The sequence below is a fragment of the Brachyistius frenatus genome, unplaced genomic scaffold, assembly GCF_029030835.1.
Source record: "Brachyistius frenatus isolate BFR_SWC_R1_liver_20210118 unplaced genomic scaffold, ASM2903083v1 Contig_41, whole genome shotgun sequence".
NCBI classification, from domain to species: domain Eukaryota; kingdom Metazoa; phylum Chordata; class Actinopteri; family Embiotocidae; genus Brachyistius; species Brachyistius frenatus.
Window position 1 is genome coordinate 875,099 of NW_027210640.1, and position 1,153,433 is coordinate 2,028,531.

At 40.6% G+C, this 1,153,433-nt stretch overlaps 21 protein-coding genes, 1 long non-coding RNA gene and 2 other non-coding genes across 50 annotated transcripts; 10 read left to right on the forward strand and 14 right to left on the reverse strand.

Annotated features, from left to right (window-relative positions):
- Positions 1–18,457: 18,457 nt before the first annotated feature.
- On the reverse strand, positions 18,458–37,377 carry mfsd8l1 (major facilitator superfamily domain containing 8-like 1). The gene is made up of 12 exons (XM_069702260.1): positions 37,025–37,377; positions 34,735–34,920; positions 34,503–34,565; positions 33,956–34,075; positions 33,721–33,800; positions 33,274–33,610; positions 32,402–32,475; positions 31,936–32,149; positions 31,478–31,600; positions 31,195–31,325; positions 29,966–30,052; positions 18,458–18,644 (listed from the first exon to the last, which is right to left on the reverse strand). Exons 1-11 carry the CDS (start codon positions 37,122–37,124, stop codon positions 29,972–29,974), a joined length of 1,509 nt encoding a protein of 502 aa, XP_069558361.1. The 5' UTR covers positions 37,125–37,377; the 3' UTR covers positions 18,458–18,644; positions 29,966–29,971.
- Positions 37,378–39,553: 2,176 nt separating this feature from the next.
- polr2h (RNA polymerase II, I and III subunit H) lies at positions 39,554–42,343 on the reverse strand. 2 transcript variants are annotated; one of them, XM_069702203.1, is made up of 6 exons: positions 42,167–42,343; positions 41,918–42,010; positions 41,335–41,418; positions 40,376–40,469; positions 40,115–40,198; positions 39,554–39,934 (listed from the first exon to the last, which is right to left on the reverse strand). In XM_069702203.1, exons 2-6 carry the CDS (start codon positions 41,988–41,990, stop codon positions 39,817–39,819), a joined length of 453 nt encoding a protein of 150 aa, XP_069558304.1. In that variant the 5' UTR covers positions 41,991–42,010; positions 42,167–42,343; the 3' UTR covers positions 39,554–39,816. The 2 variants fall into 2 exon arrangements, with proteins under 2 accessions (XP_069558304.1, XP_069558303.1); XM_069702202.1 differs by lacking the exon at positions 42,167–42,343 and having other exon boundaries at positions 41,918–42,034.
- Positions 42,344–42,751: 408 nt separating this feature from the next.
- On the forward strand, positions 42,752–69,278 carry LOC138623025 (lisH domain-containing protein ARMC9). Of its 8 annotated transcripts, none has more exons than XM_069702262.1 (26): positions 42,752–42,957; positions 43,224–43,392; positions 43,632–43,757; positions 44,005–44,175; positions 44,597–44,752; positions 44,899–44,991; positions 45,720–45,744; positions 46,226–46,383; positions 46,769–46,867; positions 47,508–47,543; positions 49,641–49,675; positions 49,767–49,878; positions 50,444–50,536; positions 52,282–52,372; positions 52,873–52,996; positions 53,248–53,387; positions 54,280–54,356; positions 54,900–54,974; positions 55,419–55,509; positions 55,713–55,765; positions 56,299–56,397; positions 57,977–58,092; positions 58,904–59,070; positions 59,664–59,769; positions 65,259–65,460; positions 68,127–69,278. In XM_069702262.1, the coding sequence occupies exons 2-26, from the start codon at positions 43,261–43,263 to the stop codon at positions 68,172–68,174; spliced, it is 2,625 nt and encodes an 874-aa protein (XP_069558363.1). In that variant the 5' UTR covers positions 42,752–42,957; positions 43,224–43,260; the 3' UTR covers positions 68,175–69,278. The 8 variants fall into 8 exon arrangements, with proteins under 8 accessions (XP_069558363.1, XP_069558364.1, XP_069558368.1 ...); XM_069702261.1 differs by having other exon boundaries at positions 42,753–42,957; positions 68,131–69,278; XM_069702264.1 differs by having other exon boundaries at positions 42,753–42,957; positions 65,259–65,443; positions 68,131–69,278.
- Positions 69,279–73,994: 4,716 nt separating this feature from the next.
- On the forward strand, positions 73,995–80,328 carry b3gnt7 (UDP-GlcNAc:betaGal beta-1,3-N-acetylglucosaminyltransferase 7). The gene is made up of 2 exons (XM_069702218.1): positions 73,995–74,074; positions 78,694–80,328. The coding sequence occupies exons 1-2, from the start codon at positions 73,995–73,997 to the stop codon at positions 79,946–79,948; spliced, it is 1,335 nt and encodes a 444-aa protein (XP_069558319.1). The 3' UTR covers positions 79,949–80,328.
- Positions 80,329–85,764: 5,436 nt separating this feature from the next.
- On the reverse strand, positions 85,765–93,383 carry ncl (nucleolin). 2 transcript variants are annotated; one of them, XM_069702271.1, is made up of 16 exons: positions 93,241–93,383; positions 92,076–92,173; positions 91,838–91,950; positions 91,331–91,438; positions 90,762–90,992; positions 90,360–90,512; positions 90,112–90,192; positions 89,809–89,932; positions 89,251–89,387; positions 88,996–89,122; positions 88,385–88,521; positions 88,111–88,240; positions 87,648–87,790; positions 87,259–87,385; positions 86,719–87,008; positions 85,765–86,470 (listed from the first exon to the last, which is right to left on the reverse strand). In XM_069702271.1, the coding sequence occupies exons 1-16, from the start codon at positions 93,256–93,258 to the stop codon at positions 86,403–86,405; spliced, it is 2,085 nt and encodes a 694-aa protein (XP_069558372.1). In that variant the 5' UTR covers positions 93,259–93,383; the 3' UTR covers positions 85,765–86,402. The 2 variants fall into 2 exon arrangements, with proteins under 2 accessions (XP_069558372.1, XP_069558371.1); XM_069702270.1 differs by having other exon boundaries at positions 90,112–90,195.
- LOC138623106 (small nucleolar RNA SNORA57) lies at positions 88,731–88,868 on the reverse strand. Its single transcript, XR_011311064.1, has one exon. It is a non-coding gene; the product is annotated as a small nucleolar RNA SNORA57 (small nucleolar RNA).
- On the reverse strand, positions 91,082–91,219 carry LOC138623107 (small nucleolar RNA SNORA57). Its single transcript, XR_011311065.1, has one exon. It is a non-coding gene; the product is annotated as a small nucleolar RNA SNORA57 (small nucleolar RNA).
- Positions 93,384–99,147: 5,764 nt separating the features above from the next.
- Positions 99,148–102,915, reverse strand: nppc (natriuretic peptide C). The gene is made up of 3 exons (XM_069702204.1): positions 102,706–102,915; positions 101,296–101,589; positions 99,148–99,701 (listed from the first exon to the last, which is right to left on the reverse strand). Exons 1-2 carry the CDS (start codon positions 102,796–102,798, stop codon positions 101,317–101,319), a joined length of 366 nt encoding a protein of 121 aa, XP_069558305.1. The 5' UTR covers positions 102,799–102,915; the 3' UTR covers positions 99,148–99,701; positions 101,296–101,316.
- An 85,728-nt stretch (positions 102,916–188,643) lies between these two features.
- On the reverse strand, positions 188,644–194,222 carry srek1ip1 (SREK1-interacting protein 1). The gene is made up of 5 exons (XM_069702272.1): positions 194,117–194,222; positions 193,652–193,699; positions 193,107–193,268; positions 191,030–191,108; positions 188,644–190,712 (listed from the first exon to the last, which is right to left on the reverse strand). Exons 1-5 carry the CDS (start codon positions 194,127–194,129, stop codon positions 190,478–190,480), a joined length of 537 nt encoding a protein of 178 aa, XP_069558373.1. The 5' UTR covers positions 194,130–194,222; the 3' UTR covers positions 188,644–190,477.
- Positions 194,223–200,468: 6,246 nt separating this feature from the next.
- alpi.1 (alkaline phosphatase, intestinal, tandem duplicate 1) lies at positions 200,469–215,572 on the forward strand. The gene is made up of 12 exons (XM_069702206.1): positions 200,469–200,808; positions 204,129–204,245; positions 204,928–205,053; positions 208,125–208,240; positions 209,419–209,593; positions 209,708–209,880; positions 211,039–211,173; positions 211,310–211,379; positions 212,356–212,490; positions 212,768–212,959; positions 213,289–213,405; positions 214,335–215,572. Exons 1-12 carry the CDS (start codon positions 200,757–200,759, stop codon positions 214,607–214,609), a joined length of 1,683 nt encoding a protein of 560 aa, XP_069558307.1. The 5' UTR covers positions 200,469–200,756; the 3' UTR covers positions 214,610–215,572.
- Positions 215,573–217,514: 1,942 nt separating this feature from the next.
- Positions 217,515–223,985, forward strand: alpi.2 (alkaline phosphatase, intestinal, tandem duplicate 2). Its single transcript, XM_069702207.1, has 11 exons — positions 217,515–217,590; positions 218,266–218,382; positions 219,300–219,415; positions 220,125–220,299; positions 220,615–220,787; positions 221,205–221,330; positions 221,484–221,553; positions 221,942–222,080; positions 222,598–222,788; positions 222,939–223,055; positions 223,723–223,985. Exons 1-11 carry the CDS (start codon positions 217,515–217,517, stop codon positions 223,983–223,985), a joined length of 1,563 nt encoding a protein of 520 aa, XP_069558308.1.
- Positions 223,986–225,135: 1,150 nt separating this feature from the next.
- Positions 225,136–232,823, forward strand: LOC138623004 (uncharacterized). The gene is given in 11 exon segments (XM_069702219.1): positions 225,136–225,200; positions 225,991–226,143; positions 226,364–226,469; positions 226,722–226,845; positions 227,363–229,485; positions 229,488–229,533; positions 229,592–229,759; positions 230,180–230,342; positions 231,050–231,212; positions 231,313–231,445; positions 232,363–232,823. Coding segments are annotated over 11 exon segments (3,411 nt in total). The 3' UTR covers positions 232,530–232,823.
- Positions 232,824–241,315: 8,492 nt separating this feature from the next.
- On the reverse strand, positions 241,316–269,007 carry LOC138623029 (uncharacterized). The gene is made up of 4 exons (XR_011311058.1): positions 268,722–269,007; positions 257,162–257,274; positions 245,659–245,835; positions 241,316–242,072 (listed from the first exon to the last, which is right to left on the reverse strand). It is a non-coding gene; the product is annotated as an uncharacterized lncRNA (long non-coding RNA).
- Positions 269,008–378,146: 109,139 nt separating this feature from the next.
- Positions 378,147–453,276, forward strand: nr5a2 (nuclear receptor subfamily 5, group A, member 2). Its single transcript, XM_069702297.1, has 7 exons — positions 378,147–378,831; positions 382,076–382,194; positions 386,056–386,197; positions 394,458–395,170; positions 421,286–421,405; positions 426,162–426,309; positions 451,170–453,276. The coding sequence occupies exons 1-7, from the start codon at positions 378,750–378,752 to the stop codon at positions 451,415–451,417; spliced, it is 1,572 nt and encodes a 523-aa protein (XP_069558398.1). The 5' UTR covers positions 378,147–378,749; the 3' UTR covers positions 451,418–453,276.
- A 60-nt stretch (positions 453,277–453,336) lies between these two features.
- On the reverse strand, positions 453,337–545,644 carry LOC138623035 (adhesion G protein-coupled receptor D2). The gene is made up of 24 exons (XM_069702294.1): positions 545,609–545,644; positions 544,976–545,000; positions 543,572–543,796; positions 542,623–543,264; positions 539,788–539,985; positions 539,454–539,524; positions 538,740–539,033; positions 538,294–538,405; positions 537,922–538,068; positions 537,348–537,450; positions 536,626–536,737; positions 535,544–535,599; positions 535,162–535,288; positions 534,544–534,647; positions 532,408–532,510; positions 529,403–529,556; positions 528,934–529,067; positions 528,417–528,532; positions 526,823–526,943; positions 500,428–500,469; positions 495,543–495,596; positions 491,926–492,070; positions 473,064–473,146; positions 453,337–455,364 (listed from the first exon to the last, which is right to left on the reverse strand). Exons 1-24 carry the CDS (start codon positions 545,642–545,644, stop codon positions 455,227–455,229), a joined length of 3,342 nt encoding a protein of 1,113 aa, XP_069558395.1. The 3' UTR covers positions 453,337–455,226.
- LOC138623038 (GRAM domain-containing protein 2B) lies at positions 516,665–708,215 on the reverse strand. 3 transcript variants are annotated; one of them, XM_069702298.1, is made up of 15 exons: positions 707,797–708,215; positions 660,250–660,426; positions 650,032–650,208; positions 649,609–649,672; positions 649,352–649,424; positions 649,137–649,240; positions 648,917–649,015; positions 648,588–648,659; positions 648,289–648,357; positions 648,023–648,119; positions 647,657–647,746; positions 647,449–647,548; positions 646,710–646,820; positions 645,964–645,999; positions 516,665–516,675 (listed from the first exon to the last, which is right to left on the reverse strand). In XM_069702298.1, the coding sequence occupies exons 1-14, from the start codon at positions 707,826–707,828 to the stop codon at positions 645,981–645,983; spliced, it is 1,284 nt and encodes a 427-aa protein (XP_069558399.1). In that variant the 5' UTR covers positions 707,829–708,215; the 3' UTR covers positions 516,665–516,675; positions 645,964–645,980. The 3 variants fall into 3 exon arrangements, with proteins under 3 accessions (XP_069558399.1, XP_069558400.1, XP_069558401.1); XM_069702299.1 differs by lacking the exons at positions 516,665–516,675; positions 660,250–660,426; positions 707,797–708,215 and adding an exon at positions 654,001–654,291 and having other exon boundaries at positions 645,640–645,999; XM_069702300.1 differs by lacking the exons at positions 516,665–516,675; positions 660,250–660,426; positions 707,797–708,215 and adding an exon at positions 650,989–651,360 and having other exon boundaries at positions 645,640–645,999.
- On the reverse strand, positions 547,073–565,894 carry kif14 (kinesin family member 14). Its single transcript, XM_069702208.1, is given in 30 exon segments — positions 547,073–547,583; positions 547,964–548,084; positions 548,086–548,124; positions 549,710–549,784; positions 549,982–550,104; positions 551,407–551,559; positions 552,085–552,272; positions 552,519–552,749; positions 553,081–553,181; positions 554,474–554,580; positions 555,339–555,480; positions 555,655–555,748; positions 556,359–556,491; positions 557,192–557,338; positions 557,715–557,862; positions 557,989–558,146; positions 558,301–558,403; positions 558,838–559,022; positions 559,256–559,319; positions 559,767–559,914; positions 561,006–561,178; positions 561,548–561,666; positions 562,358–562,474; positions 562,711–562,818; positions 563,070–563,100; positions 563,209–563,261; positions 563,620–563,718; positions 563,908–563,995; positions 564,171–564,425; positions 564,858–565,894. Coding segments are annotated over 30 exon segments (4,920 nt in total). The 3' UTR covers positions 547,073–547,203.
- Positions 566,506–572,622, reverse strand: ddx59 (DEAD (Asp-Glu-Ala-Asp) box polypeptide 59). 2 transcript variants are annotated; one of them, XM_069702296.1, is made up of 8 exons: positions 572,130–572,622; positions 570,998–571,819; positions 570,174–570,350; positions 569,963–570,052; positions 569,238–569,489; positions 568,054–568,206; positions 567,289–567,417; positions 566,506–567,126 (listed from the first exon to the last, which is right to left on the reverse strand). In XM_069702296.1, exons 2-8 carry the CDS (start codon positions 571,802–571,804, stop codon positions 566,866–566,868), a joined length of 1,869 nt encoding a protein of 622 aa, XP_069558397.1. In that variant the 5' UTR covers positions 571,805–571,819; positions 572,130–572,622; the 3' UTR covers positions 566,506–566,865. The 2 variants fall into 2 exon arrangements, with proteins under 2 accessions (XP_069558397.1, XP_069558396.1); XM_069702295.1 differs by having other exon boundaries at positions 570,998–572,622.
- On the forward strand, positions 572,638–622,515 carry camsap2a (calmodulin regulated spectrin-associated protein family, member 2a). Of its 7 annotated transcripts, none has more exons than XM_069702283.1 (19): positions 572,640–573,244; positions 576,920–577,179; positions 592,278–592,439; positions 594,657–594,740; positions 602,289–602,321; positions 603,355–603,496; positions 604,263–604,402; positions 611,375–611,471; positions 611,690–611,786; positions 611,926–611,957; positions 612,083–612,152; positions 612,339–614,484; positions 615,673–615,809; positions 616,544–616,767; positions 617,316–617,412; positions 617,956–618,021; positions 619,035–619,150; positions 619,566–619,684; positions 620,301–622,515. In XM_069702283.1, the coding sequence occupies exons 1-19, from the start codon at positions 573,106–573,108 to the stop codon at positions 620,604–620,606; spliced, it is 4,467 nt and encodes a 1,488-aa protein (XP_069558384.1). In that variant the 5' UTR covers positions 572,640–573,105; the 3' UTR covers positions 620,607–622,515. The 7 variants fall into 7 exon arrangements, with proteins under 7 accessions (XP_069558389.1, XP_069558384.1, XP_069558385.1 ...); XM_069702284.1 differs by having other exon boundaries at positions 617,340–617,412; XM_069702285.1 differs by lacking the exon at positions 602,289–602,321.
- On the forward strand, positions 625,496–636,958 carry LOC138623005 (WD repeat-containing protein 47-like). Its single transcript, XM_069702220.1, has 15 exons — positions 625,496–625,543; positions 626,469–626,659; positions 626,800–626,883; positions 627,328–627,412; positions 628,138–628,446; positions 628,766–629,205; positions 631,012–631,108; positions 632,162–632,334; positions 632,420–632,677; positions 633,051–633,131; positions 633,756–633,925; positions 634,072–634,242; positions 634,514–634,645; positions 635,078–635,296; positions 635,458–636,958. Exons 2-15 carry the CDS (start codon positions 626,502–626,504, stop codon positions 635,598–635,600), a joined length of 2,520 nt encoding a protein of 839 aa, XP_069558321.1. The 5' UTR covers positions 625,496–625,543; positions 626,469–626,501; the 3' UTR covers positions 635,601–636,958.
- Positions 637,847–642,577, forward strand: lim2.2 (lens intrinsic membrane protein 2.2). The gene is given in 5 exon segments (XM_069702221.1): positions 637,847–638,035; positions 639,450–639,672; positions 640,391–640,531; positions 640,695–640,829; positions 642,425–642,577. Coding segments are annotated over 5 exon segments (759 nt in total). The 3' UTR covers positions 642,496–642,577.
- gipc3 (GIPC PDZ domain containing family, member 3) lies at positions 666,195–680,912 on the forward strand. 2 transcript variants are annotated; one of them, XM_069702210.1, is made up of 6 exons: positions 666,195–666,481; positions 672,194–672,379; positions 672,564–672,744; positions 677,778–677,887; positions 678,574–678,655; positions 680,409–680,912. In XM_069702210.1, the coding sequence occupies exons 1-6, from the start codon at positions 666,200–666,202 to the stop codon at positions 680,558–680,560; spliced, it is 993 nt and encodes a 330-aa protein (XP_069558311.1). In that variant the 5' UTR covers positions 666,195–666,199; the 3' UTR covers positions 680,561–680,912. The 2 variants fall into 2 exon arrangements, with proteins under 2 accessions (XP_069558311.1, XP_069558312.1); XM_069702211.1 differs by having other exon boundaries at positions 678,577–678,655.
- On the reverse strand, positions 682,016–693,358 carry tbxa2r (thromboxane A2 receptor). The gene is made up of 3 exons (XM_069702273.1): positions 693,111–693,358; positions 687,542–688,428; positions 682,016–684,335 (listed from the first exon to the last, which is right to left on the reverse strand). Exons 2-3 carry the CDS (start codon positions 688,337–688,339, stop codon positions 684,012–684,014), a joined length of 1,122 nt encoding a protein of 373 aa, XP_069558374.1. The 5' UTR covers positions 688,340–688,428; positions 693,111–693,358; the 3' UTR covers positions 682,016–684,011.
- Positions 708,216–708,288: 73 nt separating the features above from the next.
- On the reverse strand, positions 708,289–938,046 carry ptprsa (protein tyrosine phosphatase receptor type Sa). 8 transcript variants are annotated; one of them, XM_069702276.1, is made up of 35 exons: positions 937,784–938,046; positions 891,800–891,900; positions 835,947–836,169; positions 823,311–823,456; positions 820,702–820,843; positions 801,440–801,628; positions 785,243–785,353; positions 774,753–775,022; positions 773,956–774,537; positions 773,091–773,227; positions 772,816–772,960; positions 765,743–766,063; positions 763,611–763,804; positions 760,939–761,056; positions 752,911–753,504; positions 751,761–751,855; positions 751,191–751,441; positions 750,850–750,937; positions 749,745–749,960; positions 749,253–749,416; positions 746,867–746,878; positions 746,422–746,537; positions 741,781–741,828; positions 737,819–737,916; positions 734,608–734,731; positions 731,945–732,120; positions 729,529–729,648; positions 726,569–726,723; positions 725,293–725,578; positions 721,271–721,449; positions 720,829–720,955; positions 720,562–720,687; positions 716,786–716,940; positions 713,830–713,965; positions 708,289–712,724 (listed from the first exon to the last, which is right to left on the reverse strand). In XM_069702276.1, exons 3-35 carry the CDS (start codon positions 836,041–836,043, stop codon positions 712,656–712,658), a joined length of 5,787 nt encoding a protein of 1,928 aa, XP_069558377.1. In that variant the 5' UTR covers positions 836,044–836,169; positions 891,800–891,900; positions 937,784–938,046; the 3' UTR covers positions 708,289–712,655. The 8 variants fall into 8 exon arrangements, with proteins under 8 accessions (XP_069558377.1, XP_069558375.1, XP_069558378.1 ...); XM_069702274.1 differs by lacking the exon at positions 746,867–746,878 and adding an exon at positions 762,215–762,241; XM_069702277.1 differs by lacking the exons at positions 741,781–741,828; positions 746,867–746,878 and adding an exon at positions 762,215–762,241.
- Positions 938,047–1,153,433: the final 215,387 nt, after the last annotated feature.

The following is a 1,153,433-nucleotide window of genomic DNA, read 5'->3' on the forward strand; positions in this document are numbered from 1 at the left end:
TCCTGAATCTCTACCTTCGCTAGAGGTCATCCCCTGAACAACGAGTCACGTTGAAGAGTGAGCTGGATTTAAGAGACATGTGTCACTTCCAAGTCAGCCTCTAAAAGCTGAGGCCACTTCCTGAAAGGAAATGTCAGAGACCTGAAGGGTTTTGTTGTTGTTTGTTCTGTATTTATCTTAACTCTGAGTCACACAAATGTACTCCACATAAGATCTCATAGATCTCATTCAGCTGTCAAACTGCAGTCTCCTGGCTGTATTTACGCTCATGCAATTACTAAAGCCAGATGACAAGTCGCTGACAGATGGCAGATAGATGGGCTGTGCCCTTGAGTTTGGACTGCGCCCACATGGCCTGTTCATCAAAAACACAATAATCCTGTAGGTGGATGTTGCAGAGTCTCACATGCGAGTTCCAAATTCAAGGACACAATGGTGTCTGGAGGTCTCTTCAGAAACTGAATGGCAATTATACATTCAGCACTGAATACAAATGCAAGTTTGAATGTTCACACTATTCATCCTTCCCAGGAGAAATATACTGCCATAAGTGCCATAAATATATTGGCACATAAGTATTTTTGACAGCAAGTTCCCTCTTCTGGGAGCAGTTCCGTTAATGCTTGTTGTGAGAGAAAATGGATGACTTTTCAGATGTTGCTGCCATCAATCCTCCCCATAGTTTTCATCTGAGAGAAGAGATGGGGGTAGCCATAATGTTGTCATCTGTCAATAAAATACTTTCTTGCTCCAACGGCAACCGTGCAGCACCATCCGGCTTTCAGCAGACTGAAACGTGTATCGTCTTACCCATAATGCAAAGAGTATGTGGTGATGAATATGCCCCTTCAGCTGTTTTAGTTGAGGCAAAGAATAACAACCAGTATCACATATACACATGGCAATTTTTGCCATCACACGAGAAAAAAAACAACCGTTCATTTGTGGACAGACAATGCAATCATGTAGTCAGGTTTGACTTGAAGAGCCTTCAGTTCCCGCCCCATTTCACTGCAGGAACTGTGACGTAAATCCTTCATAATTCTATCGCTGCAGTATTATTTCAGCTGCCATGGCCACTCGCAGCAGAGGCAGGGAGACAGTTGATGTTGGTGTTCAAAAACAACAGAAGAGCGCATCGAAAACCTGCGAGGGCCATGCCAAGAAACTTCGCCATCTCATCACCATCTGTTTTGCCTCTGCATAACTTTCATTCTCAGGTCTGGAGACTCCGGCTTTCACTCGTGGTTGCCTAGCTGCTGCCATTTTGTGATGCGACAAGCAAAAACAAAGTATCCTCTGAAACATGCCCGTAACTCATCCGCAGCTGCCAACGCTTTGTCAACGGCCAGTGGAGGAACAAGGCACAAATCACAACGCGGGTAACTGCACGCTTTCAAGCATTCAGCCCCTCCAATCACCTGACAAATACTTCTGACACATTGGCTCATATAGTTTTCACCACATGTACATACAATGCAAAGTAAGGGGCTGGAAAAACACTCAGAAATTGCTTTAGCTATTATCAGCACATCATTAGCTGAGGAATAGAAAGGGTCTGTCAAACATGGCAACATCGAGCCTTTAATCTGTGATTTGTTACATGATACAGATGAAGACTAAATCAGCCATTTGGTTATATTACCCCAGGAGGCCACGGCAATGAAATGTTTACGAGCGCACAGAATTTTGCCTCTTGGCCTCTATTATTTGCAGGCGATCACAACCAAATATTTACTGGTGGGCTTCTCATTTCCTGCCTGGTTTCAGTAACAGTTGACTAAAACTTTAAACATCCGTGTTTGTTTGATTCTCGTTACAGCTTAAGGAATCAAACAGAGTTTGGAACTGTTAAAAATATTTCTGTGCACAGAGAGACACAATGTTCTATATGAGCTGAAAGACTGGAATGACAGGTAATTCACTTAATAGGAAAAAAATGTTTCTTCTGGCAAATCTGTCGTAAGATCTCGGCACATAGGGTTTCATAATTTAGAGACAGTTAGCAGTCTTTCACTCTGTGTATGTCTGTGTGTGTGTGTGTGTGTGTGTGTGTGTGTGTGTGTGTGTGTGTGTGTGTGTGTGTGTGTGTGTGTGTGTGTGTGTGTGTGTGTGTGTGTGTGTGTGTGTGTGTGTGTGTGTGTGTTCAGCACAGACCTCTGTACCCGTCATCCTGTCTCCAGAAGGATTTAATCTAGTCCCTCAGGCCTTATGCTCAAAGGCAATGACTGACAACTGGCAGAGGGTGTGAGAGATATGCATTACTATGTGTACTGTAAGTGTGTGTGTGTGTGTGTGTGTGTGTGCGTGCGTGCGTGCGTGCGTGCGTGTGTGTGGTGTTTCTGAACACTACCTGTCTATTGTGCCAGTTTGTACAGTACGAATGAACATTAATCCATACATGAATGAGGATTACATGTGTATGTATATGATGAGTGTTTAACATTCAGCAGCACTTGTCCTATATTGACATATTGCTTTTGAGTGCAACCCCTCCACCCCCTCTCCTCCCCTGTGCATGCCATGTGGACTGTATAACTTTGAGATGCCTGACAATCCAGCTCATGAAGAAACACACTGAGTTAAATTGAATTAAAAAATGATTCGAAAAACGTGGTTACCTAGAAGTTGTTAGTCCTCTCAGATCTGTAATAATACAAAAAACACGGTAGGAAACACAATAATGCCAAGCATAAAACGTATTTGCCATCTGGGCGACGGTAGTGCCCCCCCCCCCCTCCCCTTTGTTTACCAAAGAACGACCAACATTTTCATTTGATCCACAATCCATTGAGGTTTTAAACAAATAATGAACCTAAATGAAGCAGGGTGTCCAGCTGGTCCGGCCATCCATCTTTGGTGCACGGTGTGTGAGTATGTCTATTGTTGAATCTATATGGGTGTGTGTATGAGGATTATGGGTATGAGGTTTTGATGAAATGCCACAAACCATTCCCAATAGGGACAAATAACTATGTAATAAAAAGGCTGTAATGGGATAACATTTGGAATTTATACATTACAAATACTGAAACATACTTCGTACTAAAATAATAAAGTAATGTCACGGTAATTACGTTGGACTTACTATTATCTTCAGGAGCTTTCAGTATATGAAAACTTGTTGTCGTGGGTCGTACTGTCAGTCATGAGAAGACAACTATCTCCATGACAGCTAAGCAAAATCCGTATACAATCAAAGATTGTGAAATGCATTTGAAAGTTCGATAAAAAGAAAGTATTTGAACCTTGAGATTAATTATTTCATCAAATTATACTTACTTTAATTGGTTTGAATACTATTTAGCTGTAACTTGCTGATTTTAATTAAAATAAAATGTCTGGGTTTCTCTAAGGTTTCTGGAGGGCTCAGGTGGTCAGTGGTCAGAGTGAGTGTGTGTGTGTGTGTGTGTGTGTGTGTGTGTGTGTGTGTGTGTGTGTGTGTGTGTGTGTGTGTGTGTGTGTGTGTGTGTGTGTGTGTGTGTGTGTGTGTGTGTGTGTGTGTGTGTGTGTGTGTGTGTGTGTGTGTGGTGGTGGTGGGGGGGGTTGGGGAGAGTAGTTAAAAACATTTAGGACTATTATCACTACAATATTCATTTAAAAAAAACACACTGTGCTATATAGATAACAATTACAAAACATTGGTAAAGAAAGGCTTATAGTGATTAGATTTGAACTGCATTTTTCTAATTCAGAATATTTTTTTTCTGTTCATCTGGCTGTGCTGTGAAAAAAAACACTTGTAATGGGGGGGAGGGGGTGGACCTGTAATGTATTCTTTCAGCAAAACACATTTGCAAATATGAAAAGTTAAATTGTACGTTTGATCTTTGAGCACGGCTGCCACAGTAGAGTGCATATATAATCAACGGGGTCTTTATTTCACATGAAACCCTCCATGCACTGCACTACATCGCAGTTTACTGCTGGATACGCTTGTCACTAAAAGCTGGAATAAAGATTGACGTTTCATGTAAAGGCCTCACAGCTGTGGGTTAGTGTTGGCTAAAAGAGAGTTATCAAGCTTTAAGGCTGTGAATGGTTGCACTGTATGAACAGCGGTCTCGTATGTCAATCTACAGGGGAACTACTGTTGCACCGCTAAGCCTTGTCATTGTTACAGTTGCTACTGTCGGAGAGGCGACACACTTACACTGCTAAGAGCTTGTGTGTGTGTGTGTGTGTGTGTGTGTGTGTGTGCGTGCGTGGTGTGTGTGTGTGTGTGTGCGTGCGCGCGCATCTGCTGTGCACAACATGCACGTGGGCACAAGCACGTCTGTTTCTACCTCCTGCATGTGTTCGTATCAGTGTGTCCTCAAGTCCTCTGTGTGCTTTCCATTGTAAGAGTGTGTCAGTGTGTGTGTTTTGGCAGAAGATCAGATCCTGTGCCGACAACAACAGGACCCTCAGTTTAGTGCCAAGTCACACAGTGCCCCCCTAATTCCCCATAATCCACCCTGTCTCCAGGCAGGTGATCCTTGTGTGTCTTTGCGCGAGTGCATCTGTACTCCTATGTTCCCAGTCCCACTCTGGTGGCACCGGCAAACTGTGGCTTCTCTCAGTGCTTTGGAAACTCATTTTCCCATCAGTCTGTCACTCCTCACAGTAACCAGTGGGCTAAGCCTGTCATAGCTCCAGTTAAGCCTTATCATGTCTTTTGTCTCTCACAGTGGGCCACCAGAGCTATTAAATATCAAAACAGGGACACTTTGGTCCCACCATCAGTCAATCTGTCAGCCATTACTGCATTACAAGTGCAGCTTTGCTTGGTAAATGTCTGACCAACTGGAGCCTAGCTGTAGTAATTAGGCACCGTCTGAAATTCAGTGCGATGTTTTCCAAATTTTCATTCATTTCAGTGACTCTAAAAAGACAAAGGGGGCTCAGATGCTGGAGTGCAATGTCAAAAAAGCTCCGGGGTCGTCCAGGAAAAGCTTAAACCTGACTCCCTCAAAGATAAACACATTGCTTGTTTTATCTGACCAACTGTCCAGAAACCAAAAATATTCAGTTCACAGCTAGCTTCATATTTCGTGTACAAACACAGAGGGGGTATCGATCCCCTCAGGTAACTCTCAGCAAGAAAGAGAAATAGCACATTTCCCAATATGTTGCACTGTTCTTCTAATAAAGCCAAAGAAAAGCAGGCTTGTATTCTGCTAAAACGGACATCAAACATTCAGTATCAGTATTGCATCAAGCAGAATTCCACTATGGCTGCCAGAGGATGTGTTGCATTACCTGAGATTTCTTTCTTTCAAAAATAATTCCAGATGTGTTTTGGGAGAAGCTGGAGGCACACATTCGACAAATACATGCGCTCAAACAGATGTTTATACTCCAGAAAGCTCACGAAGACATCTGTCCGTCTACACACTCTTGCACTCACACAAACGCCCGGGACACCACCACCATCTTTCCACCCACAGACTTTAACATGCCCACTGCATTTGTCAATCACTCAGTCAGTTACACCGGGTGTCAATCACTGTCCTTACTGACCAGCCATCACGGTGTGCAGCCAGAGAGAATATTGGCCCCCCTGCTGCACTCCAGCACGAACTCCTCACCCCGACCATAATGCACTTGGCCTCCGTCCAGCCTTCCTTCAGCCTCCCTGCTTTTACCTTTCTCCCTCTATTCACAACACCAGCATTTATGGACTCACAGATCCATCACTCAGGGTACTTTATGTCCCCTCTCGCCGATTTTGTGCCCTCTCCCCCATCCTTGTTTAGGCTCTCATCCAACTATTCCTGGTATTTAGCCTGAGTGACAGTGTTTAATAACGTGTTCAAGAATAAAAGGGCATTATTAAAAAAGGGTGGAGGTGGAGGGACGCCGCTAAAAGGCCAGCTTTTAGGGCGGCCAGGTGAGGAAGCGTGTTTGTTTGATGGGCACTCGCTGGAGGGTGCGAACGGGTCACCCTGGTAGTAACGTACACTGGCATGGATCTGTGGATGTATAACTAAAAAGGAAGCACACAGGAAGGTGTAATAGCTTGTTCAATCATTAGACAACAATTATCTCAACAAATTCTAGCCCCCTCCCCCCCTGGAGTACTCTGTCTGACAAATTCAACATTGATAATACGGAGTAATGAGGACACTCCAGCTGCAATTTGGTGTGTAATTCTACGTGAAGTTAGCATTAACTGAACATCACAAAAGGCATTACCGGCATGTCTAGGAATGTGTGCTGCTCGGCCGATCCTGGCCAATGATAAGGCACCATCTGTTACCCATGAGTGGAACTGGTGAGCTGTCCCACGTACACAGATGCATACACACACCAGTCTGTAGAAAAGATTACAGAGAGTTTGGTTGGTTTTCTCTCTGTTATTGTAACGTCTTTGAACGGCAGGCTCTGCCCTTTCTTCCTCTCTTCGGTTTCTACCGGGGATTACGAACAGTAATGGGGGTGAAGGGACGGCTATAAACTCCCGTCTCCGCTCTCTCTCTCGCTCCTCTATGAATTTAGGGACACGGGGCCCCATAACAGCAGTTCCCTTCTCCTCCCTCCAGTTTTAATTTGATTGGATGTGCTAGCAGGGAAGAGGGAGAGACTTACAATGGGAGCGATGAAGTGACAAGAAAAAAAAAAAAGATCCTGCTATATCATTTTTTTTTTTCCTTCATGCTGTGTACAGACTCCGGTTGTTGTGTTTGGAAGAGGTTCAGAGTGTGAGAGGGCTGCCATGGGGCACGGAGCGAGGATAAGGTGACTCCAGCTTAGTAGAATGGTCACAGGATTGGATTTCCACAGAAAGCTTTTAAAAAGTGGCATTACAATCTCTCTGACCTCACTATGGTTTAATTAAAGAGCAAGTAAGATGAATGTCAGTCAAACCAGATGGAAACTATACATTTTGAAAGTCTTTTTTTTTTTTTTTTCTTCCTGCCTTGTAATGTCATACAAAAGTGCAGCAGGGAAAATGTCCCCTCTAATAAAAGCTACAGATTTGTATTGTTCTTTTATCTGATGGTGGGCTGGAATGACAGTATGTCAACAAATAGCTGGCCAGTACTGGTCTGGGGCGCGTCGCTGCTGGAAGTAACTATATGCCTCATATCTGCTCTCGCTGGTGCTACTTAAGATGGTCTGCTTGCCAAATATGAGGATGGAAATGAAATATGAAAACAAATTAGGTTGCCATTCTTCAGCGAGCGTTTCTCTATGCAATCAGTGGTGGGTAGTGCGAATATGAGGTGCTGCATTGTGCAGATACTACACTTTGAAACAAGCTAGTTGATATTGCATCACTGAAAGGGCCAGTTAGACATGTAAACCAACAAGTTGCCAATTGTTTTTTTTTTCTATTTTCACATTTTTTTTGCAACGGCAAAGGAGTACTTCTAAAAGCACAACAAGAAATCTGTCAGAGGATTCAAATACCGCACTGGTCGAGCCAACGAATTTAATAAAGCAAACGCCAGACATCTTTGTCTGACTTTGATTTCACAGATCTTTTGTCTGCTTTGGTTTGAATTGCTGATCCGAACGTTTTTGGATGTGTCCACTCTTCATTCTGCTTGTACAAAAAAGTTTTCTGCTCGTTCGATTTTACCATCATCCACAAGCAAACGTCGAACCACCTTCTAAAGCCGGTTCCCAGTTCAACTGGAAGTCGCTTCCAAGACTTCTCCCATTACATGGAACTTCACGTTTTCAACTAGCGCTCCCCGGGAGCGATGGCTGCCATCACCTCTTGACGCAGGAACGGTAAGCGGGTGGAGGCAGAGCAGCAGGAAGCTGGCTGAAAAATCCACCAGGAGGTTGGTGAAGAAGCAGCGGGAGGGTGAAGCAGACAGCAACGATGGGAAACGGCAGTGCAGACGCGGAGAAGCAGTGAGAGGTCTTCAGAATGGTGAGAGGGATCCAGGGGAGCACTAGCAGGGGGTGTAATGAGAGAAGCCTGGGATGAGATGGTTAACAAGACGGTTGTCAGGTCTACTCATCCAACCAACTCAAAAGATCTGGAGAATGAATAAGTAATGCAGTCTGCTCTCATGGATGAATGCTAAGTTATTTATGACTGCTATCAGCCAGTATGAATTGCATCAGCGATAGAAGTTTTCATGACCTGCATAAGTCTCTGACAGGCTCTCTTTTTGTCTCAACTATTATTTATGACAGTTTAAAAATGATTATTTGATGGCAACAACGCCATAGACTCGCATTTAAAAAAAATATATATACAAAGATGCGCAAAGTGGATTACATCAGAAATCTAACGAGAGTAATATGTCATAAATTTACGGGAAAAAAAAATAACCTTCGCCTTTTGCCCCTGAAATATGTGTAGGTTATCGTGTTTCTAAACTCACCAGCAAACTCGGCATGCGACCGAATAATCTAAGTATGCATTGCGGACGTACACTGGATCTCCTGCTCTTGCTCAGGGGCTAGATCTTAAACAGATATGGTGGTACGGTGGGCCTTACGGGTATAATAGAGCTGTCCTGTGACCAGCCCCCCCCCCCCCCACCCCACCAAGGCCCTAGTCATAAACAAATATGTATTCCCGGTGAGCTTGTCAGGTTAAATAACGGGTTAACCAAAAGAGGGGTGGGCTGAAGATGCCAAGTGTTTGACACCGGAGCGCTGGCGGACTATTGGCAGGAAACCCCTCGTGGCTGTCTCATATCCACTGGCAGCCTCCCAGGTGCTTGCTGCCGGTGGAGCGTTTGTGCTGTGCAGGGCATGCAACCGCTACGCTAGCTTAATGGCACACAAACTGCCCTTCAGCCACGGCAGCATGCTAGGTGCACGAGGTCACAGGAAAAGAGGACGCGTCTTATCTTTTTTTTTTTTTTTTTTTTTTCCCCTCATTTGGTTTCCCTTGTTACCGCCATCATCTGTGCAACAGCAATGTCGTCCAACTCAGCCCCCTCAACCCCCCCCCCTTCTCCCCTACACACACACACACACACACACACACACACACCCCACCGCCGGTCTGCCAGCTAATGCCACTAAGATAAAGTCGAAACAAACCGCGCTGCTTTACGCCAACACAAATTCAGTGACAAAGTCAATCATAAATTTCTTCCTTCATTTCACAAAACGCACAGAAAACCCGCTGCTGGCTGACAGAGTAGGTTAGCAGTGACGAGTACGACGGCTTGTCGGAGATTTATGTTTATATATTTTTTTTTTTGCGTGAGTGGGAGTTTACGTTGTCTGGGGGCCACGAACGCAGGAAACGTGGCAGACCCGGCTGCCTAATCTCCACGTCCACCTCGCCTCTGTTAACCGCTCGCTCTCTCTCTCTCTCTCTCTCTCTCTCTCTCTCTGTGTGTGTGTGTGCCGCTCGGTTCTTTTCCGTCACACCGCAAACATCTCAGCTGTCCGGCGCCTTCACTGTCAAGGTGCTAACAAACCGTGAAAGGTGTCAATACGCAGGTCATCTGATCAGCGTTTGGCTTGCACATGAAAGCTGTCGTACGTGTGCGCCCGGAGCCCATCTGGCCCCCGGAGCGCCGCTCGCGATGGCAGGCCCGTGGCTCTGCGACGGGAAACGATGGTGGGGCCAAACGGCCCCGACACACTCGGCTTCTCGGCGACCCGCTCTCCGTGCAGATGTGAGCGATACTTTGGCTCCGGCCAGCGCAGCAGCGCTGATCCAAAACCTGTGAATCTGATACCAATTAGTGGCGGCCTAATCATGTGCCTCCCAGTCCTGGCTTTTGTTAGGAAAGAAAGAAAGAGATGGAGGAAAGTAAAAGGGGAGCGAGCCAAAAATACAGGGGGAGGGGGGGGTGCAAAAAAAAAAAAAAAAAAGTCCAGAAAGAGCAGTGAGAAAAGAGGGGCCAAGGGATTGTTTTGAGAAGTGATCTGGCAGCAAAAGGCTTCAATAGTCTTAATTTAATCTGAGAGGAAAATGTTCTCTGGCCTTCGTCTGCAGGAATGAGCAGCGACAGGAACCCGGCGGACGAAACGTAGCGCACTGCTGGCCACATGTTAGCATGATTTGCCACACCCGAAAACTCCCCGCACTCATGGAAGCGCCGACGGACACGTGCAAATACACGGCACGCAGACTCACGGCCACGCACACGGATATGCAAGATGCATCATTGTCATTGTTCTCTTCGCGCAGGTTGAACGTTGGCATTTAAACCAGTCAGCACTGCCCCGCTGAGCTCCCAGCAGATTTGCAGTTCATCAGAGGGTCATACCTCTCTCGCTCTGTATTCATTCATTACTCCGGTTTTAACAGCCGCTTCTGCCAAACTGAGGTGAGATACTGCCCCCTACTGGAGCTTCTCTGTAACAGAACAAACAGCATCAGTCAGCCCTGCAACTCTTTGAGCTAATTTGAACCAATAACCTCTGTGTGAACCCCGTGTCATTCAGAGTTCACGGTGTCTGAGTTAACTGCAAAGCTTCTTTTTTTTTATTCTGCGATAATAAAGCTCAGACACATGCCTGATACTGTAATTGAGTTGGGAGCTTTTGTTTGTTGGCTTGCAGCATCCTATCCTTCGATGATGATGATGATGTCAGTGGACAGTGTGTTCGGGCTCCGAGGCTCAGCTGCTGTTGAAAGTTTGAATCGGGCTGCGAGAAATAAGAGCCCGTTCCATAAAACTTAAATATTTGTATTTTAATAAAGGAATTATTCGCTAATTTCTAACCTCCGGGGTCATTTTGCTTTAGACGTGTTGTTTTCGAGATTCATACCAAATAACATGGTTTGTCGTTCTTTGAAGGAAATATAAAGTTACATTACAAGAAGACATTCCTTTGGTGTTAGCAAGTCTAGATAGTAAGCTATGGTTCTGATCTATAATTTACTAAACACATGAATGTTGGTATTTAATGTGTATGTAGTAGAAGTATGATATAAAGAGTTTGAAGGAGTATATATCCTTGTTTTTGTGTAGATTTATACATTATTTGTGTATCTGTTTTGTACATGTGTTAAAAAGTGGTGCAAATGCATTAAATATATGATTAAGGGCAGATATAATTTTTATTATGATTAATGTTATTAGTTTTTACATTTTTCATAGTGACATGTCCAGTTTTAAAACAAAGTATGAATTACTTATTGTAAATAATATTTTAATGCATCTCTGGATTTGTTTCAGGTAAACAGAGGTGTTTTTTTTAATAATATTATTAGAGACAAAAAACAAGAAAAAAAAACAGCACGAGTAATTCATGACACAATCTGAGGAAGCCGCTGAAAATACAAAACATATAAATAATTTGTTATTTGGTGGAAAATTATTTATTAATGCTTCTAAACTTCTGGCTCACGGTGTCAAAGTGTAAAGCTGCCAGCTCTGTATCACACTAGAAAGAACACTGGGCGCACTCATAGGGAAATGTAACATCAGCATATGTTTTCACAATCTTAGATGACACATTTCTACTTATGCATTATTTGATCATTTCTTAGAAAGAAAGATAAACAGATCACAGTGTTATTAATAAAACAGACAATCAAAGTAGCCTTGAGCTTTTTAAACGTCTTACTTTTTCAGATTTGTACTTTTGTTCCTAGTGTCTTTTTGTATACATTAGCCTAGTACTCATTTAAACCCTGTGGAGATTATTTTGAAAGAACATTTGTTATTCAGTATGATAAATATTTTAAATCATGACAAGGGAAGTCATTTAAATGTATTTGTATTATTTTTGCCCTAAAAGTACAGACATATGCATATGAATACATATTTGAATTAATTATTTTTTAATTTTAATTATATTATATAATCATTATTTTCTATTTACCTAATAATAAAAGACAACAATTTTTGCAGTTTTACATGGTGTTTACAAATATAATACAACTAGGATTTTTTGGGGTTTTTTGCCTGTTTGTTTTTTGTAATGCCACACATAACAAGATACTACGGTGAGTTGGAAAACAACAGGTAGCAAAACTAATCTGGGTGCGAAAAACGTATAAATAGATAAAGTATCTCGCTGTTTTCAATTTGTAACGGGAGAAATCTATTGAGGACGAATGAGAAAATAATTACTAAATGTAAATACTCTAATAGCCTACTGAAAACAGTTTAAAAAAAATAATAAAGTAAAATAATAGGCAAATAAAAGTATGTTGATGTTTGCAATTTAGCCATATTAAGATCTGGTAATTTTTTTTCAAATACTCTTGTGATGAGTGAGTCAACACTGAAAAAAAATAAAAATATATATATATATATATACATATTTATTTCTGACTTTTCAGACTTTGTGAATAAGTTGTTGCAACTAGGTTCTCAGTGTTACTTTTGCTCTGCGGCACATGAAAGCACCCCGGCCTGTTTGTCAATGTTTATCACTGTTGTCTTCCTGACATTTACACATGACCGCCAGCGACATGAACGTGATGAAGGAGAACGAGGGGGGGGACGCTGATGAGCACGCTCGGTACGCGCAAAGACATATGATGCACTGCAACAGCATCCAGCTATTTAGAGAGAGAGAGAAAAAAAAAAAAAAAAAAAAAATGGGCCATTGCCTCTTAGCGGCCTCCCTTACAGTATGTTCACGTAACAACTGGTCTGCTTTCGTGGACACTCTTATCTTAATGAGGGCCAATCCTTTGTTTAGCCCACAGTGTATCCACAGATAGGATTGTTTTTAAATAGGTCTCCCCTCCACCCACCCACCCCCCCCCCTCCCTCCCCCCACGTTGCTCTTCTACCTCTGCTGGCTCACCGCCAGCACCGCATGAAGCAAAGGCAGGCCCGCCCTCCATGTCTGAACTACTGAGACATGATACATCAGTGTCAAAGTTGTCATCTATTCTGGGACGAAGAGCCTGTTAGGGAAGATCTTCTCTGCTTTTCTTGAGGGTTCGACAAAGACATTTGGCGTAACTGCCCCTCTCAGCCACCCTGATGCATATTCAAGCAAAGACGGCAGCACAGTGCGGCGGGCGGATGTGCCGTGAAACCCGATCTCCCTGGGTTGTTTGTGATGTTGCACCTAAAGAGGAGTTTGTCAGATGCTGTGTCTGTCTGCGTTCTGGGCTGGAAACAGTCACAGACAGCAAGGCTTAAGATCGGGGGGGGGGGGGGGGGGGGGGGGGGGGGGGGGGGGGGGGGGGGGGGGGGGGGGGGGGGGGGGGGGGGGGGGGGGGGGGGGGGGGGGGGGGGGGGGGGGGGGGGGGGGGGGGGGGGGGGGGGGGGGGGGGGGGGGGGGGGGGGGGGGGGGGGGGGGGGGGGGGGGGGGGGGGGGGGGGGGGGGGGGGGGGGGGGGGGGGGGGGGGGGGGGGGGGGGGGGGGGGGGGGGGGGGGGGGGGGGGGGGGGGGGGGGGGGGGGGGGGGGGGGGGGGGGGGGGGGGGGGGGGGGGGGGGGGGGGGGGGGGGGGGGGGGGGGGGGGGGGGGGGGGGGGGGGGGGGGGGGGGGGGGGGGGGGGGGGGGGGAGCCCAGTGAACGGAGTACAGAATGGCAGAGGTCGGTGGAAGGTTAGAAAGGCTCTGCTGACTATCATTGTGACTCCGAAGGCCTGGAGGACTTCCACAGTGGACGCACAAAGACGCAAATCCCAACGAAACTAGGGCAGAGAGTCATGCATTAGAGCAGGGGTGGGCAAACTTTTTGGCTCAGGGGCCACATTGACTTTTAAAATTTGACAGACGGGCCGGGCCAGCACCAGATGCATACATATCAAACATAAACATACATTTAAAAAAAAAAAAAAAAAGGCATTACAGTGTTGATACGTACATTCACTTTGAGTGGGAACAGCGTTGTCGATCACCCTTCTTTGCCAGCGCATCGAAGTCCGGTGTTGGTTTTGTCGTGGCAATTCTCAGAACAGATCTGAGGTGTTCATCGCTCAGCTGGGATCTGCGAGGTGCTTTGTTGGTGTTCATCACACCAAAAGTCTGTTCACACGCGTACGTAGCGCCAAACAACACCAGCGTCCTCTGTGCCACCTCCTGGATGTTTGGAAATTTGGCTGCGCTTTAAATGAAGCATAAAACTCATCCAGTTTAAGAGAGTTGAACTTCTCCTTTAAGACGGCGTCCCCTTCAGGGATTCCACGGCCAAAAACTCCTCCGTTATCTCAAAATTGTCATTAATCCCGCTGATACAAAAAATTAAAAGCTGAGCGGTGACCTTTATGTCATTACTTTCGTCCAGTGCCAAGAAATATAATGTAAATGACTTTTTTGCTTAGCTTCGAGTAACTCTTCGTCACTGTCCTGCGTGATGAGTGAGCTCACGCTTTCAAATTTGTTCTCGCTCTCGGGACACCAGACACCTGCCGTCTCTACCGCGCACTCTTTGAGAAACTCCCCTTCGGAGAAAGGCTTGAGCCCGCGAACTAGCTGCCGACCTCCGAGCGGTCGCCGTCCGCTCCCGCGTTGACTGGCTGTTGGCGCAGTTAGCACGCTCGGTGGAAAAGTGACGGCTGATGTTGTCTTCCTTTAAAACCGCGACGGTTTCTTGGCAAATGAGACACGCGGCCTTCGACCGGACTTCAGTGAAAAAGTATTTCGTCGTCCGTTCCTTATTAAACACTCGGCGCTCGCTGTCGACTTTTCTTTCCTTTGGCCCGTTCATCGTTGCAGATGGGTTCGGAGCGGCAGCAGAGTAACGACGGAGAGCAGCCCGGGCCTCCGCAAAATCGAGTCAACGTATCACTGCGCCTAGTGCGCCCACCTGGTGGACCGCCAGGTGTTACAGGACGAGGTCGAATGAATGCAGTCATAATTGTGATATGATTTGATTTGGGCAATTCTGTACCAATCTTCGGCGGGCCGGATTAAAAAGACCAAACGGGCCGGACGTGGCCCACGGGCCGTAGTTTGCCCACCCCTGCGTTAGAGGCACAGCAAGCTCAGTCTCGCCCCTCGTTCGTACGCTTTAAGTCAAGGCTTCCGCCTTGACCATGCTGCCCACTGACCCCGGGCCTTCACGGGCCATCTTTTTCTGTGTTCTAAATGCCGGCGGCCATTTACAGAGGACGGACAAACGCTGGAAACGCAGGGTGAAGAACTCCTTCAGCAGTGAAGTTCCTGCTCTCTGTGTTTATACTCACACTTGGCGAAGGGAGGCAGCAATGGTGCCGGAAACAAACGGCAACATCTGAAATAAGGTCGTGTTCATTTTAACAGACAAATGGCTTTTTTTTTTTTTATCAAGTGTTATAAGGAAATACAAATAATGTGTGCTATGAGAGAACGTAGAGATTTGTCAGGAGCCCCACGGTAAGATTATAGTGGAGGCAGACGTCCTGGTTGGGTCTGTTCATCTGCGGCTGGGAACACTTGACTTTTTGGCTGCAGGACTTAGTTTTGGAAACTTCACGGTTAAATGCTCAGATAGCGCATAAAGTATAACAGATTAAAGTCTGAAATTGAAGAAACTTTCTCTGTTAACTGTTTGTGTCACTATTTGAGGTCTGAATACTGTTGAAATATAAATAGAATATTAGAAGAAATGATATAGCTAAGCACAGTATGCATGGTAAGAATCCCAAGCGTTAATACATTCACTGCTGATAGCGATAGTGTGTAATATATATGTGTTGGTGAGATAGAATCTGTAACACCACTGGTGTGTGGTGTTGCAGTAAAAGTATACCTCGACCTTTTGTGTGATTTAATAGGATTTGGAAATTCCCCCCAAAACCTCGTAATTGTGCCACCAAAAAAAATATGTAAAATGCGTTACAGCACAAAATGCTATTTTAACCCAAATATAGAAACTCACTGCCAACTTTTAGCTCCCAGTTTTAGTACTTTTGTGGCATTACTGGAATATACTCTAATAATAATCAAAATATAAATAATCTATTTATTATTTACTTCATTTTAGATGTTCAGCTATTTATTTATAAATCTAGCTATTATTAAGTTTTCTCAATTATGTACTTTTTAATGCTAAAATGTTTAAAAAAAATGTTTGACTAATTGGAAATTAAAGACCTTCTAATTACAGTTTTGATGAAAACATCAAAACCAAAATAAGGATTCAGTAAGGCAAAGCTAAAAATGTTTAAATAATTTCAAATATTTTTAAGGTAAAACATTTTTGATGACTTAAACTACCAACATATAAATCGTGCAGACTTTTCTTTACCTCAATACACTGTTATATTACAATAGTACACTGTATACTATGTGTATTTTTAATTTACAGTATAAATAATAATAATAAATCTATGAGATGCTACTTAACGGTTACTGTTTTATTCACTCTAAATTGGCCTCGAAAAGTATAGGAGGCTAACAGCAAATGTTTAGAGAGCAAAGGTTTAAATCTTTGAATAATTTAAAAAGTTCGCAGTATGATCTTTCATTGTCAGTTTAAATACATCAAGACAGAGCAAAACTTTTGGTCTCGAATAATGTTTTTGCAGATCCTATAGGAGTAAGGGGAGAACCTAAAAGCATTTCTGCGAGCAGTAATTCAGCCTGACCTCAGGGACAGAAGATAACCAAAGCAGCTCCTGAGGCCATAAAACGTTATTTCAACCGAGGACTTTAACGATATAAGAACCCCTGTGATATGCATACAGGCACAGAAGAAACTTTGAAGTAATGTCTACATACAAGGTAAGAAAAAAGAAGATACATGAGAACCAAAGGTCAAACCAAGAGTCAGTGTTTATAGTCTGTGATCGTCAGGAGCACCAAGATCGGAACGCAGATGATAACTACAGCACATTAAATAAGCAAAGGAAATAAAGGCAAACTCGACATGGCCAGTATTCAAATTTGACATAATTTGAAGACTTATTAAATTAATCAAAGATGAGTCAAAAATGATCATATTATTTGAGTGAAGATAAAGACCGTTAATGGATCAAATTAACACAATCAAATTATAGTGTAAATACTTAAAAAATAAATACCTGTTACATTACAAAAGTTAACTATAATTAGTTACAAACAAAACACAAAACATCTTTAGGCACCAGCTGTGACTTGTATGATAGACATTTGTACGTTTTACTGTTGCGTGCTTCACAGTTCTTTTGGCAGTTTCCGGCCGTCTTACCTCGCGCCACCTCCGTGGAGTTCGCCTCACCTCAGCCTCGGCTTCTGTCTTCTTCCGCATTTAATTGAGAGAAATCTGAAATTGGACAACACTCTTCATTAAATATTTACAGAAGTGCTCAAGAAGAAAATGTTACATGTTTTCGGTGCAAGACAGACACGGACTTCCTCCAGGGCCCAGGAGGGTCTTTCAGGGATATTATATAAGCACTGTAATTAAAACAGTTCCTCTGGGGATACAGTGCCAGAGTCGATACAGAGATGTTCCTCAAGGCTCCACTCCTCATCCTTTGCACTTTTGATATTGTATTTTGAATAACTGTAGTTATGTAAACATTGATTTCTGGTATCAAACACTGCAATTGCATCCCTCTCTTTTGAAATACACTACCAACATATCTGTTGTATAAATAAAAATAAAAAAATTTAAAAAAATGTTTTTTGCCAACACTATTATTTAGACCAATGAGAAAAAGTTCAAGATGTAGCGTAATTAAATAAAAGTAATTCAAACGTGTGTGCATGATACCCAGACCCTTTCTCAGACAACAGAAGAATTATTCTCTAATAACTTTTTGAAACTGTTTTATAATAACATGGCAAGAAAAATTCGGAAATACTAATACATTTGAAGATTTTTTTTTTTTAATAACCTTTCCATCTGTAGGCTGTTGTGTATTTATCTACAATCTATACCAAAAGGGTTATAGCAGAAATTATTTTACTGTTTATGCTATACTAATAGCTACATTATCCAATGCTTATTGTTTATTTGTTTTTTTAGCCAAGAAAAATTACAATATATATATATATATATATAAATGATTTAAAACAGCTGTCACACCATCCTGAAAATAAAATGTAGGACTGAAAATCATTTTTAGATATATTTTAAGAGAAAAGTTAAACTATTCAGACATGGAGACATGTCTAGTTTACTTTAAACTTCTTTCCGTCTCTTAAGTGGCTTCAGTATTCCTGTAATCCTGCAGTCCTGTTACAAAGGAGATTTGCCAGACATTCTATTAACAGTAAACTACTTCAATGAATTGTCTAGTCCACTGCGCTTTACTAATAACCAGATTACTAGATTCTTGCTAACATTCAGAGTTAACTATAGACAGGATAACCTTCCCTGGCCATGGCAGGTGTTGCATTGATGCCATAAGCCCTATTTCTGTCTGTGTACAGCTGCAATTCAGCTGTAATTCAGTTATAGAAGCAGGTCTACTCAGAAAAAAAAGTATTTTAAAGCCAGGGCAAGGTTAGCCTATTTATATAGCAGCATTCAGAAAGAAGGAAATTCAAAGTGCTTACATATAGTCATAGAAATACATTTAAAAAAAAAGAAATGGACAGTTCAGACTGCTTTTCAGAAATACATTAAGAGTATAATATTCAAAATAATTTTTAAATTGCATTTAAAAGACCCCAAAACACCAAAAACCAAAGAAAACTACAACAAGGCAGTTGAAAGATCTTTATGGATGCAAAGAAGTACAAGACATTAAAACTGCAGATAGATGTTTACTTTACTGGAAGCCTCAACAAACAATAACATTTTCAGCCCTGATTCAGATGAGCTGACAGTTTAGCAGACCTCAGGTATTCAGGAAGCTCTTTCCATAGGTCTGGAGGTCAGATCTTCAAAAGACATTGAAAGACCTTTGAAAAAGGAGAAGAAGATTTGGATTAGAAAGGACAGGCAGCACAGAGATGAGGCTCATGAATCACAGATAAGGGAAAAACAGTGGAATAAGAGTTGGAAAAACAATATGCATTAGAGCAGCGGTGTTGTGACAGGCAAGTGAACAGGACCTAACTCGCAGATCACCAAACCAAATGACACTTCATGAAAAGAATGACTAAGTTGTCAAAGTGTCTTACAATCCATCCTTGTTGGTCTGTGCCTCAAACCATCGCAGTCAATTTCTGAAACAAAAACATTACAGAGCATGAAAACTGGAGAAAGAGATTAAGTTGGGAAGAAAGTGAAATATGAGAGCGAGGGGGAAGTTGTGAACAGATTATTAAATCCAAGAGGGTTAGCAGCATTTGTCCATGGTTAATTTTTTTTTTCAAAGTTTCGAGCGAGGTTATTGAGAGGCCACAGCAGGGTGTTATGCTGTGTAATTGCGTGGCATTTGTCTTGGCAGTGCTCTGGTGTGACCGCGGGGTCTCGGCACCACACGAGAGCGACACTGAGGTGGTAGTTGTTGTTTTAATTTGATGAGACATTAATTGGCTTGACAGTGAGTTCGGCATGTGAGGCTGGCCGGACAGATTTCTCTTTGACGCGTCATTGGACGTTCAGCAACCTCACACACCTCGCTGTAGCCGTACAAAGGTAGAGAGGTCGCAGGTGAAAGCTGGGAGTGGGTGAGTCCCACTGCTAGGTCAGAAGTGCAGTGCTGAAATTTGTCACCTGCTCAGCCTGGCACGCAATTCTCCTCAGGAGCAGCAAGACGAAAGCTCTACCGTCCCCCACACACCCCCAATTCTGTCTCCTTCTACCTCCCCCTAATTGGATTTAATGAGTGATTTAACAACACAGCACTGCCCAATCAAATCAAACTGCTACTGTCGGCTGCACTCAATCCCCGATCTCTCCTCGCATGTTCCAGGAGCCTCCTTTCTGCGGGGCACCTCCGGCCCTCTTGCTGGTTTCTGTCTCGCACATTCTCCCTCTGCTCACTCACCCTGCTGTCTTTTTCTCTTAACGTCCACCGTGCCTAACCCAGAATAGGCTGAGCAAAACCCCCTTTCTGAAAACAGCTCCAGTAAAGCTCTCCCAATTTGAAAAAAAATATGTCCTTGACTGTTTGCTGTTGAGCTCAGGGCGTGATCACGCCTGCAGGTCAAAAGGAGTCTGATCTCAGGCCTTGCAACTTCAGCTCAACATGTTGAGGTTTATTTGATTTTTAAAGTTGGTGTTTATTTTTTGGAGCCAATTAAAAAGATGCTGTAATATTAGCATCAATCCAGACTTAGATGTTCTTTGATCCACAATTTACAGGGGTGAGAAACTTGTGCCCAACAAATTTTAACTTCGGCCTCTTTCTTAAAATTATATTCTCAATACAATTGCCCACACTGTGAAACCACACTTCAGATTTACCAATCAAACATTCAATTGAGTTTAAATCTGTCTAAAATCACATGACACAAATGCACAAAACATTACCCATTCCACAGTGCTTTCATACAAGAACATTTATATTAAAATCATATAATAAAGAAGTGTGTAGCAGTCTTCAAAGGAAACGCTGGACACTGTCAAGTAAAAACGCATGTAGAAGGGGGATTTTCAAGGATGCGCCCTTGGTTAGCTGCATTTTGCTGCATAATCAAATCCCGTGAAGGATTTTCTTGATATCTAGGATCCTTCGAAATTCTACCGAAGACAAAGGAGTCCTTCGTTCAGAGAATTTTCAAGGATACATCAGTTGTATCCTCGGCAGTTAAAGTATTGAAAATCCTTTGCTCATGTACAAGGGCAGGATGTTTCAGTGATACCTAGAATACAATTACCCCCCCCCCCAAACATGTGTTGCCTAAAAAAAAAAAAAAAAATCAACACATAGATATTACATGATAAAGTCCAGTTTTGTTTTTTTTTTTTTTTTAAACATATTCTTCATATAGATGACAGATGCTCTTTTTGTAAATATGTGGTAGAAAAGCTAGGATATGCATTCGTCTGTTCTGTTTCAGTTGGAACTTAAAACCACTTTTGGTGAGGAAAATGTACTTAATATTGAATACCAATATTGAAAAATCCTAATTTCTCCAGCAATGGACAATTTGTCATGAATTGCTATTTCTTTTAGTTAAAATTGACCATCTTATATTACATTTAAACAAACACATCTTAGTACATACTATCCCTTACACATTTAAAAAAAAAAAAGTGTTATAAAATAAGATATAAGAACTATTAATTAATGTACTCTATATTGTAGCTTTTTTTTTAAGTAATGCTCTTGTTTGGGTTCAAATATATATTAAATGTCATGTCAACCTTCCTTTACGACACAAAATATGTTTTCTTTTCCTTTGGTTTTAACTCTTTGTCTATATTGTCTTGAATTTCCTGAACATTTTTGTTACAATCACTAAATATTGTAACAAATAATATTAAATTTCACACTCAGAGGCCTGTCCCATTATGTCCAAATGCTATGAAGGAGTGTTGCCTATAGCCTCTGAAGGACCCATGCTACAAAGAACTCATATTTGAGACTGAGAAAGATCCTCTAACGGTTAGACAACATGGAGACAAGTTTATGGTTAGACTCTAACCATAAACTTGTCTCCATGTTGTCTTCTCCAACAAACTAATCTGCCATTCCTTCACTTTTAACGACCGTCAGTAGATACCGTCTCACACTTGCCACGAGTTACATTGTTCCTCATTAAAATGTCTCACACTTATGTCACCAAATAAAAATAAAAAACATCAGCTCATTAAACCGTTTCAGAACTTTATGGTAAGTCTGTTCTCATTATCACTGATTACAAATGAAGTTAAAATGTGTAGTAAAAGATTTTGGAGTTAATTGAGGGAGCGAGGAAGCATCCATGCATTGCGAGTAAGACAGTGGCAGCCTCCACAAAGCAGTAGATCAACAGAGAGAGAGATTTGTCACTGCAGGTTGGCAAACCTGCTTCTCAACTTGTAACTCCAAAAGCAGTTTAATTATTAGGTCAAAGGAGAAAGGGCCAGCAGCTGAGGTGGTGGGGGTTTCTGTTGAGGTTGTTCGAGTTCAACATGTCATTATCGCCGCATTTGTTTGGGGGTGTCAACGCAAACACAAAGAAGTATTATTGTCTTAAAACGGCCCAGTCCATAACAACATCCCCATCATGCCACGTAGACAATACCACAATGTAATCCTTTGCACCTCATTTTAAACAATAAAACAAAAAAAAGTTGTTTATTTGAAAGTATATTTTGATATCCTTTTGACATATATAGTATTTATAGAGTTCATATAAATATTCCAGCATACATATATGAAAACAACATGTATTGTAAATTTGTAAGTTTTAAAATTAATGCAAATGCAACTTGATTACATTGAACACGGCTTCGAATTAAACCTCCGTACTCCCAGTCCCACTGTTGGGAGTGGTGATGCCAAATAAAATGAACAATGGGTAAGTTGGGGTTTTCTTGGAAAAACAAAAACAGGAATGGGCTAACAAAGTAAAGCTTCGTTCAGTTATTAAATTCATGGACGTGATTTCACCTTTTTATTAAATCATTTGTCGATCTTAATTAACCATGTATCAATGACAGTCTCACCCTGCTTTGAATTTTCACCGTCGAATGCGAGTCGACCATTCAAACTGAGCCACATAGGCAGTGGTGCATTTCTTTGTGCAACACTAGATTTACAATGTTGATGTGCATGCAAGTAAACAAATAATTTCAGGCTCATTAATGACGAATCCTCCAAAGACTATTGAGCTGATAAGCTCACAAAAGAGCATTATCCATGGCACATCAATGATTAAATAAGAAGCGCTATATGAAGTCCATACTAATATAAAAAGTTTGAATATCATCTGACAAGGGATTTGATTGTATTTAATTATTTAACACTCCATACACAAATATGTAACAGTAAATAAGGTATGACAATGGTACTGTTTTACAACAGAAGGCTGCATCTGAATTTGTTACCACTTTAAAAGTCAAAGCAGAATACATTTAAGTTTGTTGTGCCTTGGGTATAAGACATGGGGGAAATCTTAATATATGGAGAAAGGGGACTAACTACTGTATGCATTTCCGTTTTTAAACTATGCTCCAGTTCATGCTATTCAACAACATCTACACTGTCTTCTCTCTGTAATGATAATCTCACAGTAGTAGTTACAGCTGAATCATTAATGTCCTCTGTTGCACCCAGAGGCTCTACAGAAGTCCACCAAGGGGGCACAGTGAGTCATACCAATTTATGGTTTACTGCTGGGGTCTATATTGCAACTGACACCCAACTGCACTAAAACAGTGAAAGATATATGTGCACATATCTCTGCCTCCTGAAATATCTGGTAGAGGCCTCTAGCTACTTTTAATCTCGATGCCATCACTGTGTCTCTATTTTTTTTTTTTTTTGGGGGGTGGGGGGGGGGGGGGGGGGGGAATTCTCCTGGCTCCAGTTCTTGTCCACCCTACCCAAGTTTGCCCAATTCCCCCTCGGTTCAGCGGCAGGGCACTGGGTCACGGCACTGGCTTGATTTTCACACTGTTCCCTCTACTGAACACCACATCAAGTTAATCAGGGTTAACAATTGCGGCAGTGCCTTGCTGAGCACAGCTCCCATCGGCTTAGCGTGGCCTGGCTCGGGTGATACAGATGGGCTTGTAATCTCTCTTCTGAGAGCAGAGGGGACACATGAGGGCGGAGGTAGGTGGTTGGGTGGGTGCGAGTGTGGGGCACTCGCGGTGAGCGCACAATTAAAAAGTGACACGGGACTGAGACAAATTTTGAAATAAGAATGGGGAGAATTCGAGACTTCGAAACAGATGATAACCACATTTTTCAAGAAATAAAGTCACCTTTTTCAAAATGGAATTAAAGCTAAAGATTGCGAGAAATGCAAATGTTCTTGCTGTTCTTGCTCTTACCTTGTTTCTTCATTTCTGGCCCTCGGTGCTTTGCCAGAAAATTCTCTTTATAGCTCCATGCACCGGTGTCTCTCTCAATATTTATGTGCATGCACAGCAGACCTGTCTAAATGAATCTACAACTAAAATATGTGAGTAATTGAGGACTCAAGATTCAATGAAGTGCATTGAAACGGAAGAAAGGAGCAGAGCTCGGCAATGATAAACTAGAATTAGTATTCTTTTTTATGGAGTCTAAAAACTGGCCAAATGAAAGACTCTGAAAAGGTGCACATAAATGTTCTTAATCCCTTATGTGGTGCTCTCCTCTCATCAACCACAGGTCAGGATGAGTGTGATGTCAAAGGTCAACAAGACCACTGGAATTTTCAAATCCAAGGTAAGTGTATGATGTTTTCAGATCAAAGAGACGTTGGAGAAGGTTGTTAGAGTAAAACTTCCAGTCGTGGCGATGACTGAAGCGTGACCCATTTGGCCAAACAGAAGTCAGTGCAGCAGCAGCTGGCTGGCTTTCACAACACAGCCCACGGTGCCCCGGCGATGCAAGCTACACAGACTTAATTATTCATTCAGTCAGAAGAAACATTACACAATCGTGCTCTTCCGATAGGACCCATGCAAAAGTGAAACTCTGCCCGTCACACTGCCCTGGGTGACAGAAATGAAGCTCAATTTTCTGCAATTTCTTACAGCAACCAAACAAAACGGTCAACACAACCTTTTCAACTAAACAAACTAGACTAAAGTCCAACTTCAGCGTGAGATTGTCTTGTATCCCTGTGTTTCAGAAGACCTTCGGTCAAAGTGCGTGCCCTTTTTCTCCGCGATACAATAACTAAAGCACTCCGCTTCTCCCATTTTTTTCCATAACCCTCCTGCGTTCGCAGTCGCACCTCTTCAGAGGGACACATGTATTATTAACACGGGATTCTAGCGCTATCCCTGCAGGGACACTCAAGAGACTTTCACAGGTTTCTGTCGGTGCCGCCACTTTGATTTGACTGTGGCTATGAACAGTTTTTGCACAAACATTAAGAATCCGTAAAACCTGTGCACCAAGTAAATATTTAATGCGCTTGGCAACTAAAAAAAAAAAAACCCTAAATTCGAGCTTGAGAGCACTTCCATCTATTTATTACTCATCTCGACAAGCTTCATGAAAGTCTTCAAATCACGTCGAAGGCGTTATTCTCAAAGTTGTCCCATGAACGGGGAAAAGGTTTTGTAAAGTTCACATGAAAGGACAAGAAAAAGGAAATATGCGGGAAAAGTGGTGCTGATGCTGTGTGGCTTTGTCCACACTCGCGTGTAAAATATGGATGTTAGCCCTCGTGTTGTCCTCGGGTCAAAATGACCCACAGCTGTGTTCAACCAAATTCTATTTTATTTTCATATTTTTTGGGGATCATTGGTGATGAGGAGGCTGTGAGGGTTTCTTTAAAGAATGATGACCAATGATCCCAAAAAATATTAAAAAAAAAATATAGAAATAAAATAGACCTCGGTTGAACACAGCTGCGGGTCATTTTGACCCGAGGACAACACGAGGGTTAAGCTAAGCTTCAATGCCCCACGGGCTTTAGAGTCAGGCTGCATCATCCCGACGCCTATCGTGCGGGTCAATCAGTAATCAAGCCCAGGGAATGAGATCGAAGAAAACCAACAACAAATGTTGATGTCCTACTAAACTGCATTTGCCCTCGTTGCCCTCTTTCGTCGAGGTTCGACAGTTCACCAAAAGTTCACGTCTATTATCATTGTTGAATTTGGCAGTGCCTCATAACATATCCCTGTGATTGGTGAGGAAGGAGGAGGAGCGAGTCGACCAAATGTACTCCGACAATTGTTGATACGACACATGACGTGTTCTACCCTTCTGACCCCGATATGCAGGGTCGCTGTTCGGTCAGACTGCCGCTGCAGGCCGACTGTGCTTGGGGAGTGTGTGTTTGATGGGTGAAGGGGACCCAGTTAAGTTGGAAAAAAAAAAGAAAAAAAAGAAGCATAAACCCAAAATATCTCCGTTTCTGGCGCTGTGTCGTAACGTTTCTGAGCCTGCCCCGCCCGACAGCAAAACGGGTTCAACTAGAGTTCACAGCGGAGGCCACGCCCCCTCGCCACCTCGTCATCGGGCAGACGACGTGGCGTCACGATCGTTTGTGGTTCCGTGTTGTCAAGGATACAGCGACCCCAAGTGGTGTCTACGACTTGCGGCTTCAAAAATGTTCTTGTTTAAAATGTGTTTTAAAGGTCTATAATGGAAAAGGAAAAATATTTGTTGTCAGTTTATGTACCTGAATTTCTTTAACGGGTGATGCATTTTTTTTTTGCATATGAATAATTATAAACTATTATCACCAGCTAAATGTTGAATTATTTTTTTTCACATGAAGTGCAACATTCTATTTTGAAATATAGTCGCAAATATGTCTTATTAAATTAGCATTTCAACAAGCAAACGTGGCTAATGTTGACTTTTCTATTCATTTAATAAAACATTCGGTATCACGTGCTATAACGTTGCTAATAATGTGGAAAAAATTAAACAAAAGAACATATTTTAGCAGTGCATGTTCATGTTTTTAATGTGGGCCTTTTTTGTAAAGAAAATATTTATTTGTACTTTGTCATTGTCAATTCCAAAAAATGTTACCTAAATGTAAGCATTTTTTTATATATATATTTTTATTATTTACAATATAATTGAACATGCTTAATTTTAAAATCTATTAAAAATGAGTAAAAATTAATTAGTTCAGGTAAAACTATTGTTTAATTATAGATTAAATGTTGTGGTAAGAGGGACGGTTTTCCATTTAGCTTGTTATGATCCTGTTATCCAAACTTTGTCCCTTATATATATATATATATATATATATATATATATATATATATATATATATATATTATTATTTTAAATGTATCATTACTTTCTGTTGTTGTTCATATAAAATTAAAATGTGAAAATGTTAAATTCTATTTGAATATTACTACTATTTGAATTTCACTAATACACAATTTACCACATTAGAATTGCACGTAGTATTTTATCAAGCAAATGAATAAACATGATAAATTAGAACTGCAGATGTAGACTGAGCTGACCCCAGTGCAACACATCAAATAAGATTCCATAATTTTTGTAAAATCTCTTAGAAATTAAAGTGTTTACTAAAAAATTGAATACATAAAACAATTAATAAATACATTATTACAATATATAAAATGATTAAATACTAATTAAAAATAACAATAATTAAAAAAAATCTAAAATAATGTTTTAAAATAAATATCATGGAAAAGGATGATTTTTTTTTTATTGTAGCTGGCTGACTACATTTAAATACATTTCTGATAAATGTCTTGGAGGTTAAATTATTTGTTCTTTTTCGTTTCAATTTGTAGGCCTCCAAGGGGATAACATGTAACCTACCAATTATATGAAATTCAAACTACAACATATTTGTGCATTATTATAATTGAATTCCCTATAAATACTGTATTATAACAGCCGTATTTTTTGAGCAACTCCCATAATTACGTTGCACACACACAAACACACACTCGTTGCTTCTTGAGAGAATAATGAAACACAAACCAGTGACGTGTAGATTGAAGTTAATAATTCACAGGGAAAAGATGAAAAAAAAAAATCCAGATACATATTAGACATCCAAAAAATATCCTTTAAATAAATGCATGATAAACAAGAAACAAGTCCCAGTTCATAACATATCTCTTGTTGTTTGTGAGAATAAAACCTGAACAAATGATCAATAAATACAACATAAAACCTTTTGTAAAAGAACATTTTTGAGATATGCGTGTTCTGTCCTAAAACATAAAAACTGTGAATACATTTTCGCCAAATGTTTTTGTAACAGTGCACTTGGTAGCCGAGATGCATACCAAACACCGAGCTCAGCAGTAGTGAGGAACAAAGACTACTGGCGCCCACGAGTGTTGAAAATATGTATTACATCTGCATCAAACAACTGGAAGTTTGTACTTCACTGCTCTTTTTAAAGCTGGAAATGTCCCATTGTTCACTGAAAGATACGCAAGGCAGATTAGACATTTTAGACACCTTCAATTCAGATTTGACGGAAATCAATGTTTTTCATGAAATTTCAATACTTGTAGAATTTATTTTCAGATGCATGATACAGTGGCAAAATGTATTAGGCCCATTTTAAAATGTTTCCATATTAACTCTAAAAAAAAAAAATGTATAAATATATTTGTAAATATATATATATATATATATATATATATATATATTTCTAATTCCTTAAAGACTGTTCACCAAAGTGATGAAATTTCCCACACAGACTCAGTTCTTTTGTGTTAGTTTTAGCAGTTCTTCTACTCGGAGGGACCCTGCACACTGATTCAATAGAGGCCACTGTGAAAGTATTAATTTCCAAAGAACATAATTCAATAATTAAATAATTAAAAGTAAATCAAATTTAAACATAACATCTTTGCAAATATTTTGATTTGTTCAGGGAGGAAAAAAAAAAAGAATTACAAGTAAATCAAATTTAAACATTTGAGTCGCAGTGAAAATTTGCTAAAACATTTGAGTATTTTACTTAAAGCCTGGTTTTGTATCTGTGAAAAAGTGTTAAAATATGTATTACATCTGCATCAGAAAACTAGAACTGTGTACATCACCTCTTTTTAAAACAGGAAATGTTTTATTGTTCACAATGATATTCAAGGCCAATTACAAATTCTTAACAGCCACTTTCAGTTCGGGTTTGACAGAAATAAATGTTTTTCACCAAATTTCAATACTTGTAGAATACATTTTTCCGAATGAATTACAGAGCGGCAAAATGTAATATCTTAAAAGGTGACTATTTTTACACAAAAAAAAATATTTTCAACTAAAACGTATTTGGAATTTGACATTAATGTTAACACTGTGAGGTTGAATAGACCTTTTCTGAACAAACTCACAGACTCAGTACTTTGTGTAAGTTTTAGCAGTTCTTCTATTCAGAGGGATTCAATAGATTCAAACTGATTCAATAGAGCCCACTGTGAAAATATTAATTTCCAAAACACATATTTCAACCTTTAAATGATTAAATAATTAAAAGTAAATAAAACAATTAAATGAGTTCTTTTCAAATATTTTGATATGTTCAGGGATAAAAATTCCAAATTTGAAATCCACAGGTAATAAATGTGAATGAAGAAGTGGAATGAAAATATATTTAATCAAAATTTGTTAAAACACGAGTATTTTATTTAAAAGTCTGGTTTTGTATCTGTCAAAATTCAATTAAGCAAATATATACAAACACTTTAAGATACTTTGAATGTCTTGTTTTGAAAGCGGACGAGTTATTGAGCATCAACGCAAAGCATTTAATTTATTCTCCGACAGCAGCGGGACAGAAGTCAGCTAAATCCTCAAATATTTGGCATATTCATTTATTTACCGGTCAAGTGTTATGCCGCGTGTGCTGAAACACAGGTAGAGTGTGCAATCCACCCTGTGGGTAACGAAGATGTTCGTCCAACATTTGTTCATGCATTGTCAGCACGATCTTATATTTCCATGGGAAATATACTCAACATACACGCAGTGTCGGTCCCCTGATCAGCCTCAGCACAGAGAACTGACAAGTCCAAGTTTTACACAATGAGATGGTGTTGATGTGCGTGTGCGGCCCTACATTCTGGTCCCAATGCAGAAAGTGAGGCTGTGGAGGGACTGAAGGAGCAGGACAGGGACCCTCCACTGTGCTGCTGTGACAGACAAAGAGAGAAAAGGATAAGATGCGACGTAAGAAGACGGGCTGCTTTGGACTTTCTGGCCCACTTGCTTAAAACTGGTGAAAATAAGTTCCTCAAATTAAGGAACCATGGGCATATAACATAGTTAGAGCAACACAATTATTTCATTGCATTGGAAATGTTAGTTGTCAATATTTTACATTTATACAAGGACAGCACCCGTGTTGTACGAAAAGGGTACAATCAATCAATCAATCAATCAATCAGTTGACTGATCGATCAGCCGGTCAATGAATTTATTTAAAGTGCAAAATTACCAGCAACACGGTCCCTATACACAGCAATGACAAAAAACAGACCAGTGAGCGAATAAAGTAATAAAAGTGAAGAGACAACCACATCAAAACATCAATGTTAACATTCAAAACATTTAGTGGACGATAAAATGACTAAATTAGAATGATCGAATCACATGAAAACATCAGTGTTGAAATGACATGTGGTAGTGGTATTTAAATACGTGCAGAGCAAATGATTGTGTTGAGAAGAAATTCTACATAGATAAAAAAATATATATATATTAAAAATACTGTACCTCCAATCACTTTTGCTGCATCGAACTGTCCGTTTGCTCCTCCACAGCAGGTTCTACCAGCCGGTTGTATGAGAATGCCAACATCATCTGTGGTAGATGTAGATAGTATTTAATCGGCATTAATATAAAATATAAAGTGTGCTACTACATAACACAAATTAATGCTGGATTCTCTCCTACATTCCTACATTTTCGGTTAATTGTTTATTTTCCATAAGTTTCTGTTGGACTGCCAGGTTGCTGTCACTGATGGATGTGACACTGAAAACCATCACAAATATAAAAACTGTTTAAAAACATTAATATGAATAATTTGTATATCCAAAAAGTCATGAAAAGTCATGAAAGAAGTGCAATGTGGACTTCCTTTGATTTGTTTAGAAGTGCTTCTCTGACAGGCAAATACCCAGGTTTGGTTTTCTTCTTTGTCACTGACAAACTGAGGAAACATTTGATTGTTGTGCTCTGGTGCGCCCATGCTTCATTACGAGCATTTTGTTATGCTTGTTTGTTTCCTAATCCAAGAGGAGCTGCTGGCTATAGATGTCAACTTGCATCTTCTTTTCCGAGCTTTCAACCCTTTTGTGTGGTTTATTTGTTTCTCATTTGTTCTAATTAGTTTCTCGCTGCTAAGAAAACACTCACATGGCAATTTTTACTTGGAACAGAAATCAGCTGTACACATTACACAAATAATGGAGCCCAATTTTAAACACTGGAAGTGCTGAGGTTTTAGAAATGGGGGCAAATCAAAGAGCATGGGCTACTTTTATTCATCTAAGCAGCATGGCGGGTGGGGTGACGAATCATTATGTTCTCAGCAGGTCCCATTACTCATACCTCATAAATGAAAATTGGTAAACTACAAGGGAGGGAAACTTAGGAAAAGTTAAATGGCACAAATAAGGAGCCAAATAAAAAAAAAATAAGTGTTCTTTTATACACTCATTTTACATTTATGGAGATACTGAAGGGAACTGGATATTCAGTAATCAGCAAAATGTACCATAAAATACTTTTTCGAAGTAAAATAAAAATGTCAGATTTCCTTGAATGTGTTTAATTCAAGTCGTTAATAAAGCTGGGTTTTGCCCTGGTAGTTAATGGAGGTTCAACTCGGTTACACTGGGTTGAAATTGCACACAGCAACAGCGTCCGTGTGGTTGTATTACCATGGGTCCATCTCCATTCACTCAACCACAGACAAAATGACATTTCTATTTGCCTACCGTTAACAGTGCCAGCAGTGCTAACATCACCCCCATCATAATATACACGTTGTCGGTATGACTTCCTGCCCACAGAGGGCCCAGGATGGTGGCCAGGCCCCCCACTGAGCGACGCACTCCCTGACTGAAGCCTGCAGTGCAGACGAGAGACAGACAGAAGAACCCAACACACAAAACACCACAGGGTGAAAGATTTCCTCTTTGAAGTTATGAATCAAACGGAATCAAATGACATCCAGCACGTAATGCCTTTGCTGGCCCACTAGATGGGGTTGTTTCTCACCTTGTGTTTTCTCCGCAGTAACTTTGGAGAAGAGGGAAATCTGGGCTACATTTACAAATGGCAAACCCAGAACCTGCAGAAATACCCCAATGATGAACTGGGTCAGCTGCCATGAGAAACTACCTACAGAAAACAGAGGGAAACAGAAGAAAACAGGAGAAAATACTGAGTTAATAAGCACTACACTGGCATTTTCTGAGGATGCCTATATCCGTTATATATCCATCAAATATTTTTATCCAGATTTAAAGATGTTTGGTTGGAAAAATTCAGATAACGGTTAACCTGCTTTATAAACAGGGCATAAAAGTCATATTAGTATACCGTTGTAAATAACTCACTTCCTGAACTCAAGGTGTGTCTCAGTGTGAGATCAGGGATGGACTGTCTGGCAACATCAGTTACTGTTAGTGATGATATGGTGGTGCAACGAAAAAATGTCATTCAAATTCTCTGACCTATCGGGTTGGCAACGAAGATGAGGCACCAGATACAGGAGATGATGCAGATGATCAGACCAATGACGAGGATCACCCGCTCCATAACGTGGCGGCTCAGCCAGCGCACAAACAGGAAGCCAGAAATCATCACAATACCGCCGAGAAAGTACATCAGGCTGTTCTCCAGCTCATCAAAGCCGAAATATTTCTGGGTCAGCGGAGTCACAATGGTCTGACGGGAGACAGGTTGAAAATGAACAAGTCATAGTGGGTTAAAATGTCTGCTGGTGGGTCCTACAATTCCTTTTCCAGTATGGTTTCACCAGTTTCAGGTTTATTTCGAAATAACTATCAATCTCTTGAAAATAGGTGCATTACTTCACATGTTGAAGGAAAAGTGATGCCTAACTAAAGAAATATGACGCAAACTTGTTTTGTTATTCAGTCCCATGATATCTATTTGTATGTGCATGTTTTTGGGCACCTCCAGCGCTGTCTGATTGAAGAGGGTGATGAACTGAGCAGCCAGCAGCACGACCACCTCCTCTCTTATAAACTCTGGTACAACGAGTGTCAGAGATCAGCAGCAAGTTCAAAGCAGAGAAAAAGAGAAAAGAGAAAAGAGAAAAAGTGAGAGCGATATGTAAACGTCCACCATTTTGCACCTGTATGTTACAAAAAGATTAAATGATTCCTCCCAGTGCTACTTGGAATATGGATACTTGAGCAGTTTTAAAAAATGTTCTGGAGCGTGTACTTTACAGCTCATAACTTGGCAAATCATGCTACTTTTTATAAAACTGAATATACTTTTTTTTTTCTTTTTTTTTTTTTACAAAAACCAATAGCTGCCTGGCCTGGCCCCTCCCAAAGTGGAGGAAATACTTCCCCTCACGCCGGTAAAGAATGGCCATGATAGAATTACAGCCTACTCTGTGTTTCTGCAGCACGCGGGCAAAATAGGCCTCGGTTCTATTTTATAAATGTCGCACCGCACACGTGAGGCGTGAAACGCAGATGAGACGCGCGACTCAGCAGGCAGTGAGGCTTTTCTAATACCTTAATATGGACGCCGATATCAAATGGCGCCGCGCAGCAACAGATAATGCACACGACACGCAGTTAGCGTGTTCAAGGCCTAATACTAGGCTGACGGCTTTCTTGCATGGTAAGGAAATACAAAAAATGTACAGCATGCATTGGAAAATTTGAAATTTGAAAGGAGCTAAAACTTGTCAACAAACTATTTTAATTCTTGAAGAGGAAAAAAGACATATTGAGCTAACTGAAGTTGTGTAAACAGGAAATACACCCAACCCTGAGCGCCATCTCGCACAGATAGTGTCAACCACCCACCTCGGAATATGTTGGACTTCTTCTGCAGGGGTGTTGGTGTCGCAGGAGAGGGAAGTGGAGAAATATGATCCAGCGTGGGGTTGGAAGCACGGTTTCCGGGTGAACTGGATGTCACCAATGACCCGTAGGACCCCATCAGCTCCTCGGACCCCATCAGTGGCTTTTCTTCTTCATCACTCTCTTCTTCAATCTCCATGCCAAGGCCTTGTTTATTCTCCTCCTCCCCGTCTTTGCTTCTCAAACGACCATTGGCCTTCCCCTTCTCCAGGGGTGGTAGGTCCCAGTACATGAAGCCCACCGCCAGTTGAAGGAGAATCCACAGCAGACACATAAACAACTGTAAGGGGCAGAAGAAGAGCGTTACGGCCTTTCTTTGGTGGGACAAAGGATGTATCACAAAGCTGAAACATCTTCTTACTGTGCACACTGATACGTTCTGAGCCTTACCCCAGGTGCAGTGTATTTATTGACTGCAAAAGGACCCATGTGGAAATCACACAGCCTCAGAAAGATGTTAAATGCTGGACCTGTGTAAAAACATGTATGTTAACCCGTGAAACCTGGCTACAATATCTGGGTAAGTAAGCAGTTTGATTGACCAAAAAGATTTAAAAAAAAAAAAAAAAAATGCAAATGATCATGATCTTTGGTATTTGTCGTCAGAAAGCAGAGGAGCACGGACCAATCAGAAGGCCAACTTGTCGACATGCCATGACAGCAGCAAATACAGTGGCCCGGTCCTCTGGGGCAGAGATTCTGGTCAGGAGGCCAAAGATGGAAGAGCCAGAGCCTGCACCAATGCCTGAAAAATATACTTCATGAGTATGTAAAACCTGCAGCTTTGCAGAGGATACAAATTCAGAGTATATTGTATACCATGTCCATAAAACATACACGACTGTCATTAAACTAACATAATAACACAAGTAAAAGTTGAATTACAAAACATTACCGGTGAACCTAAAATCTGCAGATTTATGGGTGCTGTTAGGAACTATAATAAAGAATAGGGTTGTATCTTGAAAAAAAGCTTTTAAAGAGGTTTGTTGATTCACACACTTATTCTAATCCTAAAAATATCATTCTTTATCAGTTTTTTTGGTTAACTAAAGGGTTCCAAAACGTAAATTTATTTTTCACATACGGAGAATATCGTAATCTTGTCAAGCTCCTCTGTATGACAAATGTATTGTATCGGGATCCAATCTGAAAAATGATTGCTGACTCACCTGCTACCAATCTGCTTGACACCAAGAGCCACTTGGAGTAGCCCATGAAGTACATTAAATTACCTGGACAGTAAAAAATAAAAAATAAGGTTATAATATACAACATTGATAGTGATTTTACTGTAAATGGTGATTTAGACAAGACATTCGGGTAAAGGTTCAAGCTAATAAAAATCCTATTTGTGGGCAAGAGCAATGGCTATAAGAAAACATGCGAGAAGTGTGGACTCACCAACTATCTCAAAAAGGTTGGAAAACAGGATGATCTTCTTCGTGGTGAGTGTTCTGTCGGACCACAAGCCAAACAACGGTCCTGACAGCAAGCCACTCAGACTGAAGGCTGACAGGGTCAGACCCAGGAAGTAAGGCGCCGCATCTAAAGTCTGCAAGTACCTCCATATTGTGGGTAGGATCACCGCTGAGGAGACACCAGTGACAGGATTTAGCTTGTACCTTATTTCTGAATTACTCTTCATTTTCTGAAACACCATCCTTGAGTAACTTCTTGGAAAACAGCTTAATGTCTAACTCAAACAAAATTCGCCACAATACTGCATGTGCTTTTTGTAAACAACCTTATAGCCTGTCAGCAGAGTAACGAACACCATAACAGCTGGCGAGCAAATAACAAGTCACATGTATTAGGTACGGATTCTTAGGCCAAGAAATTGTCTTAAAAGTACAAATCTGAATACAGAAGCCGGACATGTTCAACCTGAATACACAACACTATGAAGTGAAGTTTGTCTATTGTAAATATGTTGAATGCACACCATCTAACCCAGTGATCGTGAGTCGTCAGATCTTTACAATTATTTAAACTGCTGTGTTGGACTTCTGCCTTTTCATAAGTATAATCACCTCTGCTGCACTGTTATGGCTTCTGGAGTCTGTTCTACAACTTTGTAAATTCCTTTTTGTCTGTTTTAGTATACATGTATTTCATTTTAATCTTTTCTCTGGTGTTTCCTCATTACAGACTTATCTAGGACTTTGCACACGGATGGATAGGGAAGGAGGAGGACGCTTAAGTGGTATTGTTATATTGAAAATTTAAATTCAAAATTAATGTCACATTGTGTTTGTATGAACAGTGCTATACAAGTAAGATCTGATTAATTGATTCTTGGTGCAACTTTTGAATCAAACAATCAGGAAACAGAGAGCTGCTTGAAGACAATGAAGTTGAACTTTAGCTGCAGTGGTGTCTCTTTCTCCTCAAAAGGACAGAGAAAGGACAGCCTGATCCATGTTTTCATGAGATGACATGTTATAAAAGATGTTGATTAACTGAAAAGGACAACTCAGATGCGATTCAATGCGGTCTCTTTAAACAGGATTTTGGTGCAACTGGGCCATGTATATTAACAATTATATAGTGGTCTAGCTAGTGGTTCTGTCCCAGTGTACCTTGAGAGAATCACTTATTTATTACTTTCAAGGTTGGGCGATTGCACGCAAGTGTGAGCACATTCCTCCTTTCCTAGAATCCTCACGTTGACTCCCTGTTTAGGCATAATTTAATTTAGTAATTTTTATCTCTTGTGTACAAGGGATTAAATGGAGCAGCTCCAGTTTATCTATCTGACCTGTTGCACTCCTATAAATCTTGTATATAGCTCTTTTGGGTTGGTCTTTTACAGACTTATCCAGACTGACTCATAAGGTCGAATGGGCTTTTGTCAGTAGCAGCTCCAGTTTTTAAATCGAGACTGAAATCTTTCTTGTTCTCACTCAGATTTCCTGATTAGGCCCCATTTTGATTGTAATTTATTGAAAAGTTTTAAGTAGTTTGGTTAGTGATATTGTTGTATTTTATTCTTTCTTAAAATGTTCCACAGAATTGCATCAAACCCTCAAAATTTCAAATAAACCTATTTTACCTATTTATTATTTGGGTTGCAGTGTAGTGACATATGTACATATTTCTAAAGCAGAGTTGCTGATGTGTGAATTAGAATTCAGTTTGTTAACACATGACCTTTTACAGCATGATTGAAGTGATGTTATTTTGTTGGAGTGAGGTTTAACAACCCACAGATAGTTTCTGTCCTGTCTTTTTTCCATCAGATAGTAGTTTAAATTACATTTTTCAGTCAGTAATTGTAACACGATGTTGAGTTACACAGCTTTTTTTCCACGTTGAAGGCTGCACAAAAAGAATCCTGAGTAAAAAAATGCAAGACATGATAACAGCCTTCAACATTCATCAATCCAACCCACCAATCACACGCTGTATGGGTCACAAGTCAGTAACTAACTCACAAGTTTGTCAATCAAATGTAAAATTCATTCAATTTGGCAATATTCGTCCTGTATGACAAAAAAATAACCACCAAAAGCTTGATTTTGACGTTCACAATTAGACTACTTCATCTACAATATCTGTTCACTAAATGAAATATCTTACTAGTCCCAAGAATTAAAATATTTGAGTTTACGGGAAGTAATTTAATTCTGATCTTAATCTGATGATGTTTGAGTCATTTTCTAGGACTGTCAAATAACCAAACAAATCTTACCATATTCCACACCGCTTAGAATAAAGATGAGTCCAATAGTTAAGAATGTGAGTTTCTTCCGTCGATTATCCATCTCTGTCCAGCTGCGACAACTTTCCATCTATTCTTTGCCTAATTATTCTTCAAAATACATTTCCATTCTTGTGTCTCTACGAAACACGAGCTGACATAATCCCGAGTGCAATGCCTTCAATTACAGCAGGGAAATGCCAAGTCTCTCAGCAGACAGCGCGAAATATGTTCAATTAGGAATGCATATTGTTCTGCCCGGCTCAATAGTGAGTGTGCATGGCACCAGTTTACTGAAAATGGTGCACCTTAATAATAATTTTTTTTAAAACGAGCTGGCAACGCTGTTTGCATGTCGCAGCTCGAGCTATCAGACGCAGCTGTGCGCTCCTGCGCAGTTTAAACCCGCCTACATCACTGCCGGTGGTCTAATGAGAGAGGCTGGGCAGGCTCAGACACTGAGCCCCCCCCCCCCCTCTTCCCCCACCAATCCGTAAAAAAAAGGGACGTACACGTCAGATTATACGTGCTCTTTGAGGCACAGTTGTTTCATAATAATGTCATTTTGCACAAGCCGCTGTAAAAGCCTGTATTATTTTGAGTTTAAGTGAAGAGGCTTAGGCTATTTGAAGTCCAGAAGCAATGCCAAAACATACAGTGTGTGCCTGCTCCAGTAATTATAGCAGAACTATGAGTTTATTTTGCATTTAAGATGTCATCAGACAAGCTGTCATCACTCAGGAAACTAATTTATATGGAAGAACATGACATGAGGGATGTGAGCAAAAAAAGACCTCAAAATTGACTGTGTAAACACAGTGACATAGACAAGGATAATTCTGGATCCAATCACAGTGAAAAGGCTGTTTCAGAGGTTTTCAGTCATCACAAGAGCAGCCTGATGCAAACAACTGGGTATTTATCATCAGTCAAATAAAACCGAGCAGTTCTATTGACTTTAAAAAAAAAAATTTTTTAAAACACAGTGAACCATTCATCCATTATCTATACCTGCTTTTATCCTGAGCAGGGTCACAGGGGGGGCTGGAGCCTATCCCAGCTCACATTGGGCGAAGGCAGGGTACACCCTGGACAGATCACCAGTCCATCACAGGGCCACATAGAGACAGACGGAAACAAAGACCATTCACGCTCTCATTCACAACCAAGGGCAATTTGTAGAACTAACAATTAACCTGAGACGCATGTTTTTGGATGGTGGCGGGAGGCCGGAGTACCCGGAGGGAACCCACGCAGGGACACGGAGGACATGCAGGCTCCGCACAGAAAGGCCCAGGCCCGGACACGAACCCCAAACCTTTTTACTGTGAGGCGACAATGCTAACCGCTGCACCACCGTGCCGTGCCGCCCCCACAGCGAACCATTCAAGACAATGTTTAAGATGGGTCTTCCAACGGTATACTCCTACAACGATGTTCTTAAACATTACAAAGCATTACTGTTGTTGTCTCTGCTCAAGCTACAAGCTTGCTCTATAGCGTCACTACATTCTCGTGTATTTAAGGCTTTCCATGCACACATCAGGAGTCTGTGTGAATCGCTGGCAGTGCTCTCCGCCATCCTGTGACATCCATTACCACTGACACAGAGAATCCTCTTTAGTGTACAACAGCTTCCTTTTTGCCCATAATTACATTTTCTGTCTCCTGAGTGTCCACATTTTATTTTGCTGCTATGTAAGCAAAATGCAAAAGAGTTTCCCATGGCATCCTGGGTAATAAAGTCCCATCTGTGAGCTGGTATTAAAACATTAACATTTCTTAACGTACTTGCCAGGAAACATAATCTTCAAAAGTTGTATCAAATGATCTGAGGCAGGTTTATCGACAGTTCATGAATGCAGAACTGCATAAAAACAAGAGGAGTAAAGGTTGAGGCCAAATTTGAAGGCAGCTGCTCACTCTAAAACATATATAAGTTATATGAGCAGTGTTGGCTGGTTACTGTTGAACTGTAACAATGACAGATTAATAGTTATCCTGTTAAACATGTAAAAAGTAATGTAACTATTTGAATTACTTCAAAGTAATGTAACTTATTACATTCGGTTGTTTTCTATCTCGTGTTTAAAACCGGGCAATAAAGCTGAAATGTTCTAAAAATCTAGTCCAAACTAGTCAGCGTAAACCTCACAACACTCAACACTGATTACTGTATAACTTTAGTTAAAAGTTCTTCAATATAATTTGAACAAGGATGGAAATGTTTAGATTTACAAGTTTAACCACCAGAACAAATCATAGCATGTAGATCGAAACTGACTGCAGTGAAGGATAAATGTTCAGAAAAGCTCAAACTAAGTCTACAGCTATTATTTATTCCATGCCGAGTGATGACAGAACTATAAACAGGGCTGGGTTCTCTTTTTCACACTGGTTCGTGAATGAAAGTTTTCAACACTGCATAGTGTGAAGTAGGTACCGAGATAAATGGTTGGAAGAAAACCTAAAAGAATAAACATGCTACAACAAAGCACGAGGTCACTGGCAATCTAACGATCATTTTGTATAAAAGAAATCTTTATTTACAGTTTGCCAGCAGGTGGAGGTTGCAGCGGTTCTTACAAGTCACAGCCTTTAGTCTGAAGTTCATCTTCTTGGAGGAACTATTTGGAATCAATAAGAGTAAAAAAAAAAAAAACTGAATATGGTTTCTGGAGCGTTCATGTCCTCTGTTTGCATGTTTGCGGTCCCCGGTTGAGTATGACTTCAAGGCTGACTGTGGCGGTGGTAGAAACAAGGTAGGTGAGCGGAGTCGGGTTTCAGAAGGCCAGCTTCTTCATCAGGAGGTAGACCCTGGAGTCCACCTCAAAGCCGTGCAGGTTGTTGGCGTCTCCCTGCAGCCTCATGAGGAGGCCTCCGTAAGACACGTAGGCAGAGCTGAAACGAGGAGCACATCACTCTGAAACACTAATCACTGACTGATAAAAAAAAAAAAGGTCGCCTCGGTTTAAATGACCCCACTGTTACACACACAGACACATAGATGACGACTTCCTCTTCGTGTAGTACACCAGACGTGATCGTTTGCAGATTATGCAGCGATGTAAATTCACTCACAGACGTGTTGCAGCTTCGGTTGAAGTCTCGTCGCCCTCGATCTTGTAAACCTTCCCGTACATCACATAATCAAACTGGTCGGCTCTGGAAAGTCAAACAAAGGGAAGTCAGAGCGCAAATCTCAAGCAGCAAAAAAAAGTAACGATATACATTAGGTGAATATGAAACACGAGTGAAACACAGATGCTACTGGATCCACTAACAAATATGGCCACCAATATATTAACATGTATTAAAAAAAATAACAAGCAAATATCTTACCGAGACGGCCGGTCATCCTGAGGATTGTACTCTCCATCATCCGGTGTGCCATCTTCATACAACGTGCTGGCAATAACCAGTCTGAACTTGTCACCTTATTGAAATGGACAGATGATAACAGTGGGTTTATCAAATCATCGTGCACTTGTACAAATTGGCTTATTGAGGGCTTTTTCACGCATCTTCCTTTATCCCCTTATGAAAAGCAACACTAAGCTTCAAAATAATTTGAGTGTTACACTGACTTGTAATACAGAGACTGTATTACTCTTTCATTCCCACCCTGTGCCCCGAACACCTCTTCTTGAACTACGTAACTCGGGTTGACCAGCTACCGTTTCTCGTTAGAGGTGCGTAAACGCTTTACGTCACACACGACCCCCGACTGCGTCGGTTCACGCGAGTGAAACTCCGGTTCTAGTTGACATGCGCTTCGTTCTCGAACAGGCAACACGCACAGACCTAGAACACAGAACATCTAGTAATTACCATTGTCTATGTGATTACCGCTCGTGGCCGCAGAGGCGCCTCTTATTGTTGCCCAGCAGAAGTTACATGATGTAGAAACTCAAGACGAGCATTTCTGTTTTGATTATACAGCAGGTCTTGGTGCTACAAATACTGTGGAATGAGCTGTCTAGACTTTGCACGCCAGAACACTGTAATGGTTTACTCTTCCCCAAAGCTGGTTTCCTTTGGTTTGAACAAGATAATCATATTATAAGCTCATTTTATATGTGTTTGTAAACTAAATTCAGATGTTGTAGGAGCCAGTGAGTATACAATGATGTAACTATCTTACCAAACAATAATCTTTACTTTTAAAAGGCCAGGTGCAAAAGACAAAAAAGTTACTTTTTTTTTATTGTATTTTTAAGTTTATCTTTATCTTGCACCGTGAAGCACTTTGACGTGCTTTTCTGTATGAAAGGTCAGTGGAGTATGGTTGAGTTCCTTACCGAGATCAACGGGATAGATCTGAATGTTCACGTCCAAGATGAGGTCCATCTTGAAAGACTCACTTTCACAATGTAGACGAGACACTGCAGCAAAAAAAATAAAAAATAATAATCAGTCATTGCAGAGTTTAGATTTGTTCATTTACACTTTTGAGCTGAAGGACATTAATTGAAAACCACCGGACACACATTAACCAAATGTAAGAAAACACACAAAACATAAAACTCAAAACAAAAAGAAAGAAATAAGATCACTAACAACTAACATTAGAATTCATTTTTGTCATTTTTAGCATTGGTTTTTCGTGTTGTTGGATACTTTAAAAAAAAAAAATCCTATAATTACTCCCCTTTTACTTCCGTTCAGATGTCCACAAATAACAAAAACATATGGGTGCTTAAGTTAGATAGAAGCTAACATTTATCTATAATTTTAAGATCATGCCCAATAAAAAAAAAAAAAAAAAAAAAAAAAACCTGCAGAAATTGCAGTAGCAGAAAACAGGTCATATTGCAGGACACAAGTTGGTGATATAATTCCCCACATTCCTGAAGCTCGTCATACGTATTTCATTTCACACACCTCTGTCAAACTTCTTGCCATCCGGATCGATGTCTTTTACATCAAAGATATCCTCAAACAGAATTCCAGCCATCCCTGTCCCGGTCTATGCGCCTGTAAAAGACAAAAGACAACAACAACAAACAAAATCAACGCATGACTGAATGACATCGAGCCAAACTTATGAGCTCCTGTCTTCAGTATTAAGTGCAGTCAGCGGTCTTCCATTCAAACTAGCTGTTAGCTTTAACGTGCTGTCCCTGAGCTCACCTCAAAATAAGACCAAAAACTCGCGTGTTATGTCGCGAAGACAGCGGCGTCGCAGGTCCTCGGTTTCGCTCCAGACAACAAGCGTTTAAAGACAGCGCTGGATTTCTTTTTCGAGTGAAACCTCATTCATTATTTCAAGAAACCAGACTTGTGGCCGCGCGGGAACAATGTGCTCGACCTTTCGCGTGGGAAGTACTTCCGGTTCACGCTAGCCTACAAAATAAAAGGAAATAGCGAAAGCAAATAGATGTTGAATGTCTATGTCTGAAAAAAGTTTAAAAAAATAAATAATAATAATAATAATAAATTAAAAAAAAGTCGCCGGTATAGACGTGTATCTGTCGTTACTGTATATTGATGTAAAAAAATAATAATAAAAAAAATAAATAAAAAAAAAAACGCTTTACACCTTGTTTATGGGGAATAAAGCACAACCCTCAGTATTTCAATTTTTCCAGAAAAATATCACACTAGTCTCTTGCTAGTCTCTAAAAAAAAATTACGAAGACACTGAATGTTCCCGAAAGCGTTTACAGCATCGAGCGCGCTGCTGTCAAGATTTACGACATCTGCGTCTACTTTCCAGCCTGGATTTCACCAGCTACTTGGTTGCTAGGTGTTTTTAGCGTCCTGTCTGTGTACGGTTGCTAGCTAAAGGCTAGCTCACCGATATAGCTCAAATGAAGACTGGAAGGACTGCCGAGAAAAGAGTTTTATAAGTTTCAGCTGCACATGATCACGTCGAAAGGTGTATTAGCCTGTACGAACCAAGCAAATGACGCGCGGATGAGGTAAGGGTGAGCATCGTGTCGTCTCTTAACGTCTTTAACTGATTAGCCAGCTTATAAGCGAGTAACAGCTCATTACAATATCGCCGATAGTGATTCTGTTGCTGAATATTTTTTTTTGCAGCTGAAGATTGTTTATTTCAGCTTTATAACTAAAAAAAAACTAAAACGTAGATTAATTTGACCTGAATCGTTGATCTGTTTTGCTCACTGAAGCTGATACTCACGTGGCCAAGTTATTGTCCCATGTGGTGTCTTCATCCTCGCAGGCTGCAGGATGCTCCTCGGAGGCACAGACCTCGTTGAATGAGAGCAGAAGTCTTTGTTTGTCAAGTAGGTGGTTTGAACATTTTTGGGGCTCTCATGAGTTCCAGGGAGGCAGCCAAGATGGGCGACATCTTGGCGACTGAGGCCGATCTTCTTGCGATGATCAAGGAGGTAAACGCATTTAAAATTCAGAAAATACACACGCAGGACACTCACATCGGAGTGAACCTTATTAAAAAAAATAATAAAAAAAATAAAAAATGCACCCAATACACGATGATTGGACGTGACACGGTTATCGAGAGATGAGTTGTGCAGCTTTGTTTAATCCGGATGACTTCAAACACAGCTTCTTTATGTGGTTAAGGTGGAGTTAATGTCCCTTTTCTGGGTGTTTCTGTCTTTTGTAGTATCTTAAGTTTGAGGAATTCGAAGAAACTGTTCACAGTTTTGACAAGGAATGCAAAAACAAAGGCAGGCTCGTCTCGAAACCTCGAGGAAGTGCTCACAGAGACTCAAAGACTCGTGTCATTGAGGTAAATGATCATTAAACCTGGTGACTGGTGATGGACGGGAGGATTGGTGGAAAGTGGAAAGGATTTATTTATTTTTTTCCCCAAATAATGCTAATTAAGATGCTGTTAATGCAACCTGAGAAATAGTTTCTATAAAAAAAAATTAAAAAAAAAAATGTTAAGTTTTAGATTGTGCAACTCGTCAACTTGCTTTATGATGGGCTTTGTTTTTCCTGAGCCCACTCATCTTTAAATGTGATTTTTGTAGAAAGACCTCCTGAGCTCTTTTGATGATGGAGACCACAAGGTGTTCTTTGAACTGTGGACAGAGAATATTCCATCCGAGGTGAAAAACATAGACGCTGAGGCCCTGAGCCTGGAGTTCTACCTTCACATCCACTTTACCATCTACCCGCTGAGGAGGCACCCTGGCAGACACGTACGTAGATCCAAGTTTTCTTCCTTTTTATAAAAGAGAGCCCCCATCAGTTCTGCCCAAAAATATTACAACGTGCTGTTTTTCAGTGTGTCCACCAGGCTGTGCCACAGGCTTTTTGCTCTCAGGGCTATCAGTGACGTTGTTGCAATATGCAAAGAATCACTTCTAATCTCAAGAGTTTTAAGATATCAGTCCCTGTGAAGGTCATTGCCGTTTGAGTTGACACATTTAAATGGATGTAAAGTTATTCAAATAAAAGCAGCACCTCCTTTAGTTTTTGGAGGTGGTAGCAGGACAAGAGGTACGATCATCTGAGTGAAGAGAATTCATGTGTTTTTAAATTCGACAGTCAGCTTTGGTGATATTTTTGTTATTGACTTGAAATAAGTAAGTTCACTGGAAACCCCAAATGTGCCTCCAGGACCGGGCTGAGTTTGAGCAGAGGATTTCCTACTTCAAGCAGTACCTGGAAACTCGTGGAGCAGCACTGAGCCAGACCACAGAGTTTCTGCCTTACTACGCTCTGCCTTTCGTTCCCAGCCCCACCGTCCACCCTTCCTTCAAAGATCTTTTCCAGGTGCTTAGATAGTTACAGAGCATTAACGTCTAGTTATTACATATGCAAAGATATAACCCAGTGCCACCTTAAGAATGAATGCAACTATGTTTCCATATTTTTCTTACTGATATCAATATTCTCCTTAATGCATTCTGTGTATTCAGGATTCCTGGATACCACGGTTGAAGGGGAAGCTGGAACAGTTCCTGTCAGTGGCACTAAAGCTGTCCCACAGCCCAAGGCTGTTGAATTTATATGTATCCTTTTACTGTGCCTCATTCAAAAGTCCTTTCTGAGGAAACGCCGACAGAATAGAAGAAGTGAAGGACGACAAGATTTATTGTGTTTACTGGAAACTTGGTCGATTACCTTTCATTTTTCATGAAACTAAACTCCATTCTTACTGGCCAACAACAAAAGAATACTGATTAATGCATTAACTATTATCTTAAGGGCTCACAAAATGAGTCCTGTGTGTACAAAACAAGGGAAGTCTATCTAAAAATGCATTATATTTCAATGTACACACCCTGTAACAAGCAGCACTTACACGTGAGAATTATCTCTCGGACGAGTGGCCATTCCCAAATACTTCCATGACATTTAAGACTCATTTACTTGAGTTCATGTAGGCACACCAGATGACAGCAATGTTTGCCACATATAGGATCTGGCAAAATAGGACTTTAGTGTGATATATGTATCCCTCCCTTAAAACCAACAATACTGAGTCTATGCACTATGTCAACATTTCATCCCACAAAATTCAACATACTAAGTAAATCCTGAATAAAAATCTGTGATGAGTTTGCACTCTTCAAACAGGATTTATAACATATTTTGTTTGTCTTGCGTAAAGAAGATAACATCTCTTCTCTTTCAATGCATGTATAAACTCTGAAAGGAACCATTGAATAAGAGAACAAATACAGTAGAGATGTTTGATTTGAGGTCAAGTAGGCATTCTTTAACATGTGTCATGCAGAAGGAAAGCGGAAGGAGTACTAAGGGTAAATATTCCCTTTCATTTATCAATCCATCATCTTTAAAAGGAACAAATGCCTCCAATTCGCTGAAATCTTAAGACCAAACCTGCTTATCGCTCATCAGAGGTGGACAAATATTCTAGATGAAGAAAAGACTTATTTTTCTAGCCAAAAACACAAATGATATAGAAATATCATTCTACATCTTAACAGCAAAGATATGCCCTGCAGATATGTTCTGTTAGTGTGTTAAATGGTTGCAAATGGAGGTTGATAACGGTTATTGCTTAATTATCGCTTACAGATACAGTCAACAGCTAAAATACTGATCCACAAACTTAGGGGGGGGTAAATATTTTTTAATATGATCATAAACATCAATCCATTCATTTTTTTTTTCGAATGTGAATTTTCATGTCATGACAAACATTTGAGCCGAATGGTGCACATGAAGTCAATGTTTGTTTCTGCAACCTTGTCTGTGTGTGCTTCCATGGCTGCACAGAGGCCATTCAGCAGCTACAGCTCCAGCTGGTTGAGTCGGATCGACGCATCACCAGCTACGTGCGGAAGTTCAACAAGATGCAGGCCGACTACCACAACCTGATTGGAATCACCGCTGAGCTGGTCGACTCGTTGGAGGCCACCATCAGCGGAAAAATGGTAGATCAGGCTGACTGCGTGGGGCAAACAAACACGCATTCTAACAGACAAGCTACAGACGCAAACTACTTACAGTGGACGGGCGCAGACGAGACACACACACACACACACACACACACACACACACACACACACACACACACACACACACACACACACACACACACACAGAGAGGCTTTAAACGAGGCTGGTCCGTGCATGTGCAACGTTCACAGGTATACACGCCAACGGAAATCCTTTCCAAGTTCACGGTGTAGTTTCAAAACGGGAGTAATTCTATTACTTGCACACAATAACGTTCTGCTGTTTCCCAACATGGCCATACAATGATAACCCCACACACAGTATTTGAAAGCTCAAGGGGCCATGCTGGTGTTTTTGCAGATCTCCCCTGAGTACCTGCAGAGTGTGTGTGTCCGCCTGTTCAGCAGCCAGATGAGGCAGAGCGTGGTGCAGAGCACTGACTTCACCAGGCCGGGCACCGTGAGTCTCAGCACACAGCTCGCTCTCTCTGTCTCTCTCTCTCTCTCTCTCTCTCTCTCTCTCTCTCTCTCTCTCTCTCTCTCTCTCTCTCTCTCTCTCTCTCTCTACTTCACACCTCACTCGTACAAGAATAACAACACCAGGCCCCTGAGGAGAGAGCATTTCGGTTAGAGCATGGAAAAATGTCAAGCGGGGGAATGACGATGCGGAGAACTGCACTCGCAGGGAGAAAAACCGCAGGTGACCGGATCTGGGTGTGGCATTAATACACCCTCATGTGTTGAAAAGTTAAATACACATGACACAACCCCGAACATGGGAAATTAACAATTTCAATGTCACAAAATCAACTACGTTTGAAATGCAACTCTAGTTATCATGTTTTAATTAAAAACATCCCTGTGATGTGATTTGAGAAACTTTCCTTTGATTGATCATTTTCAGCGTGACACAGATATTCCAGAAGCTCTAAAAAGCTTGAGGATCATGCTTGCTGTCAGTGGCCTTTATCGTGTGTGGAACTCTTACCTTGCGAAATCTTATTTCTTTCTGTTTTGAACTGAACAACTTTTTCCTGTGTTTGTGTTTTTGCGTGTGTGTGTGTGTGTGTGTGTGAGATGCTTTTTTTTTATCCACAAAGGGGTATTACTCTATGAGTCCCTATGATGATGGCTATGTAAGTTTCATCTGTTTTCATCTCTACTTGTCATCACTCAGGTCCCCACTCATCCTGCTTGTGCCTCAGTGTCTTTACGTCTTCCCTTCCCTTCAAATATATATGTACCTAGCTGCCTGACCTTGTATTCAGCCTGTTCACTCTGCCCTTTTCTTTCTCGTTCCTACTAGACTGTCCTAGTTTAAAAGGATGTTCGACTTAATTTGTAGTAAGAATTGCCCCTTATTAAGCCAAAAAAGAGCGCCTTTCAGGCTATACCTCATCATTAATTCACTTTGTTCCCAAAGACCACAGTCATTGTTCCTTCTCTCAGCTCTCCTTATTGGCTTCTGTCTTTTTTTTTACAGTTACTGGCCAGTTTCAGCTTTCTCCCCCTTTGTTAGGGATAGATTTTGAAAGAATTTAGCCCGATGCCATGACAGAACAAGAATAGCCAACACAAGGCTCTTTAATGTCAAAGAATTTCTCTCATGCTCAGGTTATCAAACAGGGAGAGTTAAATTACAGACATTTGAAAAGATGCAGCCAGAACATTTTGTATGATCGTGTTGCTTCTTAACATCTATAATTGCAGGCACTCAGGATAAACCTATATTTTTAATTAAGACGATTATCAGGGATTGTCAGGTCAAGCCTTTAACTGTCGTATGAAGAAAAGCTGGCAATAGTCGCAGTCAGAATCTCCTTGGATTTAAAGATTGGTTAATATCTAAGCTGTTTATTACTATAACTATGGTGGACAATAGTCAACAGTCCTGTTAATTTAGATAATATATTTGCCAGTACCATATTTGTCCTCACGCAGGCAAAAAACTTTCCAATTGTCATTGTATAACACCATAATTGACCATAATTATTCGACTCTTCATGCCTTCATAACAATGAGAAGACTCTTACTGATTTTCTTTTGTTACTCGCCTATTATTTATTTTTCTCCATGGGGGGTAAACTTTTATAAAAGCAGGGAGTAGAGCCGCCTTGTTAGACAATAACGTGAACAATAATGGTCTTCAGTTTTCCCCAGAGTCGTAAAGGAGTAAATGATTGGAAGATAGGCTAAAGAGGAGAAAAGAGTAAAGCTTATGTAAACCGTACATTGTCAGAGATTTCCGGTCAATGCCTTTCTTTGTGTCGGTGTCCAGTTGAAATCAGACAATAAATGTGGCCTTGAAATTTTTATAAAAAAGTTGAAATCCCTCAGCCATTGCTGCAGAGAAATCCCTTTTTTTCTACCCCAGCATTGGCACATATGTGACAGGCTTCCTTGATAATAGACAACGTTGGCTGCTAATTCTTAGCTGCATGTCACTCTTAATCCAGCCCACCGGTGTCAAATGTCACAAGGTAACATGTCCCCCTGTCCTTCGCCATTCCTCCGGGCAACAAATGTTTAGAGAGAAAGGAATTTGGGAAAGAATCCAACAAGTATCCCTGTTCTTCTCTTCTTCCGTGTTACCCACTGCACACCAAAGCAAAAATGTGACCAGACCAACCGATACCTCAGACGACTCGGATCACTGCCCTGACCCAATTCTGCCCCCGCTATAGGTCCAAACTCCCAGCTTTTAGATTGAATTTCACAGCCTTTTCAACCCTTTTCAGTTGTTAAAAAAAAAAAAAAAATTGTTTCCCCCTCCCTCTACACATACACAACACCATATTCCTCTGTTCAAAAGACTCCCTTTGTCTCAAATAAGTCCACCCAGGCCTAAAGTACAAGTGCACTGAGGTGGAACACATGCAGCGATACTAACCCACCTTTTCTGCTACTGGTTCTTAGTCTATTTGTCATTTACTGCATGGATGATGTTACCAAACAACACTATACTGTATGTCCTAGTGTTTAGCATGTACCACAAGCATGATGTTTGCATGTCCAAAAGCACACTAATGACTTGTTTAAACAGTAGCTAACCCGGGGACCCTATTACTACTTTGAAAGGGGACTGGACATTAAGAATGATAAAGACTGAAGGATTCATTTGAACAGTTGCATGACTTTTTTTTTTTTTTTCCCCCCAAGTAAAATTGTTATAAATATATTCTTAAATAAACTCCTCACTGCCTCCTTTTCTTGATTGTGTTTTTCTGTTGTAGGCCTCCTCCATGCTCCGAGCGTCCATTGCGCCACAGTGAGTTTTAAATTTGAAGGAGACATTTTTCTACTAATCTTTTAGTGCCCTGGTAAAACACTGCTGACATCTCATTTGTATGAACCTCCAGGAGACCTAAGGAGGTGCCGATGCTGCCCTCATTAGACTATGAGAAGCTTAAGAAGGACCTGATGGAAGCTCCAGACAGACACAGGTCTCTGCTGCTTCAGGCACTGCGCTGGGTGAGATTAGAGGACTATATGACCTTTCTGGTGTCACAGGTCATATTTTGTTTGTCGTTCACACAACTGCACTTCTTCATGATATTTTTTTTTTTTTTTTTTTTGCCTCTAACTCGTACAATCGCTGTATTTGTTTACTCTCAGAGAGCGACAATTCATCCCCGTTTGACTTGTATTTGCTGCTAAAGTGACCCGACCTTTATTTAGTGCTGGTTTAAGTACAACCGAATATATGTAGCAAAATTATATCAGTGCGTTACACGTCTTAAATTAGCAGGTCTTAAGAGTGCTACAGTACAATATCTACTTGAACTGTACCCCTGATACAGCTTATTTTATGTACAACACACTGTATGTTTAGGTGTTAACATTGACTTTAAAAAAAAAAAAAATGCATATTTTACACAACATGCAGTCTTCTTTCATTAGAACATTGTGGTGAGAACTAAAAATGAGATTTTATTTTGGGGCGTCTCATTATTACAGCAGTTTGTGAACCGGAAGGGAAGTAGCATACCTTTCATATTGTAAGTGTGTATTGTCTGTTTCTGATGGGTTTTTTTAGAGACTCACTCGCTCACTCCCCGGTGAACAGAGAGACACGGTGCTTCAGGCCTACATCAGCAACGACCTGCTGGAGCGCTACACGACTAAAACAGTGAGACTGCAGCTTTGACTCTAATAATAATCTAATTGTGTTGTTTTCACACTAAAAAGCAGCTACTAAAGTAGATTTAGCCCAATGTGTCTAATAATAATGTGAACTGGAATTACCAGTTTAGTGATGAGTGACTTTGTTTGGACAAGCCTGTATTTTATTCACTCATTGGAGCCAAAGTAAAAAAAAAAAAAAAAAAGAACTCCTTGTCCTCTGGCCACACTGCCGACGGTAATTAATCCCAGGGCTCTAATTCCAGGCAGGTCTGAGCTGATGAACTGGCACCTCTGCAAGGTGCACACAAGTTTGTTTCTCACCATTGACTAAACTCTGGAAAGTGGGTGAAGAGCATAATCTGAGCTAAAGTGGACATGGCGTTGAAGTAGGCATCCATTTGATTTTGGGATATGTCGTAATTCATGTTATCCCTTTTAACTTGGATCTTTTCAAAAAAGAAGACTTTTAACTTGAATGTTCGCTCAGATCTGGCTGTTGTGTGATTTAATATCACTTGTCTGTCAACATGCCTCAGAACGCTCAGAATGAACACTTTGGAGGTATTTCCTGTAGATGGCAAGGGCAAGTTCTTTTTATTTGTTTACCAATATCTTAATGGAAATGTTTACAAGAACTATTTTTCTCACCGCGCAGTATTTGATTTTAATGAAGCACTGGAAAAAAAAAAAGTTATCTCAAGCAAGCACTAAAGTAATGAGACATTATATTACCTTGACAGTAGCTTCCCACCATTTTGAAACATTGTGGATACTAATGATGTTTTTGTCATCGACATATTCTGAATTTATAATAAACTGGAAAAGATGGACAGGACATGTATGCTATACTTCATTCATATATCGTTAGAGTAACTCAATTTATTGTCTGAATATTTAATCTGAGCTCACACATGACGTTATCTATGTAAGTATATAATTGGCTTTAGTACAATCATTTCATTTTAACCTGACTGGAGGCAGTTTATGAAATGTTCCCAGTCTCAGATTAAGAAGTATTTTCTTGAGCAGTTTCCTGTTTTTACTCAACAAAGGCCAGAGTAAGAATCTCAGATCATCTTCCAAACTTCTCCCTTTCTAAAGGCTTTCTTACAGATTGTATTGTTTTTTTTGTTTTTTTTATTTCACATTCCCTTCACCTTGCCTTTAGCTGAAGGCGATCTGTCAAAGACAGTCTTTTTAGAGGCGAGTAAATGATCCTCCCCTTACAGTTGCTTTCTTTTGTCCATGTAGTTGCCACGGTGTTCCAAGCCACCTCAAAATGACGCTGTTGTCATTTACAGTAGCAAGACACAATAATAGTGGAAAGGTGTCTGTTTCTGGTATTGAAATCAGAAACATAATTGTTCTGTGTTTTGACAATGGCAAAAAGCATAAATGAGGAGAAGTGAGTTTCACAAGGGTGTCGGTCAGCTTGTCATACCTTTATTTACTGTAAAAATGAGAGGGTACAATAACCAGGAAGCAGGATTCAGAGAAGTAAAAATGAGTTGTCCAGTTATTTCCTTTTTTTTGGTTAAAAATTAAGGATCAACATTAAGTTCTTATTGGAAGTACAAAACAGTAAGTAATCAAGTAAATATATACCTAAAGACGAAAGGTGAGATGAATGAAATATATATAATGGCGAGCCCAGAAGTTGTGTTTTTTGTTGAAAGTAATATATTGCTAATCATACCTGAAAGCCCTAGATATGATTTTAAGCTGCCCTACATCTTGTGTTTTTCTTAGAAAACCGTGCTTCATTTAATAAGATCAGCGAACCAGATTGTCCGCCAATACTCGTCTCGTCTCATCAATGCATTTGCTTCCCTTGCGGAGGGTAAGTTCTCAGCTGCCATTAGATGTGGTCAAGCATCATTATTTCTTTGAAAGATGAGTCACGGTCTGATTGGATGCACTCGGAAACACAGACTGATGGAAGACCTCAGTGGCTCTCAAATCAGAATTGAAGCCGCTAACGATGCATGCCGGGTACTTTGGAGGTTCAGTTAGTGAAGAGGCAATGTTTTAAAGACAGATTACATTTGTGCTATTTCTGCCTCAGGTTTAACCTTTACTCGTGAGTCCAATCAGCCTTTGGTTTTGTTATGGAGATACAGTTCATACTTGTGTTGTATTGTAATGTCCTCACTAGAGTTCAGAGTGGTACCTGAAGCTAATTGGCAAATTTATGGCTTTTTATTTTTGAATGCACTCCTTATAACTTTACTAATACCGATGCATTTTATGTCGGATGTTTAGGACGTTGGTTTTAAAATGTCTGAGAGTCCTTTTAAGAACCCTACGTCCTTTTATGCCATGTTGTGTTGATGCTTACAGGTCGGGTTTACCTCTCCCAAATTCCCATACTTCTTAAACTTCTGACGGAGACACTCAGGAAGGAGGAAAAAGACTCCGTGACCAGAGAAAATGTGCTGGTGGCACTGCAGAAACTCAGCCTCAGGTAAAATGTAAAATCACCAGGGTTCTTCTAAAAGCTTGGATCAATAAAATGAAGTTAAGACTAAATAGCATGTTTATCAAACAGACTGCATACAAGTCTGCGCAGTCAACAACCAGCCATCTCCTCATTATGGCCCTCCGTGGAGTAGGAGGAGGAGGAATGTCTTAAGGCAACAGGATACTGCCTTTGCAAGAGGGAATTTAATCTCACGTGCTTCTAATTAAATCATTCACCATTATATATTTTTTTAGGAGGACCCAGCAGACGGCCATGATTAAAGACGGTCTGATTGGCTGGCTGGTGGATGAGTTGCAGGACTCAGACTGCCTCAGTGACTACACCCTGGAGTACTCGGCTGCTCTGCTAATGAACCTGTGTCTGCGAACGAAAGGTAAAACAGGCGCGAGTAGATGCTGAATAATTGTAGAATTCCCCTTTAAGGTCCTCCCGGATGTTTTCTTGCGTTACAGCGTTGAATTTGAGGAGAAAAAAAAAAATACATCCCATAAAATAATGTTGTTTTTTTGTAATTATGTTATTTACACTGTTAAACAAATACCACGTAACATGTTAAATTGTGATTTTTAGAAGACGCTGAAATGTTGACTTTGTCACTGTTGCACAAAACCAAGCAAACGCTTCTTGTTTCCAGTTTAAGCGAAACGTGTATTGGATTATACAATGTATTTAAATAAGAGTTCTATTGCAACTGTTTCAACTCTGATGGAGTCCGAAATGTCACTCATACAAGGATATCTGAGTTTATTAGTAGCCCACAATGTCATATAAATCAATTCCATGTCTTTTAAAGCCACATGGACTCTGTGTCTGTCTGTTGCATGATTTTATTAGGGGTAGACTGGTGGCAATTACTGTTTGGGTTTGCGTTCAGTGCAAAATCAGAAGCTTTTACAACTTCCTCTGAAAACAGCGCTTATCAGTGAGCTGTGCATTATTTCCTCTGACATTTCTAGAGTGTATCTTTGTCAGCTCCTTTTACTGAATGTACAGCATTAACAAAGATTCACTCCGGCTTTCTCAGGACCTCCCGACGACCTTTAGTCTGCTTATATCGGATTCCACAGTAAAATACTGCCCCACATTGGGTTTTCCAATGGTTGTATTTTCTTTCACATGGAAGATAAAATCCCCAAAAAAGGCTGGAATAATTCATTTTTAAATCAGAGTGATATAGTCAACCAAACTGAAATGTCAGATTGTCAGACACACACACACAGAAAATACTTTTGTGTTGCTAAATTTAAGCGTGTGTCTTCATACAGGAAAAAGAAAGTGTGCAGAGAATGCCAAGCATGTGCTCAAAGTTTTGACTGACCTGCTCGGACATGAGAACCACGAGGTGACGCGCACGCCTTTCAGCACATGTGAACAGATGTTACATGCACGGCACAAGTAAAGTGATCACAGAACACAGTCATAGAGGCTGGAAAGGATACATACACAGCATTATGTATGAGGACATATGTAAACATTCAGAAACCAATAAATGTGCTGAATTAAATGTTAATACAAGATACAGAGAACCAAAAAATCCGAAAGAGACTTATGAACACTTCTCAACACAAAACTTAAATCCAAACACTAAAGTGGACGACACACACCATTATCCATTGATTAATAGCATCCACATGAATAGATAAATACAGTTGTACATAAATACAGCTTCTCTCCTGGTTGACCTGTTGAGTGTATGTCTGCAAAGCATGAACAACCCTGACTCACTCATTTTTATCCAATGTTGTGAACATCTTCTGTTCCTCTTTTTTTGGTTTATATGCTGGTTTTCTTCCTCTATGTATTGCTGCATGTTTTTAACAAGCATTTTTCATTTAGCCCGAGATCATAAAGACAGTGGTCATGTGTGTCCCTTCGCTCTCCTCAGATTCGACCATATGTGAACGGAGCCCTCTACAGTATCCTGTGTATTCCCTCCGTGCGGCAGGAAGCCAAAGAGATGGTGAGATAGCAGAAATGTCTTCACCTGCTTGGAGGAAACAGACACAGTTTGTGTTTTGGTCTGCGTTCGACTTCCTTTCTGTCAGCCAGTGTTTGAGGGGAAGCAGCAAGTGTTCACTTGTAAGACACAGAAACTCTGCTGAATGTGGAGCTGATGGAGAGCATGGATGGACCTGAATATATCCCACATTTCAACAGATATCTCACACTTTTGCAATCGCTGTTTTATTTTAAGGCCATAAAACACACTTATAATACAGCCGATCAAATAATTTTACTAGCATGTCTTAAAATGAGAACTCTTGACCTCAGCCAAAAAAACATATCAATCGCGTCTCCTTCCTTTCAATGTTTAACATATCATTTTTGATTTTGAGGCTAAATTCCCTGTATGTTTGTCAGTCAGCTTTACCCTGGTGTGAATGTATTTCACCCGTGTGTGCAGAGTGTGGAGGAGATTCTCTGCTGCTACAGTAAAGAGGAGAACCCGGACCTCAACAGACAGATAGAGTTCATCATTAAACAGCTAAACTCAGGTTAGTGAAGTCATAGTTACTGTTGAACATTGTTAAACACTGAGTAGCAATAAATATGAAGCTTCATGGTGTTTCCCTTGTGTCAATAGCATTTATCTGTTTTTAGATACTCAAAAGGCACTTAATGACTCCTTTTCTTCGAAAGCATTGGGGTTTGGGGAAAATGTACCATCGTTTTAACCCTTACGCCATTTGTCACCCAGCTGAGGGGGAGGGGCCAGAATCAGACGATGAAGAGGAAGAGGATGACAATGATGTAAGGCCCCCTTACATCATTGCATGTGATGTCCGACTTGGTGTTTTTTTGTTGTTTTTGTAGCTGCTATCTGTTCACCGTGCCCATAATGGTGAACTGATATATGTTGCCCATTTCTGAATGTGAGTCCCAAGAGTGCAGGCTACACTGGTCTCCTGTCAGGAACCTGTGGATCGATGCTCAGCACAGTACCAGTGTTTAACCCGATTTGCAGACTCACATCCATGATTAACGTGAACATTTTTAGTACATCTGAGCAGATTACGGACCACCAGAGTAACTGAAGCCACAGCAATCGGCACATCCCAAGAGTCTTTTATGTAACAATGTTTTATTTTCGAAGAGAAACAAGCCAGAGGTCGATATTTCAGCCGTGTCGACTTTGTTACTTCAAAGCATGCTTTCATCAAATCTAGTCAGGCACTAAGGCGGCCTTTTGTGAACATTATGGTTCAGATTTAGTCAATCATACCTTATGTCAATCGCACGTTGTGTAATTTCTGACTAATTTTTGTATTATTGTCCTGTGACAGGAAGATTTAATGGAGCCGGACCTTGACAAAGAGGAAGTTCTCCAACCACAGCACAGGGAACTGTCTGGGGAGAGTCTGCTCACCACTGAGTACCTGGGAGTAAGAGCAACTCTAACAGTATTCTCACTATACACAACTTAAACATATTGTAAATAGCTAAGCAGACACCAAGTTCACACCCCTACACCATTCAGGAAGCATCAAATATTCATTGAATGGCTTCTAGTTTTTTTTCTTCTTCTTTTTTTTTTTTTTTTTAATACAGTCAGTCTGGAGAAGACAAGCTACTGCACAGGACTTATTGTTGGAGTTTGATTATTGTGTCTGCTATACAAGTCCAGGTAGTTCAAGATGCAGCAACAAAGGGAAACAATACCTGAGACAAGGGGAACTAAAAATGTTTGCACCGTGAATGCTACAGGGACGTTAGCTCCAAGAGCTAATGTTTATTGTGCTTCTCAACACCAGCGTAGAGAACATGTCCATCAGATGGTTGAATACGATACAGCACGTACTGTATCTCTGCCTTCTCGCGCCTTTAAGCATACCATGGAGAGGACGTACAAAAGTGGTGGTTTTCATGAAGCAGGTCCTCACATTAAAGGGAATCTCCTCCCTAAAACATAATGTTCACTCTGCAGTGCCAGTAATTTGAAAGATTATCAGCATCTACAAACGCAGACGTTTGTCTCCCGCAATTAGAAATATAATTAAAACTGCACGCAGTGATATGCGGGCCCTCGTAGCTTCACGTCGGGGATCCAGCGGGTCGGGGCCGCCGGCTGCCCGACGTGCAGCACGCGAGGGTCGGCATATTCCCGCTTGCAGTTTTATTTTTTTTTCTCGATCTTGTTCCTTATTCTTCTTTTGAAAAAAAAAAATAAAAAGGCTTTTTTTTGGCGGCGGCTTTAACATCTTCAAAAACTCATGAAAGTTGGTGCCTGACGCAAGTTTCATGAGGTTTGGAGCATCGTTTGACCTTAAACATCAACTTGGTGTGTCAAAAATTAATTTTGGGTCACTTTTTGGACGACATGCTATAGTACGACTTTTCTTTGAATATTTTGTACGAGTATGACCTTTTTCTGAACTGACATGCATGACTCAAGTTACTTCTCACTGTGAGGCAACTGCTCTAACACCGCTGTGTAATACTCATATTGTAATCACGTTGTCTGAAATTTGAAAAAAAAAAGTCACTTTTGGACTTGTATTTTTTTTATTTTGTTTTGTATTGTTGTTGACCTTTGGTTTGGTATTAGTATGACTGCACGTACAAACCCGAACCTGTGTGGCTTACCCTTAGGGGGACTCGCCTTAGGAGGTCTCGCCCTCCGTGAACCACGTGGCTTACCCTTAGAGGGATTCGCTCTCCGTGAACCGTGTGGCTTATTAAGGGGACTCACCCTCAGTAAACCATGAACCTTGCGTGTTACCTCGGCGGGTAAACCATGAACCACGTGTGTTACCTCGGCGGTAACATGAGACAGTCCTTTCACACTGACTGAAACAACATGTGTCAGTCATTACGGTATAAATTCAGTCTGTCTTTCTCTCTTTTTTTTTTTTACCGTCAATGTGCTATGTGTGTCTGTGTGTGTGTGTGTGTGTGGGTGTGGGTGTGTGTGTGGGTGTGTGTTGTGTGGTTGTGTGATTGTGTGGTTATGTGGTTTTGTAGATTATGACCAACATGGCAAAAGTGAAGAGGAAACAAACCCCTCTGGCACAATCAAGTGCAGACGAGCCTCTACAACGTCCGGTCACGCCTGGCTCTCATCGTAATGTCAGCTCAGGGTAAGATTGGAGTTCACTCTGACACGGACACTCTTCTCTTCTGTGTCTCGGTGTCATATCGACCGCAAGTGAGCAAGATATGTTTTCCTTTTCTTGCCTAAGGGTACTTGAGTTGTACAAATGTTCCAAATACTTTGTACACTACCAGAGAAATACATTTTTAGGTAAGGACACCTGAATTTTGGCCTCTTTTCTCTCGACGCCGATCCGTTTACAGCAGCACGAACAGCTCGTCGTCAGACCGGCGGGTCATTTTTTTTTTTACAATAACTGGGCTGCCCCCCTTTTGTTCAGCCACATGGATATTGCAGTTTCAACTGCCTTTAAAACTAGTGCTGTGGGTCAAAGCAAGAATGGCTCTAAATACATTTTGCCACCAAGCAAACTCTGAATTGTAAAGGGATGAGTCAGCAGGAGTAGCCCGCAACCAGAATCACTTAGTCCTGAAAGTAGACCATTGTCAATACAAACTGTAAGATAGACAGCAGGGATAACAGAAGGAGGATTATTTAAGAGTAATGAATATGACTGCTAGGAGGTGTCCTACACATGATCTGGCCCTGGAAAGACAAGAGCATCAACTCACAACAAGTAACTGATACTGTAGATTTATGATAAACTAACTACAATGGTAGTCCTGAACTTTATGTATATAGCAAGTTTAAATGTAAAGTTTGAGAGTGTTGTATAACCAGGAAAAAGGTCAGTATCACTATCAAGATAATAATGGTTTTTAAGTTTGATTACCAATACAAAAAAAAAAAAAAAAATCCCAATTAATGAGACGTCTTGTGTTTTGTGTCGTGTGCAGGGATTATCGAGGCTGCAGTCAGGGGGGTGAGAGCAGCAGGGGCAGGGAATACCCTCTGAGCAGACAGAAGAGTGAAAGAAGCCTGCCTCCTTCCAGATACAACTCCCGACCCCCGACACGCTCCGGCAGTCGCCCCAGCACTGCTGACTCCCTGTGTCACAGCATCGGTGGGTTGAGTCACCTTTTTAATGTCTGTCAGAGAGAATTCACCAACAGATAAACAGCAGCAAAAGTTGAAAGAGTAAAATAATGCGTCTTTGACCCGTGTCTAACGGCTGTGGCTGCTCATTCGATATTTGCTGTCAGGTTACTCATATACTATGCATTTTTGTGGCACAGTTTAATTTCCCGTCCACCTGCTGCTCTTTAGTTGGTTTTGCATTGGATTCATTTGAAGTCGCGCCCAGTGTCCACAGAGAACACGAGGCCCTTCCAGACAAGGAAGTTGCAGCAACTTCCTCAAAAGTCACAAAAAAATTAAGATTCAACAAAATGAGCACCAGAGGCCCAGCGGCCTATGTTGGCTTTCCATAAAAAATAATGTTTAGTTGTGTTTGTGTTTGTAACTGTTTAACAGCACTGGTACATTGTTTGTTTGTGTTGTATTTAAGTTTTGACTTTAAATTTCAAAGCCAGACTTTTTCAAAATTCGTGCTATAAAACTGTTATTTCACTCTCTGTCACGCGCACGCACACACACACACACACACGCACGCACACACACACACACACACACACACACACACACACACACATTCAGACTCAGAGTGTGGGCGGTTGTCCCAGGAGTCCGAGTTGGACGGGCCGTACGAAGGTAGAGCCAGGAAAGGACGTTCCCAGGAGGAACACAACGGACACTCTGCCAGGTAAACTTACACACAAATGTTCACGACACACACACACACACATACACACACACACGTAATGCGACTCTGTGTGTTTGCACTAATCTAGCTCCAACTTAGTGGGAAGAGTTTCCCCGATGAGTTTATCGAGTTGCTGTATTTGATTACATTGATGAGAGATCAGTCTGAGACGCCACAGTTTGTCACAGTCACAGAGGGATTACTGAAAGTAATCAGAAAGTTGAGTTGGGTATGGATGCAGAAATATGAATCAAATGAAATGTCAAGCTCAGGAGTGCAGGCCACACATTTTATTTAACTGGTACATTTTATCATTTGAATATAAAGTGTATCAGCTGAGGGAAACAGAGAGCACACGGAGCAGCTTTTACAGTCCGTAAGGCCCAGATGAAGCCGACCAGCTGATGATCGTCACATCTCAGCCAACCGCCTGCTCTGAAGGGCTGCGCAGTGGCGTCGGGGGAGGGAAGCTCTTCAACCTTACAAATTCACACAATACATTAGTAGTGCATCGCAGGTCAGTGCTCTGGCTACTTCCTGGTGATGCGCAACATTACGTATACAGCGCACGTATAGAAGCCCGTATGGAGCGGGGATCCGCTGCTGTATTGATGCTGCGGCAGGTGAGACTTCTGAGGAGGAGAGGATGCCTGTCGTGACCGCAGGCTGGTGCAGCTGTTTTCATTTGCTGAAACGAGTTAGATGAAGGCACATGTATGAGAGAGATATACTGTATGCCCCACCGGCTGTCAAAAAGTGTTTTGTGACTTGATTGAATGATTTATGATCCCTAAGCCCCGCCACCTTTTGTGACGTCCTCCAATCAGCCCCCCCCCCCCCCCCCCCTTGATCTTCACAGGTGTACTTTGATGAATGGTTTATGATGTGTAATAAACTATTTAATTACCGTGGGAAAGGAAGTATTTTTATGATCCATTGATCCATTAGTGATTTGACAACGTGTAATAAACTGCGTAATTAACGTGGGAAGGCGAGGAAGGATTTGTATGATGCATAGATCTTAATGAATTAAGCATTGTAATAAAAAAAAGTAGTTAATTACCGTGGTGAGAGGAAGGAAGAAGGAAGGAAGGACACTTTGATCTTAGCTGACCTTAGCCCCCCCCTTACACGCTTCCCCCGGTCACGTGACCCAGAGGTAGAGTTTTAAAAACGAACCAATGAGACTGGAGTGGACTCGGGTCGGCTTTATACGGAGCGAATGGATTCATACGGTCGAAATGAAGTTGCCGCTCTAAGCACCGCAGTGACAACAGGTAACTAAAAACTTAAACCATCCAAGTCTCCGATTCACTAATCCATCGGCCCAGAATCAAACACTGTCCATGCAAGCGCTGTCTAGCAAATATTTAAGGTATCGTGTCACACAGTCAGCCTTCAACCACAGAGCACACAGATCTTTCTAAGTCAACAAGTTGATGACAGCAGTCAAAGCACAAGTGGAACATATTGAGCTAGCAACTACAGTGCTATTCAATTGTCCAGCCTTTTTCCAGTTCAGCTTCACTGGACTCCCCGCAAGTCTTTCATCTCTAGCTTTTCTTATTTTACCTTGAAACCTTTACCACAGAGATTTACACCTGAAACAGCAAACATTTCAACAGTTATCAGGTTTAAAATGTTCACAGTTGTACTCACATTTTAAATGGACAGTAATGGATGTATGTCGCTTTGTATTGTGACAGCATTTTGCAACCGTAAACTGTAAGTAATCCACATTAAGTCACCACAACCATGAGAGAGACAAGACACGACTTTCCTGCATTGCACGTTAGCTGAACATGTCACGATGCAGAGTACACTTCAGCATGCTGCCACAAATTGTGCTCCCCGTTTGTGACAGTTGACGTGAAGCAAAGAAATCAGTTTAAAAAATGCTTTGATGACACTGATACCAAATCTTGGAGTTCAGCTCGGGATGTCAGTCACATCACTCAGCCTCAGCCAACATGATACAGAGGACCAAAACAACTCCCTCATTTCCCGGTGTAAACTTCTTGAAAGCAGGGACCTGCTCTGTTTCATTAAGTCCTTGTTGGTGTTTTGCGGGATTTGAATATCCATGTATAACTGCTTCACAATCACAAGTTGCTACCAGTGCATCCGAAGCAGCGATTGCTTTTTCCACTTCGGTCTCAGACTCAGCGATTTGCTACCCTCTGGTCACTAAACGCAAATTCTTGTACCATTGCTATGAAATGACTTTACCAATTATTGCACAATCCATTCACGAATAATGAGAGGCATAACATAAGCACATTTAAACAAGCTGTTTGAAGAAAAATGAAACACAATATGTAATTTTAACTTAATTTAAAAATAAGATACAATAAATTTAAAAAAAAAAATAATCCAGTACCTGGTGAGGTCTTCCCAATCGGAGTTCCACTGTTTAAATGCTGAGCTGCTGCAGACCGTCTCGCACTCTCCCAGACCCATGAGCTGATCCCCATAACCCTCCACCTCCTCCCCCCCACCCCCCATCCCTCATCCCCACAGCGCTATCCCCACAGAGCCGGTGGCTCATTTCCCCACAGGGGCTCCGCCGGTGGCTCATGCCCCCCCGGCCATCTGAACCAACAAACTTGCCTGTGGTCACTTACCAAATGCTTTAGCTTTTAGTGTGATCACTTTTAGGACTATAGGTTTATACAGGTTTGTTTTTTTTGTTTTTTTTAAACACACATCTGTACTTTCCAGTGTGCCCTTTTCTAGACCCGTTTTTATTTGACAGAAAAAGATTGATAAACGCCATTAATACAACACAGCTAATAATCGATGTATCTTCCCCCAGACTATGTAGCTTTGTTTTAATAGCTTCCTGTTTACGTTTTACTGCGCTACCGTCTGCAATTTCATTTCAGTGTCAGAATTCTCGGTGTGTAATTGTGTTGACTGTATTCCAAAATTTCACAGAGCAATAAAAAAAAAAAAAAAGAAAGAAATAGAAGTGTTTATGGTGTTTCCACAATGTTATGCTAACAATGCAATCATCACATTTTCCAAACATTGAAATGCCCATTGTTCATCTTATCGGCCGCTGGTTTTGATGCAAAATGATGACGATTAAGTGTAAAAAAAAAAAAAAAAAAAATCGTAGTGAATGAGTCAGACATCTGTAGAAGGCAGGCGGTCAGAGTTCGTCAAAAAAAAAAAAAAAAAAAAAAGTGTGTGTCTATGTGCGTGTGTGTGTGTCTGTGGAGTTGGCAGGAGGGTTGTTGGGACACCGATGGGTGACTCAGCACTGCCAAGCTGGTCTGTGAGACTGTGACATGCGTTTAAACGAGCAGCGGCCACAAAGAGAGCCATTCAATCAAACCTGCTCTGCTTCTGCTCTCCTTTAAATCCCAGAGGAACTTGACTCCTGAATCCCGCCGGCAGTAATGAGTCCCAGAAAACTGCTTCAGTCCCCCCCCCCCTCCCCTCAACCCCCAACCCCCAGCTTCCTTACTCCCCCCCCACCCCCACCCCACCCCCCAGCAGGAACGTAAAACACCTTCGCAATACAGCCTGGCTGAGTCGGACTCCAGCAGCCTCGTTTCACCACCGGTTTGAAAGACTTTTGAGATGAAATGGGCTTTCATACTGAGGTGAATAGGTAATCATAGCAACACAGCAATTTGATGAGCACATGTATATTTTTGCAATTGTTTTTAGACCAATGAACTTTTTTTTTTTATTTATTTTTTTATAGCTTGGTAACAGCTGTGGGACAGTCGGGCTGTTGTCCATTCAGACATCAGTGTTAGAGACATCCTTTCCCTCTGCTCCTCCTGCAGTATCTGACTCTGTGGGGAGGATTTTAGGCACTGAGGGCAACATATTTTCCTTTTTGACTTTGCTGCTCCACACGGCATGGCGTGCAAGCGTAGCAGACTCCACCTTTGTTCACAGAAATACGCGGTTTGTAGTACTCATTTATAGCAGATGATGTCAGGGATGTTGGATCTAGCATGACTATCCTGAGCAGACACAATAATGAAATCCATTCATTTGGTATGGTATAGGGTTGCTATAAATGAGGATGTAGGTCATTTGACTGTCATACTCATAGTGACATGACTAAATTGTCACCTGTGTGGTTTCAGTATCACCATAAATGCAAACTACTTTATCAGCTGCTGTAAATTAGATGGGAAAAGGGAAACCTAATAATTTGCACGAAAGGACACAACTATGAAATGTGAATACATACTCATATTAATAATCTGTTTGAATAGAATCAGTGAATAGGTTTTCTTTTTACTTAGTCGCACATATGCTGATGATAGTCCTAGGAAATTAATAATTGTTATTGTTTTAGTGTTTCAAAGCTGCCACAGACACACTAAGTGTGTGCAGGTTGGACAAAGAGGAAAAGCAGAACATCTCTCAGCTGTGGTTCTGTGAGAGTCTGAGAGGAAGTAGCTGAATTGCGGTGACATAATCTGTGTAACACTCGATACCACGTATAGAAATGTGTCTATCTCCAAAAGTATAAATCGAGTAGTGTGGCACACTTTCAGCAGGAAAGGTTCATCCTTTATAGATACGATTAAATGTCATGGGCAAGAGGCTGGAGCGAGGTAGATCTTGTCCCCAGGATTTTATTTGAAACGAGATCCTTTCATGGCTGTCGTATCTCATGACAACTGAATAGCTTATCAGATAAAAAAAGGTGATCTCTCTCTGAATGATCCCTCCAACCACAGTCAACCATCATGACACATGACCATAGTAGTCGTAAAGTGTATAACAAAGGACACAGAAGGAGCCTGAACACAAAAGCTGCAAATGATCTGTTCCCAGTTCATCTGTTGAACTTAAGTTTGTGCTACGAGTTTTATTTCCAAGATAAGACAATACTTTATTATTCTGACAGCAGCTTAAGAATACAAGTAGAAAAGATGTGTACACGTTTTTTTCTTCTTTTTTTTTTCAATACATTACAAATAGAATAAGAATTCTTTAAAACAAATTTAGAAAATAGAAAAAGATTTTAGTATAAATAAATACACACACACACACACACACTATGGTCACTGAATAGTCATATTCCGTATATACAAATGTATATATCGGATATATATATATATATACAGTATAGGATAAAGATGTATAAAAAAATATATAGTTAAAAATGTATAGGAGATATATTATATTTTATATATAGTATGCAACATGAACATATGTACTCTTAAATATGCTAATATAATATCATCCAAATATTACAAAGATGTGGTGATGTTGAAATTGGTGGGTGCTATGACAGAGACAAAAGATAGTGCAACATTATGTTGTGCTGGTATTTTTGAGATTCTTCATACGCTTGCTTCACATGTTGTTTGATTATCTGTTTTCACAGCACCTTTCTGTACCGTCGCGTTTATTGTGACTCATTTAGTGTTAGTGATATACAAGATATTTTGTGACTGCAACAAAGCATAACTCGTGGTGTTTTTTCTGCCTCTTCTTTTCCCCGTCTTCAGCAATGATTATGTCCACGCATTTACGAGCGGGCCCAGGATCCCCCGCACACCTGACACAGCGACCAACCAGAACGGCGCTCACCGGGGTCGAGGCTCGATCCTGGCGCCCCAGTTTTCACGGTCTGAGCCACAGCAGAGCCACCAGCCCGGCTCCGCCAGCTCCACAGGAGGAGAGAGAAGTGGAAGTAAGCCTACGTTACGGGTGGGAAATCAACACCGGCCAGTGTCGGCAAATTTTGGCTCCGGCTGGTTACTTTATCGACTCCGCCAGCCACTTTGGAAATTAGCCAGCCGTCAGTTGGAGATTCAGTGCCTCTCTGAGAAATCTAGTTGGTTCAGAAGCAGTTGTACTTCAAGATGAACTAAGCGGCAACTTTTCTGTACCCGTTTCGGTCTCTGACCCATTCTCCTGCATGTGTTTTAACTTTACATGACAAAAAAAAAAACCCCGCAAAGCATCGAGAGTGCGAAAATATGGTGATGTAATAAATCTGGAAATTGCATTGGCAAAGTAATCACAGAAAACAGCCACAATGAAGTGGCTAATTTTGGCTAATGCAGTACATTATATGCCTGAAGAATTAAATTACTATCGTTTAAATGGCGCAGGAGTCTCCCAAAAGCAAGATTACCATAAGGCAGCCACGCTCGTGGAATTGTAGTATTATCCACATAGTTATTAAGTAAGTGAACTATATTTCTAAAGTGCTTTTTAAAACCAGAGTTACAATGTGCCGGACCTGAAATTGGAAAACAAGAATTCAAATTTTAACAATAATGTTAAAAAAAAAAAAAAAAAACTGCACAAAGGGCAAACAGGTCAAAAACACAGAATCAATTAAAAAAAATAAAAACTACCCAGAAAGCAAGCATTCATTACTACAGAGAACAAGAATCTTCAACTCTGCCTGTTGAACAGTGAATGACAGGTGCCGTATCAATAACCTGCTGCAGTGGTGTCGCTGCTTGTGTGGGCGTTCACGCCATCATCTCACCCTGAACATCTTCTTTGTGTCTCTGCCTTCTGACCCGTTTTACATCTTTCCCGTTCCTGCGTCTTAAATAGAGTTTTTACCATAAATGTCCACTCGAGCAGGAAAGCGGCAGACTTACCGTAACGCAACAAGAAAAGTGGATTTTACTGTAAGACGAAAGATCGTGTTCCAGTTTCTACGAGCTCACGTCTTGAGTAACACATACGCATTTCAACAGTTTTGACGAGAAGTCTGTAACAAAACCTGCTGTTAGTTTTGTGTTACTGCCAGTGATGACACTTGGTTATCATGTGACAAAAAGCAGCACTTTAGACTCGTTTTCACCGACTCGGTTCGGTCATTCACTCAGATCTTCACTTCAGCTCCACATCGACATCCCTCCCACGCCCTTTTTTTGGCAGGTCCGGACGTCCTTCAGTTGGGGGAGTGGACAGGTCTTTGTTGTTGAGACCGAAGGAATATGTCAGATGTCAGTTCATCTTATTTGATCTGATCTCGCAAAAAAAAAAAAAAATACGTTTTACGAAAAAGAAATAGGAAAAGCTAATTGTGTAGGCTGTCCAACCCAACCAGGGGTCCATATATATTTCCTGTCAACTTCGCATGTCGCACACAGAAGTTGAGTCAGTGCAGAGAAGACCTGGTGCTCTTAGATGGACGATAACATCTCTCCATGCTCTCATGCACTTTAATTGCATTGGCTGAGCGACTACGTCCGGCCACAATGCTCGTAGCGGCGTCTAATGGTCACTCAAAGCTGCCACATCCTCCTCTGACTGTGTGTTGTGCTTTTAGGGTCTGGCAAGTGTCTGACATCTATTGACCCAGAAGGAAGTCACTTAATCATCGTTCATCTTAAAAGGGCAATAAGCAGGACACACACGGCACGGCAAACAACTTAAGTACAGATTTACTGTGACCTTCCGGAGCTTTTATTGGCGTGTTCTCAGCTACCTCCTGCTTGTAGTAGAATCTATTTATTTCACTTGTATGTAGCTTCTGCTGCCAGTCGATGGCGACTATGTCTAATGTTTGCTGCAGGGGGGGGGGGGGGGACCACACACACACACACACACACACACACACACACACACACACACACTGAAGCCCCTCAGGCCCACTTTTGGTACACACACCCGCTGGGACTGACAGAGACGCTCCCCCGGCTAAAGGAGAGATAAATAGGAGGTGTTTGTGTTGCTGACGAGGCCACCCACTCAGCTGACCTGCCATGTTTGAGAGGGTGGAAACTACAGCATTATCCTCCCCAACTCAGGTCGGGCGCGCTGACTTCGTGTGATGACAGAGCCCCATTATGTTGCCATGCAACCAGAGAAGGTGGAGGAAGTGCAGCAGTATCTCTTCGGACGGTCGCTGCAGACCTCAGTGATAACTGCGATGAGGAAGCATGATTTTTTTTTTTTTTTTTTTTTCGCCTTTGATAAGTCGGGAAGAACTCTTTCCTTTTCTTAGTCTTTGATTGAAGTCTCCAGTGCCCAAACAGTAAGAATAGTCTTTTCAGCTTGATAGAAAACATTGTGTCCAGGAGGTTGTATGTTCATAGACCCAGGATTATACAACGATGGAGAGGAGGTAGATGTTCTTTAAAGAAGCTTTAACATGGTAACGGAACTTTTTTTTTTGCGGGAAGAAAACATACTAGACTTTTTTATTTATATTTTTTGTATTATTATTATTTTATTCTAAGCAAAGTGTTGTGTTGATGGGAAAACATGAGTGGAGGGAAACTTGTGTTTTCATACTATTGATAATTATCCCCCACCTTGTCTTTTCCTCTAAACCCTCTTCATCACCCCTCCCTCCTTCCCTCCCTCCCTCCCTCCCTCCCTCCCTCCTCTCTCTCCATCTTCAGACAGGCAGTCGAAGAGGAGGTGAAGAGGGAGCTGTCACCGTGGGGTAGCACTATCTCCCCAGGAGCGTCAGGCTTCCTGTAACATCATCCCCTCGGGTTGTGATGAGGGTCAGGGCCACGGAAATGCTCGAGGATCAGCGGCGAGAGGAGGAGCAGGAGTGGGGAGAACAATGTGTAGGATTGTGGTTCTGCCTTTTTTTTCTTTTCTTTTTTTTTTCTTCTTCTCCTTCGGCTTCAGCACGGACTAATTCTGTAACATGATATGAAGTCAGACAATAATCACAACTGCCCCCCCCCCACACACACACACCTCCAGCCCCCTCCGCAGCCCTGTGCACCCTGTAGCCTCATTTAGCCCTGAATATTTCTGCAGCCTCTCCTCAAGGTGAGACTTGGCACATAACAACACGTATGTGTAAAAAAGATGGAAGTGTTCTCACTCCGTCCAAGAAGGGATATTACGTCACTTCTCTCTCTGCTTTCCCTCCAACTCAGCCATTTTCCTTTTCCTCAGTTGGGATAAACCGATTCCCAGAGAAAACTCTGGTTGCGGATAAATCCTGAATATACGTGTGCACCGGCAGTCAGGGTTTAACAAAATGTAAAAAGGGAGATTTAGAATTCAAAACTACAGCCTATTCTGTGTCCGTGAACTAACTGCAGATATTAAAATGAGTAATACAGAAGCTCATTCTCAAAGTTCGCATCTTGATTCTACAAAATCAATAATCTTCTAAATTTCACAATGTACTGTATGTATTGATTTTTGACCGTGTTGGATGATATCTGGCTGCATGAATAAATGATTGTAGCAGCTGTACTTCAGATATACTGCAGACACATAGCTCGTATCAAAGCTGCTGCTCCTGTTTTAAGTGACGCTCCAGGAAATGCACAGGTCCTGGTATGACTAGTGCATGCTTTTGATTTATGTTAAGAGCATATAACGTTTAATGTACACTGCCATGCGCTCAACATCTGACGAAAAACTTGAATCTGCGTGAGTGTCTTTAAAATCTGCATCGTTTGCATTGCATGACATTTGCACTGTTGGCAGGTGTGGTCATGTATATTTATGTTAAGTGCTACATTTTTGTTGTCGTGCATTTTGATCGATTTTTAAGTGGTTTTAAATAAATGTGCCAGATGTCACCTTTGTCCTCCTCGCTCTGTTATCTGCTCAACATTTTCTGAATATCCCAGTTTTGAAGAGTTTGTAGCTCCATACTTCATCCCAGCTGGGTTGCTGATGAATCTTGAATAATATATCACGTGCTCCGACATGTTTTACTGCCACAGTCGGAATATTATTATTTGGAACTTGTCCCAAATTAGTGCCGGATACTGCGGTGTCTCCCTCTCCGTGCCCTCCTCTATTTTTTAAGTCTCATCGGTGCCCAGACGCAAGTAATGCGAGGTGTCGATTGATTGGGTGATTGGTGTCACTTAATATGAAATGTGCTGTGCATGTGATGGCTCTGTGTTTGAAATGTGCGAGGTCAGGTGTCAGGATTTTGGAAACTGCATTTTTTTTTTTTTTATATATCGTAAAATGGGCGTGGAAAGGTCTGAAGAGAATGTAAGCATTCAGGGTGGACTCGCATTTCTCCATTACCAGAGCTGAGATAACTTGAAACGAGCATTCTTTTGAGTCAATATTTAAAATAAAACAAATGAAAACGGCAATGACTAAAATAACGGAACCCCGGAATCAAATGTGTTTTTGTTGTACAGCCTTCTGAGGAAATCACTGCTAAGAGATGACTTGGTGCACCTGTCAGGTTCATTTTTAGTTTTTCTTTGTCCTAGTGGGAGTTCTTGGATTTTCTTTCGTGGAGGACAGTCAGAAAACGATCTGGCACTTGATATCTGACTTTGGAATTCAACTGGTTATCTCTGCGGAAGGTTTCTCTGACTCTTTGTCCCCCATTCACATCATCCAGACAAGAGGTCTACTTTCCTCTTGTTGCTGCCTGCAGGTACTTTGACTGCAGCCCCACGTACCTTAACCTTCTTCAGAATATTTGCCACTGTACGCAACGCACTTGTCTATAATTTTCCGTCTGATCTTCGCACACAGCTTTCTGCTTTGCTCCCTCTGCTCCGCGTTCAGTGCGGCGCACACAACGATACCAAGCAGGAGCGACCGCTTCTCCCCTTTTTTTTAGGCTGACTGACCGATTACAAGATTGCAGACGTGTGTGGCACTAATTAAGACCACAAACTGTTTGTTTGAAATTTAAAAAAAAATGCCAAGGTAAGTCATTACAATATTACAAATGCACCATCACAATTTTTCCCTGTTCACTTTTGTTTATTGTGCAAATAAAGACAGGTAACAGACACTGTATTTATTCTCTTTTAACCAGCCACCAGAAAACAAGAGCTGGATGAAGCCCTCGTCTCCATGATAGTGAAGGACACACAGCCCTTCAGTATTGTGGATGATGTTGGATTCAGGGGCATTTGTGTCCAAACTGGATCCTAATTATGTTCTCCCTACAAGGCAGGTATGTGTGGGTGCATGCATGAAACAAATGAGTACTTTATTGTGTCTCACAGTTCAGCACTATATATTTTTTTCCTTTAGGCTCCGAAGGCCATGGTGGAGGCCAAGTATGAGTCAGCTAAGGAGAAGGAGAAGGCTAAAGTGGAAAAGGTGGCTGCTGTTAGCCTTACTTCTGACATGTGGACATCCACAAAACCAAAAACTGTTGAGAAACTGTTATTTCTGAATAAAAATGAATAAAATGTCCCCTGTCCTGTACATCATTGTCCAAGTTACACAAGCATATTCAGTCCCCTCTCCCTAGTTCCACAAGCACTTCCACTGTCCTCTGCCCGCTTAAGCCCATGCCATTTTCCTAAAGTGACAGAAAAACATTATTACACAACCTGCCATATCATATGATACTACCATTTTGGGGAAATGTACACACACAGAATACATTCAAAAAAATATTTTATTATGCACATATGTGATAATTTATGTACAGAAATTATTTTGGTCATACATTTTTGTAATTCATAGTCATTCCCAACAGCCATAACAGACACAAAAATCCAACGCATCACATTATGTGGTTCAGATTACAGCTGCCTGTGATCATACACTTGGCCAGCAGGTGGTTTCGTGTGCACGTGAAGCTTCGAGAAATGAACCCTTTCTCGAACCAATTGGCTGAAGTGGTTTCGATGCCTCATGAGGCTTCATGTCACCATCACCAGCGCAATGTAAACATGTAATGTAGTTTTTATTTTTTTTTATGTGAGCAGTTAGCAGAAGGCCCTGCGTCAAGTTTGATCAGAGAATTTACCCGGATATGTGGAACAGGTGTGACACCATCTGTACTCAGCCTCTTGATTGTTCCTGCAGGTGTGTTGCATGAGTGGCTGATTACGAGTGACATCAGCGCCGACCCTCTAATAAACATTTTTAATAGAAGACAGAAAGCAATCAAATATAATATTGCTATAAACCTGTCAATAAAATGAATCGCTAAATTCCTTTTGACCTGTTTTGGTTTCAGTGTCCTGGTTTTGTGAATGCTGCCTCATTTGCCACACCGGGGCGGTTGAATAGAGCGCAGCCATTATTACACGTTATTAGTAACACCTGTGCTCTTCCTACATCCGTTCTGAAAAAGACCAACGTGTTCCCGTACACGTTTCATTGACGACCACAGAGGACTCACTGTAACAGTAATTGCAACAGGTTAAGTTCACGCGATCAAAATATTCGCGCCCAGATATACACCGAGAAAAATAAAACACGAGATCGACTTAAACGCTGAAGTATCCGATCACAAAAAAAAAATAGCCGACGTTGCCTCAGTGTATGTCCTGCTGCCAGTTTAAACTGTACTTAAATTAAAAAAAAATTAAAACTAGGTTCAACCATAATCATGAATTAGAACGTTTCATTTAAATGGCCAAATGAGTAGTTTTTAGCTACTTCATGACAAAGGAATCGTTCAGTCATTGTCTGCTATATAAAGGCTATAAGCATGACACGGATAGTCTTTGCCAGGCAGGTCTTACTAACTGTCACATGCTGTCCACCGAGAGATGACATATTCAGCAATTAATATTGCGGACGCTGCCAGTGAGAAGCAGCACAATGCGAGGAAACAGCCCGCACATGACCGACTGACGCACTTGCAGCCAGGTGGCCGTGCAACCCTGAAGCTCGAGCCGCGCTGGAGGCGTCCAGCTGTAGCGGCGACGGAGAGGAAGCTGCTGCTTTCTATCAAAACAAAAGCGTGGATAAACACCGGAGGGGGGGGGGAGACGGGGCTCAGAGATACAGAAAACTATCAAATTTCTCCAGAGTCTCAAAACTTCAGAAAGCTTTTTTTTTTTTTTTTTTCAGTTGTTAACTTAATTGAAAGTTTACATTACTACATTAATTACAAGATCAAGCCGATACAAAATGTGCTAAGAAAATCACGATTTCAGCTTTGTATCCAGTTTTTTTTTTTTTTTTTTTTTAAAGCAGTGACATCGTCCACTGGAAAGCCCTACGTGTCATCGGGATCACCGGCATTCCTTTTAGCTGTGTTTATCAGGAGACAGCCGCGTGCACTGCTGATAAAAGGTGACGCCAACCGAGAAGACGCAGCGTTTCGGCGCCTGGGTCTCCCAAACCTCCCGTTTCCTCTCGTCCAGTCCCTTTGAACAGACGGATCGAAGTCGAACCCCCCCACACCCCACAACCGCCCTTTTGTTGCAAACACTTGAAGCTCCGGCTTTCCATTCAGGCCTTGCTTGGGTCGCTTCGGTAAGCTAAACCAAAGAAAAGTAAGAAAGTAAGAAAGTAAGTAAGAAAGAAAGAAAGAAAGAAAGAAAGAAAGAAAGAAAGAAAGAAAGAAAGAAAGAAAGAAAGAAAGAAAGAAAGAAAGAAAGAAACCTTCTGTACATATTGACAGAACCTCTCGTCAAAGCTTTGGGTATTTTCCAAATCTTTGTAATGTCAAAGGTTAAAGAGGCCACTCATCAAACAGATTGAAGACTGAGGCTTATTTGGAATTCACCTTTTACATTTTTGACCTTCTCAGGAATGTCCTCACAAACCGGCCGTTAACCTTCAGCAAGACAGCGCCTACACCTTTTCTGCGTGTCCACCAGAACAAATCCCAGCTGTGAGTTGGCACGTTTTGGTTGACAGTACAACGCCCCGTCCGAGGTTGTGAATTCAGATAAATAAGAGATCAATCACAGATGACAGCTGCATCGGTTTAACCGCACGCCGCACTCTGCGCCTTCCTTCCTTTAGGTTTTCTGCGGGAGGACTAACCGAGCTCGGCAGACGGAGCCTACGTTTGCCAAAACAGCAACTTCTAGTCTTTCCTGTTGTAAAATTGAAATACACTGTTTGAAAATACTTCAAACAAAAAATATTCATCCGGTTTCCGTCACTTATTAAAGCTCGGGGTCATTGTTGCCTCTTGCGGACGTTGGGAGGGGAAACACACCCACTTGCACGTCTGCGGTGACGTCAACCGACGAAGTCGAGCGTTTGTTCTGAAATTTAGGTCCAACAGGAGATGCAGAAAAAGAGCTCAAAGAAGCAGTACCAACAGTTGCAGCGACAACAGCAAATATCGAGGAATCGAACCCCGGAGCAAGAACGATGCCAAATATCTCAAATTTAAATGTAAAAAAAATCATTCATTGGGGGAGGGCCGCTGTCGTCTACAGCTTGGTGAGTTTTGTCACACAACATGCATCATACGATGGTCAATGACGATCGGTTAAAGACGGCTCAAATATTTTCCAAATGAACCCGCGGTGTTCATGCAAGTCCTGGAAACAATCCCCCGATGTAGCGTAGCCGGACCCGATCTATAAATGAACTGTGTTCCGCCGATGGGGCCCAGTAATGCACCCATCGCAGCTCGGGACGTCACCACGCGGCAGAGGACGGGGAAGAAGATGCCGAACAGGGAGTGAAGCTCGGCTCGATAGTTCCAACCTGACCTCGGAAACAGCTTTTGACAAAACAACCCCTACTGACGAAGACCACAATTCAACAGGTCCGAGAACGCAAGAAACTAAGTGGACCTCAACTTTTGTCAACTTGTTTTGCTGCTAGATATGCAAATCACACTCTGAACATGCCAAGTTTCCCCAAGTAACATCAAGTAAATCATTAATATCATCCATGCGACTTTACCTGAAATAAGTCATAACGAGTCACGTATTTGAAACCAAACAGGGAGCGCTGCCAAAGTGAAAATCAACAAAGCATGAAGAAAATGGATTTGTAAAGGAGGAGAAGGGGCTGGTGACCTTGCTAGAGTGTTTACTAAACCTATGGAGGAGTCTGGTTGGTTACAGCTGAAAGGGGCGCTCATAACACAGCCCGATCAAGCCTCCTTTGTTCTACCTCCCTTTTCTGAGGAGGAGATCCCCAGTTGACAGCTGAGTGGAAAAGAAACATCCCCTCAAGCCACTTTTTTTTTTTTTTTATTTTTTTTATCTTCTTTCGCAGTAAATTCTTTCATGGTGAACGAGGAGCTTGCAGCCACGGCCTCTCACTTATTCAAAGGAGGAGGGGGACACACGTTTTCTGAGGCTCGTTCATTCCAGTCAAGTCAGTTGACAAAAGTCAGACCGACCTGAAGCAACCCTCTCCCAGGTCCCTCAGGTGTGTCAAACCCAACAAGGGATTAGCACGAACTTCCTCTGGGCCAAAAGCAGTGGCAGGTTTTTTTTTTTTCCATTTTTTTTTTTCTTTTACCACCTCAACCCTCCAGCTCACCTTGAATTTCCAAATGTAACATAAACTTGAATGAATGTCGACAATGAATCTTTGAGTGGAACATGATCCCTGACGGGAGTACCTGTGGGAGGGAAAGGTGTGTGCCAAGGGTGGGGCTGGTTGTGTAATTTCACCTGTTGAGGACACAGATTTCAGAACTCTTTCGCTATTTACTGGCTGTCGGGTGCTCGTTTAGAAAAGTAATGGGAAACGTCATCATCTGTGGACATTTTTCCATCCACCTCTGTAGATATATAACCTTTAATTTCTTGGTCTTGATCTTTGGACTTTGACAACAATATGTTTTCAAAAATGTCTGTGATTAAAAGCCACTTTCTGATTCATGTTTTTCTTCCCTGTCAACTCAACATTCACTTGTTGGAAAAACAGTGATGCAAATTTCAGCAAGAAGAATAAAGCAAAAAAAACAACAACAACAACAACAAAAACGATGGTATTATTATGATGATTAACCTCTAGTTATGTGATTTTTGTTATTATACCGTTTAACTTGATAATTCTTCATGGATTCATCAAAGCAGTCCCTTTTAAAAGTAATCATGTGAGCTATTGTTGAAATAAAGATTGGAATAACTGCAAATTTAATGTGATTGTCAGCAAACTTCATCATTTCATCAAAGTTTCCTTTTAAGTTAAACATGAAAATCAACAAATTCACAAATTACAAAGGTCATATCTAAAAAAAAACAAAAAAACAAAACAGTGACTCACTTTGCTCACATTTTCTGATTGGCTGATTCTTCTGTTAAAATTCAGGAACAGTTCACGCCTTTTCAGCCAAGACTAGGACGAGCCACCACCTCACTACGCTGCAGAGGATTTACAAAGAGAGACTGCACAGAGAGGGGGGAAAAAAAAAAAAAAAAAAAAAATCTAAACGGGAAAAAACACCGCCAGCAGGCAACAGGATGCACATGGTCCTAAGAAGGATGGCTGGTTGGATCCAGGAAATGGAGAGAGAAGGAAAGGAAAGAGCGATTTTGGATCGCAGCTGCGTTCGAATTGAAAAATTCCTGTTTTGAAGCGCAGAGAGGCATTTTGTTGTTCTCCCCCCCCCCTCCGGACCATAAAGAGGCGGAAGGCCACAGTTTGCTACAGCAAGAGTTAAATGCGGTTGTGTTGGTGAAAGCTGTGCAATCAGCATTTCAAAACGCACAGCTCTTATTTTGTTTTCATGTCGGAAAGACTTAGGGAGAGAAAATCAACTCCAGTTCTCTCTTACCGATGCAAACTGTTTTTGCAACCAGAAATAATATCAAAGAAAAAGTGCCGTCTGTCGTAAGTCATGAGCATGTACTTGTGACTTGTCAGATCGTGTCACTCAAAAGGAAACCCTTTTTTTTTGGGGGGGGGGGGGGAGATTTTCAGTAACTGTCGGCGAGATTTAAGAAGTCACGTGGAAGGTCTCGTCAAGAGCGTCAACTTTCTTTGAGCGCCGCGGCTCTCCTTCCTGTTCGTTTTTTGGCCATCCATCTGCAAATAATCCAATCACTGATTGGATGTTGGGCCTACAAAACATTGATGAATATCTTTTAAAGATTCTTAAGAACAGATACTGACTCTGGCTCAGTATTTTCTACTTTTCTTCATCATATTTCAGCCAAATGACATTTAATGGGGAACTATTGTAGTTTTTACTTCACTGCCTTTATCCGACAGACATAAAGTTATTGGTTACTTTACATAATATTTGACAATTAAAACATATTAAAAATGGCATTCTTCCATCGCCCACTTAAGTACCCAGAAGTATATACAGATGTTAAAAGTGTCATCTAAGTATGCTGAGCAGGGAAAGACTGAGGCTCACATGTCATTGTCCTCAATTCAATGCAGTAAAGAAAAGAAAACATTACAATATAAAAATTACTAATCTACAAATAGGCTACCTAATAAAAAAAAAAAATAAAAAAAAAAATATATATATATATACATGGTAAATTTTTAATACTGATTAAACTCGACTCTCCAGTATAGGAGATTTGACCAGAATTATAATCCTCGTGGTAAAGACTTACCTTTAAGTCATCGTCCGTAGGCTTTTACAACGTTTGTAGTTAGCTATTCCTTTAATATCAACGTTCATTTACGGCTAAAGATTTCAAACAACAGCGTCGTCGCGCCGCGTGGATGTGGGATGCGTCTCCGCGTCACCGAGCCTTTAAAAGGGGATCTCCGTAACGCGTGTGCAGGTTCAGTCCTCAGCAGCGCGCATCTGCTCCACCGCCGCTCTTAACCGCTTCAAAACACCGCTTCTTCGGAAAGGATTATTTGACCCTTTTTGTCCAAAAAAAAAAAGACACAAGAGACATAAAGTCAAGCTATTCCCCTTTTCCCCCGGTGTCGACAATCAAAGCACTTTTATTTGGTTTCGCTGTTTTTAAACCATCAACGGATCCTCGAAAGCGGAAAAGGGGGAAAAAAAAATGTAAGTGCCCTTCTTCTCTTCGATGTAATTGTTGATTTGTTGATTTCACAACCGTTTTCTGGCAGTTCTTACGCTCTTTTGTTTCATGAATTGTCCTGTATTATTGGAGATTGGCCTTTTTAAAAGTAACCTGTCAGCAAACTTGGAAAAAAAAAAAAAAAAAAAAAGTCACTCGGCAAGAGTTTAATTTAATGAAATGCTGATGTGCTTCTTGCAATTAAATAAACCATCATACTTTAAGGGGAAAAGAAAAAAAAGAACAAGAAACACGACACAAGTGGGGGAAAAAAAAAAATGCAGATATTATCTCGATTTTCAAGGGGATATGCTGTGGATCTAATGAGAGGACGTAAAACACTCATGGGACGATGATCATCTCGCATTTGTTAAATCGAAAGGCGATTTATTTTGCCATTATCTCAAGATTGGATTTCAATCAAACTCAAGTGAATTATCATTCACAACAAGTGCACCCGTGCCTAATTTATAGACTATTTTCTGTCTGTCTGTTGGCTTCACCTGGTTCCAGAAATGACCACATTCACCTTGGTAGTGATTATCTGAGGGGAAAATAAAAAGGGGGCCCACCAGGGAGTGTCTCGGGGAGGGGTCGTAAATGCAACGAGCCCTGGCATGACATGATGGAAATATGAGAATCGAAAGTACATTCCACATCTTCTTCCAGAGGACATAATCACTGACGGAAGTGCTACTTTATATAAATAAAAAAAAAAAAACTACAAAAAAACAGGAATTAAGCAACGTGTTTCTTCTTCATGTGATGGATTCTCTTTTTTTGTGCGAGGCATTGGCAAAACATTTCCTCAGGCTATTCTTCACTGGCTGTACATAAAACAAAAAGTATGTGGGAACTTATGATGGTGAAAACCTGTCTGTCTTTGCTTTACTGGTTTTACTATATACAGCAAATATGCCCACAAGTGGGGGTTTTTTTTGTGGTTTTTTTAAAACATAACCTCTATGGGGGATGATTATGTTATCTGAATGTTGTGAAATTCTGCCTATATATTGATATTTATTTTTGAAACTTCAAACTGTTCATAAATCCAAAATGCATGTCCACTGTATCATTGGAAACCAACACTTTAGGACTTCATTTTGTAAGTTATTTCTAGGTTTAGATATAAAATGGTGTTGGTTTCAACATAAAACAAAATGTCTGAAAGAAAAACAAGTCGAACTCCTTTATAACCACAAACTTCTGGAAGGGAAAAGCTTATTTGTTCGATGTCCTTAGAAGGCATCTGGAGGGATTCTCTAAATTCTCGATTAAAAGATATTAGGTCATTTCGCCCTTACCTGACTGGCATCTGTGATCTTTGTTTTTATTTCAGGATTAACAGCAGAGACCGCTGGAGGGTGTATAAGAGGGTCAGTGTCATGTTTTTCCTGGCTGCGGTGGCGCTGACTGTCGTCCAAAGAGGGAGCATCAGCAGCGGGGCATCCTTCGAGCTCGAGAGGCAAGCGCGCGCGAACGCCTCTCAGGGAGGGGAGCCCGGAGCTGCTCCGCAGGCCAAGAGTGACTCGAATCGGGGGATAAAAGGCTTCTGGAAGGCTGGCGGACACCAGTCCCAGCCTAAAGCTCGGGCCGCCACGCGGGAGTCCGGCAACACTAAAGAGAGCGCTCCCAGAACCTGGGACGTAACCAGCTCCAACTGCAGCGTCAACCTCAACCTCTCGAGGCAGAATTGGTTCAAGGGCCTGGAGGACAATTTCAAGCAGTTTATGCTCTATCGGCACTGCCGTTACTTCCCCATGCACCTCAACCACCCAGAGAAGTGCGCGGGGGAAATATATCTGCTCGTGGTAATTAAATCGGTGGCCACCCAGCATGACCGTAGGGAGGTCATTCGAAAAACCTGGGGCAAGGAGCAGGTGGTGGATGGAAAGAGGATAAAGACCTTCTTCCTCCTTGGCAAGCCGTCCAACGAGGCAGAAAGAGCGAACCATCAGAAACTTGTGGAGTACGAAGACTACATCTACAGGGACATTCTCCAGTGGGACTTCTTGGATAGCTTCTTCAACCTGACACTCAAGGAGACCCACTTCCTCAAGTGGTTCCACAGCTACTGCCCCAGCGTGCGCTACGTCTTCAAGGGGGACGACGACATCTTTGTCAGCGTGGAGAACATTTTTGAGTTTCTGGGAAGCACCCGCCACGACAAGAACCTGTTCGTGGGGGATGTGATTTTCAAGGCTAAGCCCATACGTAGAAAGCAAAACAAGTACTACATCCCCCCGGCTTTGTACAATAAGACCCACTACCCTCCGTACGCAGGTGGAGGAGGTTACCTGATGGACGGGAGACTGGTGAGGAGGCTTCACTGGGCCGCAGGCACCCTCGAGCTCTACCCCATCGACGACGTCTTCTTGGGCATGTGTTTGGAGGTGCTCCGGGTCACGCCTGTAAAACACAACGCCTTCAAGACGTTTGGCTTGGTGAAAAACAAGAGCAGCAAGCTGAACCGAGAACCTTGTTTCTTTAAGAACATGATCGTGGTGCACAAGCTGCTCCCGTGGGACCTCATGCACATGTGGAATCTGGTGAACAGCGACCTGGTCTGCTCTCAGAAAGTGGAGATCCTATAGTTTGACGAGAGCACCAGGTAAGGCCAGCGCCGACGCACCGAGCTTTACCTCGGTGGATGCCACTTGGAAGTACAGTACATGAGAGTCGAAAGAAAACCGAGCGTATTTATGTTGCCATTTTGAAGGACGTGCTGTCAGCGCGCTGATTCTTCAGAGACGGTAATTGAGTTGAGCTGCTGTATCAACGCGCACACGAAGGACGACGGCTAAATGTTTAAAACTAAGAGACCTTTTAATCCATCCATCCATCCATCCATCCATCCATCCATCCGTCCATCCGTCCATCCGTCCATCCATCATCTTCCGCATATCCGGGGTCAGGTCGCGGTGGCAGCAGGCCAAGTAAGCTGACCCAGACTTCCCTCTACCCCGCAACATCTTCCAGCTGATTTTGGGGGCGGCGGGGGGTCCCGAGGCGTTCCCAAGCCAGCCGGGAGATATAATCCCTCCAGCGTGTCCTGGGTCTTCCCCGGGGTCTCCTGCCAGTCGGGCGTGTCCGGAAAACCTCCAGAGGGAGGCGCCCGGGAGGCATCCCGATCGGATGCCCGAACCACCCCAGCTGACTCCTGTGACGCGAAGGAGCAGCGCCTCAACTCCCAAGTTCCCTCCTGATGTCCGAGCTCCTTACCCCGATCCCCGAGGCCGAGCCCGGCCACCCTACGGAGGGAACTCCTTTCGGCCGCTCCGTAGCCGCGACCTCGCTCTTTCGGTCACGACCCAGAGCTCGTGACCACGGGCGAGGGTCGGGGACGTAGATCGCCCGGTAAACTGAAAGCTTCGCCTTCCGGCTCGGCTCCCTTTTCGCCAACACGGCCCCGTGTTGGATCCGTTTTACAATGTTCTACAAACGCCCTCCTCCTCTCTTTCTCCGCGGCCGACATGTATTCCTTTTCTTCCATTTGCGTTGATACGGCGGTTTATAATCGAAACGGGAACCTCGGAGCCTTGTGGCAGAGACCCGTGACCAAATCGGTAACGGCAGTGAACCCAGTAATGTGAATGCGCGTCCAAAATTGAAGGTAAAATGTACTGCGAGGACAAGCGGCTACCCAAATCCTAAATGTGTTTGTAATCTATTGTGCTTTTGGACAGATGGGAGGGAAATAATGTTTGATTTTTTGGTTTTTTTTTTCATTATCGAGAGCCCCAGAAGCTTAGGTTTGAAACTTCACTTCACTTGGACCATTACGACTTCCAAGTCAGAGAAAGAAACAACTCTCTCTACCTCAGTAATTCTGGTATAAAACTCTTCGTTTTCATCGTCGGCCATCTGCACTATGACGTCGTTCATTTTTATCCCGCAGGACACGTTCCCAAAATAAGATTTGAATCACTTTTTTGTAACGTAGAAGTCCTTGCACTCTTTGTTTTGGAATGGCGAGTGACTTGATCCGGACGTCTGCTGCGTGTATACTACTGAAGGTGTAAAACGAAACCAAAAAAAAACAACAACAACAACCCCCGCGAGCTATTGCCGATACACTTGAGGGTTTAATACGACACTGTGAACTAAAACTATTGCTGGTACGAGACTATAACATGTTCATTTAAAGTGTTCCCACCCCCCCCACCCCCCCAATAAAAAGGGGGGTAAACTCGGGGTTCTTGCATTTAATTTAAAGCGACAGATGAACACGTCCGTGGGTTGTGCGAATTATCATGAGAGTTTAACGTAGCGGGTGATGTTTGCGATGTAAATATGATGTAAAATTCAACGTGTACATAGTATGTCATTTGTAAATAAACATATTGACAACGCAGTTGTCTTTGAAACCTGTATGTTCAAACAAACATTAAAGTAGTAACGGTGCACTTCACACACACGGGTTTGTTTGTTTTTTAATCAGGATGTTTTCCCTACGGGCGGTGTTTGCTTTGTGATAAGATGACAAAGAACTCTCACAGGAAAAGAAAAAAAAAGAAAAAAAACTGCTGCATCATAACTTTTAGACAACATTAACGGTACAAGACGGAAATGTGAGACAGAGTCTCATTAAAAAAACAACAACCCCGCTCCTCCTCGGGGGGGGCGGGGGGACCTGGACGCATTTCGCCCGGGATTCAGGCCGACGGGGTCTCCGAGCTTCACCCCGTCTTGGCGGTTCAGCAAAACGGTTAGACCCGAGTCGCTTTTTTTTTTTAAGCGCGCCGGCGGGCCGGACCCTGGGAATGACGACGGGTCGCCGCGACATTTTTGCGAGGCTTTCCCGGGCTTCGTATTTGCTGACACTTAATTGGAGGAAGCTTTTTTGATGTCAGCCCGGTCGACGGGTCAGCCGGACGGAGATGCGAGCTTTCACGCCGGCTCTCGATTTTTCTTCAAAGGCCTTCTGGAGCGCCATCGGAGGAGGGAGGGGGAGAGGGGGGGGGGGGAAGGGGGTTAAGGGTGGGGCACGGCAGAGGACGCGGGAATGTCATTGCTCCGGCTGAATTGGAAAAAAAAAAAAAAAAAACATTCTTCGGGCTGCGGGGCTGCAGGACCAAAAAAAAATTAAAATTAAAATTAAAATTAAAAAAAATACTCTTGTTCTTTCAGATCACGTATTGTGTAGCTGACTTTACTGCAGACCATCAAACCGGGGATGGTCAAACTCAATAGAAAAAGAGTACATGGAATAAACAAGATGACTAGGATTAAACAGCATAAGCCTGTTTATGATACAAAACAAATCCAAGACGTGGTTGGAGCAGGTCCACGCCCGTATTTGTCAAAACAAATTTGATAACTGGAACAAGCTTAAAAAAAAAAAAAAAAAAAATATATATATATATATATATATATACAACACCTAGTTAAGGATTAAACCAGCGGTTCGGATGTCTAGGAGTTGCTCACATGGGATTTTTTTTTATTTTTCTCCCCTCTAAACTGCTATTTTATTGCTTTTCTATTATTCTATTATTATCTTGTTGCTTCCTGTATGCTGGTGTAGTGAAAACATTTCCCCTCGGGGATTAATAAAGTAACTACCTAACCTAACCTAACCTAACCTAACCTCTCACGGTTTCCCTTCAATAAATGTTCAAATGATCCAATACCTCAGCAAACATCAAAGGTCAGCGAAACGTTCTAAACGACTTAAAACGGGTCCTTTCCTCACCCAGTAATCACATGAAGACAACTCCCATGTATCTGCTGTCCCTGGATATAAAACCGTATTATCAAATACTTCAAAAAAATAAGGATGACGTATAGTATCAGCAAGTTTGAATTGAATGCTTTAACTGCATTTGAGGCCAATACTTGTAGGCCTGTACGTACTTTTACTGAAGCAGGGGGGGGGGACTCGTCCAAGAACGAAAATCAAACGGTGGAAGCGAACTTATCGAACGAGACGGGTAAATTCACAGAAGTCTGCGTGACTTTCTGAAATGCAGAACTATTCAGTCACCGCAGCTGGTTCCTGTATTTCAAACAGACCGTGTTATGCAAATATGAATATGAAAATTGCAGTAATCGGATACCCAAGTATTCTGAAACAGTAGACAAACCACCGACGGTCCAAGTCTAATCATATTAGCCGTTTAAAAGAACAGAAAATAACTATATAAAAGCCTTAAACTCCTAAATTTCATTTATTTTTTTTTTTTTACAATGCATTTGGTCCTTGACTAATCTATGACTGGAAATGATCGAAGTGTGTTGATGACAGTGAAACAACAATACAAACTTCACACGCATCGACGACGCCAAGCAGTGTGTTGTTCACCACTACGAGCGTCCAGCAAATCTGTATTCAGCAGAAGAACGGTGTGGTGTGTGTGTGGTGTGTGTGTGTGTGTGTGTGTGTGTGTGTGTGTGTGTGTGTGTGTGTGTGTGTGTGTGTGTGGGCATTGTGACTTCAACAGTGCAGTTCTGTGCCCTCGGCCACCACATACATGAAGACGACAAAGCTCCTCTGTGGAGGGGGACTCCGAGCCGAACACTCCCCTCATCTTAAAAGAGGACTGGTTACTCCAGATGAGTTCTTACGCGGTTTTTTTTTTGGGGGGGGGGGTTTGGCGACGGGAGTCGTTTCATTTTGCGCACGCGTTAGCGTTTGCCGAACAAACGACGCAAGAAAAAGAATTTGCATGCGCAGCGAAACGGGGAGAGCTTTGAACGACTCCCGCACGGGAAAGTAAAAGGCGCGCAAGGTCGTTCCGGACGGCCGACGTGACGCCGCGGAGGGAAAAAAAAAAGCGAGTGGGATCTCTGGCACTGATCGGGGGGGGGGGGGAAGGAGGGACGGACACAAATCTCTAAATGGAGGTATTCAGTGGTGCCATCATCGGCGCCTCCCGCCCAGGCACCTTCAGGAACAAAGATCCCTGTTCAGCTGGCAGGGCCATCAGATGACAGCGTACTGCTGTCCCGCCGTCCCCCCCGCCCCCCTCCCGCCTGGTCGTGTCGCTGACAAGCAGGACCTGAACCGAGCCCGGGGTCAGAGCTAATCTGCTCATGTCCTCTTAAATCAAGACGGCAGGAACAGTTCAGGTTCTGGGGAAGTGATAAAAAAAAAAAAGAAAAGTGACCTCAAAGCGAGCGAGTTTGTCCCGTCGAGACACGCGTCTTGTCCCGTACGAGTTTTTAAAGTTTGCCTCGCGTCCTCGTCGTCGGGGACAGTCCGCGTCCACCTTTCCGTCCATCCGTGTTCTGGGCACCAGAAAACCAGTAAGTTTTTAGCTCGATATCCAGTTCCGACTCCTCAAATTTGAACACCGGTGACATTTGACCGTTTCAGGACGAGGACGGACTTAACTCTTCCCGTTCCCTCGCTCTCTCCCGAGGTAATAAGAGAGGGACGGCTCAAGCCTCGACGCGATCGCTGGAGCACCGAGCAAATCCATCACACTTCGATTTGTATCACGGCGTCGCGGTTTGCCTTCGACTCCACTGCCACCGCAAGGTGGACTTTGGTATTCAAATATTTCAACAATCACCGGACGGATCGCAATGGTGCTCAAAAGATGAATTCTGACCAGCTCGATCTGGTGACTTCTCATCTGCAAAGGGAATTGATATAAGCAGCTGAAATGTAACTCCGCTTTTTTTTTGTTTTTAAAAGCTGTAACAGACCGTCAGGATGCAAAGTGTAAAAAAAAAATAAAAAAAATAAGCTGACAATTAAGTCTTCAGCTCTGGATCATCCAATCATAAAACAGAACACGCTCATCTAATCCAGCAGATTATGACAAATTCAAATGATTCAGACTTCTCTTGCAGCATGATTAGCCCTCGCGCTCTCTTTACAGTTCTTCACCAGGTCGAGTGTCCCAAGTCCGCCTCGGAGGACAGCGCTCGTTTGCATGGGGAAAGGCAAGTGTTGCCGGAGAGCGCCCCCTGCTGGAAACAAGAGGCTCATCACCAATCTAGTTATTTTCTGGCGGTATATTTATGAAGGCTTTAGACCCGGGTTACGTTTCGGTTGCCGGCGTTACTGGGTTCCGTACTTTACGGAGGTTTGAGAAATATCAAAACGCATTCTTTAAAAGATGCGTCACCCGCGTCGGGAGGATCTGGACACCGACACCTTTCAACAGCACCATGTATATATATATATATATATATATATATATATATATATATATAAAAAAAGGGTCCTCGTTAAATTACAAACTGGGATATATTCAAGTAAAGCGTCACCTCGGATGTGTCGGTTCATCACCCGACAGACGCACGTGGAATATTTTATGGCTGTGGGACCCTGCTGATGCTTCAGATTGAGTATAAGGGCAGACATTTAAAAATCGCCACCTACATGGTTTTATTTAATCATGTGAAAATCTTGAAGGATTGGATTAAAAAAAAAAAAAAAAAAAAAAAAATTAGTCAATGCACTACAAATATTTTATGTTATATAGATCAGAGGTCTTTCATCCGCAACTCAGACATCAACTGTACCCCACCAAACAAACAGGACACGAACATCTTTGCCTTATTTTTTAACACCCGACTTTAGAGAATGGACTCGTCTATCAAAATATGCTTTGCACATTACAGTAAAACTTTGCATCTAAAGTAAACTAAATGACAAAAAACAAAAAAACATATGGATACAAGAGTTGTTGTTTTTTTTTGTTTTTTTTTACAAAAGGTAAAATGAAATCATACAAACTGTTTACATTTACACAATGTATCTGGCAAAACAAGCATATTTTTCACAGCAAACTCAGTTTGCCAGACCCATTCCATTTTACTCCTTCGGAAAAGCATGTAAGCTAACGAGGGTGAGAGGTGCAGGTTTGCATTCGGGACATTCATTACTCACACGTAGCACTTAAGCTGAAAAGGTCAAAAGTACCGTCTGGTACAGAAGGGGGGAGGGGGTGTGGAAGGTTTGAGGGGTCTAAATAAAGGGCTAAAATGCCCGTTTACAGTTAAATATATACCAATGACGCTTTCTGGAATGTCCAAAAGCTCTGAAAGATGATGAAACCAGAGTTCATTCAAAAAGTAAAACGGACCAAGGCTTTAGTCATCAAACTTGATTTTCTTCCCCTGGGGCTTGGCTCCAAATCCACCACCACCACCTCTTCCACCTAAAAAGGGGGGCAAAACAGGAACGTTTAGTCGGACAGCATCGACACTTGACACCAAATATGACTTGACGGGGAGAAAGGGGACACGGTCAACATTGATCAAAGTCCCAAACAGTAAAGTTAGTTCGTCCAACTTGTTCAAGGTGTCGCCTGATGTTCCGATTCATTCAACGTATATTATCCAATTCTTAAGGTTTGGCTACAACATCCCCCCCCCCCCCCCCACTGGGTCCAGTGTAATCCCCTACCTCCAAAACCGCCACGTCCGAAGCCACGTCCGCCTCCACGAGGTCCCCCCCTTCCTCCTCCTCTGCCGCCGCCGCGGCCGCCGAAGCCGCCGAAACCGCCCCGACCTCCTCTGCCGCCGCCCCCGCGGCCTCCGAAGCCGCCGCCGCCGCCTCGGCCTCCGCGGAAGCCGCCGTCGCCCTTGGGCTTGGCGTAGTCCAGGGTCACCCTGCTGCCGTCGATCTCGCCTTCCTCCATCGCCTCCTTAGCCGCCTTGCAGTCGTCCTCGTTGTCGAAGTCCACGAAGCCAAAGCTGCAGAGAAAGACGGGGGACGACTTGGTTAAACGTCACTAAAATCAATCACAGAAATTGGCAGTTTCTGAAAGGTGTCGACTGTTTCACATCAGACATGGGCAACTCCCACTGAGGTAGCTGCCTGTTTTACTGCGAGTTTCCTCTACTTCTCATGCGAATCCGAACACCGTCACTGATCGACAGAGCGGTGCTCACGAGAAGAGTCGACGGGCAGAGAGGGGGAACGTTTCCACGTCTCCAGACTCACCCTTTTGATGACCCCGTGTCTCTGTCTGTAACTATCCTGGCTGCTACGGCAGTCTCGAAGGCATCCTTAAGGGTGTGATCCGTCGTGTCCTCTGAGAGTCCCTTGACAAAGAGGGTTTTTGTCGGACCTGATAAAACGAAACAAAAAAAAAAAAAGGGGGGGGGGGTACCGTTAAAAAAAATAACAACAACAATCCACCACAATGATAATCTGGACAAATCCAACATAATTAAATCGAGCTGGAGCTCCAGGCACAGAGCGGATCAGGACTCGACTAATGATTCGTCGCAGTTTCAGGGGGTCACGCTTTCACCACATCTGGCCGGGATAACTTAGTATCCCAACACGGACGACGGCTGCTTCGTTGGGATTCCGGTCTGCAGACCTACCGGAGTTCCCGCGGCCTCCATCTCTCCCACTGCTGTTCTGGCTGAACTCCAGGCGGATTGACCGGCCTTCGATTTCTGTGTTGTTGAGGCTTTCAAGAGCTTCCTTGGCATCCTCCATGCTCTCGAACTCTACAAACGCAAAACTAAGGAGAGAAGCACAACATCAGGAGCGGGTCAACGTACACATTCGCGTGGTCTTAAACCCGAAGGTTCCTTCCACTGGACCAACTGCACTTGTTTGCGCAGCAGACACGAGCGACGTCCACGTGGAAGTAGGACGGGCCTGTTCTGACTGTTCACTGGCTCTGCTTCTCGTGCGAATCCATGCAGAATCACGGGGAAGATTAAGCGGAGCTCATGAGAAGGTGCTTTTAAGTTTCACGGACAAAGTCCTCGCCGGAGCCAAAACGTGTCATTTTGCCCGGTCAAGCCAGTTCCTCGCTCACGCCGTGCGGACACCTACCCTTTGGCTCTGCCATCTTTCTGTGGAATCCTTATAGAAACAGCCTTCTCAAAAGTGGACTGTAGCGCGTCCTCTGTGGCGTTGAAGGAGAGATTATTCACTACCAGCGTTTTACTGGCTCCTCCGGTCACTGCGGGAGAAAGGAGACCAGGATTGAAAAGGGCATCGTCTTTGGAAATCTAGGAATATTAGCATCACGCGACAAACTCTTACGTCGGGAGCCGCGCGCGAGGCGTAAATACAGCGTCACCTTTCTGAAATGTCTTCAGCTCACCTGCCACTTTGGCCCCTTTCTGGCTCTTTTCGCCAACAAAGTCAACCATGATGGACCTCCCCTGTACATCAACTCCCTGGGCCTCCTCCAGCATCTTCTCGGCTTCGGCCTCAGTTTTGAACTCGATGTAGGCAATGCTGTAAATGGGAGGAAATATTACTCATCTCGAAAATGCCTTTAAATATGCATTTTGCTTCATTCTATATTTCAACTATTTTACTTTATCATGTTACTTCAACTGTTCTAATGCATTTGAAATGTTTATATTTCTCTCTGACTGATCTAGGCAAAGGACGCATATGAAAATACATGTTCGTTCAAGTCTACCAAAAGTGGTAAAACACAAGAATGTGACAGCGATTGAGGATAGGACCGGCAGACGATAAAACACACCGGTACCGAAGACATAGCGCTGCCTTTGTTGTACCTCCGTACATTACACACACGGGTACTAAACAACCACATGTATGCCAAGAAATGGAGGACGTGCGGTCACTTTCGTTTAACATTTGCTTTTCTACGCCGGCATCAGTTAGAAACGTCACGTTTCCTATCCTTCCCATATTTGTGGGACTGAAACAAGAAACAGTCGCATGCTGCCGTGCTCTTACCCTCTGTTGGAACCGTTCTGGCCTTGAGGCAACCTGACGTCGACCGCATCTTCGAAGACTTCTTTCAAGTCCTCAGCCGTCGCAGAGAACGGAAGGTTTTTAACGAACAGCGTCCGAGCGTCCCTCTCTGTGGAACACATGTCAACGTCAGCATGGGTGTACTGCAACCGACTTCTTTTAAACTTCTGAGAGACGTTTAATCGAGTTAATTAAAAGAGCGCAGGTGTAGTTTTTTTTGTTGAAGGCATCTTTTACCTTTCTTGCCCTCCTGTGCACCCTCTTTGCTTCTGGCCCTGTCCAGCTTCACCTCCTGACCCATGACCTTCTTGCCGTTGAGTTCCAGTGCCTTCTGCAAGTCCTCCTCAGATGCAAAGTCCACATAGCCAAATTTCCTGTTGGAAGTACGAACCATTAGACATTCCTGCTTCACTCTGAATGACAATGTCTCATGCTGCATCTACAGACTAACGTCATCTTTTTAAATAAGACAACAAACAGTCAAACAACGAGTGTATTTAATTTACAATGACGCGAGAACCAGTTACTTTATTTTGAAGGATTAACAATGACCTACATCTGGATCTAACGTTCAAATATGACTTCAGAGGTAATACTGGATCGTTTCCCCCACATATACTGACAATGGAATAGTCCAAGTCAGGTTCGTTCCAAATACTTTTTCAATAAGATTTCTGTCAACCCAAAACTCCACACACACCTGAGCATTAATTAAAAAGTACAAATCATCAGTATGCACAGCAGAGGAGGTTAATGTGTGTATATATATATATATTTTTTTAATTGAGTGCTTACTTTGATCCTCCTAACCGGACATCAACGACCTCCAGGCTGTTCTTGGTGAAGAATTTCCTCAGTGATGCTTTGATTTCTTCAAAGTCTTTGTTGGAGTTCAAGTTCCCAACAAACAGAGAAAACCCTGACAAATGGAAGTACAATTTCAATGAGTTTAATGATTTGCGTAAAACGTTTTTGTTAGAACAACGATGCCAGACAGATTCAGACTAACAGAGGTGACATCACACATCAGTATTAAGTCCCTTGTTGATCATCATAATGTTTAAAGTCTGATCAGTGGGCCGGTGCATTCATTCTTACCTTCGGCTTCTGACTTTGATTTCTTGGCAGGAGGGGTGTCCTTCTTGCTCTCTGCCTTCCTCTTTCCGGGCGTCACGGGAGCTGCCGTACAGAAAAAGTAGCATTGCATAATTTTAAGTCCGTTCGCTAGCTAACCATGAAGAAGCACAACACGCATTCTGTAAAAGTGTGCGCGGCGGTTAAATTTTGGAATTCGACTTTTGCACAAGTTTTAATTCGATGAACTTCCATCACATTTTAAAACTCACCTTCTTCGTCATCGTCGTCATCCTCCTCTTCATCCTCCTCCTCTTCGTCATCTTCATCCTCATCCTCTGACTCTTCCTTGGCCTTCACCATGCCTGCTTTCTTTGCCTTGGTGGCTGCTGAGGCTGGAGTGGTGTCCATCTCCTCCTCAGAGTCTGGAAAGCAGAAACATCGTTGAGCTGCAAATCACTGACCAAATCAACATGTGTGACCGCCTGCAGTTCGCCCGCGTCAGATATATGAAAGGTGACATCATACACTGTCAGTATTAAGTCCCTTGTTGATCATCACACAGCTGTAACTGTCGTTTCAAAGCAAGCCACTCCAGTGACTCGGTGTCAAAGTACAAAAGACTTGCATTATCTAAAAAAAAAAATAAGAAGAAATTAGAGACAAAGTCTCACCATCTTCATCGTCGTCATCATCATCAGATGACTCCTCTTTTGCAGGCTTGGCCTTTGCAGCGGATTTGGCAGCTGGTTTAGCTGGAGCCTTCTTCGGGGGTGGGGCCTCTTCTTCTGAATCGTCCTCCTCCTCCTCAGAGGACTCCTCTTTAGCAGGTTTGGCCTTCGCTGGGGGCTTAGCAGCTGGCTTGGCTGCTTTCTTGGGTGGTGGGGCCTCTTCTTCGGACTCATCTGAACGGAAAACGATGCGTGACAAATAAATTTCAATTGTAATTTTAAACAAGATCTCTTCCAAGTCTACCAAAAGTGATAAAACACAAGAATGTGACAGCGATTGAGGATAGGACCGGCAGACGATAAAACACACCGGTACCGAAGACATAGCGCTGCCTTTGTTGTACCTCCGTACATTACACACACGGGTACTAAACAACCACATGTATGCCAAGAAATGGAGGACGTGCGGTCACTTTCGTTTTAAACAACGCCCGACTGTATGTTGGGACTTTATCCAACTCTGTCATCAACTGTTGTGATCCGTCATAGCACAAATGCACTTCAGGACATACCATCATCGTCATCATCGGACTCCTCTGCCTTTGCGGGAGCTTTCTTAGCTGGGGTTGCTTTTGCAGGCGTCTTCTTTGGTGGGGGGGCCTCCTCCTCAGACTCCTCCTCTGTTGATGATTGACATATCATGAGCTCTTTTGACACATTATGTTCAAGTTGCGAACATTTACATTGGATAAATACAAATACTGCCGTTGGTGTAACAACAGACATTCAAGCAGAAACGGTCCAAAAACATGGCATTAGTATAGTTATCATACACTACCAACACTTCCTGTGCATTTATCATTCGACTACTGCATGTCTATTTAATAACATTTACGTCAGTGTGTCTATACCAAGTTGCACTATCCTGAATATCGATAGAAAAAATATACTACACAAATAAAGTTAGAGCAGGTTGACATCATGAAACTGAACCACCGAGATTTTTTTTCTTCCCACCCCACCCCCACATACATACTATGGAAATTCCCCAGAATAAAAGGTTGAATTTCATTGCTTACCAGAATCATCATCGTCATCTTCACTTTCGGCTTTTTTAGCAGCGGAGCCATTTTTAACAACCTGGGCGGCTTTAGCTGGTGTGGCTTTCTTCACCACTTTGGGCGGAGGAGTCTGCAATTTAAACAAAAATCATTTTTAAAACTTTAAATTTACTTCAAATATATATATATATTTTTTTTTATTATAAATTGTGATTTCTAGAAATGCACACAAACACTTCAAAGTAAACGTACCTCTTCTTCCTCATCGCTGCTGTCCTCTTCACTGGATTCCTCCTCCACTTCTTTAGGGGGTGGAGGGGCCTTTTTCTTCTGAGCTGCTTGAGTATTTGCTGCCTTTAAGGGGAAAGGATGAAATGAAATAAATAAATAAATAAAATGATTGCATTAGTCCAAGCACAGGTTCTAACTAGGAACTACTAAGGTGATCACGGTGCTCCAGGTGATATTCGCAAACCCGTTTGCACCGTGTAAACGTATAAAAGTAACAACACGTGAGGAGCCCCCCAAGTCCACTAATGATTGAATTACTGTAACAAACAAATACGTGGGTTAAACATGGGGGGGGCAGTTTAGCGTCAGCTCTCCGCGTCCTCTGTAGTTCGCCTCGTGTGTCACTCAGAGCGGGCGCACAACCCACGTGGAGCTAAGGAGGTCGGCCAGCTAGCGCGGTGGCTAATTTTACCGTATGCGCACCACCTTTTTCAAACATGTGCTCACCCTCCTATCGTGGGGGAAGAAGAAGAAGAAGAAGAAGAAAAAAAAAAAAAGCGGTTAAACTGCGAATCAAATTGCAAATAAAAAGCCAAACGCGGCGACGCATGCGTATTACGTCGGAGAATTAAAAGGAAATAAGCGTCACAGGAACAAAATTGGGACAATGCTAATAGGTACCAAAAAAAAAAAAAAATGATGGTAGTGGAGAGCGCACGTTTCACGTTTAAAACAAACGATCTTTTCAAAGGTTTAATATTAAAGAGTTCGGTGGCTAGTATGAATAAAAGTACAAATCACTCCCGTGTATCTTTAAACTAACACGCTGAAAGTCGAGAGCGCGCATGAAAGCCATCTTGAGTAGTCTTGTTAGCGTTAGCGGGCCCTGCATGGGAACCAACCCAAGGCACAAACATGGCCGACCTCAATAAAAAAAATATATATAAAAAAAAAACCGGATTTATCTCGAGAGCATCTCCCACCAGGCACTTTGTTCGATGAAGACTTTTCGAAAAAAAAATTTTTTTATAAAAGAAAGCAGTCGTCGCCATACATGAGGATACATCTCCCCCTCTTCTTTTCCTCTCAAAACGCAGCAACTTCTCCGTCAAGGCCTCACGCGTAAACATTTCTATCACAAGCGCGCACAACGGATTAAACAATTAAAACCGACGTCGTTCGGGCCTTACCTTTGCTAACTTCACCATGGTGCCGTTGTGTGTTTCGGTGAAACACAAATTGCTGGACGTTTGGAGACAAGTAACAGAATTAGCTAATGCATGCACGTGGCTCTGCCTACTCGGTGGGACATTGGAAAGGAAAGACAGATAAGTCGAAGACGCGCTCGTTACTCTCCTGCTCTGCGCGCTCGCGTGGACCCGCCCACATGACCGTGCCCACCAATCACAAGTTGTTATATTTCTGTCGTGCCCGCGCCTCGCCTTACAAAGAATTTATTACTGCACAATAACAAAGAATTAATTGTTGCCCTCCTCCCCCTCCCCCCTTTACCGATATAAATAAATTCATGAAATAAATAATGACGTGATAATATTACTGTCATTGCTTTTGTGGTTTACTTACTGAAGTCAGTTGTATGCTATTCTGAATTTAAAAAGAGACTTATTATTGTAACGTGGTAATATTTTGGACTTTAAATGTTAAGAGGAATAGAAATTGTCGACAATTTGATCAACTGTATATTTTTGTAATGGTAACACAACAAAAAGCTCTTTATGTCCCATGCAGCTGTTTATATGAACCACGTGGTTCGGGCCAGTTGCCATAAAACATCAACCACGTGTAACGTAACATGCGGAACACAGCCTGAGTCTACAGCAATGCTGGAAAGTAGCTACTTTCACTTTACTGTACTGTACTGAAATACAAATTTGAGTATTTCAATTTGATTCATCCAACTTCCACTCCACTACATCTTTGAGGGAAATATTGTACTTTCTGTTCCTCTACATTTATTTATTTAGGCTACTTTTAACAGTGTCTATTTGACACAATAGATAATATAAAGCGCTTTTAAATAGGCCTACAATACATTGGTCGAGATTAAACTTGTGGCTTCCAACTTTTTGGGCTTTTGATGTCTTACAAAAAGCAGTGTGTGGTCAAGGTCACATTTCAGATGTCATAGATGTCATTGTTAAAAGCTCTATCAAATCGTGATTTTTTTTTCTTCTTTTAAACCTCTCATATAGTTTCATTTCAACAATTATAACATCCAATATCTCAGTAAGAGCAAAAAAAAAAATCCCAAAACATTTGTGTATCAAAACTTTTTTTTTTCTTTCCTCCCCCAGTAATCATTTGACCAACCCTCAGATTTATCTGCTCTCCCCGTTTATTAAACTTGACATAAAGTCGTTCAAACTCGCTCCACCTGCACCAGCTACAACAGTAACACGGATTCTCCAGTAGCAACAATTTAATGATGTCATATACAATAATATATCAGTAAGAGGGACCAAAAACATTTTGCTGCGAATATTTCTGGACTTTTATTCTAGTCAGGCAGGACTTTTCCTTGTAATAAAGTATTTTTACATCGCTGTATTGGTTGTTTTACTGTAAAAGTGCACTTCTTCCACCACTGATCCACAGAAATAAACACGATAGAGCAGTAATATAATACATTTTAGTTATTACTTATCTTTACTTATTCTTAAATTGTTGTAAAGTTTCCAGTTACAGTACAGATTCATATTTTACACGTCTTCATAAAAATGCCTAATCGTTGCAGGTTAACCTAAAATACCTGACAGTATGAAATAACTATGGTGTTCCACCCACCTACAATATCAATTGTATATTGATGCAGTAGAAATTATATAAGAACACTGTTATCAACACGATCCAACAGGACATCTAATCCAACGGTCAGTCAGCTGAATCTCAGGGGACATGAGCAGCACATTTGAGTAATTAACCCTCAACACCACACAGAGGCAGCATTGCATTTTACATCCCTCACTCACAGAGGAGTCTTGCTGAAATAATGCTACACATGCTTTGATTACCAAGAGGTAATATATCGTATTTACTTAGTTTTACTAGCTTCCTTCAGTAGTTTTCTTCGTCAAACAGAAAAGTCATTTGAACTATTTTCCTTGCAAAATTTAAAAAAATGAAAAGAATAAAATAAAAACTTGAACATGAGTTGAAGACTTTGTTCACTTATCATTGATACTGATGGGGTTTCTCTTGAACTCTGGTGTCTCGTAGAGTGGAAAACTTCAAACTATCCATCCTCCAGCTGTCTACCAGCATAAAACGTTGCTCTTTCTCGCCCACTTTTCACCCCCTCTAACTTCAACTGTTCAAGAGGAAAAATAAAATGTTACTCATCTGTTGTGTTGTTCGTGCCATAACCTTCATGCTTTGTGATCACCATTGTTTCCTTGCTGATGAGTTTCAAACTGAATGTCAGAACAACTGAAATACTATTTTTGAGTTAGAAGAGGTATTTAAGGAGGTGCATCACTACGCAGACACAGTGATCCTGGTAGTTTAGGTGTGGGGATTTTCTTTATGACAAGGAAATGCATTATTCGTGGGTAACCACCCAAAATGGCTCATATATAGTAACACTTCAAATCGTAACATTTTCTAATATGTCAATTTTATACAGCATTTCAAATGGAGCTAGATACTAAAGACTTGTGACTGCTGCTGTGAGTTATTGACTGCTTTAGGGCCACACATTTTTATCAGGACAGCAGCTTCACATAATCAATTCGTCTGCACTGTACTGTATTCCTGGAGTGGACAAATTAAAAGACACAAGAAGTAGTTTCCCATTGTCTTGACTCTCAATTCTCTGTCAAAGACTTATTGTACAACCTCCAGGCTGTTGTCAGGGGAAATATTGGGTCTGAAGGTTAAAGGAGCAATTTGAGGAAATCCTAAACCCGACCAGCAATTCCTCTGGGGAAGAAGCTGAGTTTGACACTCATTCATATCTCTGGCAGAGGTGCCTCCGGTTGTTAAGAAGCTCCTCAGTACAAAGGTGCAGGAGTGGATGAGATCAGGCCTAAGATGCTGAAGGCTATCAATATTTTGTTTTGTGGACAAGGAGAAGGCCTATGAATGGATCCCTTGGGGGATCTTGTGTGTGTGTGGGGGGGGGGGCTGCAGGAATATGAGGTTTCAAGGACATTGCTATTAGTCCCTTTACAACCATAGTCCAACAGAAAGTCAAACAGGTTTCCAGTGGGTCTTGGCTTCCGCCAAGGTTGTCGCTTATCATAAATCCTCCTTGTGATTTTCATGAACAGGATCTAAAGGTGCAGCCAGGGGAAAGAGATTGTCTGGTTTGGGATTCTCAGAATTGTTTCTCTGATAAAGCCAAAAGAACCACATCATCTGCAAATTTCAGACGGTGACTTTCAGCATGCGCTGGAGTAGTTTGCTGCCAAGTGTTAAGTGGCTGGTTGAGTGTGAGCAACTCCAACACTGAGGCTGTGGTTTTCTACTGGAAAACAGTGGTCTGCTTCCTTCAGGTAGGGGCGGTGGTCTTGCCCCAAATCTCAGGGTCTTGTTCATGATGAGAGTTTGATGGAGCAAGAGACTGACATGGGGATCACTGTAGCATCAGCAGCAAGGCAGGCATCGTACATTTTGGTGGAGGGAGCTGAGCAGGAAGGAAAAGCTTTTGATTTACAAGTCGATCTACGATGCCACCTGGACGCAGACCATTGGAAGTTTTCTGGGCATGTCAAACTGGTAGGACACACCGGGGTACACTTGGAACAGGAGCTGGAAAATGTTACTATGGGTTTCTGGAGAGAGGGACGTGTGGGCTAACTTCCTCAACCTGCTGCCTCTGCGACCTGACCTCAGATAAATGGGAGAAAATGGGTGGATGAAGACTTATAAATATACTTATAAAGTATATATAGCCTGGATATTGGGCCTTTTTTGTTCACGAGGGAATAGCTGTAGCTTCTTGAGCTAAGGAAATGTAAATATTCACATGCTCTGCATGAATTTAATATGCATGTTAGACATCAAATATAACATCCAACCTGCATAAGTCACATTTATACAATGATTCAGCAACCATAAAAACTACAAAAAGTGCAAAAATAGACAGACAATCACATTCATAAAAAAAATGAAGAGGTTTAAAAAGTTTGTTTTAAGACAGGATTTGCATTTTGTCATAAAAACCTCAGCAAATAGTTTTTGTTGTGGTATCTGAAGCATTCAGCTGAATTCTGGTGTTCATACTTTGTTTTTGTTTTTTCATTTGGAGTATGTGAATGTTATGAAGGAACGGTCTGAGAAAACAATCCTTTTAAATAATCCCTGTCCTCTGTTATGCAATCTTTCTAAGCAATTGTCAGACTTTATAACTCCGATGAGACTCTCTCAAAACACAATTTAATAAATGATCATGTGTGTATGTGTAATGTGTAGGGGTATGTGTGTGTGTTTAAGATTGTATGCCAATGAATTTGAGCCTCCCACATGTAGTAAAAAGGGTTTTCTGTTAGTCAGCAAACAAGAAAAAGGACATGCAAAATATAATTAATTGCATTTTCATGAATAAAACCTTGTGGATAAAAGCTGCTTTATTATTATGGTTTTCCTTTGAGTTACTTAACATAAGAAATAAGGTTTTGAAAATGAACCAGTTGAGTCACTGAAATTTTACACAAAATTGTTCATATTTTGTTAAACAATGGGACTCGCTGTGATTTTGCAACAGGTGTCTTTGTCTCCCTCAGCTCTACGTTGCCCTCTAGTGTGGGAGTATAACTGTGCACGTCATCAATGTTAAGACTCCATGGTTGAGCACATTGATTCACACGGGAAATAACATCTTTAGGAAATTTGAAAGGATTTTCTAAAACATGATTTTCACAGTCATAAAGGTTTATCGTCCGACATATTTACAGTATAGTAAAGATCTCGTGACCTTAGTTGAATCTACTACCTTAATTCTGTTTTAACCCATTCCCAGATAGAAAAAAAAACCTATAGATATCCGTCCAGTGCCTTTCTGACTTTGCCCCCTTCTATGTGATTATACCATAAGACTGTGAAACAACCTGTCTCAGGAACTTCATCTAATTAATTCATTCTCACGTTTTCCTCATAAACACACTTTTATTGACTTGCTTTTATATCTTTCCATCCTATATCCTTGACTTGCTTGTTTGTTTCTCTGTATATCTCACATATTCAGGGCTTTTTTGGGATATACTTTACAATTTTCCTTAAGGCCTTTTACTTAGGAAACTTAGCTTTTAGATGCGTACCATATAAATAAAACATGTATTATCATCCTTACTATCATCATATAACTCGAGGCTGTGGAAGTAAAGGTTTGACTTGGATCCAAGTTCTAAATGTTACGGCAAAAAAACTTTAAACCAACTGCTTACTTTTTTCTGCCCTCCAACATCATATTCATTCTTTTTATTTCAGAGGATGGTGAAGAGTCACAGGAACATGATAAACATGTCTGCTTTTGAAGCTTCGCCCCACTGACATCTTTACAATGAGTGATAAACGTAATTGGTAATTTGGGTATTATACCCAATTGCTCCAAGTCTAAATCCCTCCGGGTCACAATGTGAATTTATATTGTAATGGTACAATATCACCTTTTCACTTTCCCCGTAATGTTTGTCTCTCTTCAGTAAACAATTTAGTGGCCTAAACCTGTACTGAATGTTGAATAAAGACGCTTATAGACTTGCTTTGCACCATGAGGCCATACATCCCGGTGACACACATCTCTGACTTTCTCGGCTGCAGGTCGCAACTTAACCTTTACCAGAATAATTAAATCTATCACTATCTGCAATTCCCCCCTGTAGGGGATGTTAATGTTTCATGTTCCCATCTTGTTTCAGTAGGTTCGTTCAACTTCCTGCTAATAAAGCCATTTTAAAATGTGAATGGCATAAAAATGAATGGTGATCAGGCTGACAGCTGGGCAGTGAGCTGTTCGTATTCCTTCCAGACAAAAGGATATGTCCAAGATACCACTTTTTCACCCAAAAAACAGACCAAAAATGTTCTGTAACTAGATTTCACCGCAGTAAAACACAAACACCCAGAGAGGATACATGTAAGTGCACATCGAATGTTCTTGTTTATCATTTTTGAAAACATTTACAACTATTTGAGACAAAAAGAAAAACAGAATTGACCTGCAGTTTGCATCCATTTTCAAAATGTTACATAAATAAAACTCATATTTATAAATATCTCTTTTTTATAAACATATAAATAGTTTTTAAACATAAATACATTTATGCAGGGGAAGATGAAGTACATTAATGTACAACAGCAGCAGCAGCAGCAGCAGTAGCAACAACAATATACAGCTTTGCAGTTTGTAGTTTTTACACCATTGTCCACCATGTTGTAGTATGCATCTGTGGTTGTATCTGTTGAGCATTTTGTATGCTATACATATATGTATATATGTATATATACCTGCATATTTATTATATCGATATATTTATATGAGGATTTTGTAGCATTGTCATTCCAGTCTTTGTTTATGCTGGTCGTGGTGACTTTCGTACCGAAAATCGATCACGTGATGAGTTTCTTTTTTTTCCTTTTTTTTCCCTCAGGTGAGAACAACGTGTGTTGTCCAAACCCATCGTCCAGAGATCTGGAGAAAGAGAAGAAACAGGAGAGGAAAGGTTAGACTGAGCTTTCAGAGACAGCTTACTAAAATCAAATATATTTATTCTGTGATTTTTATCTAATGTTTGTATTCATGAGCCTCTCGACATTCTGAGAATCTCCAAATGTACTTGTTTTAATCTCACCAAAAGTTGTTACCCCGACTCTTCACCTAACCACTTCATCACTGAAGAACACATATCTAACACAGACTTCCAAATTTATGGGTGTCAGACGATGAAAAACACACTCGCCCGTGCTAGTCACAAAAATCACACTCCCCCATTAAGATTTCACAGTTTGCCACAACAACAAAAAAGGCCTCAAGCCTTGGGACTAATTGTGTGTCACCTTTGCTTCCTCATTACTTCATTCACCAGCGTTGCCTCAACGTTGTTTTGGAATAGAGAAAATGCGTTTCCCAGAACGATACCGTCCACCACAGGGTGCTGCGTTTTCAAGTGTGCGTATAAATGTGTGCATGCATCGCCACTTCCTTCTCCCCGTCCTCTTTCTTTTTTCCTAAACATGACACATTGTTCCTGTTGTCTGGATGAAGCACATGGGATCATTCATGATGATGCACATGACTACAAAAGTGGACTTCTTAAATGCCCACTAGATTGTTTCCCATACATCAGTTTACATCAGTTTAAGTGGGCTTTCCTGCTGTCTCAAAGGGTTTCCTGTCCTCATAGAGAACGCGTCTAGATTATAAGTCAAGGCTTGATGAGATCACTAGTCTGAGACGTCATGTTTTTCCCCTCCGTCATCTCAAGTATCTGCTTTCTGATAATGTGGAGTCAGTCATAAAGCTAAAGTCAATGACATTTAGTTGAATGTGATTTCTTACACCAAGGTGACCTCTGACCCCGACTTGAATTTTTCACCAGGCAGAATACAACCACGCATTATCATTGCTCTTTTATGTTGTGTATTGCTGCCACTAATACCTGATTTTATGAATGCAAAGCATACACTGTCCTGAGGCAACCAGCAAAATAACCTTGAACATCTTTTTTTTGTTAGTTCTTTCTTGCTTTCTTTTTATTTCCTCTCCCTCCCTCCCTCCCACCCACCCTTCCTCCCTTCCTTCCTTCCTTCCTTCCTTCCTTCCTTCCTTCCTTCCTTCCTTCCTTCCTTCCTTCAGACCATACCTACTCTGAGTCCTTCCAGCAGCCAAGACCCACCAAAAAACACAAAGGAGCTTTGGATTTTCTCTTTTACCTCTGTTTTTTTTTCTGTTCTTCTTTATTATTTACATCATTCTGTGCTCGACATGGAGTCCTCCCATATCTACTAACAAAAGTAAAACTTCCCTCTTGTCCTTCTTTCTTTGCTCATATTTTCCTGCTTCCCACTGTCCTTCCATCTTTTAGCACAGCCCTTTTATAAATGACACACTTTATTTATATCTTTACATACGTTATCCCTCGATTGTTTTTTGTCTCATTGTCTTTGTCCTCTACTTGCCCATTTATTTCCCCCCTCTGGATTGTGTTTATATGTCAGTAGCCTAGTGAGGTTCCAGGGAGTCCATCTAAGTGGGAATTGGGACTGTGATATGAAAGTCCACTCACCATCGCAGCGCTGCTCCAATCCTAGCACCCCATGCCGCTGATGGTTCCTATCCTGTCCATCTTGTGTCCGAAGCAGCCACTCCGCGACGAGGAGCCCCCTTTCTTGTTTCCCGACTTGTGTCTCCTCGCTGCTGGCTGGTCGTTAAGGAGACGAGCCCACATCCCTCTGGCCCGGGTGTCCATCCGTAAATCTCGCAGTAACCGTATCCGCGAGCGCACAGTTTCTAGCTGCCTCTCCCTCTCCTCCGACTCCAGAAACTCTGCCAGCTCCTCGCCCAGCAAACTTCTAAGAGACTGGAAGAATTAAACATTTTTTTTTAATTTTTTTTTTATAAACAATGTCTTCCTGAGGCGAATACATTGTGCAAAGAGATAGCCTAAGCGTATGATAAAATTCAAATCAATCCTTGGTGCCTGTTTGAGAAGAGCAATCATTTGAATAATGTTTGAAGTTAACCACAACTTGGTTCATTACTCACTTTCAAACAATAAGCATTGGCCAAGAGGGAATTTTTTTTTTGAGGAGTTACACGCATGGCAACATCGGAGTAGGAAGAGTGATTGTTTCTGATCCAACAAAACAACAATTTAGATCCACAAAATGCTGCTCTCATTTGATTTAAACCTATGTAAAAACCCATTAAGTAGTAGTTAACCTCCCGTGGGGGGGTTCTGTACATTTATTTTTGAATAAGTGAGAGCTCAGCTCTGACACCTCACCCTGAGAGAAGAATCATATAAGACAGGTGGCTGCAGTCCGCTCCTCTGAAAAGAGCGTAGACTGTGGCATCCACCTGGGTTCCTAAATTCTAACCATCCAAACAAATAACTACAACACTTATGTGAAATCATTACTTCTGAAGTCTGGATGTTATTCTGTTGATTTGACGGGCTGCAATTCAATGCCAAAGCACGGTTTTACGCACAAAACTGTTACGTTTGCTGACGTTCAATTTGAAAAAGCAAAAGTCTTAAATTGTTTCTTAAAGTGCTTTAAGTGCTCCGAATTTTAAGGATCCATAGACAATATTTCACGTCTTACTTAGTCGTCCTCTTTGGCGCTCTTAAATGAGTTCACTGGTGCCAAAAAGCTAAAACTGACAAATGATGCTGGGCAGAAAAATGCTGAGACTATCGGGGTTAGACATTAGTTAAATAACACATGCTGTCTCTTTATGAATTAAATAAAAATAAGTTTTAGACTGTGAGTGTGGAAAAAAAAAACTGTCTTTGCTGAATTGCTCAACGTAACTGAAATTATGAAATTCGATGCGTAAAACAACAGTCTTGGGCGTTTGAACCACAGAACAGCTGTTCACTTCTGAAGCAGCTCTCAGCTTCCAACAGCCAATAGTGCAAAAATAACTGTTTAAGTTCTCAGTAAGAGGGATAGAAGAGAGTTCTTCTTACCTTCTGCTGCGCTTGAGATAAAGGTTTTGCCCCCATCCTCACTGAAAGCAGAGTGACTATAAGTCCACACGCTACCAAGTACGACAAGTTCATTTTGGCAAGTCTTGTGTTCTGACAAGGATTCCTCTGCGCTGTAGTTCAGACAGAAACACTGTAGCTTCAGTCAATCAGTTAAACATAAGAGGCTTGAGTCCGTCCTTTACTCCAAAGCTCCTCAAGTGCTTCTCTAACTCCGTGTATCAGTCCTCACTGTTTTATAACCAGCCCATGGTGATGTCATGACAACCTGCGTAATGGTCCTCCTTCCACGCCAATTCCCTGTTTTCTCTACCTGCCTCTAAGCACGTCATGGCAGGGATTAATTAAATGATACAAGCTCCGGTCAGCGGTGCTTTAGAGGAAATGATATGGGCTATAAGCTATCAAAAAGCACAGTCTTTTAACTTTTTGACCTCTGGCTGAGATGCGCAGCTGAAACCAAAAGTGGTTTCAAAGGCTGCGTTAAGAGCTGAAGAGAGACTTTGGCAGAGAAAAGATTTTTGAGGTGCCAGCCGTCTGTCCTGCAAAACATCTCAACAATTCATATGATATACTAAGCTTATATGACAGTGATTTTTGTTGTTGTTGAGAAAATCCACTTAATGTCTTAATCTAAACATTTGCATCTCAAACAGGCGGAATTTTATTTGACATCATTTTATGTCATCCCCTCACTGCAGTGTCATCATCTACTTAGCTCCAAGTGAAGTTGGGCTGCTGCGTAATGCAAAGAAACAGGGATGGATTTTATGTTGCAATACAGCCACCTTAACTGTCCACAAAAAGTTAGTTTACCTAACGCAGAGCGATGACATCAGCCGTTCAAAGAACAATGGATCTCATGGTTCATAAGGAGTGATTCATATAAAACAGGGGGATTCATAATGAATCATTAATGTGTCTTAATTTAAAAACACGTTGTGTGCAAAAACCCAAACCTACATCACTGGGTCAGATGTGATTTTTGTCTGGTTTTGTAGATCTTGGAGATATCTTTGCTTTTAGTTGCAGTGAGACTTGTGGCATCAAAACACAAGTCCTGTGGCTGCCTCACATGATTAGTGTTTTAACTGGATTCTGTTCAAACAGCCACCCACTGCTCTCATAAAGGAGGCTGATCGAGACTCTAGCTTATGGTGTCACAGCTCCATACAGAAACATAAACATGAAATCTTTATATGTAACAATACAAGAGTGTCAATCAAGAAAGTATGCAATATTGTTTTGAAAACAAAATTGAAACATTACTCTTGAATGATAAGACAAGTCCAGAGACAAACACTTTTGACTTTTCACTCTGCTCCCAACTAGTGCTTTGAAGAATCTCGATCACTTATTGGTAGCCCAACAGAGAGTTCTGCTACAGCTGTTCATTTTGAGTGTTCTAAAGACATTTTCAGAAAAGAAACCCCAAAAACAAAGGGTCCAGTAAAAAAGAAGGGGAGATTTTACCACAGTGGAAGCGAGAAGGTACAACCATCTGTCTGACACTAATACTTTGTTACCTGATGACATTTGTAGGCTCATCTGTGGCATTAATATGCTGTATTTACATGTAGCCTAATCTGTTATCAGATATAATGCATTACAACGTTGTTGCGACATCTCTTTATTTGTGATAATTCTTACATGCAGTGTTTAAAGCTTCCCCCCAGAACAGTGGTGTTCTAAAAAAGAGTTGCAATCAACACACAACTGGTGTCAAGAGAAGTGTCAAAACAAGGAACCCTATCATCCCACTGATATAATGATTCATTTGCTTCAAGAAAAGTGTGTTTTCCCTTTGAGATGAAGTAAAAGGACGTTGTTAAAATGGACATTTTTTGCAGTGGGGAATGCTCCTGGATGGAGTGCAATCTCAGGCAGCACCGTCTGTTTTGGAACACAGAGTGGCAGTATTTGCTGTGCCGAAAAGTGAACACCCCTCACAGTCGCATGATTACTGGATCAATACTATCCTGTAAAAATGGAGTCATTATTCAGCAGATCACGAGCATATAAAAATCCCAATAAAACTGTTTAGAGTAGATTTGGAATTTGCAATGAGTACACCGAATTCTGTGTCATACATCATATTTAGTGTATCAGAGCAGGTCTGCCTGACCTAGAGTGTAAATCTAAGTTTATTGGAAGTGTGTTGAATTCTGTGGCAAAGATGATGTTTGGATGATCGACTGCAGTTTTGCCGTCACTTGCTGAGGCCATTACATTTATGAAAGCCCTCACAACATGCTCATTTGGTTGAAAGTGAGTGATGAGGATAATGGCCTCTTACTGTATGAGTTGAGGCCTGCAAGACATTCACTTTTTTAAGAAAAACCCAACTATTCAGTGTATTATCCCTTTAAATAGTGTAGTTAAACAGCACTCAGCAGTGACATCCAAACTAATACATTTGTTTTAGAATTTCATAAATAGATTAACTTGACCTGGCCTTTAAATAGATTAGAATGACCTGATACCTGACATTTCCTGTAACAACAGGCAAACATCACTTACTGGGTTGAGGTATTATTCTCATCCTCACACACACGAACACACACCTAAAGTAAAGAATGCTTCTCATCCTTGTCCCCCCTGGATTGTAAGAGCTGTTCCCAATTACACGAGACTGAGACAAATGGTACATTGTTTGAAATGTACAATTTGATGGACACCGGCAGTCCCTGCTGGCGATAAATGTGTCACACTTCTCAGTGTCTGTTACTGGGAGAAAAACAGCGGACTGAAGTAAGATAAATACAAAAGTACATTTTCTTCATGTGGATCAAGTCATGTTTCTTGTCTTTCTTGTCATGTAATATTTTCTTCTTAATGTTTGGTGTCACAGCATCTTTTGTTGTCAGGAGTTGGTGTTTCTGCTCTGCACTTTGAGGAGAAAACTTCTGAATAAAACTGTTTTGTTGTAATTGTAGTTGTAATGTAATTTCTTTGACAACGTTTTAGTAGCTGGAACTCTTTCCTACTGCTTCTCCTCAGCCATGGTGATTATTATTACGTATCCCTGTATGCCTAAGACTAAATACAAGAATTGCTGGGCAGAATTTTCCCAGGAAAGAGCAACCAGACACTACGACAACAGACTCCAAACTTCTTCCACCTCCATTTCACACACAGTATATACACAAATGATCTGGGGTTATAACAGCTGGGAAACGCTATTGTGTTATATCAATCAGCAAAGTGTGTAGCAGACTAAGACATTTACTGATATGAAAATATTGCAATTATATTATACATGATTGCGTAAGGAAAATGAAACTTCCAAAACTGAATCTATGTGTACGCTTACCAGGTCCGAAGGGACAAAAACGGCTTATGTCAAACAGAAGATTAGAGGCAAATTTATTAATTCATAGAATGTTTACTGAACATGCACACTTTTCTTTCAGGGAGCTTGGCCCTCCTTAATGCTACACAGGGGCACGATGTGACTCATTTCACCACTCAGTGTGAGCACGCCTCTACATTTAAGCTGCTCCACTGGGGGAGTTTAAGGGTAATGTGCTTTGCTCAAGGGCTCTTTGACAGTCACATTTTCATTCATTCCCTGCCCAGGCTTCGACTCCATGACTCCAAGTTGTCTTGGATCGTAACTAGAGGCCTTTGTACTAACTGGCTTACTATTTGCTCACTGAAATGAAATGATACCTGTAGAAATGAAGTACATGAGAGTAGGTAGCTTTAAATTTGGTGACGATCTATACCTCATAATGGTCAGTGATTCCATGTTAAAGGCAATGAAACAAATAATGTCATCATTTTATGAAAATTTTATGAAACATGAGCGTGTTTGTCTGATTTTGAGTTGCCTTTTTGTTTCCTTCATAGTAAACTAACTTAATTCACACATGCTATACCACAGAGTTCTTTCTTTATAAAAACAGTTCAAAGAAAGTTGTTTTCTAAACCATCAAAAGTATGTGGTTCCTTACACTTGTGCGGTTTAACACTACTTCCAATGACTGATACATTTGTTGTCATACAGATACATAATGAATGAACATTGCATAAAACATTTTGGATCATTTATCTGATGCTGTTATTGAGTTGTTTTTAAAACTGTATTGTGGGACGTTTACATATAAATGAACGTCCATTACATTTGAGCACTCGCCAAATGAGCTCTCACAAGGCTGATTAAATGCATCATTGCCAATTATAAATACAAATCTGGTGTTGGTGAGACAATAACATGCTGGCCAGATTAATGTATACTAGTCAATCTCTATGGGCACAGCATGAACCAGAGAGATTTCAGCCCAATGTTGACTGGAATGGGTATAAACTCAATATAAAAGATATCTGCACAGTTAGATCTATGCAGTGTTTCACTTTATTTAAGTCTCAGTCTTCATCAAATCATACATGGTTCTATAAAGGACAGCCAGCTATAAGCAACCAATCCCATGTGTCATCCCTGGCAGTTTGCAAGACACCTGTGCATACACTGATGGTAGAAACTCCCCCTCGTGGGAATTGTAGTTGCAGTTGCAATCGTAGAAAAACTCAAATAAAGTGGAAAAACTGCATGTGTGGCAATAACGGAAACATCTAGATTTGAATTTCGACACCTATTTTAACAAGCAAGAGCAGCCACACAACCTGTGTAAGACCCATGTGTCATACATGAGTCATACCTCGCGTCTGCGGCCACCATCATTTAGAGACTAGACGAGGTGCCTCTTTTTCGAGCGACGTATGCGGGTCCCATTAAAAATAAACAGGGAAAAGATCTATGATCACATGTGCACCATCATAAAGTCATAGCAGAAACCCAATGTAGGCTCTAATTACTGTGTATCACGGCAATGATTTAACAGATGAAAGCCAATTGCTTTCTCCTGGCGTGCTGTCTCTTGTGACTTGTTTTAAACGAGGGTAAACAAAAATCAAGTGTTTGGTTTTAGCTACAACTGGTCACTTGTTTCCCCTCAAAAATTCAAACTTGGATAGACATTATCAACAGGAAAGTCAATGTACACACGCGAGCCAGCCGCAGCAGCAGTGCAGCAAGGTAGCCAGCACATGCACATGCCATTCAGAGTGACCCAAGTGTAAGCGTAGTTTTTCCTCACTGATACTGCCGAGTGGAGCAACCGTCTTTCTGCATTAACTTGAACAACATGTTTATTACTTTCTTTTGAAGTGCACAGGACCTGTACAAGGAAACCTGCTGCTTGTTTGTACAAGAATAGGGTGTGAAAATGGATAATATGTGTCCCCACATTACAGTGTATTTAATGTAATTGCTGATGTGAAGTGTGTGCTTCATGTGTTTAAGTGCAGGTTTCCAGATCTGTGCTGCCCTGTCAACAACATTGTGTCCGAAAATCCCTCCAAGCTCTTTTGCAGCTTTTTGTAGCAGTGGGATGGTGCGTGCCAGATATCATCACAAAAAGAAGTCTCATTAAGAACTAAATGAAGGTTTATCTCTTTCAGCAAATGTACCTGGAGTGAGGATTGTCAGTGTCATGCAAGAGCCTCTTCATATCGAACTAATCCACAGTCATCTTCACTTTAACAACAACAACATGGAGCTACTGAACTCTGGTGACCTTCTGTCCATGACGACTTCTCTGGTTTTAGCAGAATATTTTTCTCTGATTGCTAATTCCTTTATTTTGAATTTTAACAAGTGAGTGACACATTCTTCCTTGATGCCACAAGTGTTGTGTCACAAGTTTGTCTTTTTTTGTATGGTTTAACAATGTTACACGCTTTTCCCGATGACATCACGCGGGTTATGAGAGCACCTATTTTGCTGTGTCCTTTTGTTCTCCCCCTTTCTCGCTCTGCCTTTGCCACAAAATCGTATCCGCTTAATTTTCAGTAAATGTTCTGGCTTTCATGTGGCTGAAAAAAAAACAACATGAAGCAGCCTCACTTATTTGCCTCAGGAAGCTATACAAACCTATGGAGGGACCATGTGTTGCAGTAGCCATTGCAGTGAGTGTCTCTGGGAGGATTGAGTGTCTTTATTCCCCCTCTGGGGTTTGTGTAAGACAAACTACAAGGCTGTTATGGTCCTATAAATAACGGTTTTATTGCATGTGGAATTTTAATGCTTTTTACACAAGCGCTCTGAAGGCTTTCATACGTGCCAACAACACGCTTGCTTTCAATGGCAAGGGATAGATACTTGACTATTAAGACTAATGTATACACACACACCACGGTTAGGACTAAACTCTTTTTTCAGGAGGTAGGATTTTCTCTCTTGATTTGATGTTTTGGGCATTTTTTTTATTAGTCAGGCAGATATAAATGAGCTCTGAAATCCTACACTTGTTTTACTGTGGAGGACAAACAGTGCAATTATCACTGGAAAGGTTTTAATAAGATTTATAAATGTAAATGTTTTTTGAAGTGAAAAAAAATGGATCAGAAATACAAAACTGGTGTTATGTTCACAAATCAGTTCAGCATCATCCTTTACACAGACATTTTTATGTGTCAAAATATTAAGTTTAATGTACACCAGGTTTTTTTTTTGCACAACATCAATCAGTCGCATCACTGTTTGTGTAGTTAGTCAGAAAGAAGTGACATTTAACCACCAGAGATTCAACAGTTCAGGGATTGGGTTTGTTGTACACAAATATGGTACATATATACAGGTGGACATTTTTTTTTCCACTTCTTGTAACCTAATTTAGATTTGTAAAGTTTCTAAAATGCATGTGAATAATAATTGACATACTGAACAATTTGGTTTTGTTCTCTTTTTCAGTTTTAGTACCTATGTTTGATTTAAGTTACAATGCACAACACATTCCACACAGCTCTTCCTAACCACTGGTGGAAAGCAGGCCTCATTATGTCATTGTCTTCTCTCTGCAGTGAATCCTTCCATTTTCTGACACTGTCTTTTATTAGTGGTTATACTATTATTATAAGGCGGTGGTTTGTGTTTGAGGGAGTTTTTTTTTTAAAGGACAGGCAGTGAATATTTTCTGTTGTAACATGCTCATTCAGATGTTTTAGATGTTCTATAAAAATCTCTTACATTATACAAATGTGATTGTAAGTCTAATCATTCATGTCAAACTGCTTGTGGTGTTTACAATTGATGTCAAAGACTAAACAAAGCCTGCATGTGAGACTGACGCAGGTGCATAGAAGATGAGTTTTCCTGAGGATGGTGGAACCCCTCCATAATATTGTTTAGCGCTGGTCATGCATGAAACCAAATACAAAGGAGGAAGAAACCACAAGTGGAATACAGTCATATGAACAACAGAGTTTTATTGCTTGTTCCAAAGAATACACTTGTGCTTTTGCTTTATTGCAATTCCATAACCATAATATACTGATGAGTTTTGAGCAGACAAAAAAAAAATGGAAAAAGTTCAGTCACTTACAAACAATTCAGGATGAACATTTCATGATGTCACACGAGAGCCATAGCAATACAAATTAAAACAGTCACCCAGGCTTTACAAAAGACTAAGGTTTTAATTGAACAATAATGCCCGTTCCCTGTGAAGGTTTTAATTTAGAAACTGCTGCACTACTTTTAATGGCTCGACACTGTTGACCATTTAGCCTACTGTTCATATATTTAACTTGTGACAAAATACTTCACAGATTCCTCAGTTAAAATTTTTTGCTCTCATGGCATATTGCCTCAGTCGGAAAAACATTCCAATCTGGAGGCAAAAGGAAAGAACAAATGAAAGAGGCTCTTAGGTCAAAAGTTATTTTTACAGATATTTTGTTGATGCTGTCTGGCTGTTATTTTACAGGGTTTATGTTTAGCAGCTGACATGACTGCAACTGCACAAATTGCTAACATCGCTAAATACTGAGCCAATGATATCAATGTGGATGCATGTTGCTCCTCCTGGCATCATTTTAAAAGTACCTACAATCATTATAGTAATTATTGAGACATCATAATTTTCCCCTTTATCCTTGATGTCTTTGCCAATGTTACTCTTACAATCAAAATCCTAAAAGTGAATAATATACAGGCTGTTTCAGGGGCATTTATTCCAGTGTTCACAGCATTACCACACATACTTGGTGGTGGAAAGCCACTCTAATACTGGTGTGTCACATTTTCAAACCATGTGGAAAAATGCGTGTTTGGGGTTTGGGTGGCACAAGCAGTGACAAAACCACATGGAAACAGGACATTTCATCGCAGATATATAATCTTGGATCAGGGTTACAAATAATTAGCTTGACTGTAAATGAAGTGTCCTATTGCTAGACAAATGCCACTGCACAAAAATACTGCTACAAACTCTTTCCCTAATTATTTTTTTTATTTGAGAACAGTATTTCCCCAATATCTAATTTATGAGTGATTGCTTTTAGAACTCGCAGTGACTCACAAGGATTATGTTTTTTTCAAGTATTAATAGCCATTTTATCTGAACAACAGAACCTCACTGTATATGTTGCTGCTGTACTTAACTGCACACCATTCCACAGAAAGACAAGCTTAGCCATGTAGTAGAGACTATTGTCACTGTTCAATTAAACAGCTCATGTAGAGCATCATTTAAAGATCCCCTCCAGACAAACTATAACATGTACAAATTCTCTGCTTGGAACAATGAGTGTCTCATATGACATTTTTTGTTATTCCTTTCAAACAAGCTATTTCTATTCAATTCTAAATTTTCTAAACAATTGCATTTTCTTTTAAATTGTTGCATAACATCTATATCTGAATCGTATTTGTCATAATTCACTGTTTTCCAGTTGGAAATGTTTCTCTTACATTCCATAGCTGTGCGATTGTTCTAAATTTACAAGCGTCACAAAAGCACTAATAAATGGTTAATTGTGTTTAAGTAATGTTTTTCAGCACTCTGGCCTTTTTGAGGTGTTTTTTAAGTTCAACATGTTTTTAACTTTACAATAAGGAACACAAAGAGCATTAATACTTTGCCAATTATAGTTAAGTTATGCCTATATAACATGCACAATAATTCATAGGTTACGCATTAAGTTAAGAAAGGTCTACAAGGTACACAAACAACCAAACCTTGAAAACATGAAGACCATGGAGTGTGTCCACTGATCTCAACTTTAACCAAAACTAAGTCATAAGTTAGAGGACCGACATCATTACACTTGACTAAACCTTTATAAAAAACAAGTTTCTCTCCAGGAAAAGAATTAGCTGTCAAGTTATGACAAACATGTTAGTTAACACATTTATCATCCATATACTGATGATTGTACTTTAATTAACATGTAAATCCTGACTAAATGAGACTACAGAAAACAGGAGACCTTTGTTAACAGTTACTTACACTTACTAAACAGTTCTTTTAAGCATTCATGCTTATTAGGGCAATAACTAATGTTAATTAATGTACCCTTATTGTAAAGTGTTACCAACGCTATTTTCCAAAATAACAAAGTTATTTTCACAAAAACTCTGCATGTGTTTTATTATATGTATATCAGTTATACTGAGCAAATTTAAAACCTCTGAGTTGATTGTTATTGTGTACTGAAATTAACTAAAACACATAAGCCCCTGAAAGAAGCAAAAAAAACCCTCATAACAAAATTGTTACATAGCAGTCAGTATAATGTAAAATAAGGTACACAGCATTTACTGGATTGGTTGTAGAAAGCCACTGGAATGGTCTTTTAAAAAAGGAGAAAAAAAATACAACCAGACAGGACACAGAGGTGGAATACAACTGCTTGACTTACAACCCAAAAACAATGTACTCTGTGTGACTAATGATTTAAAAATCATACCTGTCGTAATGTCTGAGGACAAAATGCATGAAGGGAGTGATGTAACCCGACATCAGCTCGAGCTAGAGAAGCTTCGCGTCAGGACAACCACAAAGGAAACTCAAAGGCTTGGTAGAGAGTTTTAGGGCATCCAGTTGGCATTTCTACCCAGGAGTCATTTAAAATGATTCAAGAGACTAAAGCCGGAGCACAGGAGCCTGTCTTTGCAGAGAATCAATCTGAACAAATATACAACACTTTCTGTTTTTCACCCAGGAGTATTGTTACTTCCATAAAAAGGTGCAACGTGTCTTTCTTTCTGCAGCCTCGTAATTTCTTTAGCAGATCTTTTTTTGGAGTACCGGTAGGAGACTAAGAGCCCATTTCATAATGTGTTCATCTTTCCCATGTGTATTTGAACAAATCACAATACATTTCATCTGCCACACATGTTGAAAGCGATTAAATCTAATCTCTCAGATGGCAGACTCTGATTGTAGACCAATCAACTTGCCCCGCATTACATTTTACTGGCCCCAGGCCATCTGTTATGTCCAGCCCAAAAGAATACAGTGCAAACAGTAGAATTACCCTATTCATGTTACCAAGTAATCTACCAAGAGTGAGTTTGCCCAAATTTGATTAATGAGCCAGACTGGTGTGTCACAACTGAGCTCCTAACTCCATGACAAAGTGGAGAACACACTGTTCGCAAATGTAAAACAAAGTAATTTATAAAAAAAAAAAAAAAAAACTCAGAACAGGAACCTTAGTGATAACATAACCCAAACAGACACCCAGTAGGAACCAGCCTCCCACAGTGGAGGAAGGAGTGAGAGCGCAGAAGTCACAACAACGGAAGTGCAAAAGAGAGAGTCTTGGAGGCAAACATGCATACATTGCCTCCCATACAGTTGAAGCCTATCCTTTTTATTAAATAGGAAAGACTAAGCAATCAGGGAGAAAAATAGTGTTCGTAGCAGCCAAAGCAAACGATCCTCATCCACACAAGTAGACAGGAGACACATAGCTGTATCACGTTTGACATATCAAATGTATGTCCCAGAGGACTACTGGGACCCATGAATGTGGACCGTGATATAAGATCATCACACGCTGTGCTTCCAATTAATTGAACTTAGCCTCTGATGCAGTGAAAATACTACATACAGTATATTAAAAATACCATTATTATTAAAGCAGGCAAAGGAAAACCCAAAAATCTGACACACTGAGGAGAGAGAAGAAGAATCAGAGGGAGAGAAATAAAATACATTGTATTTTTCTCTGGTCCATGCTACACCCCTCCACAAAGTCTCGTAAAAAGTACTAGTAGTTTTTCTGTAATCCTGCTAAGAAACAAACAGCAATGAAAACATAACCTTTTTGGGAGAGGGAACCAGATTAGTCATTTATCACATTTTATGGCATTTACAAATCACGCTTCTGAACTTCACATGTCAGTTGCAGCACTAAATAAACTGACCAATTTTCATTATTGTGCTGAAGGTTGTGAAGGTGGGATCTGATCTGAACCGGTTTCTGGCTTTTCTGAATTTGAACCTTTAACCCTAAATTCTGAACCTTAAAGCTGTCTCTTAAAAAAGACGCTCCAGGCGTAATTACCCTACAGTGGTAATCCTAAAAAGACACCAAACTTTGTACCTGCTCTTGTGAAGCTAAAAATGTAAATCGCTATGCTCTTATCTCAGCTAATATGAATGAGTGTTGTGCGGTGGAGTCTGAAAAAAAGCTGTAGGCTTGAATGAAGCGTGTGCAGACTTGTGAATGTGGATTGCCGATTTATACACTGGATGGACAGAAATAAATCAGTGTCTGGAAATTGATTGAAAAACATTTCCTCAAGGCCAGCAGATGTAAGGTGCATGAGCAAAGTTCATCTTAGCTTTACCGCCAAATGTCACTGTATTTCTTGGGCTGCCTAAAGTAGATAAGCTGTTAATAAATGGTGAGCTGCCTTACCTCTACTCTGGGACAGCATTATCAAACCTGGTCTTGTTAAATATACTGTCAAATTCACTGAGCACAAAATATGGTGTTAACATCCTCAATTTCTGAATTATGTTCACTATACTTTAATGTTTAAAGTCAATGGGACAAATGGATTTTTTTTTTTATATTGATAATACCACTCAAAGAGTTATTTAAATTTACATTGCCAGAGGCCAGATTACCAGTGAAAAAACCTCAGTTGGAAAAGTTGGAATATTCCGGTTGACTGGAAATTAGGTGCCATTATGGCTTTGCTTTTCAGTCAAACCTGCATTTAGCAGTCTAGCTGGTGTCTGGAGCTGTTAAGGCCACTTGCGCACCAAAGCAATTTCAAACCAGATGAAACATTTGACAAGTGACGTGGTGACCCATGTGAGGTCCAACCCAAATCAGACATACCAAACCAGTCTGGCAATGGGGTTTTCAAAATAACCTTCACCCCTAACTCCCATGTGCCTCCTATTTAGTGGGTGATCTCTGACGTCAAGTTAGCTACAACTGCGCAAAGGCCACACAGGTTTATCATGAGCAATTTCATGTACAGCAAAATACAGACTCCTTATATATACAGTATGTGTGTGATTTGCGTATGCCGTAATTTTTGTGTCCTTTAGTGGCGCAGGTGTTTGTTTTGGTGAATACAACACATTCAAAGTGTTCAGGAGTCTGGTATTTGGCTCAGGAACTCGTTTTCCCTCACCCTTCATTTAATATGCATGGATTCAATTGCGTATACCTTTGCAGATGTAATATTGTTTGATCTTGTTTATTTGCTTTAATTTTTTTGCTTTACGTAAAATTAGGCCTTATTTAACATTGACTGACTGCACACAAAGGCACAGAAAAATGTCAAGGCAGAGGTCTGGGATCCTTATACATAAGGAGAGAGCTGTTGGCTTAAGACCTGAGAAAAAGCTCCGAGCTTGATGGTAGTTGACTTTACAGTCAGGAGCTAATTCAATAAAGATCTTTTTCACCCAGTACTCTATAGCTGAGCCTAAAATGAGAGAGGATAGGAGACAGAAACCCAAGAGTTGTGAAAGGTTGTCTGACTTCCCACATGAAAGGCAAACTCCTGCTTCCGTCAAACAGCGTTAAGCACTTCTCTCAGGAACCTGGTCATATACTCGACTGCACCATAACCTCTAGGTAACCTCTAGGTAACCTCTTCATCTGTATTATAATTTAGAGGAAATTACACTTTGGAAATCATACTGTATCAAAGTGATGGGTGCAATTAGACATTGACCGTGGGATGCACCTCTGTCCATTGTAAGCAAGAAATAACCAATAGCCATAACCAAATGTGGTTTGTGTGTTCGGCCGGTGATGACTAAGGGCTGCAGGCTAGTGGATGGTACTCGTCTCCCTGAGTCAAAAAAGACATTTGTCACAGAAAACAGTAGTAAAACCGCAGGTGTCAGTAATAAATATACAGCTGAATTTAATTTAGTTTCAGCGGTTTCACCATCCCATACTGTGCCTGCTGGCAGGTCATGTCATGGCTTACACACATCTGCTTTTTCTTCTACGACAATGATTTGGTATGCTTTTGTTATGAGAATGACTGGCAATTGGCCCTTCCATACTGCAAAGGCTACAATCAATCTGTGACATAAAGTGTGTAGCTTACTGGTTATCACTAAATTGAAGGCCTGCTGGAAATGGGGTTGGTAAGTTTTGAGCCAAATTTATGATTTGATCAAAGGAAACAAATCTGGAGGTACTTGGCACAATATTCTCAGCAAAGATTGTCTCTTTCTCGGTCCAAAAGTCTAGCAACGTTGACAAATGCTGTTATGCTTTTATCACTAAATGGGTCTTTTGGCACTGACAAGCCCCTTCCACCATTAAAATGAACAAAGACAATTAGACCACCGCTTGATCCAACAGAAATGCTGTGAACAAGTGATGACAAAATCTGTGTTGGTTTCAATCTTCTGCTCTCAATGTTTCTGCTGTTTAATGCACAAAGCTAAACAAATGTGTTAATAACATGCATGTCACTCACTATGACAACAAATGTGTTCTGTACTTTTACCCTGAGTTTCTGGCTAATCTGTTCAGCATTTCAGCTAACCTGGTCTATTTCGTCACTGTACAAAGTTCATTTATGTGTAATTATACCTAGGCTACAAGATATCTCTGTACACTGGTTTTAAGGAAAAATTGGATAATATAAGGTAACACATCCTGGATGAATGTTTCCACTGACCGCATCTTCCACCTTCTTAAGCCAGCTAGCCTCGCCTGGGAGTTTCCACTTTACTAATGGAATACACACTAAGCAGTGCAACAGGTTTCAGGTACCACAGATTGGCATTCGAATGGCTAAACCACAGATAGGACCGGAAATAATGCAGATGAGCCAAAGACACTTTATACAAGCCAATAGCTGATAGAGAAAGCTAAGCTAAGCTCGATGAGACACTTTCTTACTTTACTGTCAGAGCAAGTTATTCATCCAGATTAGTGTATATTGCAGGTACTTGATTTTTTATTTTTATTCAGAAAGCTGAATGAACAGTAGTGAGTTTTACACGACACATACAACTTTGTTTAGAGATCCATAAGCATTAGCACTAGGCTAAAAATAAGTCATTTCAAAATGCTTAAGTTTTTGAGGTACAATATTTGGCCAGGGTGTGGCAAGGATCTGTCTCTGCCCAGGCTGGTGTGACGCCTGAAACCAGGCTTTTACAGTAGGAAGGAGTTAAGCACACCAAGGTTTACCACCATACTGGGATCACCAGTTTAATGAAGGCCCGCCCTTGCCCACATTCAAATCCTGCATCTCTTGGCTCCCTTCCAGCAAATGGGGTATACCGGAGAGAGTTCTCATGGAAAAACTGTTAAGCTGGCCACAGTAGTGAGAATGAGAAACAATTTTCCATCATGTTTTAACTAGCTACAAAGAGATGCACTGCCCCAGACTCCTTTTCTGTATGATAGCTGTATTATTGTTATGTAGTGGGTCGTTTTTGTCAGCATTCTTTCTGCCTTTTTCCATTTTAGTGGATACAGATAAAGGTGCATTCTCATGTCTGTTTCCTCCTGATGTTTCAGCTGACCCATGAGGGGCCTGAGTGAGCTTGTTTTTGCATCATTTCCTTGTTGCTATGCAGACTGACTTTTCCTTTGACTGGGTTTTACCAGTCGTCCTAAAGACAAGCCTGGTACTGATTGTTTCGGATCGTACGGCGGAATCAAATTAGGGACTGGTAATGGCCATAAAGTCCGTGTCTGAAGCATAATACTCAAGGGCGTGGGCCCACCTCACATTTCCCATCCACATTTCCTTTCGTTCCTGTTTCTGAATGGGATTGTCAGCTTTTTTTCATTACCAACTAATCTGGAGGATTTGTAACTAAAACAACAAACAGATAAAAGGCCCAAATCAATAGGAGAGGGTGATGTTCCACAAATCAACTGTGCATATGTAATTGGCTAACGCATACATCATGCTTGTTCTTACATGAGTGGACCCCTTGCTTTGCAGTTGTTTATAAATTCACTAATGTCCTACATCACCGTGACTCAAGGTGCATGTTCGGTTCTGTTCTGTTCTGAGTGTGCGTGTGGTTTTTCTTTTGGGAGATACGGGGATCCCACAGCATTTACCCACTTCAAACTAACCAAAAGATTTGCATTCATTTTTCCCCTCAATAATCGTAGACACTTGATAGATGGCTTTATTACCATGTGGTAGCCTTTTAAACATTTTAAATATGTAAACAGTAGCTGACACACAATAACTAATTACAAACTGTTGACTGCGGGTGTTCTTTCGTTAGTTTTATCCTTATTTACCCTCTCCACTGGGACTGAAGTATTGTTAGCTTTAAATATCAATTATAAAAAGGCAACCAAATTTGAAATGTTTCCAGGCTCCACTCATGTTGTCATTACTTTGTTCTTCATATTATCTTTTTCTTCTTTGCAGGACCCTTAGGCTTTGAAATTACAGTGTCATTTTGCTGGCACCATGATAACAGAATAGATATCAATCTTGGATTTCTAAAAATGTCTTCCACACTCCTTTGCTTGGCTTTTGATGTGTAAGATTAGTGCAGTAATGATTACCTTGTTGCTCAACATCTGTCAGTCGAGTTTAGATTCACACATATTCTGACTTGCAGACTTCTCGGAAATAAAAGCAGACATGATAGCTGTTTATTTTGCTATAGCTGAGTCAGTATGTCTGCGCTTACACACCTTTCTAAAGGCTTAAAGCAGCAGCAATGTGCTAACACTTCAATTAAACGTTAATTCTTTAAAATTATATTTGGAGATTGCACTTACATCACTCTCAATAAGTAGTTAATACATAAGACAAATGAATTAACTTCAAAGGAGCTGGCTTATTATTGACAAGTAAGTAGGGGTCTTGTCTTAAAGGAAAAAACAAAAAGTCTACATGAAAGGATAACATTTAAATCAATATTTCCTATGGTCCTATGTAAACTGGGAGCATGGCTGGACAATGGCTTTGTGGTGGATTCACACCTGATCCAGCTGGTCATGCTTATTTTCTGTGTGGAGTTTGAATATTCCCACCATGTATGCAGAGGCTGGCTCTTAGTGCTTTGTTTTTGTCTTTCGCACAGTCTGAAAATACACAAATTAAGTTCACTGAAGCATCTAAAGTGTGTGTAGGTGTGAATCTGTTTACTTGCTGACTACTCATGTCGGTCCCGCAGACACCGCTTAGTACCAATATAATACATCACCTTCTCTCCATGCAGTCAATTAGTATACTCCATAGCAAAACCTAAGTAACATTTACATAAAATGCACGGCAAGACCTTGTCTGTTTCTTTATTTACTTTCCAGTGAGACACTGAGAAACAGTGTGACATATTATAAATCCAAACACATGGCTACAATGTTGTTCGTACTCCTTCACCTAGTTCACAGCTGAACTCCAATTCCATAAAGTGTGTCTTTCTCATGAATGGGATGTGCTATTAGTATTTGGTAACTACATGCACTGTGATACATTCTTTTTACATGTTTATCTGCTCTGTCAGCGCAATGTTTCTTTGAGAACTTAGTTTTAGATTCAAATATGAAAACTTAAAAATCACTTAATTCAGAGCATGTTAGCATGTGTCCAGCAGTCATATCCAGGGTGACTCTGTGACTGAGTGAATGGTTTCAGCATCTTGCTGAAGGGCTTTCGGCCAGGACGTACAGCTGTTACTGCCATTGAACCCATGTCCTTTACATGATGTGAGGGTCACCGTAACCACTAGGCTACCCTGCCACCCTGAATCATCATTATTAGGTTCTCCAAATAGGTAATATACTTGTGGAGCGGAAGGGCAACGTTTCTGTTGACGTTCAGTGTGTGGTTGTAAAAGCAAGACTTCTTGAACTGAAGCTGCCCTCACATTTGTGAGGCGCTTTTTCTAAAATTACTGCCATCATTTGTCGCTGCACTAGCAGCTGGCAGGGAACATTGGAAGTGGACTTTCCTAAAACAGTACAGGACTGGAAGGTGGTGTCAGTCATTGGGGTAGTCAGGTTCCTTTGGCATGGTAATTGGCCAGTTTGGTGACAGCATCGCTCCTTTGCTATTCAAAGCTAATATTAGCTTATCATACCTCACTGTCAAGTAAACAATATCACCTTGAATTCACTTTAAAATAAACCTATTCAGTAGCCACCATCGGTGGTGTGTCCTGTAAAGCTAGCCTAGTAGGACACTAATTCTCCATCTGCTCACTTACTCAAATATAGCTGTCCTCCTGTAGTCCAATTTTAAAACTGAGCCTTCTCAAACTTTTATAGTCTGTTACAAAAATCTGTGGATTGATCAGCGTTTGGCTGGGGTGCAGTAATCCGCAGCTAAATGTTGCAATTATGATGTGAAAAAAAAGGGTCATGAAAATATTACTCTCCAGGCAGCCAAGGGAAACTTATATGGAGACTTCGGATGTATTTTTGACAGCTCATTTAAAACTTTTGTCAGCATTACATATCATAAATTATATTAAACACTCCTGTTTACAGTAGAGTTTTTTTTAAAACGCACAGATTGATTCAGTCAAGTGTGTAATGATTTCAAAATAAATATTTGGATAATGCCAGAACCAATCCTTGCTGTGTTCATCACAGCATGTGCACAGTTAATGGTTGGCCAGGTAATGTACTGTATATCATAGTGCGTTATTTTGTTTGATTTTCTTTAATGTATTCACACAGTTATGTAATTTTGGCCACAGTGCTAGTCCACATTTTATGGGTTAAAATAAGCTTTGATAATGTTAAATGCCTGGATCAAACATACACAAAGAACCAAAGGTTGTGTGAACAATATACAGTAAAACATGACATCTTTTATGCTGTGCAGCCTTACTTTGTTACATGTTTGTGACACGTAAATGCAGACGCATGCACATGAAATCAAAATCTTATGTAATTTAGATCTTATGGTTGAGCAGGTGGAGGCACTCATTAAGCCTGGGACAACTCAAGTTGACCACCAGCACAAACCTGATGTGTAGGCATTTGCTAATATAGTCTGTATGCATGTTGTCAGTGGTGCACTATGTCTATACTTTCTTCAACATTGTGCATATACATGGCTTCACTAATATGCGTACAATTTTTTTGTTTCCTAACTTTATAAATATTAGGGTTACAACATGGTTTACAGTATATTGTATAGTGGGCATTTTAGAGATAGGACAAGGTTTGGATATGAATGCAGGACATGAAAGTCTTGGCACAATCATGAGTTTGGGTGTGCGCTGTATGTTTTTGTGTGGTCTGTCTGTTCTGGCATTGATTTTGTTTATATAGACCATTCAAGTGTGCACATGTCAGTTTTGTAAGAGTGCTATCAAGTCTGACTGCATCTGATCAGGTGGAGTGTGCACTGTTTACACGCATGATGCTGGAGAAGCTTGTTTTAGCGCTAAGCCTTGTAAGTCTGAACCAAAGAGAGCTTGTGTGGCTGCTGTAGTGAAGTGCTGTGTCAGCCGAGGTCCGCTAACTACTCTTGGCAGTCGGCCATGTTCTGCTGCCTTTGCCGTGTTGTCTCCTGCCGTGCCGTATCCTCCCTAAGGGTGATTCCCTTCCTCCTCCCCATTCTACATCTTCTCTTTTTGCATCTGACTGACAACCCCTTGAGGCGGCACATTTTTGCACAATCACCATTTTACTGATAGAAGTTGTAGTTATACAAACATTTAAAAATAATCACAAGTCTAAACAAAGCATGCTAGTCAAAGAACCTCAAATTTCTGCTTAAGTAATGTCACACTGGCATCTTGGGAAATATTCCCAAGGAATTAGGCACAGACCTAAGTTGAACTCGCTACTTCTACTATTACTAAAACTACTTTTGGTAATAAATAATAATTTAGGGAACATGAGCAATATACTTGCTGAACTTCCCCTTTTCTGATGCCAGACAATGCACTTTTATTTAATATTTGAATTCATTTTTAGTCTAAATCATTTGGTCAGTTTACTGGACAGGAAACATACAGCAAAAAAACAAAACAAAAAGAAAACTTTTGGTCTGCCTTTGATCTGCTGATACAAAGAGGCTCCGTGGAGGGCTATCAAAGATTATAGGAAACCCGGCTGGAGACCTGGGCTCATCCTGTGTAATCTGTTTTGAGAGTCATCTGAAGTAGACCATTTGTTCTGGGTGGGGATGTTGATTTGAACTAAATAAAGGGCCTGAAACTCAATAGTGGTGCCTCGAGTAGGAAGAAACACCCAAAAGGCGTTTGACTAGTGCAATTTAGGATGAAATAAAATGCTTGGTATCGTTAAAAGCAGGACTATTAGTTTAGGTAATGTATTTCTGTGTTGCACCGCATAAACATCAAGCTGGTGGGCATTGTTAGAGAGCAGATTATTACTGCTAGAAATTGGATTGATATCAGTGCATGTTGTAGAGGCCAAAGGAGATTATTGCATGGTTAGTCTATTCAGATATGGTGGCCTTTGACATATGAAGAAATTAAATGATTCTTTGACATGCCACATATTTCCCATTTTCACTTGTTAAATCTGTCAAAAGGCATTAGATTACCAAGTATAATTCCAGGCCATTTATAATAAACTGAAAGGATCAGATGACGTCTCATCAGTTTATTTGTAAACACAAATGCAAAGTACGTTAAAAAACAAAAACAACAAAAACAAAAGACACAATATCAACCCAAAACAAAGAGACAAATAACTACAAGATTTAATGTTTGGGCAAAAAGAAAAGAGTTGATTAGAGAGAAAAATGTTACCCGTTAAAGTAATGTAGCATTAAGGATTTAGAGCTCTAATTTTGCACATGGACCACTTCAATGCTCATCCTGATTCATCACCCACGTCACCTCAACTGTGTACCACCTTCCCACCTTCTGCACTTGAATCATATCCCTTTGTTATGGGTCCTAATTTGTTATTACTATAATGTTCCAAAACTTCATTTATTTTATTTATTTATTAAAAATAAATAGCATTTAGACCATTCACTTGGACCTATTTATTTTGGTTGGTTTTTGATCAAATGTTATGAAGAAGGAAGGCATGCTGGGAAATGCTAACTTGTTTAGTCCCTGTCATTTGCGACATGTCATGGGTGTGGGGTGTTTGGGTCAAGGGGAGGGGCCCAAGAAAATGCAAGGGGCTAAACATAATAATGTTACACTGTATATGTTAACAGTACATATAGATGGTGACAGCTGTAGTCTCTTGATTTTTTTCAATACAAAAAATTCTAAAACTAAGACAAAAGTGTAACTAATGAAAACTAAACCAAATTGTCTCTGGTTTCCCAAAACTGAGACTGTCCTCTAAAGCATAGCATGTGAATATTTAATTCTTGCTTAATATCAAGTGAAAAAGAAAAGAAGACTATAAAAGACTTCAGATGTTGCTATCTAATTTTGGAAAACATTTTCTCATTTGTTCTTTGAATGTGAAAGTGGAAATTCGATCACCATGGATTTCCACGAAAACAGAATTAAACAAATAGGCTGCGGATGGGGAGTCTAAGGGCTTGATGGCATTTTTTGCAGCTGAGGAGTTGGAGCATCAGTCAACAAGAACAATTAACACTACAGAGCATCCAAACAAACTTTCTGTTTTAGCAGCCGACACTGTTTGGAAGTTTGTGGCAGAGGGATGAAAGATTTTGATGCAGGAAACATGCTATTTCTCCAAGTAATAACCAAGCAACTTCCCTCTCAGCAATTTGTTTTGTTGTCAGTCTCTAAGTTTAATTATCTTTAATTCTTCCTTGCTCTTCCCAATAGCTTTTTTCTTTAAGAGAAGAATGTGTTAGGTGTGTCTTGCTAAAAATTACCAAAGAAAGCTGCCAGGAGGTCTTTACCTCTGCTGTTAATGCAGCCTTTGGCGAAGCATTTTGGCTCTCAGCTCATGCTGTTTTAAAGAGAGTTACTGTAAATCTGTTTGTCTTTAATAAGAGTGACACCTTGTTTTGTTTGTAGGATACACTCTTCTGTCTCCATATGCCAGTAATGTGGTCAGTTTAGGCAATGCAGTGTTTCTAAGTTGTCACCAATTAAACGTTTGTTTTTAACAAACAATATCTAACATATCGCATCGCAGTCTCTAACGTATATCTGCATTTGATTGCACAATCTGTAGGCAAGGGGCAGAAGCGCTCTGACAAATATTTGTAGTCTAAGTAGTTGGAACAGATTACATTTGAGCGGGTTTTGGTTGCATGATGCAGGTAAACAGTCCGTGTGGAAACCAAAAGAAGCAGAACGTGTCGGCCGAATTGCTTTCGGCTATTGTCTGGCTCATTGTTTTATTATTAGCTTTGCTCTAGTGGTTTTAAACTGTTAACTGAGTAGCTTCCTGTGAAACAAACCAGTTGTAGACGATAACTTTCAACTCCGTTTTTGTGACTCAGGTTGCTAATTGAACTGTAAACAACGACCAGTCTCGGCAGGGATATCCGTGAAAAACATGCTTATCCTGTTGTCCCCTGAATTGCCATCAGACCTGCTGATGGATTTCTAAGATGATAGTTGCGGTTGTTGTTTTATGCCATATCACCTCTTCATTGCCTCATTATCAGAGATTTGATAACCCAACAATAATAATAATAGATTTTGTCACTTCATGTGCTAAAGGCAGCACTTATAGAGCAGTGGAATTTAAATTAAAGAATTTTAAACTTACTCACTTCAGACATAATTCAAAATAGTTGTTAAAAAATAGACACAAAAGTAGATATGTAAAACACTAACAGTAAAAACAATATTTAATCAAATGGGTTATAAATGAAGGTGTGCCAAACAACAGTTTAATTCATCAAGGCTCCATGGTTATTGCACAATTTGGGAATTTCTAGCTTTAACCAAGTACAATCATGGTGACAATCTATAAATCAGGTCATCACAAAAGTCCCGTTTTTTTTTTTTTTAACAGTTTATGGTCAAACCTTTGGACATGTGACCCATAAAAGCCATGTTTACTGGAGACAGCTTTGTCGGGTTTAACTTTCTTTGTGTATATGGTTCATGAAACTTTTATGTTTTGATAGACATTGACTTGAACAATTAAAGTAGGAATTATAATTTTGGTTCGACTACAAAAGCTGAAGTCAACTATCGATGTTTTCATGACTTCAGATGTAGTTGACCTTTTGATTTTGTAATCACATGAATTCTCTAGACTGGTGCAGTCATTCACTATCATAATGTTTGGGAATCCTTTTGCCAGCCCATATTACAATAATCATAAAGGAAAAACTATTCTCTTATTCAAGACAGTCTATCAGGAAAGGAAATGTTTGTGTGTCTCTGCAAATCAGCACGTATTCAGCCACCGCACTCTTGGATGAGTATGCCAGTCTGCATCACCTCACTTGACTCAGTGCCTGTCACAAGGAAATCGAACTCTCTGGTCCCACCCTCCTTGGTGAACCACAACATTTAGACAGGAATATGGACAGCAGGAAAAACTCATCAAACAGCTCTTAACATCTTTGGAAACTGTTACTCAGACAATGATATTAGACTAATCTGACTTCACCACCATACAGCACGTAACCCTTCAGCTTACCAGATGGCTTCAGCACTCGTTCTGCAAAGACATGGCTGCGTCAGGTTCAAATCATCCGATGTGACATTAACCATATTTGGCACTGTGACTTCAGCGAAACTGGTGTGACTTCCACAAGGTTTAGCCACAAGAGGCATTCCCGACTGGCATGAGCTTAAATGCTACCATATGTGTGTAATCCTAAAACGTGTAGCTGAACTCTGCTCTCACAAGCATATGGTTATGGTAGCAGTGATGATATAACATCCTGTAAGAAATGCACTTCCTTTGGCTGTCTGTTTGTGCTCAGCTGGTTTAAAGTTCAAGCAATAATCCTCAAGATCATTATTTTTGTCATTCTGGCAGCATCTTTCGTGTGAAGCATTCATTGCTGTGGTGTTCCTGATGTGTACTTCCCAGAGTTCACTTGCCAATCAAACAGTGCGGCTTGTGCTGTAATGTCTTTTCCTTGGATTTTCTGTTGTTGCCAATGCAGCTTCTGTAGGTGGCCATTGGACTTGTAGAGCTGTAGGTCTTTTAGTTTTCTTTATTCTTCTGTCTGAGAAAGAAACCACTGGCTCCAGAGACATGAACATCACCTCCAGTGCACTACCTGGTTTATCAAATGCTTTAATGTTTCCAGATCTAAAAAGTGGCATTTAATTAAATGCAACTAATGCCAGCTAATGGACCATCTACCCAAGAATAACAGCATCAGTCATTTCAACAAATCCCCCAAATTGTATTTGTTCATGTTACCGTGACAAAGAACCACAAGATGCCATAGGAATTATGGTTCTTGATCGCCAGCAGCAAAGAAAAGCCACAATGCCCTTTTATTGTGACAATAACTGTGAATTATTATAACCCATAACAAGGATGTTTGTCTACTTAACTAAGTAGTCATTTTTACCCTCATCATATATCTTACCCCAAATCTTAACCTTGCCATGTTTGAGCGTTAACCGAGCCAAACCCAATCCACAGTGACAAAGTATTACTGGAAGCTCTGAGTTCTTTGTTAAACACAAAGGAGTCATTGACTGAATTGTCACCTGATAGCCCTAACTGCTTACAACTACAAGTCTTAAAGCTGAATCCTAAATGAGAAATGTGCCTACCGTTTTCCCTCAGAAAGGTTTATCCCTATCAAAACAGGCCCTTCTCCGTTTCAACAGCTACCTCCCAATGAAAGTCAAATCAAGTCGATTTGCATGGCCACACTCTGCACACCTTCAGGCAAAAAAACCAATGTTTTGCCAGTCTGTCAGCATTTGTCATCATCATCATCATCTCATTAAAAAACCTCTGTCAAGATGGATCTTTTGTTTTCCTACAAGCATGCTGTAACAATCCCTTAGTGCACGGCAACACAGAAATCCCGTAGCAAACTGGCTGAACATCAACTTTCCACAGATTCTGTGGGTCCATTTTGAGTTGGTTCCCGAATAGAGACCCCCCTTCCACCCATCTCGTTCTGTTCAGACGTCTCTGTTTTGTATCAGCTTGGTTTTCCATGTATCTGTTTTTGCGCAGCTGTGTCGCCCTCTTTGTACCTGGTACACTGTGGGCTCTGTGCTAATGTGCTTCAGAGAACTCTGCTCAACTCCAATTATGCTCGTGTTCAACCCCTCCCCACATTCACCCACACAAACATACAGTGGCGCTCGTGATGGTGGACGTTGGTGTAGTGGGTGGCGTTGACGGTGTATGTGTGTGAGTGTACTGAGAAAGAGCTGCCTGGACAAAAAAACTGTCTTTCGGGAATTCACTGGTTGGGTTTTTGGTAACTGATTAGCACAGAAATGATAAGCAGTGACAACTTAGTGTATTGGGGATCTTTCCATTGACTGAGAGATCACTTCCAGCACTTAATTTATACAGTTGATATTCTGACTTAAAAAACTGATATGACCATTTTATACTCATTGCATTTAACTAAGCTAAGTTACGTGCATGGTACACTAAGATTAAGAAGAGCTTTTTTGATTAAATAATACAGTATGTCAGGCAGGAAACTTCATTCTTCACCTTCACAGATTGATAAAAAAAAAAATCCCCCTAAACTCGCCCACCAATAAGCTATTCTTTTTTTCTTTCAGATGACTTCCACTTCGCAAAAGGCATTTGTCTTGGTTTAAAGTATTGGTAATATGAAATGAGATGATATCTAAGGTATAGCATTAAGTGCAAGGATATCATCAGTTGCATAAGTGGGTTGTGCTCTCAATTGGAAATGGTTCTACAACCAGGAAAGTAGAAATTCCCACAACTAAATGCAGACTGAACACTTGAAACACATAAAGCTGGTTAAACTCCATGCGCAGTAGGCATCGCTACTTCAAGCAAACTACTCTGGAGTCCTAATTCTAAACTCTGCAGCTACAACTTTAACTAATATTTGTGGCGCATTATGCAAACAATAATGATGATCACTTCTTGGATTATTTTTTATTACATCACAAGGCCTTCTACACTACTCCTCTGGTAAAGTGACAAGGTAAACATTTGACTCAAAGATAAGAGGGTGCTTTCTCACTGGGTGTGTTAAGGGTTTGATTCCAGAAACAAAGGACATGAGCAATATTCAAATTAAATCTTAAATGAGGCATACGTGTTGTGAAATATCAGCATGAGCAGCTTCCTGTACAGTAAACCCTTCAGCTAAATATTGTATCATAATCATCCACTTCAAGGATTTGATTGTTATGTTCCGGAAGAAACAGCTGGCCTTAAAAAAAACATCGCTGACTCTTATCTCTTAAGGTCATATATTTTAAGTAAAACATGGTTTCCATTTAGCTTCAGAGTTTATAAATACACATCCTTCATTGTCTAGGAAGCAGCATAATGTTGCACAGTGCTGATCTTTGTTTCTGACCCTAATTTAGAATCTAACTTGCAAAGATATCATGGCCTTCTCATATTTCGGGGCACTGCAATCCTTAAAGGTGCTTCTGGGTTCCCAGTTAGAGGCCCTCGATCACAGCCTGAGTCATGCCTGAGTAAGAGCAAATCAGCACGGTTTCCCCCTCTCAAAAGATAGAGGACAGGAAAAGCTCCACCAAATCCTTACACATCCGGAACTTTAACAATGTTGAGGAGGTGGAGAACTTTAGGCCTCTCTGATAACCCCCACCCAAAATAATAACCCTTTTCCTCTCCCTGTCCCACCTTGTTTTACTTAAATGTTTGCCTCTTTAGATAACCTCTTCAGTATAGACTGCTGATGTCTGTCAAGACTGTTTGTGGTGATGCTACAATTTATTTATCAATACAAAGCTAAATTCTTTCTTTAGCTCACTCGCATATTAAAAATGGGTAATTTTCTACATATTCTATTGTGTAGATAGATAGATAGATAGATAGTTACTTTATTAATCCCACAAGGGGACTTTTTTTTTTGAATGCAGACAGACATAATGTCTGCAAACAAGAGCTAGGTTAGGTTCCCATTTTTTAAATCAAATTTATCCAACTATTTTAGTCTCAAATTCCCAGGGAACCAATAAATTGATGCATCTTACGAGGACAAATAAAAAACCTTTTTGAGTGCACCATAAACCAAACTCCCCGAGGCTCAGCTTGCAATTAGTAACAGGAACCCTGAGCATTTGTAACAGTGCAAACCTCTGCGTCACATTTTCCCTGGTGGCCTTGGTGGGCTGAGGTCTGTATTGAGAGTCAATTAAAATTTGTATCAAAACAAACTTTGGAGAGTGCACCTGCAGCACTGTAGGTATGACTGGTCTGTCAATCCAGATGAGAGTTTCATTGTCTCAAACCAACCACCACCCACATGCAGTATACATATTGTTTCAGTTCTGGGCTTCTCCGCATGTTTACATGTCAAACCAGTGAAAAAGTCATACAAACTGGCGTGTACACAAACCACATTTGAGAAGAAGTAAATCCATATCAACACTTTCTCCATTACAAATTTTTTTTATGGAGAAACAAAGCTCAATTCTGTTGAACTGACTGAACCTCTGGAGGGAAAAAAGTAGACATCTGCAGTACGAAACAGTATTACAGGACATAACAAAAGTTCTTCAGGCTTCAAAACGCAACCAAACCATAAAAAACAAAGCATTTATCATTAAAAGCAATGACCTGCACAGATATAGTCTATAAAAATCTGAATAGTAATTTTATTAGCCATTCAGTTGGAATTTAACCTGTGGGTTTGCGTTGTAATAGATAAATGTGTGTGGAAATGGGTTCCGGCACTGGAATAACGAATGGGACTGTTCAAGATCAAATCTGTGTAAGAGATGAGATATTTTAATGGAATCAGACGGAGCGGTGCAGCTCGAACTAACCTGCTTTCGGTGATTTTTTACTCCATGAAATAAGCCAAGGAGACATAATGTTTTCCTCCCCTCTTTATGAATGCAGCATAATGGCCAATATTCACTTGGAGGCCATTCTACTTCTGTGGCTTGATACAGAATGTTGGAAAAGCAATGAAATGGAGGGTTTGCAAATCACATCATAATATTACAGAATATTTGATCTAAACTGCAGATGCTGCAAACTTTTTTTTCATGCCTTTATTATATTATGCATACTATGTAAATGTTTTACTCAACCTATTTAATTGACTTACTCATTTGTAAAGAAACAATATTTTGACTTGTTATATAACAAGCGATGTACTGCATGCTTCATGGCATTCTGTGTGATATGGATAGCTATATTTTTAGACATCAAAATTTAGGAAAAAAGTTCATTGGATTTCTTTCATTTTTGGTCAAATGTCCATGACATGCCAACAACAAATAAAAAATAATAGGGAATTGAATCCTGGAATGGAAAAATAAATTGGTTTTATTCTTAAAAATGGTAGACAGTAACTACGTAAGTATGTTAATTATAACAAATATATTTTAAATATTTCTGTGCAATCCAGAATAGCAACAAACAAAGCTGCCTGCCTGAATATTGACATACCAGTCTTGTATAGTATTGGGCTTATATTATTTATATGAAACTGTGACAACTGTGTGCAGTATAAACTGTTCTACAGTATTAAAATGTCAAATTAGGGACATTGTTTTCATTCTGTACAAAGCAGAGGCTTTAAAAGGTGGGGGTGTGGGGGGGTGTCTTAGCGCACTGGTGAATTAGCTGGAAATTTCTATTGCTTTCTTTGGCGGAGGACCACTTCCTCTCGCAGTGTGTGTGCTGTGTCCCAGGTGTGCTGTTCTCGACCTCAGAGCACTGTATTAAAAGACATGCGGCAGACCGCACCAAGCAACAGTCACCAGCCACTTAAAAACTTCACTTGGAGTTATTGCTTTTTGGTTTTTGATTGTGTAAAGAGGGAATATCTCACATCACTCAGCTGCTGTTGTTGCACTGAACTACACTGAATGTTCAAGGCTACCAATAAAATCGATTTATTATTTGGAAAAATCGATTTACGTGTGGTTTTTAATCTGTTTTGTTACCATGCATGCTTTATATTATTAGCTAGATTATATCACTCTTATTCTAGTTTACCATATGTCTGTTGCACCTGTTACAATAACAGTCATAAATATTATTTTGGGCCCTGTGACTCTGGACCTTCCACTGCTTGGCTGTTTTAATTGAGTGGCAAACTCGGAATCAATAAATACTACAACACTTCCAATTCTGCATGTTTATGTTTATGTATAGATGTTTATGTTTATGTATAGTATCTACATCTTGGTGCGTAAGTGTGATTCATTTTACCCTCAGCTATGGAATACAAATAATAAAAACTCCATGCATGCAATCAAAGTTGAGGGTCTGATCAGATTTTCCATTTTGGAAGGCATGTGCTTTGGGGCCAGATGTTTGTCCTCTTGACTTGAGTTGCCAATGTGCACTCCTTGTAATCTTAAATCCAGATTTCAATTTTACATCAAGGCCGTTAATTGGCATTAACCCTGGTCGCTCAAAATCAAGAATTGCCCTGCCTTGTTGATGTAATGTGCTTCACTGGGAATGAGCCAAAAGTGGCGGTGTGACGAGTTAAGTCCTTCCAGTTCTGAAGGTCCCATACAGAGAAGAGAGCACTGAGTACAAAAAAGACAGACTGCACAGTATCTTTAGTCAGTCAACCCATCTTTTTCTTTCATATTTCTATTCCCGCTGATGACTAAAACTATTGTATGTCAACATAATTATAAAGTTTTACAAAGAGAATAGCAGTGTCACTAACACATTCCCTTTATTTTCCCTACGTGGATGGGTCACATGCTTTGTAGTGCTGCAGTATGTTTGGCAGTTTGATTTAAGGGTACAACATGTTTCAAATTATTTTTCCAGTATTGTCATCGTTCAAAACATGAAAAAATGTCAAACATGTCTAAACTGATAATTCATAAGGATTGTGTACAGTTACAGGAGCATTGATGAAGGAACACAATGCGCCAACCCGACCCAAACAGCACGCCTCTGTTTATGGTTACCATTCCTGTCATGTGCCGAGTGACTAATGACTCAATAGTGTGGCTCAAGATGTGGCGTACTTCTACAGAAAACATAAACTTGTGAGATAATATAACCTCCAGCTCACCATGGAACCATTGGAGGTGTGGCTTTGGGCAAGTCTTCCCTTGGCTGCCGTCAACTGCCAAAATGTGGCAGACTTCCGTAATGTAAAACAGACCAGGGCTATTCCCCTGGTGAACCTTCCAGGAATTCCCCCTGATGCTTCCGTTCCTGTCACTTGTTGTTGATGCGATGGGTAGAGGATAAATGGTGAGCTGCCTGGGTACCACAAGCAAGCAAAGTTCCATCTTATAAAGTGGTTTGGTTTTTGCATTAGGCCACAGCAATAAAGTTGAGCCGAGGCTGCTTAGAGTTCTTATCTTGGGATTTAAGTTCTGCTGTTGGCCTGCCCAACAGGAAGGCAATGGTGACACAAATTCCCTGTTCATACTCCCATGACGACAGTCTCTGGGCTTGCTATTAGGTGAACACTGCCCGTTTCCTTCCCCACAAAACTGGAAGAAAGGTTGGAGTGCTATTTTTAAGCCCGAGTGGAGCTTTGCATTAAAAGGACCACAACTTGCAGTGACCCGCAGTCATTTGAAAAGGAAGCATGTGTGAGAGTGTGTGGTTGAGGAACACTTTATCACAGCTTATTCAGTGGTATGCATGATGACCAGTAAACCAAGCACTCAACTGAGGGCCTTTAGCATTGATGACATGGAGTGACCTCAGACGTCTCTAAAAATGAGCTAGTGATGACCACAGTCTCACACTGTAACCAGTTCTCTGGCTGGCTCTATTACAGCATAAACACCTTCTATATTATTAGCAAGGCATGCATTTGTAAAGCTGTCAAATTAGAGCATGAGATCAGTTTACTGTATTTGACTACTGTAAGATTCTAACTGTGCTTTATAAAGCTTATGAGGAAAACAGTTGCATACATTACCATAAGTACAAAGTCTTTGTGCTCAAATTATTCAGCAGGCCAAACAGTGTTGTTATCACTTCCAACATGTCAGCTTTGATTTAAAACATGAAACAATGGGGGAATAGAACAAGTACAAGATGTAATTGTGTACATGCCAGGTTAACAATTCATGTCATATGCTGATCCAGATCTGATACAAGGAACTTAAAATTTCAGTAGGTTTTTCCAAAACAATCTGTTTGAGTGAGCTAAATCAACACTTTCACTTTCTCTGTTACTCTGACCTGGTTAACTTTGAGAAGTGCATTCAGAGAAATAAATAAAATAGATTTATCACTCATTACAAAGTTATTGTTTTTCAAACAGTTAGATTATGCAGCCAAAGAACATGAATAAAAAGGGTCTAAAAATATAACAATATTATTTTAAACAAAGACTTGACAAAAGGTCTTGTCTGCATTCTCATTTTGGTTCTTGTGTCCTCCCTGATATATTTGACGTCATGTCGAACCATATATTTCCAAGAGGAAAGAACGCTTAATTTCCAACACTACAGAGGATGTTTCTTGATTGGCAAGACTGAGAAGGAAAACCTCAAATATACTCATGAACCACAAATTGTATCAAAACAAACTGGAAAAAAACAAACTGAACTACTATCTAAAGGTCGGAGTTGATTGAAGTGAACACACAGCCCATCTTCAATTGCAAAAAGACGCAGTTCTGTTCTTGACAACAATTCCTTCCTAAAACAGACAAAAACGGAACTCTTGATATTTACAGTTAGCTTGTGACAAAAATTCTGTATGTGAATCTGTGTAACTGGATGTACTTGAAGTGGGATTTGTCTGAAAAAGTGAAAGTAAAACATAGATGGAAGTACTCTTGAACCCCCTGACCTCTTACTAAAAAAGTATTACCTAGTGATGATTGGGTATTTGAAAATAATTTTTTAAAAAAGCTCAATTACTTCCATACCCTCTATCTTTCTTAATGTAGTCATTGGGGAGCATACAGTGCACTATAAAAATGAATCATTCTGTGAATCTTCTTCAAAAGGAGCCAATAAGTACATTTTTAATGGAGACAGTATCACTCTTGAAATACAGCAATGAAGTAATGAGCAGGGTGAGGTGTTTTGAGTGACATTGAAGTTTCAAAAGGCGCAGAACCTCATTGTCCAAGACTAAAAAAGGCAGTGAAGGTCAGGAGAGCAACCAGGTGGGGTTTTGTTTGACATTTACAGGGTTGTGCACCTTAAAATTCGTCCCCCAGGGTCAGACTGTCAATGCTGAGGTCTACTGTGACGTTCTGAGGTGTCTGAGGAAAAACAATGCAAACAAAGCAAACTGTGGCGTGATTGCACTGTCTCGGTTGTGGATGTGCTTAATTAGATAACATGACAGTGCACACGTCTGTCATTCTCTGATACTTGTATTCACAACCACTAAGTGATACACCTTAACTTATAAAAATGAAAAAAAGGCAACTGTGATCATGTAATTTAGATAGGAGAAATTAATTTATAAAGCAATGCTCAAAATAGAAAGATGTACTCGGTGTAAATTCTTACCTGTTCACTGCTCTTTTCTTCCTCTGCCTGGCCTGGGCTTTCTCTCTTTCTTTGTCCGGCTCTCTGTGATGTCTGCATCAACAACAAATATAAATGAAAAGTCATGAAACTCCTAATTTGTTATACAAGTTATTAAAGTGAAGGGAACTTCTGATTTGCAGTACAATACTAGATAATTAAGTAAAGCACTGCAAGTTTAAGATTACTGGCAAATACTATTTGCGAGTAGATGTAAGCAAGTAAGCTAAGTGAGCCTTTTACTACATGCACAGCTACTAAAATCCATTTTTCCCCATGCCTGTACCAGTTTGGTTGTACTTGCTTTTTCTGGTTTCCCATTGGTCAAAAGTTGTGAATTTTACATGGTACCTGGTACTATTTTTGGTGTCACCTCTGTTGAGGGGCCAAACGATCAGAGCAGATGATGAGAGGTTATGTGAAAACACTGTAGACCACCAATCGCTCAGATAACATGGTCACAATCATTGCATCACTGCATGTCTGACATGGGACATGTACAAACCAGCGAGGCTACTGAAGCAGACACAATTTTTTTTAAATTTACTGGACTACTACTACTACAACCCAACAGTGGTCAGTTGAGGGGACGCAGATGTTCCACCATTGTTCACTGTGACTCTCGTAACATTATGATCACAGAACGCACCTGCGACGTGATAGCCTTGCTTGTCGTACGCTTTAGTGACAAGTAAGCTCTGTCCGCTGATAATACGCACTGCTTTTGAGTCTACCAAAATGCCCTCCAGCAAATCACATTGCTGCTTGTAAAGGAGGCGGGAACAAAGAGAAGAAACATGAATAGAAATTTTATTTCTGATCCATCGGGAACGTGAGGGAGTTAACAGTTTGTAGAGCTGACGGAAGTTATATTTGATTTGAATAAATTCTGTCTATGGTATACTTTGAACACAGTTTATTTCTTACTGAAAGACTCCACAAACGTCATTTCGGTTTTTCAATATGATTGCAGTCTAAAGAACACTTATTCCAGTTTTCTTGACGTCCACTTACATTTTTAGAGTGCAGTGACCACTGCTCTCAAGTACCAAGAGTTCAGAGTAAATTACAGGTCTGATCAAAATAGAAGGAAAGTCTGGCTGGGGTCTTTTCTCACTAGATTGTGGTAACTGGATCTCCTGTATCTGGACTGGCAAGCCCCTTAAGATTGAAGGATGATTGCGAGAAAAACGGCACTCTCTTAATGACAAGGTTAAAGACCCGTCCTGGGTTGGCAGCAATCCCACTATTGTTTTTTTCTTGTGATGCACTTTGATTTCTTTGCAAGTGTGAGAGACTTCTCCAGGCTTGTTCAAAAGAATGACTTTATTTTTGTTTTGCTACTGACGCTGCACTTTTCAATTAGTGTTCAATGGAGGAGCAGACTGCAGGGAGCTTTCACTGAGCAACATACAGACTGTGTAGGACTGCTCACTGGGGACCACCATGAGTGAAGTCACTTTTAAACCAGAAATGGACTTTTAGATGGATGGAACTTAACCCGTAATTAAATCCTAAAGAATTGAAAAGCTTATGTGACTATTGTACTGTCTTAAAAATATGTTCCCCTTGTTTTTTTACCAAAAAAAAAAACAAAAAAACTAACACCAAAACCTAAAAGCTGTTCACATCAGGCAAAGGTTTTAAAGTTTGATGGCATTTGGTTAGGTCGAGTTTAAGGCATGAGTGAATCTCTCTTTCTCTTTGTGTATGCGTGTGGTGGCGGTGAGGGAGAAGGTGTTTAATAGTTGAATAATTCCCAGTGAATATTGAATAGCATCTTTGCCTAAAATGCCCATTGCCACTTTAAACCTGCGCTTATACTACCCCCTGATGATTCATGGGGACAATTTTAAAGCAGCACAAAAACTTCAGGACAAAAGTCTCAACATATACATCCAAATCACAAGGAAAACAACAGACGTCTTTCATCTTATTCTAAACCTCTGAGTGGAACCACTATGTGCAAATTGAGAAAAAAAGGGTGCACCAAATCTGTCAATCAGCAGGGGACATCTACATGTGCTGCAGTGGCATTAGCCTAATTTGGCATGTGGGAGTGCAGCAAGCAAGCAAGAAGGATGGAGCCCTGTCCCAGCAGCTGAATTGTTTTCATTAACCTGTTTTTACTGAGTTAATTGGCTGGATATACTTACTAATGTTCAGCACCAGGAGGGTAAATACTCTCAATAATTTGGGGCTATCCCTGAGTACACAAGTTTGTTCTGTGAAAAGCTAAAAATAACTGATTTGCTGGTTATTTTTGAGGGGTTGAGTTATCGCCACACTCGCCCACTGTTTTCACTCAGGTGACCTTTTTGCCATAAGCCCATAGCATTATCCTGTAAGCTAACTACTGTCACTCTAGCCAACCTGTTCAAACACATTTGAAAGTTGGTGTTTACGGTTTAGTTAACAGTGGAAGAAAGGCCCAGTGTAGCCTGGCATAAATCTCGTAGTCTTAGTCAAGTGCTCCACACTTGTGTGACTGGTAAATTAAGCAGTGTTTACGACCTACTTTTCAACTGGGCAGAACTCTGGCACTGCTGAAGTCCGAATCCCACCTTTTTCCAAGCTTGAACACTTCCACATGCCAACTTAAATCTATTCCATTTGGCTGAGAACAGCAGACGGATTACCTATTTGTCACTCCTAAAAGATGGCAAAACAGAGCCCCTTCAGCATTACAGGCAATTAAACAGCACTATTGTTTTTGTAACTATGTCACATGTCTCTCTCGCCTTTCTTTTGCATTGTTTCAAATCTTACAGGCTAGACACTAATCCCAAAGATTTGATTTATCTCTGTCTTCACTCATGTAGGCTATTCAACAGTTAAATTGGCAATGGACAGCAATAAAAATAATTTGTTTGTTTATATGGGTAATCATTCTTTTTCCATGTCTTACAGTGTGACATTTGAAGAGCCCAACAAATCCAGTATTGATACCATAGTAAGTCAAAAAGCCTGGCAGCGGTATTTTAAAAACATGAGTACTAAAGTCTGCAGAACAGCTGGCATGCTCTCATTTGTTGGCCTAAACCCCTACGTTGGAGGCTCAGTAAGTAGCTGTAGCTCCCTTTAAAGAGTGTTTGTAAGTAATATCATTACAGTAAATGACAGCAGGTAATTAGGTACAATGTGGCTAATTGCTCTAATTACCTGTTGTGAAAAACGATTGTCTCCGAGGGATATGCCAGTCTCTAGCTTCGGAACGAGACGCAGCTGTCGGTGACTGTAGCTTTATAAGAGATAGGCCTAATCACAGAGCAATTCACACAAATTACTGTCTGTCTAATGCACAGGCAGCCGTGAGAGGAGAGGTAATTTGGGAAAGGAGAGGATGACGTGTGTGAATCCAAGAAAAATCTTTGAACCACATAAAAGAGAACATCAAAAGGTTTCCTCTAACCTTAGTTTACTTGGGGCAATGCTGAGCATCACAACCACTTAGTGACAGAATTCTTTACGATCACTCACTTACAGATACAGATAATCTTTTCTGAGAGCTCTCCATGTTTTTAGCTTCTGATGAGGGAGTTACTCGCACCCATTTTTTTTGCACATGGAATTTATTTCATTTAATTCTCTGCCCACTGCTGCAGGTTACTACTTTAACCTCACTTTATATTATCCATCTATCTATGTATTTATCAAGTATTTTTTAATAAATACCAGATTTCAAGCCATTTCATACCAAACCCAGATAAATACAAGTGTATTCCACCACATCTACACAATATGCACAGGCACGAAAATATAGTTAAAAAAAAAAGTAAAAAGAGTATGCGGGGTCAAGGAAAAAGCTCCCCCGTAGCGACAGACAATCTTTTAGTGGACATCAGAAACGGTCTGATATCTAAATGAATGAAAAATGACATGACTTTCAGATTTGAATTCTAGTTACTAGTTGCTCTTATCAACAGCTGTTAAACCTGCAACTCCAAACACTTTTCAGATGATTTTTTTTTTTTACAAGAAAACTGAAACTGTGTGCCGTTTTCTGTCACAAGATGGTAAGCTCGCCTTTGGCGAAGTGAGATCAATGCATTTAAATGTGGAGTTAAGGGTATGTGCCTGCCTTTAATTCCTTTAAGGATGTGACCTCAGACACCAAAACATTGGAGGCATGTTGAGTCACTTACCAAGAGGGAACTTCAGTGAATCCGGACTGTTAAGGGTTGAGCACGTTATTAGTGCTTATAGGAAAATTAGTGCTGATTCACTGATATTTCCCTATGGTGACTCATTCGATACTGACTGCCTCCGTTTGTGTGATGTGTATGTGTGTGTTCCATTATTATGTTTAGTAACTGGAAGTACAAAGGGAGGCTGTGGACCGATCAGTCCGTCATGCGTATCTGCGTCATGTGCATGATCCAAGAGCCTCATCAGGCCAAAGAGTTAGAATATCTTCAAGATCTGCAGGCATTACAGGGCGCAGTAATTTGTTCCATGCAACCTTCGAAGTAAGAAATTTCTCGTCAGGCTTCCAGTCTGCCTTCACTTAATTCTCAGGTAGTACTCCCTGTGGCTGCTATACACTTGAATACAAACAGGCTTTAAATAAGTTTGATAGATTTGTGTGTCTGCTCGTGTGTGTGTTTATTATTTAGATTAATCAAGCAAATTAAGACACACTAACATTGTTTTTAATTTATTCAAAATAATTCAGCTTTTGTTTCTGTACATTTATACAGATTTGTATTTCATCTTTAATAGTGTTTTTTTTAGCAGACATAGGTGATCTTTTTTTTATGTGTGTTTATGCAGAAATTTGCTTAGTACATATACTTAGTCGACATAATCACATCGGTCTTTTGAGCAAGCAGCTTATTACGCCCTATAGTTACATTTTAAAGCTAAGTGGCCTCTAGCGGTCGTATAAATAATGCCAATCTAGTGTCCCAGAGAAGTGGCATAGTTCAGATGACGTCTATATAATCTGTTTTTCTTTGGTGGGAGGAGATGGGTTGGGTGGATGATTATCAGCACACTTGGGCGCAGGAGACTGCTGTTTGCTTTCCATTTCCAACCACAAGTCACGACAGTTTTTTAAAACCACATTTAGTGTTGCCATGATAATGAAGGTTGCATAACTTTTTGAAAGTAGTAACTTCAACGCACAACACGGTTCAAGTCATCATTTTAATCAAAACCATTATCTTTCCCTTTTTGTCCTTAAACCTTACCAAAGGTGCTAATTAGGGAAACACGTTTGCGGGACATACTTGAGGGTATGATACAAACAACCTATATGATCAGATGGGTTTGAGAACTAGTTGACAGAAACGCTTTTGCTAATTTGTAAAGTGTTAGAGTTGGAGTGGGAGAAGTCGAATTTCAATTTGTGAAGTAATACTTTCACGCAGAAAAAGAACAGCAGAAATAACCCCTCCTACTCTGCTACTTTATACTGACAGAGCCACCTGCATGGCTTCATTAAGTAAAACTACACCAGCATATACTGTCACTGATAGTGTGCATTTGCTGTGATAAAACAATTGTCCCAAGAGCTCTTCATAGTATTGGGACTACTTAAATAAATCAGTAAGTATGTTTTGAATTCTCTCACATTATTAATAAAAGAATATATCGGTAGTACCTTTTTCAATTTCTAAGAAATGAAATTTTGTGTTCATAATGCACCCATTCAACAGTAGATTCTTTGATCAGAGCTCCATCGACTGTGAAATTGAACTTGTCAGCTCAGACAAGTTGCACTCCCTGTATAGAATTCTGCTACAGTCCAACCAGTGCAATTACACATATTTCACTGGTCCCTGAGGTAGATTTTCTGAAGTGAAATATATTAAACTAACATGGCACATATGTGAAATCTATTTCCTTCACATATGGAATTAACATATTTCTTAATATGCATTTAATTCACTCTCAGGTAACAGGTCTATTTTAAGGCTCAGCTATAACCACACAGATTCCCCTGCATTACCTGCCTATCTGACATTCAGCTCTTTATCATGAGAAGATATTACCCAACTCAAAAGGCAGAAACAATGAAAAAGGAAACTAAATTATACCAAATGTGTGCTTTAGATATGGACACTAACATGTCTAGGTGATGCCTAGACATCAGGTTTGTGCCAAGGCAAAATGTAGGATTCAACTCCAAGCTATATTATGCATGTTATTAGCTTTATGTGGTCATGATTTGGTCCTTTATTTTGGGTCTGCATGGCAGTCTTTTAGTCAGACTCAAAATGTAATTTTAGATTCTTTTCCATGTCTTCATTAGGCATACGCAGTACATGGGGAGGATCTTCTTTCTTTGCAAGTTTTGCTCCTCTTTACCAACAGCAGGCCTGGCTATTCCTCTGCAGTCATACCATGCCTGAAATAGCATCGTGGGAAGCATTCTCATTTTGAAAACACTGGGGGATTCCCTCACCTTGCTACACATTTCCACCAGTCTTCCAAAACACACAACTGCTCTTTGCTCATTATGGGTTCGACAAGGGGTGCCTCCTTGTTAGATTTTCCACTTCTGGTGCAGAGAAAACAACCTCTCCTCACAACTCCTTGAAACCTTTGCAGGAACAGACTAATGCCATTCCAGATCTGGTGGCCTTTCAGAGGTTTCCTGTGCTCTGTGTTTACATGTTCCAGTGGCAATTTTTTAAGATGTGGGAAGGTTGGGTTAAAAACCAAACGCACACAAATACACACCGTACATGATTAAATGTTGCCAATCTTTCCAAGCACCTTCGTGCAATGTTTGGCTCTTACCTGCCATTTGTTTATAACAGAGTCAGCAGTTTCGTTCATTTAACAGGGGATTCCATTTTTCCCTGCAAATGGTTTCTGTTTAACTGTGTTAGCACTTTGGACAGTTGTTGTAATTCAGTCAAGGAGGTGCACATGATTTGCATGCGAGGAGCTGAAATTTGCATGGAAATCAAATTGCTGCAAACCACTGAGTATGTTTTCCTTTCATAGTTACCAGAAAATACTAAATATGCAGTGTTTAAGCAGAGTCACCAACTTATTTGTAATGATCTACAGGTCCACTGAGCAGTTTTCTGTTACAAAGCTGTGTAGCGCTTGCTCATCAAACAGGCTCGTAAGTAATGTGTTCAATAGCCTGCCATTCAAATTACCCCCTGCTTTGAAGCTCGAGTCTGAATGCCAGTGTTTGAGTCTGCATAGGATTTTCTTTCCTTGTCAGCAGCGAATAATGTGAATAATGTAGTCCTATCGAATTGGCAGACTTTGATCTTTCAGCGGGGCTCAACTGGCGGGGCTACGTGATCGGTGGCTTTCCGACACCATGCTCTGAGTTGCCATGTTGGTTTTATCAGTTTGCTGCCTGCCAGCTGTGGAGGCCTCTTTGTCTCTATCCCTGTCTTTAATGGTCCACAGTGGCACTGAGGAAATAATGAATCATGCTTTTAATTGATGTCTTTTATGGAGGACTTCAGAAATGCATGCTCCTTTATTGGCTGGTTGTAGCACACAAACAATAGCTGTATCCTGCTGCTGCTTGTGTGTTGAAAGGCTTCAGTGTGTTTGAAAAATTGTCTCTTTAAATACTATACATTTAGTGGAAATACAGAGGATACAGTCACTTTCAGGCTTGGGTAACTTACTATAAGCATGTGATATTTTAACAACATAAAGAAATGGGCATGAGTTACAAGTTCCCCATAAGTAGCTACATCAAAGCACATTCCCCTTGGTGTGAAGTCTGTAGTGCTTTTTAATTGATACCAGCACTTTCTTTTTTAATAACCCATCTGAGATTAGAAGGAGCCTTAATGGAATCACCCTTTGGCTTCCAAGGGAAAGAATTTGTTGGGTTGAAATCTGTTGTTGATATGGGAAGACAAATAATCAGGTCATTAAGGATAACCATAAAGTGTGTCGGAAATTTAAGCAAAACACGTGGAAAAAAAGCTGATTTTTGTACGACTGGCTGTGTGGCAAAGACGTTCTTAAAATAAATTCAGCTTCTATAAATAGTGCAAGGTAGAAAGATAAAAAAGGAAGGTAATATCAAAAATAAAATAATAAAACCTTAGTTTTAATTGTGTATATTTTAGCAGCAAAAGTGCACATTTATTGGAACGTCTACATTGCGTAATGGTTGATGCGTTTACCTTTACAACTATTTTTTTTCTTTGGCGACCTCTGGTAACACCTCTTGCTGCATTAGGGCTTTTTCCTTTTTACAAGTGACACAGTGTTACAGGGGTTTGGTCTCTCCAGCCTTTTGATAAGTGTATCTTTAAGATTGCAGCATGGCACGTCCTGATAAAGGCAATGAAAGAGTTGATTCACCCTCAAGCTCATTATCCAACCCTTCGTAGCACAAAGTCAGAAGGTGCTGGGTGTGAAGAGGGTGGAGGAGAGGACAAAGCTTTTAGAGCCACATGGTTGTTATCTGCTTGCTCCACTTCCTTCAGACTCACAGGGCCTTTTGTTTTGCAGCTTTCAACCACAATATCTTACTTAGAAGGATGTGTTGACAGAATCAGCATGTGTCTTGTGATGACACACATGGGTTCCATTTTATTTGAAACCAATTTGTTTCTTTTTCTATATTTCTAATAAATCAACTACAGTTTCAGCTCAGGGTTGGTCATTTTTTATTCCTGAGGCAATGCATTTTGTAAATGGAGATTTGATTTACTTGAAATAAAAATATTTTCCATTGGGAAAAAGTTGCCATTTGTCATTACAAAATGATGATTGCAACATACAGTGATTGTAATGATCTACCTCATTTTGTCAGATCCACTATATTTTACAGAAACCACACATACATTTCAAGGAAAGATTTTAGATCTTTTTGGATATGAAAAGCAATGTATTTCTGCAATGTCTTTTCATGATGATTACATCCAGTGCCTGAAAAAAACAACAACAACAACAGGTATGCATAACCAGAACATGATTGCACCAGGCATCTGTTAACTGAGTTCTTGAATGGATTTCATTACCATCTAAGAAAAAGCATTTCAGTGATTAACTACGGCTTATACAAGAGTTACAGCCAAGCATATATATATATATATATACATTTTTTCACATACAGTAAACATAAAGAGACTGTGCACAATTGACACATAGGGAAATGTAATCAGAAAAAAAAATACTCTGTTTCTTCTCAGTGATCCTTGTTACAACGTAATAATAGAAAAGAGACTTAACTTTAAAGGTCATGTGTCGGATTCATTGAGCAACTAGGAAAATCAGAGTAGGGAATAGGAACAGGATGCTTTCCACTCCGTCAGCACTTATTAGCGGATTGCCCTTGAGCAAGGCATTGTTAACTGCTTTAGTAGAGTTACACAGTGGCTGACAATACCCTGTGCAGCCCACATACACGTGTGCATGTTTTTTGATTCACAACAAGAATGGCCTCTTTCGCAGACCACTAAACTTGCCTAGATAAAAAAAAAAAGTCTTCAGTAAGTGTGCATTGGCATTTTATAAGGCTTAAAGTTCATCACGTGATTCTTAAAGGGGACTTTATATCCTTCCCAAATATCAACTAAATCTTTGGAATCATCTAGTTTAACAGTATCCAAACCATTTCATCCCTTGTGGGGAGGATTTTAACAGACCTTTCTTAAACTGATAAAACTCAGACACCACTTCATTATGGATAGTGTAAGCCTGCTTCATTTTTCTAATAGTGAAGGAGGCAAGCACACACTGAGCAGTTAAAATTAATTTACCAAAACATTTGAATGTGATCAAGGTTAATTTCCTCTCTAACAATTGTTCTCCTTGCTGTGGCGTTTGCCACTTTCCAAATCAAAACCATTGTACCCGTAAAACCTGGAGACCTTTCTGGTCATGGTTTTAACAGTGATTTAAAAAAAAAAAAAAAGGGAGTCCTGGGCAGATTTTCAAGCAGTAAGGGGGTACGTTTGTTTCCATTCAAATTCCATTAGCGACTGTTCATGGTGGTAAGCCTATGGTACTGCTGAAGCACTGGTTTTGTTTTGTTTTTGTTCTGGATATTGGAAAGAACGTGTTTCCAACATAGATGAGCCATGCCAAAGACCCCTTGACGATGCCTCGTCCTACACAACCACTCCCAGATGCTTAGCAAGTTTTACGAATACACTTTCCTCATTATTTGGGGATTTACTTGTTTGGAATCACTCTGGCCATGTTCATCAAAGTACAGAAATGAGTAGGTTTTTATTATAAAATGTGGGAAAGTAAAAACCTTCAGATATGAGCTCTACTTAAAAGTTTGTGAGCAGAGCAATGTCATAGTAGATTGTATGTTAAATGAGCAATGCCAATGAAGAGAAATAGATGCACGTCAGTAGCACTATGTGTTAATCATATAATTTGTTTTCAATGCTCCCGCTTGCAGCTGTAAAATTAGTCTATTTACTCTTAAATAGAAGATCTTAGATCATAGAGTTTTGCTTTAAAAATTCACATTTTACAACATGCAACTCAATTTGAGATTTTGAGGCTGGCTAATATTCCCAACAATACCTCTTTGCTTTATGTATGTCTGATTCAATACATTCAAAGGCAAATGATGAGAAACGCTAATTTCGTTTAAAGCTCATCCCACCCTCCCTCTTTGTAAACAACCTTAAAACTGCACCTCGGTCGGTGCTCATTTAATGACGTAACCCTTTCAGAGCATGGTTCTGCCGGAGCCTCTTCAGCCAAGTAGGATATCCAAACCAAATACCTGTGGCTTTTGGGGTAAAAGGAGAAGTGTTTCTTTGCATGCAGCATTAATTTGCACTGTATGAAACACACTGCAGTAATCTGACGGCTCAAAATAGATCCTCAGTGTGGAATAACTGTGGGAAATGAAATTGTGTTTGGTTATGAATTCAACAGCTTTATGTTTTTTTTCCTTGCTTGCTTTATTAATGTGATTTTAGCTGGATTTAATACATTAAAGAGCAGGGAAGCAGTTTGATCTTGAAGCTATGGTTGATTAAGATAGAGAAGAGAAGAGAAATTGATCGGTTTATGAAACTGAGTGGATCTTAAATTTGAATTGTGAATTATGTAACCATGCCTCTAATGAAACAGTTGCTTTTTAAAAAAATGTTTTAATAGTTGTGTTTTTTCTTATTTACAAGTAGTGGGATGTATCTTGCAACATGAAAAGGAGGAATAAATACTTATTTTTCAGTTGTTTTGCCAGCAAGTCTCCATTACTTTCTTTTATTGCCTTCCTAAAGTTGCAGACACAACATGACTCCACTGGTAAATGCGCGTGATAATCTGTCAAATCTGTTTGAGCACAGCCTTGCCGAGAAATCCCCTGTCATTCAAACACTATTCAAAACGTGTTAATGTCTGCCCTCGGACCTTCTATAAAAATAAATAGAAGTAAAGAAGCTGTCACAGAATTAAGTCAACTTCCAATTCTACTATGATTTATTTGTATCCGATGAGGAACAACTTCATTCTATTTTTACAAAGGATTTGTCCTGTAAAAACTTTGAGCACATGAAAGCTATCATCATCATTTTAATTTTCTTGATGAGAATTTAAATGCTACTAACATGAGAATGTTAAAAGTGTATTCAAATTTATCATTCGATCATTGTTATTAATATAAAATGTAAGAACATCAAGTTTTATTGTGTGAAAAAAAAAATCACAAAAAAGGCTACGCTACGCAGTTTCTGCCATTTAGACACTATCTGTAGGATCAGTTGGTCAAGTTGGAGTCAGTTTAGCTCAGTCAGATCATTAAGCTGTTTGATCTCACCCGAAACACAGCGGCACAGTGTCTCCCGACATGTACTAGGAACTGGGACTTTCACAACAAACAGGTGATTAGCATCGGCGGGGAAACAAATGGTGGAACCTGATTCTGAACCAGGACTGCAGCCTTATAGGGAAGATTACTGGCAGGTGGGGCCAATTGGCCAACAATGGTCCAGTCCTGGGTTTGAAGGGCAGATGATTGCTGACAGATGGAAGCCTCCAAGTCTTAAGAAAAAAGTAATCAGGTGGGAGAGGAGGACAAGAGTGTGGGGGGTCAGTTTGAGGAGTGCAGTGCCCCGATTGCTACCAGGCAGATGAAAGACCGGTATGATGTCAGCCTGACTCAGCGTCCACATCCACATTCATCTTGCCCTCAAGCAAGGCTGATGTAATGTCCCCCTCGATAAATGGGGGGCAGGGCTATGTGTCGCCGTGAGGGTTTGAAGGGTCACAAGGAGCAAATGAACCACTATTACTAGTAGTAGTGGTAGTTCAGTAGTAGACAGGCGCCATAAGAAGCTGCCCAGCCTAAAGACTGAGCATGCTATCACGATTAAACATGTTATCATGAGAAGACATCTTTTACAGCCACTTTTTTGGTGGTTCTTCAACACATGTATCTTTTCCCGTGTTATTTACTTTTATTATGGATTCCAATTTATTTTTTTCTTCTTGTCAATTTCATATATTTTTGTCATTAACAATTAAGCTTAGTGCTACGTTAGTAAATGTTACTTAAACTTCTTTTTCTACTGTATCAGATAGTCAGATCAATATATATGGGTTTGATAATGAATTGTGTAAACAGTATCATGCACTTCTGATAGCCTGCAGGAAATAAATAACATACAATGGACAAATGCATGTAAGTTTTGATCATGTAATTTCTATTTTTTTTTTTTTTTTGGAGGGTTAAAACCCTGAAAAACAGAAACTCTCCAGTGCACCCAATGCTAATGAGTTTTAGGCAGAATTTGAATGTCATTCACTTGCAGTATGGATTTTATACAACTATGTCATATCGATTCCCCCTCTGCCCCCTTTTCTTTATCATAATTACTATGACCACTCAAGCAGGCTGTCATGCATGAAGCGTATCATTGGATCATAATAAGCTACTTGCACAAACGTCTTTCATGGGAGGACAGTTTCCTGTACCAGGTGATGGTCTCAGAAATCAGTGGATCATTATCAAGCAGGTGGTGGTTATGTGACTTTTACGTGTTGACTCAAAAAAAGTCTTGTGGTCAGAGGGAATGGCTTCTACCCCAGGGTTAGGAGCTATTCTTTGACACTATCTCAAGTCTAAACCTCAGTCACAGTCAAAATCTGTTTTTATCAAAACAATCTAACCAACCAGGACGTCAATTCAAAATTCAACTTCTAATCTACAACACGTGCACATGAGTCAGCCTTGTAAAGTTTATACGTTTATAAATGCATTTTGACATGTGAGAACAACAACTCCACTCACCACATACGTATGATGCCCAGTCAACAATGACGAATGAAGGAGCTTCTGGGAAATGTGACATAGAAGCAAATGCAATTATACATCGGAATGCATCTATAATTAAACATTTCCAAGGGAGTGGCGTTACACCTGGAATGCCTCCCAAGAGGAAGTAACACTGAGTCTCATCAGCCTGGCGCCGTAATGATTTTAACACTGGGCTTTATTCCGGCTGTTACCATAGCAGAGTCTGGACTCCTACAGCTGGCAATTACTTTAAAGACAGAGACAGACCAGAATAGATAGAGTGAGACAGACAAAGACGAAAAAAGATAGCTACAGAATTGAAGAAAGACAAAGACAGAGTCTAAACAATCTACAGGTGTTAGGTTATGAATTGCTGCGGAAGGATATAAGTATTGTGTTTCCTGACAATATTTTGCATCCCTTTGCAATAGTTTTTGTATTCTTTTGCAATAACTTCAGCATTTCCATTTATTATAATTATTATGATTTATGTAGTACAAGCCCATTGGTTTGACCACAGTGGAAGTTGGTCAAGTCTGTACCAGGATAAACCAAAGGAGCTACATCCCATAGTAAGCCACAGTTTAACACCTTTGGTGAATAGTAACACATCTATCAAATCTGATTGAAACACAGGGGTTCAAATGGTTAAAAGTACAGCTAGAGATATCATTAACACCAGAGATTAAACCGAAAATATAACACAAGCAAAAAACATTCAGTTACAGCGTCACCAAGCACAGCGAGGCAGATCAACTGCAGCTGTGCTCACATCCAGTAGCTGTATACTGTTGGAAGTTAGCCTTTTGAAACAAACAATGAGAAATAAATGCCTTACTTTAAGAGTCACGACATCTCACCTTGCTGTAGTATCTGCAGTGTTTACCTAAAAGCACAGTATTGAAATTGGCCTGGACCAACAGTTCATATGATTCAGGTGGAATGCAACTTTTTCCGAAGTAAAGAAAATATTGTGAAGAACACACAATTATTCCAGAAAAACCTTACTAACAGAGTTACACCAAAAATGTATCTGCATTAGTGTTACAATGAGGTTACTACACACAAACAAATAACATACAGTGAAATATAACACTTCCCTCGACCATTGCCACCACTTTCATTTGTCAAAAACTAGAAGATCTCCAACAGCAATTATTTCAGCGATTCACATAAATATATTTTTAGAACATGATTATGGCATTTGCTCCACATTTTCCACCAAGCAAAGGGGGTCTGCACAACAAAGGGGCTGAGGAGGTGGGGTGGTGCACCTCTGCAAAATGTTTATTTTTCTTTGGGCAACACTATATCCCAACTGCCTAGCACAGGACTAGTATGCCCTGCTGTCCTGTAGCTGAGCAACATGCAAACACACAAAGCTTCATTTGTAAAGCAGACGGATCAGTTATATGATACCCTTCCACTTAAGTCATGGTCTGGGTTCCTGATTTTCTTATCCATGGCAGCAGGGCAAAAATGGAAAGTATGAATTCAATTTATTTTATTTTTCAGCTTTTCTGTATCCCAAAATAACTTTCCAGTTGTTGTGCCACTACACATTTTTAAGATTTTAAAAAGTGGAACTTTTCAGCTTAAATTTCATGCACGACAAGCATCTGTCAACCCTGCTCAATATCTGTTGGGGAAATCCCTGAATGGGATTGGCTGAGGATAGTGTAAATCACTGGTCCAAATAAATCTGCTTACATTGTTTGAGTATTTCTTGCATGAGTGACTTAATTCAAACAGCTTCCACTTTTTCAAACTAATTACAGTTGTTTCTTGGTTGCATTTCCTAGAAATAAACTGTCAGTCAATATATATGAGCACTTTCTGTGGCATTATACTTTCTAACTTGGATTCCCATTTGTTTAACTTTATTTTAACTTTCAGTTTTTATTGCCAGTTAGTTGGAGCTCTTTTTGTCTATTCAAGCTTCATGGCTGGACTGCTAATGCTGCCGTTACTCGACACACATACTTTATGTAGTGCATTCAAGTTGTTTTTCCAATATTTTTTATTTTTTTTATATTTGTGTAGTTAATTGTATTATACAGTGTTTTATTGCATTTTGAGTCCACATGTGTTCTCTTTATTACCTTCTAGAGACTGACACACTGATGTGGCTTAAAACCACCTTGGTTGTCAATCTAAGTGTGACAGTGTGTGTTGGTCTAAGTTGCACAATTGTCCTCCCCACATTACTAAATGCAGGTTGGACACTTGGAGAACAAATATTTGTGATTAGGACTGTAATCTAAGTGAAGGGTACTAACTTTTAAATCATATTTAACCTACTCAACACATCTAAAACAGGTTATTAATCTCACGGGAACTCTCTTGGTTAGATAAAAGTTAAATAAAACAAGAGAAAAAAAGGAGTGTGAGTTGGATAATGAAAGTGCACAAGAAGCCAAGAAAGGGATCGTAACCCTGCAGAAAAAAATGAAACAGAAACTTAATTTTGGTCATCACGTAACTGCATCAAGTAATTGTGTAGGTGCTTTTGCGTTTTTGTCTTTAGAACAATTGCAGATTTAATTTTACTGATCAACCAGCTTCATAAGAGCCTATTAAATAAGGAGTATAAGAGGGAAAGGTAAATAATTCCTTTACATAAGGCAATTCAAGCACTGGGTTTCTATTTTGTATGCAAGAAAACAAGCAATGCAAAATGTATTCACTATAACTGTCCAACAACTTGACTTAATCAGCAACACAACAGGGCCCCAAAAGACAGTTTCATTTTACTACTGCACTCACTGCAAGATAAATATAAAATAAAAACAATTAAGACATTACACATTATCACTAGAGAACATCCAGTATATGTCAGGATGTAAGTTGTGCACACGATCCAACAGCCTTGCACTTATAGCAGTGTTTGATCTTTTGAGAAAAGGAAACATTACCTCAGTCATTCACTAGAAAAAACACAGACTATGGTCAGTTGTTTACATTTGATTTTTCGCTGAAAAGGTGAAGAAAAGAGAGAGAGAGAGATTGTGGTTAAAAAAAAATGTGGATGGGGACTCAGATGAACTAATATTTCAGTAAATGTAAAATCAGCTGGGTTTATTTTAAAGCAGCCCTCTATTTTTATAGTAATTTGTGCCGCTCATTTCATAATGTTAGTCTTGGACCTGGCTCGGTGAGAGCGCAGAGCCGCGTTAGATTAGCCATCTGCACAGTGTAAACACAGACCTATTCTGCTAAGAAAAGAAGTGCAGGGATGAGATAATGTTAGCGCTATCTTGTTAAAGTCACATGTTCGACCAGCTGCACTACTTAGGCTTCTTATTCACACATCATATTGAGCCATGCAAATGAGAGAGGCAATCGACACAGGCAGAGTTAATCCCCTGCACGATTATGATTGACTATAATCAAATCGTGTGCATACAGTCCGGCCCCAGCCATATCAAAACAGTGTGAACCTTCCCTGCTCGGAGAGAAGCTGAACCTGATGAGCACATGGCAAGGGCGTTGTCCATTAAAGAAAACTTCTGATTTTTCTCAGAGACTTTTAGGTTTGTAGAGCCACTTTTTAGGTGGTCCTGCGGAAAGTCAGGCACCGGAGGGCTCCCAGGGTCTGTACAGTGTATTACTTTTTTCTCCTGGTTCTGGTGTATAAGCTAAATGTTATTTTTCTCTCCTTTCTTTCACTCGCTGCTCCACTTGTTTTCCCTTTCCTTAATGAGACATCAAAGACCAATGAGCCACAGCTTTGATTTGGTGTTGTGTGAAGTCATTGTGTGTTGTGCCAGTGTTCAGTTAAATATGCATTCTGTTGAGTTGGTATCGTGGTTGCAATTCAATACTTATGCTGTGATGTAATATAAAGATATAGTTGGCTGAGATTAGTTTAAGACAAGAATGACTAACCTTAACAACTGAAAATCTAATTATTGTTCAAATTAACAGAAATATGTGACTGGGAACAAAATAACTATGACTTCAAGAACTTTACACTTTAAAAAAAAAAGTGTATTGTGGAAGTACCGCAGACTTCCTGCTCATTATTCTTCTCTAGACACAACAAGATGAGACCAGTATCATTAAATGTAGCAGAAACTGTATTACAGTCTCCTGGTACTCTGTATAATGTAATGGGAGATGGGAGAACAGCCCTGAAAAATGTCTTCATTTCCTCTTTTCTTCCTCTCACACTTGGAAAGCTTTTAAGTCTGAGTGCATCTTGCTGACACAATGTCCTTTCCAGACAGGAAAGGGAGGGTTTTCATTGTTTCTCAGATCATATGTAAAGTTCAATATCTGAGACTGAATTATTTTTTATATTCTCACCCATATTTTCCATTTAGGTCACACCAATAGCTCATTTATACTGTTGAGAAATGTATCAATAGATTCCAACCTGATCTCCTCCCAGGGCATCAAAGGCTGCTGTTTTGTAACTGCCCACTGGCATCTCACTAAGGCACACCAGGTTCCTAAAAAACACAGGGTTAGCGTCAGGAAAAGATCATGGCTTGGGTTAAAACAACTTAGTATTTCTATTCTGTTAGATGACCTTCTTCTTTAAACTCAGTGGTCACAGTTTTGATGGGATGATATAGATGAGCAGAAAATGCCGCAAATGAGAAGCAATTTTCCAGCGAATATGAGCATCAGCTTTGGCATTAGCTTTTAATTTCATGGCTGTCCGGTGAAAAACACATATCTTAACTTTTTTATTTAGAATATTTCAAAGAAACTGATGAACCAAGTGTTTTTTTTATTGGTCAAAGAAAAATGCCCAGCTTCCATAATTAAACCATTTAAAACCCATTGGATTATCAGAAAAATGCATCGTCACAAAGGGGAAGCAGGGCTGTTCTTGTAGCTCTGGAGTTGAAATTTTCAAGATTAAAAGTTTTTCCAGGGCAGTAACAGAGACAATGTTGGGGTACATATTGTAATACACGTATTTAATATTAGTAATGTCGTGCCCTAATTTAGGGTATATGCCCTTCAGAGTTTGCAATGCAATAATCTTTCCAGCGAGCTACCAAGGCTCAGGCCAGTTCATAGACCACTGAAATAAATAATGCCTTCAGAGCTTCATTCACTTTAAAATATTTGACTTTGAGTTAATGAAGAGTACCTGAATGCAATAACATTGTTCATCTCTGTGAGGGTATACCACTTGCTTTTTGGGAGGAGACAGATGTTGTGTCTCCACCGTCGCAGGTGCCATCAGATAAATGATAGTATAAATTTAGCACTGTCAGAATGTTTTTAATGTCAAATAGATTTTTAAAGATACTCTCACCCAGGGTCCATAAATAATGGCAGCTATGAAGCACAGCATGAGAAGTCATAAATTTAAGCTCATGTCGGTGGGAAAAGCGAAAAACAAGAGCAAGACAAATGCATGTTTTATGTTATTAATCAAATGAGGCAAGGTGACAATCCTGCTTCCTCTTAAGTTTACAGCCCAGTAAATAATCTTAAAATCTAGTCATATTTATGGCAATTTATTGTATATCATACAGTATCATTTATTTATTTTTTGTACTGAGTAAATAAATAGGAGAGCAGCTGCCAAAAGATTGCAGAAAAAAGCAGATTCATATTTTTGCAGACATTCCAGACATTGTTTCTCTCTTACTGTCCTTTCTCCTTTTTGACAAGTGAAGTCATTATATTTGTTTGTGCAGATGGCTTGTCTTTATTTTGTGTTCCTACACTGAAGAAGTGAGTCACTGTTTTTCTGATTTGCTTCCACTAGTTGCTTGTGAGCTCATTAAAATTTACTAAATCGAAACTTTCTCATCTGTAAACAGCATATTTCCAATGTGTTAAAACAACCCCACCAGTGATCACCGCACTTGATAACTAAATGAGAGGACACTCAATCAAGTGTTGGCCTGGTGACACAAACATAGGAGATGCTTTGGGTTGCACAGTAGAAAACTTTTTTTTTTCCCCTTTTTGGGGATCCTGGTTAGCAACGGTGAGCAACAATTGTCCTGTTTGGGTTTTTGATAACCGTTTGTATATTTCTACTGTGGTGATTTCAGGGAGGACACTGAATAACATCACTACAAGGTTGAATAATAATACGTTTTGCTCCACATTTATTCTGAGACGGTGACTGATATGGAATTACGGCACAGCATTTGTTGAAAAGATCATACTGCAGATGACCTAAGCCTTTGGTTACAGAATATCTGATTTACTGATGATAAATAACATTCAGTGCATGTAGCATCTCTAAGGTGACAGCAGTTGTTTTTTATCAACACATGCACCAGATTACAAAGACAAAGTATCGAATCATTTCTTCCTCTGAGTGAAGTCACGTCTGCACATTTGACTTATTTCTATCTATCTTCCTGTGTCCTCTCTCTTTACTTCTCCTATGCCTCTAGATATTATATTTGCTAGCTGTGAATGTCTTATCCCCTCCTGAGAGGATCTGATCACAATCCGATGAAGACTGTTTTTCCCTACTTTGTCTCACCAGAGCAAAATGGCACGCAAATATGCAGAGCAGCAGGAACGTCCTCAGTGTGTGAAGTAACAGAGGGCAATAAGAAAGCAAAAGAGAAAAGGATGGGGTCACAGTCACGGGGACCTGTGGAGACGGTTTCTTGCATCATAAGACCTGAATAACGACCTCAGCTGGTTCTTTTCATCACTAAATTACAGCCATTAACTTCCGATTAATCATCATCATCATCCCTTTCTCTGAGAGGGAGACCATACCGGATGAAGCTCAGTCGAATGTTGTCTTAAGGTGGATGAATTTTAGTACTATTTAGTTGTAGCTGTTGCTGTGGAAGTACATAATGTCTTTAATATATTTATTTTATTTCAAGGAATGGCCACTAAAAATATGAAACAATAAATTATTATACTACAAGTTCTGATGTGGACATGACATGCATACATGATGCAATGGTTTTGATCACCCCAACACAAAAAGCAAACCCACAAGAAATACATTTGACCTTTTTCTGCAATGGCAGAAGAAAATATGACCATACTGTCTAACTAGAAGGCCAACAAAGGTTGCTTATCACTTCTAAATCGCTGATTTATTCAAAATGTCAGGTCAACTCTTTTAACCCTAATTGATCATTAGGGATGAGACAAGTACTTGGCCAAAATGAGTATCCGGTACGGATAATGTACTTTTGACGAGTACGAGTATCATCCAAGCAATTGTGTCAATATCCATGTTGATGAAGACTTCCAAACAGACACTAGCTGTGTGCACACAGCTACACACAGAGACCCACCTCCCCCGCACACAGACTGCAGCTCTGAGATACTCTATGCCAGCCTGTTCAGTCTCCACAGCAATCAACTACAAGTCACGAATCTCCTGGTTAATTTCTGGCATCGGCTCGTTTCAATCAGGTTTGTATGAAATATCTTCAGCCCAATTACTTGGAGAACTTTGCTCTTACCGGACGAGTCGCAAGTTAAAGCTCGCGACTCAGACTCCGCCAGTTTGCCTCTGCTGGTACTTTTTTTTCCATCGGCTTGCTCCTACCTCGTTAAGATATCTTCACTCAGCTGACCGCTTTCAGTGAGAATATAGTGTAAGGCTGAATGCATATTTCGATGTGGGCTTTCTGCATAAATCACCCAGCTTCCCACTGTCAGTTTATTTGATAAAACAATAAAAACCAAGCTAACGATCTACCCCCCTCCCCGCCCTCCCACACACACATTATTTGCTGAACATAATAAATTTGTATTCTTTTTTATTTTCATATGCCATTTTTTTTTTTATCACTATAGCTCAACAGTAACGATAAATATATTAGCTTTTATTAAAACAACTTTTTTTCCCCCCTATAATTAGTTCTCTTACCCCTGTGATAAAAACATTGCTGTGAAGCTCAATTCTGGGGCTCTTCTGTGAATAGTTTTCTAATAAATAATCAATTTAGCAATTTCTGATCAACCTCAGATAATATTGTACTAGCTCGTCCCTACTGATTATCCAATGAGATAAATGTAATGATCCTGTTTGTTTTCTAGTCTGGCTACTTCACTGTCAACTGTTTTATAATAAATCCTCAATGGTTTGCATCTTAAGTGCGGACTTCTTCTGACCCACAGGGAGATGTGGGCAAAAGGTCAGTCCCTTTCCTCTTCTTTTCCTCACATGTGGTAAACTTATCACTGTATTTAGGTTAACAACTTCCACCTGCTGAGATACATGCATTATGGTATTTTACTACAGCTCTTGACTGTTTCCAGTCTTAAGTTTAAACTGTCACTTCCAAGATCTTACCATTGGCACCGTTAAAAAAATATTTCCTTTTACCGCGAGTTGATAAGGATGACAAAAACCACACCTGTGGACAGGGCGATGTGGGCATATACTGTAGGCAAAGAAAGAAACTCCTGAAAGAAGTCAGCAAGTATATTTTTTTTATCTTGATGTATACTTCTTAAGCTATACCTTACCTAACAATTATTAAGAAAAACACCCCCTACCTGATCAGTTACCTACATACCTACATGCTTACTCCAGTGACTGCATTATCATTGCATTACTAATGATGATGACAGCATAACATAGCAGATAACATTCCATTTCAGAAAAAAGCATTTGTAGCTCGCAAAAAATGAAGGGGGGCAAAATGGGAATCATCCCCTGCATTTGACAGCTGTATATTTTGAAGAACAAAGTGAAGCAATAGCACAGTCAAAGAGAAGATTGTGTCAGAGCAAAAGGTCAGTACTTGACATGATTGCAATGGGCATTATAAATAATGGCAAAAAGAATCAAAGTGATCAAACACGTAAACAAATTCATGTGACGTCGGTGGACTCCAAGATGCTTATCTGTAGAAACACCATCCATGTGAATCAGCTTCACTTCAGATGTAAAATTGAATGGGAACAACCATTTTACAGTTACACAAATGAGAAGACTTGCTCTTTGCAAAAAAAAAGGAGTAAGTAGAAATGGAGCGCCAGTGAAAAGGAGCATCCATAATTCGCAACTGAAAAGCTTTACATACGATTATTTTTTTCATACTTAGATTAATTACTGTAAGATGCACTTCTTAAGTTTAGTTGATCACTTAGGAAACACCTCATTCCAATTTGGTCTGACATTCTCTTTTAGACCTCTTCCAAGTCCATTTCTTTTTTAAATACCTGTCAACTGTCTTATATTTAATCTGAACAGACATGAAATGTTGTATCCGAAAAGGATATTTTTCTCCAAACTTTAGGGCGCTTTCCACTAATCACTGTATATGCAGGACAAATGATCTGATGATGTGAGAGATGTCTTTGCCAACCCACGCAAAAACTTAGGTGTGTACACTAGGATCCGTTACGCACCACCCGTGAACCCCAGATGCACAAACACAGAAACAGTAATGTGATCCGTCATCTTTTCCCCACTAGGCAGATTTATGCACATAAATCATTTCCTATGCTGTGTTTTGGGGGATTTATAGCAATAATAGGCCATCTCTGCCATTCCCATCCTGTTCCCTCGGTGCAGTCCCTGGGAAAAAACCTCAGGTCTTAACTTTTGGTCACATCAGGTTTTCAGTTGCAACATTACCTTTTCCTAACCTCACGGCCCCTAAACCTACTCATGTGTTTCCATGGAGTTACCTGCCCAATCTAATCTCTGAGAGATTTGAAACAGCGGCAGGCCAGTGTGTTACAATGTTTTGGAACATGTACACATGACCCCTCTCTGCTGTTTCATCATGTTGGTTTTACTGGGAGGGTCCACTGGTAAAACACGGATACTGCTTGTACAATAATATCGCCACTGTCACATCTAATAGATATCTTGATTGTGTGTCATTTGCAGCTGTGAAGTTCATTATTGTTTTGTCTATCGTAGACGTGCAGTAGGGTATGTGTAATATGGCAGTGGGTGTACATGTTTTTACACACATCACACACGTCAGTGTCATACTCAAAGAAAAAGACTATCATACAAATTGGCATTATAGAATTGCTGACTATACTAAAATTATACTTTTTGGTTTAAGTTTTGTTAAATACAATCAGTGTGTTTGATCTTCATTATGACCCTCTGAAATATAGACAAAATGTGTGTGTTTTTTTTTAAGTATATCGAGCTTTTCCAAAATCAAAAATTAGTTGTCAATAACTAGGCTGAGTATCGTTGAAGAATTTTATGTTATTCTTGAACGCTATTTTTTTCTATACCAATTTAATAAAATCAATTTTAAGAAAAAGAAGCTTGCAATACACATCGAGTCTCAGTTTAGAGGTGGAGAGTGTAACCCAGGTTGTTTTCTGTAAGTACAATTTACCGATGTTCCCGAAACAAAAAACTCCTGTGTTAACGTGACAAAAGTTACATATTCTAAAACGGAAACGTATTAGTGTGGATGTAGCAGAGCTATCAAAATTTGGTACCGAACATTAAGGTACCAAAAAAAAGTACCAAAGCAATTCCGTCCATGCCATAAAAGTATCGAAATTTGTTACCCAGCCAAAGTAAACAGTCAGTTTTTGAACTTGGTATATTTTCTGACTAGAGACTTTTCATGTGAATACATGAATTACATGCATTATTATAACCAGACTTTGGAGTTGAGTGACTTGCTTGGACACCTGAAGTGAACACGTGCCTATTGATGGACTCATTGACATTAGTAGAGAGCAAACGTGAACTTCCAGGCACTAGGCCACCCTGCTGCCTCACAGAGGGAAGGCACAGCTGCCTGAGCGATAAATGTGGTAAGTAGTAATGGGGGATAACATCATCCTCAAGCTGAGAAGCCCATCAGGGTTCATTCCTCTTTATGACCATCATAAATGAATACTGCACAATCATTTCCCATGAGGTACCTGTATAACAGGTCTCTTGGAGCTGCACAAGTTTAATATCATAAGGCATTTTTTTTTCTTATTTTGTCCTTAGGAGTTTTTGCTGAGTACATTTACTTTCTCAGCCCTCTGCTGCTTTTCATTGCTTCATAGTCATACAAGCAGACAATTGAAGTATTGGAGGAGTTTGAGTACTTCGTGCTTGGGACCCTCTTAAGTAGGGTTAAAAAAAAACCTTTTGGTTTTCGTTTCTTTCAATTTATGCAGCCGGATTGCCCCGCTGGGGTGGGATTTGTATTGGTCAAACGCCCAGTTAGATAATGTGTGTATCTCTGTTTTTACAATGACAAGGCTCTTACAAAAGATGTGCCATTGACGCACAAAGGTGCACTAGAGCATCTCAAAGAATTTCAAAAGTGGCACACCTCTCTGACATTTATCTGCTTCCTTTGACTATTGCACTTTTTTTTTTTTTTTTTTTTTACTTGCAGGATGTAAAGAGGATATAGACAGGGGGACTTTTCTAAAGTTTTGCTGGGGCAATGGAACTATGCAAATTGTGGCCTGATTTCTTACTAAAGGCCTACTTGGAATGACTCTGGATATATCAAGAAATATCAAGTAGAACCTCATACGGGGGTTGATTACCAGGTCAAATACATTAGAAGAAGTTAGAGGAAGGAAATGAGGCTGAACTACAGCACTGAATTTATAGTTTGGGAGCAAGTACACTGTGATTCAAGATTAGTTTCCCTAATTTATTATTATTTTTTTTTACATTTTTGGTCTAAAAAGTATATGATGATTCATTTTTTTCATATATTGCCTTAGCCAATTTGTCATTTTATTGAATGAATAACTCTACCCTTTCTGCTGCCTTACAGTCATTTTCTTTCTTTTTACAGTAGTGTGGCGTGATAAAAGGCAGGAAAGAAGAATAACAACCTGAAGGGCACACTGTCTATTATCTGTCACTGAGTGATACTGTGCTATTGTTTAAGAATGAAATTCACTTCGTATGATTCATAATACTTCTCAATGTGCAAATTGCTTGATGGCGGTAACTGTGTTCGTACTGTCATATTTTCAGATGATGATATAGACATGGCTTTTTTTCCTTTATCATTTTGAGTTATGGTACTAGCCGTTTTAAATGTCATCAATACCTTTTCCAGACAATTGATTAAAGTAAACTGGTTGAGGAACAATTTTTTTTTTTTGGCTTGTAGTGCCTTTAGTCACATTGCCAAAGCCTACATCTCCACAGCAAAACAGATTGGATATTGCTGTGTCCTTCTGAAGTGAGAAGCCATCACCAAAGTAGTTGGAGAGGTATTTTGGTTCGGCCATTCAATGACATCATCGAGGAGGGCACCCTCATTAGCAAAAAGGGAGGGAGAGCAATTAGCCAGTGCAATTAACCTTTAAAAGGCTGCCTATCTGCAATGAGCAGGGATGAATAATAGTCATGTCGCCAGTATAAATCCAAGGCATTGCCATCCTGAGGTCCTCCCAAGAGACTGCTGAGGCAAATTGCTGCAAGGGCACCATTCAGGAGCTTAGTGAGTCAGGAATAGGAGAGATCGCTAAATCACACTTTGGCAATAGGGTTGACTCTAGGTTTAAAAAATGAACTAAAAATATTACCTTAATTGTTTTCATTCCTCATCCTTTTATAATAGTTTTCTGTGACATTATGGTTTTGTTTTCCTAATGGCCATCACAAATGTAATCACTTTGAGGACATTGCATTATATGGAGGTGGTGACAGCTATTAAAATGAGCAGTCTGCTAATCCAGTGCAGATAAATGACACCTTGAGAGCAATCATGAGTCACTATTTACCTCCAAAGGAAAACCCCATAGACTGGTTCTAGGAAAACAATCTCCCTAAACCACTGACTCACAGGTAAATTCAACTTCTGCCTTAATATAAAACATATTAAAAAGTGACATACCGACACTTTATATGAGCAATTTACAGATGATCTTGAAAAGGTGTTATCCCAAGAGAACACACATCACTCCCACAATGCCTGTAATTGACAAATGGGACAGTGGGATGTTGTCAGAGTGACGTCTGACAGGGATTCTTGTGTGAGAGCAAAGCTTGTGTGTTTGAGTTTGATAAGGGTCAATGTGCATTGTTGTCTGGCATTAACCTCCCACTACCACATTAACTACTGCCTCACACCTGTCAAGGATGGGTGCATGTAAATGTGGGATGATGACGCTTGGGTCTACAAGGAGGGGTAAAGCTACAGGTTCTTTTATATATTTAAATTACAATGTTATCAAAACATTTATGTCCTTTTTAAAATGATGACATGAGGCTGTTTGATTTAATGTTCTACATATAGATTGTTTATTTGGTATGACTGAAAACTGAGTTCTGAATTGTGTCTACTACAAGATGACCTTCTCTAATACTTTAAAATTGTGTCTTTATATGTTGGTGAAAATTCTGAAAACCCAATGACAATGAGTCTTGGAGCAATGTATGTGTACAGAATAGAAAAAAATAAATGGAATGCCAATGACATTTGTATTTTTTCCAGCTTTTCTTCACCTTAAATAGTAATTAGTGGTGCAATTTTAAGCGTTCATGCATGTATTTTTGTGTGTATAGTGCCAGACTACTGGTACATTTCCTTAACAGAGCAACCAGAAAATTATTACTGCAGTCCAATCACATTGCTGTGTGAAGGAAAGAACAACGATTCTAATTATCCTCACTGATTGGTTTTGCATGCGTTGGCATCGACCAAGTCAAACTATTGTTCCCATTTGTGAGCAGGCTGTCTGTAGAACGCCCAAATATCTATTTTTAACTATGACGAAATGCAAACGACCCGTACTGAAGCGCTTCGATTTAAAGGCTACTTTCCCCTGCACCTTCAGAAAGTTGCACATGAAACACTCTTAAATTTGTAGCTACACAACATTTTATGGTGTGTTGACTGAAACCTGGAGCGTGTCCTCAGATGTCATGCTAGACTGTAATTCATCTTGTAAGCCCAGACACAGTTTCCCTTAAGCAACTGTAATGTTTAACAGTTGCAGCAGGGCCGCCAAGTTCCTGGTCTGGTTTTATGACTTTTGGATGGTGTGACTACATTTTTGGAAGGTGCAGAAGTGTGAATTACGGACTGAAACATCCATTTGCTTCCAGTGGTGATGCACAAAGCTAATGGAGACGGGCATAAATATCTTCATGTAATGGGTGGCTCATAAATACCATGAACATTAAGTATGATGATTTATTTGTTTTTAATTGAAGATACTAGTCGTACGAACAGGTGCCTGTATAAATTTAATCACAAACAAACATGGGAACTTTTGTTTTCTCTGTTTCATGAAAGACAATCAAAATAAAACAATAAAATGCCCTTTATTTTGACATTTTCACAGGGTTCTTGTTACACTATCACACGAAGGAGGACCTAAACGTGTGACACAGGGCACAGCTTGTAGACGGGGAGAAGCAGGTCCACAAAACCTAAAGGTCTGCCTAAGGCAAAATTTTGAATCCAGATAATCACAGAATGAAACACAAAGAGCCGACTGAGGACAATTTCAAAGTAAAAACAGGGTCAATGACAGTACAGATCCATGAATAAAGCTCTGACAGCAAGGGAGGTAACCATTAATTGGCAACCTAGTAGTGGTAAACTGGGAGTACATGCACTAACAGGGCTGCTTGGCACAGTGGCTGTAGGTGAGCAGATTGGGGAACTGGGAGAAGGAGAGGTGGGAAGAGCAAACAGGAGAAAGAAAGAAATAAAGAAAGAAAGAAAGAAAGAAATAAAGAGAGAAAGAAAGAAAGAAAGAAAGAAAGAAAGAAAGAAAGAAAGAAAGAAAGAAAGAAAGAAAGAAAGAAAGAAAGAGTGTCAGACCTGAAGGGCAGGAGCCAGAGGAAAAGTCAAACTAAGTAAAAGACAAAAAACTGAATACTGATGTCATAAGAGTTCTGCCCATTCAGCATCATGTATGAAAACTATATGTGGACATGTGCTACGTGAGCACATGCATGGGTGTTTTTTATTGTGTGGTTGTATGTGTGATTGAGTTGTTTTTGAGCAATCCATACCAGATTTCTTTCTCTTAATCAACCCTAAGCACTCCTCATCAAAACTGTTTTCAGAATTGCCAGCTCGGCCGAAAGAGATGCGGGATAACGCACGTACTGTAATCTTATCAAAAACAACACTAAAATACCCTAATCTCTTCTGCAGTGTTAAAGCAACATTCACAGACAATATCAAAGCAGTTTGATTTCCTGCCAAGTAGTATGAAATCATGGCTCAAACAAGTGTATCCCCACAGTCAAAAAATACAAGATGCAGATCACAGAAGGGCCCACTGGCCCCACACACAGTTTAGTTGATAGTAAGTATGTAATAAGTTTAAAGCATGTGGACTGAGAAAATATATATCTAGAGATCTAGAAAATATACATAAAAGACACACCACATACTTTTTGCCACAAGTGGATGTAGGTAAAGTTGCGGTGAGTCACATCAGTAGATGATTTTTGAGGAGTACGTGTTTTGAAGTCTTCCTCAAACAGATGCAAGCCATTAAGGCACAACTGGTACACTGATTACCCCACAACAACACACACTCTCTCTCTCTCACAAACATCTTGGTTCTTTAAATCAGCGCTATGAAATCACTTTGTCGGGGACAGCTCGGACACCCACTGCAAGTAAAGTACACTGGAGACAAAAGTATAGGGGAGTGATCCTGTGATTGTAAGGCAGTAACTTTTAAATCCTGAATGATCTGAGTACAGTGGGTAATGTTTGGCATACTTTAACAACTTTCTATATATAGGGGTAATTGGGACTTTTTCTTCATGTGCAGTCCTGAACATTACTGAAATATTTCATGACAGATAACAAGATGACCAATATCACTGCTTGTGTGAAATACTGAGTTCAGAGTCCGCAATACTGGCATGAAAAAAGGACGGCCAGAAATACACAAAAGGTCACGACCAAAAATTTACAACGGACACGATAACTGATCATTTTACCCGCTTTCATGTATCATATTTAAGATCATCTTTGCCGCCTGTGGAACACCTTGTGACATCTTGACAAAATATTTGACATACAGGTTGTTGTTTTTAAACCTTTTCTTGCATCATGTGACGGCTTCCACAACATGTCCATGAAACTGAAAAATAGGAATCTAAAGTGGGTGTGGTTTTAGTTCAGCTGTAGGAGGGAGCATCTAATTGGCACAGGTGCTACATATTTATTGATGACTCTTTCTCCCCTACTTAAGCAGCAGCATGCTGCCAGGAACACACATGCCTGAGAAGACAATAGTTGCCTGTTGAAGCTTTGCAGCATCAAGATATAAAAACAGAGAACACCTGTGTTGTGTGTGTGTGTGTGTGTCTGAGCAAGTACAAAAGAAAACAGAATTTTAGTTCAGTTCAGTTCAGTTTCCATTCTGGACTTACGTGATTTGTGCTGGGAAGATATCAACTGTCACTAAAACCTCTGCCTACGGCCAGTATTGTTCACGTTATTGGTTGTATCTGGATTTCACATACATACGTACTTACACATGCAGTTTTGGTTGCATAAGTGCATTCACAGCAACAAGTATGATAACATGCAGGGCACTCATACGGCAAACAAATTGAGATCTAAAACACTGTACACTTCTTACCCTCAATAGTTGCCGTCTTGGCTATGTAGCTATGGAGGGACCACCAACCTATTTTCAAACTGCTGAAATTGGTGCAGAGGAAGCTGCAGCTGTCATCGTGAACATCGCACTATGTAAATGTAGTTGTACACGTCTTTTCAAAAATGCTTATTTTTTGCCCTACAGTTTTTAGATCTAGGTATGATACACATATGTAACGAATTTCTTTCATTTAGGGGAAAGCAGTCGCCTCGGTTGATGTTCAGGGGGCGCTAATGAGCCATTGCGCCACGCCCATGCCCGAAGCCGTTAGAATACCTACATTTTCCCCACTACTGATGTGTTTCCTGAGTTTCTGAGTATGATAATGCCTCCAAAAAAGCTATTTATTTGCCAGAAGAAGAAGAGAAAAGAAAAAAATAATAATTCATTGAAAAACAATAGGGCTTTCACACCACTTGGTGCTCAGGCCCTAAAAATTTGGAAACAAGTGCTGTTAAGGCAATCATTTTGTAATTTTATGCTCTGTAATTACAAAGGTTATATTGTAATGGTTTTATGAAGGAATATAAAATCAGAAGGTGTGATGATCAGTACATCCACTCTTGGTCAGTCACATCAAAGGCCTCATCTGTCTGAACAGCTGTGGCAGTCACAGTGATGCATGACGGTAACAGCACAACAAATGGAAAGAGGCTTCTCTGGGAAATTATACTATCGTCTGAATGATGCAGAGCAGCATGACCTGAACACACGACATCTCAAAACTTCAGCCAGAGGCAGATGGTGGGCCTTCATGTCACTTGAGCAATGATGATGGAAATGGGTAATAAAAATGTTGAAGCCATTTACGACCCCATCAAACAAGATTTTTCCGTTTAATTTTTGCTGGATCTCACGCAATGCCAACACGATTTGTACCATAACGCATTTCAAGATCAAATCATGAAATGCTACTTTTGCTTAAAAGGAAATCAAATTAATAAGCCACTATTATCTGACATCTTCCTCATAAAGTACAGAACACTGAGTAATAACACATCTGTCTGAGGTGTGTACTGTTGATATGGGTAAATTTGTAGCAGCCGGCTGTCAGTTATACGTGATTTAGAAAAGGTTAACACAGTGAACAGTTGTGTGTAATGGCACTGCACTCTGGCACGGCACTTTTTACGCCTCTGCGCCGGCGGTAGCCATAGCCATCTGTCCCGTTTTCGTGAACACAATATCTCAAGAAAGCCTTGAAGGGATTTCTTCAAACTTGGCAAAAACATTTGTTGATACCAAGGAAGAAGTGATTAAAGTTTGAGGGTCAAGGGTCCATGGTCAAGCTCTGTGACCCAATTTGACACATTCACATGACCATGATATCTAAATAATGCCCGGAAGGAATTTCTTTAAATTTTACACCACTGTTCACTTGTCCTCAAGGAAGAATTGATCACAGTTTGTTGGTCAAAGGTTAGAGTTCAAGGTGTGACCTCAGCCGTCCATCCTGTTCAAGAAAGCCTAAAGTGGATTTCTTCAAACTATGCAAAAACATCCACTTAACGTACCAATGATGAACTGATACAATTTTGGTGGTCAAAGCTTAAGGCCACTGTGACCTCACATCTTTCCCATTCTTCTGAGCGCAATATTTCAGGAATGCCTTGAAATGATTTCTTCAAATTTGGCACAAACATTCACTTTGAGTCAAGGATGAACTGACAAGCTTTTGGTGGTGAAAGCTTTCGATCACTGAGTTCACATCCCTTTCCCACGGTGAACACAATATCTCAGATACTTTGATCTTTTTTTCTTAATCCTTTATAAAAAAAAAACTACATATTATAACTCATAAGTGCCGTCAGTGTATAATGCAATTAAAGCTAAATGAGTATGCCAATTGTCCAATGACATGACTTTTAAGCAATCAGTTATGGAAACGGAACCTTTCGAATTTTCAAAGGAAAGGAAACTTAATTTCCCTCTCCTTCTCCGTAAGCATTTTGTTTGATGTACCAGTTGGTTGATATTTAGAGCATAAGAACAACTGTGATAGCCTCAGGTAAATTGTCAGTCTTGGAAAAGTACATGAAATTGACCTTTTTAAACATCTCTTAGTGGCCTAAACTTTCCAGATTTCTTTGTATTTACCCATTTGGTGAAACCCAGCCAACTGGCAACAGACTGGACTAAATCAAACATAATCTACAGTGACAGACAGTGTTTATTCCGAGTCTCAAAGTGGCATCTTTTCGGAAAGCCTTTTTTTGCTAAACCAAAACATTTCCCATGTGAGTGAGGTCTTTCCTCTAACATACGTAAAAATCTGTCATTACTCAAGTTTATATTAGTATATAACAAAGTTTATACAAAATTTCCATTTTTCAACTTAACAATGACTTTCTCTTCCAAGTATTCTTTAACTTAATAGGATATTTAAGATTTCCACTAGTCTACTATCTCTCAACCTGAAATAACAGATATATATGTATTTATGTTTTTTTTTTCTCAGTTAAATATCAATAGCTACTTTAAAACTTGAAACGACAGCATGTTCATGATTGATTTTTTTTTTTGTGGGACTCTTTTTTCCCCTGTCCAAACAAATTATAACAGCACCTGGTGTCTCTGAGGATGAATTGACACCAACGTTCTTAAAAGTTCTCACCTAAAGGGTTTTCCCATGAAAATATAATCCTACTTTGGTCTTTGAGTTCTATAACCATTACTTTATTGGTTTTCACTTTAAACATTTGATGTGGTTCCTTATGAAGATTTGAGAAGATTGGATATTGGTATCATTCTGTTCTAATTATGATCAAGAGTCCCATGTATGACATGTTGCACAAGAAGGAGGACAGTGTGCGCCCTTGGTAGCATAGCTGCTGGTGATTGAGGGTGAAATCGCAGATCTATGAGCATGATTGCGGCAAAAGATGAAGAGAGTAAAAGAGGTGCACATGGACAGAGGTAGCAAGAGTACACCAGTGACCCTTGGCTGAGCTCTCCCACAACTTGCACCAGCGGAAATGTGGGAGGGTGGGGGAGCACTCACAAAAACTGCAGTAACACTGAAGAGGGGAAGAGAGTGAAAGAGAGCAAGAAGCCACAAGCAGGAGAAATAGAAACAGAGGGGAGGGGTGGAAATAGAGAGCAAGACAGAGTGAGCAAGAACGATTAGGGGTTCAGGTTTACCAAAACATGACTTAAGCAATTAACTGTGAACAACCCAGTCGAGGTCATCAGCAAAGGGCTAAGGAATGGTTCCTGAAGGCAAAGCCACTGCAAATTAATTTAAGCCATACTTCCGATTGGCTTATTGTACATTTCAGGTGTCACTTTTGCCGTTCTAAAAACGGTAAAATCTTCGACGGCGGCCCTGTGAGAGTATTTTAAAAAAGGAAGTATGGAAAGTATTAGATCATGGCCCAGTATTCCTGTCCTTCCTTTGAATGGTAAAATGAATGAATTTTCCTTCAGTCCATGAGAACCGGTAGTCCAGCCCTTCAGCAATGATCTGAGAGCTCTAACTGGGTATGATGCCTTTAGCACAGCATTTAACTCTTATTTGTTTAATCTTCTTCAGGTTATTCTCTCTCTTACTAGGGTTGTTTCTTTCTTTGTTTTTTAACTTTTGTTAACTAAAAAAACATAACATCATCATCTTCTATGTAACACCAGTGTTTGTTTTTTTGTGTGTGTTATTTTTCAATTAACAGATATTAATGATGGTACTAAACTAGGTGATTATTGTAGCGCATTTACAAATTATTTTTGAGAGCTCATGGATAGGCCTTTAATTTTTATTCTTATATATATATATATATATATAAAACCAAATAATAACTTATGATGCATATGGTTGCATTTATCATAAAACATTAAACTAAACACTCTTCTGTGTTGATATGCCAACATCTGTCACCTACAATGCACTTTTGAAAGAACTTGTGAGCACACAAGTGGCACATAATGTTTGCATCACTTGATTTATCCATAATGGTACATGTCCATTTTAAGTGGGTCTCTGACTAATTATTTTTAGGATGTCTTCATCTTCACTTAATTTCATCTTTATACAGAAGGAGGCCGAGGCTTTAAAAGTATTGTAAATGAATTCTGATCTGAGCCGCTCTTAGAGAGCCCATCACATTCACAAGACCTGAGTGACTAACGCCATGTGCCACTCAAGCAGGCTGTCATACTAGGTCAGAAGAAGCACTGATAACAACTCCATGGACTCCCAATCCTGTTAGCTGGTGGCTGCAAGGTTCTTTGCAATTAATGAGACATCTTGTGACCCTGAGGCAGAAGCCATGATGTTGCAGGGAACATAAATTCCCAAGCAAAAATAAGAGTTACAAATGCAGCGATGGTTCTATGAATTCTGAATAATTGCCCTAATTTGGCCATCACAATTTTCACAAGAAGATTTCAAAGGTAACTTTCTCTGAGTGTATTCAGGTGATATTCTTCACCTGGATGTTTGTCATGGGATATCAATGTCAGCAGCAAAAGATACAAGTGCAGTTACAGTATATTTCTTAGATGACCTCCCAACAGCTTGTAATGCTCCTGCACTAGTGCATCTGGGCTCCATTATCATAGGACTGTTTAAATTGTTTAACACATTATTAAAACACTCATGTAAAAGTCTAATTGTCAAACCCTCTTTTAGAACTAATATCTTTCCGTGTTGAGCCTATTTTTAATGTCGTCAGAACACTTAATTGTTTCCTTGTTGCTAAAAATATAAAAGAAGGCTTGGCTCACAAATGTAAAATTAGAATATGTTAAATACTTGGGTGTAAAAGATCTGTCTGAGATTTTTACAATTTGACTTACAAATCTTTCTAAACTTCAGGTTCAAGAGAGTTGGATTTTTAGACTGAAAAGCAATTTCCTTATCTTGCAAGTCCGTTTTATTTATTGAAACATTGCAAATCTAAACAAAACATTTTTAATACACCTTTATTACAAGTTAAGCAAATGCATTTTCAAAGTCAAGCCACCATCCTCAATCCACTGTACACTGTAATGTTAAGGAAATTAGGATGGCAACTGGAGGTGTCAAAAGTTGTGATGCAAAGTCAGATCTGCCCAAAATGATAATAGTTTTATACTGTACAATAGGCATATTTCTGTAGGGGTCATTAATGTCAGGGTTTGTATAAATCATGGTGATGACATGTCATACCCTAACATGAAAAATCCAAATCTATATAATCCAGTCTATCTGAGAATTTGTGTTTGGACTTTTTTTTTTAAGGGAAGTGAGGTAGCTTTATAACAGGTTCATTTGTACAATAAACAAAAGCTTCCCAAGAGTGAAAAGAAATAAAGGGTGAAAGAAGGAAAAAAGGCTTTTGAATCAGTGATCGATGAGGTGGCTTTATTCGACTTCAAAGACTTTAACAGTCTCTCAGACTGAGTTTTGGCCTTCTCTCTGCTCTTTCACTGGTTGAAGTAAAGCACGTGATACGCCTGAGTTCTCACTCAAAACCTACCCCTGCTGTTGCAAACAAAAAGATCAAGACAATGCTACTTTTCTCCCAGTCTGGCGCAACATATCAATGGCTATTTTTCCTCATTCTCCACATTTTCCCCCTTTTTCCGTCCTTTTTTTGGCATTCATTTTTATTGGTTGCCTGGTTTTGTACCCAGTACCCAGTGGTCCTCAAGCAAAAGCAGCTGGGATTCTTTCCCTGGTTTTCTTTTGTGAAGAGGTGCGTGCCAGGAATATCTATGCCTACTCATATCAGAGGTCATGTAAACCCTGCATTCCAACTGTGTGGCTTTGGCGTTTTTCTTTGTGTTGGTTCTGAGTGATGTGGAACATTGTGACTTAATTATGCAGTGACTAATTTGATCAAGGAGGCTAACCTATTTTCATGTGCACAAGCTTACCCTCTCTGGGCATGTGAAAAAGGTGCAAGACATGGTTCAACCTCCAATTATGGCAGACCCCTAATTGCAAAGCATAACTTTATGGGGCACACCAATGAGTGCCACTGCGTTAGAAACACACATACAGCAGTGGGATTTTTTTTTTTTTAATTCCTGCTATATTCTATTGTACTCAACTCTTTTTTAATATATATACATTATATGTAATCACCTGTCTGTACAATATGCCAAGTACTAGAGACCATGCTTTTCGTGGTGTTTTTTTTTAGCATTCATGTAATTATGAATTCATGTAATGATCTTTTAACTGTCTAAGTCTTTTAGGGTTCAGGGATCAAAGATTTTTGATCACTGAGAATCTAGAATATAATAAGAGAACAGTGCTTACTGCAGTACAGCCTAGACTAAATGGGTCAACTAGTCAGTATTTATATTTCATTTTTGTTAGGTGTGACTAAAATCAACCATATTTATTGATATCAATTTTGTTTCTTTGTGAAGATGCTGACTTTATAAGCAGAAACTATGAGGTCATATATTTGACACCATAACATTAGTATTAGATTAAGTAAGCTTGATCTATCAGACCGTGTGACCTAATTGTTTACTGTAAAACTGGTATGCATATGTAATAATCAGGCCAAAAACCTTGGGATCTCACTTTGTACGGGAAGCATCACCCCAGGCAGTCTTCCTCCAAGTGAAGAATTCAGGTAAATAAACTGAATTATAGGCTACACTATTGCGAAATGTGAACACTGTGGGCGGTCTTTTTCCTGTTAATAAAAGGACATGACGCAACTGGAATAGAATATTTCAACAGATAGCGAGGATTAATAATATTACAATTGCCTTAGTTTGAGGATTTTAGAGAGGTAGTGGGTTGTCATGCTGACATTAGCACATGCTGTATCTATTCTATATGTTTTGAAGAATTTCATTTTTTTTAATGCATTACAATATCCATCAAAGTATATCTTAAATCAACATCAAAGTCTGGAACCTTTCCTCTTTTCAGGCAACTGTGCACGCACATGTGAGTGTGTGTGCACACACCTTCTTCAGTTCAGGAGATCTAGGGTGTATTTGGGTGCATACTTCATACTAAAAGGCTTTATAAGACAGAATGCTAATTTCCTATGCAACCTGAGCCAACTGGCTACAGTGCTGAGCGCCATCCAATGAGTCTGTGACTCAAAGCATATAGCCTGCCTCCCAATACAAAGCAATGTATGAATATATGTATAGTAATTACTGCAACCTAAGCACAGGTCCAGTACGAAGCCAATATTTTACCCCCCTGAGCGCTTTGGAGCAAACAACTTTGGCATGTCAGGAATCGTTCTCCTTGGGGAGTACTTTCAATATTGCCATTTCATATGCTTTGCCACATCCTGATACACGGATGAAAGAAGCATTTATTTTATGAAGCCTGACAATCGCCAGGGTAGATCTGGCATAAGAAAGCTTTGACAATAACAGGACTGAAAATGCTGGTCTTTTTGTATAGCTTATCAACACCCTCCGCAGGCAGCACTAGAGCAGAAAAGTTGAGCAGTCACAACCTATTTGATAACTACAAACTTTCTCAGAGGCACAGAGCGCCTTTGAAAGAATCACAGAGAAACCAGTACTGGTAACCAGTGTTCATTCCATTGTCACCATAAAGTAACTAAGTAGTTAAGAAAACTTCAAGAAATAACACATTGACCTACATAATAAAGTTAAAGTGCACACTCATGCACAACTGCTTGTGGTCTCCAAAGGATCAGGTTTACAGGGCTGTTTTACAAATCAAACTTGCGGAAAAGACCGCTCCACAAATGGAAAAGGAACTGGTTTTAAAATAGAACGCAGACTGCATTTTATTCTATTTTATTTTTTGAAGGCTATCAAAACAAATGCATGCTGATGGGCGGAATGTATGAGGTACATGTCTGCTGTAGTATTTGACTACTTGCCTTGAATAAAACATTCCTGCTATGGACACAGTATGGGACAACTGAGCTAATACAATATTGTATTAGAGTGCAGTGTACTGTAGATGAATATTATGTAATTCAATTTAAACCCAAATCAGTTGCAGATTTATATTTTATAACGCAATACTACTATTTCCGTCAGAGAATGACATGAAATGTACATATTTTGTGCCTAGTAATGCCATGATTAGCAGTGTACATCATATCATTGCAGTAATATGTTATGGAACATTCTCAATTATCTTTTACAAATCTATCTCACTCAACAACTTGTTCTCTGCATCATTGTTAATTGTGTTATTAGATGGGCTTTACCCTATCAGGATTGTCAGAGTTGACTTACTATCTACATGCTATTTTTTTCTGTTACCATGTAACTGCAGTGATTATGTATTGGGGTATGAGTGTTGAATAAATGTTTGCAACCCAAAACTCAGTGCTGTGCCTGAACGCCTCCTCTAGACACACGGAAGTTGATGGTAATGCACTGCACATGCTGTATGTACACAGTGTCAGAGGCACAATATTTCATAAATACTTGACATTATTAGAGATGTTTCCTACTCAGTACACCTCAACTACAGTTTCATACAAATTATTTTCCAAAGCCTCCACCCAGTTACTTTACAGTGGGGCAGTCACACATTCAACTACTACAAAAACCCTAAATGCCTTTGCTCATCTGCCAAGTGAAAACAAGAGATTATACTCTCATGAAAAATGTCCCTATAGATCGCTGGTGCGGGCTGCTTAACAGAACACATATAGTTACGTTTTATTATGACAATACCCTCTCATCAGCAAAGTAATTATGACAGAGCCAAAGCAGGAAGAAATGTAGTTATAGAGTCACAACATTCAAATACGGACATGGTCAGGGTGGTTGGATGGGTCAATAAAATGTTGGAAGTTGGAAGACTGCTGTTCCCTTTTCAAGCTGGCTGCCAATGATAGTTACATAACTTTAACCTTGCTTAAGCTAATTTTTGTGCTTAAATCTAATCAAACAAGCACAATTTATCTATGCTATATTTACTAATATCTATGCTATATACTGTAGATCCTGTAGAGCTGGGACAAATGAAACATGTGGTCATTCAGGTTGGGGGACTTCTGGGTCTAGCCAATAAAGGTCTCTGTAAATAAAGCATGATGTGCAATGACACATTATGGCGATAGACAGGAAATCCATTATGGGTGTAGCACACTTTAACAGGGACTCGTTTTCTGCCTTAATGTCTGCACATATGTGACACAAAGAGGAGCAAAGATGCTCCATGGACCATTCCCACAGGTTATTTTCATCCCTGACCAGAGGGGCAGACTGCTTGCTGAGGCAAAAAAACAAAAACATATTTGTCTCTTAAGAGTAACTTGAAGTACTGGAAAAGGCACCTGATGTATTTAAATTGTTTTCAGTAAACTTGACATGCTTTTTTCAGAACTCATATTCCATATCTATTGTTTTTGGCTTCTTATCCTATTAGAGAAATATCTGGGAAAAGCAAAAAAGAGAGCACTGAACCAAATCCCTTCGAACACGACGGTCCAGTGGTCCAACACAAAATAACCGAGGATGTTTTTGCCTGTTATTCCTTGCCTATCTTTCCTCTGATACAAATATGCTTTTTTGAATCATAAGCCAGGATAAAGCATTATCCAGAGATCAGATTCTAGATCATAGTTTCCTAGGGTCATCATTGTGGAGTGGGGTACAAGTCAGCATGCGCCACAGTTACACCAGAAAAGTGAAACACATTCCTGTTGTCATCTCTTTTACTGTCAACTTTATACTAACAGGAAGCAATATGCTTGAAATGAGAGGTGTACCCTGCACCAATAAACAAAAGGCTATCCAGAGAGAGGCAGACTCAGTTCTTAGACAGATGTAGCGTGTAGGGGGAAATCTTGAAGCCCTGATTGTCTTAATTCAAAGGAGCAGTTTGCAGGCTTGCAACCATCTGAATACCACTCAATTCACCCTCCCCTTTTAAGCATGTAGAGAATCTACTGTGGCTGCAAAATTTCTGAAAAACCCCAAAGGCCCCCTCTTTAGCCAATGTTTGTTTTTTCTGATCTGGGCTACAGCAAAAAGATGGTAGTGCAACATGGTGGGCACTATGGAGAGGTCCCGCTACCTATGTAAATATGAAGGACTCAATTTAAGTTAACATAAACACAACTATTTGTTTCAGGTGACTATAAACCAATTATAACATGATTATGAAAATTCTATTCAATTTCTGACAATATATTACCTTAAATCCTAAACTGGCCCTTTAAAGTTTTCCACATCTTATAACTCTTTGAATTGTCTTTGTGATTGAAAAATGCTACACAGATAACCTTACTTCACATCATCTTTGTGTGGTGGTACACTTATAAGACAAACTTACTGTGCAGGTAATTTATGCCCTAAGGCAATTTCTTAGCCACCTCATGAATAATAAAAACAAATCAACACACAGTAGTCAGTATTTATTTTGTGATAGACTGATGCCCTGTTGTATAATTGTACTTTTTAGAGAAATAGTGAAAAGAAAAAGTGTGTCCTCTGTGTGGGTGGCACCAAAATGTGGTTAATGATAAGTGGTCTATTTTCTAATGGTTAGTGGCCTCATTTTCATTTTAACAACTTCTTCCTCTCATCTGTGATTAAACTAAGCAGGTAAAGACACGTTTGACAGATTTCATGCTTATATGTTGTAAACAGTGTTACAAGGCCTTATCTCTCATTTTATCTCTCATTTTGTCTTTACTCATAAATCATTGTCTCTGTAATAAATATGAGGCAGATTCCACAGAGAACAGTCTGTTTTTAACAGTTTTCACCTGATACCATTTAACAGATTTTGTGTAATGCAGAACATAGGATAATTTTTTTTAACTAACAGTTTTGCTTTCGTTACTATATTTTTCTTTTGGTACTTTGGAGATCTCTATGGGTTTTGCCAAACAAGCAAACCAGTTTGACCCCTTAGCATATGTAAGCCCTCAAAGCTTACATGCTCTATTCGTCTAAGTTCATGTTTCTGAGGCACATCAAATCCTGATGCAGCTTAACTGAAAATGACAAGTGGTAAAAAGATTGATAACAATTTAACATATACACTTTGTTTTTTGGTTACTTGTGATGAAATGAGAAAATCTAAAACTTCAGCTATTTCACTTCAATTACACATTCATGTCATGACTTCATTTGTAATACCAAAATATTCTAGCATCATTTGGAGGCCTTGGGACACAGAGGTGGACTTTTTTCCAGCTTAATTAGGACAGAGGGATTGTCAGGGGCCCGGCTCTCCAGAAACTTGGCGTCATGCCCCCATGTAGGACCGAATAACTCCACTAAAGTTACTGTAGAGTTTGAGTTTCCAAAGCTTGAGTGGAAAATGAGGCCTTTATCATGAAAAGGAGACCACACAAGAGCTGCATAGGTATTAAACTTTCCCACTAAAAGTTTATTGAGTTATTTTGGTTGCAACATTGCAACATCCAGCCCAGTATGCATAGTATCCAGCATGGTAGTTTCTCACAATAAAACCAGTTCCCTGAAGCAGCAACGTACTGGGCAGGTAAATGCTAGCAGGGAATCCTCAGGATGTTTCACTGTGTGAAGGGCTTTCCTATAGTTTAGGAAGTACAGAAGCAGGCACTCTACAGGTCTGCCCATCTGTCTGTTTGCTGCTGTATTTCTCTTGCCTGCCCGAGCTTTAATGGGCCATTGAGGCTTCCTGTCAACAACGTTGAGCCAATTTCAATTGACCTAAGGCCTTCTTTTCTTTTCATGTTGGATCAGAACTTGTTCAGTCAAAGTGCCATGTGGTGATTTACTGGGGTACCTGAGAGGTTGAAAAGCGAATCAGACCTGTAATAAATCTCCAGGCCTGGACACTGTACACATGGTTTGCTTTTTTAATTCTCAATGTGGGGTATTCACGAAGGGATTTATGTTTGGCTAAGAAGGCTAATTTGATGCTGCTAATGAGGGATAGACTTTGGGGATCACCCATCGTTTCCGGATGACAGTCATGGCAATGCACTACTATAATTAGAAAGGGACCCTTGATGAGAGCAATCCTATATAACTACATCCCTCAGACTCAGCAGTCATCATAACATAACCAGTGATATCACTTATCACTCAAGGGGATTTCACAAGGGCATTGGTGTCATTTCCATGACAAAATGGAAATCCCTGGGCTTCTTTAGCCTGTAGGCTTCTTGCCCTGCTGAAGGAGAAGAGAAGCGAATGGAACCAACAGATATAAAGTACGGATACAGAAATTATGTCGGAAGTTGGAAAGAGCATGCCTCCAAAAAACACATTCTAATTTTAAGAAACCCAAGATGCCAAGATTGTAATACTGTCATGAAATCTCATATTTATGTTTATGTACAATGACATATACACTGAGCACACAGACAAGTTCCCACAGGCCTCAGTATCTTTAAGATATCTCACAATTGTGTGTACTGCTGATGCCTATAATTGTTCACTTTCCCAGGGCAGTAATGGAAAGGCCTTTGTTCTTTGGCAATGCAGGTGGAAAGCTGGACAGATGCTGACTTCATGAACATAGAGGCCCCAGGTTAATGAGAAGAGGGGCTGGGAGTTGTAGTGTTGAATGGGGTAATGAAATACCTACTGTATGGCAGAGAAAAGGTGATACTTAGAGAATTAAAGTGTTATAGAATACTCATTATATCTTAGCCTATCGTAAAATCAAGTTAGTATGTATAGGCGGTATCTGTTATACTGATATAGTGGTATAACTGTGGCAAACTTCAGCAGTCCTGTTGAAGATTTGTGATTCCTAATAAGCTCTCTTAACAAGGTTGAGGGATCGTGGGAGAAACTGATGCAATTAACTTATCTTGAAAATACAAAATGAACCTGCACCCATCCAGCAAAAGCAATTCAAGAGTATAACTGTGTGCAAAGAAAAACATATCAAGAGCTTTGTTAAAAACTCATAAAAGAGCTGTTGCAATGGAAGGGGAGTGGCCTATTTTCCTTGGCCTCCAGCCCAGAAGCTTGTGAAAAGAGTTTGACCCACCTACAGTAGCTATACTTTGGCTCAAAGGAGAGTTGTATTTTCAATACCCTACAACACTAGCATTACATCTATAGGTGATGTGCGTTGCATTTCTGAGCCTATTGTGCAGTTTGTTGGTGTTTCAAAATTCATGGTTAACCTTAAGATAATTATCTTGAAACTTCTTGCAATCTTCATGAATATCACATCATGTGATGACTATCCAGTATTAAAAACTGTGTCAACTTCAAATATCAGAACAGCCCAGTGTGTCATGTTAGAGGCCAGTGGACAGTGTGGAGCTGTTCTTCAGCACCAGTGCTACATGCAAAAAGAATCTTTCCTCAACCTATGACTTTCTTTTGGAATTTTCCATCTACATATACCGAACTGACTGTCCTTAGTCAACATAACCTCAAAGTGAATTGATGACAAATTTGTGTTAATTGGATTTTCCAAAGAGTGCTACAGTGGAAACATTTAGAAATCCTTCAGATTCGTTTTTCTCAACATTAACTCATCATACCTCTCTACTGAATTTGGAATTGTTAATGAATCACAACTTCAATTTATTCTAAAAAATATGTATGTTGCTGTCCCCTTATATTGGTCTTATCTAGAATTACTTAGCGCGAATGATATATGACGTGATGAAGTTTTAGTCTGCTAGTCTTTTTTTCCCCCTAAAAGATCAGTTTAAATTGAATGTCATCCTTTGGTATTTGTTTCATGTCACATAGCAGCAATCCACCACTAGATGACATCATTGTTTGGGGTTACATCAGTGCTTGACTTTAATGTGCTCTACTCTCTTCCTATATTTATATCGATCTCAACTTCCTAAAATATGACTCAGCTATTTCTGAAAAGAGCATATTAAAATCTCTGCTATCCCAGGGTCAGAGAATGAACTTGACTTTTACCTTGAACCACCCATACACACACACACACACCCTTCAGCACCATAACAATTTGGGTTGGAGGCAGAGGTTCAGATCTTCGTGTCTATGTTCTTTTTAATCTAATTCCGCCAATTGAAAATTATTTTCTAAATATTTTCTACCCAAACAAATATAAATAATAGGCTTATTGTAAATATTAAAATAAGTCACTGCAGTTTAAGCTATAACAAATCTTATAACGTCACCTTGAATAAATCAAACTCTGATAGTTTGGTTATGCTGACATAAAACTATTAGATCTCACAAGTGCTTAAGTTGTAAAGTTTTGCTAATGTCGCTCAGCAAGCATACATTTTAGGGATGCTGAATTCAGGCCTAGGTAATAATGATGATTTCAGAAGTACAAAGACTTTTTGTCTCAAAGGGAAGCACCATTATCTAATTATACCTGCAGTCTTTATGTCCTCTGTTTGAACTACTGTTTGCAGCTAACTTGACATAAGGGTCAAAACAGTAGCCACCACCTGAACTGAGATCAAAGATTCTGTCAAACCACGTAATACTGGTTTTCAGTTTGCTCAGTCTGGCCAAAGGGAAATAATTCCTTCACCCAACCGCTTTGAAATCTACTTCAATCTATCAAACTGGGGCTCCAAAGGAAAAAGGTTTAATCTTTTCAGTAAAGTGCCTCTCAGTGAGCACAAAACTCTCACTGAGTACAACAAAGTACGAGTTGGCAGCATGACCCCGGAAGATCAAACTGTTTCTGTGGTCCAAATAGTGACATCATCAATTTAAAGTTGTTTAAATGTATTCTGGGAGGACCGGGAAAAATAAAAAACTCAAGGTTGACTTGCTTTGGTTTTCAATTACCTTGACCTTTTCCAAACAATGACAGCTGAGAAGATGAACCAACAATACATTCTGCTTTTGGATCAACTTCCATCCAAAATGTAATACCTTTACTGTCTTCTTGTTTTTGTTACTTTTGTTGTCAGCTGGTATGGCCTAAAGGGCAAACGCCCAGCTCAAAAGGAATAGAGTGTGTATGACTGTACCTGTCAGGGCTGTAGGATAGAGGAGCAGGACTGAAACTAACAATTTATGAACGTCACTGAGAAATGATAAAACCTACTACACAGATTTTTTTTTTTTTTTTTTTTAAATAAAACTATAGTTTAGGATTTTGTTATCAGGGAGAGGACAGCATTGGGTTCCCAAAGGTCACAAAAAAATGTGAAATGATTCCAAGAAAGATTTTAACAATAATGTAAAATGAGGCCAGAAAAAGCTACTAAATGACAAGAAAACCCTAAAATACAAACATTACTAAGTACCTACATTGCAAAAATAAAACTGTTTAAAATAAATAAAAAGGATTAAAAGTTCTGGAACTAAAATGACACAAAGCAGAGCCTCAAAGAATCAGAGGCCTACTATTCGCCTTGGCCAACCAGCATACCAGTTATTTTTGGAGCTGCACGTGTACATTTATGAAGATATTTTCCTGATTTGCTTGTGTTTTGTCTATTTGCACGTTATCTCAAGTTGCAGTGCTCTGACCTCTCAGGGAAACTATAGGTGTGGGTAAAATGGACCAAATGGACAAAGAAAACTAAAATGCAAACAAGAAAAAAAAAACATACCTCAAACTCAATGGAAATACTTTATAAAAAAAACAAACATAAATGTTCCACTTAATTATTAATGTGTGTCAGCAAACCTCAGATCTCAAGACATCTAGCAGTGAAAGGGGAAAGCCAACATGGTGCTGCAGTGTCACAATTTTAAACATTCAGTTACATGCACGCACACACACACACACACGCACGCACGCACGCACGCACGCACGCACACACACACACACACACACACACACACACACACACACACACACACACACACACACACACACACACACACACACACACACACACAAAACGCTATCCATTACCCCAGTCCTATTCTTCAGCCTTGTCTCTCGCCTTTTTCCCCATTTCTCACGCTTTCTTGTACTCCACTAGCTTCTGTTTTTATGGTGACTGCAGCAAAATGGAGAAGAATAATGACCATAGTTCATGCAGTTAATCAGACATTACAAAAACAACAGCTGCCACATATAAAACCTAAGCCACTGAAAATATAAATGACTTTGATAAAAGCCAATGCAGGCCACACTTAGAACTGCTGCCTCACATGACAAAGATGCCCTGTATCCTCCCATTGAAATTCAGTGAATTAATCCAAGTCTCTACAGACATGAGGTAGATGGTGTTGTTGTTAAGGTTACTTACCAGCCATGCTAACAGATTTACTAATGGCAATGTCTGTCTGTCCAGCACTTTGGATACCTATTGTATGGCTTGTCATGAAATTTTAGTGCAGACGTTCATGGTTCCCAGAAGACGTATCCGATGTACAGCTTTTTTGATCATGAAATACCTGCCAAAAATTAAGACATTCTCATTAGCCTCTTGTACAGTATGTACTGTACCCTTGTGCTAATTAACAATAACCTAATCAAGGTTAAGATATATAATTACAATTTTACACTCAACCGCCAAAGGATTCAGTTAAATTGGCAACAAAACATATTCTTTATTGTAGGCTAGTTAAAGCAGGAACATTGGTAAAGCAGTCTGTAAAAATGAATATGCTAATTTGATAACTAACTCAATACTTTACGAAAGGTTTCTCCGACATTAAATCTCTGCAGCCATCTAAACGCAGCAGGACAGATGTTGATCTGTAATCAGACAGTTGGATACACACCTCTGTCCACTTTGTTTACCCTCACATAATATATTATATATCAAATTTGAAAATCGGTAGGTCAACTACTACTTACCCTAAACTGATATAATTAGTCATAGCCAGAACAAAGAACAACATGCCCCTATACAGGCAAAGACTAATGTCCTACCCAGATCAATCAAAGTAGTTTAGCACTGGTCAACCATGGATCGATGAAAGACTCTGCCTTGCTACTGTACCCCTACCAATCCAACAGGCCTGACAAATACCTGTAGCTGCTCACCCATATACAGTAATACACATCTATTCGCACTTAACCATTGACACTGGTCGTTGTTTGGTCCACCCTTAAAAGTGGCTGTGCAAAAATGATTGTGAACAGAGTTTCAAGACAATAATGACAGCAAAGAAAACTGAAGTTGTTAGCAATAGTCTGGCAGGGCCAGGCGAGCAAAGAACCCTTGTTGGGAATGAAACTCCTGTACCCCTAAAACATAAAGATGTTTAAATTCTTTACACTAGCAGCTTACGCACAAGGTTGAAACGACCCTCAAGCTTTAATCAGCACAGCTGTGTACCTCAACATTTCCCATCAGAGACGAAAAGATTGATCTTATATGGATTAAACGCCACTCCCTCTACCCTAAATAAAGACTGTCCTCCCATAAAAAAAACAACAAAAAACAACCATAGCACCTTAAAATATTTGGGGATTCAAAGCAAAAAGAGTGAAAAAGGAACTTGACTTAACTTGAGACTTTATTTATGAAATTATAATACTGTACTGATATTGTACTCCTACAACTGCACTTCTAGGTTCACAGGTCTGGTTTTCTCCCAAGTCCAATCAAAGCCACAGCACATCAGCGACTTCTTTTACAATTTTAATGTTCCAATTGTACCATTCTTACCCGTGCAAAGTGGAAACAACTGACGCATATCTTGTTATGCATTTACAAATAACGAAACCCTTTTTACTAAAATTGCTTTTCTTGCACTTTGGATGTAGTTTAGTCTGATTTTCTAATGCAGCCCAGAATGATGTATAAAATAAAAAGTGGTTTAATTTTAAATATTTAAATTGTAACTCCTTACTAAAGTTCTGTATTATTGTAAGCTATGTTTTTGAACTTTTATTTGTTTTGCAGTCATCATTGTCCACATGTTGTTCCATATGTGCTCTCACACTCAGTCTTCCTAGTTCTAGTCTTTCATGATTCCTCCTTCCAACTTTCTTTATTATCTCAGTCTCTCTCTTTCCTTTTCCCTTGTTCACCGGTGCTGTGAACTGTCTTTCCCATACACTGCAGGCGTGGTTATACCCAAATCCAAGAGGGAATTACAGAGAAAACATCTCTGGTTACCACCGTCTCTGTGGCTATGCTTCTTACCAATCTTTACAACTGGTCTGTTTGAAGTCATGAATGAAAAATTGCAATACTCTCCAGTGGGTGAGAGCTATTCACTGGCAATTAGAAACCTCACTCAAGTGCTGCAAGCAAGCGTTGGGCTGTATTCAGTCTTTCTGCTTCTTATTTCTGTGATCAAACGCTTTAATCAAGCGAGTGCAAATGTTCTTAAAAAACAGAGGAAGAAGGGTCAGGCAAAGAGCTACACTTGCGCAGAATTGTAAATTTGCCATTTCTTAAATAAATACTAACAGTGACTGTAAAAGAGTCATTCATTTAAAGTTAAAATAGTATCTGTGATAAATTGATAATTTTCTGGCAGGTAAGGTTTACAACAAAAAACAAACTGCGTAATGCAGGCTGCAACTTTCAACAATATTGAATATTGAGTCCAAGTTCTCTTGGAATGTCAATGTGTCACCATAACGTCTAGTACATGTTAAAGACTTGTCTCAATATGTAAAATCAATGCTTCAGTTAATAATCCGTTCCTATTTTGCAGATTTAAAGATAGAAAAGAAAGACTGCAGTTAATCGTCTTTATAATGCATGCCATTCTTGTTCATTGTTGACCATGAAATTATTTGATGACAAAACAATCTCAACACAAAGTCTGTTCAGCAGCTCCTCTGGCCATACTTGTCACCTGTTTTACAGCTGATTTGTGATACAAGTTTATCACTGGAACAAAGAAATGATCGGGATAGATGGTGGCAGAAAAAAACACAATAATGTCTAACATTCAAATGAACCATTTGCGACTTGACAACCCGAGTCTCAGGCAACACCATGAAGTGGTTTTAGTCTAGCTGAGGTAGGACAGTTCACAACTGTGCAAACTCTCCTCATATGCTGGTGAAGATCATGTAATACAATCAAAAACTTCTTGGCAGCTACTATATGGACTTTGTGGTGAAACAATTTCATTAACAGCTTTTACTTTGCCTACATATAGCACAAAGTGGACTGGTTCTGGGAGCTTTGCAATAGCAACTCTGTATGTCCCTGTTTTCCCTGATTATTTTCCATATATCCCCAGTAAGGTATAGGTTGTAAGAAAACTTATTCGTCAAACCCCAGATTGAGGTAATAATCAAGTCGTGCTGTTCTCTAAAAGGGAGTATTTTCCCAAGCCACTGTTGAGAGAACAAGCCTGCTGACATTGAAGATAAAACCATCTGTGTGAATCACAAGGATATTCCACAGAGAGCTGCTCTCTGTGATATTGCAAAGTAAAAAAGGTGATTAGTCTACAATTTGCCAATTAATTGCCAGGATATTAAGCTTAATTGATGTTCAGAATTAAAAGCTAAGCTCGTCACGGGCTTGACTCCATAAATGATCCTTTGAATAAGGCGTTAGCAAGCAACCCCACACTAAAACAAACCCACACAGGATTTACTTTTTTCCCACTGCCTAATAAGCTTAACTTCCACTTCCTTTGCCATCCTTTTTCTCTTTTCCAATCTTACAAACCCATACACCCAACCACTTAGACAATTACAGAGTCTGCTCATTTTGCCTTGGGAACTTTTTACAGTTTATGGCCAGATAGTGCGCTTAAGAAGAAACAATTTGCTACAGTCATGAAAGAGCAGCAAAATCTGACCATAAAATAGTACTCCATGTGGTGTAGATATCACAAGGCCTTGTACCTTGAGGTAAATGATCAGCCTCATACCTTTTTCAATTTACGAATATTGCTGTTATCTATCAGTCATGGTAAAAGACATTGAAAAAGGCAAAAAAGAGATCACCTTCTCTTCTTGTTTCACAATGACATAAAGTGTTACTCTTTATCAACATCCCTCTATTTCTCTGTCATTTAAAAACATAACCTGCTGAAAAAATTAAGAGCTCCTCACACAACAAGTGTTACACAAATGGTGCACGTACATGTATATCTCACTCCTTAGCAAATGGGAAGAGAAGGGGTTTAACATATAGGTTTTCACATGGATCTTTCATCAAAATGTGGTTCCTCACCCACCTGAAATATGGAAAAAATTGGAAAAATTCTAACTATATATGTAAAAGTTTTCACTTAAAACAATATAAAATTATGATCCAACATTCAGTCATTACACCTTCAAATAATATGGGTTTAGACAAGCATAAGAGAATTCCAAAAGTACACTGTCTGATGTCAAGTTGACTTTGAGAATGGCACTTATTTGCCAAATGTTCTTGAGCACTGCTCCAAAAAAAAAAACCAATAAAAACATTTGTGACAACTGGGTGTCTGTGTTTTAGGAAAGAATGTAAGACTGGACTTTGCTTAACCCTCGTGTTGTCCTTGGGTCAAAATGACCTGGCAGCTGTATTCAACCAAGTTCTATTTTATTTCTATATTTTTATATTTTTTGGGATCATTGGTCATCATTCTTTAAAGAAACCCTCACAGCCTCCTTGTCACCAATGATCCCAAGAAATATGAAAATAAAATAGAACTTGGTTGAACACAGCTGCGGGTCATTTTGACCCAAGGACAACACAAGGGTTATAAAACAGCAAACTTGTTTTCAGATTCCCAAATTGAATAAATAATTACAATAGAATTCACCTTTGTAAAAACGCAAAACATGGGATGTGCTCAAAATGAAGCATTCTTTGTAAGCATCTGTTAAAATCCGTATGCCCTTAAGTTGCCACTAAAACAAGACTAAATACCTTAAACCTCACTTGAAATAAACAGCGAACAGACTTTAGCAGAGTTGTCAACAGCTGTGTATAAGGAAAGAAAGTGATGACATCTGTGCCAGAGTGCTTTTTTGAGTCTTATGATGAATAGTGACAGAGTACTAGAACAAAAAATAACCATGTCGATCATGTTCAAGCCATCATGTGCCCCTCTGGATCTGTTTGATGTCTCTTTCAAACAAAGGGACAGAAACCCCCCACAGAACAGAACAAAGGCACACAACACTTTCCATATAAATGTGGAGTGGAAAGAACACTAAAACCAGAGTAAGAGTGAGCAGATGTGCCCGACACAGAGATGACACCATGTCGTCGGTCTTTGAAAAACCCACATGTGTCTGATGTTGGGGACATGTAAAATGTCTATCGTCATTCGAGGAGCAGAGAGGAAAGGATCTGTGGTGCTGAAGCTGTTCGGTCTGTTGTCACTTTCTTTTCTGCTGGTAAGTTGTCAGCAGTGCCACTCCTGCCACCTTCTGGACTTTTTTTAAGGACAGATTGAATGCAGCAGAGGAGGACGTAAAAACACAGTAGTCAAAAGCATACAAGACAATAGACGTCACCCTAAAAGCTACACGAAAATTACTTTCTAGTACTTGTGGGTGAACTTAACTTGACTGACTAAGAGATTACTAGATATTCACAAATTAGTTTGTGTAGCTTGCGCAAAAGAAAGGCAATAAAAGGTAAAAAAAAAAAAAAAAAAAAAAAAAAAAAAGTGAAAGGGGAATGAAGACAAATCTAACAAACACAGAGAAGGAAGGGAACTAAGGGTGTTTTAATGTTTGGTTCAGACCTTCCGATTTTCCAGACCAACAAGAGGTGGTCTGAGTCTGGATCGAAGGGAACTATGCTATGGACTTTTTGGAGGGGTCAGACTTTCTAACCAATTACAGGAATTTGAGGTAAGCTATTGACACCCCTTAAACAATAAAAGATAAAAGGTGAATCGAAAGAGAAGTAAAAATGAGCTGCTCTAGCACAAGAGGAGAGGAGGAGACTTGTTTTTTGGTCTGATGAACAAAATCAAAAGTCAACTTAAATAAAAGCATAACAGTGTCATGTCAGTGGCAGTGGTAGGTAGTCAATGATAGCAATGACATAATAACAACAGTACAGGGGAAACAAAATTAATCGTTCACTTTTTTATCCAATCAAACAGAAAAGGCTACTGGGTGAAATGACAACAAGCCGACATCAGACGCACACACGTCTGCAAACCGATCTTTGTCAAGTATAAGGAGATGCAGCCTACGTAGATGACTACAACAGAATGTATGTCCTACAACATTCTTTAGCCCACTTGCAAAATTGCAATGTGAAACGCCAATTAACCAGATCAAATGCACACAATGTAACAAAAACAGGAACTTTGGTTTGGACCTTGATCCAGATTTACAGGTTTGAAAACGCCGTAAATGATCACGGACAACAGGTCTGGTATGCAGACTGCGTTCCACCAAGTTAAGGAGCTTACTGAGACAGAGACTCAGACTGCTGAATTGACATAGTATTGGTACCAATATTATGAATGTGAAGATCTAGCAAAGACAAATGGGACACTGTAAATGATATCTATTTTTCTCAAGTGGGGCAGACAGGGACATATTCTTGTTTCATATTCCTGTGGATAGTTTAAAAAGTAACGTCAAAGTTAAAACGCTTTAAAAAAAAAAATCTTTTAGTTAACTTCATCCCAAGTGCAGTAAACAGAATTAATTAAATCAATACATTGTGTGATCACTGTTCATAACAACGGCCGTGTTATGGAAAGGAGTCCATTCATCTATCATCTATGCCCACTTTATCTCGAACAGGGTGGCTGGAGTTTTCCCTCAAGCTATTAAAAAAAAAAAAAACGGTGGGTCTTACAGTAGAAGAGATTACCAATCTCACCAAGACCTATCTGGAAAACGGTGGTGGAATGAAATGATTTGGAAGTGATACAGTAGGTAGAAAAGCATCAGAAGGATCCATGGTTCGCAGTATCAGGGCCTACACATCCTGGGTTCTGTCTGACCCATATTCCAGAGCCAGGAAATTTGTCCTCACCACCACCAACTCCACCAGCAGCCCGGTCCAATGCAGGTTAGCTATGGAGAGCCTACAGATCGTGATCCAATGCGACCCAGTGCTAATTCCCCGGTGAAAGCCACCCAGTCAGTCCAGCAATGCTTCAAAACCTCAAGGTTTATATGAACAAGCTTTACTCTGAATGAGAACCCAGGAACTAGGCCGGTAATAACAGACCTGAGGAAAAAAAGGTTTTGACCAAAGAGAGAGCGGTGAACAGAGACTTACCCCATTCGCCCCCTCGTTTTCTTTCCCTGCAGGTTTTGGGAGAATGTCGAACATGCTTCCTGTAAAGCTATGTAGTATTTATTACAGCCTCCGTTTTTGATGGCTGGGGTCATATAGCCTGCTGTCTATTTATCCTAGAGGTCATTTACTACATTAGGCCTGGTTTCGGGGCCAAGAGAGGAAGAGAGGAACGAAATCTAAGATGCAGGAACTAAATTGGTAGCAAATGTATAGCCTCCGACTTGCCCCTTGGCCCTAATGCGTTTTTCAAGTGCTCGCTCACCGTGCTCCAAGATGCGGGGACGGCTTGCCTCTGAAATAATATTTCAACAGTGGTTACAGACGCAAAACCGGCGCCATCTCTCAGCTTGGGTTGTTCCCTCCAAAGTGCAGCATAAGGGATTTTCATTTTATTTCTGGGAAGATATTATGCTTTGCTGTGTAGTGGTGGTTATCCTAAGTTAAGAAACTGAGGACCAGAAGGTTGCAGGTTCCCAGGCCGAATGGTAAAGCAGAGAGAGTTATGCTATCCTCCTTCAACAGCCATTCCACTGAGGTGCCTTTGAGCCAAGCATTTAACAGTTTCTCCAGTGGAGCTGTGCACTGCCTTCAGTAGTAGACTGTGGTTGTACTGGGCCGCTCCCAGGTTGGATGAATGTAACTGTGCAAATGTGAAGAAGGGCGTTGCTGGAAAAAAAAAAGAGCATGTGTGCCCAAATCCCCCAAAAAAGGTTAAAAACAGACTTTGGTGCCGGCGACCAGGCTGCCCACAAATGTCAGAGAGTGAACTGCTAAAGTTATATAAACAAATTGAAAAACACACCTCATGTTAATGAGAGGTCATTTACCCCTATTTCAATCATTCAGGTTAGTCATTTTACAAAAAGGATTTGCGCACTTTGAGATCAATGCATCAAAGATGTTTACATGGAAGCTAAATCGTTATTCTGCTGCAGCTAAACTCTCTGAGAGAGAGAGAGAGATGACTTTGACCATCTCATTTTCATTTAAACGGCTCAGTGGAGTCTCATTTGTTTTCTGCTTTCCAACAGCCTCAATAAAAGCCAATGAGCTGATGCAAACAGGAAAACCTAGTTGTTGTCTTATACAAACAGCATATGGTTTGCTCAGTGCGGCTGCACATGGCAGCACTCCTTCGACTTCATTTGCTCCTCTGTATCAAGTTGTCCTCATACCATCTGGGCAATTACGAAGTTTCCTAATCTAAGTTTCTTTTGTCAACACTTTGCAAAGCTTATTTAAGTGTCATGTGCAAATATTCGCAACATTCAAAGTGATTTTTACAACACATTTGAGTCTCCATAGATGGCACTTTTTCAGCTTTGGTAGAGGCAAATGTTACTTTGGCAACCTAATAAGATCTATTTACCGTTAAAATATTCTGCAGCGGTACCACACAAAGAACACCAAAACCAAACCAAATACAGGTTTCAAACTGCAAGTGCATCAAACAGGTATGAAACATCACAAAGTGCAAATTAACAGAAACTTTATTTCCTGCTTGTCCGCCCTAACCAAGCCGTCAAGTCGCATCAGAACAGTTTTCTTTTTTTTTTTTAAGAGGAATTTTATTTGTTTAATTACTCTAGACCTCAAAGATTGTAGAGCAGGATATGGCTTGCTGTAATGCTGGGCTCTGATCAGCAGCCATGTGTGTAGCTGTCAGGATGTTGCAGCCGTTTTAAAAAAGATATAACCTTCCCCAAGGCAAAGTGAAGTTAATGGCTTGCCAATTTATAAACACCTGTCACACAGCTAAGATTAAAAAGCAGAAAGGTTCCAAAGATCTTTGTTTTTGTTTTTCTTTATTTTAGGCTCTGTGGATGTTTTTACTGTTTCATGTCTTCTTGACAGCATGGAGGTAGAACTATGACTGCGAAGGGAGGAGGTGATTTAGTCCCGGCGTCACCTCTTCAACCTGAGGGACTCTTGCCGCTGAAACTCTCGGAAAACGGCATGAAGCTTTTTTTTCGGTGTTTCTATCCTGCATCTTGCAACAAGAACGTTTGTTTGTGTGGCTTCAAAAGGCTTTACCGAATACATGAATTGGATCTCCGTGTGAGGACTCGATATAAAAAGAGTCTGTGTGTTTATCCGATTGCCTGCAACCGTTTACTGCAGCAAAGTGAGATTGATGTTTGTCACAGGTGCCTCTTCCATAAAGGAGCCAAGCAAAGTGTATCTATTCATGATTATTTGGTAAATCAAACAAGATTCCGGAAGTTTTGTAACACTCCCGTAAGTCTTAGTCTGCTGGCCTACTTCCATTTGCACCTTATCTGGAGGACTATGGCAGTGACTTGCGTCGATTCAGTTGAGTTTCTGAACGTTCACACAATGACCACCAGGTGGAGTAACGCTATACAGAAAAGGTGTGGAAAGTATGAGTATTTCAAATATAATGGGTCTGTTTCATGATGTATTTTTTTTGTTTGCTATCTTCAGCCTTAAAGCCTTACTTTCATATCATGGTTCATATTATTTATTGTTTTTGCCATCTGCTGTTTCTTTCTAGTTTTCTTTGTGCGTATTCATGTTTTCTTTTACTTTTCTTGCACCTATGATTTGCAGGTAAATATTGACCATTTCATACAGGAACATGTATATTGGAGGAGACGTGCAGGGGACAGGTTCGGTTCTTACGTGCTGGAGCAACACATCTGCTTGCAAACGACGATAAAAAGATTTTTCCGGGGATTATCCTTCAACCCATTCGGTCAGGTTCTCAGACATTTTAGGTGTTTTGCTGCCCTCTACCTAAAACAAGACCGTCCTGTATCTGCTCCATTACTATGTAGAGCAGGTTGTCAAAAGGTTTCTCTTTACAATCGCCATCAATATTTTCAGTCACGTTGCAACTTGTATTGATGTAAATAGGAATTATTTCAAAGTCTAAACAGATTGACAGTTTTTTTTTTTTTACAAATATATATATTTTAGTTCAACAGAATATAAATGGTGAACAAGAAATAACAAAGCAAGTGGCCAAGTTGAGAGTTCTTAAAATTGACATCAATAAATGTTTTGGTATCAAGTCTTTAAAAGTCCAGTTGGTTTTTAACAAGTGGCTTTGATAATCACATTACTAGAAAATAGACAGTCTTACCAGGTTTCTAATTTGCATAATGGTGCCACATGGTGTCGTCATAAGTCTCTGTTGTCAACGGTGTACTCTAATTAATAATCATTATCCTCTTTCGCCTAGGAATTGATACTTGTATGGAACAAGATGAGGTGCCTTATCTATACAACGTTTCATGAACTACAGAAATATGTTAAGTCATCCAGAAGCTGCTCCGTTTGTTGGCTCAGTCACTTTCTGAGGAGTCACTGGAACTGGTAGAGGAAGATGATTCGTGTTTCCTTTTCTTCTGTCTCTTCTTGTGATGCTTCCCGTGCTCTCTTTTGTTCTTTTTGCTTTTCTTGCTGTGGCTTTTTAGTTTTTTCTTCTTCTTCCTTTCCTCTTCGTCAGATGATGAGGATGAACTGCTGCGCTTCTTCTTCTTTTTTGAGGACTCCTCATCACTCGATGATGAATCCGATCTAGGTAAAGGAGAAAATGCAGCTGGGATCAATCCAAAGCAATGTCTTCAATATTAGACGAGTACTACGAGTAAAATAACCATTGCCTCAGAGTGTGCGTCTGATTTCACTCCGTAACACCTAATTTTCCGTTTTAATGTATCCAATCACATAACAGAAATGTGAGGCATATTTGAAATTTCTGTTTAGAAATGACTAATCAAGTAAAAAAAGAGGGATTTTCCGGTTTAGTGCGACACCAGAAAAACAGTAGGGCAGGTAAAAGACGACCTTTTCCGTGTTAATGTATAAAAAAAATGTAATCTCTGAAAACGTACCGTTTTTTGGACTTTCCGTCTTTGCTTTTCTTCCTTTTGTGTCTTTTTTTTCTGTCATCATTGTCATCATCATGGGAACCTAGCAGACACAAATGTATAGTGAAAATTGAGAGCATTCTTTTCAACTGGAAAAAGAGCTGCCCATATCATAAGTAGCACGGCACCTGTAATATCCCAAAAACAATGACTAATACAGCTATGTTTTACCATTGTAACTGTTTACAGCACTAGTGCCACTATGATTGCTGCTGTTCACGTGTACAATGACAAAAATCCCCAAAACGTTGTATTTAAAGGTGAAGTCAATGAACATGGAGAAAGATTGTTGATATTCGAACTGGTGCAGTGATTCCTGCTGTCGCCTTTCCGTCTGGAGTTCGCATGTTTATCCCTGTGCCTGTGGGTTTTTTTTTTTTTTTTTTTCCTCTGTGTACTCTGGCTTCCTCCAACCTCCCTAACGTGACTGTTAGATTAATTAGCGATTCTAAAATGCCGACAGAAGTGAATCTGAGCGTAATTGGTCTGTCTTTCTGTGCCGGCCTGGTGATGGACTGGCGTCCTTGTTCAGGGTGTACTTTGCCTTTGCCCAGAGTCAGCTGGAACAGACTCCTGCTTAGGATAAAGCGGGAATAAATGATGGCCGGATATAGAACATAATAAGTGGACAGTCAAAACTAGCAACAGTTGGTCGTTTCGATTGTTTTTACAAAGCCACCGTGACCGAAGAGACAAATGTAGGTCGGAAGCAAAGCCAACAAAGGAAGACAACGTTCCCTGGCAAAGCATTTCAAATTAGGCGTCGTCCTAAACGATCCCACTGTGCCAGCAAAAGTTGTGTTTTTAGGTCCTCTTGGCTATAAAAACCCCTTCTGGGAACAAATATCACGACGCAGAGCGAACAATGACAAAGCGACCAATATAACTAGCATTACCTACGTTGTGCGTCAGCAAGCTGCCACTCCCAGTTGTCACAGCGCAGCTAACGACGCAGGGAGGACGAGACCGTTTCTCAGAGGCAGCACGCCAGCTCCAGACAACGACACTCATCACTCTCCTGCTACCGTAGTGTACGAGGGCGTGCACACCGCACAAGGTATGAAAATGATAAGTCACTGCGACGGCCACTGAGCAATGATCAGAAAACAAGTCATCCGAATTAACAGCAACAATCTCTCGCAGGCTTGTTAGAAGCTGGCGGCTAGCTCTGAATCGCCGCGTGTAAACGAAACAACAACTAACTCTGCAAATACACTCGGGCTGAATATGAACGTGAACACCAGCACCGAGTATTTAACTCAACATTTTTATGGATGCACTCGCTAAAAAAAAAAATGTCAATCAGACTGTCATCAGCATTTTTTTTTAAAATTTTTTTATACACTTTATTAATCCCTGAGGGGAAATTTCTTGTCTCATGTCGCACGTCTCACTCTGCTGTGTTTAGGGGGGTGCGCGGCGTCTGCACGCCGAGTTCACGTCGATAAACAGGATCTGACGTCACCCACCTGTCGAGCAGACACGGCGACCTTTGCTTCCGTCTTCATGCTTTTCAACTCTTGTGCGTCCGTCAACCAGTGGGGAAACCTCAATGGTGTTAACGCAGCTTCTGACATTTTCCTTTTTGGCTGTTCCTTAGCCGTCTCTTCTCCCGACAACGTGATTATTTCGAGGTGTTCAGCGTTTGTCCCGGCGTGTCGGGCTCTATGAATCCGTTTGTTTGTTTCCCTTTTACGGAGCCCGGGCTGTGTGCGCAAACGCTTGGGTTGTTTTTTCTGATGTCGTTTTGTGAGGACATATTGGCTGAATTTTGCAAGAAGATTATTGGATCGGGAGCTCCGAACATAACTCCAAGTTAACTCAGGCTCTATCTCGCTTTCACTTGACAGGAGCCAGAAGAGAAAAAAAAACACTTTGTTATTGGTAAAGTTACGCAACTTCTGGATTGAGTTTGAATTTATAAACAAATGTCCACCAGCAACGCAAATTGCGTGGGCACGCGGTATCGCACGCTCCGGTCATTCTTTGACACATTTTGAAAGTCGAAGAAAACCAAAAAGGAAGGTAAGTGAAGTCTGACCTTTACGATGCTGGCCACTTCGCCCCAGCTTCTCGCTGCGTTGCACTACGGGTGCGTCGTCTTCTTCGCTCTCCTCCGTGCTGGTGCTGCTCACGTCCAGGACGATGTCTTTCTGGGGGTCAACTCGGACAAAATTCCGGCACTCGAACGTCAAGTGGCCCGCTGATGTATGAAAGTCAAAGCAAGAAAGCATCGATGCGTTACTGTGAGCGGAGCGGGACAATTTCTTCGTTGAAAGTTTTGAATTAGAAAACATCATTTCCATTTTAACATTAAAAACATTGCAGCCGCTGTATGAATCGGCGACAAATGTTTGCAGTTAATTGTCATTTTACAAGTCGTGACCAACATTTTATGTTTTTCTGAAACCAATCCGTTATAGCTGCACAACATCCAAACTGGAGTTTTACTTTTACCGTGATACTATAAAACCAGTAATTAATAATAATAATTAAAAAAAAAGGGGGGGGGGGGGGGGTAACAGCATCACGCACATTTCCTCCTTTAACTTGAAATTGAACTGGTAAGTTAAAAGTTTCACTTACGATATCCACATTTCTTGCACCCGGCTCTGATGTTGTCCTTATTAGGACCTGCGAGATAATAAAAGAGTTCATCGATGTTTGAAAGAATCACGCGTTCATGTCCAAATACAAGATGAACAGACCATCCGGCGGGGAAAATACCTGCATTCACCGTCATTTGTTACGATGCTCGACTCTCGTTTAATACAAAATGAACCGCGGCTGTAAGTACTGCTTCATAAGACACCGACGGAAACGAAGACTTTTCGCAGCACGGATTTTTTTTTTTTTTTGTATTTTTTAAATGTTTGTTGGTCTTCGGAGCTAACGTTAAGCTAACGCTAGCACCACTTTTCGTAACCATTACGTTACTGTCCCTAGTTGTATGTGTGTGTGTGTGTGTGTGTGTGTGTGTGTAGTTTACACATTGAAAGATACAGAACATGCGAATTTATAAGAGTTACAGGATTAAATTCAAATATTTACCCGGTGCAGCCATTGAACCTTCCACGATAAAGCAGGAAAAGTACAAAACGTATGATTGTTTTAGCGCGCACCAACCGAATTCCTCCAGTCCTTCCGCAAAATAACGTCGACCGGAAACATTGTTTCTACAAACTTGTGTTCCTACTACTTTTGGTCTTCTCCCCATTAGCGGGTGGGAAAACCAGGTTAGTGGTGAATTATCGCCACCATCTGGACGGCGGTTTGGAGCAGTAGACCGCATTATAGGCTACCTGGTTTTTATCATCTGAAGTATTTTCTTCATTAAAAGCAGCTTCACTCCAAAGAAAGCTCCAACGAACTGTGGAATGTTTTAAACCATAAAATCTGAGAGACACTATTTTAAATGCCTGTGTTAATCCAGCGATTTGGACAAAAGCAAAAGCTGCGTTTCGAAAAAGAAGTGAAGAGGCAAAATTCTCTCTCTTCTCTGTATTATACACTTGAATGAATGATAAAAGCTAATGTATTTTCATATTTTTCAATGTTTATTTGATGATCTTAAGGTGCTGCATGGACAGGGGTTGCTATATGGTGCTTAAACGTTTAAATCATCATATACTGTGAATTACAGTATATCTTGTCTGCGTTTCCAGAATTTTCATGCATCAACTTACTGTAGTAAAACAATAATAAGCATTTTCAGCAATATTTGCAGCATGCCTGATTGCTTTCCCAGTAAAGCCAATTGTGGTTTTTGTCAGGGGTTAATTTAAGGCAGCCAGAGTCAGACTGGCAGATGGAAAATGTTGACGGATGCAGGGCCCCCAGACATGCTCTCATCATCATGTCTGTGGCTGTGACATAAACACAGGCTCACACACACATTCACACATACACACCATCTAAAGCCTGATCTTTTGATGATGCCATCTGCCTCAGACACTGCCAGAATTAATACTCCAATTCAATGTATTTAACAATAACAATAACAATAACTTCATTTAACAATAATAATTTAAATTATTACAGTGTTATCTCAACAGGTGATGGCTCACAACATGTTACCTCAAAGCTCTGAAATTCAACTCAACCAGAGAACTTTGATCTTTTACTCCTCACCTTATCTTTTCTTGTACTACACTTGCAGTCACCTCATCTACTTTAAAACACATGACCCTACTGTGCGAACAGATGCCCCTATACCCTGAGTTTTTGCATATATATTCAAATGTTAAGGCCATGGCAATGGTAGAAATGTTGTTGATTTTAAAGCTCCTTTGGTTCCTATCATTCAATCTTTAAAGCATTTTCCCTAAAATGTAATTCTCCGGATATAAAGGTTTAATTTGAGTATTACGGTCATATTAGCATTGAAGTAGGGTATTGTGTTTTTGTTCAAAATACTGATGTTTTTCTTTTACATTTCCTTTTAGCCCATTAATATGTCTCCTATTAAACATTACAATACCCAGTATGAGTACTTTCTCTGGGCTTTTGAAACAAACTTCAGCTCTCATTACATTACATTACATTTCATTTAGCTGATGCTTTTATCCAAAGCGACTGACAATAAGTGCATTCAACCATGAGGGTACAGACCCAGAACAACAAGAATCAAGAAAGTACAATTTTCTTCAAGAAAGCCAAACTACAAAGTGCTATAAGTAAGTGCCATTTTAAGCACTACTAAAGTGCTACCTATTCAAGGTATGTTAAGAAGCACACGTTATTTAAGACACCGAAGACGCAGTTCAAAGGCGCATGCTTTATCTCTGTTGGTTTATTGCCTCAGGTGAGAGATTAAAACTCAAAGACTATTTGTCAGAAACATATGCAGCTGTTTGCTGTGACTTTTTTCTGCTGTGGAGACAGTTTACAGTAAATTCACTTTCCAGCCACTGGAAGGTGCAAAGAACACTCAGCAAGAGGCAATCATTGTTGAACTTTATTAGCCTACTCACTGTTCACTCACTGTTTTGGAAAGGGATCAGTGTGAAAGGGATCACAGACTCCCATGCTGGCTATTACTTTACTGTATATATCATATTACACAGTTAAATGCAGTTGATCTGAAACTGCTATTCCAGATGTCCTTTCCAGTTTTATTTACGTCTCCACTAGCTCATGCCTGGATCTAATTAAATTATCCACTTGGAAACAGTGCACCAGCTCATTTATCTTCAAAGTTGCATTGCCTTAAACAGGGTCTGAAGATCCAAATATAAACTGATTCATATGCACAAAGCTCTAAATTAAATTTGGCAAGTCTCTCTTTTGGTTACTTGGTTTTTGCTAATTCCAAACTCCGTTAATCACAGATGAGCCTGACAAAGCAAATTTTTAGCTGGTTGATCAACTACATTATAGCATATATGTATTGTAATTGCATGCTATCACGTGTCACTGTTTATTCTCTAAAGTATATCTCTTTTAATACAACGTATAATTAACAGGAAAAGCAAATTGATTATATTTGGTACGCATTGCTTCTCGTCAGTTTATTCTGAATATGGCACTGTTTTGATTTTGGGAGCCTATGGAGATTATGATTCAGCTGAATCTGCTGTGATGGGGATGTAGCTTTGTCAAAAGTTAACCAACTTTGTGATGCCTAAAAGTCAGCCCAAAGTTTGTGAAGTCTGCTAACCTTCTCAGTGATTCAAGCCTACTGAGTATTTTGAAGTATCATCAACAAGAAGAGAAACGAGCTGATTTTGTCATGTCGATTTTAAACTTGAAACTCTTTAAATGGTAGATTGGGCCTCTAAAGTGGGCTTTATTGGTACCTGCTTGAAGGCTGGCTCATAGACTTGTCTACATCTTTGCACATATAAAAAGCTCTCTGAGAATTGTAATAAGACTGTTAAAACATTCCTCAGGAGGTATATGCTGCTGATACTTTGTTTACATCCTAATTGGAGTGTGTCCTCTATATTGCCATCTGTTACTTGATCCAAAAAAAACAAAAAAAAACAGGATAGTTGTGTTTTTAAAAATGAAATGACCTGTATGTCTTGTGTCTCCGGTAAAAATAGTCCCATTAAATTCCTCATGCAATTCATCATAGATTTGGTTTAATCTTCTGTCATAAACAGACATTAATGTTTGTCTGCATCATCTGTGACTTCTTTCAACAACTGTGAAAAAAAAAACATTTTGTTGTTTCTGGTCAAACAAAAAAAACATAACTTTTTAAAACTTAAGATTTAAGAAGTAACAACATGCAATATAATTTGAGTTGTGATCAAAGTGGCTCCTATTTCTTGACAGGATTGGTGAAATTCTCCAACTGAGATGAATCATGGTCTTCACACAACAAAGTCGATTCATTACTAAATGGCTTTAATAAAGTTTTGGCAATGTGTTTATGAGCACAGCTCATAAGACATTGGAACAATCTGCACTCTACAGTGAGGCTCCACAGTGAATTAAATTTAAAGCCTATTTCCTTGTTACCAGCTTTTGCATGCTTTCAGATTCATTATTCACATCTTTGTGGCACAAACACAAGTCAGAGACACAAGCTTCAAACTGCGGCCTCACACAAAATACTCTGGTGGTTCCTTGAGCCTTTTTTTCCCCAACCAGAATGTTGTTGTCACCCAGTTTTATGTTACCCCAACAAGCATCTGGAAAATTGGGCTGGGGGCAGAACAATGTTTATGTATGAGGTCTGTGTTAGAACTGGGTTAGAAGTGAAGAAGCCTTTTGGAGAAAGAGTTTCAAGCAAGTCCAGTTTTCTTTGAATAATATTTAGATTGACCATGACCTGGATAAATCATCATCTCCAAAGACACACATTTTTATGAAGAGTTCTTGAACAAGATGCTTTCACCCTTTATGCTCACTCTTACATCAGTTAACAGTTTGTAATCAGAGAGGCAAAGTTTTCACAAGAAATTCAGAAAACAAGATTAAGAGTATACAGGGTCTTTGATGCTATACTGAGCGAGCTAAATGATAAAACATCTAAGATTACAATGCTAGCATGCAAACATCAACACCAAACACAAAGTACAGCAGGTATTTGGTGACAAATTCTGTATTTTGTTGTATTAAGACAATAAAAAGTACCTGATGGTGGAGTTAGATGTTAAAACAACAATAGTTAATTTCTTTTTAATGGGAACATGAATGTGTGTGACAAATTTCACAGCAATCCATACACTGATTGTTAGTATTTTACTCCGAACCAAAAATATAAACCTCAGAGTGGCCAAAGAGAAAAGGAAATTAGTCAATACAATTTATCCTATAAGGACTAGGAATTTCTGTAAAGACTGTACATATTAAAATATTTTGTTAACTGCAAACTTTGTCCTGCTGGTGGAGCGATACAGAAATTCAGTGTATTGGTGATTAATCAATATTGAAATCCATTGACAAGCAATTGTTTTTAAGGTGTGTCACTAAAAAGCCAACATGTGCTGCCAAAAGGAAAAGTCAGGGGATTAGCAAAGACAGCAGACACCATCAGTGTTATTACAAAATTGCTTCTTAATCCATCCAAGTCTTGTTTACAGTCTATAATTTCTATCCCTTGGAACCACACAAGTGGCATGGCTGAAAATTTAGAGAAATTTGGACAAGGGCTCCAAGAGTGTGATATCCTTTCTTTGACCATCAGCTGTATAATGGGTTCTGAAATATAGCAGATAAACACATAACAGACACACAAAAAAAAACCTTTTAACATCTATGTTTCCCCCAGCGACATTACATTCCAAGTTAATGAAGGTCAGGAATCCTAAATTACTGAACAGGAAAAATCATCATAACTGTGGACTGTGTAAAAGACAAAGTAAAATGATACTGTTGTCACAATGCTTGCAGGTCAGTGATGAAGCTTATAGTTTACTTAAAAGCTTGTGAATTACAATTTCGCTTTAGTACATTTAGTCCCCTGGGTGGTCCAATGTGACCCCCAAAAAATGTCAGCCACATTGGTAATCCATGCATGACAGTGTGACCTAAATGACCAATTTATAAATAGAGATGAAGCGCTCTAAACTAATTGAATGAAAAAAAACAGCCCATCTCACGGCAGTTCTCCTTGTGCTGCTGACAGACTGTGTCTGGTCAGCACCTGGAGAATATTGAGGATGCTGCAGAGGATGGTTTTGGACAGAGGCCTGGCTCAGAAAATAAACCTAAGTCTGACCTCAAGCGCCAGTCGCAGAGTCTCCTGACCTCACCACCTGACACAATGTTCCTCCCATAAGGCATCATGCCTGGGTGGCCATGCAGGAAAAAGGAACTCACTTTGGCCCTCTTTCAAAAAGGAAAACAAAAGCTATGATGAAGAACAGCATAACTTTCACTTTATGCTTTTCCACCACACTGACTGGACTCTTGATTTACTAACATTCATTTTTGTGGCCTTCCCTTACTTTCACCCAGCCTAAAAAAAAAAAAAAAAAAAAAATGATTTGGGAATCTTGTTACACTTTTTTTGGAAACTTGTGTTCCAGCCTGGTCTTGCCCAAGGTCTTGCCAGGTGAGGCAAATTGTAGCTGGAATTGATTTGTTTTGAATGATGCTTCTGTATGCGGTAAGAGTGTTCTTGCACCCTCCTCCCCCTCACACACACACACACACACACACACACACACACACACACACACACACACACACACACACACACACACACACACACACACACACACACACATACACACCACCACCACCACCACTACCTCCCTTCCTCCCTCCCGGCTCTCTTGTTCTCCTTCCCTGAATCTTTCTGTGCATGTTTGATGGCCTCTGTAATGACGGCTGTTTGATGTGGAGGAGATCTCGGTTAAGCAGAGTGCTTAGTTGAGTGGGAAACGAGGAATGGGAGGCAGGTACGACACGGTTGTGTGCGTTGATTAGAAGTCTTCCTTTGTCCCATCAGACCACGCTCGACCATCCTGAATATGAATGCATCTCTCTGAGTTCTACTGTATCTGTGCTCCTTCATAATCCTGGTTTTCAGTTAACAGTTAGCTTAGTAGTACACGTTTACTTTCACATGCCTGTCTCTGCATTGTACAGCATTTTGACTCTGCGCTGCATTCCTCAAACCCTTTGCCCCACTTTGACTCCTCTGAAACCAATTCAGACTTTTCCTGCAGCCAACTACAAAGCACAAACCTGTGTGAGCTGCTGACAGACACGTGTCCACAAAGGACTGCGAGAAGAAACCACTTTGATTCGATGCAATGTGGAGGGAAAAGATGGGCAGTGTGGGGAGGGAAATGGGCCCGCTCTCTGATTTGATGGATATTTCTGACGCACACTGGTAAAAAGGTGAGTGCTGCTGGTGGTGCAGACATGTGTGTGCGTGTTAAAATAAGTGTGTTTCCCCATCCTCCTCTGCCGCTGTCTCAAACAAAAGATGTAAGCCAAGGCTACAAAATGGTTGTGGTGGATGGAAAATAACTTTTTTGTTTTACATCAGTTATTTATTACCTCTCTGGACACCTTGGATGTGATAAATCTTGCCAGCTATTGTTATAGAAGGAGGTAAAAGAACCAGATTGTAATTGCAAAGAATTTAGGGAACCAAGAAAGTGGGAGAAGCATAAGAAGAAAAAGTGGAGCAGCAAGAAGAGGGAAGTGAGGAGAACTGTACCAGTGTTGGGGGGAAAAATAATTAAGTCCGACAGCTGAAGAGATTCTCAGGCGCAGAGGCAAGATGATACTGTATATATCATTCGTACTTCTCCTTACGAGATTTGGCTGCACAGGTGAGTCAGAATTTTATATTTGCGATGTTTCTAAGGCAGCAAATAGCAGAGCAAAGGTTAACAAACCAACAACGACCATAAGCAAAGATTTGATGTGGTCACCATGAAGCCATGAAAGCATTTTTTTATGACACGATGTCAAATGCAATATATTCTATGTGCCTGGAAATGGGTTTACTGTAATTTACTTTTTTCCATGTTATGGCTTGTTGGTATGAAATCAGATATAACACAAGTGTAATACATCACAGAGTGGTAGGCATGTTTATATTCATACAAACAAACACACAGAATAACGTGCACACACACACTCACACTCTTGCCTAATTAGGATAAGCTCCATATTTATTTTATGAGTCCAATTAAAAACTAAGTGAGGCCACTTCTCAAAGCTGTCAGATTGTTTGATGTTGAGGTAGCCACCTCTTGCCACAGCTGCTGTGAGTATGCTGTCTCGAGGCTAGTTGTGGGTCTCATGGTACTTCACCTCTAATTGTCCCTCAATTGAGTTGCATGCCATGCAGCAGTAAAACCTTTTATGACTGTCCTTCCAAATATTCCGAGATGGGATCTCAGTCACCAGCGCTTCCCATAAATATGGGTTACATCATTTATGGTACCTCCTTAAATTGATCTAGATATATTAGTCATCTGTCTTGTGGATATCAATCTCCATGAGTGTGTGTTTGAGGGAAAGGGGGGTATTTGTGACAAGGCCAAAATAGATCACAAGCATCATTGCAGACATAGTTTAATTGTTCCACCAGTGCTGTCTCTGTTTTTATTCTCTTTAAGATCTGGCAGCCAGACTGTCTTTTCCCTCTTTCCCTGTCCTTCTCAAAGATGCCCTCTCAAGCATCTGCAGCATTCACCATCAATATCTCTGTCTCAATCTATTTTTCCTATATCTTTGTTATCTGTACATTTTCTTTTTAAAACCATGTCTTAAAAGTCAAAGGAAAGGATTTGGCCCTTTCTTTGAAACTGTGGCTGTGTGGTCTGGCACCACCCACATGTATATACTCGCTTTGACAACCTGAACCTAAACATTTCCATGCACCAGTTGTAATCTAAACGCAAAATCTAGCTAACCACTGTAATTTACAGAATCTATAGGTTAAAGGAGCCCAGCATGGTAAGAGCAGAGAAGAAAGAAGCTGCGGGGAGTGTAACGTTTGTAATTCACTTTTAGAGGAGTCTGACTCCAGATGCTGAAATGAAGGAGTGCTTTATGTTTTATATGTACCTTAAAAAGGTCTGTTTTAGGTTCTTTTGATATGAACTGTAACAGTCAACACCTAAAAGGACCCTTCATCAACTGAGGAAACAAAAAGACAAAACCAGCAAAACAGAATATAAAAGAGCTTCTTCCACAAGTTAAATTTTACCATTGTATGTGATATTTGAGATCACTATGAAGCAATAGGTGTCTCTGAGTTAAATAGTCAAAACTAACGCTAAAACTATTTCAGCAACAGCTAGTATTAGTCTTCAGAATGGATCATGATTATTCTTTAGCAGGATCGATCCTTCATACTTTTGAGATTTGTGGATATGTGCTTTTTTTAGTCGGAGAGGACAGGAAGTCTGTTTAAACTCCGCACATGACAAAGAAAAGCCCCGCACTGTGCGGTTTCCACGGATTCGTGATCTCAATAGTGTACACAAGTCACCATCTGCTATATTATAAATATCCCAGTTACTCTCCATCAGAAGCCAGGTTAAGTAGTCACTGCCGTTTTACTTGGGGCAAATGAAATATGAGGTGTTGTTAAACTACAAAAACATTAAATATAACTATTACAAATGATTGTATTTAAAATCCAAGATTTGATATGAGGAATATAATGTACATCTGAATACGGTTAAGTACTGTGGCTTTGATTGAGTTTGAATTTTGCTTATCAGAGAATTCAATCTATTACCGAACTGTATGTGACGTATACATCAGAGTTGTTGGTTGTTGTTGTGCTTTGTTTTGTTCACGTCAGTCTATTAAACTCCCAGGAGTTCAAGGGCATTCAAGCTTGCCATATAATCAGTCAACAAAAGCGCCTATGCACCTTGAGGTGGATGGTTGATCCACGCTGAGCCCTAAAACAGCCATTAGGTGTTTACACTTGTCTTACAGGAAACTAATTTGACTTTCCCAACCAAAGCTAGACTTTCTCCCAGGGGCAAACCCATAACAAATGAACAGACAGACATGCCTATACAGGTTTTCCTGCTTTTGCACATTACCGCTGGTCTTTCCAGTTCATGTGGTGTGGGCCACATCATGTGAGGCCTCTTTACCCAGATTGCTGCTGTGATTTTATTGCATCCTTGATTAGGCACATGTGACTAACTACAAACCCCTGTTGGCAACGGGTGAGTGGTTGGCAGAAAGCAGAGGTCTTCCAGAGCTCTGAATCGTAACATGATTCAGCCTCGTGGGTTCACAAGGCGAGAGCCGTTCACCAGGAATTTGATTCTTCTGGCTGTGTGGAACAAAGTCGGCCCTATTCACCTCATTTCACACATTAACTGTTGTGTTTGCATAGAAGAGAGAAGATATTTTCATTTTGCAGGCGGGCTCCACTACCTCACAGAAGAAAAATGCTAACCCTGCTTCACTTCCCACTGAAAAACCAGCCAAGTTGACTTGGTGAGAGAGAAAAAATATTGGGGTCTTTTAAATGCAAAAATTCAGAGAGGGGGAAATGGAAATATGACCATTTTCCTGACATAAAAACCAGAGCACATCAAGACTCAATCAAGACATTGATGGGGGTGGGGTGGGTGGAGGGATGGAAAGAGGCACGGTTATGATTTGTATCATGATGGATGCCAACACAAATTGGGTAGCCATTTTTTTTTCTCTCCCCTGTTAAAGGGGACTGCTGCATGAAAAAACCCATTAGACATTTACCACATCAAAGAACCATTCGAACCTCTATCATACAGAGTGAGAGCCTGCAGGAAAGGGAGGGGGAACAAAATTAATGCAACCTTTTAAAACAATAAAACAGGGCGGGTGCTTTTTCAGGAGTCAAAGTAAGTCGAGGGGCTGTGATGCTACACTGCTCGTGTGTGGTCCAAGCTTCTCTTTCTCTCTTTCTGTCTCTCTCCTGGCTCTTCCTCCTTCTCTCACATTCCCTCTTCCCCCTTTTGTGGCTTTAAGCCTATGAGCTGGCGTGGGCCCTTCCTTACTGCACACCCAGCAGGGCTTTATAAAGGCAGGGCTGGAGGTCTCAGCAGCCACACACACACTCTCTGCCTGTGCCTCTGCCTCTTGGTCTGGGTGCTGCTCTGAAAGCTGGCTATGTCAACCTCTCCAGCCTCCAGGTCGCGTGGAATCGAGATGCTGACGCCACACTGCAGGGCCCCCAAACTTTTGGTTATCCTTCTGGGCCCCGTCCTGATGGCTCTGGGCCGGGACACTGCAGACAGCCAAGGTGAGGAGACGACAGAGTTATTATTGGCGCCTGAGGTTGGGATATTAGTAGCACTTTGTGGGCAGACAAATGGACGCGCAGGGAGACTCCAGCAGGTAACCTCAACCTGAGTGTGAGAGGACAGACTGTTCTTGACACCTTGAACTGCTTTGGTGCATGAGCACAAACTCAGGTGTGTGGGTGTAATGGAGTGTGTTAATGTGGATGAACAAAAACTTGTGTCAGTATATTTTTGCTTGTGCCCACCTGTTTATGTAAGCGGTGGGATGGACTGTTTGTCTTTCCGTTATTTTGGTGTGTGGCTGGAGGAATGTTCCTTTTTGACTGTGAGCCTCTCAGTGGGCATGAATGGACAGAGACCAAAGTGTCTTCTCGGCTGTTTTTGTCATTTTGACACATCTTGAGAAACCCCTTTTCTTGTTTGTCCCAAGGCAAAATATGTGTCAAAGTGTCAGGGAAAAGCAAAGAAAAATCAGTGTGTGCTCCCACTGACACTTTACAATTTGTGTAAAACTCCTCTGCAGCAGACCTTTAACATACCACACCTGCACATAGTAAGCAGTCAATATCCCACACATGCCTTAATCTTTATCAACGAAATCTATCTCAGAGATCTGCCCATATCCATTCACAGTCCCCCTGCATCCATCTCATTCTACATGTGTGTGTTTTCATGGAGCAGTGCTGCATGAGCTCGAGAGGGAGCCAGGATATTGGGATGCACAAGCAAAGAAAACACTGGAAGCTGCGCTGACACTCCGTCCTCGGGAGCACCAGGCCAAGAACATCATCCTGTTCCTCGGTGACGGTAGGTTCATGCTATAAAATTAACTCTAGTGAACAGTCAGTTCTGACCTAGTTGTGGTTAAAGTTTATTCAGAAAAGGTGCTACTTTCCACTGTGTTGACAAATGCAGCTCAATATGCAAATTAGTATAAACTGTAACTGCATTCAGATTTTACAGATATTCTTGCTGTACTCAGAATTGATAAAGGGAGAACTGTTTGAACAGTGGACTGTAATAGTAGTGCAAGAGTGTGTGTCTCGATTTGAAAGGGCTGATGAGACTGGGAAAAAAAAAACTTTGGAAAGTTGTATTCCTTTGTTCAAACTGCTAAATCTGCTTTTTAAATTTATGTTAGTATGGAATTGACAAACAAACTCTTGAAGTTGTGTGAGTAGTGATTGAAATAGCGCAGTGTGACATTCATCTCTCAGGCCTGGGACACGTGCACTGCTTGAGTGTCGTGTGCGCGGCAGTTGTGAAATGTCTTGATTTTCATTTCAACGCTCATTTTAATAGGAGAGACCACCTGCACAGTCTGTGAGATGTGTTTGTCATGCCTTGTGGCTGCAGCGCATCATCTAGAGAAATAGGCGACTCGGCTATATTTCATACATGACATGCAGCTCTCAGCAGAATAGACGTGCCGTAAATTAAGACACACTACGAAGACAGTGTGCTCTAGCGTTTATATATGATGGTTAATCAGACAGGTTGCAAGAAACTCAAGTCACTCAAGTGTGGATCTTTCCTCCTATCAACAGTTGGATTACAGTCCTTGCTAAAAAAAAAAACAACAACACGTGCTTCTACCTGCACAGGTGCATGTACATCTCCCTATATGTGCACGATTAAAAAAAAAACTGTAGAACTACCTGCTCAGGGTTTATGCCTTGCACAATCATTCAAATTGCAGTTTAAATCCACGTCTGTCCAGATTCATATTATATATGTTGGGAAGACTTTGAAGGAATTTTATGAAGTTAATCAGACTGTTTCGTTTGATTTGGTTTCATTGTTCTGCTATCTCTGCTGTATTAGTGTTTAATTTCATTGAAAGAAGCAAAAAAACATATTCCGTGTATGTTTTCACATGCTTGACCACACTTATTCTGATTGAACACTAAGTTGTTGCCAGTACAATAGAGAATGCTTCAAATATGTATGTTGCTGCAAAGAAGCTACACATTCTAAAATGTGGAAGCTCCACACAAATCTTCAACCTGGCAGCACATAAGATCTATATAATCACCACAGTTTCAAGGTGGACACCCAAGGTTAGTGTCCCTAATTTGGTGTCTAACCAAATGTGAAACATGGATCAAAATTCCCCATTCTGTTCCTGAGTTATGGCATTGAATAATGTCCAGATAAGTGTTATTGCAGAGTGTGATGATGTCATAATGAAGTTGACCTTTTGGATATCAAATCTCCTCACTTCATCCTTCTATACTGTTTGAGATTTGGGTGAAATTGTGTTATAATTAGCACATTAATTCTTGAGTCGTGGCTACAACTGTGATTTGTGAAGTCACAGCGAACTTTGACCACCAAATTCCAATCAGTTCACTCTTGATTCAAAATGACTGTGACAAATATGAAGAAATTCCCTCAAGAGAGATTGTGTTCAAGAGACAAGCAGAAGAAGTAATGCCTCTGGCCACAGCTGTCGCCTACATGCAAAAATGTTTCCCTGTAACGTCACTAGTGGTCAACAACTTCACAGGGCATCTTTGTGCTGAGTGTGCCACCTTAAAGATCCACTTGGCACTAGATGTGTCCCCCTTTAGCAAAATAATATGGTACTGTATGTGATAAAAATTGGAGAGATGAACTGAAGAAGCCAAAGGAGACTGTTCGGATGACAACTCAGTGATGTTTATTGGCAGCAGCTCGTTCAAGGAGAGATGTCTTACCATGTTGCAGAGCCAGGTTGCTAAACCTCACTGCCTGAACTGTCACACGGGCTCAGTTATAATCAACACATTCTTCCAGATAAGGACATAAATGTGTCCTTGACTTGATTTTGTTCAACATATAGTCAGCCGGGCTGTCTCCAGTTTAGGTATAATCAACACTCATCTCGAGCAGTTAGTTCATAAGGTCAGGGTGTACTGATCGGACCTTGACCCCACATCAGAGGAGTGTCAGATTATGCCAGGACTGAACAATAAAACTTCCCTGACACTGTGATATGTTGGGACAACTACTGCCAGTTGGGGGAAGTTTCCATCTGGATTAGATTTGATTGGAAAAAACTTCTTACATTAATTATCACTTGTGTGGTGCATTTACAGCTGGCGAGGCATTAAATTGATTTTTGTAAGCGATGGTGTTTAAAGGTTTAAAGGCAATGATTTAAGACTGTTTCTTTGTTTATGACAATTTTTGCTTTGAATCAAACCTACTGAGTCATATTTCTGGGTGGTCGGCGCTGAGTTTTCTTTGTGCGTCTCTCCTGCTCAGAGCCTCCTCTCAGATTCATGAATGTCACTTTCAAGGGGGAGTTAAATGCACCAGAGTGGCTTTTTAAAGTCAGGAGAGAACATTAAAACAGTTCACAGCAAAAGATTAAAACAGATTCCTTAATGTTCTTTAGAAAAAGTGATCGAATACAGAATATTGTTTGACACAGCAGTAACTTGTGTTGATGTGTTAAATATTCTACCAACTGTATCTGAATTGTTTCCGGAAGAGTCAGTGTTGGTCGTGGTGATGATTTTGTTGGAAAATGTGGTTCTCCTAGAAAACCACTGCTTTAAATGTCCTGTCCATATGTGAGTTCAATTGATTTTATTGGATTTAACATGCTTTGACTTTGTTGAATTAGAAAATGATTCTATTCTATTATTTTTTGTCAACATGACAATTTTAGTCAGAGCTTTTGAAACAGACACATTTTAATACCTCCTTTAAAGCAACTATTAGAACAACAACACTTTCATGTAATGTGAATGCATTCAGAATACAGATTTCTAAACCACTGTATCTTTAATACGTAATTCATTATGTCAGTCGACTGAGATGCGAAGCTAAAAAATGAACTGTAGATGTTCCACGTCAGTGACCTTCATTTGTCAATCATTGTCTCACAGGAATGGGCGTGTCCACAGTGTCAGCAGCTCGAATCCTGCGAGGCCAGATGGAGGGTGGCTCTGGGGAAGAAATGGTGCTGGCCATGGACACCTTCCCATACGTGGCCCTGTCTAAGGTGACAACAAGTGTAGAAAACAATGCAGTTTAAGAGAGTCATCATATAACTTGAGCTGTTTTTTTTTTTTTTTTTCAAATGTATTTTATTCTACTTCAGACAAAAAGACAGTTGCAGGAACACAGATACATGTTCTTGCACTCTGTGACCTCTAACACAAACACAACACACAAACACAACACACACACACACACACACACACACACACACACACACACACACACACACACACACACACACACACACACACACACACACACACACACACACACACACACACACACACACACACTTAGATTATGTGTGTGTGTATGTAAGACAGAAAGTGAGAACAAGAGAGAAAGGGTATACCACATGCTAAGTGCTTACCAAGCATGTATTCATGCTTGTGCATGCATATAATTCTTTAAATGTGTCTGTGGTTGCTTGGTAAATCAGTACAGTGTGACACATAGAGAGAAGGAGAACAGTGATGAAAAAGAAGAGTGATGGGAAAAATAGAGATAGAGAAACATGCACTGCAGATGGATACTCCTGTTTGTACAAGGGTGGGTTGAGGGCTTGTGTATGTATCCATTTTTCACATGCTTTGTTTCCTTAACATGCCGTATCTTGTTTTATACTCTCCCCTGCAGCCAAAGCCCTCAAATCTCTATGTCAAAAGAGTTTCAAGGGATTTAGTTAGAATCAACACACAAACATAAACCATACATTATTGTGACTTATGTGTAATTGCAACAATGAATGAGTATTTAGTGTCTTTGGTGATGTCTCAGCCTATAATCAAGTCTGCATTTGCTGAATTCAAGAAAAATGTATATTGGCTAAATCTGGTAGATCTTTTCTCGGATGATCTGTGGCCTGAGTGACTGGTTATCTATTCTATATATGGTGGATTCAGAAAATATTCCTTCACTTTTTGCAGATTTGATTGTGTTGTAGATATCCAAATACTTTTTGAAATGAGATAATTCAGTTTTAAATTTTTAAATGATTTGCAGGAAATTGGGTTAATGGGGTTAGATTGATGAGCAAAAATAGCAATGTTATCTATTTACAATAAAATCTACAACACAATAAAATGTGCAAAAGGTGAACCGGTCTGACTTCTTGTTTTAATCCACTATCTGTTTATTTCCTCCTCTCGCTTTAATTGTATTGGTGTTTCTCCTCCACAGACCTACAGTGTGGATAAGCAGGTAGCTGACAGCGCTAGCACGGCCACAGCCTACCACTGTGGGGTGAAGGCCAACGCTAAGACAGTAGGACTCAGTGCTAAAGCAGTGGCCTATGAGTGCAACACAACCTTCGGCAATGAAGTATACTCAGTGCTACGACGTGCTAAAGCACAAGGTAAAGACACTGGATGGCTCAGCTGTTTCGTGTGTGTGTCTTAAAGAGATCAGCCAGTTTGGATTATATTCTTATCTGAAGATAGGTAAGGACTGCTGTCTTTTTGTTGTCTAGGTAAATCAGTAGGTATAGTGACCACCACCCGTGTCCAGCATGCCTCCCCTGCTGCTGCCTACGCCCACTCTGTCAGCCGCAGCTGGTACAGTGATGTAGATCTCCCTTCCAGTGCCCGGCGGCAGGGTTGTATCGACATTGCCACCCAACTGGTCACCAACGTTGACATTGATGTATGTAAGAACAAAAACTATCTGAAAAAACAATTATTGCAACTTCTGTATAATACACATTAGTATACCACTGCATAATTGAAACAAAGCTTATCTTCACTAGTAATGTGCTCTTTTATGATTGTTTTAATTTCATATTGATAATAGGGGTTGTAATATCACCTTGCAATATGCCGCTCATAAGGGAGTTTACTGGAATATGACTCATTTTCTTTGGAAAGTGAAATAAGTGCTCAAGGACTTTGATCCATTTAAATGTTTTTTAAGACACTACAAGACAGACACAGAATAGGACTGATAAACATGGTGCAGAAAAAAAAACATAAAACACAGGACTAAGTTTGAGAGTACAGTGCATACACTGAACTTTAAATTCATCCATTAGCTTCCTTTCTCATACTTGTATTGTTGTAGGTGGTGTCCCACTGATTTTAGACACCTGGCAATTGAGTTCATTAAAGTATAGTGACAACTTTAAGTTTGTATGTTCTACTGGTAGTTGCTGCATATTGCATTTAGTTTTGATAATTTCCCTTTTGGGATGCATTCCACACTAAGGAAACATATCAGACGGTATAAAGTCTACAGTAGCTTTTAACACAATACAACAGGGATGAGCTATTACTGTAAATCCGGGTGTCTGATATAGAATAGAACTTGATGTACTGATGGTGCATTGATCTGCAGTCAGAAGATCTTCAATGACTTTATGAACAGCCGATGAGAGGCATCTTTTTTAATCGATGAAGCCACCAAACTGATTGTAATGCTTTGCTGTTCAGGCAACACTGTCTCTTTTTAACCCACTACCTTACAGACACAGATATGCAGATCCAACAATGACAAAACTAGGTCACACCTGTGATATATACTAAGAATATAAATAGAAAATGTGGGTTTTTCTTCTTCAAAATATCAATACAATTCAAAAAGGCTTCAAACATATGAACATTCTGTACTCATAATCATTTTCCTTCTTGATCCTCAAGAATCCGTACTGTTTAGTTTTAGTCATCAAATCAGAGAATGATTTGCATCACATGTAAAGTGAATCCAGATTAATACCTGGTAGGATATTAGCAGTAAGTGAAAACTGGAATGACAGGGCAGCACACTTTCTCTGTGTGATGGCGACATTCTGTTTCGTGTCCTTTTAAGGTGATTCTGGGGGGAGGCAGGATATACATGACACCTAAAGGCACCCCCGACCCCGAGTACCCCACCTCCAACTCTCGCAAGGGGGACCGCAAAGACAAGAAAAACCTCATTAATGTGTGGCTGAAGGCTAAACCAGTACGATTATTCAACACAGTTATTGAATGTTAATGATTATTTAACACTATTTTGGCATGAGATGTTTCTTTATTTTTGATGACCATTACTACTACTCACAGATTTGTGTGTGCTCTGGTTTGTGTTTCAGAACAAGAAATCTCACTACGTTTGGCACAGGACACAGTTCGATGAGATTAATATTAAAACTACTGATCGTCTCATGGGTGGGTATAGACAGTCAGTCTGTTAAACACATAACATACTGTGCATCAGATGTTGCTGATAAGCAGACACACATCACACACCATACAGCTCACTGCAGTAGCCTTTACAAAACACACATACACAGCATAAACTGGCAAAAAAGAAACACCCCATATATTTGCTCTCTGCTAATGCTATACACATATTGACAAGTAAACTTATGAAACCTACCCAAAGCTTTAGACACAAGAGACCAATAAACTCGTGTTTTCATCTTCACAGCCAGTGATACAAAAAAAAAAAAAAATCAAAGGGTGCGTTCCTGGCTATGACCATGTGTATGACAGTAATACAGGTGTGTAGCTGCCAACAGCTCAGAGTCATCATGTTTATCATCTTGCACACTTATACAGCTTTCATGTTAGAAATGAATGTGTACTGTCTGAAATCCCTTCTGCTTTTGAAAGTGTTCTTATACTTAAAATAAGGAATCCCAGAGAGACAAAGTAGGCTTTTCCAAAAGCTAGCAGTTAGCTCCTTAAAATTGTCACCATGATATAAGTAGGTTTTCAGTCAGTCAGATGGCTGCCTGAAAGGATATGTCTCAACACTGTTACCAACTTTAAAAAAAAATATATATAAATTAAGATAGCAAATGTGAATATAATAAGCGGGGATAAATAAATGTAGTAATTTGTAATGGTTTTCATGATCTTGTAAGCAGCATGGATTATAATTGAGAAGGCAAAGCTTTGTAGCCACAGATAACCAGGTAAGTAGATTAGTTAGTAGTTTCTAACTGTTCAGTCCTCCTGCATTAGTCTTGCATTTGACTTTTAGTCCTCTAGTAATTTATCTATCGTCTCTCAAGCTGTACTTTTATGCATCCCATTTAGATTTAGCTCAACATTGCTGTCTGCATGCTGCTGCATCTTTTACATGCTACCATCTGAACAAACATCACACTTCTTACTTCCTTTTTGTCTACGGTTCCAGGTCTGTTTGAGCCCAAGGACATGAGATTTGAGGTTTTCCGGAATAACACCCGTGACCCATCCATTGTGGAAATGACAGAAAAGGCCATTCAAATCCTGAAGAAGAATCCCAAAGGATACTTCCTGTTTGTGGAAGATGAGTACTATAGGCTACGACAATTCTCTAATCTTAAAACTCAGCAAGAATATTCTTATTTGGCATGTTAGAAAATGTAATTGTTTAAATGGTCATATTTGCTTTGAGTGAAATTTATAACCCATGGGATCTTAAAACTTGTATAAAGCCCAAGTATACTGAGGTATATGTGGAAAACCTTCAATCCAAAATTGTGTACTTATTTCTTAATTAAAAAAAATAAATTATAATATGTTTTGGGCAAGGTTTAAGTGCCTTTTCTTTTATCTTCTGTTACGAGGGAGAATTGATCATGGCCACCATGATGGCATTGCCAAACTAGCCCTGACAGAAGCTGTGATGTTCGACCGTGCCATTCAACGCGCGGCGCAGCTCACGAGAGAGTCTGATACACTGACAGTGGTCACTGCTGACCACTCTCATGTCTTCACCTTTGGTGGTAACACACCTCGAGGGAATCCCATCTTTGGTACGATTCAGAGCACCAACACTTGGATGCTGTTCAGATTAAAGTCATACTCAAACATATAATTTACACAGAGGGTGAAAATGAGTAAGAATAACAAAGTGAATAATGGATTTTTAGTATGCGGAAAATGGTGGAACTTGCCTATCCATCTTGTTTTCAGATACTCATACATGTAGGTGATTGTATAATAAAGAAAAAAAAGAATTTTGGCTATTTAACTTGCATGTTAAATACTTTTAATGAATTGGCCTCAGAGTTATAAGGTGTATGTGCTTATTTTACCTTCATGTAAAATACAAGACCAAAACATATATTTCTTTGTAACTCAGGTCTGGCACCAAAGAAAGCTGACGACAAAATGCCTTTCACCAGCATCCTGTACGCTAACGGTCCCGGTTATGTCCATATAAATGGAACCAGAGGGAACATCACAATGGTGGATTATTGTAAGTACAAACTAATGTCTTTCAGATGCAGCGCTCGTCTGTGCTGATGTGTGCACACAACTTGAACTGATGTGGTCACAGCTGACTCATGTCTGTGTTTTTCTCTGGAAAGCAAAACATGAAATATGATGTTTATGGTATTCATGATCCCATCTGTTCTGTTCTTTGCACAGGCCTCATATTCTACATGTACTGTACTTAAAAAGGTTATTTGTATTTCTTTGTGGAACGTTGGACAGCAATGATCCAGTTCCTCGTCCTCTTGTTCTGCATCATTCACTGTAGTTCTTGCATGAGTGTAGAAAATGACCTCTACCTAGGGATGAATTACCCTTTAAAATCCCCAATTTTGTGTTTTTGAAACCCATCTGGCACCTTGGGTAAATGTGTAATTACAAGTGAAAGATTTATTTTTCAAAATAATATGTAACCTATCCATCTGGAAAAATATGAAGCACTGCAAAAATCAGCATCTATATCCTGATGAGGACTATGAAGCCAAAATAATATTGCAATCTTTAGAAAAGTAATGGTAAAAGAAAATACAGGTTTCCAACTGATTTTTGCAACAATCTATTTACAATACTGCATAATGACCCTTTGTATAGAGCACACCAAAGATACTACAATACTTTATTATACTTGTTTTCCAGCATTGTTTGTTTCATTTCAGAAAGTTTGCTGTAATTTCAGGGACTTAAATTACATTCTGGGTTTTGAAAACAGCAGTGCTAAAATAATTTTTAGTAAAATAGACTTCATTTTTATAGTCCAGCGTCTCAGTGAATAGATTACTGAAGGTGACACAGTCACATTGAAAAAAAAAAAAAAAAAAAAAAAAAAAAACTACAGTGAAGGTGGTGGCATTGCCTCAAAGGCATAAACATTGTTTGGTGACACACTTCTGTGCTCTACTTGTTTCTGTCCAGATGATGAGGAGTACATGCAGCAGGCTGCCGTCCCATTAGATGCTGAGACACATGGTGGAGAAGATGTAGCGATTTATGCCAAAGGTCCAATGGCTCACCTGTTCCACGGGGTGAAGGAGCAGAACTATGTGGCCCACGTCATGGCCTATGCTGCTTGTCTGGAGCCCTACACGAACTGCCCTCCTCACCCTCACAGTCGTTCCTCCACTGGGCGTGTGAACACACCTCTCAGCCTAATGCTTGGCCTGCTTGGCCTCCTTTGGTTGATCAGATGACCCCCAAACACATACATATCAACACACAGTCACACGATTGCATTGTACGCATGCAGCAATACAGACTATGCACTAAACACAGAGCACATGCACACATTTGTACTGTATGCGCACAGGCTGGCAAAATGTAATGCAGGGATTAACGTACACGGTACTGTATTTGTTGACCGAAAAATACATCACTCAACTATTGACATGCACTTGTACATAACATGGATGGAAAATGCAGGCTTAAACATGCTTGTGTTAACTCTTTTCAGGGTCATACTAAAAGGCAGGTAGTGCAGGCTTGTGCACATGCAAATATGACAGCATGAACAGTAATTCAGGAAACACACCCTACGATTGTTTCCATTGCAAGACCATCAATACTTGCTATCTTTTATTTAAACTATTTCCAACTTATACTTGCAATGTGACTAACCTGCACTAACAAGTCATTTCATTCCAGTTTTGCCTTGCATTCACAAATTAAATACAATCACTGCTAGCAAAGCTCACAATGAGCTGTAATTTACTATTTACACATTAATCTGAGGGTTTGCCCAGAATAACTTGAAACACACAAGCAGGCTGAGGGTCATTGTTCAACTTTTGGACAGATAGGCAGGACACAGCTTGTCACCGTCCAGATGGTAAAAAAAAAAAATCTCTATGATGGTAGCAGAAATGTGGATTTCGATCGCTTCCATTATGCCATGCCGAGCTGCAACACCAACAGACTTTTCAAGAACTCATAAAGATGCTGTTCATCTTTTTGGGTCTTTCAGGAGTCGAAAATATGTAGCTTTTTTTTTAATTTTTATTTTTAACAAGTATGCAAATCGACCTCATTGGTTCCTAATCGTACATGGTCTTTGTTGAATTGTGTATCACTTGATGTAATCCACTTGGATTGTATATGAATGTATTTTGTAAGAAAATTTTACATGTATTTTTATACAGTTTTTCTGCAAGTGTATGAGAGCATAAAAAAAAAAAATCTGGTTTTCTTTTTAGTCTATTCTCCAGTTCATTTCATCACAGTTACTTTAACATAACACTTTATTTTATCGGTCTCTGAGTTTCATAAAGATAACCTCAAAAGGAGCTGATATTGAAGGTGTTAATCAGGATAGGTCTTGCTAATATCTATGGAAAAACATAACAAAAGTGGCATGGCACATTTTTGTCAAATGTAAACATTTATAGTTAAACCATTTAAAACAAGGTGAAAAATAGTAGGCCAATTATTATAGTCAGCCAGAGTGAAACTACGGTGTGTCATATAAGTACACACAGAAGAAGTATTAACACATGACTTTGTGTTTCCAGAACTGGAAATTAAAACAAATTGCCACATGAAAATACATCGAAGCAAAAGCAATCAAGTAATGAAAGTTTTCATACATCGATTGTACTTGCAGCAAGTAAAATCAAAGTGCAAAAATGACACACCTTCCATTGTATTACAGTCACACAGTTTATACAAGGTTGTTGTTAGCGTTGTGAGCAGTTTGTCAGTTTATCACAATGTCACTCAGAAACAAATATTCAAGAAAACATTTCTAGTCACATAAAACTGACATTGTCCTTTTGAAGATTTGCCAGTCTGTCTTCCTGCAAAACAATCTGTGAAATGCTGTGGCTATTTCAGCAGTTTTTATTTACTTTACCCCCCCCCCCCACACACACACACACACACACCCCCGATGAATGTCATTTTAACAATGACAATGTGCACTCCACTGACTCTGTCAGAAGTCCACCAGTTCTTCTAAAATCATTTGCTGTAAAACGTCCAAATGCTGATACTGACAAAAAACTATTAGACCCCGTCTGAACCACAACGGTCAGTCAAGTTTGAAGTACTGAGGCTTTTAAACCACACTGCAAAAACACTACACAGAGGTACAGTCAGACCCACCTGAACACACACAGACTCACATGTCATCAGTCAATTCTGCAACAATGTTAGACAACTGGTTTAATGAAGTGAATGCTGGCTCAATTGTGGTCGGGTTAAACATAAGCTCTACAGATCTACAATAATGCAATACAAGTTAACATCATCGTTACCATTATGTTATGATTTATAGTGGCTATAAGACAATAGTGACCTGCTGGTTAACATTCAACAGGAAGCATTTTGAATTACGGGTGTGCTTGTACTTAAACAGATTTGAATCTAATACACACAACAATAAAAAGATAAGTAAGGGCTCACAATCAAGATTAGTAAATCAGAAACTTGATCAAATGTCCAAATTGCTGTGGCAAACTTTGCACTGTAACAGACTTACTTCAGAACAGAGTCAAGAAGAATGTAGCATTTCCGTCCAATGTATCAATAACAAAACATATTAAAACAACATTTTTTTTATGCACTCTAGTGAGGAAAACAACATATGATAATATAGCAAAATTTTGTAAGAAGTCTGATGTGACTGTTGTGTGCAAAGGGACGTCAAGATATGCGATGAGAATTGAAATTAGCTGTTAGGCATGATAACTGCAGCTGTTGTGAGAAAACCTTGCAAAATGTTCACTCCATTTGCCAAAAAATGTACCATCCACACAACTGTATACTGTTATCGTGTAATACTTAACAAAGTGAACTACAAACATTCCTGTCATATCTCGCCTTATTAATAACACCCCACATACTGTACTTGGTTACTGCACACAATTTTTAGATCCTGTTGTATACTTTTCAAATGCCAATGTGCAGTTTAATGCCTCGTCCCCTCTTCTATGTGTGTCTGTATGTGCGCATGTGTGTGGTGTACATAACTTCATGTTCACACCCCATGTGCCCTTTGGTCCCAGGCTGCAGCTATAAAGGGACCTCAGAGTGCAGACAAATGCTAATGTACTAAGTTTATGCTTTTTTCTTTTTTTTTAATTATTTCACATAGTGAACAGAATGGCCAGCAAACACAAGCTCATCTTTACGGGATTATTGATTTTCATCTCTGTGCAATGGACTTTGTGCATTCAAGGTAAGTTGTTGTTACATTTCAAGGACAATGTAAAGACACTTAATGCAAATATGATCATATTAGCTTTGAATTTTTGTAAGAAAAAAATACAAAAAGTTACATATTATTATATTATTCCCTTAGTAAAGAGAAAATTACACAAACTCTTTTGAGGCTGCAGGAAAATGTACCTGCTCTAAAAAATAATTTACATAAAAAAGGAATGCGTAACAATATCAAATGTATTATACCATTCCTTTACACACAAAACAGTGTGAAAAAATGCTTACGATTTAATGTAATGACTGCACAAGGTCACAAGATCAACCTCATGTCATTAGTTTTTATTTTGTTGTGTGTCTTTATTCTAATATTATTTGAATTTTTTTTTTCTTCTCATTGTCCTTTTATTAGTATAATTCTCTTTTGATGTCCATAATGCTAGAACTGATGAGTATGTACCTCTATTCTTACAAAAAAAAGCTTCACCTATATGAGTTGTGTATATAAGGTTGTGGATGGCACCATCATCCAAAAACATGCACCTCAGGTCAGGTTACCTGGCGCCGCGCTAGTGGCAGCCTGCTGCAGCATCTCCCCCCTGAGAGCCCCCCTGCTGTAGTGAAGAAATTTCCCCTCGGGGATTAATAAAGTGTATAAAATCAAAAAAATCATGTTGCCTTTGTCTTGGAACAGAGGAAGAGCTTCATGCTGACTACTGGAACAACAAAGGGAAGCAATCACTTCACACTGCCCTGAATATTCAGCCAAATCTGCACAAAGCCAAGAACCTCATCCTCTTCTTGGGGGATGGTGAGTCTTCATTTTTCTTCCTATTCCTATTTAAGTGGTTTCTTGAAATTGCCAAGTATTTCACCCTCTACCTCAGTTCATTTATTCAGGTGAAAAGAGGCCATTGGAGCTCAAAAGAGTGAGTCTCGTCATCATTGTGGTGTTAACCAAGAAAAGAGTGAGACTGCACTCTAAGCCAAATGCTCTATTTGACCCCAAAAGATCATGGGTTGAAGGAGATGAACGTTGATATTTGATCACCTGCTTGGAGAGCCAACTCTAACAAAATGAACTGAAGCCAGACCACAGTCTACACTGCATGTGTAGCAATTTCCTTTATGGATCTTTAATGGATTTTAACACCAAAAAAGGTCAATCACAAAGCCACCTTTGACCTTTTACATATATTAAAATGTGAGGACTTCATACATTTATCTTACTAGACATTTGTGTGACATTTTGTTGTACTTAGCGTATGCATTATTGAGTTGTAACCACGCATTTGTTTTGTGAGGTCACAGTGACTTTTGACCACCAAATTCTAATCAGTTCATCCTTGGAACCCGGTGAATGTTTGTTCCAAATTTGAAGAAATTCCTTCGGGGCATTCCTGATTGATTCACCAGCGTGAGACGGATGGACAGACAATCCGTAAACAGCACAGATGCATAACTATCAAATACATCACCGAATCTGATTCTGTAATATGAAGACAAGACAAGCAACCCTGGATTTTTCCAGAAATACACAAAAGTGTGTCGGGGAAAATAAATAACACTGTATTTTGCTTTGCATATCTTCAACCATGGGTGACTGTAAATAACTTGGATGTATTTTACTCCCCTTCAAACTCTCACATCAGCTGAGCATTATGAGGTTCATAGAACACAATGGCAGCCCCGTGCCTCCCCGGCTGATGTTATCTACTCTACTTTCAGGTATGGGGGTACCAACAGTGACTGCTGCCCGGATCCTCAAAGGCCAGTTGGCCGGACAATCTGGGGAGGAGACTAGTCTGGTCATGGATACCTTTCCTCACCTGGCACTGTCTAAGGTCAGCCCACTTTGAGCATCACATTCAGACTGCTTAGTAGGAATGTGTTTTAACTGTTCAAAGATTCCACACATTCTTTTATGCTACTTTTATCATAAAATAATAATGACCAATATTATTCTAAAATACAGACATGCCATGAAACACAGCTAATACTACTATTACTAGCTAATACACCTAATTATGAAATGTCACATATTTATTGCTTTAGCGGAATAAAAGCATCCCACAACATTAAAGTATTTAAAAACAAAATATTTTTATTTGAATTTTTAAAGTATTTTCAACCTCTATCTTACCTCACACTTTTATTGCAAATCTTAACTTTCTCTTTTAGAAGCTTATTTTTGTGGGGATTTTTTGCCTTTATTCGATAGGAGTGTGGGGAAGTGACATGCAGTATAGTGTTTGCCTGTCATTACCTGAACCAAGTCGGTCAATCTGTGACATAGACTGTGTACGAGAGTGGACGCTTAGAATAACTTAAGGTCAGGTTCGAGTTAGGAGACACAAAGTTCATTACTGCTGCAACATTTACAAAACGGAATTTGATCCTGCTTTGCCGCCCAATTCAATAGGCAACGACTTACTTACTAATGTTCAGCTTACTAAGGCTGACACACTCAAGAGAGAAAGGCTTGTGAAAGCTGAGGAAATACCTGAGATAAATGGTGATGTTAAATTGTGTGATTGTTTTTGGCCCCTTCAGACGTACAATGTGGACCAGCAGATGCCAGACAGTGCTGGCACAGCAACAGCGTACTTATGTGGTGTTAAAGCCAACTATGGCACCCTGGGTGTAACTGCTGCCACCCGAAGGCACAACTGTCATACTACCTATGGGAATGAAGTCACATCTATTCTGCACCGTGCCAAGCAAGCAGGTAGGCCCACATCCACAAAGCTTACAATATTATTTGTGCAGTGCAGTTGCTGAATGTTATGAAATACAGCGAAATTAATTTTTAGGGCACATAATTACTGAAATAGTTTTTTTTTTTTTAAATCAGGTTGCAGTTAACAGTATTGGCTCACTATTTGGCTCTGGAATAGAATGAAAATACTTCTGCATGTTTAGTTGATTCACGACAAAATATTAAATAAAAAAAACTAGATACATTTGAGATGTATTAAGAGCTTAACCAGGCATTAGAAAACATGGATTCCAGTATAAAATAATAAAGATTTGTGTGTTTTAGGAAAATCTGTTGGAATTGTAACTACAACCAGAGTGCAGCACGCCTCCCCAGCTGCGAGCTACGCTCACTCTGCCAACCGCGGCTGGTATGCTGACTCTTATCTCACCCCCGAGGCGATACAAAATGGCTGCACTGATATCGCCTACCAGCTGGTTAACAACACAGAGATAGATGTAAGTCTTAATATGAAGGTATTTCTGAAGCAAAACGTCTAAGAACTCCCACAAAGACGCAATAAAAAAGCAAAAGGTCTGGCTATTGTCTCAGTAGTCAGTAAACCTGATAACATCTCTTTGATAAGTGGTGACATGTCTTCAAGGCCAAACACCAAGTCTAGTTTTTGTGATTTCGCTGCTACTTCACATTTTTCTATAGTCTGAGAGACCTGACAGAAAACAAACACACTACAAATAAATCTCTCATTCCGTAGCTGTTAGTGTTTCACAGACATGCAGTGTAAATCAAAAGGGCAGTTGAAGAGCATAGTAGGATCACACTGGATCAGAAGATTTGCTAGAAGCTGACAGTGTAAGAGTATGAATAGAAACGGTTGAAATTGTATGTCTCTCACCTCACATCTCTCCACGCAGGTCATTCTTGGTGGAGGTCGTCAGTATATGTTTCCCAAAACCATGCAAGACCCAGAGTATCCAAAAGAGACAGGAGACCGAGATGATGGACAAAATCTTGCTTTGGAGTGGTTAAAGAACAAAAAGGTAAATGGTATCTGCCACAAGTGTATTCACTGGTTTCAAGTTTGAGTATGTATAATAATATTATTGTCACTCATTCTCCCTCACTGTCATACATCAGCATTAATTATTTCTAACTTTGCCCATTTGTTTGTCATTGTTCATTGTTGCCTGCAGAGAGCCAAATATGTTTGGAACAAAGCAGAATTTGATGCTGTCAAGTCTGCAAAAACAGACTTCCTGATGGGTAAGAAGAACTGTTCAGTTCACCAGTTACAATCACCCCATATTTAGAACAAAGTCTATAAACACTGTCAAGAGTTTGGTGCTCTGAATACTGAAAAGTATCTTCTAAATTTCAAGAGAGATCTAAAACCTCTCAGCTTCTGGATAAATATTGACAACTTTTATAATCACAATATGTTTTTAATAATCAAGTAAAACCTTTATGTTTGTGCTTAAATAACCACCTAATCTGAATAAGAAGAATGGGCTGCTTTTATTCTTTTACAATGTGGATTTGCAGTTTATATATAATTAGAAAATAATCTTTTTCACAGAAAAGCTTACATATTTTTACACATGGCATTTGTTCGCTGGGAAAAGTGAAGCCTGCAACATCTTTCTCCATTCAGGTCTGTTTGAGCCCAAAGACTGCCGCTACGAGTTGGAACGTAATCCGGCCACGGACCCCTCCCTTACAGAGATGACAGAGAAAGCAATTAAGATTCTCAGAAAGAACCCCAAAGGATTTTTCCTCTTTGTAGAAGATAAGTATTTCTGTCTGCATGTCTTTCCCAGACAGTGAACAATCCAATGAATGTCAAATCAAAGGTCAGCTTTTGAAATAACCTTTTATATGATCAGTTATGTTTATATAAACACTGACTCATTGGCACATTGGCACCACAAGTTAAACGCAAAGATGTTAAGCTTGCACCAAACACACTTATCAGAGATTCAGGGATCAGCTGAGTGGTGATTAATTTAGACACCAAGTAGCAGTGACACCACTGATCATTCTTTTGGGATTAATTAGCTCATCAAATAGTGGATATCTTATTTTGAAAATGTACCATCTTAGTTAGACACGTTGGAGTTGCATGATCATTAATTGGTTAGTTCATTGTACAATTTCAATACATGCAATAATATTTTGTATAAAATGAAATATACAACAAAACTGAGAACACCTTGCAAATCCAAGCCTCTTCAATGGACAATATTATTATTCATTAGAGAAATGTACTAGTGATGCTTATATGTCAATGCATTTCTTATGGACTTTAAGAGGGAGAATCGATCATGGCCACCACGGAGGGACAGCCAAAAAGGCTCTCCATGAAGCTGTGGAGTTTGATCGAGCAATCGGGCGAGCAGCTGAGCTCACCAATGAACTGGAGACTCTGTCTGTTGTCACTGCTGACCACTCCCATGTCTTCTCTTTTGGAGGTTATTCTGCCAGAGGGAACTCAGTTCTAGGTAAAATGCACTTTTGGAAAAAAAATCATTTGATCTAAGCCGAGAGAATTTGTAATAAAAAAAAGTTAATATAATCTGATGTTTGAACAAACATCCGATGATGTTAACTTTTTAATAAAACAATATTACATATTGCCCTGTGATTTACAGGAGTGTCTCGTGAACTGGCTGATGACAACAAGCACTTTACCACTGCTTTGTATGGTAATGGACCAGGATACCAGATTGTGAATGGAACACGCCCAGATGTGAATGAGACGATTTCATGTAAGCGATCATTGATACCCTTTTTTGAGGAAGAATAGCTCCATCTTGTGGTGTGACACAATATCTACTGTACAGGCACAAATAACTGAATCTATCGGTTTACTGTCACAGAAACTCAGTTTGATGAAAAAATGGCAACACGTCCAAAATGATGATAGCATTTTTTAAGGATGACAATGTAAGCACTTTACCAGCAGTATACATGTTTGGACAGGAACTTTACACAGCAGATACCATAGATTGTTTTACAATCAAAAACAGAAGACCTCTTTAATCCCAACATAAATGTTATCAAATCATGAATACATAACAACATATAATAAAAAAAAACATTAATATTATTACCCTGTTCAAAAACTTGGACCACTCCTTGAATTTATCATAGACTGTCTAACTTATGTTATGACTGATCACTACTGCGATAATATAAGGATATCAATAATGATATGGTTCTGCAATAAATACAATCATTATAAAGTTTTTGATATTCAATTGTTTCCAGTTTAGCTGTATTGGATTTGATCTTATGATTTGATCGTTATGTGTCCATGTCATTTTAACAACCTCTGTCTGTGCTAACTGCGGTTTGCAGTTTGTTGGTTTATGTGCCAGAAAACTCTGATATAGCTAACACACTGCAATGCTCCTCTGTCCCATTTTCCTACAGCGCAAAACGACTACCATCAACAAGCTCCTGTCCCTCTTGACTCAGAGACCCACGGCATAGAGGATGTAGCCATCTTTGCCAAAGGTCCCATGTCACACCTTTTCCACGGGGTCCAGGAGCAGAGCTACATTGCACATGCCATGGCCTACGCTGCCTGTCTTGAGCCCTACGAGAACTGCACACTCCCCAACCTCGCTGGAGCAGTCCACCCCAGCCTGCTGCTCCTTCTGATGGGCCTCCTTCTCACCCTCTGCTCTGTCTGAGATTAATGCCTTTAGAGACTCAGTCCTGACCATGGACTAACAGGGCTTTGTGACATTTTAATATGAAAATTAATTATTCTTTACGCTGTGCTGTGATGAATTTAAGAGTTCTACAGTGGCACGGATTTTGATATCAGTGTTATTTTGAGGGATATTTACTTCAGATAACATAGTTTTGAAAAACCTTACTGTTATTACTGCATAAGCATATGTACATAAAAGTATGTTTGTAATTCTTTTTGAAATATTTTGAATAATTAAGTGACCTTCTAATGATATTAGACAAATATAAATAATTGTCAAGCATTCTTTTCATGTCTGTTCATTATTCACGTTTAATTATTTGTCACCCTGCCTTACATGTATTGTTTCATCATTATTTTGACACATAAACATAATTTTCTACACAATAAAGTTAAAACACCCAAGACACCACATTTATTGTGGGGGTAATGCATTTTCTACGTTCTATAAAAAGAAAAAGAGAACAGTGTGTGTTCATGATGAAAATAAGGAATAAACGTCTGAATTTTTACTTCATTCTGTCATTTAATTAAAATAGATCTTCTAAAAGTTATGAGATTGATGCAATCGAAGCAGTTTTGTTAAGTCCTGCTATGATGTCTCAAAGTATTAATAATTCTTTCACGGAGCACCAAACATTTTGATTGAAAAGTAGATCCTGAAATGTACGTCTTACTTTCACAGACAGACACTCAATGGCACTGCTCGTTTTCATTTAACGACTCACCTCATTGGTGAAGACTTGTCCAATCAGAGACGCCTGTGGGCGGTACTTCCGCTTGCTGCCGATGGAGGGAAGTTTAACCAAAATAGACACGCAGCTTCGTCGAAAAGTAGAACTACGTGGAGAAACTATTTATTAGTAAACGTTTAGTGTTGGAAAAGAGCTCTCCCTAAGTATTTAAGGTGCAGCACCGACTACGTGGTTCAATGTGTGCAAGCACTGGAAACCTTTTTTTGTTGTTGCAGCCTATCAGTCTCTGTTAGCTCCTTAAGCTAATGCTATCCTTTATTTAAAGTTATCCGAACCTCGCTGGATGATTTTTAGCCATGAGCTAATTCGGAAGATGCTGGTCCTCATTTAGATTAAAAAAAAAAAAACAAAAACGTATCAACAACTTCAGCCATGGACCGAAACACGAAGAGGCTGGAAAGTCAGCTGTGTAAAGCCGTGAGCGATGGAGAACCCAGGTGACGTTCAGCCCTCTTTCTCTTTGTTTTGTCGAACATGTCTGCGAGTAAAAAAAAAAAAAAAAAAAACGCGAGAGCCACTAAAAACATGAACATTTTCACCCCTTTCACAAACATGTTCGGAGGTTGCAAGCCATTTTTTTTTTTTTTATTTTTTTACGTAAACTTTTTCCGAGTTGACTTAAGTTGTGTTAAAGTGATTAGATCCTTTGTATGTGTTTGTTGTTACAGTTGAAGCGATTTCTTGGTGGACGTAACATGAATCCGCTACTACATGATAATAAATTACTCCATTAAATGATCTGATTCCACTTGTTTAAATTAATATTTTCTGGTTCCTCCGGTCCTTATTGCAATAAACTATATGTTTTGGTTGTGGACTGCTGGTTGGGACTAAACAGCACTTTTTTTTTTTTTGCTTAGTCTTGGGCTACTAAGACTTAATGTTCACTAATGGTTTGTAGAAAAAAAAAAGTGCCACAAACACGTGATTATAATAGTCATACAGTAAATATCAATCTGGGGATGACTGCAATGCTCCGTGGTATATTACAGGGTTGTGGAGTCTAGTATATAATAATAACAATTATAATTGTTTCCCACGTCAGTGTTTGTGTGTTAAACACAGTAATGAGAAATGCATCACCGATTTACAAAACACGGACTGATAAACAAGAAATCTACAGCTTTTACATCGATCAGTCAGCAATGAATTGAACTAATGACTCTTGTTTGTAGTTCAGTAATGCCGTTAAAACCGTTTATGTAACAGATGTCTCTCTGTCGACAGATCCGTGCAGCTGCTTCTTTCACAGGGTGCGAGCCCCAACCTGGTGGGCAGTGAAGGGGTGGCTGCGATACACCTGGCGGTTGGCAAAGAAACAGAGAAGAACACTCGCTGCTTGAAAATGTTGCTGCAACATGGAGCGGACCCCAACACAAGGTACAGTTACTAACACAGTGACATGTAACAATGTCAGCCTTTGACATGACTTTCATATAATATCCATATGTGTGAAAATATTTGCAAAGTATCTGGTAGTCAGTTTCCTTAATGTGTTATATCGATGTGCTTTTATTTGGTCTTTGCATTTTGGGTCATATGAGCCCTGCAGTGACATTAAATACAATTTAATGTCGTGTTTTTCTTGTGTTTCTCTCAGGTCATCAGAGGGCCTGACTCCTCTTCATGTTGCTGCACTGTGGGGATGTTATCAAAACCTCAAGCTGCTCTTAAATAATGGAGGGAACCCAAACTTTAAAGATGATGTAAGAGATACTTTTAGCTTAAATATATCATTTGCTATAAGGTTTTTTTGCATGGATCAAGTTTTAGACAGCTGAGGGGGACATCTGAAAACAATTCACAGCTAGACATACAGATACAGGGTGATTGTAAAGTTATTTTTATTACAGATGAATCAATACAGAGACTTGTGTTACAAGATAACAAGCAGCAGTGTTTGGCCTTGAATGTGTGTTTCAGTTTGCTTCACTCCTCATATCTTTTTGTTAATGTAGGAAGGGAACACACCACGGCGGCTTGCACAGCAAAAGGAAAATCGAAATTGTGCCCGTCTCCTGCAGAATCACCAGGCCAGCTCCGTGGAAACAGAGGAGGATGACTTGCCTCAGTTCCAATACTGTAAGAACTGTGAAAAGCTTTGTCCTGTTAAAAATCTCCAGTCCTTAAAGAGTTAACTTTGGTTGTCCAGTTTTCACTAGATCCATCATTGCCATAGTAATACTTTCCCAAGTCAAGTGTTTAGTGTTGTGCTTGTCTGCTAGTAGATTTCCACATCATAATAATTACATAGTTATAACACTAATTGTAAACTAATTAAAAGTTATTTTTCAAATCGTTTTTCATAGAACACAAATTAAACTTACATTTTTTTTTCTTAAAGCTGAGCTTGATTTTGGATATTGTATGTTGAGGTAGGGCACCAAAGAAAATACTTTGTCAATGCCTGCCATCAGTACCTTATTTGCTGCAACATTTACCTGTAACAATCATTATTTTCCTGTCAAATGAAAACAGAGACACAAGGCTAAACATCTACCAAACTTTCTGGCAGTGTATAACGACTAAATCAGAAGAGTTGCAGCTATATTTTTCCTGAATTTTTCATTTATCGGCCCCCTTTTTTCTTTCTCCACAGCTGTGTATTCAGACCAGACAGACATGTCCAGCTATCCTGAATCCGAATACAGCTTAAGTTCCCATTCGTCTATGATAAGTGACTTTGGCGAAGCCCCATTGAGCAGCACGAGGCGCTCGTCATTCTTCAACCTGTCTAACATTAATGGGAGACCAAGTTGCAGAGGTATTTCATACAACAGACTTTCTGGTCCCTCCATACTATCAAGCACCCGCATGTCTGCAGTGGGACCCGCAATGGCAATGCCGATTCTCAAAAATAATGATTTATGTGCTGACATCGGCGTGCTCACATCAAAAGAAAATGAACAGGCTGCTACAACTGATGGCAGAATCTCTCCTTCCAGAAGAGACACTCTTCCATCGTTTACCAGGCAAGCATGTGGAAAGAGTGTAAGCTTCAGAGATATGGATGAATATTTCCCTGTTTTCAGTCTTGAATCTCCCAAACAGTGTCCCCCTGTCAATGGCACATTGCCTTTTGACAAGTCTGAGTACTCTGATTTCCTGCATCCAGAACGCATGGCCACTATTTCACAGAGGCAGGGCATCGATGTCACATCACCGGATCACGTTTATGTTTTTTGCAGGGAAAGCAGCGAGTGCACAAAAGAGGATTTGGAGAAAACGGTCGTCAGTCAGTTTGCTTTCAAAGAGAGTGACGATGAACTGGAAGGGGAAAATGTAAAAGAGTCTCAGGTGAAGGCAACTCAACAGCGAGCGTTTTCCAGTATTGGCAGCAGTAGCAGCGGGACTGGGAGCAGTCACTACAGTAACTGTGAGAGCGACCATTACACCAGCGCTCCATATGTTTCCGTATCACCCAGACATCTTATACGGCCTGCGGTGGATAGAGATTCTGTTGGAGCTGAATCTGACAAAAGCACTCAGATTTCCACTGATTCTGAAATCAGCGGACAAGATGGGAATATTCCACCTGTTCAAGCAGAAGTTAAAATAGATTCAACATCGGAAACTTTATTGGGGATGCTTGACAAACTGAGCTTGTCTGAGGCAAAGCACCCAAACAATGATATAGTGGAGGCTTGTAGTGGTCCTGTTGTTGACCTTTTAAATGAAGGAGGTGTTGACAGGCCAGTGGCAGACACCAGATTTGATGCAAGTGAAGCATTGGAACAAAACGCCGACCTCCCATTCACACCCAGTCCTTTCGTGACTGGCAGGACCGGCTCGAGGTTGAGTCGCTACTCACTGATAACCAGCAGAACCCCAGAGAGCCTCCTCACGTCGTCTTTGTTTGAGGAGACCCTTCCCACTCCGGTTCGAACACGCCGCCAGACGCCCAGGTCTCAGAGCAGTAAGGACTTTTACAGCTCACCACACGCACCTTGCTATACACCTTCCTATTCTGGGAGCAGCACAGGAGGAGACTCCTTGCCTGCGGATTGCCAGGACACACAGTGCAGCACTCTTGGAGTCAATTCAAGTGTCAGCAGCAGTCTGGCTGATACACTCATCCTTCCCAAGAGTGTACTTGTGGAATCACAGACTTTATGTGACACAATTGCACTTGATAAAAACCAAGATAATTCAGTGGACGCTTATGAAAATAACCTTGCAGAGATAGTTCTTGCTATGCAAAGACAGGACCGGGATCTCGCCGAAGGGAGGTACTTTCTGACTGATGATCTGACAAGTGCAGATGAAACAACTACAAAGGGAAATGTGAATGATGCCCCTGATGAGGAGCGGGTAGACAGCCAAAACAAGGAAGATGTCTGGATCAGTGAGGACCGTGGCTCTCAGCCAGACTCCACATTATCTTCATCTTCACCCACCTCCAGCTACTTTTCCCCAAGGAGGTCCAGGGAAGACTCGGACTTCCCCTGCACCCCAGGCACCGGATGCACACCGAGATACAGCATGAGCAGGCTGTCAGGCTGCCACAGGCTGCAGCACCCGGCAAACCTGTCATATACCCCTGGAGGGCGTCCGCTCATTCAGGATCTGGAAGAACCAGTGGAGTACCTCTACACTGATACAGAACAGGGCCACAAGCTGATCGAGACTCACGTCCCACCTACCGCTGACACCTCACTCAGCTCCAGCATGAGTACCACCAGCAGTGAGGAGACCATCCTTTATGACTGGCGTTCTTTGCAGACGGACATGAGGGCCAACAAAGGAAAGGAGAACCGGAAACCTAAGGTTGTGGCTCAGAAGGAGAAAAATATTGTGCGTGAGGAGAAATTGTTGCCAGAAATGAGAGGGATAACAGACAAGGATCTGAGACTGAGGCTGGTGGAGCTGGGGGAAAGTCCGGGTCCGATCAGCAGCCGCACCAGGCCCACCTACATGCAAAGGCTGGGCCGCCTGTTGCAGGAATCAAACTCCCAATCACCACATCACCAAAAGCAGATAGACCAATCACAAACAGGTAACACTTTTGCCCTCTGATGTTCCAGATTATTAATCTCATTTAAAATATGATTTTGTTTGCAGTTTTGGGGTGAAATGATGTGTGAGAGAGAGAGGGTACTATTAATATTAATGTGATTTTAAATTCAGAATTCTGTTGCCATTTAAATACATGTTTGTGAAGTTATTGCCTTTATTTGACAGCAAAATCCTTCTTATAAAGAAGCATAACAATTGAGAATTAAAGTCATTACTTGGTATTGAAGCTCAGCCCCACTGTGAAGGGATTCAATCACTTTGTGGGTGGATTAGATTAGAGCCCAAGAACAAATGAGGCAATATGATACACTTATTGTCACTGAATTTATCATCACCGTCACTGACTCTGTGTGTAATTTTCTGTACTTTTTTTTTTTTTAATTTATATCTGTAGATTTAGGTTATAGTCCAGAATTGTGTCGGGTTCTGCAGACCTTCAAGCTGCCCGCTTGCCATGCTGACGAGCAGGCTCTGTGGCAGCAGTTTGACCAACCTGATCAGAACAGGAAGTGGAGGGAGGGCATCATCAAGTCCAGCTTCAACTACCTGCTACTTGACCCAAGGTCTTCTGTCTCTCATTACCATTTGTTTTGTTTTGCTTTCTTCTGCGCAGTGTTGCCAGCTCTCCAAGAAAAGTTGTTACTAACTGTTGTGTGAATGTGATGGGATAATTTCATTTTAATTTTACGTGAAAATGATTGAAGCCCCTCTTTCATTTCGTCAAATGGCTTGGCTCAAGCTCTACTCGCTTTTTTTGGTTTTCCATCCGACAGAATTTGTGAATGGCACCCGGGACTTTTTTTTTTTTTTTTTAATCACTTCTGTAGATGTTTTAAGCGAGCTGAGTTGAAGCTGAGCTGAAAGGTCACGTGAAAATACTGCATTACATATGGGTTTACATGATTTACAAATGATCACGTTCTGTTTTTATTTACATTTTACATAGTGTCACAACTTTTTTGGGAAACGGGGTCGTATTAGCATATTTAGCTGTTTTTTACTTGATGAATAAAGTGTGGCCCAAAAATCTTAAAAATCAAGCAAAACCTTTGCTGAATCGGGAGAAGTGCTTTAGTAGTAACATGGGTTAAACTCACCGCTACAAACCTCTTATGATCACATCACCTGTTATTCATTAAACTTAACTAAAACTGAGCGAACAAGACTGGTTCATTGGGTGATTTGAGTCTAAAGTTGTTCCTAAAACAGAGTTAAACGCCTTTTACTCTCCTACAAATAATTAAATGGATTTTCTTTTCTTTTCTGTCAGGGTGACGAAAAACCTCCCATTCCGCAATCACACCATGACTCCACAGGAGTGTTTCCAGACTTTTGTCCATGCGATATTTTATGTGGGGAAAGGAAAACGCTCCCGCCCCTACAGTCACCTTTATGAGGCTCTAGAGTACTATAAAGGGGACAAGACCTCCAAGGTAAGGCAGCACACAATGATCAGCCTTACAATGGATCTAAACTTGAATTGAGATACGATACATGTGTAAAAACCACTTGATTCTTTCTCGTCTGTGACAGAAACTGTGTCCCAAAGTGCAGCACATCCTTCAGGTGTGGAACGCCGAGCAGGGCGTCGTCTCTCTGCACTGTTTCCAGAATGTCATCCCAGTGGAGGCTTACACAAGAGAAGCCTGCATGGTGGAGGCCATCGGTGAGTATGAGTGGGGTTAAACTCATCACAGAAGATATCTGTCAAGTGCTAAACAATGAATTCATCCACGGGAGAACTCCTGTGTAAAGAGACAGACCCTATCAGCTTTGTATCAGGGTCTTGCATCACCTTGTCACATATCAGCTGGTTATTAGTGTCATATGAAATCTATAATGTGATAGTTGGAAGTAGAGGGCAAAAGCAGCTGTAACATTCTCATTTAATCTAGACTCACTTAATATTTTATGTTGAAATAGTAAATTAGAAAATACAGCCGAGTTGTGTGTCCCATAAGAAAGAGTTGTAGCAGCGGAGGTGACGCTAAACGTTTTTTTTTTTTTAGGGTGTGTGGTGTGGGGTGGGGGGGGGGTAAATATGTATTGTGGGTTTGAAACTCACACCATGATGGGAGGTTTCTATGTGCCTGTCACAAGGGCCTTTGAGGCTTTTGAAGTACACAGCGTAGATTGTTGCACAGTAATGAGCAGAGGAAATGTCTGTCTAACTTCCATACATCAGGTGTCTCAAGATTTAGAAAAATACGCTTTTATTGAAGATAATACAAGTATAATCTTTACTCGCGTGAAGTTACAGGACAGTTTTACCTTTCAACAAATGATAATCTTGAAAACGTGATCACTTGCTTAATTGTTGACATCTACTTGCTGCTTGTTGTTACACTCCTTGCGCTGTCACTACCAGCGAAGCACAAAGTTTCTCATTTATATGCTTCACTCGGGAGTGTATGAATTGACTTGGATATGAAGCGCCGGTAGCACAAAATTATATAATGTTAGTTTCTAAAGAGATGAAACGCAGTCCCATCCTCCCCTCCCCTCCCCTCCCCTCCCCTCCCCTCCCCTCCCCTCCCCTCCCCTCCTCATTGCGCCCATCAGTAACCAGTTGAATTGTCCCAGGGTTGAAGATGCTCACCAATCAGAAGCGGGGGGATTTCTATGGCGTAGTGTCCAGCTGGCAGGGGAAGAGGAAACGGGAACTCGGGACCCACCTGCTATACCGGGCCATGCAGATCTTCCTGGCCGAGGGTGAGCGACAGCTCAGACCAGCAGACATCAGACAGTAGACGCCCGGTGGAGGGACACACCAGCAGCAGCACAATGCCAACGCACAGACGGGGAAATGCCACTACTTCACAACACAAAGAAATCCTGTGTTGGTCAAAAATTGGGTGATGTTCACAACATGAAGCGCTCTTAGGCCGTCATGCGGCATTCGATTATCTTTCTGCTGTACAATGACTCCGATGTTTCAGTTGCCAGCGAGATACAGTTGATCAAATGTGGCATTAGGCTGGGCGATATCACCTAAAATCGATATCATTATTTTGTAAATACGCACTTGTAACTTTTAGAATTACCATCACCTGCCATAACTTTTAAGATTTTGCTTTTGCAAAGCTTTTTATTGTTGTTTTTTATATTTGCTTTTACAGCAACATCCTGACTCTAGTGCTCTATTGTGTTAGTTTAACAAACTGCTTATCTGTAAAAGTAGCTATTTTAAAAAAATATTATTTTATATCTGATGACCTTTAACTCATTCTTGAAGTTAGAAGTAAATGAAGGCATCCTCAGAGCATTAAGGGCAGTGTGACAGCCTGTGTGAAAGAGTTCATTGGTTGAACATATCACCATGACTGAAATTAGATTGGTCATAACGATCGTGAATTGATTTATTTGATTAATCACCCAACCCTATGTGACATTTTCTGGTAATGTTTACATTCTTTAAACTTTGGATCATTTGGCTTGAAAATGCAGACTTTGCATTACTTTATTTTGGACGCGGCGATGCATTACCTTAACATATCTCCTCTAATCTGCCCAAATTTGACGAAAGACTAATGATTCCACAAAGGTGGAGCAAAAGAACCGTTTATAGATTAAGAATAATGGAATCGTCCCGAAGACAAATAAGCATTTTTCCTAGTGGGACATTTTTCTTCACCGTTGTTTTGCTAATAACTATTTCAAATTGATCACCCAGTTCAAGCGTATTTCAGCTTCATCAAACCGACTGCTGTTACATTGCACAAGTAGATCCACAATGTCTTAAAATATTTTCCAAAGAAATCGAGAGAGCGGTACAAATAATGGAAGCCTGGCAGTCAAACCGTTTAGTTTTAATCGTGTGAAGTGTTAAAAAAAAAAAAAGATGTGATCGTGAATTTACCAGTGGTTTCTAAATCTTGCTTAGCTTGATAGGTTTCCTAAAAGCGCAGTGTTTGTTAAAATGCGATATAGTTAGTTTACATGGCTGGAATCCCATTTTACTTGTTGTGCCGTCCGGTTTTTAAGAAAAAAGTACTTTTGCTGCAGGCGAGCTGATATGATCGCGTTGGAATGGTATTTGTTATGTAAATACATCGGGGTGATTTAGTTTGTAGTAAGAATGGCGGCTCTTAGCAGTGTGTAGGTTTTGGTAGCACCTAGTCGCGAGGTTTAAAAAGGTTGGTGCTAGACTGGATCGGCCGGAGGGACGCAATCGCCCAAGTCACCGCTGTTGTGATTTGTTGTGTCACTGTCACTCAATTTAATAAGTCCCGACTCCTAGCCCTCCCACAACATTACAACCAATCACAGGCAGACCATCCCTCCGGCTGATCCAATCTAACACTAGCTGTTGCAGATTGCAATCAACGGAAAACACCACCTGCCTCACCCCACCCTCAGTATGTAAGAGAATAAATGAGGGCCGTGAGACTGGCATGAGAGGCGCTCTGCAGAGTCAGTGTTTGATTTGGCCCTTCTGGGCTACTGTGGAAACGCAGCATGACGTGAGGACCCGCTCCTCATTTGGAGGTTAACGGAAGCACAACTATTTTCAGTTTCAGGCGATTAATAAAAACAGAATTATGAATATTATATTACATTTCTCCAAGCAGATCAACCTATATCCTGCACACTGAAACTTCAACATCAGAAGAGTTTCTGGGATTTGTAGCAGAACTTGTGAGTTGTTTACTACAACATGAAACGGATTCATGTTGTAGTAAGCATGGTATTTAGACTGCATGCTGTTATCTCCAAGGCTACAGATGCTATTTGGTGTCATAATCTCCATAATCTGATCTGCTCCTGCAGTCAAATAAATGAAAAGTAGAGACATACTCAAAATGTAACCTCAAGTCACTTTGTCTCACAATCTCATCTCATTTTCAGTTTGCTAACGACCAGGAAACTGAGCTTCACAGATGTTCCATTATCTCCTCAGGGTATTACAATTGATAAGTCATCTGGAAGCTGCACATATTTTAAGCATTAATACTAAAAGTTGCAAACCTAAATTTTAATTTAGGAAAAATATTTTTTTACATCCCAATTTCCAGGTTTAAAATTTTGATTTTGATTTTTTGATTTTATACACTTTATTAATCCCCGAGGGGAAATTTCTTCACTACAGCAGGGAATCAAGACCTATGATATAAAGCATGAACTTCGCATGAGCATAATTACCTATATCAGCAACAATATTAAACGCTTAATTGTACACAAAAGTGTGTGTAGATGCCACAGAAGCCTTGAGGTTTTTATTGTTTTAGAAATGAAGCCTTTCACTGTAATCTGTTTTTCTGAGTAGTTTTTGATTTGTCCTGTGCAACAATTCATCTATATTTTTTTTAATACATTTAATGAACATTATACTAACTCCTACCACTGCTATGTTGTCTTGCCCCTTTTTTTGCATTTATTTAATTGTAGACGGAAAAAAAAATACACTCTATAAACTTGAACTGGGTGAGTTTGGTCCTTTTCATGTCCTGTTCTTTGGTGTCCCTCTAGTGGACAAAGGATGTCATTAATTTTGTTCTTCAGTACAGAGCTTTTCTCTTTATATAGTAACTGGACTTCTACTATGATCCAATACAATAGAGTTAGGTGTTAATATTAGAAGCAGTTATTTCATGAAGACTTGTATATAGTTTTTAAGTCTTATACCTCTATTTAACAAGATTTAAAAACAAACAAAAAAACCTCATTCATTCTCACAGCCCTAATTTCAATAATAATCACTGAGAAACAGTTTGTATGAATGTGTTCAATTTTGCCAACAAGGGCTTCTGTGTTCATTCCTACAAAAAAAAAAAAAAAAATAATTTAGGCAGTTTCGCGTGCACTCGATTGATTTGCGAGAGTGAGTTTTTCTCTTGTTAAAGGATGCACATCTAATTTTGGAAGAATGGCTTTTAATTACTGTTATCATGACTCGTTCAGTTTCATCTACAGCTTCTTGCTTGCGGTTAGGCAGTATTTTCTTACAAGCATCATCATGGCTGACACTACAACACCACAAATGTCCTCTATTTGCGTCGAGTGTCAGAGCTGAAACTCCCAGTGACCTCACTGACGCATTAAATGATCTGACAGAGAAGGGCTGCATATAGTATCTCTTCTGAGTAATTGCTTTTCCATGCACTCGGCCCACAATTAACTCTTTAGATAATGATCTTAAAAATCTGCAGGATAAGTGTAATGCAGTGTAGACGGGTATGAAATAGAGGCACATCTAAAAATGTTTAATATACTTTACTGCAAGGCTATTTCAAAACCTTGAAATTACAGTTATGACCCATGTGGTGCAGAAATTAAACTAAAAGTATGTCGGGAGGGGGTTCAGTCGAACCACTATTGTTTTAAAATCTCTGCTGGTCAAGAAGTGGTTGTAATAAAGAATCGGCACGCGTCAGTTTTTCATTTAAATACTAAGCAGGTACTTTGCTGAGAGAGTAGAACAGCAGTCGTTAGGAAATAACGCACTCAACAGACTATGAAAGTCAGTTATGTAAAGCATACTTTAACTAACCGTGAAATACATCATGCTAGCTAAACAGTGAGGAACTACTTGTCTCTTATTTCTTTTGTGATCCTCTTATGCAGTGCAAAATAAAATAAAAAGCGGTCAGACACACAGCTACACTAAGAAAGGACACAGTACAGACATCAAATAAATTACTCTCATTATAAATAAATGTAAAATTCCATGTAGCATAAAATTAAGGAGAGTACGAATATGGCCCTTGCATAATACCCTTGCATTGCTTTTAGTCGCAGATTGAGCAAATGAGGTGGAGAACAGCTTTGCAAAGGTCGTTGTCTCTTGCAAGCTGTTTTGATTTGAACTGTGCTGACTGCTCAGATGGCTCGGTCATGTGTCATCACTTTGTGCGATCACCGATTCATTAATCAAAAAGAGATTTCTATATACCGTATCCAAAGATGTATGGCACAACTTGTGATATACAATTTAAATTGGATCATTTAATATAAATGTATCTGACACAGCAAAAGTTATTTTAAAATATTATAATTATCAATAATATATTTATATAGCATGTAGGAAAACCAAAAATTGAATTTAACAAATATAAACATCAAACAGATCCATATATGAACATGAAAAATGATTAATAATTTTTTTTTAATACCCAGAAACAGCTTGAAAAAGCTTGTCTGTAAAATGTGTTTTAAGTGCAGCAAAATTGCATTAAAGTTGAGAGTAAATGGCCGTAATGTAAATGATATACTGTATGATCCAAACGTACACACAAAATATGAAAGCCGTTACAAAAGCGATAAATAATTTGCCGGCTGTGACACTTAACTCAATGTTGACATCATTTAAGTATGCATTACATAAGTGGTGTTAATGTATGGCAGATACTTTATACTTTAATTAATATACGAAAGAGGGCTTTGACTACGTCACTGTCACGTCCTCTAACGAAGCCAAAGAATATTGAGAAAGAACCAGCACCGCTCTGATGGTTGAAATGGTGATAATTTATTCGATAAAATACAAAAATAAAAAGTACACACCCTGTCAAATTATCAGGAAAACACAGTAAAGTTATATAATTTCATGTTTCTTTACTGGTTCGTCAGACAAAAAGCAAACACGCTACATGAGGGAAGAGCAAAGACATAACAACTTGTTCAAAAAGGACACATTTACTATTCGAAAGTAATTTGTCTGATAAATTTCTCATAAAATTATGACCAAGTTATTTTTATTTCAGAAAGGTCACTTGTCATTCTATATTAATCCTATCTATTCATACTGAGCACATTCTTTTTTTTTTTTTCATTCAATATTTACAAGTAAATTATTTACAAAAACCTCGCAATGCAAGCCATGCGCGTATTATTCTTCAAAGGTCATTTTTCCAACTATCTCTTGCATCTTTTTTCTTCTCTCCCCCCCCCCCCACCCGCGCTCCTATAGCCAAACTCAGACCCCTCTGCAGCAGCCAGTGTGATCAAGATGCAATCTGAACTGCCTGTCAATTCACACCGCTCATGTGCGGCCGTTGTTGAGGGGAGGCAGGGGGGGGACAGGCGGAGAAATAAATAATGCCATCATCAGCATATCGTGACACTATTCCTTGTGACGGTCGGATGAAATCTGGGACACAGTTGCATTCATCGTTCAGTGAGCTCTACCACACAGTTAAACCCACCGACAGCAATGAATGTTGATTGTGACCTTTGCTGTGGTTTGGAAGCTGGAAGTATTTTGCATATTTTATGTAGAAGGGACGCTGTGCTCTTCATGTAATGTGAATGATACAATATTTTTTTTTCAAGGAGTCATTGGCCGTGCCTGTGTGCAGGTTTCTGCATTTGTTTGACTCCTTTTTTTTTTTTTCTGGAGACACCGAGTGACAAAAGCTGGCCACAGGGTACAGTCAACGGTCGATGGTTTTTTCAATTTAGCCCAAACTCACCGACAGCGTTGAATGTTCACTGGGGCAGGCACAGACCTGATGGTGACCAGGGATGACAGTCTGCTTTAGAGATGCAGAGGGAGCGCGTCTTCTCTGTGGGTGGAGAGGCTTCTAACTCTTTCACTTAATCTCTCTCTTTCATTCTCAGGAAGGACACTGAAAAGGTCGTATGTGTTTTACCAAACTTTGTTGACACTATCTTTTCTAAATTAAATATTGTCCGATACCCATTTACATTAGTTGCGATAATTCCAGTCGCAAATTAGAAACATTTGACGATAACTAAAAACAAGTAACCTTGTTAGCGCAAGAATACATTATTTCTGAAGGTCGTCAAAATAAGCTTTGGATCTTTGTGTTTCTTGTTAACGCATAGTACCTAAAGAGAGGCACAATAGGACTTGTTTAAGGCATCAAACATGCTAAGATACACATCAAATGAAATGATTAAAAGTAGACACTTAACTGCTGGAGGTATCTAATATTTCTTGGACCAAACCCTTCAGAGTTGACTTCATTACTAAGAGAGCTTCTTCCACCACCGTCCTGGTTAAAAAAAAAAAACATCTTCTTCCATCTTGGCAACGACGTGGTGTGCTGTTTGCACTGTTCCATGATACGTGGTCATTATTGCACCAAAGAAAGTGTCAGCATATGGGAACACGCTGCAAGTAGCAGTTAGATGAGGGATGTCATCTTGAAACTCCTGACTCATAGTGGGTTTCAGTAAACACGACACCTGGGCGGAGGCTGCAGGCTGTTGTCATATGCTGTGTTGAACAACGGCGTAGCCTCCACAGAGACACCAGCATGCCTCAATGGCTCCACGCAAGGTGGAGAATGAGGAAGACACTGAGTATGAAACTGTCGACTCACCCCTGATCAATAGCATCTGTTGTTTCGCTATGATGTGGCACTGTGGCTAACAACCGGGGTGTTTTTTCTTCTTTTGTTTTTCTCCTTCGTCTTGCGTTAATACCAGTAAAGAAACTGTCCACCATCCTGTATGATAAGTTTTATTACACGGTGCTGAATCATTGCTCACCTTGAGATAGTTTGTGCAGAGAAGCACAAAAATCAAATGCCACAGAGCTCCCGTAGCAATTAGATGTGACGTGACGTTAACTGTGGCAGTGAATCAAGATGTGGTCGGATGATAAATACGGTGTCGGGATGCTTTTACAGGGCAGCATAAGGAGTGACTAAGATGATGTGGTGGATGTGTCATCTCCTGCCAAATACTCCTTACACATCAAAAACAGAGACTTAAAAATAACAGCATGACTGTCTTTACTACTAAGCGGCAACACAATGAGTTTTAACGGAGTGGCCTGCTTCTCCTCACTCATTCTGCTTACCGGAGCTGCTTCTACTGTGTCATATCATTTCTATATCAGTTCATGTATTGTTCCGAAAAGCTCGTAAGTGCCGAGTAAAAACAAAATACATATTATTATCTCAAAATAACAAATTAAAAAAAAAAAAAAAAACTGTTTGCTGGCTGATGACACATCACCCAAGCTTGGACCAAAAAGCACAGTCCTTGCTGCGAGGGACACCGCGGACACGTTCTCTCTTCACTCTCAGCAGTGATTTGAGTGACAGTGTTGGAATTGACAGAAGTGGATGAGAAGGGATGTAGCTTTATAAGGTCTTCTCTGGCCGCAGGACGAGGGTGACAGTAGGAAGAAAGATCCGGGACACGCAACCAGAGAGAGAAGGGCCCTGAGCTGACAATGTGGCCCTAATCTGAATGACAAGGTCTGCACATCAGCCCTCAAACCAGCCTGGCCTGAGTGAGTGGGGGTGGTGGTGGATGATGATGAGGAAGCTAAGGGGAGAGAGGAAGGAGAAGGGAGAGAGAGCGAGAGGAATAAGAAGAGACAGAGGAGGGACGAGGGAGGAGGGACGGGGCAGGCAAGGATGTCCTTCCTTCAAACATGCTGGCCTTAATGGCACGGACAGCTCTGACATTTAACCACTGAGTCATTTTTAGATAAGCGGATGTGCTGGGGAGAGTTGAGACTTGTAAAAATTCCAGGAGGCTTTTTTTTTTTTTTTTTCAGGCTAAATATGAAGAGCTTTGAAAGAGACAATAAAAACCTCAGCTAGGGAATAATGCTGATCACAGAACGCGGATAATCTGCCTAATGGTGGAAGCAACGTCAGTTTGAGAACAAGGGTAAATTAAGGAGAAAATCCGCAGGTTTGTGATGTAAGGGGCGGGGAACTGTCGGAGCAGTTGGGAAAAAAAAAATCTGTGCAGGGGAAGGTCAGCTAGTGTTGAGGTTCTCCTGAGCAACACGATAAGTCACAGTTGCTTCAGTGACGCAGCGTCGGTGGCCAACAGTCAGAGACCACAACTGTAGAGGGCATAAAGCAATGTGGAATTACCGTCGACGTGAACCAGGATGCCGCAGATTAAGGTCGCATATGCTGAGCAGATTGTTAATGAAGTTTCAAAACTGCTTTAAGGAGTGCTGACAACAGGAAACAGGCAGAACAAGTTTGTGTAATGGATCCTGTCAGTTTTTCCACAACTAGCGCTGTGGACCCCGTCAAAACAGACTTTAATAACTCCAGACAGACAAATCATACGGGAGGTGTTCAGATTACTACAAAACAATAAAAGAACTGTCTGAACTCGATTTCGCTGAAGCGTGTGAATAAACTGTTCTTCTATTACTGTCAAAGGATATCATTTCATCAGCTTAAGGTTAAGCGAGAATATTAGACCAAAAAAAAAATGTCGCCGGCCATAAGACGGAGCATCTTGGGACGGGTTTTGTGCTGCTTTTTTGTCCAGACAGGATTTGTAGCTTTTCCCCCTACTCTCAAACTGCCTTTCTCCATCTCACTTATTAAGGGAAGCTTTTCATTTTTTAATCTCAAAATGAAGCTAATTTGGCCCGTTCAAAAGTAAGCTTTAGCTTGGGAAAGAAATATGGATGAAAGTAAAAAATAACATCTGGGATACAAGGTTCCTTTTATCAAACTAATTTTAAAAATGAAAGAAAAGAACATTTGGAAAGAAAACTTTCAAAAAATAAGAGGAAATCTAAAATCTAAATCTAAAAGTTAATAATAATAAAAAAGAAGTCTTTTTTAAATTTTATTTATAATATGCAAAAGATAAATATTAAAACAATCATGCATAGGTGTTAGAGGCTTTTAATATCAGCTAATTTTGGTAATATTTAAATATCTTCAAAGTCATATTTTTTAAAATGCACTTGAAATGAAATGGGAACTGCATGTACATCTTTCTGTGTAGATATGAACCAAATGTTTGTCACAAAAACTGGAACTGTTCAAGAGTAAACTGTTTAAAACATTTTGGAACATTTAAGGAATTTAGACTTTTTTTTTTTTTTTTTTTTTTTACAAAAAGGTCCATTTACCAGCAGATGTGTTTTTTTGTCATTTAAAATGTTTTGCAAAAGCTAGGTTTGTTTACAAAATAAGTGGAAACTCCAGTTTATGCCTGTGTTTCACCTTCACTCTTCCTCCCTCCCTCCCTCATTCTCTTTCTCCCAGGAGGGGGAGGAAATTCCTGGCAAGGGTGCTGTGAGTTGTTGCTCTCTCCCTGCAGGTACAGACCGGCCTCCTCTGTCTGCCTGTCTGCAGATATCATACCACGACGTGATCTGTTTAGCTGCCTGACTTAATGCTCACCTGCTCACACTCCTCTGGCTCTCTCTCTCTGTGTGTGTGTGTGTGTGTGTGTGTGTGTGTGTGTGTGTGTGTGTGTGTGTGTGTGTGTGTGTGTGTGTGTGTGTGTGTGTGTGTGAGAGAGAGAGAGAGAGAGAGAGAGACAGAGCGTATTCTTCCGTGTATATCCTCCTCACAGCTGGAATGGCGTCTTCCTCTTTATCTGCTGCCCTGCGATTACAGACACAGAGAATGATACATGTTTTAGGTTTTTTTGTTTTGTTTTTATTACACTGACAAGATATTTGCAAATGATTTCACCCACTATACATCTTCTAGCAAACAACATGCCACCAACAAGAAAACATACACATAAGGACCGACGAGCTTGATTGGAGAGAAATAGGTTGATTGAAGTAATTGTGGCAAATGAAGCGGTGACGGCAGACTTAAAAATATGGACATGAGATTAGCAACACCTGAATCTGACAAATATATCATTTCAGTGCTTTCCAACCTGTGCAGATTCTTTGTGCATTTTAAATAAGAAGAGCAGAGAGTGCAAATATACTGCAGTTTAACATTGATTCAACCCTTTGTGCGATACACGGTGTGCCAGACGGCGTGTTATGTTATATATGTAATTTTTGGGGGTATTTTCTCCTGAGGTTGTCACCACACTGACAGATACAAGCTGACTTGTACAACCACGCTCACAAAACACACACAGACACACTTGACTAGGGGTCTGAGTCCAGCTGGAGGTGGTCTCTTGCCAAACCCTGCAGGCAGGCTGACTGTATTCATATTCATCACACACGCACAGATTGAAACTGACAGAGCACACACAGCTGGGGAGAAAAAAAAAAAAAAACACTGGTGAAGTAAATCAATATTTGAAGTGCAACCTGCTATCGTGAAAATTTTATAACGTGAAACTATTTTGCCGCCTTATTCTGCGTTTTAAAAAATAATAATTTTTAAGCTATTTTATCGAACGTCACAAAAGGTGTGTGCACTACTAAAAAAAAAAAGAAAAGAAGGTAGGCCCACTGAGAAAAGAGAAATAAAAGTGGATGTGGAAAAGAGACAGACACAATTGGATGTAGACTAGCAGCACTAAGTAATGTCAGAGAGGACTGCGGAGAAAAAGCGAGAAGTGAATAATAGCCAATAGGCGACAGGGATGAGAGACATGGAGGAAGAGAGGCCCACTCGACTCCCTCTCTCTCCGTCACACACACACACACACACACACACACACACACACACACACACACACACACACACACACACACACACACACACACACACACACACACACACACAGAAGAGTGAGACTCCACGGGGCGCCAAATAATAACCTTCCTTGTTATTATCATTGCCCAGCCGAACCGCTCGCTCCACTCCTCCTCCACCTCCTTCCGTCTTCAACACAATCATTGCCCTATCGTTTACAGTGTGCTGCTAAATGGGGACATCAATAGACACATCCATTAGCACTGTGAGTCCTTTCCTCTCTGATTCTGAAGTGCTTTAATAGCTGGCATAGACACACGCGCTCGCAGGCTGCACATCGGCCAACTGGTAACCAAGCTAACCCCGTACAGGCAAAGCTGAACTGATGGGAGTGTATCATTGCAGCTGCTTGGTAACACGGTCGCTGCGAGGGCGGTGCTGTCAGTTAACCTGGGGCTGGAAACCAAGAGCATGGTGCCGCTGTCTCTTATAAGTAGCTTTAACACCAGCAGTCAGATGGTTTTCTTTTGAGTTGAATATTATGTTAAGCCTATGCAGCTGGCTGTGTTCTTCTCCCTCTCTTCTTCAGGTGTTTCTGATCTGTAATCAGTGCACGGCACCGCCCACTTCAGCCTCCGTACGGGAGGTTGGAGAACATGCTTTGTCTCTCTTTAACAAAGCAGCCCTCTCTGACTGTCTGCTTTTATTCTTTTGAGGATTGAGGCCTTGTAGACCAGTTTTCAGTTAAAAAAAAAAAAAAAAAAAAAAGCGTTGTTATTTGTTCGTTTAGTTTATCCATCTTAGTTAGTTTAAGAGGGCGTGCTCCAGGTCCTCCCCCTTTTGGCCGTGACATATTTGGGAGCTCACAAAACCATCTGTTTCAGGCATGTGCGGTTTTCGTGACGTCGCATTACCACTTTTGTGTGTCGTGCCTTTGGGCTATTGTTGATGGGAGTACTTTGTTCTTTCCGAGTACTTGTACACAGTATTTGTAGCTTTTGCAACACTCTGGTTGCCCAAGTGGATTGCTGGTGGGCTCAGTTTTGGTGTGTACATGAAAACACATGCATGATATGGAAACACTGAATGGGGCGGGGCTGCTGTCTCGAGGTGTAGTTGCTGTTTTGTTTTTTTTTCCATTGTTGAAGGGGTTTCTTTGTACCTAATTCTATATTGTCATTCTAATTGTCTGCGCTACAATGGAGTTTAATCTGGAAAATGTTATTAGTCACCCAACTAGACAAGTTGGAGGGGTGTACTACAGGAAAATCTTGAACTCATTGCTGAAACATTTAACATTCAGTAGTGATTAAGGATCAGCTGTTGTATGCTTTGGAGGAGCAAGGATTGTTGTCAGCTGGTGTGGGTGTGGTTGTTTCTAAATCCAAGGAGGTATGTCTTTTTGAACAAGTTCATAGCGCTCAAGTTGGAGTTGCAATGGTTAGATCTAAAGGAGAGGGAAATTGATTGTAATATTTATGTTGGTGGTCACAAGGTTGAGCCAAATGTTTTGTCATGGTCAAAACACTGGCACTATTGTCTTTACTAGCAATCGCTGCTCACAATGATTATTTGCATGGTTACAGGGAAAGCTGGCAGTTAAAACTGAACCATAAACTAAGTCCATACTGTTAATTTCTCCAATTTGGTTAAATTCACTAAAAACCATAGCAATTTTACTTTTATAGTGTTATAGTTTTGCACGCTTCAATGTGATAACCTGGAGATGTACTGAACAGAAGATTTAAGTTAAATTAATTAATCTGGCTAATGAGTTGTATTCATTGGAGGTCATAAAACACTCCGTCTCCCTTCAAAACTGGACACACTATCATCCTAACTGTAATTATTAAAGGCAAGCAAATAATAAAAATAAAAAAATCAATACAAGGCGGCCAACCTGCATTCTGACCTTGTTAACCTCATTCTGAACTTTAGTCACTGTAATTGTAGATGCAAATCAGCTCTGGCAGCTGTTTGACAGTTTAATGAACATCAAAATAAAACTTTGCCCAACCTCATCCAAAACAGTAGAGGGATGAGGGAAAACGGATAAGGTCAAATACAGTGAGTGAGTGCGATGGAGGGATGGGTTTCCCACAATGCAGCTTCACGGACTGTAATTTCAACAAGTGTTTTTGTTTTTTTTGGAACGCTGGGTGAGTTAAAGGGGATTGCAGGATATGTGGTATAACTGTTAAATTTGATGTGTGGATTGGTTTTGACTGACGGAAAGACAAAAAAAAAAAAATAAATAAATAAATGAAGCAGGTTTACCACATACATGCACACACGGACACGTTACAGATGACATGCATTACAATTACTTCTTAAATAAAATTTGATTCAAAGACATTTTTAAATAGCCTTTTAAATCAGACCAAGAAACGACCTCTCGGAGTGTATCTTGTGTTGTTTGAGTTCATCTAATTCACTTTAAATGGCTGAAGTTTAGGCATTCGGGAATTTACAAGTTGTCAATTTGTCGTTTCAATAACTTGGAACTGCAGATAATGAGTTTATTTTCTCACATTCATGACATTATTATCCTCCTGACTCGGTAGTCTCTGATTCTTACCGTAAATGTGTGTGTGTGTGTGGTAAATGGTGGTAGACCGCAGACAGACTCTAGGTGCCACTGTGTGTGTGTGTGTGTGTGTGTGTGTGTGTGTGTGTGTGTGTGTGTGTGTGTGTGTGTGTGTGTGTGAGAGTGTGTGTGTGTGTGAAGGCTTGCTTGCCTCCTTCATGTCTGGACCTGGGAAGAAAACAAACGGAGAAGAAAGCACAGGATAAATTCAGGTGTTGTTTGGTGAACCATGTTATTAAAATGCCATAGAGATATGTAGTTTCAGTTAATGAATCAGAAAGAAACACGCACACACACACATATGCAACAAATTCTTGTAACCAACCCTGTTTTATTGCGCCGCATTTGACGTACTCTTTCACACTAAATGGTTTAAACGGCTCCATCTCCAAATATGTTTGTAGTGCTGAAATGTGTCTTAAATTATTAAACAGCACTGACTGATGTGTGAACAGTATTAGCTGTATTAACTCGGCACTTCATCCCCTCTAAAAAGCTCACTTTTTTTTTTTCCTTTCTTTTTTATGTACAAGCCCACTCACAAGCCTGTTCCTATAAACACTCTGGGTGGTCCTGAGAAACAATGACAAGGAGCCAGCATGTGTACATTAACATGTGATTCATCTTTAAAAAAAAATAATAATAGTAATGGATGTAAGCTATGTGGTTTAAGAAAAACAAAACAAAAAAAAAATACTGAGGCCTCAAGTACAAGACCCCCGCTAGCACAAACATATGGAATGAGCCTTTGAAGTCCCTTTGCGGTCTCTAATATCAGATCTTGATACAACACGCTCGTGATTGTGTGTTGCAATGGCTGTTCTGTCTCTTTTAATAAAGCTGCTATGTCAGTGATGTGCTTTAATGTGGTGCCCTAAACACAATAAAGAATTTCTGGATTATGATGGCACTGACTGTAATGTATTATACAGAGCTGGCTCGCTGACATGCCGGCAACGCGATGAGCCTGAGAGGGCTGTGCGCTGAGACAGAATGAATTATCAAAAAGAATTTCTGAGTGTAAAATCTTAAATTGACCAGATGGAAAGGGAGGAAAAATAAATAAAATCTGTTCAACCTGGAGATGCAGCGGGGGGTCAGAACTGTAGCCTTCCTAATATTCAACTGAACTTATTGTGTTTGAAAAAACACATTAAGTATAGAAACATAATTAACAATGTGGCAAATATGTATTTAACTTAATCTCAGAGATCTCGGAAGAAAAATTATGAGTGTGTCAGACCGATAAAAAACATAAAAGATGACTACATTTTTAACACTGCTGCATTATTTTTTTTTATTTTTTTTTTACACAAAAGAGCGAAAAAGAAACCAAGAAAAGAAAAGTTAACTATGGCTGCAGCTAATTATATTTTTCATAACTAAAATAATCTGCTTATTATTTTCTTGGTAAATCGATTTGTCATTTTCTCTAAAGATTGTCAGATAACTAAAAAAATAAAAAGTCAGATCAAATCCTGAAATTTCCTGATTTGCTGAATTAAAGTAACTGGGGATTAATTTTCTGTCAACTAACTGTTTCAGATTTAAAGTATGCAGTGGTATAATCTCGTCATGGTCCAGATAATAATTCTGCTTTAGTGCTACATTTCCCAGAAATCACTTTCTGCACCTTCGGCAAATCAAAATGTAGATCAAGCCTAATTAACATCCATACTGGAGCACCAGGAAAGCTTAGAAATTATGACTGCACTAATTATGGGATGTGTGGGCACATCTGACAATAAAGGAAAAACAAAGCATATTATTATAAATTATATTGTTTGTAATCGTTTAGTATTGAATCACCTCAGTTTTTCCGTTAGCCAGTTGTTGTTTTTTTTCTCTTCTCAGCCTCCCCTAATGTTTTCTTTGATTCGAGTGCCTTTTGGTCTCCCATTGTGACAAATAATGAGTCACACTGTGTACTCTGAAAGCTGCCGGTTAATTTGCGGTCGAAAAGAACATCAAAGTTTCGGTGGACGTCATATTCATAAATGTTTCTTTTTGAGCCACTTTAGCCGTATTAATGACTTCTTTAAACACCCTGCAATTCATAGTTTTAAGTAGTCCCTTAGAGTCCTTTTTACTTCCATTTCCTTTGATTCAACAACTATTCGGTCCCTGGCAACAACGCAAGCGAGTGGTCATGGTTGGATGTGACAAGTGCCTCTTACTAAACATGCCTACAAGTCCTAAATGAGCTGTTGAATATTCTACACGTACCTCAAACAGTTCCATTTCTGGTTTGTGAAAACATCCCTAGTGGAAGTTTTGGATCTTAAATCTGATCCAAGATCAGGTTCCCCGTCTTAAATTACAAATTTGTGTGCAGAATTTAAGGCCAAGTTAAACTCTGACATTTCATTTATATGTTGTGGCAATCATCATATCAACCTTCTTTTTGTCTCGTATCACATGCAGCTAGTTGCACGTTTCATTTAAAGCAGTCGAGACACAACTTTAATGAAACCCATGCTTAAAAAGAATAACACCAAAGCTGTAATAAATCGACCTGAAAATTCACAGTAATTACATGTACAATATAAAAATGTAGCTGCAAGTTAAAAGACATTAAAAACTAAAAAGGGAAAAAAAAAAAAAAAATCGGTTCAAAAGGTTGTTAAAAGGTGAGTTGCTAAAATAGACTTGCCAGTGAAATATGGTGCCTCTGAATTCCTCTCAGCCGGATCTACATTCACAGAGAACGAACAATGATTGACCTTGGCCAGATGAAATATTGCCTCAATTGTTCATACTTCACTTTGATGTTAAACACAGTGAAACGGGGCAGCACAGGAAAGCTGCTCGCCACAGCCGAAGGAGAAATTAAACCTTTTATCCCGCCTAAGAGCTGCTGCCTCCCTCGTTTCCCTTTCTAAAAGTCCACCTCTGTTCAATTGCCTGCATCTGCTGGAATATACATGCTATTTCTGTCTGTACAAGTTAATATAACCTTCAGTTACTGCTCTTTTCTATGGTATGGTGCTTCCTACTTTTTTTTTTTTTTTTTTTTCAAACCACTTCCTGCATCATTTATCTTCCACCTCTCTCCTTGTTTTCTCTCTCTCACACTCCCAACTCCTTCTCTCTGCTCCAGTAAGCAGACTTGCTGAGACCAGGGAGGGTACCTCCATCATTAAAGACCCAGCACACAGTCACAGACTTATACTCTCAGTGCAAAAAAAAAAAAGAAGAAAAAGGGACCACCCATATTTTCAAAACAAAATGCAACAATAGAGATCTGTGTTATCCCTGCCGGCTAAATGAGGCAATTCACACAGAAGGAAAAAGGTTGCAAATTGATAGACGTTTGGTGGTGTTTATGTGTTAATGAGAGGACACTATTAATCACGGTTGACAGTTTTTGGTTTTTTTAATCAAAGTAAAGGAAAAATTATATAAATTAGTTTGTTTCCACAATAGACACTATTAGATGTGGTTTAACTTTAACAATATAACTAAGAAAACTGCACTATTGAGAACACTGAATCCTCTATATCTTGATTTTTCCCTAAACATAGTTAGCTTTGTCATCCCTCTGACCACCAAAAGTGATTGAAGATGTCCAACATTCTCAAGATCCTAAAACCTTCTAGATGGCCATGTGTCTTTTACAGAGGAGCTACAAGGTCAAGCAATACACCAAACTAGATGGTCTTAATTAACAGCCCTTTTGCAGTTCAAGGTAAATTCTATACTTGTGCTTCAATGCTCTGTAATCGTTAGAAAGCAACATTGCTAACGTTCAACTTCCACTGGGCCACCCAGGGTTGAAACGCAAGATACCTGATAGACCGAGAGATGTCTGCTCTTTAAAATTCCTGCAGTTTAGTAAATATATTGTCTCGGTTTCTTTGAGCTACATAAGTGCGCAGAGGAAATAAATACATTTCAAAGACTACAGATGCATTTATGGTTTTTATGGTAACCTTATGCACATAAATGTAAGCCCTTTTTTTTTTTGGCTCATCTGGCTTCTATTTAGCGCCTAAATAGAGGCCTGGATGAAGGCTAAAGTTAGTTATGTGATGAAATGCAGAATCACTGATTCACTGTTGTGCTTTGTGAAGCCAAGGAGCCAATTTTAAGTGCACATCTATGAATGTCAGGTATGTTTGCCAACTGCTTTGATGAATTCTGCTTTTTGTAAATGTGCTGTGCCATGTCCAAACAACCAACAGGGCGACCAGAGCAGGAAACAAGGGACATGGCTGGTTTCACGTCTACGTTTATGTCGCACTGTACATGCTGTCCTTGTGCTTTGTCTGTAGATGTCTGTGTTCTTAGCATATTGTGCCTGTTTGTAATAAAACTAGAACAGACATGTAGAGCTAGACCACCCAGAGCAGTTACCCAAACACTCTCCTCACTCACCAAAAAAAAAAAAAAAAAAAAAGGCACTCGTCTTAATTATATCCATTCTCTGGGCGTGTCTTTGGGCTCAAAACAGACATCTGAACCACCCCTCACCCCCAGCCCCCCTCCGCCCCGCCCAACCCGACCAATAGGCCACAAACCTCATGAAGAGGCCTTGTGGAAGGAACATTTGGGTGAACACGCTGACCTTAGATGGAAATAAACATATTCAGTATTGCGGTATTCAGTTATTTTTACTGAAAGACAACCTCGTTTAGATTTGGATTATCTCCTCCTTAGGACGTGTAAGTGATCGCGGACATTAAACGTTCCTGCAGAGCTTCTTTTGATAACAAATCTGAAGGCTTTCAAAATCAAGCAAGTGAATTATTTGCGATATTAAAAAAAAACGCAATATCAAAACCTGCGCAATGGCAGGCCCTTAGATGCGTGCATGTGCACCCACATATACGCTGTATTAAGGAGGTAATTGCTCCGGGGAGGATGTTGTTGCGACTACACTGTTGTTTTTCATGATGTGTACCGTGCGGTGTGCAGAGAGACGCACAAAGAGAGAGAGTCTCTACTCAGGCAGGACCCCAGCGACTATCTGCCAGACAAATCCTCCTCGGGCTTTGATCCTCTGCCCACTTGTCTCTGTGTTTGTTTGTTTTTTTTGTCAGGCAAACAGCTGTGATGTTTAGCTGAAGTGCAATGAGATTCCAAGGCCCACAAAAAAAGAGTCGATTGTCAAAATCTGCTTGAGGAAAAAAAAAAAAAAAGTACACAAGTACGAAAGAGGTAATTTAAGACAAAACAGGTTAAAAATATATATAAATGGTCATCGGCTTGTCCACTGCTTCCCTCCTAATGTTTTCAATATGCTTTCCTTCAAGGATCAAGGGGTTAATCTACTTCTGTTGTGTTTTAGCTGAGATGCTATCGGAGGCCATTTGTTCCAAGTAGCGAGGCTAATGACCCTGATCCGATGCTTGGCGTTTGGCCGGGAACTCGGAGCAAGCGAAGGTAAGTAACCTCATATATATTCTCAAGGGGGCTGAGCTAATGAGAGGGAATTGGAATACGAGCTACGGTCCATCATCTACTTAGGAGCTGGACAGCAGTGCCGTCTTCCTCCCCCTCCAGTTGACAAGACACACAAACACACACATACAGTTTAAAAAAAAAAAAGGCTAATGGGAAACAGACTCCTCTTCTGTACCTAATTTTACTCCTGTCTGGTTAAGTAAATGTACATGTTGCATGTTATCATCAATAAGTCAATAGCACATTAATTCTGGGCCATTGGTATTATTACTGTAAACAAGGAGTTCAATCATCGAGATGGCTGGCATGTTCACCCGGCCTTTTTAATGGCTTTTAACCACTTGGTTGGATTTTGTCAATCTGTGCTTTACTGCACAACACTACTTTACGACACACTTCTTTTAACATCAGCGTAAAAACCACTAGTTGTTTGGACAATATTTGCTACAACTTTATTAATATTGCCTTATTGCTGCTCCACCAAGATCTTTTTTTTTTAAATTTTTTTATCCCCATGTCCGTGCTTAAGACTTGGGGTGATCGGCCCCTCTGAAACAGATATAAAAATTAGTGACAAATTCTAAATAATTCCTAAAAAAACGTATTATCATTTTAAAAGATTGATTATCTATGTTACTGCTTTGTTTTACGAGCACCATGTCTTTTTTATTTTTATTTTAATTGCTCTTGATTTTATTATAATTAATTCCTGGAGGTTTATTTTTATATTATTTCTAACTGACGAAGTCTTCAAATGTTTTAATCGCGGTTCAACTAATTGAAGCACTCTGTTTTGAAACATCCTGTGTTCACAATACTGCCAATTACAAATGTGACACATACCACCTTTTAAAAAGACGTTCACCATGGCTTCATTTAGTTTCCCCAAAGTTCTCTAACATAAGTACACATGAAAGGTTTGGTATACTGTATATATACACACACAAACACATTACTATCAGAGTACTTTACAGTCTTTATCATTAGCTACTTAACAGCTGTTCGAAGTTGCAGCCACACATGGAGGAGCACAAATGCAGTCACCGACAAGGTATAGCCAAGTGTGGATGGCCCTGCTATGTGAGGCTGAATTAATTCTGCAATGATGGGAAAGCAGCAGGGGGTCCACTCCTCTGCCTTTATTCGATTCAACCCGAGCCAGGCTGTCTCTTTTACTTCTGGCACGCATAGGAATATTTATGTACTTGTATGTGGAAAAAAAGAAAAAGAAAAACAGAATGGGTGAAGGAATAAGTACCCTGCTGCACTCTGTGCATGTGTGTGTGTACGTGTGTTTGTGTGTGTCAGTAATACCTCCAATGGCAGACTAATGATAGGTCTTATCGACACCCTGCAGTGAATGCGGGCCTTTGTCTCCTCTCGGGACGCATTATGAAAAGCTTAGGGGGCTGCCTTTGACTCCTTTTCATTCTCTCACCCACTGATAAAACCCAGTGCAAAAAAAAAAAAAAAAAAAAAGCAACTTATACAGCTCTAGCAGTGTGGCAAGTTTAGTGACAATACAACACTCACCCCCACAGCCTCGTCATCAAAATAAAAAAGTTAGGCATGCAGCTCATGAACTCATAAGTCACTGATAAAGGATAAAGACTGGAATTTACATTTTGGAAAACAAAATCACAATGCCTGAAATTACCATTCATTTCAAATATACAGTATGGAAGTATGAGCTTGGGGGTGCAAAACAATGGTAAAGACTAGTTTAAATTATTTTCAATGATGCACAGCAGTGACAAATGACAGCAGACTATTAATGATATAGAAATAGCATTACAATTCCTTTAACATGCATCACATGGCCTGTTGTTACCACTGCCAATCTATTGAACGACATTTATTTTGCCAGCGAAACTTTGAATCCTACTTTTCTGCCCATCATTACATCCATTACATCTGTGGACATGTGGTTACCATAAATAAGGACCTTTTTTTTCTTTTTTCTTTTATGATTCATGCTCTAAATCATTTCATAACACCGTTTTCAAACCGATGCCGTCTCACAAACAACTATTGGAATTAATGGTTCTTCCGTTCTTCACTTATCTCTGGAATAGTCTTGAGTGATTTTTACAGCTTCTGCCACATGGTTTAAAAAAAAACAAACCAGAGCTTTTCTTCTCTGAAGGCTCTGTTCATTACTGTGCTTATTTGTGGGTTAGAGGTTGGAGCAGGGTCCCTTAGACAAGCAGTTTATGAAATGAAAATGTTTTCGCTTCCAATGATGGCAGGCGCTACTGTTCACGTTTTTAAGAGTTCAGCATACAGCTCCTCGTGGAAGCGTAGTCATTTCTAGTCTTTTCCTGCTGAGTCAATAAAACTCTTCTCTCTCTTCTCAGCTGTAATTTAAATTGGTTATTGCTAGGAATAGCATAAGTAGATTGTATTCTTACTCGTATGCTCTCTATGTTTGGATTTTTCCCTCTTGCTCCCTTTTCTGTCATTCACCATTATTTTCCTGCAAGATATCTCAATGGGGATCATTAGAGTACAGAACTACTTTACCTTCTCTCTTCATGTCGTTCTTGGCATTTCTCAACATTTTCTTTTTCAACTTCAATCTTGAGCAGAGGAGCGAGAAAGACTTCCTTAAAACAAACTTAGACCTTCTGTGAATTGCTCTATCTCTACGTCCATGTTACTGGCATAGCAATCTGAAAGCCCCCAAGGCCAAGCAGTGAGGATTTAGGGGCCTCATTTAGTAGCCAGGTAGAGTCGAGCCCACCCCACCTCTTCCCCCCCATCCCATTCCTCGTAGCAATTAGAGAGAGGGCAGGAAGTGCAGTATTTTATGACCTTATAAAGACATTAGAGGCACCGCTCCATTGGCACTTGCCTCACTTCTCTATTTACCCTTTCCACAGTAGCTCTAGACTTTTTAGCTTTCACTTCGAGATAATTCTCTCACTTTCTCTGCAGACATCTCTTTTCTTTTTGTGTTGGTTCCCACTCTGTGAATTCTTGTCTGCCAACCACCTCTTCTCTCTTTTTAATTTTTCCATCTCTGCCTCCTCATCCCTATCAATCTTTCACCCATCCATCCATTTTGAAACTGCTGCAGCTTCAAACTCGATAAAAGCTCTAATCTTCAATCCTCTGCTTGGAGGGTGTGTGTGTGTGTGAGGAGGAGGGGGGGGGGGGTTGTCGTCTTTGATAGAAGAGCACTCTGTTGTTTCATGGAGTTCTTTGTGCGACACTTGTCCATTAGGTTTTCATGGTTGTTCCCCAACTGAGTGTGTTCCCCCCTCCCCATTGTACGCCACTGTCCATCATGTGCCAGTTACTTCGCGTGAGCATGAAACTGACAATTACTCGCTCTGTCCCCGAGTCCCGCAGTGAATCAATATGACATGACGGAGTGACTCATTTCCCTGTCATTTTCACACATGTACATTTGAAATATGAAACCTTGTGACACACTGTGGCTTGAACCTCACAACCCCGCCTCCGTTTGCACAAACGGACACCAGTAGGAGAACCACGCTACTACTTGATTCCTGCAGCTTTTAAAGCCAGCTTACAGACAGACTCGGCCTCTCCTGAAAGGCCCTTCTTCCAAGGGAGCAGAGGGCAGACGCACTTGAGAGGAAAGAAAAAGGAGGGTCGGAGGAGAAAGAGCAGTGGCATGTCTGGACAATTGCTTACAACATCCTCCACCTTTTTCCCTTTCTTTCTTTCCGAGATTACCCTTGCATCATTTGACCAGTCCGTAAAACAATGGAGTTGTGTGCAACTTGTGACTCAACGAATCCCAGACGGTTGACACATCCATCAAAAGAGTGAGGAAAGAAGAAGAAGAAGAAGAAGAAGGCTTTTCTTCCTCAAACCATTTCCATTAAAAAAAAAAAAAAAAAAAAAAGATAATTTTGTGTCCAGCTGGGGAAATTTGGACAGATGCTAAATGTGAGAAAGCCCAATAATTAAAACTTATTACAACTGGAATTTGACAGCCCCTTGGATGATAGTTTTCTATTCATCCCTCTACACCCCATGACCCCCCCTAATAGCTTTCATCATCATCTCCTATCATTTTAAAGTGGTGGAATGCCCCGTTTTTGGTGGTTGTGGACAATAGAAAGATTGTATCAAGCAGCAGCAGTGTGAGTACTTTTCTTCAGAAGAAAGTGATGGAAGGACGTAAATAAAGATAAAGTTGCATGTCCATAAACCTGAGAACGGCAGGGGAGGAGAAACTGTGGTTGATGAAGAGAAAAAGAAAAGAACTGTAGGGAGCTGAAAAAGTAAGAAGAGACGGAAGGCAGCGTTGGCTCAGTCAGATTGAAAATAGGCGAGTGCAAGACTAGAAGAGAGAACTGCGGGTTGCGATAAAACGAGTTAACCTGAAATGAAGTGAACTGAAATACCCTGAATTGAATTTGCTCGGTCTTCTATAGGACATCAATGCGAGGTGCAGTTCATTTTGAAAGCACTGCACACAGAGCTGGACAGACGAATACAGAGACAGTGGCAAAATTGACATTTTTACTGGGGAGGGCACAGCACCAAGGCAGTACACATTATGTAACAGAAGAATCACGGGTTTAATCCCCGTCAGCTGAATCACCCAAAAGAAAGGAAGTAGAGAACCTGCACGTTGCCTTTTATGGTGCCTACAATATAATAACAACAGTAATAATGCAATAAGTACCTACATTTATGGGAGGGATCAAGGAGAAGAAGTAGTAATAATAGTAACATGAAGTGCAGTGGATCTATTATGTGTCTAAAAGGAAGAAACCCTGGACTGGACTGAAAGAAAGCTTTGAAGAGAAACCACTCTGCTATTGTAACCTCGGGGTGGAAGGTTGAGGTGGAGGAGAGTCTCGTCAGAAGGGAGGATGACAAGAACCGAGAGAAACATTTTCCTTTTGCTCTCGCTGTCTCTTCCTCTTTAACCATCCCCCTATCTGTGTATGGTGGCAGCCATTCTGTCCATGCCCGCATGGCGGAAAATGATTTACTGCTGCGCTCACACACAGCAAGAGAGAGAGAGAGAGAGAGAGAGAGAGAGAGAGAGAGAGAGTGAGAAGATTAGCCTCGGAGAGACTGCTCACTTTGGGAACCGTTGAAACACAGTTAAGACGATAAGGTGGCTCTTCTCCCATTCTCACTCCTGTGTTTTGCCTTTTGGATATGCAGTACTCCAATGTTTTTTTTGTGTTTTTTTTTTCCTCACTGCATTGCTGAGATTTTTTATATTTTTTTTATTTTAACAGATACTGAGGAAAAAAGGTCAAATCCTCACGACATAAAATGGATCAGCTATATTCTGACATAAAACAGGAAAGGGCTTATTATCTGGGATAACAGGTGACGTTTGTATGCAGTGGGATACAGTAATGGTGAGGAGGTTCAGCAAAAATAATACACATTAAGATAGGCTGATATTATTACACTTCTTTGCCCTCTATCTTAATTATGTATTCATGAACAAAGACAACAGGAAATGCTTAGATTTGTTTTGTTTTCCTTAAAATCTCCCTCAGGGTGGATTTAAATTGTTTTTATTTCAATGGTTTCTCAGACCAACGTGATGCATATTGCTTATTTATATTGAATAAAACAAAATAAACTGCAAACTAGATTTAAAAAAATATATATTTTTAATGTTAAATGAGCAAAGAAATCTAATTCCAGGCTCATCTTCAGTAGACAAACAGCCAATCAACTTGTCCCAATACATGTACTTTCTACAGAGGCAAAATTATAAAAAATAAAGAAATTTATCAACGTACATTGACTTGGTGGTGAGGACCTCATCAGTACAGAGAAATGAATGAGTGGAAAACAAGACAGAGGAGCTGGTGATGCAGTAGATGACTCGGAAAGGATGACATGTTCTTCACCTGGCGTCTCTGGCTTGACAACAGGGACACACACACACACACACACACACACACACACACACGCACACAAAACAAACAGACACACTGTTTCACTTAACAAAAAAACCCACATGCAAATACCAAATCAACCCCAGGTGCACAGCCGACTCAGGCAACCAGGTGGAAAGGCAACCGACACACAGACAAGACAATGTATAACGTTAAAGGGAACTGAGCTCTCTTACCTCTCTTTAATCACTCTCGTCTTTCCCTTTGCATTCTGCTCGGAGGGGGGGGGGTCTACCAGCGCTGCGAGCCCTCTTCCGTTTCTCATTCTTGAGCCAGCTCCTTTCATGACCTGACAGGGCAAATGACGTAAAGGGGAAATGAACCATTAAGGAACTGTTTGAGAGGAATAGAGATATCTCTCTCGGCATCTGACGACGTCAAGAAAAATAAATAAATAAATAAATCTCTTCATTCACAGCGTTGGGCCTTGTGTGGACAAAATGTATTGCCAGCAATTTAGTTGTCTTTCAAAACCTCCTTCCTTCGTCACGTAAGAACAAGAGAAGCGCAGCGGTAACAAATCGGTGCAGTTCACGACACCAACAGCGCCTGCTTAAAGTAAAAAAAAAACCTGCACATTTGAAAAATGCAAGAAATGCTGAGTTATCCTGATCGTATTTGTAGCACAGAACAATTTTGCTCAGTATAACAAAGAATAAGGTTCAAGTAGGGTTCAGGAAGACAGGAGCATATAGGATTGTTATGTTGCTATATGGCTATGATGGTTTGCATACCCGTGTTGGCTTGTTACTGTGTCAGCTTCATCTTTCTGCTTTTGTGTACATAGACGGAGATGACGTGCAATTGTGCAGTTTGGATAATACTTTTATCGTGACTAAACTGCATTGTAAAAACTGGCTGTGTGTGTGTGTGTTGTGCGGGCACGCGGGCGGGGGGTGTCTTAGAGTGCACTGATGAAATTACTAGCAGCTGTGACAGCCGCCATCATGCGCACACACACACACACACACACACACACACTCTCTTTTCGCCATCTCATTTGTAGCGTACAGCTGCACAGATAAAGCACGAGGGTTAAGCAAATATTGTACAATGGCCAGAAAACAATGCACCAACCCCGTCCCTCCCCTATCACTCACACACACACACACACACTAACTGCAGTATTGGCTACGAGCGTGCCAACTGTGTATGTATGAAGAAATGACTGGCACCGCTTGTCTCTTTATTACTGTGAACAGAACAGACACCCCTTCTCCCCCCTCCCATTAATTTTAATCTCTTTTCTTAATGATAAACCTCCTCAGTCACACTCTCTCTCCGTCTGTACCCCTCCAACCGCACCCCTCCAGTCTGGTGTCGACCCTCCAGCAAGGCAGCAACAGTGCTCCTTTGTTTGTCCTCCTCCCCTCTTCTCTTCTTGCCCCCTCACCCTGCCCTGAACGATGCTGGTTGGCGGGGACAGAGGCATGCCTCGACAGGAACGCTGGAGGGGAGGGAGGGAGGGAACGAAGGAGGGGAAATGTAGGTGTGGGTGTGGGGGGGGCACTTAAAAAAAAATCGAGGGGTCTTACAGTTATTTTTCTGTCATTCTTTCTCCCCTCTCTTTCATTTGGGCACTTTTCTATCCATTCAGCATTCCATAAGAGAGAGAGAGGGGTTTCTCAGAAGGCATTTGTGGGGAGGGAAGGAGGTGGGTTTCAAGGAACCACACCCTCAGTGAACCCACCGACTCCACGAGTTGCTGAAAGCCGTTTGCAGAGGATTATTTCTGGTTTCAACAGGGAAACTAATTTTAAACACTAAAGTAAAGATGGAAAAGGGAGAAGGAAAAGAAAAAACATTTTGATTTCTATTCTGAAATGACAAACAGCTTTGTTCCTTGGCTTTTACATTTACATGGCTCAGAAATAATGTGCGTGATATTCAAACAGGCCATTTGTAAAAATAGCCTTAAAGTACACAACGTGTAATTTCTCATTTATGCAAAGAAAATACTGGACCTGCCCACTGAGGTTAGTCCAGACATAATTTTAGCCGTTTCGTTCTGGTACCACAGCTAGCGTGGCAAACCCAGTTCCCTAATAGCATAAATGCTGCTCTTGTAATGGTGCCTGGGCCATGTCTCATTTGGAAGTGAGAGAGACAGCACAGTAGAGCTGTACCTTTTACCCATGGCCAAAAACACACATGTACGCACACATGTGCACACGCACACACACACACGCACACTCGCCGTGGCAGCTCTGAGGCAATCGGATCATTAACCCCGACTAATCTACAAACATTATGTTTATAGAAAACGCCTTTCCAGTTTAGGCACCCACACAACCAAACCATATCAATTCAATTCATTCTGAGCGCGTGTGAGTGCGCAAGTGTGATACTGTGTGTGTTTGTGAGCAATGATGATGTGCGTGTCACGTCTCTCAGTATGCATGTACACTTGCGTGTCATGGCCGCCTGTGTCTACGGTGTCTGCTGTGACAGACACAGAGAGAACATGACAGAGACAGGGCAAGAGTGTGCGAGTGTGTGAATGGGGGCTAGTGTGTGTCTGTGTGGTGCGACTACGCCAGTGATGCAGCTCAAAGCCTTGATCTAGACTCCTGACACCCGCTGCGTCTGCTTCATTAATCAATAGGACAGATGAAGACAGACTCATGCTGCGCTGAGGAAAAACGGGAGCTTGTGTTTGTGTGTGTGTGTGTGTGTGTGTGTGTGTGTGTGTGTGTGTGTGTGTGTGTGTGTGTTTCTCTCCATGCAAGGAGGCCCAAATGCCCTCGGGTAGAACGTGGCAGACATGATGCAAACCTTCAAGGCTTCCTGCCCACACAGAGATCATCAGTACTGGATTAGCTTTCTTGTACCTCCAGAAAAAAAAAAGGCAGACTTCATTTGATGATTTGCAGACTGATACGTTTGCCAGTGTATTGATCAGTCTCAGAAAAATAATTTTGAAAATGTATAATCAGCAAAATTACACAAATCTAAATGTGATACAGGCTTTTAGAAGAGCTGCAAAAACATGCTAATAGTCAGTTTCACCCTCAAACCCCAATTACACACACAACTGTAATGGCACACACACACACACAGATGTGTCTATTTATTCTCCTTCAAAACCTCAGCTATGAAAAAATTAAATTAAAATGCTCGGTTACTTATTCAGTAATCTACATAAAAATAGGTTTAATGTAGCTTCAAACAAACAACTACTTCAAAGCTAAAAATAAACTGCCACGATCAGCTGAGGCAGATAAAGTACACGTATGATATAATTAAATAACTTGAAATATTTTCTGTCAATGCAAAAAACACAACCTGTAAGACCGAATCCAAGCGCAAACACCTAAAACTCCCACTCCCAATCATGTGCGAAGGCATAAGTCTTTATAAATAGTCTTGTTGGGTGTCATCAAACTTCTCAGTCTATTTACTCATCTGCAAAGTAGGAAGGTACACCCTTGGAGAGTGCACATAATAAGCAATGTAAATTGTAAAGAGGGAATTGCGATACGATTAGTCACTGCAGTGTCCCTTTGTGAGTCAGACTGAGAAGCAAGTTTTAATTTGAGAAAAGTCAAGACGCCAAGTGTGTTTCCAGAGGTCACTGTATGATTCGGGACGGCCAAAATTTAACGCTTTTATTCCATTTTTGTTCATTTAGTTGAGCTGGAAGGGCATTGTCTCCGTATTAATGTAATGTGGGTGTGTGCCTGTGTTTCTATTTCTCAAAGATTACTTCCAAAATTAAACATAACACTTTGAAATTACAGAAAGGTTTTGTGTAAGAATGCTTCAGTTTAAGAAACCTTAAATTTTAATCACAAGGGTCTCCATGTTTGAACTCCAATTTTGATTAAAAATGCAGTAGTATGAAGATAATGAATCATTTTCATAATTTCAGTTATTAACAGTGGAATTTTACACACACACTAGTTGTGGATAAGTTTGAAGAGTTTATTTTGTCACTGAGAATGAGGAATGTTTGTCATTTCCTGGTGCTCCAAATGGCCAAAATGAGTTGAATGCAAAGCCACAGAGGCCATTTCTCCCACAGCGCCTTAATCGTGCAGCGCTGTTATCAGTCACTGGGAGGTTTTGCCTCCTCGGTACACAGCAAGGCGACCGTTTTGTTTGTTTTCAGCGAAACTTGTGATATTTGGCCGGGACTCAGTGCCTTCTTTGTTAGCCATTGTGCGGAGATGAATGAATCTTTCTTCCAAATTTCATACAGAGATGCTCTGTGTGAAACCATAGAGACACCTTTGAGACCACTAAACCGATCTCCCGACTATGTGTAGCCACCAGGAAGAGGACTTTCTATATAAACTGTTATGAAGTATAAGCCCCTGATTTAAAATTAATTCTATCAAAGATATCACTGATCCAGTTTAATGAATCAAGAGTTTTCTGTCTTTCTTCCTCTACTATTGCAACTGTGATTTCCTGTAAACCAGCGTCTTCTAGCCCTGCTTCAGTATCCTTCGTTTCTCAAACTGCTTTTCAACAACCTGCATGCAGAAAAGAGCAAATTAGCAATAGCAGTGAACTTTCATTTCAAATTCAACATTAAGTCAGACTGGGAAACACACAGCAGAATGCCTGATTGTTCACATTAGTAAAAAAGCTGTTAAAGAGTTTGATGGATTTCTCACATTGGCAATCATAAATTAACAAAGATGCAATCTGTCACTGCAAAGCATTCTGGTTTATTGATGCCAGAATTGAGCATCCCTTCCTCGTCGGTAATGGATTTTTTTTTTCCCCCTCTTGTAACTGTTGAGCATCAGTGCAACATAGCAGAGATCGTTTTTCGACTCGTACCAAAACCTATTGTTTACTCGTAGGTAAAAAAAAATGCACCTCTACCTGATAATACTCGGAGAAAATCCGTTTACTGCTTTACAATGGGGTTGTCCATGTAATTTAGTGAAATACAACATAAACAAATTTAACTAAGGAATTGAGCCCGAAAAGTGATGCAGTGTCAATTTGTAAGTTTTTAACTGCAAAGTAAGCATAAAAAGTAAGTAAATTGCCTGTTTTAATTATCTTTCCTAAAGAGAATTAAAGTCGTGAAGAAAGAAACGTTGCAACGTGAAATCCCGTGTCACATCCTCACCCTTGATGCCCTGATTGCATGGGCACATTGTGCGATTTGACGTTGTACGCCTGACACTCAGACAAAGGAGCCAATGTAGGCCTCAAGGGGGCAGATGACAAACACTCCTAAACCAGGGCCAGACATAACACCCCCCCCCCCCAACAAACTCAAGAGTGGAGGGGGACTTATTCAGAGCATATTAGGGAGGTGAAGGGGGCCAGCCACTGAGGGACTCTCCTCACTTGGCTGTCCTAATCATCTGAGACAACCCCTCCAGAGGCAGACCTTCCCGCCTACAACCCCCCCCCCACCCAACCTCCACGCACCCCCCTCCCCTCAAGTCATGACCCAGACACATCCAGGAGCATTTACAAGGGGCAGACGGCCATGAAGTGGGGAAGTTCACCAAAATGAACAGCCCCCCTGGGAGCTGTAGTTTAATTGTCCGTCTTCTTGGTCCAAATTAAACAAGCTCGAGCGCATTTAAGTATCCACACACACACACACACACACACACACACACACACACAAACACAAACAAACACAAACGCACCCCGCCCACCATCACCATCCCGCTTTTAACAGACTGGCACGTTCCATAGAGCATGGCACTGATGCAGAATGATGAGCGAGACCCCATTGTCTCGTTATATTGTCTTCAATTAGGGAGGAGATGATGGGAGACAATGAGAAGAGCATTTGTAATCATGAGCCTCCCAAACTCACGCTGGGAAACAGAACTTCATTATGCCCAATGGTCCCTCAATGACGATAAAACTCAGAATATGTGTGCTTCATCCTCAGGACGTTTTCAAGCATCAATGGCTGGGAGAGAAGTGAGTCACCAGGAAGTACTGGAGGGGGTTCTGAAATTGAAAACAACAGATATGGGCAGAGGCAAATCTTCTTTTATCTGCCCTACAATTGAACCACAGATTCCAAATCACACTCATCCTCTCATTACGTCTCCTGCTCACTTACCTGAACTCTCAACTTGTGTACTTATCTCATATTCAAAGTTTTGAAAGTGAGAATCGGAAGTGTTTAAAAAAAAAAAAAAAAAAAAAAGTGAGTGGGGTAAAATTAGAAAAATAAAAACAAATCCCTCCTAATACTTTAAGAAGAACAAGAAACGCAGTGCTTTTCTGAACTAGTTTTTTCAGGGATACATTTACAGGCATAAAGTGTAGCCATGATGTCTTTTCATCTTCACCACATAAATGTTGTACAAGCTTAGCTCTGAGAACAGAAGCTCTGGCAGCGCTGGTGTCAGCTCAGAGCCATCTGTAGAAATGAGGCTTCTTAAAGAAAGAGAAACTCAAGAGCGCATTATCTGCATTTACCTGGAGAGCGTTCAGCTGAGAAATGACTCTAACCCGACATCTCGCCAGCTTTGTAGCACACCGCGTCATTTAAATCACGTTCCGCCGTGGCTGTTGGGCTTTGATAGAACCATCCAACCGGACAAATACTGCTTTCATAAAATTGTGCAAATGATTTCTTTCAACTGGGATTGTGGCGGTATTGTTCCCTCATCCCTGACCCACCCTCCACCACCCCTCCTTTCCTCTCTCCTCACGGCACAAAGAGCTAATCTGAGATGAACACTCGCACCGGCTCTGACACATTGTCAACGCAAGACCGGGGTGATTTTATTTTCTTTAAATCATGTAAGTGGAGAATGAGGTAAAAGCCATCCACCATGGAGGACAACAGAGGGGTTAGGGAAATAGCTGTGTATTTTCTCTCCATGCACACAGCTGGGATTAAAAACTCTGCTCCCCTTTTACTCATCTTTACCGTCAGCTGTTCCTTTACATGTACAGTATCGGGGAGGCACCAGATAGATCCTGAAAACATTTAGATTTTGCCCATTTTGCAGATGAAATCGGTCCGCAATGGGTGCCAGTGGGAGGGTTATCCGTCAAGTCGAGCTGCCCTGGGGCCGAACATCCTTTTCTGCAAGGCCTCCCCGTTCCCTTATCTGATTCCAGCAGACGGGGGGGGGGGGATGATGGCCATGCCAGCCAGAGCCTTTGATTTTTTTGAGTATATCCCTCTGCTTTCACACTGCTTTATTGATCGCCGACAGACCTCATTTTGTTCCTATGCCTCGAGAATGCTCTATTTGTAATGTGATCACCCAGATGAGGATGGAAGAGAGGTGGACGGATACTAATCCTATTTTTCTCCCAGTCTCTGGCGTCGTCGTCTCCGGTGATTCTTGTGGATTGACCCTGTCAAGTTTCTCATCACCTGAGGCCCAAAAGACTCCACTCTCCTGTCGTTCTTCTTTCTTTTTTTTTTTACCCCCCTCCAATGGGAAGGGGTCAGAGTATAATCCACATTTAAGAGTTACTTTCTGTGACGAACAATTGTTCGCCCATTTGCGCCGGGGTTTAATGAAATTAAACGCGTACAACAGGAGCAGTCTGGTCAGTGCTTGTTTCTGCTGGACCTTTCTGCTACATTGATTTTCAGTTGGTTCACGGATGTTTTCAACCACGGGCTTAAATGTGCTCATCAACCTCTGCGGACTTGACACATTCCTCCATGTTGAACAGCGCAGCGCAGCGCAACAGTACAGAGTGGGGAGCATCTGCCTTGTCACTCCACCCAGATGGCAGCAGAAAGTATGTAAATTGGTTCATTAACCTTACAGTGCTTTAACCAGTGGGCCATGCAAAGGGCTCATTCCATACGGGTTTTCTTGAATTTTACTGACGTCCATTAATAACATAGGGAAACTTTCGCTAATGGCCTGAGGTGGTTTGCTGCCGTGTTATCAAACACTGTAGTAATTATACATGACATCCCTCTGATTAACACTCCTGTGATTATTATACCATGTCAAATCAACCATTCCCCACATTTAACAAAAGTTATTCATTCTTTTGGTTAGAGTATAGATTAGGGGAAGAAATAACCAAAATTCACAGCGCGGCCCCCTTCATGCCGGATCTTTAACCCCAGACAATAGAAAGGAATGAAAAAAAAGGAGGAAGGGTGGGGTGAAAATGTGAAAGGGATCTGCGTTTGGCGTTTCTCCCCAGTGCTGGCAGGGTGTGTGAAAAATTAGCTTGTAGTGTGTGAGCTGCCAGCAGTGAGGGCTTGCACTTGGAGCAGGGAGGAGCATGCGAGGGGCAAAGGTCACCTCGTGGGCTAAACAGGATTGGAGTTCTCCCTCTCTTTTTAAGAAGGCCAGACGACCCCTGCGGCTGCAAAGCACAACACGGCCCTTCACGCCCCTTCCTTCCCTTTCCTTCTCTCCTTCCTCTCCCGGTAACGTCCTTTTCTTTTCTCCCTTTGGAAAGGCACAGTAATCCATAACCCACTCAACTATCAGCGGCTCAATTATCCCTCCCGTTCCCCTATTTTCTCCCCTCGGATGGAGATTCAAAAACAATTAACCTCTTCACGGCTGGGGACTTTTCCCAGGAAAGGGCACGGTGGTAATTGAATGACTCCGCCATTTACATTCCTGACCATGACTTCACTCCTTCACGCATAAATCTGGTTACCAAAGTCCTAATCTGTGGCTTTGTGATTGTCCAACGTCATTATTATGGATGCTTTATTATCAAGCTATGAAGACAGTATTCTACTTCGAGCAGGATTTAACCGAATAATTTGGGAACATTTCTATAACACTCTTTTGACCTATTTATCGCTTAATAGATTGACATCATTTGTGCACATGTTGATAAGTAAGTGTCTGAAAAGAACCTGAAATAATAATCAAATAGTAAACGGTACTATTCTGAAAACTGATACAAACTAGACTATTTCACACCAAGTGTCTATAGGCATAGCGCAGCATCCCCCCACATCCTTCTCCTTCAATAAAATGTTCTCTTCTCCCCCTTCGTTATGGAGGGGCCTCCTATTCATCCCCAGGTAGAGAGCCTCAAAGTGTAGGAGGGAAGAACAGCTTGTTGCACCCATTGAGCTTTTTATTACTTCCCCCTTCAAAGGGTGGTGGCAGGAGAAGAGACTACCTCAATCTTCTTGATGCCATGATACACAGAGTTAGCTTTCGGAAAACACACACAAGCAAGTGGCAGGATTTCAGCTGAAGCTCTCGGCAATTTTTTTTACCAGTGCTTGTACTTCAAAACATTATATCCGAGAGAAGATTACATTGTTGTGGATGTGCAGCGAGTCCAATCCAGCTGAGAGGATAATCTCCTAACAAACAAGTTTATCAAAAAATGGACACTGTGGAGGAAAAACAACTCTTGAATTCACATAAAAACCCACCCAGCCTTGTTCCACCAGTAACTGCAATGACGCCCAACAAAGACTCCAACCAGCCATTTTCCATAAAGCAAGCTAGCTTATTATCTCGCTAACAGCAGCAGAAGCCAAATGATGTAATCCCTAACCAACACGCGTTGAGAAAACAAAGACGGATGCAAAAGGAGACGACTGCTAAAGACAAATCTGTCAAAGAAATACATGCGTAGAAGCAATTTCACCGACTCCGACCTCTAACTAGGGTTTTGTGTTTCCTATTGCTCGACTTCAGATGCCACCTCACCTTTAGCTTCAACTCAAAAGACCCACCACCGCCAGAGCTGAGGAACGACACTGACAGCCTCATTCGAAGCCGTCAGTACAGTAGAAACAAAATCATCAAGCAGTGATTCCATTTTTTTTTTTTTTTAACATTTCAAAAACTCTAAATATGAATTTGCTGTTCATTAAAGATGAGATATTGTTCCTTTTATGAACTCAAATCCTTATGAACAAGTTCAAAACTGAAGTTTAATACCAACACAGGAAAAACATCAGGTGTGGTCTAGAATAACAAGGAACACTATTGATGTAGCAAAACTAATGTCATGCTTTTTACAAGTAGTAAAACATAAAAACCCAGTTATATGAAAAAAAAAATTGATTTCACGCAGACCTATATTCTTGCAAATGCTCGCCAGAAAAACATAGCTGAAATCTCACTCTCTCACGCACTCCGAGACACACACACACACACACACACACACAATAGAGCACAGAAGAAGTCTTTGATGTTTCCCTCATGAGTGTGTGTACTGCAGCTCTGTGAGTCACCCACACTCCATCCAAGATCCTTATAGGCTACACAGTGACAGCAGCACAGTAGCAATGAAACTGCAACCATACCCCCCACACACACACACACATACATACATACATACATACATACAAACTCACAAACAACAAAGCGTGCCTTGATTGTGGATGAGGAGCAAGGAAAAGATGTAGAAACTCTGGCTGGACCAGCCAGGACGAAAAAAAAAAAAAGAGAGGAGAAGGGAGGAGAAGAAGAAGAAAACCTAAAAGAACCCGCCTGCGCTCCAGACAGACAGGAACTACTCTTGATCATTATGTCTAGCCTTCAGGTGTCTGGGGTCGGGCAGATTGTAGGCGATGGTTAGGTTGGGGGGGGGGGTTGAGTATAGATAAAACAGCAGCCAAACAAAGAGGGAATAAGAGGGCTGCCTACATACCACCAGCATCAAGGAAGGGAGGGTGAGAGGCAAAGGAGGGAGCAACGAGAAGAAAAGAGGAGGGTTATAAAAATTTGATTAGACGATCCTTCGCTGAAGTGACTTTCTGTGTTGGTTTGCTTTTCTTTCTTTCTGGGTTTTTTTTTTCTTTTTTTTTGCCAGTTCTCTCCCCCCCAACCCCTTCACGCTTCTCCAGAGTGCTGCTTCAGAGAACAGGGCAGACGGATTTTATAGGTCCTAATTAAAGCCATCTGAAGCCTTTCAAAACATCAAATGGCCCCGGTCCCCCGCTCTTTCCCTCTGATTGTGCGGAAAGCACGGAAAATCAGAGGGTACCCCTTTTTTCTTTTTTGGTTTGACTCCCAAATGTACATAAATTGTGTTCGCCCCACCCTCACCACCCACTACCCTGACCCCAGAACCCCCTAATTTCCAATCAATAAAAGGGTTCAGTGAGTGACATGACCTCATAGGATGAAATTCAATTCACTGGAATTTGACATAAATAAATGTTTCTGGAACTCGACTCTGCAAAAAAAAAAAAAAAAAAAAAAAAAAAGGAGGTTTAATCTTTCTTTGTCATATCCTACATTAAAAATGACACAAGGTTACTGAAGATACAACCTTGTCCTGCATGGACGGGTTGAAGTGAAGTGCAGCCCTGCTTTAGTGGCTTCAAGTACTCCCATTTATTTCCTCTCCTCTCCTGTCCCCCCCTTCATCCCCCTCCCTAATTGTCCTCATTGAGCCGTGTGGCCCGGTTGCACAGCCTGCCCGCCTTGGGTCAGCGGGTTTACCGTGTGCTTTTTTTTTTTTTTTTTTTTTATCTATATTTCATGCTATGGCGCTGCGCGGAGACAGCCACACGTTGACAATGAGAAAATTCACAGAGACGCACAAAGAATCTCGACAGGAGACAAGAAATGAACTCGGAGCCGTTCAAGCATCAAGTAAAGTCAAACATATTTAGCGATGAAAGACTATAAAGCTTGTTCACATGTTTAATTTTCCTTCGAATGGAAAAAAAAAAAATGGACACAGCATATGGCGTAAAAGTGACACATGCAGTTTACAAATGAAGCAGACTACTAATAGATGAAAACTATTACCGCTACTTTCAGGAATTATATCAAATAAAGTGATTAGAAGAAGGAAAATATAACGCCGCCTACTTACAATTCATTTCAATAACTTCTGGGCGTTATTGTCTCGCCCCTGCGTCTCTCCGTTTGGAGACGGAAAAAGTGTGTTCCTCCGGCGAAGCAGGGTCAGTTGCATCGAGAGGGTGGTCATCTTCATCGGATGGCAACAAAGTTTGCATAACATAACACCTGGTCAGTTCTGCCGTGGCCAGTGGACGTCCGATTCCGCCGATGTCAGGTCTTCAGTGATGCCTGCACTCGCCGGGTTTGAGCCCTGAGAGGACAGAGAGCGCACAGAAAGGCGTCATGTGAGCCATGGAGAGGTGCGCCATTGGCCAGTCGGGGATAAGTATGATAAGGCTACCCTGTGCGCCATTGGCCCAGGACTGGAGCGGAGGCGCCTCCTCACTTGGCTGTGCTCAAGAATGTGAGTGCGGCTCAGTGTTCATAATTTTCAGCAGGAGGGGTGGGGTGTATGTTTCTCTGTTGGGAGGAGGGGGGGCATAAGTAACAAATTGTTCTTATGATTTTCTGTTTTTTTGTCATCGACGGGAAGACAAATGCACACATTCTGTTTCCTGCTGTGTAAAAGAGGAATGGATGAAAATGTCTGGTTAGTCTACACGTCAACTTCAGAGTGGCTGTCAACTTGAGGACGTGAACGCTTTCATCTAAATGGGGCCTAATACGATATTGAAGTTTTCGTAATTATGATCCCAAAAAAAAAAGAAGTAAAAATGCCATTAAAAATGTATTTGGAGACATCAAAAGACAGTTAGAGGGCACTGTGCCCATTAAGGTGTCTTTATGCACTGATGATGATGATGTGATGGTGGTGATGATGATAACATCCTGTCAATCTTTTTTTCCAAAAACACGAGTTTTCAATTTGAGTTTTTACCTCTATATTGTAGTAACAATTCTTTCAGTGTTTATTATGACACGTAGTTTCAGGAAACTTACAACTCATTTATACTTAAATGTGATTTGTATTGTGATGTAACATAAAAAAGCGCAAGTATTGTTGATGACAAGATCAGAAAATTATATAATTTATGCCTCCTGTCATTTAATTTGTGGCATATTTCTGGATAATAAACTCAGGCATGTTGATTAAGAATGTATTCACATGATTAACAAAATTATCACAGTAGGACTCAAATACAACTCATTTTCACATGCAAATGAGAAAAAAAAGAAGTTAAAAAAAAAAAAGAGAAACCCCTCTGATGTTTAAAAAACAAAATCACGAATTGCAGTCCTTCAGCCTAAATGTAACATTGAAATTGGTGTAATATTTAAAGTTTTTTTTTTCTGGTTCTTTAGCTTGAAAAGATCTAAACCAGCTTTTACAATACATTTTTGATTCAAAGAAGTTCCCAAGCAAATGTATTATTTAGGACAGATGAAGCTAATTGGAAAGAAGCGATAGAACCTATAGGTGCTCTACGGCCAGAAGGTCCTTTGATATCCCCTCTTACATGTATAGAAACAAAGGGAGCGTGATATGTTTCGCATATTTATGCCGTTTCTTCTTCTTCATTTCCACATTTATTTTCTACACAGTTGGACTTCACAACGAGCAGCAGCACATAAAAGAGCATCCTCTCTCTGTCTCTCTGTGGTTCTCTGGAGTGTGGAGACAGAGGAACTCAAGGTTCTGTATGGGTGGGAAATAGAGCGCATGTAATCTGGAGCACGCATCTTTCCCTGCTCAGGCTGCAGCATTAAATCGATATTCCGCAAAGCTTTCTCTTGTTTTCACATTCACTTGACTGCTGCCGTGATGCGCCGCGAGGGTCGAGCAGCCGCTCCCTGATTTTTGTGGCACTTGCCCCCCCTCCCTCTTCTTCCTCCACCTCCTCCTTCACTTCACTTCACTTCACTCCACGGCAGACACCCTCATTTGGATGGCTGCGAGGCGATGCGCCCGTTCCATTTGTCTTCTGCGTTAACGGGAGGCGGCAGGAATAAGGCAACGCGTTATCGCGACACAAAACATTATCTCCGCCTTTCTCCTCCAGCACCGTGAAACAATGATTATTAACTGCTTGAGGAGCATGTTCAGGGGTTTCGAGGCTTGTCGCCACACTTAAGAAACATGAAGTATATTGCACAACACACCCTATGCTCTAGATTTTTGAATTTTTTTGACTGGGGATAATGCTTCCCCTTTTCTTGCCACTTGTGAGTACTTTCGGTACCGGCTTGCCTGTCGCCCCGGGGGAGTATGGCTAAAGGCATTATGACTGGACGTGTGACAGTAGCATTTTTACAAGAAACCAGCCTAGCACTTCCTTTTCAAGATTTTAAAGCCTGTCGTACGGCGTCATCCCGGTGTAAGATACCGGTTACACATTCATACGCTCATGCGTTCACTCGCACTCCATCGTTATGAAAGCAAAACCCTGCCTCTGCAAAATGGGTCATACACTGCAGTCACTTTATCTCAGCAAATGTATTGTGCCTATGTGAGTGTGTGAGTGGAAGACATGCGCATGTGTGATGACACATCAAAGGCAAGACTCCAATATTAGAGCATGGTTGTCTTTGTTGAAACAGGACTTGAGCAAGTCAAACCATTGAATGTTTTCGGGGGTTCAAAGCTTGTTATGATATAGTTAGCCCGGAGAGCCCAAATGTCAGTCTCTCTTTAATACCTTCAAACAGCCAAGAGGAAGGTGCTCTCGTAGCATCATTTTTATTCTACTGCAGTCCCTTGTATGCCTTACAAAACAGCAGTTTCAGCCAAACATTTGAACACACAGGATTTGCTCCAAAGACTGAGAAACCATTCACCCTCGGTTCATGTACGAAGATCCACTGTCAGGCTAATATAGACACACACACACACACACACACACACACACACACACACACACACACACACACACACACACACACACACACACAGAGTTGCAGAGATATACCCACCATGGAATGAATCTGAGCTGTGGGGTTCAAAGCCGTGCCAGTCAAGGAGGGAAGACAGCTCTGCACTGCCGACTTATAGACCCATCACTGTGCAAGCTAATCTTCTAGCCCTATATTTAGACCAATGTTTTGTGAACACTTAGCATAATTCACTGAGACGAAAGGAGCTTTTCAAAGCTGTTAACCTCATCTCTTTAAAACTCATTTGCAGTTTTTCAGCTGTGCATTCCAAAACACCTGTTCTTGTCTTTGTTGTCCTACGAATGAGGAAATAGTTTCTAATGAATGGCGGTGATGCTGCAGTGTGACAGTGAGAGCGCGCCATCAATGTGAGGAGGTCAATGACTCTCTCAGCTGCACATGGGAGAATGGATATTATGTGAAATCCAAAAGATGCTGTCATTCTCTTACACAGCATCATCCAATTCATCTTTGACGACATCGTCTTCATCACTCATCTCCATCGTCACATAATTTAACACCACATCCCAATGATCGCATCCACGAGAATCTAGAGGAAGACAATATTCCAGGAATAACACAACACCTGGTTATAATCCAGTCCTATTTATTATCACCCAGGGAGTACAGCTGATTTCCACCTGTGTGTGTGTGTGTGTGTGTCAGTACCAAATGCTGTGATCGGGTCCAGGTGGGCCAGTGGGAGTTGGTCCTACTAAAAGCCTTTACCTCCATCTGCTATGTGGCCTACACAGGCACACACGTTAACACACAAACACACGGACGAGATGGACTGCGTGGTTCAAAAAGCCTGTCCCTTAAGCATTAAACGCAATACGCTTTGGCCACAGAAACACGCCACACTGGGGGCCTGCATGGCATCTGCCTCCCAGCTCCTGGAGCCAAGGCATGGGGCCGAGGGAGGGGCCTGGGGCCGAGATAAGCTCTTCCTCCCCTGGTCACCACTATGCCGTGGGGACCGGACAGGCCTGGAGCCTCAGCTGAGCACCACTGATAATATCCACATGAGTGTGTGTGTGTGTGTGTGTGTGTGTGTGTGTGTGTGTGTGTGTGTGTGTGTGTGTAGATGGATGAATGGGTGTGTGTTAACAAGAAAAGGCTTGGTTGTGGGGATATGTGTGTGTGTGGATGGAGTTGCGGTATGCATGGATGCGCACGCTTACACGTTTGTCCAAATAGTCAAATATCACAGCTAAGACAAAAATGCCTGTCCCTGATGTGTTAAGTCGTGCAGTTTGGTTGCAAATGTGCACAAAAGTGTGCACAGATATGCTTCCTCGTGAGAAATACCTTTGCTTTTAGGAATCTGCAAAAACAAAAAGTTACAAAGAAACTGCAATTCTGCAGAAACATCTTTGTGAATAACTAATTTCATGTAGAACTGAACTCTTACATCTTGATTATGCATAAAATAAAGTTTCCAAATCAAGTAACCCTGTTAAAATAATGTCACTGACTGACATTATGCTAATTGAGTTATCTGCCTCACTTTTTTTTATTGATATTCTCATAAAAACCTGCACCAGAAACAAACAAAACGACCCAATTTGCAGATTTCTGTATTTCATTTAAGGAAATGAAAAGTATGAAGCCCCTGTCAGGGAGAAAACACAAAGCTTGTAATAAGTACATTACATTGCACTTTGTACCTCCGACAATGACACAAAGCCATGCTGCCTTCACAATGGTGCTCATTGTATTTTTTTCATTCTTTGTTTTTTTTAAATTTTATTTCTGCTCCCTCATTTATGATGTAAGATTAATTGCTGCGCCGCTAACCGCAAATCAATCTGTTCTTGTTCACTCGCTCTAATTCACTGTTTATTTAACGTGAGTGTAATCTAGTACTTTGTCAAATGACGGAAAATGGTCACTCTTTGTTAAGCAGCACTGACCTTATCATTTTAACTTGTCATATTGGAATACTCATTTACTCATCATGTTAAGAGTCGCATCACGTAACGAGGCAGCGAGGCAAATTAAATTAATTCTAGGCTACTTTTAATCGTGTTGATATTTCAAAGAACAGTGCATGAAAAAAAGGTCTGCGTGATGATAGAAACACTAATTGGTAAAGTGAATGTTTTTGAGATGGAAGGGATAATTTGTAAAATATTAATATTTTAATAGATTGAATCATTATAATATCATAATATTGCACAAGATGAGGACTTGAAGGTTGTCTTGTATAATATATAGTATTTGACAGTTTTTTTGACCACCTAAAAATTTGTGAAATGTGTTGTGGGTATCATTTTAACCCCAGTAAATCATTACCACATTGATTTTGAGAGGTTTTTAAAATAATTAACCATAAAGAATCAAAACTACTGCTCAGGGGGATCAGTAGATTTTGTTCTGCATCCTAAGTTTTATTTGATCCATCATATTTAATGAGGGAAATTTGGAGATTTTTTTTTACATTGCAAAACAGGAAGAGGTCAATTTTGTTCCTTTGCAAGCAGAGTTGGAGCGTGTGAAAAAGTCATTTTCAGCATATTTATCATCTTTGCAAAACCAAAGAGCGAAACTTTCACTGAGGAAGCTCTTTTATCTTGGTTGGATGAGGCAAGAACATTTATGGGAAAAGTGGTTTTGAATTTCAGACACGCAAACAATCAGTGGTGCATGTTGTGTAGAGATATTTAATAAGTGTTGGGGTCCTATTTCAATCCTCTCATCATGAGTGTTTTATTCTCTATATGGTTTATGTCTCTGCGGCAATTGCATCAATTGGAATGGCAGCACACTGATTATCTTCAGTGATTCTGTGGGGTCCAGTTGGCCTGGAGGTTGTTTAGTTACAGTTCCCTGGGTGTAAATCCAGCCAAAGTCAGTTCATGTCATATTTCCTTTTCTTCACTATTACCTATCACATAAAAGAAGTCCCTCTACTTTTCCTCCGACAGCAGATTTCATGAATGCGACATACAGCTCTGTCCACCGTAGATGACCCACTTTGTTACATGTTTGCTGCTGCATTGTGTGTGATCCTTGGACAAAGTTGCAAAGTTGTACTGATGTTAAAAAACACTGCCCTCTATGTCTCTTTTTGCATATCAGTCAAGAAGTAAATATCTGCAACGCAATTCAGGATTTATGCACGAGGAGAGACTTTTGTGGTGTTTAACTTAGAGTGCTAGTTTGTGTGAGGAATTGTGGTTGTGACGCTGGCGGGTTGGGAGGCTTGCCATATTAAATGAAGAATAGCGAACATGGTGTAACATACCGTACCTTGTCGTGTGTGTGTGTGTGTGTGTGTGTGTGTGTGTGTGTGTGTGTGTGTGTGTGTGTGTGTGTGTGTGTGTGTGTGTGTGTGTGTGTAACCCTCAGAGTTCGAGCATGTGTTTTGACAGGGGGAGAGAGAGAGAGACATAGACATGGAGAGAAATATCCAGAGATCCAGGTCAGCTGTGAGGCCTCAGCTGGAGTGGAGGGCTACACCTGTCAGTGCCCGGGGGCCTCTCTCTCTCTCTCTCTCTCTCTCTCTCTCTCTTTCTTTCCCTCTGTCTCTCTTTCCCTCTGTCATCTTTCTGTCTCTCTCTTTCTGTCCAGCTGGACTTGCAGAGCCTTTCAACCCCCCGCCCACCCAGCCTCCACCTCCCGGATCCAGGCCAGTTCAACCCAGCCATGCGTGGCCATCTCTGGGAATTCATTCCGGATGCTTCCTGTTCATTGCATCCACTCCCCTCTCCCTCTTCTTTCTCTATCTGTCACTACTGTCCATGTCTTCCTCATTACTATCTGTCCCATTATCCATCTCTATTTTCTCACACACATGCTAAAACCCTTTCCTTTATTTTATTAACTTGTATACATTTTGAATTAAAAGATATGTATAAAGAGCACAACAAACTAATTTCCAAACAGGAAGGAAACTTTGGCGACATTCACCACAATGATGTAGCTTTGCTCAAATAAAACACGAGCTATCTGAATTGAACTTTTATCACATGTGGTATTACATTCCAATAATATTCCCACTACTACTGCCTGACCTGGATTTAAACACCTGGAGTGGAGTTACATCCCACAAGCCACAGGAAATACATCCCTTTTTTTTTTTTTTAACCTGTATCTGGCTGGCAGGAGTGTTGGGGAAGACGATGGCACAAATATCCAAAGTTTTCCTTTTAAAGTCTAAAGTTTCAGCGGGAACCACTAAGGAGCACAACACATTCCCACCAGCCCTGACTCCCGCTGTGAATCCAAAGCCTCTTTTCAACACAGTCAGCAGAGACAGCAGCTGGAAACATTAAAATGTTACTACAAGCATCCTTTTTATTCCTACACTGTGTCTGTAGCCTATTTCCCCCCCAACATGTGCCTGTACTGTAAAATTACAACACCATAGTATTCCTGCAGTGTTGATTACATTTTACTATGTCAGTTGAGCAGATGGAGAAAAATGGCTCTTTATCCTTTATGTGTGTGTTTCTTCATTGGGCTTCATCTATAGTTATAAATAAAAACAAAGCACTTACTTCATGAACACTCTGAGCCTGAAAAGCTGTCCCATGCAAGCCCAGTCTTACAAGCCATGATGATTTAACAGCAGCAAACAAAATCAATTTTAACTTGTTGGCACTTACAGTTTCTGTTGATATATCAGCTGTTTATGTTACAAGCAATGACTGTATGAAAAAGTGGATGTAGCTTCCAGGTCTGAAAAATCAGGCCAGTGCGGAAGTGCCTTAAACTGGGGCAGTTGGCTCCAAAAAGCCTTCCATTCAACTTGTTTTATGAAATACAAAGCCAGTAATTTTTTTTCCCCGAGTCGTTATGGTCTCATTTGCTAAAGTCGCTCTTTCTTATTAGTTTTCTAGTGCTCCATCTGAAAGTAATCCCATTATTAATTAGATATTAGGCCTAAAAAAAACAAACATGTTTTCGGGGCGTAATGATGTCGGTTTTCCAACCAGATTGAGTCAGCATTCACTTCCGTGCAACTTGTCCAAATATGGTTACTTCAGGTAACAAACCAATCCGAACTATTGAAATGGCGACGGCCAAAATCGGAACTCGCGGCGTCATAATAGCTGTTTATAAACCAATGGGTGACGTCACTGTTGGTTGCCGCTTGGTTACAAATTGTTTACAAGGGGATACAAGGGTTGGAGATTGGATAAGAGTATAACTATGCCAGACATACTTTATTAACTACAGCTCAGATATACTGCTAAATGCCTTACATTTAATAAAATATCACATTTATCACAATGCAATTAAAACAAGCTCTGATGAACATTCAGCAATTAAATTCAATCTACAGAGGAAAGCGCTACAGTTGATGCTTCAAACTGAGGACTCCACAAAGAGCAGATCTGTCAGGAGCACTGAGAATCCTCAGCCCAATCAAGTTGGCCATGTTTGTGAAAATGAAAGAAGCAGCTTTCATTCTGGCCCAACTTTGGCACTCATCACACAAATGCAAGCTCAAATTATGCCCCACTTAGACATTATATTCTGCTGAAACTGTAGTGTTTCATACAAAAAGGAGTTCTGTAAATGCTGTTCAACCTGTGCAAAAACAAAGGCCTTCAACTACGTTTGCCTTTTCCATGCTTTCCTCTATATAAATCTTAATTTATAGTAAAATTTGGTTATTCATGCTTACATGTAGTTTTTGAGAAGCATACACCACTTATTATTTTGTGAGGAAGTACAGGATTATATCACCTCCATTGCATTCCACCTGATTTGCCATTCATTTCAGGTCATTCCAGAGGCCATTAATTCCTGCAATAAACAGAAATGTAGAAAAAAAATTAGTGCGTTCTCTCTCCCTCCTTGTAGCCATAACACGATTTATTTTTTTATTTATAGCTCCATCTGCAATTTGCCCTCACATAATGGAGAATGTCTAAAAAGATATTGGGCACACAGGATAAAAGTAAGATAACGGTAATGGGTTTGGTTGGAAATGATTGCAGTCAACCTGTAATAAACTGTAAAGTATAAAACTGTGGACATGGTTTAATGCTCTATAGCCTGTTCTGTGTTACAATTGATTTCCAGATAAATGGCTTGCCAATGACTTGTGCTGGCATTAAAAATGAAACAGAAGCCAGCTGCTGTCAGTCTCTCGTAAACGGTGGTATTGGTATTTTTTCTGTTGGATACCAGAGCGGTGTCCCGGCTGGTTTATGCCCGGGACAAGCTGGTAAAAATCTACCATTTAACCTCGTTGAATCTCCATTTTGTCCCGCAGCAAGATAAAGCTGAGAGTTGAATAACAGTGAGCTTATTCTCCTGCTGCACTCGCACAACATCCTATCCTACACGCCGGCTACTGAATTATTCAACTGTTTGTACCTGTGAGGCAAGCAGACCCTGTTAAGGGCTGCCCCGGTATGATCTATAATTAAATATAATGCAACATGAAAGTGCATAAGACATGAGACTAGGGTTTGGACAAGTCACTCAGACTTCCTCCTTGTTCACCATTTTGTGTAGGTTCATATGCTGACTGCAGCTGGTTATATTTTTGAGTATCTATTTTAAAAGCTTGTTTAACCTTGTTCAAACTGTGAAGCTTTGCTCTCCTTTGCTTGGCCACTCTCTGATCATGACTGTTTGCAATCAACAGTTGACCTTTGGAGGGCAGTAAGATCATGTCATGTTTGATTATGCCATTATTATCTCACATGCAGTGCATAGTATTACACCCATCGGGGCCCCTGAATCTTGCAATGTGTTTGTTTTGCTCCCCATAGCAGCTCGATCATAAAGCCTTTCAAAGCTCACACTCAGAAATAACCCTGCTGTGCATTTAGAAATTTGACCATAACAAAATAATTTTGAGGCTCGCTAACTTGACCACTTGGGATATATAAAACCAGCAAGCATCCATCATTACCAGCGAGCGTCCAAGTCTCCTGTAGGTAGAAGCTAACAGTTACTTCAACCACAACTGCGCTGACACTGACACTCTTCCCACAGTTTAGGACATTGCAAGATTTTCTTGGAATCATCTTCGTTTTCGGCTGTTTGTGTAGAAAACACGTCTGAAAAATCACACAGTAATAGACATTTAGTGTAAACAGAAATCTCAGTGACAGTTAAAGGCCTTAACCCTGCATGCACACATGGTCACACAAAGACACACACAGACCCACACAGTTTGGTGGGATTCTCGCATCTGTCCAAATGTGAACAGCAATATCTTCACCTTGCAGGCGGCTGCGGGGAGGGAAGGCTTAGTGGCTTGCTCACTTTCTTCCTTCACTGGCTGTGAAGTGGAGTCTGAGGTGTCAGGATTTTTTTATGATTTTTTTTTCCATCCCCCTCTCTCCCTTCCTCTCTCACTCTGCTCTTTCTCTCTCACTCTGTTTTTTTTTTTTTCACAGCGAGTACGTCTCTATAGTGGTTGAGTCTGTGCTTTACAGGGAACACTGCGAGTGGCTGATAAGAAGCTGGAAGCAGACATATACATCCTGGAGTGAGCTGTAGATACACAGCCAGGGAGACAGTAAACAGATCACATACATTACTTTTCTTGGATTTACATGTGGTATATAATACAGAGGTGTTGGCACAGGGTGATTGTAAAAGGCTGGCCGACTATAAGCACGGTGAAGGGATACTAAGCAGGACACATTTGGCAAAAAAAAGAAAAAGATGTTTTGCCATGTCTCATTTTCCTCCTAGACAAATTGAATTGACCCTCCCATCACTGTCATGCAAAAAAATATGTTAAAAATAATATTAGTCAACAGGCAATATAAACAGACAAATGCTTATTCCCTCCAGCCATGTGCTGGGAGTATTTAGAGGATCGCACCCCCCAGACACGTTTTTACTTCTTACCCTTTATAAAGACCCAGCAATTACTCTGGTTTGCTGACACTCTGAATACCAATACAACAATGCCTCTTCTCTCGCTGAAGACACCCCCCCCCCCCCACCACCACCACCACCACCACCACCATCACACACACTACCACCCTTCCAACCCCAAAAACCCCTTCATCCCACACCCACCCTTATTCCCCTCCTGAAATACAAAGTTGCTCATGGTTGCCATGGCTACAACAGGAGTTCATAAATCCAAGCGCAGTGGGGGACTCTTCATTCCTTGAAAATTATTGGGAGGATTTTTTTTTTTGGGGGGGGGGGGTTGGGTGGGGACCGGAGGTGGTGAGCGGAGGGAGTTGATCTACAGGACACATGATGCAGGATTTGGATAAAGAAGGTGGAGGGGATGGTGCTGGTAAGACGGGAGGAAGCCCATCCTTCTACTCCACCACCACGTGTCCTGCTGAAGCAGATGGTGTCGTGTGGCTCCGCCATGCCACTGCGGTCGCCTTGTGAGTGCCGCTGCCATAAGGAGGCAGGTTAGTAGGAGATTTGGGGTGACAGTGTTTGGCATGGGCAACAAAGTGAAGATGTAGGGAGCGAGAAAGCGCTTGGTGCCTTGGGCTGACACCAAGGTAAGCTGCTGTTATGTTCCTGTCTCTGTGATTTAGTGCCCGAGTGGAAAGCAAAGGTAGCTTTCACGTTCAGGGTTTATGCAACACGCCGTGCCACATCATTGTGTGCGTTTTAGTTTTATTCATAACCTACTGCAGTGGTTTTCCCATTCAGTGCTCAAAGTTCCACGTTGAATTTATGATCAAAATCAGCATTAATTTGGTCGTTCTGGAAAAAGTCTGTGTCAAATTCCACTGTTCATTACGATTTATTGTTTTTTATCTAATATTAAAATAGTTGTGTGACAGTGAATGAGAGTGACAGAACAGTTATTTTTGTGACTCCCAAAATGACAAATATGAGTGTTTTAAGGGCCGTCTATAGGACCATAAACAACATGCAAACCACGGAATAGCTAATTTTTGAAAACAATATATATGGCCGTTAGAGAGTACCAGCGACAAGCATGCAAGACCTTTGTTGTCATAGTAATAATAATAAACGTAGATAACGTGAAACTGTCATAGTCTGCTTAGGTTTAAGTTGGTTCCATACTATGGGATAATTGGGCCGATTTTGGGTCTGATTCACCCCTACTGACAGTCGCAAAGGCGTTCCAGATTCTCACCGGGTCTGAACAGACTAACTGCCAACAGATCAGACAGGCACATCCGGGGACTTTGGCTTGCAACACGGCCCCGCCCCCTTTTGGGAAAGCAAGTGGCACTCGCAATGGACTTTAATGAAAATAGTGGTACAAAGCCAAACTATTAGAAAACCACCAGGGTTAGATTGATTAAATGAACCAACGACAACCTGTCAAGTAAATCTGCTTGCCACTCTGCCTACTGTGGAACACGCTCGATAGATCCAAAAGTGTAGTGTTGTCCCTCTTCAGTCATGTCCCTTCATTTTCCCGACCAGCAGTACGCTAGAGCAATAACCCCACTCTGTGGTCAGATGTGTCCTACACGGACATCTATTTTTACCGTTCCGAATCCCCAGTTGAGCAAATTCCAAGTGAAATATTTTACTTTTCAGTCCTACAAATAGTATGCTAACTAACAATACCACTGTGCTAACTGACTGAGCTACATAAACATAACGTCCCCCAGCCTTTTTATAGCTTGGCGCTATAAAACCCTTTTATCAGGATCTTTTTGAGGACGTGGTAGGAGAACAAATGGGAGATCAATGTTTTTTACTTTATTGTTGGTGCAAGCAACTACACAGCAAGTCTTAAGCATAACATTATTATTTAAACCAGTTAGTTTAAAGTAGAAGTTTGGAGAAAAGTCTCATCCTGAAAAAAATAAGCCATACTGATTCCATCTTCTCAGCCATGACATTGTTTTTTTTTTATTTTTTTTATTTTTATTCAGAGCAAAGCACAGCTCACACAAGTGCAATCAGTCTGTCACCCTTTATTACATGAGTTTCTGTGAGATCTAAAGTCCCGTTCAGTATAAGAGACAAGTGTGCGGTGTGTGTTTATATGATTAAACTATTAAACATTGATTTAATCAGTTACTAAATCAGTGGTCTCTAAAGTTTTTAAAATCAAGTTAAGATTTGAAAATCCAAAAGTACTTGAATAAGTTTCAGAAAAGATAATGGTTTGGGTTCAAATAAGTATTCTAATTATTAACTATGAAATATTATTAATTATATAACATAAATGACATATATTAGGTAACATTACATAGTCTGCGTGATAAAAGTTGAATACGTTAACTTAGTTAACATACGTGAGTTAAAATAAGTCTATCCACCTCTATCCTCCTCCTACGCGGACTTTCTCACTGCTGATAATCCATCACCTGACTTCCTCTTTGCTCCTAATTACTATGGCTACTATGCAAATATGGGTTGTATTAAGCTGGTCGGACAGACGACATGTATAGCCATGTTTTAGACGAGGATGGTCTGTAATGTGGTGCATGGATTGGTGATGGTGTGAAAAAGTTTCATTTTCAAATATAATTTTTTTAATGTGTGACTTTTTGTTTCATATTGTGGGCATCACTTTTCTCCCTGTTTTTATTTTCCCCTTTGTAATTATAAAGTTGCATCATACTACTTTGATATAATTTATCCACAAGTGAAAATATAATTTGAGACTGACCCTGACCAGTTACATCCATTCTGACATCTCATGACAGGCCAGCCTCGGTGAGAACATTGTGTACTGGCCTGAGCATGGCAGGGTGGGGATCTGGGTGGGGTGGGGTGGATGGGTTTGTGAGGGGGTACTGGGTGAGGAGGGGTGGGGGTGGTGGTGGTGGTTGTGGCTTGGCCAAGGGGGGAGGGAGAGATGGTGAGTAAGAGAGGGTTGCAGAGGGTCATCTGCCTGAATACTCCTGCACTCATCCTGACACGCTTTATCCGTCTGTCACATGCAAACAGTCATGCTCACATTAGCCTCCAACTCGCTCTAAGCCCATCTGCAGCCTGTGCCTTCTCCACACATGCTAACAGTATAATCACTCCAAAAACATGAAGCACACAACTGCAGCCTTTAATCCACTGCTTCCACACAGGCACACATATACACTGGATTCCCAGCACACTCTATGCCCTGCACGCACCAATACGCTCCAACACACACACACACACACACACACACACACACACACAAATGCACAGACGCACTAACCCTCTCAATCCGTGGCGTGGAAGAATGGAGCCAGTGTGTGTGAAGCAGCTAGCAGACAAGGGCAGGGCCCGAGGTTTTTCAGGGGCGTGTGTGTGTGTGTGTGTGTGTGTGTGTGTGGGTGTGGGTGTGTGTCAGGGGCACAGCAGGCTTGGAAATGTGGGTAGGTTTTGGGAGGGGCCCTAGCCTATACATTTGAAATGCATTTAAGTAAATAGACAAGAGTCGCAAATAGAATCCGAGACATTCTGGGACTCATAATATGACAAACCGGGAGATCTGTGGTCGTATCTGCAGTACAAAGCCCTTGAAGGATGTGAGAGTTGATCCTTACAGCCCAGTTTGGGAATAAATTATTAAAATCATGGATGTTTCCATGCTAAATTTAGAAGCTTGTCTAAAAAAAGCACTCAAAGGATTTGAGCAGAGAAGTGCCTTTAAAGAAATGCTGAACACACAATGAAAAGTCTGTCATTGTCTGCTCACCCTCATGTCAGCTGAAACTCTACTGAACTTCACAGAACCGGCAAACACAGCATCTTAGCCATCGGAAAAATATAGGAGGTACATCATTATTGGATTTCTGGGCTCACACTGTGAATTTCTTTGTAGAATTAGATAATGGAATACTAGAAATATGATATGTGTTGTATTAGAATTTGGCAGCTGTAAAAGATGAATGTGTTAACTCCAGTAGGAGAAGACAAAGAGACTGCATATTCTGTCATCAATACAAGCATTACCTGAGTATGATGATGTTCAATTTAAGTGAAATATTCTGATAAAATGTCTGTTTTTACCCTGATTTATTTTTCAGGGTGCTTCAGATGATTAAGATACTGAAACTACATCTGCGTCTGTGTTGAATGCGAGGTATAGGATGTACACTGCAGTGCCTCTGAAATATGCTGTTTGCGTAATAACAACATTTACGATCTCACTACCTAGTGCACTGTGGGTGTGACCTGAGAACTCAAGGTAGAGCCATAGATGGTGTTTAAAAGTAGACGTAATCTCTGGGTTTGAAAAGTAATGCCAAAGCGAAAATGTAATATCTTAATCTAAAAGTACAATACCACTGAGGTTGGCTCCAAAAAGGCTCTATACATCTATCTAAGGCTCCATACACTCTCATTCAACTTCTGTCATGAAATAAAAAGTCAATAATGTTTTGATTATGGTGTCATTTGCTAAATTCACTCCTTCTGATCAGTGTTCTAGTGGTCCTTCTATAAATAACTTAAAAAACAATTGTATATCGGGCCTCAAAGAGAGGTGTGTTTTGGAGTATGTCTGGTTTGACTGACAAACCAGGGTAGCAGTCAGGTTGATGGTATTTGTGGACAGCAAAGTGTCTTTGGGTTCAAGAACCCTCACTCCTGTCCAGCTCCGCCCACTCATCCAAATATGGTCATTTCTGGCAAGAAGAAAACCGAGGATTGTTTTAGCATCATCATAATGATGATGTAGTTCTAAATTCTCAACCTCAATATGACAATCAGGCACAGTAAACACTTAAAAAACTCTCTTTGCATGGGTATACCTTCCATTTATATATCATGAGAACAACAGTCAGTTTATCATAGCTGTTGAAAAAAAACAATTATTGTAGGGATGTTTGACAGTAAAAAAACAAACATGCAACCACACGTCCCCTCCCATGTACCTATTACTGAGCTCATACGAGGCGGGGTTAACAGTTTGCAAAACTTCAAAGTCCATGAAACCTATATCGTTGGTTCCAGTTCAATAAATAAAACCACCAAAGTTGCAGGTGTCCTCTATACAACAGCTGTGTTGTGCAACAATCATGCAATGTAGATGCCTATTTTTTCTCTTTGACACTGAACTTGTTGCATTTAATTATCATTCGTGTCCACATTTCTTTACTGCAGTTAGAGTTAGAGACAAATGAAGACATAAAGCCTGTAAAACACTGCTGCTTCCTCAAAGGGAGAGGCCACGACTGTGTGGGAAAAACTCTGAATGAACCAATAAACCCTGATTTTTCCAACTCGTACCAACCAGATGGAGAATTCCAAGGTTGTTTTTTCCACATTGTGTGTACCATCACTCTCTTACGGCACTATGATACCAGGGAAATTTTAGATTTGTTGTAGATTTGTTTGTGTTTTACTTGAAGGTAAAAAGAAACATCAAAAAAGTACAACTATTTTTAAATGGTTAATGCTACGTGAACAGTAATTTTTACTCCAAGGCTCTGTACTCGTGTTTCATGTCAATGAATATACACCTTTGTAAGAAGGCTTACATCAGATTACTTTACACTGCCACTTCCAATCATCCATTCTTCTGCCATTAAGACTCATCATTTCACTCGGTGCTCTTTTCTTTTCTGCCTTTTCACTCATGATTGTCTTTTCGGAGAAGCAGATGTAAATGAGTCTACATGTGTGCATACAATCTTTGTGGTTGAAAGTGTGTGTGTGTGTGTGTGTGTGTGTGTGTGTGTGTGTGTGTGTGTGTGTGTGTGTGTGTGTGTGTGTGTGTGTGTGTGTGTGTGTGTGTGTGTGTGTGTGTGTGTGAGAGAGAGAGACAGACAGAGAGAGAGGGAAGTTAGCCAACTAGCCTTCTCTTTTGAAACCCAGAGGGCCTGGCTGACTCCAGTCTCCAACATGGTTGCCGTAAATCAGAAGGAAAAAGAGCGAAGTTAATTGCACAGGCGTTTATGAAGAAGAAAGCCTTGATTTACTCCAAAAGCTTTACATCTCCCCTGTGGATGTGAAGTGATGAAAGGAGTGGAGCAAGGGAGAAGGGGAGGAGGGATATGGCAGTGGGGACAGGGATAGAACATGTGGGGTGTGAACAAAGTTCACTTGCAGCATATTAGATTAGCTGATTGGTAAACTAGATTGCGGACAGATATGCATCTGTTGCCTTGGGAATAATTACAGTATTAAAACTTTAGAAAAGTCAGGATGACTTTGGTTTAATATTTAATTATGGAATAAAATAAAGAAGCAACAAAGAAACTTTATAATATGTACACATTTACATATATTTACATAATGCACATACTGTGAAACAAACTCTTGGCATGTAACAAATACTGCAGGTGCACTGTAGGTATTTAGCCTCTGGCCTCACAAAGGCTTGCATTTGAATTCTTCCAGGTAGACCCTCACATACAGAGTTCGAGAGACAGTCAGGTTGCTTTATTCATGTAAAAGCTACAATAATCTCATAAAATGAAATTGAGTACGGTAAAATACTGGGTTGCTATAGTTTAATCTACACAATACTATATTAAATAGTGTGCATGATTTTTTGATATCATTTTAAATTCCTTTGACGAGGCGCTCGCTTCAACAATTTCACACACAATGTCATCATACAGAGAACTATTTAGCTCATCTTTTAATCTGTCTTTTGTTAGTCCCCCAACGTTCAGTACTCCCGTAATGAACTAAATTTGATGTATTTCATGTTATGGTGTTTTCCCTGTATTTAAGTTTTTGGTAACCACCTATCCCAAAACCTCTCATCTACTTCAAGGAATTTCTTTTTGTACATTTCAAAGATACAGTAGCTCCCAAATATCTCCAGTGAACAAGCATCTGAATTCAGTTTCACTAACCTTGCCAAAAAGCGTGTGAACATTGGAGGCTGATGGTTCCGCCCTCTGTTCTCAGTATTCAGCAGTACTGTGGCTGTATTTCTTCTGCGGATGGTTTTCAATGCTCGTGCTTCCTCAAAGAAGCTCTTGCTCTTGAAGTGAGTGGTCACAACACAAAATTTGACATCTGCCATTGATAATTTACATTGACATATCTTGATATGACATTGCATCAGTGATCCCTTATCGTCAGGGAAAAGGCATAAATGCAAATAACAAAATTCTCCCAAAAATAGTACATATATCATCAGAAACTACTTTGGGTGTAAAATTCTTTAGGACGGATGTAGGTCTAGATGGCTGCATTTCATCTTTCTTTTGATAGATACCTAAAGCCTATGTGTGAATACTTGGTTACACGTAGTGTGCACCCATCTTAGATAATTAGTAGTGGTAACAAACTTTGAATAAGGACACGTTGCTATCATGACCTCCACAGAGAAGCCACAGTGAACAAGTTTGATGAGTTCCCATGCCTGCTGAACATCTGGTTTATCCACAAAGAGACAGATCAGCACTTAACCCCACTTCTTCCCTTTCCTCCAAATTTAGCAGCACAAGCTAGTGTCTTGCTCACTTGCTTCTTTCCTGTGCAATGATGTTATCAAGGTTTCGACTGCCTTTTTGGCAGCTGTGTGCCGTTTACAGCCCTCACACACACACACACACACACACACACACACACACACACACACACACACACACACACACACACACACACACACACACACACACACACACACACACACACACACACACACACACACACACACACAGTGAAAGAGGAGGTGGAAGCGGTAAGAAACCGTTGAGGCCATGGTTTTGAAGGAAGGCCTATGTGGCTGATGACGGGAAACATTCGTTACAGTAGCGTAGAAGCTGTCGTCGCGACATCGGAAGACACAAAAATGGAGAAACAAGACTATATTGCAGATATAGTGTAATAAATTGAAGAAGAGTTTAAAAAGAGTGAAAGAAAAAGTTGTGTGTTTACCACATCTTTTACTTTGTGGCTTTTAGATAAATAACAAAAGAAAAGGATTTTTATTCTTCTGGTTTTAACATCTGAAGGGTACAAATTATGAGTCAAATTACAATTAGAGGAGTTGAACCTTGAAGAAACAGTTCAGTACAAAAGCTGTACAAATAATGTATGTTACAGCAATACTGGTCATGCTGCAGGTTGTCATCCTGTAAGTTTAGATCCAACTACTCTGACTTGCTCTGCAGTAACCAGCTGTTCCCCATCATCTGACCTTCCTCACACCACCATCCACACACCTGTTTCCATTTCCTCATCAGCCCAATAGTACAATAGTACAGTCCACTCTCATTCACTTGTTTTCAGATTGTCTGTTGTGCTCCCGCAATAGTTTTACTGTCATTTATATCAAGCCCTAACCCTGAACGCTGCATGCTACGACCACCTGATTTTGTTTGTTTTTTGACTGAAGAGCAAAGTTCACATGACTGTCAGGAAACTGATTTTACCGGCGTTATCTTTCAATTGTGCTTTTGAGTTGAAAGCATTTTTTTTCTAAGCCTTTACAACAGGTAATGGGTTTCAACTGAACAGAATACATGAAATACAAAAAAATAATATGAATGGCAGCCATTCTAAAACTTAAATGCCAATTTAAAACCACACTGAAATGTGTGGTGATTAATCCATGTCATATAGATTTCTGTGTCTTAATACTGACAAGTACAGACACTGTTTGCCTATAAGCTCCATGCTAAGTTAATGCCCTGAAATACTAGCTGTGCTTATACTTCACTGGATCTCTGCACAAGAAGATGAGTTCACACATGCACTCAGTGTGTGCAGTTTGCACAGACCCTTGCCGACATTGTTAGATAATGAAATATAGCTGTATGTGTACACAAATAAATCATTTGAGCATGAGGCCAAACCTACATATCGCTTGTCAATTTTCATACATTCAGTGTCAACAGGAGTTGCAATTTGCTTCTCTTGCTGTATATATATATGCATTGTGAAAACCAAAGCATCAGGATAAAAAAAAACCTAGAAGGTTACAGGGTTTTTGAAATGTCAGTTTTAAATATTTACCCTGATGTACCATTACAAGGGGCAACCAACCGTCATGTCACCCATTGGTTTGGGAACTGCGGGTCTTCAGCCTTGAGTTCAGTATCTTTTTATATGTTGGAGTCAGAAATTACCATATATGGAGTAAGTACTGGATCTGACTCAATCTCAGAGGATGCTAAGCCATACCCACCTGTAGCCTAAATCTGATTGCACCACAGGCATGTCAATCAAACAGATATGTCCGCCCATGTATCACTTTTTAAGACCTAATATCTAAATTATGATGGGATTATTTTCAGATGAACCACCAGAAAGCTAATAAGAGGAGTGACTTTAGTGTATGACACCATAATGACTCTTGAAAAATATGTATTAACTTTGCATTTTATGAGAGAAGTTGAATAGGAGTGTATGAGGCTCTTTGTTGCCAACCCATAGCGGCCCTCGGTGGTAATGCAGTTTAAGGCACTTCTGCATTTTTCAAAGCCGTAAGATACTTTCACTTTCATACAAAATCCATGACCGTTACACATGAGGCAATTGTCAATTTAATGTAATTTAAAAAAAATAATAATAATCAGAAAACGTCCAACCCACTAATAAAGCTATTTCTGTGATCCCTTATCTGTTGACAGAGGGTAATACATCACATCTATTTGGCTGATAGGAAGCCACATCACTGTTCTTCTTTGATGTTTTTATTTAACAATTAATTACTGTTCTTCAGTGATTAGTTGTACAAACACACATTGTAAATGGGAAAAAATGTGGTGAAATGTGTGATATGATTGCTGGATGTTGCAACGGACTGAATACTATCTTTTATCTGTGTAGGGTGTCTATACGTGAGTGATTGAAATATCTGACATGCTTGAATAATTAAATCTCACAATGGGTACCATGATTACTCTTCATAGAAACTCGCATCATAATTGGTAGGCCACAACAGAAAATATGGGAGAGGTTTGCCCTCAATTTTATAGCAAAGAGTCATTAATTTTCAATTGTCGATGATTATTTAGTCAAGCAGTCTTCTATCACCTCCTGTCATTTTAAATGCACCCTAATTTGTTCTCATTATGAACAATCAATCACTGTGTGAGAAGAGTTGTCACTTTTTTTTTTTACAGTGGCGGATATCTCTTTGTGGAACGTAGCTACTCAAAAGCCTCATACGGAGCTGTGACCTCAATAGAGAAATCCGCAATCCATCCTCCTCCGCTAAGCGCTGTGTGTTCTCAGGTGCTTGAATCCCTTTAGTTTTACTCCAGAGGGGATTTGAACGGCATGAATATGGATGTGACGATGATGAACCCGATGATGAAGGTAGTTTGGTCTTCCTTCAGATAAGCGCTAATCGCATTTGGAGACCGTAGCGGCAGAGCTAGGTGTAAACTTGGCCAGCAGCATTATCCGGATGGGGGTGCAGGGTGTAAGTGAAGGTGCTTTTGTGTGTGCATGTGTGCAAGTGTGTGTGTCGATGGGTTATGGGACTCACTCAGAGCAGCCTTGAAGCATTCACCCTGAAAGGAAGCAGATCTTTGTGGGGGTGGGTGGGGTGGAGGATGTTATCTGAGCACACATAATCCCAAACTAGGGATTGATCTCTTGACTCCTCCCTCCTTGCTCCTTTCTTCCTCTCTCCTCTTTCTTCCTTTCCTCCTCCTCCTCCTCGCCTTCCTCCTCCCTTCAGAGTTTTTTTTTTCATTCCACTGAATATTGCTTGGTGCTAACGAGGCAGCTGGATAAGGGGTTATAATTAGCCAAGATATCCTTATTCATATTCAAATTCCACATCTAATCTCACCAAGGATTTCTAACAAGGAAAAAGGATTGGCTTGCCCATTCCCATCATAAGATGTGATAGGTCACATTCCCAAGCAACAGACTACACCACACTCCTCAGTATGTTTAATTAAAACTGTACTCCCAGTTTATATAAGCTTTAGTCACATTTTGTTATGACAGCACCCTCTACTGGCCACAATGGGAGCAAAGGACGAAGTGAAGTAACATAGCACCACAAAATGTCCAAAGGGTAGAGGTCAGGGTGGATGGATGGGTTGAGAAAGCGTTTAACATGATGAACCTGGTCAAAGAAGGTCATGTGACAAAATACAATGAGGGATAAAGTCCGTGTAAGGACAAGGTGGTTGGATGGAACACATTTTCACCAGATGTTTGAGTCCATGACAAGGCAAAAATCATAGTGGATTTGTCATAGTAATGTAACGTGTCTAACATGGAACATACAATCAGTCATTTACTTGATTTACATAATATTACTTAGGTAAAAGTTCTCATTTTAATATATTTTTGGAAGAAGTGTCCAACTTTTTGATAGGCATTTCCTGACTTTTGACTCTTCAACAAGCCTCCACAACGTTGGACACTGGTCTGTCCGTTCACACCACCGAACATTCACCTCAGAAAGTGCAAACTCCCAATTAGCTTGACTAATTAGCTTCCACTCATAAAGGTGAAGTTCGTAAGTCCAGCTCTACAATGTGTGCGCCGATTCCCACGGCATAAGCATTAGTTTCCGGTATCGTTACCTCAACACTTCATCGACTGTACACTTAAGGTGAAAGGTGTCCTTAAATACAGAAAATAGATTTTGGAGAGTAGCGAAATTACGATTCGTTTTAAGCAGTTAAAATATTAGCAAACACCATCAAGTTTATCTTTATCCTTAACAATCTACTGTATTCCGTGCTGATAACTGGCTTATTTTATTCAGCACCGGCCTGACTCCTCTCTGAGGCAGGGGTTGTGTCACAAGGATGCACTGAAGCTTACTTGACGTTTATATATATAAAAAAAAAAAAATGAAAAGAAAAAACCGCTCTGCTCCACTCACCTCAGGGTGTGTGGTGCATCCATGGCGTATGGCCTACATGCTCGCTCAAGCATAAGCCGATGTAGCCTCTGCCTCCCCGGCACGGTAACTCAGAGTTTGTCATTTATCTCAGATGGGATTTTATAATGTGCTGGAAGAAAATCCAATGTTTTTGGACGGAGGGTCACACAGTGGCAATCTCAATAGATAGTTGTATGTATTACATGTATTAGTGTTAACTGGTGGGTTATGCATTTAAATTCAATGCCTTTAGATGAGGCTTTTGACTGTCGACCCCGAGCAGCAAGACGACAGATTTAGCTTAATGTGGTGCGAGATATATATAAAATAAAATAAAGAAATGGCACTTAAGAAAATGACAGGGATAAATACGTAGACATAGATGTGTAATTTTTTTTGTTACACATAGGAGAAAGTACAGAAGGAACATATGGGGGAGGAGTGGTTCAGAAGCGAGCACAGGACATTAATTATTTCTTGAAGAGGTAAGTCTGCTGCTTATGATTCGTAGTTTGAGATCAATTAAAAATAAGCAGCATGAATGTGAAATTACTTTGTTTTCTCTTTTTTATTCTTTTATCAGCACATATTTACACATTTCTGTGTAAAACACAGATTCTGAAAAAACACATTTAGATTTTTACAAATTTTATTTTTGCTTTGTTTTACTGGAGATTTACTAGAGATTTTTTTTACAATATTTTGATATCCCTTTGCTGGATTTTTAGGGACATTACAGGCCCCTTTGGAGATGCAGTTTGTCGTTTCATAATTACATCATAGTGTATATTGTGCTCTTGTTTTACATATTGACAGATATAACATTTTTCTGTTGGAAATTTTTATATTTTTACAGATGCCTTTACTTTCACATCCCCATTGCCACTGGGGATCTGGTAGAATTCCATAAAGGAGAGAATAGAGCTACATTTTCCACACTCTAATCCTGACCGCTCTCTTCGTCCACCTTTCCATTATTTAGTTTATTTTTCACTGCAATTCTTCACGAGGGACATTTTCCTCTAGTGCAGAGTGCATCTTGAAAATCATTTCTTTTATTAATAAAAGGTGATGGATAATTAATTATTTTGTGCATCCGATTTCTAATTCTCATGACAAAGTCATAATTAGTCTATCCTTTTGCAAAAACTCAAAAAAAAGGCACAGCTTCTACCAAGAGTGATTTACTCATGCTCATTTATCTTAAACAATTGAAGTATGCTCTAGCATGCTTTAATTGCTATAGTGACCAGTATGAAATTATCAAATTGTCACATGTTTATCCTATCATCCTCTGCTCCAGTTGGGAACTGGGCAGCTGCTCAAGCATTGGAACATCACAATGGAGAAGATCCTTTTAATTCATTGACATCACACTGATGTGATTCCTTTAAAGCATCTTATCAATTTAGCTTGACATATAGAGACCCCAAATTTAAACTTAATGTTTTTTTTTTTTTTTTTTCCATTTTATTTATTTGGCATTTTTTTGCCTTTATTTGACAGTCAACACTGGAGAGGCAAAAGTCAGATGACAGATGAGGACATGACATGCAACACGGGTCCCAAGCGAGGACTGAACGAGGAACATTGCAATCAAGTGGCATGCGCCGCAACCACTGAGCTAATGAGGCGCTCCCCATCAGAGTGTTTCATTTATTGTAATTAATTTACTTTTGTTTGAAAGAGGACAATGAAAAATCCACACAGACAGAAGCCCCTTCGTGTCATTGCTGGTGCCAGTTTAAATCCCATCTGCCCACTGATTGACAGCGACGACATTTCATGCTTGGGAGACGTTCGTTCTGGGTGCTTTGTCTCAAGCTTGACCTATCACCGTGTCCTTCCCCCTTAAAGTGTTTGAACATCTTTCTTGATCTTTCATGTCATCTGTGAGTTTTGACTTTAGACATTTCTTATTTATGCCATTCTTGTGAGTGTCCATCACTGGAAAAGGTTAAAAAGAGACTGTAGCTCACATATGTCAAAGGCGGAATCGATGTGTGGTATGATTCCTTGTTAATCTTGACGGGTATTGCAAGTTACACAGCCTGTCAGCTTACTCTGCTTCTAAAACCATTAATATGTTTGTATTATAAGTTAGCCCATTAGCTAATATTCATTTTTAAAAGTTGCAATTCTTCAGCTGCTCATACTGAACTGAACTCTAATCTACCAGTTTAGGTCCCCTTAGGAGTAAGAACATGCTCTGCTTTTAGTGACCTTGTACAAGAAACCCAGCGTTAAAAGGTAAAAAAATAATATATAATAAGTAGTGGAAGAACATTTAAGTTCTGGGTAGTACTGCGCTCTCACACAAACACAACCGACAACAGAGTACAAAAGATCACTTGTCTTGTCACACAAAAATTTCCATCAACCATGTTCACACTGACATGACTCTTATATAAACCGTATTTGTTTCACAGCTCTATGATTTTACAAACTCTTGATCATGAAGAGTCACGGTTTTATCTGACTGTTAGGTAACTGCATGTGGCACTACACAGTTGAATCATTCACATAAACTAGCAAATATTGTCATTGAATTATTTTTCTGTGCTTAATTTTGATGTGGAGAATCCGAAGTGCATGGAAACAATGCCCATCTTTTTCATATTTTTTTACCAATCTGCACTGCCCTATTTAATCCAAACGCTTTGACCTTCCAGCAACACATTCATACTCGAGTTCTCCTGATTAAAGATTCGTTTTCAGTCGGCTCGTCAGATCTCCTGCACACGAATCGCAGAATAATTGGGCGCTGACAATTATTTTGATGCATCGTATGTGATGAGGAAGAGGTTGATTCTGCCTCTGTCCCTCTGCAAAGTAGTCCAAATCAATATCAACACAACTGTGGTCATTATGAAGATGCGCGTATTCCTGCATGACAACACAAAATCCAAACACACAGCCGAAAGGGTTTGTGTTTAGTGGAAGGAAGGGTGGAGGGATTAGACATTTGTACATGTTTGGATCTAACTCTCAAATTAAATGGATAAGAAATACATATTTTTAGAGAGTATCAACAACAATGCTTGTTTTGTCAACATCACAGAAGTGCTGTGACAACGGAGCGACGTGTGTTTTATAGAACTTTAAAAAAAAGTGCACAGCTGAAACTCAAACAGTAGAAACCATAATAATGCAGTTAGCCACAGAGATGGGTGATGTCAAGCCTTCAGTCAGAATTAAAGGATAAATCTCATCTCTTCACTCTACGGAGCCAAAAATAAACAACCAATTCTGCTACACTGATGTAGGATCTCTTGGAATTCCTCATATTTTAGTATTGTTGTAACTATCGATACGTGTTTGTCATCGTGTTAACACATTGAAATGTAAATGTACCATGTCTTCAGTTTCTCTTGATCTTGTGCAAACTGTAGGACTTCACAATTCATCCCTACAGAACTCTGTACATGAATACAAACATGCCCTGAAACATACAAAACCATGCCTTCCTTAATTTTTCTCCCAACTCACGTCAATCCTCCGTGCTCCAGTCCCAACATGCAGACGCACACTGCCGCTCTTACTTTCTCTCTTCCTGTCTGTCTATTAAAGCTGTCTGCAGTTCAACATATATTCATAGACATCTGATCTGCACACACACTTGATAATCATATATTATGTGCTTCTACTCCATATAAACCTATTATATATACATCAAAGGTTTTTTAAAAAAAAATTTTTTATCTAAAAGACTGTGAGTATTTCGGTTGAGCTGGGTGTGTTATCTTTCTCTTGATTTTTTTTTTCCTCCTCGTCATGTATCTGAGCTGTGTCTGGATCCTGGAGGAGACTTAATGGAGTGTGTCTTTTCCAGGCTTCGGGAGTCGACTCCCTGCTGTTAATGCAGTGAGAGAGGAGCAGAGCAGCGGCCGGACGAGCAAAGACGGCCGCCACCTCACACCGGGTGACTGACTGAACGAACTGCATCCTGCACACTAATAACACAGCACCGGTGGCTCCAGGTGCTGAGCTTGCATTACAGTGGCATTGCTAATGCTATTTTGTGCTCCGAATCGTATTTCTTACTTGAGTGTAATATTTTCTAACTCCATGCTGTGCTCTGGCTTTGTCCCTCCGGTAAAACTGTTCAGATATGTGTACTTCCCTCCTTTCAAAAAAAATAAAAAAAATAAATCTGAATTTCAGAATTAATCTGGGTAGCTATCTGGCTGAGACAGCTGACACGGCATGTATCTCAAATCTAGATTGATTTAATTGTATAACTTTTCTTTATCTGCGCTGCAGATAAAATAAAATAACTAAGGGTGACCTTGACCTTGAGAAATAACGTATTTTGTATGAAAATTTGATATTGGCATGAATATATCCACATCTGTGAACATGCACGAGCATAAGACTGTAAATGAATCTAATCAAAACAAAAATTGGAGAACTATACAGGGACATAATCCATTCTGGTGCTCAAATGCAGACTATGCAACATTTCATTATGTTGCATAGAATGAAGAATGAAGAAATAGTTTGTTTAGTACTAAAACTCTGAAATGACTTGCTATATATTTCCTGCAAATGCCCTTCTGCAAGTGCAAGACAGTTTTTAGTTCAGTTTTAACCATCGTGTTGTCCTTGGGTCAAAATGCAGCTGTGTTCAACCAAGTTCTATTTTATTTCTATATTTTTTATATTTTTTGGGATCATTGGTCATCATTCTTTAAAGAAACCCTCACAGCCTCCTTGTCACCAATGATCCCAAAAAATATGAAAATAAAATAGAACTTGGTTGAACAGAGCTGCGGGTCAATTTGACCCAAGGACAACACGAGGGTTAAGTGAGTCAAAAGCCACGTTTTGGGGTCTAGCCAGCCATGATTGATTACATGTTTTCTGCTTGCATATACATTCATCAACACAGGTGACTACAATCTGCCATTTTATGGTAGTCTTATTGGCTGTAAGTGGACCAGTGCCAGCTATTAAAACATTATGCTTGAGCATTGTCAATAGTGAGAAACTAACAAGACTTGTTGGCAGCAGTCCAAGGCTTGTTATAACTTTATAGAAACATCAAATGAAATTATTTGCATGCTGGGCTAGGCTCTGGCCATGGAAAATGTATGGAATTTATTTATAGTCTTAACCCGCTTTCCACCCAAGTTGAGCCGTGCCTGGTCTTTCCAGATGTTTAATTGAAGCCCCAACGGTTCCCATGTATGGCTTTTCATTTAGTAGACAGTTCCAGGCAGTGGGAGTGAGTTAAGGATATATATATATAAAAAAGTTGCCTACACATGAAGACTCTATCAAAGCAGCCATACAAGATATAGCACAACGCCTCTGGGATGATCACTGTCTGAATTAGATGGAAGTACTTTCTGTGAAAATGTGGAGCCTAATTCCTAACCAGTCCCTCAGCCACAATTTCAAAGCTCAAACTTGATTTGATACAGCTGATTTTAAAAAGCTTAGAAAGAGATGGGAGAACAAAACCAGTTAACCAAGAGTCAAAAAAAATAAAATAAACAATGGATTTTACTCATCCAAACTGCAGCCCCTGCACAGCAATTGGAAGTCAACAAGGCCCAAGGGAAAAGGGTCTAGGGATCCATTTGGACGAGGGCCCATAGTACCTTTGTATCTTGTTGGCAGGGAGATGTTGCCCTCTGGCTACAAGGCAGAGCCACTCTTGCCTTTCCTTCGAGATGCTGCCTGTTGTTGCTGTCTATTTGTGTGGGTAGGCGAGCATACTAGTGACTCAGGCAGACAGTTGTAATTAAGGCCAGCTTCTCAGCCGGATGAGCAGAAAGAGATAATACCGATGTGTACAAACTACCAACCCCCCCCCCCCCCCTCTCTCTCACGCGCACACCCATACAAAGCACAGACCACTTCTGTGAGACACAAGGTTTGTAGTTTTTACGCAGAGGCATGTGCACGAGATGAAAGCGTCAGAAAATCTCTGTAATGAATTGAACAAGTAGGACACTACTCATTAGAGATGCATTTGTGTACATGAGGCATAGGCAATTCATTATTTTCAGCCACACAAATTCTGGTGCAAGTCAGTGGAATCGGAAAGATATTTTAATGTCTTCAGCTCAGAAAATCGGTTTAGCAGTTAGTCAGGATGTGTGCACGCCCAAACTGGATAATAAACATTTGCTTTTAATGGCTTCTGCTGTCTTCATGTTTTTTTTTTTTCAGTGCTTTGGCATGCAGAGATGAAACAAATTTAAATTGTATTATGTTGAAATTCCAAGGGTGAGGGCAGAGAAAAAAAAATGCATCTGTAACTCAGAAGAGAAAAAAAAAAAAGAAAGAAAGAAAGAAAGAAAGAAAGAGAGAAAGAAAGAAAGAAAGAAAGAAAGAAAGAAAGAAAGACATTTCCAACAGGCACATTCTCAGAACTGTTTTATAGCTCCTCCAGACAGTAATGTCAAGTTGATGTGCTAGCTTGCACTGCATCTTTCTCGTCTGTCTATCTAACCGAGCTGGGCAGTGCATCTCTTGGTCCATCTGTCTCGCTTGCTTTCAGCCACCTCCAGGGCGGAATTCTGTGACAAAGAGTGAAATATAACTCTTTATTTCATTTGAAAAACAACAACAAACAACGATGTTTATAATCTGCAGCTTGAAAAATTGTGCTGCATCGCGCGTGAACATGCGTTCATATGGGCATGATGGCTTTCATCGGCCCAGTTCAGATCGAAAATTCGCAACGAGACAATTTGAAACTTGCCACTAACTTACTTGCACATCACAAGCCTGTAATATTCTGAAACCTGACAGTTTACATCAAAGCAATTGGACGAGAGGGTGTAACATCTGCAGAGGAGCGACTCTCTGTACTTCTGTTTTACTGCAGGGTTTTCAGGCTTGTTCAGAGCTGGATAAGATTTTTAACATCTTAAAACATGAATGAAGATAGAGATAGTGAGTTGAGAACCTGAGACAGGAGAGCTTCCCTCTTTTGTCACTTTCTCCCATCTTTTTCTGAAACAACACAGGAGCAGCTCCCTCGTTTAGAGGCATCTGTGTCACCTATAATTAGCAGCAAAAACTCAAACTGGCTTGCCTTACCGTCTAAAACTACCCACTTGCAATTCGACAAACTGAGTGGCAGGCGACACCGCCAGAGACGGGCCGGTTAGCACTACAGCAACTTTTATCTGCAACGTTCTAAAACGGTTTCGTCTTGTCGTGAATCTTTGGTCTGAGGTGGGTTACAGGCGATAGTGATCTCCTAGTGTCTCAGTCAGGGTTTAGTTACAACTCAGGACAAATGCAAGGTGGAAAGCAGTGGATTGACATTGACATTGAAAATGTTTGCCATTGTGCAAATGTTTTACGTTGCTCATGGAAATGCGCCTTCATCGGATGTTGTCGGGCACTGAGCTGTTCCTGACCTCCCTGGAGCCATTAGCAAAATGTTGCTATCGGTCCGTGATAACTCCATTCGTTCTTTGCTACCACCTTCCGGATGCTAAACTCAGGTCCGATTCAGTACCCATATTGCACTGTTGCTCCGCTGCCTTACGAGTCATTGAATAGACACTTCCTGTAGTTTAGGGCTGTGATTAACCAGCCCCTTTATGTTCCCAAGCAGCCGTCGCTTTTGTCATCAGTACGCCTCACTTCCTCTTCACTGGGAGAGCAGCAGAAAAGACAACAGCGAGCTCCCAGGCCTAGTCAAACACACAAGCACAATCATGTTAACCTACCATTGTTTCCCACTCTCCTCCATTGTGGTTTTTAAAGAGTAGTAAACTGAGGACCTCATTGCAATAAACCTCTCAACGTGTTTAGAGCCCCACAGCCCATTTCTGGGCTGGGGTGTCGCCTCCAACTACAGTGCTATTGAGACTCTTCTTCTGTAATTACACACAAGCCTTCATCCACATGGCTCTGAAATGGAGACCTCTGTTTTGCATGTGAATCACTCAAGCCAGCTTGTTAAAGTCATCTTTTGTTCGGTTATATGAACTGCGGAATCGGCTATGGTCTGTCTAAGTGTTACGTGGACCCAAAATATATTGGTTTCATTGCTTTTAGCTGTATGAATGCACCTGTTCTACAAGTCAAGTCATAAAGAAAATCAGTTTCACTTGCCTTTTGTTCCTGTTTATTTTTTTTTCCATATTCAGACTCAAAATTTAAATTACTGATTTGCATGTATTTCCTGTTCCAGATAGACTTATCAAATACGATACGGTGCCATTTCAAATGGTTATACATTTTCATATAACCCTGAAAAGGAAGTCTATTGGTTATGAAAGGCACACTTTTGTATATTTATGTGAATTTATAGTTTCAACCCCAGAAGAGATATGTACGTCAAGGTGATTCAACAAAGTGTACAATTCAACTCGCATGCATCCAGATATTATGAAAGATCAGGGCCATTTAAATCGTAGTAAAAACGTCTGTGTTCACAGAGGTGACAGTGTGGTCTGATGCCAAATTTACGATCCAGTCACTGTACAGTAATTTGAACTCCTGCCTCAACCTTTCCAACTGTGCTCAGTTGACTTCAGCTGTTATGGAGAGACCTGCTGTTGACTTTGCTTCAGCCTGCCCACTTAAAATTACTGTCCTTCCATGATGTTTAGGGGACAGTTGGGAGCTTTAATGGATACAATGGATGCCACAAGCAAGCTCAGATGTGACTTCCAAAATGTTCAAGAGTTAACAGCAGCGGAAAGAATATTTTTGTTGAATGGTGTCTAAAACTATATGTTGACTTTTCTGTCTGAATCATTGTCATTATCATAATGATTTATGACTAGTCTATGAATAAAACTGTGAATCCTGAACATAATTCCGAGACACATATAAAGGTTTCTGTTCTTGATTGATTTTAATTATGTCATAGAAAATGAGACATCCCCAAATTAATATAGAAAAATAATTTTTGTGAAAAGACAGCAAGTAATGTTTATATTTGTTTAACACATGAGTCAAGTGTGTGTCTGTGTGAAACATAATGCATTGATCCATTTTGTCTTATACGCACACCTCTATCAATGATGAAGAGTGTTCCGGGATTATTTACCAGTTACCTTGCAAATAATAAGAATTCCAAAATATATATAATTGTTTGAAACACTGACAATAAATATGTATTTTGATACAAGATACAAGATAAACAGTATGAAAACAGCCAAATAGCTGACTGGATTGGGATTTGGACCGATGCCTTAATACAATCTCTGCACATGTCTATCAGACCCTGGAGACATTTTAGTAAAATATACAGTAGATTTAGAGCCACTTGTTACTTGTCACTATGAAAACTCTCTATATGTAACCATATGAATGGGAATCAGGATGGAAATACATCACACGTGCAAGATTAAAGCAGTAGAGACCTCTCAGAGGTAACCTCTTTAAGTTATCAAAAACACAGGAACACATGGCTCTAGACTTGTTTGCTGCTGGCTTGTTTCTGGAGTGTTTTCCAAGAATTCCTGAAACATCCAACTTTAGCATATCAATATCAAAATAACGTTCCCATCCCCCTCCACAGACCCCGCACATGCAAACACACACACACACACACACACACACACACACACACACACACACACACACACACACACACACACACACACACACACACACACACACACACACACACACACACATAGTCTCAAGAATATAAAGCGCTTGAACAAAGATGGAGAATGAGAATGACAAAAGGTAATAGGAGATTGTTGGTGTGTGTGTGTGTGTGTGTGTGTGTGTGTGTGTGTGTGTGTGTGTGTGTGTGTGTGTGTGTGTGTGTGTGTGTGTGTGTGTGTGTGTGTGTGTGTGTGTGTGTGTGTGTGTGTGTGTGTGTGTTCGGTGGGGTTGCAAAGGGATGAGGGTGCTCCCTGCTCACACCTCCCTTTGTCTTGGACTAATTCCACAATCTTGTCCCAGAGAAAAGGGCTCCCACTCACCATGTTTACAAAAGGCCCCTCAAGCGTGACCCCTCATTTTGTACGGCCCCTCCCCTTACAACTGACAGGGCCCCTTGGGGCATCAAGCATCAGCTACAGAAAAAAAATTCACACAAACTGCATTTGCATTTGATTTGATTATCCTTCATGGTTGATTCATGGCCCTCTGAGCTTCTGTTAGGGGACTGTTTACACAAGCCGTCAGTCTGACACACTTATTTGTGAATCACTTTTTATAAAAAAAAAAAAAAAAAAAAAGAAGAAAAACCTCTAGTCTCTTTAGTCTCAAAAAGTTAAGTTTGATTTCTCTGAAAATAGCTCACTTAATTTTTCAGTATAGAGAAAAATATGTGTAGCCTAAAATAAGGGAAGGAAGAAAAACATGAGTTTTCAAGCTTAAAGACATTCAAGTTTTACAAGCTGACTGCATATAAACACTTAAAAATGTTATGTAATCTCTGCACAAAATGATTAAACTAAATGGTAACAGACATTTTAAACGTATTGACTTTAGTTTAGGTTCTACATTAAATCAAAGCTTTAGATAAGTGGGTTTAAAAATCTAGTTTTCTGTCCACTGATATTCATTTTATTGATTATGAAGCTGCAGCTACACGTATCACCACCTCCCCTGATGCATCCAGAACTACTGTCTGATAAGTTAACCACTTAGAACGATGGAGAAAACCACAAAAATGAGGCCCACATTCTGAGGGGAAAAAAAACCCCGTTAAAGCTTGTTTAAAGACTGTCTTCGCAAGAAGCTGTCAAATTAGTCAATTCAGCAAGCGACCCAATCCTACGTACAAGTGACAAGCATGTTCATGTTCATCAATTATGATGGGAGCAAAAGATTAAATACTTTAAGGTGGCAGTGTCCATGTAATCATAACAGCTTTGGAAGGCACACGGAAATATTGTCTTCCTGCCGAAAGGCGCATTAGATGAGAAAATGCCTCTGTCCTTCTAGGGCATTGAAATAACACGTATAATGTCAGTTCATTTAGAGGACTAGTTGGCTTGTTTGAAGAGGAACTACTAATTCCTTTGAGAGAAAAGCTCACTATTCAGACTGCCCTGAACACTCAGTTCACAACGAGCATGTGCATAAGCAAAGGTATTCCAAGCCAAAAAACGGTCAAACTTTGGTCAAGTGCATTTCCCACATGTACATCTATTAACAGGGCCATATATAGAAAAATGTTTATATTCGGCTTGCGATTTGAAGACCAGGTACAACATAATGTCACACACGAAGCAGATAATGAGCGCGATGTTTCCCAAACAGACACATTCTGCTATAAGTTGTGTTGCTGTGGATGTTAGTGCTGTCACCTTTCATACTCTGCATTGGATTTGAACATGCATTTGAAAAGTTGCTATTTCCCATCAAGAACAATAAATTATTTTAGTGGGTGTACAGTTTTCTTTCAGAACCTCTACACCGGCAAGAAGGTGAGACTGTTTTTTGTATTAAAGGCCATTGAAATTATATTGAATTAAACTATTTTGTTTGTTTCACCTTTGCTTGTTGGATTAGCTTCACCTGACCACAATATGAATCAATTAGAGCCACTGACCACTGTCCAAAGCAAAGATAGCAACAAATCAAAGTTAGTTTCATTTTGAGTACAAACATTTCCTTGGGCAACAGTTTAAAACATAGAAAAATGTTAAGCAGACAAGGAAATAATTGCATAAATACAAGTAGAAATATATAAATTTAGAGAGAAAGTAGGTCATGTTTTAAACATTGCTTAAAAAAAAAAAGATTTGATTTGAAAAATTTCATGGCGATTTATTGTCCTTTGAAAATCTGTAGTTAAACACATGGGAATCAACAAGCATTCTTTTGTTGTTTACTGAAATATATCTTTTTGCAGATGTATGTATTTTGTAAAACAACAGAAATGTGGTTGTATGTTTCTGCTCTGAGGCTGTTCAGATGCTCTGCTTTCCTGTTCCTGTTTGCCTGTTTGCCTGGTGCATGGGCGCGTGTGTGTGTGTGTGTGTGTGTGTGTGTGTGTGTGTGTGTGTGTGTGTGTGTGTGTGTGTGTGTGTGTGTGTGTGTGTGTGTGTGTGTGTGTGTGTGTGTGTGTGTGTGTGTGAGTGAGCACATGTCTGCAGGGCAGCTGTGTCCTCGATATGTGGGGACCTGACCCAGCTGTCACTAACCATACTGTGGGAGGTCTCTCTGAAAGCACGGAAATAAAAATGTATGTTCGTCTCTCAGCAGGAACTGGCAGGGAATTGTCAGTAGTTAACATAAACAAATGAGTCATCTCAACCTTAATTTCTCACATTATATCTGTGGCTTTAATTAAGAATTCATGGTGGGCTGCAAGAACAAAGTTTTGTTTTTCCTTATTCTATGTACAAAATGTGCTGCCACAAGCCCGCTCGTTGAAAAAATGTTGTACGCTAAAAGGCCGAAGGTCAGAGTTAGCAATGTCTCCTTTGAGCAAGACCTTAAATATGCAACTTCCTCCCTCATTATAATTGCATGTGGGGAAAATGCTTTTTCAACCAGCTTCCCTGTTCCAAAAACAATAAACATGTCATTGTGATCGGTATTATGTTCACTCGAAGATGCTTTTGCCCCCCCCCCCCCCCTGCTAATTACTTTGCAATGATTTGACCCAGAGTTTAAAAAAGTCAGGTCACAAAATCTGCAAAATCATTTTTACACAACAACACAGTCAGTCTCGTGCGTGTGACATATTGCGAGACTTTACTGTTTTCATCATGTTGCAGAACTTTGCATAAAAACTGTATTCTTTATCTCTTTCCTCTGTTGTCCAGAGTTCACATAGCGCTCTGGGGTTAAATACAATGCGGACGAGGCCTTTAAAGCAAATGCGATCTGAAAGGCTGGCAAAGGCGAGGGGATGCAGCTGTCGGCGAAGCATATCTTTTTTAAGGGCTGCCCCTAATGATTGGAGACAGTTGGCAATTACGTAAGTATTCACTTTTAGGCCACTGGGCTGTACACTGTGTCGAGCCCCCCAGACCCTGGCACACACGCAAAAATGGGAAGAAGAAGAGGAGGGTGAGGAAGGTGGGGGTGGGAGGGGGTGAACAAGAGCAAGAACAGAGGAGTGGGGGAGCTGGCCGAGAACCAACCAGAGGAACAGCGATGCACGTGCCAACAGAGAGAGAGAGCAACATATACAGATGGACTGAAGGAGAGGGGGATGGAAGAATGGAAGGAAGGAAAAGGAGAGAAGAGAGCGGGAACAAAGGAAGCGTAATCACAGATGAAGAGGCCGATAAGAAGAAGGGGGAATAAAAGAGCAGAAAAATCAAATGAGATGAGCAGACGTAAGCTGCAAGCTGCAAGCTGCAACATTTCATATACTGTTTGGTGCTGTTTCACATTTCAGAAATAATTCCTGTTCAGGCAAACTGTTACCATCCAGACGTTTTGGCCTTGCATTTACAACATCATAAAATGAGAGGCTATGGATGACAGCAGATGCTGCTGCAATTGTTATTCTGTTACTATATTTGCTGAAGTGTCAAAATATGAGTAGGGGGTTGCGTAACAATCAGCTTGTTTTAACAACTATTTATTCAATGTCAAAAGACTTGCTGGGTAAAGTGGAGCAAAGAAGACAAGGAGAAAACCAGGCTTTTCCTCCCATTACCACTGCACACAGTGTTGCTTTTTTACTCACATGTAATGTGGCACTAAACAAAACATTCAGTGAACAAAATACACTAAATCACCTCATCAGGCCATGTTTAGTGCGTTATTAGCAACATGTCAGCTATTACACTGCTTTGGTGATTCCTCCAAGTAAACAGTGTGTGCTTGGCCCCACCACCTGTTTCTCATTCAAACCTGGAAGGTTAACAGCTGCCTGGGAAGAAGATTGATGCTCACACATACACACACACACAAACACACACATTGAATTACTCATCTCGTCAGCGAGGGTTCTGTGACTATCCACAGTGTGGCCATCACAGTCATACTTTATTTTCTATAATTTGTCTCAAGTGTTGCAGCAAATGCAAGGAGATCATTTGGAGGCACAGCATCACATACACACACGCACGCACACACACACACACACACACACACACACACACAATATTCTTGAAATCACAGTTGGTCACAAAGCATCTAACTGCTCTCTGTGCGTGTGTGTGTGTGTGCGTGCGTGCGTGCGTGTGTGTGTGTGTGTGTGTGTGTGTGTGTGTGTGTGTGTGTGTGTGTGTGTGTGTGTGTGTGTGTGTGTGTGTGTGTGTGTGTGTGTGTGTGTGTGAATAGGGCCAAATTTGTGTGAGGCAGGGGTGTCCACAAGTGTGCATCAGCAGGGGTGTGTGTGTTTGCACTGCCCTCTCAGTCACTGGATATTGAGTGGAGTCTTCAGCACAGGGACCTCTGATGGCCTTTGCTTTATTAGCAGACTTGTCTGTGGTGCTTGGAGTGGCATCCCACGGAGCCCACTCATCTGTTGTCAAATATTTATAAATGTCAACGAGTTAAGGCCTCCAAATGATGCCAGCACAGTCTGTGAGGGTCTCAGCTATAATGAATCGGTTAGTTTATCGAAATGCTCTACAGTGAGCATGACGATAAAAATAAATCCAGCCATCGTAGATTTATTTATTCTTTTGCACATTTTCTTGTTCTACAATATTAACTGAACTGTATTTAATTAAAATATCTTCGGAATGATTTTGTGACGAACTGTATCAACTATTCCGTCACGGTGAAACTTACCCGGAAAGAATTACTAGATTTCAAAAACAAATGTAATTTATTTGTCATTCTGCAACTGAGCTGCTTTTTTATACTGAAGAGTTACTTGCTTGTTGAGTGGTTTTTTTTAATGGCCTTTGATGCATTGCTTATAACACAATTTGGAATGCTTATACAATATGAATCTGAAATTTGCCACAGAAAATATGATACATGCATCCTGATAATTCCTGCTTCTTTCTTCTTGCTTTAAGGACTTTAAATGACCAGCATTTGCTCAGTGTTATTTCATTTGTTAAATATGCAACTATACTCAAAATCAGGGCAACTCAAATCTAAGCAAGTTTAACAAACCCTCCATTAGTATACATGTATACGCACGCACACTGGCAAACATTGTTTAACAGATTTTTTTTCCTCTGCTATACGAGCAACTGAACAGCATTTGCAGAAGGAGGTGCCAGTGGTGACTGGTATTCACTTGCCCGCTTTGTCTATCTGTTTAAAACACTGTCCCAGTGAGGAAGCTGCAACAAAGGAGCTGTGTTTATTCCCTCAGACAGTCCTTGTCACATTCTGTTTGTTTTAGCAGAAAGATTATCTTAATGGATTAAGTCTTGGTCAAGAGAGAAAACACTCCACAGTGTTTACTGGTCATGGATGTTCTTTTTGATTTTTTTCATGAGTGCTTTCATCTACATGGGACTTATACACTCACAGGCCAACTTAAATCCTTGTTGGATCCTTTAATAGAATGCAGCAGCAAATAAATGAGTGAACATTTTGTTTATAATTGTCTAATATTAGTCTATTTTTACATCCCTTTTACATTTCGGAACAATACCAAATCACACATTTAAAGAGCATCACATCAAGTCACAATCAAAGATCATGTGTAATCATAACTCATAATATTTGTACTCCTAATGGGCCCCTGCAATGAAAGCCTTCGTCCACCAAAGGCAAACAATGCCACAGAGCAGCAATCAAAAAGATAGCTGCTTTAAAGCCTGCAGACCACATTTGCATATTTTACTTCCTGCATCCTCGGTACTCTGTGACACGTCGGCGAGTTTGTCTCCTGTCTTCGTCACTCGTAAATTCCAAACGGATTACCCCCCCTGTCTCTGACAAGTTAGTAAGAAACAGCTTCGATTTTCAAAAATTAAATAAATAATAACTTGCAGGGCGGCTTGTCAGGCTGCGATTGCTAATCTATGAGGGAGGATTTGAATAAGTCCTCAGTGGCTCTGCACTCTCTCTCCTCTCCTCAATCTCTCCCTCATCCCTTGCTCGGCAGCCGACTGAGAAGGAGGGCCCCTCTTTGAGAGCCCATCGTGCTAAGTGAGATTAATTTCGACATCATAAATAACTCAGAGCAGGTCGCTGCAGGGAGCTCGGAGACTGTGCCATGTTTGAGAAACAAATGTATTTGATTGTGATTTACCATTTCAATCCATGTTCATAATCCTGTTTTTGTTTTCGTGAAGCACTAAAATGCCAAGATGGTACCTATCACAATAACACGCCGCCTTGTCTCAAGTGTGCTCGTCTAAATGGGTTGTTGAGCAAAGACTGATAGTGTTTAATGAATGGATCTCATATATAACCTGTCCACCATTTTGACAATTGCCATTATCCTTTTGTGTTGCATAATTCAAACCAAGACACCTCAGCCAATAGAAACACACTGTAAATTTGTCTCGCTGAAAGGTGAAGATGAATCTGTCAACTGGCTGTAAAAAAAAAAAAAGCTTTGTCTCTGACTGCAGCTCAGCCTTTGTATTGTACAGTTGTGATGGCAGTCTCACTCGTTTAATCGAAAATGGGAATCCAAATATTATAGACTCACATTTGTAACGCAGCAATGGTGCAGGTGACTAACTATAAATGTTACTGTACTTAAGCGATAATTTGTAACAGTTTTCATGACATTTACTTTACTAATTATTCTATTAGCTGTATAACATCTGTTACAGGATACACATTTTAATGGTGCTCCATGTTTGGTAACAAGCAAGTATTTTTGTGCAGCTATCGGATGAAAATAGTCGACAGACAAAAGAAAATGTCTTTACATCAGGGATTTTGGGCCCTGATGAAAAAAATACACCCATCTACCACAAGCCTGAAATTTTATGCGAGACTGACACCCGCTATAAGAAATGTGCTTTTGATACAGGATTCAGTCTGCCGACCAATTTATTTAGCCAATTCAAATTTTTAATTTCAGGCTTTTCAAGGGCCGCCCCACATTTGAAGCCCTGGGTAGTCAGTCTCACTGTACCCCCTATAGTGCTTTATATAGCTCAAGCAAGTTAACAATCCAATTAGAAGCTGCATTAAGCTTTTCTTTTACGCAGCTCTGGGAAAATACAAGAAATAGACCAACAAACACTTTTGGGAACAGCACTGACCTTTTAACTCAACTATCTGGGTCTTTACCTCGCTACAAGCTCAACTTTCTTTCCCATCCGCTTCTTTTTCTCTTTGACATTTTGTGCTGTGTAAGTAGCATAAACATTGCTGGAACCAGCTACCAGTGGTTGTTCTCTAACTTATTCTGTTAGCATTGGGAGACCCAATGGCTCTGGGCCCGCTGTGACCTCTAATGAGAAGCATGTGAAATTAAAGTATAAGGTTTTGTTTGTTTGTTTTTTAACAACTGTATTACCTACTAAATGTCTTACTGCTTATATGGTTAATGTAAGGTCAACTGTCAGCTGTCATTTTCATGAGCAAGTCCTACAATGTGTGGTTTGCCCCCCCACCATACCCCCCATCCCCCACCCACACACCCTCCAGAGTTCTGATGACATAAATAAATAGACTCTCTTAAGACTAAGACGAGTATATTACAGAGCCAATTGTCACATACTGGGTGTACTCATACATTTACAGTAAATTCTATTTTTCCAAAAACCCCTGCAGAGTGGAGCTCTCTTTGCACTGCATGTGAGGGTATCCACTGTGCTGATTCCTTTGTAAACCCCCCACCATCATCCCCCACTGCCACCCCTTCTGAAACATGCAAACACACTTCAACATAAAAAAACAAAATCAACCCTACAATACAAGCAAACACAGTCACATTCATTATAACATCAGATGTCAGAATACATGAATATGGTATTTTCAGCACAGAAAAGCTCAACAAACAAAACTTTAAAAAAAAGAAAAAGAAAACGGCCTACGACCAAAGCAATCTAAACAGGATTGACCTTAACTCGAACAACCCTCCTCGGTTCCTCGCTGCAGCAGAATTTGTGTACGTTGGTCTCCATTTATTTGACGGTGTCAGGGCCTGTTCCGCCTTGTTTACTGTTAAGAGGATGAAAATGAATAGCCAAATAGTGCTCCATTTATAAGCCTGTTTACACATGCTAATACCGGAGGCTGTTTTGCACCCACACCACCACTTCTGGATGTGACTCAATCAACACAACAGTACCCCCCCCCACACACACACATCTCTATAACCAAGTATGAAAGTGCATTTAAAGATACAGGAAAATGTTGATCGTGGCCTTGACTGACAAAATATCTCTTTAGCTCAGAGATAGATATGATCTACAGACAGTAACCTCTTATTCAAAGAACTTAAGAGTACACAAGTCCTATATTCCATTTACAGTAGGTTAGGTTAGGTAGTTACTTTATTAATCCCTGAGGGGAATTTTTTTTCGCTACAGCAGCATACAGAAGCAATAAGATAATAATAGAATAATAGAAAAGCGCTAAAATAGCAGTAAATAGCAGTAAAAAATATAAAATATAAAATGCACAGTATATACAGTATATACAGTACAGTATATATCTATATATATTATATACAGTAATACAGTACAGCAACTGTCTGCCGTTACCAGTGCTCACTAATACTATACGTCACTCCATTTTAAGTCATTTAATCTGCTACTGCAAGCATAAAAAAAAGGGTATTTCTCATCTGAAAAAAAGCACAGCCTAATACGTGTTTTGTGTTTGGTGGCTTTCATGACGGTGAGCTTAGAATGTTGTAACATTAAAATTAAATATCTGTGAAACCTTGTGTTCGTAGAAAAATAGAATTACCGCCTCGTGGTTGTTTGCCTCCGCCAAACCAGTCAAGTCGCAATTTACATCCATGTCTGTCCAGACAAATATAATCTACTGCAATGAGGGAATTCTTATATGTGCTCACATTGGCCAATAAAGCTGACTGACAGCAGATGATGCTTAATATATGGATGGTCCTGCAAAGAAGCTACAAATTCTAAAACCCAGATGCTTCATACACAACTACAACCTGACAGGACAGAACACAGTTACAGTTTCAAGGTGGACAACCAAGATTAGTGTGACCAATTCAGTACTCCACATAAATGTCAAATTTGGTCACAATCTCCCCTTCTGTTCCTGAGTTATGGCATCAAATAATGGCTGCAAAAGTGTTTTTGATGTTAAAGCGAAGTTGACCTTTGACCTTTTGGGTAACACTTTAGACATTTTCTTGTCATTATTGTATAAACTGACCTTTGAACTCTTGCCAGTTCATTCTTCAGTTTAAGAGAACGTTTGTGCCAAATTGAAAGAAATTCCCTCAAGGCATTTCTGAAATATTGCATTAACAAGATGTGAGGTCAGAGTGACCTTGATCTTTGAACTTTAGCCCCCAAAATCGAATCAGTTAATTGTTGGGTAAAAGTAAACGTTTGTGCTCAATGTAAAGAAATTCCCCCCAAGTATTCCTCAAATATTGCAATAATTAGAATAGATCAACATGACGTTACAATGACCTTGACCGTTGACCGCCAAAACCTAATCAGGTCTAATCAGGTTGGGACCAAGTGAACATTTGTGCCGAGTTTGAAGGAATACCCTCAATACCCTTCTTTAGATATCTCGTTCATGAGAATGGGACAGATGGACAACCCGGAAACGTAATGCCTCTGGCTACGGCTATCACTGACGTTGGGGCATCAAAAAACATGTAGAGGCAGTATTGCCCAGAATGCATCGGTATGGAAGCATACTGTAAAATGACAATGAAATGGGAAACATATTGTGAGGCTATTGAGATGCTTGTTTGACAAGTTGCAGCTATAATGTTACTAGAACTTTAGCTATTGGTCCAAACTGTTACTATTAACACCTATTAATAACAAGTTTGATGGGTACCGGTGAGATCCACATGGAACTGTCTTAAGGCAAAGGAATATATTTGCATATTTCAGAGCATAAGCTCCTTCAATGTGGTCAAATTCAATCTGCTCTTGACCAGTCAAACAACATTTCTGTCTGACATTATTGACGTGGACAGCACTGATGTGTCCGGTAGGTGCTTTAGGCAAATAATGTCTGAGTGGGAAAAACTCACTGGCTTCCTCCACTGCACTCACTCAAAGGGTACTCAACACCTCTTGACAAGAAGAAAACAAGTAAAAGCGATGACAAAGTTGATATTCCTACACCTGCACTGAACCGCCTCAAGGAGATCTCCACAGCTCGGTGACAATTAAATGACAGAATGAGTTAAGAAAATATGTGAATGTAGAGCAGACGCTTTGCATTTCTTGACTTATTTACAAGAGTGACTTTTTTTTTTGGCAGGGTACATTTATTGCCAGGTCCTATTAAAAGCCCGATCCTGGCAATGCACTCAGTAATTCACAACATGCCAATTGGCATGGCACGTTTCTGAGGAGGATTCTGAAATTATGGCTCAGTGCACAGCACAGCCACGCAAGTAATGAGACAGGCTTTCAACAGGGTTTAAACATGTGTACAGTTTAACCACAATTTAAGTGTGACAAGTCAGGGTCAGCCTTTGCATTATGTTCATAATTTTGATCTGCCTAAAGTTTAATAGTTAAAAGACTGAAATTAAATTTAACAAATAAATATGTCAAAGTGTTGCATATAGTTATTTTAGGGTTGGAGGAGTCAGAGTTGTTACTGTCGGAGTTCATTTATACAGAAAATACAGCAGTTTACATTACATTTTGTCCTTTAGGAGTGTAACAGCAACATAATAATTTATAGTGAAAAACATAAAGAATGACAAACACAATTTGTTTGGTTAAAGAAATAAATTACTTTTACAGCATGGCCTAACTTTACTTTAGCTATAAATTGTATTTTAGTTCAATATACCACCAAAGCACTAAAGTCTGATTCATATCTGCTGGCATTTTGTTTTTTCTTTTTGTTTTATGATTTTAAAGTAAACAATGTTTTGCTCTCCTAAGAGGAAGTAACATTTGATATGATGTGGCCTAGTGCTTCTTACCTTTACCCAACATAAAAGGCAGATTTTGCACCAAACAGATTTAAAAAGAGGACTTTTTATTTCTCTCACATGAATGATTTCTGTCTCACAATATTTCACACACTTCTAAGCAGCAACGTGCTTCAAACAAAACAGCTTGCCCAAATTGAGAGTAAATGTGAATGGATGGATGAGGCCAAATCTACAATACCTCCAAATCATGTACAGTATGCTGTCATTCTTTTTGTCATTCATCTTGATTTGCTGCCGTCTTTCATTTGTACACAGTCGCTGCGTTCTGCTGGTAATTGTAAGCGCTGCTGCTGTCGCTCTGGCAAAGATGGAGAGACAGACAAATTAGCAGGCAGGCAGACAGACAGAGAGGTTTGAAGGAGGAACAGCTCAGCAGTTGCCCATTGCACCCATACAGATTTAATATTTGTGCAGTCACTCAGGATATTTCACAGCTGTGTTTACCTTGGACCCTGCCGTGAGTATTAGGTGGCAGGGTCCAGGACTGCGTGTGATTACCCATTCACAGATACACTACCTCTCCATCCTCCTGCCTTTCCAACCCACTTTTTACACCGTCCTCTGACACTGTTAATCAAGGAAAACCGCAACAGACATTTTCCTCATAACCGTAATTCACAGCAGGATCTAAAGTCAAAAGTTTTTTTGTTTTTTTTTAGGAAGATTTACCCATAATGTCATGAATTAGGTTGTCTCCGGGTGAAGTCATCAGAGGCCTCAGCCGACCGTAACTCTGGGAACGCTTCCAGCATTTCTCTGAGTGGAAAGATCGACAGGGTTTGGAGTTTGTGCAGCCCTGCTGGCACAGGATAGACTGTCTTTGTCTACACAGTCTGGCCCATACATTCAGGAACCCTATAGAGGAAATAGGAACCATACAGTACCAACCACACAAACGTCTTGGCTTGTTGAACCACGCCTTGGGGAGGCTTTAGCAAGGTTAGTGGGGTAATGTTTTCAAGTCACGGTCAAAACAAAAATCTGTCTTCATCAGTTTAATTTGCTCTCTATTGATAATTTCCCACAGTTTTTTTTTTTACAAGTAGTTAACTATGCCTTTTTTCTTCCCAAACTGACCTGCTTCACACTCTAAGTGACTTTCACACCAATGAGTTTCCCAGTACAAGCACAGGCAGCCACTAACAAATACCAGCCATGCAATATTCATCTCTGTGTGACCCCATAAATTTGCCGGAAAACCTTTAAATTCCGTTGCAGGGTTAATAATGCAGTTTTTGGGATGCCCGGTTGGGATGGGTAAGCACCTAAAGTCGGCGCTCAGCAGAGGTCAAAGGAGAAAAAAGAGGGAGCGAGCGAGAGCAACACGGAAGGGAAAAAAAACAGTCCCGCCATATATAAACTAGCTACAGGTAGAACATGAAGTTTTACTATTTCAAACAGTAACTATTTCAAAGTGTTTAAAGACAGAGGAGCCGTGTTCAGGTACTTTGTTGTTCATGAGAAGGTTATGGAGGACCAGAATTTTATGTTTTGAAGTTTAATCTCTGATAAGTGCATTTTCTTTTCCGTGTTTGTTTGGAGTTTATGTTTATTTTCATGACGTAAATGGATAATTAATCAGAGCGTGTACGCGTAGTATATAATAAAGTAGAGGCGCCTTCAAAATTACATTTGTGTCTTACTTTGCTCGTTGCTGTCAACATTTTGTGTTCTGGTTTTGTTTTAAAGTTATAAACGATAGTCATAAAGGATACTGAGACAACTGCACTCTGCTTGCATATTTAAATGGAATACAAACCGTACATTGTGCAGGTTGGTGGTTTTGTAAGAACGATTTCTGAGAGAGGATTTTGGACGAGCTGGAGACATGACGAAGCCACAACTATTGCTGCTGCATGTGGAAGAGGGGAGGAGCCGCTCCGTGGATTTTGGCTCAACGGATTCTCCACTTGGATTACAGATAAACTTAATTTCTTTCTTCCTTTTTTTTTGCTTCACTATCTGAACAAGAGCTCTGAACGAAGGTGGATTTAAAAAAAATATATTTTAATTCATTCTATCTGCTCTCCTTCCAGTCCTTCCAGGGCCTAGAATTAAGAAACTGGTGTAAACTATTTAATTGACTTTTAACCCATTTCACTATAACAAGTAGTTATAACTATTACCTTGTAAAACTCTCTTTCTGGGTTTTTTCATGTCTCATGTAGCCGTTTGGTTTCTCGAGTTGTCCATATGTACGCTGTGCTATAATTGTACACGTGTGTGAAGCATACACTTTTTAGGATTTGTAGCTTCTTTGCAGCAACATCCACATTTTAAATGTTGTTGAATGTCATTGCTACAACTGTGGTCTACCAGAATCAGCTTCATTTGGCCAAGTATGTGAACACATACAGGGATTCCTTCAAAGTCTTCACTACATATATTCTATGAGTCTGGATAGACATGCATGTAAATTGCAGGCATCCAACTGCAAAGTGTTGGGCTAATTCTGGTTTCCTTTGCTGCTTGTTCCTAATTCCTTCTTCTTTTTCCCACCACCTCACTTTTAAATAGTCTGTTCATTCATTTTACGTGTTGTGTTTTTCTTTATCTCGGTGGAACTATCAGCACATACAGTTCAAAGGCAGGATTTTCCCTACTATTATAACACTTAGGTGCATCGCCCAAGTGTTTTTTTCACAGCACCTAAGCCAAATGAACCTAAAAAAAAACTTTGCTGACCGTGTAGGTTGTGTGTATAGCAAGCGTGCATTCAAAAGAGTGTGTGTGTGTGTGTGTGTGTGTGTGTGTGTGTGTGTGTGTGTGTGTGTGTGTGTGTGTGTGTGTGTGTGTGTGTGTGTGTGTGTGTGATGAGGGCGACGACTGGAGCAGAGTATGAAGTTAGCAGTATATCTGTGTGAACGCAGCAGTGCAGTGTGTGTACAGTTTAAGCTGTTTGTTACTGAAGAACTGCTACAACTCTTCCCGTGTCTTGTTTGCCACCCACTGATTAAGGTAAAGTTAGCGACAATGGGTTCTCCTTACTAACCTGGCTCACTTAAGATTGACTGACACATTTTAGGTGAATCAACTGTTCTCATTGCATTGCCAACCCCTGCCGCTCTTAAACAGAAGAATGAAGAAATGTGTAGCCGCTGATTTCAGCCAAGTTTGTAACCTTCTTAAAACTAGTCGAACTCATGAAAACACAGCTGCTGACTGAGGATGGCAAGAATGACTGATACTGACTGATGTCTGTGTTCATCTTCCTTTCTCAACATCACTCATTATTTTTTTTAATTCATTCTTTTTTTTAAAGAAGATGATACAATTTTTTTTATAAATTACTATTCAAAACAAATCAATAAGTGTATTGATAATTAATCAGACTAATAATAGTCTGGATAAGATAAGAACATGTTTTGTAACGACACACGTCCCTACAGCTGGCTCATGGATACAGACATACTATGGGAGGATGAGACAATTGTAGTTCAAATCAATTTATTATAAGCTTTCTTTCACAAATGTTTTGTGATGATTATTCTAATGGCCCACCGTACATTTTCCAAAAAATTAATATAATTTTGATAAAGGTCTAAAATTATGTGAAAATACAAAATTTTTGTCACCTAAGTACCCACCACCCTCCACCACTACCACAGCACCTAAGCCCTCCAGAAACAAATCAATTTCATGATAATTTTTTTTTTTTTAATTTTTTTTATCTAATCATCATCTTTGTTCAAATTAAGTACTCAGCTGACCTACCTTTGTTGTCTTACCTTAACCTTTAAAAAGTGCTTGGCCTAAACTGGACTGATGACTAATAAAATGAGTAAAATAGTTGAATGAGAACGCATCATGCCTACTCACAACACTCTCTGTGATTTGCACATTATAAAACCCACTCCATAATGATCCAATTTTGTGCACTTACTCACTGAAATAATCTGTGCTGAAAGGGAATAGTCTGAAACTGGTGATTGCCTTTGCCAGACATTTTCTCATTAAACTCCCAGTGTATCAGGCAATTACCAATTCACATACAGAGTATTTGAGAGTAAAGTAAGGGATAAAAAGCTAGCAAAAAAGAAAGGGCTGAAAGAAGAGGCCAGGTGTGACTGAGCTCAACCATAAATTCACACTCTCATCGAACAAGTCCTCCCTGTTTATACGTCTGCACTTCAGTCTGTGCCATATCCGACAGATAGTAATCCCATATGTATATTATCCACCGGCAAGCCCCATTCTTTGTAGCTCAACACCAAATTCACAGCAAGCTAAAATCATTCCTAATATACCACCATAACACAAACTGCCATAGAATTTTACAGCAAATGCTGTGCCCCCCCCCCCCCCCCACACACACACACACAATGTATGTCTTTTTTTTTTTTACACTGTATCACACAGTGTAAAAAAACAACCTACATCTGGTTCAGCTCTGGCTCTGGAGGCATTAAGGTGCTCTGCTCAAGGCCTAAATGGGGTGGGGTGGAGGGGATGGAGCCTCCATCTGATCAGGGCATATGTTGCAGGATGTTGCCCGTTGCATTACGCTTCACATGTTTTATTCACGCTAGGCTGCTTATTAACGATGTAAATCATGTGTCAGTTGGTATGCCGGGGCACAACAAGCACACATGGATGCTAATGAGGTTGTGGCAGGAAAAAAAAAGCTGTTGTGGATAAAATATGGTTACAGTGAAGGACGGTGTTGATCAGTCCGGTTCATTGGGACAACTTTTGTAATCTGTAGGTGAAGATAAGGGGAGGTGGTGGTGGTAAGGCATTTGCATGCTGCTCTTGTATTCAAAAAGCAATTCAAAGCGTCAAAGTTTATGTGACATAAGAATTATGAGCGCAGAGGTTCGTATGAAGGTACAGTAGGTCATGTGTGATGGAAAACATATGCATGCATGTACACATGCTCACACATATGGAATGCCCCTCCACAGGCAAGCATACACATTAATTCAGATGTGTGGAGGCACTGCCATGTTCCTAACCACATTTAAATAAATACGGTCGCTGCCAATTCAAGTGGGCCTCGATGGTCATGCAAAGTTCAGGATATTGTTTCTCTGGGTTCTTTGAGGTTTCTGTCAGCCTCTCTTAACAATGCCACACATTTTCTGACTTTATGCTCAGCTTTGATTGTTTTGCTTGTAACCATTTTTAGACCGTTTTTTTAAATTTTTGTATTGTTCCCTGTTTTTATCATATTGTTACCCTTTTGACCAAAGGAGTGAAGTGATCTGATGAAATATTGAATAGAGATGGACATTTCAAATGAAAATAATATACCATGTTCACTGTGAAATAAGCCAAGATTGCAGTTGAATAAACTGTTTGCTTTTATATTTTAAATGACTACTTGAAAATGTGAAAATCATGACCCAGTCCTAATACTGAACCTATAAAATATTTTTGATCGTATGACTAGACACATAATGGATACCTAATTTGATTTAAGGTTGAAACAAAATATATTTTTTTAAATTGTTAAAATATTTAAAAAAAATTATTGAATTACTGTAAGCAATTTTTGATTCTGATTATCTTAGTGTAAACTTTTTTGCAATATTTTCTATGTTCAGGATTATAAAAATATAATGTACAAAAACAGATGGACGTACTTTTTAAAATGTCACTTTTTATTAAAGGAAAAACACAGCATTTGCTGTGCATATGAAAACTGCAATTTCAGTGATGTTCCTGTTTGACGCATACAGCTCATGTCTGACAAATCTGCGCCTGGAAAAAACAGACTCAAAAAGCACCGTAAATCCAACTCTTGGTGTCTAATTCTTAGACAGATTTTCATAGATGTTGAGGCCTCCAAGAAAGTGACACTTTTAACCCTTGCATTTACCCCTGGCCTTGTGTTCAGAATTTTGCCCTTCGTTTTACCTCTCAGGTGGCTCTGTCTGAAATTAGCATTTTCATATTGTCTGTTGTAGTTTTTCTACAGCTATAAATGTATCATGACTTGTCTCTCTTGACCTTGTCTCCTGGAATAAAAAGATCCCTTATCTCAGTGGAGCAACATGGTTAAATAAAGGTTAAATTAAAATAAGACAAATACTGGTCCTCGCCATCAAGTAGCTTCCTGCAACCTCAGACATGGAGATCTGCATCATCCCTTGCCATCTGTTGTCCACATACCAAAAAAAGCCCCCATCACAATCATCCTCTCAGGATCAAATCAGAAACTGCCTCAAAATGCAAACAGCGAAGGAGACCGTGGCTCCAGCAGCCTGTCAGCTCCGCTCACATCTTTATCTTTCCTCTGTGTCTTTCTACAGAGAAGACAAGTGGGATAGGGCCCTGCCCGTGGCGTATGGAAGAAGGAAACGTCCATTCTAATATCCTGTCTGGGGCGTATACTCTCTCCGTCAGCCTCACATCTATCAGTCCATCTTGCTGGATCTGGTGTAGGGAGGACGCAGCCGCGCCGATATCTGATGTTCTCCTTGTTCCCTCTCTTTTTGCATTCATTGGCAAGGACATGCAGCAAATTACTGGGGAGAGGAGACACACATCCACGCAGCGTCATGAGGTGTGTGTAGAAATAAAACCATAGAAAGTGTTTAACAAAAGGAATATTTTCCTCAAATGTCATGTAGTGACTTAATCCCTTAAATAGTACTCTGGCCAAGTGAACCTGCCCCTGTTAATGGTCAAATAATTCAGATATATTTGTATTTCAGGACTGTAAACTGAAAGGGGCAACCTTAAGGCAAGGAAAGGCAAGTTTTATTTGTACAGCAGATTTCAACAATTTGGCAATTTAAATGAGTCAAATGTAAACTCAACAAAGGACAAAAGAAAGTGTTTCAATAAAAATTAAAAGTGTCATGTTAGCCATCTTAAATACATAAACAGCCTACACAATATTGCCTGTTCAGTGGTATAATCCATTATTTAATTATTGTATGGACAAAAATTTATACCAAAGACAAACTGTTGTGTGATCAACCGATAAACAATTCATAAGTCCTGACAGCAGAATGTCAGACCAAATAACATCTTAAGACTGATGATTTTATGAGTCTTATCTGAAAGTCAAACACAAGAACAATAAACCAGGGAGTATTTTTACCAAAACATCTGTCAGCATGCTGAAGATGCATAACTTTGACACCACTGACCTATGAATTCAACACAGAATAACTTGTGCATGATTTTAAAACCATTATTTGCTCACTTTTGCTGGAGTCCTCCTGTTGGCTTGCAGTAGTAACCACTGAAGCAATGTTGACTCAGAATGCCAAACATCAGCAAACAGTGCACCTCCCATTTGTACAGACATTTTTGCCAGAACCCAACTAATTTAGCGAAGGGTGTACATCATTTTGTGACAGCTAACCTGACTCATTAACTTGTAAAGAATGCAGAGTTATGTGCTTTTATCGAGAAGTATTTCATTTCAAGGGTTGTAGTTCATCCCTTTTTGCCATATTCATTAGCAGTTACTTCACACATGCGCGGTGGTGGTCTGAGAAAAGAAGTTAGTGAAAAGAAACCAGGAGTCCCTGAAACAAACTGGAGGAAGAGAGGAAAGAAAAAAAAAGACAAAACGACAGCTCCACATCTGCCAGAACCTCAGTCATGGCACCTCTCCATTTTGCCTCGCATGACCTTCTCTTAAAGTACAGGCTATGAGGTTTTTCCCAGTTTAAAAATAGTCCCCGCTAAATTCTACACTTCACTGAATTATTTTGACAGGGAGGGCGTTTTTGTTTTATTTTTTTTGTTTTATTTCCTTTCCTGCTAACACTGCCACTTTTACCTCACTCCTCATTGCATATTGTACAGACAGCGTGCCAGAAATATGCCCAAAGGTGTTTACCAACCATCTAGCTTGTTTACCCATACCACGCTTGTGAGCCTCCAGAGTTTATCTATGGCTATACAAAGCTTGCAAGGCTTCAGGGAGTGCAAAGTTCTCTCTCTGAGATTTATTGTTCCACCAAAATACACATAAAGGGAACTGGCTGAATGCTCTCAGACAAGGTGTGAAATTATTATTTTCACACACCTTCTTTTCTTATCGAGCTCTAGCATCGCTTGAAACCAGCTGGAAACGGGTGGCATGGTGTAAAAATAGCTAAACACAACAGAAGGGTAGTAGTTACAGTTTTAGAGAAACGGAAGCAAAAGGAATCATTGTTAAATTTGAAGGAAAGTTTCTCCAGTATAGAAAGGGAACATGTAGTCCTGGCTTATCAAAGGACAAAGTAGCTTGTAAGATGTATTAAGATATGGTCATGTCATCATGCAGTGTTGTATTTTTTTCTGTTTTATAGTAGTTTGTAGTAAAACTAATTTCAAATCAGTTTGAATTGAAACAAAAACAGCCCATCAACACTTTATTCAGACATTTCTGTTTGAACACCTTTTTGTGAAAGCACCCACTTAAAAAACAGAAAGCTGAATTTTGAAGAAATTGATGATTGCAAATTGATCACATTCAATATCTTCTTTACCCCCAAAATTGTCCTAATTTTGTCTAACGTACTGCTTTTTAGAGCAGGATTTTTTTTTTTTTTTTTTTTATATTAATAAAATAGCAGAGTTGCTACAACTTTGACTCAATGGTCCATACCTTATTCCAAATAACAGATCACAAACAGCAACAACTGCTCTAGCGGCTGTCTGTACAATGGGAACCATTGCAGATGGGACAACAACAAATAAGCTAAATTACAACATCAGAATAATTAAGTGAGAATTTATTTTGCATTTGCACCCCAACTATAACAAAAACATCATATTTGCTTGTAACCCTGATAATTACATTATACACTAATTAGCCGTAACATTAAAACCACTGGCAGGTGAAGCGTTCAGTAGGCTATAATACAACAGCCCAGCAATAAAACCTCCCTTCATAAGGACCATAATGTTCAGTCTGGTTGTTATTTTTATACTCATTTTTAAAAACTGCTATTTGTGGTGCTGTAAAACTGTACTTGGTTATATGGAGAGGTGTTCCTAATATTTTGTCAATGAAATTCATTTAAATGCGGACTACAAAATATTCCAATCTCCAAAGTGACAATTAAAATAAAATCAGACTGAATAACAATTGAACATTATGGTCCTTGTGAAGAGAGATTTTATTGTTATACCGTTGTATTATACTTAATGTTTCACCTGTCAGTGGTTTCAATGTTATGGCTTCATCTGAAGTGATAATTAGCTGAGGCATACCAATCAAGTTGTCTGTTTGTCTCCTCCTGTTGTCTTTTTCGTTCTAATGAAATAAAATGGGGACCAATTGCGGACAGTTATCTCGGGCGATGGATTTATCGTTACATGATTACGCTGATAAATTTGGATTTAGGCGCTCAAGTACCAGTTAGGCGTTCTGCTGTTCACACTGATTATGAAATATGGCATGTGAGTTTCCTCTGAGGGGAAAAATCAGAAGACACGGTATGTGTGTGTGTGTGTCTTCACTACTCTGTATGTGGCCTTCTGCGCCCCAGTGTTTGCCATTGAGCGTGTCACTATGGGCATTGAGAATGGAGAAGATGGCGGGTGTGGGACAGGAGTTCTGCATGGGCACCCCGTACAAAAAACAAAACAAAAAGAGAGACCCAATCATCAGCATGGGGTGCAAAGTGCAGCTGCCCTGCTAATGAGATTTTAAAATGGGCCATAATGCCCCCTTAAACGGCCCCTACATGGAGAATTATATGCTTCATGTGTTGATTTATTCAAAAGGGGGAGGGGCATTCAGCACATGTATGCATGCATCTGTGTGTTTGTGTGTGTCAGTTATTAGACACAATAGCCTGGAGCTAGATCGACTGTCAGAAAGCTGTGTTCTCATAGGACAACTAACCTGCACCTACCTAATTTGACTGACTGCAGAAAATGCACAATAAAAAACGTATTTAAACTGTATGTAATTTGAAACAAATATCCTACCTAAATCAAATAACTGAATATATCCAAGAGGCTATCCTGCTTTTTTGTCAGTCAAAGCCTTTTTTAATTTGGCTTTTTAAATCATCAGGTAAATAGAAGGGAGATATTTCAAAATGGTGGTGTGTGATAAAACACATTAAGTAATAATCAATACATTAAACACAGCTAAATCAACATAAAATGCCAACATATCCTCATTTCATTCATGCAGAACATGTATATGATTATACTCTGTTCCCACTATTCCCAAACCTCACTTACTTGGTTCAGTGCTTTTGCAAGTGAGCTGCACACAGCGCTAATTACCAAGATATTGACTTTGATATATTGACTGTGTACTTATTGAGGAGAGAACAAATCCAAATTAGAACAAATGGCTAAATGGTGTTTATTGTTTGGAGGATAAAAGAGAATGAGGGGAAAGAGACAGAAAAGAAAAAAAAAGACATTGATCTCTTGATTGGGCTTCTTGTTAACAAGCTGAGAGGATGTGGTTATTTGGGGACTGAACAAGGACAGCCAGCTGAGAGAGGAGAGACAGGGTGAGACAGAAAGACAGAAAAGGATGTCGTACAACCTTTTTGTGCCATGCTTCGTGTGTGTGTGTGTGTGTGTGTGTGTGTACATAAGTACCAGTGATAAGATCCACTTGCTCGCATTCAGAGGGGCAACCAGCTGTGAGGATGAGTACAGGCGTGTGCGTTTGTGCATTAGTGTGCTTTTCAGTTTGAGTGCGTAAACGCTTGCACGGTCGTGTTTGTGTACGTGCGAGTCCCCCAAGTGTATAGTCCGTGCGTGAACCTCAATGCATCAGTGTGTGAATCAGACAAGCAATCACTGTATCTGGCCACTGAAACGGGACTCTGTCAAAGTCTGTGCAGTGCGAGAGTGTTTGAGAGAGAGAGAGACAGAGACGGAGAGTTACGGGACTGTCTGAAGCCATCTTTTGTATGAGCTATGTATGCTCTTTGTGGAGGAAAATTGAAAAACATTAGCATGATAAAGGCTGGCTAGGCCTGCCTCACTGATCATGTGACACATTACTGAAAAAGCGCACAGATATAAAATGACAGCCAGCTCATTCACGCACACAGAAACCAATGGGTGTGCCAATAAGGTCTGGGAGAGGCAGCGTGCATGGCATTCAGTGCACAAACAGCATCAGTTTGCCTTATATAAAAAAGAAAAAAGAAAAAAAAAGAACAACACTTGCTACTTGTCATTTTTTGGAAGGGCTGTTGTAAATACGCAAACTACAGCACAATGTTCTTTTCTTTGATCTCTCCTGTCTTTATGTAATTTGTGTGTGCGTGCATGTGCCTCTGTGTGGTTTCCATGTGAATGTATGTGTGTGTGGGGTTTGTAGGCATCTGTGGGCCTCTCTAATTAAAGAGTGCGTCTGGGCCAAGCTCTTGTTTTTAAGATCCCATTTCAAAGCGGGAGACATAGAGGGCTTATTTTTGGGCTGGGAACGTGTTGGTTTGTCCACAGACCTTACTTGCCTGACGACTGACGAAACCGGTCGACGGGGATGCAGCAGGAGTGATTAGTAAGCTTGAACTGTGTGTGTTGCTAAATGCTGAGATACAGACAAAGGCCAAGCTCTCATCTGTCGCTGTGTGACTAAATGCTGACGGTAACTGATTTGGTGTGACGGTTGTGTGAGGCTTTATTTAGTGAAGTGATCATTTCAGGGAGGGGAGGAGGGGGACTCAACACCTCCCCCTTGTGGACTAACAATAAATTGAATCTCATTAATACCATCATGCATTCACAGATGAGGCCTGTTTTAAAATCAGGTCAGCTGAGATGAGCTTTGAAAAGTAATTTGATGCGGCCTTTATATTGTTGTGTAAGGGATATATGGACTGCATGTGTGTGCATTTACATTATTGACCTTTTTTATTACTAACATAGCTGCAGTGCTGTCACCCCTCTTTGTTTCCTTAGACATCAAAGCCATTTTTCCATATTGCCGCTCATCCTTGTTAAGCAGCACAAAAGGATGATTACATCAGATGCCTGCATTCATAAAGGAACATCTATGTAGCCAATAGTTTCAGCTTACCTCTTTATCCAACAACAACGAGTGTTGATGTTGGTGCATGAACCTTTCATCCACGTACATTTTTGGTGGTGGCACACCCATATTTCTGTAACTATAGACAATGAACTGCACATCAGCAGCATGTCCCAATGCCTGGAAATGTCTTTCCTTATGTACGACTGTGTTTTTAATAACTATTAATATTAATATTCATCGTGGATGTGGCTAAGTATACATGAGCAGGGCACTGAACCCCTGCTGACTCATTTTAACAACCTCTGAGATAAATCATCATGTACATCTTTTAATAAGAGAGCATTTATTAAACAGGGACTTGCTTTAGATAAACTGATTTAGCCTGTTTAGCTCATTTTATTTCAAAGGAAACATCCACTCAGAGGCTATGTGTAAAAAACGAAAGCTGTCCAATGAGCTCTCACTGTAAGGGTGTTTCCTTTGGCCTGATGGAAGTTAATACAGAGGAAGATGCTGTCCTCTAGTGACAAATCATGTCATAGCAGTCTGAAGAGTCCAGGGTCTGTAGTCAAATCAGAATAAATTTAATGTTTGGGTATTTTGCAGTCTGACATGAGGCCATCAAATATTATTTTGCAAGGTATTAAGATAACTCATAACTTTGATAGTAAGACATAATGTTTAAAATGTAAAGAGTTGTATTTCCTAATATGAAATCTGAAAAACAATTACAGTTTCTCTCATAAAGAATCTGATCGCAGAACCACAGCAATAGTTTTGAGATTCGAACAGAAAAAAGATATAAGGAAATATTCAGTGGTCAAGAAAGTTAGTTAATTACAAGGCGTAGAGGTGGACGAAACAAGGGGGAAAAGGAAGGCTCAGTTATTGTGATAAAAAGTTGCTCAAAAATGTGTAAAAGTTTATTTTTTTCACACTGAGCAGCAAAAATGAACAGAAGAAGCTGTTCAGCAGTTGATTTGGAGGAAACATCAAAGTTGTTACCCAATTTACTGCATTGTAGGCTTTCAGTTACATTGTTAGCTGTTGATGGGTTTTTACGATGGAATTAAAGCCCTAAAACCTGATATTTTAAGTGTTTTCTGAATCATGTGCTGTAGGCTGCTTTACACTGAATAACTGTAGTTGTTTGAGTCTTTTTTTTTTGCGTCACAACTTAAAAACAATCTGATAAGAGACAATCTATCAGCACATATTAATTATAAGAAATTAGAATTTCTAATCTTCTGTATTCTATCACGCCCACCATTTATTGCAGACTACATAAAAAGACTGTCCATTATATACACACACAAAGACCAATAATTTCTGGTCAGCCCATATTTACAGTATAGTAGGATTAAACCCAGCGTCAGGGGACAAAATAACACTTCTTTAATAGATGGAACCCTGAACCATTTTGATAAATTAACCTACTGACTTTAATGATATAAAATAATCATGCTTGTGTCAACACTTCAACAAAGCACATATCTTTTAAATATACTGTTAATATTACATTTCATACACTTTAAAAAATGCTGTACAGACAGATTTTTCTTTGTATTTGTTTCAATAATGAAAGACTTGGACCACAGCAGGGACAGAGAGAGATATTTGTCCTGCTGTCAGTGATGAACAGGAGAGTCTCCTCACTGACAGCAGGGTTAACAGCAAGAAGGCTCTCAGGTCAGAAAAACTGTTGGAAAGTGACAGGTGCCAGATCAGATCACCTCAAATGCCAGTTTGTGTCTTTGGGTACTGATATGCATTGTTAACATGTGCCTAATATTTGTTCATATTATCGCCATAATAAAATATTTGAGATTTTACAGGTTTTATTCAGACAGCAGTCCTATGTCTTTTCATAGTCCTTGAGCAAGGCATTGACCCCCTGCCTGCTTGCGCAATGTTCATCAAATGTAAAATGACATAGAACAATACTCAGCTACTAAATCCAAATAGATAAATCTCACAGTAGCAGTAATATCTCCTCCAGTACCCATCCTCCCACTCACCATCCACCGTCAGCCAGCCATTGTCTATGATAGGTGGGTTGGGGGGGAGAGACAGATGAGAGCCAGGGCACACTACGCCACTTCACCTTCCCTCTCCTTCAGCCTGACAGGACCTGAATTACTGTAAATGATAGCCCTCCTTGGCCACAAAGCGATTTGACCTGCCACCGTCTCTCTCCCTGCACCCCTCCCCTCCCCCTACCGTTAATAGGTCCCCAATGGGTGGCCAAGCTCCCTTAGGACCCAGCTAGCTGAGAGGGACAGACTGTTTGAGGAAAAGAGAGATGGAGGTGAGAGGATTGAGAAGGAGGCCGTTAACAGGGGATGAGTTGCCACAGAGTAGGATAGCTGACGCTGTTTGCAGTAGGCATATGGATATTGGCTGTGCCGTAGAGCCACACATTTTCTGGAAAAATAGGCATTGATTCAGCAAATACAGTAGTAGCACATCATCAATTCTACCTGTGCCAATATACTTTACATAAAACAATAAAAGTAAAATGATTGAGCAGTCAAAGCAGCAATAATTGCATATACAATTTTTAAGCAATGCAATAAAACAGTCTAACATTTACAATGTGTATATTATCTTACTTATATATTGGAAAATGTATTTTGTGAATACCTAGATTACGGTATATGTACCTAGATGAGGAGGAGCAGCAGCCGACATTGATATTTTTATGAGCCTCTTGATATTTTTCAAATCTCACCGTCATTCATGTTTCTCACCTCATGACCTGTTTTTTTTTATTACTGCAAATCTACATTTAATCACAGTGCAAATAAAAATGGTTGGATGTGATGAAAGGGATGAGGTGATCAGTGTGAAGAGGAGGACAGTCCATTGAGTGGCTGACCTGTCAGTGACCTGTAACTCTGGGTTAGCTGGGAAGCTTTTGGCATTGTGTGTGTGTGTGTGTGTGTGTGTGTGTGTGTGTGTGTGTGTGTGTGTGTGTGTGTGTGTGTGTGTGTGTGTGTGTGTGTGTGTGTGTGTGTGTGTGTGTCGTGTGGCTGTTAATGTGTTGTTAAGTGTGTTGGTTTGATTGAAGAGTACCTTTTTTTTATCATGCTTTTGGCATTTGTGTGTGTGTATGTGTTTGTCGTGTGACTGTTAGTGTGTTGTTAAGTGTGTTGGTTTGATTGAAGAGTATTTTTTTTTATCATGTTATGTTTCTATATTTCATGGTGTGTGCCTGTGTGTTTATGCTTAAAGCGGAAAAAAATAAGTCCCAGTACTCCTTCAATTCGCATGTTGGCATGTCTATCAGCTGCTATCAGTGAATCATGATTCATATTCTGTATGTCTACAGTGTATAAAATACACCATGAAATATTGATCAGGCGCACAACATACGTTTATTTAATCAAGGTGACAACCATTATTAGAGTAACAAGACATGGTCAGAGTCTATTATTGAATTTGAAACCAGGGTTTTAATTTGAAATGCATACAGCAAGTTGCAGCATTTGGACAAACAATGGTGACGTCAGCCGTTTTCTCATATGAACTCCGGAGCTCATTGGAAACTGTAGACAATTAGGTAACTTTATCTGATCGAATATTTGATGGTATCATAAATACACAAAACATATTTGGGAGGACAAACATCACTGTCATGCATAACGAATCAGATGTTCACATACTTACCGAGTTGGCTGAGGTAACGGACGCGTGTTTTTGCTGATGCTGTTACATCAACAGGCTCTTATTCTTAAAAATGCAATGCTCGTTTCCTAATGGTACTGAAGTTACAGACAGAACAGTACCAGTGGGTAATGGTGATTACCAGCCAACTTTTAGTTCAGACTTTAGTTTTCCAGGAAATCTAATTTGAACAATTATAGATGGTAGCTGTGCAATAGGAATCCCTTCAAATCTTCAGCGTGTCCTTCTATTCCTGTACCGTAAAAGTGAATACAACTGTAGCTCATAGTAAAGGAATGTTTCAAACTGAAGTGGTCGGAGGAATATTTTTTTCTTCGGCTAACATGTGACATGGATAGCAAGGGGTTTGTGTTTCTGCCTTTCCAGTAACTCATAAGAAAATATGACCAGCATGTGCCTTGCATGGAAATTAAGTGATTATTTCCAGTTAACAACCCAAAGGAAAACTATGTCTAGGATAGGGAAATATGATGTAATAGGAAATTGGATCAGCGGAAAAAATATTCAAATAGTTGAAAGAACAACACGTGTCCAAAACCTCCAAACCTCAATTGAGTTCATAATAACATATGGAAACTGCTTGTGTGTGTTGTTTTATTTAATATTTTGTCTTTCTTGGGTCATGTTTGGTAAACTCGAATGTTGGACACCAGCTGAGTCCCATGGGCACATCAAATCATTTCTAAGCATGTTACAGCGTCTCCTTGGCACCTTGCTGCTGTTAAGTGCTTTTGTTCGATATCCGGTCTTTAACGTAGCTTTAACAGAGCTACATTGCGCCTCACTGACACACAGCAGCTTAACTAGACTTTGTCAGTTTGCTAGCCTCCTACTTGCTCTCCCACCGCTCTTCCACCTGCTCTGTACTGCATATTCACTAAGCTATTTAGCCAGAGCCACCCACAGTATCTAGCCTTTCCCTTGGTTCCAAACAGGCCAGGTAGCTTCATATTATATCTGCATTGAGTGTGGGAACACTGAATTTAGGTTTGCCATACCATCCTGTCCTGTGTCCCTACAGGGTGCATCTGAATCTTTTGGTAGGATGCATGCATGTCACCTGTTTGTACCAGATCGCACCATGTCTAATCAAAGCAGTTACAGTGTATATGGCAGCAGCTTACCTATTTTACTGCGCTTTAATCATAGTAATACAGATATTAGAGGACCAAAGAACACAGCCACCCACAGAAAGTCAAACTTCAACAAACAAACAACAACATAGAATAACTGCTACCGAATAATGTTTTTTTTCGTAGAGCTGCTGAACACTTTTCATCTTTGAATGCCATGGAAGGAGAATGGATCGACTTTGGACAGGAAAACAGAAAAAGAGGTGTTTGTGTGTAGTCATTTGGGTTGACACATGCAGTACAAACTGCACTACTGAGCCCCAAATGCGACCACATAAATAGAGAAGGACTCAGCTGATTCCCTTTTAGAGGATTATATTTGGGTAATAGTCCCCTTTGTTGTCTGTGGGCTCCAGGGAAATATAGAGGAGACTCCACTCTGAAATTGTTTTCACTCCAGTAAAGGTCATGCCGCATGAAGAGGAACATTTTAAAATGGAGAATTATGGCGGTTTGAAAAGGATTAATGTTTTTTTTTTTTCATGAAATATCATAATTTCATCATGTCTATTCAGATATAGAGTATGTCCCTCAAGATATTTAAAGCCTAACCACACCGATGTAAGAAATACAACTTTTATTAGTTTTAAGGTCACCCTTTGGCTCATTGTAATGCCTTGAGTTACCTTAAAGTTTTAGTTAAAACATGAATCTAGAAAATTTAGTTTTATACAGTGGATATGTGTGACTTTTTATTTTATTTGATATTCTATTATTTGTGGTGTTCCCATCACTTTCGATTGTGAAGGTATTTTTGCAATTAGATTACATAAATGTGATGAAAGATTTTTCTCTCTTTTCATACGTGCAGTTGGGATTTAAAAAAAAGCACCAAATGATCACTACACTACATTAAATGCAATGTAAAATTTGAACCTGTGACCCAAAATCAAAGTATACATTACACATTAGTCTTTCATGAAAAAAACCTTTGAAAGGAAATTTGGACCCAGAAAATTCAGTTTGAAGCTCTAGAGAAACAGTTAATTATAAAGAAATATTCAAATACCGTTGCTGTCTGACCTCAGTCACAATACCATAAAAGATTCTTTGAGAAAAAAAAACATCCGTTTTTCCCTTGGAACACGTATGTGTATGAGTGTGTGAGATTAAATAGGGACTAAATGCCTTGTACAGAAATCTCACCAGGATGTAGTCTGTGTGGTCTGTTTGTCATTAGATGGCAGTATTGTGTTAGTAAAGGACAGGCAGGTTAACAGTTGAACATCGGTGTCCATATGATTTTGTCTTTTTTTTTTGGTACTCCTGAGTTCCAATTCAGATGTCCTAAATTTAAAAATAAAGCTTAACTAAATTAGGCCATGACTGAAGCAATAGCAAGTATTTCCACTAACCTCTTCATCATTTTTTTTTTTTTTTATATCATTTTCAGTTTAAATCTAACATGCTGTCCATTAATTGCCAAGAAATCTGAAATTGCTTTTGATGTTTCAGAGGTAAAACTACACGGTTGGATGCATTTTGGATAAAGAAATTTCTTCTATTCCAAAATTGAAAGCAACCAAGGTGAAGGCCAGTTTTAGTGTCGCGGCTTTAGATCAAATGGCTGTTGTACCTCTCTTGGATTTCTCAGTAAACTCTCAACATTAAAGATGTAGGACTGTTGATAGCAAGCAATGCAGCTTCAGTTGTCTCAAATCACCTCCCTGTCTGTCTTTGCTATTTAAATCCTAAACAACGTGCTGTGCTCCAATGTATTTAATGCAGTCTAAATAGCAGGAATGCCATTGCTAATATACATAGGTCAGTTCAACACTTAGCCCATAATGAGTCTGTTAACACATACCTCCTTGAGCTGAGATATTTATTAAGTAGCAGACACTCCTGAAGGCACCAAACATGTACATTCTGTTTATGTGTTTACTTTTGGTTCTGTGGGGTTGCTGCTGTAATGGTTTTGCCTCTCATTCAGCAGAGATGTATCATAGCCTTTTGTATTTTAAGATGACTTTCATTTGAACCTGACTTTTCAAATTTGATGTTTTTCATTTTGTAAACCAGGTCCTATTACTAATGTAACTTTTTTATTTTTTACTTTGATGCACTTCAACTCTAAAACACCCTTATCCTGATTTGTCATGTTGTGCATGCCTGCATATATAAAGACTTTTAGAATGTTTTTCGTGCAATTTTATATCAAAGGTTGTTTCTGTTGGCACCCATGATGTTCATCACTTTTAAATTCTCAGGTGAAATGATATATATATATCTATATATATATATTCCAATGCTGAGGAATTATAATAATTTGTTTACAATCCAGCAGAACATTTTTCACAAAACAGAAACTATCACACATCATCAGTTGTTGATAATAAAACAGCAAATGTGAAAGCTTTCTTGGCTAATCAAAGTTACAGTATGTCAAAAAATATATCAGCCCAGAACAGCAGTTCAATTAAACAAAAAAAATGTCAGATTATGATTGTATTTTAATTCACATTTTCAGTATGGATTAAAACCAGTAGTTCGAGGAACAAGCATATTTGTCTACAGTCCCCGGTAGACCTCTCACTGTAATAGCTGAGCAGTGCTGCTGCTCCCTAGATGTGTAGAACAGGTGTTTTACTGGACTTTTTTGTACTGATGACAGGGGAGACACAGGGCCTGGAACCAGTAAGTGAAGTCCCCAAAGCCCACAGAGTCTGGGAGTGGACCTGCAGCCATATATCTGCCCCGGTTCACACAGGCCCCCTTGCTGTGCGAATGTGCGTGTGTGTGCATGTGAGAGAGGCTGCTGTCTACCTGCCTTCATAATATCCGTCTTTCCGAGTTTGTCTCCAATGAATAGTGATAAAAATGAATTACATGAAATTAAGATTTCATCCTATTTTTGTAGCCAGCTAAAATGGAAATAAAATTAACTTCACCTAAAAATATGAATAAATCAATCATTTTCTAAAATGATACTTAACCAGACCACAAAGCGTAGATAAGAATGGATATTTTCAGATAGGACTATATAGAAATCAATAGTTTACTAAAGATGGTAGATCACCTTGAAATAATCCTTTGTAAAAACAACATGCCATCTTTCAAAAAAATGGATAAACAACAAGAAATTAACTAAAGAGTACTGAGAGCAAGTGATTTTTATATTTATGAAACAATATACTGTATGGCAAAGCATCATCCATAACAGCTGAACGAGATCTGATTGGTGGATTAAATGAATCTGACTGGACAATTACACCTAATTAAATGTTAATTTTTCTGTCAGACTACAAATTCTCCCTGTCAATTTTTCATGTTTCGCTAAGCTCGGGTGCACCGATGGATTCATTTCTCTCTTAAATCAATCGTATCAGACAAAAAGTATCCTCAAGGCCAGAATGAATGTAGTATGGATGAGTGTCAACGTTCAATGAATGCATCATCTTTCAGTGTCTGAAAATGTACAACAGCATGCAGCAACACTAATTTCACCACATGAAAAATAATTCACAACATTCTTTGTTAATGTACTGTATGCAGCTGAGTGCTCATAACTGTTGTAGTGCATGAAATTAATTTACATTTAATGCAACTATTTCACTTCATTTGATTAACAGATATTTAATTTTAGATAAATTATGTGAGTAATTTCAGAGAAGTGACCGGTGAAAGTATTGATGTTGCCAAATAGTTGGATATTTTTATTAATACTCAGACAAGGTTTAAGGTGGGATTCCTGGGAATAGAGGTTTCAGGTTGCGGTGGAGGGAGTTGAGGTGAGGTGGGTTTGTGAACAGGAAAGGTTAATATTTTATTTGAGCCCTGGGAAAGAATTTCTGCGAACATTTGGTATGTTTTTCTGATGGAATTTATTCTAATTTCCAACTGAATTAAAGGTTGTCAGTGATTGGTTTTGATGTGAGACTGAAACTCAAAATTTGAAGTATGTGTTTTTATTGAAGTAGTAATTAAGTTGATATAAAATACATGTGGTTTCAAAGTTACTTTTGAATATCAAATGAACTGTATACAATATAGTCCATGCAAATTATTATGTTAATACTTAGTGGCTGGTTGTGTCTGTGTGAATGAATGCAGACATCTGCTTGCCTCTGTATTCATGACATGTGTTTTTTATTTCAACATATGCTCATACACAAGAACATCTATGTATGTGTATGCATTGTCCCAAATGTGTTGGACATGTGTAAAGTGCTTCTGGCTGTAGTCTTAATATTGGATGAAGAACAGCTTAAAATATAGGCATTTCAGTCACAGTGGAAATGTTTCCAATAAAATAGTTGAATGTTAACAACTGCAATGATGTGCTGGTTGACTCAAATGTCACTGCTAACCATAACTGTAAATACACCACAATATGCATGAATGACCATTTGAAAAGGTGTTCTTATCAAACTAATATATTATACTAATTATATTATTTAAGTTTATGAGGGAGCAAGTCAGCAAAATTGTATTTATAGAGCACATTTCATTTCAGCTGGAGGCAGAATGTGCTGCACAAAGTGTGAGCTACCACAGAGGTTGCAGCCACACGAAGTATGTGGGTAATGTAAAGATCAAACATTAGACATACATTCATGCAATTAAAACAAACAGATAATACAGTTAGAACCAATAGTTTACCAATACGAGGGTAAAACATGTAAGCTCAGACCAATAAAAGGTGTCAAACTAAAATAAAATATTTATAAAAACCAGCAAAACAACCTAATGACAGATACAGCTAAAAAGTAATACTTTCGTTTTAGTTTTAAAAGACGGCCGTGTTGGAGCGCACCGTGTATGACAAGGTAGCATGATTCAGCGGCTTGTAGCAGTAGCTAAAGGCAGTCTCCCCATGATGTTGCTGAGATTTGACCAAAATACTGCACGTCCTCCATGGACCTCAGGGAAAATTTATCCAGACAGCAAAATCAGTTCATTTACAATTGACACCAGAAACAGATAAAAACGATTTGTGATAAATTATTGTTTGATCCACCTTAATAATGCTGTACATGCTGTCAACCCTGGTACCTGTAATAGATTACACCCCTAACTCCATCCTTATTTAAAAAAAGTATCAGTGTGGAGATTGAAGTGGTGGATGTTGTTTTCGCTTAAGCATGACTGCAATCTTTCCTGAATCAGTTAGTTTTAGTTGCTTAAACTTAACTAAAATGTCACCACAGGGGAGGCAAATGCTCATGTGAGTCATTTTGAAATGGAATAACATATTATCTGTCTTGTCATGTAGTTACAAGGACATGTTGCCAAAAAAAAAAGGGTTGAAATGTTTTCTAAGAAAAAGAGAACAAAAATCAAATGTGGTCACATTTAACCATCTAGTGCAATGGACATAAAAAGGCAAGCAGATTGTATAATTTGTTGGCTCATTAATAGCCCAGTGTGGTAACCCTGTGTGTGTGTGTGTGTGTGTGTGTGTGTGTGTGTGTGTGTGTGTGTGTGTGTGTGTGTGTGTGTGTGTGTGTGTGTGTGTGTGTGTGTGTGTGTGTGTGTGTGTGTGTGTGTGTGTGTGCGTGCGGCTGAGACAGTTGCTCATGAGCTCAGTTATTTCCTTTTGAGTTGTACGTAAATGGAAGCACGGTATGAATGATTTCATCAAACGCTGCATTTGCAAGCACACATACACAAAAACATATTTACGTTTAACAGGCTCAGAAATGTACAGATGTAAACACATCAGACTTCCACATGGCTAAAGACATGTTAACATACCATTATACCAGCTTACCCACCATTTGAAGTCATGTAACTATTTCAGATTTGCTTTGAAATGAGTTAAAGACACTTTGAGTCCCTACATTTTCATATCATATCATCCTTAAAAAGGGCTGACAAAAATGTTTGCATTGAATCAAACTTCTGCAAACTATAGAATTTGAGACACAACAAACGTTGGGCACTTTTGCAAGCATATGTTAGTCTCTGAGGGCCGCGGCATAGAAAATACACTGTATGTAGTTTGATTTTTGCACTTTAATCAGTAGACGTCTGAAGGAGATGGTGGGTAAGTCACAAAGCATGAACAATTTTGACAGTTGGTGGGAAAAGAAGGGCTTAAGGGTAAGTAAAAGGTTCAGGTTTGTCTCCAGTACCAAGTCTTCAGGTCCCCGTCTCTGGCTTTTTCAGTTAATTGAGCCATTGTTGATGGCCACTTAAATTCACTATTCAGTGGTCATATTTCAAAGTTGTTGTTTTGTTATTTGCTTGACAGAAATTTAGCTTATGTATGCTTTTGCAAACAAATGTGTCTGTCTGCACACGTGCCTCCCCAACAGCCCGGCTCCCCATCCTGCAGGCGGTTTTAATGAGATATAGGATATGCATGGTACACGTCCAAGTTGAAAGAATCAGTCACTGGTGGCAACAGTGCTGATCCATCAAGGATAGCACCTTTTACCCTGAAAATTCTGCCAACTCAGGAGGGCAATTAACACCTCGGCAGCATGGGTCAGAAATGAGCTGAAGATTTCTCCCTTGTGGACGCCGTGGTCGGCCGCAGAGCCGCAATGCTCTTTGCTGATGCGCTGGTCTATGTATTGGTGCGCGTGTTAGTCTGTGTGTGTGTGTGTGTGTGTGTGTGTGTGTGTGTGTGTGTGTGTGTGTGTGTGTGTGTGTGTGTGTGTGTGTGTGTGTGTGTGTGTGTGTGTGTGTGTGTGTGTGTGTGTGTGTGTGTGTGTGTGTGAGAGCGAGAGAAAAAGGGAAGTGAGGGTTTTGTGACTGTGTTTGTGAGAGGAAAAATGAAAAAGGCTGTGTGCGTGCGTGTGTGCGTGTGTGTGTGTGTGTGTGCGTGCGCACATCGCTGACAGGCAGCGAGAGGTGTTCAGGTGAGGTGCTCCACGGTGTAATTATGCACAACCTCTGGAGAGTTCACACTGGGGTATTGTGGGTATTTTTGTTTGTTTTAGCCATTTCCTTTTCCTTTCTTTTTTTCTACAGTCGTTCACATGAATGAAATATCAAATGCACCTCAGAGGCTCGTGCTAGGTTTAAAAGAGCATTCATCTGCATATTAGGATTGATGCTACAGGGAAATGTGATCACGTCTCTGGACTCCAGACACGGGTTTCTGAAATTAATATGCGCTCGATAGGCTCAGAGAAGAGGTTTCATGAATATTCATCAGGCTAAATGTGGATGTCTGTAACTGATATCACTGTCGATTAGAATAAAACATTCTTAAATTTCTTAATTGGCCAGAGTCCCATGAGTGCATTAGGTTTTCATCTTCTAAACATTTGACGTGTCTGATTCAAGTCCTGCAGCCTAACCTCAGAATACTAAATCTCCTGACCTTTGATCAAGGCAATTAACCCGCTCTATCAATTATCAAATGAAGCATAACATGGCAGATTCACATTCACATCCAGAGTCAAGATTCCATCTTGACCGATCTCACTCAATTTCCTTCTCCAGGGCCAAAGTAGGCTTTGAAAACAGGCACTTTATAGCCTACTGTTATCAGTACATCAGGGAATGATTACTTTATTTATTATTACGAAACAAGATCGTCACCATTTTAGCCTACATGTAAAACAGTCCACATCATTGTATTAGATCCAAAATAAAAGAAATATTTAACCTGGACACCTTTAGTGCAGCTGCAGGGCTGCACACCTCTCTTGTTCATTTTGGCCCTCATAAATAAGAATGGGAATGTGTGGAGAGAGCCATGGGGGAGGGTGGGGGGGGGGGGGGCGTTGTCACACTGCGACTGCTGGGGTCACCATCCGTCATGGCTCCTTTGCAGACCAAAGCAAGTGGACTCCCGCTGGAGAACCAGGAAACCCGAGCCTCAGTTAGACAAACACATGCTACTTCCAAAATAACAATGCACTCCTGTGACAGCGACCAGAGCTCTCCGGACAGACATGAGGCATGCTGACAGTGAAGTGCTCAGCGGGGGGATTGCATTACCAAAAGCTTGCAGGTCTGAACTACCAACAAGTAAAACAGGAGGAGCAAGAGGGGTGGGCAAAAACTAAAGATAATCATAAGCGGCAACTTCAGGACACTTGGTGGGCTGTGTCATAAAATGAAAAAGGTCAGCAGGGATTGTTTCCTTGCAACTGATACCAGAAAATGTGGAGGGTCGATTGTCTGAGGGTGCATCTCAGTATGTGGTTTAGCTTTGGTCCGCTAGTGGGTCTGCATATGTCGGAAAATCCACGGGTTAGATATTGCAGCTAGAAATACAACAATCTGCCAGCTAGCGTGGAGTGGCTGCAAATTCTTTTTAATACATAGTTATTCAGGATTACATTCTTGCACATCTATTTTGAACCAAGTGAAGCATGTTTGCTTTCTAATTGTCTGTAATTATTCAGTTTATTTTTACCATTCAGTTGCAGTTTAAGTTAAAATATCAGAGGAATGCCTGCTGAACAAAACAGTAATTCGAAAAGTCGTAATTAATTGAAGAAAAGTCTTTATCTAATTTAATGAGGAATGAAGCCAGGATGTGAATTATTACTCTTAAAAAGACATTTTTTTTTAATGTTCAACAAGATATTCTAACAAATACTAAATAGGATTCATCATTTTGGTGTCATAAAGCATTTGATTAAATATATTGGTAAAATCACCATATGCTGAAATATATATTTTTTTATAAATTATCAGAAATATTTTAGTATTTACAAAACTTCAGTGAATTCCAGTAGTAATCTTCTCGAATGACCGTCAGGCTTTCTGTCTTAACCAAAAGAGCAGGCGCTGTGTGCCAGAAACACAACAGCGTCGGTGCAGCAGCAGCCACCGTCTGTGCATTTGTTAAGTCACTGTGGATACAGCGTGTCAGCTAAATGTGATGTGTACATATTTTGGAGGAGGAAGTGTTCTGTCAGCTCAGAGCAGGTATCTGTCAGCAGGCTGTATCCTTTTGGGCTGCGAGAGGAGGAAACAGCCTTGACCAGGCCTTTTTGCCCTGCACCGCCACCCAGCTGCCCTGAAGCGGTGGGCAGTAAATCCATAATGGCAGCATCACACACACACACACACACACACACACACACACACACACACACACACACACACACACACACACACACACACACACACACACACACACACACACACACACACACACACACACACACACACACAGGGCTGGATTACACGCACATGTTTCTGCACCAGCACCCACAAGAAGTGTTATCCTGGTGTGAGTTTAAGGTACTGATTGAAATATATCAACAATTTTATCACAGTGGCAGCATAATTACTTAACCAGGGGGTATTGTGTTCAGTGTTTCCCAGCAGCAGGAAAAAGGTTTAGAAAAAGAAAAAACAGTAAAATAGTTTCTACCATTATTATCTATTTGTTTGTACAATAATAATAACAACAACTTCAAGATACTTGGACCTGCATCTCACCAAAACGGCACACACACTTTTGACTTAATCGTCGTAACGTTTAAACTTTTTCCTTTGTTTTGTCAAAAGAGAAAAAAACAAATAATCACACACTTAAGGATAGCCATAAACACACCAATCTCTGCTGTTGTAAAATGTTACTGAGGAAACTCTGATGTACATGTTGACAAGTGAATTTGTGTTTAGGTTTTAGACCTTCATGGAGTTGACATATTTGTAAAGTGAAGTCATTACAGATGGCTCTGGCTGCTGGGAGGTTTGTTAAAGACTTTGGGTTGAGTTCATGGGTCTGATCAGAAGTAGAATTGTATTTAGACTGGCATGGAGAGAAGGAACTGGCTGGATTAGATTATACTTTACAAGTGTAGTAATACAAATGTGTGTATGTGTGTGTGTGTGTGTGTGTGTGTGTGTGTGTGTGTTGGAGAGAGAGAGAGAGAGAGAGAGAGAGAGAGCGCTAAGCAGCAGGGGCAGTGGAGAGCTGTGCTGCTAAACTTTTTCCTCTTGCTCCCCCCGCTCCCGCACGTCTTCCAGCTGCTCAGATTTACAGGTGCCAATGACCTTTTCATCGTAGGAAGTCACCAAAACCGCCTGGGTCTCCCCCCGCCAGCTCACATCCATCTATCCATTGCTCCTCCTCCTCTTCCCCCTGCCTCCCAAACCCACCCACCCTCGCTCAGCCAAAAAAAAAAAATACCCCTCTCTTTGAAAGACAGGAATCTTTCTCAATGACTCCATCTTGCTGGTTAGAAGCAGAAAAGAGAGCAGAGCTGGCCGGCGTCTGTGAAGCTTGCATCTGTCTTGGACAAGCCCCCACTGCAGAAGCGCTGGGAATAGCAATTAACAGGGGGCGGTTGTTGAGACATTTACTGAACGTAACACCTGCTGTTCAGTGGACATTTAGTTCAAAGTTACTTTCAATACCATGGATTCATGCATTTATTTTGGAAAAGTGTGAGTTCATACTGGCTTTATAAATGCCAACCAACAGAGGTATGACTATGACTAATGAGTACTCAGGAGAGATCTCAACACTTTCTTTTATTTGGAAAGCTGCAACCATATTTTTGTTCTGATTATTTCAGTATGCTGTGTTGTGCAACAGTCAACATGAGCAGCCAAATCTGGATGTTTCTGATTTTTTTCACTAACACTTGAAGATTCTGTAATTATAGTGATTCAAAAGATTTCCTGGCCTCTTACACCACTAAAGTAGTATAAATAAATAGACCATTTTTCCTCCAGTGGTAACCAGGAAAAATGTGTTAATAACATCCTAAAAAAAATTGCATTAACACAATGGAGAACTTGCATGTCAAACCCAACCCCTCTTCCTTAACACATCAGTAAAACCTTGGTTTTTACAGTATGTCTACTTTATGTGTTTATTGACTGACTTGATAGCTCCAAAACCACAGGACCACAGAGCAAAGTTGGCTCACACTGTGCCATTCAAAGTGACCGTTAACATCTCCCCACCGGATAGATTAGTGCAAATAGCCTCTTATATGCCTGAAAGCCAATTACACCTCCATTCTTATAATAATGAACTCACGAACCCAGCTTTATTGGAAAAGGCTGAGAGATTGGGATCAATACGAATGGACTGGAGAGGCGAGGAACGTAGTGAGCTAGATTCACTGCGCTGTAGGAAAAGCTTCCCCAAACTTGAATTTATTTGGATGTCAATAGGCTCCCTACAAAATCCATCTACTTTTCCCGCTCTGCGTGTATTGCTCCATGCAGGGAGTGATGGAAGTACTTGAGCTGGACAAATTCAGCTGCTTAAGATGGATATTTACACATTTGTATAACAGGATGTCGTGGTAATGGCAAAATAATTAATCTACATTACAGGTTCTATCTTGAAATTGTGCATAATATAGCTATTAGTTCCTCTGGATCGAGCCCAGGGGGATCATTCAGAGGTCCTGGGAAGAGGAGGTAGGCTGTCTGGCACAATGTGACACCTGCAAACACATACACACACACTTACAACCATCCAGGATCCCACCAAGCTAAATAGAACTCCTCCATTCTTTAGCCCAAATGGAATCAAAGTCCATTGACCCCTGTACACCATCAAGGAGAATTAATTTGCATGCATATCAAAACCCTATTAAAAGAAGGAGGTCAGAGTCAAAGTAAGGGCCAAAATGTTATTGATTCTTGAGGTACACACTCAGAGAAATGGAATTCAGTGCTAAGACATTCACTGGACATTGCAATATTACCTCTTTATGAGGTTGGATCATTCAGGAGGAGATGGACGTGAGGAAATTATGGAGGTGGCAGGGACAACGACCTATTTGTTCTGTTAAACAAATATACATTCATAAAGAAAACCTGCACCTATTTAGATTTTTCTTCTGTTAATGTTCACAACTTTCAATCTTATTTCCTTGCGATACAATTACATATTTTTTGTAATCTTTTTCACTCCGAGTAGTTAAAAGGTTTTATCCAAACTTTTACAGCAAATCTGACTGTTACTATTTTACAGTTACATGTAACACTTAAGCAATGTTTTTCAAATGTTATTGTCATCATGTTGTCATAATTTTAAGCCATTTGTATCATAACAAAAGCTCAGTTTACTGACTGATTGATTGTGGGAAAAACTTGCATAGGCAATGTTTATAGGTGGTAATTCTGCCATTTATTTTGATAGGTAAAGGAAAATTTGACAGAAATGTCAATATTTTAAATACATTTTTAGCAATGTCTCATTTTTCACAAAAAAAAAAAATTGAAGACAGGTTGAGTCGAAGGAATTCAGGGAGCGATGGGGTGAAAGGAGAGGAAGAGACAGAGACATCAGGACTGAAAACCTTCATCATTGCTTTATCTGCTGACCTACCAGCTAGGTTGCCCACGTTTAGCGTTTGACCTCCAAAAAGGCAAACTACTCATTATACTCACTGGATAATGATGTCTGTTCTTAGTTGCTTTATTAGAGTTTAACATAAAAACACACACAAAGGTGCCGAGAGTTTCCTCTTACTTCCCCAATGGATGAATCGTATTTTAATGAGAAAGGGAGTCGAATGCCAAGATATAACAGGGGAAGTCAGATTAAAAAAAAAGTGAAGTGTGTCGTGTGTTTTTTGTTGTCATGGCTGTAAACTCATCCTGTGCCAATTCCTAGAAACCCATTGACGCCATTTAGGCTTTTTGAAAGTACGCAAACACACACACACACACACACACACACACACACACACACACACACACACACACACACACACACACACACACACACACACACACACACACCATGCTCCCTATTTTTGACTTAGATCTTTCTGTGCCATTTAAAGCACACATTGTGTACGCTACCAGCAGCATTAAGAGACAAGGAAAAGGTTTCCTCATAAACACACAGTCTGTGTTTAACAAGATGGCCCCTAGCCACTGTGAGTCCTCTCTGATGTGAACGGTTTTGTGTGACTTGTCCCTTCTTCCTGGTAAACAGTGCTGTACCTGACGCCTTTCCCTAACGTGGGGATAGTGGCATGGGATCCTCAGGATGGGACGTAACCATTTTCAGAACTTCCTCGCATCACCCCCCTCCCTCTGAAGTGCGACTCTTGCGTGTTTTATTGCGAGGCCTGGGCAAGCATGAAAACAAACGGGGGCCCGAGACAGAAGCTTTGATCTCCCGTTTCCTGGTCCATTATTTACGTCTGTTTCTCACGAAGCACTTTTTTTTTTTTTTCATTCTCTTTCACTTGATTACTATGTGCTTCCTCACACATTTTCAGCCTGGCCCTCAGACAATGTCTCGTACTTTAATGGTTTCTTCTTGCAGGAAACTATAAAGGACTTTAGTTAGTTATTGTCCCTTTTTTTTTTCTTTTTTTGTTTGACTGTTTGACCAACCTGTCGGAATAATATGAAAATACAAAAAAAAACAAAAAAACAGCACATATAACTTCATTAATACATCCAAGAAAATTGCACACATAATAACTGTTATGAGATAACATAGTAACTTTTATAACATAACTTTTGCTTGTTGCTTTTGTGGCAAACATGCATATGATACAAAAAACTGAAAACAAATTGTTTCATTGCTTCTGACCTTCCTTCCAATTTTAATATAAGTGAACATTTTTAGGGTGGTTAATTAATAATCATTTTACAATTATAACAATTTTGTTCACGCAATACAACTGCAATAAATAACATAAATACTACAGTACAAAAATGTAAAACATCTTTCCACAATGACATGCAGTGTCAGAGGTTCATCGTGCAGCATGGAGCATGTTTTTGTAACTTGACTGTAAGTGTGAAATATTATGTGGACAAAAATTATTACTTGAACTCTACATCATCCAAGTCTGTGGTTTGAAGTTAACAACTGCTACTTCCAGACCACCTCTGAGCGAGATGCTGCAAAATAAAAGGGGAAAAAAAGGAAAAAGCGATCGATGAAATGACCAAAAAAACTTAAGAGATGATAGAGCAGGGAGTCAGTTGCAATTAACCAGAGTTCATCTCATGTCTGACCGGTGGGCTGCCCAGCACATCTCTCACCCTGACCCATGAGCTCCACCAGCTCAGCAGATAGATCAAAAAGGCCTGTCCTCAGTGGAAACCACTGCCCTGTTTCCGCCAAGATGGTGGATGTCATTAGGGACCCTGCCATTGAGGGTCACCGCATGGCTCAGTTTGTGTCCCGGGCTGATTTTGATGTATGATCCAGGAGTTTTTAGGCTGATGCTGAACATGAATTCACACAAACCCTCCAGTTTTTCTTGTGCACACACACACACACACACACACACACACACACACACACACACACACACACACACACACACACACACACACACACACACACACACACACACACACACACACACACACACACACACATTTTCTACATGATAGTGTTTAATGGAGTTTGCTTACAAAAGTTATATTTTCATTCAAAATGCTTTGTATATATTCTTGCGGTGCATTTACTTTCCTCCAAAAATATTTAAAAACGATGCTAAAATGTTCTTCAAGTTTTAAAATACTTTTGCACTGTTTTCATGTTTGCTCACAATTTTTGTCTTCCCTGCTTTTGTTACATGTTACTGTATGTATTAGCACATCACTGCCTCTGATCTGCAGAAAAAAATTGCATTCAATTGGAATTTGACTTTCTTGTAATTCACTGCTGCAACATATTTTAGTCAGTTGCCTGTCATACTGCTCACATAAAATGGATCTGTTGCATCTCTTTAGATTGTTCTTCAATGTTACAAATATGACATTTAATTGAAAACCTTTATTACTAATGTTAGTCATTTTTAAGTATTTTATTGGTGGTAGTTGACAGAAGAAAAGAAAGGAGTGACATTTACCAAAAGTCTTTGTCTAGATTTAGCCATGGTACAAAAACATTACTGTATATGTATATAAGTGATACAACAGTGGGGCAAAAGTTTGGAATCTGACTCTAACCCTACAGTGTCGTTTTTGCTTTAATGATCTCTTCCATAGTTGTTGCCAATCAGCCAGTCATCTGTCATTATGTCTTTTCTTACATCCGCTAGTCAGGTTTCAATATCAGAAGCACTCTAAAGCATCAACAGCAAGATTGGAGTCATGACACTCACTCCCCACAAACACATCACTGGTGAAATAATTGGAGCTTGTTGGAGGGGTATTTAAGTAGACATAACTAGAAAGAAAGTTCCTACGCAGGGAGGGGGTACACATAAAAGAAAATGGGGGGAAGAAAGTGACTGAGAGCTGCAGATAGAGACAGCAAGACAGGGAAGTGAGTCTGGCCATTGCGTGTTTGAAAGCAGCAGTTGGGACCCTGATGACAGAGTGGTCTTTGGGAATTTAAGAGCAAGGGCTCTGAAGTGGGCGTTTCCTCCCACAGAGGCCTGAGCCAGGAAGGAAGGCTTTGGCTTTCAAAGCATCCACAGCTTTATTTATATTACATATTTTCATCGCCAGGACTCTTTCAAAGGGAGGAGAGAGCTGTTTTCCAATTTCCAATACGCTTTGGCCTCTGTCTTTTATTTCCCTACTCTGTCCCCGACAATGTATTTGTTTCCGGAGTGCCGCTCAACCAGCATCTGCGTATAGGGACTATGTTTACCACTGAAAGATACAGACAGAGTGTTATTGTTGAATGTGGAGAGAGAGATGGGAGGTTGCGTGATTGTTTTGCCTCACCTGTTTTCCAGTGGGGTCTACAACCAAAGAGGAACAGCTAAAAGAACAATGGCACAGAGGCCTTGGAATAGCTGTATGATGAAAGCTATGGTCTCCATGCCCAGAGACTTCAAGTCCTTTTATTAAAAGTAGCCTTTGTTTTCTTTTTCTTAGTAAAATGGCATGGGTCCATGATTCAAATTACTAACAATGAAAGATAGTTATGGCTGTTTTATTGTTTTATATTAGGATTTTAGTGTCAACAGATATATACTTTATAAATACTCAGGTGTCAGGGTTCACAAAGGTGAATAATAGTCTAAATAAATCCTGGATGGAAAGTTTTGACTGAATGGTCAATTCATTATTTTTCTCCATGGGATAAAACAGGGCTTTATTTACGCAGTGGGTTTGACTCAAATGTTATATTTTTGCACTTGTTCACAGATAAACAGCCACAATGGAAACACAAAACATAATTCTATGAAAGGGTGGTAAAAAGTACAAGTAACTTTTGTCCCAGGTTTGAATTTTCCTGCTGGATTTGTTGCAAAAAACGTATAAACCCCAAAAATTTCAACCAGTGCATGACACCTACCTTCTGACCGTCAACCCAAGCAGAGCCACTCGTGGCATCATTAACCATCGTTAGGCCAAGACAGCTACTGATAAATTAGTCATCCATCAAAGGCTCCCGTATCATTTGGAGTCCCCTGATCATTATTGGAGGCAAACAGTGGTGTCATTGGGAACACTGTCAACCTCCTCCCATCCCGTCTCCCTTTGGGAATGGTCCACCCCCACAGCCAATCAGCATCTGTGCCTCAGGAGAGCTAAACAAAAATGTAAAAAGAGGGCCACTTTTTACCTCAACCTGCCAAGAAATGAAGCAGTTGAGCTTCTTTCCAAAGAACTGAGCTAACTCTCTGATAAAGTGGATGGGATCAGCCTCCTCTATCTCTTCTCCAGCAGAGGGTTATGTTGGCTGCATGGTCAGAGTGTGAATTGTCTTCTTACGGCTCCAGGACTGCTTTGCAGTTTCTGAGGCAGCTTGAGTGACATGAGGGTAAAGATAGAAGTCAAGTTTATGTTGCACATTTAAACACAGCAGCACCTAAGAAAATAATCACATCAGATAGCATTAAAACAAATGAGGCCATTTAAATGCAAATTAAACAATAAAAACGAACTAAACACGACAAATATGAAAAAAAAAAAAATCAAGCCAAATCAAGACACAACAAGTTTACCAACAATAGGTTTGACCTTGTTGTTGTGTAGTTTGTATCACATACAGAAAGACTAAAGTAATAAGTGACATATTTGATCTTACATACTACTTGTTTTCACATTTCAAATGTCTTCTTATCTCTATGTAAATATCCTATTTAAAAAAAACAAACAATAATATAATGGCTTGATTATGATATGGACTGGTGGCTGTTTACTTCTCTTTTGACCAGTTAAATATGCAAAGCAATAGGAAGAAAGAAAGAAATATTTGTCTTTTTTTTTTTCTTTGATAGAGTGGGCAATCCCATTGGATCATTGCATAGAACCTTTTACAGATGTATCATCAACTTGGCAATATACTTTTTGTGTTAGTAAATTGTTACATTTATGGGTATTTTATTTACGTGACAGCATGCTTTGTTCAGCCTCAATATAAAAATGTAGCAATAAAACTTTACAGAAAATTATTTTATAAAGACTACAGGTAAAGATGTGCCTCTGCATAGCACTCCTGAGATGCTTCCCTGCCGGCACAATGCTTAATTAATTAAGAAGGGGGTGCCAGTCGCCCCTTGGACCCTGGAGTAATCATACAGGGCAAATTACAGCATGTTGAACTGTGGGCTGGGAGCCATCAGCGCTGTTGTCATTGTTGATTAATTTCTCTGTATAGATCCTGACAGCACTGTGCATGTATAACCTGTCACAGAGCACCAGTTTGTCTATTCATCACTGCCCGGGAGGTGTGTGTGTGTGTGCGTGTGTGTGTGTGTGTGTGTGTGTGTGTGTGTGTGTGTGTGTGTGTGTGTGTGTGTGTGTGTGTGTGTGTGTGTGTGTGTGTGTGTGTGTGTGTGTGCGGTCTGTGTGCTGATAAAGTGCACAATTTTGTGTGTAATTTTGCAATGTGGTGTGCTTCTACATGTGTTAATGAGCATTACAGTGTCGATAGCAGCTGCTTACTGCCTGTGTGTGAATATCTGTCAGTGTTAATACGTGGGTTGTGTGTGTACAAGAAGGTATGGATGTGTACCTGCTCTATTAGCATTATTGTGTGTTTGCATATCCCCCCTTCCCTCCTCCCATGCTTATGTGTGTAAGAGCGTGTGTTTTCGTGTGTGTGAGGCGGGCAGCGCCACTACATAAACAAGATGGTGATGCCTGATAAGAACAAGTGACGTTCCTGATGACAAACGGCTGATAATGTCCTGGGACTGGGTGGAAGGGGAGGACTCTGAGGAAGTGTATTGATTAGCCTTATTACCCAAAGCATCCGTCTTGGGAACGAGAGAGGGGAGAGTGGAGAGGAGGGAAATTAGCCGGGCTCCACCTCCGTTGACGGACTGATTGCTTGGGGGGCCCTGAGGAGAACAAATGGCCCTTGCCTGTCTACACACACACACACACACACACACACACACACACACACACACACACACACACACACACACACACACACACACACACACACACACACACACACACACACACACATTTCTTCTGTCACTCATTTTCACCCCAATTTTTATGTTACAAATGGCTTATATAACACCTGATTATGTAACACTGAAGAAAAAAAGCAGCCACGTGGACCTTATAATTTACCTCCAGATTAAACATACATACAGGCAATACTACATAGTTGTCACCATGTTTTACACCCTTTATGTTGGTTGTGTTTGTCATAAAAAAGTAAGATGATATAAATTGAGCTACAGAGCATGTTCCAGAAATTATATAATGTAACGTAGTTGTGCAAAGAATATGGTTGAATTTAAAATGATTGGATTTTCATGTATGTGTGTGTGTGTGTGTGTGTGTGTGTGTGTGTGTGTGTGTGTGTGTGTGTGTGTGTGTGTGTGTGTGTGTGTGTGTGTGTGTGTGTGTGTGCATAACTTTGTGTTTCCTTAATTCCTGAGCTTAATTTGCTTACCATAATACAGTTGTTTTAGTCCATTACCCTATATTCCTTGCCACACTAACCTACACTTTCTGTGTTAATCACATTTCACTGTAATGATCTACTTTCCCGAACGTATTGATGAAACTGCTGCAATTACTTAGCTCAATATTTCCCACATTAGTCGGCCTTAGAAGTGTTTCACACGTCCATTTATCTGCATGGGTTTTTAAACAGCATAAAATTGGCTTCAAAGTGCATTCATATTTTATTCTATTGAGATATTGCTCAGCTGATGGGCTGCCGGTAATTCATAACCCTAAGTAGGATAATAGCCTGAACATGGACTTTCCTGATACGGAAGCTGTTTCTAATGGAATGGGTTTCTCTTCCACTGCTGAGCAAAAAGACTAATTCGTTCAATTACCAGTTTCCCTGTCAAGAAGCTATGAAATATGGTGCTTGGTTTTCTACAGACATAGGAAAGATGATGAAAAGCTTTTTTTTTTTTTTTTTTTACGTTTGGAGATGTTTTTCACAGATTCTGCATCATCGCTTCTTGTTTATAACAGGAGATTGAAAATTACATCTGTGAAGTGCTGAGTTCTATGATGCTCTGGTCTGTTTGGGTCGCCATAGGGGTGACCATCTTACTGCTATAAAAATGAGGTCACATTTTTCTGCTGTTTCACCAAATTTTCCTGAAGGTCGGGACAGGAGGAGCCATTCAGCTTCTCTTTTCCTCTCCATGAAACAATCTTCCATCTTGTTGTCTGTAAAAATTCCTTCAATGGTTAACTCTGAAGGAAAATATCTTAATTCTCTCTTCATCATCTCATTTTGTATAATTTCTTCCCATTGTTTTGTTTTAGTGCTGAAATAATAGTTATCATCGCTAATGCTCATCAGATACCAATTACGGGCCCCTAACACCCTCCTTACACTGAGCCGATTCATATTCCAAGTCCTTTCCACTTAACTGAGGGTAAAAATCATTATGTTTTCCTCTGTTTTCTGACTACATTACTCCTGGTTAAGAAAAGCCCCTGCATCATTAAAGTACTCTGCTTGGAGAGAGGGGGGAGGGCTGTTATATTAGTGGGATCAATCAATAGCCATCTTCCCCCTGTCTTACTGTAAACGTGCTGAAGTATTTATGAATTAATTGACTTCCTTCATCCAAATAAGAGGAACCTACCACCATCTCTTGAGCTGTGGTGTGGAGGTCATAAGCACTCTTGGTAATAAATAGAAAAGGGCTCTGTTTTTAATGACAGTGGAGTTGGTGGTTACTGCAGCTTAAATGCTGATGAAGTGACAACTAACTTGGCTTGTTACTACCAGCTTTCTATTTGTAAGGACAACTTTAGTGTTGATGGCAATTATATAATGTTTTGAAAGAAGCTGGATATTTTTTAAACATTTGTGAAATCTGGGTAGGATTTGTCCTTTTATTAAATATTGGATAATTAGTCCTGCCTTTGACCTTTGCAATCATCATTCCACAGTTTCTCAAGGCCATTTTGTTGGGAATGTAACTAGCCTGAAATCTGAAATGTATGCAGCACTACAAGAACAACAACCATCTGCTGATACTTTTTTAGACTACTAATATATTATATATTGCTTTAAGTATTTCTGTATGTCCACACCCATACAAATTTGCTATTTGTAACAATTTTGCAACACAGAGGAGTTTTTTTTGTTTTTGTTTTTTTTACTCAAGTAGTGACGTGACATGCTCAATGAGATTATTGATGACAAAGCCTGGCAATTCTGTGGATGGATTGGTGTGTGTGTGTGTGTGTGTGTGTGTGTGTGTGTGTGTGTGTGTGTGTGTGTGTGTGTGTGTGTGTGTGTGTGTGTGTGTGTGTGTGTGTGTGTGTGTGTGTGTGTGTGTGTGTGTATGTGCCATTCAGATCCATTGAGTTTTGATGAAGGTCAGTCCCATTATGGCCAAGACTGTAATAACCACTGTGACAGATTGGATTTTGGAGGAGGGGTGTATCTTCAATGTATTCGTTGCTCTATAGTCTCTCGCACCAAGGTGCAGTATAGAACCCTAGTCCACTGAACAAAGAAGGCATACTCTCTTGGGTTCTAAAGGTTTGTCCATTCAGCTTTGGAGAACAGTTCACTAAAATGTCCATGTGCTTGTTTAGCTAATCAGATGGGCTTACCAACCTTACGTGTATGAATGACTGTTAAATCCCAACAAATCCTCCAACCCATATAGGCATATAAGTTTTTTGTTTTTTTCAACCCTCAAATACGACCCACAGGAGTTCGCAAATTAGCACCCCTGGTAAGATTTAGGCACAAAAAAAAAAACACCTGAGTAGGTTCAAGGAAAGATAATGGTTTGGTTTAAAATGATGGCTTGAACAATATTTTGCATTAACGTTACTACTTCCTTAAAGTTGTGCGACCTTTGTCGTGGCAAAATTACTTCAAAACTGTCCCATTTTTGGATGGAAAGAGGAAGCATTCAACACTCTCCTGCACTCAAATCTACACTTCCATTTACCCAACCAACCAACCCACCTCATCCTAACTTGTATTATAAAGACATCATCTGAACTTTTTCCCTTCCCTTGTGCGAATATGGAAGAGGACAGTCTCTTAAAATTCCAACCCAACTTCCACAGAGTCAGCAAACTTGAGCATCAGCAGACAGACAAGGATGAAGGGTTCCATCTGTTCTCATTGAAAATGAATTAATGCACATCAGCTTCAGGGTTGTGCACAAGTTCCTTTTAGCTGAATACTTTTGATTCTACCCTGACACCAACGTGTCACAATGACCATGACCTTACCCAGAAATGCAAACCAAATCAAGGACCTTTGTGCAATAGGAGTCTGTTTGACCTTACCACAAGCAAACCCATGTTGGCACCTAAGAACACAGGTGAAAGTGAATGAGAATACTGAAATTTTCAGCTCCAGCTTGACCTGAAAAAGCTTAAAAATTGGTGGACATCACAACCAATGAGGAATCAGCCAGTGGTGTGTGCTGGGCAGGTGGATTATAAATAATAATAATAATTATATCATAATAATAATAAATGGGATAAGTAATCCTACTTGTAATAATGTTTTTAAATCAGTGAAAAAAGTGGGTCTGTTGACTTAAAGGAAAATAGTTGTATGTTCTATTGCTCTGGTTATTCAAATGGGTTCATAAAATGTTCACTATGGGGTAGCAGTCAAGCTTACAATTATGTGTAAAATAAAACTGGTTTTCGAACAATGTACTAGATCAGCAGAGGAGGCACAGAGGAGACACTACATACATGGTCTAAGTCGGAAGTCTAACCCATAATGAAACCAGTCTATCTGCTGCTTTTAGAAGGGTTTCCTAACCTTGAAAATACAGTAAACTAAATGCAGTCAGAAGAAATGATACTTTCAATCAGTCAAACCCTCAGAAGCCAAACTCCTACAGCAGCAGCAATAAGCTTGAGAGTACATTCTTTGAAGAACCCTCTGTGTACTTAAATACTTGTACCTCTCTGAAGTCTTGTGGAACAAAGTTCTGCCTCTGTGGTTGCATACTACTAATGCATCCCAGATTATGGACCACCACTGTTTGAGGTGCATTACTTTTTGGGGCACCCGACATACATCGGCAGTCTGTATTTGAAGCAGTCTAAATCATGTGATGTCACAAGTTTCATTTTGAATCCATTCTGTCTACCCCCACTTGGCGTAGGAGGCTATACTCAACACTTGGGTGGTATTGGAAAAGGAGGGAGCAAGCAGACACTTTTTTTTTTAAAAAGGGAAACATGTTGAACAAGCTTCTTCCCCTGCCATGGTCTAGCAACCGCGGGTGGAGAACAGTGTAACCAACCACCCTGAGAAAACATTGTGGTTTGACCACCACTTATGACGCTGGACTGGATATGAAGAGATGCTGGTGGGGGTGATTCTCAAAGGACAGAGAGAGGAGAGGTTTGCCTTCAAGCAAATGCTCTCTGTGGCCACTTTTTTTTTTTTTTAGATATAAGATCTACTAGAACAGTTGTGTTATTCCTCAAAAGATGTTAGCAAAACCATATATTTACTGTCCAAGTGACAGTCAGAGTAAGTTAATTGGCTAGAGGTGAGATTTATTTTTTTCTGTTCTGGCCCTGACCACAAGGCTTGCCACTTTCCAGCTGTGATATTAACTCCTTTCTTAAAGGTGAGACCACACGTGAAGCCCTCTCACCCCTGACAGGGGAAACAGAGATTATTTTTAGAGGAAAAACTCCACCAGTTTGACTTTTCTCGTAGAGATTTATGATCCCCTCTCTCAACGCAAATAAAAAAGAACACATTAATGAACTAAGAATACCAGCCACCTACATAGAAAATGATACTGGAATATATTTGTACCTTTCCTGTTTAATGAAACACAAACTCAGAGTGTTCCCCTTTTTTCCCACCTTATCTTTTTGCAATAATTTAGCAAAGTAGCAAAGTTTCAGTTGAACTAAAACTGATGTTGGCCAAATTCAGAAACAGAAGTGTTTGGGTTGAGGGGAAATAGAGGGAGGCAAGGTAGAGCCTGGCTGAGCTTATACACTGTGTGCGCGCATGTGTGTGTGTGTGTGTGTGTGTGTGTGTGTGTGTGTGTGTGTGTGTGTGTGTGTGTGTGTGTGTGTGTGTGTGTGTGTGTGTGTGTGTGTGTGTGTGTGTGTGTGTGTAGGGAACCACCGGTACTTAGCTGTTACCTAAAATGTTGCCTTGATCTTTCAATATCGCTTCATTTATGTGTGTGTGTGTGTATGTTTGTGTAATTGCATGTGTGTGTGGCCATTGTTCGCACAGCAATGAAGCAAGTGTCAACACGACCCGACCACAATGTAGCTGCACAAGTTACTTTTTGTCATGTGGGGCAGCAGTTGCAAAAGTGTGTGTTTGCGTGTTTGCGTGTACGTGTGTGTGTGTGTGTGTGTGTGTGTGTGTGTGTGTGTGTGTGTGTGTGTGTGTGTGTGTGTGTGTGTGTGTGTGTGTGTGTGTGTGTGTGTGTGTGTGTGTGTGTGTGTGTGTGTGTGTGTGAGTTGACAACCCTATCTGCATCCTCTTTGGGTTCGGTCCCATTTCCGTCTGGACAGTTCCAAAATAACTGCCCCCCTTTCCCTCCACACACCCTGCACATTCATACACTCACACACTCTCTCTCACACACACACACACACACACACACACACACACACACACACACACACACACACACACACACACACACACACACACACACACACACACACACACACACACACACACACACACTTGTTGCTTCCTCTGAACATTGGAGCACATCGATCAAGCATGGACCTGAACTTTCTATCTCTTCCTGAGATAGCGAGAACAACACATATACACATACACACAGGCACAAAGTAGTTTTTGTTTCCTACTTGTTAGTACACACTTAGGCATGCACACTCATTCAAACATATAAACAGAGCAGAAAATATTAATTTAAAAACATTTTCAAATGCACAATAATTGATTTATATTTTCTGTGCACAATTTCTAGCAATGCTACACACACAGACACACATTTGTTTTCATATATTAAGTCATGAGGTATATTAACAATAATGAAATAGGCCCACTTACACCCACACACAAAGGCATACAGTAAATGCACTGATGCACTACCTCCACATCTTCCTACAGAGCATTACATCTGTTCCTCTTGCTGTGCTCTTACCGGTTTCCTATTTACTAGCATTGTTTGAACACTACACAAACTTTCCCTGACCACTGAGTCATTCACCTGATTTTGCTTTAAAATCCATCTCACGGTAAACAACCACCCATCAACAAGGGGACATAAACACCTAGAAAGTAGGACGTTCATGGAAACTAGTGAGAATATTTAGGTCTAATTATGAGTACTTGGTGTAATTACTGTAAACAAATAAGTGTCAGGTCAGATGGTTGGCAGCATTTGCCCATTCTTTTTTAAATTTTATTTTACATTTTTAAAGGAATTGTTGCATAGCTTTTTCTGATCATTGTTGACATATCGCTTGGAACATTTGTACAATTAGAGCAGCACAAATATTTCTCAGGTGCCACAACAGTTGATGCTGGTTGAAAGCTGCATTTTGAATTTATTGTTTTGTCTATTCTGTCTAAATCCTGCCCAAACCTTCCCGTAAATACTCATACTAAATGTGCTTTGCATTCATTGTGTGGCCCACATGCACACACGTGTGGGTGTCCTCCTGCGTTTGCAAAAGAGGCTTACAAAACAGGCACTTCTTCATGCAAATAAAAACTCTACAGGGTTCATTTAATATCATTTTTTATCTTCCACTCTTTTTTTCAAAAGACACCCCCCCGTCCCCGTCCCGCTTCTGTTTCTGTGTCATAATGCAGGCCAGACGATTCTCCTTACAAACATAACTACAGTATTAACTACCCGAGTACCCAAAAAGGGTAACAAATAACTAAACAAACTAAACAGACAGTTGCATGTTGAAATAAGAGTCATGGTTTATTTTTGATTGCGTTGAATGCAGCCAATTGCATGTGTACAATGTTAAACCCATGTGCATATTTAGGGGAAACCGATGTATCCTGAATGTGTCAAATGTGAGAAAAATAGATGAAGATAAAACAGACACATTCAACGCTGTACTGTATGTTGTATTTGTGCAGCTTTCTGCACATGTGGTCGAGGCTGCATGTGTGTGTCCGTGCTCGAGCTAGTTTCCACATGCATCCGGTTTTGCGCCTCTGTCTGCTCTGGTTGATGAAGTTTGAAACATGGAAATCCAGACATAATCTCCTATCCTGTCCCTCTGTGATCAACAATCCTGAAGGCCTTTGCTGCAATCTGCACCGGGGAGGAATTATAGGAAGCACACTCACATAGGCACACATGTGTACACACATGATCGTTTTACATATTCGCACCGATTTTTCAAGCTGACATGTGCCCCCATATGTTCTCACTGTGCTCAAAGTAAAACACACGAATTAACAAACACCAACTGACACAAATGCACAGAACTGCCAAACATAAACAAACATACTCAGTCATCCATACACACCTGTGTCTACATAAACATATGTACACACACTTAACAGATGGACTCACTGCAGACTTGAAGCTTTCTTTCCCCATCTGAGTCGTTCTCCTGTGTGTCCTTCACATACAGTATCTGTTATTTGGTTTCTATTTCAATAGTTAATAAACCATTCAAATACATCCTGGAAAACACTGACATCACCCCGCACATGCAAAGACGAGCACCAGATAATGCTGTATAGTCTAGACATTCAGACTCATCAGATGAAAATAAATCTTTTTAATTACACTGGGAGCAGTGTGTTTCACATCATTAGAAAAGGAAACAAATCGTTGTCAGAGATTTATTTTTCAGTGTCTTTAAATGTAGATCCACTTTGTTTAGGATTCTCATTTTGTTACCCAAGAGTTTCGGTTACTGATCTTTTAATTTTCTGTTATTACTCAATTTCCAAGAGGAGACACTGTTTCCAGTGGTGATTTTTTTTTTTATTTTGGCATGAAACTTCTGCACGTAAAATGTAGATTACTGGTCATGTGGCTTTGTAAACACTTCAAATTTACATGGTAACTCTCACATCTTAATAACAAGTGTTAAACATTTATTTCTTTTAACTGGGAGTTAGCCAAGCATAGCAAACACTGTTCTTTTTTGAGTCGAAAACGTTCTGCTATGCTAAGGATCAGTCTGCACATGAAAACGTGGCATTTAACAGAAAGCCTAAAATATGTAAATAACTTGTATTTCAAGAGTGCGGCATCATTTTTCAAAGTTTAAATAATCACTGATGCGTTGAGAGAGTTTCATTACTCTTGTACAATGTTAAAATATGTGAATGTCAGGACTTCTTATTTTATTTTGTTCCATTCTGGAAAAACATTTTTGCAAATCCATGTTCATCTGAAAGAAATGTTGGCAACTTTGCAGGCCAGAAATGTAATTAGAAAAATCTGCTGAGAAAATTCTTAACTGTTTTTATCAAATTTATTCACACCACTTGGCACCCACTACATATACTGTACACCTAGCTTGAAAACACTGTCGAAGCTCTGTCATGTTGGAGTTCTGGCTTTCAGCCTACCTCACTCCCATCCCCATCCCAGGAAGGGAGACTTTTCCTGGGGCTGCTCCGAGCCCTCATCCTGAGTCCCCCCTCAGCCCCCTCCATCCCAGCCGGCACGGCTCCCAGTGCTAGACCCACTAGCCTCCACAGATATTTCCTGAGGAAAACATATCACCTCGGGCTAGACCCGTCGGCTGACTATGCTGAGGCAGCAGCAGCCCTAGCCCACAATCCACCACAGGCCTCAACCTCACTCTCCCTTCCTTTAATTTCTCTCTTCTCTCACCCTCTTTTTCTGTTTCTCTTCGTCTTTGCCTTTTTTTACTGCCACTCTCTCTCTTTTATCTTTCTCTCTTCCCGTTTCTGTCCGTTTAAATGTTGTTCTCTCCTGCTTTTTCTCTTACTGCCTGAGAACATAAACGTGTAATGTGGGTGGAAAATTATTACAAATCAATAAGGCTAATCATTTTTACAATATGAATATATTTTGACTGATGAAGAAAGTCCATGAAAACCATTTAGTAGTCTGCAACATGCTGAGAAAGAGCATGATGTTTGGTAGAGCAAAGACGATCACAGGGTTTTACCCTGGAAAAAAAAATAACATTGGCTGGTGTTAAAACCAGGCAGAGAGGGAAAATACTTTTGATATTCGAAAGATTAATATGTTAAATTAACATTATGTTACTTTTTTTCAAAAAACATTTTTATTAACATATCTGCGATAAAACAAGTTGTTAATTCGGTTAGTTAGACTTGTGAAATGTGGACAAGTGCACTATAACAATATGGCTTTTCATTGTAATTGCAACAGATGTCAAAAATAATTATGGTGTCACGTGAAAACATGTATCTGTAATATTACATCCCATAAATAAGTAAAGGACTGTTTTTGGTGGAATAGTAAAGCATCCTTTCATTTCCGATGTTGGCTTGGAATTTTATAAGAAATGTCACATATTGTTTAACATTAGCTAACACTGGTGCTTAGTCATTAGCAGTGAGTCAATGTAGGGTTTGTTGTTGTAGAGATATGTTTTGACATCAAAAGAGTTTTACCTGGCTGAATGATTGAACATTGTATGTGTGCAGAAGGCTGAGTACTTGCATACGATTAAATGTGTGACTATTTTATTGAAATCAGAATAAATTTAAATCAAAGTCAAAGTTGCCTCAAAGTTATCGCTCACAGTCAGGCCAGATGAAGTGTTTTGCCCTCTTTGTCAAGTGAACCAGGGGAAGCATGCAAAATGCAAAAAATAAAAAATGGGACCCATCATTGACTCATGTGGTAAACTTGTGAGTTTGGTAGAGGAAGAGATTGAGAATTCTAATGTTTGATAGAAATACACATTTGAAAGGTTTGAACTAACTCGGGAACCAAAATGTTTATTCCGATGTAAGGTTCCTTGATACTTAAATTTAAACTACAAGAATAGAATGTACTGCAATAATTGATCAGATGAGTAGGTAAATTGGTAGAAATGGGACTTCTGAAATGGGTCAATAGTTAGTCAGAGAAAAAGGTACAAAGCTGAGCTTTTTAGAGAGAAATAGACCATAGCATGTTTAAAGACTTGTAGAACAGAGATTGTAGTGAAGAAATTATCAATTGTTTAATAGCTGTAATTATTTGTTTTATACATATTATTAATATATGAAGACAACAGGAGTAGATTCATGAGGTCACATGAAGTTTAGTCTCATAGAAAATCCTTTTAATAGAGAATGATTTGAAATCATCTCCATTATGTGTCCATCAGTGAATATTTGCAGAAAACCTTAACCTTCATTTTTGCTATTATTTTTCTTTGAAACTCTCTCAATACCAATTCATTTAAATCTCAAAAATTCCATTTAAATAATTGTCAATTATGTCACTATCTATCATCAAATGAGGTGACACGTTGGTAATTGAGTATGTGGCCTGCAGATGAAAGCCATTGAATTGTCAGTTTTACAAAGTCTATTGCAACATTCCTGAATAAAATCTCAAACCTTAAACAGAGCACTTTGAGTAACATGTTTTCCATCCCCACCAAGCATTGGTTATTTTTTGACAGAAGGGGAAGGTGGAGCTAAAGCAAGCTAGCTCTTCAACTGCCAACTGATTGACAACCAAGTTACAGAAAAGTGCAGTACAGACATTAGTCGACAGTCGTTTAAAATCAGAAATATTGCCATTATAGGTAGAGGCAATTATTTTGTGCTCCATTTAAAATGTAATTGTTGAATACACTGGTGATACTTTTATCGTTATTTTCTTGTTTTCACCAAAAACTCTATAGAGTGAGCATGAATTAGTCTAGTTGTCAAGAAACCTTCCGCCTTTATTATCATTTGATTGCTGTTGCATTGTTGCTCTGAGAGGGCTGGCATCACCCCAATTGTCACAAACAAGTGGTTTATTCCAAAAACATTCCCAGCATCGCTGAAATGCCATTATAAGAAGAATGGTGGAGGGGCACTTAAGCACATCTGCATAGGTAGACCAAGTGTGGTGAATATGCTAGATTCACTTTGTTATTTGATAGTAAAAAATAACACTGTGGCTTTAAAATGGAATTGCACTTTAAATTGTGTGGCATCAATCATTTTGTAATTTTTTTAAATGGCAGCTATTTCACTTTGGATCCAAACTATTCAGCCGCTGTTTGACCCATGTCTACTTTCCGCCCTACACTGTCGCTGAGGCCAGAGGAAGTCAAGGCAAAGAGGTCCATTACACCTCAGGGTCTATCTCAGCCCACGTCAGGACAATCCCACTTAGCATGAAGGATGACTCTATCTGTCCGCTGTCTCATTCTGCCTGTCCGAATGCCCCCACTGGCCCATGCCATTCCTGCCCATCGACCGCTGTGATTTGTCGGGATCCAATCCCAGGAATGATAATTGATTTAATTGGAGGTGATGAATGAAGGGGTTTTATGGAGCATTGATCATAAGTTGATGACAGTCTGGGGAATAATGGAGAAAGTTTATGGGTCAAAAGGCAGGATGCTCTTGATGTGGATTTGGCAAGTCATCGCTGAAGAGGTTTGTTTGCACCATGCTGGAATTTTCTTTGAGGCAACATTTTGTTTGCAAGCAATGAAATTGGGAGGTGAGGTTCAAGTTAGTTTGAGTGGCCAAGTTATAACTAATGTGAAAAGATACGGACACATTTACATAATATAATACTGTAGGTGTCACAGGGTATAGTTATATTTGCATGTGATTAAATGGAGAAACATATTAAATGTAGATACTGCCATTCAGGACAAAGCTGGTTTGTGGATGCAGCCTTCATAATCACCAAATTAACCAACTGATGACCTTTAATGCTCTGGACCAAAAATTAGGTGCAACTCTCATCACAATCATCTAAACATCATATAGGGTAATATGGGGACATTATGTTGTTGTCATTTTCTTCTTTTATTTGTCCAATTCATGTTAAAGTGAGTACATTTTTACATTTGTGTCTGTATTAGTTCGTACCTGTTGTAAGATTAACTTGAATTACTGTATGATACATTTTATCATTAGTGTAAAAAAACAAAAAAAAAAAACAGTTAAATCTGTTTAAACACGGGGTGATTCTGCAGTGAGCAAAATGCCAAAACAAAATGTCCAAAACTTCTGTAACAGGAAGTCTGTAGTAAGATCGTGTTTGATGGATAGGTTCCCATTGCTGGTGCACAGGTCACAGATGGCATGTTAAAGTATGTCTGTGAATTTGGTTAGACAGGTTACAGACAATCAGAGAGAAAGACTTTTACTTGAATGCTGTATCCAAATATGCACTCCCTTCCTCTCACACAGTGAAAAAAGACAGGTTTGGCAGAGGGATTTTATGTTTCAGACATACTTGGCAGCCTTAGTTAAGGATATAAAAATTAATCCTTGAAATAAGAAACCTGAATGGCCAGACTTTACTTCCAGAGCAAATGCACGAATGCAATCTGTAATCAATGTAGGGGGAAAAAAAAAAAAAAAAATCCATTTATTTAAAATGGTCAAATGCAAATGCAGTGAGATGATTCAGCTAAAATTATTCTTAAATAAACTTAAATCTAGATACAGGATGTAATCCACCACTAAGTTTGTAATTATCTGCAGTTCTCTCTCTGCCTCTACATCCATCCCTTGTGTTAGTCTAATGTGTGCGCATTATTCCTTTACCTGCTACTCTCCCTGTTACCTCCCCCACTATGACTTTCTTCCTGTTTCTCCCTCTCTGCAAGTTCAGTGTCTGTGGAAAGAGGAAATGGAAGAAAAGAGGAAAACCAAATGATTTGTTTCACACAGATGAGGGTAGTTGTGGGTTGAATGTGCAGCTGAGACAGGATGAGGGTAAGTGTGTTGGTGGAGAAAAAGAGTAAGATTCGGGGAGAAGAACAAGGAGGGAGACAGGAAGAGTAGGAAATGACAAGGTGCACAGAAGATATTTAAAAATAAATATAAAATAAATATAAATAAGAGGGACAGGAGGATTTTGGGGAGGAAAGGGGAGTGACAGACTGAGAGAGATGGAGAAAAGATTTAAAGAGAGGGGAAGAACAGGCGAGACGAGGACTTACAAAGACAGGAAACAACAGGAGTAAAGAAGTGAAGTAAAAAAAAAAAAAAAAAAAAAAAGGGCAAGAAAGAAATAGAGAGTTAGGAGGGTGTGTGCTGCCAGGATCCAATTTCCACATTCTTCCTATCGCCACACCTAAATCCTTAATTGTGTGGCCACAGAGAAAGTACTGCATAGACCACAGCACTGCTGCTAGCTGGCGTTTAGCTGCCGAAAACCTTGCTGTTTAAATTGGTTGGCAACCCAGTCTGCATGCGACTCGGGTTTTGGAGTGAGCAGGAGAGAGAAAAGGAACAAAAAGTAATACCAAGAAATAAAAGGGAAACAAATGAGAGAAAATCCTTTTCGGAATTCAAGCTTGGCGAAGGCAACTGAGAAAATAAATATGAACATTACTGCAAATCAAATCGCCACCACACCATCAGTGTGTCAAATGTTTTATGGAGAGAGAATGGCGCCTGACGCTTTTTTAGACCAAATGATATCGAAGAGCAAGTTTTATACTTGAATGTACTTTGTCTGCGTCAGTTACAGTGAGTAAAGAGTTTATAAGGCAACCATGGCCGAACCCTTTTAATTACATAATATTAATAATCAAAGTGAAAACAGTGCAATGTAAAACTGGCTTTTTTTTTTGTGGGCGTTGCTGGTTGTAATATGTCTGAGTTTTCACTTTACTGAAAAGCTGATAAAACTCCAAAGCAAAAGACACTTCTCGGAGCGTTGCACAATGAGCAATGGTGGAAGGAGAGTGGTGCTCCTTTCTGTAGCGCAATAACAAATCCCTCGTTTCTCAGACACTGTGGAAGTTTTCACTTACCGCTGTACTTTGCAGCGCTCCAAATGACCACAAGAACAACAACAAAGATGGGTACAAAAATATCCCCGCCTGACCTCACCTTTAACACAAACAACCATGTTAAACCAGGGCTACCGCGTAGCTACGTGGCCGCAGCCTTGCGTTCATGTGTGTCTGTGTGTGTTTTGGGAGCGCATATAACATGAGGATGAGTGAGTTGGAAGGGTGGGGGTTTGGTTGTATATGAAATAGAAAACTCAGTGAGAACATCATTTTCCTGGATGACGACAGGCCTCAAACCCCCCACACCGCGACCACTCCACCCTACATGCTGTCTCTGATCAATAAACCTCTATTTTCTCCCCCACACAAGGTTTCCCATTCAATACAGCTGCCACTGGCTTTAAAAACATAGAAGCATGATCCATTTATTATTGGCTGTTACTATGATCTATCTGCTTGCCCCACTCTCACCACCACCCCACCTCTCTTTATGTTGCTGCCTATTGGGGAAAGAGGGGGTCTCTTTATTTCCTGCCTATGCTGCGTATTGACAGGCCATCACTGAAGACCATCATTCATTGCACAGTGTACATGAATGTGGATATATATGGCATGTTGTTCGGAACTGTATGGGATTTAGATGGTTTGCTTTAGGTTTATGCAGACAAAACTTCTGCATATGAGACACTTTGGATAGTACAGGACTGAAGGAGTATCAACCAATGGACGGTAGAAAGCAAAACAGCCAAGCTGAAAGTTTGCTTCTTAAAATGTTTAGTTTATGGTCCTGTTGAGGATGATGCAGTGTAACAGCAGAAAAAGTAAGAAGAGCGACTGGGGGTCAGTGGGGGAAGAGTTAGGAAGAAAAGCTTGTAGCCAGATTAAAGTAGGTTTTGCATATCGCATTGTAGCATCTGTGTGGTCTATTGTTGATTATTATTGGGATCATAGAGGCTCTCTGGGATGTCACAATAATTAATTAGAGGAGCTGGTGGTACAAACAGGAGGCGAAGAGGTCACTGTGGATGAAGAGGAGCAATCAGTGACAGGTGTGTTGTCCAGAACTGCTGTGGATCAAAAAGTGGTCAGTCACTGAGTTGAGGCGGTAGAAACTTCCTAAAAATGTTTGCTGAAAGTGCCCGCCGAAAAAGATAGATTAAAATGATCTGCGATTTAACATCCAACGGATAGGCACTGTAGTTATTGATTTAATGTGTTTGATGATGGAGTCACCAACTATCAATCTAAGGATTGAGGACAGGGGGCTTGCAGCAAAGGAACTCAGGGTCACAGCCAGGGGAGTGACATGACCATCAGTTGGTCCTCAGCATAGGATTGTGAAGCCAGTAGCCAAGGGATACAGGTACTGTTACTTAAGATTGGAGATATATCCCTCCAGCTCAGCAATGGTTTTGGTCAAGTGAAGGCAGTGGTCACTCTCAGATGGAGAGTTGAGTGGTGACATGTTGAAGTCACATGAGGATGTACAGAGTTGGCTGCCTCAGCAAGCAGCTGAGTTAGCTGGTGAATCAACCAAACAATATTGCCTGCAACAGGTTTGATCGCTGATGCTAACATTTAAGTTAGCCAACCAGGAACAACACTCTGTTTATTGGATTCCTCCCTAGAGTAAGATGTGTTTGTGATATTCAGGTTTGCATTGATGTATGTACATTCGCATGTGCTCTTTCGGAATATACAATTACCAGACATGCACACTGACACACACACCCAGTCTTGCCAAACCAAAACTGGCTCACCATTTTCTCCAGAGGACGAAGCTGTCAGCTTTCTGGCCACCACAGGCCCAGCTCTACCTGACCGCTCCAACTGGAGGTCCTCATTAATGTGGTCAACAGCATGCCAACTTTTAATACACAACTGTACAACATCAGATCATGGGGCCTGCTGCTGTATATGAAAAAATAATAATTAAGAACAACCAGAGAAGCCATCTCACCACATTCTATAAATACCACACACAACGTTTTTATTTTTTTTTTTCTAACTTTGTCTTAGTGCCAGTCTTCAATGAGCTCATCTTATTTCCAACCCATGGAGTGTTCTCAAATACTGATGCCAGGGGAGAATATGCAGCAGATAACCTTTTTCCCCTGTAAAAGATGAAAACAGAGGACGCATTGAGAGACTACAATTTTTTTTTCATTCAAGAAAACAAGTAAATGCTAGCAATAGTGATGAACTGATGAGTTGATTAAGGATAAAAGTAGCCAACAAGAGACAAAGAAACCTTTGGGCACACACTTAACTGTCACCTTAAAACTTGCTTACCACAGAATGTTTTGGCTGGTCAGCGGAAAAAGACGAAGGCGACCATTTTGTCCAAATGATGAATGGGCTGGGCTGACAGGTCACTTCTCTCTCTCTCTCTCTCTCTCTCTCTCTCTCTCTCTCTCTCTCTCTCTCTCTCTCTCTCTCTCTCTCTCCCTCTCTCTCTTACCCTCTTCTTGTTCTTCCTCCTTCCATCCTTTCCTCTTCCTCCTCTCTCTCCTGCCCCTCCCCAACCCAAAGCCACAATTTGTTCCCTCCGACTGTGGGCCCGGAGACGGATTCCACCAGGTGACAGATTTATCAGCGTCAGCACGAGGTAAAACGCCTCAAACCCTCGGTAACACCCGGAGACCCACTGCCGGGGAGATGAGAAGCGTCATTTATATCTGCTGGGGTCCCTGTAAAGGGCAGCTCCTATACAGTATATCTTCACAACAGGGGACTCTGTCTGCATTTCTCAGAAAATTGCTTTCACTTCCACGTCCAGCTGGAAAGTGAGAATTTTCTCATTCCTTAAAACATAGCTGGGTTTCTTTGTTGAAGTTTCTTCACTTTTGGACAAATGAGTATATGAACCATATGTGTGAGATTTTCCCCTCGAGCCTGCAGGGGGGAAAGCTGGGAGTCATTTTCGCCCTGGCTGACATGTATCTACCGCCCCAAGTCAGGGAGCTGGCTTGAGGTTTGCAGTGACGGAGTTCACAGGTGTAACAAACCCAGCCCCACCCCCTTCCACCCTGACTTCCCACAAAACCACCTCTTAGGGGGGCTGTAATTTATCGAGGTCCAGGCCTCACCCAGAGACGCTTGAGGCCTTTGGGTGGTCCACAACAAAGTACACACGGGTATACACATGCACAGACTCTACTGGACATATACGCTGTGCAGGATATACATCAAATGTAATACCATGCTTCCTGTCTTTCTGTGTCTCCAACACGCACTACCACAGGCCTGCACCTGTACATCTGACGGCACAGCTCTGAAAATATATAAAAGGCTTCCTCGGCTGTTCTGGAACTCAGTCAACTTCTTTTGCTCTCTAGCTCTGACAGTCATTTAGAGCTAGATAGCTCACCATTTCGTTGGTTAGTTTTTAAATGAGCCTAATTACTGGCTAGCTGCCCAATTAGACCAAAGGCTAACTGGTCAACTTCTGGCTGTGTGAGTGAATCTTGAATCATCTGGCTGATCCACTGACAGCCCAGTGGCTACCTCACCAACTGTTTGGCTGACTAAATGATTCACAGCAAAAGGGACTGCATCCAGATCAAATGAACTCACATCTCAACTCTCCTTCTGTCCAAACTTCTGTCAGAAAACTCGCTGGCCAACCTCATTTCTTCATTCCTCACGTCAATACAGACTGTAAAATGACTGCACTGGTTTCATTGAGGAAAGTTACATTTTTCATCTCTGGCATTTTGCTCAAACTCTTCAATCCTGAGTGAGGAAGATGATTAAAGACAATATGACAAAAGCTGAGTGCTGTTTGATAATCGCAAGGATTGTAGTTATGATCTTTACACCACAGATGCATATTCTCGTGATGCGATCAGTAGCTGCCAGACCAGACAGCATAGCTCTGGGGAAAATTATGCACTTTATTTATTTATCACAATCAAAATCACAAATTAGCACTTTGTAAATTGACTAATGTCTTGGCTCAAACGTTGCTATGAGAAAAAGCAAGATTAATGGCTCTTAATTGTATTAGAGTGATGCAGAGTGCCTTCTATAATATCTGTGTAAGTCAGTAAATAATTTATTTTCTTGATGGTATATCAGTGTATAAGTGTCTCAACATAAATGAGATGTAGCTTTGTATGTGCTGTGTTTGAGAGCAACTGTGTGATCCTGCGGGCCGTTGACTTTCTGTTGACTGGATGTCTGTAGCTCTTAAATTTGTTCAACTATGGTCCCTCTTACTGCTCGTGCTCATTTCTCTGTTTTCCTTTGTGAGATCCCACCCAAAATGAACCACTTCTTTAGTGCCAGAAAAGCTCACCAAGCAACACTATTTGTACTTTTTTTTCCCAATGACACATGTTTGCAAATCAAACTGTGGTTCAAACAAATCTTCCTCTGGTCACCTTTTGCTAATTAAATCCTATTCGAAGTCAGAAATCTTTCTTACATACTTCCCTAACTCGTTGCATGGTTGACAAGTTTCTGAATGAACAAACTCTCCAGTCCAAACATAGTTTAATAAAATGTGTGAATGTAGATTTGATTTCTATGCTCTCACTACAAGAGGTAAAAAGTGATGCAAAGTAGATTTCAATAATTTATACAGATCTCCTGATTTCTGTGACTTCTACCATTATTGTAAAGTAAAATTACCTTTGCAGAAAAGACCAAATTCAGTGTGTCTCCATAATATTTGTAACCACGAGCATTATATCATTTAAAATGAGATTTCCACAGAATTTCTACAACTCCATTCATTATTGATGGATTATGGTTATTTAAAGTGCAACCCCAGTCTTCCTCTCACAGTGTGTGCTCTCATGTATCCCCTTTGTTTAGTTGTGAGTTTAAAAGAAAAAAAAACATACATTTCCAGGAACAAATTCCTTCAGTCAAAGACAGGAACTGGCCGTAGATAATGTTTCCCAGTGTCTACAGGACCAAACATTATGCCACAGTTAATGGTTAGGATCTCTGTATTTACTCTCCATTAAGTCTACACATAGCAACACACACACACACACACACACACACACACACACACACACACACACACACACACACACACACACACACACACACACACACACACACACACACACACACACACACACACACACACACACACACACACACAAGCTGCCATAATGACCAAGTGACCTGCACATCACCCACTTCTTTAGGCCTGTCACTTAGAGGTAAGCAAACACCCAGAGAAACATGTCACCAAAAATTATACCGTCACAGGGAGGTAAGTAAACATCCACATACTGGACTGCAGCAGGACTTAATCATGAGAGAACAATGGCCACCCCATCCCCTCCTTGAAACCCATAAAGCAACTCTCTCAGCCTCTCCACCTGCCTGACTTTATGGATCTCTGTGCTGCAATTAGGCTTTATTAGCCATTCTCCGGATGACACAGCACAATAGTCGCCCTAATTGAATAGCGACACATTGATTAGAGGTGTTAGCCCTTCAGACTGGGCAGCAGTCAAAGATTTACACCAGAAATGTTCACATCTTAAGAACAATAAACATGCAAGGATTAATTGGGACAATATGCCATTCTCACACATTATTTCTACTAATTTCATAGCTGTGCTTTATGTTTCCTCGTGTTAAGATGTGTTTAAAAACTTGTCTCAGAGGTGGATGAGCCCTCACTGCAAGGTTTACTAAATTAAAAGTTTTATTTTAGCAGTGTGGAGGTGTTTGAAAAGGAATTGTTCTTTTAATATGTCATAGTATTCCTTTCAAGAGAAAAACCGAATACCCGAAAAGATTCTAAATACATTAGTTCTCATTGATTGGATCAGTAACTGGAAGGTGATGTGTATAATGTAAACGTAAATGGATGGAGTGAACATCTTAAGGTATGCATTTGGGCAGAGATAGAGGTGTGTATTTCTTTGATGGCCTGTTGGCTGTTCTGTGTCATTAGTGCAGTGCTGAGTGGTATGGCAGCTTTGTAGAAAGGGACAGGGGTTGGATAAAGGGAAAGGGGAATGGTCCATTGGGCACAGCTGTGGATATGTGTGTGCGAGGGGGGAGGGGGGTTGTCTATTGGCCAGGGGTCAGCCAAAGGGGATACTATGTGTCTGTCACAAGTGACCGCTCCACGACCACAGACACCACTTTACCAGCCACTAGTATTTGTAAGTGTGTGTTTGTGTGTGTGTTACAGGAAGAGGGAGAAAGAGCAGTCCATCCTCTCTCACACACTTTTCTTTTTCACTATCCAGACTGTTACAGCCAACCGCACACTGACCTCTGGGTTGCCCTAAATCTCTGAGTACGTGTGTCTGTCTCAGGTCGAAGAATATAGCAGTCAACAACCAACACAATAACCCAGGTTTCACCTAGGTAAACAGCAGTGTGAACAGTGAAGAGATTGTATGGGGTGAGTTGTGTGTTTGTATGTGTAAATGCATCTCTTATGAATGACCGCACACTCACCTGGTGGCTGAAACTGACCCTGTGATCCTTGTTGCATCAAAATTGCCAATCCTGTGTAGTGAATGTTAATGATGGAAAAGTCCATACACAGATTATACATACATCATCCCCCGTGATGTTTGTTCCATTACTAATCTATCATATGTTCTGTGATAAATTGGTGCATTTTACTCCTGTGCATAACCATTGTGCATCAGCCTGCTGCTACTGATTCCCTGCCTCTCCCTGCTTAATGAAACATTTTGTATTATGATCCCATGAAAAGAAACAGTGACCCCTTGTCACACATTGAGTATGCTACTGAGTGTAGAGCAGAATGATTTTCCCCACCCACATTGCTCTATTTTAAGATTTCTGGAAGCCAACAGAGGTAAAATGATCTGATATTCGAAAAATCTATTTTGTCAATTTTGCTTCTTGATTTGAAAAAAAAAAAAAAAAAAATAGTATTTAAAAAAAAAAAAAAATTATGTTACTGTAGTTTTCTTTTGATTAATAGTTAGACTCTGTTTTATGATCTGGACAAATCTTTTTTTTTTTAAAACTACAACATTTTACAACAAACAGTTCATTCCAATAGAATCACCAAAAATTCAATTATGTTAGTCCTTTCAAATCTTAACCCTCGTGTTGTCCTTGGGTCAAAATAACCCGCAGCTGTGTTCAACCAAGTTTTATTTTATTTCTATATTTTTATATTTTTTGGGATCATTGGTCATCATTCTTTAAAGAAACCCTCACAGCCTCCTTGTCATCAATGATCCCAAAAAATATGAAAATAAAATAGAACTTGGTTGAACACAGCTGCGGGTCATTTTGACCCAAGGACAACACAAGGGTTAAGTGTTATTTGGAGGCAACTGGACATGCGTCAGATTCTTAAAGATGTTTCATCTGAAAGGCCTCATTTCTCAATCCTTTCAAAAGGATCACAAAGAAGCTCAAAGAGAGCTAACGTTAACTATTTGTGTTAGCCTTCCATTTGCTCATTCGCTGAAGTCATTCACCAGTCACTAGTACTCATTGTTTCACTAGGTGTCTGGTCCCATTTATTTTGGATTGACAAGAAAAAGTCCATTTGTGACGTGACTACCACTTGACTTTAACAGCAATTTGTCCTACAGCAGCACTGCATGTTGAACTCTGCTCTATTAACTGTCTCTGGCTAGATGCAAGAAAAGCAAATGCCAAAGTTAGACCAGAAATCCAAAGTAAATACTCCAGACCTAATGTGTCATTTAGCTCTGTATGCTGTTAATAATTAGATCTGGCTTATTCATTCACTTTAGAAATGTAATTATTTCTTTCATCATTTATTTAATTAAGGGATGCCCCTTTTTTTGCTTGTGACATCTAAATGTAATTTGAAATACACGCACAATTAGTTGCTTCAATTGCACATTATTCATCAGATCCATTTATCCTTCTGCAAGGATTGTGCTGCCAGTCAACGTTTCTTATAATCTGTCGTGCAGTGTGTTTGGCAGATGGCGGGGCTGAAATTTGTGGAGATGTTTAAAGCCAGTATTTCAAACAAATAGAGGACATCTGGTTTGACCTCATCTAACAGCCATGTTTTGTGTCCCTTCTCTGAGTGATTAGGTCCACGGGTACAGTCACAAACTGACCATCATTTAACAGTGTGATTATAAAACTGCATATTTAACACACGTGAGTCAACATATGAATTTGAGGATTTAATAGAATAAAAAAATGGTGAACAGTTGAATCCCTATTCATTTTCAAGTGAGCACAGCTGGCATGTTTCCGTAAACTAATATTTTCTCAGCTGGCTAATTCTGAAAGGATTTTGGATTTCAAATGACAAAGAAAAAAACTGTCTAAGAATTGCATGTCACATTAAACACTACTAAGCTCATATATTTATTTTTCAAATCTCTACCGGGCATCATTAAATCAATCTGTGACAGCTAATAAGCTCATCACATTTAACAACAAGAGACAGATTCATTTGATTTGTGTCCTGGCTAAAAATTCATACTGTAGTAAAGACACTCAAACATGCATGATAGCAACTGCATGCCTGTCCAAGGAAATTAATACTATGAGCTGATTTTCCCTTTGCAGCTCTCTTATGGTAAACTCCACCTGAGAATTTCACCTGATGTTGCTAATGCTAGCTGCTGTAAACAAGTGCACGTAGATAAGAAGGTGCAAAGACTTGATAAGTTGTCTGAATTTATTAGTGCATGCTCGCATAACAGCATGAACACAGATTCTCTCTTACACACACACACACATACATTTTGTATTTACATTGAGACTTCATGCTGTGGTTTGTTTGTTTTTGGTAACAACTTAACCATCTGATCGTGTTGGCGAGGACTATTGTTCCTCTGTCTGGATCTAGAAAATAGAAGCCTATAGGAAGCAATGAACAATGACTGTTAGTTGACCTGCTAATGGATGTAGCAGTCGCTCTGTGCTTTTGTATGCGTGTACAAACGTGTGTGTGTGTGTGTGTGTGTGTGTGTGCGTGCGTGCGTGCGTGTGTGTGTGTGTGTTTAGAGAGCAAGAGAAACGGACAGAAAAGATGACAAGCACGACAAAGAGGATGAATGTGTGCATGCACGTGTTTTTGTGGGGTATGTAAACATATTTGTGTGTATGTGCAGTATTCAAAGTGGCATTAAACAGATTAAGGAAAACCTACGGTGCTTAAAGTGGCCTCAGCATGCATTCCTTTTACAGAAGGACATAACCTGAAATGGACCATAGTGTCTGGTATTTGTATTGTGAACAGAAAAAATAAATAAAATTAAAAATAAAATATATATATATTGACCTGAAGCTGCTGTGCAAATTAATTTGCAGTCTGTCCAACAGTAGTTACTTTGAAATGGCCCACGTCAAAGAAACAAATAAAAAAGAAGTCAAGGGTCAGAGGTGCAGAAGTCTGACAGTAGATATAACAATTATAACCTCTGTTCCTAAAGAAGAGCTTGGAAAAGAACCAAGAAGCTGGCAGATTAATTATTATCTTGGACGTGTGTGTCTGTGTCTGTGTCTGCGTCCGTGTGTCCATATGTGTCTGTGTGTGTGTGTGTGTGTTTGTGTGTGTGTGTGTGTGTGTGTGTGTGTGTGTGTGTGTGTGTGTGTGTGTGTGTGTGTGTGTGTGTGTGTGTGTGTGTGTGTGTGTGTGTGTGTGTGTGTGTGTGTGTGTGTGTGTGTGTGTGTGTGGAGAGGTGGTTAGGTTGTGTGAGTCACAGTTACCGCAGCATATATTCCTGGACATTCTCTGGGCATAATGTTTATACTACAGTAAATTGTATGTGTGTGTGTCCTTTCTCACACTCCACTCTCAGCTCCTTCTTATGTTCTATATTTAACATCTCCAACCTTAATTGTTTATTTTCCTTGTCGTTATGTTACTTGTCTGCAGTTGTCCTGCATTGTTTATCACGTAATATCAAGAATTCAAGTGAATTAGACATGTGTACCATTACAGAAGGATTTAATCAGCGTAACTCATGAGTGAGTACAGCGAGTTCCGTCTCTTGGTCTACATCAGCGCCTGAGTAACACGTGTTTTTGTGACCGCTAGCATCAGCGCATTTGCGATTTCACCACGGACCTAAAAGTTGAGCAGAGAGCGCACATCAAATTTTGTGTCAATTTTTTGGGGAACAGATAAAAGTCGCAGGGAGCCAAATCCAGCGAGTAGAGGGAATGGGGAGCGATGATTGCGTTGTCGTGGGACGAGAAAGTCACATTTTTAAAGCGCTGTGAGCAATGTTTTATCACGTTGGAGAATAGAGGGGCCATCGCGCTGCAGTTCAGGCGGTTTGTAATAAATGTTTTCCCTCAGACACCTCGGTGATGACAGTCTGACCCTGGACTATGATTCCACGGTGAACAACTCCGCAAAGGCGGAGAAAACCGACCTGGTTGCGCTCCTGACTTGAAGTGTCTTCTTTGGTCTTGGACAGTGACGTTCTGTTCCTTTTGAAATGCGAATTTCACTCGAAACACCTCGCCGGGCTCATTGCATCTTTGCTGTCAATTTTCTGAAACATTTTGAGGCGGGCCGTTACCGATTTCCAAAGTTTGAGACAAAATTGTGTGTGCACTCTCTGCTCAAGTCCATGTTGAAATTGCAAATGTACTACTGGTCACAAAAACGCATGCAACTCAGGAGCTGATGTTGCTCAAGCGACATCACTTGGAATACTTACACATGAAGGTTATTGCCTTCCCTGCTCTGTGGATATCACAGTGCTGCGCTCCGTTTGAGGTTCTTCTGTACATGTGATGGGGAGTTATTGCCAAAAGCAAAGAGAGAAACATCTTGACAATAGACTTTCAAGACATTAATGAACATAATCCAGGGTTTTGCCAAATCATCCAGTATTTTGGTAGGCCGTGCACATTCAATGCCCTGGGAAAATAAAGTGATTTGAATTCTAAATCGACATCTTCTCTCTCCTTGTGTTTGACAAGTCAGTGATCTTTTAACCCCTGCCCACTTCCGCTTCTTCCCTTGCATCCAGCCCCTCCCCCACCTTCTCCCTTCCTTCTGTCAGAGATGTTAGCAGGACACTTAGCTAGAATTTCTTCTTTCATCCTCTTCTCCTCTCCCCTCCTTCTGTCAGATACATTAACAAGGTAGCTCCCTACCAAGCCCTCAATTCCCTTGATCCCTCTGACGCTCTCCTCTCCCCTTCCTCTTTTGTTTTTTCACCATCCATCGGTCCTCTGCCCGACATTTCATCAGACACTTGGAGGTGTCAGGCCTTGACCTTCTCTGTGTCACAGTAGCCCACTGTTGGGTCCACTCCACTCTTTTCACAAATTGAACATGTCTGTTATAAAGAACAATACAACATTGTCAAATGAATTATAGTGCCATAATTGGTAGGGCTAGCGTTCACTATTTTTAAATTTGAAAACATCACTTCCTGTAACAAAGGGCATATAGGCATCTCAACCTCACTGGTGTCTCTTTATGTTTAATGTCGTTTCAGCTTTACTGAAGATACTGTATGTTCCCCAATCCACATTCAACCATTTCAAGATTTTGTCTTTATTTTATTTTGGCATGGAAAATAAGCATCTTCTTCCTCTTTTGTGTCATTCAGGAATGAACCAGGATTTTTTTTCTAGTGCTCAAAAACTAAAATGTTCAAGTTAGCATAGGCTTATCTCCTCTCAGTAATATTTTAATTTGTTTCATCATTTCAATGTAAATGCATCAAAAATGGTGTCTCATTCTAACAAAATTGAGTCCAAAATTCTCTCTTATCTGCACATTTCTTACAGTATATGTTTCTGTGGGACTTTATATTTGAGCGTACATATGCCAGTTAAACTAGAAAATATTCTGGACATCTTTATCTTTTATAAATTGATATTATTTTTAAAACTTCTTGAATGGTATAAATCATTAAAATGTGTGTGCATGTGTGTTGTGCAGCTCACCTCACTTTCAAGTCATTTGACATGCAGATAACTAAACTAGCACATAATATCAGCGCCTGTCCACTTTAGGTCGCCAGCAGCAAACTTGCAACATTGAAATGTCTTTACACAAACATGCTCGCTCACACACACACTCACACACTCCTTTCTCCAGTCAAAAGAGCCCGTCTTTGTTTGATCCCTTGTGAGGTTTATCTCTTAAGCCTAAATGTCAACACTTGCTGTTGACAGACTCAGTTTCCACCAATAATCCATTGACTGCCTACATCCACAGACCTGGAGACCAGCAGGTAACAGCAGTTGACCTGGGGGCACAATAGAAAGTCAGAGGGATAGACTGATAGACTGAAGAATTAGAGAATTAAAGAGTGACAATCAGAAACAAAGCAAGTCTCAAGCAAGAATGTCTAATTTTGCCCACAAACACCACACTTTAGAAATGCATCAAGCCAAGAAACCGAGCTTTTTATAAATGTTTCTTATAGTGGATAAAAACACACGTTGATGTGATGTTGTTCTTTTTTATCACTCATTTTCAATGTCAGTGAAGCCGATCACATGATGCAGGTCTTTATTTATTTATCTGTACTTATGGTTTGTCTATGTTGTCACATAACTTTGTATCATAAAATGGTGATTTTTATCAGTGAGCTACAGTCAAAACAGTTTTTCTACTTTTTGAAGTTGTCTGATAACAGATCAGAAGTTTGAGTTGAAATGCAGCAGAGAAACAAGGCTTTATCTGTCATGTATTTTATCAGATGATGGTTGGAAATTGTAATTTTATAGTTTGTCCATTTAATAGACAGGACAAGTTTGGTGGACAAAATCCACACTCTTCATTTAATGCAAAAGCACATTCCAACCAGAGCAAATAAGATTCATCCAACACAGCAGTTCCTCTTAGTGTTTAATTATCTTTAAAGGTAATTTTGTTTACATCCTGCAAAATCTACTGTCTTTAAGCTTGGATAAACTCATAATACACTACTTAGTGACTAGCTGGTAAACAAAAAAGGAGCCTTTAGGAGTTCAGGAGCCAAATATTTTCCCCAAGAGTTGGTGGAGACCAAAATAGAGCTAAAAGAAAAGTGAATATCAGACATACATTCACAGGGGTGGACAGACACATGACTCCAAATGAAGGGCAATGTTATTCAGAATGCACTGGAAACAGGAAATTGTGAGTGTTCAGCAGCAACAACTTCATAGGGTGATAATGTTGTATGTCAGTGTTTTGTTTACAGCTTCTTTTATGACCTCCACAGCGAAGAATCTATTGAAAGAAGACGTTTTTTTGTTTTGTTTTATTATTTTGTAACATTTAAGAGGTAATATCTTTCCCTCTTTTACTTTCACCTGTATCTACTCTCAGTTCTCCTTCGCTACTTCGCTTCATCCTTCTCTTGTGTTTTGTTTACAACCATGAAGCTATGTTTTTTTTACCACACCACAACCATCTTTGTTTTCTTTTATGAGTTGTTGCTCTCTGCTCTGGGTCCTGCTGTATTTTTAGAACAAATGACTGTTAATATTTATATCTTCAATACAGAAAACAGTGGTAGATAGAGGAAAACGCTGTGTGTGTGTGTGGGGGGGGATTTCCTGGTTATGAATAGAAAATGTGTTGATTATAATTTAATTATGTTAGTGTGTGTTGCTGTACAATTCCAAGGCTAATGTTATTTGATCTGAGCAGTCATACACACTCATTTATGAACACAGCACACACACAAACACAAACATATTTATAACACAAACACACACACGCACATGCCCAGACTTGTGTGCAAACAGACTTGCATGGTGTCCTCACCAGGTATCATAACGGTAATATACACACTAAGAAGATGACCCAGTTAGACACACACTGATAAATGCCACAATTGAAAGTGAAATGATTTACGTCTTTTAATCACTTGTTGCATGTGAGCAGACTATTTTTTTTGTATTTTTTACAGCCAGCAATGTTGTTGTTGTGCCTGCTTGTGTGTGTGTGTGTGTGTGTGTGTGTGTGTGTGTGTGTGTGTGTGTGTGTGTGTGTGTGTGTGTGTGTGTGTGTGTGTGTGTGTGTGTGTGTGTGTGTGTGTGTGTGTGTGTGTGTGTGTGTGTGTGTGTGTGTGTGTGTGTGTGTGTGTGTGTGTGTGTGTGTCTGTGTGTGCCAATCAGTGAAATCCAAAAGTGTACCTGCATGCTCGTGATCAGTCCAAAGTTTGAGTTGTGCTGTCAACACGACTTTGTCATTTGATGTGACTTTTACCACTTCAAAATGTAAAATGTAAAGACTCAATGTCAGTAAAGTGACACGTATGCACCTGTGTCTCTCCGTCTCCATGTTTCAATAAAGTTTTCTGTTTCTACGACTGAAGTTGTGAATAAAAAAACCCTCAGTTTCTGTACACATTTTGAGTTTAAATGTTTTGACCTGACTTTTATGCTCCTTTACTTCCTCCGTTCTTCTATCTTCCTTATTACCTTTCCCCACATCAGCCATTATCTCTCTCCCATTCTCCCTCTCTACAGGTTAATCATTTCAGTAGAGCTATCTTGCTGGAGGTCTTATCAGTCTCTGTGTCGTTTTATAACCTAACCTACACCCCCCCCACCCCTCCCCTCCCCCTCTCTCTCTCTCTCTCTCTCACACACACACACACACACACACACACACACACACACACACACACACACACACACACACACACACACACACACACACACACACCTCCCCTGAGCCTCCAACCCCCCTGTCCTCTCCCTTGTCCATCCTCTCACTCCGCCCACCAAATCCTGCAAGTAACCTAGTTTTAACCAATCCCAGCCCAGCATTTAGGGCCTACTGCTGATTGGTGGAACCCCCTGCACTCTGACAACACCTAGCTTGATCTGCTTGTTAACAAATGATGCTAAAAATGATCTGTGTTTTTGTGTGTGAATACCGCTATTGATTAAAGATTAAAACAGCAGGTTTATTAATTTATTTTCAACACCAAGGTTCACAGCAGCATTGTTAATTTTATTTAATTTATGTTTTTTTTTTAATTTTATTGTTCTACATTTATAAAAGCAAATGTATTGCATTATTCTTGTTTGCCCATTTTGGTCCAAGAAAAAAAGACTTCAGGTCAATGTGTGATGGGAATGTTTCCAGACATGTGTGTGTGTGTGTGTGTGTGTGTGTGTGTGTGTGTGTGTGTGTGTGTGTGTGTGTGTGTGTGTGTGTGTGTGTGTGTGTGTGTGTGTGTGTGTGTGTGTGTGTGTGTGTGTGTGTGTGTGTGCACACATGGAGTACTAAAGTAGAGGTCCAGAACAGTATTACTCATGATGTGAGGACATAAATCTGTTTACGTAGTCATGTTTTGAAGACTTAAAGGCAAAAAGCACTTAAGGTATGTTTTACAATGACGACTTAAGGTTAAGGGAAGGCTTAGGTTCAGGTTAGAGGCAAAAGAATGAATGGGTGTCCTCTCAAAGACGGACAGACACATTTGTGGCAGGTGGGCATTTTGGCAAAAGAAATAAAGAGAAAAAAGAGGAGAAGCAGTGACAACAGAAACAGATCAGCGGCACTTGATCAGGGAAAGTGAGCCTGTTTTCTGTGCTGACTTTGTATGAAACCAGATGCAGTCGATGATACAGTACTTACAGCATGACGTACATCTGAACAGAAACCTTATTTTCACTGGATTTAAGTGATGATGACTGTTTGCTAATATTGCATTAGTCAAATCATTTTTAGAGTGCAAATTTGAAAAGAGATGAAAACATTTTGTATGTAAACTGAATGAGTGTTAAAAGGACTTTACAAGTATTTTTTTAGTAACAATGTAAATTGTACTGGATTAGCAGAGCTCCATAATGTATTATGGGCCAAACAAAATTATTATGTATCTGTAATGATCCACAATTTGACTGAAGCTGTATATGAAATTATGGCTCAGTGCAACAGGTCGGGTGTGCAGTGGTTAGACAAAGTCTGTGGTTTTGCACTTTTATTCTGGCACTTGTATTCGACATAAATATAGTCTAAGCAACATAATTTGTAAGTAGTTCCCTTAGAGATTAAATTTAGCTGATAAAAAACAAAATATGGTTCTTTAAGGAATTCATTAAAAACAGTGTAGTTCATTTTCCTTTGCTGTGCTTGTGTTGCAATTTTGCTAAAAACACCATTACTTTACGATGTAAAAATATTAAAATGTATAAATCCTGTGATTGGTTTAAAGGAAACCTCTTGTTATTTTTGAGTGAGCTTGTGTAGCTACGTGTGTGTGCACATGCCCTCTGCCACCCTGTGTCTGGTGACTTTTCTGTCTCTCCCTGCTATGCCTATCTGAACTAAGGTGTATGTGTACGGCTGTGTTGGGTGGAGTGTGGCATATACAGAGATGGCAGAATAATATTTTTTTTGTCTTTTTGTATCAAATTTGGAACAGGCAAAATAGCCAGAATCTGACGTCAGATCACTAATTGATCCCTGCACAGCCAATTACTGATAATAATTCAGAAGCAAAGGTATAATTTATTACATAAGGGGGAGAGGGGGTGCGGGGGCTGATTTGATCCGAAAAATAAGGGCCGTTTTAAGCCGTAGGCCGGCGCTGCTTACGTTTCACCCCAAGTTTGAACAAACCAACCCAAAAGCGATGCTCCTAATGGTGAACAGCTTATTTTACGTTTTCTTAATTTATATGGCTTTTATGGAGAATTTACAGCGCCCTTCACCTGTATTAAAGAAAGAAAGAAAGATTGCATTTTATTTGATTGTATTTCATCTTTAACTTTGAGGTGTACTAGATGAGCACTGAAGCAGAGATTATAATGCTAAAATTGATTATTGATGTTAATTAAACGGCACAAAAAAATATATGCAACAGATGTATAAAGATGATCAATTATATATATGTATAAAAAAAATAAAAAATAAAGCTTGTGCACCCTCGCGCATGTGTGCGTGAATGTGCTGCAATACGTTCCAGTTCAACTCGCTCCAGTCCACATACCTTGCGCTCTGCCTTTGTACTCCGTGCGCTCGTGGCGAGTCTGCTCTCATGCAGTTGCATCACCTCTCTTGATTTCCTTGTTCCCTCTCCGCTTTTAAAGTCCGTCATTAACGGGATTAAACAGCTGAGATTTTAGAGACATGGAACTGGAGGGTTTGAGGCGATGCTTCCCGGTCTCCTCGCCTGATTGGAGCCGAGAAAGATGATGTCAGACGACCGCATGCGCCCCGGATTGGAGAGAGCGGAGTAAACAAAGCCGCGAGGAGGAGGAGGACAGGTCTCCACATCTCCAGACAAGTCCGACCGACACACCGAATCTGACTTTACGCGCTGGAGAGGGCGGCCCCGGCGGCGCGTGCTTGTCTGCTCAAGGCTGAAAGTTGCACTGACAGTGTCACGTCAATGGGTGACGCGCTTTAAAGACTTTTGGAAAAGATAGAGGGAAAGTTACCATCGTCTTTTAACGCGGACGTTGTGCAGTTTACCCATTTATGTAGAGAGTGATTCCCGAACTCAGCGCGCAACCGCTTCTTACTGAGTGTCGAAGGACTCATTCATCTGTGGTCTGCGTTACTTCACAGTTTTTGGGTAATGCAATTAGACAAATTAAATTAGTGAAGTTGAATCCGCAGACAGACGCATCGGCGATGCAACCCTGCCGTTGGGAGAAAGTCTGAATCGTTTGAATCAGGCTATATCTTCAGAGCATGGTCCGATATACAGGAGACAGCGAGAGAGAGAGAGAGAGAGAGAGAGAGAGAAAGTAAGAAATAGAGATCTAAAACACATTTTTGGGACACTTCGAGGTGGGTTTGCGCGAGCGTTTGCCTCTCGCGTCCAGGTGTCCCGCCGGGCGGTGCGGAGTCTCCAGCTCAGGCCGGCAGTGCTGACATGCTGCCTAAAGTCGAGACTGAATCCCTGGGACTCTCTCGATCGTATGGGGAACAAGGGCACATGCCAAGGAATATGCAAGGTAAGACCTACCATTCATTTTAATCTCTTTAGACTGCACGAGGCGGATTCACAGGCTTCCACTGAAGTGACTTTACGGAGCGTCATCGGACTGAAGGTCCTCTATGCGGAAAAGTTCGGTCCATGCTTATAACTATTACCTGACAGCCGTTAAAGTGGGCCAGTTATTGCTGACTGTCATCAAAGGTTAATAATGTATAATTTTGAGTTATGAGTTATAAATAATTACATGTTAACTTAGCAAGTCATTATTATGACGTTTATTGAAATTTTCACTGCAGGTCTTAAACATGTGTTTGCGTTGTTCTCCCAGTTTTTACTCTTCTATAAAGACTTAAAAGTGTGCATTAGGATCCGTCTTGGACCCATTTTTTTTTTCCACACTAGTCTGTCCCGTGATCAAACATTTATTATACCCAGCTGTCACTCACGCTGAGAGTGTGCGGGCGCATGGTGCGTAATAACCGGGAGTGAGCAGAGGTTTAACTTTTAAAATGTTGTAGTCTTAAAATGAACCACCTGACTTTGTGTCAGCCGAATAACACATATGCCCTATATGTCTACTAAAGAGGTTGTCTTCATATAGAAAATGTTAAGGCAGAGTTGTAGCCAATTTATAAAGATGCAAAAGCTGTTAGAGCAGAGAATACTTGACCTCGGACTCGTAAACTTTAAAGCCTTTTAATTCTGGTGCAATTCATACTTTGATCGAATCTGCAAAATGGTAGTAATTGTGTGACAAATAAATCGAAACAAATTTATATTTTTCTACATAAAAAAATGTCTGTTTCGCCTGGTTTATCAAATTTTGACCTAAAATTAAATACGATTACAAAAAAAGGGTAAACCCAATTTTAAGATAGACGGCACCAGATTTTATGATGCCACGGTATGAGATTTTATTTTGGTATCTCTTTTGACAATTTTTTTTCATCTCACTAAAATGTCAAAAATTAGGACAGAATTGCTTTTGACCTTTAAATGTGCGAGATTAAGAATCTGATTTTAAAAAACGTGCTTTGATAACACATTTCAGGACACTTTTTACATTTATCAGATTGGACATAATTATTCAAATTCCCTCGGGCATACATTAAAATATTTTTTTCTTGATCTCTTCCTTTAAAGTAGACTACACATTACGCAGCGAAAAATTAAAGAGGGTCTGCCTCTTATGCCAAGATAAACTCAGGTACCCCCCTCCTCCTCCTCCTCCTCTCATTCCCCCCATGTCATTCCACAGCAATATAACAGGACAATCAATTAGCCCGCTCCTGGTTTATGAGACGTTGATAACACATACCTACTCACTCAAGGCAAGGAGTGGCTTGTTAGGGAGCCGTTATCTACTTTTACAGACGTCTAAAAACAAGGTACATCCGACTGAAAAGAGATTTATTTTGGAATCGTCGCTGTTTTTTGATAAAAGGAGATTTTTTTTTATTATTATTATTATTTTTTTGGAGATTGAATGAGGCAGTGAGAAGCAGGTGAGAGATGTTCGTGACCGATGTGATTCTGCATCTTCCTTAAGGAAAGCACTCTGCGCACACTTTGTCTGCACACACCTGCGACTGTCAGGGAAGCAAGGATGCAGGGGGACCTCAACTAAATTTAGTTAATAAGCTGTATCTTTAGATACAAACTGCTGTTTACACTTTGTAATATAGACAAAACACACCTTTTTATGCTGTTTTAATTCATACAATGCAAAACTCAAGTAGCAGCAGAGATCAGACGATTTTAAGAAAATATTTGTCTAAAATCCTAAAAGACAAATGCTTTCTGAAAATAGTCTTTATTTGCGGAGGTAGGACTAGCACCAGCTGCATGTAGCCCACTAATTCATTATCTATTGACCACGGCATCATACACTTCATAACTGCAACCAATTTCCCTATAATGTCTATGTTCTTCATTAAAATGTGTCCAAATCCGGAGCTATCCAGCGTCGTGAAAACAGGCCTTTCAAATCCTCCCTTTTTGCGCTTTACAGCAGAAGAAAGTTCGGAAATGGAGTTTGCTTTGAGCCTCCGTGGGAAAAAAAAAAAAAAACGGGAACTTGTGGAACTTGTTGCTTCAGCTGGAATATGCAGATCCCAGCAGGGCAACGCGTTAACAAACTAGAAATCATGTCTAATTAAAAGGTCTCGGCGAGCAGATAAGTGCATTTCTGAAGCAGAGCAGTAGCCATGTGTGAAGGCCACTGAAGACGTCTATTGACAAAATATTTCCACTTTTACAGCCACATTCACTGAGGTTTTCCTGTTTGATCTTGGCTGCTTTTTATGATTAGTACCATAAACGCTTTTGTAACTGTTGTAAATGTCAGCTTGCCTGTTTGCTTTGCGCTGTCACACAGTCTTATACATGTAAGTATTTCTATGCGCAAAATGGGCTGCAATAAATACACCTCAAAATATTCGAATCATTTAATGTATCGAACCCCTTAAAAAAAAAAAAAAAAAAAATTTAAAAGCAAAGTTTGTGACATTTGACGCATTTCTAAATAATTTATAATTTGCAATAATTAGTGGGTTTTATTTAATGATTTACTTCTGACTCTAAATAATGACTAAAACTTTTTTGGGGCAAATTAGATAAATTATCGTGCATGTTGAGAACTTGTTAAATTGTCAATTTTTTCTCGCGCATGCAGATCGTCACATAACATGTTGCTGCTGCTTTTACAACACCATAAAGCATAACAAATAAACTAAATATATTGGCCTCTTGCATTGCGGGTGATTCTTCGAGAGGGAAAAATAATATTGGCTCAAGTTGGTTTTGGATGTTTTTCTGCTCGCCTGCAGAGATAGGGGCTTCTCTGTGTGTCTTCATTTGTCTGTGGGCGGTAACATTTTCTCCTCCAATCCTTAAGTCTAATATCTCTCCATTTCCTCCAGCGATTTCACGACTTAGATACATGCATATTTATGAGGCTCACTTTCATGAGCTGTTTTATTTTTTGGCTCCTGTCTGCAACGCATGCAGAAGAGCGGGCAGTAACGGGGAGAAATAAATGGTCGCGTCCTTTCAACTCACTCCAAAATCTACTATTCATCGTCTTTCCCTCCTCAGAATTAAACCTCTAAAACTCCAACAGCATTTTTTTTTTTTTAATCTCCTTCAGTGGCGACGCGTGGTTCCCTGTGGTTCATTTTGATGGATGAAAGCGGGCTTTTGGAAAAGAGATTGCTCAGCACTGAAATAGACTTCTCTGTGTGTCCGTGTGTCCTCCGCAGCACCCCAGTTAAAAATGATGGACTACTCATATGACGAAGACCTGGACGAGATGTGCCCCGTGTGCGGAGACAAGGTTTCAGGGTATCACTATGGACTCCTGACCTGCGAAAGCTGCAAGGTTGGTGCCCTCAATCCTAAAATACCCCAAAAATACTGGACCATAATGTTTCTGCAGTAACAAAACGTGTGTACGTCGTTGTGTGCTCATGGTGATCTGCTTTGATATCTAAAATAGTATCATGTCTTCGGTTGTGTGGTCCAAGTTATTTGTAGATGGCTAATTCATGGTGTCAATGTAAAGTTCCTGTGGTGCATCAAGGTGTGTCAGTATTAGGTTTATGGTGACTGAATGATGTTGTCACAGTCTGCTTTCTAGTGATTCAAGTGTGTTTGTAGTGGATATTTAGTACTGAAGCATTAGTGACTTTTTGTTGTTGTTGTTGTATCATTTCCTTGAATATTTGTGGTAATTTAAAAATACATTCTGTCTTTGCGTCATGCTTGGTTTTTAGTGTTTCCTTCTCGGCCTGACTTCAATAACCACATTTGTGCAGATGCACTTCTTGCAGATACGATTTTGCATGCTAGGCATTTAAGTTGACCTTCTTTTCCAGTGTGACTTGCAACAAGTGTAACAGTAGAGCAAAATTTCAGTTCCTCACTATTAACATCACAGGAAAACCAACAGTAAAGAGGCCGAGGGTCAAATATTGTTGTGACAGTTGATCTAACAAACTCTTCCTGCGAGTGTCAGAGGATTTTGTAAAGTGCCTTGGAAATTCCTCGGAAAAGAAACAGAAGTTCAAAAGCACGCAAATAGGGCTTGTTTTATTTTTGTTTTAATTTTTTGCAACCACCAACCACAGGGAGGGGGGTGAGGATTTAACCCATGAAGTAAAGTACACAATAGCGATGTTTCTGTTTGCACAAGCTTGCGCCCTACGTCTAAAACTCTCATCACAAGTTCATTAGGAGCTCAGGAGCATTGTCTGGTAGCAAAATGTTTCCATATACGCGGGTTAATAATGAGGCTACACAGCAAACTGTTGCAGCTTCATTTGAGCTCTATCAACGACCTGTTTGTCCCTTTCTGCATCTTTCCGCTGCTCTCCTCACCATCGAGCTAATAGGCATGCCCCAAGTTTTCTTTTTTAAGTCCAGTAAAGCTGTCGGCACAAAATTAAGCTAAGACAAATGTCTCTGTGTTCACACTATTCAGTGTAAAACCGCAGCTCACACTATTGATGTGGCGGTGCGCATTTCTTGCCTATGTGGTCATTATTCAAAGCAGATGTTATAGATTTTATCCCATATTATGACCTTGAGATGCTAAGCATTTGCTTGAAGGGAGACGTCAGTGGCATCTCTGCTGCTTTTCAGCCTCAGCAGACTCGTGTTGGAGAGCCAGTCCCCACATTTCCCTGTTCGGTTGAAACATTTTGGTGTGCATGTGTGTGTGAGCGTGCAGGATGCAGATGAAGAGGTCATTTCATGAAGTGCTGTATATCCTTGTTGAAACATTAATGTTATTGATAATTACCTGAAGCTTGTCATTGATTATGTCTAAAGTGTAGGCAGCCTGTTCAGTAGCAGTATGATCATCAGGGCTGGAGAGATAGATCAGCCTGTTGACATGTTACAGGTTCATTTTGACATTAAATACGCTATCAGTCAGGCATTGCGATCCATCTTCAGTATGCTCTTCCAAGCAGAGCTGAAGTTAAATGTAATTCTTAGTTTTCTATTAAAAATAAAAACACATCCATTTCAGTTTTTGCTTTGTGCTACCAGAGTAAAAGACTCATATTTTCTAACTTTGTATTATCCGTTTTACTTTTTAATTTTGGAGATTTTTATACATTTATAGAATTTGTCTGACTTTATTTGTAACTACTCTCTCCCCCTCCTTGCACCCTGTCACCCCGTCCCTCCTTTATACCCTTCAACCCCCCCCCCCCCTTCACAAAATGCAGTTGTGAAATAGGACTCACTCGTTATCAGACGGATTTTTGGATTTTTGCCGGTTTTGTACTGAGGGACACATAGACACACACATAGACACGTGCAGAAAGAAAAATCAAATTAAACAAGATTATTCCCCCTTGCGCGCGCGCGCGCGCACACACACACACACACACACACACACACACACACACACACACACACACACACACACACACACACACACACACACACACACACACACACACACACACACACACACACACACACACACACACACACACACCTTTATTCATGCATACATACAGTTTTAGTTTCTACACACTAAACCACATAAAGTAAACATGATACCACATCATACCTAATGAAGCGGGGTGCGCGGCCATTTTTGGAAGCTGAGAGTGCAATAACAGAACAACCTTACAAAATACTGACATTACAAACAACTAGTTAGAGGGGCAAGGGTCAGAATCATAGTGCACAGTGGGCATTATCAAAAAAATGTACTTAACACCCGCAAAAGTTAAATGAAAAGGAATAGGAGCAAAACAAGCTGAGCACAAGTTAGAGCACATGAGAGAGTAAAACAGATACAGGAGAGGGATCACAGGAGATAAAGCCGTAACATAAATTATAGTTTTCCGTCTTCTTTGTTGGACTTGCTGGTCAGTATTACATTTAGTAAAAGCTATTTCCTGGCTGCTGTTTTTTTTACAGGGAGAGTGGAGTGTTTTTATGATGGAATACCAAGGTCAGGGATACCCAAATACTTAATCATATCCAAATATAACATTAGTATGAGTCTTACAGCTTTAGAGCTTTCAGTTTTATTTCAGATTTCATGTTAATTAGAGGGGTAATTTTTTGTACAGTTGTAAAGGCAGCAGAAGTTGCTTGCAGCAGTCTCTTGACACATAAAAACGAGCCTCCACTCGTGCCTTTTCTTGTTTTGAACTGCAGCTCAAACGAAAGCCTCTCAGTGAGATGTTGTCCGCTTTATCTGCAGACGTGATATTGTGTGGTTTTAAAGCATGTTTGAATCCAGTTTGGTTCTGATATTTATAGCACACGCTGTGTGCTAAATGGAAAATTGGAGAGAAAGTTCTCTCTGAAGCATGGATTTTTTTTGGCACTGAGAAGTCGATAATCCAAAACCGAGTGCAGTGCTTTTTTTTTTGTTTTTTTTTTTTGACAGATCAGGCAATGCAGATTGTCAATTAAATTTGTGTTTGGTGAGATATTGACAGCAGCACGTTCTTTTTTATTTTTATTTTATTTTAAAGACCAGGTTTAAGGATTCTCCTCCTAGGTTATGGATCTAGAATACGTTAATACCATCTTCCCTTCGTTTGATTTTCACTGCTGCTGCCGATAATAAATTCCATGTTGCAGGTATGAATCTCTGTAATCCCATAACTGTGAATAATGGATATAATTTATTGGATTTTTTTGGACTTCTGTGCTCATATTTTTCAATAATTAAGTGGAGTGTTGAAAAGATGCGTAGCTTCTAATTCCTGGAGTCTTTACGTGAACAGAGAATGTTGAGAATTGGAATCTACACCTTTATAAAGTAGTTTATAATGCAATGAAATTGTGAGTAATGTAATGAAAATGAGTAAAACAGGTACGCAGAGAATTTGTATTTTTTGTACAAAGCAGAATACAACTATGACATAATGTGAATGTAAGTTTGTTAAAAAAAAATAAAAAAAATCCTTATGAGACTTAATCAAGACATATTACAAATACTCAGTTTTCATAATTATAAAGCAAAGCTTTTAGAAAAACTAAAACATTTTTAATTTGTTAAAAGTGTGTCTTCATGTCGTGCTTTATGTTCTTTGTCTGTATGTGTCTGCAAAGCATCACATCAATTGGAGAGAAGCTTTCAAAACTTGTGTGTGTGTATCCATTAAGCCTGTCCCTCTCCATCTGTCTGAGAGTGTGAATGGGCCAATTACCATCGCATTGCAGGGGTCAAGCGGGTTGACGTCTTAATTGGTTCTCTCCGCAGGGCTTCTTCAAGCGCACCGTCCAGAACAACAAGCGTTACACATGTATAGAGAACCAGAGCTGCCAGATTGACAAGACCCAGAGAAAGCGCTGCCCGTACTGCCGCTTCCAAAAGTGCCTCACCGTCGGCATGAAGCTAGAAGGTACAGGAGCATGTTTACATTTTTTACACTTCAGGTGTTTGGCTTATAGCAGAGTGACTTACAGTTACAAGTTTTGCAGATGTTTGGCTTCTGTAATTTGATGTGATTCCAGCTTAAACATGAGGTTATGATGACTTAAAATACAGGGAAGTGATGTGTTAAAAGTGCAACAATGTCTGGTGAATAATATGTGGTGATTACAGGTTTGGGATTCCTCAAAATAGACAAATTGGACACAGCTGTTGCATTCAGAAAAAAAGGGTTTTCACATCCAAGCAGCCAGCTATTGTAATCAACTGACCGATGTGATTGCAATGTCTTCCTCAAGGGTTCTCAAACAGACCACATGGATGTTACTAGTGCTGAACATGTGACTGTTCAGTTACCGTGTGCAGGAAGTCCGCAAAACCCTTTACTGAAGTAAAAGTAGCAGTACAGCAAAATAAATACACTCCAATGCAAATAAAACTCAGGCAGTGAAAATTAATCATTGGCAAAAAGATGCATATAATGCAGAAAACTGTCCTGTATGAGTGATGTACTCATATATATTATATTTTTGCATTATTATTGTTGTGTAAGTACCATTTAACTGTTGCACTTTTAGTGTTCTATAACATAATCATAGGTTGTGTGTGTATAATACTGATCCTTAAAGTAATCAATGACTAAAGCTGTGAAATAAAGTGGAGTTAAAAGTATGATATTTCTCTCTGAACTGTGCTATGAGGACAAAAGAGAATAAAACAGGAAATATACAAGTAAAGTACCTCAAAAGTACTGGTATTACACTCCACAACTGAATGCAGTACACAGACTTCAGCTTCACTTTCAAGTCTTTTCAAAACATATTTCACTTTGGGAGAATATTTATGTTTTTATGATGCATATTAGGGGCTGTTTTTTGCTGGAGGATGTCATGGGTAGTTTACCAAAGGTTTAGTCTTTTCTAGGGTTTGACAGTAAACAGCAGTCCCAAAAATGTGATGTACACCTTAAAGTGCACATCTGCAGGAGTGGAAAAGGAGATCCAGGCAGTGTTATTGCGTTCTGTACGCTGCATCACATATTTTTCAAGATATGATGCCTGTTTGCAATTACTGTTTCTGAAAGTTGTGGAGGAAAAAATTATAACATGGAGCAGCTAAAATTGGAGGCTGACTGCTTCTGGACTTCCCCAGAGGTGTTTTAAAATCTTCTACCAAAGTCGTAGTGAAACGACAGAGCGTGTCTTATTCCATTAATTCGCAGCTGAGCAGAGTTAATCATACCACATTAACTTCTATAGAAAGTCAGTGTGAAAAAAGTCTTCAACGACTGATTTGCACATGAGCAGTTTCCACCCGAATTGAGATATCCACCATCTATAAAAGGTTAATACCTGCTCTGACAAAATGATTGCCCGTATGAAAGTAGAAGATTTTATTTATTTAAACATCTAACAATGAACATCTCAGTACTATCTGCTCTCGAAAATGTATACCAAGAACCTTTTGAGGGGAAACCTTCCCTTGCGTTGCTTATTAGTGTTTGAGATGAGGTCAGGGGGAGTTGGGGGGTATCTGGTAGCCTCTGTGCACTTAAACTTGCCAGACAAAGTAATAGATAAAATATTAAACTTGGCGGCAGGGCGAGGATGGTAATGATGATACTTTTGGCCGGCTGCTTCGAGGCCAGTTTGTTTAATTTGAACACGGCTCAGAATCTTATTCAAATATGGCTATTCAGAAGTGACAGGTCGGCAGGGCAAGAAACATTCTTCTGCTGTTTAAAAATAACATTTAAAATCACCAATTTTTCCACACGCTAGTTGACAGGTTTTATTCTGAAATCCCTAATTTTGGAGTAAATGAAGGAACCTGAAGGTCATCTTTAAACTAAATGTAAAAGGAAGGATTTAAAAAGGTGAAAAGTTACAGTGTTGTCCTTTAAAAAGTGCTGCAAATTATTTCGACGTTTTCAGTATTTAAATTGAAGTAGGTGCTACATTATTCATATACTTTCAGTCTAATATTGAGATAAAATTCTTCACACATTTGTAATTTAAACTTATTTAAAAATCCCTGGACCCCTCAAATGATCACATACGACTGAGAAAAGTTAATATGCTAAAGAAATAAGACCCTTAGAGAATGAAAGTGGAACAAAGACAGCCCAACTAAAATCTTTCCGGAGGCTTCTCCCTCTATCTGCCATGTGCGGTGTAATTAATTGCTGTTAATTGTGAATGGCCGCTGGGCAGAATGTCCCGGCCTGTCATTTTCCAGCTGACACGGGTGGGGAGAGAGTTAGCGTTTGATTTGTGTTGCTGGCGGTAAGTTTGGGCTCTGGGGCAAGACGGGCCCTGCAGCACTCTGTCAGGGGCCAGAAGCTGCAGTGGGCAACTCCTGCCACAACCAGTAAAGACCTCCAATACAGAGAGGCTGACACCCCTCACCGCACTGTACACACACACACACACACACACACACACACACACACACACACACACACACACACACACACACACACACACACACACACACACACACACACACACACACACACACACACACACACACACACACATCCAGCTCTCTGTGGTAAACACATACATATATTCATGAGAAGCCCAAAAAAGGTGCTCAGAAGGCCACAGGCGAGAGGGAGAGACTGTCATTTCATCAAAAAAAAAAAAAAAAAAAGAAAAAGAAATTGTATACAATAGCAGTGAAAGAGAAAAGGAGGTTTAGGGTCGTGTGCTTTGTTATTGCAATCCTTTCATTCCAATGCACAGCGGTTTGCAGCAACATATGATTTCATGATATCCAGTGGAAACCAAATGTTAGGAGAGTCTGTATTTTTCTTGAATTTCTATGTGTTTACTTTTGTCTTTCTGGTGTTGCTCAATGTCCCTCTTGTTTATTGATAAGTGTGCCAACCAGTGAGACAGTCTGAACAGTTTTAAGTTTGCTGTGAGGGAGGCAGCATGTGTGTGTGTGTGTGTGTGTGTGTGTGTGTGTGTGTGTGTGTGTGTGTGTGTGTGTGTGTGTGTGTGTGTGTGTGTGTGTGTGTGTGTGTGTGTGTGTGTGTGTGTGTGTGTGTGTGTGTGTGTGTAATGGCAGATGAGTCAGAATGAATTAAACGATGTTGTGACATGTCTATCACCTCATCCCGGCACTATGAGATCAATCACTTTATCTTCACCTGATAACAAAACAAAAACTGTTACAAAGAAGCTAAACACCGCAGCAGCATATCACATTCTGCCCTGCTTGCTTCTGCCACAGGATAAATGACTTACCTCTGACCTGGTGTGTTAACATTCAAGATGTTTTCCAAAGTAAAAAACAAACAAACAAACAAAAAAAACACACCAAAAAAAAAAAATCCCTTTTTCCTGGCAAAGTAAAGTGCAGCCTCGTCCAGACTCTGTTTAAATAATCACAGGTTTAATCCTAAAAATTAACACTCAATCTAATCTAATCTTTACCCTAAAATCACTTTAACCACAATCCACCAGCTGCCAGCATTACTAATTATTTTATGTGTATTATAAAATTATAAAAAGTAAATTATATGTTCTGTATAAAAAGGTTTTTTTTTCTGTTAATTTATCATTTCAAGTTACTTTCAGGGGAAGTTGGCTCATTATGTTACGCACTTCCACAGTAAAAGAAACCAACTCATCCACAGAGCATGGAGACTGGCAGCCACACACTCCTCTCACCACTAAAACACACATGCTACCATGCTGTAAAAGCACTCGCTTCTCCGAATGCTGCACAGCCTCTCTGGCAGCGTTGACTCATTGAGAAGAAAAAAAGAAGATTTGATCCATTAGAACATCACTCTCTAAAGCTGATGAAGCGTGACGTATCTGAACAGCTCCCACTGGCAGGATTTTCCTTTTTGCTTGCTAATAGTTACCTAACATCTTATGCCTCACTGAGCCGCCTAATATTTCCTTCGTGATTGTCTTAAAGACAGATCATAACAGTAACGTTTGTGGCTCTGAGTACACTTCAGCTCCATTGTGTGCTTTTTGAATAAACAGATCTTCCATAATGTTAGATTATAAAGATGGTGATTAGTCGCTACTCAAAAAATTTAAATGATTACAACACTGAGACAAAGAACAGTAATGCCACTTATTTAACTGACATGTTCCTGCACAGTTTGGAACTAATGAATTATGGATAGCATTGTTTGCGTCTAATTGAAGCAGCCATGTAAACCAGACATGGTAATACACTGATATATAGATTTAAGTGGCGACTTATGGAAACAAATGAAACTAAGTTCGGACTTGTTGCTCTCACAGCATCACTGAGTCTTTTACATCTATGACGATGTCCAGCTTTGAATTTTTAACCATCTTTGCATGCCATTAATTCTCATTCAGATTTAAATGTATTAATTACTATGAATGCAAAACCCCTCAAGAGCCATTCAGCTGGAATTAGCACCCCCAGCTGAGTGTTTGTACATTCCTCTCTGCATCTCTCTCCCTCGGCTTTTTATTTCCTCTCTGGCTCCATCTTTCTCGCTCTGATTTGTCTTCCATCAGCCTCCCAGTACCTGCGGTGGAAGGCAGGGAGCTGTCCCATTACTTATGCATAGGTATCATAGGTATTCATGTGTGTGCATGGGATAGGGCGCATCCAGAGCAGGGGCCACAGCCCCGACATGACAAACAGGGTGTCAGCAAGGCTCCGTGGGACCCATTAATATGCCGGCAGCCGACAGGGATCCTCACCTACGCACGCTTAATATTCCTGTATATTAAACAACAATAAATCAGAGGATATAAGCACTGAGGGCTGTGTGTATGATGTGTTCGACTGCGTTAGGGCCTGCGTGTAGGTGTGTGCAGAGAAACTGTGTGCTGTAAAGATGCAGTGCGTGTGTTTGCTTGTGTTTTTTGGGGGGATGGGGAACAGGGTTTTGGTTGGGTCAGTTTGGAATTTTATGGATGGTGTCTGCCAAAGTCTGTACATTTGTGTGAATGTGCTCTCAGACGTTAATAAAGGGGGACTCGGAGTGTAAGACAGCATCAGCATTTTAGACTGGCTTTAACCCCAAAGCCTCACTGCTAACCCACAACAGCCCCTCGCTCAGATCTTTTTTCACACTGACAGAATGAAGTTTCTTCTTTTGATTTCAAAAAGGAAAAAAAAAGTACCTTCCTTTCTTTGTGTGTTAATTTTCTTTACATATCATCTTTGTTTTTACACTTTAAAGTTGACATTTTTCAATTTCTTTTTCCTTTTGTCCTCTGCCTTTGTGCTGACTACTAATCACTGCGCTTTCCAAATAACTCCTGTCAGGCGAGCTGTGTGCAGCATAGTAGTAATTTTTTTTCTTGCATTTTCCTTTGATAAATGTTGAATTTCCATTGGTCACAGTCATATTCTCGGTAACTATTCAGTTTGTCTCGTTTTTACTGCAAACATCAAAAAACGTACAGAAACCATTTGTAAACGACACTGTACAGGCTTTTAAGAAGGGAAACTCTATTTCTGCTGGGTTTTAAACATTTTCTCATGGAATCGTAAACACATTTTTATTTCAAAGTGGTCAACTTAAATAAACTGTTCTTTTCCTGGTCAGACTTTGATTCGTTGGGACATAGTCGTCTGAAGTTACAGGATTATGTGATTGCTTTCTCATCATAAACTCAATATCTGTAGCATGTAGCCCATTAACATCTCTCCTCCTCACTCAAACACACACACTCATCTTCTCCCACAATACACAGGCATCCTCTTCCCCTCCTCCCCTCCTCCCCTCCTCCTTCCTCCTCTCCTCCTCTCCGCCTCTCCTCCTCTCCTCCCCCTTCTATATTAATCTGTGTTACATGAATGCAAATCAGCTTGTTTAATTAGAGACAAAGAATCCGTGTGTGTGTGTGTGTGTGTGTGTGTGTGTGTGTGTGTGTGTGTGTGTGTGTGTGTGTGTGTGTGTGTGTGTGTGTGTGTGTGTGTGTGTGTGTGTGTGGTGGTAAGACCTACACCCCCCCATCCTGATATTCATGATGTGATGTGGGTCCCTGGGTCCGAAGCAGGCACGAAAGGCAGTCAGGGCCTAATTTTGTTTTCCCAGTAGGGCCTACTATTAGTTTCTCAGCTCATTAATTACGCTGTTGTGGAGAATCATTAATAGTTAAAGTCGCCCTACAATAATATATAATGGATACATTTGAGGGGGCTCCTGATTTCTTATTTTTTTTCTTTTGATGTGTGATCCATTTTTTAACGGTCATGGTAATCCCTGAGCCCGGGCGAGTGGGCACTGCATGGAGTTGACCTCAAGCACGTCGGGAAATGATTCTGTGAGTGTGTGTGTGTGTGTGTGTGTGTGTGTGTGTGTGTGTGTGTGTGTGTGTGTGTGTGTGTGTGTGTGTGTGTGTGTGTGTGTGTGTGTGTGTGTGTGTGTGTTCAATCACTGTGTATAAATTACATACCATTTAAGCTGTCAGGGGCTCTCCAAGGTGGCGGAGTGTCTGGCTCACTCCCACTCTCTCTGTGATCAGGACCGGCGTGTGTGTGTGTGTGTGTGTGTGTGTGTGTGTGTGTGTGTGTGTGTGTGTGTGTGTGTGTGTGTGTGTGTGTGTGTGTGTGTGTGTGTGTGTGTGTGTGTGTGTGTGTGATGTTTTCCATGTTAGACATTCTGTGTTTGTGTGTGTGAATGGTGAGACAGTCAGCATGTGGCTGTGAGTGTGAGTGTGAGTGTGAGTGTGAGTGTGAGTGTGAGTGTGAGTGTGACTGTGTGTGTGTGTGTGTGTGTGTGTGTGTGTGTGTGTGTGTGTGTGTGTGTGTGTGTGTGTGTGTGTGTGTGTGTGTGTGTGTGTGTGTGTGTGTGTGTGTGTGTGTGTGTGTGTGTGTGTGTGTGTGTGTGTGTGTGTGTGTGTGTGTGTGTGTCTACCCTCTCGGCATCTCTTGCTCAGATCAGTGACAGACATTTTTTGTGACGGAGGTCATTAAAATCACTCCCAAAGCAGCTCAGTGTGTGTGTGTGTGAGTATATGTGTCTTTGTGTGGGTGTCTGCCCATCTTTACCCTCAAACTTGAATCCCCCTCCACGCTCTCTCCACACCCCCTCTTCAATTTTCTTCTTCTGTTCTTTCACTCATCCGTCAAGACATCACGACTTACTCGCTATGTTATCTGACCATTCAGTGTCAATGAACAGGCTAATGTATGTGCATATATTTACATATTGAGTTAAATATTTGGGTTTCTTTAAAAGAACCTTAACAAATACAATAAGACATTAGTCTATAATATTGTGGAATATCAGTATTATTAGTGAGTATTTTTCTGCTGCATACTGTAGAGTCCCAGACGTCCGTTGCACGCTGGGCTCGGCGAGCCTCGTCAGAGTAAGAGGTAATTAAGTATGAATAATTAACACCAGCGCCCCCCAACTGAGAGACAGCAGAGTAGCTTCCCCACGGCAGCAGTCGGCCAGATCACACATGGCCCTGGTAGCAGTCCACTGTGTGCCCAGTTCGTTCATTAGAAATACCCGTGGCAACAGACTCGTTGTGATCCTCACCACAGGATCCTGCACTGAGGGGGGAGGCAAGGGGCATCATGGGTATATTTGTTTCATTAGAAAAAAAAAAAACAGTTTACTTATTATCAGGATTTTCAGCCTTTGGATTTTTAAAAAGACAAAGTTTCTGCTAATGGACAGTTGCATAATCAGAGAGCATTTTTAAAACATGTATTTTGGAAAGTGAGCTGGGATTTTTTTTTTGTTTCAGCCTTTGAGGTGTGTAGTTTGGTAGGCAGAGTTAGCCAGCTGTACAATGATCATTCAGCGGAGTGGTTCATACACGTTTGAGCCTCTGGTCAATGAGTAACACTGCTATCTGTTAGACCTGTGGGGTTTTGGAGTCAACAGGTAAATGTCAAGTGTAATCACCATATGAAAACCTTTGCCCTACTTATAAGTTACAAGTGAGGAGTTCACCTCATTTGTGCATGCATGTATGTGTGTACATATTGTGGACTATCTTATAGTTTTGATAACACATGGAGGATTTAGTCTGAATATTTGACAAAAGTCAACCAGCCAAAGTCTGTCACCTGCTATCGACAAACTAGGTTTACTTTGGTATATAAAACTCTGTTTACTTCATGGATTTATCATTCCGGGTGAAATAATTGTTATATTTATTAATGTAAGTGTGTCAGACATGGTTAGTGCATACTATAGTGCTAATTCTGTCCTCTTCGTTTCTTGTCTCCTTCTTCACCTGTCTTCCTGTCAGCTGTGCGTGCGGACCGCATGCGTGGCGGTCGCAACAAGTTCGGCCCGATGTACAAACGTGACCGGGCCCTCAAGCAGCAGAAGAAGGCACTGATCCGAGCTAATGGACTGAAGATCGAAGCCATGAGCCAGGTGATGCAGGCCGTACCCACTGACCTCACTATCTCCTCAGCCATCCAGAACATCCACTCAGCAGCCTCCAAAGGCCTTCCACTGAGCCACCATGCTGGCCACCACACCAGTCACCACCATCACCACCACCACCATCATCACGCCACTGCCCTGCCCCCCACAGACTACGACCGCAGCCCATTTGTCACTTCGCCAGTCAGCATGGCAATGCCGCCGCATGCCGGCAGCCTGCAGGGCTACCAGGCGGCCTACGGACACTTCCAGGGCACGCGCACCATCAAGTCCGAGTACCCTGACCCGTACACCAGCTCGCCAGAGTCCATCATGGGCTACGCCTACGTCGATGCCTACCAATCAGGCTCGCCACCCAGCTTCCCCCACCTGATCGTAGAGCTGCTAAAGTGTGAGCCGGACGAGCCGCAGGTTCAGGCCAAGATCCTGGCCTACCTACAGCAGGAGCAGGCCAGCCGAGGCAAACACGAGAAGCTCAACACCTTTGGCCTGATGTGCAAGATGGCCGACCAGACTCTCTTCTCCATTGTGGAGTGGGCACGCAGCAGCATTTTCTTCCGTGAACTCAAGGTAGGTGTGCACGGTCCAGTTAAGTCCTGTTTTTTTGTTGTTGTTTTTTTAAATGTGAGCAAACGGTTACTTAATTTGTACTCAATCTTATTTAAACAACTTTATGTTCATAGTTTGGGGTGTGATTCTTACCGGCAATGACAGCACACTATTTAAGCTTTAATTCTATTTGCAGCAACTCCACCGGCCTTCAATAAATCATCCTGCGTTTTGTTCCTGTGCTAAATCTTTCACCGTGTTGTCATCCATAATTGACAACACTTTACACAGTTCGTGAACATCATCTGTTCAATCCTTTATCTTCAGCAGACCTTTAATTTCCTTTTGTATGCTGCGGCTCAACACTAATGCAGAGTGCACACGGCTGTAGGGGGGGAGGGGGGAAGAGGGAGGGAGGGCCTGTCCCACTGCCTGATCAAAATTCAGCAGCCACTTGTATTTACCCTGCGCATGACACGTTTTTTTTTTTTTATGGGTTTTGAAAACTTTGACGCTGAGCTTCGGGCACATTTCATCCCAACACAGCCCGTCTGATGGTTTTTATGTGAACTGAAATCCGTCCGCTTGCAGTATTCCTCAGATCTACGTTAGCGCACACTGTGTGATGACGACTGAGTCACAACGGCAACAAATTGTGTTTCGGTTTTTGCTTTTTGTGATCAACTTTCTTTTGAAGCATTTTCACCAGGTTTACATAATCTGCCACGTCTCTAAAAACAACCAACCTGAGCCTCGTAAACATTGTGTCCTTTGTGACTGGTCATCACAGTCATTTCCAAATGTCCAATGGGAACTGTGCACGAACGCCTCACTGTAAAATGTGATGATTCCCACTCCTATTCATCGCAGAGCCCGAGGGAGAGTCTGTGGTGTGTTTGTGCGCTCGCAGCTTTATTTGCTCTGAGTGAAGGTTAATGTTCGGAGCGACATGAAAGGCATTTGATTAGTCTGTGCTTCACCTGTTTTTCTTCCTCTTGTCTGATTTCTCTGTCTGTTTGTTTAACACCGCATCGCCAAAGGCTCAGCTGCATATTCATGGGCCCGGGCCTGCTGCAAAGTCCCCTCCAAATATGTAATATTATTTAGTTTTCAAAGGGGAAAATAACAAATGAAATAAATGTAATATTAAAAACTGAGCCAATTACAACACAGATAAGAGTCCTTGAAAAACACATGTTGACATTTAGCATGCGCCGTGTTCCCGCTATTGACATTTTTGAGATCTGTATTTGCATTCACCTCATAAGCACAGCACAGCACACACACACACGCACGCACGCACGCACGCACACACACACACACACACACACACACACACACACACACACACACACACACACACACACACACACACACAAAAGCTCATTGTAGGGTGTGGCCACAGCTAATAATTGTGGTTTGCCCATTAACTTTGAATGATCATTTCTGTTGCTTTGTGAAGCCTCTCTATTTGTCACACCCTCATCCTAATTCAATTATCTCACCCACTTGTGTTTGTCACTCCCTGATTTGCCGCTGAATGAGCTGTCATTATGTTTGCCTAATGACTACCAATATTACTGCAGCTTAATCGTAATTGAGCCGAGTGCCTGTTACAAAGGTAGAAAATGACCTGAGCTCAATGCAGGACAAACCTCTTTCTCTGGCCCCAGCCTTTCCCCAAAAAACAACAAAAAAAGCACCTCTCCTGCTTCTAATGCACAGGCCCTGTTAGTGTTCGGGGGAGGTGGGAACTCATTTCACTCATGTGAGGGGGATAATTGAACTTACCCCGCTTCCCCAGTTTTTAAAGAGTCATCTAAAGCACAAGGGGGATTGACAAATAATGTGCTAGCTGTGGCGCCGACAGATTTTCCCACACACTCCGCAGTCCTCTGTTCCTTGTTTGTTTCTCATTAGCAACTATTGGGAGGCCTGCTGAGGCAGATTAGTGTTGGAGATAGTGAGGATAATGTGCAAAACATGAGCTCGCCAAACTGATATTGTGATTTTGATATTGAGCTAGTTTTTAAGGGCTTTTGATTTTAATATTCATATATCTCCCAAATTGTTAGTTACATTTTTTTCACCTGTGCTTTGGATTAGTTAATTATAATAGAGTGTGTGTACTGTGCAGTGTGTGTGTGTGTGTGTGTGTGTGTGCGTGTAAATGTGTTGATATCCTACTCTAGTGCTAGCTTTGTTTGCTACTATGCCGTTCAACACCAAATTAAGTAGAAACACCCACAACCTCTCCACTTTATTATTATTATTTTTTAAATTTTACTGTACTCTATTAATCCCCGAGGGGAAATTATTTCGCTACAGCGGCATCCCCGAGGGGGAGCTGCTGCAACAGGCTGCCACGACCGCAGCGCCAACTAACCTGAGGTGCATGTTTTTGGGTGATGGGAGGAAGCCGGAGAACCCGGAGAGAACCCACGCAAGCACAGGGAGAACATGCAAACTACGCAGAGAGAGGCCCAGGACCGGATTCGAACCCGGAACCTTTTTTGCTGTGAGGTGACAGTGCTAACCACTGCATCACCGTGCCGCCCAATCTCCCTGTGAAAATGCTTTTGTGAATTTGCTTTTGTCTATGTCTTTTGTTTGTGTGTGTGTGTGTGTGTGTGTGTGTGTGTGTGTGTGTGTGTGTGTGTGTGTGTGTGTGTGTGTGTGTGTGTGTGTGTGTGTGTGTGTGCCTGTCTGGGTGGTGTGTGTGTGCTCATACATGCATGCATGCTAATAGTTTTGTATTGCTCAAGTATGACAAACATTGTCAGTGTTGTGGGATTCACCTCCATAGATGCTAAATTACTGAACCGTGCTTCTGCTAAAACAACCGACAAATAGCATCTCAGTGTTTTAGCCTCTGACTGCTAATTCAGTTGAAAATAAGATGTTTTTGAATCTGTGTGACCTTCGACTTCTCGTGCTCACACAGACCTGACTGTTAGACATGAGGTCGAGCCTGAAAGACAGGAAGCGGCGGTAGAATTAAAAGTTTGTCACAGGAGTAGTGTGCCGATGTAGGAAGTTATAAATACACTTTCATCTCACACACACACATACCCACATTAAGACACAGACACCACTCACACATTACGCACAGCCCTCCTCTATTATTAGCTCCGTAAGAACAAAAGAATTTCTCTGGTAATAGAGCCAAGCTGCAAGGGTGTGTTCGCGGCATCTGCCAAAAAAGTGTTTAAAGATTTAGTTTCCATAAGTTGGCCTCGGTCACGGGGATCATAAATATTTAGCCATTAGGAGAACCTTCTAAAGAGAACTCCCTATTCTGCTCCAAAGTGGCACACTGCCTCTTTCCCCCCACCCCCCACCCCCTCCCCTTCCTTCGGGGAATGAGGCATGACGTGAGGAACATTTAAGTCTAACACCTTGTCCGGGTGGGCCCTAGCCGCCAACCTACTTCGGTTTTGATTGGTTTAACACATCGACAATTAGAGTGAGGCCGGTCTGGTGCACTGGTTTTGAAATCAGAGAAACAGTGACGAGATGAGGGAAAGGTCTGGCAGCACTGAGAGCACCTGTGGTCATTTTATAAAGATTTGAAGTGAGTTGAAGACAGGTGCATGTGTGAAAGTGTAGGTATTTGTTCATGCATGTCGTCATATTGGCATCTAGAAATGATTTTAATATGTGTGTGTGTGCTAATTCTATTTCGCCTTTAATATTAGAATTAATACAAGTTTGTGTTTCCCATCATATTAGTGGTGATGCAGCTTTTTTAATGTGTGTATTGATTCTTTCATTGAAAGAATAGATTGTTGCTCATGTGTACAGGACCTTGAGCCTCGGCTGAACTCCTCATAACTGCCACTACTCTCCTCTGAAGAAACGGAAAGTGTTTTAGAGCAGGTTGATGTTTGATGACCATTCTTGACTTTATTCCTGAAAAATGTGCAGTTTGCTGTTTTTTATGAGTATGTTCCAGAAAATATTCTGTTGGATCAGTATATGTTATGATGCAAAATTGTGCTGCTGTGTTTAAAAATGACAACACAAGGGGCAAATGTGTATGTGTCTCGGTGACATTTGCGAGCAGAGCTGGTACTCTGCCATCCCTCCCTCCCTCGTCCTCCCCTGTCCTGCCATGAACCCCTCTGCCCGCCCTGCTGGCTGTATGTCAAACCAAAGCAGCAATCCATTAAAGGATGCTTTCACGTTCGTTAAAGAGAGCTAGTGGCAGTGCTCAGTCTTGAGTTTTTGCATGAATATTGTTGCTTGGTGCTGCTGCATTTCACAGATTCAGCTTCCTAATTGATAGTCGCCTCAGTAAATCACAAGTTAGTGCAGCCCAATGAAGGCAGTGTCTGCAGGTATTTCTTGATTTAAGTAAAGAAAAGAAGAAGGAGCAGATATGCACTAATGTCGGAGAGCATTTTAGGAAATTCTCTGATTGAAGCAAGATGAGGGTGTTGGGAGAGAACACTTCATGGACAACGTTTAAATATATAACAAAACATTCTGTCCTACTTATACATCTTAAAGACACCTCGTCTAATGTTCTTGCTTGTACTCAGTATGAGAATACTTTAACTGAGTGTTTGCATGTGTATTTGCACTGTGTGTGTGTGTGTGTGTGTGTGTGTGTGTGTGTGTGTGTGTGTGTGTGTGTGTGTGTGTGTGTGTGTGTGTGTGTGTGTGTGTGTGTGTGTGTGTGTGTGTGTGTGTGTGTGTGTGTTGGTGACTCATCTGTAGCTGTGGCTGGTCCGGTGCTCCTTCTCCTCCATTGTTCCAGCTTTGGGATGGCTAGCCTGACTCCTCCCACAAACACAATGGGAAGGAGAGTTTAGCGGGGCGATCGGGACTATTGGTGATTCATATGTTTATATCTTGTAACTATACTTCCCTTTCACCACAGACACCCCACCCTCTTTCCTCTCTACACTCTTCAAAAACAAAGACGTGTGTCTGGTGTCGGCACGACAAGCACTTTCGTGTACCTTGTCAACACATACCATACAGAAGTTAATAATTAATGGAAAACACCACAGCAGACAATACTTTTAAATAACCAAATGTACTCTAAAAAAAAGCTGTTGCAGTTCAGCCATATCAAAGTATAGAAAAAAAACACAATGTATCATCAATAATAATCATCATATGTTATTTTCTGATGAACATGTTTTTTTTGTGCCATGTTAACATTATGTTTTACTGTCACTGCTTCAGGTGGTGAATTTCTATTCTCTCCATAATGCCCTTCAATAACACTCAAAAAAGGAGATATTATGTTGTTGGATTTAATGAAACATGGATATATTTGTCATGTATATCTCCTTTCAAATAGATTTTCCAACTCTACATTTACAGCAACTCTACATTTACAGCGTTGACCTTTCCCCAAAAGGAAACTGCAAACATTGCCATACCGACTGGTCCAACATTCATGATTAGGGAGCAAAAACATATTTTTTTCCCCCGTCTACTTTGGCCAATGAATGTTATGTTATTGACAGAGAGAGTTTTTGGGAAGGCTGCCAGTGCCAAAGTACAGTATGTGTCAACTTACTGTCAACAAAAAGGTCTGACAAAACCATTCTGAGTTGGTTGGCTGTATAAAGTCACAAAAAAAAACCTGGAGATAGATTTTAAATCACAGCTCCATTGCAGAAACAACAAAGACATTTAACAGAAATGATTACACGTGCCAACATATAAAACAGAAGCAGCGTTTGCAAGATGTGGCAAGAATACTAGAAAACAATAGTTACTTACTATTATAAGTTATCAGTTTTGTCATTTACAAATTACAATGCAGCCTCCAAACGGACTCCAGAATGGGGCCAATCGTATCATTCCCAAGTGCAAATTGACATAATTTAAGGTTATTTGGCAAAATCGAAATGTCTCAAATAGAATCTGAACTAAAATTGTTCAATAACGAGGTGAGAGTGGTATTTTCATTTAAAAGACAGCATTATTAACACTAAACACTGTGTATCCGTTTATTTAGTCCATGCACCTGATAAAAATGAAGCAGGGAGTAAAGTACCCGTGACGTTTTCAAAATGTAGCTTCACTGTTTATTTTAGTCGTCCAGGGACAGTTGTTTGGGGGGAATCCAGACAGGTTTTTGTGCTTCTCTGCCTCCTTCTTTTTTCTTTTTTTTTTCTGTTTTGCTTTGCTCTGAATGTAGCAGGAATGGCAAAAGCAGAACTGAGGGCCATTATGTTGAGGAGGAACTGTATTAGAAGTCTTGTTCCCTGGGAAAGCTCCCAGCTGAGATGGGACCGCCATATTGGATAAACAGATGGCGAGTGAGAGGAAAGGACAGGCGAAGAGAACAGAGGTGAAACAAAGAGGGGAGATGAGATGAAAGAGAGATGAGTAGAGGAGGAATGTCAAGAGAGTGTAGGGGATAGGGAAGGAGAAGGAGAGGGGATAACAAAGAGGAAAGAGAGGAGAGGGAGAGGTCATCTCCCATGTCTCTCTTGTCACATTTGCTCTCAGCTGTCAATTTCCTATCAAATATTGGCAGAAATGCAACAGTTTTAAAATTTTGTAGGACAACGGTGTCTTGCTCAAGGGCATTTTAATAAGAATACTGATTAGCACATTGGCTGAAATATTTTGAAAAATATAAAGAAATTCAAATTCATTTAAAAAAAAAAACCAACAACATTTAATTAAAAATTTTCAAGGGTTGTTAATCTTATGATTATATTTACAAACTCACACGTCAACCTTTCATACTACCTTTGTGTTGTTTGAAAATGAAAGAGAAGAACACAAAGTGTTGAAATTTCTAGAATAATATGAATTCGGTTAAATTGGACATTGAATAAATTTTGATACAGCTCAATTTAAAATTAACATATACAAAAATTATAAATTTATGTTAAAGAGTCCCCCATCCGGTAGTCGGACATTTTTGGACAGCTCTTCTTTATTCAGTTCACTTGAGTTTAGTTTTACTGTCATTAATTTTCCTCCAACGCAAATTTCAAAAGGTCTTTAAACACGCAGAAAATATAAAGAAATCCACAACAACCTCAAAAACAAGACAGGCATTTTCAAGCAGTAGAATTATTTACACCACCGACTCTTCTCCACTAGTTTATTGGACTCCTCTAAGCGGCTGCACGTCAGTCAATCACGCTGCATGACAGATCCCGGGGGTGGGAGAGGAGGGGGGCTGATGTTCACATCTCACACCTGAATATTCTCCACTTATAGATTTACCCGAGTGAATAATGTAAGGTCCTCTGATGCGCCCCACTCTACGCTGCTGCATAACCCCCCCCCCAACCCCCCTCTAACCTCCCTCCTTTCCATCTCCATCCATAAATATTGCATGAATTTACTTTGGTGAAATTACACTTACACTACCTACCTGCCCAGTTCAGACTGGAGGGTCTTTTTTTACAGTCTTGGTTATCCTCCTTCTGCACACACACACACACACACACACACACACACACACACACACACACACACACACACACACACACACACACACACACACACACACACACACACACACACACACACACACACACACACACACACACACACACACACACACACACACACACACCCCACACGCAGTCGTCCACACTCACACCATTTTTTCCATGACCTATCCAGGAGCAGTTTAATTTTCAAGGTGCATGTTTGGGTGTGTGTATAAGTATGTGTGTGTGTGTGTGTGTGTGTGTGTGTGTGTGTGTGTGTGTGTGTGTGTGTGTGTGTGTGTGTGTGTGTGTGTGTGTGTGTGTGTGTGTGTGTGTGTGTGTGTGTGTGTGTGTGTTGGGAACAGAGGGGGGTGCATTGCCCCTGCTCTGTGTTGACCGGTGATTGCACCTTTTCTTTTTTTCTTCACACCCCATAACTGAGTGGAAATTAATAAGCCGTTTTAGGCGTGATCTGTGAACCCTGGGAAGTGGTATATCTATACCACCCTCCACACACACACACACACACACACACACACACACACACACACACACACACACACACACACACACACACACACACAGATTCAGAGGCTGCAATGTCTGTCTTGTCACAGAGGTCAACGGTCCCCCCTTCAACAACCTCCCCTCCCGACACCCCAATCCTGACAAACTGCGAGCGTGATGGGGTTGGCGGCCGCACGCAGTTGGCAGAGATTTGTAACTGTGTCCCTGGTCCATTGCATTTGAATTATTCTGCAGGTTGTGCTCCCCCCCAACACACACTCGCACCTCATAGCATGCTCGCTTTACATTGGATGGGGAGAAAGAAGGAGTAGAGAAGGACATGAAGAGAAGGAGGGATGAAGGAAAGTATGGAGAGAAAAAGAGGAGATGAGGGGCTTAAATGAGTTACAGATAGACAGAGAGAGAGAAGCGAGGCAAATACTGTGACAAGACATTGAAACCGAGCAGCAGCAGAGAGAAAGAAAGCCAGAGTGAATGATTTAGAGTGAGAAAAGACTTGGTGACCATGAGAGAAAGAGAGGACAAACTCACAGATGGAGTTGGAGACAGAGAGATATACCGAATGAAGATGGAGACAGAAAAATAAAAATAATTGACCAGGAAAGAAAAGAGCGAAACAGAGAGAGAAGAGAGGGAGAGAATATGAGAGAAGGATAATGAAGGACGACCAGAGAAGGACAGAGAGGGGGGAATAAGGAGGGGGTTAAATGGGAAGATGAACAAGGGACTGTGAGAGGTAACGACCAAGGGCAAGAGGAGGAGGAGAGGGGGCATAGTGAAGGACAACAGGGGAGGGTGAAAAGAGGACCGGTAGGTTGGCGGGGTAGGGTGGGGGTGAAAGGGGGGAACAGGTGGAAGGTTAATGGGCCTGGAGCGGATCCACCAGACGCTCTTGGGCTTGATATATGGGCCCTGGGCCTGGCGCGGGGCGTAAGCTTTCAAAGATATATTATTTCATTTGAGGAGCAGCACCATTCTGGCCGACAACCCTCCCACCCCACTCAGCCTCACCCTCGCTTCCACCAACACCCCCCACAGCCCAGCATTTGTCCAGTGATAGATGACACACACCCGCACCCCACCAACCCATCCACCCCAACACACACACACATGCACAAATACACATGCAGTATTGTCAACCCCCCCCAACACACACTCCCGTCGCTCCTGTACAGACTTCTGTTGTTGTAGTCAGGAGACAGATGCAATTTTCACTTATTTTAGCTTATTGGCCATATCGATTTGTCTATTAGACTGTCAGTGTGTTTCTTTCTTTCTTTCTTTCTTTCTTTCTTTCTTTCTTTCTTTCTTTCTTTCTTTCTTTCTTTCTTTCTTTCTTTCTTTCTTTCTTTCTTTCTTTCTTTCTTTCTTTCTTTCTTTCTTTCTTTCTTTCTTTCTTTCTTTCTTTCTTTCTTTCTTTCTTTCTTTCTTTCTTTCTTTCTTTCCTTCTGTCTCTCTTTCCTTTACAACCCCCCCCTCCCCCCTGCCGTGAGTCTTTCTCCCCAGGCTGCAGGCAGGTCTTATGGCTGTGTTTTTTTAAGTTGCTATTTTAGTGGTAACAATATCTGTTTGATCAGTAGCTCTGGGTAGGAGCAGGAGTTTGGGGGATACTTATGGGAGGGAGAGGGTGGTGGAGGTTCACAAAGGCCTCTTTTCATTCATAAATTATTGACCGTCACGCAAGACATCACTCTCTCTTTTTCATAAATACTGTAAAACGGCCCGCCTGAATTTTTTTTTCAATGCTACAATACAAAATGGGAAAAGTCGATTTTTGGATGCGCGTATGGTCAGTCAAAAAAAAAAAAAAAGAGCATAAATCAGACATTAGAGGCAGTTCTTTACCTGGAAGGCTACAGGTTGGACCTCTTGCATGTCTTCCTCTCATTGAAGCGCCCCTCAGCGAGACACTGAAACTGAAACACTATTCCAAAAGGTACCATAAGTGAGACATGCACATACAAGTACAATACTGTACTGTATGTGTCTCAGAAGGTCAGTGGCAATTTCTTACTCTACCATGAGCACTGTGACAAAATAAAAATTGCAGACATGTATTTAGTTTGAAGCTCTTATTTCCCTACATCACTCTTTCTTTCCTGGCAAAGCCAGAGTCTGCATTTTCCGATAGCCTCTGCCATGCTGTTTGAGTGCAGGCAAACACTGATCTGTCAGAAATCAAGTTTTCCAATGTCTTCCTCACATCCCTTGATGGTTGTAGATTCAGCTTGAAGATACAGCCATTCCAAACACTGAAGTGGTCCCGTAGGTCCAACCCCAGGGGACTGCAGGAGCCCGGAAGGAAGAACAGGAAACTTGTTAAAAGAGAAGATTTAAGGTCGCCCATCCCAGAGGAGCGGCGGCTTTAAGGAGACGACGGGGGTTGGGAGCTTTTAGCATGCGCAAAGTCTGCTCATCTACTTGTTGCTTTGATGAGGGATGAAAGGCTGTCATGAAGTACAAGTTTACAGAGCTCTGAGCAATGATAGACTCAACTGTCCTCAACATTTCCTCCTCCTTCTTTCTTACTCAAGGATTTTTTTTTTTTACTGTTTTAACACTTTACTGAAATTGTCTCTCAGTATGTGAGAACACTGACAGAGCTCTGACAAGACATGCAGTTGTTGACAGATGGACATTATTGGACCAAGTCTCTGCACCTACTAAACCTGTAAAAGAGATATGTCTCTGCGGTCCGGCTCTGCCTTACGCCATCTCACCCTCTTCTACAATCCACTACCTATGTAGTAGCAAAGGAAAGCAAAAAAATTGCCTCCACCGCCTCTAGAGTTTTTCATTTTCAAGCAAGTTAACACAGCCTGATTCGCATTTGTGAGCACTTTGGGCATTCGGCAGGGGAAAGAGCAGGTTGTGTTTAAGTCTTGTTTGAGGATGATCAGGGTAAAAGCCTTTTTTATTGGCAGGTCATGCTGCTTGTTACAACGGTGACGCCGGTGACTAGGCTGTGCCGTTAGCCTCGGTGGCCCCCGAACTAACACAGTTGTTCTTTCACAAGTTGGCAACAGTCAGCCAAATCAGCAGGGAGAGAAACAGAGCGAGAGAGGTTGAAAGGAAAGGAAGAAGGAATGAAAGACAAAGAAATTGGGTAAACAAAGTGGATATGGGGACTTGATTTAGTTGGCCGGGCTGCTAACAAATCAACTCAACGGCGTGCAAACACTTTACACACTCCACTAAAGTACAAAACAACTTTCTCCCTCCCCTCTCCTTCTCTCTGCTCTGCTTATGAGCCGTGTCAAATCTAATTTTCTTTTGCATGAACTGCTCCACCCTATCAGTGGCTCTCATCAGAAACTTTGCAAGGCAAAAGACGGTCTGTGAGGGTGGCAATATGTTGCCATAAGAGTTGTAAATATACAGACAGAAGTGCTGGCATTTTGCTTCTAAATAGCTCCCGGCTATTGGGTTGCCTGGAGGTCAGAGGGGCCGAGGTGTGGCTGCTGCAGCCTTACGCTGACCCTCAACCTCTAAACTAAATTCACCATACAAAACTATGCAAACATGTTAGCTCATTTATCTTCCTGCTTTGTGCCTGCCTGAGTTTCATCTTTGTAAAAGACACAGTTTAGAAAGTATCACAGCACAAATAGCTACAAAAGAGGCACCTAGTCAAATTGTTTTACTCTGAAATAAAACCAAGAGGCCAATATTACTCACTTTAAATCATAGAATTTAAAACTGAATATGTCACTTGTCTGCAAATAGTTGGCAAGATCAGCTCTTATAATTTATTGTTGGTAAACATGTTGAGTGGAGGTATATTTTTTGTTTCAAAATGATATCCAGATCGTGGTATTTCAAAGTGTTATCAGACAGATATTGGACTTGAAGTCTTGAAGTGCTTAAAGACGTCTCACTTCTCATCCTAAAGGCTTCTTCGGAGACGAATGGCTCCTTCTTCTGAAGATAAGATGTAAAACATATTAAAGAACCTCAGTTAAGTTCAGTTTCCTTTGGCTAACTCTTGAAATGAAAAAAAAAAGACACCCTTATAGGCCAAGTTAGGTGCACCTTAAAGGTTATTAAAACTTCTTTAGGCCAAGATTTTGCTCACCAAATTGCACAATGATACACAATGCTTTTCAGGTAAGTGAAAAACAAAGAAGTGCATGCACAATGTGCCCTTTGGTTCTTATGTTCCAATGTAGCGTGGCCTCAATTATCTGCATGTAATCCAGCCCGCCTAGAGGTTGAAGCCTGTGTCTGCCGCTTTCGTCACTAGGCTGTCAACAGTTGTCCCCCAATGTCTATTTTTGATGCTTATTTACGGCTTGTCTATTCTGGGCGGGGAGTGGGGTAGCTTGTGTGGGGCGGTCGGGAGTCGAGGAGACAATAGATAAGACAGTGGTGGACTAGAGTCGACAGCTTGCTGGCTAGTTTTACACTTAAAGAGTTGAAGGGTATTTATATTCAACTGGTAAGGCGGGTGATTGAATTTGTACACCGATGACTGATGCATGCAGTTCGTAGGAGTAACACTAGACATTGTGGTGGTGTTGTGACGACGGGTGAGAAATTTCAATGGGGCCGCACGCCAAACAGAAACCCAGCCGAGAAAACTGCTTCAGCCCTCCCGACAAAGTAGGACAAAGACACCTGTTCCCACCCCCACCCACCCCCACCTTAAGGCTTTCCTTTCTGTGCTGGTTTTAATTTACCTCTTGCTCTTCTTTTTTCTTTTACACTAAACCAGTACATTTTATTACCCTCACACCATTCCCTCTTCCTCACCGCTCAATCTGTCAGTCTCTTTTTCTATTTCTCTCCAGTTGCAATAACTGCAAACCTGGCACGAGCCACGGATAAACGATTCCATACATGTGAAATAAAGGCATGGCACTAATAATAGCCATTACAGGCCTGCGTTCTTTTAGGATTGCGCGCTCTCAGAGGGATAAAAGGAGGCTTTTCAAGCAAGCTGAAACAATGACGAGCAATAAACCAAATATGCTAAAAGGGGACTTGTTGAGAAAGGTGTCGACAACACCATTAAACCGCTAGAAATGAAAAACCAAAAAAGACAAGGTTTTCAGGTGGCAAGCCGCAGTCTCACCTCCCCTTAGGCCAATGCTTTATACACCACATGTTGCACTGCATTTCCCATCAGGAGCAGCGGCACCACTAGGCCTGCAGCAACGGTGCATTAGAGAGACATCTTTTTCCTAATCCAGATGCATTCGTGGCAGTTTCTGTCAGACAAGGCCTGGAGATGCACTTCAGGGAGAAGCGGGGCACCATCTGTTCTGCGGCATTGCGGTTTTGATGCCTCATCTTCCTTGTAGTTCGACGGTTTACATATCACAAGAGCTGTGGAAATGCTCAATTAGGTAATTCAGATACTTAATTTGTGCATCAAGGGCTGTGATCCCAGCGATCTCTGGAGCCGTGCCACATTTGGATGTGGATTCACAGCTGTTTGCTCCAAAACCCACCACCTAAACCCCCTCACACCTCAAAGAAAAAACAAAACAAAACACCCTTCCCAGCACGTCAAACGCTAATGGGAATATGTGTCTCCCATCCTCTCAGACAGAAAGCATCACCGCATCGGTCTCTGCATTTTAAAACAGCTTTAGTTTTCTATGCTGCGTTAAGGTATACTGCATATGTGTGTGTCTGTTGCTATATATGTGTGTGTGTGTTTGAGAAAGAGAGAGTTAAGGAGGATTGTCTCGACTGTTGGGAATAATACAAAACGGTAAAACCTTTAGCCTGTTGTCTTCTTTGTCTCCTCTTTTTGTAGTCTTCTCTTCCTCTTAACACAAAGACAGCCAGACCAGGATTATGATCTTATTTCCCACTGTCTGTCAATGAAAGTCACTCACACACACACACACACACACACGCACGCACGCACGCACGCACGCACGCACACACACACACACACACACACACACACACACGCGCAAACGAGTGTGCACATGTGCGCATTCATTTACGTATATAAATTATTTTTCTCCTTCACATTTGACAGCGTCATGACCATTTATTAAAGTGAATGTAAAACCCCACTCTTAGACAGCACGCACACAGAACAGAGTCATATCCGTACCTGCATATATACACACTCATTTCCTCACCTCCATATAATGCATCCCCTTCCACCTACCTTTCACTTTCAGCACACAAACACCAAGTCATAAATTGCAGCATTAGCTCAAATAATGATTGCACAGCATGAAAATCCAATGGCTGCGGCTTAATACTGAGGAATTGCCTGGTAGATTAAGCTCCGGGTGAGTGTTTGTGTGTGCTGGGGGAATCTGTGTGTGTGTGTGTGTGTGGGGGGGGGGGGGGTTGATGGATCAATAGGATTTCTATGATCAGTACCTCCCAGCCAGCAACCTTATAGACAGTCTGCTAGCACTACTCATTTTACATTTGGATGGCGTACATTTTCTCTGTCTGCATTTGATGGAGGAGGAGGAGAAGGAGGATGAGGAGGAGGAGGAGGAGGGGATGTGGCAGGAAGGGAGCAGCTTGTGTGTGTGTGTGTGTGTGTGTGTGTGTGTGTGTGTGTGTGTGTGTGTGTGTGTGTGTGTGTGTGTGTGTGTGTGTGTGTGTGTGTGTGTGTGTGTGTGTGTGTGTGTGTGTGTTCAGGTATGGATGTTACTGTCCAGAATTATTATGTGTGCCTCTGTGTAAGTATGTAGGTGTTGACATGATTGCATCCAAGCGTTCATGCATGTGTGTGTGTGCATGTGTGCGTGTGTGTGTGTGTGTGTGTGTGTGTGTGTGTGTGTGTGTGTGTGTGTGTGTGTGTGTGTGTGTGTGTGTGTGTGTGTGTGTGTGTGTGTGTGTGTGTGTGTGTGTGTGTGTGTGTGTGTGTGTGTGTGTGTGTGTGTGTGTGTGTGTGTGTGTGTGTGTGTGTGTGTGTGTGTGTGTGTGTGTATTGGAGTGAAAGAGGAAGGGTTACTTTTGGGAGATGCCATTCCCTGGGCTGCATGTGTATTAGCGCTCTAATGTTCATGTGAATAATTGATTAGGGCCTCTCTGTGTTTTTGATAATTAGTTGATAGCTTCTTAGCTCTAAGCCCTGAGATTTTGTGTGTGTGTGTGTGTGTGTGTGTGTGTGTGTGTGTGTGTGTGTGTGTTTGGTGGGTGGGGGTAGGTTATCTACTTCTAAGGTATCCTGGAAACATTAGTGTTAAAAAAAAAAAGAAAAACTCGTTGCCTCTAAGCCATGCACTCATGGATTAACTTTCTTTAGAAATTAGGCAACAACACATATATCATTCTTTCTCATAACCTAATTTTTTTTTTTTTAATTTCTGAAGTTCTCATTTATTACCGTTGTTTCATATAAATTGAGCCCAACTCATTTTTTCTGGACGCTGTATCACCCGGGAGATGAAAATGGTCCTCCGTAGTCATTTCATCTATATGCTTATAATAAAAAGGTGCCACAAGTTACCTGGACATGTTTTTGTTTTGTACATATCGAGCAAACAGACTAGTTGTAGTAGACAACAATAAACATTGCATGCATGATGAGATTGCCATTGAAATTCATGTCTGGCCCCTCACTGGTCCGTTCTCTTTCCTTATTGATTTTTCTATCTTTCATATGCTTATGCATCAAGTAAAAACAGAATAGGAAAGTTTGGGCGTGCTTGGTTCACCCTCAAATCCCCGCACCGATATCAGACAGAGAGGAGGGTTTGTTGCCATCATCGGCGACCTTGAGACAACAAGACGTTCTTCCCGCTGCAACACACAGGCCCACAGAGATACTTTGTTTTTCCTTCCTCATGAATGCAATGCCACGCTTCTCTTGGATTCTCACAGACGTGTGTGTGTTTCTACTGGCGAAAGCCAAAAACTTTACCTAATGCGCCAGCAATAACAGCGGTTGTATCAAGTTTCTCCTGGTGCAGCATCTTTATTATATTATTCATGTATCTTTTACATATTTATTAAGCGCACAAATTACACTGGTTTGCTTGAATATGCAGCTTTTGTGTTTCCTGTGTCTGTAGTGGGCTTATGTCAGTGTGTTGAGGTGAGACCCAGGCAGAGCTAGACAGCCTTATTAGGCCTTCCTCAGCTGGACAAAAGCATGCTGTATAGGATGGAAGAGCACACGGGGACGGGCAGATAGAGAAAGAGGCCATGCCCAATCACCGTCCAGGTTTTTGTTTTCCCTTCTTTCTTTTTTTTCACAAGTCTGGGACAAGAAGAAGAATGCCAGGATGTGTAGACGGATGAGAAGACTTGAAGACAGGGAGAGGGAGAGCGCATGGCCAATCGACTGCTGAGTGTTCTCAGGGTCAAAGGTCAGCCTCCAGAGTCTGTTAATGCGGTCACCGTGGGAACCGATCAATCTCAGTGCCTCGGCAATATCGATTAGACGTGGGCGCGCGCGGGTGCGCACACACACACACACACACACGCGCGCAGAAAGAACTCTTTCTAACTCACACACACACATATACAATACAGCATTCATTCATTCTTACAAAGCCATTTCTACTCTCAGTCCAACACACAGTGAGTGTCTGCGTAGCGACACACTCTGATTCATTCAAGACACCTCGCCTAATGCTTTTCAGAGCAGACGAGCTGTGGACAAATGCTACAGAAACAGAATGACACTTCAACAGCCAAAAGACTTTCTTTGACTACATTTGAGTCACAGATGCTACACAGCAGCAGATCTAAGTTATCTAATGGGTTCAACCAGTGCATCATAATAATACAACACTTGACAGGGTTAAAGATCCATATAGAATAAAGAACATCTTCACAAAAAGCCTGGTAATGTGATTTTCTCCTCACACATTTAGTGAGGAAAATCTGAGCATTTCTATAGCATAATAGACCAAGTACTTTCCCTTATCCTAACTCACATAGTCTCACATAGCCAGACCTATCTCGACTGTGCTGTGCACGTGCTGGAGAATAGTCTGGTTGCACCCACATAATCATTCTGGTATAGAGGAAAAATGCCTGTTTGTGTTAGTTTAAACCAATCACAATAGTCTCGGATGGCACTAAGCCCAGGATGTAGCAAATGTGCCCTTGCAAAATAGTGTCAGGGTGGGAGAACTATACGCAGGAAGTCTGACCCTGGTATTGGATCCCCGTTAAAAGACAGAGAACCAAGCAGGCCTTCTTATTGCATGATCCACATCTTTTTTAGCATATATCTAGCCAGGTTGTTGTTGGTTCCTGCTGCGATGTGGATTTTGAAAAGGCTAAGACACTGATAGCGGAACAGATTAGAATGTCTCCTGAAGTAGTTGACTGATGGCGGGTTTATACCATAATCCTACGTCCAGTGAGTCAGACTGACTCATATATGATCCAGTTTTTACACCCTTTGCTCCTCAAACCAAAACATGACTTGTACTTTGTGTATCAACTCTATGCTGTTTATGTTTTCTAGACTATTAAGTTTGTCCTTTAAACCCAGGAGAACCTACAGTAGTCCCAGCACTTGTCTCTGTTTTTACAAAAAAAACTACATTCCCTCAACCATATGTATCCTAAAAGCAATTAAAATGTATTCTTTGGAAGGAAGACTTATTTGCTCTCTAGTCCCAGATATTTCTCTTTAATAGCCTTTACATCAAAGTACACTGAGTGGATATGTACTGTGCTAAATGAATAGATAGTTCACGTAATGCTATAACAGATAACCTTTTACACAAATGTATTTTTTCTCAAGGTGTCTTGAGGAAGACACGGGGCCTGCTGTGTCTTGTGGGATATTTTCTGAGCTCACAGATGGTCTGTGGCATCTCAATGGCTGCTAAGAGACATAATAAGAGTCTAGGATTTCTGTGTGCTCAGTCGGAGTTAAACCCACAGGCATTCTCAACTACCTGATCTGTTGGATTAGAGATACACGCAGCCAACAAACAGGTGCCAGTGACATGCAATGTTGATAAGCATTCACGCAGTGATATACATATTGTGGCACATAATGTCACAACCCGGCCGGCTCGAAGCTGGACAATGGAGGGGGGTGGGCGCATGTCTTGGAACTAAAAACAAGTTCACATAACTCAAAGAGAAATTAACATAAAGACAAACTAAACACAACAAAATCAAACTGGATGCGAGCCAGGAGAGAGAGAAGGACTGGCTGACTGCCAGCACCTTAAATGGAACAGCAGTCCACTCTCATATCAAAATGTGCAATAGCTACTTTAGTCCATACCGCAAAATGTATTTGTGGGTTACAGTAAGTGTGTTACTTATGTAAGGTAATGTAAGCAAGATAAATTACATTTTACACGGTAAACACACTTACCGGTAATCCATGTTGATTTTTGCTTTGTCAAGGACTCACTGTTCTCCTAGGTGAAAGTCCATTGTTTGATCCATCCAACCATCTCCGACTTCCTCTACGATTCCTTTTACACCATCACATGACTTCATTCTTCGATAATCCAGTCTCAGACACTGGCAATTCACAATTTAATTGCCTTGTTGTTAGACGAATAAGTTTTTTCTCTGTGGACCATCGTAGCCTGAACTCATTTTTATGTGAGACCAGGTGAACTGCATCACATAAAAATAACTTTTATCTGAAGTATGTTCAACAGCCACTGTCCAACAGTTATTTTAAACCACAACAGCAACAATTTTACACGGTTACGTTGAAGACCGTATTACTGCAACAACCTTGGTTTTAATCCAGCTAAGTGCCTTTGTTGCATGTAATGTTCTCCTCATATTACCTGTCTGTTTCTGTATATATATAAGACAAAATCACATTTAGATGAGAATCGATTTTCACCAGTATTTTACTGCCCTCAGCTAGGTCGAGTTTCTAAATGTTGGCCAAATGACAACCAACGGCTATATGAATAAATAATGAATTTTGGATGCGTTATTCGTCAGCTTAGTCTGCAACCTGACAAATTCAGTTTTACTGAAGCTAGTTGCTCAGTAGATTATCACCAGTATTATCATTCCTCTCGGCAGCGTGCAGCCCCCTCCTGCTCGACTAGCAGCGCCACCTGGCATCTGCTCATTTTCCCAGCAGTCTTATCACGCCACCAGCCGTAGGATCGAGGCCCACACGGACAAAATGCCACGATAAGCAAGAGCTGGTTTTGTTGAGGTGAGGAGGGGGAATACAGGATTTCATTCCCATCAACCTCTGCAGAGCTTAGAGAAGAGTGTAGGACATAGTTTGGGACATGGACACCTCTCCTCCACCTCTCCCCTCCCACCAGGTCACATAGCTGGAACATCCTGAGGATTTTGTCACTCATGTCAATTTTTTTTTTCCTCATGGATGTAACTCTATTTGTGGCTTGTTAAAGTTAAGGCTGTCAGAAATGATTTGCAGTGGGATCCAGTAGGTATTTTCCATTTCACATCACCTAAAACAAGACACTGATTTGATGATATTAAATAATGACGTGATTTTCCTACTTAAAGTTTGAGCTTTGTTAAGACAATAAGAAGGGCAATAAATAAATAAACAGGCTGATAGTATTTTTTTTTTTTTTTTTTTTTTTTTTTTTAATCTCAGGTTGGCTGTGTTGTATGTGATTCCATGGTGTAAAAAAAAAAATATATAAAAAAAATAAATAAAAAAGGTATTAAGAACTCTATGCTTTGTGATAAATTAATTGGCCAATCAATCCAAATCACCAAAAATCATCACAATTGTATTGGTGATGATGCTGCCCCACACTGAAACATCTCAATTAAATTAACGAACCAAAACGAGCTACAGCACAATGTCAAGCACAACATAATTAAGTGTTTGCAACACTCTGAGAACAACAGGCACTGTGCTAGGTAAATTAATGCCCGTTCCCAGGTGAATACAGGGCCTGTTTGGCTCAAGGCGAACAGATGCCGAAGACGGGACTGCACCAAAGGATGGCTGCTAGAGACGCACAAGCATTGATGTCAACTTCAAATCTCACCTGTAGTACTCGGAGACCGCATTGATTCCTGTCCAGCAGAGAGAAAGAGAGAGAGGAAAGATAGAAGCACAGCTATTGTTTATGTACAAGTCGTTTGAGGCAGATAAAATCACGGTCTGCGTATGTGTGTTCTCCCCCCTGCGTAAAAAAAAAAAAAAAAAAAAATCTCCATTCATTAAGGCTCCACAGAAGGAGATTCCATTAATCTGTTCATTAGGCCACTTCAAAAATGGAACTACTTATTAAAATCAGATCCAGCTGTGTACTCTCGTTAAAGCCTACCGTACCGTACGAAGCTTAACAATGCTTGTGGCACTAGACCAAAACCCGGCCACACGAAAGGGGGGCGAAGATTCTAGTACATTGGCCTGTTTTGACTCAACACACCATGATAATTGCTCTACTCTTAGCAGGGGGCTATGAATAAACATTACTTTTGTCAGCGAGCGTCTGAATGCTCCATTCCCAATTAATTTACATTTTCCCAGAAATAGAGGGAATATATGCTCTTAATCACTATGTTTTATTTTCTCAATTTCCCCCAAGTCTTTTCTCATTCTCTCATTCCCTGTCTGGCAGTTCCATTCCCCGTCTCAACCGGGCTCTCCTTCGTCTTCTACCTCTCTCTCTCTCTCTCTCTCTCTCTCTCTCTCTGGAAAACCCCATTAATCTCAGCCAGTGGTTTTGAACAAAAGCTATGGGCTAAGCGATTGATCCGGGCATTGATCCCACTCGCCTGAACGATCATAAAGGTGTTAAATTGGTTTCTTGGAGGATATGTATTTTTCATTGCTGACTGCTGCAAGTAGAAGTTCCTGCTTGGAATTTTTTTCTCATTTTTTTTTAACCAAAAACTGGTGATGATATTGAAATATTAAATAGATCATACCTTGAAAATGAGCCTTAAATGTGGATTTTGAGGACAGTTTGCAGCGATTTCTGGGGTGTGTGTTTTCTGTATGAGCAGGAACCTTAGAAGCTAAATCCTTGCAATGAGTTTTGCTCCATCCAAGGACAGCTGGAGATTTGGGATTGTTGAAGTGTGCACTGTGGAATCAAAAGTAGAAAACTCTTTCATTTATATTGTTCTAAATAATTTCTTGAATTCATACTGTGTAGCCAAATTGGTACAACTTGACTCCAAATATAGAATTATAATTTTCAACCACAAAACGATAACGTCATTTTTATAGGAGGTCAAGGCCAGAGAAAAGCTTTACGTTTCAGAGTACTGCTCATTGGTGGCGGAGTTTGCAGGTTTACGGGTGCTCCAACAAGTATTTAGCAAGTGTTGCGTCTAATTCAACCTTCTGAGTTGATTACCTTGACTGTGATGCTACTGGTAATTAAAATCTAACGAAAAATTCAGGGTCCAATATTATCTGAAAAATAAAGAACTTCTTTTTCAAATATACTTACCATTTGCAAAGCCGAATGAGCGACAGCATTGTCATCAATTCTGATTTTTCATCATGCAACATTAATAACTGTTTATCCATAGAAGATAATGGCTGCACTCAATGGATTAATTTATGCAGATTTGATCTCTGTGTTGGAGGTAATCACTGTTGTGGGAAGACAGTGTCATTAACTTTTGTCATTAAGAAGGAAGAAAAAAAAAATCAGTCTGGAACTTTATTATTTCAAGACAATGCACAATATTTCTAGCTAATAGTGTGTTTCAAATATAGTGTGTTCATCAGCTAGTGAAACCATTGTAAAAAGATTTATAACTTTATTATTTTCTATAAAAGGGCAACAAACTGTACAATCCACCCAGATCTCAAAATTCAAAATTTTCTATGAATCAAAGGTGCTACATCCTTCACCTCTTTTTAATAGGGGATATCAAATTATATATAACAAGTGTTTTGTTTAGTGTTTTTTTTTTTCTAGCAAAATAGAGGAGAGAGAAACACATCAAGTAAAAACAACAGAAAGTTTACAATATTTCCTACTGAGTCAGCATTGCTGGAAACCGTAACAAGAAGTGTTATCAATTTTTTCCATGAGATGAGAAAGAAACAACTATTTATAAATCACCTGTTTTATTGCTCTCATGGAGTTCCACAAACTGCCTGTTTGAACTTTGTAGTGTCATATCCTATTGTGAATGAGTTAAACTGACAGTGGTTGCAATCAGCCACTGGCAATCAGCCAATGTTTGACTAAATAGATTTTCTTTGCACAGAGATAATATTCAAGCCCTCTGCCTTCATGGAAGCAGAAGACGAATCGGTTGTCAAAGCCATGTCAGAAAGTTCATATTATCTGAGAGAGCAGGCAGCAGATCTTGTAAGATCAGGCGCCATGAGTGTTGCTCATTTGACAGAGCAAAGGAAGAGCTTGTCAGGGAAACAGCTTGTGTCGCTGGTGCTTAAAAGGTCAGCGAACTGAACCCCAACCCCTGGTCCACCCTCACGCCTGTCTGTCACCAGTCTTCCAAGCGGGTGTCCCCTGCCTTCGTCTAGGCTGCTATCACCCATCGTCATCCCCTCTGAGCTGCCCCCCTTTGATGACCTAGTCCTCATGTCAGAGGAGAGCTTTCAGGCAGGCAGAGTGAGGACAGGCCTTTGATGAGGACCCCGACACTTGCCAGCAACAGTGACATGCTGTGGTGGAGTCCTTTGAAGAAGCTGGGCCTTACATGTACGCATTCGTCCACACGCTCACACGTGCTTCCAGCATGCTTAGATGGAGAGACGAAGAGGATTAGGGCACAGTATAGATAACTCCCTCCTTTGACTGCCTTCCTGGCTCTCTGATGGTTTTAATGAAGGCATTTGAATTTTGCTTTCGTCTTGAGTGCGAGACACTGCCAGACCGAAACCACAAAAAATAGATGTATAGTGAGGAGGAGGAGGAGGAGGAGGAGGAGGAAGGAGACTAAAAAGAGTCCATGATGCTGTCAAAAATTTTGGAAAAGGTCACAGCAGCTTTGTTGTATTTTTGCATTGTTCTGTACTGGTAAAAGAAGAATGGCAGCCGTGAAACCTTCCAAGATTGGTTCGTTTTTGGATTTGATGCCACAAAGTGTCTCCATGCCATTTATACTTTATGATTTGGGAAGATTTTTACTTCAGTGCAGTTTCAGTATTTTGCTCTAGAATCACTATTAACATCTCAAAAAACATGTATACTTATTTAGCTAATGTAAACATGAATTTGAACTGATGCTAGATTTTTGTAGTAGCTACAGAAAATAATGCGCGACTTCTGTTTGGGTTCTGAGACACCCATATCTAGCTAAATTCATTTGCATACATCTGCCATTGCTTTAGCACTATCTCTTATGATTCCTTTTTTTTTTTTTTTTGTCTGTGATTAACTTTTTGGCAAACAATCCAAATGAATATATTTGTTCCAACAAATTATCCAACCTATGTTGTCCCTTAAAGTTACTACTCCCATAAGGGTTCTGTAACCTTTGTCGTCATGGCAATAGTAAATGTGGTTTTAAAAAAACTGTCCCAACTCGACAGGAGTCCTGCACTCAAGTCCGCTTGACACGTTCACCAAACCTGTCTCCTTCTAACAAACAAACAAAAAACTCACATTATATAAATGTCCCCTAAACTGCGTCACTTCTCTGGGACACAAGATTGTCTTTATTCATAAGACCACTAGAGGTCACTTAACGTAGCTATAGGTTGTAATAAGTCGCTTGCAAATAAGACCTATGAGGTCTTTTTTTGATTTTGGAGCAGGAGTCTCATTTATTCAAAATGTTCAAATAAAGTATAACACATGAAATCTTTCCTACTTTGGTGTTATTATAATGCTATATGATCATATTTTGTCATCTTCTCGTGAAACATTTGAATACTGGGTTTTTAAATGGTCAGAACAAAAACAAGAGCATTTTGTGAAAGAAAATGATTGGAAACTTTGCAACTAAATTATTATAATATTTAAACAATCGAGATTGTGGAACATCAAAAATAATTAGGATGTTAAGTCATTCTTAACAAATGCTTTGTGAATGCTCTTCTCACACAATGTAAAACTAAGAAGTTATCAAAATTTGAGCTTGCAAATCGCAACTGTTATCAAAGAGGATTGTAGGCAGGCAGCCCGAGTGTTCACGTCCTCCAGCTGTGTGTGTTGTCTATTGTTATGTCTGTCTGAGAGGTAAACAGACACTGTTTGACACCAGTGCTAAATCACCAGTCAAAACAATCGTAATCAACAAGAAATAGACTTCAGGCTCTACATTCACGTCATGCACGGTAATAAAGCGTTTGTTGGCAGAGCTACAGTTGTTGACATCGATTGAGTACCTAAGGTCATTTGATTTCAACAAATGGACCCATGTACAATTTCCAGACAGCACAAAGAGACATTCCTCTCAGGTGTCTTCATTCTGCACCTACATGTGTAACAAAGTTTTAACATCGATCCACATTCTTCACCAGGATGTCGTGGTTGGCGCTGACCATCACAGACAGTTCTCACAGACAAAGTCAGCAAAGCAGCAAAGTAATTCACATCATCACAAAACCCCAGCATGTCCAGTGAGACACATTATTGCCAATGATGGTACAAAGAGCACAATGTTTACAGACAGAAGAGGGAGGAGAATGAAAGGAAGAAAAAAAAAAAAAAAAAACTCTGGTACATTTTCCTCATTCCTTCCTTCTCAATGTGGCCTTTTTTGTCTGGCTATGTGGAGTAATGATTAACACAGCCAGGCATGGGAAGAGACTAGCCGTTACAATGGAGGGGGTTGTTTTGGTTAGTGAACGCGCCGTTTCACCTGTGTCAGCTTCCCAAGTTCACCTGGCAGGTCCCTGGGAGCCAGCGGCTGGCATTCGGGAGGGAGGAAAATAACGGACCACTTAATCATTATCGTGTGTGGAATCACTCAGAAACTCCTGGCAATGAGCAAACAGATAAACCTGGCAACATTCTTAAATCAGGCACGTAGCAAAGTGCTTAACTGAGTGTGGAAAGGTTCACATGAGAAAGCTTTAAAGTGTGTACAGGGAACTGTTGAGCTTTGTGTAAGGTTGAAAAAACACACAATGCCGTGGTACGCAGCTGATCAATAGCGATTGACCTGTGAGCAAGCTTTTCCTGCCAACAGCTGCCTGTGATATTTACAAACCAGTAAGGCTGACACGGGGCCTCAGCTTTTCTTTTTTGAGGGTGGCCCTACACTATAATACTACCACTTTTACTGTGAGCATTTCTTTCTCAAGGACAGCATTCTGTTTTACCAGCATGCAACGCTGCGTGCATTTTATCCACAGAGTATAATAAATATTCAGGGATTTGATGCAGAGACAAATCAACAGTTTGAAAAGTTACCAAGTGTATATATAGGGAAGTTTTCAATTCACAAATGATGCAAAGACAACCCTTACAGAAAAACCACATGCGTTTTTCATGTGCGGAGACTAATGTGATCACAGGACACATGTGATTGTGCACGTGAAACATGTATTTTGCCCATGGGAAACGTGTGTTTTTGGAACATTTTAATGGTGTAATGTGCGAAGCCCATATAGATTGCCTTGTGAAAACGATTTCTCCACGTTATCAAATGTCGCAACATGTGGTAAACGTGTCATACATGAGATCACATGTGGAAAACATGGGAAACTTTTTGTTTTTTGTGAAAGGGAACTATTTAATGACAGACATTGTTAGCGTTTGAAAAAGAACCAACTTGCTGGAAACCAGTAACATCAATTCTTACAGGTGAATTTGTGTGAAGCAATTCTCCTCAGACGCGTGTCAAACTGGTCACCAAAGGACGAATCACAGAGCCTGTAAAACTATTAAGAGTATCATGATGCAGCCTTAAACACACATTAGTGACTTATCTCACCTTAAAACAGACTTTTCTTACTCACCAGTTTCTCTCTAAAATGATCTAACATCTTATGAAGTGCATTCTCGGAGCAGATTACAGAATACTTTATCCATTTATACACTTTAAGCAAACAGAGGTTTGCTTCTTGGGAAATTGAGCCTTTTTCCTACGTTACTTTTATGATTTATGCAGTTCGTACATGTCAAACTTGTTTGTTTTCTGAGCTCTACATGCGCACGCAACTCATTATGTTGTCGGCTGAACACCCATCTACATAAACAAAAGGCCCGAATACACAATAAAGAGGAACAGTGAAAGACATGCAATCCGCTGTGATGACAGTTATGTTACAGTCCATATGACATTCAGGCTCACCAACTGTTGTTACAGCTGTATAAAGAAGGAAAAACAAACAGTTGATCTGATGTGTTTTCTTTTGTATATTTCTAACCAGGTGGACGACCAGATGAAGCTGCTGCAGAACTGCTGGAGTGAACTCCTCATTCTCGACCACGTCTTCCGGCAGGTGATGCACGCCAAGGAGGGCTCCATCCTATTGGTCACTGGCCAGCAGGTGAGTTAGTGAAACCCCACCCTGAAAACATCAAACAACCTCATCGCTTTCCTGCCGACCAGGCATCACTCACCCTCTGCAGCACGTCAACATACTTCTTTAAGCTTCACTGATTTCACACCCACACAGGAGTCACCATTTCATTTAAAATAGATACTGCTTTTAAATATAAACTAATGTCCCCACAATAATAAAACATTTTTCCCAGTGCATGAAGACTCCAACAGTGAATAAATAAAGCACACTGACACGCATGCTGCAGCATAGTGAGTGGGAGGAAAGATAAAGAACGTGGGTAAATGTGTTATTTTGTTTTACTGGGGTCTTTGAGGAAGTTGGTGGGAGCTGATGCCTGGGGCCGAAACAGAAGTCCACAGCGTTTCAGGATGCTGTGTGCTGACACACACTCACAAAGCACACCATCAAACAGTAAACACACAAACCCAAAGCAAGCAGAGAAGTCTCTTTCAGTGTCCAGAGTTCTCGTAATCATATTCGCACAAAGGCAGAAAAAGAAAAGCATACACAGAAAGGTGTGAAACTGCTCACCCTGGCTACGTCTGACCAGTCACATGGCTGTCCGTGAGATGAGAAGACATAAATTAATAATATTCATAAATTATTTTCAACAAAATATTTTACAACAGTAGATGTCAGCATAAATATTGGAGCACGGCAAGTGCATGAGCGCTGTGTGCAGGGGAGTCCTTTTTAATTCTGTGATTCTGAATGAAGACAAGGTCGAGGTAGATTTTTAGAAAGAGTTAAGAGTTACTACTTGTAAGCACTACTGCCTCTAGTGGCAAGTACAAACCATGGTACATATTACTATAATGGTGGGAAAAAAAATAATCTTCTGAGCTTAAACACAATGGTTTAATGTATGGCAGCGTCACCAAGCCAATCTGCTGTTGCTTAATTTGATGCTGAACAAGGAAGTTGATGATAAAGTGTAATTAGGAAGAAAAAAAAAAGTTTTGGGGGTAACAGATTGTGAGGAGTGGGAGAAAGGAGAGGAGGAGGGGAGGAGGACAGAAGTGGAGGACGATGGTTGTCCAGTGATGGACGGAGGAAAGGGATGGATGGGAGAGAAGGAGGCGTGATAGAAACTGATGGAGAGAGAGTCAACAGGGATGAAGATGACCAGTGATGTGGCCAAAATGAGAGGAGAGGTGGAGGACTGAGAACAGGGGGACACATGGCAGAGAGGAGGGAGACTGACAGGGAGAGAAACAAGGAGGAGCGAGTAAGAGAAAGAAAGGAGACAGAGGTAGAATAAAGTAAGCGGTGAGGAGATGAGGAGGACGAGGCAGTTTGAAGAGACCAGAGCAGTGAGGAAGAGGAGGAGGAGGAGGGGCCGATAGTCAGGGGAGGCACAGGACGGCAGGTTCGTTTGCATACTTTGTTTAATGAACAGCTGGTGTTGAAGGGTGTGCGCGTGCGTGTGTGTGTGCGTGTGCATGTGTGTGTGTGTGTGTGTGTGTGTGTGTGTGTGTGTGTGTGTGTGTGTGTGTGTGTGTGTGTGTGTGTGTGTGTGTGTGTGTGCGTGTGTGTGTGAGTTTCTGAAACAGTTCATTATCTCCTATTATTCTCTGCCTGGCCAGGGGTGACAGCGCAGCGATAATACCAGGGATATTAAGACCACAGTAGCAACAAAACACCCAAAGCAAAGGCTACACAAACACACGCACATACAAGGACTGACTGAGCTAATGAACTGCACTTTACGTTGGCTATTCTGGTCTGTAATGTGGTATGTGTGTGAAGCTGCAGAGGCTTTTGAGTTGGCGAACACTGCACCACATCTGGCAACGGCCAAATGTCTGATCTTTATACTGAACAATCAACAGTTCCATGATGTGTCTTTGAGTAAGACATGTCTACTATTATGGTATTAAGCCCTAAAAGGAAAACTCAAAACTTGATCAACCTACAGTTTAGTCTAGTCTGTGATTTTCTACATTCGAAGAATCATGTTTGATCCTTTGGGTGTAAAAAATGTGAATCCATGCATTTTGTTGCAACTGTCAAATTGTTTCACCAAGAGTAGTTTATAGGCAGATTAGCAAAAGACAAGAACATTTGTCTTAAAAGTCTAAAAGTTGGTGCAAAATGATGGTTTAGAACAGATACTGTAGTTTTACTAGAACCAGAAGAGAAGTAAAAACGAGTAACTGTAATCTGGTCTCATGAAATTAAATCAAAACTCAATTTAAAGAAAACAAAAAAATTCTGAAATCAAGAACTTATTCTCTGTGAGGAAAATAAGTGCTGGTAGCAATGCCATAGTAATAATAGTATAATGGCAAGTAAATTAATCTGATCATGCATTCATTTAAACCGAAAACGCTATCGGCTGAAATGACAACTGGCTGACGTCAGTAGCTCGCCCGTCTACAAACCAATCAGTGTCAAGTATAGGGAGCCGCAGTCCACGTAGGTGATGATGACAGGACGACAGTATGCCTCGCAAAAAAGTCAAACCGAACCGAACCAGATCGGATATATACAATGTAAGAAAAACATGGTTTGGACCTTCTTCAGGACTTTTAGGTGTGAAAAGGCCCAAGCCCTCGTTGCACTGAAACTGACTAATGTTGTTTTTTTTTTGTTTTTTATTGTATTAGCACGTCTTTATATATATCTTAATAATGTTCTTGATACAGTGCAATATGGGGAATTATCATGTTTGGTGAAATACATTTACAACGTTTGTGCCAGGAACAACCCTACTGTCGATATTTTAACTTTTTTTTTTTTAAGGATAATGTGACCTTAGGACAGAAGCTTTGAACAGATATTTCTTCCCTTCTGCTTTGAATCAAACTGCTTCTTTGCTCTTGCCAGTCGTACACTCCACTCATACTGACATTTGAACAAAAATCCATTGAACTAGCAGATTAACTGTTGCAGCCTGTCATTTGCTTTCTGTCTTGCTCTTGTCTCTTGTCCTTACGGTGGTTGTTCCTCGCCTGCTAATTTAAAAAAAAAAAATGTTTTTCATAATATCTCTCTCTTCTGCTGAATGTTGTCATGTCACCAACAGCAGTGAGAAATGGCCATGAGTGCTTGTTCTTTGTCCTGTCATAGGATCAAACACAGTGTAACTCGTACAAATGTGGGCAAACGTGAAATGACAAAGATTAGACTGATCTGTTGAATGATTAAGCAAGGCCTCGCAGCTCGGCAGTCAGTTTCAGTATAAATCCTCATATTTTAGATGGCACAAAGCTCCTGGTCTACATGAAATTCAAATGAAAAAAAACCCCAAAAACCAGACATCCTTCCACGAGTCATACATTTCTATGCTTTCAAACAAGGTACATTTTCCATCTGCGTCCTCCACACACATCAGAGCCCTCCAAGCATCAAACCAATCTCACTCTCTATATTCATCTTTAATGTTCAGCTCGTTCACCGTATTCATGATAGGTTAAGATTTGAAGGTTTATTCATATATTTACCCTCTCTGTCTCTCCAGGAGACATACTAAAGTAGTATTGATTGATTGATTGATACGCAGGTCACCAGAGTCAGAGTTAGTGCTAAGTCTGCTATAGTGACATTATAGCGTTTTTTTTCTTCTCTCTTTTTACTTAAGGCTAGGAGGCAATAACCCAAGGCATCACCATCAACAGTCCAATCCTTCAATGAACTTATTTCATGCACAGTTGATTTTATGTAAATTGATTGACACCTTGGGGGGGGGGGCAGAGTCTGCTTTTCACAGAGTCATAACTCTCTCTGTCTCGGATGTGGTAAGAAGGAAAGAGAGAGGGACAAAGGAGTTGGGACAAAATGGGAGAGAGTAGTGGAGTAAAAACACGAGGACGGAAAAGGCAAAGGGTGAAATCCAGGTGCATTGTCAACATTTACCTCACTTTGACCCTACTCTTTTTCAGACAGATGAAAAAGAAAAAAAAAAAAAGGTACCAATCATCTTATTTACACAATAAATAAATTCAAAAACGCAGGGCTGTTTTTAATTGCAAATGGGAGCTCACTGGGACCTTTTTCCTCCCTGAGCTTTAGGAACTGCGCACGCCAACATCTACCTTTCCCCTGGAAACCTTGCACAGTCAATTATGGTAATGAATTGTCAATAAATATAAAAATTTAATATGGTCCTGCTTACGGTGAGTGGCAGCTAAGGACTTGCCTCCCAGACAAATGTGCTGCGGCTGCGGATATTAAGTACACCTGAAAAAGGAGTGAGTGTTTATGTGTGTTTGGATGGATGCGATGGATTTATTGGAATTATCTATTTGTCTGTCTCTCTTGTTAGGGCCCGAGCACCCAGTGGTGTGACGACCCTATTGTTTTTCAAGTCATTATTATTATTCTAATTATCATGATTGTATTTTTTATTTTTTTTATCTTGTCTCAGCGTGTTTTTATTTTGCTGTAAAGAGCAGTGAGAGAAGTCAAATCTGGCCGGTGTAGTCAGTCGCAGATGAACCCTCCTGCTCCCTTCATACGCCCTCAGCATACTGTCACAAAACTGAAAAAACCTGCTCCCTGCAGCTGCTTTTTCTACACATCCCCCAGTCTCGGACATTCTTACAGACAAATCAAATGTTTTTTTTTGTTTAACTACCGAGATGAACTACCCTACAATGTGCTTGCATCTGAATATTGAATCCATAAATCAGTGATCAGTATTATATTTTGTATGGTAACAACAGAATCCTCTGCTTTAAACTCCAGTCAGAGTCATGTACATTTCCTTACATCCCTATTTTTCTGCTTATTTAAGGTGGACTATGCAGTGATTGCTTCACAGGCAGGAGCCACCCTCAATAATCTGTTGAGCCACGCCCAAGAGCTGGTGGCCAAACTACGCTCCCTCCAGCTCGACCAACGGGAGTTCGTCTGCCTCAAGTTCCTGGTCCTCTTCAGCCTGGGTGAGTCTGTAAAAGGTGTGTGTGTGTGTGTGTGTGTGTGTGTGTGTGTGTGTGTGTGTGTGTGTGTGTGTGTGTGTGTGTGTGTGTGTGTGTGTGTGTGTGTGTGTGTGTGTGTGTGTGTGTGTGTTTGTGCAACACATTTTTTTAAATCAGGTCTCCACCACTGAGGGTGGACAAAATGTATCAGTTATTTTATATCACCTGCATTAAAGTGATGCAGATTAAACAAGGAAGCAGGGAATGGAATGGAATGGCGAGGAAGAGACCAGTAGTGTGGAAGGTATAAAAGGGAAAGTGAGGGATGAGGGAACGTAGGAAAGTATTAACAATAATGATAATGAATGTAATAATACATTTTATTTATATAGCACTTTTCGTACTACGCAAAGACACGTTTCAAATGATCAAAGAAAACAACACAAGAAAAGTATGAATCACACAAGTCTTATTTGAGTGGAGACAGGGAGAAGACAAGTTTAATAATTGCACACAGCTCCAGAATTTGAATGTGTTTTAATCCAATACAATCTCAATATATAAGTTTTAATTTCTTGTTCTACTCCCCTAAAACCCTGAAAAGGATGACGGAGACATTCACTCTAGACAGGTTAGCTTTCTAACTCATAAGCATAAATCTATCGCTGGCAGAGCCAGCAGCAGATCCTTCACCTGATCTTTCACTGCATCGTCAACTTTGTGCTTCTCAAACTACTTTTGAGAGTCGGGCTCTGTCAATATGAATTGCAAATGTAAAATTAATATTGACATTTTGCCTCTTTGGGAATTTAGCTGTTGCTCTCTTTTGGTGTACAAGAAGTAGAATAAGCATCAGTTCGTGTGTCAACAATATTGAAGTGATTTATCATAATGTGTGCAGGATGTATGATGATACACAGTGCAGTGCAACTGAAAACATGGACTGAGGACTGAGCTAGAAATGAGGGGAGATATGGGCTGGGTGGTTGGGTGAATAGGAAATGTGATGGGGGATGTGGGTTTTTTTTTTGTTTTTTGTTTTTACTTTTTGGAGTAGGGCGTTGGGTCAAAGGGGATTTTTAGTTTTAGTTGTTTTTTTTTTTGTTTTTTTTTTTTTTTTTAAAGATTAAGCTTTAGAGCTTTGGAAAGGGAAAAAAGGAAGTTGAGGTGAGATCAACCGAGGAGGGGAGAAGGGAGGAAGGAAAGGATGAGAACAAGGAGATAGGAGGATGATGTAGTGTGAGAGTGGGATTTCATTTGAGAATTGGTGGTAGGCAGGTATCTGCTTCAAGTGTTTGGGAAAGATAGGTTAGAGGGAGCTGAGACTTGGAGGTGAGAGAGAAAGCGCACGCAGGATTTGGGAAGTGGAAGGATAAGTAGCTCAATGAGTTAAGGGACAAAGAGAAGGGTAACGTTGATGCCATGTGTGTGTGTGTGTGTGTGTGTGTGTGTGTGTGTGTGTGTGTGTGTGTGTGTGTGTGTGTGTGTGTGTGTGTGTGTGTGTGTGTGTGTGTGTGTGTGTGTGTGTGTGTGTGTGTGTGTGTGTGTGTGTGTGTGTCTGGATCCCAAAGCTGCTCTCCGCTCTCAAAGCCGAGGTCAGACATTGCCAGGAGACCGTCATCTCTGACTCATTCCTAACAAGTCTGCAACAAACGGCCTCTGAGGAATACACACACACAGACATTCGACCAAACCTACTTTAACATCCTACATTACTGAAGCCAATCATGTCAAGGTAGTTTCACTCAGCGTGGCCCCTCTATGGCACCAAGAGCAGCAGTGGCATACATACATAAGATTAATATTTTCCTCATCCTCAGCTTACAGTCCCTTCCTACATCTGTGTGGAACTCAGAAGGGCCATGCCTTCCCCTCTCTTCCTCCTCTGAACAAAGAAAGAGGGAGTAATGAACTGTTAGGCAAAAGCAGCACATACACACACATACATGTGATCAGGCAGGATTAATGTTTGTGTTAGTGGTATTTGTGAAGAAAGAGAGGGAAGGAGAGGGTTGCAGTGGGACTTGGGAGTGTGTATGTTTGTGTGCATGCATGTGTTTGTTTGTGGTGTTTTTAGGGTTTTTTTTAGTTTTTTTTTTTTAGAGGGCAGGGATGTAGCTGGGGCTCAGGGTCTAAATAATTTGGCAGAAACATCATCCATAATGAAAGGCCCACCTGAGGGATGTGTATCGCCCCCGGCAGTGCCTGTTCTCCGACATTGCCCAGGCCTCCCGCAAAAGAAGCCCGACACAGACGCCGTAGAGCTGGCTGAAGGGATCAGCGTTGGTGGGGATGGGGGAAGGGGAGGAGCTTGAGCAATGTAAAGCCAGGAGATTATGTGATTAATATCATATACAGCTGAATAGAGATGTGCATGTGATCGGCTGTGAGAAGCCTCAGATACATAGCTGTTTCCCTGAGGGAGTGAATGTGCATAATGTGCATGGCAGTGGGAAAGAGGCTGTATATTCCTGCATCTGTGTGTCTGTTTAGACAGCTGCCTCTGCCCCACAAGCAGAGCCAGTTAATAAGGATTGTAGTGAAATGAGGCATGAAAGTAGCTCCGTACTGACTACTGAACTAAAAGATTAGGCTCCCCCTCTTTATTAGCTTTGTTTAATCTGCACTAGTGGTAACTGTACTCTCGAATATAAAAGGGATGTATCAATTATGACATAGGATTGATATCAGAACTACCGTTTGTGTTACTTTACAGCTATTGCCTGACTTACTTATTACACCGTATGTTTACGTACATTTAAGTAAGCAGGTTACATCAGTCAGTCCTTCCGTGATTTTTAGTGTCGTGAGTCTTTTGTGATTGTTCAAAAGTGTTCAATGTTGCAGCGTCTTTTCTCAAATATTCCAATGCAAATATGCAAAGTTTTATGAAATTTATTTAGTGGGAATTGGCGGGAAAACTTCCTTTTTTTTACCACTGCAAATGAAGGAAGAGTCATATGTAGCCACTCCTAATGATACGTTTACTGCACATCACAGAAATAGTTGGATATATTTTAGTTTGGATCCTTCATTTTCTGCCAACTTAAACAAGGGCTCCAAGTTACAAACAAAAATCATTTTGAATAAAAGTGATGTTTCTTTTAAAAAAAAACGCATTCAAAAAAAAAGTGACAAATACAACTATAAGAGGTAATAAAACTTAACACATACTGTATTATTAGTCTAACACAAAGTGTGGCTATTGGTACCTTAATTCTCAAGACATCACCAAATTTCCCATAACCTTAAACTATGGTTTTACAGGATTATTCAATATTGACTCTCCTGTCTGGCAATATGATCGTATCACGTATACGTACACTATCACGAGTGCCACTGGTACAGTTTGTGATCTCCTATGGGAATCATAGCTGTTCTCTGTATTTCACCTCTTTTACTTTTCATTTCTGTTTTGTTTGTGTCTTGATTTTTCTCTGTATTTCTTCTTTGATCTGGAACCCTGTCTCAGTCTGTCTCTCTTTCAGTGAGTGGACAATCAGTTACCTCTTCTCTGCCAGAGGAGCTTTTAGTTAAGCCAGCTGTCAATAATACAGAGATATAGATGTCACCCCAGTTGAGAGGAGACACTAGTCATTCTGTTTGTTTTTTTAGAGTTTTTTTTTAGTTTATTGCTTTATTCTATCTCTCTCTCTCTCTCTCTCTCTCTCTCTCTCTCTCTCTCTCTCTCTCTCTCTCTCTCTCTCTCTCTCTCTTTATGTCCCCTGTCACTCTTTCCTTGTCTTCAGTGAAGGTTTTTGCCTTCTCTCAAGGAGGAGATTATCACTCTGAGATCATTGATCTCCTAAGTGTTTGTAGGACTGTAAGCAGTGATTGTATGTCTTGGGCATTGAGCAAAGGACACACACAATGGCAGAGAGAGAGTTTGAGGGATGCCTGAGTCAGAGTTCAGTAAATGATTACCACTAGTCGTTCAGTGTAATGACACTCTTAATGGCCTTTGATTTCCTTTAAAAGGCTTAAAGCTCTAACAGAAAGACTGACAAGTTGCAAAAGTGATAGAACATCTCCAGAGGTGAGGAATGGGTTACAAGTTTGACTTCAAGCTAAATAAAGTGGAAAAAGAGATTCTTGTCTTTCCGGTTTTGGGTTGAATTGACTCCCAGCTGCACTGGTGGCTGTGCGTAGCATAAATTTGAATTTGTTTTAGGCAGCTCCCAGATCGACATTTTATTTGAAGAATAAAGGAAGAGAGTGTCCTTCCTAAAATGAGTAAGTTCTCTGATAGTGTGCTGCTTGAAACCTGGGAAAAGAAAAAATAACAGGAATTTATCAACTTTTAACAGAAATCATATGGATGCATTCCTGATGAATCACAGATAGTTTCCATACTGGGAAAGCAGATGTAGTGACAAAGGTCAGAGAGTGTTCAGCCAGCAACCAATTAACCCAGCTCAGGGGGTCAGACCCCATCAGGTGTAATTGGGTGAGACAGGTGCTGCCGGTCCTTGTCAGCCGAGAGGAGAGCCAGAGTACCCGCCAGACCAGCATGGGTTGGTAAATGGTCCCAGCGGAGAGCGCAGATTTGTGCACATAGCCCTAAATAATGTCCTGGCACTAAAGCCTTTAGCAGGAACAAAGCTGGTGAAAAGCTGACAAAGCGTGGAGAATTTGGAAATGTGTCTGATTCTTCTACAGTGAAGGTTTATTTGAAGAAGTCACAATATTTACGAGGTCTATTTACTATGTAAGCTTAATTTACAAGTTTTTCCCCTCATGTTGCTTCAAATGCTTTGCGTCGTACTTGAAGTTCAGGCTTTACAGCGCCCCCCCCCCCCCCCCCCCCCCCCCCCCTCTCTCTCTCTCTCTCTCTCTCTCTCTCTCTCTCCCCCCCCCCCCCCCCCCCCCCCCCCCCCCCTCTCTCTCTCTCTCTCTCTCTCTCTCTCTCTCTCTCTCTCTCTCTCTCTCTCTCTCTCTCTCTCTCTCTCTCTCTCTCTCTGCAGGTGAATCTCAAACTCTGCAAATACAAAACTGACTTATAATGTAATGCATGATTGTATTGTTTGCCCGTTCCAGCATTTTTATTTTACCGTTATCAATCCTGTATCAAATAGGGCCTCAACGGGTGATAATTCTTTCATTATTGTTAGCTTTTTAATTTTTTTCTCAAATATGTGAGCAAGTGTTTGGTCCAACAAATGTCAGAAAGGGAAATCCCAAAAGTCATGTTGATGTGCTGAAATTGGTTGGTTTTGTACAACCAATATGTCATTCCAAGAAAACCCTAAATAATAGCATAAAAGATGCTGGCCCCATTTAATGTATGGGAGTTTTTATTAGAAAAATGACTTCAACAATTTTCTGTCAATAAGTGATTATTTAATAGACTAAACGTTTTGGCTGTAATATCAAATGTCCAAATTTGACACTTTTTTTGGATTCATCTGTGCTATTAAACTCAAGAACAGAAAACTGTTGTGTTCATATTACTGTTTTGTCCTTTTTTGAATTATAATATATTATAATTACAAACATTTAACCTTTTGCTTAAGCACATTAATTGTCCGTATTCATTTTGAAGCCCCTGGCTATTAACACTTAAATAAGGCTTAATCTATTTACCACAGGAAAATAATGCAAACATTTGTACACAGTTGGTTGGCTCTGGTTAATCCAGAATGAATGACTTTTTTTTTTTTTTACCTCTTTAGCCTCTCAGCTATTACAACACATTTGGTAACTGCAAATTATTGGAGAAAAATTGTTGAAAAGTCAAACCAAAGTGTAGAGTCTCCAAAACAATATTCATTTCCTCTTTTACAGTATAAAGATATTAAATGACAGAAACATTCCAAACATGTGGGTAATTGTTTTAGTGATCAGAAATGAGTAGTGTTTTCCATTCATAAAAGACAAGACAGCCAGTGATTCAAGAGCTGTCTCAGCACCACGTTCGCTGTCTGTCAAGTGATTAGTCAGTTTCTGAGGTTGGAGTTAGAGACACCCACCCATCAATCCCCTCCCACCCTCCATCCCTCTCCATCCATCCAGCCCTCTGCATTGTCTCTTGTCTCATTGCTCAGCCCTTTCTCTCTTTTTTTCACATCCATCCTCGCACACCTCCATCTATCACAACTCTATCACCACATCCCTCTCCGTGATCCTCATTCATCTTAACCCGCCATTTATCTCTGTTCCTCCTCCCTCAAGTTTTCCTCCACCCTGCTTTCTATCCTTAATATGTCTCAACCACAATCAGTGAAACTTGTTTTGAATCTTAATCCTTGCTTAATGCTTGAAACACATGTAAAACAAGTAGCATAAGAGGTAAGATTGACTTTGAAATAATATTATTAAAAAATTGTGCCGCAACAAAATTTCATACATGATTCAACATTGTTTTGGGTTTTTTTCTGCCTCCTTCACTGCTTTACATCTGTAGTGCAGAACTTTTGTCTCCCCTTTCTGCCAGAGAAAGTAATTACAAAAGCACTGTCAATACGTGCGTAATTCAGCTTCACCATAGTCTACTCTGTTGCGACTTTTGCTACTGTAAAATGATAGATAAATAGCTTTGAGCGTCAGAATTTGATCCATGCTGTCCAATGACATTTGGAAAGTCTAGAAAAGCCACACGTTTGAATTATTTTATCCCTGTTCAAGTTAGTGCAGGACTAAACAGGACGTTAGCCGGCCGGGGCGGTGGAGGTCTCCGTTGCACATGTTCTGCCCATAGACCATGGCCAGTATGTACACACCGAGCCAGACCAGGAATGTCTCAGATAGCAGATTTAAAAACTCTCTACACTGTATAATACAGAGAGATTTGATTGTTGGTGATCGGTTGAATGATCATTGTGCAAACTTATTTGAAAAACTTGACGATAACGGATGTTCATTTATATATGAAAGTCCCACACTTCAGCTTTGACCCACCTTTCAATTTACGTTTCACTTTATTAAACCCTGTCGACTCTCCGGCACCCAAAACCCTGTACAATGATGAGTCTCTCATTAGCATGTTTCCCGTGCCTCACACTGAAGGCAGACTCTTTCTGTTTTGTGCACTGAGAGGTCAGGTACCAATCTGCTGACAACACAAACAAAGCAAACGTGATCAACCTTGATAAAAACAGACAGGTTTCTCTCTCTCTCTCTCTCTCTCTCTCTCTCTCTCTCTCTCTCTCTCTCTCTCTCTCTCTCTCTCTCTCTCTTTGTGTGTGCTTCCCTATCATATTTGGTTCCTCAGACAATGAGAGAGGTAGAAAATTCACAGACAGGTACATCCTAATTAAGCAAGAGCAGAGGCTGCTCAGAATCAATGACCTGATCGCTGGCCAGCGAGCAAGGGAGCTGGCTAATGCATGCCCCCCGACACACACACTCACACTCACACACACACACACACACACACACACACACACACACACACACACACACACACACACACACACACACACACACACACACACACACACACACACACACACACACACAAAAAGCCTGGCAAATGTTAATTTCCTGATTCCATTTAGAATTCGGTCAGGGATTGATTAACATCGAGAGGCAGTGACGGTTCAATATTTACACTCACAGATACCAATGCAGAGGCCAAATAACGGAGCACATAACCTGCATTTAATTAAGTCAAAACACTTCACAACTTAATAGGGAAATCGCAACGTAATAGGGACATTCCTTGTGCGAGCCAAGTTAACAGAATGGAGTCTAATATTCACCTTTGATTTGATCAATACACAAATAAAGTATGGAAACCTTGACTCAACATTATCTTCCTGCCCTCTACAGGGACTAAAAAACATCAGGACCAGCCATTAAAGCACATATTTTCAGAAATTAAGGTAGTGTCATGGAGACCACTAGTTTGATGAGTGAGAGGGATAAGCTGTGAGCCAAATTCCCCACATCACATCCCGAACGAAGAGATGTCCTTTACTAAATTCTAATCAGGAATTCTTCTCATGGGCCACCAGAAAACAGTTATTGAGCATTTCAATTTTGCCCAGGGTAGGTTGGCGTTGTTGGATGAAGCAAACACAGGACTTTCACCGAGGAAATTGCTGTTTATGTTCATGTCTCGTGTGAACCAACCAAGTGTCCATGTCGATTTTTTTAGTTTACATAATATATTTAATAAATGTCATGTAACTTACGTAACAAACATAGTTTGTTTATCTCAAACCACAATTTTTCATTAACCTAACCAGACTGTGATTGTTCCACAACGTTAAGCCCACGTTAAATATTGTTACCATGACGACAAAGGTCCGGTACACACGTCACTCTCCAACATGCAAATTACCTATTCTGTTTAGGTCCTCTGGAGGGCGCTTAAAATGCTTATATATGTAGTTGTTGGAGTCAGTGGTAATGGACATGTGTTGTTTTGGGATAAGGATGTGTTAGTAAAAAGCACGTATGTGAAATGTGAAAAGCATAGATCATGCTTCATCAGGGGTGGACTGGCACAATATTCAGGCTGGGAATTTTACTCCATCCGAGGCCACGTTGTTCACGCAAACCACCAAATGGCTAATTCTGTAGCCGAACTCTTTTTGTTGATTTTAGGGGTAGCGCACGAGTTATAAACTTTGTTCATCTGGAAAAAAAAACTACTCAGTGCTACTGATCGGCTTCCTAGTGTTTGTTTGTGTGTGTGTGTGTGTGTGTGTGTGTGTGTGTGTGTGTGTGTGTGTGTGTGTGTGTGTGTGTGTGTGTGTGTGTGTGTGTGTGTGTGTGTGTGTGTGTGTGTGTGTGTGTGTGTGTGGCATGCACAGGTATGCAGTCTGCTTGATAAATGTTTGTGTGTCCCACAAATTACAGTCTCAGTGACTGGATTGGTGCAATGACAGCAGTAATGGAAAATACAGTAGTGGTGATTGCAGGAGGCCTACGACTATAAATGTATGTATAAGGTTCATAAAGTGCAATCCATGCAGCGAGCGGCAGCATCTAGTGCTTTTTCATCACTCTTGTTTTGAAGCTTGGTGAAGTGCTCAGCAAACACGTTCTGATTGAAAACTATTGGACTCTCATATACCTTTCATACAAATCTTTTTACCCTCCATCTGCTTCCTTCAGGCATCATTCTGATGCAGGAAACAAACAAAACAAAAAAAAGTTGCGCAAACTTCGTCCCAGACAGAGCCAAATATAGATAATCATGTTTGAGTGTCCTGACTTTTCTTTCATTTTGTTTCAACTCATTAGGAGTAGGTGGGAGTGTGCCCTAAAGCAATGAACCTAATCCTTCCGTCTATTTTCTGTCAATTTTAGCCTAAGAAATCTAACATGGTGAGCAGTCAGCACCTGATGCTGGCGGCCACTTTGTGGGGAATTCCGTGTAATGAGGCTGTCTAAAAGGCTTTCAGACTTTATCAAGCAATAAAAGCTCCGGGTCTCCAGTCCGCCACTATTACCTGGCAATACTGCAAGCTGTTGTCATTAAGCAGCAGTTGCAGTGAGTTGTGGGGATGGCGGACATATTGAGGATCGCTGCCTCTCACCTCTGACTCCACTTTTAGCCTCAGTCTTATATCTTGCCTGAGATACGTTTTAGTTTCCTAATGGATTTCGACTTTGACCAGATTATCTCCAAACAATCCTCATAATTTACAGCTCAGGCTGTTGTTCTTCTCTTTTAGGGTCTTATCACATTCTTGCAAGGATTTATATGGTAATTGGTTTGACCAATTTTCACAGAAGACATTTTGACTTGTCACAGTAGAGGTGAGGTGAGCAGAGGTGTATTAATGATGGCTCAGGTCCATTAAGCGTCCCAGTAGGCCATGTCACTTTGAATTAACATGTACCAATGCAGTACCTCCCCGAAGTCCAATACAGTCATCATTAATACAAAAACTTCTCAAAATATTTGCTGTGAAAAAGGTCTATAGAGGTGCAAAAGGTGAGACACAAACAGTGAAATTTTAAAATAACTATATTGAACTGGCAGGCAATGTGAGGAAGCAAGGATAGAAGGAATGTGAAATATAATATTAACGTTTTTAAAAAAAAAGACAATTAAAATCTTTATACTAAGCTAGTAATATAAAGCAGATATAACAGAGGAGTGAAGAAAAGCCTCTCATCATCTAGCAGTGGTATTGCAAGAGCAGCAATCTCTGTGAATTTCAGCAGGTAGAGAGTTAACGTGTGCAGCTCAGCCCTTCACATCTGCCTGAATGTGATGACTGCTGCACGGTGGCAGCGGGATTTAAGACACTTTAACTCACTACCCAGCCAAAGCAATACTGGACATATCCCCTAAACCTCTGCCCCCCCTCCCTCCCTCTCACCACCACCCCTCCATCAATACACTCACTAACTACCCTAGCAGGGAGTACTGCCCGACAAATGTCCCTGTAAAAGTGTTTGTCTTTTCTTTTCTTTTTTTTTTTTTTTTACAAAAGAAAAAAAAGCGTTTTCCACTCCTCTACCTCCTCCTTTGCTCCTCTCCTACACTCCCATGTGGGGTGATTTAAGGCGGGTAGGCTATGGAGAAACTGTTGCCCTCCATCTCTCCCTCCTCCCTCCCTCTCATTCTCCCTCTCCCCAGGCCTTATTACAGGCTGTCAGTTTATTATAAAACATTAGGAAAGCAGAGGGACACTTGCAGTTACTGTCCTATCGATCGGCAAGGATAGATTCTGTGATTTAGAGTCAGCCTCTGCTCGCGCCCTCCACGTTCTCGGTCTCCTATTAAGGCACCAGCGCTTTGCTTTGGCTATTGATGTCTCAACATTAACAGTTACAAGCTGCTACAGAAAATCAATGTTCAACTTTTATTACCAGCTGCATAACGCAGACGACCTCCCGCCAGCTGGTACTTAGCAGTCGAAAGGAGGCACGGATGGCCCGCCCGGCACGTCAGGTGTTTTCTAAGTGATATCTGCAGAAATATCAATCATGTGTGTAGCATACTGGGGCTTTCAGGGGCCAGTTAGGTGTCTTAGAGCTTAGGGTTACAATATAGGAAGGTGTTGGATGCCAAATTAGCACATCCTCGCAAAAATTAACATCTGCGCCGCGGCATACTGTTATTTTAAGACCGACAGGGAAGTTTTTATCTTAAATTCTCAATATCTGCACTTTTGAACCTCTTTGAACACCTCCATCAACCCACCTCCAGTTCTCTGTCACAGAAACACACACACACACACACACACACACACACACACACACACACACACACACACACACACACACACACACACACACACACACACACACACACACACACACACACACACACACACACACACAGTACACTACCAAAGTGTCATCAAACCAAAATAACGATCGATCCAGACCCACCAGCACCGACCGACCAACCATCCATCCATCATCAGCATCAACCTGGATGTGTGTGCTGTAACAGAGAATCTAAACCCAGGTAGGGTGGATCTAGAGCGGCTGAGGCCTCTCAAACATTTATGAGGGCCTACCGAGCAGCGGTACGGCAGCCCTTCTGGGACAAACAGCCCCCGGTTCTGTACTCACAGTCCCGATCAATGGAACTCAAGTTCATTACACACTTTTCAGCCGAACGTGGGCAACTGATTTTTTGTTTTCTCCCCCTCCTCTGATTGTCGAGCAGCGCACCACTGGGGCTGCATTACACTTGCTTGTTTACGTGACTGCGTGTATAGGGGAAGACGGGGAAAGGGAGTGTGTACTGGTGTGTGTGTGTGTGTGTGTGTGTGTGTGTGTGTGTGTGTGTGTGTGTGTGTGTGTGTGTGTGTGTGTGTGTGTGTGTGTGTGTGTGTGTGTGTGTGTGTGTGTGTGTGTGTGTGAGTGTTTGTGTGTGAACAGGGGCTGCTCCCAGTGGGGAGAGCTTGAGGTTATCATTATGTACAGGTCGGTCCGCTGCAATGCTAATGCTAATGCATTCTCAGTGGCCGCAGCTCGGGTCCCAATGCTGTGCTAGCAGGGCTGCTACTCCTCTCCAATTAAAGACTGAGGGATGTCTGTTTGGGGTAGCGAGGACAGGCCTGGGCTATCCGGGGCCCTGTGGAGAACAGGCTCACATTAGTCAAGGAAAACAGACTCGGAGAACAAATTGTGCATACATTGGTGTGCTGCAGAAAGTCCCACTCTTGATTTGAGTGATTTCTTAACTAGAGATCATCTCTTCTACGGCTGTGGCTTTATGCAGTTTAATCATTTGCTTGGATGACTTCATCACACTAACCTAACTGTAAACTGCCAGAACAGTCTCTGTTTTTTCATAGTTCTCGTTGTTATATTGACTTTATAAGCGACATGTAAACAGCCTTTTAAAACTGTGTGATCATTTCATTTTTCTGGACAAATTGTTAACAAAACTGAGCTGGTCGTAGCATTCGAAAAAAGCATCAATGTTTCACTCCTAAGCTGCAGATATACAGTACAACAGTGGTGCAGGATGAGGACTGTGTGGACCAGTGTGTGAAGGGGTGGTTTGCAGTGTTGCATGTCAGCAGGGAAGGAATGACTGCCACAATCATGCAGTGTATTGATCAGACCGCCTGCCTGAACCTTATTTAAACATTACATACAAACAGCAGCAAAGAGTTACACAACCCTCCCTGTGGAGCGCTCTCAACCAGCGGCCACTCTGTCTTGGTTACGTGTATACACTGCAGTGTATGTCCATCCAGTAAATATACTGTATATAGTGATAGAGCATGAGACTCTTGGATTAACACACACACACACACACACACACACACACACACACACACACACACACACACACACACACACACACACACACACACACACACACACACACACACACACACACACACACACACAGTAGGATCTAGGCCAAAGGGGAGCGGTGTGGCCCTTCGCTCTTGAAGTGTATTGCGGGACGAATGTTCAATACCATAAATGTAATCAGAGGGACCCCCAGCTTTTACACACCAGCCTTGTCAATCATTTGTCAAGTTGTAAAGCCCTTCACTCCTTCAGTCAATGACTCAGTAGGAGCTACAGTGTTATTGCCACAACTGTCATTTCAGGTAAATCTTTATGACAAGACCTTTATGGTCGCTGGAGCTCATGATGTGTCATTAGTGTTACTCATTGGACAAGCATTACTTTACGCAAAATGTAAAATAGGTGAACTCAGAGTTGTAATGATTGAGCAAGACAAAAAGGATGACGCGCTAAACTATGAAAAGACTTAATGAGCCTTTAGGATATTAACTGAAAATCACTGAAAGTCTTCACTATGCAGTTCAAAAATGTTGAAAAATGTTCCATGAGACTCTTCATTTGTTGCTGATTTCTGACTAACTTTAAATTTGCAAGTGCCTGCCTGTCTGCATGAAAAAAATGCTGAGGAGACGAGGAACAAAGTAATCCTCTAGATTCACCATTCCAGTCTGATATTACAAATGGAGCTCACTGGCATTGCAGTACTGCCTGGTATGTGGATTGTCAGTCATTGTGTCCCTGTGTGAATATGTATAGTGCAGAGGCATGCGTTTAAACTATGGTAGTGGTAAGCTATATGCTGGTCAGGTGGCTGCAATGAGATTATACACCCTTTGCTCTTTGAGCTTCTCCGTGTGTGTGTGTGTGTGTGTGTGTGTGTGTGTGTGTGTGTGTGTGTGTGTGTGTGTGTGTGTGTGTGTGTGTGTGTGTGTGTGTGTGTGTGTGTGTGTGTGTGAGTGCGTGCGTGCGTGCGTGCGTGTTGTGTGTCTTTGGACGATGTAGTGACAAAGATACTTCTGGCACAGCAGAGAACAGCAGAGCTTTAAAAGGATGTGTGTTTGTGTGTGTGTGTGTGTGTGTGTGTGTGTGTGTGTGTGTGTGTGTGTGTGTGTGTGTGTGTGTGTGTGTGTGTGTGTGTGTGTGTGTGTGTGCATGCTGTGGTGTGTGTGTGTAACCAGAGACAGTGATTAAATGTCTTAAAGCACAGATGATCCAACAGTTGCCGTCCCTTGCTCTCCCACCCTTTATCTCTGTCTCTCTGTCTTCATGGAGCCCCCACCCACCTGTGATCCTACGCCCTCACTCCTGAACCATCATAGTTCCTTTCATGTCTCTTGGTTTTTGTCCTGAAGGATATTTTAAGCGACAAAGCTGTGTGAGTCTGCCGTGTTAAACCCCAAGACACACACACATTGAGCAAAGCCAATTCCTTGTATTGTGTTCAAAAAGAGTAATACAACATGGCAGTTGTTAAAGACAAGGGTTAGATAGCCAAAATGTGCAACACATGTTGAAACAAAGGCAAGCGTTTTACACACACAAACATTTATCATCTGAAAATAATGCTGTGTAACATTAGCGAATTCTGGTGGGAAATGGCAGACAATTGTCATGCCAACTCTTGTCCTGTGCGAGCTGCCTCACAGAGCGTGAGCTTGTACTTTAGTGCCACCTGGCACTGACATCCATAGCTACTGCTGGCATTACACTGCAGGCATTTCAATTTTTACAGCTCTCACTGATGAGAAGGTTTTTTTTGGGCAGCAAATTCACCCACTTTATTACTGTATCTTACAACTACAGGCAATATCATAAAAAATATAATTATATAGTCTGTGAAAAAAAAGACTTGATTTCCTTAACTTTCCTTAACTGTCTGTAGATACTGCGGGTTATACCAACTTGTGTCAGACAAAACAAACTTGGCTAGAGTTTTTTACAGCAGTAAAGCAGTCGCACCTTGAAGTTGAGCTGCTTTTTTGAGACTAATTATACCAGTATTCAGTTTGTTTTTAAAGTATTCAAGTGTTCATTTTCCCAGATATTTCAGCTCATTTTATTCTGTGGCTTCACAGTTTGGTAGAGAGAGGGTTTCCTGAACAAAACATCATCCCATGAATCTTCAGGAAAGTGAATGTCCAGGACTTTTTCTTCTTTTCTCCTTTTTTGTGTTTTTTGGATTTTACTTTCACAGTCAGGCTTTGTGCCCGTGTGTAATAACCAACAGAAGAGCACACACTGAAACAGCCCCACTTTGTCTGGTAAAATTCTTCCAGTAAAACTGGTAAAACTCTCAAACCACAATGTGTGCAGAACACAAACAGACACCCCTAACCACAGACAAACACACTCGAAAATCACATTTTTATTAAGCAAGTGTTTCTGAGGCTTATCCTCGAATTTACTCATTTCCTCTGATTTCCTTTGAATTGTGCATTTGAATGTCCTAACATTTGGCCCAGTAGAAACGTGCAGAAAAATTCACTATATCAACTCCAGCTTTGAGAGGCAGCGTGCAAACATGTCTTTTTACATTAGCTCTAGGGGGAGAAGGGCCACTGCCATCCAATACTTGAGAATAAATCAAACCCTGATTTACACTTATGTGACAAGCAGAGTCAACGTAACAGGGAGCAAAAATCAAAACAGAGTACAAAGAAGTCAAAAGGAGGTGTGGAAAATATGTGGCACACTCTTCTTCAGTCAGCACTCTACCTGCTGGCTTCCATCATCAAATGAGAACCAAGCAAAAGGGGAAGGAGCGAGGTGGGTAGATGTAAAACAAGAGGAGAAAGAAGAAGTGAGAGACGGGTGGGGAGTAAAGGGGGGGACTGACGCTATGGATTAACTGTCCTTCATGCTGAAAATATACATCCCCGGGCGCTTGGCGCTGAATTATTAATTCAAATTTGTCAGAGAAAGAATGAGAGAAATCTATTGACAGGGACATGGGCCCTTTAATGGTCTCATTAAAGGGGAGGCTTCCCACACCGCGTACCCTCTGTACTGCTGCAGGAGTTTTCGGGCAGTGGAGGGTCGGAGGGGGGCACTTGACCCCCCAATGATTTTCTGTCACTTTATCATAAACAAGAAAGGTTGACATGCCCCTCCACTCCCCACGCCCTCCCTCCACCACCAAACAAACCCGGTGTGTAATTAGCCAACGGGTGCAAAAGTGCACTGAATGTAAACGAGGTTCACATGCATGCATTGATACAGACAGACGAAGACAGCAACAACACATACACACACACACACACACACACACACACACACACACACACACACACACACACACACACACACACACACACACACACACACACACACACACACACACACACACACACACACACACATTATGCGCTGGGCCTGCTTCTGCTGTTGCTGACAGCTACAAATGAAATGCAATGTAAAGTCAAGAAGAGCCTGAAGAGTCACCGCACAGGTTCAGCCATATTGATTTCTAATTCATTCCAATTTTTTTTTTTTTTTTTTTTTTCCATTTCACTGCTCCTCAGATCATTTCCTCGGATTACACCAAACACTGCATCTGGATTGCTGTCCATTAGATGTGAACCTGTCAGTCAAGCGTTTGCGTCATTAGCTACATGGAGCTACATGACTGGGAGCTGTTTCGTGTGTTGGGGGGGTTAACTGTCCGTACAATCCAGACAGCATTAGGAAGGTGGGAGAGCAGGGACCTGTGGGTGCATCAGACAGTCCGAGGCCAGCTCATTGAAAGGCTTTTGGTTCCACCTCCAGGGGGGCTAAAGCGGGGGGCAATAAGAAGCGGAGGTGGGGAGGACTAGAGGGACCACAGAGGTCTAAGCACCAGGTTCATTGCTGATTCAAGTCTCTCAGTATCCCTCTGGCAAATACATTTTCATAATGCTGAGACAATGGGATTTTTTTTTCCTCCCCAGCAATATGATTTTTACCCCAGCGAGTCTGCAGCATGCCAGAAATGCAAGTAAGGATTATTTTCATTATGGATTCATCAAGCGCAATTTTTTTTAAACTAACTAATTCATCGTTTAATCTGTAATATGTCCAAACAACTCTTCAAGTTAAATCAATTACGTGATTTATTGTTGCAGCTTTAGTCATGCAGTGATATCATTAACAGCAAGTCACACTATCTTATATAAAAAAAAAATATATATATAAAGATCTAATTTGATCTGATAATAGATCTGATCTAATTTAAAGAAGTTTTAACTATCCCTTTAATACTTATTCCCACTGATATTAACCTCCCTGGCTGTGTCCATCTGTTGAAGCCCTCAATAAAACAACTAAAGACAGGAGCAGCTGATTCGGGGTGTAAATTTCTTTTCCCCTTCACCTCAAGATAAATCCCAAGCACCTTCCAGCCAGCATAGGCAATGAGAGGAGCTTGTCTCCTTCCCGCTCTGAGCGCCTTCTCTCTTGTTTATTTTATCAGACCTAAGGCGCATTTCTCTTCCTCTCAATATCTCTCGACCTCTCTCCACCGCCCCGCCGAGCCCGCCGACCCATCCTTGGGCGACAGAACTCAACCAGCCGCTACCTGTTTAGCTTAACAACAATAGCAATGTTGTCGGCGGCGGTTTAGATCTGACTTAATATATCCCCAACTGGACCGTACCTGTTTAATTCTCTTTCATAGCCGCATGGCATTTGGACCCTTGAGAGGCTAAAGGGAGGGTTTGATGAGTCGGCGGGCAAATTGAGCCTTAATGCTTTATTCTGATATGCTGACAATAGTCAGTCCCCATTGGTGGCCTGTTTCCAGGAACTGTGAGACGGCTGTTACCATGCATTGTTAGCACAGATGATATTTGCCCTCTGGACATTGGACCCTGTGGTAGCTTGAGGGCATGGAGCTGCAGTATGTGACTGTTACTGGTGAAATAACGGTCAGTGTTTAAGATAAAGGGTTGCTGCTCAGGGTGTAATGAGGCCTTTCTTATATGACGTTCTGAGATCCTTTCACTTGATTAGGTACAAAATAAAAAGAGAACCGGACTCGGCTGACAGGTGCTCTGTTGGCTGCAGGAGGCAGCCAACAGTGACACCACGTATTGGTTTGTGAGTGGCCATTTGGAAGTCTCGAGTTTGGATATTGGCCGTCACCATCTTGTTAGCTCGGAGCGGTTTGAAGCAGGGAGTGACCATATTTGGACGAACCGGGGAGGATCTGATTGGAAACCTGATGACACTACGTCCCGCCTACTGACATCTATAACCTGACTGCACCGCATGCCTGTCAATCAAACAGACACGCCCCCCAAAACACGGCTTTTTGAGGCTTATTTTCTAATTAGTGACGGGATTATTTTCAGATGAACCTCCAGAAAACTAATAAGAAGGAGTGACTTTAGCTAACAACAGGTGTGGGAAAAAAAAAGTATTGATGTTGTATTTGATGAGAGAAGTTGAATGGGAGTCTATGGAGCTGGCGGCTTTTTGGAAATAACCCCTACCGGCTCTTGGTGGTATTGCAGTTTGAGTCACTTCTGCATTGGCTGGAATCTGCGTTCACTTTTATATACAGTCTATGGTTGGCTGATAAAACTACTAAGGGATATATGTTCGGTTGTTATGCTATAATGTGGTCATGACGAGGCTTTAATCAGTATGAAAAATGTGCTGAAATTACACTTAACCCCAGTTCACGATAAAGTGAAATCAAATTTTGTGACATGAAAACAAGAATGAAGAGTTTTAAGACAGTGGATGAGACGTTTCATTGTTAACCCAGTCTTATCCGTAGCCTGAGGGCTCCAGGAGGCTCCAGCCAAAGGGCTGGTTGGATAATCGAACAGCATCTGAAATCTCTAAGATGCATATCTGTCCAGCAGCAGAATTAAGGGCACAATTTCTCATAAACACAAACACTTCTCGCAACGACTGACCAGGTGTGCGGAGTTGAGAAAGCAAGCAGGGTTTGAGCTTTTATTGCTTGCTCTTCTTTCACTAGTGAGACAGCTTTTCATGTGCCTTAAATGAGGGCAACACCACAAATGTCTGTCAGGAACAACTGTTTGAAAGTGCACACTGTTATCTCTATATTTAGATAATTGTTATGTCTCACCCATGTCTGTGGCGGCCAACTTTTCACCCTGCCTTCAAGTGTGGCCATTCGAAATGCCTTTAATAAGCCCTATGTTTTACTGTAGCCTTTTTACCAACCTTTCCACCCCCGTATGTTTTGCAGCATGTAGTTCTCAAATTGCAGTTGATAAAACTGATAATAGATTAATTATTTTGAGCTCATACTTCCTCTTTTGTATCCTTTGATCGGATAGCTGTGATACTAGTTATCCTGTTAGCTTTTGGTGGATCAAGTCTCAAATATCCCCCATTAAATGTTAAGGAGCATATAACTGCAGTTTACCTCCTTTTTTTAAATTTTTTTTTTCCACTCGCCTCTAACATGGAGGCGTCGAATCGGAGAAGGGGAATTCCCCAAATGGGAATTAGAGGAAAACAAGGTAGCTGAGAGCTCTGGGGAGCAGGGAAACTTGTTTTCTGGCGAGCACAGATAGATGAGGACTGTAATACTCTAATGGGGAAGCAGAGCCTCCTGCAGAGGAAAAAAGAAATACACACTTCCACGTGAAATGTTGTCAGTGGGGTATTGTTGGGAGCTGAGGTGAGCGTGTGTGTGTGTGTGCTTCATGACTTTATGGTGGTGTGAGGGTATGGAGGGTAAAAAAAAACCCATTGCTTTTCTCCTTACATATCAGGGCAGCATAACTCAGATAATAGCCTACTTATATGATACTTTTAACCATGCGGCCATTGCTCCTTGCCCTGTGGCCCTTATTTGCTTTGATTGCCCTGGCTGCCCTGTTTTTTTTCCTTCTTCACACACATACACAAACACATTCTCCCAGTGAACATGCAGCAACTCCACGTTGCTTATTGTGGGTAGGAAGTCCTTAGTCCTCACTTGGTTGTTTCAGCATCAAAGGTCATCGGGTTGTCTTCTTTCAACGCCCCCGCCTCTGATTGGAGCCGAGCTGTGAAGCAGATTAATAATGAATAAAGTAGCTGTGCACAGCGTTGACTTGATAACAATCCAGTAGGGTGCAATAAAAACGACTTAGCCGGGAAACAGGTTCAACTGCTCGCTGTTTGAAGCACCGCTGCCATAGTAAAAGGTGCCTTCGCTTTGATAGGCTCATATAAATGCCTATGAAAGTCCCTATTGGAAGAGCCAAACCCTCTAATTCTGGCCTATGCAGGAAGTAACCAGTTTGTCTTCCACTCACGTTTAATTGGCCAAGTTTACTGACAGCAGTTCACGCAATAACTGTTTATGACCCAGGAGTTTTATGTGTTGCTTTTGGACCCAGTAGAAAACACATGTTGTGAAGTGTGAAAGGCAGAGTGGATCAGCAGCATGTGACTGAGAGCTTTATTGATTGAGCCACTAAAAGTGTAATGCGAGAGACTGTGGTGTTATTTTGGCATGTATTAATCTTATAGCAGTGTCTCACGAAGAAGATATGACTGGAAATAGGTGATAGTTTATTGTAGAAATAGCATGATGGAAGATGTGGAGAGCATAAAAGGTTTGTTAGGTGAAATCCTCCACAGATAGCTTGTAAAATCCTCTTACACTTTCTTACTTTTATTCAACATGACCTTTCTCTGACCTTTTAACCCTCCCTTTCAACTGATTAACTTAAATCACACTATTTTGGCCCACGTTATGTGCAGATACACAGAAGCATCAGATTGTCAGGTTGTTTTAATGTGTGGTGCAATGCTTTCTACCTCTTTGGCCTCTCAGGCATGAGCAAGGCGACACATGTTTGGCTCTGCAGAGGATGGTGAACTTTGACATCAACTGATGTGTTTTTTTATTTCTCTGATCCAAGTTTTTTTTTCTCCTTTTTTTTTTTACACCACATTGTCCACTCTGTGAGGCATCTGTGAGATCAGAGTGAAGTAATGGAGCAAGCATTTGCATGAGTGAATGCACCAGTGTGTGTGTGTGTGTGTGTGTGTGTGTGTGTGTGTGTGTGTGTGTGTGTGTGTGTGTGTGTGTGTGTGTGTGTGTGTGTGTGTGTGTGTGTGTGTGTGTGTGTGTGTGTGTGTCTGTGTCCCTGGAGCAGGTTGATTGTAAGGGTAGGTAAAAGAGTGTAAAAGCACATGCAGAGACATACATGCACGGCACAGAGCAGATCTAGTCTAATTAAAAAGCACAGCGGAGATTTCAGGGGTTCTGTGAAAGAGAGAATTAATATGTGTGTGTGTGTGTGTGTGTGTGTGTGTGTGTGTGTGTGTGTGTGTGTGTGTGTGTGTGCGTGCGTGCGTGCGTGCGTGCGTGCGTGTGTGTGTGTGTGCGCGCGTGCATGCTTTTGCATTAGGTCGCTGGCTTCAGCGTGATCTCCCGTCAAATGAAACAATGTATTATGTGGGACCTCGGGGTTTCCATTTGAGTATTCGGACGCGGCACTGCAGCAAACTGTGTCTGTTTTATGTGAAAAAAAGTTGATAATTAGTCCCACAGTGACTGAAGGATGAGATGGAGAGACGGAGAGCGGAGGGTGAATGGGGGGCATTCAAGAAAGAGGAGAGAGTACTTAGCACATTTAATACTCTAACCTGACATTGTCTAGGAATCATTGATCAATCGTTTAGTTTTAATTTTTTTTTGGTTTTTTCCTTTGTATCCCTTTTCATCCCCTCCTGCCTTTAAATAATCTGTAAATTACAATCAGTTATCTTGCCTAATTTGATTAGCAGCAAAATTAAGATATCTCTTTTTAATGTATATATATATATTTATTTATTTTTTTGGTGCAGTTTTTTCACTTGCCCACTGGATTTTGAGAGTAGATATCAAGCTATTGTCATTTGTGCTTTTTCTTTTTTCCCTTTTTTGGAAGCCCTGATTCATTATTTTTTCAAAAGAGGCTCTGCTAATAATTAGCAATTAAAATGCTGTCTTTTTGCCTCACTTTCCCCTAATTAGCTTGACAGAGACATTGGGTACTATTGCTCCTCAGCTTCTCCCCCAACATCCACACATATCAGACTCCTCTCCACATGCATACACACTAATGCACACACACACACACAAACACAGGCGAATCTTTCTGAGAAACCATGGCAACACCTCACATGTTTTCGCTGTGATCTGGCCTCACCTTGTCATGTTTCTGTAGATGTAACCAAATCAGAGGCTCTGACATCCCAAAATTGATTATTAAACAGATACACTGGCGGTGCCTGTACTGAAGAAAAACACTGGTCCTCAAAAATATTAAAAACAAATTACAGACCAAAGCAATTTTTCACCTAAAAAGTGCCTTTGAAAAATACATTTCATTCTTATTAATAGATACTGTGCTGGACAGAACAGTTGAACCTTTTAAAATTTTGAAAGGAATTATCAGTTTTTGTTTGGCATTGAAATCACTTTAATCTGTCCAGTATTCAGTGGTTGGACAGTCTCGTTATCAACAAAGCTCAAATCATTTTATGGCAGAAATTATTCGATAAATCACCGGATATTGTATCCCCAAATTAGTTTAGTTAGCTCCAAAGATGTGGCACGGCCTCATTTTTCTGTGAATTTAGGAACTTCAATAACCCTCATGGAGCTCATGTTTAATAATAAAAATGTACAAAATTGAGTATTTCATATAATAAAATGATTGTATCAGGTTTACACAAGTTTTTAACAAATACATTACCAATAAAAATCTGTGAAATATAAACATGTAATGACCCTATCTTTTTATTTTGTCATTAAACTAAATACATTAAATACAGGTGTTAATAGGCCTTTTATAAACCAAATATAATGGAAAGTTTTCTGAAAATATTTGACAACATAATAAGCCAACAAGAGAAATAATTAGTTTAGTTTAGTTTATTTATTTATTCATTTATTTGTTAGAAAGCAAAATTTAAAAAAACTCTCATCAGAGGAGGGGTTTTAACCATATTTAGCAATCCGCATGCCATAGACAATCAGTGCCAACTTTTAATAATTGAAACTTTTTGATTCTTGGTTTAAAGGACTCAGATTTCGGTTTGATTCTCATCACTATAAAGGAGTCATTATCCCCCCCCCCCCCCTCAAATTGTATTTCTGGCAGTGTGAGGGGACCCATTGGAAACAATAGACCTTCTTGGAGGTGGATAAAACTCACAGAAAACATAATATGAACACCAAAAAATAATAATAATAATAATAATAATAATTTAAAAAAATTAAGCTGAGGAGACGATTAGCACCAAGTCATTTCCACATTTTTCCAAACTGTCTGAGCAACTCAGAAACTTTTCTCTCCACATGTTTAAATTGCTTCATGTGCAGATGAAAACAAGCCTTTTTTTTTTTCCCTCCCTTGTTGACCTGCGTGGGATGTCTATGTGTTAACGCTTAAAGCGCACTCGCACTCTTGTGGGTTAGCTTATGTAAGGCTATATTAACACTTCTGTGAGGTGTTGGCGGTGTGAAAGCTGTTTCAGGAGTCTGAGGGGGGTCAGACAGCTGAGTGGCAGCAGGAAAAAGCACATGTCATGTTTGTTTGGAGGCTCCTTTGTCACAGGCCACACCCCCTCCCCATGGTTTTCCTGCCCTCCTCTTGGCCTTATTTAGCCCCCCGCCGTGTCACCCAGAGGTCAGGGTGAGCACGCACCATGATACACGCCAGCTCACGCATACACAAGCAACACAAGAGCAGACAGATACACACATACACGCACACGCACACTCACGCACACACACACACACACACACACACACACACACACACACACACACACACACACACACACACACACACACACACACACACACACACACACACACACACACACAGCGATTGTAATAGCATGGTAGAGTGCATCATAGATGGAAGTGCCTTGAAGGACCTGCTTCTCATTCTCTAGACCTCATTAGCTGCTGATTTATCTCCCCCTCCTACCTCCTAATGCTCTGGGTGGGTGGATGGGGTGTATGTGTGTTTGAGTATTTGTGAGTGTGTGTGGGAAGGGGTACTGTGAGAGAGAAAGAAATATTATGTGTATTTCCATGGATTAGTGTCTGTGTGTGTGTGTGTGTGTGTGTGTGTGAGAGAAAAGCAGAGATTTGGACTGAAAGATGGTATATTTTAGCGTGTGTGTGTGTGTGTGGTGTGCGTGAGTGTGTGTGCGTGCGTGCTTTGGTCCGGAGGTGTCAGCTGTACACAGGGACTCTGTCATTCCACATTAGCCCACTGTGAGCACACTCGACCTGGGGTCAAACAGATTAATAAAAGATCGCGCACACAGAGCCGCTACCTGATTATATATTCTGCAGCCCTGCGCTTCATAATCATGACAAGTACACATAGCGCTCCGCTTCACCATTATCCATTTAGCAAATTTCTGTCTTGTCTTGCAATAATCTGCTCAAACCCCCAGTGAGCTTATTATTGTCAAGGAAAAGTGCTTATGGCAGTGCAGAAAGGTGGAATTTTCGGAAAGATGCGACATGTATTTTACAAGAAATGAATAGTGAAAAGAAGGAGAGTTTTTAAAATCTCTTTATTTCTATATTTTTTTCCAATAAACATTAGAACGCAATCTGTTTTGTTTTGTTAAAAAAAAAAAAAAAAGGGCTGGTGAAGGCATCAGGTTAAGGAGCACGTCTGCCGCTAATATGACTACAACTCTGGCCTACATAATTCATAGACTCCTGGGGAATTAATCTCTCAGGAGAAGAACCTTTTTGCCTTTACCTGATTCCCTCCGCACGGCCGTCCCGAGAGACGATTCAGAGGGAGGAATATTTCATCATGCAGTGCATTTTGAGTGAAAATGAGCAACAACCAAAGAACTCAACTCCTGATAAATGAGAATACTAATTATTCAAACCTTTACGTGTCTCTGATACGAACTGCTGCCACCATGTCGATTATTTAGGTTAAATTCTGATACCGATTTGTTTGTCAGGTTGAAGAATTCTGCCTTGTTTGGAGCAGATTTCAAAGCAGATTTCATTTTCTTTCAGCTCTTATTTTCTACTCCTTAATAACATAAACTGAACCAAATGTTTGGTTGTTATGTGAAAACTGGGGGCTTCCACTTCTTCCAACATTTACACTGTGACTTGACACGTTCTCATATTTGCCCACATTTTCCACACATTGCTAAAATGACCCCAACTCAAATAACCTTTTTCTTTTACTGCCTCCCTGCAGATGTGAAGAACCTGGAGAACTTTCACCTGGTAGAAAGCGTCCAGGAGCAGGTCAACGCGGCGCTGCTGGACTACGTCATGTGTAACTACCCGCAGCAAACGGACAAGTTCGGCCAGCTGCTCCTGCGGCTGCCCGAGATCAGAGCCATCAGCCTGCAGGCCGAAGAATACCTTTACTACAAACACCTGAATGGCGACGTGCCCTGCAACAACCTGCTCATTGAAATGCTGCACGCCAAGAGAGCTTAGGAGGGGACTGCCCTACTCATAATGCAGCTGTGTGGACATCCTAAGAGTTTTGCTGCAGTCCCCACAAACTCCAAGTAACGCTTTCACCGAACCTCCAGCTCGCACTTGAGTGTGTTAGGACCTGGAGCGTGGAGAGCAGTGAGCGTCAGCAACTCTTGTTTATATTGAGCTGATTTTAAAGTTCAAGTTACAGCTTGAAGTGCAGATTTGGACACACACACACACACACACACACACACACACACACACACACACACACACACACACACACACACACACACACACACACACACACACACACACACACAGAGAGACTCATAATGTGCACAGATAAACAGCAACTGATCCCTTTATTGTAAAAAAGAAAAAAGTCCAAAAGAAGAGTCACTTCTCCTCAACCACACAGAAAAAGACAATGTTGAAAGGAAAAAAGAAAAACACTTGAAGCAAACTCTCCATTTGACTCTACATGATGACATGCAATGGTGTGCACAACCAGCGAGACTAGCAGACTGTCAGGCTGCAGCTTCAAGAACCAACAGTTTTTAAGCACCTCGGGAGAACCGTGAGCATCTTTTTGTGCTGGGACAGGAAGCTGAACAACAATGCCCATCTTTCAGACAGCTCTGTGACTGGAGCGCTGGCTGATTTTGGACGACAGTCCTCCTGTGTGCTCTCGAACTAAAACTGACTTGTAGCTGTTGTTGGTACTGTAAAGGCAAACGGACAAGCAGTCAATCAGGCAAGAGACTCAGACGAGATGCTTGACCTGACTGAGAAGGGAGAAGTGACGGTTTAAAAAAATAAAATAAAGGAACTTTCTTTAATGAACAAAATGATAAAGAGGCTGTTGAGAAGAAGCTTTTCTCTTGTAATGGAAGTCATTTGCTCCTCATGGTCACCTTGTGGTTCCCCTTTCTTATTCCACCTCCCAAAATCATCTTAAACTATGTACCTCAGAAACACCAGTGTTAAATAAAGTCAATTAATAATGTCCGCTTAAATAATTGTATTTATAGCCCTTTTTTCCTGCAAAAAAACCCTCCTTTCTTTTGATTATTTCATTCAAACTGGAACAAAACAAAGTGTGATTCTGGAGACGGAGAAGGATCCATCCTGCCTTTGTCTGAAAAGACCAAAGCCTGCTGCAGAACAGAAGAAGGAAATTACAAATACCTAAATAATCAGTATTATAAGAGAAAAAAAAAATTGTGATGTCACAGTTATGTGAGTCTTGCCTTATTTCATTACCATGCTAGCTAACCGTGCAGATGTGAATGAAAATATGTACAAATATATATATATATATAAAGTATTAATGTTGTAAAAAATAAAACAAACAAAAAAAAAGAATAATTCAACAGGTGTTTACATTCATGTGGTCATATGGGAGAGAACTGTGATGAAGCAGAAATTGCAAAGCAATGATTTCCTAAAAAATGAAATTAATGAAATGAAGAAAAATATCCCTCTGGTTTGCTTTATTTGGTGTGTGTACAGTGTTTTATTTTATTTCTATTTTTTTTATTTGTTTTGAGCAGTACAGTACTTAAATTATGTCGAGACATTGAAATCAAAGAGGAATCACACTTAAAATATTAATTTCTGTGTCTGCTGGCATTCAAACATTTGTTTATTTGAACATTGCTGTATAAGGGTTCCGTTTCACCTTCAACCTTTTATTTGTAAAAACCTTATTTTTTCATTTACAGTGCTTTGACCTTCTTTTTTTTTTTTTTTAATGTACAGTATGTCACTGGTTACGCTTAATAATGAAGATAATTTATTGCGTCCCTGCGTTTCCATCTTTGTGTTACATGACGTGAGGTGTCCACGCCAGAATAAATTTGTTTACTGTAGCATGTTCTTGTTTTGTTTCCACAAGGAGCTCTGAGATGCAGGTCTGGAGCAAAAAATAATGGCTTTCAAAGAAAAAAGAAAAAAAAATAGAAAGACAGAAAAATCGCTACAGTTTTTGTAGTCTTTTAAATGTTCATGCAAGTTTGTACATTGAAAAGAGTCTTGTATTTAAATGAGTAGGTGTGAAAGTTGTTTGTGCCACATCCATTTTTTCTTATTGAATTTCAACCTGCATCATTGTTCTGTCCGGTTTGCTCTTATACCAAAGACTGCATCTTTCCCTTGTGAGCTGTGACTTTGAGTATTGTGTCCAAAATGAACAAAACTGGCTTTTTTTTTTTCTCCACATATGGCAGCCTAAATTAACCTCGTGCTGAGTTTCTCCATGTTTACAGTAGTTGTTACCGTTTTTTTTATCAGAATGTCCCAACACTTGCCTCCCGACGACAACCTGTGCTGTTTATTTGTTTATCTTGTCGACATTTTGTTAAAATAATTCATGGAAATAATCACAAGTCTTTGGATGGCATGTTTGATGTACAGAAAATGATCTTCAATCCCGTGTCAGCAGCTGTTTCTGATCCTCAGCTTCACCATCTGCTCCCCTCATTAATTGTGTCTTCTGATCAGACAATCTTATCTGTCATCCACTTACTCAGATTCCGTGTTTAGGTTCTGCAGCTGCCTCGGACTTCCTGTAACATACAGGTGAACTCCATACAGCATGCAGGCAATGCAGGCAATAATTTGGCCATTGCAGAAGTCCTACTTTTTACCGCACGTTTCTTCTAGTGCTGTTGCAGTGCTGCTCCACCACAGTTTTTTGTTTGGTTTAAGTTTAATAAATGCTCGGAGAAAGTGGTTTGGCAGCCAGAGGTTGTGAAATCTAGCTGTTTGCTTCACAACAAACAAATGTTAGGCGACATGGTAACTTGTACGCAGGATAAATACTTTATCAAGGACTTAATCAGTGACTACCTTCGTGCATTTTTGCTTATGTACAACGTCAACAAGTGGATACACAACACATTACAATGCCATTTCTTTCCCTCTTGTCTGTGACTTCTGCCCCTCCTGCTGACTTTATGAATGCTCCCGGTCCTGGGGAGTCTCTCTCTGAGGCAAACTGAAATTTTCCTCATATTTCAATAAATAATTATAATGCTTATAACACCAGATTCTCACTTCCTCCGCACACAAACATTGCTCAATTATATTTTACTTGTTTTTGTGTGGGAAAATATTTTTAAACAATTCTTGCATATTGATACAAAACCACAACCTGTAGGACTGAGAGATACATGAAAATATAGATAAATAAAAATAATAGTTTTCAGTACATTAAAACAACAACTGCCATAGTCTTAATCGAAATCCATGTGCAGCTTCATGTTGTTATTTTCTGGGGCATTCTCACCTGCTGTATATTTAACAGTTAACAAAAGAGTGACAGAAAACCCGGGTGGGCAGAAAAATGGGGGTAAAAATCACAAGACATAAATGTCCCTGCTTGAATCAAACCAGGGACATCACAGTTAAACAACGTGTATCTTACAGACACAGGTCACGAAAACCATCACTTGAAACTTATTTTTAGGTAACTTTACGGCAAGAAAAGCCAAGAAATACAAAAAAAGAAAACAACACCTTTTAATATAAATTTTGGATTTCAGTTTCTGAAACAAATTCCAAAACAAATTGGATGGATTAAGCTTGCATTATTATTCAGCACATCTTGAAATAGGTGTTTTGAATGCTGGTTGACTGGAAATACTTCCAACGAGTATAAAGGAATTTAACACTCACACAGATGTACCAAATGTTTCTGTCTCTACAATTGTCATGGCTACCAGATTATTATTGTCAGATGAAAGAATTAAGGAAACAGGAGCTTTAATAAAAAATAAAACATTGCACCGGGTGCACTGATTAAAAACGGAATCACCAGGTCAGTCCACATGGACCAGGCCGCAGCTTTTCTGAGGTGCAGGGCTGCGAGGGAAACAGGAAGCTGCAAACTCGAGCTCCATGGGAACGTGAAGACTACAGCTGGGTGGCGAGGCATCCACGTCGGAGTGAGGAGGCTGCTGGATGGAAGAAGAGGACAGGTAAGTGGGGAGTGTCAAGTCACTTTAGGACATTTTTTTTACGCAGTAGTAACACAAGACTGAGGTCATAAACCCTGATTTGGAAGAAGACGTTTTCCACTTCATATTAGAAGGAAGTTGAGCTACAGCATTCACTAATTTGTCTCTGAAGTCGCTACCTCTTTAAAAAAGGGAACATTTCTAATTGATGAATTACCCGTGCTGCCTTTTGGAACTTTGTATTTTACTGCAACATCATGTCCCATTTTAATAGGTTACTTTGTTCTACAGAGTTTTACTTGTTCTGACACTGACCTTTTCTACTTTTGACCCTCACATCTGCAGATACAGTAATATTAATCTGTTTTATCATGTTTTTCACATCAAACTGCTTCAGTTATAATATTAGCAACAACTTTTTAAATCATGAATTGATGCAGTTGCAAACCCTTTGAAACAATTATATATATTACATTGTTTTAATTAAGAGTGAATTAACCCAAATTAAAGTATTTAGGTCTTGAGGCCAAATCCTGAAAACAGTTTTATATCAAAAGCGATTAAATTCTGAAGAACTCACTCCATTTCAACTTTTGACTCCACTCTTCCCTCAAACTTCAACAGCACAAATGTCACGTTAATACAAATTAAAACTCCATTATTTAGTGAAACATGCTTCCACTATTAAAAAGTGATCCGTGGCATGAGGCTAATAAACAATCTAAAGACCTTTACTTTTGTAACAGATGCTGTTTTGTGCAAAATACATGGACTTGGCTTGTAAATCCTTTTCATTATTTTCAATCTGCTTCTATTTTATATTTCACACAGCATGGCATTAAACTAATCAGATGTTAAACTGCAGCATCACGTGGCTCCTTTTGTATGATCCACCTCTCAACTCTCTGTAACTTAAGACCAGTGTCTCCATCGTCCTGTCTCTCTCCCAGGTACATTCACCGGTCTATACATGTCTTTCAAACTAAACATTTAGTCGTAGAACGGTAGAGCAGGCTGCAACTCTTCTACATGATGGAAAAAAATAAATAAATAAAATCCAGCAGTGATAGCCAAAAGGTTTCTTAAATGTTTCTTGTAAATGCAATAACATGTCAAAGTTTTTACAATCTATTAGTTTCAAAAAAATTTCTATGAGGCAAATGATATGAGGGATGCTATAATTACTGAGGCGGTGAGGATAATGTTAGTGGTGTTCACGTGCAGCATTAAGGATGCTGGTCACAGACGGGCAAGCGGCCAGCTCCGTCCCCGGCGCACAGCACTGCAATCCTCACTTGGAGCTTGGCTTGCAGTGCCTGGCCTCCTGTCTGTAAATGTGTTAAACCTGCTTTCACTCGCCCTGAATTTGTATAAATAATGTATATACATTTATCCACAGACTTTAACAAGTGCAGCCTCAGGTGAAAATACTCAGAAATGCATGCTATGCGCATCCCCGAAGGTGGACATCAGCTCCAAACCAACCAACTCAAAAGATAACCACACAGAAAGCAAGGGAGAAAAAAAAACCCACAAATGAATAACTTGCCAAAAGCAACATAAACACACACACACACACACACACACACACACACACACACACACACACACACACACACACACACACACACACACACACACACAGTTTTTTTTTTTTTTTTTTTTGCTCTCTCTCACACAGTGCTGTCAGTTTCTAAACAAGTTTTCCTTTCCGTCACACAAACAGCCCCAAGTTGTGTCTGCCAGTGTGATGTGAAGCTTTTAAACTCTGGAACCACATCACTCGTGTTTACCGAGATGCGCTTGTATGTTTCCCTGCATTGTCAAGCACAGTCAAAGGGAGAGACTGAGGGCACAAGAAAAAAAAGAAAAAAAGAAAAGCTTTTGGAAATGTTCCAAGATTGCAAGAAAACGTGCAACTGAACGCTGGAATATGTAAGTTTGATATTACGTCCAGCTTCAGGCAGGCCTGGAGGCTCAACAGGCCTGAGACAAGCAGCGCAACCACTCCGAATAAAATGAACGCCACATAGCGGTAAAACCTGTCTCAGCACAGGGGGATATGATACCACACAGTATTGTATTTACTGTATATGCAGTCAGTTCTTAATTTATTTCAAAGTACTTTCCAGAAGATTACCATAAATTTTGAGGCCAGCATCAACCACCAGATTCTGCACCTGTGTGAACTGACTCTCTCACTAAGCTTGTTTGTTGATCGAAGATGTTCCCTCAAATCAAAAAGACGTTCAGGCAAAGTAATCAACACACAGGAAGCACCGACACCAGCAGCAAATCAGCTTGCATGCAAATATGCAACAGACTGCCTCCCACTGTTCATGAGTGAGGGACAACAAGTTAATACCTGCGCTGTCGTTCAGCTGCAGTAAACGATGCCATAAAAGTAAAACTAGTCTTTTTTTTTAGCAGTGAAAAAGGTTCCGGCATGTAGGGATAATGTAAATAATTTTTCTGCGGGTTTTTACATCTTATATTATCAGTAAAATGTTATCTAATTTAAACAACCATCATTTGAATTCTAAAGTTTAATCTCAACAAAGCAGCTGAAAAAAACCAAAAGGAGACAACAACTTTAGCAACCGTTTGAAACTACAGCCCGACCAATACTGGATTTAAGGGGTTGATGGTGATTTCGATAGTCGGAAATAATTCCGATAATGATATATTGACTGAATTGTGGTTATCAAACCCTTGTGAAAAAGATATTTAATTGAGGCAGGATATGTTTCACCGTAACGATAAACTTTATTATCCAAAATGACATCACTGCATTACAACCGCGGACTTCACTGGTAATGTAATAATTATGAATATTTATACATATAAAAAAACACAAATATATCAATTTCTAAATGAATCCAAGTCACTTTTTCTAAATTATGATCTATCATGAAGTTTTAGTATTACAAACATACATGCATATAAACCAATATCAAAATATCCGTTAGGCCAATATCATCTGATAAAATCAGCTAACTGATAAATCTGTTGGTCTCCATTTTAAACTGATAGCATCAAAAGAGCTTGGTGCTATTTTCATGAAACAAACTTTCACTAGCATTTTTTTAATATATATATATATTTTTGCCCCATACATTACATTACATGTTAATGATTATCTAAAAAAATATTTTGAAATAATCTCCAAAACTGAGGAAAAAATAATTGCTGGATTTTGTTGATGAATAAAATGTTTTATTCTTCTGTTTCATCGTTAAAACTGGTAAAGGTCCAAAGATAAAGAACAAGGAGGCTAAAAAGAAACAGCACAACTCTTCAGAGAGGCAATTAGCCCACGTTCTAATCACTTACACCAAACGGCAACTGGGGGAACCATTGTTTGGCGGCCTGATGGACAAACTTTAAAAATGTAAAGATCAAATTAATAGACAAGCATTGTTAATGGGAACACTCACAATTATTATGCAAAAGCCTCACTGTGGCATGCAAAACAAATACACTAAGGTTTGGAAATGGAATAGTTCGAAGGCCGCTGCCGTTTCATTTCAAAGCATGCATTATACATCATTGTGCATAAAGAGGAAGCCTACAGCATTATGATGTTTTTTCCACGATGATTATCCTTTATTAGTCATTAAAAAGAGATCGAGAGAGAGAAAAAAAAAATACAACTTTTAAGCACCTGAACCTCGCTGCCAGCATTCCATTAATTGGCTGCACAATGGGGAGAGCCTTTGGAGATTTTTCAATTTCAAAAAATGAGGAGCATGCATTCAGTCGTGCTCATGTTATACCGGCACTTAAATCCTACAGAGCTCACATAAAAAAGGACTCAAGGTTGCATCCGATTGAAAGCCTCCAACTCCAGCCACTTTAGAAATCCATTTAGCAAGCGGGGGGTTAGAACATCTAATTCAAACAGAGTCGCCCTGTTAAAACGGTTGCACCAATGTCTTTTAAAAACACACACACTTTCAGGCACACACTTTTCTCCTGTGTTTGCTTGGCTCCATTGTAAGAAAGATGAACCTGGCACATAGAGAGATGGCACGACACAAAGAATTAATCTTGCCAGACCTCAGCCAAGTGGCGAAGGTGAATGCTGCTGAATGACTGCATGTGGAATCCTGACCTTTGCTTCATCATTATCAGAAAGAGTGCTCTATAGGAGCAACAAAAAGAGTTATTCAGCGCTTGTAACAGCACGACAGCCTGAATATCACAACGCTGTTCATCAGCTGTAGAATCCAGGTTAAGGAGATTGTTTTCTGAAGAAACATCCAGACGAGCAATTACGTGTTTGGTATGACCTCCGAGCATTTTTTTTTTGGAAGCTGAGACAATAATAAAAAAAATTTCAAGCAATTACATTGCATTAAGACGGTGAGGAAAAAGGGTCACATACATGAAGTAATGTGTCATTTGACGATACACGTACACACTGGGAATGCTTGAGCCCCAACATGTCACTGCAATTTGCATGAATTACTCTAACAGCCCCTGGACAGTTGCTATTACTCCCGATTAACACTTGTGGCCAGAAAAGCCTTCAGCATGAGATCGTCAGGATAATTGCCTATTTTCCACTTTTGGATCAATGATTTTGAGCTTGTAGTTTTTCCTCATACTAATTACACTGCTATTCGTTCCTAAGAAACTATTATTCTCTATTAAACCTTTGCGACACACCCACGTGCCGAGCCACACCCTGCAGTTTACCCATAAAACACTTGTGCCAGCATTTAATCACTGATTGAAAAAAAAAAAATCCATTTACTTTATTTTTGTAAATCAAAAAGTATGCATATTAGTGTACAGCTTCGCAATAGAAGTTTCAACTTTTATCTGATGTGTATCGGGGTGTATCTCTGCAATCTCTGTCCACAGATGGATGTAAGTATTTGTCCACGTGTCTCTATACATACATCTGCAGGTCTGTCGGTGAGATCAATATCAAAACCCTTAAGAGGCCTGAATCCAGCAGTAAGACATTTTTCCTTTCATCTTTCCCTCCCCCAAATGCCACTTTTCTTTCCCGCTCTGTTTCAGAGTGGCACAGACAATCGCTGGCAGGCCTTCAGCTGCAAACAGCTGCTCTCAGATTGTCACTGTGATGGGAAACTGATTATTTAGTCTGCCGTGCCTCTCTTGAGACAGCACTAGTGTCTGTAAGCTACTGAGGACTCTTAAGAGGTTCGGTTCTTTGCCAGAGGTAGCAGTACTGCTGTAATGTCGCTCCTATAAATGAACATCACAGATTTCAACATAGCTATGAAAGAGTAGAGTATGGGCCCCAGGGAAGATCCTTGGGGAACATCTCCGTAGCATCTGTTAGGAGCTGGCTCTGTTTTCAAAAGGCCAGGAGTCAAGTGAAACAGAGGAAAGGCTGCCTCTCATCACCTGGAGTTCTGGATTTGTAAAAATGGCGACTTGAACCCATTCCACTATAATGTTTCCTATCAGAAGTATGTAGTTGTTACTCATGTAAACATTGGATCCTCGGGACCTCTACGGTTGGTGGGATAAAAGGGAAAAGATTCAGGTGAACAGGGTTTGCGTGGGCTGGACCTGTTGGATTTCATTACTAGCCTGGTCCTGGATGGTGAGGCGGCTCCAACCCTCAGCACCAGACTAAAACCTAGCTCAAAATTGCAATGAATGCTCTGTCTTTGGCCTCTTTGGATTCTCAACCAAGTCACTTTTTCAACCCGACTATAGTATCCAATCAACGAATGGCCTTCAAGCTGTATTTAAAGCTTTTCACACCACAAGGGCTGGGTACTGAGTTTCGATACTATATATTTTGGCACTGACCTACTATTGAAAAATGCCTTGTCATTCATTACCAAATTTCTATACCTCCATAGGCTATGTCCATGATAAGGTATTTTTGTTTGAAAACAACTTTTGCTACTTTTACAGAGTTAATCTTGTATCAGTGAGACACAGCATGGGAGCCACACACAGGAAAAATACATCTGCAAGTTCTTTTTTATTTTGTCTATCTTAATGCTCATTCAGTATAAAGCCAGGGACAGCAATATGTGGGACAAAGATAAGAAATAAGGAGATAACCTACTGGATAATGTATTTTCAACAGGGGGTAATACATGGAAAAGAAAATCCCATTCAGAGCTGCCCTGAGGTAAAATATGAGAACATCTTCCTGTGTGTGTGAATGGCTGAAAAAAAATTTCAGTCTTTTATTGTGGCTTAAATTACTGTTATCATATTTGTCTTTGCTGCTGTTTCTTTCTTAAGTTTGACAGGAAGCCACCACCTGACAGGGAGATCTCCAAACTCCACCACTGTTGAGTAATATACACCTATACATATCAAAAAGTCACTTTAAATCTTTAAAATCACTTTAAGCTACATGAGCTTTTTTAAGTCAGGGGAATAGAGCATAGGACAGTGCATTTCCTCAACCATGAACACCATATTAATACCAGCAATAAAATAAGACAGAAAATTGAGTGGGTTAGACAATCACTGCAAAGGTGCCCTTGTGCAAAGTATTTAAAACCCATATTGTAATGGTGCTGCTCAGAGACTGTGTGTATGTGAATGTAAAAAAGATTGGGTGAAAATAAAAAGCAACAAAGAACTTGCATTCTGTATCTGACGAAGGTTCTACTATCAACAATAACAATTAATGAATTTCCAAATACAACTATCTAAAACACAAAATATATAATAATATATGTCACAGCATTGTTGACTAGACCTTCAACAATGAACGCAAGATTGACAGCAAGTGGGCGGTCTTCTTTTTGGAGTTCATGTTCACTGGCATTTGACAAGTCCTCTCTCTGGGAGTGTATCACAGCCTAACGGTGCATATCAAGCTCAGAGTCTAATGTGAGGTGAGTGATGTAAGGTGAGGTGAGGCAGTGTGAAGCCTGAGGCTGTGAACACCAAAGCACAGGGCAGCGGTCAGATCAATACTGGCTCTGCCACAGATGTACGAGATCACGTTGGTAGACGGCAGAGAGACAACACTTCCTGATAGACCAGCGCTTGTCTTTCACATACAAACATATTTATTTTTAACTACAACCCCATTGCCAAAACAGTTGGGACGCTGTGTAAAATGTAAATTAAAAACAGAATATGATGATTTGCAAATCATGCAACCCCATATCTAATGGAGAATAGACTAAAGACAACAAATCAAAGGGTGAAAGGATGAAAGACTGCGTGGGCAAATAGTGCAACAATTTGAAAATAAAGTTCTTCAACATGAAATGAAAAATAATTTGGGGATTTCATCATCTTCGGTACATAAAATCATTAAAAGATTCAGAGAATCTGGAAAAATCTCTGAGCATATAGGACAAATACCAGTATTGGATGACCACGATCGTTGTGCCCTCAGGTGGCTGCCTCGATGCAGGTTAAAACTCTACTATTCAAAAAAGAACCTTTAGCTATAAGACACATGATCAAGAAACACAGCCGCCTTCTCTCCACCCGACCGATCTAAGAAAAACCAGACTGAGTTCCTCTTAGACGCCAGAAAAAAACCAAAAAAACAAGGGAAAATAATTTTTTTAAGACAAGACCATAGTATCATAAACTATTCTATTTTTTTTTTTAATAATTTCATTACAATAAAAAAAAAAATAGGAACAACATGACCCTTTCCAAGTAATTATTGAGTATTTTAATAACAAACAAGTGACTGGACAGGAAAAATCAACAGTTGATTTCTTGAAATTGTTTGGACTGTGAAGCTGGACTGTTGACTGACAAAACCAAACAACAATCTAAAAAAAATAATTGGGTAAAACTGATTTTGGCACGAGAAGTGACCGCTTCACGTTAAAAGACTAGTCAAATTCAGTGTTATCGAAATGACTACTTTTTAGGGAGGGGATTGTCATCCCCTTATATACCGCCGTAATATCACCTATTTTCTTTTCACTGTTTCTTTCACTGTTACTAATCAAAACAGTAAACTCACATGTAAAAGTAACTGTACAAAACTGTAAAATGTTTGCTTTATAATAGCAAACAGTTACATTTGACCAATATATTACATTTTTCATATGGAGGGCAGACACACCCAGCATAGCCAAATAAGAAACAGACATTCACAACTGATAAAAATGTCAGTTAGAATTTGTAAAAACGTATAAATAATGGATGCTCCAAGTAGGCAGGGAGCATCTTCAATGAGCCCAGAGTGCAGCGCATGCTTTCTCATCTCCAAACCAAGGAGCCATCTTAATGACTGCGCCCGGAGACCCAGGGGTCTCCATCAGCCCCCCACCCAATTCCCCCTCTACCCACCCATCGGACCCCCCTCGTCAAGCCCATCCATGCTCCAAACCACAACCTATCATGCAGAGGAGAACATGAGCTCTTAAATTAAACATTGACAGCAGCGGCCGCTGCCTGTTTTAGGCAAATCAGCAGAAAATGAAACAAACAGGGCGCCTCAGGAAGATCCATGTGTGTGCAATTGAGACATTTTTTGGGGGGGTGAGTGGGGGGTCTCTTAAGTCTGGTGGAGAGCAGAAATTGCAAATAATGTCACAAGAGTGTGTTTGCTTAGTGGATATCGTTCTTGTGTGTTTTGTGAATAAAAGAGGCTGTTTTGCAGGTTTCCATTTTTGCATTTTGGAACAGAAAAAGATAGAAGTCAGACAATTTAAAACTGGAAAATGGTAATTAGACTTCACTTGTAAAGCACTTCTCTATGATTATAGACAAAGTGTTTTACAATTCAACTCTCATTCACACACACTCTTACACACCAAGACGCGGGTAGGCCCAGTGGGAGCAACTTAGGGTTCAGCGTTTTGTCCAAGATGGAGTAAACCCTCGACAGGTTTTTTTTTTTTTTTTTTTTTTCAAAATAATGACACTGGGCTACACAACAGCCTGCATCATCAGAACTAAAGGGGTTGGGACAATGATGGTGGATGAGGTAGGGACTACTATACCCCTCTCCTGAACTGCATTCAGACATAAACAGGAAATTGCCTTCAGGAAGGAAGTCATATTTTTTACAGCTGTGCCCTGCGACGAGGACAGCACTGTGAGAGCTGCATTACCAATATGTACGAGATTTACTCTAGACATCTAATGTCTGCAATGAGCCGTTCAGTTTCATACACAACCCGAAGAAATTACAAGGCAACCTGGGCGGGACTAGTGTTTTTGTTTTGAATGAAAACTGTTGTCATTGTCTTTTCCTGTCACCATTTTTAAAAGGCCTTTTCCTGTACGAGCCACAGATAAACCTTTGTCTCTTTGTTTTTGTTCTTGGATGAAGATCAAGGCACTAGGGCCAGACTCAGGGCTTGTGATCTGTCGGGGCACAGGGATTTATATGGCACTTGCATCCTTCGATACTCATCACATCTGCAAGTCACAGCGATAAATCAGATTGGTAGGCTGCACAGAATTACATACGAATACGCGCTGGACATAAGGTAACAGATCCTACTTTAGAATTTTTTTTATTATTAAAAGATAAAACAAATATAGTTGTACTCGAAGGGATCTCAAGCCTCCTCTCTTCATTAGTGTTGAGTTATTTCACTGATCAGTGCAATACCTTAGAGGCGCACCCACAGGAACATTCACACTTTTATGCACACAGATAAAAAGATTTCATCAATTTCTCTGTCTGCCAAAAAGCTGGTTGAAGTGTGCTGAGAGGTGGAAGCTAAGGATAGTGGGGGAGGCCGTCCACAGCCCTGCAGGAAGTGATTTAATGTCCAAAAAGACACGCACTTGTTTTTGCGCCGTCTCTTTCCTGTTGTGCTCTGATAGGGACTTCCTCTCCCCAGTGGGGGTGGATACGGTATCATCCGTCCATCCCACCCACCCCCACTCATCCACTGCTAGCGGAAATGTCCTTATGCTGCTGTGCCATCCCATCAAAAGAATTTCTTATGCTCTTTGGACATCAATGCATCAATAGACCATGAGGGAGAAGACATTAATATTTGTAACTTTGTTTGCACTGGTGTTTATGGGAACATTTGAGCGTTAACCTGTGAGTGCACTATGTATTGACCCGGGGAGCCGGAGGGCTTAACCCCAGCTACGGTAACACCAGGATGATCTCTTCCTGTCTGCCCTAGTATCTCTATGACCAACTCCCTTCCTTCCCGCAAAAACACACAGAGATACATCCAACGCCACACAAACACGAACACACACACACACACACACACACACACACACACACACACACACACACACACACACACACACACACACACACACACACACACACACACACACACACACACACACACACACACACTCTATCGATGACTGTTGCTCAAAGTTGAAACTTGGTCTATTCCTAATGTCCACTCTTGGTTTTGTCTGTTTTTTGTATCTTTTTGGGGATTGCATGAATACGATCCAAAACAAATGCTGCCAACAAACTTAACCCAAACAGTACCTCAAACAGTAAAAACAAAACTGTACACTGTAAGCTTTGGAAAGGTAGTATTGTATTTGTTGTAGAGATCTTGTACTAGATCACTGTTGATATCCTTGATATCTTTCCACTGCCTTTAATTCCTTTGTTAAGACATTTTCAAACATAAATCTGGGGGTTAAACTTGAGTCCCACGTGGCACCACACCCAGTAATTACAACAACAACCCAGTTTCCAACTTTCCCATGCCCATTCAGAAGTATTTTTTTTTTACAAATATAAACAATTGACTTCGAAATCAACTAACTACGTGTTGACTGGAAGACTTGAAGTGTTTAAGTTGATCGTCTCTATCATCAATGCTTAACAACGATGTCTGGACACAAGCCGTCTTGGTGATCAAATCCTGTGACCGTCCATTAAGACAATGCTCGTAAACCATTAGGACAACCAGTCACCCAAAAAAAAGATTAAATCTTACTTACCAAAAAAGACTAACTACAATTCACAAGAGTAAGGGATTAGCTTGAAAACATTTCTCTCTCTCTCATCTCTAAAAACTGAAGGTAAAAGTCAGACAAGAGAGTCATACACTGTGCTGATTTAAATTGATTTTTAGCTAAGCCTTTTCTGTATAGCGGCATGAACTGCCTTTGCTGTATGGGTGTGTGTATGTTCCAAATTCTCTGCATCGTTTCCAACAGTGACCAAAGCCTCTCATGCCACAACGCTTATCTGCTCTACTCTCTGTTGAGTGATTTAAAGCTGACTATCACACACACACACACACACACACACACACACACACACACACACACACACACACACACACACACACACACACACACACACACACACACACACACACACACACACACACACACACACACACACACACACACACGTACAGACCGACCTACCTACCTCCTCTCTTACTCATTCATCCCATATACCAATACACTTGTACAGTATTAGTCACTCGTACACTTCCATAGTTGGACATGTGCACACATTCACCTACAGATGGAGGAAATAGGCTCAAAGCTGCCTGTGTCTGTGAAGGATGTGAGGTGCAGTGATGGCACATTAACGATAGGACCCATGACAGCAGTACGCATCGGCCTCACTGAACAAAGCATGAGGCCAGCTTTTAATTCAATGAGGATTGTTTGAGTTAAACAATGGCTCTTGGCCCCACTGAGGGTAAGAAAAGGGTGAGAAAGGTGAGTTTGTCAGTGATAGCTGACTGGTGTTTTTGTGTTTTAGGCTACGGATGATCCCGTGGGTTCGATGGGGTCGTGGATCAGACGTATCACTGTGGCGCAGCGACATCCGCTGTTTTTCAGGTAACTAACAAATAGGCTGACAATGACTGGGCTGAAAAGAGAAACACAGCCAGACATGATCACTATGGAACCATAAATACTATTTAGAAGCATTAGTCACACATGTTTATATTTGGGGATTTTATTTTTGGGAAGAACATCCTGCAATGAATAATAAGTACTGTAGTGAGGACATCTTCCTCAAATGGTATTTGGAAACAATTTATGAGTGCTGTTAGTGACAATATGGTCACAGTACAGTCACATTTAACCAATAGTCCATTGCTAATCACACATTTCAAAAATAGCAGCAGATACTAAACAAGACTGAAGTCTCAACTGAAGAAACGACTCGTGCTATTTATATACCAACACTGTTTTGAATGGATTTGGATATTTCTAAAAGTGCTTTTAAACTCATACTAAACTCACACTGTACAACAAGGTAAGGCAACAAGTTGAACATTTGACAATTCATTCCTTTTTTTATCCAGACTATCTGGCAATGAAACAATCAGAAAATCCGCAGCACGGGCTCCATTGTCCATTGTACATTTCAACCGATCCCCATTTGGCGTCGTGCGAGAGAGGTGTCGCCCTCAATCGCTCTCCCTGTGGCGGGGTAGTCTGGCACGGTCAAAACACCCCTTGGTCAGATCCAGACGATCCTGTCTCCCTCCAGCTTAACCTAAGCAATTCACCCCCGATGGGCTGCCTCAAGGATTGAAAGACATGACATTGGGCTACACGGAGAGGCCAATGTGATGTCCCAGTCCTGAGACACCAGCTCCCTTACGCCAGTGCAACATTGTCAACTCTGGCCACCCTAAGTGCACCTCTGACACCCAACTGGGGGTTCAATGTCTGTGTGTAAAATAAGAATGCGTGAGTGAGGAATCTCAAGTCTACTTTCAGGAGCCAGCCCAATATTTGACCACTTTAAAATCACCTTTTAATGACCTTTTAAGAGAGGTTTGTTTGTGATCATTTTTGAGCATTTGGCTTCTGCTGATGGTTTACATTTCATTACCTAAATCCAGTCCAATAAAACAGCAGCACTTTCAGCATATGCCAGCATAGATTTCCTTTAAAGGACTGTAAATGCTTTAAAAGATGTCAGATGTGCATGATCACCAATACTTTGTAAATGCCACAAACTAGTATTATGTGATTCAATATATTCACCGACACAAATTAACTAAATAGAAGGAAAAACTGTGTGGCCCTTGAGTGTTTTTTTCACTCCAGGTTTTGCATTCCTCACAGTCCTTTTGGTCTATGCTAATGGCGTCTACTCATGCAGAGCAGCAGGTCTTAATGAAAAACCTTTGGCTGGTGATCAGTGCTATTGATCAGCCTGAGCCCCAGCTTTAAGCAGGGCTAATTGATCAATCACCACAGGTTGCTTCGGATTAATGGAACATGACTGGTGCCCCCCAAAGGCATACCCACATCTCATGAAGTGTGTGTATGTGTGTGAATGTGTGAGATAGAAATATTCAACATGCATACGATTATGTGTATTTGTGAGGGAGTAAGGATGCACGAAAGAGTATTAGATTACCCTCTTCAAGTTAAAAAAAAAAAAAAAAAAAAAAGATTATGATTGATTAAAACTACACAAAACAAAGTAACACTTTAACTGATAAATAAGTGAACTTTTACCACAAATACACAAAATCTTCCCTAAATTCACTGAGGCTAACAAAAGTGAAATTTTTTAAAGAATTAATATTTAAAATACTTCCTCTCAACATGAAAAACAGACAAGTTAGAAGGAGTAACTTCCTGATAGTGGCATACCAGAAAAAAATTGTCGGCAACTATATAATTCTGTGTTTCCATAATTAGTGAAGTGCAAAACACGTTTAAACATCTACGTTTCTGTTTTATATCTATTGAAATATTACAAATGTGTACAATTGTATGCAAAAGTCTGTGCCACCCTGGGTAAATAACATATGTTGATAGTTTTTGAAGGAAGAAAAATAAAAAATAACCCCTGCAGCAAACACACATTCAAATTCAAATGTTAATCAACTGATCTCTAGATTTTGAGAGATCCGTCTGCATTCATTTATTTCATTTGAAAAGGGACATAAATATAATGTCACAGATTTTTAAATGTTATTGGTTTTGTGCTGTTATTAACAAGACCACCGTAGGTTTGCTTGTGTGTTTGTGTGTATGAGTGACATCCGTCAATGAACAGACTGATCTGACATCTGAGGTATTCTGTGATTTTGGGCTCCACTTAATATCAAGGGCTTTCAGGCGTGAGACTGAACAATGCTTAGTTTAGGATGCATCTTGGACTCGACTTCTGTGGCGTTGATTGAAGCCTTGTTTCTGTGTGTTAGTTCTGGTCTTTCACAAGTGCCTCTGAAAAAATTATAAAAGTACAGAACCAAGAAGTAACTAAAACAAATACTGAAACCAATGAAGTCTATATAACACATTTACTGCATACATTTACAAATAGTATAAATAACAACTATTTTTACAACAAATTGGAAAATCGTAAGTCATTGTTTAGTTTGAGGGACTTTTAATCAAACTGTCTGTAAAAAAAAATAACAATAAAACTTGTTTCCTGGCTTAAAGAGCTGCTGACCTACCCACGGGGAATTTCAGGACAGCTGACTTTCTCAGGAGAGCTTTTGAGTCACATACTTGAATGCTGTTTTAGAGATTTTTTTTTCACTCTGGCAAGAATATAATACGACTATAAAACATTTTTACCATAAAAAAAATGATTAATCAGATATTAGCATCAGAATCCCCTGATTAATTTAACTCTAGTGAATATTTTATGAGTGTTGCTAGTCCTAAACTGACAGATATGACAGAAGCAGTCTCCCTGCCAGGAAGGACTAAAGCACAGGCCAAAACAGGAAGCCTCAACACACACACATACACACACGCGTGCACACACACACGCACACACACACACACATGCACACACACACACACACGCACGCACGCACACACACACACACACACACACACACACACACACGTGCACGCACACACACACACACACACACACACACACGCACGCACGCACGCACGCACGCGCACACACACACACACACACACACACACACACACACACAAGTTCAAATCCCTCCCATTGATAACTGACAGGCTGACTGGCCAATGGAGGATTTGGGTTCGGATGTGTGCGTAGGGGTGGACTGGAGGTTCCAGCTGGCCTGTCAAGGGACTCCCAATCGCGTGTGAATGCTACTCAGAGGGAGCTGTGGCTAATGTGTCCAACACTGAAACACTCCACAGGCTGGATGAAAAGGTCACCTCGGGTGAGCTCAGCTGGACAAAACCAGGAACCGGGTTTTCAGTTCTATGAAACAGACCACACAAACCTGTACAGTACGGATTCATTTAAAAAGGCTACAGTATGTTTTCAATTTATGTAGAAAACAAGTGCACAATAAATTATTATAAAAGCTGAAAAAAATAATATAATAGTAATTTGAGTGAATTTAAAAGCAGTTTATTAATTGGAAGATAGGCTAAAACATATACTCACTGTAGTTACTTTTTACTTGCTTTTAAATCATAATGCTTTGGAAACTTTCTGAATGTATCTGAAACATAAGTATCAGATAAACTGTATGTCATATTTACAATGTATATTCTGCGTCATTGCTCATTGATAAACAAGTCACTCGGGTGGGGAAAAAAAAACGTTACGCTTATAGTTTAATAGGATTACAATCTGAAACTGTAAGGAAAAAAATTGATTTGACTTTGAAGTCCATTAACACCTCGAAGACACGAAACGCCTGACAACAGTATGAATTCAATAATCAAATCATTAATGAAACACAGCTGAAAACAATTGCTACACTTATCATTGATTGCATTTGGACCGCATGACCCGTGAAAAGAAAACAGTAAGCACCGACCAGTACAGAGCCTCCGACTCCGAAACCACAGGACCAAAACGACAACGCACACCATCTCCGCCTCCTGTCATTTAGTTAACCTTGACCAACTAACCAGCCACACATCAACAACTCACACCCTCCTATCTTGACTCACACATTCAGTGGAATGAGACCACACTTCCAGCCAATAACCTCTGGTGTGAACTTAATTGTGTATACTCAGGTATTGGGTTTCGGACCGTGCCTGGGTCCCACAGTGCTCAAAGAGAAACAGACGCTGTGAACTTGACAATGAGTGAGAGAGCGATAGAGTGAAAGAGAGAGAGAGAGAGAGACATGGACCACCCAACGGCTGTGAAGAAAAACAAAGCTGGGTGGAGAGCATAGTCAGCTTCGATCAGTTTAGAAGCAGGACCGTTGAAAGTTGTTGTGCGGTAGCATTTCGCCAAGGGTGGAGAAAGTAGAGGAAAGGAGAAGGTGCAGTGCTGGAAAAGGTCCATTGATCTTGGAGTCTGTTTTAAGCAGCATTTACCTCGAAGAGAAAATACAAAATCTACCGTTTTGTTTTGATTAAAACGCTTGTTTTATACAAAATTAAACTAAATCTCCTTATTACTTTATGACCTTCAATGTACATGGCTCCTTTAGCAATCAACACAATACAATTGCTAAGAATTCACATTTTTTTCTCAACATTATATCACGATATTTAAAAACTTTACTCCATGAGGGAGAAGATGGCATCAGAATTGAAAAGCACTGGACTGGGGGTTTCAAGAATGAGGACATGGCCAGCTTTGAAGCACTAGAGATGAAGTGATGAACACTCTCACCTCTGCTCAAAGTAATTATTCATTTGGCCTTAAGCAAGATACTTAACCTCGTATTGTATGAATCTAAAGCACAAAGCATGTTCAGTTGAGATGTAACTCTAGATGTCAGGTTTTCTTCAATTCAGGAAACAAAACCTTTTAAATTAATAATAAAAAAAAAAACTGTTGAGGGGAATCTGTAGTAATGTGTGATGTGGTTCTGGTGCTGGCCACCAGGGGGACGAGGATATGCAGAGAGGGATGGAGAATTCATTTAACTGGAGACACAGTCAGGCATTGATGGCTGTGTGTGTGTGTGTGTGTGTGTGTGTGTGTGTGTGTGTGTGTGTGTGTGTGTGTGTGTGTGTGTGTGTGTGTGTGTGTGTGTGTGTGTGTGTGTGTGTGTGTGTGTGTGTGTGAGAGAGCAAACAAACGAGAGAGAAAAAATAAATTCTGCTCAACATTGTGGGAAGTTTTGTCATATAAAATCACTATATTAATTCATTTGAGATGAGTTGGTAGAATCATGACGATTTACATGGTAAAGTTTTGTGATAGTTTTAAACTGCAAAGCACCAAATTATGTTTTTGAAAAAAATCTATGACAAAATTTCAATAGTGTCTATATTTTTTAACAATATAAAATGCATATGAAATGGGTCTTAAGATGACTAAAATTATTAGCAACAATTAAATCAGGTAGAACACTTTATCTTCAAGATAATTTATGAAAAAAATGTAAACACATTTTACTTTACTTTTTATGTTTATTTTTAGGCTAAAATGTTTAGTTTTTATGGCACTAGGGCCTTAATTAATCAAGTTTTTTTTTTAAATATATATTTGCTATAGCATTAAAAGAGGAGCGTCACAATTGAGTAGGGTACGGATCATAAGTATTTGGAGAGTTACACATTTTTTGTTCTACAGGCACATTCAATCTGAAATAAAACACTGGATATAAAATGACCAAGCATCAGCTTTAATGTGAGTAGGTTTATTTTTAACATTAAAATAATTAAAAGTCCTGTAAATTAAGCTTAATCACACTGATGTGAATCAAACTGAACTATACTAACTCAGTGAGAGAACTGAGACTTCTTTAAATATGTTAAACTAATACAGTAATTGTTAAACCCATGATGTCTCTTTTTGACCGAAGGTCAAAGATCAAATTCCACTGTTAAGCCGCTGAACTTCCCAGTTAACCTCAGTGTTGCCTTGTAGTGTACACTGAATGTGTGTGTAATAAGTATGTTACCTCTGTGGCCAGATGAGTGTCTTTGGAGGTTTGGCTCAGGGGATTTTCTTTTGTCTGTGGAGCACAAGGACTGGACAACTGACCTGAAGAAAGACATACACACAGAGTTAGATCTGTCAACAGCTCCTGAATACACAAATACACACACCAGGACACGTGCTTGGAGCAAGTAAGTGAACAGGGGGTATCTTAAAGTCACACTACAATGAATAGTAACATATAGAAGATCATAATTTATATATTTGAAGTTAACCCGTACATTCTACACAACCCATATCTTGTTACAGAAAAATCACAACACTGAGGGTCTGACTTATCTATTTCATATTTGTATTTAATATAAAAAGAAAGATCATGTTCCAGGGAAGGAGTAGTTTTAGGAATTTAACTACTTAGTGTCATTATATCACGAGTTACTTCAGAATTAAGTTAAAAAAAAAACACATTGAAAACATTATATTCAAGGTCCGGTATGTTTTTACACTTTTCAGGTGTTTTGTTTGCATCTGTAATATCCTTAGAATATATTTTTGTGGTTTTAAGTACCAAAAACCAAAGGACCAAGCAGGATGTTTTGTGTCTGTCTTCAGGGTGCATTAATATCAATATCTTTTCTGATTGGCTGGTTCTTTTCTGAGTGACGCACACCCAGCCCAACCACAGGTTTTGGTCTCAGTCTTGCATAGCTTGGTGACCGCTCTGTGTTTTCTTCGGCATACAAGTATGGATAGTGGGCTGTGCTGAGTGCGGACATAATGTATGATGTGAGTTTGAGTTTCTGGCATCACAAACTCACAGAAGTCCAAACGGCACAGTTTGTGAATACAGGTTGTGCATTTCTCTGCGTTTTGACACTTTCACAGTACTTACAGTGCACATAGACCTGATGTATATTCAATGTATACAATTAAACATTAATTCATACAAAATGTGACCTTTAAGCTATTTAACACTTCAAAATGTGAATAGAGAAAAGAAAATACTAATTATGTGTACAGGCACTGGTTACACCAAATGGTGAAAACTGAGCAAAACTATATAAATAACTAACAAAACAAAATTATTTTGGAGTCCATGTGAACCTTGAGTCAAATAGTTAAATAGAATGAAAATGATCCAAGGATTTCTTCCCTGTATGTGACCTGTAAGATGCACTGATCTCAACCAATTATAGAAGGAAACAAGACAGAATTACAAAGGATGGCCCAAAGGTGGAGGATTATAAATTGGAGCCAATTAGAGCAGAAAACAAAAAAAGCAAGACAAGCATGGCTAATGATGCCATATTCATCAACTTCTGACATTCATCATACATTTCAGGCACTTAGCTGATGCTCTCATTTGGACTGCCTTACAAAGACAAGAATGATGACAAGATACTGTCAGTATTGTTCAAGGACACTTCAAAAGGCCAGATGACTGCTAATGGACACCGACATTACTGCCTGAATGGCACCAATAATTACAATGATACCGTGATTGATCACGTGGTGAATAAAACACGTGTGGGAAATACTTGCATTTGCAAAATTCAGCTCCAGTGGATCCTCTCTCATTTCTGCTCAGCCAATGTACAGACTATTAACACGAAAACAATCATGACATTTTTTTAAAATTATTTTAACAATGTAACAGCTGGCCTTAAACAGATTACTATTAATTAAAACTAAACCAAAGTTATAGATTTAGGGACATTTTTTGACTGTGGACACAGATGTACCACTGATTGCTGGTTTAATCTGTTTGTATATGATACTTGAGAATATTTGGTCCAACGATTAAGACCAAACCATTCCTGATTGACGAGCTGACGTCAGTCAGGAGTGGTTTAACAAAGTATAAAACACTTGTACTTAAAAAAAAAGAAGCATAACTAAGTATAAAATAAAGACGATATGGTTAAGTGACATTAGAAAACTAGGTAACAGATTAAACAAAATGTATTATCGGCTAATTTATCACGCACCTCAGTTTTTTTTTTTTTTTCACAAGAAGCATGTATGAAATGTATTCAACAATGCAGTCCTCGTGTAATGAGAGGAAAAATAGGTGGCTTAAAACAGATGCAGGATTGTAAAGGAGACTACCATGGTAGCCTTATAATAGTCTACTGTTGTTGTTAGCCTGTGGCTGCTGACTTTTTTGTATTCATTGTATGGTTACATGCAGTTTAACAGTAACCAATGACTTTGTAGTGATTAAACTGTTAATTGTAGGATGACATGATCCTTCTGTCACAGCTTTGTAATGTCAAAAATATTTGTTCCATTTGCGGATTGGGTTGATTGGGTTTCCAACTGGGGTGTCCATCCACTACAGCAATACCAGAATGATGTATATTGGTTAATGACTGCGAGTTTAGAAACTAATAAATATGTTTTTCTTTTTTTACAGGTAATGGTAAATGGTGAAGAAACTCGGCCTTTACATTATTCATGTCCAATGCAATCCAACAATCTGTATGTTAAACACATAGATATGTGGACACAATCGGGACACAATCTTGGCGGGTTTATCATTGTCATGATCCCATCCGCCCCATCTGTCTGTCTACCTGTCTGTCTCTCTCTTCTCGTTCAGAGCCTGTCATGACGGCTCTCCCACATGCCCCCTGTCTCTGGATTAATCTCCCTGCTTGACTGCTGATCTGAAGGTGGGACGGCCACCATCCACCAACAGCAAAACTAATTTCACTGTGTCACTGCATGACACTCCCGCCCACCATCCCCACTAAGCACCCACGCATGCACACACATTACAAAATATCTTCATCTGTCTCTGTCTCATCTACATAGAAGAGGGCAGGAGGGCGGGTGGCTAGTCCGAAGGAGAAAGGTCAGTGCACTGAAGGAGTTCATCATTCTGAGATGTCAGAGCTGCTCTTTAGGAGAGCAGAGAAAGGAGGAGAGGATTGAAGGCACGGAGTAACACACAGAGAAGGGAGGGGGTCTATTTTATGTTTATCTAGTTATTGGTCATCAGCCAAAGATTCGTCATGGCCTACAAAGTTGGCTGGCATCCACTGACTAAAAATCAGTCATCATACTGTTTATGTTTTATAACCATGTGTTGTCTTTGATTGTATCCTAATTATAAGAAAGCACACACACACACACACACACACACACACACACACACACACACACACACACACACACACACACACACACACACACACACACACACACACACACACACACTTCCTACTCAAGCTACGGATGGTCATTTGGTGTCTAAAACCACACCAGAGGGTTTATTGAAACACCAGAAGCTGCTAGTCAAACACACATAAACACACATTCAGTCATTCAGAAATGATCACACAATGCCTCCACAACACTTGGCTGGCGTCTGGCATGAGGTAAACAGCTTTTAATAGCATCAAACCCACTTCAGTTTGTTTGGGACCATCTGTCCAGTCTATTGTGTTTCTCTGTTACGGCTCTTTGGAAGCCCATCGGGGGACAGCTGATGTAAGGAGTCTTACAAAGGTCTCAGCCAGGCCCTCGGGATCCTGCCACACGGTGTACTATCTATTCCTTTTCTGTCTGTTTCTTCTCTCTTTTGTTGCGACATAAAGTATTTTTTAGATCTTGGTGGAGCAATCTGCATCTTCCAATGGAGCTATGTCAGTTTACTGCAAGTAGAGGAATCAGAACAGGAATTTATGTGCAAATGTGTGTCTGTGATGGGGGGGGGCAGGCTAAAATGCAATATTTTACAGACATTAGAAGATACAGTGAAAAGTCTAAACTATTAGTTAATCGCATTAACTTTGTGGGGAAACATTCTGCACTACAAAGGATAGTTATGAGCCTGTAGTTTACAAGTGTTGACCATTAATTGAAGGATTAATACAGGACAGACACCTGACACAGTGAACGCAACTGTTAAAACAGGTAGAACCAAGCGACAACCAAATTGCCATCACCCATTGGTTTGTGAACATCCATTATGAAACCTCGAGTTTGGATTTTGGCCGTAGCCATATTGCTAGTTCAGAGTGGTTTTGGGCCAGAAGTGACCATATTTGAACGAGCTGGCGGGACGGAGCGGTGGATCTGACTCGATCTGATTGTACACCCGACGATACTACATCCCGCCCACCAATAGTGGAAAGCTGGCTGTCCAGCAAACAGACACGCCCCCAAAAACACAACCTTTTGAGGTGTATTTTCTAATGAATGACGGTATTATTTTCAGATGGACCACCAGAAAACTACTAAGAAGGAGTGACTATAACTTGTAGAAAAACATTTATTGACGTATTGCATGAGACAAGTTGAATGGGAGTCTGTGGAGCCAGAGGCTTTTTGGAGCGAACCTCTGGTGGCCCTTGCTGGTATTGCAGTTTAAGGCACTTAAGGCCTCATTTTTCAGACCCGGAAGCTACGACCACATTTATATACAGTCTATGGGTAGAATTCAATTGAAAGGGAACTTTAGTACCTTGGTGACATACATAATACACCCTTTAATGCTAATATATTCTCAGCACCACCTATAGATTACTCCACCCACTTCAGAATTTGTTAGTGTTTATAGATAAATACCAGTGTGAATACAAGGTGCTTTCCTAAAAGGTTGAGGGGTACATTGGAGGTGAAGGGGTGGAGGTTTGGGGGGGTTGAAAGCCAGGTTCAGGAAGTTTTCACTCCTTTTTTTCCCAGTGTGCCCCTGGCCTCTCCAACTTCCAGTCAGACATTGAAAAAAGCCAGATGCAGGGAGGATAATCACCACCTAATAAGAGGCTATATTGAAAACAGGCTGGCGGTCATAGACTACAAGCTTAAAATGCCTGTGCGCACACGTACACACTAACAGATACATGGACATACACATGGTCAGCTGAATGTATATGAATGCATATAGTTAGGGCAGGTGTAATTATGGTGCACGATGACAAACTTCAGAAAGGAGCAATCAATCTGTACACATATGGACATGGATGTGTACAAAAACCAACACACCCACATACAAACACACACACACGTCCACACTAGACCTGGATCCTTTTTCCTTCTTCTGACTTTAGTCCTCTACCACCATCCTAGAAAAATGTTAGCATATGGCAAAAATACAAATAATTTCATGATAATATTTCAATTATCAATTTAGAAACAGAGAACCGGATACCACAGGCCTTTGTGCATATAAGTGTCTGTTTTTATGTGACTATATGAAAGAATATGAGGCCAAGTGCAGAAATGTCAACTCTGAAAAGTATAAGAATTCCACTGAACCTTAGGGACCCGAAGCTATATTTTTCACTTAACAGTTATTTCTGGTTCGGATATAGTTTTGAAGTGAAAAGTGAAAAAATATATATTTTATAACAATTTCCAATAAAGACTAGAGGAATACGATCTTAAAAAGAAAATACAACAAAAAAAAAGAAAGAGAAAAAGAAAGTACAATGGTATCAGCAGACCAAATGTCTTTCAAGCTAAGCATGTAGATATTGTATGAACTAAGATTGTCTGTGAATGAGGAGCATGTGAGTCAGGGAATCTTTAGAAGAGGGGAAACTTAGTGGGTAGGAGAAGAAGGTCAGGGAAGCTGCCTTAGAGTGGACACGACTCTGAGTTTGAGGCTGACAGCGGGAAAGAGTGAGGTGTTCGAGGCATGATTATGATAAATGCTTTTCTTTCACAAACATGTGAAAAGCAACGACAACAAGTGTTGACTCTGCATAATCAGCTTACTAACCTTCTCTTGTAACATTTGTATGCCCGTGTGATGATTTTGCATGATTCAGTGTTTTTAAAATAATAACTCTAAGGCCATCTGAAAAAAATCATAAACACACTGCCTTGAATTTAAACTGCAAAAAAAAAAAAACCTCTTTTAAACATACAGTGTGTGACTTGAATGCACACATGCAAGCTCCTATTGTAACACTCAAACAATATCTCTCCCCCTAAATATATATTCATACTGATAATCCATCCATCCCTTCACACATACACATAACACAACCATTCGTCCAAATGCACACATCTCCGCTGAGTAACAGCACACCCAGTGTCCTGCTCTTACACCATCAGCAGCATCAAAAAGGAGAATCTATATTCTCCCCTCTGTCTTTTTTTCATTTGAGTGACTATGAGCAGCGGCAGCAGCTGCAGCCTCTCTCCCTGCTCGTGCTCACTCAGGGTAAGGCAATAGGTTTAGCGGGTGAGGAGGCGAGGCAGATTTATGGTGGTGGATGTGACCTCTGGGGCCGTAACACGGTGATGGGTGAGTGGCTCTCAACGGTAAGCTACTGGCACTTGACAAAGTGCCCGAAGCAGAATGAATTTACTTCTCTTTTCCTCAATCATCAAGCAGCCACTGCCCTGACCCCCATCCTGACTGCTATAACAAGATCTCCCATCTCACAAGGGCCTGAAAAATTTACTGTCACATCTACTTTTCAATGAGCTCAAGTGAGCACTTCTTTCACCTTCAGCGGAGCAGGTGCTGGTGTAGAGGAGGGCTAACCTGCCCCGGCGTGGGTTTGCTTGTGTGTTTTATGTGTGGTATATGTTTGTGTGTGTGTGTGTGTGAGTGAGAGAGAGAGAAAGAGCGAAAGAGAGAGGGGGATACACATGTACACTGGTCCACTCACTTGCTCCCGCAGTCACTGACTAATGTACTCAGACCCTCACAGATAGACACACTAACAAGCTTTAATACAGTATTTGCAAAATACAAGATGACAGGAAAAAAAAGAAAGACAAAGATTCTCACACACACACACACACACACACACACAGAATAAGGTTGCCAGACAGGGACACAAAGGGCACAGCTATACGGATGTCAGTAGACACCTCTACCGTTTATATTAGAAGTCAATCTACCTTATCACATCTCTTATACACACACAAGCACACACACAGGGCATTATGAAGTCTGTGTGTTTGCCAGCTTTCATCAGCTTGATGGCAGTAGAGTAGGACTTAATGATCCTGATATTTTTATTTTATACGCAGTCGATAAATCTCGGCGCACACACATTTAAATTTCACCTTTCTTGCACTCCAGTCGCTGAGGTGAAATCACAGTGAATGTGACAGAGAATAAAGTAGATCAAACTAAAGATCACATTAAAGTTCAGACACTCTTACATTATAGAAATGACAAACATTCTTTCATTGAAATTTTATTTTGTTTGGTAATTTTTTTTATATATCGGTCAGCAGTTAAATTATGTATTATTTTTATTTTATATTTAGAAAGCAAAAATGTGAAGACAACCCGGTCTTAGTCAAGTTCTGCCTCGTCCAGATGCGAGAAAAAAAAGAGGCCTGGTTAGGGTTTTGGCACCAAAACTACTTGGTCGGGACAAAAACAAGATTTTGTTATAGAAATGATTTGCCTTATCCCAGACTCAAATCTCTGTCATGGGTGAAGTCCTGAGTTTGATCCATCCAACCACCTTCAACCTAACGCCACACTCTTTAGCTTTAGTCCTTTTGTCACATGACCTCGTTCTTCGACCCACCATACACACCTGTACCTTTCATACTAACACGAAGGAGAACGTGACAATGACATGATATCCTCTAGTGGCCTTATGGGTATATTACATGCTTTAGCGGAATACCATGGTGTGCCGAAAGTGACTTTAGCTTAAACTGACTTAACAGCATTAACAGCTTAAAATTGACTCAAAAGAGAAGAGCTATCACAAAAAAAAATGTTACATCTGGCATTTAATGGGCTTTCCTCTTGATATCTCTATCTAAACATACCTGACACAGCTGACATTTAATCTGGTCTCCACAAACAGACGTACTGATTTACTAGCAAAAGGAAGAGAAAAGTATCTGGTGATCGTTCCACTTTACAACACTACAAGGTTTAAATAGTTACTGCATTACATTGTCCGTGGATATAACCGTTACAGTGCCAATCAATAAACTGTATATTAGACAGGGAAAGTTGGTTATACCAACAATTCATTTTGTCAAGTTTAGTCTTTAAAATGTCATAAGTAATTCAGTCGCTTTTCTTTTATGAGCCGACTCTCACCCACTGGGGTAATGTTATCATGATGAGCCAATAAAAATCAATGATTAAACATGTGTAATTTTCCAGAGACAATGTATTAAAATTTATCGTCGCTCTCTCTCTGGCGAGCCATCACATCAGCCCTGCAGCGGCAGACACTCTGCGGGTTACTACTGAAAATAAAGAAGGGCATTAAAAGCTATTCAATAAGCCACTGTAAAATTGATCAGGCTATAAAAGCTGCTACGCATCTGCTTCCCCCATCAACCCACCCACCCACTCCACATAGGGTTATTACTGTGGCGGAGAAAAGGAAAGAGAAGGAGTGACGAAGAATCACAGAAGACAAAGACTGGAGCTGAGGCAGAAGGGAATTCTAAGGAGGAAGAAAGAGAGAAATGAGAGAAGTGAGATAGAGTTTGAAACAAACAAGATATAAAGCCGAGGGAGAGGGTTATCATTGTATTGCTCCTACAGCAATCACTGTGTAATCACACAGCAGTTAAACAGTGTAATTTGCCAGTCACTATGTGAATTATTTTAAACACTTTAACATTACATTACACACAGTACTCAATTTTCCCTGTTTATTTCTTTCACTAGTTTTTTTTTTTTTTTTATCATTTATTGTTATAAGTTCAATTACACAGGGAAAGCTGTGTAAATACCTGGGTAATAGCTGGCTTGGTGCAAACACGACCCAATATCATTGCGTGAATATGGGTCTTGACATCCTCCACAGCGGATCCTTTGCATTCGTTCCATCCTACTTGGCATAGACCTCAGGTTCATTTTAACCAATCAGCATGCACCGAAATCGTCCGACCCCCCACCCCCCCCCTCAATGTTGCAACTACCTACAACCCCGTTGTTTTAATGAATGGCAACAAGCATGACGAGGTGCTTGCTGAGTGTTTATGCTGCACTCAGCGCTGAATGTTTGGCGATTTTTTTTTTCTTCCGATCAGCAAGAGTTAGAAAATAAATGCTGCGCTTGTCACTCACACCAGCCGTCCAATCACAGCAAATGAGAGGCTGGACAAACGCGGTTAACCACCGACACTGGTCACTGGTCCGCCCTTCAGAGTGGCTGTGCAAATACTAATGCGAGCCAAGTTACCAGACTGTATTCACAGTGAAGAAAAAATAATTAAATTACTGTGATAGCATTAGTTTTAGCTCGTAAAAAAAAAAAAAGCTGTGAATGATGTTGTAGTCTGTGAGTCCGTGTCTTTTTTGATCCCTCTACTGGAAGAAGTGTCATGATCGGACCAAAGGTTGTCTCTGACTTAATGTAACTTGATTTCTTTGCATGTTAATGTTAACGATGTTAATGCACAGGTAAAATCTGTGGAGTATTAACACTCTGCTTCAAGAAACCCAACAGGACACTAATGTCTGGCACCAGAAGAGATTCCGTTACGGCCTCTGTGAAAACACTGACAGACTGGTTTTGGCCAAGTCCACCAGATCATTGCAAAACTAGGGCAAATGAAGTCAAAAGAGAAAGTACATCGCTATGGAGGGAATTTTTCATCAACCTTTCATACCAAAAAAACAATGTTGGCCAATTGAACACAACATTTGGGATCACTGAAAAAGAAAGATGTCCTCATTCTCCCACTGCCTTCAGTAAGTCCAGACAACTCTCCAAAACAGGCAAACTACTCGACAATAATCCCTGAAGATTTACTGTTTGATAATCCATATGGACAAGATGCCACTTGGGCCTTTCTATTGCTGTCCTAAAATTACAAGAAATGAGAAAAATTCCACTGGCTATACGAGTGGTGCTCTTGGCTCAATCAGTGGCTCGGCAAACTGCGTTTTTCTTTTAACTTTCAATTCTCCTAAGCATCCGTGCTTCACAGCCCCTAGGGCTATTGCCTTTCTCAATCTGTCCCTGGAGAGGCAGGAGTTATGGTCCCTGTCGATTGAGGAGAAAGGGATGTTATTCCCCTGTCACCTCCTGGTCGCACCGCCATCCTCCCTGCCCTGATCTACGGCCTAGCCGCCCCCCACCCCCACCACCTTACTGCCTTCCTCTCTCCCTTTTTCCCACTTTGCTTTGTCGTAAGCTGCTGGCTATGTCGTTGCCATGGGCTGTTGAGATGAGGATGATGGAAAAATGCTCTGGGGTGGGGGTGGGGGTGGGGTGGACAAGCTGATATTGGTTTAGAGGTGCTGTTGGCAGCTGCACGATGGTAGTAGTGGTGAATGCTTCAGTACTATGTTAAGACACTTGCAGAAAAATTGGTGCGTTTATGAAAATGCACTTGTACAAACACAGTGAATACATACAGGACAAGAAGAAAGGAGGGTTTGGGATTTAGGCTGATGCATTTTTACATAAAAATATTGTATACTGCAACGATAAATAAAATACATATTTACTGAGAACGAGCAGGGTGTCCCCTCTTTGCTGGAAAAGGGGGCGGTGGCGTGAGATGGGGGGGAGCAATAAACTGTGAGACAGTCTGACCCATGGGAGGTGACCTACCCCAGGGCACATGTAAGTCCTTGAATGACACCCTTGATAGCGGAGCAGTGACAGGGTTAAACATAAAAGGCAGTTAGCTGACAATTACATGTGGTGGCTGCTAACTCCATGTCACATGAGTCCCTGTAGGTTTGATTTCACACTGGGTGTCTGACTGCTACTGAATTGTAACAATCCAATAACCTTCAAATATATAATATAAACTTTAAAGTTCTATTTAAGCTTGTTTGGCTTTAATTGAATGGCTACGCTCATTTTAATTTCACATAAAGGTAACACCACATGGGAATGTTTTAATTTTCCAAAGCGTTAGGAGAAAACATAGTTTATTTAGACATTAGGATGGCTCAGTAGAGAAAAGTAACCAGTAGACCCAATAAAATATATATTTTTAACTGGATTCAGATGTAAACAAGCAGGAGAACATGTGGCTGGATACATAGAAACAATCTCTTAAGAGACAAAACCTGGCTGCAACGTGTTGAACTTTGACTGGACATGTTTCCAAACACGTTTGTTCCAATATATTTCATTTCATTTGTGGTTTTAAAAAAAAGTTCCCAGAGAGAAAATATCTCATGGTTTTGTTCTCTAGTTGGTATAGGAACTATTGAGATTCAACAAACTGCAGACAGGCTCCCTTTAGATCCCCAACACCACCAATGAAAATCAGCACAGACATTAGTACACCTGACACATGCTCAACAGAGGACTTCGAGACCTCAGAGTGCTCAGCCTCATTTCCATACTGGTCAATGCTCAGCTTTTCTTTTTTTTTTTTACTATTATGCACCTTAGGCAAATCTTGAGTTTGTGAGGGTCTCTCTGGGTGAAGGAATAAATAAATAAGCAGGTAAATAGATGAATAACCCAGAGGAATGGGAGCCCATGCGGTTTGGCCATCCATCATATATCCTATTACCCCACACTCAGCGGCTCCTGCAGTATGTATAATGTAGTCAACCTCCGTAAGCAGATACAAATTCAATTCTTTTCTTCTGCAATTTGTTATATCTGACAACGCCACAGCTTGTGCCTTGTTGTTTCTTTGAATTATGAATAGATTCCCTTCACCACACTTTTGCCTGTGCGTGATGGCGTGGTGCTGTTATGCAGAACAGCTGTGGAAAACAAATTCGCAAAGCCTGGTACGCTTCGTAGCGGTTGGGCGAATATGCATAAACAGTTGCGCTTAGAGCCACTTAAGAACAGCCAAACGGGCTCAATATTTCTTCTTTGGATTTGTTTCATTGGGTGTGATAAATACAGAATGCCAGACTGTAATTCAAGTTCAGGAAATGCAGTTGTTTGAGTGTTTCAAATGATGCAAGAATGTTTTTGAGATTTTTCACAGCGAACAATGACACGGTAGACGATTGATTTTACTGACAATTGAAATCTTAATTCCTGTCACAGGTCCTCTTCCTCGTTTAACCATGGAACCACAAATATTACAAATACCATTGATGTACTATAAGAAAAAAAGCAATGGAAAGAAAGTGAGTCACATGATGAGAGGGAGCAGAATAATAAATAAAGAATAGAGCGCATATAGAAGTGAACAAATCAGATGTAAGAGTGAGAGAAACCAAGTTTGAGAGAGGAAGAGGAATGTAAATACATGGCAAACCGATAGCACATTTTGACCACTGCCTGTTTGTTTGGGTATTTACACTGTGAGGCTACAATCAAGTCCTCAAAGCTTGAACCCTCATGACAAGAGCCCATTTCAGGGCCACACAAACCCCGAAAGTCATATCCAGTTATTTGTTCATCACTTCAAAATGCTAAAAGGATGCAGGGGAAAACAAAATTAAATTCATGCACGCAGAGAAGTTAGGGTAAGATAAGTCGTGAGGAAGTGATATTTTTTTGGGACTTGGCTGAACTTTCGAGCCATGTTTGGTTAGAGCAGATGTAGAATTAGTACACATCACTTTGCATCAGCGAGACGTTGAACACAAGCTGCCGCTCAGAGGCCAAATACCGCTGTCACACAGACACACACATGCACACATCACCTCTACTGTCCATGAATCAACTGTGGTAATTATCAGTGTGATGTCAGTTCCCACAGGAACAGATTTCTCTTTTTATTCTTCCTAAAGCATGATAGGTGTCCCCAAATACCTGTGGCCTGTTAAAAAAGTTTGTACTAATAGAAAATTGTATTTGTACTAGGCACTACATGTGTAAGGTGCAAAACAGACACACACATGCACATTTGATTAGTGTTTATAATCCAGTACTGTTAAATTCTGCTCCACTAAATTACAGATATTTGTTTTACATTTGAAAAATACTGTAATTATAAATCATCACTTAATACTCTGGGAGAGCCACACACATTCATGCATTGTATACACTTGAGTCACAATCAAGGACATTTGGAATAATAATATACTCTGTCACAATAATAGACTTATGCATGCATATTCAATTGTGCAAAAAGCATCCAGAAAAAACACAAACATAGAATAATCAAGCAGCAGTCAAAACAGCTGGTTTGATTTAGTTTAACTGCAATATGTCCCATTTCCCAGTATTTGTAAATGACTATTCAACTTTTTAAAAAAAACAGTCTTTATATATTTTGGACGTCATGGCGGTGCATATGTTGATGATGACAATGGTATTTGATACAAATCATAATATACAGTTTTACTTATCATAGTATGTAATACATATGACTTGTACTGCCCTGCTGGTGAAGGTGGCAGTGAGCTCAGAGACAAAGTGTTTGATCTGATCATACTTTTCCAGCTTAACATTTTATGCCTCAACCGATTTGTTCTCTGAAAACACAGACGTTTTCTTGAGCATAAATCTCTTCTGACAGCACTGATTTTGTGGCATTTGACTTTGTTAGTATTGTATCATAGGCCTATAGCCCACATAGCCCATTGCCCACAGAAGTAGAAATTAACTCAAAAGCAAGCACACAGATGAACATGCTGCAAACATGCTGTCATTCCACCAGAGAATATTTCATTTTTGTGTGTTTTTGGGGAAGGGGATCCTGTTGCATGTCAACGATCTGGGCTAAACGTGCATGACAAGTGATGGTGTGTGGGTGGAGGGAAGTAAGAGGGAGTCAACCCCATGATGGTGTCAGCGAAGATCTGTGTGTAATTTGCCGAAGACGCATGCAATAGACCGCCACACTACCTTCTATCTACAAAGCCCCTAATTGCAAGGGATGCAGAGGAACACATGTTAGGAGATGAGGAAGGGGAAGGGTGTCAGATGTCAGCAATGTGGAGGCATATGGTTCCTACAAGCTGAGTTACTTAAACTGGAAATGACACCAGAAATCAGGTTTGCTTCAAGGAACTCAAGAAGACTGCATGATACTGCACACTACCTTGTCTTCATTACGGTCACCTGGTAAACGGGTGACAAAAAGGGGGAACAGATGAAGAAAACCAACTGCCTATCACTGAATCTGTAAGTGCTTAAAACTTCAATTCAAACCACATAAAACCTTTAGTAAAATATATAAAATGATTGTGACCTTCACAGTTAGAAACAGCATCATATTAAAAAGACATTAGGGAAAAGTAATTAGGACACAATTTGTACATGAAACAGCCTGACAAGAGCTACATTTCATAGAAAAACCATCCCTGCAGTCCAAAAGAGAAAGAAGCAAAAGAGACCCAAAATTAAACTCAGAGACCTTTGGGACTGAAAGCATGAACCATAAAATGAAGATAACTGCTTGGCCGTCTTTGCTTGTCGAGTAAGACGCATTAACAAAGCAAGAAGATGACATGAGGTAACACTGGTGACCTAGCACATTATTACTGTTTAAAAGGGCTCGCAACCTTCAACTCAGCCATTGTGTGTGGCCTTCTCATCAGAGATGCAACACTCATGCACATACACAAACACCCACACAACCTTTTCAATTCAAATCCCCCCCACACTTCACCCCATATTCTTCTTTTATACCTTCATTATGCACTTGTCCTTCTCTTGTGCTCACAGCAAATATGTGCTTCACTTTGTTCAAGTTTCTCACTGTGTACCCTGAATATAACCCCCTGTCTGCTGTGGACATTTGTGCCAGGCAACTTGAGTAAACAGAAAGATGGAAAGTGAATAAAGGTATCAAAAGCAGAATCTAAAAGGAGCGGTCTGGGAGTGGCCTTGGCCAGTGCATTCTGGTTGTTGTAGGTTTTCTACCTTTCGATTGAAAAGGAAAGCTGCGGACATATAGCACCAATAATACTTTTTAAAAAAGTGGTGTCTTTCCACTGCACAGACAGCCCAGTTTTACAAAAACAGACATATTTTCAGTGGTGAAGTAACCCTTTACTCATTCGAAGATGATTACATTTGCATGTCGTAGAATTGAGTAAGAGGGGACAGAAAATGGTTTAAATAATATTACATGACAAATATTTCTGTGGATATCCTGCTGTCTTCATGTAGACATTATTTTCCCTGCTCAGTTTGATTTGTCTGGTTGCACTGGAGGTTCAGTCAGCGTACGGATTGATTTAACAACTGTGCACTGAGTGAATGAAAGAGACTGTAATAATGTCCAGGATCATGCAAATCGCTTGCAAAGGAAATGCTGTAAATCACAGTCTGAGCGGTGCACAGAGCAGCAAGGAGGAGCGATAACACACATCATATGTACTTTTCAAATGTGAATATCATTATGGCACACAAGTCATAAACCATTACCCACAGAGTATTTACCAATTGAAGACCCAGTGCGTAATGTGATATTCAACTGTTCATTGTCAAGAAATAAAACAATTGTAAAACAGAGGAGATTTTCTAGTCTAGTAAAATTTTCCTTCAAATTCATCACTGTAACTCATCTCATCATGGGAGGCTGTTAAATGAAGAAGAAATCGAATAACTGGCCCTGACCATGTTAACTCCTTTGTACAATACGTACGATGTCCTCCAATTGTATCTTTTCCATTCAGATGGCACTAGATTTCATCAACTCATCAGTGTAATGATGGCTAGACTGAAGGTTTTAAGAGGGCAGGGCACCCTACAACGCTGTCAGGAGACTAGATCAGTTGTATTCAAACCATGATCAGTCAGACCAACAGTGACCACATGATCAGAAAGACAGATAGAAAAACAACTTCATCGCAGATTGGGAAGTTGTTAAATAAGAACAGATGACTCCAAAAGTGCAGTCAAAAGCAATAACAAAAACAATCTGACTACGGCAGGAGTAGCAACTGAAGTCGAGTGGGATGACCTCTTGTGCAAATAAGCTCCAGGCTTTTATAGCGTTTCACCGTGTGAGAGGAGGAGCCATGCAGAAGGTTTTATAAACCGTCTGAGCTAGCTAGTTAGCCCCGCCTGAAAAAACCTGAGCTGAAGACGGGTGAGAAACTGTTCAGCGGTCTAACTCCACATTTCAGTGCGACAAAGTTTTCTAGCTTTGCACATGCTTTCAGCAACTCATTTCACGCGTATATAATGTACTGAGAAGCAAATCTTGGAATTTCCTTTACAGCATCTTTAATAGGCTTTGCACAAACTTGTTGGTACCGTGACAACTTCAGCACATGCTGTTATTGAAGCAAAATGGGGGCAAACAATTACTAAGATCTTCTGACATTCATGTACATTTCTTGGAGAACACTTCTTTTTTTTTGCTTTTATTTTGTAAATAAAAATGCAAAATGGAAGTATCCTCAATCGTGGTCTCAGACTTTTGGAATCCATGATAAAATGTACTTTATAGTAAAGTAACCCCTCCTTTAATATGATAAAAAAAAAAAAAGATAAGGGCTGTACTGTGTTTACAAGATCATTTTATGTACAAAATATGTTTAAGCAATAATAAGCAAAGTGACACTAAGACTAGCTTTAAATGATAGAATGAAACCAGAGATCGACCTCTCCCTTTTTCTTAGCCCTCTTTGAAACGGGTATCTCCAATCTTTTCCACAACGAAATGAGTCTCAACTCTGCAGAGTGCAGCGTGGGTCAGGCAGCTAGACTGAAGTCAGGGTGTCTGGTTAGTGTTAAAGTTTAACAGGAGATTTCTGATGTCTGAGTTTACTCAACAGGCCAGCCACTAGTCCGTTTCAGCAATGTCTTGCAGATATGCCAGCGGGGGAACAGTAGGGAAACAAATGTATACACTGCAATCAAAATGGCTCAACCCTCCGAACCTGCACATCATTCTAGTGTTACGAATACAATGAAATTAAACATCTATACAAAACTTTTGGTAAACGGTTAAGTAATATTTAATCATGCATATTTGAATGAGTGAATGATGTAGAGCTAATTATACTTAAGATGAATAAAAAAATTGTCCTTCCCTGGCTAGATTAATCGATGATCCATTGGCCCAGATAGTTACAATTTAGAATCATTATTACATAAATCAGAATCTCAAAACTAGAAGTTGGTTTTGAAATCTTTGGAAATATTAATTGTGATTTTTTTTTTTTTTTTTTTTTTTAACTATTATCTTGTAATGACAAAATTTTACTGTTGAAGGGATTTCTATGTGAATCTCAGCTGAGCAGAATCCAGTGTCATTAATAAGTTCCCAAAAACGTAACTGCGTTTGGTACCTGATTTGGACAAAAATGTTTATGACAAATTACCACAAAAAAAATATAAGAGGAAGGTGTCATTGTTCAAGTGATCAAAAGGGCAACCATAAAGCAGAATTTTGGATATAACAGGTGCAGCCTACCTTTTACCTATTGAGTGCTCAATACTTTCATTAAAAAAAAAAAACAGTGAGAAGGTTTAGCTGCATTTGTGGTACCAAACATTTGAATGAAAAATAAAATGCTGCACAGGCAAAATTTTTCTGTTGAACAGATGTTTTCCTAAAAACAAGGCTACAGGTGTTGCCCTCTTCAAAAGATAAGCAACATTAAGAAAAAAAATTATACGGCACACCAAATATTACACTTGTTTTTATTAAATCTCCTCTTTCATTCAGACAAAGAAAATTAATCACAAAATAGGTGGCCTTCCCTGTTAATTTTAACTGATGGTGGATTGGTTGTCCTTTTTGAGAGCAAGGTCAGAAGAGTAATCCAATTAGCAAGCCTTATTGAGATCTGCTATTATGTTCACTTTCAAAGACAACGGACTGAAATCTTTTGATCAACTAGAAAAAACTGAGGAAAAGTTGCCCTTATCCTCAACAGTTAGCCTTAATCAAAGTGACAACTGTAACTGTAAAGTCTACTAGAAGTTTAGAAGTAGTCTAAATTCTATTGGTAACCATTAAAATGGTGTTTTTCACAGTTAAGGTTAAAGCATGGACTCATTATTTTTTCATACATAATAATTCAAAAGGAGAAATCATGGTCACACATATATGATAATGACATTGGTCAGAGACGAGTGCCTGAAATTTACAATCTTAAAATCATCCCTTTACAATTTCTGAATACCAACGTATACCTTGACATTTTTTTAAAAAATTTCAGTTGAATGCAGGATCCCACTCTTTTCAGAAATAATTTTCATTGTTTTCAATGACACAAGGCTGGAATGTTAGAAATTCCACTGTGTGGAAGTCCCCTGAAAACATATATGTTTATATCTATATCTATAGCTCTGCAATTAAAGACAGCAACTGTTCTCTCTCCCCTGATTCCCTTTTTCTTTTGAATCCCATTAATCACTGTTACTGGAACAACTACAGTGGCCTAATCGATGAAATTATTGCAGATAAACAATAACTTTAGCTTCTGTTTCAGCAGCTAAGGGGAAAGTTAAGAGAAGCTTGTATGACATTATTAATAACAATACAATAAGATGACGAGTTCTAAATTTTTACCCACTTATTGTGGTAATAGGGTATTTTAAGTCATATTTAAAGTATGGACCCCTAACCTTACCTGAAATTTTTCATCTGAAAAACCAAGATTGAGATTTACATTTTATGGGGGGGTCAAATTCACACATTGTGTGGAAACATCTGACCAAGACCAGCCCACGTACCATTACACTTGCCTGAACTTGGACCTAACTTCAGCTGTGAGCTGTTGCAGAGATCCCACATTTGACGTTTCTCAGCAAAAGAAACAACACATGTCTAAATTTGTTTCCAGGTCACAAACATTCTTTTTTTCGGTCATTGTTCTGTTTTACAGAATTTCATGCATTTTCCAGGACTAGAAAACTGGTTTAGTAGTGCCATGTTTTCCTGGATGCAGCGCACAGTATGAATAATTGCAGTGCTTGAAATCATATTTCCAGTATAACTTTTAACGAAAGTCATGATCGTCAGTACCAGTGAAAACTGTGTGCCAAAAAGACAGTTTCACCCCCACTGCGTTAATATAAGTTAGGCCAAAAGCATGACTTGCCTTATGGTTGAATGGTATTGATCGGACAGCTCACCTCTGGTCCTCTCCTCTCCCATACCAGGGCCTGGTGTGTTGCTGCAAGTGTCGACCTCCTCCTCCTGACTTGGAGTTGTTCCAAGTGGGAAACTGACAGGACGAGAGTTGGTAACTGAGCTGGATGGTCGTGAACTGGCACAGTTCTGTAACAAAAAGAGATAGCAGTGTCATCTTGATCATTGTCGATGCAAATTAGTAATTTATTTCTCTCATTACAAGAATTATCAGTTAAGATTTTGTCTCATATCTAGTGTGTGTTCTTTTTTTTTGTTTTTATTATGTTTTAAAGTGAAAATAAGGTCAAATCGTTTTGCCGTTAAACACAGTTCATTAAAATCAAATTCCAAATGAACACACTTGTGTTTTTTTATTAGTTTTTTCTTTGATTGCAAATGGTAATGGACATTAAGATTTGATGGGCTATTGTTGGCTAATGTATTGTCCTTCCCACAATTTGAGCACCAAGGCTGAGCAGCTGTATGAATGTAACTCGGAGAGCGAAATTCAAACAAAACCCACTTGTTTGCAAAGCTCTCAAACAGACGGAGGGGCTTCGACAGGCTGCAGGCCCTCTTGCATTTCGTCCTGTATTTCTATCAGGCAGGAATGCCTCATATGGCAAACACTTAGAGCCTGCTATGCCAGCCTTGTGTATTGTTGAGGAACACACAAGAGGAAAGAGACAAATACATACACAGCTACACGTTACTGTCAATAACTCCAACTATGCAGCCCCAGCAACAAAAATGAATGGCATTATATTTAAAGGCATTTATGGACCAGCCTCACAACATGCAGCTATTCGAAAGGTATTTTTGTTGTACAACAGAAAGAATGAAAAAAATAAAAAAAAAAAAATAAAATAAACCTCAACTCTCGACAAATTCAAATCTTATTTTTTTTTCTGGCAGACTGATTCCAACCAGCTCCTACATGTCGCCTCCTATCTTGTCAAAACTTGAATTAAGATCAAAAAAATCTAATCCGCTTCCAATTCATATCTATATTTCAGTGGTGTCAGGGGCATGGAGTACTGAGGTGTGTGTGTGTGTGTGTGTGTGTGTGTGTGTGTGTGTGTGTGTGTGTGTGTGTGTGTGTGTGTGTGTGTGTGTGTGTGTGTGTGTGTGTGTGTGTGCGTGTGTGTGGTGGGGGGGGGTTGTTTTTTATTTGGGTCCTGCAACTGACAGCTTTATTTCACAAAGCAATCTGGCTGTGTGTGTACAAGAGGGAGGTCAGGGTGGGTCAAGAGGTGTGTGGTCTCAAACAGGCGGGTAACACAGCTTAAAGATGCTGTGTGTGTGTGTGTGTGTGTGTGTGTGTGTGTGTGTGTGTGTGTGTGTGTGTGTGTGTGTGTGTGTGTGTGTGTGTGTGTGTGTGTGTGTGTGTGTGTGTGTGTGTGTGTGTGTGTGTGTGTGTGTAAAACTGTACACCCGAGGGGCACAAAAAAAAAAAGCTGCGTATAAGACCCACGCTCATGTAATGTGCCACGGCAAAAAAGAGGGCTAAAGAGGTCAACGGTAGTGTGGAATTAAAGAAGGGACAGCGTGTGATTAGATTTGGCAGAATCTATATGAGACATTGTCAAGGTTACGTGTGTCGTGTCCGCATACCAAGAGTAATATATAGTTAAATTGTTCCCACTCATTTTAAATGCTTTTCATGTTCTTGCCAAGTTATTTTAAATAGATTGAAACTATGTGTACTGTTTAAAAGACTGTAACGAATAAGGCTGGTATTGAACACGCATGATCATCCCACAGATGTTAAACAATCTGACATGTCTCTGACCTTATCACGGCTTAACATTGGCTAATTTTAATGTTGAGGATAAAGGGTGATAAAAAGCGCTACAAAAGTTACAAATGGTCTTTTTTCATTTACATAACCACTTTAAATCCTCAAATTGTTGCAGTTGCAGTGAATTATCCAACTGGGTTAAATCTTCACCCGCAAATAATACAGCATATAAACCCCTCTATCTCCGACAAGTGCCATTCGTCTTCAAATGACCCCATATGCAGTAACACCGCCAAAAGCCTCTTTATCCCTCACCCGGCAAGGCACGATACCCAATCCTATGTTTTACAACAAGGGGATATATAGGGGCATGTGCGGTCATCTAGAGCCAAATGTCTCCTATCTAACCACAGGACAGGTAGATACAGTGTGTCAGACAGAATTTATGGCACAAAACAGCATTAGCTAAAAACCGTCAGGCGGCAGTGATGGCTAAAAAACGCATTCTGGTAGCGGAACCCGGCGAGATTGGAAAATTGCCACCACAAGAGGGGAGAGGAAGCAGTAAAATGATGGTAAATAGGGAGGGGGGGGGCAGGCCCTCACTGATAACATGAGCAGCCAATATATCAGATTGCACCTGGTAGCAAGCGACACCCCCTCATCCCCAACACAGACAGACAGACACACACACACACACACACACACACACACACACACACACACACACACACACACACACACACATTAATTTATCTTATTTATTTATTTATTTATTTTATTTCTTCCCATCCTCACAGTGTCCATCCCCGAGGTGGGGCTGGGGGGGTCAAAACAGAGTAGGGGCACACTGACATTTTTAAAAATCAATCTCCTGTTCAGAAATGGTTTCATGGGGGGAGGAGGGTATTGTAAAGTACATATGTGTGGGTCAGTGTGCAGAGGGAGAGGCAGGACAAAGTGTTGCTGGCCATAAAGCGTGACACAACAACCTGGGGGAGAGGAGTGGAGTTAATGTGATCGCTCATAAGGGACAAGATGCATTTTGTGCGTGAGGAGGTGATGCGCACTCGTGAGATGGTCGGGGATGAGAGCGGGTGTATGTCAAGCTGCTGAGGTTTATAACTGTATGTGTGTGTGTGTGTGGTGTGTGTGCCTGTGTGTGCTGGAGACTTTTAACTACTTTTAAAGTGCTTTGCGTTGGCTAAAATCATCTTAGACACACGCACCCCCCCCACACACACACACACATATATATTAGCACACAAACACACACATACATACACACACACACACACGCAGCATCACACAGTTTCAGCCAAACAGCAGCGTCCAACAAGGTATAAATAAAGGCCTGACACTTTAATGTCAGGGGACGGCTTGTCCTGGATTAGAAACTTGTAACCCACCGCGGAGCTTGACATTGCTGGGATGAAGGTGCTGCGATGGGGAGAGTGAGGAAGAGAGGGCGGGTTGGGGGGGGGTAGCTATTATGGAGGGTCTATGTTTGATGTATAAGGGCATCTAACATGGACTGTTGACAAGTGAGAGGCTAGCAGATGTACAGTGCTGCCTTGCAGCCAGCTTTCATTGGCATTGCTGGAGTGGTAATTTTATTTTATTTTTTCCCACGAGAAGCAAAAGCTGTAAGGAAAATTGAGTCGGTCACACTAGTGTTTTTCTGACACTCTCTCTCTCTCGCTCACAGACACACACACACACACACACACACACACACACACACACACACACACACACACACGCACACACGCACACACACACACGCACGCACACACACACGCAAGCGCACGCACACGCACACAAAGGCATAGCCACCAGCATACACACTCGTTCACAGGAAAATGGAGGATTACATACTGAAAAATTAAGAGCTTTTCTCCTCTCCTTGATCCTGTTGACCGTGCTTCGAACCTGAAAGAAAGAAAGAGAGAGTGAATGGCAGAGAAGGAGATAAGTGTTACAGCACTCAATGCAGCACGCTTATAAGGAATTTAAACAAAGCATCTTTCACAGCAAACACCAGCGAGAAGTGTAAAATGGAGAAAGGAGAATAAAATGTGGAAGAGAAGTAGCACATTGCGAGGGTTAGTTTGCAGACACTGACTGTGTGTGTGTGTGTGTGTGTGTGTGTGTGTGTGTGTGTGTGTGTGTGTGTGTGTGTGTGTGTGTGTGTGTGTGTGTGTGTGTGTGTGTGTGTGTGTGTGTGTGCGTGTGTGTGTGTGTGTGTGATAGGGTGTTCCAGTATGTCCCAGTGGCTAATGGGACTTGAAAGTGACACATAGAGCTGGCAAACTAAGGAGACGACTTCAAGCTATCATCTGTCAACACAGAGCGCCGGGACCAACAAATGGAGCTATTGGAGGAGAAGGGACCGCCCTAGCAGAACAGATTACATTTTTACACTCCAGATGAAACAGTGTACTGCACACCTTCATTTAACACATACAATACCAGGCAAGGGTTTCACAGATGTTAGAGATACACGGTATACATACATTTAAATTCACCATATAAATCTAATCCACAATCCTAATTTATAATTTACCTGTTTATTTACAAAATTTCCCCCCAAAATTTCCAAATACACTTTTAACATTCATTCTTTAAAGTTATACAATATTATAAGTCAGTGGAAGTTAATGCCGGAATAAGAACCCAATAATTTGGAGGATTTTTAATTATGATTTAAAATATAATGACGCAGGTGAATACATTTTTGCTTCTGAATTTTTAGATTGGATTTGTAATTAAACCAAACAAAGTTCTATGACTAATTAGTAATATCAACAAATGTTTCATGCATTATCGCGTAATTAAAATTACAATATATAAGATAATAATCCAGCAATTCAGTTCATTGTTTAAAACTCTGTTAACCTAAAAAATGTTACGTGTAAAAACTAAAACCAATTTTTGTTTTGTTTTTATTTCTTTAAAAAAAAAAAAAAAAAAAATCCTCGCAACAATATGGTCAAATCAAATGTAACTGATCCCTCTGTTATAGGTTCATGATAATAATTCAAAACTTAAAGTATATACTAAAATTGCTTTCACATATTTTTAAATAAGGCTATAGCAGAAAATAAAACATAATGTCTACACACACATACAAACCCTATTACAACTCAGAATTTGTTCTTTCATTAATATTAATTTACCTGACATTATTCTTTATTTTTTTAAAAATATAGATTTTTTTTTTATTAAAACATCATATAAATTAAATGACTCGCCAATTGTTACTGCAAACAACAAGAGGACACCTATCTATTTATTAAAAAAAAAAAAGCAAATGAAGAACAAATTCAGACAACTATGTGAACAGCAGGTATGACTTAGTTACTCAGTAGTTCAGTTATGTAGGCTGAAGTCTTTCATTAAAGGCCTCTGGCATTTATGAGGTCTATATGTGTGTGTGTGTGTGTGTGTGTGTGTGTGTGTGTGTGTGTGTGTGTGTGTGTGTGTGTGTGTGTGTGTGTGTGTGTGTGTGTGTGTGTGTGTGTGTGTGTGTGTGTGTGTGTGTGTGTGTGTGTGTGTGTGTGTGTGTGCGCGCGTGCGTGCGCTTGTGCACATTGTCAGCACTAACTGTAAATTTGTAGCGGCTGGGCACTCATCACTACAGCCCATCCCAGCCCGGCCCACAACGTTAGTGAATATGCATTATGGCTTATGGCTTCATTAAGTCACAGCGTATTATAAATTATGACACCACACCGAACACACACGCACACACAGTCTCTGAGACAGCATGTGTATACAAAGGATGTTTTGCATACATACCACTGCTGAGGGGCTACATAATGAAGAGAGCCCGAGCCTCGTGACAAGGCAGGAATCAACAGTGCCAGCATCATGTTTCCAAAACCCTTTTATTATTTCTGACAAGAGCCTAAGAAGGCCTTCTGCGCGGTGCAGATGTTGGAGAGACACCATTTTAACATTATTTAATGCAGAAAATAAGACTTTGGGATTTCATGGATATCAAAAGCAGCCGGCGTGCTGAGGCAATTACATGACACAACTTAATTAATCATTTGACAATGAGGGGAAGGGCATTGTTTTAGATGATCGTTATGTGTTTAAGGGGTTTTGCGCACACTCAAGGTTTCAAAATGATGCAAAGCATGGTTCCCCATGTAAATGCGCGCTAAGCGATTACCATATGAAAGCAGTGCGCCCGACAACACCTGCCGACATCCTTGGAGCTGATGGAAATAAAAGGTCATCAAAGCGTGGGATTACAAGGTGACCACCAAGGAAAAGCTAATTACAATGAATAATGGAAAGCTACTGTCAGGTAATTAGCAATTAAATTGTTGCATTTTGAGCGTAATAGCGGCAGATGCAGTTTCTCTTCCATACCATGTTGGTAATTATTCAGCCTGGAAACCAGCCTCATGAATGGAGCATGTTCTGACTTTCAGGCACTAGTTAATTCACCTCCTTACTTTAGCATATCAAAGTAAAAATTCTTCACAATAAGATGGTTAAAACCTCATTTGTTCTACCGGATAACAACCAACAGCAACTTTACAAAGTTCTTACGCAGAGCAGCCTCGTTCAGTTTTGTTTACCTGCTACGTGTTATATTCGATGTTAGTTACAATCCTTGTCAAAACATATGCCCGAGACAGAGCTTGAAATCCTTTAGCATCGCATATCATCCACTACAACTTTTCCGCCCTTATTAATTATATCTCTAAGCCGGAGAGGTCCATCAACCCCTAGAGTAATGGTTTATCTGCACTTCTTTGTGGACTGATGCATGCAATGCCATAATAAAAGGGTAGGTTATCATTACCATTCATTAAGACTGGTCATTTTAAATGAATACAGACAGAATAATTGGCCTCTCTTTGCCACTGTGATTACAGGAAAGAAACAAAACAAAAAAACTTTTGATTATTCCCATTCTTTGTTTCTGTGATTTTTCTACTATGCAAACTTTATTCCTCTTTAGGTATCAGGGAGGATAAAACCTGAATCCAACAGTGCTCTATGTCACACTTTGAAGAACAAGTTAAAGATACAAAATAAAAGACAAGCAGGGTGCGACAGAACAAAAGGACCCCCGACACCCCCTGCCCCCTCCTTTCCCACCCCAGAAGGTAATGAAGGTTAACAGGAAGAGAAATGTGTAAGATGTGAAGAATGGCAAGATTACAAAATGTATTCCCCCAAATCTTAACACAGAAGTGTGGTCCTTTTGAAAAACTGAACATGTACACGAGCTACTCACAAGCTATGAAGACTTCAGGGTCAAGGACAACTTGAGTGTAAGAAAATGAATTCCCAAGCACTAAAACAGCCACTTAAGCAAGAATGCAGTGTTGATTTATTTTACAGTGTGAAGGGTCAGCCTTCCCTGGCTCTGCATTGTCAGTGCATTGCCTATGACTCAGGGACAGCTCATCATGCTCCGCTCTGGAGAAGAGGTGAATAATGAAAATGAAAAAAAAATAAATAAATAAATAAAATCAAAGAACTAAGGAAAAGGACAGAAAATGCACATGTTTAAGGAGAGACATTTTTTGGATGCTCATTCGCACAAACGTGAAGAGGACAGAAAGTTGAAATAAAGGGGTCAGGAGAAATAGATGAGAAACAGAAAGGAGAAGAAGACTAGGCGACTGTACTGTATATTCAGTTAAAGCAACAAAAGGTAAACGAAAGATGCATTATGTTTGTATTCAACGGAGGTGAAGACTAGTCAACCCGGGTTCATTTCAGCCACAGAGAAGACAGCCTGTTAGATTTACTTTGGTCCATTGTATTCACATTCCAATTTACAGGAGGACAAAGTTGTTACTGCTTATTATTATTTATTTTTTTAGATGTGACGCTAAACTGAAAACAAACTTTTGCGATGACATTGTATCCTATTACAGATATTTCAGAGATTTTGGTTTAAGCAAAATGAGGTCTCAAAGTCTGAACTGTGATAAACCTTTTTAGACATTGTTTATATTTTGGATTTTAACTTTCCTCTTGAAGTTTGGAATGGAAGGTGTCTAAAAATGAGAAATAGACCACACATTCAGAAAAAAAGTGCTGCACTTTAAGCAGGTGCTCAAATGCAATATCACCTATGCACATCTAAAGTTAACCTCATTTACATCGACTAAGAGCTGCATCTGACCAAGAGTGATTTTCATGACTTGAGTCTCATCCATTAAATCGTATCTCTGCGTCTCGACACTCACCCACTCTCCACCCCCACGCAGCTAAGCCGTATCTAAATGGTAATAACGCAGCATCTCAATATGATATTTCCTCACTCCTTCATTGCATATTGCTGGTTGCATATTGTTTTTCTTTTTTTGTCCTACTACGGCTGCTGCTTGGGGCCCTGCAGAGCCCCTGGCCAGCAGCTTTGTCAGGATGCTAAATGGAGGGCCGTGAGTTTAAAAACTTAAAGAGGCAGTGAAATATTAGCCAATGTGGGTGAGGAATGAGTGGCTGAGAATCGCTGCGTGTCAGTGTTAAATGGTCGGACTCGGATGCATATAAGTTAGTCCAAGCATGAAGGGCAGTGGGACGCTTGCGTGGAAACGATCCCCCCCCCCCCCACCCTCCACACACCTCCCCTCGCTCCCATCCCTCTTCCCATCCACAGACGCACATTCACACACACACTCGTACTGTCACGCCCCACCCACACAGCTTTTAAGCAAGGAGCCCATCAGAAACTTGTCATTTCTCTCATTCACTCCGACAGCCTTGAGACACAATGCAGACTTACCTCTGTGTTGTACACCCCATATATCAGAAAGATGAACAGGCCCTGCAAACACAGACAAAGAAAGAGAGAGAGAGAAAGAGAGCGAAAGAAGAGGAGGACAAAGTTGTTACTGTTGTTTTCTCTCTTATCTTGTTGTAAAAAAAAGCAAAGATCAAAAGTAATGAGTGGAGCGACATACACTGGTAAGGTTGATTTGTACTCTATCCCTGCTACAAAGAACTGAAGTAGACTGAAGTGAAAAGTAATGAGAGAAGAAGTAGGACATCTTTTCCAAACTGGGCCACCTCTGTAAGGCTCAGCTTGCGTTTGTTTCGTCTACAATACTCCTGCTCCTCGTTCCAGGCTGCACTGAGCCATCAAAGGCTCAAACCCAAGGTTCCACGCAGCTTTATTGAAATACAAAATTTCTCAAGTGCCTGTGTTCATACTATGTTCTTAGACACACGCACATATATGATTGAGTACGAACAGACACACATTGAGCACAGAAAATATATACAGAAAAATAAAGTCCATGCATTCATAAATGTCTGTAACAGACAAAAATAGTAAATGAGAAAATAAAAACAGTATTAACACACACACACACACACACACACACACACACACACACACACACACACACACACACACACACACACACACACACACACACACACACACACACATAAAGAGAGCAACCCAGGCCAGACGGGACTATCAAGGAAAGCCATTGGAGGAGAGCGGAGAAAGAGAGAGACAGAGGCAGCATAATGAAAAAAATGACACATAAAAGAAAATATTTCATGTTCACAAAACTCCCCGGCTAGTACCCAGGGCCCAAGAATGCCATGCCCTTGGATGCATAAAGGCTGTACTTTTGGTCACAGAAAAACAGCAATTCTTTCATTCCAACCCATTGTGGCATCCACTGAATGTACAAGCTGTGCATTCGCCTTCAGGCCATAATGTAATCCTGTTGCCTCAATGAAAACAGTGAGAACAACATCCTCAGAGCACTGATTGAACGGTGCCACAAAAGATCTACCGAGAAAAATAAAAAGGCAGATAAAATCCTATAAATTTCAAGGCTGATAGATACAGTTGATTCTGTGATAAGAAATGAAAAGAAAGTCGATGTGGGTCTAGCTAATACAACAAATAAACTTTTAAAAGTACATCTCTCCCTTTTCACCGCCAAGAGTGTGTTTGGGTTGCTTCATCTTTAAACGAGGGTAAGGACACATCCTGCAGACAGGCAGGCACAACCTGGTCAGTGCATCAATCAAGTCGAGTTTGGAGCATCCAATTTTTGCCAGAGGGAGATCTCAATGCATCACCATTGACAACATGATTTGGGGGCCCATTCAGAGTGACAGGGCGACGCTGACGACCTCTAGCCCGAGCTACTGCCCATTCACCTCCTACTGGCCACTCTTTTTCCTCCAGGGACTGAATTGCCTTGTCTGTCGGGCTGTCAGGTGATGTCTCAGGACATCCATCCTCTTAAAACTGACAATTCCACTGCTCTCTGACTTGCTAAAGAGAACAGTCATAACAAGGAATCGAATGCGGAGATCTGAGACCTGTGATTCTTTCTCCACACCTCTTGTTTTTGATTGCATTTAATTTTCGTCACAATCCAAACTAATAATATAACAGAAATTAATTAAAGATAGAAAAAAATAAGAAAATATATCCCGAGCACAATAAGAACATAAGGGCATTGATGGGGTTAATACCAGTGACTAAACAAGTACTATAGAGTTGAGATTTCAGGCTTTTAAAACTCCTTAACTTTAGCCCCCCGATTTTTTTTTTTTTAAACTATATTGCCATGATGACAAACATTACACAAGGAAGTACTTTACACAACACATTTCAATTCATCATTTTAACTCAAAACATTATCTTTTCCGAACCAAGTGAATTTTGTGCTAAAACCTAACCAAGGCGCTAATTTAGGAAACACTCCTTTGGGAAGGAACAAACGACCATATGGTTATATAAGTAGGACACCTTGTTGGTTCTTTTTCAGTGTACTTCATACACAAGTATAAACAAAGGGGTAAGGCCACTATAAGGTAAAATATAACTTTTATTTCATGTAATTACAATCCAAACATATGATGTTGATTGACAATTTTTTAAAAGCACACGCGCAATGTTTAGAATGTCTGGATACACACTGGTCGTATAGTCTTTTCACACAAAGATATACACAAACAAGCATGCACACACGTACAATAACAGACAGTGGGTGGTTAATTTGCAGCACAGACTCTACTGTATTGCATTAGAATTGCAATTCCCAACTTATTGTTGCAATTTGATTATCATGTTTTTGATCATTCCTCTGATTTGTAATTAATCTTTTGTTGTGTAGGGAACAAAGTGGGAAGAACATACTGTGCACATTAGGAAAAATGATCTATTAAAACCTAATTGAGTTAAAAATAAGTGGCAGCACAACAATAATGATGGATTGTTTAAAATGTTAATTCATTAATATTATCACTAAAAACAAACAGACACGAAAATGGGGCGCATTATTTAAATGCAAGTGTGCTTTTCTAAACCCAGTCCTGTTTCTTTTGAACTCGGCGGAAAATGCTACAAATTTATGCAAAAAATGAACACAGTTGCTTTCAAAGTATTGCTATACAGTACATCAAACAGGGGAGCATAAATTAATTAGCATCCCACTAATTAGAGAACAATTGTATGTTTAAAAAGTTAAAGCCAACAAACACTGTGTTTGACCAAAAACATTATCACCCCAGAGAGATGTGCTATGCTGCAATGCAAGACAGAAAATAGCATTTATTTAAATGAGCTAACACCATCCTTCTCATCAGATGCTGAGAGCTTTGTGTGAGAAAGCAGACAGAACAAATCAAAGTCAGAGATTGATTGACTTTTAAGAACTTTAAGTCGAAACATTTCAAGTAGCGGATGAAACCCTGTTACTGTTCATCACTACCTGTTTGTAATGTTAACAACCTCCTCTTGGAAATGTACCTCTGATAATTGGCTTTGCAACTGGTTATATTTGTAATAAAAGCTTTATTCCAGTGTTTTTTTTAAGAGTGTACTTCGTAGGTGAAATTAAGCTCATCATCCTCAAATGTCAAAAGTTTGAGATCTTTGGCAGAAAAATAGATGTAGATGATCTCCATGAATCTATGTGTATCATTAGATAAAACACAGTTTGAATTTGCTGTTAACTGAATCAGATGAACTGATCAGAGGCCTTTCACACATTTAGTCAGTTTATCTAATGAGGTGACAAACTGAATGAGTGGGCACGAGTTCAGTGTTTCGCTGAAGTATACTTTCTACCGAACACAAGGCTGATGTTTATATTTGTAGCTGCCAGGATTGCACCTGTGACCTTTCATTCACAATTATTATGTCTAATCAACGGCAGGTAACAACCAACATGTAAAGGGCGGCAATCTAATATTTCATTTTTATCATATTATTTTAACATATATTTCATGAGGAAAAACATGCAGCATGCTTTTCACTCAACACAACAGTGAAATCTAATCCGCCTTGTAAATTGTAAAATCCTAAAAAAAAAAGTAAAACCCTGAATTAAAAAATGTAACATATATTAATACTGACTACTAATGTTTTCTAGAAGTTGCTGTGAGCACACAACCTCTTCTACTGTTCATATTACAAACATGATTTGAATTTGCAATATGGAATTTCAGCTAATTTTATTCGTGAATACTTTACCACAATTAATTACTTATTAATTACGTATCACTCCATATGTAACTTGTTTAACTTGTGTTAAACAGGGTAAATAAAGTTACAGCTATAAGATAGACACATTTTCTGCCTCTGATACTCAGGAATAACAACCTTGCATATGTCCAGCAGTCACACAAACCTCCACAACAAGCTTGACAGTGAACCCTGACATATCCTTGTTAAACCCCATTCATCAGCCCAAAGCTTCCACAGCACATACACACACTGTATATTGTCTTAATTTTGACAGTGACCACACTGTAGTGGCACTATAGAGAGGTTCTGTCTCCTCATTTCCTCATTATATTGTGACGTTAAGCAGAAATTGATTTTATTTTTCATCTCTTTTGCTCTACAGTCACTCCCTCTGACACGCAAGCACTGCAGTACCAACACAAACAAATGCACATCCACAGTGTTAGACCCAATACCTTTCTGTGTTACAAATTATTACAAATTCTCAGCGAACAATACCTCTCCACCCCCCACCCTCCCCCCTCTCTCTCTCTCTTACCTTTCAGCACCCCCATTTCCCATCTCCATCAACCTCCCCAATTGTGTAGAGTTAGGGAGCTGAGCGCTGGCAGGTAAAAATCTCAGAAAACAGCAAGTTTATGACATCGTCCTTGAGAAACAAATTTTCAATGTACAGATATGAAAACTATGATTAAGGGGGAAGGGCAGTCTCTTGGCAAGGAGAGAGGGACTGGCAGGGCAGCTTTTTCTTTCTAGCTGGGATATATTGCTTCTGTCAACTTAGTGCTTCCTTTTGTATGAGAAGAGGGAAAAATGTTAACATAAGGTATAATGACAAGAGGCAAAACGACTTTTGTTTAACAACAGTTTCTTTTTTGCTTTGTTGTTGTTTTTTAAAAGAGAAAAATTGCATCTAACCAGACCTTGTGTGAATGAAATTTTGTCATCAGCCAATCGTCATTGTTATTTTTATTTAGTACTAAACATGATTTACAGTAATGCACATCTGTATATGATTTGTAGTAAATGAGAAATATTAACGTATTTAATATTAACTAAAAACTGTAATTGAAAAAAAAATGTCCTTCACTGGTGTGGCACACAGTAAAAAGTTATCTCAGCAAGTTTCCATCTTACTGTTCCATATCTAAATGAAAATACAACAGAAACTTGCATCAGAATGTGACAGCTATGTTGGTCCACAGCAGAAAAACATTAGTTTTACAAGAATGGCTCTAAAATTGTGATGTTTTTCTTGACCTATTGTTTCATGCTTTCATGCACCAAAACCACATGGTTGAGTTTAGTTTAAAAAAAAAAAAAATGACACGTACCTTACACTACATAAGTTATGCCACTTAAAAAAAAATTCAAATAGATTTTTACTTTCATGTGAACTCAGACACTGCTCTATACTCCATCACATGACCTCCTTCTTTGAAAACAGTCTCAAACGTCACTAACTCCGCAGTTTCAGCCCTTCATGTGAAACGAATACATTTTGCGCTGTCGACCAATGCAGCAATTACACATTTTAATGTGAGACAGGGCTGTGAAAATACATGCTGCATTCTTTCATCAATGAAATAGCAGCAATTGTAAACCACATGTTCCACACAGTCTTTAGGAGAACTTTAGGCGCTGTCATTGCTTAATGTCAAAAAGGATTTATATTTGTCCAAACAGACATAAAAAAATCTAAATAGATGTACTTTTCAAAAATGACATCTTCCCATCGGAGTGGCAGCTTTTTCTTCAACAACTGAAGACCACAACCTCCACATGCTTTGAGAGAACTCCAGGCTCCGGTGTCACCCAATGCCAAAAATGAGAGCTATTTGAACAAGTTAGACCCGACGTCAAGTATCCTCGCCTAAATTCAAACACACAGAGACACTTTTCACAAATAGAGCTATCTGCATCTCCACTTGGCAAAAAAGGGGAGGAAAAAATTCTGCCCTCACACCTGGTAATCATTAAGGAAATGAGAGACAGAAGAGGTTAAAACGCTGTGATGGGGGAAAAGAAAAGAAATTCACACTTCTGCGCTGGGACTTGCTAATGTCTCTGACCCCTCCACGCATAAACAGTTTAATTAACATGTATACATAACTTTCACTTTAACTGCTCATGGCATGTCAAATCAAAGTGTCTGTCAAAGCTGTGAAATGGGGAGTTGATACTTTGCAGGTCCTCAGTTCAAATCCAACTCTGTGTTAACGGCTCCAGCTGGCTAGAGAAGCTGGCAAGAAGACATGAAGGCATACAGACAGGCAGGTAGACGGGCAGCCTGCCACTCTGTCAGTTTGATGAGGTAAACACCTCCCGATAAAAGCTTTGTAACACCCAGCCCCGCTCAAGCTGCACAGGAGGAAAGACTGCATGATGCTTTCAGTGGAAATACCAAATACCAACCAAACACAGAAGATCTCAGTGCAGTCGAACAGGTTTTAAATATCTGGGTGGCATCAACATCACTGAACTTGAGGTTGACCATATACACATTTTAGTGAGCATTGTATATATTACTGGTGCAAATTCAGACAGACACCTTTTGACATATATCTTAACAATCTCAGCGCACGGCCTATAGCGGATGGCCCGAGTGTTTTTATGGTGTGTCAGAATCTACTTTTACTAGTCTAATGGTGGAGAATCTGAGCGCAAAGTAAGATGCTTTGTTCAAAGTTCTGAGATATTGTATTCATAAGTGTATTTTCGGTGTAACATTAAATAAACCAATCAGGTGACCATACACCTTGGTGAATTTGCCAAGTGGTGGGAAGGAAAGCTTCTCTGGAGAGGAAACAAGTCTGCTCGCGTGTGATTGAGCAAATTGGCATACACAATAATAAACGTTCACATTGTAAATTTTGCATACGTGTGCAGGTCTGCACATCCTGTAATGCACCCTTAAAATAACAGTAAAATACTGCGCCACCGACCTAAGACCAGGTTTTTGTTTGTGAATCCCGCAACTGTTTTCCCGCTGCTTCAAGATAACAATGTGCCAAAAATTGTCCAGATCACATCTCATGTTAAGACCAAATGCCCATGGGTGCTAAGATTGCTAAGACACAAGTACATTTCCTAAAAAGCACGAGCACTGGACAGGAAAACGACAACTGTGTCTGTCCGACACCAGCAACACTTGCATTGTGTGTCGTGCTACTTTGCGACAGGTATTAGAAGGAGCCCATAGTGTAGAGTGGCATTTGAAAATTGTTCACCACATTCTCAATTATGTTGAAGTTAGCTAAAGATTTTCTTAACCTTGAAAGGGAAGAACTGAAACTTTAATCTCTGATTTATGTCCTATTTGAATATTTTCACATTTAAAAGTTTACACTGATGTTAAAACATCCACCTATAATTTCCATCCAGTATCATTACATTTTTCAGTTCTCTTCACTATGACACATTGCACTACAGACTGTGTGTGTGTGTGGGGGGGGGGGAGGCCCAAGTTTTCTTCCTGTTTCCATCCTGTTGTCCATTATGAGGGAAAGTGGATAAGTTATTCTTCGAGAAGAGCTATTAGGATTCCCTGTTTCTTTCCCACACACACATCCAGTCAGTTGGGCTGTCACATTGAGAAGGGGACCCCCAAGCCAGCCTGCCTCTACGGGGTGTACAGCTACAGAGTAAAGCTGAGAGTGTACATACACACACACACACACACACACACACACACACACACACACACACACACACACACACACACACACACACACACACACACACACACAAACAGGCACACACTGAGGCCAGCAGCAACACTAGGACTGGTGTGTGATGGCTCAGGAGAGGAGGGAGAGTTATTAGCTTAGCCCTGAACCACCTACTTAATATAGGGGCCGGCGGTGATCGCTAACAGAGCCTGGCAGAGGTGACAGCTTTTGGCCCTGCTTGAGGAAATCCAATTGAAAAGCAGCCAAGAGGAACAACAAGCCCGAAACAGATGTTGCTCGCTACCACCGGTGCAACCTGGGTACACACAACCCAGCGGCAACAAACCGCGATGGCAAAACTGACACACAAGCATACACACAGCGGACACAGAGAGGAGCACACACACATCTACTATAAAGCCACATGAAACTGTGGAATAACGACATGTACAAGAAAAAAAAACGGCACAGAAACTGTCCAATAAAGAACATGTGGCACACAAAGTTCACTTTTGTTCCCCTTCCTTGTATCGCAATTGGCATTTTCATAATCTGACTTTCATCCTGACTGTGTATTATTGTTTTAACTCGGTTTTCACATTTTTAATGTTTTAGAAAACCCTAATATATCCACTATATTTTAAAAATAAATACCAATATAACAAGCTCTAAAACCCCTCAGACACACAATCAGTGTTGCCAGTTTGACCAAGGTTGCAGGAAACTGGCCACCAGTGCTGGATTTAAGAATCCTAAAATTAAAAATATATTACATTAAAATTTAAAATAAAAATACCCAACTTAACCCACCCAGCACACAAACACACACACATAGTGGGCATTCCCCTCCAGTTTAAACATGATTTAAGGATCCATAAACTCTTTCAATCCAAGGTTACTTTTTTTTTTATGCTGAGGCACAATATGCTCTGGCAGCTACACCTAAAATTAAATTAAGAGGAAAAGTAAAAGAAAGAAGAGTTCATAAGTCTGTTAAAAACATTTGTGTTGATTGATATTTTTACAGAAAAGTCACCCACCCAACAATCCATCCATCAATCCTCCCCATCTTTTAAAAAAAAAAAAAAAAATTTAACGTCTGGTAGTGCATCTCAATGAAAACCACAATACGCAGGCCCTCAAATCATTACAGACCCTTGCTCCAATATTAATTGAGTCGGGCAAGGCTGACCATGCCTTAGTTATAATAACATTCATTTATTTTTTTTTCTATTGCTGCTACTGCAAAAGAGCATTTGGGGGGTGTGGAGAGAGAGAGAGAAAGAGAGAGAGAGAGAGAGAGAGAGAGAGAGAGAGAGAGAGAGAGAGAGAGAGAGAGAGAGAGAGAGAGAGAGAGAGAGAGAGAGAGAGAGAGAGAGAGAGAAAGAGAGAGAGAAAGACAAGGGGGAAAAATGGGCTAAAATCAATTGTGACACATCTTTATTACCAGTCGATGACAAATGACGGCACATTTACCATTGCTCTGGCATCGTGTCAGTGTGTGTTATATCGATTTTACATCAGACGGACAAATGTTATTGATGAAGTGCCCGAGAAACAGATGAGCACTCTATTTTACTTGTTTTTACGTTTAAATAAACCAGAATGATAGAGAATGAAGAACGTGAAGGGCTTGAAGTGGATCTTTCCATTTGCTAATCCACAATTTAAAAAAAAAACAATTCTTTAAAATGAACTTGACTATAAGGCATGTACACAAACCGGGCCTGTTGCGAGACCAGCGGGAGTTAGTATACGCCCTGAAACTGATCACACTGCACACATGTGGTAATGTGATGGGGGAGTGGTAAAGAGAGCAAGAGAAAGAGAGTGAACTGTAAACAAACTAGCTTTTAAACAAGACAATTTAGAGTTGCGTGCCTTAGGCGCCAAGAAAAACACAGCCATGGAAAACTGATACAAACTTTTAACACATGGGTCAAAGCAGGAGTCTTTGAACTGTTGAGGGAAAGCACGCTGCCAGTGCGGAGAGCTGTTTAATTAAAAATACTTAGGTATCCAATGGGCTTTTCTGGGGCACCCTCTTGTCAAATTGTATGTGATCCCGCTGTCAATCTTCCAAGGTGTTTTCTAATTGCATAGTTTTCCACTGACAGAGAGGAAAAAATGTTGGAGGAGAACAAGTCCTAAGAAACAGCAGCTGTGGACTGGATTGGTGTATCGAAACTGTACACATGGACACACACGTGCACACGGTACATACACTTGCATGTAAAGATGCTCTTTTGTACTGTAGAACTGCTCAGGATACTGACACTGACATATGTACTGTACAAACAGTATCAGTTTATACAGACAGTTATGTAGACAAGTGCACGTTCTCATATATGAATATGAATGCAATTTTAATGCAATGTCTGATACACACATGTACACCTGGTGTTAACATGCGATGTGAGTCTGAACGCATTATCGGAAATATGACATCCAATTCATAGGTCTTTGTATTTTCACCTGGTACTAAAATAAAAATTAAAAAAAAAAATCTCGATTATGCTCACATGATCTCAGAATGACAATTAGTTCGGTGAGCCTGGTGGACTTTACAGACACGCCACATCCCAGTCATGAAAAAGACAAAGGGTGGTCATACCATTAATTTATTTGATGTAGTTTTTGTTCTGTGCTTTGTATGGAAATAATAGATAAACAGAAAACTATTAATGGGGCTTTTTTTGAAAGCATTTTTGCTTTACTTTTGGTGACTACAAATTATGCACAGCAGTGTATTTATACAAACACAACAACCACCTGTTAAATCAAACAAGGGAATTCTCGCGAGTTGAATCTGTTCCCAGAACAAATAGCACGTATATATCCTGACACCTAAGAACCAATCTTTCTCAAACAAAATATCCTCAGATCGAAATGATGCAATATGTTTCATTTCCACTGACTCCAAAAACTACATGAATGAGTATCTGAAGAGACCTCTATAGGTCCAACACGTCTTACTCCTAAATGACAGAATAGGTCATTTGAATGTTGAGTCAGCATCATGGTAAAAATAATAAATACATGGCTAACATTGTGAAAAGGCTGCACTTTGGTTAGGTTTAAAAATTTTTTTTAAAAAAAAAAATACTAAGACACAAACAGCGGTCTCCTGGTTGACGGTCCTGTTTGACCAATTGCACCCAAACCCCCTCCCAAATGGATTTTGTCACTCTTTACACTATGACACCTAGCTTCCTCCATTGCTCCCCTCGTAATTACTACAATCACTATAGGTCGCAATAAACATAAGTGAAGATCATTTTAACACACTTCAACAATCGATCATGTTGTTTTATGAATTTTCAACCATTTAAATTGTTTCCAGCAGTCTAACAGATTCCAGATATGTTTGCAAAATATGCATGCACAAATTAGCAATTTGCACCCGGAATTAATAATCAGTGTGTACAAACTACATCATACAAAACTGAATGTCTGTGACAATCAAAGAGTAAAACAAGCAGTGCTGGAACAACATTCAGTGTAGCATCCAAAACTGTAAGAAAGAGAAGATCTAGACAAGGACAAATGAAAGGAAGGTGACAACGCATTTAATGTGAAGTGATTCATTTTGCATTTTGATGGGAATTAAAGGGAGCATTAACAGAAAGCTACTACATATGGGGCATGTGAGTGTTTTTTTTCATCTGGCAGTGAGGAGTTTCATTGCCCCAGTGAGTATATACCAACCTTAGCGCAGGCAACCAGCAAACACTAATTGTATTCTAAGTCAAGCACAACCCAGCCAAAGACACAGTTTCAAATAATTAAACTCACCATCTCTGTGGAGGTGAAAGACATTTTCATCTGGAGCCACATGTGCCCCAATAGAGCCATTTTTCTGTGAAAGTCTAACATATGGGAACAAAAATGTGGAGGGATGTTTTTCCTAAAATAGTGTACCCTTTGCTTAGAGAACTATAAAATGTTTGCTCCTGGTGTCATTTTTGTGTGTAGATCTACGCACTCCAGTTATCATATGCATCCATTCATAGGCATGAAAACGTTCTGAAATCACCTGAAAGATATGTGAACCCACAAATACAAACATCTGCACAGTAATATTTGAACAAAACAGCGAAAATTGCGACACTGGCAAGCCTGTGTTGCAGTGCCCTTGACTAACAATGACAAATAGATGCGATATGTAAAGTCTGAACAGGTTGCTTTTAGGTACCAAACACGAAAAACATTCCTGCTCCTGCCATTATGGGATGTATTTGCGTTCCTGTTTCTCAATTAAGGAGAGCCAAGCTAAGGTTGACGGCATCTGTCAAGATCATGACGGTAGGTGTGGTAGGATAGTGTGTGTGTCAATACACAGGGAAAGACGCAGAGTGTTTTTCACTTAATTAGGTATTTGAATTGTCAATGGCTATTTTATTATTATTGTGCTGTATGTATGATCTTGTAAATATCAGCGATTCAAATGACGACATATATGTTGCCTGGACATGACGAAATATTGTGCTTACAAATTATTTCTGACTGTAAGCAGATACATTTCTTTAATTCCACTGAGGGTTCTTAAAAATACATAACTACAAGAAAAAAATAAGCACAAAACAATGTCTTAAATTGTGTAGTCTTCTCACAAAGCAGCAAAAGCGCCACACTGTCACTGTCTATCTGCTTATGTTTTGTAACCAATAAAAGTGGAAATAATTCAAATTCTGAAAACATTATGTATCTTTAAGCACTCTTAAGCGATAAAAAAGATATTCAAAAAAAAAGGTTCCCAGATTTCAAATCAATTTAAAAAAGTCTGAATTATTAAACTAAAATGAAAGTGGTCAGCAGCTAAGAAAACTACAGTGACAGTAAAATTACATCCAGAAATGTGCAAAAATGCACAATTTGAAAGAGGATCTGAAACGACCTTGTGTATGTATGAGTGTAATATTTGGGTCGTGTGCGTGGTTCTGCGTCTGTGTACCTGCATAATCCCATTTCTGTGTCTCTGTCTGTATCCATGTATGGGTGTATGTGTGTGCTCCTGCACCATGCACCACGGTGGCTGGGTGTATCCATCATGATAAACTGGCAGACTCGGCAACTGTCACATGCAATCACACTTCACTACGGTTCGCAGGACTTCAAAGTGAAAATGAATGGTAGTTCATCGAGATGAAGACTTCATATATCTTCGTTTTTTTGCTCTTTCTCTCTCTTTTATTTTTTGGAAGAGACTTGTATCTCCTCATCCAGCCCCCCTTTAGTTGTGACGATCTCTGTTTTTGTCACTGTCTGAAATGCATAATGGGACAACTGGATGTTGAAAAAATAAAGAGAAATAAATTACATCCAGAATTTCTTTAGGGAATTTAGATGTCAGGTTTTCACTTAAAACCTGACACACTAAACACTGAAAAGAAGATTTTTTTTTTTTTTCAGTTTTCACAAGATGTTATAAAGATTTCAAGTTTGCTTTTTGCAGCAACTATTCACTCTTAAAATTACATCTTCGTAGATAGTTTATGAGTCACAGTTGTGAGGGACTTAAAGCTGTATTAGGCTTTGTGTGAGCAGCAGAGAGCTCATGAGAGTCATGATATGATCAATATCCATCCAAAGGTTTGACAGAAACCGACCAACATGGACATACTAAAACATCGGTTTAAGCATATTAATAACCAAACTGTCTGTGCGTCTCTCAGACTGATAAACCAAACTTAGTTTACCAGTAAATGTGCCTGAGATCTTTGAGGAATTAAAGACTTGGCTATCGCTTTTCAATAGTGACACTTTCACACCAGGTACTTTGAGTTTATATTTACACTAAACATATTTTCCGTGTCATTTAAGTGTAGTGTTGATATGACAGTATAACATTTACTCATTTCTAAAGTAAAAAGAGTTCCAAAAGATAATAATTTTGCAGCAATAATGCAGCAACAGACACATAAACTCCATTCCAGATTTAAAAGTCAAACTGAACGTGGCACGTGTTAAATGTAATAATAAAATTTGCAACCACTAAAACGTCAAATGAGACATAATAACGTCGGTCCTGTAGCTGCTGCAGCTCTTCTGCACCACGGCACGGCTCGCCTTTAATATAGTAATGAGTCTAAAATGACACTGTGCTTTTAAAAAGTGAGAAGATCATGCTATAGGTCTCCCCGCCTTGCCCCGTCTCTCTCTGCCCTGGCCCAGGCTCTGCTCTCGTTCTCCAAGCTGTTTGATTGGCACATGCTTTCGCTTAATGAGGGATAATTACTAAGGAAAACAAGTGGGAGACCACATCTGCTCAGTGTAAAAAGAAGTCCAGGCCTGGTGCAATCTGTCAGACAGGGCTTTCAGGTTGTGCGTGTGTGAATGTTTTACCCACATTCTGTGGCCTCCCAGTCCAACACAAACCCTTGAGGACCCGCCCTCCTCCCCGTCCCGACGAGAAGCAGATTAATAGGAATCAGCATGTGACTGTAAACACTCAGCGGGAAGATTGTATATCTGTGCACGTTGACATGCATAGGAAATGACCCGGGGTATCTGTCGAGGGCCGGCCGGGGTCCACAGCAGGAAGGGCAAGAGGCCAGCGGGGACGATCAACATCAACATCCCAATCAGCGCCCTGCTGCCAGGCCTGTTGTTCTCCAGCTCCCATCGACACTGTTTTGTTTACTTTCACACAATGCTGTACTGTAGCGGTAGTAAAACACACAGGTAGCCGCCCTGCTTCCCAGACACCTCCCCACACTGCCCATAAATCATCTCTGCATGGGACATACCATGTGCTAAATGGGCTCTTAATGACCTGCCCGTGTCTACAGGTAGTTGTCTTGATTACATCCCAACGCTAATGGTGTCATGTTTAAATGGGGAAATCACAATTTACCTTATTTTCAGACATATATACATTTAAAAAGAGTGTCAGAAACCAACACTATACAAGTCATGACTGGGTTTGGAGATGTTATACTGCACAGTCAATCATTTGGTACACTTTCAGTCAACCAACTTTCAATATTGTGACTGTTCTGCAGATGAGAAATAGGCTCAGAACTATAGTGCGGGAACTTTACATACAAATTAAAGTCTGCTACATCAAAGCCCTAGCGAAACATATTGACATAATGCTAGGACCACCAAATAAATCTTTCTACTTCACAGTGTTTGGAGTTTTAAAGTCTGGTGTTCCCACACTGACTGGATAAATTAAAATGGCCATGCTCGATGGTCAGAGCATGCACACCAGAGAATGCACCGCACAAGCCGGTTAACTTAACTTCCAGTTTAGCCCTGTGCTAATTTGAATGATTAAAAACAATTCAATCAAATATCTCTTCTAGACTTTCCAAAAGTTCTAGGATTGAGTGGATGAAATTCTGACAATGAAACGAGTCATTTACCGATGATGTCTTTTGGATCATTTATGCATAATTTACCAACTGTTTTGCAGCCACAACAATAGCAACTATGGTACAGTAGATTTAACAATAGGAATAAATTAAAACTGAGTAATGCCAGATTTAAGAACACCTGTCCTTTGCTTAATGGGGATCACTTTGATTTATTTTATTTCTCCTAGGTTAGCGCATGATAGCCATGTGTTTAATTAAACTGCACGGCCTCTCTCATTTTACAGACCAGTTTGTATGACAATTTACTAATGATTTAAACTGTTAAACTGATACAAAGCTGAAGAGCACACATATTTTCCATCTATAGAAATAACCACAGAGAAGAGAGTCAGAGCGTTTATTTGCTTTACCTTAGTGCAGCAACAAGAAAAGGGCTCACGTGTAAATCTGAGCCGATATTTGAAAGCCTTTTAACCTTCCGACACCCTCACACCCCTCCTAAAGGCCATCCCAGCACCTCCCTACCATCCACCCTCTAAAAGAACAACAGGGCTTTTGCTTTCTTGCCCTGTGCTGACCCAGTTCTCACTAATTACCCACAAAGTATACATCAAAGCCGGACAAATCTACAGATCTGCTGCAACGTGGCAGGGTAAGGAAAACCAGGACTATCCCTAACCCAGTCACCCCAAGCCATCATTGATACGGTGGTATGAGTTTGTGTGCGTTCGGTCGCATGTGAAGTGGTGTCAGCCAATACAAAAGGCAAGGCGGTGAACTTATAAATAGACCGGTCATTGTTTCGACACGGGTAATTTCGAGTGTCGGAGTTGTTCCTGACACTGTCGGCTGTGTGGCTTCAATGAGGGGCTGGGGGAGGGGATGTCGGGGAGTGAGGTCATGAAGTTGGGAGTCAGCTGATGGGATAACATGCTTGCGGACTTGCAAACACACACACACACACACACACACACACACACACACACACACACACACACACACACACACACACACACACACACACACACAGATATAACCAAAGACAGACATGCAGTTTGACTAAAGGCATTAAAGCATGGATGAAAATACAAACTCAAATGTGCAGTAAGTTGGCCAGTCAGAGTAATCACACTCTTTTTTTGTCTCTCTCACTCTCTCTCTCTCTCTCTCTCTCTCTCTCTCTCTCTCTCACACACACACACACACACACACACACACACACACACACACACACACACACACACACACACACACACACACACACACACACACACACACACACACACACAAGTGCAGACACAGGTAAGGTTAGGCAGGGGCAATGGGGATGGTTTGCTTTCTTATGACACAGTCTATTACTAAATTGAGCTGGCAGGTAATTCTAAGGCAAATAAATGCCAGCAGGTTTAACACAAGGAGAGGTCTTTGGGGTGGCGGCAAGAGCAATGACAGGAATTCTCTCGCCTCTTTTAACAGGAAGCCTATTATTCCCGCTGCTTTATTTTCCCAGCCTAGTTTTTTTAAAACCGATCTCTTCAATAGAATTTCATCCCCCCCAAAAAAATCTGTCCTTCCTCATTTAAATTGCCGTAGCTCCTTCTTCAGTTTTGCCGGTCTGTACTCCTAGACTTAATATTTACATTATGAGAGAATGAAGGTTGATATTTTTTCACCGCTTCTTTCAACGACTCCTTTTCAGTTAATTTCAAGGGTACTTAGGTGACCATTTTTACGAGGGATTTTCTGTACAAAAACCTTGATGCTAACGTTGTGAATTAAGCCTCCGTCTGTAAGAAATCCTCCCTTCAAGCAGGTGAACATACGGCATTATGAAATGTTCAACAGAGCTCTAATTTGAATGCTTTACAAACTTAAGAAAACATTAAAATATGGCAAAAGATGAAAAGAGACAACAGGGGAAACAAATAAGTACAAGTTGAGACAAAACACACTATAAATATACTACTTAAAAAAGCTGTGCTACATCCTCATTATAAGTGCCATCTCAGACAAGCGTGGTGGGAGTCAGCGCTGACCTTGGTATCCCGTTTGAATATTGTTTTAATGCCGCGCCTGGTAATTGAGAATGCAATGCAAACAGTGGACTCTTTTTCAAAGGAAAAGTTATTTTCCCAGGCAGTGGGAATGCAAACAATCATGTCGTGTATTTATTTGTTTGTTTTTCCACCCTACCTCATAATTATCCGAGACACCAATTAAAATATGGATTTATAAATAAATCTCCATGATTTTACCTATGACTACATTAACTTAAAAAAATTTCATCATCCACAAACAGTTTGTTTGAAAATCTGTTTTAAAATAATATTTGCAATACCCTCATTAAATTGTTTAGTTTTTTTTGTACATTAAATATTTGTGTAGTTTGAGAAAGAATAGTTGCAAATTAGTTTAGTTTAAATGCTGTAATTTTATATGTAAAACACAACTAAAAACTATTCAACTTTCATTGGTGAAAAAGCTATATTCAGTGTGAGTGTATGAAATTTTGTTTTTAGTATAAAACTACAAAATAATGTGAATAATAGAATAACATGTCAGTGAAGTAGCTGAAATGTGACCACTACCAACGGCATAATATCCAGAATCGCTTTCTGTCCCAGTGCATCCAGTAAATTCCACTCCACTGGGAGAAATGGCCGCTCTTTTAAATTTGCGTGTGATCTGAGATACAGCCGACAATGAATCAGGACGTCGGGGGAATATGGTTCCTGTTTTCTCAAACACTCCAAAATGAATAACATTTCCCTCCATAATCTGACCAGTGAGATGTTTGCCATGTGTGCCTGTGCCTGTGTGTGTGTGTGTGTGTGTGTGTGTGTGTGTGTGTGTGTGTGTGTGTGTGTGTGTGTGTGTGTGTGTGTGTGTGTGTGTGTGTGTGTGTGTGTGTGTGTGTGTCACTCCATGTATATGTAAGCATGTTACAGTGTGTGAGAAAGCAGCCAGGGTTACAACCAAGGTTGTACTGATACACATGATTTGATGATATTGGCCATTTAAATGCTAACTAATCTTTGCTGGTTGTCGGGTAACTTTATTTACTATAATCCATCGAAATAGCAATAAATGCCCCCAAATTACCAATGTTTAATCTCATTTACACACACACACACACACACACACACACACACACACACACACACACACACACACACACACACACACACACACACACACACACACACACACACACACACACACACACGCTACATAAATCCATTACATTGCTCTGTGTTTACTGAGACAATATCAGCTGTTGCCTGCTCATTTACAGAGTGGTCATCCTAAAAAAAAAAAAATTCCGGTGAGCCTTTGTTAAAATATGGTACAGCAGGGTGATAAAGGAGGGAGAGGAACCAGGAAAGGAAAAATGTGACTTTGAATGGGCCGGCTGTGCAGGTCCACAAGTGGACTGACCAGGAAACTGGATCCAAGTTCTGCTGTTTTGGTTTCTTCTGCCAAATGAGAAATTAAAATAACTTCTAATTCCCCGGTCTGCAGGGCGTAACAATAGTGGTGCAGTCACACGCATTTAAAGCAAAAAATTCAAGCTGGTTTTTAAAAGACTGGAAGTGCAGGATCACATACGGACGGACGGACGGACGGACGGACACACACACACACACACACACACACACACACACACACACACACACACACACACACACACACACACTTCTTCAAGGGTTTTTGCAAAGCACATTCTAGCCACATAATCTTCTCATCTACTAGTTTATTTTCTACCTTTTCATTTCAGAATATTTTTTTCAGTTTATTATGTATTTGTAGGGGAAATAATTTAGGATCACCAAAGTGTGATGCAAAACAGAGATCCAAATATGTAGGAACTTGCGCTTTTATTGATTTCCTTAGCTCAACAAGTATGGAAATGACTTTACTCCGATGTTTACAAAATGCTCAAAACTGCAGGCTGACTCGAGGTAATATCAAGAGAACATTTCTTGACATAATATAAAGAAATGTTTTCACTGTCAGTGTCCACCTGTAAGGGCCGACACACCTAAAGTGCTCCGTAAGGTCCCTGTTTCGTTGTTTTTACTGTTTGCAAAAAACAGTTAACAGGAGAATACGAAAATCCATTTAAATCATTTGATCACCAACTGGTTCTTACCAACGTATAATATTTTACCATCAAGATTGATTTCCAATTTGCATTAATTAATCAATCATAAGGACACATCTCATTTAAAGGCAGCAATGAAAGATATATTTTAAAACAAGTACTATTTTTTTTTTAAATAGGAAAATTTTAAGCAAAACAATTAACAAACTAATATCGAGCATACCACTCATCTGGTATTTATAGTAATGCTGAACCAAAAATAATGAAAGCATACACCAAAAGCATTCATTGAAATGCTGAATCTAACATCTCTATTGGAATATTTTATATTCATATTTTTCTTGTACTTCTTTTACTTTTCCATGCCCTACAAATCAGTGCAAACTATAAAAATAATTGACATACTTAATCACATTTTTAAATAAGGAAATATTGACTGAATTACATAATTAGAAAATGAAAAAAATACAATTAAATCTGTACATGTGCACTTTTGTATAAAAGATACCAGCTGTTAAGTCTCTTTAATGCATATATGCAATTTGACAGAGACTCTTTTGTCTTCAGGGACAAGTTGAAGTGTGAATGGTTATAGGTTGTGGAGGGCTGACACTGATCAGGGATTCTGTGATAAAGCTGTCAGTACATATTTTGGGACAGCATTTAGTCTGAAATTAACTACTTTCATGCTGAAAATGACAGTAATTTACATTATTTTCTATAGAGAGGTTTCTGAGAGTGAGAGTAAAAAAAAACCTGTATACTACCATGGCCTGACTGTGAAGCTTACATTGTTCATGAGTTCTTTAAAGCAGAATGGCCCACCACATCAGACAAAAAAACAACCTTCAGCAACATATGTTATTGTAGTTTTTACCATCAATTTGTTCAGAATCAGTATTTATGAGCAGAAGTAAAGTCTGTAAAGTCCACTGTAAATCAAGTAAAAATTATATGAAATGATTGCCCAACCAGACCCACAGACTCCCCCCTTTTGTCAGTGAAATCAAAGATAGTTGACATGAATCACTGAAATATAATGAATAAAAGCCGGATTAGCTTCTGGTGATAAATCAGACTGAGGCTACCTCATCTGCTAATAATAATGCCATGTTGTGCGTATTTTAACTACACAAGGAATAGAACCACTGGCTACACTATAGTACAAATACAGCTTTGTAGTCACACAGCTACAGAGTGGGAAAGAAAAAAAGAAAAAGCACCTTTTCTTAAATAATCACTTCAGAAGCTGTAAAAGCATTGCTTACTCACACAACAAATCTCTCCTATAGCAAAAATCAATAAGCAGAGCAACACTCTATTGATCATATCTATATCTTGGGATACACTCTGATGTCCACCAGCCAAGTGTGTGTGTGTGTGTGTGTGTGTGTGTGTGTGTGTGTGTGTGTGTGTGTGTGTGTGTGTGTGTGTGTGTGTGTGTGTGTGTGTGTGTGGTGGGGGGCTGCATTCATTTCAATGCAAACGATATTCTTTTTGAAGCTTTAAGCTGCTTTAAAACTACGCCTCGGGTAAAAAGGCTGCTTACAGTAGATTTTTCTTTGCATTATTGGCTGTCTAATGTGGCTTTGTGAACGTCTAACATGATCAGTGAATTAACTCCCCACTTTTAGATTGTAACTCCAAACAGTCTTATGGAAATTACACACCATGTATTAATACAATATGTAATACTATATATAATATAGTAACATATAATAATATATACGTACTTCACAAACAATAGGCTGTTTGTACATTTAGGAGGTGGGACTTTCAGTTGGAGCGTAAAATAATTACAAGGATTAACTATTTGACAAAACCAACCTATTATATGATTACTGCATTCTTCATGGACCTGAACAGTATTTCTTCTCTGAAGTCATCTTTAACTCTGAGTGACGTGATAATTTCACTTCCAAAACTTTGCTGAATGCCTGTAAAATCTCATTAGCACTTGTTAGTCTGTTCATTTCACAAGGAAACCGAATATGTTGTTGTCATCAGCTCCTGGGACATAAAAGACCTTAATGTGATATGAATGAAACAGCTCAGATAAATTCTCTCATTGATTTCTCTATATATTTGCACTGTAATGACAAGGCACAGGGCTGCCCTCCACAGGAAGCAAAGCGACATAACAGAAATAAAAGGATACATTATTGAAAAATACCTTCCCTGTAAAGTCATCAAAACACACCACGGGGGACTTCATACACTCTCAACGACTTGCAGAGGACGACCGTTACCCTAACATTTTCTTTCCAACTCCCTAACTTCCCTCACCTCTCTACTTTGTTTTCTCCCTCTTCTCCCTCCCCTGCTTTCTCCCCACCCCACCCCGTCTCTCTCTGCAGCTCAAAGTTATTGATAGTTTAAAGTTATGGGCTAATAATAAGATGGACACTGCATGGCCAGGAGTCTATTATACCCAGGTAATGGATAGTGCGGGGGTTTGAATGACATTGCACAGAGATTGGATGACAGAGGGAGGAGCAATTTATGGGCTAACCAAATAGCCCCCGGTCCCCCTTTCTCTCTCCTTCTCACTCACACACACACACACACACACACACACACACACACACACACACACACACACACACACACACACACACACACACACACACACACACACACACACACACACACACACACACACACACACACACACACACAGTGCACGCCATGCTATTTATCTCGAGCTTGATAAGGAAGCAGATGAGGCATGTCTGTATTTATGGTGAAGATGTTCATAAAAACTACTGACTCAGAGTAGGAACTTACAATCGACTTAGGGGAGCATCATACCCCCTCGAAACTCAAGCAAACACATTGATGCTGCACAATGCAGACTATATACATACATTTTGTTTGTTGTTTATGTAAAAGCATTCTAAAAAAAAAAAAAAACTTAGATGTTCACCACCTCTTGATAAACACAGTGTAGTTTACATTTTTAATGTTACTCCATATGAGTTTGGCAAAAATCTTTAAAATTTCAAATATCAACTTGTCGCTTAACTTAGCAAATAAGGTCCTGCAACATGTGAAGCAGTCCGGTCAGGAAAAAAAGCAAGCACACTCCACTGTCTTCTTGTTTTGTCAGAGCAAAAAGTTAAACAACTTAAAAAAAAACGTCTACACATCAGTGATGAAAGGTTGCAAGTGACGCCTAATGATGTCACAGATACAGTATGTCCTGCATGCTACTTTCACTCAAGCGCAGCATACACAAGTAAAAATCCAAAGCTCCGGCTGCAGAGGTCAGTGCAGCAGATAAACATTTAAGCCAGGGCTGCTGTATGTTTGCTCATAATGGCCTGCTCAGGTCTGTATTGGGAGAAATAACAGCAACAGCAGAGATACTTCAGACAGCGTTGTCAGGGTGGAGGAGGAAGAAGAGGAGCGAGGAGGGCATGAGGGAGAGCAATGAAAAAGGCTTGTCAACATTATCTGTTTTATTGATTTAACAGTAAAGGCTTGCCGCTTAAGCTTTATGTTGCTTTGGCTGGCCCCATTGAAAATACAACAGCTGCAAATAAAAAACGATTTCCTAAAAAACTTGAGCAGCTCCTTTTTATTTTATTATTTTTATCTCTTCCCTACCAGCTCAGGTTCTGCATGCATCATTTTTAGAGTTTCACACATTCCATCATCTTTATGAGTACCCACCTTGGTGTTAATATGTTCTACTGTACTCTCCCTACCGAAGAGATCAATGACAGTGAAGAGAGCACTACACGACGATAGTGGTTCACTGAAACACGGGATATAATTAACATAGTAGAGGGATAATGAAGGAAAAGGAGATGATGGCAAACATTCCAGCGAGACTATGGGACCACAGACTCGCTAACAGCCCTGTGAGGCTGGAGTAAAGCCACGCAAAGCTTTGAGTTAAATCCTTACATCAGCAGGCTAACATACTCACGAGGATAATGCTAACACTTTGAGGTTTAAAATGTATGTTCATCATCTTAGTTTCGCATGTTAGATTGGTAACAATTGCTAATCTTATCTAACAAAGTCAAAAAAAAAGTTCTACTTTCATCAGAAAACAAAGTATTGGACATACAGTAATTTTGACTAGATTATGGTACAAAGGGATCAAAGCTTTTACAATTCCTCCTGTGGAGAACCAACACGAACCTAAAATATTAACCTGCTGGTTGTGCTAATGCAAAAGGCAGGGAATCACCACAGTCAGTAGGAAACATCCTCTGTGATCCAGGAATATCTGCCCAAAATTGATCATTTTGAGATATTTTGACCTGTGGGCGGTACTAAAGGAAAATGTAAGAGGATCTAAACCCCACTATCTGTAGCAAACTTCATGGCAATCCATCTAATAATGAAGATATTGAGATGTCAACCTAATGCTGCCACTGGAGGAATACTCAAAGGGTCACCTAAATCAAAAGGCTTCATTCTCTGGAGAATTTCTATAAAAAAAATATCATGAAAATGCATTCAGTAGTTGCCAGGATATTTAAATCTGGACCAAAAAGTGACCGAGAAGCAGACAGACCAGCATTGCCACTCCAAGAGCCATGCTGTAAGCAAGGCTAAAAATCATGTCCAGACTACCTTTCCCGTCCAGGTTTTCTGACTTCCAGTTGAATCAACAAAGAAAATTAAAAAGCAAAAATGAACAGCACATTTAGTTATAAATGCTGCTCCTACAACAGCAAGAAAAGCATATTCAAACCTGTTTTAAATCTATATTTCTCCTTCTATTGAGCATGTTGCCTCGTTGACCTTTTTATAAGGCGTCAGCAATACATGAATTTGTGTTTAACATTTCCACTTTGCAGAGGAAGAGCTGAAAAGGATCTTGCAATTACAAGCATGCTGTCACTATTATGACTGAACAGCCAGAAGACAAAGGGCCACCTACAGAAATGTCACAGCTACATCAAATCAAAAAGGAATGTGACAGCCAGGCCCACACGATCTTAATGATTGAATGGCGACACAGCCAGTGTGAAGAAATATGCACTTTACCCAAGGATGTATTAAAATTCTCCCCTAACAAATAATCTTGAGGATTACCACTTTAAGTGCCACAGTGAGAGCAGCGGGGTCAACAGAGCAGCTTGCAGCCTGGTAGAGCTCCTGCTGTGTCCTGAACTGCTGAGGCTTTTGAAAGACTCACTATGGCTCTATTAAGGCAGAGCAGCTGGTTATTATCAGGCGCCTCCCTTTGATACCCAAAAATTCCATCAACACAAATAATAAACACACACACGGGCACACAAACATGCACCACACAAAAAACATGTTAAATGATCTTCTTGCCCTGTGTATCATATGTGGCCAAATTATATAATAGAATAGGTACTGCATGTAATCAGAGTTGCAAGGGAAAGAGGCAGAAAAAGGAAACTGGAGCTGAGAAGAGAAGAGATGACCAGGCCAAGCACTGTCAAGCATCATCACTATCTTTCTAACTTTATTTGCAATATGTGATATGGCAGAATTGTGACTGCAATAACTTCTGTTAAACTTTATAGAGCTGAGACAAGCTGTCTGTATCATGTATAATAATCAGATTATTGGGAAATTGCGAGGACATTGGTAGTTTGCGCATAAGGCTGAATCTTTTGCCCTTAATTTGTTCCATTTCACACAACAGAAGCAACGACAATGTATACTATTATTGTTTGGTTTAAAAATAAAATCACATAGATATCACCTGGCTTTATACATCTCCACAAATGCAGTGGACATGAGTGTGAAACACGTATTCATAGTTGTGTTGTTACATGTTGTTACGTGTAAAATATGTGCAAACATACTTCTAAAATATACAAGCTTATATTTGGCCTCAGGAACATCTCTGTTTAGTGTCCAGCAATAGTCTGCCAACATAAGGGCGCTCCACTTTCCTGTGCACATGTTAATTTACTGGAACAAAAAAACTATGGGTGATGTTAATTCTGGAAATTTATTCAGATGCAGAATGCAAAAACAAGGTTTTTTTTGCATGGGACAAAAACTTTGTTCATCAAATTAACTAAAGGATTAATCAACATATCTGGAATTACAAGCCTGCAAGAGTCTAGAACCTTCCCAGAAAGACAGAAGAACAGAAATGCAACAGACCAAAAGAGGTGGGCAGACGAAGAGAAAGACTGCAGACTGACAGGTGGACATCTGATTGGACAGAGGCAGAGAGACAGATGCATGAAACATAATAGAAATCCATACTACGCATTAACATGTGAAGCAGTGCAGCGGTATAATAAGAGCCCAGAAAAACCTTCTGTATTAATTACTGTCGACATGGAAAAAAATATAATTAGATATGAGGGAGAAACAGAAGCTATTTATGGTAACCAAGAGGCCTAACTTAATGATCAGACTGCAGCTAAAACCTCTATTGATTTTCTCGTTAAATATACAGCTCAATTAAAGATACAGCTGATTAAAAGACGACTACAGATCAAGCAGCAGATGTAGAGATGCCGGGGAAGCTGGGTACCATGAGGCCGTCTGCTGCACTGAGAGAATTACATGATTTCATCCAAGCCTCCTCCGTGATCACTGCAGCGGAAAATAATGCTACACAGCTATTACTCCATGTGAAATCCAATAATTCATATTGCAAGTTGTGACCATTTTCAAATGGAGCGGGGATGCCTGCAGGTGCACTGCTCATGGTTAAATTGGTTATAATTAGATTATATACTTTATACAGTAGTAAAAAGTAGTTATTTCTCAAAAGTTTGTGACAAAAAGAACCTCACAATTTGAGGACTAAAAGCATAAAACCAACATTTATGAGCCACAAACAACAATAATGCTGACCTCTGAATACATAAAGCAGAAATAATCAAACAAACAATACAAATCCACTTTCCTTGTTAAAATGAAGCACCTGCTTAACACAAGCCAGACCGAGGCTCTTTTTTCCCCTTTCTGCCTCAGCCTTGTCACTGACAAATAAAAGCCTTGACAGTCTGTGTACCCTCACCACGTGAGAAGGGCAAAATTACAATGTATAATGGAAAACCTTTCTGTTGCTCATTGATGAGAAAAAGCTGTTTGAAGTCGAGAAACTTTTTTTCAAGTTGCTCACAAGTTTTAGCTGTGACATTATTTCATCGTACATATATTCCAGTTAATTACACAGATAGATGGCAGTTTTAGATAATGTGTGGGCAGCAAAATTCTGACATCCAGTGAGTTGTTTTGGCAATACAAATCATAAGTAGATTATTATATATATAAAATTTGTCATTCAGGCCTGTTTCTCTAGTTGCTAATCCTTATATCAAAAGTGATCAGTAATGATACGTTCCAATCTTGCATATTTATTTTTTCTATTTTAGAGGTGTCATCACCATTATGTTTACATTTGTTCAATTATCTATATGCTTTTATAGTTTCTTTTTTATTTATTCCTGCTTTGAGACAAAAAAAAAAAAAAGGCACTCTTACACATGGAAGCGTTCATATCAGCCCAGAGCCTCTTCCATAATAGAACATGTAATTCTTTTATCTTGTTAAATATTGCAAATGTTGTTTAAGTTTTAAGATTTGTGTGTCTGCGCATGTGTGTTTTTGTGTACCTGTAAGGAGTTGAGGAGGATGAAGATGTAGGCCATGACAATGGAGAAAGGTACCAAAACGCCACACAGCCACGTCAGTCCGAGGATAGGCAGCAACACCAACACTGCTTTCACTGCAGCCCTGTGCACACAAAAAGAAATCACACCCAGAAACATGTACACATACAGTTTACTGATGAATATTGGCAAACACACACCCACACCATACTCTAAACTAGCTGACTGGCAGATGGAACTGAACTCACATCTCAGCTGATCAAATCAATTCAAATATGTCTTATAAGTTATTCTGCCTCCCTGTTTGTCTTGTGCTCAATTCAGTTTTTCTCCCATTTTCAGTTCTTTCTGGACCAAACTGAGCAGCTCTGGCAGGCTGCTTGTTCCGTATTCAACTTTATGCGGCTAGGAAAGCTCATTGGATGACAACTTCCCACCTTAAATCCACCTTAATTCTGTTTAGAGTGAAATTAGCTTCCCACTCAGGTGACTGCCAAACCGCAACTGTCCGAGTGTTCGTATGTGTGTGACATGGAATGCAACGAGCCCTAGTTTATTCAGCGGAGGAATGTGTTTGAGTTTCCGAGATGGCTGCCACCCAGAGGTGCCAAACGGTTCAAGGCCTGCTTTGAAAACCTTCATAGAGCACCTACTGTGAGCCCCAGTGGGTGGAGGTAGTGAAAAAAAACACGTAACCACTAACATGATTTCATACATCACATGCAGCAAAATTTCGGTCTGATGATACAGAGCCAAATAAAGGAAGCAAAAAATTAAAACAAGTTGCAAAAAGAGCAGGTATAGGGCTTAAGATATTGTTTCTGTTTGGACATCACAGTGCGTCTGAAAAATAACCTTTTGGTTTGGAGTCAACAATCTGTCCAGCATTTTAAATGACCAGCAAAGTAAACCAGTGTATTACATGAATTTATAGGAGCATATAGATGTGCAGAAGTTAAACATTACATTTATCCATGTACAATTTTAACTAAATAATATATATCACAAAAATCATTTTAAACATTTTCAAGAGAAATTCTTACATTGAATTGAATTTCTATATATAGCACCAAATCACAACATAAGTCGTCTCAGGCCACTTAACATGATAAGGTCCTTACAACAGAACTTTATTACAGAGAGAAATCCAATAATTCAACAATTCCAACATGAGCAAAAACATTCTTTTTAGAAGGAGGAAAAACCTCCAGAAATTCTTGAAATCATTGAATTATTGTTTAATAAATGTGATTATAAGGTAAAAGTGCTGCTAATTTTTATTTTTATGGATAACCTTTGTTATAATACAGTGTTAATCCATTGGAACTAAATGAAAAAGACATGTCAATAAGAGATCTAAAACATGGACACTAAAACATTTCAAGTGGTTAACGCTTTAAGACCTTAATATGAATATCACTAATGGAATCCACTCAAAATGTATTGCCATCTTGTTTGATGAACAAAACTGGATGTTTTCAAATGACTAATGTGCTATAAAATCGTCCAGTCACTCCTGCTTCTCTGTTTCAAGGCCTGTCGCCCAGCTGACTACATTTTAAAAAGAGAACAAATGGTGCCTCCTTGTGGTTGGTACCTGATTTGCTCATAGGCTTGCTCCACGGGACTGGTGCCCATGGCCAACATGATGGACCTCCTCTTGGCTGTGGAGATGGTGATGACCACCACCCTGGTCAGTACCAAGATATTTACCTGGAAAACAAAAACAGGAGAGTGCAGAGAGGAGAGGAGACAAAGGCTAAGTGGTTAGCAGGAAAGAGACGCAAGAAAATACACATCACACCAGGGCAGAGAAAAAGAAAGTAAGTATAGAAATGCAGATTGATATATTTGTGCAAGGAGATTGTGAAGACAGAGAAGGAAAGAAGAGCATGACAATATAGAGCCACACGTACTAAACAACTGCTGTGCAAAAACTATCATGGAACAGAAACATCAAAGCATTTCCCATTCTATAGGTTACAAGAGCTTTCATAGTCAAACCCAATGTTAAGTTCTGTAGACCAGAACCGCAACTGAACAATGGCTATATGTGTCCTCTATTTCGTATTTTGAAACGACTACATTATAGGATTATAATTTCATTTTCTGACCATGATGATGAAGATGACGGGCCCGGCGAAGCCCCAGATAACGCCGTTCTGGACACTGAGCCAACAGTACCCGTCGGCTGCGTATTTGCCTGAGGCCGATGCAAGTGTGATGGTGACTATCAGCACCGGCAGACCTGAATGGAGTGAGGGGGGGGGAAGGGGAAGGGGAAAGGAAGAGAAATAAAACAGCAGGAAAGACAATTAGGAAGTGAAGGGAGCAAAAAGTAGAAGGGAAGGAAAAAAGGTCAGTCAGTAACACTTTTGTGATGCAAACAACCACAAACACAAGAAAAAAAAATTTTTTACATCATCAGATTTCTGTCAAGCCAAGAGAACATTGATATGAATTTGCCCATTTACATGCCTTATTTTAATATGTCCTCTAAGATTTAGCATCAATATCCACCACAATAAAAATCTGCACAGGCAGTGTACAAGAATACAAGATGTGTAAAAGAATGATTTGTACCCCAACCGATGAGATAATAATACTTCATATGTTGCTCCTCGCTGAGGTTGACCGCGACCACCTTGCTCCAGAGCAGCAGTCCCTCCACCAGCATCCAGCTAAATGCCGCCATGAAGAAGAGATGGAGCAGCGCCGCTACGAGCGTACACGCCACCTTCAAACACACCAGCACAGACATGCAGACAGATGCACAGGTTACATTTCAAGGTGAAGCTCCGGAGTAACATGCCATACCAGTAAACAATCAAATAAGCTATGCAACTTCTGAAAATTGAAATTCTTTCTTCACAGCGTTTCTAAAACACTGGTATGTGTTCCACATACATGCAAGAATCTGCTATAAGAGTACAACTAAGAATTTACAGTCGAGTGGATGTTAACCATTTTGCTTTTCAATTACCCACAACAAATTTTAATTAAATTTGTCCTGAAACACACAAATATGCACAACAACTACAGTGGTGGCCACACCAGAAACTCAAAGCAAAGATTCACATACTTTTGCCACTCACATCTATGTAATATTGGATCATTCTCCCCATTAAGTATAATATTGTCCCATTTTTTTGTCTTCATCTACCTTTAGGACTTGTGTTAACATCTGCTGATGTTTTAGGTCAAATGTCTGCAGAAATATAAGGGTTCACAAACACGCTGCACATCATCTCGAGTGACAGTGGTGACAAATATTCAGTTTACACCACTCACAAACGATCGTATGTTAATGCATGCATTTAAGAAATGTACTCTATGTTAAGGAAATCATTAAAACATAATAATGTAAACAATTTTAGCATTTGTATAAAATAAGGATTATGTTGGAAATATGTTATTTATATACACTGACCAGCCACTTCATTAGGTAAACCTTAATAGTAACGGGTTGCGCACCTAGTCTCCTCCAAATCAGCCACAATTATTTGTTGCATTAATTCAACATGTTGCCGGAAACTCTTTTCTGAGATTTTAGCTCATGACATATTGCACAGTTGCTGCACATTTGTAAGCAGCTTCTTCATGATGTGAATCTCCGTTCCACCAACATCTACTGGATTCAGATCTGGTGTCTGTAGATTGTTTGAGTTCAGGCAACTCATTGTTATGTTCCAGAGACAAATATGAGATGATTTGAGCTTTGTAACATGGTGGGTTATCCTGCTGAAAGTAGGCACTAGGACATGAGTACACTGTGGTCACAAAGGGATGGAAATGGTTGGCAACAGTACTCAGTGAGGCAGCGGTGTTTAAATGAAACTAAATGGGTACTAAGAAGTGTGCCGAGGAAGTATGGCCCACACCATAACACCGCCAGTAGCAGGTTGAATTGTTGATTTGAGGATGGATCCATGCTTTCTGTTGTTTACACCCAATTCTCACCCTAGCATCTGAATGTTGCAGCAGAAATCGAGGCTCATAAGACACAGCAACATGTTTCCAGTCTTCCATTGTCCAGTTTTGGTGAGCCTGTGCCTCAGTTTCCTGCTGACAGGAGTGGCAGCTGGTGTAGTCCTCTGCTGCTGAAGCGCATCTGCTTCAATGTTCGACATATTGTGCCTGAGACATTCTTCTGCAAACCTTGGATGTAACTAGCAGTTATTTGAATTACTGTTGACTTGTTATCAGCTCGAACCAGCCTGGCCATTATTCTCTGACCTTGGTCATCAACAAGACACTCTTGGCCAGAGATCGGCCACTCAGTGATGTTTTTTTTCTTTTTCAGATAATTCCCTGTCAACCTTGCACTTACAGAAAAAACACATGTATGACACATGTTTACCACATGTTGCAATATATGATAACATGGGGAAAATATGTGGAAAATTGGAATCTACGTAGGCTTCACACATTACACCATGAAAACAATCCAAATGCACATTTTTCCCATGGCCAAAATCCATGTTTCACATGTGTAAGTGGTCACATGTGATGTGTTTTTGCAAACGCAAATTCATGTGGGTTTTCTGTAAGGGTGGAGCTGGTTGTGTGTGAAAATTGCAGAAGATCAGAAGTTTCTGATATAACTAACATCCATATCATGTTCAAAGTCCTTCAAATGACCTTTCTTCCCCATTCTGATGCTCGCTGCAGCCTCCTCTTGACTTGTCTACATGTGTGCATGCATTGGGTTTCTCCCACATGATTGGCTGATTAGATATTTGCTTTAACACACACTTACTGATGAAGTGGCCAGTGAGTGTACAATATAAATACAAAATACTGAAGACCTCTAAATTGTGTGTTAATGCGTTAAAAAAAAAAACAAAATACTTGTTAAGACCTAAAAATAATTACCTCCCTAATGGTCAGTCGGCATGTAAGAAACCATTTGATGAATTTCCAACAGTCGCCCAGCTGCCCCCAGGTGTAAAGCCCAATCTGACATGACCTGGGGTCAAAGGACCAGGGGTCAAACCAACTGCAGGGCATTGAGTGACCACTAAGAGACGGAACTATGCGTTCTGTCTGATGGACACAACAGTAGTGGTCACTGGTGTCACATCCGCAAAGCATTTGTTTTACTAGGATTTGAAACCTCATTAATCTCAAAGCAGCTATTAAAATCACAGTGGAATGTTCTTCCTGCTCAGTTAGGCAGCAATTTGAAATTTCCTAATCTTGCAAACTCAAGCTTGTACAACATTGATATTCTAACATTTTTGGTTATCTTTGAAATCTTGATTCATATTGATTTAGTTCATATTGTTTTAGTATTTTTGTGTGAAAACGAAAAGACAAACATAAAATGCCTCTATTCCAATATTTTATATTATTATTTAATATTTTATAAGGCGATGCCATTTGCAACTTCAAATTGATCATCTATGTTTCACACAGTGTGATAAGACTGATACAATTCAAAATAATGTTTCCATCATTGGTTAACAAATAACTACAACAGACACACTGGGGCACTTCGACATACTTCCTCATTCACCTTTGTCCCCAGTCTTCCTCTGTTGTATGACTAAATTAAACCATATGCAATGGTGAATGAAAGCTTTTACCTTGTTGTGAATGGCAGAGCCGCTGCAGAGCAGAATCACCTGAGCGCAGATCAGAGCGATGAATAGGTTCTTATGGATGGCCGTCCGATCAGATTTGGGGATGCTACAGATATAAAGAGGAAAAACATCACAAATGACATTTAGACGTTTAGAAGTGACAGTTTTACAAAACAGTGATAACAGAAATGACAGCAAGAAAAAGGTAATGTTACATGGTGCTGCAGAAAATAAAAACATCAGTAGTTAGGCAGTTTATATAAAGCTGAAAACAAGAAAAAAAAACAACCACAAAAACAGATGGAGGACTGAAAAATGGAGGGGAAAAAAAAAAGCTTATCCTGTCCTATTTAAAGCCCTGAAAAGAAAATGTGACTTATTGTGCTGTATTAAATTTAACTGAGAAGATTCAACTTCAGTTTTAAAAGATAACACATTAGGCGGCCACCTCTACCAAATCCTGTTTAAAACAGGATGGGTAACACTAAACTATATTTGTTGTCAGTAATTACTAATAATCAATCATTATTTATTTAAAATTAAAATGCCAGAATTTCTTATATTAAATTACAGAAGAATACAGACTGCTTTGCCAGCATTGTTGCTTCAACCAAATGAAACTTTTTTTTTTTTGATGCACATATAAATACATCTGCTGCTCAATGCATTTCATGCATTGTTGCGTTATTGCTTTGTATTAACTAAAAAGTATTTAGTTTGCTTTTCTGATGACAAATTCATCAAATGGGTAGCAGAATGATATTGCATCACAAAAAGACCTGGATTTGAGACATCTACTCAGCGCTTCGTCTAAGACCCAGTTCTTATGAACATAATAATAACAGCATCTGTCCACCTGTTTCCATCTCTCCCCTCAGCAGTGGTAACAACAGAATATCACACAGACAGACAGAACACTGCTTGTGCTGGCTGTTGCACAACCACAAAGAAAAAAACACAAAACAAACTGTCTTTAAAATGTTTCCATTTCAGATTGTTTACACTACATAACTGAAAGAGAGGCTGGGAGGCTGAGAGGAAAATTAACTGAAGAGCCTCTCATTACCTCTTGATGGGTTCAGCCTATTAGGCTCATTTCATGTCTGCAGCACTGCTCGAGACCACCATAATTTCACGGCATGAAGCCAAGTGTCCTCTGCTTTTGCGCCTCTGCTTTGTCTGCGGTCAGGTGTGAATTTAAGTACACCAATGCTTTTGTGCATCATACACCAGCGTGCGTGTGAAATGCATGGCTGCGCTCTCTGTTTTTAGGACAGTCATAAATTGTCCAGGCAGCTCCTCTTCCAGCTGATTGTGATCCCTCAGTGACCGTAATGTTAATTAATGGCTGCAAAATGCCGCCATAAACCTTCAGAGTGGACTCGCATGTAGACAACAGTAATTACTGGATTAGCCCTAGTCAATACTAATTGAAGCTTCAGGACAAGTGGACAAGCAGCTATACTGCCTGTTAGTTATCTCAGTGTGTCTGGCAGAAGAATGGTGACTTTCCTATAACATGTCATTGTACAAATTTGTGCTTATGGTTATTTTAGGGATACTTCAAGTTGAATAAAATACACACATGCCTGAATTTCATTAATATCACATTAGTACTACCATTAATATATATAGTACTATAATGTGAGCTTCTTTGCCCTTTAGAAGAGTTAAATCAGTTGAATACACAAAGCAACATTTCTTCAGCAGAAATCAACTGAATTTGAAATTTGCCCAAATTAAAAGCTATTAGTATTTTCAAGAACACTAAAATACATAGATTTGAATTTAACTTTTAAAATAATTTTCATATATATACACATGCAGCATACAATAACTAATCACTCATTTTTACAGGGGTTTCTCCGCTGCATTACTAGAAATGCGCATAATGATTAAATTGACCTACTGCTATGGTCCAAAAGGTAACATATAAGCAGTACAACCACTACTACTCTAGGAGCTGCACTTGTGTAAAAAAAAAAAAAAAGAGACAGCTTATATAAAAACTTGGGTGATGCTGAACATGTTTAAGGGAAGTGAGGGTGAGCTGTGTCTGTTGGCTGCTATAAACAGAAGACAGAAAGCTATGTTTGCATCATACAGTAGATAAGCAGGATGGGAAAATCAGGTACTCACTCCAGCACAGTGAACAGCATCAAGGTCACCACCAGCGCACACAGAGATGCACCTGAGCCGATGAACGTCAGCTTGGTCAAAATAAGCTCTTCCTCGGGACTCCACTGGGGCAGAGGAGGGAAGGTGGGAGTGGGAGACAGAGAAAAAGAGAGGAGGACGTGGTCAGTGGCTCAGTGATTAACAAGCAAGTCATCCCAGGTGTGAAAAATCACAGGTGCGATCCACCTGATGCCTTCTCAAAGACAGAGAATGTCTAAATTTGCGTCAGGTAAAAAACAAAAATCTACAATTTAAAAAAAAACAGAAATCAAAGTGCTGCTGTTAATTTTGCTCTTTATTTTGCCATCTTTCATGTACTTTGGGTAGACAGAACAGTTCTATCAAGTTATTCTGCAACATGATAGACACACTGAGAGTGACCCCTGCTGGTTGACATAGTATACTGCAAATCCTATCCGCAGTTAGAGAACCTGGATTTAGATTTTGATGTAAATATTTGTAATAATTTCCCTTTCTTTGTCACGAGAAAAAAAAAACCACAATGACCAGATGTGATCGATAAGCAAGTTTGTATTGAGTGTGAGTGATTTAGCTGAATCACTGAACATCTCGAGTTACCTTCGACTCCAGGTAATTCATCAGCACTGCAAAGTTGGTGGTGTGGTTACACAGACAGGAAGTGACACCGGAGCCGACAAAGACCACCGTGCAGCCATCGCTGGACCAGCTACTGGTATGGGTTTGCCTATAAAAAAAAAAACAACGCATAAGCACTCACACATATTTAGTTTTAACTATGAACAATTAAATGTGAAAATTCGCTTTTTATCTATCCTTTTTGTCTGAGGGTTTCTCATTTTGGAATAACACACATCATACTGTATGCACATTTATTGTATTTAACTGTTGTGCTCAAGATAAAGATTTACAGCACGGAGAGAGAGAAATACGTCAAAATATCTATTCATCATTTACCACAATCAGTGTTGGTCAAACTTACATCAGGCTGAAGTTCCAAAAGGCACAAAGAGGAGTAACTCTCTGCAAATACTCCACCTAGAAACAGAAACATATGTTTGTTCTTGTTTTCTTTCTCTGCCTGTGATGATGAGCCAAAACATTACGACCATCCCCTGCCTCATACGCTGTTGGTCCCTCGCATGCCACCAAAACAGCTACGACTCTCCAAGGAATGAGCTGAACAAGACTACTGAAGGTGCCCCGTGGTGTCTGGCACGACGACAGCAGCAGCAGATCCTGCACTGTAAGTTATGAGTTAGAGAAACTGCTGACCGGCACATCCCCCAACACCTCGTATGTTTTGGTTTCACATCTGTGCATCCTCAAACCTTCCACCGTCTGTACCCGTGCTGACCAGGAACACCACAGAAACCATTTCTGGTGATTTTCCCCTTGTCAAAGTCGCTTAGTTCTCTACACCTCTCCATTTCTCCTGCATTCAACACATTTAATATGAAGACTGACCACTGATTTTTCAACTAATATATCCAGGACCTTGACATACACAATTGGAAGGCCGGAGATAGTTAATGTTATTCACTTCATCTGTGAGTGGTCATAATGTTTTGGCTCATTGTTGTATTTATCTTTCTATTACCTTGGACTCTAATCAGCTAAATGCAATGTGGATAACAACCATGTGCTGCTTGCTAAAATATGAACATTTCTGTATGGTTACTTTGTTAAGTTTATCAAAAGGGAAACAACTTTTTTTTATCAAAAGAAAAAACATACAATGCTCTGCTGCTATTCCAAAAGAATTGCTGCATTTTATAAAATATCTGACATGAGCATGAATTTTAGTTTCAAAACAGAACTAAATGTTTTGACTGCATTAAAAAAAAATGATACTCCAAAAAGTATCTATCTTCATATTTAATTAACAACAGACCCAAATTAGCATCTTTAAACCTAATAGTCTGTAATATGATTATCCCTTCACTGTGAACAGGAGCTTATTAAAGAATAGCATGGAATTGGCCCAACCCTGGCTGATCAATCATGAAGTCCAAACATATATAATCTATATCATGGGCGAAACAATCAAATAATGGACTGTACCACGTGTGATGAGGAAAGGGTGTACTGGACGGCCACAGGGATGGTTTGAGCCGTGACGGCATCTCGGACGGTGGCTGATATGACAGCAGATGATAGGTGACCTGGAAGAATTCTGGGAAGGCAGACAACAGTTATCACTTCCATCTGTCTTATAAAGGTCATAAACATATAAAAACTTCAGTGAAGCTAAGTTCACAGCACAAATTTGGGTATTGCACTGAAGCCCCGCAATGGCGGCTCTAAATTCTCAACCCTCTCGTTGTTTTATGTTTTTGTCATTTAATCACTAAGAGAAATTCAGCTGTTGCAAGCAGCTCATTACCACTTTCCTCAGTCATCTTTTAAGAAGCTACATATTATATCCAGCTGCGAAAAAGCCAGAAAAGCCGGCAGGTATGACAGAAGTACAGAAAGTTGTTGCTATGGAGATGCCTTGCTGTCTCATGTTGTTGCTTTGGTGTGATCTGGCAGTTGTCAGAGTGTTGCATGCTGACGAATTGTGAGTAGTTGCAATTTTCAAATAATCTCAGCGCAAATCTTTGGTTGAAATGGCCCTAACAAGTGACTTCCTGAACTGATGAACTAGTATAAAATATACAAAATCCAAATGAAATGAAATAAAATCAAGTGAAATCAAGAATAGGTGAGAATAAAATATGCCTATAAAATATGACTATATATCAGAATAGTCAGAACGTTACAGTGGAAAATAACACACCCACCTTTTTAATTTCTCTTGGTGAGTCAGTGCAGGCTCCTTTGCTCCAGACACGAGCTCACTCAGATGGCTGTAGAAAGTATGAATGAACATCACTTCTTCATATCCTGAGTCAAAGGGGAGAAGCACAGCAGCTTTGTTTTTATCCTTTAGTGATACAAAATGAGCATTATTTTAGTTTCAGCACTATAACACTTCAGACACAACTTCCACCTATTAATATCTGACAGCTCCCTACTTTTATTTACCCACTTGTTCAAAGTTGTGCACAGTTTCTGCTTTATAACTGTTCTTTTAATCAGAAAATAATGAATAGGCAAGCATTTATTCAGCAGCATAGTGTTTCAGATTTGGAGAAATATTCATACCTCTAAATGTGGCTTGTAAATGGAGAAGAAAGAAGTTTGTGTTGGTACATGTGCACGTCATGTAAATCTACTAAACCATGTGAAAGTCTACGTAGGATTTTTACATATTAATATTTGATTGTGTGGCCCCCCTACTTAAGACTGGTCTCCTGACTAGTGTATTTCCCAGGTGTGTGTGTGTGTGTGTGTGTGTGTGTGTGCGCTTCCTACCTTGTGTGTGTATCCTCTGGAGTTCAGTGTCAGGGATAAGCAACTCATCAAGACTACTGCTGCTGGGCTTGTGAGAGCCGACTGCAGATGGCTTAAAGACTTGATTACAACTGTCTTGAGACACTTTCTGCAACTTCATGTGCACATCTGATGGCAAAGACAGCAGAGGCAGTTAAAACACAATACAAAAAAAAAAAAAGAAACTGTAAGTGTGTATAAATGCAAGAACATTTTTATATCTATGTTACAAAGCTAATAATGGATCAATAATGATGTATTGTAAAAACAAGGAGATGACGAAGTCAGAATAGCAAAATATACAGTACATTCAAGAAGAAACAGATGTGATGCATCTTACGATGTTTTTATCACCTATGTTTTTGGTAGAAAGGGTGAAGCCTCTTCCCTCAGCAGACAGCAGGTCTGCAAGAGCTTCTGTGACATCATCAATGCTCTTGACAATAGTAAATGGCCCGACGCTGACCTGTACAAAAAGTCCAGACCAAATAGCAAAATGTCACGCAGATTGATGGAAGTGAGAGAACGGTTATACTTGGAGAGTGGTTTGTTTAAGTCATCCGTGGAAGTGGGATCAAACATGCACTATAAATATGGGGGCAGACCTTGAAAAGCCAGGGGCAACTGTTATGTTGGGCAGGAGTTACAAACAAGGTTCTCACAAACACTTAACAAGTTCTTTTTTTAGGTAATTTGTAAAAAAAAACCAAAAAAAACACTGTGCAAATAAATTCAATCTGAGAGAATATTGGGGAAGGATCACCACAGCAGAAACAAATACACATGGGTCACGCCCTTACCCCATCCTCCGTCAGACCCATCCACTGTGCCGCCATGTGCGGCTCCAGCATCAAGCTTGCAACGTTTACGTAGTTGGTAGCAATGGACACCATGACCTCTGTTGCGTTAGCTCCTGCAGACTGAGAGCGAGCTCGTGGAATCACGTCAATCAACCGAGAGAGGTAGAGAACATCACTCGGGGTCAGGAGGTGAGGGCCACCGGCCTCCATTGTGTGTAGAACAGCCTGGGTCAGGTGCTGATGCAGGGTCAGATCTCTGTCCCAGGAGGTGTTGACGCTAAGCTCCTCCATCACCTGTGGAAAGGACAGGTCGAGGTTATGAAATATATTTAAATGCAGGTGCGTGATTGCAGTGCAGTGCTACTGATTCTATAACTCCTTGTCCTAACAAACATCCAGTGACAGGATGAAATCACTGGATTTTTAATGATGACGGCAGTTTACTTTTTTGTCATTCCAATAATTGCATATTTGCTGTCAGACATCAATATCCGAGGTTTGTTTGAAAGGCGACAACTATATCTTACACATGTATTTCACTACGCAGCCAAAATTATATTCTTCGTTCTGAAATGTCTAACTCTTTGCCCTGCCAATGTGTACTGTGTTATGGTCAGTTGTTGAGTTGCTTAACATCGATGAGTACGTGTTAATTTATCATTCTGTACCACTAAAGTGATGATGTTCTACACATAGCTAAACTGCCTGACTCACAGGTTTAGTCAGAGGATCCATGTTCAGTCTGCTGAAGAATGAAGTCTTTGGTAAATTAAAAACATCCAGCCCTTCTGCAGAGACACAGACGACAAATATGACATAATATGAGGCAGTCCATTACAGCCTTGGACATTTTCATTATTACAACACCATTTCCTATGTTGACACGATGTCGACAACAATCCAGAAATCCAACATGACACAAAGGTAGTTCATTATTACGGGAAAATTGTATTAAATAACATGACAATGTTCTGGTAAGGGCTGCGTTGTCATGATCACAGAATCATCATATATTAAAATGTAATGACATTATAAATAATAGCATTACCTTTCTTAAACCGACAGACAGCCCCTCTGAGTGAGTTGCACTTGGCAAGGCCACAGCTCCCCTTTAGGGGGTCAAAGATGCCACAATCCTCATCAGAATTGGGGCTCTGTAACACCTCGAAGGAGATGGTTTGATTCTGCAAAGGATCTCCATCCAGGAGGGAATCCAACAATGAATCTGCTAACCCCGTGAAGTTCTCTGGAGAAGGAGATGGTGAAAGTTATGAATAACGTTAAATTGTTAAAAAAATAAATAAAAGAGGGACAAGATTTCCAAAATATGATGTCATTTCAACATCAATCCATCCATCATCTATACCCGCTTTATCTTAACAGGGTAACGGGGGAGCTGGAGCCTACCGCTGGCCATTGGGCAACAGCGGGGTACACCCTGGACAGGTCGCCAGTGTCATTTCAACATAAAGTTAAAAATACACAGATTCACTTACAGTATAACATTCTTGTATCGAATCATCTTTAAATGTTCCTCGTTTATTTTTCTTCAACATTATCTCACTACAGTTGGTGAGCTAACATTCCGCCAGCCAACAAGTCACACAAAAGAGTGAGCTGTCCTTTCAAAATCACCCAAATAGGTGTTTTCAAAATTGTTGTCCTGCTGGTTTGCATCATAAGCACATAAATTAGGGTCTAGTTGAGGCAACTTACTTAGTTATGGTTATCATAAGCTTGTGGTCATGTCAAATAACACAGAGTAACCTTGAACAGCAACTTCAGCAACATCATTGCTCATTATTGTCATTAAGCTTTTAATTTGTTCTGCAGCAAATGACACCTGATGATTGTTACGGTTTATGCTCTGTTAATGTTGTGAAACAATCACAATCATGAACTATTGGAAGTATTGTTTTAGTTAAAAACATTGGTGTACTTTTAAACATGAGGCCAATATTTATAATAATAACCTTCATTTATAGAGGGCTTTTCAAGGTACTCAAAGACAGTTTACGCAACATGTTAAAAAGAAGTTAAGATAAAATAATAAAATAAGAGTTAAGGAGTCGTGTGACAGATACTGTAGGTCTGTAATTGTCTAATCAGGAAAAGGAAGGGACAGTTTAATCTAAAGAGTCTGACAAGGAAGCAGGCACTGCCAGTTATTTTAAGGTCCTTTCATCAGCTAGAGTACATACCCTGACTGTGTATTCAAGTTAATCTTTAAAAGAAGTGAACATCATTGAAGGAAAGTAAGTGTGCTATCCTTTGTGCATGTTCAGTTCCAGAAGGGGGAGTGGGGCTTTTGGACTTCCACTACTCACTGGGGACCATGATGACATAAGGGGAGAAGTCCGCTTCTAAGGGTGGGACTCAAAGTGATGTGACTCACAAAACATTTACAAGAACCATCAGGAGCTTTACTGTTTGCCAATTACAACTCGTCCCAATTCATTGGAGGGGGAGAGCAAGAGATTTCCTCATTCCTTCAATCTTCCACTAGTGTTTAATGCAGGGAAAGTGTGTGTGTGTGTGTGTGTGTGTGTGTGTGTGTGTGTGTGTGTGTGTGTGTGTGTGTGTGTGTGTGTGTGTGTGTGTGTGTGTGTGTGTGTGTGTGTGTGTGTGTGTGTGTGTGTGCCAAAGCATGGCACAATTTCAGAGAGGCTTTGGGATATCCTGATCAAGCTTTTTTGCTGATCCCCAGTTGAGTCATTTTAAAAGTATCTGCCAATACTAAGACCTAAACTGATTTTTATATTTTCCTACAGTATACAGCTACGCGGTGCACAAGATCAAGAGCAGTGGGGGCCAATAGTATCACTTTACATAGCAGCTGCTGCTTTTGGTTAAAACAAGCAATGTATGAACACTTTCATGTGTAATAAACTTATGTAATACGGGTAATTAATCATAGTAAACACAGTGATTGTTCCTCTTTTTTTTAATGTTTTTATTAAAATTCAGCTGAAAACGCCTTTGATTTGAAAAGCTGACGGTGTGGTGCATTTATGTGCTGGAGAGAAGTAACAGCGTAAATTTGAGGGTCAGGTTAACAAATTTACAATACAATAAAATTAGGGAACTCAGCAGTTAGTTGTTCTTTTTAAACCCTGCAGTACTGAAACTACAAATCTGGAGAAAAAAAAAAAATCTGGAAGGCATCAGAAAAAGCCAAAATAGCACTCAGTCAAAATGCTCAGCTCATCCTTTCAAATGAAATGCTCTTGCAATCTCATGCATTTATACTTTTAGCTCATGTTTTAAAATATATTTTGTAATTATAAGATATAATTTACCTGCTTATCTCTGTTAATACTACACTGTAACCATATCCCGTAACTATTTAACTGTTTTACTATTGCCATTACAGTTGATAGAAGTTCCTGTGACACTTATAGTTAAAGCCTATTATTCTATGTATTTAAGACCTTTTAGCTGTCGACATCAGTGTGAAGTGCATCATGGTTGGATAACTGTTTAAAGGAAGATGGGACAGAATTAGCTTCTAGTAGTATCTGCTATGTTTTCACTGCATTTATTTTATCCTGTCTGGAATTCCAGATGGGTGGAGTTTACAACATCAGGCCAGCTCATATCTTGGCATGTTACTGAAAAGTGCGTACTCAAGAAGGACTTTCAATTGGTCTCTATGTGATTGTTTTTCGGCATAGCAACCCCACCCAGCCCTTGTGCCAAACTACCTAAACTGTAAACACCAAATGCTTAGCTATACCACTGGACCATGGGGATAGATTGAAGTGTCTTCTGTCTTTTACAGTGTAAACTATTGCCTGTACTTGGTGATTAAATTAGCTTTGACAGATTTTGGCAAATCTTCAGCTTCTTCGCCTGTCCTGCAGTTGCATCCTAACTAATGTACCTTGACATGGGCTGTCTCTCCGCAGTTTCATAAGGGAGGACTCTATTTCCATGGCAGCTTCACTCCACTTGAACACCAGCCCAGAGGAAATGGGTGAGCACTCCTTTTCCATGGTGAATATTTCGCTGCTGTTCAGTACACGATCCCAAATGTGCAGCTCCGTGATGTTCCCTGAGAAAGATTCCTCAGTCTTAAATGAGCCTCCAAAGGTGTCCTGCTCCTGCCCGATAATGAAAAAGCCATCAGGGCCGATGCTGTCAGTACCGTTCAGGCCATCACCCCGAGAAACCACAAGACCATTAGTATATAGTGCCCAGCGTCCACCATTCTGGCTCCATGAAACGCACACAGAGTGCCAGGAGTCGTCATGATCGAAGGCTTCTTGGTAAGGCCCATGCATACCGTGAACCAGCAGAGCCAGCTGAACACGCTTGCCCTGGATCAGGTTCGCACGGAGCTGGAACTCATTAATATATGACTGGATGGAATAAGAGAAGATTGTGGAAATTCCAAAGCAGTTCAGATTGAAGCGGAGATGGGTGCAAACGGTCACTGAGCCCATGGAAGGGAACTTGTGCAAGAGACGGGCATGCTTCCTGTCCGAGCGCCCAGTAAAAGCCAGAATCAGGGTCTTGGAAGAACCTTTGGTTTCAACACACACAGAGAGAAGAAAGACGCAATGACGCAAAAATCCTGGCACAAATTTTGGAAAAGATGCGAGCTAATCATAAAATTCCACATTGCAGTCCTATTGTAAACAATAGGGGGAAAAATGTCACTGGCAAAGAATGCTGTGTGGCAGCATCATCCCATTTTATATAACCATTCTGTTAAGTGAGTGATTAGGCGGAAATGTGTATTGGACAACAAAAACAATGAGACTACTATTTAAAAAGGAACTGTGCAAATATGTTAATATAGAGTGTAACAAATTGCACATTGAACCTACTTGTCAGATGTGTCACAACTTTCCTGGCAATCCACACGGGCTGGGAGATGTTCAAGGATTTTAAAAAGCTAGTTAGCTCTTTGTTCTCAAATGGAGTAGAGACAGTAGCCAAGGCCCCAGAGCGCTGGCTGCAGAGTTGCCCAGCACTCTTCCATTGCAGGCGATCGGGCACATACTCATAGTAGGACTCATCATATGTTTGGGCTCTGGTTTCCAGTGTAAAAGCTGTTCAAAAGAAAGAGAAAAGAAGGAGTGGGTGGAGCAAACCGTACAAGACAAAATTGATCAAATTCAGGCCTAAACTGCTGACTGTCTTTCAATTTTGATTCTGATATCACAGGGACATTTTAATCCTATTCTGAGGCGTTACATTTCCATTACAGTGATCTGGCATCTGGTCTAAAACCAGTAATATAGAATTGCCACTGTTTAAATTTAAATAAAATGATTGATTATATCTATGAGAACAGGCTTGATAGACTGCTCCATTTCAATTAACATGTTTTACCATGTACAGTACATGTTCTTGAATGTACAGAATTTCAGGTTCCCATTCACAAGTTCATAACCTGCCACTTGCCAAATGATGTAAAATTTCAAAGCACTTTATCAATTCAACTATTAGAGGTTGGTCCCGTGCTTCTGAATCAGTTAGAACTCCACTTATGTACATATGAATAACCTGCAAGACACAGCTGCATTGCACTCATTTATTTCATATTTACAACCAGCCAGCTTCCAAATGATGGTGTTAAAAAAAAAGAAAAAGAAAAAACTTCTGGCCGTCTCACTATCAGGCATTCCTCTTTCACTTGTCAAAACTGTGTGCAATTAATTCCACAAGCGCTTGTGTATTTTTTGGGGGAATTTTTAGATTCCATGACTGAAAGCCAAAGCACTAGAGTAGCAAGGATAGGGAGACAAGCTTTCTTCCAAGATGCTATTGGATTTTGTTGTGACTGACTGGTAAGTTAAATCTACCAAGTGTTTTGCTGTATGTTTTTTGTTTAAATCTGTTTTGTGTGTGTGTGCGCCCGTTTTAGTGGGCTGCAAAAAAATGAATTAAACTTGTATTTCTGTTCTGTCTTAGAGTTTGGTTGCGTTTAGACTTTGTTCATTAATTTATTACCCAAAGTTCAGGAGGTATCGCCAGTAGCAAGTAAGAACATGTCTAATTTGGATAACTGCTCTTCAAAGCACTTTGACATTAACACTAGCTTATCATTTTGCCTCAAGTCCCAAGTGAGACCTCTATAGCTATGCGTTGGCTTTCGATTAAGGTTACTTACCAAGTTAGGCTGATTAGCTTGGTTAACCTCTTGGTGTAACCACCACCTTGAACCGACTGCATTAAAGTTAGCAAAGCGACAGGTGCTTAATTAAAGAAAAGAAAAAGTGACTCACCTGCTATATAGCTGTGAAAATAAACCTGAAACATAAGAACAAGGTATGAAATAACAGAGGAAAGTGGTCTTTACTAGTAAGATAATATTGCAGTTAGAGCAAATAATGACGAGCATAAGAACACCTGTACTTCCTCTTTTTCAAAGTAAAAGCTCTTTGTTTCAAAATAAAAGCCCTCTTGATTTGGTGTTAAAAATATATTTTGCTACATCAATAATGTTAATTGAGGCTGGCCAATCAGAAGTTATTTTCGATAAAGTTGCAAAAAAATGTATTATAGCTTAACAATGAGCTGGGAAATTCCAAGTATCTAGATAAATAGTAACCTTTCACAGGTGATTACTAACTCATTCAAAATACATGTTTAAACGTCCACAAATATAATACAAAAACATCTATAAATGACACTGACCATTGAAATACACAGTAGGCTAATAAAAGAATAGTTTATTACATTTACATTTTAACAATGTTAAGATTTGTTTAGAAAACAACCAAAAGTAAATATTTTTGAAATGTTTAGAGGCACGATATATCGGATATAAGCGTTCTACAACTCGTTGCTGCCTAAAAGTTGGCAAATATAAAACATCCTACAAGAGAGAACATGTTAATCCGAAGATTGGTACTTACAAGAAAGCCTAGACTGCGGACCAATGACCAGTGCATCCTGAAAAAAATAACTTTATTAGCTGGGGATGAAATAGGTTTAAATCATACTGCGTGGTCTTCTCTGGATTAAGCAGAAAAAAACGATTGTTTTACCTGAATTATTCGCCTTTTTTGCGCGTCTTCTCATTCCAATCGCGTCGTGTCTGTGAACGCAGCATTCAACCACTCTTTAAAGCGAAGGGGTTTTTTTTGTTTTTAATTCCACTAAATTTGAAGTTCTCTAAAGTAAGCTTTCTTCTTAGCTGGACTCAGGCAGTCTCTTATTGAAGCAGAAGGGAAACCCAGGCAGTGGCGGACTCCTGAGAGCATGAGGGGAGGATGAAGAGGAGGCTGCACAGAGGAGGAGGAGGAGGAGTGGGTGTTACTTGCAACGAGCAGAGCGGAGGGTTGCAAAAGTAGGGTTCAGGGACCTCCGGGGGCCTTTAAGTGGGTACCAAGAGGTCCAGTCAGGCTCGACTTTTGAATGAATGTGAACCCATTCACTATATAAATGGACTAGGACCATACATATTTAGATTAACACATGGTTGAATGTTCACCAACAACAGAGAGAAAATGTATAGAAATCATGAATGTCTGACCTCTTGTGATATAATTTTAGTAGTGACTACAAGGTGATTATGATAAACATGTTTAACATTTCCCGATTACACTGTACCATAAGTGCCAATTCACATATAATACTGTAAAACCCTTATAATGGGCAAAATATTTTATTAATTGGATAGTGACCTTGGATAAGAAAAGTACGGGTCTTTGTTAAATCAAGCAACATGAATAAATTGTAATAGGACACGTAGCTATATCATTTTGACATAGACTTTTTTTTTTTTTTTTTACCAAGTGATACACAGCACTAAAAGGACATAATACAGCACTTTGATAAAGTAAGAAGAAACCCAAAATGTACAAGTCTCTACAAGTGCAAATTGTTACAGTCAGTGTTACAAGACCAAAGCCTTAAGAAAATAGGAGAACAAAAAAATGCCTTCATACAAGGAAAAAAAAAAAAACATGCAGCAGAAGTAGAAACAAAGACATAAATTTTTACAAAACAGCATACCTGAGCGGCTGAATATTGAAATGTTGTATGTTTCAATCAATAAAAAAAATTACACAAAAAGAAATATTCAGTGGCCTCTGAAAAATAAGAGTACAACAGTGAACGCTTTCTCTAAACATCCTCTCAATGTGACTGAAGTCTTTGCCCCGGACCCTGTATCAAAATACCTTTAAAGTGGTGAGAAGCAAATTCTTACCAAATTAAGGAAAGAACGTAAACTATATCTCACCACCAGCTGCCTTTACACCACAGCACAAGTGACAAAATGATAGGAATTGTTACCGTGGGTTTGAAAGCAAGAAAATTGGCTGTGTGAATATGACTGCATTGCATTGAGTTTGTGCAGTGTTTGCTGCCTGTGATGTAACGCTACAAAAACAAATAACCCACGACGCGGCAGTAGGCCCACCCTGAAGTTTTCTTCACGGTAACACTTAAATTCTATAGTAAATGGTGAAAAATGGTGCAAGCACATCAACAACATGAACACACATTACACCCAGTGCGGGCTGCCGTTGGACAGCACACCTGGAGCGAGGGAGTACACGACCTTACGAACAACTCGAGTTCTAACAGCACTGTGAGTGGCAGCTCTCTCTTTGGTAAAGACTTCATCCTCTGCACTCGTCTCAGAAGCAGCTGACCTTCTGCTCTCTTCCTCTTCTACAACCTGCTGGTTCCAGGAGCAGGACAAGGACTGCAGGGCAGAGTGGAGCTCGTCTCGTGTAGACAGAATGGTCTGAAGACAGGGAAGCTGCAGGGACAGGGCAACCGCTCCCTCCTTGGCCAGACCAGTGATCAGCTCATCAACAGCCTTCGCGGAAGAGGAGATCAGCTCTCTGCAGCTGCTGAGGTCAGAGGTTCTGTCTTTTCCTGGAAGGAGGATGGGAGGAAGATTGGTGACCCCGGCAACAACAAAAATCGGTTGCATTGCATGTGTCTAAGGCTGGCGACTGGCTGTATTACTTCATACAGCCAGTCGCAGTTAGCTACCCATCCATCAAACCTCTCAAACTCTATTACCATCTATTGTCAAATCATAGCCAGAACTAAAGTGGTATCATAGCAATTTAAAAGTAGCTGGGCAAACAAGAATCAGAATGATTCATTTTGTGTTTGGTGCCAAAATGTTTTATTACACCGTAACTGTGTCCAGAAAGCCTCTAGTGCTGTGACCCAGGCATGTTTACAGTAGTCAATCTGGATAAAACTCAGCTAAACTCCCTGGCTATGAGCAAGTCAAAAGCTTTCACCTTGCAGGGCTGCCGACAGAGAGGAATGCAGCTGTCTGATGGCCTGGTTCAACGCAAACAGTTTGCTCGATGTCGTCCTCAGTCTCTGCAGATGAGACGCTGAGGCCTCCTCCTCCTCCTCCCTCCTCCTCCTCCACCTCCTCTGGGTCAGATTCTCTCTCCTGTTTGAAAACATGAGCACACCCAAAAAAATGAGAACAAGACAGGGCAAATAATCAGGAAGAAATGTAAAGCAATAAAGCAAAAATACATCTCTTAAGATACATACAAAAAGAATTAAAGAGGACACCAGTAGACAGTATACACGTAATTAAACTGATTAAGACAGACTGTCACCAGGCTGCTCTGCAGTTGAGATCTTTGTTCAAAGGTACTTCAAATGTAATGGTTTGAAGGAGTGTTAATCTCGTCCTAAACTACAGTTTCCTCAGTTTGTCTTCCATAAATCCATATTCCTGTTAGTAATGAACAATTATCAGGCTTAAGTAGTTTTCTCCCCCATATCAAATAAACGAAGTAATTTTGTAACAAAAACATTTTCTTCCAAATGCTACTTTTTTTTTCCATTTGTGCCCATGTTTGAATCACGAATCAGGCTCTTCTGTAAAGAGGGAAGCTATAAAGTCAACCTTTTGGGGTTCACCGCTCTGGTACATTTAACAAAGTCAGAAACACCTACATTCATGATCCATAATTACAGGACCGTATCGCACGCTTTGTTCAAAAGTCACCCTGAAAGTAGCCGTCGGAGGCTATAACTCGGGTTTATTTGACTACAATTACACCGTGGGCAGCAAAATGTCCCCGCTCCTATACGTGTCAATTATTGGTTTTTAAACAAAAACAAAAAAAAAGCTGCTAGCTTGTGTGGCTAAGATAACGGCAAACAAGCCTGTTAGCCGTGACTTATGCCACTTCATTCAACACATTCATTACATGAACGACCACCGGGGGATGACTGCAGAGAGATAAGCTTACAGAGCATTGAGCTTTACAGGAGCAATAAAGGCTGAGTGGCATCTTTAACAGGGCTGTTGTGGAGGTGTGGAGGTGGGTATTAATCTGTATCATTTAAGCCTGTGTCGAGATGGAGGATTGTTGTTCACCTTTACATATTCAGGGGAGCTTGGCTGAGCTTGCATTCGGTTTTTCTGCGACGGTTTAACCGCGCAAGAGCCAGTAGTTTTTGTAACGAAGCTGCGTATCACTGGCAGCTAATGCTGTCAATCATTTTTCAATTTTGACCATCTTTCATTTTTATCTGGTCTTTATATTCTTAGCAAACCAGAATATGTAATATTATGAAACAAAGGGTCATACATTATTTAATGTATGGTTGTACTATATATTGATACCAATAATCTGTTCTAATATTACACATCTACATCTAAAACTATGGCTGATACGAAAATATGTGTCGTGTTACAGAGTGCTATTAAACCGAGCGGCAGCACTTAAAATTGAATTCAATTACTCCCATTGTCTAGCGGAAAACATATTTGTCTCGCCCTACAGCTTCATCATGTCACCAATAATAAACAATACGAAATATAAGGAACCAAATAAATAAGGCACAGAAGGCAGGAAGTGTTGGTAACATTTCTCAGGGTTGGGTACAGACTGTATTCATAGAATATAAAGATTTAGCTTCCTAAAATATGAAGTAAACTTTTTAGTAGTTGAGAGTGCAGAAAGTAGACACTTTACAGCTCCTAGTTTATAGTTGGTTATGTAGCTGAAACTCACCGAAATATGACAATGCATGTAGCTCTGCAGAGCACGAGCTGCATCAAGCGTCTTGGATTTTAGACTCTGCAGGACCTGGAAGCAGAGATAACAGGTACCACAGGTAAAAACTTTAAAAAAAAAAATAATACGTATCTACTCTTTAATTAAAAGATATATTTATAGCATAGGTCAAATTGTGTGATAGGATGAATAAAATATTTGTTTTTCTTCAACATGTGAAACAGGGCTGGAAGAGGAGGCAACATTTTTAAAAGATTATGAACTCTTACTTGGTTTCTGGGATAAGCCAGTTGAGCCTCTCTCAGTATTCCCCTGGTGATAGTGAGGCTCTCCTCTAAGAGAGAGCGGACCCCCTTTTTGGTTCCCTTCAGCAGAGAGGTGACCACCGATTGCTGGAAAGATTCAATCATATTTACATGATCAGATTTTTAACAGCATTTCTCGGATCAGTTACTAGAGCAATAAAATACAATAAACAAAATAAATTAAGTGTTTTGGAGGTTTGGAACAGTGATTCCCAAACTGTGACATGCTTTGCTGAAAAGGCATAACAATTACACTCCAACTGCCAAAGTAAAAAAAAAAAAAAAAAAAATTGATTAAAAACAGCAGTGACTTCATGTATGCATCATATTAAAAGTATGCAAAAATGTGTTGACAATAATTAAAATATTTTAGAAATAAAAAAGGTGCCTATTAGGAAGGGCGATGTGATGTCACATCCATCATAGCAAAACACAAAATTTAGCTTGACAAAATCAGATGCAGACACCCCAGATGCTGATTTTAGAAAGTGCAGCGAGTGAAATTTGGAAAGTGGCTACAAGGTCCAAAAAAACCAACATTCACATACAAGTCACAAAGCTGGACCTGACAGGTGAGATGAAGTTTTCAAAGCTGAAGAGGTGGACTGTGGAGGTGATACCTGACAAATTTGGTTTGGTACATGGTGTGAAAGGTTTGGGACCTCTAGTTTAGAACAGTACGAGAACTACAGTTCAACTGATATTGTAAATAAACTCGTCAGTTCTCTCTGGCGGATGAACTATGTTAAGGTGACACATTCTAAATGACCACAAACTTTGTTTTGCATTTCTGTGATGGAATTTCTCTCTATTTATCAGCCAACATACTGTATACAACAGCACAGATACTCTTTTTGATACCTTTGGTGCTCATTGATTGTTGCTGTGGTGTTTTTACGCTAGATTTCCTGCAAATCCCATCCTGGCAGCTACACCGTCTCCAGCATTAGGAGTTTTCAAATTACATTTTCTGTAGCTGGGTTTCTGGCAGTTGTTTGTTGGTCTGGTTCAGTAATGATGTTAGGCATACCACTATTCATGATATGCCTTGTGGATATTTTACCTGGATTTTGAGAAACAGTTAAAAATTTAAAAAAAAAGTATGCAGATTACTGTTACTGCGTTGAATTAAAATAAACAAAAAAGGAAGAATATAAGTGTAAAGCCTGTAACACTTGAAAAAAAACAAACATTTTTTTAGCATGAGATACTACTGCAAATAAACAGATCATTAACTCCCCACTTCTTGATATTTTCCTTGCTCTGAGATCCACACAGCTAATATTTCATTCTCTGGTACTGTGGAGTGGGGGGGGGGGGGCTTGATTACACTGAACCCCAGAGCCTTCACAGAGACAGTAGCTGCTGCGGTATTATTGGCGGTGTTACCTTGCCTGTGGCCTGGGCGCCCAGCCCCATGACGTTCAAAGGCATGCCTGTCACCACCGCCAGGTGGCCGAGTGCGAGCAACGCCGCATCCAGGCACTGACTGCTCTTCCTCCGTGCCTCCTTCACCATCGACGTGATCTCGGATTCACAACCCTGGAAAGGGAATTTTTTTTTTTTCCCGTTTCAATCAAACATCAAGTCAGCATAAACAAACTGACAAACAGGTTGAATTCAAATTGATTTAATGGCGAATCAATGCGAGCAAGCCAACACAACAGTCGAAGGGTCAGTAAATAAATTAAAATGCTCAAAAATATTAAAAATCAGGATTGAGTGGGGAAAATTGTGTGTTTAGGTGCCAAGACTGGTAAGGAATTTAGATTTATTTTCCATATATTCATGTTCTGTTTGGGGCTCAAGGTTGAGAATTCCCTCTGCTTTGCCATTTCCATAGACAGAGCTCAAACAGCTCAGAGCTAAGACCCGTCAATCAGCGCTCTGCATTTTGATGAGCCACCCCATCTCCAAACTACACAAAATTGAAAATCATTTGTCAGCTTAGATTTTGCACTCTTTTTTTTTTTTTTTTAAACTCATTTATATCCTGCAAGTGCCAGGAAAATATCAATATCATGTCACTGCATTGCTTTTTAAGTGTGGTATTTTTGTTTTGTTTACCTGAATAAGCATCTGGAAGAATCCTCCCATCTTCTTGACTTGGCTCTTGAGTTCCTCTGCGATGGTGAACAGCAGGCCGGAGGAGGGTTTAACGCCGGCCAACCACTGCATTGTAGCAAACACTGCACTCTCTATGGCGGTGGTGGCCTTGACCAGCTCAGTCTGAGCCACCAAGTTACATGCAAACACTGCAGGAAAAAAAATTTAAATAAAAAGTTTGATCCAAATGGACCTACACACACACACACAAAAAGAAGAAAACATAACCTAGGGCCTCTTAGCTAAACAAACTGTTCTGAAATTGGATGGATCGGAATCTCATCCCAAAACTCTGCATATTTTTTTATGTTTATGAGGTCAGTTACCTAGAAATAATGAAACAGTAGCACTAGCTTGCTACTCGTCTGACTCATAACAGACAAATCGAAACTCACCACTGTCCTGAATGTCATCGTCCAGATTGTCATACAGGTCAGCAATGGTTTGGACCGCCGTGTATACCCGGTTCAGATCATAGATGAACCTATCAGCCAAGCTCTCTTCTGTCCCGCTACAACCACGCAGACGGGCCAACGACTGGCCAATCATCTCCTTGCAGATGGCGGGCATGGTGGGGTCGGTGGTGCTGGAATGGGTGGACGGAGGTTTGGTCACACCCATCAACCCTGTGTCGGTGTGTACAAAGAAGACCTCAGAAAACATCCATACAACACGGTGTCATGGTAAATGTCCGTGTGTCACAAAATCAAGCATAGTAACCAACATGTGTTTAACAGCTGTAACCCCGAATCATTGTGCATCATTTTTTTTTTTTTGGTGGAGATAAAACAACTTCTGTAACCAAGCTCCTTCAAAGATCAAATCAGAGACCAGTAAAAGGTATTTTCCTCATAACTGCTGTATTCCCATCCCCGTTTCCTCACTACTGGACTTAGGTCTAACATGATAATGGCTAGTGGTGTGAAATGGTTCAAGTAATTTTGTTGAGTGCCTTACCAGCAGACTGTGAGGAGCCGTTGAGGAGGCTCTGAATCGGATGGACCCGGATCTCGTAGAGACGCCCAGAGATTCTCTTACTCTTCAGCAGACTCCTGCTTCTAAAGTTAAACCAACCAGAAGCAGAGTCCTGTGAGTATACTGCCAACACTCCACACTTATATTTTTCTTAGACATTTACTTAATGCTCTCATTTGGATTGACTTTTATTATGGCACTAGGTGCAAAAGTCTGTATATTTATTGCAGCCCAAGGTTCGTCGGTATGTTCCTGTTGTACTCGTTGGACTGCTCGTCATCTTTTCTGTTCGTGTGGATTCATGGACAGCATCTCTGTGCCATCATGTATTTGCTGACATTGCTGTAACATTACCATTGACAGACTTCTTTTACCTTCATTAATGAGGGCAGAGGGTGTTTGAATGCTTTAAACAGGGTTAAGGTAATCCGATTTTAAATGTGCTATTTTTCTTGGATTTATGTTAAACTCGGGTGTGAAAAGGGAGCAAGAGAATAAACCTTAGGAGCAACCTAGAGTTGGGAAGGTCAGTAAACAGCAATGAATGGAGTCAGAGAGAGAAGTATGACGGGACCACAGACCCTGTGCCATGTTTCATTTGGCTGGGGCTGGTGGTAGTTTGGGAACCACCAGGAGCGCTTGACAAGAACAACAACAAAGTGAGGGGAAAATGTTGGGGGTTCTGCATGTGCAGCAGGTGTTGTGTGTGTGTGTGTGTGTGTGTGTGTGTGTGTGTGTGTGTGTGTGTGTGTGTGTGTGTGTGTGTGTGTGTGTGTGTGTGTGTGTGTGTGTGTGTGTGTGTGTAGTGAAGTGAAGTGAGAAACACAAGGACCTTTCGTCCCCTTTCTAAACGCCTCGGCCCGGCCTTCATGGACATGAAATTAATAAACAGAGGAAATATTCTGTGGGCAGCAACTTCACGTCAACTTTTCATGGAAGGAAAAAGGACGGGTTCAATGTCATAAATATGTGCCAGGATGTAAATCATACTGTTGGAAACTAGGAGGACCTTGTGAAAATAACCAACATCTTCCAAACTGTGTGACAAAAAGGACTTTCCATGTTCCATCCACCTTTCAATTTACTATATACTGCACATCCTTTTGCCGAACACATATTAAAAAAAGTTCAGTGTGAGGGCTGTGAATTCACGACACACACGCACTGAAAGCACAAACATTGTCCAAACAGGCCCTGACATGCTTAAATAAGTCCCGTACTTCCCTCAGGAACAAGTTGTGTTTTTCGGAACTTCCTTACTAACATATTTCATGCAATTGAACAAGAGCATTAATTCATTCCCTGAAATCTCGTGTAAATGTAAACTGCTGGAAAAGAGGGATTGATGAATAGGAAGAGAGACCTGGATAATTACCTTCGGCGAGAGAAGGAGGAGGTGGAAGCAGAGGAGGTCGATATATCTTGCTCCCACTCATCATCGGGGTCATAAAACACGTCGTCATCTTTAGAGGTGGAATCCCCCTGCGGAGAGTAAACTACTGCTGACATTCCCGCTCTCATTTATTCAACTTAATGAGAAAAGCACACCAAAGTGAGGCAGCGTCACTCCTTCGGGCATAAAACAACCTATTCTGGACTGTAAATAAGGTCAAACGCCTGGGAAACTGGCAATTGAGCGTGAGCTTTACATCAGCCTCTGAATATGCAGAATGAGGAAGAGACAGGCTGACTTGCTCAATATGCTTTACTCAACACGCGTCATGCATTTATCTTATTCGAATACTGGTCAAATAAAGGCGCAAGTGCACACAAGCTTTCTATAAATTTATCAGCTTGATCGTAAATCTACTTATTGCATATTCTTCCAAATTATAAAATCCTTAAGAGTATAAATAAGTTTCAGATATAAATTACATGCGTAATCACTCTGATTGTATGCAGAATGTCAAATAAATGTGTGCAATAAAGTGGCATAAACGATCGCTCAGGCCAACTACAGAGGCAAAAAAAAAAAAAAAAAAAAAACTGTCCGTAAGACTGGGAAACACCATCGATACGACTAAGACATTTATACCTAAAGGCAATTCAGGGTTTCTAATTTACAAGTACAAGTCCAGGTCATTTTCATATTAGAAATCAACTGCATTTGTAAAATATCAGTAACATTTTCAGGTGTCACACATATCAACATAATACCCACTCAATATTTTTTAAGATCGTAAAATAATCATTCAATCAAAAGTGATGAATGAAAAGGCAGAACTGATTTAATGGCAAACCTGGTCGAGCTCCCTCATGGCTGCCATGTTGTTCTGGAACTTGTCCAGGCTCCAGAAAGTGGAGATCCCCAGCTTTGTGTTTTGAACTCGCACTTGTAGCAGATTGCCTTTCTGCAGGTTCTCACTGTCAGAGCTTTCATGTCTAAAACACACAAAGATGATATTTGGATTTTTCTGAAATGCTGAAAATTTGAATAATGAGCAGGCAAAATGCAAATAATTCTTTAAACTCAATGTGAAGCTTCACTGGGTTTATAATGAATTAATGTTGCGTTTGTAACACAAATGATATCGTGTGAAAACTGTATTTTTATACCTGCTGAAGACTGTGTGTTTCTTCAGCATGGCACTGATTTTATTGGCTTCCTCAATCGTCAAGGACAACTTCATGGAGTCCCACTGTGAACGGACTGGAACAGAGAAATTAAGCATTAACTTGACAGCAACCAGCAGCCTGGAGTCAGAGAGCATCTGGCTGAGATTAGCTTTACTTAGTAGCACTAGATTGTACATTGAAAGGATTCACTTTATAAGAGCAGTTAAGTTACACGTTAACAAAAGTCATTGGCACTTTTTATTTGCTTTTTTATTCCAATACACGTGATTGAAAGACTTACGTCCCTGAAACTGCCCTCTACAGTCTGTTAGAGTAAAAAGCTCACAAGTTCTAAGCCTAAAGGAAACATTTCATCTCATACCGGAGCCTATCAATGTAATACATAATGAATGCAATTTAGTTAGATTTATACATTTACTATACATTGTGTGGTTTCATTATAGATGAATCACAATACAAATTAAAGTTGTTAATCACTTTACAATAAATTGCATACTACATATGTTATATGGCCTCTCTGTCTCCTGTGCTTCTATTTAACTCATGTCCAGTAATTCTGTATTTCAATACTTCTGGCTTTAAGGCAAACCTGTCCCATCTGGACCTCCACTTAACATGGTGTGCCTTCTCATTGCATCTTCCTTACTCCAGGATTTGTTCAGTACTAATTTACAAACTCTCACCGTTATGGGGAGTGTGGTTTTCCCTGAAAGCTCTTTTTTTCTGCATTTCCTCCAGCTCTTTGCTGATCTTTCTCTTCTCCGCCTCCAGAGCATCGACAATCCTCGCCTGGCACACATTGTGTTCTTCCATCGCCTGGAGTGAATCATGGTAATGTAAACAATATTAAAAACCATCGGGCTAAAACTTTTTGTCTGCGGTTAAGCTCCACCATGGCTCAAAACACATCCCAAATGGCCCATTGGTTAAGCATAAAACTCTGTGTCAGCGTATTTTCTTCAGCCTCTCAAGTTCATTTCATGTCATGAAAAATCATGAGACTGAGTGAGTGAAGGAGATGATGTCATTATATAATAAATACACTGACTTCTGAGGATCAAGAAAAGAAAAAAATATAAAATGACTGAAATAAGACCTGTTTAAAATGTCATACATACAACAGATCTACCACCCACTCTGACTATAAGCCTGTTAAATGATCCTATTGTGTGCTCAAAGAGTTAACTCATCAGTGGTGAAAGCTAAAAATGAGATTTGGAAAACGGATCACTAAAATATGATGAAGAATTTGAAAGACACTGACAGCTGGATCAAGCAGAGGACAATTTTGTGTGTGTGTGTGTGTGTGTGTGTGTGTGTGTGTGTGTGTGTGTGTGTGTGTGTGTGTGTGTGTGTGTGTGTGTGTGTGTGTGTGTGTGTGTGTGTGTGTGTGTGTGTGTGTGTGTGTGTGTGTGTGTGAGACAGAATAAAAACCATTCAGTATAGAAAAAAAACATCCCAGGAATTTTTCAAATAAAGAGAAAATAGAACATGCTGTAGTGTTGCGAGTCCTGACCTTGGCCTCCATGTGCAGACAAAGGCGTTTCTTCTGGGTGTCCACCTCCTGCTCCAGTTCCTGCTTGGCCATCTTGAGCTCTGCCATCTGGCTGGCCACCGTCTGCTTGTCCAACTCCTGCCGACGCTTCTGCTCAGTCTCCTCATTCTGTAAGAATGGCCTGTTAGTATTACTCTGTACTGCTTACATAAACTAACGGTGTGAGGACATGCAGAAGTTTGCTCTGTTTGATAGTTCAGTTAAAAGGTTTAAGGAAGTATACCTATTACTTTCAATTGGTTGTTTTTACAGTTGGTGATACCGACACGCACATTGACTTACAATAACTACAATAGAAGTACAGCAAACAATCAGTGGACTGTCAGTCCCACACAAACAGGCGATGTGAGAGAACTATGGTTCCCTGAGCATGCACATCAATTGGTAGATCATAAATGATGATGATCATAAATGGAGCAGAAATGCAAGGCAACTAGACCTCCTTTGAATAAAAAAAAGAAGTGAGTGTTTAAATGTTGTATACCAGCTCTTTTTCCAGGGCTCGGATCTTGTCTTCATACAGCGATTTCTGGTCAGATAACTCTTTCTGAGCCATCTCCTTTGCCATCTGGATTCCCTGCATCATCTCCTCTTTTGCCTTTAAATGGGCTTCTTCAATTTCTGCCTCAAGCCTGGGACACACAAAAATGGCTTAAAGGGAATTCTGACTTGAATTAATAGTTCACAAGTAGAGGACATGAAAAAGAATATGAGCAGAGGAATCCAAAACACATTTATTTTGGTCTGTTTTCACTCACTGTGCTCTTTGAGCCACAAGTAGTTCATTTTTAGCAAATTCAAAGTCTTTGTGACCTTCGCCTGCATCTGTCCAGCATGACACACGCTTCCCAGACTGCACCTCTGCTGGATGATTGAAGCGGAAGTAGTGGTCTCCACCAAGAATCACCCTGTCACCCTAGAGGCCAAATGAATAAACACAGATGAGAAGAGTGAAGGAGGCTGGTTAGTTTGATTTGTTACATGTGAAATTCCCTAAATTTGAGTTCCGCCATAACAAAAGAAGATGATAAACTTTTAGAAAAGCTACGAAAACATTGTACTCTACTTACATGGTGCAGGACAGTGGATTCAGAGATGAGGTTCCCATTAACAAAGGTCTTGGCATTTTCCATAGGAATAATGCTGACAGTGTTGTGGATGTTGGATATGACACTTAAATAAAAAACACAAAGCACATTTTGAAATTAATTTAATTCCCATGTTGAACTAATATGCAGATAGGCTATTAATCACAGTGGATTCGTATCTTTTAACTCTTCATAAGTTTAGTTATTTATTCACTTGGATTCCATTATGCAGCCATACTTATTGTTACACTGGCTGCTGATTAATGCTACTTCTGGAAACTGACATTTTAGGATAACTCTCAGTATTATAACAACATTGCACAGCAAAGTCTTCCTCTAAAATGTAATTTATAAAAAAAAATTCCAGACTCATTATTATTCTCTTGTTTACTACAGTTGTGGACTTTTTAGAAATAAATATAAGTGTAAGACTGGCCAGACTGCAAACAGAGGACATGATGCTTATTCAACTGAACAGAAGGTCATTGCTTTCACACTCCTTCAGGGATTCATTCTCACCAGTGCTGGTCAGCAATAAGAGCCCCAGTCAGCTGGATGTCGTGGCTGGAGTCCGATTTGAGCTTGCCCACTGTGGTTCGACCCTCCTTGATCATGTAAAGAAGCATCTCGGACAGCTGAGGATCCTCGTTCAGATTCACCAGGTTGGGAAGACGATTGTCCACTTTGAATGTCACACCTGCTTTCTAGTAATACAAAGAAAGAAACACTTACAGAGCTTGTTTAATGCTTCTTCTGTAACACAAACCCAGGCATCTTTAAAACAGCGTGTTTTCAACTTTTGTTATTTTGACCTTTTAGGTTTGGCGGACTCAAAAGAAGATTGTACACAACAAAATCAACAGTACTGTGCAGAGGAAGTTTCAAAAGGACAATGGAAATAAATGTAAAAAAAAAAAAAAAAAAAAAAAAAAAATACCTGCAACTCTCTGGTCTCTTCACGTTTGCGAATTTCTGCTTGCTCAAGTTTCTCTCTCCACGCCCTGAAAATAGAATAAAATAGAACCTGGGGTTGAGTTCTGTCGTGTTAATCTGAGATATATCAATTCAATCACTTCTAAACCTTCCCACTGCCTAACATTTATATAAAAAGGAAAACAGCAACCCTAAAAATGATTTGTTTTCTTCTTTTTTTTTATATATATATATTTGAATGTGACCTTGTATTTTTACCTAGAATTAAAACTGTAATCTTTATACGTTTGTATAATTCAATTAAATGAATATGTATGAATACAAAAATTTACATTTTTGCAAATATACTATGCCTGTGACCAGAATAGGAGTTTGATACACAATAACATGCAAGTAGGTTTCTCCAAAATCCACTACAGCTTTCACTTTGACCCCCACAAAAACAAAAAACTGTTTATTTCTGGGTGATTTCAAAAGAATACAAATAATGTTACTATTATTGCAGTAATACCAACCGGTTGGCTTCGACCATTTCTCTCTCTTGCTGACAAAGTTTGTTCTTTAGGGTGAAGATCTCCTGCTGGAACAGCCTGACTCTGTCTGGTTCGACGCCCTGGGAGCTCATCTGGGCTGCCCGCAGTTTCTCCACCTCTGCCTTCAGGTCTAAAACACACAGAAAATTCCAAAATTGTTTTATACAAAGATGAATGTAGCAGCTTTGATTAAATGTTAAGACAAAACTGCAGGGAGTTTGAGAAAAGTCCTGAGAAGATGCGACATCAAAAGAGGCCACAGAACTATTCAGATTTGGTCAGTGAACTGCCGAACGATGTCACTCATGAAAGACAATTTAATGAGCAACATTGACCTGATTTGTAATGTCTGAGACATATTCACTCTCAACGTCTCACACTGACAGGCGATGTGAGAGAAATCCACAGCAAGAGCTCCCCTTAGTGCTAAAAATGTCAAACAGCAGTGCGATCAGCTCATGAAAAATAATACTTGCATGACAGTTAGCCGCCATGTGCAACTGACAGTGCATAAATATGGCCTGGAGGCAAGGTTAGGGCCAGGCTTTAATTTCTACTGGATAGCTGCATGAGCCGGTGATGGATAGACAGGAGGGTATGTGGGACAGAGGGAGAGAGAAAGAGATCAAGAGCAAAGTCTCAAACAGAAAGACATTCATACATAAAGAGAAACCGAAAGACTGTGAGTCAAACAAAGGCAAAAAGAAAGAGCGATGATGGAGGAGCTAAAGGACAGACAGCTACCATTGGTTTTCCTTGTGAATAAGGACATACAGGTGTGGTTCTGTTCGAGTAGGACAGCAGATGTTCAGGTTCTTTGTGAACCTTCCAGCAAAAAAAGGATCCCTTTAACATCAAAATCATCATCAAGGGCTTTTGTTAGCTTGCCTCCTTTTCCCTCTCTGTTGTTGATGTCACAGTCTACGGTGGCCAAAGATTTATCTCTGCAACATCATCTCCCTCCCAACCAGCACCGTCAACATACTGTGTCATAAGTGTGTGAACCAGAATCACTGAAAAGCAGGCTGCTACAGACAGCGGTGAAGATTCGAGCTCACAAGTTCGGAAACATACTGAAAAATAAAATAAAACAATTTATGACCACTATTGCTGAGGCTTAGCTAAATAAACAGGTTGTAGAAATGGACTAAATTGTAGTTTTAACAAAATTATATCCTTTAACTACAACATGAGTGAATGTGGATGTTATGGATGGCTGACCTCTGATGAGCTTGGCACTGGTGTCCTCATTGACCTTGGCCACGTTAATGATTGTGCGGGCCTGCTGGGCGTAGCGCAGAGTGCTCAGGGTCTCTTCCACGCTGCTGCCCGCCGGGCTCAGAGTGGCGATCATGGCAGTCTTCGAGTTTCCACCGAGGCTCTCTTTCAACAGCCTGCAGGAGAAAATAAAAATAGTAATAATAAAAAAATGGGACTCGGTCAAGATCCTCCTCAAATAAAAATGCTGACCAAGTAAAAAAAACAAAACATTTTGAAATCGTTTTGGTGAGATTGTCTTTTTAGTTGGTTGAATATGTCCATATTTATAACTCATTTCAGTTCATATACTGCATTTTCTATTTTATAGGTGCTGTGAATGTCTTGTTCAAAAAAAGTCTGTCTTAGATATGAATCTCACACACAACTTCACATACAATAGTTTTCTTTTCTTGACCGCTTTTCTTTATTTTTCTGATCAAATAAAGAATAATAAAGAGGGCTTACAAAACAAAAAAATTGTGTGTACAGTAGTGTTTGCTCACCATGTAAGAACAGACTCTCTGTACGGTATGAAGACCTTCTTCCTGCTCAGCGCCTGTTCTGATAATGCAGAGATGACCTTTCCAAGTGTGAGCAGGGATTTGTTAATGCTCGCACCCTCCTGCAATGACACAGAAATATTGGCTTTACCTGTTTTGAATATGTGTTTTATGAGACTGCACGGATGAAAATGTTACTACAATGTAAATAACCCTGCAAGAAACATTTTAATAAACTGCAATCTTGCTAAAGTACATGAGAGGTTTATCCAAAACCATTACCTTTCATAATCAAGGAAACAAGATTTTTAGAATAACATTGATTGATACAACACAAAACCAGCTAGCTACAATACCAGTCTTGATACAACACATTTCATATACAGTTTCTGTGAGAATGAAGCATCCTGGGACATAAATTGAACAAATGGGTGTGAATACATTAGATCTTGAAGAAATCTCAGTCTAATAATCGACTGAGGATACAACTCATGATTAAATGTTTTGTTATTGATTTCTGTAGACCATTACTGTTACTGCTTAGGTTTTGACATGTCAAAATGAAAAATGGGCATCACAAATTTCAGGACCCGAGGTGATACCTAAGAGCGACAAATACTTTACACTGTACACAAAACACAACGATTTTCAGTTAATAAGGAAGCAAACCATGAAATATGTGAGCAGCCATAACCAAGGATAGAAATGTGTGTGTGTGTGTGTGTGTGTGTGTGTGTGTGTGTGTGTGTGTGTGTGTGTGTGTGTGTGTGTGTGTGTGTGTGTGTGTGCGTGCGTGCGTGCGCGCGCGTGTACCCTGAGACGGTCTCCACTTGTCTGGGCCGAGTTACAGCGTTCGCTGCCTGCGAGATCGACCAGGTTGATCCTGCTGGTGATGCTGTGGTCGTGTTCCTCTCCCTCCACAAACTCAGTCTGCACACAAAGACAAACGGACTGAAACAACATTCAGCTAACACACCCCGGTAAGCTGTCACTCCAGCATTAACGCACAAGATGTATAATTTGCTTAACTTTTCATTTTCTTAACTACCTGCAAAAGCAAATGTGGCCTTATGTCTAGTTTCCATACATATCTTAGGCTCTCTTGAACGATTTAGATTTAGAGGGAATGATGTGTCACAGGGTAATGTCAGGTCAGGAGGCCATACCTTAGTCTGGGTCATAACCAGAGTGAAGACAGAATGAGATCTGGAGCTCTTGTCGTTCATTCCAGTGGCTGCTGTGGCTCTCTGCTTGTTGCCCAGCTGCAGCCAACCCTGGAAACAAAAGGACACTGTCAGTCATGACTGCTTCTCTCGGGGGGGCGTATCTCTCGTGGAGTTCACTTCTATCGTGTGCCTGTTGCTGCACTTTCACAACATTAGGTCAAATGTTGATGCCTGTATTGCTGCATGGAGGATTTGTCTACTTGACACTGAACCCTGACTAGCTCACTCATTCAAAGTTGTTCTTAAAAGGCATCAGCTACAGATTGGAAGAAGATAGCTTGACAGCAGCTTCAACCTACCTGAATGTCTTTGTAAGAGCTCACCACATTCCTGTGAAGACATAACAAAGTGAGCAATTCAGCAAAACATTCCTTTTAGGGATGTTCTTCTGGCCTTTATTGAAGCAGAATAAAGCAAAAGAAAGAAAGATTTTCATACGCAGAGAGCTCAGCAACATAGGGACCATGGACTGGATGCTCCCGCACTCTCAGCTGGAAAAAAAACAGAGCAACTATGTTTTATCTTGACTCGACATATTCTCTGGTTATTCACTGATAGTAAAAAAAAATACATAAATATCCCTGTGGCATTATGAGGAAGAGTAAATCTCGTGTGATCATCGGGTAAATGTCACTTTCTTTTCACCAATGGGCAAAAATAAATAAATAAATGTAGCTGCCCATTACACTAAACGCAAACTACATTCTTTCAATATAATCTTTAAATCAGGATATGTGCCACATCGGCAAGAATTAAAAAAAATAACTTTCAAGCCGCATTAAAAAATATAAACACTTTTCCAATTCCGTGTTTTCTGGAGTGACTTTCAGTAATTTCCAAACTACTCACAGGCATCCTCCTCTGGTTCGGCTCATCTCTGGTCACCAGCAGGTCATGGATCTTCTCATTGTACACTTCAAAGTAACTCATCTCAACATGACATTTGACCTGAAATATAAAGGACCCAAATGGATGATTTAATACATGATACAACACACTTTCAAGTATTTCAATGGTTAGAAAGTTTTCTGAGGATGAAGTGGAGCTTCTAGATTGTTCAAGTAAAAATGTCTTGGAATGTAGATATTTTAAAACAAGCAATTAACTGGCAAGCAATTGTTCCATTTGACATCTTGCCTCTTCATTTTCCATTGAAGCCAATCTGGAGAACAGCTGCCGGCAGAAACGTGGGATAACCCCCGCCTCCTCCTCAAAACCCATCATCCTGCAAGACAATAATTTTAAGCTAATCAAACACAGATTGCAATTTCAAAAAAAAACATTTCAAGAGCAGCATGAATTTTTAAGACTAAAAAAGCTCAGGTTGTAAGAGGGGACCTGATTTAACGTTGCTAAAAAAAAAAAAAGGCCTGTGGTAAAGTAAAAACCAAAACACTCACGTGTATGATTTGCCTGAACCTGTCTGGCCGTAAGCAAACAGGCAGGTGTTAAATCCTTCGAAGGCCCTCAGCAGCAGAGGTTTGGCCAGAGTCTCATACACCATCTGCTGGCCTGCGAAGCCGGGGTCACCGTCATCCACCGAGCAGAAAGAGAAGTCGTATGTGAAGGAGTAGCTCTGTTTGGAGTCTGGGTGCTGGACGACAGTCTCCTGGCCGTTCATGTAGATGACCTGTGAGGCCTTCTCTGCTTTCTCCCTATAACCGAGCAGAAAATGCAAAGACATATCAAAAGTGGTTTTTTTTTTTTTTCCTGACTGTATATCAACAAATTAAAAAAAAACCTATACATTATTTGGAGTTTGATTGTTATTTCCCAAGCTTAGGTAAACAGCTTCAAGGCCATTTCAAGCTAATAATGTTTAAAACCTGTCTGGAAATACAAAGTCCTAATGCTGTAAATTACTTCAGTTGTCATATCGCCAAACAATTCCTGAAATATCATAACATTTCCAGAACCCGGGCTCGGGAATACATCTTCTATAAATGCTTGGCCAAATACTCCTCACGCTATCTGATTCACGCTGGAGGGAAAGTGGGTGTGTCAGCATTGTCAGCAAGCTTTCAGCAGGTTTAGTGTAATCATCAGACGTGCATCTGCTCCAGAAGACCAACCATCCGCTGACAAACCTGGCACTGAAAGGACGGACCCGGACAGCCACGGTCACGGCGCTGTTCTCCATCTTAAATGAATCCTGCTGCCTCAGAGCCTCACTGGGACGAGACAGGAGGTGTTCCGTAGATGCTGTAGCTGGAGCTGGAGCTGGAGCAGGGGTCCTGACCTGGGCCACGTCTCCCTGCTGGTTCGAGGTGGTCGTCTTTCTCACCTGCAGCGCGGCGCTGGGTCTGTGCGCACCCGCGGACGCCTTGCTGACCCGAGCAGCCGGGACGGGGTTCGTGGCTTCGGCTTGCTGTGCTCGAGGTTTGGGCCTCTCGAGACTTGCAGATTTGACCGCCGCCGGTTTGGGTGCTTCTTTCCCCGCCAGCCTCTCGAACACGTCCCTCCTGCTGGCGATTTTCTCAAACGGGGTCTTTTTGGTTGGAGTTTTAAAGGTGTCGGGCCGGTCTTCAAGTTGCCTACCCGTGGAGGAAGACGCAGAAGAAGACGAGGGCGTCTTGTTGTGAGTCAACCTCCCCCGAGTCTCCACTCCTTTGCTCTTAGAGGCAGTTTCTCTTAAACTCGTGGACCTGAATAACCCGGGTGTCCTGCCGTTTGGTTCGCCGAGAACTCTCGGCGTCGGCTGCAGACCCGCACCGCTGACCCCGTGTGCGCCTTTAACCATCGAGGGAGTCCTGGTCCTGCGTTGCAGAGTCAGTCTTTTCTCCGGAGCCGGCGTGGTGTTCTGGCTGCTGTCAGTCATGGTTTTCTCCGCTGGTTCGGCTCCAGTCTTCCTCCTTGATCTCCTCTGCAGGGTGAGTCGGCCCCGGTAGGGAGTCTGCACCCCGCTGCCGCTTTTTGACAGCGCAGAGACGACATACGTCCTGTTGACAGGTCGGCTTTTATCATGTGTGCTGTCTTCACTCGCCGATTCTCTGGATGTCGGCTCACTTTTGCCGAGCGTTGTTGTGCCTGGTGATTTCCGGCCGGGTGTCCTGGACGTCGGTGCTGACAGTAGATGGTCATAATAAGCGGCGTGCTTCCTCGTTTGTACACTAAATATCGACATAGCTGCCGGCTAATAAAAAAATTAATAAAAACGTTAAAACGAATTATCTAGTTAGCGCAACTGCAGTGCAGTTGCCGTTATCTACGCTAGTACACGACATGGAAAGACGTGTAAAGACGGATGTAAAGTACGACTTGTTAAAAGTGAACATAAATCAATTCGAATAAAATTGTAGTTATGCAGACGCGGTACTTTTGTTATTGTCCTTCGCTTCCGGCCTTCCCCGCTTCAATTTCAAATCGGCTCCGTCAGTGAGTGCTGATTGGCTGAATTCTCGGCGATATTTACGTCACATCTGCAGCCTGCAGACCAGGGGCGGTGCTGTAAGGAGGGCGTTCCATGCAGGTACGTTGGACTTACGCTAGGTGGCGGCATAATGTTGTTGTATATCATACCAGCTCAGGACGAGTTTAACTGCAGCCAGTGGGGGAAAAAAATGCGCTACTCGTGTTTTTCTTTCTAAAATTAGCACTTTCCGTTAAAAAAAAAAAAAAAAAAAAAAAGGGCATGTATCCTCAATACTTTCAATAACAACAACGGAAATTCAAGGGAAGACTGAGAAATGTGGGGGGAATTTTCAGAAAAAGATAGAAAATGCATCTTAAAGTAAGACGTTTAATCAAGATTTAACCTTTGCACTGTTGGAAGACGTGTTGGAAAATAATTCAGCGTATCTGACTTCGTACAAGGTATGAACATGTGACATGACATCTAGGATCTGGATCTAGGATAGGAGGGATGTGTGAGGCTGGCTCAAGGACACATAGAACTAGCTTTAATTCTTTGGATTTGAGAGCATAAATCTTTTTTTTAATTTAGTGTCACATTATACACATAACATACACAAAATATTAATGAGAATACATCAAATTCAAATTAATTTTTTAATTAAAAGAAAATATACAAACTGAACAATTCGCTTCTACTCAATAAATAGACCGCACCATTTCAGGAATGTTTAGAAGCACTTGCTACTTCTTGCGCCGGTCATGTTTCCTTATGATGTCGAGGAGGTTGCTTTTTGTAACCAGTGTGTCCTCAGGTCCCATCTTGGTTTTCTGCCTTTCCCTCCTCTGCTGCTCATGGAGGTGGGGTGAGTTAAGGAGCTGAGGGGGCAGAATGGACCCTGTGGGTTTGACCCGGTTCACCACCTCCAGGAACAGACGTTTGTTGTTGTTGTTGAGGAAGGTGATGGCTGTTCCCCTGTGTCCCAGCCGACCTGCTCTGCCCACCTGGATGGGAAGGAATAAAGATGAGGCAACATTTGAGCCAATTAATTGTGGAAATAAACATTTTGCTATTCATTTCCAAATCAAACCATGATTAGTCTGATTTTTGTGCAGTACATACAAAAAAACACCAAAATTTGTGCTATGCAGTGTTTCTTGACCAACCTGGTGGACATATTCATCCATTGTGTTTGGCATGTCAAAGTTGACCACCAATCTGACATTGACAAGGTCCAGTCCTCTACCTAGCACACCTGTACTGATCACCACTTCAAAGTCTCCATCCAGAAGACCCTGAAGACACGACAGATCAAATATTTAGATTGTCCCACCGGTTCAGCAATGACGACACGCCACATGCACTGTGATTTATACATCAGGCTTAAAAAAAAATACTAGAACCTCTGCTGCATCTAATCTTTAATAACCTGCCAACCCAAGATATAGCAATAGCAATATATACGATATTTAATCATAGCAAGGCGTGCATGAAATGATGCCCAAGACACCTACCTTTCCCTCCTCTGTATCTGATATAGCTCGTCAGCGAATATAAAAATGACGTAACCTTTTTATCTCCCGTGTATAAATATGAATAGCTTTGTTTCATAATAATCCAGATTGAATTTGGATTATTTTGGTCATTACCTAACTAGAAAAAAGTAATCTCTACTTCATGTTCCCTACAGCTGCTGTGGTTTCTGTGTTTCTTTCAGAACAAAAGTGAGTGAATGAAAAACTGTTTGAATGTTCTTTTATAATAAATGTTGTGTTCAAAACACAGACAAAAACAGAACGGTTAAGTTCTTCAATTTTAGTTGTAGGTTTCTGTTGCCCTCAAGATAGAACTAATTCAGGAGCACCACTCTTGGACACCAAACATGGGAGCTCTGTTATTTATCCACTCGTATGTTCTGTGTTTGGCCTCACCCTGAGGATGCGGTTGCGTTCCCACTGGCTCTTGTCAGAGTGGATTGCCACGGTAGTGAGGCCTGTCACCTTGGCGACCGCCTCGCACAGCAGATCAGCGCCCAGTTTACAGTCCACAAACACCACCACTGGAGGCTGGTACAGCTTATTGTCCTAGGAAATGAAGAATAACACAGAAGCCCAGGTGAGATTCCACATACTCTATTTCCAGACTGAACTAATATGAGTATTAACTATGTTTGTGTTTGTCACCGTGCGAGAGGCTGATATAAAAACTTATGGCAGAATGAAAAGGTCAGTCATGACTCTTCACACAGCAAAACATACTTTTTTCTTGTTTTCCTCACTTAAATCTGGGCTAATTGTCATTAAATCAAGTTGGAAGAGCTGCAACATAAGAAATAAGTGTTTCTAGTGTTTTTCTGAGTGGTGTCCACTCCAGAGCTTTGGTTGTGTTGTGGTGTCCCATCCAAAATCCAGGCCTAATAGCCCTGCAATTCCACAGTTTTCCTGCAACGCCCAATCAGTTTAGTTGTTTGCTGTTTAGACAGCAGCTTCACACTCGGGGATGAATTAAATAACAGTAGTTATGATTAACTTGGTTTAAAAACAACATCCCTGTCGGAAAGGAGGTTTTAGTTACTCAAACTGCAGCAGTTTTTAACTAAAGCAGACCTTTCCTGTCCTGCCTTGTATAAACGGTGCGAGCCATTGCTGGGATTCCTGGAGTGGAGCCATGGCTCTGGGCCCACCCATTTCCTCCAGACATGGACCAGGGCTGCAGCAATGGCTGTCTAAATATGGTGTAGTGGGGAGACTGGTTCTTAGAGCTCAAGGAATTCCCACCTTCAATAGCCACTTAATAAAATACTAAGCTGGTACCACTGTGTCTCAAGACTCAGTAATAAATAAACTGCAACTGAAATTGATGTAACAACACACTTTCTGTATTTGTCTCTTCCAAAGCACTTCTTTTATTCCACAGAGTATAATTAGACCTGTTCTTATACAAAACCTAAGGAAACTGCTGACCAGTAAAAGAAAGTAGATACTGGCAGTGGGCTTACAGAAATACTCCACCTAAAAATAAATCAACCTTTTAAGACTTTATGAGTCAGGAATTTTTTTCGACCACACCTTGCCAAATCACAATGAAAAATCCAAACCTGAAGTCTATGACCTACATTGAGAATCTCAAACAGCTTCTTCTTCTTGGAAGGTTCCTCCACCCAAAGCAGGATCTGTCTGACGTTAACACAGGGCTGGTTCTTCTCACCGATAGCGATGCGTACGGGATCGCGCACCAGGCGACCAGCTACCTCCTCCGTCCCCGTCGGGATGGTGGCCGACACCAGCAGGGTCTGATGCTCCTCGGTGACATGCTCCAGAATCTCCAGCACCTGCTGCTGGAAGCCCATCTTCAACATAGTGTCAACCTGCAGGATACACCAAAAATTTCTTACTCCAGGACTTCATCCATTTCAAAATGTATTTGAGGGATTTCTACACATGTATTTTTTGACAACTATTATGCTGTAAGATTGAAGATTTTACCAAAGAACAAATGTTTTGGGATGTGACATTACCCAAGCAAGGCTTGCTCATCATTATGTTAAATTTAAACCAAAGTAAAATTATTTACAAACTGCTGCGTATCACCACAAATGAAGCTTTACGGGAAGATGTTTATTTGGATGCAAAAAAACTTTCAAAGAGCTAAAACGTCACTGTCTTTTGTGGATATATTTTCATATGATTTTAATAAATGACATCCCATTAATTGAAATGAACTGCAGTCAATTGATCTTTAAAACTTTTTTTTTTTTTTTTTTTTTTTTAATAGTAAAAGCTACGAGATTTTACTTTACAAGTCCATTAAGTGCTGAACTATGGTATGTGTTTGTCATACCTCATCAACCACCACAACCTTCACTCTGTCGAGCTGCAGCGCTCTCTGCTTTAAGATCTCAATGAGTCGCCCAGGGGTTGCTATGACAATCTAAAGGACACGGAGAGAAGAACAACACAATGATGTGGAAAATGTATAAAAGTCCAAAATATATACGAAACAATTGTTTGGCTGTGGGAGGAGCATGTTTCTGTTAAAATAGAGGCCGTACTTTGATGCTGCTCTTGAGGCGGTGGAGCTGCGAGGGAAGCGGCATGCCACCCACCAGCAGCGCTGTTCTCGTGTTGGGGAGTCTCATCACCAGCTCCTTGGCCTGTCTCTCTATCTGGATGGCCAGCTCTCTGGTGGGGGTCAGGATCAGAGCAACGGGGCTCCTGTGTGCCGCTTTCTAGAAAGCAGAAGTGATGGTTTAGAGTCCATGTCAACAAGACAGGTTTAGTGGATAATTCAATAATCTTAATAGTTCATGTTTGTATAATTAAGTTTTTCTCCTTGAGAATACATTTGTTCTTTTGACTCTTTCCTCTGCAGAGGGAACGCCAGTGGCACCTACAGGGCAGCTTCTCTGACGGCTGGTGGAGGTCTAGTGGCTTACTAAGCAGTCGCTCAGCAGGGCTGATGCTTGTTACAAAAACAGTCTGAATCTAATCGTACCTACATCAAATGCAAATACTGTTAAATCAGTATACCCATGTGATGAAAGGATGCTAAATCCTAAAAAAAAAAAATCACATTAGCAGAGTGTAATTGTTTTTTTCCAAGTTGTAGAAACACATTAATTCAAATGCAGCATACATTTCTGTGATGGCACGGATATAGTGCACCTAATAGTGGTGCCACACAATCTTTTAGCTTTACAATCAACAGACAAAGGAGAGCTCAAAAGTTGGATGCAGGTTGCTGGTGTCGGTTTCCTCTGTACATCAAGTTTCCTCTGCTTCTCTAAGCTTCCTCTTGGTATAAGTGGGTAGTTTCATTGTACGAATTCAAACACATTTTTAATGAATCAATATGATGTCAGATGCGTTACTGTACCTCCAGTGCCTTCACTACCACTGGCAGCAAGAAGGCTACAGTCTTCCCTGAGCCCGTATCAGCGCTGGCAATCACGTCCCTGCCGGTGAGACCGACTGGCACCATCTGCATCTGGACCGGAGTGGGTGTCTCGTAGCCGGCCTTTTTCAGGTTGCCACTTAACGTGGTGGGGAGGCCACAGTGTTCAAATTCAACGATGGGTCTCCTGACATCTCTCCCCTGAGTTTCAATGCCCAGCTCCTGTTTAATTCGCTGCACCTGCTCCTCTGTGAGGCCTGATATGAACAGGTCTTCCCTGTAGGAATAGCCTGCTGCACTTTCACCAGTGTCAGCTGCTGGCCGAGGAGTCCTTTCATCTCTGTTTCCCTCCTTTTTGTTAAATGCATCCGCCCCGTTCCCCATCCCCATCTGCAATAAATGGTTGGCTTTGCATTCAAGACTGCAAACATCATTGTCAGTGGCGTCACAGATGTACTCCCCATAGCGACCACACATCACACACACAGGCTCTCCTGGCTCGGGCCACCTCTGGCTCTTTTTGAATGATTTGACAGGTTCCTCTTCCTCCGCTTCGTCTGAGGAAGACTTCTGTCCATCTTCACACACTGAGCTCTCTGTCAAATGTGCAGGGTCTCCGCCTTCTTGTATCGTCTCACCGTGTGTTTGATTGTCTTCTTTCTCCTTCTGAGCAGGTTTCTCAGAAATGCTTTTGTCACTCTCCTCTTGACCAGACTTGCTTTTCTTATTCAACACTTGTCCTGATGCCTGGGCAGGTCTCTTTACTTTCAGGGCTCTTGGCATAAACATTTTAAGAGTATCGGTCTGTAAACACAAGAAAGAAGATGTAAACATTAAAATGAGGCCAAAGATTTCGGGGGATGAGAGTTTATTGACAAACCGATGGTGGTAATTCTGGCTTAAATAAGCGTTACAACGTTAACTCCAATACGTAAAACTGAATATCCTTCTTACGAAATCAAAGTTGAACAAAGCCCACAATAAGTCCTGCTGTACAGGTATAACTCTGTCCTATTTAGGGATGTTTTGAAGTGACACTTCTCAAACTACAATTCGTTCATAACTGAGGTATCTTAGCTGTGAGTTTCATAAACAATAACGGCGTCGCACGTACCTCCTCGCGTCAAATCTTCCAACAGTTCCAAACATTCACCCGACGCATGCTGATGGCGTCTATTGCTTCGGTTGCATGCTGGGAAATGTAGTTCGTATGAACAGCGTTTGTTTGTTTCATATTGTTTTGTCCATGTGATCCCCGGGTTTCTTTATAAATTGTTAATAACGTTACAAATCGCTCTTTTTCTTCAGTATGTTCAAGTGTTTCCCTCCCCCATGATGAATATATAGTGGGGGGGGGGGGGACAGCAAGATACCCCAACACAATATTGTAATTAAACTTTTTTTTTTTTTTTTTTTTTTTTACACCGTTAATATTTACAACGTCAGTCCTGTCGTGGCATAGCAAAATCATGACATTTTAGCTTACATGTTGGGGTAAAATACGTTTCTTAGTCTTTTGAACCAAAGAACTCAACTTTTAATATTCCCGACACCACGCGAAGGCATCCATCGCGCATGCGCATTGCGCAACAAAGGTGCAGGGCTGGGGAGCCTCAGTGCGGCAGGAAAACCGCATCACGGCACTAAGAGACTGAAAAGAGGAGGGAATGCTAAACACACAGGTTATTCATACAATAATACACTGCAATGAAAGGAAGAAGCCGGCTCCTTCCAAAGAACCTAAATAATGGAAATATTGCTGTTTTCATTCAAGTCGAAGAGCAGTTTTTCCTCTGAAACCCGAGGCTCGGTCCGGCGGAGTCCATTTCAACTGGTAGAAAGCAGAATGGATGGAAAACACCAAGACTAGCGACTCATTGTCTCAACGAGACCGAAAAAAGAGACCAAAAAAAAAAAAAACGCTGTCAGCACAGCATTTCATGACTGAAAGAACCTGTGAATAATCAGCAGAAAGACACCTCGTCTCTTCAATTTACCGGCGGTTTGTTGTTTTCTGTGAAATTCCAGCAGTGGGATGCTTTGGCGTTGTGTCGCTTCCTAAGGTTCAACAGTGAAATTCAGGGAGAAAGATGGGTGAAGTTCAGGACGTCAGGGATGCAAAGAGGACCTTCGTTGCTCCAGCAATAAAGTCTTTTGAGCACTATGACTTCTCCCGAGCCAAAATCTGTTGCAGCCTCACATGGCTGGTGGCCAAAGCGTACGGGACAGGTAGGTGCATTACTGTACCTCTTTTTTTTTTTTTAGTTACCCACACGCAGCATCAATATTCAATACAGTTTGTTTTTTTTCTTTTTAAATGCATTGGTTTCAGCGTACAGGACCTGATGCAATAAATGTATAATATGTCTGTAGTTCATTTTTTTTTTTTTTTTTTTTTAAAGAGCATAAGACCAAAAACAGACTATAGATGAAGCCCTAGAATTCCCCAAAGCACTATCAGTGATTTTCCATATGGGCTGGTTCCATATTGTTTGTTGTTGCCCTCTCTAGGCCTTCTTAAATGTTAGACAGTATTAGATATGATGCCAAGAAAAACAGATAAAGCCACTGTCCGATGCTGGAGCCCAGTGATCAGCAGATACGTTGTTCATGGGACTGCTCTGGAGATATGAAGGTACCTGTCCCAAATGATGTCACCTTCAGGGTGCTGCATCCAAGTCATAATTAGCATCACAAGTGGGACATACATTTTTAATACAACTCAATATGGGATAAATAAAAAAGGTTAGAAGGTTGTAGTCAGAAACCATCAAGAAAAAAAAAAAACATCTGGTCTTTAAGAAATATGGCACATTTTTCCTTCCTTCATATTCATATTAGCTTCTTGATTCTTATATATGGTGTGGTATTCAGGCAATAGGATATATAATATAAGGATGGATGAAGAATAAAGTCTATTTGGCAAGGAATTCGATGATACTTTGTTCTGTTTAGTATTAAAAGTATTTAAATTCATTGATCTCGGTGGGTGATGGGATGTTATTGCAGGTAATGTCTGTATGGATATAGCCCAGTTTTATACTGATGAATAACCACCCACATCTGTAACAATGCAGCGAAAACAAAATGGCAAGTCAGTCTGATTATCTGGCGACTGAAGACTCGCCTCACACAAGGTCATCCTTGAGTTTAAAACAGATTCAAAAGGATCATGGTTGTGTTTTGGTCTTTTAGTCTTTCCTCCAAAACTTAATTTATAAACAGTATTTCCCACAGGTTGAGATGATTTCTTTTTAGATGATTGACCCGTGTGGGGATTAACTATTACTTGACAGTGGCAAAACAGTCTTGCATTCACCAGCTGACTTGATGAGTAGACTTTCCAATCTACTCTACAAAACACCAAACCAAAGGAAGAGCTATAGACATAACCACATAAAACATATGTTAAGGCGGGCAACCAAATAAGCTTTACAGTGAGTTGCTGCACAACACATTTATAGCACTTATCCAAAGAGACTTAACAGTCATAACTCCGCACTGAACCTGTCTTCACGAATGTAAAGTGTGAGATCTACCTATTAATATTATTTTTCTGTGGTGTCTTCTTTCCCATCCACTGAATCCATTATGATCCCTTTTCATCGTTGTTATTGTTGTACTACTCTGCTTAATGTTCACGTGGGCTTCAGCACATCGGCTCTGAAATAAGCAACACGGCTCAGTTTGTTTGAGCGCCTCATTCCCTGCCACTGTGTTGTACTAGCCCGTTAAACATGAGATCCCTCGCAGATCCTCTGTGTATTTTCAATCAGGCCTGAATGAAATGGGCTGATTCCAAAAATACAGTCTTCCCGAGAGAGGGAGAGGGAGGCAGGAAGGGAGAGCACAAGAAAAAGAGAGTGAGCGGGCTCATCTCCAGATCCCAGCCTACGCTGCTCTGAATACTTCACATGCATCTGCCTCATTACACCAATGCAGGAGTGCATCCAGAGTTTGCAGTCAAGTACATGCGAGATGCAAGCCCCCGAACAGATCGTCTGCTGTCGGGAAATACTACCACACAGCTGATATCATCCTCACTGTACCGCTTCATCTCCGGTTCACAAGCAAAGATTAGAGAAGACTCCTTGTGACCCTGAAGCTGGCCAGTTGAACGCTGAGAGAGACTGAAAGTAAATAAATCTAATTCTCTCTGCACCCACTTAAAAGGACACAAGGTTACACAGGTTTCCAAGCACAAGTAAAAGCTTTAATACTACAAAATAATTAGATATTAAAAGATGAAATGACATTTTGAGTTTTCTGTCTGCACTGATGACAGTGGATTGGTTTGATGTCATAATAATGTGATTTTTAATCCAAGCTGATTGGGACACAACAGACAAACATTCCTGAATTGTTGACGTTTTCTTAAAGTAGCTTTACAGAACGTAAAGCAGGGACACCAGACATTGGAATACATAACACACAATTGGAGTTTCAGAAATCCCTGCATTGTAATAATAATATGAAATAGCATTTTATTTGTAGCAAGACGCAGACAAGCCAGCAGCTCAAGGGGTGTTGTCCTGCAGCTCAGCCTGACCTCTGACCTCCCTGTGAAGGGGGAGGAGAGGAAGGCTGGATAAAAGTTGTATTTCTCTGTCGGGAACCATAACATAAATATCCAGGCGTATAATCTTGACAGCTGCTACTGCTGTTGTCTGCATTTCTGTTCCTAACAACAGAGAGCCCATCTGTAGATGACCTTGTAGATAACGATAACAGTCAGTCGAAGCAGGTGATTCATTGAATTTTGTGTACTTGTGTTGGAGGATGGGCTGCAATGTTGTTGAGCTGGCAGTGTGGCTAGCCACATGATCCATTTTTTTCTCTACAGTCTCACGTACACACAGACACACACACACAAACGCACACGCACACAGGCAGCAATCAAAATTGAAATAAATGTTTCTGCTGCTGACATACTGATGAGCTCTGCATCTATGTATTTTGATGGGGGTTTTTCCACAGCCGCGGCATCTCATTTAAAACCAATTAATCTGGGTTTTATTGTTTGAGCTGTTGTGGAAAAAGAAGGACTTGCATCAGCTTGGCGGCCAGGCACTTTCAAGCAAAATGCTTCCTCGTTCAGCAAACAGTGTCGAGAAAGACACAGGACAAAAGCAATAAAAAACACTGTTTTTGAATTATTTGTTAGACTATCCCTTTTTAGTGGACTTGCATGAGGTGATAAACAGACACACACACACACACACACACACACTTACTCACATGCAGCCGCTCTCTTTGATGAGGCAGGCTGTGTGAGGAGGGTGTTCCCAGGGAGCTGAAAGCTGCAGAGATACAGACTAGATGAATCGATCGGGTTCCACTCCTCCTGCAGTTGCTATAGCAACGCTGAGGTCTATCTACTCATATCCATGTCAAGATATCGTCAAACCATGGCAATGAAAAGAAGTAGTTCTGCCAAAGTAATGGCATAGACTGTGCACAGTGGAAGAAAATCCTCAATAAAAACAGATTTGGTATAAAACTGCCATTTCTATACATCAGCTCATCTCAACTGGACCTGATTTTTCACTTTTTTTATTCTTATTAAAGTATTAAAATCCTTTGTTGTGAAAAAAAAAAAATCATTTAAAAAATATATATATTTTAGAACTTGAATTGTAAATATTCTTTCATCTCACGGCCTTTCTCTTCCGTTTGCAGAAGAACTTTTACCTTTTCTTTTTACAAATTGTCAATGAGGCTAGATTTTCTGATGACAATAATATTCGTACGTAGAAATGCAATGAAAAAGCATGTTAATATGTAAGGCACAGACGATTCATATGGCATAAATGAAAACATATCAGTGCCAAGTTCGTCCTATTAGCTCCCGCAGAACGTAATCGAATTTCTTTAAAACTCTCACTTCCGCCCTCTGTCATGCAGACAGCATCCCATCAGACTTAAAGGACCCCTTCTACACGGACCAGTACGAGCAGGAGCACCTGAAGCCTCCTGTGGCCAGCCTCCTGCTGTCTGCAGACCTCTACTGCAGAGCCGGCAACCTCATCCTGAAGAGCGACGCCGCCAAGCCGCTGCTGGTTCACGATGCCGTCATCCAGGCTCTGGCTCAGCGTGGTCTCTACGTCACCGACCAGGAGAGGCTGGTCACTGAGCGGGACCTGCGGAAGAGGCCCCTGCAAATGGTGAGGGGATTTTTTGTTTTGTTTTGTTTTGTTTTTAAATACTTCTTTCCAAACTCAGAGTTTTTTTTTTTTTTAACTCCTAAGGGAAAACATTCAGCTTCCTGACTTGTGAGCATCAATTTATAATTGGCATGAGCTCAAGCAGAATTTGATACCAGTCCTGTACCAGACAGAGACAGCAGTGATTTTCCTTTTCTCAGTAACACCCAGGAATGTTTCATGCACATCATTTCTTTCTTCATTCCATTGTTCCATCAAGCATGTCTTTTAAACTTAAGTTAACCAGGAAAGAAGCTATTCCGGAGAATCAAGATACAAAAACCTAAAGTAGTGGCTGCATTCACATATTTTTGTTTTACATGCACTCATGCAGCGGGTTGTTGATCCTGTATCTAACTTCGTCCTCGCTGGGCCGTATGCTCTGATGACATGATTTACATAGTGGTCAGCTGCAAGTTTTCTAAAGGAAACCAGATTTTTGTTGCTTTGATGTTGCCTTTATTTTTACTTGATTAAATGTAGATAGAATTCATTAATGCAAATGCATGTAAAAGGGCTGAATAAATAGAAAATGAATTTAATAAAGCCTAATAAAGTGACCTGCAGGCTTTCTGTGGACTGTGATCAGTGCGCTTGTTCTGCTGGCATGATTTGTAAAATGTTTATCCCTGTGGTCATTTGGTGGAAAGTGGCCAACCACAGGGATTACTGAAATTAGTTTCCCATTTTGCATTTACCAAAGTAGAGTGTTAGAATAATAATTTCAGCAGTGTGGAAATCACATTGTCCCTTTATGGCCAATAACTGGATAATAATCATTTTTATCACACACATTTAATTAAAAAGATAACTCAAAACCACTACAGCCCAGTAAACAAGTGCAACACACAACACAACAACAACAGATAACCAGAAAAGGGTATAAGAAGACACAATGTTCCTCCAGGATAGATTCCTTACCTTACGTACACAGAACAAACTGACTTCAACATTGAGGCTTCCACTTTCCTGTCTATATTTGTGTCTTCTACATGAGAGCATATAGGATGAGACATGTGCTTTTTTGCAGCGTCTGTCATTGTTGGGAAATGAGTTGACTTTGCAGTCGGCCTGCTGAGTGAGAATGAGTTGTCCTCATTATTTTGAGGGCAAAATCTCAATAGGAGGCTTTATTGCCTCAGTGAATTGCAATTGAGACATGATTAGCACACAGTGTGCCTGCAGTCTGTTTGTAGAGTCTCGCTGCTTTTAATTTCCCTTCCATGCTAATTCCAAAGTTATTTAAGGTTTGTCAGGGTTTACATCTCAAGCACTTTGTTTAGTGAAAACAACAAGTATTTTAGTACCACCATCTCTCCTTAAATGAAATGTCTGTTATTTAAAGCTAACGTAAGGGGAAATTTACATTGTGTTTACACATTTGTAATTTAGTGCGTTTATGTGTGTGTTTTGGCCATGTTCTTTAGCTTGTTAACAGCACCCACAGCTTATGCCATGAACCTGAGGGACTCCGGTGTATCCGTGTCCGTCTGCAGGATTACTTACTTATCTCATTGTTTTATAGTTTAATTTCTCGCCCAAACCTGAAGAAGTGTTTTATACTTGATTCTAACCCAGCGCGGTTCATGACTGACTGGTTTGCTAGAGAGCGGCAGTGTGTTTGTTTGTGTGTGTGCATGACGGAGCAGGTTAGTGTGAATGTGAAAATGAGCTGCTAGAAGAGTGTGGAACTCCTTTTTTCCATTTTCCCCGTTCTGCCACCCACTGTTACATCTTTCATCCCTCTGTCTCCCTTTTCGTCCTCTATTTTGGTCACTTTCTCTAGTTTTCATCATCTCTCCTCATCATCCGTACCATCTGTCCTCTGCGCAGTCCTTATTTCCTCTTCCCTTTCTAAAATTGCTCATTCTTTTCCTCCATCATTCCTTATATCTGCTCTCTTACTTTTCTTTCTCTCATATCCTTCCTCATCATTCCTCTTTCCACATTACCTCCACTGTCTTTTACTCTTCCTTCTTTCTTCCCCACAGTAGTTAGAAGTCGAATGCGTGATCCCTATTTCATTTCTTTCCTCCAACATGCTTTTCATCTGAAGTAGTGCTTTTTCTTTGTGGCACTGTTGGCGTTGGAGGATCGTCTTTAATGAAGATATTTCACACAGGATTGGATCCTTGGTATTTTCTATGCAGCAAATTAAAATCGTCTTCCTTCAGAGCATATAATAGCACGAGACCTGGTGTGTTCAGGGTCACGCTTTAAGAAATACTGAACGTTTATTTGTAGAATATCCTAAGATATGTTAGATGCACAAGTCTTTCAATGTGTGTAAGGAATTCTAATGAGACTTAGAAATGCTCAAAATATGCAGCAGTGATTAATATTGTTCCCTATGAGGTTGTTAAGCTCTATGAGACACAAGTAATGTGGAATACCTCCTGCACACTGGAGCTCAGGTGGGGGTTCATCTATTATTGAGAGACTGAACATCTAACTCGGCTGACAAGGTGACTGTCCAGGCTGCGCTTTGTGGACGTGTGGCGCTTCATAAAGGAGATCAGAGACAGGAAAAAGGATATTTCTTCTGGAAGGGGGCGGGGGTGGAGGGGGATTGACGTCTTCAGGGGTTTTAGCAAAAATATCCAAAACATCACGGTTTCACTCCTGAAACAGCCTGTGAAAGGGCGATAGACGGGAGCACCTACCTGCAGTAGAAACTGCAAGCTGCTCTGGCTTCATGGCAATAAATACTGCTTCATGGCATTTTAGCTGAGCATCTTTTATAACTCAGCAGTTTGCATAAGAGTTTTCACAATAAGCAACTTTAGAGGATGTTCGATGGAGCTTTATAGGTCAGCCAGCAGCGGAGTCAGATGCTGATGATGTCATGTCTGACATATGTCATAACTGAGCACATTTACTGACAGTTTCACCAGGTTGCCAGATTGACTTTGCTTTGTAGTCCTGGTTTTTTTTTTTTTCTATCCCTCTCTCTCTCGTTCTGGCACTATTCTGCCCACTCATCCTTCTGTCTTCTGCCATGTGACAGATTTCTGCACGTGAAAACACAGATTCCAAATCACAGTTAGCGCCCACCCAGAGCGCCCACTCACATGCTGTATCGCTGACTCTCTCCTCCACCTGTAGTGCTCGCAGAGAATGAGGGAGAGATGTGGAGGCGGGCTGATGAGCTGAAGATATTTTTGTAGCGTTACACATTATAGCCCACATGAAGTACCGCAATGAGAACAGTAGTGGCTGAAGTAATCGTCCAAAAGCTGCAATTGCTACGTTTGTGTTTGGCACTTTGCGATGATTGTGGTGAGTAGAACCTCTGGGATAAAGGAGAATTCATTTTTGAAATAAAAGCGACAAAGAAAAATCGAATAAATGTGCACACTAACATGAGTTGCAAGTCAGTTTCCTCAGACTGTTTGTGGTGAGTGACAATAAGTAATATTAAAGATATATACCATCAAATCATCTGTATCAAACTACAGATCTTGGATTGATGAATTGACAACCCTGTAGAGAGTCAGTCTAACGGTCTGTTGCCATGGTGAAGTTACATCAGGTGGGATGAGGATGACGTCAAGATCCAAAAAAGGCCACAGAATCTAAATAGTGAAAGGAAATGAATCCCGTGTGTTCGCACATGCATGTGTGCCCACACTTCTGACTATGTGTGTGGATCTAATGGCCTAACTGCACACGGTAAAGTGTCACAGAAGTGATCCTTGCATCCCTGAAGCATGTCAGCGTACAAACAAGCTGGTTAATGTTTCAACACAGCGGATAACATTTCGTGTTTTAATTTATGATTTGCATTTAGTTATAATGAACATAAAAACTCTGCATCAACAATCTCCACCATAATGAGAGAAGCTTGTTAGTACTGGATACTGAGCAGGCTCCCCAGAGCAGTGATGGTTACTTGTTTTGCAGTGATAACAATAAAAGGACAAGCAACTGGCCCTTCTGGCCTGAGCAAATGGGATTGTTGTGTTTGATTGCAGTTGTGCAGGAAATTGCGTCTACTTGCAACGGAGTAAATCTAATGTCTCCGTGAGAAATCAGAGTGAGGTAGCATGTAGTGTCCCTTTGCAGAGAAGGAATAAAATAAAAAAATAAAAATAGCTTAACAGCATAAACAAACATTTTAAAACGATATTCTTTTGAAATAAAACAAGTCCTAATAACATAATCAGTAAAGCTGCTGTGTGTGATTTACAAATAAATTGACCATGTGATGAGATGTAGAACACTGACTGGACTGTTATTGGAAAATAGTCAAATGTATTTGATGCCAAAAGTATATACAGCATATTCTGCCAGATAAACCTCTAAACTCTGTATTTTGTTTTACTTCAGCGTGGTGAGAATCGATGTACTTTCACGCTGCTGAACCTCGGATGTCATATCTTTAATATTTAATAAAGCAGCAGCAAATAGGTCATGTGGCTGCTTAGAGTTTTCATGTACTCTGTAAATCAGACTTGAAAGAGTGAGCTTATGGTCCAGATATTTGTACATGTATTGTCATTTCTAGTTGTGGCGGAAACTTAATTACTCAATGCTGACTCTCTGCTCAGTTGTCTGCCAGTTGTTGTATACATCTATTGCACAAGTGAGATTCCTGCATGTCAATTTGGGCTCATTTGGTCTGGACCGAACCAGAAAAAGAATGTGAGCTGGTTAACTGCTGATGATATATTACAACCCACGACAGACACACTAGCTTTTCAATAAAATAAAACACAAATGGGGCACATACCATCTCTGCAGCAGCGACAAGAACACAGCTGATGTTGCAGCTGATTATGCAAGAGTCATTATTGGTGCTTTATAATAGTGTCCCTTTTCATTCTTGAAATCAATTGTCCCCCCACTTATATAGGAATGTTAAATTCTGTGTTTTAGACTATTACAGGCACAGCTTGAGCCCACAAATAGTTTTTGATAAAATCCGTTGGAGAAATATATCACTAGATAATATGATGGAAATGCTTGCACACAGACTCCAAATCATCTCTCAAGATAGACCACATTTCAATCCCGGTCAGATCTTCGTCAGGGTCAACGTGTTGAAAAATGATTACCACGCTCACATACCCACTGTGTATACTGAATATTAGTTTTACTGTGGAACAGATATATTCATCATCTCGTGTACAGGATGGATGAATAGAGGAGAATACACTTCCTTCCTGCTATTCTCCCTCATCTTTTTACTGCCTCCATCACAACCCCTGTTGGGCAGGCACCACGTTTCCATGGTTACACTCCAGTAGGCAGGGTGTTGTGTCTGTGTGTAGGTGGGTGCAAGAGTGGGGGTGATTTTGCCTGCATATGTCATATGTGCAATGTGAGCTTGCATGTACAGTGTGTATGTGTAGTTATGTGCTCTGCGTGTGTGTGTGTGTGTGTGTGTGTGTGTGTGTGTGTGTGTGTGTGTGTGTGTGTGTGTGTGTGTGTGTGTGTGTGTGTGTGTGTGTGTGTGTGTGTGTGTGTGTTAGTGTAGTGGGGGTTGTAGTAGTGGTAAGCACTGCCAGGCTCTGAGGAAGAGAACGCTGAAATGCTGGATTCACATAAGCAGGCACACAGCATTTCTGAGACGACGCATGTCTTACTCACACACACACACACACACACACACACACACACACACACACACACACACACACACACACACACACACACACACACACACACACACACACACACACACACACACACACACGTGTACATGCAGAAGTTGAAGTGCAGAAAGCTTGCCCAAGCGCCAGGCAGAAAACAAAACACTTCTCAACATCAAACTGGCTTCCACAGTCCTTTTTCTTTTCCTCGTGCGCTTGATCTTGTGAACAAAGACGAGCTGAAGCAGCAGGGTGGAAGGGAAGCCCATCCAAGTACGTTCTGTCCCCGTCGGCCTTAACGAAGTCACAGCCAGTATGCGACTCCCAAGCGGTGCAGTATGGCTGGATAAGCAGCGAGCACATTATGTGATGTCATGTGTTCGGCTGACACATTTTGGAGTCGTATATTGGTACATCGAAATGTTTTCCTCTACAAAGAAAAATCAGTAATGCTGAGATTCCATGACGAGTGGGGAGGAAGCTTCTCTGCTCTCAACCCCGAACACGAGAACACATTTATCCAAAGGCCTTTAAACAATGCAGGGAGGAAAACATGTTCAAGCTAAACTTTCTTATCCAATGAAAGCAGACAGTGATCGTTTTTGTTCTCTGCACTTACTTGTTGTAAATGTATTTACTTATGTATTATCAATGCATAATTTATTTTCTACTCACAGTAAGTTTAAATGGTCAGGGTGCCGGCTTATTGGAGTGACAGGGACTCTGTGCCCACATGAGGCTGTTAAGTTTGTTTTCAGAGGAAACTGACCCTGGTTGGGTTTCTTAAAGACTGATTGTCCCAGGTGAAGGCCCAGACTGAGATCAACTTAGACATCAGTATCAGTATCTTCAGGAAAGAGCAACCTTGCCCAGACTAAAAACGAACAAGGATGAGTTTTTCCAGTTCAAATGACTTCTTAGTTCAGTATTAGAAACAGGTTGCGAGTGAGATGGTTATCTCATTGTTTTGGCAGATCCCCTCTCCTTGCTTACATGAATATCATCTCTCTTATCACAATCAGTATATTCTCATGATGTAAGTAATCTCTGCTGCAACACGGACGACAGCAGAAAATAAAATGTCTCTGTTGAAAATGCTCATTTTGAATGTCAGTATTCAATGCTCTATCTTCTGATTTAGTGTAACACCAGATTAAGCGTATTATATTGTGTAAAAGATTTAGAAAATCTTTTTATTTGGAATTTAAAGCAGGGATTTTGTGATTAATAATTTCTGCCCTAAGGCTCCTACTCTGAAAACTGTGGAATGTTGTACAGTAATGGAGCCCTAACTTTCATTTATATTTAAAAGTCCCAAATTTGATTAATTCTGAGTTATAAAGTAGGTCTAGGTGGTACATAAATACTGTAAATGTGTGAAAATGCTCGGTCCACAGAGAAATGCGCAGTCTGTATTCAGCAACTGTGCCGTTTGGACTTCCTTAAATTTGTGATGTCACAAACTCTTGCTCAACTCATATGTTCGCCCTCAGCACATCCCACTGTCCAACCTTTCAGAAAGAAGAAAACATTCAGCAGTTATTCCACGGCAGAACTAGCAAGCTACAAGACCAAAGAAAACCTGTGGTTGGCATTGGTGCGCGTCACTCAGAAAAGAGTCCACCAATCAGAATCAAAATGCATCTTAAAGACGCAGACACAAAACAAGTGTTCTTGGTAGAACTCCAGAAAGATGCAATGTAAAACTGTATTGAGATTGTTTTTGCTACTTAAAAACACAAGAAAATATGTTTTTCTGGAATTCAAAACTGAAAATAAAACACCAGAAGTGTCAAATGTGGGACCTTTAAAACTAGGAGAGCAGTTGGAGAGGTCAGACCTCCACCAAGGAGTTCATGGCATATTTGTAGAATGACCTATATTTTGTCACTATTTCACTTTATTGTAATCCATTGGATGTTAAATATTTTTTTTTAAATTGCAATGTTAAGGAAAGTGGAAACTAATGTGCAGCTCTGCCTGTAATTCTGATCCACTCCAGAGTTTATTGGGTTCTTCCTCGGTCTACGCTATATCTCTCCGAGATAATGACATAAAAGGAAAGCTTATTTGGACCTTACTCTCAGAAATGATGGGGTAAAATGGACCTGATTTCGCAATCAGCAAAGGTCCGTCTCTAGTCACTACTGCGGCTATTTGCATTCTCACGGGGATTCAGTCTGAACACCAGGTAAGACACATATTTATGTTTATGTAAAAGGAGCGGTATTTCCTTTAAAATGCAATCGAATAATTCTCTCAACACAGAAGCCCTTTTTAAAAATGATAGAAGGACTTGGGGTGGAGGCATATCACCAGACTGGGTCAGCGCTGGCTGGTAGCCATAATCCTGTCCCCAGATAGAGTTCTAAGGTTAGCGCTGAGGTTTCCATATAATTGCTAGGTTGGGTTTGGAGCATATGGAGGGGGGAAGGTATGCTGCTTAAAAGCTCCATTCCCACAACTGATGCCAGACCTCACAGTTGGTATTTTGTACATCCAAAAGTGTGTATGGGCATGTGTGAAATTGTGTGTGAGAGCATTTTTATTTCTGTTTACTGTTGGGCAGGCTGTAAAAGGAGTTTTGCCATCCCTCTTTTGAAAAGGAAAAGCAGTGCTGAAAAAAAGACTGAAAACTGGAAGGTTTTATATTTCCCAAAGGCTGTGCTGATGACCATGGGAGAATTTTCCAAATTTAGATTGTCAAGGTTTAGGTAAAATGCAGCATTGCTTGCTTGACTGGTGACGGATCCTGGATCCTGGATTTACCTGGAAAAGTCATGGTTCGGGAAATTAAATGGTTTAGTCTTTGTGTCAGTCAGCCCATCACTTTGGTCTTTACCATAGACTGTATATAAAAAGTGACTTTAGTCTCTGGGCCTTAAAGTGCAATACCACTTTACAACGAGCACAATCAGCTCAAAACGTCCATTTTGTTCAATCCTGTTACATTTTCACCAGCAGCAACCTTACCCTGTGTTCAATGCTAATTAGCATTCATTAGCATCATTTTGAGCATGTTAGGGTTAGCGTAAAGTGTTGTACAATACCTAAGTCAGCCTCACAGAGCTAGTAACGTGCTTGTAGAGTTAATAATGTTAATGATCTTTCATTGATTATCTGAAATTTCCAGCTACTGGGACTGCAGCAAATCCCATCTATCTGCCCTCCTTAACAGTGACATAAACTGTAAGAAGATTAGTTCTGAAACGCAGTTGTATTTCCCCCCCCATTTTACTGCAATCACAAGGGAATAAAGGAGAAAATATATGCATATGGAAAGCTAAAACCTCTCACTCTGCTGCTTTTTGCCTTTACTTTACAGCACTTGTGGTGACCTTCAAAAGAGACCGGAGAAAAGTACAGCTGAGTGGTTTTCCATGCCCGGCTGAGTTGGCGTGAAGTTACCTGAAGCTAGACACATTTAATTTTCAGACATCTTCCCCAGTTTGGAGTCTCAGGGACAGGACAGCTGTAATACTAAAAACAGACTGCATTTCAATGTTACATCACCATCAAGCTAATGTTAAATCACTCTGTGCGTACGTGTGTGTGTGTGTGTGTGTGTGTGTGTGCGTGTGCGTGTGCGTGTGTGTGCTTGCTCAGTCATGTGAAAGTACAGGAGACTGCTGTGCAAAAGTTTGGAGGTTTTTAGTTAATGGTCATTTTCTGCTCCTACTTTGCCTGATGGAAGTTTCTATAAAAACTTTGTGGATTATCATTAATAATCAATAAAGCCTCGAACTAAAAGAAAACAGACCTACTGATGATCAGCCGTGACCTGGTGCAGCTCTGTATGGTTAAGACATTACTGAAGTCTTTACCTCAATTCAAATTATTTCACCATGAACTAAAGTTAGTGTGTTGATTCTCTTGATTTCACAGAAAGCTCTTTCCAGAGTTCCTCCACAGTTACGGTGAGGATGAAACTAATGTTCATCTTTCACATGAATACCTGGGTCAGGCCTCAACAAGCAGCTCAGAGCCATGACAAAGGTGATTTTAGCTTACAGACGCACAACTGAGAGGTGAAATACATCGCACACTGTCTTTTGTGGGTCGGTGTGGCTCATGTTTGCTATTCCTTTGTGAGGCGTTAAATCAGGCTTCTACGGTGGATTTTCATCTTTGCTCTTTCACCACGGAGCCGTATTAAAGACGAGCGATGTTAGCGCCTATTTTCCCGGGTGGAAATACAGAGAGGCAGCAGTACAATAAAAAAACAGGATATTGACCGTGAAGCAGCATCTTCGTTCCTCTTGAGAAATCGAAACAAGATTTATGGACTCAATCAGCTTAGATGAGAAAGCAAAAAATGTGCGTGTATTTCTGGTTTTATGTCTACGTTTTTGTGTGCTATATGAATATATGCAATCCATTCGCACAGATCGCATAACCGTTAGTACAGTTTTCATAGCCAGCGTGTGATAAAGGCAGTATCTTGGGGGAGAAATGGAAAATAAATGTTGGAGAATTAAATTTAAGTCGCCAGTTGACACCATGGGTGAAAAATGTAATTAAATGAATTTGCAATATTTCCTCCTTTTTCAGCCGCACATCCCCCAAGGAAAGTAATTTGGTCTTTGAACACCTCAGTAAAGCTACTGTTGGCCACTGAGGCTGTGCTGGGCGGCTCCAAGGTATGGATATGTGCAGCTGTAGGAACATGGAGTAAAGCAGGGTAGAAGGAAGGCATATGTGCTCGGCGAACCTAAAGGTTAGAAAACATGACGTCAGGGGAGATAACAGAGGAAACATTTATAGCAAATGACAGACATGTCTCCTGTAATAAGAAAGGCCAACTCTTTCTGTGGGCAGTGAAGTATTTGCCTGTCTTCTCTATTCTTCCTCCCGTCTTCGTTTCCTCTTTACATCCATCCGATTACTGAAGACTTTCTCTTTAGATTTCCTCTGACATTTACACATGGTCAGCTGATCCCTCGCTGACTGTTCATTTCTGTGAACGGTACACAGTACAGCAGCTTGACGTAAGTCAGCTGAAGCACACCGTCTGCTACACTCTTAGATACTGTGTGCAGAGGACCTTTAAAGAGGCAGTTTTCCACATGTGTTCACATCAATCAAGACAGTTGTGTCGGTTTCGGTGCAATGAGAAGCACAGAAGCTCTGTTACAGGGTCGGCTGATAATCGGATCATGTCCAAGTCAGCTGCGTGAGTGCAGCACAAACTAAAATGTAAAATTGACATGTCGACTGCCTTTTCCAACCAGCCTCCAAAACAGCCAACTCCTCTCTCTGTAATTTTATACAATGCTTAAGCAAGGTTTTGAGCTTTTTAATAATAATGCTTCACATACATCGTTAAAGGATTTCTAATAACTAAAAGCAGGGAAACATAATTGGATGTTTAGTGGCTCCTCTGAGATTGTGTGAGCTGCCTTCTTACTCATGCATCATTCTTAATTTACTATGTCGTGGCTCATCAATCTTTACCCTTTTCCAGTATCTTGTCTGAAGTATTGATATCCATAAGAAAATATTTTTGTGGTTTTAAGTAGCGAAAAAAACATCTAAATATAGTTTCTGTTCTGTTTGTCAGAGGAGCTCTACCAAGAACAGGGTGTCTTGTGTCTGTGTCATTAAGGTGCATTGATATCAGTGACCCTCTCTTCTGATTGGCTGATTCATTTCTGAGTAGCGCAAGCCCAGACCAACCACAGGTTTTCTTCAGTCTTGTAGCTTGCTAGCTTTGTCACAGAATAACTGCACAGAGTTTTCTCCTACATAAAAGGTTGAACAGTGGGCCGTGCTGATGATGGACAAATGACACGAGTGTGAGTTTGTGACATCACAAACTTGCAAAAGTCCAAATGGCACAGTTGCTGAATATAGGCAGTGTGTATGTATCTGTACACTGAGAACTTTGATATTTTTAAAGTATAAATGGAGCACATAGTCCAAAAAGGAAATTGAAATCTGAATGTATACAATATGGGACCTTTAGGTGTTGAAACAAGTTGACCTGTTACTTTATAAAGTTTGTATGATCCCAGTCTTAAAGACACCTGTATCTTGGAATGAGCATGTGCTCCTACATTAATCTCCTCCTCCCCCACAATGGCATGTTGTCATGCAATATGATTAGAGACTGCGGGTCTGTGGTCTAATAAACAAGATTAACTTTCCTTGTTGTCATTGTCTCTCATCAGACCACAGCAGATCCAAATCAATATCCTCAAATTGCTGAGCAGAGAAAAGGAGACGAGCAGAGAAAAAGCTCCCTTGGGCCTTTTAAAATTGCTGTTGCCTGCAGTTAATCGTTTTGTCGTGGAAACAGAGGGCAGATTTGTAACTAAGTTCTGCAACCTGATAAGAGGATGTGGATGCGTGCACATGTGCTTGTTTGTGTGTCTCTGGGATAATGTTTTCCAGTGTTTGGACAGGCTAAATGAAGGCCAATAGGAAACATCTTGACAGTGTATTATTAAATGGGGTTGCTTCACTGCCTGGGTTGCAAGATCAGAGATAGGGGAAATTAAACATTATGCTAATGCAATGTCACACAGGAAATTTATTTCAGAGCTACAAATGCACTAATAGTTGCTAACCTGTAAGCCTGTCTCACCACATGCTATTTTGTCATGTTATGGTTTAGGGAAAATGGCAATGATTTATCTCTGTCATCACTTGGGTTTGGTTTTTCTAGTTTTTAATTACACAAAGCTGGCAGTCATAACTCACCAGCTGTTGTACAACAAGGCAGGGCAGGGTTTATTTTTGTCTTTTTTGTATCATGCTATAATCAAGGATATCTTTATTATTCCTGAAGGGAATTTTTTTTGTACAGTCAGCAGTACCAAATACCTATCAGGCAAACAGTAATAAAAAGGACAGTAAATACAACTTAAAAGACTTAAATAAAGGTCCCTTTGAAGATAAATACGGCATAACAATCACTTTAAGTTATTTAAAAGGGCTATGGCAGCTGGGACAAATGCCTTATTGAGTCTTTTCGTCTTGTAAAGTTGTCTTGTAAAACACATTATACACATTTTACACGTTTTGAACCTGAATACTTGAAGAGGAATTCTTGACCGACTTCTTGGTCTCTTTCACCTCATGATTTCCATCAAATGACACACTGGTCTTTAGTGACAGAGTAAACGAACTACACAGCCCTTCAACATCACTTCCACAATAAAACCCTCAGTGACATTTTTCATTTTTTTGGTCTAACTGTGGAGCACTGCAGGATTGTTGATCTGCCAGAGGCCATTTCAAGTTTACGGCTGATTAATTGGGTTAGCTCATGGAAAAGCTGCTGCCCAAGTATAAATATTTAACAGTATGATTACAATAGTGTGTGGAGGTTACACCAGGCATTCGACTGTTTTATCACCATGGTGCAGGAAAGACAGCATTTTATATTGCTTCAAAAGTTTCCACATTTAGCCTATATCATTACACACATTGCAAATTAAAGTGATCCATTACATGTCAGTACAGTGTCTCACTTAAAATGAGCTCAACAAGCAATCATGCATGAGCATAAAAGAGGATGGGACTGATGTCTGATTATGGTTAGGTCCTGGACGAGAGGATTTCCTGGGGAAGGACCTTGAAAAACATTGTTTTATGCAAATTATGCTCTCTTTTGCTGCTGCTTTGGATTTGCCTTTTATAACATATAATTCAATTCATGATGTCACATAGTTAGCATTGCTAATTAGGTTGCAATGTTCAAAAATAAACTGCAAAGACAGGCATAATAAGGGGCCATCAACATCTCACAAGTTATAATTTTCACTGGTTCAATAGGGGCCTGTCTGTTCACTGCGCACGTCTAATTATGACAGAAGAAAACAGACTCGTCTTGAATGAGGAAGTTAAATTCAGGGAAACATAATAGCCACAAAAGACAGCAGTAAGCAAAGGCTGATTGCTGATTGTTATATGACTTTTTGCTGCAGTATAAGATCTAGCAAATCTCCATTCTTTGTCACTGAATGTCTTGCCAATGATGTTAGTCTTAAGGAATAGTCACCACTTATTGTAAATATTGGGGCTGGTGCACTCTAAATTCAGAGAAAAAAAAACGTATATAAAAAATATATTGCTTTTCTTCAGCAATGAACTGCTGATCCTTTTTTTTTTTTTTTTTTTTTAAATCAGAATACATATTTTGCTTCACTCATTTGTTTCTGTTGTTTTTGAACAACACCTGTGGAAGGTAGTTATGAAAATTACAGTTTTTATAAGCTAGAAAAACCTTAGTCTCATGGCTACACTGCACTTTGGCTCCATTCCCAAAAGGAACTCTTTTGATGTACAACTATCTTTCCTGGTATGTTAAGGGAAAAAATGAATACAACCAGTATAACCAGTTCCATGCTGTAATATGCAAATATGTTTACACAATTTCCGGCTTTTAGGATGGAAAGTTAATAGAATTTAGTTTTTAAGGACTTACGCCATACCGCTATCATTTTTTTAAACGCTATATATTGTTTGTTGGGTTGAAACTCATCATATTCCTCAACATCAATTTGAATCCACAGTGTTGCCTTTTTTGAGTTCATAAATTGGTCAAAAAATACCTAGTTATTTACGGCATGATGATGATGCCTTGTTGTTGTCTCCAAAACTGGTGTTGTATTTTTGAAATTACTACCCTGCTGTCAGAGATAATGATGAGCGGAGCAGCATTTAATGGATTGCCAGTTCTGTCACTTGGACTGTATTGTCAGGAAGATGGTCTTAGTCGGGCTTCTCAGAGGCTAGCATCCACTGTGAACAAACTGGGTCTTGTAACGAGGGATGGATGCACTTGTTTCCAGGGCAACAGCCACCAGAGACAAAACGACCGAAGACTGACTCTCAGATGTACAGTGTAGGAGAGGATTTTCAGACCTGGCCTAATCCTGTAAATCACAGCTCTTTGTTTACCACTTAACTACAGTATAATGCAGTGCTTTTTCTATTTTATATTTCACAAGAGTCGACAAGCCCAAGAGATATATTTTTCTGCTGTACCGTTGCAGTCATTTGTTACCCTGTTGATAGATTTGCCATTTCTAAGTCAAGCTAATCTTTTTATTGACTTGTTTATGTCTCATTCTCTGTCTCAGTGGATCGGACAGGTCTTTGTCTGCAGTGTCTGATTTTCTTATACTCTAACATCTCAGTCTGTTACTGAGATTATATCACTGTCATTGTTTCAACAGCAAAGTGGACAGATCTGTCTCTTTTCATGTTGTGTAAGGAAACAAACGGGGCTTATTTTCTCATCTATCACTTTCTTGTCATACACCACTGTGTACTTAGCTCATACCGCATTAAATTTGTAAAACAATCATGTAGGATTTTATTGTTGTATTTACTGTTAAGTGGCACAGAATGATTTCAGTTAAAATACCTAAATACTGTATACAATCTGAATTGAATCAACCAAAGCTATTCATTGTCACCCTCTGACCTCCTTTTTTGTACGGTATTATCTTGCAGAGCGCCCACCTGGCAATGATCGATACTCTGATGATGGCTTACACAGTGGAGACTGTGAGTGTGGACAAGGTGATGGCCTGCATCCGTCAGTATTCATCCTCGGACCCAGAGGTAGAAACTCCCTATGACACAGAGGATGCAGTGACCACCTGGATCAACAAGGTTGGTAATGGTATTTACAGTATGTGTGGGTCATGTTTTCGTTCTGTCTGTGTTCTACTCGCCTTTGTATCCTGAAACGGATTTTTGATACCAGAGTGGTGTGTACATATTCAGGTAAATATAAATCCAGTATTGGATGCTGAAAATGTCGGCATCTCACAGCACCTGTGATTCGAATCATAGTGTTTTTATCGGGCTCCCTGTAAACGACCCAGTGAGTCACCATTTGATTGAACACTTTATTTTGTCCCCAAAAAATAATTTGGAAGCAAAGGTCATTGTGTTCAAGTGTATCATCAAATTATATTTAGATTTTGTTTAAATCTTTTAAAAGAGTAAATATAGTGTAACCATAAGGATGGGTCAAAAGCGGCTGGCCGTTGGGATTGTACCATTTTATAAACTTCACTGTGTTCAGTATCTTTCCAAGGAACAGACTGGTGCCTATATTGCACATGAGTTGATCTTGTTCAGGGGCGTTTCACCAGTATTGAGCTTCAGCTCTGAGATTCCTCAATGCACAGCGGAGTTGCAAGATATCGCAGTCAAAACGCTGACCTAAATACCGTGAAATCTGCTCCATATTCACCACTTTGTCTTCACGCCCCGAGGTTAATACCGTATAACGTGTACAGGTGAACAGTGAAAGGAGGATCCTCCAGTTTTAAGTACTTTCAGAGCTTTTAGAAAATTTTAACCTCCTGATACCAGTCATGCTCTGTGTTTATTTCTCTCTCAGGTACCGCATGTGTGTTACCTGCTGAATGCCCAAGGGAACAGAGAATCAGAAACAGGAGTATGTAGATGCAGTCACAAAACATTTCTGTACTGATCTTTAGCAGTATGGAAGATAAGGGCTACTGCTAGTCATTTGTACAGAAACTGAGCTTAAAAGTTCTGTGTCTTGGATTTAAGGGGCTCTATTGGCAGAATTGGAAAATAATATTTATGATGTCATTTCATTAGCCTTTAAACTGTATTCTGTGTCTATATTCTGGACCAGGAATTAGGATTAGTACAGAAAAAAAAAAAAAAAAAAAACGTCAAGTGACCAATAAAATCAAAGTATTGATAGTATAGAGCTTCTCCTGTCTCCAGTTCATCTTTATGCTCAATTTGCTCCAAACTTTGATATCTTCACTAAAGAGTGGGTAAATACACGCAATGTGCAACACAGAAGAAGGAAATGTAGTCATTTTGACCTTTTCAGTTTACGGATGTTTAAATGCACAAACTTACATGTAATATACGGGCTAAATCCAAACAACATGCCAAAGTCTTTTCAGGAGCAACAAAATATTCCCTACGATGTGTAACAAATCACAGCAAATGTGGTGTGTTACCCTTTGTACCTGCACGCCCTGTGTATGTCAGGTTTTTTTTAATGATAAAGGGAAAGTGGTTGTCTACATGGCCTGCATGCACAGATGGCTGTGGCTCCTCCATACAGTGCTACAGGACCCAGCCTGTTTACATTCTTCTGGCAGGAACTCTGCCGCTGCTGCCAGCTCTGAGCTTCACACGCACACACACACACACACACACACACACACACACACACACACACACACACACATAGACACAATAGCTAACAGGAGGTGTGGTCGAGGCGTCCTACTGGTCAGACATATGGCTCTCTGTCGGAGTCCGCTTACATTCCAAAGATCTAAAATTCACCATTTTAACGACCTCTTTTCACATGATCCATATGAACTGGAGGAGAAATATTATTAAATGGAGTCGGTTAGATTACATTTGGTTAAAATCAATGCAACTCCACTTAACCTGACTTCATTGTTATTGAATTCAAATTCCATTTCATTCAGCAAAAACTCCTGCAGTGTATGGCTTCAGACACAGACTTGTATGGTGGAAAAGACGATGAAGTGACTAAAAAAAAAGCACAATAAACATGTTTTATTCTTTAAATCATAATGGAAAGATTCATGGTGAAGGTGTTGTGATTATTTTTGTATAATTCATAATCCAATTTAATAGATTGAAATGCTCCAGTGTTTGCCATAAATTTGTGTTAGCTGTTACTGTAGCTTCAAGTAGCAAAACTAATTTAACATTGAATTGGAGGTTATTTGAATGAGAGCAATATGAGTTGAAGAAGAAGTATTAATAATCACAGACAGCTGTTTGTAATAAGTTTTGCTTATCGATGCAGCTTGTGGCTGTGTTTATTTTAACTGTTTGTCATCTCTCCTTCAGGGAAATGAATATCTGAAAGATGTTGCGGCTCAGGAGCAGAGGAAGAAAGAGACGCAGAGTGCCGAGCCGGTTGGGAGCCCTCGGGTGGGTTTTTTTTTTTTCTTTTCCTCTACTTTCTCTGCTTTGACACTTCGCAAACACACACATAAACATAAAAATGTTACAAGTGTGATGGACAAGCGAAGTAAAGTCCCTGGGGCCACTAAATGGATTTACCACAACATTCGCCTTTTGACTGACAGATATTTGTCCCAGGCCTCTGTGTCACTTTAATATCTGGGACCAGCCTCTTCAACGGAACTTAAGCCGTCAAAACTCGGCAACAATCGGATAAAATTTCACTCGTATATGTCTGAGCTTTAGATTAAGCTCAATCCCTGTTTATTCAATCACAAAAAAGAGAGTGCCAGGTTGCATCTTCTACATCGTAATGAGTGCATCCACCCTGACAACCCTACATGCTTCACTCACTTAATTTCTGCCTTTAACCACAAGATCAGTGCTCTCCAGTCTAATTAGGCAAACAATCATTTAGCACGGGCTGACCCACGTCCAGGGTTATATAACTGACTGTGGTATCAGCAGTCATTTCTAATGCCATAAGACAGGCTGGTGTGGCCCGCGTGTGTGTGTGTGTGTGTGTGTGTGTGTGTGTGTGTGTGTGTGTGTGTGTGTGTGTGTGTGTGTGTGTGTGTGTGTGTGTGTGTGTGTGTGTGTGTGTGTGTGTGTGTGTGTGTGTGTGTGTGTGTGTGTGTGTGTGTGTGTGTGTGTGTGTGTGTGTGTGTGTGTGTGTGTGTGTGTGTGTGTGTGTGTGTGTGTGTGTGTGTGTGTATGTATTATGTATTTGTGTAACTGGAGTAATCTGTGTTTTGATCCTGCAGTTTGACACAGCTATGAATCCTTCTCTGATCCACTGAATAATGAATTCACTCACTGGTGGAGATAAATGCATTGAAATCTCACAAAATACCACATTGAATTCAAATACCTTATAAACCTCAGAATCAGGTCAACACAGACACGTATACCTGCATTAGGGTGGCAAAGTACTGAGAGAAAATAGGATGTTATATACATGATTTGGATATTTCAGTCATAATATGAGATCAAGAGACTTTTTATTCTGAGTGTGGATATAAACCAAACAATTTCAGATTGTTTCTGCATATGCATTCATTTAATTAATAATACAGATTCAGAGATGGAAAGACTGACAGATAAAAAAATAAATAAAAAAAATGGCATCCATGTAATGAATGCACAAATATTTGGACAAACGACATTGTAATATAATATAGTCATGGGTCATACTATGGTCTATTATCACACCTTTATCTCTTTGTTTTAAGCTCCACCAGTCATGGATAATTATTCACAAATGATGTGGAACTGCATAAAGACTCGCTGTCCTTAATCACATAACACTTGTGATATGGATGTGAGGGTATCTGGCAAAAATCCAGCTACATGTTAGCATGTTGCTAATTCCAACGATTACCGTGCTGTCATCAGATTTCTAGTAACCATGGGGCTTTCACTGTGAAGCAGCTGTACACATGAAGAATGCAGAAATAAAAATGGCCCCAATACCAACTTCTTCCTTGGTAAAAGTCGGCCTAAATCTCTGTGTGTCAATTTTACAGCGCCTTTTTGGTTGAATAAGCAGTTTGAGGCGGTCTGTGGGAGGAATCAGCTTGACTGCTCCAAAAATTATACCGAAGGGGCAGCAGATTCTCCGGGCTTCATGAATCTCAGATACCCCAGTCTTTTATGGAAATATTATTGTGGAAATTCATCTAACAATAGCAATAAGAATCTGATATATTTTGCAACTGGAGCATCTGCATATCTACTGTATGTATTTGGTGTTTTTATGACTTCACCGCGTGTTAAAAGTCAAGGACTATTTAGTGTTACGGTGCGAAAGCAAGGGTCAGAACTGGCACGGCAGCCACTCGATATCAACCAGACAGAGCAGAATGGTGAGGGAGGTGGGGGGAGGTGGAGATGGATGATGTCACTCTTGTATTCACCTCCATCTTCATCCTTCATGCTTCTCACTTCTATATCATTCATTTATGCTACACCAGCATTTTGTAAAGGAAGTTTCACTGACCCCTGAAAGTCATGATCTCCCTCAACACACGTTAACTAACCATGAAAATCGTCTGGTCACATTCATCAGCGGTTTGTTCTTCTCTCTTTTTTTTCATACACATTTCAGTGTTCCCCTGCTTTTGATCTCCACTCCACTCACTCTCAGTCATCTCCTCCTCAGGCCTTCCCTCAGCACCGCTCCTCTGTCCTTCCTCCTTTCTCAGCTTCCCTTCTAGCACAGCTTATGTCAGGCAGCACGCAAAAAAAACAAAAACCACTGTCAATGACAATTCGTTTTAGAGATGTTTAGAGAGTTTGAAAGTTTCCTTAAGGGTAAAAAAAAACACAAGCCTGTCTCATGTTTTTTAGCCTGCAGAAAGTTTAAATGGAGAATTGCAGTTTGTGTGTGTGTGTGTGTGTGTGTGTGTGTGTGTGTGTGTGTGTGTGTGTGTGTGTGTGTGTGTGTGTGTGTGTGTGTGTGTGTGTGTGTGTGTGTGTGCGTGCGTGCGTGCGTCCCATCCCAGTCCCATGGCTGTGCCGAGTTCCACTGTGTTTGATGCTGATCTGACCAGTCAGTGTGCAGACGCAGCACTGCATGCCTCAGCTATCCCTCACAAACACACACACACAGACACACACACACACATCATTTTAACGACATGAAGTTGAATCAAAAAGTGGCATCACATCATCGTTTCATCATTGGGGTCTTTTTTTTTTTTACATGCTTGTTGAACAAGAAAACCCGTTCTAAAACTGAATGGCTTCAATTGCAACAGACAGTTTTTGCAGTGTAGTCACTGTTACTGTCATTCATGCGGAGCCACGTCTGCTCATAGTGTGAGTGATAACACATCCACTTGTTTGGCCCCCCGAGGTGGAGAGTTGGCCCTTCAATAACATCATCCCTAACTTCTGGGCTGCTCATGCGGATTGTGTGTGTGTGTGTGTGTGTGTGTGTGTGTGTGTGTGTGTGTGTGTGTGTGTGTGTGTGTGTGTGTGTGTGTGTGTGTGTGTGTGTGTGTGTGTGTGTGTGTGTGTGTGTGTGTGTGTGTGTGTGTGTGTGGGTGGGTGGGTGTGGGTGTGGGTGTGTCATCATGGTGACCGTCTCTCTCTTGCTTATGGCTGATATTGTTCTAGTTCAAACTGTGGTGAAAGTCATGCTGCAGTTATACACGCTCAGATGAACATGTATCCAGGTGATGAAATAATGTTTTTCTCCGCTCAAAGTCTAAACCATGTTACAGATGTCAGAGAGAAGAATGTTTGCATTACAATGCATTGCATTGTAGAAGCCAGCTGAAAACTTGAAGAAATAATGTAATGTCTTGGACCATTTTAAAACCACTCTCCACATTGTTTAGTTCGTACAGTGTCTTACTTAAAGGTTCGCCACCTCAGACAGGAGACGTTGCATAATATCAACTCACAGTGTTGGCAGGCGGAGGCACAGTCAGCATCTTTGCAATTTAAATTTAAGTTTGCTTGCATTCCTGTGGTCTTTTTTTTTTATCTCCTGCTTTTCAGTGTTTCAGTTTATATCATGTTCTTGAAGCACACATGCTAAATCTCCTCATGCAGGTGAAACATGTACATCTGTTATAAAATAGCACATTGTTCTCTTCCTCTTCACCTCCGCAAACAGAGAAGAAATATGTTTCTTTGATGGCAAAAAGTTGCGGTATTTCTGCTGTCTTTTTTACTGATTGTAACAAAGTGAAGATCATCTTTCGGGATCAAATTTTTTTAAACAGTAAAAAAAAAAAGGCAGATAAACAAAAGTAAAAAAAAAAGTCACTCAAACTGCACTAATATGCAAAAATGTACATGTCCTGTTTTTTAGGTCTAGCAGCTTCATCTATCCTCCCCCTATCCCTCCATCAGCCCCCACACCTCCATGCTTCCCCCCCTACTGTCTTTGCCGTATGACTGCAGTGTGAGTCACGCAGGCAGCCTCTGTCTCAGTCAGACACACAGATGAACACAGTCCTAGGACTACATTGTGGAGCTCACCAAGGCAACAGTGTTTTTATTTTAACCTGCTGCATTGTGTCCAGGCCTGAGGGTGGGTGGATGATGAAAGGAGGGAACTGTAAAGGCAGCGTCAGGACAGAGGAGAGACCACTAATCCTTTTAAGTTGCAGAAGCTGAGCTGCAGCTCAACCGGACATGTCTGGACGAGAGGATGAACTTTGGAAGGAAGAGGGAGAGTCGCAGGATGATTGAAGTGGGGTTGGCTGGAGTGCATGTATATACACACAGGTTTATTGTGTGTGTGTGTGTGTGTGTGTGTGTGTGTGTGTGTGTGTGTGTGTGTGTGTGTGTGTGTGTGTGCGTGTGTGTGTGTGTGCGTGTGCGTGTGCGTGTGCGTGTGCGTGTGCGTTCTGCCGCAGGGAGTTGTTAAATGAGAGCCTTACCTCCCCATGGGTTTGATCGGTGGTCTTAACAGATTTTACTCTTAGTCTGACCTTGTAAAGCCCAAAGTCTTAAATCAGCATTTTAGATGCAGACAGACTTCATTTCCTTCATCTTATTGTCAAACTGGGGCTGCAGCGTTGGGAGTTTGCGTTCAGATTAACCTGGCAGCAAGTTCAGGTTGGCCCCTCGCTAGGCGATTTGCCGGGATTTCCAGCCACTTGGTCTCATCACATGTCATGAGATTATCTCACTCACTTCCGTTTCTGTCATTTTTACATCTTATTTGTCTTTGGTTAGGAAATAAAAGTGGTAAAATATCTCGCATAAGCATAACTGTTTACTCAGATCAAAAAAATACTTTGAAAATAAGCAGGGCTGCAACACTATTTCATATTGAAGAGTGGTTTAAGATGACAGTGTGACAAAAAGGTAAAAGACCATAATAATATACTGTATACTTACAGTACAATACAGTCTAACATTTTAGGGTCCTTTTTAACTTCCAAAAATTGACCTTATTGTGGTATTTTTCTGATCGTATAGGGCAGTAGGTGCAGCAGAATTATATTTCATAGTACACACAAGAACCACCTAGTGCTCTCACCATCATGATATTTCAATCACACAAATAATTGTGATTAAAAATCTGTCTTTTTCTGTTGATTTCACTTTGACGGACATTTTTTTGCTGAAAATCCGATAAATCACTTTACCTCTATTCAGAAAGCAAGTCGGCGATCAAGAGTAAAGGGATTGATTCATGTTTGTTGCACCAAAAGTTACCGACACAACCCATAAACATCTGCATATTTGCATCATAAGGTTAGTGAGTGGATGCTGGCAAAAAATAAGATTTGCTGTTGTCACAATTTTATTGTCAAGATAGGATGTAAAAAAAAAAAAAAAAAAAATGTAATCATAAAAAAAAAAAGAGTTTGTAAATCCACACAGAGATTACAGCTGCCACTGATACTTGATCTGTAGGAACAGAATTTCAATGACAGTCAGAGAAATGATCAAATCCTGAACTGCCACTGCTCTGTATCTGCCACGCTCCCGTCCTGTCAATCAAATGTTGGCCTGTAGGCCTGGACTGACTCTGTGAGGATACGTATCGGAGAGAACAGATTTATTGCCGCTTGGCCTGAAGAGCTGATGTGAGGGCAGAGTTTCTCTCTCGCTCGTTGTTTACAAGCATTCTGTGTAAGGCCGCGCAATTTCAGAATTTAAGTTTCAGGAAATTGTCAGAATTAAAATCACTTTATTTCATAAGGATCACAAATCATCCATGAAATTCCTTGGATTTAATACATGTAATTATGAGAGTAAGGAGTGACCAAAATATTATCTAGAAATGCATGACAGCAGTGAAAGAAGCTCCATCATCAGTTCTTGTCAATGTATTGTAGTTTAGTGAGTGCGACACAATGCATGAAATATGGACTGGGCGGGCATCTCATTCCACTGGCATTGTGTATAAAGACCTCGTAAGTAATACTAAATTGCAGTGGATTATAGTGCATTAAATAAACTGCACAAACCTGTTATTGCCAAATCATGGATCTTTTCTTTACTCCCTGTAATCTGATCCGTTTATAAGCCAAGAATTCAGCGAACTGGGAAAAAAAAATGTAAAAGTTAGCTGTGCTGTGGTGTCACCTTCAAAGACCATCCAGTCCCTGGAAAATAAATTAAACAGATTAAGTGATGTGTTGTAGATTAGATTACATCAAGTGTGCTCCTCTGATGGTGTCAGAGTCTGCTGGTAACTCGAATTACTATTCAGAGAGCTGTGACGCTAATCAAATCAGGAGAATCCAAGAAAGCTACTATTGATCCCCTCATCCTCTTGCTGCCTTTAATATTTATTTTGAAGGTTTCCCTACAAAACGGCTGTATTTTCTCACGAGCCGCTGCTTGCCTTTGAAGTCGAGAACTTGCCAGCCTCTTTCAGTGGCACTTACATTTTGGTTCTTTTGATGCTTCAAGGTAGTGTGAGAATTAACTGTTAACTGAGGCGAGCCTCTCCTCTGGAATCAGCTTACATTGTCTGTTGATAGCTGACAGTTTGGTTACATTTATACAGTGGGATTTTTTTTTTTCAGATGAAAGTTTGCCGTTGAAGGTGCTTAAATGATATGACAGTCAGCAATTAAACGGTGTGTGTTTTGTTACAGGATAGACTTTAAAGAGAATTTGTTGGGGGAGGCTGCTTCACTGCTTAATTCTGAAATTCCCTTTTAGGTTTGGCACATCCAACTGTTAGTTGGAAGGAAATTTGGGGATCTAGGGGCATTTTTCGATGCACTAATTAAATCAGAAGGTGTATCTTTCAATAAACTAAATGGATGCTGAAATATAGATGAACACGATGGCTGTCAGGAGATTTTAACCAGCAGCTGCATTGGTGTTTACTCTTTCATGCTCCGCTCTGAATTGCAACTGAGTTGGAATATTTTTACATGACTGTTATTTATTCATATTTATTTCAGGATCTGATTCATACCACATGAACGCATGAACTGGCATTAACAACTGTGCATGTCCTGTTTTGGTGTTGGATTTCACTCTGACGTGGTCAAAATACATGAAAATACATATAGAACACTTCTTTCAGGTAAATGGTGAAAACCACTTAAATCTTACACCCATGTCATTTTCATTCAGGGCTAAAATATATGTTGCCCGGTCTAATTTCTTGTCTCACATTTGCTGCACATGAACTTTGAACTGTTGCTTTTGTTTTGCTATTAACATATAAAGGGAAAAATGATGTTACTTAAGTGAAAGTACCGTATTATTGAAGAGAAATTGTGACTATGAAACTACCCTACAGTATATTTGGTCTGGCTTATAATTCAACTCTTATTGTGTAAATGTGTAAACAATGAAAGCCAAATGTACACACTGAAAACTAAACTTCCCATTACACTAAACACAATTTCAAGGTTATGTGAGTTGAGTGGGATGCTTTTCATGCTCCCTCAATAACACGCTGCTTGTTTTCCCCTTCGGTCACACAGTTGTCATGTCTTTCCTAATCGCATTACTAACTAATCTCACTAACAGGTATTTCTCTGTTGTTGTGCTTTTTTTTCATTTGCTGTGCTGCTCCAGTCTCCAACCAAGTGGTACATGAAGCTTGTGCCTGTAAGTCCACTAATCAGTGCCGCGCTCTTTCATCTGTGTCCATAGTGACCGTGTCTCTCCTCCCTCCCTCCTCCCTCTTTCTGTCTTGATTGCCGTCATCTTATCACATTTGCATCAACCTGTGACTGCAATGTTAAATAAGCACAATTAATCCCCTGTGCTGTATCCATGTGATTTCATTTACAGCGAAAATAGGAAAAGAATTCTCTACAAATGTAATTGCATTTCATTAGATAATGCAAAAGCTCATGAATGACATTAAAAATCAAAATATCCATTATTGTATCCTTTACGGTCTCTATTAACTGCTGTTTATAAGGTTAAATTTTACTGAAATCCACGTGGACATGAGGAGTATGTTTGTCTCTAACAAGCTCCCTTGTATTTGCTAATTTGAACGTTCTCGTCAGTGGAGCTACACACCCTTCGGGAATCACTGAAGAGCTCTCAGGGGATTAGCCCAAAATTAAAAAAGAAAAAAATTTCAATTTCAGAAATGGAATGTCTGGGAGCAATTGGCATGAAATGGTTTCAGAGTTTGTGTGCCAGCGTTTACTGTCGCTTACTCTTGTAAAACTATTTCCCTCAAACAAATAGTGTGAATGTAAAGACATCTGTATATTTATTCAGCTAGAGTTACCATACATACAAAACTGGCACAATGATTTCAACACAATGCTGACATTCTACTGAAAATACTCAACATGTTGAGAGTGTGCTTATTTTGTTCTTCATATTATGATGACGAAAAAAAAATCAAGATCAGATGATAACATACAGAAAAAGTAGACAGTCAGCGACAGTCAGTTGAGTCAATCGGGCAGCTGTGTTCGCCTCATTAGAAGCCTCACTGTGAGGTGTTTGTTGTTGCTTTAAAGAGCAAGAGTTTGTTTTGCGAGGGTTGCTCTATTACACATGCCTTTTTTTTTCTGCCATATTTAACAAAATAAAAATAGAAACAATTGGACAATTCTGGTACAATAGCTGCTGTAGATGCAGGCTGGGTAATGTTGTTGTGTTTTATGGCATGCAGGCTCGCTACAGGAAGGAGCAGGCCTCGACCCAGCCAGCTCCCTGGATCCCTCCAGTGGACAACCTGCTGAAAGACAGCACAGACGGCTCGGCCCTCGGAGCACTGCTGCACTTCTACTGCCCTCAGCTGCTGACCCTGGACGGTAAGGAAAGGGCACGAGTGAGACAGAGTGGGCTGAAGGAGAAGTGGTGTGTGTTTGGTTTTAGGTGACGTTTGCAGGTTCTGCCATAAAATCCATGCTCACCCTACTTGATCTACGGGAGGTTCATTATTCCGTTGACCCAACAAAACAATCCCAAAATGTTGCCTGAGCTGCTTAAATTCCAAGTGATTAGGCCCTTTTTCAAACCTCTGTAACTATTTTTTATTCTGCATTGTTTTTGGTTTTTTTAATAAAGGATTTTATCTCTACAGAGACATATTACAATGTTAAGGCACATTCCAGTGTCAGTCTGTCTGTCTCCTGCCACTTCACAGATCGTTTCATTTATCACAGATAAGTAACAAACAATAGATGCAACTTAATCACTTCACTTTGCTGATGAAATATGTAAATATTGGACCAAACACAAACACACTACATAACATCTGCTGTCATTTACCTTAACTGAAAACATCGCGGAGGCAAAAGATCAATCGATCAGCGTTGCTTACTGTTTAAATGTATTATCACACGGCTTCACCCACTGGCTGATGACTTTAAGCCACTCTCATGATTGGTCAGACAAAACTTTACACTTTTACCATTGCTCTCTCCACACTCTTCATCCATCTCTGACCGTAAACAGTCACCATCAGCACAGTAAAAACCACTGAGGTGGCCGTTATAACCGGAACAACTTCAGTCATCAAATTCACACTTAAGCCACACCAACCCTGACACCTGATGGCTCCCTCTGCCCTCACAGACGTCTGTCTGAAAGAGAATATGACGCTGGCCGATCGACTGTACAACCTGCAGCTCATACAACACTTCTGCAAAGACAACCTGAACAGCTGCTGCCACTTCAGCCTGGAGGACATGCTCTACGCCTCCTCCACCATCAAGGTATTGCTCCAGTCTGCCTGCTTTTGACACCTAAATGAGAGACTTGCTACTTCACTGGGAAAAATGTGGAGTGCTTGAAAGGTTTTGCAGATGTTTAACATTTTGATTTTGTAGAAATGCTTTTGTAAATTGTAAGAATGAATTTGAGGCACTGCGTTATTAGTTCCAGCATGAAATGCTCGTTTAGTGATGCGGATTCTGTTTGGTTTGTTGGTTGTCCAGAGGTTCTTGCAGCGAACCAGTTCACTCTTAGTGAGTAAGAGTCTTTACAGCACTAGAAAGATGTCTGCTTGAATTTAAACTGCAGAAAGTGTGTGAAACGGTCCCTCATGATAAATGGCTGGTAACAAAAAGTCCAATCCGAAGTCATGGTTGATTTAAAAAGTCTTTAAAAGGGCTTGGTTAAGCTGACGATAACTTCCAAAAACACTGTTTATTCATTTATAAGTTTTTCAACAAAACAGATTAGAAGTCCATATGGTGTGGTATCCAGTCAGTTAGGCCAAATGAAACAGGAGAAATGAGCAGCACTGCAGGCCAGCGTGGTGAGTCATGCTGTGGAAAAACCTTTCAATCCAAACGATCCGTCTTCACCGACCATGAGCCTGGACAGCTCCACTCAGCAGGCTCTTGATTTTGCTCTCTTTTTATTTATCTGTTTCTTTCCTCCTTTATATCTTTTGTCTTGTCTTTTGACTTTGAATGACTTCTCTAATTCTCTCCTGTCGTACATGTTCTCTCTGACTCCTGGCCTTTCTTAATTAGCATTCCTTTCTCTGACACACTCCTTCTCTCTCTTTTACTCGCAGCTCGGTTCACAGTTCTCGCTTACATCCATACCACCACTGTGTGTGTGTGTGTGTGTGTGTGTGTGTGTGTGTGTGTGTGTGTGTGTGTGTGTGTGTGTGTGTGTGTGTGTGTGTGTGTGTGTGTGTGTGTGTGTGTGTGTGTGTGTGTGTGTGTGATGTGTGAGATTACAGATTGCCATTGTCTTTGTTATATAAATGTGTGATGCTGCTAGACTGCATCTGTCAAAGCAACAGCTCCGAGCCTGTATTTCAAATTGAGCTCAGTCCCTGCCCTACTTTTCTTTCCTCTATAAAAAAAAAAAAAAAAAAAAAAAAGTATGGTATATTGGTTAGTTGAGATCAAGCATAGATCTGATAAAATATCCAAAGGGGACAATTTCAAGTGAGAAAGCTTTATTGTTTTTAATATAGTAGGCAGAGGTGACAGATACTGAATTGCTGTTTAAGTCAAAACAGTAAGGGAGTGATGATGTTTTTGAGCGTTACTCTTCCGAGAAGTTTTCTGTCTCCTCATATTCTTATTGCTTTTTAAAACCCTGGGGCACAGAATGAATTGGAAACAAATGCATACACACTATGCTTTTTTATGAATGCAGGCATGCGTGCACACAGAAAAGAAATTACCAATGTTTTACTCCTTCGTAGAATCTATATTGTCTCGAAAACGTTTCTGTGCAGCTGTCTTTTCTTGGTCAGTTGCTGTGTGCACATGCTGTATGTATTTTCATTGCTGCAACTTTTCCTTTTCATCAAATTGTCATTATAGCCATTGAAGTCCACAATTCCCACAACTTCCCAGAACAGTCACAGTCACGGTTTTGTCACATAAAAGCCTCAAAAGCTACCGTAATCACAGAGTACTTCTATTTGTCTGGTGGTTTGACTTCCTTCCCTGCTGCATGTTTGCATTTGTTATTTGTGTGACCGTCCCAGTGAGTTTTGCCTAGGAGCTGCATAGGTGGTAAAAAAAAAAAAAAAAAAAAAAAAAAGTTGATGTGTTTGGATGAGTCTGACTTTGCCTGACTGTCACCTCAGCATGTCCTCTCATGCAGGACTGTTGCTCTCAGCATAGACAGAATACAGATCACTGAGAGGGCAAACCTCAGTCAGTCTAAACGGACTGAACATGTCTCTTATACCTCAGAAATATGTTGTTTTCAGTGAAGTTGTTGCCACAATTTAGTCTGCTGCAGAGATTATAGAGTTTTGAAGTTAAGAAACAGCAGATTGAAAAAGGCCCAAAAAAAATAGAGATTTAAAGGAGTGCATTAACAGTAGCAGCAATGAAAGGCAGTATTATCAGCAGTACTGACAGCATCATAAGGTAATATGTAGCAAAATACAACCATATCATATTGAAGGATGAAGTACTTATATCTTGTTTTTGGAAATATTATCCATCTCACACTCAAAGCAGCCCGAAGCAAACACACACTGACAAAAAAAAAAAAAAAAAAGAACCGCGTTGTTGGAACCAGCTAGTAGCAGTATTTTGCTGATACTGATTTCAGGAGGGATGAAACAGTCCCACCTGGGCAGAGTTATTGCCTGAGAGGAGCCAGAACTGCATGCAAAACCAGTTAGATTCAGTAACCTTGACCCAGATTCCAGGCAGTAGCACCCTCAGTGCCTGTACGTTGTGGCCCGTCACACTAATGGAGACCTTATTATGGAGAGTGAGCCGAGACGTTAGAGGGGAGGGGAAGTGAGAGAGGTGTTGATGTGGAAAAAAAAACTGGAAACAGGAGAGATGAGACAAGAGGGATGTTAACAGAGTTTGTAACCGTTAGAAATGAGATGGAAGAGGCTTGTGGGGAGCACAAAGGGGGACGGCATCGTTTGGGAACATTATGGCATGATTGGACATGTTATCAATCAAAAAAAAAAACCCACCCACACCGTGACTGCATTTACACTTTGATGAAAGTGTTCCTGTGTTAATTATTCCATCAGATGTGATTAAAGATGATTAAATCTGATGTTTTCCAGTCAGAATGGTCCAATATGGAATACATTTCAGATTTCTATTTCTTTATTGATTGTTAAACAGTTCGGTGCTACCTAAATACTGTCACAGGAATGCACACTGCCGGCAATATAAAAGATATTCGGATAGATGCCATAAATGTGGGAAAGCAACAAATCAGCACATTTGAAAAACTTGAACCAGGGAATGTTCTGGTGTTTTATCTTTAAAAGTAAATTAAGTGCCTAATCAGTTATTAAATTAAATTAGTTATTAAATAGTGCTGATAAGATGAACATAAATCAATCTCACTATATTAGCTTGAGATCAAGGGTCCAAAATTAGACACAGCACAGCAAAACACAGCAATGAAAAGAAACCCAAAACCTGACAAACACAGTATCAGGAGACCCCTCAGTTCAGTTTGAAGCTGCAGCTGGTGTGGGTGAGACACTTTGATGGATACTATCATCCAACAAAATCAGATGCAGAAAATTGGAATTGAGCATGAAGCCTCACTGTGGGAACATTTAACAACTGAGTCAGTGTCTTCATGGCCACACACACACACACACACACACACACACACGCACGCACGCACAATCACACACCAGTCTGTCTGCCATCACGTCAGATCCCATGAAGGGCGCTACACACACACAAACTGCTGCCTTCCCTCTCGAGGTTTGGAGATGACAGGATCACTCCACATTATGCTCAGTACGACTCAATAAGAGACAATACACTTCAGTACCCAACCCCCACAGCCATACGTTATATACATTACTTAGGGCCATTCTCCCTAAATGGACACTAGCCCAGTAAATCACGCCAACCCACTCCCAATTTACTGCCTCTACATTTAATGAATTCACTGCACATCTAAATTACCATCTGTGGATCCAAGAGAAATGAAATTCACAAGCTTTGGGCTTTTTCTTACCAGGAGGTTCAGAGCAGACGTGCTGAGGTTGCCCTGAGGAAGGCAATTAACACACTGACTGTAATTCATAAACTGCCTCTTCAACATGACTCTCAGTCAGCCATGTGTCCATAATGTGACTATTGGACGTCAGCGATGAAGGATGGTTGTTCCATTGTGAGGTATCATCTCCCAAAAAGTAGCGCATAGTATTTTTTGTGAACTAATTACCCCCAAAATAATGGTTGTGACTAAATCGAACACAGACTGGTCTCTGTTAAAAGTACTATATTACCTTATATTTGACTGTTATACCTGGCTTGATCAGCATTTAGTATTGCTTGAGAATAAATATTCACTTCCTAGATCAGCATCAGGTAAAAAGGTGCAAGGGTTTTGTAATACTGTGTCATTGTTTCATTACTGGAACATCAAATTTTGGTGTCTCATGTCTATGTGTGGCCACTTTTCTAAATGTAAGGTAGGCTCGGGTTTTTCAGCAGGCGACTGACAGCAGCCTGACAAACTTGGCGGTTTTCCAGATTGTAGTGAGACTGCTGGACCTAGATTCTTTAATCAATCCGCTGGCCTGGTGACCGTTGAGATTAATGTCTTGTGAATGCTCAGTGTGTGGCTTGGACTTGTGTCTTGCCGAGTTGGATAACATAATTTTGTAGTCGTGTATGTGTGTGACCTTCTGTGTGCAATTTTATGCATGCTGGCTCTATACATTGCTAGAGCATTTAAATGTTTCACCATTGTGTAAGTGTGTACCACACATAGAGCTGAAAGGAGGAGGCGGGTGGGGGGGTTGCCTATCCCCGCAGAGTGGATTAGCTCCCCCGCCGCCCCACCACACTCAACTCTGAGCTCTCTTCTCGTAATCACCAATCAGGTTCCTGAGACTCACGCACTCAAATCTCCAAACAGCCAGATCTGGCAGCGACGCAGACCTGGCAGCCCACGAGGTAGTAATGCCAGTCAATGGGGAGCTGAGTGGAGCGCTAGTGCAGTGGTTGGTTGTTTAGAGATCTGTGCGAGTGTGCGTGACTGCTGAGGGGTGGTATTAACCTGGTGGGTCATTGGTGGTCAGAGGAACAGATGGGAACAGAGAAGGAGTAAGGGTGCCACCAATCCAGGCAGGACGGATGAGAGGAGATCTTTGTCTCTCTTTTTTTCTTTGTCTTTTTTTTTGCTTTTGCTTTTTCTGTTCATCTTAACCCTTTGAGGAATGCTTCACATGCTGAATACACCTGAAGGTAACCGGCACTATTTGACTCTGTGTTTTCTTAATTCTTTGCTTAAGAGCTACTTAACCCCAGAGTCAGAAGAAGAGCATGTGTAATTCAAAATATAGCTTGGAATACTTTTTTTTTTTTTTTTTTTTTAAATCGACTGATTAACTAAAGTTTTCCTTTAAAGCGTTGAGTTTTCATGTAAAGTTGTTATATTAGATATTTATTTGTGTTGGTACTCAAATTACTTTGTTAACCATGTGCTTTACTGCTTAACCCACTTCCAGCATGATCAGTCGTAGCAGACACACCTCTTCCATTCTTGCAGTTCTGCACACCAGCATGTGAGTTAGAAAGGGATTCAAAAAATAAGTAAAATGCTGCAGTGGCAGCCACAGTAGTGCAGTGTTACTGGTTACGGGTGTTAATTGCCTCTGGCCCTCCCGGTGAGCTTTTGAGCTGCAGTCAACGGGCTTAACCAGTGTATGTATGACACGTGTGTGTGTGTGTGTGTGTGTGTGTGTGTGTGTGTGTGTGTGTGTGTGTGTGTGTGTGTGTGTGTGTGTGTGTGTGTGTGTGTGTGTGTGTGTGTGTGTGTGTGTGTGTGTGTGTGTGTGTGTGTGTGTGTGTGCTGGCGTTTGCTTGGCAGACCAGAATTTTGATGACGAGGTGAATCAGGTGTCTTTAGAGCTGAGCCATGCACCATTCATTGTCTTTGTCTGGAGACCACGGGCCGAGTGCAGGGAGAGGGTGTTTCCTCAAGGTCATTCCTGCTTCACTGCACTCATTTTGCACATGCATGTCTGTGCTCATGTGCTTTTATGAGTGAGTGCTGGCATTCAACAACAACAACAAAAACTACCCAACTTGGCCAGTTAATCAAAAATGGATTCTTAAAGTATGTTTAAGTCAAAATATTTCTGAGCTGAATACAGCCGAAAAATAACTTGTTTTTAATTGGAAGAATTCTACTTGTGCTTTGCTTTGTTTCAAGATAATGACACGTTTCTCTCATGATGGCTTGAATCATCGCTCACAACATGCAGTATTTAGATTCAATATAAATGGAGTGGATTTTTCTGCAGTGTTGACAAAGACGGCAACAATATAATCAGCCATATGGTTGAAGGGCGGTGTTTTTTTGAGCAATGTCTGCATTTTTTTCCCCCATTTTAAAATGCCTCTCTAACAGATGGATTTGTTCGCCGAAAACAAGCATAGTCGTCTTCCAGAGTCCACACATGGTTCCTTTGTTCTAAGGAAACAAACAACAGTTCATTTGGGAAAATGCAGCACTGAGGAAAATTACTTTGTAAAATATATATTTTTTTTTTTGCAGTGCAGTGTCCTCCAGCAGTTTGACCTCCCACTGTATGACAGCAGTGTAAAAAATCCTTTCAACATTTCTCACCCAGTCTAATTTAGGTTAGCTGGTGGATTGCATGCTGGTGACTGAGAACAGAAAAAAAAAATAGCTGACCTCTATTTTATAAATGAGGTTAATGCCTTAATCGCTTTTCTCTTCCAGCACAGGTACTATTCACATTATTATGGAAGTGGATGATTATTTTATCCCGCATGTGAAAAATCCTGATGTTGCTTACATTACCTCAGCTAACACACAAAAATAATAATTCACACCTCTGCTAAAGAGAATAATAAATATATATTTGCTGGTAAATGACTCCACTGTAGTTTAAACTGTGAAGAGTCTCTGTTAAAGAGAATTCTGTGTGAAATGGAGCAAGCCTGGTGAATTATTTATATACAGACTAGAAAAGACAAGGATGCTTACAAAGTAAAATTGATCACCTCAGTTTATCAGTGGGGGGGGGGCAACAGAGACACCTGCTGGGGAAATAGATGCAATGCAATTTCCCGGCAGGTGCTATTGTGGATAAAGTGACAAGTAGCAGGACACATTCAAAGTTTGTTCCTGGTATTAGTCGTGTGTCTTTTTAACAGTACATTTGAGCCGAGTGATTGAATGTAACCCAGTCCCGTGTTTTTATTCTTCGTGTTATGTGTTTTCTTCCTCAGAATAACTATCTGGTGTTCATGGCAGAGCTGTTTTGGTGGTTTGAAGTGGTCAAGCCGTCTTTTGTGAAGCCAAGATTATTGGATAATGAAGGCACAGGCAAGTCTTAAATTCAAACCTAACTATACCATTTATAGTAGCAATATTAAATATTAGTGTCATGTTTGTAATGAAGATGTCGTTATTTAAATGTATCTGTGTGTATTTTATGTGGAACATACACACAGAAAAATAATTTGGGGGAAATTGTACAATATTACATTGCAGTCCATTGTAAAAGCTTAGATTGATAATTTGTCTCCGCTGCATTACGTCAGAACCCTCATCGCTGTTGAAGAATTTGCCATCCATCCCCATCTCCAAGGCAACAAAGAGGAGTTTCATGGAAAAAAAACCAAGTCCTGAAAGACCCAGGTATTTTAGTCCAAATCATGATATTCAATGTTAAACCATGAGGACTGATGAACCAAATAAAGTCAGCTTGTATTGCAAAATTCTAAAAAGGAATTTATGAAAATGTATATGATGTATGTTTGTCATTTTCTGTCTCTAGTTTACCCCTCCGACCCCAGCCTCGAAACTCAGGTGACTAATTTTGTTATTTACCAAAATGGTTTACTTAGAAATATCAAAATATGATTACTTGTATGTACATTAACTGTTTTAAAACTCAGTTTTACATTTCTACTATGCTTGTCTGTGTCTACCAGGAGAGATCAAGAGATCAACCTCAATGTCCTTTGTTGATGGCAATCTCGGCACTTGGCCCAAAGAAAAACGGTTCGTAATATTGTTTTGTGCTGCTCATTTAACATATTCAATCTCCAAAAGAATGAGTCATTTGGGGCTTAAGAAAAATGTATTGTGATGTTGCCATACCAAACCCTTTCCCCAAACAACCTTTCAAAATCTGGTTCCAAAAGAAGCGTCTGTAAAGTTTGTTGTTTTTTTTTTCCTCCTGTTCAGGTCCGGGCCTTACGGAGTATCTTTTGACATCCCCTTTGACAAGGAGGACTCTGCTTCTGGCCCTCTGTCCTCCACACGTGGCATGGTCAGGTCCGTCAGCACGGATGACGGTTCTGGTTTCAAGGTCCACCACATGCCCCGTGGAATGAAGCGCAACCTGTCCTTCCAGCCAGTGAACGGTCAGAGCGTTGGCATTGAGGAGGAAGGCTGCCCAGACGGCCTCGCTGGCATGGAGCCCAGCAGGAAAGGGTACTCCAACGGACATGGAAGTGTCATAGCAGCAGCTCCCTCCATGGAGGAGGCCCTCCAGATTATCCACAGCCCGAGTAGGCCCCCAGTGGAGGGCATCAACAATGGTTTCTTCCTGCACAATCAGGGCCATGGGGCTGGTGTTGGTGGCTTAGACCCAGTTTCAGAACTGGACTCCAAAGGACCTCCGAGCACCACCGACACCACAGAGGTCGACACTGGCATCCACATCCGAACAGAGGACATGCTGGATGAAGATTCCTCTCTGAAAGACTGCTCTGTGAACATGGAGCTGGATATGGACACGCCAAGTCCCTGCCCAAGCAGTCAGAGCAAGTCTCCCTCGGGAATGAGGATGACCAGCTTTGCCGAACAGAAGATGAAGAAGCTCAATCCATCAGCGCCAGACTCAGGCAGGGGCAGCAGCAGCTCCCTGAAGACCACTCCAGAGGGCTCCGAGTTTGGCCTTCCATTATCTGTCTCCTGGGCTCCGACCCCTGAGCACAGCCCCGTCCATCAACAAACCCCACCGCCCGTTACTGCTCAGGCATCGCCCACACCTGTCCATCTTCCACCCAATGACCCTGCTCAAGTCATGGCTACAGAGATGGTGCAGCTGAGGATGAGACTCGAGGAGAAACGGAAAGCCATCGAAGCACAGAAGAAGAAGGTGGAGGCTGCTTTTACGAGGCATCGCCAAAAGATGGGTCACTCAGCGTTCCTCAACGTGGTGAAGAGAAAAGGCGATGGGGCTGCTAGTGGAGAGGAAGCAGGAAAAACTGAGGCAGAAGGAAAGTCAGCAAGTACAAGTCCCACCTTTAAATTTGGGAGGAGCAAGGCGGACACACCGGATGGAGCAGAGCAAAGCAGCACGGCTCCCTGCTGGCAGAAGTCACCTGGCGCAGGTGAGGACGGTGGACAAGGCCATGCTCAGCTAACCGAAGTGGATCTCACAGAGTATACCCGTTCTATCGAGAAACTCAACCATTCTTTAGCCTTCCTCCAGACTGAGATGCAGCGATTGGCTCAGCAGCAGGAAGTGATCATGTCCATGAGGGAGCAACAACATCAGCAGGCCTGGGTCATCCCTCCCCCACACACAAACCCCTCGCCACAAAAACACAGTCGGGCAGGAGCTGTTACTCGATCCTCAGGACCTTCTTCTCCCGCCGACTCCCCTCGTTCCACCCATCGCTCTCCAACCAGCATCAAACGTAAATCGGCCTCCTTCCACTCACGTAATCCTCGTGTCGCTCGACCCAGCGAGCTCAAGTTGGCCCCCTACAACCGAGTCCTAACTGCACCACAATCTGTGGACAGCATCCCAAGGCTACGGCGATTTTCTCCTTGCCAGCCTTTGGCAAGTTCCTTCGTTTACATGGGGGAGAAACCAGCAGCTGCCAATTCAGAGACAGCAGCTCCGGATGGAGATACAAACAAGGAGATAGGTTCGCTCCTTTACCCAGATAGGGAGCTGGAGAGTGCATGTGTCGCCAACTCACGCCCTAGTTCCCCCAGCCAGCAGAACAAAACAGAACAAAGTAAAGCTCAAACCCACGAAATAGAAGCACACGGCCAATCCCAGATCACCGACATGGAATCAGACCACCAGAAAGCCGGAGGTCAGAAGTCCGTTGTAGAACTCAAACCGACCTTTGAGTCGTCATTCCCGGAGGTCCTGGCCCACCCTGTGGTGGAGACCTTCACGGTGACGCCTACAGAGATCCCTGCTAATCCAGAGACCTCTGGCCAAGTCAAAAGCAGTTTGATTGAGGTTCCTCTGTCAGTCGTGAAGCCACTGGAGGACCTGACACGCGATGATGGTTACGAGATGCAGCAGGGCAATGTGGAAAACCAGGGTGATGAACAGAGGATGAGCCGAGGTTTCTTCTTCAAGGTAGGCCTTTGATTCAAAGAACTCTTATTACATTATAATATCTGAAAACTATGATCCATTTTTTTTTTTTTTTTTTTTATTCCCTCCGATTTCCTTTGCTCCTAACCCAAATGTGTAAACTATCAGAGTGAGGACAGTCTCAAGAAAGTTGAACAAAAAAATGTATTAACGTAAGATAAGTTTCAAGTGTAATAACACATACAATAAGACCACCAATCATAAACATACAAACAGATCCAGCAGCATAAATCATAAGAACACTGAGTACACCACTGGAAGCCTTCAAACACAGTTGCCCCCAAAAAAAGAAATGATATACTTGTACTGGGGCAGCCATGTTTGTTTTAATAAGGAAACCTTCTTGTTCCCAACAGGAGATGATTAATGGTTGAGGAAACATGCCAGCCGAGGACAGCGTTAACCTCCCATTTATAGCTTGTAAGATTGTTGCTAGCTGCTGTCTGGGCCTTGATGTAGGTCACAAAACTGGGGCTGTTGTGAATAATTCAGACACAGCTGTGGAAATGTTTGGTTGGAGAAGGGTTGACTAGAGTATGAGGGTGAATACTGAGGGATGAGCAGTGAAGGTTCACACGAGTAAAACTCGTATATAAAATATATTTCAGTTAGAGCCGTGCTGTGCCTCAGTTAGACACAACTGAATTCAAGTTATTTTGTAATTGCATATTTGTTAAATAAAAACATGATTTTATATTATATATATATATATGTATGTAAGGGATCCTGTAATTAGAAGACAACAGTTTATTGCATAATAAAGATTAAAGGGTTGAGAAAGACTCCAGAGGAATTGTGCTGGTCCAGGATAAAACCTTCAATGCTGTTGTCTCTCAAAGCCTTTTGTACGGTCTCATTTAATATTACAAAGGAGAGTTGACCTTTCATAATAACAGCTCAGGTTTTGGATTATCTCATTCATTATATCAGATTAGATTAAAAAAAAAAAAAAAAGGATTTTAGGGGTATCACAGTAACACTGAGCTCTGCAAGCTCTGGATCTGCGTCACCATAGCAGAAGGTCAGGTTCACTTACTGAACAACAGAGTGAATGAATGAATGAATACGTAAATGGTAATTATGTAACATTCTCTAAATGTGACCACCATTTCATTTTGAAGGCCCGGTACCTCAGACACTGGGAGGTAACCTGTCTTTGTTTTCTTTCAGGAGGATGGGAAGGCAGTTGAGAACATGGCGCAGAAGAGGGCTGCACTGCTGGAGAAGAGGATGAGAAGGGAGAAGGAGAGCCAGCAGAGGAAGATGCAGCTGGAAGCTGACCTGGAGCAGAAGAAAGAGGAAGCTCGGTATGCACAGTTACACAGACTTTCTCTTTGTCACTAGGAGTTTTCAAAGCTATCTGTCAGCTTTTTATTTTGGTGGGTCCATCTCTTCTAGCTTCTCTTTGCTCTTATTTTCTCATTTCCAGGCCTTCAGTTTTGTTGGTAGCTTAAGTGAGTAGTTCAAAATAATACACCAATATCTAAGAACAGGACATAGATTTGATACTAATATATCATATCAAAATTGGATTTCTATTCCTAAATCAAATTTGCCTCCACACTAAGGATTAGTGTGACGACAGGAGAACATGACTTGAAATGGAGCAGAATTTAGAAATTTTAGGGTTATTTTAGTTTTTGTTTATTTTATATTGTTTCAATTATCTATTATCCAACAGATTATTCTCTTGATAACCCAATTAACCAATCAGTTTATAAACTATTAGGAAATAGCAATAGTACAAAGCCCTCACAGTATATTTTATCTACAATTACATCAATCAGAGACAAAAAAAAAAAAAAAAAAAAAAGTCCTAAATTTTGTGAAGCACACACCACCCAATCTTTGGTGTTTTACCTTAAAAAAAAATAACATAATTAGTTATTAATAGGTTAGATTGTGTTCATTTTTTGTTGGTCAACCAGTTAATTAAGTCCTTGTTTCGGCTCAATTTTGCTTAATGCATTGCACTTCATGAACTAAAAACAGCGTTTCTTATCACTCCTCTAACTCTCCTTCCATCCCTCAATTTGTCCAGACTGAAAGCAGAGGAGGAGCGTAACAGGAAGGAGGAGGACAAGGCCCGTAGGGAGTTCATCAAGCAGGAGTACCTCAGGAGGAAGCAGCTGAAGCTGATGAAGGATTTGGACTCCGTCATTAAACCTCGGCCGGCCGGTGGGGCCAAGCAGAGGCGAGGCCGACCCAAGTCTATCCATCGTGACAGCTTGGACTCCCCCAAAACCCCGGTCAGAGCTGCCACAGGTAACCGTGGAGACGACCCCATCACTCAGAGAGGTCAAGGTCATCCCATCTGTCAAATCAGTGTCCTGCTGCCGCGCTGCACCGTGCCACCCGAGAATGTGTTGGACAGATGAGCTTTATCACATTCTTGATGTCTCCTTAAATAAACAATTTAACTGATTTGGTCCATTTAAGCTGTCAGTTTGATCAATTGTTCTCAATCATTGATATTAGATTTCATCAACTGATGGATATTATTCAAAGACATCTAACAGGCAATAATAACGAGCAACATATTGAAAGAGCAATGCAGCACCAGTGTGTGCATGTGTTTTAGATTTAATTAAGCATTACTTAATGTATGTAGCATTACTAAACATGTACTGTAGGTTGTTTCCTTATCAGTTCTGTGTGTATGTCATTAAGTGTATTCAATCGTAACAGTGAGGCTGCACTGCTCTGTGACAGGTGCCGGCCACGAAGCACAGCGGACAGTCCGGTGATGTTTCCATTTGTGGTGTTGGTGTAACTGTGTCGTGTCGTGCCCCGTTTTGCTGTCTCACATCCAGGTTCACGCCAACGTGTCTTTTCAGTCTCCAGCTTGTCCCTGGCTTCCCTCAACCTGGGAGACAGCGACAGTGTTCACTCCGAGAAGAGAACACCGAGGTGAGATGCTTTTACGTGCCGATAAATTATGGTGAAACATGCAGCGTGAAATAAAAAAAAAAAAAAAAAAAAAAAAGTTTGGCATTTGGCGTAGCCTTTTAATCTGAATTTAAAGTTTGATGCCTTTAAAGTGTGACTCACAAGATTTCATACTTTTTGGACACAGCTTTTCAGGAGTGTAGCAATGACAGACAAAAAAAAAAGCTGTGCAGTCTGCCACCCTGCTTATGTCTTAAATAATTCATCATTTTAACCTGGATCACTTGCTTTAAGAATTACAGTTACTAAGCCTCTGTAAATGAGCATTAAATCTGTGCATACTAAATAGAGTGAATTCACAGGGCAGAACATGGGTGCTGCAGTGTTCTGAGGTAACAGCAGGTTTTTTTTCCTCACCAGATGAGAAAGCCCTGCTGTGACATGTCTTGATTGGATATCCAGCCTGTCTGTCACTCCAGCTCTCAGATCTAACATTTGTCCTGTTTTCTTTCAGTCTTCCCTTTTTTTTCACTGCTTTCTTTCGTGCTCTTTCACATATGTCAGAAGTTCTAGTTTAGCCTCTGGCAGTCTCTTCTACTTTCTGAGCTCTCCTAAACTGAGAAGGAGAAGGTTAGTTTCTGCTTGGCGGTTAAATCTTAAGGCGCTTCACGCTGTCCTGAGCCCAATCCTCCACTTGAAACCCCTTCTCCCCACACCGGGTTTTATTTGGGATTGGGTGAGCCCTTGAAGCAAAAGCGACATATTTTCTCTCCTTCTTTTGGAAAGATCCTCATAACTAACATCAAAGCACCGGTCTGCTGCCGTGCTTTTTGCAGCATCGCCACCACAAAACAATCACTTCCCTTTTTCCTCTCACCCCTCCACACCAATTCACACTCCTGCTCATTTTATTTTTCCCACACCTGATGGCTTTGTTCAGGAGGCACTACGTCACAGACCAACTAACTCACCCTGCATAAAACATCCGTCTTATCAAGTCATTGACACCACAGTTGTTCTTGAAACATGTCAAGTTATGTTTAATCCAAATTTAACTTGTTATCGTCCTGTCAGAAGAGGGAAAGAAGTAAAATGACTTGTTAACATGGACAGTTTAATTTCACACAAAAAAACCACAACATTTAAGATACGTTTGGCTTTAGTTGCTCTTATTGTATGACTGCTCTCCTTTTTTACATTTCAAGTTTGGAACGGTGTATTTGTAAATTCCCTATCATTTCAGTGGGATATGTGGTTTTCATTTTTTTTTTTTACATTCAGAAAATGACTTTAACATAATGTACTTCCAGTCTTTAAAATATAAAAGAGCAAGTAAATGCCAAGTGCTGCACTATAACTGATCAACATTAAATGCACTCACTGCCTGTGCTTGCGAGCTTTGCTGCTGTACTGGTTACTGCAAAGATGTCATCCCCCCCCCCCCCCGATACCCAAACCAAGTCGCTGCTTTTGATGACTTAATTGAACGCTGGAAAAGCCCTGCCAGAACTGCAGTGTGTACTTTGCTGAGTGTTCAGGATCAGCACACAAGCAGAAAGGTGAACTAACACTGTGTGTGTGTGTGTGTGTGTGTGTGTGTGTGTGTGTGTGCGTGTGTGCGCGTGCGTGCGTGTGCGTTTTAGGCCGGACTCCGCAGATGGCTTCCTGTCTCCGAGTCGCTCCAGCAGCAGGAATGGAGAAAAGGACTGGGAAAACGGATCCACCACCTCCTCCATTACATCCAACACAGAGTATACTGGTAGGTCGACTTCGTGCAGAAATTAGCAGACTTTTATAACATAAAGATGCTGAATGCTAACACACGAGAGCTTAGTTCTCAATATCCACAGGCTGTAATTTACATCTTTCTTTTTTTTTTAATTTCGCTTCATGTTTGTAATCCTAAAGGACGGGGTTCCCCTTTTTGCAGTTTTTGCAATTCAAAATTGTACGCCATGTGAACAATTATTTGTCATTCAAATGCCGCGTTCATAGATCTCGTGCCTTTGTCAGACTGATGACGGAGAAATGCGACCAGCAGACATCTTCATACATGATTTAACAAGAGCGAGAGAGTAAAAATAGGGAGGGAAGTCTTTCCTTTGACACAACTGAAGCGGTTGCTGTGGCAACTATCTCGTCCCGACGTTCCGCCGTCTTTTGTTTTCATTCAGGACCGAAGCTGTACAAGGAGCCCAGTGCCAAATCTAACAAGCACATCATCCAGAACGCTCTGGCCCACTGCTGCCTCGCAGGCAAAGTCAATGAGGGACAAAAGAACAAGATCCTGGAGGTAAGAGCCTGGTTTTACCGTTTCATACGCTGCTGAGGTCGCGGCGCCGATATGTCACAATTAAAGCCCCATAATAAAGAGAACCTTCTTCTGGAAGATATTTAATATTTAAAAACAAAAACAAAAAAACAAAAAATCTGCATGCAGTGTTGAGTTTTATTTACAACAGCTGAACATCGACGGGTGAAAAACGAGTAAATTAAAAATCGCATTTTGGTTAAGAGAAACTCAGATCAGCAGAGCGACGAACACGATAGGTCTTTGTTGTACCGATAGAATTCTGTTACATTATACTGAGTTGAATGTGACCACAAGCAAACCCTAACAAAGTTTTTAATTAAAAACAATGGTTGTTTTTTTTTTTTAGTGAGGGCTTGTCTCTAGCCTCTTCAAAATTAGTTCTCTCGCAGGTAAGATAAACAACGATATAAAGGGGTTTAATTTTTACAATGGGAGGGGGGGGATAAAGCAGAAAAATGCGCTCCCACTCATAATTCTTTAACTTAAAAGAAGTTATTTTGTCAGAGTCCACAGAAAAGGAAAATGTCACTCTAATAATCCCTTAAGCGTACGTGACCTTCATATCTGATGAGCTTTTCTCCCTTGACCTAAACAGGAAATGGAGAAATCGGAGGCCAACAACTTCTTGGTTTTGTTCCGAGACGGGGGCTGCCAGTTCCGCTCTCTGTACACATACTGCCCCGAGACCGAAGAGATCAGCAAGCTGACAGGCTTCGGCCCCAAGAGCATCACGCGCAAGATGATCGACGGCCTCTACAAGTACAACTCGGACAAGAAGCAGTTCAGTCAGATACCAGCTAAGACCATGTCGGCCAGTGTGGACGCAGTGACGATCCACAGCCACCTCTGGCAGACCAAGAAGCCAGCCACCCCGAAAAAAGTAGTGCCTGCCCAGTCCTAGTGGAACTTGATAGCCCAAACATTATCATGCCCCCCCCGCCCCCACCCCCTCGAACGGAACATACCCATTTCAATTTGCACTTCACTGTACATATCCATGGAGATTCAAAACACCTGCAATGCCAGTTAGATGAATGCATATCGGTCTTTTTATGTTTGTTTTTCCTCTCATTGCATTCCCCCCCCCCCCCCCACCCCCGTCCTTGTTTATTCTTCATACTCTGGACTGGACATGAGAGGACTTGCAGATTATGAACAACTGGAATGTATGACACTGTTGAAGAGTGATGTAAATGTAAATCACTTGTGTGTTTTTAGAGATTGTCATGTTCGAGTCAGTTTATGAAGGCACGCGTGTGCGCGTCGGGTTTCGTTCCATGTGCCAAACGTCAAAAAAAAAAAAAAAAAGAGACAGTACGAATGCTAGGACATTTTACTCGGTACACTGAAGCACTGAATGTTTTTAATTCATGTACAGATTGATTTTTTTTTTTGCGTCGCATTATCCTGTTGATGTGTGGCCTTATGCGCATTTAGTTGAAGGTGAGAGTGAAAAGAGGTGACTGTAAAGCGACAGCTTTTTTTTTTTTTTTGTATTTGGGGGGAAAAAAACTTTTTTTTTTTTTTTTTCCTTCTCTCCGAGTAAAACAGTTTGTATATTAAAAAGATACGTAAAACTCCAAAGGGCCAAAAAAAAAACAACAACAAAAAACTAATAGCATACAGCTGGCGTTAGCCACACAGCACACGTGTGTTCAGCTCAACAAAACCAAGCGGTTTCAGCTTTTTCAGAACCCCCCCCTTTTGTGATTCTTAAAGCACGACGTTACTCCAGATCACTGGTTCTCAACCTGCAGACAACTTCAAGCTATAAAAATGTACAACGCGTGCGTCGCAAAGCTGCTGCTGATTGCTCAGTCAGCACAAGACGGGCTGACGAGGTGAATTTATTGGTACAAATGTATTGTATGAAATCACGAGTGACTGACACACAAAAGAAAACTATACACACACACACAAAGAGTTGTGTGCTCTGTGCGGGAAGTGGGACATTTGCGACCCCCCCGAACAGGGGGAAGAAAAAAAAAAAAACATCCGAGCGCCTAAGTGGGAATGTCCCACAAAGAAAGTTGGAGGTATTTGAGAGCTCCAAGAAGTAGTTTTGACATCGCTCGACGTGGCGGCGTTTGAAAAAGAAGAAATGCACTTGCTCCAAAAAAAATAAAAAAAAATAAGGTGAACCGGCCAGACCAGCGTAGCCTGGCACACCTCGTCCGCGAGCTTTAAGGTGTTCAAAACAGCAGCGCGTCAGAACCCGCGCCCGCGTTGGTTTACACGGATGGTGACGAGGTTTTTTTGGGTTTTTTTTTTTTGTCTTCTGTATTTTGACTGCAGAAATGAAGCGCATTTTCTGCAGGCTGCTATTTTTTATTTTCTTGTTTTGTCAATGCTCTCAACTAGAGAGCGGGGCATTCCCAATCGGAAACTTTACCAGCTGCTGCCTGAACACGCGGTCAACGTACCCAGTTTTAGAGCACGCGCTACACACGACCCCCGTCCCTGGACTTTCCACCACCTCCACCACCACCACATCCTTCAAGAATCTGCCAGCCATCTTGCTCCTGCCAATTTAAATAGAGAGAGCAAATCAGTCAACACAGAACACCTGCGTTAATGACCTCCTTCCCAGAAACACTCCTGCAATCACCCCCCCCCCACCCCCACCCCCATACAGCTGAAGCCAATCAAGCCCCACTCCACCACAGTAAAACACAGATTTATAATATAAAATAAATGAATTCCTGTAACTCTGAATTATGCAGGAGTAGTTGCAGCCAAGTAAAACTGACTAAAATTAGGTGGAGGTGGACTTCAGCGCAGTGGTTTGTTTGCATTGCTTCCCCCCCCCCCCGCCCCCCCCCCCCAAAAAAAAAGGTTGAGAACCAGTGTTTTAGATCACTTTGCTGCTGGTTCACAGCAGGTTTGTGGACAAATAACACAGCTTAGTATTATTTCTTTTATTTTATATTATGAAATACCTCCTACTGCACCATGTAGGATCTTTACAGTATGTTGTGTACATGTACAATCACACTCTCTTCCAGCCGCTGGTATCAGGAACAGGACTGAAATCCAACACATAATGACACCTTTGAAGTATTTCTCTATATATCATGATTGAATTAAATTCTACACCGTGTTAAATTCAAGATTCACTCTTATCTTAATAATGTCTATTCATAAAGCTATAAGGCCCTTCTGGTCCGCCAAACAGTCAAATGTAGAGAGCATAGTGCATATACTAGATTTTGAACTAGTTAAAAAATCATGTATTCTGTTATTGAAGAGGTCAGTCATGCATTACAGCGAGTATTGCCCAATTCATTCAGAAAGGCTGCATTATAAAATGGTTTTGTCATTTTCAACATGTCTGTACATCTGTATTATCACAGAAATTGGGTTTTGACCTGCACAAAGCATTGAGTAAATTGGCAGCACATTTGTCGGTCGCCTATAAATGCAACATGTCCGAAAATAGGTCGGCAACATGGTCATTTTGTTAAGATACATTTGTTTTTCTGTCAATACCAGAATAAAATTCACACAATAGTCCAAGGGCAGAACAGGGCAGACAGATCCTTGTTGCTGCGTACGGGTAGAGACCCTCCACCGGGTTTCATTGGTGTCAACATCATGTTAACGTTTGCCACCGAATGTCACGTCAACGCCATTTGCAGGTTGCGATTTCCCCAAAAATAAATCTGCTAACATGGTGCTTTGTTTTCACCGGAGGGTGGAAGGGCGGTAGGAGGGGGCCGTGGGTGGGGGGGGGGGGGGGCTGGAGGTATTTATGACCAAAAGACAGCATGTACATGTTTTTGAAAATGTAATGTTGTACGACAGAGAGAGGGGAGCGTTTCTCTGTTGTTGTTTACTGAAAGGATTTGTCCACAGAAAAGCTCTGTCCACCTGCTTTTGGCTGTTTCAGGCCGAGGTAAAAGATGATTTCAACTGATATTGTACAGTGCGTCCGTGTGAGCTGCCTATTCACTATGATAACTTTCTTTTGTTCGTCAGACGCTCTGCTGTCATTCCACATATTGCTGAACATGTAGTCTCAGTTTTTGTTTTGTTTTGATTTTCTTTATGCATTAAATAAAATTAAGCATGGCCTCAGCCTTAGGCACGTGGTGTTGACTGTAAAACAGTTTATCTAAAAAAAAAAAAATTAAAAAAAAGAGTTAATATTATTTACTTCTTTTTTTTTTTTTTTTTTAAAGACAGTATAACAATTATACCTCTTCATGAAACTATTCTTTTCGTGGATTGGCACATATTCAACCATGCAACATTTTTTAGAAATATCAATCTTTTCTTTCAGCACAGTGCTGATGGCTTAATGAGGCTCAGGTGAGCACAATAACTGGAAGGGGGGGGGGGAACAACTCAACGGCCAGAAGTAAACCAAAACGGATAAAAGCGGTGAGTGATTTCAAAGCGAAACAGGAAACCCACAAAGTAAAAGGCAGAATCATTGACACAAACAATCCAAGACTGAATTTTGAAAAAGCCCTATAAGAGCGATCCGTCTATCATTATCTTTTTTTGCCTACGAGCAACGTCAGTAGCCGTAGAAGTTCACAAGACGCACTAAGATGGAAGCGGGAGGCATGGTTGAGGAGTGTGTATATAAGTGCTGAATGCAGAAAAAAAAGGTCACCTCTAACCCCAATCTGGGAGATGTGGAAGCCTCTGAGCTTAAATATCCGTATCCATTCTGAATTGCACTTGTGTATGAAATGTGCTGAACCTGCCTTGTTAGCAATAATCTCCATCCTCTCCTCCAGCTTGATAAACGTTGGCTCCCTGCTCTCTTACTGGAAAAGAGTCCACCAAGGTACTTGTCCATCAAGGTGTCCAGTGCAGGTCTTTGCTGCGGGGTCGTTGATTCTAGTCTTATCTTTTTCTCGTGGCCATTTTCTACAGCTGTTGTGTGTGGTCACCTTTGACATGTCTGTCTGACCCTTTAAAGATCATCTCCAGCCAGATTGAAAGTTTTGTCTCTCTGAAATCAAAACATTCATTAAACTATTAACATACCCGACAAAAATCATTATTTATTTACTTATTTAAAAAAAATAATAATAATAATAATAATAATTTGCGGATGTGCAGCTCCTCTACCATCTGCAAGGGGGTGCTGCTGTGCACCCCTACTTCTCACAGCCATGGGAGGAGGTCTGCTTTTTTAAAATATTAAGAGAGCTACGAAGTCAGCATTCTGCATTTAAGAAAACAAAACAAAACAAAATGGAACAAGCAAACAAAAAAAAAACTACAAAAATAGAAAAAAAACAAAAAAAAACCCTCTTTCCTTTCACATTGTTAATGGATCGGTCGTTTGGTTGATTTATACGGTATTTTCAGAAAACCAATGAATACCTTTTGAGATGCCTATTTGATATTCTATTATAGCTTAATGGCATTAGCCAATTTAAATGATGTAAATGTCTGAAGAGAAAGCAGATAACACTGATTGCTTTTTTTTTATGTTATTTAAAAAAAAAAAATTAAAAAAAAAATTATATATGTAATAACGTATAGCCACCTCTATGTCATCACGAAGCCTTCCTATCTCTTTTATTCCCCCCCCCTCCCTCCCTCCCCACTCTGAAAGTTTCCGTGCCCGTGTCGTAGGTGTGACCACCGGGCGTCACTGCAACAACACTTGATTGTTGGTTTGCGGCTGCGTCCGCATGGCGACCGCGAGCTGTGTGCAAGGAATAAGGCGCAAAAGGGGAGCTTTCTGGAAACGCTGCTGAGGATCTCAAAACCCGCCGCTTCTTGTCCTCGTCGTCGTCGTCGTCGTGGACGCTGTGGCGTCCGGAGTCTGCGGAGCGGCTTTAATGCGGCGTGTCGCCGGCGCAAAACTGACAGGTGAGGAGTTTGGCGCGGATCCACGGCGGCGCGTCGAGCTTCGCGCTGCGGTCTCTGCGCGGCGTCTGCACGTTTGGTAGACAAAGTGAGTGACATCGCCGGCAATCTGTGTGCGTCCGGCGTGTGTTTCCAGTGAGCGGACGATGGGGGGGGTTGTGTGAGCGCTAATTGCGCTACCAAGTAAAGAAGGCGTGTCTGCGCGCAGATAAAGTGCTGAGGCTGCCGGGTTCGGGCCGCAGAGCTGCTGTCTTGTCACATCCAGGACCTGGGGGGGAGGGGGGGTCTTGGATGTTTGTTTGTGTTTGTGTGTGTGTGTGTGTGTGTGTGTGTGGGTGAGGGGGAGGAGGGGGGGACAGGGCGGTGTCACCGGCTGCTGTTCCACCCGACGGCATCACCGCGTTCTCTATCCGTGTTGACGCCGAGACGGGGCGAGTGCACCATGCATAATAAAGACCCCCACCCCCCCCCCCACCCCCTTCTCGCGAAAGCTGCTCGTGTGATGTTGCAGCCATTAACCGTGCATAGGCCAACTCTGCGAGAGCTGCGTCCATAGTCATTTCCAAGCATCATAGAAAAAACGATCCACCTTTTAGGAATAATGTGCCAATGAAAAACGCAAATCGATGGCACAGATGGCACAGAATACCCGTGTACGCTCTTGCGAGTCTGCCTACGGAGGCCACAGTAATGTAGGTGTTAAAAAAAAAAAAAAAAAAAAGTCCCAGATAAGAGACTGGATTCTAATTACTAAAATGTGACGAAAGTAATTTCACGAAGGTGAACAATGATTTAGGTAAATTATCATTCTTTGGCTCTTTCATTTTATATCGGGGACCATTAGCGTAAGTATTTACCAGTTTTGATGCAACTTTGCCTCCAACCTGCCTGTCTGCTGCTCTCTCTCTCTCTCTCTCTCTGTTTCCAGCCAGCTATAAGCTGCAACCACAGATCTGCAATCATGACGGCAGAAGAGACGATCAACATCAAGGAGGTGGAGGTGATCAAGCTGATGCTGGACTTCCTCAACTCCAGGAAGCTGCACATCAGCATGCTGGCCTTGGAGAAAGAGAGCGGTGTCATTAACGGACTCTACTCTGACGACATGCTCTTCCTCAGGTGTGACAGCACGCTTGTATGCCGTGCAGGAGGGGACCGAGAAACCTCACATAAGTTCTTAGTTTTTGCAGACTTTTGTAGGAGGTTTGTACATGTCTCAGCCTTCCAATGTTATATTTCTGACGGGTTCCTTTCAACAGGCAACTCATTCTGGACGGCCAGTGGGAGGAGGTGATGCAGTTCATTCAACCTTTAGAAGGGATGGACAAGTTCGACAAGAAAAGGTGAAAGGAACGATGTTAAGGGATGATTTACATGAACTCTTTACCGACGACATCTGTAGGGCATTTTTAAAGACCGGAGTGCTTTTAATTTGATGTTTTAGGCACTGGGAAGAGAACTTGAGGCCTCACTGAAACTGATGTTTTACTTGAAATATTCTATTAAGGGCAGCGCTGATGATTTTTCTTTTCACTGGTGTCCAGGCTGGATTTGCCGGTAAAGCACGAAGGGCGGTAGCTTTAGGAACTGAATTAGGTCAAGCCCAGTAACTGTAGTGGTGTGATCATGCCACAGTACTGACATCCTCTATGTCTCACCAGTCACCAGCCACTCCACACAAACGTAGAGCATTTCAAATGACGTTATGAGGATAATTCTACCAAGAAACCAGAGGGTTGAACAACAAAGTTAATTTCTTAATACTGACAGTAGCTTTGTGTTTCCAGGTTTCGTTACATCATTCTGAAGCAGAAGTTTCTGGAAGCTCTGTGTGTAAATAATGCCATGTCAGCTGCTGAAGACCCTCATAACGTATGTATACATTTAATTGACTACACTGCATACCTGTAATTTGACTCATTTTTACTAGGTCAGGAGTTGGGAATCCAAATACACTCAAAAAGTCTTGAAGCGTAGCGCCCTAATATCATCCTGCTCCAGTGGAGCTGCTCAGTCGTCAATAGAAGAAGTCTGTGATTTTTTAAATTGGGATGATAATCCAGTACATGAATATGAAAAACGGTTTATAAAACAGTGCAGAAGCTAAATTTAAATTATGACAGAGAAAAGGTGTCCTTCTCAATGAAAGATTCACAGATTTGTAGTTACATACTGTTCGGATGTTCTCTAGCTCTCAGGCAGTGTCCCAATTGAAGACATTCTGACCCACTGGTAAAGAAACAGTAAATCAGTAATGTTTGACCTTTTATTTGAAAATATTTTTATTTCATATTTCAAAAAAAAAAAAAATTTGCAATAAAACCCCCCAAAAGCGAAACAAAGTTACCGTCAGATTAATGAAGATAACGACTTTAAAAAAAAAAAAAAAAAAAAAAAAGTCAGGTGTGTTGGTCACTCTTTTAAACTGGTGAAAAGTAGGTTTCACAGTAGGTTTTGCTGGCTGCCGTCCCGTTGTCTGATATTTTTACAATACCATCCTTTATCGAGATAATATCTGTGAGCTTCCTCATAAAACAGACCTAAATAGAATCGCCTCAAAAGACTCACCGGTCCTCTAAATCCTCTGTCACCTGCAGCTGGAGCTCACCATGCAACAGGCCGTCAAGTGCCTCCACACTGTGGAGGAGTTCTGCCCGACCAAGGAGGACTACAGCAAGTTGTGTCTCCTCCTCACCCTGCCTCGCCTCACGCACCACGCCGAGTTCAAAGACTGGAACCCGAGCACGGCGCGCGTCCACTGCTTCGATGAGGCCTGTACCATGGTGGCGGAGTTCATCCCTGCGGACAGGAAGCTGAGTGAGGCCGGCTTCAGGGCGAGCGGGAACCGCCTCTTCCAGCTGCTGATCAAAGGGATCCTTTACGAGTGCTGTGTCGAGTTCTGTCAGGTAATATGAAAATGAAAAGGGTTACAATTATACTTCAGTTCCTGATTAAAAAAAAAAAAAAAAAAAGGCTCAAAGCTGCTAGGTGCTTCCTCTCCAAACCTGTGCAGATACTCAAAAGTCCATCAAAAGATATTTGAATGCAAAGTAGCCCATTGTCTGCTGGTACGAAAACCCTCTCTGATTTGAACTAATTTGTGTCGTCCATTGTAATAAAAGTTTGTTTTAGATTCTATTTGAATATATAGTAAAAAAAAAAAACACCAAAAAAAAGTTTACAAAACATGTTTGGTGAATCTGACTGTACCTTTCTGTTTTCTAGAGTAAAGCAACCGGTGAGGAGATCACCGAGGGCGAGGTGTTGCTCGGCGTGGATATGCTTTGCGGGAACGGCTGCGACGAGCTGGACTTGTCGTTGTTCTCCTGGCTGCAGAACCTCTCCCCGGGCGCCTTCTCCTGCGCCTTCCAGCAGCAGACGCTCAGCATCCACGTGGACCGCCTGGTGAAGCCCAGCAGGGCCGGCCACGCCGACCTCCTCACTCCATTAATCAACCGACTGTCCCCCCGCCCCACCTCACCTTTTAGTCAGAGACCTCACTCGGCGGACACCTACATGTCCAGATCCCTCAACCCAGCTCTGGACGGCCTGTCCCACGGCCTGGCAGCGCAGGACAAGAGAGGCATGGAGGCGAACACGAAGTCTGCTCTCAGCCGGAGCCTCGTGGAGAATAATGTGCATCAGCAGGACGATTCACCGGAGAGGTAAGCGTTAAAGATGGAGCGAAGGGGAAAGAAAAAGTCTTTGAGTTGCTTGGAGCACTGGATGTGTGGGACTTAACACTTACAGGTGTCCGCCGTGTTGAAGAGTACGTGGCAAATTATACTGCAACATACAGGGCAAAGTATATTTCCCTCCATGATATTAAAACCTTTTGATTCTTGTCTAAAATAGTTCTAACAATTGAAATTGTTGAGATTGTATCTGAGAATCATTTATATTTTACAGAATTGACTCATTTGAGTCTTAAACTTAAAAAACATAGACAACTTTTAAAAATATAAAAACACATGAATGGAGCTGAAAAAAAAACATAAAATGTCATGCTTGGATTCAATTTGAAGATCGAGACCTCGAGATAGAAAAATCAATCTTTACCTATTGTTGGCTAAAAATCTACCTTCATTCAGTGTTGTGATAAAAAATTATTATTATATAATGATGTTAAATTCATAAACCCCTGAATTAATTGCTTCCTGAAAAGTGAATTATTTAAATCCTGACGAATCCTTCATTACTAACAACTAACCACTAAGACTGCTCTGTTAAACCTTTCTACTTTATTTATATCCGCTTTGCTGTGTATTATTATTTTATTTTTTTGCATATGTTTTACATCATATTTTCATCATGTCACAGCCACTTTCTACATAATGAGATTTTAATGAAAAAAAAAACAATAACAGGAGTAAATATAATATATACCATAGGCAGATGCTTATTTTTCCTTTTATAAATATTCGTCTGTCTCTCCGAGCGTGTTCATCTGCAACCTTAAGTATTAAACCGAGTAAGTAGATATTATTGTATGACTCTATCTATAGCCCCATTAATCCTATTAGCCCCACCTTAACAGAGGCATCCCGCCTCATCTGTCAACAGAGCTACACAAAGCACATTACAGTGCAGCCTGTTAATGGATGCACTAGAATTTAAAACCCTCACCTGATGACTCACAATTGAAACCCAGCGTACTGAGCCGCACTGAATTCAAGCCGTAAATGAAAAGGTAATTCCTTATGGAAACGCTGATATTTTACGGCTTAGATATGTCACGGGGGTCTTCACGGCTCATTTGGGCCCAAGCCTGTGGCCTCCTGAGTTTGTGCCTGACTCCGGATTGTAGTCTTGTTGTCCCCGTCGCTGTCAGTTTCTCCGCTTAGTGGACCGGGCACAGAAAGCAAAATTGGCCAGTTGCGGTCGCGCCCAGAGCGATGAAAACACTGCAGTACGGCAGGATGATTTAACGTACAGCAGCTCATTGCAGGTGAGCTCGCAGGTTTCTTGCTTAAGGAGGTCAATACAAAGAAAATTGCACAGTGCCAAGGTGGACAGGGGATAACGTCAAGGTCTCTCTGGCTCCACCTGCTGGATGCAATTAATGCCCACAACTGGGACAAAGTAAAATAGCTTTGATCTTCAGTATGAGCAAGTTCACGAGTTTTGTCATCCCAAACAGGAATTGATCTTGTCGTATAATATGCAGATGTACACAAGGTTCCAATTAATGCAATAAAGCAAAAACAACAGAGTGATTCTTTTAGTCAATACAAATCAATTTTTTTTTTTTTTTATGTCTCATTTTAGTGATGGGTGATGGTTTTGTCACTTGCACTTGTTGCTGTTGTTTGTATTATATTTTAGTATACGTCAAATCTTTTTTTGTTGTTGTTGTTTGTTTTTGGCTTGAAATGTTATGTACTTCCTACACGATCTCAAATCAATTTGAATGCAAATAGACTGAAAATATTTCGATACAGTAACGCGTGTGTCCATTTTTCCAACTGTAGGAAGCACCCGCAAGGGCTGGATGAACCCAACACCACACGCACCCCTCTGACTCCCGGAAAAGATGGCGGGCCTCCCTGCAACGCTGAAACACACGAGGTAATTTAACTGCAGGCCGTCATTAGTGGCGTCATTAGTGCCGTGTGATGCACTTTAGACCTTAAACAGACAATAGATTTATGACACAAAGTGTCATCCAACGTAACCTAAAATGTGTAATAGACTATTTGAATCTAAGGTGTAAAGTTTACAGGTGAAGTTGTGGGAGGTCCTCACATTTGGCTGCTCGGGATAGATTGGTTTCATGAATCTTATAAAGACTGTTTAAAAAAAAAAAAGAAGCCATGTTTGCCTGTCTGGTCACTTGAGTCAAAGTCAAAGGGAGGCTTTGAGTCTGTCTTCCCTCTGGAGTCATCACTCCAGATTTAAGAGATATAGAATTAACTTACCCCTGAACTGCCTGGTCTCAATACCTCCGCTGCATCATAAATCCCGCCCAAGTTCTCCACCACGCCCGTCCACGGGGCACTTGCACCCTGCTGCCCCCTGTCCCGGTGTAGAGGGTGGAGATCATGGACACTGGAAGCACATAATCTGGTTTGATGTGCGGTCACACTCAAGATGGCCCGCTGCTTTCATCATCGCTCATCTTTATGCATCCCAGGTCCCATCGAGAGGCGCAAAGTACTTTGAGATTAGATTGTTGTGTGTGTGTGTGTGTGTGTGTGTATGAAAAGTGGTGAGAGGCATGAAGGAGAATAAACTTTAGACTCAATAGCTTTGATAAGGTCCTTGAAATATTTTTTTATGGGATGGATGATGGAGGACGAGGCCTTGGGAGTTGAAGAGTTGTCAGTAGTGGCTTTGGAAAGAGTTTTTCTATTATAATCTACTGTGTGTGTGTGTGTGTGTGTGTGTGTGTGTGTGTGTGCGCGCGCGCGCGCGCGCGTGTGTGTACTTTCATGTGTGTGTGAAGCACTGCCGTGCTTCGAAGCAGAGAATACTTCAAATCAATAATAAATAGCATTCTGACAAATTCCTTTTTACCTGGATGATAGACTGTGCGAGGGACTTCTACAGCTTCTGCTAAAACACACCTTGCAACGTCTGTATTTGCTCACACTGTCCGTCCGTCTGTCTCGGTGCGTCCAGCGTCGGGACTCCACAGAACACATCCAGGAGTATTACAGGCAACGTCTCCGCGTGCAGCAACATCTGGAGCAGAAGCAGCAGCAGAGGCAGCTTTACCAGCAGATGCTGCTGGAGGGAGGGGTGAAGCCGCAGGACGCAGCCCAGCACAACCTCACCGAGACGTTCCTCAGCAGGTGAGGAAGACACGCCGCAAAGATTCAGTGTCGGTGAAGAGGCACGCACAACCCCAGCGCTACAGGAGAGCTTGTCTTTGTCCAGATCCATTCAGAAGTTGGAGGAGATGAATGTGGGCATCGACCACCGCGGAGATGAGGTGATGTCACAACTGGGTCAGCAGTGGAACGGACTGACGGGGAACAACAGCACGTCCAGCCCCAGGGTGTCCAACACCCGCCACACTCCAGACAAAGGGCCGCCGCGGGACAAGCAGGGCGGGGTGAGCAGCAGCACCCCGGTAAACACTGGGAGCCACGGCTTGCCCTCCCTCAGTGAGTCCCCGGTGCTGACCGGTCAGAGGTAAGAGCCTGCTGAGTGTCTGGTCACTGGTCTTCACCAAAACATCCACTTCTTACCAGCCGGTCTCAGGTTTGCTTATGTTAAGGTATAATCTAAGACTTTTTCTTGCGATGATTCCTACAATCTTCAAGCTGCTAAAATACCGTTCATTATCGACTCGTGTCGATTTGAGATAAGCGAGCCTTTCATTCCTGTGCTCTGCAGCAAATCGAGCTTTTTATAGTAAGAATTTCCTATCATGTGAAACATCATCATCTCACTCTGAAACCTTTTTGATGGATACCAAATGTCACGCGCAATAACATCGGATTGTTGCAAAGTTAGATGTACAGCTTTAAATTGAACCTGCGTGTGTCTGTATTATCATTATCAGTGCTGAAAGAATCAGAGCGTCTGGTCCCACAAACCAAGATGATTCTGGCTGCTCTGCAACACGTAACACACATGAGGTATTGTAAACTGACAAACAAAATCTACGACAGACTTCTGTTCGCCTGTTACTCTGACAGTTCTTAGTTTTACGTTGCCTGCTGTTCTGATTCTTAGTCCTGCTTTAAGCGCCAATATTAGGATTGTTGTAAATGTCCACAGCTCATGAGCAACTGTGAACGTGACTAAAAACAAAAACTGTACAGGCTCATGTCATTTTTTAAGAAAAAGGGGGCAAGGGGTCAAATTAAAGTCGGAAATTTATGAGATTTTTTTTTTTTTTTACCAGAAATAATATTTAGTTTGGGCATAAATTAATATATAATATATATTTAACATATAAAAAAAATAAGCTTGTTCATACATAAAAAGGTTTAAGAATGATTAGTTAAAATATGTAAATACCAGCTGCCTTTTTTTTTTTTTTTTTTTTTACCAGAAATAATATTTAGTTTGGGCATAAATTAATATATAATATATATTTAACATATAAAAAAAATAAGCTTGTTCATACATAAAAAGGTTTAAGAATGATTAGTTAAAATATGTAAATACCAGCTGCCTTTTTTTTTTTTTTTTTTTTTGTGAGACATACATTTATGTAATCATTTCCTCCTACTCCAATTTTCACCTGTATCTGTATCTGAAGTGGTTCCGGTGCCGTCAAGCAGCCGACGGTGCGCTTCAGAAGGAACAAACATCACAAGGGCTCCATCTACTGTGTAGCCTGGAGCCACTGTGGACAGCTGCTGGCCACCGGATCCAATGATAAATACGTCAAAGTCTTGCCTTTCAGTGCAGAGAGCTGCAATGCCACAGGTACTGTTTTATGAGTTTTGAGTTAAGCTTCGGTAAAAAAAATTACAGCCGAAGCAGAAAATATGGGGGCAAACCATCATCCTTCTCCTGTTATCGAGCTGCTTGTAACCCTCTTTGTCTCCCCCTCCAAATGTACTCTGATTCAGGTCCAGACCTGGAGTTCAGCATGCACGATGGTACCATCCGGGACCTGGCCTTCATGGAGGGACCTGAGAGCGGAGGCTCTATTTTGATCAGCGCCGGGGCCGGAGACTGCAACATCTACACTACTGACTGTCAGAGAGGGCAGGGCCTCCACGCCCTGAGCGGACACACGGGTACGCCGGCTCGTCACCCGCAAATGAGCGAGAGAAAACATTTCAGGGAAACGCTGCAGGTTTGCTATCAGCGTGTAAATATGGCAGCTCATCTTGCGTAGGTCTGTCATAAAGCCTTGGGAAAAAAAAAAAACAATCCCCAAAGGGTATTTGCAAAGTATCTAAAGTACAGTACCGCGAGGTAGTTAACAGGAAATAGACCAGGCTTGTAGACGCAACTCGGTACAACAAGATCAATACATATTTAAGACCCTTTTTTTTGTTTGAACAGGTCACATTCTGACTCTGTACGCGTGGGGAGGCTGGATGATCGCCTCCGGCTCACAGGACAAGACCGTGCGCTTCTGGGACCTGCGGGTGCCCAGCTGTGTTCGGGTGGTGGGCACAACTCTGCACGGCTCGGGTGAGTCACATCGAGAATGACTCTTATTGGAGCCGATTCAGCTGCAAATCACTGGTACCACACTGCTGTAGGTTACAGGAGTATCACAGCTGAACCACAGAAAGAGGGCTAATGCTTCATGAAGTTTCTGGATCACAGCCAGTAATTCAACATATTGTCCAATGAAAGCGAATGTTAAAACAAAACAACAAAAAAACAACAACAAAAAAAAAGTAGATCAGTCCGTACATATTTCTCACTTTGAAATTAACACTGGAAATGATCACTTTCTCCTTTTAAATCCAGCGGGCCGGTCCTCGGTGTGATAAACGACTGGCTAGTTCTTTTGTTCTCGACTTGAAATTGTCGTCACGCAAAAAGCCAACCAGTTGTCCGGCAACTTTGATCTGCACCCCGTCACGGAAAAACATCTTGCTATTGTGTCTCACACAGGAAGTGCAGTTGCTTCGGTGGCGGTGGACCCCAGCGGCCGCCTGCTGGCCACCGGTCAGGAGGACAGCACGTGCATGCTGTATGACATCAGAGGGGGCCGCATAGTTCAGACGTACCGCCCCCACGGCAGCGACATTCGCTCCGTGCGCTTCTCACCTGGAGCCCATCATCTCCTCACCGGTTCCTATGACAACAGGATCATCATCAGTGACCTTCAAGGTAAAAAAAAAAAAAAAATCTGTTCTGAAAAACTTAAACCTTGATTTCCATTTTGTGACTACAGTTACAAGACTACAGTGTCATGAGAAACATTGCTTACTGCTAAGTGTGTCTGCCCCCCCCCTCCCCCACGTGTGATGTTTCACTTTCTCTGACCCCAGGTGACCTAACAAAGCCCCTCCCTCAGACAGTGGCAGGGGAGCACTTGGACAAGGTGATCCAATGCAGGTGGCACCCACATGACCGGACCTTCCTCTCCTCGTCTGCAGATCGAACTGTCATCCTCTGGGCTCCGGGCCCCTGACAGTCAAGAGAAACAGTGAGAAACAACGGAAGCAGCAGTGAGCACAAGAGCACAGTGTCCACAGACATCCCGACACGGGATCACCGACTGCCGTGAAGTGTGCGCGCGCGTGTGTGTGTTTATTTCTGTGCAAACATACCGTGAGCATCAAGCTGTTTATATGTCGCTCAGTTTCAACTGACGTACGTGCGTGTGCGCGTATATAAAATGCGCAACATGTATTTTAAGGTAGAAAACATGCAGCCACTTTAAAGTTGACAGTTCATATGTGCGCGTATGCTTGAATACTACCGTTTATGTCTTTGTGAGTATGTGCTCGTGTGTGCAGGCAAACGTGGCGTTTTGGAAATCTGCGTGTATCTGGCTTTACAGTTTTTAACGTGCGATTAAAGTTAAATTAAAAAAAAAAAAAAAAAAGAACAATCTACAAATGCCGTAAAAAGAGGAAACAAAGATATTTCAGCGTTTCCATTTGGAACCCGTGTGAAGTTAAAGTAACAACCTCAAAGGGCACCGTTTTGTTCTCTTTGGCGACACCTACGGCGATAAGCGGGAAGCAAGCCTGCTGCGTCAGCTTCGCTTCCACCCAACTTGTTCAGTCTGTGAGAATGCAAATGCAAGGGCTTTAACCAAACCGCCACAGGCTCGAGCACCATTGTGTTACCTCATTCAGTAGTTAGATAGTAACCTAACAGACTTTTTTTTTTTATTTTTTTTTTTTAAATCTTTGAGATTTTTACTTTAAATATTCAAATATAGAGTGTCTGTGTTCACTTAACACATGTGTGCTTGTATCTTTTGTAAGAGCGTACAGATTAAATGGCAAAAGGTGTAAATACAATGTAGAGATGGCCAATCATGCCTACAGTGAAAGAAAGAGTAGATTCTCTGCAAGCACACTTTGAATTTAGTTTAGTTTACTCTCACAATGCCAAACTCCGATTTTTTTTTTTTTCAGCCAGAGTCAGAACTAGGTACAAAAAAAAAATGAAGGTCAGATGAGAACTAGACGAGATTTCGAGTGCGGTGCAACGTGTCATCGAGCATTTAAACAGAACAAATCATTACAGCACCGCTCCTTATATAGTTTATATTTGTTGTGGAAAGAAGCCACACTTGGTTGTGCATATCATAATGTGCCTTTTTGTAAGAGTTGTAGAGGTTTTCATATGCCTGGATGGATTTAGAGGTTTATTTATTTAGTTGCAGCTTTATTTAGGTAATTTTTCACATGACTTGTCAACTGTAAATTCGTATAATGTCACTGCAATGCAGAAGATGTATCACCTATCCACATGTGCACATTTAAATGTAGAAATTCAAGTTGTTGTTCCTGTTATTAAAATGTTTTTGGATAATTAGTGCTTCTTGAGAAGGTTGAAATTTGGGGTCATTTTTAAAAGATGAGCACAGTAAAGAACAACCGGAAAAAGTGACCGGAAAAGGGCGGAAATAGTAGAAGTCGTGGCAACAGCTCAGTCACAAATACCAAAAAAAAAATGAAGTGCTGATGCATGCTGTTATTGTAGTTCGCAAAGTGAGTGAGGGTAAGTTTAGGGATGTAAAGCAAACATAAAACTGGAATATACTGCAACTAAACAGTCTTGAGAGCGTGTCGCAGGTTGTCATGTTATGCATCAGATTTTACTTTACGTGTGGCTCATAATGGCATATTCAGTGTCACCGTCCGCCTGTGGGAGTTTAGATGTTTGCACACAAGTGTGACACAAATAAGGAGACTGCCGGGGGGGGGGGGTCAAAAGGGTGAAACCGTTACAATGATAAAATAGTCGCTGTCTAACACGTGCTGTTCTTGCTTTTGAATAAAGAAACATATTTTTAAGGGACACTTTGAAGTTGTGAGCTCACTATTTAAATAAAGATATATATATATATATATATAAAGTGGGAAATTGGAGGAGTTTTATATTTCCCCGTAAGCGCCGTGTTTGCTTGAAAAGATGCAGACACACATATCAGGTAGAATTCACGCAGGCTGGATTGACGTGAAAGAAGTTGCGGTTGATGAGGACTGCCGGCATACTCCTATGACCGGCATGGCTAAGCTGGGTGGGGTTGGGACATGATCACGGCCTTTGACAGAAATAATCCCATAGTGGGCGTCAAGTCTGAACAACTATTCTTCAACAACAAATTGAATGAAGAAACCAAATGAAAGGAAGCCGTGAAGTACACGAGGAGAAAGATCAGGTGCAAGAGGTTGGAGGCAGTGGGGTGACAGAGGGATGGAGGTGACTGCAGAGAGGAGGGCAAGAGGGGGGAGGAGGCGGGGGGGATTTACCATCACTCACATGCTGCGCTCGATCATTCCCTCTTTTGTGCGGTGGACAATGAGAGCCAGAGGTACAGGGCTTAAAAAGGATAGGCACACTGTCCCAGCCAGCAGCCCGGGAGAGAGACCAACCAAACCAGAGGTACCAGGAAAACACAAAAACGATTTGGAAATACACAGAACCTGCGTTTACTGTACTTCCAGGAAGATGCTACTCTTCTTTGAGGTCTTTTTTTTTAAATTATTTTTCATTTTTTTTTACCAAACCTGCTTTTAGAGAGCAACAAGAACTACAAAGACACAGAGGAGATGGAAGTTTAAGACTCGGGTTTGTCCTACTGAACGGGGATATTTGCAGAGATTTACAAACTGGGCCTGGAGACCCTAATGTTGGTTCAAGTTAATTGAGAAAAATCAACAGCAATATCGTCAGACATATTTGGGATTCAGTCGTTTAGGTCTTCTTTGGATGTGCCTTGGTGAATTTGTGCCGTTTTTTTTTTTTAAAAGAGCTGTACAGTGAGAGGTCTAGGAGTTGAGATCTGCGGATGAAATCATTTGGTTTGCTGGCCGCGTGACAGCAACAGTGCTGACAGTTCAGTTGCTCGGTATTAGAAGATTAGTTTGTGATGCATGGAGGGGAATTAGTGGTGAACAATGGCTCTGAACTGCCTGATAGGCAAGCTCATTGTCACAGAGGAGTTTGGGTCAAGTGCTTTGCTGGCTGCAACCAATTTGATCGCATTTTGAAGAATGAATCGTTTTCTTATCTGACGCAGGAACATGAATTGTAAACTGCACATTGCTGTTTTTAATCAAAGTGCATCATGCAGATAATATGTTGATGTTTCAAAAAGGGGAAATTATTTGTTTTGTTTTTTTAAACTGAAGAAACTTACTTTTTTTTTTTTTGCTTGAACCTCGGGCTCGCACGCACCTTCATTTAAACCAGAGGCAGGCAGCTTTTCGTGCACATTCGTGGAGCTTTTTGGTCTTTCACCCCGTTTCCATTTGGCTACATCAACCAGTGGGCCTGCAAAAGTACAGGTGGAAACACACTCGGGGCGCACCGAGATCCGATTTGTTCCGGCCGCGTTCAGAGGTGGCCCGGACGCGCGTGTGGATTTCACCGATTTGTGTTTAATTCAAACCTGCGGCAAGTTCTCGATTGTGTCCGTCTCACAACTTATAACAGTTTAGAGGTGGTAGTATTTTGTAAAGCGTCGCAGAAACTTGACATTTGCCATGTAGAATGGATACCAGATGAAGACGTATTATGGATGTTTTCGTGTAACATGCCTGATGCAGAGCTCAGCCAAAGGCGTTTCTAATGCACGAACTGTGGAACTCGCAGGTTCACAGCAGAACGTCTATAAAGGCAAAACAAATCCAAGTACTGTCACTTAATCAATAGAAAATTTGTTCAAAATGGATAGTAAGTAATACATGTAGTGAGGACTTGTAAGTGCTGCTGATTTATTCAGGACGCAGGAGGTCAAACGTATGAGCTGTAACTGATGTACCTTTCTCCGCCCCGTCCTGTCTTCTCTGCACAGCTACTGAATGTTTAGAAGGACAGCGTTTTCCCGGGCTTCTCCACGATGCTGTACACTTTAGCAGGAGGAGGCACGCTCTGCGGGGTGGCCGCCCTCGTGCTGCTCATCGTTTCTACGGCGACGGACTTCTGGATGCAGTATCGGTACTCGGGCAGCTCCGCCAATCAGGGGCTCTGGAGGTTCTGCATCAACCACAAATGCCACGCCCACACCATAACCGTCGGTGAGTACTTCAAACGGGGCACCTGGTTTAAGTTCACGTTTTGCGCTTCTTATTTTGAGAGGCAGCAGCGTCGGGAGAGTGCACGACCGGTATTTGTTGCAAACTTGCCCCACGTGTGTGAAAGCAGGCTCGCGGCAGCAGCGTGTACGATTTAGTTTTTAGTTTAGGTTTGTTGTTTCTGGGCTACTGTAGAAACGTGGTGGTGCGACACGGCGGGTTCCGCGGAAAGGGACCGCTCCCGACGTAGTTCAGAAGGGTTCATTCTAACGTAGAGAGACATTATTTTTAAGTGTCGGGTGAAAAACACACCAATGAAAACGCGCAGTAACTCTGGATATTTCATTCTATTTCAGTGAATAGATCCCCATTTAAATCTAATCCCTCGTTTTGTGCTCACGTCTGCTAATACATTGGGGTTTTAAAGCTTTAACCGCTGGTTTCTCTTCTCTTGAGTTGACGGGCAGTGAAACAAGCCAAAAGGTCATTTAGAAACAGAACAGAGCTGTATTTTATAAAAGAAACTAACAAAAGGAAGAAAGAAAAAACAAAACCCGAAAAAAAACAAAAAACGTTTGGGTTCAATTAACGTTTACAGAGACCGACCTCCGTGACTTGAATGTCGGCATAACACCCGAGGGCCACAAGCTGGTGTTAGCCCACGTATCTGTCCGAGTGTACTCAAAGAGTGTTTACGCGGCCCTGACCCTTCTCTGTCCAGCCTTCTGGGATGCCACTCGGGCCTTCATGCTGCTGGCGGTGCTGAGCTGTTTCGCCGGCGTGGTGCTCGGCCTGAGCGCCTTCACCAACGGCACCAAGAGCAGGAGGGTCCGCACAGGAGGCATCGCCCTGGTCCTGTCAGGTAACCAGTAAACATCCGGGTGATAGGATAAAAGACTAAAAATCGGACAAATTGTGATTACGTCGAATTTTTTTTCTTTCTGTGCGGAATCACTTGGTGAAAGTAAAAAGGATTGTCAAGAAACCCGTTTCTGTGTCCGTTTTCACATTTGTTCTCTTCTCAGGTTTTCTTGCTCTGCTGGCTTTGGCAATTTACACCGGAGTGACCGTCACTTTCTTTGGCAAACGCTTCTTGGACTGGCGCTTCTCCTGGTCCTACATCATAGGCTGGGTGGCCATTGTTTTGGCTTTTGCTGCAGGTTTTTATGACATTCGTTCATTTTTGGGAGTACAGTTCTGTTTGTTGTGAATGGATTTCCAAGGAGTGCAACCGCCGTCAGAAGCCTGTACGTTACGACCTAGTTTGTTGAACGGGAGGCAACATAAAACCAGTCCTATTTTAGGATCGATTTAGGAAACTTTTTAGAGCAACTCTAAGCAAGTAGGGAACAGACATTTAAAAAAAAAAAAAAAATTTATCTTCGTGAGTGGGGTCCGGTTAACCGTGTCGCTAGGTGTGACGCATGCTCTTATAAGGTGTGATTGGTTGATCCAAAAAAAAAAAAGAAAAGTATAACGAACACAGAATGGACCAGTGACATCTAGTGGAACTGAAATGAACTGCATCCCACCATCAGGCTGTAACTGTTTGTGCCCCGTTTACATTTACCAAAGACTTAAGGGCCGTGTTCACTTTAATTCCTGTCATTGTGCTGATGTGTTGGCTGGGAGATGAGCGTGTCTCTAATGAGATCGACTACAAACAGCATTCCTGCAAATCTTATCTGCAGTGTTTCACTAACTCTCTGACGTTCAGTGCTCGAAGAGTATTTCTCCTCCCTCTTCCCACCATTTACTCCTCTGCTTAAGAAAATCTTAAGCCACTTAAAAGTCCTCCCTGCTCCCAACAGTTTTTTGTGAATATCTCTTATCAGAATTTAGCGAGTACCTTTCTCCCAGGATTTTCTTGTATTTATGTCACTGGGAACCACTCTGGGGAGTTTTATGAAGAGGACCCAAGATGCAATTAGTCAAATAAAGTTTTGGAAAAGTTGTACAAACCTACAAATTAGGTCAACTGAAAGAGGAAATGCTGTTTAAACCAAACAAAATATAACCAAAAGAGTTTACCTCAGCTTTCCTAAAAGAAAACCAGCAGTGAAAATAAAACTTCCGCTTCTCTGTTTGGACTAAAAACCAAAATAAAACCCGCTAAAACAACCCTCCTGTTTTTAGCGTTTCCAGACAAAAAGAAAGATAAAGGGGGCAATCCGTTTTTTGTAGGTCTAGGTGCGGCTTCAGCAACAACCTCCCATAATTCAGCGTGTATGGCTCTCGAACACAAAACAACAGGTAGGCCGAGTTTTTATACTGCCAGTTCCAAACGATCCCCTCCGGACTGGCGAGACAGATTAAGTGCTGGACCAATCAGGATCCTCGGCTTGTCAAGACAGGAAATGAGAAGTGAGGATGGGCAGCTGGAGCACATTATACTGTTTGGCATAGACACAAAAGAATTAGGAGACACACCTGGAGGGATGTCTGCTGCAGCCTTTACGCCGTACAAGCTGAAGGTGCAGCGTTTCACTTCTTTTTTTTTTTTCCGGCTCATTAAGAAATCACTTCAATTTCGTCTCTCTAGAGACCGAAGTCGGTGAATACACACTTAAGTTCTTGGTAAACTGGTCAACTTTGTTTTGCCCGTATTTAAAAGCTACCACGAGTGGATCGGAACATTTTCAACCTCCGTAACAGCTAACGGACCCATGCTTCTGACGTGCTTCCTTTTCTGAAACTTGATTGATAACATTTGACTGCATGACGAACATAACACACCTCTGTCGTGTTCTTTTAGGCGTGTTCCAGATGTGTGCTTACCAGCGGACCACCGCGGAGCCCGCTCCTTCAAATAACCCCGACGGCTGAACAACACGAACGCGCCGATTAGTTCCCGAGACTGTTGCGATGCAAGTACCTTCTGCTTTGATTACCTAGATTGGAATAAACAGTAATCGACGTGTGGTTTCACTGCAACTCCCGATTCTCCGTCTATAATCATTTCCTTTTTAAGAATTTGACCCCATTTTTTTTTTTTTTTTTCTGGTTAATCGAATTTCCGCTGATTTGACACTACACCTCGCCCGGGGCAGATACCATTTCACCTTTCGTTGTCAGGAAAAACAACAGTTTTAAGAGTAGAATGTTATTATTTTACACATTTCTGACTGAAGGTCCACCAAATCATTTATTATTAAAAAACCCAGTTTAAAATGCATTTCACTGCAGTTGGTGTTTGTGAGAGATCCTCCACTAGATGATGCTCTTGTGCCACAACACACACACACACACACACAGTAAACTCGCCAGAACATAGCCTTAAAAAATACAATTATCAATATCCAGAGACTAATCACGGTACAATATATTCTTGAGGTTTTTACATGTCGACATGAGCAGCGTAGAAACCATTCAGCATTATTATTTTTCCAGGGGTTCGGTCTGATTTACAGTGGAGCTTAAACACTCCCTTAAATCTATCGTCCGATGGGCTTTGGTTCAACCACAGAAAATCTGGAGCTCAAAACGCCGTGTCTTCGATGCCTCAGACTTCCACACATTATTTCATGGATCATATTCTAAAATGCTCTCTGTGTACGTACTGATAAATAAAAAAAAAAAAAACAACTGAGCAGTAGGCAGCGAATAATACCTCGAAACATGAGTATTAAATTCAGGCATCCTGCGTGTATTCTACCCGATCCACTCCCCCCCCCACCCCTACTACTTCAGTGAGCACATTTTCCATCCATTCTTAACAAGTCTTGTGTTGTAAGAATAACGGGTAAATACGCAGGCCTTTATTTACTTTGAAACGTTTTGATTTATTTTGAACAATTGCAAAGCCATCTCACAGAGACTACTTTGAATTGCACAGAATGCAAATAAATATATCGAGGACATAGCAGAATTAAGGACATTAACAAACGATACAAAATTATTTACAACACTCTGAATAGTGCAAAAACCACACAAATACAGCCCTCGTCCAGATTCTTGAATTAAACATCAATTTGAGGACAGTGATTGCGTGTGCCGCCCCCTGCTGGGGGATTGTAAGAACTTGACTGTATATGGCATTACGACAAACAAAAAAAAAAAAAAACCTTTGCTAAACATTTGAAAAATCCTGAATGAGGATGTGGCAGAAGTAAACCACTACACCTCATCAGGAAGAGCATCCACAACAAGGGCGATGTTACATCGTCGACACGTGGTATGGATATGTTGTTAGGTTACTTTAAAAAGGGTCATAAGAGAGGGGGGGGGGGGGCAAAAGCATTCCGAGACACCAAATACAGTCTTATCAATTATTCAAGTCAAATAAAATGAAATGAAAACAGTGTTTTGTTTGTTTTTCCTCAAAGGGATGTTGGAGAAACCACCAAAGACGTACAGAATGTGAAACCCCATCGCGAGTACGAGACTTTGAAAATGACCAAAAGAAAAGTTTTGACAACCTAAAACCACGTGGCAGGTAGCGCCCACCACCCCCTGAGTGAAAACAATTTATTAAAAAAAAAAAAAAAAAAAGGTCTTGGCACCGTCAAGGTACCGCAGAACGCCGGCTCTGCCATTTCCTCTCAATCCAAAACACACAAAGAGCCTCGGATCTGTGACAGGCACAACACGTTTTCTTAAAGTGCGCTCGCTCGCCTGAGCTCTTCCTTTGACTCCCATCTTTTTTTTTTTGTTGTTGTTGTTTTTTCTTCCTTTTCTTGCTTGCACGTTTTCTTCCCCGCAAATATCGAGCTCCAGTTAAAAACTGCACACAAAGATAAATTACATTTCTTCTCATGCATAATAATAATAATAATAATAATAATAATAATTTGTTGCATATTGAAATTTCTTTCGGGGGACCACGTTTTAGTTTTTGCTGTTGAAATCTCGAACCTTGCAGCAAGTGTGGTTCTTTAAAAAAAAAAAAAAACAAGTCTCCTCTTAGAGGCGACGAGAGGAGAAATGAAAATACAGTATCAGTCAAGTGTCCGTATTGCAGAAACCACACGCACATTAGAAATACATTATTGGTGCTACTTTAAATAACCCGACAGAAATCTAGAACTGCCTCTGTGTCGTCAAGAGGTCTGTCAGAGAGCGCGAGAGAGAGAGGTTTGCACTTTGACGCGAGATAGTTGTTTTCCCGGCAGACAGTACGTCGACGAGACATCTGAACCACGACGGGTTAGAAATCTACTCTTGACCAAAGTCGTAGAAAAGCCGTACACGAAAGCACGCCTGCGCCTCCCGACGCAACCTCCAACATTGTCCTATTGTACTAGAATATGTTGTGCATTGATGGTGCATTTATCCTGTGGACACTGGAGGGTGAGGGAGGTGGAGGGGGGGGGGGACAACCTCTGAGCATCGATCTTTTAAAAATAAAAAAAAAAAAAAAAAAAACGGGTTTAAAAATCATGCCAAAGACGAGGAGAGCAATACCGCAAAAAAAAAAATCGCCGCGGATCGGAGAAAGACCGTCGGGAAAGCGTCGGGCCTCCGCGGGGCCGGTCTGAATTTGAAAGATTTCAGCCTTCCGTCATTTCAACCCGCAGCCGACGAGGGGTGGGGGGGACGAGTCGAAGGAAAGTACCCCGGGGGGGGTTGCTGAATTGACAAAAAGGCGAAGACGGGTTTTGAATGCGCAGCTCGAATGAGATTCGAGGGGGAAGTGAGGGGGGGGGGGGGGGATCGTCTCCGTGCGGTCATGCGAAAGACGTGCACTTTGTGCATCTTTGGCTGTAGTGCGTAGCGCTGTGTCTCCGTGGTGAGGTGCAAAACGTGAAGCGCTGCAGCAGGCCAGCGCCGATCGGTGTTAGCCCTGTTCAGACCGCATGCTAGGGCAAGGGGGGGGGGGGAACGGACGACGCCGGTTTCACAGACGCGGAGCAGGTTTCCGCCGGGAAAGTGCCGACCTCGGCGCCCGGCCGAGCTCCGAGCCGTTCGGGGCCTTTGGTTTTGAACGACGGACCCGCTGCAGCCAGGCAGCGCCGTCTCCGTGGGTTTTTTTTGTTGTTTTTTTGTTGTTTTTTTTGGCTCGGCTCTGCGTGACTTAAGTGGCGACGTGTCCTTTTTTGCGTTACTGCACCGAGAGGAAGTGTTTAGCCCTTCGAGTCAACCAGTCGTCTCTGAAAATTGCGCGGGTCGGCCAGCCTTCCTCTGCGCAACGGCACAGGCCGTGCCGGCAGCAAAGCCTGAGGACGTCAAAGTTCGCCCGCCGCGGTCAGCGGTGGGAGGGCGGGGAGGGGGGGGGAGGAGGAGGAGGAGCCCCCCCCCCCTCCCAAAAAAAAAAAGATCTTCCAAATCACGAGTCAACCGATCTCTCTCTCCCTCCCTTCGGCCAGCGAGTGTTATGTGTCCCGTTGGTACCTGCGAAGCGAAAGGGAAACGGGTTAGCGCACGGACAACACTCGGGTGCGTGCAGCTCCTCGGCAGTCGGGCCGCGCCCATCGCAGGAATTGCTCTCCCGTTTCCTCGAGCGAGAACAAAACCCAATTGTGCAACTGAATAAACGGCTCCGGTAAAAAAAAAAAAAAAAGACGATCAACGGACGCGAACGCGCCCGGTCAGAACGTCGCAACAGAAGCGCCCGCGGCGGTCCCGTCGGACCGGAGGCTCCGAGCCGCGGGCCCGACGCGTCCCGTCTCCGCCGGTGAAGAATCGGGCCGACGGGGAATTCGTGAAACGCGCCTCTCCCCCCCGAGCTCCTCAAGCGCGACGCGTCCGAAACGATCGGACGGCGCCCGCGAAAGCCGCGAGTCTCGGCGCGTTTCCCGAAGCGAACGAGGTGTTTTTTTTGTTTTTTTTACACGTTTGCGAACGTTCGTCGCGAGGGAGTCGAGGACCGCGGCGAAACAAAAAAAAAATAAATAAATAAATAAAAGAGTCCTCGAGTCTTCGGTTTTCCGCTTTCTTTCTTTTTCGGCGCAGAGCTCCGACCGCCGGGGGTCACCGACGCGTGAAGTTCTGGGGTACAAAACAAAAAAAAAAAAAAAGGCCGACTCGTCTGAATTTCGCCTCTAATGGCGACGGCGTTTGGAGCCAAAAACGACGGCACTCGGAAGAGGAAGACGTCTTACCCGCTTTGTAAGGTGTTGAACTCCGGCAGCGCGCCCAGGGATGTCAGCTGTTCCTCCAGGGCCACGATACGCAAACCGATGTAGCCCGAAGACAGCAGCAGCAGTACGACCCTGCGGCGGCGGCAGAAAAAAATAAGGAAAAATAAGAAAAAGGGGAAGAAAAAAAAATGAAACGCACGAGTCACACTGACTGCCTCTTTAACAGTGGCGGCAAATGATCCAAGCAGCTTACGCCGGAACTTTCTGCAGGTTCTTAAGCGAACAAAACGCACCTGAATGTTTAAAATAATCAAATTTTTGTTGTTGTTGTTGTTGTTGTTTTGGTCCGTTTCGAGCCACGTTTGCCAACAAATCCCAAATCAACACCGTTCAGATCAAACGCGCGTGCGCACGTTAAGCGACGGCGCGCTTTCACGGGTGCAAATTACAATTGTGAAAATCTTGATCGCAAAAGTCAAACGAAAGAATTGTTACATACTGCGACGAGATTCTGCAAGACGACGCGGCTCGGTAACCACCGGGACAAATTCCTCACCCTTTCCTTCGAAAAGAGTGACGAGTTTGAGAGTGAGCGGCAGAATGAGATTTAGCGCACGGGGGAGATGAGATGGGACTGGGTTAAAAAAAATAAAAAAATAAATTAAAAAAAATTAAAAAAAAGGGGAGATCGGAGGGAAAGAGGAGGAAAAACGGAACGCGCTCGGAAAAAAAAAAAAAAAAAAAAGCGGGCGCTACTTACAAAATCAAGTAAATGAAGAGCAGCGTGTTGAGGGTGCTGGCCTCTCTCTGCACCAGCAGGGACTTGGCTTTTCCGGTCACATTCCAGACCCACGATCCACCTAAAAAAAAAATAATAATAAAAAAAAAAAAAATCATCCAACGGAAATGTAAACGCGCCGTGAGTATCGTGTGTCAATGTCGCGATTTTACGTGTGCGCGTGTATTACCTGACACGGACAGCTCCTCAGAAGATGAGCTGTCGCTCTGCTGCATGCGCAGGCTCCTAAAAGCGCAGCCATTTCCGTGAGGCGCTGCCTCTGCGGAAGGGAGACGGATGGGAGACGGAAGGGAGACAAAAGAAATCAACGTCAAAACTTCTTTCAGGCCTTGAACTTGGCTCGTTCTGCTGGCTGGGACGTCGGCGAGAGCGCGAGACGACGGCATCCGAAACAAACCGAGCAGCTCTTTCTCCGCGCGGAGGACGAGTTACAAATCCGATTCCACGTCGGACGCCGCCGTTCGCCGCGCGCGCGTGCGACGTCGCGTTCGCCGATGCGACGGCGAGGCCGGAGGATCGGGCGGCGAATTCTCACCCGTGTGCGGCCTGTGCAGAGGCTGGTCCTGCAAAGACACCGACTCGGAGCCGTCGAATTGGTCCAAGCTGTCGTCCAGACTGGACTGACTGGAGTTCTGTTGGTAAGAGACCGAGTTGTTTATGAGAGGGGCGGTAAAGGGAGGGGGGGTTTTTGGTCTCGTATGTGTACATAAAGACTCCCCATTCAAAATACTTCAATTACAAAAATGTTGACTCGACAATGTTATTTCACTTTTTTTTTCCAGCGGAGAAAAGATCTCTTACCACGAGTTTGCTCTTATCGAAGCTGTTTTCGGCTGAGGAGAAGACGGGGCTGCTGTTTGTGCTGCCGTCCTGTAACGGGAGGAAAAAAAAAATCAGATCCTGTTTTTTGGGGGTTCTGACAAATGGGTTTGATAGTCTGCATACACAGAAACGTTTTCTTTTCTTTTCTCCAGGTATAAAGAAAAAGCAGGGCAGCTTCCACCGCAAATTTACAAAACTGCATTTTTAAAAAGAACTATATATTTTTTTTTTTGGGGTGGGGGGGTGTACTCTTTTAACATTCGACCCGAGTCACTCACCTCGAGCTGAGGACAGACTGAACGCAGCAGCTGATAACATGATTCTCTGTTCCGCAGTGACACGAAGAGGTACTGAGCAATCAAGAGAAATGATCCGGAAAAAAAAAAGAAGAAGAAGAAAGCATTAATATCAAACGTCTACCTTATTGGCGAGCCTGTACCATAAAATACACCCGGTCAATGATTAGATTAAATCTAAAAGCAGAGTTCAGTGCGGTTGAGCAAGACTTTAAGCTTGACCTTGAGCGTCACCCGTCGTTAAAAAAAATAAATAATCAAGGCTTTACGGTCGATTCGGATCGCGCGCGGGCCGAAGGCGAGAAACTGACCTTGTCTCCTTCGACGGTGCGAATCGACAAGGCGTTGGGTACCAACAGAGCTGTATTCTGCTTCTTCACTATGTGGATGCAGGAGATGGGAATCACTACCTGCGGCAGAACAAGGACGAGGCTCAGACTCGGAAATCGGTCCGATCAAAACGCAGCGGTTAAAAAGTTAAAAAAAAAAAAAAAAAAGAAACGCCAGGCCGCGGCCCGAACTCGGCCCTACCTTCGTGTCTTTGAGCAAAACTGAGGAATAGAAGCAGGCGTGGGTGTCGGTGACGTACAGCCGACCGTGGTAGGGCACTTCCTTCTGCAGGGCGCAGATGTATGCTGGAGGGGGGGGGGGAGGGAGAAGGAGCGCAAACATTACCAGTTACAGAGACCGCCGGGGCATTTATTTCAACGCAAGTCGCTCGTTCTCCTTCGTTCCCGTTTACCTACCGTGAAGCAAGTCTTCGCTCTCGGGGATGGCCGGAAACAACTTGTGGAATGTCTTGTTGTGCTTTATGAAACTCTGCGGGGGGGGAGAAGGACACGAGATGGTTCTTTTGAAACTGAAAGAGCGGAAAACATTCAGATGGAAGGTCTGCGGCTTCCGCCTTGACGACAAAAAAAAAAAAAAAAAAAGCACGATCTTCCGTTTCTTCACGGTTTTCCATGTTTTAAAAAAATAATAATAATAATAAAGGTGGACTTACACTCGGCGTGCCGGCGCTCTCCATCTTCTCGACGCCCTTGTTGTCGCCGTCGAACGTCTGCGACCTGCGGGGGGGGGGGACAAAGGGCGCCGCCGGTCAGCGTTGAAGGAAGTGCGGTTCGAACGCTTTGGTGCGTGCAGACTCGCGAGATACGACACGATCGCACTTCCTCAGTCCAATAAAAAAAAATAATAATAATAATAATAAAAAAAAGGTGTGTGTGTGTGCGCTTTCATCACTTTTTATTGCGACAAAACTTGGGGTCGGGGGGGTCAACATCTGACTGTACGATCGAAACGCAACGGGACTTTCTCGGGACGCGGGTGGTGCTTTCCTCGCGGCCTACCCCCCCCCCCCCTCCTCCCCCGATTCCAAACGCATCTCATGACCTCATGTGCGATCCCCTCCCAACCGGTTCCTTACCTGACGGCCACTTGTCTGACGAGGGTTTTGTGCTGTTGCTGGGTCGGGAGCTGGGCCGCCTCTAAGCTCAAGGCTTTCCTCGCCTCCGCCTTCTTGACGCTGCCATTGCTTAAGCTGCTTCTGCTTTTCTTCACTTTGGCTGGCAGCCCGCCACCACTGCTCTCCACCGGGTAGTTGCTGGAGAGGAGAGGAGAAGAAAAAGAAAAGAAGAAGAAGAAGCACAGACTTAGCGGCACGCTAAAATAATAATAGAAACGCATCGCACCGCCCACACCGTCTGTGCAAAAAAAAAAAAAAAAAAACACCTGTCGGCTGTAAATGCGGCTACCAGAGAACAGCGGAGTTTAACGCTCTGTTGCATTCGCAGCGGCACGTATCGGGTGTTTAAAATCAACCGCGGGTTTGCGTTTGGGCACATTTTGAAAGACGTATTCGTGAACCGAGTCCCTCCGTTTTCACTCTGTGCAATGAGTAAACTGATGGGCATATTTTTTTTTTTTTTTTTAATGTGTTTGGGACTGGTTACCGTCCAAATGAAAAAGTTATATGGATACAATATGCGTCATCAGGCAATCACATCTCCTGGCTGCTTTACAACCTCGCAGACGTAGGTTCACGCTCTAAAACTGACACGCCATGCAAATATGCCATTTCAATAAAGTGTAGCCGAAAACAGCCCAATAAAAAAAAAATTAAAAAAAAATCAGATTACAGGATCCACTACAGTCAAATATGCTCTTCATACGGCCTGTCCTTGACCAGGAAGTAAAGAAATACAAATTCACCGCAAGACCTCCGTGTCGGCTAAAATGTAAAAGAACATGACTCTAAATCCACACAACATGTAAACAATAACGATACAGTGCAAATATGAGACTTTAAAAAGAAAAGTTGCTGTTTGAGAGAAACCTCCATCTCCAAAGAACAAAACTACAAAATCCGCAAAGACCAACTCACCCGGTGACTTTAAACCTCTTTGATGAACGAAAGCTCATGTACCTACTTACAGTAGGCATTTCCTATCCTCACAAATGGGGGAAAAAAAAAAACCCAAAAAAACCAACCGTTATTGCAAACGATAAACAAGCCAGTTATTGTAAACAAGCTCTGCTCACTATCCTCGCCAAAAAAACAACAACATCAAAACGGAATGAATCGCTGTCCTAGTTCATCAGGGTACTTCGCCACATCCTGCCAGAAAGAAGAAGAAGAAAAAAAATAAAATAAAAAAAACCCCAACTGTTGCCGTGTGTGGCCGTGTGAATGTGCGAGTAAAAAGAGGAAGCCACTTTGTGTTGAGAATGGTGTGACACTCCGTAGTGCCTGACGTCAAACTCGGCCACTCCCCCTCCCCCCTCACCCCCACCACCACCCACCCGCGGTCAAACAGGCATGAAAGAGACCAGCTTATACAGTCTCTCTCTCTCTCTCTCCAGAGTCAGCAGAGCACAACGCAGGCACTGGCATGTTTAAGAAAACCAGGCCCATCCCACAAAATCTTCCACTGACAAACACGATCCGCAATCAAAAACAAACAAAACAAAAAATCCTTTCTGGCTGGTATTTCTTCTGGTCGGGCAAAGCAGCATCAGAGACTTCAACAACAAAAATGAAAAAAACAAAACAAACAACAACAAAACAAACACGACTCTGTACACGAGTGACAAAGTCGAATTCTTGAGAGCTGCTCAGACCGGCCCATCCGACCCGATCTGGGAGCGGCGCGTTGTCAACGTATCCCTTCGGGCGATGAATCGAAACGAGGACGCGCTCGGCAGTTCAAATCTTTGTTCAGAGAAGTCCGGTTTTAAAAAAAAAAAAAAAAAAGAAGAAAAAAAAAAAAGCAACCGACTCTAAACAACCGGCGGCAGAAGATTGAACCGTCCGTTCGTCAACACTCGCGTCAAACATCAATACAAATGTCCCAGACTGGATTCTTGATGAAGGAGAGTGTGCTCTGCTTTTGTTCACGGTGATGTTTCATAACTGAACGGCTTCATTTTACCTGAGGAATTGAGGCCAAGGAGGAAGAGGGGGGGGAAAGAAAAAAGAAAAACGTGAAATGCAGCTTCGGTGTACGCCTGTCCCGCCTATCTCAAGTGCGGAATCCAAATGGTGACCGACCATGCAAGACGTTTCCCCGTTTGTGCAATAGAATATATTCACAAACTCGAGTGTAAAGAAAGGTTGAGCCCGTTTTTTTTTTTTTTTTTGAATTTTCAGCCATCAAGCATTGAAATAAAAAAAAACCATTGTTTATAATTATGTGTAGCTGCAGCTTGTTCCTCTACACTAAAAACTTAAAAGCAATATATTTGAATATTTACATACAAAACAATACAATGAAGCTAGTGGCTTTTGGGGCAGGTAAACTGCTGCGGTTGCCGTTTAGACAAAAGGCAGCGCGCCGAGAACTCTTTTATGATCGGCGAACTGGTGGCCAGGTGTTTGCGTTTGATACGCTCACCTGACCCGTATCCACTTGGAAGGGGGTCATGGCAGCAGGGCAATATAGGCAGTATTCAAATACCATCAATTGTTTGAATTTATCAACAACTTCCTCTTTACTCAGGACTAACCGTAACCATTAACGAGATCCTGTTAAAGCTGCATCCTGTAAGACTCGGGAAGCCACAAGCACTCCTCTAGTTCACTGAAAAGAGCACTGGATTAACAAAAAAAAATTATATATATATAATATAATTTTATATATATATATTTTTTTTTCTTTTCTTTTAAAACCTTTCAGTCTAGAAGCTTGAATTTTGTGGCGATGCCGTCATCGTTAAGTCCCTGGATTACTTTGATAACAGGCAGACCAGAGCCTGCAATTGTCTTTATCCTCACTTAACATGAGCGTGTGAAGTTTAAGTCCATACATACAGACGGTCTGGTCTGGCAGTCGGCCCCGTAGGTCTACCGTCCGTAACGCTTATTGATGATGTTTACAAGACCGTTTAAAAACCCTGACACCAGGCAGAAAAAAAAAACAAAAAAAAACAAAAAAACAACGAGAGCACCTTAAAGAAACATTTCGAGTTTGGTCGAAAAGCACAATAAAACCCGAAGACTAGGAAGTCTGCCTGTGTGGAAGAAAGTGACTCATCTTTAACAGCATATAAAAGAGTTCAAGGCCAAAGCCATCAAACGGTGGACAGGCGTGCGTCAGTTTTATTTATTTTTTTGCTCACCAAATGATAGCCGTGTGGAAAAACGCTGGTTATGAAATGACTTGCGTAAAAAGCGCAATTTTTGAAATGACCGCTTTGCAGTTACAAAGCAGGATGTGGTCTGAAATGAGTGTGTATTGGTCAGATGCAGACCCTGACCTCTGACCTACTTACTTGTTGAAGCAATATGTCAGACCAACTCGCAAAAAAAACAAAAAACAAACTATTTTGGACCTAGTTTTACCGCCACTCCTGACATTTTACAACAAAGCACGGGCATATCAAATTCTCTTGAAAAGAGCAGATTAAAATGGACATGCACGAGGTCGCGGATGCGCGTTTATCTGGACTCGATCCGGAGTACAATTTGTCTCCGAGAGGTGTTGGGGGAGAGAGGGGGGGACTACAGCGCAAACAGCAGGTCATACAGTCATGTTTATCAGGCGGGGAAACTACAGCACAAACTGCAAACTCGCATGAAGATATGTTCTGGTAAATAAAGATTACTGACAGAACGCATCGGTTTGGATTTTTCTTAATCTGCATTTGTTCTCGTTCTATTTTAGACCAGGCAAATTAATTCCTCGCAGAGTCGTGACGGTCATTAGCTCAGATCTGTGACCACTGCTATTTATGGAGTATCTACTGAGAAAACAACAAATCACTTCAACTTTTCAAGGAAAATGGGTTGTTGGTCATAAAACAAAAAAATGCACTTAATCAATCACGTCAGCTCCGCCTTATCTGGCAGTTCGAGACGTACTGGCCGAGATCAGCAATATACATTTTCTTGCCTTACCTTCCCTGATCCTCTGAGCAATGAGAATCAGTCACAGCACCCTGTTGGTTTAACAAGCGTTTCCCTCTCTCCATGATCAACCAAAATTCCCCTTCTTCCACAATCCCTGAAAGCCTTGCAACCACCCCTGGTAAAGGCAGCTGAGTGACAGAGTAAGGCAGTACCTTTTGCACTTGGACCCAGAGTATTCACAGCCCAATCAAAAAGGGAGTAAAGGTCTTCTTTTTTTTTTTTTTTTTTTTTTTACTGCAGTGACTGAAAGTACGCAAGAGCACAACATGACGATAGGGCCAGGGCCACAAAGACACAGCAGGACATTGAATGAGATTGGGCAACGAAAAAAAAAAAAAAGAAAAAGAAAGGCATTCTGTTGTAAGCAAACCCATAATGTCCTCCCAACAGCTGAGTCCTCTCCGAAGCAGTCACAGGCTGTGTTGTCGTGGAAACGGTTAACAGTGGGAGGTAGGCAGTGAAAAAGTGTGTGTGTGTGTGTGTGTGTGTGTGTGTGTGTGTGTGTGTGTGTGTGTGTGTGTGTGTGTGTGTGTGTGTGTGTGTGTGTGTGTGTGTGTGTTGAAAGAAACATTGCCAGGTTATTCTCACTTTCCAAAAAAAAAAAAAAAAAAAAAAAATGACAACATTCAATACCCTATTGTCAATAACAACAAGGAGATGACTTTAAAAGCAGCCAGTACAATGCGCCGTGACAATGGCTAGCTGGCAGTCTTTGTGGCTTGATGTAAATGGGGCCATTGACCGCAAGAGTATTTGGGTTCGGGGTGGAGCATAACAGCTTGAAAAAAAAAACCACAATGAAAAGTCCAATCAGTTAATGTAGTAGACCCAAGTTACATTCTGTTGGAAAAATTACTCAAGAGGCTCGGTTCAAAAATCAAACGCATCGGACATTTATTCTTGCAAGAAGGAGCGACTACGTGCATGTTGTAGGTCACAAGATAAGGAAACAGGGGACTCGTCCATTAGATGCGGAAAGTAAAATAAAAAAGAATCGCTTGCAAAATAAGACAGAAAACAAAGGGAACTTTTCAGAGCCTGTTTGACGAGAATTTCCGGAGCCACAATGCAAACGAGAAGAAGGGACAAATCTTTTTTTCCCCCCCCCATCACATTCATATACCTCAATTGAGAGCTGCTGTTCATCAATAGGCTATTTCTGTACCCACGACATCACCATTCAGGAAACTCAGCGAGACAGATAAAAGTCTTCCTGCACTCGACGCATCCGTCCTAATATAGCCACCATATATCACCCCTCACCCTCTCCTGTCGAACCAACACCTGCCATGTTTTCCCTGGAAAGTTTAAACCTCGGGTGTCGAGCTACAGGACGGACATCGTTAAAAGGTTCAACAGCGCAAACAGGCCACCGTGACATCCTTCAGCACTACTTTCTAAAGCTCATAACAGAGAGTACAATGTTTCACAACATGCAGCTAATACAATAACCTTAATAAAGACAACTTAAAAGCTCCATAATGCTGACACCTAGATTTCCCAAATGTGTAATTAAATCCCTGAACACATCGGCCCTCCCGGTGACATTTAAAACTGGGGAACGGTGTCCCAGTATCTATTTCTGGCCCGGGCACTTGGATGAATACAGAATATAATGTGAACAGAAAGCATATGTGCAGTATAATGCTTATTCACACGTGCCAAATTCAAGAATCTGCTCGCGTACATACTGCATTTTTACACATACTTCCTATTGGGAATTCGACCTCGTGTTCATCACTCGGCTACAGATAAGATTTGGGAGGAGGTGCAAGGCGACCTACGTTCACCTTCGTCAAAAAAAAAAAAAAAAAAGCACTCGTGCTGGATAACACTCTTCCAATAATAACGTGGACAACCAACTGCACCACTTAGGTATGAAATGCAGCATATCAGAATAGAGAGCACAGTTAAGAGCTGGCCGTGGCCCTTCTCTGATATGAAACCGCGCAGGAAATGCCTTCAATTGTAATAATCATACTTGTTCAATAATTAAGCGACATCGCCCGCAAATTTAAACATTGCATCTTCACCGGGCTTATAAAAGATGCCCGTGTTAACCGGAGGTGGGATTCGACTCCGGCGCAGGACATTCCAGTCAGCAAAAAGAGCCCCTCCGGGTGTAGACACACGAGGCTTTCATTTTCTGTCCCAAGACGAGACAGCTGGTCCCAGGGGTCCCGCTGCAGACGTCAGCCATATGTCAGCTGGTCTGCAGTGCTGGCGCCCTCAAGACAAAACTTTTTCTGGAGAGGATGCGTTCCCACAACCAACGTTGCCTCTGCAACAACATGAGGCCTGGGTTCACACGCGAGGCTTTGCTGAACTTCTGCAAAGTCATGAAATCTCTGCGATTAGCTGAGAACGAGCAGAACCGCGTAGCGTGACAGCACCATCTTCTGGACGGCCTTGGATCATTTTCGTCATATGACCCGCTGACTCGCCAGCCTCCAGTCAAAGCCAGTCTATAACCAAAGCAAATCAACAGACTGTTGCAGCTGACCAATCAATCCAGCAGGGTTTAAATATGCCCCCACTTCATGACAGCCAAGTTTCATTCACAACCAGAAACACGCAAACAAACAAAAATTACGAGAGGAAAAAAAGAAAGAAAGAAAGATAACCCCTAAACATTAATGTGGGTCAGACCGAGAACGATAATCTGTCTGCATGTATAAATGTGTGCATGTGTGCGAGCTTTAATGGAGCAGTCAAGAAGGGCAGGGAAATGAGCCAGTGGTCAGGGCAAAATAACACAAAGTCTGTGGCGCCCTGCCAGGGCTCAGTCTGCAGGAAAACTCTCTGTGTGTCTCTGAGTGTCTCTGTGTGTGTGTGTCTCTCTCTCTCTGTGTGTGCCTCTGCATGCGTGTGTGTGTGTCTCTGTGTGCGAGCGTGTGTGTCTCTGTGTGTGTATGTGTGTCTCTGTGTGTGTATGTGTGTCTGTGTGTGTATGTGTGTCTCTGTGTGTCTCTGCGTGCGTCTGTGTGTGTGTGTGTGTCTCTGCGTGCGTGCCAAGTGGAACAGAGAGTGCGTTTGTGTGCATGTATTAGAATAAATGCGTTCGTGTGTTTGAGTGGGAAGTCATGTGGCCGTGTTGCACGCAGCATCTCCCTTCACGTCCTCTGTGCAAGCTGGGCGCAGAGACAGAGAGACTGAGAGACAGAGAGGTTCTTTCTTCAAGGCCACAGAGTGCTCTTCTTGACCGGGCATGTGACCGGGGAGGGGAGAGGCAATGGTGAGGTGGGAGGGGCTGAAAAATCCCACCTGACTTTAAAATCATTCAAAAGTAGAAGAAGGTCACCGCCGTTTTTAAAACATTTTTGTTGATTTCAGCTCCTCGGAGCACCAGCAACTCAACAACTGTTGAATTGCATAGAGCAGCAGGGCTCATCTCTGTATTACGGGAGGTAAAGTGTATAAAGATCTTCCTGCCCAAAACTATTACCTATACTCCACACAAATATACAGTAAATGATTTATTCTATAACATTTATTCAAATGAACGGGGAAAAAAAAAAAAAAAAACAGAGTCATCAAATTAGGTTTTGCGTGTCCTCTTACAGCGTTTTCACCATCATTTTACTGAGCTAGGAGGGCGTAAACAAATACGCAGCATTCTTCACATGACAAAAAAAACCTGCTAAAAATTGTATGAACACCTGGAAGTGTAGTAGCATAGAGAAAAACTCCTGGGGGTGAAAAGCTTTTCTGAGAGGAGTGTTTAGTTGCCTTTTCCTACAGATACTTCAGCCTCTAACGAGCAGCTAACCTTGTGATGTTGCGGCAGTCTCTCTCCTTTCAAAGAACCGGGCTTATCTTGAAATCGGGATGCTATAAAACAAAACAAAAATGGAAAAAGAAAAAAAAGGCGTCGACTCGTACAGTCTTTCACGACCAGAGAGACGACGTTCTGCCAGCGAGGCATCACATCAAATTTCTTCCTGCTGTTCAAAGCCGAGCAGGACGGACCAGCTTTAGCTCGTGCATTTAGATAAGCCTGCATAAAGCCTCGTGCGTCTGAAATTAGACCGACCTATGGCAACGACTTTAGGTGGAATTCACACCGAAAGGCGAAATAGCCACAAAAAAAACAACACAGCCTTTTACGTGGCTCGCCGGCGAGGGAAATGGGGTGGTCGTTAGCGCGAGCCCCGACGGAGGCGACAACGTAACTGCGAAGCTTGACCAGCTGCTTAAGCATGCAACCTCTCATTAAGCGATTAACAGTCCTGCAGATGTGGTTTTGGTCCTCTAACTCGGGTTTTCCCTTTCAGCCTGCAGCACATCTCGTAATTTAGACCTACAGTTTTCGCTGCCCGCAGCCGCTGGGAAGCTCCGTCCCGGGAGCATCTTCCTGGAGCCAACAGGACGCCTGCGAACCCGCCACACCCAGCCTATTCTGAGCTCCTCCAACTCCACCAGCTTTGCAGCTCCACCGGGTTCTTCCCCCATTTCATGGCAACTCGTATTCGTCTTGACTGCGCCTTGCAACACAGCATGCAAAGCAACTTACGATGAGCTCGCCAGCCAGCGTTCGGTGTGAAAAAGTACGCGGCGCGCTACGTGGCTGCCTCCTACTTGCCCGGCTTTCTCTGCAACACATTTATTGAATGCAACGTTTTCGCCATCATTCCAGAGAAGCACATACAAGAAGGAGACGGGCTAAAAGGTCCGAGGGGACCAAATGACTGCCCCGGATGTTGCATTTATATAGTAAGAGCCTTCGCTCGCTGACTGAAGCCTGACACTGTCACAACAAGTGCGCGTTCTGGAAACGGCTAATCACCCCCACATACCGTACTCCAGGCACACTTTGGCTGAACTGATAACCAGGAGGGCCACTTCTGACTGGCAGGGCAGCAAACGGCTATCTATGGTAAAGAAAGCTAAAAGGCAAACTCGGGAGGACGAGGAGCGCCAACAGCGAGATACTCGGAGCATTTGCACAGCACCGTGTAGCACCTGTGGTCAACTCAGGGCAGCTAAAAATAGGCTTTACTGTGAAAGCGTAGGCTCGCTAGTCCCATGTGAAGCTGGTGTGTGTGTGTGTGTGTGTGTGTGTGTTTCTCTGGGGGTAGATGGAAACACTGCATGTGTGCATGCTCTGAACAGTGGGCGAGTGACTGTGGTGGCGTACGAAAGCACGCCCGTCAGGCTGGTCTCCCGAAGCCGAGTAGACCGGCCGAGTAGCGTATCGGTGTTAGATCAACCGTGATCGTGGCGGAAGAGCGAACGGTGATGCCAGTCTGACCCACATACACCAGTCGATGAAGTCGTGGTTTCTGAACGGGAGGGTGGGTGGCAAAAGGCGAGATAAAAGAACGAACCAGATCCGGGCTAGTTTGCCTCGATGCCAGTCTTCCACCCGCGATCACGACCGCGGTTGATCTACTCCAGTTATCTGTACCGACTGGAATAGATTACAGACTCCGCTGTGGACACAAACAACACGTATGACACAACAAGGCTTATTAATAAAAAAAAAAAAAAGGGGGTCAGGTCGGTCATTGTGTTATTGGGAAATGAGAAGAACGAGAACAGAAACGAAAAGGCTCGATATGAAACCACCTAACCCCCCCACCTAACCCCCCATGTGTGGTCACACTCCTTCCAGCACACAGACGGCACTTGTGCGACCCGCGTCAACATTCATCTCATTCACGGCTGGCAATCATTCTGCGAATCACACTGGAAAGCACTTCGAGGTTAATCCACGTCTGTATTTAAACATGTCAGCGGGGGGGTCAGTGGTTTAGGTCATCGGACGTGTCAGCGGCTGAGCTCTCTCTCTCTCTCTCTCTCTCTCGACGTGATGTCAATCTTGCACTGAAGCACAAATGTGCAGATGATCAAGTAATGGTGGTGCCAAACAGTGCAAAAAGACGCTCCCGCCACGCCGCCGTCTGCTTTGTACCTAAACGCAATTTCTTTACGGTTTTAATTCAATTCGTCCGCGACGAGTCACTTTAAATGCCAACACATCTTCCGCGAAGGGTTAGCACTGCTAGCATTAGGTACCCGCTGACTAAAAGACGCATTCCCGTAACGTGGCGTCTACGATAACGTGGTTTCCGAGAACATATACCACGACGTAAACATTAAAGGGGGGGGAAACAACAACAACAACAAAAAACAAATGAAAATGTCGTCGGTCTGACTTGTCAGCAAAAGAAACCGCCTTTAGCATCCGCCCTGCTGATGATGCTCGCCCGGCACATAGCGGTTCGTCCCACTCACCTCTCCTTCATGAAGTGTTTTATTCTGACCATGGCCTTCTCGTCGATCTTCCTGAGGAAGGTTTTCAATCTCTCTCTTTTGTTTTCGAGCATTCTCCCCTCAAGCCGGTGGCGGTCGGGTTCGTCTTGAAACGACTCTCCACGCCAAACTCCGCCGTTCTTGTTTGGCTTCTCCTTCCTTCCTTCCTTCCTTCTCCTTTTTTTTTTTTTTTTCCTCTTCACTTCGCCTATGGCTGATTAAGATAATGATCTTAAATCGGACCAAGTCAGATGACCAATCAGAGTCGGCAACGACTTGGGAAAAAAATGTCATGTCAGACTGCTGATCCAATCAGAATAGGGTAGTTGGCTTTCACCGACCGCCCATTTACCATATATGGTAGTTGGGTTGTTCCCTTCTTGAGACGTAAAACGTAAGGCCTGTGTCGTTATTATTATTATTATGGTGGTGTTGTACTTTTAATCAATCATTTATAAGATATTTTAACGTGTCACGTGCGTTCAACATATGGAATACACACTGTGGTTCAACGAGTGTTTCATGGGCCAGGTCAGATTAAACTTAATCTGACTGAGACAATTACTGTACTGATACACCAGGGTGGAGCAGGAGCTTTTACATACTGCTTTTCATCCGCAAACAGAAAGCTTGATTTTATTGCATGGAGATAATGTGATATTATACTGCTATATCAACAATACACACATGTTTGTCTAGGTAAATTCTTGCTATTGCTAAATATTCATTTTTAAGCATTTAAACTACCATAAATAATCATATTGCTCTCAAAAAAACCAAAACAAGAACAGTTTTTAAACTAATAGAGCACACAATAGGTGGCAACACTCAGGGTTCAAAGATAATCCACTTTAATCTCAATATTCCTAGTTAATCAATAGACTAGTGGGCATTTATTCCTATTCTTATGAAGGCCAGTGAAAGTATGGCAGCAACAAATAAGGCAAGCTCAGCAGTTGGTGGCTTTTATTCAAATGCCACAGCATGAAACATTTCATTTTAGTTCAGCATTGTTAATGCAGCTAATGAATGGCCAAGTCTCTCACCTCCCCCCTCACTGAAGAGAAAGGCAGCAACTGCAGCAACAAATGGCAAAGTCACACAACCACTGCGCAATCAGCAGGTCAAGGCCAGAGTTTAGACTGTCAGCTAAGTCACACTGTAATCACACTGGATCACTGTGTGTTACATGTGACTACCCTTTGTATTACAAAGAAATGAGTCAGTTCCAGAAGTGTGGTGTATCGAGTCAAGTTTTATGTTAGAAGCATGGTTTTAGCTCTCGGATACAGCAATTATTGGGAGTGCCCTTGAGCAAGTTGCCTGAAGGCTTTGTGTTGCTGAGCCTGAAACTTGGCCTCTGTGTGGAAATTGTGAGGAAGCATCCTCTAGAAAAGTGTCTGTATTGACTGACAACTTGACAAACTTGGGTGCATAAAAACTTTCAAGTAGCGACTGAACTCCAATACAAAGCTACAGTAACATCATAAAATGCTGCTTTTCTTAGTTCATCCAATGTTTGATGTCATTGATAAGTCACATCTTGACAAAATAGTGTGTTTACTCACAACACAACTTCCAACGAGTATTAAAAGACTCTGTTGAAAGAGACCTTGAACATTTTTTTTGGTGTTTTTTTTTAAAGGGTATAATTATCAGGTAGCATTTCAGAGAAATGCTCACAAATCGTCACACTGAAAGCCTATTTTTTTCCCCAACTTGGCAGCTCAGGCATCACCACGCCACCAAGAACAGAAGAGGCAGTGTACTGCCACATGACACAGCAAACACACCACCCTCACACAATCTAGCCTACGCCAGCCAGTCCACGGTCTTCCCTTCTGTCTCCTTTGCCAGGAAACAAAGCAGATGCAGAGGAGGAAATCACGCCTCATAAGGAAGTACATAACACAATGAGGGGGTGCAGATGAGGCATTGGCAATAACAGGCTGTTCTGTGGTAAGTCATCAGTGTGAAAGTTGGATTATTAATTGGGTAAAGAGAGGAAACACCACTGAAGCCCAGCCTCCCAGTGTGTCAGTTGGTTTGATGTAAATCAATTAATCATAAATTCATGTGGGATTAAAACTGCAAGCAGTGATATGCGGGCCCTCGCACGCTGCACGTCGGACTGCGGGTCGGGGCCGCCAGCTCCCCGATGTCCGCATATTAATGCTTGAAGTTTTAATTTTTTTCTCGATCTTGTTCCTTACTCTTCTTAAAAAAAAAAAAAAAAATAGCCTTTTTTCGGCGGCTTTAACATCTTCAAAAACTCATGAAAGTTGGTGCCCGACACGTGTGCAAAGTTTCATGAGGTTTGGAACATTAAACGTCAACTTCCTATGTCACGGTGAAACATCAAACTTAGCCGGATCGCCCTGGCTACATATCTATATACAAAAATGACTTTCATGTTGCTTTTTTTGGACTACTTTTTTTTATCACTTTTTGGAGTATGACATTTTTCTAAACTGACATGCATGCCTCAAGTAGTCTAAGCACAAATCAAATGATTGTATTTACAACACAAACCCACAACTGCTTGAATTGTGTGAATTACCTTAAGCGGGGCTCGAACCCGCATCCTCATAAAGTCACTTCCAGCTCTGCAGCAGCATCATACATCACTGGACTATCTTCAGAGCAGAAGAGAGAGTTGCGGCGGAAAAAAGTGTTTCACGGATTTCACTCCAGAGACTCAACCAACAGTCTGGTTAACTCAACAGGTAAAAGATTCTACTTCACCAAGGTTGCTATTAATGGTTCAAATTCCACCTTGGCCTGTTGACGGTGATTCAACTTTTAGTGAAATTGAAATGTTTGGAGAGATTGAAAAAGTTTTGCATACACTACACATTAGATATTCAATATCACTGCAGACCCCCTTGAAAACATGTGTATCTACTATCCAAAGAATGTCTGCAGCAATTTTGGTCACATTTGAATGAATATTTTTGGATGGTGGAGTTTTCGGTTGCAGTGAGCCAAAGATTCGTCACAATGCAGATCACTGCCTGGGAAGATTGGTAGAGCAGTGGTTAGCACTGTTGCCTTTCAACAAGAAGGTTTGAGTCCCCACTTTGTCGTGACCTCTAAAAAAAAAAGAAAAAAAAGAAGCATACTTAGCATGTTGTCCAAATTATGAAAAAAACAGTCATACTATAGCAAAAACTGACCCAAAAGTCATTTTTGGTTCCTTGAAGAACAATAGGGCTCACACCATCGGTGCTCGGGCCCTAAATATGAACAATGCACATTATCATTCCTACCTGACTTTGAGGGCACGCCATAACAGCGTTTTTTTTTTGGAAACAACCAAAAATGTATTTGTCAGAACAATGTATTACAGTATGATAGAGCAGACTTTACAACAAAGGCTTTTCGGAGCCTGCTTGACAAGAAACCTTCCGGAGCCACAATGCAAACAAGAAGAGACAATCTTTTTCTTTCCATCAGACATTCACATTCAATACAGTTGAACATCACAGCTAAAAAGTATTTCCCAAAAGCAAAACAAATAAGAAGATAGAATAAAAGAAACACGTTTGCTAAAAACAGTAAATGCTTTTAGTCCAGTAAGAACACACATTTTGCAAATATTGACAGTCTCAGTCATGAAGCCTGAATCACTCACCTTTGATCTAGTCAATATTTGAAATAGACTTTAACATTGTAAAAAAAAGAAGCTCTATCTCATTTCATTCTATGTGCGAATGAGCTGATGGTCACACAAGATGGAAATATTCAAAAGAAGCTATGGTAAACAGTAGAGATATTTTCATGAGCTTTCATTTACTGGCTCTAATACATTTCCTTTGTATTATCTATTAGAGTCAGGAAGCTTTGCACTCATGAATCTTGCATGTTTCATTATTGCTTGCAGTTTTTGGTGAAGTTATAAGGTTTCACTTTTGAATGCATTACTCTGTACGGATTAGACTGTCAATAAATGTAAATGTAATACATTCCAGACATTTAAATGAAGACCTCTACTGAGTTTGAAAAAGTAAAAACACAAATAGATGCAGGTTATCATCTAAATCTCTGCAAGAAGAGAAAGTTGAGGTGTCCTTTGCTTAGAGGACAGTTTACCTGTTGCAAAAGGGATGTTTTTCAGAGAGATTGTCATTATCAGCTGCTGGAGTAAACACTCTGACCTTGCGAGGCTGTAACGACACCTTGGCCTGGAAAACCGAGGCTATGACGCACAGACAGCTGCAGCTACACGCGTTATATCACAGGTGTATAGAAATGCTTATGAAGCAGGATTTTAAAAGGACAACACAGACTATACATCAACTACGGTATGTACTTACTGCATGATAATGCATGGGAATATACGATATAGGTACTGTATGTTGGCTATATTCTATAAAAAAAAAAAAATACAGCATTGTATTACACAATATAATACCCATGTGTTTTAACACTAGGAATGTGCCATTCAAATAGAAAATATTTTCACCATCAGTCAGCTTTTCGAACCTCTAAGTCCCTCTTTTAGAGTGATTACATAACTATACGTCTTATTTATTTGGAAAGAATCATTGTCTGAGGGAAATCACATTGCTTCTGACACATTCCCAGCACTGCATTTTAAAATGTGATTTTTATGGAATTTCCACATGTCAGAGACAGACAGCTTTCTGTATCATGAGATGAAAATTTCCCTGATTTGCTTGACTAAAGCGTCACATGGGCGAAAGGGAAACAAATGAAAATGTCAAGGGGATTTGATCACCGTGGTGAGTAAAATAGGAATTTGCCATATATCATCGTCGTGGCTTTTCAGTGTTTGGTTGGTCATCCACCATTAGTAACAAACAGCCACGTAAGCAAATCATCTATTACTTATTGTCTGGTCTGTTGGGGAACCAACTTCAGGTCAGGTGATAAGAACAAATCCCCACACAAAGCGTTCTCTGTTTTCTCATCCGCTTCTGTCTATCCCCTGCAAATACAGAAGACTAAGTTTGCCTTCATTTACAGTATTATTTGTCACTATATCGGGAATTTTGTTTTTTTTCAATAAAGAGATTTTACTTTTCTTCATTAACTGTATTTATCAAATATCATATCTGGTACAGTAAGACCTTATACTTGTCGATTTTATTTCCCCAAAATGGATGGGAGATATACAACATAATGTATAGTTTTAGTTTGGGAAGTTCATGAGTAAGATTGCAATGTTTCTTATTATCTTAAGGCTTTTACAGTGAAGTGTACACATATTTTTGTACCATAACTGAGAAAACTGATATTTTGCCAGTTTGAAAAGCACCAGCCATCAACGTGAATCAAACTGTCATCTTGCGTATCTGTCTGTGGGGTCAGAAAGGTCAGTGCATCACCAAGGATTCCCCCCAGAAACCACCTCTTTCATTCAATGAGGCCAGCGAGCGGGGGCACCTTACTGCCTACGAAATGATATCATCTTACCGGTAACACTGGGACGTTGTCTGTGGTTGACTCCCAGCGGCCCACTTTGAAAGTCATTTTGAAGATATGCTGGGCCCTTTCACACTTTAGAAGGATGTTCACACATTCAGGGTCATGTGTGTGCAACATGTCTCGCAGCTAGACTGATATGGGGATTAGAGTCTCTACTGTGTCATATGAATAAACCTCTACCTGATGTGTTTTGTTTGTGTTCTCTATGTGTGAGCTGCCAGAGGCTCAGGTGTAACACATACAATCCTCAACTCAAAGGGTGTTGGGTTTCTACCTGGCAGGGCCTGGCTGGCCTCTTTCAGGTACTGTTACCAGGCTACTCTCATCACTAATTTATTTGCATTCTTCACCCGAAAGCTGTAGGTGGCTGGTTGGTTGGGCGGTAGGTCAGCTAAGCGGGGGCAAGTACAGTGTTTCTCCTTCTGTCAGAGCAGTGCACCACCAGGGCTCCTACAGGAGGACCCAACCTGAGCTGGGGCTGATGCAGGACGGGAAAATTATGAGCCCGCAGGACTCCGAGGCAGCAGGGGCCGAGGCAATGGAGGAGCAGAAGACCCAGAATCAGGGGTATGTAGAGCCCACAGCACCTTCTCTTCCTCCACCTTCACCACCACCAACAGGGCCACCAGAATACCTGAGACCTAGGCTCATCTTCCACACCCAGCTGGCTCACGGCAGTCCAACAGGCCGCATCCATGGATTCACCAATGTCAAGGAGCTGTATGCCAAGATCGCAGAAGTGTTCAACATCTCCCCCTCAGAGGTACAAATAAACCTGCCAATGAATGTGTTTACAAAAGTGCCATTTACAGTTGTTGTTGAACATAACATAAAAAAAAAAAAATATTTGGTTGGCTTGCATTTCTGGTTGGCCAGGCCAGTTGTAAATAGGTGTTAGGTGTCCATTCTAGGCGTTTTTCCATGATGCACTGTTGAAGATTATTTGCCCTTGCGATAGTCTGCCATACTTTGTACTCATCTGTGCCTTGACCAGGATCAATGATGGAAACAAATAACTAGATAATGTTTTGTAGTCAGTAAACAGCCACATATGTAACACAACAAGTTATTGTTCTGGATGGGACTTCAGGTGGAGATATTAAATGCTTACTTACATCAATGCAAATATCAACCTGTTACAGTTAATGTGCCTATTTTATCTCATTTATCGTAGGTAATCTGGAGGAAAGTAGTAAAGCTCCAAAAAAGCAGAATCCTACAAATACATATTTGACAAAGCTCATCCAGAGCAATTGAAGACATTAGAAAACAGTCAGGTGGAATACTACAGGGTGTTTAGTACTCCACATATTGTAAACTCACCTCCATGTGTAAAAATTAAATGATAAAAAAATAATCAACGATGTAACATTACCATAAATACAAAGTATACTCAGATGTACAGTTGTATCTGTATCTAGTGCAGCTGTGTGTTGTAGAAACAATAAATACAAAAATTCAGGTAATTATCTTTTAAAACAGTTCCACGACAGTATGGAACTAAATAGTTAACTTGTGGCCCTGTAGAGGATTCAAGCTGTTGTTTGCAGTCAGGTTATAGCAGGCAGCTGCTCACAAGGCCAGAATCCTTGAGATCTGCACACTAAACCTTCAGTGGGTCAGGGGTGGGAAAACCACAATGCAGCCCGGTTCTGCTATCAGTGCTATACGCAGTCAAAAACCTCTGCATACCATGGCAATATTTTTTTTTTGTATTTCAGACAAGCATTTAGAGTAGAGTGATCAAAGACTGAATGTCTTATGCTCAGCTTGTTCAGGGCAAACTGAAGAAGGTAGATCCACACAGTGACAATTTTATTAAGCCAACAATTGATCAATTATAACTCAAAGTAAACCAAACAGAAAGCGAGTAAGTGCTAACCTAGAGCAACATGTGAAATAAACAAAGGATAGACACAAATTAAACTTGGGTGCTCAAAATGCTCCACCCTCCTAGGGCCATCTTGTGAGAAAACTGGTTTCCTGTATATAGACTCCTCTGCAGATAAGAACATTCTCAAGACAAGGGAAAGAGGAGCAAATGATTCAAATTTAAAGAGGGAGGCAGAACGCATGCCAAACAACCCGTGCTATAATACGGCCCGTCTCAAACAACCCCACCCACAAAATGAAGAATCCCCCTCACATGGTGCTCAAGAAAGTGTGTCGGCCATTTTCCTAGTCTTTTATGTGACTGGCATTGATCTCTGGATACCATTCTGCATACTGGACAGGAAACTAAAGGGTTATGATCGGTATAGATGGTAACTGGGAATGATGGTTCAATTCAAAGAACTTCAGTGCAAATCAATACCTCTCAGTGACTGAACATTTTAGCTAGTGATGATTATACTCGTGCGAGAAGAAGCAGATAGGTTGTTTAACTCCCCCTTCCCTTACCTGTGAGATGACAGCCCCAGATCCAATCTATACCTGTAATGTAACAGGTTTTACAAACTAGAAAGCTGCACTGACAGGAGAAGATCAATTTCTTTACACAAGGGATAGCAGCCTGAGATCAGAAGGACTAGACTTACTTTAAAGGTCAGTCAGTGGAGCCACCACAGATGAGAAGTTGTGACGAAAACTGCACTAATATCTCACTCAAGGAACTGCATCAATTTATTTTTAAATGCTTGCTTGGATATTTTTTAGTCTGCACAGGATGGACTTCCAGGAACAGCGAACAATTCTTTTAGCAAACTATTACTTTGCCGGGTTAATGGTTAAATGTAATTTTACTTTTGAACCACAACATCGTCAAGATAGCACACCTTGTCAAACCACAAGGTGCTGAAATGTTGGGAGAATGTTTCTTAACCCTCATGGTTTTATGAATGAGGACATTTCTTCAGCTAGTGGCACCTGACAGTGTCCTTTTAGAAGGTCTAGCTTCATGACACATTTTACATTTTGCACCTAATCAGCGCAGTCTTTTTTAATGTATACAAGGCATCGGATACCAGTCAGGTTTGGTGACATTAACCTTATTGAAATCGATACAAAATCCAGCTGTAGTAGGCTGGTTCAGCTATCGTTCCATCCGCCTTTGCTTATTAACAGGCTTCGTACAGGAATGCTGCTTAATAGGGTGAAGATACCCCACATCGATATCATGCTCAAGCAGAAACACAAGTGTGAATTGAACACATTGCTGAATGTGTGACAGATAAGCCAACTGATTATCCAAGTGTTTCACATACTCTGAATTCTTCAGTCTCCCTGGAAAAATGGGTTCAGGTCAAGTAGCAACCAGACATGATGTCACTCATTTGTTTATGAGATGCTGTTTTAAAGCTGCGATTCTGGCATTTTGGCCATTGCTATCTTATTTTGTTTTTTTTGGAGCCAGAAGTGACCATACTTTGACAAGGTGGGGAGTAGCTAGTTGCAGATCAGACTGAGAACCTGAGGACACAAGGTGTTGGCTTCAGTTTTCAGCCCCGAAGTTTGCCGCTGGCTAATGACTTGTGGAAAAAACATGTATTGACTTTATATTTAATGAGAGACAGAACATAATTTAAGACATTATTGGTAGCTCAATATTTTTTGTCTCATCACAGCTAGTGGACCCTTTACTGAGCACTGAAACCTGTGCTGTCTTGTGACACCTTCTGTATTGCAAGCAACAACCAGGTCAGAGCCTCTTCCCAATCCTCAGAGAGTTCAGTGCTGTAGGAACACGAGTTAGACTAATGGAAACATTCAAGGGCTGCTTGCGATCAGGATCGTTAACTCCAAGCTGTTTTACAACTTGGGGAAAAGGTGTGAGACCTGAAATGACTATCTGTCAGTTTTCACAACTTTTGAAACAATAAAGACAAACATGAAGCTAATCAACACTTTCAGTACTGTCTTAGTTTTAATCAAGCGCAAGAGAAAAGCTGCAGGATTGGATTAGAATACTTTTACACATTACTGTCAGCAATGCTTACTATCAGATTTACTCTTTGCCAATTGACCCACACAATTCAGGATCAGATATTTAAGTGGCTTCTCAACCATCAGGTACAACTGAGCTCGCTTTATGTTAGTGGGTTTTTCCAGTTAGAAGTCAGGCATAACAACCAGTGCTATGATACGGCCCAGGGCTGTCACGACAAGAAGCCATAAAAACATCACTGAACGTGTACACTGGTTCTGGCATTTGTTATAATTAACAATACAGCTACAGCTGATTTTATATGCAGCTGGGAGTTATACAAGTATGATAAACTGCAATAAGATTTAAACTCTTTCAAAAACACAAGTGAAAATGAAAAGCAGCATGGTTGCTACTTCTTCTGCTGCATTCCACAGTTTATTTAATCCACACACTCAGCAACAGAACAACAACTATTCAACCTTATCAAATATCATCAGTAGTGGTATGAAAGCAACCATGAAGGCTTCTCCTATCTGTGTATTTTTTGGCCACAAACAACTACAGATGAAGTGATATGAACAAATGTACATTCCATAGTAACTAACTGAGTATTTTATCAGATAACCACAAACCATTATTATGTAACATGAATTATCCAGAATTCTTTTACTACAGGTTTCCATTGTTAAAATGTAAATGCAAAATCTATTCTAAAGGGAAACCAACAACTAATGTCCATTAACACAGGAGATTACAGTAAATCAAATAAGTAGTTTTAGACTCTAATCATCCCTTTACATCTTTACATTTACACAATGTAATTAGGTGGACAGTCTTATCCAGAACGACTCCGAGAGGAATAATTTGGTGTTGTTAAATTACCACCGTGCAACCTGGTGGCTAGCTGTTTCTCCCACAATTAAGGTTTTGGGTATCTTCCAGTAATGGGGAGTCTGCCTGGAGATTCTGTGTTGTATAACTCTTAAAAGATTTTGTGCAATTAAAGTAGAAACTGAATGTTCTTTCCTTCATATGTACAGTGCGTCAGCCACATGATATCTTGACCTCCAGTCCAGGGAACGCTCTGGCCAGTGTGAGCTGGGATAACCTCCAGCAATCCCGAAAAAAATAAACAGTGTTGATAACAGTTGGATGTGCTATTAATAGTAAGCACTGCAGTGACTGGAGCCTTACATTGTAACAAATACATTAGAAAAAAACTCATCTTCTGAACCTTGAATATTTTAAATTCTTGTTGGGGTTGGCTGTCACTTATCATATCTAATATAAACTGAAAAAAAGAAGCTATTCTTTGACTGATTTGGTCTCTCATGAATCAAGAAATTACACAATAATTGAATGGAGGTTTTGAATCTACTCTTTTTATTAGATCGACTGTGGCAACCAGTATATCTATAAGACCTTGAACTACATGCAGATCTCCAGATACAGGACTCTCTAATGGAAATATCAGGCAATGAGTTGGTGATAGTGAAAAGCGCAACAGTTTCCTTGACCTCTTGAGGACTGTACACAGCCACATGCCAGAGAAGACCTTGGACTGCAGTCAGACTGCTCCACCTGCCAAAAGAATTACTATGAACAGGAACTGCTCCAAGATAACAGTTCACTCAGGTTATCTTGAAGTTCCATTGTGGATTATCAAATAAAATTTGAACTTTAACTTCCGGTTACAGATTAGAAAGATTCAAGATTAATTTTGTTGATCGAAGCCAAAAATACGAACGGTAAAAAAAACAAAATCCAACCCCCCCCCCCCTTTTTCTGAAATGAAAAAGTGAAATGAGTCTAGTCAGAGATTCAACTTAATTCCACAATTTTAAATGCTGTTATTTAAGACACATTAAGGCGCTTTAATATATAACCGATATTAGCTGGTGTGATCCTGAGATTTAGTCTGATTTAGTGGCTTCTTTATGTTTGAGGGAGAAAGTTTCACTCTTAGCGTCAATTCAATCTTTGAAAAGCACTTAACTTGTAAAGCAGACAAAACATGTTTAATCAACTTTCTGCATGCGGTGGCTTATTTTACAAAGTTTAAAGTCTATTTAGACATATACAAAGACTCGTCATGATTTATCACCCTGGATATACTATTGCATTCATGCCTTTGAACAAAATGGCTACAGTATCACTTCCAAATAGTTTGTCTCTACTGCCCTCTGCTGTTTAATCGCTGCACTGCAGACATAAAGAAATTCTGAGAAAATTAAAGAACACGGGATGCTGCAGTGTTACAACAAACAAATTGTCCCTTAGTTTTAGGGTATATTCAAATGTAATGCGGTTTTAATTAGAATAGAAATTTTTAACTTTCAACAGTCCAGGTTAGGTGATAATGAACATACATTCCTAAATAGGGTGGATATGATCATGTAAATTGAAATTAAAATGATACATTTTTAAAATGAATTTGCAGTTATCTTTACGAAGCTTCATATGTTTTGTTGAAAACCTGTGTGATAGTGGCACTTGTCCAACTGGACTTTTGAAGTCATTCCATTCTTATGATGTTTCACTTTTGCATGGATGTTCATGATATCGGATTCTGCTGTCGCAACTTTTCCTTGTCCATTTCTTCCCCTTTAGATCCTGTTCTGCACCCTCAACTCTCACAAAGTGGACATGCAGAAGTTACTGGGGGGACAGATCGGACTGGAGGACTTCATCTTTGCTCACGTCAGAGGGGAGACCAAAGAAGTGGAGGTGACCAAGACGGAAGATGCTTTGGGTCTCACCATCACAGACAACGGAGCTGGATATGCTTTCATTAAGGTAAATGGAAGGCTAACAGAAAACTTATAATATCACATTGCTTTTAAACCTTTTTTTAGAGCTTGACACCCAAAAATATGTTTTTGTCGTATATGACCATATTTGACATTTGGCGATATCTCGACCATAAATTTCAAAACTCTGGGTCACTTATGTAATGTTAATTCCAATGTCTTTATTTCAGAGGATAAAAGAGGGCAGCACCATAGACCAGCTGAAGACAGTATGTGTTGGTGACCACATCGAGGCTATCAATGACCAGAGCATTGTTGGGTGTCGACACTATGAGGTGGCAAAGATGCTAAAAGAGCAGCCGAGAGGCATACCCTTCACTCTTCGCCTTGTGGGGCCCAAGAAGGCCTTTGGTGAGTTGAAAATGTTACGTGTCTGGAATTTAAGGTCATGTGTCACAGTTCAGGAGGGAAAAGGACATAAATGCACAACACAAAAATGAAGAACAAAATAATGGTCAAATGGTTCCATATAAAAACAAAGAACAACAATCAAAGGATAAGAAATCCATGACATGACCAAATTTAGAAACCAGCAATTTCTGTCTGCAGACTGGGAGTATATATGGTCAGATTGATTGATTATAGAGTGGCTACAGCTGGGGCAGATTGGGGAACTGGGAACAGGTGAAGTGGGAGTGACAAGCAGGAGACCGGGCACTGAGAACGACAGGGAGTAAGGCCCTCTGGTGGGCAAAAGGAGTGACACATGAGAAAACAAATGGAAGGAGCAGGTAATTCCAGAATGGCAACATGTGCACAGCAGACAGAGACTAAAAACCTGAGTACAATAGACTTTGCATATCAGTCAAAAATGGCAATAAGGGTTCAACTTATTACTGCATTGGTTGACTCTGGGCCTATGTACCATTACCATTATAACATGGTAGTCTTGGCACACATTTTGACAAAACATTTTTGTATCCCTTTCTTCTGAATCCTGATTCTTGTCTTTAAACGCTCCCCAATTAAGGTATAAATTGGTTAGGTTAAGATGAGCGTTAGGGACCTGTTACCTGGCACTAAAATGATAGATCACAGACGTGTAGCGTATAGCCCTTAAAGTCCTTCCAGCTGATGTAATCCAGCTCCAACTAATCAGGAGCAAGATAAATAAACATGTGTTTATCCTATAAATGCTATCCTTGGATTTCAGAACACGTAAGAAGTAGACATGCTGTGGTTTACAACACAGATAAGCACAAAAACCCTTTCCCACGATATACTTTTTTGATGACAGGAATGTCCAATCAAAGTGGGGTAGCAGCAGCTGATTGCTTTCCCACTTTGTTGGTCACAGTAGCCCGATGTTGTCCCCAGAGGTTGATGGATTTCAGTCCTCCTCAGTACTTTTCAATATGTCATCAGCCAAAGCGAAAGAGGAGATGGGAACATTTTAGATATTACTGGATGTCTGCCAATGAGCCTGGAAAAGTTGTTAAACTTCATAGCAATGATTAATTGACTAGCGTTACAGGGGTGGTTGTCAAGCCTCAACACACAATGATCTTATGGGACAGTAGATGCACAAAGTAGCTCTGAAGGGACAAGTATGGCTCAGTTAGATTTTATTTGATAATCAAATCAAATAAAGTAAAAAGCAAGTATTTTAAAGTTGCAAGCAAGTGTCAAAAACACACAAAAAACCCCAAATACTTTTGGTTTGAACAAATGTCCCTTCTTGTTAAAACTGAGCTGCTGATTTTACAGAAACATGAAACATTTATTGCAGTTTGTGTCAAAAAATAAAAAGGCTTTGAGGGATTTCCTTTTTTTTTTACTGGAGCCACTACAAAAACAAAATCTCCTCAAAAAGTGAAAATTGCATTCCAATACATTTCATTACTTCAAGGTGCTCTTATTGCTTACAATCCATCTCCAGGCATAAAAGACATTAATCAAACTTCTCACAGTAATTCAGAAACAACCTGGAACCACCTTTCACATGGGAACACACTCATTGTGTATTTCTGACAGAATGCATTATCCTTTAATTCTAAATGTAAACACAACAACTAGCCTGTAATTGGCCTATTAACTTGAACTTAGTTCCAACCTTAATGCTAAAAACAAACTTTCAACCCTATAAAAAACTGTCCAAAATGTCCTCATGGTCAACTTTTGAAACTACAGTACACTTGAGAGAACATTGTAGGGTCTTAATTCCTCAGCCCAACCCCTCGTCCCAGAAACAAACGGTCAACCTGACAACTTTATGTAACACAGGAGTCTGTTTTTTATAAAGCTTAAAGTTGGCAGCAGTTAGCTGGTGCCAAAGAATTTGTAAATATTTGAGCCAAAGTACTTCCTGTACTTTCTCTCTCAACATAGAGTTCGAAAGCCTCTTTTATTTACATTTCAGTCAATTGCCTACCAATAAAAATGGGTGAATATATTTATCTAGTAACAGAGATTTCCCAAAGTCAAAGCCAAACCAGCTCAGGTAATATGATTTATTCCTTCAGCTTTGGCTATATTTATTTACATCTTATGTCTCAAGCTAAAGTCAAACAAGTTTATTCAATATTTTTAACTAAGTTTTAGTTGATATCCACTGCACTGTGCTGCTTCTTGCCACAACGCAGAACAAATCTTTGTGGGATGAATTTTGCCTTCTCCTTTCCAAGAAATGGTCTACCAGTCAAAGGTTATATAAAGAGTTGTGTTTATGACAATGGGTTTAAAACATGGAAAGAGAAGAAGGAAGTCCCATTTTCTGAGTGGATCTGAGTGGTTGGAGTCCTGTTGTCCACAACATTGCTTATCAGATGGGAAACCAAATGCATGGTCAAACGGCTGACTTCCTGCCCACAGATCAGTATCTTTTGATATATCGTCACCTCACTGATACAGAGACTCGAGTCTGTGGTGGAGTCCCATACACATGAAAATGCCAGCAGAAAGTAAACAGCGGTAATTTTGACTGAGCTGAAGTTAGCCAACTATAGGAACTGGAGACCCAGGCTCAAAGATGGCACCCTGTCACTTAAAAAAAAAAAAATTGCTCACATTGCACATCAGCCAATAAAGTGTTCTAGCCTCTGGGCTTGCTTCCACATTGTGTGGCCCATTGAACATACAAATTAGTGGCCCTGCTTCCTGCTCAACCCATACAGATTTGACATTGTGGTAATGTCGCACAAATAAAAACTATTTTTCTCTTCTCAGAGAAAGCTTTACAAATATAAACCAAGGATAACTTCTGACAGTTTGCTGTTGAAAGTTTCCTGTCAACTGTTTTACAGATGTCTTTATTACTGGTGGAAAAATGTTTTTTGAGGTACAGGAGATTTTTTTCTACAAGTAGACAGTATGGCAATTTTGACGCAATACTGAGTGGTACATAATTATCCCAGTACTACAAGTAGCCATTGAATCATATAAAGTTTACAGCTCCATGACATGTTCATGGTAGAGCATAGGTGAGCTGTCACTTTGTGGTGTGACCACCACATTACAGCCTTTTCTTGGTGACAGGTGACAGACAGGCAAAAGTAAAAGTCCACAAAATGTAAAAATTAGTTCCACACAAGACTTGAACTGGCAACTTTTCACAAGGACTTAACATGAACAGTGTGTTTTGGTGTACTGAGTTGTAGAATCTGACTTAGCGTGACTGCAGGTATATATTCTGATTGACTGATTAGTAGGTGACAGCAGCTGGGGCTGATTGAGAAAATGGGAGCAGGTGTAATGGGTGTGGACGGCAGGAGGCCATGGTGGGAAACAAATTGAGGACCTCTAGTGGGTGCGGGGAGTGACACAGCGAGACAAACCTTTTCCCGACATGATTTTGCAGTGTTTGTAATGGGAGCTACTGCATGGCACAATTTTATTAAAGGCAAATAGGTCATATAAACTTCAGTTCCTCTCAGCAGCATGTGCTACAATTAGCCTGGCTGTCTATTTTTCAGACGAATACATAGCTTTCTGAAGAACAAACAGGCCACTTAGTTTCACAGCAGTTTCTTCCTGAGTATGAAATGGAAACAGTGTGACATAGCTGTTTCTGACCTCTGACCTCCCTCTGAAACAGATTACTTTTTTCTGAGGAATCAGTGACCATTCAGATTTAACAGTTGTGCATTTTTACACAGCTCCCAGATGTTTGCATTCAAAATAACTTTCTGAGAAACAGTTAAGCATTCATCATCCTATTGGGAGACCAAGTGGCTATCTTTGACAGTGCAGTGAGCTTAATTTCAACATCAGCCTGATCATAAGTTCACAACTCTAACATGCAGATGTTTAAAAGGTATATAGCTCATCAGATCCACAATCTTAATTTAGTTTGTTGACATCTATTAGCATTTACAAGCGAAGCAAAGACAAACAGTGCAGTTGAGGCTGATGAAAATGTTTGCAGGTCATAAAACTGTATTGAATTTTGTTTTCCTGATAATAGCTTGATAAAAAGTTATGAGATCACAAAAATGATAACAGTTTAATCTGAGAATGCCTGAGCTAAATTTTATTTCAGTCTATCGGAAAGTCAGATCACTAAGTTCTCTGAAGAGCATTCATGTCTGTAAAAAGTCACAGCAATCCATCCGATAATACGACTTGTAATACTTTATATTGTAGCCTTGACTCTGGCCCAAAGAGTTGGACTGACTTATGGACAGACAGTAACATGTAGAACTGCACAACTATTGTAGTTAAAAAAGACTGTAATGATCATATGCTAATGTTTTCCTGTCCCTCTAAACAGATGATTCACAGTCAGCATCTATTGTTAACACAAACAAAGTAATCAGTAAAATGGGCGACAGATGAACTGGAAGTTCATGGGTCAAGTTCACTGTAATACTGGAACACTCCCTTTACGAGAAGCAAATGCTCATTACTGGCTCCAACAAAGTTTTTTCTGTAGATGTGATACAACATCACAACCAACTACACACTGAACTGGCAATTTCTTCCTTAAAGTCAACAGTGTTTTTTAGAAATAGCTGATTTTTTCATCAAGTATGACTTATTAAACTATATTTCATGTTTAAAAATGGGTGGAAAGAGCAGGGTGTTGTCAGGTAAACTGAACACCAATATAAAAGCCTGACCAGTTAAAATAGTTGATGGTTTTATTATTTGTAAGAAAAGAGGTGACCATCCAAATGATGGAATGGGATGTGAATTATGATATCTTGATTTGTATCTTTTGTAGCGCATCAGTTTAATGCGAGGTAATTGAAGGATACCTTGGTAGTTAGCAGTGAGAGACACACGGGGAATGTTATGAGCAAAAAAAACAACAACAAAAAAATCCAATTTGAAAGGATAATAGACTGTGCTGTAGCCTGTAAAAAAAAAAAAAAAATACCATGTCAGTACTAACTAAATAAGTAATTCAGTTTGATTCATGATTGTTGTCCCGCATGTGTGGTTAGACATGATTGGAATGAGGACCAGAGCGCCAAAATCTAATGAGGGCAAGATGGTGAACGGGAAGGAGACGCTGCGACTTCGCTCCAAGGGCGCTGCTACAGTTCAGGAAGTGGTGAGTTTCACACACTCTGTCAGACAATGACTGATTTAACATCCTGGTGTACTCAGTAACAGTACCATGTACACACATATACACACACAGAGCTATCATCAATGATTTCTCCTTATCAACACAGTTTTTAAAAAAAAAATTATATTGCTGATCAGATCCTTTTTGTCTCAAACATCCTTTGATTTGAGGTCTTACTGTACTTGCTGAGTCATACTAAAAGATCACATGGGGACAGTACAGACCTGATCTGAACTGAAATGAACTGAAGACCCGAACTGACCCCACTCACACATCGACAAACAAAATGACAGTCTTTAACAGGAAGTGACTTTTGTAAACAAACGGATTATTTTATTTCCTACATTCCCGGGCAGGAAATTTCCCTTCACACTGATCTGTAACGTGAACTCAGACATTTTCGAGGACAAAATGGGTCATTGGTTTTCAAGATGCTTCACATTTTACACATTTTGCAAGCAAACAGTTAGTACCAAAAGTGATAATGAGGGATTTAATCATTTATATATTCATATCACATAAAGGCAAGCGATAAACAAGAACCCATATTTGCCCTTACATCTTTTAGCATCAGAACATATGCTCACAGTTATTAGTATTGATATCTAGAGAGGGGGCATCAGTGAATTTCCACAAACACCTCTGTGTTTTTCTGTCTGCTCTGCCAGCAGAATGAGTTTGAAGAAAGTGCCACCAAGAAAGTGGACGACCTGCTGGAGAGCTACATGGGCATCAGAGACCTGGAGCTGGGTAAGACCACCTACAGAGCACTCGTGTCCTTAAAATAAGACTTTCCTTTCATTTCCACATTTGGGCGTACAAAATGAAGTGATCCGGCCCTGAACAGATGTTCACACACGAAACGAGGAGTCACTGTAATCTACTGTGGTTTTACTCTTCATAGTGCCTCGCTGCTTCTTTGGCATGCTGGATGAATTTGAGAAAAATTCCTCCACCGATCTTACTACAAGTCATGTCTGATGATAAAGTGTGCCTCCAGGGAGCAGCTCTGCGTGTTTTTCCTATGTGTGGCATGTACCAATTTTTTCTTAAGATTTTTTACCTTTAATTTAACATGGGCTGGTGGCTTTTTTGCAATAGTTGACAAAAGTATTATAAGTTACTTATAATACTGGTTGCTTTTTCTTGAGCTTTTATCCACATCTCACAGTCTTCCTTAGCTGAGCATGCCGTTTTATGTCCAATTGAGCAACCTGCAGCTGAATAAGGCCATAAAAAAAGGTTTAAAAAAACACTAAGTGGACCTTGAGTTAAGATTTTTTGTCAAGGGGAATAATGAAATAATGATAGAAATAGTCTTTGTAGAATGAGCAATAGTGGGATCCTAACTATTTCCCTGCAGGTTATCAGAACAACTTCATAAGATAAAGAATGAAAAAGACTCGTGGTTAATCATGCTGAAAATTTGAGAGAGACATGAATTGACCCTTTCCCAGGCTTTCAAAGCCGCTGGCCTAGTTTTCTAAATGGACATTTTGGCCGCTTGGTGTAACCCTGTTTGCTCAGGCAAGCTCCAACAAAAAACATGTATGGTTGCACATTTTGAGCCAAGTATTATGGGGGAGTTTGGTCTTGAGACAGACAAACGTTTCTGTTTGAATATTTCTCTATCATCCAATACATCCTTCTACACAGACATCTTCAGGCACGTAGAAATATGGTTGGTGAACAAATTCTCTCAGAGATCCTGTTGTTTGGGCAAAACACATACTGAGATATTACTGACACATGAATGAGATCATATTTAAATAATCTGCCAGTGCATCAAGCTCAGGATTATCCTTCTTTATTATGACATTGTTGTGTTTTTCTAGACTATACTTGCTGATGAACTGATTTTGCTTTCATTTTCTTCTTGAGAGACCTTAAACGAAGGGTTGAGCTGTAGGTTATTCTAGTTTAGTTTGTGTCCCATATAAGGCTTGCCTGATATTACCAGATCCAAAATTCACTGCCTGAATATATGGGTCTGGCTACAATCCATTAAAGATGGTTTCCAATCATTGCATCTTAATGGTCGTAGACCTTGAAGTTATTGAAGCGGCCTTCAACCAGTCACCATATACAGCTGCCATAGTTGGAACTACTTCAGTGGCATTGCACTTAGCCACCCCCACTGGTCGCTGATTGGTCAGCATGTCAGAGTCGGTGAATGAACTTCAATGCAAACAGGGTTTCCAGACTATAATCACAGCAAAGAAGACTGAAGCTGTGACAATAGTCGGGCCGATCCAGGCAGATATAGGATCACCATTTAACAATTGGATTTAAAATACAACCTTACAATGATACATTTGTGATTGTTGGTAAATATGGTTGTAAATACATTTTGGTGACTCTTGTTTGGCTTTGGCTAGTGAAAAAGAAAATTTACTTTCTAAAGTAAAAACTTACAGCGTTTGATTGTATCTATCCTTGATATACCCCGGTCTTGATTACAGCTGGTGAGAATGTTCACTCTTGTGTCACTTTTTCTCTGCAGCGACCACCATTGTGGAAGCGGGAAAAGACAAGAAGAACCCTGATGACTTTGCCGAGGCGTTGGATTCAGTTCTGGGAGATTTTGCTTTCCCTGATGTGTTTTTGTTTGATGTATGGGGAGCCATTGGAGATGTCAAAAATGGCAGAATCTAGATAGTTACTGTACACAATTTACTGTTTTCTGCTCCATCCAGCTGTAAAAAAGTAACATGTAGAAGTGTTTTAATGTTGCCTCCCCAGTATTTGTGTATATTTTTAATCACTTCCTTTACAAACATGACAGGGGCTGTAATTATATCAACAATTTTTTGAACAATCAAATGTTGATACTTTATCCAATACAGATTATCACTATTAAGGTTTTACTGAATGTTGTCAAATCTTTACAATAAACACAAAATACAGAAAATTGCCATAATACATGTGTATTCAAATCAGAGCTGATTATTTACTTGAGGGTGGAAAAAGACAATCATAACATTTGCTGGTTTACCAAAATACACAAATATTTTGAGTTTGATTAAAGATAAAAGCTTATAAAATGTTTTGAGTTCTCTCTCTTCATAAATATAGACCATCATATAAATAAGACATAAGAAAACACCGTGGAGAAACTGGAACCGTGGACATCAGTGAGACATCTAGGAATCCAGGAAGTCTGATAAAACCACTAAAGCCTTTTCCTTTGATGAAAACCCTCAGGGAAGATCAGGAGGGCAACATTTTTGGGACTGTTCAAAGACCGTAAACATTTGTTTGCTTCATCATTTGTACCCATGATTTAACCAAGTGGCCCCAAAATTCAAAAGCAATTTAAATATTGTCAGTCCTCCAGTGCGTAACTGATCTAACCTTGAGCTTCCAAAATATTTCTATTTTAAGATATTAATGAAACAAAGTCATCTGAAAATTGAATGCAGAGGGGCCAAACTCCAGCTGAACGGCTTTGCTCTACACCTCAGATTGTCCCACATGATCATTACTGTCAAGAACAGGAACTCAACGCACGATTTCCCACAACAAAAATAAACAATTATTTTTGTGTACACTTGTGCTTGAACATCTGTGCATGTAAACTGATCTTTTGTAATTCTTTGCATCAATTTAGCCTGAAAAAAAATGAAGGTCTTCATGACAATAATAATAAGATAATTTAGTATCACATTCTCCCTTGCATTACATTTTTGCCTTGCTTAAAAGAGAGAATTTTTTGTTTTAAAGAGGTAATGTAAATATACGACACCAGTTTGTTGCAGCATTCATACTTCAGTATCAATGCTTTTAGTTTCAATGTGTTGCTATGTCTTTAAGTCTCTGCCTCAAAACGCAGTTTGACATCTAGCTACACAATGTTTGAGCTGCATCTGTGTTCATCGTCAGATAAGGATGTTTTGTTTTGACACTTTGTACATGATTGCACCTCTTTATGAAGACCTGAACATGTATGGCACATTTTACATATTCAAACTGTAAGTAAAATGGTTAAAGTCATAGTTGCAAAGCCCTGTGTGTGTGTGTGTGTGTGTGTGTGTGTGTGTGTGTGTGTGTGTGTGTGTGTGTGTGTGTGTGTGTGTGTTTCACCAAAAAAAGCTTGCATTTTACTCATCCTTTATTCATATGTACAATCACATGCCATTTCTCTCATACTTCATTGGAGAATCCGTGGACATTGCACATTGCATATGCAGATGACTAAACAGTCACGTCGTGTAAGAAATGATAAAGACAATTTAGCTTAGCTTGTCATGATGTCACTCAAATGATTAAATTAGATGTAAAATAATTAATCCTGCTAAAATTTGCAGATATTGTCAGTGGACATTAGCTTGAAACTATACGTAAACATCTCAAAGGGGCAGAGATGCTGTGGACGCAGAACTTTGGCCCCAAGAAGTATTTGCATCAGTAATATCCTCCATACTTAAACACAAGGTAGGAACAGACTTTTTAGCATCCCTGATAGTTCATTTTGGAGAACAAGTGCAACCACAGATCATATTTTTTACAGTTTCCCCAAATTACAAAGCACCACACAAGTAACTTCACATTTAACCATTCTTTATATATTTTAAGATTTTTTTTTTTCAAATACCACATTTGGTTTATTATAAGTAGCATACATGCATTTGACTTCCAATATAAAATTGTCAATGTTGGGTATCTAAAAACCTGAGTCAATAAAACTAAATTATCTTCATGGCTGCATGCAAATAGTGGTACAATTAAGAGAACCAAAATATACCAGGGATGCAGTGATTCAATAAAATGGTAAAACTGCTTTTGAAACAAGAAATATATTAATATCACAATGTAATTTTATATAATACCATCAAAGATAATAAGAAATTAAATCTTCAGTGAAAAATACATTTATGTTTGTTCTTATATCAGTTATATTAAATGTCTAACCTCTAGCTTTTGTTTTGTTTTTGTGTAGTTATTGTCACCTTTCATGCTACATGATATAGATTTTTGATCCTTATATCTACATGGCGATCTTGATAATAACTGAAACAGACCCACTGCATATGATATTAGTTTAGTGAACAGTGAGTATAAGTATCTCCACTGTCACAATAAAGCACAGTATTTACCAGTAGATATAGATAGTGCTGGGTAATGTTAAACATTCTTTTTTATATTGGTACAGATACCTTGACTTCTATATTAATTCCTGAACTATACTTTTTTGACACATTTGACCAAATCCTGTTCAGGAAAAGGAAAATTAAATTAAACAAATCTTTGGTGTTCTTGCAGTTTAGAGGAGGAGAGTGTAACCCAGATTATTTTCTGAAGCAACAATTAACAGATGTTCCTTACATGCCTCACATGCAAGCTATTTGTACTGTAGATTCCACAATTTACCGATGTTCCCTTAACACCTTACATGCAGGTCACACTAGATATTATCAAAGCAATTTGGCCAGTTCCATTAAAGTATTGAAGTTCAGTACCCAGCACCAAAATAAATGTATATAATAATACTGCCTGGTTTACAATGCAGTGGAATTTGTCTTGGAGGTACCTGACAACATTGAGAATACATGGTCAAACTATTTTTTACTTTTAAGCACCTCTACATGATCAGAAGTCAGTTTTCAATGTTTGAAGCTCTTGGAATTGATTATTCAATTGTTTCCATGAACATTCGATGGTTCCCCCCAAAATGTTCAGCTGAATACTTAAAAAAATTTGACCATGAAGTGTGCCTTGAAATGTACAGTGCATATTGTGTTTAAATGATGATATTTTAAACACATTTGATGGACTTCTAGAATAAGCAGTGCCTTAGCTCACTTCAGTGCTTTGAAGTCAAAGGGATCACTTTTTAATGATAGAATACAGGATGATCTCAATTAACTGTCTCTCTGTCTTCATACTTTGCTCTGAATTAAAGTGTCATAATTGCTACTGCAAATAATGTATAAGGTAAGCAATAACACATCAAGGTTCAAACCTTTCGGATTATCAGTGCAATCTTGCAATTTATCCTGGTCACAGTCCACACGGAAACTCATCACTGAGTGGAAACAGTCAAACACATACTTTCGATCTAACAACGTCTCTAGGTCTGTGGCACCAGCAACTCAAATCCAATTAATCACGGAGAAGGAGGTGGCGGCTTTTCAGCAGATGGAGGTGATGCATTGGATTTCTCCATCTTTTCTGTTTCATCTGTGCCCAGGTTGCTCCTGAGCGAAGATCGTGTGAACCTGCGGACGGTCTCACCTAAACCTGGGTACAAGGTCATGATGGAGCCCCGGGACAAGTTGAGGCTGGGGTAGAGTCTCTGAAAAACTGCCCTACGAAACAGGATGTATACCCAGGGGTCCAGGATCTGGTTCCAGGTGGCGAAGCGTATCCATAGCAGTAGGTATCTTATCTTGAGACCGCCTCCGGACAGCACAGTTTGAGCAATAAAGACCTGGTGGTGAAGGGATTGGTGGAGGAATAAGATGGTTAAAGAGGGAAAGTCAGACAGGAAGAGAATTAGATAAGACAGCAAATCATAGTTGAAAAGAGTTGGAAGTACAGATTCGAAATAAGGACAGAAAGAAGGAAGATGAAATTGGTTAATATTGCAAATACACGCGGACAGTCACTATGTGTCTGACAAGTTGGCTTCATGATGCACATAGTTTCTATTCAAAATTCAGCTGGTGTCAGACTTCCGTTCTCCAGTGGTTTACATCCAAGCAGTGCAAGGAGACCAGTCACCTAAATCCACATCATAGTGTTAAAATTTGTTGCATGCAAATCAAAGATGAAGTCTAAAGCACAGTTTTCATTAGGCAAACTTTCCTCAGTGGCAGAGACACCTGCGACTCCAGCGACTGAAACAACTGAGACAGCACAGTTTTGCAGCGTGCCAGTTAGCTTAGTGGCTAACTTCCACTTCCCAAGCAGTGTGTGTCAAATAGGCACAGTTTATCGTCAAAGACTGTACATAAACTTGCTGTAACTCAATTTGATTTTTACGTAGCAATTACTCACTGATTACTGAGCCTGAAAAAAATTGAGTTTTATGTTTTAATAGGATTTCTGCAGATCTGTTCTAAAGAAATGTTTGACTAACTATATAAAAGTAGTATGCAATCTGCGAATAAATAAGATATCCTAGTTTTGATGAGAAACCATCTGTGTTAGTTTTAGGAAATGAAAAAAGGCACAATAAACAACCATGACAAGAGCTGAAACTATTTGAAGTGAACTGTTTACCAACTGCTCAGGAATGGAACGAAGTGTATACATCAGCAGCAAAACACAGAGGGGACATGGACTGCACAATGAAGCATGCGCTCAATTAGACTGTGAGCTTATGGTTTGGAAGCTGCAAGGCATAGATCAAACTGTAATGTACAAATGACTCTGTCCATGAGTTTCATGTTTGGGACATGCTAATGTGACCGGCTAATGACAGCCCAAAGTTAAAGTATGATGGGGGGGTGAGCAGTGATTATGGATAAGCTGTGCTATTGTTACAACATTTTGACGTTTTTGCTTTACTTTTTACTCGCCTTAGGCTGGACACTTGAAATGTGATGTATATCCAGGGGTCAAATATCTGATTGCAGGTTGCCATTCGTAGGCAGAACAAAAGCATTTCATCGCTTACAGGAGCTGCAGTCACCGCGCTCATCAGAATATACATCTGTGCAGGGTGTCACACAACTAAGGTTAGACAGGACTGCAGAAAAATGTGTGCGCTACTCAAGGACTTTGATCTTTTTTGGTGGTGGCATTAAATGGACTAGTCTAGTCAATGGCTAGTCAGCTTGTTCTCATTCTCAGTGTTAAATACTGATGTTTTGTCAAAGAGACAAAGTGCATCGGCATCATGACTGCAAGTGTCGAAGAAGGTCGTGACAGATTAGAAAGAGTGATAAATCCCACATGGGGAGGAAGTAAGTAATGGTTGGATGACTTTCACCCATTGGGGTCGGTGTTTGAGTCCGTGATAAAGAAAAGTAAACGTTGATTTCTATCAAGCAACGCAAGTAAGTTACTTACATGGTGTAACATATTTAACTTATACCAAACTGCGACCGTGTCACATTTAACCCAAACCATGAGTTTTTCCTAAACCTAATCACGTGATGTTTTGTCAAAGAGATAAAGTGCATCGGCACCATGACCGCAAGTGTCGAAGAAGGTCGTGACAGATTAGAAAGAGTGATAAATCCCACATGGGGAGGAAGTAAGTAATGGTTGGATGACTTTCACCCATTGGGGTCGGTGTTTGAGTCCGTAATAAAGAAAAGTAAACGTTGATTTCTATCAAGCAACGCAAGTAAGTTACTTACATGGTGTAACATATTTAACTTATACCAAACTGCGACCGTGTCACATTTAACCCAAACCATGAGTTTTTCCTAAACCTAATCACGTGGTTTTTGGCGCTCACACCTAAGGCACCTTCTGTTTATGAATGACATGTCAGTGGGCTTTGACAAAACGATAGTACTTGACACCCTGGGATGAAAAGGGTCTGGTAAATGTTGCAACAAATAGGCAGAAAGTAACACATAGAGATGGCTGCACTAGTTTTTACTTGAATTTTTCGAGTTTCAATGATTAAAAACCAGATCCAAAAGATAAAAAAAACAACAAAAAAAACCTCCACATAGGGGCTTTAACTTTTAATCATACCACAGACCCATACATCATGATCCCTTCACATAACCATAAGTCAGAGTTATCAAAGGGCACCTCACCCCCAAAAGTTTTCAAAATGAATGGAGGAACAAAGACAATAGTTTCATCAATGGAAATTAAGTTGGTCTTAGAATTTGTGATGCAGCTGCCACAGGTATGTAGCTTTACACATTACCTAGAACAGTCAGCAGAGTTCCCAAGCCTCAGATCAGCTTGTTATGAAGCTACATTGCTAAGAGGAATTGAAGCATTTAGACGGAAGCAGAGAAAAGGAGCTTAAGACCTTGTGATGCCTCATTAAGGTTCAAAGCTTTGAAGAGCAGCGCTGATACCTTGATACTTAAGGTTATGATGGGGTGCTTTCATATATGGCATGTGAGAAACATTTTCCACACAGCAATTAATGGACACCGTCTGTCAGAATTCATGGTATTTTTAACTTCCTCTTAACAACCTCGTGTTTTGTGCAGTTTTCCTCAAAGTTAAGCCTATCAGTAAAGTAAGTAAGTAAAGAGATTATAGTTAAAAGAGTTCATACATTGCAACAAAGAATGTTAAGACAACTATGAAATGATAACTATGAGAAAAGTGAAGGACTGAGTGAACAATATTCTCCTTCTGTCTACAACAGAGAAAGGCACCCTCTTCTATTGGTCTTATCACTTCAGAAAACGCACTGTCACAGACCACAAACTACAATTACAGAGGCATTTACACAGGTTGAAACAGGACCAGAGACCTTCCTGTGGAGGCCAATAGAAGTTTAATAAGACCAGAGTGCTCTATTTTTTTTTGCAACTTTATGTCAGTTCACTCTGAGTCCTACAAGAAACTGTGGTAAGCCATATAAATATGTCTTGTATGAGAAGTACATTTTGTTTTTGTTTTTTTGTTGCTTCATCGTTTTCTGTTAACACTAGACCTAAAATATCATGTGCATGCACATGCACATAAGGTCTATTTTAAGTCACTCACCAGGAGGGGGCACCAGCAGATCGAAGCGATGATCATGATCAGGATTAGCTGCACCATCATCTCAACCTCGTGGTCTCGGCGCCGCTGGCACCTGTCCTGTCCACAGCACACCTTGATCAAGGTCACCACACTCACTGTGTTCAGCAAAAATGACGCAGCGATGCAAATCAGCCCGACCAGAGAGAAGAGCAGGGAGAAGACCAGGTCATTTCCCTTTGAGCTGATGTTGAGAAAACACCAGGAGCCAGGTATCTGCATGTGGTAGCTTCCGATGCCTGTTAGGGGCAGCAAAGCTATACAGCCAGCAATCAACCATACCATCAGCACCATGGAGACTGTCCGGCTTTTGGGCATGCTTGTAGAGCGTGCAAATGGACGGTTGATGCCGAAAAAGCGCTCCACAGCCATGGTGGCTCCAAGCATTAGTGGGCAAAGTCCATAGAAGACCATGGACATACCCATGAAGTTGCAGAAGTGGCAGTTCGGGTCTAACTGGCGCCAATTGAAATGTGTAATATAGAAGGAGACCACAATGGAGCCTGTGACCAGAAGACCCATGAAGTCCGTAACCACTAGGCCGCCGAGGAAGATTAGGAAGAATGAACGTGAGCGGCTACTTGTCCGGTGGAAAGATTTGAGGAGAACAATAAAGGCGATGAGATTGGAGGTGAGACCCAAAATGCTGAAGATCAATGAGAAGTGGATTGAGGCAGTGGTTGGGTGGTACTTGAATGGAGGGCTGTTGATGGAGTAGCACAGTGGGGTGATGTTGCCGACTGGCAGGTTTGAGGCATTCATGTTGATCAGCTGTTCTGAGTTGTTGATTTCAGATGACTCAGAGATGGAAAGACAATATGAGTGAAAGGAATCTCATTTCTCCCTTTGACCTTAAAAACAAAAAGAGATAAGCTACATTACAAGACATTCTTCTTAATGGGACGTTTGCCTTGCAGAAAGGCAGAGAACAGTTGTGATATGGAAATGTATTGACTCATATAAAACAAATGAAATGTGCCGGGGTAACACAGAAACTGTCCATCTGCAGTCGAGTTAGACTGGTTTTGTAGCATTTCAGATGTGACAACTGTCAAGATAAAGTCTATGTGTTTACTCTTCCACACACCATGCTCCATTATATGTATCCGACACTCTATTTAGCCTAAGTATGTGGCAAAGGCACCAATAGGAAGTAAACACATTGTGTCATAATCAGTCTATTATGTTGTCCCTAGTGGTCTGTCCTCGATATATGGCCCGTCAGTGTCAAATTGTGTGACTCTGGCTTCCAGGAAAGTGGAAGTCCAATGCATCAGGCTGGATAGTGAAGTGAAATGAAATATTGGGAATAAATAATCATTCTTAAACAAAATATTTGTTTAGCTGCATGTGGATATTGATATCATCTTGAAATAAGTTAAGAAATAAACAGGAAACTAAAACCCCCATGACATTATCTTTCAAAATCAAACCTGATTCAAATAAACACGTTAAATGTCATCTAAACAAAAGGTGCACAAAGTTGGAGACGTGAAGGATTTCACTGAAAGTAACATGTCTGTTTTAAAATTCAACATTTTAGTCTGTGCACAGTAAATTGATGTTACTTAATGTGCTGACAGTGTCTTTTTACTATTTAAAAAAAACATCTCAGTTCATCCTGTAAAACTCTGTATTATCACCAAGAGTCATCGATCACGTCAAACTGTGGGTGTAACTTCCTGTGAAAATCTTGAGACTCATCTTATCAGTGTATAGTGGGTTTAAGGTAAGTATCCTGTTTATCAATTGCAATTAGTATAGTTAGTGTGTTGTTATGAACAATTAAATGGACGAATAGAACATTCAGGTAGCCAGTGAGTCAAAGGACTTTTCCTGTTGTTAGCAATATTTACTGATATTCGCTCAATACTGAAGGTAGGCTATAAGTGAGTGGGTGGTTTTTGAGCTTACTATTAAATATGGTCCTGGCGCTGGTATTACAGAGAATTCAGCTTATGTTACCAAGAAAAATAATTGAAAACAGGATACTGCTTCCTTCATTGAAGTGAGCTAATAAATATTAAAAATGAAAGCTGTACAGAACATACTTTGCATGTTGGTGGCAGTGAGTGATAAATGTTCAGACACTTTCAATTTCAATGCCCAGAAATTGAGTCATTGAAATGCTCAAGCACGATTTTCCTCCATACAGAAGTTTTTGTCACTCCTCCATGTGTTTTTCCTGTCGGCTATTGTTTAGCTTGCATACTTGAACCCCAAACAAAGGATACTGCACTTCACACACCATTTAACAGTGAGGGTAACAAGTTCAGTGAGTTAAGATAAAAAGCAGGCGCACTTTAGAAGAATCAAGCCACTTCTTTTGCTCCTGCACTTAGGTTTTCCTCTAATTGCGCAGTTTTACACGCCTGACGAAGCGCACACTGGTGGCTTGTTAGGAAAAAAACAAAGCATTTGAGTGTTTAACTGCACCACAAAACCACCAAACAGGTGTTGTCTTCAGCCTGCTCCACCCTCGAATTTTAATCTTAAAAATGACAAACAACAGCAGTTAGGGTACATCTGTAGGTCCTTAAAAAAATCTTTAGCTGCCTCAAATTGTAACATCCTTCAACTGTAACCAAAGACTAAAGCACCTTTCAATCCCAGTTTGAGAATTTCATGTGTGCCTTACCCCTGAAAAAGCCCCAGCTCCTGCCTTGTGTGCAAAGTATTAACAGGAAATCATGAATTTCAGCTAAATCTGCCAATTACTCTCCCACTTACCAAAAACAAAAGGTAACTTGCATACAACACTGGCATTGCAGAGATGTGTTTCTTGTGTAAGACATACTTCTTCCCTTTTACAGTAAATCAAACTTACTATTTTTTTTACTTTTAACTTAATCTTTTATCTTAAAATGAAATACTGATTCACACTTTGGTTAAAATCTTGCAAGAGTGGAAATTGTTGCTAATCAGTAGAAATCACCAGATGACACCTCACTCCTGCAACTGAATCATTTGATTAGAAGGATATCTTTTTTAACTATGACATCAATTTCAGTAGAAACTGATCTAATCTCTTGATTCTGTTGTAGCATAAAAAAAAAGTTGCATTTCGAAGAATTTTTTTGTGGCATACATCTTTTTTAGGAAATGCATATTCTGTACTCTTGCTCAGGGCAAATGATTGAAATCATCATTTTGTAACTTCCCAAAAACTGTGGCGATAGTTGTTTTGGTTTTTTTACACTTTTTTCAGAAGGCAGAGAACTCAAGACACACGAGTCAAAATAAATCTTTGCATCTTTTCCCAAAAGCTAACTGCACCATTATCAGGTTCTTTCACTCCACAGGGAGCACAAGGATGAGACAGATGATGGTTGGCGCCAGCTCTTGTGTGACCTTGACAACCTTTTGAAAGTGCCATTAGCCAAAAGTGCCTGTTAGCACCCACAATCAATATGTCATATTGAATATTGCTTCACTTGGGCAATGAAATGGTTTCTTATTCAAATTAATGCAATGTGTATGTGGTATTAAAGAGTGAGAATGTTGAATGTCTGCAACATATTTTATAGCCCAGAGGTTTCTAAACAGAGGTTGGGAAACCACTGAGGCTTTTTGCGAATTATAGTCCAAGTTTCAATTATAATCAAAGGTATCTTCTTATTTAATTATTCATTTGAACTGATATGAGTTCTAGTGAACAACAATAATGACAGATAGATGTAGGTTTTGTGGTAAGAAACATTTATCAGCTACTCTAACTGTCAATAATATAATTATCTTGTACTGTATACAATTTATTGATAACGTGCTTTACACAGACAGGTTTTTGTGCTTTTTCCAGGCAAAAGCACAAATGCACATGAAGTCTTTCAGTTGATTAGTCAATCAACAGAAATATCAGCAGCAACTATTAGAGCTAAAAGTTTCCAAACATATTACATATTAGATATAAGAATAATTTTTGGTTTGGTATTTTTTTGTTTAATCACAATTCTATACTATTGATTGATTTTTCTGAAATCAGTAATAAAATAACTGATGCCCTATAAGTATCTTATTGCTGCAGTGAGACAACTTTTAGAGCTTTTCTTCAACTTTTGCCTCTGGGAATCTGCATGGAAACACATTCAACTTACTATAATTTGTATTAATTGATTTGCTGTGATAGTCACCCAGTTCTGAAGTCTTTACACTGGCTTCCTGTCCAACAAAAAATGTACTTTAAAATCCCGTTTATAAAGGTTTATAAAGCACTGAATGGTTTAGGGCCAAAATACATTTCTGATCTGCTGCGACCTTGTGAACCATCCCGACCCCTCAGGTCGTATGGGACAGGTCTCCATTCTGTTCCCAGAGTCAGAACTAAACACGAAGAAGCAGCGTTCAGTTTTTCTGCTCCACATATCTGAAACAAACTCCGAGAAAGCCGCAGGTCTGCTGAGACTCTCAGCTGCTTCAAATCAAGATGGAAGACTTTTCTGTTTTCAGCTGCCTTTAATTGAACCAGATTCAAGTATATTGATCAATTTCCTGTATTTCTGCATTTTACTACTGTATTTTATTTCTTAAACGGCATTGCAACTTTTATACATTTTTTAGCTTGTTTAATGTTTTAATGAATGTTTTTAATGTTTCAATTAATGTTCCTAATTGTTTTTAAATTTACTTTTCTTTTGCCTTATGTTTTGATGCTTTTAATGATTTTAAGTAAAGCACTTTGAATTGCCTTGTTGTTGAAATGTGCTCTATAAATAAACCTGCCTTGCCTTGCCTTGCCTTAGGACTGAGTGCAAAGGCCAATTACAACAAAGATGCTGACAGTGCAAAGAAAAGATGGGGCCGTTGCTTAATTAAAGAGACTAACATTTAGTTTGCTCTCTTTTATACAAAAGTCTGACATTTAAACTTTTTAAAAGTCTGAAATATTGTTGTTGACACTGACTCTCACCAACTCTTCAGGAGATTTTGGAACGCTCACTTATTTTGACATGCATGAAATACTCAAAAACAAGGTGAGTGGGGTGTCGTTGTTCTGGTACGATGAGCTGCCTGACTTGAGTTTCAGAAATGAGGAAGTATCTTTCTTAAGCTGTGTGAAAACAGGGTTTAGTATCATTTTCAAAAAGTAATGGGACAAATGTTTCGGTTTCTGGCAAACAATGCTCCCAGGAAGCTCAAGCTATGCTCCAGTCAGTGAGACTATGAAACACACGAGGAACATTTTGAAATTAAAAATGTTATTTGGCTTGTTTCCACAAAACCAGAGTTTAAATGGTGAAACAATACACAGCAAGTGTATTGTTTGTCCACATTTCATCCACATTTAATAATTTGAAACAAGGGAACATTTGCAAATATTTGCTAATATATCATAGTAACATATAATCATAAATGCACAAGAGAAGGGTAGGGTAGAAGTAAAGCCAAAGTCACTACAATGCAGATCCATTGCCCATCCCTGTTTTTTTCAGGAGTCCTCTGCAGTTTACATATACAGAATGATACAAGATTTAAAAAAAAAGTTGCTGCTGACAAATGGTATATATGTTTATCAAATAATTAAGGTTTGTCTTACCACCACAGGAGAGCTTTCAAAGACAAAGTTGAATCTCAGTTGAAAGGTTTTTACTACTCCATCCAAAGCATCTCTCTTGCTCTTCTAAAACTAATAAGGACAACACAAACACTAATCACAGGAAGAGGTGGGAAAGATGTCATATACAGTAAGTCCCTTCTGATGTAAAAAATAAAAGTCATAAATAACAGCAGACTGTTAGCAGTAACCCTGGATCATCTCCACTCCCTTCCCCCAGCTGTGTCCTCTCCAACAGCCGCTCAGATACTCATCTCTCCCCCTGCAGACAGGCTTCCTTTTGCTCAGTTCACCCCTCCCCGGAAGACAAAGGGGACGGGCTATGAGAAGACACCACTACGTATTTTAGGCAGGCCAATGAACATCAGAAAAAAGCAGCACAGCAGACAGGAGTTAGTAAAGAGTGCAGAGTGGAGGGGGAAAGGCATTTGTCTCATGATTGCTTTAACATTGTTATTCATTTTTAACACGTGTAAATGTGTGTGATGGGGAAGTGGAGGTGGGGGCTACTTGGAAAGCTTGTTAATAATGTTTTATACTTAACACTTATGTAAGACACAGAGCTTAAAATGTTAATTACAAATAATGTTGGTACATACACATTTAAGCACACTGACATTAGATTAGAAGTGGTTAAACAGTGGGAAAAAAATTTGAAGGCATCAGCCGATGTTTTAAACAGAAACTGGTGTGCACATTGTTTATACATATAAATAACTTCTTCAGACACATATGCAGGGCAGATGTGGATCATGACCACTACAAATACTTTCGGCTAAGCACAGGCTTGTAAATTAGTTACAAGGAAAAGAGGAGAGATTATAATTGCATTGATAATGGCAAGTACTGTTTTCTTGTTGACAACAACTAAAACGGAGAACAGCAGTCTGCATCAGTAAACTGTCTTCAATGAATTGTCCTAAATAATGGGACACAATTAAATTAATTATATGAGACAAGATGATACCACACTTTCATGTTTGTGTCAAATATGGTGCTGGATCTGGGAGGTGATTGGCTAGTTTAGTATTAAGACTGGAAGCAGGGGTAAGCGGCTGGCCTGGCTATATCCCAAGTTTAAAAATACATCAGCAACTGGACATCTGACTACTTAACATATATTATGTTTATTTATTGTGGGGAATAAAGCCGGCATTGGACAAAAGCTGACCAGAAAAATTGAAATCACAATCTGGGTCCTCTCCAATAGGGACATGCAAACAAGAATGACAGTGATGGAGAATGACACCATTATCAGTCAGGCATGTTTGTAATGTGTCCGCCAATCACTTGCGCTGCGATCTTACTTATAGTTTTTGCAGCCTGTATCTTGGTGTAATTTCTGTTTGAATTTGTTATTTGATGCTGAAGTAGCAAGAGCGGCGCAATCATCCTCAGCTGAGGCACATTGCAAAGATTCAAGTGTTTTCTGTTTGTGGCTGATGTAATTTTTCTATAAAAAGTTTGTTTATTTGGTCAGAAAATCTTAATGGGACACGACTTTCATTGAAATTTCTACAATAATGAACGCATACAAAAATGTGTTGAATTTCAAATGTTTAATTGGTGGATACAAGATTACATGAGTGAAAGACCATCCTCAGGGTCCATGCTTTGTATTGTCAGATCACACTCTGCATTGGTTATCTTTAAGAAAAGGATTGACCTCCAAACTAATGTTACAAATCCAGTGTTTGCAGGTGTGCCTCTCACTTTCCAATCAACAGCCTTCTAGATTTAAACATTCAAGAGAAGTAAAACATTACCAAAATATATTTCTTTGCATCCATTTCCATCACTGACTTCACCCCGTATTTAATTTGTGAAATACATTTTGCTGTTAATATTAGAGTTCAAACTGTTTCACTTCACATTGTTTGACATTAATTCAAAATACATTTTTGTACAGGGGTTTAAATGTGTGTCACATACCAGTGATAGTTGTTGCACTTTTTGGATCAGGTTCAGGATTCAAAAACAAATTCTTCCACTTGTATATTTAGAGTTAGGACCAATATGCTACAGACAATATTTGGGGCAGTCCATTAATGTCCTCGGACCTCTGATAAGTCTTGGTCCAAATCCATAAAATTGAAAAATTTGGTATCACTACTTTTCAGCTTCAGGCTTGTGATTAAGCTACCAGAAAAAAAAATATATGGTGCATTACATGGAACATTTATGATGCTTTCATGTGCAGATCTAGTGGAAGTATGAGTTTCCCTTTTATAATGTATGCTTGTTCAAACCAACGTACAGTAATTCAATCCAATATTCCTGTAGGTCTAATGAATTCTACACTTTTTATCACTTCATGCCTGTTAATTGTAGTTACTTTATTTCTTGGCATTTATTCCTCACATCTAGACCTAGATATTTTTTTTTACCTGTGTCATGAACATTTAAAATTGAAAATACAAAAGTCAGGCTAAAACTGGATAAGAGGTCAGCTAACAAGGCACAACCCACAATCTGAAGCATACAACACAGTGGGTGCATTAACTTCACTGAGCCACAGCAGAGCTTGACATCCCTTCATCTATTTTCCATGTGGTAGATGAAAGGGTTGGAGATAAGAAATGAAATGGTGGGTGTCCGTATAACTACAATTTATTACACTTAAGTAATCCTTTGGACTTCATACGATCGGTGTGTGAGTGAGCCCCTGCGCGAAAAAACAGATGCGCTGCAGAGTAAAGCAAAGGTTAGACACGAAACGTTGAAGCAACCAGCAGACAGTTTTTCTCCTATGATCATAAACATGGATCTCATGTATCTGATACAATTTTAAACTTGTAGGTTTACAACGTTTTGCTGATGTCTTGTGAATATCTATGTCCTTGGAGACCATGCTCATACAAAGCTGGCTAAATCTAAAAGTTGCATCTTCTCTGCGTACCGACCTTACCTACACCCAAAACTGGCCGTTCTTACACCTGAAACTGAACGTTTTTCAAAGTGGCAAAATCTGAAAGGACCTCCTTCATGGTTTAGATTGTGGAAGGAAGCCTCAGGTTTTCAAATCTGTGGTCTATGGATGCTCAGACATTGTCAGATGCTACAACCACATGAGAAAAAAAACAACAACATGCAAATAGACAGTACACTTTAACACAGCATTTTGCAGAAAAAGAAAAAAAAGATTCAGAATTGCAGTGCATTGAGCTCTCACTTTCAGGGCCACTGTTTATACGACTGGTTCAGGGTCTAATCTCCGCAGAGCATGCTCTCCTTTGGCTCCATTAAACTGCCTCTCCAGTTCAACACTCTGTCTGAACCAGGGCAACACAAACAAACAAATAAGAACCGGAGAAAATATATCAACACCAGGAACAAGGAAATCTGCAAAGCATTAGTGTTTAAAGTGGCCTTTCCAACAACTGAAGCTACGTGTGAGGCTAATATTCCATTTAATTAAAACCAACTGTTTAATCAGACAGCGTGGCTTCATCATGAAGCTTTCTGACATGAGAGTGCAGGCTTACATAGGCAAAGCTTATATAGGCTGTGCTCAATCAACCATTTATTCATTCAGCAGATTTCTGTCAGCTGTGGGGCCCACTTGGTCCCACCCACCAATCAAAGCAGAGCTGTACTGGGAAAGAAATTCCCCACTAAATTACAGCAATGTAAAAGCTTTTTATACACTACAAGCAGAAGGCAAACACGAAGTACATTACACATTTTTTTTTAAACAAATTGCAGGGTAACATCACAGGATCAGTTGTTATAAATATAGATGATGTAGATGCAAAATTAAGATGTAATGAGACATTTGAAGTCCCAAGGAGACAAGAACGCAGGGCCAAACAAAGAGGCCAACTGTTTTCATTTCCTCACACTCTTGAGCCTTATTAAATCAATGCTGAATTCCATCTGAGGCCACTCTTGTAGATATTCTGCTGAAAGGTTTATTTAAACACAATATTTGACTGACCTCAAACTACAATAGAGTATAAACACTCACCAGACACAGCTATAACTCATGACTGAAAGAAAGAATTTTCTGTAAAAGTGCCCAAATAAAATCCTTCCCTCAACTTAAAACTTTCCACTCTTCACTCCAAAATTACATTTTATTGAAGCGTTCACACATAAAGCTCCAACCCTTGACAGACGGTCTCAATTTCAGCCACGAACAGGCCCACATAAACTCACTGAACAAAGGAACATGAGCAGAGAGATCAGGGGGTGAGCATTAACCTCCACAAGTGTTACACCTTCCTGATGATGCTTATTGATGTCAAGGGAAATAAGCTGCTTGATGACGCCATGGCAAAGTAGATGGCCATACCATCGGTCAGATAAATGGGAACATTTTTACAAACCCGGTGGACTGAATCTCCTGGCTAGACTGTGGAGAGACGCAAGAAATTGAAATATAAGCATTTACTGCAACAGAAAATATTAAATACTTGTGAACAGATTGCACATAAACCGCCTGCTCTTTCATGAAAAGTGAAGAACATAGATCAGAACATTTCCTCACTGTGCATTGTGTCAGTGGTGTTTTTTTGTTGTTGTTGCAAACATTTTTTTCAAATCTTCTTCTCACTTCTCTTGTTATCATTTCAGCATAAACCGTAGACTGTATATAAAGGTGGATGTTGTTTTCAGGTTTTGAAAAATGAGGCTGATGCAGAAGTGCCTTAAACTGCAATACCACCGACGGCTGCTAGAGGTTGGCTCCAAAAAGCCTCCGGCTCCATAGACTCCAATTCAACTTCTCTCATGAAATACAAAGTCAATCAAAACTGCATGCAGTGATATGCGGGCCCTCGCACGTTGCACATCGGGGATTCACTTTTTGGATGACATGCTTTATTACTTTTTTGAATATTTTGGACGACATAGGATGACTTTTTTTTTTAATTATTTTTTTTTTATCACTTTTTGGAGTATGACCTTTTTTGAGCTAACATGCATGCAAGTTACTTCTCACTGTGAGGCAACTAACCAGTGCACAATGAAAAAAAAAAAGGCTCTTTTGGACTTTTTTTTGTTTGAGTTTTGCATTGTTGTTGACCTTTGGTTTGGTATTAGTATGACTGCACGTACAAACCTGTGTGGCTTACCCTTAGAGGGATTCACCTTAGGAGGTCTCGCCCTCTGTGAGCCATGTGGCTTACCCTTAGAGGGACTCGCCTTAAGGGGAGTCCCTCCATAAACCATGAACCATGTGCAGGGCTCAAACCCGTGTCTTCATGAGGTCATTTCCAGCTCGGCGTCAACGTCTTAGGCTGCTGGACTATCTTCAGCGCCGGAGGAAAGAAAGTGTTTCACGGAGTTCACTCAGAGCTTCCAGCGACTCAACCGACAGTCTGGTTAACTCAACAGGTAAAAGATTCTACTTCACCAAGGTTGCTATTAATGGTTCAAATTCCACCTTGGCCTATTGATGGTGATTCAGCTTTTAGTGAAGTTGAAACGTCTGGAGAAATTGAAAAAGTTTTGCGTGCACTACACATTACAGGAAAATATTTAATATCACTGCAGACCCTTTTGAAAACACGTATATCTACTATCCAAAGAATGTCTGCGGAAATTTTGGTCGCATTTTGAATGAATATTTGTGGACGGAGTTATAGGTTGCAGTAAGGCAAAGATTTGTCACAATGCATTCTAACTCCTGGGAAGATTGGTCGCGCAATGGTTCGTGCGTCTCACTAAGAAGTGTGCAGGTTCCATTCCCCCCTTTGTTATGACTTAAAAAAAAAAAAATCATACCATAGCATGTCATCTAAAATATGAAAAAAAAGTCATACTACAGCATATTTTCATTTTCATATTTTTTTTTTAAATATTTTTCCCCCCAATTTTTTCCCCACAAATTTAAATGTCTTTAAATACACATTAACATGAATCCAACATATTGTAGGGAATGGATAAATGGAGCCAGAAATGCACACATTCAGCGACAGGAGACCTCTCAAACTGGGCGCTGGTTCACTCACAGCACGAGACTAGCCTGGACCTGCCCTCCAAGCCTCCGGCACCGGTTCACTCACAGCACGAGACTAGCCTGGACCTGTCCCTCCAAGCCTCCTGTGCACAAAGAGCAGGACCCGCCCCTGTCGCTGCTGTGCCAATCGCAAGGCCGCCTTTTACATGCTGGCTCTGTCAGGTTCCCGTGATTAACCGAGAGCCTATTCAGACCCCAGCTGACTAAGATCCCAGACACAAGGATGCATGGTGCTAAAAACGTCAATTTGAATAGCTTGTATGCATGATTATCATGCAATTCCCTGCTCCATATCTCAAGCAATTTGAATAGCTTGTATGCATGATTATCATGCAATTCCCTGCTCCATATCTCTATCAGTTTGGGGGACCTTGGCCTGAAAAACGTTGAAGACCCCTGCTTTACTATGACTTTTGGGTCATTTTTTGGCTGCCACACCACGGGCACACCGATCGATGAAAACAAATTCTTTTGATAACTTTTAATTCCAAAGATGTTATGGGTGCACAGACTAAATTTCAAGTTGGTCCGAAAAAATCTGAAGGAGGAGTATGTTAAAGTACAACATGTGTGAATCGCCAAAAATGGCTACTAAATTCAAAATGGTGGACTTCCTGTTGAGTTGACATCATGGTACAATGTCACTTTTTTGTACATCTTGGTGTGTCCACCGAATTTTGTGCATGTAGGTAAATGGAGCCACCATTAGGGGGCGCTAGCGAGCCATTTGGCCACGCCCACTCACGACTCCACGAAAATACGAAATTTTTCATCGGGAGAGACGGGTGTACCAACTTTCAGGAGTTTTTGAATACGATAAAGCCGCCAAAAATGTTGTTGTTTATGGAGAATCATAATAATCGCTTGAATAAGAATAGGGCTTTCGCACCTTCGGTGCTCGGGCCCTAATAATGTTTTTCCACAAGTTCTTAGGGTGTTGTTGGCTAAAGTCCCTCCTTCTCATTAGTTTTCTGGTGGTCCATCTGAAAATAATCCCGTCATTAATGAAAAAATAAAGCTAAAAAAAAAACCTTGTTTTTGAGGATGTATTTGTTTGATTGACAGGCCTGCACTGCAGTCAGGTTTCTGCTATGGGTGGTTGGGACGTAGTATCGTCGGCTTTCCAATTAGGTCGAGTCAGATACACTTCTAGCTCCCCCGGCTGATCCAAATATGGTCACTTCTGGCTATAAACCACACCAAACTAGCAAGATGGCGACAGGTAATGTCTGAACTCGAGGCCTCATAATGGCTGTTCACAAACCAATGGGTGACGTCAATGTTTGTTGCCACTTGGCACAAACACACCACATTTTCACAATCCTAATCCTATTAAATTGACATATCCATATGTATTTTTACCGACAACCTGCATACAAATTTTATATTCTCAACACAAACACATTACAGAAACTTATGCTCTGCTCATCTGTACACGTAATAAAGAAAAAAAAGACACATTTGGGAGATACAAATAATTTAAAAACAACTGGAGAGTCATCAGAGACACCTTGAAATAAATGCACTGTCAACTGCAAACCTTCTCTGATCTCATCACACTGACTTCATTACTCTCTCTTTGTAATTGCAAGCTGAATATTGGATCCATTGCTCCAATGCAGACCAGTCTGAAACTCCTATTAATATTACAATTTAGCTTGAATGCATCAGTCCTCATAATTATGTATACATTTCACACAGTTTAACTAGCAGCTCTGCTGGCATTGTTCTCTTAGCTTATCTACTCAGACTCAGTGTCTGTAAGTTTACAGTACCCCAGTAAATTACATTACAGTCCACTCCGAATAACACCTTAAAAGGATTCTGAGTGATTTCCTCAACATTATGCACAATCAGGCCTGACCATAGAAGGACAATTGGCACCCACTCGTTTATTTATCCCTACACTATTTTTCTAACTCTTACACAAACACACACTTGCGGTCCCTCTCTAGTGCATCTCTTGTACTCCTCGCTCGCTCACAGAGAGATACACTCATTTACATTCACATAATTTCCCTGTCTGCTTTAGATTCATTTTAAATGATTGTTACAGTACAGCTACTTAGCGAGAGATGAATAGAGTTTCTTAAGTCTTGGAGAAAAAGCAAAGCATCATTGGAAAGCTCTCTAAGGTCACTAAACACACACAGACATGTAGAGAAAACTCCGAAAAAACCCCACCACACAGGCACATGAATACACATTTAATCTATAATGTTTTTTTTTTTTAGCTGACATCCATCGATCTAGGAACACCAGCCCCAAGCATGCTGTTTTGTTTTTACACTAATGAGCTTTGCAGTGGGAAATACACAGAATACCGCAGCCTCTGAAGAAAACAACTAAGTGAACTCTGCCTGAACTCAGCCAGAGGGTCATACCTGTGGCAAATGTCTCCATTCACGCTGCGCAGACATGACAAAACTGTTTTGTTCCATTCTTAAAAACTTGAAGCGAGATGACAATACATTTGATAATACATTCCTCGAGAAACGCCTGAGAGATGTAGACATGATCGCTCCATGAAAAACAGCTGAAAAAGAATGCTCCATGAAAAACAGCTGAAAAAGAACGCCTCTGCTCGCTTCAGTCCCATTCATCTGTGCAGGCATGTTGAAACAGAAGTGGCCAATTACTCAAGGTGAAAGCCGTGACTCATCCCTCTGGTGCACGATGATGAGGCCCTGTCTCAGTAAAGAGGCACACTTCACATATTCAGACATACAATAACAGACACATGGCTGTTTATGGGAATCACATCTAATAAATGAATGTCTCTCTTACTGCACAGTGTTTCATAAAACAAATTCCAAATATTTGGTATCAAGACGTTGAGTTCATGCTTTTATACGGAAAGATTAATAGATATTTACCAAATCAGAGCGTGGTTAGTGAATGCGAAACAGCTTTGAGGCGAGCGAGATTTCCCTCCTGGTTGCTGAATCGGTGAAAAATACTGAGAGTTCAACTCTACATCTGAAATGTAAAAAAAATATTTTTATCACAGGAGCCTTTCGTGACAGTGCTTCAATTTGTGTTTCCCCACTCAGGTTAATTTTACTTTATATCCTGAAGCGAAACAACTCCCGTGCAGATAAAAGCAATTAAGTTCAACATTCTTTTGAGTCATCATTGCACTCACAACAGCTATCCAACAGCTCAGCCTCTCATCTACTGGACTTTTTTTTTTATTCACTAATACTGCTACTGTCACTTAATAATGTTGTGGGCCCTCTGGAAAGTAGTTCATTATGCTCCCTTGTTACTAACATAATCCCACGCTTTCATAGTTCAGCAGTAACACGCAGGCCACAATTAAGTGTTAAATGTGTCACAGAAGTCCACATGGTCATTGTACCAAAAGGAGGTTGTGCTCTTTTCTCTAGGTGGGAACCTACTGTAATCTCTCTGTCTCACTGAGTCTTAGTAGGGCTCCTTAATTAAAATTCAAGCATATCAGCAAACAGCAATAACTAAACACAAAACCAGAAAGCTCTTAGCCAATAATGAGAAAAAATATGAATCAAATGAGACCAATGACAAACATTTAAGCTTTGTGGTTCAACTTTGGCCTGTTGTACTTGCCTTAGTTGTGAGGTTTTTCTGTGCCCTGAGACATTATTAGTGTGTGCATATCCAAACAAAGTGCCCATACAGATAACCCATGAGTTTCTTCTGTTTTTTCACATGGGACACATTTGACCACAGGTAAGACACATGATAACATCGGACAGAGTTTTCCACATGTTGTAATATGTGGTAGCATGTGGAAAACATGTTATCAAGTAATGTACACAATTTTACCAACACATTTTAAACAAAGTGTTTCACATATGAACCTATAGGTTTCACGTGATAATTTACATGGGCTTCACACATTACACCATGAAAATGTTCCAAAACCACGTTTCCCATGGGCAAAATACATGCTTCACATGTGCCAAAGCACATGTGATCACGTGTTTTTTCACATGAAATTCATATTGTTTTTCTGTAAGGGTGGTAGCTACTGAAATCAATCTATCTGGCCTACTTGTTACCCTATTGGATCCATTTGTACCAATTCTATGTTGTCAGTGTTACCACAACTGAAAGAAGTGAGGTCTAGAGCATTTAAGCTGAAGTCATAGTTCTCTATTTTAAGATTATGGCTAGTTTCCTTATTGCTATTGCAATATGCACTTCCTTGAAGATGTACTACACGAGACAGAGATTTCTTCTTTTTGGATTGTCTGGTCTCAGAAGTTAACCTATTTAAATTCTGCTACAGTAAAATTGCTGGAACCCATGCAGCCAAACAGATGTTGTTAAACAGGAGGTCAACGTAAATGGAGATGGCACTTCCACCCCACTTTACATTAATGACCACACAACCAGGTTCAGAGGAAGGGTATAGAATGGTATATAGGTCTTGTAGCAGCAGCAGCAGCATACATAGACTCCCCCTAAGCCTATAATGGTGAAATACAAAAAGGACACAGGCAGGGAGCCCTCTGTGGGTGCAGTTGTCAGTGAACGCCCTCTTTTTATTGGAGCTCATATTTGCGGGTTCAGGCTGGGATGGCTGAGTGAACATTATGCAATTTTCAACGTGCAGATTCACCAGGATGAAAAGTGTAACACGCAGAGCTCTGTTAGAAGCCTCCGCCTGTGTTCACTGAACTAGAATTATAATACCTTATCATCATTTTTCAGCCTAAACTCAATTTCTCAGCTACCCACTCTGCTAGAATGTGATTTCATTGTGTTTAAATGGACATGTGTACAAGGAGGCTTTAATGGTTCCACTGCAGATGGTTTCATGTATCCTTAATCATTACTGTAAAATTCACTTGAAAGCACCACAAACTTGGTTGAATTGCCCGGTTTTATTCTCAGCCATCATTCTCATGCACTGTTTCCCATTACAGAACCATTATCCCTCCAGTACGGAGCCATTTTCAGACAAGGGACTGTTTCAGGTGACATTTTAGACCATAGTCCAAATGAGTTTTTAGAAACAACTATAGAAAATTAGTTGTCTCTCAATATGAGACTTTTCTTGCACAAAATGTATTGCTCCTGGAGTTTGTAAGCCTTGAACTGAATGGCAACTATTTCTAAGTCCAAGCCAAGCCATTATCTAACAGTACTTCTTACCAGAGACATTCCTTGTCCATCTATGGGCGTGTGCAGAAAAAAAAAAAAAATTTGACACGAAAATCTGTTGCCTTTCTCTCAGTCACTGAGTCAAACCTATTTACCACTGTATAAACTGGATCAAACACCTCATCTGAGCATGCAGAAGAAACATTGCCGTATGTGCAACATTTATGTGAGAGCTGTTTTCCCTCTTGAAACCAGACCTGTCAAACTTCTTCAGGGTAAAGGCATTAAGAAAATTCCAGGAATATGGTTTAACCACATTATAAATGATAGAAACTGGGACACCAACATGGCAAAATTTATGAGCTCAATAATAAAGAAGATAATACAAAATGAGTGGAATACTTAAAAAGTAGAACCCAAGGCACACAAGAAATACACAGAAACAAAAGGACCTGAGAGAACAGAGCAAGAGGGAGCGGTAAAACAGGAGACTACCCCTTCTTCCCTCTCTAACAGGAACCTGTTTTAATAGCAGCAATCAGTCAGTGGTATCGCACTGGCTGCACACAGAGAGACAGAAAGGATCCGGGGAGCGTAAGACAGATTATAGGAAATAACAGCACGAGGCCATAAACACAGGAGTCATGTCGCAGCACAGTTTTGAAATGCTACCGTTTACTGCTGGCAGATGCTCGAACACGCAGTTCACAGTGGTGGGGAGGGAAGTTATGCATTCAAGATACTCTCAAAACTCTGCTTTAAATGTGAAAGAGTCTGTCTGTACAGTGATGTATCATTTGATGTGGTCAAAGCTGTGTGTATTTGTATAAATGCATTGGTTCCACATGTTGGTGCATCAAAGCTGAGTGTGTCGCTGCTACACTGCATCACTAAGAATATCTCTCCATGGTGTAATTAGCACAGAGAAAGAAAGAGCCCCTGGAGAAGACAATAGATTTCAATACATCATCTATGTTAATCTCTGATTTAATTGAATGGAAATAGCTCTTTAGTGTGGTTATCATCACGATGAAATATCATATAATATCCTGCAGATGGCAGCAAAGACTTTTGTCAAAAGTGGCCTTTCTTTTATTTTTTTTTTACATGGGTACAATATTTGAAGTTTAATGTTTTCACATCTTTTCACAGGATTTTTTTTTTCTATCTGTATGATCGCATGTTGGAAAACGTTTCTAATCTATCTGCTCATCTTTGTCTATCAATGTCACATAAGAGTTTCTTCATCCTGCACGCCAGTCATAATAGTGACGGTCAGTGATAATGATGTGACAGGTTGATGGAGCAAATCAATCACTTGGGCTTTAGATGCAAGTACAAGTGATGTAGCTGAGGTACGAGGAGATCCTGCTGTCTCTATTTGATTTATTATTGGCTGCTCGTTTACATCAAAACCTCAAGGTAGAGCTGCTTTCTCCTTGGGTGAATCAATAGGCATGTGGCATGGAAGCACTCTGACACCTTTACTGTTTTGGCTGGAGTTCAAATGTCGGTAAATCTCTTATAAAAGGTGGCCATAAACACCTAATGGTCTGTCATGAATATTTTAGAGCCCTGAATATCATACAGAAATGACCTCTGGAAAAATGCAGCCTTAACAAGACACATCTCTCAGACAGATAACCTCCACAGCTGGTGCAACACGAGGCCCCTTTTTCTGGTTCTTTGGACCTTTTTTTTTTTTTTTTTGTGGCATGATTGGATTGATTTGTCATTTACAACAGAAAGAATCTGGCCACGGGGCTATGGATAATCCAATTTATCGCTTTGCCATTTATTACAAATTTCTGTGGCTTTTGGGTCCACTGTCACATCGATTCGTTGATTGCTTGCTTAGCTGGGTCCTAATGAGCTGCTGTCTGAATCACTGCATAATCGCCGCCCTAATTCACTTCCTCGCCTTCCCTCACACTCGGTCTGCTGGCTCGCCACTATTACAAAAGGATGGACTGAAACTGCTCTCGGAGCAGACAATTAGTAACATCATCCTTGGAACTGAGTGTCATTCGGCGTATATTACCCTTTAATGAATGACAAAGCCTTTTGCAACTCAGCAGAACATCACAGGTTGCTGTTTGAGGTGATGAATTCGTTCACAGTGGAACGCCATTGTCTGATCCACATGAGTCAAGTGCACATTAACAGCCTCAGGAGAGCCAGATTTTGAAGGATTTAAAAGTCTGCAATGGTCTACAACACCAGTAATTATGTTTGATATTATTATCAATATATTATTAATTGAAGGCAGGCTACATGTGTAAAAACTACCGCTAGAGCCATGTAAAAATACACAATTACACATAAAAGCCCTGCATGAAAAATCCTGAGCATGAAGGATTTAAGGAAAATATAATGACAGAAACAGCTATAATACTCATAAAGATGATTTTATTGGGGTACAAACACCTGAAGCTATTTTAGAGTAATCCGTTCATCGTTAACTAGGGAGCGGGTCCTTTCACATGGAGCCCGCCATGTTGTACCGCCATGTCTCCACAAGACTGTCCTCCTTTTATGCAAGCAGCTCCATTTAAAAGTTTAGCGACCTCTAGTGGTCATATGAAACAACAATCTGATGTCTGGAGAAGTGACACAGTTCAAATGACGTCGATACAGTCTTTACTTTTTTTGGAAGAGAGGTATTATTATTATTTATGGCATTAAGCGATTACTGATACTGAAGCAACAGTGTGTCCGCAGCATGTTACTGTTGCCGCTGCAGCAGGTGGAGCTAGTTTGAATTAAGTTTTTTGTTGAACAATTCAATATACAGGGACATCAAATGAATCTGAGGGGTCATCGGATGATTACCGGGAGAGGAAAGGTGAAAAAGTATAAAGTAGCATCAAACAGAAATACCCAAGTGCAAGTGTACAAGTGCATTAATATTGTACTTTAGTACAGTACTTGAGTAAAGGCACAGTTACGTTCCACTACTGGTTCTCCCATTACCATGCAAATATGTGGTACATATGTGGAACCAATAATTTAATTACAAGTTATTGGTAGGTAAAAGAAAGGACATACAGAGTTTCAGAGGGTAACAGATTTTCACTTAGTGGAGTGATGGAAATAAGTTCAAACATACATACCTTTTTAATTTCACCCCACTTAACCATTAGCTACTTACTATATTATTATGTTGAAAAAGGGAGTTTAGTTCGGAGCCTATAAGATCACTATAATTAAACTGTTAAAAGGGGTGAACAGTTATTAAACCTCTTAACTACACTTTAATAACAGTATTATAGGTGTGAATAAGACGCACTTATTTTACAGCCAGTTGTACGCTGCAATTACAATCTTAAGTATGGTGTTTGATGTCTTGTCTGAATAATAGCTCTGTCTGAATCCCTCATTCATACTTTTCAAAACAAGTTGATATTATAGAGATTTTTTTCAATTATATAAATGTCATTCCAATTTATAAATCTTACATACTTATTCTGCTTCTCTTGTCTGTCTTGGTATTACTACTGCAGCAAACACTTTAATGACACCCTATAAAACAATCACACTGTAATTTGCAGGTTGTAATCTAAAGCAATAACAAAGCTAGAGTAAGGCAAACATAGTAAGGTTTGGCACCAACACATTCCTTTTTTTTTTTTTTTTCTTTCAGACATTTTGCTTTGAGGCTATCAGATATCTGAAGAGCCTCACTTGAGGACAGATGAAAGAGAAAATACCACCAGGTGAAGGTTTACCTCTGCACCAATATCAGCCTGTCTGGGTGGCATTTATCAAGCTTGAAGAGGGGCTTAAGGACACACCAGGATATGTTTGTCAAGAGGCTGCTGGATAAATATAGGAGGAAGCTAATCAAGCCATCTCTCAACAAAACAAGTGCACCATCTGTGCTTCATCACTTGTCCTGTATAGCACACTTTTTTTTTTTTTTTAATACAGGTTCCAATCTAATGAATGATGTACAAAGTAAGAGCTGATGCAATTGAAGTATTGCAGCTAAAAGAACTCTCACCATCAATTTTCATATGAACAGATGGCGACAGACACGAGGAAGGATCTTGGTAAGGATCACATTATCACAGCAGGAAAAAAAAAAAAAAATCACCTGCAAAATGGTTTTCAGACAACATTTCTTTAATACAAAGTCAACATATCTACATACACAGTGGCTTTAAACCAATTATTGTTTCAGTTCGAAGTAACAGTTTGAAAGTGATAGCACTTGGCCCTCATACAAAGGAAAAACTATTTTGCTGAGTTTGGGTTATTTTTAATTTTGTCGGTATGTACTGTATATTTTCTATTCTTTTTGATGTACTCTTTTTTGTTAGTGTTGTTCTTTTGTTAGTCCCCAACCCCTCCCCTCCCCCAGAAATTCAGCGACATATTCCATTGAATTTGGCAGCTGTTTTTTTTTTTTTTTTTTTTTTTTTTTTTTTAAATTCTAGCATCTTTTACATGAAGTCAAAAGAGTAACACATTGCACAAGCTTTGAAAGACTTCCACGGTTTCAGTTTTGGCACGGGCCCCTTTTTATCAGTCTTTTTTGAATTCCAAAGTCCTTTATAATTTCAGGATGTTTAGTCCATAATGAAACATCTCAAGGTTCTCACTGTTCAGAAATGACATGCTGGAAATGTGAATTTGCAGCAAGTTTTTGGTTGTCTTGGTCATTCCTTGGTTGCATCGTGCTGCTATGTTTCATTGAGTCCTGATTTCTTTCTGCATCTCACAATGACACATGGTTCGAACAAAAAACACAAGAGTATGGTTCTATACAAGGCTTAAAAGGGAGAAAATAAATCAACATGTAATGTTGCAACTGAACCAGATATGGCCCTCAGCATAGCTGTAGTTGTCCATCAGCTGATGATACATTTATAGATGAAAACCTTGCCGTTTCATATTATTCAGATAGCTGGAGATCTGGGGCTTTGTGGGAAACTGTTAAATAATGAAGAACCCTTCTGGGGCGCAGACATTAGGAATCTACACCTTTGTAGCAATTTTTTTGTTTTTTTTATGACTTTGGAGGTCCAATTATTTTACCACAATTGTTTTTTAAAACTCTCTGGTTGCTTTAGTCCATCTGTCCACGCTGAGCATGAGAATAGAACAGGTTCTTGAATTGATGATTGATTAGCAATTCAAATGGTTAGTTGGTGGAGAGGACTAGACTCGCAGCCTCGGCTTAATTGTACCAGCGGATCACTGATGCTGATTTCGTGCCCTCATTGAGGCTATAGGTGTGAGAACAGAAGCTGGCATGTTTCCCAGTTTAACCACCAGCAGGGGAAATCAAAGGCAGAGAAAAAAAAAGGGAGTGGTAATTAAAGACCGGGGAGCAGGGCTGGAGAAAGAAGGTTTCAGAGCACAGCCTTCACAAACACCAAGAAGTTGGATATGAGCAGAACCTCAATCTGTGTTATTTCTGTCCCCAGTTAAAGTATGAGATATTGAGGGTCAAATGATACAAATACATATAATCTCTATATTTGTTTATTTACAGGTATACTCTAGATCATAGTGGATATCTAACAAAATGAATGGCCACATTATGTCTGAAAATAACAAAAGTAACAAAAAAAAAAGAACTTGGAGGATTTTCTTAAAAACTGTGAGGGTCATAGTCTGTACATGATCATACAAGGTACAGTACGTCAAGTTGATCTGATAGCCATAACAAAAAGGGTCAATTTTTTGAAATTTTTGATTGATATTTTTTAGATCAGTTCATCCACAGTTGCTCAAAACAAAAGAATACTAATGCTTACAAGTTAATGGTAATAAAGAAAGAATCTCAACATGATTTAAAAATGGCACCTCCTCATCGGCACAGGTTCTACCAAGGGGTAGAAGTTCAACATTGGTGAGTGGAGGCAGTGGAGTCAGGCATAGTGCTGACATCCCTGCAGCTTTCTTTAAGAAACGCACAAGGTCTCTAAGATTATATTTATATATCTTTAAAAAAAAACAACACACACACAAACAAAAAGAAAATCATAAAAACCCATCATATTTTCAAACAAGATAATTGACAAGTGTTAAAAAAGGATGATGAGGAGAAAAATGTAATTCATACTAAGTGTTTGGATATATCTTCATATTCTGCATTTAAATATATATGCATGTGTGAGTGTGAGTATATATATATATATATATATATATATATATATATATACATACACATACATACATACATATATGCACACATGTGCACACAGACATGTTATACTTAACATTTCTACAGTGAAAAAATAGAATGTCTTTTAACATAATATGAACAGATAAGCGTTTCTCTTTTCCTGCTAATTTAAAAAAATGTGATACAACATCTCTGTTAAAAAACTAAACCAAAAAGAAAATAAAAAGTCAACTATGTAATGTAAAATAAGTCGTCATAATACAACATTAATGTTTTCATAATGTTACAATAACAATAAGGCTTTTTTGGAAATAAGAAAAGTTTACACACAGTTCTGTCCATCGCTCTGGTTTTTGTGCACAACCACTGGAAACCTTTCACGGAATCCGTACACTCGTGTTTACCAAAGCGCTGATCTCAAAATGAAAACCTGGTGATTTCAAAAGCTTTAATTTCTTTTCTTTTTAAAAAAAAATCAGACACACGCACATAAGTCTGTCAACCTGCAGTTGTTTTGGGGGGGTTGGGGGGGTTATTTGTTTCAAGTTTATTCTCTGTTTCTTTTAGGGATGTGCAAGTAACTTGTACCGAAGAATTTCATGAACACGTCATGGCATCAAGATCCAACATGGCTGCTTGGTCTGGCAAGAGACATCATCTACAAAACGGAGGACAAATACCAAAGCATCTACTTTGTTTATCCACCTGGTACCAAACACATACAGTGGAACTAAAGGCCAATTTTCCAACCACATTAATGTACAGATCTGTAATTTGCAACAGGCCTTTGCCACTCATTAGTGTCTTATACAATGATATAGATGATTATAGAGGAGGCTGGAAAAAAAAAAAAAAGGAGCGGAGGACGATGACGTCCTTGGCCCGAGGAGTTCGCAGAGCTGGCATCTTTAATTCATCGGTTTCCTCTCCCTCAAGAGTCACACGTACAGCATACACGAGAAAAGCAGCATGTTTGGTTTTGACAGAAAAAAAAAAAAAAAAAAAGTAAAGAAAAGATAATTCCTCATAAGACAAAAAAGTTCTAAACGATGATGATGAGCGTTGGTCACTGTACACAAAGAAAGGCCCGACTTTGCGGCAATCCTTGTTTGGTTGTTCCATTTGTTCCAAAGCTTCTCGCCCACCAGATTTATCTGTTGTTCCAAATGGTGGATGTTAACACCGCAGCCCCATGATGCAATGGTTCCAAAGAGAGGAGTGATTGTAAAAAAAAAAAAATCATAGGTCACGGTTGCCATTTCTCTCACTTTAGCCCAAGCTTCTTGCAACAGGCGACGTTTCCCCCGATTTATCTGGTGACTGAGACGTAAGCCTCCTGGGCACCTTCCACTGTAAATACACTGTGGTGCTTTTCAATGTCACTGTGGTTACCTGGCTTAAGATACGGATTTTACACAAGTTCACAATTCATGAAACTGACAGATTTTAAGATAAGTGTTGCTGCTTTCTTCCTGACAACCACTCAAAGTGCCTTATCGAAGCTCTTGGCGCTTGAGAACGGGCGGCTATTTGATGTATACTTTAATAGTTGAGTGTTTTTCCACACAAATTATGCATATTATGAGTGGAACAGTGTAAAAAGGTTTATTTAATGCCAAATGTGAGTATTTTCGTGCTATTCGGTTTCTATTTTTTTCTTGTTTGAATGACCAGAGTTTGCGGGAAAAAAAAAACCTTCGTGTTCACACAGGCAGCCGCGATTAGGTCATTTCTCTGGATATCACTCACAAAATGTGTTGATAGAAATACTTGAACCCCTTTTACACCCAGGCATATCAAAAAAACAAGACAGTCACCCAGTCTCGGCTACATCCATCTGCTTCTCGTTGATTTTTGCTTCCCTTTTCCTTCATTATCTGTTGCTTGTTACTGTTGTATCACGAACATATTTTTGAGAAGAGAAATGTCCACGAATGTTTACAATGTCCTCCACATTGAAACACTTGAGGTAAGGTAAGCAGTCTGACACTTTGATCGATACCCGCCCCACAGCTTGAGCCACAGTTTCTGGTTCCTCCTCTGCTGAGGATTTTTCATTTCTTGAAATGATGGCCAATTTTCTTCTATTCCTCGTGTTGCGTCTCAAAGTCAAATTGGAATTATTCTGATTTGGTTGGTTTGGGTACTTGTTGTTCTCAAATTCTACAGGATCCCGTTTGGTTTTTCTGAATTAGCAGTGGTGGTGTCTTCGTCTGCTGTCGTCGTTTTAAAATTTCAAAGTTTCTATGGCTCAGGAGACTGTTGAGGTGGAGGGGTGGGGTGGGTGTGGGGTGGGGGTGGGTTGGGGCAACAGGATTCTGGGAGAAGAGATGGCTTTTTACGTTGCATAGTGATCAAAGCTTCCTAAGTACTCCAGAGCTGCGTGATAGCAAAATTGGTACTCATCCTGTTGGGAAAAAGCATACACACACATTAAAAAAATGCATCAGATAAAAAAAAAAACGCAACAGTAGTTCAGAAAGTTTGCTATGAAAATGAGAGATTAACAATTTATTAAAAATAAATTAGAGTATGTTCTGACAGTTTATAGATCTGATCCCTGGTATTAAAAATATGAGGGATGATATAGTCCAGAGACTGTCCCTGTTTCGCACAAATGAAGTGCAGTACAGTAATGCTCATGAAGGTGGTGGAAGCAAAAATATTTGTATATATTTCGACTTGTGGTCCTTGATCAACATCAGCACTTGTGTTTCATGCGATTTTGTGACTTGACTTGGTAACTTGAGCAGAGCACATCAGATTTTGTGTCAGATTCTTGGGGAAAAGAAAGAATTCGCAGGTGGCCAAATGTAGCGAGTACGAGAAGCAGGGAGCGACGATTGTGTTGTTTGGGTGGGGGGGGGGGGAACTCGTGAGCGAGTGCGTTGTCGTGTTGGAGACCCCAAGTGTTATCGCACCACAGTTTAGGTCGTTTGTGCCGAATGTTTTCCATCAGATGCCTCACAACATCGCAGTAGAACTCGGTGTTGACAATCCAGTTGTGCTCCTGACCTGAGGCACCTTTTTGGTTCTTGGAGAGTGAACTCCTGCCCCTCTTCAAACTGGCTGGTGGTATTTCCTCTCTGGCTTACTGCTTTATTGCTGTAGGCATTCTGAAGCACCTAAAGGATCTCCGTTGCTGGTTTCACAAGCTTGACACACAATCGATTCAAATTCAAATGTGCAAATGTATGTGTACCACTGCTCACAAACAACTCGGGTGCAACGTAACTTGGAATACCGAGTGTTGCTTCCCCCCGGCTCCTTGCTTACTCTGCTAAATTCTGTTCGTGTGCAACAGGAATAGTGTCAGGACTTTTAAATCGCACCATGTGCAGTTCACAGGTCACAGGAAATGTATAAATGTGATATATAGAGAGTAATTCACTTGTTGTAGATCTTCTACAACATTCATTGCAAATTGTCCTAAAAAAAACTTCCATTCATTTACAAGTCCTCCAGAACAAGGAGCTGTGTATGTTTCAGTGTGAGTCTGTGTGACCTCTGACCTCAGTCTGGACCATAGCTGGCCTCTGTGTCCGGAGCATCTTCACTGTCTGGAAGATGTCAACCACACCTTCATAACGCATTCTTTCCAGGACGATGCTGAGGGTGATGAAGACTCCGGTCCTGCCCACGCCAGCACTAGAAACACATGAACACAAGGTGAATTCATAAAGATATAACGTATTTGTCTTGTGCACACAGCCAGTGACTAAATGATGAAATGTCTTTTGCACCGAGGCAATCATTGCCTCTCTCTTGTGTTTTATGCTGCACATTATGATCCACATTAGTCTAACCAAGACCTGCAAAATGATTTCATTACTAAATTTACTCATAAATTCGATACAGGATTGTGTTGAAACAACTTTGCACATCGGCAGCTCTGACTGCCTGAAAGAAGCAAACTTCGATAGCCAGAAATTCTGCTGCAGAGTTACACAACAACATCGACAGAAAAGTGGAAATTTGCATGCGAGAACCACGTGAATCTCTTTACGTGTGCCCACATTCTCGTCCAACACAAAAATGAGCCCCCAAGGACACAGACACACTCCAAATAACATGCACAAAACAACCAGGCCAACATTTTGCCTTATTAAGCCCCTCCTCCCGTGTGTCGAAAAAGTCAGCCTGCTGCTGCGCTCCAGAAATACAGTCCGAGTCTTAACTCTGATCCTGAAATACTTGAGAGCTGCCTCTCTAAGCTGCTTTGCTGTGAAATGACTTCCACTTCACCAAAGGAACAATAATTGATATGACAACAGATTTATTTGGGCTTCATCCAGCCTCTGATGTTATATTGTTGAATGAAGACTGGAAGTGATGGCTGCCGGCAGACACTTTTGGCTTGTGTGCGAGTATGTCGACAAGTGTGTGTGTGTGTGTGTGTGTGTGCGTGTGTGTGTGTGTGTGTGTGTGTGTGTCTGTGTGTCTGTTGGAGGACAAAGGTAGACCCAGGACAGGAGATGACTTGAGTAATTTGATAAAATTAAATGATAACAAACAGAGTAGTCTAATCATGCAGCCCATACAACCACCCCACGACCCCCCCCCCCCCGCTGCAGTATCTCTCAGCCCACCCAAAGCCTCTTCCTGGGAGTCAGTCACAGCTTGTCACATGGGCTCTTAAACTCACTCAGAGCTCCCCTCTCTCTTTCAACCTCCCTCTCTCTCTCTCCGGGAAGATCGACTCTCCAAATCTGCAGGCTCGCCGAGTCACCGCAGACTGAGAGGATTTGGTGTCCCGATTCACGGGAAGTAATCAGGCAATTAATGACAAAAAGCATGTGCGTCTATTAGATAGAGGCCGAGGAAGGGAGAGAACGATGGGGGAGGAAGAAAAGAGGGTGGTAGTAGAAGGAAGAAATGTCCAGGAGAATGGAGAGATGGAGGGAGAGGGAAAAAAAGAGAGCGGGGGGGGCGATTAAGAAATAGAAAGGCAGATGACGGACAGGAGAAGGCCGGCGACAGAAGATGACAGAGTGAGAGAAAAAGAAGGCATAAGCTCTCCTCTCGGAGATGACAAAGCCTAAAGGAGGAGCGATGGAGAAGGAGGAGAAGGAGGATGATAATGGGGAGGAGCAGGAGGTGGCTACGGTACTGACAGATGAAGCAGCCAGCTGACATCACTACTCAAGAGAAATGTCTTTCCAAAAATTACATACCTGTCTTTTGAAACCCGCCTGTAGTCTCATTAACAACATCAAACTTTACACTTTAACAAGTTTTAAAGCAAAAACAAAAAAAAATCAAACAGTCCATTAAGATGTGTAAAAATCCAGAAAATGGGCATTTAGCTGCTGAATGCAGAGTTGTCATGTGACTCCTGCAAGTCCACTTCAACAGGCTGTGGGCCTTTTCTTCCATTACTCCAGTCCTTGCACTAGCTGAGCCTTTCACTTTAAGGCAGTGCTCTCCCCCTCCAATAATGGCCTCATGCGAGGGTAAAATAACTCAGTCTTATTGGAGCTTCGCTGACACATATTACAACTCCCAAAGGGCCATTTGGTGGCTGGTTACATCATTGCTTTTTAATACATGGGAGGTGATTTTATGTTTGATGATGTCATGGCGTCTGTGCAACAGAAAGGTGGAGAAAAAGTGACACCTACTCTGGAACAAAAGTAAAATACTTTTATGAGACGGCAAGGAAATTATTCAGTGTGCGAACACCTTTGCAAACACTATCTCATCCAACGCAACAGTTGTATCATGAGATCTTTTTTCTGACTGCCAATCAAACCCTGAAAACATGTGTTCGAGATCACATACATGTAAGTGTCTTTGTTGAAGGACTTTCTAGAACTGCTTTTTCCTTTGCTAATCTTGCAGCGAATACAAAACCAGAGCCATGAAAGATGTTCATTGTCTGGATATTGAAAGTAACAACTCATTCAGATACAACCTGCACAAGGTCTGTGGATGAATATGAATAACCTGAGGTGTTGGTGGTGGTGGTGGTGACCACTACCAAATTTCAGTTTCTACCTGCATCCAGCATGTCAAGTTAATGATGAAAGTTACCTTGGAAGCTACACCAGAGGTGATAAAAATGCATCACGGAGTGATCATAAAAAATAAAAAGAATGGCCGAATAATTTCATGTGTCTCCTCTTTGCAAATGCCAAGCCACATCTGAGCCTTATCAATAATGGAAGAGAAGAGCCTGTGGAGGTGCAGACGTAATGTACTGAGGTGGCAAAAAGGAGAGAAGGGATAATATCTGATGATGCTGTTTAGAGCCGCACCTCAGGGGGAGCTGCACTGCAAAACAATAACCACCTTAAGATGTGATTTAGTCTCGTCGTGATATTTAAAGCCTTATCTTTCAAGTTTGAGGCAAAATAAGATGGAGGACCCAGGAAAAGACTCCCCTCTTTCCAGGAAAACCTTTATTAACATATATAACAAAACAAAAAAAATGACACAAAAAACTTCAGGGAACTTCAGACACTTTACCTGCAGTGGACAGAGATTGGTCCATCCTGTCCAAACTGCTCCTTGGTTTTATGCACCTGGCCAATAAAATCAATGAATCCCTCCCCGGATTTGGGCACGCCTTGCTCCGGCCAATCGGTGAACTGGAACTGCCTTACTGTCCTGGACTGACCGTCCTGCAAATACAGAAGACAGGAAGTGAGTATAGAGGATGGAAATGAAACAGTAGATAACATAAAGAAGCAAGAAGAGAGAAGGCATATGTAAAAACCCAGAATAGGAAAGACAATGTCTGCCTCAAACAGGATCTTCATGGTACCTTCATCTAACTCCAAGCCAATCATTTCTGTCTTCTCCCCTGTGTGTGTGTGTGTGTGTGTGTGTGTGTGTGTGTGTGTGTGTCACAAGTAGGTCCTAGTTAAAGCTAATCAATAGCGTATCTGCCATGACAAACTTCTTCTCCCAGACACCATGTTGAATAGGATAATCCTGTGGTGCGATCAATACAGCGAGCTGATGGATGAGCAGAGTGGAGGGAGGTAAGAGGCGAGAACCAAGGACTAACGGAGCAGGTGGTGGGGGGTGGAGAATGAAAACTGGAAACAAAAACTCTGACACGCTGACATGCACACTAGCAAAAATGTCAATCTTGACAACTTAATCTTATATTGATTCCTATAATCTTGTTTTAATGGGGGGACAATTGCAATTGCTTCCTTGCAAACAAAAAATGATTATCTAGACTGAGAATGTACAGTCGATACTCGCGTCCTTGTAAAGAATGTTCTTTTCAAGTTGTCCCGGAGCGAACATATTTCTCGAGAAAGTCAGCAGAAGAGACGAGCGTTTTTTGCGAAGACAGGCACTCCACTTTGTGACACCAGTAATTAAAACAACCAGGTGTTCATTTCTCCAGTTGTTTCTGACTTCTCTGCGCAACAGACTTCAGCTTAGACACGATGTGTCATTCTTACACATCCTCTTTTCATTTGTTCACACTGCAAAGGCAAATTGGTTGAACACTCAGGTGGCAAGTTAACTGCAATGTTTCTTTTCCTCTCTTTCAGAGATTCTGCTTGTAGCCAGCGAAGAATTATAGATTGTAAAATGTGTTGAGAGTAAATCTGCCTAAATTGTGTTATAAAATCAATACAATAAGCGAGAACGTGAACCTACATTGAGAAAGACAAATTTTCACACCTGATAATGGGTTTCTAAATATATTATCCAAGGTGAGTAATTCATATTTGCACAGAGCCAGTTAATTGGTAAATAGAAAGGTAACAATCAATGAGTATTGAAGTGGCTCGAAACTTAAAGTGTATGCTGCAAAAAAACACGAGACAGCTCCCATCTTATAAATGACAAAAATCATATTGAGCAGAATTACCTGAGGCTCTATAATCATGGTGGACGATGGCTGTGGTTGGAAGGTAGCCGCCCTACATTCTTATTATTCATTCTGATCTTTGCCTTAAGTTCACCATCCCCCTCTTCTGCTAGCAGGTTAGATGCAGACTGTAGGCTGAATGTACAGTACGTTCAACTACTGTATGTGAGAGAATATACATAATCTTTCAATTGAATCTTGCACCTGTTGTCTTGTGTGCCTGCATACGCGGTGTCACTATTTTAGCTGTTGATATGTTCCTGTAAGATGTATTCTGGTATATTTATTGTACTTGACAAATACACTTTATTTAGATTCTAATAAAGTTAACCTCCATATACCAACTCTCTTTGTACAACCTCTCATGTCTCTTCCCCTGCTTTATGATGCATTGCATGTTTTCTTTCTTTCGTCGCCTTTGTTTTTCATCTCAAAAACATTTAGCCTCAGCAGGGGGATTAAAAATGAAAGAGGGGCAAAGACAACAACACAATAAACCAGGCACGCTAAAGAAAGAGAGGTACGGGGGGAAAAAAAAAAAAAAAGAGAGGAAAATTTAACACAACCTGAGGGCCCACGCGGTGTGTCAAATTGTGTGATTAAATACGTGACTGGCTCGCTAGATATGAGTGTTGAGGCGTGGAGTCGATGCTATTACTGCGCAGAGGCATGCGGCAAACACGCGAACACGCACGCACGCACACCGCTTTAAGTCGCACGTACACAAAAGCACATAAACGTGAACATCTAATTTATGGCGTGTGAGGTTACACCCAGTTTACAGACACTTCTACCTGCATACACAATCAGTCATGTGGTAATGAAACCTGCAGCGTGTACACACAACCCCCACCATACGTCGCATCATCATCTCCATCTCTCAGCTTTGTTTTCTTAACTGTGCTGACAAGAGACGACTTGCTCCCACCGCTTTGATGATTCAGTTCCCTTTGAGAAAACAACACTGACCAGCCCTCAGGACAGTATGTTAGCATGTGTGTGGTAAAGCAATCGCACATAAGCATGTACGTGAGTTTAATGGATGTGTCGGTATGTCTGGATGATTATGTGTTCTTGTGTGTTTACAGACATTAATATTTACACAAGGGATTGCCTGTGTGCGTGTGTCTGTGTGTATTTGTGCAGCCTGGAGATAGGTGTGTGGCAGAAAGTGAATCTGTGTGTATGTGAGCCCGTTAAGAAAGGCACTTTGCACACTGCATGGGGTTATGTATTTAAAAAGGGTGTGTGTGTGTGTGTGTGTGTGTGTGTGTGTGTGTGTGTGTGTGTGTGTGTGTGTGTGTGTGTGTGTGTGTGTGTGTGTGTGTGTGTGCGCGCGTATGCACATGCTGGTGCATGTCTAAGGAGATGCTGAAACCAGCAGGGTTTACATCTGATTTCCTCACTCACCCTTTCACTGTGGATGTTGTGCCTGTGTGTATATAAGTGTGTGTGAGTGAGGAGATATAATGTGTTAATTTCTTTGATACCAACAAGATGGCTGCTAACTAGCTGCCACACACCACTAGGGAAATCACTGAATGTGTGAGCCTGTGTGGCAAAAAGAGGGAGCACTTTGATTTCTCTGCTGCATTTCTGCTGTTGCTGCTTTAAACTGTCCGACCTAATTGGACCAAAACAAATCCTGAGGTGAAGAGATATGTAGGTTTATAACAGCGCAGGGCAAGGAAAGTCAGTTTGGTCCTGAACTCTCATTATAAAGTCATCATGATATGTTCTTTGGTGTGGAAATCCATCTAACCATAGAAGAATTTTCCAATCTCAAAGCCATTACCGGGGGTTTTGAGGAAAAAAATATTATCAACTTGTGATGTTTCTGTGTTTATGTGACCTAGTTTTCCTTAAATTGCTTAATCTTTGACTCTTCCCACACCTCAGTGAAGGGTTGCTGGTGCAACTGTGCAAATTACAGCATCATGTTTTACTGCGGTGCATTTTGGTCTGCTGGAAACAGACCAACAGATATTGTCGCACTACTTGTGTTGAAAAGCCGCTTACAAAAAGATACTCAAAGAAGCACCTTTTGCTCTTTGATTGTAAGGAACTGTTGATTTCAGCTTAATATTTACTCCTGACTGCTGACAGCAATTTAGCACTAACTTGATTTAAACTGTGATTTGTATAGTTCAAATTTACACGACAGCATCAACAACAAAAGTCACTTAATATTACATGGCCAAAAAAGCCAAGAGTGTATCTCAATGTTTCGCAATGTTACATTGCAGGACTACGCACATACAGCATAAAAGGGGGTACAAAAGTGTATGATATACATCTGTGTGTTTATATCCTTTACATTTTAAAAGATACAAGATGGGGTATTCTTTTACATCTTGCAATCTATTCAACCCACCCTTTTCCCCAAAGACCCGCAGGTATTTCTTACCCTGGCATCTGTGACCTTGAACTCTCGGAGGATGTACTGAGGCATGTTATACTCCGCCATGGGATCCACCACGAAGTACTGATACCTGGCAGAGCGTTCTGCCGGCCAGTACTGGTGACACTTTTCCTGTTTGAGCAAAAGGGTTGACAAACCATTTCTTTTCAATTTTTTTTTATTTTTAATTTTTAATTTTTTTTATATTATAAAATTCTAAATAAATGAAGGTAAAAAAAACAAAACAAAAAACAAAACAAATCAAAGTCCTACCCGTCCCATCTCTCTAAGTTTGGTCAGCATGACTACAATAGTTGAGTTGTTCTCCCATAGCATTCTCCAGAAGTCTTCTGTAGTCTCTGCCAGAGGGCCCTGTGTGGCGATGTAGGCCTTCTGTTGCCTGTTTATACAGTAAAACCATGTTAAATATGATTCTGAGAACACAACTTCACATCAAAAACTTCTTGGTCGTTTGTGACACAACTTTAAAAAAAACAGAGGAACTGTTTTTACTGATTAATACAAATTACCTTGTGGATTTCTAAGAGCAAATAAGAAATATGCTTCCAAATTCTCTTATTGACAACAACCTCTGTTTAATTATTATGTTTTACATGATCAAAGATGCTTCCTAGCAAGAGAAAACACTGTAGTTACATGACCTCCCACAAACCTCATGCGTGCATGTTTCCTGTCATCTCAGCCCCCCTCCTACCTGTATCCATCAATGAAGCTGGAATTGATGTAGTCAGATCCTTCCAGGCCTCTGATTGGCTGCAGGCAGACACGCGTGGTCTCGTAGGGCATGATGTTGACGAGCCGGTTCTTGAACTTGTTGCAGGGAAGGTTGGCACTGATGAAGCGCGACGTGTGGGCTTTAGAATTGGCCAAACGCTGGTGGGGAGAGATGGAGGGATAGTTTAGTGCACGGAAGCAATAATGGTAAAGTAAAGAGAGAGAGAGTGAGATACAAAAATACAGCACAAAAAATGATACCCAGAGAGCAGGGAATGGATGCTATAGAGCAGGAGAAAGAAGATGAAAAGGAAGTGCAGTGAGGAGGGGAAGAGGAAGAATTTGTAACAGCCATGGTAGATAAAAAAGGAAAGAAGAGACATGAGACAAGAAGACAGGAAAGAAGAGACGGAGAAGAAGGTGGAGAAAGGAAGGAGGAAGAGGAGGACAGGTACGATACTGATACAAAGTGGAGAATATCAATGGCAAATTAATAAAGCAGACCCAATGCAATCTGATCTTTCACCCATGCTTTACCGATGATGGCCCAGCTTCAAAGGGACATTGTTTATCAAGAATATATTTATTGGAGAGCAAGTCAAAAACTTTATTCCCATTTGCAACTTGTGGAGTCCTGCAGGGTCAGCTGCAACGATGGAAAATATGCCACACACACAGACTTAACAAGCCCCTGGATCAAGTCTATACGAAACAGAAAACTCGTCTGAAAGTGGGTCACTCGCGCCTTTGATAATGGCAGTGTGGTATGTGTGCATAAAACATAGACTCACACAGGGATGTTCAGAAATACAAACAGACACACACACACACACACACACACACACACACACACACACACACACACACACACACACACACACACACACACACACTGCATAATGATCAAATGAAAAGCTGTACTGCTTCATCAGCATCGTCATAAGGACCTCAGTGGGAGTCTTATGATCGCATCCTTTTGGCTTCGGTGTCTCAACAAACAACATGTGTGTGTTTTTGCTTGTTAGTTTGTTTAGGGCCCCTTTCAGACAGAGAAAAGCACGGTGCACTGATGAGACTAGCAGCACCGGGAGAGGCGATAGAGAGAAGCAGAAATAAGCTGCAACTGACCCCGCTGAAAAAGTAGGCGGGAGTGCAGATATATTTCCCGGACTCCTTGTCTGTCTATGGTTGTCAAAACACAAAAAGTAAAAGTGTTCATCCTTGAGTCTTTGTGTGAAAGGGGTCCAACTTTCCATTTTCTCTTCCCATTAGAGTACTTTCCTGTCTTTCTCTCCGATTCCCCCTACAGCACCGGTACCTCTGTGCCACTGACTACTTGGAGTCCGTCCAGCATCCTCCCTCGCCTTCATCCCTTGCTACTGTCCTCTCCTTTGATCTGTGTTTCACAAAGGCACCTGGAAAGGCTCGGGGTGGCCTGGCAGTGCTAAAGAGGCCTTCGGCTACACCACTGAACACCACAGAGGGTGCAAGGAACTGAGCCAAACCTGGCAACCTGTCATCCAACAGGGCAGAGACGCACCTAGGGTACCTCTGGTGATGGATGCCAACTCCTTCCCATTTATAGTACAGTATATCTGGTCAGTTGGACCATGCCTTACACAGATTAGTCATGTTATATCACAGCAGGGATAATCCTACTTGGTTATATATTGGAAACCAGGGTTTACAAAAGGAGTTGTCCAGGGACCAAAAACATAGCAGGACCACAGCTCCCTTCAGTTCCCGTACCTTCTCTGAACATGACCTCATATAAGTCGATATTCAGACCAAAAAACAGCTCTGACAGAAAAAACAAACGGCTGAGTTGATGACAGAAGGTCCAGGAATTTTCATTATTAATCTTTAATTAAAACATACTAAATCTCATTTATTATACATGGCATCAGCCCCAGCAACCATTATCTTTCTAGTACAGTCTCTTCATCGTGTCATTCTTAATTGACTGTATTAATTATGCTTATGATGTGGCTGCAATGGCATACTATGCCTTGTGAACTTTTTGTAATTTAATTTTTCATCATTTTTATTTGAAACTACAAGAGGATTTTATTCTTCTTGTTTGCATTTGGATCCCAATTAAAACTCAGCTGTTGAATTCCAAATAATTGCTTTTGCTATTTAATTTGAAATGGATCCCAGTAGCCCAGTTGCTCTCTTCTTTGTTTGTCTTGTAATTCATGTACTGCATGTTGCTGAATTCTTTCAGCAAGCCGGTTATGTGCACAAGTCTTTCCCTGAACATGCTTGGTATTCATGCACATATGCAAGCGCTTCACGACTTCTGTACTCATTCCCCATGCTGAACTCCTGCGAATCCCACCAGTCATGGCTTAACTCTGCATCCCACCTGAGAATTACAACGCCCTCCCACCCCTCCCTATAGCGCAGTATTCTGTCGAATCACTTCCTTAGTGCCAAGTTAGCATACAGTCGTCCCTTTGTTCATTAGCCAAACGTTCCTCCCTCCACTTGCCCTGCCATCCACCTCCATTTGTCATCATCAAGTATTAATTACTAAGCTCCCCCACCCCTCTTCACACACACATAGCTCCCTCTTCTATCCTGACTGTAGTGTGGACGTTATTAATCCCAGTTCGACTCCTGACGCCAGCTCAGCATTATCCCCGTTACAGATGGCGATGGAGATTCTATCACTGTTGTGCGCCAGTAAGTCAAAAAAAAAAAAAAAAAAAAAAGTCCAAACACACCGGCCCTATTATTGTTTCCTAGCAGGGGGGCCGTGTTGATGAATGGCGATGGGAAGATGATGGATGATTTGAGAGTGCGCAATTCAAGGTCAGCAGATCCTGACTGGAGCGCAGAAGCTGAGGAGAGTTTATAAGTTGATGATTGTTAAGATCTTTACTGGAGATCCATGTAAACACTGTACCAGAGGTCTATCCTCACCTCCTGCATTTGTCATGACTATCTCCAATGAAAGCATAGTCTTTCTTGAACCTAAACTCAAATCCATGCTGCTTTCAGCCAAAAATCCTTTGTCTTGTGCCTGCTAAATTAAACACAATTTCTTTGCTTAAGCATATTATTCCAAATCCTCAAAAACGAACGAAGTGAACGGCTTCGATATTTCCATTTTCTAGCTTTGGTAAAAAACACAATAATGATTCACGCAGTGTGTACCCGAGTGATGAAATTATTGAAGTGAGGCTCAAGAGCCTAAAGGAGATTGGCTCTCAAGTCCATCTGGGATCCTATTACTTTGGCAGCAATTGACAAATAGCTGCCATGTAAATAAGACAGGTTTAATTTATATTCTATTTACCTGGGCCTGAAAGGTATTACATCTTCAAGAGAAGTGTCTTTACTTCAATAGCTGCACTCTTTAAGCTGACACTGTGTTCTATCAGTGTTGCCATTATGTCTTCATGAGCAACAAGATGGAAGAGACATTCAACCAGCCTTTTGTCTGACTACGAATTCAGTTTGTCTGACTGAAATGATATTCTCTGAGTTCCCCCAGTCACAGCAGTAACCATCCATTTTCTGTCCTAATTAAGCAGAAGAACAAAAATATGAAAGCCAAAGAAATTAGATTCGCATTCAAAATAACTTCTGGGTAGATAAAGCTGGCAGAAAAGCTCATTTATAAGGCTTACAGAGGCTTAAAACAAGGTGACAGAAATACATAACAGTGCTGTCTTCATTATAAGGTTATGAAGAATACTAGTGAGTGGAAAGTTATTTCAGACATTGAACACATGCCCATATGTTTTTGCCACTGTTTTGGCTTAAGGTCAACTTTTTTTTTGCCAGGTGACTAACAGACTGCGAAACACTACAAACAGGATGTCCTGTCATTTCCATGCCAGCAGTAGTTAAAGTTAATCTGAAACAGTTTGTGATACATTGTCAGGATTTACTATTGAAAAGAAGAGCTAGAGCGTAAACTCTGTGTAAAACCCAGTAATGTACTTAAAAAGGACGACCAGGTTACTAAGGTAACAGCTCCATTTCCTGTACCTTAAACTCTAGCTCCATGCCGGTGACATGCTCGCCGCTCTCCACCTGGGCCAGCTTCTGGATGTAGGAATACAGGCTCCGGGCAGCCACCTCGGTGTTTCCGCACGCCACCGCCTCCAGCAGGGCATCGTGAATGAAGCTGTACTGGTCCTCCGTCTGAACCATGTAGTTCCGCTGTGAGCGCATCAGCGTCACATGGCCGTAAATGTCGACCGTCTTCTCGTGCTTAATGCGCTCAAGCATGGCGTCGATGACGATGAAGCAGCCTGTCCGGCCGACACCCGCACTAAAGGAGGAAAGAAAGGCATGAAGTTGACAGAAGTTCATTTCTGTTTGTGAAACAGAAATGAACTTCTCCCTTGTTGCTATTTCTACAGTCATATATTCTCAGTGCGTTGTGGCACTGAATATTTACTTTCTTAATAATGAGCCACATTTGTGTTGTGTATGGAACGTCACTGCAATTTACTGCTGTTCTACCTACTAAAATATTAAAATCATAGGTGATTATATAAGGTATGCACAGTAATGTTTGTTGTGGTGTTATACTTTAAATAATTGAGTAGTTCGAGGAAAACAGAGAGATGTTGTGATCGCTCGAGAGGGAATAGAGAAACAATGACAAATGACACAGAGCAGCAGGAGGACAGTGATGGAGACTCAGCGAAAAAAGCTGTCAAATTTCAGTTTCACTGTGTAGTGCTTTAGACTCACTGAAGTCTTCTTATCTTGACAAAAAGGAAGGTTTCAATTTGAATAAGCCATTTGAGAAATATCGCTTGTAAAAAAGGAGGAAGCACCAAGGAGCGAAAAGGGAGAAGCAGGAAAGATGGGGAGGGATTACTGTGAGGCTTTTGACAGAGAGAGAGAAAAGAGAGAAAGGTGGAGAGAATGACAGCAGGGAAGAAGGAGGCCTTAAAAAGGAAGAGGATGTGACCCAACAGAGAAAAGAAAAGAGAGGTCGCGTTAGAAAGAGAGCGTGTGTTTGTATAATGTGTGTTATGTAATGTATAATACCAAACACACAGGGAATAGCTCTGCCATCCTGTTTGCTCATGGATGTATAATAATGTAACATAATAAAGGCACGATTGAAACAGGGATGCGTGTGTTCTTCCATGTCTTGAGTTAAGGTATATTTTTTTTAAGTTCCCTTAAAACACAAAACTGTTTCATCTGGACATAACTTCATATATTTCTGTTATATTAAGGTTTAAAAATGTTGGATCCAAAGGCAAAAAAGAGTGTTTTAACCAGAATAACATTACAAACCGACCTGCAGTGAGCGATGATGGGTCCGGCGTCGGGCGGGTTGCAAGTCTTCACCCTACGGAGGAAGGCCAGGAAAGGGGTTGGGTACTCTGGTACGCCGTGGTCGGGCCACGCGGTGAACTGGAACTGACGAACCTCTCGCTTCTCACTGGAACCGTTCTAGAAAGCACAGAGAGAGGTGTGGTGAAGTTTCAGACCTGTGTTTGAACTGACTCACACACTGCTTCTATCAGAGTACCCGAGCTGCTCTCGCAACACAGCTGGGACAGACATGGTGCACTGTTCAATGAATTCTAGGTGTTGTATAATGAGAGTTTTAATTTACCTTAATCTACAGGATGCCATCTGGCTCCAGAGAATGTGCTTAAAACATTGACAGAGGTAACCTCGCTCTGCCCAACATTTTCAGCCTGTACAGTACAAATACTATGCAGGCAGATGTCTTGGTGTACATGAGCAACCCTCCAGTGTTTCGAGTCTTTCAGCTGATGCATACGCCTACTAACAAGCTTGATATGTTAGGACTGGAAAAAAATTTGCATTTAACAGTATTTTGAATAAATATCAGTGTTTATATCATCATATAGCTTTTTTTCCTTACCGGGGAAAAATTACGCTTTGTAACCTAGATGAGTGAATGCTGACCGCTTCTACAACAACAAAAACACTAAGGACAGCTATCTTTGAAGGGCATGTGTTTAATAGATGATATCGATTTTTGCTGCAGTGTTGCTTCTGAGGTCATAAGGTGCCTTTGGAAGACAATTTCAAACAAATAAAGCCGGACATATAGACCCAACACATTTCAACAAATAATGGGTCGTTTCCACACTGAACAGTGCTGGGGCTTATATCCTCCTGTTTTCATGTTGCTGCTGAGAACACTTGAGATATCTACGATACAAGCAGCAAACACCCACATTACACATCCGTCTGTCAGCTCCCGTTTTTAACTCAACTCATGAAGCATCAAACCTACGAGCTGGGATCCACAGAAAGATTTTTGAGACGGATAAGAAGAGAGAGGGAGAGGGACAGAAAAGAAAACACTCCCTTGAATCTTTCTGCCCTCCTCTCCTCTCCTCCCTCTCAGAACATCCTCTAATGGAGGTACTGTTTGCATTTCAGTGCAGTGCTTCTGCTTCCCTGACAGAGGGATTTTTTCCTTGCTGCATAAATGAATAAATGAGTGTGATAATTAAAAGCAAACTGACCTAGTTCTTATTTTACTTCTTTTTTTGTGTTTTTTTTTGGACATTCCCTGTTCCTGCAGGGGAGGCAGACGATACTTGGCTGCTGCTTTTCTTTAAATTCGATTTTGTTTGTGTGTGAAGGATTTATCAGACGCAATTCTGCATCACTGTGGGACACACACACATATAGATAGGTACCACAGTGGTGGCTTTGTAGAAGCGCAGCATGTGTACCTGCTGCCTCACACTTCACACAAATCCACCAAAGTAAAACCGGCTCAGTGAGAAATCACAGCAGTGGCTCCGGTTATAAGGAGGAGGGAAAGGACAGATAGAAAAAGAAGCGTATTGCTGGGTTTGATCGAGGCCGAGAGCGGCAGAATGCAAATGGCCCCGAATGTCAACCAGCCGGCTTTAACCTTTTAAAAACACACCTATTTTTTTTAGGCCCCTGCTCGAAAATTGCATACCCATAATAAAAAGAGTATATTTCTGCAACCACAATAAAAAAAACAACAACAAAAAAACAATTTAATAATAAAGGGAACACTTGTGAGATTTGTTCAGATGTGTAAATATCAGTTTTTTGTTAATATTTTAATAATAGTTTTGCTAAGTCTTCACCCTGGCCACCAATTGGGGGCCTCTGGGGGTTAAAGGGTTAAAGCACCAGGGCTGTTGATATGTCGCTATCTTTAACTGCCACTGGTTTGCCTCAGCATTCATTGTTCAGCTGACAATCCAGCTAAACAGTCCATGGCGACTTTAGCGTGGCCCTGTCTGGTTAAGAGGAAAATTCCAGAAATGTCTAATCCGTCGAGTGGTGGGTTCTCTGCTACGCCTTCTAACAGCTCCTATTGCAAGACTGCAAGACTAGTGAGACTGAGTGAGTGGGGTCCTTTCTTTCTTCTTTTTAAGGTCTATGTGTGAAACTTTGCATTTAAGTGCATCCTATTGCATGTTAGTTCTGTCTGCGTGGTGCATCATATTTATGCATGTACGCATTTATATGCATTTATACATGTAACGTAACTTATCACATGACTGTACACAAGCACACATGTGAGCTTGCACGTGCAAAACATTCATCTTTGTGGAGACGCTGTGTATCAGTGTTTGAATTTGAGTGTGTGAGGCTGTGTGTGCGTGTGTGTGTGTGTGTGTGTGTGTGTGTGTGTGTGTGTGTGTGCGCGCACAGGAGCATGAGAGCAGTCTGCCAATTATGTATATTGAGTTTCTCTTCTGCTCACTTTACCTAAGTGCTCCAATTTGGCAGATGCACATAAACAGATGATCTATTGAGGAGAGAGAGAGAGAGAGCTGAAGAAGGTAAAATGGGTGGATTGGAAGGACAATGGAGACGAAGGGTTTACTGTGCATCAAATGGAAACAACAAAACACCGTTTATACCATTATTTTTTGTTGCCTGTGTAAACTTTATGTCTGGATTTTTCCAAGCCGTGTCCTCTGAATCGGCTCTCCGTTTACTGTGCAGGCACTGAATAAAGACATTGTTGGTTATTCTCGTGAAATTCTATAGAAAATGTTATTATTTGCTGTGACATGTTTAAGCACCACCTTACAATTCTCTGTATGGCCTTCCTGGTTTGTTACAGTATCACTTGAACAAAGAGAACAAAGATGTAGGTACATACTGTACTTGTGTTTGTATGTGTGTGGGAGAGAGAGAGAGAGAGAGAGAGAGAGAGAGAGAGAGAGAGAGAGAGAGAGAGAGAGAGAGAGAGAGAGGGAAAGCGAGAAATCCTCTTACCTTGTGCAAGGAGAAAGTGCGGACACAGAAAGTCGCCAATTCTATGGTGTCCAACAGGGTGACTTGGGTCATACCGTAGGTTTCTGTGCCGCGACTGGGCCAGTACTGGTCACACTTAATCTGGGAACGGAGGAAGTCAGAGAGTGAGGCACATGCATTAGCTGCAATAGGACACATTTGATCAAATGCTGTTGTTCACTAATGAACAACATCACGCACATAACTGGAAAAATTTGTGTTGGCTCACACACACCACTCATAACCCCCCCCCCCCCCCCCGTGGATTAAAATACCAGGCGGTGTTGACAGAAACACCAGGCTAGCTTCTCTCTAATTCACGTTTGAGAAACAGCACTATGCACAGTGAACAGATGTGACTGTCACAGGAACTCCGCTCTCATAACTTAACCAACCTTACACAAATCCTGCCTGCGTGCTTCCCCGAAACAACAACATTCACCAGTGATATAAAACATGGCTATTCGAGATGTAAGGATAGTCACTTCACATGATCAATTTTCTTATGATTTCGGATCATTACGACAGATTTATTATTTTATGTTTCTTGTCCAGTGGCTGTCCAGTATATTTGAAAACATAACACCTGCTATCCCACCCTCCCCTCGCCGTCAGCCCACCTAATAAAGAGTCATTCAATATTGGGCGTGATGCGCCAGTGGATAACTGATCAGATGTGACAGCTAGTGAGGGAGATGCTTTGCTCTCCAGCTTTCTCTCCCATTTCCTGCTTGAGCTGACACTCAACTTCTACCGCCTGCTAATCTTGATCACGTTTGACAGGAGCGGAATGCGCATGTCAGGATGGCCGATAGGTAAACAATTGAAAAGGGATGGAGGCAGGGAAAATGAGTGAAGACACCTGGGGTGAGTAAGCCTGATGTTGACACAGGTTTGAGTTGACAGGCTGAAACATCGCAGTTGGCTTTTCAACATTTAGACAAGTCCACTCCTCGATAGAAAACAATAGCATCACCGTCGACTCATCCTTAGGCAGTGATGGAGGTAAAAGTATCCATCCAACAAGGTAAAAAAAATACTCCACGTGCTACACATAAAAGTCCTGTATTCAAAATCATAGATAAAAGCAGATAAGTATCAGCACGCAAGACGTACTTTAAGTAGCAACATATACTCCTACAGCAGGATGATTTCTGTTGGGGGCTATACTATTTTGAAATACATTACTGGATTCTCGTCACTAATTCATAAATGTTTATTTATTTATTCATTTGGTATATTTAAAACAGGGACAGTGCACAATAAATGTACTGCACCAGAAATGGTGCAATACATTTATAATTTATAATAATGTATTTGCTAATAATTTATATTTATTAGCAAATACATTTATTTGCTAATTTCCGTCCGCCTCTGGGCATGAAATACATTCACATATAACAAATACAATGATAACTCTAAAATAATTCAAACATTCATGATAAGTATATCATATAAAACAATATATACATGTAAATACAATAAATAAATGTGTTAGCAGAATTTTGATGATGTAGCTGGTTGAGGTGCAGCTAATTTCAGCTACTTTGCATGTGACTGGGTATAGTTAAATAAATGCAGTGGACTTAAAGTAGAAAGTGTCAAGCACACCACACTTGAGCCTTTTCCAAAGACTCCCAGAGAATAAACCTCCTTCTACCCCCTTAAATTGAATTCATAAACAGAAAAGCAACAACAACAACAACAATAAACAAACAAAAACAAATGAAAGTGGACAAGTGCGATCACACCCTGACATGTCATTCCTCCCCGCTGAAACCAAGCCATTGTCTTTCCCTCTAACTTCTACTATCGGCACACAGATGGTGGTGGGAGGCACTGGTCACAGGTACTACTGCAAAGACTCCAGAGCACTCTGTTGCTTCAAATTTAATTTTAGCTTCCGTCACTGTGCAATCTAAGTGCAACAACTTGTCTTGCTTCTCAACACTGTAGGGAACGTGCAACAGCTTGTCGTTTCCACTGCAAATAAGGAGAGAAAACTGAGGCCGCGAGTCTGTGAAGATTCTCCCGGTGGATAGGCAGCCGAACTTATCAGATGTGCGCAGTCTTTGAGTTAACTCTGCCTTATCACCCTCCCCAGCTGCTTTAACCGCCCTATTCAAATTTCTACAGTTCTCTGAAAGCAATCCGTCTCAAGAAAATTAAGTCTGATTACCTATCAGTGGAGTTCACGCATGCAACTGGGAAATCAACGTAAAGCAGTGCCATTTACAGCGGCTGGTTATTGGACTTGTCCTGTCTTGTGGAGCATTGATTTTATTTTTATTTAAGAAATAATAATTTTAAAGCATTTTGTGGGGTCACTGGAGTGGACGCCAGCCCAAAAGCAGAGTGCACCCTACAGTAAGTTCAAAACTATGTTGAGCAGACGTACCCGTGATTTTTCCTCCAGCCTGGTCATCATGACAACAGTGGCTGCTCTCTGTTCCCACACCATCCTCCAGAAGTCCCCGAATGTCTCCGGTAATGGGCCCTGCGTGGCGATGTAGGCATTCTGCTTCCTGTAGCCATCAATGTAGTTGGCATTGATGTAGTCGCTACCTGTTATACCTAGATACACACAGACACACACAAAAAAAAAGACTTTAAAAGATGGAACTTGATGTCTTTTCATCTTTTAAGCCATTCACCTCTTCAATTTATAAAACTTCTTTTCATTATTTTACTTCAATAATTTTGTACTTCCAATAATTCTTTTGTTTTGTGCCATCTGCTTCGATACTTTTCAGCTTTCACACACACTGACATTGTTCCCCAGCCAATGAAGGTGTGCATGTAAATGTGAAGACTTTAGACCGTTAAAAAAAAAAAAAAGCAAACAAGTGAAAAAGTTGTCTAAATTCAGTTAAGCATTTTGTTTAACTCTCCACATATAAGTGACTGCCTACAGATATGGTAGACTATAGTTTCTGAGTAGATCTTAGTTCTTATTTTGACAACAGTAATTTCGTACATTATACAACAAATACTGTCAGTATCACAGCCTTTCTGTTATATTAGAGCTGAAGGAAACCACAGCTGTTTTTTTTTTTATTTGAATGGATTCCAATACAGCGACTGCCTCATTGTCACAACTCAATGTATTACTCATTTTCTGTTTTCCACCTCTATGATTCTGCCAAGGTTTCTGTAGATATGGTGTAGCAGCGTACATCTGATTTACCACCACCACAGGCGGGGTGTGCTTGAAGATGGAGGATAGTGAAGAGTAAATCAGCCACTCATCCACACACACAGCCTGGAGGTAGATCTAGCAACCATCCCTCTCAGCCTGTCAACACGCTCTGTTAAAGACGCTGGTCCCCTAAATCTAGCCATAAGGAGCCCAACTGCATTGCTCTGTGGAAGGATGTGTAATGTTTTAATATCACTTGTAAGCTTTATGGAAAAATCCTGCATCCACTCATCACGAGTAGCTAAAAACTCAAGTTGTCCTTGAGTGTCCTGCAGAATCACTCCAAGCTCAGTAATGTTGAGCTGTTCTAGAAAAAAGGTTTAAGCCCCAAAACGGAAAACGTTAACAAGATAATGTTGCGATTAGAGTTGGTCTAACATGGAGCATCTGACGGTAATAAGACAAAACATCACCCGTCTCCGTTTAACATACTACGATCCCTCCATTTGAAAAGAGACTCCAGTGTGACGGCATCTATGTTGGACAGTGCCGTCTCTTTGACTGACGTCTTCTCGCTCAAGTGACAAACAATGAAACACTCGACTAGGCTACTTTAAGAGCTGAGACTCAGCGAGTACAAGGTGGAGAGGAAGAATAAGATGGAAGGAGAGAGAGAAAGAAAGGAAGGGGGGAGAAAATAGAAGAAAGAAAGAATGAAAGTAAAGGAGAAAAAAGAAAGGCAAATGTCATTAAAACGGATACCACGTCGCACAATTTGACTGTGGTGCCTTGGCTTTAGTCATAGCTAAGTGAACAGAGAATGGTGGTGTGCATGAATTGTTCTACTGCTGCGACTAATAGCAAAATCACTGCAGTGTAAAATAGAAATTTCAGACTTGATTAATTTATGTATTTATGGACGAGGCCTTTTTTTTCCCCGGGATAATTTTGTTATGCATGTTGTCGCACCCTCAAATTGGCCTGACTATTGCGAGATTGTGGAAATCTATTCTGAGCAGTTAGCTTGCACAAAAGCTCCGAAGTAAGGAGTTTGGCATTACTGAGGAGTCGGGAGCTCTTCTGGTGATGCGAAGTCAGAACAATGTCAGCGGTGAAGGGTGACTACCTCTGACAATGTCCCTTGAGATTTAGGAGTCAGAGGAAGAGTTTTTCTGGCTCCGAGATTCTCAGTATATTATGTCTATGGGCAGTTAAAGGAAAGTCAAGACAGAAGGGTAAATCGGATAAGACAAATGGGACGTTGAAAACACTGGTCTAAGTCCTGGGTTTCTTTGAGTGTGAGATCTGAGTGCTGGGCCCAAAGATGAGCTGAAGCAAGTCCTCACCTCACCCCCAAAATAATTCAACTGCATAAACTGCTTAGCTGCTCACAACCAAGTTGAGCTGAAACAGTTTAACGCTCAACAAAATGTACTTTTGTTCTAGAAAATTCACTAGTTGCTGCTGAACTGAATCTAAACTTCACACCCTATAAAGCATTTCCTTCGGTTGCACTTTTGTTTTATTCTACCTTCATTCATGACCAGGAGCAATACTTGTGCAATGCAGCTCGGTAGTGCAGCTCTTCCTGTTCACTTTTCTTTCAGGGTTATGTATGAATTCAGCAACATCACAATAATCTAGTCCTGTTTAGTCCAGACATCTAACATTTCTAATTCGTCCTATTGTATTCTACAGTACAACAATATACAGCGTTCTACTCTATTGACTGTATTCAGCATTTTTCTACTTTGCACTGCTATGAACGGTTAGTTTGGCCTTCACTGCCAGCTGGCTCATTATATATATTCAGTACAAAGTCCTTACTACTTAAATTGCAGTTTTATTTGGTACATCCTCAGATGGAGTCAGTGAGCTGAGCTCACGTCAGATGTGGTTAACGTGCAGAGTGTGAGCCTTACCCTCGATGGGAGCCAGGATAACACGGGAGTGGTCGTAGGCGATGACGTTGGCATAACGATTTTTGGGCTTGTTCACCTCCAGGTTGGAGTGTTCCCAGGTGAACTGCTGGCCTGGATCAATAGACTGGTGGGGGGTAGAGACAAGCAGAACATGCACACATAAAGAAGCAATCAGAGGAGCCGTGAGAGGAGCTGAGCAATAACAATACAACCTCAGTGTTATCATAGAAAGAAGACAGGGAGGGGGAGAGGGAGAGATGGAGAGGGTGATAGCCCTAAAAGAAAAAGAACACGGTATCGTGAAAATCTACTTGCTGACTGGTTTAAATACAGCAGCTGCACACGGTACTCTGTGCAGATCATTAATGTAGCGGGTGCATAATGACAAATAACAATATTGATGGAGAAGGCAGCTCTCGCCACCGCTCGATGGGAGGCATGTGCAGCGAGGCCCGTCACTCGGGTAAAAAGACAAATTCAGCCGCCTTTTTAAAATACAAGACCTCGAGATAAATATTCTGTTCCCTTGTCAGAATAGCTAAGTATTCCATTACAATTTGTTGTTTGCTGTAGGCGTCTCGCTCTCCGTTTGTGTGAGGATGGAGGCTTCAACGATATTTGCAGCTGGGTCTGGAGAGAGAGGCTGAAGTTAAAGTCTAGTTGGAAACCCCGATCTAACATGCAATCAGCATGCAATCACTGCAGCAATGAGAAACTACCCCTGTTTCAGCCTCATCTTTTTCTTTTTTTTCTGCCCTCTGTTTTGTCTCTCCCTCTCTTTGTCCCCATTTTCCTTATCATCATCTCTCTATCTTCAAAGTCTTCCACTTTTTTCTCTCTCTTTATCTTCTTCCTCATCTACCATCTCCTCTCTGATGTTTACACCACCCCGTTCTGTTAAACAATCCTCCACCTACTCTCCTGCTATTTCCAAATTATGTTACGGCTGAAATGTGTGTGTTTACGTGTGTGTGTGTGTGTGTGTGTGTGTGTGTGTGTGTGTGTGTGTGTGTGTGTGTGTGTGTGTGTGTGTGTGTGTGTGTGTGTGTGTGTGTGTGTGTGTGTGTGTGTGCATAAAAGCATTGGGGTCACTTTGCTAAAACATCTCTCAAGTCAAAAATTTAAAACCACATTTGTGTATTTCAAACTTGAATTATTTTTTTTTCTCATAAATTGCATTTAGAAAATGGCTATGGCTGAAGTCCAGGGCTGACTTTTGAGGACTAACTACTGTATTTCCAGAAAAGATTTAAAATCTGATACAATAATATATTTTTTTAAATTCCTGCTCTACAGACTAGAATTTCTTTCTCTTCCTCCTCCTTCTGATGATGTGTCTGAAGATGAATGACAGCTCTTATCAAGAAGACAGGGTTTGCAGGACAGTGTTTCTAACTGCCTGACAATAAATAGATAAACTCTGCGGCTGCGGTATCATCAGTTAAAACTGCGGTTGCCTTTTCATTGCCGTTTGTGTGTCAGATTATCTCCTCCTCATCTCCACTCTCCAGCTGCTCCCTCTCTCTCCCCCCTCACTGAATCCTCATCATTAACCGAGCTTCTCCACCTCATCTCTCTCTCTTCTCTCCTCTCTCCCCTCTCACCTCCATTTTTCCTCTCGGCTCTCACATCCCGCCTGGCTAAAAACCAATCAGTCAAAGCCCCGTAGAGCTGCGCTTGGCAAGCCGGGGCGCCAGGACGAGCAGCCATTCATCAAGAAAATAACAAAATTAAAATTACACTTCTCTATTTAATTTGGTCATTTATTTTTCCTGGGGGGTAGTTGTGTGAGGGGGGAGGCGGACAGAGAGAAAAGAGAGAGAGGAGATATAGAGGAGCGGGCGGTTTAGGGCTCTCTCAAAGCCAAGTCATTAGAAGTTGTACTTGTAGCAAAGCGTCAACTTTGGCATCGCGTCTCTCGTCTCTCTTCCCCACCAAATGGAACAAGCTTGTCCATTTGGTATACAGCCCGGATGTGGATTTATGAATAATAGATACCCAGGAAATACTGGATTACTATGAGAAGTCATTATCCACCAACATCCACCAGCAGGCAAGATGACGGCAATCTATGCTTCCTACCTCAGCCTAGCGTGCAGCGAGGCGACAGGCACAGTGATTTAGGGATGGCGAGGAGGGATATTGCTTGTATGCAAACGAGAGCTGATTCAGCGCTCCTGATTTCTAATCAACTCTGGTGTCATTTATAACCGCCGTGGTCTCAGAGCTCAGACAGCTCAGTTACCCCCTCTACACACACACACACACACACACACACACACACACACACACACACACACACACACACACACACACACACACACACACACACACACACACACACACACACACACACACACACACGTACTGTGTTAAAGCCTGACTGCCAGTGTGGAGTTCTTAGTAAAAAAAAAAAAAAAAATTGACTATATCTCTGTTGAAGAAAGAAAATCTTTAGTCTAAGTGTACTGGTGTGTGTCTGTGTGTGTGTGTGTGTGTGTGTGTGTGTGTGTGTGTGTGTGTGTGTGTGTGTGTGTGTGTGTGTCTGTTTGTGTGTGAAGAAATTGATTGTAGTTATTTATCCCCTAATTGATCCATTTATAAAATATTGTTAAGTAAATGCTTAAGACAACTGAACCTGCAATCTGTAAAGGTGAAAAACATTTTTCAAATACAATTAGTTTCCTGGTGAGCAGTTCATTAGTATTTCTATCCTCCTCAGCTGAATACCATTTCTCTAAATAAGCAGACACATTTTGTGGATCACAAAAGAACATATTTTCTTTTTGGGAAGAATTATTCAGCCACTGTTTTCATAACCATGGTTCTTCATGTAGGACTGGGTGTATTACAGTAGAATGATTCTTTTATTTAGCCAAGAATTTGAGGAAATTGCATTTGGAAGTTCAGGAGTTGCAACAACCCACTGAGGGGAATTTTATATAATTGAAAATGACAATTGTCTTGCTCTGCCATGTAGAGGCTGCAAATATATGTGAGGAAATACACAGCTGAAAACAACTGATATTTATTTCATAATTGCAGAAGCGCCACTGGCTATAGCACTGCCAACAAACAGGGATAACTAACTCAAAGAAGAAACACCTGCATACAGAATAGCAGAGGGGGACTTCACTTGTCCCTTTCCAATGAAAACACAATCAGACAGAAATCAATACTCTGAGGCAACTTTGACCTTTGACCCACTCACCTCGTATTCCTGGGAGAGTTTGAGGTTGTCGTTGGCCTTGAGAAGTTCTGTGTGTTCAGCCAGCTCTGAGATAGGTATAGGAGGATGATTCATCATACCTGCCCGCCCAAAAAAATTTGAGAAATTCACCAAAGAAGAAGAAAAGAAAGAAAATTGATTAGTACAATAGACGGGGCACAGCTTCAACACGTGAAAATGACACACGTACACCATTAAAAGGTGAGAATGACAAAACAATGGCATTTGGGATTTAGTGATGAGGAAGCTTTGAGCAGAACATGGTGAATGCCACACACAGCAAACATGTATTGACGGGTGAAGTTACGGGCGCTTGAATGGACCAGGCCAGAGCTCAAACACAGCTACGTCTGCCGAGCGGGGCTGACTGATGATCTGCCAGAGAAGCTCGTAGCATACACCCCCCCAGACCAAATTGTAATAATTCCCATAATGATCATGATGCTGACGGACTGACGGACCAATAGAAACAAAAGTTGCTGAGTGTAGCCAATTACGGCTCAAACGTTCAGAGGCATCAATGATCTGAATAGCTTGGGGAATTAGTTTATGACAGAAGATGAAAAATATAAGATTTTGATGTAGAAATCAAAGACAAGAAACACAACAGACCCTTTTTACTCTTTCAATCAATGGAATTCTCATGTGGACAGAATAATAATTCCTTGTACTTTTTTATTAAAGACAATCAAAAGTAGCATTTGTTTTCGGCATGGCTGCTATCAACAAAATGAAGGAGAATTCAATACTGGATCACTAGTCGGTAGTAAATATAATGCTGGAAATAAGTCTCGGATGTTTTTTCTGTGAAAAAAATCTGTTGACTTAGTTATTTCTCACTATCTAGAAATTAATGTATAAAAGTAAAGTATTTTCTATTTTAATTTTGAAGAAAGGTACTCTAAAATGGTATTCTGATCCTGACCAGACCTAACACATCTCTTCAATGTATCCCTAATCTGTAATGCCCCTGATGTGCTGTGTTGTAAGCATGGTGACCAGTTCTTACTGTTGCCTCTATAAAAAGCAGCTTATTCTTGAATCGAGCCCTGACCTGGGGGCTTATGGGAAGGGAGGTGAGAGGGGGATAAGGAGGTTTAGGAGTGTGAGGGATGCTGAGTGACACAGTGAGCTGCTCCATTCCAGCCAGCTAGTGCAAAGCAAGCAAGATACCTCTTTTCCTTCATCTGCTCGTTCCCTCAACCCAGTGAACACTAGCTCTGAGATAAACACCCCTTACCTTTCAATATCACAAATAACCATTCTCAGTTGCATGTCCAATACCGCTCCTCCCAAATCCTTCTGCCATTTATCCCGAGGAATTCGCTACAAGAATGAGCTTTTCTCTTTCGAGGGGAAAGTGTGACATACTTTTTTTTTTTTTTTTTTTTTTTTGGCTCGCTCCAATATCCACTGAATATTGTGTTGCTGCTGCAATAATATTATCAGCACTGCTGTGCACTCCAGTCACTAATCCATTTAGGAGCATAATGCTGAGGCCATGTAATGGAATATGGAGCAGCCATAGATCGTGGCTCTGTCCCTGCATGCGGCCTGGGAATACTTAACACTTTCATATTTTTAGTAAGAGGCCTCTTTTCCTGCTGAGTGCTGGGGTCAAAAGTCAACGTAATGCTGAAAGCTCTTCACAAAAAAAAAACAAAAAAAAGTTACCCAAGCTTCAATTGGGCATGCAAATCGGCATAATCACATTAACCATCCTTAATTTTTCCTTTTCTGACAATGCTTAATATCCCTCCAATGTCACGGGGTCAGCCGTGTTTTGGTTGCTTTTGTTGCGCTTAAGACGGGGAGCCAGACTCTCTCCGTGCTGACAGTCTTCATTAGTGATGGTAATTTATTTTACACAGAGAGAACAATGCGCCACTCTCAATTACACGAAGATTACAATGCATATAAGAGATAAATGGAGACACTGACACTGAATGCCGTGACAACCTCTGGACATGAATGGACAGAGTACTCGACAAGAGTTGTAAAACAAAATCACATGCTTTTCTGAATTGATCATTCATTAAACGATGAACTAATTAATAGTTTTCTTCTATTTTTTAATTGAATTTCCGTTACAGCTTAATACCTTAACGCAAGGTCAAATAAAACATTGTTAGTTAATGGGAGAACTCATAATATATGAATGTATTAGGATAAAGCTGTGTTTGTTTTTGCATACTTGAGTTTCTCTATGAGCTAACAAAGCATGCAGACCGCAGTGACACTACTTGTTATTAATCACTTCTGGTGTAGGAATTCATTGTGATGGGCATCAAGAAAAATAAGAAATATTGCAAATTAAATTCAGCTGTCAATTTACCAGCCTCAAATTCAAAGGGAAAAGGTATCAGCAGCTATGAGTGAAATAAGTAAATGCGTATGCAAATGAAGGGGCCCTTACTTCTCCTTGAGAAAACAAGAGCGGGTTGTTTGAGGGGAGATCAAAGAATGTTTGTGTTGGGTTTGTGTATGTGTGGCTGTGTACTTGACTCTATGTGTGTGTCTTTATGTGTATTTATGAGTGTGCGAGAGTTACAGACAAACTCCATCAATTCCTTTCAGTTTGTGTTTTCTGCCCACATTACTGTCTGCATGTATAAGTGGCTGCTATGATTGGAGAGATAGCGTTGACATATACATCCAAATAAACCATGATGCACTGCCTGTGGGACAGGCTGAAGGTTACACATGCCAGTGTTTGTTTATTCCCTCAAAGTTTAGCAAAAGGATTTCAGAAATGTATATGAAAACAACACTTATAACTACAGCAGCTAAAGCTAAACCCGTTTCTCTCTCTGTCGGAGGACTCTTCCAAAATCACCCGTTTGTTTTGTTCTCAAGACAAATGAGCCAATTGCACCCTGATTCTGTTATTAATTTCGTCATTATGCATTGAAGGCACATTGCCGTGTTTATCCAAGAAAAGATTGAGTTTCTAAACTAAGCTTTGCTGTGACCCGAGCTGTGCAAAGTCAGCCAAGGACAAATTGTTCTTATTCCCTACCCCGAGTCTCACCCCGCTCTTCAACACAGCCCCTCTCGCCTACAGCGTTTTCCTACCCACGTACAGACTCTTCCATTTTTCACTGCAATCAACAGCGTGATCACTGAACACAAAAATACAAACTAGCGTCTAATTACACATTTCCAATCTCCCGATCTGCAGTCGATGCGCCTCAGAAATATAATGATTCTTTTTGATAAGCCAAACCAGTTTTTTCCAAAAGCCTATTTATGATGTTACATATTTCCATATAAAAGGGAAGATGTCTGTCTGTGGGTAAGCAAGGGAAATAAAGGAGGGAAAAAAAGAGAGGAAGGAGTAAAACCAGAAACTCTGCTCTTCTTTTGGATGATTCTTTTGCAGTGAGCAGAAAGAGGGGTTGATCAAATGTCGAGCCATTGTTTGCTACCACTTTAATTAATTCTGCTCGTTATCTCCGAGCACAGAAAAGATCCCGTTGGTTCAGAATGGAAATGGAGCAGTGGTGGTGGAGGAGGAGGAAGGAGAAGAAGGGAGAACAACAACAAGGAGGTGAGGAAGAGAAAGAGGAACTAACACAGATTGTACTTTTGCGAAAAAAAAACCACAAAAAAAAAAAACATCTCTCAACCATGAACTCAATACATGAGCAGAAGTGATTGCACAGGTTATTTATGCATGGTGGATTAATGCACAGCCAACAGCCCGAGTGAATATCGTGACTGACATCCAATTAAAGGAAAAAAAAAGCTCAGTGTACCAATAGAAACCAACATGAAATTAATTAGTGCTTCAATTTTGCTGCATCATGTGAAAAACAAAAAACAAATGCAAATTATGTATTTGTAAATTGAGGCAAGCGGTGCTCAAAAACCCCCAAAACAAAACAAAAAAATATATATATACAGAAAGCTGGTACGCAAATTCTAAAAGCATAGAGACTAACTTTCATAGTCAAAATCTGCTTCGCTCTGAGGACTGCTCAGACCAGAATCTGTAAAGAACAGTAAACATAAGGAAAATGGTTTCAAAAGGCTATAATGCAACAGAAAAGGCTATGGAAACAGAAAACATACAATGTGCAAAATGATAAAAGGCCATGAAGTAAAACACAAAAGCAATATTACATTTTTTTTTTTTTTTTACCAACAGTTTACCCTCAGCACACTACGGCTTTCTACTGGGTGGACTCAATAATGGTTTTCAGGCCAAACAGACATGAAAAAAGTAGGACAAACATTCTCAGATCTGAGCAGACCTTCCCTTCTGCCACCAAATACCAATCAGCGCCACAGCTCTGCTCACAAGCAGACTGGTTGACCGTGGGTGTCAGGCTCCGCTGCCACTGCTGAGAAACCCCTTCTGCCAAGCCCCATATCAATGGTTATAGAGATCAGGGATAAGAACATTTATTTGCTATCTCTAAGCTTTCATGAACACTAGTTGGAAGGCCCACTGAGAAGACAGAGCAAGAGAGAGAAGGCAGAAACCAGCTTATGTTTGCTGGTGAAAAGTAACTCTGAAAGGTTCCTTTGTCTGCGCCTCGGTGCTGAGGCGCTGGGAGTGAAAGGTGTGGAAAAGTGTCCGCATTCTTGGCTGACAGCTGCGGAGCCGGAGCTGATTTGAGTCAGAGCTCTGAGGAGTGCGGTGACGGCTCAAAATCTTATCTGGTCCAGAGGAGAAGTCCTCTGAGGCCACGGCCAGCCGATGTTATGTCCGGATAGACTCAGGTCTCCCCAACTGTTCAAGCAGAAAGGAGCCATCTGCGACAACGTTAACTGGACATGTGGCCAAGAGATGCGGTTTGATGGGATGTGGCCAAGCTGCCCATCAAGTGAGGGCAAATAGATTTCACAAGGGCTGAAAGATTAAATTAGATGAACAGGGTTTCTCAGTGATAAGAAAGGAGCACATTGTCCAAAAATGGTAGGTTTGATCCATTGAATACAGGTATTTTGTTGCAGTGAATGTGTGAGAAATAAAGGGAATGGAAAAAATGATTTGAGCACAAAATGAAAAAAGACAATCATTTTTCTAAAAGAAAGTTTCTGTTCTGTTTCCAAACATCTGGTTCTTTCTCTGTGATATAGTAAAAGGCTGATAGGTCATTATTTACAATCAGAAGGCAATATAAACTGTCATTATTTTTTGTTTTTTTTTTTTTATCAGAAAGAAGAATAATACACGTCAACCTATAAACAGCACCAAGCTCGATTCTGCAAAATAAAAGTTGCTGAAATGAGTTTTGGTGAGTTTACCTTTTACTGACGTCTTCTGTGAGAGGACGTCACGCCAGTGGCGCCAAACGAGTGCAGAGAGATGAAGACATCAAACCCCTCCCGTACCCCCTCCCTAATTGATTTGTGACAATGACTAATTAAACCTAGCGGGTGGTGCTCTGATCCACTGTCTCCAAATGTCATTCATCACAGCAGGAAGGAGGTACAGGCATGTCTGATTGTGTTTAAGAGTGTGCTCTGTGTGTGTGTGTGTGTGTGTGTGTGTGTGTGTGTGTGTGTGTGTGTGTGTGTGTGTGTGTGTGTGTGTGTGTGTGTGTGTGTGTGTGTGTGTGTGTGTGTGTGTGTGTGTGTGTGTGTGCTGTGTAGTTCCCGCAGTACTGTGAGGGGGAGGGCACGGTTGTTACAGTCGTCGCTGTAATCTGGAGAAACAAGTAGGCTGCCGATGCATACGAGTGACTGGCTGGTGTCCGTGGGATTTGCAAGTGTGCGTCGCTGTCTGCGAGAAAGTGTTTGATTTGTACATGCTTTAATGTGGAAGTCGCTTTTTCTGACAGAATTATGTGGGGGTGTGAAGTGTGGTATGTGATGCTGTATTGGTGGGTGAAAGTAAAGAGAAACAGAGATGGAGACAAAATAAATGATAATATATGAGAGATATGTTGAAAAGTAAACCCAGAGAAACTCAGTACATCAGTACTTTCATTTGCAGCAGCTTTTGTTATTGCCTGAATAGTAACAACGTGAATTCATATAACGACCAATCATGGGATGATTGGTTTATACATTATTTATATTTATTCATGGCTGGTCAAAATCCTGTGATGATCACCAACTATAAAAGTTTACCAGCTTTTTAACTGCAACAGACAGAAGCATAGAAAATAAATAAGGACAAATGTTTGAGAGAAACTGTGAGTACTAACAGCAAAGGGGAAGGCTTGCTTGGAGATAGACAGTACTGTAGATATCCACTAAATTGTGCTGCTTCATTACTTTGGCCCCATTTGCCAATTAAACCCCAGGCACCAATGAAGATAATGACAAAACGAGACACTCCGTGCCCCGGGGAGTTCTGGGACGTCATTGTGAGGCTGTCTCATCACCTACAGGCTTTAAAGCACAAACGCACACGATGCGCACACACACTCTGTAAAACCATATTTTACGTTCCTCAGCACTAGGGGTCACTGAGCACACATTGCCGATGCGGCATATGCTCTGTTGGATTGGAGAGGCCTTGGATAACTGCACTGGGAGTATGCTCATTTGAACAATGGTCGCTATTAGCTGATGGGGATGTTCACAAATGCTCACCGGCCCACTTAATTGGGCTAAAACGTCCATTCAAATTAAAGTCCCCGGGTGCGGAGATAACGACAGCACCCAATTCTGCAGAACAACGGCGGGGCTGTCGAATGAGAATGCCTGTCATATATAAAGAGAACTCTTAGCATGTATTGATGAGTGTTATGTAAAAGGGAGCAAGAGATTGTAACAAGAGTTTCTATTATTTAAGGAAGGGAGAGGGACAGCTGAGGGCACGGTGGGAAGCACTGTAAGTGACAAATGGTCAGACGGGGCATTATACCGTTGTCATTACAGACCCACTGATAGGCCTCTGAATACCAAGCCAGATAAACATGAAGACAGTGAAATGAACTTCCACATTTCTGCCTATAAGTGGGTTAGTGCGTCTCCTCTCGTCCTCTCATCTCTCTTTTTTGATGTAAAGAAGTCTGTTTTTTTTTTTTTCTCCCGCAGATACAAAGTCAAGGCAGCATGCCTGCGCTCCCAAAGAAGCAGAAGAGAAATGCTCTGTTTTGAAATCCGAGCCTTTTGATGGAACAGAGACTGGCCGTGGATGACAGATGGATGGCTGAAAGACAACTAGGCTAGGAGACAGAGAGGCGGGAGCCAACAAAAAAAAGGAAAAGAAATGAACGGAAACAAGGTTGGGTGTGTTTATTTCCCCCTCTGGAGAATTTTTTTGCAGTTTTCTTGGGGAGGCAAGAATAATTCCATTTGAACTAGAGCACAAGCTCCTCAAACTGCAGGTTTTGGTCTCGTGTCAAGTGAACTGCTTGAAGAAAGAATGCGATCTGAACCTTGTACAGATAAACTGAAAACACGGGACTCCTAAAACAATATGACTTTTTTTCCCTTGTGAATTAATGCTGCATCACAAAGTGTACAATGTAGTCCTAATGCTTAGTGAGAGGTAACTACTGTGACTCCAATCAGATCAGATCACAATTACAGGTTTCCAAAACTGACAGGCTACTTGTAAATCCATAGGACTTTTTAACAAAACAAACCATGGCTTGTAATTGGGCAGTGGAAACTTAACTGAACCAAGGGCAGTACAACAAACACACAGAAGAAAGCCAACTCGATTCCACTCTGGCTCAGACCAAAGACAACAAACTGTAGATGCCACTGTAGCCAGAGCGCAGGAGGCTCGATAACAGAAAGACAGACCGATAGAAAACGGGTCTGAGAGGGAGTCGGGAGGAAGATGTTTAACAAGCTGTAGCTGTCAAGGCCTTTGGAGGATGTGCTCTGTTGATACCATTAAACTTTAGCTCAGGTGAGCATCAGAAGAGAAGTCAGACGAGAATGAAAGCATGTCGAAACCTAACTATGTTATTCATCAATGGGTAATTGTTACATTGTGACATGGCAAACACATAGATATGGCCTGCAAGCAGTTATGAAGGAACATTACGTCGAACAAAACGATATGGGGGCACTCCATGGACATCTTCAGCTTTAAATTGCCTCATATTTTTTCAATCATTGATCTCTGTAGTTGTGTGAATGTGTGTACCAATGTAACAATCTGTTGTTACTGTAAAAGTCCATTATATTAAAACACGTAACTGCACATTCATGTTGTGTCTTACATCAGTGAAAGGTTTTCTCTGTGAATTAGTATTTTGGTGTCAAGAAGGAAGGTCTTCTGCAGGTGTGTGTCAGTAACTATATTGTCACATTAGGGCTGCTGCTAATTACATTCTTTGCCAGTTTTTTAAAACTTGCTTTCAATTCCAGTGGGTTTAAAAAAATTAAAAGGGTTTTAAAGTTCCTTCAGCACAGCTTTCGTAGTGTGAGCAGCTTCTGAGAATCAGAATCACTCTTTTAAACCCACTGAAACAGTGACCTCCATTACAGCCTCCATTACGGTTTATGCAACCTCTTATTTTTTTCCTACTAATTTGCTCTTTCCCAATTAAGCCTGCAGTATAGGTACGCTTATATGCAGTATGTTATTCAGTCTAACAATGTGATTATTTCGCTCCTGAGCAAAACTTTGCTCACTGAGTGAGTGCTGTGCATCTTTCCTGTACCTGGAGTTTGGAAGTTGATGCGTCTCATCTCCACGGGGTCGGTGGGGTGGTGCGGTGTTATGTCGGCGTTGTTCAGCAGACATTTGGTGCGTGGCTCTAAATCTTTTCGTTTGCGGCTGGAGAGTAAGACAAACAAAGAGTAGAAAGAGGGGAAGACGTACAACAAAAAACAACAGAGTAGCCTTTAGTGGGCATTCAATCCAACAAAACAGTACCCCCTCACACTAATAACTCAACATCTCCGACTGACTGGTAGCTCAGCGGGTCGGGAAAACTAAAACCAAATCAAGAGCTGGCAAGCTGAGAACATGTGTCAAGAATGCAAAATTATCTTTCACCCTGACTAATTAAAGGCACTTTTTTTTTTTTTTTTTTTTTTTGCTGAGGCAGGCTATTTTGTCCTCTCTCGTAAAATGCATTAAATCTAAGTAAGACTAAGTCTTACCTGTCAGGTTTGCTGTTCCCAGAGAAAGCAATAGGAGTCAAATAAATATATAAAGATGGTGAAAACACAACACAAGGAGAAAGGGAGAGGGGGAGGCAAGAAGAAAGATAAATCAATAGAGAGCAGTTTAAAATTCACAGGGGTCGCTGCTGGGCTCGCAAAAACGCGAGATAAAGCTCATCAGCATTTGGAGGAGGTGTGTGCACGTGTGAGTGTGCACATATGTCAGTGGGTGAGAATGAGTGAGTGTTCAATTAAATGTGCAAGTTAAGCGCATACATTTGTGAGCCTGTATCTGTGTGTCTATGCATGTGTGTATGTGCTTATGTGTGTGTGCACGAGGGTGCAGATACAGATGGGAGAGGGGAATGTCAGGGCCAAGGGCAGACCCAGGAAACACTATTCACCAGGGAGAGTTGGGGGCGAGATGGGAGAGTGAGGTGGAGAGAAGAGAGAAAAAAAAGAGAGAGATCCAAGGAGAGATGTTACTCTCCCTAACCACCAAGGCGGAGGTAAGGCAAGGTCAGACAGTCAGGGATCATCTAACAGAGGCAAGCTGTACTTGTGTTGCTGACACCAGTCCTGGTCCCTTTCAGATAACTCAGGGATGTTCTCTGGTATGTAGGGCGACCTCTTCCACCACTGTTCAGTCCAGACTTACAGTCACTGAGGCTAATAGCTACTGCTAACTGTACAACCGTGTGTGTCTGTGAGTATGTCCCAAACTCCAAGGATTCTGAGAATGAATAAATAAATGTAGACTTGTTCCAGGAAGAGAGCTGCCCTTGTGACGTTCATACGGTTTAAAAGAAAAGCTTGATGTCCACTTCTCTGAAGTAAGCTCACACACTACTGCAAAAATGATCAGTAGCAAAATTGTAAGATTTTGGGCTATTTTGCTTCCATAACATGTCTTCTGTCAGACAAGCAGAAACTACACATCTGCTTTTCATAATGTGCAGATTTAGGTGTTTATTGTTCTGCAGTTAGCAAATATTAAATCAGTTTATGATTGATATATAAAGGTTTCTTTATATCTCCATGAACAAACCCCTATGTAAAAACTAAAACAGGAAAGTTTGGTGAATGGGAGTGGTACTGAGGTGAAAATTTCTGGCTCACAATACGAGAAAAAAACTTGTTTGCAAAAATGGCCTTTAATCTTACATTACATCTTTGATGGCCGTTTCTTTATCTTTTTCCTAATTTTCTAAACCAGAAATCTGCACTTCAGCATTTAAATTCAATTCAACTTTTATTCCCATCTAATTTTGTTATGATTTTATGAAGGTGTCCATTCATATATCATTCATAACCTGGCATGTATAACATCATATTCCTAAAAACTTATTACCTTGAATGAATAATTTTGAGTTATAAAAATTAGATTTCTATAACCCTCTGTAACAACTTTGACTCTGTCATCAAGAGAAAACAAAAGTTTTGAACATGGCTTTAGCCCATGTTCAGGTTGCAGTTCTGAAAACGTATGCAAATTAATACATATTTAATTAAATATGGCTTAATTTGCATACTAGAACATTACATTTCAGGAAACCTGTATTACAAGAAATTATTTTCTTTAATATTAGTAATCAACTGAGGAAGTTTCATATTTATATCTGAGTCTACATTGTTAACCAATTCACTTCCAGTGTCTGGCCTTAATAGGTATTATCTAAAATATACAGAACATCTCTTTATATAAGTATTTGTGATGTATCTTGATGAGATTGCACCACTACTCCAGTTCCTTGGCACCATCTCAAAGAATCTCCTCCTCTCTTTTTTTCTCCAACCAACTCACTTCCCACAACCATCTTTTTTCTTTTTTTTTTTTACACAAGAATGCCTCTTTCATACTTTACATGCAATCATGTTGTTGGGTCTTTGAATACCATGCTGTTATGAATACAAAATAAGATCCTCTTTCAGCATGCTTCTTAACATGCAATTATTTCCCAAAAGCCCAATTCCCCAGTTACACTACAAATAACTGGTTCAACATCAAATGATATGAAAATCTTTATTGCATGCTGCTGAATAAGCAAAAAAATATCCTGAAATTTAAAGCATTTACCCTAATTTACAAAAAAACATGGATTATATTTACTGCAAGGCACCATCGGTGCAAATTTAGGTTAATTCCCTGCGTATCCTAATTTTAGGAAAATAGTAACAGTGGGAAGATCTGCTGTTAAATATCTTCCCAGAATAAATCTTTATACTGGCCACTCACACAAAAAGAAAAATCCAATGTCTTGTACTCTATCTCTAACCCTGAGAACTACTTTCTATCATTTGAAGTTGAACAGTGTTATTTTTTTACGTGTGAACGTCGGTCCAACAGCATTCACCACAAAAACAACTTTCCAATCCAACTCACTTTTTATACAGGAGAATGGCGATGACGATGCAGATGATGAAGACCACAGCCAGGACAGGACCCACAACCCATATGAGTCCATCACCAGTCTCTACTGTAAAAGGGTTCACCACCATCTCAGGAGTCATCACTGTGTCAGTGTAGGGGCTGGTCGCAAACATTTTCTGAACAGAAAAATTAGGAAGAAGTTATAATAGCACGAGACACAATCTAGGTGATAGCGGGCCCATGCAAGAGGTGGATAATGTTCAATGAACTGGGTGCAGATACAGATGGGATCCTAAACTAACCAGGTCAAACTGGACACAAATGTACTGTATATACTGGTAGGATTTACATACTAAACACATTAAAAAGAAGTGAAATGTGTTAGTGTGGATGAACAAAACTTAAGTGAACCAAAATGAAACGACCAAAACTGAGTTACGAAATCCACTCCAACACTACTCCGTCAACTGACTTGAGTTGGACTGAGATTAACTGGTAACTCACCCCGGCAGTGGCGTTGAGTTCAGCCAGCAGGAAGAAGACGTACTGCTGGCCAGGTTCGAGAGCCTTGTTCTCACAGCTGCTGTGGGGGGGTTGGTCCGATCCCACCGTGAAAGTGGAGGGCAGCTGCCTGAAGCAGGCTGTGATGTAGGGCTTCCTCTGGTCCAGCTGAGGCAGCTGACGGCGTGAACGACGCTTTGGGGTCACCTCCCGCAATAACTGATCGATGCAAAAATTATTAAGTTACTTTTTAATGTGTTAATTTTTGCATTCTTGTTTTTTTTTTTTTCTCTCACAAGGACTAAATCTATTAATTTTGACCTAGTAATGTTTTCTGATGCTGTCAAAGGTCTTTTTATAATCTGCAGCGTGTAAACACAAGATTAAAAGGACAAAAAGAGGCCAAAGCTTTAATTTCTGATAAAGTTAGACAAACAAAATATTTTGTCATCAGAAAGGCAAACTCAACTTTTAATATGAGAATATATCAATATGGTGCGGTCAATCAAATTACGGAACCCCCCCCACCCTCCACCCCCCTCACACACACACACACACACACACACACACACACACACACACACACACACACACACACACACACACACACACACACACACACACACACACACACACCCCAACATCACAGCCCTCTCATTCAGTTCAAACTGCAGACACAGGCAGGCACGAAGCAGAGGGAATGTGTGTAATCCCAAATCCAGTAGGGATGGTTAGTGTTGATCTGGTGTTCAAGGTGACCTTGAACTATGGGAGGAGTGGGAGACGGCTGTGTAATTCTCTCCTCTGCGTGCTTGAGGGGAATAAATTTGCATAGCTGAGATGTACTTATGTCTGTGTTGCGTGTGCGTGTCCATTTTTGATACATGTTGTGCACGTTACAGCTAGAACATGCAACCGTTGCGAACAAAAACATGTGTCGCTGGAATAACTCCCTGAAAACAGTGAGTTTTATTGCAGAGAAGAGTTTTGAATTTTTCGCTTGTCATTACATACACACTGTGTGCTGCACTCTGTTTGATACCAAAAAACCTCATGATTTCCTGCGTGCTAGATTAAGCACACACCTCTTGCTTGTAAAAGACCTTACCTCCTCCATGTCCATCTCATCTGGGTTCTTCAGGTTTTTAACAGTTGCTGAGGTCCTCTTTAGTGGCACCACGACTACGTAAAAGCTCCTGCAAACATAGGACCAAAGTAAATTATTTAAAAAAAAAAAGACATTGTTCATATTGTACATGACCTTAGATTAAATTATCTCCATAATGTTAATATGAAATTGAAAGAAGAATGCAGTTCTTGCAAGGGGTCAACTAATAATCAGACACTTAGAGATCACACTCCATCTCAAATCAGATCACAAGCATCTTGACTCTTGAGGATAATTTAGACCGAGCGTGCTGAGCCCATCTTCTAGTACTCCATACTCACTTGACATCTTTGCTCTCGACTGGTGAGAAGGACATGGTGAGAATGTTGTCCGGCTCAGCGTAGATGTCCAGCTTGGGTTTCTTGACCAGGATGAGCGGTGCAGTCCTGGCAACCACACGGTGTCTTGGCCCACCATCCATGCTTTCTTGGCAGGTCACCCTGAACTCGTAGGTGGTGTTGTGCCTGAGCCCAGTGACGAGCGCCCTCATCTGTCTGGCATCCACATCCATCTTCTGACGGTTATACTCGATCTAGAGTTCAAGAGATTATTCAGAGGTTAGTAATTGGTAAGAGGGCTAGATGATCAGTAGATTGGTGGTTAAATAGCACTGGTAACACAGAAGATGCAGGTAAGAATGGATTTGCATTCTGCGTATGGTTAGGAGGTGAATTACGTCACTTAAATATGGAAATGACAAACACATTAAACATTGCACAAGACATTTTCAGTTTTTAATTCAGTTCAATTTCAAGAGTTCTAAATTACATAGTGTGATTTTCATAATGCTTTGAAGTTAAAACGTAACTCAGCTGACAGGTTTTTTTTTTTTCTCCATTAAATAAACTCACCGTGCATTTGTATGGAGACCTGCTTTCAGAAAACTTCCAGGAAAGGACCACTGTGGTCTTGGTGGCCCACTTCACAGTGAAATTCTTTGGAACATCTGTTGAGTGGACAAATGCAGAAAAGAAAAACAAAACAAAGAGAGTGTACCTTCAGTGAGTGGAAGATGTAGAGAGACCAAAGAAAGAGGAACAAATGAAGAACCGTTGGTTTAAAAAAAAAAAAAAGAGCTGTTGTTCCCCTGCATCGTTCCTCTGGGTTGTAGAGTGAGTGCAACGGTGAGCTGTGATTGGCTGTGAGAAGGGCAACGCCATTGGTTAAGACACACAGCACGCAAGACTCATGGACAACAACCATGGAGCACGAGGGTGCGCCCACTGGCTAGCCATCGTGGGTAGTGCCAACCCATCTCACCACTGTCTTTGAACCATGACCACTTGATGATTAACAACTAACCCATGTGGTCCCAATGCCAACTGTTACTACACCTCTACTGAGTCTGGGTTGGCACTGCCAACGTGCTGCCACGCAGGCATTGAGACAGACCCAAAACACAGCATGCCAACAGTCCTCAGCAGTGCATCTGTGGGATGCCATGCCACAAGCTGTCCTGTTAAAGGACAGGGGAAGGGGAGAGGATGCTTCAGGAGAGGAATGGAGTTAGGAAGGGAAGAATATCTTAAAATAAACCCAAAACCAAAAGTAAAATAAAGAATTAAAACCTGATTTCTGTAATCTTGGAATAGTCCAACATAACTCTTGGAGTGACTGGATTTGACTGTGGTCCTACCTTGCTTGAAAACTGGGGATGTGAGATGTCATTAGCTGCGTGAGTGTGCTTGGCAAAGGGCTGCAAGGATGACTGACAGGAGTGTCTGACCAAACATCACTTACCTTGAAATTCTATGCTGCTTTCCTCTTTCTCAAAATGACTGGCTATAACTTACTGACTTGGGTTTTACCTGGTTTGGGTTAGTGAAGTGAGTATCCCACGGCAAGCAATTTAAATAAGAAATTTTCCTCTTTCTTGAGGATAGGTGGAGGTGGTTGAAGGAGGGGGTGGGGCAGTTTTCATTTTTGTGATGTTGCAGCTTGTTTTTAGCCAATTTCCAACCACCTCCCAACCGGGTTGGAAAAGAAACAGGGAAGCCCTACCTGCTGGATCAAAGGCCACCGTCCGATACTGGATAGGCGGGCTGTAGGGCCCAGGACCTACACTGGTGTGTGCACGTATTTTCACATCATATGCTGAGTTCGGTTTGAGGCTGTTGAGTACATAGCTGGACAGGCTCGGAGGCAAGTGGAGTTCCCATGGTGCTTCCCCGGTGCCGGCTTCTTTATATGCCAAAGTGTACTCTGTGATTAAGCCGTTCCTCTCTGCCAGCACTGGTGGAGACCAGGACAGCTTCACCGAGCAGCATGTCACATTGGAGCCCTCGTTAATTTGAGGGTATCCCCCTGGCGTTTTCTCGGGCACATCGAGTTCCACCACGGCCTCTTCCCCAAAGCCCCCCCTGCTCTTGCCGGACATCTTAAAGAGATAAGTGGCCCCTCGGTGAATGTTGCCCACGGAATACTGCCGTTCTTGGGGAGCAAATTCCAGTGTGGCCAAAGGCGAAACATCTTTTCGACCAAACTGGAGCCGGTAACCCTGCAGGTCCATGCCATTGGTCAGGTCTGGAGGATCCCAGCGAACCACAGCTGATGTCTCTGAGTCCTGAGCCACTGACAGATAGGGCTGACCAGGCACTGTACAGATACAAAAAAAAAAGAAAACCAATTAATATCTGAGCTTTCCAGTTATGTAAATGCTTGTATTTTTAAGTGGCGTGCTTTAAAACCACACATGGAGATGCTGTGCACAAACTGAGCAGACAAACAGTCCACTTTTTGCAATCTAATTCCTGTCATGGTGCCATTACCAACAATTAGCAATGTCATTGGATCAAAAATATTCATTATTTATAACCATGATCTGTTTGTTTTTTCATGGAATACAGTTTCCACTTCTTAAGTTACCGGCAAACTGGAGCAGCTAACGTTTGAATGCTTCATAAATACACCAATGCTCTAGAGCACCGAGTCTGTGCTCCTTTCAGTGTTCTTTACCTAACTAATTATGCAATGAAGCCCCAACACTGTTGCTATTGACCCTCCAGTATACTGTAGCACTGAAGCATTTATTTAACCTGCATCAGACCTGTGTGGTTATAGTACAATGAATACTGAAAGGTAAAATAAAAGAATTAATTTGTACCCACTGCTGAGACTTTGGTGAATAATAAAAGACTATAGAAACTGCACTTGGGATATCTATGAGATAACACGCCAAAACTCAGGTTGTGTTGTGTGGAGATGTGAAAGATCCACAGAGCTTTTAAAATCTTGAGTGATCGCTGTACCCATTAGCATTTTATGATACAATGTAAGCTCGAGCCAAAATCATTTCAGTACAGCAAAGCATTACTAAAACTTTAAGCAAAGAACAGCGCCTGTTTCAGCTGTAGTCATCTCTTGTTGTAAAATGGATGATCTACTCTTGGGGTCCAGACTCCATTCTTCAGAGCGGCCCAGTTTTGCTGCTTTTATGGATGACACACGCCTCATCTTAGTCCTCCTTTTAAGGCCCCATCACTGAGATCGAGACGGCAGTTATGGGAAGCCTTCTGTTCACAAGTTGCCGTCAAAGCTTTGAGAGATGAGTGTGGCTGATTCGCACTTGAGCCCCATCTCTCGGTAAATAGATTCTATCTTCACTCACTTATCTACGTTACTCCTTTCTGTGGCAGGACAAATAACTGGCAAAAAATTTGTGAGACAAACACTTTGTTAGTGATGTTCTCAACTCTAAATATGTTATTTTTGTACTATGACACTGGATGAGTAAGATAGAGCATGTAAAGAAACACTTTTCAGTTTATTTACCACAAGAAATTTCATGTATCTACATGAGATTGTTAAAAAGATTGACAATCTCTGTATATTTGTGATTCAAGTATACAGACCAACTGGGTCGGAAAACTGGGTCTGCAGCAAATTGGTCGGTCCTGGCAGTGAGAGCTTTCTCAGCATAAATTAAAAAATACTAAATAAACTCAATCAGAATGATTTACTTTAGTCAAATGTGTAACATACACTTCATCTTTATTTTAAGCAGCCACAACCATGGATACATTTGCCTTCTTTATCACTTTACATACAAAGTATGTTAACTTTTACAAAATATGAACTAAAATTATGGCGTTCACTTCAGCCTTTTATCTTACCTACTTATCTGATTTTCTTTCTGCATAATGGACCCTGTATGCACATGTATGTGTCTATGTGTGTTGGGGCATAGGCAGCCGGCTCCATCTCCTATATCACCATTCCAGCTGCACACAGAGCTATTTGGCTTGCTGCCCAGTATGGACTTAAAGTAATTTGGAGAAGCTAACATTAGTCTGAGGCAACAGTACGCTCTCTCTGTGGAGAAGTATCATTGTGCGAGTGTGTCTGTGAATTCCTATCTCCACCCTGTATTGTATATTGTACCAAGATGTAAATGTGTGTGTGTTAAAAAAAAAAAAACATACATCAATCCACTCTACACAGTCTCCTTCCTCTGCTGCTGTTATTCATTTCTGTTTGCTAACGGTTTCTTTCTGAAGACTGTTGCTCGAGGAAGATGGGGGTGGGTTGGTAGATGGTGGCTAGTCGGCTGAGCCTTTGCCGGTAATGGAAAGGCGGGGGTTGCCGAGTGTTGGGTAAGACGAATGCTCCTAGTACTCCTTGGCTACGTACTACAGCTCAGCTTGGTGTAATTTAAAAGCCCACTCTGCCTTCATGCTCACCGCTAATTAAGGAAATAGAATCAGAGATAATGATCCTGTGATGTGTTTGGTGTTTTCCATCCTACATTTCTGTGCTTTGCCTCTCAATTCAACAGGCTACCAGATGTATCCATTACAGCCTGTGTAGCCCCAAAACAGTTTTAGTATTTGTACATTTAAAACTGTGGCCTATTGCACACTGGGGAGAGGAGTCACCGGTAGTCAGCCAGCAGATTGGTGTTGGGCAGTGGAACAGGGGGAATTGTTCATGGTGAGTGCAGTGTGTGTGTGTGTGTGTGTGTGTGTGTGTGTGTGTGTGTGTGTGTGTGTGTGTGTGTGTGTGGTGCTACAGGGGGATGATAAAGAGAATGAGGGCACGGTGAGGGGGTGAAAAATGAGTGAATGAGGGATGATGAAGGTGACTGGGGACAAGGAGCAATCAGCTGCAAAGAGGGCCCAACATGGATATGAGGAGGCAGAAATGTGTGTGTGTGTGTGTGTGTGTGTGTGTGTGTGTGTGTGTGTGTGTGTGTGTGTGTGTGTGTGTGTGTGTGTGTGTGTGTGTGTGTGTGTGTGTGTGTGTGTGTGTGTGTGTGTACATGAGTGATTCTGGGGTTCCTGGACACCTTGATTGTCCCTCTCCACTGTGTCATCCCCCACCCCCGCCCCCCTCTCCACACACTCTGCCTTATTCTTTCCCCATTTCTTCACTTCTCCCCTAGGGCATTGCCCAATCCCCCCCCCCCCCTCCCCCCCCCACAGGCGCTTTAATTTCCCAACCTCCCCCACATCCCTCTCTCGACGTCCATTTCAGGGTCGACCCCGGTTCAATTCCTCCTTGTGGGCCTCCCGGCACGTTTCCCATCAGGCCACAGTATTAACAGCTTGCTGTTGACACTCACTCGGCCTGACTGAGAAAGGGGCGATCAGGTTGCCTTCTCATTTCCTCCCTCCCCTGTGCACACCATTCATGCACACTCAACGTATACATACAAACCTCTGTGCTTGGGCAAAGGACAAGATGAGCACTTTTTAATCACCCATCACCAAAATCTCTTGCTGATTTAGCTTTGATTGCAGCCTGCCTATAGAGGCTTAAAATATCTAAGGACATGTTAGGAGCAGCGAGAAGTCTTATTTTTTTTTTTTTTTTTTAACTTTAAAGGTCATAACAAATCCATCCCTCTCCCACCTTCATTTTCCCTGTACTTCTTTTAATGTAGTGTGCTTACTGTTGGAGTATCAGTGTGTCTATGTGGCAGGGGGTTCATGAAGGGTAGTAATTGGTAGGACAGGAAATGTCAAGGAGACAAATCTGCAATAAATTTCACATGGCCCATTTGAGGAGAACGCGTTATTAAAGAAGTGAGAACGGAGAGAAAGGAGAGAGAGAGAGAGAGAGAGAGACATTATAATACTGTTTTCTCACTCAACCCAAGTAATCAAGCAATATCTTAATATGCAATGAGGGGATCAAACGCTGATCTTAAAAGTCAGCTGTCTGCAGTCGGCACTGTAACTGCCTGTAACTTTTTGAACATGTATCACTCAGCATTGTTTCACAGGATGCATTACTATGAGGTTGGACAAGAGGAGTTTTAACCAGTTAAGATGTTACAAGTGCAAAATCACCAACTACTGTCTTGAGTGTCTAATGACGGTGTGACAGAGCTCATTTTAATCTATATCCACTCTCACTTCTGATACCATTAATGAATTGAAGCCACTTAACATAATAACTGACAGCTCAAATAAAACGTCCAGTAATTCAGGGGTCTCCAACCTTTTTTCCTCTGAGAGCTACTTTGACAAAATGAAAGTGTCGAAGAACATTTATTCACATAGCTGAGCTCTACCCAAACCAGCTGAATAAGCATCTTTTATATGAACAATCACAAATTGATACTTACATGTAACAAACACATTTCGTATCACAAAAGCTTAAATTCAACAATAGCTGGAACCTGTGTGAAACTGGAGGGTTTTTAATTTGAAAAGTGGCGCTATTTAGCTGAACTGCTGTGTTACTTTGATCTCTCACTCATTCAGTGACAGACATTTGCTTTATAGCTCTGCCCCAGCAGTTGTGGTCCAGTCAAACACATAGTATTAATGTTATTTACCTAATTCATGAGCACACATTTCTTTCCAGCTCAGTGAGTCTCTGCTGTGTGTTATAGGTCGCAGTTTCTTTCCTCTATTCTCTGTGCGTCGCAAGTAAGTCCATGTATAGGAAACACTGCATACTGTTTAAACCTTCAGCGAGGTGCTCAGAAACAGGTAACGAGCTACTGGTAGCTTGCAAGTGACTGGTTGGCGATCCATGCACTAATTATATCCATCCATTGATACCATACTGTAGCAAGGTTGGTGCTACCGGGGTCTCTCCTGGACACAGATGACACGCTCAGTCGTACGTTCGGGTGTAAAATGCCTTTATTTGCCCTGTCCATACACCAATGTCTCTGTGCAACCGCTTCTCCCCAGCCTCCTTCTCCCTGCTCCCTTTATCGGGGAGAGCTCATCAGTCCCTATTTGGCTCAGCTGTGCTCGTTACACCTGCCCGGCACCGTTCCCTGAACCACTCCTCCCACTCTCTACCCCCTGCAGCTGAGCTAACTACACCCCGCCACCACACATACCCATAGACTGTAAGTATAATTATACGTGATGGTAGTTTTTCCTTGATCTCTCAGCTCAGAGGATCTCAAGTTGGAGTTTTGGAGTGACCTACTATCCAGGCTGCCTGTGGAGTGTTGTGTCTTTGTACCATGCTTCGTCTTGTTTTGAGTTTGCAGATTGGTTTGTTCTACTTTTTTTACTCTTACAACAGAGCGCTGACTATTTTCCATTCGGATCTGAACAAGAAAATAAGATAACAAGCATGATCACTGATTGCTGCTCCTTTCAGCCCAATAAAAAAAACGTTGCAGTGTGCAGGTGGGCTAGAAAAACACTTTCAGATTCAAACATTTTAATCTTTTGTAAAAAACAACTCCTTTTGGCCCCTTCACAAACTTTTTTCTCAGCCTGGCTCACTTTATTATCAAAGGGAGAGTTTGAAAAGTATAGACTGTGAAAGGCCACTTTTCAAACCTGTCTTTAATTCAGAGACAGTTCCAGTCACAGAATAAATGTTATTTGTCTGTGACACACAAATAGGTGTGCAGTTGTAGTTATTTTTATAGAATGCAGAATCCTGGGATAGATACTTTTAGATATTTTCTTATTCAGCAAACTACCACAGAGGCTTGTTGGAATGTCTGAAGAATGAAAAGACTGGGCAATTGATGGGAATCGACTTTTCAGTGGCATGAAAACATTCTGTTTGTCAAGATTGTTCACCATTAATGTTGCTTTTCAGGACATTGTTTCCTAAAAAGAGGACTGTGACGTCATTGTTTCTGGAGGCAATTGTTCTCCTTAAGCCCATGTTTGTCTGCAGAAAAATAACAGTTATCGCATAATTTATGTGTGCATTTAAAAAAAGACATAAATGCAAAAGCCCTCATATGGTGGAGGATTTTATTTATTTACATCACTCATCATATTCTAGTTTTATGAGTCAGTTCCACTGGAAAAGAGGTTTTGCAGAGGACATCACTGATGTGATCATCAATATTTGGGTTTATAATTTTATGTTGAGGTCCATTTTGTACTCTATTTGATACCATGTCATAATTGGGATACACAGTATGTGTTTTTTGTATGTCGTTTTAATTCTACACTTACATTTTAGGAATTCAGCAATCAAGAATGAATTTAAGTGATCAAACCATAAGAGGGCCTTGTTGACTGGCACACTAATAACCTGTCTTGGTATCAGTCAGACACTGGCATTTGTAATTAAATAGACTAATAACATGGAACTAATGTATAATTTGATGATTTTGTCACATTTGCTTTTGATGTTATACCTTTTTGTTTTTATAACTCAGAAATGCTCTAAAACCGTCCTGGAGGGGACTTTTTTTTTTTTTTTTTTTTTTTTAAACTACTGATCCTGGCTAAATCCCCAACGAGCATAAACAAAATTCCCTTTTGTTCACAGTTTGATCCAGACCTAAGAAATGTCCATGTTATTTCAGAAATGTCATGACAAGTATAAAAATTGCTATTCTAGGCCATCCGAACAATCCTAAAAACAAGAAGGACAAGTAATTTACCTCCAAGAAAATCTGTTTCCCCTGTTCTTCACCCCATCTCTCACCCGTTCCCCTATTCCATTTATCTTTGCCCCTGGCACAAGCCATTTCTCCACACTTCAATAAAAATAATTAAAAAAAGAAGACGCTTTCCCTCTGAGGGACTAAGAGAATGCTTTACATTGGTATATCACTCAGCTGGTCCTGACAGGAGGATGGAGGGTGACAGCACTCACTCAAGCCCCTTTGGCAGCGTGGTGCTCCCTGACACCTGTAACACACACACCTGTCACCATCTGCCTATGTTTGTGTGCACATGTGTAGTGTTGAGACAATATGTCGCATGAGTACAGTGGTGTATGCTATGCCAAAGTATAGGTCTGTGTAGCCTGTATGTCTGTACTTGGTAGTGGAGACTGCATGTGCTTATGTATGCAGTTGTGTACATATTGGCTCTCTGAAGCCTACCAAAGCCAATCGGCACAGACACTCACACAAAAGGGCGCTCCTATCTTGGCTTGATGCCTTAAATTTGTGTCAAAGCAGACTTTTACATGGGCAGGGCAGCCAGCCTCACAATGTTAGATTATGTTAATGGTAACTAAGCTGCTACCTCCCAAAAAGTGGTGAAACTGGTGTACACACCAGTGGTAACACATGAAGAAAAAAAAACAAAGACACAGCTTTGGCCCCCAATATTTTATCCTCACAGCTGAAACCAAAGACCCAACAGGAGTTTTCATGCTGTCATAATCTGTCTGAAAAATCTCCAAGTAGCTCCAACCATGTCCTTGATCTCTAAAAATCTGTGGATAGTCTTCTGAACACGACTAAAAACAATAAATACTGCACTGATAGAGGCAAACATCAACTCAGTCTTTGATGTGTCTCCAAAAAAAAAAGAAAAGAAGTTGAATACTGTGCGCTGTTAAGTCAACATCAAGTATGTCTGAAGCCTTAACATGAGACACACCTTTCATAAGGACTCCTGATGCATTAAATAAATGTCAAGAATTCTTACATTTGTTCATGTCTTCTTTTCCATGTCTTCAAAACGAGTTTGAATCAGTTAAACACACCACATTGTGGCTCTAAAAGAGGGTTTCTTTAGTACTGTTAATCAAATTCAGACACAGAAACCTAGCAGGAACTCCCAAGCATTGTTGCTGAATGGTGAAATGTTCTATGACCAAACCAACAAATAAATGATTCATCTCTGTACTCACCTGCCCCTCTGGTCACCACCAGTTTGGGTTTGCTCCGAGCTCCATCCCCCTTGGTGGTGTACGCTGCCACCGTGATGGAGTAAGTAGTGTCTGGCTTGAGTCCTCCAATGACCATTTCCTATGGGAGACATGGAAGAGACAGGGACAGGAAAATGTCAAAATGTGCCTTGAATTTTTCATGATTTGACCCCACTTCATGCAGCTCTAACTGCCTTATGCAGAATGTTAATCTAAGTGAAGTGTCTCCTGCTCCTCTTTATTAATTTTCAGGAGGCATGCATTAAATGTAACGTTTCCCCCCTGTGCAATGGGAGACCATTCCATTACGTAAATCCTTCGAGCTGCCAAGGTGGAGGAGGGACATTAGGTATGTAAATGGAAGTAGCCCCCCTTATTCCTTTAGCAATATTCCAATCAACAACTTAACTTTGATAAATGATAAATGCATGCTGAATACGTCCTAGCCATTTGCTGGCAGTTTTTACCTCAGCCATTAAGTTCCCCTGAGTCCTCTTCAAAGAGAGACTTCCGATCAATTCTAATGAATCTTTCAAGGGAGCAGGTTTGAACGAATGCAGAATGAGGTTTTTAACAGGCTGGTTGGCAGAGGGATGGGAGAAGTCAATAAAGGTAAATGAGCTATAAGTACTGTCTTGCACTTGACATGGTATTCATGTAACACAGATGGACTGGGGGCTTCAAATCTACATTCAAAACAAGGATGCAATTTGTTGGGGAAAAAAAAACCTAAATGTGACAAATCATCAAAGAAGTGATGAGGGTTTGAGGTTTCAAGAGTCACATTTAACTACTTTCTTACTATGTTCAACTGAAGGCGACGCAATAATTCTAAGGCACCACATCGAACATTAAAATATATGGATTCAAAATCACGCACAAAAAAAACAACAACAACAACAACACACCACTAGAGCACAAGACGAAACACACCGTATCAGCAAACAGTATGATACACGTAGCATTAGCATTCCAGGCACAATGGATAGTGGATATTGCATCAGCCATCATTTTGTACAAGCTAACTGGCAAGAGAAGTTTGTCCTTTTTGCCTTAGCCTACTGGCGTGTCGAGATAGGGTAGAGGTTGGCTGGCCAGACGGCCGAGGTAAAGCCTCTGAGCCACTTTCTTATCCGAACTTAATAAATAAAGATTGAAAGGGTTTGTGTGAACTTTGAGTCCAACCAGGTTGATGCAATACCCGCTGTTTATACCCTTTTCAGGTACACAAATCACTCAGGCGAAACTTCGTACTCACATATTCAGCTGTATCGTCCGTTTCCCACTAACCCCCCCCGCCAAAGAGGAGAGTGCAGGAGAGAGAGCAATATATATTTTTTTTTTAAGAAAGAAAGAAAAAAAAAAGAAAGGGAAGAAATAGGATTGTGAGAGATGAGGGCATTAGAGGTTTGAGAGCAGAGGGTGGGTATCCGAAATAGGTCACTCGTTTTGGTAGGTCGGGCAAAAGAGAAGCTGTTTGAAGCTTATGTTGTGAGGTGCAACTGAGGCAAGGCTGAGCATTGTAAAGCTCTGCCCTTTGGGGGCCTGGAGATGTTTAACCATGTCAGTGTGCAGCTAATGATAAATTAGCAGCACGTCAGTATTGAATCATTGATTTCTACAGCCAGTAATGAGATTAAGATGTAGCTTGGAAGGGTTTAATGATGAGGTTGTTTTTAAATATAGTACAAAAAAGCTACAACTTAATAAGATATTTTTGGGATGTTTTCGATGTGACAGCTCGGTGTGTGCATCGCTTTGAATCTTATAATTTAGGTAATTTGAGACCATTGTATTCTTGGATTCATGTGCCAACCAACTGCTAAAATGTTAATGTGATGCTGGTGGCATTTGGCCTGAATGGACCCTTCATTCATGTGTAATAAATAGTTTTTGATTCATTCATTACCAGAATATGCAGCATTGCATATAAGTATTCTTTTCTGTGTTGTTTACCCGATTGCTTCAAGGCTATAATTTCCATTTGGTTGATTGCTACTGAGCAGAAAAGGCTCACTTTGGCAGGATTCCTCCAGAATTGTGTCGACACAAGTTTAGTAAAAGGAAAAAAAAAACAGAGTGGGTGTGTGTGTGTGTGGGGGGGGGGGGGGGCATCCATTACAGTTCTGTCAGTCGAGGCTGATTTTTGGTGAAATGTTTTCATGCCAATTTTAGCCCTTTATCCAGGCACAGCATACTATAATCAGCATTTTCTTTGAGTTTTTGCATTTGATAGAAGTACCCAATCAAATATTTCATGGTAGATGTTGCCATAAAGTGGGGGTCTAAAATTCATAATAAGAGCCATGGAGGTAGAAGAGGGAGGACAAGATGAGTGAAGCTTTGATTATAGTTCTTGTTGTAGGCTGAGAGGAAAAGAAAATTACAGCAAAATGAAATGAAATCCAAGAGGGAAGAGCACACATATCGCTCCCATACCCCAGCAATATTTGCACAGCCACAACCGCGTGGATTAAGTACACAATTTACAGACTGTATAAGGGAAAAAAGGTATGCAAAGCTTTTTCTATGTTTGCAATTTTATGTGACAAAATAAATGCATTATTTGCAGAGTGTAAGCATGCTATGTGGGGTATTTTGCATTTATCTGACATTGACTGATTTGTTCTGGGGAAACTGGGAGATGGTCATACCTGTGCATCAGCCAGCATGACATCCTTGATGAGGGGCGGGCCCCGTGACTCGCCATTTTCCACACGTACATAGTGAACCTGGTAACCACGGATCTGACCGTGCTGCTTGCCTGGCGTTAGGGAACGCCACATAACCTTAAGTGCTGTAGAGTTAAGGACCTCCACCTCCACCCGCCTCGGAGGAGCCCCAGGAACTGTGGGAAACAAAACAAATCCTCCAATCAGAGCATTTTGTTGAAGAATTTGGATTTTGACGTACCATTTTTTTAGATGTTAGTGGGAATGTGTTTCATTCACCACTCATATTTTGAAATTGCTCTATATCCTTCACAATATTTATAGGAACAAAACAGGATGAGAGATCCACATAAAACTGTGTCACGACATTAATAACCCCCTGATGCACACATAAACACGCCATATCCATAAAACGTACAGACAACGGGTGAGAATGACACACTGCGACATTACAAAACAGCAGACACACTCAATACCACACACTCACACACACACACACACACACACACACACACACACACACACACACACACACACACACACACACACACACACCATCACCACTTTCTCCTGTCTCCTCCACCTCCCCACTATGTGTCTGTCAGTAGGAAGCCCTGTCTCTCAGTCATAATGACAGCCCTTTATGGCAGGCCTTGCTTCCAGGCCTCTCGGTGTGCCATGGACTGTCCTTTCTGAGATGGATGTGCCAATAATAAAACTCTTCCTTTCAAACTGCTTCCATTTGCTCGTGCACAAACACTTAAGAGTCGCCTTCTTCAACCCCTAAATCACAACCCCCCACCACCACCACCACCCCAGGATCATGCACCAATCTTGTTTATTACCAGAATCTTTTCTACCTTTTAGCTCGGGCTCCTATTTCTTTACCTGGCACTTCTCTTGTCAGACGTTATTGTCGTAATGACACCAGGAAATTTGTTATAGCTATTGTCAGTGCGTTGTGGGTTTCACCCCTGCGATCCCTGATGCCGATGTCTTTTCACACAGGTATGGTAAGAATTTAAACTCTCCTGTTGCACTTGCACTTCAGTGTAGGAAAAATCCTTAAAATGCTGTGGTAATGGATGTGAAATGGATCGTGGAGAACAGAAGCCAATCTCAGCCATCTGTCAAGGATTCAGATGTGCTGTAACATGCTTGCAGATTTAGTTCTCAAGTTTGTTTTCTATTGTCAACTTTTTGTCCTCCATTGTCATTTAGTTTCTGCTATCCGACTCTGCTGTGTAATGTTTCTTTTTTTGTTTCTTTCGAGGGGGAGATGTTTGTGCGAGAATGTTGGATTTTCAATTTTCCAAGCACTGCATTTATTGTGCTAAACTGGTACACAGTGGTTGCACAAAAGAAAAACGGTATCAAATGACCCAAAAATATATGCATGTGTATCGTATTTTACCTTTTTCCAGGACTAGTTAACTGAGCATATTTTCACAACTTCAAATGGTGACAACCAAAACCATTATTCTTAGCTGTTTAGAGAAATACAGGTCAGGTCTGAGTGCATTAGTTACCAAACACAGTGGGAGTTTTATTCAAACCTTTTTATCTACCAGACTTTCCAGTCTGCAATCTCAGACATACATGCATCTGTTACCTCCAACCTACGGTTACCTCCATAAATGTACGGACAGATGTGGCCTTGCAGTGTACATCACTCATAAACGCTTATAGCTCTCAGCTGACCAATGGGATACTGTTAAAAGCCAACAGAATATCGGGTGTGGAGGCTATTATGAATTACATTTGGTTTGTTATGTTTTCATTGAAAAATGCTTGATTTCCCAAGTGTGCAGTCTATTTTTAGCGTTTCCATTCATATGGTTTATTAAGCTGTCGGTCTCCTTGTTGTTTAAGGACAAAAATCTTGCTATGCATTTGAAAATATGCAACCAAAAGCTAAACTAGTTTGTTTGGATTATCAGATGTATTTTTCTACTCAAAGTGTGCATGCTTGGGCATGCAAAAAAACAAGTTTCTCACACACACACAGACATACAAAAAAATATTGCCCAGGGCATATTCATAATCAATATCTGACATATAATGTCTTCATCTCTAAATTAAGTCTAGTATTGACAAAATAGAGATTTATGTACCGTCTTCATCTGTCCGGCAGATCAGGGGCTCGCTCTCAGGGCCTGGCCCAATCGCGGTGGAGGCAGAGACAGTGATGCGGTGTTGGGTCCACTTCTCCAATCGCTGCAGCAAAACCTGCTCTTCAGTGGCAGGCACCATCGGCTCCTCCATGGGCTCCCCGTCGTCACCGCCCCCCTCTGACGGGCCCACCACCTGGTAGCGCACCCTATACCCCGCCAGGGCACCATTCTGACTCTCCAAAGGCGGGGGGCGCCAACTTACCAACAGGGTGGTGGAGCTGGTGCTGCTGCACTTAATGTCTTGAGGGGGAGCTGAGGGCTCTGGTGAGGTGGAAAGGACAGGAAGGAAGGGGGGTTGGGGGGAGGACGAGGAGGAGGAGGATGGGGAAGGGGTAAAAAACAAAAAAATAAAAAGATGGGAGAGATAAAGAAAATGAAAAAAGGAAAATTCAAAACTCAAATAAAAAACAAGAATAATTGAAACAAAATTGCAAAACAAAGACAGAGGCAAAATGTTTGAAATAAAAAAATAAAAAAAAATAAAAAAAACATCAAGCAAATGTCAACACAAGATTCATAAATGGATAACGGCACAAGCTTGTGTAATAATGAATCAAGATGGCTGCCCTTGTAAGATACCCGAGTGCTGAATGTGCAAACGTATTGGTTTTGGTAGTTTTTTGGCAAGAAGAGCCATCAAAGCTTCATAGTGTGAAGTATTACTGCTACTGAGGCACGGGGTAGAGACTTTAGTCAACTAGCAACCAGATAAACATGGCAGTGATGAGCACACATTTTCCAGTTCAAGGTCTTTACAATTATTGTTACCACTAACCTACTTGGCTGTCAACATGAGCTTTAATGTTGTGTCCATAAATCCGGCAAAATATAAAGTGAATATATACTTTTATTCAACAATCCATTTAAAAAAAATATTTAAAATTTTGCACCAGAATTTTTTGCCCAATTAACATAACCTAAAACAAGCTATACTCATAAGCTGGTCTATCCCTTTAAATTCAGCACAGCATTAAAATGTTCCAACATGGTGGCTGTTATTTGTGTCTGAAGTGGTCTTTGAAAACATGTTAAAATCTACACAGCTGTGAACTTTCTAAATCAAACTCAGTGCCTTTCGGTTCTAATCTGTGCCAAGCTCTTAGACGGCTTGTGCTTGTCCAGAGAGTGTGCTGTGCAGGCAGTGATAAAATGTTTCACTTCTCATCCAGAGTTTGGTATTATACGGGTAAGAGGACATGTGTGGAAATATTCCTATCCAAGTCAAGTTTCCTCTATCCCACCATGATGTTTTTATGTAATATATTCCTTCCATCTTACTCTGACAGTTCATTATTACATTTTTGTCTGTTATGTTGGTGTACATAGCACAATAATCAAAAGCAAAATTAAATATAAAAAAGAAGGCATTCCACACACACAGAGTAAGTTAAGAAAAGAACTCAAATGAAAACCATGGAATCAAGCAGAATGTTCTCATACCAAAACAAAGGCTGAAGAAATAAATTATGAACTGAAGGAGGGTACCGGGAAATGAATTTCTCTGTAACCCAGGTGACTCGAAAGAAAGAACCACAACAACAGTTAAGGTTCAAAAATGACAACTTATGAGAAAACATGAAAAAAAGAGAATACTCAGCATAGACAGAAAATAAGAACATTTAATGTAAAAAAATAAAATAATAATAATAATAATAATAATAAAAAAAAAAATCACAAGCATTGTCTGCATCATACGTACCTGACTCCCAAAAATACACATTTTTAAAGACTTTCTTACCACCAGCACCTGATTACAGAGCATGCTTACTCTGGAGTCAGTGAGCCACAACACTTTCTCTCCCAGAAATCATACCAGGAATTTTGACATCATTTTTTGTCTTTTTAATCAGTAAACACCTTTAATTTTATCCACTGAGAGTTCGTTTTGGACCCATTTTGGGTTACTGGGAGGGGGAGCGTTGGCTCTGTGCTGTAGCCAGGGCTGTTTAATACTGTATTGTCGGGCCGGAGGGTCCACAAGACTGTGAGAGGGGAAGCCATCCGAAGCTATCCCAAGATATTCTGTTCTTGCGCTCTTGCCCAAGCACACAAACATCGTTTCTTGTTAACAATTTGTACAAATAAATCCCATTTCATAGCCCTGTGCCTATGTATCTTCGTAAAGCTTACTGCCATTTTCAGAATGCCAAGACACAAGAATAGAAGAAGCAACATGGAGAGCTTGTATTGCGGAATTCATAAAAGTTTAATGATGGTGTTTTGACTGTAATGTCACTTTGGGTGGAACAGCTTTTAAAAAAATTAAATAAAAAACAAGAGTTTGGAGTATAAGACAGGCCTCCCCCAGTGAAAAGTGAATGTTCCAGCACACAACAAATAAGACAGGACCTCAGCCACAGTTTCCAAACCCTTCTCTGTGTCCAATGGGCTTATTTACTTAAGGTCTTACTGGATTTTGAGCCTTTCAGCTTCTTTCCTTCGCTCATATTGTATTTGCAAACTCTCCACGTCAAGAATGATTGCTCAGTTCTCAATCTTTGTGGCGTGGAAAAAGGCTATGAATCTGACAGGGCCCAGGCTATCACAGCGCACAGGCATCCTCATGCCTGATAACAGTTTAAGACTGGCTGGGTCACAGCTTTAATAAAGTGCATATCCCATGAAGGCCAGTGGTAGGATTATGGATACTAGAACTATACAACCACAAAAGAAGGAACTCAGCTAATGCTTCACTTGAGGTTCTTTTGAAGCTTCCCTGAAAGAGTTTCCTAAATGCTATTTGACAAATAATTAGTCATGTATGCATTCACATCCTTCTCTTTGACTTTTAAGTCTGTTGTGATGTGACTGGGAGCTCTGGCTATACATTCTGCAATGTCAAGTACCAGTGGCATACCTAATCATTATGACTACCTTCACATTAAAAGTGCAACATCTCCAGTGGTTATCATTTTTTTCACATTAATGCAAACAGCCATTAACCACTGCCTCATGTCAACTCTTTAAATGACACAGATTGGAAATGCTTTTGCTATTGGACTCTAAGCACATGTCTGTATTTGAACTGTATTTTCAAAAGAGGCCTGAAATGACAGGATGTTCGTATTTGTAGATCATTATGGAATTAATCCTCCCCCCAATGCCACATGGCCATGGTGTGGCTCACACAAATATTCCAATATATCTAAAAACCTAGTGCAATTACAGTAAGTGGGGGGGCTAAACTGCTTGTTTGGTTAAATACAGAGGATTTAGAATCTGCCACTTTAATTTAAGAGATAGCACTTGACTGGCTACTGGCAGGTTCTAGGTATAATCTAAATGTGTAACAAAGCCTGACAATCCAGGGCCTTGGCTCATAGCTCATCGCAAACCATGAAATTAATTCTGACGCTATGAAATGGGATTCTTATCTGCCACTCTGGGGCCATGCAGTCCCCTAACACCCACTCCCAGGGTCTATCGCAGGTCCTGTTACCATGCCTCGCAACTGGGTAACAGCTAGAGGGAAACTGGGAGCCCTTCCCGGCTCTCGGATTGTGGACCCACTCCGGCCACGTCTGAACGGTCTCACAAAAATGGTCTCAACCTGGTCTGACTATGGCAGCATACCCCAGGAGGCCTTGCTTCTGAACGAGGTCCACTATTGTCAGTAACATCTTGTGTATTTATTTCAGCCTGCTGAAATATTTGTAGCTCTTTGATTTGACAATGTATTTGGCATTAATCACTATGGAGCAAATAAAGACTGCAAGATAATTCCAGGAGAGCTGTTATTTTTTTGAAGTGAATTTTCATGAGATGTTGACAAGAGTGGTCCCCATGACAATAGCCTCTGGTAATGCTACTTGGACTGAACACAAACTTTAACAATCTGTAAACATTTTTACCACAGATAATAGACAACAAAGCAAACTGGAAAATCATGTTGTCTGTCTTTCTTTTCACTTTGTGGCCAAGCGTTTCAGTCTGCCAGACACTGCGATGGATTCGAATCCAGGCCGCAATAGTTCTTTCGGGCTGCGACTGGAGCAAAAGTTGAGTTTGCAAATGAAGTCATATTAAAATTGTATGCAGCCATTGCGCTGTAATGTGTTTTATAAAGAATGGGCAGGGGCGGTGAATCAGACGTCTTCATCATAGTGGACTGCAGGGTGTGACATATTTTACCGTAAATGTGTGCGGCAGTTCTTAGTGGTTGTGTGTGTACCACACCCATAGTGATAGTATGGTACTTTGGAGTCTGGCACCAATGGGATATTTTGTGTGTTTGTGTGCAACTGCAATAGGTTGTTATCCAGCAGCTGTGCCAGTTTCCTGTCCCTAAACTCTGTGGCCATTGTGTTTCTTTGCACTTGTATGTTGATATGTGGTCTGGGCACTCCTTGTTAAAACAATGAACTTTTTCTGATGTTTTCGGAAAGGTCTGTATTTCACTGCTTAATATTTGACAGCATCACGTAAACAAATTTTTAATATGGACGTCCCTGACAGGTGTTCGAGAAAGGTTATGGCAGACTGAATCCCTGAACCACATAATCACTTACCTCAGGGCATCCAAAAGTTCAAGTTAGTTAATGTGATGTGTTAGAAAATGTTTTGCTTTGTCTGACTTGATTTTTTTTTCTGACTTGTGAGAGAGTGAGAAACCACAGCAGCTTGTGCAGGAACTCTTCAGTGCATTAAAAAAGAAAAAAAAACTTGGCTGAGAGAGACCAGAATGTATGAGGCAGTAGAATGGATAAAAAAGGTAAAGATGTTTGTGAGCCTTAAAATTATAGCTAAAAATATTTGGTAATATGATCATACAAATTAAAACTTATGTGGAACACATGTGGACAGGCAGATATTAAGATATACCAGCGGTTATCCTTTCTGTCCTTTGAAATTATATGGCTGAAGCAACTCACAGGAAGAGTCCTTTGCGTGAAGTAGAGTAGAGTTAGACTTAATCTCCACCATATTTGCTCTAAAGTAAAGACTATGTAAATCCTATCAGTATATACTGCTCTGTCTGATGTGTTGTACTTGCTTGTGTCTCTGGTGGACTTGGGTTCATGCAAGAACCCAACAGAAAGACAAAAAAATTGCAGCAAGCTACTGTTTGGAGTGATGTCAAACCCATACTCTTTCAGATAACCCAGAAATGAATAGAAACTGGTAAATAAATAAAAGGTTTAACTCAAAACTTTTACTGAAAGAGTTAACATAAAGGGAAGAGGACACAAAGTGAGCAAGGTGATGTCAAGCCATTCCAAGGAGAGCTTTTGTTCCGATGCACAGGGGAACAAGTGGCACAGAGAGAAACAGCTAGAATCGGGTGATGTGAGAAGAAGAGAGGGGTGTATCCAATCCAATCAGCTTGCGGTTTACCAGTCAAGAACAAATGCAAAAACAGAGGCAAGGAAAACACAAACACACACTGACAGGTGAAGATGTGCACAGACACTCGAGAGACGCCAAGGCAGAAATGGGACTGGATGAACATCAAGTACTTTCATGCCTGGAGTGATCAAAGATCAACGGTACAGTGATATGTTCTCAACAGCACCCCAAGTGGGCGGGAGTCAGTGTCGCATGCAATTGGCGCTCTCCTCAGTGACTCTGCACTGTCTTTGTAGCTCTGCTGCTGAGCGGTAACAAAAAGAACTGTGAAGTGGTTGTTCCAAAGTCCCCACGCCAGATGTGGGGGGTACAGCCAACAAGTTTCACTGGTAGAAACAGAAAATGTGTTAACAGAAGTCTACTCCCACCGCCATGGCTCTCCTATGTCCCTGTAAAAGTTCACCGGTTCAAACCTCACAAAGTTTAACGAAGCGCAGTCGTTTCTTTTAGAATAAAAGTGGCCACCTCCAACAATAAATGTGTCTTTGTCTTTGATTTTCTGTATAATGAATCACCAAGATCCACATTGACTCGATCAGATCCACCTGTAATTCCATAAATCTCTATACATTTTCAAGGTTCTTCACCATTAATGTATTAAACCTCAGTACAGAGTATCATTGTTAATCTGTGTGTGCAGTGTCAACCCAAAAGACATGAGTATAATACTCTGTCATCCCAACAGTACTTCTTTGTACTGTAGGATATTTGATGGGACAAGCTTTGTGTATTTTTTCTTTCTCTTTGGTTTGCACTACTGTGCATGCTGTTATTTTTAGCTGCCTAGTTTAAATAATTCAGTTGTGTTCCTGCTACCTTTAAACTAAATAATCAGTGCAGAACTGATTTAATGAAATAAATTGGTGGTGGGCATGTTGGTATTTTTGGTGACTGCTAATATGTTTTTTTTCAGTGTTTTTTTTGTGGATGATAACATCCTGTCCAAATTACACATCACCAATATACATACAGTTCATATGAGAGCCTTGGAAGTTTAAGAGGAGAACTGACATTTTTTGTGTCTCTGTCACATGGGAAGTGCACTTGCTGTTGACAAAGGAAAAGCAAATATGAACAAAAGTGAAAGGGAAATAAAGAAACTGCCAAACTTGTAAGTCCATATAGACTTGTTTTTTTTTTGCCAGGGTATACTTATATTTTGGCACCAGAGGCAAGTAAGAAAATAAGCTGATTCTAAAATTAAAAGAACACTGCCTTTAGCCCGTTATGGATTACTTTCAACCTTAACTCTCCAAAAAACAAATGTTTCTTCATGTAAATGCCACCTGACGTAGAAAGTAGTCATATTGTTAAAGTAGGGTTAATAAAAAGAACAAATGCAAAAAATATCAAACCACATGTTTAGGCAAAAATTCAACAACATAACAGTTAAATCAGTTCGTTATGCAGTCTCACGCAGCTTTGAACTGTGGTTATGACTGAGTAAAAACCCAGTCAAAATTCAAAGCTGACAATGCAGTTGACATCAGAGAAGAGTTTACGAGCTCCAGTCAGAAGGAAAAAGAAACACATTAGAATTAGAGAAGTTTAAAGGTAGAGGTCCACAAAGACATGAAATCATATTTTTGTAATGATTTACTGTGAAAATCACTGTTAGCCCACCCGCAAAGAAAACAGGAGAGAAGACCAAAAAAAAGGCTACATACTGGCTTGCAAGGTCTTCAAGGCAATGTCATTTGTGAAGGCTCCGATGCCTTTGTTTGAGATGGCTGCCAGGGAGAAGTGGTACTCTGTGTTGGGGCGGAGACCTTCCACAACATATGAAGTTGTGGGTCCAAATGTTTTCTTCATCTGTTGGTTGAGAAATAAATCATTGACAACTCTGAGTTCCAACAGCTGCACAGAGATGACATGTTGGATCACTGAGACACCTCGCAGTACAAAAAGGCAGAACATCCAAAAAAAACACAGAAATTCTTACCTGGGTGCCAAAACTGCCTTCCATGTAGTGAAGTTCATAATTTACAATCCCTTCTTTGTCATAGGCAGGTTCCCAGGTCAGCTGGATGCTGGTGTCTGACACAGCACCGACCTGGAATTTGGATGGCTGACCTGGAACTGAAGAACATAGCAGGGCACATTGTAGCAGGATGTGTTACTAGAAATTAATGACAAGACAATGAAGTTAATATTTAGCACGAGGGATCCCATCCAATTACCACTGGCTTTCTTGTTCAGTGATTTCTTAATAAAAGAGATTATTTGTTATCTCCACAAAAACATGATGAGATTGGGCGGAAAGTGAATTTTATGAAATTAAATGGAGATTAATAGATTACAGTTAAGAAAAAGTTCGTGACCCTTGTGACATGCAAGGTACAATTGTGCCCTACTTATTTTTGTGTGCATGATAATGGACATGCCACCTTGTCTTATCTTGAATGGATTGATCTTGCCGAGCCCTGATGTTGAACCTGGCAAGTTCTCAAATGTTGGTTCTTTCTCAATTTATTTTTTTATTTTTTCCAGACTACTAAGATCAAATCGACTTTAGTCATCATTTGTAGATGATGCGGGTGAACTTTGCACAGGGGGGGGGGGGGGGGGTGTCTCTTAAGCAGCAAATACTGTCTGTTTAAAGTTGGAGAAAAATTGCTGCTGAGGCACATAAACAGCTGAACAAGTATTCTGTTCAAGCAGAAGGCTGAAGAACAAATGCAATATTCACCAAATGTCTATCTAACGACTTGCTTTGAACACTATTTGAACATTACACAGTTGCACGCAGTTTTAACACCCATAACCAAGTTGATCAAGTTAACCAAAATTAGGTTTTATATCCTTACCTCCCTGCAGCACTTTCACATGAATGGGCTCGGAAAAAGGTCCGTCACCTACAGAGGTGAATGCTAGGACTTTGATTGTGTAGGTCTCTTGGGGAGTTAGGCTCTGGATAGTGGTGATGATGCTGTCCTGCACATTATGGATCTGCCAGACGCTCATGGGCTGAGAGTCGTCCATGTTGTAATATACACGGTAGCCCTTGATCTGCCCATTGGGCTCCTCTGGCTCTTCCCACTGCACCATCATGGTGTTTTGGGGAAGGATCTGGGCCTTAATGTTTCGTGGCGGACTGGCGGGGGCTTGTTCACCAGTCCGAGTTTCTACCGGTTCACTGGGAGGACCCTGGCCGATTGTGTTGACAGCTGACACACGGATCTCATACTCTGTGTTGGGGTAGAGGCCACCAATGCTGTAACGTGTAGTGGTGATGTCATCCACCGTCTCATACTTGCTGTCTGGGGACTTGGCCCTATACTGAATTATGTAGTATGTGACTGGATCTGGATTTCCTGAGTCCCAGGTGATGGTCACACTAGTGGCAGTGGTTTCGGTAACCACAGGAGTACCTGGGGGCTTGGGGAGAGCTGTTATGGTGGAAAAGCAGGAAGGAAAGAGGATGCAGTCATTTATCATTACAGCGAATTTGTAGCAAATACAGAAAGCTTGGGAATTCCTTCAAAAGGGTCCAAGAACATTATAGCAAGACAAACTACAACAGCAATTTTCTGTACAGGCTAAACCTAACTGAAGTTAATCTTCTTCGTAAATACCCATTTTCACAAGCACAGTTATCTCTTACATTTTACAGTGATCTGCGCCACAGCTTCAATGATGCCAAGGCTGCTCATGGCCACGCAGGTGTAGTTGGCCGACTCACGGACGCTGCTCAGTTCAAGAACGTTTCTGCCCACTGGCATTTCATCCTCCGGCGTCAAGTCCTCCGAGTTCAGCATCCACTTGACATAAGGCATGGGCGACCCCACTGCCACGCATGTAATGTTCACACTGCCACCGGGCATAATTTCTTGACTCGTTGGTGGAATGGAGAAGCGAGGAGGCACCCGCCGGACTGGGAGAAGGCATGAGGAAGAGGAGAGGATGACAAAAGAGGGCGAGGGAGTCAAAAAAAAAGGAGAAAGAGAGAGGTAACAAGAGAGGCCGATGAAAATGGACCCTCCACATGGAACGATTTAACACAAAAGGTTCAACATAGTAAACGTGAACTCAAACACAAAATAAAACTAGACTTTTCAAAACAAAAAATATACAAATAATGAGAAGGAACTAAACTAACAGAACTGCTTCAACAACAATATAGATTAACAAGTAAGCAACGATTCATAGCAACAAGGTTCCATTGACCAATATTTGACCCATCACAGCACAATTAAAGACACAAAAATCTATTACGAGTTTCTCATCTTTGGGGCTGAACTGCTGACATGTACAACTACAGCATAACCTGATCACCAAGTATGAAGGTGTGCAGTAAAGGCCATGTGATAATGCTATCACATAAGGCCACCATGGCAACCTGGAACTTCCTGTCCTCTCAGGCACTCATGCCAAACAGGAAGTAGGCCATTACAGGCTCCTCCCACAGCACAGGAAGTATAGGGTTACTGGACTATTGACCATCTCTGTGAGGTCTCTAAACACACTCTAGCATAAGTTTGTACTTGACACCTGTCTCTACTTCCTAGTTATCTTAAAGATGAGAAACTTTAATCAGATTTTTGTGGTTTAGGGTAGATCCACTGGACAAAGCCTTATTAAGATCTGACACGGTTCCATTGATAGATGCAGCTATCAGTTTCACAGACAGCATGCATAAATAGATCGAGGTAAATTAAGGAGTAAATGATAACAAAATCAGATATAAAAATTGAGATAAAATGCATAGAGGAATATAACTGAAGGGTCGCTAGCATGCCCAGACAAAAGACGATTGGAGAGGAAAGTAGAAGTACAAGATAGAGGATATAACATCCGAGGAAAGGATAGAGAGAAAGGGAACAGAGTAGCAAAGAGGGACAGAGGAAGAAAAAGAGAGGGGGAGGTTGGAGGAGGGTAAAGGGGAGGTAACCCGCTTCAGTGCTGTGTAAACTTTGTTTTTCTTCAGCTAATGTGACAAAATGTGATGGTGGCACATTGTCACATCGCAGTCCCAGTTAACACAAAATAAGTATTGAGGAACAAGGTGTGTGCCTAGAAATACACAGAAGAAAAATTAGAGTATTTATAGCTAGAGAGTCTACTATCACAGAGTGTTGGAGTAAAGAAACAGAACTGGATCAACATGGAAGTAGAAATCCAGAGATTAAGACAGAGAGATAGAGGGAAAGGGAAAGAAAGAGGTAGCGGAATAAGGGCAGAATGAAGGCTAGGAGCGGGAAACAGGGAGAACCTCAAAACTCATGGATAGGACTGGAAATCTGAGTGAAAGGAGGTTGATAATGAGCTTGAGACGCAAAGGAAGGGCGTGAAAGGTACTGTGTACTTGCATGTGTGTGTACGTGTACATTTTTTGCATTGTTATAGGCATGAGTGTGCGTGTGTACAGTATGCAAGAGTTAGAGAGTGAAAGAGTATGATTTAGCAAAAACACTGTGTTCATGAGAAGCATCCCAGCAAGCACTTGACAGATAGTGACATGCAAGAGGTGGCCAACTTCAGTTTTAATCCAAATGAGCAGAACGTTTTCACAAGATTATATAATCTAGGGTTTTCCTTGTCTGTGTTAATCTAGGGTGGGCGACATTAGTATTTGATTTGAAAGCTTGAGCCACGTTAAATTGGAAAATTTTGTATTATTATTATTGTTCTTGACCATGGGGAAATCTTCTTTTGGTACATTTAAAAAAGTACATCTTAACAGTTTTGAATTTATTTGAACAAAAAGCGGAAAATCTTGAATACAGGCAAAAGCTCTTGGATTATTGATCTATAACTTTTACCAAACCAAAGTATCTATATCTATTCAATGTCAAAATGTTTGTTGGGAGGCAAAGGTTAAAAAGAGAGAAGGTACTAGTAAGGATGTAGAAGTAATAAAAAAAAAAAAAAAAAGAGATGGACTAAATGGAAGAGATGACTTTAGAGACAGACAAGACAGGAAAGACAGGGACGAGAGACAAGACACGAGGCAGAAAAAAAACAGACTCAAGCAGCAAGACAGCAGACAAGATAGACAGAGGGAGACGGGCAAACAGATAGTGACGGATGGGCACGCAGACATACTGTACAATACGCAAAGGGAAGGGGAGGGGTTTGGGTTGTCGGAGAAAGGGAGGAGGAGGAGGAGGAGGAGGAGGATATAAGTGGGGGATAGAATAAGTAAACTGTGATTCTAACTTAAAAAAAATCAAACAAACGAAAAAAAAAAAAGATCATGGTTCGAAGTGGGTTTGGAGGTCTCACACACTGGGGCTTAAAATCAAGAATCAACTACACATCCCCTCCTTAAACATTGCACCTAAGTGCAAATGCAACTTGGGACGAGTTTGGGATGGGTGGATGTGACTTGTGTGTCTGTGTGTGGAGGGAGGGTACGTAGGGACTGAGGGGGAGTTTTAGGGAGGACACCGAGGGGGCATCAAGGATAGGTAGCATTCCAAAATACACCGTGTCGATCCAAATGGGATTCATATGATCGTTGCATGGGACAATTCAACTATTCCACCAAACTAAAAGGCACAAATATCACCTACACACACTCTGAGGGAATTTTTACCTGAGAGCTGAAATGTACTGAAATGATCACTGACATGTAAACACAGTATGTTGACCTGTAGTCCATAAGGGCAAAGCTGTTTAGTAAATAAAAGCACGTTGACATTATGTGGAATCTCCAAATGGTAAAAATGCATCAGCCATGTTTGGCTTTTAACAGCCATTTTATATTCAGTCATAGAACACACTGAATTCTTCCTTACATGGAAAATATTTTTTGGTTTTTAACGTGGCATTGTCAGTAACAGACATAAATAAATCACAGGAGGGACCTTTATCAGACTCTGTTGGGCTTTCTATCCTCATCCGAACTACTCTATGTGCATCCTCTCAGAAATCTACCGTTAACCTCCATTAGACTGTTACCCTGGGCAAGATATGACCTGACCTTGAGGGTAAAAAGTTCATTGAGGGCCTTTGAAGAAATGCTTCTTAGTGGGGCACAAAAGTACACTCTGGGCAAATGTACCAAGAAAAATGGTCAGTGGCAAATCTGAAGAGCATTCTGTTCTTAAAAAAATTCAAATCTCTAACAATTTAATCTTTAACAAAAATGTGTCAATTAAAAGCTCTAAATTTGTTGTGATATCAAAGAATTATAACCTGTTCTACCCTGCCTGACTGTAAGAAAAATTGAATTACGGGACACATGACCTTTTGGTTGACATGTGCTTTGTTTCATCTAGTCACTACGTGACTGTGGGATATTCTACAAAAAAACATGTTGAATTGAAAGAAAAAAAAAAAAAAAAAAAAATCCTGTCATATCGGGACGGAAAATATATCTTTGCATTATAATTTGTCAAAAAATGCCTAACTGAACAACAAAGGTGAAAGGGCAGCCCATTCCTCACACGGACATGCATGGGTGTGGCTATGCCATGAGTGACATATACAGGTGCGCCCCCATCCACTTGGGCAGACACCAGAGAACCAATACAATCCAAAAAATGTCACCCAAGCCCATCCAAGCATGCCATTCATTCCCGAATATAGCATTGTTCCAGACACACACACGCACAAAATCAAATGAAAAGAAAGAAATGAACAAATCCACAAAAAGAACTACGTCCGAACAGCATAGACAGTACCAGAGTGCAGCTGTGTTCAACAATGAGGTATGCATCAATACTATTAGATGTTTTTCAGCTATGATTTGTCTCATGGATTTTGCCTCCAATTCAAAGAATGGTGAAAACTGAAAGGGGTAAAAAGGGTCTGCTTAGGTTTTTGGGAAACATCCAATCAAAGTGTGTCTGAGGGTGCTCAGGTCAGCCAATGGACCGGGAGCTTTAGTGGCTGAGTGAATGAGGTTTCCCCCCAGGAAGATGTCTCTGACTGCCTTCGAGTACCTGTCAGGGTGGCATAGGAACTAACGCCCGTCACCTGATGAATGCTGGTAACTTATGGCTATGGCTGCCCAGTGAAATTTGAAATAGTACACCAAAACTTCCTTGCTTTATAGACTTTCTGGTACTGGGACGCCTAACAATGAATGGTATCTAATCAAACTGCAATTTGTAAACCTGAAGCCGGGAGTGTCTTCCTGTCAGCAGCAAAAACCATGTGTCTGATGGGAATTTGGTCTTTGGTCACAACAGAAGATCAAGTACTCAAGGTCAGTGGATGCTACAACACGTTAGACTACAGATTGGGAGAGAATCTTAAAACGCAAAAGACACGTTGTGGAACAACATTAACTGTGCATCTGAATGTCAACATCACATGCAAATGAGTTGCTGCACTATCATTGGCTGGACACAGGCCTGTATGATATGACTGAAGGTTCAGGGGAACTGCCAAGTCAATGGTCTGGTAAGCCTAGACAAGCTGTGTATTTGTGTGTGGAACCCTCTCCTATCCTTCCCCTGCAGTGTATTGACAGCGAAACAAAGAAAAAGAATCCCAATTGCATGGACAGGCTCCTCATTCACAGAGACCAGGAGCCCAGCCGGCCCATTTGGAATTGAGAGAAAATAAACAAACATATGCCTTTCATTTGGACTACTAACAACATATAATCTTGTTTCAAGCCCCAATGTGGAGAGAAAGACAAGAAGCCTTACATTGGACGAGGTGAGAAGCAGTCGAGAGAGAATGCCAGAGTACTGCACTAACTCTAATAGTGGGCAGTGTTGTGGAGGGATTTGTGCCAAAAAACAGAGGTCAGAAGGTGGACATTATCGGCCATTTTGGTGAGGCAGGTTCTGCTGCCCCAAAATGAAGGGGGAAGCCAAAATAATGTGCAGCCTTTAGTGTCACCTTGAAGCTGAGATTACACCCTCTTGCTGCCTGAGGACACAGGAGCAGTATGGAGATCCTTTAGTCACACTTGCCGGGTGAGGCCTACGGCATTTACATATAAGCCGCAGGGGTTGGCCTGTATTAACATACCTGGGCTGCGCCAATGCTAAACAGTCACTATGGGTGGCTCATCAAAATGGAAATTATTACCTAAAGGAAATTGACAGGAATCATAGCAGGGGTATCTAATAATAGCAAGCAGTGGATTGAGGGGATTTCAGAGTGTATCACTTTTTCTCGATTGTCTTACAGGTAAGGTGACAAGCAGCCAAATGATACTGCAAATAAGTCCCCTCACTGTGGTGATCCCTTCAGTGGGTTTTATCAGTCAGATTGGGAATGGGAGTATATTCATATATTTGCATTTGAATAAGAGGTAATGAAACATTTGTTTTGTATGAAAAATAAAATGCATTTCTGATCCCAACATCAGGTTATTTTTTTGAAGGGTGGCTATCATTCTCAGGACTCCTTGAGACAAACATCTAATAGAGATGGCAGGGTTTTGCTTTGGCCAGTGAGAACATAAGGTGTAATCTAGCTTTCTTTCCCAACATTACACACAAATGCATAGCAGGGCATGCAAGCACATCCAAAAACAAGCAGATACCATTGTAGGAGGGTAGACATGCACATGCGTACATGGCAGCACAGTCTTCCTGCATCGGTGTTACTTTCAGGACTTAAGAGTTGGATTTATGGTTCCAAAGCAGACGTAGCCAGGTTTTTCTTGTTGTTTCTTTGGGTGGGATTGTGCCATAAATTGTGGATACGACTGTGTATAGGGCAGCATGGTAAGACTATTGAGTGGCGGTTTTGACTCCACTGTTACAATTACTGATACAAAGACTTTTGACAGCCAATTGAGTTTTAGAACCGAAACCCTGAGTTGTGTCTGCTTGATTAGAAAGCATGATTACATATATTTTCATTATTATTTGCCTTAAGAATAAATAATGTGGCAGCTGCAATGCAAGGACATTGCCTTGATGTGGAAGTCTGGGGCTCCAAAATATATCAGCTGTGGAGTAGAGCTTGTCTTGCGAATATGTTTGGGCTTTGTCGAGCTCGTATAAAATCTTGACAAGCAAAAAGGCTCATCAGTTACCTGAAAAAGACAAGTTCAAATTCTCTTGGCTTGCGCGTATTTTGACAGTAACTGTCAAAGTGCCCTTAAGCAGAATCTGCTTGGGCTCCAGTGTTTGGTTAGAACAGCTAGTTTCCAGAAGTAAATTTGGTACCACTCTTATGGATAAATTCATGTTACCCAAGCATGGAAATTTCTAATTAGATTTCTGTTGGAGAAGTAGTCTCTTTTTTTTTTCCATATGACTTTCAGATACTTCACAGAGATCAGTTTAATCCCCTAGAGATCAGCACACTCTGACAGACACACATACAAATACTGCCACTCTCAGAGGAGACTGATAGTGAGAGAGTGTTATCTGTCCTACCTGAAAGAATGATGTGCTTGACCTACCCAGACTCGCTGAGCTACATCTAATACCCCAAGCTACAAGCCGTAGTTCCTTCCCAAAAAATATGTATCTTATGTATTCATGACACTAGTGGAGCTGTAAAATGTACAGGCAAGCTCACTACAGCAAGCGACATGAGATTCAATTTTGATGTGATTATTCTACACAGCCAATCGAAACACAAAGCAGTAAACACTTTTTGCATTGATCTCCAATTCATTTAGCGCATTCTTCTCATTACTGTTCGAGGACTACGATATGAATGCATAAAAAAATTAAAAAAATACAGTTTTCTTGTACTTAGAGAATCTTCATTCCTTTAGTTAACCTGAAAATAAATTATATTTAATGTGTGTTTGTGTGTACAATGGGAGGAGGGCTTTTGAATAATAGATTAGAATTTGATTGAGTGTCATGACTGTGAGGGAACGCAAACAGCGGTTATTCACCAAAACCAATCACATCTAGCTCCCAACATTTGAAAATAAAAGTAGCTTTGAGCACCCGCTAAGCAACAGCAAATGTGATGTCGAAGTCATTATATTATTATTGATCCACACGACACTGTAAATGGCATCCCTTAATGGCTGCCTGAAATCACCATGGAACCCAATCAGGCCCAATCAGGTCTAATTTTTTCAGTAATGGATTGCTATAAACAAGATGACAGGAACACTGGCTGTATACACACTTATTATTTCATTCGGCATTTGCATTTGCACTCCGAGACTCCAAAAGCAGAGCAGCATCATTTTGAAAAAGAAACACAAATCTCACAAACAAATGAATCACAAAAAGACATTTTTTTTTAACAGAAAAATAAGGTCAGGAACAGAACTGAAACAAAATGGAAAAACACACAAACACAACACCATAATCACAACACAAAAAAGAACCCCAAAAAAAGGTAAGCCAAAAAAGGAGTGTATCAGGGAAAACACTTGTAGAAAACCAAACAAAGAGAAGGAAACAACTGAACCAAACACAGGGAATGCAGAAAGTAAAAGACCATTGCGGCCAAAGGGATTTTGTACAGGCATGCAAGCGCAGTTACATTCTTCCATCATGCAACATGTTCTGTTATTTCCACGTGCTGGGTTTCCATGACAACACGTGCAAGAAAGCCTTTAGGTGCAGAAGCAATACCAAAGGATGCAAAAACGAGAAAAGGCCCCACAATGCAAACATAAAAGTAAATTAACAAGACCCGAGCTAATCGGGTTTGCTTTCATCATTTCTTCCTTGGAAATAAATAAAAAATTTCTTTCATAATCATTTAGCAGTTTGGATTAACTGATTAGTATTTCTTCAAATTAGTAATTAATCGAGCTCTGTAATAGGCAAATACAGCTAAAATTTTTCAACATGTTGATTTTTTTTTTTTTTTAAATGTGGGTTAAAAAAAGTAAAAAAGAAAAAACACACCAACCTTCTCGAAGCTCTGAGGGATGTAAAGGGGTTGATGCAGAACACAATGACATGAGGAGAAGAGAAAAATAGGGGAAACACAGAGAGAGTAAAAAAAGCCACCTCAAGGTGTTTAGCTGCAGCTACATTTCCCTTTTCTTTAATCTTTTTTTTCCTCCTTTTCCCTTGTCCCTGCTATCAGTGACACCCGTCTTGAAAGTACACTTGCCTGCCCCCCCTTAAATAAACCAAAACAATCAGATTCACCCCAGTGGCCGCACTGTCGCCTGGTAAGAAAAAAGTAGTGAGGCACCACTGGAGTCAAATCAAGCGTACCATACTCATAATTCAAAATTTCACCAGCTCCTTATAGCCACAAGGAGAGGCTCCTGTGGTGGCCGTATTTGCTTTTGTTAGAGAAGGAAACCAAATAAATATAAAAGAAAATAAAAAAAACTAATGAGATAGAAAATTAAAAAAAAGACACAGTTTGGGATGAAATTAGCAGCTGCAGTTCAAGACTGGTACAGTACATGTTTTCAGAAGCCAATCAGTGGCACTGTCATTACGGTTTCTATTTGGGTCTTATTTGCCCCAGTGCAGTATGTCCCAGATACAATTTAGGATTGTTGTGTTGTTTTGTTTTTTTCCTTAAAATTGATCCCTACCACAGCTGCTAATCTCAAGTGCATTTTGCTTCGTGAACAAAACATAGTCAACATCAAGTATCAGAATTGATTGACAAAAGTTAACTGAAAACAGACAAAGGTTGACACCATCAAAGCATAACAAGTGTGTTACATAGTGTGGAAGTACTTCAGTAATTATGACCCCTGTGAACTCTTTTTAAATGCATGCTGATGGAGCCAGTGTTCATGGAGATTGCATGAATTGTTGGAAATGATAGGGTATAACTGTGTGTTTTAGACCAAACGAACTACTAAACATCCCACTGCTGTGTCAACAAAGTGTTCCCATTATTGTTATTTAATGACTCCTGTAGAGCCCTTGACTATAATTTCTACCATGCTGTACACGAGCGACGTGGATTGCTACTTGACATTGTCACTGCATCACAGCGGAGATGGCATGAGCCTCCAGGATGAATGCTGGTAAGAAGAGACACTAATCTTGATGAAGCGTTTTTTTTTTCTTCTTTTTTATACCTTCAGCTCCTCACAGTTGAATTTGTCTTCCCTATGCTGCTACTTCACAGGGTATGATAATAGCAATAATAATGAAAAAGCAGCTCCCTGACCCATTTTATAATGTCAGAGTAGTGAATTATTTATTGGGAACAAAGTTATTTGGTACACAGCAGAGGGAACAAACTGAGTAGATACCGAGGCATCTTTATTTAATATGCACAATATAAATAATACATGTCGAAAATGCATCTGCTTCAATTTATTAAAGCTCCCTCAACTGGGATTCATTGTCATTTAGCATTAGTGGTGGAGGGTAGGTTTTTGTCTTCATTGTCTGTTTCCTATAAAACTCAACGTTCCTTGTGACTGATTGTTTTTTATATCTTCACTTTGCTGGAACATGCCAGCTAAAATTAATACTGACTGTAAAAGATAATAGACCAAAGCAGAAACAGGGGAATAGTATGGATTAATGCTCCAGAGCAGCATGAAGAGGAGAGTAGAGGAAGTGTTGTATTTGTATGTAACAGGGTATTTTTTTTGGTGTAATACAGAGCAGCTGACTGTGTTAACAGTCCCTTTCTATTAGTTATCCTCCCCCAAATCTGGAGAAGGCTACGGGGTTGAGATTTTGATTGGTGTGCAATAATACCTCACCACTCAATCAAAATCAAGACTTACCGTTGTGCTCCTTTACCTGTAAAAAACTAATCAAAAAGAAGTCCTTTCAGACTCTTTTTGGGTTCCAACTTTGACGGAGGGGGAAACATTTGATCGGGCACACAATTACAGGTAAAAGGCGTCTTACAACCGATAAAGTAAAGACATACGGCTTGTTGTGCTACACATTTCCTTCCGAGTGAGTAGGGGAGGGCATTAAAAGACAAAATGGAGCATAACATCATAACAGAGAAGAACATTAGTTGGTCAATTATAGTTTTGCATTTGGAAGTTTCAGTGCATATGAAATTGCATTTATGGGCAGGCAATGCTATCAATGCTAAAAGATTTATATTACTCGGGTAGTAATTCGGGCTATTTTGCAAAATACATTTTGTGAAAATACAGCTAGGCTAGAATTGAAGCAATTATCATTTGTTAAGCTCAACAGTAAAGCCACTTAAAGAAGAGCTGCACTGTGAAGACATTTTTAGTTAGAATGGGAAGATGTTTTCATTTTTTCATTTTCGGCCTGGCTCTTGAACCGGGTTGCTCCCTACCTCGCACATAAAGGTTAGCAGGGGACGAGTAGCGCACGCCTTCGACGTTAGACGCCACGCACTCGTACTTCCCCTGGTCTGTCTCCTCGCTGTTCTCGATCTGCAAGGCACCTGGGAAATGACAACATCCAGCAAAGACAAGAAGGGAGGGGGGGAGAGACAGAAGAAGAGAGAGACAGAGCGAGAAAGCAGGGAGGAAATGATTAGTCAATCTGTCTGTGACAGTGCATGAAGGAGTCAGACAATCTTCTTAATGGTGGGTATCTTGAATTTCTCAGGACCATTTCGTCAAGAACTGTTTCTCTCTGCAGCGCTTATGCAGATTGGCATGACGAACTGGGTTCCACTCCAGACTCAGCCATCCATCCACAGATAAAAAAAAAAGAGGAAGGAATTAAATAAATAAAAAATGTGGACTGAATAAGTCACACTAAATTTGTAACTACTGTATGTTGGTATATGCAACTCATGTAAGATGTCTTAGACAAAAAAAACGGCGACAAAGTAATGAAGTAAGGGTGATGAGAGGTAATGGAGATGGCCTGGTAATCTCAGTGAGATTAGCAAATGATCCTCTGCATAGAACTCACCCGGGGAGCGTCTGTGTTTGCTGGGGTCATGTTAAATAAACACTATCACGGTGCAGCCCCTCTGCAACTCTGTCATAACCATGTAAATAATGGCAAATATGATTTTCACATGATATGATGTAAAGATATATATAAAGGAAACTGAAAGAAAATCCATATGTGTAGATTCAGTGTACTTACTGCCATAGTGATTTAATAGTTTTAATTTAGTTGTAGTTTCTTTCATTCATTTGTCTGCTGTGTTTAAATAATTTTTCTACCGTGTTGTGCTTAATCCATATAGATCTTTCTCTGAACTCCATTCCCCCCCCCCATATTGTCATTATTATAATTTACATGAACAGCTTCGGGCATGTGTGTTTTGATTTCTTATCTCTTTTCAGATTTGTACCTCCTGTATGTGCAAATAAACTCAACCAAAATGCTTGGCAGCAACACTGGGGAGAGGGTGTTGGAGGGGGGGACAAAGGAGGGAGGTGAAACAACGGGCGTCAGATCATTCCTCGTTAGAGCGCTGTTGACGGCACTTCCTGATGATATCATTAGGGCTTCTGGCTGGCTCAGCAGACAGATTGCAGCCCAGGCCTCCCTGACAAACACAGCACCATCGCTCGTTAACGTTCAGCCAGGAAGCATCAATATGCCAGCAGCTGCCCTGGATGCTTTGTAATATACCATAACCTACTCCATCACATCAGCAAGTCGAGTGAACACAATGTTGTACAAGGCCACGATTCTGGAACATTGGTGTAATAACGTGTTTCAGCTGTGACACAAATGAGAACATCGATCCCGCTTAATTATAAAGATAAGTCACACTCCTACCTTTTCCATGGCTTAATACTCTTCAAGTATTTTACACCTTGGGGTCAGTGCAAATATCTCTACTCTTAAAAAGAAAGCTGACCTGAGGCTACAACAACCTATAGCTTTGGTCTTTTTTAGCTTCTCTTCATTTCCCTCTGCAGCTTAGATCATCCTCATCCCAGGGAACTGTCCCTGGCACATAGCTCACGAACCAAATGAAAACATCTACCTGCAGAATGCAGGTGGTACAGTCTTTACTGTGGGTTTATGCAAGCATCTGATTTGGATCTATTTGATGTGCGCTTGGAACAGCAAATGCCAGCCCGGTGGCAGGTGGGTTGGAATGTGCTCAGAAGCCTCGCGCCTCAACGCTAGAGCGACCACAAAGTAAGGACTGTGTGAAGTTCAACTCCAGGCGGACGCTTCCAGAGAGCTCTGCCAGCAGCTCATCAGCCTCACTCCCTGCACCGAATGATAAAAACCCTGGAAGCCCCCTTTCTGGTAAAACAGTTAAATAACAAGCAATGTTCTATATATGCAGTAATATAAGTTTTTATTCCTACCAGCTCCTGCTGATCTGAGCTTCTGACTGGTTCCAACAAATACAAACATCTCCACCTAAAAATTATATTTAACGGTTTACAAAACAAAACCACTGACACGCTGATGGCTGACATAGAGAACCAAATGAATTTAATTGAGAGCCAATTATTCCAACATTGGCTGCTGTAATTGCACCTCCTGGTGAAGCAGAGAAAGCAAGGACAAGAGAAAAACAGAGGAGTCTCTTTCAGAGGATGGGGGGAGCGGGAGGCGGGAGGAGGGGGGTGTAATTTCATCTGCTCCTCACCGTCTTTGGTGGAGGCTCCTCGCTAGGTGATATTATCTACCGTTTCCAAGCTCCTAGTGGCTTCATTACATATTCTAGCTCTTATTTCAAAGTGGAGCTGTGAAGAACATATGGAGAGGCATTCCACTTGCAGAACAGAGACAGTGGGATGAAAGTGAGGGAGGTAAAAAAAAAAAAAAAAAAAGCCAAGCAGGAGAAGCCAGGAGGAAAGAGGAGGGACATGGAAAAGACAATAAATGTGAGGAGCAATGACAGACAAGGAGGATTTAAGATGTTATTTATATATCATATTTCGTATTTGTTGTCTTAAACTGGTCTATTATGATTCTGTCTAAATATTCTCAGAGAGAAAATACTAAAACCCTGTTTGACATTTGGAACAGACCCATGTGAAAATTGAGGTGAATTCCTGTTTATTTCATTTCATGTCCCAGCTTTGTATTTTGTAAACTATAAAGATTATTCAAAATTATTCTATCCCATTAATGCAATGGCCAATATCTTTAGCCACATAAAAATAAAAACATATTTCTCTTGTGGTGAGAAGGCAGTCACTTTAAAGCCTGATAATATTTGCATTTAAAGACAACCGACCTCTAAGATACAGATTCAAACAAATCCTCTTTTATGTTCTATCTCCAGCAGCAGCACACACACGTGCGCGCATAAAGCAAACTCCAGCCATGTGTCTCGTTCTGCTTTTTGTCTTTTTAAATGACTGCACTCTCTCTGTGTTTTGCATAATTGCGCTCTGTCTACTCTGCCAGCCTGTGGCTCACCAGAGCGCAAGTGGCCAATGGCATTGGCTTCTTTTATCAGGGAAAAAAAGCTAAACACAAGGAATGAAATAAATGCTGAAAATTATCTCGCACAAACACAATAAAAAGCACCCACCTAGTCTGTTCACACAATGGTTGTTTACTGATAAAGACTTGCCCGGTGACAAACAGCAATTTATAGTGCAGCTCACAAAATAGCCGTACTGTGCTTATGAAGGGAATCCTATATGGGGCCAAATGGCATGTAGTCCTTGTCTCCAGCTATTAAGTCTTATCACAAACAACAATTGCAATAACGAACACAGTTGTTGTTGTTGTTGTGCTTGATTTCATAAGCAAACAAGACAAATGGTTTATGGCAGTTGACTAATCTGCTCGTCAGGACATGGTGTGATGAATAATAGTTTTATTTAATGTGATACCAGTGTTGTTTGACTGTTTTCTGATTGTTCGAGAAAGACAACAAACTAAAACAGAACAAATATGACCTTGCAGCTAAAACAGAGCTAGAGTCCCAATAATAGCAGAAAACAGCATTGTTTTCAATATTTTTCCACATAAAAAGTGATTGCTTCTTAACCCCCCCTCCCAAAAAAAAAAAGCATTTATTTTGCATTACAATGCAAGTATTAGCTATAATCCAGCATGATGGGCAATTAATGAGTATAACTTTACTTGCTATGTTATCATCCTCAAGGACGCTTGAAAAGGTCACACCAATGTTGAAAAGACACCATGTGAGCTGCAGTGGGAATTGATCTGAGAATGTCCTGGAACAGGACACTCTCAATCCACTTATCGGCTACACTGACCATCAGTAAAAAGCAGAACGAATACCCCTGCTGAGTTATAATTCATGATTTACTAGCTCAGAGGACAAAAGACAGGAACATCTTTTTGATGATGTATGTCTGCTGCACCGTTAGGGTCCAAAATAAGAAAATGACACTGGCTTCAATTCAGGCAAATGAAGTCCCTGATAATAATGACATCATTCCATGTGGACCAGTTAGTCTCCACCTCAGTCAGACTAACCACCAACACTCACGACCTCCAACCTCCTTTGCTACTCACTCCTAGCTGTCTTGCAGTATGTTCACCGCCTTCATCCATTCAATGAAGACGGCTGTAATGGGCAGTGGGTCTGGAACATTTGTCCCAGCCGTGACAGCTGCCCTGGTTAACAGCGCTGCATGCCTCAGGCTGATCTGATGAGGAGCGTCGAGGTGCCAAGCTGTGATAACAAAGACGGCTGCCCGGGCACAGTTCAACAAATACATGTTTTTCAATCTGGGACAGACATGCTCGCACAGAAACTAGAAAAAAGCAGATACTTTGTTCCAGTCCTCTTTCGTATATTAATATTTGCAAGGATTTAGATTTGTCTTGAAGGCAGGACGACCAATCTATTTACTGGCAGGAAAAACTCTAGAGACTTTTGAAAACATTTGAAAGATTTCCTTGCTGGTTTTAATGTCCTTTCTGGAGCAACAGACTAGCAGGAAATGTCATACCGGACAAAATGGTAATGACAAGAGAGGCAAAAGAGGGTAAGGCTTGGGAAAATCAGAAACTGAGATGTGGAGAAAAAAAAAAGAGAGAGGGTTGGAAAGAGAGTCTCATTTATGAAAGGTGCAGTATACAAAATGAGACTGAGAGAAAAACACTAAAACAATCAGAGAGCGGTGGGAGGAAGAGTTGAGGAGACTGACAAGCACAGAAAAACAGACAGGCAGATGAGGGCATAAAAGAAAAGTGAGGAGGGACTGGCATGGATGATTAATTTCAGAAAGTGCCTGAAGCCGTGGTCTGCCCACCCCGGTTGCTGCTTTGTAGCAGCTTTGCCATGTGTAACCCCCCACCCCACGTCCCATTTGTGTAATTCAATTAGTGTGCTCCAGTGGGCCTTGATTGATTTGTTTAGGCGATCAACAAAATAGCTGGCCAACTCTGACTCTTTCTTTCCCTCCCTCTTGCTCCTTCTGTATCCTGGTCAGGCCTGCCGGTGGCACGCTGCTCTTTTCATCATTTTATCTCTCTTTTTCAGTTCATGGCTCTCATTAGTCCCTCATTTCTCATCTCCTCTCCTGTCGCCTCCCCTCGTCCCAACACTGCTCTCTGAAGCTCTACTACTTCGCAATTACAACCCCTAATTAGCACCTTACTGTATGAGTGGATACACACAAATAATAACCTTTCTAGCACATAAATTAAACTCGCTTAAGTTTACACAGTAATGAAGAATACTATACTTGTGAAATCTTAATGTTTCAGCAGCACTATTGATTGAGGAGAATTTGCTACAGAAACATAAAACTATGTTTTGAGTACATAATCCCATGCAAAAATGTGCTTTCAAACATCATGTATAAATATTAAAAGCCCAGAATTATTCCAGCTCACGGGTTGGTGACTCAAAAAAACGTACATTCAAACGCCATTTGCAACTATAAACGAAAACAACATGCTGGAAGTTGAAGATTTCCGCTGTGAACCCCTCAGTTTGAATAATTGCACAAATGAAGACAGCCAGTGTTGCTACACGGCAGCCAAGTCTGGACTTGCCATTCTCCCACTGTCTTTCTCTTTTGTCTGCGTCCTGGCTGTCACTCGGGCACACTCAGCCACCACCCCAAGGTCACTACACTGTGGTCGCACCAGCATGGGGCTCCACGTGTGATGGCATTGTTGTCAGAGCCCATCTGGTGGCTTGTAACGCTCCCATGAAATCAGTAATGAAGCAGGTAGGGAGTCGAGCTACCTTTAAACGTATCGCGTACCTCAAGGCCAGCACCTGCATGGCTTTGTATAGAAGTTCAAACTAATTGCAGTTTTACGTTTATAATCCGATTTTAGAAGGAGTGACGTGAAATGACTCAGCAGTAGAACAGAAAAGTCTTACATCAAGCTTAGAAAACGTCCACGTTTTGAAGAGGAAGAGTAAACATTCGTGTCCTTCACCTCGATTGCAATTATATTTAATTTGCTAAGTCTTACACAATTGTTTATTTCCTTATATATATGCGCCATACGCTCCTGATGTCAGCTACACCAAGATGGCGACACGGTGGGGAGAAATCTTTTTCAGGCCGCCTATCTCATGATAAAATGCAGAGTTCAGAAGTCTTGCTTGCTGTTTGCCACAATATGATTTATGAGCCCTTATTAATCAAACAGAGATGTGAGGAGGGCTAGATTTGGCAATGTTGGTCATGAGTGAGGGTTTTAAAGAAGTGAAGGGTTTGAATTTAAGCACAAAAAAAACCTCACGATGCTCTTGAATGTGTTTGATAACATGCTACTGTTCAAAGATTCACGCCATGTACTGCTTGTATGCAGTAGCGGAGGATGGAGGACTTTAACCTTCCATGAGAAGCTCTTCTGTCAGAATGAATAACCTCCTTTACTGTCCCAAACTGTAATTGTAAAAACGTTTATTCCATTCCCCCGAATACACGGACAACCATGGCAAACTGAGATATTCACTTACCTGCTCAGCCTGCGGAACAAAAGCATTTTACAACAAACACACTGAATCAACTGGGAGTGCGGATTTCAGCAATAAAGCCTGATGGAAAATTACAAGTGAAAGTTAAACTGTCCAGGGGAAAAAAAATGAGGGGAGAGGAGGAATTATTTGAACAAAGCTTTTGTATAATTTACAATAGTCCCACTGCTTTACATCTGTGTCATTCCATCCCTGCCTTGATATCCTTCTGTTTATCCTCTGACATTATAAAAGCTGTTTTTTTTGTTAAGGGTGTACATGTTGCCATTGAAAAGGCAGCAACTGCACCAAGCAGCCTCCCCGCTGCTTTGCCTTTACGAGTTGCTGTGTCGTGGCGCGATAGCGAGAGGAATTAAATCAAATGTAATAACGTATGCCCACTTTTTCCTTTGACAGACCACAAGTATCTCCAGCTATGAGGGAGGCGCATCAACATACACGATGTGGCTGGTGCCCACGTGGGGCACAGAAAGATGAGAAGGACATCAAAGCAGAGAAGGAGAAGGAAGAGGGGGTGGTGCTAAAACTGGGTTGAAGAAATTTCAGTTTTTTAATAGCCTGGTCTTATCGAAAAATAAGGCCGCCATGGCCAGCCTCCTAACTTCTTCCACCCTCCAACAGCGGCCAAAATCTTAAATGTTACAAGCACGAAACAACCAAACCGCCTTGTAACAGCCGTCACCATCCCTCCCTCTGCTTTTAACCTTCCCTGTCCTGCATCGTGACCAGCTGGCAACACAACTCTTCAGTAGTTCCCTGACACTGATGAGGAGGAGGAAATAGCAGGAAGTCACGAACAGTGAACGCACACAGAGGTTGAAGAACAGTACATCAACGATGACATGGGAGTGTGAAACACATATGAGCACTCTCACAAACTGCGTACAGAGCACACTGAACACAAACACAGATGACGTATTAATATTAGTGAATAGAAAAGAACGTTTGGCACTTTTTAACAGGAAAGTCCTCTTGTTGTTTCCCATTTTAAATCACTTTGGTGGAAAAGTTATTTCTGGTTATGTGTCAGTTAGTCTTTTTTTGGTGTTGTTTTTTTTTTTGCTTTTTTATTGTGTTGGTTAACATCTTACCTCGAATCGGGGTACCCTCTGGAGGAGACACAAAAACGAAGACACAACATCAGTTTAGTTCAAGGTTAATGTTAGTAATAGTTAGGAGGAGGTGTTTGGGTTGAAAGGCTCACTGAAACTAGGTTATCAAACCATTAGGTCGTCTCTTACAGAGATAGGGACTCTTTCATAGAAATAAAAACAACACCTCTCATTGCTGGTATCACAAAAGAATGGGGAGGTTTGTATGGTTGACACGCCCCATTAGCTTATCATTCTCTTTTTGTCTTTCCCCCTCCTCGCCTTAGATATATTATGAGGGGAAGCGCAATGCTTCATTGATAGAGCTGAAGAAGCTTGAGATCTTGGCATGCATTTTATCATGGCTGCAACTCAGGCTGAAAAGGCAGAGTGTGAGAGGTTGGGTTTCTTAAGATGACATGGGATGCTCCAGTGGCATACGCCCAGCCAATTGACCTTAAATAAGAGGTCAGTAAAACAGTTAAAGGCGCCACGATACTAAACTGGGTATCCACATTATATGAAACAAACCTTTTTAAGGGAAGGTTGGGATCGCCACTGAACTAGAATTTCAGACTGTACCTTCAGGCAACCGCGAGTGAAATGAAACAGATTGAAGTTCTTATTTATCCTACAAGTCATAAACCTGTTTAACGGTGACAGACACTCTTTACCTCAAGCGTCATCCTTTTCCCCAGTCATTCAATCTACCGGCTTTTTTCCATTGTTTCATTACACAACAGAGTTGTATGTTTCTCTATTCTTTGTTTATTATGAGGCTGTATTGTGTTACATGCTTGACAGCGAGCCAAATGTCCCATTAGGGACAATAAAATATTGAACTTTTTCAGTCACTGGCTGGTGGGCTTTTTAAATGTTGTCCGAACAATTGCAATGTAAAATATAGGCAGAGCTTTTGGTGTGGGTATTGGAGCCAGTTTAACTTCAACCCCTTCAAACTGAAATTAAATAGTTTTTCTGCTTTTTTTTTTTTTTCCTTTTTCCTAATTAGAGCTGCTTCTCCATTATGTTTCTCTTTCTATCTGTTTCTGAGTTTTTGTATATCTCAGTGTTTCCCACGGTTTCTCCCTCTTGTTTTTCTCTTAGTCCCCATTTCTAAATTTAAGAATGACTTAGGGCAACAATGTGCCTTTGGTCATCCCTTGAGAATGCCAGTAGGGCGGCGCCAACCCATGAGAGGTGCCCTACTTGGCATAGATGGCCTGCAGGCAAAGTCCGCAGAGCCTAACACTACACGCCTGCCCCTGTATGTGCATGCAATCTTGCAACTTGCCAAAAAAAAACATGTGTGAGTTCTGTAACCAATAAAAAAAAAAAAAACATCTCTGCTAAAAATAAAATAAAACCAAGAGAACCTGGCACTAGATGTAAGATGTCTATGCCCAAAAACTTGTATAAGACATTCTCCACAGATAAACTATTTATAAAGGAGTGAGAATGTGAGCATACTTCAGATCAGGTACTGCATATATATAGTTTTCTAGAACCAGTTGCAGATCAAACGATAAGGACAATAGATTTTTTTTGTGTGTGTCTTTTTAAAAAAAAATCTACACAGCAATCTGTATAGGAATGATGAATGATGAAGCCATAATTTACATTCCAGCCATTAGATCCCTGATAGTAATCTTAGAATTTTATCCTCAGGTGTGAAGTAGCCTAACTGGTAAAGTCTGTTTTAATAATTATGATTGAGAAGTCAGAGCGATGACGGTTTACAGGTATGTGTGATGAATTAGTGATACAGGCACTATAAATAGCCCCCGTTGTACGTAAAGACGGCTGCTGTGCTGCTGGAGAAGCTTGCTGACGTGGCACAGTCGGTTCAAGTGCACATCTTCTTTGCTATTTCACGGACAAGTCTAATGAGTAGTGCAACAGGCCCAAGTCTAGACTGCAAACGCATGTTTAGGGGCATTTCCATATCTATTCATGACAATGGAAATTAGTTCCATAATGACTGAGACTTATAAAGCAGAACCATGCATACATATAAGTTCATAGATCTGACAAAAGGAATGCATATGTGTATTTCTGTCAGCGTGTGCACACAGTTTTAGTTGCAAATATGCACATAGTTTTATGCACGTGGCCCCTGGTGTTTAGGATGTAAAGTGGTGCCTGCGATTTGCATACTCTACACGGTACAATAAGGGATGTGGATGGCTTGGTAGTGGGGATGAAATTTCCAATACCTTCTGGTCAAATTGTTATTGCATTTCTGCATACAGACTCATCCTTTGTGATACCAGCAATTAGGATTCAGTCACTGAGTTTGAAGTTCTGCCTGGTTTACAATGCACCTCCATTCATAGTTCATTCCTTTTTTTAGGGATGCTGTGATGGACTTTGGCTTGCACTTCAAAAATAAATCAAGAAGTCTATGTTTATATGTTCAAAGTGTGCAGTTGCTGAAATTAACTCTACCGTAAAATGCAGAGTATCTAATCTATTGCAACAATTGTCCATAATGTGCGACTGAAATGGGAAAATATGGTGTGGATCGTTTGTAGAAAACATTTCATAGATATATAAAAATAGAATTTGTTCTTCTATATTTGTTATTATCAGGATTTGTGTACTTTGTAAAACCACCCTAAACGAATATTATTATTTAGTATTCATAAATAGTGCAGTGTGCATAGATTTTCCATGGCGATAGCTTAGAGTCATTGAAAAACCAGGCAAAACCAAAGGGACATATTAAAAAATTCTGTAATGATTCTGAAGAACACATAATCATAAGTAATCACAAGACAAAGGACAACAGGGCTCTGGGAAGGTTACATTGTTATAGAGTTAGAGTTTGATTAGAGGCTGCAGGAAGCTGGTTTATTTTTGCTTTAGCCGTGATGAATTTTAGTCGAGAGTTAAGAGGTTGCTAGTTAAAGGTTAGAGGTTAAGGTCAAAGTTAGGTTAAGGTTAGAGTTAGGTTAAGGTTAATAAAGCAGGGTTGTAAGGGGAGGGGCTATCACACGGACCTCATAAAGAACTGAGAGACAAAACACAGGCTGAAAATAAGGAGCGTAATGAGGAGGGCGAGGGATAAGAGGCGTTCAGTTCGAGGGTTCAACAGAAAAATATAACTTAAAAAAAGAAGGAAATGGTCATTGTAACTTCTAATTTTTAACAATGAATTTTGAGCAATTAAAGCAGCATGAGGAGATAAAAGTAAAACTTAGCAAAGGAGGACCAGGCAGGTTGAGTCTGCTCCAGCCTGTATTCAATTACAATGGCAAATCCACCTGTGTTACTGGCATGCAACCTAATGGCCATAAGCTCCCCTTCTAAACTGTGGTCAGCCAGAGGTTGATCAGATTAGGGTGACAATGACCTAAATATATCTCTACATGCTGCCGTCCTTCTCGTATTATCAAGTATGATGGTATTATTTTTTTTCCACAGATCAGCCCAGCTGTTTTGTTAAACAACCTTCTGAATATATTAAAAAACATTATCGAGGGCTATAGTCTGGCCAGAGGCAATCTGGCCGGAAATGTTGCCCATCTGTGAGAGGCAAACGGGGTTGCGTGATTGGCTGAGTGTTAAAGTCTGACCAGCCTCCAGAGGACGTCTGGCTGACCTTCTCCTCACCATAGACACCCGTCCAGAGATCCTGGTGGTGTCGCAGCAGATCTCAGGGAAAACCACACACTGCACAGGTTCCCGCCTCTTCCTTCAAAGCAGCTTTGAGGCCAAAGAATGTGAGTGTTTTCTTAAAGAGTGAACTCAATGTGACTTGCACATGTGCATAAATCTATGTGTGTAAAGGGAGCCATTTAATGTCAGGTCATGATTTTAAGCCTTTATTAAAAAGGATGGTAATGTTTATGAATGCTCTTACAGATCCTCACGCTGTCACTGTGGCCTACGGTTAATCTGTTCTGGTTGACAAGGCCACCGAGGGCCTGGGGTCTGTAGCCATGGGAACTTGGGGAGAAATGTCAGGCTCCCGACACACTTGTAGAAGAGCTCCTCAGGGGACCCTGATGCAAATATCACTGCCCCGCCAGCTCAGCATGCTCTGGAACATAAGGAACCATCCTGCCAGCTAGTCAGCGATTTTGCAAACAGTAGTAAATATATTCAAAACTGTTACTGTGATGTTATATCTATTGTGCTGAGTGTGAATAATTCAGATCAAGAATCACACTTCAGCATCACAGAGTGAAGGCCATATCAGAAAAGGTGAGAGGATTCGTTTTCAGGGGCTGGAAGCTGAGAAAGTTTTTGAACTCATTTGCCAGCCCATTTCCCATGTTCCCCGTCGTCCTCCCAAATCTCGTGCCTTTCTATTTTACCACCATTTCTGGTAGAGGACCCACCGGTCTACCGAGTTATACCCCCTAAGGCTTGGTAGTGTGCCTGATGAAAAGGAGCAAACGGATAGCCCCCAGAAACTGTCAGCAGCAATCAGATCAACAGAAGCATCTGGAAATTAAAAAAAAAAAAAAAAAAACCCATTTTAAGGCCGCCACAGCAACGTTTCAATGTTTTCTGTTTGTTTGTTTGTTTGTTTTTTTAAGTGCATTTGTCAATGAAGAAAAAAAACCTCTGAGCAGCCATCAAATACTAAAACCCAAGATGACCCAAGACGGCCACTAGAAATGCTGAGGGGATGAGAAGATGGCAGCCTGAGGGGATTGAGCATGGAGCCTTTTCCTCATCAGCATAAATCCTGCCTGGCTGCTGAGCCTTACAGCAAGGGGGCTAAAGAAAAAAAGGCAAGTTCCCAAAGCTAACATTAAACTTACGAGAGCCGTGGTATTTAAACTAAGAAAAGTAATTTCCTTTTCTGCCCTCCTACATACACATATAGTTTCAAATGTAAGTAAAATATATCCAGCCTAAAGTGTCTGGGTATATTTTTGCATGTAGTTCAAAAAGTCAGGAGTGAAATATGTGGCTACATGTAACTATCAGTTGAGCGCTTGCCCTATAGCCTGGGCCATAAAGTCTTAGTAAGACTTTTGGGAGCATAGGCCAATCTGGCAAGAGAAGAAAATGCTCTCCTGAGAAAATATTTGGCCAAGCCCAGAGGTTTTGACCCAGGCGAGTGTGGGATAGGAAGGTTTAGCCGTACTGCAGTGGCCTTCACCTGTAAAGAACTCAAGATTCTTTTAGCTCCTTTCGGTACATGCTGCTCTTTCCAGGGTTATTTTTGGACCAGCAGAGCTGTTACTGTGAAAACTGAGTTAAAAAGAAATCATGGGTTTTGCTGGAGAAATATGTTTGCTATATGTCTCACCAACACGCCCCAAAATACTGTTGGCTGTTATTGCACAGGAACAACTGTCTTGGATTCAACAGAGTCCAATTATTTCCTCAAAGCCGGCTGTCTTGTAATACAGCAGGGATACAAAAATAGAGGTGGTAGGGGCATCAGCAGAGTAAAATATGGATCAAGTGGTCAGAGAAAAATAAATAAGGTTACAATTACTTCAAAGGTAAACTTGGAATCAGTAAATCTGCTAAAACATTGTAGAAAAGTTGCCTGAACTGGTCAGACTTAATATGTATAGTAGCATTATTGTAAAGAAGGATGTTGCCTCAAAAGACTTGCTCAACAAGTTATTCTCATATAAATAAAAAAATTGTGCTGAAGGAGGACATTGATGCCTCTCCAACTCTGCTGTTTTTCTGTTCGAGTGTAGTCGGTTGAAAGAAGATAAAGTTGACATTAGAAGGACTGTGGGCCAAACAAAAGTAAAAGAAACAGAACAGAGGGAACAAGTGGGAAAAGAGGACAAGGGTGAAGGGAGAGCAGGGAATTCATGCATTTTGGAAAGTCGTTTAAATATGCCATCTGCTTCAAGGAGAGTGGGTTGGCTTGCTGAGCTTTGCAAGACACTTACCAAAGGTTTCTGAAAATGACAAAGCAAGAAGTAAATAGAAAAAAAGAGGAGAACAACATAGTTGATTTTAGGTTGAGGTTAAAAGTGATTACTGCCCAAGAATTAAAGGAGCTACAGTTTAGTTGGGTGTTGTGTCACACGTCAGTGTTTTAGCAGATATTAATACCATAAGATATCATGGACAGAGCGATGAATGTTCAAGCAAATGTAACTTCTTGTTAACATAAATTTGACTAACAATTTATAATTCTAATTAGAATTTTTTTGGGGGTAGAAATCGTATTAACCCATTTCCGTATCAATTATCAGTAGTTAAATTTCTCAATTGCATGAATTGGCTGATTGTATTGTGTATTCCTTAATTTTGGTTAAACTTGTGTTCTGGGTCACAACCAAATGAAATGTGTTGAAGACTGCGATGTGGACTGATGCACATCTGAGTTTCAGACACAAATACAGACAAAACAACATTGTAGAAGAGAGAGACAACAGAACAACAGTCTGTTTCAGTTAAACAGGACACACAAAAACAATTGAAGGAATCATGAAACAGATAGAGACAGATGATACAGAGGTTAGACAACAGACAGGAAGCTGAATTTCTTGATCCATCGTCTACAGAGGCTCAAAACTCACAAAGCCACGTTTATAAGTGTGCCAGGTAACTCAATTATATAACACCATTACATCAAAAAAGACAATATAATCCAAGTACTACCGGAACACATTACGACTGGGTAACACACAACCTGTGATATACTGTACATTTATATTGGCGAAAAAAACATCAAAGCACTCTATTACAGACTGTAATGACACAATAAACTTGTCAATTCAGCAAAATCTTGTTTAGTAAGAGGTTAAACATCTGGCATGTAAAATCGTTATTATCAAGTCGTATTATGATACCATTATTATGGTTCTTATTCTCTACTATTCGTCATGAGGTGCTGTGAATCTGAACATTAGGGCCCTGTAAAGACTTTGACCAATATTGCTGTGGAGCAGCATTTTAAAAGCGGATTAAAATTGTGTTTGTTTCACATAATTCACATCCTATTTTTAGTATCTTGTTATTTCGCCGATCAAAAGGTAACACACAAACAAATGCAGTAAAGCACCAACACTGTCACAGCAATAAACACTGCAAATATTTTGCAACTGTGTTCTGAAGAAAGTAATGTACGAACATGTTTGTTAGACCTTAAGGATACACATAATAAAGTTTTGGTGAGAAATACTGAATGTAAAGAACTGTTCATATACAAGAAAACAACACAGAGCTCCAATAACGTCAAAGGCCTATTTTTTTTTATTTTTATAAGTCTGCCTGCACAAAGAGATGAACGTGAAGGGGAAAATATTAATGCTAGCGCTCTCTTCCCAAAACTCCCTTGTGGAGGCTCTTTGTCCTCAAACCTAAGTCAAAAGCACTGGCTGAGAGCCATTACCAAAGCACCTCAGGACAACCTGACAGGTCCGAGGACCACTATGAGTCTACAACATCGTCCCAGAGACAGAAAACTGTCACATATTTAAGGTTTTGATTTTAAATTCTTAAAATCAAATGTCTACCTGCAAAATTGGGGGCATCAGTAACTTAAAGATAAACCATATCTAAAGACTTGCTGTATCTGTGAAGGCATGAATAATGAGATGGCAAATTGATTATTTTGAGTGTGCAGCTCTTGAGGGCCACAAGTAGGGCAGGAACTCAATGGCAACAGACTCTTTATTTAGTCTTGTCCACCCTGATTTACGTTTGCAGCAACAAAGCAAATAGGAGTCATTGGATTTTTTTCAAATGGTGACAAATCATCGACCTAAAATATCTACCCCTTATTGCCCAGAGCCAGTACAGGGCCTGCACTTAATTAGCTATATAATTAGACTTTGGTTTACTGGGCCTCTCAGTGGGGTTCAATCAATGGGAACAAGACAACATATCCACCACTGAGTTGTGTCAGTAGAACGTGGACCTCGCTCTCATTGTGTGTTATGACATACTTGTGGGATGTTGTGAATCATTTGACCTCATTCAGTAATGTTACACTCTTAAATGTCATTTCTTATTATAACATATCTTTGGGATGAAGGTCTATGATGGTGACAACGTGCTCAGAGCACAATGGCTTTCACGCTTCACTTTATGTTATTGCTTCCACTAATTATGTTATATTTAAATGTTTGCTCAGGCTAACACACTTTGGTTAGCTTTCAACACCAGTTAGTCGTGTGGTGCTTTGGGTGCTTTTTGTGTCTTTGGCATAACATAAAGCTATAAAATATAACCGTTGAAAGAATTCTTTGCTCGCTTGGTCTAATGCAACCCTTTTCAAATTTGTTGGATAAACCTGTGTAAAAGCCAAGTTTTTAGTCTCTAAAAAAATATATATCTATATTTAGATAGACATTCCACATAAAAAAGAAAATATGTTGTTTCACTGAGTGTAGCAGAAACACGTGCCCTTTTCCAGACAACACATTAGATGTGTCTGGAGGTATGAATTTTGTGTGTTGTCGGTCACATTAGTTAGCAATTTGAGAACAGGATATACCGGACACTATAACCACATTTGCTGCAAAAGATATGAACAACCATGTTATTGTGAGAAATGTCCTGGCAAATCTAACAAGTGCTTGTGTTAGTAAGAGAGGGGAAAAAAGCAGCAACATAATGCCTGAGCTTTCCTTACCTGAGCGTAGCTGTTTGATCCGCCCATTACTTGCACTCGGGTCAATGGGCAGGAAGTCTTTATACCAGGTGATTTCTGGGTCAGGGTTGCCACTGGCTGCACAGAGCATGGTGGCTGTTCGCGTGCGCTCCACCACTTTGAGTTGAGGGCCCATGTCAATGTTAGGGAAGCCGGGTGGGAGGAGGTCCTCTGTGAAAAGAACAAGAAAAGAGTGAGTCACTCGACCTGAAAAATCAAGAAGTAAAAAAGTTCCCAATCCAAAATAATGTTTCTTGTTTGTTACTCAGATTAGGGTTTAAGTATTTTTGACACATTTTAGGATTTTTAGAACCAAAGGTTTCAAGTGCACTGCAGCAATTCAAATCTCATCAATATCTTCCAATAAAGGTATGGAACCTCACAGGAGTTCAAGTGGTATAAAAGATTTTTAGATGAAAATCTTTGTCGAAAAATGTGTCAACTGAAGGACAATATTCCTTAACTGCGTGTGATCATTAATAAACTGTGGGAATGGGTTGCTGAACCCTGTACACACATTGGTAAACAAAGTGCACACACTATCAAAGTGTGCCAAGTTCCTCACTTTAGCCCCTTTCCGTTGGATGTAAAATATGAGTAGAGCAGCTATACACGGAAGCAAATGAACCGTATGTGCTGATAATTTATGTAAAAATTTGAGGATCATTTTTCATGTCCCATTCCAGATTCCAAACTTCAAACAAGCTTTCAGATTAAAGAAAGGCATTTTTGTCAATCTGTGTGCTCTGTTTACCAGTCCTTTTTGGTGCCACATTTAGAATTTTGCAAGAGTGAAATCTCCAAAGATTTTGTCATCATAATTTACCCTCAGTTATTGAGCCAGATGTACGTACGGAATGTGAGATTTATGACTAGCCCAGATAAAAGGATAAACCAATCGAATGGTGCTTTGTCTGATTTCTTTTCTTTCTCATGAGGCATTTTAAAGGTTAGACGAGCCATCCTGTAACCAGATGCGTGCAGATCCACTATCATCCAGCTTGTCGATTAAAAACCGTGTGTCTCGCAAATGCCTTTCCTCACTCCCTGCATGTATGACTTCAAATGGTATAACTAGAGGTAAATAAATAGCTTTAAATGCAAGAAGAAAAAGGTTAGCAGGGAAGCAAAAAAAGTGAATACCATACAGGGAAAAAAGGGCTGGTAGTCAATATGAAGTTACTGTGTAACTCTGTGAAACTACCACTTGGTTGAGACACACAATAATCCAAAAACAGACCATGATGGGACACCAGTTAAGAGATGTAACTGAACAGATGTGCGAGATCTGCATCAAAAGATACAAGAATTGTGTAGTTAGAGTTCAACATATTTGACGTTGTTATCATGATTCCTATTGCTAATTCAAGAACAATCACACTAGTCAGAACTTGTTAAGTTAGAAACACAAACATTGCAGTATTCTTGCAGCTAATAATCATGCATGATTGAGCCATTATTTCACTTTTAAGAGATGACAGAGTAGTGCACTCTGCGCTCATTGTTCTCCTCATGCCGACTCCCTACTCTCTCGGGGGAATTAGTCCCATGGGTCAAATCGCCTGACCTCTACCCCGACTGGAGCCAGTGTAGTGACTCATTCTCAGATGATGAGAGCTGAGGGGGAAGCACCCTGGGCTGCAATATGCATCAGAAGCCCAAGGCCACATCACCAACGGGAGAAGATTGACTGACTTCGATGTTGGCCAGTGGCACGGCACAGCTCGCTTTTCATTTGGCAAGCCAATGACCTCATGTCTACTTTGCAGACATCATGGTGGTCTCATTGGCGCCCCACAAACACTAAATTAAGGGAAATTAGGACAGTAATTTGGAATTGCAGTTTTAGTCGCACACTCTAAAAGCAGAGTTGGTCTATCTGCCTTTAATGGACAGTTATGAAAAAGTATTCCATATTAGATTTTTCAGGTTATGCATATATAATATGATGAATTAATTTGTTAAAAAAATCTTCTATTCTTGACCAATGTTGCCTCATTTCAAGTCATGCCAGTTAAGCATTTCAAATGAAATGGACGGTGAAAAGAGAGCAATAATTTCAAGATGATTAATATTGATTAATGCAGCTTACATAATGAATTAACCTTAGAGGATTTTTTTTTTTTAAATTCTTTTATTTTTTATTTATTTGGGGATGAATAAAGAATATGAAATATAACTTTATGCCTATTTTATGCACTCAGAAGACTGTGTAGAGAAAAGCGATGGTGATTTTAAGTGTGCTCACATTTTTGAAATATTGAATCTCTGAAAAGAAGACATGTGGGAGGAACAGAAGTAAGAACCAGTGGTTCCAGACAGGTGACCTCTAACTAATGCTGACATCAGCAGAGCACAATGAATATTTCAATGGTAGGTTCAGAAAAGTACAGGCATTTACACTCTTTTAGGTTTCGTGCAGTATCCTCTCTATCAATTTTTCATGATCACCCCTGTATAATCTGTTTATACCAAGTTCCCCTGCAGCTCAGAAAAGCAATGACAAGCCTTCACTTCACTATATAAACTTCAGGACAAGACGGGACAATGCGCTCTTCAATTCCCCCTCCTCCTATGTGTGTCATCACGGATCTATGTATAAGATACCATAAACAGGTGGTGTACTCTCGTACCCCTCGAGGTAGCAAGTAGTTCTGCCTGTTGGAGGACATCTGCCGAAGGTAGGTGTGGCTCGCTCTCCAAGTGTTACATGTGATGCTTTTCATGTTGCTGAGGCCTATGTGGACTTCACATCACGCTAACTCTGCCTTGCATGACATGAAAACAGTCGACTGCGTTAATGAAGCTGAAAACATACGCTGGGTAAATAAGATTTGGAGACTAATGAAATTAGGCAGAGAGAATATGCATGAAAGGAACAAGAGAGAGCAGAAAAGCTGGGTGAACAAACAAACCCACCAAAACGGCAGTAAACAAGAAGCCGGGACCGTGGATTCAATGGAGAGATTATGCTATCGTTATAGCTGCTCTGACCTGATACAACACCAGCAGCCTTTCTTGAATAAATGGCATGTATGCGGGTTATTTGCCTCCCCGGGAATAGACACTGATACCATCTTTTCCCCTGAAGCTTACAGGCTCTTTCGATAAAGGCAGCCATGCAAAAATAAATAGATCACTCATCGAGAGAGTGTTACTTTAGGGTTAGCCAGCCTGTCTGTGAAGGAGAGAAGGCAGCCAATGACATGGGCTGATAGTATCCTAGAATTCCCAAAGGGCTTGTCCCCTATAATGGCATAGCAATTGTATTTCTATGATGTGTGTGCTCTGTGATGACAGATCTTTGCAGGCCAAATAGAATCAATGCAGTTGCACTATTGGTCAATGACAATGTTGCTGTTTACTTTGTTGGGGGGGGGGATCCTTTGTTACTTAGACCAACGATCATCATACAACAGCACTATGAGACAGATGTTGCAGGTGCACCCGGCATTTTGGCATAACATTTTGTTTTCACTTTTTAATGACCTGATTTGAACTGTCCAATAAATATCTGACAACTCCACTGGTACTGTATGTTTGTTTTAATGGGTAAGAATGGAGCACTTACAGAGAATCTTGACATTCCCACCATCCAACCTACGGTATCTCCCTTGCTGTGCCACCTTGTTGAAGAAGTTTCAAAGTGCTACAGCAGACTTTTTGATGCATCCCATAGTTTCTGAAATCGGCCAGTGCTTCCATACTTGTTGGTTTATGGTGATGACTGGCATTTAAGCAGCTTAGCGTGGTCTTCTCCACTATTCTGATGTGCAGTATAGACATGACAAAGGCCTTGGAAAGACATGATTGAAACTGATAGTTAATCAGATCAAAAGTCATTCAAGTAAAAAGAACATGTTTTTAACAATAACAAATGTATATCTTCTCACTGGACAGGCATTCTGTGGAAACTATTCAACATCTTCCTGAGATCACACCTTCCTCAATGCATATGTTAATTGTAATGTAATAGGCTTTCAAGTCATGCAAGAGGAAGAACAGTTACTGTGATAGCAAACAGTACATGTTTACTCAATGCTAGCTTGAGCAGCATGATCTAAGCTGAGCCTCCTGGCGACTCGAGGTGACCTTATCTCACTATTCATTTTTGTCATTCTCTTTGGCCTTTTTTTTGTGTTGGTGCGAGTGTCGTCATTATCCATAATTGTCTTTAATTTCGCTTGGCCATTTAATATCATTACACAAGTGACAGGTGCAAAGCCTTTAATCAGCCTGCAGTTAGCTTAGCCACTGCCCGGCTGTTAAGCTGCCGACTCGTGCCTGCTGTTGCGTTCTGCTTTGTATCAGGCTAACTGTGGCCCTCTTAAAAGGTCCGTCCTTTAAACTCATTTAACTCCCCTGACTAATTCCATTTCCAGTCATTCACTGCTACCAAACAATCTATTTCCAAAAAAAAAAAGTTTGGGTACATTTAGTGGGCACTTTCACTATTTCCGGACCAATGAGAACATACAGTATACTGATAGATTGGTGGTCTCATTAAGGGTGTATGGTATAGCCTTGGAACTCCTATTGCTGTGCTACACCCACTATGTTACTCACAAGTATTCTCCGTCTGTTATACACTGTGGTTTCAAATGTACTTTACAGCATCATGAATAGTATCCCCGACCTATATTCAATGAGGACTTAACCTTGGCACCTGGCAGGTTCAGTGCCTTTCTCTACCCACTGACCTACACCAAGACTGAAACCTTTTATATGTTGCTAACTTGCTTTTCTAAATCAGCTATATAGTTTTACACATGACACTTAATCCCGGGGTGTTAATGCTCTACTCTACCATGCAAGCTACACTAACATATGAAGCACTAACCCTAGCAGGGTATTACCTAGCATATTGGACATTGGACATTGGATGGATGAATGAATGAATGGATTGATGGATGAATGAATGAATGAATGAATGAATGAATGAATGAATGAATGAATGAATGAATGAATGAATGAATGGATGGATGGATGGATGGATGAATGGATGGATGACTTCATTGGTCACATATAACTTGTATAAGGAGACAACAATTTTGGGAAATATATATATTTATAATACAAATGCTGTGCTATCTTAGATTATTATTGACTGATTATTATCATTATCATACTGCATATCTCATCTAATCTCATCAACATCAGAAGCTTCAAAGCTACTTTTTTTCAGCATCAGTTATGTCCTAGAATATGGGGAGCTACAGCAAAAGATAGAGGGAGAGAAGCAAATCCCAACAGGCTGGGACTGCAGCAAATGCCACGGGGTGCTCCACCATACCCCGCACCTATTACTCATATTATTATTTTCACTTACTGCAATGATTTAATTTCATCAGCAGCATAATCAGGTTAACTGATTACCCAGCGCCACAGCGTACAGACACAGGCTTTAAGCAGGCCTGTGCATTAATACCGCAGAGGGACTGCCAGGAGAGAGGCAGCGAGAGAGCAAAGGGAACGAGGAGAGAGAGCGAGAAAAAGGCAAAGATAGGTTGAGACTAGAGGTTTCTGAGAAAGAGGATAATAAACAGTGGAAATGGATGAAGAAATCCAATGGTTCGCTTTCATTCACACACGTAAAAGGAGTCTGAAAAAAAAGATGTTTAACTAATAGGCAGAGCCAACTGCTCAGACTCTACACAATGCAGTATAATTTGCTCTGAATCTACACCACAAACGGCAGTCCAGGGACAAGGGAGGAGAGTATTAACATGGAAGATGTATGATACAAACGGGTAGAAATGGAGAATATTCAAAAGTCAATTTGCTACTGTGCTTTTGTGCATTAATAGTCAATGGTCAATACAATGTAGGATTCATTTATTGGATTTAGAAGTACTTGTGCAAATGTTAGAAAAATGGTCAAGGTTCCATAGTATAGGATACCACCGATTTCCCTTTCTGCCTCATAATGGTTGAGTCTACAAGGTTCCCACACCACCGTGGATGACATATTTGAGACTAATTATTTCTCATTCCAGTCACCATGTACAGTGTGCTTGACTAATAAAAACTAAGTAAATGTTTTCTAACTCAGAGTACATTCAATACCACAAACGTCTACAAGTTGAGGAGAGGTTTTTTGGTTTCTCTTCAGCTTGTGCTGTGAAGTATAGCAGCTACAGTCTGTTTCACTCAGCAGCTTTCTTGTCTGTGGTTGACAGTTTGTAATCTGTGATGATCGTATACAGCCAAGGACATATTTTCTGACCAAACCACATGGAAGTAAAAGACAATTCTGTAACTTTCACTCTCTTCAATGTATCTTTGTGTGACATTCCTTTGAATCCTATAGGATTCCTGTTGAATTGCTTGAGCAATATACAAAGGAAGATGGGGCAACAGTGCAACAGAAAGATCCACAGACAGAGAAGAATAGCAGCACAGGGGAAATCTAATCACAGTGTCTCTGGCCCCAGCACCGATAGCCCTCTCCTGATAGCCATCTCAGCTGAATAATGGTTATTATACAGCCGGCACTCAACCTCTACCCCCCTGCTCTGTTCCCAGAAAGACGTCTGATGTCCTATTGGTATTCTCCACACCGAGCACATCGAGCCACCAAGGGCAACATTTAAATCCAAATCTGGAAAATTTCAACCCAAGAGAAACAGACTGATAGATCAGATGAGAGAAGGGAAGTCAGGCACTGAGGAAAATAGTGATAGAGAACGAGAGAAAAAGACAAACTGAAAAATTCAAAGATATTGGCTGTGAGATAGAAGTTCCCAGCATTGTTTCAGCTTTCTGACCATATGAAGACCACACAGGGTAAACCATCAATGTGCTTTTTCTTTTGTAATAGCTGTTTTCCATGCATTTACAGAGGCAAGCAGTTGACTTTAGAATTGAGGTTTAGCGTTGGTTAAATATGTACTGTACTGAGTGTAATTCACAATGAAAATGTGTATGTGGAGGGCATTATTGTACTCTATGTAGAAAGTCATAGGTTCAAATTATATAGCACCTAGGTGTCCTTTAATTGCCTCCGAGTCTTGCTAGTTTCCTCTACATCATAAGTGGTTAAATGCCTAAAATGTAAATATGTAAGAATGATGAGAAATTTGTTCTGGTACATTGATGGACTGTTCTGACAGTTGTGGCTTTCAAACATGTTCTACACCACCTCCACTTCTGAACATAGCCCATATTAGGCCATGTTCATAATGTTATCATCGTCATCATAGACGGCACATAAAAAAACGTTTCTGAAAAATGAAGCCAATTCAGAAGTGCCTTAAAGTGTAATGCCACCGATTACCACTAGGGCTGGAGGCGTTTGGAGAGTGCAGTTTTGCAAAACATCAATGCAAAAAGAAGGAAAGAAGGAGAGGATTTGAGCACAAATACCAGGAACCAAACAAAGACATGTCTGTTCATAGATAACACGAGGCAGGAACCAAGTCTTTCCCTCAGGCTGTACATTATAATAGTGTGTAACATTAGGTGACAACTTCCTGCCCATTGCAGGTAAAGTAGGCAACTATGGGTTGTGTCCATAGAACACCATATTTTTTTCAGATATCAAATCCTATAAACTCACACAGCCCTTGGCTGATACATTTTCAAAGAAACGCACACTATTGCTGCTATTTCTAATAGTGAATAAAAGTATAGTGAATAATAATGCCTTTATACATTGAATATACTTTAGCATATTAAGGTAAAAAATACTACCCTATAGTTGTTCACCAATGTCAGTACAAGTTCAAAACTTGCAGCACAAACAAATGGAAGCCAAAAATGGCATCATAAAGAATACAATGCGAGGAGTGACGTATCTTTTTTGTTCTTCTTTGATGAAGGCAGACATTGCCTTCACTTTCTCATCATTTTGTATATTAAATTACTTCCATTTAAATACATGGATGTATGTAGGCTATCCCAAATTGGGGCACAACAATTCTCTGCCAAGGTTAATTTTCCTAATTTTTTTTGTTACAATGATTATTACTGAATATACGCACATGTTTATAGCTGATTAGAGGGATTTTTGACAAGTTTCTCCATGACCGAGTTCAGCAATGTAAGCTGACACGCTGTCTTTCCTCTACCTATAATTTTAAGTGCCAGAAACTGGGGTCCCACCTTCCAAAAAAAACCGCACAATACAGGAGGTTTCCTTGATGTGCTGACCCACCGTGATAGACACAGCTGAGACATGAGAGAAGTGAGAGAAGAGTAATTGTCTCGGAAAGCTCCAACGATACCCTGCCTGCGAGGAAAAGAGGTGGAGTGAAAAAAAAAAAAAAAAAAAAAATCTGTTTACCCGTCTCAGCCAGTGGCAGTTTATCAAACACCCCCTGCCCGCGCACACACACACACACACACACACACACACACACACACACACACACACACACACACACACACACACACACACACACACACGCACGCACACACACACACACACATGCACACACACAAACAAACACACACAAACACACCTCTCTCCCTCCCTTTCTGTCTTGTCAGGGTCCTGAGGCGTCTGGGGTAAGACAGGCGAACTCCAGGGGAGACAGGAGATGAGGCCGGGGCCATTAAAGGAAGTGCCTCTCTGTAGAGAAACGTCAACCAGTCAGGTCTGGTTTAGTGGTGGGTGGCTCTGAGTGTGTGTGTGTGTGTTTCTCTGGGTGCATGTGTGCATATGTCAGAAGGTGGGTCCGTGTGTGGAGGTGCAGTGGGCGTCTTGAAACCAGACATCAGTTTACCACACAACGTGGGTGGCAGTGCTACTCAACAAGCCTTTTATGATGCAAACTTCTTCTGTTGTTTAATTGCTAAGAAAGTTGTTGGGGATGTAATTCATGCCATCTTATTCAGTTTGACTTTTATTCTCCAAAGATGTAGCCTAAAATGTCTGGCTCCGTAAATAGCAGTATTCTAATGGCATGCAGGGTTTGTTTTTTTCGACAGTTTATATAAGAAAAATAGAAGCTACACGAGAACAAAACTTAATTGATCTTATACAACTTTTTTTTTAAATAACTAGAATAGCTTGGAACCTGTCAGAAGATGGACCTAAGCAGCATAATTATATATCATACCTAATTAATGATGACACTGATGAGAAAGCAAATTGGCGGCAGCGTCTTGACAGCTTATTGGAGCACAGCATACTCCATAAATTCAGAAATAGTGTTGGAGTCATAAACAGTCTTTGCAAAATATGTTTTAAAATTGATTATTTAAACAGCCTATTTGATAACTGCAACTGCTCGTCTTTTCTGAGGTCAGTATTTCCACCTCAGCAGTGGATACTGCCTGATAGGCAGAAGAAAACGTGACTCATAAAACAATATTGTCATGTGTGAAAAATTACATGTTTTTGTTTTGTTTTTCCACAATATGGAAGGCCTGAATTGTAACCAGGCTTGTGTGTGTGAGAGAATCAAGATGTGATGCTCCTGACATGTGAAGCAAAGACCTCTAAGCTGGCCAAGCTACTCGCAGCCAGAACAACAACAACAGACTGAAAGGGGTGAGCTGCTGCAGTGTGCCTATCCTGCCAAAGCAACTAATCTAAACCGAACAAACACCAAAACCTCAAAGCAAAGACCGACAGGGAAGTGCAATGAGGCTTTGGAGGTGGATGGTCGGGGGGCCCGGGGCGTGAGGTTGCTGTCTCGGCAGACCATTAGCTCAGTGCAATAAAGCCACTAATGACAGATTTGGACGGACCTTTGGTGAGCAGAACAACAATTATGAATATGTAGTGCCTAGAAATGAGTGCCAGCTAATTGCTTAATGTCACTTTGAGACGTGGAAAAAAAACAAAAAAAACAAGTGGATGGATGTGGCATTAAGGGTCACAGAGGATGTGGGACTCCGCCAGGGTGAGAACAGTTGGAGTGTCGGATAAATAAGTCACTTAAAACATGACAAGATCGAGAGGTTGGTGGGGAGAATGCTGATAAGCTGAGTGAGGACCTCAGCTGCAATATCACCATCATTTCCTGCTCCTGCAGTGCAGCAGCATTCAGCAGAGCTACCAAAGGAAAGCCAAATGATGTTTCCCCTAATGTGTAACAACACAATGACCACAACACCCTGCTCGTGGGCAGAGGGGAAAGACAGAGGTGTTAACCTTTAAGCACCAATGTTCTTTGAACATGGACAGCTGCTATGAAATCCAGCAGGATCTGGGCTTCACTCCAGAACACAAGCTTTGTAATCATGAAGAAGTCCTGGATAGCACCGTCCAACTGGTCTCTCTCTCAGACTGCCAGTTCGCTATTTGTCTGTCTGATAAGTGCACCTTATGTCTCACGAAGAGCTGCAATGCTCTAATAATATTCCTATAATAAAGTAATGTAAGGGCTTCTTCTTCCTTTACTCAGTCTTAGTGTAGGTGTATCCACCTGTCATAGAGGAAATACTTATAATCCATCCAACTTTTACCACAAGAAGCATGGCACTTGCATGCATGCAGGACTATAAGTCTTATCAGCTATGCTGGGCCTGCCGGGTCCACCACATGACCCCTGTGTTGTTCCACTTCAGTCACCTGCGAAGGTGGATGATGGATATGATATGCATTAAGCGGATCGTCCAGGCTATATCCCCTTGCTCCTTTTTATGCATGAGCTGGGTCATTCCTAAAGTCTTCACCTCCTCTTTCTCCCAGCTCTCATTCCATGCTCAGCTGTGCAGTAAAAAGTGATCTCCTAGAGTATACTTTGCTTTGCTTTCTGCACAGTGCTATTGCATTGACATTTAAGTTTTCATTCTGATTCCAAACATTAATTTTACACTGTAAGATACATACAATTTAAATTATGACTGTCGATGTTTCAAAATCGTTTACTTGGTTATTTGTCTTGTCAAGACTAATTAAAATATGTTATGGCCAAGTACATCCCTTGTCCAGCTGCACTGGTTGTCTAGCGGCATATCAATATGAATATATGCATATATGTAAACTCGGAACAGCAGTAATTAAAGGAATGAAGGGAACTGACTTTTAAAAAAAAAATTCAGTTATGCTACAAAATCACATGGGATCAAAACACTGATGGAAATGCAATTAAATATACATAAAAGAAGATGCAGGAAATCAAACTGCTAATTTTAATCAAAGTTGAACTATATATATATTGATTTTGAGATTTTTGGATACTGGATATGGATTGCTTTGGTTTACCAAGTCAAAGCAAGAGGCACAAAATCAAGACATTGTTTAATTGTTTAGTTGAACTATATATATTGATTTTTAGATTTTTGGATATGTAGAATTAAATTGTTAATTTAATTTGGTTTACCAAGTCAAAGCAAGAGGCACAAATTCAAGACACTGCTTAATTGTTTGAATATTCTTTTGTTATTACAGGTATATTAATTTTTTTTAGCAGGGATGCACCATTACTTATACCAGTATTGTGCATCCAGTGCCATGCACTAAATACTGTAAACAGCACGATGCATCTGATACCACTTTATATCGTTTCTTTTTAAGGAACAGATTATGAAAAAAATGCCTAATAGGGAAGGAAACAAGAAATCTTCTGCCACAGCTTCAGTCGCGGGTAAAATAGTGCATACTGTTGTAAAAAACAGTGATCACTCATTTTAGTGTCCTTTCAAACTTATTCCTGCAACAACAGATCCGTTGATCTGGAGTTTCTATCCAGTAATAAACCAATCAGTCAGACACTAACCTCCCCCCCCCCCCCCCGTGCACTTACCTCTCTTCATCTCCTCCTTTTTCTTTTACTCCCCACAGTCTTATATTGTCTGTGGTCAGATGTCTAGGGTGGCCAGGGTCGCTCTACTTTAGTAGGAATTATATGAAATGGTTGGCAAAAGTTCAGGAGCCAGCAACCCCCGACAAGAGGCAAGCTCCTTCCACTTATCCCACTCCATCACCACCAGATCTGTCCTCCTTCCCTCTTTCTCCTTTCTCTTTCTTGCTACCATTTAGCTTGTGTCCTGTTTCTTCATGCCCCGATCGCACCTGATTACTGCATTAAAGGTTCAGGGGATCAAAGGATTCAGTGGCCATAAACTCTCATCTAAGTGAATTTCCTCTGGAGGGAACTTTTCTATTTAATTTTTTTTTTTTTTATGAAAGAGAAAAATGGAGCGACAAAGATAGTCTGGCAGGCAAAGAAAATGCCACTATGGAGGTTTGAAGTGGGGTAGGGGGGGGGGGAAAGGTAGGTAGAGAGAGTTCTTTCAAGAGTGGAAAAGAAAGGGCTGGAGTCACTGAAGGACAGAAAGAAAAGATTCTGAAGAAACAACAAAAAGCTTCTTAAGCCTCCAATAAGAGATGAGGGGCACGAGGGCCATGCAGGTGGTCAACATTCACCTATTGATTTGTTGTTTGTGCCAAGCCTGCCCTCTACTCTACACCAATAACAGCTATAGGATCCTGGCACAGCAAGGAGTAGCACTTCATAAACACCATTGCAGAACAAAACAAAATATTTGTTGCACATTTAATCCTCCTCAAAAAGAGATAAACAGCAACCGTCATAAAATGGACAAAACTAAAATGTTAGTTTTTAAAGTTTTGCAAAAAAAAAAAAAAAAAAAAAAAGCACATGGTTTCTTTGCAAGTTAAAAAAAAATGTCGGCAAAAACAGATTGACTGCAAGCAGGTAACCTTCGACGATGGATGTAGAGCTTAACAGCACTAAACACGGGTATTATTTACTGGTGGAAGCGGCGAGTGTTGCTCGGGAATGAGAATTGACTTGATTGTCAGGGACAAGCCGGAGATAATGCAGCTCGCAAAAACAAGAGAGAGAAAGCTGAATTTGGACATATGAGATATGTCAGGGTCGAAGCTCTGTTAAGAGTGTCATTCCCTGTTTCTTTTCACTTCCTTTCAAGCAGTAATGTAGGTGCCATTTTGTGACTTTTACTGTTTGGTCTTGGCGAGTACATAAAAACTCAAACCGTGGAAGGTGTACCAGCCAAAGTCATGGTCAACAGACACAGGGATCAATGTCTTGAACTGTCAAACACAACAAAAGTAAAGAAAGATTTGACTTCCTCTTCTTTTATATTGCAGTGTACCACATATAGTGTTGTTTTCCATAGTCTTTTCTTTTCTACTCACCTTCCTGTCACTTTTCTGGTTTTCTACATCTTCTTTCCTCCTGCCTTTCTTGAGCTCACTGTTGGTGCTGGGGCCCCGTGGAAGAGGGCAAAGGTCAATTCAGACACAGGCAGACAGGAAGAGGAAGAACAGACAGATCTGTTGCTGATACTGCCAAGTGTATTCTTCACTGTCTCATGAGCCTGCCTGCCTGCTGGCTCTCGTTTTTTTTTTTTTTTTTTTTTTCCCCTTTGTCTTTGTCTCTCTCTCCCGCAGGCATAGAAAAAGCAGACTTAAACACACCACAAACCAAACACTCTGTCACACACCCACTGTCCACCACGCATACTTGCACACGCTTCAGGAAACCAGCTCCCTCTGTCTCTCTTCTCTCTCAAGCACACCTGCTCTTGTTTCACTATGTGTTTTATTAATTTTTCATCAAGCCCGCCCGGTGTGCCCTGGACTCACCTCCTCCTGGAGAACAAACACCATAAAATAAGCATTCAAGGCTTCAACACCAACACAGATCTACAATTTGCACTACAAAGGGAAAAGACAGAGGAAAATCTGACCGCTCAAATCAGTGCAAAAAAATATACAAACAGAAAAATAAGCATCTGCAAAAAGTGAGTTTGAGGAACGATGCGTTCCTTGTTTTCTCTCTTTTTAACAATTATATATTTGTGCAAAATGTAAAAAAAAAAAAAATTTCAGGAGGTTACGAGAACCCGGGGGGTCTTAAAGTGTGAAGCCATGGGGAATATTCACAAACCTAAATGTGTGTTTGTGCTGGAGCTTGTTGGATAGATACTACAGGGAACACTGATGAAATGAATAGCAAGTAGGAGAAATTTTCTCTCTTTTTTTCTCTTATCATCTGTCTTTTTTCAGACTGTCTACAATGGAGAGGCTACAACAGAGAGGGAGCTCTGCTGGAGCCGAGGCTTTTAAAATCCCAAAAAGATTTTGAAATCGGATTGCGTCACACACAACAGATCATTAGAAGAAATGTCACTTCTTTTTTTAAACTCTGATTGCTAACTCACATTACAATCCATGAAGACAGGAACAGTTCATAACATAACCTAATGAAATGTCAGCCTAACCTTGTCCAAGTTTTTTGACAGAGCAAAAGGGATCCTAAAGCGTAAAGACATTATGTGAGAGGGAAAGAAAATGGTAGACAGAGCAAACCTAAGGTGAAGGGTTGATTGATCTCTGTCGCTCTTCTCTCTTGTTGCTGCTCACTCTAATCATTGCACCTCTGTCTGTCCACCCCACAAATTTCACACCGTCTCACATTAAAAAAAAAAAGTATCTAGAATTCCCTGAGCTTGATTGGTGCTCTGTCTGTGCACGTATCAGGACACAGAAGCCCATTAAAATTCACTACTACCTGCTCCTTTACGAGACTGGCCAATTTGCAGATAGCCTGATCAAACAATAAGGCATGCTACGCCCCACTCCTCTCTGGATAATGGTGCGTGCGCCCCTGAACTTGACCTGCACCATACCTGCCGGTAGGCAGATGGGTGAAGTTTTCAGTCTCTTTACAGGCAGCAAATTAAACGGAGCGAGCAGCTCATGCAGCGAGTAGATAAAACGTCACTTGTACAAACAACATGCTAAACAATGAAAATGGACAACTGACATGACTTGAAAAGACTTAATCCAACTATAAATGGACTGCAAGCTGGGATCAAATTCAGGTCTGTGTTACAGACCGTGTTTACCCTGACAGACACAACTTTCAAATGATTATGTTGCCTACCTGATATTTACTTGTTTTTTCCTCAACCTTAGAAAAATTACCCGAAACAAGAAGCTTTCAAAATGGAGGGAAGGGGAAGAGGAGGTTGGAGGTACAACTAAACTAAAGAGAAAAAGTCTAAAAATATATATTAACAAAATCAGTGCTGTGAATCAAAAGCAGGCTTGCAATTTGGCAGACGGAGAGGGAAAGCAAGCTGATTGATTGGAAAGGTTTGGGAGAGAGTGACGGGAGACAGAGAAGGATAAGCTTGATTGGTTCCACCTGGTTGGGAGTGGCAGAAGAAAATGAGATGGGTGTGTGTGTGTGTGTGTGTGTGTGCGTGCGCGCGCGCGTGCGTGCATAAGAGTTGTGATGCCTAATTCTACCAGCCCAGGTTTAACCTAACAAACATGGTTAGTTCCGCCCTGAGAGCAGCTCTGCCTTTCTGTGATCTGTTCCAGGGTGCTCCAAACAGGCAGGGACAGACATGTCATATTTACAACTTTTTCAGCATCAGAAAATTGAACATCATACCAAATTTCATCAATCAGTTTTTTGTTCCTTGAGATGCCTCAGGGGAAAACCCAGTTGCAACAGTAGTCACAGGGCTAAAGACTGAAAGACAAGTACACAAAGGATAACTCCCCATGATCTCATCACAACAGCATGAGCTGACAACTTTGCCTTCCTTCTAACACTCTAAAACACTTCCCTGAAAAAAAACAAAAAAAACAACAACAACAAAAAAAAAACAGGCAAATCCTGAAACCAGAAAAAAGTGTTCCCAAAGACACACACACACAAAAAACAAGGTGCAAGTTGTGTCACATCTCAAGAGTGTGCTTCACACGCTTGTCGGTCCCTCTCCAAGGACTCCCAGAGGACTGTGTGCAACAAGTCCTAGTGGAGCCAGATGGCCCCCATCTTAGGTATTCGGCTGCAGTAGTGGAGTCACAGCCAAGGAGGTGTCACAGTCAATGCTAAATGCACCCTGGCATTGCAACCAACATACATGCACACACACACACACACACACACACACACACACACACACACACACACACACACACACACACACACACACACACACACACACACACACACACACACACACACACACACACACACACAATACAGAACAGACAACAGATGAGAGAGTGGGGTTCTGTGATTGTCACAGCACAGTGTAAATAAGACCACTGGGAGGGGTTAAGGTTAGACGGCAATGTCTCTTGGTATGTATAAATATGTAATTGTCGTGTTTTAGTCTATATCCTGGTATGCGTGCATATTTTTGGAGATGTAAATGAGGGGATGTGCAGTGTGCGTTGGGTGTGGTTATCTGCCAGTACTTTGCTGGTATGTGTATATTTGCTGTGTGTGTGTGTGTGTGTGTGTGTGTGTGTGTGTGTGTGTGTGTGTGTGTGTGTGTGTGTGTGTGTGTGTGTGTGTGTGTGTGTGTGTGTGTGTGTTTGTGCATATCTTCACCAGTGCAGCAGTGCTCAGAAGCACTGAGCAATGTGTGCGGTGAACACTGTGCCGCTGTTAATATCCTTTCAAACTGCAAACAGATTGCACGTGCTGTTATGGTAAATGAGTTCTCACTATGACAGAGATAGCTATACTGTGCACTTCTGTGTGTGTGTGTGTGTGTGTGTGTGTGTGTGTGTGTGTGTGTGTGTGTGTGTGTGTGTGTGTGTGTGTGTGTGTGTGTGTGTGTGTGTGTGTGTGCTGAACAGTGACTCTCCATATCATCCATATGAGACAGACATGCACCTCTCTGTGTGAACTGACGGAGTGAATCTTTCTTCCTCGTTGAGTTCCAACACCCCCCTTTCACTAAAGTATGCATCTATGCAGGAATTACATCTGTTCAAATGTGTGTGTTTGTTTGTATTTGTTAATGCGGGTATGTGTCTGCCTCTGTGCATGCAGCTGTATTTTCTCGCAAATGTGTGCCACGGCTTTTCCGGCCAAGTCACCCATCGTGGCGACCCAATTTCTGCCTCTCTAGATCCCAGACCACATCCCCTCTGTTTACCGCGAATGTGTCTCTAGTGCCTTGTCCCATATCCCATAATCCTTTGCCCCGGTTCCAAGAACCCATGTTAGTCTATTGTCCTCCTCACCTGTTCTACATTGCCAATCATGCGCAACACCTCCCGTCGCCTCCCTTCATCTTTGGCCAACTTTTTTGTTGTTGTTGTTCTTCTGGTTCGCTCCACTCCCATCTTTTACTCTTTATATTCACCCTCATTCGTTTCCTCACCTTCTAACTTTCTCCATCTTCACATCTCTTGAAATCCCCCTCTGCTTTCATATTCTCCATTTTTCTCAGTTATCTCTTACACTCTTCTTCCTAACACTGATGGGTTATTGCAGGTGCCCCAGATGTCATTAAAGATGGAAAACAGAGAGACGGATGTGGTCTCTTCTTCTGACGCTGATGTTGCACATTTACAGCCAGCATCACCCTCCCTTCCCTCCTTCAGTGCGGGGTCTTGCCTGGGCAGGAGAGCCGCTGTCTTCCTCTGAGGAAACCTCGTCGATCTGATTCCAATAACTTTTCGTTTTCTCTCCGCTCTTGTGGACTGCCCTTGTTTTACCCTGTGCTCTTTCATACAGCTATACGCGCACGCGCGCACACACACACACACACACACACACACACACACACACACACACACACACACACACACACACACACACACACACACACACACACACACACACACACACACACACACACACACACACACACACACACACACACACACACACACACGCCTGGGCTTGTACTTTCAAAGTTGGCATGCTTGTTCCTTGTTTTCACTTTTTTTGTTTTCAAGTGTTTACTCTTTTGTTGTGAAGCACTTTCCAGACCAAATTTCCAAAGCACTGTGAAGAACTGGAAAATACAGTCCAGAATGTATTTGGACAGTTACATATTTATTTTGCTCTTTAGGCTTTGTGCATCCAGGATGATATTAAAGTGCCAAGTCTTTGATTAAATTGGCTTACATCAATATAGAATGAACTATATGGGAGATAAAGCCCTTTAAACACGTAGTTCCCAAAATGTAACTTTCATTAATTAACAGTCAAACAGTAAAGATCAGCAAAACTCAGCAAAATGTCAAATTTAAAAAAAAAAACTCAAATCTTCAAATGTCAAAAAATAGTTTAATTAAGTATAATTAATTTTCTGAATATTTAATGCAGCACTACACCTGAGGTACTCCACACACACAAAGCACCCAATCAAAAGCCTCAAGGAGGTTGTTTCTAACAATAACTAACCCAGGATGCTGGGCAAGGATTCCAGTCTCTGGTCCAACAACCCCCCCCCCCCCCATCACACACACCCTACTGCCTGTGGATCTGACAGCCAGGAAGACCTAGCTTGTGTGCTGCCAGCCAGCCAGCAATAGCTCAGCTTCATCCAGCCCAAGAAACATGGCAGATGGCAGCAGGAGAGAACAGAAGAGAGGAGAAAAGACAGTGCGCGCGTGTTTGTGTGTGTCGATGTACGAGAGGCAGACAGAGACAGGTAGAATGAGAGAGAGGAAAGTGGGACCACATGCTTGCTTTCCTATGATACTGTCCTCCATGACCTCGAAGCTGGCGCTGAACAAATGGTGTAATATCTTTGCTGAAACTAAAATAGCCCCCTTAGGAGCCACTCACTATCGTGCAAAGTTCAGCTGCTGCTGATTTCATCTACTCATTTCATACTACATTGTTTTTTTTTTTTTACAAATTTCTGTGTGTGTGTGCGTGTGTGCGTGCGTGTGTATGTGTGAATGTCTCCAGGACGACCGCTGTGCCCTGACCGTCTGTGGACGACCAATCAATAAGTAAGACTTGGTGCTAGGCTGTGATAAGCACATTGTTCACAGTTTCACAAATATAAATGTATTTTCCCGTGATGATTAACATAAACCTCTGATTTAACTGTTTACTATTCACTAAATGAAAGCTCTTGCAGATGTCAGGAAGGCTTTACCAGAGGTTCTTTGTATTTTTATAATATGACAAAATCAAATCAGGAAAATCATATTCAGCTGTAAATACAAAATCTTGTCTGAAATTGTGATAAAAGGGAGCGTAATCATGTCAGATGAAATACACAATGACTGTATAAAGCAGAAAACGGATATTTGTAACCAATCCCTGACAGCCGAGCAGAGCAGATTTTACAGCTGAGGTCAAGATGCATTTCCATTAGAGAGTCGAGCACTACCTACAGACATTCCACATAAAAAGGCTTCGGTACAGCCCAAACTCCCTGGCAAGTGCAGTGCATGAACTCCAAGGCAAGATGTCGTCATAAAAAAATTAAAAAAAAAGAATAACTGTGGAGCTCATGGATGTGATTGATATACTTTGTAGTTACTCCTCTGCAACCCTATTTCATAATGTAAGATTCACCTCGGATGATGGACAGCTTGGCATTGACGGTAATCTCGCCCTCGCTGTTCTCAGCCACACATTCGTAGATGTTCTCGTCACGTGGTGCTCGCAGAGGCTGGATTCTCAGCACAGCGCCGGCGCCCTCGTCAAACTCGATGGTCTGTGGGGTGAAACATAAGGAGTAGTCAGGTTAGACACATGTTGGAACTCTGTTGAAATACTACCAGTTTTACATGTGGAGCAGCCCAGCGTTGGTAAGATTAGAACATCAGAAAAACAGTTTCCTTGAAGACAAAAGGGCGAGCGTAGTGTCAATGTTCTCACCGACATGTAAGGTAACTAAGAAATTATCCTCAGTTCCAACAAGAGTTCTTTGGGTGAACTGTGTTTCTATTATTTAATAGCCTGAGGTCCTCATAAATGGAAAATTATAAGGAAACACATTCTCTCTGCACACATTGTGCGTGTTTTGATCTCTTGTTTTTATCTGTAATTATGCCCTTTGTTCTCTGTAAATGCTTTTGTTTTGAACCTGGTTGAAAGAGCCTTGTAAAATATAAATTGGACTACAATCAGAATGCAACATGTGCTGAGACTACTGAGTAGGAGAGAGCTATAGTTCACTCACAGAGATTACATTTAAGAAGAGCTATATAGACAATAACAGCCCTTACGTTTCAATGAACTAAAATGTGATATTAGCGGGTTGACTAATGTGACTGACAGGAGGACCGTTTTGATACAGTGGTCACAGAAACACAGAAATTTCTAATCGGATTTTTTTTTTTCCAATTATATGGTGATAGTGGAAATATTCTGACTTCTTATGCAGCGATACGGTATGATTGCACATGTAACTTATGCAACAACTATGGCTGGAGGCAGATATATTTTTTTATGAGTTCTTGTTGCTTACAAATTAAGGAACTGAGGGATCATTTCTGGTGAGTTTTTACCGAAAATCTAAAGACAAACTGAAACATTTATGCTGACATATAAAACTATAATGTCTTCTTTTGTTTGAAGTGCATGTTCTTAAACTAATAATAAAATATTTGTCCTGTATTTGGTGATATCGTCAAGAATATCTTAATCACAGAAAGACCCTGAAATATTGTGATAATATTTAAAAGTTTTTTTTTTTTTTTGTTGCTATAATTTTGGACGGCCAAAGTGTCACAGAAGACAGTTAGCCTGTCAGCCTCACAGCAAACCTCCTCTCCCTGTATCTGTCCTTCCTAAGAGAAGCTCACACCACCTCACCGAGTGAAGCCGCTGCTGAGATTTCTGAGCAAAGCATGACTTTGAGATACAAGTACAAGTCTCCGGCAGCCCTGCTGCTCCACTGCTGCACATCTCAGGGCTGAGCCGCTAATTAGGATAAAAACACTGCAGAGCATGGCATCATGATCGATATCAAAGCAGCTGTCTTGAGGGTAGAACAGGAAAAAAAAAAAAAAAAAAAAAAATCATCACTACTTCAAAACCCCTTAACAATTTTTTTATTTCATGCTAAACGGAGGAAGAGAAGAGTCCATTCTGGCGGGCTCCTTCACGCCCTTGGCTTTGTTTCCAACTTAGCATGCAGAAGAGGAAAGAGTACAAACAGAACTTGTCTTTTTATTCCGTCCTCAGTGGAGATGCTGATCTCCCCCTGTTGATGTTGTTGTAATTTTTTGCTTTTTAGCCCTCTCCCCCATGGTTGTCTTCATGCTGCAGTGTGTGTGTGTGTGTGTGTGTGTGTGTGTGTGTGTGTGTGTGTGTGTGTGTGTGTGTGTGTGTGTGTGTGTGTGTGTGTGTGTGTGTGTGTGTGTGTGTGTGTGTGTGTTTGTGTGTGTACGTATCTGTGCACTGTCACTTCCGTCATTGTTAACAAAAGCAACTTTTTAATTAAGAGACACTGAGCATCAATCAAGACTTTTAGAGATGCCATCTGGGATGCCTGCCGAGAAGTGAACAACAAACACTATGAATAACGCACAGACACATTCACACAGACAAGACAGAGCGCAGGAAGAAAAAAAAAAGAAAAAAAAGAAACAGCACTGGAAAAATGTGACAAGCAGAGGCAGTCAAGTGCAAAAAGGAAGAAGTCAGAGGAGTAGGAGGGCTCTGCATTTCATTACTGGGCAGCTGTGGCTAGAGAAGCCTGCCAATGAAAGGATTGGAAGCTGTTGTCCAGAACAATCTGTGAAAATTGTAATTAATAAAAAAAAAAGTTCATAAAAAAAAAAAAGCCCTTTTCGATTAAGGCGGTTTGGGAACCCGACTGCTATTGAAGACTGTGTTTGCAATGTGAATATGGTATTCAGGAACGTTTACTATTATGCAATTTACAAGATTTTCAAAACAATTAGGAGTTTGCAAGGTGTCTTCCAATTGGTTAACAGTTTACCTGACACTAAAATGTTTCAATGCTCAGCAACATGCGCTATTAAACAAAATATAACTCCTGAATATATTTTAAGTATGTTTTGAAAAGTGACAAATTCTTCTCCATCTCCTTCTGTACTTCGTTGTCGTGTTGTGTGAGATTACAGTGCCACGAATGCTGTGTTGCTCACCACGAAGTTGTCTCAACCACACCTGTAGAGTGCAGCAATGAGCAGCAGGTTTCACTGACTCACCTCTATACGCTGGGAGTTCACCTTCTTCCCTTTCTTGTTCCAACTAACCCTTGGCTTGGGGTCGCCCGTTGCCTGGCAGACGAAGGAGACCACGCCCCCCGAGACGCCAATCTGGTCGACGGGAACTTTAGTGAACCGTGGTGGTGCTGAGGAGAGAGGACGGACAGAGGGAGGGAGAAAGAGAGGGAGAGATACATTAGCACAAGACAAAATGTTGCACCACTGGAGCTAACTCAGTTCCTTTAATTACATTTCTGAAACGACAGACTTTCAAATGCCAGTTTAAGTGCACGTGCGTGCATCCACACACAGACACACAACTCCGTAATGTCACACAAACCCACCCTCACCTCTTCAAACACCCTCTATATCTTATTCTCTCTCTGTACCACGCAGCTGCTGTAGTGCTGTGAATTTATATTTTAATCTTGTGCCAAGGTGTTGATGATTAGCAGCTTAAAGATAGCACACGGACCGCAGTGACGACGGTGGCAGATACAAGGTCATTAAAAAGACGAGCTAGTAAAAGTGTTTGTTTTAATTTGACAATGTCTTAAAGTGTTTAAAAGTGCATTTTCTTTCTTGAGAGAAATCAAACAGGAAATGTACTTCTCTGCTTGATCTCTATCACCATCAGTGGTTTAATTCTCACTTGTACCACGTGTGCTAAAAATGTATCTCTGTCACAGAACTGAGGCCATTTGTTTAAACTGTCCATCAAAAGTTAGTAATTTTAGTGCTTCTGGAGCTGCAATATTTCACTCGTGCCTGGGCTGCAGTAAGACAACAAGCCCAACAGAACGAGCGAAAGAGAGGGAAAACAGAGTCTCCTGGGGAACTCGTTAAATCTGAATCATACAGATATGTGGGGATGATCAAACGGCCAGCGCATAACGTCAAATTAATAATTAAGGGAGCACGGGCCGACACCAGTCTCCGGGCTTTGCTAAACACATATGAAGGAGAGTTCCTGCATTCATTATCGGCTAAAGAGAGATGGGGAGCGGGAGAACCAGGCGAAGGGGAAAAAGTGTGAGATAAGGGAAAGAAAAAGGGACAAGGGTGAGTGTGCTGCCTCAGGAAAAGCAGAGGCACAACATGCAAAGTTCATCTCGCTGCCCCACAAATAACAAACCAAATGTTTCTGATGCAAGTATTACAGCAAGATATGCAAACTGAGTCTCTGTAACTAGTCATTGACAAGTAATTAAGCTTAAAAAAAAAAAAAAAAAGTCACAATTCCACCAACCAAGTAGAATATACTCTCTCTAAAGGATGAGCAGTTACACATCAAAACAAAATGTGTTTCATCCTTCTGAGGGCGTCTCAATGTAAGAAACACTTAACCTTGATTTTACAAGCTTAGATGTCTGCCAATGCAAGAACGGTGCTGAGAGCAAGTATATGAGCTCACAATGCCATTCATGGTCAAAAGATGATTAAAAAAGACTTTCAACTAAAAACCACTACAGCTTTAATATAATATTCCTTTTATTAAGTGTGTTATTCTCACCTGCAGATGAGCAGTTACTCTAATCTGGTTTTGATTCCTGTCTGCTTTCCCATCCTTTGTTCTTGGGTGATTTGTTGCATATGTAAAAGGGAGGCTGTGGCTCAGTCGGTAGAGTGGGTTGCACACTAATCAGAAGGTTGGTGGCTCGATCCCCAGCTCCTCCTGTCCACATGCCTAAGTGTCCTTGAGCAAGACACTGAACCCTAAAATTGCTCCCGATGGTGTACCATTGGTGTGTTGTAAGTCGCTTTGGATAAAAGCGTCAGCTTAATGTAATAATCTAATGTAGCGCATGACACTACTGTAACTTCATGTGGCAGTCATGTGATTCCATTAGGGCCACCCATGGTATTATACAACTTTTTATTATAACTTAAAGTGTTAACTTCATGCTGTATGTGAATGAAATAGTCATATATGATAAAACGCCCTCCTGTGAAGGCTGTGAGAGTCGGACATTGATAGATACCCCACTGAGTTCAATAAATCAGCCAAAGAGCAGGAATGAAACTTCCACTTTTATAAGCGGTATTAAAGGGCCGTGTTGCAGCCTGACAATCATTTTAATGTTGGAAATATTGATTCTTAGTCCTGCAGTGTTCAAATGAAAGTCTATTGATTGTTGCATCCTTGAAAAAATGTTTTATCCCTCTTTAAATCTTGCTCTAGATCTGTTAAAATAACCTACAGAGAAGTCGCATTCCCAAACACAACGGAAAGATTTCCAAGAATATATAATATCTTTGAAAGATAAGGATTATTTTTCCCCAAAAAAGGTCCAAACAGCCGCATTACTTCAATTACATTGTATGTTACTATACTGTTTGAATAGACGCCAGAGATCTACCTCTGTAAACTAACACACACACAAAAAACACACTTTATTTAGGAGAAACTGCTTTTAATATGTTTACCCTCCAACTACAGCAGGCAACAGTTTCATTTTAGAGACTTTAAAATACAATTCTAATGTTGCTTAATGCACTATTTTATAAAGCATGAACACAAATAATTTTTAAGCCTCCAAACAATTGCTCTTGCAGGAAAGGCATTAGCTTAAAGAGGTATTCTCCAGCTGATAAGAAGCACATTCAAAACATGAAGGATTAACAAATCAAATGGCATCTAAAAAAAACACTAAAATCAGATTTAATTACTTTGTAGTCTGTGTTTCACAGGAGTACATACAGAATACTATAAAGGTTGTGGTATGATCTCAGCACCAAAGCCTCTCTCTGTCTTCAAAGACTGGGCCTACTGTATTTGTCTGGTGCATACAATGATCCCTTTTGGCATTTTACACTTCCAATTTCCATTCTGAAACTACACAACGCAGCTTTACACAACAGAGCTCCTCTGCATTTGACCTCCCCTTACAATGTGCCTTCTGTTGAGACAGAAGAGGGATTTACACAGATCAGGCCCGTGGCAGTGGTTCTGCCGAAGGCCAGCATTCTTTGATTAGTTTTCCCCCGGACCATTTGACATTTCCACCCAGTCGCCTTCTCCTTCTCTCCCTCTCACTCGCTTCATAGGATGTGAGAGGTGTACAAGAAATGTGACGGCCTGCCCGTCAGTCTGAATTTAACTTCTGACAGATTCAGGCTTTTCTCATCATGTTCTGTGTATAGTTTACTATATATATATATATATATATATATACCTCAAGAAGGTTTAAATAAAGAAAGACGGGAGGAAAAATGGGTGGAAAGTAAAAGAAAGATGGACGATATGGCTTTAAAAGAAAATCAGGATGTATCGGGGGGGTTTCTGCATTTACAGTATTCTTGACAATATGACAAAATAAATTTATTTCAGAAACATACAATTGCAACAGAATGAGTGTTGTAGTTTTATATGTCAGTGGAAATGCAACCGATTGCCTTCAAAATATTCAATAAAAGCGTAAAGGTGGTTCCTTGTACATCTGATCTTTTGAAACCAAACCACTTCGACACGACTGAAATCGCTTCCCTTTATGGAACCAACTCCTCCACAGAGGAACCGCCGTAAGCCACACTTGCTGTTGCTGTGCATGCGTTACACATCCCTCCTGCCATTATGCTGCTTAAATATGACGTAATTACGCCGACAAGTCAGAACATTGCCATAATATTAAAAGTTTTACCGATATGACATGGCACGCCCCTACTTTGTACCATCCATGGAGCAGACATTTATAACAAAGTACACGGATCATGTACAGTGCGAGCAATAAAAGTCCCTCTTGTCTGAAGCAACATTCAATAAAAATGAGGAAATTCTGATAATATTAATTCAGTTTTAGAAAGATTCTTCTGAAAATGGAGAAAAACTTTGCGATAAAATGATAAAGTAAAATTCTGTGCATATACGAGGCACAAAGTAGCACAATTATATTACATAAGGACCAAAAAAAAAGTCTCAGTATCAGCTCTGCTCTAACTCTCTCACGCTTGCCCACAAATATACCATGTCTATTTTTCTCCTTTATTAAAACTATTTTAATAGCAGGTTTATGATGTCCGATCAACAAAGATGTCGGGGTTGATTCATTGAAATGGACTACCAACATTAATTTATTGCAATTTCCTTTGTCAATTTAGATAGCAAACAAGTGTGTTTAAGACACTATAGAAATAAAATGAATGGTGGGGAAAACTCTCTCTCTGTGTGTGTGTGTGTGTGTGTGTGTGTGTGTGTGTGTGTGTGTGTGTGTGTGTGTGTGTGTGTGTGTGTGTGTGTGTGTGTGTGTGTGTGTGTGTGTGTGTGTGTGTGTGTGTGTGTGTGCTGAATTCTATGCCATACATTCCTGTGTGTGTGAATGGGTTTGTTTTTTATGCACATGACATTAACCCCCCCCTTCTCCCCCGCCACTGGCTGTGGGCCCGCGAATGCCTATTACAGTGCAATAACTACAGGTATGCAGTGTGTGATTGTCTGAACTCTGATGAGCATAATTAACCTATTTTATTGTTTTCAATGTTCCTCAGCTGTGTGACTCTGGGTTGCTGCTGCCAGTTACCGCTGACTTTAAGCCTTTCTTTTTTTTATTTTTTTTATTTCTACCTTGACACAACATCAGTAATTGCAGGGTATTAGGTTGAATGGTGTCTGGATTTCAAGTGTTTAAAATGTCTCAATAATGAGTGATGGCACAGACCTTCCCATATTATCAACAGATAAGTTTGTCTGCAGTGTCTCCTGCCTCGACTGGGTCTGGCACTGTAGAAAAAAAAATGTGACATCACTCTCAAATAATACGGATTGCAGTGTAAAAGCTGGTAGAACCTGCCAGCCTTCCTGTCCATCAGTGCTACATTTAGCACTAAAGCCAGCAGGCTTCTTTGGCTCCAGTGGGTAAAAGTAGCATTGAGTTCATTGTCACGACTCCAAAATATTTAGAAGGTTCTCTATTTATGTATGAAGGTTTTAATTCCCACTTGTGCCACCTTTTCCAAATATGTATACACCTCTCTTGCTGTAAGGAACGTTGTATAAAGGTCTCCACCAAATGTTGTGCGTTCTGTTACCAGAGATGACATTGAAAGGACATTGCACCCGCAGTGACCATTTGTCCCTTCCACCAAAGTCTCCCTCTATTCCCTAAGCTTCCCTCAGACAGACTGAGGTACAGCGCTGCCCAGATAAGCACACAAGACCAGTCTTTATCTTCCTGGCAGGGGGACATGGCCCGAGCTAAAATAACCAGCAATGGGGGCCCGGCTATCTTCACAAGGCCCCGAGAATAGAACAGATCCACGCGAACAAGACCGAGTAGAGGGAGGAGGGAAAACTCACACTGTGCACACAGACGCTTGTTTCCCTAATACGGCAACCACCTGCTACTGGACGCTACCTCTGCTGGACGTGATAACACAGAATACACCATCGCTGTGATTATAAAGTGGCAGAGAGTGGGAGGTGGGAATGTGAATGAGACGGGTCCATTTACAGTACTTTACTGTTGTCATTTGGTGGGGTGGGGAGGGGGACTGGCTTTATGACTAATACCGTAATTGATGGAGAAAAGCTTCTCGGGTCATAAATAGGAGCCATTATCCGCTGAATTAGCAAAGTGGGAGACAAAATGATGCACAGCCATTCAGTGATTTGCAGAGAAAGGCGGAGAATTGGTAAAGGGCACTTGTCATCCATCTTGCTACAAATAGGGATCTTTCACAGCACATAGTATATTTACCGGCAATGTCTGAAAAGAACATTTGGTTCTATTAGAGGTATTACAACATGGAAAACTAATTTCACTTTCTCCTGGCAATCACATGTCAGGCCGGGAAAAGGGGGTAATCAGGGTAAGGATGCAGATGAGAATGACATCAATTAATTTAAATTTGCCTTTTTTTTTTTTCCCCTGGTGTGCTCGTAGTAACAAGTTAAAAGCGAATGACTTGTTCCGCATATTTTCATCCCACTCACTGCCACTTTATCTCAACAGACACTCTGCTGCTAGTAAGTACTGGCAGGTATAATCTAAAGTCTATTTTGGTATGTTTACAAAGTGGATGAGAGCAATATCATCTACCGTGTGTTACTAATTTAAAGAAGTCGATTTAGTGACGCTAAACTGAGATTAAACTTAATTTTCGTATTACCCAAACAGCAGACACATGACACACACGGTCACTGCTTGGGGGAAAGAACAAAAAAAACAATGAATAGAGTGCAGACATTTAGCATCCTAACTTCTTTGCGTCACCTCTTAATTTCATGCAACTTTGGTCAGCTTCTACTGATACTTATTTGTGGAGCACTGAAGTGTAGAGATTTACGAGTTTGCAGTGTCGACCTAACAGCAATCCGAAGACTCAGCAGGTCGCCAAGCTGCTAGAGCCGCCTGTCCATCAGTCCACCAGTCTATAAACCCCAGCCTTTACCAGAGCATACACACAGATGTAGGTACGTGGACGGAGGAACAGAAGAACAGACAGACAGAACAGATAGACAGATAGATAGATTAAGCCAAATGTGCATTCAAGTGAATGCATGAATCGACACACAGTCACATGCACATGCACATGCACACCCTCCAGGCCTAAACAACCAAGCCCCATCAATCAGGACCAATTCTTACAGGCTGCCTGGGCAAGCGCCATCACTATGGAAACCAAGCCTTTACTCCAAACTCGTCTTGCTTTGTCTTGTCTGGAGATTTTCATACACAATCACTGCCAACAAAGACCAAGACAAAAACTTGAATCAGGCGAGAAAGGGAGAAAGGGAAAAGGAGAAAGGAGATAGAAGTTGGATTAGTCTGTTGTCGATCTCTGAAGGGAAAATTGTTCGCGAGTAAATCAACGTAAGCCACTTTGAAAGACGAAGGGGTGAACATTTTGATCTTTATTTATATTTTTTTTTACTACAGTCTAAAATCAGCTGCTGCTGTATTAGACTGGGCATGTTTGGGTCAGCTCCCATTCCTATGTAACGCTTACCTTGACTGTGCCATCTTAAGGGTTAATGAAACAGTTGCTTTTCCAATTAAAACATGAGGAAGAAAGGCTAATTGGGATTTGCTCTTGGGGCAGCCGGGGTGCCAAGAGAGTTTTTGCTGCCTGGATTGTGCAGCCATTTCCCACAGCAAAAAATTGTCCATCTTGTAACCTCAAACGTCGTTTTAAAATCTTATTCTCCTTTCAACAAATTAACAAGGCAGGTGGAGAATAGTTTGAATATAATTTAACGCTATTGGAGAAATGTCCTGTAACAAATGACACTATCTTGGTATAATTGGAAACACTTACTTACTCAAAGGCATTGTTACATATTTTAAGACAATTCGAAGAGCAAGAAATTAAATTATGGCTCTTCATTGGAAATGCTTGACACTTCTTTTTAATAAAACAATGATATTAAAGTCTGTATGAGATAACTAAAAATGTTACGTTTACATGCAAATCCTTTGCAGTTGCATCATACAGTGAGCTATCTATGTTGACTGCACTCCAAACAAACTCGCAGGGCACAGGCTTAGCAGTCCACGGGGGAGTTGTGGCAGGATGTGGGAACCCAGTATAAAATAAGTTCTAGAGTGTTCATACCCAGAGGTGGAAAACTCTGCCCAACCACACTGCTGTCACAGCAAAGCTGCATTTCTAAAAAGAGTGGCATACTGGTAATATGCACAAATTGGTCCCACTGAAACCATTGTTGGAGGCTAAAGAAAAAAGCAAAAGACACTGAGTATCCTTCAGCCCATTGGAAATAAATAGGCCCGATTCCTCAGAGAGAAGACGGAAATTAAGCTTGAGTGTGTGCCTGATTTTAAAATGGCCACCGAGCGCACAGCGAGGAGGTGAAACGAGAACAATTTTGTGTCATTTAGAGACTGACTTCAAGCACTTGACACTTGTTGGCTCATTAAATGAAGAGGACACCTGAAATTGCCAAAAGTGTTATAGGTCTGATCAATACAAACGACAAGAGAATAAAGAAAGTGGAGACAAACGAGGCGTCGTTTTGCTCCACTGAAAACAAAACATGAGACACCAAAAAAATTAATATTGTATCTTCCTCTATATTTAAATCCAAGTAAAGTTCTATCCAAGAAAAAAGCCTCCACCTTCGCAGTCTCAAAAAGAAGGTTTTAAAATGTATCGGACCAACATGGCATCAAGGAATATCTGTATTTTTTGGGGGGGATTCAAAACCCTTTGAAGATCTAAACTTTCTCATCAAAGCGGTGGATTTATTAGAATTTTAAAATCCACCTAACTGATGTGTTGAAGTTATTTCTCCTGGAAGAAAAAAAAAACAGGGAGGGATAGCACCTTTCACACACTTCAATCTCTTGCATTGTTCTGTCAAATTGAGTTCATAGAACATCGCTCAAACTACTGGAGCATGTTACTGAAAAGAGGCTAAGAAAGAGAGATGATGGCATGAAGGAAAAGATAGAAGCATCATCATAGGGGCTGTAATTTTGGAGGACAGCTCTTTGATCCACTGTGATGACCAAAACAGTGCATTTCGAGGTACTGTACACTTCAATACAATCATTTATGATAAAGGCCTTTTTCTGATACTACTGCCCTGATATTTTACATTACAATATTTATTTGTTCTCGTATATATCCTGCCTCCATTACATATCTTTATCACGAGTGTTTGATCAAAAAAAAATTAATATCAGAATCTTTTATCCTCCTAATATTGGCATCAACATCGGCCCCAAAATATCCACAATCGGTCGAGCTCAAATGTTTTTCTAAAATATACTTATTACAAAGAAAAATTGTTTCTTGCACCACTAAATGAAACTGTTTCCCTCTGCCATTTCTAAGCGTACAGCTCAGAAAATTCAACCTTCAGTCTGCACCAACAGGCTACATGAGGCAGAGATTCATGCCCGTAACTCAATTAAAAATTGACTTGTTTTCTTCTCATTTGGGAGAGAGAAAAAAAAGGAGCATAAAGTAAAACATGTGGCCCAGCATGCAACAGCAGGGAACACATTAAATTGAATTTAACAGAATTAACTTGACAGTGTTGGTTAAAAACATAATTTGTCTGGGAAAAATAAGGAGTGAGTAAAGCAGAAGGAAAGACAAAGAGCTATAGAGAAGGACAAAGATGTAGGGAACAAGAGCACCGAAAATAACGGCTGCACTAAGGAGCTTCATTTTTGCCAATTGGCAGTTTCAAAGGAATATAAATAATTGAATACTCTCTCCACATCATTGTGAGTTTGGGCCAACTACTATTAGGAGTGCTTTGCCAACAATGCTACTGTTGAGAACTCTAAACGGCTAAAAGAAAGGAGGAGGAAGAAGTGATGAGGAAGGAACCAGAAATAATGACGACAAACAAACCGGGATACCTGTCCAAAAAGTCTAAACACAAATAAATATTGCAAGGCAGCACCACTTAACTCAAGACAAGACAAGAAAACGCCACATGTTGAAAAATGAATGAACAAGTTCCGTCTCTTTCCCTCGAGTGAAGAAAATATTAAATGTAGGCATCATAAAAGTAAACAGGCAGATAAAGGACAGCACCTCTTCTTCATATACAAAATAGTGCTTCTTGTTGTACCTCTCAGCTCTCAAATACAACAGCAGAACAGACCATGTGTCGTTTAAAACCAGATGACAAAACTTAAGGATTTATTAATAAGAATTATTAATAGTGGCACAGCCTTTAGAGCACAAGTTTGTTCAAAGTGGGACTCCACAATAAAAGCAAGATGCGAGTTGTGTGCAATCACTACTGAAGCAGAAGTCCACATCAGCTGCAGCCTTCATGAGGAGCAAAGAGGAGAGCGGGGGGGGGGGACAAGGTGATAAAATGTGAATACCCCACAGGTCATGCATCCAAAATAAATGATATTACAAGATTGTATTCACACTTCTAATAACTTCAGTAATTTCAGTATTCACAGAAGGGTTTTTTAAGCAGCCGCTTTAAAGAAACACAAATAGTTAAATTAGAAAATTCAATTGTTCTTTTAAACCAGTACTGTCTAATATTCTTATTTATATATTTTACATCTACAACTTTCAGACATGCTCGGTCTAAGTTGGATCCATTGTTTCCTTTAATCAGGACTAAAAGGCACTCTGGGTTGCAGTTTTACAGAAAATCTATAAATAGTTCAATAGTTGATGAATCATGTATTATTATTATATTGTCATTGGTGTACTGGTTGTATTATCAGTGAGCGATTGAGACAATTATTTTGTCTGATTAAATATTTATGTTCATATTTATCTTTATGTTTGTGGTGACTGGGTGTCAGAACTTACATGTTGTTATTTAATGACACTTGAAAGAGATGTTTGAGCTAAAAGAGGCACAAACAAACAATACAAAAATTGCATATATCAAATGTAAGCAAATTTACTCTTGTTTTATCTCATAATATAAATGAATGTCACTGCCAGCTAGTTTTATAGCCGTGCTTCAACACACGCTTTAGTCCTATAACTCGATCAATGTGCTATAGACACCTACAACAACGCTCAGGTGACACTCCACACATTAGTATAATTCCGCCTTTGTGCGCACACACACGTGTGTGTGAGCATGTACCTTATCACAAATGTATGCAAACGTGCAGACAAATATAGACGTACACACAAGCAGGGCATTATTATGGTTGGGGTGGCAGGATTTATTGAGCCATATTTCTTTCTCTTTTGATTAAAAATGTCTCCTTCTCGCTGTGATTTATGAGTGTAAATAAAAAGAATGGAGAGCAGAGAGAGACAGAGAGAGAGAGGGGGGGGGGAGGGAGGGAGGGAGGAAGGGGTGCTAGAGGAAGAGATGACATCATGCTTTCAGATGGGCTTTTCTGCAAAACGGTGGCATCCTTTCAGTCCACAAAGTGGTAGTGAAAATAATTGGACAACCGTGTGTGTGTGTGTGTGTGTGTGTGTGTGTGTGTGTGTGTGTGTGTGTGTGTGTGTGTGTGTGTGTGTGTGTGTGTGTGTGTGTGTGTGTGTGTGTGTGTGTGTGTGTGTGTGTGTAAGTGTCCACGCATGGGAGGGTAGGGGGAGGGTGAAAGATAATCAGAGCGAGTTAAAAGGAAGGCAGTCTGTGCGCGTGTGCATATATTTCCAGACATAATGGTGAGGTATTGCTGTGTGACCCCCGAAAGAGATGAGAAGGAAGAGCGGGACAGTGTGTGCGAGAGTGTGTGCCAAAAAGAAGGGAGGGGATTGGGGGGAGGAGGGAAAGGGGGTGGGGGGAGGGGTGGGGGAAAACAAAGTGTGAACATGAGAAAGAGACAATAACGCAGAGTGAGACAGCCCGACAAAAACAGCAATCATATCTACAGGCAGAGTAGACAAAGACTGGCAGATACTGACAGATGGGGAGAGAGCGCTACTGATGTAAGAGAGAGGGAGAGAGAGAGAGAGAGAGGGAAGCTAATCTCCATCAAAGATGAAGCAGACTGCACTGAATGTTATTTAAACCTGGGTGAGCAAACAGAGGCTGTGCGGGAGAGAAACTGAGTCCTCACACACAAGTGAGCAGAAGACGAGGACATTCTAATAGGCAGCGCGATTAGAGGATGAGGTTTTACACATTTATTTTACTTTCCCTCTGCACAAGTGTGTGGCCTTCGTGTCAGTCAGACAGAGAAGGCAAAAAAAAAAAAAAAAAGGGAGAGAACAAAGACATCTGTTTGACATCTGTCTGAGAGCGATTTCACAGATTCTTTTTTTCTTTTTTCTTTTTTTTTGTTGCCAGCTGAGCTGGAAGGATCTCCAATTATGCTACCAGACACTCAAACCACCATGCAATTAAAGGTAGACAGCTCTGTTGCAACATGAGAAAAAAAAAAAAAAATCAAGTGGTCCCTATATTACCATGAACCACAGAGAATAAACTCGCTGAATGTCAAAGCTGAGATGAAGGAGGAGATAGAGCGAGCGAGGTGAAAGATGTAGGTCCGATCAAATTGAGACGATGCCGTTTCCACGGACACGTGCAATACATCAGCTACGTTACCGAGGTAAACATGCATCATTTGCATGTTGTGTACAGTGAGGGATGTACAGTCGGCTAACACGTGTTCACCCATACAGCCACTGCCCTGTCAATGGCACACACAAAGACAACACACATTTCCCTTTGAATACATACATAAGTCTGATACGTACTCACACACACATGCAGGATTTACAAACAATGAAACCCACGGGGGAGCCTCCCCACCTCGCCATCACTCTTGTTGTATTTCTCTGCAGAGCCTCCTCCTTGTTTTGTCTCCTTATTGCTGCTCTAAGCCCATCTTAAGGGGGAAATGGTGCAGAACAAATCCTAAGCAGGAGTTGACAGGGCGGGATAAGAGACTACTGACGATCCCCTGTAACTAACATGGGAAGTTATGGAGGGCAATATATGAAGACAGACATCGTGTCTAAATGGTAAATATTTTGAGAGTTCACTGTCTTAAAAATGAATTAACATAACAACAATTATAAATATCCATAGGAAACGCAGGCTTTTATAAGCACTCTAAAAACAAACCAAAGGAGAGAGCAGCAAAAAGCGGTTGAAGCATCTCCACAGCTATCTGCCACATTTCTGCAACATGAATATGAATGATGAACCTCTCAGTGGCATTGCATAGGACAGTTATCAGTGGTAGCGTAGTCGTTGAACGTGCAGATACTTACATAAGGCGTGGGAGCCGGTGAGCAGCAGTGATAGCAGCAGGGTTGTCACAGGTAGCAGGAGTGGCAAGGAGAGGCGAGGGGCACCACTGGTGGCCATCTTGGCTCCGGTAGGGAAAGGGGGGCAGGGAGGGGCAGGGTGGGACTGATCTTTGACCTGGCCGGAGAGCCGAGGCCCAGACTGCGCACGGAAGTTCGGGGTCTTCACGCAGGATGGCTTGGCACTCTGCAAAAACAACAGAAACAGAACAATAAATTGTAATTGTTTTGATTTTTTTTTTTTTATAATTCATGCAAAGACCGTAGTTATCTGCATTCATATATTAAGTCAGATGTTTGTTACAAAATACTCTACGCGTATGACTGAAACAACATAAATAGACAAACGATTACTTATAGCATTGGCATGCTGAGACAGTGAAGAAACATCATAATTTCATTTGTTGCAAGAGTTCTAGATGGGAGAAGAAACATGAAATGGTGCTAAACTATACGTTTGATTTCTGAGCATTTGACAGGACACACTCAGGAAGAAGCACTTTCACTTGCGAGGCGGTGGTTTCGCTCACATCAACAGGACACATGACTTTTGATAAACACACAGACTGTGACACTCTGCAGCACTTTTCACAACCTCCCATTGCTGCTGACACATAAATGGAGGCAAAGGTAATCAGACGTCAGCGACGGTACTGGAAGCAAAAGTGTCACATCGCCCCAAACCTGTAACCTTCCCGTCTCACAACCAGCATCTCCTCACATCCCTTAATTAGCAGGGCGGTCACTGTTTTCTTTCTGTTTTTTTTTCTTTTTTCTGTCCCTAATCGCCTGATCTTGTCCTTATTTGCTTATCTTATTGCTTTGTAATTACACAGGCACCCAATGAAATTCCAGGCGTCGTCTCTTTGTTTTAGTCAAATTGCCATTAATCCCCCAAGCTACACAGCGGGACCAGGGATGACACCAACCACACACACACACACACACACACACACACACACACACACACACACACACACACACACACACACACACACACACACACACACACACACACACACACACACACACACACCCGCTCTAGCTGTCTCATTGATATGGCTGGCGCAGAACAGAGCCACCACCAAGCGGTTATACATACTCTTTAATTAAAAAGAAATGAATAAAGAGACAAAGAGAGAAGGGGGAGTGATTCACGACATGAATCTAATGAGTATGTTCTTTTATTTTAATGTGCAATGACGTTTACTCTGACACACTTTCACTTGCACAGAAATGCGGGAGCAGGTACGCGTTGAAGAGATGCTTCGTTGTCACGCTCAAGGACACCTGAACAGAAAAGCGTTGTCTGTCTTAGCAATCAAGCTGCGAGCATGAAAACTCAAAAAACCGTCTTTTCTCAGAGGACCCAGATCAAAAGAGAAAAGGGTCAAGCCCCCGTGTCAGCCAGGACCTGCCCTGCTTTAGTGTCCTTGTGCAAGACAATGAACTCCTCCAAGCTCCAGGGACGCCGCTGCTCAGCTGAGCCTACATGAGGGGTGAAGACGATTCTCGAGAAGGGAGATTAATTACCTGCCCTCTAGGTGGGTACCACCGGGCACAATAGTACAAACTGTGCAGACAGTGTGCAGTTTATCGGTATTTTAAAAAAAACTCTCAGTAACCTGGAGGTTAAAGATGATATTCTGTCAAAGCAGGTTTACTGCTTTGATCCTTGAAAAAGTCACTTTCAAACTGTTCCTGAACACGTCATAAAATCCTCAACTACTACACACTGCAAGTTGGCTGAGACAAGAGTGTAGTGGCTGAAACATGAACGCAATGTACTTCACAAATAGCAACACATCTATAGATCATTTATATCTATAATATATTAGTTTAGAAAATAGCTCGCTCACATAATTATATGTAAAGTACATTTTTATTACATTATGTTTTCAGTTATTTCAGCCATCAACTCAGGGCAACATTGACTTGATCTTGATTTACAACAATTTAAATCACTTGAGTTCAATGGGGAAAAAAATGAATAAATAAAAACATAATTTAAACAAAATAAAATAACCTTAACTAAAACTTTTTGATTGTCAGAAGGGTTAACAAGGTTAGTGTTTGGCTGAGGTTTTACAGGGCTGGGTTTTTGACTGTGGCCTTGTGAGAGCCAAAAAAACACAGCTTAATTGCAGTGTAACCAAGCACCTCAGACAGCAGGCGTATAAAAGTGCCCCACCCCTCACAACTACTGGACCAGGCTCTTCAACTGGCATAAAAAAACACAGCAGACACACGCAGCTGCAGGCACACTGAAAATAAAACCACTAACACATAAAGAAAAAGCCACAAATGACACAAAATCCATTCACTTCCAAGCACACTTTTTTTTTATGTTTTCTTCAAATAATTTCAAGAGAAATTCAACAACACGTGACACAGGCGCACTTCCAACAACTCAAAGAGAGAGATCAACAATAGATCTTTTGTGGCAACACCATGCCAAAGAAAGGGTGGGTGTTTTTCAGAAGCTCGGCTCATCTTTCAACACAACACTATACACGCACACGACCAGCATGTGTTTCCTTGTTTGATTTTTTTTCTTTTCTTTTCTTTCCTTTTTTTTTTTTTTTCTCTCGGCCTGCAGGACAGGTGATGTCATTGGTGAGAACGGAGGGAAAGTCAGAAACATGAATAGAGAGACTGGAGTATCAAATTGTCTGGGGGACTTATGAACGATGCCCCTATTGTTCTGACTGTAAACATTGGTGTAGGTATCTGGCGTGCCTGTGGGGAATGTACTCTCTTGCTCTGCTCACAAGACACCTAGGTTATGATTTATGGCCCTACCCTTAGGGCATGGCTTTCTATCTCCACCTCTGGTTGCTATATAAACTTCACAATACAATTACAAGAGCTATTGTTGTTGAACAGCCGCACTAAACGTCACCCGAGACCATGTGTGGGCCCTAGTTTAACCGTACACACTGCCTGCTTTTCTGAAATGTACATCGAAGGTAGAAATTTGACATAGAAAGATAAATAGACGGCAACACGTGCTTTAGGGATATGGGAAGCTAAAACTTCTCCAAACTTAATTATCACCTGATCATTATTGGATATACTTTAGTCTGACTGTCAGGTTCGTCATTGACGTGTGGAACTCCACTGCAGATTGGCTGACAGCGAGACGCAGGGTAAATGGGTCCAATGGGGTTAGAAGGCCCTCTTTGTAGACCCGTGTCATGCGTGCGTCTGCTGTCTGAAAATGGTATCAAGCAGTCCTTTGCTCTAAAGAAAGATGAGAAATGGAAAGCACAGCATGTTTCTCCAGCTATTAGCACCTCCGTGTGAATATTTGTCAACTCTTGCTAAAAGCATTCATCACTTTCCCTCCAGTCGCGGGGCAGAGGTAGGATAGAGTATTTAGCATTCTGGGCGATGCCAGCTCAGAGGCCAATCGATTGATAAACCTTCAGCTGCTTCCACATTACAGGTTGTGATGGAGAGGAAACCGCTAATGATCAGGTTTTACAGGTTTCATTGCAACTTGGACGACTGTAACTACTTGCAATTCAGATATTTAGCAACGGTTTGTAATGGTGAAGCTGATGAGGGAAGGGAAAGCACTGCATACCACTGCACTGCAGTTTACAACACGCATGCTAACCCAGCAAAACAACATTCAATGCCTCGTTGCATCATGTAACAAGTGAAAGGCAGAAATACATCTTCTAATTGTTACTTCCACATTATGGACGTTAGTTTCAGTTTGCATTGAGCTATGACTCTTATAAGCTTCCATGTGTCAAGTACAGTTGCTCAAAGGTTAATGCAAGTAAGTTAAGCATATTTCTACTAGATGCTGACCTACTAAACCAGGTTCAAAAGGTGAGAGAATTAAAGGGCAAAACTCAAATATTTTATTATAAATATTGTTATTCCTGCAACAATATTATTGGGATGACTGCTGGTGCTTTTACAAAGAAATTAGACCTAGAACTGTCTGGTAATTTTAGAAAGTGACATCACTTTGCTGTAATGCAGCCTTTAAAACCATGAAAATACAACAATTATACCATATCACGATATTAAGATATGCCTAAATTCATCGATATAATATCTTATCTCATATCAAGATATGATAATATATCAATATATCACCCAGCCCTAATGAATAATGGATTTAAGTGTAACTCCAATTGGATGCCTATGCTGTTTTGCACTTGACAATATGCAAATCATAAACATTTATTTGACAATAATATAATAATATCACAATAGCGTGTTAAACTTGGTACTTAAAACACCTTTAATAAAAGAAATGAAATGGAGCTGCTCATTATTTGATTAAAATGAAAAACCTTCCAAAAATCTATTCATTAAACTCTAAACTATTCTCACTGAGGGGCTATGAATATATTTTGAATCTAGAACTTTTATCTCCCGTGTAAACTGCCCATCACTCCAGATATTAACCCGGTGCCAGGTTTCAGTAATTACAGCCAAAATGGCAGCACAATTTCCACTGAGCGGTGGCAGTCACTGGCTATCAGGGACTCTCACTTTGACGTGGTCAAGCTTTAAATTCAGCTCATTTCTCAATGCAATATTGATACTAACGTATTTGATTACTGAGATTGAGAAAGGCACTGAAAGGAAGGGGAGATGGGAATTTGCGCCATAAGCATGAAATGAGAGCGGGACCAGTCAAACCTCAAAAAGAAGGATTGAATCCTTCAAAGTGAAAGAAGGTACAGGTATGTATACACAAATTTCTCATCAAGAGACCAGAAAACCCGCAACTTCAAGGCACCAAGCTGTTTTAATCCACTCATGCACACATGTAGTGTTACAGTTACTGTCATAAACACACACTTGCAGACACTGTGAAGATGTGAGGCTGTATTTACAGTGAGAAAAACTACTTATCACCTGAGGGACCACATTAATAATCCCTTTTATGAAATGAACAGTAAGCTCACTTCACACACATGGATAAAACGGTCACAGTTTGGTTGGGCTGGAAAATCAAAACTGAGAGTTTGATGTCTAGACTTTCAAAAAGAATAATATTTTCAGTGTTTATCCAGTCCAAAAAAGCATACTTTGGGGCTTTGTGAAGGACTGAGTTATTCATGAATTGTCTGGTTTCTAGAGTGTCTAACAACAACATGTAATTTCTTTTGGGCTCCAGGACACTAACAATCTGCGCTTACAGTGACTCCCAGTTGCAGGGACATTTTTGGTATTGTACATGGATGGACACTGGTTCTTCTACTTTATGAAGAACTTAATGGAAGTTGATGCAAACTGATATAGAAAAGTCAGCAAACTGCAACACATCGTAATAATGAATACAAAAGAAACAACATTGCAGTGTGTAGTCTTTGCAAAATGTTGCCATCAGAACAGCACAACAAAAGGCTGTCTGCCTTTTTTAGAATCACTGAACCTCCGAGTACTCTAGCAGCTCATGTGAATGCTACGTCCAGCCAAGGACAGCTATTATTTTTCTATACAGTACATGTGAAAGGACCCGAGGCCTTTTTCTTAATTTTCTTCAACTGAGAGGAATTACTGACATAACATCAGCATTCTTGTACAATGCCTCCCAACTACATCAAAGGCCAGACCAGGGCTATTTCAATTATTCTGAAACAATACTTATCTGAAGGCCACTGTGACAGTTTAACCTCCTACAAAACAAAGATTTCAAACCGTCTGAACTTCCACTTCCAGCAGAAAAATGTAATTTTCTCAGGCAATATTTTCTGCTTTCGAAAATGTTCAGTTTGACATATAATCAATACAAATTATATGAAATCCCATTTTGTCATTGACTTTTGATTTGAAAGAAAAACAATGGTGCTGCTGCAGTTACTTGTTAAAAAAATAACTGGACTCAATTATGCCATTTTCTGTTCTAGGATGATGGAAAACTACTAATTTTCAAGCCAATACTACCTCTTTCATGATCCTCTCTACACTCTGCTGTTTATGTGCAGCCTTCAGCTGCTGTCTCTCGCTCTGCAGTCTTTCACCTTAGATGAAGTTTTTATGCGTCAGCCGCGGGCTACAAGCTTTTACCTCAACCAGTTTACTGCCTTTCATTGATTCATACCTTACAGAGAACCAACAGCACAAAGATGAGAGATGCAGGTCCATCCGCTTTATTACAGTGCGTATGTTATGACCGGGGAATGTGCATGCGTGTTCATTAGCACGTATGTTTAAGTGTGTATTTATGGCGTTTGCATATTTATTTGAGCATAAACAGTGTGTATGCATGCGATTTTTAAGACCCTCTTTTATTTGTGCTGTTATTGTACACGCACATTTGTGTAATCATGCGTGACAACTTAATTTATTTGTTTGTGTCTGTCTGTATCTGTGAGTAATTGAGTCTGTCTTTATGAGGACCAGAGGTATACCAGACACGCACACGCTTCAACCCCAGCTAAACAACAACAAAAAAAACAAGTCTAGAGCAGCCATCTGTTATTAACATGCTGAAAACCTCACAGTATTGATTCCATGTATCATTGGTAAGCACAGACGCCAACCAAACACACACACACACACACACACACACACACACACACACACACACACACACACACACACACACACACACACACACACACACACACACACACACACACACACACACACACACACACACACACACACACACACACACACACACACGCTCACCTCCCTCCACATTTTTCGCTTCTTGCTTCAGAATATTATACATCTTAAGGCAAAATCTACTGCGGGATGCATGAGTGAAGGAAAGGTGTGTTAGTCTTCTAAACATATCCCCCTGATCAGAGTAGACATCCTCCCGATCCTCTATCTCTGTTATTTTTCTCCCTTCTCCCTCATTTCCTCTCTCTCTCTCTCTCTCTCCTCTCTCTCTCTCTCTCTCTCTCTCTCTCTCTCTCTCTCTCTCCACTCTCTCCCTCCCTCCCTCCCCTGAACTCATGCATACTAAACTATGCTTGCATTGCAGATGTTTGGTGGGGAATCACATGAATTTGCATGGATCTGCAGGACTATTATGTAAATGCCCCAGTGTGTATCTACCTCCTAGCTTCAATCTTTTGTTGCCATCCGCTCCGTTCGGAGAGATCAGTGTCCACGGGATTCAAAATAAGGTGCACCTGTCATTAAACCCTTGTGGGGAAGCCTCAATGGTAGGAAAAGCACCTACATAAGGACAATTTAGATAGAGTAGAAAGTAGAAACTGGTTTGTTACATTAACATTTTAAGCATTTTGCTTCAACTTGCAGTGAATGTAACAGTTGGAAAAAAAAAATTGCTCCCATCATTATCATGCAACAGGTAGTAAGTTCATGTGAAGGGACAACACTCATGCAGAGACATGGCAACTCCAGGGTCTCCAGAGCGTCTCAGAACAACACAATCAAATACTGCAACCCTGAATCCAACCTCCACTGACATTTTGACATTTGAAATTTCAGACAAAACTGTTCTGCATATTATAATATGTTTTCTATTTTAGTCCTATTTTTTGCCAGAAGAGAAGGATGTTTGCATAGGTAGGGTAGAACTCATTAAGGGAATGCATAACGCCCTGCCCCGGCAACCTGTCCTTGGAGTAGCTTTCCCCATGAGCCTTTGCCCTTAACTGTTCCCAACCTCCCATGCCCAGAAACAGTGCTTGACACCTCAAGACACCTTGTGCCGGCCATCTGCTATCCCACTGGGAGCCCAGTAACCTTTCTTTGGGATTTTAAGAACCTTTTGAGCTCCGGTCCAAAGGAGATTTAGCTGCAAAGCAGGGCTGAAGATACCCTCAAGGATTTTTGCAAAACCAGGCAATTGTGAAATGATGGCCTGACACAACAGAACAGTAATGGTCATTAACAAAGTTACACAACTACGGGAGACTCAATTGCTCTTTTGAATGCTTAGAATCATCAGTGTAGGCAGCCTTTACAGCATTTCGGTAAAAAAATTCGAATGTTTTGATTGTCGATTTCCAAAAGGAACTAGAGGTTTACAAAAAGATTTGAGGCCAAATTACCACAAGCCCACTGAATCTTCTACCTTTTGTCTTTCTCCCGGTGTTGCCCTGACTTCGATCGGCAGGAAATGGGTTTTCTCTGAACATTATGAGGCAGTACTGTCCTTCCAATAAACACCCAGGGCTGTGAGGCTTTTAGCTGAAATCCACCTCTGTTGAGGTTGAGTGCACAACAGCAAACAGCGGGGCTGTGCAGCAGGCACGAATGGATAGGCAGCTGGGAGGCTTGGGCAGCAAGCTGACCGGCTAAATGCGGACTTTATTGCACAGCCATTTCATTTGCCACTGAGGGGTGACGCACTATCTGTCACCAGTGTAACCTCGCCGTACTGTGGCGCTACAAGTTGGCGGACGAAATGCGCGCACACACACACACACACACACACACACACACACACATTTGTTTTCTGCCTCCCCTGGTGTTTCGCCTTGGCTGCCAACGATGATAAAGACCAAAAGGTTACAGGTGGCACTGTCTGTGATAGCCATCACCTTGGGTAGGAAGAATCCGGGAAAGGGAGGGAACCACTAAATATTATATACTGTATGAAGGAGGCATTTAATTATAAGACACAGCACAGGTCACAGTTGGAAGTTGAAGAGAGGAGGCAAGGTGTGTGCGTGTGTGTGTGTGTGTGGGGGGGGGGGAGGGGGGTTGAGACTGTTCAGGACATAAAGGGGCAGTTGTTCAAGAGAGACAGTGGTGGTTAGGAGGACTGGATCAAGGAGGGGTGACATCAGTTTTTGGCCGGCTGCCGATAGAGTCAGACAAGCATCACACCGACTGGCCAGCGCCTTGAATGCCCTTTAAAAATTGCCACAAGAGGGGGAGAGAAGTTTTTGAAGGGCGGCTGGGACAGCTGGAGAAGCACGCTTCATATTCATTCTGGAAATGGGATGCGGATAAGGGGAGGGGGGGGGGGATGAGATTATTCTAAGTGATGGAGTAGGAGGCAGAGGAAGGAAAGACTGGCAGACCAGGGTGTTTCGAAAACGTCTCCAAAACTCCTCGCTATAATTGGCAGGGCTCACGGTGTAACATTTGCTGTGTGGTTTGAGAAGTTTCTTTTCCAAAATGAGATATATATCATTTGAAAAACTGTGACACCTACACAACAAAAATGATTGCTGGCATGTTTACAAAATTCACAACTGAGTGAAATTGGGAAATGTGTTTGGCCCTTTGTTTAATAAAAAGTTCAAATTTAAAAGACAGTCTTCTTTTTTTTTAACTTTTTTGTATGTTTCTAAAAGAAAAGCACCACAAGAGCTCGGTATAATACATACAAGTACTTGTTTAAATACACATTGCACTACAGAGTCACCAAGTCAGATGATTGGAGAAGAATATTCTGTCACAAAACCATCAAGGCCATGTGACAGTTCAGATTGTTTCTTTATCTGCTCAATATGGAGAAGGTCGAAAGACAATGTTGATTGACAGAAATCACAGGTAACAGTCAAAACAAATATTTTGCTTTCTCACTTCCACAAATATAAGGACATACTGTGTTGTGTGTTTGGGCCTCTTTATGCACCTGCCTCTTTTTCATTTATTTTTAAAAACATAGACGGGGATCTCTGCCAGCAGCATCCATCTACAATAAATTTGGGTCCGTCATGTCTCCTTCCAAATTCAGGTTTCAAAATGCGATTCTCACCTGCTTTGATAGTGATTATTCAAATACAAATAATATGAGGCGGCATCTTTTGCGCTACGAGGCTGCTTCTTCGGGGTTCATATCCAGAGGTTTTTTTTATTTTTATCCTGGCAGCTTTTTTTAATCAATCTTGTATGTTTTTGAGAGCGGGAAAGAGAAAGAGAGGCATACAAACTGGCACACTCATGCAAAGACACACTGATGTGAAATAATACACAGGGGCAAACTCTCCTGGCTGTCTTGATAAAAAAAAAAAAAAAAAAAAAAAAAGGACGTCTCTTCATCAAGTGCGGTCATCTTTTTCAGGCTCCGTTTTTCAGGGCATTAATTGAAAATGGAGTTAATCCTGGTAATTTGCTTCTGAAACTGGGCCAAAGCCCATCAGCAGGCTAAATAGTATTTAGTAACCTCAGTTCAGTAGCCAGAATTAAGATTAAACTTTTTCCATGGGTGATTAGGGAAAGGTGCATTTTAATTTGCACTTCTTAGTGCTATTATCCGATTATTGACTGAAAGGAGTGAACATGAAAATTGTTGCTCTCCACCAGAAATTCACTTTTTCACCACCATCAAATGAACACACGCTGCTGGAGACACACAGAAGACACAAACCTTTAATATTGCACCTTGTATGTCTCCGCACTAATGTTCCAAATGACTTTAAATTGCTGCATTTGCTTGATTAAAGTGAGTCTGAACCTGATTATATGGTTCAACGTGCAAGACAGAAGATAAACATGCTACCATAGCAATTACGTCACCACGTAAAGCAGTGTGCGTGGATCCTGCTTGGGCTGGAGGTGAGAGGGAGTGTCTGTACCCCTGTCAATCACCACAGCATTGTAAAGAGCAGAGACAGATGGCGAGGTTGACCCACACTCTGTCTCTCTGCCTGTCAGTACACGCATGACAGTCCCGCCACCAGCAGGACCACTGCAGCCTGGGAAAAACAACTGTTTTTTACAGCCACTTTGAAAAAGAGTTGCGGAACAGACAGCAGCAAATGGGACTTGGAACTTTCCTGCTAAAAAAAACCCAGTTCTATTTTTCACTGTGCTACGAAACACCAAAGATAATATGAAAGAAAAAAGAAAAAAAGAAACACCGACAGAACTAGTAAACAAGTACTCAAACACACCCTTTCAAACCTTTAGAATAGAGAAATTGTGAAAGCTGCTTTGCATTCAAACAACAAAAGACGGATTTTAATCCAATCTGGCTTTTGATATAATTAAGTGAACATTTTTAATTATAATAAATTATTATTTCGTTTCATGTTGATGACAAATCTTTACCATACAAAAAAAAATACTAACTCAAGGACAGTGACCTCAACACAGTAACTTGCGATGGGTGGAAATTTCAAACTCGAATACTTATCAAATACAAAATTAATTGTGAACAAAATTAATCAAAGCTCGGTATTGTTAAAAAAAAAAAAAAAACATTCAACACCTACCGATACCAATTCTTTGACTTCAATAATGATTTTTCAGTACCAATTTAATAAAATCTATTTCAACAAAAAGAAAATTTTATTACACATTACGGAAAAAAATCTTTAGTTTCCATGCAGTTTAGGCCAGATTGTTTTCTATAGCTACAATTTACAGATGTCCCCTAAAACTTTTCACATGCAGATTATCACCATCAGCTGCAACTCTTAGATATAAACACAACTCAAGGCAGGTAAGCTGCCAAAAATGACTTTCAAATAAACTAAAACGAAGAACTACACATTCAGATCATTTCAGCATCGATAATACTGGAAGTCCAGAATGGAAAAATGTCCATGTGAAAATCCCCCTAGTGTTTGTAGATAACCATCTGACAGCCCCAGTGTGAAAAAGTCCTCTGTCCTTTGGCCCAACACTGAGGCTCCGAGCCGCGCCATGTGACCTGCATTCAGCCGTTGGCTAGTAGATGCTGTATGAGCGGGAGGGAGGGGGAGTGGGGTTCAGTGGGAGGTAATAATGTGGCATGATCCAAATTAATGTACTCCTCCATAATAACTTATTGAAACACGGAGCTAGTGCTGTGGATGGGCCTTGTTTACTCCCACCCGCTGGAATAAAGAGTTTCACTGTGAGGCGGACAGAAGGTTATTGTGGACGATAGGCATGCACGTGGGCAAAAGCCAGAAGAAAGGCAGAGACGATAGCACAATGGGGCTTCCAAGAAATGGGGCTCGCACACAAAGTACATGAGTAGCGAGGTCCATGCAGTGGCCACATGTTTCCTCTCAGACTCAGACTCTCAGACTCTCAGACTCACACTGCAGCGAGTGTGCGCACATGCACTCGCTGCAGTGTCTACAAAGTCGGCGATCACTCCTCTGAGCACCCGTCCACCCTCTGACCTGACCTTTTCACTCCGACAAATGACCCTCTACCACCACCACCATCCTTTTTAAACACCCCGTCTCCCCCCACCCCCACAGACACAGACACAGACACACACACACACACCCCTACTCCATCAATTCTGGTGCCATTGACTTGAGAATGAATTTCAGAGGGCCCAGCGAGGGATCGGAGTTGAGGAGGGTGGGCGCGGGGTGTTGAGGTGAGGTCAAAGGTCAGACAGCTGGTAAACCTCTTCTTTTTTTTTACACCACACATGCCTCCACAGCAGGGCACCGTGAGCGAGCCAGCCATCCCTGCTTGATTCAACTCGTATACACTTGTATACGCTCAACTTTTTGCATACCTTATATATATATGCGTGTGTGTGTATGAGTCAGACCCATGCTATGACATGCATATAAAACACCATATTTTTAGGAGACTTCAAAACATAAAAGTAATTTATTTGGCAGTATTCAAAACAGCAACATCCCAGTAGCAATGGGGTGGGTGCAGGTTGCCGGGTTTGTTTGTTTTCCTGCCTGCAGTACCCACGCTGATTTTAAGTGGTGGTAGAGTGGGTGGGGGGGCTTTTAAGTCCTGCAACTAATGCATAAACAAGACTCCTTTCTCTCTGTCGGGCTGTCTTTTATTTTCTCTGTGTTTGTCATTTTAGCGCCTTGCACACCCATGCTGTGTATTGTTGTGCTGTGAGCCAGAGAGGAAAAGATTGAGGGGAAAAGAGAGTGAGGGAGAGAGCTTGACTCTTCTGCTGTAACTTCAAAGGATCGTGATACGCTTCCGTGTATATACATATCTACACATGCAAACATGCACATATGTACACACATGTAGAAGGACTGTGGCGGAGAGCTCGACAAAAGAGGAAACCTTGTATACATACAGAATTAAAATATAAAGGAGAAATCACACAAGTAAGAGTGGAGACACACAAGTAAGAGTGGAGACACACTCCTACTCCTTCAAACACACACACACAGAGAGAGAGAGCGAGAGAGAGTCCTGGGGAAACCACATCCAGTGCAGATGAGCCTGATTGAAAGACAACAAAGCCATGGGAGGGTGGTGTGAGGAGGTGGGATTCAGTGATGGGGTTGGTTTATTGGAGACACATGGATGTGTCATATTGGCCCCAGATGAGACTGTGGTGGCAGCGCCAGAGCCAGTCCCAGTGACCTGGAGAACAATGTACATTCAGACAGAGAGTGTGGGAGAGACTCAGACAGGAGAGTCCTGGGTGAGCTCAGACTGCAGTGTCAGTGCTTCATGCAGCAGTTTGGGCACTAAGCATTTAGCTCAAGAGCATTTTGGCAGTGATGGTGGGTACTGTAATTCCTGTTGCCGTTAAAGCTCACAGCTCAGGCAGACCTTCCTGTCTCAGGATTAAACCAGAAACCTTTCAGTTTCACTGATTTACATGACACCGGCTGGAGAAAACCAACAGAATCTTGGCCCACGACTGGGATGGAAGAAACCCCTAAACTACACCAGCAATGTTTTCTACTCTCTAATCCAGTTAAGGATTACAGTCATTTCACATCCATAACCAAGCTCAGTCCTAGTCTCGGTCTCAGACTCAACAGATTTTCTATTGTTTTGGACTTGTCTGACAGCATTTGGTCTTAGACTTCTCTAAGTTTTGGCCACTGGTGTCTCAAACTGAACTCATTCTTCTTTTGGCCCAGCCTGCATTCTCATCTTGTGATCTCCACTGAGGAGCTACCAGGAGGTAAACACAAAAGTATGAAGAGGCCAAGTCACAGAGGGTTCCCAAGCGAAGACAAAAAAAGAAAAAAAGGTTTCTGCCATTGTTTTGACATGTATGAGTGCATCCAGTGGCCATGGTCCTCCTCTATGACTGTACAAAGGTAATACTTTTCTGATTAGTAGCATTACTGCTAACTCCTGACATGCTTCTACTTTGTCATCCTGAGAACAGGCATGTGCAGGCTCACTTGAATTTTCAGAAAACTCTAATGAATTTGTTTGCAATTCGATTTTCTGTACATTATCAATTTGAAAATTACAGTCCGCAAACTGCTACAGAAATTAACATTGCTCCGTTTCTGAATGGGTTCAATCCTAGTCCAGCACCAAATGGCCAAGAATAAGATAGTTACCAGAAGATAAAGGGAACAAAGACAGTTTATCAGGTGAATTTGGCTGTTGTCTGTGTAACATGCTATCCTCTGTGCTGTTTACTAAGGAAAGCATAATTATGTTTGGCATTTTATTGATAAGTGAGACTTCAACTTGTCTCCCTGTGTGTCTACAGCCTTCCATAACAAGCTTGTGATGAAATGCCATGTGGGTAAATGAGTTTAAACTTGTTTAACAAACTCTCCGCTCCTTCAACCAGGTCTGGAACTCAGTGAAATCACTTCATGCCGAGTCGTGTGAAAGAAGGAAAGAAAACATGCGCCCTCTCAGGCATCTGCACTACTCCACGGAGGCTTTGCAGCTAAGTGACAACATGCCTCTGAGGCTCAAATGAAAACATCAGGGAGGCAGAAGTAGAAACATAATGGGGAAACATTATGGAGTTTGAACTACACAGCTACCATGCCAATTAATCTTTTCAACGGAGTGAAAGAGTGAACAAAAATAGAGAAAGAGCATAAAAATATGACATCCGAGCCAGGCTGCTGTACCACCAAGCTGCTCATCTTCTTGGCGCCAGGCAAGAGTGCTGGCTTCCGTTCAACCAGGAGGCCCTTTTTTTTTTTCTTTTTTTTTTCTCCTCTTGCTTTTTTACATTTCTTTTTGTTTTGGTTATTTACCATAAGAGTTGTGTACAAGTCGTTCGCTTGCTCGCTTCGCATATTTGGATCACCCTCACTCGCCTTTCTTTATTGGATTGAAAGAGACGGCTGGTTCTTCCAAAGCCTCCAGGCCTTGAAATGCATGCAGGCTGGAATCCAAAGCCCCTAATCACAGCTAAGGGAATAGGCTGACTGGAGAGTCACGATTTGTAGCAAGGGAGGAAATGGAAGGAGAGGGGAGGGAGAAGAGGTGGGAAAAGACGAGAGGGACAGAAGGAGAGGGGAGGAAATGGCTATCAATATGTTTTTAGGCACTTGGCTAGACAGAGAGCAAGCCAATAAGCCATTACTAGCAGTGACACTATAGCTCTTAGTTATACATAAATAGTGCTTGATTGAAGGCCGTGTCTGATGGAATGTGTCATGGAGTGTGTTTGTCTACATGAGTGCATGTGTGTCACTGCCCATGTGTTCGTGTGTGTGTGTGACGTTACATCTGTGTTTGTCGACAGAAACATGCTCCAGGTAATGTGTCAATGTATTTGTGCGTGCAGTATATATGTGTGTGTGTGTGTGTGTGTGTGTGTGTGTGTGTGTGTGTGAGTGAGCGTGCGTGCGTGCGTGTGCGTGTGTGTGTGTGTGTGTGTGTGTGTGTGTGTGTGTGTGTGTGTGTGTGTGTCTGTGTGTGTGTGTGTGTCTGTGTGTGTTTATGGTGTGCCACTCCTGTACACCTCAAGCTGTTCAGCTGTCGTCAAGCTCGCTCAGCAAGAAGCATGCCGCTCCATCTGGTCGACCCGTCCCTCCTCTGTCGTCTCCACCGACTCAGTGTGTATGAGTGTGTGTCGTCTGTGTGTGTGTGTGTGTGCGTGCGTGCGTGTGTGTGTGTGTGTGCGTGTGCGCACGTGCACGTGTGCGCATGCGTAAGTATGCATTAGCATGGCTTTTACTATCAAGTACCCTAATTGTGAATGCCAACACCTGCACAAATGTGCTCTGCACACACACACACACACACAAAACACAGCTTAACAGGTACTATAAAGTTAATCAGTATTCTATTGCCCTTTCATCCCTCATTTCAGCCGTGTGTTTGCTGGCGCGATAGCAGGAGAGCCTCTGAGGTAAATTACAGACAATGGTACAAAATGAGAGGATGGAGAGTCAACAGGACCAACCCACCCAAGGCCCACAGCACGCTCGTATATGTTTAGGACTGTGGCTCATACCCAGCTAAAAAAAAAACACAATTCATCTGCAACAGAATTGGTTGATAATATTTCAATATTTCAACATTAAAATTAAATGATGAAGTAATACATACATGTGCGTGTTCTGAAAGATCTTTACAAATAAACTTGCCTCATCAGAAATACAATGTTACATTAAAGAAGAAAATAAGGGTGAGAGAGGGAAGAGCGATGTCGAGTGGGAGACAGACAAGCAAGGGTAGAAACACCAAAAATAGTGAGGATCCAGGATTGTTATCATTATGAGGATGTTTCCCATTGTATTGCACTATTATCACTTTCTCTAGAGGCTGCCGAAATGACAAAACACATCAAAATTGATGTCTGTAATGCTAGTTTAATTTACCTGAAGCCCTATTTATAACTCCATTAATGACGGCATGTGATAAGATCTTCCTTATTTTAGAAAAACTGAAAAATGGCTATATATTAGTTTGTGAATGCTCTGTGCCCCAGATATTAAATGTAGGTGAGAGCTGAGTGTGTGGCAAGTATGTGTGTATTCGCCACTAACAAGGTCCCATGAGGCCGCCTCAGTCACCTGGGCATTGCAGCATAGCTCATAGCCAGGTCAACTCATGAATGAACCCAGAGTAACAACAGCAATATCTAGCATTTTCCACCAGAGTGACAATGTTTGTGTGTGTGTGCGCCTGTGTGCGCCTGTGTGTGTGTGTGTGCGTGTGTGTGTGTGTGTGTGTGTGTGTGTGTGTGTGTGTGTGTGTGTGTGTGTGTGTGTGTGTGTGTGTGTGTGTGGCTGGCTACATCAGAGCTGTAGTGCAGCTGGCTGCCATCTCCCTGCACCATGGAAATGTGAACCAGCTGCCCCTTCTTCCCTCATCATCTGCAGCAGATAACACAGGGGCTATTGTGCCCCCCAACACACACACACACACACACACACACACACACACACACACACACACACACACACACACACACACACACACACACACACACACACACACACACACACACACACACACACGCAAACAAAGTACAACTTTCTGTCTCTCCTCTATTTCATTACCTCATCATTTTTGCAATCTCGATATTTCATCCATCACTGAAGCGTTTCCAGATAAAATCACTTGGTTTCAAATTAGGTAAATCTTAAATTAGAACGCCTTATTTCACTCTTTTCAAACCAACACACCTGAGTTACATGTACAGCACCAAGTGAGTCTTTTGTGCGCAGCCGCCATGCTTGCATCTATCAACAGCCTGCATGTGGGGCATTTGTGGAAGATCGGTCAATTTTACCGTCGACCGGTAACCTGCATGAGACATAAAGAGGACATTTTAAAATCGTAGCTACAGAAAATAACCTGGATTACACTCTCCCCCGCTATGATGCATGAGCTTCTGCGTGCACAATGGCCACATGCAGCACCATCCATCCCCATCAGTAAATTCTCAACCAGAGAAAAACTGGCATTCATTTTAACCATCGAAACAGAGCCAACTAACAAAACTTTAAGTTATCCTGACCTCCAGTTGTCCATTTTTATGAGTCGGTGAACGATGCATGCGTATGCGTGATGCATTTCACATTCTTATCAATGGTATACTCTAGTCCACAAACATACAGGTGGTGAGAACCTGCCAAGAAAGGCAGCACTGCAGCAGCAAAGGCAACACCTCAAACAGGTGTTCTGCCTGCAACTATACGAATACTTGCAATAAGCAGATGTAAAGACAACAGAAATAAGCTCCCTGAAGTTCACCGATTACCCTTTCATCCCCAAAGAGAAAAATATACTGAAAAGGAAGTTTCTTTACTACTGCGTGTTGCTTTCTTGTGCCTTAATGCGGCCTTATTAATAAATATGAATTAGCTCAAAATCTGACCAAACAGTGTGTGACTACTTGCAGCAGATTTGGATGTAAACAGCAGAGTCTTTCCTACAAAGCAACTGGGAACGCAACCAATCATGTGATATTTTAAACAAATGATATTTTATTCATACTAATCAGGCACTGGCGGTAATGTGCTTGATTTTCTGCACAAACATGTTGTTTTGTTTGATGCGATAATGCAGCAAGTACACCTCAGGCTTTTCTATTTCATGTTTACATTCTGTTTTCTCTTCTCTGACTTTCTAAAAATGTTGTCGTTCAGTCTCCTTTGCTGCTCTGCATGCCCTCCCTTAATTCCTTTGACGATCACTTGTTTTCTTTAGTTTTTCCAAACTTCCCCGGCTGCTTTCCACCCTCATCGCTCTCTCTCTTCTCCCTCCCATCTGAACATCCCTCATCTGCCTACTTTTTTTTTTTCTTGTTTGTTTTACTTCTTTCCCTCGGTCCTCCCCCTGTCTGCCTGGCTTTCACTCCTCGTTGAGTAGAGGAAGAGAATAAAATAACAACATGGTGGCTGGCCTTCACACTGTAATGCCAACAGCGCTGGGGTCAGAACAGACACACATGCACAGGCACAGAGTTGTATCTTATGGACTTGGTGAAAACACACACCTACACAATCAGAATTTAGTTTGAGCAAAACACACACCACAAGAACAAAGACACCAAAAGACAGACGGCAAACAATTGTGAAAGAGACGGATCGGTGCCAGGACCAAACAGCGATTCCTTCAATAAACACGTTTCATTGACAGGGGGGCATCCTCCTGCTCATTAAAGGGAGGAAAGCCGGTTATTTGGCCCAATGGAATAATGAGAAGAGGGAGGGGGAGGTGTGTGGGGTGGTGGAGGCGAAGGAGTGGGCAGTGATCAAATGACACCCTGACATTTGAGCCTGAAACAAACGAATCGATCATGATTCAATTATTCATCTGTCTGTTTACCAGGGAAATGGAGGGGTTTGAGAGAAATGGGAGGGATGGAGAGGGAGAGGGAGAAAAGACAAGCAAGAGAAAGTGGGACACTGACAACAACTCTGATGTGAAGCTCCTACTAATCTTATAATAATGACCAACTCTGGTGAGAAGAGTTTGCAGCAGCTATATCTACTTATCTAACATTCCTTATCTGCTATGTTTTTTTTTATTTTTTTATATAGTATTCTTATAATATTACCACAAGATTGTTTCAGTGGTATTCGATAATGAATTTGTAGCAGTTTTCTTCTACGCTACAGCTGTTATCGCCGATAGGGTAAACCCAAGGGGATCTTAATCCTGTGTAATCCCAAAACATTTACAATATTCTCAGGTCAGAGACGAGATTAGATCATATGTGTCTTTATAAAAACATTGAAGCTGTAATCATTCTTCTTTGTGATTATTTATGAATCCGTCCATAGTTTTTATTTCCTTTCATTTCCTTGTAATACAGGGCGACATTTGCTGTGACTGCACTTTCACCCACTGTGATTGAGAGTGGCAATTGCTCGAGCAGATGGTGCGGAGGGGAAATGACTTTGCAAAATGAGGGAGACTTTTTTTTTTTTTTTTTTTTTTTAAACTGGCTTAATGTTGTCTTCACGTTCAGGTAAAAGGCATAAGAAACGTGTAGGTGAAACAGCCAAACATGACCAATAACAGTTCTCAGCAGTCTCGACGTGGATGCAATCTGTGTTAGCGTCGCCCCTACAGCATGTAGGTGCATGTCAGCAGCAGTGTAGACTACAGAGTAGCTTCAGTGGCAACATGTGTGGGCTCAACACTGACTTACTTTAAACTAACTATAAAACCAAGAGCTAACCCAGTCCAGTCGTTAGCTCGCAAACAGTCATTTTGAGGCCTGGAGTCTGGCTCTTTGGCCGTCACCATCTTGATTTTTTTTTTTTTTCTAGCCAGAAGTGATTATATTTGGACAAGCTGAAAATTAGCAAGGAGTGGCAGGACACTACAAAACATTGGAGGCATTGACATTGTTTTTTGTTAGTCAACTAGTTTATGTACATGTTATCACTTAGCTAAATTACATATTGCTTTAAACAATTAATTTAGTTCCAGAAATTGAAAAAGAAATGATACTTTATTCCTTGTAACCTCACAGCCCGTCCATTTTTTCCCCCAGAAACTCAATATGGCTGCTGCCTCCTCCCCCCCCCAGCCTCAAACATTCCACAGATAGAATAGATGGCCCTGTTTAGGATGACATTTGAATGATTGTGTGTGGGAGAGAGGCTCTAAGAGGGTGACGATAGAAGGGCACACGCATGCACGGGCACATGGATGCACACAAAGACTAGCACACTTATGCAAAGAGCTACTGAGAACAAGCGTATCTCACATGCACACGCACGTTCATATGGACACATGCAAAGACAAACACATACGCACATACACATTAGCAGACACACACACAGTCATCAAACCCCCCATCTCCCCCATCACACTTAGAAAAGGCCTTTATCCTCAGTCTCGTGCATCCGTGTCACATACCAATCATTTAATAACAACTCAGGCTGCATCCAGTCTCTATACTGACATGCCAACAGTTCAACTCCACGTTAAAAAGGAATCACTGCCATATTTTGACGTTCATTGTCGCCAAATTCCACACCTGCCAGCAGGAAGTCGATACGTTTGTAGAAAAGACCTAAAAATGTGGTAGTTCTCTTGTTTTGACACTTACAGGAAGGTATTTACGCCACAGAGGTCAGAGGTCCAAGCCAACTACAGATCAGTCCAACTGGAGCTAATATGGATTTGACATGTTGCTTTTAGAGTTTTCTGGTTCAGACGTTTGACAAATTTGAATTTATGGCATCCATGACAGTTTGGTACTGAGCTGGACTGCCAAAATAGAAAATTTGAAAGTGCACCCAATTGGATAAAAACCACCTTCTTTTTACAGAATTTCATTCACTCCAAATTAATTCGTGGCACTCACCTTCTTTTCAAAGTATGTGAGGCTACATTAGGTCACTGACAACCAAATAAACTTTCAAATTTTTGGTTCATGCTAAACTGTTCAGATCAAGTCATTTAAAAAAAGAAAAAAAAAAAAAGATGTACAAATAATGATATTATCAATGGAATGCTGCAAATAATTTCCCTGACTCAATTTTCCTTTAATCTCACTGTTGCATACTCGAAATATATAAACAGATAATGGATGGATAAATCCAGATAGGTAAAAATACAAAGCAGAGAGATGTGTCGACACATCATTTCTTAAGAGTGCAGCCACAGATAGTTAACCTCTGCAGTGGCAGATTATATTAACCTTTTAGAGGAAGTGTTTGCATATGGAAGGGGAAGAGGGGGGGGAGGAAGAGGGGAGAGCTAGCACTGCAGTATAGCCGATGGGTTGAATTAATGAGATTGTAGGTATCTGCATGGCTGCACATTTTGACTGGGCTTTGGATGAGGACACAGGGAGAGAGAGACAGAGAGAGAGGAGGAATGGAGAGTGGGGAGGTCAGGGCAAGGAAAGGAGGTGAACACACACACACACACACGCACGCACGCACGCACGCACGCACACACACACACACACACACACACACACACGTTATCACTGAAAGCCTCTCACCCTCAGCTCCCCAGATATAACCTTCAATTAACCTTCCTCCTGAATATAGGAGCGTATGAGTAGTCGGGGTAAGTGTGAGTGTCTGTGATTGTGTGTATGTGCTGGGATATTCTTGCTGACGTGTGTGTGTGTGTGTGTGTGTGTGCGTGCGTGCGTGCGCGTCTGCTCACTGACTCCACTGCATCTGTTTTTGCTCAGTCAAAAATCGATTTGACCTACTCCTCCCCCAACCCTCCCACCCCCACCCCCCACCCGTTTCCAATCAGCACACATCTGAGGCTCATTGAAATTCAAAACACTCAAAATACACATTTCTTTATTAGTTTAGTGTTGCCGAGCTCTGGACGTCCAACTAAATAACTGGACACACATGAAAACACTAAATCACCAGCAGCATGTAATTTCAAAGGCAGCTAATACTTCACATTCCTTCTTTCGTTTCTCGAGATAAGAGCCGAATCGTGTTCACTCTCTGCAGTGAGATTCCTCTATGGCTTTGAGGGGAGTTTCCTTCACATTATCCGACTCATCCTTCTCTTTCCAGACTTTGAATTCGTGACATTTGATGTCGTTGGTCAGTTTTGAATGTGATGTTTTAGGTGTCAATACTGCAAAGCTGCAGTTGGGTTTTTAATCCTGCGACAAGATCATTTAGAACTGCATAAATTATGAATAAGTATCTGTCAAAGAGAAGACTGTAAGTTATAAACCAGTCGCAACATTTTGATGTGTTGGCATCTGCCATCAAAAACATATATAGATTAAATCCTGTACTCTGATTGTCAACTGGTTTCGGCTGATGATAAAACCACGAACAATGAACAATGAATAAGACAGTTGCAGTGTAAAGTCAAGTGTCAGACATTTTTGAAGCGTGTGTGGTGTGAAAGAATGCTGATTTGAAAGTTTTCGGTGTCGCCTGTGTTATCCAAAGCAGGTGAGGTGAAGTACTAGGGCCTCATTTCGGAGCCCCCTCCCCTATCAGCTTACAGGATGAATATTAAATCCAGTGAGGCGGAATAGAGGGAGGAGGGGAAGGTGTTAGATGAACAGAGAAAAGTGGAAATCTTTTCTTCTTTTTTTTCCCAAGAAAAGACGATATTCGCCTGTTGCTACACCCTTAGCTTTCCCACCACCCAAGGCTGTGACTAAAAATAGCAAGTTCCAGCCTGTTAGAGTGTGTGTGTGTGTGTGTGTGTGTGTGTGTGTGTGTGTGTGTGTGTGTGTGTGTGTGTGTGTGTGTGTGTGTGTGTGTGTGTGTGTGTGTGTGTGTGTGAGCTTGTTGCAGCTGCTCAAAGGGAGGGTTGAATTGAAGCTGATGAGGGCCATATAAACACTGAACATCTGTGAGCCTATTCATACTGTAAAAACATAGTAGGCTGGGGTGGGTGGATGTGTGTGTCGGTGAATTCGGAGAACCCCACCCCGCTCCCCCGAGTCGCTCTTACTCTCCTCCTCTGTCAGACCCAAACCGCTCAACCATCCCGCCCCCACCGCCCAACTCTGCATTCCACCCGACTTGAGGGCCCCTCTATGACTTCCTGACTACCTCTTGATTAGCCTCTCTCTCTCTCTCTCTTTCACATACAGGCACCACACACACCAATGTCAAGCTGACGTGTGCAAATTAGTGTATTTACAGAAAGGTACAGCAGACGACAGGACACTTGAGACAAGGACTCATTAGACCATGAATGTACAGTGTGTCTCTCCATGTGTGTTCGTGTAGACGTCTTGTCTTATGCATGTTGATACACTTGACGACTCGACGTTACGTGTGCGCTGACATTCGGAGGTGCGGGAGGGGCTCCATTCGAATGAATTGGGAATAGCGGGCCACACGTGTACATAAGTGCGCAACTGACTTGAGGGTCAAGCGTCATGAGGCGTCTTACGAGAAAATATGTATCATGTAAGGAACAGCACACAACCTTGTATCTTGAGAGCTGGCTGACCTGCGTGGGGCCACCTGCATGTAACCTGCAAGAATATCCCGTCTCAAGCAACCCAAGACGAGACTTTATGTCTGTATGTTGAAAGGTTGGTGGTCATTATGTGTATCATTCACTTGTGCGAAACTTTTTGTGCATTTCATTCATACATCGTTTATTTTGTGTAAATCTACGGTTCAGGAGTAATGTCTGCAGCTGCGCTCCCTCAATCAAGACTGTGTTATCAGATAGTTCAACTTTCTAAATAGAACAGGTCAAATGTGGGTGGAACACATTCAGCAAACACACACCATGTATAAAAGGGTTATTATATACGGACAGGAGGGATATAATTTGCTTTAATAGTGCCATATGTGTGTGTGTGTGTGTGTGTGTGTGTGTGTGTGTGTGTGTGTGTGTGCGTGTGTGTGTGTGTTACATTGTTTGGAGGTTAATCCAGGCAAGAGGTCTTAAATAGCAGCCAGACTAAAAGCCTACAAGGCGACACAGACCACACACACACACACACACGCACACACACGCACACACACTTGCCCACACACAGGGTCAATAAAAGAAAAATAGAGATAATTTCAGAGGCTGTTTGTGTAAACTGCTCAATTCACCAGTTGTTTTTTTTGGTCAGCCTTATTTATTTAAATAATTCAGGAACCCATAAATAATTTCCATGGTAATTCGATATTTTTTCCGTTTTAAAAAAAATGGCTAAAAGTTGAAAAAAAACCACCAAAAATAAAAACACTTTAAATTGATATTTTAGGTGTATATCTAGTTGTCTTTTGGCGACAGCTCAATATCTTTTGACTCTGATCAATGTCAAGCTGTTGAGAGAAGGCTGAACGAGCAAGACACACAGAGAGGCTACTATTACATATCTTTTGACCTATTTGGGAATCGTGTTTGGCTTGTTTGTGAAATATGACAGATTGAATTCAACATACAATTTACAGTGGAACAGAGAGACACAGATGAAAATTGAAGCAGAGACACCATGAACGATCGACATGAACACAGGCACTGTACACAGCTATTTTATGTCTCCCCGCATCTCTTCTCTTTGCCCCAGTGTCGCTCTGTGTGAATAAAAAATTCATGAGAAGCTGACAATTTACACAAAAAAAACTACAATCAATATTGAACCTCGACTCGCACCACTCAACCTCCACTTTCCATCCATGATGTAAGGGATTGAGCTGCACTATGGAAATCAGTAAGGACATACACAGCACAGGTAACCTTTTCCCTCCAGCCCTGAAGAGTGGATTGGACCAGGTCTCATTCAAACATTAAAAATCCAAATAGGAAAAAGCAGAAACTACCCTGTGGTTCACAGTCAAAACCAGTTGCAACAGTGGTTCACAGTTCAAGTTAAAGCTGCATATGTGAAAATGAGACCATTTCAGATTTGGGGAATTATCTGTTTTCAAGTGTAAAATGTAAAAAGTTTGCTAAATTTTCCATTAACTTCCACAATAAGGTGGCATCCAGCCATCACTGAAAATGTTTGTTCATCTCTACCACCTATTTGAAAGTGTTTAAATTCAGAACTAGAACTGCCATCTGATGCCTCCACACAACCAGTGATGTTAAGGTTTACATCCATGTCTGCCCAGATTTGTATAATATTTGAAGCAAAGACTTTGAATGAACACTTTTGTGTTCAACTGCTTGGCCAATGAAGCCGATTTTGATCAAATACAAAGTTGTAGCCACGACAGTAGAGAATGCTTCAATTACAATCAGCATAGTTTCATGGTAGAGATAAGAGTCACCAATTCAGGATCTAACCAAATGGTAAATATGGTCATAATCTACCCCTTTGTTCCTAAATTATGTTGAATAATCGCTAGAAAAGTGTTTTTAAAAGTTCATTATGCTGTCATAGTGAAGTTGACCTTTGGGGATATTAAATGTTATCCCCTAATTATTTTATCCCATTAGACACTGGGTGAGAGATTTTGTCATAATTAGTGGAAAGATTCTTGAGTTATGGCCACAGACATGTTTTGTGATATCAGTGTCCAAAATGTAATCAGTTAATCATTTAGTCCAAGTGAAGGGTGTTTTTCACATTTGACGAAATTCCCTTCCGACTTTCCAGAGATATCACGTTCGCAATAATGGGACGAATGGATCTTACGGACGTGAGGTCATGTTGACCTTTGACCACCAACATCTAATCAATTGATCCTTTTGACCACGTGAACGTTTGAGCCAAATTTGACAAAAATTCCCTCAAGACATTCATGAGATATCGCTTTCACAAGAATGGGATCAACAAATGGGAGGGATGCGAAGACATAGTGAGATTTGACTTTTCACCACCAAAATCGAATAAGACTTATTCTTCTATCATGTTTACAAGAATGGCGCAGACGGACAACCCCAAAACACCACGTCTCTGGCCACAGCTGTCGTCAGTGCGGAGGTATTAAATAAAGTTCTGAGGAAATTTTCACCATATTCGGGCAATAAGGAAAAGTAAAGAAAAATAAACCGGGTTGTAAAATGCATTACTTTGTACCTCTTACCGAGGAGAAAGAAAGACTGAAACTGTGTGGGAGCCATCCAATGCGAGCTGGAAAAACACTCGAGATGAGACGTGGATGGTAATGGCCGTTGAGTCTCTGCTCTTTGATCAGAGTAAAACTGTCTGAGGTGTTCAGGGCTCTACCGCTGCTTGTTAATTAAAGAGGGCCAAAGTTATCGGATCATTTAGGAATGATAAGACGGTGAGGAAGCTGCCAGTGAGCTGGACGGGGGCATGGACAAGCACAGTGAATCTTACTGGTGAGGAAGCAGCGCAGCCGATCGTTCAGAGAGGAAATCATTTTAGCCAATGCATCCACTACCAAGGTATTCACCAATGATTTTACAATTTTATAGTCTGTGTTATTTCCGCTGGTTTATATTGCCATACACTTAAATATATACCTAGATGTCCTAATACACATACCGTCAACTCAAAGTGTACATGGGCATACTGCTTGAAGATTTGCCAGTATGTGTGTGCCCGGGTGTCATGCACTGTCGGACTACAACCATCTATTGAACTCATCTCCAATTTCAGAGAGGAAGCCGTCTTCAGGATTCCTCCCACATGATGCAGAGCTGCTGTTGTACCCTTTACCAAATCAACACGGTAAATTACAGCTACAAGTGTGTGTGTGTGTGTGTGTTTTTTTTTTTTTTTTTAGCATGGTCTTTTCTTGAGAACAGCACCGGATTAGGCGAACGACAACTTCAACATAGGAGGTAAGAGATCATCTGGCTGGCAAACAGGCTTTCGGTGCCAATAATGTGAGCATTATTTTGGCTACTGTATTCGAACTGCATTCTTGTTACTATTTTTCCACTTGAGCGCCATCCAGGACAGGGGAGGTGGAGAGAGACTGAGCGTTCGAGCACTCCGGCCGAGGAATGCAAAAGAGAAAATAAAGCTGAGGAGAAGAAAAACAAAGAGCAGAGCGGGGAGGAGACAGAGGGAGAGAGAAAATCAATACCTTGCCTTGAAGAGAGGCCTACACCAAAGGTGCAATTATGCTAAATGTGTTTTGTTTACGCGGCAGCAGGCCACAGACATTTCACAACCAGGGGGGCTGCAGCCAAATTAAATCATTATGACTCCAGGATATAATAACTCCAAACAAATCTACTCAGATGTTGCCCTGCCCTCTGACATTTTGGGCATTTTTATAGGAACACAAGATGACATTAAGGGCAACAAAGGCCTCTCTACATTGAAGCTTGCTACAAGCTGTTACTGGCCCAAAAATATAACTTTATTTCTCACCTCAGGATATTTTGTGGCACTCCGCTGGTTCTAGAACATTTAGATCCCATTTCATTGCATGTGTACCTCGTCTATTGTTTAATAAGATAAGGTGAAATGTTGCATGTTAAGTGAACTGTATAGACAGCTCTAGTTAAGAGATGAAATGGAGTAAGTCTCTGATGAATACCTTTCTGGTGAACTTCCTGACAAGAAGCCAATTAGCATGACACGGTGTTCTATCACCACTGGAGCCCATGTGCCTTTGAGCAGAACTGCTCCCGTAGAGTGCTCAGTGCTGTATTGCGTTGACCTGCTGTGAACGGTTAATGTTCAGAGTTAATATTTGTTTTTGTTTACTGTACTCCAATATAACTGATCTGTCCCAGGGGGAAATGCTTGTAAAAGAAAACAAATTGCCATCAGACTGCTTAAAAACAGACAGCATCCTCTGAAAATCTTCTTGGATAAATAAAAAAGAAAAATGGGAAAGACGCCTTTACCAAGGTTGGAACAATAGCATAGTCCAGTCCATGAAGACCAAATATAACAAAAGCTGTCTGACTATATGCAGCTGTGTAACAAGTATATGTACAGAGTGCTTTTGTTCTGGGTTTAAAACGTGCCCAAGTTTAGACACCCACAGCTCTGAATAGAACAAAAATCCTACAGCCTAACATCACGCTTCAGTCTATCACTGTCATTATCCAGTCTGGACACTGGCTCGCAAGCCCTCCAAAAAAATCTGTGCTCTCCAAGACCTATCATACATCTGAAGCCCACGTGACACTGGTTGGAGCCTCAGCGTAACAGCTGGGGTACTAAAAGCAAACAACAACATGACATGGCCACATGAAGGTCTGTAGTGGCAAAAGGGGAAGATTCCTCTTTGGATGCCATGCTTACAATGCTGCGGAGCACCACGAGCCCCTTGAGACGCGGTAAGTTGAAAGGGACGAGGGTGTGACTATAGCAAGGTTAACTTCAGAAAATAGCGCCACACTGTAGCAAAACATTCCCGTCACAAGCAAACCCAAAATTGTCAACAGCTGTTGCATCTTCCTCCAAGAGTTCCATCTTACTCCTAAAGATATCACAGCGATGTCTCCATGCTAATCCAATCAACAGTCTTCTCTGAGGGACTGCCTTGTTCGACAGCGCAAAGCCCCCGTTTGTCAAAACTGCGGCCTGCTGTGAAATTTGAGCCGACATGTGAAGGACAAGATGACAGCGTCAGGTGACAGTGACAGTGACTGCCAGTGCGCCGCTGCAGACAGCCAATGCTGCAAGCGATATGAGCAGGGAGACTGTGGAAACTACATTCCCCATCATGCTCAACCTGCTGGTAACCACCACAGGCCAATTTGAGAGAGGAGAGAGAGGGTTAGAGGGCGAGAGGGAGCTTGGGGGCGGCCCATCATCGTGAACTGGGCTGATATCTGCTGGGAGGAATGCAGGAACTTAACATCAAGAGGTGTCATCTTATTTCTTCTGGAGTGCCAGGTGATGAGTCGAGTGCTGCTAAAAGATGAAAGCGGTGGGGGGGGGGGAAACATAATTCACCTTGTGTCAACAGTGCTACAACCCAGCATGACATCAGCCCAGAAAGTGATAGAAAAACATGTCCTGACAAGCCAAACGGTACCGCGCCATGTTGCCATGTTTACTTGAGTTGAAACAGAATTAAAGAGGCTCGTAATAGTCCAAAGGCCGCCTCTGCATCAGGTGCAGGCAAGAAGAAATCAAATATTGCCGGTGTACTGTCGCACTGCACATCACCTGCTGCTTCTATCAGCTGATACTATTTCCATCTGTGGCCTTTAGCCCATTTTCACCCACCACGGAGGTCATCTAAAGACGGTAACTGCAAGCGAGGCACAGTATACCCTGAAGGGGGGTGGGGGAGGGGGGTGCCGAGGTAAAAATGGGTCGATGTAATAGATTAGGCCTGAAATAAGAGGTGGGGGGGCTTTTGTCATTACATAGGCTATAAGGGAAGATTACAGCAGGAAGACTTTTCACTCAGACTGTTTTGTTTTTTTATCCTTTGATAATGAGGAAGGGAAAGGGGCAGGAAAACAAGGGGAGTATTGAGACAGGGTGGGGGGGGGGGATTTTCTTGTGGGGTATCCGGCCATATCCTTCGAGTGCCTTCCCTCCATGCAATACGCTGACATGCTAATCTGAGAGCGGTACACAACTGCCCAGCGGCAAAGTGTGCGGCATTAAAACGTGATGAGGCCCATCATCAAACAGAGGTCAAAAATAGTAGGCCTGTCAAACTGTAATAAACACAATAATAATGCTTCCTTATCGATTTCTCCTACTTTCTAATTTGCTTGCTCCCTCTCCACTCTTCTCTTTGACAGAGCTGGCAGCCTCGGTTTCAGAGGACTCCTTGCATCCACCCCTCCTCTTCCTCCTCCACCTCTTCTTCCTACTCCCTGCCTCCTGTCTCTGCGCCCAGTGTTGTGTGCCCACGCCACCCGCGCCAACAGGTCAAGTGCATGCGATCGCCTCAGCTAACGACCTGCACCGACTCAGATCAAACAAGGTCATGGACTCCGGGTAAAAATACCTCGTGCATTTGGCTCCTGTTCAAAGCCAAAGTGCAAATTGGCTTTGTGTGTGTGTGTGTGTGTGTGTGTGTGTGTGTGTGTGTGTGTGTGTGTGTGTGTGTGTGTGTGTGTGTGTGTGTGTGTGTGTGTGTGTGTGTGTGTGTGTGTGTGTGTGTGTGTGTGTGTGTGTGTGTGTGTTGGGGGTACTTTGGAGCACTTTAGGTTCTGGTGGGCAATGATTTGTACTCTTAAAGGCATCTAAAGCAAATCGGATTCCATCTGCAGTGTCAAAAACGGACAAAAGAAGATTTTAAATTGCGTTGTGTGTTGTGCGCTTGTTGAAGGGCAAACTGTTCTCCTGTTTGTTATTCGAGAGTCAATTACAGTGTTGTTTGGCGAGCAGATAAATTGAAGCCAAGGGGACGAGAGGCCAAAGTCACCTTCGGAGTAAGACATGTGGTGGTGTGTGTGTGTGTGTGTGGGGGGGGGGGGGAATCTTGCGTTAGATTGTGCAGGGAGCTGATAAGACAGCTTACCCCAAGCTGATTCTTCACTTTCTGACACTTATAAATGCATTTTACACTATTCTCCATTGTTCACCACTCATATTTGGCAAGGGGAGACACATCTCACACACACACACACACACACACACACACACACACACACACACACACACACACACACACACACACACACACACACACACACACACACACACACACACACACACACACACACACACACACACACACACAAAGCTGTAATACACACACAACAGACATACACAGATGGTTGCTGTTACAAATGTGTGAGCATGCGCACACACACACACACACACACACACACACACACACACACACACACACACACACACACACACACACACACACACACACACACACACACACACACACACACACACACACACACACACACACACACACACAGTGCTACTGTGGTTAGTGGAGAGGACACCCCTCATCTGTTTACAAGCCTTTATGCCTGTGCTGGCTTCAGCTATTAAAGTGGATAGCATCAAGTAGAGGTTTCAATTACAATGATGGTAGAAAAAAAAAAAAATCTAAGGTGCTTGTACCGGCTAATAACCACTAAAACCTCTCTGCACAAACATGACTTCTCTCACTACATACAAGCAAAAGCTAATTTCCCGTGGTATGCCAGCCATTTTACTCCATAGATGCCTTTTATCTCATTCATATCAAAGTCATTAGCACACAGCAAGTTGTGCTGTCATCGGTGCATGCTTGGGTTCACAGACTCGGTGTGTGAATTTTGTTTGGTTATTTCCTTTTGCAAGGCTGCCAACTTCAACAAGAGAGAAGTCTTGTTCACCGACCGCATTCAAATCCTCCTTTTTAACCGTAAACCGCAGGGGTCAAACATATCTAACCATGACTCCACACGTGGCTGACGCTCTCTGGATTCCATCTCGTTAACAAAAGCAAAAGCCTCAGACCACCACCGAGCATCTGCAGTCTTCTTTGGATATGCACAAGATCACACACACACACAAAACTATGTCGGCCCCACAAGCTGTCAAGAGGCACAAAAACACACCCTCACACACACACACACACACACACACACACACACACACACACACACACACACACACACACACACACACACACACACACACACACACACACACACACACACACACACACACACACACACACACACACACACACAAACACAGACGGGGTCATCTTAGGTTACAGATACCTTCTGACAAAGTCTCCCCAGACCTGTTTTATGTGCTGTAAATTCTACACAAAGGAGAGGAGGGGGGGGGGGGAATCTGAACATTTTGTGTGAAATTCCCGCTTTGAAGTGAGTGACGCACTTGAAGTGAAGGAAAATAGCTGACTTCAAAGAGCAGCCCAGGTTCCTCAAGGTTCCTCCTGGCTTTTTTTCTATAAACATTATATGTTCAACTTCAATCTGCCTGAGAGGCTTAAGGTTGGCTGTCAGTGTGCAAAGGGCAATTTAGCAAAATTGTTACACTTTAAATTTCATCCAAATGGGTTAAAGTCACTGCTTACTGGATCGAGAAGAAAAATAAAAAAATCCCTTCACGTCCTCTCTCATCAGCACATATTTCAATTCTTAGAATACCATTATTATACATATTAACTGTATGGCAGAGCAAATGTACATTACACTGTTGAACCGGTCAAGCCTCTTGAACATCTTACCTGCTCGTATTCTTTTGTTAGTGACCTCGGAATAGTTAATCATGGATATCCCCTGATGCCTAGAATATTTAAACTGAGAACGTACCAACATTTTGTCTTCCCAAACCACCTAAATTCAAAACTCTGTCCGGGGAGCAAAGCTGCAGCAGGCCACAAATTACACTTTCAGCCTGACATACAGTGTTTAACGCACGTCAGTTAACCCTCCCCACACAACCACTCCTCTCGGGCAGGGTTTTGACGCAAGTCAGATGCAGCCTGGTTTTGGTTACACGGCACGAATGATCCTGACATCGGTGAGAAGCGAGCATATGGACTAAGAGGTAAACTAAGACTTATTCAATGTAATTCAGTCTAATTCTCTATGCGTGTCCGTTGGCTGAAAGTGGTGACGTTTTTCACCTCGGCCCTCCTTTGGATGAAAATGCCAACATGACAGAGGACTACAACATAAACGGCCTTTGAGTGAACATAAATATCACATACCAGCTCATATCTCATCTCTTCCAGTTTCCTTTTAATATTCCGATCCCACGTGACACAAACAGAGGCAAAAGCCACCATCCATCATGTTCAAAGCGGCGGCCCTCTTTCTTTCTCCGATTGTCTGCCTGCACTAAAGCTACGCTGCCCTTCGTAACACATGCTACTTCCATGCAATACTCCCAAAGGCGTCAGCAATACAAGATCCCTCTGTGATTTACAATGGAGGGGCCCATTTCATTATTAACTGGCCAGGCGCTGAGCCTGGGGGCTGGACCATTACCTCTACATGGGGGTAGATGCCACAGGCAGCAGTTGGTCTCTCCGTGTGGTAAAACAACACGTTGTAAAAATGATAGATAAGGCGTGTAAGCAGACTCCAGGCAAACCTGGAGTCCTCGGTGTGGGAAAAGCCTTGCTAAACGTTGGGCTTCATGGTTGAACAGGGCTTCAAAGATTGCGTAAAGAAAGCACGATTATTAAATGTGGTTATTTGCACACAAATGCAATATAAAATCGGTCACTTGTTGGACTCGCCTGTGCCAAATTCGACAGAAAAAAAAACTAATCCCGACTACAGTTCACTACAATATACCGCCCCACGTACTGTTACACTGCAACCCACACAGTGCTGTACAACTGAGGTAAATAAAATGGAGTTAGATAGGCAGATAAATGATCTCGTTGGCTGAACGAGTGCTTCTAGCCCGGCCAGTTAGGCACATCTCCTCTGGCATCAAATCCTCTCTGAGCCCTGGCACAGGCGTCACCCGCGGCAGTTGGCAAATGGGGCGACCAGCCATCTTAGTGATTGCAGAATTGGGAGCACCCCTGTGTGTCTAAAAGACAGTTTGGCTGCAGCTTAAAAAGCCACTAAAACCCCAATCTGCTCCTTCCTATTTTTGCCCTTATGGTATATCCCTGGAGGGCACTGGTTCAAATTCATTAGTGCTCCTTTATCTCCATGAAAATGGGAGACCCTCTGCTCTCCATCTACCTCCTGTTTCTAAGCTGCTTTCTGCATTTCCCTCCTGCCTGCAGTTACCGTTGTTCTCTCCCTCTCTCCTTCTCTCTTTCTGAACATGGACACGCACACACTCTCACTGTCATTTCTGCTTTCATTGTTTCCGTCTCTCTCCCTCGATTTCCACCACACTAACCCAAGGGCAAGTATGGTGGAGCTGCGGACAGCAACCCCCCCCCCACCCCCCTCCCCCCATTTCCATGCCAAACCAGTTTTGTCTTCACTTTCATGTTTGTAGCCCTACCTCCACCCTGTTGAGAGTACAGATTGGGGTAAAATGACAAATGTCACAGGGGCTGCCTTGAGGGGTGGGGACAAGGGCTTGGATTTATCTCCAAACAGCTTCCACCCCCCCCGTTGGCTAAAAGACTGAATCACAGCAGTGGACAGGGAGCGTCTTTGCCAGGCTTCAAGTCTTGCGCTTTGTGCTCACATTTCGGCTCTGAAGGTGACTTGTTTTTTTATTCGAATAACTTATAAAGAGCATGCAAATACTGCAGATGGTGCTTTTTGCTCAAGGACATCCATTGAGCGATGCTGGGATCAAACAGTCATATTTGTTCTTGCGCAGTAACTCTCACACGCTGTTTTTCTGAGAAACTGTATCTGATTATGATTTCAAACTTAATTATCTTGCGCATTTTGCTGCTGTTTGGTTTTATCAAGCAAGATTTCCTTTCAGTTTCCCGAATCTGTTCCTGATGTCTTGCTCTGGGTGTTTATGGAGTCTCCCCATCTCTGAAGTGTATTTTTCTTACAGTTCCCACTTGGTGGCATCAGGCTGCAAGCTGAATCAGAGCAGCGCTGGCTCCCTGCTTCCCTCCGTCTCAGCGCTACCCCTGTCAACGGCAAATACACAACACTCTCATAACATTCATTATTTATTTCCCTTTAAGAAATCCAGCTACTCACTCCTAGTTTCTTGCTTGCCCACTTCCCTCTTTCACCCCATAAACTAACAGGTGTTTTCTTAGATTTTACACTTCATACTGGATGGAATGAAACAACACACAACATACAGGTAGTAGTTCAGCATCCAGGCAAGATTTGTAGCACCTGATAAAAGAAAAAAAACAAACATGCTATTATAGAAATAACTGAGACCTTAAAGTGACTCTAAAATCTCGCAAACATTGACCATGAGTGTGGTTTAATTGGAATTCTGTCTTGGTAACAGCCAAAGTGGTAAATCTGTTGTTTCACCATTAATGTTGTAAGACAGTTGTCAGAAGTACAAACATGCTTCACACCAGCTGAGTTCAGCAACATGGGATGTCACTTTAACTGGGAAGCAGCGGCTCTCTCACAGCAGGGGGTTGATTAGTCCCCACAATCACCCTCTTCAAATTCAGCTCCAGAAAACTTGTCGAGGATGTCTAATCAGCTGTCCCATTGCCTAATGACCACCTGGCCGAAACATCTCCAGAGCCAAATCAAATGACTGGGTTTACCCCTTTAAATTCTAATTACTATGCAAGACTTGAAAGCATTTAATTTCTTGGATTTGAACACTGAAAATATGTAATCCTATACTTCCTATTCAGCTGCTCAGCTCTCTGATGTCAAACCACTACAAACCTCAAACAAAAAATATACCAGACAATCTTCCCTTCAGTACAGAAACCAAAGGGAGAAAAAAAAAAAAATCTCCAAAACCATTATTGCGCAATGGATTTGATCCATGAACAAAAGGGTGACAGCAGCAAGGGGGTAGCCCCCACACGCCCCCATCTGATGGTGCTAATCTCCCCGACCACGGCTGGCACCACTGATTGCTATGTTGTTATTCTTCCCCCGACCTCAATCACTTTTTAATCAGGATTATCTTCCCCGACACTGAGACTCAAGACTTAATTAGAGGTCCAGCCACTGCAGGTGCTACCACCTTATTGGAATTGCTGGGATTATATTTTTATTTCTCTCCTGCCCCAAATTATCTTCATGTCAGAATCGGTATAAGTAGAGCAACCAAACATAAAAAATATATATATATATATATATCCACCAAAATCATGGAAACACCCCGAAAAGCACTTTGATTTGTTAGTCAATACTTCTGAACAATACGCCGTATAAAACAAACCTACTGGGGTGTGTAAATTGGGTTTATAGTTCAATTCTGAGGGGTCCGGGTTCTTTGGAGTCAATTAAATAATTTGTTTGTGTGTGACTAATGCACTGGAGCATTTCCTCGTAAACACACAGCCACATATTGTTTGCTGTGTGTTCCCATTCATCTTCCAACCACAAAACAAATGTCAGAGAAACAACTAAATCTTCCAACTCCTCAAAATAGAAAGAGAAAATGCCAGGTTGCCCACTCTGTTTCCTGTCAGCTGGAATACAGTGGAGAGTGCCTGTCACCATTTACATACAAATGTCACCTTCTATCTTCCCAGGGGCTGGGGGAAGGTTTTACTCTCTTCCCCGTGATGCGCTTGACAAACCTTTCTTCCCCGTCTGGGAGACGAGCTTGTGTTGCACAGTGAGAAAGTGAGAAGAAACTCGATGCATTACGCCTCTGGTGCCTTCTCTCCGTCGCCTCTCTCTTTTACGCGCCACTGGTAGGCTGTAATTTGTGTATCCAGACTGGAGTACATAGGCTTTGTTTCCATTTCACTGAAAGATGAGGCAGCGTGCTGTTTGAAAAGGCTGTAATTACTGAGGAAGCCTTATTATCGGGCTTTTCCGATGCAAGGGTTTTGTTGTGGTTGGGGAATTATTAATACAAAATAAATCATTTCAGCGAGCCAGACTGCAAATGGAGTGGGTAAAATGAGAGCGTCTAATAACAACGGTGAGGGAAGTGATGGCGTCATCTGCATATATAGCAATGATCACCAGCTCAGACAGACCCACACTGGCAGCGCTGCTTGTACTCCCAGAGATGCATAGGCAGCCATTTTCTGTGGTTAAGTGGCCCACATAGTGTATCTGCGCCATTTCTCATAAACCGGGACGTGTATCCCCTGATGCATAGGGATGAACAATCAGCCTGACAGGCAGGTAGTTACTCCTTCTTAACCCTGGCAAGCGCTGAGTGATGCAACAGAACAGCAGCAGGCTCCCTCCTCCTCCTCCTCTTCCTCGTCCTCCTCCTCCTCCTGCTGCTGCTGCTGCTTCCCTCTGCCTCTCTCTCCAAGTCTCCTCTCTGTACCATCTCTCACTCTCTCCTCATTGCTCTCCTTTCCCTGGGCCTCCTAATTTTTTTTACAAACTCCCTCTTTTCATTATTCTCTTTCCTCTCTTTGTCCCCCCCCCCCCCCGTCCTTTCTCCACCACTACATACGGGCTCCCTCTCCATCTCTCTCTTTCCCAGAGGCCCCTGTTTCTTTGCTTGCATTACACACAATTACTTCCATCCACCAATTATCTGCCTACTCCTCTTTAGCCACCCCACTTCCCTTTCTCTGCTCTATGACAACAACCCCCCACTATCCTGATTACACATGTTTCTCTGCGACCTCCATCTCTCCACCCCCACCCCTCTGGGCAGCTGAGTGTACCTCCTCACACGCTCGTCCTCCCTCCCCTTCTCCTCCTATTTTCTACTCTCAAAGCTCACCTCCCCCTGTCCACCCCTCACCCCCTCTCCCTCCTCCGCCACCTCCCTCATACCAGATGTCCCTCAAGTTTGGGTGAGGGTGTGCATGTGCGAAGAGGGCAGGAACAAAAGGACAGGGTGGTGGTGGGGACACAGATGGGTGGTGGTGGTGGTGAGTACGAGGAGGGGGGGGAGTCAACTGAATGGTGCCCAGCCATCTTGCCCTGGGCTTTCCGTGTGCTCGCACAATAAGCGCCATCGGATTAACAGCTTTTAGCGCATACATACAAACACAAACCTCTCGATAATTTCACACTGAGGCAACAACCGGCGAGAATCTGACATTTGAACGCTGTCAATGAAGTTAAAAGTTGTACACCTGCTCGTTACCAGGATTTTATAAAGATCAGACAATGCTCTGCTGATGAATGAAAATATTACCATGCTTTCAACTCACAGTATCCTGTTACTAAAGTTGAATAGATGTATATGTGCAGACTTTTCAACCTTAAAAAAACCCAACTGGTTTTCTTCATAGCACAGATGCTGAAACAAGATTCTTGAGCTAGTCACATAAACGTTTTATATAAAAATCTGTGTTTGTCAATACTCCACATAAAGTGGAATTTGGCACATTTGGGAAGCTGCCAAATTGCTCTCGAACACAACACTGCAAGCAAACATCATCCAAAGTGTCACTGCTAAAAAACAAATCTGTAGTTGGAGGAGTTTGTCACTTATTGTGGGTGAACAACAGAGGAAGCAAAATAATCATATGAATAAACCAATTTTTGTAAAGGCAGCATTGTTCTTAATCTGCAGCTGCACCACCCCCACCCCAATTAACTAAGCACCAATCACTAAATTATAGGTGCTTCTCAGTGCAAACGGTGAGTAAGCATGAAATGGTTTCGTATGTTGCTCAGGGAAACTTAAAATGGGATTTACTCCTGCTGGTGGGCAGATAGGCTGTTGACAAGACAGGACAAGTGACCCTTATTACCAGCCTGCTGTCATCCACTTAGTTGTGGCAAAGTGCTCGAAAGTTTATCATCTCACGAAGCTCTGACGGGCTCAAATTATAGTGCATGCACAAACAGAAGGGTTTTTGGAAACTATTCTATTCTAGCAAGTCATGCTTCACAAATATACTTTTATACAGATGGCCCAACAGTCTGGTGTGCACCATCTAACAGCCCACAAGCACTGAGCTGAAATGAGCTAAATGCAACCTGTTTGAACACCTCAGACATGAGAATGGGATTCTTACCCCTCCTTCCGTTACTCCCCCACCCACGACCATGTGTGTAAAACCTCCCAGGGGTCAAACTGCCAGGGCAGGGGGCAGCCCGTCCTGCCAGACATAGTTTGCAAAGCGGACAAGGAGGCAGATACCCCAGGGGGGGGACCTCTGTGCATCAATCTGGGGGAGGCCAGCTGGTAATCACACCTAACATGGGAACAGCCCAACAGCAAGCATCAGGAGACGCCCAGAGGGGACGCAGACACAGACACGGGACCAGACACGCCCATCGGATGCCGGTCCCAGACCGGGTGTTAATTACTTCTCACCATGAAACACCAGTTCACATTAATTCCATAACCATAAAGAAGATGGGATCAGGGCCAGAGGGAAAGGAGGGTGAATTGGGGTTTGTGTGCATACTCTCTGTCTGGTACAGTTTCCTCTCTCAGGCTTCAACAAAGTATGCACTATGTCGGTTCAAGTGTGTTATATCTTGAGGGAGCCAGACTGGAGTGTGCGGGGGACTAGCAGGCATCAACAGAAGGTCTGCACTTGCTCGTTGTCAAAAGCAGATTACTGTCACTTCATCAGAAGGAGCTGAAGCGAATCATTTTTGTAAAACCTGGAGGTACCGAGGGAGCGGGCAGGAGGCTGGGGAGGTGACGGTGTGTTGATGTATTCCCAAAAGCTTTACCAGATAGTCTGACGGGGATTAGCACGCTTATGTGTACGAGGGGCTACCTTCACCTCTGCACACAATACATGACTGCACATTATTAAGACTCCTCTTCCACCTGGCACATCAGTGGCGATACGAGAGCAACAAACAAAAAAAAGCTTCAGAAGTATCAAATTCAGGTTTTAGCAATCGGAAGACACTGTAACAACAGCAACGCAATGCATCATCCATACGGTCTGCCAGGAAGTCAAAAGGCTTCTTAAAAACAAACAATATTTGCATATAGATCCAAGCATGATTGACATGCAAGAGTGACAGAGACAAATGGGAGACGGGGAAGAGGTGAACTTTCTTCATATCGGCAGCACTTTATAGCTAAAGATGTTCAAGATGTGTCAAAAGACAGAAAAATAAAGACAAAAAGAAGGGAGTGAAGGAGAAAGACAAATTGCGCGAGCAAGACAGAGGGATGAAGAAAACCCAGCACAAGCCAAACACCAGAGAAGCCTGACAGCCCGCCAAGATGCAAGGTGGACTTAAACTCAGCCAGAGACAGATCAATCCCGCTGAGTTTACACACCTTATCACAGCTTCTTCGTCTTATCTGGCACCCGCCTTTCAGCCTGCGTCATCTCGGGCTCAGAACCATCGCTGTCTTGTTTTGGAGGGGCTGAACTTTAGACTTCAGGAGAGTGGCTGTGCAAAATGGGACTTTTCGGCTGCTTGTTCTCCACTACACAAAGTTCTGATGAAGACCGAGCTCCCAATTTTAGACCCAAGACGACCAGCAGGGGTGTCTGAGCGAGTGGTCAATAAATCCTCTGATAGCCACCAGTCTCGTGTTTCTCCCTCTACGGTCACAAGTCTAACCTCGATGATGTTTCAAATTTGCCATGACGGCGATATTCTGTTTTTCCTCTTTGACTGCTCGGCTATTTCTATCTCGGCTAATAGTGCCACCCCGGGTGCAGAAGTTGTGACACTTTTATCCAAAATGTCGCGCAGTGCTGATGGTCTATATTCAAAACGGGACGCCCCGGCGGACCTGAAGCGAATCTTCTATTGCAGGTGATGGTTAGCAACGTGTTTCCCATTAAACCAGCCCCAAAAAATAAAATAAACACTCCCTTCTCCTCCTACTAAATCGTACACAAAAACATTTTCGTGCGGGGGGAGGTGTTTTGGGGAAACTCAATCTTGCAGAGACCTGCACACACAAAAGATCTACACCTCATCTGTTTCCAACATTCAAACGCACTCAGTATGTACTACATCTGCAATCCTATGCACTGAATGTTACAGATAAGGCGATGCAGGGAAAGATATGATGTGGGCTTGTGCCAACATTCATCACGGGACACAACAACAAACCCCACAAGCCAAAAGCAAAAACAAAGCAGTTTACCATTACACGCTTTAAAACAGGATTCGATTTTCAAGTCTGCTATTTTGTTGCTATTCTTTCTGTCTTGGTTTACAGACATTGTACATGTCTACAGAATTCTAGACACAAGATAAAGTTGCGGCCTCAAAGGGTTCAATAAGAGAAACTCGTACAAGTTGCAGTTCACTGTCAAAAGGTCACTCTTGTTCCTGCTGTTGCCAAAAGCTGTTCTTAGAAATCTGGGAACACAAAACGGCTGCAATGACTTGGAATATCATTGACATACCTCTAACAGAGTAAGAGTCGTGCATATCAGTAGCCTAACTTCCAAGTAAATATTTGGATAACACAGGCTGCAACAGGTCCACATGTTTTCTTCGAATAAATTGATTGTCAGTGTTTAATGGACCAAAAGCCCACTTCCCCTGCAGCCAAAAAGATTGTGAATCTGCCATATGCAGACAAACAAAGAGTCTACTTCTTACTGTAGGTGCTGTTGTTTTTCTGCATTGGCAAAATGTTGTAATTTCTATATTTGCATTATTTGGACATTGACTCTTTTGACATTGACGCTACGACGCTATTACTTTCATTAAGTGTTGCCGCTCCCTGATGATCTGGCAAGAAAAGAAACGTTAAAATGACAAGGGATGGCTAATCCACGAACCAAAGAGGAGAGGAGGGGACACTTTACAAGATACACTGCCTTCCTGTTTTCACAGCCAGACTAATTGCACCTCGTGCCACTGGAAGAGCACTGATTTAGCACTCGGAGCAAATTAAAATGAATAAACACAATTAGCTGTTGAGTGCAACAGCGCCTCTGCACAGTGCACATTTCTCTCGTTCCTCTTGCCGCGACAGTCACTTCAGACCATCTGTTATCAACTGTGTTGTTTGCGTCAAGTGCAATGTGACTAATTGCAAAGCACTTGATGCCACCAAAATGCTGCTAATTTGGTTTTGAATAAAAATGAACAGGGCACGGGGCGGTGGGAAGAAAGAAAAAAAAAGTAGGCCTAAAAGCCTTGAACAAAGGCTAAATCATAGGGGTACAGTAAATGTGTCTTTTGTTGAATAATGTTTTCATATTACTCTGGCTGTTAAGCACTTTACAACCTTTGGTTAGACAACGATATGAATCCAGATAGAGAAGTAGAACAGCAGCTGAAGGGATAAAAGTGATTAGCTGACTTTAGGACAGTTAACCTTTCACTGTTGCATCAATACGGTGCATTAATTTAGTGAGATAATGGGGCAACTTTTTGCAAATGGCAGACTGATTTTCATATTATACTTTTTTTTCTTTTTTTTCTGCCTCTCAGCGTTAGTTTCATTGCGGCATCTGGAAAGTCTCTAATAATAAGCATCAACGGCTTTGTTTGCGTGACAATCTAGACCGAGTTGGATGCATGTCCAAAATGTCAAAAACGCACTTGAAGTTCAAGAGCATGAAAAGCGCATAAAACAGTCAAGAGAGATGGCAACTTTTTAAGCTCTCTTTCAAAACACCTGAAGTGAAATTCACGGCTGAATAGCTTAGAGTCAGCGTGTGAGGCCTGTAGCGATCTCGAATCTCCCGACTCTCCTCCACTTTGATCCTGTTAGAAATGGAGAGAATACACCCTAATGTCGAGGTAGGGGAAATAAAAGAAAAACAGCTCAGAAAGTAATAATTGCAAAGGAAATGAATTTCAAAACCCACAGGAGGACACTTCTCCGAGACCTCCATACTTGGGGGGGAAAAAGAGGAGAGAGAAAAAAAAAAAAAAAAAACATCATATCCGGGGCACAATTCAATTAGCTTTTCTTCCAAGTGTAGGGAAAGGAGCTCCGGGGAGAAATCAAAAGTTTCGCCCAATAAAAAGAAGTTTTCAAGGATGTAATGTTCTCACCGCCGCCGTCCTCCTCCACCATGCACTACCACTGCACGAGCCTGCCACTCACAAATGCGTCGATTTGTGATTTCTGCAGGCAAAAGAAAATAAATAAATACGTTGAACGAAATCAAAACAGCACTTTGCCGATGCCGCCGTGGCAGACACGGCGGTCACGCTCAGCCGACTGTGCCTGGCAGCTTATCCTTGGCATTTTCATTGCCTTTTGTCTCTCTTGCCCAGTTATGTGACAGTGATCAGGGGTGATAAATTGTTCAATTAAAGCCACATTAAGAATCCCGAACACACTTGACGCGCAAGCCTCTTGGTTTACGTGTTGTCCAATTACTGTGAAGGACAAGACTCCCTCTCGCAACTGACAATCAACATGTGACTCGCATCATAAGACGAATGGCTTTATTTATGTAAGGTAGCGGGCTCCTGATTGGATTCTGAACTGCAAGACTGATGAGGAGAAAATAGGTAAAACTGCAATTTTCATTGCAGATGGACATTTTCAGCAGGTGGTAGAATTTGTGATGTTCTCTGTAGAATAGTATCACAGAACGGAACACATATTTATTCTCCATAAAAGGTAGAAACAAATGGTTTTTTTTACTCTGACCAAGTCTAAAAACAAGTTTGCATATAACTGAATTGCATCCTCAATCCAAACAGCATTTCATAGCTAGATTCCCTGCTGCTTGTCTGTGGCTGACCCTGACCTCAGACCTGCCTAAAGTTCAAGAAATGATGATATTATTTTTTTATTAACATCAAGACCAAAAAACAACAGTGCCTGAGCTGGTCTGTTCAGCAACCCCCACAGTAAAAAATAAAAAAAATAAAATGTATTACTAATCTTTTTTTTGGCTTTCAGTAGCTGTTGGATGGTGTGTGTGTGTGTGTGTGTGTGTGTGTGTGTGTGTGTGTGTGTGTGTGTGTGTGTGTGTGTGTGTGTGTGTGTGTGTGTGTGTGTGTGTGTTGAGGGGGTAATGTTGCCTGAGGAAGATTTAGCTTTAAATGTTCTGATAAAATTAAGTTCCATTGCAATTCAAATTGGATTCACTTGACTTAGTGAAGACTGCCAAAGTAACACAAAGTAACACACACAAACACACACACACACACACACTAAAGCAGGACCGTAGCCTGGAGCTCTATCTAAACTTTCCAACACAACCAGACAAAAAGTTACTTCTCGAGGCAGAACTTTGCCCTCAACTAAAAAAAGAAGTGAAGCTAAAATATGACAAAGGACTTTGTGCAAACGTCACAAAAAGAACGTAAAGGAGCAGTTTGTTAGAAGTCGAATCACTTTAAAAAAAATTAAAAAAAATAAAAAAAACTCCACAAAAAGGGCACATTACATACGACTGCAGAGGCATATAGCCAGCAAACTCAACACTCGGACAATGGGGGTAGAAACGAGCTCCCAAAGCCTCCTTATGGAAATCTAACGGTGATTTATTAATGCAATCCTCTCCCCATAAAGACTCCTGCTTATAGCACTAAAAACTCCTGTTGCACGTTTAATCTCTGCATGCAGAAAATAAACAACAAGTGTCCTGAAAACGCCTTTTTAAATGCTAAAAAAAAAAAAAATACTGAGAGCGAGTTGGCCAAAGGCTCACCAGAGTGGAGGTTCAGTGTCTGATCCGGCTGTTTGGGGGGTCTTCAATATGGACGCGAAGTTTGAAAAGCACTGCAAATAAAAAAAAAATAACTCGCTGCAGTCTTGTTGGCGTAGGCTACATCAAAGAAATGAGTTGACGGGAAAAAAAATAAAATAAAATAAAGTGAGGGGAAATGGGTTTTCTCTGAAACACACACAGCAGGAGAGAGTGGCATCTTTTTTTTTTTTTTTTTTTTCTGGTTTTCTCCAGGAGACTGAGGTACAAGCAGAGTTGAATACTTTCCATACGCACGCTAAGACTTTAAGGACTCTTTATTTGCCATCGTACCTCAAACCTGACATCTAATCTGATACAAAAAAAAAAAAAAAAAAGTTGCGGTCACTTACGTCGGCAGCGTGAGAAAAGTGTGGGAGACTGCCCCCGAGTTGCTTTACGGGGGACAGCTTTTAAATCCAAATTATCCGTGGCCGAGCGGTCAATTCTCACAGAAAAAAACGGTGACGTTGCATCACCGACGGCAGAAAAGAAAAAAAACAAGAAAAAAACCCGCTATATTCCACTTTCCCGAGCGGCAGAGGCTCACTTGTTAACGGTAGGGAGCGAGTATAAAATACTCCTTTTATTCTCCGTGCGTTTGTATTCCCTTTCTCCCACAGATCAGACGCTCCGAGCCAGAATCTCCTGAGTGAAAGAAAAATAAAATACCCTATAATAATCCGTGCGCGACACCGCCGCGCGCGGATCTCCAAATGTGTATCTCTTTATTGGTGTCTCTCGTTATCTCTGCGTCCCAGGTTTGGATTCCTTTCTTCACTAAATCCACCTCATAGGGACTGGGGGTGGGGAGACAGGAGTCAAATACCCCCCCCCCTCCTTCTCCCTCCCCTCTATACAGCAGGGAGAGAGAGAGAGAGAGAGAGAGAGAGAGAGAGAGAAAAAAAAACACACAAAAAAATACGGAGCGCTGTGCTGCGTTCAAATGCCGCCTCATAAACTTCGTCTCTTGACTTCTCCGCCATCGTAAATCCTACCCACTTGGTGCGTTCAAGCATCGGAAATCATAACGCAATGGACCCTGTAACGAAACGAGTTGCTGTGGCTGAGCTTTTATTTTATAAATCTGTGCTGCAGTGGCAGGATGAAGAGGAGACGCATATAGCCCACAGAGCAACGGTGCAATGACAGGAAGCGAGGAGAATTTGGGGAGGTGTGTGAGAATGTGCTGCAAAGTTGTGAATCGGATAAGGATATTTCATGTTTTACAATGTGTGTGTGTGTGTGTGTGTGTGTGTGTGTGTGTGTGTGTGTGTGTGTGTGTGTGTGTGTGCGCGTTAATGCTGGAAGAATCCTGAGTACGTTAAGAGATGCAGAGGAAGTCAGAGGTGCCGGTAAGCAATGTTGTATCGTCTCGTATATGGATGGCATAATCAGTTTCTTTACATTTGCAATTAAGATTCACTGGAGATGAAACTATGAAGTGATTATTCATCGAGTTAATCCAGTAGTATTCTAATTATAAAACTAGCCTGCACATATAGCCTACATACTGCAACCACAATGCTCGAGCAAACCGGTTTTTTTTTTTCTTTTCTGAGCGACGTGATCTCAATTAAATTTTTTTTTACTTAGTTCTAATTATTTAATGCATATTTATTTATTTTTCAGTGCCACTCTACCTTGAAATGCCTCGTTTGTCCTTGTTCCCATTCAAATTTCAAAAACAAATTAAATGAGCACGATTTGTTTTATTTGAAATGGTAATGAAATAACTTTTAGAATCATACTTTTTTTTTTTTTTTTAGTTGTAACGTATGACAAAACAACAGCAGTGAAACGATCCATAGCATGTAAAAATTTTTTTTAAAAAACTTGCACTATAGTTTTAGTGTTTACTCTTTTTTTCGCTTTGTTGTAAGTGAGGATAAAGTTGAACGTGATTTCACCCAATCATGTTGGCTTTTAGCTAAAAAAAAAAAACAAACAGCTATTCTGATTGGCTGCTAGGATTTGAATTTGAATCGTGACAGCTGGTGTCCACTATGTCCAGCAGGGAGGCTTGACACACACTGGAGACGCATCAATCCACTGACCCTCAGTCAGTTACCTCTGGTCAGCATGCAGCAGCGTGTTCCCACATCTCTGACTGAGGCCAGCTTTTCTTTTGTTTGACGTCGCATTCTAATTCAAATTGCATCCTGGTTTCAGAGGCAGTAAAAGTGATTGATTCTGGGAGGTACATTGTGACCCTCGGAACAGAAAAAAAATGACTTGTCCTGGATCCCAGCTACGACTGTTCCACTGAAACATTCTGGTAGCTGCCTGCGCCAAAGCACCTTCCTGGAGCACCGAGGACCGAGGTGTGTGATGGAAAATTGAAGGAAAATGAGATTGAATTAAGCAATCTTTGGAAGGTGCTACACTTTTTGAAGCACAGTGCATCAAATGAAAAGGCCTCCTCTGCCCAATTGGACGGAGAGAACCAATATATTTTGTGTGAACTTTTCAAGGTATGCAGGCGGTAATGGATGGGAACAAGCCCTTTAAAAAAAGAAGAAAAAAAAAAAGACCCATCTTTGCTGTGTGTTGGCAGGAAGCCATCCTGACACACAAGCAATCCTCCACTGCCCCCTTTCTGCTCTTTGTTTAAAACCCAGTGTGACATGTAGCACACCATAAAGAGGTGTAAAGGGTATATGTGTGTGTGGGGGGGGGGGGGGCTGGGGGGGTGGCGAGAGGGGGAGGAGGGGGGGGGTCTAATCAATTTACTAGTGAGTAGAAACACATGTGTTTATGTTACATATAGTTCTCCCCTTGGCCTCGCGTTCGCACTGCAGCCCGTTATTTAATCAAGGCGGTAAATCGCAGCGGCAACCCAGAACTCTCACTACCATTCCCCCCGGTGGCGTGAGCCTTAACATGGTAAATTTCACTCGGGTAGGGAAATGCGCTCGGTGGCCGAGGCTAGTGCTTTGGAAGGATAAAAAGAGCACTTACTGGCTGACATGTGCAATCCATAACAGAATAATGAGACTCCTCCACTCCAGGAGCTCTCTTCCCCTTCTCTCTCTCTCTCTCTCTCTCTCTCTCTCTCCACTTTTTGTTTTCCTTGCGAGTGTTCATAGACGGCATGTAAATTCAGAGAGCGGAAGATGCGGCGAGCGCTCGGGGGAAAAAAAGCGTTTAATCGCTTGCGTCTTGTTACCGAATCACGTAACAGCGTGTACCGTGTGAAGACGCTCCAAACGACGAGTGAACCTTGTTGAAACTGTTGGCCTCCTTCTGTCAGCTGTTACGCTTCCGAGTGAAGGTTGATCCTCACCACAATGTCTGCTTATCCCTGTTGTCAAACGGAAAACACTGACATGAAAGAAAAAGCCTTTCAAGAAAGAGGAGAGAACTTGTGCATAAATAGGAAATTATATGCGTGTAATGAAATAATGATTGCACACAGGCCCAATACAATACAGATTTTAAGGGCCCATGACCATGAAGTGCACTCCGTGTGGTACTGAATGCTTAGAGACATAGAAAACAAAACAAAACAAAACAAAAATGCATATTTAAAATATCACACTATTATTATTATTATTATTATTATGATTATGATTTCCTCCAAGGGTGCTTCCGCATCTACCTTGTTTCATCCAGTCCCTCTGACTTTTCAATTTGGTCCGAACCAAAATGGCAGGTGTGAAAGGTAAAGGCAATCTGGTCTGACGAAGAAATACAATCTCAGCCGGAAAACCTTTTCTTTTTTTTTCTTTTTTTTTTGTCTAAGAAGGGAAAATAAGTGCCGGTTGTAACGACACGATTATGACAATATAGCGGCAACGGAATTAATCTGTTCAGTCATTTTTTTTTCTCCATTTAAACAGAAAAGCCCATCAGCTGAATTGCCAACGTGCTGAACATCATATACAAACTAATCAATGCCGAGCGTCGTGGCGGTACCGCAAGTTCATTCGTCCCCCCCCCCCGTCCTGATTTGAACTGCATGCGAGAGAGCGTCGCCTCTCCTCCTTATTGTCTACCCTGCTCCCTTGCGTTCATTCTCTGTCACCCTTAGGGGCTGAGGAACAATCACCTCCGATAGCGGCGGGCCATCGCTCACTCTGTCCCCGGAGGCGACAGCCCCACTTACCGCCAGCTTGTGCTCAAATGGAGGACGTTTCATCACCCCGCCGAAAACCGCAATTAAAAACGTTACGCGCGGGCCGCAGGCCGGCCCCTCGGGAGCCGCCCCCTCGCCCGCGAGTTCAGTTACTCGAAGCGTGCCGCGCCCTCTCAGATATTTACCCTCCCCGCGACTTGAGCGTTTGTCAGCTCAGGTTGGGAAGCGCCGCGGTGTCGGTTTTAGTGCGCGCGAGAGGAAGGGAGAGGAGAAAGTGGACTGCTGCTTCTCTCTCGGAGACATTTGCTGCCTCGCGGCCTCAACAGTTAGCTGATAAGTGACTCTGGGCCAGAACCTTCTTTTTTTTTTTGTTTCTCCCACCGAGCCAAAATGGAGGACAGGGCGCTGGGGTTTGTGGTGATGGGTGGTTTGCTTAACACACACACACGCACGCACGCACGCACGCACGCACACACACACACACACACACACACCAACTGTACACACACACACACACCAACTGTACACACACAAACAAACACACACACACAAAACACACACACACACACACACACACACACACACGCACACAGAGCAAGCAGGAGGAGAGGCAGACTGACGGCTATTAGAGTGCAACGATGCTCACTCTTATCTCCCGCCACGATAGAGATCTACAAAGAGCCTGAGAGAGATTATGAATTCATTACCTTGATACACAAGTGAGCAACTGCGATAGACAGGAGTTTGATAATGGAGATAGAAGCTCGGTGGGTGCACTGGGAGGGGCACGGATGGGAACGCGGTGAATTACAAGCTGCTGATAGAGAATTAATCTGCTCTCTTGGAATTCTTGGGACCGAGTCCCACCCGCGTTTCACGCCTCGCGTGTGTGTGCGGTGCATCATTTCAGAAAATAGAACCAACACCTATTTTCCGCGCGCGTTTCCCAGTTTAAAATATGCAGGGGACACAATCCTTGATCACATTTTTCACTGTATATAATTCTATTCTAGAACGGTAGGGAGCGAGTACTATCTATAATCATAGAGAAAGCCCAGTGCGGGCTCTATTTATATCATGACGATACTTTACCAGGTGAGGGGCGGGTTTTTTTGTTTTTGTTTTTTTCCCCCGCTACTCTCCCTCTCCCACCCGCCCCGTACGTATCGCTCCTCTGTCTCGGTGTGTCTCGCTCTGTACCAGGGTAAACAGAAGTCACGTGACCTTTGCCTTTTTGGTTTCGCCTCGTCGCTCGCGGGATTTCAAAAATACCGTACCCGTGGCAGCGATCAAAGGGAAACGAAATTGATTGAAATGGTAGGACCGGCAACCGCAGCCCCGCCGCTGACCGGCTGGTGACAACACAGCAGGCGTGGACACACTCACGTAAGCAAGCAGCAGCTGAGACGCGCGGCAGGGGTAACGCGTGCGTTCCAGGCCTTAGAAGCCGGGCATCATGTCTTGCTGAGCTTCGTTTTGACACGAGGGCATTCAAAAGGTTCAAATCCTGCACCTCCCACGGGCCACCCTCACCTTTTTTTTTTTTTTTTTATCTTTTTAGCGATTTAAGGGATAGATGGACAGATGATGCTGCAGCTCCGTGCTGACGTTACTAAGTAATACAATTTTTTTTTTTTTTTTATGATGATATTGGGATTTTTCTCGATTTTGTGTTACGCAATCCTCAGAGTTAATCTAACCCGCTATGGAAGTTCAGTATTGTGACCAATTTTTGTTCATCCGATGTGTCATTTAAGGCATCCCGGCGTGGACTTCCCCTGTCGAACAAAAGCTTTTTGTGGAGGAGGCATCAGATAAATGCTGAAATTATAGAGTGTTATTTGTCAGTTTAATGCACTTGAGTCAATATAACTATCAAGAAGGGCTTTTCTGTGACCAAACATGCTCACTTACTCGCTCCTCCTGCCTCTCTTCTTTTTTTTTTTTTTCCCTTCAACTCTTGTGCATTTCTTTTTACCGGCTCGCTCTCAATATGGCTTTTCTCTCTCTCCCTGTCAGAGTGTTTTCCCTCCAGCTCCGTTGAACTCGGCTGACATTTGGAGGCAGGTGAAAGAGTGCAGCTAAATAAACCAAAGAATTTCACAGAGAGAGAGAGAGAGAGAGGGAGAGAAAGCGACAAGACAAAGACGTAGACAGAGAGGGAATGGGTTCATGTAACTGTGTTTAACTGTGTGTCCTGTGAATCCCGTTAAACTAACAAATGTGGTTTCATACGGTGCCTGCCTGCCTGCGCTGCACATTTCAACTTCCAAGCTGACTTTACAAGACGGCGCAGGCAGTTAATTTAACTGAGTGTTGTAAACTAGTGCAGGTTTCACATGTTCTCCGCTGGTGAGTATCACAGGAGGAGTTAGATCGGTGTTTGGCTTAATTACGCACGTCAGCCATGTCAGCGCTTGATGCTGATGTTGCTCCACGACTTTCAAGCGGCTGCATGTAGAAGAAGAGAACTGATTAACGTGCCAGAGAAATGCTTCATCTTTAAAAGTACGAGTCGGGCTATTTACTTGGCACGCTCAGTTCAAATACGTACACATTGATCAGCGTTGTGTGTCTAAACAATGATAGGACAGAATTGAAATCATTTCCTCAGATTTGGCAAAAATGATCAGAAATCCACTGCACTAATTTAAAAAAAAACTTTTTTTTCCTCCCAACGGTTCTCTGAAAGTTTTACGGCCTTGTCGTGTTCGATGCTTCCACGCTGGCTTGTTTCAGTGCGTAATAAGCACGCATACTGACAGATAAGTACCTGTAATGGAATCCCACCATATAAATCTCTCCTTCAGCAAAGTTACACACACACACACATCTTTGATTGTTTGGAGGCTTTGCAGAAACCACCCACTGTATAATTTATGTTGTGTGCAGGGGTGTTTTTATACGGTAATATATCACTACTCTGCGCAGATGCTGTGTGTACATGTAGTTTTCACGCGAATGCGTCTTTTGTGTCCTTTCTGAACGATTTTCTGTGCGCTGGCAAGTGCATATGCGCCTTTCAACGTGGATCATCGTATACAGTATGCCGTGTTAAGAGTGCCTTCAACGGTTTCAGGTCACCGTGCATGTGGTGCTGCGTGCCTTTCAGCGGGTGTTTGTGTATACGGCGCGGGTGCGTTGTGCATTTCTGCGCCCCGGAGAGGCGGGCGAAGCCGGCAAAGGCCAGGAGTGATGAGTGATGCCAGAGGTGGTTTTCTACCAACCTCTCCGCTGGCTCGCTGGCTCGCTGGCTCGCTAATGGCCTCCTCGGTGGGTTGGCTGACCGACTTGCTGGCTCTGAGCGGCTCCGTCTTCCTTATTTGGTAGTGGAAAGTGGAGGGATGATGGTGGCAGGGTAGTGGAAGCGGGAGGGGGAGCAGCGGTACTCTGTTTACGTGCGGGGGGGGGCCACGAGGTCAGAGCGCCAGCGTGCCTTCGAGCAAACGCAGATCACTTAAAGACAGTAAGAGAGCCAGCGAGTCGTTGCTTCACGCCTGTCGTCTGGATGGATCAGGGCAGATTCACCATGAAGGAGTGTGATGGAGTGTGTGTGTGTGTGTGTGTGTGTGTGTGTGTGTGTGTGTGTGTGTGTGTGTGTGTGTGTGTGTGTGTGTGTGTGTGTGTGTGTGTGTGTGTGTGTGGATGTGTGAGTGAGAGGGTGGATAACAGTGCATACTTTGGTGAAGCCCCAGAAAAAGAAGAAGAAAAAAAAAAAAATACTACCACAGGTAATTTCCACACTCATGCACACTCTGTTCCCCTCTCTTGCTCACTGGCCGTGGACAGTAGAGGGGAGTCAGTAGAAAGGAAATTAAAGGCAACCATCCTTCTAGTTTTGCTCTTGTCCGCTTCACTGCTTGCATGCCTGCCTGCTTGCCTGCCTGCCTGCGTTCCCTGGGCAATGTTTATGCTGTGCCCTGCCCAGGACAGAATAGATTCGCCCACACAGCACTGTGCTTTCAACCAGAACCTAAGTAGGTCTGGCAAGCCCGAGCCACAGTCCCATTCACTCACTCCTCTGGATTAGGCTCTGTGGCCCGGGGCAGCACAGCAATGACTGCATTAATAGACCTAAGATAGCATCTCTCCACCCCACCCTAAAAATATATACCAGAGTTGTTGTTTTTTTAATATATATTAAGACACATCAGCAGGTTGTTGCTAAAGTTCGGCGAGAACTTAAGTGCTGAGGTTTTGTGAGTATGTAGGGTCAGCCAAAGCTCCCCAGGTGGTATGAAATGCTGCGTACTAAGGGGTTCAAACTCAGCGTAACAGGTGGCCAGAATTCATGACTGAGCTGCACTGAATGAGTGCTGAAAGAAATGAAGCTTGGATGAGGTCCAAATTCCAAAGAAACAAACGCGTCTTGTTATTATGATACAAAACATTAAACTAAAAAGAGGACCTTTAAAAATGCATCACACTGCTTAGCTTTCCACCATCACAATGAGGAAAGTGTAAAAGGCAAAACATCGTTCATTCCCAAATACCATGAAATTACATGCGCTGGCATAATCAAATTCATTACCTCCAAAACATGAGGTCAATTTACATTTCTTTAAATGCCGCTACAAATAACTGGAGCGTACAAAATTGAATAATGCTAATTCATTGCTGGTGTTTTTTTTTTTTTTTGTTATTGTTTTTTGCCCTCTTTATGATGTATATTAGTGTCGTTGCTAGTGCAGTAAGTGTGCAGTAAAGGGCACCGCTGTGATGAGTGTGGTGGCAGCTCACGGGGCACATTCCAGCCTGTCAAGAGTCCCAGCGCCATGCGACGGATAACGGCGCTCTGACAGAACACAGTGCCTCTTGACACGAGCAGTAAAGATTAGCAGAGCTTTGTTTAATTGTGCCGCTAACATCCTAGGAGCCACTTAAGAGCTGCTGCTCTCTTTTCCTTAGAAACTGTCCTTAAACAGTCGCTGCTGTCTGTTCATTCAGGTGCTGCGGCCTTGGGGATTTGTCCAAGTCAGGTACGCTCAGAGAAACCCACCCACCCCTCCCTTCGACAGAGGAAGGCACCTGAATCAGCAACGCCGCAGAGACATCACACCAACAGGTAAGCATGGGGCTGAAATCAATGTCAAAAGGTGAAATCTGAACGCAACATGCGGATCAATGACAAAGAAATCCCGGTGGGGTCACAACGTTTTTAAAAGAAGGTACTTTGGGGAAAAGGTTAATTATGCAATTTTAAGCCAAGAAAGCAGCCACAACCCCCATTTGTGGCCACCCGAGGTCACGTCGCCACTCAATCACACTGGTGTGTTGTGCAACAAGCAGCTGTCATACAAAATGCTAATGATGTTTTGTTCAATTGGACACTCATTGGTTTGGATATCTCATTTTTAGGGCAAAACAAAGGCTGAACATTACACCTGCTGGTAATCTAGCACTGCTGACCTTTTATCACGACTGAAGGTACCTCAATGGAGGCTTTATGGTGAGGGATGGTCTATACAAGACCTGAAGCAGCTCAACTTAGTGCTATCACTATGAGTGATAAACATGTATCCAGGCCGTCATGTATTTATATATTACTACAATCTGAAACAAATTACTGACATATCCAGACTCAGTCAACCACACGCTTCTCCATGTAAGACACTAATGTTATTTGAATGTGTCGTGTTTCCGTAATGTCTCCTTTACTTACTTTTTATACATTTTATTATGCTGTCCTTTTTTTTTTTTGCTCAGGAGATCACCTTCAACTACCACAATGTGGTGTCTTTTGTGTTTTAGGGAACTTACAAATGAGTAATACACATTTGATACATCAATTAAGCACATCTACAGAGAACAGTTTTTAAAATGAAAGTTTTAAACATTCCCTGATATCCCTGTGCTAATGTGTAAATGACACTCAGTCAGGCAGTAACCAGCCAAGAGTGAATCTAATGTAAATAGTCCTGTCTCTTTACACATTGTTGAGCCCACGGTAGGGGGTCCAGATGTGCTATCCTGCCTCTCCGCCATTTCTACAGTCAAACAAAGCAGGTCACGATCATCACGGCTAGATATATCCAAAATCAGCTGTTGATACGAGGTTGGTGGCCGCCAGCTGCAAGGTGATGAGAAGCAGGGGGCCACCGTGCACATGGAGAGGGGATGTCTGGGCTTGCATCTGGTCTGACACCAATTTGCTGGCATTCATTCACAGTTTCGGCATGTCTGCTGCCCTGCCAGCAGCACTAATAATCAAGTGATGGTATGGAAATGAGGATGTGGTGTGCAGTGTGTGTAATGGCAGTGGAGTCAACTACAGTAGATATTGCAGCTTGAAATTAAACTATCCACTGGACTGGAGTGGAAGAGACGAGGACGTTTCATAACTCAGCCAGAGATTTCATTTTGACTTAATGCTGTAATATCTGGATGAATAATAGGAACCCAGCCAGACATAAAGTGGACAGATAAGCACCAAATAAATCATGAAAAATAAAAAAATAAAATGTCAGAAACAGTAGGTTTCAACAATGAGTACATAAAAAAAAAAACTAGAGTTTATTGATAATCAAAGTAACAGTGACTACTGTGTCATTTTGTTGATATTTGAGAGTAATATCATTACAGCTACATTTGTTTTTGTCTCAAGAGACAGATCTTGAAAATAAAGTTCAATTAAAATAAAGAAATCACACAATTAGAAATAAAAGCAGTTTATTTCAATTAAGGCAGAGCAAGAGTTATTTGAGGTGGGTTTTTTTTTTTTTTTTTTATCTCAAGAGAACTCTAAACGCTGCATACAATGTAAAGATGATTAATCAATTTCAAAGAAACCTTTTACAATTAATTCTGCACTCAGTGCTGTGCACCAAAGAGAAGCAGTGAATATGAATGAGCCCAAGAAAAACTGGGTACATTACACATCTAAACGGATGCCTTATAGCTTCCAGATGTGAAAATCTCCCCAATGCTGTTTGTTGAATGAAAGAATTGGAGGAGTGCAGGAGGAGCTCCTCAGTGGCAACCTGCCGTGACAGGTAGATGATAGCTCTCTCTCTCTCTCAGCCTCGGCTCTGCTGTCAATATGGATGGATGAGCTTTGCGCGGGGAGCACGGAAATGTGTGAAGGAGGATGACAGTTTGCCACGTGTCATGCTACGGTTATCGTTAAGAAGAAGAAACAAGGACACTTGGACCTGAAGCATCACTCTTGAACCAAACCTCAATAAACTTGCACACGGCTTCGTGGATGTCTTTATGCAAGATTGTGTGTGTATAGGTGCATTCAAACTGCACTGACAACACTTTATAAAGTCAATGCAGTGATTGTTTTGTTTGTTTTCTGCGTGTACCGTATATTTGTCTCCGTAGTTTTGATGAATTGCTCCGTGTGCACATCGTGAATATCAATTAGTGACAGCAAAAAAAAAAAAAAAAGTATTAATTAGACAATAGGACTTATTAGCTACCCAATCAGGAGAAGCACTGGGGAGGGGATTTGTCACAGCCTTACTGTTTTTTCAGTAATGACTGTTACTGCAAAAGACATGTAACAATGGAGATTAAGAAAACTGTAAAGTGTCATCTGCAGCAGTGCAAAATATGAGAAGGGCACGAGTGGAAAATATCGTATTCACAAGAGATTAAGGTTCACTGCAACAGCCAGAGATCTGTCACCAAAGGCAGAAATAGAAAGATGGAAAGGTGGAGTCAGGGAGGAACAACTGGAAGAGGAGTATATTTGAACAAAAAAAAAATCGGACAGAAGATTAAGAAAGCATGAATTTGTGGCCGCCAATGTTATTATTCAGGCTGCTTCTGGAGAGCAAAATTAGTCTTCTAAAATGGCGGCACACTGTGCAAAAATTTAGGGGCCCACTTACCGCTGGGTTGTTTTCAAAACCTCTTTAGCCTCATATCTTCAGCTGAGCCAGTGGCTTCTTCTTCTTCTTCTTCCGTCTTCTTGTTACTCACTCACTTGTACCTTTAAAGTAGATAGAAAAAGGAGAGGGAGAAAGAGTGAAAATGAAAGAGAAACATTAATGAAAGGGACTTCTAAATGAACTGCCTCCTCAAGTGGTAGGTGGGTGAATTCAACAAATGCTGAGATGAGTCTCTCTCTCTCTCTCTCTCTCTCTCTCTCTCTCTCTCTCTCTCTCTCTCTCTCTCTCTCTCTCTCTCTCTCTCTCTCTCTCCTATTTGCCCTTTGTGACCACGGGACGACAGTTCTCGGATGAGGAGGAGGAGGCTTGCTGCTGATTGCCTGAGAGCTGTGGAGTGCGAATCTGCATGAAATCCCTCCTGGCTTTTTTTTTTTTTTTCTTTTTTCTTTTTTTCAGTTTTTGATCATTTTCTCCTTCACATCTCTAATGAGCCCGGTCCGAATCAGTGGGTTCATGTGTATGTGTGGGTGTGGGCATGAGTGAGTGTGGTTGATTCACGTCTTGATATTCACTCATTTACATTTAGGGCTGAATAAGTTTCCCGTTTCCACAGGACTTTGTGTATTTACAGAGTAGGAATGTACAATTTAGCGAAAGAATTTCCCCTCGGGGATTAATAGAGTACAATAAAATAAAAAAATAAAAAATACTCATGTTTGCGTATGTAGTAATATCTGAGAGTGTGTGTTTGTGCTTTTATAACTTATCAAATAATATTGACATGTACAGTATTTTTGTGTATTTGTACATGGAACTGTACACATGCTAGCAGGACTTTCAAAGCATCCGGAGGCCACGTCTGATGCACCGCAGCCACACTCAATTTTCAGTCGCTACTGTGAGTCAGGTCTGCAGCTGTGGGTAGCAATGAGTCCACCCTAAGGAGTTTCCACTGAGCAGCTGAGGAAGGTTATCTCCAGTGAAAGGTCAGAGGAGCTCATCATTACCCTGTGCTCAGAGTCCTCTTCCAGATAACGATATGAATACTATGGCTGGAACGCACAACAGGCGCATAATCGATATCATATGAGGATCCTATAGGACAGCTTCCCCAAATGCACTTTGTGGCTTCTTGACGAATTAACAGAGTTTTGAGTTTCCTACCAAATTTACATGGAGAAAAGATAGTTGAAAATGCAATATTTATGTACGTTCTGCATACCAAGATCAGATTACGAAGCAGACAGACTGCCGGCGGGAAGACATTCATCGCAAATGTAAATGTAATGCCTGTGATATGACAACCCAATCTCACGTCAAAAAGTGTTATAGCATTGGTCCACAGTGCAAAGTGTATTCGTTTCACAGTAACGGCTTAATAATTCATAATAATTGTGAAAAGCCCTTATTTTTCTTGGCCTGTTCTTTTCCATTGGTCTTCCTCTACATCAGATGACTGTGCAACAAAGCCTTCTAACGTCTCAGCTGCCTAAGGTGTAAGCACCAAAACCTCTTTGTTAGGTTCAGAAAAAAAAAAATCACGGTTGGGTTCAAATTACTTAAGTAAGGTTACATAGATAAGTAAGCAAGTTCAACAAGTTACGTAAGGTTACTTACTTGCATTACATTTTTGCTGTTACGTAGAGCGGTGTTCGCTCTACTGGTCGTAAAATCCTGTGCATGATCCATCCAGCCACCCCAACCTCCTCCCCATGTGGACACTGACAATCTTGCTACTCCAGCACATGATGCCCTTCTTCGACAACCCCGTCCAAAACGTAGGCATCCCACAATTTTAGAAACTTAAGAAACACATTTTTGAAACGACTATGTTTTGCGCTTCGGACAAACGTAGCTATTTCACATTTTGACGTGAGACTGTGTGGGATACGGTGTTAGGGCTGCGATTAGTATTATGAATTAATCTGCTGATTATTTTTTGATTGATCATAGTAATGTAACAAGAAAACAGAGTGAATTTTACCTTTAAAAAAAAACAAAAAACTGAATCATCAAATTGATCTAAAATAGCTGATGATTCATCTGGACATATACTACATGTCAATAACCATTTTTGAAGCTAAATTGCTTTTTCTAAAAGTGCTCTATCAAAGCTTGCTGTTAAGAAGACAACTTTTAGTTATTTTGTAGGAGGAGGGAGGAAATATTTGGCACCAAAACAGGATAACAAATTCCTACTGACTCCTATCTGTCCTCAAAGCGGTGTATTTTTGTACTCCTCTTCCTCGCTGTCTTATGAACTGGACGCTGCCTGTGGACAGTCTCCTAGCATCCTCTCTGGGCTTTATTACGTCAACGGCCAACCGTCAACAAGATTCTTTATTTTGACAGGCCACCGGGGTCAGGCTGGCTCCTCACTGGCCAATCAGTGTCAACTAATAGGCTGGCTACAGTAGGATCCCCTGGTGTATTCACTGCAGCACGGGTGTGTGTGTGTGTGTGTGTGTGTGTGTGTGTGTGTGTGTGTGTGTGTGTGTGTGTGTGTGTGTGTGTGTATAAGAAAGTGGGATGTGAACAAGTGGCAGAGTCCACGTGGGGGAAAGTGCACTTGTAAAGCTCGGTGTGTTTGGGTCGGTTCGTATATCCATAAGTGTGTAAAATGTTCTCTCCAAGTAAAAGAAGTAGCACTGGTTTGTGTGGCTGTTTACACATGAGCATGCATGCGTGTGTGTCAGTGAGAGATGGTGGGGAGGGGTGGGGGTGGGGGGGAATGGATAGGCCAAATTCTGCAATACTCCCACACGCCTGGCTGCCAAGACGAGCGCGGGGGAATTTGTTTAATGTACAGCATTTATTCACTGCACACACGCTGTTGCACTACCGCTTCCTCCGTCGCATGAGACACTCCCTCGGCCGGGCAAGTCGCCATTAATCAGCCGGAATGAAGGGATAGCAGAATAGCAGTGAAGCTACAACACGTCCCAAATCAACAGCGAAGATAGTGGAAAACTCGCCGGGGTCTCTTCACAACAGCACGCGGGTGAAACCACACAGCTCAACTCCAGGCAGAGTTGTTTTGTTTAGCGATGAAACGTGGGTTAAATTATGCTTTATCCACGCATGTGGAAAGCAGCTCCGGTTCGTTTTCTCATGACCCTGCAACATATTGGCATTGAGTTTAGTCACCGTGCTGAGACAGATGGCCGAGCATCATGGTGCATGGCGGATTGGGGAATGAAAACATGCATGCTCAGAAATGGGTCTGCGTAGTTTCTTTCCAGCAATGTGACCACATAGGGGACAATAAGAATAGAAGGGCATGGAACCGAGACGCTCTGAGCACACGCAGGGGAAAAAAATGACAGCAAAGAATTCAGAAAACACCAAGGCTGACTGACTGTCAACAGGTCAGATACTGGATAAGTAAAAAAAACAAATTTAAAAAAAAAAACCTGCACTTCTCAACCAGATGATGAAGTGTTAACACAGTTTCTACCGAGATGTGATAAAACTAAAGGCATTTTTTTCTTCTTTTCTGAATGACTAAAAGTTGCCATGGTAGCACCCGATGTCTCACTGTTCTCACGTCACCATCACCCTCAGCCACCCACCTACTTCCTCACTCTCCATTGTTCTCCTGGTATAAAAACGTCTGATACGAGAAGAGGATGGGTGCGAAAGGAAAGCATGGAGAAGGTGAGGTAATCAATAGCATGGGACGTGTCGGGTGAGAAAAAGGGAAAGTAGAGCTGGGAGGAAGACGGGGGAGTTCAGAGTCTGGCGAGCAGACGGCGACGGGGAGGAGCAGGTAAAGGAGGAGTCAAGAAGGGACACGTCGAGTGAGGGGAAAGCAGGAAGGAAACAACAGGTGAACGCAGGCGGACAGACAAGACGACAGGAGGAGGAGAGGAGGAGAACTAAGGATCACCGGAGACGGTGAGGGAGGAGAAGACAGAATGAGCCAAGAGGAAGAGAGAGAGAGAGAAAATGACAAGCGGAGAAAAAAGATCAGAGGAAACAAGGAAACAAAAAAGCAGAGGGTGAAAAAGCTTAGATGTAGCTTATATATACTGTATGTGACTGACTGAACTGATTTGGAGAACTGATTTTCTCCAGAGTACACATACATAGAATCATATGTCATGCTGTAAGCGTTTAAATCCAAATTTAGTTCTCTGGCTCTTAAGGATGACAAAAAAAAGATGGGCTGACAAACACACTGGATCCTTGACTGAGTTCCTGTAGAACTGATATGAAAATGGAGCGTTATCTTCTTTTCCTCGCTGGAAAATCACAGATTTGTCAAAACATTATGGAGCGAGAGGTGATAACACGACAAACTTGGCTTCTCTCATCATTCCCATGACATTTTTATGACAGGAGGACACTGATATAAAACTGTCAGGGATACACTGTCAGTGGGTCGCTTGTTCTTAAAGAAAGTATTTGATCATTTATTCAACTAAATGTTGTTTGCTTTAAAGTAAATGTCTTCATTCATATTAAACACTACATTTTGAATTTTTTTTTTAGTTCAATTTCATATCACACAGCAAAGAGCAGGGATTTTTTTTCTTTAACACTAAGCATTGCTTTTTTTTTTTTAATCACTAATGTATCCTGACCTTACTATAAAGATGCACTGAGTTCATTGAACTCACAAAAGAATTGACATCAACCCTGTTAAATGTACTCTGCGCTGGGTTTTTGCTGCCTTTCTTTTTGCAGTATATCATTTAAACAGCTTTTATGATGGTCTTACAAAAAAGGCAGCCACGGTGTCTTACTGTACTCTTTCAAAAAGTATCGAACACAAATGCGATAGGTGGGAACAGCTGTGTGCGTATGATTTTTTTTCCTTTTTATTTAGCGTGCTTGAGGAAGTCTGGACCTAACCAGTGACTAGCAGCATCAGTTAATGACAAAAACAGGACATCTGACCCATGTGGAAAGTACTGTTACAATTCAAATCCCTGCTGGGCTATGAGAAAGCAACAATTGGTTGTATAATAATATCCTTTGGCCATATGAATGTATTCCCATCCACTCTAGCCAGCCATCTGGTTAAGCCTGGCTCAGCTTTTTTTTTTTCTAAATGTAGTTGCAGTGGTGGTGGTACAGTTTTGGCGCATATGGTGCTCAATGCCGACTGGATCGAGGCTGCTCCAATAGTTTCAAAATTAACCTGAGGGCTACGCCCAGTTGGCTGCAACAACTGAAGACGAAAACCTATGGAGTGGCCCGTAACCCATGAATTCACATAGCAAATTTGGGTCTGGTAAGTAAGACTAAGATCTGATGTGGCCTAGTGGGAAGAATGCAGCACTTAACCACAACTACGGGTGTTCCCTGTATAGCTACAGGAGAGAAAAATAAACACATGCTCATTGGACGACGTACAAAGAGTGATAAGGTCCATGTGGGGTGGAGGTCAGGCGTGCTTCGATGAAACAAACAAAAGCCAAAGTCAACGTGGATTTAACATCTATCAAGTTACCCCTCATTACATGACATATTCGACTTGCGTTCAGTACGATAAATGACTTATGTGAGGTATGTCGTGTTATTTGACATATTTGAACTCAAACCATGATCTTTTCCTAATCACAAGGTTTTGGTCCCTAAACCTAAATCTGGACAGATTTTGAGGATTGGAAATCATTTAACGGAGATATTTAATTTTTTGAGCAACATTATTGTGAAAAGAGGAATAGTCTGAATCCAGGTCTTTTATCCACCCGTGGTTCATGAACCGAGCACACATATTCAACATTTTATTTTAGGTAAAATATTGTGATTGGCCTTTTTGTTAAAGTGCACCATATTCAGCGAAACTGGTGAGAGCTTTCTTCCAAACAAACGAAACACACTCAGCCAGACAGCTTTTGTCCTGCAACCTCATTACTCTCCGCAGCTGCCAACTAATCCTGTACCTCTGTGCTCTGTCAGAGAACCTCCACACACCCCAACAACACAATTCTCAGATGAAACGCTCTCACTGAAGTTTCATTAGCGGAGCCTGTTTTGAGCAGATAAGTACAACATAGTCCATTATACTTACACGCTCTCAGCAGATACCCAGTCATAATTACTGCCATGGAACATTGGTTAAAAAGTCTATGAGGTGACCTGTCGAATGCACACCTGCACACACACACACACACACACACACACACACACACACACACACACACACACACACACACACACACACACACACACACACACACACACACACACACACACACACTGGCTCTCAGTGCTTACTTGAGTTGGGAGTGAGTTCATGCATGAGTCTTTTTTTTTTTTTGCACGGACAATGATGCATGTGTGCGTGTTTGTGTTTGTTCAGTGGCAAGTGTGTGTCTATTGGCATCCTGAGTGGAGTGACTGATATTCAATTAGTTCACCTGCCACATTGACACGGCTCGGCATTCCAACGCTCAGTAAATCAGCTCGCCTGACAGCACACAGGTCGATATTAATATTAACGCCTCCATAAATAATGTTATTGTAGGCCCCCATGTTAATGGTTCGCGATGATGGGCATGATAAAGTGGAGCGTGCGGTCTATTGTGAGGGTTCGTGGGTTTAACAGGGACAGAGAGATAGACTAAATCCCCTTCGATGTCCTTCAATAGGCACGTTGGTGACATTGGGTTGGAAAGGCGCCGAGGTGGTCACAGCTGTGTTCCCAAGCCTGAGTGGCTAGGGCGGGCGGGGAAGTTGTGAGTGTGTGTTATGTATGTGCATGTGGCAAATTGGTTGAGGGTTAGAGTGGGAGGCTGTTGGAACTGGACACAGCGGATTAATTATTATAAATCATCTCCCAGGCCACATGTTTATGGCTGCTATTCAAATCATTGTCTGACTATCTGATTTCCATCTTGTACACTGCAGTCTACGCACCGTGTGTGTGTGTGTGTGTGTGTGTGTGTGTGTGTGTGTGTGTGTGTGTGTGTGTGTGTGTGTGTGTGTGTGTGTGTGTGTGTGCGTATTTGTGACAGGAGAGGTCCACGGTTGAGGAGAAGAATGGCTTTGCTGTGTTGTGACAATGTCCCATATTTCATTCTGACAGCAAACATATCACTGTAACGTCTTTATGTGGTCGCTGCAAATCTCCGGATTAGCCATTGGCCGCAAAGAGATGGCCGTCATCAAACTGAGGGGTGTCTGAAATGTTAGCGTGTTAACTTGTCCTTGTAGGCAAAAACTAGGATATCAGTCTTTACATTTCGAGAAGTCAAAGCTTCAGTACCTGTGTAAAAACAACTTCCTGAAGGACAAAAAAAAAACAGCTTTCCATCCCAGTGAACAGTGGTGTTACAATATTGGTTTTTATTCGACTTGTCCAGGGATGAGATTTGCTGAGAATGCCCTTTTTTTTTTTTTTTTTTTTTTCCTTTACTGCCCCGCTGCATATACACACAGTTCTTCCAAGTAACTTCTCAGCACTCGCACTCCTCTACCTGCTGGCCTTTGAGCAGCCTCATGAGTTCAAACACAAAGTTCAAGGGAAGCTCATCAGTAGTTGCTATGGGAGTGAGGAGTTTTTCTCATTCACATGCCCCTCCACATGGACGTGACTGAATTTCCAACATGCAAATTCAAACTGGTGATGCTGTGGTCAGAAGTTTCCCTGAACCTTCTCTTAGCTGTGGCATAAATTTGTGCCCTCACCAGGGACGCGCTCGAAAATTCATGACCGATTGTGGGGAGGTATTAACAACAACGCATCCAAAAACCACTGTGCAGTCCAAACGTTAAATAATCAGATTCAAAATTCCTTTTTTTTTTTCTCCTCGATTGATGCTCATTCTTTATACGATGTTGAGAAAAGAAAAAAAAAGGGAAAAAAAAAAGATTAACAAACATTATCCCCTCGCAGGCAACAGCTCGCAAATAATTAAATGAATTAATAAATCACTGCAGAGAAATATTAATCAGCTCTTAGGCTCATCTGTGAGGGAGGAGGTGGCTGCAGCACTGCATGATGATTGGTGAGGAGAGGAAAATACAGCGTGCGCGCGCGCACACACACACACACACACACACACACACACACACACACACACACACACACACACACACACACGCACGCGCGCTTGGACATATAGTGTATTCTTACAATGTAGTCTTACACCTACCATTGCGGAGAATTCTGGGAAAGATTTCCAAACTGACTTTGGATTGTGTCATGATGTCACCTCCAATCACTGCGCACACATGCTCAGACACACACCACCGTCACCGGCCCTGGACCAGGGGTTTTGCAAAGCCCGGATCATCCCCGCTAATCCACACTCATTACGGATGAACTCCATGATAGCGTGCTACCATCACCACCAGCCTCCATGGCCCCCACTCCTTTTTTTTACCCCACTTTCACATGCATACGCACTCACCGCACCGCAGCGGATAAGTGGCAGCTTTGATGGTGATTTTAATAAATTACTGCAGATTGTTGCATGTGTGTTTGTTACCGCTGCTTGAGTAAACAGAACACCTGCCACACCTGTCGGCGCTAATCAGGCCGGGTTTAATTAAGAGCGACAGAGCTGTTATTTCACGCCAGCAAAGATGACGCGTGTTTGACCGAGGGAAGGACCGAGGGAAGTTGAGCACTCTTTCCACCACTGCGCCTTCAAACTGAAGGGTAATTCAAGACGAGACAAACTGTAGGGTGACAGAGAAGGCGAATCACTTTACTCTGGTAAAATGTAAAAGGAGTTTGAGCAAAACTTCAAATCAATTATTCAAACGCTTCCATTGTTCCTCAGGATGGGGGAGAAGTAGTTTCTGTACTCAACAGTTTTTACCCGAGGGCTGGAACATAAATAGAATGTTCATCCTAGGTGCTCCTCCACGTCGCTGAGAAGGTCACTGCTGAGTGGAGTCTACCTACAAGCCCCTTGGGCTGAACAAAAAAATGCCACCCGGATGCTTCCCTTCCAGCTCTCTGCCTCCAAAATAACTCTCCCTCTGTGGGGTTCTTAAATAAATTACAGATATGCTATCCTCCCAAGATGTGATCTCTGTTCTCCAGCGCATATAAAAAATTTAAGCCCATTTAGGTTGGTGCCCAGTGTAACTTGAAGCAGTGTGGTTGCAAGGGACGATATCAACCAGAGTTGCGATGCTTGTTGCTCTGGGCCCTGCATCCCCGAGAGGAAGCGGGACGGCCGGATGTTGGAGAGAATATTGTGTCACAGACCCAATCTGACTGCGCAACACTCTTTCTACCTGCAGCTACGAGTGGTGTCAAAGTGTCAAGACACCAAACTTTGACTCGCTCACTCGGTGTGACTCACTCCAATAGACAGCAGCAGCCAAAAGCCTAAAATGTAAATCGTATAACTTCAAAGACTCAACTTTGAGAACCATGTGCCAGTTTTATTTTCAACCAGCCTGTCTCTTCAAAGTCACACACGTAATTTTAAAGTTCACGCAGTCGAATTAGTCACATGAAAATGAGAGGTCTGGAAATGTAGACCCAAAGGTGATTAACCTGGCCTCTACCAAAATGTAACGTTTTCTTATGACTCACAATGCAGTACAGACTTTTGTTCTTTCACATATGTTGGATATAAAATTGTATATTCTCAAAAATGTCCTTCCATTGTCTGCAGATTCCACACTTATCCAAAATGACTGACGACAAACAAAACAGCATCACACTCCAACTCCTCAGCAACATCTCAAACAGCTAAGAATAAAGTGTCCAAGGATTAAATCCACAGCTACATGTTTAGCTGTGAAATGCTTTATAGAAACCAGAAAAGTCCAAATAATCACAGTGATTAGAATCACCCAAATCAATTAATAAACTAAGCAAATTCATTTGTCCTTCCCCAGACAAAGGCAGCATGCCAAGTGAAACAGGATTACCACCCATCTCTAATGCTTGATTATTAAAAATAAATAGACTATTAAACACACTAGAGGATTGCCTGGGAGGCTTGCATATCCTATTTATTTAGTGTTTTAGAGACGGGCAGAGACCAAAAAGGCTAATTACGTCTGAACTCTACAAAAACATTATCCAATAGAACAGGAAACAGTGTGTGAAGTAAATGTCCTACAATCATTAAGCAGCACAGGGTTAAATAAATTAGTGTGTGTGTGTGTGTGTGTGTGTGTGTGTGTGTGTGTGTGTGTGTGTGTGTGTGTGTGTGTGTGTGTGTGTGTGTGTGTGTGTGTGTGTGTGTGTGTGTGTGTGTGTGTGTGTGTGTGCGCGCGCGGGCGTTTGTACGTGTGTGGTGGGGCATTTAATAGACTCAACCTCACTATGAACCCAGGGAAAGCATTTTGTCATTTGACCTTCATTAACATTTTCTATTCATTACTCCAACTCGGGTGATAAATCAGGAAATGGCTCCTATTGTATCTTCCAGTGGCGTGTTGTAAAGCATTCTCCACTATACTGACTTTCATTAGCTTTTGTCTCTTTAAACAATAACCAGAGTCTTGATTGAACTCGGGTTTTATGAGGTATTTGTCTTAAAGAGACTTTGTTAACAGAAATTAAACCAAAATCAAGTCAGGAAGCGATTCAACCACGAGAGGAAAACACGATCCCAGTGTAAAGTTTTCTTGTAACACTTTCACATAAGGTGAAGGCATGTGGCGAAGAGCAACTCCTTTAACCTCTGCAGAAGATCATAGATAGACAGAAAGAGAGCAAGGAGGGGAAAAAAAAAATACTTCTGTTTTAGAACAGGATATTTTCCAGAGAGGGACGGCTTCCCTCCATTGAAGCATTGTTGGATTAATCTAATCAGCAGATTAATCAGACTTGAAACACTGGAGGCTGTGCCGGTGGCCTCTTTAACCGACTGTGCCGGGCAGCAGAATTAGGGTAGAGAACAGGGAGATGGTGTTCCCACAACCCCTCTCTCTAGAGCTCTCTGCCTGCCAAAAGACCTCAGAGGCAGAAGAGAAATAAGAAGCTCCCAGGCTGCCCCAATAGCTTTATTGTAACTGGGTCCCTCTTGCAAATGTCTCATTATCATTAAGACAAGAGCAATCTTCTAGACTGGCAACTTGTCTAGGGTTTACCCCACCTTCCACCAAATGTGAGCTGGGATAGGCTTCAGCCTCCTATCACCCTGCAAAGAATAAAATGGGTATAAATAATGGATGGATGGATTATTCTTCTAGCAGTATATCATGCAAGACAAGGTAATGATTGAATAAAAGTCACTACTGATCCTGTTAAGTGTTTCATAATTTTGCCCTTCACATTTTGAGTCATGGTGCACAAGTTCACCAATGCAGTAAGGTCTTCTTTGTTTGTACTGTTCACTCCAACATAATAGCACCAGTGTCAACGTAATGGCAATCTATATTTCATTTACCACCTATCTTAAATGTGAAATGCCATCTCATATCATTCATTTCAACCCATTTAGCATCTTCACACTTATCCGAGGATCCGGGTCAACCCTGGGCCCACAGTGCACGTTAACTCTTAAAGGGCAACACTCAGCTGGGAGCAGGCATCACAGTAACAGGCCACTATTTAAATGCAATCCTCCCTCCTCGCAGGGGATTTAAAGATGCGATGAGCCGACTGCCCTCAAAACTGGTGGAAATTAGCTCTTGCTGTGCCATGTTTGTGTGACCCTGTAATAAAGGATCAAATCGGAGAAGCCAGGTTCTTTATATTTTTTAAGCCTGTGGCCACATGGTTAGGAGTAAACCCTGGAAGATTTGGCATGCAGAAAAAAGGTATTGTGGTCAATCTGCATTGACTACACAAATAAAACTTAGTGAGGACCCATCTGTCTCCATCTGTCTGCCTTAAATTGTGCTGCAACTAAGCTCATCACCTAGGCTCAGCAAAGAAAAAAATAGGACTGTCGCACATGTCCATGAGAAAAAAAAAAAAAAAACAGGAGATGCCTGCAGTGTGAACAGGGAGGGCATCATTGATCCCAGCTCTCGGTAGCCAGGTCATCGATTGCAGCCTACAGCTGTGATACTTGGCACACCTTGCTGACTCCAACTACAACCTTGAATCTGCAGCCAAGAGAGAGAGAGAATGTTCCCCCCTTCGTCAGTCAGTTGACCAAAAGATTCAGTGTGCATGTGTCTATTGAAGGGGGTCAGAAACTATTCTCACATAATTGCGTGGGAACATCGTTTTTCAACCGCAGCTTTGCCTCCCCATCCCCAGGAGGCATTTTCCTCAAACAGGGATCATTATGATATGGAAGCAGCTGCTGGGCAGGGCTGAAAATGCAACTGGAGCCAATGAGCAGAAGCATACACTTCTTGGGGGTGCTCAGGCGTACACAAATGGGAGAGCCATCAAGGGGACTGGGAATTAGAAGAAAAAAGTCAAAGCAAATGAAGAGTCCAATTTTGATCTTTTGTACTCCCTTGAGATTTATTGATACTCGAATCTCATCGAGCCTTCCTTTGGATGGTTAAGTAAAACACAGACATCAAAGATCAACTTGTTTTCCTTTGCTTCCCGCCTCCACACGTGGCCTTCCTACACCCACTGTTCTATTTAAAGATGTGTATCTCCCTACATTCAATATGAATACACTTAAAAGAGCATATGTGAGAGGAAGAGGAGAGCGAAAAAACACTTAAAACGAGTCGTGGCAGGATGCAGCTAATAGCCATCTGATCAGCCAGCTTTTCATCTTCGCCACATTATCTCCAAATTCAATATTGGCTCTTCAAACACTGAAAAAAGAAGGGGCTGTTGTGTCTAAACTCTCCTGCTATTTGTGTATCAAGGCTACACTTAGTTGCTATTCCACCCCTTTTGCCGGTGTCCCCTTCGTGTCTCCTCAATCCCTGCCAAAACATAATATATATAGAGAGAGAGATCTGATGCATAGACATTGAAGTGTGGTGAAAAATTACAATTCCCCTGTATGTTAGAGGCCTGTCTGTCAATGCACAGCTGGTCTTGTTATTGACTCTGACAAATACCGGGATACGACTGATAACGGCTTGACAAATGGGCTGCACTCTTCCTCCTGCAACAACCAATACATCTCCCTATGTCCCGCTGTCGCCCACCTCTATTAGATTCTATTATGTGATACGATATCACGCCCTGGCCGAGTAAAACCAGGAAGTGCTTGTGAGAGCACAAAGGCATTTTGGGTATGATATGGAAATCCAGTGCCCTGACAATAGAGAGATAGAGAGATCCAAAATATATATACTTATATATAAGTTTTAGGGGAGACATTCTGCTGGACACACCTTTGCAATAGTGTCCTTTGGGGCAGGAAGTGGGTCGTCAAATGTTCGAATGGTTCCTGGGTTCACTGACTTACTAACAGTTTTTTGAATTTGGATGTGCAAATGAAGGTGGTTGTACCAAAAACGTGGTCAAAGGTGGACCGGAAGGTACTTTAACTTCACAGAATCGAATGGATGTTGACAGTCGACAATTTGGCGAATGTCCTAAAACTTGAGCTTTATTATCTTTCACCAACGAGATTGTGTTTTCGGTTTGTTTGTTTGTTTTTCTGTTTGTCAGCAGGATTACAGAAAAAACTATCAGCTTGATTTTCACGAAACTTGGTAGAAGTGTGGAGCATTGGCCAAGGAAGAGTCTAATACATTTTGGAGCATATACAAATCACTTGGAGGAACCACTAATTATTTTTTCCTTTCATTAACTATGTGAGATATTTGGCCTGTATTGACGTACATTTTAAAATCCAGTAGATGGTAGTAAGGTTCAGTTGTGACAAAACATAGGCAATCGGGAATGCTGGGACCAGTCCCGGTGGGCTGCTGAAGCGGTAGGCCTGTGGAGCGTCAAAAAAAAATCCAGCCCTGTCTGTCTCTTTACCGTCTTTCTCGGTGTACATGTCATTGGGGATGAGAGCAGGTTGCAGGCAGTCCGGCCCCAGCTGATAAGTCCAGGACTGAATTTCTTTCCTAGTACACCCCTGTGGGCAATTCCAGAAGCACGATGTCTCCATATTATAATTCATATTCACTTAAACAAGTAGTCCTCTGGGATAAACATGTACTTGCATGAACTTAATGCAGCAAGTGGTCGTTCTGGAGCACTCGTGATTTTGTAGGGGAGAACTGGAACCAGTGCAACAGCTGGGATGTGAGGCTTCAGCTAGGAACAGGCAGATTTGGACATCTTTCTTATAGTTTTGAAAATGTATCCAGACACATGCAGCAAGTGGTCGTTCTGGAGCACTCGTGATTTTGTAGGGGAGAACTGGAACCAGTGCAACAGCTGGGATGTGAGGCTTCAGCTAGGAACAGGCAGATTTGGACATCTTTCTTATAGTTTTGAAAATGTATCCAGACACATGTAGTGGCCGCAGTTGGAGATTTGCATATCACTGGACTAGAGTGGACTAGTTGCCTTGGTGGAGGTCTGTCTACTCTGAATGCCCTTCTGGTTATTTGATTCTGACAACATTGTTTCACCTTTTTAAAACCAGTGTTAAAGCTCACTATACTGTGATGATCAAAAAAATTCTGGCATATTTATCCAACAGGTACTTCAGGATTTTCTAGACAACACTTTGCTATAAAAAGTCTTTGCCCCACCCTAAACTATGAGCCATTGCTCCAGCGCCAATACCAATCCACTTCATTATCCAACTGTGGAATGGCATTTCCCAATTTCTCCATGCGTGTTCATCTAAACCGAATCACTTAATGTAGATTTACAGCGGAGCAGAAAACCTTCTGAGAGAAGCCTCTTTAGCAACTTTTCATCGACACACATAAACAAAGAAAATGCAGAACTGCTGCTGCCATTCAGCTGAAAGCTATTATCACACCGGGGTAGTTTTCTTTACAACTCATCATCACAGTGGGGTAATGTAAACATAATTTTGCATAGTGAAGAAATAAGTGCAAGCGACATGTGCAAACAGTTTACCTCAGTCAGATGGCTAAATAAGAGAATAATTCAACACCTTTTGATTGAACAGGAGACTGGCAATATGTGATAATAGTAGCAGGTAAAATTAATAGACACCAAGTTTTGTTTTTTTGTTTTTTATGAAGATAGCAAGATTGTTTTGCTCTGCAAAGTAAAATACAGTAAAGTATATGGAAAAACGTACATGTAAACACCAACCCATCCATTAGCTACTAGTTACCGATCCTGGAATGGTCACAGATGGGATGGAGGCAATCTAAGCTCATACTGGACAAGAGGTGGGGTACACTCTTAACATGTTGCCAGTCAATGAAATGGACTGACATATAGAGACAAACTACCAGTCACATTCACACCTACAGGCAATTTGGAATGGCCAAATAACTCCCATATCTTTGGTCTGCGCAAAGTAACCGCAGCACACAAGCTTCTACAGGCACAGCAGAGAAATGCCCCAAATGGGTTCCGTTTTTACAATTACAACCCCCTTTTAGGGATGAAAATAAAGGCATGTTAGCAATTAAAAAAGCATCCCCACCAATGGAAGTTTTTTGGGTAGGCCTTCAACAACAAATTGAATATATAACTTAATATTTAACTTACTCAGTAGTATGGCTGAGCTTGCAAAGGGGGGATGTGGAGTTACAGTTGAGGCTGATCAGAGCTAAGGAAGAGGGAAAAAAAACATCATCATACCAAAGACAGGGTCAATAGTTGTTTTTCAGCTAGATCACGCCAGCCCTGAAAAGGAAGCCTCATTGAGAAAGAGTAATTTTTGCAGGCAGTTTTTTTCAATGCCTTGTCCTACATATTCACCTTTAATTGATACCCAAATTCTGCCAGCAGCTTCTCTGTGAACTTCATCTTAAAGGCCATGTTTTTTGCCACATCAGTTCGTGATTTCTCCATTTCATTTGGCATTCCAGGCAACTTTGTCACTGCAACATGATTTATAATCCACTCTTCTGTACCAGGCAATTTCTGCCTGGGAAATATTCACAAATCGGCATGCACATTCCACTCACATGAACCCTGACAACACCCTGTAGTCAGCTCTTGACATACCGCTCTCCCTCTGAAAATCATCCAATAATGGAAATGCATAACAGTTATCATTGCCCAGATGAGTTAACACATTTGGCAGGTCTCCGATCCATGCTTCACTTTTACCAGAGTGTGTGAAAAGCAATACTCTTCATTTAGGTGAGTGTGTAGGCTGAAAATACCCGCATGGGAGGCGAGGAGGTCAAGCCACAAGTTTCCAACCGGAGGGAAGAGAAAAACACCTCACCTTCCTCTCGGAGTTCGAAAAGCTGACTGGGGACTTTCCTGTGTCAGCGTCTTGTACCACAAGTGATTCTTCTCCCATACTCATTTATCGACCACAAGTATAGTGCATCTTTTTGTGAGAATGTCACATGAGAGAATACGATCTCACAGTGTGCCCAGCTATTTGACATTATACTTACTGCTTTCTTGCATTTTTCCTGTTGATATTTACCATCAAATAATACACACTTAAGAAACTTGTAAAAAAACTTGCAATGTTTTTTGTTTTTTTTAAATAATAATGCATCTTCCGACCATTTTTCTGAAAAATCCAACTTTCGAGTGAAACTCAAAACAGTAGTCATCAAATGTGGTGTTGCTGAAACTGTCCTCCTTCAACAACAGCAACAAAAAAAGAAAGACAAACGCCCCCCCCATTTTGCGCATATTAATATGTAACGACAACAAAACCAAAGTCCTTTGTATCAGCTTAGACTTGCATATGTACTCATGGGTCTAATATGACCTTTCAGTAGCTGTATGTTGGTGGCCTTAAGGCGTGACAGCTTTAGAAAGGAGCATGCTAATGTTAGGTGTGGTTTGTGCCCCTCGGTGCTATTTAGCACAGTGTGATGAGAGTTTATCTCCTCACATCCTGCTTGTCTTTCTGTCTGAGAGCGAGTACAGAAATAGTCTTTGTCAGCAACCACACAGCGGGACACCTTTCACACACCATGTCCAACACGACCGGACGGAGTCACCAGTATGTGTGCCAATGTGGAGCTTCACAGGGTATTGTAGGCTAATGAGTGCATGTTTGCAAGTGACAATGTCTGTTATGATTAGTAAAACGTGTTATCAACAATAAATATCAGAAACTGATTCCCGGGGTAGCAGGGGATACTATCTTCAGCATCTGTCTTCTTTTAAATGTGGTTGATTTATTTCACTGAGACGGTTCAGCTCATATGGCAAGGCACCAATACCATGTGATTTTGGTTGATTAAGATTTATAATTTAACAGCATTTCACTTTTCACCAGTCTGAACTGAGGAAAACTGTGCTCAGAAGTCAACTGGGAAAACATTCAACACTGCCAGCTACGTATGGAAAGATACACTGGAGCAGAAGAAAAATGATCTGCAAGGGTGATGGAAGCAGCAACAGATAAGAGGATTACTCCATTACAATCTGCCCCAGGGGCTGTTACCTTGGAGCACAAGAAGTCGGTTAAAAAGGGCAAGACCTTGACACCCCCTTCCACCTCCCCCGACATGCTCATATTGTTTGAGTGAGGCAAAGTCACTCCATGACACACTATCCCACTCTGTACAGGGCAAAGGCATGTTTTTAGCCCAAGCTCAAATGCAGCATCCTGAGGAGTGACCTTGCTCTCCTGTCCACCCTTCCTCTAAACTTCCCCTAGAGACACAAGATGGATGGATATGATATCTGCTTTGGAATTTGTGGTTGGAGATTTTTTTATTTTTTTTTATTCCTTTTTTGGGCAAAACTTCTTTCTATAAACAGATAAAAACAAAAGGGAAAAGCACCTGACATGGGAACCTGTAAACTGTAAATTGTGCTGTAGATTGGTGGATATCATGTTTCTATAAAGATGCAACATCCTGCATTTTGATTCGAGTGTTTAGACTATACCAACACTTGCAAACAGACACACAAAAATGCACATGTAGCCAGACTAGAATGTATTGCGGTGCAGCTTGAGTTGTGCTTGTGTGGGTGGCTGAGGCAGGGCTTTCACTTAGGTTTAAACAAAGACATCATGAGTGTTGGTGTCTCCACGTCAAGAGTGAAATGATAATTACTATCATTCAAGCAGAAAGCTCACCGCGCAGGCGGGAATTAATGTGCGTTAGCTAGTGAATGTGTCTTTGTAAGATAAACTTACACCAGCTGTCTGAGACTTCATTTCAGGAGCTGTCACAACACTCCAATTCAACTGTATTTGCCCCAGCCATGAGCACCGTGTGTGTCTGATACTGTTCCTCTGGATTTCACTGTTGGGCAATTTGTTGATGTTTCCTTCCTGATAAATTCACGATGACTGGGAAATTCACTGTTTTGCTTAAGGAATCTCCGAAATGGCATACTATTGATGAAGGAACGTTAGCAGTTGTGGAGGCTCCTAACTCTCTCCTGGACCACCAATAAACAGTTTACATATGGGTTTTAGAAATTGACCTGCTGTGGGAACGTGCTGGTTTCATATCAATGAATTGATGTTTGCGGCTGACTTAGCATTTCAGCACTAGATACTTATGACACCCTGTTGCCCCGCATCCAAAACTTGATTGCAAAACAAGAGGCCTTTGGCACCAATTTGAATTGTTACTAAGAGTAACATAAACTGTTTTCTGGTCTGCCTTGACAATAGTTGACAAGTTTACAAAAATAACATATTTAAATTAATGAATGTTTGTCCAATGCTGGCACTCCGATGCAGATTAAAAAAAAGTATTGCTGTACAAACCTTCCTTTACTGCAAATCAAAAACAGTGTTAATAGCCAGACCAGGTTTGTTAGCATAACCAAAACCATAAGCTGACTCTTCTCTAACCTCCACTCCAACTCTACACTAACCTTTCATACTCCTCACATTACTGTCACTCAAAAGTTAATTTAGTATAGCTTGGGACTCTGTAATTCAACTATGATCTACTGTACAACCCATTCAAATGCTCTGAGGGAGGCCCGGGACCAAATCCCACCGGGGATTGTTCAGGAGGCAGGGTGGCTTTTAGGTCACTGACTGTAACCTTTAATCACTTTCCTTTCATTAATAGCTGCAAGTGTCTTTCAGAAAGGTAAAGTACTTCCTGTGGTGCCATATTAATATAGTCAGTACTCAGTTTAATAATGCTGAACATTTATAACAGACTAATAGACCTCTCAAAAATCATTGGACAAGTGTGACACTTGTGACAACACAAGCAGGATAACTTGTAGTTTTTATGTAAATTTTCATTTTAAAACATAAAAAAAAAACAATCTGCAAAAACTAGAATAAATATGGACTCTGGAGATTTGAGAGCACAATTGACAATTGTATCAAGCTTAAATCCCTATTTTGTGAGATAACATGTAAATTGGTGAAAGAGATGAAAAGGGAAGAGTCACAAAGGCCAATCATTTGTGTGTCATCAATGGTTGTACGTGGAAGTGCATCACAGGAGCACAGAAAAGCTTTTTAGTGTAAGAAGACAGCTACAGAACAAACCAATCACTTTGTGGAAGTTGCAATAAAAAAAAACAGCAGCAAAGAGTATTTCAACTCAATTATGCAACAGAAAATAGTCAATAAAAACAATGATCAGATCTTGTTCAAAGATAAGTTTTTACTCTGCCATGAAAAAGTAAGTAGTCCTTCATGATAGAGGCATGTTAAAAGGAAGGGGAAAAGCCAGCCAGGTTGCCTTGCTGGAAGATAAGACTGCAGCAGGTACAACGCAACTCTCTCAGAGCTCGGCAGCTCCTTAACCATCTAGAAGTGGCGGCTATCAGCAGCAAGGGAAAACATAGGAGGGAGAGCGTGGGGCGCAGTCTATTGTGGAAAATGGAATTTCCTTTATTCCTTTTACAAGCCAAGTGACCTTTGCACTCCACGTGGCTCTCTCCTTCTTTTTCTCCATTAGCACATGGAGACAGACAGGCACAACACGTACGTGGACACACACAAAAGCATTTGCAATTTCTCTCGAAAGCAGTCGTCCTGATACACACACACACACACACACACACACACACACACACACACACACACACACACACACACACACACACACACACACACACACACACACACACACACACACACACACACACACACACACACACACACACGCGTACACGCACAGGCGCTCGCTGTCCAACAGTCAATATTTTCTGAAGGATGGCCTCCCTCGAGAACTAGCAGACAATCTGAAGGGGGCCCCTCCAATGAAAGGGCCCGTGATTGCATTCGACCGTAGCCCTTACAAAGATGTCGTACATCAAATGCCAACAGATAAAAAGCCATCCGTGAAGAGTTAATCAGCGGAGTAGCTTTCATGGCCACACTGCAATTTGTCTCAATATCATGAAAAGCTTGACAGGCTCGCATAAAACATGCACCAATAAAAATAAATATGCAGCCTAAATACGTACTTGCATTTTTGTGTCATGTTGCACCGAATGTGATGTTATCTCAGACGACTCCGTGGCTTTAAGTGATGCTCTGCTTTTATCTTACCATTTGCCAATACTGCCTGACCTTGAGAGTGAGCCCAGTGTGTGTGTGTGTGTGTGTGTGTGTGTGTGTGTGTGTGTGTGTGTGTGTGTGTGTGTGTGTGTGTGTGTGTGTGTGTGTGTGTGTGTGTGTGTGTGTGTGTGTGTGCGCGTGTCTATAAATGCTTCTGTTCACTTGTTTTCAGTGTGTTCCATGCACTGACGTCCCCCCTCTCCGCTCATTCAGCTTATTCAGTTGGGTTTGGGAGCCTGACCGATTTGCATTCTGAGCCACAGTGGAAATACCTGTACAAGAGGCTGTTAAGCATTTTGCATACTTGCCACCTCACACCTGATAGGATACACTGGTGTGAATCATATGGAGTGGCACGCTGGGTGAGAATGAGGCTTAATCACAATAGCTGTTAACCTCTGTTTCTGACCCCCCTCGTACCAGCGACGACTTTTCAATCAAATTAAACACGCTGGCCCCGCCAGTGTCAGTGAAACAGGCAAAAAGATCAATGCAGGAACAAGGTATTTAACCTGGGCAAGAAGCTTGCCAAACACTCAGTGAGCCACTTGAAAAGACTTCTGCTTGAATGACTATTTCAGGGATTATCCAGTGGAGACTACTGAATCAAAACGTATGGCAAGAGTTTGACACTTGTTCAAAATGTAAAAAAAAAAAATCTTATATACATTAAAATGATCAGGTGGGGGGGGGGGGTTGTTTTTGAACATTTTGAGTCAAGTTAATCATTTTCTGCACATTAGCATACATCAGGAAAGCTAATACTATCGGATTATCTTGATGATCCTGGCATCGAAGGACAATCATTTCCCTTGAGAAAGCTGATGATTTGGAAACTGCAGTAATCAATACTGTAGGCTCACCTAAATAGCTGACACACATACAATACCTCTGCTATCAGCATCACAATTGCTAAATTGTTCTTTTTTTTTTTTTTTTTATCATTTCTGAGATTCCAACTTTAACTTTGTCTCTCTTGTTTTTACCTTATTTTTAGCAACAGGCTCACCCTAATCTGCTGTTATTATTGGAAGGATCTTCTGTTCCTTGCATGCAGTTCAGTTTGGTTTGGTATGCTACCCACATTCTAACCTTGTTTCAGATCTCTTTGGAGCAGTCCATCCACCTTGGCAGTGGACAGGCTCGATTATGTTCAAGGCTGAAACATCCCAGGGGTAAAATTCTTCATCTGTGCCTGGAAATCTAGACGGTTGTTCCTTTGCTCTCAGGACACGTCAGCCCAGACCGTCAGCATCAATTGTGTCTGTCTGCATTGACACAAGCGTCTGTCACCATCCATTTACCTGTACAATGAAGGCAAAGGCACAGAAGGCAAAGGCACAGATCTTCTCTCAATATTAGACTTCCCTATATGGTTGTGCCATGCTTTACAAGCGATGCTCTTTTGGGTTGCATTGAGCAACAAAAATGCATTCACACACACTGATGTAAATAGTTGGCTGTTGTATGTTTGAAATGTCCTCTGGTGTATGAATGTTGCCCTGTGACTCAAATTGCACCGTTTCAGAATTTACTGTAAGTTCTATTTTTATTTTTGTTTGTGCGTGTGTTCACTCAAGGCACCGAGCCAAATACCTGTAAAAACAGATTCTGATGTGATATTTCAAAGTCTGATTCTTTGCACACAGACGTAAACATCCACATCATGTCACAGATCCCAAAGGTGCCGTGTCCTTGGGAGATCGAAGTCTCGTCGAGCTGTACATCAGACATCTGCTAAGCGCCTCATCATGAAAGTGCCGAGGTTTATTCCCTCGCGTTGCCGTGCCAAGAACAACTGGCAGGCGCCAAGAAACCTTCCACTCTGCCACCAAGGTTAGGTGAATGACAACGTTGAGTTACTGAGTCACAAGACGAGGAAGCAGACAGCCATAGAGGGAATAAAAACAGGGGAGGGAGAATGCAGTTACGTCCATCTGAATGTTCTTTCCATATTCCCAGGCCCTTTTCACTTCCATGTTTTATTGAGCTCCAAGCTGTCTCTCTAAATTTCTCAGTAAATTTTCTCTCCCTTTTTACATTTCTTCACTGTGACTCTCAAAACAACAACAAAAAAAGACATATATTACTCTCTATTACAATCTTCTTTGTCCCACTTTTTTGTCCCATCTCTTTTTCTCTCTTCAGAGCTGATGATGTCTCAACATTATTAGGAATCAGACAACAAGCAGCAACAAGTGCTTCAAATAATCCAAAGGAAGGTCAAACAGAAGTCAGGCCGGAAACCCAACCCAACTACCCTCTATCTCCTCTTTCATTTTTTTTTCACTGCTTCACTAATTTAAATGACAGACACAGAGGAGTGTAGATGGATGAAAAATATGTCCATTTTCTCTTGAAAGGAATAATAATTGAAGTGCCAAATGATATCTAACTTTTGTACAATTATGGAAATGCTGGCATTGCCAGCATGAAATAAAAAGGTCTAGATTGCTATGCTTGTCATCAAACACTACTCTAACTTTATATAGTTCATGTCTGTATTCAGTATAGCAAAGGCTGCCAAAGCCCTGTACACTTGCAAATCTCCATAAACATCTTCTTTACAGGACTTCTCTTTCTAAAGTACTTTTTTATAATGAGAAATGACTTGTTTCCAAACCCACACTATAAGCTTTCATGAAACAGCTAAAGTTCAAATTCTGCTCATTGTGTTTATCTTAACCACTGTTCTGTCTCTACTGCAATCACAGATACATCTCTACAAAAAAAAATGCAACACATATTTTCACAGGCCAGTTGGAAAGAAATCATTGGCACATTCAATTTTGACCCACCAATAACCCAGTACTTATGGATGAGGACATGAATAGCTCATTGATGGAAATGTTTGGTACTGAGGGAGTTCAGATAGAAGTGTTTAGACAATGTCCAGTGAGGAGGTGAAATGTGTGTGTGTCCGAAGCTGGGTTTAACCAACTGGTTTGTGGAAACACTAAAGTTTGTGTGGTTATTTGATGACAACTGGTTCATCAACATCTAATAAAGACACTACAAAGAATGAGGTGTGTATACAAGTTTGACAGTAGAATCTGCAGATAAGCTTCCATAGTACAAGGGCTATCGGACTTTCATCAACAAAAAGCCAAAACCTTCACGTAGACAACGTCTTGTGGATGATAAATGACACATCACTGGGTTTAGCAATATTTTGTAATTGCTGCACATTTCCATCATCCATTAAATTTGCACTTGATGATGTAATCAGAATATCAGTGAGTAATAATGCACTGTGAACAGATGTGGTCCTCCTCAACAGTATCCTGACAATGTCAAAGACATTTTACAAAAAAGAAACATGAAAAAAATAGTGCCACCACATTTGCATGCAACTCAAATCGAGGACCTCTCCTCCCACTCTTGAAACCAGGTCACAACATCAGCAAACAAAGGACATAGTTCATTTAAAGGTCAAGAAAATATCAAGATGCCTACCAGACATCTTCAGTTGATGAGACAGCTCTTACATTATTGATTATTACATAAAAATAGATACAGTCTAAGTCTAGCAAAAGAAAAAAAGTGGAGAGTTTCCATTAAATCCACTACATCCTCAGACTGTGATAGAAAAATGGACGTAGCTTCCGGGTCTGACAGGTGAGGCCATTGCGGAAGTGCCATAAAGTGCAATATCACCGAGGGCCACTAGGGGTTGGCTGCAAAAAGGGACTTTGAATTCCATGAGAGAAGTTGAATCCAAGTCTATGGACATGGATTCAACTTCTCTCATGGAATTCAAAGTCAATACATTTTTTTCCACAAGCCATTTTGGTGTCATTTTCTAAAGTCACTCCTTCTTGTTAGTTTTCTGGTGGTGCATCTGAAAATAATCCCATCATTAATTAGATATCGGTCCTCATAAAACAGTATGTTTGGAGGCCAGATCCAATGCGTGCTATTAGAAACACTGCAGGGACATATTAATAACGTTTAAAACTTAGAGGGGCGTCTTTCATATAATAATATGCTACAAGTCTGATTACAACTCTTTCTCTTTCAAATTACATTGAAATGTAACTATTTTACATTATAGGGATTTTTGCACAACAACATCAAGTGAAAAAAAAAAAAATTCTGCACAAGACAGTTCAGATGCTGTTCACTCACCAACACCCACGTGAAACCATGGTGTCAGCAAATGGTGAGTGGAAAATTGTTTCACATGTAAAGGATGTAAATTCATGTGGAATTCAATCTTTCTCCAGAACAGCAAAGAACACGTTGCAGCAGTTTACTGACATAAAGGCTACACGCTACACTCAGAGATCATGTAACGGCGCTGTTCCTTCGGACTGTCAGTTTCCCACTGCAGTATTAAGACAGGGACAGAGCCTCCACCATCTGTGGACTAAATACATGAGGAGCTACACTCAGTGTCCACAGATGCATGGGCTGTAGTGTAAGCTAGGGATTCCCCAAAGGGTTTCTGGCCTGTCGATAGGCTACAGCCTTTCCCTTGGAATCCAGGGTGAGAAACCAGCCATCCATCAGGCCTCAACTCATACTACACGAAGCGGGGGGGTGGGGATGATTAATGTGCCTTCTGTGTGGTCAGTCTTTTTCTTCAGCACACACACAAGCACCAGTGAATGTACTCTCACACAAAAATGCATGGACGTTCACACACACACACACACACACACACACACACACACACACACACACACACACACACACACACACACACACACACACACACACACACACACACACACACACACACACACACACACACACACACACACACACACAGGTGCTTGCACATAAGCCGAAACATGCAAATGGACACACACATCACCAAAAGGCTATATTGCAGAGGATAGATAGATGAAAAATGTCTGAGCTCAACTGTGTTCTTGGCTAACCTCCATGGTGAATGGACGGGTATTGACTAAAGACCGAGACAGCTAGCCCTTATTTATAAATGCCCCTGCTGAGCCAACTGCAAGCATCACAGCACAAAGAACACACCAGCTGTCTGAAAAAAAAAACATACTGTAATTTCCATCACCATAACTAACCAAACCTCATCACCAGATTATGAGCATATGTGATTGTATCAGTTACTGAGCTCACAGGAACAAATGAAAGGCTTGATTCATTTTTTTATTATATTGGATTTGGAACATAATTACTACCTCCCTATCAAGAGTTCATATTTTTGAAATATGATTTTGCATTGAGAGGCTGCACTGTAATAATTATGTTTTCCACATACAAAAAAAAAATCATCACATCCCAAGGCTAATTATAATGGAGCAAAATTTTAAGAATAAAGACAAATCTGATAAATCCTGTTATATCGTGCAAAAAAAATTATGTAGGAATTTGGCTACTGTACACCACTTAGTTCAAACATCTCCCACAATGCCACCCTTTAAATACTTCCTTTTTACATCTGACATGAGCACAGGTGCCAGTAAAATGAAGACCTCTTCTCATTCTTTCCTAATGGTTCTTTTCCAGGCTTTTCTCCCCTGTACAACTGAACAAACACAATGGGGATGTGTTCCATTGTGAGAGAACAGGGAGTTTGGCCATTAAAAGCGCCACACTCAAGTGGATTCATTTTTGTCTGGCCACAAAGGATGCCGGCGAGCTCATAAGCCGCACATTAATATGACCGCAGATCAATGGGGCTGTGAGCAGTCTCACGGTATTGTTGATGTATTGGCTGGATTTACGAGGGTGCAGAGATGGATAGGGTTGAATGGAAGACCTCACGCCGTTTGGTAGTGCAAACTAGCGTTATTGATGAAAAGTATGTCGGAACAATTTATAGCAAAATAATTTAGAGTGCATTCAGCTTTTAGAGTAATTTAGCATTTAAAGTTTGAACTTATTTCACTTGCAGCCTGTTTTTTTGTTTTTAACACAATATGATTGTTTGTCTTTTGTGTAGTTTAATTGTCTTACAACAGTTCATTTGGAAATGCCACCAAATTATGGATTTTATATTCATAGTTTGATCCAAAATAATACAAATAAATCTCCATAAGTGCAGAAGAAAGTATACATTTAGGAATTCAATTACTACTAAAATTAGAGTCAAGGTAAATATACATTACTTGGATTGAGACATCTATAAAATAAATTTATATAGTGTAAATGGTATAAAGTAAACAGATTATGCATAATCTGGGTATAAATATACAGAGGAGTTAAGCATCTGTGAGTTTTATTGACTGAGTTATAAGACTGTAAAACTCCTCTCTGCCAGGGTTCAGAAAAATTGTTTCAACAACCTCGACGCTGCATCAGAAACAACACAAATCAATACGATGACATTTACAGACTCTCCAAAACCTGTTTATGATGAATTCAAAAGGAACATGTAAATTATCACACGCAAACCCTACCGCAACATTTTCTCTTGAATAAAGAACAATATGACTTTTAGACTAAATGCCACATTTAATGACTTCCTGAACACTCATTAGTTTTGCAGTACAGCACTTTCTAGAGATCACCTGTCAATCAAACAGTGGGAGTGCTACTTTTACATGTTTTACTCTGGAATTTCTCTGCTTTGCTTCTTTCAGCCAAAGTGGATTGTTATATCAAGCAAGGTGATGTTTGGGGCTTGTTTTGAACTGGCATATCAGAGCGAGTAATGGGAAAACATCCAGTGGTACCCAGGCTGGAGTGGTTTTTAGGACTGTGCTCTGTATGTTACTCTGTCCCGATCTGGGCGGGGCTCCGCTGGCCCCGGGCCCCGGACTATCACTCAGGCTGATGTATAGGTCCACAGGGTACAAATGAAACCTGTCACAACAAGGGTAATGATGTCAGAGTCACTATAGCTCACCGCTGGAGAAGCAGAGGGAGGGAGAGGAGAGGATAGGATAGGAGGATGTGGGGAAGAGAAGAGGGCTGAGCAGAGAGAATGGGAAGGAGGAAGAGGAGCTGTAAGAGACGGAGGGAGGTAGGATGGATGGGAAATATGGAAGCAAAGGGGAGTGAGGAAAGATGGCATAAAAGGGAGAAGAGGAAGGGAAAAAGGTAAAGAAGAGTGACAAAAAGCGAGTATAGGCTACAAGTAGTTGAAGGAATATAAGAGGGTGAAGGGTCAGAAGTGAACATAGATGAAAAAAATAAAAATAAAGCAAGATGTGATGAAGGTTGGACGAACCAGGGGAAATGTGGACAAAACAAGGAAGAGAAGGATATATGTCGTGATTTTGTGGAGATGTGAAAGACAGACAGGAAGGAGGGAGGGAGCGATAGCAAGAAGACAAGGAGAGGGGAAAGGTGTGAAGAAGTGGGAGATGGTTTAGATGTAAGAAACTGAAGGAGAGAAAAGGAGAGGAGGCAATAGGAGATGAATTTGTATTTGTATTAGTAGCAACTGATGAAAAGAGGCATGGGAACAAAACATCTTCACTGCATTAGTGTGAACGTTCAACCTTGACCTTTTTGTTTTTGTAATTCAGTGTCCATCGATTTTGTTGTGCAGTCAGCTATGAACGGAACAAGAAAATTCACAGTGTTGTTTTGGTTTCCCAAATCTTAACTTACTCCACTGACTTTGGGAGTGAGAAGGCGTGTGAACAGGACTGTGTCATCCAGGGAGGCGTACAGTAGCTGACATGGACAGGATTTTAACAAGACCCGGGTCCCCTTTGTCTCTCTTCTCCATCCCTGAATATCACTGCAGCTCTCTATCTCTCTCTCTATCTCTATCTCTCTACCTCTATGTTGCCTCAGTCCTTCTCTGTCTCTCTCTCATTCTCTCTCTCTGTCCTCATCCTCCATTATCATTGACATCATCTTTTCCTTGGCACTCTCGCCACCGTCCAACCCAATCCGCAACACATACATACACATACACACCGACGCTGCCTGCATCCTCCCTGCCTTTGCCTCCCTAGCAATCTCTCTCCATCTCAAGAAGTAGCCACTAATGGATTGAAAGTCTTGGGGAAGAAGCAACAGTCATTTAAAGATTAATGTCAGGCCTAGTATTCTGAAGGGCTGCCCAGCCTTTGTGTGTGTGTGTGTGTGTGTGTGTGTGTGTGTGTGTGTGTGTGTGTGTGTGTGTGTGTGTGTGTGTGTGTGTGTGTGTGTGTGTGTGTGTGTGTGTGTCCAGTAGAGGACGTGCACATCATCTCTGCAAAGATGCCCTCTTCATTATCAGCCATTAGGCAAAGTCTCAGAGAGGGCGGAAGCAGGAAAGGGTTAGCCGGCTGGCCTGTACAAGCACATATCACAGCTTGTCATTTTCTTCTCAATACCCACGACTAGATAGCCATTAAAACCAAGGACTTTCATCAATTAACATACCTCACTTGTGCATAAGTATGAATATGATCTTCACTGTCTATGAGTTACTGTATGCCTCTTAGCTGCAACCACAGTCTCCCTTAACCAATGAGTTAATCTTCTATTAAGCCTCAGAGCTGCAGTAGGCATGTTTTCTTTATACACAATTATCAAGCTTCAACGGCAACAGAATTATGTTTAAAACGCTTTAAAACGATTTCATTGGTGCCTCCCGGATTAGTTGCAAAATGTCTAAACAGCCACCTGATCTCAGTGTTTCCTTTATTAGGTTAGGAACCTAGTTAGGTTTATGAACTGGAACCATTTGCTGATGGTTTGGAAAAGATAATGGTTTGGGTTAAAATGATGACTTGAATCATGTTGTGTATTTAATTCACTACTTCCTTAGAGTTATGCAACCTTCATCGTCATGGCAACAGTAAATGTGGTGTTAAAAAAAAAAAACGGTCCCGACTCAAGGTTTGAAAGGGGAAGCCAATAGCGATCTGCCGCATAAAGAATTTTGCAACCTTTGTAGTTATGACAAGAGTAAATAGAATTTTTTTTTTTTTTAAACAACTTTTAGAACTTGTGGTTGGAAAGCGAACACTGGTCTCCAGTTGTTAGGTTAACGGTGAGGTTGTGCAACTGTAAAACATAATTGTGGCTCATAGTATGCCGCTTGCCTCCCCCCACCTCCCCTTCCCTCCCCCTTACCTCGCTATGCAGACTTTGCCACTCTGATTTCTGCTGCCATAATTACTATAGCCACTAGAGGTCAAAATTAATGTCACCCTCTGTCCTACTAGCGGGCGCAGTTTTCCCAGTGGGTTTAGCAAGCCCCTACTAGCCCATATATTTTGGACAGATGCCTGATGATGACCGCCTGTTCAATCGCCTGATAAAAGAATGGATGAAATAACAATTTAATTTACCATTTCAGCTGTGACTAGAGATTTAAACATGGCAACGCTAGACTCTCAGGGGGCTGGAGCATTTCTACACAGGGGCAAACATAAATTACTGACAAACATAACAGCTTCACGTTCAATTAATCTGCATTTCTTTGCACTGAGAGAGGAAGGTATCTAGAGGATGCCCATGCAGACAGAAGACAACACATAAACCAATCCCTACTGAATCAGTGCTTCTTACTTAAGTTGTTTCCAGAAAATTAGGCTCCAATGGAAGCAGACAGCAGCGCATTATCGGACGTAGTATAAGACACAATTTCTGGCGGGGCTAAACACTTCTCTCATCTCTCCTGCAGTAAAAGTAGGATTATAAACTGGCAGGGTGGACTTGAGCGTGGAAGTCTCATAACCGGCACATCACATTTCATTTTTAGAACAGCCAAAACATCCTTGAGCAAGACACTGAACCTCTGGCTGCTCACTTAGTTCAAATCCTTCTGAATAATAACAGCTGAGACAACAGAGCTCTGTTATGCTGCAAGAGCATGGCGACATCAACAATGCATGGTACAGCCTTTCAACCTGTAAACCTTGTTCAATGAAGTACTTTCAGTTTACTAATTTTCATTGACTGCAGCACTGAACATGATTTAAAACTGCCCGAAAATTTCAATAATAATAGTTAGAAATCCATAAGGCCTCACATCAGCGGGAATAAATCGCAGCGTTCACTGCGTACAGTATCACACAAGGCAGCGGACATTTATATTTCAACTTCATCCCTAAATGTAGTCAAATGAGAGATAATTCATGAAGCTATTGTGCCCTAGTGTTTTTAGATAATCAATAGCATGGGAGCTTATTTATTGTTCTCTCAAGCAACTGATCATTCCAATTCTTCCTGCAGTGGACGTGGAGGCTGGACTTGCATATAAATTTTCTATTATTGAACAGCGAAGTAATCTAAGGGGCAGCCACCGAAAAATACACAGACACAGCAGACAAAGGAATGATTTTATGATTTTAGCAGCAAGTGCAGCAAAGACACTGCACAAACGCAAACAGAAATATACTACGTGCGCGCAGACACATAGAAATCTGTGTGTTAAGGACAAAGAAACCCTTGCTCGAGCAATGCCCTTCAAAAACGTGTGCGCTCCCCACACCCAGTGTCAAAAAGCAGCTTTTATCTAATTGAGCGACTGTCCTCGCAAACTGGCTGTGCACATTCTTGCTGCAGAGGAGGAGACACTTTGAACATCTGTCTGTTCCTGTGAAGCCAGTGAACGCAGCAGCCTGAGCTCTGCTAAATATTTAATGGGACTGTCTGATGGTCATAATCGCTTTTAAGAACAATAGATGAAAACAAAGGGCGCCGGTGATAAACTGCACCAGAGGTTAAAGCCACATCTCAGAGTGACAGAGTGGGCTGGTGACAGGGAGGGGAAGGGGGAAAAAAAATAGAAGAGGAAAAAACAAAAAAAATGGAGAGGCACTCAGGGCCATGAAAAATACATGACAGGTGACTATCAATGTTAAGCAGGAGTGGCGCTTGACCCAGGAGCGGTATATGCGGTCCCATGACAGGCTGAACACTTAAGGGCTATTTTTGGAGGTGACATACAGAAAGAGGTGTACCTACAAGCTGCAGTGGAATCATACAAGGTAAAGCTACATAACATGTGATGAAGGTTCTGTTAATGCTGTTAGATTATTTCATGTATTGTAAATCTCTTGACGATTGGTGTCGTTTTGCTATATTCAGATAAAAGCTGACTGATATAGGTTTTTCAAGATTACGGCAGATGTTTCCCAAAGAACCAGAAAGCAATTAATTTGGTCGTAAAATGATAGAAAAACCACTCTGAAGTGTTTTGACATTTGATTCATCCTTTAAGTCAGAACGTTCTCTGGTTGCAGCGTCTCCAATGTAAGGATTCGATGCAGCTCTCTGTTTTATATCGCAGCAATATGAAGACATGACCTTGGGCTATGGAAACTTGAGGTGGTAGCTATTTCACAATTCTTGTGACATTTAATAAACTTGCTGATATACTGTAAAATGTCAGTTCACCTCAAATGTGGGAAGAAAAAAAAAGACCCACACACATTTTGCCCTTACCCAAGATGGCAGGTACAGCGAATTAATCCCTCTTACATTAACTCAAAGGTATTTTGTTTGTGCCACTCAAACATACCAAAATAATATATTTGTAAAACTGATCAACTGTATAATACTTGTTAAGGCAGTTGAATGGCATTTACCATCTGTCCTCTGCCTCCAAGCATGAGAGTCACCTGAAATTCCTAAACACAGGAGAGGACACACAGAAGTGTCTGTCAAACGCAAGCGTTCGTGCACTGCAAAGTCGAGGATGGAGAGGAAGCTGCTCAGTGCCAGGTTTATCTCTGTGATGTCGGATGGATACAGAACAGCTCAGTAATGGATTAAGTGCTTGTTGAACTTACACTGATAATGCTGAAACAGCATGCACTATACTCATTTGAAAGTAGTTTATTAATTACATCATAATAAATGATTAATAATTATGCATACAGCCTTGTAAATAATTGCATATTATTTCTTTGAAGAATAATGAATGTGTTGTAAATCATCTTGAAACCATTACCACATGTGTTCATAAATGAAACAAATTATTCAAACGTAATGACAGAAACGACAGAAATGACAGAATAAGGCAGTGAAATGTAATTAAGTGGAACAATTTTAGGATACAGCAGCTATGTGATTTCTAAGGACATAATCCTATTGTGCATTTAAGTGATGTACTTTCATCATTTTTTTTTATAACCAATTTTAAATAAATTGATTTCATGTGTTTGAATTTATGAGAATTATTTTGAAAATAGATCAATAATTTGATCCATTTACAAAAATGATTTTTACTATTCCTTCTTTTATTTTGACTAAAGATTTCTAAACATTCATCATAATATTATATTATTGTAGAGACTGTAAATTATTCAGCAAGTACAAATATCTCAAACTCTGATCTGTGGAATAATTTCCCAGTCTTTTGATGAACTTGCATTGTTTTGTTTTCTACGCTGCTTAGTTGTTAAGTAGTTAATTAGAAAAATTGCAAAGCAAACATAAAAGTTTTCAAGTCAGAGACGAGAACCGACGTGGGGGGGGGGGAGGGGACCACGGGGAGATGTAAATAACCAGACAAGGAGGAAGCCAGAAACAACACAGGCGATCAGTGGAGAATGAGATGGTGTTGAACTGATGGAGGAGACAGACAGAGAGAAGCAGACACACAGAGGAAGAGGAGGGAAAGCTTTTAAGAAGCAAAGACCCAGAGAAGAGGAAGGGATGATGGACAAGGAACAGGAGAGAAAAAAAATTACCTCCTGACATGAAACAGGAGAAGGCAGCCAGATAACCAGAGAGCTTTCTTTCCCTTCATGTCAATTAAAACAGCACCTTACAAAGGTATACAGGAGGAGGAGGAGAAGGCAGAGGATGTAATTGACCAAAGGTGGCGAAGAGGTGGACATTTCAGCTCACCCTGTCGTTCTCCTGTCTGTCTTTGTGGATGCTTTAGTGCCCGCAGCCCACTGGTGCTGCACTGAACCGCTTTTCCTCTCAAACACTGAGTGCACTGACCGAGCCTCTACCGCTAACTCACTGACCGTGAATGTGTGCGTGTGGCGGAGGGTGTGTGTGTGTAGTGGGGGTTGTGTGTGTGTGTGTGTGTGTGTGTGTGTGTGTGGGGGGGGGGGAGGTTGTCCTGGGTGTGACAAGGGAAGAAAACATGTCTTCCATCTCTGGGAAAATGAATCACAGTGATGAACGGGACAGCTTTGAAAAATCGGCAGTCCTATTTGGGGTTTGTCAAAGGTCTGACTGATTTATTTGGCAGGAAGTGATGGCGAGGAGGCTTCTACATTTCCATGTTTCAATTCCAGAAAAGAGAGCCAAGCTAGGGGCAATTTGAAGGTAAACTTGTGAGCATTTCTTTGCTTTTCTCATTTCAGGGATCAAAGTTGTAAAAAAAAAACAACAACAACAAAAAAAAGGGCAGGGTGAGTAAAAGAAAAGGACAGGGTCGGGAGTAAAAGGGGTCAAACGAGAGATTGAGGAAAGAAAAGTATGAGGGAAAGGGGCAAGAAGTGGGAGAAAGTGCGAGGGAGGCAGATGGAGAATAAGAAGCAGATAGGTTCACCTCTCATTAGCTCGCCTGCCACACACCACGCCACAAAGCAATGCACCTCCCAAGGACATGAATTAAACAGAGCCAACTACCTCAGAGGAAAGCAGCCCCGCCAGCACTTAGCCAGCTCCCATAAACAACCAGCTCGCATTTGTCACTTCCTCTTCACCCAACAAGGCGACAGCGGAAATAAATTAGTTTTAAGTAGACCTCGTTCCTCCTCTCCCTCAGCATCCTGTTCTTGCCTCAGCAGCAGCTTTGAGCGAAAGGCGCAAACTGTTGCACAGCAAAAAAAGGTAAAAGTCAACAACACAACTCAAGTAGCAGTTTGAGACCAGAAGGTAATTGTCAGAGTGGTAGCCAGCATAAAAATCCCCTTCTCTGCATACCTCCTTTCTTCATTTTGTAGGCATTCGGTCTTTATCAAATCAACATAAAAGGAGTACAATAGTCAGGTGAATCCCTGCAGTGGCAAATAACCAAGTGATGCCCGGACAAAAACAATGCGACCACAAATTGATTAAGTCTTGAAAAAGCAAAGAGGGGAGCTACAAAGGAAAGCAAATAGATATAAACATCATCAAATTTGTTACAGTGTTGCAGTTCTTGGAACGATTTTCTTCAAGCCAAAAATGAATCACTGAGAGACCAATAAGGAGAAGAGTACAGCAAGGTGGTTCAAAGCAACATCCTGCTTCAGTCAGAGGGCAACGGGACAATGAAACCGCGTTGAAAAATAAATGCAAAGAGCTGCTTGGTGAAAACGTGTTGCTCCAGATATCAGTGAAAAACAACGGATCGCATTGCCAGATGACTTTGCATTGTATTTCTGCAATTACCGCAAACTGAGCCACCTCCAACCTTTTTTTTTTTTTTTTTTTTTTTTACCAGACAAGCACGTTTTCTGTTGACCCCCACACTGCGGTACTCAGTCATCAAAACAGAGAATATCAGCACAAACAGATACAAAATGTATTGTTTCAGCATGAAGCCATCAATATCTTGATTAGCTTAAATGCATTTTTTTTTTTTTTTTATGTCCACCAGAAATTGGAGAGTGTTGATCTGGAAGTGCCCCTATTCTGTCTGCTTTGATCCCCGCCACAACCCTGGTGTGAACCCGTCAGTGTCAATGAGTTGTGTCTGCTACCAAGTTTTCCTCAGTGTCTCAACCATAACAGCTGGAGCGACTGTATTAGTTCATACACCGATGTGGCACGGGTGATGCAGACGCTTTCTGGATGTTGAACAGAACAACAAAACTTCTACGCCGTGGCGATGAAAATTTCCAGGCACTTCGAGGAACAAGAGTGTTCCCTGTACTGTGTGACAGCTGAGGAGAACACTGGAATTTTCGCTTTGCTCTTGGGATGGGAGTCGTAGTTCAGTCGGAGTGTTGTCGGAGAGTGGGGAGAGCATGGCGGGTTCGCCGCCCTATATCTGCGAAAGGCAACAAATGAAAGGTAACGGTCTGACTAGCATCAGGGCTTATGAAAGGAGATACACTGAATGTGGGTAATACACGACTGTGCTTACCTCCCACCTCGATTCCCTCAAATCTTTCAAACCCCTGAGCTGCAAAGCATGACCTGAAGCTGCTCCTAAAGCTCTCCGTCGCCCCTTATCCTCTTTCTCATTATGTATCTATTCCTCAACAGCTGGGACACGCTCTTCTTTTCGCCTCATATCTTTGGAACCTCCCCTCAAAAAAAAAAGAGGCAGGTTACTGGAATTCCTGACATGCCAGTAACGTCATGCTTTGCAGAGCCACCCGCTCATCTACCATCAATCATCTTGTGCGGTGCTGGACAGGAATCACAGCAACAGGACGCATCGGCCAAGGGGACCACCCTCACCCAAAGATTTGTGTATGGGACAAGTCATCAAGCACCCTCGCTGAGGAGTTAGTTAATGACCTTAGCTGTCTCATTGGTGTAAAACACAAACACAAAATTACACACACAAAAATTAAGAAAATGAAGAAGGTTTTCTCCCCCTCCTCTGCCCCTCTCCACGATCCTCCGTTGTAATCGTGGTAAATACTCCGCTTGCATTAGGAGTTTGGCCAGGGTCCTGCCATTAAAAGGCTACTATTGAGCTAGCCTCTGGAGAAAACACAGGTTTGTTAATCAAGCGAAGGCAAAACAATTACTAGAATCCGATAATCAATGTCCATGGACAAACAATAAATCCTCAGTGGGCGCATGGGAGGACAACAAGTGGTGAGAAATGGCATCCTACAAATGAAAGAAAAAACCTTCTGGTATGCTATCGTTCCCTAATTGCTGCGCCACTACACTGTTTAGCCCATCTGATTAGGCTGTTTGACATCACCTACGTAATAGCCACTACAAAGTCCTTTTTCCTTTTTCTGCTTGCTCAATTCTGCATGCTTGCTCCATTTCACTAACGGTTCAAATCCTTTGAGGACTTTGAAGTTGCTTCTTCTTTTGTTAGTTTTGAGAATTTGTGTGACTTAACATATCATTAAAAATGAAATGTCTGTAGGATTAATGTAAAGGCAGAAACAAGATTAATGAATTGGGACTTTAAAGATGCCCATCATATGGAATGCTGTAGGAAAATAACTATAGGAAATTGATTAAAGAAGTAATTGTACGATGAAGGGACAATTCAAATAGTGGAATTTTTTGGTTAAAACAAAAAACAAAAAAAAACGAAGCTTATGTTTTAGAAAAAGCTTTAGAGAGGTCACAAGGGTGAAACCGTTGTGAAATGAAGATATACCCTCTCAGAATGTACCAGACATAATCTCTAGACCGTACAGATGGAAATTTCAATTCTGGTTGTCTTCCACAGGATCAGAAATCCGGATTCGGCAGCAGAGTCTGGGTGGAAAGCCTAATAGGGTGCTGGGAATTACACTTAGGGAATCAGGTAAGACAAATCTGTCTGGATTTATGAGAGCCGTGTGAGCTGCTAATTGCAGAATATAGACCGGGCAGAGGGAGGGGAGTTAAGGATGTGGAGGTGGGCGTGTAGAGCTGCAGTGTGCTGCAAAGACGGATCACACATCCAGCCCTCAAAACTATGAAAGTAGTATGCCGATGGGATGAAATAAAACGTTAAATCATCCTGTTTCTTGCGACATCTTGAAACAGTTGAAGTGGCCACTAAATTTCTAGTTTTTTTTTGGTTTGCTTTTTACTTTGTCCTGCGGTACATAACACTGAAGGCAAGAATACTGCAGATTATTATTATTATTTTTTTTTTTTTTTTTGCACAAAAGGCGAGCGCAGCAGAAATAATGATCTGGCAGTCACCCTGGCATATCTCCACTTAGCAGAATGGCAACCATAACTCTGGCATGATCAATAGATGTTCATGACTTGCTTTAAAAAGGTCCCATCCTCCACCCTCTTCCTATCCATCTAATCCGGCCTTATTTCCAGTCAACTCTTCCTGCCTCTCTCATCTATAATTCTACCTCTGATGCTTCCTTACCTCATCTAGATAATCTTTCCTCCCCTCCCCATTCTTCTTCACCTACTTCTTTTCCTCTTCCTCTTTCTTTTCCTTTAATAGCTTGTATTTCTCCTATTTACTTCCTTCCATCTTTTCTAATTTCTATCGCTTCTCTTTCATCCGCTCCTCAGTATCTTCAACTCACTCCTTTCTACCTTCTCTTTTCTGTCACATCCTTCTTTCATCTCCTTTCTTTCATTTCTTTCCCGCTGCATTCCCCTTCATGTCATGTATCCTTTCCCCCCCCCCCCCCTCCATCCTTCCTTCTTCCCTCATCATTCCTTTCAACCGTCTCAAGCAGTCCTCCTCCTTCCTTTCTCTTTCAGCGCTCCCTTCACGAACTTACCACCTCATCGTCTTTCTTCTTTGCATCTTTCTCCTCACCTTCGCACATTATCGTTGCTTCTGCTCTGCACTCTCCTGTCTTCCCTTCCATTTCCCTCTCATCTCCTCGCATGCCTTTCGCCTTGCCCTCCATCTCTTCCTTCCTCCACCTTTCCTTCTCTCCCTCATACCCCTCTCCAGCCATTCTTTCTCCTTCCATTTGCCCTTTCTCCTTTCCAAATGTCTCCCCCAGCTCTCCTGCAACCTGCAGTTCACAGGTTTCCCAGGGCACATTGTTGCATCCCAACGGAAGCTTGCACAGCATTCTCCCATAAATAATTGAAGAGGCCCCACATGGCCAGGCACGCTCAGTCTAAATGGATTATTCTGGGGGAGATCAATGCCGGCCTGTGAGGGTTTTATTAGGGCCTGCAGATGAAATGTACAAGGCCACCGCCAATGCTCTCCTCCCTCTGTCTTAATTCTGCCCAGCGATTGCGCAACAGTCTCTCTGTCTCCCTCTTCTCCTCGCCTGCACCTTCAACCATCCGCCCACTCCAGGTGACGACCCCGCAACACCCCAAGAGAACCACGGCTGGCGCCTTGCGTGGCTCTGAATCAAACATAAATGACTATCCAAGACAGTGTATGAATCATTCATTCTCTATGATTCCTCTGACTATGATGCAGGCTCGTAGTAAACAGGCGAGACAGTGTTTTGTTATTCCTGCCGTTGTCACAATGCATCAGCCTCACTGACCCCGACCATCATCAGCCTCCACTCACCAGCTTGGCAGAAAACACCCGGCGACAGAGTCGGTCCCGACCTCCCAGGGACCTTCAGCAAAATTCTAACAAGAGGCCCTCCTACCCGACCCATGGGCCATGTAAACCACTTGTGCTGTAGCAAACGACCGTCCAAACTGGCTCCCACAAATGACTGTTTCTACTATACTCAATGGATGGATATTATTTACTGAGGGATGTTTATTGCCCAGTAGGCCCAGCTAAACCACATTTAAAGTCAATATTTAATCAGCAGTCAACCCATTGCTTTCCATCTCTCTATACCCTGAATGAGAGACTAGATCTTCACTGTCTTGTTTTCTTGTTTTGTCTTTAAAATCATGTGCGCTTCTAAGAGTGCCATCATGCCCATGAAGTATATTGTCTGGACTGGCCCCCACAGAGGTAGCTACTGGAAAACACAAGTTGAATTTTGTGTATTCCCATATAAACGCATTTTCAAGCACTACGCGGTTATATTTTCCATTTTAGCAAAAGGAAATAAGTAGTTGTACTTCACTGTTAAAAAAAAAAAAAAGGGCCATGGTTTGTTGGACATTTCAAGCACTCTTGGGGGCCCTCTGGCGACCACATGGCACTTACTTCCCTCATGTGTCGGTCAGGCTTTGTCCTGTGACATCCACAGGAGATGTCATTGGAAAGACAAGGGGGGAGGTGAAATGCTACCGTGACCTTCAAGAGTTACAACCCCTGAGAGCGGATGACGGCTGCAATGGCGAATAAGCCTGTGGAGAACTGTCTCCCCGAGGAGATTTACATCTGTCTCATCCAGAGAGAGGTTTCCTAATTGTCTGCTTTCCGGAAAACATCCTTTCAAGCTGGCAGCGATGGATGTTTGTTTGTTGCACGGATCTGTTGGATTCAGATGGTAAATAAAGGGAGGAATATGGCACTATTTACCGCCAAACTTTAGTCACGGAAAATCTCTTGCATGCTTTACCTCCGTACCCGTCATCTAGTCGATCCCCAGTCATATTTACAAAAGGAGAACAAAAGCTGAAAGCTGAATTAACATTCAAACAAGCACGTAGCGGCAACTACAGAGTCCCTACACCAAACCTGTTCAGCTGATACTGTGATATTTCTTCTTAGTGCAGTAGCAACCATTCAATATAAAGCCAGGTTTTTGTTGTTGTTGTTGTTGTTTTTACAAAGGTCCAGGTACAGTAGAGATGAGCTGAAAGGCATCGTTTTCATCAATCTCTACGTACAATAAGAGCTCAAGGCCTGTACACACAGAGTTCCTTTACTGTTTATCAAGTTTGATTATTGTAAACCAGATGGGGCTCGCAAAAAAAATAAAATAATACTAAGGTACTAGATACATGTAGGTGTCCAGTTGTTGCAAATTGTCTCAAAATGTAGACAGAACTTGGTCAAATCTGAACTCAGAGAAATGACACTCATTTTACAGACACTGGGACTTCCGCTTTCTGGGGATGTCCATTGCAAGATATTTCTTAAAACTCCAGAGCTTGCCAGAGAATCATCAGGCTTTTAAGTAGTAATCCAGTGACAGCTGTCTTCCGCGAGTGCACTGCAAACAGAGCTACTAATGGCTAACTTGGGATACGAGAATTAATGCAAATTTAACTCAACCCTGCGTTATTTACGGGAGTTTGCAATTTAGAAAAATTCCCACAATTTCTCTGGAAAAAAAACATTTCCAAACAAAACTGGCCTTATAAAAACAATGAACTCTGCAACTAGCCAACAGTCAGTGGGCTCTACACCCTAACATCTCATCTCAACCCTAAAAACAACCTCATTCCGGTTGACCGGAAAAAACGGAAAAACTGAAATTGACGGGGTTTCTAAGAAATGTGGTCTTATGGAAATTAAGCTACCAAATTTAATTTAATTTTCAGCCATTTCTGTGATGTGCAGTATGCGTATTATTTTGATAACTAAAGTGAAACTCATGTTATATATATTAAATGGATAATTCCAGTTTATTTGAACCCTATTAGCAATATTTCCCATAATACTATTGTGGCTGTTAGCATTGTTAATTCACAGTTAAAAGGTTCCGGGTTCGAATCCGGGCCTGGGCCTTTCTGTGTGGAGTTTGCATGTTCTCCCTGTGCCTGCGTCGGTTCTCTCTGAGTACTCCGGCTTCCTCCCAACATCCAAAGACATGCGTCTCAGGTTAATTGTTAGTTCTACAAATTGCCCTTAGATGTGAATGAGAGCGTGAATGGTCTTTGTTTCCGTTTGTCTCTATGTGGCCCTGTGATGGACTGGTGAACTGTCCAGGGTGTACCCTGCCTTTGCCCAATGTGAGCTGGGATAGGCTTCAGGCCTCCCCCCTCCAACCCTGTTCAGGATAAAGTGGGTATAGATAATGGATGGATGGATGGATGGACTATTGTGGCTCTGCATGATGTGCTACCTAGATTTGAAGGAAACTAGGAATCATGCAGTTTTCCAAATAAACAGGAGTCTTACATGTAACATTTTAAATGCTTTTCTTTGAATCTAAGTGAACATGAACACAGGAAGTAGCGGCCTGGAATGGCCATGATGATCACTTCTGCAGCTGGAGCAGATATGCTGGGACAAGCCAAACCAGAACAAACCAGAGTTATTCTTTAACACAAGTCACTCCTATTTCAAGAAATGTCTTTCAGTTAACCATTCTGCCCCGATATCAAGTGCTGTTCTGTTTTCCTATTGCCAAAGTATTGTTTTGATATTGTTCTCACATGGAAATACAGTTTTAGTAGAAGGGATATATTGCCCCAGTTTCTCCTCCACTGTCACGTCCCCTCTGATTGTGTTCTTTTCACCACACCTGAACACATTATTTGTTGCCATAATCTCAGGTTGTCTAAGCACACACATTACCTTGGCAATTATCCTTGAGTAAAGAGCCTTTGAATGCTGCTTTAACCTGAAATAGGACTCCTAATGATTATGCTGCGTTCTTCTAACCAACAAAATTGAACCATGACAAGGTTGCATTTTTCCCTCCACTATAAACACTGAAAACAACATAATCAAACCTTTCAAGCAGAAAATAAAGGGGCACAAGATACTTCCTCCTGCCACTTAAGCCCTTACACATTGTTTCAATTGGAATTGTGACTGGCAGACATGAACAGACACTGCTTTATGGAATAGCGTTTGGAAATGAAGCTCAACACATTAGACAGGGAGGGGAGGGCCCAGAGGCTTTTAGCCCCATCCTTCACAAGCATTTCCTTTCCTTCCTGGGAACGGAGGAGCAATTTTGCATTATTCCAGGATCTCCCAGCTTCTCCCCTTCCTGACATCATGGCATGTTCCAGGAAACAGTGTACATATCAAAGCCATTAAAGTGTCAAGCTCCATGGTGGACTCAATCCAGGTCAGACTGCTCATGGAAAACTTGCGAATAGAGCATTTTGCCCCCATTCTGACAGTCAAAACTTTCTCTAAAGAGCTTATATGCGAGCTACTTGAAATGACAAACCAATGTTCAAAAGATGCAAGGACAATTTCTTTTTTTGCTGTTAGAATATTCCAGAACTCATTTGCATACGGATTTGAAGACCATATGCTTCTATACAAGATTCACTGTACAATATGCCACAGATGGACACACGGCTGAGTAAAGAAGTGCTCTGTCACATCACACTGTCCCTCATTTGCTTGTCTTTAATAATTAAACTCTAAATTACCTCTGCAGGGGTAACTACTGGGGTTTCAGTTACAGATGTCAATCTTTTGCTGTTTGTTATATTTGCACTGACCATTTACAAATGTTGAAAGCAAATAACATTTGTATATTTACATGTGGCTCAACGGGGGAAGGTGAGAAAGGTGCGAGATGAGATGGTCTGAAATTGACATTCTGCTACTTAGAATTTCAAATTCTGGCAAGGGGGGAGGGTTGGAGTGGGAGGGGGGTGAGAGAAAAAAAACACAGCCCACTGTTTATCTGGAGGTGACAACTAACAAGCGCTCTGCTGGTAATTAGACTGCCGCAGTGCACATGGGTGAAAACTCTCCATAAAGTGTGCTTATGATTAAATATTTTCCTCTCTCTCTCTCCTGTCTGCTCTTGCTTTACTGTGTCTGGGCTCCCGCAAACAGCTCTGCCAGACATCCGCATCCATTTCCATTTTGACTGCATTAATGACATGGCCAAACACTTCGACTTGGTGGCCTGTAATGAGATTGCAGAATGTGAATTATGGCTCATTTTGTAAATGTATATATTCTCGTGTGTGTGTGTGTGTGTGTGTGTGTGTGTGTGTGTGTGTGTGTGTGTGTGTGTGTGTGTGTGTGTGTGTGTGTGTGTGTGTGTGTGTGTGTGTGTGTGTGTGTGTGTAAGCAGGTGCACATCTGTCACCATGTCTATTTGCACATGTGGGGTAAGCAGCGGCGGCCCCTCTTGCGTGCCTGAAACTATCTTGACCGACCGCCCGGCTGGTGGCAGGTAAGCATGATTGAAGCCCTTTGCTTGAACATGCCATCCAATCACCCATACATACAAAGAGGCTGGCTGATTGATGTCAAGCTAGGAAGTGTACACAGGGAAAACCAAACCTGTATGTCTCCATTACTCAGATCCACCTCGCTAAAAGGTGACCGATGACGCTCTGCACTCTAAAAACTACACAGGCCTCATAATGAGTGTTTTCAATCTTTGACACATTTGTGTGTAAAGAAAACACAACAGGAATTGACCTTGCACCTCAGCTTTCTGAGCTATCAAGATCCGCAACAGGGTATCTTTAAAGGATCAAGAGCCCTTTGAAGAACCTTTTCATCAAAATGGTAACATGAGCCTGGCAGTAGTTCACACTAAAGTTACCATTTTGATGGATTACATGGTTGTTCTTCGAGAAATCCTTTATTTTATAGAGAAGAATCAAGTTTTCACTGGGTCCTTTCAGATTTTCGAACAACCAGCATCATTCCACATCGTTTTGGAGTGCGTGCTCTCTATGTGCAACACGGATATTAGATTGCTGCATGAACAAACACTCGGTGAGCAGACGCTTAATAAAACGTGTCCAGCCCATTAGGTATTAGGGAAGGACTCCGGCAATGGCTGTCCTTCTTCGCAGACCCAGCTGTTACGACAGCGGACAATGAATGATCCTCTCATGTCGCAGTGATCATTGGGTGGCACCATAACTTAAAGACTGAAACATATCGAACGTCTCTGTCGAAGTGGGGATCAGAACTACAATTAAAACTGAAACATCAAGATTTTACAAGTAGTAGCCTGAAATCAGGTGCTGTCACACATAAAAAGATGTAACATGACAAAGACAAATAGGGAGTTGATACAAATCTCTGTGTTAAACTGCACACACCAACTCATGCATTACATCATTTGTTTCATCCCCGTGGTTGAGCTCCACATATTTTAATGTCTTCCTTGCAGGAGGCCAAACTTTCTGCTGTTATTGAAATAAAATGTGCATGAAATATGGAAATGGCAAAACTCAAGAAGCATATGATTGGGTGCCAGAATAAATCTGTGGCAGCATAAGTCTGAATATAATTTAGAAAGGAATGTAGGCTATTTCCAGAGAGGTTTGGTGCAGGCAAGGGGTGTGTGCTCCCTCTCATCCACTGGTGGATGTTACCTGCCTTGCTCTATTGTTCCTGGGCATTCATTAGTGTGTGTGTGTGTGGGGGGGGGGGGGGGGGGAGTCACTCCAAATTTCTCGTGTGACGGAGCATAACAGGGAATTGTAATACACAGCAACATCATAAATTTGATTACATTACATAGCTCTGCAAGCCTGTAAGCCATTTCCAGGAACCATAAAAAAGCTATAACTAAGTTACCACGGGTACAGAGAAAAATGAATAAAGCCATTTTCTTTTAACAACCCGGGCGCGGGCGAGATATTGTTCTCTCCTCTGGCTTTTATGAGCTCTGCAGACCCGCGATGCGCTCGTTGCGATCGAAACAGGAGACAGAACAAGATGGAAAATGCTCAACTTCGGGAAAATGATAGACGAGATTGTTTTGTGGCAAATATGTCAACGCGAGCCTCCAAATAAACACCTTCATCAGATATCAGAAATCTCTAATGCTCTCAGATAATGAATCCGAATCGTGCGGAATGCAAAAACAGGACAAGTGTTTGCCCTGGTTTGAAATAATGAAAACACAGAGACCTCTTGCGCATCTTTTGAAACTTTATCATTATACTATTCCATTTCAAGTCCATGGATCTGGCAGAAAGACTGCGTAATTTAGAAAAATCAAATAAAACAGGTGAAGGAAATGTAATTTATTTTAATTTAGAAATCAGTCAAAGTTATTTAAATGCGATGCAAATTTTAATAATTTACATTTCTTTGGGGTTTTTTTTTTTAGGCTATAATTTTTTGGTGGCGAACATCAAATAGCTTGTCACACATTTCCACGGGGACAACAGAGTCTACCGGAGTTTCCAACCATCAACAAGGGCATCACCAGCACTTAGAAAAAGTCCGTGTCATTGCTGTACTGACTCCACCTCGGCGGGGATGTGGAAAGCTCGAGTGGCGTACCTCGATGTGAGCCCAACTCCTCTCCACACGCCACAGACAACGTGATGCGCAAAAGCAAACCCGATCCAGGGGTGTGTGCCAACACTCTCAAAAGTCCAACATGTATATCTTGGGCTTTAACGTCACATCAAACAGCCCATCGGCTCTCGCGCACTCACAGAGAGAAGAGGGGGGGGGATAGAGAGAGAGAGAGAGAGAGAGAGAGAGAGAGAGAGAGAGAGAGAGAGAGAGAGAGAGAGAGAGAGGCGAAAGTGGCAGTTACGATCTATGGCTGCAAGATGAAGTGAACGTGCCATGGCTTATGGGCATGCTCATATCTGTAGATTCTAATGCAAAGCATCTCACGACTGAGTGGTAAATGAAACACCCCCTGTGGAGATGCACTTGCTGGATGGACACACACACACACACACACACACACACACACACACACACACACACACACACACACACACACACACACACACACACACACACACACACACACACACACACACACACACACGGAAAAAAAAAAAAAAGATGATTCAGAAATATGCATAATGTTCCGGAGCTATTCAGGGTATACTGAGAGTAAAATAAATCCTTGACAAGCTTCGTTCGTCTCTCCGCTACAGAACCACCCGGGTTTCTTTAATTTAGGAGATAAAAAAATTGTAATTAACTCTCAGTGGGAGAAATTGAAAGGGAAGTCGTGTTTGTTCCGACCGCCGTTCAGAATGATGGATATCTTTGGTGTTCAAGCAGCAGATCTGCTCCTCCACCAGCAGCTTTGCGGTGGCTGAGTCGGATCTCCCGCTGAGTCCGGGACTATCGAGCATCTCGCTCCATTGCTGAGCTCCGTGGCTGCTTGAACGAGCTTCTTTGCAGTATTCTGAAATGATGCTCCGCTTTGGGCACTTGCCATCGCCTCTGAGCAGGTGCTTAGACGGCAGAACGGCGCACGACTCGTGCGCTCCGAGACCAATTGCCAAAATGCCAATTTTTTTTTGTTGAAGCTTTGGTACAATGATAAAACCGTGATTCTAATTCCCAGCTCTTGTGGGGAAAAGTCGCTGAACACTGTCAGCGGGGGGGGGTAGGGGAGCAGAGAAGTCTGCCTACCTTTCTGTCAGCGTTGGAGTTCCAGCTTCTTTCTTCTCAGCGTACAAACCCCTCACATCTTCATGTTTAAAACAAGCAATAATCCCCCGGTTTGTGTTAAACCTGTGCGTCCCTGCGGCAGGTCCAGTGAGGAGCAGTACACGGGTTCCTCTGCCGGGCTAAATAATGCTTTTAAAATCCACCCCAAGAGCGCAGGTTGCTCAGGACGCGCCTGGGTACGGCAGGAGGAGTCGCTCCCTGAGTAGCAGCCGCCGTGCGCACTTGGAGAAACCAGAGCTCTGTCCGCGCAGAGAAGCTGAGGGAATGATGTCATGCGTCCGGCCCTCCCTCTTCAGCCACCCCTCAACTCACGGCACTCTCCCATCTTTTCTCCTCCTCCGCTAATGGCAATCTATTTTAACATTTGCATTATTATTTTGTTTATTCAGGTCATTTATGTATATACTAAATAATACAAAAAATAGCCTGGAGTGAAAGTACTTTAAAATTATAAAAATACAAATAAAAAAAAAACAAAAAATGTATGCAGCACAGAATTGGTTTTGAGAGATGTTACTTTAACTCAGTGGAATGGAGTAATCTTTTTAAATGCTTCCAGAATTCAATTGAAGCATTTAATGCATTATCACAACCATCTGTCACTTGTTTGTTGAGCACATGAAACATTCGCCCCGTTGTTTAAATGAGGTTTTAGGCTGGAACATAACTTGCTTTGGAAGGTATGTTTTTGCAGTGCTCCATTTGACATGATGAAGTCATGCCGTTTTCCCCCGCCTCACCGAAGGTATCGTCCAGTAGCATTGTCAGCTTGCCTTTACCCGGGATGAGAGGGAAGGCAAGGTAGCACGAAACAGACCAATGCACGCTGCGCAATGTGTGCAGACAGCCTCCCCCTCCCCGCTGCAGCCGGCGGATCTTAAAGATAAAGTATCATATATTCGCATCAGAATTAAAGGTGAAGCTCCTGTGTTACACTGCAAATAAAAATATTTAGCAATTTATTGGGTGTTGTTTGGAATGTCTTTTTTTGTAAATGGCTCTAGGGTAGGGTACATTAAATTTGTTCAAGTTCACAGAATATGAACATTTTGTTGGAAATACATATCTTTGCTCCCGCTTTCTTTCCCAAGGAATGCATGAAACAACAAGAAAAAAAAAAAAAAAGAAAATAAATCTAAATTTTAATTATAACATAATAATCACTAAATGAAGATGTGCATTGTAGTGAAGTTTAGATTAAGGGGAATTAAAAAGCTTATTTTTAACCAATGTATTTGAATTATTTTCATGTACATTTATATTCCTCACAATGGGTGAACAAGCTATAAGGTATTTTCTGCATTCTGACTTTGCTGCTGGCTGCTGGCTGAAAAAAAAAAAAACTCAAAGAAAAAAACTGCGAGGGCGTTTAATCAATCAACTTCAGCTGCGGGTTTTACTTAATCAAATCTTTAACGTGGCAGGGCTGCTTTCCTCAACTCCACACAGTAGTGCACAGAGGCTCTCACAGGGACAAGCTGAAATGTATAACTTACTGGAGCTCAGCCATTCATGCTTTTTTTAATGCATGGACTTGTTCCTTGAGGGAGGCACTTAGCTTCAGTGGCAAAGATGTGGGTGTTAACAGACATTGGAAAACACAGGTTTTGTGTTTGATACTGTCATCTGTCTGACCAGCCTTCCTTTCATGCAATTCTTCTGTATAAATAAATTGACAGACACAGTCCCGCCTGTTGGCAACAACAGAATGACCTGCGTGTTTTCGAGTTCAGCCATCAGAGATCCAGGAATAAAAACCCAAGAAAACTTAGAGTATGAAGTTATACTCTGCAAATATGATATAACTACAAAAATAAAACCACCTCACGTCTGTATGTCTCCGCCAGGTTGCAGTTGACATTTATTTCTATCACATAGTAGTTAAGACTTTAAAGCAATCCTTATCTGTGATCACATTGGCCAAAAAAGCTGATTGACAGTAGACAATGCTTCAAATATGGAAATTTGCAACAAATTCTAAAATGTAAATTCTTCACACTCATCTTTAACCTGACAGCACAGAAGATCTCTACAATCAGCACAGTTTCGAGTTGGACACCCAAGATTATGTTTACCAACTCAGTATCTGACTAAAATATGGTCATAGCCCACCTTCTGGTCCTGAGTTATGGTGCTAAATAATGGACAGAAAACTACTTTTGCAGAAAAAGTTGATGTCACATTAAAACTGACCTTTTGGATATAAAAATTGTATTACTTCATAATTTTATCCTAATGGACATTTGTGGGAAATTCAGTCATAATTAGCACATATGATATTGCTTTATTGCCACAAATTGTTTTGCGAGGTCACTGTGACCTTTGACCCCTAAAATTTAATCAGGTAAACATTGGGACCAAGTGAATGTTTGTGCCAAATTTAAAACAAAAAACAAAAAAACACCTCCCTTCCCTTCGTGAGACCAGGACAGACGAACAGAAATGTACATCCATCACAGATTTTAATATTTGTATCCCTCCCCTTCTATTTACTGTGAGAAACATTTTCATAACTGGACCATCTTTATGCACTATATATTTTATGTTGTTACTAAAAATCACAAAGTGTTTGGTCTATCAGTCCCTGAACTTGATGGATGCATTTTACCCAAAATTGTGTTTTCATCATCTTTTCTCTTTTCAAAACATTGAAAGAACAAAGAAAATGTTCAAAGTGATAACTTGACTATGTAAAGCTCAATGAGTGTCATGTATGAGCTGAAATTGCGACAGTGATGAAAATCAAGCTATGTAGAGAGTGGAATAAAACACATTCACAATAAATGTGGAAGGTCCTTTAAAGATGGCAGACCTCAAGTGATTTCTGCATCGTGGGCTGGTGGAACAAAAAGGAGAGGATGAATACATTGATAACTGGAAAGTGTCCCACCGGAGCCAACAATTTCATCATTGTGTGGCCCCAGCAGGGATCAGACTCCTAACCTTGTAAATGGTGAAGCCTTTCTCTACCCACTGAGCTGGACAGGACCGTGAGTGACCTATAAGCCAAACTAAAACGTTTAAGTTCCTTGGACTGATAATTTGATTGTCCTTTGCCTGTCTTTGCCTTTACTTCAGATAATTGGACATTCCTTTGATAATGTGTACTTGAGTCAGTAAGGGGGCACCAGACACTGTGAGCCAAAAGTCAACAGAGTAAGCAGAAGGGATACAATTTTCTATGAGCTCGTTGTCACAATACTCACAATGTTTGAATATGTATGTCTGGCTGACATAGTTTGTTGTGTTCTCATGTGTTTCTACTCACTCTTTACTCCAGTAAAGAAATAAATATTACAAAATAAGACAAAGAGTAAAAAGAGAAAAAAAATAAAGTTGTATTTGTTTTTTTTGCAAATGCAGATTTTGTGTTTTTTTTTTTGTTTCAAACTTTCTTCACTGTTGGTAAAAATCAATGCGACATTAATTGCAACATTTCTATACATTCAATTTACATCAGTGAGACTAATCAATAAAACGGTTAATTAAATATTCTGCGGGCAAAACGTCTGTTGTAACCTTGCCGTGCCGTCGAGGTGGATGAATCGGAGAACACTGTAATGAAAAAAAGTCACTTACTACAAAAGTATTAATAGATGCCAGCGTGTCTCAGCTGCAGTAGCTTTTTTCAGGGTTACAGCATTAAAAAGGTGCAGCTGAAGTCCATTGGTTTCTAATATAAATCTTTCTCTGTTAATCTCAGAGTGAGAGCAGTAGAAATATTTCATTTGTAATTTGCCTTGAGTCAATTAACTTGTCAGTCTTAAAAGCAGAGTAAAGGGTTATCGCATACGCTCCAGTTGCACAACATGTGGCAAAACCCATCTGCTGTGAGTTTTATGTGTCATGAAGCAGCTAAAAGTCCAGACAAAATACAAGAGACCACACAGAGAAGTGTGGATTAAAGGAAAACAAATTTATATTCAGCATATTTAACCAATATTTAAAATATATACAGACATACATTGAGGCATGTAAATCGTTACTGCCTGTGGTGAAATTTAAAGCAAAGAGCAGATCTAATAGAGCCCAAAATAAAGACAAATACAATCCTGCTAGGAGGAGTTGGAGAGCAAACTGACATCCCCAGCCCTCAGGATGTGCTGTCAGGAAGAGATGATTCTGGTGTGGCTCATCCACCGGACACACCTCTGCCCATCTGACTGCCTCCTCCACAGAAGCCGCAGAAAACGCAGGAAAAACACATACAAGGTGCCACAACTAGAGTGGGAGGAGTTGTCATAAATAGATTGGATCTAATGTTACCAAAGCAACTGGAGGAAAAAAAAAAAAAAAAAAATCACTGCAGACTATAATTGAATAAATGTAGTTCTCAGAGACTGACATTTTCTGTTTGGATTAAGTTTGGCTGATTATTGTCAAGTTACAGTCTATGATGGCAGCTGACCTCAAAGAAGGTATAGTAATACTTTATCCAGCAATGAACTCTATCAGCAAGTCAGAACACCAAACCAAACAACTGAATTCACTGTAACTTCGAGGAGAGTTGAAACTGTTCTGGACACTTGATAGAGTGTATTGTGGGGGACAAGTAGTACATATGAAATCATTGGGGCTTATATGTCTCCCTGTTTCCTCATAAAATGACTCCAATGCACCAACCTTTCCTCTGGTGTTTTATCTTTTCTGTGTCCCTGTCAGCTCTCCTTCTGTCTAAATAAAGATAAAAGAAGTGGCCCACTCTCCTTTGTAAACAAGAAAGATTGCACCTTGTCTTTGATTTTCTCACAGCATCCCCCTGCTCCTCCTGTTTCATTCCCTCTTTTTTTCCTCCTCACCTACTTCTATTCCTCAATCACACTTTTTCTCCCTCTCTGCACATGGTCCTGCTAAGATGACCTAGCTCCTCCATAACTCCTTTTTCCCTTCCTTAATGTGTTCGCCAGCATGTGGGAAATAGACGCCAATCAGAGAGACTGGATGAGTGGTTTAATTAAAGGAGAAGCAGTGTTCTGTCACCTTGCACTGAGCACCGGCAATCAAGAGCCACTGACTTGAGGAAAAGTCAGACAAGGCCATTCACTGATTGCCGATTTCAGGAATGTTAGTTGACATGATACGCTGAAAGAGCTTTGACTCAGATTAGGGATGAAGATAATTCACATCTTGGGAATTTACTGTGCCAAAGGAGAGCCAGTTTGCAATTTCAGCCCACTCTTATATATACTGCATTAACTAAGTGACCAAAGATTTAAGTGACAAATCATTAATAATATTTTGGTAGAGAGTTAAGTTGTGCATTCAAAGACATCAAGCAGTATTGTCAGTAAGAGGGAACAGAGGGTTTTAGCATGAATAAATCTTATCTTTTTAATTTGTATATGACCTTCAAAGACTCTATTGATCATACAATATTTTATTTGTATGAATAAAACATTCATGATATGGATAAATAAAACAATAGGCTCTGGAACATTAGCAGTAAAAACTGATTCATGATTCAGCTTTGATCAATCCCTCTTTTCTGTTATTATGGCAAACATGTTAGCGCACAGCATGGTTCCTTTCCACACATTTTATAGAAATGTGCCAGATGCAAAACAATTCACATCCTACATTAAAATAAATAAATAAAAATAAAAATAAATATATATATATATATATAATTGGAGGGACTATATGAGCCTGTTTGTCCCACCTCTCCTCAAATCCCCAAACTTGATCCAAAAAAAGGTTCAGGAAACCGGCCTTTACACATATATATATATATTATTTTTATCAGGTTTTTTTTTCTTAATCATTTCATTGTATTTTTTAATGTCGAACAATTTCTTGGCAGTTCTTTTGTTACGTTCGAAGATTTTATTTTGAAATCCGGAAGTACTGTCACACCGGAACTACTCCTTCCACCGTATTAAATGTAACAGGTAACAGGTACACATGCGTCTTTTTGTGCGTTTCCAGAAAGTACAGGTAAGAACGAGATAAAGTCCGTTATTTTGCGGATTCGCCGTTAGCATGCTCGTAAATGCTGGTGTAAAAGACATAGAGATGAATAGTTACGTTTTCATTTTCAACATGTGGTTGTGTCATTATACCGGCATCAGTGTTTGGAAAATATGTGCACGCCTACAAGCGGCGGACACTAGTATGTGCGGCTTATGCCGGCATGAAATACAGACAATACAAAACATTTACGTAGTGGAAATGAATGCTATGCCGTATTTAGAAGCAGAAACAAAATAGAGAAATAAAAATGTCATCTGACTTCAACTTTTAAACCCACCAATAGAAACTCTTTTCTCATCCGTCAGCGCAGCTCCCGCCCAATAGGCTCGTTAATGAGAAGTTTTTTGTTGTTGTTGTGGTACACCTAAAGAGGCTAGTTTCATGAGCAAAGTTCTGTAAAGTCTGGGACTGAAACCAACCAAATTGTAAGGGATCATTTTTTATTGCAATCCACATCATTTCAGCTCATACGTTTGTACTTTCTAATCTGATGTTTGATTGCAAAATTTAAGAGTTTTGAATATTAAAAAAAAAAAAAAAAAAATAGGGAACATAACATATTTACTGGCTGAGACAATCATGTTTCTAAATGTGATTGGCCCAGCTTCTCTGCAGCTCGGTGATTACAAGCACATTACACACATCAATTCCCAACAGGTCACCATGCTAAAGAGGCACTTCTCCTGTGGTGCTCTGGATAAAGGGTCCCCCCCCCCACCCCTCACCCTCCTCCCCCCCCCAAATGGCATTGGCACTTTCCAGCTGTCTGGATGGCACTTGATTAGCCACTCACATTAGGGCGAACTATAGGAAAGCATCATTCAGTAAGTACTTTAAATGAAAGAATAAACCTTAACTAAGCACATTTTATGCAGATAAATGTACCATTCTTACCTGATATGAAACTTGTCAGGGCTGAAAGAAATAGTGCCTCTGCAAAAAAATGTAAAGACTTGTCAAAACATCAGATATTGAAGGATGTGTAGGCTTGCAGCCATTAAGCTCATTAGAACTTTGGAAAACTTTGCACCACAAAGTGAAAAATATCACTGCTGCTTTTTTTTAATTGGAAATTTTTATATTACAGAATAATCTTGAGCCAGTGACAGTTGATGTAGTTAGACTGAGCTTAATGTGTGAACAGTTTTCAAAAGAGATATATCATTACTGCAGCACTGATATGCATATTTTTAAAAAAAAAAATTATTTATTTATTTTTTATGTTTTTGATACAACACAGATGATGAAGAGGGTTTTGGAGACAAGCGATTGCAGCAACAACAGCAAGCTTTACTTTGAAGCTTTAACTTGTTGCTGCAAGAGATTCCTATTAGATTTATTTTTCACACCTCGGGGTTCAGCGTAAAATTTGTCTCAACTGGCCCTCTCGGCCAGCAGGTCAGAGTTTTACTGGCCCCTGGTATATTTTCACCGGCCTGGCAGCTAAAGAACGAAAACATTTGTGTTTTTTACATAACTTGGGTCATTTAAACGACAGGTACAACAATGACGTTTTTTTTTATATTTGGTTGTTTATGATATAAGAACGGAAGATATTTATGGATTTACGGATGATCTTGATAATAAACTTGTGTAGAGAACTGAGACCGTGCTATGAGATCTCAGTGTTTATTACAGGTTGAGCATTTCACACGTGGTTTTTGGTGGCACGGTGTATGGATGGTGTTCATTCAGGGACTCCTGCAGTTTATAGAGGAAGAGTACGGCCCAGGTTATTTCTTGCTTTTAAAATGTGCAGATACAATTCAAAGATGTCCGCCAAACGCCTCAAATTCAGACCATCGGTAGATGCTCCAATTTACCGATGTTCACTTAGCACCTCGCATGTAGGGTATTGTTAGGGAGCAGTCCAACTGAGATGTTTGTATGGCCAACAATTCATCCGTTTTAAAAGAGTGAAATAAGGCGTTCTAATTTATGATTTACCAAAGGTGAAACTGAGTTATTTTAGCCGTCATTTAAAGATAAAAAAAAAAAAAAAAAAAAGATATTCAACAGCATGTAGGCTTTGTAATAATCCTCAATAGTTTCTTTACACATAAGCTTTGTTTTTTTTTGTTTTTAATTCTTGCTAAAAATGTCTGTACTTTATTTGCAACTTTCCATTAACCTGTGTACAATATGAAATCCATCTTGAAATTAGAATTTAGAAAAGATATTGGAAATGAAAAGTTTATATTTCTTGTTTGAGGGCAAGGACTCTTTGAGAAGCCTTCATTTTTCTTTCTTTAATGGCTTAAATGTTTCTCTTGCTTTTGATGGATATTGTAGATATTCACCTCAGTGCCAACAAGCAGGCACCAAGAAATGGGTGTTTGTGGTTGAATCACATGTAAAAAAAAAAAAAAAATTGGAGTGACAGTGACACAGTATGAAATGTTAAAATACAATATTTATCACAAGACAAGAATAACAGAGCACGATTATATGTGTGATTGTGTGTCTCGGGGATAGACTGCAAGATGAGGTAGTTGCTATTCTGTTCGTGTTATGTTTAACGGTAAACACAACAGTGGAGATCTGGATTTACAGATGAAATGATTTGTTTCCATGGCAATCAAAACCTACCCCCATCCACACAGCAATAAAAGTCTCCCTAGTTAAAAGATCTTAGACCTCTTTAATTCAGTGAGTAGCATGGCGCGAATGCTAGGAGTTGTGATACCGCGACATTTAGCAGGAAAAGAGGGGCTCTAACCCTCAGTTCACACCAGAAGTAACAGTTCAGCACCATGTTGCTGTACAGGCAGCTTTAAACTCCCACTGGATGCTGATTCTCCTTTACAATTCAACCTCCAGCTCACTTCTTATCACCATTATTTTGAAGTGAGTCGTTGAGTCAGTGAGTTAAATTGGTCATCGTCCGTTCCTCCTGGAATTACTCATTCAACTACTTCCTGCAATATTTAAAAGAGCTCAGAAAATGAACGAAAGCTCACATTTGTTTCATTAAAACAAAAAAAGAAGTCATAACCCCTGTCTTTAAACCATATTCAATAATACATCAAGGCCCTGATTTACCAAGACCTCAAACAAAGGGCACTACATTGCATGTTTTATTTTTCTCCAAAAGCTTGCTCATTTATTTTGTACCCGTGATTTACTAAGAGTAGTTGCGTCTTTGATATCTGGTGCCAACCGCTGTACTTAAATGAGGGCTTTGCGTGTGTTAAAGTGATTCCAGCAATGGTAATGGCAAACAGAGCAACCGCAAAAGGAAAAGGAAATCCGATCCCATTGAAATGAAGAAATACAAATATAAGAAGAACAAAACGCGATATAGGAGACTATCAACAAGAAAGTCAATACTGCGGAGGAAACAAAAAGTCGAGGGGAAAAAAAAACACGCGATCATAAAACGTCGGCAAATAAATGGGGCGGGACGGTGGATGAGATCCTCTTAACAAACACCGATCAGCAGGTGCAGCTCTTTCTGTGATGAGCAGGTGACTTTTCATTCAGTGCCTCGCGAGTGCCCGTGAACCTGATGAAGCTACCTATGAATTCTGCGGGACACATGCAGCGCCTGTGACGGCACACCTGACCAAGCGGGACTGGGCGGGATATCCAGGCAGCGACACGCTGGACTGAACCAGAGGCAGGGAAATGCCGAGTCGCGAGACGTTTTTTTTAATTGCTGGTATTGCGTGGCTCCTCCTCGTTGTTGGCTGTCAATCATCATTCAGCTTATTTAATAATTCAAAAATGTCACCTCTGGACAGACCATATGTCTGAATAATTTCTGCCTCTGACATCTAAAAAAAAAAAAAAAAAAAAATCTTCCCACGGGTGTAAAACCACGTTCTCAACGTATTCTTTGGTTTCCCTGCGTCTCCTTCTCGCAACAATAATAAGAGCAGCCGTCTCTCCTGATGTGCACACCTGATTACTAAGTTCCTTTCAATCGTACTAAAATACACACAAAATCACTTCTTCTGTTTCTTCTGATTTTACACACGCAAGCCTTCAGTCAATCAGGCCCTAAATGTAAACTCTTTAACTGCTTTGTGTCTACGGCAGAACTTTCTCTGAAATTAAGTCTCCTCCAATTAAGCTTCTACAATTGACAAATATGAAATTGTCCCCAACCCAATCACCTGTACTCTTGACAGTGCTACACAGCATCAATATTTTGCTTCTTTAGGGGGTGCAAACCCCTCCCCCCCCCCCCGAGGACAATGGTGGGAAAAGACTGGAAACAATACTCCATCTTAACTCTTAAGACATCGAGGTTTGTCCAATAAATTTGAGGAATTTTGGAAAGAGTCAAGTCGAGTTGCAAAAACCATCAAGTGCTATGATGAAGCTGGCTGTCATAAGTACAACCCCAGGAAAGGAAATCCAAGAGTTCATAGGAGTTATTAGCCTCAGAAATGAATACTGCAGCACATCAGATTAAAGACCACATCTATGCTTCCCAGAGTGGAAGTCGCAGTCACATCTCAACATCAACTTTTCGGAGCAGACTGCATCAATCAGGTCTTCATCAACGAATTGCTGCAAAGAAATCCCAACTGGAAATGTGTTCTTTGGTCTAAGTAGTTCAAATTGGAGATGCAGAGAAGGTAAACATGTGGTATGTGTTTCCCATCGTGAAGCTGGAGACTTTGCTCGTGACAATTCAGTCAGAGTTCAATGCAAACATAACCTGGCTGACTACTACAACAGTCTGTGTTGGTGCACCATGCCATCTGGTTTGCCCTTAATGGGACAATCATTTTGTTTTTCCACAGGACACTGTCCCAGAACAAACCTCTAGGCTCTGTAAGGGCTGTCTGACTATGAAGGAGAGTGATGGAGTGCTTCATCAGATGACCTGGCACCACAATCAACCAACCCAAAACCACTTCAGATTGTTTGAGATGAGTTGAGTGGAGAAAAAGCAGCTGACCAGTGCTCACCATCGCGCAAACTCCTTCGTGACTGCAGAGAAGCCATTCCAGGTGACTGCCTCATGAGGCTTTTGGCTTTTTACATGAATCCACCACATGTCTTATTTTCTTCAGTATTCTCCAATGTAGAAGGTATTAAAGGGAAAGAAAAACCCTTGAACAAGTGGGTGGGTACAAACCTTTTGACTGAAAAAAATAAAGAGAGCAGAGGCCTGTGGGAAATTAGCTAGAACCAGGATATACGAAACAAAATGTGTTTCAGGAAGACATTTTAAAGATGGCGAGTCAGTGATTCCCTCAAGCAGATACTTCCAGAGGCTTGACGACATAACGGCAAAGTACAGTAACCTTTTGACTTTAGTCTGGCAACAGAGAAAGCCCTGGGGGATCTCAGGGTGCACGAGGGCTTATACAAATGTAGAAGCTCTCTAATGCAACTGGGGGGCTGCCCGTGAAGTACTCTAACAGTAATCAATACAATTTTAAAATCGATTCTAAAAAATACAGGCAGACAGTGGAGGAAGCTAAAGTTGGAGTGATCAAATTTCCTGGTTGTAGTGAAAAGCCTGGCTGGAAGCATTTTGAACAGCCTGGAGATGTGCTTTGACATAGACCGGTAAAAAGAGCATCCAGTCATCCAGGAAGGAGATATGTACTATATAATGGTTTCAGTGTCTCTGAAAGTAAGCACGGTTACTTCTAAGTTGGTAAGTAAGGGATGCCTTGTTTGAAATGCAGGCTGGTGTTACAGAGGTTTCTTTTTTTTTTTTTTTTTTGACATTTAATATAGTTTTTGAAATCATAAAAATATGATACCAAATCAGGAACCCAGTGCTGCAACACCACTGAGTGTGATTACAAAAATGAAAGTAAACGCCATACCTATAAACAATGCTCTACCTAAACCCCTCTATTCACTTAGAAACAAATTTCTTCCGGCTCTTTTTATTTAAAGAGTACTTAGAAATATAGGGATCGTTAATAGGGTCAGAGGTCGAGAATATATATTTTTTTTAATGCCTCAACATTAGCAAATTTGTAATAATCATTGAATTATGTAAAAGATAAGGAGTGTTTGCAATAGATTGAAATCCAGAACTTCAAAGGGAAAATATATAGGAATAATATCAAAGGGACTGAATGTAACATTCCTGTGGTTTATTGTATCAAATAAACACTCCAAGTCAATGGGAGAAAACTCATCTCGTAATGGATTAGAAATGAATTAAAAATGTTACCGCAATGTTGTTGAAAATAACACAATAATTGTAGCAAATGTTAGTGGAACACCGGACATCAGCAAAAGGGAAGGATTCCTGGAGGTATGCAGCGGTTTAATTTTGGTTTTTAGTTTATTTAGTCTTTTCAGCTATTCAGTCAGTTGAGCAGCATCTGAATAGATGTGGTGCTGAAATGACACTGACTGACCAAGCTGTCTTGACCACATGATTAATCACAACAAATGATCTTTTCAGTACTTTTTTTTCCCCAGCAACAAACCGCATATATTGTTTGTTCCTGTCCTCTGATACAACTCGTAGAAGAACCAGCATCTCCAGCAAGAGATAAATAGCTCTTTACCAAAACAACTTTGTTAGGTTGAAGAAAGAAACAGATTAACTGCTTCCGAAAACAGCGGATTTGGTGAATATCAGCTCCTAGCAATACTCATGTAGCCAAATGTATGCACACATGTTGGTGTGCCACGCAATGGGTCGAAACCGCCCACTAATTGACATATGCTGGGGCGCAAGTAAAGATTTTGCCTTTGCCTATAGAGGAAGTCGGTGAGAAGGCAACATGACAGTGTGAAGGGTGCAGGTCGTGATAACAGAGAATGGAAATAGAAACGCTGCTGTACAGGGAGATAAATTGTCTATAACACAGACTTATAATGGCTGTGTGAGGGCGCTGGCGTATACAGGAGCCACTGAGAGGCACTTGGCTCATTAGGTTGAGGCATTGAGGGGATGAGTGGGTGTGGGAGCGAGTGAGTATATGACACGACAAGGCTTTGATGCGCTGACAGGTAGAGAGCTCATCCTCCTGCTCTTCCTCTGTCATCATTTCCTCCTTTCACTTTTCACACATTCGCTCACTCTTGATAAACTCACCACCAGATGAATTATAGTTCCCAATTCGGCGTCTCTTCCACTGTTTCAGTCTGTGTAGGCTCTCTCTCGGCTTCCTCCTCCTGCTCTCCCTTTTTCTGCTGCATCTCCTGCTGATTTGCTTCTTCTCACTTTTTTCTCAGTCGTTGCCTTCTCCCCCTCACTGGGCTCTGCGTGGATATCTATAGCAGCAGCCCGACAGGACATTCAGGTGGGCGAAGGTGTGAACATCCCTCAGAAATAAAAAGCCTACGGAAGATGATATCTGCGTAAATACAGGATCTTCACACAGTTGGCTTGTCATAGCAGTTTAGAGGATATATCTAGTATCGCTTCGGTTAAAATAGTTCCGGGGTTGGCTCATTTCGATTTATAATATTCTAACATAGTGGAAAATAGTCCAACTGAGCAATATGCATTTACTGTGGTTGGTTGCTGTGTTTGGTCCTATGTACCAGTTATGATTTTGGAAATGGCCGTTAAGACCTACTGGTTATATTACCGTCTTCATGTTTGTACCATTTTCTCTCTCACATTAATGCACAGACAAATACAGGAATGTTTTTTTGTTTGTGCACACATTCAATACACACAACTACACTCTGCCACACCCACTTGCATCGGGTAGTTTCAGTGACGAAAAGGGCGTTTTGGGAAGTTTTCTTAGGTTTTTGTCAATAGGCGTATTCAACTGTAGCTTCCACATTCTCGATCTGTTCTCATGTGTGCCATATCTATTTATATCTATTTCTGTAACTTTTTGAAACAAACTTTTGGTTGGTACTGCCTCAAGCTGAATCTGTAAGGGTGACAAGATTCCTATTTCCATGGAGGATGGAGCAGAGAGACTTTTATAGGCTTATTTTATGGCACCTTTTTTCAAAGCAGAGAGTAAAGATGCAGACAGAAAATACAGTATGAGGTAAGAGAAAATGACATGTGACACAAGTCCCTGGCTGGAAATGAACTGAGGTCACTGCCAATTATGTGGCATGAGTTGTAACCGAGGTCCCCCCCCCTTCAACGGAGTAGTATGTAGGATTTGGTGGCGTCCAGTGGTGAGGTTGCATATTGCAACCTAGTGAACAACCACTCCTCACCTCCCCCTTCCTCTTCCAAGTGTAAAAGAGTCTATTGTGGCTGTGAAACTCATGAAAAACACAAAGGGCCCTCATCAGAGCCAGTGTTCGGTGTGTCCTTTGTGGGATACTGTAGAAGCACGGTGGTGCAACATGGTGAACCTTGTGGAAGAGCACCCACTTCCTATGTAGATATGAAGCGCTCATTCTAAGGTAACAAACAAACAACAATTTCTAGTTTCAGGCGATTATACTTTATTATGAATACTATATTCCACTAGATTCACTTAAATTCAACACACAGAACATATGAACACTTTAAAGAAAGAAAGAAATAGCGAAATACAGTACATGCTCGTATTGCGCCATTTCTTTCTTTCTTTCTTGGACTGACAACCTGTTCTGTGTGTATCCCGCCTTTTTCCCATTGTCAGCTGGGACAGGAATCATTCGGGCTTTAAACTGTAGTACAAATTGACCACCAATTCAATTTTGTATTTCCCACTTTGATGTTTAACAGCAAGTCATTTTTCTAATTAACTTTTCTTACAGGCTTGTTTTATTGAAGTTCAACACCATTAAACATGTCAGTCGTTTTTCCATAGAACCAAATGTCACACAGAGTGGTGACACTCGCGTTTCATAATAGTGTCACAAATATAACAGTTTAGAAAATTAATAAATTACATTTGCGGCTTTTATCCAAATTGCCTTCCAGTTTCATAGCTGCAAACAGTGAAACCTTTAACCCTGACATTTGTAGTGCCTTGCTCCACTGAACAATGCACAAGCCACCCTGACCTAGTTTAACATGCACAGAAGCTTATATTTGTTAAAAAAAAAATAAAAAAAAATGGCAGTGAGTCAGCGAGTTGGAGTGCAGCTCATCAGTACATTATCATCCAACCTTTGCCTACCCTCTTCGCTCCACTACAACTGCCTGCAAAACAGCATCTCTCTCACAAGAGCGCTGTGATAAGATCTGACTTAACCTTGGTGAGGTGCATCACCTCCAACAATAACACTACCTTGTCACAACTAGAGAACATCACCTTAAGGGGATAAGGGTACCATTAGGAGAGGAAAACAGGCTGAACAGATAAGACCACATTTCAGTTTCGGGCTTGCATGTTGCATGCAGTATTTAGTTCAGCATCATTTCCTCCTCAAGGTTTCTTATGAATATTAAGTCAGTCATAGATTTGGTAACAAGAACCAGGTTGTTATGAAAGAAACTGAAAATATTTTCTCTCACAAATCACTTTGTCGTTGTAGCAACGTTAGTGGCATGGCTCTCAGGATGGTATCGTCGGTCTGAAAGTTGGTCAGTGTGGCTGTCCAACACTTCGCTCCACACGAAAGTAGCAACAACTACACGGGAGATTGGCAGCGACCTCAAGAGGACCGCACGTGAGGACGTCCCAGGGTGTGCGAGACATGATGCGAGGCGCATCGGTGATTTTGAGCTAAGATCAGAGCTGTTGTAATAGTCGCCTTTTAGATGATTATTATCGCACTTGGTATTTTATCAGGTAAAAGACTAACCAATATGTGGTCTGATTATACATATAATATCCATTTTGAAATCTGCTCAAGTGTTTTGAGAGACGGGAGGCTTACTGCTCGGGTGAGAGCAGCTGGTTATCTCAGCAGCTAGCAACCCAGCTTCTGGTGTCGTACAGCGGTAGATCGTTTGCTTTTACACTTTTCTGGCAGATGATGCAATTCGCATCTGGGACCCTACTGTGTAGCCATTAGCTCGCAGACCCTGGGGCTCCGAGACATGAGGTCAAGATCCTTTTCAGTTACTTGGTCCCCTGACTTCATCTCTTGTGCCACCATGGCTCACATTTGTCGCACTGACTAAAATGTCTCCACAATTATTTAACAGATGGCCTTGAAATGTGGTGCAGAATTTCATGTCCCCCTCAGAATGAAATGTAATCAAGTTGGTAATACTTGACCTCTCTTCACGCGCCATCAATAGGTCAAATTTTTAATTTGTCCAATTCTTTGGATTGGGATGAAATACCTGCAATATTAATGGAATTCCTATCAGCCTCAGCTGTTCTTTCCCTAAAAATGTTTCTTTTCTGTAGTCATTTATGTGTACCATCGGACAGATGTACTTTCTGAAAGTCTGAATATAAATTCACTGACCTTGTAAATGAATGCGTCCACTGCAGCTTAAATCTTCCTCGTTTCCACTCGGGTATTTTATTGGACATTTTGTGGTATTTACATATCTCGTATGCTGGAAACCGAACGATCAAAAGTCAAAAATGAATTTACATTTAATACTATTTACTCAATTTGAACATTAAGGGTCATAAAAGCAACATTTCTGTGTATTTGTCTGTCTAAACATTTTGTAGGTATGACAGTGACAAAGTAAAGTTATTAAATTATGTCATTATTCATTTTTTTACGATTCATTTTTTTTTAATGGAAGATCTGCCACCTCCATAATCCTCACTAACAATTCCCATTACATAATGTATTTCTAGGTTTGACAAGTAATAACGAAAACGGAGGAGCTATTATTCAAGGTTTCATAACATGAAATCCTGAGAAAATGAAAACTAAATGGATCCCCTTTAGCAGGTATGGTCATTAGAAGTTAATTGAAAAATTGTGAGAGGACAGATGTGACAGCAGTTGTCAGCTTGAACACATTACAACATAATAATTCACTCTGGGACACCAGAGGTCACAGTACAGCCTTCTGGAGGTGTTGGTGATCTGAATCGGTGAAACATCTGTTGTAGGTGCCCATTTGATAACCCCGTGCCCGCTGCTTATCATTACAGATATGCAGGTGCCGGATATTCATGAATAAATGCTTAAATTGTGCCATTTTTTTTCATGCTTCACAACACGCTATACAGATGATGCAAAAAGACAAAAGGGTCCACTAGTGTACATTTTTCAGCAGCTATTTCTGCTCCGTTTGTCCAAACAAGCAAAGACAGGTCAGTTACCAGTGTTTTGCCAGCGGATGCTTTGTTAGCTCAGAGGCTGAGACAAAGGTTAAGATGACTACTGATAAAGAGATATATGGACTTTTTTTTTTTAAAGAATTGAGGCTGACGCTTGTGTGCGCCTGAACTGTGATAGCACAAGATAAAATGGTCTTGCTCCTGATAACATCTGAGGATGGAAATAGCTTTCTCTTAGAAAAAAGATGCGCAGCTACGTGTAAACAGAGGTTGAAATTAAATCCAGTGTATATTCAGGGGAATGACTGGCTCATTTTGAGTGCAAAAGTCCCCATGGATGTTTATGGAATTTATTTACACGTACATGAATCCATTCACATCGGTAAATGAAGCAAAAATGTTGCCCGTTTGCTCTGGACAAGAAACAATAATTTATGTCATCTTGAAGGTAATTTTTTTTTAGCACTTAGGAACAAATTGACTCACTGACTTTCCACATGTTGTTTCCTTCAAATAATAATAATAAAAAAGGCTTCACGAAATGTTGCTTTCCTTCACCACATCATCGCTGTTGCTACCCAGGTAGTTCTAGTAGTTTAACACGGATACTGTTGAAATGACACTGTCAGCAGGATAGATGTGACAACTGTTATTGCTAAATAATGTAAGGATAGGGAAGACAGGATCTTCAGTCACATAAATGTGCCAGTTTTACGGTCTTTAGCCTAGAAGGGGCATTTTCCAATCCGGAGGGAGAAAGATGGCAGTGTATTTGTCCAAACTCAACTAGAGTCCAACCAATGCTGGATTTTTGAGGCTAGTACCACTGTTAGAAAGTAAAAAATCTAATATTGATATATCAACTAAAATGTGTTTTTTAAACACTTGTGACTAAGATATGTAATGGTGGCAGGATATTTTGAAGTTTAATGATAAACTTTATTGCCTAAAACAACATCGGGGCATTGAAAACAGTGAATGCCACTAGGAATTTAATAATCATATATACCTGGAGATAAAAAAAAAAAAAAAACCTAACTAGCTAACCTAACTAGAACAATTTCTAAATTATACCCTGAGCACCTTTTTCTGCATTATGATCTGTGAAAAGGAAAAAAATAATTGGTTTATCTATATATATTGGACAACATAAATGCTGATACCAATGTGGTACATTAAGATGGTGATAGATTAATACAAGATACCATCTGGGGTGTTTTAACCCATGCATGTCCACAGTTTGTTAGGTAGCTCTCTTTTCATGGATTGTAGTATTTGTTGGCTCATTAGTTCAGTTTTAAAGTAAATATTGTCACTCAACTTCACAAACCCAAGTGACAAGCCAAAGCTAGCCACTTTTTATACTTGGGGAGACAAGACGAATATGAAGTGTGAAAGCTGCAGGATTGTCAAATAATGTGGACTTAACAGCAGTTCCCTTAGGTCTGCTTTTTTAGGCCGCCTTTCCCTCTCATACAAATTGTACTCCTGCCCCCCTTTAGGGACATGGTTGTGGTGAAGAAGAAGTGCCTTCAGAGCCCCATTATCCACAACGCCTGCAATGTTGATATGGAGGTATTTAACTTGAGCTTCTCCCTCTGCCTTTATCTGCCTCATCTGTCACAGTCTGTCTGGGCTTCCCAGTGTTTCTGTTTGTGTCAACAATCATTAATCAGCTATGGACACAACACCAAATGCTCTGGGACACTTTTAGTAAAGTATAGCTCTGACAAGTACACAATAACATTCATACTATATAGTATATGTTAACATACACCCCCGTGAGCTTAAAAAAAAAGTTCAAAATATAAAACACATCACTGGCATCTACAGTTACACACTTTAACAACTTACCTTATTCTACACTAACGCCTGAGCACAAACTCACTTTTCACATCCACATTATTCAAATTCAAATACAAATGTGTGCATTTCTCGCAATATGGATGTGTTCTCAACCCACACTGCAGTTGCCATGTAACCATGTTTTTTTTTCCCCTTTACTGCTGTCTCTCTCACATACACACACTGTTGTATGTGAAGTGAGAATATCTGCGCTTCAACTCGGCGTTTTATCACCTCAGAAATGTTTGATGTCTATATGGGTAAGTCACCAAAAGATGTACAACAACACAGATGATGTTTTACTTTTCATGTTTCCCTTCAAAAAGCCTGAGGGAGCCCCTGCTTTAAGGTGTAGGAAAGTTGATCCAACATCATGTTATTTTTTTAAATGTTTTTCCCTTACAATTTTAGAGTTGACTCTGGCTTTTCTGACTAAAATACACACCGTATATTAGAAGGACAGTCCTATTTTTATGCAAATTAAATCAAGAAGGCCACAAATAACGCAAATGACCTCAAGACGTAATATGACAGCAAATGGTTGCTAGGCGACAGTGGCTGGTGAAGCACAGAAGATGAAAACATTTCTGGCTTGAGAACAGTTTTATCGTGACAAGCAACTTTAATGTAAGCAATGGCACAAAACCATATACAGTGTAGACCTTACGATGAGCCAGAAGTGGCTTCTTTTGGATTGAACTGCTCGATGCAGAGTTGGAAAATGAACTTGAACTCGCTTTATCCATCAATATATTTATTTGGTTACACCATTACTTTTATGGTACATCATATCCTATTTTTAGATTATGTACTTTGCTTGTGTATGTCTTACGGTTGGCTAGCTGATACTTGGTGAGAGCTATATGACTCCTGTTTAAGTCTATATTTTTACACATGATTTACTACTTACTTCATGATGATGAATTACATCCAGACTAGAATGAGAGTGTGTACAGTGTCTCATCTGTGGAGCTGTGTGTGCACAGGAGAAAGGGACAAAGAAAAAGGAAGAGATAGCTTCGACCAACTGGTAACTTGGGCTGCCATCGGGCAACTATTTGCATGAATTAACGACTAGTAGAAGAATCTGTAGATTCGGGGGTAGACGTGCGTGGCACCTACTTGGAACCCACCATGATGTCACCTATTGGTTTGTGACCTGCAATTTTGAAGTCTTGAGTTTGGCATTTTGACCATCACCATCTTGTTTTTTTGGAGCTAGAAGTGACCATATTTGGATGAGTAGGTCTGACTGAGAACCCGCGGACACCACGCCTACCACCCATACCAGAAACATGACGCACCCTACACATGTCAATCTGATTCCACACGCCCCCAAACATAACTTTCTTCTAGGTCTTCTATCTAATCAATGATGGAATTATTTTCACATGGACCAACGAAACAATAATCAGGAGTGAATTTACCGAATAAACCCAAAATGACTTGTGGAAAAAAATTATTGTCTTTGTATTTCATGAGAGAAAATTATACTTTTTGGATGGGAGTCTATTGGAACATGAGGTTTTGGAGCCAGCCCCTACTGGCACTCGGGGGTATTGCACTTTTAGGCACTTCCTGTTTGACTTCACTTTTCAGACCTGAGGTCTCTATCCTGTTTTATTGACAGTCTGTGATTTGACATTATGGGACAGGTTCAGGCTTGAAATGATTTTCAGTTGTTGGCTTAGACTCAGATCAGACCTGAGTGTGATGCCTGGAAACATTGCTGGGTAGATAATTGTCTTGAGCTATCAAACATGTACAGATAATCTGCATAATTTCTGCATACTTTATGGCACAAGTAGGCCTTTAAACCTTTGTCATCATTTTAAAATACTGCCTTCATCTATTAATTGTTTGAACATTTTAAATTCAATTTTGATTTGAATTTTCATCTTAGAAATTTTAACAATACCTTGTGGCCTGCGGTGTCACTGAGTATATTTTTGTTAGGCAGTCTGTAGTGCCCTCTACAAGGTCTACGGTGTGATGGTGATGCCTCCCTGAGGCAGTTTATTTTCTCTTTCTTACTTTCTAAGACGCAAATTCATATAGGTATTTTTAAATCCCTGCCTGCGCCTTTGATTCCATTTGCCATGCCTTTTATTTCTTGATAACACACTTATATAGCCTTTTATGTCCTTCCCTGATCAATCTCTTTGTGCCTTTTTTGTATGTTGTGGTGTTTTCTTTTTGTTTGATTGGTGTATTTATATTAAATTACCTCATTGCATTTTCATTTAAATCCCTCCTGACATTCCTACATAAAATAACCATTTATTTTTGGTGTTACTCATTCTGTTTTTATTATTTCATTTTATCCCTGTTATGCATTTTATGACTTGTGTGAGGAAGCACGCTCTAAATATTGAATTACTATAGACATCTAACACCCTGGTCTTTGCTGCAGATGTTGGTAAAGCCATCTAAAAGCCATTTTATGACCACGTAAATATTTATGTTGCAAGTCACATGATCCATAAGGGACATGCTGTCTCTGTTTCATTGTAAGCTGTTGTTTTGCAGTTTTCTTATATTTCATGAACAAATATTGCTTCTCTTTAAGTGTAAAATGTATAAATGTTTCAGTAGTTTAAAAACCTTCTTTTGTTAGGGCCATAAGGGTAAACATGTCCTGTTGGATCTGTTCTACTCAGTTTATTTTTCGTTTGCTTTGATTGACACTCTCAAGGTAAGGTAGCTTGAACAACTCAAAATTACAAATACTTATTTAAGAAGTAATTACTCACAGTGCACAAAGACAGGTATGGTCTGATTGAGGAAGTTATGGTTTAATATTAAGTGGAATTTCTGTTGTCAAACAAGTTACTACGTATTGCCTTCAGCTGCTTAAAAAAAAATACAAACCCGTCTTCAAAATAGTTGGGACAGGGCCAACAAAAGACTGGAAAAATTGTGTAATGCTAAAAAAACAACAACACCTGGTTAAACATCTCACTACTAATTAGGTTAATTGGCAACAGATCAGTAACATGATTGCGTATAAAAAGAGTCCCTGTTTGGCAGAGTCTTTCAGCAGTGGGAGGGGTTCACTGCTCTGTGAAAACTGCATGGACAAATAATGCAACAATTTAAGGATACTGTTCCTCAACAATAAATTGCAAAAACTTTGGGGATTTCATCCTACATAAAATATACATAATATCATATATTAATTTATTAAAAGATTCAGAGAATCCAAAAACATGTCTGTATGCATGGAACATGGCCAAAACCCAATATTGGATTGCCATGATCTTTGGGCCCTCAGGTGGCACTGCATTAAAAACAGACATGGTTCTGTGGAAATCACTGCATGGGCTCAGAAACACTTCTGAAAACCATTGTCTGTGAACACAGTTCATTGCTCCTTCCACAAATGCCAGTTAAAAGTCGACCATGCAAAGAAGAAACCATATATAAACATGATCCAGAAACACCTTCACTTTGTCTGGGCCTAAGCAAATTTAAAAGGCACTAAAATGAGCATATATTTTTCAATAAACAATAAATTTCTCAATAGTTTCTTTGCAATTAAATATGGGTGATTTGCAAATCATCATATTCTGTTTTTATTTAGATTTTACACAGCATCCCAACTTTTTTAGAAAAGGGTTATATGCTCTTATTTCCACTTCACATTCTTTTCACATGAGCATTTGTCCTACTATTCTGCATCAAACCTTCAAATTCTGTTCAATCTGACTTTCACACCGCTGAATGCAGAGGCCACAATTCTGACATCACATCAGATGGCTGATGTGACCCCATGTCCCACCACTGATCCGGCAGACTGGCCTTACTACATGACTGCCATGTTAGTGCCAAATGAAAGTGGCAGCAGAGCCTGTTGGCGAATTCTAATCACAATGTATAATTGGGGGCTAGTTCAGAGTGTGTGTGTGTGTGTGTGTGTGTGTTATACAAAAAGTGCGCGAGCCATGGCATTAACAGCTTGCAGTTAAACCTACTTTTGATAGAGTTTGAGTGACTATTAGTATGTGTCTGTTATGGTCAGAGAGAAAAGTGAGCAGGAGCATTTTATACTTGACAAAGATCGTAGTAACTCGGACGATGTAATAACTAAAGCACAACATTAACCACACTGACCAGTATAGAATACAATTCTCACAATAGTTCCCTTGGGAAAACTAGTGTTTCATCAGAGCCCATATGTGCATGCTGGGGGCACATGTTGGATTGATTAAATGAAATGCTGTATAAGAATAGCAGTTGTGATTATGCAGTAGTGCTTGTATTCAGCATTATAGCAGCAGCACTGCAGAGGGAAAGACAGTCCACACACATTGGGAATGAGTAGAGCTCAGAATGTTCTGTGTGGTAAAGTAGTCTCAAGCTTGCTCCGCTCCTTTCATTTAGCTTGTTACCAAGATGCTGAAAGCAACATGTAAGAAGAGGCCTTTCTGCTGGAGATGAAAATACCTGGAAGGCACTTTCAGATGGATCTCAGATATTAGCAGTCATTTGAATCTTCTTAAGATGTTGATTCAAAAATATTAAACAAATTAATACCTGTAAGGATCATGAGCTTTGTATGTTAAATGAAGAAAACATCACACACTCTGCATTGTCAGTGCATGTAAAGTATATCTTCAGCTGATAGATTTTCCTTTTCTGATCACAGTAATAAGCTCTGTCAGATTGCATATTCATTGCAGTTCCAAACATTTATAATTTGTTGCTGCCCAGTCGAGTCACAGCCCTCCAATGTTGGTCACTGAACTGTTCCAGTGTAGCAGGTGGGAGCTTTGGATATGTAGCTCAGATGCATGTGAACACCAGTTGTTTCAAAATGGCTCAAAGTTACATTTTCTCAGCTGACCGTGGGATCCAGTATGGGGGCTATTGAGCTTGGATATTTCACATTATTAGTCCTCCTGTAAAAGACAGTTAACGATGGATATTGTGTAAAGCACACAGTGCTTCACTGAAGTGGGGCACATTCCCTGATTTTTGTCTTGAGTTTTTCAGCTGAAGTGGCTCTGGATAAATTAAAGGCAGATCTTTTAAAGGGATGTTCTTTCCTACTATTTAGCAAATCTGCCACTATAATAGGTGTAAGCGCTCCTGGCTTTTAAAGGGAATGCGAGATGACAACTGATAAGTTAATGCATAGATAATTGAAATGTAGTCCAGAGAAATAAAAGTGGTTGACATAAAAATAGAGTTTATTTGTTAATAAACAGAACAAACAACAATACAGTCAGAACTGTGAAAGGACAAATTTTACTCACCCATGGCACCTCAAGCCCAGTAATTAATATCACAGTTATTACATGATATTACATTCATTTCTCAAAATTATTAGAATCGTTTTCATTCGTCTGTATTATGAAAACAGCTGGATGAAACAGATTAGAAATATTTCCATCATTGTTTCCACATTGTTTGAGTTGGCGCTCTTTTAATGATCTCAACTTATTTTGCCCCTTTTGTCCTGCTGTGTTTTAATTGCACATTAAATGAGAAAATTAGTGTAACTGTTTATTAAACTATGATAATGCTTACATAATACTAGTGGCATACAGTTAGCTGGAAAAGGCAAATTGTACTAAAATTTGATGATTGTGACAGCTCTTTCTACATGGCTGTCCCTCTAAATATCCGTGTATGTAATATAAAATCTACTTGTCACAACATTAAAACACTGGATGAAGATGAAGTAGGAACTGCCGCATGGTATCTCCAGAGCTGCGGTTGAAAAAGATGGCAGTGTGAGAACCTACTGCTAAATCTTGTGAAAAATGCAAGTTTAAAAGCCCAATTAGAAATAATTGGAAACTAGTAACTACAATTCCAGTTGAGAGAGGAATGAAGAGAGGCAAAAAGATAGGAGATAGCAGTGAGACAGAATAATCATAGAAGAGGGAAAAATGTGTGTGTGTACCGTATAGTTAGATTTATATTTTAGACATTCAGCTCATGCTGTGTCATAGAGTGAAACTCTGTGGATCCCGGCAGCTGGATAAACTTAAGCTCCCACATAACAAACATTACAAGCCACAAGAACTTGAGCTCAGACTGATCATACCGCAGGTTTAACATCTTTTTTTTCTTCTTGACATCTCCTTCATGATAGCTGCTGTTAAATATATGAGAGCAATCACAAAAATGTTGATTTACTGTTCCTAAAATGCACAGACCAGTCCACATACAGGACTTTAAGGATGGTGGCACTAAGAGATCTTACAAAGAACACAAATGCAAGCAGAAAATCTTCCGGAGGGGAACAATTTGACTCTTTTCTTTAAAACTACTGGAGACGTACAGTAGCCGACATGTCGGTGGATTTGCTCCGGCTCTCCTTTAGATATTGGATGCCTGCAATGAATCCTTTCATCCTGAGCTCCAAGCTTAGCAAGTATTATCATAGCACTGTATTTCAGCCTAGTGGATCAGATAGTGGAGGCTAAGGTACATGCTACCTACCAGCTGCTGAACTTGTAGGGGTCTGATTTTCTGAAGGAACCATATAGCATCCAGGCAGTGCAGTATGAAGGCTTGTGATATCAAGTCACTGCACAGCAATTAATACTTATATGTGGGACAACATATTACAACTCTGGAAACCACAGCAATCATTTCATCCTCGAGTTCAATATGCAGGGTGAAAGGCAGAATTAGCCCACAGCACATCCAAGTTTGTACCTGATATACATGCTAAGGTGAATGCTGAGACAGAATGAATTCTTATGTTAGACTGTATAGGTATTTAGCTTTGTGCTGAAAGACATTTAAGCAGGGAAAATACCTTTGAAACATTTTGGCTGTTGCAGAACTATCTATCCAGTGTCTGGTATGAATTTGTCATATTTTGATATTTATATGAAATGATGATCTAGTCCATGGATCTAGTCCAATTATTTTCAAATCCACTTTGGTTCCAAGTGCAGTGATTTTGGTGTTTGGTGTATGATGCAAGCAGGTGAAATGCCAGCAAAAAATAATCTATTACTTATTCCTCGACCAGATTCCTTGATCGGAGTGTTTTCATGGTAAAAAGCCTCTGAGAGTACACACAGACTGTGGTGAGAGGCTCCATGGGTCAGTCAGTTGTTGAATAGTGAAGTGACTGCCTATCCTTTCCTGTTATAAATGAATAACAAAGATATAACATCCTGGGAGAGCTTTAGAAGTCCATCACTCAATTAACAACAAGGAAACATTGTGTAACCCTTCTAGATTTATGTTTTTAGAAGAAAAAAAAAAATCTCACAAATTTTGCCCAGCCAATGATGCCTAAAAGGGTGTATTTATTGTATTGCTTTGAAAATGTCCTCTGAGTACACAACAAATTGTCATGCAAAGCAAACAGTTTTTGGCACACCCTGTGTCTCAGGTTGCTTTGACTCTCTGCGCAGCCCCACAACTCATTGTTATCCCTGAATATGATTTCAAAGCCTAGTGGAGACACAAGGGCTGCCATTGAGTGTGTTTGGGCTATCGCCACAGTCTATTTTACACCTCACTAGGTTTGGATGAACCCATAAAATTACTGTCGGGCGCGCCTCGGCCTGGTAAACTTGGCACCGGCAATGCTCCCCCGTGCTTCATTGCTGTAGAAACTCATATAAATTCATGATCTCTTCTCTTCTGTGTGTGTAATGAGAAAACAGCTGCCTCTCTGTTGCCTTATCAACAAGATACCCTGCATATCTTAGTTTACCTATACTGAATCCGAGCCTTTTGCCGTTTACTTTATATGTGAATTATGTTTCAATGGATTGTGTATCCAAGTGGACATTCAAATCAAAAAGGGGTGTCAAGATTACACAGCAGGAAAGGTGGAAAAACTGGATGTTGGAAAGAGACTTTACTAATAATGCTAATTTGATGGACATGCTCAAAGATGGTGGGGGGGAGTTAGATGGAGGTACGCTTAGTAACAGCACAAACACTTGATTTATACACGCGATGCTAATCAGCTGCTCTATTTTCTCTCATCATTTACTGGCCACCTGAGATGTCCTTGGGTGAGGAAAATAAACAATTACACACCCATACATATTCATTCCCTATAAATTCAACTGGAATTTGTGACTCCATTGGGAAGATGAGGTGAGGAACCTGCAGACTGGTTTTAAGTCTTAATTGACACATGCTGATGCAGCAGACTGCCTGCACTCAATTGGCTTTTAAAAGGGCGTTTGTATTGTAAGAACTTTCCTAGAGGGCCCAGAACCTTTTAACACTACACAGTAGGTGCAGTGTGAGCAGCATGTTAGCAGAGCAGCAGCAGCAGCAGTTTCAGTCCTCACTTTCCAGTACATCTACACAGGATGTGTTCAGGCGCAGTGATGAGTGTAGGTCACTTATGATTTGGCAAGGGTCAGAGCCCAACACATAAACAGAAAATAGGTTTGAAGTTAAAAGTACACTTCAGGTCATGTTAACTCACAGATAACGCTGTGTTAACAGCTGGACTGTTTAGTCCTGAACATAGCTCAAATAATCTCTGTCTTGCGGGCCTGTATGGAACGAAGTTAAATTTACTCGAGCTTCACAATAAAATATACAGATAAATTATTACTACCTCCCAAAAATACACCTTGAAAAACATGGGTGTTGAGCTGCTTTTTCCAAGGTATCCACAGATCTAAGTCATACGGGAGACAGTCCAAAGTTAAGGAGCTACCACTTCAAAGACAGTCTTTCTTTCAGTCTGAATTGAAAAACAACAAACCCTGACTTGAAGAGCCCAGGAACTTGGTTTTGCAACCTAGAAAAATTCCAGGAGTTGCTCATGATGCTGAGAAGTTTCCTGATCATTCTCCTCTTAGGAAAATGCACCAGAATCTTTATCTCCACTCCAAGAACAGAACCAAACTCCCAGATGAGTTTGTTAAGTCTTTTGGCATCAGCCTTCACTCTGCTGCTCCAGCTAAGAGCTGAATTAAAGACCATACTTGCCAAAACGGAGTGATAAAACAATTTCTTGAAGCATAACAAATTTAAAGACAAGGAGAAGGATTCATATTGAGTATGCACATGTGAAAACTGTGGAGCACCTCCTGGTAAATGTTTAATTATGGTTCATTCAAATGCAAAATTAAAGAGCATACCATTTTTTTTTTTTTTTAAAGATATTACCAAAGACATAGCTCAGTCTGACACAGGACACAATGCACAGCAAAGAAAAATAATAGCTGGCGGAAAAACAATTTGCACTATCACATGCACCGTGGCAGTTAATAATCCCTCTTGATAAATTACCTCTGTCAAAATAGCTACAAATTAACAAAGAATTAAAAATGTTTATGGAAAGTGGGAGAAACAGACATTCGGTGAGATTATTGTTAAACTCACGTGCCCGTTGGATAAAACCCCAATTATTGTCTCCTTTATAAAAAAGACAAACAACAACAGCCAGAATTTATTCAATATTAATATAAATTAGTGAGCATCCCACTCATTGCCTTACCTATCAATTAACCTATCCAATAATTACTTTGACAAGGGTGCTTTGGAAATGTAGACATCTTCTAATATGACATTATTGTTTTCTACAGCCTCAAATTCAGTGGTTCACATAAAGACTAATGGTGACTATAAAATCCCATTGGTCTTTTGACCCCCCCCCCCTCCCTCCCCTCCCCTCTTCTGTAAAGTGAGCACAAGCCACTGTTAAATCCATACAGCATTCCTCACATCTTGGTTCAACAAAAAATAGCTTTGCCTTGGACAGAAGAAAGACGGCTGACGGACCACACAGCCACCTTTTTAGATTTCTTTCCCGCGGCACGTGAGCGGAGGCTGAAGCATCGTCTCTGCGCGCACCACTTGTAATTACAGCACTCTCACTCCTCGGCAGCCGTCCTCTGACAGCCCACAAATGGATTCAGCACCGGTGCTCCGGCAAACACCTGTCAGCCCCCGGATAGAGAGCACGGCCTGCCTCGTCCTTTTATATTTCAGTCATTATTTCATTACTCATGCTGTGCTTACATTCCGTCTCGCCCCAGGCACCACCTAAGCACCCAATCACCACCGCCACCCACACGCACAAACACACACACACTCATACACTCTCTCTTTTCTCGTCTTTCAAGTAAAGAGCAAGTATGATATGAAAAATGAATAAAGGAGCAGTGGTTTGTTGCTGAACCTGAGATTGTAAGTTATGCAAGACAGGAAGAGTGTGCGTGGGGATGGAGTGACTGAGTAATACACAGGGAAAAGAACAGGGAGATTTAAGGAAGGAAGTCTGTGGCAGCATTTGTAACCTTTCTGCTGTTTTAGCTTGGTTGATCTCTCCACCGGGGGCAAACAGGGCAGATCTGAACTTAACAGACAACTTGTGTAGGACTCACACACAGACACTCTTTACTTTGCACTTTATTTTAGAAGACAGTAATCCTCTAACAAAACTTCAGTATCTTTCAAATGCATCCCCTACTGTTATACACACACTAACATGACTGAACACTGACTAATAAAAAGGTGTTGAATTTACTGTGGTCCGTAACGGTGGATTCCGATTTCGTACCGTCTTGTTTTATGAGAAATTAAAATTGACAGGAAAGTGTATAGCCTAAACAATGCAGTAAATCAACTTATTCCCATATCCACGATTGATGGCTGACTACCCTCAATGCAAATGCACACAGGGAAACAACACTGCAATCCCTTTTGAATTGGTTTGCCTAATTAGAGCTCACTAATCTGTCTGGAAATAGTCAGTTAACGACAATAGCAAAACAACCAATGAGATAATTATGTCCAATTTCGGTTTGGCTCTGTCACTGCTTTTTTAGTGCACTGTTCCCCTCATGCTCTAATGTAACATGGATTTTGGGTTTGCAATTAGTGATCGAGGATGACAAAGCCAGCCACTGTAGTATTGTGCTGCCCTTAGGCCAAACTGGCACATACAAATTTCAGTGCAGGAGTTGAGTGAGCATGCCTGTGGACGCTCTTCGAGGGATCTACGCGGGCCCAAAGAACAAGGTTACAAAGTATCACCTGAGAAATATATATTTTGCCGTTGTCATGGTTCACCAGAAACAGGAGGACCAACATTTTTGACATTTGAGGCAGGTTTAGAAGCAAACGGTGAACTTTACTTACAAAGAAGTGAAATTACAAAGACCAGGCGGGTGCACACAATACAGAGGCAGAGGCAGAGCCCAAGGTTGGCAAGATATTAACAAAGAAACAGAAAACCAGGAAAACTGAAGATTTGTGCTCAGAGAGATGAAAACTGCTGTGAGTAGAAACAGAGTAAACTGATTGCAGATTGGCTGCAGGTGGGGCAGATTGGAGAAATGGGAACAGGTGAGGTGGGCGTGGCAAAAAGGGGATTAGGGACAGAGATAGAGAGAGACCGGGGACGCTTGCTGCGTGGAGGGAGGGACACGGGGAACAAACTGAATAACTATAAGTCAGCAAGACCAAAACGTGACACCCATTAAACATTGTAAGCTTTATTCAGGAGAAACACTGAAGTGGGAACTTACATTTCACCATTGGCTATTACACATTGACATGGCTGAAGATGATGCAGTTTTGAAGCAAACAGAGATGAATTACAAGAAGCAATTTTTTTTTCTATTAATATTTTGTAATGAAACAATTCAAATTTCACTGACTTGACAATGAAGTCATTTGCATTCCAGTCAGAGGTGGTGAGTATTTTGATGAAAATGCAGAAACAGAAAGGCAACGTCGTGTCAGTGTAAATAAAAGTCATTACAGCATCTCGTGCAAGCAATATTAGTTTTCATGTAGAAAGATAGACATGCTGGGGGTAGTGGCAGATGTAAAAAACACATGGATACCAGCAATTTTCTCATAATTTTAAGCTTTGGTCAAGGAGTATTTCAGGCCAATATACTTGTATTCATATAATTTCCCAGATTTGAATGTGAACTTACAGACCTCTTGACATATTTTTTGCCTTGGCAGTAACAGCACCGTCAAGTTAAAAGTTTTTGCTTCTCGTGATTGAACTGTGGTTAGAAGAGAGCCACAAGGTGTGTAAAACTCAAATTATGCCCTACTTCATGAAATTCCATACTGTAACAACCTTTATGCCAAAGTGTGCCTGTATAAACTCACCACAGTCTTGGGAATTCTAAAACATGTTTTCATTAATTGTAAAAATGGTGTCACAACTCCTTCACCTATAATAATGATTTCACTATTCTGGTTCACTTTCCTGATGTGCTTAAAGACCCTGCAAAGCAAATTCCAAGATTTGCTTCTCAGTGCTTTATATGCATGTGAAATGAGTTGCTGAAAGCATGTGTAAAGTTTGAAAACTTTGTTGCACTGAAATGTGGAGTTAGACCGTTAAACAGTTTCTCATCTGTCTTCAGCTCAGGATTAGGCGGTGGCTCGGTACATCACCAAGCCACCGCACAGACGGTTTTATATAACCTTCTGCATGGCTCCTCCTCTCACACGGTGAAATGCTATAAAAGCCTGGAACTCATTTGCATAAACAGTCATCCCACTCGACTTCAGTTGCTACTCCTGCTGTAGTCAGATTGTTATTATACATCAGCTAGCTAGCTACAGGATGTCTCCCGCCATCCGCAAATGCATCTTTCCTGGATGCAAGAACCTCTAAAGCAGCGCATCGCTGTTTAAATTCCCTACTGATGAAGAAAGGAAAAAGAGGTGGATTGATTTCATGAAGAGCCACGTTAAGGGAGACCTTAGGATTAACACCAACAGCCGCCTCTGCAGTGACCATTTCACGGTGGATTGTTTCACCAACTTCCACCGGAGACAGACGGAGTTCATGGACGCACCGCTTCTCCTGCAGCAGCGCGGAGCCGAACCGACCATCGCCCTCCATCGGATGTATGTGCTGCGTTTTGTGAGGTTTCAACCATCCTTTCACCTTAAACATCAACTTCATGTGTCATGGCGAGACATCAAACTTTGACGCATCGCCACAGCGACGCCCTTTGATAAAGTCACATGAACTTCTCAATATATCATTATCAATGTCTGAAGGCTATTCTGACCCAACTTTAGGTTCATGTGATGAACCAGCTTGATGTAGCATGTGAAAGTATGAAAAGTGTCATTTCCAGTTGCCACCAGGGGGCGCTTTGACTATGAGCGAATATGACCATACAAGTGTCGTCAAGGCAGGACTGTTAACATACCTGTAACGTTTGGAGACGGTCGGTCCATCTTCATAAGACTTATAGCCATTTGTAGTTTCATGGCGAGACGCTCAAAATGGCTGCCACGCCACGGTCACACCCATCGACGAAAACTAAATCTTTTAACAACTTTTAATCCCAAACATGTTAAGAGTGCACAGAAAAAATTTCAAGTTGGTCTGACAAAATCCCTAGTGGGAGTTTGTTAAAGTACAATATGTGCGAATCGCCAAAAATGGCGACTAAGTTTAAAATGGCGGACTTCCTGTTGAGTTGACATAACGGTGCAATGTAACTTTTTTGTACGTCTAGGTGTGATGCACATGTCCACCTATTTTCGTGCATGTACGTAAATGTAGCTGCCAGTGCATCTCTTTATTGTAACAATACAGCAAGTGTTCAATTTGATCATAGTCTAAATAATAATTATAATAGCGTGTTCTTTCACCTATAAACATGGTAATAAAAACAGAAGTAAAAAAAAGAGAGTACAGGGTTCACTTATTCATAATTCTACAAAACCGGGTTGGATAACAATGATATACAGTGGGTACAGAAAGTATTCAGACCCCTTTAAATTTTTCACTCTTTGTTTCATTGCAGCCATTTGCTAAAATCAAAAAAGTTCATTTTATTTCTCATTAATGTACACTCAGCACCCCATCTTGACAGAAAAAAACAGAAATGTAGAAATTTGTGCAAATTTATTAAAAAACAAAAAATCTGAAATATCACATGGTCATAAGTATTCAGACCCTTTGCTCAGTATTGAGTAGAAGCACCCTTTTGAGCTAGTACAGCCATGAGTCTTCTTGGGAATGATGCAACAAGCTTTTCACACCTGGATTTGGGGATCCTCTGCCATTCTTCCTTGCAGATCCTCTCCAGTTCCGTCAGGTTGGATGGTGAACGTTGATGGACAGCCATTTTCAGGTCTCTCCAGAGATGCTCAATTGGGTTTAGGTCAGGGCTCTGGCTGGGCCAGTCAAGAATGGTAACAGAGTTGTTCCGAAGCCACTCCTTTGTTATTTTAGCTGTGTGCTTAGGGTCATTGTCTTGTTGGAAGGTGAACCTTCGGCCCAGTCTGAGGTCCAGAGCACTCTGGAAGAGGTTTTCTTCCAGGATATCTCTGTACTTGGCCGCATTCATCTTTCCTTCAATTGCAACCAGTCGTCCTGTCCCTGCAGCTGAAAAACACCCCCATAGCATGATGCTGCCACCACCATGTTTCACTGTTGGGATTGTATTGGGCAGGTGATGAGCAGTGCCTGGTTTTCTCCACACATACCCCTTAGAATTAACGCCAAAAATAATCTTATTTCTCATAGTCTGGGAGTCCTTCACGTGTTTTTTGGCAAACTCTATGTGGGCTTTCATATGTCTTGCACTGAGGAGAGGCTTCCGTCGGAAGCCATAAAGCCCCGACTGGTGGAGGGCTGCAGTGATAATTGACTTTGTGGAACTTTCTCCCATCTCCCTACTGCATCTCTGGAGCTCAGCCACAGTGATCTTTGGGTTCTTCTTTACCTCTCTCACCAAGGCTCTTCTCCCACGATTGCTCAGTTTGGCTGGACGGCCAGGTCTAGGAAGAGTTCTGGTCGTCCCAAACTTCTTCCATTTAAGGATTATGGAGGCCACTGTCCTCTTAGGAACCTCGAGTGCTGCAGAAATTATTTTGTAACCTTGGCCAGATCTGTGCCTTGCCACAATTCTGTCTCTGAGCTCCTTGGACAGTTCCTTCGACCTCATGATTCTCATTTGCTCTGACATGCACTGTGAGCTGTAAGGTCTTATATAGACAGGTGTGTGCCTTTCCTAATCAAGTCCAATCAGTTTAATTAAACACAACTGGACTCCAATGAAGGAGTAGAACCATCTCAAGGAGGATCAGAAGAAATGGACAGCATGTGAGTTAAATATGAGTGTCACAGCAAAGGGTCTGAATACTTATGACCATGTGATATTTCAGTTTTTCTTTTTTAATAAATTTGCACAAATTTCTACATTTCTGTTTTTTTCTGTCAAGATGGGGTGCTGAGTGTACATTAATGAGAAATAAAATGAACTTTTTTGAATTTAGCAAACGGCTGCAATGAAACAAAGAGTGAAAAATTTAAAGGGGTCTGAATACTTTCCGTACCCACTGTATATTGAAGTGTAGAAGATGACTGCAAACTGGATCTCTGACCGTGCAGACAATTAAAACTACATATACAGTCTGTTCATTGATATCCTAGCTTGATTTAGCTACTTTATGCTCGTCAGTGCTGTTATTGCTAACTTCAATAAATTTGAGAAAATAATTACCATTCTGTTGCAAACTAATAAGAAAGATGTTGGTTGTCAGGTCATCCTGCTCAGAACTTGATTCTGGTTCTAGTTACTCAAACACGTCAGGCTGAACGAGTCCTGTTAAACGGCTTGCCATAGCGTCTATTGTCCGGCTTGCCGTAGCGTCCATTGTCCAGGTCGTAGGTACTTTTGGGAGAGGCGGCACCTTCTAGCGAGTGGGCAGAGCTTCGGGGGCTTCACAGTCTCAGAGCAGAGAAGACTGCTGATTTTCTCACGATTTCAAAGCCTAATTTAACATACTTGTCTGTGTTTTTGTTTTTTTTAATTCAAATTTGGATGGGTAGTTAACAACCCATACTTCTGTGGTGTGATGGACTTAAAAGTCATTTTCATTTCTACTGTACAGCATCTTTAAAAGAGCTCTTTACTTTCTTGATGGATCGGGTTGTGGTCACAGCATGGAGCCTTCATAGGTATGCCAGCATTTGTAAGGGTAATATATTTGTTCAGCATGTAGCTTACATTACCAAACGCAGTTAAAGTAAGGTAAGAACAGTCAGTATTTTTATTTTTTCAATGAAGGATTTTGCATTACTGTTTATGTGTGTGCACATGTGTATAAACTACCTCAAAACTGCAAAATATTCCCACACTGCATTGCAAAAACCCATCCCCTTTGACATCAGATTTAGTTATGTGTATTATACCTTAAATCAAACACTACTGGTAACGTTGCCATCAATAAGTCATTACCATATTGATTTTTGAATCGATACTGTGATGATTTCCTGACGCTCTAAACAAACAAGAACATCACTCAGGAGACTGGTATACCCTGCCTGTCTTTGCACAGCATTTTCATAGTCTGCCACCAGGTCAGATTGGCAAGAATAATGCTGCTTTTGATTTATGACTTGATTCTTGCAGTGTGTCCAGCACAAATGGAGCAAAAGCTTTTAGAATTTATCGCAATGGCAGATGGCAAGAGGAGTGAAAGTCCAGAAGGAAAGTCACCTCTCGCCCATTTATCTTGTTTAGGAAAGGCATATACAGCAACAGCATGATGTGAAAGACAAGGTGAAAGGGTAACATAATCTCGCTGTACTTTTGAGAAGCACCGCCACATAGCAGAATCACCAGCATGAAATACAGTAGAGGCTTGTTTTACCATAGTGTATAGTAATTTACAAGGTACAATGTAGGCAAGGAAAGGCACAGCTACACACTACACATACAGAAATTGATGTATGAATTGATGTATGAATACATACTGTAAACACTTTTTACTGCTGACCTTTAAGACACTTCACAGCCTCTGTCCCTCCTATCTAGCTGACCTGATTGTCCCGTACTGAGATCCTCAGACAAAAAAACGTTGATCTGTTCCGGAGACGCGTCTTAAAACTAAAGGTGACAAAGCATTTTCAGTCAGAGCCCCCACGTAATGGAGCGAGCTGCCTGTGGAAATAAGGTCTGTAGAATCAGTGACGTCTTTTAAGTCTCTTCTTAAAACATACTTTTACAGGCGAGCCTTTGCTAATTTGAGTTGATTTTAGGGATCAATTCTTATTTCTATGATACCCTGTTTTAATTTGTTTTTAATTTGTTTTTATGGTTGTTTTATACGATCATTGCGTTGTCAAGACTTGTTAGAATTCACTTGTTGCTTTGTTTTAATGTCTTATTTTTGCGAAGCACTTTGTAACTGAAGTTAAGAAAAGTACTATACATATAAAGTTTATTATTATAAACACATACTCTACATGTCTACACACAAACACACATTCAAGGAAAGTCACACACACATACGGGCAATGCGGGTAGAACGTTTTTGAGCTTAGCTTTAATTGTAGATAAAAAATTGTATAGATTGCATCAGGCAGGGCTCTCCAGAATGTGGATCCACAGCAACAAAAAGCACCTTTACAAGCTCCTCATCTTATCCTGTGTACAACCAGAAAGCCATTACCTGAGGACCTGATGGGTCCGGTGGGGGTATAGTCAGTGAGCAGGTCAGACATATACGGGGGAACTAATCCATGTTGCGCCTTCAGAGGTAGCAGAAATATTTTAAAGGGAATTCAGTGTTGAATGGGAAGTCAGTGAAGCCATTTAATAAATGTTATGGTGTTTGCTCGTACTGATAAGAAGTCAGGTGGGTGAATTCTGTATGACTAGAAGTCAAATATATTGGTAATTCAGTGAAAAGAGCATTGCAGTAATGGGATTGAACTGCGTGCCATTTTGTCTAAGTTGGTTTGTGAAGTGAATCATTTTACTTTTGATATTTGTTATGCCATTTTTAAAGTTAAGGTTGGCATCCCGGACGACATCCAGGTTTCTGACATGCTGACTGACTTTTAGGGAGCAGAAAAAGGTATGAGTAGAAAGCCTGCAACAGTTTAATGGGACCAACAATAAAATTTTAAAAAAAAAATCAGTTTTATTCATTCATTTAGTTGTAAAATGTGTTTTATCATCCTATGAGGTATTATGTTTTGTTATGCTGTTTGCCAGGTTGTCATTTACAAGGTCATTGAGGGAAGAAAAGATTGTCTCGGTATGAATGGTAAAATAATGCAATGATTCCTAAAGATATTGCTGAATGGTACAGATCAAAACATAGATAAAAAATAATAGTGGGCCACGATTGACTCTTGTGGGACTCGAGAGAAAATCTGGAACCGATTTGATTTAAAATATTTAATCGATACAAAAGAAAAAAATAACTCTTCTCTTTCAGGTAGGAAGTAAACCAGTTTGAATTATCCACGTTTTCATGTAAAGTAAAACTAAATTTGACAGTTTCTTCGTATCTGTGTTTAATTTCAAGCCCTTGACTACTTTGATTAGAGCTTTTTTAGTGCTATGACAAGACCTGTGGCCTGATTGGTACGTATCAAAGATATTGTTATCTAATAGAAATTTGGGTACCTATTCATAGGCAACTTTTTCAAGGATTTTACCTGAAAAAGTGCCTTGTGTGCTTTGCCTGCTACTGCTTGGTTGTGTCAGCGACAAGTTAGCAGCTGAGTTTCAGGATCCAGGGCAAGTCTGAATACAGAGCCTCTCTGGAGGAACATGTCTGCCTTTTCAGCTTTACGTAAGACAGAGAAAAGGTTATGCTGGCAGTAGAGGAATGAGGAAAGCTTGTTTACTACCAGCTCAGTCTCTCTTTTCCTTGACTAACACAGACCACCCACACATACACACACTTACATCACACATGTATACACACACACACACACACACACACACACACACACACACACACACACACACACACACACACACACACACACACACACACACACACACACACACACACACACACACACACACACACACACACATACATCCCTGCGCAGCCAATAGTAAACCATGCACATGTGCACATATACTTTTACATATATACATGTACATATGGAGTTACAGTCAACATACTAATAGGTGTACAAACATTATATACATATAATATTGTGGCAAATTCACCAATATACTTGGGAAAAAAAAATCGCATGACTATATATAGAAACAAACACATAAACCTAAAAATAAACATATTTAAAACTATACTGCAATGTGCACACGCTAATACACTCATATGGCACACAGGCCTCCTAGAAATGCATGCACACTCATATTCAAACAAATTCACTCACTCTCGCTCGCTCTAGCTTTTGCTTCCCTTCACTTTGTTCTGCTCTCACCTCTGAGGCATAATCAGCCTCTCTAATCCATTCCCTTACATTAAGTGCTGCTTCCTCCTCCGTTTGGCCTCCAGCGCTCACAGCACTAGCTGTTGACAGCACCGTTGTTCTCCTCAGAAAACCCCCTCCTGGTCATGGCAGGGAGATTGAAAGGAAAGAGAGACAGATCCCTCTGGCATCGCTTGGAAGATATCCTCATATTTTGTTTCCCCTCTTAAAGAAGACAGGCTTCTTTTTCAGCTTTTGTGTGGGGAATGTCATTGAACAAAACAAGCAAGTTGTGCCAGTATCCGTGCCTTTGGAGTTGAGCTATTTCCAGCGACAGATCAGATGAGGGAGCTTTGTATAGGTTCTTAGAAATGTGGTGGGGTTTATTAACAGTAGCGCAGTATGGCACATTTGACTTAAGTTGAATTATAAGGAAATTTCACGATGGCATAAATATATGAAACAGCGTGCAAAATATGCGGGGTCTCGGTGGGTTCTCCAAATCATGTAAACCCACACTTAATAGAAACTAGAACAAAGACAGCATATCAAATGATGAAATAAACAAGGCCTTCCCTGAAAAAGTCATTGTCAGGGCTATTTTGCGCCGACAACTGTATATCATTTAGCTTTAATGGTTCCTTTCCAGATTCCATGTGCACAAATGCACCCTCATACCATTGTGGACACTGGTTTTAAACTGTGTGCCCATAATGAGGACGAGGGACCACCATGCTGGATGGTCCCTCGTCTCTTTATCCCAGAGCGTGCAGCATCCATGAATTCCAAAAAGAATGTCAAATTTGGATTCGTCAGACTACAGGACAGTTTTTCACTTTGCCTCAGTCCATCTTAAATCAGCTCTGGCCCACAGAAATGGTATAGTTTTTGTGGACGCAGCAGTAGTGAACAGTGTTCACAGACAATTGTTTTCAGAAGTGTTCCTGAGCCCATGCAGTGATTTCCACTTTCAGATTTTTATTGCAGTCTAGCCATCAAAGATCACGGCCATTGAAACACGTCGTTAACATCAAATTCAATGAGCATATATTTTCCATAGAGCAATACATTTTACAGTTTTAACATTTTATGTTTTCTTTGGTCTATTTTCATTTCAATATGGGTTTACATGAGCTTCAAATCATCATCTTCTATTCACTATTGCGTTAACAGTAAACTTTTGTGTCTCCTAGCCACACGTATTGGTGTAAATGACTTTGTCTAATTGGAAAAGTGCTGATTGTGTTAATGAAACGCAGGAAATAATCACACTACATTCATCAACCATCTCCACAGAGCTTTTCTGGCATCTTTAACCTCTTACTTAAACATTTTGGCCCCCTCAAACCACTACTAAGCCACCTATTTTCCTCGGGATTTCATGGACAGTAAAGCATATTTTTTTACACGGTATATTGTAATTGTTGCTTCATAGATATGTAAATAAGCGAATGTTGCTAACATGTTCACCATGTCAACCTTTTAAGGGGATAATATCAACTGATATGGGTATAAACATGACCACAGTATTTTCCTTCAAATAGTCCAATAGACTTTGTTTCTTAAATTCAAACATAGGCGGTGGTAGATCAGACCACTGTCTTATAAATCATTATCAGAACAGTTAGGTCATTTTGATATTTTCTTTATCATCTTTTATATAATTGGATTGGATTTAACCATGTAAACACTGACTTCGAGTCAACAATACCTCCAAATACTGCTACAAATATGCCTAGTAGTCCTGTAAGCAGGGTGCATACATTTAAAACCTAATTAACATTAAGTGAAATTGCGTAAAACATAATACTATCCCTGCCAAGTGGGATCTGCTTTGTAACTGTTGCTATTGCCATTCAATACGGTGGAGCAGAAAAACATATTAATAGTGGGTATGGGAAATTGAATCATGGTCTCAGGTGTGTGCCTTTTTAGGTGACACAGTCATTTTTAAGCTTTTGAAACAATAGAAGTTGTTGGTTCTTGACAAATGCTTTAGCAATAAAGAAATAATGTTTAATGTGCCATATTATACTAATTGTACTGTCATCCTGCATGTCACCTGTGGTCCTAACAAATAATCCATTAGTGGTATTGGGCTATTGAAGTGTTCCAGCCAAACACGCCTCAGGGACTAATATGTCCTATAAGTAAAATTGCTGTCAGTGTTTTGGCTGTGAGCTAGTTACACAACAAATTTAAAATATGTACCCCCTGTGATTTATTTCATTCATTTCATAACGTGTAATTAAAGTAATACGCATTGATAATTTCTTCACTGGAGTAGAGCGTTATCTTTTAAAACGTTAAACTAAAATGGAGATTCGGTATCGTGATAGGCTATCTTCAAATTTTCCTATAAAAAAGGTCCATTGTATTGGGATCATAATTTATTTTTTCTCTCTGTAATAGTACAATAGTCCTTTCCACTGAAAATGGTTAATTTTAGAATTAAGGTAAAGCTCTGAGGAGCATTCTGCAGGTATCTGATACATGTTACACCTAGCAAAACTAAAAATGAATGAACTGATTAATATTGTTTTCTTTCTTCTATGTCCAAGATGTAACAAATCCAAGCTGGATGGAAAGGAAAAGTGCTGGTTCATAATTAAAGAGCAAACAAGCAAAGTGAAAAGCCCCCACGACTGTCTTGTCTTTGACTTGTCTTGAATAGTTTGTCTGTAATTCACTATCATACCAATCCCAGGGTAACCGTCTTGGGAAGGAAAGAGTTGTCAAGAACAATTAGGGTGGGTGATAAATCTTTATCCAGCTCTTGCTAATCTCATCTTTAATCTAGCTGCTCTTCCTCCTAAATTAAAGAAAGGCTTCCAGTTAAGCCATGGACAGAAATAGCCCATTTGCTCCAGACCTTTTAGCATTGTTGGACCTCACACTAGGCTGCAGACCAGGCATGGATTAGCAGAGCATGAATTATTTATTGTAACTCAGCATGCATTTAGGGGAAAGTGTTACTGGCCAATTAAAGAATCATGATACTCTCAACAAAATATGTGCAAAATACAGATTTATCTTGGTTTGAGCCAGGAAGGATTGGTTGAGCGTGCATGCTTTCGTTACCGTGCCCCTCTACATGTATATGTGAAGACTCAATTATCAAATGATCGTTCTGAGAGGGCAACAGGCATTGCTAATCCTGTTCAGGAAGAAAGCATCAGCACATTTCTTCAAATCTTTTATGGACACCCATTCTTTCACTGCTATTTGTTTAATAAATAATGATTCATTTGCCTCGTCAATATGACTTAAGCCAACATCTGAGCCTAAAGGCAATGAGATATTTTAGTCTTTCCCCACAGACAAAGTTATCTTTACTTTGTCTTCGACTATTTACTTATTTCCTTATGTATTGGCATTTATGCCTTGATAAGAGAAGTGGTGCAGATATATAAAAAAAAATGTGGACATAGACAAGTGAGTGTGACATGCAACAAAGCCGTTAAAGTGTGGACTTTGTGGTTATGTGGTCAGTGCCTTAACCATAAGGTGACCAAGGACCCCACTTTGTCTTCATTTAATTGAGACAGTTCTATACAACAGAATGATTCTCTTGTCTTCAGGGTAAATCTTCTTACAGTATCTGAGTATCATCAGCTTTTTGTAAGTGCTCTTTTTTTTATTGTAGAATTTTGGTCTCATGTAAGGTGTTGAATAACAGTGGCTGAAGAATTGACCAGGTTTGAGTTTGGTCATCTAACATAAATAGAGGTGCTGTAGAGATTGTGCTAACTGTTTTTAAAGTTGTGGGCTCTGTCCTGACTGTGTCCTGCTAATGTAAGGATTTATGGAGTAGTCAGTCTGGATAGTTTGGATAGTAGTGCATTCCAGGAATTTTCAGGGCTCCATCATTTTATTGTCTCTAATTTCAGTTAGTTTTCCTGATGCAGAGTTCCCCTTACAGATCTTGAGAGGGGTGTTGCTCACTGTTTTATTGCATCAGACAGAGTTCCAGTGTCTTAGTAACATTGTTGAGGTTAGTTAGCCTTCTCTTGTTGCACATTGTTAGCAACAGTATGGTCAATCTATGGTGTTTTCCAGTTTCTTTCTTACACATTGGCTTTGAGCTGGTATCACAGCTCTGCTGCTACTAGAGGGTTATGTTACTACTGATAAGAAAAAGAAAGTATGAAAGAGTATTAAAGAACTACTATTAGCAGAGCAGAGAGCAGGCAGTAAAGCATCTGAATCATGGGAAAGAAGAAAATGCTCAAACTGCTGAACTAATGTTGACCTATCCCAAAAAATGGCTTTCCTTCTGGCCTCTCCTTTTTTTGTGCTTACATTTGTCTGTCATCATCCACTGTATTTTCAGAAGATTGATGACAGTCATCTGAGCTAGATAATTTGCGTACCTTAAAGTGAAATGTTTCTTCTACCTCTGTCAACATGTCATTGTAACAATGCCATCCAACAACAAAGAAAAAAAAGCTTGATGCTTCCACAGGGCCTGTCAACTAAAATTAAAATGACTTTCTCTCTTTTATCATTTTTCCATTAATTATTTTGGCAGCTCCTGAAGCGCATTTAACTTCTTTTGCCATGTGGCTTACAGAAGGGTCTGATCTCCCCACCTTTGCTGTCAAGTTGTATCTTCTCACCACATGCAACCACTGCCTAGGGTTCTGCACACATTTAACATTACATTTAACAAAAACATGCTCCAATCTGGAGACATGGTATGATTGTGTAGGTTGATGTGTAAAAAAGTCCCGCTAATTCTTGATTTATATTTTGCAGAGCCAAACAGAAAGTACTTTGTTTTGTGGATTATTGATCCACTTCCTGAAGAAAGTTTTCAAACTTTTTTTTACAGAGACAGATTTACAGACGCATAAAAGAGATGAGAAACATTGGGAAAAGGGATGATGTAACAAATGTCCCATGCAGCTTTTGTGCTCTGTATGATGAAAAATATGCATTTATGTTGATCCAGGGTAGCAGAAAACCCTAATAAGTCCCAATATATCATGAGATTGTTAGATAACTTCTACATCACTTCAATTCCATTGTGTTGACATTCGGAGGTTAGGGGGGTGGCCTGACTGAGGGTTTGAATAATTGCCCTTGAAAGGAGGCGAGTGCTCTTCATTTGAACGGAGAGCGTGTTATTCGCTGAACCATGTAAAGATCCTGCCACCAACCTAGAAGCACCACACTAATAATTACATTCTGCTTTCATCAAGATCTTTCACATTTGGAGGGTTGCGACGTGAGGCCGAGTCGACAAAAGAAAACTGCGGCCTGCAGAGGGAGAAATAGCTGTTCTTAGACAGATTGCAGCTGTGGAAAGTTCATGCACCGCTAGACTCAATTATAAACTACCCCAGCAAATCCTGCTTGCAGAGAAAAAAAGATGTAAATTGTGTTTACTGTCGCCTTGTCGAGTACATACAATTTAAAGGTATGCCATGTATGTTATTCATCATCCTGTCTCCAGACTATCACAGAAAAGCTAGTAATTTCATAATTACCTCTGAATTATGCTTGCCAGCATTTAATTGATTTGATCGGTTTGCTTGCTGAGAATGAATGCTGCATGTAATGAGTAATTGATAGTCATGCATTGCTCAAAACATCGCCTTGCATCATATTTTTATTTGCCTCTACAAGCACCTCAGTGTGTATAACTTAAGCCTTTGGGGACTCGGTGTTCAAATCAAAATGGATCCTCAATCTGTAAATTCTGCACCACAGAAAATGATAAAAGCATTAGACAGACATTTACACAGAACCATTCAGCACTCTCTTTTTCCAACTTTGATAATGCACACACACTGAGGTGTAGACTACTGTGAGTTACATCAGACTTAAAACAGTGACGGGCCATGAGACACAGTTAAGTCTGCTGTGGAACTTTAAGGAATCCAATGCTTTAGACTTTTAAAAACACAAATGGCATTACTTTTTTCTTAAAAACAACATTTGCAAGTAGTCACTTACAGAACTTTAACTATTATTTCCTTATTCAAATGCCCTTTAGTCCTATCCTCAGTTTGATTTGGAAAGGTCCAAAGAGGAGCATTATTATTGTAGTGACGGGAGATGTCGGCCACTGTAATTGTTGTCAGTTCAGGTGGCAACCCACCATGACGTCCCCCGTTGGGTTGTGAACTCCTGTTTTGAAGTCTTGAGTCGGGCATGTTGGGCATCGCCATTTCTTGGTCATCGATTGCAATCCAGGCATGTCAATCAAACCATGCACGACCCCCAGGCCATACCACTTGTATGCAGTCTAGTCTGCTACAGTGCAATGGATCACATCTTGCCAATGACATTATTGCTATATTATATTTTGTTTTACATCCTTTATAATCAATAACCAACTTTAAATTGCTGCACCTTGAAGTTCTTTTTTTTTTTTTTTCACCTCTGATGTGACCGAGAAATGTTGAACACCGCTGTACTTGTGGATATCTTTCATGACGATGCCAGAAATATTGAAAAGGACATTTGGTGGAGTTGTGTGATGGATTTAACAGGCATTCTCATCCAGTTTGCAGTAATTGTTGGTTCAGTCTCTTGTTCGAGGTCTCATCAACAGGACCCGTGCAACAGCTGCTCTTGGGGAACATAAGATGTTGCAGAGATTAATCATTTTTCTCTACTTGGCCATTCTGCAGCCAAGAAATGGCCAGGAAATGACCTGCTGTACAAAACTTGTAGAGATGAGGGCAATGTGTGCCTGCAAAACAGATGAAAGTAGGGTTAATAACAATATAAGAGGGAGACATGAAATCAATGAAGAAGATGAATAAAATCGGGTAAATAAGGGCAGTGTAGGGGATGAATATTTGAAACATGGGGGCATCTGGATGCCCTCATGGCTCGACAGTCTGGATTGATAAAGGTTTGGGCCTAAGGATTGGGCCTGAGATCCTTTCAGGGACTGAATTACAATAACTTAATTCTACATGCTTCTGTTCACCTGAAGATAGTTTCTTGCTCTTTGCTTTTGTTTGGGGAGGTTTCCACCCCAACACTTGTCATTGCACTTGTCGAGCTATCGTCTATGAAGCTGAGGTTTGCTGCCATTCTTCATCTACACAGGTGCAGCGGAAGCAGATGGTGAAAGCTGACAATTTGTAAAACAAGATGCAGTGATGATGTTCAGTTTTTGAACAGATTTTATCTGCTGAACATTTAGCATCATTTGAATGTGGTGTAACTCAACCTTAAAATGTCAGTTTGATAGTCACAATCCACCTTAGTGGCCCAGTCGTGATCAACACTAAATCTAAATTGGCAGCATCTCAAATGTGGCCTCCTCATTACTTGAGAGTTTGAGGGGGTGTTTTTTTTTTTTGTGGGGGGGGGGCTCATTCAATCATCTGCGTAAATTCTGCAGACTAACATTTATGGGATTTTTTTTTTTTTTTTACTCAGGCATGAACAGGAAATGAGAAAAAAATTAATATGCATATGAATCCCATCTGCATGACTTGCATTTGACAGAGTAACACCTGCTCTAAAAGCTAAAAGCAGATTAAAAGGAGCAAAGTGCAGCTGTATTAACCCTGCTGTTCCTTTTAATTTATGTTTTGCAAGTTTGTTTGCATCATTTTAATCTTTTAATTTGTACAATATCATTACCACACAAAGGAGAGGAGGACACATAGACAGTAGTAATTCTCTATGTAGTAGCCATAGTCAGAGTTTGGCAAAGGGGGAGAATCTGTTACAGGGATATTCTGTATTTTCTACTGTTTTATTTGTATGTAGCTGGCTTATCTGTATATTATTGTGACAGGTAATTAACAGATGGAGCAAATGCATTGGCAATTCATGTGATTTTAACGTGTGTGGTATCTCTTAAGAGAATAGTCTCGTTTCCCAAGATAATACATCTGACATTTTTCAAGTTTTGATGTTTGGAGGTGATCTTTAAAGCTAGACATTCAAATGAAAACATATTGACTGCGTTTTTTTCTGCTGTGTCAATGCTAGTTATTGCCGTGGCAGTCTTTCCCAGGCTTCTTTTAGGCTTCTTTTTCTTTGACCTCTTCTGTTTTGTTTTAAAATAATTCACTATGCAAAGTGGTATTTTTTTTTTTTTGAGTGCAGCACACTCAGGCCATTATGTCCTGCTGTCTTAGACACCCCCTTACATAAAGGCAATCATTTTAAGTGATCTGCTTCACAGTTTTTCCCACTGAGAGGACTGTGTGTGTCTTTGTTGTGTGTCATATCTCTTCAAAGACGTTGGACTAGGTGGGGTGGAGTAGTGGCAGGATGGGTCTGGCTTTAGGTTTGTCCTAGCGTGGTATTACCAGACCCGAATTCACTACCTGAGTATATCGTTCTATTGAAGATTGTTTGTAGTTGTCGCAGCTTACTGGGCGTAGACTTCGGATTAATTTGGAAACTAATGGAGCACTATCATACACCGTATGTTCGATGCCGAAAGTCTACCACTGATGCCATTCTTGGAACCACATTTAGAAAGAAATGCTTGACTTCAACATCATCACACTTAGCCAACCCATTGGTCCCGAATTGGTCCGCCCTTCAGAGTGGCTTAGCAAACCTTAACTTTAACAGGGTTTCCAGACTGTAATTACAGAAAAGACTGAAACCTTCAGAGCCAAACCAACTTTTTGTCATAATAAATGGGTTACTGATTAAATGTAAAACTAATAACCAGAATTATCTCATCCACATCCATGTCTGGAAGACATTGTGATTGCAGCCCACCTGGATTTGATTTAATTGGACATGTTTTCACGCTCTAAAGAGGTCAACAACTTTGTAATACTATAGCCATTTAGGGAACTGTTAAGCATAGTTCATCCTCGCGATATATGTACAGCATTGCCAACAAAAAGTAATAGCAACTTCATTTCTATATAACAACATAGCCAAATCCCTTTGCGAGTTTATGTCGGCATTACATCAATACGTTCCAGCTGCCATGAATTCTTTTCTCCACATTACTGCCTCTACTAATTACCCACATTTCCTCCTACAGTACAAGTCGTGTGCAATCTGCCTCCCGCTTCATTGGGAGCCAGCTACTCCTAGTGTGACAACTAAAGATGTGTTAATGTGCTTCAATTTTTTTTTAAATTGTCAAAAACTATTAGAATCCTCTTTGACAGTCAGACTGTGACGATCCTTCGAGTGGTAATTATCTCTACTGAAGACACTGAAGACTAAACTGTGTTCTGTGAAGTCATATCTTTCAGGATATTACTTCTTAAAATAAAAAGTGATGGCACAAAAAAGAATGGAAAGATACTGCCAAGGCAGTTTAGAATTTGACATGGCTCATGATTAAAATGCTGTAGAATGTGTATATGGACATGGGGGGTTTAACTTGATTGAGAGGATAAATGTAAACAATTCCAATGACAGTCCCTTGTTTAACTACACCTCTTTACACCACCGACAATTTAATAATCTACCTTGTCAAACTCTAAACTGCCTTGGAATTATCATTCCATTCTTTGCCTATAAAATTATAAGCCAATTAAATGAGTAAATATTGTGACAATCTTTTCTCAAGCTAAAATGTATAGAACAAAATCTACAGAATACATTTATAGCATCTTTCATACAGGAACACCTACACATTCAGCCAAAGTACTTTACGGTGTCATTAAGGCTAAGCGGCTCATATTTATGTTTGATTTATTTTGTATTGCCATAAAAGTATGTTGAATAAAAGTAAATAATTTTGTTTATCAGGGCATTATGGCATTGAGGATAGGTTGAAAGGTTGTGCGCTGTTAAAACTTGCTCCCTCATGCCTTCGGGACCTACGAACCAAATAAAAAAAAAACCACATATACTTTCATTTTAATGGGAAGTTCTAGTGTCGCACTGAAGTAATGAGGACAACACAAAATCCATTCCTTTTTGTGGAATTTTGGCATAATTAATTTTGTGTTAACTTTGTGTTAATGTCATGTATTTTAGATACAGAAAAGATTTTCACAAAATATCAGATATTGTTTGCTTTAGTCCAAAATGTGCATGCTTGGGTTACAGACCTATTCTTTGTTGGTACAAATATAATTTCTAGGCATGAAAGCCATGTTCTATGTTTCATCCAGGGATCCTCAAACATCTGATAATGCACATTCAAAGCATAGATTTACATATTACCCATTAGAACATACAACAATTAAATGAAACTATGGATTAAGTGCATAATGGTTTGCGGATGCATCATGCCATCCGAGAGAAATGATGGATGTTTTGACCAATTGAGGGACATTAGCAGTCTGAGCAATGCCGAACACAATGAAAATCCGAAGGCCTCCACAAAGTAGCTGATTGCATTAAGGGTGTGCTATGCAGCTGGCAGCTGCTTCCTGACAATATGATGATGGAAAACTCTTGTCGCTCCACTTCAAAATAGTCAATTAACGGAAATGAAATCGTGTGATGTCTGTTGCGACACAGATGCTGGCGGCTAAGATGACGAATTGGGACTGCAGAAGATATTCTCTAGCTGGTTAATGAATATTTTTTCTAAATTATTATAACCTTTCTTAAAACTGTGGTAGCTTACTGTAGTAAAACTTGTATTCATTATGCTTTTGATATGCATGTAATGCATGATTTTACCTTGGGGGTGTTTGTGGTTAATGAAAACCAGCCACTAATGATATTACATTAATATATTTACAGTATTTATTTGCAATAATATAATTGTTCCTCACTTTTAGTGTGTATCCTCTATGCCTCACTGTGTTTGGGGTTAGTATAACCCCTTCATTTCAAAACCCTGGTCAACACACTGCCCAAATTTTTTTTATCAATTTTGAATTATTTGGTTAGGGATGTATGCATTCGCATGTGTTCATGTATGTGCCAACAAAGCCAGGAATAAGGAGGCAATACTACGCTAACTTATGTTGGTGGTCGAGTTTTGTTACACAACATGCGCCATTTGGTGGTCAATGCTGATTGGTTAAGGGTGGCTCCAATAGTTTCAAGGGTCAATGCCCGTTAAGATGCAAAATCTTTAAGTAATCCCAAATAGAGGGTGAAGAGATCCATATATTCTTCCAGTAAATTTGGGTCTGGTGATACCAAGCTAGCCGTTTTTAGCTCCAGTGACTGTAGTCCAAACATTTGCGCCGTAGTTCGCATACCCTCCAAATCGAAATACAACCAGGTGGCTTGTGAACATACCGATTGCTAACATTAGCTATCCAGCTAAGAACATACAACGCTTCAAAATAACTACTGTACTTTGGAATTATTAGGGGTCTCACTTCTCTTCCTTGTTTCTTTTCCAAGCTTTGCTGGACCAGTCTCTCAACTGAATACAGTGGCAAGCTGACGTCAACCCTCCAACATTAACTCCTGGTAAGAGAGTACACACACTGAACAAATATCAAACTAAAAGAAGAATAGAATTCCTAAATGTAATGTAATAATTTAATTTCATATTATTATTCATATTATTTCATACATTACTCATTACTAAAAAAATAGTCATCACATTACTGGAATATGTAACTAAGTAATGCAATAATGCTTGACAATTTTCTCCTCAAGAACCTTTTCTAGATCTACTCTCAGTAACATTTCCATATCATGCACATACTGTAAGAAATGGAAATGTACTTTCCTACCACCATATGTACTTATACACACAATCCACCAGCATACATTTAGCATATAATGTCCTTGTTCTTTTCCTGTTTGGATTTTGCTTTTTTAATCTGTATGGATTTCATGTGGATATTTGTTTTGTGTAATGCACAAACGTGCTCAGTGAATTTCCCTTGATTTCCATTCTGTGTAGTGTGGAACATATCTGTTAGAAGTACCACAATCACTTACATTTGCATGCAGGCTCACATGCTGTCAGACACGCTTTGACCTGGTCTGCAGCTTTCCTCTATTGAAGGAATTCAAAGAGATGTAATTAGCTGCATTACTTTCTATTATGTTTTCATGGTCACTGAAGCAATCATGTTCCATGAAGGATAGGCAGTATACTACTGCATTATATATGTACAGAGACAAGAAGTAGACAAACAAACAATCAATAAAATCATTATGTCACACTTATTACTTGCTGTATTAGTCAAACAAACTAAAGGTAATTTATCAGCTAATACAGCTGGATTTTTATTAATTTTGTTTATCAAAAAGAAAAACCTAAAACATGGTACATTATTAGTATTTCTATTGCAAACATGTCTGATGCCACAACTTAAATGCTGGTACCAAACATCTTTTCAGCAGCTCCTTGGAGATTCAAAAGGGTCTCGAATCTCTATTTTTGTGTTCAAGTAAACAGCTTAACCTGAATTAGTCTAAAACCTGAGTAATGACCAAAAGCTGTTCTCCCTCTCATTTCCTTTCATAGTTGCGTTGGTCTGAAGTGATTTTAGATTTTGCTCCATTAAACTAATTGCTGACTAAAACAGAGAGTGCTTGTGTCTGCCAAAGGCCCCCTGGATCCCAGGGGCTCTCTTGAGCAGTGCAGCTAACATCGAGTGCTGCTCAGTGGGTCTGGAGCTCCATCTGTGCCAGCTTCTCCCACTGGGGGCCTTGTAACTTCCCCTTCCTCCCACCCCTTCCAGCCCCGCAACCCCCATGTTCGGGTGCCATACATCTGCTTCCCCCGACAGCCTGTCACACCGAGGAAACATATGATGGTGTGCTTATAAACACGAACACAGATGCGCACACATACAACACATGCATCCTATAGAGTAATCTGGCAGATGATTAATGTGTTGCACCTTGTAATGACACTGCCTTTACTGTGCATATACAGTCAAAATCCATGCAGTTTTGCTGACTGAAAATTTGAATGTTGAATGATGTTATTCTGGCTCATAATCCTGGTATGAATTTGGTTAGACTTTAGTACAATTATAATACTTTTGCTTAACGTCCACATGAGCCCTGGCCAGCATTAGCTTGCATAATTTGCTCACTTATAAAACAGCAAACTTGAAATTAGTGCCATAATTTCTTACACTGTAACCAAATTAAGCATATTATATAATAAAAAGAAAAATCTAAATTAAAAAAAAAAATGGTATTCCCTTCCTCTAACGACAGCAGAGACTTGGGGGCTCTTTTTCTCAATTGAAGTTCATTGTTAGAGAAACATAGCTCAGCAAGCACAGATTAGAGATAAATACATCATAAAGGCATTTCATTAACCTGAATACTGTTTTTTGTGTTTTTTATAAAGTTGGATAACATTCAGCACTTTTTTAGATCCCATTTTGATGACATGTTGTAGGTTCTACAGAATCTGCATACAGAAAGTCCATTTCTGCCTGTCTGTTTATAAAAGCATTCTTAAAAAAAGCACGAGTTACATTTCACTGATGCATATGGACAAACCGTTGGACATTCAACATGCTGCTTACTTATTCACATACTGTCCATATCATAAACTGTCAAAAATATGCACACGGTCTTCATTCACTGGTTTTCGCATGCTAATAAAGCCTTGAACTTAGGTGGATTATACATCTGCCCTCTACATTCATGTCTGCTATACTTATACACAGAGATAGGACAAACACACGTGGTCATGTTTCCGTCTCTTTAGAGGAGATAACACTGGGTTACATTGATTTCCCAGACTTGCCCAACCTTAAACATAATCAATCAAAATCAAAATTAAATCTAAATCTGATTGGTAAGATTTGATGATTTACATTATGGGGGCTTGCTTTTTGTCCCTAAGAGGAAGTAAAGTTCCCACAATGAGATTGTATAAACTGGCTGATGTCCCCACAACATGAGTAAAACAAGTCCACACATACGCAGGCGGTAAGAGTTGGCAACTGTGCCACTGGAGTCTCTGATTAAATTTGGCATAAATGTGCTGACTCCATGGGAGTTCATTGGTATTTCATAATCTTATTATGACTGCCTCCAATCTGTTTCTCATACTTTACAATATTTGATAACTGAGACCTGCATCGGGTCTATAAGTACATATTTTGAATGTGCAACTTTGTGACAGCTGAAGATGGATTCTTTTTTTGAATAAGTGAGTCATCTCCAACGGAGATTAAACAATGGTGTTTGCCAATAGAGCCAGATGTTCATGTTTAAACAAGGACTTACATAAGAGGCACCCCTCAACTGCAGCCAATGGAGAGTGAAACAGAGGGAGAGAGGGAGGCAAAGAAAGACAGAACACATTATGTAACAGAGTTTGATCTCACTGAAAATGACAACATTGGTAGATTGTAGAAGGGTGTTCACTAACACATATACATGTATACATGTATTGTAACCTCTATTTGTCTTTGTAATTATGATGGGAGCAATTGAAGAAGTCACTTGACAGAGTATAAGGAGAGACAATTTCTGTGTCAAGAGCATAGGCTATATATATATATATATATATATATATGGATGCAGCCTCCATGGTGTCACCAGTAGGTTTCCCGAAGAGCATTTTTTTAAGTTCAGTTGCGGGTGTCTCTTCCTTTGTCATCTTGTCAGTGCCTACCTCAGCCTTACTCCCGGCTGATCCAAAAATGGGCAAAGAATAGGTGTGTGGGTGAGCTGAGGGCAACTGAATGGAACCTGGCTGCAAGCAGCTAGCCAGTTGTGATAGCACCCAACTGTCTCTCAACCAGCCCTGACCTTAATTATGCCTTTATGTCTAATTTTCAGCCGTAATACAATTTAAATGGTTGGGTATAAAAAAAATAAAATATAGTCACCCTCATGTAGAGTTCTCATAAATGGGGGAATTCGCTTTCGAGGCCATAACCATGTTTTGTATCCGACAGTAAACATGCTTATTTCTGCTGTAAACTTGGACACTTTAAGACATGGTTCTGTGAATTGGCTTTTGGAGTGAGCCTCAGATGGCCATTGAAGAAACTGCAGTGTTTAGCACTTGTGTGTTGGAATAATTTTTCAGATGCTGCTTGTTAGCGAAGAAGGTCGGCGAGGATGGGATGGCTCAAACGCTTAACTTCCGCCCAGGAGTCCGTGTTAATCGAGTCCCTTGTTGAACCAAAAGTCAACAATGACTTGGTTTTATGTTCGTCACTCATGTAATGCAACATGTAAAGTTACACGTCTGATGCATAACATAACTTGCATAACAAACATCGTTATTTTAATCCATACCATGATGTTTTTATAAACCCAACTAATTAGTTTAAATGACGCCTAATTCTTAAGGAACTGTGACCGTGTCACACTGTTCACCACGTTTTTGTTTTAGTTACCAGGATGATGAAGGTCAAGTGAGCCTGTCGCTGGTACTCTCCAATGGTGAAATGACATTTTCTGTCATTGAGGTGCGAGAACGTGTTGGTCCTATGGGGGGGTACTTAAAGTGCTCTTGTAATTTTGGGAGTCAGTGGACAACCACCTATTGCATTGTTTCAGTATGATTTTGTGTTATTAACAGGTAGTGTTTCTGTTTTAAACAGTGTAATGTCACAATTGCTTCCCTCGTGTTCCTCTGCCTCTCGGCCCCTCTTTGGAGCCACATTCCTAGTTCCCTGTTCATACAAGTCTTTATCCTTCCATAGGATTCCTTTAGTTTTCTTGGTCCTACCTGATTGATCACACTCACTCGTACCTGATCACCATTTACCTTATGAGTTTCCCTCAGTCCCCCTACATACCGATTTCCACCTACCCTTTGGTAAATTGTTGTTGTCTTTCTTACTGTTCATGCTTTTCTTCAGCTCACTTACCTTTGTGTCCTTTTGTGTTGACCTGTAAATATTTATACAAGATTTTAAAAATGGTGTGTGTGGCGCTTCTTCTGCACTTGGGCCCAATTAAGCAAAATTGTACAGAAGGGATAGTGGTTGATGGTCTGTACTACATTCAAGTATAAAACAGAGGCCTCTTTACTCCACCTGGTGTACATTGTTGTTCTGAGTGTGGTGATCCTGATATGGGTGTGTTTGAAATATTTCACCTCCTGTTCAGATGTTATCAATGCATCACCACCCCTGACTAACCACTGGCAGACACGCATCTCCCCTGTTATTAAGAGCCAGAACTTTTCATGTTGATACCAGTCATCATTAGTTACTTGATAGCTTGGTTTTGCCTCAAGGCTTTCTCAGAAACAGAACAGAAACCTGGCATTTAGACTTCTTTCAAAGACTTACATTATCCAGAGTGTGACTGAAGCTGATCCTGACAGGACTGAGAATACTCTGCAACTCCGCTCTTTTCAAACCATGAGATATTAGGTCAATATGAGGCAAAGCAGTTAATATAGGGCATATAGATTAAGCTCCAGACCTGGGGAGCAGCAAAGTCATTCCCATGGTCCGCTCTTTGGCACAGTGAAGGTCGATGAAGCAGCTGGGTAACTCTGACAGCTGTGCTGTTCCTCAGTCTCCGGCAGACCCCAGATGTCCCTTCTCTATCCTCTCCAGCTCTTCCTGTCGCTTTTCTCGTTCACCACCTCTATCTCTGTCCCAAGTGTGGAAAAAAGCTGGCAAATCTGCGTTCCAGTTGTGAAATATTTGTTTTCACCAATTACTTCTCACCCCTTCGCCCTCTTATCCCAGATGTGGCCAATCTTGTGTGAAGATGTCAGAATTATGCAAATAATATTAGCAAATGTGGAGAGCTTGATAGTGGGGATTAGTTATTTTTATTTGACTTTTTCATTTTGAATACATCTCAAAACAAGATGTATAGGTTTATAATGTTTTATATTTATTGTGAGAATGCAGTTTGGGTTTGGAAGTGAGAGCCAGAACAATTAGTAGTCTCACAAAGTCAACTTGTGGAATAATAACTTGTGGTCTTGACCTCACTATATAAAGTGCCCTGAAATGACCTATTTAGGTGCTATGTAAATTAAATTGAACTCAATTTAATGTGGTTTGTCCTCACTTTTGACAAAATGAGGTCAACCATTTAAACTGTAGTGAATACGTAACCAATGAAAAATAGTTTAAAAAAAAAAAGGGAAAAGGGCACTCGGTGTGTGTTCAACACAATACAGACCTTTATTCTTTTGTTGTTAATGTCTGAACCACTTAACAGCTCATTTGCATAGTCAACAATGGGAATGTTAAGTACAAACAGAGAGAAGGAAGAAAGCACAGCAGTCAGATGAAACTGCAGCCACCAGTTTGTAGAGATCACTCCGAACCCTAAGTATCATTCACAAGTAAATCTATGCTTTGACCCAGTTTAAAAGATTTATTCTACAATGGACAACCAGCCTGTTTGATGCAACAAGAGACCCAGATTTGAACAGATGAATGACTGCTAAATGTATAACTGCATGTGTGCCATTTACTATTTGTAACAGTCACCTTTCTGCTCTGGGAAAATAAAATTCTTTATGAATACTCTCCACGCTTAGATGGCAACTGTCCTTGGGCTTCTAGAGTACCGTGCCGCACTGTGCAACATAAAAGGAGAGATGGGCCCTGTCTGGCTGTCAGTCTGAGTTGAGTGAGTGGATTTTTGTGAAGGCTTTGGGCACCATGGTCCACATTCTGCCTTTTGTTGGTGAAGTTGGTATCCCTTGCCGACTGGGCAGCCCTGCGGTGTTATCGAAGCTCACGCAACTCCCATTTTGGTTTGTGGCCTTTTTATTTTGTTCTATGATGAAAAACATAACTGGGATGGAAAGCTATTGGGTATAAACTCTGACTGGCTCTTTAAACACACAGACGTTTCTCTGCCATTCCCAGGATCTACCTTTATGTCTGTCATTGGCTGAGTCACAATCATGACACTCTTTTATTAAGTCAAGCTCTCTCTGTAACTGACCTTCCCAACCATAACATCCAGTAATCAATGTACAGACATATTAAACGATCAAAGAAGTAAATACACACTGGTCATAGAATGTATATTAATGTGCTGACACAGTATAACAGTAAAAACACCATTCGAGCTGCTCTTTTTCTACAGATCTACATATACTTGGCAATTGATTAGATGACCAAACTCTGGTCTGTCAGGGAGTTTTTTTTTTTTTTTTTTTTTTTTTTTTTAAGGCTTTCTTAAAGATTACAGGTGCTACGTTTACTCCTGTTAACATCACTGCTAACATGAAGCAGACAAACTCTGATTTAGGGTTAGTTAATCCTGGGAGTCATTTTTGCTTTATTTCAGCTTTGGGAGTCCCCTAACAGAATCTAGCCTCATCAGGTGACATTTAAATATCCCAGTTTTATTGATCTCACCTTGATGCCTTGACAGGGACTTGCTCTCCAGAGACTTTCATGACAAAGAATTTTAATCACACAGCCCATGGCTATGTTTGGTGAGCACCTGGTTGGGTTCTTACACTACTTCAGAAGGGCATAAACTTCTGTCTAAAACCGAAGGAACCAACCGGTCGTTAAAAAATAAAACGTGCCCTACTCTAATTACACTTGATACATGACAGGTTCCCTCTTATTGTGCAATGGGGAATTTAATTAGTAAATCATGCATGTGTAACTGGTGTGCCATACACACAACACTGGACAACATACAGAACAGCACAGTAATTAGTACGTTTTTTTTCCACTATAAAGAAGCAAAAACATGAATCCTACGACACATGACTGCAAAATGATAGAATCTAGAAATATATCATCAACACCACAAAAGCTATATGTTCTATCATAGTTAAGGCCAATATTTTGGTTAATAATTGGAAAATATATATCACCCATCAAAAACCCTAAAATACTTGATACGAATATGTAAACATCATATGTTCCATCCCCGACACAACCAAATTGTAATTGCTAATATTTTCGTACAAGAGAAACAATTATGCTCCCTCTTCTAATATGCGCATCCGTGGAAAATAGGATAATGATAGTCAGTTTGCAGAATAGCTGTTGTCCGGCTTTTGGACTTAACTTAGACAGGTATGACACGCACCTCATGTATACGAGTGACATGCATTGGAGTTGGAGTCTCACCAACTGCCTCAAGAAATATTCTTCATTTAATAAAAATCTGAAAGCTGAAATAAATGTTATAACTGCAATTCTATCCTACTAATAAAATCATAGAAAGCAAAACAAAAGCATTTGTAAAGTAGCACACAAAGTTTTCCATCAAGAGGAGGCAGCGAGAGGTCATAGATTTTGCATTTTGGTAGTGTCTTGTGGCTGTGATTAAGTCAACACTGAAACAGAAATTTTATTTTCTAGCAGAAACTTTGATTACTTGCATATTTGGTCTTTGTAGTTTGATAAAATTGAACTAAGCTACTAAACATTATGTAACAACAATAACTGTACTTGTACCTGTTTGTGGATGATTCTGTTCTAAAGGAACAGTGATGGGTGATGTGATCACATCTGAAAGGTAATCTATAAGAAGGCCTGGTGTTAGACAGGACATGTTGGGGGGGCCGTCTGACCATGTAGGCAGTGGGAGGCAATCCAAAGTGGAGAAAATGACGTCATGTTTACATAGTCACAAAACCTAGGCTTGTACTATCCTCATAGGTCTTATTTCTTATCCAGGGGCACGGGGATAGTTTGTTTTAACTTCATAAATGTGATATCACTTTCACATTTGCATTTAATCACACTGGTGTCTTCTAATGGAAGGGAAATATTTAAATGATCACTCTATTAAACTCAACTGGATTTCTTATTTTCTCTATTAAATTTGCTCTCCAAAAGCTAAATCCCCCCAAAATAAGAACCATGATGTCTCATCATGAAACGTGCGGACCAAGCATATGAGGGGAAAAGAAGATGGAAATGTGGCATACAATAACACAAATTTCAAGTGCATGTGATTTCTGTAAACACAAAAATACGTGTTTAAGGAAACTAAAGAGGTTTTAAAAGTATACAAGTAGATCCACCGGGGTGGGGCAGAACAGCTCTTAAACAACTTGATTTTTATCACCACAGTCTTTCTAGAATAACAATTTTGGACATCAAAGCTTAGACATATGAGTGTTCCTCTGCCCAACACAACTATGTTAAACCTGCTTGAACTGGCTTACACACATTAGTAAAGTATCCAATTAACTTCAGCTAGAGTTTTAGATTCTTCAAGGAAACACTATAAAATGTAGATGTTTTTAAATCAATGTAAATATACCTGTGAATACAACACTAACAAAGCAAAAGGCCCTAACAATAAAACCTTACAAAATTGACATAGAGTAAATGCTTGCTAACCGTTGCAGGCAATTATTAACATTAGCTTTTTTTTGAGTAGTGTTTCTGCTCATCTGGCAAACGTAAATGCAATATTTACCGCTGTGGAAAGTATTTTGCACTTTAGCTGCTATAGATGGGTTTTCTGTTCAATGTCATCACTGAGATACACTCATAACTAGGTGTAAGAAAGCAGCACTCTTCCCAGCATATATAACAGTCAAGCTCCGAATCACAGATGACGAGGTGTTGTTGTGCAGCAAACTGCACCAATTGTAAAACAAGACAGACATAAAATGTTAAGTATTCCAAGGGGATCACATACTTTTGCTAAAAACAGAAGAAGATTATGAATCCAGGCCATTAAAAGGGTGGATTGGAGTCCCGTTGGTCCCAAAGGCAGCAAAAGTCTCTGTGGCGCAATTATATGCACCTAAGAAATTGTGTGAACGCAGATTATTTTTTTTAGTATCTTTTCTCTATTAAATATGGCCATTTGGCCAGCAATCATAAGGCTGGATATAGCTATCCTCTATGTCTTGAATAGTGTAGGGATCTGGTCATTTCTCATTTATAACTTATTTATTGATGTAATCAGCACGGTCCAAGCTACCTTCCAAGCTGTAATCGTTGCCAAGGTTTTAATGTCACCACCTTGCTCTTGAGCTTTTTAAATAAGGAGAGAATAAGACGGACTCGCCAACCAACAAAACCGATCAACTTGATCAAAATTTGTCAGACATGCCGGCAACTTCATAAAGTCTCATTTTTGCGAAACATTTTTTTTAAAAGTTGTGTTTTTTTTTCATTCAGAGACCTGATGACGGTAACGATGGTCGACTACTGTTAACTCATATTTGAATTCCTGTTATATTAATATGCAAATGAAAGACAAACAAACAGATCTAACTCAGAAATTATTAAAGTAAAAAAAGAATTTACAAACAATGCAAAATCTGCGGTTTACTGAAATCTTGACCAGCTACCAAAGCATTTTTGCCCCTCTAAATGGTTGCACCAGTAAGGCTTTTTCACAACAAACCTTTTCTACTGTACAAACTCCTCTATGTTCACCAGTTAGTCATGAACTCGGCGTGTTGTCTTGTGCTGGGGAGGTAGCGTACAGTGGGTTTGTCTGAGCTTTATTCGCTAAAAACAGGGATAATGGGGGAAGTCAGTGAGCCAGCCAGGAAAAACCACAAACTCAAAACAGTTGAAATATGCTAAGAAATGCTCCATAGAGCTGAGGAAACTATAGAGTTTGTGTCAGTTCCACATACGGTATTAATTTGATCCATCGTTGATGTAAACTATTAGGTGCTGCTTTTCAAATACGAAATACATTAGAGGAACCTTGCAGTTAAAGTTTGTAACAACCCATGCTAGCTTTCTATATTCTAAAATAGGGGTTGCCAAGTGACAGCAGTTTATTGCACATTGAGGAGGAAATAATCGCAGGCACGTTCGTGTCTGATCTGACTGTTTGATGTAAAAAAAAAAAAAAAAAATGACTGGACAAAACTGCAACCTCCCAGCTGTGAGTTTCTGACTTTTGAGTTGACTAAATTTTAAGGTCTTCTTTGGCAACCGGGATAGTTGCGTGACCCCATCTGGAGAAACGGATCTATAAGGAGGAGGAGTGCGGGAGGAATACAGAAGAAGAAGAAAAATAGAAAGGAAGCAGCGAGCGTGGCATGGCAGTTAATCATGCTAAAGCTATACACTCCCTCAATCTGTCCATCCATCTGCCTCCCTTGTGTGCCTCGTGCCTCCCTCTCTCTGTCTGTCTCTTTAACTGTCCATTCCTCTCCTCGCGCCTCATCCTTCATTCTCACGCTCCGGCCTCTCTCTTTCTCACACTTTGTTAATCTCTCACCTCGAACCTGCTGCAGAAAGGTGTGTTATTTGTCTGCACTTTCTCCACACTGTCACCTCTCACAAACCGAAACATCAACCCAATCCTCTTTTCCATTTGCTGACACAGCTCATCGCATCTCAATAACTCCTCCCCTCGCCATAGTCGTCCCCACCTAACCTCTCATCTCTGCCTGTCCTTTGTCCATTCCCTCTCAACACCCACTGAGAATGTATCCATCCTTCTCTCCGTCTCAGCTTTATCCTTCCTGTGATTGTTAGAAGTTCACAGTGGGAGGTTGTCAGAGGCAGGAGGCTCCTGGCGGGTGGTGGTAGTGGTGTTGATGGGATCGGTAGACCAAAACAACCCTGCAGGTCCAGGTGAGGTTTGCTTTGCCATAATACAAAGAGCGATGAGGTAGAGCACATGCACAGTGTGGTCTCACCACAGCGACAGTATGACTCACCTGTCGACCAAAACCAAAAGTGTGGGATAAAGACGACGATGTCACAAGGGTGAAGATTGGCACATGTTGCTACATGTCCAGCCCTACTACTTGTCTGTTGGAGAGAAAAGGTTTTAAGTTGAAGCTTTGCTTAATGCTTTACAGGAGGCTGGGCAAATTCAACTTGTGTATCTTGAAATGAAATGCAAGTTTTTTAATAACTGTCAATCACTGAAGGAATACAAATTATTTATTCTGAAACTTCTTACTTGTTTGATATTATCCAAACCCGAGTAGAGTGGAAGAAGCTTTGCCTGAATACAGTGCCGTCCAAAACTGGCAAGTTTATAATTTACATGACAAACTGTCGCATCAAACAACAGGTAGAGAAGAGTGTGTGTGTGTGTGTGTGTGTGTGTGTGTGTGTGTGTGTGTGTGTGTGTGTGTGTGTGTGTGTGTGTGTGTGTGTGTGTGTGTGTGTGTGTGTGTGTGTGTGTGTGTGTGTGTGTGTGTGTGTGTGTGTGTGTGTGTGTGTGTGTGTGTGTGTGGTTATGATGAGTTAATGTCTTTGTGCATGTGTTGGCTGATTTGCTTATCAATATACATATAGAAAGACTATTTACACCTGCATTCAGAGATATATAACCAACATTATGGAGCAGTATTATGGATTTATTAGACATCTCTCCACATTAGTTTCAGATCTTTTGGTATGACATGTATGATATCTAGGTAATCACAATGTGCGTCATGTACTCATTGGTCTGTCAATTCTCAGACATTTGAATATTTACCACATGTTAGTTGCGAGCAACTTTTCATCACATTGCTGACATACTGCATTATTATTTGCATGTAAACATGGCCGGTGCCAACAATAACCGTTTTCGTTAAACAACCTCAAGTTACAGCTCAACACAAAAACTCATTCATTCAGATAATGGTCTTTGATGTTTTTGATTTGGCTGCATCCTTTTATTACTGTAACTTTGTTTGCTTCTATAATTGGATTGAAACAGCTGTTGTTTTCAGGTGGCAGGACAATACAGCCATAAATCACTCAAATCCATTTTTTTTTTTTTTTATCAAACTCTTGATCCATTTCTGATTTTCTATCTCACTCTTTGGTGGAGGAAGAAAAATCCTGAAAGAGGGAGATTGGATTTTTTATTTTTTATTTCTCTCCTTCTCTGAAGTAACTACAATGGCTCCCTGCCTTGTTCTATCCCGAGTGTGTCCTGGAACTCTCTGAATAACACCCCAATATTGTCGGTGCAACACACCCAAGCTCCACTGAGTACAAAAAAAAAAAAAGATAAAATGTATCCCTTTTCAAGTAACTCTACAAAATAACATTTGAGGGCCTCTATTTTATTCCCAATTTCCCCATATCTTTCATTTCTGGGAGGACTGGCTGTTGTGTGGGCTTTCAAGCTTCCAGTCTGAAGCTATGGGACCCTTGTGATGTCCCCTCATGCCCTTCACACTAAGTAAAACCGCATCACTTCAATGACATTCATATGTTGATATCTGAAATGCATCTGCAGAATGAATGTGAACTATTTTCACAACTTCCATACCACCATATAGCAAAAAGCACAAGGTTCTACATAATTGAAATTGTGATCACATACTGATGGTTTAATATTTCTAATTCATAGCTTTTATTTGTCCTTAGCTGATAATTGCATAAATACAAACATGTTTTCTGTATTAATCAGCACTAACAAAAAGGTGTGAAGTGTATAAAATAGTTGGTAGAAATGAATAAAATAAAAGTCAAAAGTAACACCAGTGAGATTGTCATTCCTACAAAGATGCTCCTTAACCATTTACACAACTTCTTCTTTGTCCAAGAATAAGGCAGCTTCCCCGCCACGGTCCCTCACTATGACTGTGATACGAATTCTGCAAAGTCACCATGACACCCGTACTTCAAATGCACTTGAAAGTTTTACACATTGGCAGGCCCAAATGAGAGTGTGAGGTAATGGTCGAGATATTATGGAAATGAGACAGTACAAATAAACCCATTTTCCTTCTGAAAGGGAGAATTGGGCATAAATGGGAATACACAGTAGGTTTCGTTGGTTTTACAGCAGCTAACATTGAAGGGAAAATTAACAAATTACACAATCATGGCTCGACCACAGACATTTGATGCCACCTGCGGTGTGGGAAGACAAAATAGGTGCCTTGCAGGAGAAAGACGGTAGAGAGGTGTCAGGGACGAGGCTGGAGAGTGTAAGTGTGCACGGAATGGGCAGACGCAAACAGGCAGACACACACAAAATGAATGAGCGGTGAGTCTGGGTTGTGAGAGAGAGAGAGAGAGAGAGAGCATCAAGTGGACAAACTTCAAGTGTGTGAGGGAGGTGTAGGATGTCACAGATGGATGACTAAAAGGAAGGAACAGAAAAAGGTGGATGGGAGGCGGGTGAGAATTGGAATGGAAGAGTAGGCATGAATGGATGGCTAGATAGAAGAAGGAAAAAAAGACAGATGTCCATTTGGCTAAGAAACACATTTTTTGAAGGATGGGGAGGTGATTTCTTAAAAGGAGTAACTGCGAAATATACAAACATCATTTACATAACTCTGTCTTGATTTGACTAAATTAAACCCAAAGAATATTTTAAAAGCACTGGCTGTCTTGCAGCTGCACTAATCAAGATTTTCTGTTAAAAAGGAAAAAGACAACTCCTGCCGCATAATTTACAGGGTGAAGCTGGAAGAGACTAGGACATTATCCACTAAATGACAAATTGACACCCTTTAGATTACCCCAGTTTTTACACTTGAATTTCAGGTGTTATATACACAAAAAGACATGACAATATTTGGATGAGCCATAATTTCATCTGATGTATAATACATATAGCCGACTCAAGCAAAAGAAGTGATTTTACACTCAGTCCAATAAAATAATTCCTTATCACTCCTGGGATGCCAGTACATATGGCCTGTGCAGGTGTCACCGCATGAAACATCTGGCATGTAAATATTATGCGTTAGGAAACATAGGATCATCAGAAACTCGATGAAAACACTGGCAATGTAGCACTCAATGTAGTCGTCTCAGACCTGCAGTATAAAGGAGAAATAAGATAAATGTGATCCCACAACTGACAAAAGTACTTTTTTAAAAGAACAGGGGTCACTGTGACTTTAGTGCATGGAAGAGATAATTTTCTCTATTGAACGTGCTACATTTTAAACACTCTTCAAAGCACCAAAAAACCCTACAAATATCCCTCTAATATGCACGTCAACATATCAATCATTACAAAGTGCACTGTCCACATTGAGTCAATTATAGTCTGCTCCAAACTGCATGACTGGATCAAATTTGACATCTGTGAATTGGCTTGACATTTACAGTGGAGCTGTTGGCAACAACCATGAAAAAAGAGAATAGTCACTCGATTTTGATGTAAAACTAACTGCGCTGTAGTACTTGCTGTCTATTTCATTCTCCTTCTCCTGTCGCAACAAGAGTCTGAGTGAACAAGGTGTTCCACTCATGCTACCTTGATGAAAACTGACTTTGACAGGGAAGGGCAGCTTGTATCCTTTTTATTCAATGTCTTATTCATTTAAACCTTTTGTCTCTCCCCCCTACCATCATTCACACTCACGGGTTTTGAATCCAAGAAGTGGATTTTTTTGTATAGTTTTTTTTTTTACTCTGTCGTTCTTCATCGTGCAGTGTGGGGATGCTGGCATAATGACAGTCCATAAAAATCCAAATGTGACAACTTAGGTCTTCTCAACAACCAGCAAAAGCACAAACACAAAATCAATACTTTTGTACTTAATTTTTTTCAAATTAAGTACAAAAGTAAGTTCCAAAAGAACACCTGCCTAAAAGGGTGTTTTCCACTTCACCATCTCTATGGTTCAAGTATCTCTCTTTTTGTAGCTTGCAACCTTGACATACATTAATACCAGCAATGAAAATACAGGGACAAGAGAAACCTTGCCTTCATGCTGTAAGGGTTTTGACCATACACAGGTGAAGATAAATGTCCAGCCATGAGCTGCACCTCTGTCCATGTTTTTTCTGTAAATATTAGATTGTGACATACATGTACTCAGGCTGTGGGATTTAAGGAAAGTAAAACTGAGTATTTACAGTCCCAAGGAAGTGTTGAGTTTTGTCAGCAGGCGCCTTGTCTGCTGTGATATCTGTCAGCATGCTGAAGGGCTGCTATGGGGTGTCCTCTGGGATCCCACAGGTGGAGAATACCAAATTCTCCCTGTCAGGCTTGTATAAATATTTCCTTCGTTTTTATTGTCCATTATGCAAGGCCCGTAACATGTGTTGGGCTGTGTATTTTGCTGGTTTTTGTTTTGCCGTTTCAGTCGGTTTGGTTAAGGCGATGCCGTGTAGTTACTCCACCTGTCTGGTCTGGTTGTGCTCCACTGAAAAGATGAAAAGCTGGTTTGCATGTAGCCCAGTTTCTTCTTGTTCTCTTTCTTTATGCAGGTCTCTCTGCAAAATAGATTTTGGCAGGTTTTTTTGTTTACTAGCTCATACACCCAGATTACAGAAGACATTTTTGGGGGATATAAAATTCCATCCTTCAAACAGTACTTAATTCAGTACGAGAAAGACAAAAAAAAAAAAATTAAATGCAGGATGTTAGCTTTGAAAAAAAAAATCCGCAAAACCGAACTCCTGTAAATTAAGTAAAGGATTATTGTTATTGCAATTTCAATAAAAGGCAGACATGCTCATGATCATCCACCATCCCAACCTCCTCATCCTTAAATATACATCTTGGGGGTCAGAATTGTCCAATATGGATTTAGGGCTGGTCCGATCACAAATAAAGATGCTTATTTAACGCTTAATGTAATTCTTTAGTTTGTAATTACTGGAAATGTTGTCATTTATATAAAAACAATACTCATGTTGACGGAAGTGGAATTGGATTCGAGCACTTACTTTTTGATAGTAGAGTTACTGGCATTATTATCTAAAAATCAGTACAGTCTGTTTGCTGCAGTTGTCTCTACTGATGTGTTCTATTTTATTCTATATTGTGTTTCAATTTAATTTCCTTTTTAGAGACATACGATACTTAGGTCTTATCTAGAATTGCATCCAGAAAAAAATAGAAGTATAATTTATTAAAGTAAACATAAAACTCTTGCAGTTTATGGCATAATATTCTTTATTCTGTTATACACACAAATAAGTGGTCATTCAGAGTATATTAGATAGTCGTGCCTTTATTTGGGATATTCATACCTTTATAATGTGTAATGATTTGTTCCGACTATGCACAGCACCATGCAGGCCAGGCACTAATATAATGACCTGCGTGAGTAAATAAACATGCTTGGCTGCACAGTTTTGGGATGCTCGTCTCAGGGTCTGAATACACATGATATGACCTGGCATTTGGACCTTGCCAGTACCCCTTGGCTTGGCTACCTGTTGTGCCCTCCTGCTGGGAACAAGATGGATTGCAGTGGAGGAGGAGGAGGCAGTAACCATAGTTGCATTGTTTGGGTGTCAGCCATATTGAAAGACAAGCTGTCAGCTGGGCCTGCGGACTCGACAACAGGGAGGTGTCACATATCACACCTTTCCGTCATCCTTTAACAGTACCAAGCATTTTTTTTGTTACAGAGATACTTCATGTTATTTGTTAATTGACCAATAATTCTGAATATTTTAAAAGGGATTGAATGTATCAGTTCATGGCTGCATGTTTAGGTAGGTAGGTATATACTTTATTAATCCCCGAGGGGAATTTTTTTACTATATTTGTTAGCAAAATACGGTCATGGCTTTTAACCCAAAGTTTTACAAGCAATCTGTGCCTGAGATAAAAAGAAAAAAAGAAAAAAAGTGGTATCTGTCCTCCACAAATAACATGATATGATAATAGACAACACAAATTGACTATGATTAAAGTTTGGCATTTTTGAGGAGCAGGTACAAAAAGTTGCAAGTTTACGAAAAAGCAAGCTTATGTGAAAAATTGTACATGAACCTTTATTCACCAGAAATCTAAAGAACAGCAGACAAAGAGAGAGCGTTGAGTTTCCTAAAATAAATCAATTGATGTAAAAGAAATGACTAGAAAATGATTTTTCGGAAAAGAAAATTCAATTGAACACCACACACGGGAGCCAAGTTTATATTCAAATTTGTTTAGCCTCACTAGTGGAATGCACAAATAAGAAATAACTTCTACCTTCAGTAAATCACGTGACTAATAAATGTACATTTTGTGTGCAAACTGATTTGTGATGCAACCAACCACCAACCAACACTGGTGCCATCCATTGGTTTGTCAACTGTCTTTCTGAAGCCCCAAGCTCGGCATTTCACCTTTCTATTTCGGAGCCAAATGTGACCATATTTGGACGAGCTGGGGAGGAGCGAGCAGTAGATCTGACTGGATCTGATTACAAATCCAAGGACACTACGCTCACTCACCTTCCGCGGAAACATGAGTGCACCACAGGCCTGTCAATTAACAGACACGCCCACAAACATACCATCTTTTGAGGCTTAATATCTAATTATTGATTTAATTTGTTTCAGGTGGACCTCCAGAAAACTAATAAGAAGGAGGGACATAAGCGAATGACAGCATATTGATTTGTCGAAAAAAAAAAAATTATTGACTTGATATTTCATGAGATAAGTTGAATGGGAGCCTTTTAGGAGCCAAACCCTAACGGCATTCAGTAGTATTGCTGTTTAAGGCACTTCAGCATTGGCCACACTTTTCAGTGCACACAAACCTCCACTTTTATTTCATGTAATCTGAGTCTTGAGAGCCTTTGTTAACCAAACAAAAGGGTATGAAAGCATGCATCAATTACAGTAAGAGTCAAGTCACCTCCTTTGATAATAAGCATACTGCACATCACAGACATAGCTGGAAAATATTTGAGTGCTTCTCTTATTTTTATTTTCTGTGACTGTGATAAATGTACTGTATATAGGCAGATGGTATAAATCCACCTCTTGGAAGGAGGATTTAAGGACAAACTCAGGGAATAAATGACCCATCTCTTGTCATTAACATTCTCGTTCTAAGAAAAAAAAAAAAACATCTAGCAGTCTTTACACCGATGATTGCTGTGAACAAGGAGAATTGACATAATGTTATATGATGACATTACACCGGTAGATGACAGGTTGTGTTGATAAGTGGAGGAGAAAGTATTCAAATTCAGAAAGTGGCAACACTCTAATGAAAAAGTACTTCCCTGTAGGTAAGAGTTGCACATTGAAAATGTCACATCCATTCAGAAATCTGCCCCTGTGAGTGCTATATTATATTACTGTGTTATTACTAGGTTGAAGCCATGAGACGCCTGACACAACGCCACTTGTCACGTCCCATTTTTTTTTTATGCCTACTTATACATTGTTCACTTCAACAATGCAGAAAATAAAATGCTGAATCACATCAATGTGAATACAGTAACCTTGATGCCCATGTCCCTTAAAATTACATCCACCCCACAAAAGTCCTTCCGCAAATGCTAACACTAACAGGAAGTCTGTTTTTAGGAGGAAGTGGACTCTTTCTAATATTGATAGAGGAGGTTTGTCCCATGTGAGATGAGGAATTGTGTAGGGAATTGGTAGATTTAGCTGACATTACAGTCCATCTGGTAGGCAGAGCCATTCTCCCTCACACCATTATATACAGAATAAGATGATTTATGCTTAAAACCTGAATGGATGACAGTTTGTCAAGGAGACAGAACATTTTATTTTCAGCTCCTCAACGTCTGCATTGAGGGATCCCAGTAGAGCACCGTGTATCCAATGTCAGTGTGAGGATTTTTTTGTGTTCAATATGATACCGCTGCTATTCCTTTAACAGCATTTTGAATTTGATAAAGATTTTTCGGGTGGCTGGAACAGAACTTGTTGACTACGAGGTTTTCTCTTTTTCATGAGAAACATAAGTCTGATAATGTTGTTATTGATCACATGGCTATTGTCAAGGATTTGATCTTTGATTTGATTACTCATAATCCAAATTCTATGAGCACAGGCTAGCCCACTAATACTGTCTGCTTTTGAAGGATTCTCCTCCACAGACTAGCCCTTAAAAAAAAAGAAGTCATTTTCCCATGTAGCCTATTATCAGAGCGCTTCTATCTCAGAGTGCAGGTTACTTGTAGTTTCTAAAGATTTTCAAAAGTAGAATGGGAGGCAACACTTTTAGGTATCAGTCTCCTCGCCTGTGGAAGAAGCTCCCAGTTTGGGTTCAGGAGGTATGCATCCTCACTACTTTTAAGATTAGACTTAAAACTTTCCTTTTTGATAGGATTTCTAACTAGTGCAGGCTCAGATGATCCTCACCCATCCGCTAGGTATGCATGTGCTTTTGCTCTTCATGCATTGTATGCCACTATTGCATATTGTTTTAACATTTCAATTACCTTGATATTCTAATGTGGTTGTCTATTATTTTAGTCACTAAAATGATTAATGTAGAGACATGTGTAATACAGAATGCAGCCATTGCTCTGAAGAAGATGCCGGCTCTTCAGGTTGAGGCAGCTCGAAGACTCTCACCCTCCTGGTGTTTTGTCTTTTTAGACAAACCACTTGATGCCTTAGTCAGTCTATGCATATATTGAATTTGGAAATGTGTATAGCGATAATAGTATCTTTGCTTAGATCGTGGCTATTTAAAGTTGGCCCAAAAAACTATTAGTAAGCATCCAGATGTTTAAAGGTCCTTTCATAATGTTAGATAGAATTATATTTGATTCATGGACTAAACAGATTACAAAAATAATGAAATCAGGTTTTTACTTAAGAAAGCAAGAATAACATCATCATCACATCATTTCCTTCAACACAACTGACAGTACCACAGTGACATTAATGCTTAATGTGTTTTTCTTCATAGCATACAGTAGCCACATATTCAGTTCAATAGCATTTAATTACTGCCTCAGACAGTAGAACATATAGTTTAAGTTGATTAGTTATTTGTAAGTTTATGTACAAATCAAAATTAATAATGGTGCATTGATGATGTTGAATTAGTCTGAGCTGTAAAATGCTTGTGGCAACATGAGGTCAAGGCCACTATATTTTGAGAACACTAACCACATGCAGCCTTTGTTTGGGCCAATGAAGCGCTTCTCACGATCAAATGTATTTGTCAGTCAATGATGTGCTTGTCAGACGTGAACCTTTGATTGCTTTGACTTCTTAGACTCTAAAAAAATAAATTCTTTACCAACACCTTTAGCACCATTTGAATTTATTTACCTAAAACTTCTAAACCGAAATGACTGAAACCGGTGCCTATCACTGTAAGTCAGTGCCCTTTAGATTCTAAATGTTGATGCAGATATAACCCACATCAAATTTGGCTTTCTTCCAAAGGACCTACACATTCCCAGATGTTACAGTATATAACCGATGAAGGTACTCTAATGTGCTCCTGAATGAAACTCAGGACAGTAGGTAGAAGCCCTGATTTTACTTATTGCACATATGACTCTCTGCCAGAAAAATACTGACACACTTATATATTATCTTCTGTGTTAGCACACCCATGAAGTTCCAGCTGTGCTATACCCCATTTCCTAAATCAAGGGGAGATTCCCTGTGAATATTTCATGGCATGTAATTGAACAGCAGCGGCACCACATTAAAATTTATGTCATGTTTGTGCCTGCTGCATATTTTCACCCAAATGATTGTAATGGAAATGATCATGTGCCTGAGCCTGCATATAAAGAGTGGAGCTACTCCTCAGCTAAGTGTCTGGGATGCTAATAGCAAGATGTTATATGGCCAGAGACACCTATAGGAAAGCAAAGGAGGTGTAATGGCGTGGTAGCTGGGATGATAATTTATGAGAGTAGTTGGCATGGTTTATTTCAAACAACAGCAATAGCCAAGTTTCCATCAAAATGTAATGCAACTGTCAATCTCTTTACTGGAATAGCTTGAGTGACTGACAAGTCACAGACTTCATGTATCATGATTTATTTTTGAAACCTGCAGTGTGGAACCTTTGCTTACCCCTTCTGGTAGTGAGGGTAATTATAACAAGGGATCTGGCCGTCCAGCTCCTTCACCCACTCTCTTTCCATACAAATAAGGGCAGATGGTAAATAATGTCAACTAATCGGCTCTTCACAGGTTTTTAGAAGGTTGCTACAAACTTAATTAACAAATTATCTTACCAAGTTATTTGTATTTTATTGCTCTCCATTAACTGCACAATGACTTGTTATTTAATGGGAGTTCAGAAAAAAAAATGCTACACTTCTTTTTTTGCCCCCAAAAATAAGAACAAAACTGAAGTTGGTTCAACAATAATGTTTCTTCACTCAACCTCTGGGCTATTCGTGATTTAACCAGTCACTTCAGTGAAGGCTGTGATCTCCTGGAACCTAAGTGTATAGGAGAAACGACTGTCAGTCATTTTCTTTCCTTTATGGTCTTTCAAGCTGCATGCCCATCTCAACCCTGACAGGGATATCCGAGTTACCAGAAGAACAGCCCAGTGTGCTGTCAGTCAGTCAGTCAGTCAGTCAGTCTCTTTCTTTTAATGGCATTTCCACTTTTTTTTTTTTTTCAAACAAAGAAATGAAAGAATCAACTTATCGGTATATTTAGTTAAAACTTTCTTTAAGTATATTGGGCCAGTTTATTATATACTACGCCAACATTTTTTCCAGAGATGACATTCTCTTCTGATTCTACTGAGTGGCCATTGCCTGTTGTTAAACAAAAGACACCATATGTGGGGCTAACAAGCTGTGTGCAGTAAATAACTTGAAGGTAAGTAAATAACTTCAAAACAAGTCATGTTAAATCAAAGGTTTTAATGCCACATCACATGACTTGAACAGGATAAGTAACGGGTAAATGGCTACCTGTAGCTTGCTGGCCAATGAATACTTATGTTTTGCGTTATTTGCAGGTGTTTTTTTTGTTTGTTAGAAGCCACACCTAATTGTTTAGTGGGAGTTTTCAAATCTAAATTGCCAAACCTATTATATTCGTAACTAAGTAGCAAACATAAGAAAATGACCCCCACCCACCCCAATGCACCGCACATCAACATGCTAATTGTCTTCCCTTGGAGACGCTGACAAACTTTGTAGCAAAGTGAGGAGGCATGTTCAGTGATGGCAACCATATGGCTGTTATTATTGAATGAATACACAGTAGCGCCTCATTAAACACAAACCCAACAGAGTCTTTTGTCACTGCGCCTAACAGGGGCTGCCAGTCTGCATCATGGGTCGGGCCGGGTGGGTCTGTGCTGCAGAAGGCCTCCCCTGGCATGATGCTCCATCAGGAAGGCAGAAAGCAGATGGGGGGGAGCAATGAAGTGATGACAAAGGCCACACAGGGCCCTACTTAGGTACATGCATGTGGGCAGAAACATGTAGTGACATGCCAACATTCAAAATGATGCAGCTCATGACAATAATAACAATACAAATTTTGAGCAACAGATTTTTTTTTTTTAGATAGCATGTTACACAAAGTGGCTTTTGGAAAAGATTTGTTTCCCCCTGCCCACATCACTCAATTTTCAAGGGTACTTGAGAAAAACACATAAGAGTTCATAAAAAATAGAATTGTATCAGAAAATACGCAGTATTCGTGATTGTAGATGTATTTTAACCTCATTTCCAATAATAACAGCAGGACATGACTGATATCTGAGGCAATAACTTCAGCCCAAGAAGTTGGCTAGAATAATTTTTTTCAGTCAGTAAAAAAGCGTTTTATTTTTTTTTCTTAATTGGAACCTGATATCTGTTTTAACTTGATTTTTGTTTTTCCTTGCACCAGTTAGATTTTCTAAAGCTTCTCTCAACAATTGAAAATGACAGTGCCCTTGATCACAACTATCCAAAGCTTCTTGTATCTCCTTACCATTTGGATAAATAAATTCACCTATCTTTATGGAGACTCCAACTTTGCATAATCATTCTTGTTAGGCATAGTGAAGTCAGACAACGGAACGATGTCCTTGATATGTTGAACCCGCTTCGTAGTACACGCCTCAGAAGTCTAACATGCTGAACAGTTTTCGACCGTCAGTGAAGAATACGCCAGCAGATTTCTGTTCTGACTAATGAAAGGAAGTTTCCTTTGTAAAAAAAAAAATTGCGAAACTAGATGACCATTCTAACATTTATGTTAAAAGTGGCACAAAGGTTTTTACAGGGTAAATCAATGAGAAGAAAACAGTCCGTAACCTCCTCCTGTTATTATTGGAAAAATGAACCACTAATCAGTTGATAGAAAACACCCCATTCGGTGGTTTTCTTTTCCGTGTCGAGAAAATCGGATGCAGTTTGTTCAAGGCCTTGTTAGCTGGAATGCACTTCACCTGGTGCTGGCGGTTTAGGTAATTAGAGCCTTGCAGAGCCTCGACACTTCAGCCGGAGAGTGTGTTATCGAGAGGGCACGCCTCGCCACTGATCTCTTCTTCAAAGTCCGGACAAACGTTTTCTCTCCCCGTTCTGCAGAAAAGAGATTCACCCTTCGTTACTTACCTCAAACATTATAGTGAGGGGGTTTAAGATAGTTTATCATCTAAGATACAGCAACCCATCCCTGACTCCTTTGCAAATCTTGGAGTGTTTTAATTAACAAGTGAGCAAATAACTGCAACCCCCACCGCCCATGCACCGGGACAGACATTTCTTTAAATTCATGTGCAGAAAAAAAAAAAATGGTTTGTCACTTCATGTCATTTACTGGTGGGGTAAAATTATTTGTACATAGTCATCAGATTAAACTCAAGGATAACTATGTAGAAATGTCTCTGCTAGTCAAAGTAACACAAGTTATAGTACAAGAATACGTTATACAGTGATAATTCCTCTGCCTGAGGGCCTGCTGTTAGGCCAGTGACTCGCCTCCTCCCAGTACTCTAAAGGATGATGACGTTCTGACACACCACTGTTGGAGTTATCGGGCTTCACTCAGCCTACAATTGGTCATTCTGAATGACTGGTATCACAAAACCGGTGGCTACAGTCAAGTTCATGTAGTGAGGACAACTGTTTTATGAAAATTGACAGTTAGAACCATGAAACCTCAAGTAAGGACGGAAGGCAGGGCAATTTTAAACTCCTGCAACTTTCCATTTAGCTGAAGTAAACCACAGCTAACCTGTTCAAGATGTTGCAGAGCAATATTACACTTGAGCCACAGTATTGTCCAACACCGCAATTCATAGAAATGGTGGTGGTATTTGTGGCTACAAAATATATAGACACATTTCAAATAGTTTCAGTTCATGTGTTAGACTACAAGTATAAGTCGCACTAACCAGTGTGGTTCTAAACAGCCAGCCTTATTATTTACTATGTACAACTCCCACACCTGTCCTGCAACACTTCACGCCACTGTCCTATTTCCAGCATTGCTGCGCCTGAACAAAACCTTTCCACACCCAGAGAAGTGCCTTTTTTGTACCTCATGGCTCCCATAGCAGTTCATCTTCTCCTCTGCTCTTGTGGCACCTCAGCTACCACTCATCTCCTCTTGCTGTTGCACTCTCACAATCTGCAGTGCCACGTCATTTTGATTGGCCACAGTATTAGTATTTTTCTTGGGCCCCCGCCCTCTCCTCAAACGCTCCACACATGACATTTCACAAATGATAGGGGGTGAGGTCATTGGACAAACAAATAAGCATTTCCCAGCATGACTTCTTACTTCCTAACTTTTGTAAGTCAAGCAACCAAATAAAATTTTGCTTGGAATATTTCAATAAAGGCTATGAAGGCTATGACTCCACACCATAAGTGCACACGGTGGGAAGTTGGTATACCCATCACAATCCACAGATACGGGTGTTGTCATGTTTGATGATTTATGTAATGATAAATTATTACCCACGACACTGCGCATGTGTTATTTCATGCAATGTGCGACTCTTCCTATTGGTGCTATGGGGATCCCTTGATGTGCTACATATGACACACTGTGCTGCTCCTGCACGTGTGTAAATGAGTTGCAGTTGTAAATATAATTAATTTCATGATTTGCTTTTTCTGCACTGATGTGTAATTGTCTGAAGTTAGTGCTCAGTATGAAGCGATAAAGTGTTGATTTAATATATGAATTGTAAAAACAGTATATTTTCGATATTAGTGTATAGTACATACTGTTGGTACAATACGCAGGCCAATAATTGGATCTCAGCGTTTGTAATATAGTGTAAATTCCAAGTCAACACATTAAACAGTCCAAACTATTCAGATATATTACGGGAATAAATGTGCAGTTGTTTCATTCGCCATCCTTTTATTTGAAGGATAATTTTAACCTTGCCTCTGTGAGGAACACAGCAAGAAATCTAGCAATACTGAGCCTCAGATTCTAGATTTGACTTTTAGGTTCAGCTTAAAGCACTGCCAAAATTAACCTTTACTCTTTAGCTGATCTGAGAAAGTAATCAATAGCATAGCACCAATCAGAGTGCCATAACTTCCCTCTCTTCTATGTAAACTACATCTTTCTAAGCTATCTACAGCAAAATGCTGCAGCCAGATTTTCAAACAGTATTATTTTTTCCCTGTTATAACTTCCCAGCATTAGCTCCCATCAGTTAGTCTATTTAGGAATTAATTTGAAGACCTGTTACTGTTAAAGACAATCAAACGGTGTAGCAGTGAATAACCTCTGGAACATTTTGATTTTATGTACTTTAATATAGTCTGGAATGCTCAAATAGTGTTGTAATTATCTGTGCTGTAATAGCTTGTGAACCCAAAAGTACAACTCGAAGACGAACCGCTAAGCAGGATGTTTAAGTTCATTCAAAGTTAGTTTCACACAAAGGTCAGAACCTGGCAGGCAAGCAAGAGATTATACAAATAAATCTGAAGTGGTGAAATTAGGATTAGAATCGAGGAGGTGGTGAAAATGGCAGAGTTTAGAAAGGTAGAACAAGAGGCTGAAAGCCTATGGCAAATGAACACACAGCAATGTGGCAACCTGGCTGGTATAAATGAGTTCATGAGAAAAATGTGAACAGGTGAGTGAATAAGCAGGGAGGACGGGAGTATCTAATGGGAAAACCTGGGTTACTGCAAAGCAGGTCGGAGTAGCTGGATCGGCAATGACATGACAGTTGGACAGGAGTTAGGTTTGGAGTGAAGTAATGACATCTCTTAGACAGAAATATCAGACAAGCAGACAAAACCTTTGTAGAAACGATTTCTCAAAAGAAATGTATAAAGGTTTTATTTACCCTCTAACCAGTGAAACGTCCAGCAATAGCTTTATGGTCCTCCTTCAACATGTTACTGCGCATGTTACACCGATAGTACATTGCAGGGTGGACATTAACTGATTATTTTTCATGCCCACTTTTTGCAACTCAACTGCCCAGGATGGTTTTTGTATTCCACGTGTAACTTACCCATTAAAATCCTAACTCAACAGGAGTAATAATTAAGTGTTTAATGTTTGAAATATACCTGGGTTAACTGAGAAGGAATTGCAACACAGTAAGGTGCCTCTTTTAATTTCCTTGCGTTCCCACATTAGCAAACAGTCTTTGATAGCTGTTAAATGAGGTGTCCACATATGTCATGCCCAGTTTGATGCCTTTCTTTATCTTATCCAAGCGAAGTAGCCATTTTCTTAATTGGCAAAAGTCTGACAATGTTTGTTTTTTAAGTGTTTTATACAGTTCAGTATTCATAAACATATTCTTATGTCAACGATATCTGTTTAATGTGTCTGAGACTTATTAATAAGGCAAATGTTTGATAATAGGTGAAATTTCATAGCAGCGGAGTTTAATCAAACTTAGAATTTCATAAGGTATTTTCCAAGGCAGAAATATAATGATGCACACTGGAATTTACAAATTGCAGCCATAAGGTATAGTCCGTCCAGGAAATTGCGATCTTGCGATCATAGTAGTTGATGTAAATTCAACCTATATTTTAATTAATTCATATATTTTAATTCCTGGGTTACTCTGTATTTAAGGTACTCAATAGAAGCTCTGCTGAAGGGATTACAGTAGAAAGTAAAAACTTGCATTATCGACAGAAATAACTCCTCATTTGTAATTAACAAGGCCCTTCTGCCTGTTCTTATCATCAAAACAAACTACACCAGTAGGAAAAGTAAGTGACGCACATTAATACATGACACACCCACTCGTGGTTAGGGGTTATCGGTTAGGTTAGGGGGTGTGTCCTGTAGTGAAGTGGGTGTGGTTTGTTGTAAAGCAGGTATGACGTGTAGTCTGGGTTTGGTTTAGGAAAACGGGACGTGACGGGGTTTATGGGAAAAGTGGTCTTACAATGATAATTAGCTTAATAATGATCGCACTTCACTGCATCAGTCTAATCTTACAGTACGTGTTGAATTACATAAGTTTTTTTGTAGGTGCTTTGATGATAGACTATATTTGTTTTTTGTGCATACATGCATTTAAATATCACTTAAAATGTTTTCTTTTACAGAAGCCTTATTTTAGATTGCAGTTTAAAACGTTACTTTTATGGCTCAGACATTATTTTGTAACATGAACTGATGGGTATTTTTCCTTCAGAAAAAAACTTTTTTTGTGATGTGATGAAGTAACTCTTTGTTAGAGGTAGTAATTTAAAAGACACTTTTTTATTTTTTATTTTTATTTTTTTATTAAAAATATCTTTTATTTGCAACTTTTGCAAATTTCCACAATTTTACTGCAAAAAACCACAAATGTTATTGAAATTTTTGGACAAAGTTAGGGTGACATTTTTGATCGGAACAATCCCCAAAAAAACCCTCATTAAAGTCCTGGAGGATTTTTTATTTTTTTATTTTTATTTTTTAGTTTATTGGGTTCCCTGTTTTACTTTGAAATTAATGTTTGCTTTATTTCCCGCCTTTTTGGTTTGTCCTACCAGTTGTTGTGCTCACCTGTGTCTCATTAGGTCATCAGCACTCCAGATCGTCACGTCTTTGTTCCTCCTTGTGAAATCATTGCTTTCCATATTTCTTACTCCCTGTGTATGACTTCTCCCCGGTCTGGAGTTTTTGCCTTTTTAGCTGTTGCTTGTGTTTTTTTTCTTGCCTGTTTGTTTAACAGTGGTCATCTCTATGTATTTTTGTTTGCCTAAGCCTATCACCTACCACCTGTGTAACCATATCAACTAGCCCCAATGAGAATCTGTAATAATATCAATACTGACAATATTCTGATTTAATCTGAAATAGCTTTTGGTCTAAGACTTCTTTGTTAGCAATTGACTGATTTATACTCTAAGGTGCATTCACGCCTACTCTTTCTTTTGACTGGACTAAACCGCTGGAGAAAAGTGCTTGTTTGTAATTTAGATTTTTGGATCCTTTTCAGTTTCACACTCTCCAATTACTTTGACACCACCTGCCTGATGTGTTAAATGGTGTGTTAGCACATCATTTTGCCACTTTGTGCACAGAAGTTAGAATGTATAAAGAAAAACCTGCAGTAAGAATATGTGTAGCTCCATGCTCCACACCAAAGTGCATGAATGGACAATCAGAGCAGTTGAGTGATTTTTGCCTGAAGCAAGAACCAGCTATTTAAAAGTCTGAGTGTCAGTCAGTTTTCTTTCCTACTGAAAGATTCCTCTAATACCACTCCCAATGAGCATAACCCTTGATAATCTATACTGCACATAAGCTCTGTGCAGTAACTCAGTTCTGACTGTTACAGGAACTAGTGTTTGCTCAACATGAATGACCAAGTAGGTTGAATTTTTCATTCAGTTTGGTATCAGTTGAGTTTATAGACATACTGCTTCCCATCTGCTCACAAAAGAGTTTTAGCGTTCTGCTGCCTCCTTGACTTTTATATAATACCTGCCAACTGTCAGCTGTGCAACCGAATGGAAATACAAATAGTATTTAAAAACTCACTTGAATACCATGTGATAAAGTGCAGCTTGCTTTAATAAGTCTAGGTGATGACTGACTGATTCATGGTTTCCCCTCGGAGCTTACCGTAGCTGCACACACTCACTGCTGAGACCGTTTAGTACAAACCTGTATAACTCAGCTGATGCTGATATGAGCTCTCAGACAGGCTGCTCTCAACACTCCCCATACATGCCAAACCGTAGGCCGGATGCGGAAGAATATCAAACAGACCTCTTCGGAGCTGAGAGCACCGGCCAGATTTGTTCATGTACCAGAGTCACACAGTGACCTCAGTGCTTGTTAGTCCGCCTGAGTTCAGCTGCGTATGGATTTTGGAAAGACCCACTACACAACTTTTAGTGTATGTTTTTTTTTTTTTTTTTTGCATTGTGATTCAAACACTTTTAATGGTTCAAGTTAATTTCCTTTTTGTGTTTATGTTGTGATACAATTCATCAATTTATGCAAAAGATCTGGTTGATTGTTCATTTAATGTAAAAAATAATACACACGAAGAATCAACGTAATTATTCTACAAGTTTATTTGAATTAAAAAATATTTTGACTTCAGAATTTATCAGCTTTAGTAGCAGGTAATGTTTTGAGGCCAGTGAATCATATTGTTTTATTTGTGCCCTGTACTGGCTGAAAGGAGTGCAAAACCCCCCCCAAAAAACATTATATCGATACATCAAGGGGAGGGGAGGAAAAGAAAAACTGAAAAACAGAAACATCCACCTTCAACACCCACAACAGCATCTAGAGTATTTAGTTATAAGCAAAACAAAGCAAAAACGTGTCCAGTCTTTGTAAGTTTAGACGGCCATCACTGACTTGTTTGCACTTTTCCCCTTGAGAGCACATGAAGAAATTCCTGAATAATAAGCATAATTTCAGTCTGCTTTCCCAGCTGAGTCATTTCAGTCTGTGCTTTACCTTCGCCCCGTCCTGTAGAAATGAAAGGAACAACTGTCAAATGTCATCATCCATATCCTTATAACCACAAGTGTGTGTTGTGTGGACATTTCATGTACTTTCATCGCAGTCCGTTTGCTTTTGTATTGACCCTCACTGCAACTCTCTTGTGAAAGGATAAAAAACCCTTGCATTTTTCCCCTTTTTTTTTTTTTTTTTTTTTTTTAAATTAGCCTAATGCTACATGCATAGATTTAAGGTGCCACGGACTTTCAACGTGACTAATGTCCCCGTGGCATGTGTAATTTACCGTCTATTTCCCCTCTGAATTCCTCATACTTTATATTCATAAGAAGTGATAATCTCAGGACCCAATCTGTACAATAAGTGTAGACTTAAATAGCACTCGCTGTGCTCTTCATTTATTGTAACTCTCTGCCTTTAAAAAAAAAAAAAAATGCACATAAAACACAAGATCGAAAGCATGATATACCAGACCTGTGTTTTGACATGTAGTGAGATTTGGAATTTGATTTGAAAATGGACCTTTACAATAATTGTACTGTAAGGGGTGTGTAGTGTTTGGGGGAAGAAGTTGAGTATGTTTATTTGTTTACCTGAGCCATAGCACACATTAGCATCTCTCCAGGAAGGAAATTCAACAGGGTGGACTGAAAACAGTCATCTGCCTCCACATTCCTACTGCATAATTTGCACCTGCATTTGCATATATTTTTTTTTGTATGCTAACTTAAAATGTGAGTCATCTGGTGCCCTGCCATGTCCAAGTAGATGGATTTGTAACTAATTTGAATAAAATGTCACAATACCTATTTTCCCATATTCCTATTTCATTTCTTGGTTCTCTTTTAAGTCTCTTTTCTTATTCAGTCTCTTTTAGCTATTTTTTTTTTCATTTGGTTTTGGAGGAAAGAAAATAAGAGCCAGTTTGTTCTCGTTCTAGTTCATTTGGGGTTCACGCTGACTTTATTAGATGAGCTCTGTTGTCTGACAATTTTAGTGACTCACATTAGCACTAGTTTGCGTGGGGAGAATAAAAAAATTATTCTCTTCATCTAATGTCTTTAAGTTATTAGCTTAATACGTTGAATTAAATAGATGGAATTGAGCACAACAGTATCAGGCAGGCCTGCGACTTCACCTCCCCGTAGATCTTCTTTACATTTCTAACAGTTGCCACTACGGTTTGTACACAGTAGAAGAAGCACTGATTGCGACCATGATAGGAAGCTCGAGCACCAAAAACATGCTGCAATGATTAAAGCAAGGATCACACAGATTGCTGGTTTAACTTGTGCCTTCGGTTTGTGAAGTGACAGAGGGTGTGTGACTGCAACTCTTTTTTTCATTATTGGAGCTCTAATATTTCTGACTTGTAGAAAGCTGCAAATTCACTTAGCTCTTCTATTCTTCTATGCAGTGAGACATTCCTTATAATCTCATTTTGGGAACGACAAGGAGACAGAGAGATAGGAGGTGAGAAGCAAAGGGGCTTTCTGTATTATTTCACGCTATTGCACCCTGACCCCTTCTAATGCAATGCACTGATGCATATACTATGTGTCTGTGTGATATGCAAAGAAGCCCGTTTCTGCTTGAAGTGTGTGCAACATGAAGAGTAACAGCTTGATCTATGACGTGCAATAATGAATGTAGATATTGAAATGCAAGATTATCTCTCTTCACCTTCTATTTTTTTTTTCCTTTTCTAAGTTGCTGTCTACCTTTTCTGCTGTAGCAGGAACTAATTTTTTTTTTTTTTTTTGGATTATGAGTTTACTGTACTGTAATCATCTCTTAGGAGAAGCTCACTGTGGGGTGAGTGAATAAGTAAACATGGCACTGGATGTACAGTGCATACAAATGTGCCACTCTCACTGCACCTTCAGAGCTGTAAACAGAGGCAACCAGCCGGAAAAATACATTTTAGAGGCTATCGTATAAGGCAATGCAACCAATTATGTGATATTTTAGACCAACTGTGGAAGATCTGAGACTGCTTCCACGTATGTGAAGATATCCCAGATGAGTCAGTGTGTTCATTTAAACTGTGAAAGCTAAAGCCAATGTTCATTTTACTGGAAGCAACGTAAGCTGGTGGTTAAATTCAGACCCAAGTGGTGTGTTTAACTGTTTGTAAATATCTGGATCTGTCCACACTCCATTGGGGATTGTTTCCAGTTGTTGCGTCCTAATGGGCGTAGATCTCGGGTTCATTTTTCAAGTATTAAAGCAGCTTTTAACCAAATGCCATCTACTACCATACGATGTACGTTTTGTGCCAGAACCAAGCAGCAAACAGCAGTGATGTCGCCAATTGTTTTTTGAATATCCATTCGGAAGCCTTGAGTTTCACATTTTGACTGTCACCAGATTAGTATTTTGGAGCCAGAAATTAACATATTTGTACGAACTGGGAAGGCACGAGTGTTGGATCTGACTTGTTCTCATTGGAAACCCGAGGACACTACGCCCTGCCCACAGAGAGCCAAAACATGACTGTAACACAGGCCTGTCAATCAAACAGACACACTCCCAACAAGGCTGGTTTTTGAGGCATAATATTTAATTATTGATATAATTATTTTCAGATGGACCACCAGAAAACTAATTAGGAGTGACCATAGCGAATGACGCTATAATAACTTGTAGAAAAAAATGTATTGACTTTGTATTCCACGAGAGAAGTTGAATGGGAATCTATAGACCCAGAGCCTTTTTGGAACCAGACCTTAGCGGCCTTTGGCGGTATTGCAGTTAAGGACACGTCCACATTAGCAACATTTTTCTGACCCGAAAGCTAAAGCTACTTTTATATGATCTATGGCTGAAACTCACCAAGCTGTAAATGACTATTGCAGCTTCAAATTTCTCAATATTTGCTAGCGTTGCTCCAACTGTTCATATTGCTTCATGTAGCTCTAACATTGTTGCCACTGTTGGAAAAAAACAAAAGAAACACTTCCAGTATGTCCAACGTCATCTCCCTTAGCCCCTCCCACTGGTCGCTGATTGATCGGTACTTCAGAGCGGTTGAGCGAAGCTTTATGCGAACATGATTTCCAGACTGTCATCATAGCAATAACTGTGAGCAATAGGTGGGCGTGTTGAAAGAGATTCTGGTAAAACTGCTGCATGAGCGTGTCTAATACTGAGTGTACTGATGGACAGTGAACAAAATGGGTAAGTTGCAGATGTGGCTTGAGAACTTTCTGTGGACGTATTGATACACATTAAAGCTTGCGTTCATTCAAGCTAATTGATGAAACTAATAACTTGCCCTCGTTCAAGTTCACAGAAGCTGGGTCTTTGATAATTGTAAAAAAACAAAAATCAAAAACCTTTTTGACAAACTACTGTAAAAATAGACAATATGCATTTTCCTCTCTGATCTTACGGAGCCAAAGACATGTTTTATAATGATACATTTCAAATGCAAATCATAATTATTGCTCATAATGTCAATTGCATTTCATAGTTTTGCCCACATAGTATAGAGGACTAAGGTGGTAAATAAGACAAGTGCGTGACAAAGAGCATGACAGTCACATTGAAAGAAAGCTGTTTCCTATTCTAATCTTTTGTCCCACACACACAAATGTCTGCGGTGCAGTTTTGTATCGGAAAACGAATAAACATTCCTAACAAAGCATGTGTTATGTCACCTTGAATGGTAGCAGGTGAACTTGATAAATGATCTTTGTACATGAGGTCAGCTTTCACTTCTGGCATTATTCATATTCTCTGATGCAAAACAGCCTTCTGTGTTGCACAGTACATGCACAGGCAGGCTACCAAGCATAAATATTCATGGGGAAGTGTCTACACGGTGTTAGAGCGTACTTTTAGTCAAACTTGCAAAAAGACATCTAAATTTTACTTTTGCAGAGTAATTAATTATAAACAGGCAGCTGAAGCAATGCTGCAACGCATTTGATTTAGAACTGTGGCTGAAACACACTGTACATGCAGGCAAACAGCTACAGGGAATACACACTAAACACACGTACAGTGTGTGTATACTGTAGAGCATCTCAGATTGTGTCAGGAAGGCACATTATAGGGAAGCGAGAGATAGTATTCAATAAATAGACAGATAAAAAGGAAGGACGTCAGATGGAAAGGAAATTGGACGTAAAAAAGAATGAATTATTTAACACATGAGCTGATGACACTGTGCTTCCTTTTCTGCATGCTGACCTTCAAAGAGCTGTTGTAGACTTGCTCGGATCAAACCGTGCAGCACAAAACCCCCTCTGGATAGCCTAATGATCTAGCTAATCAGGTTAAGAAATGTTTTTAAATAAGCCCTTTTAATTCATTCAAATATTCAATGCACATTCCTCATTTCATTTGAAATAATGAGAGACAAGCAGAGACGAGGAGGCTGAGGGGGAGGGGGTGGGGGTGGGGGGGGCTGGACACAGTGCGAGGGAGCAGCTGAAGAAAGGAGGAAGAGAGTGAATCAGAGAGGACAAAATGTAATTTGTCAGCCTATTCAGACAACCAGTGCCTGAAATGAGAATTAACAGAGAATGTAGAAGACTGCTCTTTAATTGGACAAGGCCACTCTTGACATTTTCAAGCCAAACTTCAGCCATGATGATAGGAGAGAATGTGTCATAACTACAAATTATCCTCTCTGCCACCAGAGCTGACGAGCAGACTCACGAAGCTGCTTTCTTTTTTTTTGTTAGTCTTTCACCGTATTTTGATTTTTCTTTTATCTTGGCGCTAATGTGTTCTACAATAATGCTGACAAGACTCCCAGATTTTACTCATGGATCAATACAGTCACATGGAGCATGTTTATTCTTCGTCATTTTCATTTGAACTCAGATGGTAGGGCAATTCATTTCAAAAGATTTCTGAATCTTAGTGCTTATTAGAATTACTATGCAATTTAAAGCCAATATAAATCAAGTTGGATGTGATTAAGTAAATAGACAGTTTAATTGCCACATCAAAATAAACCATTGGCAACCACAGAGTTTGTATTTATTTATTTTGAAGCAATGCTGCTTTTTTGCTTTCTGAGCAGCATGCCTGGTGACTGATTATGATCTCCAACCAAAATGGCATCCTTAGTATTTTTTTGCATTCACAGGTTAAACACTTAAACTTTTGTACGGCACCATTGAACAATAAAATGAAGTTGATTAAAGATGCACTTTATGTGACCAATCACAAAACCATAATACACCTTATGTTTTAGCAGCTGTCAAAACCCTTTCTATGAGTGCATCCAAATTCTCTGCTGAACTGTTAACCTGCAACTAAATTTTAAACTAAAGAAGCTGACTAGGAAGCCAGAATAAGAGTGTTTTCTGCAGGGTTAAACTTGCCAAATTTGACCTGTCAAAGGAGCTATAACTACTGAAAAATGGAAAAATGTAGCGGCTGTATGGACAGTACTCTGAACCATATAAAAATGTAATGTACTGGTGAAGTATTGGTGTAAAAACATAATACAAGCTCTGCAAAAATGTTGAGAAAAATCAAGGTGCAGAGGACCATCACTGGATTTTTTTTTTTATGCCTGCACACAAAGAGACTTTGTCAGGTAGTCAGGGAAGGAACATTTCCTGCTGACTGTGAAGACCTGAAACCCAAATAATGGGTCTCATTTGGGCTTTAGGTGCCTGCCAAATTAACTGCTGACTGCATCCACATGAGCAGCACAGCTTCAAATGCTGAGTTTGTTGAGAGGGATAAAGTTAGGAATGCTAATGTGGATTTTTTTTTTTTTTTCTTTCTAAATGGCGTGCGTGTGTGCACTTTTATGGCGGCCAGGTTTAAACCGAGTATGATTTTCGGTTATTACTGGCACAGTCTTGGAATCTTTTGAATTGCACTTCAAACTTGCCCCTTGGTCACAACTCCTGCTGTTTAATTGAATTTGATTCGTCAACATACAGGCATGCATGATACCCTCTCTCTTTTTGCTGTGAACCTGGCCTCTCTTTCTCTTCTCCCCCATGGAGCTAACTTTCCATACTCTACAGCTCTCTTTGCCCCGCTTCAGAATTGTTGTAACTATCACTTGATTTGAATTAAGAAAACAAATTACAGTCACACTTTCCCTTTGAATAAGTGTCCTTTTGCATTTTAATCTGATGTAATGTAATGATTTAATTTATGACCATTTCCTTGAAACTATGTCTTAGATGTTTTTTTTCCTGAAAGAAAATCCTTTTCCCGCACAGGAGAACTTGTACTTTATTATTTTAGCTAAATAAGCAATGGTTTATTTCAAGCAGCAGAATTCAATACTAAGCATAAAAAAACTCTAAAATTTCATAGGATTTCACTTACATTACTTGGGAGGGGGCGTGTTTTCATAAAGCTCGAAACCTGTACAACTTTTGCATTTTAAGTGACAGTGTAATCCAGTTTGCTGGAACATAAACAAGTGGGGGGGGGGGATTTGATTTTTTTCACTTTATTTTCAAAGTACATTTAGCGAGCCAAACGTCCAAATACATCATCAGGAAGCAAGTCTTTACTTCCACATAGAGTACAAACAATTCTCTTACCATCTCTTTTTTTTGCATATCTTCTCCAACTCAAACCACGTTTTACATGATTTTTAATTGGCACATATAGTATTCCTACAGTTTTGCTATATTCTGTTTTATTTGCTGAGCGAGTTGATCTTACCACTGAAGTGCACCAAATGAGCTCTTCAAAGAGTGCATTCATCAAACGAATTTACAGACGCATATTGGGTAATTTGATGTTGCTTTATTAAATCATGCACAGCATTTGAAAATGCAATAGAATTCTAAAGTCAGTCAGAGAGCGCAGCTCTCCAACAAAGCCAATAGTCCACTCTTCTATGATATGCACATCTGCAACCACTGGATATATTTACAATTGTAAATTAAACCAGTTTACCTCTAAAACTACTCTTCTCCACAGTGTTGGACTATGATGGCCATTGAGCTGCTACATCAGTGGGCCTAGATTATGTCAGCATTAAAATGTATCGCCATCTACTAGATTTAAACATGGATGGTATTTATGAGACCAAATGCCGTACATCATAGTGTTAGTGAAAGTGAAAAACGAGTCATGGATCTCTCCTGTAATTCAGGTCCGCGACAAAATGTAATGGGCTCTTCCTCGGCCCATGTTACACCCTTCAACCCAAATTTCATGAGAAACAACCAAGTAAGTTTTTCTGTAATCCTGCTGACAAAACGATAACGTGTACTGAAAACATAGCCTCCTTGACAAAGGTAATGAATGGCACAACACAAATTTCTGATTTATATCAATTTGAATCAAACCCATTTCAATACTCGAATCTCAACGTTTTCTATCTTTTCTTCCATGGAGTAGTGCGCTCATGCTTATGTTACATCTTTTTTGCCACACTCCTAATATGACCAGCTTATTATGACTACATGCACACAAACTGTTGTCAAACAATTTAATATGTGTAATTTCAAATACATACTTTTTTTGTACACATTTCAAGCCACCTGCAGTGAAGTTGCTTGGATGGTAATGTTTTGACATTTTCCTTGAAAAATAATGCGTGTTTAAATACATTATTCATACAAACCATACCTTTTTATAGCTCCTTACTTCTATAATAATGAGCTTATGTAAACACATATTCTAAGATATTGGCCACTCTCCTTCTCCTTGTGGTCTCCACCTTGGTTTTCTATCTCGTCCTGCTTGTTCTCTTTTCCTCGTTGGGTTCATATCTTTTTGTATTCTCTGTTCTCTCTCGTTTGTCTGTACTTCCCCCACACTTAGCCTTGCCATTGTGCATAGTACATATAGTAAAGATACTTGTTATGCTCATACATATTCATTTCTACATATGGTCATATTTAGTAAGACATATTTAGCCAGCAGCTTCTACTGTAAAAGCTGGGATCTTATACCTACCTTGCTTATGCCGATAAATACATTTTGCATGTGTAGAGCTGTCACTTTCATGATGTCATCATTTTTTTATTGTATCTTTTACCATCCTTCAATGTCATTAACCCAGTGTTTCCACTAAGACCACAATTCTTGTACCAAATACTAACGAGTAGGGATGGTACATAACTTTTGAAAATTCAAATAGTTGATAAAACATTTAAAAAAAATAAATAAATAAATAAATATCAAATAGTTCCCAGTGAATTTCGAAATGTGTTTTTGCTTGAAATGCCCATCCCCAGCCGATTTCCAGTTTGATACAAAACGTGACGTGCGCCCTCTGGTCATGTCCAAGGAGTACTCGCCGACACAACCTGTCCACTGCTCCCACAAACGTGTGTAATCAGGAAATATTGATGATTCAAGCGAAGAAATTTGCACCACTTACTTATTTGGATTATGTCTTTCTCCTGCTCCGTCACGGTGTTGTGCTCTGTGCGGCGCACGAGCAGTAGCCTCGCAACTTACTGATCTACCCTCGTATTAGTAACATAGACAGCAAGGTGTAAGAGTTCACAATCCCTTCCACAATCCTTTTTGTCCCTCCCTGACTATAAATACACACAATTCTGGTTTTGATCAGATGAGAAACTCCAAATGCATTTCTTTTTTTAATTTAAATTTAGATTTGTTTCCACTCCTACCCCTTCTTACCGTTGATCTTTTTCTACACGTTTACACTCAAAAAAGCCTTTGTCCTTCTCTTGTACCCAAATATCTAAGTCTTTCCCTCCGTCACACAGCCGGCTTTGTGTTCAAAGCCCAGTGAACGCAGGTTCAACAGGACGTAGCAGCTTGCCGAAGCTGATGAGCGGTGCAACACCATACAACCAACGTACCTTCTGTTGCCTCTTCTGAGCTGTGCTACACAGTGTAACCAACTCCCTTAACAGCTTGCTCAAACTCTAGGTGTGGAGGTTTATTTTAAAATACAGCAATTACTGACAAACTCTGGTTAGTACATGCTAATACAATGTCTAAAACACATACATGACAGGCTGGAGCTTTTAAATAACACTACACACACACACACACACACACACACACACACACACACACACACACACACACACACACACACACACACACACACACACACACACACACACACACACACACACAAGTGTCGTCACTTCAGCACCAGTGCACCCATTTGTCTGCAGGGCAGTGGAGGACATTCAAGCTCTGTGTGGTAGAATACTCTTGCATCTCCTTAATTTGCATGTTGGATACAAGCACCTGTCTATTTGTGTATCATCATATCAGAGTCATTGTACAGCAGAAGAAGACATGAAACACTTCAGGACGGATCACTCTACTTTTCATGTTATGTAATGTCTAATTAGGTGCCATTTATGGAAATACTAGCCCCAGGATCGTGCAAAAAAAAGCCTCTTCAGATGCAAAAATATACATTTCTAGAGATGAACAAAATGTGACGAAACTGAAAAATAAGATAAAGTGGATACACTTTCTGAACATGGATTATAGCATGATTATAAATATTCATATTTAGACCTAGTTTTCACAAAATTTGTATCTACTTGTATGTACCCACATTTTACTTTTCACTGCGACTCTTATGATAGTTCTATTGAACACATCCAAATTGTTTGTGATTGGATGTAAAATTGCTATCCCTGTCGTCATTCAGACCATGCCGACTTTAGAAGTTGTGTTCCCTCTTCAATAAAGCGTATCTTTCTCCAGATATTACCTTCCCTTTCCCCTCAAGTCAGGGCCTGCCCTTTGCTCCTGGCTTGACAGGTGCAGACTTGACCCTACAATAGTAAAGCAGTAATGTACGATTACTATATTAAGTGAACTTGTGAGGTATTTAAGTGTAAAAATATTTTTTGTTTAATTTCCATTTTGTGGATTCTATGTCCTTGTGCAAAACTTTTTTTTTTATGTTCAATGAGAGGCAAAAATATTTAACAGGCATATGTAAATCTATTTAAAAGTGTAGACAAGTGGATCCAACTTATCTTGATCACGATGTTCGCAAGTACTCTTCAGAATACTAAGCCTGATCCATTTTATATTTATAGTACCATGACACACAATCTTGGTCAGTGTTCATTGAAAAAAAAAAAAAAGATCATGAAGAAATCTATTGAATGTTTTTATATATATATATATATATATATATATATATATATATATATATATATATATATATATAAATAGGTATGCTTGGAGTTTAATTATATCCACATTGGCATTTAAAAAAACTATAAACCCCATTATACTCGTGTACTTGATTGCTGTCACTATTGGCTTCTCTCACAAGACACTTTTAAACAGTAGGCAGGACAAACACGTCTGATCAACACAAGGACCCAGGAAATGGGAAAGCTTCATCAAATATAGCCATCATGAACGCTATTGAGTTCACTGACGTACTATAACTTCCTCAGAGACATCCATAAACAGTCCCACTCATAATCTTAAGTATATGCTGCCAACAGAGACCTTTGTAAATTGTGGCTTTGGTAGATTTCTACTTTAAAAGGAGTAACGGTTGTTAAATGAAGATTCTCTGAAGCTGTTTACATGGGTATGATGAGCCCCAACATCCCCCTGTGAGTAGTTTATGTTGTAATTTAGTGTTGTGTCATACTAGTCAGTTGATTCCTCTGTTGAGAAGCAATGTCCTTGGGTCTGGTTGAGGGAAGTAATTATGTTTGAGTGTAAGGACATACATAGTTTTCCTTTCAGTTGAAGTTAGATTTGTTTTTGCTCTGTTTTCTTTTCCTGGAATTTATGTAAATGCGTAGATTGTTTCATAATTTAGTTCTCTAAGTTAAAGTAGGTTTCTCTAACCAGTTGTTTAAGGCAAGTTCATCACTTAAAAATGAATGAATTGGAACTTGATGTGTTTTTCTGTTCTGACCTGAATTTAGGACACTTTCTCAACCAGAAAAAGTTAGACAGAGTAACTTGTTCAAACAATTGCAACTGCTTATGTTTATGTTTAAAAAAGTAATTCTTACTGATGTGCAAATAATACCTGTCTCTTCAGCAAATACTGGTGCTGTGATATTATTATACCGCCTCAGTGCCCACTCATCCCATAAAGTGGCACAATGAAATTCATTCACACCTCCTTGCAAAATGGATGGTAATGAAAATTTGGCGACATCGTAACTGGTCTTTAATTTGCATCAGGTTACTCCGGTAACACAGCAGGGTGCCAGTACACAGGCCATCGGCAAAAAAAACAGCATTATAAAACTCCAGAAAACAAAACAACATAGTTTCATCCAGCAAAAAAGTTCCACCTGGCACAACTTTTCTCGGACCGAAGCACTACAACATTTTCCAAAGTTATAGCCAATAGAGTAGGCTATAGAAAGGCACACATTTTAGGAAGATTAACATTTGTAACATGAACACATACAGCACATTTGACCTCCAAATCATTAGAACAAAAAATAAAATAACCGTCTTCCTGGATTAGAATTCTTGTCCACCCCTGATGCAAGTTGACCTCACCAATACAGCCCCTTTCATTGTTTTATATCTGGGTGGTTGTTGGTCTGAACACCTGCTCTACTGGCCTCTCGGTTCTCTTCATTCCTTGAAAGGTCAGCATTGTCCTCAGAGTTAGCAGTTGATCAAGGGGAAGAATGTGGATGTCAAAGTTAATCAAAGTAGAACCCTTTAGTGCATGCCATCCAAGTGGTTTGCATTCGTGATACGATCGCCAACCATCTTCAGCAACCCTAGTGCAGTTTAGGTAAAATAAGATAGAAATAGCAGGGCACACATGGCACTTTATAGGCACATTATAGGCAAGGCAAGGCAAGTTTATTTGTATAGCACATTTCAACAGCAAGGCAATTCAAAGTGATTCACATAAAACCATTAAAAGCTTCAAAACATAAGGCAAAAGAAAATGAAATTTAAAAACAATTAAGAACATTGATTGAAACATTAAAAACAGTCATTAAAACATTAAACAAGCTAAAAATAGAATACAAGTTGTAGAGCAGTTTAAGAAATAAAATACAGTAGTAAAATGCAGAATTACAGGAAATTGATCAACATCCTTGAATCTGGTTCAATTAAAAGGCAGCAGCAAACAGAAAAGTCTTCAATCTTGATTTGAAGCAGCTGAGAGTCTCAGCAGACCTGCAGCTTTCTGGGAGTTTGTTACAGATAAGTGGAGCAGAAAAACTGAACGCTGCTTCTCCATGTTTAGTTCTGACTCTGAGAACAGAATGGAGACCCGTCCCATACGACCTGAGGGGCCTGGAGGGTAGAGACCTCAGAACTGGAGTGATGTGATCCACTTTCTTGGTCTTAGTGACGACTCGAGCTGCAGCGTTCTGAATCAGCTATGTAGATTTGTGTGTCGTCTGCATAATTATGATAACACACTTTGTTTCTTTCCATAATCTGAGCTAGTGGAAGCATGTAGGTGTTGAACAGAAGAGGCCCCAGAATTGAACCTTAGGGAACACCACATGTCATTTTAGTCCGGTCTGATGTGTAATTAGCTACAGATACAAAGTGTTCTCAGTCCTTCAAGTAGGATTCAAACCAGTTTAGTGCTGTGGCAGAGAGCCCCACCCAGATTTTTTTGTCTGTCTAGTAGTATGTGATGGTCGACCGTGTCAAATGCAGCACTGAGATCCAGTAATATGAAGACTGAAATTCTGCCACTGTATGTGTTTAAGTGGATGTCGTTGAAAACCTTAACAAGAGCAGTTTCAGTACTGTGGTGCTGTCGAAAGCCTGACTGGAAGACATCAAAACAGTTATTTACGGCCAAGAAGTTGTTCAGCTGTTGAAAAATCGCTTTTTCAATTATTTTACTTAAAAATGGAAGGTTTGATATTGGCCTATAATTTTTCATTGTTGCAGAGTCTAAATTAGCCTTTTTTAGGAGTGGTTTAATGACTGCAGTTTTTAGGGCCTGTGGGAAGACACCTGAGAGAAGGGATGTTTTTACAATTTGTAAAAGATCAGTGGTCATGCAGTTTGACATATTTTTGAAAAAGTGTGTTGGTATAACATCCAAGCAGCAGAAGGAGGACTTCAGATGTTGTATAATGTCTTCTAGACTTCCATGGTTGATTGAATGAAATTGTGTCTTGACATTTGAAGGGATATTATTTAGAGATGGGGACAACACATATGCTGTGGTTGGTGTGGAGGCACTGACTGCTTGTCTAATTTTCTGAATTTTGTCAGTAAAAAAGGAGGCAAATTGATTGCATGCCCAAGTGGATTGGAGCTCAGCAGCTACTGACACTGGAGGGTTTGCTAGCCTGTCGACGGTAGCAAATAAGGCATGAGTATTGTTATTGCTTTTGGTTATGATGTCAGAGAAGAAGGACTGCCTTGCATTTCTCATTTCCAAATTATAATTGCAAAGTCTTTCTTTATAGATCTGTTAGTGAACCTGGATATTTGTTTTTCACCACCTGCGCTCAGCTTTTCTTTTCTCTATTCTGACCAGTGTGCCATTTCTCCAAGGAGATCTTCGCTTACCAGAGACAACCTTCACTTTAGTGGGTGCAATGGGATCAATACAATTTTTAACTTTAGAGTTGACGCTATCTACAAGCTCATTGACTGAGATGCCAGAGAGGGCTGGTGTGGAGGAGAACTTCTGTTCACTGATGTTTTCAGAGATGTAACGCTTTGCAGAGGCCACAAAGAATCTTTCCAGGAACTCTAAACTGAGCAGCATGTGTTCATAATGTTAATACAATCATTCTGAGGCACAATGATTGTAGCAGTGAATATTTTCTCATTGAGAAAATGATGTATATTTTTAAATTGATGATTAATGAATAAACAAGCCATGCACGTCCTGCACTGAATAAACATTTGATGCACTCAGCTAGTCCCCACTGCAGACCAATAATCTACAGGCTGTGATGATACGAGTATGGAGTTTTCTAGTTGTCAGTACCTGAATGGATCACTGACCAGCGCCACTGCTCCGCCAAGCTGAACCAAGTTTCAGTTTTCAGTATATGGACCACGTGCAGATTATACTGAGCACTGTCAGTCAGCCCCAGCCTAGAAGGGAAAACTATTGTCACTACTGTTCCCACCCACACTGTTAAATGTAAGCAAGTCTAACAGTGTATATAGTCAATTTGTCTACAGTGGATTAAGGCTGTAATTACTTCCATTGTGATTATGGCCGTGTGTGGTTTACTTGGCAATATAGGGACACCCTGAGTAGGCAGATGAAGATGACTAGCCAGGCTGGTAGTAGGTGGCAGATTTATTCCAAGCACAACACATTATTAATTACTTGGTATATGAAAACTTGACACTGAATTGGTAACAGTCATCAAACCAGTGTTGTCCAAATTACTTGAGAATAGTATTCGACTACTCATTAAACTCACTACCACTCACGGTTCATCAGCAAAGCAATGCTAATGTGTATTTAGTATCTGTAATATAATTTCTGAATTTCAAACTGAAATATAGTACTTGTCATTGAAAAAAAGATAATCACATTAATATATGTGGAATTGCTGAATAAGGAGCAACTGGACAGGCTTTGGATGACTTCAGAGTGTAGGTGAGGGTCTTTAAGCTTCATTCTTCAAATGGTTCAGTCAGTTTTGTGTCTCATACATTTTCATTATTACACTCAACACATGCTTGAATTTGTGGTGTAGAATATAAAAACACTCTTGCTGTCCAATTATTATCAGTGATTCTTTTTTTTTTTTTTTGTCCATTGGATTGGTTATTAGTAATGCTGAATGGACTTTTGTGCAGCCTGGCCTTCATACAACAGTCTGTCCTAAGTACTAATGAATATTCTTCTGTTGGACTTTAATAAAAAAAAACATAGTTGCCAAACAGGAAATGTAAAATATTGACGGTATAACAATACATAATGCACCACCATTTTTTTTAAATGTAATTTTATGAGTCAGTTGCACATGGTTTTACATGTAGCTGTTCAGAAATGGGTATGTCTTTCCACTGCCATCAAGTCTTCAATTGTTTAGTAGCCGTTGTGTAGTACTTAGTACCGGGCCATTTGGTGGTATTGTTTGTATTATTTGCCCTTAATGCTCCTTTTGTCACGGCGATGACCCTTAGTTGGCCTCTTGATCCCAGCTGGTCCCCTGTTGATGATGTATATGCAATCAGACCGGCAGGCCTGCTGAGGTGAACGGTTGCCTGTCCTCTCATTTCAGCCTGCTGATTCATTTGCGGATGCTCAGATCCCCTGTGTTTGCTGGCTATTCCGGCCAAGGTTTGTTGGGGGGGCTCTAAAGAAGAGTGGCCTGGCACATTCGCTCTCATTAAAACATCAGCTGCACTCGCAGCTGGAACACGAGGCCAGCGTCTCTCAGTATTTATCTCGCTGGCTCTTTGTTGTTTCAAGCCCAAGCATAGAAATTGCACGCTGCTGTTAATGAGGTGATGAAGCACGAGGTTGTTTTGTGGAAATATAATGAGGAAATGACTCTAACAATAGGTTGGAGCCTATACATCAGTTTAGGAGCACAAATTCCTCTCCTCGCTCTACAAACAGCATTCTCTCTGGGAATAATGGGTTCACTGTGTGCACTCTCACTTTGCATTGCTTCTTTGTTTCAGCCAACATAGGAGTCACTGCATGAATGTTGCTGAAGAGAATCCAATTATAGTAGGCTAATGGCAAACACTTAAAATAATGAACTGCATATAAGACCCTCATAAACAGAGTTCATGATGAATTAATGAGTTCATGTGGAATTAATTAATCGTTCATCACCTATCATATTAGGGTTTATCAGTTCTTTACATCTTAATAGATTACGTGTTCATTAACATTCATAGAATAGTTTACCTAACCTTTCATTTACAAAAACAAAACCTTGAGATCTGATGCTAGGAACATTTCCTTTTGTGTAGTTTAAATCAATTATTTTGAAAGCAAAAAGTAGTATTTAGTAAGTTTCATGTCTGTTTCTAAACACAGAATTAAAGTGCTTGAGTGTTTCATGAAAGTTGAACTTGTTGAATTTGGTCTTTCCATTTGCTTGTATTTTCTCAAAGTGTGTTGGCCTGTTAAGCAACCTTAGAAATGATTGTGACTGGAAATGTAAAAACATAACGCTGTCTATCATGAACCGAATGCCTGAAAGGTGCATCAGTGCATTGTTTTTCCTTCTATTTACTCATGCCATGACATTTACCTGACAACCGCCAAGAGTTCCACTCTGTAATCCTGCCAACACACAATTTAATGATAAAACAAGCAAATAAAGTTGGAAGAAAAGTAATTCAAAATTACACGTCACTCCTCAGACTTTTATTGGGCAAAGTTCATGCTAAATTTGAACAAACTGCATAAAAATGCTTCCACTTAAATCTTAATTTTCAGTTTAGTAAAGACTGTGGCATCAATAGCTTACTTTTCTGCTGTTTTATTTGCAGTCTCGATATGCATGATTTTTTTTGCTATATAATTTTACACCTCTAAGCTTCTTTATAGAGCTTCACCAAGAACAGGCTGTTATTTGTCTGTCTTTAAAGGTGCCTTGATTTCAATGACCCTCTCTTCTGATTAGCTGACTCTTTTCTGAGTGAGGCAGGCCAAACACAGGTTTTCTCCTGTCTTGAAGCTTGCTAGCTCCACGATGGAATGGCCACTTCATGTTTTCTTCCACATAACAGATTGGGCAGTGGCCCGTGCTGAGGGTGGCACAGTTGCTGTATACGGGCTGTGTGCATTTTAATTATGGACTGAACGTTTTGATACTTTCACAGTGTTTATGTTGCACCTAGACCTGCTTTATGATAAAAAACAAAAACAAAAAAAGATAAATCTAACTTTATTATTGTGGGATCTTTAACAACAGAATTTCAGCTCTAGTATGAATTCTGGTTTAGAAATATCAACTGTTGAGTTGAGCGTCTTTTAAAATGGAGAGGTTTTTGAATTGAGGCTCTTTGTATCATTTAGTTATTCACTGGGTTATTTTGGCCCACTGCTTCCCTCACAGGGCCACTGAGGCTGTATTGTGGGCAGAACAATGTGATGACAGGGCTGTCCTTTGGGAACATCTAATTAGTTCCACTAGGGGAGCAAAGCAGCACCGCAACGTGCCCTGATATTTGGCTTGTGCACTCAGTGGAAAGATAGCCGGAGGGTCCACTTTAATTGCAAAAATGCCACCAGAATGTGAGTCTGCAACTTCACCTGTCCCTGATCATGAGACCACAAGGGAGTGCCCATTTCTGCTTCTGCATCAACACACACAGCATCAGTATGCATTCATGTGAGACACTGTGTGAACCTTAGTCTGTATAAACATGCACTTGAGTGTGTGGTTGGGCCTGTGTCAGCCACTTCCTCATCCACTCACACTAATCAGTATTTACTTATTGATTCCCATAATGCAGTAGAACACAGTGTTTGATTCAACATGAACTTTATTGAGCTTGTTCAAGTGGTGCTTTGGATATTCCTGTGTTCCCAACATGTTCCTAAAGAGGACAATTCAAGTGAGAAATAACAGATTGTGTCAATACTTTGGAAGAAAATGTGGTCCATATTTATTTGTTTGATGAGGTACTGCAATAATGTTTAATCTAAATGTATAACAGATACATAATTGTGAATATAAGTATACATTCAAGTATTTCAGTTTTTTTATTTTTATCTTTTGAAATCTAATTGTGATTTGTTTAATCATAAAGTCACACATACACCACTACGAACGTGTCAATAATTCCAGTTTGAGCTTATTAATGCTCTTGGTGTCATCAGAGTTAGCTCGAATACCTTAAAAATAATTGTTGATTGGTATTTATTTGGAAAATTACTCAACTGTAGTCCAAAGCCAAGAGCACAAACATCTGAGAAAAGCTTTAAAAGCGGCCTCCTGAAGTCGACATTTGTCAAAACAGAGGCAAGATTTAGAGGCAGAAGACAGCAAAAGAAAAGCAAATGTAACACGGTCACCCCAAACATTGATAAAGTATCACATGAACTTGGAAGGATAAAAGTATCACGGCATCCATGTTGAATTTTTTTTAAACCCAGAAACACACTTGTATAATATTTTCACCATGCATGTAGTATGTTCCAGTGGAATGGGTAATGTAAACAAACTGTTACTGAGGGTTTAATAATCCAGGCACTATTACAACATTTACATATTAACTGATCTTCTTCTGATGGCTTTCCCATGTCGTCTGACTTTGATGAGTCACATGTGACTTAAAACTTAACATAGTCATGGCTACATAACATGCTCTGAGTACATCGAGCTGCCAACATTACAAGCAAAAAAAACAGTTGATGTTAGTTCTTTAAATTCTAGATTGGTTGCCTGTGGTGTGTGTGTGTGTGTGTGTGTGTGTGTGTGTGTGTGTGTGTGTGTGTGTGTGTGTGTGTGTGTGTGTGTGTGTGTGTGTGTGTGTGTGTGTGTGTGTGTGTGTGTGTGTGTGTGTGTGTGTGTGCGCTGATATCAGGAACTGAACATTCCTCCAGTGCATGAATAAAAGATGTTTCCAAAGTCTTGGGAGCAGTGAATTATTGAGGAGGCAGTAACGAGGCAGACACAGGGGCCAGGTGTAAGGAAAGGAGAGGAGGAGGAAGGAGGAGTGAGGAAGAGTTCAGGGATTACTGAGTATTAGGTTGACTTGGTCAACACTAGCTTTGGGCAAATGAGGCACAAAGAATGTACACATACAGTATCGGTATACTGATGCTATATAAACACTGGCAAAGAGAACCCTAGTGAGTAAAAAAAAGTTGAGAGACTGAAAATGTGTGGATTAATGAGAAGAGTTTTGCAAAAGAAAAACTGTGAAACTGAGAAACAAAAGGATTTTAAAGGAGAGACCGAGGAGAGGAAAGACATTTGAAATGGAGAACTGAGAGAGATCAAAGAAATGAGGAAAACATCTGGAACACAAACACAGGAAACAGGAATTCAGAAGCATCGTGGGTATCTTAAAATGAAGTTGTTCACTCATCTGATCAATATCAGCTGACTAAATAGACAGGTTCAAACAAACCGCTTATGCAATTCCACCAGTCCATGAAAATGTCCTCTCTAATCTGACCCTCAGTGGCGTGCAGACTTCCCTCAGGTTTTCACATATTTTTTACGTTACTGCCTAAATAAATATATAATATATATATAAATAAAAATAGATGATATTAATTCAGCTTCTTATCACCACTGATCATGTATTCAATCTTGTGTTGATTGACAGCAGTCTCCACAACCATCGTGTGTTAATAAATACTGAGCATACAAATATAGAACAGACCCACTAAGTTCACTGATGCTTGACTTTAACTGCATGGTGTTCAAGAGCAAACTATGTTTTCCTTCTCTGTGGGACTTATGTGTCTGCGGCAATAACAACAGATAGAGTACTTCATTATTTAGGAAGCATTATAAAAGTGTTCCATGCAACCAAACAAAAAGAAAACAACAACTTTTAGAGGGGTGCTCTGCCCTTAAAAAACGACTAACTTTAAACAAGCTGTTTGCATCTTTCCACAGGATAATGACAGTAGCTTCCTATCTTTCAATTTAAGGGCCTCAACACACTCTCAGCGGCAGACCACAGAAGCAAAGTAGTTATGTTCTGCTTTCTGGAGGACGTGTTCAACACATGCACAGTAGATCGATGTGTACAGGATGATGATTCCCAAACTCTGGACAATTTCCTCCTCGAATTGTTGCACACTTGATTTTCAATATGTTTTTTTAAAACTGAATTGTAAAGATACGATTAGTGACAGACCTCTACACAGTCTTTAAATGCGGTGTTCCTTTTGGTATTCTAGTGTTTGCGCAGTTGGTGCCTTCGAAGTGTAGTTGCTGCTGTAACAAATCGAAGTTTAGGTCCATACAAAGCCTACAGGTACACCGTCTGGTGACGAAGTTCACGTCACATGGACGCTCCATGTTTAAGTATAATACCTCACGCAGCAGCCAAAGACATACTACTTGGGGAAAGCGTTCCTTGGCCAGGCAATCATCCTCAGTGTAACAATCAATTCATGGCTGCGTCAGGATGATCCATGCAATCATTACATGTACTGGAATGGTAAATCACAGAGAGCTTGTGATTAAAATCAGACTCTGGAATTTGCAGATAAGATAAAAGCAAGTAAAAAAAAAAAAGCAAGTAACGTGCAGGTAGGCACAGAGAATCAAACACCCAGCAGAAAAGGAAGACAGACAGGACATTCCCAACAAGCACCTAACAGGTATTCAAGCTTTCAAAGAAATGACCATTAATGTTACAGAAACATGAACATAAAGCAATCCTGAGGAAAACTTATCGAAGTGCATACCAGTGCAGTGATAAAGAATTGAGGATGTGCTGCAGAGGCATGTGGCCGAACAAAAAGACAGTCAGAGGATCCACAAAGGTGAGAGAATGGCTGAAGGCGTTCAGTCAACAGGTGATACAACTGGGTCTGTATAATATGAAGAGATAGAAAGAGAGTTTGAGGCAGGAGAGGGCAAAGAAAGGTGGTGCAGACATCTGTATGACAGCATGTCAAAGTGCCCTTGAGCAAGACACTGAATCCATGCATGTCTCTCTCTCTCTCTTATCATGTCAGGACATGTACAACAATTGCACACTGTTGTGGATTAGTGTCAACAACAACAAAAATCTGTCATATAAAGAAGCCAATGAAAGTAAAGTAAAAATGTTCCTAAATTCTATGTGGAGTCGTTTAAATTCGAACTATTCTGGGGTAATGTTGTTACACCAGGTTCAAAGGATTGCTTAATATTTGTAATATTTCTGGAACAACCTTGTTGCATTCAATTTCATTATAACTCGTGTTTGTCTACAGATAAACCTCCCAAACGATTGATATCAATGATTACTCAAACTTACATGAACTCATCATACCCTTCGAGGTGCAACGGGTAATAGCATAACACATTTGAAGATTGTGTTCTTGCTCAGAAGATAAGTGAAACTATCAAAATGACAAGGCATCCCTGCTTATTCCCCGCAGTTGCCAGCTTCGATTCTGTTGTGCTGCATTATTTTTTCGGTACAATAGAAGCATGCCACTCTGGCGTTGAAACACAATTTTGGACTGATTCATTTTTAGAAAGTGTTGGCAGGGTTACATGCTGCTCTCTGCGTGGTGTTCTCCTGCACAAACAGACCTTACTTGTTTCACAGTCAAATGGAAAACCAAAGGGTGCTGATGCTGGACCGCAGTCAATACAGACTGTGCAGGTGCCATGATAAACCCGTGAAATAATGCCACAACTGTTTGAAGAATTGATTGAATGGGAAAAAGTGAGGCTACATACTGTATGAGTCACGTTGAATGGTACCTCTGTCGGCTGCTGGGGTTAAGTAAAAGCCCAGAGTCAGCAGGAAGAAAGGTTGCTTTCCCACCAGGCGACATGAAACGCCTCAGAATATTTATTGGGGCCCACAGGGGAAGGATCTGGCAGCTGGCAAAGTCAAACAGCACACCTGAAGGAGTCAGGTCAACATGAGTTCAGCCATTCTGACAAAAAACCTCTCCCTTCTCCAGGGGTGTGTTAGCTCCTCAAGGGGGAATAACTTGGGATCATCTGGCATTTGTTGTTTGGGAAGGATTTACATTTTTATGGGTATTTCCACACCTAATTGTTTTTTTTTTTTAACAGCTACCAACACTGGTTCTCAAACTCAAAGTAAGTGCAGTAGTTATGTGTTCATTCTTAGATCAATCCAACAGCCAAAGCTAAACTTTGACTTCACATTAGAAGTGTGTATTTAGAGCAATGACTTTTTGCCTCAAGTCCTTTTGTAATGTGTATTTATGAGAGCCATAAAGCCAAAATGTGTAGTGCATGATGAAGTCCGTACACTGCAACATACTGGCACTGTGTTCATAGGATGACCTCAGGACCAGCATAACCTCCTCACAATGTTATTACATTTGTATAACATGCAGACACAACTCTGCAAAACCCTTACGACAAAATAGAATAAAAGGAAAAAGAACAAAACACTTTTGATGAACAGTTTCATGACATGAATTGCATTGCAACTCATAGGTTTGGCAGGAAATAACAATCAACATCAAAACAAATACATATATGTAATTTTAACCCTGTATTCAGTTGTGAGTAAAGTAATGACATTACCAATTAATCAGGAAAAAAAAAAAAGCCTAAGCCCTACATTACTCGTTGCTTTACTTCTGCATTTAGTTAGTAAATAGAAAACAAAACATTGTGGTTTGACACTGGAGGGATTTACTGACTGGTCACTGAGGATTAGCTGGCTGCTGCTGCATAAACACACATTCTAAATCCTTAGACCACTTGTCACTCAAATACTAATCACACTATTGTAACACTTTACGAAATAATGTGCCCAGCCCTTGTCATATGATACTATACTGTTTATTATAAGACATCTAATTCTAGTGAATTGCATATGAAGAAATCAAATTAGTCTAAGTAGGTCCATTGAGCCCAAGCAAATATATCTAGTGAATAAGATGCACAATGCTCCACGTCTGAGGTTTAAGGTATATCCGGAATAGGGGGAAGGGAAAGATTTAGTAAGGGAGCAGGATGTATAGTGATAGATCCCATCAGTGCAGGCAGCTTGGTGAAGGAGGGTAGGAGGTAGAGCATATGTAACTGGTCAGATTGAGATCAAACCCTTCCAAACAGCATTAGACAGAAAAGCAGCACAGAGTTCAGAGCCACCTCTCGCAATATTACTGTATACAATAAACACTTCAAGAGTGGTGAGTGAAAGGCAAACAATTCAGTACTAATTCTCCATGGGGATGGCTTTAATACTAACACATGACAGACTGGTACAGATAAGTTCCTGGAAAATGTGTGACCTGTCACGTGCTGTCTTCTACAGTACAAAAACCCCTATCTAATGCCTTTATATATTTGTAAATGCAGACACAGAAGCTCCTGTTAAATGCTGTCTCATCTCTATATTTTTCCCCTGGAATAGATTTTTTTAAATGCTTAAATGAGCCATTTATTTTATTGATTCATTTATATTCTGTTTGGGCTTCTGTGCTTGATATTTGTGTTTTCCACTGTTAAATCTTATTATTTAAGCAAAATCTAATTTACCCACTAGTATCATCAATCATCTAATCAAGTCTTAACAGTGATACTTATCTCCACCGGTTAAATGGCTCTAATCCAGATGCTGGCCGTGCTTGTCGCTAGGCTAATTGTGTGAGACACCAGATGTTGGCCTGCACAGTGTTAACTCATAATAAAGTAAATACTTTCAAACTGAGTTCTTTTGGGGCTATCTGGAAGAGCATCATTTAGTTGTTTTTGCAGATTCAATTCAATTATATTTATATAGCGGCAAATCACAACACGGGTTATTTCATGGCACTTAACACATTAAAGTCCTCACAGCAGAATTTTACAGCATTATACTGAGAGACCCAACAATTCCCACATAAGGTAGGAGGGTAAAACTCCTCTTTAAGGGACAGCATAGAGATCCAAAACATGAACTGTTAGTGGGGCCGACAATCGCCGAGAAGAGACATGGAGCTCCATGGCCGGGGACATCTGCAAAAGAAAGAACAGAAACTACGCGAGCGATCAAGAGTAGGCTTTTTAAGTAAAGGTTTAATTACAGCCACTTTAAAAGCCTGTGGTACATAGCCGGTTAAAAGAGATAGGTCGATCCGATCTAATATGGAAGTACTAATTAAAGGGAAGACTTCCTTGAGGAGATTCGTTGGGATGCAATCCAAGAGACAGGTAGAGAATCCAGATGAGGAAATAATTGCACTTAGATCGGAGAGCTCAACAGGAGAAAAATGGTCAAGGTATAAATCTGGTCCCGCGGTTGCTTCCAGGGCTGCTGTGCTTAACAACATATCAGTGACAGTGGCAGGAAAGGTCTTCCCAGTTCTTTCCCTAATGCTAACAATTTTATTAGTGAAGAAGTTGATGAAATCGTTACTGCTGAGAGCTGAAGGAATACACGGCTCAACAGAGCTGGTTGGAAATTATAAGTCACCATGTTTCCTTAGTCAGACTAATGCTTTCCATAGAGGACTTTGGTTTAATTATACCCACAGCCTTAATTGATTTGCTGGATATTGTTTTCATTTGATTGTATTTTATATTTCATTTTGCCTAAATCTGCTCATGGACCCCCGACAAACCATAAGATTGTAAAAGTATTTTTCTCCCTATATGTACATCGTCACTCTATAACAATATCACGTGACATTGCTCCCTTGATAATTGCTACAGCCACTATACGTGTTTGTGATCACATCTCGTACACCTGAGACTGCCTAACAACCAAAAACCACACCTGATTTAATCTGGCAAACCTTACTTTTAAAAGTAATTCTGTTATGCAGCGATATACCCCATTGCCACGCTTGAAAAACTCCCTGGAGGAGAAAACATCAGATGTTGTGAAACATCTGGCAAGGGAATTGTAGTATTGATCATTCATAACCAACAACCATTGACCTACATTCCATACTTAAATCACATGATGACCCCTTAGTTTAAATCTTTGGGGAAGGCTGTAATATGATTGAAAGTTCTGAAAAAAAATCTAGTCAGCAAAACTTGGTTTGTGGATATTGAATTTTCTTCAAAAGGAATATATATATATATATATATAAATTATTTTGCACATGGCATGAGCATTTTAATTATTTTTTTTGGCTAGTATGAGCAACAATGACACAATACATACCCAAATCATAGAGGATGTTATGACTCCGCCCAAGATTCAGAGCAATCTGACCTGATATGGCAACTAGTATACATCACATTCAGCACTGCATTAAATACAACATGCATAACTTCAACAACATGCCCAGTATTGTTATCAGGCAGAATGTCTTGCTATGCTATGCCCTGCTGTTGGATCATAAACCCATGCCCACTTCAGTACAACTACTTGCCAGCTCAGCTCCTTTGAAAGGCACACATCATCAATATTACTTATTCCCTTTTGATGCGCTCCACTAAAATAATTCTACTTTGATCAGTGAAACACTATGTTATTGTATTTATGCTGCTGCCTCAGGATCACCATGTTTCTGTTGTGACCAAAAAGTACAAGTCTGTCAAGTTACAAAAGAAATGCCTCAATTTGAGCCTGAGGATTTAAAGAGTTGACTGACTATCTGCAGGATTGGTGACAAACTAAAGGAAGAAACATCACACATGTTCTTATTAAGAGCCGCTAAGAGCTGCAAAAGCAGCTTCAGTGCTTCTCTCCAAAGATTTTTCAAGTCCCTGGAACTCTACTGGAGGGATAAATGTCATCCTTCTGAAGAATAGTGTCTTGTTTGATGTTTTGATGGTGGTGGGGAGGTTGGTCTAACACACCAGTCCCAAATCTCCCTTAGATGTTAGATCTTGCAGTCAGTCCAACAGTATGTACTTATCATATTTACTAGTTTGAGACCATGTTTATCAAATTACTAATAGGAATGACTTACCTATATGCGAAATGAACCCCATATATTTAAACTAAGAATTGAGATGAACATCCAATACTTTATTAATTTTTTAACGCAACTGACCAATCTATCAGCTCACAGTTCAAGTAGTCCGGTATCTGTAAATCATTTGACTAATCAATGAGGACAAACGTGAGTCAACACTAGAAAGAAAGGCACTGATTTCAAACAAGGCCAGGTCCTAACTTTTTTTTTATGGCTGGATCAAATATGAAATGCGGCCAGACTTTTAAATTGAAATGAGTAATTTAAATTTAAGAACCCATGTGGCATTCGGGCATAAATTTATCTCTGTCAGTCACAGTCAATATCGGTGATATTTCGGGTTTATTTAATCAGATCAGCCAAAAATGTGTTATTAATATATATGGTTTTATGTGCAAGCATAAATATTAGGTCACAGTAAAATAATTGCTACCCAGCTACCCTTCAAACACAACATATCTTTCGAACTAGACTCACCGCTTTAGATGTAATTTCTGCCGGCTCGTCTGGTCTAGCCAACTTCTGTCTTCATCCCAGCATCCGCTGCATTGTCCACTGTCTGGTGCACCACCTGGCAGGTACCATTCGATTTCTGGAGTGTGTGGCAGCATGCCAAGGCTGAGCACATGAACAGAGTCCAAGTTTGATGTGTTAATGTGTTCCACTGCCAACATCAAGAGCATTGCAGGATAAGCTCAGACAATGTCAGACATGGAGAAAATGAGAGGGAGAGGTTGGTAGAGAGTGATAGAACCAGGGAGGCAATTCCACAGTTTTTAATTGAATCTGAATCTGCCGAATCCAATTCTTTTTGTCTTTATTTTTGTTTTGGATAAGGAAGGAAGACAACTGTTATTTAAAGTGTGCAGTGCAGTAACAAAAGATGGAACATGATTGAATCAAACGTCTTTCTGAGCACCTTAGTTACAGAATTGGTCATTTTAATAGTGATTTAGGGACCAATTACCAGACAAACATGACACAGATGCCAATAGCCTCTGACTGTTAAATATGAAAACTTAAACCATGGACATATTGCTGTGCTGAAGGTTTAGAAGGCTTTCACCACATATTTTTTCACTGCTCTGTAAAATTCATCAACTGCTTGCTGTGAGGGAAAGCAGCTTTTGCTCTCGATTGTCCTGCAGCCATAGAAGCTGAAGTTAACAAAAGTGAAAATAATACATATTCTACCTAATCATTCTGCAAATATCAATTCAATAAATCAATCTTTGACATGCACAACAGACTTACCATTACCTGAAGGCAAGCTCGTCGCACTGCTACAGGTCACAGCATATGGTGGGCTACAGAATAACAGATAGGCTGACAGACCGTAGTTATTTAAACAGGAGTTATTGTCCCTCCCTCCAATATTGCATTTTTCAGTGGTTTTGTTAACTTTGGAACATTTAAGCTGGCCAAAGTGTTTATTAACAAGAGCGTTGCTGGGTTATCGCATGTTTCTCTAAGTCAGAACAGAAAATGTTAATGATAGATTTAATAAGGGATAAGTAAACCGGATATTTTACCGACTTGAAACTGGATCCAGAATGGAAACAGTTATCTGAAACTACTCCAAGGTGGTGGGAACTAGAGGTAAGGGAATATGAGGCTTAAAAGAATAGAAGACAAAAGAAATACAACAAAATAATTTCAGTAGGAAAAAGAGGGGATGTAAAGATAAAGGAAGAATGCAGGAGAAAGGACGTATGTTACGTTATCCATCCTCTATAACAGTGTTGTGATCCAGAAATTAATCTCTGAGAAGTGTTTTAACAGCTGTTCTCTGATTGCATAAAACAAACCTGTACAGAAATCTCACCTTCAGGTGCTATTCCTTCTGTGACTCTAATCGACAGCTTTATGCGATATTTAGCTCATTTAAAACTTTGTTGGAGAAGCACCCATTGAGCTTAATTAGAACCACCTTCTCTCATAAACAACATGTAAAGTGGTATGTCCTTGACAAAGAGTTGCATTTACTCATTTGTGAGTGAATATGTGGGCTGGATTTTGCATGTATGTGGAGCACGACCAAACAGAAAACATCCACTTTTTTTTCTCCAATGGCATTTATAACTTTCATACTCAGCTTATTGTGTCATGTGCAGAGATAATGGGGAAAATATATTATGCTCAATTTCAGTCAGATTTTAAGAAAAAAGAAGAAAAAAAAAACGGGGGAGATCCCGCATGAATAAATAGTGAGACTTCTCTTAATCTTCAGCGTGCAGCCTTTGCAGGCTTTCCACAAGCATTTGGCACTTTTGTAGCCAGACCTTTGACTTGACACTCTCTGCCGTGTTGATTAATTCTAAATTTAAGACAATGATGAGCCTCCCACCAAATCAATGTGTCAGTGTTAATTGGAGTTCCTTGGCTTCCGTGTTAATTTGCCCCCTCCGGCTTTAATTGGGTGCTGACAGGCAATGTGTCTCTGTGGCTCAGAAACCACGGTGATGTTGGCTCTTTGGTTGGAAGTTCTTCATGAAGACGGTGACTGTAACAACAGTGATGTTGGCTCATTGGTTGGAAATCATTCATGAAAATGGTGACAGTAATGGTACATTTTCACAACTCGCCATTTTGGATAAAAAAAATTACAACAATCCAGTTGCTTTAGCTGTGGGTCCTGTTCTGGGCCTCAACATTTACATGGCTTGGATTGCATTATTCACTGAAACTGGGAGAAGATAGCTTAACAGGGCAAAGCTAGGAGTTACAAAATCCAAACAAACTCAACCTCAATTCAAACACCAAATCCCCCCACCCCTTTTTTTTTTCTTTTTCTTTTTCTGGCTCTCACTGAGCACCTTTTCATCATTGTCTTTTTTTATTGGTTACACAAACAACCCTTCCTGGAACGTCCATTTTGCAAACTGCATTAGGGATCTCTATCCAGGACAATGTGCAGATGATCTAATCACACTTTTAGGTTAGCCAGCATATTCATCAGCACCCGGCCATTTGTTTACATGTGTGGTTATCATTTGTTTGCACTTAATAGGGAAATATCAAACGAGATATCCAGCACTTAAAATTACTTATAAATTGTTGTAATAGTTTATCAGTTTGTAATAGTTGTAACAGTTGTATCTTTGTTCTCCTGAGCCTCTCCTCTTTAGCTGTTTCTCGACCATCTCTCCTTCTTGACAATGTGATAATGTTGTGCAGCTCGCCATGGTTTACATCTTCCTTTCGGTCCCACTGTTCCCTTTCACTCATCTTTTCTGATAACTATTTGTTCCCCCTGTCCGGTGCATGAGCATGTGTCTGAATGGCTGGAATAGTATGTTGTGTAGCGAAGGTAGCGGAAATATTTGCTGACTTTGCCAAAAATGTATAGATTAGAATCGCTTCTTTAAATAGTGAAACATGAATTTAAATCTGTAAAAAAACAACAACCACCGGCTGTATTTTATAGTGTACGTATCTGTTTATACTGTGCGGTTACCAATAGTGAATCCACAGCTAATCAGAATTGAGATGATCCATGCCCAGCTGCCTACTACTGTTGGCTTTCTTTAATATTTTAGATTTAATTGTGTGTACCCAATCATGAGCAGCTGGCGACAAGCAGGCATTGTCATCTCTTTACATAAATGCGACCACTGCTTCCACAATATCATGCTGCTTCCGCAAGGCAGGACTTAGGATAAAAGAAAGGACTTGAAAATCTATTACCAGCTGTCCACAATCAAGTCTCATAGGATAGTGGTATGATGGTTGTCTTTTCACAGGAGCAGAGGTTTTTTTTTTCACTTAAGTTGTTATTTATCATTATACTCATCACTTTTGTTTGATTTTATTACCTTTGCCCATTGAAATGTGCATCTGCATGCATCTGACACCTACAATTTAAAACCCTATTGCTGGCACACGTTGTCCCAACCTCCTGGACAATGGGTACAGCTATGTCAGACTCACTTTACCTGTCCCCAACCCTTGTGTTCTCGTCTCCGTCAGAAGTGAATTTTTCTGTTCTTTCTGCCTGTCTCGCCGTATGCCACATATCGAGCAGACAGTGGTTGTTTACCCTCAAAAGGCGTGAATCCTTTGAAAGTTCAGAGCAAGTTTGGGAGGTCCAGTTGGTATTTTGTGTGTGTCAGGGGCTTGTACTGGCAAAAAATAAAGCTGTGTGTGAGAGACTGAGCTTTTGTCTTATAGTGTACTGCGCTGACACCAGCCCTGTGTCGGCAGGGTTTCCCACCACCTTTTGGATAGCAGTGAGGAAAGCTAGGGTGTGGGAGTCATCTTGCCTGGCTTTATATGTGGTGACAGTTAATCAGGATGGAGTGGAGCATTGCTGCATTCTCAACACTGTCCTAAGCGGTGGATTGCTTTGCAGCCCCACTTTCCCTGGATGTTTGGGCTCCAGGGACAGCTGTTAGACTTACCTGCATGAAACCTGGAATACTCAAAACTTCCGATGCGGAATAGGAGGCAAAGAATGTTAGAACATACCGGCATAAACAGGTACCACAACGACCTTCATCAGCATCTATCAAAATGCCTTGCTGATTAATGAGTTTAAGACATTAGTCATTCATTGCTTCTATTCAGATTGTATTCAATGTCTTCAATGACACCCTGGACTTTTTGGATGCACTTTTAATGCAGTTTTTTATCAAGTTCAAGTTACTACAGCTCCAAGGTGTTACGGCAATAACGCCTCCCATATCAAGGCAAACAGGTGTCGTTTAAAAGCAGCTTCGATGCAACCTTTAGGAGTGCTGATAACAGAATTATGAGACTAATCAAGATTTCCATACTTCATTCTCATCTGAACAGTGTGCAACAAATAAAATCCTATCAGCCTGACCTTTGTAAATGCAGGCACTAGTAGAATGTAGAACAATGTAATTCTCTAGTCCTGACTGGACAATTACAGAGCCATTAAAGGAGCTTGTTCATCAGATACTGGTGGAAATATTCAAATTTGACATTTGAATCATGATGTTTTACATTTGCAGAACTGTGTCCAGCTGCTTTGGTATGGCAACAATGCATGGAATACTTAACAACCAACCAGGAGAGTACAGTTAAACAAGGCCCAGATGTCAGCTAATTACCTTCCTACCTACCTACCACGTTATTTAGAGCCCCAAGATAAGATGCTGGTGACTTAGACGTCAAAATAGGATCTCACCATGTTGTGGAAGGAGTGCTTGGACAATTTAGCTTGTTTCATTGCGTTCTAACAGCCTGACCTAAAAATCATTGAAGCTCCACTCTAGTTCAGTAAGGTGTCTGAAGTACTCTTTCTATGTCCTTTTCCATGTCTCTCAGTCTTCCTTCTCTCTCTCCATGAAGGCTGTTTCAGAGTCTCAGACAAACCTAGACCATCCCTAGAGGTCATCGGTCTGCCCTTTGAAGACAGAGACATATGCACCATGGGTAGTCCTTTAAACAGTGTAAACACCAGATTCTAGACAGATGCGAAGGGCAGCGAGCACAACGCTGTAACAACATCGCAAGTAATTACCATCTCTGGGAAATTATACCCCTGCCAGTATAACAATGTAATTATGGGAAGGTAGCGTGCGGCTATTGTTAACTTAAATACGGTGCATGACGAAAAGAAAGTTAATGAGTGTTTGTGTGTCTCCTGTCTAATTCCAGTGGCTGACCTGAGCTTAAAATGGTGGCACCCACAAAGCAATCAGGAGAGTGTCTAACTGTTATCACTTTTGGCTCATGCATCATTATATATACATAATTATCTTGACAAAGCAACATATAATTTCCTCCTCCACATGAAAAATGACTCTCTTGCTCAATACTTCATTTAGACTATAGCTTAGAGCAACTCTAAGAAGCATTAAACCAAAATGTAGGACTGGACCAGTGGTTAGAGATATTATCTCAACTCTTGCAGTGCAACTATTTTTAATTTAACATTTTTGTTGATTAGAATTGAGGAAGGCAAACTGGCATTGTAAAATATTTAGTCTCAAACCATGTCCCATTTCCAAATGTTAAAACCATTTCAAGATGCAACTTGTCTCGAGGGTTCTCCTGTTTGCTTAAAAATTGCACATTTTCATTAGATCAGATGTAATATCTGCATTTAAAATAAAAAATAAAATGGAGGAAAAATACAATGAAGAACAAGCCAAGGTGATCTAAACTTATATATAAACGTGTTATATCCTAATCAGTTCGACAACACGGGTTATATACCAACTTAAGAAAGTCACTGCCTCTGTCCAAAAAAATAGGACAGTATGTAATCCCCCGTAAAACTACAACTAAGAATAATTTAGTTTTAGACGTGGCAGTGGACAAATATACATACAAATATTTTACATCCAAATATAACATTAGCATTGAGAGCCTAATGGAGACCTTTATTTCATCTCGCAGTACAAAAGGAAAATACATAATGTGACAAAAGTCACTAAAAGAAAGCTTTATTATTGCGCACATAAAAAGTTAGCACAAGTCGTTTCTAAGTACGAACACGAGACTGGACACAGCAGAGACTTAGGGAAAAGCGCCTGACTCCAACTCTGACATGTTTGAACACAGATCACAGCTTAAGGCCAAACAGCAGCTATACAAAGCTTTTCTCCCTCACCTGATATACAGCATCGGTACCTCCACTGCAGCCAGGAAAGCTTAAAAAGAATGCCCGCAGATTGCTATAATCTTAGAGTGGGCCTCTGTGTGGACAGCAGCCACACACACACACACACACACACACACACACACACACACACACACACACACACACACACACACACACACACACACACACACACACACACACACACACACACACACACACACACACACACACACACACACTCTGTTGGGTTGGGGTGTCTATACGTTGTTATGAAGTGCAGTGGAGCAAAGAGGCCTTATCTAGCCCTCAGGTGCAAGTAAAGGCCTGGCAGCTACGGAGGGGGAAATGACTGGAAGCACCTGGACACGATGTCAATATTGGAAAAAGGAAACATAGTCCAAGGGTAATAAACTGTTAACCATGCTATGGGTTTGTATGGCAGATGCAGTGTCTGCGGACAAATGCTTTGAGGTCTTTCTTATAACCTTTAACTGATCTTATTTTGATAAGTAACTTCATACTTAATAATCACACCGGGTATGTGTGATATTATGGAAATGTTGTCCATGATATGAATCTATATTTAATGAGTTTCACAGAACCTAGTCATTTTTCATAACTGGTAATAATAATAATTTTAAAAAAAAGTTCGATAACGATCTGAAGTTCAGGACGAGCAGAAAGGTAATTAAATTGAATGTTGTTTTGAGAAATATAGTAAAATGAAAGTCCAGGTCATTTAATAAGCGTGCACATTAAAAAAAGGAAAAAAAGACTTAAAACATAATTACATTTTGTAATTATTAAATTATTACAGACAGCATCTGTCTTGAAGCAGTGCCTTCAATGAAGAGTAGGCTGATGTTTTTTTTTTTTGTGAATCTGAAGGTGATTGGAAGTTTTGGTACTTTAAAACAGTGTAACCAAGAGAAAAGGAATGGTAAACAAACAACAGGACAGATCAGTTCCTCTCCTCAGAGAGTAAATATCTGTCTGTCTTTTGTATATCTCGGACTTTGTGTCAAGAATAAATTCTAGCAACACTTAAATGGTGCTTATCTTGTGGACTTTAGATTGGCATGTCTATTATAAAGCCTGTTGACTACGGATTTTAACCACAGTGGGTGTTTACCCATCTGATTGCATGGCGGATAGTGACCCCCTTTCTGATCCTCTGCTGTGCAGATAAGACTGGCAGAGTCGAGGGAGGGAGAGGCGAATGGAGAAAGCCGGGTAAGTGAGTCTGTCAAGTACAGATGTGGACGAGTTGAAGTGGAGAGGAAGGGGTGGAGGGCAAGGGTAGTCAATTGTCAGACAAACACTTTTTCAAACAGCTCTGTGCTGCAATCAATAAGTACATATGTCAAGTTAAGTTGTAAAGCCATAGAATGAGAGGCAGCGACAGCAGAGAGTGGAAGTGAAAGGTTCGGGGGCCTGACATAAGAATAAGTATATTAAAGTAAGAATATGAATCTGAAGAGTAGCTCATTGGCAGCTGGCAGTACAATGTCCCAGACTGATGAAATCTGGCCACGTCTTGCAAGATCGCTTAAGACTAGGTGATGGAAAGTACTGATACTGCTGTAAATATTCAGTAAAAGATGTGTTTTCTAGGATTCATTTTCTACTTCCTATGCTTTAAAAGCCGAGAATCACACAGTATTTTTCCACATTCTGTAGTGTCATCGGAAGATGGGAGTTTTGGAGGCACTGGACAACTATATGGAATGATTTGCATGTCATTACATAATCACTGAACTGTAATGCTACCTTAAATGCGCAGGATTTAGAGCCGCAAAAGTCCTATATGCCTGTCATGCTATGTTTGTTCATTATGGCTACTTCGGCAGGTATAAGTTCCACCAGTTTTACAGGGGAAGATAAATACTGTACACATTTAAACAGTTTATTTCAACAAGTCCTCAAATACATATAACCATATAGGTTGTTTGTTTCTACCCTTAAATACAAGCCTTAGAAGTGTTCCTAAAAATTAACACAAAAAACACTCGATTAACATTCGGAAAGAAATAATGGTTTGCTTTCAAATGATCACTACGAATTATTTTTTTGGTAAAGTTACTACCTCCTGAAAGTTATGCCACCTTTTTCGTCATGGCAACAATAAATGTTATTTTAAAAACCTGTCCTGACTCGTACTTGGAAATGGAAAGTTAACAGCGGGTCTCCTGCACCCAAGTCCACTGTTGTATTGAACCACCCACTCAACTGGCCTCCTTCTAACAAGGAAAAACTCACATTAAATAGATGTCATCGGAACTGCGTCACTTCTCCTAGTCCCCAGATTGTCGTTATTTATACGACCATAAGAGATTGCTTAACTTATAAACGTGAATGCCACAAAAGATCTACGTGGTCATTTTTTTTTAGAGGACAGTCTCGTCTTTTTACTACATGTCAAATACACTTTTGTTTACTTTGAATAAATTATGCTTCCTTATTTAAAACAAACTCTCAAAGCATACTGCACTATTCCTCTGAATATGTTTTTCCACAGGCTGTTTGAGGTCATTTTACCACAGAGGAATATCAGCTTAGAGATTTGGCACTTGATCAAGTCAACTAATAACAGTCTGCTTTATTGTCGTCAAAATGAAGTTATTTTTTCATATACAAGTTTGACTGACACATCAAACTGTTGAAATAGAGTTGCTCGTAAAAGAACACGACTTACTATTCAAGTAAAACAGAAAATTCTTCCTAAGCTGACAAATGTAATGTATTAGCGTAACTAAATAAAACTGCACAAGACTCCACTCTTCTGCATTTCAGAGGACCCTAAAACAAAATTGAGGTGTCATCCGTTCATGACATATTTACTGACATTTTACACATCTGCACACCCTCAGAAGCAACTCTACAACGAGCATAGTCCCTGTGGTGCCGACCATCAGTCTCATCTCTCCTCCACTAATCTCAACCACACACTGGCACATCCCCATCTGACCAGTGTAAGCATCAGAACATCCCCATGGCCTTCACTCAGCTTCAGTCTCAACGGCTTCTACACAGTCTGAGTGCATCGCTCTGTCCTGCATCAGGGGAGAATCTGCTTTTGTGCACACAATTTGAGATGACAGGTTAAGTGGCTTACCTACCCCTTGGGCCTGCTAATACCAGGATGCACGACCTACAGACATCTTGAATGGTCCTCTGCCTTACATGTGGGGGCAGAGGACCATCGAGTCAAAGTAGTGAGGGTGGAGGTGAGGTGAGGTAAAAGCAGCAAGGTGAAAATGGGGAAAGAAATCAAAAATCTTTTTACATGTCGTAACCGAATCTATAGTAAAGATGTTCGAGTGTAGTGTTGTGTAGAGATTGTAATGTTATGTCACCACAAGGTTGCTGTTTTCCAGCTAACAGAATGAAATGTCATCATTTACCATACTAGCCCAAAGCAGTTCCAATATTCATGTTATTGAGATTGTCAATAAACATTCGACCTTCAAAATCAGATTTTTTTTTTTTCCATACTTCACCTTCGGTTTGAAAAAAAAAAAAAAAGTATACACTTTATATTCTAAGTATTGTGTCAGAAATAGTGAATCATAGTAGTCTCAGACATAAGTCAGAATGAGTCAGCAACCCTGAGTGTTCATATCTGAAAATGCATTTTCAGTGATAATTGGGATATTTTGGGCCAGGGCTGTGGCTTATAAGGAGAGGTTAGTGGCTATAGATAGAGTCATCATATCAAAGTCATATCAGAGAGGCTTGTTAGTCGATAATGCTAAAAAGAAGAAGAAACTAAATATGTTGAACCTCAGAGAGCGGCAGATGAAGGCTGTGTAAACATTTTAAATAATCCATATGTTGTATGCATATTTTGTTAAAAAAAAAAAAATGTAGGTTGTCTTTATCCACTTTCTGTTTTCAGTGTCTTCACTCTGGGTTACCATAGCCTTGGGTTGCACACTGCAAAGTAAACATGTCATTCAGATGATTGACAAGTGCTGGGGTGTGAACCTGACCGACCCTCCAGGAGGAAGACATGACTGGCAAAAATGCTGCTGCCTCAAGGTGAAAGTTTGTATATTGTTGTTCGAGACAGTGGAGGGAGTGAGTCATGTTTTGATTGAAAGCACTCTTGGTCATGTAACGGCGTTTTTAATTTCAGAGAGAAATTCAGATCAGAGGTCAAGGAGCTGTTGACACAGGTTGTTAAGATGGCCAATCGTTTACACACCTGGATGAACGATATGAGCCAACTACACTGACCCACAGCGGTGATGTCATAATTTATCCACTCTGATTTTGAATTAAGTTACATTAGTTAAAATACTTCTCATTGAGGCCAAGTGAACAATTGTGACACATTTGAAGAAAATCTTTCAGGCATTCCTGAGATAGCATACTCGTGAGAATAGGTCAAATTAGGGTCACAGTTACCTTGACCTTTGACACCCAAAATCTAATCAGTTCATCCTTGAGTCCAAATTAATCTTTTTGCCAAGTTTGAAAAAAATTCCCACAAGGCGTTCCAGAGATATTGCGTTCACGAGGATGGAATGCAAGAACGGATGTATGGTCGGAAGTGTGTAAATATTAGATTTACGTGTATGTCCTGTTTCAACTCTTTTTCTCACAGTTTGATTTTAAATTAAATTAACTAATAAATTTAAGTTTTTCCAGTAAGAGAGTAAAAGTCGACAAACCTGTGAATTAAATGCTGTACAATTAAAAGTGCGGCAGCAGTGGAATATTGGGTAACTGGATCGACTATACTGTTAGTTGAACAGTATTCCACAGGAAGATAGACCCTGACCCAAGTTGAATTAAAGCATAACGTAAGTAGCAATACCTCTGCGACTGCACTCGCACAAGCTCATGATCTTTAACCATCACCCTATTTTACTTACTATAATTCCACAGACAGGCTTCACTGCATAGCCACAGACTGCGGAAACTTGACATTGGAGCACTTGATGACTCTCGATGCACCCCGTAGCTCTTTGCTTGTGCTCGCTCTTGACCGCAGGTAAACCAGTAAAGTAAACACAATAGAAGAAGCATTTGTCTGCAGCCCCTCCTGGCTTGTGTGACAGGCAGCAGTAGTGGGGAGATTCCATCAACCTGACAGGCTACTTCTAGCAAGAGAAGAGTTAATTGCTGTGGGACCGGAGCAGCCTTCAACATCCATCAACAAACCTCCTTCCTGCTAGCATGGGGTTGGAGGTTGGGTGAGGCATCGAGAGAGGGATACCAGAAATGGCTATAGAGGGTAGGGAAATGTGGGAAACATCTGATTTCCTCTGACATCTTGGGCAAATAACCTTCAAAACAAAGCACTGGGCGCCGCACTGCTGTCCATTGTGGGGCAAGTTTGGATTTCGGTCCGAGACACATAGTTCAGTGAGATGAGAATTACAGGCACGTTATTGAGCAATTACTAAAATTACAGCTAGAAAAGATGCATAATGGATTTTTATGTTGACATGACAGAATTATATACTTTTTTTTTTTTTTAATTCTCTGTGTAAATCATATTTCCCCCAAACTTTACTAACCACTAAATGATTATTGATATCACTGGAATTAATATATGAAACTCTGCTGTCAGCTATAGATCAAACTAGTGCCTCAACAGACAGGGCAACTGAGGCAGGTTATGAGAAGATGGTATCTGGAGAACACAGCACTGGTGTCAAAACTGGAAATAGTTGGCTTTGTAACAGTAATACCCATCGTAACAGGATTTTTATAATAGACTGCTCTCTCCAGAGTATGTTTACGTTGAAGTCGTAATGCACTCTAGCAGCTGCAGTGATTACAGTATGACCGGAGTAAAAGAGAATGTTAGGCGGAAAAATCCGTGTAGGGAGGAGATCTGGGGAAACAGATGGATCAACACAATATGATGTTCGGGCCCCTTTTCCTCCCCCAAATTGTTGCAATATTATTTTTTACATGACCACAATTGTTCCCTAGCATTACCCAGAAGACAACAAGTGTCCTCTAACCCTAAGTACCTCTGTACCTTTTTAACCCAAACTATGGTCTCTCCTGAAATCTACCAATTTATTTTTGTGCCAAAACTTAGCCATAGAGTTGTAAGATTATAAAATGTATTGTAATAGCTTTGGAAGGCACAGACACGTTATGTCCTGGCAATAGGCACCTCAGACCACATAACATCTCAATGTGCAATTCTAAAGGGCATATACAAGCAATGTACACTATTATGTCATTTTGAAAACATTGATGTAAATTAACTTTTGTCTAAACCCTTCATAAACACTTTGCAGAATTGTAAATTGAAATATCTGACACATCGGAATCTGTTGATATTGCAACTGTTTTAAATTTAAACCTGCAGTGTGAAACTTTTATCTCCCTCTCTGTCTGAGAGTAATCACAAAAACCCTGTCACCACATGTTTATAAGTTTCAGTTCTACCTTATTCTACTCGTTGCTAGTGTTGTGGGTTTAAAACGGTGAATTAAGTGTTTTGAGCATCACAAACACCGCAAAATGACTTGTTTTAACTAAAGGTGCACTAAATCTGTTCTATTCTGTCCAGTAACATTTGGAAAGTCTAGAAAAAACATCTAGAAGAGCCACATGATTGATTTTTTTTATTTATTTCTCCATATAAGGCTAAACCAGAAGTTAACCAGTTCAGCCGGGCAAAGTCTCTCTGCATATGCTCTCCCTACAGAGCATGCCCATTAAGCATTTATTCACATATTTTTCATAAAACAATTTCTCCATTTCAACATTTGATATGTTGTCTGGTCTTTTTGAAATGAAATATGGGTTTGTGGGATTTGCAAATCATCGGATTCTGTTTTTAAGTTACGTGTTTGTACGTTAAAGTCCCACACTATAGGTTTAAGTCTTTGTAGAACTGTCCAGAGACCAACAAAATGGAAATCATTAGAATCTTGATGAACACAATATAGTTCAGTCACCAAAACATTTACATTTAGCAATGATGTGATGGCATATTAAGGTAGTTGAGATGGAATCAAGGGAAATTATTGCGAGCCAATCAAGCTGACTGGGTATTAATTATGCGGGGAACAAATTACAGATCGAGAGCTGATGAGAGGCAGAAAAAGAGCATATGAGTCTGAATTGGCATTTGTTGAGGAAAAACCTAATTGTGTGCTGCAGTAGAATATGAGACACTTCATCTGCAACCTTCTATGTACACTGGTGCCAGACTTCAGGAATTAATGAAGTTGAGCATTGGGATTTTCCATTGCAGACTTGAGAGCTGTCCTAAAAAAAATATCCCACAGCCCTAAAAAATTTTTTAATCAGTTTGTTCATCAGCCTGTTATTAAAAGCTGGTCCTTAATATCATATTTAGCTACTTTCTAGTCCTTTCAAGTGTTCGGCCCATTTCACTCTCTTTGACATTTGACCTGACACCTAAACCATATAACCACACGTCTCTACACACATTCACAAGTAGAGCAACATTCATCAGAGTAAAAATGCCTTCACGGTACCTTTATTCAAAGTAATTTTAACCATAGAGGAGCAGAGAAAGTAAACAAACCTTTTTTGTGACTGCAGAAACAAGAGGAGGAGGTGGTCATTGCCAATGAGCGAGTGGGGGGAAAGTGTGTGTATGTGTGAGAGAGCAAGGTTTTTTTTTTGTTGGTTTTTTTAAAGTTTTTTTTTATGGGATAACTAGCAAGCCAATCTTCTGATTTCTAATTATTTACCTCCTTAAGAATGTATGGTCCCACTTGCTGACGGTTTTGTTTCTGAAGTTAACAATGACAGTGAAACAACAGAATGAGAAAGTATGGAGTCAGTAAAAATGTAATGCAGTCTATAAAAACACATCAATAAGCTAAGACAAAACTCAGTCAATATGTATGGAAGGGAAAAGTTAATGCCATATCAATGGGCTATTGAGTTGCACTGCAGTATGGTTTATGGAGTGGAGAAGTAGCTGGCAGAAAGAAACAGTATGATGAGCAGAATTAAAAAAATCCCTGTACTTCTCAAGTTCTTTATGCAGCGCTTTCAAAATGAAAAAGATCAATAAGCAGCTTCTATTTTATGACTTCCTTTGTATGAGCCATCATACAGTAGTTTGGATGTGTGGGAACAAAAAAATTGTTCTAGAATAGTATAGAAGTGAACACACTGTGGTCTTGTGCCATGCTTCCTGTCATGTTTACAGCTCTACAGGCTAGATGACAGTGATTCACAGTCAATCAGAAATGTGCAGGAGCTGGCAAACATTGGCCTGCTTACCTCTGTAGCTACTTTGCCAACATGCTGAAATGTTTTGGACCAAACTCCACAATGATTGCTGTGCATGTTGTTTTGTTGTTGAACCAAGTAAAAGGCTTAAAGTATATTGGCTCTGGGCCTTTTTATTTTGCCAGCTATCATGCTGATGAAGCACCTTTTATGCAGAAGGATGATCGTGTCGACTTTTTTTTTTTTTTTTTGCATCGGAGAAAACACATATCATACAGTACTGACACTCATGTAGCAATACGATCTCTGAAAATAGCACTACGCTAATGTAATGAGGGTTTATCACTGCTGTACTGTAAAATGAAGTAATCCCAGCAATGCTCCTTTAATCTGACATTTTTGGGCCCAACTGTTTTTTGTCTAATATGGAGGTTGATGTAAAAACAACAAAACATTATGTTGTTTAGCTGAATTCAATCTTTCTGATCTGTGTTGTGGTCGTCCTTCTTAACATAGTTCCATAATTAATTCGATATTAGGCCTCAAAGAGTCAATGAGGGATATGTAATAACAAAATAATACATTCTCACGGAAATTTAACAGAAACGTGGAGCCTACATTAAGATCATTCATCGGCTTAAAATCTTTTATCTTTCTTTCATCAGACGTAACCTTTGGTATTGTTAAACCTCATAGAAATAAATACCTTCCGTATGCATACCCTTCTTTACCAGACAATCTATATAGTTGAATACCACTAAATCTGCCCCCCTTGCCCTCTTCTACTGTTCTATAAATTCACCTGGAAAAGCCATATGATAATTTTACCTGATACAGAAATCAAGCTGTTAGTTTACAGTTCTTATTAAAGTAAAATAGTTCCATTACTTATTGCCGAAAGCACTTTCGTTATTTTGTTCTATCCATGACCCCCATTGGGCACCTTGTCTAAAAATAAAATCGTTTTAATCACTTTTTGGTACCTTGCGATGGGATGATGTGACACTTCAGCGGTGATTTCATTAGAAATCTATTCAGGCGGCGGATGAGAGAAAGCCGGTAGGCAGCATTAAAAGTGTCTTAGGTTGTAATTGAATCACCTCCTATGAGCAGAAAAAAGCAGGATAGTGTGGGTTCATCTGATTTTGATATTAATTAACTGATTTATTGTCCCTTTTCCAATTATCTCAGTAATGGAACATATTCTTATTTCGATTATGAACTTTTGCTTCAGTCCACATTGTAAAAGCTAATTCTCTTACAATGGATGCTGAAAGCGCCTCAGTATCCTCACTTTCACCCCTCCTTTTCGCCTTCCTTCCTTTACCCGCTGAGGAGCCAAGATAAGCGTCGGACTCCTGTAGCATCCATATCTTGGGCCATCGCTGCTCAGCTGATGTAGACACTAAATAAACTGGTAGCTTTTAGCAGATATAATCAGAAAGATGTAGCTGACCTGATGGGGGAAGATAGCCACAGGCTGCTGGCGGGACGGACCACACTACAAGCTGGCCTACACTTCAAGGAAGAATAGAATAGTACTTCCTGTACTGCTGTACCTCTGGCCTCACTACTATTGTCCTATACCACCTCTGTTTTTCCCTGTGTTTAAAGGATATATGCATGATCGAACTGTCAGCAACTGTCTCCAGTATCAAGCTACAGGTGAAATTATAGACAAGGTCAAGTCAAGGCTCTTACAGTCTACAGGTTTTATTTCAACTTTGCTTCATCTTGAAACAGAAGACAGAGAAACAATTTCAGTCCTTTGCCTTCCTCATGTTAAAACATTGTATATGGGAGCTTTTCTGGAATTATCTTGTGTTAAATGCATCTGGACAATAGTTAGTAGAACAGAGGAAATGATCAGTATATTGGTACTGTTACTGTTCCACCGCTCTGCTGTCTCAGATAAAACTGTTTGCTAAGAAGAAAAAGAGACATTCTCATAACTCAGCACTAGCTTCCATTTAGCATCATATTGGCAGTGCTACCTTTCCAACGCTTTTTTTAAAAAATTTTTTTTTAAAGAAGTTGCTTTTTGCCAGTATCGTCTAGCAAAACACAGTCTAGTTTATGAATATTAAAATAAACTGAACTTGTGATACACACAATGTCATTCCAAAGCTTATGGAGCTTTTTTCCCCCATAAGAGCTCAAAAGATAACATTCATTGACTTGTCACTCCATTATAAACCACTTAATATTCCATGCAAACCTGGCATTTAGTTTGATTGAGAAGCTGTCCACCGCCGCTAATTATTCGGTAAACATTTGAGCAGACTCTCGCTGAGTGTATTGGTGAACTTTAAAGGTAGCTAGCCTCCATCCCCACCCACTTCCTTTTCTCTACCCCTCTCCTTCCACGGCCCTGGCCCTTTAATGTATTTAATTGTCAGAGTAAAAATGTTAATTGCATTTCATTATGTATAATTTATGTAGTTTCAGCCGAGGGATTCTTTAATATCCAGCTAATTTGAATGGCGTCACTGGGACCAGCTGCTGATTGTGTGGGTAGGCTCGGAGTTGATCTGTCAATTACAGCGGAGGTATGATAGACACGTTGTGTTTTTCACACCTCTCCATTTTTAAATTCCTCCTGGTATGTGTCAAAGCGCAATGTTGTATAAAGAAATTTTAGCTCAGTTCACACGTTTTTTTTGCAGTTTGCTGTCACTCTTAGCCACAGTCATCTACTGTACTATAATGACCAACACTTACAATATTTCCTAGTACTTCAGTGGTTAAATTAAGCTCTTACATTGTGTGCTGATACAAATTTTAGTCTAACATATGAGTCTGACGAAAGAGCGTAGGTTTTCTTTCCACTTTAAGCAACACCAGGCCTTCCTTTCGGTGTTGGACTCAAGCTGAGGCTTTGCACTCTCCTTTTGCATCTATTTTCATCTCAAGTTTGGAGAGTTTTGTGTTTTTTCCATGCCTACCAGTATTAACCCCTCCTGTCATTCCCTAATGTCTTGACCAATTCCATTCCCCTGATCCCCTACACCCACCGACATTTACTTCCCAGTTCCTCATTAGCCAGAACCTACTGTATACCAGGACTTTTTCACAGATTGTGTATTGTGTCCCTGTAGTCATCGTGTTGCAGCCTCTGCGGGGGCTGCCTACTTGTATGCTTCGTTCTTGGATTGTTTTGCCCCCACTGACTGCCTTTTGTGTACCTCTGCTTCAAACCAAGACTAAGTAAACTCTACTTTAACTGTGTTTGCTCTGCTTTCAAGTGTTGATTTTGTGTCCATGAACTTTTTATTGTTGCACATAAAAGTCATTATATTCACTACTAAATCCAGTACCTTTAGATTTCGTAGAAAAACACACATTTTGATCAATAATTGCAATATGCCTCATAGTGCGATCTTCACAATTTAGCACAAATATCAACAGGAAATTTCATGAAAATGTAGATATATAGATTCAGGATATCTAGGTGGATCATTTTTATTTCATTAAAAACAGAATTGTATCTCCAAGGGGTTAAGTAGTTTTATTGATGTAATTTTCATGGGAAAAAAAAATAAATACTGAAGGGCCATCTGTCGACTTTGAAGAACAAACTCTTCAAAGCAGACGAATAGCAATCACAATAGAAACCTTAAAGGGGCAGCGTGTTGGATTCAGGGCAATCTATTTTCAAAAAGGAAATATACTATTGATAATTGTTCATATTGTTATTATTGTTATTAATAATCACCTGAAACCAAGAATCATTGTGTTTTCCTTATCTTTGCATGAGACCTTCATATCTACATAGGGAGCAGGTCCTTTCCACGAAACCCGCCATGTTGCACCACCATGTTTCTGGCTCAGAACAGACAAACCAAACACTCACTCTACAGAGGGACTATTGTGTTTTTTGCAAGTTTTGCGGGTTTCTCGGTAAAGTAGATTGTCTTACATGCTAGATATGGAGGGGGAGGGGGTGTATTCAGTTGGTTTCATTCTGCAACCTCACCACCAGAGTCCACTAAATCTTACTCACGGCTGCTTTAACAAACCTATATAATACAAACATTTAAACAGCAGAGGTGTTCTACAGCCTGTATCCTGTATCTTTGTGTTGTATGTACCTCTGCAGCCTTTTTCTGTCTCAAAAATGTTAATAAATAAATAACGACTATAGTGTTTCCTCTCTAAGAAACACGGCTTGTAACAGGAGTAAAATTAATTTGTAGCCACATAATATATGGCCTGTGTCAGGGAATTTAGAATCAATATTCTTCACATTTACTCAAATTACACTCATAATAGTTACAAGATGAACAGGTAACTATGTGCATGTTTCTTCAATGTCCTGAGCAGTATGTCACAGTAAATCAATACACTGATGTATCCCTTAATGTTCCCAAATACACGCCTTATCCCAGCGAATGTATTCCAGAATGAATTATTACTGATTTCTTTCTTAAAACAATGTGTTCAGTACTTAATGAATTTTATCCACCCAAGAAAAAAGTGGCTGCTTTTTTATGACTCAATCAGCTGAAAAATTAGGATAGAATTGTCAGCTCTTTTTTTTATTAAAATTGTGACAGGCATCTTGTCACATTTAGTCTCTGATTCTCCCAGCAGTTTATTGCCATGGCTGTGACCCTGCAATACATTTCAAATTCATATATTACTGAATATATGGATATTCTAAAATATGCACAGAACATCACTAAAATACGAATGGATTGTGTCAATAAAAGCATGATCCATTTGATAAAGGGCTTTTGCATACAGTAGAATGTAGCCTGAGCTCTGTAAGATAATCTATTTGAGAGGGAGAGTTAAACCAGCAGATAGAGTGAAACCCTTAAAAGTCAGCTACAGATGACAGTACAGCAACAATAAGCGAAAATGAACAAAGCATGTTGGACTGGTGTTTGGAAGGGGGTTTGTAGAGGGGTGGGAGATGGGGGTGGAGGAGTGGGCTCTGCTCTTCTTCCTCATCAAAGAGGCTGGGATACTCTAAAAATATCTCCCCGGCAGCTAATCAGAGAGAGACAGGCAGTAGCTGCAGAGATGTTTGTTGTTGTTAGATTCTTTTGGCTTCAACAAGCAGTACCATGATGCACTGGGGGAAATGGCCTGGACACGTCTGAGCACTTTGATCAATAGGGTTCCAGTCCCTCTGAAATGCAGACTGGCTAGAGCACCAAAGACTTTTATGTCCACTGATCTGATTGCGCTCAGGCAATGGAGTGTTGGTATGCAATGCTATAACAAGATCTGCAAACAAATGGAACAGGATGAAGTTTGAGTGGCATTAATTGGTGCGCAGGATGAAAGCCTGTGACAAACCATTCACACAGCCATCAGCTTGGCTGAGGAGCCACTGAAGTGTCAGTTGTGGAAGGAGAGTAAGGGTCATCCATTAATAACTCGTTTATTAGCTCTACCACTGCAATCATCTACAAATTCTCCATAATTATCACTTTACCAATCAGTTATGCTCTTTTTGCTGTGTCTCTGGTGAGTCTTCATCCTTTGAAGTCAACATTTCAAGCTTGCAAACATATTAATTCAGCAATGTTTTCCTGTATCAAAGGTTCACCCAAACGTAATAAACCTGCTTTTTGAAAGAAACCACTGTAACCTTTGTGGCCCTCAGTATTTCACAGTAACTACATGTATGTATCTCTTTACACCCAAGTGCAAGTTTGATTTTTACATCTTCTGCAATTTACCCGGTAGCAGAAAGTGAGTTTGTTGTTTTGTTTATTGCATATATAAAAGACACATGATAATAGGTATGGAAACTTGACAGCTCTCTTTGAAAAGGAAATAAGAGGGAAATCTGGATATCCTTAGATGAAAGCAATTAAAGACTGGCTGGGTTAGTAAACATGAGTGTCCAGCGTGTAGGCAGCTGATCATTGCATAATGTCTTAATTTTTAAGTTCAATTTTCGGCTGTTGCATCTCAGCTGCCAACACAATACGGGGCTGTCAACAAGCAGATATTTTGGGGCCAATACTTCTGAAAACATGAATAAGAATAACCAGAGAAAGCATAAGAACTGAGAAAGGCTCAGAAAAGATCGACACAAGAATAAATAACAGGTCTAGGCCTGACCTGATGCCATAGTTAACTCTTCTTATAGCCATTACCATAATTTTCTCTTCCATGACCTTTCTCCACTTCTCTTTCCAGTTGAATGACGCATCTAGATTGCCCCACTGTAAGAGCAAAAACAAAGGTGAAGGTGTGTACAAAGACACAGATAGAGCACTTAATACTCTGCATCTTGAGCTGGGCGCACATCCTGAATCCATTAGGGCAAATGGGCTTACTGACTCTTAGAGGCCACCTAAATGTAGTGCAGACTTGCCCTTACACTTTCAGTCTGCTTGGCCTTGGGCCCACTGCAACTGCAAGTGGATGGAAACAAGAGAAAAAACACTCCAGAGAAGTACAAGCCGCTGGGTTGCCTAGTCCAGCTCCTGCATGTGTAGTTTGAGATAGCCAGAGGGTGACAGTGCTCAGATGCTGTGGAGACACAACACAAATCACAGCACACTGGTTCAGTTTATTTATAGTCCTACTGCATAATAAACGACTGTTGCACTGTAATTCTTTGCACAAAAAGCAAACAACTAAATATGTTAATTGGTATGTAAGTGTCATTCTAATTGGTAACCTAAAAAAATAGATTATTTTAACTCAACTAGAAGTACAGAATATTTTTGATGATTGTATTCTATTATTGTGCCTACTTACCCCTTTTCTCAGGGCTATTTGGCTGGGACAACTCATACCTTTATTGTTTGTATTAGTAAATGCATGTAAATGTGATTCAACCATGAATCTGCACGCCTTTGACTTCTCAGACAGAATTACTACAGACGCCGTGTGTGTACTAAAACCTGAAATGTCTGCCGGTCACTGTTGTTTATCTGTCATATCATACATGTTTCCCCTGAGCTACTTTTAAAATTACAATTAGTTATCCTAAAATAAAAATTAATTATTTCAAAAAAGATTTAGATCCTGCTATTATGAAAAATAAGAGCATCAGTCGTTTTAATAATGCCCCACAACATGTATTAACATTTTACTGTCAAAGTCCTTCAGTGTCAAAGTAATTATGTTGTCCGTTGATATTAAAGGAGAACATTGTAGAGTCACAAAGTCCAAAGAAGGGTGAGGTCAGGGTGGATGGATGGGTCAACAAATCATTGGGCTTCAGTACTGTAGACTATTGTACACTACAAGTTTTAGTGATAATAAATTGTGCTTACTCTTAACCTTGACTGTGGTTGTTCCATAACTGTAACCAAGTGGTTATAATTGTAACAATGATGATGAATGTCTCCCTCCTGTTAACTAAGTCAATGTTGTGTTTAAACCTAACCAAGCCATAAAAAAGTGCTTTGGCATCAGTTTTACAACTGCATTGCAGTCCTGTTGATAGTGCTGTCTGAGTAAAAAATGCGTTCGTATTCAAATTTAGTTTTCAACCACGCTCTGATATGTATTTTTGCTAGAGCTGTAACAAATTTAGCACAGTTTAGTGTCCAGTACAGGACCACATAACCCATAACACATATCTAAGCAAGACAGCCTGGCAAACCCTACACTGTACACCAGCAACTTGACAGGAAGCTCACATTCAATCTGCTCTTACAGGCAATTGGAGCATGAATACGGGAGATAAGAGTGAAAATGTCTTCACATACCACCTGCTGATTGTCACAGAAACCAGTCCCTTCAGGTACGTTTTTGCCTGTCTGAAGTTATCAACAGGTATTGTTTTAATGAGGAGTGAGCTGCAGTACCTCCATGGAAACAGAGATCTTGCAAATGTTTGAGGTGAAAAGGGACTTGGGCTTTGTACAAATTACACTAAAGAAAAAGTAAAGATTATTTGGTGGAAAAGGACTCACGTTAAGGGGAAGTCATCCCTTGCAATGCTAAAGATAATGCATATCTGGTCATGGCTAAAAAAAAAAAACTGTTCTCATTAAAGGCAAATCTGTAGTTTAATAATAGTTCAACAAAAAAAACCTGATCTGTAAATTAGATCCGAACTGGAGTCCAGACTTTCTCCGTCATCTTAATTTCCAAATCAAACCTTCTCTTCAAGCGTTTGCTGACTCATAAGCCAATAATCTATTAGTTAAGTTCAGCTCTATCTAAAAATACCAATGCAGCTAGTGTAATGAGACTGAGTCAGAGCCAGTATTCTCAACCAGCGGCAAATTACATTCAACTCTGGTCAGAACAGACAGAAGCAAACACTCTGTCGTGGCTAATTGTAATCATCTCAATTAATTGCCAGCATACAAGACGCCCCTCATTGGTGGGATGAGTGATTATGTCGTAAGTGGGTCTGCCCCGTGGTGCACCAGGCATCCAATCTTTCCCCATCTAATTATATGGGGAGTTATCGTGTCCCTAATGACTTTGCGTGTTGCCTACTCCTTAAGAAGCTCAAGATAAAGGCGAGGACAAAATGATGTAAAGCGCATTATCGTTGGCAATGGACTCCTGGCGGCATTACTTTAAATAGAGCTTGATTCCCTCTTTGTAGCCCAGCTCTTTTGTGAGATATGAGAACAGCACTAATGAGTGCCCACACTCTTGATTTGGAATATGCCCAGTCTAATTTCTGCACAGGAGGGAAAAGGCAGCTTAACAAACGAGGGGGAAAAAGTCCTTTATTTCTACTTGATGAGAATGAGCAGCATGTGTGTATAAATGCTGACATACTGAGGTTACAAACTGTAAAGCTGAAGTGGATGTTTTTGGTGAACATAGTATTCTTGCTGGCTCGAGAAAGAAGATGACACATTGGTGAGCAAAGGTGTTGGATGTTTTTAATTGGTTACTTCTTTTGGCTGTGATACAATTTTTGATGAAAAATGTCTCCACGGAGAGAGAGTGATCAGTGATTAATAGTGCAATAAATACAATCAATAAATGTAAGACTTTGTTGTACGCTTTTCCAAAACACTACCCCCTTAAACTGAGCCTTGACAATGTTGATGCCACTATTTAGCCATATAGTGGTGAAGGTCTGTGGCAAAGAAACAGCTGGTCCTGAGCAAAGCATATATTCACTTTGTAATCAAAATTGTATTGGAAGCATTAAACAACACTGAGTTTAAAAAAAAGTCCTATGGTATCAATGGATGCTTTGATACCAAACCTGGTAACATGGTTTAGTCCATTCATGAATTTGTATAGGTCACGTCATTCAACGTCTAGTTAAACCAAAATACCACAGTGAGAACACAGGAAAAGATTGGTCTTTTCCACTTAAAAATAAAAGTTGTAAAAATATGAATATTACAAAAATGTGTCTAGAGTTTTGGTATCTAAAAGGTTACTACGTCTGTGAGAAACCAAACTAAACTGAACTAGGAATTGTTTTCTGGAAAGGATCACAGAATAAGGACTGCAACCTACCCTGAGTACTTTCTATGTCCGTTGTTAGTAAGGCTGTCAGTTTTTCCAAAAATTACATTCGAACAAATATCGAATGAAACACAATTTGCTTGAATTAATTTGTCGTCATGTCCACTCTGCACAGCTTGGCTCACTAATGTCCTCCATTTTACCTTCATCTGGTCAACAACTAGTGATCATAACTTGTAAAATTGGGTCTGCAATAGTTCACGCTGACAGTGAATTATTAGAGGGCCGTCTGCCTGATGACACCACAAACTTCTTCAAACGGTCTGCTGCACATATAGACTGTATATTTGAATTCAAATGGGTCATTACAGTTTGAATGTTTATCACGTTCAAACGAATGTTTGAATTTCTAATAAAAAGGGACAGCCCTATTTGTTAGTCATAGGTTATTACTTTGTTTGGCCACAGCCTCTTTTGTATTTCTATGGTTTATTTTGCCTTAAATTGCACTGATGTTCTTATGCTTTTGTATATTGTGAGTCAAGGTTCTGTCTCACTGTGTTGCTGCGTTTGAAAGTGAGGATACAGTCTTTACTGGAGATTTTGCTTAGTTTCTCAGACACTCCAGCCACATGACAAACCTTTTCTGTGTGCTTGGCTTTTCTCCTCTGCCTGTTGGTCTGGTTTTAGACTAGATTTCGTTGCTGTCTTTGACAAAGCCACAAGCTTCTAAAGCTTGCTACTCAAACAATCGCAATTACCCAAAGAGAGTGCCAGTCGGTGATACCAAACAGTCTGACAGTGTTTGTGGGTTTCCAGTAAACTTCTAGCCTTTGCTAAGCTGGAGAAATGTTGTCCCTGCCTTTATGTCTTCTCATACAAACTTGATTTTTCTGTCCCGTGAATGTGTGTGTTCAGGGAACGCTTACACCTCCTGGACTTAGATCTTGTCATCCACATGCTGTTGCCCAGAAATAGTTCAAAGCCCCCTTGAAGAGTTCAAACTTGTCTTCTCTGTAAGGTGTGAATGACCCACAGCAGACAAAATGTCTGAAACTCTTCACCATTCCAAAAAAAACCAATAAAGCTTTATGGTTGAGTGGTAAAACATCTTCAGGATAAAACAGCGAGTCGAGTCTCATCTGATTTTACATTTCTGGAATTGACAGGCAAGCAAACAAACAGCAAAAGAAAAGATCCAAAACCTTGGCAGAGGTAACACAACTCCAGTGGAGATTGATCTGAGACTGTACAACATTAACACCCTAGAGATCCTGCCATTGTGTGAAATGTGACAAAAGCACATCTGAAGACACAATAACTGGCTTCCCCGTGATTCGCCTTCCGTTTTATTGTTGGCTTCACTGTCATTCCGAACAAGAAGTACTCTTCTGCTACCCTTTCAACAGTTCTTCTTACGCACATGCACACAAACACACACACACACACACACACACACACACACACACACACACACACACACACACACACACACACACACACACACACACACACACACACACACACACACACACACACACACACACACACACACTTTACAAAGAAGTGACGCATCTGAAGCAATAAAGCCACCAATTGAACTTCATCTCATCTTCAGCATCCGCCACTGGAAGATAAAAGGTAGTGTTGTCAACATAATTGCAGACTGTTGCTAATAGCCTTCCGGTACAGATGAAAACTAGATCTCAGGGGGCCTGCCAGGTAAGTAGTTTATTCCTGGTGAGGCCAGAAGTCTCTGTATGCCTACAACACTCAGCAGGTCAGATGTTTGCTGGTTTGAATCCCTAACTTGTCTGAAATGGGCATTTCAGGAAATTATATCCGATATGCACGTCTGAATAATGCATCAAATAATTATGCCAAAATTAAGTTTGATTAGCCGATTATTAACTTCTAGAAACAACTAATCTCAAATTTGTTCAATGACGGTAGACCAAGTGCAAATATGTTACCACAACAGCAGATGTTTAAGGGACAGCAGGCAGTACAAGAATGGGGCATTCCTGCACTATAAGGTTTTGCTATCCTTACATGGCCTTTCTACTCTTACCTCAGCATCTCTCATATCTAATTTGATGCCTCTTGAATTGTTAATCAGCCACTGGAATATTAAGAGCTCCTGTTCTGCTGCTTTGCCAGGGGCAACAATGTGAAACACTAAATACCAAAGAAAATACGTCCAAATGATTAATTTAGGGAAATATTGATTAGGTGAGCAGTAAAATATAATTAAAGGCCTTGCTTTAGCATTTCCACAGGACTACCTCTCCCATTAAATAACCAGTCCAAAATGCTCTTTAAACAAGTAAAACTGAATAAGACTGTAACACTAATTGATAAAAGTATGTTTTCCAGCCAATTAGTTTTGGCACAGACTTCAAAGTTTTTCCAGTGAATTAAAATGTAGTGTCTCTGTTACTCGTTGCAACTGTTGCCTTCCTTTTCTCCCTCAGAATTGTCCCCACACATCATACAGGAAAGGGGAGTGAATGGTGGATACAAAGTCTGCATATCTTACAAAGAGAGTGCCCCAAACAAAAACATTGCTGAAGGTATTATAATAAATTTTGTTTGCAGCAAAGATGAAATGTTAAAAATGTAACATTTTGATAGGACACCCCGGACCAGTATTTGATAAACAGCAGCAGGGCTGTTGGCCTGGCTGGACATTTTTTTTTTAAAGACCCCTTCCAATGGAAATTAAGTTTTTAACCTTGTTAACATGTCTATTTGATGGGGTTTTTATACGGTAACAGACATATAAACAAACTAAACAGTCAGCACAATGGCTGAGCATTTCTGCTTTGGAACTGCAGTGTACCAATGACTACTTGTGGGGTGGGGCTTTCCATATCACCAAGCTGCCAACTAGAGTGCTTCCCACTGTGACCATCCATGCTAAAATTGTACGTACTCATGGGACTTGTGAGGCACTTACAAAAAAAGCTTTCATCAAATGGCATATGCTGAATTCTATATATGCTCAATACCTCTAAAAATATCACTTTTAATGGATATTTAATTGGTAGAATTTGTCAAAATTCAACTTCTCACTGTATTTTGCTAAATAATGTAATATTTGTCTTTGAAATCTTTGCATTTGAAATCAAATCCTCACACACGAGAGACATAGGTATTTGCCTACCAGAATCCCATCACGATGTAGTGATGGAAATGTCATTAGCAGCATCTGTGCTTTCTTACTTTTTCACACCTTCAGATTGCATATATGATGAACTTGCACACCTTAAAATTGACTGGGAAAATGGAACATCTGCATTATTCTCAGGCAGGTGCTCTCTGTAAAATCCTCCAAGCCATCCCTTTAACGATTCAACCAAATTCACTGTGAAAGGAATTAAACATGGTTATTTTGCTGTGAACATTGACCCTACAAGGGTATGGGGCAAGAAGGAGCCTATGGAATTGCAGGCAGTCCGTCACGGTTGAGGAGCACATTATATATGCCATAAGGGCTAAATTAGGCTGATGTGCAACAGGTCAGGTGGAGCAGTGTGCTCTGGCTGATACCTTATCTTGCTCTGTCAGCAAGTCTCCACTGTCCCTAGGATTAATTGTGTCTGTCCACTTGAGACAGGGATGTCACGCTAGTGTGTGCTCAGCAGACCCCACTGCCACGTCGTAAACCGCAAGAGAGAGAGAGAGAGAAACAGTTGTTTTCGTTTCACTGTGACTGTACTCTGCCAAGTGCACATTAGCTAGTGTTTTTCCAGGTTTTTGTTGTTGTTATACTTGTTTGTGTTTCAGTTCATAGTTTTTGATGGGCTACATGTGTGGCAGGAGTAGGCTGACAGGGTTCAAAAACACATTTACCATAGATTCAATGCTATAAAGGCGGAGCCACAAGTTTGAATATGCAGGATCACAAATGCAATTCAGGGATTAGTGAAGTAAAATAGTAATAATGAAACAGAATACCACTGATAGGACAAGCTAAAAAGGAAGCAAGACAGATACATGTACAAAGATTTGTTTAAATGATGGTTTACACGTCAACAAATCCCATTAAACAGACTAAAGGCAACAATGGACCAATCCTACTATATTGGCTGTGTAGCTAAAGACTGATAAACTGTACCTACCTTTTTGTGATATAGATGGTTGTCCAGAAAAAAAACAAATGGACGATAATGTTACACTGCACATGTTTTACCATTACTAAGAACATGGATACTGTTTTTTTTTTTTTAGAGCTTTGGTAGTTGAAGTTACAAAATTCCAGCATCCACAAGTCCACTCAAATCACCACCATATTGGCAGTCTTTATCGGTAGTCTTTCCATCTGAGTGAAAGTCAACGTGGAAGATAGACCCACTTGCATTTGTTTTATGTTAAAGGTATCTCTTCCCCTCTTCCGTAATTAGACTGCCATACCCTGAATAACACTGCTGACACATAGGAGCGGCTGACGCCAAGTCTTGCTGTGCAATTGCAATAGCCTCCATCATTTCTGATCACCACCTGTAGGTTCAGCTGCCATTTCATCTATTATGACTTTGTATTTAATTTGAAAGTTGAATTGTAGTCTATGGTGCCAGAGCCTTCTGAAGTAAACCCCTAGCGGCCTTCTGTGATATTGCAGTTTAGAGTTTTTGCCTTATTTTTTAGACCTGGAAGCCACCTCTACCTTTATATGGAGTCCATGGTCTTTTCATGGAATTGTTAAGAAAAATGCCTTACCCTGCTTCTGTGCGCTCTGGACTTGTGTAACAACAGTGAAGGGGATTTCATCTTATTAGTATAAACAGATGTTGGACATGTGTTTTATTAGTGGTTGGGGATCAATCATTTACCCTGAGTAGATGTGAGATGTGAAATAGTCAAGCAAAGTCATAGATCTGTAGTCACGTGATTGAGTTTGCGCCTGAGAAAGAAAGAAAAAAAAAAAAAGTGAGTGAAGAGGGTTGTGGGAAGTCAGAAGGAAGACTCCTTGGTGGCGCTGCCACCAGAGGGGGTGTGGACAGCTGGCTGGTAATTGCAACTTGCAGTAATTAATCCCTGAAAAATTAGGTGCCAGGTCTGCAGCTTTGGTGTAGAGTACCATCCTACTTCCTTTAAGTTATCCAACCCCAGATCACTTCGAGCCCCCATTCACTGCTGACAACACCTTGATTCACAGTGAGAAGGATGCTGCCAAACAAAGACATGCAATTATCTGTCGAGTAATTTGTGCCACCCCAAACCTGAACACTTCACTCTATGGATCAATACTGTGAGCCTGGACCTATTACATGTTGTCTTAAAGCGTGAAACAAATGACCATGTGATCATCACAGCCTCTACAGACTGCAACCCCTCAACAAAGAGAGCAATAATAGACAATAGAAAGCTAACAGGACTGCCGTTATATTGAATTGTTAAAGGCTCCAGTTACAGCATGTTGAATAGTTTCCAAAATATCATTATGTCAGCTGAGGATATCACCAATAAATACATATAGGTTCATTTTTACCAGAAAAGATTTTTGCTCCAACATATAAGATGTTGAAATAAAAAAAATTATAATGTCTATCAAAAAGTAGAAAAAAAAAATTCTATTTGATTTTAATTTGATAGATTGTACTGTAGAAATGTAGAAAAACGAGAAAAGTATTGGATTCATGAAGGTAAATCTTTTACCGCCATCGTCCATTCTGTTTTCTTGCTACAAACATCAGAGATGAGGTGGATTGATAATTATGCACATGCTAAGTGGGGTTTATTGACATCACACTGCAGGATTTTACATTTTCTGGATGTAGTCCACTTGCCATCGTTTGAAAAAGCTAATATGAAGCAAAACATTAAGAGCATTGAACTGTTTTGTGGTGTTTACCTGGTTAGTATGCAAGATCACCCTCAAACCTATGACCCCATTCACCATGCTGGGTCCTGATGACTCGCCCATTAAATTTTAAAGAGCAGTTTCTGCCTGGCTGCTTCCACAGTAGGTCACACAGGGGCAAGATGTTTGCAAAAATCAAAGCAATAGCTCCTTGCTCATAAAAGTTTTTTTTTTTTTTTTTTTTAATTATTATTATTTTGTAGAAAAAGTTTAAATCTTCTGCAAACTTACAAAAAATAAAAAATAAAAATTTCTGAGGAAGACTTGTCGTCAGCCTGTTGAATAGTTGTGTGAGACTCCATCGTAGTCGTTCCACATGCATTCTTAGGATGAGTGCTGTGAAATACAGACCACCCCTACATTGCAGGACATTTTGTCTCTCAAGCTGCTGTCTTTAGCTTTGCAGCACTCCAGTCTTCTAGATTTCTAACAAAAAAGTCACTACATACTAGCTCCGGGGATGCCAATAGCTGGGGAGGGCGCACAGTCTCTCCTGTTCACTGCATGTGCTGGTCTTTTGTTTGCCAGCTTTTGCTAGTACTCAATTGAGGCAATTATTCGCTCCACTTGGCAAATTTGTCCTCCTTTCGCCATCTCAGTCGACAGATGATTTAAAAGGCACCTACAGAACCTCTGAAAGCCAAAGCATTCCTGACTGGGGCTTTAATTTGTCCAATTAGGCAGCTAATGAGGTAATTTAGAGCTCAAGTGAACCTCAATAAAGATGAGTGTAGCTGGCCAGGAAGTTCTGGTTACAGGGCTTGACTAAAAGGAAAGGTTTCTAATTTCTTTTTCAGATGAGATTGTTTTTTATTCACTTTTCCCACCAAATGAATATGGATATGCTCCAACAAACCCCTTGAAATTTGTGTTTGCCCTCCAGAGCAACTAACCATTTTCTCATCTGGTGCTGCAACGGTGGGTCAGGGTTTGGCTAAGTTTGGGGATAAAAATATATTAAGGCTTGGGAGACATCACACAGATTCAGTCATAATATGAATCTATTAAAAAGATGGTAGTTCTTTTAAATGAGGGGTTAGCTAAGTTTAAATAGACTTCTCTTTAAAATGGGCCGTTAGCATAAAATAAAATAGAGGTAAAAGGCCTATAAAGTGACTAAATCCACAAAATATGCTTCAACTAAAAGTTCTTAATGTCCTCAGCTCACAGTTTCACAGTGGTGTTGGTTTTAAGTCCATGAAGCCAGCAGTTTTATGTCCCTCTGATGACAACTGCAATGGGGTCTCCTTGGAGTCCTTGTGTGCCGCCCGTTCTCCTTCTACTCATTCCATATCGGCCTCGCTTGGATCACCTTGTCTTGGCCTTCCCTCTGTCGCAGCAGCCAGCACTCCTCTTGCTCAGGGGAAACAAAAGACAAATACCAGTCTGCCTTTGAAGTAGCAGTACTAATTTGCAACCTCTTACTTGCTTGGCCTCGCAGCCAGCCCTCCCAGTGTCTGCCACAAAGCAACAGAGGTTAATACTTGTTGGAGCAACACTATAAACCAAACCAACTTTGACTGTCTGTAGGAAAAGAAAAGGGTTAGGGTTAAACAGCAGGCGCCTGTCTCAGAGTCTGACGTTTAATTGACCTATTCAACCACCCCAACCTCCTTCTTTTGCTTCTGATGGACAAAGGCCCATAGAGGACATATTGGAGCACTTTCTTTTCTTTCTTTTTTTTTTATCATAAGAATATGTCATTATTTTAGCTTTGACTGACAACAAAAATATGTTCTTTTATTTTCTTTTTCTTGAGAGGACCGCATAAACTTTCTGCAGAACAGTTCCCATATTATGATTTTTAAACCATTTTCTTCAACACAGACCCTACCCTAGACCTAACCCTGAAACAAGCAAGGGAAATTCATCGTATAAATTATAAATACACACATGGTTATATCCAGAAATTATAATTATTATAATAATATTTGCGGAAAAAACTATTTGTGGCTTGTGTTTAGGGAACAACTAACTAACTTTTGTAGTACAAAAGTACTGCAGTGACAAACTCAGGTATTACTTGACTAAACAACTTGCTTGTCTTGTCTTTTTGTCTCTAGCTCGCCTCTCAGGTAATTAGTGGGCAGGGATGAGCACCTGGGCTTACACTGAGCCCAGGTGCTTTAAAAAGGTCCTTTCTTAATCCCTTCAGATCTAAATGTTGGTTTCATTTTAAAACCAACCACCATCTTTGTACTACCTTTTCCAAACTGCAACTCAAGTACACCCCTCACTTCAATGGTTCTTTGTCCTGATGGTTCTTAAGTTTTGCTTTTTTTGTTTCGTTTAAAATTGCCTTGGAGAAGAAGGACAAGCTACCAATGCTGAAAGAAAGCAATTGCTGAATGTCTGGGTTAAGACTGAGGATATTCTTTCCACCCTACCTAATATATATGCACCTAACACGATCCATCTTTCCTTCCGGGATTAAAATGCTGATTACAAGAAACACAGAGGATGATGGTTGTAATTAACCTATAGCTGTCGGTGGAGATATTAATCAGATGCTAGGTAAATTATCAGGCAACAAATGGGAACAGCTGAGGTCTATCTTACAAATCACAACCATTTAAGATTCATGAATTTGTGGTGTATTGAGGCTAGAAGTTTCTGACAAAAAAAAGCATTTGGTAAGTAATTCAAGGCCCAATTTATATCTGAGGTTTCATCTGGACTCGAGTCATCTGGTGAAATGGGTACATATGCAGGTGTTTCAGACGGAAGTGTAAGGAAATCAGAAACTAAATACAGTGAGCACGATCTGTCAGCTGCGGTTTCAAATGTATCCATACTTTAATTTTAGTGCTTGTAGGCCACGCGCATCTAGGAGAATGCTTAATCAGAAATATTCCATTATGTTTGACACAACAACGAGGCAAATCTATAATCTGCATGTTCCCTAAAGCACCTCTTTTTTTTTTTTTATACATTTGCTGTAAGTGAATTATTTATGTAAAATATCTTAAAGAAAACAAAACATTATGAAAATCAAGTTGCACTGTGTTCCCAGAGTACATTACTGTAGTGATTCACAGTTATATGGCAAAAGACAGCAGCATACACTACATGACACGTCTTGCCTCTCGGTTCTGCAAACCTTCCCCTTTTTTGAGCAGTAAATACAAAAGTTCTATCACATCAAACATGCGGTCAGAAAAAAGGAAAAATGTTAGAAAATAAAAGGAAAGTTAAAGGATAATGCTTTAATTTTCCTTAAAACTCTTTGAGTTTACTAAAAACATTTGCATTAATTATGAGTCTCTCTGGTTAGTAACCACATCTATCTATTTGGCTAATATGCAAATGTCTTTGCACTCAAGATGCATTTGGATTATCTTACATTGCGGTCGAGACTTTTGGTTGATGTCACAAACTGGCATGGAGCTTTTATTTTGTTCTCTAAAGCAAAGGTCAGGATATATTAGCCACTGCTACACTGATTTGTTTACTGCTTTGCATATATATATGTATATATATATATATATATGTGTGTGTGTGTGTGTATATGTATATATAAAGTTTCAGAGCTGCCATTGAGAAACCCTGTCAGTCCCGCAATGGTTGGCTTGCCTGTCAGTCCTCTCTACATGGTCTAGTTCTATACTGTTGGAGGTGGCCTGAGCCTTCTTCTGCCACATGCCCCTTTGCTTGTTTTGTGTTAATTCCCTGTTTTTTGTTTAAAAACAAGTAATTAATTGGCCTCCATCCTGAATCGCTCCTTCTCTTTCGTTGGCTTGTGGGCCAGGTCGTGACAGCCCTGAGAGACATTCTGGATCTAGGAGTGACTAAAAGCTGCTGGTTCACTGACCTGGGCAAGCAATGTTGAGTATAAGGGTGTGATAGGTCCACAGATAAGGTGGGCTAATCACTGAACAGGTAGCCAATGTAAGCATGCCAGGGTGGGCGAAATGTGCTCACACGGGATATTTGTGCCTGGTCCGTTCCAACATACAAAGGATTGCATTAGTCCGGCCTTGAATTTACAAAGATATGTTTGAGCTTCTCAAGGGCTTTAAAAGAAAGGAAGGCCTCGACTTTAGCTAAAGTAGCAGGCTGGCTTTGACGACAGATTTCATCTGCGGGTCTAATTTTAAAAGAGGAATCAAACATGACATCCCAGTTTTTTCCATAAGGTTTACGGGAAGTTTTCAAAAACTGAGATGAGATAAAATATTATCAAGCGACATCACAACTGCCTCTGGATACAGTACATGTGCAGTGTACAGGTCCTGAATCCAGTGGTACCCTGTTTGAATATTTGATTAAATAAAGCTACGTACTGGATTTGACAACCTTTACCTTTGAGCAGCGGTTTGAGGTTGAGACGCATTGTCAGGCCAGATTTCACTGCAGTCTTGCCAAAGAAAACAAGCGTTGAGGTGGACTCTGCCAACACTGCAAGGCTTTTGTCTTTGGCATCTCATAGGCCTCGATGACAAGGTTAAACTGAAGAACATTCTCTCCCGTACATGCCTGCTCTGCAAAATGAGAGTTGACTGGCCTGTCTGTGCTACCAAAGAATTAATGTGCAAAGCAGAACAGGGAGCAGCCTAAAAATTCATAACTCACACATGCACTGCGATCCCACTCAGGAATACGTGTGTGTGTATATATACACTATCTCAAACGCATGGAAGGTTTAACTTCCTGTGACCAAAATACCCAGTGACCCGCACACTACACAGTCTCTCCCCCAATGTAGCAGATGATGTTTGTCCCTTTATGTGATGGAAATAAATGTAGTCTGACCCTCATGAAGCCCTGACAGCCCTGAACTTAAAATGGGGGATTCACTCCTAAAACAAACAAACAAACAAAAAGTATACAAGAATCTGCCTCATATGTCACTAACTTTGCCGTTCATTACTTACCCCCTCTTGCTGGCTTGCTTGCTTGTGGATGGTATAAGTGTACTGTGAAAAAAAAAACAATATCACAGCCATGAAAAAATAACCCCCAGATGATGTGACGGCTGAGGATTCATGCACTGGCTGTCAAGGAATATCTGAGTCAATGATTCTGCAAAGCAAAAAAGAGCTGCAAAGACATGGCAGATGGGGCAATGCCAGTTCTTTTGATCTAGATTCTGAAAATCAAATCTTAAAGTTGGTAAGTAGAAAGGGAGTAGAAAAGAGCTTTAAGTGGTTGGCTGAAGACACCCAGGTCTCCTCTGAGAGGCCTGGGAGACTGACACTGCAGTTTAAAGTAGGGTCTTGGTAAAGAGAGCCTGGAGATAAATGGTGTTTCCATCGAGTGAAACTCAGTGAAAGTCACTCCGAGGAACAAAGCTGTTAGAACTCAAGAGGGTATGAATAGTGGAAAAGTTGGCAAAATCTTCTGTGTGACTTCTTGCCAACAATCAACATATAGAAATACAAACGCCCAACTGTAGATGTACAATGCTGTTCACAAAAGTAAAAAAAAAAAAAAGACAGCATGATGAGCGGGAAAAATCCAATCAAAGCAATTAAAGCAACACATTGGCTTCATGAAGCTAAAGCTATCGGGATTGGATGTTGAGACGAGATTTTTGTGGACAAAAAGCTTGTGGAGATTATCATCGTGACAAATGTGTCTCCCTTCAATTAAATGAGGAAAAAAAATACATGACTGTTTCAATTTCGAAGAAAGAGCCAGAAAACGATTGAACCATGATGACAATCGTTTTGTAACTGCCTTGACACACTTCATTTATAAGGAGTCCCTATTTATTGATATTGGGAGTCTTGGGGAGTGTGTGTGTGTGTGTGTGTGTGTGTGTGTGTGTGTGTGTGTGTGTGTGTGTGTGTGTGTGTGTGTGTGTGTGTGTGTGTGTGTGTGTGTGTGTGTGTGTGTGTGTGTGTCTGAGTGATTGGGGGTGGAGGTGAAGGAGCCTGTGCGTGCATATTTTGTAATGTAAACAATAGCAAGACAGACAATTCCCTGTTATTACAGTTAGTATATTGGTCGTGATGCATATTGTAGTTGTGAGGAAATGTTTATTTGTGTGTGAAAGCCCTTTTTGGATGTCTTATGGGAAGTGTCCCATTACAGTGTGCAGAGAAAGAACTTGTGGTCGAACAAATCCCAGAGGCTATATACTGCAATTGGAATGCTGTTATTCCATTGGTATCTTTTCATTCACACCAAAGGGAATACCCCAAGGCCATTCCAGCATCACACACCAAACATCGTACAGTAGAGCTTGGAAGTAGCCCACGGCTGAAACCTTGTCAATACAAATCAAATAGGATGCAGTCTGGCATTTGCCGTTTCAATTCACCCTCAGCTCAACATACTTGACATGCCATGACGGAGGACATATTTTTGAAATCTTAACCTGTGTGGGATTCCAGCCTTTACAGTGATGACTCGATGTATAAGGCCGTTATTTAGGTATTGCCGTTATTAACGCAAATTCAGGCAATCTCCGGAATATTCACGGCAGCTTTCAAGTTTGCAAAAATCCCGTAAGATTTTTCTAGTAAAAATAACTCCTCATCTAAAGTCAGCAAGGCTCTCGAGCCGCTCCTCTCGTCCAAACCCTGGTCTCGTCATCAAAACAAGCACATGCTGCTTGAGTGGAAAAAAACGGGAAAAACTGGAAGTGACAAGGTTTATGGGAAATATGGTCTTATCATAGGAATGAGGAATACGTATATTAGATTAGTTTTAAACACACTTCTAGCCATAAGAGATTCCATTTAAATGTTGTGCTTATAGCAGCCTGTGTTGAATTTATGATTTAAAATGCATTTAAAACACTTTTACAGTAGGATTAACCTTTTTGTATTCCATATTACAATCACATCACTGGCTATTTAGTGAAGCCACACTGTTTTTATGATTTTTATTATATTTGTTTTTATTTCGAGTCCATTGTTCTCTAAATATTTATTTATTTTTTTTTTTTTTTAAGATTTCGATTAAAATAATTCTCCTCTACTAGCAATTTTACTGAAAAAAAAACCCCCTCAAAACTCCGCAAATTACATCTTGATTTTTGGGATGAGCCACTGCAAAATCAAGGTTGTCATTTTTGTTGTTGTTTTTTTTTGTCTTGAATTTATTGAATGCAATATTATCATATTTGGCTAAATTCAAACCCTCAAGCGATGGCATTAAGTACCATTAGTTAAAAAAGTCAACATTAATTTTACTGAAACCATCAGCCGGTTAGCTCCACTTGTAATGCACGTGCAGCTTCTTTAGCATTTCTATGATTTAAATTGCTCGATTGAAAGATGTCAACAGAGATGCAAATATCAAACTTTTCTAGACATCCAACAAGTGCCTCAGAGCAGGATTAACTGCTGTGTTTTGTGGTCTGATAATAATCCCTCAGATTTCGCTTTGAGGTTTTTTTTTCTTTTTTTTCCACTAGTACCTGTAGCAACAAAGATATCGCCTTGCTTTTGTTAATGCAGCGCTGTTTTCAATATGAGTCCTAGCAGCGAGGAAGAAGCGTAGGCTGCTCTCTGGCTGTGGGGGAGTTCTGCGGTGAGCTCAGAATGTTCAGACGTTGAGTGTCAGCTGGCGAACAGTATACTGTATCATTTACAGCAGCAATATCAGCTAAATTCGGTCTCTGTCTGCACCTGTGGCCCCTGGTCACCCTGTGAGGTACTTTGAGAAACATCTTCCGCTTTCCGATGTAAATACAATTGACTTGATTTGTCCTCAGTCAACATAGCTTGTTTTCACAGCTCAGGTCTCCGAGGTGCCAACATGAATCACGCAAACACCACTTTCACCCTGACCTCCAACTGAGAACAAAGTGTTCCACCTTTTGTTAGACTCATCACCTCAGTCTCTGTGCTGAGAGATGTGCTGAATAACAATAACTCCTTTTGCACACATTCACTTTTTTTTTTTTTTTTTTTTTTTGGTGAGCTGCTCTTCTTTATAGTCAAATAAGATGACTCAAATTACAGCGTGTACTATTTTCCAACTTTGCTCACGCACCCACCCGCTCACACGCACTCCTGCACTCGCCTGTGCCGTCACATAAATGTTGACACTCTTCGACTCTTTCTGAGACACACTCTGACAAACTGTGGGGGGGGGGGGGGGACAGGGGCGAGTTGCCCACAGCCATCACACCTCTGCCTGGCCACATCACAGCAGAGGGGGAGGTGGGAGCCTCAAGGCAGGCATCGGGCCAATACCGGATACTGGATGGCTGTGTGGCAAGCCGTCCCGTAGGAGAGCGGATGACCTTCACATGGGTTCAGAGACTGATGGGACCACAGGGGTGGTTAGAAGATGAGGAGGTAAATCAATAGGCAATATACTCTGTATGGGCTTATTCCAAATACAACTGTCAGTTTGGTGAGCTTTTTATAAGCTGCCACAATGTGCAGACACAGTTAAATTAAAGGAGGTGCAATTTAACTGTTAAGTGATTTTTTTTTTTAAAGGTGCCACAGGTTGCAACTTTCAACATGATATACAATTTTTAAGCCTTTGTGCCAAGCCTTTGTGCTCCGTTCGTCCCATTCTTGTGAATGTGATGTCTCGAGAACACCTTGAGGGAGCCTTCTCAAACTTGGCACAAATGTCCACTTGGTCCCAAGCATGAACTGATTCGATTTTAAGTGGTCAAAGTTTCACTGTGACCTTACAAAACACATCTGTGGCCATAACTAAAAAAATGCATACACTAATGAGGACAAAATTGTACACAAGTATCCAATAGCATTAAATGAAGTGGTGATATTTTATATCCAACTGGGTGAAGGTCAATTTCTCAACAATATCAAAATGTTCTGCAATGTTCCCTGGCCATTATTCAGTACCATTACTCAGGAACTTGTTGTTGCTTACAACTACGAGCCAGTTATTGTAGTTGCATTATGATCCGGTACAATGGTATCAATGGTCTCATTTGTTCAGACACTATTTTGCACCACTGTAATGCTGTACAGTTTGTCAAAATGAAAACCACATTGCCTTTGAATCCTGTTTGACTCTTGTTGCAAAAAGGATTTTGGAGTTGCTTTCATTTGAACTGAAGAACTGCTCCCTCTGTAATTTTTGCAGTTAAAATCTGCAATTTTTGCCATAAAGCAATATTTTCTCTTTCACACTGATTTAGAACATTTGATTAATACCACATCAAACATCTGACCAGCCTCTGCCTTTACTGACCTAGTTTTTAAAGTTTTTGAGGACCAAAAGATCATAAAGCCTATATGTGAAATTAAAAGAAGTCATCACCATGCACCTTTTTTTCAGAGGCTTCAGATACTTGATGAGATCCAATGTGACAAAGGGTGTAAATGCATCGCTTTGAATCAGTTTCAAAAGGGAATTATACTTACTTCAGGGTAATGACCTTTACATTACAGTCCCAGAGGGAACTATCCACCTCTGTAGCTGCTACCGAAATTTATACTGTGCTAGACAAATACACCTCTCAGTGCTAATGCAACTGATGTTGAGGAAGTCTGTTGGACCATTTCTTCATAAGTACTTGCTGTGGACAGCAGGATGCAAAAATTGTTTTTAAACTCTACCACACCAAATTTAACATTTTGAAACGGCTAACATGAAACACACAACGGCTCGCTAGCGCCCCCTAAACTGCAAATAGGGTGATGTGAACCCCATCTCCACTTCTAATGAAAAATACAGCTGAACACACTACTTAAACCTACAGCTGTTATGAAGTTGTTCTGCCACATCAATTTGGAAAGTTGTTCAATGTTGTACATGTGAAAGAACACAATGTTACTATGAACATGCCATGCCCTCAAAATGGCTGAAATAAGTTGGCAACACTATTGATTCTATTTCACACATGTTTAGTTTTTTTTTTTTCATGCATGTAGTACATTAATGTGCCTTTTTCTGTTGTGGGTTGTGTGACAAGCTGAACATATCCTTTGTCATATATTTGCATATTGATGATTTCAAAATGTTTTTTTTTTTTTTTTAAATCTCCATGACAGCTGTTGTATTACCTATTGATCTAGCCAATAAGATGCCTAGATGATGTGTAAAGCATGGGATAACATAGTTGGCTGACATATGACGGCTATTAATATATTGTACAACACACAGTTATACACTAAACACTTCAAATTGATAGGTGATACTTTGATAATGTCACATTCCAAACTTCTGCACTAATCATGCCAACACCACCATGCTGTTGGCTTAACAAAGCAACCACTGGGGGGTTGTTGCCACTCTATGATAAACTGCATGGACAACACTGAAAACTATAACCATCAATCATTACAGTTTCAAATGAGGAAGCAGTTGGTAGAAATGTTTCTGTGACAGCAATACAATTAAGCTGCAAATGCTGTGTACACAATGTAGAATCTGATACACGTCAAGCCAAATGTTGCACATTAATCAGAAAAATGCAGTAAAAGTATGTATATTCAACTTGTTCTTTGTTTATATTATCTATAATCTATTGAGACACACTCAGAGCAAGTCTTTAATAGCTGTATAACATTCTGCTCATTTACTTGTCTATTTGTAAGACATATGTGTCAAGCTGAACCAATTTCACTAGTTTCATATTGCATATTCATATTTCTATCACTTTCTCACATTGGAGTCCCTTTTGAACAAGTTCTTATCCTGTTCAACATCCCTGATAAAACACATTATCTTTTTGACTAACTATTTCTTTCAATTCCACAACACTAAATAGACTAGACCACAAGTTAATGCCCACATCATCTACATGTAGAGGTTTCCCTCATATTGGAGGCAACTAAAAAAAACAACTCCTACAGCAACTACATGCACCTTTCCAAATGGGAGTAAATAACAAGTTCATTCTTAATCTACCACAAAACATGCCAGTAAATTGTGGTCAATCATGGATATTTGTGTAGTAGCGTGTAGTAGCATCCTGCTGGATCCCAAACTTTGGGCGGCACGATGGTGCAGTGGTTAGCATTGTCACCTCACAGCAAAAAGGTTCCGGGTTCGAATCCGGTCCTGGGCCTTTCTGTGCGGAGTTTGCATGTTCTCCCTGTGCTTGCGTGGGTTCTCTCCGGGTTCTCCGGCTTCCTCCCATCATCCAAAAACATGCACCTCAGGTCAGGTTACCTGGCGCCGCGCTAGTGGCAGCCTGCTGCAGCAGCTCCCCCCTGCTGTAGTGAAGACATTTCCCCTCGGGGATTAATAAAGTGTATAAAATAAAAATTAAAATAAAAAAAAAAATCAAACTGGAGCCGGCTAATCTCTGTGTGAGACACGTTCCTAATGGTGAGATGATTGTTGTATACGTTACAGTTGCAAATGGTGTGTCAGAGATTCCCGGTTCCTGGTTATTGACTGTTTAGAGGCCTTAAGGTTTAAAAGTCGATGTTGTGATTGAGTGGCCATGCAACACATGAGCGACTTTGACTTAAACCTGCTGGTAGTGTTGCGAGGATTCAGGGGCCTGTATCACAAAGCCATATTAGCGGGTCTTCCAGCTATCTTTGAGCTAACTCAAGTTGTCTGGTATCACAAAGTTGTTTCACTTTTAACTGAGCTACATCACCATGGTAACGTTCCCTTTACACCCAACATGTTTAAGTGCAGGTTAACTTCAAAATGTCAGATCAAAAACCTGTCAACAGCCTGACTACTCGCGTGTCAGATCACTGCAAATACAGTCTGCATTCCTACAGGGTTCACTGTAAAGTGACACAATAAAGATCACTACATGTTTTCACTTTGTTTAAAAGCAGAGTGAGACGCAGAAAGCCTGCAACAGAAGAGCTTCAAACAAACAGGGAGGGAGGGAGAGTTGATCACAATAAGTATCTACATGACATTTTAATTGCAAAAAGATTATTTGATTCCAGACAGGACTTCTGACAGTGTTGAAGCTTTTCATAATTCCATCACTGCAGCTCAGAATAACATGAGAAGATCTTGTTTTTTGTTTTTTTTTCCCATTATCATCACAAACTCTCTAATATACTGTCTGTTTGGCCCAGTGAAGCCAGAAAACCAAAGAGAGCCAGATCAAACTGATCTTGCCTTTCTTTGCCTTCCAAACTTTAGGGAATTGTCCTCAGTATCATATCTGTTCATGCATCAGATCACCATTTGTGTAGCAATGGACACAGAAGATAATTCCTGTATTGTGTGCTATTATTTCTGTGAGCTCAGGCTCCTTTAAGCCCTTCAGGTCTCATAAGTTAGACACCATGACTTGTTAACACGGCACACAATGTAACGCTTGCATACCAGTGCAGCGTTAAAAGGTCGTGTTCATTTCACGAAGATCTAGTTGCCCAGAGGACATCATACAGTGTCTTGCCAGGTTACTCAGGCTTGTTTATCCATTCAATACCACCTAAAGGATTCAAGAAAAACTTCTGAACGGTACAGAATGTTTTGAAATGCATTCAATTAGCGTGGACATGACCTGAACTGCCAAACATTCCATTAACTGTGTCAAGCTAAGCCATTCAATGCGGCAGTGGAAACCTTTAATGCACCACCTGGAGGGGATGTGGCCATGAATAACGGGGAAAGTGGGGAACCTCACCGACCAGACATTACAATCTAAGGCTTTCATACGTGCAAAACACTTTACGATGTTTGGGAGGATATTTCATGAGCACATTCAAAAAACCCTAATACTCTCACCTACACATACAATACCCTTCATTGACCTTAAACCACAGCTAATTTGAATTGTAAACCTAATCCTGACTAACCAAACTATTACTCCAATGTAGACTAAATAGTAACTGGCCAACAAACATAGGTGCGCTTTGCCAAACCTTTCCTTTTAAGGAAGATAAAATAACATCCCTCTGGAGGATTTTTCTCCTCATCTTTGATACTTGTGCTGACATTTGTTTATAGCAAAATATAAAAAAAGAAAGAAAAACACACGTACACTATACACTTACCCTGAAAGCAAGTCAACCACAGTTCAGCTGGGTGATAAGTAATGCTTCTCCTGTTCTGAAAGCGAAGGTTAGACATCTACTGTAATGGGGTTAAAAAAGGAAAAGGGACACACATCTATTCAGACTTAGAGCAAAGGACACCTTTGAAGCTTGACAGCTAGTACATATTAACATCACACACACACACACACACACACACACACACACACACACACACACACACACACACACACACACACACACACACACACACACACACACACACACGAACACACACACACATGAACACACACCCCTCTAGCTCCTGCTCCTACTGTGGATATTGGGCTCAATGTTGACCCACTCCTCTTTGCACTTGCCATTAGTGCATTTTCCAACCCAGTTAGCAAAGACCTCAGAGCTCAGCACTAGGGTAAAAAGTGGCACTCTCAGCTCAATCTCAGAATTGAGCCGAGTACAGCTGAGTAACCGATTCAATATTAGAAACATTCTGAAAGATCTGTGGAGCATATTTGGCAGGTTTCTTCCAAGAGCTGTTAGTCGTCACACTTGAGGATTCTTGACATTTTGACACAGAGTCTCAGGTTAGTTCAACATTGTGCAAAAAAGTACATTTTTTTTAGTATGAATAATAAATACATAACACAAAAATAATTGCAAAAGCCTTCACATGCAATTGTTTAGCAACGTATGACTGTATAAGGTTTTGACAATAGTCCTGCAGTCAGTTTGCTCCCAGATTCAGGCCATTAGCAGCCAGTTATCTATCAGTGAACAGGTTTAAAAATGTAATAAGCATGCAATATTTTATTTCAACACACAGATACATTCCTCTTCTTAAGAGTCTGCTGTGAAGAGCAGCAATCAGGTTGCTTAGGATCACTTAGAACACCAGCCGACACAAAATTAAACAGAGAAAATATCTGTATTAACTTATAATAACATATTGTATGTATTAACCCAATAACGTGAACATGGTAGATGTGAATGCTGTTCTGATTGTGTAATACATGTATTGCTGATATGGACAATTTTGCCATGCACTTCACAATATGTTAGCAGATGAAGCTTTGTTCGTGGGGTCCTCGAGATGAAAGTTGAATCTTCAAGGGGCCCTATTAATGAAACATTATTCTATTTCTCTAAATCAAGAGAAAGGATTCCTGTTGAAGGGAGAAAAGAAATTGGTGCAACATTAGACATTTGCCACGGTGTCAGATCAGCACTTGGTAGCTGTATTGTCCATTACTGGAAAAATTAACATGTTATATGTTACCAACGTGTCTGTAACCTTTACATCTTCAAATCATATGAGGTGAGGCTGTGCAGGATATTGTACAGCTGAACACACTGAATCTCGAGTCTTGGAGCCGTCTACTAGAGAGTCCCTATGGATAAGCTTCAAACAGGGGCTTTGATCAGCTGGTATGGTGGGCAGGGTGTTGTGTGTGTGTGTGTGTGTGTGTGTGTTTATTTATTTATTTATTTTTTGAGAGGGTGTTGGAGGGAGGGGGGGGGGCTGCATGCCTGGCTTCTTGAGGCATCAAGAGAAGTGTTTGATGTGGAGATTTCCTCACCAGGTGGTATATGAAAAAAGACTAGGGCTCCTAAAATATTACAAACTCCTGTCTGTCAGAGAGGTGCTTAGGAGATATATGGTCTACAGCCAATCAAAGACAAGTTGATGACGATAATATATACATCTATTTGTTATACACATAGCCTATAGAACATAATAATAGTTCTGCGTTTAGTGTAGCTTATACTGCAGGTGAACAGAAGCTTTTATGAGTCTCGCTGTTATGTACAAAGGAATCTTAATGTTAATACATTCCACTTTGATTTTGGATACAGTTTTTAAGAGCTGCAGTTCAGATTCACAGCATGACTAGTAAATCGTATTTTGAGTATTTTTAGTGTTGTTTATTTTTTTCTTATGATCTGTGACTTTAGTATGAGGCACAAATGCTTTTTATATTGGCATCATAACTTGGCACACAATTTTTTTAATTTTCACCCATCTAAAAGACAAAGTACTGAACAAACAGGGACAAAAAGGAATGACGTAACCAACATTATGATGACAGTACAGGTGAAGCGACCTGAGACTGCAGATATTTCTGTCCCCCCCCCACCCCCCCTCCACCACGCAATTCTGTGATGCTTAGAACACATGAGACAAGTTGCCGCTGGATTATTCAGGGAAATGTTTTCCTTCCTGGAAGTGCACTTCAGCAAAATACTGAGTGACTCAGCATATGTGGTCCTTGTCACGAAATTCCTGTGTCGTGTGGTTAAGCATGAGTCTGTCTGAGTGTCTGCATGGTAGTGGAGGAGCTGGTATTGATGGGTGTCAGTAAAACCCTGTGTATCATCCGCCGTGTTAAAAACATAAATCCCAAAATAAAATGGACACAGAGTTACCACTGAGTCATCTGATGATGTGTGTATGTGCCTAACACCGTGTGTACGCCGCATATGTATGCATGTTCGGGTGGTGGTGGTGGTTTGGAGGTAGGCGGCACATTCATTTAACAAAATGAATAGCTCTCGGACTAAATTAAATTTCAGCTGGAATTAAATGATTGGAAGTGGTCTCTGTGTGCTACCAGATCGCCGTGGGAGGGCAATATTGCTAAAAGGCTTTTAGAGGATTAATTTAATGTTGGTTTTTTTTGTTTTTTTTTTCCTTCTTCTCCATCTCTCCAAGCCATTTTTTTTTAAATTTCTTTGTTCCCCATCCAGGTGCTCATAAACCACAGCATTCTTTTTGCATTGACATTTAGTAGGTAGAAAATGGCGGTGAGCCAGCCAACAGGGTGCTGCATCCAAGGAGGTGGGCTGAGTGTTGTGTCTGTGTTGTCTATCTGGGAGAGGCATTGTGGGAGAAAACCAACACACATGCTGTTGCTTTGTTTTGCTTAGGCTAAAAGTGGGTGACATGCTGGGGAACCTGCTAAGGTGGATAAAGGAATTTAGCAGGTTTGCAGCAGCAGATAAAGTATGTGTCAGGATGTTTGTCCATGAAATCCCTGCTCGCTTATTGTGAATCACCTCAAAGAAAACACAACATTTTACACAAACACTGTGGCAGATAGAGGCGGAATTGCACTCACATGACATAATGACATAAGGCATCTTAGTGCCATTGTAAAAATACAACGAAATTAAGTTGAGGGGTACCTGACGTGCCAATTCAACATCACATGAAGTTACTTTTGGAAAATCTTTAGAGCTGATATAAAATAATTTTGTCAGTTTACTCGAAGATCATTGTGTCACATAACAGTACAACAGATTACATTTTGGTGCAAACTAAATGTATGGGTTTGTTAGCCATTTGTTACAGTGTATGCCACATAACCGCCTCTCCACTTCAAGTACATGTACACATCTTATAACAGGCATCAAAGGAACAATTTGACAATGTGGGAACAGTGCTGTCAAAAATTGGCTTGAGGAATAGATGAGGAAAATGAGACTCTTATATCTCTGATAGAGTTCAAAATTACAGCCAGCAAATGGTTAGCTTAGCTTAGCACAAAGTTAGAAACAGGTATACACAATTTTGATTACAACTATTCTACTGAAAACAATAAAAACAAAAATTAAAAAAAAAACTGGCTTCCCAAATTAGTCTCTATTGATACATTTCAAGAAAGTGGAAGCAGGTGAAAGTACAACTGGAAAAACCAAAGACTTAAAAGCCTTAAATTTCATTCCGATCCTTTGATAGCAAATGCTTGACATTTACTTAACAAATATTATGGCAGGATCCTGTTTTTGAACGTATTTTGTTGCAGTCAAACCGTTTGCGTTTTATGCCTCATAACACTAAACAAACGATCCCATCTGTGACCCATCAGTCAATCAATCAAGCAAACAATCCATTCCCCCCAGTACACCAATCAATTAATCACGTAACCAATCATATATGGTCATGCAGAGGCTGATGATGCTCACACAAACACATTAGTGCCACTCTCCTCTCACTTTAAATTAGTAGGCGAAAGACTGACAGTGAAAAGATGAATGGATTCTAGTTTGCTGGGGCTTGTTTTGATGACCCATGTTCACTTAAATTATTGCAGTAATGATGCCACGACAGTGATGAATCACTCCTGTTACTATTTCATTAGCTGTGTCAACAATTACCCATTGAATATGGACTCACAGTGGATATACCGACCTTTGACGAGGTTTGCGGATGTAAACTGTATGTTCTTTTTACTTGTGAGGGAATGTTGATTTGGGTTCTGATGTCAGTTTAGCAAAAAAACAAAGACACAAGAAGTACAATGCTTCAAGGAAAAACAATGCAACAACGTTAGACTAAAGATGAACCCAAATGTGTTTAATCTGCAATTGTTTAAGAAACTGTGTCCTTACATTTGTGAAAGTGAACCTAATTCACCTGTATGTCACATGCTGTTACAGGTGAATTAGTTTCTGCAAAAATACTAAATACTAAAGTCACCCAGATTTAGTTTTTTTTTTTTTTTAATCCATAATGCTAATTAATAAAAAAGGGCAAACAAAAGTAATTCCTTCCCTTTTAATCTGAAGTACTGCCAGGAAAATTGTAGTTTCTGCAGATAGAAATATTATTGCAGATATAATCTAGTTTTACTCAGTGACAGAAATTATGAATATAATTCAAATAGCCTTCACACCATATTTGACTTTTATCATTGCTCTTTTTTATCACAGTAACCCTCCATTGTAGCTGGAATATATGGCCAGCATGAAAATGTAGCCGCTGAACGGTACAAATGTCCAAAATATTTCTTTAAGCGTATGAATCTGTCCGTCCCCTGCAGAGCACTTATAGTAAGATAATTAATTAGCTCAGCAAGGCAGAAATGGTTCAATTCTCTGACCTTGATGTTTCACACAGTTTCATCACAGTACATTACTGGGTCAAATTTCTTTTGCAACTGTTGTGCTAGGCAAGTTAAAGCTATTTCATATTTCATGTCTAACCTTCTGGGCTTTCTGAATTAAAAAAAAAAAAAATGGACAAACCATTGAAGCACCTCGCTTTTCTCAGGCTCTGTAATTGTTGACACTTGAAAAAGTTTGCATCCAGCACAGTGATTAGTGATAGTCTGTCTCGTCAGCGAGATGAGGGAAGGGTAATCAAAGATAATTGCTGCAAATCATTGTGATGTTTTAATTGTGCACCTGCATTTCTCACTTTCTGGCTTCACATTAGAGCAAAGTGTTTTCCTGCACCATTTCTATCAGGGATTTATGTATCTGCTGTTGTAGTTGATGATTTTATTTGAAGTGTACTAAGAAGTTCAGTGTCCTGCTCAAGGACACATTGTCACAATGAACTGCGGTCGATTGAAACATTTGATGAGGCAGGGAATGACCCTGTAGTTACACTTTAGTCAGTTTAACCGTGCAGCTGTGGGTAGTAAACTTTCTATGTTGAAGGTCCAAATAACAAAGAGAAAACAAACTGACCTTCTGCCTTTTAAACTTTCAGACAGGCAGTAAAGGCAATAAAGGCAGGGTGTTTATATTGCAGCAGTAAGTTGTTTCATGCTGGTAAAGAATCTTGACATTGTTTATGCATTATTAACCAAAGGCATCATATAATTATGACTGGTCATATACAGCACATGTAACTATAATATCTCATGCTGTGCTCTAATGGGGTGTCACACGTGTTTATAAGGCTACAAATCGTTTGGCTTGCGGCCTTACTGCGACATACTTGTGCCTCCCATTACACCCTCTCATTTCTTGATACTGTATGCATAAACTCACATGCCAAGCGAGGCTGTATACATATTATTTCACGCCTAATACTACAAAATGATACCAACTTCACTGCAAGCATTTTTCAATGTGCAATCTTTGACACACTGAATAGTGAATACAGCAGATTCTCAACCTACGAACACAATGCGTTCCGAACAGCTGTTCGTAAGCTGAATTGTTCGTAAGTCGTTGTATATTACATTTCAACCTATAATTGCCATTTGAGGTCATTTAAATGCCATTACTATTCATTACTATTCCCTAAGACTTACCAGAAATAATTAGAGTACATAATAACAACACATAAACATGATTACTGTAACTTACCTTTAGAGCGAAGTCGATGCGTATACGTAAAAGTTGGAGGAGGAGGAAGATGAGGAGGAAGAGGAAGGAGTTATTGTTGGTGAGAGGCAGAGTTGTCATCGGAGGGATCGTCGCTGGAAATTGCGGTGGAGACGTCTTCAGTGGAGATATCTTCGATTGATTCCTCTAAGACTGCTGAGGTGGACGGCATTGCTGGGGAGTCAGGTGCTGACGAAGGCATTGCAGAGGATTTGGCGGGTTTGAAGAAGCTGTCTAAGGATGTCTGAGTGGTCTTCTTCTTCTTCTTCTCATCGTAGATGATCCGATAGCACTGTAGAGCGTCATGAATGCTTGTTGACACTTTCGAAAGCCTCTCAACATTTGGGTCTTGAGCCTCCAAAAGTGTCAATGCTTCTTCGATCTTCGAAAAAGCTTCTGCAAGCTTCTTAGTTTCGAACTTTTTTATGGGAAGTGGCTCATCTTCATCCTCTTGCTGTACCTCTTCACGCTGCATAGCTTCCAACTCCATAAGGTCTTCGTTGGTCAGCTCCTCCGAGTGCGACTCAAGAAGCTCCTCAAAATCCTCCTCCTCCAAGTCGAGATGCAGGTTCTTGCTGATCTCGATAAGGCTTGCAACAACCTTCTTGCCCTCTTCTTCTTGGTTGAAACCTTTGAAGTTGTTCAAAAACCAAAGGCACGTGCCACATTAGCCATCTTCTCACCGCTGTCCAACTTTTTGATAATGGCAACCTTCGTTTCCATGGTTATTGCCTGGCGTTTCTTACCACTACCACTATCATCACTTGCCTTACGCTTTTTGCCACTACCACTAGCATTTGCTTTCTTAGGCATGATAAACACGTGAGAAACGGGTGATAAATATATGAGAAACGGTAAAGTATCCAAGATGGTACGAACTAAGATGAACACAACAACGAAGTGAGTGTTGGAGCAACGAACAAAGTGTTGGAGATGAGCCAGTGCTACTCGGCGTGGGTTGCGGCAGAAAGGGGAATCAGTCGGATGTGGCGCGCTGTACAAAATACGAACTTGCGAACGCCATACGGCATTTTACGAACATTTATGGACATCCGTCAGCGGTTGTTCGTATCTACGAATGTTCGTAACTCGAATGTTCGTAAGTTGAGAACCCTCTGTACAGTCAAACTCAACATACTATAATTGCCATGTAAATAAAGTATTTTGCATTCTGAATATTTTTCTCAGCACAATGCATCTCCATGTGAAGTTCCATTGAAATTAGCATCCCACAGAGTTTGAATTTGAATATCTAATTGCAGGTTCCCAAGTGTAATTTAATGGAGTTGCCATTTTGCAGACATGCTCTGCATCAACAGATTAAAAGCTTCTCATACAATGTCTGATGATGTCGGCCCTCCGAGAGGAAAGTGGATTTACTGCTTTTGTGCGAAGTGGCAATCACCACTTGATCAGCAGTGAAAATGTCTCCTTTGCTGAGGAAAACACTTCCAGAAAATATATATATTTATAACATTTTAAAATGAAGGGTGCTGTGAACGTATCATTTTGTAAATCAGACAATCAGAGCAATAAAATGGTAAGTCCAATTAATAATATAGTGTGTGTTTTTTTCATTTTTAAATCAGTCAATTAATAGTATCTGTTGTGATTATACATGTGCATGTTGCACTCTCTTTTTTCATTCGGTAGTTTAAAAATTGGATGTGCAGATAGTAGGTGTGCATGTAACTTTTTTTTTCTTGTCATTAAGTTATATTTATAGTTTGAGTTTAAAGATGAAATTACTATTTTAACTGACTGGATGGATGGCTCTGCCCCAGTTTGGGCTTTCCAGCTGAGTAGAACACATTGACTTGATATGCCCATCGACGAGTATGTGATGTTGAAAATATCCAAAACCATTGTTGGAAGTCACATGATAGCAAAGGGAGAGAGCTGATGCAAGTAAAAGGGAGGGTCTGAATGTATCTTTATTTTATTTTATTTTCTTATTGGCCAGAGAGGGAGAAGACTTTAGAATCTGACCTTCAGATTTCATCCGACCAATTTCTATGTTCTTTCAAGGAAGCATGAATCTAATTTAGACCTGGGAGCTTTGCAGCTTCTTCCTTTAATCTTCTGCACTTGATGAATTCTGGGGTATGAAAGAGAGAAAGATGGAGGCAGAAAGAGAGGAAGAAGGATAAGGGAGGATAAAAAGCAAAGAAGGGAGTGAGATGCCTGGAATCCTTGTTTTTAAGCTGCTCAAATTACAATATGTACACAAATTACAGATGTGAGACATGCATCGCATTGATTTTGTGCATCTAACGACCAATAAAATTGAGAAGGATAAATAGGGACAACAAACCGAGTCGAACACTGAATGCAGGGAAACAGCATTATATTAAAAAGAGAAAGTATCAAAGACAGTGGCTGATGCTTATTCTTACGTGGAAGGCTCCTGCACCCTTTCCACATTACTCCCCGACTAATCTGAAACCATCTGTTAAGAAGACCATGACACGCACAGAGAGGGAGCAGCACCCACTTGATATCATCTCTGTGATACCCACTGTCAAAAGCAGAAATGTATTTAAGCATAATATAGTGGGAATGGAAGCGATGGTAAGAGGCGGGAGGGAGAAAGATGGGGCGCAAAGCATACGAAATGCCTTCTTTGCAGGGTGTAATGCACCGCAGACAAATAGTGCCGTTTTATCGCCTGGAGGAGTAGAAGGAGCTTTTAAATTCATGCTCACTCTCCAGGAGGCAGCAGTGGTAGCAGCCAGTGACTGATGTGCTAGAGACACAGGCCATTGTTGTTTGACTGTGTGCTGCACCGCAAAATATATCCACTTTAACAATGTATCTAGAAGTTGCTCCTTTACATTTTTATTTAAAAAAATAATAATAATAATAATAAAAAAAATTTAAAAAAAAAACTAGAATAATGTTGATTTGTTAAGAAAGCGCTTCTGCTTTCATTTAGAATTTTTTACGGAAACATACGATTTTGTAGTGATTCTTCTTACAAATGAAAGACTAGCAGAAGTACAGAAGCTCTACAGAATAGAGAAGGACGTGCAGCACGCTTGTATATTCCTGGAAATCTGGTTACTGGAAGCCCTAAACCTGTCACAATGACAGACTATTATGTCACTGGAGAGACAAAAATGGCATTCAACAATACTCCGCCCAGGACTCGTGTAACGCCACCAAAAGGTTCAAATTTATAATTTCATATAATTTATAATTAAAAAATGACCACGTAAGCCAAGATGGTGAACATGGCGAACACTGTTTACCATCAGGATGTTAGTACTTCCACTGAGCTTGTTAGCATACTTACAATGTGTTTGCATTTAGCTTAAAGCACCACTGTGACTGAAGTGAGCCTCATAGAGCTGCTAGCTAAAGATCCTTCGTCTCATTCTTTACATTAGTTGTTGGTGAATGCCCAGAAATGTCCATTTGTAGCATTAAAGATTATAATTTTAGAATGCCACATGGCTTATGAGCTATTATGCAGGTCTAGGCTTGACATGAGTGGGTTCATCTTGTTCAGCACCATGGACAGCACCTCTGATAATAATTAGACAAAATCGAAAAAGCATGACAGACCTCTCCCTTTTCTACACTTTTGTTTTTCTTAATGTCACTTTTCTCGTCTCTTATGTTCCTTTCCCCTTTTGAGCTCTCTACCTCCTGCTCAGTCATGATTGACATGTCTATCAACATGACAGGGCTGTGACAGGCAGCTCCCTGAAGTGTATGCCCCGACTCCCCCTCTGCGTACGCACGCGCACACACACACACACACACACACACACACACACACACACACACACACACACACACACACACACACACACACACACACACACACACACACACACACACACACACACACACACACCACCTCACACTTCCCAATCCAAACCCTCCCTCTCTTCATCTCTGTGCTTCTCATTAAGGCTTTATTCAAAAACACAAAGACAGATGTGGAGTGATGGACAAAGCGATGTAAGAGGAAGCAGGATGGGTGAAGCAGACTTAAGTGGAGGCGGCCTAACTCGTACAGCAGAGCAGAAAATCCTCATAAACGGGTGTGATTAAAAGGGGTGGCACAGGACCCCCCCCCCCACTCCCCCGCCCAACCACACACACAAAATATGATACCTTTATTGAATGAAGTAGACTTTCACGAGTATAACAGCTTCAATAGCTCCACATAGTCCCATTATAATATTTGCTTGCTAGTTTGTAAGCTTGTTTTTCATAACTTTGGCAGACCATCCTAACCATGCAAAACACATACTCAGTACAAAACAGTTTCCAGGCTGTTGTGCACTGCCACCTGCATTAGAATAAAAGTCATGCCCACTGTTTTTAAACCAATTTCCAATGCTGTATTTATTTCTGATGACATTTTCAGATTTCCCATTGGCCCCAACTGAGTGGTTCTTGGACCCCCATGTGCAACCTTGTTGGAAAAACTCCTAGAACCAATGATCATAACTTAGCTCCTATCAGCAAAATGTATGCAAAGAATATTATTAAAAATGTATCATCTATTTAAGAATTACGCCACAATCAGTAGCAATACTCAAAATAATTAACATATTTGTAACTGTCTCATTAAGCTTTTAACAAGTCCGTGACACCTAAATGACCATAAACTATAGGTGAACAGAAGTTATGCCACAGATAAACCATTAAACCGTTGATGAAAGTAAATAACTAATAAGCTTTTACGATGTGACAATGCTGGGGTTCAAAAGAAATACTTGATTACATTGATTACCCATCAATCCACTCCAACCTCCTACCTATGCAAACTCAACTGGCAACTACAAGGCTTTGTTACTTTAATATATGAACGTATGTTATTTTTGGGGCATTTGCCGAAATGCTAAAAGTCGCGAACAATAAAAATTTAACTGTGGTTCATAATAAGGTGCTCGCGCCGACAGGAGGAGGTCGTAAGATGCAAAGCGGTGGGAAGGTGTGGAGTGGAGAAAGAGCAGCTGAAAGGAACTATGGGAAATGGAAGCAACAAAAATTAGCTTTATCATCAGAGCTACTCATGACGTGCTTTCGTCACCAAAGAATCTCCGTCAGTGGTATGGTGAGGATCCAAACTGTGCCGTCTGCCGAACTCCAGCGACTCTCAAACACATCATGGCAAGCTGCAAGACCAGCCTCACGCAAGGCGGATACACCTGGCAGCACAGGCAGGTCATCAAGAGCCTGGCTATTGACAACAAGCGGTGTGTGACCAACTCCCTGCCCCCGAGAGCAGCCAATCCCCTGAAGACAACAGCATTTGTCCGAGAAGGACAAAAAGCCCCCCAAACACCAAGCTGGAAACGAGACACTTAATCATGGCCCGCGGCTGGATGATGCTGGTAGACATCGGCCAGCATTTAATCTTCCCTCCGGAGATTGCTTCCACCAACCTCGGGCCAGACCTGGTACTCTGGTCCCCTTCACTGAAGACTGCTCACACCATAGAGCTAACAGTCCCACGGGAGAACGCGGAGGAGGTCTATGAACGTAAGAAACTGCGCTACGCAGAGCTAGCAGCAGAAGCAAAGCAGCGCGGCTGGAAAACCAAAGTCTTTCCGGTGGAAGTGGGGTGCAGAGGATTTGTGGCTTCTTCGACCATCAGACTGCTGAAAGAGCTGAGAAGCCTCGGTCAGGCTCTGCGGTAGACCATCAGGGCAGTCTCAGAGGTGGCTGAAAGAAGCAGCCAGTGGATTTGGATCATGCGGAAGGACCAGTGCTGGGCTCCAATCACGTCAGCGTAACCCACTTGAGAACCCCCACCTGTTAACCTTTTAGCCGTCTACCATCCTCAATGTTGTCAATTTCTGGACAGTTGGGCACGGCATACAAGCTGAGGACTGATCATCCTGCAGCTGGCCGCCTTTGTGAAGGGCGCATGGTGTTGAAAGGCCGAAACACCCAATGATACAAGGCAACACTACTGACAATGCGTTCTGGGCCCAACTGCTCCTTTGATTCTGTTTACTTTACACTATTGTGTTTCTTTTTCACTCATGCTGACTCAGGTGAAAGCTCAAGTTCATGTTTTGATTTCTATAATTCACACCAAATATTGCTGACGTGTCTCGAGATTAGATCTTATATCACACCCGAGACACGAAAAGACGAAATCAGCATTTTGTTTTTCATTGTAATTTCAATGTGCGTACGTAAAACAGTGCTTTTCTGCTGCAGCGAACATAGCATTGCGAACACTACTGGTGGGAAGATTCGGCAAGGGTGTATGTAAGAGGAGGGAGGATTACAGGGACGTGGGATTGTCCCCTGATTGTTGTAAGACAGAAAATCATTAAGCAGACTTCTGTGAGTGCACAGAGAAGCAGACAGACAGCAGTGACAGACAAATGGATGCACAGAGGGAGGGTCAAGTTCAGACCCTGGAGAACGACAGGGACTCTGGACTGAAGCAACGGCCCAAACCTCTGTCCTCTTCTCGAGCCTTTATGTTTTGCTTGCAAACACTGCTGACCTTACAACACACAGTGGACATCTACTTTGCCTCTGGGCCCACTGAAGACATGTTTTGACTGCCCCTGTCAAAAAAAAAAAAAAGTAAAGACAGTGTCAAGTAGGAGTATTAATGTCCAAAGGATATTCTTGGAAGCAGGGCTATAGCCCCTTTGATTTAAGCACGGTGATAACACTGTCAGGGTGAGAAGTTCAATTTCCACTTGGGATACCTTTGCTGAAATCGTATGCACTCACAGTACTGTTAAACTGATGGATAAAAACACTCTTCAAAATGATTAATGTCAAGCTGTGGTTAGTTGTGAGAACTGCTTATGTTCAAATTCTCATTATATTCAGTTGTTATGAATTTACATTTTTATTAAATTTGATTAAGTGTTTGGATCACTTTCTTAAAAACAAACAAATGCAACTCCAGTAATATAATTTAAGTCTAATTTTTCAAATGTTCTTCAACATCAAAACATTATAATATAAGTCATTGCTCAAATGACCCCCTTTTGGCGTTGCAGTATTTACTTTCTGTCTCTAAAAGCAGTCAGCCTCGTCTCGTCTCTACATCTTGAAACACTTACACAGAAGCTATTCATATTCTAGTGTTAACTCCATGCGGACTTATTGACAGATAGCTGGAGGCACCCACAGTAGGAGATTAGCCTCTTGCTTCAAGTATTTCCTTAGAGTAAGTTGCCAAAATTATGAGTTTTGGAAAAATCATTACTCTGAGTCAACCATTCAGTATTTCACTTTTAAGGCTTATGGGATTTTGTTCAATCTACACATTTGTTCAATCCAAAGAAGTATTACTAGTCAGAGAACCGGTGTCACGAAGTGTTCATCTGGATTGTTTAATGTTATTGATCTCGATCAATAAACGCTGAAGTCACATTTCTCTCTTTGTACCTTTGGAGATGACGCCTCTTTTAGTGACAAAAAGTAAGTCTGCTTCAGACATAAATGTGATTTATGGATCTTTCATTATCACCGCTACCTGTTTAAACAGAAAAGATGACCGTAACTCTTGACTACAGAAAAATCAGAACTATACTGGATAAAATTCTTACAAGCCTGAGGAATTGTACATCGTTTAAACCTTAGAAATATAATGCACAATGTATAATAATTACCACACTAAAGTTTCAGTTCTCTCTGTTCATTTGTGTTCAAACTTTCTATTTCTCTCTGTCTCCCTATCTCCCCCTCTGTGTCTTTTAGGCTGTCGATTAATTATTTATTTTTTTACATTACTGGTAAAAAAAAAAATACCAGGTCACCTCCTTCCCCATATATACATAGTTGTGGGTTTCACCTGTGTCTTTGTGTCAATCTGAGTGGAGTTTGAGTCTACCTTCCTGTTTGGGGGAAAGGTAGTATTGTTGCTCCTTACTGTGCTGACCAAGATGCTTACTGCGGGAAAGATAGTTATTATACATTCACATTCCACATGAATTGGCCGACTGAACTTTGGTTGGTTACCAAAAACCTTTCAGACTAACGGCAGTTCCTTCAGCCTCTGTATTTTGTAATTCGTGCTAGTTAGCAAATGTTAGCATGGTAGTATGCCAAACTAAGATGTTGGCCCATGGTAAACATACCTGCTTACCATCAACCTTAGGACCAAGGAAAACCTCACCGGGCTACTGATTGGATTTTTGGTTTCATAATTGGAGGCAAATGCTCCTAATCTTAAAAGAGGAAAAATGTACGTAATGTCTTATGAAAGAAAACTTTTCCAAAAGCCATATGTAGTTTCATCACTAACACATATTAGATGAAACTTGAAGAGCCTTTTCTTCCAAAATCCTCACTGTCCATCTGGCCACTTCTCTGCCAACCTCCCACTGCACACATGACTTATCTTTAAAACAATATGGCAGCCGTAATCAAAGCCTAAGGTTGGCCTCACTTACACATGATTAATTAATTGGACAAGCATGCCAGATGTGATCAGGTCAACTGTGATCGCTGGGTAAAATGTAAATGAGTCTCCGGATTGGCCAAGCACCTAGCCTGTCAAAAAGTTGGCAGGTGTTGGTGCACTTTGGAGGGATGCTCAACCTGTTCACGGTAAACATTGTTGACATCACCCACTGCCACATTCCCTTCATGAATATTACATAAAGGGCCGTCCAGCCACTGCTGGATGGCTGATATTTGTAAGATATATTGTCCCTCATTGCTGAGGGGCATTCTCCGGATGCCAAGTATATTTCATTTGAACAGATGGAAATTGCAAAAGGAGAGATGGAGCGAGTGTAGGAGGGGAAATTCTAGAGGAAGGCGCAGGAAGAGAAAGATGGTGGAGGGAGGTAGACGTGTATGTGCATTTTTATGTGTGCATACATGTGTGTGCAGAACAGATCAGAACTGTCTGAACTCTAATGAGTACACAGTGGTGAACCCAGAGGCCTGATCCTTCCTGCTAATGGAGTGGAGGTTGCTTGCTTGCTGGCTGTAGCAGCTTTAAATATACACTTTGTCAGCACTTTGAGCTTCTGATGTGAAAGTCAGCTTCAAAAAAAGACACAAACAAATACTTTAATTTCTTCTTCTTCCACCTCACAGTAACACTATTTCTTCTAACTTTCTGTAAGGTGCACCAACAGTATTGCATGTTAATGGCCACTCAACACAACAGTATAACATTCTGTTTGTAAAAGATGTCGCTATATACTAATGATTACATTTCATTGGAGCATATTGTATTTCTTCGATTGCACTGTTTTGATCAACCTACTGGTGATCTATTTTGGTGGTTGTGCTTAATAATAATGAATCTTAATTCAAGTTATATTGAAGTCTTGAAAAAACTTTGATAATAATTATTAATAATAATAATAATCAGTTTTAAGTTAATTTGCGTGGTTTACACTGCCTAGTTTACATTTAGGGCCTGATTTACTGAAGGTTTGGATCTGTAAAATCACAAACTCCACACCACCCACAAAAAAATGTCCAAGCAGATTTACTAATGACGTGCAGTGAGGATTGCATCTTTCAAATGCGCAATTTAACACGCGGTGTCCATTTTGCATGTTTGCCTGCATGCATATGTTATATTGGCCGTTTCTACTTGAAGGTGCAGAATACTTGGGAGGGGAAATGCAAATTTATACTTTTAGCACACACAAAGATATTTATTAAACCTGAAAGTAGAAACAGAAGAAGTGATTGTGTGTATATTTTAGTACGATTGAACGGAACATTAATCAGGTGTGCACATCAGGAGAGACAGCTGCTCTTTTTATTGTGGTGAGGAGGAGACGCAGGGAAACCAAAGAATACGTTGAGAACGCGTTTTTTTTTTAAAGAATTTTGAGATGTCAGAGACAGACATTTTTCAGACATATCGGCTGAATTTCCTTTTCCTTTTGCGGTCGCTCTGTTCTCCATTGCTGGAATCACTTTAACGCGCTCAAACACCTCATTTAAATAGAGCGATTTGCACCTGATATCAAAGACACAACTACTCTTAGCACCCGCAAAACGGGTACAAAATAAATGTGCAAGCTTTTGGAAAAAACAAGCAATTTAGTACCCTTTATTTGAGATCTTAGTAAATCAGGGCCTTTTAGTGTTCACAAACATTCAGCTTTATTGCCCAGTTTTAAACGTTTTTTAGAAAAGTAATCGAATGTAATGAGTTACAGTACTTGAAGTAATTCAAATTGTTACATTATATATGTATCTGTCACCTATTACATTTCAAATGTGACCTGACCAACACTGCAACAAGAGACAAGCACACTGGACATTGTCTGACCTGCTTTGTACTGTTAATACCAAGTGTATCAGTGTGGCTGTGGGCCAACATGAGGTCAGTCTGAGCAGGCCAGGTCAGACAGGGAGCACTATTTATCTGTTCACCACACACTCTGGTCTGAAAGTGCTACGTATTACTTTCTCCTTTCTCCTCTTGACCGCAGGTTTGGGTGTGCAGCAGGAGTCATCTGAAGAGGTCACGTCCTCCTTTGGAACTTAGCCAATAGAATAAAACTGCCATAGATTTTTATGTTCTCCAACAATACGATTTTTAATCAGCCAGAGAATGTTGGAAATTCAGAATTTACTCGTCTGGTACAAACCCTACTTTTTTTTTTAAGGTCCTCCTATGTAGATTTAAAACTCCAGCAGACAGATTTAAAGTTTGCCAAATTTAATTTCACGTTCAAAACAAAACTGTCATGGCATCTTAAGAATCTTGGTAAGATACCAACTGGACATTGGCGTCATATCAGAGGTTAACGTGAATGGCCGCGTGTGGCACCAAAACACGTCATGGAGAAGGAGTAAAATGAACCTGAATGAAGATGTTTCATCCACTTACTGACCTCTGTTCAGAAACTATAGCAAATCTTATTGTTGCTTTAAAAGCATACAGCGTGTCGGATGCTTTCTGCTGTCATGCTCTCAGGGTTACCAAAAGTGACAGCCTACATAATAGGATATCGCCTGCCTGGGTCTCATCCAAACAAACTCTTCCTTCCGCTCCCGCTTCCTGCCTCTGCATCTCTCTCCGTCCATACTGCTTCAAACTAAACGGCCAGAAAAAAAAAACAATATCTCTTAATGAAAAATCCTTTTGCCTGTGTGTCAGTGAAATCACACTGCAGGGCCCGTGACAAAGGCTTATATAAATGATATTAACAAACCTGCTTAGTAATGTAAAAAGACCAAGAGACATGGGGCAATATCCTGAAACTACCTTGCATAATTCAATCAGCATTTGAGGCTGGTGTGTAATTTATAAGCAGAACCAGCTCAGGTGTAGTCAAAGGCGAGGTGTCATTACAATGTTAGATGGGGATGAATCTCACAGGAGCCAATTTAAAAACACATGCAGGTGATAGAACAGCATTGTGTGTTATTCTCATTTCTGCACATCCCACAGATTGATCGAGGAAAATTTCTAGCTGCAAGTTATGGATGCCTTAGAAGAGGGATGAGTCAAGATCGTTTGGGGTGTTGTTGCAGGAATAATGACACAGGTGGATGTCAGCGTAAATCATCTGGCAATGGGACCTGGCGAACGCCTTACCTCCCCACTTGATTTTCACAGACAAAGGAGATTTACACGCCGTGTTCCCACCAGCTAAGATGAGCTTTTCTCGTGCTTGCTGCAGTTAATTCCAATTTACACAAGAGCAATGATGAGATTCGGAGGAACAATGATTTGGTTTGTTGTCATTATAGCTGTAATAGGGGAAAAGGCTTAATTACTGCGGGGGTGTTTGGTGAATATGATTAATAGAAAAACTTGAACAGATAAGACAGTGAAGATCATTGCTTGAGCTCAGAGCAGCATCACAGAATGGCTTAATGTGCCACTTCACTGTAAGGTCAACTCCAGTGTTTATCAGCACTCCCTGACCTTCCATTGCCAATATTCTTCCTTTTCTCTTCTAAATAAGTTTAAAGTGAATAAGTTGCAGTAGCTTTGGGGATTTGTTAAAACCTGTCAAACTGTGACGGCTCCTTTTTCCTGCCTCCTTAGACTTTGTCTCTGTATTCCTATTTCAGTCACTACAGGTTTCAGCTTTAGTTTGATAACTGTTATACTGTTTATTTGCCATTAATATTCTGAAAATATACTACCAGTAAGATCTCTTTCATCCTTTTTTTTCCCCCCACCTTATTTATTGGTAGGCTTAATTCAACTAGCTTGGTGTGTCCAGACCTAAATTCATTGCATGATTATTTGGGTCTGGTCAAGCTTAATAGGGAATCGTTCACAGTCGTTCCACCCCACTGGGCGTAGACCTCGGGTAAATTTTAACCAATCGGCATGCGCGGACTTCAAGATATCCGTCCTTTGAAGTCGGTTCTAATTTGATAGCTAATGTATCAACTTACTGGGAAAAAAAAACAACTCAACTAAACTTGCAACCAATGTGGCATCAAACTCCTCAAATCAGTAGTGCTAACAACCAAACACAGTGGCGTCCTTCTTTTTTTCTTTATCTTAAACTTCACATCCAACTCTTCCGAAGTAATGTTTTCCTCCTCTGACAGTTTTCTGCCAGCTTCTACTCTGAAAACCATCAGACAGAGCGATGCAAGTCGTCAGCCTCTTGGCAGTCACGTACAATGCTGTGTGGTGAGACATGCAAGCACTGTAACCAACACACAGATGGAGCCAGGTTGCTGCATGAAATCAAATGACAGACACTGTGGTCCCAGAGATGCAAAACACAAACCAATGCTGCTTCATAATTTATTTTTCCTGAAACACGCCATTGCCTTCCCGATCTCAGTCTCATTCGTGACTGCGGCCCTAAGGTAGACAACCTGCATGCCAAGAGGGAAGTAATCACTGTTTGTCTGAATCAAAAACATGAATATTTAAGCAGATATTGTATTTCCATGTATGTAGGCTGTGTCACTCCATGCACGAGGCAGGTTCAAATTATTCTCGTCCAGTTTTTTGCTGACTGTCAGAGGGATAACCTTACAATACAACATTTGCAAAAAAATATTTTTGGTTTTGATTCTCCTAATGTTGATTATTGATTGGATATGTGAATTTAATCTGCGATGGTGCTTTGCAAAACTGTGACTGTATGTTATAGAATAGACATGAGTTGTTTTGTTGACACGTGGCCATTATCAAAAACCCATTCACTTTTGATTACCTGGTAATCATTTGATACTCTGAAAATAGGAGGTGATAACAACCAAGCATACATTTTTCATTACGCGCAATCTCACAGCGGTGTGCTCTCGCAACACTGTTGGCTCTCTTTTTAATAACACATATCCTTCTCTTTTCATCTAAGGTGGCCTGGCTCTGTAGCCTCTCAGTGACACCAGTACAACGATAATACCTTCCTCGTATTGCAAAGGAAAAACTACATATGTGCTGAAATGAAGTGTGCACAATATGGCATCTACACACACAAACACATGCAATTCATGTTGCCCGCATTGAAAAAAAAAGGAAGCGTTTGCTGCTGCTTAATAAACACACATGGGCACAGATATTCAGGGAGCTGCAGACACTCGGGTGTTCAGAGCCGATAAGCCCTGTACCGTCTGTGGCTAGTTTTCCTAACCTCCCCCCCCCCCTTTTCTTGTCTTCCGTCTCTTCTCTGGGGTACTGTCTGGAGGCAGGCCGCTGCTACAAGACCCAATGGATTCACCAGCTGGAGCGAAGAATACCTAAATATCTGGAGAGAGTAGCAGACAAAAGCGGACAAAGTCAATCCGGGATTGCCAGTGAAGGGGACGAAGGAGTTTGGGGAGAGTCCTATAATTCTGCCACATGTAGAAAGACAGTGAGGGAGGGAAAGTGAGGACATCGACATGTTACAGTGCAATCCCAGGTTGAGGGATAAGCTGTTTGTACAGACACCAAACAGGGATTTCATTACTCGCCGTTTAGTCATGCTGTATTTACAGGGTCAGTTCCATGTAACTCCTGATGCACAGGAACACAACGCCAAGGAAGTAACACAACAGGCACTGGGCTGGCGGCTGCTGTGACCACAATCTCATAGCCCAGGGAGTTAGCCTGGTGAGGTGTGATCATACAGTGTTTGTGCCTGACGTTCAAAAGCAGCTCTGTGAAAAGTCTTAGTAATTACAGTGGAGGCTGTGTGAGTGGGAAGCCAGTGTGTCTGCAGCAGAAAGACTCCTTTAGCTCATCTCTTACTGAGGGATGAAAGGGAAGAACAGAATTGGAGAAGTTGAGACACTGAGGATGTCGAGAAAATTAATCCAGCGGTTTGCAATCAGTTTTTCTAAGAAGCTGTATTTTGACTCATTATTTTTCATGCAAACAACTGATACATGAGGGCAAGGAAATATAATTACCTGCCACATTTTTTCAATATTGTTGTTGATCATAATCATTCTTGAAGGCAACTAAAACATGCAAAAAAAAACCTACATCATGCTGTAGTTGAATCTCAGTGGGGATCGGCAGCACAATTAAAGAATTCGATGTGATTTAAATATTAATATTACAAATAATACAAAGTGAAGCTTTAGAGATATTGAAAAAGATGCAACCACTGAAGCAGTCTGTCACAGAAAATGTGCTGTTGTTTTCTGTCTCTCCTGCCACCTTTGGCAGAAATTACAGCCTCAAGTCTTTTTGGAGTATGATGCTATAAGCTTGGCACACCTATTTCTGGGCAGTTTCTCCCATTCTTCTTTGCAGGACCTCCCTAGCTCCATCAGGTTGGATGGGGAGCGTCGGCGCACAGCCATTTTCAGATCTCTCCAGAGATGTTCAATCGGGTTCAAGTCTGGGCTCCGGCTGGGCCACTCAAGGACATTCACAGAGTTGTCCCGAAGCCATTCCTTTGTTATCTTGGCTGTGTGCTTCGGGTCGTTGTCCTGTTGGAAGATGAACCTTCGCCCCAGACTGAGGTCCAGAAGGCTCTGGAGAAGGTTTTCATCAAGGATGTCTCTGTACATTGCTGCATTCATCGTTCCCTCCACCCTGACTAGTCTCCCAGTTCCTGCCGCTGAAAAACATCCCCACAGCATGATGCTGCCACCACCATGCTTCACTGTAGGGATGGTATTGGCCAGGTGATGAGCGGTGCCTGGTTTCCTCCAAACATGATGCGTGGCATTCAGGCCAAAGAGTTCAATCTTTGTTTCATCAGACCAGAGAATTTTGTTTCTCATGGTCTGAGAGTCCTTCAGGTGCCTTTTGGTAAACTCCAGGTGGGCTGTCATGAGCCTTTTACTGAGGAATGGCTTCCGTCTGGCCACTCTACCATACAGGCCTGCTTGGTGGAGTGCTGCAGAGATGGTTGTCCTTCTGGAAGGTTCTCCTCTCTTCAAAGAGCAACGCTGGAGCTCTGTCAGTGACCATCGGGTTCTTGGTCACCTCCCTGACTAAGGCCCTTCTCCCCGATCGCTCAGTTTGGCCGGGCGGCCAACTCTAGGAAGAGTCCTGGTGGTTCCAAACTTCTTCCATTTACAGATGATGGAGGCCACGGTGCTCATTGGGACCTTCAATGCTGCAGAATTTTTTCTGTACTCTTCCCCAGATTTGTGCCTCGATACAATCCTGTCTCGGAGGTCTATAGACAATTCCTTGGACTTCATGTCTTGGTTTGTGCTCTGACATGCACTGTCAACTGTGGGACCTTATATAGACGGTGTGTGCCTTTCCATATCATGTCCAATCAACTGAATTGACCACAGGTGGACTCCAATCAAGTTGTAGAAACATCTCAAGGATGATCAGTGGAAACAGGATGCACCTGAGCTCAATTTTGAGTGTCATGGCAAATGCTGTGAATACTTATGTACATGTGATTTTGTTGTTGTTGTTTTTTTTTCATATATTTTTTTTCACGTTATTATTATGAGGTATTGTGTGTAGAATTTTGAGCAAAAAAATGAATTTAATCCATTTTGGAATAAGGCTGTAACATTAAAAAAATGTGGAAAAAGTGAAGCGCTGTGAATACTTTCCAGATGCACTGTATGGTAAATCCTAATCAGTGAAACATTTTACACTTATGGGATTTACGTTGGATAGTGTCGATGTATGTCTTTACATAATCGTACTCCTCTCAACAGTATTGATAGTAGCTTGTAGAAAAAGGCTTTTAAAACAACTTCCTTAGGAATGTAGGTCACCCACTGGGACCAGACTTGAAGATGGATACAACAGGAAGAATACTTATTCTTTCTTTTCTGATTACATTTTAAAATCTCCCTGTACAATGTCCCAATGATATACTGTGTTGATGGATAAATTCCTAATTTAATCAAAGAAAAATACATGAATGGCTTCAGACACTCAAGAAATAGCCAAAGAACTCCCTATTAAAAACATGCTTTCAGTAGTAGCATCAAAGAGCAAGATGTAAAACCATTAATTAGTCTCTAATAAGGTGCTCTGGATGAAAACATACTTAAAATATGAATCTATCATCCCTTATCTTGACCCCATTATTGATTGGAAGGAGGACTGTTCCGTCTGTCTGCAATGCAGATTGGAGTTTTAATTGTATACACATTTATCATAGCCAAGGCGACTTTTGACGCAGAAACAATGATTCAAAATAAAATATGCTTAACAGAGGATCAGTGGAAAAGATAAGCGGTTACATTTTAGGACATTTCATTTGAATTCCCTTGCAGAAAAAACACAAGTTTTCCACATGATCACTGATGTGATCACATGTATGTCACATGTTTATCACCACATGTTGCAACATATGATCCCATGGGAAAAAATATGTGGAAAAATGTTCACATTGGGATCTACATGGGCTTCACACAGTACAACATGAAAATATTCCAAAACCACATGATTACCCATGGGCAAAATACATGTTTCACATATGTGCACGTGCAAAAACTCATGACGCGTGAAATCCATGAGTTTTTTCTGCAAAGGTTGGGCTCGGGTATTTACTGCACTGGCACGTTTGATTGATTTCTTGTATTGTTTCAGTGTCATAGAATGCGCAGAATTAGCTGGAAAGGGGAGTTTGTTTGTCATTATGCTGCAAGATTTTACACGTGACCTGCAATTTCAAAGTTTAAGTTTCCTCCTCCATTTTTAATGTTGGATTGACATGAATATTAATAAGATAGAGAGGCATCAGAACATTCTGTCTGTCTTCCATTGAGGCTGTGGCTTTGAGCATTTGATGACTGGAATCTCTTCAGCCACTGGCATCAGATGATGTTCTTCAGGAACAAGTGGAAGTGTTAACTAATCTTACTTTAACACACTTTTTATTTTATTTTTAAGTATCAATACTTTATGTGAAGAATGTTTTTGAGTAAGGATTTTTAAGCTGTATTTAACTATCTACAATACCACCACACACCTTTTACTGTAAGTTCCAGCTTTAGGCAGCAATGTGACATCAGCTGTACATCACTTATCTGATGAAGTATCATATGTGTCTCTCTCCCAAACACATAGACATGCACGCAAAAATGCAGACGTAGTTATTGCATTCTTTAAGGCGTTGTTGCATTAAATCAATTTAGCACATTCAAATGCAAAACTGGTTCCATTTCCAATGTACATTCATGCTCCATCAGCATCACCCACACTTCAGCAAACAAAACCAACACGTCATGTGCTGAGGTATCCAGGCCTGCAGTGTATATGCCGGCGCATACGGGCTCAACAGCCACTGTTGCCTAGCAACAACAATCATGTGCATTTGTTTTTTCTGTGATGTCTTGGGGTCATTTGCATTTTTTACATGGACTACTTGGTTTTAGTTTGCATATAAAAAGGGACGCATGAATATTAACTTTAGAAAAATAGACTTAATAATGGCAATACGTAACACTTATTTACTAATTCATTTTTAAATTGTAATGAGTTAGGTTTATAAAAACGTATAAAAAGGGATTCACTTGAAAATACCTTGATTTTATAGCAAGCTTCCTGAGGCTGAAAGCATGAAGTGGAAGGATCATAACAGCACTCCTCTCCCTCAGGGTCCAATCTGGGGTGTCATTAAAATAGGGGATGAGTACTGCACACTCTCTTTAGCCAGCTTCCCTCAAGCACATATAGATCCCTCAATCAAAGCAGAGCAGTTCCATCTGACATTAAAACCCCTCCTTCCATGATAAAAAAAAATTACCTCGATACAGGATGCTGGAAAATAAATGAGATCAGACATCTGATGTGTGCGTATGTGTATTTATGCAGCTGTAAGTAAGAGTTCTTTTAAAAAAAAAACAAAAGGAGAGGCTGGAGGATGTGTATGACAACCATGACTTGAATTACCAACCACTTTCTCTAATTAATGTCGACTTGACGGAGCCACACATGCTGTGTTGTTAGAAGGGCATTAGTGTTTTGACAAAATGTCTTTTTTCCTGTGCTTACTGTGCTGGACTTTTGCACTTTGTTTTGTTTGTTTTGTCCGTTTCAACTGCTGGTAAAACTCCGTAAAATATTTTCCACTTTCTCAGCTTCAACCAAGCTGACCGGGATGTCATCATTATCCCACAGGACCAACAGGGCCACAGCTGGCCAGTCTTCGGGAGATAAACAACAATTATTTGGCAAGATTTAAAAAAAAAAAAAAACTGAATTTGACTCGTTCTTTGGCTTGTTAAACACATTTGTCATTGTTTAACCACTTGATTGAATTCCATTGTTTATAACAGCATCACATTGATTGCGTTGTCAGCATCCAACAGGCCGGCACTTAATTTATATTATATTGATAGTGTATATTGTTGAATGTAAAATAAATAATATGGAACCAGTAGCCTTCAGGATCACGGTTCTTAATGAAAAAAAAATATAATGATTAATATGCATCCTATTCTACACATTTCCCTGACATTCATCCTGAGGGATTTGAGTCTTTTGGATCTTTTAAGAGCAAAATGTAATGCTGAAGCAGAAGTAGGTGCATGAGGGAAAAGTGATTCTTCAAAACATAATCAACACTACAAAATAAAAATAAAAAATCTGATATCATTGAAACACTTTCAACAGCTTTCTAAGATAGATAGATGTTGCTAGTAGTAAATCTCCTCCGCCTCCAAGTCAACTCAGTAGTCTGTTTTCAACAACATGTGAATAAGACAGTACTGGCAACTGGCATACTGGACCTTCGTTGTTACGGTAGCAATAGTGAAGATGTCGTTGACGTTGTAATTTTGTTCGATTTTGGTACCAAAACTCTTTGGTAGGGTTCGGATAAACTGGTGGTTTGGATTAAAATGGGTACGATTGCTACAATAGTTACGTCCGTGATGAAAGTTGCGGTTAGGGTTATGAACCGACGCACTTTAGTTTACATGGTACTATTTTTCTTTTGGGTGTTGAGGTGTTGAGATGAAGTACCTTTACTCTGTTTGAGCTTTAAAAATGATTTTAATTGGAATTTCAGGCTCCATGTAATCATAACTTCTGTCAACGGACTTTCTCTTTTGCATAATTACTTTGTCATAATTACTAGGACTGCTAGAGGTTGTATGGTAGGTGCAATTTGGCCAATCTGAACCATAATTAAAGGAAAGATGACAACTGATAACTATCATTTAATAGGCTGATAACATTCTAATCGGGTGGAAAGACCACAGAATGGGGTTACAGATATAAACCAAGTGAAATAAATATAACATCATTCGGCAAATTTTTTTTTTAAATTTTTTTTTATCATGATGCTTGTCTCTCTTCAGCCTGAGGAGCCAGCTGAATGTGTGTACTATTTTGGAAGCATGACACAAGTTTCAGTCAGCAGGAACAGCAGTGGACAGTAGACGAATGACTGCCCTGCTGAACATGCAACATACAGTCATTTATTAGCTAAGTAACCTTGAAACAGCCCTCATTGGAACACAAGTGGTGGTTTCACGGCTCTGGTTTTTGCCAGCGAATGAGTAAATAAAGACCCCAGCCATTTATGTTATGTCTGTGTTCAACTGTGTATGTTAATGAAGTGACACGTCTCATTAAGTGTGGGCTTGAATGGGGTTTTAACATTGTTATCCTGCTAATGCCGCTGAGCTGTCTGTATAATTCGTATGGTAAGGGGGGTAATTTATGCGTCGCCAATAACTAAGAGTTTACCACTGGCAAGTAGACGTTTCATGTTCGGACCAAGGACATTGACAGAACAAGATCTTTGATGGACACATTCATTGTCGTTCGGATGAAACCTGGAATTTTCCAAAACAGCAAATGCACCGACAAATAACCTGCATCGTGGGATGTGGCTCATCCTTTTGTTGGAGTGCACCATACTGTGTGTTTCTCTTAAACTGGTTAAAAACATGGCCAGCGCTGTTGCTGTCTTCAAGCTTCTTCATCAGCCTATCGAGGTCATGCCACCCCTCAGGATAACTGTCTGGTGGGGGGGGGTTTTTTTTTTTTTTTTTAATATTACCCTCGGGGAACACATAACACAAGCACCGCATTTTAGCAATATTAGCTTTGTGCATTACCAAGTGAGCTAATGTAGTCCATCATTATTTCATGGCACCATCATTATGTATTTGCATCATCTGAAACATAAATTGAAGTCTGGGGATGCTCACGTCAGCCTCAAGTAATCTCTAAGAGAAGAAAGATAGACCTTTTTTTTTGCCAAAGATTATTTTACCCCCTACTTGACAGTTGACAGTCAAGAGTGACAGCTAACACGAGGAGGGAGAGAAAGGGGGCAACATGCAAGAAAGATCCCTCACCAGAAATAAACTGGGGATGGCCACACAGCGTACGTCCTATCACTATGCCCTAGATTGGTAGATTTGATCCTGACTAAAAACCCTTTGATAGAGGGTGCGAAAAAAACAACAACACCTATTCTAGCAGTAAAACTAAATGCCCCAGACCTCATTTCAGCGCAGTGAAACACAGCAGACGGCTTTTATGAACTTTTCTGTCAAAAATGTTATCTGATTAATCCCAGTGTTCTCCTCGGGGTTCTGGAGGATACTGTTTTAAATAACACAGATTTTGAATTGATGGCTGTTTCAGAAACGTGCTACTGAAAGTAATACTTCTGTTTGGGGTCTTACAGTTGACAAGCTAATTTAGTTTTTAAATTATGTGAATTTTCATTGGGTATTGAGAGCACATTTTACACAGCACTTCCACTCTCCAATTTCAAATAACTCTTTTGGAATTTTTGCTGTTTCACAATTCCTGCTAGTTTTACAGATGTTTTTTTTTTTTTTTTTTTTTTTTTTAAACATTTCTACATATTGGGTCTGAATAACATCAGAGAAAAATAAATAAATCTCATGGATAAACATGGAACAAAAATTAAGCTATTATTGTTTTACACATTCAGCAGGAGGGCCCAAACAACAAGGAAGTAAAGCCAATATCAACAAAGCACAAGGCGTAAACAATGTGACAATGTTGGCCACATACAAACAAACGTGAGACTTCTGATCCCACTTCTGATCCCATGTGATGCACGTCTGACTGCACCTTTTATCCCAACAGAAAATGATTTAGACAGAAATATCTAGATGTATTTTCATCTGGCATCAGATATGTTCCGGCAACCATCATTCAAACGCAGGTTGTTTTTTTGTTTGGGATCGTGAAATGAATAACCTCCACTACAAAGCACCGGCTAAAACACAGAGGGTGTCGTGTTACTAATGCAGGATGGAGGGATTTTTACAATGGCTACTGTTGTAAAACAAACAAGGAGAATTTGCAAAACGACCCCATTCCAGCTTTTTGATGAATTGACATTAGACAGACATTACATGGTGCCCAAGCCCTGCCTGTATGCCTGTGAAGATTTTTTTTTTTTTTTTTTTAAAGTCCAGGAGCCTGTCCAATATTTCAGCCAATATTCGCCAGGCATAACCTGGCAAAGAAAGCCACCTGGGGGGCAACTTCATACCCACAGTCCACATAGCAAGCACAGAGGCCTCAGCATTGCATGATTGCAAACAATATAGCATTGCCTTTGTTTCTAACTGATTACTGTTGGGATTTACCTTATTATTCTGGTTCAGCTGGCAGCCCACCTAATGGAGGGAACACATACGGACAAGCTGGAAGACTCACTGACAGCCTCCTTGGACCTGAAAAAACTGCTTTGTACCTTACCGTCACATTCGCCAGCAGTGACGGAGGTATCAGTGCAGCTATTTTTTTTTTTATTTTAAATTGTTTTACTTAGAACAGACTTTTGTTTCATCAGGGTCCAGGTAACACTAGTAATTTAGTCCAGCTCTGTAGCATTTTGCATTGACAGAGGGGCTACAGTTATTTTACAATGCCAGGAGTGGTGACAGAAAATGTAGGTGACCTTAGCTGCAAGGAACACAGTGACGCCCAACCTTCAATAATGCATTGCAGTGTTGGGGGTGCACTGCATATGTCAGTGCATGTGAGTTTGTGCATGTGTGAATGAGTGATTGCAGAACATCATTCAGAGGCTGCTTATGTATGGGCACGTCCTGGCAGTGCCGGGTTAAATTGTATGCAAAATATTGATGAAGTGTGCCCAGAGGGACGGTAGCCCTGTCATGTCTCAATCAATAATTAAACCATCTTTTATTATTCTCTTTTCTTCCTCACCTGCGCTGTGTTTAGGAAGGTAGGCTCCCTCAGACATTTAACAGTTCAAGTCTCCACCAGTAGAAACAATAAATTAAATAGTCATACAAATACAACATCCATTGCGATTTCAAGGAAGGATTTAATTCCAACCCAATAAACAGGAAGATTGCTTTGGAAACGAAAGGGGGAAAAAAGTAAGACAAAAGGATCAACAGGAGGGCTAAATTATTGTTCATTGCAGTTTGTTCGTCTTCTTTTTTTTTTTTTTTTTTTTTCTCCCTCTTTTCTTTTTCTAAATTTCACAGACTTTGAGTTTCTGGACATCCCCCTGCTGACAACAACATAACTATTATGTTTTCAATCTTTTGACGTGGAAAATGACAGGAAAATAAAATTGCCATTAAGTGCAGAGACGAGGCACAAGGCAGTGGTTAAACCAAATAAAGAATCATACATCTGCAAATATGAGAAACAAACTGCTATACTAGAGCTTTATCCCTTGAAAAGAAAATGTCCTCCTGCAAAATTCTCCTGCTCAATTATTTCAGATGGCATTAATTTACAATTGCGAGTTGATACTGCAAGATACATGTAATTAAAGAAAATTATCCCCTCCAATCAAATCGGAAGCACTAATGTTCACTCTCAATGAAAACTAAATATTCTGCATCATGTCTTTTATATATATATCTTGTCAGACTTTTCTCACTGCGAGTTCCTGTTGGCTTTGTATTGCATGTCTCAGGCTGTACTGAAACCCATTGACAAGTCACAGGGTGTGCCTGCATTTCTGCACCAAAACCATGTTCTGGCATTAGTCTGGTTAAAGTTTTTTGGTTATTTTGGTTTTTGATTGATTTTTGAAAAGCTACTGCTAAGAATTTAGTAGGACAATATTTCTATAGGAAAAAAAAAAAGTGTTAAGTGTTAAAGTTAAACTAATTAGTAATTTTATGTTTCGTGAAAAAGATCAGATAAACTGTTCCAAAAGGCAGACAGTGGTGATTATGGTTAGTGGTGAGAGTATAGAAACATTTAGCAGATATCTACAGCAGATACATCAGATATTTACCGAGGAGGCAGGTTAAGTGGAAGGGTTGATACCTAGGAGGCAGGTTAAGTGGAAGGGTTGATACCTAGGAGGCAGGTTGGGTGGGAGGGTTGATATCTAGGAGGCAGGTTGGGTGGGAGGGTTGATATCCAGGAGGCAGGTTGGGTGGTTGATACGTAGAAGGCAGGTTGGGTGGGAGGGTTGATACATAGGAGGCATGTTGGGTGGGAGGGTTGATACTTTCATCTGCTCTGGTGCAGGCTGTTCACGTCCCGTTTCTCACCATGAGATGGGACAGATTTTTAAAACCATGTTTACTAACACAGACACATTATACGCATATACAGTTTATTATTGTGGTATCATAGCTGCACCAGCTTTAAGTGTGTGGCTGGTAGGTTGACTAATTTGTGTGTATATATATATATATATATATATAGTTATATCTATATAGATATATCTATATAGATATATACTGTACTGTATATACTGTGCATTTTATATTTTATATATTTTACTGCTATTTAATTGCTTTTCTAGTATTATCTTATTGCTTCTGTATGCTGCTGTAGTGAAAAAAAATTCCCCTCGGGGATTAATAAAGTAACTACCTAACCTAATTTTGCCTCTTAATGAAAGTGAAGCCTGCGATTCAATTGAAAATTAATCATTTCAAATGTAATATTGCTTTAAGTTAAAGTTTTCCGCACTTTCACATCATCATGTAGCAAGTCATTATAATTCTGCCATCTTCAAGACTGTCAACTATGTGTCTTTATATTGCAGCTGTTGATGAAAGGCCTTCACAATATTCACCTCTTTCTGTCACTGAATGAGGATTTCAAAGACCTCTTAATGATCAGAATAATACAAGATTTTGGATACGAATGACATCCAGGCTCACAGCAGCTTATTCTAGGTTTTTCTTTCTATATAACCTCAGCACATGCAGGCACACGTGTCGAAACTATCTATCTATAGAGATGAATGAACCTTCGAAGACTTTTTTTTTAACCAACAAAACATCAAATGAGAAAAGAAGAGAAATATTAAGGTAAATGAGAAGATAAGAGATGTTAGAAGGGAATTGTGGGAAGGAGGGTCGGTCGAAGTTGGTGCAGGATCGGGTTAGTGCATGAATCCACTTCATTAAGCCCATGTCTGTGGTGATTAAAGTGCATTATGAGTAATTTCAGGCGGACTATACCGAGCTTTGAATCTGAACCAATCTATGCTTTCCTTCCGCTCTCCTCCAAATGGCATTGTCTAATAACACAGAGGTATCAGACAACAACTTCAATTTAGGGATTCATAGGCAGTGTACACCAGCTCACATCACACAGCTTATTTGAATGACTATCTCCCAGACCCTAGGAAAGGGAGTGACGTCAGCCTGTTCAAGGAGGATGTTCATGCAGTGTGTGTGGCAAGATTTAGATTGCTGCAGGCGAAGAGGGACCCCTGCTACTACATGGCAGCCCATCACGACTGTTCAGGGATGCCTCTCACACTCTCCCCTCTAGCTTTTTGATGCACCATGCCAAGATAGATGACCTTGAGGCCGGCAAGGGAGTGGGGTGCCAGGTGACAAGGCTGGTTTGCCAGGTTTTAAACATGCCCCCATCACAGCAGTGCCTGGCAGACGGGTGGCTCAGCCCTCACTAGAGCCCCACACACACTGTGGTAGTCATTACCTGAATTTAAAACCAAACTGGAGGCTGTATGATGGTCTCAACCCCCTACGAAAACGTCAACTAATTAGTCCCCTTACAATTTCAGAGCATGCTGAGCGCATGCCAGTACACTGTCATCATCATAAATAAATGAAAAGATGAACAGATTAAAGAGTCATTACGCTATTCTAACAGGAATCCTTGCACTGTGGCTGACATGTTGACAGACTCAAAAAGAATATGGAAATGTCCCAGCAGTTAAAAGAAACCAGGCTTTTTGGATGGTCACTCTGGAAAGAAAGGATGATTTCATTATGACCAAAATTATACACCAACTTATTTATTGTTGTTTTTGAAAATCATCAAGGGAACAGACTGAATACAAATTGATATGCCTATAATTTAATTGTTTTCTTGCTTTTGAATGAAAAACACTAAAGCAAAAAAAGGTAATCTTGAAACAGCACTGCAAAAATACAATATAGTGTGATGCGATTCTTCTTATTGTTTCAAGATGGGTTATGTTTATTAAAAATAACAAGAAAGATATTCAGCACATTCACTCTTAATAATAACTATGAAATGTCAGTCCAATCTGCCCAAAACAACACATCAATTTGGCATTATTAAGTAAAAGCAGAACCACAGTTGAAGCGTTCTGGATGGCTGTAATAAATATCACTGCACTAGAAGTGTTTAAAATGGACAGCAAAGTGACTTAGAGCAGAAATAATGAATGCCATGTGGCTTTAATAACACTTGCATTGAAGTTAATAAAAAAAACAAAAAAAACAACAACACAACAGCAGTCTTGTGGCCAAAATGCCTCATTAACATTCTCATTTATATCTTCTGGTCATTGGGGTGGAGAAATCCTAGTTATATTTGGTTTGTACTGACTTGTATTACTTGGTTTGTATTGACTTAAAGTCGCGTTTATTAAACCACGTTTATTGTTACATTAGTAAGATTATGTTTTCAATGTTATTCTTGTAACAAATTTTACTACTGCCTGGATGACTGTATTCACAGGTTCACTTGCCTTCCACCTTTGACTATGCTAATTAGAGGCTATTGTACAAGATGAAATGCTTATTACATCTATATTTCATATCAAGAGTTTGAGTTTCTGCACATTTCACGAGACAAAATATGTCATATCTGCGCACCAAGACTGATGCCTACCTTATTGCTTCTGTAATACATTTTCTCCTTAGCTGCCCATTGGTTCACTTTCTCTTTGGGGTGAGGGAGTCAGTAGCTTTAATGGCATGTGGTTGAAAGGTTCTCCATAGTGCAACATGTGAAGCTGTAAACATGAAATTACATTGATTTCATCTGAGGCAAAATGTCACAAAAGGTGTTTAATGCTGTGGCAGCTGGTGCACAAAAAGCCTTGCACTGGAGGAGTCACTTGAACTGAATGGACCTCCTGGCACACATGTGTCACATAAACCACAGCATGGTGAATATTTCCCAAAAAGTATGGTATTAAATTTAGAAATTAAAACATCCTGTTCAGTCTTGTTGTTTGTCTGCTTTGAAAATCGTGGTCATTGCTTTGACTGTGACATTAATCCTTGCTGAAGCTCTGGGTGATGACCAGAGCTCAGGGCAACAGGGGTTCAGTGGCTTCTCACCCTGAGTAGGTGAGCTGTTGAGAGGCATTGAGGGTAAATAGGTCATGACACAGAAACACTGATCTGGTCTGAAGCAGTGAGGGGAGAGGATGAGGTTGTGCATGCTCCATTTTTAAAGGGAAGACAAAGGGCACAGAAGAAAGAAGCTTGGGGCTCGTGTGAGCAAACAAGGGCAGGAAAAGAACAGTGGAGATATCCAAAGGCACCCTGATGTGATTGTGTAAGAGTGTAAGGGAGACTTTGTGTGTGTGTGTGTGTGTGTGTGTGTGTGTGTGTGTGTGTGTGTGTGTGTGTGTGTGTGTGTGTGTGTGTGTGTGTGTGTGTGTGTGTGTGTGTGTGTGTGTGTGTGTGTGTGTGTGTGTTTGTGTGATTCTCACAGATAGCATATGCACAAGTGCTTCTTCCAATTCCTCTTGACTTATACTGCTATGTTGTATTAGTATTTTAATTAGTGAATATTAGGACTGGGCCATGTTTATTGTACAGTAACAATTATAAAGTATAATACAGTATATTTGATGGAATTATGTTGTATAATGCAGAATACTCACAAAATTAATCACTGAAGAACAACCAGTGAATTTACCTGACTGACGAAAAATATGAATTGATGACTATTTTTACGAAGACGATTACAAGACTACAACTAAATGAAAGTAAACCTAAAAACTATGACAAAGGATTTCACATTTGTTTGTCAATGACTAATAAAGAAACTATTAATGTATTCACCCATCTTTTACAATTCAACTATGTCTAATTTAAATCTGCTATAATAAGTCTCATTCAACAATGTGAGGACATTCAGATCATACATTGCAGCTCCTGATTAGTAAATCAGTTCGCTTTACTTGCTTCCTTTTGGTGGCTTGACTCTCAGGACAAAAAAAAATATGGCTACTGAAACTCTCCCAACTAAGGGACAGAGTTTTTTTTTCTGACCATTTCATTTAAAACACATCCGTTCCCATACAGCTCTTAGTAGAAAAAATGTCATGAACGGTAAGAAATTTAGGGCTTTCACGCAAACATTTAGGACTTCGGGGCCCATAAGACCGACCCTGCGGTGCCTTGAGCGATTTCATAACAACTGAAGTTTAAGAAAAGTCCTCTGCTTCTTGTTCCTCTTATTTGTTAAACTGAAAGTGATGAAATCACTGTCAATTTTAAAATACCAACAATCGAACCACCTAGGACCACACTGGAGGCAACATATACCTGAAGAATTACATCACAAAAGTTTTTCAGTTTCTATTGTTAAAGCAGACAACTTTCAGCAGTTTTCTTGACTGAGATAAACATTTATTTACCAGCTTGACGGTTTTGTCATCGACTGTGAGTTTGCAGTTCTTCCAATTTGCTCCAAATGGGCAGCCGTCATAGCGATATGCCATCTTGGTAATGGGTCCAACTGGCTATTGGTCATAATAGGATTTGATTGGTCTGAACCCTCTCAGATCCAGATTTATTGGCCTGTGTGCCTGTTTGTGCCCTTGACTTGAGGCCCACATTACCTGGGCCTCCATCTGTATTCCTTTTTTGTTTATTAGACTAAGCAGAAAGTAATTATTTCGCAGTCATTCCATTCGCTTGGCAGCAGGAGGCAGACTGGAGGCAAACCACTTCTGTGGACTAATCTGCTCACAGCACAGGTGGCTCCCGCTGCAAACAAGTGCGTGAATGTCCAGGATTCAACTTGCCAATACAACATGCATCTCATGAGGCCCAGCGCCAGTTGGTCATTTTTAAAAGCCATATTTGAAATGTCCTTCTCTCACTCCTCCTTTGACTTGACTATTTTCCCTTTCATTGTTTTGTTATTCTTTGTTTCTGATCAGCTTTTAGCTTTTAGTCTCCTTCTTTTGTTCTTCCTTTTCCTCTCGATTCTAATTTACCCTCACCCTTGTCTCAATCTTTCTTTCTGCTTTTCAATCATGCCCCCACCACCACACACACACACACACACACACACACACACACACACACACACACACACACACACACACACACACACACACACACACACACACACACACATAGACTTTCACTTCCTCTTATATCTCCCTCCCTTTAACTCATTTCTTCTTCCTCCATTCTCCCCAGCCCTCCCTCCCTATTCCCCGTAATAGCCTTGCGTCTCTACTGGCTCCATCTGCTATGACCATGAAGGGCACAATGCCCGCTGCTCAGCCCAAGCCTCGGAGCTACCACTCTGGCCACTGGATTGAACACGCTGGCATATGTGTTGTTCAGGAGGATGGCGCTACACACACACACACACACAAAGCCAGGTGGTGGTGGTGCCATGCATATGCATACACTGGAATGTGTGAGCAAAGCACAGTCTTGCAGTGCAAAAACACGCATGAGCACAAACACACGAATGAACATGTGCGATAAGCTCCAAATAAACAGCTCTGGGACGGTGACATATTCTTTGCCGTTTAGAGTGTTAGATTTAACGGGACATCCCATTTGTCGTGCTTCACAGCACAATGTAACCTGATGCTGAGATTGATCACTTTCAAAGCCTACCAGACTGAAACAACCAGATGTTTTACCATTTTACAATTTCACTTGCAGTATTCTTATTCATGGCGTGATGAATGAGAATTGTTGGTATGAGTTGGGCTGGAGTTGCTCATTATGAGGCAAATGAATGACTGTTTATTAGCACTGGATTTACCCTACAAGTTTCTTATGTGGTGCAACATGGAGCAAACTGTGTCCGGTGTGTAAGACACTACAGTCCTTACATTTGTTTGTAACCTGCCCACCGCCCCCCTGGTGAGGACACTGAAGCAGTGTGTATAGAGCTGCAGCTGCTACCTGTTCAATTATTTGATGTTGTTAATTTTAGGAAGGACACAGAGCCTGAATCACCTATGAAGTGAGGGTGCTTTAGAGGGAGAGAGCAAGAAATGTGACTGTGCTTAACAGCTGAGGCATTGGAACTTTATTCACAGATAACACACCACCACTGCCTGCAGCAACAATATGCTGTATGAATGTTTTCACTAATTTGAACAACTAAGGAATGACAAACTTTAGTGAGCTAAAATATTAAGAGACAAGTACCTCACAGCATGTGCTTCACCTCCACACACGCATACATATCCTCCCTTGTGCATGTGTGAAGGTTTAGCTTCCCTTCCGAATCAATAATCTGCCATTCTTAATTGAGCACTCTCCCTCCCTTAACTTGAAACCGAGTAGGCAGAAGTGGGAGAAACCTGGGCTTAGCTCCACTCCCCCACTATATGTGTTCAGATTTGGAACACGAGGACACGTGGACGCTCAGGTTAATGTGCACATGGACAGACGGTAAGACAATCCAGGTCTGAATGGGGCAATGGTGCCGAATGGGTAACCTTGGACTGCTATATACTGGTGGAATGTAGCTGGGAGTGTTGTGTGTGCATGTGTATGAATAAAGAAATAAGGTTTGGGGGCATGCCATCCAAAGCCAAGAGAAATATCCCAAAACCTTTGAAATATTTTGTGTTAGAATATTTTCACAAATTAATTAGAATTTCTCTGACCGTAACATATTTATGGGATAACAAACAAAACCTCTTTTAGCAGGAATGTTCACACCCAGAGCTGACTTTTAATTCCATGTAATTGCACATCTCTAGCTATGCCGAGCCAGCAGTATGTATTCAACCAGATAAGCATTCCAGATGAAGAATTTAACATAATTACTTCACAGACAAAGAAGAATTCTATCTTTATTCATTTAGGAATTTTTTTTTTTTCTATTTCAACCATTTTGAACTCGGTATATTCAAACGCTATGAAAACATAAAGCTGTAAATGTAAATGTCTTAATTTAGGTGTACTGATTATTTAATGCGTGTTACATTACGTAAGGTGGTTCGTGTGGATTATTTATTTTTCATGATAATATAACTTTTGTTTGCTTATGATTGTGCAAAGCTGCATGTATGTATTTTCATCTGTGCGTCACAATGAGAAAAGTTTGAGTGAGTGTGTGCCTGTGTGTGCGTGTGCATTTTTCTTTGATGTGTCACTTTTTTTTTTTTTTTTTTTTTTTATCTCCAGCCACCAACCACTTCAAAGCGGAGTGCTCTACTGTGCAGTTGCCAGTGGATACCATAACACGTAACTTTATACAGTCAATTACAACAGATCATTTAATTGTTCTTGCGACGCTACTCAAATTAAAACCACTAAAGTAAAATCAAATGCTTACGGACGGTATCATATCTGCAACCGTCATTTAATTCTGTCTCAGTAAAAGTAGACACCGACACCGCTTCCCAGTGATATATTAAACCATTGAAAATCCCTTTTTTTCCTATTATAATAAACATAAAAAGACAAGAGAGACATCGATACTAGGTGAGGGTATGGATAATAGATGATGAATCGGAGTGTCGGTAATTCTGTAACAACTGCCTCTCTGCCACATCTCCCCATGTTGCCTTAATACTAGAAAGAGCTTCCGGAAGAAAACAACAACAACAACAACACGAAAGCTATTGGTTCAAGAGGGTCTGTCAGAATCCAGAGCAGACTAAACCTGGCCGAAGGGACTGCTGGAATAAACAGTTGGATTTTATAACCACTTTTATAAAAGGGAACACAATAGCAGCCAGAGGAAAATCAGATTATTAGGATCACTATGCAAATGTGTACTCGAGAGACGCATTCATATCCTTGCCATCTTTTTGTTGAAGAGGCTTGGAGAGTGAGAAGAACACTTTCTTCAGGGCATTTGTATCGCTCAGCCAGCACGCTAATATTAGTGCTGGTACAGTAAATATCTCCCCTTCTCACTGGTCTATATACAGTATGTGCTCTATATATATGTCTGCCGTATGGTACTATGGAGGCTGTTTGATCGCATCAGCACATATAGAGGGATGCACTGTAATCACTGTAATCTCCTAGATAGGAAGAAGTCTTCATTTTGCACACATATTACACACACATCACAGAAGACACGCTTGTGCACACATTTTTTTCGACCCATGCTCTATTTTTTTTCTCTGTTCTGTGTTATGTGCTAAATGTGAATCTATTGAGGCACTTTGATCACATGAATGTCCTCAATCTATACATACTAACATAACATAACATCATTACTATCATCCCCCTCAGACACTGCACGGCTGAAATAGATGGTATAAAGGTAAACATGTGATTTACATGCTCCTTTTGACCGTGACTTTTATCTGATATGAAGTGTTCTATCAAACACCCGGCGCAAAGCAAGTGTCTCTGCTTGACCTTTGCAGTTGTCATTCTCCTGTCCAGCGTCTACGTGGTTAAATTCCAAATGTACTCGCACCCATATGTACGTACATAGGCATGTTGGTCTTAAAAGGAGATGTGGTCGTGTGCATTGTTGGAACATTGCTATCATAAGGTAGGAAAAAGTAACTAAGTAAATAACCTACAAAAACCTGGTCTTAAGTCAACGGCGCAGTATTTTACTGTTATTTGAAGGGAGCATTCTTAAGGTAGTAATATGGGCCTACGTAGACGGGTGAACAATGCGTGTACACTCTTGTTACAAACACAAGGACATGCAGCGCCGAAAGATTATGGTAGTGTACATCAATCTACCACTTTGCAAATTATAATAGCAATCCACCAAAGTGTAAGCGCACCTGGTTTTTAAAAGGAACGGGGGCTGATACTTCCCTTGAGCCCCAAACTCACCAAGTACAACCCATTTGAACCATGCATCCTAATTTGCACTCAGATTATTCACCAGTAAAGTAGCAAAAGTGGATTTGGACACCCCAAAATGAACTTGTTGTGTATGTCTTAGACCGTCAATTAAATTGTTAAGTTGTGTCTGTGTCAACCTAGCCAAAACTCCACCAGTGTGGTGTCACATCAGAAAATGTTTTTTTATGTTTCTTAGAGATATGTAAGCCCAGTGATAGGATCATTGAAAAACACAATTTTTAATTTTAGCAGTGTCTTTTATCGTTTAATTTGCAGGGTTTGTTGAATCAAAATGTACCAACAAAAGTTCTTTTGAGTCCAAAAGGCCCATTTAAATGAAGCCCTCAGTGACTGCTGCTGCCCACTGCCTCATGCACAATTCAACACTGTTCTTGATTGTTATTTTAGGTTGCACTGTGCACAGTAATTCTCACACAGCTACATGTTTCTGTCCAAAAGCATTAGAATGCCAAAATTTTAAATTCTGTTTTGGGGGATAATATTTCCCTTTCAGGACACCTAAATTCACAACATGGATGCTGAACAAAGAGAGGCTGTTTTTAGGAAACTAGACATGCAACCTTACACCTGGGGGAAGATACTCTGCCAGCATGGACACTATAATGTACTTCCAACTAGTTGTCAATATACCTTTGCACCACTGTCACCAAGACAAATTCTCAGTACACCCATTGTACTTAATACTCCAACCTATTTCATATGCACTCTGTATCCTCACATTTTATACGTGCTCTGCACTTTGATGTCATGCTGTCAGCTGTCAAAGCAACCTCACATGAACCCAGTTGGCTCTATCCATACTTGATAACTCTCAGCTCTACTCCTGGATGGAGCATCTCCATCTCCAGACCAGACGTCTAATGAGTTGAGAGATAATAGGCCCAAGTATGCACAAATGAAACTGCCTCATTATAGTCTTTGGTTAATGAGCTTTCAACTCCACACACACACCCCACCCCCTCTGTTTCTCAATTCATCCTCCGTGTCGCCCTCAGGTGTTGTCATTGACATGTGGATGGAAAATAATTTATGGTGCACCAGTATACACACACACACACACACACACACACACACACACACACACACACACACACACACACACACACACACACACACACACACACACACACACACACACACACACACACACACACACACACACACCCCAACAGGGTTTATGGGTGTACTATGATGCTTCACACATTGTCAGTCTTGAGCACACACACACTTTCATTTAAGTTCAGGGGCAGTCAATCTCTATCATTTGCTGCCTAAGGGATCTGCTGTCACCACTGACATTAAGGCTCCCTTCCTCTCCCCCTCTCTCCACATCAACAACTCCAAGCACTCATATATATTGGATTCACTTTATTCTGCTTGTAGAAGTGTTACATGTACAACAAACTCCACAGTGGGCTTTCAAAGTCAATGGAAATAGAAGGATGAGGTTTCAAAGCTGAACGTTTCCGAATTCTTGTATTAACAAAAGTACCGACGGAGCAAAAATGTTAAACTCTGAAAAAGTCAAATATTTAAATAGGTAGAAACAATCTGTAGGTAAGCTCTAAATCGATGGGGTCAGTTGAGATGAGTAAACCATTTCAGATGAAACAAAACATGATTGTCTCAGTGGTACGTTGACCCAAATCTCTGAATGACCTCATGTAACCTGTTTATTTCTTCCTTACCGTCCTTTATTTTAAAACACTGAAAGGTGCGATGTCGTCTGATGATGAAGCTACTTACTTAATATTAAAGTTCTTTATAATAACAGGCAGTGTACTGAACATTATTGTTTTACAGCAAACTGACAACTCCGCGAATAGGTGCAGAGTGACAAAGGTGAAGAGAGCAAGTTTGTTTTAAAAAAGTCTATAGAGTTGGGGTTGAGGGGGGATTGATACTCCCTGTGTGACGTCTCTCACCTGCCCCCCTCCTGCAACTGCTCGCCTGCTGACATACGTTTGACATGACGCTAACAGAAAGATGAAGACATCATATTGGCATCCTGCCTCCTGTCTTGAAACCGTTCTCCCTCCTGTCTGTCTCCATCAGTGTCTCATTTCCTTTCTCTGTCCTGCGTACAATCTCTTTACTGCCCTTTCCTTTGTGTCTCTTTGTCTCATAGCTTGCTGTTTTGCTCCCAACCCTTCCATTCCAGTTCTCTGCACTTTCCTAAAATATTATCCACCTCACATTCCTCCCTCTTGCCCCGTCTGATTGCTCGTTGGAGAAAAAAAAAAACTCTCTCCCCATATCTGTTTCCCTATCTCTTTTCCTCCTTGTAATAATGATAATAATAATATGTTTATTTATTATTTAGTACAGCACCTTTCAAAGCATTGTTACAAAGTGCTTTCGCCATCGCAAACAACAAAACAGAAATACAACAAAATAAAATAAAGAAGGAAAGAAATGCAAATAACAAAGATAAAATAGTAATAATGGTAATAAAACTAGAATTACTGTCTTGTGGTTGTCTGCTTCTGCCACCCAGTCAAATAGCAGTTCATGTTCATGTTTTTCCAGACTCATTATGCCTGTAGTGAAGACATTAAAGGAATCCTTATGTGTTCTTATGTTTGGTCAGGAAAGCTGATTCTGATTGAACACAAAGTTGACACACAATGCTTTTGATATGGATGTTGCTGCAAAGAAGCTACACATTGTAAAACGTAGATGCTTAACACATCTTCAACCCCACACAACAGAATATCTACACAGTCAGCACAGTTTCAAGGCGGAGACCTAATGTTAGTGTCACCCATTCAGTATCCAACATAAATGTGGAATATGGTCTCAATCTCCCGTTCTGTTGCTAAGTTATGGCATAATGTTCACAAGAACGTGATGGACATGAAGTAAAGGTCACCTTTGACCTCTGACCACCAAAGTCTCATCAGTTTATCTTTTGGACCAAGTTAACATTTGTCCTTCAAAGTCTTATTATATATTATTTGAGTCTGGACATACGAATGTCAACTACAACTTGACTGGTTGCCGGTGGCATTAACTTTTTGTTTTGTTTTCCGAGCTTATGTATTTTTACCTACCGAGGGAGGAAAGCATAAAACCTTCGTGGCTCATGAACTTTTTCAAATGTTCTCTCTCCATGATGTTTTAAGTCAGTCTCCCAGTCGTCACTCTGTCTCACCCAATTTTAGGAAAGACAAAAGACAAAATCTTCAGATGTCAGCAGCATATATAAAAAAGCAAATATGTATTCCATAAACAAACAAGTTATCAATACATATTGTCCAATGACTGCAAACTGTTTAAAAATGTTAGTTGTTTTGCTTAAAGTAATTCAATTTTTTTTTTTTCTGAGCTCTAGTTAAATGTGAAAGGAAAAAAAACCTCTTGATTCTATTAATGGAAACTATCTGCAGAACTAAAAAAAATGCAGGTCACAAGTTGATCTTACTTGTAATTTATTCATACATGTATACACTTTTCTATGCAAATGTCAGTAATAGTTCAATTTATTTTCAGTACAGTTGAAACCTCAAATCTAAACTCAGCCTCTTTCCGTCTCTTCTCCCTCTTCCCTCCCTTCACTCTTGCCTGGCTTTCAAACTGGTCTAGTGGGAGACCGGAGTGCTCTTTGGTGGCACCTCATTTCCATTTTGATTTCTCTTTGCCTTTGTAGTGGTTCATCATCTCTCATCTTGCAGCCTCACCGCCCCACGACCCCTTTTCTCTTGACTGCCCCTGGCTTTCATCTCTCCGCTCCTTCATCCTGTTCTCCTGGCATGTTTATCTATTGGCTTGTTTGTACAGGCGACCACTGACCCATTAACCGCATCAAACCATGCCTTGTCTCCTCCGTGTCAAGATTCGAGAACATGACTCAGATGTCTATTAGTGCTGATAGACATAAGAGCTTGCCTGCTTCCCTTTATCTTATTTGAAATGTGATGCTGACTATGGTGGCTTGTCTTTCTGGCATTGTACATCAATGGAAATTCTGATATAGGCACCTCGGGCATATTTTTCAACACGTATACAGTGAACCCTCGCTATAACGCGGTTCACCTTTCACGGTCTCGCTGCTTCACCGATTTGCATCGTGCATTGAAATCACATTACGACTATATGTAACGTAGATATATTTAATGTCCAGTTCTATCTATTTCAATTGTAAAATAAAGGTTACTACTTCACGGATTTCGCCTATCACGGTTTCTATTTGGAACGTAACCCCCGCGAAAAACGAGGGTTCACTGTATACAATACACTGTATATGAGATGACGCAGGGAACTGATGGAGAGAAAAAACATGTAACAGAGTTGGAGTTGGAGGCCCATGTGCAAATTCAGAACTTATATATTTACTATGGGGAGATTATAAATCATGCAATTTTTTAAACTAAGTCTAAACCCTTTTAATATGTCAGACATGCAGGGAGAAGAAGTAAATGGGTATGATAAGAAACAGTGCAATACAAAACAGCAGAGTGGGAAGCCATGATACAGATGAAGAGAAGAAAAGAGTTACAACAAGACAACAGAGAAGATGGATACTGTAGGGAATAACAGCATCAGAGACAGGGATAGGATGCAAAGCCTCCTGAGATTGTGCCTCCTTGTGCAAACTACACTTCTGTCCTTGGAAGACAAAAATTCTCTGTGGGCTTATGGAGTTGTCACACATCAGATATCACTCAATGTGGCTAAATCGGGGTGTTGATTGGACGAGTTCTCAACATCAGGGTTTTGTTCGCCCAAGACTTTATCATGTAGATCCAGTTTATTCAAGAATAAAACCATGACAGTGGACCTGAGACAAAATTCACGGGGCCAAATGTAAGATTATCATGGGAAGATTACCTCTAAATGTACAATTTTGCATCCCATTTCATTTTTTTTCTTGAATGGCCCGTTTAAATCAGTGTGTAATGAGGGAACAAGTGGAAACTTAGCAACATAGGTCAAGCTTGTGATCTTTTTGTTGAGGAGCTCCTACCAGGCGTCTCCACATTCAGGGCTATCTTTCATGTTCCTTTATACAGAGCTGTAAAATTTAAATAATCTGCCCTGCTCAAGTGTCTTTCAGCAAGTCCCAAATCCTTTTAGCACTGTGACAGACTATTATCTCAATATCACAAAACACAAGAGTCATGTTTCCTGAAGCGCTGCTTTTATCAAAGTGGACCAACTTTCTCACTAATTTGTGCTCTTTAGCTTGTGGCAAAAGACTTAGTTAAAGCAAAACTATGTAGCTTTTGCAGCCACAGTAGCCACAGATCACTTGACATTTAACCTGTTTAAAACGAGATGGGCTTGTGCAGAATTGAACACTGGTAATCAGTGCATATTGCTTGCTGGTTGAATTTCTGTTTGATTTGCTCCGAACTATGGTACCATGCAGGCATCAACAAAGATGAAAACAAAAGCTGAAGGTAGCGACAGTTTTCAGAGCCATTCTCTGCACCAGCTCTCCAGCGACTGCAAAGCCTCAGGACATGATGGGAATGTACCTGCCAGTCGACAGATCTAAGAGCTTTATAGCAGTCCGTTGAAATGTATTGATTTTGATTTATTTTTTTTTCTTCTTCATTTTATTGAATAGTTTGAAGGTGTACTCTGCCTGCGGAATAAGGCTCTGTAAAAAAAAAAAAAAAATTTTAAATTTCAAAATTCTTTACAAATATCGAGCAGTTTGCTATCATGTCAAAGTGTGTAATAGACCCATCAATGCACTAAAAGATTTTGTGTGCGTGTCCCGTTTTGCAATGCCTAGGCGTAAAAAGTATGTGACCAGTCCATTCTCTTTCCCAGGGTGTGATGTCACTAAGTACAGAGTCCATGTGGAAAGGCGGTAGAGAGTGGTTGGATGGAACTAACACAGGACTTCTACCTGAGAGACCAGTGTTTGAGTCTGCGAGACGGCACAAGTCAGCATGGCTTCACTCTGTCAAGTAACGTAAGTTGCTTACATACATAATGTAACGTATTTAGCGTGCATAAAAATTACTTAACTCAAACCATTAGTTTCCCTAACCCTACGTAGTTTTTGTGCCTAAACTGTGTCCAAACCACGCTCCTTTCCTAAAACCAAACCAAGTTGTTTTTGTTGACTAAACCTAAGGCACCTTACTTTTCGTGCTTTGGCATTGTACCAGGTCGTACAGAGACAAGAAACATGCCTTAAAAAGAGGTGAAATCACATTACTGCTTGTTTTATTTGTGATAGAACTCATTTTAGTAAAATCTGTATTGTTTGATGAGGAAGAAGATACCTTAAGTTTTCAAACTGATGAGCATAAGCATTAGTTAACATTAGCTACTGGTCATAACCAATGAACAAACTAACAACTACACAACAACAACAACGACGACGACAAAAAACACTGTAGCTTCCAAGAATAAGGTAAGTTGCTGTTTCTTTAATCTGAAGTTGCTCTCTAAAACAAAGTGTGTAGTACCAAGTGTTTGTTGTTAGAAAATGTACATCAGTAAAGGGCGATTTTACCTTAAGACCTCTTTAGATATTTCTGGTGACCATGCTGTAGTTAGAAAAAATGCTTCATTCAAGGACATAGTCTCCATTCTATTATTACCAGAAGTAATGCTAGTAGTGTTGTTAGCAAATTAAACCTGTAGACCTAATGGACTAATCAGCTCCCAAGTTGTGAATAAATATATAGAACTGTTTCAGGGTGCTGAAAAAACATGCACTTTTATCCCATTTTCTCAATTTCAAAAAAGTGAGTCGTTACAAATGACTCACTACTGCAGATACAACTATATGGGCTCAGAACTGTTTCAAAGCAAAATTACGTTTTATCACTGTTGGTTTCTTTTGGTCTGCTGATGAAAGAATCAAAGCCTTTGAAAAATGACAACATATTTGCTTCTCAAGTTTGTTTATAAATAGATGTAAAGAAGTTATGATAGACCTGAATGTTCATGTTGCAGGCCTTTATTAACGGAATCCATGCTCATGCTTTTGGAGAAATGTTTATATGAGGATGGAAGGCTGATAATGTCTGTGATCTAGGCTTTGCTTTAATAATACCTTATTTACTGTTACTTCATACATGTACGAAAGAAATTAAAAGTGTTTGCAGTCTATTTTTGAATATTTAATAAAACTGGTCTGATATGTTAAAAGAAATGTGCTGATGGAAAAAACAAATAGTTTAAGACGGACACATTCAGAGGAAACAATGGGGTTCAAATGAGTGTGAATGAATTCAGACATCTTTATTTATTTACCCTTTTTTACACATGATTTTGAACACATGCCCTCAAGAATGAGGTCAGGAAAAAAAATTGCAGCACACTGCATTCAGGTCAAATACAAACTGCTTGAACAGTTTCTAAAGTGTATGTTTTGAGCTATCGCTACTGTACGTTTTTTTAAAAAGCCATTACCTGCACTGGTAGAATGATTACAACATACTGTAGGTGAGCAGTGAACTTTGTCTGCTGCACTCTGTCTTAAGTCCCTGATTTCATTTTGCACAGTGAAATATAATTGAGGATGAAGTGTGCAGCCCACAAAACTGCAGATCTCATTGAAGCGAACAAGATAGAATGAGAAATGACTGGGTGCATCACTCGTGTGTCCTGGAGATGAAGCACAATACGTTCGGGAGTATCTCCCATTCAGACCGAAGGATTATTTTCCCCTTCTCACCCTTTTCTCCCTCAACAAGTCAGTCTATGTCTCCACAACTTGGAAAGATTCACCCCATCTGTTATCACACATCTGTGCCTGATATGTGGGCTACTCGGGGCTTATTGGAAGTACATGGCAAACTGCACCTGCTCGTAGGTTTAGGGCTGGGTACCATCAAAATATGTTGACACCTGTATCGATACTGATACTGTGACTTTCATACTTTTTTTTCAATACCAATTTAAAATATATATATTTTAAGAAAAACTTTACATTTCACATTATCGAAGATGTATTCAGTTATCATTCGGGTTAGTGGGGGGGAGGTTACCCAGGTCATTTTGTCGCTACAATTAACAGATATCCATCACCCACCTCACATAAAAGCTATCACTAGATGATACAATCTATCTATGTTCTCTAAATGCCTCACATGGAAGTTATCGCCAGATCCTGCAATTAACCAATGTTCCCCAAACATCTCATTATCCGTAAATGGTTGCTAGCCAGCATTGCACTGAGAAGCCAAGCATACTTCAGTGCCCACAACTCAGATAGTCGTGTAGTCAAAACTCAGCTTGAAACATTGAAATAAGGCATTCAAATTAAAGATTTACCTCCGTTGAAACTGAATAAGTTTATCCACAAGGGCAGATCTCCTAAGTAGAGTCTACACATGGTAAATGCTCTGGCTCATTGATGCTACTTTCCTTCCTGTGTAAACATAGCAAAGGTTTGTCATTTTAACATGACAAGGTGTACATGTGGATATATCTGAGGTATCGAAATTTGCCAAAGAAATTCGGTGTGGCCCATAAAAGTCCGGTAGGCTACTACGTTAAAGAAAGTGTGACCTCTGAAAGCCATCAAAGTCCCTGCAAGGAGGTGTGGTGGGAGTAGTTGGATGGCCAAACAGGAGTTTCATGCAGAACTTCAATGTTTGTGTTCTATGTGAAATAAAAAGTCAACAACTACTTATTTTGAGTAATGTAAATAAGTTAACTTAAAAAAAAACGTTTTTAAGTAACATAAAGTTATTCCTAAGCCTAACCAAGTGTATTTGGTGCCTAAATTGAACCAGACTGTGACCATGTCACTATATTAACCACGTGTTTAGTAATGTTACCATGACAATAGTAATAATAATAATACACTGTATTTGTATAGCAATTTTCATACAAGAAATGCAGCTCAAAGTGCTTTAGAGCAAGATAATTACATGCAGTGTTTGACTTAAAAACAGATATAAAGGAACATTTAAAAAATATAGAAGAGAAATGAGATGCACAAGAACAGATCAAATGCATGAGAACAGATGAAATGCATTAAATTAAACAGAAATAGAGTTAAAATATAAAATAAGCAATATCCACTTTAAAGGTGCGGTAGTTCAAGTGCAGGGAAGTGCAAGAGAGCTTCAAGAGTAGCTAGTTAAAGGCTGATGTAAAGAGATATGTTTTGAGCGTTCTTTTGAAATTATTAACTGAGCTAGCTTCCCTGATATCTACAGGTAGTTTGTTCCACAGCTTTGGACCCGAACTGACAAAAGCTAAATCCCCAATTTTCTTTCGGCTGTTGCTGGGAATCTCCAATAAACTAGCAGCGGATGATCTCAGTGTTCTTGAAGGCACATAATAACCAAAGAGTTAAATATGTAACTCGGTCCAAGGCCATTAAGAGCTTTGTACATGAGGAGGAGGACCTTAAAGTCAATCCGGTGTTTTACAGGCAGCCAGTGCAGAGCAGCCAGATCTGGACTGATGTGTTCTCTTGTCTTGGTTCTGGTTAATACTCGAGCTGCAGAGTTTGGGATGAGCTGAAGTATCTCTGTTGTTTTCTTTGGTAGGTCAGTAAAAAGTGCATTACAGTAGTCCAATCGGCCAGAAATGAAGGCATGAATCAACTTTTCGGCATCCGTCTAATTTATAAATGGCCGCACCGTGGCAATGTTTCTAAGGAGAAAAAAATAAGTTTTTGTCACCTTGTTAATGTGGGCTTTGAAACTTAGGAGTCTAAGATTACACCAATACTTGTTACCTCCGATCTTATCCACGGAGTTAGTTGCCCTAGATCTTTTTCTACGTTTTCTTTTTGTTTTGTCTTATAACGAGGATAAAACAGAAATCCTCCTCCTCGTTTAATTGGGACTTTATTGCTCTTCTATTTATTTACTGCTGAAAGACATTCAGTGATGGATATAATTTGGTTCAGCGGCAATGTACAGTTGTGCGTCATCTGCATAACTATCATGTCATGTTTCTCTGACACATGATCTCCAATTCTGACATAAAACTTCCTCCCTTTGATGTATGTTTTGAAACAGTTTAAGAAACTGTCGGACAGACCAACCAACTTCTCAAGACGATTGATCAGAATATAATGGTCAATCGTAGTGAAGGCTGCGCACAGGTTTAAGAGGATCAGAATACCTTATTTTCATCAGAGTTTAGCATGCCTGGTACACCTATCAGTGGTACTCTAAGGTTTAGTGGGCCGTTACTAACCATATATTTAGGACATATGTGTGATACCACCTATCAACCGGTCTGACAACGGTCAAAGTGGGTGCTTAATTATAGGCTTGTGGTTGTTACAATTCACAGAATGAGAGAGGACCCAGATTCACAACACCAGAAGCTAGGAAGTTTTATGCAGACAAAATCTTTTAATAACAAAAAGGAAGGAATTAGATATCCAAAGGGCCAAACAAAAGCACAATGAGACAGCTGGTTCTGCATCCCAAAGAAAACAATTATTATAATTTTAAACCGTGATGAACCCCACCTTACTTTATTTGCCTGCCTTTGACATTGCATTAACTTAAACCAAGAAATCCAAACCATCACAGTGATACAGCCCTGAAATGTAAAAATCTCAATACAGCATTTTGGATGAAAAAAGTGAAACTGTGTAGTGTTGAGATACATTACAAGCAGATGCTGAGCAGAGTGCTGATGAGCTGTAACTCATTAGGTAGAAAAACCAGGACCAAGATGCCTAAAAGGCAGAACAAAGAGGAAGAAAGAGAGTAGGCAGTGGCAAACAGAGAAGCAGGGGGTAGAAGGAGGTTAGAGGGAGGACTACAAATGGCCTGGAAAAGAATGTGTTAGTATCCTAGTCCTGGAGGTGCTTCAATGGATAAAGAGACATTAGCTACTGCAGTGATACATCTTTAATGGCACTTTATGGGCCCTGTCTTCAGCTAAAACAATTGAGCCATTCTAGCGGGGCCTGGGTAATATACCAAAAAAAAAGCCATTGGTAGCTGGTCCGTGTGTATACTTGTGTGGTGACACGGAAGAAGAGTGAAGAAAGAGGGAAAACGGAGGGGGGAAAAACAGCTTAGCAAAAGAAAAAAGATGATTTGGCGCAAACGTTAACTTGATTAAAAAGTTGTTTCGGTTGCAGGAAGAGTGTTGTTATGTCGCCATCCGTAACTGAAGAACACCAACAGATTGCTTGGCAACAAGCTCATGCAATTGTTCCAAGGCTTGGAAGGAAAAATAAACATGGCATTACCATCCAAAGAATGACATAAATAGGATGCAGAATACGACATGTTCTATGAACTAATGAACAAATGGTCTTTTACAGTCTCCTCTGTTGGTTTGTTTCTAAGCTTGACGCTGAATAAACGAAGAACAGATATACTTCAAACACAGTCTACTATTTTTTTTCACCACTTGAAGACATACAGGGGGAATTAGTGGTTGAACAAATTATGTTAAACGGTCAACAAGCAAGTGAGAAAGGGTGCCAACAATAAAGATCACTGAGCAGCAAAAAACATATTAAAATGTGGTGATTTTAAAGTTTTTAGACAAATCAACTAAGATTAAGAGTCCCTTTTCATGAGCTGAGCATTTTTTTTTACTTGTAACCGACCCTCATAGTGACAACTTGTCTTTCTGTCTGTAGACCTTTCATGAGGTGTTGGCTACCTTTTTCCTCGTTATAAAGTTTTTGTGAATGTTTGTCCTTATCCAAATTCAGGAGCTCAGAATAAAGGGTGCCGTATGCTCTACAGCAGGGGTCTCCAACCAGTAGATTGCGGGCTACCTATTGGATAGTGAGCTTCCTGGTAGATTATGAGCTACTGGTTGAGTATTTGTATGAAGTATCAATTTGTTATTGTTCACATAAATTAGGTTTATTCAGCTGGTTTGGTGGAACTCAGCCATGTGAATAAATGTTAGTGTCTGAGTGCTACTTGCTAAATCCGGACTAGCAAATTAAAACTCCTGAGGACAGGAGGACGCAGTACCGTCCTTCTGCTAGTGGAGCAGTGTACTTGATGGCATCACCACCTCAGTCCACTAAAATGGTCCGAATTGCATTCTGGGATACTTTGCTTCCCCAACTCCACACAAGTCGGTACCCGACGCATCCTTTTGATAAAACAGGCAGAGCCAGAACACATCTGGGCTTTCGGACCGTACTTGGCTAGATGCGAACTTTAAAATGGAACAGAACTTGGGCCGCAAATGATGACGTTTGACAAGTCTATTGAGAAAGGGCACCAGTGTTTCTGCCACTCCCACACACCTGATTGTGACCTGCACACCTGTTTCCCATTTCCCTAATCACCTCAGAAGTTCCCATCAGTTACAACAACACCAGATTGCCTTGTTTGCCTCTTATGCTTGCCAGTTGTAACCAGTTATGAAACCTGCCTTACATTGTTTGCCTGCCTTGGACCCTGCATAGATTTAAACGTGATTCTTATTATTTTGTCTTATGGGACCAAACCTTCTTAGCTTCTGAAGCAAAGCATTCACGAGTAAAATGAATTTCACCACCTCCATTAGAACTACAGCAAACTCGAATGTGGGCAATTAGACTTCTCTTATACTGAGAAAAAAAAATGTTTGATTAGTAGCTTGTTGGAAATGTATTTGGCAGATGGGGGGTTTATCTTGTAGTGTTTGGACTCTGTGCACATTGTTGGATTGTATCTAATGCAAAGAACAACTTCTGTTCTTGTTAATCAGGTTTGATAAAAGAATAATTTGACATGACTTATCTTGGCCAACCATTGCCCATGTCTGTTTATGTGATCTCTTTTTGTCTTTAAGGGTTGTTATTTTTAGATTACCAACCACAAACTCAAGCTTAATATCTTTCATGATCATTTCTGTCCACAAAAAAACTTAGCTTCTAAATACACCAGTAATCTTCTTCATGGGTAAGCTGACAGCTGAGTACAAAGCTATCTTGATGCACTTTGTTGTCTTTGCATTTCACACATAATCTATTCTTGAATATTAAGCAGAGTAAAAATGTAGTAGAGTGTAGTTATGGGCACTAAAATACATCTCATGAAATCCTCTATTGCAAACAGTCAGCTATTTTACATATCCTGTTGTTGGCCCAATGGTATGACAAAGCACTGTACATACATCTCAAACAATATTTTCAATTTCCTGCTAATTTGAGAATTTAGTACACAAGTATGCAATTTTCTAGACATTACAAGGTTTTTGTAGACGTATTTGCAAGAAAATTTGTATTCGACTTTGAAAAACTCAAAGTTGGTCCAATTTTCTGTCTACATCACTGGTATTCAAAACCATTTAAGTGATTCCTCAAAGAGAATCAAGGATAGGTGGACAAAGGCAAATGTATAATGCAGATTTTGTAATTTTTTTTTCATAACATGTTGCAGAAATACAGCTAGCAGGAGACGGCATGTGCTTAAAGTGGGACCACCGCATCAGTAAATCTTCCTCTAGGAGGAGGTCAAGAGGCGGAGGGTGATCAATGCCATCGAATCAGCATAGAGCATGAGAGGGAAGGAGGGGAAAGATATAATGGGGAGGATGATGACAGTGGTGTCGACTGGGAGAGGAGGGTCGGTGGGTCAGCATTAACCAACGGGACAAGAAGGCCACAGGGGCCTTCGATTAGCTCCAGCAGCAGTCAATAGTAGTTCGATGGATCTCTCTGAAGGAGTGACAGTGAGTGGTATTCGTCAGGTAAAAGGGATGTTAGGGTGTGTGTGTGTGGTGGGTAAAGCTGAGAAAAAAGACCTCGGGTATAAACAAAGACATGGAAAGTCAAAGGAGTCAAGGATGCACCACATCTTCATTAGTAGCAGTGAATACTATAAAAAGATGTACTGGCAATAAAATGTTGTTTACACATCTTGTTGATGCAGCAAGAGATTCAAAGTAAGCACCCACACTATGAGCGGGGAATCTAAAAAAGCGCGCCTGCTTACAGGCTTTTCTGCAGCACTGGTACACGACCAAAACGGCACCTGCAGTGCATTCAACCACTCAGGGGGAAAGTGAATGGGAGACCTCAGAGTAACAGAGCTGAACAAATTGAACCTTGACCTGTTCCTCTCTAAAATGGGTGGGTAAAGTCTCCATCCCACTGATAGTGTCACACGAGAGTACAGAGGGGAGAGTGAGTTTTGAAAAAACTGAAATTTCAGCAGCACCTGGCCAAGACAGCTGAGTCATTGGTCTCTCACACACAGTCTATTGACTGTGTACACAGACTTAGAGTGTGTTATGGTGATTACCCTGAAGGTGTTACGATTGTTGAACCTGTTCTGATTTGGGCAGCAGGGTGAACTGGGTCCTTTTCAGTCTGATCTAGTTGATTTTTGACAGCAGTCCAGGCATAAAAATGAATGAACATATGTTTCCTCATGGTGCTTTCAGAGGTTCAATACATGGGTCTGCCTTCGACATGGTGTGTATGCCAATGAATATTAAAGAGACCACCTGGAGGTGTCTGGGGCCCACCAGATTTTGTTCATGTATCAGTATCAGTGCTTGTTAAGACCTGCTGCTGCAGTTTTATTGAGCGATATCTTTTAGTGTCAGTTTCAGTGGTTTTCCTTTTTTTTTTGTGTCATTCAAGTAATTTACATATTTGTACTTCTGCCATAATAAAACATCCGATTTTTGTTTATTTGCTGTTATTTTATACTTGACAAAATAGACTGACTTCTGAGAGTTATTTAATGTTAGTTTGAGTGCAGCTCCCTTAGTGCTTTTCCTTTATTTTTTTTCAAATTGCTTTTTGCAGACTTTACAGTCTTTGCTCCCCTTCTTCTTTTCACCATTTTATCCAAATGTAGCCTCGCTTTTCTCTGTCTCCTTGGCTAATTTATGATGCGGTTACTCAGAGTAGTCAATCTATTACATACAACTGTTAATTTTGTTTTAGGATCATGTGAGATTTTGTATTCATGCATCTTCCTCGGGTTGATTAGCAATGCAACTGTAATTGTCATCCCGTGTGTTTTCCTCTGTATTAATTTAGTTGTTTAACAAGTGCTTGTTCCAGTCAAGAGTAAAAAAAAAAAAATTAAAAAATCAGCACAATTTGATTCAAATGTTTTTTATGTCTGTAGAGGTTTTCGTTTTGTGTGTTCCAATGTTTATTCCACTGCGGGGGACCAGTATTTACATGGAGATTTCCTCCCAGGGGTGCTTTGTTGGCCAGCTCTGTCCTGTATACTATCCTGTCTGCCTGAACTCTACACGCGCACACATGCGTGCACACAATGCAGCGCTTTGTAGTTCTCGTTCCACTTTTCCCTTGTCCCTCTGTCCTTCACCGATCACACACCATTCCATTCACGATGCAGACTTCAGCCCATCTGTCACCAGCAAAGCCAGAAAAGGAGAGGAAAAAAGCTGTATAAATAGGTCCCAAAACAGTGTGTGTGTGTGTGTGTGTGTGTGTGTGTGTGTGTGTGTGTGTGTGTGTGTGTGTGTGTGTGTGTGTGTGTGTGTGTGTATGTGTGCGTGCGTGCGTGTGTGTGTCTGTGCGTGTGTGTGCGTGCGTGCGTGCGTGCGTGTGTGTGTGTGTGTCTGTGGTTACACATAAACCTGTACCTGTGTTTTTCCAGGAAGTGACAATTTGATGTGAACATTTTTGGTGTTGTGACACTGTGATATCTGCAGTGGCCCAAAAATTGGCTGTGGCGCAAACAGCAGGAGAGGGGGAACCGAGGCAGTAGACAAAAGACAGGCAGAGAGGTGGAGGGCTGCAGGAAGACAGAGGGTGATATTGTGGATACACTATATGTTTACTTGCCAGCAGGAGGACGGTGGCTCAATCTCCTCTCCTGCTTGTTTCTCAGCTCCTCTCTCCGCCTCCTCTGTCCTCTCTGTGCTCCTCCGGTCATACGATCTCATCCCGTACTGCTGCGTCTATTAAAATTAAAATCATGGTTGCAGTCTATTTTATTCATTTTGATCATGCCTGATTTTGCAATAACACTCTTTGTATTCTAAGGTTTTAAAAATGGGGCTTTCTTTGAAGTGCTGGCCAGTGTGTTCTGAATCATTTCATACCATATTGTGATTGGTTACTTTGAAGGCCATAGTATCATTTAAATTGTTTGAATTTGGTCCTGAATTGTTTAAATTGCCAAACTTTTGAAGGAGTCTGTTTTTGATCAACAAAGCTCAAAGTCAGCTATTTTTGAGCGTGTTGGTTAAGATTATGTTAGTGTGTGCAAATCATAAGCATTTTACTTCATGCTTTCGATTACTCGTTCTTTAATAACATTATCCTAAATACTCAGTTGCACATGAAAATGATATAGTACCGATGCATTTCAGGTCAGTCTGGTAGTTTCTTTCAACACTTGTTCAAACCAGAGAAGGAAAAAAAGGTAGATTGAAAAGAGGAGGGGAATCAAAAAATGTGATTAGAACTGCAACAATATCTGTTCCATAATGATGAAGTAAATTGATTTTGTTATTGACCGCAGATTTCATTATCACTATATGGGTTTCTGATATGTTTGCAGAAATCATCTGCTCAAGTAGAGTTACTGTTACTCTGCTGAGAGTGTGCCAATGATTACATATTTATGGATAAAAGAAGAAGTTGCACTTCAGCTTGGCCGGCTTTTTAGTGCAAATGTGTAAATGAAAATCCTAAATCAATATTTCAAGCACATAGTAGACATGAGTACAACAGTAAATTTACAAAAAAAATATGTTTATATAATATAAAAACCTTCCAAGATTGTTTTCAGGGAAAATACAAGAGGAGCCTATAGGAGACGTCAATGAAGGGGGGAGCTTTTTTTTTTTTTTTTAATTATGTAATTGGATCTTTCATTTTGTTGTATGCACTTTGATATTGAGAAAAAGCTAGAATGGTTTTATTGTGGAGCAGCCAGTCAGCTCTCTGCCTCATTCTACTCTTGTCTGATCAATGTTAATATAGCACCCGCATGCATTTATGGTGGCAATAATATGGTAGCCAAACTGTGCTTTAATTTAATCCAACCCATTTATACATCTCTCTGCCAACCTACATGCCGTACATCTCTACCAACATAGATCTGTCCATTTTGAATACATTTGAGTGTTAAGTGCAGTGTAAATAATTTAGAATTATGTAACATTTGTTGTGTCCTCGAAATGCAGAGATGGATCTTCCAGTTAGAAATGCTTTTAAGTAGAAACAGGTTATTTGATATGGCGCTGGGCATTTTTCTTCTTAATGTGAGCCGTTCTGATGCAATTCCACAAGTTTCAACTTGATTTATTCACTTTAGTCAAGAGTCATTTAGCTCCATAAATATGCTGCATATCTAAAATCCCTTTTACCTTGTTTGAAGTCACAGTAGCTCACTCCAAAAAGGCCTTGAATCCAATGAAACTGCACTGGTTGAAAGAAAAATAAGAATCAACTTGCAGACTCTCACCTATATTAGATCCCTTGTTGTTTGCAGCTCTCGTGCTGTTGCTTGCAGACACAGATACAATACAGTTATATACTGTGTGGCTTTCTGCATCACCTCTCGGGAGTGCAGCTCTGTGTCTCTCCGATCTTGGCATGTGATCCACACATCATTTAGGAAAGATAAACAGCTGAGCATGTGCTTGTATACACTGTGTATTACATAGCACATTCACACATACATTATTTTAATCCACACCCACTGCATGTCAGCCGTGGGGCTGCGGCTGCAGGTCCTACCATTTAATCAATGAGTTTGTCTTTGATAATGGCCATCGGTATAGTATTTTGGAGGTCCGACAAGTGATGAGTTGTAACCAAAAAGCAGACACACAAAGGATCTCGCACCGAGACAGGGAGGCACTACAGAGATGGAGGAAGGGAGAGTCCCCCACCTGGTAAAGTATCTCCATGACATAATTAGTGACTACATTGGGTTTTTGCAATATTTATACAGTATAAATGTGATCACTGATCTTTTCCCTGTACATATTAGCTGGAAACCGCACGCGGAACGCATGAAAAATAGGCATCGTCTCTATTTCATATTGTATTTTATTATTTATACAGGTGAGACGGGCGTCTCGGCAGGCATTGTGGCTGCTCTGATCTGTTAATATAGACGCCGAAATGAAATGACGCCACGCAGCAACAGGTAACGCACACGCCATGCAGGCAGTGTGTTCCAGGCCTTTTGCTATGTTCTGTTTTTTGTTTTTTTTAAAGATGCAGAATTTCTTTTGAACGAGAACGAATAAATAATATTAGAAAGACAGGTGTAGTACACTAAAGCAGGTGGTTTGGTGTCGTTAATAATCTTAGGGTCTGAATGTCCAGAGATTAGATCCTACATGTGTAAAGGAGAGAGTTATAGACCCAGAATATCTTCATGGTAATAAAGGGAAAAGAAGAGAGAATGTGTAATCAGCTTCACCTAAAATGTGACGTTAAAAACATATGGACTGTGTGCAGCGTATGATATGGCGGCTCTCTCTGTAAACAGAAAGTTATGAGTTAAAATAGCTTGTCTTTTCTCCTATTCTTTTTTTAATATATAAAATATTTTCATGGAAAATTGGGTACATACTGCATGACAAAATTAAATGACTGCATCACTAAACAATAAAAAATACTGAGTAAACATGTACATCCATTAGCTTTCACGAGACAAAAAAGTACTTTAGTATCAAATCCTCCAGTTGTGAGCTCATAAAAATAACAAATGTAACTGAATCCACACAAACATCTTCCCCTGACCTGCGCCGTGTCCTACGGAATAACACTCAGCTTTTTTTTTTTTTTCACTCTGACAGCAGGAGACACCTATACATCAGCGTTGCCCTTGTCCTAATCGTCTCTAATACAACTCTGATATTAGCTTCAGATTCTGCATACTGAGAAAGTCTATTATAAATACAAACACTCAGGCCTGCGCACACACGAACACACACGTTTTCAAGTTCATAAGTGCATGTGCACACACACACGGGGTCAAAACAGTCTCTTAGGACTAACAAGGAAACGATCTCTTTGCATGGGCAGATGTAATTTCCTTTCCCATTTCCTCTGCACGGACAGCAATTACTGATCCTCAGCCAGGCAGTGATAGAAGCTAATATTGCACCGATATGATAATCATTGGCTTATTGGACAGCACATTAGAAGAGTGTTTAGACGTCAAGGTAGAAGGGACAGATGGGGGAAGTAGAAACTTGACGCGCACACACACACACACACACACACACACACACACACACACACACACACACACACACACACACACACACACACACACACACACACACACACACACACGGAACTGCACACAGATGGGTGCACACACTCCTGTCTAACAATGTCCCCTTCATCTCCTTTCCTTTTTGTCACAAACCCATGCACAATTCAGCCAAAATGCATCAATGAAAAGCATAACCGTTATAGATAGATAATACTGTGTTTCCTCTGAAATCTCAATCTCTTATTTTCGGTATATGTTATCCATAAGTAGGCGAGGATGTGAAAGCATTGAGACGGAAAAGATAGGAGACAACGAGGAAGATGGTACATAGATGGAATCAGGAAGAAAAATTGAGAGGCGAAAAATCAGCCGATAAGGACGACAGATGAATAAGATGATTGTGTACAATGTGCCTGTGTCTTTGTGCGCGTTCTGTGTGTGTGTGTGTGTGTGTGTGTGTGTGTGTGTGTGTGTGTGTGTGTGTGTGTGTGTGTGTGTGTGTGTGTGTGTGTGTGTGTGTGTGTGTGTATGAGTACCTATACAGTACAGCTGGTCGGCAGCACTTGGGTTTGAGTGTTTGGGCATGGGCAAAGATACACATGAGTGCACATACAGACCTGTGTTTGCCAGTGTTCCACACTATGATTAGGTGTATATACTGTATAAGTAGGAGCAAGACGGTGTGAAATAAGGCCTGAGAGCCTTAACAAGTTCAATGTGTAAACAGTCACACTCATCTTGTTAGTGAATGGATTTCATTATCATTAGGATCTCCACAGGGAGCACTGAACAGCTGCTTTACGGTGGTAACACTTATATTTAAGACTGTACTCAGTACTGGAGTCGCAAAAACCCTGTGCTCTCTGCTATGGGGTCAAGTTAAAACAGAAATGTGGCCTGATTTGACTTCTGATTTATATATTAATCCATCTCTGTAGTTGATTACATTTTCACGACAAAAGTAAATAAGTAGACTAATTAATAGCAGAGATTTAAGTTAAAGTTTACAGGTGTCTTTTTATTCAAAGCTGTAACATAGCATAACCATACCCTTGCCAAATGTTGGGAATAGTCATGGTCCACCCAGATAATCACTCAGAGTTAATATTATCATACATTTGCACAGGTTTTATAATAGCCATATTTTATACTGATTTGAAACTGGCTCAAATAGGTCTGTTAAAATACAATGCTGAGAGACTAAAAATGAATTCTAAAACAGGATAAACAGGTGGTAAAACAGGAATTTTGTGAGTGTGCTTTCATAAATTCATCGTGATATCTGAAATTGAAGGTCATACTTTAGAGTCTCTAATGTGGTACTACCAGCGAGCACAGTTTCCTGGCGCAGTTTTACATTCAATGAGAATGCCTCACCGAATAAAGGTTTAATTGAGAACCCTTGAAGTATTTGCACTGCAACTGTCAACTATTAACCTCAGTAATTAGAGTTTATGATGCTAATGTTCTCTTGCTGTTTCGCAACCACGGCGCCCACCAGGCTGCTGAGTGACACTTGAGGGGGCAGGAGTGAGTGACAGCAGAGAACAGGAGCAGACAGGCTGACCAGATGGCTGGAGCTGTAGTGCCTGCAGTGCTGTGGCTTAATACCAAAGGAAAATGTTCAAGGGAGAAGTGGTGACGATGATACATAGCAAAGATTCATTTGGGAGAAAGTTTTACTCATGGCATTCAGGTTCTACTCTCATCTAGAGTATATTTTAAATACGCATGTAGAGGTTCAACATTACACTGAGGGACATATCCTCAATTCTAAATTGCTACTTATCTATCATGTTGTGGTTAACTAAAGTCAATTTGGGATTAAAATGAAAAGAAAAATTCATGGACACAGAAAAGACAACAAAATGGTATCATGTCCAGTTTAGAAGTTTTTTTTTTTAAGTGTGGCTCTCGAGATGTGACTAAATTTGAGGGATCTCTTCAACCATCACTTAAAAATCTTGTCATCTCTCCATTGTGGAATTTAATTGGTCCTCAAAAAAGATCCAGTCACGCAGCCAAAAATCCCCAAATTGGAAAAAAGGTTTGACAAATTACATTCCATTTCCCAACTGTATTGCTATATTAATATTTGTTCTTGTCTTCCTTCCTGCGAGTCTGTGGCAACATTTTCACTTAAATCACTGAAAAATGTTCTATCGTGATGGTGGAAGCTAATATTAACCAAGTTTTTTAATTGCCAAACATTAACCATAAACCTGAAGCATAGGTTTTTTTTTTGCCATTGCCACACAACCTTTATGTGGCAATACTGTTGTTGCCATGCCCAGATGTTATTTTGATTTTAATTTTTAAATCATGATATTGGTGATAATAATTATCATCTTCAGACATATCTCTTGAAAAGCAGCTGACCATGAAGAGTCGCTCTCGCTGGCACCTCAGCTGCAGTTTTGCTCCATCCAGACATGCAAAGCCTATCGGCAGCTGTTTGGTCACGAGCTTCTCCCACAGTTATCCTGTCATTGCCCTGATTAAGATTTCAGAGGCATGGAAAAGCATAACCAGTTGTCACTTTCATCTCACAATTTTCATTTTAAGGAAGCTTGATAAGATCAAGGAAATTGCTTTCTAATCGCCAAGGTACTGTGGCCCCCTTGGTGCAGAGATGAGAGACACAGTTTGGTGCTTTAAGAACTGCAGACAGGGACATTTTTTTTATGAGTTGTAATTATGAACAGTGGCTTTGTGAGGAAAAAATACTTAAAAGTGAACTTCAATTTGCCAATAACATGTTTCACTCCTACTCAGTGACCTGGTAGTAGCTGGGTTTTGAGGAAGTCGCATTCATTTTGTTCAGTGTTAAATCCTTTTGAAGACTGGTCTCCTGTGATGTTACATATAATGAGTTCATGAGAAAATTTCTACAGAAAGATTGAGAGCAAGAAAAATAAAAAAATAAAGGGAGAAACAAGGAGCTAAAACAAGAGACTAAAAGAGAGAGATTATTTCTGAGCTGTTACAAGTTCATTACATAATTCATTGCTTATCCCCCACCTTGTTTGGGCTTTTAAGGGTTTTCTTTCTCTTGTGATTATTCTTCCCCCTACTTCCCCCCTCTGTTCTTTATCTTATCAGTACAGTGCAGGTGTTCCATGGCACTCTGGGAAACTTAATTTGATTATCAGGTATTTAAATCCATGGTATTTTCTCTCTACTATTTGCTTCTCTCCATTTCCCAGCATGCCCCTTTTTTGTGTGGAACAATGCTTTGACTGCTGCGGCTAGAGACCAGTGAAAAATCAATTCCCTCCACCATGATCTATATTTTGAGGTAGCTTTCATAAATTGCTGTGGTGGATTTTTACATGTTAGCCACCGTGAACAGTGTTTTTAGTCAAAGCAGAAATGAGAAAGGTGACAGAGTTTAAAAAGATCATGGAAGAAAAAAATCAAGGTCGCCTGCTAGAAGGCTCAGGCACCAATGGCATGTTCACACTGTTCTGTAAAGGCAGTAAAGGTCAGAGTAGCTTGGGCTTAAGTTACCAGTCTGTTATCCAATGCAGTGGTTGCAATTCCTTGGACCTAGCCACATCTCTTACAAAGATTTGAAGAAATATGCAAATTTAAGAGTTAGTACATTTTAAAGTGGACTTACAACAAGGTAATATTTCTCCGGCCATTTTCCTCAACATCACTTGGTACATTTGTTTTCTTAATCCCGCTTTAAAAGCTACATTTCACTCATTATTTTGGCACCAGCCATTAATAAGTAAAACACCAGACCAGATGTGAGCACTGATTCACAAGTCTCAAAATTGTCATACCCAATGGTCCAAATTGTGACATCAACAAAGTGTTTATAAAAGACTAGCTTTTTCTTGGGTGATGACCCAGATATTCTGAGCCATCATAGTGGCTATATTGCATCAAATGTCCCAGTAAACTACTCCAGAATATGTAGTGGTACGGTCCTGAACCTGGAACACCTAAATGGATTAATAATGTTTAAGTTATCAATCATACATGTGCTTTTCCCTCTACAAATTTAGTCATAATGTCTGGTATGAAAAGGTCTGCCTGTATGAATGTTTCCTTAGCTTTTCATTATGGATAGCTCAAATGCTACAGGAGTTTCTTTTTAATATGCAGTCACAGTACTACCGAAGCAACACGCATGGCTTCGACCCACCTACCTCTGCTCTGTTGAGAATTGGACATGACACTCTCACCAGTCTGCACTGGTCTCAGGGACCTTCTCTGCCTCTGGACTCTGCCAGAGTTCCTGCCCCAACCCCGGAAGGATCCTGGGTCGGTAGTGACTGTTGTTGGTTTACAGCCATTCTGGACTTGCCTCCGTACTCACGCATAATCCCCTGGACTATTCTCCTGTTCTGTGTGGAAAAATAAACATGTGTTACATCAAGTCATCTGCTGTGTGTCTGCATTTGGGTCCGTTCAACTACCACCTCATATCATTTGCATTGGATAGGTGGATGCGTTGATGCCCTCTCTACGGGCCCTATTTCATTTTTATGCTCATGCCAATGGCCCATGTTGATTACACGCAACACCTGCGCTAAACACACCATGATGTCAAATGGTTGCCAACTTTTATCTGGCAAAATGTGGACAAACATCATAAAATGAATGCATTAGAGATATGAGTGAACAGTGTCTGAAAAGAACTATGAGTACATAAGTTAATCCATTCAAAAGATTAGTGGCAACTGACAGATGATGTCATTTGGCCCAATGATGACGAGTGCACATTTTGTAGGCTTTATGGTTTCAGTATGAACAAAGATGTTTGAGTCATCTGGACTGCATTGTGTCCACCAATGTCCACCAATGTTGCTAATGCAGAGCATAGTTGTTGCATTGGAAGATTATTCTTAATACAACAGGCCAAAACCTCTAAATAGTGCCCATAATTTTTGTTAAGTCATTACATTTATCATGAATCACAATCATGTTACATCTGTAATAACAGAACATATCTGTCTGTACTCAGACGTTTTACCTTGAAATGATGCACCCATTGCTTTTTTAACTGAAACAGAAAAAAACTTATTAAGATCTTTATTGGTTGACTCATACTTGTTTTAGAGAAAAAAATCAGACCTTTACATTGAGAAAAAAAAAAAAAGGTGTGGAATACTATATTAAAACACCCCCTTCTGACAATTTTGATGAAATTTCACAGTACAGTATGGTCCTTGCACAGAAAGCCCTTCTTAAAGAAGTGAATCCATGAGCCTTATACAAAGACTGTTCATTTGACAGACTGAGAGGAAAAAGAAAGGGAGAGAAATAGAGGTCCTTCTTTCTGTAAAAGGCAACAGATGGTGGAAGAGATAGGCAGTAACATATGACAAAACAAGCTGCCATGAATTTCCATTCAATAATACAAAGTCCTCAGTGCCCTTTTAGATTCCCCTCAAACATCTAGTCTAATTGGACTCCAGCAGAAACTACTTACAATTCAGTTAATAGAGATGATTATTATGGAAATATGTGTAATAGTGTGCTTGACTGTTAGTGAGCGGGCATACTGCGCTAAAATCAACTGAGTTTTGACGTGTGCAGGTTTTTCTAGAAATGTTCACAACAAATTGAATTTGCTCTAATCAAAAGATAAAAGTTCTGATCTCACGCATTGATGTTCTGCTCTCCTCTGCAGAAATATCAGCATGTTGTGATGTTGTGTTTTTTTCTAGTGAAACTAAAGCAGATCACACTCATACCGTATAACAGTAAATAGTAAAGTTGTAAAAGTTACTGAAAGGGAAGAGACACGAGTAGGCATCTTATTACATTTCCTTTGGAGTATTAGAATGGTCAGCAAGATGGTGAGACAAACTTAATTGTCTGTCAAAATATAGTAGCAATAAATTCCGGCATTGTGGGTTTTGTTGATTGTCCCGATTCTCCAACAGCAGCAACAAGTGTGGGATTAAAAACTAGGGGAAATAAATGATAAATACTTCAGCCTTCCTTGAATAATTATCAGGCACAGGTGAAGAATAAAGAGGACATGGGAGAAAAGATTTGTTGAGCGGATGCTACCAAGTCTGTTTCTTTGATGATATTAGTCATATGAACTTTATTCTGGGTCAGCGTTGCCAGTAGTTTGATTTACTTACAGCTAAGGAGTTTAAGAAAAGAACAAAGATGTCTGCTTTCTTTTCTTTACTTCAAACTGAATTAGTCATTTGAATATCACTGAGAACCATTTTGCTTTAAAATGTGAAACTTAACTTGTGTAAGAGATTAAATATTTAAATGCATTAACTGTAAACAATAATGCAGGTAACATAAAACCACGTTCCTGTCTTGACTTCTCCTGCTGGTGACATGAAGCAACCTGAAATTAAATCAGAGAGGTGGTGTAATTAACAAATGCTCCCAGGAACAGTGAGGCCAAATATGACTGAAAACTGCCATCCTGTAATTGTCTTTCAAAGTCGAATGCCTGCAGTCTTGTGGCAGCAAGACAGCAATTATAGTAATGCCTAAGTCGCTGTCACCTCCAAACAGAATAACATACTCAGAGAAGAGGGTTCAGGAAATGAAAATGAAAGGTAAAATTACAGTGCAGTATTACATTAATATGCAAATAACTGTACGTTATTGGGAACATTTCCTAGAGAACTAGTTGAGTATTCTTTTCATTTTTCGACAGACGCAATTGGTCATTACAAATTTTGTATCATTTTTGCCCCATAATGAATGACTGAATATAGGTTATTAGCTGATACTCCAGAATTCAGGGTGAATTTTCGATTTACAATCATGTCCTCCATAGGCCATCGCGTACTGTAATCTCATTTAATAGCGTTCCATAAGTAAAGCAAGCACAGCAACTTGAGCGCTCTGATATCAAACCAAATGCAGCAAGGACAACATGTCCACTCCAGCTCTGACCAGAGATATCTAAGTGATCTCACCTGTGGATGACGTGCACTAAACTCTCTCACTGTTGCAGCTTGAGGGCACTGCTGTGGTGACATGGCAAAGTGTGACAGATGGTGTGGGCCTCTACCAACTGTTGGCTGAATGTGCAGTGCACGTCATGCTTGAGGATCCTTGTGACCCCATCAGTCAAGGTTCTAAAAAGGTCTTAGCATATGGTCGGTGAAGCCATAAAACAATCTCCCCTATCAGCTGTCACCCAAATCATAATGGATGAATTCACTGCTGTTGTAGGGAGACAGCTTTAACTAACCTTTATACTGATATCAAAACAGTGTAGTTTTACTTTGTTGTGTATTTTTATAAGCCTAAGCATTTTTCCTCCCTGCTTTTGAGCGGATTATTTGGTTTTTGTCCAGCAAAATTTGCTTCAGTGTAAAAAAAAATCTTACAAGAGAGATGTCCAGAAATGTGAAATGCCTGTCCAGCCTTCTGACCCTCTGCAAACTGCGTGTCTCTTTGTCTGTATCTGATGCTTCAGAAGTTAGACAGGATGATCAATACCAGAATCAAAAAAAATGGCTCGAGCTATATGGCATCAAGAGAAAGCTGAATGCAAGATATAAGTTGACAACTGTAGCACTGCAGGTGTAGGGTCTGACATATGCACGATAGCTTACAATATGTCTGGATTGTTGCTGCGGCTACAGTGTTGGGCTGCGCTCCGTCTTATGGAAAACTTAGGTGAAAAATGTAATTCAGACTCCTTTTTCCAACCCTCCAAGAACCACCAGTAACAATTTATTTACAGAATGTCCTGCCATTTAAACTATTTATTTCTCACAGGGTTTTTTTAAGGAACATTTTGGCTTCAGGCTCGGTTTACGGCCAAAAAAATAAACAAAATGAAACTAAATTAATCAAACAAGAATTACCTACTTAAACAAAAGAGCTAAACTCCAAACAGAAGAAAAGTGATTCAACAAACATACCTACCGCCACAGATCCCAAGGCTGATATAGTTATTTCATGATTCTATTTACATTGTTTACAAAGGTGTACCCAGGACACAGCATGCTGTCTGGTTGGACGCGGAGCGAGGAGAGGCTGCAGGAGCAGCAACCTAAAATGTTCTTGAAGTTTTCTCCCTAGATTTCCAACATATTCGGGGTCTAACCTGAGCCACAGCTTTCATCATTCTTTATTTCCTTTTCAGCTATATTTTAGAAATATAAACAGAAAACAAGATCTCAGTGGAATGAAGAAAGTGTATATTCTTGTCTCGTGGCCTTATTCCTGATAGATGTTCAACTCATTACAGCAAATGTTGTGCAATTATTCACTTGGGAACCTAACATCTGCACTGATCGAATCGATCAGAGGCAGTATCCCTGGCTTTGTTAACTAAACCACAAAGTTATTGACTTTTGTAGTATTTACATACATTTCTTAATTATCACACTTGAATTGCACAATTAGATGTTGTACTGTTGCCATGGACAGCATTTTATTTATTTTTATTTTTTTTATTTTATACACTTTATTAATCCCCGAGGGGAAATTTCTTCACTACAGCAGGGGGGCTCTCAGGGGGGAGATGCTGCAGCAGGCTGCCACTAGCGCGGCGCCAGGTAACCTGACCTGAGGTGCATGTTTTTGGATGATGGGAGGAAGCCGGAGAACCCGGAGAGAACCCACGCAAGCACAGGGAGAACATGCAAACTCCGCACAGAAAGGCCCAGGACCGGATTCGAACCCGGAACCTTTTTTTTTTTTGCTGTGAGGTGACAGTGCTAACCACTGTACCACCGTGCCGCCCAAACATGACATAGCACCTGTAAAAGAATTTACACAGGAATGTTGTCACATCATCAAGTCATTTGGCTGCACAGACTTCAATTATCTTAACTGGAGAAGCCTCAGTTAGATCGAAGCTAATATAATGAAACCAGAGAATTACAAAAACCTGATTTGATGTTGCTTGCCAGATGTTTCACTGACTCAAAGCTTTGTATTATTTGTTACTTGCCCAACCCCAAAATGACAAACTTATCTGGATTCTTGAGCTGAGAGTAGTTGTCCAAGTTTTAAATGTGGTTTGTAAAAGTCAGTGTGACTGAATTTACAGACTGGGGGACGTAAGCAAAGGCAGAAAGGAGATAAAAGTCGCAAAAAGATGCAAGGTAGGTTGTTTATCCTCAGTTGAATGAGGAGCAATCAGTTTACATTCATTTTAACTGTCTGTTAGTAGATATTCTATAGCTTCCTTGCTGCTACACCCCAGGAAGTAATGAAACTGTTAATATCTTAATCAATAGAGATTGCCCTGGCTAACATGGCCCCAGAGTGCCACTTCAGACCTCGAGAAACAATCCAGTCACTGTTAATTGTTTTCAGCTGGCTTGAAAATGACCAAAAACAACATTTGAAATGCTGACAAAGAACAGAACTGTATCCAGATTTTACTTTTTCACTTCACCTTCATCTGCTGGCTTTAGGCCTTTTGTGACACAAAATATTTTAGAAGTACTTTACCACTATTTTGAATGTCTTGTTTGCTTTGTGAAGGATGAATTTACTAACTTCATGGAATTAAGTTCACTTTTTATTCAGGTTAACAACCCGTGTAAAAGTAAATTTCAGTTTCTGGAATACTATGTAGCAGACTAAACTGGTCACACCAGGAAGAGCGAGGGATTTTAGTTCACTCTAATGGAACCACTGTGGTCAATGGATTTGCTTGTGAGGGCAAAATAAATCCTCGTGAAATGTTCTCTCTTTCTTTACTTTTTTCCCCGTGTTGCAAACAGTAATGTAATAATCTCAGACAAACTGTTAGCTGCAGCTGCCAGATTTTACTCCAGATCCTTTTGACAAGTTGCAAGACTCTCTTTCTTCAGTTGTATTAATAGTGTCTAAAAGGTCTGAAATGTCCCTGCTGCCAGCCTCTGTTGGTGAGCGGTATAGGCTGAACAACATAAACAATGGTGGCAGTTGTAAAAAAAAATTACAGCAACTTTAATTCATACAGTAACACCCTATATTTACAACAAAAACAGTCATGTACACATTAATGATAGACTGGATGGAAAAAGCCTGTTCTTGAACTTGGCAGATCAACAAACTCCTTCTTCCTTCTGAACTCAGTCTTGACAAAAGACCAAAAAGCAGAGATAGCAACGTGGTGGGCAGCTTGGGCTATTTGTGTTCTACCTTCAGTGCGTTGTCATAATTATTCACACGTGAATAAATTTAATTGACTTTCTAGGCCAAATACTAACTTCTTTGCTTGAGCTCTTCATGGCCAAACTCCAAGAGGCCTCCTGCTACCCTTAAAAAGGAACCAACAAGAGAAAAGAGCATCTTCCCTGGCAGCTGCCCTGTCATATGGCATTCATTGCTCTGTTTCATTTCCCCACCACCCCCCAATGCCTCATTGGAACTGGGACTGACAAGCCTTCAATTCCAACAGTACACAGTA

Excerpts from the sequence above, each read along its gene's own strand:
- mfsd8l1 (XM_069702260.1), bottom strand. The coding sequence starts at position 37,124 with ATGGAAAGTTGTCGCAGCTGGACAGAGATGGATAATCGACGGAAGAAA. Across the intron at positions 32,150-32,401 it reads TCAATCAGACAGCGCTGGAG|ACCATTGTGACTCCGCTGAC; the intron begins GTGCCCAAAAAC and ends GTCTCCCGTCAG. Across the intron at positions 30,053-31,194 it reads CACTGCTGGCACTGTTAACG|ATGATGTTGGCATTCTCATA; the intron begins GTAGGCAAATAG and ends CATCTACCACAG.
- polr2h (XM_069702203.1), bottom strand. The coding sequence starts at position 41,990 with ATGGCTGGAATTCTGTTTGAGGATATCTTTGATGTAAAAGACATCGAT. Across the intron at positions 40,470-41,334 it reads GATCTATCCCGTTGATCTCG|GTGACAAGTTCAGACTGGTT; the intron begins GTAAGGAACTCA and ends CATTTCAATAAG. Across the intron at positions 40,199-40,375 it reads CAGGATGACCGGCCGTCTCG|AGCCGACCAGTTTGATTATG; the intron begins GTAAGATATTTG and ends TTGACTTTCCAG.
- LOC138623025 (XM_069702261.1), top strand. The coding sequence starts at position 43,261 with ATGAGAGCAGAAGTCTTTGTTTGTCAAGTAGGTGGTTTGAACATTTTT. Across the intron at positions 49,879-50,443 it reads TGCTTCAGGCACTGCGCTGG|AGACTCACTCGCTCACTCCC; the intron begins GTGAGATTAGAG and ends GGGTTTTTTTAG. Across the intron at positions 52,373-52,872 it reads ATTTGCTTCCCTTGCGGAGG|GTCGGGTTTACCTCTCCCAA; the intron begins GTAAGTTCTCAG and ends TGATGCTTACAG.
- b3gnt7 (XM_069702218.1), top strand. The coding sequence starts at position 73,995 with ATGGGGCCCAGTAATGCACCCATCGCAGCTCGGGACGTCACCACGCGG. Across the intron at positions 74,075-78,693 it reads AAGAAGATGCCGAACAGGGA|GATTAACAGCAGAGACCGCT; the intron begins GTGAAGCTCGGC and ends TTTTTATTTCAG.
- ncl (XM_069702270.1), bottom strand. Across the intron at positions 91,951-92,075 it reads GACAGCAGCGATGAGGAAGA|GACTCCTCCGCCCAAAGTGG; the intron begins AGAGGTACGTTT and ends GTTTAAATTGCA. Across the intron at positions 89,933-90,111 it reads ATCAAAGTCAGAAGCCGAAG|GGTTTTCTCTGTTTGTTGGG; the intron begins GTAAGAATGAAT and ends TCCATTTGTCAG.
- nppc (XM_069702204.1), bottom strand. The coding sequence starts at position 102,798 with ATGAACTTGTCGTACTTGGTAGCGTGTGGACTTATAGTCACTCTGCTT. Across the intron at positions 101,590-102,705 it reads TATCTCAAGCGCAGCAGAAG|TCTCTTAGAAGTTTGCTGGG; the intron begins GTAAGAAGAACT and ends TAATTCTTCCAG.
- srek1ip1 (XM_069702272.1), bottom strand. Across the intron at positions 191,109-193,106 it reads AAGTGGCCAGCATCGTAAAG|GTTCCCATGATGATGACAAT; the intron begins GTCAGACTTCAC and ends TGTGTCTGCTAG. Across the intron at positions 190,713-191,029 it reads GACGGAAAGTCCAAAAAACG|ATCGGATTCATCATCGAGTG; the intron begins GTACGTTTTCAG and ends TCCTTTACCTAG.
- alpi.1 (XM_069702206.1), top strand. The coding sequence starts at position 200,757 with ATGATACTGTATATATCATTCGTACTTCTCCTTACGAGATTTGGCTGC. Across the intron at positions 204,246-204,927 it reads GGACACTGCAGACAGCCAAG|TGCTGCATGAGCTCGAGAGG; the intron begins GTGAGGAGACGA and ends TTCATGGAGCAG. Across the intron at positions 212,960-213,288 it reads TCGAGGGAATCCCATCTTTG|GTCTGGCACCAAAGAAAGCT; the intron begins GTACGATTCAGA and ends TTTGTAACTCAG.
- alpi.2 (XM_069702207.1), top strand. The coding sequence starts at position 217,515 with ATGGCCAGCAAACACAAGCTCATCTTTACGGGATTATTGATTTTCATC. Across the intron at positions 220,300-220,614 it reads GCACCGTGCCAAGCAAGCAG|GAAAATCTGTTGGAATTGTA; the intron begins GTAGGCCCACAT and ends TGTGTGTTTTAG. Across the intron at positions 221,331-221,483 it reads AGTGGTTAAAGAACAAAAAG|AGAGCCAAATATGTTTGGAA; the intron begins GTAAATGGTATC and ends TGTTGCCTGCAG.
- nr5a2 (XM_069702297.1), top strand. The coding sequence starts at position 378,750 with ATGCTGCCTAAAGTCGAGACTGAATCCCTGGGACTCTCTCGATCGTAT. Across the intron at positions 378,832-382,075 it reads CATGCCAAGGAATATGCAAG|CACCCCAGTTAAAAATGATG; the intron begins GTAAGACCTACC and ends TGTCCTCCGCAG. Across the intron at positions 426,310-451,169 it reads CCTGGTCCTCTTCAGCCTGG|ATGTGAAGAACCTGGAGAAC; the intron begins GTGAGTCTGTAA and ends GCCTCCCTGCAG.
- LOC138623035 (XM_069702294.1), bottom strand. The coding sequence starts at position 545,644 with ATGCACTGGTCATTGGTCCGCAGTCTAGGCTTTCTT. Across the intron at positions 539,525-539,787 it reads TGTCTGTCGGTTTAAGAAAG|GGCTGGATGTTTTTAATTTA; the intron begins GTAATGCTATTA and ends TCTCTGCAGAAG. Across the intron at positions 537,451-537,921 it reads CCAGAGGATACACACACAAG|GATATGAAGAAGTGATGTTC; the intron begins GTAGGAAGCGCA and ends CCTTTGACTCAG.
- ddx59 (XM_069702295.1), bottom strand. The coding sequence starts at position 571,849 with ATGTTTACATCTTCTTTCTTGTGTTTACAGACCGATACTCTTAAAATG. Across the intron at positions 570,053-570,173 it reads GCCTCAAGAGCAGCATCAAA|ATTGTCATAGCAACCCCTGG; the intron begins GTACGGCCTCTA and ends CGTGTCCTTTAG. Across the intron at positions 567,418-568,053 it reads AACGCAACCGCATCCTCAGG|GGTCTTCTGGATGGAGACTT; the intron begins GTGAGGCCAAAC and ends TCGTGTCTTCAG.
- camsap2a (XM_069702283.1), top strand. The coding sequence starts at position 573,106 with ATGGGTGAAGTTCAGGACGTCAGGGATGCAAAGAGGACCTTCGTTGCT. Across the intron at positions 573,245-576,919 it reads GGCCAAAGCGTACGGGACAG|ACAGCATCCCATCAGACTTA; the intron begins GTAGGTGCATTA and ends TCTGTCATGCAG. Across the intron at positions 611,472-611,689 it reads ATTGGATAATGAAGGCACAG|AACCCTCATCGCTGTTGAAG; the intron begins GCAAGTCTTAAA and ends GCATTACGTCAG.
- LOC138623005 (XM_069702220.1), top strand. The coding sequence starts at position 626,502 with ATGACGGCAGAAGAGACGATCAACATCAAGGAGGTGGAGGTGATCAAG. Across the intron at positions 633,132-633,755 it reads CGTAACACACATGAGGTATT|TGGTTCCGGTGCCGTCAAGC; the intron begins GTAAACTGACAA and ends CTGTATCTGAAG. Across the intron at positions 634,646-635,077 it reads CACAACTCTGCACGGCTCGG|GAAGTGCAGTTGCTTCGGTG; the intron begins GTGAGTCACATC and ends TGTCTCACACAG.
- gipc3 (XM_069702210.1), top strand. The coding sequence starts at position 666,200 with ATGCAGGACGGGAAAATTATGAGCCCGCAGGACTCCGAGGCAGCAGGG. Across the intron at positions 666,482-672,193 it reads TCAACATCTCCCCCTCAGAG|ATCCTGTTCTGCACCCTCAA; the intron begins GTACAAATAAAC and ends CTTCCCCTTTAG. Across the intron at positions 678,656-680,408 it reads CATCAGAGACCTGGAGCTGG|CGACCACCATTGTGGAAGCG; the intron begins GTAAGACCACCT and ends TTTTCTCTGCAG.
- tbxa2r (XM_069702273.1), bottom strand. The coding sequence starts at position 688,339 with ATGAATGCCTCAAACCTGCCAGTCGGCAACATCACCCCACTGTGCTAC. Across the intron at positions 684,336-687,541 it reads TCTGCTGGTGCCCCCTCCTG|GTCTTTATTGCTCAAACTGT; the intron begins GTGAGTGACTTA and ends CTTCACCACCAG.
- LOC138623038 (XM_069702298.1), bottom strand. The coding sequence starts at position 707,828 with ATGTCTGAAAGAAAAAAAAAAAAAAAAGGAAT. Across the intron at positions 660,427-707,796 it reads AAAAAAAAAAAAAAAGGAAT|GAAGGAGAAGCCAAACAAGA; the intron begins GTGTTGGTGCCA and ends GAAGGAAGGAAG. Across the intron at positions 647,549-647,656 it reads TGAGGAGCTGTCCGTGTCAG|GTGGATCGTGGGTCTGGAAT; the intron begins GTAATACACGCG and ends TTTTTTTTTTAG.
- ptprsa (XM_069702274.1), bottom strand. The coding sequence starts at position 836,043 with ATGGCCACCAGTGGTGCCCCTCGCCTCTCCTTGCCACTCCTGCTACCT. Across the intron at positions 753,505-760,938 it reads GGTGGTGACCAGAGGGGCAG|TGCCTGGTCAGCCCTATCTG; the intron begins GTGAGTACAGAG and ends GTATCTGTACAG. Across the intron at positions 750,938-751,190 it reads GTCGAGAGCAAAGATGTCAA|GAGCTTTTACGTAGTCGTGG; the intron begins GTGAGTATGGAG and ends CTATGTTTGCAG.